This window comes from Natator depressus, chromosome 5 (genome assembly GCF_965152275.1).
Source record: "Natator depressus isolate rNatDep1 chromosome 5, rNatDep2.hap1, whole genome shotgun sequence".
Classification (NCBI taxonomy): Eukaryota; Metazoa; Chordata; order Testudines; family Cheloniidae; genus Natator; species Natator depressus.
This window is the reverse complement of record NC_134238.1, coordinates 39675436-40694880: the sequence shown is the minus strand read 5'-3', so window position 1 is coordinate 40694880 and position 1019445 is coordinate 39675436. Positions and strand designations below refer to the sequence as shown.

General features: G+C 42.5%; 7 protein-coding genes and 1 long non-coding RNA gene across 11 annotated transcripts; 5 read left to right on the top strand and 3 right to left on the bottom strand.

The window, feature by feature from the left end:
* Positions 1–87032: 87032 nt before the first annotated feature.
* CWC27 (CWC27 spliceosome associated cyclophilin) lies at positions 87033–295706 on the bottom strand. 2 transcript variants are annotated; one of them, XM_074952620.1, is made up of 14 exons: positions 295515–295706; positions 288622–288718; positions 282265–282377; positions 276633–276776; positions 275800–275898; positions 275460–275563; positions 266413–266482; positions 259170–259249; positions 256102–256135; positions 250470–250642; positions 163662–163762; positions 113322–113431; positions 108726–108829; positions 87033–87224 (listed from the first exon to the last, which is right to left on the bottom strand). In XM_074952620.1, the coding sequence occupies exons 1-14, from the start codon at positions 295554–295556 to the stop codon at positions 87062–87064; spliced, it is 1434 nt and encodes a 477-aa protein (XP_074808721.1). In that variant the 5' UTR covers positions 295557–295706; the 3' UTR covers positions 87033–87061. The 2 variants fall into 2 exon arrangements, with proteins under 2 accessions (XP_074808721.1, XP_074808722.1); XM_074952621.1 differs by lacking the exons at positions 108726–108829; positions 113322–113431 and having other exon boundaries at positions 87053–87224.
* Positions 295707–295865: 159 nt separating this feature from the next.
* Positions 295866–316915, top strand: SREK1IP1 (SREK1 interacting protein 1). Of its 2 annotated transcripts, none has more exons than XM_074952622.1 (5): positions 295866–295982; positions 303842–303889; positions 306614–306754; positions 313200–313281; positions 314654–316911. In XM_074952622.1, exons 1-5 carry the CDS (start codon positions 295970–295972, stop codon positions 314814–314816), a joined length of 447 nt encoding a protein of 148 aa, XP_074808723.1. In that variant the 5' UTR covers positions 295866–295969; the 3' UTR covers positions 314817–316911. The 2 variants fall into 2 exon arrangements, with proteins under 2 accessions (XP_074808723.1, XP_074808724.1); XM_074952623.1 differs by lacking the exon at positions 295866–295982 and adding an exon at positions 296369–296479 and having other exon boundaries at positions 314654–316915.
* A 54022-nt stretch (positions 316916–370937) lies between these two features.
* RGS7BP (regulator of G protein signaling 7 binding protein) lies at positions 370938–447906 on the bottom strand. Of its 2 annotated transcripts, XM_074952616.1 has the most exons (6): positions 447130–447903; positions 444223–444389; positions 402262–402392; positions 381916–382063; positions 380253–380323; positions 370938–371920 (listed from the first exon to the last, which is right to left on the bottom strand). In XM_074952616.1, the coding sequence occupies exons 1-6, from the start codon at positions 447286–447288 to the stop codon at positions 371829–371831; spliced, it is 768 nt and encodes a 255-aa protein (XP_074808717.1). In that variant the 5' UTR covers positions 447289–447903; the 3' UTR covers positions 370938–371828. The 2 variants fall into 2 exon arrangements, with proteins under 2 accessions (XP_074808717.1, XP_074808718.1); XM_074952617.1 differs by lacking the exon at positions 370938–371920 and having other exon boundaries at positions 380249–380321; positions 447130–447906.
* LOC141987355 (uncharacterized) lies at positions 447339–471430 on the top strand. Its single transcript, XR_012639505.1, has 4 exons — positions 447339–447911; positions 463931–463983; positions 464767–464921; positions 471229–471430. It is a non-coding gene; the product is annotated as an uncharacterized LOC141987355 (long non-coding RNA).
* A 4090-nt stretch (positions 471431–475520) lies between these two features.
* LOC141987934 (mannosylglucosyl-3-phosphoglycerate phosphatase-like) lies at positions 475521–491744 on the top strand. Its single transcript, XM_074953765.1, has 7 exons — positions 475521–475566; positions 477855–478435; positions 480136–480283; positions 482993–483158; positions 483985–484132; positions 484696–484879; positions 490831–491744. Exons 1-7 carry the CDS (start codon positions 475521–475523, stop codon positions 491010–491012), a joined length of 1455 nt encoding a protein of 484 aa, XP_074809866.1. The 3' UTR covers positions 491013–491744.
* Positions 491745–492053: 309 nt separating this feature from the next.
* Positions 492054–503288, top strand: LOC141987933 (uncharacterized). Its single transcript, XM_074953764.1, has 4 exons — positions 492054–492867; positions 493445–493822; positions 494629–494704; positions 503171–503288. Exons 1-4 carry the CDS (start codon positions 492174–492176, stop codon positions 503286–503288), a joined length of 1266 nt encoding a protein of 421 aa, XP_074809865.1. The 5' UTR covers positions 492054–492173.
* A 12065-nt stretch (positions 503289–515353) lies between these two features.
* Positions 515354–1013200, bottom strand: RNF180 (ring finger protein 180). Its single transcript, XM_074952619.1, has 9 exons — positions 1013185–1013200; positions 713009–713102; positions 711702–711829; positions 641925–642063; positions 630995–631090; positions 621158–622123; positions 546886–547111; positions 539855–539980; positions 515354–519289 (listed from the first exon to the last, which is right to left on the bottom strand). Exons 4-9 carry the CDS (start codon positions 642024–642026, stop codon positions 519090–519092), a joined length of 1716 nt encoding a protein of 571 aa, XP_074808720.1. The 5' UTR covers positions 642027–642063; positions 711702–711829; positions 713009–713102; positions 1013185–1013200; the 3' UTR covers positions 515354–519089.
* Positions 739477–742920, top strand: HTR1A (5-hydroxytryptamine receptor 1A). The gene has a single exon (XM_074952615.1). It carries the CDS (start codon positions 739745–739747, stop codon positions 740978–740980), a length of 1236 nt encoding a protein of 411 aa, XP_074808716.1. The 5' UTR covers positions 739477–739744; the 3' UTR covers positions 740981–742920.
* Positions 1013201–1019445: the final 6245 nt, after the last annotated feature.

Sequence of the window (1019445 nt, the reverse complement as noted above, 5' to 3'; positions counted from 1 at the left end):
ATATCTTACTTTTGTTCTTTCTTGCTTTACAGTTTTCTTAACATAAAATAAAAAAGGATACAAGAGGTGAGAGCTCTAAATTCACTTATTGGGGCTTTACCCATACATTTGTTCAATTTGCAATACTGTTTTTATATAAAAGGCAGCATAAAATGAATCACTGCCCTTTTTGCTGGCTGCCCTCAGGCCTGCTCAAGTGTGTGGCTGGACTTTTTCTCTGGCTCATACTCCTCCAATCCTATCCATCCCCCTCAGTCTCTTCAACTCAGCTTCACTCGACACCTGGCCCCTTTTCCCTCTTCATCCTGTTTTGTCCCCTTCCCTTCAATCTCCCCTTTCCCTTCCATTTAGCTTATCACCTAATTACTCCACCTCAGTAAACCCCATGAAAATACTAGGATCTTTGCCACCATCACATTGTTCTCTCTGCTTGTATGTTCTACCTTTCCCCCAACTCTATGTCTCTTGTCTATTTAGATTGTAAGCTCTTCTGGGCAGGGACTGTCTGCTACTCTGTGGTTGTTCCTAGCACAGCACAATAGGGCACCATTCTTGGTTGGGCCCTAGGCACAACCATAATAAACATAATGATGAATTGTGATGCTCCCCAGAAGTAGCTGATTTACTTATAGGAGCTAACCAAGGTTTGAAGTAGGAGGAGCATTGCCCTTCCTCCCTCTGCTAAAGCAATTAGTTCACCCCTTCCCCAATGTGGGAGAGCAGGCTCTCTGTGCTTCCAAAGGCCACTTCCTTCCTTGGACTCCTTAGCTGCTCCTCTCCACTTGCAGCTCCAGAGCACCTGCACTGTGCTGAATTAGCCAGGCATGGCTATAGCATCTCCTGTTCCTTTCTCTCAAGCAGCAGCTGTGTTCAGGGAATGCTGTACAGCACCTCAGCCTGGTGGCTGCTGCTGCTGCATAGTGCCCATGGGACCACCAGCCTTGCTCTTCCCTGAGCCTTCAGGAGACATATCTAAAGCCTGGCAAGCAGAGGGAGCAGTGAGCCAGCCAGTCCTTCTCCCTCTGAAGGAGAGGGTATGCAGACAGGACTGCTGAGCTCACTTCCAGAAGAGCAGCAGTTGCCTCCCTACCCCAGCCCTATGATCCTTGTCTTTTCCCACTATCCAGCTCAGGAAGGAGAAATGTGTAGGGTTGCCATGGGTCTGATTTTCGAAAGTCCAGTCGGAAAGGGGATCTGACGGTGTCTGGTCAGTAGTACTGATCGGACACCAAAAGTCCAGTTACCTGAGTAACCATCCGCAATTGGCTTCCATTCCACCGCTAGGAGGGCGGGAAGAGCAGCTGCTGCTGGAACTGGAGGAGCACTCAGTAACTGCTTGGCTCTGGTGGAGAGAGGTACTGGCACCCGGGGGTGGGGAGGGATCCTGAAGCATGTGGCGGTTGAGGAGCAGGGCCAGTAGCCTGGCTCACTGCCTGGGCCCCCTTCTCAGACTCCTTTGTGCCCTTCCCTGGGGTGCCACTCCCCATCCTGCCCCAGTCACTCACCGCTGGAGCGCAGCTCTCCCTTGAATGTCCTGTCCCAGTCACCCCTCCACCCCTAGAGCCCTCTCAGTGTCCAGTTTTCACAAATTAGAAAGTTGTGTGCTGGGGTGGGGAGTGGGCAAGCCACTGAGAGGATCTCAGGCCCCCTATAGAAGGGAAAGGTCAGGTGGGAGAACTTCTGTGAGGGCCCATCCCCCAACAGCTATAGGGATCAGTGGATGAACTACTGAAGAGCTCTAGCCCTAGTGGGAGGAGTAGCCATTTGGGGAGACACATCTTCAGGGATCCCAGCCCTCAGCCCCAGAGATAGTGGCCAGGGGGAGCAAGATACAGAAGAACAATTGAAGGGAGTCCAGGAGGAGGAATGACTAGAAGAAGTGGCTTGGGGGGCTTGGAGAGCTCTAGCCCAAGCAGTAACTATAGAGGTTGGGGAGCCCCCCACTCCTCAAATTACCTGCTTTAAACCCTAAATAGAACTGCTACAACTATTTATTCTATAGCCTGAGTGGCAACTGTCTGCATTATGAATCATAAGGTCCTAAATTCTTTACCTCATCAGACATATGCTGCTAACTGCTGATGGTATGCAGCTGTGGGTTTGTTATATTGTGCATACCAAGCAGTAATTAAAACTGGCATAGTTACAAAATAGTGTCAATAAATATGTTTGACACAATGACAGCAGCAACCATGTAACATCAGACACTCAATGAATCCAGTGTAGAACTATTAATCTGGTGAACAAACCCCTTTCGGCTCACTTGGGAATGTGTTTGAACTCACCACTATTCTCCAGGGGAGGTTTGAGATGAAATACTGTAGAAGCCTGAAAGATGCCAATAGATAACTTAGCTGTTACCACCTGAGGCTGCAATTTGGTGAGCCCTGGACTGAAATCTTGATTGATTTATCCATTAACTTTATTTGAGCTTTCCTGAGGCTTGTGAGAATAGAGTCCAGCCATGTCCTAGATACTTTCACAGTTCAGTTAAAAACCAGTTGCTTAGGCAAAGTAGTACAATAAGTGCTGTAAATGGGGCTAGCTGTTTTAACTGAACACAGCTTTTATTATTGTTTGTCATCTCTCTCTCATACTCACACTCACTTACTTTAGACATACTCTTATGTGTTTTCCCCTACTCATACCAAGGTCACACTGCTCTGCTTGCTCTCAGAGGTCCATGCTTTCTCTGGACCTAGTCTGGACGCTTCATTAAGAGCAGTACAATTGTGTATTACTGTATTGCCAACCTCAAGGGTTTATAAATTATGAGTCAGGATCTTCCCTCCCCACTCCCAAAAATCAGGAGATTTACTTAAAAATTGTAAGATTTTTAAATGATAAAATTGGGGTTCTTTTGTTTGCCTTTGAGCTTTTGTTACGCTCAGATCATGTTTTCAGATTGTTCTCCACAATGAGGAGAGCTATAAACTTTTTGTGTTCTTGTGTGTGTGTTTCTGCTGAAAGCTGAGATTCTCATGCAATGATCATGACTTCGATTTATGTAAAAAAGCAAAACAAAACAGATATTACCAGGCTTGTGGATAAAATCACAACAGTTGGTGACACTAGTATTACATTTGTTTCTGGAATGAAATGCTCATCACCTTTTTAAAAATGTTGTTGGTTATTCTTATCTTCCTTGGTGAAGGTAACTGTTCTATAAATATTTTAAGCTTCATTCCCCACTATATAAAATTAATGAGCTGACCTGGTGAAATCCTCCTTCCTTTCAGGCCATTTCAAGTTGGGGATTGCCAGAGCACAGTAATACTCCAGCCACACTCCTTTTTACCCTCAACATGTCTTATGCAGAGACGGTTCAGGGGTGGATGACTGGGAACTGGCTATGCTAGCTGGCCATGCCAGCTGGGGAATTCTCAGATGATAATACCCAACAGGTTTCTGGACCCATTGTGCCCTATTGATTCAGCTCTTCCAAAGACCCTAGTGGAACCTGAAGTTGCTCTCCCCTGTCAAACTCCCTGAGGGAATATGGTGGTAGAAATACCGCCTCATCCTGGGGCACACAACTGTCTTCCTGTACCATTGAATATGAATCTGGACCAATGTCTGAAAACTAATCATTTAAAAATTATTTTGAAACACACTCAGAATGCTCTGGGCTCACCGACATTCCTCATATACTGTTTTGAGCTGAAACTGCTTGAGTACTTAATCCAATTTAGTCTCATTTCAGGGTGCATCTGATGATGGGTGCTGTCATGCAGTTCTTACTCACTCACTGGCGTAAGCACTGAGCATAGGAGTTTCAGCAACTTTGAACCCCCAAATGGCATTTTTCAGGTGTTGCACATCTACAGTATAGGTAACAATCCCATAAAGACAGGACGGGTCATGAGCAGTCTCCTCTACTATTTGGATGTGTACAGATAAGCATGTTCATAGATGTTCAGGGTCTTTGATTCATCTACTACAAATATTTGCAGGACAGTCAAGCTAACACAACTTTGTTCCCAACAAATTTTTAAACTGAAAAATTGAAAAAATTGTGAATACTTTGATACTAGTGAATATAGTGGATAAAATGTATAATTAATCACCATTAAATATTTATTTACTAGCGGATAATTTAAAATTGAATCTTCATGAACTATTTAAGGTAAGAAAAAATCGAATCTGAGGTTACACTATAATAATCATAAAAAGCCCCTCAAACTAAAACATATTTGGCTGTTTAGAGGCAGATAATCCATTCTTAGTCCAATGCACAAATTTGATTTACAGTGCATTTCAAAATATTTATCTTTTTTTAGGGTTTCCATCACTGCCTAAGCCAATAACCTGCTGTGTTTGAAAATGTCTGGGCAGTAATTGTCATTGTTTGCAAAGCTATTTTGGAAAATAGTGAGCGTCATGGCATTTTGTAAAGTAAAGGAATGCAATTACCAACATTGTATACATAATCCAAGTGACCTTCTGGCTTCAGAAGCTCAAACCCATAGAAAAAAAGTTTAACAACAGCAAAATGTTTGTTTAATTTTTCTTCTGTAGTTGGTCAGTGGTAGGTGGCTTATGTTATAGCCAATTTGGCAAAAAGACCATTAGTTTAACAATTCCTTATAAGTACATAACAATGTTGAAATAAACATACAAGGAAGAGTATGATTTCTCTGGATGGATATTCTGACCCATTTTCATAAGTACTTGAGAAAGGACTGCAGATATCTGGGTGATAGCTGGGTGCTCCTGTGATGCATCCATAATGAGACAAACTTTTTTTTTTTTTTTTTAAGGTAGCAGAAAGGCTTATTAACTTTAGTTGTAGTTTGAAAACTTATTAAAATTTACAACAAAAAGGAGGATTTTGAAGTCTGTATTCATATTCATATCATGTATACAGTTTACTAGTTAGTGAACATATAGAGGGCTGAGATTTCATGGATACTCTGAGTTACTGGCAGGCTGAGACATAGGTACTGGGACTAGGGATGCTGTTGCACTGCTGGCTTGAAGTGGTTTCCATTATATACAGGGTTTACAGGTTGGTTCAATGGCTCTCAAATTGTTCCAACACCCTTAGGCTGAGATCCTTCCCAAACTAAGTATTTTTTCTTGTGCTCTTACCCTTTTGCTTAAGATCTTTCTGCACATACTGCATTGTTATATCCTGCATATAATTTTCTGGGGAAAAAAGATTAAAAGAATCTGTTGGAATTGCAGCCCAACAAAAACCCGAGCACAAGGGACAGCATGTCTGTCTCTGAAATGTAGTGTTACAGATAGTCAAGAACAAGCTTTAAAAGCCGCAGACATATTTTTAGACTAATGGAAATGTTCATAAAATGTTGAATGAAAAGCAATAATATTGGGAGAGAAAGCTTTTGGAATGATATCACCATGGCATAATGAATATGTTACTACACCTTAGTGACAGCATGAAAATAGCTAATGTGCTCTCTTATTTTGCTCTTCTCTAGCTCTGTTCTTCAGTGTATCTTGGAACACTTTGCAAACATGAAGTTCCACCCTCAAAAGTTATCTGAATGTTATATCCATTTTACAAATGGGCAAATTAAGGCACCAAAAAGTTAGTGATAGATCCAGTGATAAGACACAGGAATCCTGAGTGTGTTACCTTACTCTGCCTGCTGAACAACAGTTCCTTCACGCAGTAGTGTTTTTGGAAGGGCAATATAGGAATGATTTTATATCACAACTTACTTGTTACTTCCTTTTTGAAAATTAGCCACTAGAAGTCATGTAAGCCATAAAACTCATGGAATAAAGTGCTCCCTGGAAGCAAATATCAGCATTTGCATGTCATGTCATTTATTTTTTCTCCTCAGGCTGATAATACTCACATTTCAAGCCTGCATTCAATGTATATTATAGGCAGAGCTGGTAGCATTGCCTATTAGGCTATGTCTACACTACAGATCTTACAGCAGCATAGCTGTACCACTGCAGCTGTGCCACTGTAAGGTCTCTCGTGTACCTGCTCTATGCCGACAGGAGAAAGCTCTCCCATAAGCATAATTAAACCACCCCCAACAAATGGCAGAAGCTATGTCGCCGGGAGAGTGTCATAAAGTATATAGTATATGAGACCTTATCTTTGTACCTTATTCTTTAGCTCATTAATAGCCTCTCCATTATCAAAGAACTGTTTGACTTCTACTATGCTGAATTTGCTTTATAGTATTTTGCTACTTTTCATATTGTTCTTTCTAAAAGCAGTAGTGAAAGATGAGGTATCAGCTTCTTCTTGGGTCAGAGAAACCTCATTCTAGAGAAGCAAACTCAATACTCTGATCTGATCAGTGTGATTTTGAAATGCCCATATGATTTAATTGGGGATTGGTCCTGCTTTGAGCAGGGGGTTGAACTAAATGACCTCCTGAGGTCCCTTCCAACCCTGATATTCTATGATTCTATGATTCCTGAAACCATCACTCAGTGTACATATTAATCCAAACTCCATCCGGTGGTAATAATTCTCTCCATATTTCCATCATTTGTGGTGATGGTGCTGAATCAGGAAGAGGATCTGTGATAAGACGAATCTAAGCTTGCATAAGTAGGATACTATGGTCTATAATGAGCTGTTTGGCAAATTAGAACCATGACAGAAATAAAAAAGGTGCAAAATGGAGGCTGCTTTCTGTTTCCAATTATTGCTTTATCTCTGCTTTACTCCTCCTAGTTACCCCAGTGTTTTCATAGCTGTCACCCGTTACTGTTCAGGATTGGGAGGATAAATGTGAAACTTAACTAATTACAAATATCTTGTTTCAAGTTGTCTTATAATCCTCTGAATAGAGACCAACAGCAGTCAGAGACTTTTGAAAGCAATGTTCTCTTTTAACTCTTTGGCTGTACAGTTTATTTAACAAAAATCTATACAACTTTGTGGTTGTGGTGGCAGAGGTTAAACTTCCTTTGCAAAAACCAAATGTTTAAAATTCAGTGAACGTTGACGTGGAAACCCACCTGAGTCTTTGTTTATTATCTTGGGGGGAAATAAAACCTCAAATGAGCAATTGTTGTTGGAGAAGGGAATGCTTGCAAACAGCAGGACCTTGAAGCAGCAGGTAATGGTTGGCCTAGGAAGTCAGTGGCTTGGCTTACAGTATTTACTTAACTGGTTGGATCAGCAGGCTACACATAGAAAAGAGTCAAGAGGGAGAAAAATAAAAAATGAAAACAATATAAAAGATGAGGTTTGGCTTGATTTAAATTTTCTACCTCAAGCCGTGGTAGAAAAAAAGTATGGTTCTGCTGGATAATTCCTGATGACAATGCTTTGGTAGAAACCTGAGTTATCTAACTGACAGAAAAGGTTGCTATTTAGGAATATTTTTAATAGCAGCTGTGTGGGCTCATTTGCTGCCCAGGGCCGTGAAGGTTTTGAATGTTAGACAAGGTGAAATGTTTCTACCATCTATCATGAAGAAAGCCTTTACCTTGCAAAGTAAGATCTGTCTGAATAAGGAACACAGTGCCTTCTAGCTCTGGCTTGGAGCTGCGTGAGAGATAATGGGGCACAATGCAAACACTTTAGGTGAAGGGTAGGGGTAGCAGTATGCTATTACAAGTATGAAGGAGTATAAAAAAAAAACTCCACCCAAAGAATATTTCTTGGATATATTTCTCTGCTCGGTACATAGGCCCCCTCCAGCTCCGCCCAGGCCCCACCGCCACTTCACCCCTTCCCCCAAGGCCCCACCCCCACCCTGCTTCTTCCCACCCTCGCTCTGCTCCCACCCCGCCTCTTCCCTGCCTCTTCCCACCCCTACCCTGCCTCTTCTCTACCCAGTTCTGCCCCCTCCCCCAAGCATGCTACACCCTCTCTCCTCCCCTTCCTCCCCAGTGCCTCCTGTCACTGCAAAAGAGCTGATTCGCTGCAGGCAGGAGGTGCAGGGAGGGAGGAGGAGGTGCTGATCAGTGGGGCCCACTGATGGGCAGGAGGCGCTGGGGGGAGGGAGAGGTTCTGATAGGGGGGCTGCCGATGAGTGCTCAGCACCCACCATTTTTTCCCATGGATGCTCCAGCCCCGGAGTACTCATGGAGCTGGTGCTTATGGCTGGGTAGTTCATACAAGCAAGTAGTCTCAATTGATGGCAATAGTCTATTTTTCATTGTTACTTTACCTTGAACCAACAGGAACTCATTGGATTCTCATGGAGGTGTACAGAGTGGTACATCACTATGCTATATATCTTGGAATTTGGATATCTAGAAGTAGTAGTTGTATTTCAGACCTGTAGGACAGAGTGATTCTTTATATAATACACAGATGGCTTTGCTGATATTGCCCTTTTCGGAGAAGCGTCCATTTAAGTATTTGTGAAAATACAGTAGTCCAAATTTTCAACTAGCCATCTGCCTTTTTAAATATATGTTTCCTTCCTATGCCTTTAGAAGGAAGACAGCCCAATGTCAAACATGCACATACACTTGGAACCGAGGGAGGGAAGAAAAGGGCAGGAAGCCAGTACAGCATCTCTAACCAGGTGTTGGCCTGCATGCTATCAAGTGACACCTACTGATAAAACAGTCGTATGATTGTGAGCAATTACAAAAGCATGTACTATAGTCAGGGCCGGCTCTAGGCACCAGCAAAACAAGCAGGTGCTTGGGGCGGCACATTTCTAGGGGCGGCATTCCGGCGCTGGCCATGCCACCCCTAGAAATGTGCCCCCGCCGCCCCAGCTTGACTCCGCCTGCTCCCCTGAGCGCGCTACCGCTGCTCCGCTTCTCCCCACTCCCTCCCAGGCTTGCCGTGCACCAAACACCTGTTTCACGCGGCAAGCCTGGGAGGGAGGGAAGAGAAGCCGAGCGGCAGTGCGCTCAGGGGAGGCGGCGGTGGTGGAGCGGAGGTGAGCTGGGGCGGGGAGTGGTTCCTCTACCCCCCTTATTTCCTGTGCTCCCCCACACCCTTGCTCTCCTCTGCTCCGCCTGCTCCCCTGAACGCGCTGCCTCTCCCTCGCCTGAGAGGGAGGGGGAGAAGCGGAGCAGCGGCATGTTCGGGGAGCAGGTGGAGCGGAGGTGAGCTAGGGCAGAGGGTTGTGGGGGGGAGCTGCAGGAAGCAATGGGGGGGGAATGTGCGGCATGCCTGGGGGAGGAGGCGGGGCCAGGGATTTGGAGAAGGGGTTGGGAAGGGGTGGAGCTGGGGGTGGGGTGGCACAAAAAATAGCGGGGGGGGCCAAAATTTTTTTTGCTTGGGGCAGCAAAAATCCTAGAGCCGGCCCTTACTATAGTTAAAATAAGACATGACAATAACCATGTCTCTTAAGTAATAGACATTTACATTTGAGTTTAATAACCTGGGAGAACTAATGATCTCACCTGTACTGGTAACAGAAGAATGCAGACATTCATATTAACTTTGTTTCCAGTCAGTCTCCAGGTTACTATATATTAAGCATATCTAATGTTAACACAGAGCTCAAGTGTAAAATACACCTGTACCTGTAGACTCTTCTGCAGTGTGCAGCATAGAAACAAGTCCGATTGCTGTGCATAAAGTAGCATTCCATACCTCTGGATGAGTTTACAATGAGCCCAGAAAACTTTGTAAATAAAGGCTGTAAGAAATTCCATAAAATGCAGTTCTTACAATTTGACATAAAAATACCACATCTAAAAAAATCAACCAAACTTGAAAATGTACCATATGTTGTACAGGCTTACTCCATGATTATACACTGGCATTAGGGTGACCTGATGTCCCTATTTTATAGGGACAGTTCCAATATTTGAGGCCTTTTCTTATATTGGTGCCCATTACCCCCAACCCTCTGTGCCGATTTTTCACACTTGCTGTCTGGTCACCCTAACTGGCATAGCAAATTTGAATTGTGTGAAAGATGAACTATTATTTAGAAAGGGTCTCAGGAGAAGAGAATCTGACTTGACATAATCAAAAAGTCAAACATTCATCCTAGTAGAGAATGAGGATATCTGTACTGAATGGTTTGTTACGGGCTATCAGGGCTAGATTTAGGGGCAATTCAAAACTACTGGCTGCATGAGGCAAAGAAAGGGGCAAACACAAATGTGAGTATTCTGTGGGGCTTCTCTGGCTTACAAAACAGTGAATACCTTTATATGTGAAACAGATGATGACACTAGTGCTGCTTAAGTACCTCAGAAGCAGAGTGCTAGGTTTCTAGCTTCCTATTGTAACCCCCAAGGAGATTACCTAGGTTCTTGGGCTAGGGCTCTGTGTGCTGGTAGCTCAGGGAGAAGCACACCGTCCCTGGTAGGGAGGGGGAGACAAGGTAGACTCAGAGTCTGCTCAGCAACCAATAGCGAGTGAGATGCCCTTCCCGGGGAGCTCAGAAGAGAGGAGAAGCCATTTTGGAGCAGTCTGGAGCCAGCCAGGGAAAAGGAGTGGCTGACTGGGGAGCTGGGTGAGTCCCAGGCCTGCATGCAGGGTTCCCCTTGAGAACTGGCCTTTGGGGACATGAAAATAAGATCTCTCAGCTTGAGCCTTTCCTGCTCCAAGGTGACTGCCATTTTGCAGAGCTTTGTTGGAAAAACTTCTCCCAGCCAGGCTGAGTTAGCCCTCCAGCTATGAGATCAGTCACCACATGGCCATATCTGCTCTGGTTGCTAGTCCCGGGCTGCTGCCTGCTCTAAGTGTGTGTGAGCGCTGGGGTGGGAGACTAAAGTTTGGCTTTCAGTATAGTTTTGTAATCTGCACATGAGCCCTTCACCGCTTTGCGGCAAGGGGAAATCCTGGCACCAGAAGCAGCCTGACTCCTGCAAAAGGAGGATGCCTGTCAGCAATGGTTGTCAGCCCTCTGCAGTGACTGAGGAGTGCAGAGTCATCTCTGAACCTGAGGATCTGTTGTGGAGCTGTGAGTCACTATGTTTAGTTATCTAGGCAGGGAAATTGTTTGGGAGACCCTTACTCCCTGAACTGTGCCCTCAAGCCAGGGGGTGAGGGTCTGGGGATTTTGTTACCTGCTGCCTATTAAATCTGTGGATGGAGGGATTTACCACCTTATCCCACTTGTGAGTCTCTTGGGTGTACTGAACCCCGTAAGCCACATTGCTAACCGCTGTACAGATGATATTGTGGTCACAGGTTATCAAGGGCTCCTACAAAGTACGTGTACCAACAGGACACGAATTTGATGTATGTGTATCAGATCACGTGACTGGGGAAATTCATAGGTATTACCAGTAAGGCTAAGATTTAGTCATGGTTATTTTTAGTAAAAGTCATGCACAGGTCATGGACAAATAAACAAAAATTCACGGCTCATGACCAGTCCATGACTTTTACTATAAACACCTATGACTAAATCTTAGCAGCCCCGGGGCGCTGCTGCAGTGGGGAGTGGGGCCCTGGGGCCAGCTGCCCCGGGTTGCCAAGCAGTGCCTGGTCCGGCTGCCCTGAGACTGCTACTTGGGCGGTCCCCAGGGACAGCCGCACACTGGCTGCTGCTGGGGCGGTCTCCCAGGGCTAGCTGCCTGGAGCCGCCAGGCAGTGACTGGTGCGGCTGCCCCTGGGGCAGCTCCAGCTGTGGCCAGTGCGGCTGGTTGCGGGGCCACCTGAGTGGCTGGTTGGGTGGGTGCTGGCAGCTCCAGCAGCTGCTGGCGTGGCTGGGAATTTCATGGAGGCTGCGGAAAGTCACGGAATCCGTGACTTCTGCGATCTCTGACAAATTCGCAGCCTTAATTATCAGCATGGGCACTGGTGACCCTGTTATGTGATATGTATCTCCTGTTTAACATAATTACTGTTCTAAATACATTGTATGTGTTTGTGTTATTTCTAAGACATGTCCAACTATCTGGCTAGTAAGTGGGGGTTACCCTAAGATTAGAATTTTTTTCCCCTGCTGCCCTGGTGACGCTGCCAGGAAGGTGCAAGGGGGGTGGAGGCACCTCCAAACAAATTCATAGGGAAAAAAAAAGTTACACCCTGCTGAGTCATTGGTGGGATCCAGAAGAACCCAGGCCTGTCTATCAAAACTCATAAGGAGATTGGTGCCAAAGGAGGTAACTAGGTGGACAGGGGGACCTACACTATGTTTACTTTGCATGTTAATAATGACCCTACCTACAAATGTAACATGGCAATAATGTATATATGCTACTATTAATCACTTGGATATTGCTTTTCATCTTAAAAAGTGTGTACTAATATTAGCCTAAGTAATGAAAACTTCCTGTCTTAAATGCACCCTGGAGCATTGATAGTCTGGTCATATAAATGAGAGCACCTTAAAACACTGAGATTGGTTTGGGTTCTTTTTCAAGTAACACAGCTTACCAAAAATTGTCCATCAATTTCCATTCTACACTATGCATGTAATTCTACTTTTGCATACCATGGGAGCTAGTCACATAATCAGGTCCTATACCTTTTAAGCAATACAAAGGTGAGTGCCTTCAAATGTAGTTCCTCTGGAACAGTTGTGATGCCCGATTGTTACTTGAATGGAAAGTGGTGGTGGTTAAATCTGATCTGTCCTGTTTTATTTAGCAAATTAAATAGCAGATTTTTAAGAACTTCTTTTCAAAGAAATGCAAATGTAATGTTAATATGAACACCTGATGTATCACACATTTTCATTTTTTGCTGATTCTGCTGATGATTCAGTACAAAAATAGGTAAGAATGCAGTGATGCTGATAGTTAGGTATCACACAGTGTTAATACTCTTAGTTTGGCAGTGAATTACAATGTTCTAAAGAAAATGATAGTGTCAGAATTCAGCACGCTTTTCTGTGACAATCCTGTCTTCTGTTCTGCAGCACACCATATCATGTATATGAATACAAGGGTCTTTAGAAGAGATATGGCAGATTCAAAGGGGCCATTTAAGATAAAATCTTTAACAGTTTTTAAAAATAACTTAGTTATCTGGAACATCAGTAATATTTTAAGATAAATAAAAATGAAAGACTTGAAATGCAAGTTTAATTGCATTGTTTGTGGATTGTTTAATTTTTTGCATTTTACTCTTTACAGACAATGAAACTAGACTATTTACTTTTAGTTTAATTTATAATTGAAATGGACCTGAACAAAAACACCAGTCTCAAACATCCCCCAAATTGGATTGGGGACAGAATCCAGATCCAGACCTGGAGTTTACACCTACAAAGTTTACTCAAAATCTGGATCCAGATTCCATTACAAATTTTGTGACTTTGCAATTGTCAGTCTATAGTCAATTTCACCTTCTAGTTCTTGCATTGGCAAAATGATGCTGCCTTTGGGCTAACAACAATGCTAACAAAAATGTCTTAAATACAACATGTGTTTTAATTGTAGTTTCACCCCCCCCCCCCCCAACAGCAAACATACTCCTCCTTTGTTGACAGGGCCAATTTGATCAGGGTGGATTTAGTCTACTCCCAACAATAGATGAGGAGGTGTCAATTCCAGGAGAGGCAAAACTGCTTTTGTAATGAGCCAGCCACTCTCAGTCCCTATTCAAGCCCCAATTAATGGTGTTAAATTTGCAAATGAATTTTAGTTCTGTGGTTTCTCTTTGAAGTCTGTTTCTGAAGTTTTTGTTCAAGTATAGTTATTTTCAAATCTGTTATAGAATGTCCAGGAAGATTGAAATGTTCTCCTACTGGCTTTTGTATGTTACCATTCCTGATGTCTGATTTGTGTCCATTTATTCTTTTATGTAGGGACTGTCTGGTTTGGCCAGTGTACATGGCAGAGGGGCATTACTGGCACATGATGGCATATATCACATTAGCAGACGTGCAGGTGAATGAGCCTCTGATGGTGTGGCTGATGTGGTTGGGTCCTCTGATGGTGTCGCTAGAGTAGATATGGGGACAGAGTAGGCAACGAGGTTTGCTACAGGGATTGGTTCCTGGGTTAGTGTTTCTGTGGTGTGGTGTGTAGTTGCTGATGAGTATTTCCTTCAGGTCTGTAAGCGAGGACTGGCCTGCCTCCCAAGGCCTGGGAGAGTGAGGGATTGTTTTCCAGGATGGGTTGTAGATCGTTGATGATGTGCTGGAGAGGTTTTAGCTGGGGGCTGTAAGTGATGGTCAGTGGTGGTCTGTTATTTTCCTTGTTGTGCCTATCCTGTAGTAGGTGATTTCTGGGTACCCGTCTCGCTCTGTCAGTCTGTTTCCTCACTTTCCCAGGTGGGTATTGTAGTTTTAAAAATGCTTGATAAAGATCTTATAGGTGTTTGTCTCTGTCTGAGGGATTGGAGCAAATTTGGTTGTATCGTAGAGCTTGGCTGTAGACAGTGGATCGTGTGATGTGTCCTAGGTGGAAGTAGGAGGCACTACTGTAGGTAAGTGTAGCGGTCAGTAGGTTTCTGGTATAGGCTTTCTTCCGGCAACTAATGGAAGTTACTAGATTGCAGGTCCTGATTCTCATGGGAGACTTCAATCACCCTGATATCTGCTGGGAGAGCAATACAGCGGTGCACAGACAAACCAGGAAGTTTTTGGAAAGTGTAGGGGACAATTTCCTGGTGCAAGTGCTGGAGGAACCAACTAGGGGCAGACCTCTTCTTGACCTGCTGCTCACAAACAGGGAAGAATTAGTAGGAGAAGCAAAAGTGGATGGGAACGTGGGAGGCAGTGACCATGAGATGGTCGAGTTCAGGATCCTGACACAAGGAAGAAAGGAGAGCAGCAGAATATGGACCCTGGACTTCAGAAAAGCAGACTTTGACTCCCTCAGGGAGCTGATGGGCAGGAATCCCTGGGAGAATAACATGAGGGGGAAAGGAGTCCAGGAGAGCTGGCTGTATTTTAAAGAATCCTTATTGAGGTTACAGGGACAAACCATCCCGATGTGTAGAACGAATAGTAAATATGGCAGGCGACCAGCTTGGCTTAACAGTGAAATCCTTGCTGATCTTAAACACAAAAAAGAAGCTTACAAGAAGTGGAAGATTGGACAAATGACCAGGGAGGAGTATAAAAATATTGCTCGGGCATGCAGGAGTGAAATCAGGAAGGCCAAATCACACTTGGAATTGCAGCTAGCAAGGGATGTTAAGAGTAACAAGAAGTGTTTCTTCAGGTATGTTAGCAACAAGAAGAAAGTCAAGGAAAGTGTGGGCCCCTTACTGAATGAGGGAGGCAACCTAGTGACCGAGGATGTGGAAAAGCTAATGTACTCAATGGTTTTTTTTGCCTCTGTCTTCATGAACAAGGTCAGCTCCCAGACTACTGCACTGGACAGCACAGCATGGGTGGGGGGGAACATGACCAGCCCTCTGTGGAGAAAGAAGTGGTTCGGGACTATTTAGAAAAGCTGGACGAGCACAAGTCCATGGGGCCGGATGCGCTGCATCCGAGAGTGCTAAAGGAGTTGGCCGATGTGATTGCAGAGCCATTGGCCATTATCTTTGAAAACTCATGGCGATCGAGGGAGGTCCCGGATGACTGGAAAAAGGCTAATGTAGTGCCCATCTTTAAAAAAGGGAAGAAGGAGGATCCGGGGAACTACAGGCCAGTCAGCCTCACCTCAGTCCCTGGAAAAATCATGGAACAGGTCCTCAAGGAATCAATGCTGAAGCACTTCGAGGAGAGGAAAGTGATCAGGAACAGTCAGCATGGATTCACGAAGAGCAAGTCATGCCTGACTAATCTAATTGCCTTCTATGACGAGATCACTGGCTCTGTGGATGAGGGGAAAGCAGTGGACGTGTTGTTCCTTGACTTTAGGAAAGCTTTTGACACGGTCTCCCACAGTATTCTTGCCAGCAAGTTAAAGAAGTATGGGCTGGATGAATGGACTATAAGGTGGATAGAAAGCTGGCTAGATTGTCGGACTCAACGGGTAGTTGATCAATGGCTCCATGTCTAGTTGGCAGCCAGTATCAAGAAGACTGCCCCAAGGATCGGTCCTGGGGCCAGTTTTGTTCAATATCTTCATTAATGATCTGGAGGATGGCGTGGACTGCACCCTCAGCAAGTTTGCAGATGACACTAAACTGGGAGGAGTGGTAGTTAGGATACAGAGGGACCTAGACAAATTAGAGGATTGGGCCAAAAGAAATCTGATGAGGTTCAACAAGGACAAGTGCAGAGTCCTGCACTTAGGACGGAAGAATCCCATGCACCGCTACAGACTAGGGACCGAGCGGCTAGGCAGCAGTTCTGCAGAAAAGGACCTAGGGATTACAGTGGACGAAAAGCTGGATATGAGTCAACAGTGTGCCCTTGTTGCCAAGAAGGCCAATGGCATTTTGGGCTGTCTAAGTAGGAGCATTGCCAGCAGATCAAGGGACGTGATCGTTCCCCTCTATTCGACATCGGTGAGGCCTCATCTGGAGTACTGTGTCCAGTTTTGGGCCCCACACTACAAGAAGGATGTGAAAAAATTGGAAAGCGTCCAGCAAAGGGCAACAAAAATGATTAGGGGACTAGGGCACATGACTTATGAGGAGAAGCTGAGGAAACTGGGATTGTTTAGTCTGCGGAAGAGAAGAATGAGGGGGGATTTGACAGCTGCTTTCAGCTACCTGAAAGGGGGTTCCAAAGAGGATGGATCTAGACTGTTGTCGGTGGTAGCAGATGACAGAACAAGGAGTAATGGTCTCAAGTTGCAGTGGGGGAGGTTTAGGTTGGATATTAGGACAAACATTTTCACTAGGAGGGTGGTGAAGCACTGGAATGCGTTACCTAGGGAGGTGGTGGAATCTCCTTCCTTTGAGGTTTTTAAGGTCAGGCTTGACAAAGCCCTGGCTGGGATGATTTAGTTGGGGATTGGCCCTGCTTTGAGCAGGGTGTTGGACTAGCTGACCTCCTGAGGTCCCTTCCAACCCTGATATTCTTTGATTCTATGGTGTTTGTGACCATCACTTATTTGCACTGTAGTGTCCAGAAAGTTGATCTCTTGTGTGGACTGGTCCAGGCTGAGGTTGATGGTGGGGTGTAAATTGTTGAAATCCAGGTGGAATTCTTCAAGGGCCTCCTTCCCATGGGACCATATGATGAAGATGTCATCAATGTTGTGCAAGTAGAGGAGGGGCGCTAGGGGACGAGTACTGAGGAAGTGTTGTTCTAAGTCAGCCATAAAAATGTTGGCATACTGTGGGGCCATGCGGGTACCCATAGCAGTGCCACTGACTTGAAGGTATAAGTTATCCCAAATCAGACTTCAAAGAGAAACAGCAGAACTAAAATTCATTTGCAAATTTAACACCATTAATTTGGGCTTGAATAGGGACTGGGAGTGGCTGGCTCATTACAAAAGCAGCTTTGCCTCTCCTGGAATTGACACCTCCTCATCTATTATTGGGAGTAGACTACATCCACCCTGATCGAATTGGCCCTGTCAGCACTGGTTCTCCACTTGTGAGGTAACTTCCTTCTCTTCTTGTGCCAGTGTATTTATGTCTGCATCTGTAATTTTCACTCCATGCATCTGAAGAAGTGGGGTTTTTACCCACGAAAGCTTATGCTCAAATAAATCTGTTAGTCTTTAAGGTGCCACTGGACTCCTTGTTTTTGTGGATACAGACTAACAAGGCTACCCCCGATATATGAATATAAATAGTTCTGCAGTATTTACAGACTGTTATATCCTTTCTTAGCCAAGCTGTACTGTACATATTTAGATCTTCTTATCTTCTATCAGAAGCTGAGCCCTCTTACTGCCCACCCATTGTGTTGCACTTTACTCCCTGTAGTGTGTCAGTATTTTTCTGGTATCAGGTTGCCCAACATTGACACAGTATTCCAGGTGCAGTCAAACCAGAAGCCTACTTCCAAGTCCTTATTGTGCTATTTCTAGTTATTACAGCCCAAAACGATATTGACTTTCTATAACAGTGTCATATTGCAAACTCATTTCTAATTTGCTGTACTCTTATCCCCTCTCACTCTATTTCAACATTACTAGTTTGCCTTCTTTCTTCCTCCCACTGACGATTTAATGCTTTGGGTTATTTTTCACCAGACATATTAACTTCTATTTGTCCAAGCTGAATCTCATTTTGTTATTTTCTGCCCATATTTTTTCTCTGTGAACCTTTATTTTTCTGTTTTCACTAGTACTGGCATTACTTTCAGATTTCACCAGTGTTCTGCTTATGTCTTTATAGGTCTTTAATGAAGATACGAAATATGATGGACCTACCACAGATCCCTGTGTAAACCACGAGGCACCAAACTTAATAGTCTGGCATTGATCCCAATCCTTTGTTTGTAGTCCTTCAGCTGTTTTTCAGTTCATGTGACAGTGTTCCTTTCCAAGCCAGTTGGAAATAATTTTGAGATAAAGCTTTCACAAGGCACTGTATCCAATGCTTTACTAGAATTCCAATCATCTACTCCTTTCCCTTCAGCAACAAATTTTTGTAATTATATTTTTTAAAAATCCAAAAAACACAAAGAAAGCCGTCCAATTTACATGAAAAGACCTGTTCTTTGTAAAACCATATTGCTCATATTCAGAGGAGGGCAGAAGATAATGCACCCATCTTTAATGCCCATCGCCAGGACATTTGACTAGTAGGCAAAGATATGCTGGAAATTTTTATTTTATATTGAAGTAAGATGTAAAGTAAGAAATATGGCAGGACTATTATTTATTAGAACTACACTTACATTTCTTTACTCTTCTGGGATTTCCCAGATTTCCATGACTTTTCGCAAATTATCAGTTACAGGTTTTTTGTTGTTGTTATGATATCACCTATAGGCCTAAACTGAGAGCAGGGCCTTGTTGTGCTAGGTACTGTACGAATGAATTCTAACAGACAGTCCCTTCCCTGAAGAGCTTGCTGTTTAAATAGACAAAACAGACTTAAGAGTCTAAGGGAAGGGTAGGGTAAGAGTGGGTAGGGAAACAAACAGAGAAGTGAAGTGAGGTGTCCAGGTCAGCAGCAGAGTTAAGAATAGAATTCTGGTCTTTTGACTTCCAGTACCATGGATGATTACATTACAGAGCCTTGCCTGACCCATGAACAAAAGTAACATGGATTTATAAAGAATAGATCTTTTCATGAAAATTGTACTGCTTTATTTTTTTCTTTTTTTAAATAGAATTACAAAATATGCATCTGAGGGGAAAGCAGAGGATGAAACAGATTGGGATTCTAGCAAAGCTTTGGTTATATTGGTGTTGTGCTATTCAGTTTGGAAGAAGTATGCTGACTTACATGAGCGGAGGATCTGACTGTAAATTCATTTGCTAGTTCCGTAAATATCCAACTGGAGTGGCTGATTTCAAAATGTGATATACTAGTATGCTTTTCCAAGTATTTAATAGCTACTTTTACATGGTCTTCCTCACTTAATTTATGTATAATCTTATGTTCTTTAGTCTTGTTTAAGGGATGGGACAATCTTTTTGCAAACTATTAACATATCTCTTTTTAGTCTGCAGAGCTTTTTCTATCATTGTCATTGGTATTGTGAGGATTTGTGTGAATGTGAAATACTGTATATCATGGTGAAATATATTGCTACTGGAAGCTTGAGTCATGCAGGCCACAGGGGTGCTTGTTTATTCTTCTGTTCAGTAACTGATGCTGTTTCTTTAATAGCAGTGATGACATTTACTGCAGCCAATGGAAGAGAAACTGGCATTTGTTTCCTGTGCATTAATCACTTATGGAATTGCAGACCTCAGGGGTCTGTCCATCAAAGTAGGCCACACGAGCTACATTCTTGAATTCCTGATTACACTCAGTGCACAGTAAACTGAAAGAGTTTGAAAGAGCCAAGAATGCCTTTCAATCACATAGTAAAAGTATTCTGCTAATAGCATGCTTTGGATAAGAACTAAACAGATCATTTTAAACAGTTTTTTAAATGTACCTGCAGATTTTAATTGCTATCTATTCAAGTCCAGATCCTCAAAGTATTTAGGCAACTACTAACCACCATAGATTTGAGGTGCCTAAATAGCTTTGAGGATCTGGGCCTCAGACTCTTGACTTTTCAACAAATTTATTTATGGGCCAACACGTGAACTGTTACATTGCAAAACCAAACCAACTTACAGCCCATATAATATGTTTCCACACCATTGTTCAGATGTGCTCAATCTTGCCTGTATGAAATAGGGCTAAGTAATTTTGCATAGTTTTTTCTTTACACAGAACAGCAGAAAAAATGCTTTTGCTTTTTCAAATGAAAGAATCAATTATTTTTTTATGCAAAGAGATTTATTTGGTTACATTGTTCGGTTTCACTTTCTAAAAGTAACAAAACTCCTATGATTTTCCTAGGACGGATATGAACAAGTGTGATGCTTTCAAACATCTGATACATAGTGGCTAGTTCAATGCCATATGCCAAAGTTGCCCAACTACTGAATAATTTCTCTGAGCAATGAAGAAAATATTCCTAAACTGTAAATATATTATCTCGGAGGCCCTGCATAAGATGTCAAAGATTTAACATCCCAATACTTTTAAGTGAGATGGACATCACTGAGATTGCTCTCTGGTTTTCCGAAGACTTTTTGGCAGAGTTGACATTTCTGATATTTCTAATTACACACTATAAGTATGCAAAAAAAGGAATAAACCTAACTTTTCAAAAATCCTTTGCAGTTCACCTTTAATAGACAGTACTCTTGAGTCTGGCACTCTTTTTGCTGATGTGGCTGCAATTAAAAAAGAAAAACAAATGAGAGCTAGAAATATGAAGCAATATCTGCTAAACTTGCAAAATGAGATTTAGACAAAACATGAAAAACTAATTTTAAATTCCACTTTTCAAGAACACAGTGGAATTGGAGCCCTCTGTCTGGAAAGCGCTCTTAAAATGAGAAGTGCAGAGATATTACCCAAGTTTGTTGGTTTTACCTTGACTAATAAGACTGAGCGTTGACACCTACACGCTCAAGAAGCTGATGTTTAAACCTTTCTGGGATTCAGATGTAATGACCTTATGGATACAGAGAGTGGAGGTTGAGAATGGGTTAATATTCAGAGGTGTGCTAATGCTCATGTACTGTGGAGTCCTGTCTCTATTTCAAAGCCTTCGCTGTCCTTGCACAGAATTGAGAGGATTTGGTGATGGAACAATGCTTTAAGGCAAACCACCCTGAGAGTGTTTGAGGTAGCAGAATGTCAAGACCTAGAATTGCTGGAGTAATTAATTAAAGGAAGACTTTGGGTTTTTTTTTGGGGGGGGGGGGAGGGGTAGAATACTGCTAACTGAGCAGCAACAGCTATAGTCTTCCATAGCTTATGTACACTAGGATAGTGGGCTTGCAGATGTATATGTGCACTCATACACATGTGTGTTTTGAAATACACTACCACTGAAGTTGGTATAACTTATGTCGCTCGGGGTGTGGATAAGCCACCCACTGAGCGCATAAGTTACACCGACCTAAGCGCCAGTGTGAACAGGTCTATGTTGCTGGGAGCGCTATGTCGATGCAGCTGCGCCGCTGTAAGCTCCCTAGTGTAGCCATAATCGTAGATTCTAAACTCTGCAGGGCGAGGAGATCTCTTAGTTGATGTTTGTTTGTGTAGCACATTTTGGGCATTATCATTAATTACACACAAACTGCATTAAAAGAACATTTTCGGGTGTTTGACTGCAACCTTAATAGTTAGGAAATGCACATACAGTCAATATGAGCAATATAGGCACACACCTAGTCAGTACTAGGGGTTGTGATGGGGATGGAGCATCCTTAGTCATTCTGTGGGGATAGCAGATTCACAGTCCTATCGCAGGTAGGAGCTGTGTATGAGGATGCACATGTCTTGAACCCAGGTCTGCAGGCAGCCTTTGCTGTCCAGCCACCATCTAGCAGCTTGTTAGTGACTAGTGGACTGACTGGCTAATAGAACCCTGGCTCCATCACGGGTACCGCCCAGGTGTGTCCTGAGTGGAGGAGTGCCTGGCCCCACCGATTGGTCCAGCTGTGCTATTTAAGTCAGAAGGAGGTACAGGAAGTTGTCTGTGAAATTTGGTGACTTCCTGGTTGGCTGCTTCATCAGATCCTGCCTTCTCACTGGACTCCTGGCTCTTACTTTCTGCCATGCTTCTGGTTCCTGCCCTGTCTCTGACTCTGGATCTGACTCATGGCAAGACTCCTGGCTCCAACTTCTGCTCCAACCACTAGGGAGGACTGCCCAAACTCCAGTCGTGACAGTTTGCGTGGACCACTCTAAGCCTTCTGGGGTGGGCTCCATGGGGAAAGATAGAACCAGCAATGCTCCCCCGGCCCCAAGGGTGCTGGAATCACCAGGGCAGGTAGCCCACCTTCAGGCAGACAATCAAGTGATTCAGACCCAAATTATGCAGCTGACAACCAAGAACCAGATGCTGTGGGACCAAATACTTCAACTTCATGGAGAGAACAGTGTTCTTTGGCCCCCGGCCTGTGGCATCACCCTCCAAATAAAGACCTGTGATTCCCCTGCTGGAACGGTTTGATGGGAAACCATCAGAGGTTCTAGAGTTCTATGATCCTTTGCCACTGTTCGTACTTCATCTGCAAGTTTACTCTTTTGACCAGGTAGGCCTGGTAATTAGCTTGTTGACCAGGGAAGCATTGAACTGGGCCGCCTCCTTACTAGAAGATGATAGTACAGTGCTAACCAACTGGAATAACTTCTTAGAGTTGATTTCAACAATCTTTGACCCTTATTGTGCCCACTCGGCTGAGGCCACCCTGCAGGAACTGCAGCAGCAGGAAGGCACAACTGCCTCCTACACCATGCATTTGCATTGACTCCTGTCAGATATGGAGTGGAATGAGGCAGCCCAGTTGTACTAATTCTGATGGGGCCTGCAGGAGGAGGTTACGGAAGATATGGCCTGAGTAGAAACCCCAGCAGGTCTGGATGCCTTTATTGATCTCATCATTTGGATTGCCAATCAGTTGCATAAACAGTGGGAGGAGCGAATAGTCGTCTCAACTGTCTAGCCCACATCCCCTGTCATCAAACCCTGCTCAGCCTGCTGAACCAATACAGGTAAACCTGGGCTGTTGGCAACATACTGCTGAGGAAAAGAAATGACAATGATACCTTAATCTATGTTTTGATTGAGGTGAGTTGGGCCACTCCATCTCTGTCTGCTCTATAAGGAAACCAGCTCAAAGGGATCTGGAAAACAAGCCAGGCCAGACTCGGTAAGGGATATGACAGGGTAGACCCCCCCTGAGTCCTCAGCTCCGGTTTTTCACCAGAAAAACCACCACACACTGCGTCCCACTGGTTGGCTCTGCACCTTCAAGTTCTGACCTGGCTATTTGTTCCTGGACAATCCTGACAACTCCCTATGCACTGGGCTCTCATAGACTCAGGTGTAGCTGATGGCTTGGCAACAGCCCAAATCCTGTAAATTCCCCTGCAGTCCAAGTCTGTCCCAGACTGGGTGGAGACAGTTATTGGGTCCCTCCTATCCTTGGGACTGGTGACCAGAGAAACTGTTCCTCTGGAGGTTACCACTCAGGGGTGCCAAGAAATGCTGTAATTTAGTGTGATTCATTCCCTGTACTTTTCCCTGATCCTGGGTGTCTCCTGGCTGACTCTCCACAACCCACTGGAAGGAACAAATGGTCAGTTTTCACTTGGGATTCTGCCAACAGCATTGCCTGGTTCAAGCAGGTGGGGGGCACATAACTGTCCGGGGTGGTTACTGGCCTGCCAGGTTTTCCTGCTGACTCTGCTCTCTGACTACCTTCTAAATAGGGTGACTTTGCTTATGTATTTCAAAAGAGAAATTCAGATTCCCTGTCTCCACCCAGTGAGAATGACTGCCCTCTAGACTTGCAACCAGGGGCAAAGTTTCTGTTTAGCCACATTTATGTCATGTCAGAGCCTGAGTTGGCTGTTCTGCATATGTACTTCCAGGAAAACCTAGCCAAGAGATTAATTTGCCTATCCATCTTCGCCGCTGGAACTGTGTGTGTGTGGGCGGGGGGAGGGGGGAATGGCGGGGAGATATGGTAGCCTCTGCTTGTGTTGACTACGAAGCTCTAAACCCGATAACAGTCAGGAATCGATACCCACTATGCCTGAACTTTTGGATCATATCGAGCCACTTGAATGTTCACAAAACTGGATGTCTTGGGAGCATAAACCTTGTACACATCAGGGCAGGAGACAAATGGAAGACGGTCTTTTGGACCCTATACAGTCATTTAGAGAAGCAGTTCTCAACTGGGGGTCTGTGGCCCCATGGGGGTCCATGAGCTGGCTTCAGGAGGTCCATAAGCCCTGGCACCTCCTGGGGCAGAAGCCCTGAGCCCATGGGTGGAGTTGGAGTGGGGCCAGAGGGGGTGCAGTACCTTAACCAGAGTGGGGCAGTCCTGGGGGCAGCTCCACCCCCCCATCTCTGCCTCTCCCCCTCCTTGAGGCCTCACCCCCTGGCCAGGTTGGAGATGGGAAGCCAGACCTGGGCAGTTCGGGGCAACTACTGCTCCGACTGGTGCTATGGAGCACAGCTGCGGCATTTCCCTGTCTCCTCCTCTTCCTCTTGCTGGCGCCCAGAGCTGTGGCTGCTCCTCAGCTTCCAGCCCCCTTTGACTGCTTGCACAGCCAGTAAGAGCCGCGCTCAGGGAGCAACGATCACAGGAGGAGCCCTCCCAGCACACATCCCCTAGCTACCCCTCTCCCTGCCTCCTGAGGTACCTCACTGTCCACACACAACCCCTAGTTACTCTCTCCCTGCACCCTGAGGTGCCCCCCTCTCTGCACCCTGAGTGGTTTTCAAACTTTTTGAACTGAGCCCCCCTCCCCTTTGAGTTATAATTTTTAGTTGCACCCCCACCCCCAACCCAGATAAGCTGAGTGGCCTGCTGAGGTGAGTCAGGGGGTGGAGGTGGCACTCTCTTCCCAGGCCTTGCCATGTGGAGCTGGACCGAAACCCCCGGGGCCCTGCCCCTGCAAATGTGCCAAAGTATGCCTGTACCTGACACTCCTCAGAGCAGAAGCTCTGAGCGCCTCCCCTCCCTGCAGCTCAACCCCCAGTGCCACAAGCCTTCCCCCTATCCTGGGCTTTGGACTTTTTATAGCATGTTGGGGTGGGGGGGCTCAGAAAGAAAAAGGTTGAGAACTCCTGATTTAGAATACCTCGTAATACAATGCCATTCATTCTAGTTAATGTTCTTGCCACATTTAAACATCTCATCAGTGACATTTTTTGAGACACTTGGACCAGTATGTGGTAGGGTGACCAGATAGCAAGTGTAAAAAATCGGGACAGTGTGTGGGGGGTGGGGTAATAGGTGTCTATATAAGAAAAAGCCCCGAAAATTGGGACTCTCCCTATAAAATTGGGACATCTGGTCACCTAGTATGTGGTAATGTATTATCATATATTGGTTTTCTTGGACAACCCTGAGCATGACACCAGACATATCTGAACCATTCCTGAGAGATTTTGCCAACAGGGCCTGTATGCTAAGTTGCAGAGATGTGCCTTTGACCATACTGCCATAGAGTTGCTGAGGCTTACCATGTCTCTAAAGAATGTCCAAATTGATCTTTGTAAGGTAGAAGCTGCCCACAGTTAGGCAACACCATGAAACATCTGAGACCTACACCATTTCTTGGGCTTTATTACAAGGTTCTCTGAACAAATCACACCACTTACCTCTGGTCTGCAAGAATGCCAAGTTTGTTTGGTCCCCCAAGACCCAGCATGCCTTTGAGCAATTAATGGTTAAATTCACCACCAATCTCATACTGGACCACCCTGATAGCACGCAAGCTTTTATCGTTAAAGCAGACACCTCCAACATAGCAATTGGAGCAAAGCTTTCCTAGAGGTATGGACCCCAGCAGGTGCTGCATCCATGCGTCTTCTATTCTAAGAAGCTCACTCCTGTGGAGCAAAATTATAAAATCTTCGACAAGGATCTTCTGGTGATTTAAAGCTGCCTTTTGCATGTGGCACTACTACCCTAAAGGAGCTGAGGTTTACACCAACCACAAGAACTTGGAACATATACAGAGGGTCAAGGCCTTCAATCAGTGACTGCTTTGGGGTGCCCTGTTCTTTTTCTGTTTTGACTTTATTTCCTGCCACCCAGGATCCCATATTGCATCGTTGCCGATTGCAGTTCACAGTTCATTTCCTGTTTCTGACTTGAAGCCCTCCAAATGCTAGGGGTTCACGCCTTTCCCTCTTCTGCTTACCATCCCTAAATGAATAGCCAGATGAAGAGAATAAATCAAATACTAGAATATGTCATCCATGAGGTCCTTGATTCTAAGGTTAAGTGGCGCACACTTTGGTACTTGATCAATTAGGAGGGCTATGGACCTGAGAAACACTCCTGGGAATGAAAATGCGTGGTCATCCCTAGTGGTCAGAGTCAGAGCTTCGAGCCAAGGGTTAGATCTGGAGTCAAAGACTGGGGCAAGAACCTGGAGCCGGTCAGGAAGCAGAAGGAGTGGTTAGCCAGTGGTGCACTTCTTTATGTACTTTCTGAGTAGCCAACCAGCTGTTTTCACAGTGATCCTTTTGAAATCCCTCATACAGACTTTCTCCCACCCTGTTCAGTATGCGTATCTCTGAAAGCTAGAAGGACCTGAACTTTGAGATTTGAAATTTTCAACCTGTACCTTTACATAAAACAGTTCAGTTCATTTCAGAGCAGAAGGCAGGGGGAGGGAAGGCGGAATACTTCTGGAAACTTTGCATGATTTATAATGCGCTGGGTCAGGGTGTTGTAGCTTTTGAACCCTGGAGCAAGAGAATGATTACAGTGCCCTACATGGGATCCGAGATAGCAGAGTTTGCACCTGTGATGGCTTTTTCAACCTTTGTGTTCCATGCATTTGATTGTCCAAAGACCCCTGAGGCCATCTCAGATGATATGGTATGACCTGGTAAAATGTGAGCAGTAAAAGGAGGAAGGAAATGAGTGGCGAATGATTTATCTATTAAGAAGAGGATACTAGTGTACTGAATTTTAAAGTTCAAAAGCTGAATAAACTCTTGAGATTCAGTAGCTCCCTAGCTTTTCCATGCTGTTGTATCAAAAACTTTGTAGCTTTTGTGGTGTTGATCTTACTATGCATAATTAGCATGCATGCATAATTAGCATGCATGCATCTGTGAGTGCTGCTGTATGACATGTCCTAGTGCCAGCTATATTAATTTATTTGTCCAGATCATGTCTTTGAAGGCAATGGGAGATTTACCTGAATAAAGAGCTGAGAGGTAGGCCTTTTGAGCTTTTGTGTTAACATGTAAGACAACATATGGTTAATGAACATTATATTTTTCTGGCATAGACGCAAGAACTGATTTTTTTAAAAATGGGGTTTTTTGTATAATTATTTTAAGTGCAACATTTAACTTCAATCTATATTATTGAAGTTAAACATTGCACTTAAAATAATTATATCTGTGAGTGTATGAATATTAAATATCATGGGATGATTTTTCCAGGCTGGAGTCAGAAAGACCAATCCCCTGTAACCTGAGAAAATGCCAATCCACCTAGATTCCATAGCTGGTCATCTCCCTATCTTCATTTTCCAGAATTAACTACATATGTCTTCCCAACTAACCCTCCTCTTTCGAAATGTCCCACTTCTGTCTTGATTTGATCTGTGCTAGGGTTTTCTATTGCTGACTTTGTCTTTCATCCCACATTCTAAGTGCTGTTTTCTCGAAAGAAAGTCTATCTGAGTTCATGTTACTCACCTCCTCAGTGTGCAATCTCCTTGTTTTTTTTAATATATAACTATTTTAAATATTTTTTGTTTTTGTTTTGTTTGCGTTTGTTTTACTGTCTGGTTCCAGTGTTGTTGTTGCTGGCTTTCAATTCTCTGGTGTGTATAGAGCCTTGGTGAGCTTCTGCAGCGTAGAAAACTGACATTTTCTTAATTGAATCCAGCTCTTCTCTTGCAACAATTTCTTACTTTATTTTCAGGATTATGAATACTACTATAAACCTTTTAGTCTTCTGATGTTAGAGTTGTTAGCAGCTAGAAGGGCTGGGCATGATGAATGGTGTAGTGGGAGTTTAGTTTATTAACGAGTCAGAACTCATTAGGACTAGGTGTAGTAATGTTACTTTTTTAAATTGCTTCAAACCAATGAACTGCTGCCAGTATTTTAACAAGGGCTTTCCACAAAAACTCCCTCCCTCTGTTAGGAAAGATAAACTATGTGACAAACTCTATGTACCAAGGGGTGCATGAGCTTGCAGACAGGAGGGGGTGAAGGACATGGGAACCTATCAATTTATTTTCCTTTTAAAATATAAATGCTTTCTTATAACCATAATTATGGAAACAGACAATACCACATGGCAAGCAAATTTATAAGCTGCACTGTACTGGAAATGTTTATACTTTTGTTCTGGAAAAATATCTTCAGTGTATTGATTGTATAGCACTTAGTTCAACATGAGTAATGTGAAGTGATGTGTGAGAAGATCTTTAAAGCAGTTGGCTTGCTGACTTTCTGAGCTTTGTGTGCCAATTCAAGTTATGTCAAGAAAATCCAAGTTTTGGGGTATTTTTAAAACTGTATGCCTATAACTGTGACCACGAACAATTTAGGTGCACAAATAAGAGGGTGCGTTGAGACGCTTTTGGCCCATAAAGACCTAAACAGATTTTGCCGCTTTGGAAATGGATTCTATTTATCAATTTGTAAATGGGGGACAAATGAATCCACAGTGTAACTTAACTGCAGTCACTAATAGTATTACTGCAGGGATGAATTTGACCAAGTGTGTGGGGAAGTGGGGCGGGTGGCGGGGGGACGGGACAGGGTCAGATTACTGATCATTGTGTAATCTTTCTACTTATTAATAGTTTCCATTAACTGACACCTGTTTCCTGCCCCAAAACTGAACTGTCTTTTAATACTTCTATCCCATATCTTTTTGACGATACAAATAAATCCAGACTGTGGTGGCTGCAGTGGAGCATTACCGCTTGCCTTAGATGTGCAAGTGCTCATTTATTAAAGCCACTTTAGAAAGTGCCCTTCAGTGTTGATTTGCAGCTCATAGACTGCTCATTCAAATTCTGCTGCTGCTCCGTAATCCCTAAAGGATTATGTACATGTGCTCATTCCTCAGGGGCACTTCTGAAATTGCTCTTAAGTGGTCAGATGTGTCTGCCAAGGCTATTCAATTAACTCCTGCTGCTGCAGAGTTGGATCCCACTACTGGAATAAGCACATGCACTAAACAGTCTCAGGCATCAGAGCAGCTGCCTCTGCTTAACTCCTTCATCAGAAAGAGCTGTTCTCTTACGCTAACAACTCTGAATGAACACAGAATTGGAATGAAGGTCAATTCATTTTACTCAGATTTTATTTTCCCACTTTTCGGAGGGAAGCAGCTCTCCTAGTGGGTATTACATTCTTTCTTTAATTCCAAATAAATGATCCCTATTGCCAACCCATTTTTGTATTCTCTGAGAAATCTGGTGAATGGTGATCCATAAATATCTAAGGCCTGGTCTGTACTACAAACTTAGGTTGACATAAGCAGCGTTAAGTCGATCTAATAATGTATGTGTCTACCCTACTGAGACCCTTCCACTGACCTAAATGGCCTGTAAAGTTGACTTCTGCACTCCACCTCTGTGAGAGGTGTAGCGCTTGATTTGACATCCACGAGTTGACACAGGGATAGCGTAGACACGGCGTTGTGTTATCCGAATTAATTGGCCTCCAGGAGGTGTCCCCCAATGCTCTGCTGTGACCGCTCTGGAGAACACTTTCAACTTCACTGCACGTCAGCCAGGCACATAGGAAACAGCCGCACCCCTGTTAAAGCCCTGGGAACTTTTGAATTTTCATTTCCTGTTTGGATCAGTGTGGAGAGTTTGCCAGCACAGCTGATCGTGGACACTTGAGGCCGCAAACACGCTCCAGTATGGAGCACACAGGAGATGGTGGATCTTGTTGCTATGTGGGGAGAATGGCCTGCACAGACCGATCCAGCAGAAGAAATGCTGACATCTATGCCCAGATTGTCAGGGGCATGGGGGAGAAGGGCTACACCAGGGACACACAGCAGTGCCAGGTGAAAATAAAGGCGCTCTGGCAAGTGTAGCAGAAGACAAGGGAGGCAAACAGTTGTTCTGGCTCTGCCCCACGGAGGAGCTGCATTCGATTCTCGGCACCGACTCCACCACTACTCCAAAACGCTCTGCGGATACCTCCCAGGAGCCCTGGGTGACCTCGAGCAATAACAAGGAGGGGGAGAATGTGAGGCAGGCAAGCAGAGGATCCATTCTCCCCAACAGCCAAGAACTGTTTTTAACCCTGGAGCCCATCCTTCCACAGAACCAGTTGACGGCGGAGCATGATGCTGGGGGAGGCACCTCTGGTGAGTACGCATTTCCATCAAACTGTAGGGGTTACATGCTATTACTTTTTATGTTTAATCTAAACAAAAAAGTAGGTGTAGTGGGTATCGTTGGCCACTCCAGCTACGCAGAGGGTGCTCTCCGAAAAAGACTGTTTATGTGCCTGGGGATGACCCAGGAATCCTCCATGGAGATCTCTAGGAAGCTTTCATGGAGTTACTCTGCAATCCTTTGCAGAAGGGTTCTGGGACGGGCTGCCTTATTTCATCCACCATGGTAGGACACTTTCCCATGCCACTCCATTATTAACTCTGCTGGCATCATGGCAGCACACAGCATTGCAGCATAAGGACTAGGTCTGTACCCAGACGCCCCTCAGAAGAGTGATATCGCATAGGGTCACCTAGGGGAAAAGGGGGAAGTTTTCAATGCTAGCCCTTAAACAGCAAACAATTCAACAAGTAATCCGCCCCCTGTTTGGTAAAATCTGGATCACAGAACCATGCTTTCCCAAATATGCCAGGGTTGTGGTTGGAAGGGATCACTGTGTATTGCAAGCAGTATTGGGAGAAAAAAGGGGGGGTGTGGTGGCGTCTTCCTGTTTGTCTCTTCCCCCCCAGCCCAACCCAGTCCTGATTTTGTAAAAAACAAACTATTTGGGGGGCTTTACACTGGTGTCTGTCCTCAAGCATCATCTGGGGAAAGGGGGCTTTTCTCAAGTTCCAACCCATGATCCCAAAGATGTCTTCACAAAAGCAGCAGCAGAAGACCTCTCACCCATGCGTCGTGGCTTTACTCACCATGGCTGGAGCAGCAAACCAATTCTTGCAATAGCCAGTGGTTGTGATTACATTATGGCTTGCAGTGTATTGAGGGGTGGGTTTTTTAATAAAAAATATTAACTGTGCACCAGAAACAATGTATACACTGTCAGTGCTACCCTTGTGCTTTGCATTCCTTGCAGCTGAAACCTTGTCCATCGGTGCATCCTCCACACCGGAACAGAGACTTTCCCAGATTAGAAGGCAGAAAAAGAAGACTCAGGAGGACATGTTCAATGAGTTAATACGTGCCTCCAAGAGTGACAAGACGGAGCTCAGAGCATGGAGGATTACATTGACTGAGAACCTGGACATGGAGAGGGAGGGCAGAAGAGCATGCAGGGAACAAGAGTGTGCCACACAGGAAGAGATGCTGTGGATTATGAAGGAGCAATCAGACATGGTTAGACGTCTGGTTGAGGTTCAAGAAAGGCAGCCGGATGCTAGAGTCCCTCTGCAGCCTATGCTGAACCTGCTGCCATCATTGCCCAGTTCTACATCCTCCTCCCCAAAACGTCCTATAAGGCAGGGGTGGGGAGCAGTTCGGTATCCCTTGCACTCAACACCAGTTAGGGAACCCCATCACGGCAAAACCATCCACTATGTCCTGCATGTTGCCCAGAGTCACTACTCTTCTTAGCAGAAGTCTGTTGATGGCCCTGCAAACTTGGATCACAACAGATCTCATGGTAGATTTACCCACTCCAAATTGACGCCCCACTGACCAGTAGAAGTCTGGCGTTGCAAGCTTCCACAGAGCTATCGTCACTCACTTCTCCACTGTCAGAGCAGCTCTCGTTTTAGTATTGCTGCACTTCTGGGCTGGGGAAAGCTCTTCACACAGTTCCTGGAAAGTGGCCTTACACATTCAAAAGTTCTGCAGCCACTGCTTGTCATCCCATTACTGCATAGCAGTGCGGTCCCACCAGTCAGTGCTTGTTTCCTGGGTCCAGAAACGGTGCTCAACCATGTCAAGGTGATGCATGACTGTCGCTAGCAACTGCGAATTGCTCTGCTCTGTGTTCCAGCAGGGCTGCTTGCATGGCATCCCATTGTTCCATGTGGCGGCTCCTGTATCAGCTATGTAAATACTGCAGGATAAGGCGCGAGGTGTTTGTAATGCTCACAACAACCATGTACAGCTGAATGGGGTCCATGCTTTTTGTGCTATGGTGTCTGTGCAGGTAAAGACTTGGTTTGTTTGCCGTTGATTTCAGGAAGGGAGGGAGGTAAGTGCATCATGGGAGGCTAACGCCATGTTCCCATAACCATTCACGCCAATGTTTTGGTCCCATAAGGCATTGCAAGCCCAACCCAAAATTCCACTTGGCTACATGCCCTGTGGGATAGCTCAGAAGTGATTTGTTTCTTTTTTCTTTCTTTTCAAACCTTCACTGACTCTCATATTATTAGTTACACATTTTGCACAAATTTATAATCTCCCTAATCAGTGTTTTCTATATTTTTGCCTACAGCTAAATAAATTGTTCCCTGGCTCCTTCTTTCCTTTATTAAATGTGGTAGCTGCATCAGTTCTCTCTCCATTCTTTTAGTAATACTATCCTGTTCTCAGTAAGCTGTCATAAATTTTGGTGTATAAGATTTCCTATTTCCCGTTCTTCCTCTTTCATAATTTGGAGATTCAAGTCAGATGCCTCTGGTGCTTTGTTGGCTTTCAGTAGTTCTAATTGCCTTCTTATCTGCTCTAGGATGAGGGTAAAGCCTTTCAACAATTTACTGCCCCAAGCCTAGGAAAACACGCCTCAGTCCCTAGGATAGTATCACCTTTCCTTTTGTGTGTACTTTTGTGAAAAAATCATTCAGACCCTCAGCATATTATCAATCCTATCACTAGCTTTCCACTTTGACCCTTCAGTGTCTCTCCTGTGTCTTTCCTTGTCTGTTTCGGCTATTATGTGTTGAAATATTTTTTGCATTATATTTACTTTGTTCTTTTCCTTTCCACTTTAGCACCACCTTTATTTACATTATACATCTTGTCAAATTGTTTTCTCCTGCCTCCTTATTGTCTGTCTTGGACATTTTAGATTTTTAACAAACTGCTTCTTTCTCCCTTTAATTTTATTCCCTTTTTCAAACTAGGAGCCTTCACACTTATCTAGGATTATATTATTTCACTACTGTATATTTATTGCTAAATGGCACCCAGACAACTTTTTCCTAAACACCTAATAAATGTGGTGGTAACTATTCCACTGGAGACATTCTAGAACCTCATCAGTGGGTATTTCAGTCATTCTAAGTGTGAATTTCCTATAGCAGTCCCAGAGGACTGCTACTTTCTGCTTCTCTTTCTTAAAATATTATTTGTATTTGAATTACTGTAGTGCCTGTGAACCCGGGTCTTGGACCAAGACTCCACTGTGTTAGGTGCTGTACAAACACAGAACAAAAAGACAGTCCCTGCCCCTAAAGAGTTTACAAGCTGATACCTGTCAGACTTAGTCTTAGCCCTGGTCTACACTAGAGGGGGGGGGGATTGATCTAAGTTACTCAACTTCAGCTATGTGAATAGCTTCACCGTGGTGAGTGAACTGCTGCCGCTTCCCCGTTGACTCTGCCTGTGCTTCTCGCGGCGCTGGAGTACAGGAGTCGATGGGAGAGCGCTTGGGGATCGATTTATTGTGTCTAGACTAGACACGATAAATCGATCCCTGCTGGCTCAATCGCTGCCCACCGATCCGGCAGGTAGCGAAGACATACCCTCAGTATCAGCCAGCTGCTGTTGTTGCTTGTATGTAATTTAAAATCTTTTTGGAGAGCTCTGGTGTCCTTTTACGGGGTTTTGGGTTTTTTATTGCTAGTGAAGCTTCACTATAGTGATCATGAAAGACTGGGAAATACAAGCAGTGACAAAGCTGTATGATCCCACCTCTACCACTGCAATCATGGCTCTACCCTGGGCATTAACTGGTTCATAGTGAGTGTCTGTCTGTTTTGGAACATAAATATCATACAGGTTTTGTCTGCATGAGGCTCAAATTCATTTTTTTTAAAGTGCTGCAAAATATTTAATGCAGAAAAAAGCCAAGTAAAAATAAAGCAACATATGAAGCATATGAAGATGAGTGATCCATAAAAACAGTCATATTATAAAAGGCTAAGTTATGTTGTTGGTTTTTGCCTTCAAGGCCTTATGAAATGCTGAATAGTAATCTGCTTCTTTAAGATTAGATTCCAAAACAAAATTATTTGATTTCTATACAATTTCAATAACACATGCCTTTTCTTAAGGCTTTAGCACAATCTATGTATATCCAGCTTCCTTTCTGAGCTTGATGTTCTTTCAAGTCCCTATCGCAGATTTCTGTAATCCTGTTTTGAAGTTTCTGTGGACAAGCATCCAAAAATCCATGTCTTCCCCAATAGAGAACTAGGTTTGATTAGGGCAGGAATAGTCTGGAGTCTCCAGGAATCATTTTAAGGAAATGAATTCCTGCCACTTTCGTGTTGCTGCAGACTTACACTTCCTCCTCTTTAAATTTTAGTTCACACAACATATAATTAGTTATTGTCTCTATTTGTCCTAATGATGTTCCCTAATAACTTTTGGCTCAAGGTCTTTCTCATTCTAAATTATTTCTAATAATAAATAGCAGTAAATATAATTAGCTCTTATTTATTGTTTCATACATAGATCTCAAAGCTGCTAGTGTTTCCACCACTTTAGTATCTGATCAACATGAGAATCAAGTGTACAAGCTGTTTAATAGCTTAAACATCCTCTACTGAGGGATTTATTCTTGTACTTGCAAAGAGATGGGCTCAGTCTAGTGTGCTTTTCTTTCTCTAACAGCTATAATCCCTTTATCTTTTTTTCTTCACCAAAATCCACATGGAATTTCACTAGGTCTTGGATAAATGTAGCCACAGAGCTTTTTTGCAGCATTTATGTGAAAGAATTCACAAACTGCAGCTAGATGAGATTGCTTGCAACACTTATATTTCCTATCCCCTTGATTAAGTGACTTCCAAATAATTCCATTTATAACCTGACAATAGATTATAAAACTAGAAAAAAAGTTTTAGAGCAATGTTAAATGCTTCCTGCTTGCTGTACATAAGCACTACACCCACTTGATCAACTATAGCCTTATGGCCTCTTTTTTCATGTTTATTCTCTGATGATATACACTGATGGAGCCATATGTAAATTATATCAGAAAAGCACATAACACCAGTGTGTCAGATTGTCATAAATACAAAGGGAAGGGTAAACACCTTTAAATCCCTCCTGGCCAGAGGAAAAACCCTTTCACCTGAAAAGGGTTAAGAAGCTAAGACAACCTTGCTGGCACCTGACCAAAATGACCAATGAGGAGACAAGATACTTTCAAAGCTGGAGGGGGGGAACAAAGGGTTCTCTCTGTCTGTGTGTTGTTTTTGCCGGGACTGGAGCAGGAATGCAGGTCAGAACTCCTGTAAAAAGTCAGTAAGCAATCTAGTTAGATATGCGTTAGATTCTGTTTGGTTTAAATGGCTGATAAAATAAGTTGTGCTGAATGGAATGTATATTCCTGTTTTTGTAACTTAAGGTTTAGCTTAGAGGGATTCTCCATGTTTTGAATCTGATTACCCTGTAAGGTATTCACCATCCTGATTTTACAGAGGTGATTCTTTTACTTTTTCTTTAATTAAAATTCTTGTTTTAAGAGCCTGATTGCTTTTTCATTGTTCTTAAGATCCAGGGGTTTGGGTCTGTGTTCACCTATGCAAATTGGTGAGGATTTTTATCAAGCCTTCCCCAGGAAAGGGGGTGTAGGGCTTGGGGAGATTTTGGGGGGAAAGACATTTCCAAGTGGGCTCTTTCCCTGTTATATTTGTTAGACGCTTGGTGGTGGCAGCAATAAAGTCCAGGGACAAAAGGTAAAATAGTTTGTACCTTGGGGAAATTTTAACCTAAGCTGGTAAAAATAAGCTTAGGGGGTTTTTCATGCAGGTCCCCACATCTGTACCCTAGAGTTCAGAGTGGGGAAGGAACCTTGACACAGGTATATCCAGCTCCAGAACCAAAACAGTTATAAACCAAGCAATCTACAAGGATAGAAAGGGTCAAGATGGGAACAGTCAGTGAATTTACATGGGGAAGACAGCTCTCTCCTGTAAAGGGGATTCATAAAGTAATTATATTTGGCTGTGTTCTGTAGATAGATGAAGGTCAGCCGATGTGCTGATATTTGGAGCACTCATAAAAACAAGAGTAAAAGAAATGTATTTGTCTGTAAAAGAAGACAATCTATCACCCAGTCTGTCTGTGTAGCCATCTCTTAAGCTCTGTTGCGGTTAGATTGTCTGACTATAGCTATCCACCTGCATCTGGTTTTCTGTCCCACATATATGTATGCTATGTGAAATGCTAAGTGGAACCTTTTTTACATTATGGAGGTATTAGTAGTGACTTTGGAATTAGGTTTAAGTTGAGACTTGCTCATTAATCAGGGCTGAAATTCCTTTGTTTCAGATTTTAATTAATTCAAATGCCACATTTGGCACAATAACACTTTTCGAGGACAATCAGATTTTCCATGTAACTTTTGAAGAACAATATTTAGTAATTTTTGTAGAGAAATTCTTTAAAAATTATCACTGAATTTTTTTTCTTGTTTTTCTCACATTTTTAGTATCCTTTTCAGTGGTTGCACTAGAAAAGTTTTAGTGTAATATTACCAGTTCCAACAGTATTCCCAATATTTGAAATGGGGAATAAATTTCAAACTGGCAAAATAATCAAAATGAAAAACTTTAAGTGCAACTTTTGTGGCTGAAAAAAACCAGAGCCCCACAAACTCCAGCCTTCACACATGTAAACACCCATGCATGCACACTTGCGCGCGCACACACACACACACACAAACAGATCTCAGACACGGACCACTTTTGAAATTTTAGAATTAGACAAGCAGTTATTTCTCTTCTTAAAACTAATCTTGTTAAACTATGCCAAGAAAGATACAACTGCTTAGATCCATTAGCTATTTCTTTTTTCCAGCACTACAGTGCCTACGGAGGGGAAGCTCAATTTCAGCTGGGGATTATCCTTATGCAAGCCAGCCTTCCAGCTGTTTTGTGCCACTGAATAGGGGGCCAGAAACTAGCCTGTTGCTCCTAAAATGGTGTCCTTGAAGGTAGTCTGTGTTAATCCAGAATAACATTTTTAGTCTTATTATGTAGATATTTTTGTTTTACTGCAGAGGAAATATGTTTTGCATACCGTATAGATTGAACACTATTTTTCTTCCTATATTAAGTGTTAGCTCTGTGATTCCATCATGCCACGTTGGTTGTGAAGGGGTTTCTTTGTCTCCAGCACTGGAGAGATAACAAGATGAGCTGTTTGATAGTGTACCCTTTTGGGTATTTCAAAGATGCAGCAGATTTTGGTAAATCTTTTAATGAAATTTCACTTGTCAGTTTTATGTATCTACAGGATTTGTTTCATGCAAGTCCCCCAAGTATGCTATTAAAAGTGAACCCAATAAACACACAATTTCAAAAAAAGCTTAGTTTAATTTTTAGCCTAAGTCTAACTGTAGGGAAAAAGATGATATATAGTTTAGTTCCAGAATAAAAACACATAATCATACAGCAGAGATAGCTAAACTCAATAGATATCAACTATTTGTGAGGTAAGGGGACCAAGTCACTGAAATCATGTCTACTTTTAATGTATCCCAATTTATGAAGAAGTACTACTTTGCATTGCATTAGGGCCTTCCATCTGCTCACACCCAATCCTGTGCTCTAACAAGACAAATTAACCCATTTAGTGTGTACCGTAAAGGTCTGCATGAAATGGAAGTAGACAAAGAGGAGATAAACTAGCATTATTGTTGGAGCCACACATTAGCATTTGATGGCTAAGATTAATAAAACATAATGGGGTGAGATTTTGTGCTGTGCCTCTAAGAAGCACAGCAGAGAACTTGCAGCCCAAGGGCAGGAAGAGCTAATCTGGTTTTAAGCCACTTGTTGCCCTGCTGATCCTAGACTGTTGCAGGAATTGCAAAGACCTGTAGTGTAACTTGGTGTCCTAGCTACCTTATGGCAGCCTCTTAAGGCTGCCCTATGAGCTACAGGGCTGCTTGGACTCTTCAAAGCACTGCATGCTGCAGACGCATCCCCACTACAGCTCTCCCCTCCGCCCCCCCCCCCCCCCGGGTCCTTGGCACACAGACTTATACTGTCTTTTTAAGTGGCTGTGCTGGGGGATCCTTCCTTGGCCAGAAGAAGGGCTTTCAGGAAACTTGTATGCCACTCCCAGCCCTTTTACCTGGTATAAAGGGCTAGAGCAGGGATCAGGATCTCACTCAGAGTATTTGCCCTTTTATGGTTTATGAATTTGAATAATTCTTCTTCTTATAGTGGTAAATATATAATGCAAAATACTATTTGAGGAATCTATGCTGTTTCTGAAGGGCAGTTTTTCTGTGATTTGAGTTCTGAGTACAAAGAGTAAGGCCTGAGGTGACATGATGAGAAGGATTTCTAAAAGCTATGCTGTAGCTCAAACAGAGGTTGTGGGCTTGATGCAAAATATATTACTAATGTCCAGTGACTACTCCATGTGACAGAAAATAACCCACTTTTGTGTATTGATTGAAGAGCTATTATACAAAGCTGTATCGTCGATAAATTATTTATCTTTAAACCTTGTTTAGCTTTCTTATACCAAACACTGGTTCTAGAAAAGCCTCAGCCTGGCTTTTAGTAAGCTCATGATCAGCAATTGTTCGCCTAAAATGCTTCTGCAATTGGACTTTTTCCCCAGCTTTTTCAGCCTGTGGGGTTTCATCTCATACATCTTTTTCTTTGAGTCCTATTTACAGTATCCTAATAAATCTGCACACTTTAGGATCATTTGGACGTCCGAGGATACCCATGAGAACTGTAACATTCTCAAGCATACGGCAATGCTTTGCTACTATGTGGACACTGGAATCTCAGTCACTTCAAGACTGAAATTAGGCCTCTTGTTTTTGGTGTGGAGTGAAAAGATTCTGAATGAGGACCAGTGAGTTCCTTATGAGCAGTAAAGCCAGCCCAGCATCCTCAGTAAGAACAGCAGAAAGTAGCACTAAAACTCCATCTCTTCTTCTAGAAAATAAGATTTATATCACAGACACCTCTATGAAAAATGTGTTCAATGCAAACTCCTCTTTTAAGATTGTGCCTCTTGGCTAAGTTAGTCTTTCATAACAAACAGTATAAAACTCAATACTGACCTCTCCTAAACACAATTTTTTCCACAAAAATCTATTACATTCTCACTGTGCTTTTAATGGATAATTATGGTGAATTGACAGTACCGTCAAGTTTTAGATATTATCCAAATTATCTATGACTCTGAGTAAGTTTAATTTTCCTGGAAAGTCGTTTCAGTGACTAGAAATTAAATAGTTTATGGCCCAAGCTTTGGTTTGTAGGAACTGTTTTTGAGAAGAAGGAAATGTGACTGCTTTGTATTACTTTCTAATGTCTGGCTTAGATATTTGGGTGTGTTACCAGGTACTTTATATTCATTGTCTCAGCAAATTTACACTTGGTATATTGTCTTCAACCCATTAGATGCTACTTATCAAACCTTCCGGCAAATAATTGTTTTAAATTTCAGCGCCCACTCCTTCCTTTTCATGTATTTTACCATTCTAAGACTTGGCGTATGCTGTCTTGTTAACCTATATGTTCACAAGCATGTGTTACAAATTTATTTTTCAGAAATATCTTTTTGAATATTCAGATAGCCACTATGTTCAAAAGTGTTTCTCAGTTGTGCATTCATATTTTTGGTTAAGCTTAAGACTTCCAAAAATAATATAGGAGAGGAAAACTCAAAAGCTCATTGCTTTTGTGGCTATTTTTGCTGGGGCCAGTTTTAGGCCATGTTTCCAATGATCAAGCTGTACTCTTTAGTTATGTACTATATACATAAACTGTGTCTGCTACAAATTATGTTTTTTTAGCCTACCCATATAGCCTATTAAACAGTAGTTGGAATACTTCCATCCCTAAAAAGAACCTTTGGCATAAATAATATTGTCATTTGGGTAGGCTAGACATAGTTTTGTGAAGTGACCTTGTAAAAATATTGTCTGAGGTATGACTGAACCTAAATTATATGACAGTGAGCTAGTATATTCTGGTCCCTCCAGTGAATGAAGTCTCTTCTTGTAGCAATGGAATTATCTGAATATTTTTTTTCCAAAAAATGCAACATAGTAGAATGCACAAGAGGTTGTAATAAACCATCTATCCTAGGCACAGACCTAAATGTGAGTCCTTTATAGAAATGACAAACAGTGTTTGATGTGTTTTTACTTTCTGATGCTTTTGTCTTTTTGAGCTGAAAGGATAGAAAATTTTGGAAGGAGGCTGTTCTTGTTTTTGAAGAAACTTCAGTCTGGCACAGCAGAAGAAAACAGCTGAAGAAACCATTCTGACTCCCTGTACAGTCATTCCAAATGTCTTTCCATGCTGTTCATCCATAGACAGAGGCTTAGCAGGTCAACAGCATTAAGGCTAAGATGCTTTATGTTAAAGCAGTTTGCAACTCCATTTAGACATATGAGAAAGTTGCATATTTTTTGTTTCTCTAACAAATATATCTCAGGATATGTCTACTATGAAATTAGGTCAATATTATAGAAGTCAGTTTTTAGAAATTGATTTTATACAGTCGATTGCGTATGTCCACACTAAGTACATTAAGTCTACGGAGTGTGTCCTCACTACTGTGCTAGCATAGACTTACGGAGCGGTGCACTGTGGGTAGCTATCCCACAGTTCCTGCAGTCTCCACCGCCCACTGGAATTCTGGGTTAAGGTCCCAATGCCTGATGGGGCAAAAACATTGTCGCGGGTGATTTTGGATACATGTCGTCAGTCGCCCCTCCCTCCGTGAAAGCAACAGCAGACAATCATTTTGCGCCTTTTTTCTGTGCGGACACCATACTGCTTTCAGCAGACGGTGCAGTAGGACTGCTAACTGTCATCATCCACTGCTTCCGCTGCCACTCTGCTCTGCTGCTATTGTCTCAATAGCGAATTTCTCCATGTTGTCTGTCATGGGCTCCAGGGTACATGTGTTCTTCCTCGGGAAATGTGCGTGGTGCTAACTGTTGTCCTCCACTGCTTCTGCTGCAACTCTGCTCTCATGAATCCACCTCGCAGGTCCTCTCATCATTTTCTGTAAATATCTATTCTCGTGACCTCCATCGTCAACCACTGCTTCTGCTGCAACTCTGCTCTCCTGCAGACGCCATACCACGGCAAGCATGGAGCCCGTTCAGATCACCATAGCAGTTATGAGCATTGTAAGCACCTCGCGCATTATCCTGAAGTATGTGCAGAACCAGAACCCGCAAAAGCAGGTGAGGAGGCGACAGCAGTGCGGTGACGAGAGTGATGAGGACATGGACACAGACTTCTCTCAAAGTACGGGCCCTGGCAATTTGGACATCCTGGTGGCAATGGGGCAGACTCATGCCATGGAACGCCGATTCTGGGCCCGGGAAACAAACACAGACTGGTGGGACCGCATAGTGTTGCAGGTCTGGAATGATTCCCAGTGGCTGCGAAACTTTCGCATGCGTAAGGGCAGTTTCATGGAACTTTGTGACTTGCTTTCCCCTGCCCTGAAGCGCAAGAATACCAAGATGAGAGCAGCCCTCACAGTTCACAAGCAAGTGGCAATAGCCCTGTGAAAGCTTGCAACACCAGACAGCAACCGGTCAGTCGGGAATCAATTTGGAGTGGGCAAATCTACTGTGGGGGGCTGCTATGATGGAAGTAGCCAACACAATCATTGAGCTGCTGTTATCAAAGGTAGTGACTCTGGGAAATGTGCAGGTCCTACTAGATGGCTTTGCTGCAATGGGATTCCCTAACTGTGGTGGGGCTATAGACAGAACTCATATCCCTATCTTGAGACCGGACCACCTTGGCAGACAGTACATAAACCACAAGGGGTACTTTTCAATGGTGCTGCAAGCTCTGGTGGATCACAAGGGACGTTTCACCAACATCAACGTGGGATGGCCGGGAAAGGTTCATGATGCTCCTGTCTTCAGGAACTCTGGTCTGTTTAAATGGCTGCAGGAAGGGATTTACTTCCCAGACCAGAAAATAACTGCTGGGGATGTTGAAATGCCTATAGTTATCCTTGGACCCAGCCTACCCCTTAATGCCATGGCTCATGAAGCTGTACACAGGCACCCTGGACAGTAGTAAGTAGCTGTTCAACTATAGGCTGAGCAAGTGCAGAATGGTGGTAGAATGTGCATTTGGACGTTTAAAGGGTCGCTGGCGCAGTTTACTGACTCGGTCAGACCTCAGCGAAACCAATATTCCCATTGTTATTGCAGCTTGCTGTGTGCTCCACAATATCTGTGAGAGTAAGGGGGAAATGTTTATGGCGGGGTGGGAGGTTGAGGCAAATCGCCTGGCCACTGATTACGCAGCCAGACACTAAGGTGATTAGAAGAGGACTGCACATCAGAGAAGCTTAGAAAACCAGTTTCATGACTGGCCAGGCTACGGTGTGACAGTTTTGTTTGTTTCTCCTTGATGAAAACCCGCCCCCTTGGTTCACTCTACTTCCCTGTAAGCCACCCGCCCTCCCGCCTTCGATCATTGCTTGCAGAGGCAATAAAGTCATTGTTGTTTCAAAATCATGCATTCTTTATTAATTCACCACAGAAATAGGGGGATAACTGCCAAGGTAGCCCTGGAGGGGTGGGGTAGGAGGGAAGCACCGGGTGGGGTGGTGGATGAGGGGAGGAGGGAAGGACAAGGCCACACTGCACTTCAAAACTTATTGAATGCCAGCCTTCTGTTGCTTGGGCAGTCCTCTGGGGTGGGGTGGAGTGGTTGGGTGCCTGGAGCCCCCCCCGCCTCCCGTGTTCTTGGGCATCTGGCTGAGGAGGCTATGGAACCTGGGGAGGAGGGCGGGCGGTTACACAGGGTCTACAGCGGCATTCTGTGCTCCTGCTGCCTTTCCTGTAGCTCCACCAGATGCCGGAGCGTATCCATTTGATTCCCCAGTAGCCTCAGCATTGCATCCTGCCTCCTCTCATCACGCTGCCGCCACCTCTCCTCTAGTTCTCGCAACCTCTCATCTTGCTCGTCCCTCCTGTCCTCGCGTTCATTTTCTGCTTTCCTGGACTCTGCCATTGTTTGCCTCCACGCATTCTGCTGAGCTCTTTTAGTGTGGGAGGACTGCATGAGCTCCGAGAACATTTCATCGCAAGTACGTTTTTTTTTCCGCCTTCTTATCTGCGCTAGCCTCTGGGACAGAGATGATATGGGGAGCATTGAAACATTTGCAGCTGTGGGAGGGAAAAAAGGGAGAGGAGTATTTAAAAAGACACATTTTAGAGAACAATGGGCAGACTCTTTCACGGTGAACCAAGCTGTTAACATTACATAGCACATGTGCTTTTGGTACAAGGTCACATTTTGCCTCTTATATTGAGGGCCTGCTGGTTTGGTGTGAGAGATCACACACGCAGGGCTGGGCAACAGAATTCGGCTTGCAGGCTGCCATGGAAAGCCACAGTCTTTCAGCTTCTTCAACCTTCATAACATGTGGGAATGGTTTCAAAGAGCAGTGCCCTCCTTTCCCATACCAAGCACCCGTTGGGTTGGCCATTTAAAAGGAGGGGCTGCGGTTTTTGGGTTAATGTGCAGCACAAACCCAACTAAACCGCCCCCCCCACCCAATTCTCTGGAATGATCGCTTCATCCTCTCCTCCCACCATGTGACTAGTATCAGGGAAGATCCCTGCCAGCCAAATGCAAACAGCTCAGCATGAACGGGCCCCTCCACACCACGTGGCTAAATGCGGGGATGATTTCTTTTCAGCCACAGGCAAACAGCCCAGCAGGAATGGCCACCTCTGAATGTCCCCTTAATAATGTCCCTGGAGGATTTCCGCTCCATCCCCAGACACGTTAATAGACTTTTCCAGAAGCTGTATTGGCTGTGAATGCATCCCAAGTCTTCAGGGCAATTAATCATTAAACATGCTTGCTTTTAAACCGTGTATTATATTTACAAAGGTACACTCACCAGAGGTGCCTTCTCCAGCTTCATGATCCGGGAGCCCACCTTGGGTGGGTTGGGAGGGTATTGGTTCCAGGGTGATAAACAGTTCCTGGCTGTCTGGGAGAACAGTTTCTCCGCTTGCCTGTTGTGCGCTATCCTCCTCCTCCTCATCTTCCTCATCCCCAAAATCCTCATCTCTGTTGCATGAGACTCTCCCCTTGCAGGTGTCCATGGACCGGGGGGGAGGGGGTTTGTGGTAGGGGCACCTCCTAGAATTGCATGCAGCTCATCATAGAAGCAGCATGTCTGGGGCTCTGACCCGGAGCAGCCATTTGCCTCTTTGGTTTTTGGTAGGCTTGCCTGAGCTCCTTAATTTTCACACGGCACTGCTGTGGGTCCCTGTTATAGCCTCTGTCCATCGTGGCCTTGGAGATTTTTTCAAATACATTGGCATTTCATTTTTTGGAATGGAGTTTTGATAGCACGGATTCGTCTCCCCATACAGCGATCAGATCCAGTACCTCCCATTCGGTCCATGCTGGAGCTCTTTTGCGATTCTGGGACTATGTGGTCACCTGTGCTGATGAGCTCTGTTTGGTCACCTCTGCTGATGAGCTTGCCACGCTGGCCAAACAGGAAATGAAGTTCAAAAGTTCCCGGTGCTTTTCCTGTGTACCTGGCTAGTGCATTTGAGTTGAAAGTGCTGTCCAGAGCGGACATAATGGAGCACTCGGGGTTAGCTCCCGGAGGCCAATACAGTCAGATTGCGTCCACACTACCCCAAATTCGACCCGGTGATGTCGATTTCAGTGCTAATCCCCTCGTCGGGGAGGAGCAGGGCCGGCTCCAGCGTTTTTGCTGCCCTAAGCGGCAAAAAAAAACAATTTGCCACCGAACGGGGAGATAGAATCCTGCCTGCGGAACACGGAGGCGGAGTGATGGTGTGGCCGCTGAAGTGCTGCCGGCGACCGAAGAAGAGTCCCATCCCCACTGCCGAATTGCCGCTGAACGCGAAACGTGCTCTGACGGAGCGGCCACCGAATTCCGGCTACCGCTGAGGACGGATTGCCACCCCAGAGCCCAACGTCCTGCTGCCCCTTTACATTTTCCACCCCAGGCACCTGCTTGGTTCGCTGGGGCCTGGAGCCGACCCTGGGGAGGAGTACAGAAATTGATTTTAAGAGCCCTTTAAGTTGACAAAAATGGCTTCGTCGTGTGGACGGGTGCATGGTTAAATCGATCTAATGCTGCTAAATTTGACCTAAACTCATAGTGTAGACCAGGGCTCAGTCTCAGCCCAGAGATGAGTGAACATCAAACAGTTTTCCTCCTAGCATATAAGGCAGTGATGGATATAGTAGCTAAATATTCCATTTACTTACTTTGGAATCTATTATCCAGTCTTACTGATTTGATTTATTCAGCCAAATCTATTCTAGCTCACGAACAGAGATTGGGCCATTTGCAAACTTCCAAACATAGGAAGATCTGTCAATATTTTTCTATCACATCATTTGCGCTATATCTCAAACCTAATGTGTCACCTTTTGGTTTGTGTATTCCCTAAAAATATGGGAGAAAATAGTGTTACTCCCACAGCTGCAATGGAAATCTTTGCTCAGATGACTGTACATTAGCTTGTACCTTTTTTAAAAACCATCTCCTTGAAATATTTGAAAACTAAAAGCCAATTTCTAAAACTAGAAATCTGAAATTACTAACATTTTTTCACTGGCTTGGGGGAGTCAACACCTTGGGGAATTCAGCAGGGGTAGAAAAAGCACAATGATTTTAGGTTAGATTATAAAGCTGCTTTGGTGTAATTAGAACAATACAATGAAGCTAAGACAGAGACATGGTAAAATACAAGGCTGCTACTGAATTGGAGTCTCTTACTCCTTGCCAGGAAAGTACAGAGATACCCAATACAAGCAGGTAGAAGAAATGTGTTGAGGAAAAAAGCTGTATCTGAAAGGGCCACTTCTCAAGAAGAGCTGTTACTACATTTTGGCCCAAATTTTCAACCACAGCCTCAAAACTACATCCTCTAAGTTCTGTGCGCAACATTATAGGCTTGCAGTTTTGGATGCCTAAATATTTGGCTACCTAATTTATGGTGTAAAAATTAGAAGCCAGGTCACACTCTGTAATTATGGCCCTTTAACTAACATTATTGGATGGGGCTGTGAACAAGCAGAAATGGTCAATAAAGATTCTCTTTATAAGCAAAAATGAGGCGCAGTGTAGGAGATCTCTACATTTCTCACCCATATGATACTCTGAGTCCATAAAAAGAGCTTTAACCAATACACAACTCCCTGCTTCAAAATCTATCCAGATTTAAGCTTATTTGTATAAACTCATCTTCTCTGTGAAGCATCCAAGCTCCAATAGCAGAATGTCATTAGAGGCAAGTTCTTGTCTTGTATCTGTCTCCATCCATGCCTTCAGACTGTAAGCCCTTTAGGGTAGAGGCCCATTATTTGTTTGGTGCTGAACTTTCATTGTGCAGTGTTCTGCACATTTATGGTGCTAGGTTAGAACATAAGAAAGCAGACGAATTAAATTTATCTTTGTGAATAGTTGCTCAAGATCATCACCTAATAAAGGGCCCGATTTGACAACCTCTGCAGTGGGAAGGACTACTTTCATAAGTTCTAGAACTCAGTGGGACTGATTGCGTGAGTCAGTGCTGCTCACCATGAATAAAGGTTGCAGATGAGGGTGGGGATTTTCAAATGTGCCTAAGTGACTTAGGAGCCTAATTTGTTTTTATCATGGGTCTTAGGTTCCTAAGTCACTTGGTGCATGTCTTCACCACCAAAAGTGTGTGTTCTTAATTTGGACAAGCTAACCCAGGTTAAAATAACAGTGAAGATTTGGCAACTCAGCTTTTAAGCCAGGTTCTCCTTCAAGTATGTGTCAGTGTTGGTTCCCTCTAGATGTCAGTGCACCCAAGACTGGATTTTTTACCTAGCAGTGTCTGGTGAGGCCATGCTTGAGTCTTGCAACTCTTCATGCTCCTGTACGAGGGTACAAAAGTAGGTGGTCCCACCACTCCCTCAGTTCCTATTTACTACTTGTGTGGCAGCGAGTCGTGTGATAGAATTCTAGAAAGCTTCAGAAAATCCTGAAAAATCATCAGAACTCCTTTTAACAACTTAACTTACTTACCTGCAATCCATAAAAACTTTAAATTTGACTAAATTGTCAAACAGACCCTCCTATACTGATGTCCACACCCTTTACAGACCCCGTGGTACAACATGGCAGAATCAAAGGCAGGCTTCGAACTTTGCCTGTTCTGCGATGGACTTGTCCCACTGAAGGACAGGCACAGCAGATGCCTTTTCTCCCTGGGTGAATCCCACGTCCCTAGCAGACTAGGAAATTTCATGCACAGAACTCAAGCTCCATCTCTTAGAACAGTCAATGAGAGTGGCATGTGACCCAGAAATCCTAGGACCGAGCACTCCCCTACCAGTGAGAGTGACACTGGTCAGTGCACTGTCAAGGAGCAGGGCTACCTCCAAGACAATGTTGGGAAAATTGATGCCGTACTAAACATCCTCTGCCTTCATACTGACTCTGGTACTGACTGCAGCATTGGAGTTACCTCAGCCATCGACATCAAGAGCGACTGCTTAAGTGTCACAGCAGGCTGAGCAGGGATGATCACAGCACTGAGGTTAGGACTCTAGAAAGAGCTCAGTGTCCTCCCATGCCATGCGACACAGGTAGACCTCAAAGGCCAAATCCTCCAAGATTTGGCAGGCATCTCCAGGTGAGAAGGAGCAGTCTGTAATGCAACACACTTCATCAATGCCATTTTCTGATCTGTTGGTTGCTTAAGAATCCCTAATTAATGCTCTGAGGTTTGGCCCAGTGCTATTAGAATTACTATTAAGTTGACATGCACAGGAGCAACATTCTCACTTAGGAAACACCTTTTGAATTTTCGTAGTTTTATTAACACAGTAAAATCACAGACACTTCAACCCAGCAAGGTAGATAGAGATAATACAGAACTAGCATCCATATACTCACACCATCCCTTACAGAAAAATCCCAAAGTGTTAGTCATTATCTTCCTCCTCCTCCTTACCAGTGATTATCAGACTGGCATCTCCCAAGGCATGCAGGCCAGGATACAGCTTTTATAATGTGGTACTCTGATACTCCCTATACCTCATGCATATTCAGTAGGGATTTCAGCCCCTTTTCCTTATTTGAACTTCCACACCCCACTAGTGTTTGAGTACCCGTTTCCCATAGGTTACTAGGCCTTTTACCTCAAGTTTTTTAGCATGTGCATCAGTTAGTTACCATGACATTCTTGTGGTCAGACATCTGCCAATGTTCCTAACTTAAAATATCTCAAGATGATATCAACTGGCATCTTGTGATTAACTGTCAGCAGTTTAGTCACTGCAGCATTCTGTCTTCTGATCTCTTATAATGTAGGGTTATTCCTGGTTAGCTGCTTATGCTAAGGCTTTGGGGCCTTATGCCTTGATCAGTTTAGCTAAGTTATTGTCTTACAGGCCTCGAGATTTATAAGCTCATTGTGTTGCTGCCTTAACTAATACCTATGCCTTACCTAGCAAATACCTATACCTATAGCATATAGCAGGGGTGGGCAACCTTTGGCCTGTGGGCCGCACACGGCCCATCAGGCTAATCCGCCGGTGGGCCGCGAGACAGTTTGTTTACATTGACCGTCCGTAGGCATGGCTGCCCACAGCTCCCAGTGGCCACGGTTCGCCGTTTCCGGCCAATGGGAGCTGCGGGTGGCCGTGCCTGCAGACGGTCAGTGTAAACAAACTGTCTTGCAGCCCGCCAGCAGATTACCCTGACGGGCCGCATGCGGCCTGCAGGCTGCAGAGTCTCATCACTGGTATATAGTCATATACAGGCTACAGTGCTGGCAGCAGAAGCATTGATACCAGCACCATCAGTATTGGCATCAACAATGATCTCTACCTCAGCACCGGCATTTGAATCAGTGCAGACATTACAGCCAATGGGACAGGCCCTGGAAGTGGTTTTGGTGCAGAAGTACCTGCCGGTTCAAAGGGAGGACCTTTGCTGTTCTCACCCCAACATGAACAATAGAGTTTATTGGGGCGGTCCTGGATGCGAACCGAGCAAGAGCGTTCCTCCCAGAGGCCCGACGTCTAGCCCTCGCACAAATAATAAGTGGCCTCTGCAGCTTTCCCACCAGGGCGAGGCAGTGGCTCAAGCTGCTGGGCCAAATGGCTTCCTGTACTTACATGGCGCAGCTTGCCAGGTTGTGGCTCAGGCCCCTGCAGGCGTGGCCCGCGTCCATGTACCGCCCAAGCTGCGACAGTCTGGACGTGGTGCTGACCATTCTGGGGCATACCTTCGATACCCTGCATTGGTGGCTGGACCCCCACATGGTGAGCACCGGGGTCCCGTTCCACCCTCCCTAGCCCACTCTGACCCTGGTAGTAGACGCATCCGCGCTGGGTTGGGGAGCGCATCTCGGAAACCTGATGACTCAGGGCCTATGGTAAGTAGAGGACCTGGCTCTGCATATCAACATCAAAAAGCTCAGGGCAATCCGCCTCGCGTGCCAAGCATTCCTGTCCCGCGTGCAGGGCCATTGTGTAGCGGTGCTGATGGACAATACCACGGCCATGTTTTATATAAACAAGCAAGGAGGAGCCCGATAGTCTCCCCTCTGTCAGGAAGCCCTTCTACTGTGGGAATTCTGTCTAGCCCACTCCATCCTTTTCCAAGCTTCATACCTGTCGGGTGTTCAAAATGTACTGGTGGACAGCCTGAGGAGATGGTTCCTCACGCACAAATGATTGATTCGTCCAGACATTATCCACTCCATCTTCCGCAGTTGGGGCTTTCCCCGACTTGAACTGTTAGCCACACAGGCCAACAGGAAGTGCCCAACCTTCTGCTCCTTCCGGGGTCACAGTCCAGGCTCGATTGCAGATGCCTTCCTGATTCCATGGTCCGGTGAACTGTTATACTCCTTCCCGCCATTTCCACTCATCCACAAAGTGCTTCTTAAGGTCTGCAGGGACAAGGCAGATGTCATTCTGGTGGCCCCAGCTTGGCCTGGCCAGTGCTGGTACCCCACCCTCTTGGACCTGTCAGTCCGGTCCCTGGTGCGTCTACCTCTCCCTCCCGACCTCATCTCTCAGAATCACGGTCGGGAGGGAGACAACATGTTGGCAGTGTGCTGTGTTAACAAACAGGGCAGCGCACACTTGTCCCAGTTTTATGAAGAGGCCATAGAACTCTGATAATGGTGCCAACTGTGTGTGGTGACCCTAGTGGCCCCTTTCTTCCCAGGGATCAACAACAATCTTGCAGACTTCCTAAGCAAGAACAGTTTCCAATCATGAGGGGTCATTGAGAGACACCATATTACACCCCATCTTCCAGACATAGGTCTATAGTCAAGTGTCCCCATTTGCATGAGAAGAGAATTCCAAATGCAAGGAGTTCTGCCCCGTGGGAGGCATGAGCAGTGGATCCCTGCTGTACACTTTTTTCCTTCCTGTGGTCAAGGGATCTTCTCTGTGCATATCCCCATGTTCTGCTGATTCCCAGAACACTAGCAAAGATCAAACAGGACAAAGCCACAGTGATTTTAATAGGCTTATACCATCTGGGACAGTTTTGGCGCTTGGACATCCTGCGACTGTCCAGTAAGCCTCCCTTCAGTCTCCTTGTCTGCCTGGACATAATGTCTCAGAATCAAGGCCAGATACTAAATCCGGACACCCAGTCATTACACTGACAGCTTGGATGGTGGCTGAATGAGCAGTAGTGATAGACAATGCTTCAAAGTAGAATGGCCTCCACCAAGAAAATATATGCAGCAAAACGGAAGGTTTTCCATGTGGGTGGCCCACTTAAAACTTCAGTATCAAGGGGTCTAGACCACATATTACCCTTGAAGCGAAGAGCCCTTGCATTGAGCTCCCTGAAAGTCCATCTGTCTGCAATCTCTGCAGATCACACTCCAGTTTAGTCACAATCAGTCTTCTCACATCTCACGATGATAAGATGCCTCGAAGGACTGTTACATTTGTTCCCCTTCGTAAGAGACCCAGCTCTTCTGTGAAATGTTAGCATTGTCCTTTTACATTAAGGCAACCACCATTTGAGCCTTTTTTGGAATGCTTTTTGTACCTTCTCACTATCAAGGTGGCATTCTTTGTAGCCATCACATCAGCCCAGAGAATCAATGAGGGTATGTCTTCACTACCCGCCAGATCGGCGGGCAGCGATCAATCCCCGAGCACTCTCCTGTTGACTCCTGTACTCCAGCGCCGTGAGAGGTGCAGGCAGAGTCGATGGGGGAGCGGCAGCAGTTGACTCACCACAGTGAAGACACCACGGTACGTCGATCTAAGTACGTCGCAGAAGTTGCGTGACTTAGATCGATTTCCCCCCCCCCCCCCAAGTGTAGACCAGGGCTGAGATCCAAGCCCTTGTGGCTGGACCACTGTGTAACACTTTTCATTAGGATAAGAATATGATGAGACCACATCCTAAGTGTATTCCAAAGATAACATCAGAGTTCCATCTGACTAATCATTTACCTTGTCAGTCTTCTTCCTGAAACCACATTCCTCTTTTGGAGAGAAGAATTTACATCTTCTAGATATCTCCAGGACTCTGCTTCATCACCTGAACAGGACAAAACCTTTCAGACTCTCTCCCCAACTCTTTATTGCTCTGTTGCGTAGATCCAAGGCCCAGGTGATTTCCTCTCAACAATTGTCGAAGATGATGGCTCAGTGTGTCACCACCTGTTACCAATTGGCTGGTGAGACCCTTCCTACAAATGTTAGGGCACATGCTACCTGAGCTCAGGTATCATCCATGGCCTGCTTCAAGAACATACCAATTGCTGAGATCTGTAAAGCAACTAGTTGGAGTAACCTAATGACCTGTGTAAAGTGCTAAGCACTTGATGTAGCGGCCAGGGCAAGTGCTAAATTTGAGAGAGCTGTCCTCCTGCCATTATCTGACGGATATGGCTGTGACTCATCTCCTGTGTCTGAGGAGGATACCACTTGTAATCCTCTACAGTGGGATCCACACTGACATACACTCAAAGAAGAAAATACTTTTACTTACCCTACAGAAACTGTAGTTCTTTGAAATTTTGTAGTCAATGTGGTTCCCATAACCCTCCTCCATCCAGGCTTTTTGAGTCTCCAGCTACCTCAGGCTTCAAAATGTGAGAGAATTGAGGGGTGGGTTGCCCCACCCTTTATACCAGCAGTTCTCAAACTGTGGGTCAGAACCCCAAAGTGGGTCGTCATTAAAATGGAGTCACCAGGGATGACTTAAACTTGCTGGGGCCTGAGGCTGAAGCCCAAGCCGCACTGTCCGGGGCCAAAGCTGAAGCCTGAGGGCTTCAGCGCTGGGCAGCTGGGCTCAGGTTACAGGCCCCCTGCCTGGAACTGAAGCCCTTTGGCTTTGGCCCCCACCCGGGGCAGTGAGGCTTTGGCTTTGCTCCCCACCCAGGGCAGCGGGGCTCAGGCAGGCTCAGGCTTCATTCCCTCCTCCTGCGGTCGTGTAGTAATTTTTGTTGTTGGAAGAGGTTTGCGGTACAATGAAGTTTGAGAACCCCTGCTTTATACCTTTGTACTGGAGCATGCGGAGGCACAGGACGCAAGCATGGCCCTGCCAGACATTGCCAGCTTAAAAAAAAACTGCTATCATGCTCACAGAGCACATGCCCACCTATAGCAGGATCCAGACTGACTACAACATCTCAAAGACCTATAGTTACTGTAGTGTAAATAACCATACTTTAGCAGCTTGAGTTCTATCCCAGACTTCCCTGTCAGCTTTAACTCAGGTTGGTAACCAGAATTAAAAGCTGAGTGACCATGTCTTGTTTTTAACCTGAGGGCTTGGGTACATGGCAAGATACTGCACGGCAAGTACTTCATTGTACCGCAAACCTCTTCCAACAACAGGGTGTCAGTCTGCAGTGCACAAGCTTGCTGTGCAGTAACATTCCATGCAGACACAACTGCAACATAGTCAATGTCCCAAAATGTGGCTTAAGCAGTAGTGGGAAAGCTTGTGTGCTATAGATTCACATCCTGGCATCTAGTGCAGTAACTTCCTGTGTAGACAAGCCCTGTGTGAAGACATGTTCCTGGGCACTTTTGAAAATTTTACCCTTGAGTTTTTATATTACTCTTGAAGAATCCTAGTAAGCAAATTTAAGTTGCTTCTCCTCCCCTGGCCGCAATGTTTTCCCTTTGTTAACTTTAGATAATTCCATTTTTCAGTGTAATGTTCTGGCATCTCAGTTATTTCTAGCAGGTTCCTTTTTGTTCTGGTTTTCATTTTACTGAAAAATAAGTAGAGAAAAGCTTTTCAAATATGCTGCTGCTTTTCTGCCTTATGGATTTCGGGCTTAGTATGGATATTTTTGTTTACTTATTCCAGAAATGGGAAAAATAAGTATGAACAATAGCCTTGGACCTTTCTTATTGTGCTTCTCCCATTCTGTGACAAGAGATACCACACACATACTGCTTCCTATAAAATGTGAGAGACTAGCAATAGAGCAAAGTAAATATGTATTAACTTTATTTTTCCCACTGCAAAAAGGATCAATAAAAACAGCAACCTACATACCTAGAATCTTTGAGTGAAGGGGCTGAATGTAGTACAGCTGTAGAAATAACATACCATTCTGTAATCTGTTGGCTCACTGAGACATTTTTTTAGACTTTCCCATTAGCACCTAGAAAACTGACACTTCCAATAAAATAATATTTAGCATTTATACAGCTAATTGCATCAGCAAAGTGTTGTCCAGATAGTCCTTACAATACTCTGGTGAGATAGGTAAATAAGAATTATCCGCGTTTTACAGATGGGGAACTGGTAAACTGATTTACCTGAGGTCACAGAGAGCCCTAGTCAGTGCTGGGATTGGTATTCAAGAGTAGCTCCTGGATTCCAGTCCTCTAATCAGATTACGTATACTGTATTGCTGATGCTAATTGCCTTCTATGACGAGATAACTAACTCTGTGGATGAGGGGAAAGCGGTGGACGTGTTGTTCCTTGACTTTAGCAAAGCTTTTGACATGGTCTCCCACAGTATTCTTGCCAGCAAGTTAAAGAAGTAGGGGCTGGATGAATGGACTATAAGGTGGATAGAAAGTTGGCTAGATTGTCGGGCTCAACGGGTAGTGATCAATGGCTCCATGTCTAGTTGGCAGCCGGTATCAAGTGGAGTGCCCCAAGGGTTGGTCCTCGGGCCGGTTTTGTTCAATATCTTCATAAATGATCTGGAGGATGGCATGAACTGCACCCTCAGCAAGTTTGCAGATGACACTAAACTGGGAGGAGAGGTAGATACACTGGAGGGTAGGGGTAGGATACAGAGGGCCCTAGATAAATTAGAGGATTGGGCCAAAAGAAGTCTGATGAAGTTCAACAAGGACAAGTGCAGAGTCCTGCTCTTAGGATGGAAGAATCCCATGCACTGCTACAGACTAAGGACCGAGCGGCTAGGCAGCAGTTCTGCAGAAAAGGACCTAGGGGTTACAGTGGACGAGAAACTGGATATAAGTCAACAGTGTGCCCTTGTTGCCAAGAAGGCCAATGGCATTTTGGGATATATATGTAGGGGCATTGCCAGCAGATCGAGGGATGTGATCGTTCCCCTCTATTCGACATTGGTGAGGCCTCATCTGGAGTACTGTGTCCAGTTTTGGGCCCCACACTACAAGAAGGATGTGGAAAAATTGGAAAGAGTCCAGCGGAGGGCAACAAAAATGATTAGGGGACTGAAAATCATGACTTATGAGGAGAGGCTGAGGGAACTGGGATTGTTTAGTCTGCGGAAGAGAAGAATAAGGGGGGATCTGATAACTGCTTTCAACTATCTGAAAGGAGGTTCCAAAGAGGATGGATCTGGACTGTTGTCAGTGGTAGCAGATGACAGAACAAGGAGTAATGGTCTCAAGTTACAGTGGGGGAGGTTTAGGTTGGATATTAGGAAAAACTTTTTCACTAGGAGGGTGGTGAAACACTGGAATGCGTTACCTAAGGAGGTGGTGGAATCTCCTTCCTTAGATATTTTTAAGGTCAGGCTTGACAAAGCCCTGGCTGGGATGATTTAGTTGGGGATTGGTCTTGCTTTGAGCAGGGGGTTGAACTAAATGACCTCCTGAAGTCCCTTCCAACCCTGATATTCTATGATTCTATGTTTGCTAGTTGCCAATTTCAAAATAAGGATTAATCTATGATGCCTAAGAGAACCATTTAGCAGACATAAAAGGTTCATCGCGCCATCCAAGTTCAAAATACAGCTGCTTGCCCTTCTGCCTTCTTTCCCTCTTCATCCAAGTAATTCAGAGAGAAGGCATGTCTGCTCTTTGAGCTGGAGATGTGATACCCAGCCTTAAGAGATGTGATTAAACTATCACGCTAAACGTAGAGTGTGGCTGCAGCAGTGCCAGCAATGGTAGGCGTTAGCCACCATACCTAGCATCTCTGATGGGCACACATTTGGGTGGTGGCGAGCATTTTATTGTTATCGTGCTAGCTTGATGAGGGCTAGTGCGGGTATGTCTCCCTGAGTTGGGAATCACACCCCCAGCTCGAAGTGTAGACATACCATTGGTTCTCACTCAGGTGACATACCCTTGAAGTCAGAGAGAATTTTCCTGAGTGAGGATCAAGCATCTCAGAATTTGGCCCTAAAAGTTTCAGTATTGTTTGTGGTACACCAGAGAAGAGGTTAATAACTGAAACAGAGAATTTGACGGTCTCACATGCCAGACCTTAGTTCTCTTTCTTCGTTTTGTAATCTATGTGATAATTACACTTTGCCAAATACAGCATGGTTGAGTTTGCTCCATACAAAGTGCTTGATAAGTTGACTTATCAAGACCAATATTGCTTGAAGAATTTAAATTAGTCCCAGATGATTTTTTCCCCAATAAAAAATAAATAAATTTAAACAAACGTTGAATGGAAACATTTTTGCATCTTGCAGGTTGAATTACAACCATAAAGAGCATATTTTGATACAAAGTGGGTGATGTTTTTATTTTTGATGTTTTTACTCTTTGTTGAGCTCTGTTTTAGATGTTCATTTTTGGGCTAAACTACCTTACTTTTTCATATATTCCAGAAACGTAAGTTACCAGCATAAAAGAATATATTTTCTCAAGTATGTCATAATCAAATGCATTATTTTCCTCCATACTTAGTGTGTGAGGGGCTCAAGTTGTATTTAATATGAATTTGATGTGCTGGAAAATATTTTTAGAACATGCTTTTATAGGCTCAGTATAAACATTGATGTATTTATATCATTAAAGAAATACCAACAATTTAAGCTCACAGCTTGACTTGCAAATCTGTTTGGCAGATTTTACTCATTCTAAATATCTATCACCTTTAGATATGTTTATAATGCAAAAAAAAAAAAGCATTAATGCAACATTAACTTTGGGTGATCAAACACCTAGAAGTTATTAAATGCAGTTAAATTTGACGTCTCAATCTGAACCACTAGGCCCCATGCCCTCATGTATATATGACTCAACAATTGTCTTTCTTAACAGGCTATTATATTGTATTTGTTAATACACTATATAACGTTGGTCATACCTACAACTAAGGGCCCTTAGCACCCAGTTGTGAGAGTAATGTGCTGTTTCTTTTTAGCTGTAATGAGACACCTGGCAGGAAGAGGTCTCCAGAAGGTTGTAGGCAGAAGCTTTTCAGTGAAGCAGAGAGGGAGAGAGTTGCTATAAGGATGTTTTCCTTTTTCCTTACATCCTTTCTGTGACTCTACCATTTTCTGATGACAACAGCAGCCCATGACCATGGCTGGTAGAGCAAAAGGGGAGCCTTTAGGAAGATAGAGGGATACAGGAAAGGCAATCATGCCCTTTAGTGCTGCTAAGTCTGCAGGAGTGAAGTCTTGTGAGTATATCTACACCAGAGTTTGTGGTGTAATTTCCTGCTTGGGTAGACTTACCCGCACTAGCTCTGAGCAAGCCAGCTAAAAATAGCAGTATAGCCACAGGCACAAATGGCAGGATGGGTTAGTAACCTGAATACATATGGAAGATTTCAGATGGGATCATATGCAGTGTGGCTAGCCTATCCGACTGCTTGCGCCACTGTGGCTACACTGCTATTTTTAACATACTAGCTCAATCAGAGCAGATGCAGGTATGTCTTACCAAGCTGGAAATTACAGCCCTAGGTCCAGTGTAGATGTACCCTATGACAGTACAAAACATAAAATAAAATAAAAAAAACTCCTTAGAGCAAGTTCTGTTACATTCATGAAAAACACTTTAAATATTTGTAAATTTAAAACAACCTATGAAATTTAATTCAAAAGTAGCCTATGCCTTAAATGTTAATGAGATCTACAAAATAAGCAAAGTGTGTGTGGGGAAATATCCTTTTAGCAACTCTTGAGTTTGTATGTGCAAAATTTCTTTTTGGAACATATGAAGAGTGCTTTTTCTGTTCTTACATAAATACTGAGCCAATTTTGCTCATGTTTTCCCAGAAAAGTTAATTGCTCGGATGAGATTAAGCAAGGATAATTTCAGCCCTAAAAGAATTTGTTTCAGAAAGTTAAGAGCATTTCAACCCTATTTAGTGTTCACTACCTTTTATAAGACATATTTAAAATCCTTACTTCTGTTACTAAGATATGTAGAAAACAAACAGTGCCATCTGTCTAGGATCTACCCAAAAAATAATTTGCACAAGTGTGTGCTCTGTTGGCTTTGCAGCAGCTTTTGACTTGGAACCTTCCCATTGCTATTGACATTATAAGCATGTGGACAAGGGTGACCCACTGGATATAGTGTACTTGGACTTCCAGAAAGCCTTTGTCAGGGTCCTGCACCAAAGACTCTTAAGCAACCTAAGCTGTCATGGGATAAGATGGAAAATCCTCCCATGGATCAGTAACTGGTTAAAAAATAGGAAACAAAGGGGAGGAATAAATGGTCAGTTTTCACCAGGATGGATTTGATTTAAATCACTAGTCAGGAAGACTCTATTTAATTGTGGTTTTCTACATAAAAGTGCATTCTTGTTGGTTGTTATAATCTTAATACATATTCTTTACAACTCAGATATAGATGTAGGTTTCATTTTTAGAAGGTACACACTATATATTTTTAAACAGTGATTTATTTTGAAATCTTTTCAGATTAGTTTTACTGCTATATCAGAAAATGAATGATTGTTTGGTTATTTCGTTTACCAAGGGTAATTGAAGCAGATATTTATGAAGTCACTGGGAGGTGAACTATCTCCAATTCAACAGGTTAATCATTAATATTTGGAGGATTTCCTTGTCATGATGTATTAGGAGGAGAATATCACCAGACAGACATTTAAATTGTTTTATTTAATTAAAGCAACAACGTTAAGTATTCTGGATTTTTTTCTTCAACAGCAAACATATAATATTTTAACAAAAAAGCATATGACCTTCCCTTCTCACATTTATCTCCAGACTTCTTCTCCTTGTCCAGATCTATTCTGCCCCCAACATTCATTGAACTTTCTGAAACTTTGCACTTTTAGAGAGAGGTAAGGGATTGACTCTGTGTACACAAATTTGCAGAGGGACAATAGAGGTGACTGTTATTTCTCACCTCTGTATATTTATTTATTTAAAAACATTTTTGCTGTTAGCTCTGGAGACACAAATCCACAGTTTGAGAACTGCAAAACTAAGCATCTCTGATGGTATCTTCTAGACTGAGCACTGATTCCCAGGGGGTAGATAGAAAGATTAACCTAAATAATCTATACAGAAGCCCCTGGAACCCCTTAAGATTGGGTCCCTAATTCATGAACTATTGGAACTCATTTACGAAACTTTTCTTAAACATTACATGAATATATTGTCTCATACTATAGAATTAGAATTTATAATCCTTATTCCATGATGAGATCTCTTTGAGCTATAATGTATCTTAATTAAAACTATCTTTAAATAGGTTTTTTTCCTCAAAAAGCATTTTATCAAAAAAATCCTATTTAAATTAAAAAATCTGATTTTGGGGGTTTTAAAAAAAATCATTGATTTTTATCCACCCTGGTTTTCACAGTGGTCAGAGGTAAATAGCAGGGTCTCCTAACGGACTCATAAATGATCTGGAAAGTGGGGGTAAAGCAGTGAAGTGGCAAATTTTGCTGACGATACAACATTACTCACAATAGTTAAGTCCAAAGGTGACTGCGAAGAGTTACAAAGGGATCTTACTAAACTGGATGACTGAACAACAAAATGGCAGATGATATTCAAGGCTGCTAAATGCGAAGTAATGCACCTTAGAAAACATAATCCCTGCTAGATATACAAAATATTGGGGGTATAAATTAGTTGATACCACTTAAGAAACAGCTCTTAGAGTCGTCGATAATTCTCTGAAAATGTCTGCTTGGTGTGCAGGAGCAGCCAAAAACACTAAGACTGTTGGGAACCATCAGGAAAGGGATACATAATTTCAAAATGCACACAGTATTCAAGGTATGGATGTAACAAATATATACAGTGGCAACTTTTCTGAGATGGGGTGACCAAAGCTATATTAAAATTGGAAAAAGTGCAGAGAATGGCAACAAAAATGATTAGGGGTGTGGAATAGCTTCCATACAAGGAGAGATTAAAAAGTCTGGGACTGTTCATCTTACAAAGGAAACAACTAAGGGGGGATATGATACAGGTCTACACAATCATGAATGGTGTGGAGAAAGTGACTAGGGAAATGTTATTTACGCCTGCACATAACGGAAGAACTCGGAGTCACCTAATGAAATTAATAGGCAGCAGGTTTACAGCAAACATAAGGAAGTACTTCTGCACATAAAACACTGTTACCCTGTGGAACTCATTGCCATGGAATGTTGGGAAGGCCAAAAATATAACTGGGTTATAAAAAGAATTAGATACGTTCATGGAGGATAGGTCCATCAATGGTTAGTAGCTAAGATGATCAGGGATGCAACATCATGCTCTGGGTAACCCTAAACTTCTGACTGCCAAAAGCTGGGCCTGGATGACAGAGGAAGGATCACTCAACATTGCCCTGTTTTGTTCATGCCCTATGAATAGGGTTCCATGTTTGTCATGGAGGTCGCAGAAGTCATGGATTCCATTATTTTCTATGACTTCTGTGGTGGCCAGATTGGCTTACCCCAGGGCTGCTTAAGCAGTTGGTTCTGTGGCCAGCTGCTCAGGCGGCCACTCAGCCACCTGCACCAGCCACTGCTCGGGTAGCCCCAGGCGGCTGGCCCCAGGGATTGCCCAAGCAGCAGTTGGTGCAGCTGGCCCCAGGACCGCCTGAGCAGCCGCAGGTGCAGCTGGCCCCGGGACTGCCTGAGAAGTGGTCCTGAGGATGGCCAGAGCAGTAGCAGGCAGGTGGCATCGGCAGGTGGAGAGGCCCTTGGGCCAGCCACACCCCCGCTGCTCAGGTGACCCTGGGAGCTGGCCCTGGGCCACGTCCCCCACCCCCAGACACCCCTCTGTCAGCATCAGCCCCCTGGGAAGCCCCCCCAGCAGTGACCCTCCACTCCCCAAGATTTAGTCAGGGGTAGAAGTCATGGACAGATCATAGGCCATGAATTGTTGTTTATTGTCTGTGACCTGTCCATGATTTTTACTAAAAATACCCGTGACTAAAGCGTAACCTTACCTATGAAATATCTGGCACTGGCCACTGTCAGGGGCAAGGTAGTGGGCTAGGTGGAGTATTGCTCTGAGCCAGTATGACCATGCTTATATTGCTGGGGCCTTAAGAAAGAAGTTCAAAAAAACATTGAAAAGAAAATCCTTCTGTTCTCTTATAAAGATTTTTTTTTTCAGATAGCCTGGGAGCGGGAGAACAGTGAGGAAACAAATGTCAGTTTCAAAATAACACAAATAACTGAGTAAAATACAAGTGTAAAAAATGTAGTAATATTTCAGCTTGTCACTTGTAACTCTTAGGAGTGAGGTAATGTTAAGGTACATTATTGCATTCTGGACACTGGTTGGCATGGTCAGTTAGGCTTCTGTTAGGTGCATGGGGCTGGGGAACCTTGTTTGGGATGGTTGAAGGAGGGACCAATGACTTGGGGGGTGGGTTTTTCATCAGTCGGAAGAGGTCAAGATCTGGCAGCTGGGAGGCAAGGCAGTAGGTAGCACAAGCTGAATGGTAGCAGGGCAGAATAAGCAACTGGCAGGGAAAGATCAGATTGTGGCACTTTTCTGGGGTAGTAAGGGGGTATATAGCTGTTTGATAAAGTGGAGCAGGGAGGAGAAAGAGGGATCAGGAGCTCAGTAAAGTATACTTAACTTGAGTGCAGTATATACTCCCACCTCAGCCTTCCAAGGGGTAAGATGGTTGGTAGCTCAGAAACAGTGTCACTAAATTAAGTCATATTTCAGACAGAGTTTAGTGGCACTGCTTTGAGCTGCACATGCCAGTTATATAAACTATCTGACCTGTCTTTTATATTTTAATTGATGCAGTGAGTAGATGTTCCTTGTCGGTTTAACTTTCTACATTGTGATTAAAAAAAAACAACCTCAGGACACCACAGGATCAGATCTGGGGACACGGTCCAAGCGTTGGATTTGCATTTTCTGTATTGTAGATCTTTCAGCAGGAACCTGTCTAAATATAATTATAGCCACTGGATAGTGAGCTAATTTTTGCTGTAGCGACCACATGTAGCTGTTAGTTTGTAATTGTCAGGAGGGTTCAACAGATAGATGTAGCAGTCACCGGTACCTAGATGTTCTGTTAGGTTTAATCATAGATTCACATTTCAGAGTTAACTGCAGGGAATCAGACTGAGATTTGAAATCACAAGATTAGCACTATCATCATGGCAAATGGAGAAAATAAGGATTTGTACATCTGTATGTCCTGCAAACTTGAGGTTCTCTAAACATAAACATGAGTGACAGTGTCCTTGTTCATACACAAGAGCTCAATCATTTCCTCCACTGCATCGGTGATGATTTGTGGATAGTGGAGAAAAAGGGTGTGGGGAATCTCTCTTATCATCCCTATTCACGCTACAGGACAATATCATTCCACTGCTCTCAAAATGATGTCAGAACAGAGGGAGACCTATCAAGTATGACAGCCCACAGTCCACATCCCCTAGGACTGGTCCATCAAGCTGGCTAACAGCTGCAATTGACAGTAAGTGCAAACCAGCCACAAGTATGGTTGCAATTTCCTTCTGTTCACAGAAGCAGAGAAGTGTGCATTCCTCTAGTCCTCTGCCCCAGTCAGCTGGATTCATGAAGCAGAGGATAGATTACACAGTTCCTCCTCACTATACTAGCCAGGACCAAGACTGGCTTAAAGGGACACTACCCACTTGAAATCTCATCAGGTTTTAAAATGACCTAAAAGTAAATATTTACCCTGATGGCTTAGTTCATAGAATATCAGGGTTGGAAGGGACCTCAGGAGGTCATCTAGTCCAACACCCTGCTTAAAGCAGGACCAATCCCCAACTAAATCATCCCAGCCAGGGCTTTGTCAAGCCTGACCTTAAAAACCTCTAAGGAAGGAGATTCCACCACCTCCCTAGGAAACCCATTCCAGTGCTTCACCACCTTCCTAGTGAAAAAGTTTTTCCTATTATCCAACCTAAACCTCCCCCACTGCAACTTGAGACCATTACTCCTTGTTCTGTCATCTGCTACCACTGACAACAGTCCAGATCCATCCTCTTTGGAACCCCCTTTTAGGTAGTTGAAAGCAGCTATCAAATCCCCCCTCATTCTTCTCTTCCGCAGACTAAATAATCCCAGTTCCCTCAGCCTCTCCTCATAGGTCATGTGTCTCAGTCCCCTAATAATTTTTGTTGGCCTCCGCTGGATTCTTTCCAATTTTTCCACATCCTTCTTGTAGTGTGGGGCCCAAAACTGGACACAGTACTCCAGATGAGGCTTCACCAATGCCGAATAGAGGGAGATGATCATGTCCCTTGATCTGCTGGCAGTGCTCCTACTTATACAGCCCAAAATGCCGTTAGCCTTCTTGGCAACAAGGGCATACTGTTGACTCATATCCAGCTTCTCATCCACTGTAACCCCTAGGCCCTTTTCTGCAGAACTGCTGCCTAGCCGCTCGGTCCCTAGTCTGAAGCAGTGCATGGAAATCTTCCATCCTAAGTGCAGGACTTTGCACTTGTCCTTGTTGAACCTCATCAGATTTCTTTTGGCCCAATCCTCTAATTTGTCTGGGTCTCTCTGTATCCTATCCCTACCCTCCAGTGTATCTACCACTCTTCCCAGTTTAGTGTCATCTGCAAACTTGCTGAGGGTGCAGTCCACGCCATCCTCCAGATCATTAATGAAGATATTGAACAAAACCGGCCCCGGGACTGATCCTTGGGACACTCCGCTTGATACCGGCTGCCAACTAGACGTGGAGCCATTGATCACTACCTGTTGAGCCTGATGATCTAGCCAGCTTTCTATCCTCCTTATAGTCCATTCATCCAGCCCATACTTCTTTTAACTTGCTGGCAAGAATACTGTGGGAGACCATATCGAAAGCTTTGCTAAAGTCAAGGAATAACACGTCCACTGCTTTTCCCTCATCCACAGAGCCAGTTATCTCGTCATAAAAGGCAATTAGATTAGTCAGGCATGACTTGCCCTTGGTGAATCCATGCTCACTGTTCCTGATCACTTTCCTCTCCTCGAAGTGCTTCAGAATTGATTCCTTGAGGACCTGCTCCATGATTTTTCCAGGGACTGAGGTGAGGCTGATTGGCCTGTAGTTCCCCGGATTCTCCTTCTTCCCTGTTTTAAAGATGGGCACTACATTAGCCTTTCTCCAGTCATCCGGGACCTCCCCCGATCGCGATGAGTTTTCAAAGATAATGGCCAATGGCTCTGCAATCACATCCGCCAACTCCTTTAGCACTCTCGGATGCAGCGCATCCGGCCCCATGGACTTGTGCTCGTTCAGCTTTTCTAAATAGTCCCGAACCACTTTCTTTCTCCGCAGAGGGCTGGTCACCTCCTCCCCACGCTGTGCTGCCCAGTGCAGCAGTCTGGGAGCTGACCTTGTTCGTGAAGACAGAGGCAAAAAAAGCATTGAATACATTAGCTTTTTCCATATCCTCATAGACTCATAGATATTAAGATCAGAGGGGAGCATTATAATCACCTAGTCTGACCGCCTGCACAATGCAGACCACAGAATCTCATCCACCCATGCCTGCAATAAACCTCTCACCTATGTCTGAGCTATTGAAGTCCTCAAATAATGGTTTAAAGACTTCAAGGTCCAGAGAATCCTCCAGCAAGTGACCCATGACCCATGCTACAGAGGAAGGCGAAAAACCCCCAGGGCCTCTTCGAGTCTGCCCTGGAGGAATATTCCTTCCCAACCCCAAATATGGCGGTCAGCTGAACCCTGAGCATGTGGGCAAGATTCACCAGCCAGATACCCAGGAAAGAATTCTCTGTAGTAACTCAGATCCCACCCCATCTAACATCCCATCACAGGCCATTGGGCCTATTTACCATGAATAAAGATCAATTAATTGCCAAAATCATGTTATCCCATCATACCATCTCCTCCATAAACTTACCGAGGTTAATCTTGAAGCCAGATAGGTCTTTTACCCCCACTGCTTCCTTTGGAAGGCTATTCCAGAACTCTGTCACTAGGTTGCCTCCCCCATTCAGTAAGGGGCCCACACTTTCCTTGACCTTGTTCTTGTTGCTAACATACCTGAAGAAACCCTTGTTATTCTTAACATCCCTTGCTAGCTGCAACTCCAAGTGTGATTTGGCCTTCCTGATTTCACTCCTGGATGCCTGAACAATATTTTCATACTCCCTGGTCATTTGTCCAATTTTACACTTCTTGTAAGCTTCTTTTTTGTGTTTAAGATCAGCAAGGATTCCACTGTTAAGCCAAGTGGGTCGCCTGCCATATTTCCTATTCTTTCTACACATCAGGATGGTTTGTTCCTGCAACCTCAATAAGTCTTCTTTAAAATACAGCCAGCTCTCCTGGACTCCTTTCCCCCTCTTGTTATTCTCCCAGGGTATCCTGCCCATCAGTTCCCTGAGGGAGTCAAAGTCTGCTTTTCTGAAGTCCAGGGTCCATATTCTGCTGCTTTCCTTTCTTCCTTGTGTCAGGATCCTGAACTTGACCATCTCATGGTCACTGCCTCCCACGTTCCCATCCACATTTGCTTCCCCTACTAATTCTTCCTTGTTTGTGAGCAGCAGGTCAAGAAGAGCTCTTCCCCTAGTTGGTTCCTCCAGCATTTGCACCAGGAAATTGTCCCCTACACTTTCCAAAAACTTCCTGGATTGTCTGTGAATTGCTGTATTGCTCTCCCAGCAGATATTGGGGTGATTGATGTCCCCCATGAGAACCAGGGCCTGTGATCTAGTAACTTCTGAAGTTGCCTGAAGAAACCTCATCCCCCTGCTCTGGTGGTCTATAGCAGACTCCCACACAACATCACCCGTGTTGCTCACACTTCTAAACGTAATCCAGAGACTCTCAGGTTTTTCTTCAGTTTCATACAGGAGCTCTGAGGGTCATACTGCTCTCTTACATACAATGCAACTCCCCCACCTTTTCTGCCTCGCCTGTCCTTCCTGAACAGTTTATATCCATCCACAACAGTACTCCAGTCATATGAGTTATCCCACCAAGTCTCTGTTATTCCAATCACATCATAATTCCTTGACTGTGCCAGGACTTCCAGATCTCCCTGCTTGTTTCCCAGGCTTCTTGCATTTGTGTATAGGCACTTAAGATAACACGATTGTCTTGCTTTCTCAGTATGAGGCAGGAGCCCTCCCCTCTTGCGCTCTCCTGCTTGTGCTTCCTCCTAGTATCCCACTTTCCCACTTACCTCAGGGCTTTGGTCTCCTTCCCCCGGTGAACCTAGTTTAATTAATGGGACATTCAATGTGTAGATCTGGGAATTACCTTAATTTTCAGTGTAGTTCTCTTAGAAAATGAAAACTTTCTCTAATGGATCTAATGGTATGTGACATAGTATTGACAGTATGCATGACTGGGAGGCACCTTGGTCTGGGGCAGAGAGCCAGCCTCTTGAGTTACTTTCTTGCCTCTGATACTGACTCACTGTGAATCCTTGTGAAAATTCCTTAACGGCGGCTTTACTTTGGCCATCTTAAAAATAGGGATAAGCAATACCTTCTTCAGGTATGTTCTGACACTAAATTCATTAATATATTTTGCACTTGTACTTACTTCTTGCACTCTGCAGATCAACAGTGTAACTGCTAAGTAATTTTATTACTTACTATCTTCTCATCTTTTCTCTCTTCATTTCACCCAGACCCAGGTTGAAATGTTCATTGTATGACTATTTTTATTTTAAGAAAATCAACATTACCAATCAAAAGGAAATCAGTGAAATAAAATATTGTGTCCTACAATTTAAAATAACTCTGCTCTCCTTTTTATTATGGGTACTATTTGCATCCACTGATCTTGTGGGTGCGTGTTTTTGTACCTGGATGAATTGCAGGCACAAATAGTAGCACATGGAGGGCTAAATGTGTGATTTTTGTTTTCTAGCAAATGCCAAAAACAGGGATTTATTTTCTTTTTAATGGCTGAGTGTATGGACAAGGTCAGGATGATATTTCAGTGCGTGGTACTCTATAGCACTGTTCTCAAGTGCAGCAATCACTTCATCTGTAAAGTACAGCTCCCTAGGATGGAATATAGCAACTATTTAACATAATGGAACACATACATTCGTAGGATTGCATTTAAATTTCATATTGGTACAGAATTAACGCATTTATTTTTGAAACCATGAAGTAGACTGCAAACTATGGAATAAACTGCATTTATTTTGCTTCTTTGTTGATTTCAGCTGTATATTTTCTACGAATATGACAGCATTCAGACTGCTTCAGGTAGTTCACACTTAACAAGTGTCAAGCAATTTTGCCACAACTGCATTTCTTTTTTCATTAAAAAACACCTGCAACAAAAAACTTCTTCCCCCCACCACCGCATGTAGCAGCATAACTAATAAGAGTTAGATTGAAAATGCCCTCTGAAATATAGTGGTGCTCTGTTCAGCTTCTTGAACAATGATAAAGAAAATGTCTGATTCTCACGTGAGCAGCCATATTGAAATCAATGGAGCATATATACACACATGTTCACACACGCTCTTTAAATGTTTTGCACCTTATCATAACAGGACTTCTTAAGGAACATTATGCTGACATTAAAATTAAGGTGATGAGTTAAATACAGCTTGACCATGTTAAAAGTCAATGAAAACAAATGCGAAATTGAGAGAATCAAGAAGGTGGTACTTTAGAGGAATTCTTGCTGTCTATTTTTGAGTTCCCATAGAGTAGGCATATAATGGCTAAGGGCTGGCATTAGACTCCAGAAGTGAGGCCCTAATTGCCTTAGGCCCCTTTGAAAAATCTCATCAAAAAGATAATTGTCTTATGTAACACCTTTAGGAGCTGATACAAAATTCAGGAAGTGTCCTCAGTTGACCTTAGCTTGTGAGCAGCAGAGTCAGTTCTGTGACTCACGGGTGAAAGTAAGACGTTACGGGCCGGTACGATGTACCGGTAGAAAGTGGCTGCCGGTACCGGCCTGTGCAGCTGACTTTAAAGCGCAGGACCCTGCTTAAAGCGCTGCCATGGCAGTGCTTTTACGTTTTTGTCCCGAGCCACCGCCGGTGGGGGTCAAAAGGAGCAGCTGCCCCAGGGCCGGTGATTTAAAAGAACCCCAGATGGCATGGGCCAGGCAGTGCAGATAGGCTGATGCTGCCCCCAGCCCTGCCCCTTCTGCCAGAGGCCCTGTCCTTTTGGGGGGGGGCTGGAGCTGGCCCCATACCAGTAAAAGTTCAATTTTACTTTCACCCCGGTGATTCAGTAAGTAGCCTAGTTATCTGTCGATGATGATGGTTTTATAAGCCATCAAAAATACTATTTAATGCAGCACCCAAGTAGTCACCCCTAGCACTGGGACAAGAGCAGGCCCATGTTGCAACAGCACCTCGCACAAGTCAACGAATATCAGTAAGTAAAGCATTTAAATTAAATGGCTAGTGCAGAATCTAATTCTGTGGTATCAGATCACTTCACACAAAGGCCATGTCTACACTGGTACTAACACTGGCAAAACTTCTGTGGCTCAGAGTGTGAAAAAACACCCCTTCTCCCCCCCCCCCGAGCAACATGAGCGTTTATGCCAGCAACTCTTATGTGCACAGCACTATGTCAGTGGGAGCCAACAAAGCTACCGTCACGCACTGAGCTGGTTTTGTTATGCTGACAGGAGAGCTCCCTCCTGTCGTCATAACATGGCTACACGTGCGATCTTACAGCGGCACAGCTGTTTCAGTAATGCTACATCTACATAGCTCCCTGAGAGTCACTTGGAGGAAAGTGGGCAAAGAGCAGAATTAAAACTGGAAAAAGATAGAACGTGCACATGGTCAGAAAAGGAGCAAAGGCTGAGGAAGTTCCTCTCAAACTGGTGTAAAACTCCAAATGATTCCACACAATCAATACTACTGTGTAGTGGAAATTTCCAGGAATAAGAGCCCACTACACATCACTGGCAGCACTAGAAAAGATCCTTACTTGTTGTTCTCTTGATTGTCTGTGCAGAGCCACACTCTTGGGGAAACACGTGCCTCTCTATGCATAAGCTCAGAACCCTGTGGAAAGCTGTGGCATTAGTGGCTGCTTATGCACCTTTATGGACTCAAATTTCAGAAGTAACTACATATGGGGAACTGCAGCCCCTAAATGCTCCTAGTCCTCTACTTCAGATCTGAGGAAAACCTCCAAAAGGAGGGCGAAGATATCGGAGCAAGCAATGGCATCAAAACACCATGGTTACCAGTAAACAACCTTTTTCTTCTTAAAGTATTACCGACCCAGATCTTGCCACACTTTGGTGTTGGGTTTGAGGAGAAGTATTTCAGCCAAGAATGCAGGACTGTTCTTCTGAATTGGATATTGGATCTAGAAGCCAAATCAAGAAAGTAATGCTGCCAAAAAGTATGACCAGAGCTCCAGGTATCAGTTTTACATGGCTCTGAAACCGAGATACTTCCTAATTATGTTGTAGGTGCAGCTCTGGCCCTGATGAAGTGAATGCTTATAACTTTTAGAACTAGAAGACCTGCAGTTGCATAGCAGATCTGAACACATTTGGATACTCTTGGGGTAGTGATTTAAGCTCATCCCTTCAGTATAGAGAAAAGAGGGAAGCAGTGAAATTGCAAAGGACACTATAAATTGATCTGGGCAAGATGACAATGGCTATCCATATATGAAAAGAAAAACAGCTGAGGGTGATGATGGAGGGTCCTTATAAATCCCAGTTATTACTCAATATTTGTAATGTATCCCAGAATTAGCCGTACTTGGCAGCTAGCGCAGTGTTCCTGAGTTACTGCATTACATGCTGGCCTGCTAGAAATTGCTGTTTGGAAAATCACCCTAGATGCAAAGCAACTCTGGACGGGAGAATTGTTTCCTGTGTAACATACTTATCATGGAGGTCCCTCAGAAAAGCAAACCAAGGATTTGTGTTTTTCTATTCATTTGGTGCCAAATAGTCTGGAGCTTGTAAAGTTTTTCTTTAGAAAGTCTGCAGTATATTAGGGTGATGAGCTAGGAGAACTTATCCTATAGGTTGTCAAATTAGTTTCAGCGGTCACAAATCTTCCAACTTGTGAGCAAAATTTTAGACCATTAAATAAATGTGAAAAATAAAGTACAAATTTTCTGTCCTGCTCTTTCTGCTAACCTTCACATTTTTGAGTTTTCTGCCAGACTAAAAATCGTGCTTTCCCTCTCCCTCTCTTATATTTTAGACTGGGGAGTGCTGCTCATAGTCACACAAGCAGGATAAAGGACATGGATTTACAGCCAAATATGTATATTTCCCCCCCCTAGGTTTGGTACAGCACAAAAAGCAAATATGTCTTCCAGGGAGCTTAATCTTAGCTCCAGAAGAATCTTCCTTTCAGAAAGAGGGAAGACAATTTAGCTTGTGCGATTTCTCATTCTTCTGGGGTTTTCTTTTCTTTTTCTTCCTTGCACGCAAATTTTCTGGTATTAGTCCAAACCACATGTTAGACTTCAAGTGTGATCCTGGAATATATGCATTAAATGTACATTATATGCTAAGCCCCCATAAACAATATTTATTTGTTAGATGTAGTGGAAGAATATATTGTGCTTCTGTAAGATTGTTGCTTTTGGGAGAACTTTTTCCACAGAGGATGGCTTTTGCACTCTGTCATCTTAGTGGAGTGAACAATTCATTTTCTAATGCCATCCCACATGGATTTTGTCCCATGAACCTAGTGCACAATATATGATGTCACTAAGATAATGCATTAATATGACCAATTTCTCAAAACACAAAGCAAAATTAAGGATAAAAATAGGAACAGAAAGAATTGCTAGGCTGAATTGAGTTTAGGAGCACATCGCGTCTTTAGCCGTAAGTATGTTCTCTAGTCCAAAACAATTTTTAAAAGTGTAGTAAGAATTTGTTTTAATAAACAAGTAATACTGCTTCTTTGGGAAGGAGATGTGGAGATTAATATTATTTAGAAAAACTATAAAAATGCCAAACAGAAAGTGTTCTGTGGAGATTCACTTCAGATATACAGATTAGCTGCTACGTCACAGGAATTTTATTTAGGTTATTTCAAAAGGATGAGAACTTTTAGTGAAATAAGCTGTTGATTTTGCTCAGTGCTAGTGATAAAAAAGAGATAAATTCTAACTTCTTGGTAGCCTACTTGCTCTTCATGAGTGAGAACAGTTACAGAACTCTTTAAGTAGGAATTCAGGAACAAGTCAAAAATTAACTATAAAAAACATGCAGTATTAAGGATTGCTGTCTTACACTATATGTAAACAGAAAGGAATCTCTCAACTCTGAAACTTTTGTGGAAACACTGGTGAGGTTTCAGTTTGTGTATGTCTTCAATCAAAATAAGCAAAATGTAAAATAACAAGGGATTAAGATACATTAAGATAATGTGATAATAGGTTGTGACCTGCACATTTTCCCAGTTTGTTTTGACCAGACTTCATTTTTTAGTAGTAGATTACTCACACAACTTGGTGGTTCCCAAGCCAGTAGAAGCAGCAGCCAAAGCAGGATTGCTGCACGGAGGGGAGGGGGTAAAATAAGGCCCAGCCAGGGCCACACTTCCCCTAGCAAGCCCCAAACCCCTCCCCCCACACACAGACACAGAGAGAGAGAGAGAGAGAGAGAGAGAGAGAGAGCGGGGGCAGTAGGAGCCAGGTGATGCCTCTCATCCCTTCCTGCCATTTGGCCTTGGGTGTGTGTGTGAGAAATCACAGTGAGGAACTAGTCAGGGATTCCAGCTGGTAGAAGCAGCCAAAGAAGGGACCATTCAGAGAACTGTCTGTGGTTTTTGAGTGGATTTTCTCTGCCCTTTGCTTACTCCTGGGGGAATTCTGCGCCACTGCACGTGTGCAGAATTCATGTCCCTTGCAGATTTCTTTGCTTCCCCACAGAAAATTGACAGGGAAGCAAAGGGAAGCTGCAAGAGCAGTTATGCACCACTCCCTAGCTGGGCAGGTACATTGTTTCAGGCACCCAGAGCAGCTGGCATGGAGGTAAATCACTGTCAGACCAACCCCCAGAAACCTCCCCCAGCTGCAGGAAGCTCAGCATCCTCCCCTGCTTCCTGCCCCCATTGCTCCTCAGCTGTGGGGGGAGGGGTCAGTGTATGGGGAGTTGCTCCCCCAGCTGCCAAACCCCCATGCATCTGGACCTCCCATACCCAGACACCCCCGCCAAGCCTCACCCCATGCACCCAGAACCCCCGTAGCCCTTCATTCCCAAACCTCACACCATTGAACCTCAACCCCTGCAGCTGGAGCCCCCTTGCACCCAGACCCCCTGCCTCTGGACCCCCGCCCCTATGCCCAGACCACCCCCACTGAGCTCCCTGCACTCAGACCCCGACCCTAATGAGCCCCACCCTCCTGCACCATCCTGAGCCCCCACATCAAGATCCCCATGCCACTGACACCCAGCTAGCTGCACCCAGAACCCCACCCCGCCAAGCACCCGTCCCCCATACTCCCCTGATAAGATCATCACACCCAGACCCCTCTTTGGGGTGGGGCAGAGACAGGGGGGCTGCTGGAGGGAGCACTGGTGGGGCACCAGGAAGGGGTGCTGCTGGCAGGGTCTCCGGGGGGGCCATTGCTGGGGCCGCCGACTGCGGCTGCTCCAGCCAGCTGCCCTGGGGACCGCTGCCGGGGGCCATCCCTGGGGCCACTCCAGCAGTCGGTCATTTGGCTGTCCCTGGAGCCAGCTGCTTGGGCAGCCCTGGGGTCAGCCACGCCAGCCACAGCAGAAGTCACGGAGGCCATGGAAAGTCACGGAATTCATGACTTCCTCAACCTCCATGTCAGACACGAAGCCCTATTCATAAACAAAGGTAAATACAACCTAGATGGAGCTACTATAAGGTGAGTGTATAACTGGTTGGAAAACCATTTCCAGAGAGTAGTTATCAGTGGTTCACAGTCAAGCTGGAAGGGCATATCAACTTGGTTCCCACCGGGATCAGTTCTGGGTCCTGTTCTGTTCAATATCATCATCAGTGCAAGAGCTATGTAAGGCTTTAGGCATTAAGCAACATTTCCACATAGCTGGACACCCTGAGTCCTCTGGACAAGTTGAACAAACCAATCACACTCTAAAGGAAGCTTTGAGTAAACAAGTAAAGAGCTTAGGGAGGATTGGGATGAAAAGCTACCAATCATCTTAATGGCTCTAAGAGGCTCTAAGACGATACATGGGTATGCTCCTTTTGAAGTTATGACTGGAAGACAAATGCACATGCCAGAAAGTTGGTGGTTGGGAGTGGAACTGCATAGTGCCTGGGAAGGGAAGATGGTAACAGATGAATGGGTACAACCTTAGTAGAAGTGATAGCTGCTTTACACAAGTGAGTGGCAGCACAGCTAGGCATAGTACAGCAAAACATGGACAAAAAACTAGGCTGGGGAAAACCTCCTTTGATATGGGAATTAGGCCAACCAGTAACATACAGAAGGTTTTCAGCGAAGGAGCACTCTGACACACACCTGGAATGGCCCCTGCTTTACTGTGAATCGGGCCAGTCCCAGTGTTTATCAGGTAGAAATCCTGAATGGAAAAAATGGGAAACCCTGGCAGAAATGGTTTCATACCTCACAGCTCAAAGAGTGGAAGGGTAAACCAACTGACCCTCAAGGAATAGTATAACTGTCTTCTCCATCCTGCCAGCCACCCTTTTTAGCTAGCAAGAAGGAACGGCTTGGGGTCATTGGAAAAATACGTGTCAGGTGGGCTTGTCAGTGCCTACCCCGATGTTGAGGCAGGAAAAAGCCAGAGAAGTCCTTGACTTATTATGGCCACCCTCACGTAGATCACTGCTTCATGTTCACCCTGCAATATTGGTCTCAAATTCTCCCAGTATATACAGGGGAAGTGTGGGAGTTTGTTCTCTCTTCTCTGCCCCCTCAGAGGGCTCAAACACGAGCCATGACATCCCACCATTGCACTAGCACCCTGCTGTTCATAAGTGTCTGGAGTCTGATGCTGTCCAGGCCCTCTGCTGAACCTGTGATGCCTCTGAACCTCTGGAGGTGCTTGCCAGCTGGAGCGCAGGAAGTAAAATTGCTGTATCACATGCATGGATTCTATGGGAATGGGAGCAAACCCCTGGCCATGCAGCATCTCTTCCAGTTCTATGCTGTCGGCAACTCCTCGGGTTGTCCCGGGAAAGTGTTGCCAATTGCATGCACAGTGCCACCGGGGAATCACTCAAGTTTTGTTATGAAACTAAGTCCACACCAAACTCTGTCCCTTTCTTCTGAAAGCCATTGTGGTCTCGAAAGGGACGTACACCATCAAATGCAACCAGTGACAGCCTCCCGGGTGGCGGAAGGTGCAGGATAGTCCTGGTTTCCTTCGCTGTTTAGGGAGCAACCATGCCCCTACATGTCATCATTGTCGTCGGAACCCGGACACCTTCATTACCCGGAGATGAACTGCAGCTGTCTCTGATCATGCCAGCAGGCAAGAGTATCACCCGGTTCCTTGTAAACTGGGAACCACTGAACTGGACTTAAGCTGGACTTTAGCCAGACTCAGCTAAGACCCCAGCACCTAAGGGCAAACTGGTCATGGGACCCCCTCATAGGGCAGTGGAGCATCGTTGGTCCCCGGACTGCAGGCGTAGATCCCCATCTCCATGGCCTAGGAACCCGCCATCGCACCCTCGGTCTCTGATCAGAAGGCTCACATCCCCGACACCGCACTCTCCCCCTACAAGGGAAGGGACATCAGAATCAAGGCACTGGTCCCCATCCCCCTGCCAAATATCACTGCAGCGCACGTCACCTTTGCCTACATGGCCTCCCAGACGTTGGTCCCCACCGGGGTGGGATTGCTTTCTATAACGGCACCAGTCTCCACCTCCCGAGTACTGACCCTTGCCCTTGTCTCACCAGTTGCTGACCAGGGTCAGTCAGGAGACTCAGGCCTCTATGGCTCCTCCCTGGTCACGGGAAGGGCAATGATCCGAATCGGACCAGGAGTTCAACCCCTCGCCAAGGAGGGGTGATTCACCGCTGACGCGCAAGACTGGTACGGCACCTGCAGCGGCGGTATGGCAGCAGGGACAGTTGCCCGCTCAGTGGCCATACTGGAACCCGTGGGGCGTGCCAGTAATGCTGGTCCCGTATTCCCACCAGTCATCCCTGGCTGCCTCAGACAAACCACTCCCGGCACCACCGGTGCCAGAGTCGGAACACAGTACCGAAACTGACATGGGGGCAGTGCAGCGGACTCCAACACCTAAGGAGCTGTCCCCAGAGAGGGAAGGGGAACCCCCTGGCGGTGGAATCGTCGTCGTTGTCTCTGGATGAAGCTGTGGTGGATCCCTTCCTGATGGGCAGTCCCCCCAACGACTTCAAGGAGCACCAGCCCCTCCTTACAAGGGTGGCTACCAATTTAAACTTAAAAATTGAGGAGTACAACAACTTCTTTAATGTTATATCCTCCTCCACCCCAGCCTGGGTCGCGCTGCCCATCCACCCAGGAGTCCTTAAGATTGCCAAATCGCTGTGGCAGACCCCCTCTTCCATTCCGCCTACTTCTAAGAAGGCGGAAAAGAAGTACTATGTCCCTGCAAAAGGGTTTGAATATTTGTACACACACCCTCCAGTGGCATCACTGGTTTTATCCACTATTAATGAAAGGGACGGGCAGGGCCAAGTCAGTGGCATGCTGAAAAACAAAGATGCCAAGAGACTGGACTTGTTAGGCAGAAAATTTTATTCAACGGCCAGACTGCAATTTTGGTTGTTGATTTTTTTTCAGGGGGGCCACAGCTCTCTGTCATATCTTTTCTAAAAGGCCTTGATGCCTAGGCAATTCTTAAATAGTAATAAGAGGAGGTTACTTACCTGTAACTGGAGGTTCTTTGAGATGTATGGTCCTTATCTGTATTCCACCCTCTCACCACCGCTCACATGTGCCTGCGATTGTTGGGCCACATGGCGGCCTGCACCTACGTGGTCCGACACGCGCAGCTCTATCTCAGGCCCCTGCAGGCATGGCTGGCGTCGGTCTACATCTCCAACAGATACCGAACTACCTACTATCATCACTCACATGGTGGTAGAATTCTGCATCAGTGTTGAAGGGAGTTCCCTTCGTCTCCGATACCTTGGACCTGGGGTGGAGAGCCCACCTGGGCGATTTCAGCATGCAAGGTCATTAGTCGAGTCACGATTGATCCCTACACATCAATGTCAGGGAGCTCAGTGTGGTTCACCTGGCCCGCCAAGCCTTCCTACCTCACATAAAAAGCAGGGTGGTCCAGGTCCTGACGGACAATACAGCGGCTATGTTCTATATCAACAAGGAAGGCAAAGCCAGATTGTCTGCCCTTTTCCAAAAAGCCCTCAGCCTTTGGGACTTCTGTGTACAATATGACATCCATCTTGTAGCCACACAACTCCCTCGGGCCAGGAACTCTTTGGCAGATCACCTCAGTAGGATCTTCTTGTCTCGCCACAAGTGGTCCCTCCATCCAAAAGTAGTCAGCATCATCTTCCAGCGGTGGGGGGCTCCCCCCGTGGACCTGTTCGCATCCAGGCAGAAAAGGAAATGCCATGTTTTCTCCTTGATTTGCCTCGACAGAGACTCCGTCGGAGGCTTTTCTTCTCCGGTCGGGAGTGCTGTTGTATGCTTTCCCCCCAGTGCCATTCATTCACAGAATCCTCATGAAGATCAAGCCGGACAGGGTGAAGGTGATCCTCATAGCACCAGCTTGGCTGCACCAGCACTGGTACAGCACGCTGCTGGACTTCTCAGTTGCTGCTCTGTTATAGCTACTGCTCAGACCGGACCTGCTGTCCCAAAACTACAGCAGTCTTCTGCATCTGAACCTGGCAGTGCTGCACCTGATGGTTTGATTGTTGCATGGTTAAATGCAGAGGAGCAGGAGTACTTGTCCGGTGTCCAACAGGTTCTGTTGGGCAGCAGAAAACCCTCCACCAGGGCAACCTACCTGGCCAAATGAAAGCGGTTCGCTTGTTGGACCTCAGATAAAGGCATTCGGCCCGAGCGGGTCTCGTTGCAGTTAATCCTGGACTACCTTTTGCATCTCAAGCTCTAAGGCCTATCTCTTTCATCTATCATGGTCCACTTGGCCGCTATCTCGGCTCTCCATCCACGGCTGAGAGTAGGTCAGTTTTTGCCCAGGACATGACTGCCAGGTTCCTCAAGGGCCTCGAGCACCTCTACCCACACATCAGAGACCCTGTCCCTCCGTGGGACCTGAATCCTCTTCTGTCATGACTCACAGGACCCACGTTCAAGCCTCTGGCTTCCTGCTCTCTCCTTCTTTCCTGGAAGGTCATGTTCTTGGTTGCAATAACATCTGCCTGCCAGGTCTCTGAGATTAGGGTGCTACCTTGGAACTGCCCTATATGGGCTTTTACAAAGACAAAGTCCAGCTGTGGCCACACCCAGCTTTCCTGCTCATGGTGGTCTCACAGTTTTATATGGGCCAGGACATTTACTTACCTGTCTTTTTTCCAAAGCTGCATAAGTCAGAGGACGAACGTAGGTTACATTCCCTAGACATCAGGAGGGCACTAGCATTCTACACTGAAAGGACCAAACCATTCCACAAGTCGACGCAGTTGTTCGTCGTGGTGGCCAACAGGGTGAATGGTTGTCCAGTGTCTGCTCAAAGAATTTCTTCTTGGATCACTGCCTGAATTTGCTGCTGCTACGATCAGGCAAAGGTGCCCCCTCCGGCGATCATAACCACACATTCAACCATGGCGCAAGCCTCTTTGGCAGCTTTCCTAGCCCAAATGCCTATCCAGGACATCTGTAGAGCGACCACCTGGTTGTCAGTCCACACACCCCCATCCCATTACACACCCAGCAGGCCCGTGACGATGCTGGCTTCAATAGAGCAGCGCTGCAAGCTGCAAGACTGTGAACTCTGAGCCCCTCCTCCAAGGCTAGTTTGTGAGTCACCTAGAATGGAATCGACGAGCAAACACTCAAAGAAGAAAAAATGGTTACTTACCTTCTCATAACTGTTGTTCTTTGAGATGTGTTTCTCCTGTCCATTCCATTACCCGCCCTCCTACCCCTATGTTGGAGTTGCCGGGAAGAAGGAACTGAGAGGGCGTAGGGTCAGCGGCGCCTGATATGCCAGCACATGAACTTGGCACTCAGGGGAGCGCCAGAGCCGACTCTACGGATACCGTTAAGGCAAAAATCTCCAACGACTGTGCACGTTGGTGCGCACATGCCTAGAATGGAATGGACATGAGCAACACATCTCGAAGAACAACAGTTATGAAAAGTAAGACCATTTTTTTCTGCAGCCTTTCAGAAGAGTCTACCCTTGGTGCAGCTGAAGAGATGCTTCCCCTTTTCCCATCTGTGAATGAATGAATTGAAATATAGATATCAAATATTAAGATACTATATTATGTTCCAGATACAGTAGTAAAAAAAAAAATAGGGAACCAGACTGAATAAATTATTGTGATTAAATGCAGTTTTATGTGTGAAGGGGAAGAAGTGAACTGTAAGTGATGCAATTTTGTGCAAAATAGCATAAACTTTAATGACAAGGTTTACCTCATGGACAGTCCTGTTGGGGAAAAAAAGGGGTTTCATTCCCACTGATTTATTTTAGTTTAGCAATAAAATGAAAAATTAAGGCTAATATTTGCAATCAAGCATGATTATGTTAAGTTAGTGAAATACACCTGTACTGAAAGAAGCAGTAAATAAAAGGGACTGAAACCAATGGCGTGTTATAAGGACATTTAACAGCAGAGTTGAATAATAATGTTGAATAGTGCACAGACACAGCTCAACCATGTGTAACTAAGGTCCCACCATTGTTATTAAAATAAGAACACAATGAAAGGTTTATACAGCTGTTCTGGCCTGCTGGAGAACAACAGTTCTTGAAGTGACTTTGTGTTGTTTAATGGACTGTTAAGTTCAAAGATCATAACAGAATATGGAGGGACTTTGTATAAACTATGTGAACTTTAAACTGGATATCTCAGCAGCTAGCTAAGTGTTGATGTAGAAATTGCACAACATGCTTGCTGAAGTTTCAAAGCTGGCAATGGGATGCACTGCAAGGAGTCCCCATGAAAAGTGATTTGTGGAAGTAAGTTGCTGACCAGAGCCAACAACCTTGATCTTAGTGAATGTCTGAACATGGTACTACCAACAGCTATGACCAAAGTTGTCTTACACAAACTATTCTGACAAGATATGTTGCACAAAGAGACTGTAATATTTGAACTCGGAGGTGATGGCATGTTCTCTGATTGGACGGTGAGAGGGGACAGCTCTCAATTTGGTTGGCCATTTCAAATCTGTAATCAGATGGTGATTCATATTTCTAACAATCCACACCAGCATCTCCAAGAAGAGGAACCTGGTTGGATCAACCAGCAGAAATTACCCTCTGGGAATTCTGTGCCACTGCACATGTGCAGAATTCATGTGCCATGCAGAAATTTTTTTCTCCACAGAAGATACATTCTGCCGGAAAGGTGCTGCAGTTATGCCATTTTCCCACCAGGGGCTGCTGTGGTGTCAGTGGGGCCAATCCCAGCTGTGGATAGGGAAGAGAAGAGGCTGCCTTTCTCACAGCACCCTGCCTCTGGGCCAGGTCAGGCGGCATGGGATATGGAGGGACAGACAGCATAGGGCACATGGGACTTCTGGGGGGGGTCAGAGACTGGGGTTCAGAAGGGCTAGTGGTGGGGTGGGGGGACAGAGGAGGCGGGGCTGAATGGGAGTGGGGGAGGAGGGGTGGCTGAGTGGGGGTGCAGGCACGGGGATAGAGGTCAGCCAGGTGCATGCTGGAGGCTGCCTAACAATCTTTCCCTCCCCCCCCCCCCAAAAAAAACCCCTATTCCATACTTTTCCCACCCACACCCAACAACCCCCCAAGTTCACACCCAGGCTTCTTCACAGCAATTACTTACTGCTCTTTCAGCTCCCCGTTACCCCTGACTCCCCCAAATCTTTGCACTGCTTCTGAGTGGTGCAGGAAATATGTCTCTTTATTGTAGTTCAAATCAGTTACTCAGAGTTCTGTATTACTATGCCTAGAAAGGAATCTATTTGTCAAAAAACATTTCCTGAATCTTTTTTGTTGTCTGTGTTGTTACATAGTTGCTGACAGATATTTTGAAATAAATTACCAAAATAATTGAAACTGGTGTGATTAAATTGTGTTATGTTGACAAATAAAATATGCAGAATTTTAAAATTTTGTGCAGGGAATTTTTAGTTGTTTGGTGCAGAATTCTCCCAGAAGTAAGAAATGGGATTTAAAAAGCCTGTCTCCTTCATCACATCACTTCCCCAAGGCCAACACACCTGGAGGGAAAAGACTGAGGTCCTGGGCCAGCCACCTGGGAGCCCACCTGGTGATATCACGTATCTATCTCTGACAGGCACCTTTCACTAGCTTTTTGTCTTTTCCAGCAATTTAGGTTGCCTACTAGCACATCATAAAAAGGTAACAGTCGTGTCTGTCCTTTGCTCCATCTGTGTTTGCAGTGTCAACTCCTGCTATGAACCGTAACTGAGCAGAAAGCTGATGGCTGAGCAAAGATCTAGAGATAAGTAACAAGACTTTTTCTTGCATGATGAGTCAAATCAGTCAATGACTACTTTTTGAAACTGAGTAGTCCGTTAGTAAGGAAGTATGCATGCTTGTGTAGGTGCTTTAAAGATCGTCACAGTTACAGTGTACCAAATCAAAATTGTTGTAAAGTAACCTCAAATCTAAACACGTTACAGTGTTAACTAAAATGGCTAAACACTGTAGCATAGTTAATGGTTTCATATTGCCTTTCAGATTCTAGGTGTTTCCAGACATAAACTAGACCAACTGTGCAATCCTCTTGACCTGCACACAGCCTATGCATTTTGTTATAAATTTAGGTGGTTCTCAGTTAGGAGTGTTAATCAGATCCTGGGGCTAATATAATTTTTGGGAAGTAGGTTAAATAGTAGACTACTACAGATCCATTAGGAAGGAGACTTTGATGAATTGGTGTGTAAGTAATAGACCAAACTGTCTTATGCTTTGATTATTTTTCCTCTATAGTAAGCAACAGCAGAGTTGATGAGCAGTTGGTGCATGTGAGGCCCTATTCTGAGGGACTCTTAGTCAAAATTCTTAATAAAGTCACCTTCTCAGGATAGTGGTTGAGTATAGGTGTTATTTTCTATTGTGATTGTGGTGTTTGAGTCTTAAAATCTAGATGGTTATCGCATCAACCAACTTTCTAGTTTGTTCTCAAAATCATAGTCCAGTACTATTTTGGCCTTGTTATATCTTATACACTATCAGTTGCTGTTGTTAAAGATAGTTAATACAACACTCTAAAATTAAAGTCAACCTCCAAGTTCTTTTAATTAAGCAGTCAAAATCCAAACAACCTTAAGAAAGGTGGTCTGGGTAATCAGTTAAGCAGTTTGCTTAACTAAGGTTTGCTTTATGCCCTAGCGTTCTTACAAGAGGCTTCACAAAGTACCTAGCAGTAGTAGCAGCACATCTGGAGGCTTGCCTACGCTTGAAATGCTGCCCCTGCAGGTGCTCTGCTGTAGCGCTTCAGTGCAGACACTCACTATAGCGATGGGCGGGGCTTGTCCATCAGGGTAGGTAATCCACATCCCCAAGAAGCAGTAACTCGGCCCCTGGAAGAATTCCTCCACTGACATATTGCTGCCTACCTGGGTGGTTAGGTCAGCTTAACTACATCATGCAGGGGTTTGGATTTTCCACACCACAGACTGATATAGTCAGGTTGACCTAACTTCATTGCAGACCAGGCCTTATAAGAAAGGATGTTCATTACCTGGGCAATTGGCTGATCAAATGCAGATCACAGCAGGAGGTAGCAGCAAGCCTTGACTATGCCCTCTCCCTGTTCTCTCAGCTGGGCCTCCTGGTGATGTACTTGATGATTAACTGTTCTGTTCATTCCCTCTGGCACACCTCACAATGGCCATTGTTGGAAGACAGGATACTGAGCTAGATGGACCTTTGGTCTGATCCAGTATGGCTGTTCTTATGCTCTTATGTAAAAATGATCTTATCCCACTGAAGATCAATAGAGTTCATAGGAGACCTGATCAACTCCAGGACAATGAGAATGTATCCTCCTGAAGACAGGTCCTTGTTGATGCAATTGCTAATGCTCAGGATAGAATCAAACCTGACAATAATGTTATGGATGTGTCTTGGACTGCTAGGCCATATGTTGGTGTGCATGTATGTGGTACCATTTACCTGACTTCACCTGAAACCATTCCAGTTCTGGCTCAGATCTCTTTTTTCACTGGCAAAACATCAAATAAGCAAGAAGGTCATGATTCCAACTCACATCATTGCAGAACTGAAATGATGCTGAGATGGTGGAATGAACTGACAAAGGTGCATGGAATACTATTTTCTGCCCCCTGCCTGACAAGGACTTCGATCACAGGTATGTCAGATAGGTTGGGGAGCTTACTTGGACCACTTACAGAGAGGCAAGGGACTGAGTCACTAGAGGACATGAAGTTCCACCTCAACATCCTGAGGTCCATTATACAGCTGATATTCCTTTATTGGGATACCCTGTGATATACTTGTTTGCTGTCTAGTGTTAGAAGGAGTGTGAGCTCAAATTTGCTAATGGATGCTTCCTTCTGCAGTGGTCTCAAACCTCCTATATGACTTTTCACTGATTTTTTCCCCTTATCCCAAGGGTAATTTCCAAAATCAAAAGAGCCAAAGCCACGATGATTCTCATTACACCATACTGGCTGAAGTAGTTTTGGCTGACTGACCTGCTACAGGTATTCATTCAGCTGCTGATCCAGCTCCCAGACTGCCTGGACCTGCTCTCCTAAAACTATGGCCAGATACTCTCTCTAGACCCAAAGGCACTGCTGCTGACAGCATGGCTCTTGGTTGGTTAAGGACCAGGGATGAGAACTGCACCTTTCAGGTTCAGAAAATCCTGAGAGAGAGCAGGAAACATTGACCAAAAAGGTACATTCATCTAAATGGAAGAGGTCTTTGATATAGGCAGAGCAACATGGCTCGGACCTTATCCAGCCCTCTGTATTGAAGATCTTTGTCTGTTCATTGCTCTTGAAACAGTCTGGCCTTTCACTCATTTATGTTAGGTCCACCTTGCAGATATTCCAGCTTGTCATCCACTGGCAGTTATCGCTCAGTTGTTTCTCACTCCACTGTATTAGAGTTCCTCAAAGGACTATTATTACATACTTACTCACTGGTCAGAGATGCTGGGACCTCAGCCTAGTCCTCTTAAGGTTCATGGAGCCTCCCCTTAAACCTCCCTCAAAATGCTCTTTGCAACACCTCACTTTTAACACTGTCTTCCTTGTGGCTATCGCTTTGGCCAGAAGAGTGAGTGAGCTTCAGGAACTTATGGATGAACTCCTTATACGTCATTTCATAGAGATAAGGTGGTCCTAAGACCTTACCTGAAATTCATCCCCCAGATAAGTTTCATCAAATCTATCAGCCTAACTGTCATCTTTCTGAAACCATTTGGCACATACAGAAAAGAAACTGCACACACTTGATGTGCCCGGGACTTTGCTTTATTATATTGACAGGACCAAACTGCTCAGACTGTTTCTGACTTATACGTTTCTACATCCCTGCGGCCCGCACCGCTTCCCGCAGCTCCCGTTGGCCGGGAACGGCAAACCGCGGCCACTGGGAGCTGCGGGGGACCGTGCCTGCAGACGGTCAATGTAAACAAACTGTCTCGCAGCCCGCCAGTGGATTACCTTGATGGGCTGCGTGTCGAAGGTTGCCGACCCCTGGACTACAATATTTTGAAAAAAAGTTACTGTAGTGTGACAGTTTTCACTATAAATAGCAAATTGTTATTGATTTACAAAGCTATAGTAAATGTTACTTTTCATAAAAATAGTGTTCATTATATTGTATAGTTCTTTTACAATCATCATAGTTACCTTACAAGCTTCAAACTATGTCCCTGATGCTCCCACTAGATCCACATGGGTAGAATTCAATGTGGTTCCTCACAGGAGCAGATTCAATTGCAAAATTAGGGCCTATATCCATTCTGTTCACAGTACATAGGATGGGTAAGTCCTTAGGCAGTTAAATTACTTTCCCGCATTTTTATATGCAGATTATTGTAACTATCTGCAAAGTGTCTGAGGATAATAAAACTCTAAATGATTTTTGTTGTGGCTCCTGCACTATGGAAGAATCTACCACAAAGAAAATATTTATTTGGCCTATACCATGAGCATAATTTTTGGTGAGGTTGTTATTGACTATAATATATATTAATGGCATGATCTTAGCCAATATTTAAAAAAATAGTAAAGGAATACTGTCCAAGAGATGTAGGAGACCAGACTTCTATCTCAGCTCAACAGAGAAGAAATTATCTCTGGGTAAGAGTCTCCTTTTGGCTTTCAGTAAAGGCCTGTAGTTTACTTTCATGATCACGAGACGACTGTTGCCTTATGGCAATAAAAAAGTTAGTGTATACATTCCTTCCTTGTTTGACTCAGTAGTGACTATGGGATAATTTACAGTCTTATTAATTCTTTCTAGAATTGGTGACAAAGTTCAAAAAGATTAACTTAATATATGTAAACTGTCTGAAAGAAAATCCAATATTACCAGTGGAATTTAATTCAAAGTGAATAAAGCAAAAGATCACCTTAGAACAAGGTGAATTGATAATGTAATTAAATGTTCTAACATGTTTTAAAAGTCTAGTGTAGACAAGGCACTGTATACTTCAACATGCTATAACTGCTCAAGTTTAAAATCTAGGCTCCCCAGTAGGCTTTAATTTGATCAGTTTAGCACATATTAAAAGCAGAATGCCTTAACTGCATTAGATTTTTAAAACTAGTTACTAATATGTATTAGTTAACACATTCTACCATCATACCTTTTATCTTAGTCTAGACAAGGCCTAAGAGGTCCTGGTGCCATCTCTGAGTAAAAGAGATGCCCCAGATGAGGTTATTAGGGGTGGAATGGACAAAAGAACAGAGGCTCAGGATTTACAGGCCTATAGGAGGGAATAGCCATTGTAGTATTGCAGCTTTCTCCCTGTGGGATAATGTTAGCATGTACTCTTCCTCCCATGTAGTTTTCCATACAAAACTCAATTATGTTGAGGAGTGAATTTCACCCTTTGTAAGTACATATAGTTGGCTGACAGTGATCTCTGTTTTGCTATTTAATGCTTTTATTTAAAGCTATAGTCTGCAGGAACTCTATTCATTGTAAACAGATGCCTGTGTGTATGTCCATTCTTTTTCCATCTTAAGATATAACTTGCTTCTTAATTCCAGAGATTTGACTGTTCACAAGTTATGACACTATAAAGAAGGCCACTGAAACTGATTTCATTTAAAGCACTGTAATATCAATTCTTCCAGCTGAATCAAATGTGTATAAACAATCTGGATATGTATTAATCAAACAGTTATTTATTTCAATAATGTAATTTTTTTTATTTATAATTATTTTCAGTACCCACTGCATTAGCAAGAGGATGTCAGCTTAGTTCTTTTCCCCCTGTGGAATGAGAGGATTTGATAATCATTTTTACAAATGATTGTTCTAAAACTTTCTATTGGCTCTCCTAGGAAAGCAATAAATAAATAGACGTGACTCAGTATGTGACTGTGGATGGAAAATTGTTCTCTGCTTTCTGGTAAGTAGTAACGACAGCCCACCAGAAAATTATTTACAGATTCTGAAGCAGATCACAAAGAACTTTGACTCACTTTTTTTTTTGGTGAATGACAACATTAAGAATGTAACCCCTCTTAACTCTGCTACACCCTGCTAGAATATAATTCACTCAGAACAAGAGGAGGACATTGACAGCCTTCTCCAGGAACTTGTTTCACACCTACAAGTTTTTTTCTTCTTATCTCAGAGATTACATAGCACATTTAAGCAATATTTTGCATTAATCTAACCTCTGCCATTTGGACCACATTAACACACCAAGACAGGTTTATGTACCTCACACGTCAGACCCTATCAAGAAACTTGGTAGTGGCGTTTTGATAAGGACACCATACCCTCCTGAACTTGTTCTAAAAACGACAGCAGCAAAACACTCATCTACTCTTACTTTTTAGTGACCTTGTTGTCCCCTTATTTAGTTGTGTTACCAACTGCTTTATTGTATGTGTATATAGCTTAGAAATTTATACAACCAAAAATGCCATATTCTCTGGGATTTCAGATATATTTTTCTTTTGTACACGCTTCCATTATGTGCTAGAGAAATCTGCATGATGTACGGTTATTTAAATTTGCAGCTTCCTCTGGTGGCTTTAAGGTCATTGCATGCTAGATGTAAAGTCTTTAATAACAAGAGTCTGAGATTAGTTTTGCAATTTCTGTGTCTCAATATTGAGATAAATAAATAAACCTGCAATACTGACAAATCAGTAGAGAAGATGAAATTAGAGGAAGGGTACTTTGTAATAACGACTCTTGTTCTGGGAGTCTAAGCTTCTTATAAACATGTGATTTAAATTATTGCTCTTTTTTCCATATTAATTGCTATTTAAATTTGGATTCTAAAATGTTCTCAAGCTTGTGAAATAACATTTCCAAACTTGTAGATTATCATGTCTTTCCAAGTAATTTTTTGGATATGTTTCTCAAGATGAAGAAAATTTAACCACACCCTCAAATTAAATTTTGATTGAGTTTCAAGAGAGCTGGGAACATTGTACACTTTGTGCTGGAAGTCTGGAATTTTTAAATCTATCTTCTGAACTTTGTGATACAGTGAAGAACCCAATTTCTTAACTAAACAAAAAAATCAATCATCTGTAAATGGATTTAATCCTACCATTTAAAAAAATTAAATCTTAAAAAGCCTGTACAGCTGGTGGGAATATTTTTTTTTCATTCCTTAACCTTTTCATTTTGGCAAATATCTTTCCTTCACTGTCTTGAAAACATACCTTCTGATTCTATTCTCAATATTTAATTGCTATACATTGATTTAAATGATGACCAAAACTATTATATATTTATTCAGATTTCAAAAATGTTTAAAGAGAGCTTGGATTATGCACTGAGAGCACTTGCTTTTTTTACTGCACAATTCATAAAACAAAGACGATAGCTGTATTTCAAAATCAGACAACAGGTTCTTGAGAGATTCCTTTTCACACTTGTTAAGTGATATTTTTAGGAACCACAGCTATTAAAGGGCCAATGCTTTATTACACTTTCCAAGACAGCTCTAGATAGCTTTACATTCATTTCATCTCCTTTCTTTTTTCTCCCGCATTATCTTTTTGCTTTGTTCTCTTCTCCTCTTATTTACAGGATTCCGAGGATCATAGATTTCAAAAGTGTCTTCATCCTGCATGCTTGCATCTTTCACTTTTCTGCTTCTGTCCTCAAACTGAAGTACATGTGACAACCTAAAAAAACCCAAACAAATCATAGTTCAAGCTTGCTGAGTGAAAGAAGAAGTGACATTAGAAATGGTAATTACAATATCCCTGGCAAAATGTACTGTTGTGAGATGGTCAGAAAATGCAAAAATTAGTTTACTACTACTTTATATTCCAGGGTAACCACTTTTATTTTCAAATTTAAATGTTCTCGTATCAATGTTGTCTGATGGTCTTTTATTTCTAGTATTGAGTCCTTTTGTCTTGTTTCTATTTGATGCACCTTCTGAGATGAGTTAAATATAATCTTTCCAGAAACTGAGAGTGTTTTTCAAGTTTTCCTATTAGTCACTATGGACTTTCCTTTTAATGCTTATGGTCAGCATGATTGTAGGCCTATTTCTACTTTTGCACTGAAAACTCCTACAGTAAGTTCAGGGAATGCATTCTACAGGATCGCAACCTTTAAGGTTAAACAGGGAATGCATCAGTCCTCCTGTTCCACTTTAAACTGAACATGCTTTCTCATTCATAAATAGGCTTGGAAGGCTTAGATTTTTATTGGTAAATGTTGGTAAACCCAGATTTCACCATACAGACAAACCCATGACAAAATGTTTCCATTGATAATCAAAATTTACCGATAGACAAAGTCAGAAAAATGCTGCTTGAGAACTTAGGGTTTGATTTAAGAATATTTACTCTGTGTATTATGATGTGATTTTGACAGTTTGTATTTTAATGCTTATAAAGCTTTAACTTTTTGCATCTCAACATCTACGGTCATTAAATAAATATTATCTGACTCCCTTAATTTCTCACAACCATGAAAACTTAAATGGATAAAATTGAAAAAATGCTTATATAAAATGGATATTACCTGTCAAAATTATAAAACATAAAAACTGAATTCTGCCAAGCCTTTTCTTAGATTAAACTCTAATGCTGCTCTTCAAGCCAACTTTTTCTTTCTACTGTTGATCTGAAATCTTGACCATACTGGTAGTTCTCCATTTAATAACATTCCCAGTGGTCTGAAACTATCAGCATGTTCTGGAGTCATTGGTATCTTGTTGGCATACTCAGGGGCAGGAAAGCCTGGAGCTGATCAACTCTGATCTTATTAGTAGGTGTCACTGAAGTGGGAATTAGTATGGAAGATGTCAGAAAACATGAAATTTTAGGCTAGCCAAAATAGAATCTTAAAGGGAATATAGTTCAATTGTTTTACTCTACTGAAAAAAGACAAAACAAACTGGGCATACGTACAGATTTACCAGTTGTAAAACAATGTTCTTCACTGACAAGTCAGATACTTTTCTACCTCACAACATGCTGAACTGGATGCCATTTGACTTTATATACTTAAGCGTGCCTATTGATTGTAACATTTTAGATGAAGCCCCCCCCCCACTTCATTAATTTCTACTTCCACTCAGAAGAGAGAATTTCTATGCAAAACTGCTATTTTTGAATCGGTACAAAAGACAACTTTAAAATTTGAAAGTTCCATACAAAAGGTGACAATTTTCATTTGCATTCAATGTATAAGAATGAATATAAGAGTGGAGTACACTTAAATCTAATACATAAATGTTGTGTTCCATTTCCTATCTGTGGATCCAGTTGTGCAACCACTATTAGTTCACACTTCTGTGAGTAGTCTCATTGAAGTTTTCGGGCACTACTGGCAGTAGCAAGAACTACACTTAAAAATAATGGCTTGTCTGCATGGGCACTTTAGTCCATACTAACTTGTATTAGTGAGGATTGAAAAAGCCTGTGTACATATGATGCAAACCTTTAAAGCACACCCTCTCCCTAGATGGTGCAAGTTCTGGAGCCCTGTTACCTAAGTGTACTAAGTTTGATGCGAATTAAGTTAGTGCAGATTATTGTTCGGTAGACAGAATGCTGCTGCAGACAACTTTGACAGTCCTCCAGCAGCTTTACAATAGTCCTCAAGCAGCTGCTTGGAGCTGTGGAGAGACCCTCGATAATCTAGCCATCTGGGGAGAAATGAGGGTGCAGGCAGCTTTTGTGGCCAGCCACCACAATAAGAAACTGTTAGAGGAAATCTTAAAACAGATAGTTGAAAAGGGTCACTACCGGGATGCCTCTCAGTGCTGTATAAAAACCAAACAGCTAAGGCAAATGTATAAAGACAGCAATGATGATAGAAGAATATCCATTATTGGCCATTTGACCTGTCTATTTTTTAAGGATGTGGAAAGGCATTTTTAGCTACATGACACGATAGAACCCAACGGCCTTGCAGGGACAATGAGGAGGACAGAGAAGCTATCTCCCTGAACAGCCAGGATCTCTTCAGAACTTGGGACTCAGAGAGTGGCCATACAGGAAGCCAGCCCAAATTCCCAGTTTTGGACACATGAAGAAGAACCTACAGAGCCTATCAAAGGGACTTTGGCATGTAAGTAATCGTCCATGCTGTTGTTGTTATGTTATACTGCTGTACTAATTTTTTTTCTCAAAAGTGCCCCATGGGCGGATGTGACCTGGGGGCCTTTCTGAGTTTTTCGTCCCATCACCCAGCCATACTCCCTCTTCCAAACCTGTCCCCTTCATTCTGTCCCCCCCCCCAACATTTACAAAATGGCAACTGGACCAGCTAGGCAATCTGTCACATCCTGAGGCCCCAGTCGTCGGCTCTTTTCAAACCCATGCCGTGCCATGAAATGGGGGCACTACTAATTCCCTTCTCTCTACCCACATCTCTCCTGCCCAGCGATCATAGCCCTACCCCCAGCCTCTGGATAACACAGGGTATTGGGAACACCAGCAGATGTTCCCTGCCGTAGCCCTGTACCTGTGCTCCCAGGGTCATTCCCCGCCCAGCACAAGCACAGGGCAGTGAGAGCACCATCATGTGGAAGTTCAGCATATTCAAGCTATCCAATCCACTTGGCAATGTTGAGCCCTAACACTCAATCTCAGAAGGACAAGAAGTAGCAAAGGCAAGTTGTTCACTCATCTGTGAATAGGAATTGCCCCCATCCACCACACTATATTTGAATTTTGAACTTTTTCAATTTAAATCTGTGTATTACAATTGTTAGCAAAATGTGTAATGTATTTTATTCCTGGCAGTTATGTACTGGCGTATATTGAGCAATAAAAAAATTGAAAATTACAAAGAATCTGCAATACAGGCATGGTACACAATAAGTACAAATTTTCATCGGTAATATGGTCTTACAAAACAACAACAATATAGGCTCAAGATAAAAAGTGCGACAACATGCCACTTTTACCACCCAAAAAAGCAACTCCAGTGCTCACAACATGGATAACAACTGCACATCTTCAGGCACCAAACTCCAGGTAAGAACAAAAAGCATCTCTGACAGCATTAACTTGGTGGTTTACACTTTTCAGTGGATGCCTTAATGGTTGCTCATGGTGTTCAGCAAATCTCTGTACCTCCACCTCTCACTCATTAAGACTTTCTCCCATCCACAAATATTGTGAAAAATACAACCCATAGCTCTTATCCTAGGCAAGTTTTGTTCTGCAGCTTCTAACCCAGTCATAAAGACAGCACCATATAGTTTTGTACCTGCCCAACGCACACTCCACTGTCATTCTGCAACGACTGAGGTGATAGTTAAACTGTTCCTTTTCTTCTCTCCAATGGCCTGTGAGCAGCTTCATAAGCTAGAGAAGCAGATAATAAGCCGAGGTCTCTCACAAAGACTGGAGCAATCTCTATACCATTATTGTCCATAGTGATCCTGGGGGCAAACTTTCCATTATTCATTAAAGGTAACCTGATGTGAGTTCTGAAAGATCCTAGCATTGTGGACCTTTCCAAAACACCCAGTATTTATGTTTGTAAATCTGCCATGGCAGTTGACCAGGCCTTGGAGAAATAGTCTTTTCTGTTTATAACCTCCAAGGTCTGATGCGGCAGGGAAAAGATAGGCACATTGCTCCCATCAATTGCCCCAATACATTTTGGGAACCCCACATGTGCAAAGCCATCAATAATCTCCTGAGCACCAAGCTGTATACCTTGGTTCAACAATACCTCTGCACAGCAGCACACACCTTCACACCAATGGCCCCAACAGTCAATCTCCCCATCCTGAAATGGTTGGCAATGGATCAGTTAACAGTCAGGAGTGGCTGTCTTCCATATGGCAATGGTGACATCTTCCAGATGGCAATGGCAACATCTTCTCAACCGGTATGGGACACCACATGTTGGCATGCTACTACTGTAGCCCCAGGGTCAATTCAGCACAGATCTCCAAAAAGCTGCCGTCACCACCCTGAAATTCTGTCACCATTGCTGGTCATCCCAAGTTTGAGGAATGATTCTCTGCCACCAATCGATGCTGGTTTCCCAGGTCCAGAAATGGCACTCCGCTGTGTGAAGCTGCTCCAGGAAAAAGCTTGCGTAGTAGCAGTTCCTCATTGGTGTCCCTGCACCTCCTCCATCCCCTGCTGCTTCTGGAGAAGCCACTGTTGTAGCCACACCATCTGCTTGATGGCATGGCAGCTGAAGCCCAAAACCAAAGACACCCAATGCCAACAGCTTATATAAAGCACAAACAGCCTTTGCCTATTTGCAGCTGCCAGCATAGCATATCTGCAGAGCATTCTTTCATCCATGCTTGCCAACAGGAATCTCAACTCAGTTGCCATATAGACAAGTGCTAAGTGTTTACAGGACTGTGTAATAAGACCGTTCATGTTTTTAGTAATTTGTATGCATTAGCAGATGCTTGGGAAAGACATGAAATCTCAAAAAAATCAGCATCAGTATGAAAGTTTCATCACAGGATGAAATATTGTTTTACCATGCTTATACAACGTACTAAAACCTGAATGAAAGATGCCGTTTTTCACAAAAGCTTGAAGCACAAACCTGAAAACGTAACACTTTTTATGGATAACTTCTCTATAATTACATCTAATTTTCTCATTTAATAGAAATCAAAATGTTTTAACTTGTTTTTCTTTCAACGTTTGTCTTAAAAAAAACTCAAAAAACAAAATCCAAGAAAGCAACTGATTTTCAGCACAATAAACTCCTGACCCACGTGCTTTATAAATTACTGACTGTAGTGAATTGAAAGCATGCTTACATTTTACAATGTCCTATGAAAACATACATGCATATTTGTCAGACTTGTTCCAGTATATAACGGGTCAGTAGGTTATAATTCTGTGCACACTAATAATGCTACAATGTGTTTTGTTTATCATATCTAAAATTCTGTATAACTTAATTTGCCCTTGTGGTAACTCATGATTGCAAATTTGTAGTTTAATTCTAAAAGATACTGAACAATTATTTATTTTAGTTGACACACTTACTGCATTTGTCTTTTTCTTCTCAGCTTATTCAATATGAAAATTAGAGTACTGTTCTCTAAAATTAAGATACAAAAAGAATGACAACATTCTTCGGAAGTGTTACACACACTTTGTATACATTTCATAAAGTGGTGCTTTCAGTTTTAATAGATAACACCACACATTTGCAGGACAGGATTGATAGAAATTAAGGTCAAAATGTGGGATTCTCACAGAGGGCCTGTTCCCCAACTAGCTGGGCTACAGATGCTGAGATGGGTGTAGACTAGGCATAATCTACTCCTTTCCCAAGGCTGGGGGAAACCAGGAAGGAGATTGTGATTTTGAGTCCGTCTCTATCCTGGGATAGAGGAAAGAGAGGGCCAGGGAGAGAAGTATGAGAATGGCTCTGTAGCCTGGTGATTAAAGCACAGCTGTATTAATTTAGATAGACTATATGGACCCAAAGAGTCAAAGGTGTTAACATAACTCAGTCACTGGCCAACATTAAAGCTGTTTTAAACATGGTTCAGGTTTAGTATACAGAGACCTCAATCTGCTTAGTAGCATGGCAAACACATAATTAAACATCATTTTTATTAAAATGACCTGTTATTAAAACCCCCTTGACAGTCTCTTAGATGGTATTAAATATTGTAATTGTTGTCTTTTTTGGGGAAAAGATAAGTTAGTTGAGATGGGTTGTTGCTGTTAAAGTCTGAAAATAAAACAAGACAAAGACATACAAAAGGGGAAAGAAAAGAATAACAAAGATAGGAAATGCACCTTCTATATCTGTGACACTCTGTACCTCAAAGCAGCACCCCGGAACACCCATATTCACCGTCATATAATTATGATGTTTTATACAAAGTATGCCTTGTGAGGTATCATTTAAAAAATTGATCTGTTGAACACTAACGTCCTATTGGATTGTATGTACTATCATTGTATGTGGAAATTATGAAGTTTTGCTGTGTGTGTGTGTGTGTGTGTGTGTGTTATTGAAACATGTTGTGAGGTTGGGAACAGCCACAACCAGTCTTTCAGGTACAACAGTGGAGTAGCCAGATGTGCTGATGGCCCATTAAAGGGAAGCCACAGTCTCAAGAACTGTATACAATGGAGACTTCTCAGAGAGCACATATACAATGGAAACTGCTTGACACATGTCATAGCAAAAGATCTTTCAAGCAAGCTGGGAGAAACTATGAAGTGAGGAAGTGACATCATGGCTTGGCCTCACCCCCCCACAACTCACCACTTGGAAATACATGTGGAGTACAAAGTCTATAGAACTCAGATTGTGAATTTACTTTTATTTCTTAGGTAACCAACTTTGATCTCTACGCTTACTTCTTATAATCACTTAAATCTATCTTTCTATAGTTAATAAATCTGTTTTATATTTTATCTAAAACAGTGTTTTTGTTAAAGTGCTTGGGAAATCTCAGCTCAGTTGACAAAGGCTAGTGTGTATCTTCTCCACATCAAGGGAGGGGTGGACTGGGTAATGAACTTACACTGGTCAGGCTTCTGACCTGGGCAAGACCGTATAGTTCTGAGGTGCAAGGCTGGGGAACTGGGGGGAATTGGCTCAAGCCTCTCTGCTGTTGGTTCATGAGTGGTTGGGAGAAGCATTCATGTAACTCAGTTGGGTGTGTCCCTGCCTGTGGATATCTGTAAGTACAGTACCTGCCAGAGGTTTGTAGCTTGCCATCATCATCAGTGTGAGGGATACCCCAGGTTGGTGGGACAGAGGGCTCAGTGGTCCCACAGTTCAGATTGCACCCCGGGAACCCCGTCACAGTGTCTGGTGTTTATTTTCACTTACAACCTCACTGGTGGAAAAACAGGCATGACACACAGTCCTGTCAGCCATTCTGAGACCTGGTAAACTTGTACCAGCATCGGGTTGTTTAGGCTGCATTTAGCTGCCTCTTTCTGGTCATAGGCTTACAGCAGTGTGGCAAAATATACTGTCTTGGCCAGCTAAGCCAGACTCTTATTAAACAGAAGAAAACAGAAGAGGGATAGAACAGAGAAGGAATAAGATGGGGAAGGGAAAGGACAAAAGGAAGGAGGAGGGAACACAAAGTCTCACTGCTCAGCTGGTGTTCAGGATTCAATCAGAACTGGTAGAATTGGCAGAATCATCTGGATCCCACTCTTTGGCCTGGTTTGGATCTCTCAGGATCAGGATGAAGGTCCATCATCGCAGGATGATGGTGAAGCTCACTCCAATGGCAATTTTTCTCCCAAAGTCTCTTTTCTTAAGGACCACAAAAGGGAATAATGGGTGGTATAGCCTGTCCTCTCATCATTTTGTTCACAATAGGTCTAATTTCTGACACACCAATTCTGGTTCACTGATTTCTGGTTCCATGTTTCTTGTTTCCCAGGCATGATCTTAACACAGTCCTTGAGTTATATCTGTAGGCCTTTTTGTTTGGACCAATCCAGTCTGTCTTCCTTTTGCACCTTTTCCCATCAACGTTTGTTGTCATAGGTTATAGGTATGTGATCGTGTCATCCTATGAACGTTGTACAGTTGAGCTCACAATTAGGGTAAAACTGGAGGTCCAATTATCACAACAGCACTCCCCTAGGAGGTGGGAAACCCAGGATTCAGTCTCATGGATTGCCACCCCTGTTGCGCCGCGGGCCTAAGGCAGGCTCCTGGGGAGGGGGGTGGTAGGGCAGATGGCTAGGCACGCGCTGCCCTCGCCTGCAGGCACCAGGGAACCACGGCCAATGGGAGCTTCGGGGGAGGTACCCGCAGTCAAGGGCAGCGCACAGAACCCTCTGCTCACCCCGCCCCGCCCCGCCCCAGGGGCCACAGGGATGTGGTGCCAGCTGCTTCCAGGAGTGGTGCAGGGCCAGGGCAGGCAGGGAGCCTGCCTTAGTCCCATTGCACTCCGCTACCACACTGGAGCCACTCACGGTAAGCGGTGCCGGGCCAGAGCCCACACCCCGAACTCCTCCTGCACCCCAACCCCCTGCCCTGAGATCCCTGCCACACCCTGCACCCCTCCTGCATCCCAACCTTCTGCCGCATCCCCACCCTCCTGCACCCCAACCCCCTGCCCTGAGCCCCCTTGTACATCTCGCATCCCTCCTGCTCCCCAACCCCTTGCCCTGAGCCCCCTCCCAAACCCCGCACCCCAACCCCCTGCCCCAGCCCTACATTCATGGGCCTGCATGCAATTTCCCCACCCAGATGTGGCAATTTCCCCACCCTCGGGTCAAAAAGTTTGCCCACCCCTGAGCTAGATACACAAATGGGCTTATGTGCCAACAACTAGGTGCGATCGACATTCTCAACCCCCCCGTTCAGCTGCCACTTAACCTTGCAGGTGCCTAAGGTCTCCTAGCATCTAAGTCTCCATTGGTAGGCAAGTGCTCCAGTGAAGAACTCAGCTGCAAAGAGCGAAGGGAACAAGTTCTGCCATCTTTCATTTTGAGTGCCTTCAAAATTTGTACGCACCAATGGCTGCATGTCAAAACTAGGCCATTGTACATTTATTAAAGCTAAAAGCACAAATAAGAATTTTACCTAAATGTAGGTGCATATACAAAACAGAGACTGGCTAAGAATGTGGCTGTTGCTTCTGCTATCAAGAGGCACTGAGATAAGCAAGGCACAACTTTTCACATGCTAATTAGCAATAGTCCCTCTATAGACCTGAGAGTTAAACTCCCACTAGCAGCCATATACACGCCTAGAACATGTACAAAAACTACAAATCCCTTCCACATTTAGATCAAATAAGTTCATCACAATGAATATTACAATAAATACCAAAGACATGAATATTGTAAATTACCATCACTATATTTTATATGGATTGTCAGTTCACTCCGTCAGTGAGGTAAAAGAGAAAACAGCTGGGATTTATAATATTCTGATCACTGTCTGAGTATACTTTTGGATATAACTGCAAGGATTTCTAAATAATTTGTTAGGTAGAGCCTAACATGGAACTTCATTTTCTTCTATTGTTTTTGTTCCTTCAGTCCGAAACTAACCACAAGCAAAACGCCACTTTTTTCAGAGTGATATTTGAGTGATTCCTCTTTCTTTAAATTATGCCCTGCTTATAAAATAAAACTTTCCTGAAAATACTATGAAATCAGAGTGTTCAGAAAGTACAAGCATAAATAACAGAGAAAATGTTGCAACGTTTTCCTCCTGTCACCCTCATGATATATAGCCAGTAGATAGAATTGTAGCCCATATGAAAAGACAGACAAAACAGATGAGTGAGTCCACAGATCAAAGCAAAAGAGGTTTCTCTTCCTAGGAAAAAGAAGTTAGCTGTTCTGGAAGAATGAACTCACTGGCACTCTTTTCACTTCCAGCAGAGTAATGGGTGGCATAAGAAGAGGAGAAACAGAAGAGACCAAAAAGAAAAATAAATTGAGGAAGAAAGGTAAAGAATGGAAAAGGAAAAGAATGAGTAACAAAAACAAAGAGAATAAAGGGGAGGCCGACCAAAATGCAAATAATGGAAAATAAAAAGGAAGAAAAAAGCCAGAGAAAAGGGTAAAAGAATGAAAATCGAAAACAGGCAAAGAATTCAAATCAAGGAAAGAAAAGGAAAGAAAACTCAGGACTGAGAAACAAAAACAAACAAACAAAATAAAAACCAGAATGGCAAAAGAAATGTGAAAAAGCAGGTTTTAAAAGAGGAAATGTTATATACATTGTAAAACAAAACTAAGCCTGCAGCCCCTCCCCTCTAAGCTGACGTACCACAGCTAAGAACACGGTTCTTAGAACTGCTCTGGCGCCCTGTATACACTAATGCTCCCACCATTGTTAGTACCAGTGCAGCTGATCTGGTGCTACAGCAAGTGAGAGAACTGTACAAAAATCTGAGTGTAGGCACAGCCCTAGTTTATTGGGACAGACAATAAGTGTCCACTGTTCCCAGGGTCGGCCTTAGGGTAGGCCCCGGGAGAACTTTCTTTAGCACCCTTTATGTACTGCTTCCCCAGCAGCGGGCGGCCGCTCAGCAGGCAGAGCAGCAGCAGGTGGAGCGACGGTGGTGTTGCAGGTGTCATGCTGCTGGGAGGGTGGAGAGGGGAGGCGTGTGAGCGCCTGGCTCCTGCCCCACAGCCCCTTTTATCCCCTCCCACTGCCTACCAGGTGGGCACAGCCCTTCTGCAGCCTCTTGACTGTGGCGCCTTGGGCAGATGCCCATCTTGGCCACCCGTAAGGCTGGCCCTACCTGTTCGTAAGGCAGCCTTTATCCACCACTATTGCTCCTTGCAACAGAAGACTCTAGAGGAGTTCCATCACCATTTCCCATCTGTCATATCTTAACATTATCTAGCTATCCAGTTGGCTTTGGATGCTATACCCTTCACTCTAGTATCCACACACACCACAAACTCCTGCTCCCTAAAATAATTAAACTATTTTTCCTGAAAGCTGTGAAGAGAGAGAAAGAGATATTGTTAATCTCTGTTCTTAAATGTTTGGGAGGCGCTTAGATACTAGAGTACTAAGAGGGGGGAGAGGGAGGAAGGAAGGCACATAAGTACCTACACCAATAAACACCAAACCTGAACCTCACTTGAATACATCTGCTTGAGCGTGGTCTCATTTGTTTATGTGACCCACTTGGTGTTGTAAAAACCATGTCCCTGTGCACCATTCCTCCAGGACTTCTGTCCATCCATCCACAATATCAAGCTATGAAAGCCCCTACCGTAGTAGCACCCATTCCATTGCCACAGAAGCAATATGGTCTCTCCCTATATCACATTTTCATACATCATGGACATATTTTACCAATCACCATCTTATAATTTCCGTAAGTTTTGCAATTCACTGTCACTAATTATCTATCGTCACGTAATTCAATTGGTGACTTAACTGTCCACTGCCAACTGATTTTACTTTATCTGTCTCGTTACACTGTCCTTAGTTTCACCTCTGCCCATTCCTGTGTTCCTCTTCCCCATTTTACTCTGTTTCCCCCCACTATCAGATTACCTCTGCTCTCCTCCAAGTTCTTGTACTGTGTCAGAACATTTCAGCTCCCTTACCTCAGTTTCACTAAATTAACAACTTCATTAAAAAGAATGAATTAAGGCTCTTTTGCTCACAGACAGCAGAATATTAATTGCCAGTCACTACATAAAGATGTTAAAAATATTAATCATGGTGAGTACCACATGTCCTGGAATGGTTAGAAAAACATTTCCAACATCTGTTGAATAGTATGCTTTTCTAATCATCCAGACTATTGAAATAATACTGAGGAAAAATGAAAACTGAAGATAATACTGAGAAAATCACCACATAATATATTGATAAGGAATTTAAAACCAAAATAATTGTGTTTTTAGTCCTCTATATAAAATGATTAACTTGTGGAACTGGCTTTATTATTCCATATCCCAAGACAATATTGAATAGTTTTTACCTCTTTTAAACAAACATAGCTCATTAACAAATTGGCCTTAACTTAGTAGACGGAACTAGCATATATTTTTTCGGATTTTAGACTGACCTCAGATCATTATAATACTGATTCACTGAAATCACCTTAAATTGTCATTACAATTTCAGTCTAGACGAAGGTGAAATTTAAACACTGTTGGTGGGCTACACTACTTCTGCAAGACCTGAAAAGCTGAGAGTATATTAAAAAAGGCAAACTGGATGTATTTACTTTATCAAAAGGCAATACTGTGAAACCTAATTAGTAGAACTAAAATAAAGGATGTACAGTGTCTAAAATCCAAACAAGAACAATTACTGAATAGAAGATAATTCAAAAATAAAAATCTTGGGTTATTATTAAGGTTCATACTTCGAGCAAAAATCACCCTAATTTTTAAGTAATTAAAATTGAATTAATAAACTTATATCTGTATTAAAGTCAGATCATATATGTCTCATAGCATTGACTAGCACATTGGAAAGGAATAGTGTATATAACAACCACTGGAGAAAGATCAGATCAACTTACTTTCTTCAGAATATTTAGCATATAACCTCAGAAGAATGACTAAATATATCCATTTGGATCAGTTAATCAACAACTCTTGTTACTACTTCCTTTAGAGGCAGAAAAGACTTTGGTCTAGGCTGAATGAACATTTTTCTTTGAAGTGTTGAACAGATGATACCACCTAGGCTTGCTTGTTGAAGTAGTTCATTTTACTACAAGTCTTTCCAGGTGTCTCCACTGCCAGAATGGATGCTGGAGAAAACAACATTATCACACCAGCAATTTATGGGTCCTCTAAAATATCAAGGAAGGACCCTAGAAAAAATATTTTTTTGTGTTTTCTCCTATGCCTGCAGCATAAGATGTACATACCTTTTTGGACAAGTACTTTTTCAGGGATTCTTAACATAATATTCAACTCAGATATTTTCATCAAATTACACGATTTCTCAGTTTTCACCACAAAAGTATTTCTTGCAAAATTAAAATTGAGAATTTAGAACAACGTTATGTAATCTCCAGGTTAAAACTTCAAATAGTCCATTGTTTGCAAAGAACAAGGTTGATGAGGGGGAAAAAAGCTTTTATTTGTAAGGACTAATGCACATGTGGCTTGTTGCCTCATTTTTTTTTTAAATGTTACTCAACATGGTCATTAAGTACTATTTTTCTCTTAAAATAAGATTAAAGTTGTGAGTAACCAGTCTACTGGGATACTGCATTTATCCACAGAAATCCCATTAGGTCCAAAAGACATGACGCTAGTGAGAAAATGTGACTATTTTGGTTTTGTAATGACCTCAGAATCACCAACATGTAAAACAACAATAATTTAGGCTCTCTCTACAGCATGGAGACTACAGCTGCAGAGGTATGTTGGCATAACCCGGCAGTGTAAATGGAAGGGGTTTTTCCATGGTTTTAGTAACACCATCTCCCTGAAGAAAGTTAGCTAAGTTGAAGTGTTCTTTTATCAACCTACCTGTGTCCACAATGGGGTGAGGTCGGCATAGCTGTGTCAGTCAGGGACGTGGTTGTTTAGAGCCCTGACCAATGTAGCTATGTCAACCTAACCTTTAAGTGTAGACCAAGCCTTATACTCTCAATCAAGGTATTCTCATTATGCAAATTAAATTATCTGATTCTTATATACTATCTTATCAGTAGGGCCCTACCAAATTCACAGCCATGAAAAAAGCATCATGGACAGTGAAATCTGGTATTCCCCTGTGAAATCTGGTCTTTTGTGTGCTTTTATCCTATACTATACAGATTTCACAGAGGAGACAAGTGTTTCTCAAATTGGGGGTTCTGACCCAAAAGGGAGTTGCATGGGGGCGGGGGGGTCACTAGATTATTTTAGGGGCGTCGTGGTATTGACATTCTTACTTCTGCGCTGCTGCCTTCAGAGCTGGGTGGCTGGAGACCGGTGGCTGCTTGCCAAGGGCCCAGCTCTGCAGGCAGCAGCGCAGAAGTAAGGGCAATACCATACCTGCCATCCTTACTTCTGGGCTGCTGGCACCAGCTCTCCAGCTGCCCAGCTCTGAAGGCAGTAAGGGTAGTAGTACCGCAACCCCCCCCACAGCTCCTTTTTGGGTCAGGACCCCTACAATTACAACACCATGAAACTTCAGATTTAAATAACTGAAATCATGAAATTTACAATTTTAAAAATCCTATTACTGTGAAATTGACCGAAACGGATCGTGAATTTGGTAGGGCCCTACTTATCAGTAATAATCCACACATACAACCTACTGCATTTCCCTATCCTCCTCACGAAGTATGTTAAGTAGTTTGATGAAAGAAGAGGGGGCTTTAAACAGAGAACACATGCTTGTGGAACAGATCGGTATGGAATACTCTGAAGTAAATTCCAGATTTTGTCCCAGACAGTACACCAATGTAGAGAAAATTTACAGCATTTACTATAAGAACATGTGAACTGCCATACCGGAACAGACCAGTGATGCATCTAGTCTAATATCCTGTCTCCAGCAATAGCCTGTACAGTACCTGATACTTCAGAAGGCAGCAAATCCCCTCCCCAAATGAACCCAGCCAACTGTGCAACACTATATCATGTGGGCCGCAGAATGGGGAAGAGGGTAGGGTTTCCCTGGAACAAAATCACATTCCAGTTAAACTGCACTCTGTTCTAGTTTTCATAACTTGACATTCAAAATTTTATTTAGCACACCCCCACCCCTCAAAAATTCTGTATATAGCTAAATGCATGTTGCTTGCATATGTTACAAAGCCAGATAATGTTGGGAGTGTATGTAGGCAAAAATGGTATACAATACCTTGGATGCTTAAATTGGGCTGTTAGACACAGAAAATATATTATTTCTTCATCTTTCACTAGCTTAGCAATAAATAAACCATAAGATTTTGAGGCAGTAAATGCAATGCTAGACATCCCTAGAGTAAAGCATGGATCATCTCTGAATGTGTTAAGTGAACAAGGAGCCAAATCCAAGCCCAGATGCCTGGCCCAAATAAACTTAGACATGGAGAAATAAAAACTGTATTTCTCTGGCATGGACAACTGCTAGAAGCATTAGCAATAAGTAGTATAACTTTGGCAGAAGGACCATTTTGATCAAATACAATCTTCCAAACATTCAACAGTGGGAGAACAATTAAATGATCGAGGTTTTGATCACATGCTGGCAACGTGGGGTTGGGGTGGAGCGGGGCAAGGATGAGGAAAGAAAGGGATTTACTGCTTATTTTTTTTTTACCAGCTTAGTGGCAATACAAAGACCGAAATAAACATCTATTTTTTGCCAAACAGAGTAGAAATCCCCCTCTTTCCAATGTGTTTTTAATACAGATCTCTGGCATTAATTTATTCTTTAAAGGGGCCTGTAGCAATCAAAAGAAATATTTTGATAATTCCTTTTTTAAAGGTAGCTTGGTAAATCAATGGCCTTAGCAAGAGAGATCCAATATGGGGCCTGATTTTCCAGTCTAGCCAAGGTACCTTGACTTCAGTCTGAAAAGGAGGGGAACAAACGTGACTCTAATCTATCTTTGTGTTCATGAACTGGAACAACATTTTATCTTTGATTCCCCAGGCTAGAGTAGGCATGTCAAAGAGGCCTGGCTCTTCGTTTTCAGGAACTGACTGCTCAGAGCACACTTATCAAATTGAGCCCCAAAAGCAACATAGGCAAGGGAATATCTAGTTTGCGAATCCCACTAGGGTTTTGGCGTGAGTTAGGTGCTGAACTGCTGGGTTCTGTCCAGCTCTAATTAGGACACAGAATGCCAGGAGACACAAAATGCCTAGCAATTTGAGGGTTTGGTTTCAAAGCTGTTTCTGAATCAAGTGGACAGTGCTGAAGATATTCTGGAATCTGTGCTAAGCTAGGTAGATCTTTGTGATAATAGAGCCTGTAACTGGACACGATCTGCTGAGATCATGAATTGTGACTTTTCTAGGTTTATCCTCAATCTTAGAGATTGAATGAGCTGTCCATGTGTTGCACAGAGAAGACTGGAGCTCTTCTAGCAACTTTGCTTTTATGAGCAATATGGAAAGATGTGGACACCCTGCCTTCTGAGGTGAGTTGCTGCCACTTTAACACATTTGTTAAGTTCTTCCAGAGCAGTAGATAAAAATGAAAATTGGGCTAATTGAAATTTCCTCCTGCAAAAGAGAGGAATTATCAGGATTACTCCCTACAAGGAATGGTGGCTCTAGACCTGGAATTGGACTCAGAACCTGTGATGGAGTATGAGGAGACTGAATTAATAGGGCAACACTATAGAGTTCAATAACCAATATCAAGATGTGCTTCTGCCCCACAGAATGTGGTTCCTGTGACAGAGGCTTTCCTTTCAGCTGCAATAGATCTCTTAGCACCAACGGACTCATGGTTCCAGTCTTCTTGGAACCAGAAGAGGAGTGTACACAGTCTTGAGAATGCTGCTGCTGCTGCTGCTATCTCTTCTTCCTCTTCTCATAGATTCTTGGCACCAACGAAGAGCATCTTGGACCAGAGTCTGGGAGTAGTACAGGCCCCTAAAAGGTAATGTCGAAAAGGCCTGGAGAAAGTGTCTTTTAGCACCAGATTTTTTTTTTTAAACACTTCCAGGAGCGTGGAGAAGGAGGTGGAATCAGTTCAGAGTCCAGATCCATCCCACATTTCATCTGTTTCATAACTGGATCCCCTTGACTGATGATGCTTTATCCTCAGCTCGCATGAACTTTGGTGCAGGCTTTGTGATCTGTGTTGTACCGAGGAGCACAGGCATTCCATGGCAGTTCATACATTGAAATAACGTCTTTAATGTAGCTGGGACTTGATCCATTAATTGCCTTGCAAATTAGGACCAAAGCCTTGAACTGTCATTGGAAGCTGACTGGGAGCAACTAGAGGGACTTGAGCATGGTTCTGATGTGCTCACAGTGGCCTAATCAATGGAGAGGGTCGGCAATCACATTCTGTACTAGCTGGAGCTGGTGCATCGTCTTTACATTCAGTTTTAGGCACTTTTAATTACAGTAATCCATGGTAGTGGAGATGACAAATGTATGGATCACTGTGACCAGGTCCTCTTCTGCTATCTGGCTGTCCAAATCAAACAGACCCCAATGCTTCATAGCACTTTGATGAATGGGGGCTGTATGCCTTCAATGGAAGGTGGAAACAGCTTCTTGGCTAGTTCTTGAAAGCATTTCCCCTTCTGACTGCTGTCACTTAACTCTTGCCTGGGTTCAGCTTGTACCAGCTGCTCTTCATCCATAAACTTGTTTCTTGTAGGTGATCTGATATTTAGAAATGGTGGTGGTTGCATCAGTTGACCATGAGATATATAGCTCAGTATCAGCAGCATACTATGCACAGCCAAACCCAACACAACTCACTATCTCTCCCAGCAGTGCATGTAGATATTGAGGAGAAGAGGGGATAGTATGGATCACTGTGGGACCCCACATATGAAGACCTTTAGAGGAGGAGGAGGAACAGTCACACATCATCACTCTGTGGAGAGGAACAACTGAAGCCAATGTAATTGGCTTTGTTCTATCTACTGCTGTACCCTTGATGATCTTTGAGAGAAAAGAATGAAGAATGGGCAGGGGTGGCCAAACTTACTGGCCCTCCGAGCCACATACAACAACCTTCAGAAGTTCGAGAGCCGGGGCACATCTGCCGGGGGCCGGGACTTGGGCTTCAGCCCCACTCCTGCTGTAGCCCTGAGCCCCAGCAGGTGCTGCCTGCTGGGCAGAAGCCCCAAGACCTCCTTCCCCGCTGGGCAGAAGACCCTTCTACGCTGCTGCAAGGCAGAGGTCCTGAGCTCCCCCCCAACAGTCTGGTAGGTGGAGAATGGAGGGGTGTGGGGGGGGCTCTGCGAGCTGCACTTTAATGGTAAATAAGCTGCAGTTTGGCTGTCAGGCCTTCTCAAGGGTCAGCAGGTAAGTCAATAGGACCTCATGATCAATGTTATTGAGGGCAGTTGATAGGTTTAATATCGGCATGGACATCTGATCCTCATATATCACCATCAACCAATGCAAAAACTGCAGTCTCTGTGCAAACCACCAAAGTCTGTACCTAGAACCACCTACAAGCTTCAGCCAAAGCAATCTGACTTAGGCATCTAGGTGCTATGAGAGTTTTCTTGCCAAAACCTAAAGCACAATATGGCCTATTGACTTCATAGATATGGTCATAAGAGTACCCTTTCTATCATTATGTATGGTGTATTAACATGTAGTAGAAGGTTTTTTGAATTATATGGCTACAGATAGGGTCCATTGCTGGTTGTAAAAATTTGAGACTCCTTGAATTTTGTAGAGAAGAATGGATTCTGCTGCTCCAGACAGCACATGTAATCACTGCCACAGAACGGTCATAAAATTATAGGGACCTCAAAAGTATATGTCCCGGTAAGGATTCCTAAATTTAAAATTAAAACTATATCACATATTTCTCTTTAGCTTTCTTAACAACACTTCTTCAACTGCCTTGTTAGACAGTAAAATCTGGTAATAATTATCAAACACCATGCACACTATTTACAATAGAGTCATATTTCTTTTATTTCTTTTTTTGCATAAAAAAGTAGAATGCTGCTGAAAAGTACCCAAATGTCTGCTGTGCTCCATGCCAATACAGCAGCTCAGCCAAAAATGCAAAGAGAAAAGTTTGCCAAATGAAAGGAAACATAACAAATTGGTAATGGTTTCTATCTTGACAGAAAATGAAAATTATGCCTCAATGTGTGGCCACTGATGTGGACACATAAAAATATCTTAGAGACAATAATTTTACCTCAGATAACACACCCTGACAGTAGAGCACAGCATACTGGCTAGCTTTCACTTCCCTTAAAAGCAGCAACCATGACTGACAAAACGGCCTAGGAATGCCTATCACACAAGCACATGCCATGCACTCATAATATTTACTACAAATCATCTTAAGTACAAACTCTGCCTTTTGAGGGGTGGGCTGCAAATAAGAGAAGGAATTTTTAATGTGAACTTGCCACAATTGGATCAAATCACCCAGTCCAGCTGACGACACTGAAAGAAAAGGAAAAGAGCAAACCTTTCTCCCAAAAAACCAAAGTTTAATTTTAGTTTCCAAAACACTCTAGTGTTTGTATATGTATATAGTTTATATACTGCTTAGGGCTTATCTACATTGCTCCAGTTTGTGTACTACAGGAGTGCAGACCTTGCCAGTGCAAACTTAAAGGTTTATGTATTATTATGGGCCAGGATTGTATGTAACTTCTTGAGGCGGGAGATGTGACAGATGTGAGTCCAGGGGTTTCAAAGGACTACACTGAACCATGTGCCAGACAAGAAACACACTTTTGAAACAGAACGTGTTAAGTGGTTTTCCTGGGAAATATGTAGGGGGAAGTGAATTCAAATTCTCCAACCTTTTGAAACTATGCCCTGTGGAGAGGGTCTTGTCTGCTGATTATCTGTTACCGAAGACCAAGTTCAGAGGCCTGAGCTGTATAAAAAAATGGCTGCTCTGTTCAGCTTGGGTTCTGGTTCTGAATCTGAGACAGTTATAAACTTATAACCATGGGGAAAAGCCATGGATTTTGAAGGACTGACACCTACCACAGTCCCAGGTTGGAGTTGGGTTGACTTCTGGTAAGCTTTTTAGCATGTGTGGAGGTTATTTTGTGGTTTAATATGTTTTCTCTGTAATGCTTTCACCTCAAGAATAAACATGCTTGCTTATAAAGAGCTGTTGTGTGGTAAATTATAACTACAGGCAATTGCGCTGTTCATTACCTCTAGAAAGAAAGCAAAGCACAAACACTGGCCTTTTGGTGGTCTGGCTTGCTGGGGATATCACAGTGTAGGCAAGGAATTGTGCAGACTGGAAAAACCCCAATCAGGAGGGATAGAGATGCAGGTCTCTGCCCAAGAGAGGTGACAGCTGAGGAGCCGGGAGCCCAGACTGGGAGCCCTTGAGGGACCATGGAGAGGAAATACAGATGTAGTTGCCCTGAACTGTGACATATATTTACACAAAACTGGTATAAATTGTCATTGCTCCTTTTAAGTCTGTGGAGCTATACCGGGGTGGCCAAACTTATTGGCCCTCTGAGCTGCATACGATAATCTTCGAAGTTCGAGAGTCAAGGCACACGTGCCGGGGGCCGGGGCTTGGGGCTTCAGCCCCGAGGGAGGTGCCTGATGGGATGAAGCCCCGAGACCCCCATCCCTGCTGGGCAGAAGCCCCTACCCCACCACCCTGCTGCAAGGCAGAGGTCCCAAGCTTCCTTGCAGTCCCCTGGTCTGGTAGATGGAGAATGGATGGGAGCGTAGGGGGGCTCTGTGAGCCGCACTTTAACGGTAAAATAGCCGGATGTGGCTCATGGGCCACCGTTTGGCCACCCCTGAGGTATACACTCGCTGAGGATGTGCTTCCTGGCTTATTAAACTAACAAACTTAGATATTTCAAAAGTACCATTATGTCAAAAAGCATGGAAATAATCATAACAGTAAAATGATACTGGCCCATATATTTCTGTAGAAGAAATGCCCCTTGTGAAGTGAGTATATGGTTCTGGAAGTCAGGACTTCCCAAAGTCAACAGTAAAGCAAAAATCAACTCCCAGTGACAGGAATGGAAAATGCAGTAGGAATGGGGCATGCCAGTGTGGCTCCTTCTGTTAATATATTTATATATCTTGCTAATACATGTCAAGATAAATAATAAATATGCTATTACACAGATTGGCATAAGCATAATACTTTACTCATATAGACATAGTATATAAAGGAGTGATGAGCAAAAGTTTCACATGAATATCTAAAAGTTAGAAGGTTATTCTTACTACCCATAATCTGACAGGTCCTGGCTCTCTTCTTCCTTGCGCCACACCTCATCCCTACCAGTAGGTCATGGTTCCCCTAAATTCTGATGCTACACACCAGCCTCTTCAAAGGGGCATTGTCTGCTCTTCCCTTCTTTCCAAAGCAGCAACAAGGGAGTAAGATATTGATATCACTTAGCTGAATCCTGCTATACTAGCTCACTGCAAAGTTGGTGGCTCTGTAGCTTCTGAAAAGTATGTTTCAGAGTGAGTACGATTACATTAGCTATAGAATTTCAGATGCAGGTAATGTAAACTTGCATGGGATTAAAGTACAGAATATCACTAAGGGCTTGTCAATGCAGTGATTTAGTGCACGGCAAGCCAGGGGGTGAATCTACAATGCTCTAGCCTGCTCCACACTAAGTGGCCATGTGTTCCTTGCACTAAAAGTTCCCTAGTTTTTTCAAAACAGCAGTAGATCAAAGCATACTAGGGAACTTTCAGTGTACAGCAGCAGGATCCACATAGCCATTTAGAACATGGCAGGCTAGTGCGCTGTAGACTTCCACACCGGCTTGCTGTGCATTAAATAACTGTATAGACATGCACTTAATTTGAAGGAAACAGAATCTCAGTTGAGATGCTACTGGTTCCTGCTACTTACTTTGGGGAGAGGGTGACTGGCAAAGAAAACGAACTGCCTTGCTGCCTCCTGAAGAGGCCCTGAAGTAGGAATAGGGAAGCAGACTCTCTGACCTTCTCCAGAAGAGAACCTACCACTACAGGTAAGTGAGATGGGGGGAAAAAAGACTTACTAAATTGAAAAAAGGTTCTGGTTCGGAGATGGGTGAAAATTTGGAGTAGGCCTTATTTTTCCCTAGTCAGATTTTCCCTTCCCTAATATAATGCATTAAAAATCCTTACCATCCTTCATCATCCTCTACTTCAGGTTCAGACATTTCATTTTCAGGAGTGTCTGCTATTGCCTGAGTTAGCTTTGATTTGAATCGGTCCAGCAGCGCCAGCGTCTGAAATGAAATATCTTTTGTTTTACTGAAGTTTTGTAATAATAAAATACACAATACACTTATGTTTGGATTACTTGAGGAGTAGTTAGTTGACGTGGATAAGAAATTGTTCAAAAAACATATTTGAGGAAGATACTCCCACACAGTTCACAAATTCCCCGTCCCCATCAGTGATTACCATGTTGCCTTTTTGACATGACCATATGATGTAAGTGTTGGGATGCAAGGTGCGGTGTAACCAACTGAATGAAACCATTGGCTTTTAATGTGGTCACTCAAGGTCATTTCCTATAATTTTAACAAACAATAGGTGATAAATTAATAATCCTCCTGCAAAGAACAACCTCCAGATAATTTATGAAAGTGGATATAAACAAACTATATATTGCTATTAGTATATTAGTAAGAGTTATAAATATTAATACCTAGAAATAATGTAAGGAATTTGTTATAGGTTATGAAATTTCGTCAGTCATCTACAATGTCTTAAGCATATTTACTTAAAGGAGCAGTTACTTACTAAGAGTAAGATAATCAATAAACAACGCAGACTACTGAAGACAATTTTACTGTGGAGATTTGTCATTTTTCTCTAGTGAAGAAATCAATGAAATAAATTAAAAATAATTCAGGCTTTGATATCCTAACTTCGTTGACATTGACACGCTGTATTTTACAGTGCAGATATAACTTTTCCAATTCTGTACTAACATTTTCAAAAAACTGTAACAGTATGTGAGCGGAAATATTTTGTGTGTGTGTGTATGTATATATATACACATATATCTCACAAAAAATTCTCACAGCAAAATAACTGACCAAGTATTATTATTTTATCAACTACAATTGGTTAATAACTTAGCTAGGTTAATAACTAAATCACACAGTGTTTTAACAGCATGTGCTGCAAAGAGCCACAGGAGACAGATTAAAGAGCCACCTGCATCTCGCGAGCCTCAGCCTGAGTATCACTGCTGTAACTGTACTGATACAGTATATCATAATCACAGTCACTTACAGCTGTTATTTTATTCGGTAAAACACCTCTGTATGACTGCTTTTATTTTTTAAATCTAGTTCTAAAAGTAAAAAAGAAAACTTTTTGAAGTCTCTCCCCAAAAGTTAAAAAATGGGAATCAGAAACAGAAAATATCACAAATGTGCAATGTAGTCAAGTTTCCTTGTGCAAGCAACCTTATCTTTGGGAACTTCCTGGCTTATGAGTTCTTTTACTACTTTAGTGTAGCATTAACAATAGGTTTTTTGTTTGGGAAGGGCGGTTGCATTTAATGTCCATATTTTCTGTTTAAGAAAAGGGGGAGGGGAAAGAGAGAGAAGAAAAATTTCAGAACTAATGATTTTGCAGAGCATAATAGCTCCACAGTTTTCTCAAGGGATGAAAACAAGTTGCTTCCCTCCTCCCACTGTGCAAGCAGGGGAAAGAAAACCCTTGGCCACTTTAAGGGTTGTAAAATTCATTTTGTTGCATTAGCAGATATCCAGTACAGGTTCAACAGGGGGTCTGGCTCCCTCATAAACTGGAATTAGAAGTGGATTAGGAGAAGATTAGTTGGTGTTGGTCCTGCTTTGAGCAGGGGGTTGGACTAGATCAGTGGTCTCCAAGCTTTTTGAATTGCGCACCCCCAGGGCCAGCTCTGGGGAAGCAAAAAAAAAAAAGAAGAAGAAGAGCTGCCGGACGGAGCAGGGAGAGCTGAGCTGCTGCCGGCATGCCGCCGAAGAATCTAAGGTCCAGGAGTGCTGCTGCCGCCGTGCCGGTGGCACTCCTTCGGCGGCGCTCCTCCTGCAGCGCACCTCCTGTAGTGCACACCCCACTTGGGAGACCACTGGACTAGATGACCTCCTGAGGTCTCTTCCAACCCTAATCTTCTATGATTCTATGAGACACCTCAAAGAAGATGGGAAAGGAGACCAGGGTGCCTCATGTTTGGTACAGCGAGGAAACAATCCCCTTTCCCTCGCCTGTTAACTCTCTGATGAGGGCAATGGCATCCCAACAGCAGTACTGGGACCCAGTAGAAGGGAAAGGTGTGTGTGATATGCCCTTCCACTCTGGGAATGGTTTTCCAACCAGTTATGCACCCACCTTATAGTAGCACCATCCTGTTTATTTATGAGAAGGTCAGGCTAGACAGTATCAAAGTCAAGATATACCACATCTACTGCTTCCCCCCCATCCACAAGGCTTGTTATCCTGACAAAGAAAGCTATCATGTTGGTTTGACATGATTTGTTCTTGACAAATCCATGCTGTTACTTGGTAACTTATCATCTTGTAGGTGTTTGCCAATTCATTGCTTAATTATTTGCTCCATTATCATTCTGGGTGTTGAAGTTAAGCTGACTGGTCTGTAATTTCCCAGGTTGTCCTTATTTCCCTTTTTACAGATTGGCATATTTGCCCTCTTCCAGTGTTCTGGAATCTCTTCCGTCTTCCATGACTTTTCGAAGATAATCACTAATAGCTCAGATATCTCTTCAATCATCTCCTTGAATATTCTAGGATGTATTTCATCAGACCCTGATGACTTGAAGACATCTAACCTATATAATTGTTAACTTGTTCTTTCCCTATTTTAGCCTCTGATCCTACTTCATTTTCACTGACATTCACTATGTTAGACATACAATCGCTACTAACCTTTTTGGTGAAAACTAAAACAAAAAAGTCATTTAGCACTTCTGCCATTTTCACATTTTCTGTTATTGTTTTCCCCCCCATCACTGAGTAATTGGTCTACCCTGTCTTTGGTTTTCCTCTTTCTTCTAATGTATATTTTCTTGTTACCCTTTATGTGTCTAGCTAGTTTAATCTCGTTTTGTGCCTTGGCCTTTCTAATTTTGTTCCTACATACTTGTGTTATTTGTTTATATTCATTCTTTGTAATTTGACCTAGTTTCCACTTTTTGTAGGATTCTTTTTTGAATTTCAGATAATTGAAGATCTCCTGGTTAAGCCAGGGTGGTCTCTTGCCATACTTCCTATCTTTCCTACACAGTGGGGTAGTTTTCTTTTGTGCCCATAATAATGTCTCTTAGAAAAAATGACAACTCTTGAACTGTTTTTCCCCTTAGACTTGCTTCCCATGATATCTTACCTACCAACTCCCTGAGTTTGCTAAAGTCTGCCTTCTTGAAATCCATTATGTTTATTGTGCTGTTTTTCCCTCCTCCCATTCCTTAGGATCATGAACTTTACCATTTCATGATCACTTTCACCTAAGCTGCCTTCCACTTTCAAATTCTCGACCAGTTCCTCCCATTTATCAAAATCAAATCTAGACCAGCCTCTCCCCTAGTAGCTTTCTTCACCTTCTGAAATAAAAAAATTGTATCCAATACATTCCAATAACTTGTTGGACAATCTATGCCCTGCTGTGTTATTTTCTCAATAGATGTCTGGGTAGTTGAAGTCCTCCATCACAACCAAGTCCTGTGCTTTGAAATTATTTTGTTAGTTGTTTAAGAATAAGCCTCATCCACGTCTTCTTCCTGGTTAGGTGGTCAGTAGTAGACCCCTAACCTTTGTATCCAAATAAATACATTTGTAAAGTGTAATGTATGCATCTTGGATATATGTTATTTTCTGCTTCACAGTTTCATGTTTTAAAATATTCCAAATTTTGTTATCTAAAAGCCACATCTATTTTAAACTTAGCAAAGCACATTTATTCACCAACCAAGTTTGATTTTGCAATGTTCTCTCTTTTTTGTTACAGCAAAGAAAAAATATTCTTTCTACATTAGAGAAAACATATTTTTGTCCATTTCAAAACTACAACATGGTTGTAATCTCTTGAAAACGTAATAAAAAAAGTCAATTTTGGACAGAGACCAAGCATGTAACAAATCAGGCCAAAAGGTAAATGTTATGGAGAGCAGGGGAACGTAAGGGAAACTTTTTGCAACAGTAGTGACACTGGCTGTGACCATATGCACTAAGTGACATTTACACTATGAGCTAGGGGTGTGATTCTCCTGCTCGCATACATATATTTGCCCTAGTGTGAGTAGAAACAACGGTGTAGACATGATAGTATGTGTAGCAGCAGCAGAGAGATGGCATATCTGTAATTTTCACTCCATGCATCTGAAGAAGTGGGGTTTTTTACCCATGAAAGCTTATGCCCAAATAAATCGGTTAGTCTTTAAGGTGCCACCAGAGACTCCTCGTTATCTATGTGGATAACCCTTCTCTCCCAAATTTTTTTTGGGGCAAACTCATGGCACTTTCAAGCATAGCAATATTGATGTTCTGACTGAAGAACTGACTGGAAACTTCACAGACTTTCCCAGCACCTATGGCTGAATAACCCATATAAGGGATCACTGAGTCCTCTTTTTTAAAGAATTAAGCCAACCTTTTTCTTGGAGTGAGATTTTGTGTAATACAATTGAAGAGATAAGAAACTTTTCCAGAGTTTTCTGTGAAACAATTTTCCTTAGTGTCAGTTTTATTATTTTAAGCAACTACCTGATCTTCACGAGAAATCCCTTTCTTTGGTTGCTGCTTCCGCAGATCTTCATACTTTTTCTTCTCCTGTAGATATTCTGTAACAATGCTGTTTGGATCAGCTTCTTCCTCTGAAATAGAAAACAAATTTTTTGCTAAACAAGTGCAGTGAATGTATACTTTGTGATTTAATATCAGTCTACAGGCTTGTCGTGTCTTCTGAATTACCAGACAAAACACCTTATGAAAAGCTTTTGGATATATAACTTCCTCACCATTTAAGTCAGGGGTCTCAAACACGCGGCCCAGCCCTGCCCCCGCGCCACTCCAGGAAGTGGCCGGGACCTGGGGGAGTGGAGGTGGGGCACAGGGGTCTATGTGTTGCCCTGGCTGCTCCTCACAGATCCCCATGCCTCCAGGAGCGGCGCGCGGGCAGGGCATGGAGGGAGCCAGCCTGCCCTGCCCCCAGTGCGCGCTGGGCCAGACCGGTCCCCCGAACCCCTCCTGCAGCCAAACCCTCTGCCCTGAGCCTCCTGCTGCACCCGACACCCCTCCTGCACCCCGACCTCCTGCCCTGAGCCCCCTGCTGCATCCCATATCCCGACCCCTTCCCTGAGCCCCCTGCCACACCCCGCACCCCTCCTGCATCCCAACCCCTTGCCCTGGGTCCCCTGGTGCACCCCGCACTCCTCCTGCACCCCAACCCTCTGCCCTGAGCCACCTGCCGCATCCTGCACCCTGCCCCACCCTGCCCCCCAACCCTCTGAGTCCCCTGCCACACCCCACACCCCTCCTGCACCCCAACCCCCTGCCCTGAGCCCCCCATCGCACCCTTCTTGCACCCCCTGGGGGCAGGGAGGGGATGGAGTTGGGGTGGGGATTTCAGGGAAGGGGTTGGAATGGGGGCAGGGAAGGGGTGGGAAGAGGCAGGGCGGGGCGGAGCCTCACGGAAGGGGTGAAGTGGGGGCAGGGCTGGGGCAGCAGGAGGGGGTGGTCAGTGGTGCGGCCCTCAGGCCAATGTACCAGTCCTCATGTGGCCCTCATGGTCATTTGAGTTTGAGACCCCTGATTTAAGTCTTTTGCTGTAAGGCACTCTCTCCACCCTCAAATCATTTTTGTGGTTCCAGTTTACCAAATGATCCCGCTCAATCTATATGACTGCCCTGTCCCCCTCATTATTTACCATTCCACCAATGTGTGCATTATCCCAAATTTCATCAGCAATGATTTTATATTTACTTTGAGACCATCGATGAAAATGTTGAATAACATCAGGTCTTGTCCTGATCCCTGTAGGACTCTCTAGAAACCCATTCAATGATGATTCCTCACTGACAACTACTTTTTAAGGCTGGTCAGTTAGCCAGTTCTTAATCCATTTAACGTACGTTATATTGAGATTGCATAGTTCCAATTTTTGCTTCAGAATGTCACGCCGAAGTCAAATTCTTACAAAATTCTAAGTATATTACATCCACACAGATACCTTTGTCAACCAAACTTGTAATCTTGTCTAAGAATTAAATGAAGTTTGTTTAGCAAGACCTGTTTTCCATTAAACCATATAACTGGCATTAATTATATTCCTATCCCTTAATTCTTTATTAACTGAATCCCATATCAGCTTGTCCATTATTTTGCCTAGGGCTGATGTCAAACTAACTGTTCCACTGTCCCTCACGCCATCCTGCTTGCCCTTTTTGAATACTGGCACATATGTACTTTTCCAGACTCGGCTTACAATATAAAACAAGTGTCTGAGACAAATTAATAGAGAGAAGGGGTGGGAAAGAAGACAAGAGTAAAAGAAATAAGATCACATTGTTACACAGATAACTGACCGCCCAAGCCAAAAGTTCCTGATTGTTTCAGGTGTTGTGGTAATGTTTGTTTTTTTACATAGATAATTCAGTACAGGTTTGCAAAATAATATCCCATATGCAGCAGATGAAGTTTAGAAGCGAAAAACCTGTTAGACTAGATAATCCATCTCCCTGCCAATGACAATGCAAAGTGAAGTCTGCATTCACAGTTCAGATCAAAGCATCCAGCCCAGCATGCTTGATTTGATCCCGCAAATCTCTGAGGTCAGTAACACTGGCTACTACTGTTTTTCACAAAGTACAATCCTACAACAAAATGGAAAACATACTGGATAAGCACAACCAAATTCATGCAGAAGCACAACCAAATTCATAGTACAGCAATCTTTTGCTGGGTGTCAAATTTAAATCCTTTGAGAAGGTATTCAAGTAGCCATACCACCTGTCTGGTTTTGCTGCTCACTGGTTCTTGGTCTTTTGAGAGATTTAGTCACCTGGTTTAATAGGTTTTTTACACATCTCCCTCCGTCCCTCAATACATTTTCATTTCCAGCCAAAATGAACAAGCAAACAGCTTGAGAACAGCTGGGAGGCCTGACTGCCTTTCATTATTGTGCATCTGTGATATCAGGATTAAATCCTGCCTTAGGGTCCATCTGGAATGCATAGAAATGTAGTGCTGTTGAAATATTTCTACATAGTGCAAAGAAAAATTAACAAGTAAAGACATCACAGTTTGGCAAACAAAATGCATAACATACATTTTTGCCCTATACAGTGGACTTTTTGTAAAGGACAATTTTGTAAAGGACAATCTTTTTATTAGGACTGCCAGGGTGAAGAGGGGGAAGTTACTTCCTCTATCAAAGATGTCTGTGAAAGTCTTTTGTGATATGATAATTGGAACTTCTATGGCAGTAATAAGGTCTTGTCATTTAGAATCTGTTCAAATTCAACTGTCTTTTTGCTAGATTGTATGGTATGATTTACAGTCATATTTGAGGATTTGTGAATGCTTTGTTACCAAAAGTTTATACACACACCATCAACAACTATTTAAAACAATCCTTAGTTCTTGACTGCAAAGGAAATTGCTAACTTGTTAGAATAACTTTCAAAGGATTCCTAACTATCTAGATAAGAAATACTACAAACAGATTACAATTCAGGTTCTGCTTCTCTGACTATGAAATGGGATGGGCTGTATGTGGAATGTCCTGCAGGTGAAAAGAAATATCTATCCCTTGCATAGTGTAAAAATCCATTTGGACCTTCTGCAGTGCAGCATGTGTGGGGAAGGAAAGGCTAGGCTATGGGTGTTCTGGGGGAGAGGCAGGGTTTGGGGTTCCATTGCTACTTGGTCCTCTTGTCTTCTGTTCCGTGGGGGATGAGGCTGCAGAGCCTACTTCAGCCAATAAACTAGACCAGGTTTTGTAGCCACTCTGTGGTTTGAGGGAAAGGATTCCTTCACCACAGTAGCCTTCCGCATCTGCCTAGCATCTAACCTGGCTAGTCGGCTGGCTGCTGGGCAGAGATTTTAGCTTTCAGGGCAATCAGAAAAGTTCTGTTACAGTATTTAGAACCCACCAGAAAGAGTGAACAAATTCACACAAGATCTGTTAATACAATTCAACTAAAAAAACAAACAAAACAAAACAAAACAAAAAACAAGAAAAGAAAAGAAAAGAAAAGAAAAGAAAAGAAAAGGAGAAATATGGGTATCCAGATGACATGCCTTATAACTAAAATGATCAAGGCAGGAGCAAAGAGGGTAACAAATTAAACTAGTATAGTACCTGTGCATAACTCTTTACTAAGAAGCAGATCAATTGTGATATTTTTGCTCTCATTATTGATACTCTATAATTCAGCTAATTTATGCTGATGTATATAAATGCTAATTTAAAATCCTGTTGTTGTATGAATAGAAATTCTTATTCTAGGTCACAGTTAGAGGTTTCTAACATTTTTTAGTTACAAACAGGTAAGTTTCTTTCCCTTCCAGGCCTGTACAGCTTTACTCATGATACAAAGACACCCTGGTTTTAGGAAGGTATATGAAAGAGTCCTTACTTTTTTTTAACCCTCTAAAACAGTTCTAAAGGAGATTTTCTGCACAATATATGTAATAATATCAGAATACATGATGGTATGTTATGGAATACATATTTTATTGACACTCATTTGGAATGACTGTATAACTCCTCACATTCATGGATATTTGGTTACCTGCACTGCAAGCTTATAGGGACAAAATAAGAAAGGCTAAGCCACAAAAGGAGTTACACCTAGTAAGGGACATAAAAGGCTATAAGAACTTCTTTCAAAACATTAGAAGCAAAAGACATGAAGGAAAGTGTAGGTCCTCCACTCAGTGGGAAAACGAGAGCTAATAACTGATGAAATCAAGAAGTCTGTGTTGTTTAATGCTTGTTTTGCTTCATTCTTCATGGAGAACAGATAATCAACACAATTAATATTAACAAGGGGGAAGGAACACAAGCCAAAATAAAGAAAGAACAGCTTAAAGAATATTCTGATAAATTGTTGGCAGGGCATGATGAAATTCATCCTAGGAACCAGTTAAAGCAATCTTGGAACCATTAGCAATGATCTTTGAGAACTCCTGGATGATGTGTCCAAGAGGACTGAAGAAGGGCAAACATAATACCTGTCTTTAAAAAGGGGAACAAAGAGGACCCATGGAATTACAGGCCAGTCAGCCTAACTGCGATACCTGGTAAAAGACTGAAACAAATTATTTAAACAATCAATTTGTAACACTTAGAGGATAATAGGGTTATAAGGAATAGCCAGCATGGATTTGTCATGAACAAATCATGCCAAACCAACCTAATTTCCTTCTTTGACAGGTTTGCTGGCCTGGTCATAGGGGGAAGGCGTAGACATGACAGATCTTGATTTTAGTGAAGTTTTCGACACAGTCCCTCATGACATTCTTTTAAGTAAACTAGGGAAATATGGTCCAGATAAAATTACTAGAAGGTGGGTGCACAATTGGTTGAAAGCCATAGACATTACTACAGAACAGCTTTAGACAGAAATTCTGTGCTTGAACAACAAGCATATAGCAGTAGGAATATTCTACCAACCATCTGACCAGGATGATGATGGTGACAGTGAAATGCTCAAGGAGATTAAACAAAAAACCCAATAATAATGGGGGATTTCAACTATCCCCAAAATGACAGGGTACATATCACCTCAGGATGAGATGCAGAGATAAAATTTCTAGATACCATTAATGACTGCTTCTTGGAGCACCTAGCCTGAAACCCACAAAGGGAGAGGTAATTCCTGATTTAGTCCTAAGCAGCGCAGAGGATCTGGTCCAAGAACTGAATATAGCTGAACTGCTTGATAATAGCAACCAACATCCTTGTGGGGCGGAAATTACCAAAGAAACCTATCACAGTAGCACTGAACTTCAAAAAGGAGAGCTATGCTAAAATGAGGAGGATAGTTAAATGGAAATTACAGGGAACAGTCACAAAAGTGAAATGCCTGCAAGCTTCAAGGAAACTTTTTTTAAAACATCATAACAGAAGCTCAAACTACACGTATACCACAAATTAAAACAGTAAGAGTAAAAGAGGCAGATAGAGACAAAAATATATCTTTTAAAAATTGGAAGTCAAATCCTACCGAGAAAAATAGAAAGGAAAAAACTCTGGCAAGTCAAGTATAAATAAGCAGGCCAAAGAAGAATTTGAAAAGCAACTACCAAAAGACAAAAAACTAACAGCAAAATTGTTTTGAAGTACATCAGAAGCAGGAAGCCTGCCAAACACCCAGAAGGGCCACTGGATGATTGAGCACTCAAGAAGAAAAGGAATACTAGTGGCACCTGAGAGACTAACCAATTTATTTGAGCATAAGCTTTCGTGAGCTACAGCTCACTTCATCCGATGAAGTGAGCTGTAGCTCACAAAAGCTTACGCTCAAATAAATTGGTTAGTCTCTAAGGTGCCACTAGTACTCCTTTTCTTTTTGCGAATACAGACTAACACGGCTGCTACTCTGAAACCTGAGCACTCAAGGAAGACAAGGAAACAGAGTAGGAATAAGTGGTCAGTTTTTACAATGGACAGAAGTAAACAGTGGGATCCCTCAAAGATCTGTGCTGGGACCAGTGCTGTTCAACACATTCATAAATGGTCTGAAAAAGGCGATGAAACAGGGAGGTGGCAAAGTTTGCAGATGATACATTACTCAAGATAGTTAAGTTGAAAGCTGACTTTGAAGAGTTATAAAGGGATCTCACAAAAGTAGGTGACCGGATAACAAAATGGCAGATGAAATTCGAAGTTGATAAATGCAAAGTAATGCACACTGGAAAAACATAATCCCAGCTACACATACAAACTGAAGGGATCTAAATTAGCTGTTACCACTCAAGAAAGAGATCTTGGCATTATTGTGGATAGTTCTGGAAAACAGTTGCTCAATGGGCAACAGCAGTCAAAAAAGCTAACAGAATATTAGGAGCCATTAGCAAAGAGATAGATATTAAGACAGAAAATAATGCCACTATATGAATCCATGGTATGCCTGGGTGCAGTTCTAGTTGTCTCATATCAAAAAAGATATATTAGAATTCAAAAAGGTTCAAAGAAGGGCAACAAAAATTATTAGGGGTATGGAACAGTTTCCATTTCAGGAGAGATTAAAAACACTGGGACTGTTCATCTCAGAAAAGAGACAACTAAAGGGGGATATGATAGAGGTCTATAAAATCATGAATGGTGTGGAGAAAGTTAATAAGGAAGTGTTATTTACTCCTTCCCACCATAATACAAGTACCAGTGGTCACCGAATAAAATTAATAGGCAGCAGGTTTAAAACAAACAAAAGGAAGTACATCACACAACACACAGTCAACCTGTAGAATTCATTGCCATAGGACGTTGTGAAGGTCAAAAGTATAACTGGGTTCAAAAAAGAATTACATAAGTTCATAGAGGATAGGTCCAACCATGGCTATTAGTCAAGATAGTCAGGGGCACAACCCCATGCTCTGGATATCCCTAAACCTTTGACTGCTAGAAGCTGGGACTGGATGACAGTGGATGGATCACCTGATAAATTGACCTGTTCTGTTCATTCCCTCTGAAGCATCTGGCACTGGCCACTGTCAGAAGACAGGATACTGGGCTCGACGGACCGTTGGTCAGCATGCCCATTCTTATACTCTTATTCAGAGTAGCTCTCAGTGGTTCACTGTCGAACTGTGAGGACCTATCTAGTGGGGTTCCACAGGGGTCAGTCCTGAGTCCAGTACTATTCAATATTGTCATAATGACTTGGATAATGGGGTGGAGAATACGCTTATAAAATCTGCACAAGGAACTAAGTTGAGAGGGGCTGCAAGCACTTTGGAGGACAGAATTAGAATTCAAAGCAACCTTGATAAATTGTGAAATTGATCTGAAATTGGCAAGATAAAATTCAGTAAAGATAAGTGCAAAGTATTTGACTTAGAAAGGAAAAATCAAATGCACAACTACAAAATGGGGGAAAACTGGCTAGGTGGTAGTTCTGCTGAAAAAGATCTCGGTGTTACAACGCATCACAAATTGAATATGAGTCAACAATGTGATAGAGTTGTGAAAAAGGCAAATATCTTTCTGGAGTGTATTAACAGAAGCATCTTATGTAAGACATGGGAGGCAACTCTCCTGCTCTTTTCAGCACTGCTGAAGCCTCAGCAATAGTAATGTGTTCAGTTAATTCTGGGCAGCACATTTTAGGAAAGAAATGGACAAATTGGGGAGAGCAGAGGAGAGTAACAAAAATGATAAAAGGTTTAGAAAACCTGACTTGTGAGGAAAGGTTAAAAATGGTCATGTTTAACCTTGAGAAAAAAAGACTGAGGGAGGGATCTGCTTACAGTCTTCAAATATGTAAAAGGGTGTTATAAAGAGAATTGTAATCAATTGCTCCCCACGTCCACTGAAGGAAGGACAAGCAATGGGCTTAATCTGTAACAAGGGAGATTTAAGTTAGATGTTAGGAAACACTTCATAACTATAAGGATAGTTAAGATCTGGAATAGGCTTCCAAGTGAGGTTGTGGAATCCCCATCATGGGAGGTTTTTAAGAACAAGTTGGACAAACAGCTGTCAGGGATGGTCTAGGTTTACTTGGTCCTGTCTCAGAGCAAAAGGCTGGACTTGATGACTTCTTTCGTGTACCTTCCAGCCCGATATTTCTACAATTCTATGTTTACCTTGCATAGTGATGACTAATTTTAGTCTTAAAATTTCCCAAATTCGTAATGGGAGTTTGTTTTTATTAAAATATGTCATCTTTTTGCATCAATGTGATAATTTAGCTTAAAATGTCATAAGAATTAATAAACAAAAAGCTATTTGATCAAAGACACTTCCAATACAGCACAAAATAAGCAAAAAAAGACCTATTAGATTGGGGATAGCTATTTAATAGGCCAAGTTAAACAAGACACAATTAGGGCTATTTTGTTCCTTATCCCACAAATTCAGGCTCATATATATGAATTTAAGACATGTAAAGGCAGTCCTAATTATGTCATATAACCTGTCTACAGTTCAATTTCCCCATCTGTAAAGCTGAGACAAATTATATTTATAAACCTTTATAAAAAGCACTGAGAAACTAGGGGTGAAAAACATTATATAACTGCTTATATTATTATTATAGTGTTTTATTTGACCATTTAAAGAGCTAATCTCTTACTATTATAGCTGTTTTTTTTAGTTACAGTGAAATGTCACATATGGTTGATTTGTTAGCTTTTAAAATTTGCTTCTTGGTACCAGGGAAAATGTTTTTCATTATTTTTATTTATATAGGCAAGTGGTTTTCCAGAAGTATATGAGAACAAGGCCCCTACCATGAAGAGCTTACAATTTAAACAGTTCCAATGAAGGAAGGTAGAGGGTGTAATGAAATCAGAGTGATTTATTAACAAAGTTTAGCATGCATCATATTAACATTTCTCTATTTATTTTAAAAATAGAACTAATTTAATTTATCCTTTTTTTTCTTTTCAGGGAGGAGTCAAGTTATTCTTGAAATAAATGTGTAGGTTAGTAGGCAGGCGGGAGGCAAAGATAATGACAAAATTTCAAGCCTGAGAAATTGGTAGGAAAGTAGAATGGCCAATAGTAACAGGGAAGTAGAAAAAGAAGGATTTGGATGAAAAGGCAATTGTATTACATATTCAATTGGACATATGTCATGTGACTGAATGAATGAAGACTGATTCAGGATTAAGGGTATCATATAGAACATTGTTACGGGAAGTTAAATGACAAATATCTCATTTTTATTTTGAAGGATTCCAGCTGTCAGAGATATTTCACATCTTTGTCTCAACCCTTTTTACTTTTTCATTTAGTACTTAAGACTAACATACAGGATGCTGAATGATGTTGCCTGAAGGCACCACTGCTCCATCTGTTGTAACTACTGTTCTGTAGTTTGATGGTCATATTGACAACTTTCCTGTTTTGTCCTGTCTCCCAGGCTGAGGAAGCTACAAATCACATTCTCAGTGTTGTGGCAACAAGCAAAAAACCCCTCAAAATTCTTTACCATAAACAGATTTCTTCTTGCCAATAAGGAAAAACACCAAAGTAAAGTAATATTATCTAGAATAGCCTAAGGCTACTCTTTATATATCCAATTGAACAGTTTGTTGTAGAATGTCAGTGTGACAAATATGCACCTTAATTATTCCAATTGTTTGGGTACATCATTTCTATGATATTGATTAATAACAACTGATAATTTAATAGTGTACAAAACAAAATTAAGAATATTGATCAGTATCTTCCTTTTTTGATTTGTACAGCTAAACTATTTTTTTCCTTGGAAGATACTCAATGACATGTGAAATGTCTTAAAACACTTACAGAATATTTCACAGCCGTGAATAAGATTTTTTTTCAAGACTGTCAGTTCCAATAATGAACACAAAAATAACCCCCTCAACTCTCCAGACATCTGTAGCAGAAGATCAAACAGAATATAATTACAGGGAAAAGTTAGTGCACTAGGTTTCAGATAGGACAGAGACCACTGAACTGTAAATCTAAACCAAACCCTGACTGTCAAGCCTTTTGAATGAATGGTAGAAGACTTAAAAGTCTGACAGCTGTCTTGAGAAAAATTGTACTTTGGAGTCAGAAACTGTTCGATTTACTCCTCCTATAATTTTCACACACACCCCACTTTTTATTTCCTCATTGCTCCAGCTAATATGTTGAAGATTAATAGCTAATATCTGAACAGTCCATGCCCCATCAGAGTTACAAAGAAAGATCTGGAACTGGAAATCTAGCATATAGAAAGATCAGAAAAAATTAAGGCATAATAAAACCCAGAAATTAAAGGTGGTGGGGGAGGGGGGGGGAAGGGAAATTGCAGCTGAACGGTATAAAACAAAATCTACCAGAAACTTCATGCACTATGAGATGGAATGAGCTGAAGAGAGTAATGAAGTATAGTATAACACCACTACATTATAATGCTATGACCCTACCTCTTTCCTTAGGTCTTGTCTTCTGTGGAAAAAAATGATGTGTTCTTAATCTAGCTAACCTGAGGTAGAATCCTAATGAAGACAAGACAGCTGCAGTTTTCACACGAGTTAGCAGGTCAACTTAAAGACTATAGGAGAGTCTAAGGGTATGTCTACACTATGAAATTAGGTCGATTTTATAGAAGTAAATTTTTAGAAATCGATTTTATACAGTCGATTGCATATGTCCCCACTAAGCACATTAAGTCAGCAGAGTGCGTCCTCACTACCATGGCTAGCATCGATTTACAGAGCGGTGCACTGTGGGTAGCTATCCTACGGTTCCTGCAGTCTCCAGTGCCCACTGGAATTCTGGGTTAAGCTCCCAATGCCTGATGGGGCAAAAACATTGTCGTGGGTGGTTTCGGGTACATGTCGTCAGTCGCCCCTGTGAAAGCAATGGCAGACAATCGTTTCACGCCTTTTTTCCTGTTACCCGTGCAGACGCCATACCACGGCAAGCATGGAGCCCGCTCAGCTCACCGTCACTGCTGCTGTTGTGAGCATTGTAAACACCTCAAGCATTATCCTGGAGTATATGCAGAACCAGGCTAAGAGACGCCAGCACAAGGAGGATTTTGATGAGGACATGGACACAGACATTCCTGAAAGCACAGGCTGTGGCAATTGGGACATCATGGTGGCAGTGGGGCTGGTTGGTACAGTGGAACGCTGATTCTGGGCCAGGCAAACAAGCACAGACTGGTGGGACCACATAGTGTTGCAGGTATGGGATGATTCACAGTGGCTGCAAAACTTTCGCATGCGTAAGGCCACTTTCCTGGAACTCTGGGAGTTGCTTTCCCCCACCCTGAACCGCAGGAGTACCAAGATGAGAACTGCCCTGATAGTTGAGAAGTGAGTGGCAATAGTGCTGTGTAAGCCTGCAATGCCTGACTGCTACCAGTCAGCTGGGAATCAATTTGGAGTGGGCAAGTCTACTGTGGGGGCTGCTGTGTGATCCAAGTAGCCAATGTAATCACTGACGTTCTGTTATCAAGGGTAGTGACTCTGCAAAATGTGCAGGTCATACTGGATGGCTTTGCTGCAATGGGATTCCCTAACTGTGGTGGCTAGATGGAACGCATATCCCCATCTTGGCACCAGACCACCTTGACAACCAGTACGTGAAGTGCAAGGGGTACTTCTCAATGGTGCTGCAAGCACTGGTGGATCACAAGGGACGTTTCATCGACATCAACGTGGGATGGCCAGGAAAGGTGCATGACGCTCCCATCTTTAGGAACTCCAGGCTGTTTGAGAAGCTGCAAGAAGGGACTTTCTGTAAGCCAACCACTCTACCCCCTTCGAAATAAAGTAATTATTGTTTTGAAACCATGCATTCTTTCTTTATTAATTAAAAAAAAAAAAGAGACAACGGACAAGGTATCCCGGGTGGGGTGGGGGAGGAGGGAAGGACAAGGCCACATTATTTATTTGAGCCACACTAAAAATCAAACTGTTTGAATGACAGCCTTCTGTTGCTTAGGCCATCCTCTGGAGTAGAGTGGCTGGGTGCCCGGAGCTCCCCCCCCGCGTTCTTGGGCATCTGGGTGAGGCGGATATGGAACTTGGGGAGGAGGACATGCGGTTATACAGTGGATGCAGTGGGGGGCTGTGCTCTTGTTGGCTTTCCTACAGCTCCAACAGACACTTCATCATGTCCGTTTGCTCCCCCATTAGCCTCAGCATTGCATCCTGCCTCCGCTCTTCACGCTCACTTTATTCTTTCCTGGCCTCTGCCACTGAATACCTCCATGCATTAAGCTGAGCCCTAACAGTGCGGGAGGACTGCATGAGCTCGGAAAACATGTCATCGCAAGTGCATTTTTTTCACCTTCTAATCTGTGATAACCTCTGAGATGGAGATGATAGAAACGTAGAACATTTGCACCCAGGGGAAGATAAAAAGGGAGAGTAAAATTTAAGATGATACATTTCTGAGGACAAAAGGGAGACTCTTTCACAGTGAATCAAGCAATTCACAGCAGACAGCACCTGTGCTTTAGGTACAAGGTCACATTTTGCCTTTTACATTGAGCGCCTGCCGGTATGGTGACACATCACACACAGCTGGGCAACAGAATTCGGTTTCCAGTCAGCCACGGTAAGCCTTTTGGTAAGCGGGATTGGCTTTTTATACCTTCATAACATGTTGGAATGTTTTCAAACTGCAGCACCCTCCCTTCCCAGAGCAAGCAATGGGTTGGGTTTCACATTTAAAAGTAGGGGCTGCGGTTTTCGGGTGGATGTACAGCGCACACCTACCCCCACGCCACTGTGTGGCTATTCTCCGGGATGATCCCTTCACACCTTCCCCCCGCCGCGTGGCTATTCTCTGGGATGATCCCTTTTAGCCAAGCGCAAACAGCCCAGCATGAATGGGGTCCTTTTACTGTTCCCTTACAAAAATTCCCCTAGTTCAACCAGCTGACCATGAATGATATCACTCTCCTGAGGCTAACACAAAAAGATATAGACCGGATGTTGCTTGAATGCGACCAAAACCCAGGACCATTCGCTGCCATGCTTTGTGCTGCAATGATTCAAGAATACTTGCTTCTGGTTTGGCATGGTAAAGTGTCCTACCGTGGAGGACAAAATAAGGCAGCCCTCCCCAGAAACCTTCTGCAAAGGCTTTCAGAGTACCTCCAGGAGAGCATCCCAATACTTCAGGGCAAATCAAACATTAAACACAATTGCTTTTAAACCCTGTAGTGTAGTTATAAATGTGCACTCACCAGAGGTGCCTTCTCCAGCTTCAGGCTCAGGGATCCCATCTTGGGTGGGTATTGGCTCCAGGGTGATGAAAAGGTCCTGGCTTCCGGGGAGAACGGATTCACCGCTTGCCTGCTATGCATTCTCCTCCTCCTCCTCCTCTTCCTCATCCCCCAAATCCTCCTCCCTGTTGCGCAAGACTCCCCCCTTGCAGATGTCCACGGACAGTGGTGGGATAGTGGTAGGGTCCCCCACTAGAATGCCATGCAGCTGATCCTAGAAGCGGCATGTATGGGGCTCTGACCCGGAGTGACTGCTTGCCTCCTTTATCTTTTGGTAGGCTTGCCTGAGCTCCTTAACTTTCACACGGCACTGCTGTGTGTCCCTGTTGTAGCCTCTGTCCAACATGCCCTGTGAGATTTTGGCAAATATATTTGCATTTCTTCTTTTTGATCGGGGTTCGGCCTGCACAGATGCTTCTCCCCATACAGCAATCAGATCCAGTGTCTCCCTTTTGGTCCATGCTGGAGCTCATTTGCGATTCTGGGGGGACTGCATTGTCACCTGTGCTGCTGAGTTCGCCACGCTGACCGAACAGGAAATGAAATTCAAAAGTTCCCAGGGCTTTTCCTGTGTACCTGGTTAGTGCTTGGGAGTTCAAAGTGCTGTCCAGAGCAGTCACAATGGAGCACTCTGGGATAGCTCCCGGAGGCCAATACCGTCAATTTGCATCTGCACTACCCCAAATTCGACCCAGCAAGGTCGATTTTAGCACTACTCCCCTCGCCGGGGAGGAGTACAAAAGTTGATTTTAAGAGCCCTTTAGGTCGACGGAACAGGGTTGGTTGTGTGGACGCAGTCATTTTTAAATCGACCTAACACGGCTAAATTCGACCTAACCCCGTAGTGTAGACCAGGCCTTAGGGTATGTCTACACTACGAAATTAGGTCGAATTTATAGAAGTCGGTTTTTTAGAAATCGTTTTTATATATTCGAGTGTGTGTGTCCCCACAGAAAATGCTCTAAGTGCATTAAGTGCATTAACTCGGCGGAGTGCTTCCACAGTACCCAGGCTAGAGTCGACTTCCGGAGCGTTGCACTGTGGATAGCTATCCCACAGTTCCCTCAGTCTCCGCTGCCCATTGGAATTCTGGGTTGAGATCCCAATGCCTGATGGGGCTAAAACATTGTCGCGGGTGGTTCTGGGTACATATCGTCAGGCCCCCGTTCCCTCCCTCCCTCCGTGAAAGCAGCAGCAGACAATCATTTTGCGCCTTTTTTCTTGAGTTACCTGTGCAGACGCCATACCACGGCAAGCATGGAGCCTGCTCAGGTAACCGTCACCGTATGTCTCCTGGGTGCTGGCAGACGTGGTACTGCATTGCTACACAGCAGCAGCAACCCCTTGCCTTGTGGCAGCAGACAGTACAATAGGACTGGTAGCCGTCATCGCCATGTCCGAGGTGCTCCTGGCCACGTCGGCCAGGAGCGCCTGGGCAGACATGGGTGCAGGGACTACATTAGAAGTGACTTGACCAGCTCATTCTCTTTAGTCCTGCAGTCAGTCCTATTGAACCATCTTATGGTGAGCAGGCAGGCGATACGGATTGCTAGCAGTCCTATTGTAACATCTTCTGCCGGGCAGGCAAGAGATGAGGATGGCTAGCAGGCCTATTGTACCATCTTCTGCCGAGCAGCCATGAGATGTGGATGGCTTGCAGTCCTTCTGCACCGTCTGCTGCCAGCCAAAGATGTAAAAGATAGATGGAGTGGATCAAAACAAGAAATAGACCAGATTTGTTTTGTACTCATTTGCTCCCAACCCCCCCCCCCCCCCCCCCCCCCCCCCCCCGTCTAGGGGACTCATTCCTCTAGGTCATACTGCAGTCACTCACAGAGAAGGTGCAGCGAGGTAAATCTAGCCATGTATCAATCAGACGCCAGACCAACCTGCTTGTTCCAATAAGAACAATTACTTAGGTGCACCATTTCTTATTGGAACCCTCCGTGAAGTCCTGCCTGAAATACTCCTTGATGTAAACCCACCCCCTTTGTTGATTTTAATTCCCTGTAAGCCATCCTGTAAGCCATGTCATCAGTCACCCCTCCCTCCATCAGAGCAACGGCAGACAATCGTTCCGCGCCTTTTTTCTGTGCGGACGCCGTACCAAGGCAAGCATGGAGGCCACTCAGCTCACTTTGGCAATTAGGAGCACATTAAACACCACACGCATTATCCAGCAGTATATGCAGCACCAGAACCTGGCAGAGCGATACCAGGCAAGGAGGCGACATCAGCGCGGTCACGTGAGTGATCAGGACATGGACACAGGTTTCTCTGAAAGCATGGGCCCTGCCAATGCATGCATCATGGTGCTAATGGGGCAGGTTCATGAGGTGGAACGCCGATTCTGGGCTCGGGAAACAAGCACAGACTGGTGGGACTGCATAGTGTTGCAGGTCTGGGACGATTCCCAGTGGCTGCGAAACTTTCGCATGCGTAAGGGCACTTTCATGGAACTTTGTGACTTGCTTTCCCCTGCCCTGAAGCGCATGAATACCAAGATGAGAGCAGCCCTCACAGTTGAGAAGCGAGTGGCGATAGCCCTGGGAAGCTTGCAACGCCAGACAGCTACCGCCAGACAGCTACCGGTCAGTTGGGAATCAATTTGGAGCGGGCAAATCTACTGTGGGGGCTGCTGTGATGCAAGTAGCCCACGCAATCAAAGATCTGCTGATATCAAGGGTAGTGACCCTGGGAAATGTGCAGGTCATAGTGGATGGCTTTGCTGCAATGGGATTCCCTAACTGTGGTGGTGCCATAGACGGAATCCATATCCCTATCTTGGCACCAGAGCACCAAGCCGGCGAGTACATAAACCGCAAGGGGTACTTCTCAATAGTGCTGCAAGCTCTGGTGGATCACAAGGGACGTTTCACCAACATCAATGTGGGATGGCCGGGAAAGGTACATGACGCTCGCATCTTCAGGAACTCTGGTCTGTTTCAAAAGCTGCAGGAAGGGACTTTATTCCCAGACCAGAAAATAACTGTTGGGGATGTTGAAATGCCTGTAGTTATCCTTGGGGACCCAGCCTACCCCTTACTGCCATGGCTCATGAAGCCGTACACAGGCAGCATGGACAGTAGTCAGGAGCTGTTCAACTACAGGCTGAGCAAGTGCAGAATGGTGGTAGAATGTGCATTTGGACGTTTAAAGGTGCGCTGGCGCAGTTTACTGACTCGCTTAGACCTCAGCGAAACCAATATTCCCACCGTTATTACTGCTTGCTGTGCGCTCCACAATATCTGTGAGAGTAAGGGGGAGACGTTTATGGCGGGGTGGGAGGTTGAGGCAAATCGCCTGGCTGCTGGTTACGTGCAGCCAGACACCAGGGCGGTTAGAAGAGCACAGGAGGGCGCGGTGCGCATGAGAGAAGCTTTGAAAACCAGTTTCATGACTGGACAGGCTACGGTGTGAAAGTTCTGTTTGTTTCTCCTTGATGAAACCCCCCACCCCTTGGTTCACTCTACTTCCCTGTAAGCTAACCACCCTCCCCTCCTCCCTTCGATCACCGCTTGCAGAGGCAATAAAGTCATTGTTGATTCACATTCATGAATTCTTTATTCATTCATCACACAAATAGGCGGATGACTACCAAGGTAGCCCAGGAGGAGTGGTGGAGGAGGGAAGGAAAATGCCACACAGCACTTTAAAAGTTTACAACTTTAAAATTTATTGAATGCCAGCCTTCTGTTTTTTGGGCAATCCTCTGTGGTGGAGTGGCTGGTTGGCCAGAGGCCCCCCCACCACGTTCTTGGGCGTCTGGGTGAGGGGGCTATGGAACTTGGGGAGGAGGGTGGTTGGTTACACAGGGGCTGTAGCGGCAGTCTGTGCTCCAGCTGCCTTTGCTGCAGCTCAACCATACACTGGAGCATACTGGTTTGATCCTCCAGCAGCCTCAGCATTGAATCCTGCCTCCTCTCATCACGCTGCCGCCACCTTTCAGCTTCAGCCCTCTCTTCAGCCCGCCACTTACTCTCTTCAGCTCGGTCATTTTGTGCTTTCCTGCACTCTGACATTATTTGCCTCCACGCATTTGTCTGTGCTCTGTCAGTGTGGGAGGACAGCATGAGCTCAGAGAACATTTCATCACGAGTGTGTTTTTTTTTCTTTCTAATCTTCACTAGCCTCTGGGAAGGAGAAGATCCTGTGATCATTGAAACACATGCAGCTGGTGGAGAAAAAAAAAAGGGACAGTGGTATTTAAAAAGACACATTTTATAGAACAATGGGTACACTCTTTCAGGGTAAACCTTGCTGTTAACATTACATACATAGCACATGTGCTTTCGTTATAAGGTCGCATTTTGCCTCCCCCCACCGCGTGGCTACCCCCTCAACCCTCCCCCCTCCCCGTGGCTAACAGCGGGGAACACTTCTGTTCAGCCACAGGCAAGCAGCCCAGCAGGAACGGGCACCTCTGAGTGTCCCCTTAAGAAAAGCACCCTATTTCAACCAGGTGACCATGAATGATATCTCACTCTCCTGAGGATAACACAGAGAGGATGTTGTTTGAACGCCAGCAAACGTACACTGCAATGCTTTGTTATACAATGATTCCCGAGTACGTGCTACTGGCCTGGAGTGGTAAAGTGTCCTACCATGGAGGACGCATTAAGGCTGCCCTCCCCAGAAACCTTTTGCAAAGGCTTTGGGAGTACATCCAGGAGAGCCACCAATGCCAGGGCAAATTAATCCTTTCATATGCTTGCTTTTAAACTATGTATAGTATTTTAAAAGGTACACTCACCGGAGGTCCCTTCTCCGCCTGGCGGGTCCAGGAGGCAGCCTTGGGTGGGTTCGGGGGGTACTGGCTCCACGTCCAGGGTGAGAAACAGTTCCTGGCTGTCGGGAAAACCGGTTTCTCTGCTTGCTTGCTGTGAGCTATCTACAACCTCATCATCATCATCATCTTCTTCGTCCCCAAAACCTGCTTCCGTGTTGCCTCCATCTCCACTGAGGAGTCAAACAACACGGCTGGGGTAGTGGTGGCTGAACCCCCTAAAATGGCATGCAGCTCATCATAGAAGCGGCATGTTTGGGGCTCTGACCCAGAGCTGCTGTTCGCCTCTCTGGTTTTCTGGTAGGCTTGCCTCAGCTCCTTAAGTTTCATGTGGCACTGCTTCGGGTCCCTGTTATGGCCTCTGTCCTTCATGCCCTGGGAGATTTTGACAAAGGTCTTGGCATTTCAAAAACTGGAACGGAGTTCTGATAGCACAGATTCCTCTCCCTATACAGCGATCAGATCCCGTACCTCCCGTTCAGTCCATGCTGGAGCTCTTTTGCGATTCTGGGACTCCATCATGGTCACCTCTGCTGATGAGCTCTGCACTCACCTGCAGCTTGCCACGCTGGCCAAACAGGAAATGAAATTCAAAAGTCGGGGGCCTTTTCCTGTCTACCTGGCCAGTGCATCTGAGTTGAGAGTGCTGTCCAGAGCGGTCACAATGGAGCACTCTGGGATAGCTCACGGAGGCCAATATCGCCGAATTGTGTCCACAGTACCCCAAATTCAACCCGGCAAGGCCGATTTCAGCGCTAATCCCCTTGTCAGGGGTGGAGTAAGGAAATCGATTTTAAGAGCCCTTTAAGTGGAAAAAAAGGGCTTCATCGTGTGGACGGGTGCAGGTTTACATCGATTTAACGGTGCTAAATTCGACCTAAAGTCCTAGTGTAGACCAGGGCTTAGTCTCTATCTCAATGTGATAATGTGTCAAAACTACAAAACTCCCTTATTTCACTAGAATTTTTACCTTGAATTAGCGAATTCAAGTTAAGAAAACCTCTTTTTTTCCCTTATCAGGAGATGTGTGCCCAAAGGGATGCTTTCAAGGAGCAGCTCCATTCTCCAGAACACAAGGATTGCAACTGTGGCGGGCCCTTGTGTGTGGCGCAGAAGGTGTACGGTGGGGAAGGCTCCATGCATACCAGGGTCAGCTCCAATTTGGCCCTAAAAGTTTAAACACTGTGATTTAAGCTTAGCTATAATTAAACAAGCTGAAATTCATGCAGATTTGATCCTCAATCATACTTTTTTAGGCTAGACTTTTAATTTAGTGCTGTGCAAGTCACACTACAATTCTCATGTATATAGATTGAGCTCCCACCCTGTTGTGAATATGTGCACACTGGCTATAGCTCAAGTTTCCCACTCAAGGGTGGTGTCATTTATTGTTAATGTATCATAGAATCATAGAATATCAGGGTTGGAAGGGACCTCAGGAGGTCATCTAGTCCAACCCTCTGCTCAAAGCAGGACTGATCCCCAATTAATGTAAATAACTTCTATTTCATCTTAGGCTTTTCTCCAGAGCTTAACTGTTCCTATGGTTTTCCTTGCAGAAATTTCTGCAACCCAACTTCTGCCTCAATGAGAAGACCTTTTATAATTTGAGTTGGAGATAAAAGGCCCACCTGAAGTGACCTCAGAGTCCGCCAAAATAATTCTGTACCTCTATGCAGAATTCCAGCACCTTTCATCAGTATGACTTAACAAAAGAGCCCTGCATTCCTTTGCGGGGTCCTCCTATCTGCTACTGTCATAGTCAAAATAATGGATAAGTGTCAAAAGTTCATAAGTCAATGGGATTTGTACTTCTAAGACACTTAGGGCATGTCTACACTGCAATTAAAAACCCATGGCTGACTCATGCCAGCTGACTTAGGTTCGTGGCGCTCGGGCTGCAAGGCTGTTTAATTGCAGTGTCAACTTCTGGGCTCAGGCTGCTGGGACCCACCCCCATTCAGGGTCCTAGAGCCTGGGCTCCAGCCCAAATCTGGAAATCTACACTTCAATTAAACCACCCCACAGCCTGAGCCCCGCAAGCTGGAGTCAGCATGTGCCAGCCATGAGTGTCTAACTGCAGCGTAGACATAACCTTAGAAATGTCTGAAAATCCCAACCAGTTTGATTATTTCAAAACCACAAGTATAATTTATTTCTTGAACATAGCCAAAATATTATTTTTTGTGAAGTAACGCATTTTTGTAAGCAAGATTTTTTTGTCTACACTAAAGAAACAAAACCCACTGGGGCAATCAACAGAACAAAGAAATTATTTCAGAGCAGATAGCCCTTGGAAGGGAGAATGCATATATGCAAACACAGGCTTAGGGGCAACTATTATATGTATAATTCTCCAAAAACCTTTCAAAATTGGGCAGAAAAAAAGAGGTACCAAAACATCATATTATGGACTTGATCTTTTTACTAGGCTCTGCTAACTTGTGACTCATTGTTGATCCAGCAGAGGGATCAGATCATCCCTGCATTGAAACACTGTAGTTTGGCTTCTGACTCCTCATACTTTGAGCAAAGGATTCCTTCACATAAAACAGTGCTGGAAAATGGCATTGCAGATGTGCATGGCATTGGAATAGCAATAATATTTTTCCATTCTTATCTTCAAAGCACTCCACAGCATGAGGCCAGGATATCTAAAAGGCTTCCTAAAGGTCCATGATGAAGATTGTGGTTGACAGCTCCACTCCACTGGCACAATGGAACTTTCAACAATAAAGGTAAAACTTGTCTGTACTGGAGTCAGAACTTCATGGAGAGGGTTGAACTCTCCCAAGAACTATCACAAACCTCACCACTTTCCACTCCAAGTGCAAAATGCATTTCTTTGACTAGGCCTCTCTCATATAAACACATAGCAACAGTATATTTATAAAAGACAAAACAATCCCCCCTCCTACCACAACAAGATGCTCCTTTACACGTGCTTCTCTGGGGAAAGGATGACAGAACAAACAAGACGTAACAGATGTGTAATCACATTGTTTAATGCACTACTGGAAGGTGCTCAGGTACTATCGTGATGAGCTCAGTATAAGAGCTTACTCAGAATAGAATTTTTAAAATACTGTAGGATGCCAACAAGGCTAATTTAGATAAATGAAATAACTAGGTGAAATCCTTATATTTCATTTATCTAAATTAGCCTTGTTGGCATTCTACAGTATTTTAAAAATTCTATTCTGTGTAAGCTCTTATACTGAGCTCATTATGATCGTATCTGGGCACCTTCCAGTAGTGCATTAAGCAACGTGATTACACATCTGTTACATCTTGTTTGTTCTCTTAATCTCTTGCCAGGGGCAGAAGCATGTGTAGAGTGTCTTATTGTAGTGGGAGCGAGGGTTGTTTTGTTTTGTGTTTTTTATAAGTATACTGTTGCTGTGTGTTTATATGAGAGAGACACCTGGTCAAAGAAATGTGCAACACCATTTTCCAGCACTGTTTTATCTGAAGGAATCCTTACTTCAGAGGATGAGGAGTCAGAAGCCAAACTACAGTGTTTCAGTGTAGGGATGATCAGATCCCTCAGCCTCAGAAACAACTCTGACATCACAATCAAAAAGGCTGACAAAGGAGGTGCTGTCGTCATCATGAATAGGTCGGAATATGAACAAGAGGCTGCTAGGCAGCTCTCCAACACCACTTTCTACAAGCCATTATCCTCTGATCCCACTGAGGGTTACCAAAGAAACTACACCATCTGCTCAAGAAACTCCCTGAAAAAGCACAAGAACAAATCCGCACAGACACACCGCTAAAACCCCGACCAGGGGTATTCTATCTGCTACCCAAGATCCATAAACCTGGAAATCCTGGACGCCCCATCATTTCAGGCATTGGCACCCTGACAGCAGGATTGTCTGGCTATGTAGACTCCCTCCTCAGGCCCTACGCCACCAGCACTCCCAGCTATCTTTGAGACCCCACTGACTTCATGAGGAAACTACAATCCATCGGTGATCTTCCTGAAAACACCATCCTAGCCACTATGGATGTAGAAGCCCTCTACACCAACATTCCACACAAAGATGGACTACAAGCTGTCAGGAACAGTATCCCCGATAATGTCACGGCAAACCTGGTGGCTGAACTTTGTGACTTTGTCCTCATCCATAACTATTTCACATTTGGGGACAATGTATACCTTCAAATCAGCGGCACTGCTATGGGTACCCGCATGGCCCCACAGTATGCCAACATTTTTGTGGTGGACTTAGAACAACGCTTCCTCAGCTCTTGTCCCCTAATGCCCCTACTCTACTTGCGCTACATTGATGACATCGTCATCACCTGGACCCATGGAAAAGAAGCCCTTGAGGAATTCCACCAGGATTTCAACATTTCCATCCCACCATCAACCTCAGCCTGGACCAGTCCACACAAGAGATCCACTTCCTGGACACTACTGTGCTAATAAGCGATGGTCACATAAACACCACCCTATACCGGAAACCTACTGACCGCTATACTTACCTACATGCCTCCAGCTTTCATCCAGACCACACCACACGATCCATTGTCTACAGCCAAGCTCTACGATACAACCACTCCAACCCCTCAGACAGAGACAAACACCTACAAGATCTCTATCAAGCATTCTTACAACTACAATACCCACCTGCTGAAGTGAAGACACAGATTGACAGAGCCAGAAGAGTACCCAGAAGTTACCTACTACAGGACAGGCCCAACAAAGGAAATAACAGAACGCCACTAGCCATCACATTCAGCCCCCAACTAAAACCTCTCCAGCGCATCATCAAGGATCTACAACCTATCCTGGAGGACGACCCATCACTCTCATAGATCTTGGGAGACAGCCCAGTCCTTGCTTACAGACAGCCCCCCAACCTGAAGCAAATACTCACCAGCAACCACACACCACACAACAAAACCACTAACCCAGGAACCTATCCTTGCAACAAAGCCCATTGCCAACGGTGTCCACATATCTATTCAGGGGACACCATCATAGGGCCTAATCACATCAGCCACACTATCAGAGGCTCGTTCACCTGCACATGTACCAATGTGATATATGCCATCATGTACAAGCAATGCCCCTCTGCCATGTACATTAGCCATACTGGACAGTCTCTACGTAAAAGAATCAATGGATACAAATCAGACATCAAGAATTATAACATTCAAAAACCAGTCGGAGAACACTTCAATCTCTCTGGTCACTCGATTTCAGTCCTAAAAGGGGCAAGACTTCAACAACAATACTTCAAAAACAGACTCCAATGAGAGACTGCTGAATTGGAATTAATTTGCAAACTGGATACAATAAACTTAGGCTTGAATAGAGAGTGGGAGTGGATGGGTCATTACACAAAGTAAAACTATTTCCCCATGTTTATCCCCCCACCGTTCCTCAGACATTCTTGTCAACTCCTGGAAATGGCCCATCTTGATTATCACTACAAAAGGTTTTTTCTCCTCCCGCTCTCCTGCTGGTAATAGCTCACCTTACCTGATCACTCTTGTTACAGTGTGTATGGTAATACCCATTGTTTCATGTTCTCGGTGTATATAAATCTCCCCACTGTATTTTCCACTGCATGCATCCGATGAAGTGAGCTGTAGCTCACGAAAGCTTATGCTCAAATAAATTTGTTAGTCTCTAAGGTGCCACAAGTACTCCTTTTCTTAATGCGTCACAAGTTAGCAGAGCCTAATGAAAAGATCAAGTCCATAATGTGATGTTTTGGCTCCCCTTTTTTTCTGCCCAATTTCAAATACCTAATTAAGGAATGATGAAAAAAGAGAAGTCCCAACCTAACTTACTGAAAAAATGCCACTTCTCATTTTTAGCTTTACACTTTTAAAAGTATGTTGTCTCTTACCCACTAACCTGACCCTAAACGGGGGTGTATGCCATGGGGTCCTTTATCTCTCTGTGATGGTGACTTCAGAGTTTGAATTAGTTTGTTTTCTTTTAAATAGATTCTGCTCTCCTAAGATATTTCTTCAAGGCATAACAGACGCTGGCCTCATGGTGTAATCTGTCCTAAAACCCAATGTCTGGGACAAAGTTTCCATTTATAGTCTGGAAATGAGATGACATCCCTGTCACCCATTCCCAGCTTCTGGGAAACAGAGGCTAGGGACACCATCCCTGCCCATCCTGGCTAATAGCCATTGATGGACTGATCCTCCATGAATTTATCTAGTTCTTCTTTGAACCCTGTTATATTCCTGGCCTTCACAACATTCTCTGGCAAGGAGTTCCACAGTTTGACTGTGAGTTGTGTGAAAAAATACTTCCTTTTGTTTGTTTTAAACCTGCTGCCTATTAACTTCATATGGTGGCCCCTAGTTCTTGTGTTATGAGAAGAAGGAAATAATACTTCCTTATTTACTTTCTCCACACCAGTCATGATTTTACAGACCTCTATCATATCCCGCCTAAGTTGTCTCTTTTCTAAGCTGAAAAGTCCCAGTCTTATTAATCTCTCCTCATACGAAAGCTGTTCCATACCCCTAATAATTTTTGTTGCCCTTTTCTGAATCTTTTCCAATTCCAATATATCTTTTTTGAGATGGGGTGACAACATCTGCATGCAGTATTCAAGATGTGGGGGTACCATGGATTTATATAGAGGCAATATGATATTTTCTGTCTTATTATCTATCCCTTTCTTAATGATTCTTGAGTGGTAACAGCTAATTTAGACCCCCATCATTTTGTATGTATAGTTGGGATTATGCCCGGCCTGGGCGTGATAGCCTGCAGAGAGATCTCCCCCAAAGATTGCAAACTGGGGAAGAAGAGGGGGTAAAAGAAGGTCAGTGGGGACCTGGGAAGGGGGTCCAGAGAGCCTGTCCTCCCCCACCCCCAGGAGGCAAACCTCTGCTTTTCTGTGATAAGAGTAGATTATAATAATATTTGCTGATGTCACTATTTATAAAATTTACAAAGCATCATCAGAAGCATTCTTTGCTAGATGAAATCCAAAAAAAAATCTGAGTTCTAGTCCTGCTGATTGCACTAGAACAGCAAATAAGGTCACTGTTCATGTTGAAGCCGGTGTGATACTGACGTGAGTAACTTTGGCATCAGTGCTGGTAAGAATATAATTTCCAGAATTAAGGTGGGGCAAATATGATTTAGCATAAAGCAGTGGTATGAACACAAATACTGGCATTGATGAGGTGACAGTGATTTTGAACTTTCCACAGGTACTTGCATTTCTGACATCATACACGTCATCTTTTACATTGCTTTGTTATCTAATTTACCAGTGTTGACAAAACTTGAAACAATGCCAGTCCCTCTGATAAGGCAGGAGATGAAACTTGTGCTGGTTCCACAGATTTTGTTTCCTTTTTTGGATGAGGCAATCAGATAATGCATGAAACAGTTGTTAGAATAACCTAGTTTCTCAAAGTAAATCCCAGAGGTTCTGCTTACTAGAAACAAAATGAATTGCAAAGTGAGGCTAATCAGTGTGGCATTCTTCGTAAATGTGAAAGAATATATTTAAGGATTAGATGAAAATAGTTGCTGTCCCTGCGGCTACTAATATGGTTTGCACAAAACTTTAGCTAAGATCACCAATTAATTTTTGCTAGTGCCTAGACTGCATACTTTTGATGTGTCACAGTATCAGTGACACAGATGAAGCATTTTTTTAAAAACATTGTAACAGACATATTGGAAAGAAGTATCAAGAAGTTTAAAGTACAACTCGACTAACCACTAAGGGAAAATGCGAACTAGGGAAGTGAGATACGTAGGCAACTTTTTCTTAGAACTGGAAAGGAGTTACATCATGGAAAAGGGAAAAGTGTTTTTTCCACAAACCTCTGATCTTCGTATGCTCAGAGCACAATTATTCACTTAGGGTAAAATACTCACCCTTGCTCTAGTTATTTTATGCAGGGTAAAAGGACGAGAAAGGCATAAAGGACCCTAAAAGAGGAGGTTACTTACCTGTAACTGGAAGTTCTTCAAGATGTGTGGTTCCTATCTGTATTCCACTGAGGGTTATGTGCATGTGCCATGTGCCCAATGCTGTAGCTTTTCAAAGTAGTATTGCTCGGCAGTCCGCACATGCACCCGCGTATTTCGCCCAAAGCAATTATGGGTGAGGTGGACTGGCTGCATCTCCAGTTCCTTTTCCACTGCAGACCTACGGAGCCACAGCAAAGGGGAAGGATGGTTGGATTGGAATATCAATAGTGACCACAAATCTCGAAGAACCTCTAGTTGCAGGTAAGTAACCTCTTCTTCCTTGAGTGATGGTCCTTATTGTATTCCACTGATGGTGAGTGACAAGCAGTACCTAGATAGGAGGAAGGTGTGAGGAAGATAGTGGAACCAGAGAAAGGAGAAGAGGACCATTGTGCTGAATGAGGTGTCCATCACAGGATCATGTACCATAGCCTAATGAGAGAAAAAGGTGTGTATGGTACTCTACATCAGTGGTCTCCAAACTTTTTGGATCGTGCACCCCCAGGGTCAGCTCTAGGGAAGCGCCAAAAAAAAAAAAAAAAAAAAAAAGAAGAAGAAGAAGAAGAGCTGCTGCCAGAATGCCGCCGAAGACGGAGCGGGGAGAACCGAGCTGCCACTGGAGAATCAAAGGTCTGGGAGCGCTGCTGCCGCCATGCCAGCAGCACTCCTTCGGCAGCACTCCTCCTGCTGCGCACCCCTAGGGATGGTCTTGCGCACCCCACTTTGGAGACCACTGCTCTACATGCCCGCCTTACCTATGTCCACAAGGGGCACATCGTGGAGTGCAGCTGTGGTTGATGCTTACACTCTTGTGGAATGGGCTTGTATTCCATCTGGGGGAGGGGGGGGGAGATGCCCTGACAACTGACACCAGCTCATAATGCACCGTAAGACCCACTTAGAGATTCTCTGGGTGGAAATGGCCCATCCTTTAATTCTCTCTGCTTTGGTTACAAACAGTCTGGGAGACTTCTGGAACGGGTTTGTCCTTTGTAGGTAAAAGGCCAGTGCTCTACACACATCGAGGGAATGAAGCCGTCATTCCTCGTTTGAGGCTTCTGGTTTTGGATAGAAGGTAGGCAGATGTATGGGTTGGTTGAGGTAGAATTGGGAAACCACCTCTGGCAGAAACTTGGGATGCAGTTGCAGTGAGACCTTTTCCTCATGGAATGTGGTGAAGGTGGGTTTTGCCATCATGCCTCCCAGCTCACCAATCCTCCTCGCTGAGGAAATGGCAACAAGTAAAGTGACCTTCATGGAGCAGAGAGAGAGAGGGGGAAAGAAGCCAGTGGTTTGAAGGGAGAATTCATTAAAGAGGTCAGGACTAGGTTGAGGTCCCATTGGACAGTGATAGGTTGAATGGGTGGATACTTACATAAATGCGCTTCCAGAATCGGGCGGTCAACAGGTGGGTAAAAATCAAATGTCCTTCCACTGGAGGATGGAAAGCACTAATGGCGGCTGCATGCACTCTGACAGAGTTGAGAATGAGTCCTGAGGTTTTCAGGTGAAGGAAACAGTCTAATAGCATGGGGATGCCTACAGCTTCGGGGCAAGACCTTGCTGTTGGGCCCAGGAGGTGAAGCGTGTCCATATGGCCTGATAGGATCGCCTCATGGAATCCTTTTGGCTACTGGAGAGGATGCCTTGCACTGCCAATGAGCATTCTCATGCTAATGGAGGTGTCCGTCCAAAAACCATGCTTTCAGGTGTAGCGTCCATGAATCTAGATGCCTCAGTCTGCCGTTGTGTTGTGTCAGCAGTTCTGGAAACGTCTGGAGTGGAAGTTGTTTTGACACGTGGAGAAGAAAAGGGAACCAGAATTGGTGAGGTCAAACTGGAGCAATGAGATTGGGTGTCTCTCTCTCCCGCTGGAGTTTGTGGAGGATGCAGAGTCGGAGTGTGTGTGTCAGGGGAGAAGGTGTATTTCATCTGGTCTGACCAATCATTGACCAGAGCATCACCCAGTGAGTGGTTTTTGGATGGACAGGGGTGCTGATGCATGCATAATGTCTAGTAACTGATGTCTAGTCCTGCAGCTCTTTCACTGAGATCTGAAGAGCACTGGAAATTTTCCGTAGGGGTTTCTGAAAATGACAGTGGTCCTCTGGCAGGGAGGAAAGTGTAGATGACACAGCTGCATCTGCAGAGGATGAAGAGAATCTCTCCGGATCTGTTGGTACCCAGCTTCTTGGGCAAGGCAAAAGAGGAAACTGCCACATAGCCCTCGGAACCCTCTGGTAGTCACATTTCTGGAACAGAAGTGGCAGACTGTGCCGAACATCCGGGGTCCTCAGATTCATAGTCTTGCGTGAATGGCAGTGCAAATGGAGCCATCAGAATGGGATGTGCTAGAGAGGTACACCAGCAAGAGGCAGACATAATGCAGGAGATAGAGCCCTCTGCAAAGCTGAGTGCACCTCCTTCCAGGGCAAACATTTTGTGAGGGCCAGGAGTGCTTCCCTGGAATCAATGGTATCCGGTCTATTGACAGGGCCAGAACCAGTAAAGGACTGATGATTTACGGGATACTGGCAGAGCCGAAGCAGGAGGAGTACAGGGATCCGACAAGTTTTGTGTCACTCTTGTGAGTCTTGGAGCGTGTAGCTCTTCCGTGGCTGAAACTCGTGGATGGCGCAGCATCCTCCTTGGATTTAGAGGAAGACTTACTGCCATGCTTAAGTGCATGCTTCCGTGGCTCATGGCTAGGCCCTGATGCAGGGTCCGTCGCACTGGTACTGGTGGATCCAGACAGAGGCTCCGTGGTAGGGGGAGTGCTCTTGGATTGGTCATGCCGACTTATGGGGTGTGTGCAAAGGGGGGTTCCCCAGCTTGGATCCGACTTCGGCCCCGTGGCTAGCTCCATGAGGTGCTTCTTGAAGTGGAGAGCTTGGCCTTCCTGTGTACAGGCAGGGAAGGAGAGGCAGTTACTGCACCTGGAGGCAATGTAGGCTTCTCACAAACAGTACAAACAGCATTTGTGTTCGTCGCTGATGGAAAACGAGCAAGGGCAGGAAGCACAGACTGCAAATCCTGGGATCTTTAGCATAATCCAGTACCCAGACCTCAGAGCTTGTGGAGAGGGGAGGAAGAGAATTGTTTGGTGTGAAAAATTACCAAAGCAACGTCCCAAAAAGTCCTTAATTCTAAAAACTGCTAGGAATTGCCAAAATACAACAAAAAGCAATAAAATTCTAACTGTGAATGAAAATAAGAACTGTTTTTGTAAAAAAATTTCGAAAATGAGTCACTAAGAATGAGAGCAGAAGCTCTGACTCGGACCATGCAGTGGTGAGAAGAAACTGGAGACTCGGCCGTTCCGCCTTGCCCTTTATCACCTGAAACCAAGAGGTAATATGAGGACGCATGAGCAGACTGCCAAGCAATACTCTTTTTGAAAAGCTCCGGCTCTAGCTCCGGGGACATGGTGCACAACCCTCAGTGGAATACAACAGAGATCATCACTCGACTAAGCAGCCTTGGTTTTGCCTCAGAGAGAATTCCCTAGCATAGGTACTATAGAACAATGGTTTTCAAACTGTGGGTTGCGACCCAGTACTGGGTCTTGTAATGTAAGGCACTGGGTCATGGCAGCTCTGGTCAGCACTGCTGACCGGGCCATTAAAAGTCCCATTGGCGGTGGTGCCCGGCTAAGGCAGGCTAGCCCCTACTTCTTCTGACACCGCGCTGCACCCCGGAAATGGCCAGCAGCAGGTCTGGCTCCTAGACAGGGGGGGCTCCGTGCACTGCCCCACCCTGAGCACCGGCTCCACACTCCCATAGGTCGGGAACCAGCCAAAAGGGAGCTGGGATGGGGGAGGGTGCCTGCGGAAGAGAGCCACGCAGAGCCACTTGCACTCCTCCGCCTAGGAGCCGGACCTGCTGCTGGCCGCTTCTGGGGCACAGTGCGGTCCACGGTGCCAGAACAGGCAGGAAGCCTGCGTTAGCACCCCTGCTGCACCGCTGAATGGGAGCCGCCCGAGGTGAACCTGTGCCCCAATCCCCTGCCCCAGCCGTGAGCCTCCCTCAAACCTGGAGCCCCTTCCTGCACTCAGGAAACTCTGGGCAGCCCTGGGAGGCTGCTGTAATTTAGACAAGCCCCCAAGGTGTCTCAGGTACTCTGCGAGCCTGTCCAGTTGCCAGCACATCACAAAACAGGAGGGGTCAATGATGCATTAAAACCACCTCAGCCACCTTCATGCCCAGGAAGTTCTTTGCTTCTAAGAGGCACAGCACATATACTCACCCTTTTCTTTTGAACATTGTAAGGTCATGTTTAATATATTTCTACATCCTGTTAGGCTTGAGCTACACCAGAAAATTAGGTTAGCATAACTAAGTCGTTCAGGGGTATGAAAAATCCAAACCTCTGATTGGCATAGTTAAGCCAACCTAAGTCTCTGTGTAGACAGCACTAGGTCAACAGAAAAATTCTTCTGTTGAACTAGCTACTGCCTCTCAGTGAAAGGCCTAAAACAGTGTATGCATGCGTTATGTTACACTTTCCCATATTCACTGATATGGATACCCATTCTTTAAAGTTAAGAAATGCATCCCTCTGTAACAATACAATACAATTTAAATCAGATTCCCTCATCAAATATTCCCAAAGAGAAAAACTTAATTTTTTAGAAAACAAATCTTAGCATTTTTTCTATAGGTCACAAACAAAAAATTCCTGATACTTGATGTTTTGTTGATTTCAGTGGAATGACCTTTAATAATGGTATTTCAAATTACAGATTGGGCCCTACAGTGAAGGGGTAAGAATAATAAAATTTTGCCAGAACTTAAAAATAATGAAGAAATCCTCTTCCAGTAATATTAACTATTTGTCAATGAAAAATAAAATCATTCACCACTGTAAAAGAAAGCAATGTAATTACTGTGTTAGTCAGGAGGATTTCTGGGCTTAATAGTTTATTATGATGAACAAAGCAATGTTGTTGTTATAAAAGTTTGTTTTAAAAAAAACCACTCTCAGTCAGGACACGTAATACTATCTTGGAAATCGTTTTTGCACCCTAACACACAGCGATGAGCAAACAGTGCATGACAATTTGTGGGACTGCTGGAATTTATTGTGGAAGAATGGGAATCTGCATCACCTTTATCTCAACTTTGTCAGTTTTCAGGAACAGCTAACAGAGCCTCCAATTCTGCAAAGCATGTAAGAATGTGGGTAAGTCAACCTGTATTCAGAAAAGCCCTTAAGCACATGTTTAATTCCCTGAAGTCAATGGGATTTAAGCACATGCTTAAGTTCTTTCCCGAATCATTGCCAGTATGAGGAACAGTGGACATTCCGCTGACTGTGGCCACTAATGGACCCTGGCCCAGCCTGGTTGCGGCACAGGAAGCATCCTTCTTCTGGCTCCACCCAAGAATATTCTTGCTGACAGCAGGCAGCTTCTTTTATTTTGGACAGCTAGGCCTTGATTGGCTGTTGCTGGTCCCCAGCCCTTCTGGATGCTGGAGGATCAGATCTCATAGGTTCCCAAATTGGTGCACTTTTTCTCAAAGAGCACTGTTTCCTGGGACAAGGTGCATCAGAGCAGCAGAGCCTCCAAGGTCTGGTAAACCCTGTTACACTTCCAAAGAGCCCATAAAAAATGTTACCTAACCGGAGTGGAGAAATTATATTACTGATGGCCAGAAATTGGTTTCTTCAATCATCATATTTGATACCTAGATGCTACGCTAATGGGTGCCTTAGAAATACCTACACTGAAAGAAATTTTTGAAAATGAAATAATGACAAAGATTTAAAGGGACAGGATAAAGATTGAGGCTTTACTCCAAAATGTAAGTTGTATCTTACATAACTATGCCTCATATATTGAAAAGGTTTCATAATAAGGACTGCAATCACCTTAAAATTTACGTGTTTAGGATGTATAACCCAGGTACAGCTAGAATTCTGAATTTCTAATATTCGCAACATTCTCTAGGTCATGGTAATTTTCTTATCCTAAAACCTGAGGCCTCAATACAAGAAAGCCTCAATCTCTTCAGGATAGCACTTAAATACAACCTTAAGTCTCACTGAAATCAATCAGACTTAACAACAAAATGAAACATGGAACTTAAGCTCAAACTTAAATGCTGCCCTGAATCAAGGCCTTAGTTATTATATACTATTCTCTGATGGTATTACCATAGTTTAAACTTTATTATTATAACAAAAAAGGTTTTGTACCTAAAACAGGATCCTTAGATTTTGTTGTTAGTTTCTGAAGGTTTCACTGTTTCTTTTGTATTTGTGGCATTTCAAATATGTCCTGTGTGGCTATTTGGTTTTTATCACCATTTAGAGATTAACGGGTTATTTTAAGGAAAGGTACTAATGTTCAAAAGCTGCAACTGAAAATATGACAGTTAAAGAAAATCAATTGATTTTTTTTTAAAAAAATTATTCCTTTAAAACTCTCAGCATATTGAATACATAAAAAACTGTATAGATTAAATTTGTCTAAAGTAACTTTCATGGTAACATATTCACAGTTTTACACTACAAAGCTATGAAACGAATGATAGATTTTTCAAATATTTGATTAAGTACTGGCAAAATACTGAAGAAATTCAGCATTCGAATGAATTATATGTTTGATGTAATTCTTGGCATCACTACAGTAAATGTCAGATAAAAGAAAAACATCTTATTTAATGTAAGGTCTTGACAGCAGTCTGGCATAGCTAACAACCTTATTCTCAAATTGGAAGGCTGGTTATAATCAAACTTGTAAGGAGGGAATTAGGTTTTTTCCCTCCTCTTTAAACCATGTAAACACTTAAATGTGCTCTCCTCTGCCCCCCACTACCACACCACTCTGTAATTACTCTAATGTTTGAATCTGGAACAAACACAAGCAGGCAAATATGTAGTATGTATAGTTGAAAGTATTAATACCAAATGTGCTACTAATATTAATAAAGAGCTGTCAGCAGCTGTCAAAGTAGATGTGTGGTGGAAGCACAGACATCAGGCAGTAGCCTTATAACAGAATTGGGCCCTGATCCTGCAAGGAGCTCAGTATGACTAGACCCCTGTGCTCAGACCGATCCCTAATGGCTTCAATGAAGATCATCCCTCTTCCTCCCAATACGGTTATCGTATCTGACTTTTAGTTCTTTAATGAATGAGAAAGATTGGTGGCCTCCATGAACAGTACATATAACATGTACGAACCTTCATGAGGAGAAAATACCAGGTACAATAGGGCTTTAAAATATTACGGAAAAAGGCATAATAAGAACCAATTGCTGGAAGCTGAAGCCAGACAAACTCAAACTCAATTAAGCACAAGTTTTACAAGCGAGGGTGATTAACCTCAGGAACAAACTAACAATGGAAGTGGTAGAATCTCCATCTCTTCATGTCTTCAGATGCTTTTCTGGATGATATACTTTAGTCCAACAGTTATGGGCTAAATACAGGAATAACTGGTGAAATTTAATGGCCTATGATATGCAGGAGGTCAGACAAGGTGATCTAATGGCACCTTCTGTTCTTAAAATCTATGAATCTGCTAAAGAATGTCGCAGCTCACGTGTACTGAGAAGAGATCCCAATGTCCCTCCCACATACTCTTCCCAAAAGATTATGAGAAATCAGGTGGTAATGGAAATACTCTTACTACAAACAAGCAATTATTTTCTGTGATAAGAAGCTGTTTTTAAGCCACGCAGATATTATTTTTAGTCTGTGGATTCAGAAGAGTCTAGATGCACCAACATTTATTTTGCAAATTTAAATGCAAACAAATTTATTATGTGAATTAAAATTCAGATAGATAATCAAACATGACCAACCGTAAGAACTAAATTATGGCTTGGTATGAGCATATTGTTTGTTGGCCATAAAAAACTTTGAACATTTGGGCAAACAGCAGTTAAATTTTTAAAATGAAATAAATTGGTAGGTTTTTATTTGTTTAAAACAAAGCAATATAAGGACGTTTATATGCCTAATAACTTGCAAAATATAATCTTATTAAAAAGAGACTTTTTTTGGAGTACCAAAAATACGAAGTACTATACCAAAACGCCTCCTTTCCAAGTCCCAAATATTTGAGATTGAGTTGTACAAACTGCAGAATATCATGTATACAAGTCTACACAGAGACGCAGAATCTCTCACCCAGGATCTCAAACTGGATAAGGAACATGGGAGGCCTTTTGTCCCCTACTGCCAACAAGAATGGTGAGGTACTCCCCATCCCAATACATTTTTGCAGGAGGGGGCATGCAGGAGTCATCTTACGTCTGATGGATCACTTTCACAGATTATCAGTCAGAGAGAAAATATCATCATTGGGCCATGTCACCTCTTTAAATATTTTTGTTGAAAAAATGAAGATCAAGCAGGGATGAATCAGAACCTCATGTTGGAATATTACAGGCACACAATGAATACAGTAGTTAGAAAGTGAAAAGATCTATTAGGTCATCAATATTTATTTCTCTGCCAATTCAAAGTTGTTACAATACATTTTATAATATTTTGTCCAGTCGATTAAACGTTTCAAGTGACTAGGCGTCCACTAACTCCTTGGGAGACTGTTTGGCAGCCTAGTATAGTTCAATGTTAAGAAGTTTTTCCTGGTATTTAACGTAAATGTCTTAGGTCAGGTCTACAAACAAAAGTTAAGTCGACTCAGCTATGTCACTCAAGGGTGTGAAAAATCCACCCACTCCAGCAATGTAGTTAAGTCAACCTACCTCCCTAGTGTAGACAATAGGTCAACCGAAGAATTTTTCCATCAACCTTGCTACTTACTGCCTTTTGGGAAGGAGGATTAATTATGCTGACAGGAGAACCTCTCCTGTCGCTGTAGTGAGTGTCTACACTGACGTGCTACAGCGGCGCAAATGTAGTGCTATAGCTGTGTCGCTGTAGCGTTTCAAGTGAAAACAGCCCTGAGATCCTCCCAGTTAGTCCTTCTTATACATGTTCATTTGACACTTAAAAAATTCGTCTCCCTTCTTGGTGTTCACATTAAGTGGCACACTAACAGCTAAACTAATCTATGTATCGATATCTATATAGAAGTTAAAACAAAACGAAACCTTTTGATCTAGCAGAGAAGGACTCCCAACAGCCTTAACTTTGGGGAAGTTGAATCTTGATCAAACTTTGTGCCATGGGTCCATCTCTAATTATAAGGATGTCAAGGCTGAGGCAAAGGGATGCTCTGTCATGAAGGAGGAGCAGCTGGGCCAAACCTGAGTGGTGCTGCTACGCTATGCACCAGGCTGCAACACCCGCAGCAGGAAGCCAGGCCCAGTCCTGTGGGACAGGAGCTGCCATTATAGAGTAAGTGGGGGGTGGGCTCGCTCCTTCATTCCCCTCCTCGCCGAGCAGCCATTAGGGTTGCAGTGTCAAGGTGGAGGGTGGCTGCTGCAGGTGACGGTTAGATGCTTGGTGGGGTGAGAAGGTGGCAGTGGTGAGATTTATATATATTGTATTTACAGCAACAATTGAATTTTCATACCTGTGACTTTACACATCATTTCCCCTCTAAACTGTGACCTTTTTTAAATTTACCATGACTGCTTCATGATTTTTGCTATAGAAGTGCTGTGACAAATCTGCAGCCCGAATCATAACTGAGATTTTAAATCCTTTCTTTATTTACAAGCTCAGATTGCCCTACGCAGTCTGAATTTTGGCAATATTCACAACTCAGGCATTGTTTTGATATTACACCAGAGACAATCTGATACTTCATCTTTCAAAAGCAGATTAGAAAATTTGTCTAACCTTGCATCTCTGTATGGCTATGTTTTACTTGCTGAAGGTTCTGATAAAATATTTAAACTCAAGGAAACCTGTAGAGGGATTAGAGAAGTAATTTAGCTAAAAGGATTGGAAAAATTTATTAAAACACTGGACAAGATCAACCCAGAAAAATTACTTTTGACTAACTAACTATAAACCTTCACACCGAATTTATTAGACACTAGAAATTCTTTCAAGGTAGAAATGGAAGATTGCAGTTTTTGTTGAATAGACTATAAGATACTGTATGATTTGAGATTATCCTACAGTGCCCGCCCTCTCTTCCCCTTTAGCAAAACTAGTTTTTTTTTCCCCCTAGTGCTATAGTAATAGAAATAATAATACAAGAAAACATGATACTACAGTAAAAGCTTTGTTATCTGGCATGTTGGGGGAATGGGGGGGTACCGGTTAGTCAAAAATTCCAGTTAAGTAAGAGTTATACTTACCAATGGAATATCAATTTTCAAATAATTATAATACAATAAAATGAATAAAGTATAAAATAGTATACAGGTTGTCAAGGTTCCTTCCCCACTCTGAACTCTAGGGTACAGATGTGGGGACCTGCATGAAAGACCCCCTAAGCTTATTCTTACCAGCTTAGATTAAAAACTTCCCCAAGGTACAAACTTTGCCTTGGCCTTGAACAGTATGCTGCCACCACCAAGCATTTTAAACAAAGAACAGGGAAAGAGACCACTTGGAGACGTCTTCCCCCCAAAATATTCCCCCAAGCCCTACACCCCCTTTCCTGGGGAAGGCTTCATAATAATCCTCACCAATTGGTACAGGTGAACACAGACCCAATCCCTTGGATCTTAAGAACAATGAAAAATCAATCAGGTTCTTAAAAGAAGAATTTTAATTAAAGAAAAGGTAAAAGAATCACCTCTGTAAAATCAGGATGGTAAATACCTAACAGGGTAATCAGATTCAAAACATAGAGAATCCCTCTAGGCAAAACCTTAAGTTACAAAAAGACACAAAAACAGGAATATACATTCCCTCCAGCACAGCTTATTTTACCAGCCATTAAACAAAAGAAAATCTAACGCATTTTCTAGCTAGATTACTTACTAACTTAACAGGAGTTGGAAGGCTCGCATTTCTGATCTGCTCTCGGCAAAAGCATCACATAGTCAGACAGAACCCTTTGTGTCGTCCCCGTCCCCCCCGGCCTCCTCCAGATTTGAAAGTATCTTGTCCCCTCATTGGTCATTTTGGGTCAAGTGCCAGCGAGGTTACCTTACCTTCTTAACCCTTTACAGGTGAAAGAGTTTTGCCTCTGGCCAGGAGGGATTTTATAGCACTGTATACAGAAAGATGGTTACCCTTCCCTTTATATTTATGACACAGGTACTCACCAATCCACTAGTAGTACTGCACAGCAGGTTATCTTAAGACACTACATATCACTATGGGCAGCGCATGGCGTACACCCAGATCACTAAAAATACACTTAATACTAAAACTATACTGAACGTAATTAGAAAAGGAGGACTTGTGGCACCTTAGAGACTAACAAATTTATTTGAGCATAAGCTTTCGTGCCACAAGTACGCCTTTTTTTTTTGCGAATACAGACTAACACGGCTGCTACTCTGAAAACTGAACATAATTAATCTTTCTTTGATGATTCAGAAGGCACTTCAGGCCACACATCATTATCAACATCAATTATCCTCGTAGATGTAAAAGGTGTAGGAGATGGGGCTGAATCTGTAATGACCCTATGACACACCCTGGAAGCTTCTTTTTTGAATAAGTCCCTTATATCAGCTTGCTTACTGGTCTTCTGCCTCTTGTGCATAAAAGGAGAGTGCAGAATGTGCAGTTGCATAACCTCCTGGGCAGTATACTAGTCCTGGTTACTAGATTGAAGATGTGTATTGGGAGATATCAGAAATGTCAGTTAATAGAGGTTTCTGGTTGATAAAGTGCCAGATAACACAGCTTTTACTGTATCTAGTTACTGTATTTAAATTAGAGATTTGAGGTTTCATATAGACTTTGTTTTGCTTTTCCCCCACCCCTGAAATGGGTTATATTTTACATTTCTTTCAACCACAGATATAACTAGAAATGACTGCAAACTGATGTGTTGTTCAACAAGTGCTTGGATCTTTTCTAATACTCATTTAAGCCTTTGAGAAAGTACACCCTGATTCTGAATAGCCTCCTGTAAGGTGGTGATTAGCCCATCACCTTGCAGGCTCACATAATGCATATAATTCAAATAAACAAGCATTATTTTCCACATAATACTGCAATATTAAATATTTTAATACATTTATTAAAGAGATAGTTTGGGAATTTCAAAATCTTTTAAAACAATGTCCTGTTACTAATTTTACCTTTGACTTTTAAAAAGAAAAATTCAATTTATTTTCGTCATGCTGTTCTTTTCTTTTTCTTTTCTTTTTTGTACTTTGGATTTGACAATGAAGAGAAACTATTCAGTTCTACTTGTTTCTAGTTAATTTATACTCAGTTTAGGTTCCAAATTCTCAGGGGATTGCATAATCTTGCGATGCCTGAGAGTGCTGAAAATTTAAACTGTTTTCACGTAAATTAAAAAAAGATTCACAATGACATTTCTATTAGTATTAGATTTTACAAAATTCATCTCCAGGCATTAAACCTTAATTTTGGATTTGAACTACCTGTTGTTATTGTTCCTTTAAAATCACCTGAAGTGTGGAAAATGTTATGACTATTAGCTGCAATTATACAAGCAGGGATATTTGTAGGGAAATCTAACATTCAAGGGCTAAGCCGATTGCCTGCTCAGGTCAAAAGAACTAAAATTGGGGTACTTAGTGTGATCATCAACCAGTTGATATACTGAAATGCTTTTTTTCTAACACACAGCTATCAAATAGCGATAGTGACGCCATTGAACGAAGATGGCAAGAAACAAGTCTAAAATACATTAAGCAGCAGCAGGAGGAAAAAAGACATTTCTACGAAGTCTTATTCCTATAGCTTATGTCATGTAATATCAAATGAAAAAAATGTTGTTCTACTGAATTATAGCAATGTTGCACCAATTGCCCACATACCAAATGCCGTATCAAAAAAACATATCATTTATGATTTGTCTACCTATTGTGACCTGGTCAGGGAGGGGAAGTTATTCAAGGCTGGCTTATAAGATTTTCCTGTGTGAATGCACTGGTCCAATTTCTATTGGGGCTTTGAGAAATACAAACAGGGAAGCAACACAGTGGCTTCCCAGGTTTAAGAACATCTAGGCCAGAGGTGGGCAAACTACGGCCCACAGGCCAAATCCAGCCTGCCAGCTGTTTTAATCTGGCCCTTGAGCTCCCACTGGGGAGCGGGGTCTCGGGCTTGCTCGGCTCTGGCGGTCCAGCCGGGGAGCAGGGTTGGGGGCCGCTCCACTCGCCTCCCGGAAGCAGTAGCTGTCAGGTTTCCTTCCCCACTCTGAACTCTAGGGTACAGATGTGGGGACCCGCCTGAAAGACCCCCTAAACTTATTTCTACCAGCTTAGGGTAAAACTTCCCCAAGGCACAAACTCTTTGCCCTTGGAGGGTATGCTGCCACCACCAAGTGATTTAACAAAGAATCAGGGAAAGGACCACTTGGAGTTCCTATTCCCCCAAAATATCCCCCCAAGCCCTTACACCCCCTTTCCTGGGGAGGCTTGAGAATGATATCCGAACCAATTGGTTACAAAGTGATCACAGACCCAAACCCCTAGTTCTCAGGGCCATAGAGAAATCAGTCAGGCTCTTAAAAGAAACAGAACTTTATTAGAAAGAAAAAAGGTAAAAGAAGCACCTCTGTAAAATTAGAAGGGAAGCTAATCTCACAGGGCAATCAGATTTAAAACACAGAGGATTTCCCTCTGGGCAAAAACTTTAAAGTTACAAAAAGAAAATCAGGAATACACCTTCCTCTCAGCACAGAGAAAATCAAAAGCCAAAACAAAAGTAAACTAATGCATTTCCTTGCTAGTGCTTACTAATTCTAATGGAGTTGGATTGCTTTCTTGATCTCTCTCCGGCAAGCACACAGAACAGAGAAACAAAAGCTCCCCCCACCCAGATTTGAAAGTATCTTGTCCCCTTTTGGTCAGGTGCCAGACAGGTTACCTGAGCTTCTTAATCCTCTACAGGTAAAAGGATATTGTGCCTCTGGCCAGGAGGGATTTTATAGTACTGTATACAGGAAAGTTGTTACCCTTCCCTTTATATTTATGACAGTAGCATTGCCCTCCTTCGGCTCCTATGCATTGGAGCAATCAGGGGGCTCCACTCTGCGCTGTGCCCCCACCCCAAGCGCTGCCCCCGAAGCTCCCATTGGCCAGGAACTGCAGACAATGGGAGCTGCAGGGGCCGTGCCTGCAGGCAGGGCAGCACGCCTCCGTGTAGGAGCTGGAGAAAGGACATGCTGCTGCTTCCGGGAACCGCTCGAGGTAAGCATTGCCCGGAGCCTGCACCCCTGACCCTCTCCCCGCGCCCCAACCCCTTGCTCCAGGTCTAATCCCCCTCACGCCCTCCGAACCCCTAGATCCCAGCCTGGAGCACCCTCCTACACCCCGAACTCTTCATACCCAGCCCCACCCCAGAGCCTGCTCCTCCAGCCAGAGCCTTCCCCCCCTTCTCCCTCCTGCACCCTGAACTGCTCATTTCTGGCCCAACCCTGGAGCCCGCATCCCCAAACAGAGCCCTCACCCCCTCCCACACACCAACCCTAATTTTGTGAGCATTCATGGCCAACCATACAATTTCTATTCCAAGATGTGGCCCTCAGGCCAAAAGGTTTGCCCACCCTGATATAGGTACACACTGGAAGGACAATGGGGCCCAGCTGTTAGCTTCAATGATCCTTTATCCTTTTCCCAACATGCTGTATATCTTGTTTTGCAATGCTGAGATCTACTAGATTAAAGGACTACAAACTGTTAAAAAGGGTATTGATTCCTGGAATGGTAGGGGCACTTGCCAAGAAGCTGTCTGTCTAAAGGGACATGCTGACAGAGTGAAAGGCTCTATGGGTGTGTCTAAAGGAATTGGGCCTTCACAGATCCAGGCAGGCATTAAGGAGAAGCAAGTATTGTGTTTAGGCTTGTTTTTCAAGATACATTTTTTCTTAAATGTTTTTGCATGAATTAAATGATTCTGTGCTTTAAGAAGGCTGTTTGCTTGCTGATTATTTAGGCTATGTTTATGTCACAGAGATCATGGAAGTCACGGAATCTGTGACTTCCAGAGACCTCTGTGACATTCTCTGCTTCAGCCCCAGGGCTCTGGGACTCTGGAGCTGGCAGCCAGCAGGGCCCTGGCAGGGACAGGCAGGGACAGGCAGCCCCGTGCAAGGTTCCAGTGACAGGTGACAGACTCCTAAGGGGGCCCTCCTCAGAGTTCCAGTGATGGGCGACAGCCTCGCGAGGAGGGAGGGGGACGCCTCGGGCGAGCGGCTGGGGGTGTCCAGTTTTCTCTTTGGGAAGTATGGTCACCCTACAGCTCCCAGCTGCTGTGGGCTGAGGGGGCCCCCCCCCCGGCAGCTGGAAGTTGCTGTGGGAGGAGGGGGAACCCTCAGGTCCCCGCCACCATGGAAACTATGGAGCTGCAGCAGCAGAAGTCACAGAGAGTTCATGGCTTCCGTGAATTTTTGTTTATGGCCCGTGACCCGTCCGTGACTTTTACTAAAAATAACCGTGACAAAATCTTAGCCTTACTGATTACCAACGTTGGTCTACATGTGCAGTCTCTGAGCCTAACTCAGATCTGCTGAGATAATCACAGTTGATTACATAGGAGCCTGCAACCCAGTAACTGTCAGAGTGGGAGAATCACGTGATTTCCATCCCAAGTAGAACGTGATGGTCACAGACCCTGAGAAGGTGAGCTCCAAGAGAACAGGAAGGATCAAAAGTGCAGTTCACCTGGTAAGTGCGACGTCTACCACACATATATATATATATATATCAAACTGTGTACCGTCTTAGTAATTTTCCTGTGCATCCACCTACAAACGGTCATATAAAAGAAATTTCTCTACTGCAGAATTAGATCACAACATATGTTACTAGTAATTCTAGGTACATCAGAATAGATGATTTGAATGTTTTCTTCATACTTTCTATTATCAAGGATTATTATTTGTTACTTGTGTTACCGTAGCACCTAGCAGGATGAACTGACCACAACATGTCATCTTAACATTATTTAACTGTTTCAATATTGTGCTTCACTTAATTACGCATTAATCAACATTTCTTCTTTGACTGGAACATATTCATGTTTAACTTCTTTCATGTAGTAGCATCTCTGTTTTAATCTTGGGCTCAGTAATCCTGCCATGGACTTCTGAATGTTATTAAATCTTTCAAAGTCAATGAACACATCATTCTAACAAACATTTGATCACAATTCTTTGATATTAGCATAAGGAACAGATCACCAAGATAGTATTATAGTTCGCATGGCCTATTTTTCATTTATCTATTTTTAAATTCTATATCGAATTCTAAGATCTGAGACAAGAGTATAAAGGGAAGAGCTGTCCTGCCCATCCTTCTGTTCCTTTGTACCAAGCTCTGAGATGAGAGAGACTGATGCACTGGGGATGGAGGGTGGGTCATGTAATGGACATATGCAATACATCTTGAAGAACAACAGTTACAAGAAGGTGACTCTTTTTTTCTTCGAGTGATTTTGCATATGTCCATTATTAGGTGACTTCCAAGAAGTTTCCATTTGAGGTGGGTTAAGAGTCTCATTGTAAGAAGAACTACAGAACTACTTTTTTACATTCTCATCTTCCTTTGATGCGGTAGTAATCACATAATATCTAGCAAAGGTGTGGGCCATGTTGCTGTTCTGCACATGTCCCACAACAGAGACATTTCCCACAAAACCATAGAGGCTGAATGTGCTTGTGACAGGTATGACAATATCCTGGGCAAATCTTATGGAGTTAAGTTAAACTACTAAATTAAGTTTAATATTTTTAGAGTTCATTATATTGTAAATGCAAATGTTTGTATACTATTGTTGGATTTTATATAGCTTCTTTAAGGAGGAAGGATTAATGCAATCTCTGTGAGATAATGAGAACTTCAAAAGACTATGCTGAACAATATAGCAGACACAATTGTCTTAAATTATTTTTTTAACTAATTCTAATATGTATTACTGTTAACTCCTTGATTTGACTCATGATGTACACTGTAATCAATCCAGTTTTCATGTTGTTTAGTACTTCAGGGAAATGTAAGAAATTAGTTAACATTTTAATTGTTTATGCTCTTAAATAAAAGTTATAAAAATCCACCAAATTGGTTTTCACTGACCAAATGGCAATAAGATAAAAGCAACATTAGCTATAGGGACTTGAATTAAATATTAATAGAGTATTTGACTCAAGTCATGGAAACCCTACTGTTGTTATTACAGTAGGCACAGAGCAAGCCTTCTGTCCCCAGGAAGGAGAAAAGTATCTGAGAGGGACTTAAGACTGTGGCCTGCCCTTGAATAGAGAAGGGAGCATTTCCTCTGTTTGGTTCATCCACCAATTCAGGGATGATAGAACCTTGTCTTAGATGCGTACTAGTGTGTCCAGACGCATCTGAGCGTGGTACAGTAACCTGAGACGCAGGCTGGCATGGAGGGTAGGGTGTCACATAAATACACACTGCCATATGCCCCAGGAGCCTGAGGGAATTCTTCACTGGGGTTCAGGGATGGTCCTTGAAGGATGCACAGAGGTTTCATAAAGCTAGAAGCCTCAGAGCAGCAGAAAAGCTCTGGCTAGGGTTGAGTCCAGGACTGCCCTGATAAAATGTATTCTCTGGAGGATTGTGGGGATCAATTTCTCTTTGTTCACTGCCAGATTTAAGCATGAAAATACATGAAACATTCAATGGATATTTCTCTCTTCTGGCTGATGAAAGTGAAACACTGCCTTTCATAGGATGAAAACCCTCATCAGAGATGAGAGGCTGTGGTTTTCTCCTTCTACAAGCCTAAGGAAGGTGCTGTAACCAGGGTGGATTGACACATGGAAACACACATCCCTCAAGTCATGGGCAGCATACCAATCTCCCAGATCTAACAAAGGGATAGTAGTTGTGAAGGAAACCATATGGAAACACACCTTCGTGATGTTCTTGTTCAATTTCCAAAGGTCCAAAATGAGCCCAACACCTCTTCTTGCTTTGGGTATTAGGAAGTAGCAGAAGTAGAACGCTCTGCCCTGGTACTGAGGGGGCACTTCTTCTCTGGCTCCCAAAGAACGTAGAGTCTGCTCTTCTTGCCTTAGTACAGACTCACGAGATGGGTTCCTGATGAGGGACAGGGAAGGCGGGTGTGAAGGGTGGAGAAGACAGGAACTGCAGGGCATATCCCTAATTCTACCATGCTTAGTATCCACTTGTCTGAAGTGATGGACTGCCATGAACTTAGCAAATGTGACAATCTGCCCCCAAAGGAGGGATGATTTTCAGTGAGATCCAGTATGGCCATTATGCTGTCCTTAATGGGGGAGTTAAACAGCCTGCTATGTGGCATGTGGTGGAAACACTGGAGGTGGATGGCTGGGGTATCCTCTTTTGCTACTTGTGCTCACACTTATACCAATCCGCCTCTCTAGGTATGTAAAACTGCTGCCTCAGAAGAAATTGAGAGCAAAATTTTGTTCTTTTCATGACTGGTGTAAAGAGACCTAGGGATTTCAGCACTACCCTTGAATCTTTAGCGCATGCGTAGCTTTGTCTGTCTTTGAGAAAAATAATGCCCAGCCCTCAAAGGGGAGCTCTTCAGTGGTGTGTTTTACCTAAGGAATCCCCAATGACTGAAGCCATGATGAGCGGCGCCTGGTTACTGTCATTGCCATGACAGGCAGCTGCATCTGCCACAGCCAGAGACGCCTACAGCACAAACATTGGAACCAGCTGACCTTCCACAAGAAGAGACTGGAATTGAATGTTGGAGTCATCTGGCAGCTTGCTGAGGAATCTGGCCAACTCATCCCAACTGGAAAAATTATAAAAGGCCAAAAGGGCTTGATGATTCACAATGCATAGCTGTAATCCTGCAGCTGAATCTTCCTGCCAAAAAGGTCCATTATTTTGTATTCTTGTTTTTGGGAGACACTTTTGCTCTTTCTTGGCAATGTATTTCATTTGCTGCTCCCACTGCCAGTGAGCTTAAACTATTCGTGGCCTTGCAGAGGAACTTGGTATTGGCATTCTCTGTGCTTTGCCACTGGTGCAATAAATGATGGGGTTTGCCATATGGGTTTTATAGGCTGCATAACTGCACCATTTATAGGGAGAGCAACTTTCCCTGACACAGCTAGGTGTAAAATGTGCATGAGTTTGTGGGGATTTTTCTCCAAAAACTCTGTATCCCTAGAGATGTAGCCATCCTTTTCAGCAGCATCTGGTAGGACTTAAAATCATCTGGTACCAGAGAAGATGATTTTCATACCAGGGCCTCACCTGGTGAAGAGGACAATGCGATCAGAGGAGGCAGGTTAGAACCCACCTGAAGCTGGACTTTCACTATTGACGCTGGAGGCCTGTCTGAAGCTGGCAGAAAACAGTGCTGACCCTCGGTGTCTGACAGAACCTCAATACTGACATCAAGTGGTCTATTGGTACCGCATTGAGAAACTTCCTCCCTCAGGGATTTGTTTCTGTTGTGTACTGGTTGCCAGGTACGGACTTTGGATGGTCTTTTGGTATTAGGGAGACTTCCCTCCTTAGGAATTGATTTCTGTAGTACAGAGGCTCTAGATGCTGGAGGCATTCCCCACAGTAACCAGTAGGACCAATGATAGGACTAGTGTGGTGCCAAAGGACAATTGTTTCTAGACCAAAAAATTCCATTCAGATGACATCAGGGGCTTCCAAGCTATTGGTACCATGCACTGCAGCAGAGTAGTTACTGTTAGTCTTGGAGCTGGCACTGAGATTGCTGGAAGTAGTACCAGAAGTTGCTGGTGCCATAAAAGATCCTGATGTGGGAGTCAATGTGTGCACCACATGTGACAGGTCTGGCAGGGCACTGTCAGCCTGAATAATCAGCAAGGCTGGTACTGAGAGGCTTAGGAGATCCTTCACAGCTGTGTATGCCTCTGAGGCAATCACTATTGAAATAAGCCTGTGCCTTGCTTGGAACAGAGGTGAGGGCTCCAACATCTGTGCCAAGAAAGTAGTCTGTCTTGACGGCCCTGGAGTCAACAGCTCTGACCTCATCAACCCACTAGTATATGGCTGTGACAGATATAATATCCTGCAATATCCTGGACAAACCTTATGGGATTAAGTTAAACCTTACTGAATCAAATATTTTAGGAGTCCACTGTATTAAAACTACAAAAGTTTATGTACTATAATAGGACTGTATGGAATTTCTTTAGGAGAAAAACCATCTCTGGGAAGTATTAGGAACGCTGGAGGACTTTTTGGGACAATACGTGTGAAATGAATTGGATAGGAGATGAATAGGAGAAACTTGGGTGAAGGGAATGCAAATGACCCACCTCCGAATCCATCTTTTTGAAGCTGAACCTTGAGCAGAAAACCACTCTCTGGCTGATTACCTATTCACGGTCTCTTCAAAGCCCCAAACTGGATAAATGAGTGACTTACAGAATCATGAGGGTTCTTGTTATGAGCAAAGGGTGTTATGAACCTGAATCTATGAAAACACTTGGGTGGGGGTTTTTGAAGGACTGCTCACATGCCAGAACTGATGTTGGAGTTGGGGTGACCTCTGGTAAGCTTATTAGCACACATGTAGGTTCTTTTATTGTTTCTAAGGTGTTTTCTCTTCAATGCTTTCACCTTAAGACTATAACGTGCTTTCTTAGAAAGAGCTGTGTGGTAACTTACCCTGTGGCAATTACACTGTGTACCATCTCTGAAGAGAAGGCAAATGAGGGCTCCTTAGGCAGCCTGTCTTTTGCTGCAGGTTTCACAGTATAGTCAGGGGACTGTACAGCTTGGAAACACCCAGTCAGAAGGAAGAGAGATGGGTGTCTTCAGGAGAGCCAATGGATGGGGAGCTGGAAGCCTAGAGTGGAGGCCCTTGCTGGACCTTAGGGGAGAAATACAGGTGCAGTTGTCCTGAAATGTGACAGCAGCTCCAGGGAGGAGTAGGCTGAAGGGCGTGTACTACTTTTGATACCTGAGTGGCTAGCCTCTGTGGTTGAGTCCCCCCACACCAAGGACTCTGGTGTGGAAGTCATTCTCTGCTTTGGCAGTTGCGGATGTCCCAAGCATTTGTGCCTCTTTGAGGTATGGCAAAGAGGATCTCTTCCCATCTCTATCCTCACATAAGGGCAGGAGAGCACTCCTGGAGAGGAAGGAACTCTCTCTTGTTGACCGAGACTGTACCAATGGCCTCCAAGAGGAAAAACCTGGATTGTTCTCTCTGCTCCTTAGTTCTTGTCTTGGGAAATCAAACACCTGTCCCTGATGTGACCCTCACCTAAGCACTTAGGCTATGAGAGTGAGGGCCAGTCACCAGCATCAGTTTGTGACTCTTGGAGCAGAGTTTGAAGCCAGGGGACATTGGAATAGTCTCCCACAAGCACCAGGCAGAGTCCACTGCTACCAACAATGGATATTATGGTGTGCACGCCCAGTGATGAGCTGCCAAAATCTTAACAACGGGTTTCCTCCTCACCCCACGAGAGGGTCATTGCCCACCCCTGCCCCCCAGGACTCCTGCCCCATCCAACCCCCCCACGTTCCTTGACGCCCCCCCAGGACCTCTGCCCCATCCACCCCCCTCCCCTGTCCCCTGACTGCCCCCAGAACCGGGCAGGAGGGTCTCGTGGGCCACCGTAGTGGGTGCCCACCCCACCCCTAAGAGCCAGAGCACCTACCGGGGGGGCGAGGTGGCGAGTCCCGGCGGTGCTTACCTGGGGCAGCTCCCAGGAAGCATCCGGCAGGTCCCTCTGGCTCCTAGGGGCGGGGGAGCATAGCTGGGGGGGAGCAGGGGGAGCTGCCACTCCCCCACTGATCACATCAAAAGTGGCGCCTTAGGCGCCGACTCCCTGGGTGCTCTGAGGCTGGAGCGCCCATGGGGAAAATTTGGTATGTGCAGAGCACCCACAGGCAGCTCCCCACGCCCGGCCCCAGCTCACCTCCGCTCCGCCTCCTCCCCTGAACCCACTGCCCCGCTCTGCTTTTCCGCACGCCCTCCCCCCCTGGCTTCCCGCGAATCAGCTGTTCGGCGGCAAGCCGGGGAGTGCAGAGAAGCAGGCCGTGGCTTCCCGCTCAGGCCGAGGGTGGCGGAGGTGAGCTGGGGCAGGGAGTGGTTCCCCTGCGCGCCCCCCAGGGTTACCTGCTGCAGCGCGGGCGGCCCTCCTCACGACCCCCCGCCCCAGCTCACCTCCGCCTCCCTGGGCTGAGCGGGAAGCCGCCGCTGGCTTCTCAGCCTGCCCCAGCTTCCCGCACGAACAGCTGATTCGTGGGAAGCCGGGGGGAGGGGGGAGAAGCAGAGCGGGGCGGCACGTTCAGGGGAGGAGGTGGAGGCGGAGCGGAGGTGAGCTGGGGCCGGGGTTGGGGCGGAGAGCTGCCGGTGGGTGCTCTGCACCCACCAAATTTTCCCCTTGGGTGCTCTAGGGCTGGAGCACCCGTGGAGTCGGCGCCTAAGGCGCCACTTTTGGCCGGTTAAATTTAAAAGCCCTTTTAGAACCGGTTGTCCCTCGCGGAACAACCAGTTCTAAAAGGGCTTCTAAATTTAACAACCGGTTCTAGCGAACTGGTGCGAACCGGCTCCAGCTCACCACTGTGCATGCCCCATTACAGCCCTCCCTTGTGCCAAAGCATGATGGTTCAGGAATCTGCATCTCTAGTGCCACCTGCAGGTCATCTGTCTTTGTGCACTATTCACCCCTCTAACTGAGACACATCTGAAGTCCAACCTCTTTTGGGGCAACGAAAGCTCAAACTATTAATCAAAGTCTCTCAACAAATCTACCTCTCTCTGGTCTCTGTCTTCAATCTCCTTACGCTATTCTGGAGTCTTCTCCTCCAGCTCTGAAGCTGAGTACTGGCTCCTCAGAATGAGTCTCTCTGAAGGCTCTGCTCTTTTGCAGATTCTGGCTCAGGCTTCTTCACTGGAGTCCCTTTGGGTTCTCCTTTTCAGACTGAGCCCTCTCCCCTTTTATAAGGAACGGGTATCTGTTTAGTTATCACCTGATGTCTTCCAGTCCCACCCATCTGGTTGAGAAACAAGTAATCAGGTACATATGACACCTGTCATAATTAATTAGCTATTAAACCCTTTCCAGCCTGTGATTGGGTTACAGTGGACAAGAGGCAAAGAAAAAGAAAAGAAGGACAAAAGAAAGAGCTCAAAGACCTGAAAATGAGTACCAACTGACAACAAGAATAACTGACAACAAGAATAACTGACAACAAGAAACTAACTAAAAATGGTTTGTTTGCTGAAGGAACAAACAGACGACATGCTTTGACCACCAGCCATGGTCAGTAAGAAGGAACTGAAGGATGGGTGGGGAGGCTCCATACTTTATATCCTCGGCTCAGAGCATGAGAATACTAGGGTAGAGGTGAGCCCCCCAGTACAGGTACTACTAAAGAAAACTCTCCAGCACCTGTGCATAAGATGTACACAACCTAGTCTAATGGACATACGCAATCACTCAAAGAAGAATGAACAGATTCAGGGGTGGCAACGGAACTGGATTCATGTTATATCAAATGTTCTTCCAGTTAAATTTTGCCACAACAGTGGTTTCACCTCAACAAAATCATTATAGCAAAGAAAAATTTTAAGGATACAACAAAACACATATTTTTCATTAACTTTGCCAGAGCAATCTGTGCAGCTGCAGATATTTTCTATGGTCCCTATTCTGCAAGGTACTTAAGCAATTGATTTTACACATGTGAATAGTCCCATTGAAATCATTAGAAGAATAATAGAATATCAGGGTTGGAAGGGACCTCAGGAGGTCATCTAGTCCAACCCCCTGCTCAAAGCAGGACCAATCCCCAACTAAATCATCTCAGCCAGGGCTTTGTCAAGCCTGATCTTAAAAACCTCAAAGGAAGGAGATTTCACCACCACCCTAGGTAACGCATTCCAGTGCTTCACCACCCTCCTAGTGAAAAAGGTTTCCTAATATCCAACCGAAACCTCCCGCACTGCAACTTGAGACCATTACTCCTTGTTCTGTCATTCACAGGAGTTGTAGCAGTTTGAAGTCAATGGAGCTATTAACATGCTTAAAGTTAGGCACCTGCTTATTATCTTGCTGTATTACAGGTGGTAACAGATATATCTTTGTTAGGGAATACAGTAATATAGGGTAACAGCAATGGAAATTTCAGCTGCAGCAGCTCTCCAATCAATGTATATCATGGAACAAACATACAAATAAATTTGTTTGATACAGTACAGAATGCCATTTTATATTTTATTTATACACTTGTACACTTTTGTTGCTCCTATTGTAAATTTTTAAGGAATATTTTTTTTCTTATAGAGTATCCAATTCAGCAATCTGGTTTAAATTCATCCACATGAAACCCAATAATCCTAGATGTTGAAGATGAGAAACTAACTAAAACATTTACAGTTACCACCTTCTATGATATGTGCTTACCTTCCTCTTTTTCTTTTGATTTTGTAGAATTTTCTTCTCTCTTTTGCTTTGCTTCTAGTAGTTCACGTTTCAGCTGGCGTACTTCTTTGCGTAGTTCTTCACTGCAAAGAGAACAATATTTACATGAGTCTAATCTTCTAAGAATGTAAAGCCACTCAGGAGAAACAGAGTCAAAGCTAATGGGCAGTAAATCTCTGATGTAAACAAAGGGAATGTATTGCCTCACTCTTGTTAAGTTTGGTATGAAGAACTTGGCTTAAAAGTCAATTGGAACGTTAAAAAAGCTCTTCTTTACATTAGCAAAGACAACAAAAGAATATGATAAATGGTTTCTTTTCAGAGCCCATTAGAAATATGTCAAACGCACGAGACAACCAGAACAGGGACCCTGCATTTATACTTTGATTCTTTAATTTAACATTGTATCATCCATAATACTTAACTACAAGAACCACACTTAAAGGAAATAAAAAGCAGAGCGATCTCAAAACAAACATAACGTTCTTGTGAAATGCAATTTACTGAAGGGATAATTCTTCCAATCTAAGATTTCATATATGGACAGCAAATGGAGTTGATGAATCTGCATAAATATGATCCAATACCACATTAAGTATTTTTAAAACTATATTTTGAGCGTTATGAACTTTACAAAACAATGAACATCTGAAAAAGGTAGAATGGAGAAAACCAAAAGGCTGAGACAGAAGTTAAATTAACACTGAGTGATGAGTCTGTTTTGTTAGTTTATAATATGTTTTAAATGTTTTCTGCTGAACTTCCGTATTATGATCAGAATACTACTTGTTTTCTTTCAATTGCTTTTTCTAGGGGAATTGTTTCTTTGGCTCGTCAATTATTAATAAAATTATATAGATGAATTATTGACTGTCCAAAGCTATCCCCCAAAAGTGTTTGTTCAATTCTTGCAAAGGACAATCACACTGTATGGAGAGATAATTGAGTTCCAAAATGAAGTCTGGTTAGTGATAGAAAAAAAGTGTGAAAGCCATGATTACCGATCATTATTTCAAGCTTTTTTGGTGTTCTAATTTATATATTCTCTGTTTTGCTTTTTAAGTTGTAACTGATTTAGTGCTCATGAAAGTGACTGAATAGCAACACTGGCTAGAGCCGAGCATAATGCAGGAATGTGCTGTGCAAGCTTCCCCCCACAGTTCTGTCAGTGCACTTTAATTCTGATCTGTAATACCCTTGTTATTCCAGTCCTGGGCCTCTCGAGTCAAAACTTGGAATTATGTGCTGATTAATTCTTTTGATTTTTATTTTTAATCATATGTGTGAATGGGATGCTTGTGAAAAGTAGCCAAATAACTAGAATATGAAATCACTGATTTATTTACAGAAAAGGTATAGCATGGTCAGGAACAGTGCAAACTCTGCCTTATTGTTTGAAGGGACCACTTAGGGTTAGAGGACAGTCTCCTCTCTATGCTCATTCAATCCTTCACTTCTGTAAGATACTTCTGTTATTTCACTTTGCTAACAGGTGCAGGAACACTTCAAGCAGCCGCAGGTTAATTCTTGCTGACTCACTTAGGCTTTTAATATTTACTCTGAATATAATGGAGATTGACATACCCCCTAGAGAGAAAGCTTAGATCTGGGATGGACAGACCAAGGAAGGACCCCTAAGTCAGCTAAAACTGGGCCATCTTTAATAACGCCAGCAATCACTTCCTCCCCAGGGGCAGCTTCACCCGATTTGCCATCTGGAGGTTCATCCACAGGACCTGGCTCAACTGCGTCCCACTGAACGGAGCTGTCTGCCATGGGAATCGGGACAAGCGATGCAGGAAGTATGGCTACACCAAGGAGATGCTACCCCACATCCTGTGTAGCTGCAAGCCCCATTCGAGAGCTTGGCAGCTGCGACACAACGTCATCCAAGATCGCCTGGCCAGAGCCATCCCACCACCTGTGGGGAAGGTTGCCATAAACCCTGCCATCCCCAGAATCAACAGCCAACTGCAACCGGACACGGTCATCACCAATGAGGACTGGAAGAAGATCATCATGGTGGACGTCACAGTGCCCTTCGAGAACATGACCCCGGCCTTCCACGATGCCCGAGCTCGCAAGGTAGAGAAATATGCCCCTCGGGCCAAAATCTTGAGAGCAAAGGGTTACCAGGTCCAGACACATGCACTGATTGTCGGAGCCTTAGGCGCATGGGACCTCAGTAATGAGCAAGTTCTGAGAGAATGCGGAATCGGTCAACTCTACGCTTGGCTGATGCGGCAACTCATAGTGTCAGACGCAATCAGGTGCGTCGAGGGACGGCTACATAGAACACATCACCAATATTGGCAATACCGGGGGGGATGAGCTGGAGTGCCGATGAGAAGTGCAGTCAGGAAAGTAAGAAATACTTTCGTCATGGATTGTATTTTCTAAATAGACAACCAACCTAATTCTCAATTACTGAGGGACAATCTCCACTCATTGATATATTTTGCTTTCCACAACCAAATCTCTGTACAACTTTTTATGAGTGATGTACCCGAGTATTCGGATTCCAATATCTAAACTGTATTGTTAAATCTATTCACCTAAATTTGGGTTATTGCTGATTATGTACTTACTAAGCACTATACACAAATGCACAGACACTGTTTTCCCAACCTATGTATTATATAATTTTTTTAACATTAGCTTTAATAAAAATTTTAAATTTGTGATCTCGACACTGTTTACTGGAAATTGGACAGAGACCAACATATTTCACATAGATCACCATGTAGCCAACTGGTAAGAATTTGCCTGACTACTGACCAGGGCTACATTTTAATCAGCTTCTAAAGGTGAAGAGTAGGTTTGTGATGTGCAAAAACATGGATTAGGATGAGCCTAAACAACTTCGTTTTTCACTTATAACCTGTGATAATGAAGGGGGGGGGGCGGGAAGAGTAAGATCCCTTTTATGGACCCAGCCAGCCAGTTAGCTATAAAATCCCTCTTAGTAGCTGTTCTCTACTTGCTATACCTGTAAAGTTTAAAAAAAAGTGAGTGGGCACCTGGCCAAAAGAGCCAATGGGAAGGTTAAAACTTTTTAAAATTAAAACAAGACTTCACCTTTGTCTGTCTGTTGTTGTTCTCCAGAGAGAGGGAACAGAGCTGCGATGCTGTAAGAAGCTTGGGGACAGGTATGAAAAATCATCAGATCACACCTAGACACTACTCATTTGAAACCCCAGATATGTAAGTAGATCAGGAAATGTCTTGGAAGACGTGATTAGGTTTATCTCTTTTTTATTTCTTTATGGCTTGTGGACTCCTCTGTGCTAACCCCAAATGCTTTTGTTTTGCTTGTAACCTATAAACTGGACTCAAGAACGTTATTCTTGGTGCTTAATCCTTGTAAGTTTTTTTTTAAAAAAACTAGCAATAACCTGAATTTCCACATGTATTTTCTTTCTTTTTGTTTTTAATAAAATTTACCTTTTTAAGAACACGATTGGATTTTTGTGTCCTAAGAGGTTTGTGCACGTTGTTTAATTAGCTGGAGGCAACAGCTGATTTCCTTTGTTTTTCTTTCTCGGCTCTTCCCCGGAAGAGGGGTGAAAGGGCTTGAGGGTATGCGACAAGAAGGAATTCCCAAGTGTGCCTTCCTTAGTTCTCAAAGGGGTTTTGCACTTGGGTGGTGGCAGCATCTACCCACCCAAGGTCAGAGAAAAACTGTAACCTTGGGAGTTTAATACAAGCCTGGAGTGGCGAGTATTAATTTTTAGAGTCCTTGAAGGCCCCCACCTTCGGCACTTCAGCCTTGACATAACCAAAGTCTGTATTTGAACCCAAGTCATTCTTTCATCTCAAAATGCTAAACCTTCAAGAAAACATATTGAGTCCATGCTTTTATCAAGACTTAGTAGGTCTTGACGCTGCCACTCAATTTAAAAAAAAAAAATCCTTAAAGTTCCTTAAAACTTCTCAAAACATTTCAGACTCACCTGCAGTTGTGTTGGGGACACAAGCTCTCCTACATGGGTTTTTCCCACATACTGGCTAGGAACACCGTCTGGATAGGAACTTCCACTCAGACACCCTACTAGCTGATGTGATGGCAACCAGGAATGCCCCCTTCCACAACAAATACAGAAGGAAGCAAGTCGCCAACAGTTCGAAAGGGGGCCCCATTAGTCTGGAGAGGACCAGATTAAGGTCCCATGCAGGCACAGGTTGTCAAGTCTGTGGATATAACCTTTCCAGGCCCTTGAGGAAACGCCCTACCATTGGGTTGGCGAACATGGACCGCCTCAACTCTCCCTGGTGGAAGGCCGAGATAGCAGTGAGGTGTACCCGGATGGATGACCCTGCCAGGCCCTGTTGTTTCAGGTGAAGGAGGTGCTCCAGGACGAGTGGTATAGGCGCTTGGAGCAGAGGTGTGTGATGCTGGGCACTCCAACAAGTGAACGTCTTCTACTTAACTAGATAAGTGGCCCTGGTGGATGGTTTTCTGCTGCTGAGCAGAAAAAATGGTTACTCACTTCTCATAACTGTTGTTCTTCGAGATGCATTTTTCATGTCCATTCCAATCAGGTGTGCGCATGCACGGTGGCCGGAAGGTTTTTCCCACAGCAGCATCAGTTGGGCTGATCTGGGCTCCCCCTGGAGTAGCACCTTCATGGCGTTCAATATAAGATCCCTGCCGACCCGCCACCCCTTCAGTTCCTTCTAGCCGGCTACTCTGAAAGAGGGGTAGGAGGGTGGGTATTGGAATGCACATGAACACCATCTCCAAGAACAACAGTTACGAGAAGTGAGTATCCGTTTTTTCTTCTTCGAGTGCTTGTTCATGTCCATTCCAACCAGGTGACTCTCAAGCCAAGTTCAGGAGGTGGGGTCGGAGCTTTCCACTGATTGGAGTACTGCTCGTCTGAAGGCTGCATCGTCTCTGGCCTGCTGGGTAATTGCATAATGTGCGTTGAAAGTGTGTATGGAGGACCACGTCGCCGCTCTGCAGGTTTCCTGGTTAGGAACCTGAGCCAGGAATGCTGTAGATGAAGCCTGTGCAGTGATCGGAGGTGCGGGAACATCTGCCAGGTTTTAGCACTCACTGATTCAGGACACCATCCTTGACAAGATGCATTGGGATGAAACAGGCTGTCTTTTCATTCTGTCCGCCACTGCCACAAACAACTGGACTGATTTTCTGAACCGTTTTGTTCTCTTGATGTAAAAGGCCAGCGCCCTGCGGACATCGAGAGAGTGGAGTCTCTGCTCCCTGCCACTGGAATGCGGCTTATGGTAGAATACCAGGAGAAAGATATCCTGATGTGAAACTGCGATACAACCTTCAGGAGGAAAGCAGGGTGAAGCCTGAGCTGAACCTTGTCCTTGCCCAGGTGGAAGGCCGAGTTGGCAGCTAAGTGCACCCTTACAGAATACAACGAGAGACCCTCCTGCTTCAGATGGAGGAGATAGTCCAGAATGTGCGGCACTGAAGCTAGCATGGGGGCAAATGGTGCTGCGCCGACCAAACTGAAAATCTCTTCCACTTGACAAGGTACATGGCTCTCGTAGAGGGTTTCCTACTGCCAAGGAGGACCTGTCTAATCTGGTATGACCAGGAAAGCTCCAACAATTTAACCATGGAGCTTCCATGCCGTGAGATAGAGTGACTGCAGATTTGGGTGTTGGGAGATGTTCGTGATCTTGTGTGAGAAGGTCCGCGGAGACCAGCAAGGTAATCAGGGCTCCCACAGACATGTCTAGGAGGGATGTGTACCAGTGCAGACAGGGCCAGGCTGGTGCTATCAGTATGACCCAAGCTCGATCTCTGTGGATCTTGAGCAGCACCTTGTGAATGAGTGGTATCGGTGGAAAGGCTTATAGGGCAGAACCTGCCCAATGGAGGAGAAATGCATTTGTGCTGGAGCCCAGGCTGTGATTCTGGAAGGCGCAGAACTGCTGGCACTTCCTGTTATGTTGCGTGGCGAAGAGGTCTATCAGGGGAAACCGCCACCTCTGGAAGATTGAAATTGCGACGTTTGGGCGAAGGGACCACTCGTGGCTATGGAACAACCTGCTGAGGTGGTCTGCCAGCTCATTCTCTACCCCGGGGAAGTACGATGCCTGCAGGTGAACTGAATGTTCTACACAGAAGTCCCACAGCATGAGGGCTTCCTGGCACAAGGGAGAGGAGTGTGCACCCCCATTTGTTGATATAGAACATTGCTGTTGTATTGTCCGTCATGACTGATACACATTGTCCGGTTAGGTAATGACAGAATGTCTGACATGCTAGGCGCACCACTCTTAGCTCTCTGACATTGATGTGGAGACCCAGATCTGCTTGCAACTAGAGGCCTTGAGTTCTGCGGTGTCCCAGATGAGCTCCCCAGCCCAAGTCTGATGCGTCTGTCACCAATGACAGAGATGGCTGTGGGGCAGCAAAGGGGAACCCTGAACACACCTCCTGAGCGTCGATCCACCACCTGAGGGAGTCGAGAACCAGGCAAGGCAGGGTCACGATCCTGTCCAAGCTGTCCCAGGCTGGGTGATACACTGACATGAGCCACAACTGGAGGGGTCAAAGCCTGAGTCTGGCATGCTGCACCATGCAGGTACAGGCAGCCATGTGCCCAAGCAGTTTCAGGCAGTTTCTAGCTGTAGTGGTGGGGAACTGCATGATGCCTCGGATTATGTCGCTGAGGGACTGAAACCTTGCCTGTGGCAGGTATGCCCTGGCTTGGGTCGAGTCCAGCATTATGCCTCTGAACTCTATCCTCTGGACAGGAGACAGAGTTGATTTTGCTTTGTTTAGGAGTAGACCCAGGCTGTCGAAGGTGGCTCCGATAAATGTGACCTGAGCTTCCACTTGGGTCCTAGAGTGGCCTTTGATCAGCCAGTCATCGAGTACTGAAACACCTGTACCTGGTGCCTCCGCAAGAACGCAGCAACAACTGCCATACACTTGGTGAAGACTCAAGGTGCTGCTGACAGGCCAAATGGGAGGACAATAAATTGATAGTGGGTACTGTTGACCACAAACCTGAGGTACTTCCTGTGGGGCTGACTGATTGCGATGTGAAAGTACACGTCCTTCAAGTCGAGGATGGCACACCAGTCTAGTGAGGGGATGACGGAGGCCAAGGAGACCATGCAGAACTTGAGTTTCTTTATGAACTTGTTGAGTTCTCGCATGTCCACGATAAGCCTGAGGCCGCCTTTGGCTTTCGGTATTAAGAAATACTGGGAATAGAAGTCTTCGCCCCTGTGCTCCTGAGGAACCTCCTCCACGACCCCTAGCAATAGGATCAACTGCACCTCCTGCATGAGGAGTTGCTCGTGAGAAGGGTCCCTGGAGAGGGACTGGGAAAGGGGGTGGTAGGGCAAGAGGACACAGAATTGGATGGAGTATCCCCTCCACCGTGTGGAGCACCCAGTGGTCCAAAGTGATACAGGACCATGCACGATAGAAAGAGGACAGCTGAAAAGAAAAGGTAAGGCAGGGTAGATCCAGTCTATGATGTGGTGTGCTGTCCTCTAACACACCTTCAAAAGGCCAGTTTGGGACCAGAGGGCGGCTTGGTCTGGCTAGAACCCTGGCCACTCCTGTTTCTCCTCCGAGAACCATCGGTTCTGCTGATGGAATCTCGGAGGAGGTTGCGGTTGGAAGTGTCTCCGCTGTGTGGCGGGAGGGTGCAGGCCCGACTTGAAGGTGGCTCGTGAGTCTGTCAGACTGTGTAACCCCTTGTCTGTCTTTTCAGAGAAACGAGTCTCACCCTCAAATGGGAGGTCCTGAATAGTTTGCTGGATCTTGTAAGGGAGCCCCGAGACTTGGAGCCAGGAACCCCTCCTCATGGCTACCTCAGTCACCATGACCCTAGTGGCAGCATCTGCAGCGTCCAATGCAGCTTAGAGGGAAGCCCGGGAGACTAGCTTCCCCTCTTCCTCCAAGGCCAAGAACTCAGTTCGGTAGTCCGAAGAGAGGAGCTGTGTAAATTTAGCCATCGCCGCACAGGTGTTATATGAGTACCTGCGGACGATGGCTTGTTGGTTCGAGATATGGAGCTGCAGACCCCCTGTAGAATAGATCTTTCTCCGAACAAGGTCTAGACACTTAGCCTCCCTGTTTTTTGTGGAGGGCCCTTGGAAGCCCTGTCTCTCATGCTGGTTAGCAGCATACACAACAAGAGAGTCAGGGGTGGGAGGGAATATAAATGTTTGAACCCTCTGGAGGGCACGAAATAAGGCCTCTCATTTCACTTGGCAGTGGGTGGCAAGGAAGCTGGGGTCTGCCACAGGGTCTTGGTACTGTCCACAATCATTTTAATGAATGGTAGGGCAATACGGGGAAGGTCCTGAGGGGGCGAGGCTGTCCACGATGGGATCAGCCTCCTCGACTACCTCCTCGGCCTTAATGCCCAGACCCTGAGCAGCCCTACGCAGTAACTGCTGCGGCACTCTGTTGTCCTTGAGTGCTGGGACTACGGCTGTACCCGCCAATTCTTCATCAGGTGACAATGAAGAGGAAGCGCTCATACGGAGCAGATGCTGCCTGCCATCCATCCCCAAGGGGTCCCTCAACTCTCGGGGCAGTGTCGGTGCCAATGGTGTGCTCGACAGTGCCGGGGCTGCAGATGCTGAACCAAGTGTTGGTGCTGTCATCAGTACGATGGGAGGAACCATCAACAGAGCTGGTGCCGATCCCCTTGTCTGTGCCAATGAAGACAGAGGGCCCGTCGCTGGCATCGGCGTCTGTGCCACAGTCAATGTTGACAACGGTGCAGGCGTGGAAATCAGGCGCGTCAATCAGGCGCGTCAACGGTGCTGAGGACGTTGCCAAGGGCAGCACCAGGGTTGTGCTAAATCCGGTGTCAACGACGGTGCCACTATCAGAGGCGTTGGTGTATGGGCAGGTGCCGAGGGAAGCTGTGCAGCCGATGGCGGGATGAATGTAGCTGAGGCCACAGAAGACGCAGCAGAACGGTGACCTTGGCTCCCTCCTTGGCAAAAAGTCCAGGGGGTCCGGAAGGGCCACTGTGGTGGGTTGTGCCACTGCGGAGGCCATGCCTGAGGCTCCCTCCTGTCTCTCCCGGACTTCTAACTATGGCCCCTACTTCTCCTGAAACGATAGGAGTCGGACTTGACTCTGAGGTCTCCGAGACTGAAGACCATCGAGGAGCCGAGCCTCGGTACCTCGAGAGCTTGGGGAGTGGGTAGGTTCTCTGTCCGAGTGAGCCGATGCTGAGGGACATGGAGAGGGGGAGCACCTGGACATTATAGCCGGCTTCCCTCTTAACTGCACCAGAGGGGCAGGTGGGTCAGCCAGCGCTCGAGGTTCTTCCCTCCTCGGGGGAGAGAATGGCGCCATAAGGTGCAGGAGGTCCCAAGCAGCTTGGTAAGCCTCCGACGACGAAGGGAGCTATAGCTGCTGTGTAGGGACTGGTGACTGTGGGGGATCCAGACTCAACTGCCTCGCCTAGGCAGGAGTCGACGCACTATCAGTAGGGGATCCGGAGCAGTGGCCCACCTAGGGTCTCATTTCTCTGGATTTAGCCGGAGTTGAGCAGCTGTCTGGCTTCTTTTTCTTCTGAGGCACCAGCGAATGGGATGGGTGCCTGCTCTCAGCCAGGCCTCGTGAGGTGCCGTGTCGATGCAGAGCATCCCGGGACAAGTCCTTTCTTAGAGCCGAGCTTGACAACGGTGCCGGGGCACTCCATGTAGAGGACGACGCATTAGGAGCCAGGTCCCCTGAGCCCAGCTGCGAGCGGGAGCATACAGCTGCCTCCATGAGGATCACATTAAGCCATTGTTCCCTTTCTTTAAGAGTTCTAGGGCAGAACTCACAGCAGATCTTACAGCGATCCTTTTGGTGGCCCTCCCCTGGGCACCGTAAACATGAAGAGTGTGGATCGCTCTTTGGCATGTGCTTTGTACAGGGCACACAATTTTTAAACCCCAGGGACCGCGGCATACCACGGCTCCAGGGAGGCAAAATGGGGGGGGGACCCCCAACAACTCTATACTAAGAACTCTAATACTAATAATGGATACTAAGATAACTATATACAGGTAACTATAGAATGTGCTTGCTAAGCAAGGGCTACAGGAAGTTCCAGCCAACCGTCACTGATGGTAGGAAGGAACTGAAGTGGTGCCGGACTATATATTGAGCATCATGAAGGTGCAACTCCAGGGGGTGCCCAGACCGGCCCAACGGATGCTTCTATGGGAAAAATCTACCATCCACCATGCACATGCGCGCGCACACACACCCACACCCATAACTGGAATGGACATGAACAAGCACTCAAAGAACCACCTCCCTTACTGGTTCCGAGCACAGAAGCTCCCTTGGGCTTAACCATGGATCACTTGATGATCACCTGTCTGTTCATTCCCTTTGGGGCACCTGGCATTGGCCACTGTCAGAGGACAGGATACTGGGCTTGATGGACCTTTGGTCTGACCCAGTATGGGTGTTCTTATGTTCCAAGCTGTGAGATGGAGGGACTGGAGGTCTGGGTGGTGAAGGCGACCGTGGTTCTGGGTGATCAGAAAGTGTTAGCAGGATCGGGGTGTCCACAGACAGCTCCAGAAGCGTGGTGTACCGATGTTAGCATGGCCATGCTGGGGCCAACATGCCTTGTCTCTGTGGATCTTGAGCAGTACCTTGTGTCCGAGTGGTACTGGTGGAAAGGCATACATGAGGCGATCCCTCCAGGGTAGCATTAACACGTCCGAGATCGAGCCCTTGCTGTGTTTCCGGAAGGAGCAGAACACTGGGGACTTTCTGTTGCTCCAGGTGGCAAACAGATCTACCTGCGGAAACCCCCACCTTTGGAAAATGGAATGCATGACATCTGGACAGATGGACCATTTGTGGTTGCAGACCGACCTGCTAAGGTGATCCGCTAGTTCGTTCTGCACTCCCAGGAGATACGATGCCTCCAGGTGAATGGAGTGGGCTATGCAGAACTCCCATAGCTGGAGGGCTTCCCGACCAGTGGCGTAGCTAGGTGGAGTGAACAGGGGCAGCGGACATAAAAAAAGGTGCCACCCGCTTGTACTCACCAGGCGGCGCTCTGGGTCCTCAGCGGCACTGAAGGCCCCCGCTGCTGAAATGCTGCCAAGGAGGACCCGGAGCGAGTGAAGGCCCCTGCTGAGCCAGAGCGCGTGAAGGCCCCTGCCGCAGAAGACCTGGAGCACTGCCAGGTGAGTAAAAATTAAAAAAGGTGCCTATAAATTAAAAAGGTGCCACTTATGCTCAGAGGGGGAGAGGCCGCTCCCCCTGCTCCCCTCCTGGCTATGCTACTGTTCCTGACATATGTGGGAGGAATGCGCTCTTCCCTGTTTGTTGATGTAAAACATGGCAGTGGTGTTACTGGTCATCATTGCCACACACTGGCCTTGTAATTGGGACTGGAAGGTCTGGCAGGCTAGTCGCACCGCTTTGAGTTCCTTGATATTGATATGGAGCGAGAGCTCATCCTGCAACCACAGGCCTTGCGTTCGGAGACCTCCCAGATGAGCCCCCCAACCCAGAGCTGATGCGTCCACTACTAGGGACAAAGAGGGTTGTGAGCTGTTGAAGGGAACTCCTTCGCAGACTATTTGAGGGTCGAGCCACCAACAGAGGGACTTGAATACGTGCTCTGGCACCAACACCATTGAGTCCAGGCTGTTGTGCCCTGGGCAATAGGTCAAAGTGAGCCATGCCTGGAGTGGTCTGAGCCTCAATCTGGTATGTCAGACCATGTAAGTGCAGGCTGCCATGTGGCCGAGGAGACTCATGCATCCCCTTGCTGTTTTGGAGGAGTATCGCCTGAAGCTTTGGATAATGTCTGTCATCACTTGGAATCCGGTCTCTGGCAGGATTGCTCTTGCTTGTACCGAGTCCAGCACCGCCCCAATGAATTCTATTCTTTGGGTCGGTGACAAGGTCGACTTGTTCACATTGAGGAGGAGTCCCAGTCTCTCAAAAGTAGCTCTTATTAGTCAGACTTGAGACTCCACCTGCTCCCTGTAGTGCCCCCGTAAGAGCCAGTCATCAAGTTAGGGATATACCTGTATCTGCCTCCTGCGAAGAAAGGCTGCAACCACCAACATGCACTTGGTGAATATTCGGTGAACACTCGGGGGACCGTCAATAGACCGAATGGGAGGACCGTGAATTGATAATGTTTGTGGTCGACCACAAACCGCAGAAATCATCTGTGCACAGGCTGAATGGATATGTGAAAATATGCATCCTTCATGTCAAGGGCGGCGTACCAGTCTCCCAGATCCAACTGGGGGATAATCATGTTCAGGGAGACCATGCAGAACTTCAGCTTGACCAAGAACTGGTTGAGTCTTCGCAGGTCTAAAATGGGTTTGAGACCCCCCTTTGCTTTGGGGATTAGGAAATAACGGGAGTAGAATCTCCTGCCCCTTAGCTCCTGAAGAACCTCCTCCACTGCCCCTACAGTGAGGAGCGACTGCACCTCCTGGATAAGGAGTTGCTGGTGAGAACGGTCCCAAGTGGTGCCGAGGTGAACAGTGCCGTGTCGGAGAAGGTGATCGCCACATCATGGCTGGCTTGCATCTAGATGACGCCAGGTGTGGCAACACCAGGGGCTTGTCCCTGATAGCCAGAGGTGGAGAGGCTGTCATCACTATTAGGTCCATGGCGGCTTCAAAAGCGTCCGGGGTGGAGGGGGACTCCAACTCCTCTACGTGACACTGTCTGTCCAGGGAGTCGCTGGGCACTGGACTCAATGGTCCCCTCTGGGGAACTGAAGTCAACGGCGCCGACTCCTGGTCTTTGGGCGCTGAGTGCTCCTTTGTGGGATGCACTGCTATTGTGCTTGGCGCTGCCTTCGGCACTGGGGAACAACCCTTTTCCATCTTCTTGTGCTGCACAAGCAGCACCGGTGAGTGCGAGCAGTGCCTGGTTGCCTGCGCCACCTGTGGGGGAGTGCCGGTGCCAAAGGCCTCTCGAATCAGAATCTTTCCTCTGCGCCGTGTCCTGCACTGAGGCCGGGGTGCTACGCACTGATGCACTCGGTGCTGAATCCCAGTGCTCCATGGTGGGCTGTGGATGGAGAGTGGACTCCATCAGAAGTTGTTTCAGACAGAAATCCCACTCTTTCTTTGTCCTAGGGCAGAAAGACCTACAGATCTTGCACCTTTGGTGCTCTTCCCCCAGACACTTCAGGCATGCTTCGTGGGGGTCGCCTGTTGGCATGGGCTTACCACAGGTCCTACAAGGTTTAAACCCTTGGCCCCAAGGCATGCCCTGGAGCCAAGGGTAGGTAAGGGATAGGGGAGGACTCCTAACCTGAACTACTATATACACTATGTACACAAAACTAAACTAACTACTGACTGAAACATAGACTAATACGCAAGAAGAAAGCCAAGGGAAGCACTTGCTAGGCAAGCGAACGCAGTTCCAACGGCCATCATGGATGGTAAGCACAGTTGCCAACTTTCACGTGGTAAATAAGCACCCCGACTTTCACAATAAGCCAAAAATCAAGCTAATCCCATTTCAAAACAAGCCAATCCCTAAGAACCCCCACACTCTATGTGACTAGATTCCCCCAGTGTGCAGTCTGGGACTGCGGCTCGCCTGCTGTGCACCCCGACTCTCTCCCCCGCCTGCCCCTGCTTGCCAGGGGCTGATCAAAAAAAGAAGCAACAAGCAACAAACTACAAGCCAAACAAGCAACAAGCTACAAGCCAAAAACTAGCCAACAAGCAACTCATGACCAATTAAGTCAAAAACAAGCCCAATTTCTGCATTTTTTTTCCGTGGGTTTGGCATGTCTGACGGTAAGAAGGAACTGAAGGGGGGTTGGGTTGGCAGGGTCATATATTGAGCATCACGAAGGCGCCACTCCAGGGGGCTCCACAACCAACCCAACAGGAGCTGTTAACTTTCCGACGACCATGCATGCGGCGCACGCGCACCTGATTAGAATCGACGTGAACAAACACTCGAAGAAGAATGTTATTTACATGCACAAGGTTAAAGTAATTGCCAAACAGAGAGAAAGAGAATTTTTTCCCCAGAGTATGATGGGGATTCATTTTTCATTTATTATAGGTTTGGATCAGGTAAATGTAAGTGTATTTCACATGATCAATGCTCTATGATTATACACAGACACTGGTGAAATTCTGTCCTCTCCATTTTCTTCTTCTGTGTTTGCATCTAATTTGCTTTGGAAAGATTGTTCAGTGTTAATAACCTTCATCTGAACTTGGATTGGATTCCTGGGGACTACAGGAAATAGGACCTCAATTTGTGGTGAGTCAAGATTCTACATTTCTTTTCTCAAGATTTCAGGTGTCAGCTCGTGTGTCTTCAGGACATTTTAATTACGGTAATTTGCAGTTTGCATTTTGCTGATCTAAATTCCCCTTGGCTATTCTTCATTTGCTAACCTAAAACACATAAATGTAATGTCCTTGGCACAGAATGGTTGCCATATTTCCACTCAGAGAACAGAGTAGATTACTGACAGTAAGTAAGCCTAATGTAGTGCATACAACATTTAGAGCACTTTGGGATAATTTATTTATCCTGTCTATACTGAGTTAAAGAACATCATGCCTATGTGGCAGGCCTTGGCACATTGCTTCTGCAAATCATAGAAAGAGATATATTCCAAAGAACACCTCTTAAAATACATTTCATGAACATTAATCTTAACAACAATCATCACAAAGTTTAAAGAGCTTGCCATTTATTGCTGGTGATATATATTTCTATCCTTCCTAATAGTGCACTGCACCACTTCTGTAAATGGATGTATATGGTTTTTTATTTTGAGGGGTGCTAAGTGGTTCTTTTGACCACTTTAATGATAGTAATCTCAATATCCATCTGAAAATTATTAAACAACTGCTAATTTACATGTTCAAAAATCACACTGTACTCCGTGAATACAAGAATCTCACTTTATCTTTGGGATTGGTCAAAGGTACCTTTATTTTAAACTAGTGACATTACTCTCATTCCGTTATTAATATTTAGAGGTGGAAATATATTTTCCCCACAGTACTTTAGTTCTTGTGTCTCTCAGCTTCTGTTTTTCAAAATACTTGTTTCATAAAAAGTGCTTTGTTTGTAATCCATCCTTATTTATTTGCTATTTCACCAAACTTTAAGAATCTTTTTGGTATTTTGATCCAGTTATTCATTCAATGCTGTTTTCTTCTCTAGAAATAACAGTATGTAGAATCAGTTTCCAACCTGATTTTTTTAAATCTTGCAAGAGTTTAATTTCCATGAGACTAAGATCAAAAGAAAATAAGAAGTTAGTAAATGAACTCTTTTCATTAAGATTATAAAAGCAGACTATGACTGCATAGTGAGCACTTCTAAAATTTGCCCTGAGGTGATTACATGGTTGCCTCATCATCTGGCATTGATAAAATTTGCAAAATTGGTTTGATGCTGTTCTACAACTCTGGCATTATGCACTTCCTGTGTAGATATTGTTGCAAGAGCAATGTTTAAATCACACTTTGTCTGCACTCAGTTCTGGGCTTCTATTTCTTCATTGGCAGTCATAAGGCCATGATTATTATCTATAGATTAGTGGGCAGTCACAAAAACACTTTAATTTGAGATACAGTTTCCCTCTCTTTTGTACAACTTATAACATATTGTATTTTGAAAAATTATATGATAGAAATAACTTGATGATGTTTGAATTTTTCACATTTCCAGGATATGATTGTTGCAGCATAACACATAAGTCAGGACTATAGCAATGCCATTATCTGTTGATCATAGAATCATAGAATATCAGGGTTGGAAGGGACCTCAGGAGGTCATCTAGTCCAACCCCCTGCTTGAAGCAGGACCAATCCCCAATTTTTGCTCCAGATCCCTCAATGGCCCCCTCAAGGATTGAACTCACAACACTGGGTTTAGCAGGCCAATGCTCAAACCACTGAGCTATCCCTCCCCCCAAATATATGATATGACCTTCCAAACTAAAGGTCTATTATTACATCATCTTTGTGTAAATTGCATTGTCCCCAGTTTTAAAAGACAACATTAGTAGAGCACATGGCTAACTTGAGCAAGGCACCCAAGCAAACATCAAGTTTCTCTTACTTGGTTGTGGCATAGACAGGACTCAGTTTTAATCTAATCAAATATTTCCCAGAATACTCAATGGCATAAATTAATCAGATGTCAACATTGTATCAGAGCAGTAGATAAAAGATTCAAGAACACCTATAATTATTGCTGGGATCATTATTGGCAGGTGAATCAGAAGCATGCAGAATAACTGTAGTGTAATCCTATCCATTCTAGTTTCATATTATTCATCTTAACATTAATACACAAATAAATACAATTTTGTCCTATGGTAGATGATACAACGCTGTAGAAACAAAGCCAGCCTTATTTCTGAATGTTTCAAAACCTGACTGTAAAACTGGAACTTTAGATGAAAGAGACTGGATTCTAGGTGCAACTTCATCCACAGCTCTATGCTGAAATTCCGGAATCCTAATTAAACTCCCCTAATCATACATGTCCAACAACAAATGACTGTTTTAACACCATTTGTAAGGTTGGTATGTAGCAGTCTTACTATTGTATTTTAATACCCTCTTATGATAGACCATAAAACTCTGAAGTGGGATAATTAATTCAGTGGCTGTAGCACTGCCTGAGTGATATAGGCCATACTGTTTTCTTGGCTGAGGGTGACAGGAAAAAAAAAATCACGCACCTCAGCACAGCTAGGATTTATTTATGCCCTGAAGCCACTGGCACATGCTGGGCTGAAATGTAAAGTGCCTCCTGAATTTCCCAGGTGCAGAACAATAAACAATAAACAATCTTGTTACTACTCCTCTTAAGGGAATGGTGTATGCCTCCTTCCAGAGCCAGGGTTCTATTCCCTTTCCTTTTTGGCTTGGTTAGTTCTACTAGCAGCACAAAAGCAAAGAGCAATCCTTTCTCACCAGAGACTGCAAGGATTGCAGTTGTGGGTTTCCTGTACAGAAGAGAGGGTCCTTGATCACCTATACTGGGGCCAACCACAACCTGGCCCTTAAACCAAAACCTTAAACTTCTTCTGATAACTATGAATTTTTTATTTTGTACATTGAATTGCCATCACTGAACAGCAGAAGTGTCACAGTAGTAGACTGATGCTTAACAACAACGGTATTCGCTGCAGGTTCCTTATATCTGAAACGAGACCCCCCACATACATGTGTATCCAACAGTGTTCTTCATTTCAATTATCTATAAACTTGAACATTTATGACCTGCTTATGCCAAGAGATTTTTTTTAAATTGATATTTAACCTTCTCCTTTGTAGTATTCCACCCACCTAGTGTTAGTATATTACCTAGAATTCACCCAGCAGTAACTGTTAACTGCTCCTTTATGATTTCCACAAAATCAGAAGCTTTTAATCATCAGCCTCCTGTAAAGTGCTGGTAAAATTTAAGAGTAATTTTAAACTGTTATGAAATCAGTGCAAGAAGAGCTTTAGAGTAATATTTTCATAAGTGGTTAAGTAACTTAGCAGCTTAAGTCTCAATTTAAAAAACAGACACTTAGTTGCTTTTAAAAAAATTATCCTCCATTTCTATTATTTTATAGTCATGTTTCAGCTAAATACCATAGAGTAGGAATCCAGAGTAAGTACTAAGTCCACTAAGGATTTGTCTACATGTTAGGGTAATGCCCACTATGGGGCTGCAATTTCTGAAGTGCACTAAGTTGTTGCACATTAATAGGTCCATCAAGACCCTGCTGGTAGACACTAAATGTTCCCTAGTGCACTTTAACATAGGGCTGTTTCAAGCTATGAACCCAGTAGAGCGCATTACCCCACCACATAAACAAGCCCCAATCCTAAGTGATAACTTTTTAAATACTGGCATTAATATTCACATAAACAACAGTTTAAAACTCCTTTGCTTTGTTTTTTAAAGGAAACTTACCCTCATCATTTTTCTTAGAAAGAAATGACAGTAGCTCTTGGTCTCTGTGACTGGAATTGGACAATTTGATTAAGAAACTAAAACCATATACAAATCAACATGGCACACATTAAGTAGATTAAAAACCAGCTAACTGATAGGTCTCAAAATGTAATTGTAAATGGGGAAATCATCATTGAGTGGGTGTATTTCTAGTGGGATCCCAAGGGATAAGTTCTTAGCCCTAAGCTATTTAATCCTGGGAACACTAGGACCCAGGTGGTGCATTCCCTCACTCCCACCACATGGCCTTGGGAGACAACTGCAGACTGGATCCAAGCAGAGACTCCAGCTCGTGGGGCTAAAACACCCAAAGCATACCTTTGGTCCCTTTGACATTCAAAGAACTTTCTACAGTTTTGACTGGACTTTCTTTGCACTATTTAGATTGGCTGCCTGCTCCAACAAACTCAGAGGAGCAATAAGATACAATATTTTTAATAGTGAGAGTAATTAATCATCAGAATAATTTACCCTGAGTTATGGTGGATTCTCTATCTCAAGACATTTTTAAATCAAGATTGGGTGCTGTTCTAATAGACACGCTTTAGGTTAAACAGAATCAATACACGGAAGTATTATGGTCTGTCTTATACAGGAGTTCAAACTAGATAGTCCCAATGGTCTCTTCTGGCATTATAATTATGAATCCTCTTCTACTTTTATAGCTTTATAACAACATTTTCTTATTTTTAAAAAATGCTTTTTCTCTCCCTTGCTTCCATTGGTCTTTCACACACCAACATCAGTAGAAAATGACTAAGTGGCTATCATGCCACCATCATATCACCTATAAGGTAGATAGAAAGCTGGCTAGATTGTCGGGGTCCACCGGGTAGTGATCAATGGCTCAATGTCTAGTTGGCAGCCAGTATCAAGCGGAGTGCTCCAGGGGTGTGTACTTGGGTCAGTTTTGTTCAACATCTTTAGTAATGATCTGGATGATGGGATGGATTGCACCCTCAGCAAGTTCACGGATGACACTAAACTGATGAGAGAGGAAGATACGCTGGAGGGTAGGGATAGGGTCCAGAGTGATCTAGACAAATTCGAGGATTGGGCTAAAAGAAATCTGATGAGGTTCAACAAGGACAAGTGCAGAGTCCTGCACTTAGGATGGAAGAATCCCATGCACTGCTACAGGGTGGGGACCGATGGACTAAGCGGCAGTTCTGCAGAAAAGTACCTGGCGATTACAGTGGACAAGAAGCTGGATATGAGTGTGCCCTTGTTGCCAATTAGGCTAACTGCATATTGGGCTGCATTAGTAGGAGCATTGCCAGCAGATCACGGGAAGTGATTATTCCCCTCTATTCAGTAGTGGTGAGGCCACATCTGGAGTACTGTATCCAGTTTTGGGCCCCCCACTACAGAAAGAATGTGGACAAACTGGGGAGAGACCAGCGGAGGACAATGAAAATGATTAGGGGGCTGAGGCATATGATTTATGAGGAGAGGCTGAGGGAATTGGGCTTATTTAGTCTACAGAAGAGTGTGGGGGGTGGGGGGGATTTGATAGCAGCCTTCAACTACCTGAAGGGGGGTTCCAAAGAGGATGGAACTAGGCTGTTCTCAGTGGTGGCAGATGACAGAACAAGGAGCAATGGTCTCAAGTTGCAGTGGGGGAGGTCTAGGTTGGATATTAGGAAAAATTATTTCACTAGAAGGGTGGTGAAGCACTGGAATGGGTTACCTAGAGAGGTCGTGGAATATCCATCCTTAGAGGTTTTTAAGGCCTGGCATGACAAAGCCCTGGCTGGGATGATTTAGTTGGGGTTAGTCCAGCTTTGAGCAGGGGGCTGGACTAGATGATCTCCTGAGGTCTCTTCCAACCCTAATCTTCTATAAGTCTATGCAAAAATGATAAATTTATTTATACACAAAGTGTTGTCCATGACAAAATAAGCTGAAAAACAGAAAAAAATATTTCCTCTCTAATCTCATAATTAGAGTCATCTTAAATGTTATAAGTAACAAGAGTAGGTAGAAATTTTCAGACAGAAGTGTGACTTTTCATTGACACTGTCCTTTTTAAATCTATTTTTGGTATCTAAGTTTTTCCTTAAAACTATTCCCAAGTGTATGATATTGTGGAAACTCAAAATAATTAATAAAATAATCATGTTATGTAATACTTTAGCATTGTGTTTTTGAATTTCACAGCTGAACTAGGTATACTAATTTAGTCTACGTAAGACAAGGTAAAATGACATTGTGATGCAATTGAGATTGTCAGCTCTTCAGAGCTTTTCGTTCTCTGTTTGTACAACCCAATGTACAAACACAATGGAGTCCTGGTCCATGATTAGGACTCATAGATGGTACAATGATGCTAATAATAAACATCATCTTCACATTACATCAGAGGTAATAGACAAATTAAATTATACCCAATATATAGCTTTTGGGTTCTGCAAGATGAACTTGATAAATGCAAGCTAGATCTGTGAAAAATGAATCAGATCCATAAAATTCAGTATTGGTGTCAACTTTTCCTGAGAAACAGATAAGACCTAGAGACATCTGACATACATGAGAATATTCTAAATGAAAACATAGTGTTTAAAAATGTAGAAATCAAATGATATAACAAAGTGGGATCCAGAATGGCACATTTGTAGGAGATAACCGAAGTACAACGTATGGAGGAAAATTTCGACAGATACTTTTTCTATAAAGTCATAATTTTGAACGCTATCAGGCAACACCCTTAATGGGTACTTATGGAATGTACAGTTCTTGGAATGAGGAGCAAGTTTTCACATTTGGCATGTAGATCTGAGTCTAGTTTTTTGGGTTCAATAATCTTATTTTATCTGGATTATAGTACTTTTTGTTTTTGGCACTGTAAAACTGAGAATGAAAGTTATGGGTCTGGAAATATGTGCAGCTTCTTCCTGCCAAGCTAGGGGTTTGCTGTGGAGGTCAGACATATGTCTGTCCTTCTCCTGCAGATGCTACAGTATATCTGCATCTGAAATAAGACGACAGAAAGAAAGTGGTAGAAGATATGGATTTAGAGGATCCATACACAGGAGTTTTATCAGCTACACAGCTCTACACAATTCCTGGGGTTTGTGTGTACATGTGCAAAAGTTTGATAATGCCTCTTGAGTTTAACAGCATTTAGATGATAATATGTAATTGTCTGCAATTCATACGGTAACTTTTTTATTATTATGTTAAAAGGGTTTTATGGTTAATTGCCAATATTGCAGTTTCAATGCTGCAGTTCATGTAACTGGCAGGCTTATGGCAGAGGACGCTGGAAGCTACCACAATTTTACCCAAACTCAGGTTTACAGAATGGGAAAGTATCTCAAGGTTATTTAATTTTTCTATTTAAAGAGTCAACTAATACTTTCTCCATTTGCGATTTTACTTTAGAAACATTTGTGTAAATTGCATAATATAGACAATGATACATTTATGTATATTTAACTGGAAGCTATACATTTTGTGTCCGGAATCCCATAGTACTTTACCAAGAAATTTTTGTGGGGTTGAATTTAGATTAAAGATTTCATTAGTTCATTCAATGAAAGATGTATCTTTGCTTCTAACGTAATGAAGAAAGCTCTGAGCAAAGAAACTTGTAGTGTGCAGCTATTTGGAGCATAATTTCACTTTCCGAATCTGGTGGATTGGTTCACCATGTCACTGAAAGGTACCAACAACTAGCATGCAGCAACACTGAACTTTAGAAAGGGAAATTTTAACAAAATGATGAAGCTGGTAAAACAGACCCTAATGTCAAAAGTAAAGGAAGTAAAATCCTTAGATGCAGCATGGATGCTACTTGAAGTCTCAGAAGGCATGCACAGTTCTCAACAAAAAGGGAACCTGGAGAACAAAAAGTAAACTTGCAGAGCTAAATTGCAATTTCAAGAAATCTAACCTTAGTGAAGTCTATAAAAGGGAGCATAAATTACAAGAGGCAATACGTAAGAAGGAATATAAGAGAGATAAGATGAATTTCATAGAGCAAATAGCTTTTAAACCAACATGAATAAATTATTTTTAGTATACAAGAACCAGGAAATCTGCAGAAGACCCAGTGGTTTGCTGAGTCCCAGAGATTCTAGGGAACAATTAAGGAAGACAAAGACATGGCTGAGAAACTAAATGTTTTCTTTGCATCAGTCTTTACCACAGAGGATGTTGGGGAGATACCTGCCTGGGACCTGCTCTTTTCTGGCAATAGAGATGAGGTAGTATCAGAGATTGACGTGTCAGAAAAAAGGGTGCTAGAACAAATTTAAAAGCAATAGATCAGCAGGCCAGAATTGCTGTGAAGGGCTTTAGAGAAGGTGACATTAATGATGGGGGAAAACCCACTCTCTCAGTGGAAGATAATGTGTGTAGTGTGAACAAGTAAGGCTGAGGAAATCACTACAAGATTTAAAGAGGGACTGGAAGATGAAGAGGGATGACAAGGATATCCAATTATAACAGGTAATGCACAAATGAATTTTGGAAGGGTTATAAAACTTGCTGCTTCAGGAATGAGAATAATCTCTAATTAATAGTGGTTAGGACAAAACATTAATCCAGATGGGGCGGGAGAAGAGATAGTAGCACATTCGTCTCAAGCATCTGGTTCTAGCCACTATCAGAGACAGGATACTGGACTACATAGAGGATGAATGTGAGCTAATATGGTAATGTCGATTTTCCTATCTGTATTCTTTGCTCATTGGGCGCGGCTCATTTTCGTTCCACAGTACTACACTTTCAGATTAAAGTGCAACAGGAATGGAGCATTTTAGCAGCAATGTGACAGAGCTACATGTCTCCTCCCTACCCTAAATAATAAAGATAATTAATTCAAGTGTGGCTTCACTTTATTTTAAATGGACTGAGATTCAGGATGAGTAAATAGCGAATCCTGTTTCTTTGTAAAATATTTTATTTTTATGTTATTGTTTTATTTTTTGAGACCTTAGACTTACCATCTAATTTTTCTTCTTTGTGTAAACCAGAGACACCCACCCCGCCAACCCAAGTTGACTTTTACATCATCAAGAAAGGGCAGCTTTAGATACTTGAAGCTGTTAGTATAAGACTCACTCTGACCTCCTTGTTATGAAAAGTATCATCAGTGATTAGAACCACACCTTAATTACTGTGGTACTAAAATGTTTGAAGCACCATCACATTCTTAAAAGATAAAAAATACACAAAATTTGATTCAAGTAGGAAATAATTTTCTATATACTCTATTAATACCTAGATACCCTACTCAGTGGATACATTGTAAATACCTAAATAGTAGATCAAACTAACTGAGAGCACAATCTATGCTTTTTACATATCACTGTTTCTTGGGATTTGGATGGAGCACTTACTGTTAGTGTATGTCTGCTGTTTCCCAACATCTGATAAGAATTTATAACACATGGAAATGATTGCAAAGTGAACAGCACTCCCTTCATGTTCTCTATTCTGCTGATTTAATCACAAACATACTGAATCTGATAGTAATGAAACAATAGCCTCGCTGTTGATGAGATCACCAAATGGCTTCCATAAAAACCTATCAGACACTGTAAAATGCAGTCCCCACAAATGTATAATCTTTTTCAGACCTGCAGTATCACCTATCTGTACAAAACAGTAAAACCTCTGTCCTAGAAAAGATCATACCTAAAAAATATAGTTCAACTTGAGCTAGATTATAATCATGGTGGGAAAAACTCAGAATTTGCAAATAGAAAGACAGGCCAAAGAAGATTTCTCTGAGTTAGAAGGTCCAGAAATGTCCAGACTTTAGCAATAATGTATAATCTTTATTATGAAATGGCCACATTACTCCCAAAGAGGGCCTATATAACCTTTATTCACCACACAATTATGTATTCTGTAAATGCCACAAACTACTTTCAAAGGCTTTGATACTGCACACACTTAAGCACATGTTTAAGCATGGAGTTGTCCCATTAACTTCCAGGTAACTACTCATGAGCTCAAAGTTAAGCATGTGCCTAAGTGTTTGTAGGATCAGTGCAAAAATTAATTAGAATAATAAAACATTATGTTTGATCTATTTATTGTATCACGCCAACTGTAATGCCAGATTATTTTAGTACTGTGAGTCTAATTATACAGACCTTTGAGAGAGAGAAAAAGTAAAATTAAAATTAACCAATTTTTTAAAACCACAACATCACATATAATTGCTTTCCTTTACATACAACATTGTCAGTTTAAAGCCTGATATCACAGAACTTTGTAAGTTTAGAAGCAATTGTTGTGTCTCATTCAAATTTAATGGAAATCTCTTCCTAAAGTTACAAATTGCAGTTTTTAGCCCTGAAGGGCCACAAGATGTTTGATCTGAAACAGCCATTGGTCCAGTACTGGATATTGCTCAACCTGCCCCTCACACAAAGTATAAGGTTTTTTTCCAAGTTTTAGGAGCAACAAGGAAAAATTACAGCTGTTTAATGCTGCTCAAAAGTGTGGAATATTAGAAATAGTCCCAGGAGAGAGAAACTAACCGGCAGAATGCAGCTGAGGTGATCAGAAGTGCACAATGCATGTAATTTATCATATGGATATCACCACATCTTGTGTAATGTGGTTTTGTGTCCATCCAGATGGATAAATACAGGTACATATATGAAGCCTCATTAATTCCTTCACAATACGTATACTACATATGTGGTGGTGATATTCATGTTAGTAGAGTCATTTAATAAAATGTATCACAGTGTTCAGTAATTTATGATACATCCTTGATGTTTCACCTGTCCTCTGCCCCCAGTCGCTCTGCGCCAACTGCTGCTAACTTTCCAAGTCCTTGAGCAGCTTCAAATCACAATGTGCTTAGTGAGTTTCCTGTGTCTTGTTCTTTTGTTTGTTCAACTACAGAAATTCAATACAAAACCCATCAATATCAGCATAATGGTAAGACTGTAACAGCAATAAATTCAAATGTTTGCTCCTCAGCAAACATAATTTTGTACATATATTTTAAGACAAAAATGAAATTCCAGACCTCCCAAGAAAAGTCAGATATGGTGACACAGTGGCAACTATAATTTCGAATTTCTGGGCTCTTCTGCTTTTATATTCTCTGTTAGATCAAGGTATTTTGAAGGGGTTTTTTTTTGTTTTAGCAGGGAAACCTGAGTATCTGTGCTGGGTTTTGTAATTCTGACAGCAATCCAATAAACAATAATTTGCACCTTAGATTAATTTGCAGTGGAATATGTAATATGATCCACTTCATAGAGCAACCAAGTTTCTCTTTTTGTGAGAGTAACTCCATCTTTTTAACCTCTGTCTCTAACCCATTCCCTTCCTACTTGGCAAAAGAATAGTTCTAAGGAGTATCTACTACTCTCATTGTATTTAAAATGTTTTACTTTATTACATCTGTACCCCAAAATAAAATTTAAAAAAAAAAACTGTTGAAAGAACATTAATAGTGTATCTTCAAGACACAGAAATTTGGAGTCCAAGACCCGAAACCTGAGAACACTTGGGCACACGCTTAACTTTAAGCACATAAGTAAAACTAAAAGTAAAGCAATGCACATGTATTTGCAGGATCAGAGTCCAAGGTGACTCACCCTTCTTATCTTATATATATGTGAGGTTCTTCAGATAGTAAGTGTCTTTATGATTCTTACATACCACAATACTGAAATAAGTTACAAATGCAATTTCATCCTTAACTCTAAATTTTCTTGCTTTTATAGGTATTTATCCGACTCTTAAAATTACTTTATGTAGTTTTTTAACAGTCAAATTTATTATCAAATATGTTGTCTGAATCTATTTAAATTGGCTTAGAGAATATTTTTTTATACACAGTATCATACGAATAGTTCTTGTAACCCTGCCACTGGAGACATTAATTTGATCAATGCTGTTATCACAATGTGTGGAAAAATAAAATGTAGAACTGAAGGAGTCTGATTTGTCAAAAGATAAACATTTTATTATGCAATTAATATTTTTAACATGTGTAAGCAATATGTGTATAGTCAAAAAGCCAGAGTATTTTGAATAACGTCATTGTTTTACTATTGTTTAAATGATATACTATTCAGACTTATTTATGGCTCTACTTTTTGTACTCTACAAATTCATACAAATTTACTCTCAGCACAGATTAGTTACACTGAACTTGCAGAGAAAAGCACAGTTAAAACAAAATTCTAATAAAATGTTCTTAGGAATTACTGAAGGTGGTCATAACTTGTAGTAAAAGAAAATTATCATTTATTATTTATACTACACAGTAGTCCTGGTTCGATTCTAATTTAGAACTATTTAACTACGAATATTGCAGTCTGTGAATATTTTATTGGTTTATTTGTACAGATTTTAAGTGTCAAACAAACAAGGACAATATGAAGTGATCTGCCTTTATAAATCAAAGGTCACATTCTTAAACATTTTTCACTTTTCCGATCAAAACTATAGAGTGGTGAAAAAAAGCCTTTGTTTTTTTTGGTTTCACAAAAAAATAACATAATGAAAAGCAAAACCCAAGATGTCAAAGCAACGGATATCTTTTATTGACACAAGAAAAAATAAAAAATGGAGGTTCTTGAGAAATACACTCTTCTAAGGGCACATATTCCACACTAGCCCTTTACCTGGTGTAGCATACATCCCTTAGGACTTGTCTCCACTTACCAGGGGATCAACATGTGATCGATCCATAGGGGGTCAATTTAGCGGGTCTAGTGAAGACCCGCTAAATCAATCGCCGATCGCTCTCCTGTCAACTCCAGTACTCCACTGGAACGAGAAGCATAACGTAAGTCAACGGGAGAGTTTCCCCCATCAACCCGGCATAGTTTAGACCCTGCAATAAGTTGACCTAAGGTACATCAACTCCAGCTACGTTATTTACGTAGCTGGTAGTTGCGTAACTTAAGTCGACTTAGCCCCACAGTGTATACCTGCAGTTGTGCTGGCTGGAGCACCATGAGGGCTCTTTCCCACCCATATTCATTGGGAAATGAAACACTGTAGTCCTCTGCAGGCTGTCCACTCTGAGGGGTGGTCTACACTCCACAGTTAGGTCTACACAAGGCAGCTTATGTCGACCTAATTATGTTAGTGTCTACACCACAGCCTTTCTCCTGCTGATATAAGTGCCCTACTACACCAACATAATAATTCCACCTCCATGAGAGGCATAAGGCTTATGTCAGTGTAGTTAGGGCAACACACTGTATAGCCACTGCATCCCTTACGCTGGCTGCTGGCTGTCTTGTCAATCTCATGGCAGGAGCCGTGATATTGACAAGAAAGCTGGGCAGCTAGAGCCCAGCTGTCCCCACTCCCCTGGAAAGCTGGAAGCCTGGGGGCGGGGGGAGGGAGGGGGAAAGAGGGAGAGAGAGAATGGACTCCACTCCCAGCTGGGAGCCGGGTCAAGAAGTCCTGGCAACGTCGGATCCCACTCTCCACTGGGAGCCAGGCAGCCTTGTCAAGGTGAGCTGTGAAATTTACAAGGCTGCCTGGCTCTTGTTGGAGAGGGGGGCAAGAAGCCAGGGCAGCTGGACCCCACTCCCCAGGGCAAGAAGCCCCGGGCGGCTTCCCCCAGCTCATGATGGGGAACAGGGGCAACCTGCCAGGAGCCCGGGAACCTGTAGGGTAGCCGGGCTCCCCGCGGAACTGAAAGCCTGGGGTCTCAGCTCCCCACACTGCCCTTCTCAGGTCAGAGGAAACACTCCAAGGAGCATAGTGTGGACATGCACCACCTCAGTAATTACTGCGGTGGCTGTAAGTCAACCTAATATTGTTCAACTTACATTTCTACTGCAGACATACCATGAGTAACAGAGCTGGTTGAAAAATTTCCAATGGAACAGTTTTCCGTCAGAAAAATGGAGATTCCATTAAACTGAAACATTTTGCGGAAATATATCAGTGTTGTCAAAATGTTCTATGGGAAGTTATATTAATGTTGAAAATACTTTGATAAGTTAAAATATTTAGATTATTATATTATAATAATATATTACATAAAATTGAATATAAAGGTTGAAAATAAAATTTTGGAATGTTTCATTTCACAAAAATTTTCATGTTTTCAACTTTTTGTCCCAATTTGGGTTGAAATTAAATTTCAAAATCTTAGAATTTCCTGAGGGGTAGAAATTCTGTTTTTCTTCCACCTCTACTGAGTTGCGATCCATGACACAGGCAGTTGGTGCTATGCTGGACAAGCCACAATACGGCCCTAATGGATAACACTTACTCTTTGTCTCCAGCTTGCTTCTACACATCATCTTGCTTTTTTTCATATGTAGGGCCATTTTCAAACTTCTCCAAGGTTATTTTCATGGTTGTAAAGTGCTGTAATTGTTTTTTTATTTGAGCTATTCCTACTCCAACTCTACTTTTAATAAATTCACCACATTTAACGCACGTGTAATATCCTTTCAATTTCCCCAGAAGCTCTTGATTGATTTCATTTGACATTTAAAATGCAGCTCCTGTATAGTTATATAAGATGAAACAGCTCCTGCCTAAACAGTTTACAATTTAATAAGATACAAACAGGTGAAGGGTGGGGAAAGAGAAACACCTGTACTTAGGCACATGACATGCATTTGTCTTGTTAGTTCCATGGATTTGTTTTAAGTGCAAATATATTCACCTAACAGACTCTTGAGACAGATGTGGGAAGTTCACACTTGATTTGACCAGAGCACATTAGACTATGTCTACACTACAGACTTTACAGCAACACAGCTGTACCTCTGCAGCTGTGCAGCTGTAAGGTCTCCTGTGTAGCTACTCTATGCCAGCTGGAGAGAGCTCTCCTGCGAGCATAATTAAATCACCCCCAACGAGCGGCCTTAGTTGTGTCAGCAGGAGATGCTGTCCACACCAGTGCTTTTGTCGGTCAAATTTTATGTTGGTCGGGGTGTGTTTTTTCAAACTTGACAAAAGTTTTGCCAACAAAAGTACTAGTGTAGACAAAGTCTTAGATGACCTTCAATGGGAGGGGAGAGGGAAGTTCTTCTTTAACAAGTTAATATATATGTTAGAGAGGGGGTCCATTAAGCAGGCTGGAAGATGAGAGCATTAGCATTCGCCACATAACTCCATATTTTTTAGCTTTGCAGTTCACCTTTAAAATAAAAGCTTAAATTCTGCTGAAAACAGCAAATATGTGAAAAATCCAAGGGGAGACTCCAAATCCTTGGGATTTGTGGGTTTTCTGTATGAACAGATTTCTATTGTTCCTGAAGATTACCCACACATTCAGGCACCAGGCAGCATGAGTTATATTATCTGTGGGCATTTAAACAGTACCAGCAGGTACCAGCTGGGCATTCCATCCTCATTTTTCCTGAAATGTAGAATGCCAAATAACTGTTTTGAAAGATGTGAAAATGTAAAAAAGAATGATCTTATCAGTTTTGTTAATTTAACTTGGTTTAATCACTGACACGTTAGATATATTAAGTTATAGAAATATTTTTTGTATGGACTGGCACTTCTATTTTCATTTTTTTGTCATTGCCTGGTCATATACTATAGGTAAATGGCTATGTCTGGGCCAAATGCCCAGAACATTTAAAGCATTTCACACTGAAACAATAGTGGTCTTTGTTGAACACCATCTGCTAGCAGAAAATATTTTCTTAAATCATTGTGCATCTGTTCATACAAATGCACTGCACTTTCACAAACTGAATTACATTTATAGGCAGACTAATACTAGTCATGTAAAAAGTGCTTCACATCATGACTGATCTGCAGTTATACTGTCTCATGAACACGGCACATGAGAGATAAGGACACTGTATGTGGTAATCTCCTTGGTTATTATCTATTATATTAAGGTTTCAGAGTAACAGCCGTGTTAGTCTGTATTCGCAAAAAGAAAAGGAGTATTTGTGGCACCTTAGAGACTAACCAATTTATTTGAGCATAAGCTTTCGTGAGCTACAGCTCACTTCATCGGATGCATACTGTGGAAACTGCAGAAGACCGGTCTTCTGCAGTTTCCACAGTATGCATCCGATGAAGTGAGCTGTAGCTCACGAAAGCTTATGCTCAAATAAATTGGTTAGTCTCTAAGGTGCCACAAGTACTCCTTTTCTTTTTATATTAAGGTTCTTATTCTGCACTTTTCACCATGTTTTTTATAACTCAAATAAGTAACCTTCTTTGATTTAAAATTTAGCAGCTTTGTCCATCACTGTTTATGTTTCTTCACTCCATTACATAGTGAATTGATCTTGATAAAGTATGAATAGGCTTGATAGAATTCAATTTTTATTTTTTTGTAATTTTGATGGATAATATAGATGTTAATTTTTAAGCATTTTTTTTATCCATTTAAATTTTCATAGTTGTGAGTAATTATGGAGGGTCAGACAATAATTCATGACAGTAGATACTGAGATTCAAAACACTGAAGTGTTATAACTGTTAAAATGCAAATTGTCAACATCACATGTCAAAATAACACACAGTGAATATCCTTAAAGCAAACTCTAATAAATTCTCAAGCAGCATTTTTCTTATTTTTCCTATATATAAATACTGATTTTTATTGATGGAAATATTTTTTCATCAGGTTCTACATGTACAGTGAAAACAACATTTATTCACATTTACCAATAAAAATTGAATCCTTCCATGCCTAAGTCAGCTGCACCGCACCAGTAATGAGTCTTTTATCACAGTGGAGATGTACCCCCCTCCCCCCCCCGTAGCATGGTGGCAACCCTACCCCTAAAATAGAAGGGGTTAAAAGCAGCCCTGGAGGGGGGCTGTGGCTGGGGATGGCTGATTGGGGAAGCAGCTGCAGTTGGGCCATGCCCCAATCAGGCCCCTAACTGGCTTATATGAAAAGGCTGTGAGACAGAGGGCCAAGGAGTCTCTCTCCACAGGCTGGGAGAGAGCAGGGCCTGCCTGCCTGCCTGCCAGGCAGGCAGGCAGGCAGGCAGACAGACAGAGTACTGAGGGTGATGCAGTGCTGGGGAAGGAGCAGGCTGAGTGGGGCGCTCCAGGCTGGCAACTCCCCAGGATGTAGGGCCTGGTCCAAGGCCCATAGAGGTACTGGGAGGCAGAGGAAGGCAACAGGTCTGAACCCCCTTGCCTATGATGAATGGCCTTTACACTGCAGTCTGCCCCAGGGAGCGAGGGCTTGGTGATGACTGGCAGTAGCCCAGACTGAGGCAAGGTGAGGATAGGGGGTTGGGGGTTCCCCAGGAAGGGGTGACCCAGAGGCAGAGTGTGGGGATACTGCCAGGGGGTAGAACCCCAGAGAAAGGGGCACCGGGGTCTGTGAGGTACATGGGGGCCAGAGCTGTGCAGATCACCGGCCTGCAGAGGGTGCTCCATGCTGGAAAGAGCTAATTCCCCAATGATCAGCAGGAGGCACTGCACGGGTGAGTCTGTTCCTTTACACCCCCAAAAAGGTTGATTTCTAGTTTGGTGCAAACAAATGAATCATAGAATCAGAGAAACTGGAGAACAGAAAAGATCTATTTGATTAAGTTAGTCCATCTGCCTCCTAATGCCACACTGTCTCCTACAGAACAGTGTTTTGTCTAGTCTAGTTTTAAATCACAGAAATCATAGAAATGTGGGACTGGAAGGGACCTTGATAGGTTGCAGTCCTCTGCATTGAGGCAGGATTTAAAGATTATCTAGACCATCCCTGACAGGTATGTCTAAACTCTTCTTAAAAACCTTCAAGGATGGAGATTCCACAACCTCCCTAGGTAATTTTGTTGCAGGGCTTAATAACCCTTACGCTAAGGATTTTTTCCTCCTAATGTCTAACTTACATCTTCCTTGCTGCAAATGTCCCTCACAGTCTCTATGCAAAAGAATAAATGGACACAAATCTGACATCAGGAATCATATCATTCAAAAACCAGTAGGAGAACACTTCAACCTCTCTGGTCACTCAGTAACAGACTTAAAGGTAGCAATTTTGTAACAGAAAGCTTCAAAAACAGCCTCCAATGAGAAACTGCTGAACTGGAATTAATTTGCAAACTAGATACCATTAATTTGGGCTTGAATAGAGACTGGCAGTGGCTGGGTCATTACACAAATTGAATCTATTTCCCCATGTTAAGTATCCTCACACCTTGTCAACTGTCTGAAATGGGCCATCTTGATTATCACTACAAGTTTTTTTTTCCCTTCCTGCTGATAATAGTTCATCTTAATTAATTAGCCTCTTAGAGTTGGTATGGCAACTTCCACCTTTTCATGTTCTGAATACGTATATATATCTTCTTACTATATGTTCCATTCTGTGCATCTGATGAAGTAGGCTGTAGCCCACGAACGCTTATGCTCAAATAAATTTGTTAGTCTCTAAGGTGCCACAAGTACTCCTGTTCTCCTTACAATAAGGCTTCCACCATTTCCTTTTAAAGATTATAAAATATACAAATATATTTCAATTATGAAGATTTTCCTGATATTCAGTTTAAATGTCCTCTTTCTTAATTTTATTCTTACGCTTAATTACACCTCTTGTAAAAAACTGAACTATTCCACTCCACTCTTCAAAAATCTGTAGGCTATTTTCAAAACCCTCTACTTATTAGTTGCTTTGCCATACTATACATATTCAGCTCTTCTAAATCATTTTTTGCCAGCCAATCCCTATGAAATATTGCCAAAAGACCTATTTCATGGTATTTATGAAGTGATCAGAACAAGAAAATATGGCAGGATACCTGGGAAATTTTCAGCAAAATTTTTAGACTAAAAATGTTTGGATACATTTTGAATGCTTATTCAAACTGAAAATGGAGATCTTTTTGTGGTTCCCTCAGCCCTCGTAGTTTATACTGTTTTGAGAATACAAAAATAGAAAAAATCAAATATTCATACTGTAACTGGAAATTTTTGTAAATTACTCTTTCACGGGGAAATAAAATTAGTAACGTCATGAATACAAAGAGTATGACATGTTTGCTAAGTTACTAAAATGAAATAACAATAAAAATTAATATACATAAACTCCAAATTATAAAATGCAATCTTCATCAACAAACTTAAATACTTTAAACGCCCTATACAGAAGGATAGTCCTATTAAGTTACCCATACTTCATCTCAGACATCATTAATAGTCAAGAACCACAATACAATTTTGTGGTTTATCTATTCCCCCACAGTTATGCTTCCATCAGTTTTTTCTGCCTGTTCGTTATACTTCTCTTGAAGCTGGTCTATTTTCTACGTTCATCTGTAACAGTCTGCTCATATGCAAACTGTTATGTGTTTTGTCTTCTCTCTATATATTTTTATCTTACGTGCAAGCAGACTAAGCTATTCAGGACAGATAACGTGACTATCACAGCAAAGTAGTTTATGGTGCTATGTAATTAATTTTAATATTAAAAGCAAAGTTATCTGATTTTGTTAAGCTTGCTGTACAAAGGACATAGTAAAGTTTTGAAAAACCGCTTTCATAACAGTATGCAGTAGGGGCCATGGAAAAAGAGGAACAAGACAGAGTCTAAGACATTGGGTTGTGTATTTCTGTATGCAATACTACAAAAGCACTTCTTTGTATTTTTAGTCATTAGCATTACAAAAAGTACTGTTATGGCTTGTCAAGGTTCCTTCCCCACTCTGAACTCTAGGGTACAGATGTGGGGACCTGCATGAAAGACCCCCTAAGCTTATTCTTACCAGCTTAGGTTAAACACTGCCACCAGCAAAGTGTTACTCAAAGAACAGGAGAAGTGCCCACTTGGAAACGTCTCCCCCACAAAATATCCCCCCAAGCACTACACCCCCTTTCCTGGGGAAGGCTTGATAAAAATCCTCACCAATTTGCATAGGTGAACACAGACCCAAACCCTTGGATCTTAAGAACAATGAAAAGCAACCAGGTTCTTAAAAGAAGAATGTTAATTAAAAAAAAAGTAAAAGAATCACCTCTGTAAAATAAGGGTGGTAAATACCTCACAGGGTAATCATATTCAAAACATAGAGAATCCCTCTAGGCAAAACCTTAAGTTACAAAAAGATACAAAAACAGGAATATACATTCCATTCAGCACAACTTATTTTATCAGTCATTTAAACCAAACAGAATCTAATGCATATCTAACTAGATTGCTTACTGACTTTTTACAGGAGTTCTGACCTGCATTCCTGCTCTGGTCCCGGCACAAGCATCACACAGACAGAGAACCCTTTGTCGTCCCCCCCCCCCCCCCCCCGCCCTCCAGCTTTGAAAGTATCTTGTCTCCTCATTGGTCATTTTGGTCAGGCGCCAGCGAGGTTACCTTAGCTTCTTAACACTTTACAGGTGAAAGGGTTTTTCCTCTGGCCAGGAGGGATTTAAAGGTGTTTACCCTTCCCTTTATATTTATGACACGGCTAATAATAAAAATGAATACGCCGAGACCTATCTATGCCCACTAATAGTTAAAGATAGGTAGCAGAAAACAACAAACAAACAAACAAACAAACCAAAAACCATCAGAATCAGTCAGGAGTTCTGTAGCAATACACCCATTGATTTTCCCGAAAGGCACCACAGCTGCCTTTCCCACCCATCACATTAAGCAGACATTTTGTAACCCTCTGTTAAAATAAAATTTCTGCAATGTTCTGGGGCAAGTAATCACATTTATTTAGATACCAATGAAAAATTAAATACTTCTTGTATATGGGTATATTTAAGACTTATTTAATGCCTGTATCTTATAAATCCTAGGGGTATGGAAGCAACCTTTTAGATAATCCACTACATCCTCTTGCCAACGCAGAATATTCAGTATTCCCCAGATAAAAGATGTATCCAATATTAACAGACAATACTACTCTGGAATTTAACTAAAAGGCATTCTATGCCCCTGGAAAAGATCTGAGGGCAAGGAACAAGAACAAAACTCAAGTAATCAAATACAGCATTAACTTTGAGAAATTTGAATAGCTTTCACCTTGAAACTTAAACCAAATGCAGCACATGGTGCTGCCATACATGAATCACAGAAGATAAGGGGGTAGGAAGAGACCTCAGTACATCATCTAGTCCAACCCCCTGCTCAAAGCAAGGACCAACCCCAACTAAATCATCCCAGCCAGGGCTTTGTCAAGCTGGGCCTTAAAAACCTTGAAGGATGGAGATTCCACCACTCTCTAGATAACCCATTCCACTGCTTCACCACCCTTCTAGTGAAATTTTTCCTAATATCCAACCTAGACCTCCCCCACTGCAACTTGAGACCATTGCTCCTTGTTCTGTCATTTGCCACCACTGAGAACAGCCTAGCTCCATCCTCTTTGGAACCTCCTTCAGGTAATTGAAGGCTGCTATCAAATCCCCCCCCCACTCTTCTCTTCTGCAGACTAAATAAGCCCAATTCCCTCAGTTTCTCCTCACAAGTCATGTGCCTCAGCCCCCTAATTTTCGTTGCCCTCCGCGGGACTTCCTCCAATTTGTCCACATCCTTTCTGTAGCGAGGGACCCAAAACTGGACACAATATTCCAGATGTGGCCTCATCATTGCCGAATAGAGGGGAATAATCACTTCCTTCAATCTGCTGGCAATGCTCCTACTAATGCAGCCCAATATGCCGTTAGCCTTCTTGGAAACAAGGGAACACTGTTGATTCATATCCAGCTTCTCATCCACTGAACTCACCAGGTCCTTTTCTGCAGAACTGCTGCGTAGCCAGTCAGTCCCCAGCCTGTAACAGTGCTTAGGATTCTTCCGTCCTAATTGCAGGACTTTGCACTTGTCCTTGTTGAACCTCATCAGATTTCTTTTAGCCCAATCCTCCAAAATTGTCTAGGTCACTCTGGACCCTATCCCTACCCTCCAGTGTATCTACCTCTCCCCCCAGCTTAGTGTCATCCGTGAATTTGTTGAGGGTGCAATCCATCCCATCATCCAGTTCATTAATGAAGATGTTGAACAAAGCCAGCCCCAGGACTGACCTCTGGGGCATTCCGCATGATACCGGCTGCCAACTAGACATCGAGCCATTGATCACTATCCATTGAACCCAACCATCTAGCCAGCTTCTTATCCACCTTATAGTCCATTCATCCAGCCCATACTTCTTTAACTTGCTGGCAAGAATACTGTGGGAGACCGTATCAAAAGCTTTGCTAAAGTCAAGGTACTTCACGTTCACCACTTTCCCCATATCCACAGAGCTACTTGTCTCATCATACAAGGCAATCAGGTTGGTCAGGCATGACTTGCCCTTGGTGAATATATGTTGACTGTTCCTGATCACCTTCCTCTCCTCCAAGTGCTTCGACATGGATTCCTTGAAGACCTGGTTCATGATTTTTCCAGGGAATGAGGTGAGGCTGGCAGACCTCAGAGTTTGCAGACCTTTGTATAGTAGGAAGGAGAGGAGAAAGCATATGGACAATGAAGCCATTGCTAACTGAACAGCCTGAGTTTTGAATGTGTGTGTAGGATGGATTCAGTAGGTGCTATCATGTAAAGGTGTATTTTGTTACATAGACATTTTGAACTTAGACTCCGGTTCTATTTGGTGGGTTTTTTTGTTGGCACCATTGCTTAGTGCTGGCATTAGACACTTATCTAATCAATTTAGATCATCAGGTTCAACTGGGGTTGATTTGACCGTTAATATATTCTCCACTTCCACATTTGGAAACTGCAATGGCATTTAGAAAAATTTTGTACATTAAAATAAAGTATACTAAATAGAAATTTTAAAATAAAGCCTTATTTTCTGGTTCACATTCTTTATTGAACTCCAAACCCCAAACAGAAACATAAATGAGAGATAAACAAAATTGGGGGTGTAATACAGAAAATGCTGTTTTGTGTAAAACTACAGAACTATAACAAAAATATACAGATACTAGTGAATGAGCTGCTGGATCAAGAAGAAAATTATTCATTGGAACCAAGGGTGGTTCTTTTGAACAGCATTCAAACAAAAGACTTTGCTGTATTTGAGAAGTAATTTCTTTTGCCTGATTAACTGTATAGAAATAAGCAATGCCTTGACAGTACATAAATGGATTAACAAAGTTTTACAGTGCATGATGGACTAAAAGTTTTACAGTGCACCATTGTTGATATGCTGGTTTAAAACCCTAAAAATAATGACAAGACTCTTTAAAAAAATATGTTGAATCCTTGGCTAGATATTAGCATAAACCAGAATTCTGTGCAGCTAGATGCATCAGGATTATCTATGATTTCCTTGTATACACAGATTTAAAAATTAACCTTTTAAAACAGACTAGTTAGAAATACGTAGGATAAATATATCACTAAATCTGTGCCTTTTATCCTTTCATTTTTCAGCACCATCATTCTCTATTTCATTTTGTATTTAGACTGCCCGCACTGCTTTATTTTATACCCACTCCCTGCACAAATGCATATCACTTCCCTAAATCAAGGTGTAAAAAAGCAAACTGCAGCTTTTTTCAAAATGTTGTGACTCTCCTGTGCTCAATATCCAAGACATGAACTTCCTGACAGTATCTATATTTCTTAACAAAATACAAATTGAACATCAACAAGTTGATTACTGTAATATGTTCTATACAACGTATAATTATTCTTTCCTTCACCCATGGAACCATATGATCTTTTGCACATAAAGATGGTTTGTTTCGAAGACAAAGGAATAGTTCATTACATTTATAACTAACACTTGCACCTTTTTTTTCCTATAATGCTCACGAGTTGATAAGATCACTGTAACATTTAGCCAACACAGCAGTGATGTGATTTAAACTTTCTCCCACTATATTGAATACGTTGTCCATACATTCAGCAATTAATAACATGTGCATTACTTAAAAATATTAAATGTTTGTGCTAATTCTTTAACAAAGGTAACATTGTATTTTCAAGAAAATAAATAAGGTGACTTTCAAATTTCTTAAGTATTGTAAAATGTAATTATGACTAAGAACCCTAATATTACTACTACTCTAGAAACATGCATATTCCCCTGTTCTAAACAAATTGTTTGCAATTTAGAAACACCTGTTTTCTTTATCATGGGTTAGCCACTCCTGCTTTCTCTCTTTGTCTCTTGAGCTGCTCAGAAAGATGCAGAAAGTTAATTCTGCAGAAAGATAATATTTTGGGTGGTCATATGGTTCCACAGGTTTTCAAATACCCTTCTGGTAGATCAACAACTCAGTCTCTCATCCTTCACTCACTGTGTCTTTCTTTCAATTCATATAGGCAATACCTCATCAGAGAATATTTCAGTCACTACTTCACAAAATAGCAAATCTAGCTACAGAAAATAAAATATTTAAAATTTAAAATTGGCTGCATTAGTCAGGTTCATAAAAAGGTCTTGAAATCCTGTAAGAAAATATGGTTATAGAAAAATGAATGTTAACTGACTCAAAGCGTTGCTCAAACTCATTCCCTTCAGACAGCATTAGCAGTCTTTTTCTGACCACACCTGTCCCTTAGGAGTCTCCAGTGGAGTAATGATGTTATGTTTTTGGTCTCAATTCATACAGACGGGAAAATCCTCTTTCATCTTCTTGGGGGGGCGAAGGAGAGACACGTGGGAGACACATTTCCAACATACATAGTGAGTTTTCATGAAAACGCATCCTTTCCCAGTAACTTCATTTCCTTGAAACACTCCTAATTCTTTCCCCCACCCGCATCCTCTGCCGGGTGTTTATGTATTTCGTAAAAAATTCCAACACCTGGAAACTGTTTTGTCTGCCTCTTGTCCCAGGATCGTAATTAACAAGCCTCCACTCTTACCCCATGACCCCGAAAGCCTCGTCACTTCAACTATCCAGCAATTATTGCCTTTTTGTGTGAAGCTTTCGCTGAGTGTTTTCAGTCTCTGCCATAAGGCAGATCTTTTACTACCCTTTTAATAGAACAGTATAAAATTGATAATTATAAGTGCAAATAAAATTGTGAACTACTGCAATGAAACAAAGCAAATTAATATTCATCCAAATTTTTTTAAAAAATAACTTGTTCCAGCTGTGTTCGTGACTCTTTTGTAACTGTTTTCTATTATTAATATAGCCTACAAGTTTACTGCCAGGAGTGTTCATGGAAACAACAAACTTTAAGCGAATATTTACCAAAAGCAAATTTTCTACTTGCAAATTCAGTTACTGGCACTTGGACCCTAATTCTAAAATGGGGAACAGAAAAATATCCATGTGTAATCAAAACTATGTCACAAATTATAAATACTTGAACTGAAGTGCTCATGACTGTTGTACAAAAATTATTAGTTATAAATATTTGACAAATAATTTTGACTAGCAAATAAAATTAAGAAAATTGTGATCTGATTACAGATAAAAGGACATTTTAAAAATTCTTCAAAAGATGTGTCTGTGAAGTTGCTCTTACCCATGTGAACATATGAGTTTCTGAAAACACACACACACTAATAACAAAACATTTACATTAAATGTCAGTAGGCCCAAGTCCTGGACGTTACCATATGTGTAAAGAATCTGTTCAGTCAACAATTAATCCATTGGGTGATTTAAAATCAAACACTGACAGACAATCTGAACAAGTCCAATCTGATCTGCTGTGGCAAAAGGGTGATGGATTAAAGGACAGGAATGCCAGTCAACATGATTTTTATGGAAAACAGGTCTTGTCAAACAAACCTGATTAATTCTTTGAGATAAAAAGGTGGTTGATAAGGTAACTGGGTTACATGTAATATACTTACACTTGTGTAAGGTATTTGATTTACTGCATGACATGATTAAAAAACGAACTATACAATCTCAAGAAAGTACTTCATCATCATGTCATACAAGCACATTTTTCTTTCTCTTGCCACATAGAGAATAGAAATACTTATTGAACACTTTTGCCTTTTCTGAATCATTATTAATAGTATTTTCTATCTAGTTAAATGGATTAAGAACTGGCAACCTGACAGATCACAAGAAGTAGTCATCCATGGGGAATCATCACTGAATGGGGGATGTTTCTAGTGGGGTTTCTGGTGAGAAAGGTACTAGGCCTGACTCTATTCAATATTTCCATCCATCAGCTGGCAGTAAATACAAAATAACCGTTGATGAAATTTGTGATGATGCAAACATCGGCAGAACAGTAGATAATGCTGAGGACAGTACAGTCAAACAAGGCTACCTGGACCGCTAGATAAGCTTGGCCCATTCAAACAAAACGCATTTTAATACAGCCCAATGCAAAGTTATACATTTAGGTACAAGGAATGCAGGCTGTACCTACAAGCAGGAGGACGGTATGCTGGATGCTTAGATGTATAAACAGGGGAGAAGGGAGCAGAAGGGAGGTGATTTTACCACTGTATGTGGCATTGGTTAGATTAGTACTGGAATATTGCATACAGATCTGGTGGCACGTTAAAAAAAAAAACAAGGGAGGGTATAGAAGAGAGCCACAGAAATGTTTTGAGAGCTGGAGAAAATGCTTTAACAGTGACAGACTTAAAGAACTTAATCTGGGTAGCTCATAAAAAAAAGAGGATGGGGAAGCAACTTGATAACAGCGTGAAAGTATCTTCACAGGGAGAAAAATATTCAGCTCTTTAACCTAGCAGAGGAAAGCATAACAAGAACCAACGGCTGGAAGCAGATGCTAGACAAATTCAAATTAGAAAATAGGAATGAACCACCAAGGAAATGGTAGATTCTTCATCTCTTGATTTCTTCAGATCAAGACTGGATGCTGTTATGGAAGATATGCTGTGACACATGACCAGAAAGGGTTAAGCATCCTGCAGGATAAATGATCCAAATTCAACCCTTAAAGACATATTGGTAGATAATGGTTGTGTTTTGTGTGTTTACATGTATATTGGTTGCACAGTTGCCAACTTTAACGCAGTAAATAAGCACCCCGACTTTCACAATAAGCCAAAAATCAAGCTAATCCCATTTCAAAATGAGGCCAAAACAAGCCAATCCCTAAGAACCCCAACACTCTGTGACTAGATCTCCCCAGCGTGCAGTCTAGGACTGTGGTAGGCCTAGGGTGCACCCAACTCTCTCCCCTCCTTGCCCCTGCTTGCCCCCCCTTGCGTGGAGCCGATCCAAAAAAAAAAAAGCAACAAGCAAAACAAGCAACAAGCTATGCCAAAAACTAGGCAACAAGCAAATTAAGCCAAAAACAAGCCCAATTTCTGCATTTTTTTTCCCACAGGTTTGGCATGTCTGATTGGTAGAGGTTAATAATGTAATCAAACAGTCCCTGTCTATGCTGTATTCTGTCAATTCAGAGATCAAAAGGACATCTTAACATTTAAATTAACTGTAAGCGTAGGATATCACTGTGTTCGTCTCTCTTCGAAATGTATAGCAAATCACCTGAGAATGAGGAACAACGGGCAACTGCCTTATGTTAATCTATGCAGATAATTATCAGTGATGCTTAGGAAATGGATCTACTTCAAAAGTCCCCATAATTGCCTATTGTTCACCAAAAGACTTCGACCTGTCAAGAGAAGGCCTGAAACTGTCTAAAGATGCTTGGGTCCTGATCCTTTTTAATCTCAGATCTGCTTGATGCTTCATGCAGGGGAAGCTTAAGCCCAAGATTGAGATCTCCAGTCTTGACTGGATCTCCCTGAATATGAACTTTGGCTAAAACCTATGAACTAATTCTGAAAGAACTCTTTGCAACTACAAAGCTTACCACCTCTACTATGAACCTATATTCATCTCTGTATGTATACTGATCTTTTAACCAATACTCTCTCTCTCCTTTTTAAATAAATCTTAATTTAGTTAAGAATAATTGGCTGTAAGCATGTATTTGGGTAAGACGTGGAATATTCATTAACCTGGGAGACAATGTGTCCAATCCTTTGGGATTGGACAAACTTTTTTATATGATGAATAAGATATTCAGTAATCCTCATAATCTTTGACTTGGATGTCTGGGTGGAGCCTAAGGCTGGGTTACTTTAAGGGAACTGTGTTGTTGGCTTCTGGGTAACCAGTGAGGTATTAATAGAAGCTGTTTTGTGCCGGCTTGGTAAATCTAAGTACTGGAATATCCACCAGCTTTGGGAACTGTCTGCCTCATTCTTTGCAGTTCACCCTAAATGAGTGACCTCAGTTGGCTCCCCTAGGACTCCAGTCTTATATACATTAGTCAAGCACAAGATATTGGGCCCAATACAGGATTAACTGGGAGAAATTTAAGGGCCTGTGATACACAGGAGATCAGACTAGATGGATCATAGAATCATAGAATATCAGGGTTGGAAGGGACCTCAGGAGGTCAGCTAGTCCAACCCCCTGCTCAAAGCAGGACCGATCCCCAATTAAATCATCCCAGCCAGGGCTTTGGCAAGCCTGACCTTAAAAACTTCTAAGGAAGGAGATTCCACCACCTCCCTAGGTAACGCATTCCAGTGTTTCACCACCCTCCTAGTGAAAAAGTTTTTCCTAATATCCAACCTAAATCTCCCCCACTGCAACTTGAAACCATTACTCCTTGTTCTGTCATCTGCAACCACTGAGAACAGTCTAGAGCCATCCTCTTTGGAACCCCCTTTCAGGTAGTTGAAAGCAGCTATCAAATCCCCCCTCACTCTTCTCTTCCGTAGACTAAACATCCCCAGTTCCCTCAGCCTTTCCTCATAACTCATGCGTTCCAGTCCCCTAATCATTTTTGTTGCCCTCCGCTGGACTCTTTCCAATTTTTCCACATCCTTCTTGTAGTGTGGGGCCCAAAACTGGACACAGTACTCCAGATCAGTCCTCACCAATGTCGAATAGAGGGGAATGATCACATCCCTCGATCTGCTGGCAATGCCCCTACTTATACATCCCAAAATGCCATTGGCCTTCTTGGCAACAAGGGCACACTGTTGACTCATATCCAGCTTCTCGTCCACTGTAACCCTTAGGTCCTTTTCTGCAGAACTGCTGCCGAGCCATTCGGTCCTTAGTCTGTAGCGGTGCATTGGATTCTTCCGTCCTAAGTGCAGGACTCTGCACTTGTCCTTGTTGAACCTCATCAGATTTCTTTTGGCCCAATCCTCCAATTTGTCTAGGTCCCTCTGTATCCTATCCCTACCCTCCAGCGTATCTACCTCTCCTCCCAGTTTAGTGTCATCCCTTCTGGCCTAACATACTATGAATCTATCAATAAATCTGTCACCAAAAAAACATGCAATTTTTTTCTATTTCTTATTTACATGATGGAAAAATGTAAAGGTTCCACAATGTAAGACAAAATGTACGTTTCCACAATGTAAGACAAAATATATGCACTGTTTGCCAAACATTCAAGAATCTACAGAGCCCAAATGCAGGAGAGATCCATTGACAGGCCACATTTAATTGATGCTTCCTTTTGTACAAAGAAAGGATGAACATGGAAGGTTTTTGGTCAAATCTCTGCCGCACGCCATTCCTATTGCACTGTTCTGGTTTCATGAAGGTGATGGAATCTGGCTCTATCTACTTTGTTTTGGAATTATCAGGAAGCATAGACCCAGTATAGCCAACTCCAACATCTTCCACAATTTCCAGAACAGACTTAGGAAGGGGTGCGACTGAAGGATAACAAGAACCTTTGGTAATTGCTGTCAGATGGAGCACATTAAAGAAGCACACAGGTGGTTCTAATCTGTGCTAGGACTGGTGTCAAGCAGAGAAACAAGAAGCCATAACTGGCTCCCTGACATCCCATCCCAATGCCTAGAGTGGAAACTTGATGAAGCAGAAATATGGCCCTTTATCTAGGATTGTTTGTAAATTTAATTTCAATTAAGTGAAATGGGAAGATTTCAATTACAAGATGATCTATAGGGCCCTACCAAATTCATGGCCATGAAAAACATGTCACTGACTGTGAAATCTGGTCTCCGTCCCGTGAAATCTGTTCCTTTGTGTGCTCTTACCCTACACTATACAGATTTAACGGGGGGGAGGAGACAAGCATCTCAAATTGGGGGTCCTGACCCAAAAGGGGGGACAGTCACAAGGTTATTTTCAGGGGGTTGCGGTACTGCCACCCTTACTTCTACGCAGCAGCAGCAGCGCAGAAATAAGGGTAGCCCCCCCCACAACTCCTTTTTGGGTCAGGACCCCTACAATTACAACACTGTGACATTTCAGATTTAAATAGCTGAAATAATGAAATTTATGATTTTTATAATCCTATGACCGTGAAATTGACCAAAATGGACTGTGAATTTGGAAGGGCCTTAATCTACATAGCAGTTGCGTGCAAGTGAGTTGGAGATTTACTATGAGAAAGCAGTGACAACCATATTAATGAAGAGAAAAGAGGATCCTTTAAATCTCTCATCTATATTGTCTTCAAGATTTCCCTCATTGAAAACACCTGAAGTATTTGAAAACAGAAATATCCCTGTATCCAATGGTCATTCAGGTTGAAGAGTTAAGCTAGGCTTAGTGAACAAATGAAAATGGCAATTTTGGGCAGTCCACAGAATTAAGGCGACTAACTTCAGTTACACACTGAATGGATGGTAAAGATGAGTAGAGAATCTGGTTGCTGTTTTTCCACTAAGATGTTTCCCTTTTTAATATCAGCAATAAGGCTTCCTGATGTCAACAGAGATGTCTAAACTAGGATTGGAGGACAAGCTGGGGATGTATTTTGGTTTTGCAAACCTACAGGCAACATTAAAAAGATACCCATCCTTATATGCCTGCTTAATAGGTATGGAAATGCTTCCAAAAAGCAGTAAAACCCAGGATTGATTCAGAGACATGTGTACAGCCAGAGACATGAAGAGAAACAAAAGAAAAAAAGTTAGCTATGTGGACACCTTAAAGTAAAAGACAATGCAGTGAGTTGCAGCATTGTTTATGCAGCCTATTGTGCATAACTGCTCTTGCACAGAAGTCTTATCTCCTCATATTTTTCCAGATATCTCATCCCATAGAGGGGCTAGCTTCCACAGAACACAGACTATGAGTACACTACAGCCTATGTTGGCATAATTTATGTCACTTAACGGTGTGAATAAACCACCTCAGAGCTACATAATTTACACCGACATAAGCGCTCACCTTTGCCTGCTGACATAATTTCTGCCATTCATGGAGGTGGTTTTATTATGCTGATGACAGAGCTCTCTCCCATCAGTGTAAAGCATCATCACGAGAAACGCTACAACGGTGCACCTAAGAGTTTCTTGGCAGTAGTCCTATGACTATAGAATTCACCTCCCCACAGGATCTCAGAATTATACAAAGTTACACTCTTCAAAGCAAAACGTAAACCTTGCATTTTTGATTTTGCTTTCAGACATTGTAATGAATGAAATAAAATAAATCAAGCCCTGCCCTTTCACAGAGAGAGGAGCAGTACTAAGGAAGAATCAGCCTGTATTACACATTTTTATAGGATATTTTCTGAGATATCAGACTATCTGTGTTTGTACAGCAACTAGCACAGTGAGGTCTCGGTCCACGATTGGAGTTACTAGGCACTATGATAATACAAATAATAAATCATAATAATGGTCCTGTATGACTATACGCCTATAATAAATGTTGAAGTGACAGAACAAGGTAAACAGAAGTCTAATACAATGAAGAGGAAAGACAAATGAGCTTTAGGATGCTATCGAAGTAGAACTCAGACAAACGCAGTCTCCCTCTGTGAAAGCTGAATGTCAATGGCATTGTTGTCTCAATCAGACGGCTAAATCAAGAACTAGAAAACCTAATATGTGTCATATAACTTCTTGCACAAAGTTTTACAATGAAACCACAAAACTCAATTTGCCTCCCCAGATATGCAAAATACAGTTTTGTTATGATTACTCATTCATAGGCCGACACACAGTTTCTGGCTTTACTTATCTGGCTTTCTTTCTGTTTTCAAAAACGGAGCTAGATAATTTCAGACAGAGGTTTCCACAGTACTGGAGATTTTCAGAAGCAAATAGATATTAAGAAAAGTATTTTATACATACATGTAAGTGACCTCTTTTCAAGGCAAATCTGCAATACAAAGCTAGCCTGCATACTATTTTTTTGTATTTTAAAAACCTCCCTTTATCCAAAATGCATTAGACTTCAAATTATGAGGCACTGCGCATGTACGTAGACAAGTGGGGAAAAAGGGAGGCATTTAAGGTAAAAAGAGATCAAATTTCTAAACCATATTTAATCCAGCGCAGTCTTAATTTATGTCCCTAAAGTTATTTGAAAACCTTAGTCCCAGCCAAACACAGAAACCACAAAACCCACAAGATGACTGTTTTTGATATTTTAATTTGTAATATTTTCAATACACAACAGAAAGTATAATTTATTCAAATTGATTTGAGTGTTTATAATAGTAGTAGTGAATAAGGGCACTTTCATTGGCACTTTAAGACAAAATCACAGACTGGTGAAAAGGGCAAAAGTTCTAGAAATACAGTAAAATTAAGTGTCATAGCATTGTTTGGTGCACCAACTAGTCCAGGTTTTTATTCAAAGCTGGGAAATAATTACCATAAAGAAACTGAGCTTTCTAAACAACCATATGCTTATTTTTTTAAACAAATATTGTGGAAGTAGAACTATCTCTAGAGGAATTAAATTTCTCACTGAGAATTCACATGCCTGGTCCCATGTGTCACTGCCTGAGCTCCTGTTCTCCACTAGCTTCCCATGCAGCTCAGGGCTTAACTTGGCAGCTCTGAAGGTTCTCACTGAAACTGGTTCAAACTGTTTACCATCACATCCATCCACCCACACACTAAAAGCCCAGAATGTCAAGTCATGGATATTTCTAAAAAACATGAAAAATCATGGAATCCATAACTTTTGTGACAGCCATGACAAAAATGCAGTTTTAGTGATGGGATGCCAAAAGGTTCATGTAACCCTAGACTTTTCTGAAGGGTGAGTTGGAGGGCATAATATGGTTCATTCTGCATCCTGGAAATTTTCCCTGTTTTATTAGCTACGATTGTTTAAAGACGTGAAAATGACTGGACATTGAGTGCATGCAAAGCCCATTTTGTAATTTTTTTTGCAATTTTTTTGAAGCATTAAGGAAAAAATCAGCTTGTACACTCTCTTGCTACAAAATTTAAAGCTATAAAATATTTAAAATCTGTGATAGTAAGAGTTTAATGCATACTAGATCACTCTGTATACAGGGTAATGTTACCTCCCAACTAACAGACTGATACAGAAAAAATTCAATATATTTTTGACATCACCTCCCATAAAAGGGTAAGTTCTGGAAGAGCAAACCAGTTTGAGGAAGTAAAAAAAATAGTTACAAAACTCATCTAAAAACAAAATAAAAAACAATCAGTGTGATAAGCAAACCATGTATACATGGAAACAGTGATAAGTGATTATAGGATCACAGATTGTGCCACCAAAACATTGCTGTGCTCAAAAAACAAGGATTAAATACTAAAGTGTGTAGATATGATATACACAAAGGACAGCTAATCTATGAGCCCTTCAAGTAACAAGTGTGAGTTTCTTTCAGCTCTAAAAAACTAGTAGGAACTAAGAGAAACTAAATTAGTAGTAAAATTCAGTTTCTCCCACAAACCTCAATTCCATTGAGAAAGCAGGAACTCCAAGTACAGAGCTGACACCATGTATGTTGAGGTGGGTTCACCTGAGAGAGAATGAGAACACCTCAAAACCTACTTCAATTTAGCATTCAGGACCTGTTCCCTAAAGGCAGCTTCCAAAGCAGCTTGGACATCAAGTGGGAAGACATCTGCTCTTTTGGCTAACGATATGGCCTTCACCCTGGTGGAAGGGGAGCAGTTGCCTGGGAGGTGGGGGGAGTGAGAAGGGGCATGCTTTCGGCCACATAAGCATCATTGATGAATTCTTTCATCCCATTTTAAGCAGAGGCTTTCGGATCATAATATGGAATGAAAAGAAGTTAAGACTTTTGAGCTTCAGAGTTCTTATAAGAATTTCCTTCAATCTGTGGTGATATAATTTTGGAAGAAAAATGTAAAAGGAGGGAAAACAGGTTTAATTCCTTTTTGCTTCAATGATTTGCCTCAAGGAATCAGCCTCTTGCTTATGTCTTTCCAGAACTCCCTGTGAATACCCTACTGCAGAAATGGTAGACACACTGAAGAGAGATACTGAAAAATTTGATCTTACAGGTAAGTTTCTCTTCATTGACATAGTGTGCCAGTCATTCCTCCCCCTTCCAAGTCAGCGTGTTTAAAGTATTAGTTATACAGACAGGGCAGTATCTAAAACTTTTTCGTAAAGTGGATCACAACTTACAACAGGGGTCGGCAATCTTCAGCACGCGGCCCATCAGGGTAATCCGCTGGCAGGCTGCGAGACATTTTGTTTATGTTGACCGTCCGCAAACACAGCCTTCTGCAGTTCACCGTTCCCGGCCAATGGGAGCTGCGGGAAGCGGCACGCGGCGTAGGGATATGCTGGCCACCGCTTCCCAGAACTCCCATTGGCTGGGAACAGCGAACAGCAGCCACTGGGAGCTGCGGGGGCCGTGACTGCAGACGGTCAATGTAAACAAAACATCTCGCAGCCCGCCAGTGGATTACCCTGATGGGCCATGTGCTGAAGGTTGCCGACCCGACTTATAACATTGACAGATTGCTTAATGGAAGACCTCCCCTAGCACTGCAACTGTGTGGACTAACTTTTTATTCCTTCACAATTACATAATATTTCTGTTGGTAACTACAGCAATTGCTTTCATTGAAAAGTAATGTAAGGAAAGTACATAATTTTTATTTTTTTACCTGTTAATACAGTTTGGCAGCTGGAAAGAAGGAGAACCAGTGACCAGCTAGCGCCCCTTAAACTACAGATTGAGAACTGCTGGTATACATAGTCATTTTTTACAAAGAGTTTCTAATAAGATTTTGCTTTCATTGAGTAATCTGGGCAGGAGTATACTTTTCATATTTTAAAGTCATGCTGTAAGTCTGAAGAGACCTAGCAGCAGGTGGTTTACAGTGTCCTCCAGTTTTTGTGTTTGTTTCACCTATATGAACCTGTATTCATAGGATGCAACTTTTGGCAAAAGGATGAAAAAAACAAGAGTCAGAATAAATGAGCAGCTAGCACCATTTTCTTCATTATATTGACATGGCTACTATATACTATCAGTCAATGCATTAAAAGAAATTAACTATATAGCCATCTTGATTTTAATGGTGGAAACTATCAGTTTAATTTCCAAAACCACATTGCTTCTCCATTTCAACAACACATGAATGACTACTGATATCACTAGTGGGAAACCCATTTTGTTGACATTTAGAATCATGCGAATGGTGAGAAATAGGTTTTTTGGCTGTTCACATGAATGAATATTGACATGAAACATTTCCTGGCAGCTTTATGAGGAAAAAAGGAAGAGGAGATTGTAGGAAGAGACCTTGAGACATTTCACAGTACAATAAAATATATTTACTTATGAACCACAGAGGCTGGGAGTAACACTCTTGTCCAACAACAATAATCCTTCATAACTTCATTTATGTATCCATTTTGAAAACATTTTTTCTTTCCATTCCAGTTATAAGGCCTCAAACTACACAGACACTTAACCAAAATTAAACATAAGTAAAACACATTAATCTAATTAGTTCCTACATTGAACTAAAATGGATCAGAATTCTCCTGCTCTCTTTCTCAATATGAAGTGGAATACAGATTTGAGTACCTTTTGTCCTGAGGTTCTATTGTCCCTAGCCCTAGGAAGTGCACGATGCCCTTCAGAATTACTTGGTATTTCTCATCATCTCTCAAACTTGCAAAGAGGATAAAAAGGTTTTTGCCAACAGCATGGAGCTCAGGGCTTTATTCACCATATTTAGTAGTTAGAAATATTTTTTTAGTATTAATTTGAATTTATTCCAATTCTGGTGTTCAGTGCTTTTTGGTTATTTAATCAAGATACTATGGCTCTAGCTCAGTGGCTCTTAACTTCCCAGATTACTGTACCCCTTTCAGGAGCCTGATTTGTCTTGCGCAAAGTCTCACCTCACTGAAAAACTACTTGCTTACAAAATCAGACATAAAAATACAAACGTGTCACAGCACACTATTACTGAAAAATTGCTTACTTTCTCCTTTTTATCATATAATTATAAAATAAATCAGTTGGAATATAAATATTGCATTTACATTTCAGTGTATAGAATATAGAGCAGTATAAAAAAGTCATTGTCTGTATGAAATTTTAGTTTGTACTGACTTCACTAGTGCTTTTTATGTAGCCTGTTGTAAAACTAGGTAAATATCTAGATGAGTTGATATACCCCCCTGGAAGACCTCTGTGTACCCCCGGAGGTACACGTACTCCTGGTTGAGAACCACTGCTCTAGCCAACTGCCAGTGAAGCTTCTTCAGTGGTTCATAGAGATAAGTCCATTTTAAGGGTGGCTTTTATCTTTATGTCTGTATGGTCTTTTGGGAAGAAATTTCCCTCAACAGGAATTACCACTACATCAACCTTAAGGAGAAAAAAAAAAAGGAGGGATTTGAGGGGTCCTGTACAAAAATGACAGTCTTTTTCTTTTGTTGGGTGTTTCCTACTCTTCTCTAGTGACTTCTTTAAAGGAAGAATGCAAAAGAACAACAAATTCTATTTTAGATTTGGAGGCAAAGAATTTGCCCTGTGCTTTAGCCTACTCATCCACTGGCTCTGGATGCATTTTAATGGTGGCCACCATATTCCATGGAGAAAGAACATCTCCTGCTTCTATGAATCAAAATGATCATGATCTGAACCTGAGAGTGAGCTAGAGCTTTTGGAGGATGAACAGGATCTGGAATGCTTTTTGGCATTTTCCATAAAATTTTTAACCTTTTTGGTTGTCTTTTGCTGTTCGCAGGAAGGATGGCCTGGCCTCTTTCCTGATCTAGTGTTGTTTTGGGTCTTAGCCCATGGTGGGAAGGTCTAAGTCCCTTTGCGTGACAGAGAAAGAATCTGCAGACTGCAAGCAATAGTGGCAGTGCACTTCTATCTGCAACTTCTAAGATGGTCCCCCTTGCAGATAGGGCTGGCTTGGTCCACCATTATGGTGTAAGAAACAAGAGGAGGAACCTGGTAGATATTCTCAATCAGGAGGCAAAGACTTGCAATTTCAGTCACCTAAGGGAGAGGAAAGGATGGCAGAAAAGATTCTGCACACTGTTGCCCCAAGATCAGCTGTAAAAGTCAAAAGAACATTTTTAACAGGAGTTCTTATCTGCTGTTGTTTGCCTGGTCACAGGCAGAGAATCAAGGGTAGACTAAGGCCCTGGCAAGTTTCTGCGCAGTAAAGCAGCTTTCCGTGTTGTAACTCCTAAGGTGTACACACTACCAAGCCACTTAGTGTGCTGAAAGTGCACAGTTGCAGCGCTGTAAAAAAACCACCCTGATGAGACACGTACAGCTTTTTGTGCTGGGGCTACAGCACTGCGGTGCCAGTGTAGACACCCTGGTCTATTAGAGTGATGCGATTGGCCCCTGGGAGGTGTCCCACAATGCCTGTTCTTACCTCTCTGGTCATCAGTTTGAACTCTACGGCCCTGCCCTCACGTGACCAACCATCATCCCCACCCCTTAAATTCCTTGGGAATTTTGAAAGTCCCCTTCCTGTTTGCTCGGTGACACATGCAGTGGTCTCAACGCATCTTTCCAGGTGGCCATGCCTGCTCCACGCACCAGGCAATCTCCCGCTTGGAGCAAGCTGCTGGAACTCAACAGCATTTGGAGAGAGGAGACTGTCCAGTCCCAGCTGCGCTCCAGCCGTAGAAATTTTGATACCTAGGAACAGATTTCATGATGCATGACCGGGACACACTGCAGTGCAGGTCAAAGTGAATAAGCTGCAGAACGCCTACCACAAGGCGCGGGAGGCAAACCACCGGTCCGGTGCTGTGCCCATGAGCTGACGGTTCTACGAAGAGCTGGATGTAATACTTGGTGGCGACCCCACCTCCACCACTGTTGATCCTTGTGTGTCTCGCGTGCCAGTCCAGAGTGGACCGAGCCAGGAGGAGGAAATCTTGGACAAGGATGTGGAGGGGGACCCAGAGACAGAGGACGACTCAGAGGTCAGAGATGCATGCAGCAAGGAGCTCTTCTCTACCCTGGAAGAGGCTAGCCAATAACAGCTGTCGGATTTTGATGAAGCGCAAGCAGGAGAGAAGGCCCCTGGTAAGTGGTTTTGATTTTGTAAATCGGCAAAGTGAGTTGTTGGGGGCAGGAAGGTTGCAGAAAGCAGCCTTCTGTCTGTATGATGCACGTACCACCACATGCCTAGCCTGAGTGGCAGAACAGGGTGTTGATTGACTCCCTCACTTCATGGGAATCAGCCTCATATCTCCCAGGAAACTCTCATGGAGATACTGGGCATTCCGCTGTCGCAGGTTCTTTGGCAGAGCTGCTTTGTTTCTTGCCCCATTAAGGGTAACCTTCCTGCGCCACTCTGCTGCTACTGGGGTGGGGCAGACCATTGCTGCACACAGGTGTATGGCCGCAGTCTTGGAGAAGGGGCTTGGCCAAGCTCTCAGGTTTTTTCATAAACTTTAACTGTCTCCAGTATTTAAAGAAAGAAAGGTGCAACACAAATATCTCAGACTAGTGAGAGGTTATGACCTAGAAAATGTTCCAGACTAAGATTTCAGTCATGAGGACCAGAAACGATCCAGGAACCCAAAAAGGCTTGCAACTGCAAATCTGTGTCTATGTATAAATCTAAATGTGTTTAGGTATACATTTCTCTAAAAATGAAGTTGTGATTTATATTCTGTTTAGAATATAACATATGTTGTTTGATCTAGAAATAAGAATTAGCAATCACATATTAAGCCATTACATTTACATAATGGGATTTCATCAGTGTAACTTAAGGAAGAAGCTGGTTGAGGAACTTTAACTGTATAATAGTAAAAGCATCTTAGGTAACACAGAATACATGGATTATTTCTATTTAGAATAGTAATTATTTTAGCATTATATTCCTTTCGCATCGTTCAACATATTATGTGCATGTAGCCACAGCAGGGAACTTTTCAATTCCATACGTTTTAGTAAAAATAATGTACATGTTTGTTCATGTGTTCGGGATAGAAAATGAGCAATAATTGCACTGTGACAATTTTACATAGTAAAGTGTGTGAGACAGACGATAGAGGGAAAAAAAGGATGCCTAACTCAAAATGCACTCATACATTAGAAAGACAATAGTAACTTGTTATAATCATAACCCATGATAGTGCATTCTTTAGATTAGCAGTGATCCATGCCTTTAGAAATAGTATAACATGGTCAAAACTATGGTCTGCTCATAAATGCAATCTATTTTAAAACAGTACATGCAACTACAGTCTGCTGAGAAAGTCACTGAATGTTTTAGATGTGAAACCATCAGAATATACAGATCCAAAAAAACAATTACAGATTATTATGAACAATTCTGTCAATTTTACTTTGTGAACTTAAAATCAAGCACAGTACATTGTAGTACTATTTTGGCAGGCTTGTAAAAATCTAGTTTCAGCATTTCAATTTACACTCCTTTTGGTGTCCCCATAAGAGACTGATCTCTGAGTAGAATGGCTAATTGATCAGCTGCCATTTAAAAAGTCTATTTACAATTCAAACAACAAATAAAAGCAGGTATAATCCAACCCCTTTATGTATTTTATTATTCCCTTTGTATTAAAAATGACACTTTTCTTAATCCTTAATCTCCAAGATACTCTTTCTGGACTGGTGCCAAGAGGATAGTTCTACTTTAAGTAAAATATATGACATACACGCGCCATATATTTATATTTACATATACACATGCTATATTTTCCTGCAGTATGTTATGGAGGAACCAGTCGTGCACTTAAAGCAGCAGTTTTGCAAGTTTTTGAGCTGAGCTCCCCTTTTGAGTTACAATTTTTGGTTGCACCCCCTCCCCCAACCCAGACAAAAAGAGGTGAGTCAGGATGGAGGTGGCGCTCCCTCCCTGAACCCCACTGGGTTGAAGCCCAAACCGCCTGATGTCACTGCTCACCCCCTAGGCCCCCGAAACATTCCTCCATGTCCTCTTAGGGGGGCACGTCCCACAGTTTCAAAACCTCTGACTTAAAGCAAGTATTCAACATCTTTATTTTGGATGAAAAATGTTCTCATCTTCCCCAAATTTACAGTACTTACTCTGAGTATTGAATGAATTTTCTGAAAATTCACAAAGCTGTTAATTAGTTTATGAATTAAAATTAATTTAAAAGGTATCCTATAATACATTTAACAGCTGCGTCAGTCTTTTCTTTGTCCCAAAGTATCTTAACAACAGAACAGGTCAGACAAATCAAACTTTCCATAAATTTAAATGAACTAAAACCTTATGCATAAACTATATTTGAAGAAATTAGATAATTAAGATAGATATGGTAATTATTAATAACCTAATTGTCATAATTACATAGGTTATAAACAAGTCAGGTCAAAATCTCAGGTGACTCCTAAGTGGGACCATTGGGACAGAAAACAACCACTCACCATCCTTCATCCACTCTTAATTTGCATGCAATAATTCTATTGATTGTAATGCATCAGTGGTATGAGACACAATGGACACTCATTGATAGATTACTTGCCCCAACTGTCCCTGCTCTTTAAATAATTCCATGGCTGCAAGATAGCTTGGACATCAGTGCTTGAAAAGCAATCAATCATTTGATAAAAACTACATGCCTCCTACTGTTCAGAGGATTAGTTAATGCCAAAAGACTGCAATAAATCCCTACTATTTGTAAGTGCTTCTAGAGCTACACAATATAACATATGCTATTTAAATAATAATGTAATTATTTAAACAAGGTATGATCAGCACAGAACATATTTAGAATTCGAAGTCATAAATTTATTACATTTCTTAATACTTACTAAAAGGGTCAATTAACTTTCAAGTATAAAGCAAGGCTTTAGCTGAGCAATATATTAAGGATATTTTAATCTCCCCCACACTCAACTCTTAAGGCTTTTCATAGTGTTATAATTCATTAGCAAGTTATTCTCATAAAATAGAGACATTGTCACTTAGGTTTAGCAGGCATTCTTGCTGATCCTGTAGCCAGAGGGCATTAAGACCAAGAGAACAATAGCCACTATTCAAAATTCCTCTTCTCTGCCACCAGGCAGGAACTACCATTTCAGCAGTCATTAAAAAAAAACAACAGTGAGCCTAAAGGGCATTAGATGGTAAATTTGTGGAGGAAATGCCTGAACGAAAAGACAGACATCCGTGAATAAAGTTTTGCCAATGTTGTGCAATTTTATTGATTATAGAGCAATCAAAACAGTTGTTTAACCCACACTACTATTGCCTACTGGGTGGTTTAAAACTATAATTCTACAGATCTCCTGGACCCATCTTTTCTTACAATAACTTCAGTACTGTGCCAAAGTTCTGGAACCCCTTTGTGCAATTCTTATGTTAAAAAAACCTCAATTCCTCTGCTTGAGCAAGCAGGTCCTCCCTAGTGGGGGGACTCAATACCTCTCTACCTGATGGCTAGTATGAGTCAAAGAGAACGTCTCCCCCCACCACCATCACCACCCTGGAGATTTTAAATGGTGTAATGTTATGTCCTTTCTCTTAACCTGATTTGGTATGTGGGTTTAGAAGGAACAGATGCCCTTTTTGACAGCGTTCCATTTAAGAGTAAATTAATTAAGACTCTCTCCAAAAAGTACCTGAACAAGGTGGATTCCCAAGCGGAGGTTCTTGAGAAAACGTACAAGTTAGTATGCAAGAATCAGAATATCACATGAACCCTTACAAATACTGCAAGACTCACAATAAAATTGCAAACATTTGTTACACTGTCTTTGGGAGGGGCCAAACACTGTCTTGCAAGCTAACTCTAAAATGAAAGAAAAAGCTTAAACTAGCCATGCAGGCACAATTATTTTTACTTCTGTTGATTAAAAGAGCCTCTAACTACCAAGAGAGGTGGTCAAGGCAGATTATCAGAAGTATTTTTGATCAAACCATATATATGTATGTTAAAACATTCAATACTGAGGCAATTCAAGTATAAACATTCCCAAGTTCCTTTAATACTAATTATTTCTTTGAAATCTTCACTGCTTTAACTAATTCTAAAATGGTTTTGCTGTAAGTAAGAGAATCAAAAGGATGGAGAATTTGAACAATAGCCTTCAGATTTTCTAATCTGGAACACAGCATACAGAAAATAAAGCCAGTACATGTCATGGTATGTTACAGTATTATGGAATATATCAGGATTTTTAGCAGGAATACCCATATGATCTGAAGAAAATTAAAACTAGTATCCACCAAGTAATGCAAAATAGTACAGCTTGTGTAATTGACAATTTTGTTGTTTTACTATTAAAGTTAAGATACATAATCCTTACAAAAGAAGCTATGTTTAATCATGTCTTTCACACAGCTATGGTCTTCAAATGTTTGCCATATAATAAGTACTCCTGGGTGAATTCTGTGCCATAGTGCACATGCAGAATTCATGTCCCCCACAAATTTCTTTTTCTCTGCAGAAAATACATTCTTCTGGAGAGGTGCTGCTGTTACATCTTTTGCCCACCAGGGGCTGCTGTGGCACCAAAACAGAGGACTGCCGGTAGCAGCCAGCAGCTGATAGGGCGGAGGAGAGGTTACATTCTGTCACAGCACCCTGTCCACAGGACCAGGTGAGGAGACATAGGTTATGTGGAGAACAGACAGAGCAGAGCACATGTGGCTGATGGTGGGGAGGAGAGGGGGGGTCACAAAAACTGGGCAGGGACTCAATGGGAGTGCTGATGCAGGGCCATATGGGGATGGGGGGGCAGGCAGTGCAGGGCCATATGGGGATGGGGCAGCTGTGTGGGGCTGCAAGTACACATGGAGACAGGGGGAGGGGGATGTAGGGCCAGATGGGGACCGGGGCAGATATGTCTGATTGAATGGGAAATGCTAGGGGACAGCCAGGGTCTGCATGGGGGAAGCTTCCCAACAATCCCTCTATTGCCCTCCCCCCAAAAAAAACCTGTTCCATACTTCTCCCTCACACACCCAACAACCCTCCAGATTCACTCCCAAGCTCCTTCCCAGCAATTACTTCCTTCTCCCTCAGCTCCTCCGTTATCTTTGACTCTCCTTTGTCGATCAGCCTTTGCACTGATTCTCAGGGGTGTGGGAAATACAATTCTGTATTGTAGTTTAAATGAATTATTACTCAAAGTTCTGTATTAATATGCCTGTAAGGAATCTATTGTCAAAAAACATTTCCTGAATCAATTTTGTTGTCTGTATTGTTACACACATAGTTGCTGACAAGTATTTTCAAATAAATTACCAAAATAATTGAAACTGGCATGATTACATTGTTATTTTGAGAAATAAAATATGCAGAAGTTTGCAGAATTTTAAAATATTGTGCACAGAAATTTTTAATTTTTTGGCACTGAAGTCCTCCAAGAGTAAATAAGTAGCACAATGAATGTAATACAAAGTGCAATGACATGTGACCGTGCAAGTAGAAAAAGCCCACTGAAGAGGGTAAGGAAAGTTGCAAATTTTCCTTTACAGAAGACAAAACGATGTTTGTAACAAGAGCCAAGGGAGCTTATACTATATATTAAGAGTCCCTAAGCTCTGTTTGCCAGAAGCTGGGAATGAGTGACGGGATGGACCACTTGATGATTACCTGTTCTGTTCATTCCCTCTGGGGCACCTGGCATTGGCCACTGTCGGAAAACAGGATACAGAGTTAGATTGACCTTTGGTCTGACCCAGTATGACCATTCTCGTGACAAGGGAGCTGGTACGAGAGGAGGAATTTTAATCAAACAAGAAGTTGCAACTGCTATTTGTAGGAGGCTTTTGCAGAGAAGTAACTGATGTAGTATTACTGTTGTGGAGTACCAGAAAAAGGGGATGTCCATATGTAATTTTCATTAATAAATGTAGAGTTTTATATTTCTACAGTTAAGGCATACTACTGAAATATAATAACGTGCCTAAATTCTGCACCTGTTAAAATGAACATTTCAGAGTCTCTTCCGCATAAACTGTACATAACAACAGAACTTGACACAACTTCTTAAATATAACCTAGCAATGAATCTCTTACAGATCATGAACTGGGGGGTAGCAACTCTTGCAATGGTTTTGAAGAACTTTTAATTTTTCAAAATGTATTCATCAACTATACAAATATCAGAAAACGCTACTGATTGTAAAGCCTGGCCTGTTCTATTCTCTACAAGTTACATATTGTGCCTGCTAACTGATGCATCAACATCTCAAAACTGCCCTTGAAAATAATTTCCACAATGACATTTTATATTAATTAACCTTTCTGAACTGTTTAAATTAGATAACTTGTTCCACATAAACAGCATGAAAGATACAGAAAACACAAGTTTATCTGAATTTGGTCAGCCCAATATACAGTCTGTGCTACTTTCAATATTCATAAGAAGTTACGTAAAAATTAATTTTTTTCAAAAAAGATACAAAATTCTACTTATTTTAGAGAGATAACAGAACAATAGAGATTAAAATCATCACCAAAACAAATGAAGTTTAACTATGCAAAATAAGAGGCAGCATCAACACAAATAGTAAGACATAATGTCCAAATTTTGCTCCTAATGTTTCTATGTAGGTATCTAATTATATTAACAATCTAGACCCACAATTAGGTGGGTAGGAGCATAAAAGATGGCACAGAACCATCTTTGCCTATCCCAAATATGCCAGATTTCTTGAATGATATGGAAGTGAGATATAGATATAGATATAAATCAAGACCGACCAAGTTTCAGCAAAATAAGTTTAAACTGATTATGTATTATAGAATAACAGATCTCTGTAAAAATATAAAATTAGTTCCAAACATAATTTAAAAATATGAATGCTATTTTAACTAACATAACTAATTGTAAAATATCATTGCATTTTGTAACAAATGTGAAAAAATAAATCTAAATTAAAATTCAACATTTTATAAATAATTATACAATTAGTCATTATTTTAGTTGAATAATACATTATAGGGGGGAAATAGCATATTTTTATTTTCTTCAAAGTTATTTGCAATCTTTTTTTTTTTTTTTTGGAGATGCTCATGATCTGAAAATTTGAATTTAACATGTACAATGGGTTGCCAAACTAGGACTACATCTAACAATTTTCCTCAGTAAACTGAGCTCTTTCCTGATCCTCCTGACCTTTCAACACGTGGTTCAGAGACTATTGGATTATGGCAGTTAACAAGTGACAGGTGCGGCCAATTAACCAAGCAATGACGTAACTGTGACTTCCAGTCTTTAATATGAGTCTTGCTCAGAAAAGGATGCTTTTCCATCAATGAGCTCAGTATGGCTGCTTATCAGCCAAACATAAGAAGAACTTCAAAAGCTCTGCACTGCTGATACACTTCTCATTAAAAAGTGATTTCGCTGTGAAATTATCCAACTGCGACTATGGTATGCTTTACTGTTATTCAACTTGCAAAGTTGTCAAACAGTGTGGATTAACCCTTTTACTGCCAAAATCATTGCAATTTCTAAGGCCACAATGAATCAAAATGAGCATTTACAAAAATTGTGATGAGAGTTACACATCAAATTAAATGGGTTAAAAAGAAGGATCATTTAAAATGTTAATTCCCAAGCCAAAACAGTCTGCAAGTTCACAGATGTGAGGAAATGGTGCTGAACCATTTTTCTTTCCCCTGCCACTAAAGTTTGAAGGGGAAAATAAGTGAGCAAAACTCAAATAAAGTTGCTCTGAAAGACTTGCCCTTTTCTGGATTTGCAAAGCCTTTTTCAGCAAATTAGGCACAGCATGCTAATCTGTAAATAAGGTCCATATGGTGCAACTTCATGACTAAAATCCTTTATGAGAGTTTAAAACATAAAAGTCATGTACCTTGGTTTCTAGTTCTCATATACATTATCAATGGAGGTTAGAAATTTTACAGTGTCTTTGCTTATAAGAGCATGGGTTTGTGTGGTATCTATATAATAATATTCCAAGATTGTCACCTGTTTGTGTAAAACTCTGAAGTCTAGCGATGGAAAAACAGCTACAAGCATGGCTGTAAGCTCTTTTTATTCTAAAGTATCACCAGGCTCAATCATCACTGGGATTTATAGTCTGTTATCATCCAAGTTCTCAGCCACTTTGACTTTACAGATTATACCAGTGTGACAGCAAGGCATGCATCTATGCCATGCCAAGAGTCCTAGACCATTGTGATATCAAAGGTAACTCAATAAATCACCGCACTTACATTACAGTTAATGAGGGAGACTACACAAATGGTGGATTGTCTGGCCAAAATGCCACATCTGTGAAACAGTATGGGCTTTCAGTTACTAGTATTATCTGTATTTACTGTGCTACAAAATACCATTGCTCATTTTTTCCAAAATTTTAATTTTTTGCTATAAAGCTGAAGTTGCATTTTTAAGTTAGAAGTAGTAACTTCTTTCTCAACAAAAACTGGAGACCTCCATTTGCCAGAAATACCAGGAAAACAGAAGATGAATAAGTACTTCTGAAGAAGTATCTGGCACGGCCAGAAGAAAGTTCAGAATGTATACAATATGTACAAATATTGTCCAGGAAGTAAAATAGATAAATTACAATTAACTCAAATGTTCCTCTAGGAAACCTTAAAGGAAAGGAATACCCTGAGGGTGACTACGATCCCTGATATATTTCTGGTAGCACAATCTCTTTTATTATGATCTTCAAAGGATACCAATGAAAAATAGATAAAAAAATTACTGCAACTGTAAATATTCAATTACCACCTTTGGAAGAAGCTCTGGATGAAAAATATCATTTTTAAAATGTAGTATGCAGTTGATCAGTCACTCTAGATAGAACGTCAACTATTTAGTCACAAAAATAAGTCTGCCTTTAAGCAATGGAAAATAGGAATGGTTGTCAAATTTAAGGAATAACTATAATAAGAATAATACACTTAAAATCTGACAAATCATTAAGCAGAGGTAATGTGCCACAAGACGAAGAATCAACCGTTTTAATCTGACAAACAGAAAAATCTCATTAAACTACGAATATAAATATCTTCCAGCAGAATTCTTTCTAGTATTATGGAAAACTTTCAAATTTATTTATCCCTGGAAGCACTGAGCTCCCTGGCCTTGGGGCAATCTGCCTGGCAGGTCTGGTTTACAATAAAAACTTGCTTGTGTTTCAGCAAAAGTTTAGTTGATTCTGCAACAAATGCAGCAAAACAGAGAACTGGCATTTTTAAATCACTCTAGTCACAATGAGGAGCGTTGCTGAAGCTGCCCATCCCTCCCACTCAGCCTTTCATTGCAGATGGTTATCTCCAAAACATGGAAGTACAGGCATGTTAATATCAATAGCTATCACATGTACCTCGAGTCTCATGCATCCATACATTAAGAAACACAGCTCTGTAACATCTTAACCAAACAGCTTCAAATACCTCTAAGGCATATATCACTGAAGATCAAATTCTTAGCAAGTATTAAGGATAACTTGTTTATGAAGTTTTTAAGTTATAGTTAAAGCTCCAAAGATGTTCTCAGATCTTTGGAAGATCTTCTCAGATTTGTGAAAACCACAATATTTTCTTACTTCTACAATTCAAATGGCCAAAACTGAGTTCTACCAAACATCATTATCAAAAATGGAAATTAAGTTTTGCGAGAAAACAAGAGGAATTTCAACTTAAGTTGAGAAACGTCTACTAAATATTTTATCCTTTATGAACAATGGAGTAACAAGTGAGTGCCAAAAAAACATTTTATATCATTCCATGTGTTGTGTGCACCACATATTTAACGTATATACGCCAACAATCGTATTTTGAGTTCTTTTGTGACCACTTTTTGTATCCCCTGCACTTATAAAACCAGCTCATAAGAACATAGGTATGGAAGGGACCTCTTGGGTCATCAAGCCCAGTCCCACCTCGTCATATAATTCTGTTCATAAATTTACCAAGCTTCATCTTAAAACTGGTTAGGTCTCTTGCCCTCATTACTCCTATTTGAATGCTGAACCTCACTGATCTGATGGTTAGAAACCTTCTAGTTTCCAGCCTAAATTTATTCATGGCCAGTTTATACCCATTTGTTCTTGTGCCAACGTTGTCCTTTAGCTTAAATAGCTCTTCTGCCTCCCTGATAAAAAGAAAAGGAGTACTTGTGGCACCTTAGAGACTAACAAATTTATTAGAGAGAAGCTTTCGTGAGCTACAGCTCACTTCATCGGATGCATACAGTGGAAAATATAGTGGGGAGATTTTATATACACAGAAAACATGAAACAATGGGTGTTACCAAACAGACTGTAACAAGAGTGATCAGGAAAGGTGAGCTATTATCGGGAGGGAGGAAGACGCGGGAAGGGGGAAACCTTTTGTCGTGATAATCAAGGTGGGCATTTCCAGCACTTTACAAGAACAGTAGGAGGGGAAATAAACAAGGGGAAATAGTTTTACTTTGTGTAATGACACATCCACTGCCAGTCTTTATTCAAGCCTGATATTTACTCTCCTGATGTATTTATAGAGAGCAGTCATACTCCCCCTAAGCCTTTATTTTGCTAAGCTAAACAAGCCAAGCTCTTTTAGTTTCTTCTCATAAGATAGGCTCTCCATTCCCCCGATCATCCTAGTAGCTCTTCTCTGCATCTGTTCCAGTATGAATTAATCTTTCTTGAATACAGGGGACCAGAACTGTACACAGTCCTCTAGATGAGGTCTTGCCAGTGTCTTGTACAATGGTATTAAGACTTCCCTTACTCCACTGGAAATACCTTGTTGATATATCCTAGATTTTATTTGCCTTTTTCACAGCCACATCACATTGATGACTCATAGTCTCAAATTCCATTGGAATCTGAATCTAACTGTACAGACCTCTCAGGAACAGAAAAAATAATTGGGTCTAAAATGACCTCATATAGCTTACAATATATTAAAATGTCATAACTTTAAAAGTCTGAAATTCTGAGACCTAGAAACAAGTGTCTTGCATCCCATTGGTAAATTGGGTATCTCCCATGTGTATAAAACTTCAATTGCTAGTCCTTGATGGATCACAGGTTAATTGACTTTCCACCTTTTTCTATGTAGGCGTTTATACCATACACATCATGGTGATATCTGAGCATCTTAATCCAATACTAATTCAGGACTGAATATTGTTTGTCCTGCATCTGTAAATTTTTTTTTTTTTTTTGCAGGGGATTAGAGATTTCATAATTAAACAGAAAGGAGTGGAGGGGGAACTGTCTTTTTAAAAATGGCAACTAGTGTATTCGTTTTGATTAAGCCTTTCCCCAAAAATGACACCTGTTAACCATACTCATCCCCTCAAACTGAAAAAAGTGTGGATGTTATTGTAGACAACTTAACAAAGATCTCTGATCAATGTGCAGCTGCAGTCTAAAAAGCAAACATCTTAAATTGCATAAGGAACAAGACGGGGAATAACATGGAGAAGATAATAGAGCCTTTATATAAATCCATGGTGCAGCTGCACCTGGAATACTCTTGTGCAGTACTGGTCACCCCATCTCAAAAAGAATATTGCAGAAGTAGAGGTGGTTCAGGGGACAACAAGAATGAACAAGTGGCTGGAAAAAACTCATATGAAGATAGATTGAAAATAATATGATGGTTTAGTTTATAACAGGAGTGTGCATAAAATAATGAATGGTAAAAAGAAGGTAAATTGGAAGCTTCTGTTCACGTCTCAACACAAGAAAAAAGGGAAATTCAATTAAACAGAAAGATTTGAGATTTTTAAAAGGGACTGAATATGGATATGGATATCAAGAATATCCAGAATTATCATAATTCATGATAACTAAAGTTTTGTAAAAGGGATATAAGACTCATGCTCCAGGCCTAAGCCACCATCTACTAGCAATCAGGATGAGGTCTATGTGTGGGCCAGATAATCCCATATTTGCCTCCTCTGACAGTTCTTACACCTTCTGAAACATCTGGTAAAGACCACTGTCAGAGACAGGATACTAGATTAGAAGGGCTGTGCAAAAACCTCTGTACAGACAAACTTACCGCACAACATGCTAACCAGAAGAACTGGAAAGAGGAAAATATTTTTGATTATTTTTTCAGCACTATATACTAAGGCAATAGATGATTTAGAATTACCTTAGATTAGAATAAAAATTTAGGAATATTAGAAATAGTCCCAGGGAAGAGAATTCAATGAACAGAGTCAAACACGAATGATAAATACAATTTATGATGTGGCTCAGCAATTTATCATTTTGACAACACTACCACATACATAGTATGTCACTGTACCATACAAATTTTTAAATGCAGTAACAGTATACTCTGAAAAATATCTGAAAAAAAATGGCAGAGGGGAAATCCAAGTTTATTATTGGAATGACTTCCAAAACAAATCTGCTCAGTTAACAAAGTAAAAGATTTTTTTCTAACTGCCAGCACTACAAACTTAACCTAACTTAACCTTTCAACCACAAATTAAGCTGTGCCCTTTTTAACCATGCATCGTTACCAGTAATAAATATTCTACAACTGAAATTTAGTAATCACCTCTTAGTTTAAACTTGTGCAGTGACAAAGTGAGATAGAATAGAATCCCAATAACACTTATATAGCTATGTTAGCTCTTCAGTGCGGTAAGGAGTGTAAAATAAAAATATAGTAGATTAAGCTGTGACATGACTGTCTAGACACAGGCATCAAATCTGCTGAGTAAAGGAAGTATACTTTTTTTACATTAGATAGTCACCTCTGACCATAACTCTACTTTAAGATATACTGTTCATACTTACAGAAAATGAACTCTATGGTAGAAATATACAGCTTCAAAATGTCTTTCTTCCCATGCTACTCAACTCAATTGAAAGAAATGAAGCATAAACATTTTGCAATTACAAAGTGCATTACTATACCACTGCTAAATCCTTCCCACTACATTACAAAAATCACATGTGCAGCTAAACAACTGAGAGCACTGTAGTACTTTGAAATGATATCTTGCCCTCAATACAGTGCTAACAATCCACTATATAATAAGGATTACACATTCTCACCTTCCATCACACTAACTGCATTTTCACGGGTCACCTAAGCATCCTTTTTCCAGGTGACTAGACAAGCGCATACACAAACTTCGCCTAAAAATACACTGACTCTTGCCAAGTAACAGCAGGATGAAATATACCACAGTAACAGTCCAGTCTTTGTCCCAGGCTAACACTATACCTATTAACATGCTTTGATGCTGAGCCAAGAAAAATCTCAGTGCCGGGATACAGTTTTTGTGCCTAAACAATCTGTGCTTGTGTTTAATATACTATCGTCTGCTTTTAAGTCACTGCCAATCATTAACTCTACAAAGAGAATATGTCTGGGATTTTTAAAATGAATTTTAATAAGGTAAAGAATACAGAAAGTCTACAGTATCTTGACGAAATGAATCAATCATGCAACCCTTAAACTAAGTAGATGTTCTTATTAAAAAAAATAAATCAAGTATATCTAATATCTGTTCAGAAGCAATCTTTTTTTCCTACGTTTTAGTTACATAATTCTGTAGTATTCGATTTCTCAAACAAAATATTAAAGATGCAAATTAAAATTAAAAAAGGAATAGGCTCAACAACTCAAAGTTATATGTTGCTTAAGAAGTGATTTTGACCCCAGGAAACAGAAGAATCTTCCTCCCCGGTTCCAAAATGGTTTGAAAGAGAACCACTTTTATATGATTAATAAGTAACTGAACCAAGAGTTTTTAAAGGAGAAGTGGAGGAATTTTGAAACATGTAGCTAAATCAAACATCACAGCTTCCTGTAATGAACTTTACTTAGCCTGCAGTTAGTGACCTTGAATTCACTACACACTGAAAAACAGGTGTTCTTTTTCTAAATTAAATCAAATAAAGTCTATCAACAAAAAATGCCTTTAGTGTCAATATGAGGATTTCATTTAGATGATACATAAAAGGGGAAGATTGAAAAGACATAAGGTAGCAGAACTCTGATTAGATGGCTAAACATTTGTTAAAATAAAAAAAATAGCATAATGTTCGGAATGCCAATTGAGGTTCTAATCTAATCAGGTTTGACAGTCCTTCATTCTTCTAAATAGAGCTCAGTTTCAGTATCTGAGTTTACTCTGAAGGGGTCTTTTGGATGAGATTTGAAAAGCATAGTCCTGTTTATGATGGAAGTTAAAAACATCTTGAGACTATTTTATGAGAATAAGGTTGTTGCCCTTTATGTCACTGGCCAAAATGTTCCCTCCTCTCCTTTGTTTTACATCATACTGATTGACGGTGAAATTCCAAGTCACAAGTGGCAGATTTCAACAGTACTGGAAGGATTTGGTGCCCGTTTCTACAAATTTTTATTCACATAAGCAGTTCCACTAACTCAGTGAAATTATTTATATAAGTGCTTGCAAGCCTGGGCCAATAATTTAACTGGTATTATATACCTGGGGTTGACACATGATTTATAAATGAAAAATATTGGTTAAAATTATGTTGAACTCACATCTACCATATGATGAATCATTTACAGTATAACACATGCACACGAATATGAAAATACAATACATCAAATACATCTTCAAGTGACAGTAATTGGATCCATAAGTAATTGTGGGTGCAAAATTGTGATTGAAATAATTTTATCTGAAGATTTCTGGTAGCAAAAGGAGAGAACTGTTAAGGTTGGTCTGAGAATTTGATCAGTAGTGCACATAATTTATTTATTGTAGATGGGACTGGTAGCACCGCCTAATTAGTAAGGTTGCCCAACACTTCCCATTACAAGCCCCTGTTTTCAGTTGCTTATAAAATGTTACCAAACTTTAACCATTTGGGCTGAAATTTCCCATGTTGGATGTCTGCTTCAGGCTAAAGTTTTTGGAAAATTTCAGCCAAAACAATTCAATCATTTCCAGAAATGTGAGAGTTGGGAAAAATAGGTGGTTTTCCCCAGGTTAAAAAATTCTGGCAAGCTTTTCTTTGAACAGCTGTAGAACTTCTAAGCTTTGGATAGGGTGGCCTGTGTGTCACTGATGTGCCTTTTGCTGTCCCCATAAAAATCCACCCAAATATGGCCAAATTATAAGACACAGAAAAATAGCAGTCGGTATATGGTCTAGCTTGCTAAAGCTTAGCTAAGATCTTTAAAGATTTCTTCCTCACTCATTGCGCTCGAGACTCTCACAGTTCTGACCAGGCTGCACATGAACCATTCCCGCAAAGTAACTGAACATGTTCCAGCCCATTACAACTACTATGTGTGGATAGGACTGTGCATGCATCATCCTCACAGAATAATTAAGCATGCTCCAACTCAGGGTTAGAGGGGCGAAACCACACTTTTACTGTAATGGCCGCTCCAGGCTGCAAGCACCCAGGCAGCATGAAGCGATTTGAATGAAGATGGGAGAAAAGCCAGACCAGAGGGAAAGGACTATATTGGGACAAGGAGTCTGGCAGAACTGGAGTGGGGAGAGAAACTGGGACTGGCTGAGCAAGAAGACTGGGAGCAGAGAGGGGGATGGGCAGGGAGCAAGATGGCTGGTGGTGGGAGAAATCACTGAGATCGGAGAAGAAGATGGGGAGAGACTAGGACTGGCTAGACAAGGAGACTGGGACAGGCTGGGATTAGGAACCAATGGGAGAGGATGAGGGGAGGGGAGGGGAGACAGATCTGAGAAGGAGCTGGGCTGCAGGGGAGAAGTGGGACAGGCTAGGCAAAGAGATTCAGACAAGAAGCCAGAGAGGTAGGAGACTAGGAAGGATAAGAAGCCAGAGGCAGGAGACTGATATTGGATGAGGAGCTGGGAGCAGCAGATGAAGAATGGGAAACAGAGGGATGGAGGGGAGGAAGAGAAAGACGGATTAGAAGGGGGACCTGGGACTGTCTGGATATGGAGATTAGGACAGGTGTGGGGAGGGAGTTGGGTATCGGGCATCAAGCCCAGATAAGAAGACTAGGACTGGGACAAAAAGCCAGAGTGTTGAAGACACAGCACTGGAACAGGGACAGGTGGAAGGGGTCAAGCTTAAGGGAAACAAGCAGAAAAGTCTGAGTCCACTAGAGCACATTTCTCTCCAGAGTCTGGAATGGAACCCAAGATTCCTGAGTCTCACCATTATCCTGATGTCAGCAAATATCTGTGAAACTCATTGCCAAAGTGCGTGTCTAGTACCTGTCCACACAGAGGATGACAACCTACCATTGTTATCAGCTACTCCATTAGCTGTGGTTGCAGAGGTCTGTGCAATGGTTCTAAAGTTCTGACCCTGCTGGTGAGCTATGCGAGTGTCAACACGCTTTACAAAAACCTAGGAAATTACATACAAAAAACTACATTAAAAAGAACATTAGCAAGGTTGCAAAGTCAAGCACTCACAAATTAAGAATTGGCAAAAATAAGGTTACCTGTGCAACCTTTATTCAGCCCCCTTGTGCATATGTATTATGAAACAGTCTTTAATTCCATGATGCCGTAGAGGCTGGAATCACTTTCGCCTTCTTTTATCCCCAAAGTGAACCTATTTGTTGTTTTACATTTTTATATTACCGTGGCACCGAGATGGGATTCTCCAGTTAGGATCAGGCTAGGCACTGTAAAAATACTTAAGCAACTATTCCTGCCTGAAGATCTTAAATCTAAATTAAACAAAAAGTGGATATAAAAACCAATGAGGATGAGTGTGGAGGATGAGGGTAACAATTATAGGATTATGTGGTTACATAGACTAGCTATGCACACATTTTGTAGGATTTGAGGGTTTTTTAAAAAAAATAAAAGCAAAGAGATGTTAATGATATCAGTAATTCCTATCAGCACATGCTTGTAGTTAGACGTTCAACTGTGTGTGTGTGCTCTCTTTGTGTTCTCCCTGTGTGCTGCCCCAGCTCTGCACAGACAGCCGGCACAGCAGACCTCAAGTAAACCACCCAATGACCACAAGATCCATCAAGGTACGAAGGCACCAGGACAAGTTTATTGTTGACAAAGCATGGTACTAGTATCCTGCAGACTCTACCGGACCCCTACTACATGTATGCCCGTAACAATGGTCCAGCTCAGTGAATGGCAGGACTTTCCATTCCTCCTTAGGTTAGACAAAAACATTCCCTCTGAGATACATTTTTGTACCCAGATACAAACAGGTTACGTACTGCCCCTCTGACATTGTTAGTTACTGCCCCCTGACATGGCTAGTTATTACCCAGCACCTTGTACATGTTGGTTGGATTAAAACATCTCTATTACGTACTGTCATCCTGACCTTATCTTTTAGCGGGGGCGAGGGTGTGTGTGTGTATATATATGTGTGTGTCAGTGTGTTCCTATTATCCTTGGGGAATGTTTTTGTATCATCCTTGATATTGGGAAGTTCTGGTACCACTTGATATCAGGATGGGTTTGTGTGAGTACTCGGTGCCTAGCACTGCTTAGGAATGTGTATTTCTCCAATATCAGCCCTGTTCTTGCCAGATTCTGTGAGCAGGTCCTGCATCTTGCTCACAGCTTGTCTTTCCTTTATATCAGTAAAGCTTTGACTACTACTTTAGCCCAAGCATCATAGCAGGCTTCTGATCCAAGGGTTTATGTCTCAGGCTCTCTTCCTACTACAATGCGTAGTCACATAACTGCATATGTGTACAGTATATACTAATTTAGATTAATGGAACACAAATAAGAATTCCCATACCAAGCTCCAAGGCTTCCTACAAAACTTAAGACTTCACAAAAATCACATTATCTTACTTAAATCCACAACCCCCTTGCCTATACTACCACCATCTGACCCAGCCCCAAACTTAATCATACGAAGCCAATGAATAATCCCATTCAATTCTCATTCCATCCTCTTCCCAAATGCCACAGAAAAATTAATTAATTTCCAATGTGTCCAGAAGATTCAGAGGATTAAGAAATCCAGCCTGCGATGCATCAGCACAGACAAGCATACTGCAGACTCTAGTGGCCCTCATAGAGAATGTCATACCGGCAGCTCTACTCTTTTACATCAAGTAGCTCCAACTCAGGCACATCTGCTGACCACAACTGTGATAATGTAGCACAACAACAGATGTGTTATCTTAGGTAATGCAAACTTAAAATATTTAGGGCATTAAAAATTTGTTCCAACAAGCATGAATTCCACCTGGTAAGCACACAAGAGGGAAGTGTAAGTCAGAGAACTCATGTTATGTGCTCTCAATGTAAAGCTACGTATTATGTTCTATAATAATGGTACAAATACACACCTATCCATAAAATAAGCAGGTAACCACATTTTGGTTTTGCTTCAATCTTTAAATGCTCTCAAAGCGTAGCCCCGAGTACAGCATTTTGTGACAAAATTAGGGGACATATTTTGGTGTAGCAAGGTTGTCATTTGAAACAAGAGGTAGCGTTCTAAGTACAGATGGAAAAATGCACTCTTGCATGGGTGCTATGTGGACATCCCATAGCAGCCTTGTGTCTCATAAGAGTCCTAGACTGCAAAACCAATTTACAGTAAATGGCATCACACGATCCGTTAGTGAGCCTGATGATAATCTAGCCATTTTTTTCAGATGCTTCCCTGAACTTGCAAATATTATCTCTCTTAACTGGACTGAGCCTCCATCAGTTACTTTGCATCCAAGTTTCTATAGATGTTGAGTCATCCATTCCCACTGCAGGCAAAAATCAAACATAAAGGAAACATACAGCTGAGTACCATCTGCATACTACAGATATCACAGCTCATATCTCCTTATTAACTCTCCTCATGGCCAAAGACACATACTTAGTATCATAAACAGGGTAGAATATATTGTACCCTGAATGAGAATCCATGGGGTGGACAAACCATAATAATCTTTTGGGTCCTCTGTATGAAAAGGAGTAATTTCATCTGCTTCTGCTAAGGGCTGCAGGTGTGTTAACATACCTCAATCACCTGTATCTAAGGCAACAAACAGATCTAATAGGATCATCGTGGACACAGTCTTTGTCCAAAGTTAGAAGATAAAACAAATGGCATTGGTCATTTTCTGTTTCTCATAAATTTGAGGTCTAAACCCAGATTGATGAGGGTAAAGGAAATATGAAGACTATAAATATTACCATACCTGCTTTGCCTCCTTCTCAATAATCTTTCCCCAAAATGGGATAATTAATACCAGTTTGAAGTTGATATAATTGTCAGCATCTTGTGTTAATTTCATGAGTGGAACCTTCACTACTGACTCCTTCAGAACACCTGGCACTCTACCATAAAATTATGAGATACTGACAATCTCCAAAGGGTCCACTGTCTCACCAATGGCTTTTACAAACCAAGAGGGAGGTGGATCTACATTGTATCCTGGGATAAAGAAATGACAGGAATCCTAATACACTAACGATTGAAGGATAAGTGGCTAAATGCTTGAAAGAGGAGGTTTAAGTATACTTAGTCTTAGCTAGTTCTAAAAACCATGGGAGGCTGAGACCTATCAGAAATATAATGGTAATCTTCATTGGGGCAGAAAGGTAGGACGAATCTTTGTAATATATTAATCTTTTGTGCAAAAGACTGCTGCTTAGATTCTCCTTTAAATTTCAATTGGATATGCTGTTCTTTACTTACCATCCATAACTGTTATATACTGTTGATGTACAATGCGAAACAGTAAAAGAACTCCTTGTTCTTAAATCTTTACATTCTGTTATCCAGAAGAGCGTTTCTAGGCCTTTCTGTCAATTTGTTATCATGCAGTCTTTTCCCATAAAGAGGTAGCCTTACAAATAGGGTGACCAGATGTCCTGATTTTATAGGGACAGTTCTGATATGCGGGGCTTTGTCTTATATAGACACCATTGGCCTGCCCCTCCCCGCCCCCGATCCTGATTTTTCACACTTGCTATCTGGTCACCCTACTCACAAAGCACCTTAAATGTGATAAGACTTGATCTCATCTTGATCTCAGCATAGAGAACCTTCCACCAAGAATATTCTGTCCGCAGCTCACATGAGTTTCACCCTGTGGTCTATCAACTGCAGTATCCCAGCCTAAGGTTGAGGCAGAGGTAGCCTCTTAATGTATGCCTATTCTGCCCATGCCAGCAAGCGTCCCAGCACGGGTTGACAAACTTGGGCTAGCGGTGCTTGCACTAGCATGCTAATAATAGCTGTGTAGGAAGCGCTTTGAAGTTGTGGCTTGGGCTAGAGCTCAGGTTCTGAATTTTTTACTGCGACATTTTAAACCAATGAGCTCCAGTCCAAGTCACAACTTCAAAGCACTATCTACACCGCTATTCTTAGAGTTCTAGCACAAGCACTGCTACCCCAAGTCTGTACACACGAGCTGGGAGGTTTGTAGACACACCCTTAGAGAGAATATATAGCTTACACTCCATAATATAAAAAACTTACAGAACAGTATACGTGACATACAGCTCTTCTGTTACAAATTCAAACTGACTAAATATATAGGGAAATTTCCAAGATGTTCTCTACAAAATAATTACTTTAGTGGAGCTACACAAGGAAGATACAATGTTCAAAAATAGCTTTGCCTTCTCATTTGTTTACATGCTGCACAGTGCAGCACGCTCCTATCAATAAAGCAAAATATGTGAAAAAATAAAAAATAAAACCTTAACAAGAAAAGCAATCATGGAGCAGCAAACGAAATAGGACAGAAATTTTGTGGAGAATCCAAGCGCGATTTTTTTGAGATAAAAATGTGTGCTCCTCTCTACAAAATGCATGATAAAGCCCTGTGGTTACTGTCCTATTTTCAGTGCAGAGAAGAGTACACTCAGAGACCAAGAACACAAATTTATGATGTCGTAACTGTATAATTTTTGGTTTATTATAGCAATTACTTCCAGCAACTGAAAAATTATTTTCTGGAATTCTAATCTTTTTTCTTCTTTGCTATAGAAACGCCACTATCTCCTGGTTTACAGCTGTGTACTATGCCCATTCAAGTCAAAAGACAGATTCCCATGGATTCAATGGACTGTGAATATATCCTTCAGGAACGGAGAAGTTAGAAAGATGAAAACTATATTACTTTTATCTTTGAACTCACTTGGCCTTTTCTCTATTACAGTAAGTGACTGAGCAGTTATAACCGTGTATATACCAGTAATTACAAAATCTCATACTTCTAATCTGTTTAAAATACCTTTGTACACTTGTTTGGTTAAAAGGGTAGCATATAAAAGTTGTCACTGGCACTTAATCATTCTTCCCAAGGCAGGGAAAAAGGAACAATGTCAATAAATTGTGCACTTACTGTTGTATGAGCATGCATGGATCTTGGATTTAAGAGAATACTCATTCATATAAATGGAGCACAATAAGATACATCTTTAACAGTTATTCACACCATAAATCAAATGTGCATTTCTTGAAGCACATACAGGGGATGAATATCACTTCTTATTTTGTGTCAAACATGAACATTTTAAATTGGTTTTAATCAAAACTTTCACTGACAGCACTGAAATGCAAGTACCACTTTGTCACATATTAATATAGGTATGCAGAAATAAGAAAATGTTGCAATGAAAAATTCCAGGCACCACTGTAATGAAGAGTGGAACAGAAAAGAACTGAAATATTCTAAAATACAAGATAGAATGTGACAGGCAGTGCTGGGCAAGTGTCACACTGAGTTCATGCATTAATCTTTTATAGTAATACAATGTTCCTGGAGTCATATATTCCCATCTGTTACTGGTTATGTGTGACATGAATTTGGTAGTTTTAATAGTATCATACAGATGATGTAAATTTCACAAAACCTGGCATTCTTGTCATCTCTGCCCATGAAAGGACTTGACAAAAGTTGGAGGTGAGGACAAAGGGCCAATGATAAAATTGCATGGATCGCCCTGCATTATACACAGCTGTAGCTAATTAATTTCAGTGTGCTCACAAACATAAAAATCAATCAATTTAAATCTGTTTAATTTTAAGTCAAATGTTTATATATTTAATTAACAATAAAGCCAACATATTTAATAGTTTTTATTTGTTCTAGGACTAAACATGTCCAGAATGTGCCTTGATGCTGAAACTGTATAAGAATCTAAACAGAATAGAAGCTACATCAGAATAGAAGCTACATATGGTTTGCCTGATTTACTGTTCTTCAGACTGGAAAATGTTCTCAGTTGCTCAGTTAACATCAAACTTTCATCCCACAAAGCATCATTCAATAAAGAGAGAGATTTTTTCACTCTATTAATAACTGTTTTGAAAGTATAACTACTGATTTAACGTAACAGTAAAATAGGATATAAAAAGAATACTAATAAGATATGACAAAGCACCCAACAGACAGGAGTTAGCTAAAATATCTGCAAACTCAGCAGGAGCAAACAAACTGATGTAGGGCAATCCTTACTGAGATAAATATAGAATTCTATCACTTCTCTGTTTAGACTCTGAAGATTTTATCAAATTGAACAGAGAGAAATGTATTTCCAATGTTACATTAATTCTTTAACTACTGTCACTTATTAAAGCACATGTGCAATTTGATTAAAAGAGCTTTTTTTTTAAAAAAAAATTACTGATAAGGATTTGCTGCTTTAGTGTCCAACAATAACCCTTCCAATGTAGCATTCTTCTACAGCTACACTACATTGGCAGTAGCAACTTCTCCCAAGGAGCTTAATTCTTATTTTTGCTATATTAGATGGTAATGAACTGGGTAAATAGGGATGAACTAGACTGTAGCTAGTGTGCCATATTCTTCACGCATTCAACTCCTGGATAAAGAAATGCTTCCTCTCACAGTCTGCAAATGGCATTTGCTCTTATTCTGGAATAGGAGTGTCTTACTTGCTCTTCTCTTGTGCATAGACATCAGAGCTTTATGCTCCGGTTCCGTAACAGTAGAATAGCCTATATATCAAGGGAGGCTAGCCTAGGCATTGTAAAATGCCTTCTAGATGACAGGTTGGACATTCTTCCATTGTATAAGTTATTGTCTGCAATGCTGCCCCACAGTCACAGTATAGTGAGGAAACCAGGCCAAGCTGGTGCCCAGCTGGGAAAACTGTGGATGAGCCAGAGAGTACTCTGTGAAGCCTGGTCCAGAATCTACAATCAAGTGGATAAGGAGACATGTGCAGCAATAGACTCCTAAATTTACTTAGTGTATTAGACTCTTTTCCCCTGATGCTTCCACTCTACATGGACATAGTTTTCAGCTCCCTGGTGGCACTGATCATCCATGCATGGTAAAGGGCCAGCGGCACTCTTGTCCAAGAGTCTGTGAGCTGCTGTAGCAAAGGGATGTCAAAAGATCAGCCATGGTGTCACACTCCAGTCTGCAGAAGTGGAATTCCTCCTCTGAATACAAGTAGATCTCCAACTTGCATTTTGTGTTGTTTCCTGCCTGAGAATGTGGCATAAGTCACCCCACAGGCCAAATCACACTTGGAGTTGCAGCTAGCAAGGGATGTTAGGAGTAACAAGAAGGGTTTCTTCAGGTATGTTAGCAACAAGAAGGTGGTCAAGGAAAGTGTGGGCCTCTTACTGAATGAGGGAGGCAACCTAGTGACAGAGGATGTGGAAAAAGCAAATGTATTCAATGCTTTTTTTGCCTCTGTCTTCACGAACAGGATCAGCTCCCAGACTGCTGCGCTGGGCAGCACAGCATGGGGAGGAGGTGACCAGCCCTCTGTGGAGAAAGAAGTGGTTCAGCACTATTTAGAAAAGCTGGACGAGCACAAGTCCATGGGGTCAGATGCACTGCATCTGAGGGTGCTAAAGGAGTTGGTGGATGTGATTGCAGAGCCATTGGCCATTATCTTTGAAAACTCATGGCAATCGGGGGAGATCCCGGATGACTGGAGAAAGGCTAATGTAGTGCCCATCTTTGAAAAAGGGAAGGAGGAGGATCCAGGGAACTACAGGCCAGTCAGCCTCACCTCAGTCCCTGGAAAAATCATGGAGCAGGTCCTTAAGGAATCAATTTTGAAGCACTTTGAGGAGAGGAAAGTGATCAGGAACAGTCAGCATGGATTCACCAAGAGCAAGGCATGCCTGACTAACCTAATTGCCTTCTATGACACGATAACTGGCTCTGTGGATGAGCGGAAAGCAGTGGACGTCTTATTCCTTGACTTTAGCAAAGCTTTTGATACAGTCTCCCACAGTATTCTTGCCAGCAAGTTAAAGAAGTATGGGCTGGACGAATGGACTATAAGGTGGATAGAAAGCTGGCTAGATCATCGGGCTCAACGGCTAGTGATCAATGGCTCCATGCCTAGTTGGCAGCCGATATCAAGCGGACTGCCCCAAGGGTCGGTTCTGGAGCTGGTTTTGTTCAATATCTTCATTAATGATTTGGAGGATGGCGTAGATTGCACCCTCAGAAAGTTCGCAGATGACATTAAACTGGGAAGAGTGGTAGATGCGCTGGAAGGTAGGGATAGGATACAGAGGGACCTAGACAAATTAGAGGATTGGACCAAAAGAAATCGGATGAGGTTCAACAAGCACAAGTGCAGAGTCCTGCACTTAGGACGGAAGAATCCCATGCACCGCTACAGACTAGGGACCAAGCGGCTAGGCAGCAGTTCTGCAGAAAAGGACCTAGGGGTTACAGTTGACAAGAAGCTGGATATGAGTCAACAGTGTGCCCTTGTTGCCAAGAAGGCTAATGGCATTTTGGGCTGTATAAGTAGGAGCATTGCCAGCAGATCGAGGGACGTGGTCATTCCCCTGTGTGACTAAGTGGGGGATTTTCTTGTTTTTTTCCAATGGTTTGCATGCAGAGGGGGTGGGACTCAGTTTCCCTGGGTGTTACTGGTCTAATGAGGTGATGGGAGAGAGAGTTTGTTGTTACAGAGGACCGGTGAGGGAATTTGGGACCCCAGCCAATGGCCTGGAGAATGGAGACCCCAACGACTGGGAACCTGGGGATCCGGAGGCCCAGCTCAGGAGTCACAGCCAGTTCTGGCCAGTGGGAGGACAATGGGCTGTGAAGAGAGGACCCTGGTGATCTAACCAGCCAGAGGGGGCCAGAGGACAGAAGAGGGGAGAGGAGGCCCAGGCAACCCGGTTTACCTGGAGAGAAGACAATGGACAGAGGCGGGGCTTGGGACCAGTAATATCATATGCCCAGCTGGGAAGCAGGGGGGCTCTGGGCTGGAGAGAGAGAGCAGGCAGAGCCCACCTGGACACAGGGGAAACTTGGATGTGCTGTGCTGAGGGAGGCCAGGCCTGACCGTCCTGAGAGTTTCCTATGCTGTGTTCAAACGCTCAATAAACCCTCCTGTTTTACGCTGGCTGAGTGTCACTCCAGTCTAGATAACAGGGTTGCATTATTCCCTTTGGGAGTGGAGGCCCTGGGGGTCCAGAGCGAGTAGACTCCCTGAGGGGGCCCACGGCGAGAAACAGGTGTACTAAGGCTCAGAAAGGTGCGGCTCCAGGAGGTGGAGGGGCTTAACCCCCGAGAGAGAGTAGACCCCCAAGAAGGGCTGTCTCACTGAAGGGGGGTTTCCCCCACGGACCGCACTGGGCCAGGAGTGGGCACGACCTGGGAGTCCGTGACACCCTCTGTTCGGCATTGGTGAGGCCTCATCGGGAGAACTGTGTCCAGTTTTGGGCCCCACACTACAAGAAGGATGTGGAAAAATTGGAACGAGTCCAGCGAAGGGCAACAAAAATGATTAGGGGGCTGGAGCACATGACTTAGGAGGAGAGGCTGAGGGAACTGGGATTATTTAGTCTGCAGAAGAGAAGAATGAGGGGGGATTTGATAGCTGCATTCAACTACCTGAAAGAGGGTTCCAAAGAGGATGGATCTAGACTGTTCTCAATGGTACCAGATGACAGAACGATGACTAATGGTCTCACATTGCAGTGAGGGAGGTTTAGGTTGGATATTAAGAAAAACTTTTTCACTAGGAGGGTGGTAAAGCACTGGAATGGGTTACCTAAGGAGATGGTAGAATCTCCTTCCTTAGAGGTTTTTAAGGTCAGGCTTGACAAAGCCCTGGCTGGGAGGATTTATTTGGGGATTGGTCCTTGTAGCGAGGTGGTCACCCGCTCTTGCCCTGAAGGGCTGAAAAGCCAGCCCTTGGAGAGGGCTGGGGGCTAGAAGCTGGGCTGATTGGGGAAGTAGCCGCAGCTGGGCCAGGCTCCAATCAGGGCCCAGCTGGCCCTTAAAAAGGCTGGGAGCCAGAAGCTCAGGCAGAGTCTCTCTGGTTAGACAGGGACAGGGAGGTGGAGGCCTGGCTGCAGGGGAACTCACCCGGGGGACCTAGAGTGAGGCAGGGCTGGGCAAAGGCCTCAGGACCTGGGAAGCCCTAGGCCAGCAACTTCCCAGGCCCATATAGGTATTAGGGTTGCAGAGGGGAAGCCTGAGGGTGGGTAAAGGCAGCCAGTCCACACCCCTTGTTGCCTGTGATCATTGGCTTATACACTACAGTCTGTCCCAGGGTGCGAGGCTAGATGGTAACTGGCAGTAGCCAAGACTGAGGTGATGTGGGGATACTGGGTGAGGGTTCCCTGGGGTGGGGGAGACCCAGGGAGTGGGGGTACTGCCAGGGGGGCAGCACCCAAGGCAAGGGCACTGGGTCTTGGGAGGGACCGGGGCCAGTGGTAAGGCGGATCACTGGCCTGCAGAGGGCGCTCTGGGTTGGAAATCAAGCTAATTCCCAAGGACGACCAGCAGAAGGCACCTCCGGGTGAGTCCAAATGCTCACAGTCCTGATTTGAGCAGGGGGTTGCACCCTCAGGATATTCTGCCCCACAGGATCACATGGGGAACTCATGTTCAGCTTATTATCCATCTGAACCCCCAAATCATTTTCAGAATCATTGCTTCCCTGGGTAGAGTCCTCCTTCCTGTAAGTATGGCCTACATTTTGTTCCTATATATGTTTACATTTAGCCCTATTAAAACCCTTTTTGTTTGCTTGCACCCCCATTTACCAATGGATCCAAGTTCCTCTGTATCATTGACCTATACTCTTCATTACTTACCACTCCCTCAATTTATGTTTTTATCCACGTCATTGATAAAAATCTTAAATATGTAGGACCAAGAACCTCTGAATCTTTGAGGGTATACCCATAACAAGTTTTTGCATTTTTAGGAGGAAAGGATTCAATAAATGTGTCTTTATTTAAACCTGTTTGCAAGGACTACATTAGAGGTTAGAGAGATTCCAGCTACATCTAGGAATCATTAATTTCACTGTACTCCCTATGTTTGTATAACAATTTGTGAAATTCATTCACATACTGTTGGGAACTTTTCCCATTTCCATTGCTGTGTGATATACAAAATTGCACAGGATGAATGATTATGCAGAACATTCAGTTTATGAGAAGATGTACAATCATTTTAATGAGATACACAACCAAAAAATTTTTTTGTGTTCTTTCACTATTAACTGTATATTTTACCAGCATTTTTTTTAAAGAATTCACAATTTCAATGTGTGAAGTTAAGGTTTTCTATATTACACCTAACATTTTTCTCCAATATGTCTAAGGAAAATGCACATTTACACGTCTGAACAAGTGTATTAATTAGAACTGAGTTTGTATAATTGAAGTTACTTCCAAAAAAACAAATCAGTGTTGCATCACTTCTTTTACATTTTGAATCAGTAATTAGAGCCTCTGGCTCAGAATAATTTCTCAGTCACTTTCCTATTCAGTATTATTTAGGAGACAATCATATGTAATATACTTAAATTTCTTTAAGGCATTTGACTTGGTACCCCACAACATTTTGATTAAAAAATAGAATATACAATTAACATGGCCCACATTAAAAACTAAGTGATAAGGTCTCAAGATATAATTATAACAGGGAATCACTTCTGAGTAAGTGTGTTTTAGGAATAAAAATGACCTAATGTTGTATTTATAGATATTGATGAAACCTTAGGAAGAGTAAACTGGGTCTTTAATTAAAGGATTTAAAATAATTCAATTCAAAAAGATCCTCCATGAAATTCACTTCGGCTACCTTACATTGCAGTATTAAAGGATCGTCCTACAAGGGGGCTTCAAGAGAAGTACAGGTACAGAGAAGGGCTACTAGGATGATCCGAGAAATGGAAAACCTGTCTTATGAAAGCTTGGCTTGTTTAGGCCTAACTAAAAGAAGGTTGTTTAGGGAGCTTGGCTTGTTTAGCCTAACTAAAAGAAGGTTGAGGGGAGATATGATTGCTCTCTATAAATATATGAGAGGGATAAATACCAGAGAGGGAGAGGAATTATTTAAGCTCAGTACCAATGTGGACACAAGAACAAATGGATATAAACTGACCACCAGGAAGTTTAGACTTGAAATTAGATGGTTTCTAACCATCAGAGGAGTGAAGTTTTGGAATAGCCTTCCAAGGGAAGCAGTGGGGGCAAAAGATCTATCTGGCTTTAAGATTAAGTTTATGGAGGAGATAGTATGATGGGGTAACATGGTTTTGGTAATTAAATATTCATGGTAAATAAGCCCAATGGCCTGTGATGGGATATTAGATAGGGTGGGATCTGAGTTACCCAGGAAAGAATTTTCTGTAGTATCTGGCTGGTGAATCTTGCCCATATGCTCAGGGTTTAGCTGATCACCATATTTGGGGTCAGAAAGGAATTTTCCTCCACGGCAGATTGGAAGAGGCCCTGGAGGTGTTTCACCTTCCTCTGTAGCATGGGGCCTGGGTCACTTGCTGGAGGATTCTCTGCTCCTTGAAGCCTTTAAACCACGATTTGAGGACTTCAATAGCTCAGACATAGGTGAGAGGTTTTTCGCAGGAGTGGGTGGATGAAATTTTGTGGCCTACGCTGTGCAGGAGGTCAGACTAGATGATCATAATGGTCCCTTCTGACCTTAGTATCTATGAATCTAAGAGATCTTTCTGGCATGCCCAGTGTGTTTTTAAGATTTATCCAAATTTTAGAAAGTATTATGGTGTCTTAAATGTATACACTTTTTAAAAAAATTACTTTATTCTACCAAAGCTTTTAGCTAGCTTATCTTGTAGATTCTGAAATAGGCCTAGCCTAGAGCAGGGCTTGTGTGCTATTAATATTACCCTAGCACCCAGGAGCCCTAGTCATAGACCAGGATCCCCATTGTACTAGGAGCTGTACAAACACAACAAAAAGATGGTTCCTGCCTGAAAGAGCTTACAATCTAAGTATAAGACAAGAGAATGGATGGGTACAGACAGAGATGGGAGAGTACAAGAAACAATGAGATGGCTACAGAGGTCTACTATTAAAATACCATCTTTTAGACATAAAGATACTGGCCCTGTTATAAGCCAAGCAAAAGAAAACAGACATTTAATTTTTTTAACATGCAGCTAAAATGATTACAGGAGATGACTAAGAACAGAAATAGGAAACATCCATCCCACCACTAGTTTTCAGATCTATGTGGTTAATGCCAAAAACATGAGACCTTCCATTTGATTTTCAGATGTCATTATTCAGTAATCTCAAACACTTTTTCCCATTCCTTTACTGCCCAGTCACTCTCGACAGCTATTTCATAGATGCTGTGCAGCATAATATTGCCTTACTAAGGATGTTAAGCTCTTAGTTGACAGTAAAATTGATGATATACATTGTGGCAGTACCTTTCAGCCTATAGAACCGCAAAATGCTAGGCAATTTTATCAAGAAATTTGGAAATGATACAGAGAAATCATTTCAGCTGCCACAGAAATGCAGCCATCTTTCAGGTGAAACAAACATGCAACGCCTATTTAGCAATTATAGCAATTTTTAGTATGCAGCAATTACAAAATTTTAGAATGTGAATTAAAGCATTTGGCTCAGGATATGGAACTTAAACACTTCTACCCATTTAAAAAACACCATGAGATCTTTAATGACCGGAGCTGGAATAGAGAAAAAATTCTATTTAATATATCAGTCATATGAAGATCTTCAGATTTCCTTCTAGAAATTTCATATACATGAGTGGACTATTCCTACTATTTTGGGACTTTAAAACTATTTTTACCCACGGCCACATCCTCGGTTCCTATAGGTAACCAATGCATCTCTGTATTACTTTGTTTATTTTTGTACTGTGGCTGCATGCTGTATGCCATGTAAATAAAAAGCATGAAAAATAAATGAAACTACTCTATTTATAAATGTGTAGTACCCGAGCTCCACCTACAGGATGAAAACAAACTTACATAAAGAAATTATTTTAATCATTCACTATTCTAAAGAACCATTAGACCAGATGGGGATCTCTCTATAAAACCTCCAACTGATCCTCTCAAGCCTTTAACAACCAGAGGCCTGACATTTTTAAGGCCAACTTGATGGAATTCTAAAATTGAATTTTATTCCTGATGCACAAGTCTGACATTTTCTATTATCTAGAAGTATGCTTTTGATGTAACCAGCTGTTCTGAACTTAGGAGCTTAGATATGACAGTCTGAAAGACTCAGACTTTGGCATTTCCCTTTCATACACCAAATATATAGACAACTTGACAGAATCCCCTCATGCTTCAACACTAATGTTGAATTGGATGGTCTTCTAAGTCAGAAGATTCATATACCAAAGGTCTGACACATACTGAAGCAACCAAAATTTGCTTCACCATTCTGAGTATAACTGTATTTACAGGGAGTGGTGCCTTGGATGTTGGTGCCATGAATTTCAGAAAGTGTCTATTGTTTCCACATTGTTTTCTCTATTCCACTTTCTGACTTGTCAAATGGATTTTGTATTAAAAGAAACAAGAAGACAGTCCCAACTGACTAGATCTGCTGAAAAGGTTACCCTACTTAGAAGCCATTATTCTGAATAAATTAATTTAAAAGCTCAAAGACTCTGTTTGCATATTTACATTTCTGATGAGATGAATAACTGTGATAGAGACTAGATGTTCCTTGGCCCACTAAAATGCTACTAGAACCTCCCACTGAAGTCATGCACTGCTGATTCCACACCCTGTTTGCTGACAGACAACTCCGGCAGCACTGCCTACTCTAAACAACTGAAGCTTGGACTAGACTAGGTGGAGAAATCTCATGAGACTGTCATATCACTTATTTCCTATACATTCACATGAAGTCATTCTTCAAGACAGAATCATCAACCATGATAATGGGCTCACCATATCATCACACTGGGACCTAAGATTAATACAAGTGAATTTGGATTGAACAGTGGCATGCATTTAATTTCCATGTCCGAGAATGTCAGATTCCTATCAGCTGGAAAATAACAGATTCCAGAATTTAATGCTACTGGTACAGTAAACAAGACAGTAACGACAACTGTACACACATACCCATGGCCACTAATGCTTAAAACTGATAGAATCACGTGCAGTAGTAAAGCACCTCTCCAGGGCCAAACACAGGACACAAAGATTCTTCCCAGTATCCTTATATCTATTCCAAAGACCTTCTTTGTTTGCCATCCCTATACCTGAAGAGATGCTGTTTCCGAAAAATGAAGAGACACTCCCTTTGATGTTTCCAGTTCTGGGATGGCTATTTAATGTGGAACAGATAATAAGGCTGGAGAGCTTAATGAATTGATACACCTAGCTGATTCATTGACAAATTTTCCTGAAAGAAAGAGAATTCAGCACTTCTGCTTTAAAAGCAACCTTCAGTAAGTTCTGAGTGTAAATCTTCAGACCTTGTTTATATGTCCTATAAGCCATGCATTTAAAAAGAAAAAGAGAGAAGGGCACGCTTTTAGTGAAGTAAGAAAATTTACACCAGTGTCACTGGGTAGTCTTTTGATGCAGGACAATTTTAGAGAAAATGTGCAGCAAATTAACATAAAATGAATATGTCAAATCTATAGTTTAAATGAACTTTTGAGAGTTAAACCATGATATCTTCATAGGTTTTGTGGGTTTTTTCCCCAACTAATGGGAGGCTGACTTTCTCTGATGTGGATATTAAAAAAAAAAAATACTAAATTGGGTTGTTCTAATTCAAAAAGAATGCAAATTTTTTATTTGGTTAAGTAAATCAATTACACATTGACGGTCACTGAACAAAAAAACCAATGAATAATTGTAATTCTGCCATGTGTCTTAAAAAAATTGTTTTTGCTATTTCATGGAACATAACCTACTATGAAAAACATTTCATAAATATTTAAGAAAAAATAGGAAAAAACATTTTGAACTGTTTTGTCAATTTAGAATGTTTTAAATTCATTTTAATTTAATGTCCAAATGTATAATAAATCTTTGTATTTCTTGTTTTCCCTACCCTCTCCCAGGCTGCCACTGCCAGCTATACAACTTCCAGCTTCTATGAGGAAAAAAAAGTCCTAGTGGCCCAAGAAATTCCATTAAAAGTGACATGTGTCTATTGCGGGAAGGAATGACTTTTGAACTGCTTCTTTCTTGCTCTGGTAGTTCCCTTCTTCCTAAGGTGTTACCTTACTCTGTGGACGGCCAACATCACTTTCAAATATAAGTTACTTAAATAGCTATATTGAAAGCTCACTTCACCCACTGATGTAGCTAGTTCTACAAAAAATACTTTTAAAGTGGCTTCACAACCTTTGGAGCAATTGAGACAGGATGAGGATGAGAGTTAAAGGAGAACACCTTGTTCATCAAAGCTCCACAAGAACCATTGTTAAGAGTGGAAGCTGAACTGAAGGAGGAAAACCAACTATTGTCTACACTCATCAACAATTTTCTGGTAGCAGGGCTGGGTAAGTTTTTACTTTAATTTCAAAACCTACATTAAGAGCACATAACAGTGAAATTTGAAGGAATTTAAAATTAAACTAAAAGATACTTTTTGGACAATTTTAATTTGTAGTCAACTTAATATACAAATAAGATAGTCCCGTGATAGCTGATTAGTACTTGTGGAGAGAAAATTATTTGGTCAAGAACCTCTGGTGTACACATTTATTGACATATTTTGAAACAATTCCTAATAAGTTTGATATTATCCACCCATAATATCATCTCCTTGTACATCATCTCAGGCACAGATGCTTAAACACACATACATGCACATGTATAACTTGTTCTGATAAACAACAACTGAGGGCTTTTCTTAACTACTGGGGTAAGTTGACCTAAGTTACGCTACTCCAGCTATGTGAATAGCTTAGGTCAACTTACCCCAGTGTCTTCACTGCGCTGCGTCGACGGGAGATGCTCTCCTCCGGTCGACTTATCGTACTCTTCTCGGGGAGCTGGAGTACTGGAGTCAACTGGAGAGTGCTCTGCCATCGATTTAGCGGGTCTTCTCTAGACCTGCTAAATCGACACCTGCTGCATCGATTGCAGCAGGTTGATCTCCCGGGTAGTGAAGACAAGCCCTAAGGCTAAGATTTAGTCACAGGTGTTTTTAGTAAAAGTCATGTACAATAAACAAAAATTCAGGGACTCTGACTTGTCCATGACTTCTATTATAAATACCCCTAACTAAATCTTAGCTGTTTTTAGGGCACTACCGCTCTGGGGAGCTCCCAGGGGCTGCTGCTCTCAGAAATTCTGGATGCCTCTGCTCTGTGGGGTCCCAGGGTCCAACAGCTAGCCTCTGCTCCGGCAGCAGGGGCTAACTGTTTCTGGTCACCCCTGGGGCCGCTGCTCCAGCCACCTCTAGGGCAGCCCTCAGGACCGCTGCTGCTCCGGTGGTCTCCATGGCCACTGCTTGGGCAGTCTCAGGGACAGCTGCTACTCGGGTGGTCCCCAGGGCCAGCTGCCTGGCGTTGTTTGAGCGGTGGCTGGTGCGGCTAGCCCCAGGGCGACTCCAGCAGTAGCTGGTACAGCTGGGGTCAGTTGCACTGGCTGCTGCAGAACTCTCAGAGGTCATGGAATCTGTGACTTCTGCATCCTCCGTGACAGATTTGGAGCCTTAATGATCTGGTTTACTGGAGATATGAATACTCTTCAGATATTTTTCTACTTGATAGGAACAGGAGTCAACAGATGACTAACAGGCCTTTAATATTTAGCCCATATATTTCTCAACAGGGACCACTACAGCTTAACATTTCAGTTACAAGATAAACTTCCAGAGTTCATATTTAATAGTTTTTAGCTAGAAAACCTGTAAAATTTTGTCACATATGAAGTGGATTAATTATACACCTAGATTATCTTGCTACTTTTTACAACACGCTATTATCATCTCTGACCACATCACATTCTCAGCGGTTCTCAAACTTCATTGCATTGTGACCCCCTTCTCACAACAAAAATTACTGTATGACCACAGCAGGGGGAACTGAAGCCTGAGCCCACTTAAGCCCCGCCGCCCCAGGTGAGGAGCCAAAGCTGAAGCCCAAGAGCTTCAGCCCCAGGTGGAGGGCCTGTAACCTGAGCCCTGCCGCCCAAGGCTGAAGCCCTCTGTCTTCGGCCCCGGATGGCGGGGATCTGGCTTCAACACTGGGTTCCAGCAACTCTAATGCCAGCCATGGAGACCACATTAAAACATGGTCACGACCCCTGTGGGGTTCTGACCCACAGTTTGAGAAAGGCTGAGCTGAATTCACTCTCTATGGTGAATCAAATAGTTTACTATTACATCAGAAAGACATCAGCAAAGTTACAAATCCCATGATTTAAACACAGCCATCTTACTCTTGCATGTGGGAACAACAAAAGCCCACATGAAATTAATACAAATTATATAATTACCCTAACACAATTCCTGCAGTAAATCAAACATTTAATTCAACTGCTGAATGAAAAATTAAGAAATGTGCTTATCACTGAAGTTAATCAATTAATTCTTAGGGGGAGGGGGAATCAAATTTTTAAACTACAGCAATTCAAATATATGTAACTTTCAGCATAGTAAAAAGCAATGCTAAAGATGAGCAGTTAAACATCTTATTGTAAATTTCAAATCAGGAAAAATCTGCATGTTGCTTACCTGCGGCTAGTTGTTTTCTTCTCAGTTTCTGGTGGTTCTTTAAACGGTAGCTTAACATTTTCATTTTTATCTTTTCTCAACTTCTTAGCTATGCGTTCTTTCACTTGATATTTCTCGTCACTATCCATTTCACCTTCTTCTTTATCGCTACTGTCATCCTCCTCCTCTTCTTCCTAAGTTGATTTAAACAGACAGCTTTAATTTTAGCTCTATTTTACTAGAGGATTTTTTTAAGTTGAACAACTTCTCAGCAAGAGAGCGGATATGATTACATTTATAATTTATATGCCCATATATGCTAATATTTTGTAATTGCCTCAAAATATGAACTATGTAAACCGAGAAACATATCCTCTACATCTTTCAGAGGTACCTTAGAAGATGAACCAGTAGTATCAACAAAGGACTTACATTTTTCAGAGCTACAGTCACAAATACAGGTATTTAAATATTAAATAACTCCACACTATTTAATATCCTAAATCATTTATTCTTAAACTGTGGTCTGTGGACCCCTTGGGATCTGTCTGAAACCAGGGTATCTTAACTGATTCCAGATTCTAAACTTTATTAAAAGACAAATTAAATATTTTCTTTATATTCTCCATGTAAACAATTACTGTGTATTACATAACACAGGATTTTTATACAATCCTGAATGGAAGGGGAGGTGGTTCTATATATCCACAGTGCTTCTTTGCACAGTATGAAAACACACATCTGTGATGCAAGTGTCACACTGGCATGTTGCAAATATAAACAATTACTTTTTATAAATATTATAAATTTTTATACGTAAAAAGAGAGTACTTGTGGCACCTTGGACTAACAAATTTATTTGAGCATAAGCTTTTGTGAGCTACAGCTCACTTCATTGGATGCATGCAGTGGAAAATACAGTGGGGAGATTTTATGTACACAGAGAACATGGAACAATGGGTTACCATAGACACTGTAACAACAGTGATCAGGTAAGGTGAGCTATTATCAGCAGGAGAGAAAAAAAACCTTTTGTAGTGATGACCAAAGTGGGCCATTTACAGCAGTTGACAAGAACGTCTGAGGAACAGTGGGGGGCGGAAGGGGAGAAATAAACATGGGGAAATAGTTTTACTTTGTGTAATGACCCATCCACTCCCACTCTCTATTCAAGCCTAAGTTTATTGTATCCAGTTTGCAAATTAATTCCAATTCAGCAGTCTCTCATTGGAGTCTGTTTTTTGAAGTATTGTTGTTGAAGTCTTGCCACTTTTAGGACTGAAATCGAGTGACCAGAGAGATTGAAGTGTTCTCCAACTGCTTTTTGAATGTTATAATTCTTGACGTCTGATTTCTGTCCATTGATTCTTTTACGTAGAGACTGTCCAGTTTGGCCAATGTACATGGCAGAGGGGCATTGCTGTCACATGGCATATATCACATTGGTGGATGTGCAGGTGAACGAGCCTCTGATAGTGTGGCTGATGTGATTAGACCTTATGATGGTGTCCCCTGAATAGATATGTGGACACCGTTGGCAATGGGCTTTGTTGCAAGGATAGGTTCCTGGGTTAGTGGTTTTGTAGTGTAGTGTGTGGTTGCTGGTGAGTATTTGCTTCAGGTTGGGGGGCTGTCTGTAAGCAAGGACTGGGCTGTCTCCCAAGATCTGTGAGAGTGATGGGTCGTCCTTCAGGATAGGTTGCAGATCCTTGATGATGCGCTGGAGAGGTTTTAGTTGGAGGCTGAAGGTGATGGCTAGTGGCGTTCTGTTATTTCCTTTGTTGGGCCTGTCCTGTAGTAGGTAGCTTCTGGGTGCTCTTCTGGCTCTCTCAATCTGTGTCTTCACTTCAGCAGGTGGGTATTGTAGTTTTAAGAATGCTAGATAGAGATCTTGCAGGTGTTTGTCTCTGCCTGAGGGGTTGGAGCAAATGCGGTTGTATCGTAGAGCTTGGCTGTAGACAATGGATCGTGTGGTGTGGTCTGGATGGAAGCTGGAGGCATGTAGGTAAGTACAGTGGTCAGCAGGCTTCCCGTATAGGGTGGTGTTTATGTGCCCATCGCTTATTAGCACCATGGTGTCCAGGAAGTGGATTTCTTGTGTGGACTGGTCCAGGCTGAGGTTGATGGTGGGATGGAAATTGTTGAAATCATGGTGGAATTCCTCAAGGGCTTCTTTTCCATGGGTCCAGATGATGATGATGTCGTCAGTGTAGCACAAGTAGAGTAGGGGCATTAGGGGACGAGAGCTGAGCAAGCATTGTTCTAAGCCCACCATAAAAATGTTGGCATACTGTGGGGCCATGCGGGTACCCATTGCAGTGCCGCTGATTTGAAGGTATACATTGTCCCCAAATGTGAAATAGTTATGGGCGAGGACAAAGTCACAAAGTTCAGCCACCAGGTTTGCCGTGACATTATCGGAGATACTGTTCCTGACGGCTTGCAGTCAATCTTTGTGTGGAATGTTGGTGTAGAGGGCTTCTACAACCATAGTGGCTAGGATGGTGTTTTCAGGAAGATCACCGATGGATTGTAGTTTCCTCAGGAAGTCAGTTGTGTCTCAAAGATAGCTAGGAGTGTTGGTAGCGTAGGGCCTGAGGAGGGAGTCTACATAGCCAGACAATCCTGCTGTTAGGGTGCCAATGCCTGAGATGGGGCATCCAGGATTTCCAGGTTTATGGATCTTGGGTAGCAGATAGAATACCCCTATTCAGGGTTCTAGGGGTTTGTTATATATGTTAATGAAAATGATGTACCTGCTTCTCTGGAGATATCTCTAACAGGATTCTCACTTTGATGTCTCAACTTTCTATTTTAAGACCAGATTAAAAGATAACTCCATGCAGGTCATGTGGCTGGTAGTTCCACCTATCATGAACTGGCCAAAAACGAACAAGTATCTCTGTACCCTCTTCTGTTTCATGGAGGGCTTGACATTTTTCAAAGCTCCCATTAAAAAACGTGTGTCATGGGATATTGATGCTGACAAAAGCTCCTTTTGAACTACCTGATTCCTCTGAACTTAAGTTTCTTAAATTCAAGGTCGTTTTCCTAGTGGCTGTGGCTTTGGTTTGAAGAGTGACTAATCTACAGGCCCAAGTGACTGACCCATCTTATAATAAATTTACAAAAATATAGTGATGTTTCAAACTCATTCGAGATTCCTCCCCATAATTATGTTGGAAGTCCACCTTAATGCGCCTGCTATCCTGCCAACTTTCCCCACATACATGCATGCTCATCCCAGGAACACCTTCATAAACATGTCATGTTATCATGCGGTCATGGGGGTTCTATTTAGAGTGCAGTAAAAGGCTTGGAAAGTGCTCCCAACTTTTTTCCTTTTGTTAACAATTTTCTGGGTATTGTGGTTATCACGAGGATCCAAGTGGATCTCCTTTTTTTTTTAAATATGACCTGGCTGGCCTGAAGCTGGAAAGCCACGTCAAGGCTGCTGTTATTGCCTATCTCAGAGGTATTTTTCTTTCAGATATCTGCAAAGCTGTGACAGGATCCTTTCTCCATACATTTATAAAGCATTATTGTTTGGATTTGGCCTCCAGAAGGGAATCACATTTTGGACTCTCAGTACTTGGATTTACCACGAACAAATCAGCTTGATTTTCTTCTTTGACAAGGTAACTGGTTTGGTCGATAGGAGAAAAGCAGTGGACATAATATACCATAATATACATGACATTCTGATAAGTAAGCTGGAGAATGTGGGATTGCCAGAACTACTATTAAGTGGATACATAACTGGTTAAACAACTGCAAACAAAGAGTAACTATTAATGGAATGATGTCAGAATGGAGGGAGGTCTCAAGGGGGCTCCACAGGGATCTGTTCTGGGTCCAGTGTTGTTTAACATCTTTATTAATGACCTAGATGTAGGTAGAGCATACTGATCAAGTTTGGAGGATAGAGCTAAAATTCAGAGGGATCTTGAGAAACTGGAGAACTGGGGTACGGATAATAAAATGAAATTCAACGAAGACAAATGCAAGGTGCTACACTTAGGGAAGAAAACCCAAATGCACAAATACAAAATGTGGGGGAAACTGGCTTGGCAGCATCATTGCTGAGAAGGAGTTGTGGTGGATCACAGCCTCAACATGAGTCAGCAATGAGATGGTGTTGCCAAAAAAAAAAGGCAAATGCAATTTTAGGTTGCATTAACAGTGGCATAGCATGTAAGTCATGGGAAGTGATAGTACTGCTCAACACGGCACTGGTTACGCCTCTGGAGTACTGTGTCCAGTTTTGGTAAGCAATGTATAGAAAGGACATAGAGAAACTGGAAGGGAGGTGGGGGGGCCTAATACTGGCCTTCAAATATTTGAAAGGCTGCCATAAAAAAAATGGATAAAAGTTGTTCTCTTGCCACAGAGGGCAGGACAAGAGGCAATGATTTCAAATTACATTACAGCAGATTTAGATTAAATCTCAGGGGAAAACTTCCTAACTGTAAGAACAGTAGGACAATGGAACAGACTGCCTCGGGAGGTTGTGGAAGCTTCTTCACTGGAGGTTTTCAAAAGGAGGCTGGATAGCCATCTGTATTGGATGGTTTAGACATAACAAATCCTGCCTCTTGGTTAGACTAGTTGACACTTATGGTACCTTCTAACCCTATGATTCTATTCTGGAACCTTTTCCAAAAGGAGTGGGGGAGTTCAGCCTCCCCTAAGAAGGTATGCTGTATGGATGGATGTTCCTTAAGTTGAAGCTGGTCAAATATTGTTTGTGCAAAGTTTTTCTACTTCCCTCTGGTTCCTGCTCAAACTGAGGGCCAAGTCATGGCAAGAGAGTAAGAGAGCCTAAGACCAGTCACTCATACCATGTGTAATTGTGTGGGCTGGAGCAGACTGTACAGAGCTACTATCTCCTGCTGCCCATGAAAGCTTCTCCAACCCATTTGCCAGCATTGTTATGTTGGGGCAATTATACTCTACCAGGCCTATACCTGGCACATGATTTTTTTCCCTGCCTGGAGTCTCAAAGTCACAATTTTGCTCTAGGGACAGTGCAATAATATGCTGCCCCTGGCACAAAGACTCAGGCAAAGCCACACTTCAACCAAAAAGTTTTATTCTCCATAATAAAATGTAGGAAGGAGCTTTTTTGCAGTTAAAAAAACCTCCATGTTCCATTGTTGGCTCTGGACTGTGTATTATTTCTGTTCATTGCAGTTTGTTTACCTTAAGGATATTCCTCAAGTTTCTGATTCTCAGAAGTGAGAATCCTAATAGATACAGTGTAGTTGTAGCCATGATAGATGGCATTTTTAGTAAAGGAAAAGTTACTTGAAATTCTGCTTCTATAAATACATCTTTCCACTCAGATTCTCACACACCTCAGTGGCTGGAGATTTTTCATTTGTGGTATTTGTTCCATTACATAATTTTTTTTTCCTTCTTGACTGATTTATAACTTTGGAGGAACGTTGTCTACCACTAAGTTGCTGTCAGAAATGTTCAGACAGCAGTCTATGCAGAATGTGGGAGGTGGTGTGTGGCAGGTCAGGGTCACACTCTACCCTGCTGAATCTTTAGAGTATTACCTCGCCCTTAAGAGCAATAATTCACATGAAATATAGAATGAGTATCTACAACGAGTCAAAACTTTGTTTGCAGAAGAAGTGCCACTCACCTTGTCTGAATCCCTCACTTCATTTGCTTTTTCTCTAGGGGGGAAAAAAAGAGACAATCCATATAAGATAGTAGTTCCTTCTCTAAAGCACTCTGAATCTGTTGATAAGAGTCATATTTAAAAACAGTACAGCAGTATCTTAATCAAGAATTCACTTAGGTTATATATTTAAAACTATGCCAGAGTTTCCCGCTCATCACTATAATGTCAGTTGATTATATTTTTCCACCATTTGATTGTCACACCCACTAGCTAGAAGAGTGGGACAGACCAGTAAGAAAACACAATGTTACCATGTAAGGGGTAAATTCAGTTAGTGAGCACTGTGATAGGGTGCTGGGCAAAGGGTTGCTGATTCAGCCCTCTGTCACACCAGCTCCTCTTTAGGGGGATAAATTAGAGCTGGCTGGAGATAACCTAGCCCTAACTGGGGAAGCAGAGATAGCTGCTGCCTAATTAGCCTGGGGCTGTATAAAAGCCTCAGGGGAAGGAAGCCAGAGGAAGAGCAGAAGGAAAGGGAAAAGGCAGGGAGTGGAAACAGGGAGGTAGCTCTTCCCTCCCTCCTGCCTGCAGATGGTGAAGGGCCAACTGTATATGGTGAAACTGTGGTGGGAACAAGCCTGTGAATAAACTGCACCAGTGGATACTAACCCTAGGGTCTCAGAGTGACTTTGTGGACTTAGCAGAGGCAGGAGCCAAGGGGGAACTGCCGCACTCTGCTACAGCACATTTCAAGACCTCCAAACCAAACAGCAATGTATGCATTTTCTGCGAATCTGGAGGACTTTGTGCTCTTAAACCAAGCAATTCTGGCCCAAATGAAGAGCACAACAGGCAAGTGGAGGGAAGATGGTGTGGGTATAACCCAGGGGTAGGCAACCTATGGCACGCATGCCAAAGGTGGCATGCGAGTTGATTTTCAGTGGCACTCACACTGCCTGGGTCGTGGCCACCGGTCCCAGGGGCTCCGCTGCCGACCTGGGGTACCAGCTGCTGGCCCGCTGCCGACCTGAGGTACCAGCTGCTGGCCCGCTGCCAGCTAGGGTTCCGTCCGCCGGCCCCGCTCAGCCCGCTGCTGGCCCCAGGTCCCGGCCATCGGTCCCGGGGGCTCCGCTGCTGGCCTGAGGTACTGGCCACTGGCCCCCAGCCAGCCAGGGTTCCATCTGCCAGCCCCGCTCAGCCTGCTGACGATCCCAGGTGCCAACCACTTGTCCGGGGGCTCTGCTGCTGGTCTGGGGTCCCATCTGGCCCACTGGCCCAGCCTGTGGCAGTGAGGGGTGCAGACAGGGGCAAGAGGGGGCACAGCTCAGCACTCCCACCTTAAAAATTGTTCCAGCACCATTGTACTGGGATATTTAAGTCCTGATTTGCTGCTTACACCACTTTCATGTCACGTGGAACAGCGCACTGCATTTGATGTTGAGATTAGAATGTACATACAAGAACTGGAATCAGAATTTTCTGACAAATTTCAAGATTTCCAGCGATTTGGCCCAATGCTTTATTTTCTAATTAAACCTGAAAAGTTCAATGAAAGCAACTTGGATTTGTCTGTATTTCAGTGGATGGGTGTTGAAGATTTCAAAATGCAGCTCATTCAGTTAAAAAGCTCAGAATTGTGGGCATCAAACTTCAGAGATCTGCGGAGTACACTTAAAGCTACCAAGAGAGATCATGGGGCCTCTGTTCTGACCTGCAGGACATCCCTGCCAGTGAAATTTAACTGTCTAAAGAAAATTGTGTTTGCAATGCTTTCAGCATTTGGATCCACATACCTGTGTGAACAGGTATTTTCACACATGAAAACTGTCCTCTGTCCCTCTCGAAGCCGGTTAACAACTGATCACTCAGAAGCCTGTGTGCAGCTTAAAGTATCCAAATACATGCCAGACATTGGAAAACTCAGCAAGGAAAAGCAAGGGCAAGGATCACACTAAACTGATAATATCTGATAAATTTTAGTTTAATTTTAAATGAAGCTTCTTAAACATTTTTAAAACTTTATTTACTTTACATACAACAATAGATTATAGACTTATAGAAAGAGACCTTCTAAAAACATTAAAATGTATTACTGGCACGCAAAACCTTAAATTAGAGTGAATAAACGAAGACTCGGCACACCACTTCTGAAAGGTTGCTGACCCCTGGTATAACCCTTTAGAGAAATTATGGTGGTCCTAGAGACCACTTTGGACAAAGATGAAGTAGCAGGATACCTACCTCATCTACACTTACTTTGAATAAGCATGAAAAGAGGTTGCTCCTGAAAGCAATAATGGCAGTCAAAAGAATTCAACTGAAAACATAAAAAAGCGAAACTATGTCATCTGTTGATTTTTGGACTAGTGGGTATACTAGAATGAAATGTAAAAACAAAAAACCTAAACTTCCTTTATTCATACTACTAAGATGGACATCTATGATCTCACATATAAACTATTCCTGGACTTGTAGCGTGAGTAGTTGGCATCTAGGGCAGCCTTTTCTCTAACTGCACATTTTATGGGATTTATTGGGATTTAGGGGAGGAGAACAGCGACAACCTGTTGTTCTTGTGATTCTTATCTATTTTCTTTCCCTTCTCTATTACTCCCTATTCCTAAACTCTTCAGTCTCCAAGCTATCTTTACCATTCATCTACAAATAAATAAATTTATTATTGATTGATGGGCAATCTAGCATAGATCAGGCATTAGTAGATATTTTTACTAATCATATATAATCTCCCAATATCTGGTTTTCTAAACTGTAAACATGTATAATATTATGAGCATTCAGTGAAATTTCTTTAAAGGAATCCCAAAGGCCAAGACTTGATGAAGTGCTCCAAGCCAATAAGAAGGTTCTTTCCCAGCCCTCTCTCATCATGTCTCTGGTGATGGGAAACATTTTGGCACACCAACAATGACTTGAATTTAATGACAAAATAGTTTTATTCAGGAAGCCTTGTATGGAGAGAACTGTTACTCAGAAAAAGCAATGGATAAAATGAAAGTGCATGGTGCCAATGAGATCTAACATATTGAAACTGAAGCAGTTCTGTAGATTAGAACTATTGTATTCACCTTTTAACAGCAGGAACTGAGCTTAGATGTGGATCATCCTTCAGCAAGTCATGACTACTTTTACTTTTTCCCTTCATGCTCTATAAAAATATAAACAAATAAAATAAAAGTTACACAACCATATTTAGGAGAGTGGGAAGTGAAGAGAGGGGACTCTGGTAAAAATTGTAATTTCTTTCCTGTTAATTTTAGCCCAAGAAGTAAGGGAGAGAGAGGCAAAAAGGGAGTTATTGTGACATCACTCTTCCTTTCAAGGGGACTGGCTAGTTGATTCTACAAATTTAATAGCTCTTTCAGCACTAAAAATGCTATTAAATCTAAAAATATAGATCATAACAGTTTCAGAGAAACAGTCCCACTGCCACCAACACAATACAATAGAAAAGTGGGATACCCCAGCTGGTGTAGACAAACTTGGGTAACCAAAAAGATAAGAAAGTCTGTCATCTCTCCATGCCAGTTCAGACAGTTGCCACTTATAGCAGCACTATCCATCACTAGAACAGACAGACAGAGATTAAACAACTCAGAGTGTAGCATGCAGGAACCATCTACTGAAGGTAGTATCCATAAAACCTGACAGAACAAATCTAAAGATCTGACTACACGCCCAGGTCCTTATATACAAAGGTTCAAGTAGGAAAGCATTCCCTTCTCAACCGAAGAGACAGCGTGAATGTGAACTAAGGTTTGACAGACAGTGGAGCCTTTATTCAGCATATATTTCTGAAATGTAGTACTTTAAGGACTCAATATCCACTGCTTGAAGCCTCAGGAAGGTGCCACTGAGCCCATCCTCAATGAAGAAAAGAACGTCAGAAAGGTCACATCTGAAGATTTAACTTTTTATCCTGAATTAATCCCTGTCGACACCCTCAACTTTGTATGATGTGGAAGTCAGATTTTTTTACCCATTTAGCTATGTGAAAAATTTGTTCCAATAAGTCCCTTCTTCTTCTTAGGGCATGGCTAAACTTGCATATTTAGAGCGCTGTGAGTTAAACCAGCCCTCGGAGAGTGCAACAGGGAAAGCGCTGCAGTGTGTTCACACTGTTAGCTGCACACGCACTGCCGTGGCCACATTTGCGGCACTTGCAGCGGCATTGGGAGCGGTGCATTGTGGGCAGCTATCCCACAGAGCACCTCTTCCCATTCTGGAGCTGTGGCTTGTGGGAAGGGGATGCGGGGCATTCTGGGTCCTGTCCCAATGCATCCCCCCAATGCATCCCCCGTGATGCATCCCAGCAATCCCTGTGCTTCCATCCACATTTGGCACCTTCTTTCAATGTTTTTTGTACTGTGCTTTCTGTCTTCCCTTTTGGTCTGTGGGAATGAATCCCGATGTGCTGAGGAATATGCTGATGGGTCTCGCCAGCACGTCACGTTTGGCAGTCGAGTTACTCCTTAAGCTACAAACTGACAGCGAGGAGTCCAACGATATCGACTCATGTAACACATATGACACGAGATTGCTTGTGGCATTCATGGACATGCTCACCACCGTGGAACGCCACTTTTGGTCTTGGGAAACAAGCACTGAGTGGTGGGATCACATCGTCCTGCAAGTCTGGGATGATGAGCAGCGGCTGCAGAACTTTTGGATGAGAAAAGCCACTTTCATGGGACTGTGTGATGAGCTTGCCCCCATCCTGCGGAAATGAGATTGAGAGCTGCCCTGCCGGTGGAGAAGCGGGTGGTTATTGCAATCTGGAAGCTGGCAACTCCAGACAGCTACTGATCTGTCGCTAACCAGTTTGGAGTGGGAAAGTCGACCACTGGAATCGTGTTGATGCTAGTTTACAGGGCCATTAATCGCATCCTGCTCAGAAGAACCGTGACTCTGGGTAATGTGCATGACATTGTGGCTGGCTTTGCACAAATGGGTTTCCCTAACTGCAGAGGGGCAATAGATGTGACGCATATTCCAATTCTGGCACCAGCCCCCCTAGCCTCTGAGTACATTAATCGGAAGGGGTATTTCTCGATGGTTCTCCAGGCGCTTGTGGATCACTGTGGGCGTTTCATTGACATTAACGCAGGCTGGCCTGGAAAGGTGCATGATGAACGCATCTTTCGGAACACTGGCCTGTTCAGGAAGCTGCAAGCCAGGACTTTTTTCCCAGACCAGAAGTTCACCGTAGGGGAAGTCAGAATGCCCATTGTGATCCTTGGAGACCTCGCTTACCCTTTAATGCCGTGGCTCATAAAACCTTACACCGGGAGCCTTGAAAGTAGCAAGGAGCGATTCAACAACAGGCTGAGCCAGTGCAGAATGACTGCGGAGCGTGCTTTTGGCAGTTTAAAGGGCTGCTCGCGCTCTCTGTATGGGAAGCTGGACCTGGCCAATGACAACATCCCTGCGCTTATATCCGCGTGCTGTACCCTCCAAAACATTTGTGATGGGAAGGGTGAAAGATTCACTCAGGCATGGAACTCGGAGGTTCAACACCTGGAGGCTGAATCTGAACAGCCAGAGAGCAGGGCTATTAGAGGGGCCCAGCACGGGGCTGCAAGGATCAGGGATGCCTTGAGAGAGCAATTTGAGGCCAAAAGCCACCAGTAATATTTGGTGCCCTGCATGGGAGTGAAGTACAGTGGTTCCAATGTTAGTAGGAATCTGTGCTTGCTACACTGACTTGCAGTGCCTGTTGCTTTCCTGGGCTAAGGTATCTTTTACTTAATACAATAAAAGAAGTTTTCAAAGCCAAAAAAGCCATTTATTTAAAATATAATTCATCTACTGAAAAGAAACACAACTGCTTGGGAAACAGAAAGGGCAAGGGGGTGGGGTGGGTAACAGTTCAATCACAGATTTGCGTATGTCCTCTTCTCATACTCAGCCTTCCTGTCTGGAGTGCTGTGCAAGGAGTGCTGCACTTCAGGCTGGCTATACTGCATGGTGATGGGGTTTCATTCTCCCTTCACTCCTGCGCTTTTTGATTTTCATTAAGGGAGTGCTGCATTACTTCATGCAGCATGTCCTCTTTGCTTCTACGTGGCCTCTTCCTGATTCTTTGCAGCCTTTCGGCCGGTGATAACGCGAACGGCTGAGATCTCAAGGTTGCATCGGTAAAGGCAAAATGCAACACTTAACAGAGGCAGCATTGTTCACACCAGACAGAGCAATGATTCGCCCGTACTTAAAGACAAGCACAGTCTAATAATAGCATAATTTGTCCATCCCAAAGCAAGCTCACATAACCCACAGGAGCCCCAAAATGGTGAGTAAGCACAGGGTCGAGGGGAACTGATTCTTTCACGGCCGTACTGTCCTCTGCGGTTCTGTGCCTGGGGACAGCCAACAGCTGCAGGGGGCCCCATACTGAACACTGTCCCCACATTTTCCACAGGAGTTCATCCTGGAAGATATCTCGCTGCTGAGGGTGACCTGGGAAGCAAGGGAGGGTCTTCTACTACAATGTGGCTTCTGCCCTGGCCAATATGCAGCTTGCCTGTGTGCAGCAATGGTCCCCCCGACTCTCACAGCACAGTGGCACGGACGTGTTAGCCTGACTGGGACGAGGAGCACAGTAGCGCTTCCAAGGAACCTGCGCAAGTGCATTGCACAGCTTCTGGATGAGACCTTTGTAGAGATCACTGAAGTCGATTACTGCGATGTGAGAGAGCACATCAACGCCCTATTCTGCATCTCGGCATGCATGCAGCCCTAACCCTCCTTGCCCCAAGAGCCCGCACCGAATAGCTTCCTTCCCAAAATAAAAGCCGTTTACCGTGCACCTCCTCTGGTGTTTGTCCTTCCCCAAGCACCAGCCGCTGCGACTGGCTTGAGAACAGCTCCTGGCTGCATGCATCTAGGGATGCCGGGGTGTCTTCCTCCTCCTCAGCACCCTCACTCCCACTTTCCTCCTCCTGCCTTGTTGAACTGGGCTCTGAAATGTCCATGGTGGTACTCTTTCATTCATGCATCATCACATCAATGCGGTACCCAGACCTCAGGGTGCTAGTCGGGACACCTGGCCACCATGAGTAGACTAGTAAAAACTCCAACCTGAGACCCTGCTCTGTCCTCCCTTCCTATGTTCATCCCCCACTATTTTCCTCCTATCTTATCTCTCTCAGCTTTTCACACAATCATTAAACCTACTGTACCACACAGTACCAGCACAATGAGATGAGACTGCTCATCCAGCACTGACAAGCCTGAGAAAAACCTGTAAGGAGATTGATCTGACCAGACAAGACAGATGACATCCCAGACCAGGAAAGTGAGCCTGAGTCCACAGGAACAACTGTTCTAGTGCCAGGTCAGAGTGCCCATCCATGCCTGACCAGGTGGTTGATATCCTGACATAATCAATAAATCCCATATTTCCCTCATCTTTATTATCCTCTCTCTTTTTCCTCCTTGTATCTGTTTTGTCAAAGGCAGAGAAGATGACTGACATTCACACCTCAGAAGCGAACTAATCCTTTCTTCCCCACCAAGAAGGGCTGCCTGACAAAATGAGATCCAAATTGATACTTTTTCAGAGAGAGATGCGGACTTAAACAGGTTTTGATTTAGTTTGTTCTGCATAAGCATTCAATTTCAATTCCAAAATATCTATGACTTTTTCTGATTCTTCTTCTCTTACATATCCTGATCAATAAACTTCCGAACTTTGGCATGAATTTTCTAGTGTGCTTGCCATGGTACTAAGCAGACTGAGGCCTCAGAACTGAAAACCCCGAACCACATTTAACTGTTTGGTATTATACACGGTGACAGGGTCATGTTAACATCTTGACTCTCTGGGCCCATATATTCCATCAAAATTAATACAGAACAGTTTCTTCAACGGTCTACCTTTTTATTCTCTTGAGTTGAAGCCAACAGGACCCACCCTATCTGGCTACCAAATCAGTTAGCAGAATAGCCCTACATCTGCATGCAGTATCTTAGAACCTGACATCCTGCCATGCTCAGCTCTGACCTCAATTTTCTTAAGGACTCCAGCTAGCAGGATGTCATGAACCACAGGTCTCGGAACCTGGGTCTGCTGGGTTCATGGGAGTGGCCACGCTCCAACTCGCCACCTGGCAGACAGCTGACAATCGCTTACCTGGGACCCATGAAGCTCAGCCCCAATTTGACACTCCACCCATAAGGTCCTATTGGTGTGTGCTGGCTGCCCTACTTAAGCCAGCAGCAGGAACAGAAAACTGTCCGAACAACAGGGTTCCACCATGTTCTAGACTGTGCTCTTTGTGCTTCCTGCTCCCCGAGCTTGATTTCCTGGCATCCTGACCTAGCATGACTCCTTGTACCTGACTTATGGTTCTGATCTTCATTTTGTCTCCTGTCTCTTACCCCCTGGTACCTCAACCCAGCCTGACTCTGGTTCCTGACTCGTGGTTCAGATCTCCAGTTTGTCTCCTGCTCCCTTTCCCCTGGTATCCTGAGCCAGCCGATACTTGACTCCCATCTCATGACTGCAGACTCTGGCTCTGAATACTAGGTCTGGTTGCCCATGATTCAGCCAAGACACAGGGGCAGAGAAAGAAAGTTATGTGGCTAGGCCTAACTACCAAAAGTGAAAGAATGCCCATTTCTCTGCTATAGGGATGCAGAGCTAGAGAAAAATCACCTATTTAATAGGTAGGCAACCAGGTCTATATGTGGCATTTTCCCTCATTTACAACAAATAAAGAAGAATGCTAACTAGTGCAACTCTCATTCCTTCTCACTAGATGTAGTCCAGCTCAGCCAGCCTGAATACATACGATGAAGGAGCAGTAGTCACTAAAGACAGTCATCAGCCCTGAGTGGAGGAAAGGATGATGATGTTGAAAACAGTGACAATGAGGGGAAAAGGAGGGAGAATTTCGGAAGAATGAGGAGATCAGTTTGGAACATTTTAAGCTTAAACTGATGGCAAGTCATCCAGGTGGAGGTGTCAAACTCTGAGATGAAAGATGAAATGGAAAAATAATAGATCAGGAATGTAAAAGTTGATGTGTGAGTTGTCAATATAGTGATGATAGCTGAGTTTGTATAAGTGTAAGACCCACCAAAAAGAGAGACGAGGATAGGACTTAGAACATAACTCTAAGGAACACGATCCTCAGAATGGCAGAAAGAAGGATGGGGACTCGCCAAATGTGCAAAAGGACAAACCAGAGAGGTAAGAGGAAAACCAGTGAAGACAGTATTGTAAAACCCAAGGGAGAGTAGGCCTTTGTGAATAAGGCTATGATCAGCAACATGAAAACACAGAGAAGTCAAAGGATGAAGATGTAGTAGAGGCCCTGAGATTTGGCCAAGAAGAGATCATTAGTGATCCTGAGGAGAGCAGTTTTAGATGAGTGGAAAGGGTGGAAGCTAGATTGGTGGGAGAGGAGGATGATGATGTAGGAGAGGAACTTGAGGCAATGGTTAATTTAGCTATCCACATTTGAAAATATTACCCGAGGTTTTCAGAAATATACTGCTCTTTTTGGATAATGTCCCTTTTGACTCTTTGGCCTCCCTGGCACAAAGCCAACGGATCAGTGTATCCAAGCAGCATACATCATAACGGATAGTTACAGTGACACAAAACTTTTTTTTAAAATAATCTTATTTAGGTGGCAAAGTCAAGCACTTGAAAGTCAGGAGAAATCTGAATTATGGTACCAGTGTAACCTTAATTCTGCCTACTTCTGCATATTCATCATGATATAGCCTTTAATTACATGATCACATACTGTTTTTGCCATAGGCTCCCTGCCTCATTCAGTGCACAGGATAGATGCACAAAGGGACAGAATTGTGGTTAAATAGACATCCACAAAAGTGGCATTTCCTAACTTTTGAATTTTTCATTTTGCATGCTAAACAACTTTTTGAAAGCTTAACAACTTTCTTTTAACACAGTTTACACCCACACCCACACCGTATATATGGGCTTTGAATGGCAGAACCACTAATATGCTATGAAGTATAACAATACTGTGTTTAAAGAAAGAAACAACAAAACAATTGTAAAAGTGGGAAAACTAAAATCATATTCAAAATTACACAAGACAAAAAAATAATTTATATAAAAGATTTAAAAGACTGCAACATCGGAGAACAGAATGCTACAAACTAAGTATGCAGCTCCTCCCTACCCCTAAATTGTTATTGATCAAATCTAGAAAAACTACAAAATGAACAACTTTCAAGGTTTCAAACTGATATACTATCACTATAAAACAATGATGCCAAAAGAAAAACAGTAAGAATAGGAGATGGAGAGATACCAGTAATTGGGAACTGTACCTGACTAACTCTGTTGACTTCCACTTCTTCCTCTTCAGCTTCCTCTCCAAATGAAAGCAAATTAAAATTTCTTTAAAAAACAAAACAAAAAATACATTTTGATCCAGTGACATTTTGAACATGCAAACAATAAATATGAAATTTCAAAATTCCAATAAATAAAATGCCAGTTATTTACTGGATGTTATCTCATTTAAACCATTAGCTACGTGTTTGCTACTTCACCTCCATTAAACAAAGGTATTTTTAGTTGCTTATAACTTTGCCAGACTTCAACTTTTTGGGCCAAAATTTTGCATTCCAGTCTGCCTCAAGCTGATTTTTTTTTGGGGGGGGGGGGGGGGGAGAAGGCGGGGGGAGTAGTTGGGTGTCAATTTCAGCTAAAATCATCCAGACATTTCTGAGAAAGAGAATAGGGAAATAAGTATTGTTTTGCTCATGTTACAAAAATTCTTACAACTATTTTATTGAGAGGCTCTAGCACTTCTTGCTTTAAAGAAGGAGCTAAATATCTAACAGGGAGTTGGTTATCCTAGTGTCAAGAGCGAAATTCACCCAAATTTGGCCAAGTTATATGCTTCTGAAAAGATTGTAGTTTGCACAATTGCTCCTCCTGGCTCCAAGAGGCCAATGTGGTGCAAGGCACAGGAACGGAGAGCAGGGAGACTGCTTATACCTAAGCATCTAGGAGGAGAAGCCAACTGATAAAAATGGGATAAGGAAAAGAGGGGGGGAGGAAAGAGACAGTTACTCACCCTGAGCAGTAATTGGAGTTCTTCAAGATGTGTCCCCCTATGGGTGCTCTGGTTCAGGTGCGCATGCACCCTCTGGGCCTTTCATCAGATTTTCTCGATAGCAGTGCCTGTTTGGCCCGCATATGCGCCCTACCAAGTGGGTGAACTTCCCCCTCAGTTCCTTCTCTACCACAAAGTCCTACCAGGGAGAAAGCAGGCAGGTAGTGGAGCACCCATAGGGACACACATCTTGAAGAACCCCAGTTACTGCACAAGGTGAGTAACCACTCCTTCTTCTTCAAGTAACGTCCCTATGTGTTCTTCACTTCAGGTGACTCCTGAGCAGTATCGCCAGAGGAAGGAAGGATCTTCAGAACAGAATCCAATACTGAAGACAAAACTGGACTGCCAACTGCCACATCTGATCTAGAGGCATGAACCAAACTACGTACTGAAATCCAGGTTTCAGCTCTGCAAATGTCAGCAACTGGAACATCCTTTAGTAATGCCATAGACATAGATTGCAACATTGTAGAATGGGCTGGCAACTTAGAATGTTGGCAGAGTCATAACATGAAATAATACACCCAGAGATCCATCACGAGAGACTTTGGGTGGAGGCTGTGGATCCTTTAGATCTGTCCACAATCAAAACAGTCTTGGAGACTTTCAAAATGGTTGGTCCTGTCTAGATAGAAGGCTAATGCCTTTCTGGCCTCCAAGGTATGGAAAGCAGCTTTCTGTCTGGAGTGATGTGATTTTGGGGGGAATGGTAAATGAATGGTCTGATTAAGATGAAATTCAGAGGACATTTAGAGTAGAAACTTGGGATGTGACTGTTCCTTGAAGAACACTGCAGGGCAGGGCAGGGGAGATCTGCCATTGATACCCTCAATTCTCCCACTTTCTGGGCAGAAGTGATGGTAACCAAGAAAGCTGTTTTCATGGGCAAGTTGAATAGCGAATATGTAGCTCAAAGGGGTGTGTCATAAGGCAATTAAGGACACATTCAAGTCCCATACCAGGGTAGGTTCCTTAACCCATAGATAACTATTCAAATCTTTAAAAAATCTTGAAGTTGTGGTGAAAAGTCGTCCACAGACTAGTGAAAGGCTGTTACTGCTGCCAAGTGAACCTTGACAGAACTCATAACAATACCTGATCTTTTTAATTCTAACAGATAATCCAGGGTGGTGGAAAGAGAAGCATGTTCAATGGACACTTGCCAACAGATACACCATAGGTTAAATTTCTTCCATTTCTGAAGGTAAGTACTTCTCATAGATGTTTTTCTGCTATTTAAAAACCTGTTGTACCTCTTAAGTGGGAAGTCTCTATCCCGAGAACCATCTAGGAGCCTTACTTGAGGTCAGAAAACTTCCAAATTGGTGTGAAGTGGCTGTCGAGGGGCACCCTGAGACAACAGGTGGCAAGCAACTGGAAATCTCAGCAGTGGATGAGAAGTGAACTGAATCAGGTAAGAGTACCAACCTGCCTTGGCCAAGTCAGTGCAATCAAAATGACCTAGTCCTTGTCCTGCTTGACCTTTTTGAGAACTTTCAAGATCAATGGCATTGGTTAGCAAGCATAAAGAAGACTCCTGGCCCATGGAATAAGAAAGTCATTTCCCAGTGACTGAGACACGACTCTCTCCCCCCTACCCCCACAGAGCAAAACTTCCTGCACTTTGCATTGGCAGCAGTGGCAAAAAGATCCACTTCTGGAAACCCCTAGGTTAGAAATATGCTGTGGAACATTTGTGAATCCATCTTCCAGTCATAACTCTGAGAGAAGTTTCTGTGAAGGTGATCAGCTGTGATGTTCTGTATACCCAAGAGGTAAGAGGCTGAGAAGCTATCAGGTTCGTTACATGCTAATTTCAGAACTTTGTCTCCTCGGCACAGAGTTGGGGGGAGCATGGTCCCTTGTGTCGATTGATGTAAAACATGCAGGACACAATGTCTGTCATGATCTTGACTAATTTGGCTTTGTTCAGTGAAAGAAAATGGGAGCAAGCATTCCTGACTGCCCTCAACTCCTGAATGTTGATATGCAGGAGACTCTCACAGGAAGACCATTTGCCCTGGATGACGTGTGGACCAAGATCCACTCCCCATCCCAACAGGGATCTGTCTGAAGTGATAATGGTGGTCAGAGGAGGTTGAAAGAAGAGAACTCCCCACACAGTTCTTCCACCAATTGAGCAAGTCCAGAATCCAAAGGGGAAGAGAGACCTATTTGTGAAGTCTGTGCTTGTTTGGTATGTAGACTGTCTTGAGCCACCCCTGAAATATTGAAGATGCAATCTGACATGTTGGGTCATGCAGACACACACCCCCAAATGGCCCAACTGCTGAAGACAATTCCCTGCTGAAGTCTGAGGGCTTACTTGAATCTTTGTACTAAGATTCTGTAGATTCGCAAACCTGTCGAGGCTCCTATAAAATCTATCCATTGAACCAAGATCAAAACAGACTTTTCATGGTTAATCTGGAGGTCTCAGGTATGAAACAAAGACCTCATCATTTCTACTGCCAATGGACCACATGATAGGATCAGCCCCTGAGTAACTAATCATTGAGAAAAAGGAAGACAGTTATGCCTACACAATGTAGATGGGCGGCTTGGACTGCCATGACCTTTGAGAATATGCTTGTGACAGAGGAGAGGCCAAAAGGGAACAGTTGGTATTGAAAGCAGTCGTGGTTGAGGTTGACTATAAACCAAAGAAACTTCTTGTGAGAGGGGTGAATTTCAATGTGGAAATAAGTGTCTTGAAGGTAGAGAGTCACAAACCAATCCCTGAAATCTAGAGAGGGAATAATAGCTGTCAGGATCACCATCCTGAATTTACGTTATTTCATGCAGTTGTTGAGACATCTGACATCTAATATTGGTCTCCATCCTCCATTCTTTTTGGGGACCAGAAAATACTTGGAACAGAACCTTTCCTCCCCGTGCTGAACTGGAAGTGGTTCTATAACCCCTAAGCATAGGACAGAGGCAACCTCCTGACTCAGCAACTAATTGTGAGATGGGTCTCTGAAAAGAGACAGGAAAAGGGGATGGGAGGTGAAATGAATGAAATAACCAAGATGGTACAATCCCCAACCCCCCCGTGTTGGATGTTGTTGTCTCCTATGCAGATCCAAACTACGAAAAGGGGGGTATCCAAAGTGGGGAAGGAAGATGGGACATTGCAGAGATAGATTTGTTTGGAGCAGGTGGTTCAGACTCTTGACGAGGCCATCAAAGCTAATGTTTGGATGTCGCAGATGGCTAAAATGAAGAGGAGGTAGTAGCAGGCTTTTTCTTGGAATATCTCAGCATCTTGGTCAGAGCATCAATTGATCTACAGAAAGTAGAGAAGTGCGTTGAGCGAGATCTTTGTGATGTCTGGAACCTGCTAAATTTTCTTTTATTTGCAAGGTATATTCCAAGGGATCTAAGTGTGACCACTGAGTCCTTCAAAGTGTGAAGGCAATCATCAGTGACTCCAAAAAACAATGTGTGACCATCAAAAGGGAAGTCCTCTACAGTGCTCTGTAACTCCCTAGGAAAGCCTGACAACTGCAGCCAAGAAGCTCAGCCCATAACAATCACAACAGAAATGGACCAGGCTGTTGTATCAACTGCACCTATGAAGGCTTGCAGCAACGTCTTTGGTAGAAGCTGACCCTCATGTATGATAGCCTTAAAATTGCTTGTGGTGCTCATCTTGCAAATGGTCAATAAAAGTGTTAAACTTGTTAGAATTCAAATGGTCATATTCTGACATGAGCGCTTGATGGTTTGCTATTCTGGACTGTAGCACCGTGGAGGAATAACTCCTGCAACCAAATAGATCTAGTCACTGCTGGTCCTTGTTATAGGGAGTATATTTTGTATTGTGTTGTCTACCACATACATTCATTGCATCCATGACCAGTGAATTTGGTGTTGGATGTGAGAATAAGAACTCTGAATCCTTGGTTGGCATACTGTATTTCTTGCTGGCACTTTTACAAGTGTGTGTGTGTGTGAGGGGAGGGGGGGGGGCGGCATAGCTGGAGTCTGCCAGATTGTCTTGGCAGGCTCTAGTAAAGCTTCATTAATAGGGAGTGCCACATGAGAAGCTGGTGTGTGTAAAATGTCCAGTTTATGATGGGAGTCCTGGGCTTCCTCAAGCAGGATTTGAAAAGTATCTGCGATATACTTCATCAGCTTCTGGAAATCTCTAAACTCATCTGCCAAGGACTGTGGTAGACACATTGCTATCTCATCTGGCAATAATGAAGAGATACACATATGAGGTGTAATACCTTTGTGAGCTCTTGCTTCTTTTTCCTCAAATGTCTCCTCTCTGGGTTCTGGCTGGAGAGGAGGAAGTGAAGGCACAAGACAGTGTGCGTCTATGTTTCCTGAGAGGACTCAGTGCCCTTAAAAACTGTTGTCAATACAGGGCCCAGGGATCCTAGTGAGATCACTGAATGGGAGCACAGGGCATGAGAGGAGGCATCCATGGTTTATTACCCCAGGTTGTCAAAGGTCAGTGTTGCCTATCCTCCCCTTTTTCTGTATGTGAAGGAGAATAATGATTCAGAGGAGACAGGAGATCTGTAAAGAGAGATCTGTGAGTCGGAGGAGTCATCCTCAACATAGTAATCCTGAACATAGTCCAGGTGAAGTGATAATTGTTCAATCTGGGTGGTCAAAGTTGGAGAAACAAGAGAAGAAGTGTTGAGACAGTAACCCAGTAGACTTTGGTACCAAGAGATATGCGGTCCTGGTAAGTAATAGAAGTGCTGGCTCCTTCAATACCAGGAGGACTCTTGAGTATTGAAATTCCTGCTATAGCAGGGGAAAATAAGCAGGAGCCATGCAGAGTCCTGTGGAAGTCAGCCTTGGTAGGTACATTGGTAATATGAGTTGGTGCAGCCAACTGAGGTAGGTACATTGGTAATATGAGTTGGTGCAGCCTGTCCTGTGTGCACAGAACAAGAACGTCCTGACTCAGAGGCAAAAGGTCTGAAGCACTGGGATAGGTACAGAAGGATCTGATGACATCAACCTCTTTAAAGTGGAATGTCCACTAAAATGGGCATAGTCACTGGAAGTAGAAGAGATATTCACTATTGTGCCTTTCTTAGCAATATCATGGCTCTTGGAAGCAGGTTCCTTCTTTGTGGTTCCAGAAGTACTTGGTGCCTCAGTAGCGCTCCCTTTGGGGCCTGAGGTCCCCAGTGACCAAGACTTCCTGGAAGGAGATCTAGCGCTCCTGCCAATATGTGTAGACTTAAGAGTGTGGGACTTTTGGTACTGCTATGACAAGTGACAATGCTGGATCTCCCACTGCTGTGACAAGTTACAATGCTGAGGCTCACAGTGACCAGAATCCAGAGGTAGACAGGGCATTATGTACAAGGGTTCCTGAAATCCAGGTCAGAAGGTGGTCTCAGGATTAATTCCATCATGAGGAGCTTGTACTTTATCTCCCTGTTTTTTCTACATCTGCTCTTGAATGAAGAGCAGATCTTACACTTTGATGGTATATGGACGTCTCCCACGCACCGAAGACACTGAGATTGTTCATACTAACTGACGTAGCTTCCCAGCATGAAAGACAACACTTAAAGTGTGGGGACCCCACCATATCCCAGAAACAAAAACCAAGTCCAAAATAATCCCTCAAATGGGGAACAACAACAACATGTCTAAACTAAACTAAGCATACTCGGTTAGCTCAGTATACAAAGTGAAACTAAGACGGCATGCTAAACGCTTCATCTCAGGATGAAGACAGTTGAGAATGAATTGAAGGCGATTTGCCCCTGCAGCCCAATATAACCTCACTACGAGGCACAGCGACATGCAGGGTGCATGAGTAGGCCAAAAGGGGACTTCTACCACAAATCTCTGATCACAGGGTAGGGGGAGCATGAGCACCTGAAGTGGAGCACCCATGAGGATGCTACTCGAAGAAGAACAAAGGGATTACAGGAGTCAGAAGGGAAGACGGGTGACAGGAGCAAGCAGGTTGGGGGGGTGAGGGGAACTAGTCAGGGAAATGGTTTGGATCTGAGGGAGAGGCAAGCAGGTGCTGGGATCAGAACACTGGATAGGAGGACAGAGACAGGCCACTGACAACAGCAAAAGGAATCTAACACCACTACACCACACTCCCCTCCAGAACCTAGAACTGAATCCAAACCAAGAGTCCTGAACTTCTACATTTCTCTGTCTGCAAATAGATGTGAAACTCAATGTCAAATTGTGTGTGCGCACGTGATCCACACAGAGGATAACAGGCATCTACTACCACGAGTTACTCAGGTGATAGGGATTTGTGCTGGGATCTAACTGAATCTTGCTGATGACCCAATATACATAATAGTTCCACATGACAGAATTTGGTTTTTCATGTTGGTGTCTTTTTTAAAAAACAAACAAATGAGGAATTTACTAAAAAAAAACTTGTTACAGGATTGTTAAGGTTGCAAAGCACTCATAAGTTAGAAAATACCAGAATTAAAGTTGCCCATGCAAACTTAATTTGCCCCCTTATGTATATATATAATCATACAATTTTTAATTACATAATCACATGCTTTTTTTCCCTAAGACCCCTACCTCATTTATTGAGGGGCTAGCTAGTTATTCAATGTTTCTTTTTATGCTCCTCATTCAAAATACGTGGCCACAAACCTTTTTAATACCCACCATCCAAACCCTGCACTGAATACAAAACTATTAATTTTCTCTTCGATGTTACTATGGGACTCTCACTGTAGTATCTTAAAAAGAAAAGGAGTACTTGTGGCACCTTAGAGACTAACCAATTTATTTGAGCATGAGCTTTCGTGAGCTACAGCTCACTTCATCGGATGCATACTGTGGAAACTGCAGAATGGCCCACCTTGATTATCATGCACATTGTAGGGAGAGTGGTCACTTTGGATGAGCTATTACCAGCAGGAGAGTGAGTGTGTGTGTGTATGGGGGTGGGGGAGTGAGAAAACCTGGATTTGTGCTGGAAATGGCCCAACTTGATGATCACTTTAGATAAGCTATTACCAGCAGGAGAGTGGGGTGGGAGGAGGTATTGTTTCATGGTCTCTGTGTATATAATGTCTTCTGCAGTTTCCACAGTATGCATCCGATGAAGTGAGCTGTAGCTCACGAAAGCTCATGCTCAAATAAATTGGTTAGTCTCTAAGGTGCCACAAGTACTCCTTTTCTTTTTGCGAATACAGACTAACACGGCTGTTACTCTGAAACCTGTAGTATCTTAGTGCTTCACAATATTAATGAATTTATCCATACAACAACTCTGTGAGATTAGGTGATGGTATTAGCCCATTTTACAGTTGAGGAACCAAGGCACAAAGATATTAAGGCTAAAACTGTCAAAAAATGTCCACTAATTTTGGGTGCTAAACTTGAGACACTGAAGGACTGATCTTTCCAGAGTACCTAGCATTTTTATAGCACTTTATACATTCAAAACACATCTCCCAGACTTCAGTTGAAGTTGTGAGCACTCTACACTTCTGTAAATTTGACACCAAATGTCTCCCACTTGACATCCAGAAAAGAAGAAACACATAATTAGTGGCCAATTGTGAATATTTTAGTTTAAATGACTTTCCCAACATCACAAAGGAAGTCTGTGGCAGAGCAGGGATAAAATCCAGTTCTCCAGAATGGAATTCTATTTCCTTGACCATAAGACCATTTTTCTTGCAATCCCTTGCCTTATTAACTATATACTTTCCAATTCCTGCACCAAATAAGGAGTCCTACAGAAAACTTTGTCAATCACAAGAGTATTGATTCATTCTGAGAACACCATCAGTCCGATGCACAGAATGAGGTGACGGTGCCTTGGACAAAGTAGTATATAATCATGAAATCAGAGACTGTATAACGATCCACACATACAAAGGGCACATATTAAGGTTGCACATGCACCCTTTATTCTGGCATTTCTTAATTTATGACTGCTTTACTTTGCAACCTTACTGTTCTTTAAACAGTTTTTTTAAATTGTAATTTGGCACATATAATGCTGAAATCTTATACCTGCAACTGTATGTAAACAATCTTTTTACCAACTATAATATTCAGCATTAAGAAATAAAGGAAAAGGGACAAATTGCTTAAACTATGAAAACAGTTTTTATGCCCTCCCATCTTGGAAAAAAAATCAGGTACCACATTTATTTTACAAGGTACTATACAAGGGCATTAGCATATCATAGAACAAGACTGAAATAATTTTATAATTAGAGCTGTAAAAAATTAAAGAAAGGCCCACTTATGAGGTATAATTACTTTGTGCCTTTGGATTTTGACTTTTTTACTTCTTCCCCTGGTTTGTCCTTTTTCAGCTTTTTATTTGTTCTTGGAATGATGTCATCAAAAGGATTAAACAAAACCTAAGGAAAAAAGTTAAATATTTTATAGAAATATTTAATAAGCATTTTGCTGTAATTTAGAATACTTACATCTTTAAAAAAAAGACGTTTTTTATAAAAATTCACTATTTTGAAAATTATTTTTTCAACAATAATACATAACCCACTCAGATAAATTAATGCCAGTACATCCTACTAGAACAGAATTGTTTGAAGACAAAGAAAAAGTAGAATATTTGAATTAACCGCACACATACCTCACTACTTTTTATTTTGTGTGGATTGAGTGGTCTTTCTTCTTTATCAATTTCTACTTCAGTCAGTCGTAACATATTGTATATGGTATCTCCAGTGATCTAACAAATTCACAAAAGTTTTTTAAAGTTAGTTATTTCAGAGCCTATCAATTTTCAGACTGCTTGTTAATTATTCTGCAAAATTTAAGGGAATTGTTATGTAAATAATTTTGAATATATGAAAGAGGAATATTTACATTACATTACCTATGGCTACAAATATTTTAAATGCAACAAGACTCTGGTCTTTAGCAACCCGATTCTGCGTTAAAGAACTATTCAGGTGCCACAAAAGTTGGTGAAGGGAGCTCTGAATTGAAAATAAAACTAACAAAAAATTCTGTAGAATACAGAGCTAACCTACTTGACAGTTTCCACATTTCCTTGAAACCATCATCATTTTATTGCTTTCATTTGCTTGGGTTGTTCTTGAATAATGATATTAGAATTGCATTTCTAAATTAACATTTTATAAACAGTAGAAAAAACAGTCTATATGCAACAATCGGGGTACTTTTAATTTTATTAGATTACTCTGAAAAAATGTATTGTAAAGGTTCAATTTAGTAGAAAACCAACGGAAAATTAACTACTAAGGAAAACTACCAATTGAGATCAAGGTCAGGTATGGAAGACAGACAAAAACTGAGATGTTCTTAAATACTAAAATAACTTTGAAAGTAGCAAAATGCATTTGAGCTGTGTGAAGATAATAAGAAAACATTCTCTGAATTAGAAGTACATGTAATTGCATCTGTCAAAACCATGATTCAAGTCATAACTCTATAGCAAACCTTTCCAAAAATGGTGTGCTTGTTGTTAAGTTCATCTGCACGGCCCAGTGTAAAGAAAAACTGACTGCCATTATCATGAGCTCCAGCATTTGCCATAGCAACCAGTCCTCTTCGATTAAAACGCAATCGTGAGTGGAATTCATCCTTCAAAATAAAAAGGAAGATTGTTTAGTATGCAATTTTAATTTTGCACTTGTTTAACCAGTAAACAACCACCCTAACATACATAAGCCAGAATTTCTTGTGTTTGAAAAATTTTACAATGTTCTACCAAAACATCAAAAACTACTCCCAGATTAACAATGCAAACAAATACATGATTTTTTTTTAAAAAAGTGCAAGCTTAAGAGCTTCTTGTTAATCAGGCTAAGAAATGGAAAAATATTTGTCAACTTCAAAGCAATAATATAGATGTGATTTGAAAAAAAAAAAGAAACCTAGTATCTAAACATAATCTCTATTAAGGAAAAAAAAAAAAAAAGACTAAAACCTGCATTTTTCTTGTGACATCAAAACTATCATATATTTAACCTAACAAAATGTTGTATTTCAGAACAAATCCAGTTTCCATTCAAATCAATGGGAGCTCTCCAACAGATTTTAATAGCACCAGTATTTCATCCTTATTATGGGCCCACTTCTTATTTGCTGGGCAAGACACAATACTTCCAAGGCAAGGTACTACTCTGAATGAGTAAAGGAGGCAGAATCAGCATTTATGTAAAGACAGGAAATTAAAAGGTTTCAGAGTAGCAGCCGTTGTAGTCTGTATCTGCAAAAAGAAAAGGAGTACTTGTGGCACCTTAGAGACTAACAAATTTATTTGAGCATAAGCTTTCGTGAGCTACAGCTCAGCATCCGATGAAATGAGCTGTAGCTCACAAAAGCTTATGCTCAAATAAATTGGTTAGTTTCTAAGGTGCCACATGTACTCCTTTTCTTTTTGCGGAAATTAAAAGTTGCCCATGCAAAATTAATCCTCCCTCCAATGCATACACATGATGATAATCTTCAAATACAAGATCATATACAATTTCCTCTCCATGCCCCCACTTCTTCCAACTGTGTCTCCTTGTTCTTTTAGCCAGCCCAACAGGTTAGCAATAGTACAGTACACAGCCAATCGATATTCCATTATGGGAAGTACTAACTTTACAGAAACAGGGAGGCCCCGACTATACACAAAGAGCCCAGAAAATGTAAAGATGATGCAAAAATAGGTGCTTGTGATTTACGTAAGTGCACACAGAACTATCAGGACAAAAAGAAAAACTAAGCACACACAAGCAGGCAAACTTCCCCAATATTAAGAATAGTCTGAAGGAAGAAAACCCTATATTTAAAGCCTTCCATGACAACTCCTTCTCAGGTCATTTCTTGTGAGAGAAATCATCTTGGGTCCTCAAAATTAGAGAGAGAATGAAATATTAGACTCAAATAAACAATCCTGGTAGAAGGAAAATGAGACCACTCCTCCCCCTCTCACATTTCAACACGGGCTCTGCACAAGCTAGGGGCCCACCCACACATGACTCAGTGCATGATCATGATTTAAGTGGGCTCCTGTTAACTTTACAGATGCACTCTAAGACCAAGGTTAGGGCAGGGGTATGAAGCTGCTGTTTTTTGTGACCAAGTCTTATAAGGCTGAACTGGGTGACAGGAATGGATCTGCGTCCAACTACGCGGGGTGGCAGAAGCATAGGAACCCTGGAAAGGGGCTATTTTTCTTCTGTTTGCATGATCATATAGAGGGCTTCACTTGTGGACTGGGAAGCCGTGGCTCAAAAGTCCCCAAAGTCCTGGGATGGCCTTGCTGGGCAGCCCGCGAGCCTGGCATCTGAGTTACAATCCAGCGTTGCCCAGTTCTCCCTGGGTTTTCTCAGCCATATAGGAGGAGGGGAAGGCAGGGGATCCGGGCTCTCCCTCTCAACCAGGTCTAGTCCTGGGCCCAAAGGGGAAGGTGCAAGGATGTCTAAGACCCCTCTTGCCGATACACCAGACCAGCTTCCCCTGGGCTACTTCCTACCTTCCCACTCTTCAGTTTGGGACATGGTAACACACTCTGCCCCTCCCTAGCAAAGTGTTTCCAATCAGCCTCAACAACCTAAATAGTCAAATGGGTACTTCCTAGCTCACTTCTCAATGTCCAGTTATTCTCCCTTCTCAGGGAGCAGGGGAGGGAAAAGGGTCAAGCCCCTGGCTTCCCATTTGGGTCTTACCCACAGTCCAGACCTTTCTCCTTTGGACCACTCTGTCCCAGAGGCTGCAAACTGGCTTCCTGCCTCCAGACAGCCTTGCTTTCAATCTCCCTCCACAGCTGCTTGACTGTCAGAGTCCCCTTTTAAGTAGGTTCTCTATCTGGAGCATGCTCTGCAGCTGCAGAGGGGCAGGGTCCTCTTGGCCAGGACTGGTCCCTCACTTCCTTAGCCTTTATGTGGGGTCTGTAAACCCCATCACAGACCAGAATGGAAAGAAATCACTACCACCTGGAGATCAACAATGCAGCCACACTATTGGACAGAACTACCACAGAGGCACCTCAGTAACAATATCCTGCTCAGCCCTGATTCCATATGGTAGCCCTTGTTGGACGCAAAGCTTGAAACTCATTTTATGCAACTGAATCATTTCCAAAAAATACTGTATGCAGAGTTAGCATGCAAAAAATTAACAAAAGTTGCATGCTAATGTTAACTTGAAAAAAAAAATGGTCTGGCCGACCGATCATATGTGTTCCCTGTTTAGTAGTATAAATCTATTTGTTCATGAAATCCAAAAGAGAAACTGTCTCCTTTGAAGCCTGAGGTTAGAAAAGAACCAGAAGACTGGGTTGAAAAGAGCAATGCAGGTTTACACATAGTATACAGGGCCTTGCCTATAAACATTCCCTGTGATAAAATAATTGAACATATAGCATTAACCACTTCAGTGTTGTCTAACAGATCACAAAATCATAGAACAAAACCTCTCTCTCATATCTAGTTCACTCTCTGTTTCAATGCAATACTTAAGTGAGAGACAAACAGAAGAACACGTACAAAGGGGAAGTCTGTTTTTAAAGGTACCTTCTCACGTATGAAGAATATAAATATTAAGAGACTGGGTGTAAAATTTTAAAAATACTCTAAACTACACTGAAGAGTTACACATGCCCAACTTGGTCTAGCCTCAGTGTGGGGGCAATGGACTAGAAGACCTTCCAAGCCTACATTCCTATGATTTCTAACTTGTGTGTGCAAACACCCCAGTGAACATATGTTTAAGACAGGGCTGTGCATGGATGCTCATCAGATCTAAACTTGCACAAGTATAAGAGTATTTCTGTATCTAAGTTTGGCACATGCAAATATTTGTCCATACTTTTGAATATTTGCTGCTGCTAGAATACTAGCACAACGAGTGTTGGAAAGCATTATTCAGTAATTGCAATCTGGGCAAGAGAAGATGAAGATATCTGAAAGCTATTGACTCTCCTTTTATTGTAATATTCCACACAAGTATACCTGATGCTTTCTGATCTCCTTTTGCTCTATTGAATATCTAGTAGGAAAAACATTGGAATCACTTCAGTGATGTTTTTACATTTAAATAACTGATAATTTTTACACTCATTTCACCCTTTTGATTCCACTTTTCTTCATACTCTCTTACTGTACCTTATTTTCACTTTTCCTCATGCAATTTTTGTTAATAGGCTAACACATTATATTAGTACCCTGGGTACAATACAGACAGATTTTGGAACTGTGCATGAAAAAATGCACATGCAAAAATGGAAACACAAGATGTGCAAGCAATCACTGTACATGAGAAAACATTAATTTCTTGTGTGAGCTTTGTTTTAGCAATCTCTGCTATTCGTAAAATCACTTGCAAATGAATATACCTAGTGACAGAGGATGTGGAAAAAGCTAATGTACTCAATGCTTTTTTTGCCTCTGTTTTCACTAACAAGGTCAGCTCCCAGACTGCTGCGCTGGGCATCACAGAATGGGGAAGAGATGGCCAGCCCTCTGTGGAGATAGAGGTGGTTAGGGACTATTTAGAAAAGCTGGACGTGCACAAGTCCATGGGGCCGGACGAGTTACATCCGAGAGTGCTGAAGGAATTGGCGGCTGTGATTGCAGAGCCCTTGGCCATTATCTTTGAAAACTCGTGGCGAACGGGGGAAGTCCCGGATGACTGGAAAAAGGCTAATGTACTGCCAATCTTTAAAAAAGGGAAGAAGGAGGATCCTGGGAACTACAGGCCAGTCAGCCTCACCTCAGTCCCTGGAAAAATCATGGAGCAGGTCCTCAAAGAATCAATCCTGAAGCACTTACATGAGAGGAAAGTGATCAGGAACAGTCAGCATGGGTTCACCAAGGGAAGGTCATGCCTGACTAATCTAATCGCCTTTTATGATGAGATTACTGGTTCTGTGGATGAAGGGAAAGCAGTGGATGTATTGTTTCTTGACTTTAGCAAAGCTTTTGACACGGTCTCCCACAGTATTCTTGTCAGCAAGTTAAGGAAGTATGGGCTGGATGAATGCACTATAAGGTGGGTAGAAAGCTGGCTAGATTGTCGGGCTCAACGGGTAGTGATCAATGGCTCCATGTCTAGTTGGCAGCCGGTGTCAAGTGGTGTGCCCCAGGGGTCGGTCCTGGGGCCGGTTTTGTTCAATATCTTCATAAATGATCTGGAGGATGGTGTGGATTGCACTCTCAGCAAATTTGCGGATGATATTAAACTGGGAGGAGTGGTAGATACGCTGGAGGGGAGGGATAGGATACAGAAGGACCTAGACAAATTGGAGGATTGGGCCAAAAGAAATCTGATGAGGTTCAATAAGGATAAGTGCAGGGTCCTGCACTTAGGATGGAAGAATCCAATGCACCGCTACAGACTAGGGACCGAATGGCTAGGCAGCAGTTCTGCAGAAAAGGACCTAGGGGTGACAGTGGACGAGAAACTGGATATGAGTCAACAGTGTGCCCTTGTTGCCAAGAAGGCCAATGGCATTTTGGGATGTATAAGTAGGGGCATAGCGAGCAGATCGAGGGACGTGATCGTTCCCCTCTATTCGACACTGGTGAGGCCTCATCTGGAGTACTGTGTCCAGTTTTGGGCCCCACACTACAAGAAGGATGTGGATAAATTGGAGAGAGTCCAGCGAAGGGCAACAAAAATGATTAGGGGTCTAGAGCACATGACTTATGAAGAGAGGCTGAGGGAGCTGGGATTGTTTAGTCTGCAGAAGAGAAGAATGAGGGGGGATTTGATAGCTGCTTTCAACTACCTGAAAGGGGGTTCCAAAGAGGATGGCTCTAGACTGTTCTCAATGGTAGCAGATGACAGAACGAGGAGTAATGGTCTCAAGTTGCAATGGGGGAGGTTTAGATTGGATATTAGGAAAAACTTTTTCACTAAGAGGGTGGTGAAACACTGGAATGCGTTACCTAGGGAGGTGGTAGAATCTCCTTCCTTAGAGGTTTTTAAGGTCAGGCTTGACAAAGCCCTGGCTGGGATGATTTAACTGGGAATTGGTCCTGCTTCGAGCAGGGGGTTGGACTAGATGACCTTCTGGGGTCCCTTCCAACCCTGATATTCTATACAGTAATTAAAAACGAACTATACAGATACCTACCTTGAAGGGGAGCCCGTAGATTGACTCTCCACCTGACCCAGTACCAGTGGGATCTCCCCCTTGCACTATAAAATCAGGCACAACTCTGTGAAATATTGTGTTGTCATAATAACCTGCAAAGAAAAAGAATATTTACTATAAGTGTACTTTTAGAATTATTTAAAAATATCTATAGTGTAAGCAATGTGACCACCTGGAAATCCTGGACGCCCCATCATCTCAGGCATTGGCACCCTGACAGCAGGATTGTCTCGCTATGTAGACTCCCTCCTCAGGCCCTACGCTACCAGCACTCCCAGCTATCTTCAAGACACCATTGACTTCCTGAGGAAACTACAATCCATCGGTGATCTTCCTGAAAACACCATCCTGGCCACTATGAATGTAGAAGCCCTCTACACCAACATTCCACACAAAGATGGACTACAAGCCGTCAGGAACAGTATCTCCGATAATGTCACGGCAAACCTGGTGGCTGAACTTTGTGACTTTGTCCTTACCCATAACTATTTTACATTTGGGGACAATGTATACCTTCAAATCAGCGGCACTGCTATGGGTACCCGCATGGTCCCACAGTATGACAACATTTTTATGGCGGACTTAGAACAACGCTTCCTCAGCTCTCATCCCCTAATGCCCCTACTCTACTTGCGCTACACTGATGACATCATCATCATCTGGACCCATGGAAAAGAAGCCCTTGAGGAATTCCACCATGACTTCAACAATTTCCATCCCACCATCAACCTCAGCCTGGACCAGTCCACACAAGAGATCCACTTCCTGGACACTATGGTGCTAATAAGCAATGGGCACATAAACACCACCCTATACCGAAAACCTACTGACCGCTATACTTACCTACATGCCTCCAGCTTCCATCCAGACCACACCACACGATCCATTGTCTACAGCCAAGCTCTACGATACAACCGCATTTGCTCCAACCCCTCAGACAGAGACAAACACCTGCAAGATCTCTATCTAGCGTTCTTAAAACTACAATACCCACCTGCTGAAGTGAATACACAGATTGAGAGAGCCAGAAGAGTACCCAGAAGTTACCTACTACAGGACAGGCCCAACAAAGGAATAACAGAACGCCACTAGCCATCACCTTCAGCCTCCAACTAAAACCTCTCCAGCGCATCATCAAGGATCTGCAACCTATCCTGAAGGACGACCCATCATTCTCACAGATCTTGAGAGACAGGCCAGTCCTTGCTTACAGACAGCCCCCCAACCTGAAGCAAATACTCACCAGCAACCACACACCACACAACAGAACCACTAACCCAGGAACCTATCCTTGCAACAAAGCCCATTGCCAACTGTGTTCACATATCTATTCAGGGGACACCATCATAAGGTCTAATCACATCAGCCACAATATCAGAGACTCATTCACCTGCACATCTACCAATGTGATATATGCCATCATGTGCCAGCCGTGCCCCTCTGCCATGTATATTGGCCAAACTGGACAGTCTCTACGTAAAAGAATCAATGGACACAAATCAGACATCAAGAATTATAACATTCAAAAACTAGTTGGAGAACACTTGTATCTCTCTGGTCACTCGAATACAGACCTAAGAGTGGCAATTCTTCAACAAAAAAACTTCAAAAACAGACTCCAAAGAGAGACTGCTGAATTGGAATTAATTTGCAAACTAGATACAATAAACTTAGGCTTGAATAAAGACTGGGAGTGGATGGGTCATTACGCAAAGTAAAACTATTTCCCCATGTTTATTCCTCCCCTCCTCCCCCCACGCTGTTCCTCAGACGTTCTTGTCAACTGCTGGAAATGACCCACCTTGGTTATCACTACAAAAGGTTTTTCCACCCCCCCGCGCTCTCTTGCTGGTAATAGCTCACCTTACCTGATCACTCTCGTTACAGTATGTATGGTAACACCCATTGTTTCATGTTCTCTGTGTATATAAATCTCCCCACTGTATTTTCCACTGAATGCATCCGATGAAGTGAGCTGTAGCTCACAAAAGCTTATGCTCAAATAAATTTGTTAGTCTCTAATGTACCACAAGTCCTCCTTTTCTTTTTGCGGACTAACACGGCTGCTACTCTGAAACACTAGAGTGGGACTCAGGGAACCTATTCCTGGCTCTACAACTAGCCTGCTGAGTAAATCACTTTGCTGCCCTGTGTCTCAGTTTCTCCCATCTGATAATAGTGATATTGATCACATTTATGAAGTGCTTTGAGATCTGGGGCTAGATATTATTATGTGTACAGAAGTTAGAACTTGAGTTTTGACTCAAAGACTGGTATTTTGTTGATTTTCAACTTCTGTTTCAATTTTCAATGATAAAGTATCCCATTTATATGAACTGGGAAGTACCATAAAATGTGTGATCAGGTAAACATCTTAAAATTTTCAAGACAATGGTGTCAAAATTAAACACACTAATCTACAATACAGAACAGTTTTCTGTGTTGCTGTACACTTGAAGGCGTTGTATGTCACTGAAAGGATAATATTAATAGATACATGCTGGAAATAAAAGAAGTCATCTCCCAGATAGTCTTAATAGACCTGGTTCTCCTGTCCTGTATACTCCTTTTACCAAGAACTTTGAGTTATTACTGACGAAGATCAGCATAAAAGGAGAATTAAGTCCAATGTGTCTGTGTTTATTCTATAGTATCTCCTTATTTTTTAGACTTCTGCTCTAATATAATCATCAGGAGCTTCACTTAGTAGGAATATTCTAGCACTATATTTCCACCAACCACCACACAATCAAAGTTGTGGGGTAACTCTTAATTTCCTAACCTGAAGATTAGTTTATGTGAATTAATGGAGCTAAAAACTACATACAAGCTATATCAATAAATGTGAGAAAAAATAAACTGCATACTTCACATTATTTGTCACAATGCTGGGTTTTTCCGTGCCAATAATTTCCTATTGTCAGTTATCAAGTGTTCAAGAAATTAAGTATAACACCACTATCACGTAAGTGACTGGAAATAAAGTCAGCTGGGTTAAAAAAATAAACCAAGAACATGAGAAGGCATGTTGCCAATATTGCTAAATTAACGGCCACCGTTCCGTGATAGATAAGCTGTTAGAGTATAAAAGTTCTTAAATTGACAGAACAGGGTTCTACTCTCACACTTTGAGCATGGAAGGTTTTTCCTTCTTTCATTCTTTTCTTCTCTCTCTATGACCAAAGCTTTTCATATACATCTATAATTTAGTATGGCCAAACAATGGTATTGGCTACACACCAACACTGACAAGTATTCATCAGTTTCACCTTATATGGTGCTCCAATCAGACTCCGAAATACTGAGTCTATTGTGCTTCTTGGTTTTATTATAGGGAAATCAAAACAGCTTCTGGGAGGTGAAAATTTAACTCTGCTTGACATATATAGCAGGTCAATTAAAAAAACATGATGTTTTAAGACAATGGAGGACTTACAAATTTTATACTGTAGACAGAGATATTTCCATTTAAAATAAGCCAAGTTCAAGAAGTCTTCATATATTTCAAACATTTTTTCACCATATTAGTAATGTTGTTATTCTGACTACTGAAAACAAACTTTACTCTTTCTCTAATAAACTCATATAAAATGTGAACTTTTGCTCCCTTCCTAGCAAGCCTCGTCATTATGACATAGTTATACACTATTCCAGCACTCTGTGTGTTTAGGATAGTGTTGTAAACTGGGTGCCATAAATCAGATATTCAAAATTAATTATCAGTGTAAAATTGTTACTTCATAGCATTTGGCCAATTTATGTTTCTTGAGAAGTCCCTCTCACTATTTATATTTTGGCAGTGTTCAAGGTGCTGAACAAACAAATAGGAAGACAGCTGTTGCCTTAAAGAGATAAATTCAAAACTAACAAACAACCAATAGAAGGGCCAGGGAGAGAAGGGGGAAGGAAGATGAAAAACCTAATAAAATGATGCAGCAACATAGGCTAGAAGGTGGGTAGGGTTTTTTCCCAAAAATTAAAAACACAAAACTATCCTCATCTGCCCCTAAACCTAAATATTCTTATATACAGATTGGTTGTCAGTTTAAAAGATATGCATAACAGAAGTTATGGACCTGATGCAGAAATCACTAGGTGAGGTTCCTTCTCTTGTGTTAATGAAGAAGTCAAATTAGATAGTCATAATGGTCCCCATGGCCTTAAAAACTATTAATCTAAATGTCAATAATTACTTATTTTCTTGTAAGCATCACAGCAGTGGTGGGTCTTAAAAGGAGAATTGTATTTGCCTTTCAGATGATTTCAAGGAAGGCATTCCATCTGTAACACCTGGAGGCATTTGTAGGATAAATGAGTATCCATAGCAGGCATTATTAGCAAAGCCCATTGGAGCAACACAATGAGATGAGTGGATAACTAAGGAGGAACAGATTTATTTAGGCCCATGAAGAAATTGACAAGAAACTTGAACTTGATGCCTGGAGAAAGGCAAGTGTATGGAGGGTTTCACTGGGGACGACAACATATATATCATAGGAAGGGAGTGAAGCCAGGAAGATAAGGAGATGCCTGGGAGTAAATCAAGATGGGAGGTGATCCAGACTTGGACAAGAGCTTTTGATGTCTAGACAGTGTTGAAGGCTCAGACAGGAAGCCAGGGAGGAAGAAGTGGCAGGATTTGGACAAAGCATAAATATGGGGGTGAGGGAATCAAAAATAACTTCTGGGTTGCTGACTAGGAGGATAAAGATAGTGTTAATCATGACAAATTAAAGCACTGTGCTCCTTGAGCTAAGGCAGAGACCCATGAAAAAGACAATGTCAATCTCTAAAGCACGAAGACATTACCTTTTTCATGGGTCACTGCCTTAACTCACGGAGCACAGTGCTCTTTTTAGTGCTTGGAGCATCAACAAATGTGGAATTCACTGCTATAATAGTCTCATCTGGGCATGGTTTCATGAGGGACTGGCATCTCCTTGGTGCATGGCTTAGGCCTCTGAATACAGTCCTCCATCCGGGGGATGGACTGTATCCAGAAAACAGTGACTGAAAAGGACTTCAAGCTCATGGTGGATAACCAAACAATCATGAGCTCCCACTGCAATGCAACTATTAAGAGGGTTAAAGCAATCTTTGTATATATAAACAGGGGATTATCAAGTAGGAGTTGGTGTTACCTCTGCATATGGCATTAGTGAGATTATTACTAGAGTACTGAGTTCAGTTCTGGTGTCTATGTTTCAAAAACAATATTGACAAATTGGAAAGAGCTCAGAAAACAGCTACAAGAATGATTTGAAGTCTGAAAAATTTGCCTTACAGATAAAAAGGTAAGAAGCTCAATCTATTCAGATTACCCAAGAGAAGACTGAGAGGTGACTTGATCATCATCTATAAGTACCTACAAGGGAAGAAGATTTCCAACAGTAGAAAGCAGACAGACAATGGCATAATGAGATCCAATGGCTGGAAGTGGAAACTAGACAAATTCAGACTAAAAAAAATATTTAGGGTAACTGATCATTGGAACAACTTATCAAGGGACTCCATCACTTGAAGTCTTTATACCAGGACTGAATGCCTTTCAAACAGATATGTTCTAGCGGTACAAGAAATGATGGGTTTGATTTATGCCGGAGGCACAAGACAGGAGTGAAAATCTCCTGTACAGAGGATATCTACAAGAAATGGTACACATCAGAAGGGGTCTTGAGGTACCTTACCCCTAAAGGATACATAAAAGAGCTAGTGGCACCAGCTGGAAATACTGTATAGCTACAAGCTCCTTCATCCTCCCATGGTGTGGTTTTCCCAAGGCAGATCGTTTAATCCCCAAACCCCATTTCTTTGATCTGGATTACAGAGCTCCCACTACTCTGAAATGGCAGCACAATGAAATATTAAAAATCCCCAGATGTTTTTGAAAGAAAACAGGAAGTCATAAGCAGGGAAAGGAGAGTGATGCACAAAGTAATTTTTCAAGAGACTTCCTTGGACCGCTTAGCTATCATTTCATGAGTTTACTGAAGAACATAGTTACACATTACAAAATACCCACAAAGTAAGTCCTCTTAAGTCTCTCATGTATAGTAGTTCAGTAATAACCTTCCATCTATTGGATCTGAGAAACATATTTAAAATGCTTTTTAAAATTCTTTGTCTAAGGTCTCTTTCTATAGCTTTGAAAAACGTATTTCTCAACACTTCTAGTTTTCCTGCACACTGGTAACTATATCTTAATGTCAATTCCCGTGGACATTAGTGTACTATTCCTGTGATTCCTGTTTTATGAAAAAGCATAAAATGGAAGAAGTCACCAATACTGTACACTGAATAATATTAACAACAACTACTGTCCAACTCAATCATTACCTTCCATACAAAGCTGGATGAAATTTCGGCATGCTTTTGGTGCTTCTTTTGACCATAGCTCTATGTCAATATCTCCAGCTGTTGTTTTCAGTAAAACCTATAAAATATATGAAAATACACTGTTTAGTCTTATTGCACTTAAACATTTACAGGTGAAGTCTCTGATCAAATAATACAATCACAAGTAAAAAAATTCTTCATCCAATTTTAGGAATGCAAGAACAAAATTAGGAAGTTGGTCTGGTTTTCAGTGGCAGCTATTTTAATGTACTAGATGTCGACTATTTGTCCTACAGTTTGTCCGATACACAAGTCAAAGAATAGTTTTTGTAAGACTTTATTACCAATGGCTCACTGTGTGACATTGGGCAAGTTTCTTCACCTCTCTGTATTTCTTTCCTTTCCCGCCTTTGTCTATCTTGTCCATTTAAGCCCAGATCCTGCAAACACTTATGCATTTGCATAACTTTACTACCAGGAGTATAGTAAAATTAGGCCCGGTCTACACTATAAAGTTAGGTCGATGTAATCTACCTTTTGTCAACCTATTTGTACATGTGCCTACACTCAATATTTTTCCTCTGGCCAATGTAAGCAGCTTATAACTGTGAAGCAGTAAAACCATCTCCTCAAATGGCCTGGAGCCACAGTCGACCTACACAGGTTAACACAGTGAATCTGACACTGCATCAAGATACACTAACCCTAACGGTCCTCCAGCAACTGTCCCACAATGCCCCATTCCCTGCAACAGTGACCACGCTAGTCACAATTGTGAACTCTACTGCCCAGAAGTCACAAGGACTGGAAGCCACCCCCTTTTATTTTTTAAATGGCTTTGCCTGATTGCCCACCTTGGTGAGCACACCTAGCAGCTCTCCCTTGTTGTGTGCAACTGCCCAACTGACAACCATGCTGGCTCCACATACTAAATGTGTTCCCACCTGGAATACACAGGAGGCCTTGCATCTCCTGGGCCTATAGAGAGAAGAGGCTGTGCAAGGAACGTGGACATCTACAAAAAGACTGCACAGGGGACACAGGTGAAGGGATAAAATAGAGATTAGCAGAAGTACTGCTTGAAAGGGAAGGAACTGAGGCAGGCATACTACAAGGTCGCATAGGCCAACAATTGATCTGGTGCTACGCCAGCCACTAGGGTAACCAGTTGTCCCGATTTTATGGAGACAGTCCCAACATTTGAGGCTTTTTCTTATATAGGTGCCTATCACTCCCCACCCCCATCCTGATTTTTCACCCTCTGCACCACAGACCTATCACTTTTACAAGCTGCATGCCATTCTTGGCAGAGACGCCACCAGCACTCCACAGGAAACCATGGATACCTTGGAACAGTCTGCAACAGTGACCCCTCCCGTAAACAGGGGAGAAAGAAGGAGAGGACATATGGCAAGGGTGTCCAGCTATGCCACAAGCCAGGACCTGTTTGAGACTCTACCACAACCTAGTCAGTCCCATCAGAATGAGCCTTATGAAGGGGACGAAACCTCAGGTAAGTGTGCGCATGCATTTTTCCTTACAATGTTAAATTTAAAGATGGCGTCCAGCCCAGTCCCAAGTAAACAGGACACAGGTATCAACTTTTCATTGTTTTGTTCACATGACAAGTGGGAGCAATACAACAAATAAATGTGACCTTGTTATCTGCTTTTTATTCCCGTGTAAGGTAAGGCAGGAGGTGGGCATGCGGAGCAATCTGTTGAAGTACATAGGCATGTCCCGTGTATCCTTCTCATAGAATATCAGGGTTGGAAGGAACCTCAGGAGGTCATCTAGTACAACCCCCTGCTCAAAGCAGGACCAATCTCCAGTTTTTTGCCCCGATCCCTAAATGGCCCCCTCAAGGATTGAACTCACAACCCTAGGTTTAGCAGGCCAATGCTCAAACCACTGAGCTATCCCTCCCCCCTGAGAGAACTCGATAAAACTTTCATGGAGATGCTCTGCAATCCTCTCTCAAAGGTTTTTAAGAGATAGAAGCCTTATTTCTTCTTCCATGGTAGGACACTTTCCTATACCACTCCACGATGACTTCAGCAGGCACCACTGCAGTCAACTGGCTAGTGACACACAGGCCCGGGCAGCTTCAGGACACCAGCAGCGGCTATGTTCTCTATGCCTTTGTTCTCTCTCAGAAGGGAGATATCGGTTAAAATCACTACCACCTATTGAAAATAGTGCCAGTACCCAGTGCCACTGTCCTATGAAAATAAGGGCCACCATTTTATTGCTTCATGCAACCAAAAATCTTAATTCCCTCCTCATTCTCCTCCCTTCATCTCTGGCAAGCCATACTCACCCTGGCTGGGGTTGGAGAGTGGTGCTGTGCACGCCAAAGCTAAAGTATCAATAAGCATTACTTATTAAAAAATTTTATGGGAATAAGGGAAGGGAGTTTTGAGACTTATCCTTTCATTTTTGTTGTGACTGTAAATCCAATGATACATCTGTTTTACCTGTGGCTGCTTCCATTGAAGCCTTGAGGGGTACCCCCTCCACACCTGCAGAATGCCTGATCATGATAAGGAGGAAAAAGAAGAGGACTAGAAAAGACACGTTCAGCGAGATCCTACAAGCCAGTTCTGCATCGGATCACAAACAAGGGGCCTGGAAGGTAAATATGGCAGACAATATGGCAAAGGAAAGAGCTGACAGGAGGAAGGCCAATGAGTCTCAGCAAGAAAAGGAAAGGGAGATGCAGCAGGATATTGGGGGGGGCGGTTTCTCAAGCAGCAAACACACGATGTAGACTCTTGATCTACAGGTCCAACAATCAAGGACTCACCACCCTTTGCAATCATCTGAGAACTAGTGTAGCAGCTCTCTACACCCCCACCACATTCCACGTGGCATCATGGATCACATCCCTACTCCTACCAACTCAGCACTGGGGAGACAATAAGGACAACCACAGCTTCACATACACTGACCTGAAAGAGAGACAGTTGGTGTATGTGTAGCCAAAATTACTCCTGGGGGAATTCTGTGCTACTGCGTGCATACATAATTAATGAGCCGTGCATATTTTAAATGTTTTGCACAGAAAAAAGCTTCTGCCAAAATGTTTCTGCAGTTCCACCTTTTGCCCACCAGAGGGAACTGTGGCACAAGAACAGCAGCAGCTCCCAGCCAGCTACAGAAGAGAAAGAGCTTGCCTTCTTCACAGTGTCTGTCAGGCCAGGTCAGGAGACGGGGGCTATGGGAAGATAGACAGCATGAGGTGCTGGGAGGATCAGACAGGGGCTCATTAGGGCTAGTGGGGGAGGACAGACTGAGGCAGGAGCTGAATGGGAGTGGAGGTGCAGGATCACAGTGGGGAGGTAGATGCAGGCCACATGGTGATGGGGGGGGGGTGCAGAGCTGTATAGGGACAGAGGGTGGCTGAGTGGGGACACAGACACATAGGGACAGGGGAGTGGGTGGGTGGGGGTACAGAGATACATGGGGACAGGGGAGGGGGTGCAGGACACATGGGGATGGGGCAGATGCGTCTGACTGAACGGGAGAGGCTAGCGGTCAGCGAGGGTCTGCATGGGGGAAAGCTCCCTAACTACCCCCCCCCCGCAAAAAAACCCCACTGTTTCATAGTTTTCCCACCCATACCCAACAACCCTCCAAGTTCACACCCAGGCTCCTTCTCAGCAATTTACTTCCTCTCCCTCAACTCCTCCATTACCCCTGACTCCCCCAAGCCTTTGCACTGCTTCTGCGGGGTGTGGGAAATACGGTTCTGTATTGTAGTTTAAATGAATTATTACTCAGAGTTCTTTATTAATATGCCTAATAAGGAATCTATTTGTCAAAAAACATTTCCTGAATCTTTTTTGTTGTCTGTATTGTTATAGACATACGTGCTGACAGGTGTTTTGAAAAAAATGACCAAAAATAATTGAAACTGGTGTGCTTATGTTATTTTGACAAATAAAATATGCAGAATTTTAAAATATTAGGTGCAGAATTTTTAATTTTTTGTTGCAGAATTCCCCCAGGAGTACAGAATTCCCCCAGGAGTTTCATTTGTGTAATGAAAGGGACAGGGATATTTTCTGTCTTTCTAATTTTAAAGTTTCATGCTTTAATTTCTGTTAAAACATGAAGTTTTTTTAATTTCAGCATTGGATTTTGGCACAGTTTTTGCTACACAATACATTTTTTTAAAACAAACATCTTTATTAGTTCACAAAACATAAGGCAGAATATATAGCAGTACTCAAAACACACTACTTGTAATTGTACTGTATCACAGGTTTCAGTGAAACACAGTGTAATAATACATAATTATATATGTACAGCAAGCACCTCATAATTCATAGGTTCACTACAAGACAGTGTAATATTTATAAATGTATAACTAGCTGTATAGAATTCCTAAAAGCCCCTAAAACTTCAGGGCCAGAGCACACTCCAGTACAGCACATTACTGTAGTTGGCCATTAACATGCTCTTTCAAGCTCTCCCTCAACCACACAGCTCTAAGTTGAGCTCTTGTAATAGCCCCTGTGTCTGGCTGCTCCACCTCTGTCCTCCACCCCGGAGGTAGCTTTTCCCCATTTGCAGATATTATGCAAGACACAACAGGCAGCTATAACCATTGGAATATTATCCTCACTGAGATGCAATTTTGTGGATAAATACTGCCAGCATCTCTTCAATCTACGAAAAGCACATTCAATGGTCATTCTGTATCTGTTGAGCTGATAGCTGAACCTTTCGTTAGTGCTGTTGAGGTGGTTGGCATATGGCTTCATGAGCAGTGGAACAAGGGATAGGCTGGGTCCCCCAGAATCACTATGGACATTTTAATATTGCAAATGGTAACCTTATAGTCAGGAAAGAATATCCCTGCTTGCAGCTTTCTGAACAGTCCGGTTCTTAAAGATGCAAGCATCATGCACTTCCCCCTCCCCACCCACATCGATATCAGTGAAGCCTGCCTAGTGATCAGCTTGCATAATCCACAAAAAAGTAGTCTTTTCTATTGATATACTCTATGGCAAGGTGAGCCGGTACCAATATAGGGATGTGTGTGCTGCTTATCACCCATTACAGCTGGGGAACCCCACTGCTGCAAATCCGTGCACTATGTCCTCTGTATAACTGAGAGTCACAGTCCTGTGCAGCAGAATACGATTAATGGCCCCACATACTTGCATGACAACAGTCCCCGCTGTAGATTTTCCAACTCCAAAATGATTTCCCACTGACCGGTAGCAATATGACATCACAAGGTTCCACACTGGGATTGCCACTCATTTCTCAGCTGCCAGCAAAGCTCTCATTCTGGTGTCCCTGCACTGGAGAGCTGGAGCGAGGTTGGCACATAGATCCAAGAAGGCAACCTTTTGCATCTGGAAGTCGTGCAGCTACTGCTCGTTGTCCCAAACCTGCTCTGTGATGTGATCCCACCAATCTGGGCCTGAGAAATGAGCACTGACGCAGTGATCCATCAATAACCTTGAACTGTGTTTTGTTATGTCCCTCAGCAGTCGTTCCTCAAATAAATCACCATATCCCCTGTTGTTGCGGTTCTTCCTGCAGCTCTACTCATAACCAGAGGATTATGCGTTCTGTATTTGCAAGGTTCATGACAATAGCGCAGAGCTCTGCAGGCTCCATGCTTCTGTCAGAGATGGCAGGCAGCTACAAGTACCATGTAGGCTTTTGGGATTTTTAAAAAAAAAAAAATAGCACAAAAATTATGGGATAGGGATTACATTATGGGATGGAGAAAGTTTAAATTAGATTAAATCTCAGATAAAACTTCATAACCATAAGAACAGTAGAACAATAGAATAGACTACCTCAGGAGGTTTTGGAAGCTCCTTCACTAGAGATTTTCAAAAGGGGGCTGGAGAGCCATCTACCTTGGCTGGTTTAGCCACAACAAATCCTGCCTCTTGGCAAGGGGTTAGACTAGATGACCCTTGTGGTCCCTTCTAACTCTGTTATTCTAAGTTACATGCTAGGAACTTGACTCAGCTTCCAGAGATCACTGGGTGAGCTATTTCTATCCCACCACAGGAGAAAACTTCCCAAAAGGCATCGCACTAGAATAGTGGTTCTCAACCATGGCTCCAGGTCCCGCTGCAGGGACCTGAGCAGGTTTCAGGGGGTCTGCCAAGCAGGGCCAGCGTTAGACTCGCTGGGGCCCAGGGCAGAAAGCTGAAAAGCCACCACATGGGGCTGAAGCCGAAGCCTGAACAACTTAGCTTTGCAGGTTTTCTAGGGCATGGGGCCCAAGGCAATTGACCTGTGTGCTACCCCCTAACGCTGGCCCTAGCTTTTATATGCAGAAAACCAATTGTTTTGGCACAAGTAGGTCGTAGTTTTTATAGCATGGGAGAAGGGGCTCAGAAAGAAAAATGTTGAGAACCCCTGAGCTAGACGGTAGCGGTTTGCAGGCTGGGATACCTATCCTCGGTGTAGGCACTTTGCATCAACCCGAACGCTCCTGGGGTGTATGCGCAGCGCCGAAGCAAGCGGCCAAGCCTGCAGGTACAGGAGCTATATGCTGACGGAGGCCACTCTACGCTAACCAGGTACAAGTACCTGTCCAGAGTGGGGACAGGTACTTGTACCTGGGTGCTGTTTTAGGGTCATAGACGCCACGTGACCTTTTGTCTCTCCATGGTATAATAAAAGAGCTAATATAGATTCAGTTGAAAACCTTCTTGCTCGCTAACGTAACTCGCACCTGCCAAGAACTGTAGCACAGGGGCGCGGGAACCATTTTTATAACGGGGGTGCGGATGATGGTCAGCGGAGCTGCTCCCCTCGCCCCTGGCTCCCTTCGCCTTTCCCAGCATCACACGCTGGTCCCGTGCCCCCATCCCACCTCACGCGTCCCCGGCGCGCCCGGGGCGGGGGCTCACCTTGCCGTTGGTCGGAGGCTCCTGGATGTAGATGTTGCTCATGCTGGCGGCGGGAGTGGGCTAGGGCTGAGGAGAGGGGGCGGCGCGAGGACGGACCCAGCTCCGCTTTCGTTCCACTCCCGGCGCTGCGGAAGCCCCAACTAGCCCCGCGAACCTCCCGCCATGTTGGACCCCGGGATCCGGCGCCGCGGCGCGGGGGGAGGCAGCCAGGACGAGAGGCCGAGCGCGGAGCCGCCGGACAATCGCTGAGAAAGGCGCCGCCTCCGTCGCGCCTCCTAATCCTGACGCTGACCAGGCTCCTCCGCCTCGCCCTGTCGCCGGGGTGATTTCACTCACCCCTCCTCTCCCTGTCTAATGGTGCAGCCCGGAGTGCGCTGCCTAAAGGCCTCCGGCCGGGAAGCGCCACCGCCTGTGTTCGGCTCAGCTCGGGGAGACGCTGCTGGGCCCTTGGCTCCATGGCGCTGCCAGGTGAGGGGCCCGTCCTAGCGGGGGGGAGCGGGCGCCCGAGGAGACCCTTGAGATACCTGGCGCGGGAGGCAAGGAAGGGAGCCTGGCTGCCCGGGGCCGTCGGCTCCCCGCAGTGGCGGTGCGGGCGCCCCATAGTGAAACATCCGGTCGCCCTTACTTGAAGGGGGCAGGACCCCTCCTGGGAGAGTGAGTAAAGAGCAGAGGGCGAAGGGGAAGGTGCCCCGCTCAGGCCAGGTGGGAGACCAGGCCAGGTGGGGCAATCCTACAAAACGGTGCCCAGGGTGAGAACACAAAGTGAAGCTTTAAAAGAGCCAGAAAGCGAGTGGGGACCGCGTATCAGCCTGGAGGGGAAGTGGTCACAAAACAAAACAGACTGAAGGAAAGAAACCCAGATTTCATGGTGTGGAAAAGTGGCTTTTATACTGATAGGTTAAGGTCAGAAAGGCTCATCATGATCATCTAGACAAAAGTTTTGCCGACGCAAGTTGCAATGAGAAGTGAGTTTTAGCCCACAAAAGCTTATGCCCAAATAAATTTGTTAGTCTCTAAGGGGCCACAAGGACTCCTCGTTGTTTTCGCTGATACAGACTAACATGGCCACCACTCTGAAATATGTCAGTTCAGTTACCTCATGAAAATACTGAGGGCTTGTCTAAGCTACGCAGCTTTTGCGACAAGGCTGTGTCGACACAGCCTTGTCACTAAAAGTCAGTGTGTATGAACGCGCTCTGTCAATATTTTGTCTGCACTTTTGCTGACAAAATGCTTCCAGCCCCGCAAGTGGTGTTAGCTTTGTCGTCAGGAGAGCACTCCTGCCGACAAAGCCGCTTTCACACTGCAACCTGCATCGGTGTAGGTGAAGTCCTGCTGTATAAGCTGGTGTTATGCTGGGAGGAAGTGTGAAGGTTCAGTAGTGTAACTGACAACTGTATAAGTTATGATAACAGAATGTTGTACTTCTGAAGTTGGCATAAGTTCTCTGGAGAGAAGACTCAGTGTAACCCATGCTAACCATGTCTCCATATATAGAGGTTTATGAGTTGTGTATTGTCTGTGAACTAAGGGACCTAGTCTTTTTTAGTTTTGAGCAGTAGAGTTTTTTTTATGCTTTTAGATTCTGAGATTCTATGTTCAGTCCATGCAGATGTGTATAAAAACTTGAATTATTATGCATCTTTAATGCTTAGGTTGAGCTTTCCTGGCCAGGGGGAATGTGTTAACAGATAACACAGCTTTTATTTTGATATAACATTCCTAGTTGAATTGTTCATAAGGACTGAACCCCAGAAGGCTGGATCCTCAATCTGGAGCCATTATTTGCTTGAACTAAAGGAGTAGAGACCAGATTTTTAAAGGTAATTAGGCATCTAACTTGCATGGAAATCAAACTACCTTTAAAAATCTGTCCGTAGGTCCATTAGCTGAAAGCCAGTAGCAGACTCCAAAACCCCTGTGAACTGATTGCTGTAATGGAACCCATGTGCCGACATATGGTATAAGTAAGACATAAGTAATATATTTATTAGAGATGGTGGTTCAGGACACATTGAAGAGTGTTTTCAACAACACCATAGGTGATTGTGAAAGTGGGAAGGAATGCCAGAGACTTTTTTTCTTTCTACTCCCCACTCCTCTTTTCATGCTTTGAAGAATTTAGGTGGGTGGAGTATGTCCTGAGGCAATCTTAACTATAAGGGCTTTTTTTTTTTTAATTTTTTTTTTTCTCCATCTGTATACTCCATTCTTCACTTCCGGTGTTTTTGTTGTTTGCACCTCTGCTCCTCATCACCACTGTTTCAGAACCCATTTAATCCTAGCATTGATCTGATATGAATATAAAGGTATGTCTACACTGCAATGAAAAGTCCACAGCTGGCCTGTGCCAGCTGACTTGGGCTCTCTGGGTTGGGGCTCCAGGGCTGTTTAATTGCAAAGTAGACTTCTGGGACCTTCCCAACTCTCAGGGTCCCAGAGCTTGAGCTCCAGCCTGAGCCCGCAAGGCTACATGGTAGTAAAAACAGCCCTTCAGCCCGAGCCCCACGAGCCTGAGTCAGCTGGCATGGGCCAGCCGCGGGTGTCTAATTGCAGTGTAGATATATAATAAAAGGTTCCTATCCCTGTTCCCCAAAATCTGCCCTCTTTTCTCATCTCCAGCCCCATTAGATCTTTTCTCCTAGTCTTCCCCTATCTTCATTCTCTGCATTTTTCTCCCTCCAATTCTTACACCTACGAGTTCTTCTTGCACCACTCTACTTCTTCTCTCCCTCACTTCTCTTGTCCTCCTGATGAGACCCAGAGTGGATTGAAAGCAGTTTGTCGTTTCTCAGTGGGTGTGGATGGTCACAACTATTTGATGTAACTTTAAATATTCTATTCCCCCGATAGTTCATAATTTAATACAATACTGATGTGTAAAAATTCATCTTACAGATTCAAATAATAAAGGCTCCTTTAGCATATACATCATTAATATATGAGTATGTTGAAAGAATTCATAAGTACATCTGTGGGACAGAGTTAAGTTTGTTTATTGGAATGCAAAAGGTGAATTTTCACACATAAGTATTGTAGTTAAACAAATGTATGAACTATCGGGAGAATGGGAAGTTAAGTTAAATTTTCTTAAACTAGTTCTCACCATATTCTTTTAGCTTGGGGGAAGTAATTTTAATTTTCTCAAATATATTCATTAAAAAGGATTACTTGTTAATTCCATAAGATGTTGTTGTGGAGGATTCTTGCCTCCACCCCTGATGTAGTTAGTAGCACGTTAACAAGTTATAATAACATAAGGAGATATATTATGGATATAGTAATACACAATTCAACAGGTAATACTCTGCTTTAATCTTCCAAAGTTATATAATATTTTAAAATTTATTTGTAGGGCTAGCTGTTGCTAAGGTATTGATTTACTGACTACTTACTTTTTACAGTTTGTGTTAGGGCTGTCAAGTGATTAAAAAAAATTAATCGCAATTTGTTGCGCTGCTAAACAATAATAGAATACCATTTGTTTAAATATTTTTGGATGTTTTCTACATTTTCAAATATATTGATTTCAATTTATAACACATAATACAAAATGTACAGTGCTCACTTTATATTTATATTCGATTACAAATATTTGCACTGTAAAACAAAAGAAATTGTATTTTTCAGTTCACCTAATATAAGTACTGTAGTGCAATCTCTTTATCATGAAAGTTGAACTTACAAATGTAGAATTATGTACAAAAAAAACTGCACTCAAAAATAAAACAATGTAAAACTTTAGAGCCTACAAATCCACTCAGTCCTACTTCTTGTTCAGCCTATAGCTCAGACAAACAAGTTTGTTTACATTTGCAGGAGATAATGCTGCCGGCTTGTTTACAATGTCACCTGAAAATTAGAACAGGAGTTCACATGGCATGGTTGTAATCCATGTCGTAAGATATTACATGCCAGATGCACTAAAGATTCATATGTTCATATTCATGCTTCAACCACTATTCCAGAGGACATGCATCCATGCTGATGATAGGTTCTGCTCAATAACGATCCAAAGCTGATGATAGATTCTGCTCAATAACAATCTGATGCATGTTCATTTTCATCATCTGAGTCAGATGCCACCAGCAGAAGGTTGATTTTCTTTTTTGGTTGTTCAGGTTCTGTAGTTTCCGCATTGGAGTGTTGCTCTTTTAAGACTTCTGAAAGCATGCTCCACACCTCATCCCTCTCAGATTTTGGAAGGCACTTCAGAGTCTTAAATTTTAGGTCAAGTGCAGTAGCTATCTTTAGAAATTTCACATTGGTATCTTCTTTACATTTTGTCAAATTTGCCGTGAAAATGTCCTTAAAACAATGTGCTGGGTTCATCATCCAAGACTGCTATAACATAAAATAGATGGCAGAAAGCAGGTAAAACAACAGGAGACATACAATTCTCCTCCAAGGAATTAAGTCACAAATTTAATTAACACATTATTCTTTAACGAGCGTCATCAGTCCATTGGAAGGATGGCCATAGCATGAAGAGGCATAAGAATCTTTAGCACATCTGGCATGTAAATATCTTGCAACGCCAGCTACAATGGTACCATGCCTGTTCTCACTTTCAGATGACGTTGTAAATAAGAAGTGGGCAGCATTATCTGCCATAAATGTAAACATATTTATTTCTCTTCGCAATTTGCTGAACAAGAAGTAGGACTGAGTGGACTTGTAGGCTCTAAAGTTTTGTTTTGTTTTTGAGTGCAGTTATGTAACAAAAAAACTACATTTGTAAGTTGCACTTTCATGATAAAGAGATTGCACTACAGTACTTGTATGTGGTGAATTGAAAAATAGTATTTCTTTATAATTTTTACAGTGCAAATATTTGTAATAAAATAATATAAAGTGAGCACTGTACACTTGTATTCTGTGTTGTAATTGAAATCAATATATTTGAAAATGTAGAAAACATCCAAAATATGTAATACATTTCAATTGGTATTCCATTGTTTAACACTGCGATTAAAACTGCGATTAATCTTTTTAATCGCAATTAATTTTTTTGAGTTAATCACGTGAATTAACTGCAATTAATTGACAGTCCTAGTTTGTGTTTATCTCGCAGTCTAGAAATCATAATTTAGATTTTGTATGTCTCTGTGGAAATATGTATGTACAATTAATGTATGAGTGCACATGACAAATTTTGTATAATTTGTCATGATTGTAGGGTGAATGAAAATCTGTTTTGTGTTTTCTTAAATTTTTTTTTATTTCAATTGGATTTTGGATTTAAATCACTTTTTTAATTTACGTACAGATATAGTTAAAAAATATCTGTTGAAAATTAATTTTTAATTGACAATCTATTAAAATCATTTAGGCTAAATACAAGAAATACTATTAATCAGTACGTTTCCTGATAAAGTATTAAAGAAAGTCAAAGCTCTGAACTGGTGGAAGTCACTGGCTAAGCACCTGGAACCAGTTTTTGTTGAAGTGCTAAACCAGCTTTTGACACAGTAGCCTCTTCTGTAACTGCAGAGAGAGTATTTTCTTCATTCCAGTTTATTTCAACTAGTTCAGTTCAATGTCTACTTCATTCAAAGTTAAGAAACCTAGTGGGAACTGGAAAAGCAGGAAAGCTTGTTTTCCTCTTCCAATCTATAAACAAAAAACAAGATGTAAGAGGATGATCTCTACTATTTAGTGATATTTCAAAACCCCATTCAGCAAGGCCCACAGGTTTACTCACAAACCAAAGGAAAGCAGAGAGATTGCTGCTAACCCCGAATTCTTGAATCCACTGTCCAGGCTTCATTCACACAGGTACAGAGTGCCACACCTCAGTGATCAGGTGGAAGATAGCAGGCTAATGAATTGTCTGTCAGATAGAGACCTCAGGTCCCAATATGATCTTTTATACACAGTATTACATATCACCTTTTATCAATACTCCTCATTCTTTAGCCCAATCGCTCCTTTTCTATTTGGTAATATTTACTATCCTGTATGATAATCCAGATTACACACTAAATTATATAACATGTTTTTCTAAATTTTTAACAATAACAAAACTATCAATTCTAGTTATCTGACAGAAACTTCCCTCATTTTCCCTAGACACACCAAAAACTCAATAACAGAATGTCCAGATGTTACGATTCATTGCCAGGAACCTTTGTTCACGCTATCTCAAAACATTATACAGAGGTCATAACCATACTCAGTTATGCAGGCATACAGAATCTTCATATATATTGCTCATATATTACTTCTGCATCTATTTATGCACTAATTGCTAATCAGTTATCCACTAAGTAAGGATTAGGCCTTTGTCATGTAGTATGAGGTGAGCTTACCTAACTGGTGCTTCATTTACTTGTTCTAAAATCTTGAAGGACATCGCGACCAGAAACAATCAGTTAAATTCACTAACTATAGCTAATACATTCTTTGTTTAATAAATTTGTTCGTTTAAGGGTATGTGTAAACTGAAATTTAAAACCCCTAACTGGCTCGTGCCAGCTGACTAAGGCTCACAGGGTTTGGGGTAAAGGGCTGTTTCATTACGTTTGGGTTCAGGCTGGAGCTTGAGCTCTGGAACCCTGCCCCCTTGCTCCAGCCCAGAGCCCAGCTCCAGCCCACGCCTGAATGGCTACACTGATTACTGAACGGCCCTTTACCTTAAGCCCCATGAGCCCAATGAGCACAGGCCAGCTGCAGGTTTTTAACTGCAGTGTAGACGTATCCTTAAAGGGAAAACATATTATGATAAACTTTTTTTTCCCTATGTATCCAGCACATTTAAGGTGGTTTTATTTCATTAAAAATGCTGCTTTGGGAAATTCTTAGTTGAATTTTATTATGTATCCAACTAGAGCTTGACAAAAATCATTAGTGAAGAAATCTGGTAAATAAGACATGCATCATTCACCATTTTCTAAAATAAAAAAGTAAAAATTAAGACTCTAAATGTAAGTTAAGCTATATAATTGCTTGAATAAATATATATAGATATAGTGTGTCCTCCTGGATAGCAAAGAGAAGCCCCAAATTTAGTTTAAAGGCTATATTTAGTTTTAATCAACACATTTTAATGGTAGGCTGATTTTCATTTGTTGCCATTCTTTAAGAAAAGAACTAAAAAAATAAAATGCAAAACATCATTAAAATAGATGATTCCAGTAATTCAGAGTGGATTTATTTAAAAGTACTTGGCACTAATTGTTTTAACATAGAATATCAGGATTACTGTGATAGGATACACTGTAGAAAAGTGACTTTGGAGATGTTGTACACTATTGTATTCTGTTCCCCTTTACATTATGGCTCAATGATTTTGGTTACCAAAATAAGTAAAAAGTGTGCGAGGAGGTGCATGTTATGGGAGCAGCTGATGCCCCTTCTGATAGCATGGTGGCCTGTGTGCAAGCACCAGATATGATTGTCATTCAGCTCGGGGGAAATGATTTAGGAATGTGTAAAGGAGTGGACTTAATGTTCAGAACTCAGAGGGACTTGGGCCAGATCCTGGAACTTTTCCCAGGAGTAAAAACTATTTGGTTGGATATGTTGTGACACAGCATGTGGCAGGAAGCTGCGAAGCCTCCATGAGTTGACATGGGTAGGAGGTCTGAGAAGAGGGAGGTGGCCAAAATCATAGATGGCATAAGGGAGTTGGTGATTTCTCATCCTTACATAGCATATCGGGCAAGAGTTATTCAGGGCAGATGGGGTTGACCTGCAGACTTAGACGCTGATATGTTTTTGGCTGGTATTGAAGAAGGCATCAGTAGATTTCTGGGAACCTGGCTAGATATGGGGGAAGGTAGCCAAGCTAATTGCTGGTGCTTCCTTGTGGCAGATGTCCAGTGCAGATACTCCATAGGGAATGGATACAGTGATCAGATGAAATAGATTGAGAAAGGATTTAAAGGAGGTATTCTTTAAAGGAGTGGAAACGGGTGTTTAGGGGCTGGTACGACAGGGAGTCAGCCCCCCTTATTTGGGGAGGTGGTGAGAGGTCCCAGCAGTGGGATTGCTGGGAACCAGGATAGGTAAGAGGGAGCGCTGTCTCCGGGTGTATGTAAATAATTAGAGAATTATCTGCACTGTAAACTTTTATCTGCCGGGTACTCCCAGACATTTAGGAATAAAATTGCAGCCTTATTAAAACACATCCAGTATCTCCTGTCCTTCTGGCATAGCCGGACAATAGACCAGATATTAGGTTTTCTAATAGAATTCTCTAATGAATAAATCACTGCAGAATGCATATGTACTTTAACACGGTGTCAAGTCAAATAAAAAGGATAAAAAGAAACTAAGTTCTAATTAGTAATACCCAAAATTAATGGAAGTTTGTTTATTTTCAGGTGGAAATAAGGATAATATCAGGGCAGGATGCAAGAAGTGTGGCTATCGTAAGTATGAAGGCAATATAAAGATGCCCAGAGTGCAGTTTCTCTCAAATTTTTGAAAGCTGAGCCATCTCTTTGGGAAAATGAAACAGTCCCCGCGCACACAAACACACCACCTCTGCAGTTCGTTGCTAAAAGCCTGCCTGTCATAATTTATACTTTTTTTTTTTTTTTTTTTTTTGTCGGCTCCCTATCCCCACATGGTGGAAAACCTTAGTGTAGCTCTTCATAATAAGTAGGGCCCTACCAATTTCACGGCCATGAAAAATGTGTCATGGACCGTGAAATAAGCCCTTCCCTGTGAAATCTGATCTCCCCTGTGCTGCTGGGAGCGCCCCAGCCAGGGGCTTCTAGCTGCAAATTCCTGCTGGGGAGGGACAGGAGTTCCTCTTCACCTGCAGGGCTGCTCAGGGGTGGGGAGGATCAGACCCACCTCTGGGTACCTTTTGGGTTGGGACCTCCAGGGTTACAACACAGTGAAATTTCAGATGTAAACATCTGAAAACATGAAATTGACTAAATTTAAAACCCTCTGACTGTGAAATTGATGAAAACGAACCTGAATTTGGTAGGGCACTAGTAATAGGATATTACTACTTTCCTACATGCTTCAATGAGAAGTGAAATGGCTAACAAATTTGACATTTTAAAGTATCCTCATTGGTATCTGAGTTGGCACCCATGTTCATAGAATATCAGGGTTGGAAGGGACCTCAGGAGGTCATCTAGTCCAACCCCCTACTCAAAGCGGGACCAATCCCTAATTTTTGCCCCAGATCCCTAAATGGTTCCCTCCAGGATTGAACTCACAACCCTGGGTTTAAGCAGGCCAATGCTCAAACCACTAAGCTATCCCTCCACCTGCTCATTTTGATGAATGAGCAGTTTACATCTCAGAACTGTTCAAACAAGAAGTTTTGCATTGGTTACAGTCATTTCACGTTTTGAATGTTTTCTTCACTATACCAGATACACTCTTTCTTTTTTTTTTTTTTTTTTTAATTGAAAGCCGAGATGCTAAAGAACAATTCAGTGGCTCTTCCTCCCCTCCTTCCTGCCCAAGAAAGCTGTTCCTTTGCATGCCCCACTCTTTGGAAGACACTACCATAAGACACTACCTTGCAAGTGCTGTAGCTGTTCTTTATCTTTTCCATTGTATGTTGTGTTGCATGGGGAGCTCAGTGATTATTCTCTTAAATCTTAGCACAGAATTACACTATAAACCAGATAATTTTTTTTAAAGATAGTTTTTAATACTAAATCCTCATATTACATGTTTGATACTATTTAAGTAATTAATTATTCCCTTAATTATTAATGAACATTTTGTTGACAAACCTTTCAAACCATTTTTTAATTGATTTAGAAAAAGGTTACGTGGTGAGAGAGGTGGTCGACTTTCTTCCAGCAAGTTTTGACACTGCGTTTCTTTACTTATCAACGCCTCTCAAGGCAATTAGATGTTAGTATAGAATTAATTGTTTGATAAGTGCAGTGTTGTAAACTTTCTGGATATGAAAGAAATTAGGAAAGCCAAGTAACCTATTCTGTTTTAATGTTCCCTACTGCTTTGGCTTCAGAAGATTATCTTTGATGGGAAGAAGCTGTGTTTGTAGCAGTAATTAGCCTGGTTCCTGTGGAGACTTCTAGCAGGGTTTCCCTTTTGTATGGGGCTAAATTATGTTTTCAGCTGACAGCTTTACAAATTATCATAGATTTGAAGCTCCCTTTTTTCACATTTTTCCCCAGGTCCATTATTTCAGATGGGTTAGGAGTTTCTGTTGTCTGGAAACAAACTTAGGATTTTTGGCCCCGCATTTTTTAAAAATACACATTGCTACAGATAACTGCCGCTGCAAAGCGTTCTTTAATGAATAGCATTTCTAATATGGACTGTATTAAAAAGGAATTAGTCTATTTATTATCTCTAAGCTAGAAATGTTTAACGCTTATTACAGTAATTGGGAGAAGGTCATAAGACAGTTCATTTCACTGTTATCCTGGAATTTTGATTTTGAGCTGATCATAGAAAGAATATATTGAGATTTATTTATTTTTAAATGGCAAGCTGTCGCTTCCACCTCACATCTGTCTTTCTGGTTCAATCCCCATGTTTCAGTATAAGTTCAGTGTAAGCTAGCTTCAAATTCCTTTTTTCTAATGTGTCTGTAAAGCACTAGAAACTCAGACACGCACATATGTTTTAGAAAATAAAGAATGACATAGTATACGAACACATTTTTAGTTGATAACCTTTGGTTACTGCAGATATAATTTGTCACTGGAAGGGAGCAGACTCTCACATTTCACTCTTTTTAAAAAAATAATTTAATTTGGAAAACATTTCACCTTCCTTCAGATCATTTCTTCAGGGAAGGGTATGCGACACATTCACAAAAAATGAAGAAGACTATGCAAAAGCTTTGAGGGAAGTGGTTCTAAAAATAAATTGATAATTGATGGGAATAGCACCAGATGCTAACTGGAACTCTCACTCCCTAAAACAGAAACATTTCTGCTCTATACACAGTCCCAAACTTTGCAATAGTTTTTCAAAGTGATATTCCTTTATTTTTCCACTGACAAACCAAATTAAAGTCCATCCCTTTTATGAAATCTGTGTAATACTAAAATGCATATTTCTCAGCACAAAGCAGTAACTCTTTCACATTATTTTATAATTTGAAGTATTTCTGCTTGTGGCTCACTCTTTTGATTTTTATTCAGCTGGTCATCTGACATTTGAATGCAGAAACTTTCTCCGGGTGGACCCCAAAAGAGACATTGTTTTAGACGTCAGCAGTACAAGCAGTGAAGACAGCGAGGAAGAAGAGCTGGGGAAACTGCAGGCCTTACCAGAGAAAAAGAGTAAGTTTTTTAAATAACAGAGCATAATCCTAAATTGGGAAACTATCTCATTTAAACTCTGGTAGCTGTCATTTAACTCCTTTAGAGTTCACTTTTTACTCTATCTTATCCAGTGACCTAAAAAAATTGCTTTTATGGGATGGCTCCAGGCTAAAGAGATTTGAGAGCCCCCCTGACACCTTGTGGAAAAATTAGAAAAGCTTCGACTTAAAAACATTTGACTAAGATTTGCAAGCATGGGTGTCTACATTTAGGTTCTTAAATCCAAAAGATTGTGAGTTTGGGAATGTGCAAATGCGGGGAAAGTAATATGCATTATTTCATTGATGTTATCCTTTGTTTATTGCATAAAACTGAAATGATTCTCTTTTTCTCTCTCCTTCCCCCAAGTAAATGATGCCTCTTTAAATGCTTTTCTTTGTTCAGTCTGTTTCTTCTCTCGAATTCGTAAGCATTATTTTGTTTGAATGCAGCTAATAGTTTTGATTTGACAGTTAACATTTGGAGGGATAATTGCTCGCTCTCTGTCTTGGGGAAATGAGGCTCAGCCTCTATAGAGGAAGCGAAAACAGGTGGGGTTAGTTAGTCCACAGGTACGCAAGTTCATCAGAAGATGATGCAGGAGGGCTAAGGTTTCAACCTACAAAAAGGTCCCAGATGGTGGATGGGGGTCTGTTCTAGCATACTATGAGCCCCCAATTTAGGAATGCTGGGGCATGATATTCTGCTGTTACTTTGCAGTTAGTCTTTGTTATTCTCGGATCATGTATTTTAGATACACCAACCCTGATGCACTTTTCTTAATATTTTTTACTCATTTGCATTATTATTGCTCTCTCATTCTAGACCCTGCCTCCACTTCCTAATCAAAACCCTATCTGTGTGCATGTCTACACTGCAATCAAGGTGCTGCAGGTATAGACATACACAAGCTCTCTTTAATCTAGCTAGTGTGAGTACTAGTATGGTGAAGCCACAGCAGCACAGGTGTCAGCATGGGATGTGCAAGCACACCTAGGACTCTGGGTACGAACTGGGAGCACTAGCCCATGCTGAAATCCTTGCTGCTGTGACTTCACTGCTATTGGTATTCACTCTAGCAAGATTAAAGCTAGCTTGGGTGTCTCTGCATGTGCTACAGTCACCTCTAACCGCAGTGTAAACATACTCTGTGAGGTGGTTATTTTGATGACATTAGGAAGGCGAGGTAGAGAGATGTGTTCCAACATAGCCTTCTGTATTACTAGAACACTTCAAAAGAAAAGCTTCGACCTCTTTTGGTAAAATTAGTTGCTGAATTTGCTTTCCTAAAAAGTCTTTCTTTTGAACTTGTGAATAGGAACAAAGTTGTTCAGAAAAACTGTTACTTGTGGACCTAGGGATTTCTGAAACCATGGCTCTGAATGGCCACTCATTTAGGAAAAAAGGGTAAATGTAGCCCTGGAGAGAAACAGTTAGTTGTACGTAGATATTTAGAGGATAGTGTGTTATCCCTATCTAGTATAGATGTTCTTCCTTAAGTTGTAGGTGCTCTATACAGCATTTTTGAAAACTCATCTAGGTTTTTTGGAAATGTTTTCTCTCCTGTTTTTTTAAACGTCTCCCACTTCAGGCTGCTTGTTCCACTAAACGTCAAAAGTCATTTTGACATAAAAGAATGATGGTCACACATGATTTTAATTGGATGGACGAATTCAGCACTAAAAGGTAGATGTTTCCTGGGAAAAATCTAATTCAAAGACTGAAGGAAATATTATAATCAGATATTATACATCCTTGCATCTGGTGTCATGGTTTTAATCTTATGGAATTACTTAAAATAAACACTGGCAATCTTAATATTATGAATTTTGAATTTATAGGTTTTACATATCTTTGTTACTAATATCTCATAAAACTAATGTGTATTTTCTCCATTTATACAATTTTGTTGTTGCTTGTTTGGAAACTCAACTATCACCTGTTTTAGTGATGATATCTTCATGGTTATGGAATGATGTCACGTCCTCAATCCCATCTCCCCTACCCCAGTATCAGTCTTCAGATGAGTGATCCAAGTAAACTCTCAGCAGGGCTTCCCCTCCTGGGAGTGCATGGGTTGAATTCCTAGGATAAAGTCTTACTGCTTGAAGGATACCTTTCTATGGCATCCATGGTGGTCTGTGGGCAGTTTAAGAAGCACTGGCTTAAAGTATCGTTAAAAGGATGCCTTCCTTTGTGGAAAGTTTTTTTTTGTTTTGTTTTGTTTTTAAATAGGTTGTGTGATAGTCAGGTGTGGGGTACATACATCCTAAGACATGAAGGATTTAACAGACTGCTCTGGGTCTGTGAAAATAAAGCAGCCCTGCAACCGCTGCCCAAGATGTCACTTCACTCAAGGTTAAATTAACTTAAGAAGCAAATGAAATGTGAGAAGGAGGCAGGTTAAGTTAGGATTGTCCAGACAGAGGAACATAAAATCTCTGCCTAAAGTCTGGCAACTAGGCCCAACGTCAGAGAGGACACTTGATTCCAGGTAGAGAACAAATGAGAGAAGAAGCCAAGAACTATCTCCAATTCAACAGGTTAATCATTAATATTTGGAGGATTTTCTTGTCATGCTGTATTAGGAGGAGAACCTCACCAGACAGACATTTCAATTGTTTTATTTAAGTAAAACCACAACGTTATGTATTCTGGATTTTTTTCTTCAACAGCAAATGTATATTTTAACAAAACAAGCATATGAATTTTTGAATTTAGTTAAACATTCAAGTTTTTTAAAATCAGATTTGTTTTTGTTAACTATTTTAGTTAAAAAAATTTTTTGAATATTTAAATATTTTGAATATTTTTAAAAAACCACAAAAATTAAATCGACTATGTCAGCCAGGTCAACATGAGAAACTTAAAATATTGGCTTCTGCAGCTAACTTGGTCGTCTTCACCTTCATTTTCCTATTTGTTCATAATCTGGAAAAGAAATACCAAGCTTTCCTGCTTTTTCAGGTCCCAAACGATTTCTCAATTTGGAATGAATTAGTCCAAAGGAAGAAAATATTTTTTCTTCACCAGCAGAAGAAGCTACTGCTGTTAAAAGTGAGATTATCACTTTAACAGTCTCTGAATCCAAGTGCTGAAGTGACTTCCACCAGTTCACTGGTGTGACTTTCTTTAAAACATCATCAGCAAACATATTTCTTGAATGGTTCACCCTTAGCTCTGAAGTTTATTATAGTTGGCATTATGGAAGGATGATTGCTGGATGTCCGTGTCATAGCCAACTCCTCTTCTTCAACAGTTCAGGTTTGACCCTGGTACCGAGTATTGAGAATATTTGCAAGAAAATGAGCTGGAGATAGTGCTTGTCCCATTCGTTTTTTTTAATGCTTGTAATTTAACTCTGTCATTGCATATTTCTCTTTTAAGATCTCACTCAGTTCCTTCCAAATTTCAACAGCGTCAGCAATAAAACAGCTATTTCCCTGCATTTTGTTCAAGGCTACAGAAATAGGCTTCAGGGTACTCAGCATGTGTTCAGCATTTCTCTTAAGCCCAGTGTTGAGAACTTTGGCTGTGACAGTGCCATCTATTTTTTCACGATTTTGTTCACAAACTGTCATCAGATTAGGCCAGATCTTGATATAGTGCTCAAAACAGTCCAATACTGAGTTCCATCGCACGTCTTGTGGGAGAGTTAGCTTGGTTCCTCCCACTTTTTTCAGAGCAGCTGCTGCAACGTGGTTGTTACTGAAGTATTTTGCAATTTTAACATTAGCCTTTATTTCTGGAAGACTGAAGTCTTTGGCTAGGAGGTACATCAAATGAGTACTGCAACCGTATGTTGTTAGCTTGGGACTCTCTTCTAAATAATTTCTTCTCATCTTGGATACATTTGCAGCATTGTCTGTGACCACACTGCATACTAGACATTTGAATTTTTTTCACTGTTTTTGTTATAGCTTTTACTGCTACTTCTTGTAAGTATTTTGCTGTGTGTGCATTTCCTGATGTATCAATTGTTTCTGCAAGGAAGACATTCCCTTATTCTGTTGTCACACAAACACATACAACAGGATCATTGTGGACATTGCTCCACTCATCAAGACTCAGGTTAACAATTTTACCCTCTAGACCTTTTGCAAACTGCTCAATTTCTCTTTCATACACTTAATCCAGCAATTTGCCTGCGACATCTGCTCTGTTGGGTGGATTGTATCGTAGTCTTAATGACTGAACCATGTTAATGAAGTGTGGGTTCTCAATCATACGGAAAGGAGAGTTTGTTGCATAAACAAACCGGGCAATGTTTTCATCAATTACCTCTTTTTGTAATCTGCTGGTTCTTCTTACAAATTCATCTATGGTTGCTTCTGGATGATGGAGATTTTTTTTCTTTTTTCTTTTTGCTACAGGTAATATACTGTGGCTATGTGACATACGTGATGTGACTAAAACACGATCATTGGCAGATAACTCTGAAACTATAGAAAAGGATGGTGATCTTGAAGGTGGATAGTCTTCAGAATCCTGTATGTTGAGGATGGATTCTCCTAAACAAAATAAGTCAATGCAGTTATTTAATTATTATTACGACACTGAAGATCCTATATGTTCAGAATGTTCCTTTCATCATCTTCAGCGCAGCTTCCTCCTGAGAAGGAACACTTCTCATGATGTTGTTTCATTCGGGCAACCAGGCCTTGCATTTCTCTGTTGCACTGTTTGCATTTTGCACAGAGGTGATTGCATATCCTTCCTTGAAGTAAAGAATGGCCCAGTTTACAGACTCCTTTAGGAGTTTTCTCCTGATCTGTGGGACTAGATACAACCTGGTTGGAGGGAATCAGGGTTTGTTATGGGTGTTTGTTCTTTTTTGGAAGGACGCAGATCAGTACAGTACTCTTGTTTTAAGGTTCTTCCGTTGTGGTGTTCCATTGTTTGGGGACTGATGTGGTCTATGGCCACATTATCTGTCCTACCTTCTTCATAGGCCACGTCGTTCTCTTATGAGTTTGCATAATTCTTCCACAAGGAAATTTTAAAGGTATTAACAGCAGTTGTCACCGGCTGCCATTTTTTCTCAGTAATGACACTTTTCCTTTATCTAGTGTGTTCCATTTGAATATCTCAAAGTGCTTGATGGAGAAACTCAGGCACAGAGAGAGAAGTAATTTGCCCATGGTCACCGGCAGTGCTGGGAATTGAACCTAGGTCATCTAGGTCACAGTCTAGTGCTCTATCTGTCACTGTATCCCTTTCTGCCATGTGTTGTTTCCCACACACACTTTAACATAATTTAGTACTAATGAAATATACTAACTGAACTGCCTTAATCAAAGTTTGCTTTTTTGTTTAGTTTTTTAAACCAGTGGTTCTGAAACTTTTGTACTGGTGACCCCTTTCACACAGCAAGCCTCTGAGTGCGACCCACCTTATAAATTAAAAACACTTTTAAATATATTTAACACCATTATAAATGCTGGATGCAAAGCAGGGTTTGGGGTAGAGGCTGACAGCTCGCGACCCCCCATGAAATAACCTTGTGACCCCTTGAGGGGTTCCAACCGCCAGTTTGAGAACCCCTGTTTTAAACTAAACAGAACAGGGAAAGTAAGCGAAGCTACAGTGGAGGTTTACCCACAAGTGTTTTCAGTCACTATCTTGACAAGCTACCTGACTAGAACAACAAACATTTGATTCTCCATGCCTGTTCAGACCTTTGTACCTCTGGTGAGATTGCCAACAAAGGGGTCAAATGTGGTAATATTTTTTGTGACATGTGCCTTATGCAGTATCCAGGTTTATCAGTACCAAGTTAGGTTGCTGTAATATGCTGATGAGCCACAATAAAGTGACATGCATGTCCATCATCCCACAGCTGCCATGGATAAATCCTACTTCGGTATAAACAATTGCTGTTTGTGAGAGTGTCCATATACAGTCTAGACTACACACAAAAATAGTAAATGAGATGGGGGATATGAAAGTTATTCAGATAAACAAGAGGGAGTGTCTGTTGTATTCGATACATGTGGGAAATAGGACCTCCTTTCAGGTCTTTGAGTTTCAGATAAACGAGGCTTGACTGTTACTAAAGAGTTAAAAAGGACATTAGCATGCAAACCTCCTGAAGGGGATGTAAACACAGATATACTGTTGTGGAGGAAGAGGTGCAAGGAGCAGCCTCTTGTGAATGTAGCAGTTTTTACCATGTTTCACATATCTAATTATATTCTCGGTACTTAGATGCAGGTCCTTTACAATGTGAGTTGTGTAACCAAAGTGCGGATGCTCTGCAAAATATTTGAAATGAGTCTGAAAAATAGCACTTGGTTACAAAATGTTTTGGTCTTGAAACAAACATTAGCAATAAAAAAAGTACTGATTTCAGTGAGTTTTTTAATTAATTTTGAAGTTAAAAAAGAAAAATATTTTGTATAAAATACAATTTTTATATCCACAGATACAAGTCAGGAGGAGGAGGAAAAGAAGAATCTAAAAAGAATAAGCAAAGAAAAATCCAAATCAAAGAAATTAAGGAAAAGGTAACTTACAAATACCTAATTAAGCCTAAAACAGAATTTTCTTTATATTTTAAAATCCAAAATATACTTTCCAAATTGTTACATCCCGTGCATGTTAACCTTTTATTTTTGCTTCTACAAAAGCACATATACTAAATTTGAATGTCTGATACAGAATTTTTACTCTATAAAACTAAACATACTACTAATCTTTTGCATACAAATGAGGAACGTGGCTAAAAAGCGATAGACATTGCAATTAAAAATGCTAAAAGAAGACTCTTGTTTACTCTAAACAACAATATAAAACTATTTAGAATGAGAATTTAAATTAATAATTTATTTGCTTGATATTCTACCAATCAGCATACTAAGACTCTGTTCCTACAAAGATTTATGCATGAGCTTAACTTTGTGCACTGTGAGTACCCCCATTGAAGTCAGTTGGGGCATTAAGGTGTAGCTATGTTAATTCTGCACACTAACTGTCCTTGTGGACCCTGGTAGTGTGCACTAAAAGTTCCCTGGTGCACTTTGACTGTTACTATGAAGAAGCCAAATCCTGCGTACCTTACTCTCACAAGCAGTAACAATGAAGTTTATGGAGCTGTTCTCAAGTAAGTTAAAGAGGATTCCCCCCCCCCCTTAAATTGTTAGATTTTTGTACTTAAAATCAAGTTACTTCATATTCATGAAATATTCTAAATGTCACACCAGATTTATCTCTTATTAAACAGACCATTCAGTTTAATCAAAATGGCTATATCTTTTGCATCCGGTAACATCTGCTCTCTGAATTGGCAGGGATTGTGGGAAGGGGAATGGTAGTACAGCCATTTGTTTGAAGGTATTATTAAGTTAGATACTATTACTGTAGGTTTTCTCGTCAAGCTTTCATCTCCTTATGTGCCTTGTTTTCATGCTTTCAATCCATTTTCTTTAGACCTAAACATATAAGATCATTTGCCTATCAATAAAGTTTCAACCTTGAAATGTCTCCATTCCATAGTTTGGAATATGCTATAGGCAGAGCAAAGAAATAAAAATAACATTTAAACCAGTAAGGTACAATTAGTGATTAATTTACAAGCAGGAGTCACTAACTCTTTCCAAACGTAACCCGCACGTTTGTGAACACTGTTAATTAAGGAGTACCAGAAATATTGCTTTCCTGGTGAGGCAGCCTCATCAGAGAGGCCAAGGTTTGGATGAGCATGGATATGGTTGGCTTACCCGGTACAGGCTGGTGTGGACAACCTCTATACCAACAGCATGCATTCATGTGTTTATACAGTCTCCAGCATTAAATTCAGTGTAGAAAGAAAAATAAAGTGAATATATACATACCCTGATTGGTAACATAATCTGTATTAATTTTGGGATTTTTTAACAGATCATCTTCATCAAGTGTCACTGACGAAGAAGATCCAAAACCAAAAAAACAGAAATGCCACAAAAAAGAAAGGAAAAAGGAGAAAAAGAGTAAATCTAAGAAAGGAAAACATCACAAAAAAGAAAAAAAGAAGAGGAAAAAAAGAAAAACGTTCATCATCTGATAGTTCAGACTCTTCTAGTAGCGACTGAGGAGTTACTGCATTCAGCTTTCATTAACCTGAAAGATTAGGATTGCTTACCTTTCAAATCTATCCTATATGTGCTTTACAATACTGTCAGGTTAAAAAAATTATATATATATTTTAAAAGTACATTTATTTACAAATATCCACAACTTCGGTTATTAAACCGAAAGATTTGCGGGGTGGCGGGGGGAAATCTACATGTTGTTGTTTTTTGCCATTAATGGTGTTTCACTATTTCCATTCTATGCAAGTTGGACCAAGAAAATAGACTAGTTGTTTAAACTTTTGTGGTTAGTTCATTTCTAGTCAGTTTTTGATTGCTAGCTCCCATGCATGACCAGAATATTCAGATTGCTAACACGTGCAGGGAAAGATTTGAACTAATTAAAATGTACTTTCGACTGGAATTTTTAACAAAATTTGTTGAAACATTTTTATTAATTTTAAGTTTTCTAAAACCTTGATTTTTATTAAAATAAAAACCTACATGTTTGGCATAATTCCATATCAGCCACCACTTAAAAGCAATAAATAGAGACACTGGTGAATAAAAATAAGGACATTGAGCTAGAAGAGAGGGTTTTTTTGAAGGGACAGAGTGGGGGAAGAAATAGTAAATATTTGCTACAAATAAGAACAGTCTCTTTAAAACTGATCTGGTAATGTACTTTGAAACACATGGCGATTGTTTTCCATCATACTCAGAAAGTGGCCCTATCTATACATGGACAAACATAACACCTATCATTCTTTAGTTTCCTTTTCTTCTTTGTAAAATAGATAGATGTAATGCTGTGTCTACACTATGAGCTATGGGAGTGATTCCCCTGCTCATGTACACATACATAGCAGTAGAGCCATGGTACCATGGCAGCAGCAAAGGCACTGCTGAGCTCGACTGAGTACGTACCCACTAGTTTCAGGCGGATGTGTATAAGGCATATACCGTTATCCGTATTAAGTGACAGTCCAGCAATGTTTTCTACAGTAATGTCCCAGTGCTATGTCAATTTATTGTGTTAAGATTACCTACTCACCTCTTTTAAAAGAGGCAAGGGGAATCAAAGACTGGCGCTTTGGATACTCTTGATTATTTCAACTCCCATTCACCATTATCTTTAACAGTAAATGGCTTTATAAAACCAAAAATATTTTCTTCTATTATGTAACACAGCATGTGCCCTGTTGTCTAAGGACCAGCTTCTGCTCCACTGAAGTCCGTGGCAAAATTCCCCAATGGCTATAATAGCTGGATGATCAGGAACCTAAACAGTAGTAATTCTTGTTTCAGATTACCTCAAGCCCATTGCAGGTATAGAGAGTCAGTGTGTCAGGAATTATTCCATTTATACTGGTGTAAAATCAGTATAAGTGAGTAGAATTAGGGCCATAGTCTGAACCTTACTGCTGTACCTCCTTAACAAGACATAGGGCTTATCTATCCAGTATGGCAAAGCGTGCCACAGGGGTGTGATTTGTAAAGCGCACTAATGTGCTATGCTCTAACTGCCCCATGGAAATCCTGCTGCCATGTTCTGAAAGGTACCTAGTTTGTGTTAACCTTTTCCTGTTTGAAGGACTGTTAACTTTAATTTGACACTTTTAGACAGTGCTAGCAGATTTTACTCGGGCCAGTCAGAGCACAACACCTTAGAGCACTTTTAGAAATCACACCCCCTAGCATGCATTGCCTGTGCCATGTAGACAAGGCCACACCTAGTTAATATATTTCTAAGTAGTTCATTTTTCCTTTATTTTGGACATAATAGGACACTTTTTTAAAAAAATACTGTGATATTGGCATATGTAAAATTTATATTTGAGCCTTTAAAACTGGCCTATGAGCAAAAAATTAATTAAATCTCCTTTTACCCAGGAGCGGAACATTTAAGAAATTTATTTCTAAAGAGAAGTGCAGAGAATATTTTAAGATTTAACCTATATTGTGCTTTATATCTGAAATGTGTTTTTAAAATGTAACTAGGAAGTAGATATGTGACATTGATATTGTGCTTCCCTTATGTAACTGATTTGCAGATACTTATTTGATTTCTGACCCTTCAAATTTGCACAAACAATATTTTGAATTCAGGAAGCGATTAATAAAATGTTACCTAGACTTTTGTGCAGCCTTTTACAAAACTGCAAACAATGTAATGTATTTATTGTACAATTGTAGTTGTTGTTTATTTGCCACTACCCCGATGCACTTCAATTTTCTTGATTTATTACCAGACTGTTTAGTACATTTAAAAATTAATTGGCATAAGTGAGGTCAGGTAGTCTTCACAGATTCAATGGTCAAAATATTTTTGTGCCCTCAAGGTTTTTTAACTTCTGACAATTGTAGGTATTCAGGCTCCATCCTGCAAGGCATCGAGCCCCTCCTTCAATATGCTGAATGACATTAATTACCATTGATTTGGGACTTGAGGGAGGTCAGTACCTTACACCAAACCTTTAGAGTGAACTCTGAGTCTTATATATTTATTGCAAAGAAGAAAAATGTAATTTGATGATAGTTTGGAAACTGAATGGCTCAGTGAATTAATAGAGTAGGGGTCACACACTTTGTAGCTTGTGGAGGCCAAGCTTACTGCATGCATCAGGGACTCCTTGTATTCCTCCGTTCCACCCCACAAACTCTTTGTGTGTCCCCCTTCGTCCTGTGCCAGTGGCTCTAGGGATGAAGAGGGGGCATTCCCTCCTGCCCTGTACCAGAGTCCAGTGTTCTGCTCCCCCCCCCACACACACACACAAAAGGTTCTGTGTGACCCTTTTCTGCATTACCAGGGTCCCCCCTTCTCCTCCCATGCCAGTGGCTCTGTGTAAAGCCCCATTTCCTCTCCCCTATACCAATGGTGTGCACACCTTCTTGCCCTGACCCCCATTATTATTTGTCTGAGATAAGTCATTCAGATTGTCAATGTGTTAAACTCTATTGGAAGGATGAGATGAAATGGGGTAATGTTATGCCAGAAGACATTAATGGGTGTCATCAACCAGTTTGATTTATAGACAATTGCAGATGTCCTTGAAACTGTGGCTGTGCTAAGCAGATGGCAGGAGCTCCATATATCCCCCATTTCCCCTTTTTGGTTTTCAATTTTCCCCAATAGGAATAGGTTTCTGGCCACTGAAGCGTAGAATATACCCTGATATTTTGGAATTGATCATATGTGGTGTTTGAAAGTTACCATGTTACATCCACACATAGAAATACCATCACGTTGAGTATATGTGCTTGCAAGCTCAGCTAAATATGGAGCATATCATCTCTGTGATGTTGATAGGAGTTTGCCCAGGGCAGCACTCACTAGAAGTTGTTGCCATTTGATGGCTGTTTGACCTATGTGAAATGAGTTGGCAGTTGGTCTGGTTTAACTGCATATGTGTGTACATCGCAGCAGCCTCAAATAAGTACCATTGTTGGCAGCTTCAGTAAAGAGGCCAAGGAGTTGAAAGATCATTGAAACTGAATTACTTTCTAGGCCTAAAGGGGGCTCTTCTACATGAGAGTTGGAGCTATTTGAGAATGTTTTCACTGTTGCTCCTAAGCTTGACTTGTCACGTGGATGGAAACAGGATTTTAGCCTCCAGAACGGTCAAGCCTGCATTTCTCACTAACATCAAATACTCTTTATAGTATTAAAGAAGATAGAAAGATTCTCTAGAATCTCTCCCATGTAATGTTAAATAATAGAAGCTCTTCTCCCTCAAGAATAAAATACTAAGTTGTTAAGTTAACAACTTAAGTTGGATCTAAATGTATATACTAAATATATATACTAATTAAATTTAAATAAATTTGGACTTTTTAATGGTAAAACTGACATACTGAAAAATTAGAAGTCAATCACATTCAATCAGCTTTTTTAAAAAGTGTAATATCCAACATATTTAGTTATTTTTGTTTCATATTGAATCTTTGCTACTAATGGGTTTTTGCTTTGAAAGTGCAGTATTTCTAGTTACTTTAAAGATGTTTTGCTTGCATTTGGTCCCTGAAACTGTTTTGTAGGCAACTGTTTATGATGAGCTCAGTAGCTTCTTGGATACAAAGGGACAGCCGAAGAATAAAATATGGAGTGCAGCCTTTGCTAATTCTGATTTAGCATGATGTTTGAAATCCTTTCTCCCTATCAGTGAATTGTAAGCTAAATGAAGCCTAAACAATTGTTAGTCCAGTTATCAGATTGGTTAAAACCAATCTTTCATCTAACTGCTGACACTGTGCTGGCCTTTTGCAGAGAGATTAATTTTACCCAAAGTCTATTTACCTTGTTAAATTCTACTCAAGCCCTATTTTAAGGGCTTAAGTGATGTACAGGCCATGTGCTGGCACTCTCATTCACATACTGTGCCTATCACCATGGAACTCAGAGAGCAGTGCAAGGATTTCAAAGAGAAAGAACTGCTTTCCATTCCAGTTGCAGAACTCGGCAGCACTGGAGATGGAGATGGGCTTCTTTGCCATGGTCCCTGACTATACAAAGCTAATGTTAGGAGCTGCATTTTTTCAGGATGATTTTTTTTTTAAGGAAATAGGGTGAAGATATTTAAGCATTTCTTCATTTCCTTGTACAAGACTTTTAACATAATAGGCATAGGGATGTTTGTGTTTCACTGAGATTTGCTGCACACCTTTGATATTACGAAAAGGGCCCAGGCTCCCAGCCATTTCAACAGGACATGGCTTTGGACAATTTGTGTCCTGAACCTACTCTAAAGTTTATTTGGCATCCCCTTCATGGATAACCGTTCGTATTGCTGGCTTGAAATACAGGTTTCGTCCAGGCTTTGCCTATTCCAAACATATAGGATGGTTAATGCAATTTGATCTCCCTTCATTTCTTCTTCTCATGCCCTTGATACTGCTAGCTCCCTTTTGAAGCAGATTTCTCTGGTTGCTACTACCGCACATCTTAGTGCAGGGGTGGCCAACCTGAGCCTGAGAAGGAGCCAGAATTTACCAATGTACATTGCCAAAAAGCCACTGTAACATGTCAGCAGCTTCCCCGCCACCCCCAGCACCTCCTGTCCGCCAGCAGCCCTGCCAATCAGCACCTCCCCCTCCCTCCCCGTGCCTCCTTCCCACCACGATCAGCTGTTTCACAGTGTTCAGGAGGCTCTGGGATGGAGTGAGGAGGAGCAAGGGTGCAGCAGGCTCAGGGGAGGGGGCAGGAAGGGGCAGGGGCCTTGGGGTAAGGGGTGGAGTAGTGACAGGGCCTGGGGTTGAGCAGTGGAAAGTTGGGACCAGTAGCTCCAGCCCCGGAGTCAGCACCTGTGCAAGGAGCCGCATATTAACTTCTGAAGAGCCACATGCGGCTCTGGGAGCCACAGGTTGGCCACCCCTGTCTTAGTGCTTTGTTAAGGACAGTCAGTATGTAGTTTGAGGGGCTTTCAGTTTAGAAAAGTAACTGGTCATGTTTTTTAATGGTCTACAGGTACTTCTGTATTTTTGTAATTTTCTGTCTCCATTAGATTTTTTTTTTGTTCTGATTGTACATAGGCAGTCTTTTGATTTCAATAGCCGAGGTGCGGTAGTTGTTTATCTATCATCATGACCACTGATACCATGATACCATTATCCAATGATAATTATATGGTATTTTATACCAAGGACCCTGTTCAATGTTAAAGGCAGCATCTCCTAAAAAGTACGAGTGACCCAAGCTTCCATCGATATATTTTTTTTATCTAAAGGAACTGTGGAACTGAGAAAGCATTAATGTACTGTTTTTTTTCTTAGTGTCACAGTGAAGAACCGGCACAATTCCACCTTACTGCAAGGAATGCCCTCATGATATTGTATGAAATTTATTCCTTCAATTCTACTATCAGAACAACGGAAATTGAATACAAAGGTGTATGTATATTAAAATAAAGTTAAGGATTTTGTTTAAATGGGCATAGTTAAGGCCACAATTCTGTCTTTCATTCATAGTTTTCTGCCTAGTGGCTAGTTTTTCATACTATGAGCCAAATTCTGCTCACTTACCTCATGCAAAAGGTCCCATTTGACGTCAATAGGACTTTACTCATCTGAAACGTAAGCACGATTTGGGCCAGGATTTAAGGAAAGGAATCCCAGCGTTAAGGGAAAGCTGTAGTGAACAGTTCTCCTTCAGACATGTACTTCAGCTAAATAAACGTTTACTTTAACAGATTATATATTAAAAATGAGTTGTCTAAACATTTATCACTGTTTTAATATGACCATAGCTGTGAAGAGCTCTGATGTCTCACAGTCAGGACCACTATTTCATCTCTGTCCCAGCAGGAATTCCAGGCTTTTGCTCTAGTTTGTGACAAAGGGAGTGCTGTTCAGCAGAAAAATGCATGAAGATACAGAAAGTTTGCCAGTTATGAATCAGAAATATTCAGGGGGGAGGGATGTAAGTATTGATGGCAGAGTACAATAGATTACATGTACTTAAAATAGTGCCTGTTCCAGAGAACTGACTATCTGAAGACACAATCAGGTATAATAAACATATGTGGTCATTAGAGCTCTGTTGCATGATTGAACAAGTATATTTTCAAAATTATTTGACGGGAAGGCTTGACCTAGTGAGTCGGAAGCTGTCCCAAGCCTAATGAGCCACCTAAGGACAGTCCAAACTCAAGAGTCTTTGTGTTGCAGAATGGGCAGTAGCTGCCATTTTCTTGTTGTGAATGATGAATATTTTCTTCAATCATTTATAATCATCCTGGCCCAGTCATGGTGTGGGCATAGAACCTGTAAGACCTAGCCAGAATTTGTGCCCTACGGTTAACCTGACTGTTCCCAACTGCAGATGGAGTTCACGACTCCACTCCACTTAATGTGAAAGAAGACCCCACAGAAGCACTTGACATATGCATCGACTCCTGGTCATTAGAAATGACTGTTTGCCAGTCATTTTCATTAGCTGAGCACCTCAATCCCTTAAACTGAAAGACGATCCTTTCTAATCCCCCTTCATAGCAGGTTCTTACAATCATTCAGCCCAATGCATGTTAAGTGTAGAGCACAAATTCTGGCTAGGTCTCAGTTTTTATACCAGGGCCAAGATTCAGCTACAGATTTAAAAAATCAATAGTGAATGAAGTAACAGTTTTATAAATGATTGAAGAAAATACCATTCACAAAAAGAAAATGGCAGCCTCTAAACATTCTGCAGAACATATAAAATACCACAGGAAATGTACAGTCCTCAACTTCCAATGCACAGCATAAGAGAAACAAATTTACTTTTCAGTAGGGTCAAATAAGCTCCAATTATGATGTTTGGGCTTTCTATGCAAACACATAAGACAGACACGAAACTGTGGCATGTTCCAGAATGACAATTTCAAACAGTATTCTTTTGCTATTCAGCCTTCACTAACTTTACACTGATGCTCTACTGAACTCGTAACTTTTACTATCTGTACAAAGGCATTTTATTAACATGAGAATCTCTAGCTTATCCTTCAAAAAAATATTTCCACGATCCATTCAAACTGTTATTTTAGTTCCCAATGGTCTCACTGCAGCGTTAGAAAAATGTACTATGTAGCATTAACCCTTTAACATGTCAATTTTACTTCCTGTGTCATACTAACATTACTATATGAATCAGATTAAAAATCTTACAGTACAGCACCAGTCATCTGTACACATTTCTTTACAAACAGTGACAAGTACATGTTTTGATTTCATTGCCGCACCATTCATCAGCAATTGCCCACCATTTATATTCTAACAACACAGTCATGTGGATGATAAACTTTAGTAAGGTTAGTTTGTGTAACTACCAGCAGCTTTTCTTGAATTATATCTCCAGATTGATCAGACATTTGATTTGCTGAATTCCAATTTATATCTGAGTATTCTGCCTTGATTTTTCTATATGAACTGCCTGCAAAGGAAGGCAGATGGGGGGGAAAGAGAGAATTAGCCATTTACAACTGAGGCATGGAAATGAAGTCACATAAGTATTCTGAGCCCTGGTCTACACTAGGAGTTAAGGTCGAATTTAGCAGCATTAAATCAATTTAACTCTGCGCCCATCCACACGACGAAGCCCTTTTTTTTTGACTTAAAGGGCTCTTAAAATCGATTTCCTTACTCCACCCCTGACAAGGGGATTAGCGCTGAAATCGGCCTTGCCAGGTCGAATTTTGGGTACTGTGGACACAATTAGACGGTATTGGCCTCCAGGAGATATCCCAGAGTGCTCCATTGTGACTGCTCTGGACACCACTCTCAACTCAGATGCACTGGCCAGGTAGACAGGAAAAGGCCCGCAAACTTTTGAATCTCATGTCCTGTTTGGCCAGCATGGCAAGCCGCAAGTGAGTGCAGAGCTCATCAGCAGAGGCGACCATGATGGAGTCCCAGAATCGCAAAAGAGCTCCAGCATGGGCCAAACGGGAGGTATGGGATCTGATCGCTGTATGGGGAGAGGAATCCGTGCTATCAGAACTCCGTTCCAGTTTTTGAAATGCCAAAACTTTTGTCAAAATCTCCCAGGGCATGAAGGACAGAGGCCATAACAGGGACCCGAAGCAGTGCCGCTTAAAACTGTGAAACTTCAGGAGCTGAGGCAAGCCTACCAGAAAACCAGAGAGGCGAACGTCAGCTCCGGGTCAGAGCCCAAAACATGCCGCTTCTATGATGAGCTGCATGCCATTTTAGGGGGTTCAGCAACCACTACCCCAGCCGTGTTGTTTGACTCCATCAATGGAGATGGAGGCAACATGGAAGCAGGTTTTGGGGACAAGGAAGATGATGATGATGATGAGGTTGTAGATAGCTCACAGCAAGCAAGCGGAGAAACCGGTTTTCCCGACAGCCAGGAATTGTTTCTCACCCTAGACCTGGAGCCAGTACCCCCTGAACCCACCCAAGGCTGCCTCCCGGACCCGCCAGGCAGAGAAGGGACCTCTGGTGAGTGTACCTTTTAAAATAGTATACATGGTTTAAAAGCAAGCGTGTTTAATGATTAATTTGCCCTGGCATTCGCGGCTCTCCTGGATGTACTCCCAAAGCCTTTGCAAAAGGTTTCTGGGGAGGACAGCCTTATTCCATCCACCTTGGTAGGACACTTTACCACTCCAGGCCAGTAGCATGTAGTTGGGAATCATTGCAGAACAAAGCATTGCAGTGTATGTTTGCTGGCATTCAGACAACATCCGTTCTTTATCTCTCTGTGTTATCCTCAGGAGAGTGATATCATTCATGGTCACCTGGTTGAAATAGGGTGCTTTTCTTAAGGGGACATGCAGAGGTGCCCGTTCCTGCTGGGCTGTTTGCCTGTGGCTGAACAGAGATGTTCCCCGCTGTTAGCCACGGGGAAGGGGGGAGGGGTTAGCCACGCAGTGGGGGGAGGCAAAATGCGACCTTGTAATGAAAGCACATGTGCTATGTATGTAATGTTAACAGCAAGGTTTACTGTGAAAGAGTGTACCCATTGTTCTATAAAATGTCTTTTTCAATACCACTGTCCCTTTTTTTTCCTCCACCAGCTGCATGTGTTTCAAGGATCACAGGATCTTCTCCTTCCCAGAGGCTAGTGAAGATTAGAAGGTGAAAAAAACGCACTCGCGATGAAATGTTCTCTGAGCTCATGCTGTCCTCCCACACTGACAGAGCACAGACAAATGCGTGGAGGCAGACAATGTCAGAGTGCAGGAAAGCACAAAATGACCGGGAGGAGAGGTGGTGGGCTGAAGAGAGGGCTGAAGCTGAAAGGTGGCAGCAGCGTGATGAGAGGAGGCAGGATTCAATGCTGAGGCTGCTGGAGGATCAAACTAATATGCTCCAGCGTATGGTTGAGCTGCAGGAAAGGCTGCAGGAGCACAGACCACTGCTACGGCCCCTGTGTAACCAACCGCCCTCCTCCCCAAGTTCCGTAGCCTCCTCACCCAGACGCCCAAGAACGCGGTGGGGTGGGGGCCTCCAGCCACCCAGCCACTCCACCCCAGAGGATTGCCCAAGCAACAGAAGGCTGGCATTCAATAAGTTTTAAAGTTTTAAACTTTTAAAGTGCTGTGTGGCCTTGTCCTTCCCTCCTCCACCACCCCTCCTGGTGCTTCTCTCCTCCACCACCCCTCCTGGGCTACCTTGGTAGTCATCCCCCTATTTGTGTGATGAATTAATAAAGAATGCATGAATGTGAAGCAACAATTACTTTATTGCCTCTGCAAGCGGTGATCGAAGGGAGGAGGGGAAGGTGATTAGCTTAAAGGGAAGTAGAGTGAACCAAGGCGAGGGGGTTTCATCAAGGAAAAACAAACAGAACTGTCACACTGTAGCCTGGCCAGTCATGAAACTGGTTTTCAAAGCTTCTCTGATGCGCACCGCGCCCTCCTGTGTTCTTCTAACCGCCCTGGTGTCTGGCTGCGCATAACCAGCAGCCAGGCGATTTGCCTCAACCTCCCACCCCACCATAAACGTCTCCCCCTTACTCTCACAGATATTGTGGAGCGCACAGCAAGCAGTAATAACGGTGGGAATATTGGTTTCGCTGAGGTCTAACTGAGTCAGTAAACTGTGCCAGCGCGCTTTTAAACATCCAAATGCACATTCTACCACCATTCTGCACTTGCTCAGCCTGTAGTTGAACAGCTCCTGACCACTGTCCAGGCTGCCTGTGTATGGCTTCATGAGCCATGGCAGTAAGGGGTAGGCTGGGTCCCCAAGGATAACTACAGGCATTTCAACATCCCCAACAGTTATTTTCTGGTCTGGGAATAAAGTCCCTTCCTGCAGCTTTTGAAACAGACCAAAGTTCCTGAAGATGCGAGTGTCATGTACCTTTCCCAGCCATCCCACGTTGATGTTGGTGAAATGTCCCTTGTGATCCACCGGAGCTTGCAGCACCATTGAAAAGTACCCCTTGCGGTTTATGTACTCGCCGGCTTGGTGCTCTGGTGCCAAGATAGGGATATGGGTTCCATCTATGGCCCCACCACAGTTAGGGAATCCCATTGCAGCAAAACCATCCACTATGACCTGCACATTTCCCAGGGTCACTACCCTTGATAGCAGCAGATTTTTGATTGTGTTGACTACTTGCATTACAGCAGCCCCCACAGTAGATCTGCCCACTCCAAATTGATTCCCGACTGACCGGTAGCTGTCTGGCATTGCAAGCTTCCACAGGGCTATTGCCACTCGCTTCTCAACTGTGAGGGCTGCTTGGTATTCTTGTGCCTCAGGGCAGGGGAAAGCAAGTCACAAAGTTCCATGAAAGTGCCCTTATGCATGCGAAAGTTTCGCAGCCACTGGGAATCATCCCAGACCTGCAACACTGTGCGGTCCCACCAGTCTGTGCTTGTTTCCCAGGCCCAGAATCTGCATTCCACCGCATGAACCTGCCCCATTAGCATCATGATGCCCACATTGCCAGGGCCCGTGCTTTGAGAGACATCTGTGTCCATGTCCTCGTCACTCTCGTCACCACGCTGATGTCGCCTACTCGCCCGGTTTCGCTTTGCCAGGTTCTGGTGCTGTATATACTGCTGGATAATGTGCGTGGTGTTTAATGTGCTCCTAATTGCCAAAGTGATCTGAGCGGGCTCCATGCTTGCAGTGGTATGGAGTCTGCAAAGAAAAAAGGCGCGGAATGATTGTCTGCCGTTGCTCTGACAGAGGGAGGGGCGACTGATGCCATGGCTTACAGGGTTGGCTTACAGGGAATTAAAATCAACGAAGGAGGTGGCTTTACATCAAGGAGAAACAAAAACAACTGTCGCACAGAATGGCCCCCTCAAGGATTGAACTCAAAACCCTGGGTTTAGCCGGCCAGTGCTCGACCCACTGAGCTATCCCTCCCCCCGGTATTTCAGTCAGGACTGAATCTCCATTAAACTTTTCAAGGTCCCCCTGACAGACCTCACCGAAACGATTGTCGGCCGTTGATTTCACGGAGGGAGGGAGGGGGGAACAAATGAATACAAAACAAATCTGGTGTATTTCTTGTTTTTATCCACTCCATCTTTTACATCTTTGGCTGGCAGCAGACGGTGCAGTAGGTCTGGTAGCCATCCTCATCTCCTGCCTGCTCGGCAGAAGATGGTGCAATAGGACTGCCGGCAGGACTAAAGAGAATGACCTGATCAAGTCACTCCTAATTTAGTTCCTGCGCCCATGTCTGCCCAGGCGCTCCTGACCAACCTTACTGAGGTGGCCAGGAGCACCTCAGACACGATGAAAATGGTTATCAGGCCTATTGCACCGTCTGCTGCCACAAGGCAATGGGTTGCTGCTGCTGTGTAGTAGTACCGCGTCTGCCAGCACCCAGGAGACACAGGGTGACATTGAGATGAGCGGGCTCAATGCTTGCCACGGTATGGTGTCTGCACAGGTAACTCAGGAAAAAGGGCACGAAACGATTGTCTGCTGTTGCTTTCACGGAGGGAGGGAGGGCCTGACAACATGTACCCAGAACCACCCAGGACATGTTTTTTGCCCCATCAAGCATTGGGATCTCAACCCAGAATTCCAATGGGCGGCGGAGACTGTGGGAACTGTGAGATAGCTACCCACAGTGCAAAACTCCGGAAGTCGACGCTAGCCTCGGTACTGTGGAAGCACTCCGCCAAGTTAATGCACTTAATACACTTAGAGCATTTTGTGTGGGGACACACAATCAACTATATAAAAACGATTTCTAAAAAACCGACTTCTATAAATTCGACCTAATTTCATAGTATAGACATACCCTCAGTAATGAATAATATAGCAAAACACATCTTTGAAAACAAGATGATAACTTCTGCATTTTAAAATGTATCATTATCACAGAGTCAAGATTAGCTTAGAATTTCCACAAAAATTGTTAAACTGAATACTGTTAAGTAAAATTATCTGTAATGTGAAGAAAGTTCATAAATTTGTGTTCTCTGAACAGATCAAAACTATGCTGAGATAGAACACTATCAAGGCACTGAACAGTACCTTCATTTATTCAGTGCCTCTATAACTGACAAAAGCAGACTAATACACAGCTGCATGTTGGAGTCTGAGCAGGATTTACCTGTTCCAGTGCTACAACAAAATATTCTTTATCCTTATTTTTATGGAAAATAAGATTAAGCTACTTGATCAAGGATTTACAAAAATAATTTCTACATGAGCTGTGAGAATATTACAGTTAAAAGTTGGTGACTATTGCAGGGCTGTTCCAAACCAAGTTATATGTAAATGACAGATTCTTCATTTTTTCCATAGATTATAAAACCAAAAGGGACCACTGTGATCATCTAGTCTGACTTCCTGTATAACACAGGCCATAGGATTTCCCTGAATTAATTTCTGTTTGAACTAGAGCTTGGCTTATCTTTTAGAAAAATCCAATCTTGATTTAAAAATTGCCATTGATGGGGGAGCCACCACGACCCTTGTTCCAATAGTTAATTACCCTCAATGTTAAAAAAATGTGCCTTATTTCTAGTATGAATTTGTCCAGCTTCAACTTCCAGCCATTGGATCTTGTTATACCATTATCAAATTTTTTGTTCCCTGTGTAGGTACTTATAGAGTGTGGTCAAATCACCCCTTAACCTTCTCTTTATTAAGTTAAATAGATAGAGCTCCTTGAGTCTAAGTCATGTATTCCCATCCTTTAATCGTTCTTGTGGCCCTTCTCTCAACTTTCTCCAATTTATCAATAATCTCCTTGAATTGTGGACACCAGAAGTGAACACAATATTCCAGTAGCATTTATACCAATCCCAAATTCAGAGCTAATATAGCCTCCCTACTCCTTCTCGATATTCCCCCATGTACATCCAAGAATCACGTTAACTCTCCTGACCAAAATGTTGCATAGGGAGATAATGTTTAGGTGAGTATCCATCATGAACTCTCAAGTCCTTTAGAGTCACTTTTTCACAGGATAAAGCCTCCCATCCTGTAAGAATAGTTTACATTTTTTGTTCCTAGATGTATAATTTTACATTTGGCCATATTAAAATGCAAATTGTTTGCTTGCACCCAGCTTTACTAAACAATCCAGATTGCTTTTTATTAGAGACCTGTCCTCTTAATTATTTACTACTTTCCCAAACTTTGTGTCATCTGCACACTTTATTAGGGATGATTTTATGTATTCTTCAAGGTAATTGATAAAAATATTAAGTAGCATAAGGCCAAGAACTGATCCCTGCAGGACCCCATTAGAAACTCACGCCCTTGATGGTGATTCCCTGTACATAGTTACATTTGAAGATCTGTCATTTACCCAGTTTCTAATCCATATAATGTGTGTCGTGTTAATTTTGTATTATTCTTGTTTTTTAATCAAAATGTTGTGCTGTACTAAGTCAAATGCCTTACAGATTATATTATAATCAACACTATTAATTTAACAACCAAACTTGCAATTTAATCAAAAAAGTTGTTAGTTTAATCAGATCTATTTTCTATAAACCCATGTTGATTGGTATTAGTTATATTATCCTCCTTTAATTCTTTAGTAATTGGGTTCTTTATCAGCCATTCTATTATTTTTCCCAGGATCGATGTCAGGCTGATAGGCCTACGATTACAGGGCCATCCTGTTTACCATTTTAGATACTGGCACAACATTATCTTTTTTCCAGTGTTCTGGAACTTCCCTGGTGTTCCAAAATTTATTGAAAATCAACATTAACTGTTCAGCAAGCAGCTCAGCCAGCTCTTTTAAAACTCTTGGATGTAACTTACCTGGATGTGCTGATTAACATCCTCCTGAGTTACTATCAGATTAGAAATTGTTTCATCATAATCATGTGATAGGACTGCAACATCTGGCTTTTTGCCAAATATAAAAACAATTGTTTATTAAACACTTCTGCCTTTTCTTCATTTCTATTGAGAATTCTACCATTTCCATCTATTAATGGATCAATACCATTGTTAGTACTCTTTTTGTTCTTAATATACTTTTAAAAACTCCTATTGTCCTTAATTCTGCTGGCCACCGATTTCTTCTTGTGTCCTTTTACTTCCTATATATATATATATATATACATACACATATTAGGGCTGTCAATTAATCGCATTGTTAAACAATAGAATAACAATTGAAATGTATTAAACATTTTGGATTTTTTTTACATTTTAAAATATTTCTCTTTCAATTACAACACAGAATACAACGTATACACAGCTCACTTTATATTTTTATTTTTATTACAAATATTCACACTCTAAAAATGATAAACAAAAGAAACAGTATTTTTCAGTTCACCTCATACAAGTACTGCAGTGCAATCTCTTTATCGTGAAAGTGCAACTTACAAATGTAGATTTTTTTTGTTACATAATTGCACTAAAAAAAAACAACTTTGGAGCCTACAATTCCACTCAGTCCTACTTCTCATTCAGCCAATTGCTAAGACAAACAAGTTTGTTTACATTTACGGGAGATAATGCTGCCCACTTCTAATTTACAATGTCACCAGAAAGTGAGAATGGGCATTTGCATGGGAATTTTTTAGACGGGATTGAAAGGTATTTACGTGCCAGATATGCTAAACATTAATATGCCTCTTCATGCTTCGACCACCATTCCAGAGGACATGCTTCCATGCTGATGACACTCATTAAAAAAATAATGCGTTAATTAAATTTGTGACTGAACTACTTGGGGAAGAATTGTGTCTCCAGTTCTATTTTATGTGCATTCTGCCATATATTTCATGTTATAGCAGTCTCAGATGATGACCCAGCACGTTGTTAGTTTTAAGAACACTTTCGCTGCAGATTTCACAAAACGCAAAGAAGGTACCAATGTGAGATTTCTAAAGATAGCTACAGCATTCAACCCAAGATTTAAGAATCTGAAGTGCCTTCCAAAATCTGAGAGGGATGAGGTGTGGAGCATGCTTTCAGAAGTCTTAAAAAAGCAACACTCTCATGTGGAAACTACAGAACCCGAACCATCAAAAAAAGAAAATCAACCTTCTGCTGGTGGCATCTGACTCAGACGTTGGTCTGCACTGCTTGGGATTGTTATCAAGCAGAAACCATACTCAGCATGGACGCATGTCCTCTGGAATGGTGGTTGAAGCATGAAGGGACATATGAATCTTTCACGCATCTGGCATGTAAATATCTTGTGAACATTGGGAACAAGAAGCATTATCTCCTGCAAATGTAAACAAAATTGGCTGAACAAGAAATAGGACTGAGTGGATTTGTAGGCTCTACAGCAGGGGTGGGCAAACTATGGCCCGCGGGCCAGATCTGGCCCCTCAGGGTTTTGGATCCGGCCCGCGGGATTGACACCCCATGGCGCCATGAGTCCCACACCACCCCCAGAAGCAGCCAGCACCACGTTCCTGTGGCCCCTGGGAGAGGGGAGGTCAGAGGGCTCTGCGCGCTGCCCTTGACTGTGGGTACGTCCCCCAAGGTTCCCATTGGGCAGGAACGGGGAACCGCGGCCAATGGGAGCTTCAGGGGAGGTACCCACAGGCGAGAGCAGCACACGGAGCCCTCTGCCCACCCTTCCAGAGGGGCTTCAGGGACGTGGTGCCGGCTGCTTCTTGGAGTGGCACGGGGCCAGTGCTGGGGCAGGCAGGCAGGGAGCCTGCCCTGGCCCCAGTGCGCACCACTGCAACCCCGGAGCTGCTCCAGGTAAGCAGCTCCGGGCTGGAGCCCGCACCCCAAACCCTCCTGCACCCCACACCCCAACTCCCTGCCCTAAGCCCCCTGCCTCACCCTAAACCCCTCCTGCACCCCAACCCCCTGCCCTGAGCCCCCTGCCACACCCCACACCCCTCCTGCACCCCAACCCCCTGCCCTGAGCCCCCTCGTACACCCTGCACCCCTCCTCTGCCCCAGCCCTACATTCATGGACCTGCATGCAATTTCCCCATCCAGATGTGGCCCTTGGGCCAAAAAGTTTGCCCACCCCTGCTCTAAAGTTTTATATTGTTTTATTTTTGAATGCAGTTATATTTTGTACATAATTTTACATTTGTAAGTTCAATGTTCATCATAAAGAGATTGCACTATAGTATTTGTATTAGGTGCATTGAAAAATACTATTTCTTTTTTTTTACAGTGCAAATATTTGTAATAACAAATAAATATAAAGTGAGCACTGTACATTTTGTATTCTATGTTATAATTGAAATCAATATATTTTAAAATGTAGAAAACATCCAAAAATATTTAAATGGCATTCTATTATTGTTTAACAGTGTGATTAATTGCGCAATTAATTTTTTTAATCGCCGCAATTAATTTTTAATCGCTTGACAGCCCTAATTATGTATACATATATTTACATATTATAGTTGCCTTCACTTACCCTCTAAACCAGCTTAGTTTCTGAACAGTGTGACCTTCAACAAAATGTTCATAATCAATTCCCAATCAAATTTTTCATGTTTAAATTCTTTCTCCCAACTGATCTGACTCATAATTGTTTTCAGCTTTGTGAAACTGGCTCTTTAAAAGCACCAAGCATATATATTACTGTTTGCACCTAACAAAGAGGAACAATTCACGATCACTTGCACATAATTTTTAGTTCTGTGATCAGTTCTTCTTTATCTATCAAGATGAGGTCTAATATAGAATTCCTCTGTGTTGGAAGCAATATTTTGAGTGAAATATTGTCATCTATAATATTTAGAAATGGCAAGGATGGTTTAGTACATTGTTTTCATTTCTTGTTTTATTGATGCCTCCTCTAGTTGTTTATCCTCTTCTTTCCAAAACTTTTACATGCCCAATCTTTGTGATTTCTTCCCTGCTTTGCATAATTCTTTTATTTCTGCTTTCTCAGCAATCTTGGCTTATTTATACTTTTCCTGTAATTTTCTTGTTTTGTTGCTTGTCCAGCTTTTCCTTGTTTGCTTATGTTTCCCCAATAACTTCCTCCGCTATGTTTTCTATCACTTCCTATAATATTTCCCATTCATTCTGTAGTTAAATTTCTTCATCATCCCAAATTAATGGCCTGAAATACCCACCAACCATTCACTACTACTATTATTATTACTTTTGAAGTGATCAGTGTATATGAGTTCATGCTCAGTCTAGCTTTGTAGACTCTAAAGATGGCTCTAAGACACCTTTATGACTTCCCTGATCCTAGGAATGATTGGAACTGAACTTACCCCAGTGCATATTATTGCAAATATATGGATGCTCCGACTTTCATCATAGTCCAGCTCTGCTTTCTTCTTACCAAATTTGGCCCTGACATGCTCCCTGTGCTGAGTGGGACAGAAAGGACTGGCTTAAAGTCAGCACAGCTAGTTTTATTCTAGGATCCATCCACTTCTGTATCCATTTAGCTTTATTCATGTTACTATCATGAAAGAATATCAGTGCTTCAAATTTGACATTTTCACTTTGCAGTTTGCAAGTACACTGGGCATTGTCTTTCTTCATTTCTATTGAGAATAGAAAACAGGCTTTCCACCTACAACTATTTTCCATTCAGTGCACTCTTAGATTCTGCTGCTCTTAAATAAAATAAACTGTTATGGACCAGGATGTAGATAGTGTTGCCTAGTAGTCAGAGCAGGAGTCAGGTCTAGTGGGTGGAGTAGGATGGGGAATGAAGCCAAGGATAAGCACCAGAGTCAACTGCCAGTTACCAGAGTCAGGGGTCAAGACAGAGTCAGAACCAGGAATCAAAGCAGAGGACAAGAGTCGAGGTCAGATACAAAATGCCAGAGTCAAGGATCAACCCAGAGTCAAGGTCAGAAGTCGGAGGCCAGGGTCGGAGCTAGGACTGGTCACTGAGGATTGGAGGTGAGGCAAGGATCAAGCACAGAGCAAAAACATGGTGGAAACATGAGTGAAGGTGGGAGTAAGGCAGGAGGCAGGAGCAGAGCAGGAACAGGGTTTATTACCAGAGAAAACAATCCAGTCTCTACTTTGTATCTCTGATCTTTATTCTGAATAAGCAAAAATCACTCCACTCCAAGATGGACACTGCAGACCCTGAGCATGTTCAGTAAGAACTTAAGATTTCTAAAAATAAAAAGGGGGGGGGGGGGCTGGCAAAGAGCCACTTGTGTGTGGCTTGGCAGAATCACAGCTCTGAGGTGAAGGACATCAGTGAGCATGTGCAAGATTGTGCAGTAAGGGGTGACAGAGAGGTCAATCAGTTAAGCTCTAGCTAGTCAGAACCACTCATACTGATCACAACTTGTTTTAAAGGTAGAACTGTCAATCAGAATTCTGAGGTAATGGTCAAGACTGAGCATGTGCGACTGAGGTAACTAGCTAAGAACAGGAAGCTATATAAAGACAGGGCTACAATGTAGCATAAAAGGCCAGCAGCATTTTCAGAGTCTAGAGGCTGCATCTGAGAAGAATAGAGTTGTGCAGGGAGAGCCGGGAAGCCAGCAAGAGAAGCTAAAGACAAACTGCTGCAGAGAGAGAGAGAAAAGAAAGCTGGAGCAGAGCACAACTGACTGACCAGGAGCTGAACAGCAGCAGCAGTGATTAGATTTCTAAAAGAAAGCGGCAATGGATTTATAAACTTAATATTCTTTTAATTATAGTTTTAGTATAAGCCTAGTTTAGGATAGTGTATAGTATTTAATATATGTGTGTGTGCTTGAAATGTGTGTGTTTTTAATTGAAATTTATCTATGTAAACTTCAAAGCAACTTGAGATCTGCTGTCAGCAATTTGTTGCAAACTGGCCACTTGCAACAAATTGCCTCACTTACTATCATTTGAACGATATGCTATTGTAGTTGAAGTGCTCCCTAACTTGCAATAAGGGATTGGTGTCTCAGGGAGTTTAGGACTTTTAGGATACACTGTGTTAGGGATTATTAGCTACTTTAATAAAAAGATATTTTGTTTTGGAAAGATTATTGCCTGTGTCAGTTACTTTATTGGAAGGTTATATTTATGTCCTTTAGATTTTTCCATAGCAAGCTTGGGGTATTTTTTACCTTGGGAAGAAGAGATTAAGGGGGCAATAGGCAAATTTTTGTAGCAGCACCCCAAAACTCATTTTTCAGGGTGAAAGGTTGGATGCAGGATCCCCTATACCACAAAAGGAAACCACCTTGTTCCTCCTCCTGGCTTAAAGGGCATAGTTGGATTAATCAGGGGAGCTGGACAATCCTCTAATCAAAACTCCCATGAGTGGTATCTTGGCTAGGGCTATATAGCAGCTTCCCAGTCCCACTGGTTTCAGGAAGCATTGGGTGGAGCCCAGGATGTGGCAGCTGTCTGGAGACTCCCCAGCCTGGGATCAAGACCTGGGAAATTACATCACCCATCTAAATATTTTAGGATTGATTCTGAACTCACTTCAGTTTTTATACTAGTCTACCTTCATTGACTTCAGTGGGACTACTCCTGACTTTAATTAATTTAAGCTCACCTGGGAGCTATCCAGCAATAACTCATACAATCCAGGTCATCCTTCCTTTGTAATATGTGCCACCTGGTGGAGGGCTGCCATCAGTCTTACACCTCCACACCTGGTCCTAGTCTATTGCTAGAACCTCACCACCACATCTGATGGTTATGGGGTGGGGAAGAGAGGTATTTCTCTTCACTGCTCTATACAGTAAGAGCCCCAACCTGCTGCTTTAGGAGATGCCTTCCCATAAGTCCACGTTCAATTCTGGCTTACCAGGGAACTGTATTCCCTATCAAATACTTGGTTTTGGCAATGTAATGACACCCTCAGTGAGGGGGTGGGGAGAGTGGGAACCTATAGGCTTCTGCTGTACCTCTCTGATTAGCCAATCAGCTAGGATGCCCCCGTCTTCCCAGCTACCCTCCCCTCTCCCAAATGCATGAGGAAGCTGAGCTCCCACAAGGTCCCCAGCAGAAAGTTGACTCATTTTGTGGTTTGGAATTTATTTCTTTAATTTTGTGGTTTAAATGAATTACTGTTTTTTAGCTTTGAAAAGGCACTGTCTTACCCGCCTTTAATTCTATTTCCCATTTCCCCCTTTGTCCTTTTGGTTTTCTGTCTACTAAATATAAATACAAAAATACAGAGAAGTATTTCCGAAGAAAAAAAATTCTGCAGACTCTCCAGTAATTTCAAAGTGGGACTAGTGTAGCAATACAGTCTCTCTAATATTCCAGCACCCTATCACACTTTCCATTGTCTTGTGCTGCATTGAAGGCTGTTCAGCTTGCAGAAAAAGCACCTACCACAAAGCAGACAGCTTCTGCTATTTTTTTTCCTCAAAAGTATTTTTCTGGAATTCAGGATTTATGGGTCATTCTGATTCTTTTGAAAAATAAATTAGATTCAAAAGTAATTGATCAGAAAAGCTAAAATATTAACAATAATAGAGAATGGGAGCCTTAGAAGCCCAGACAGAGAATAGAAAAACACTTGCTGGAGAGCTCATTCAGGATAGTGTATTGGAGGCTGATTCTGTTTCCATTGTGGTCAATGGGCCCTTAATGCATAGAAAAACTGAATTTGTAGAAGATTATGATGTTCAAGAACTAGGTTTTCCTAAGGGATTCTATTTTATCGTGTTTAAATTCTACTGATTATTCTAATTCTCCTCCCCAAACCTCTACAGTGTTCTGTCTCTCTAATAAGCATTCCCCCCTCTCTCTTGCTTCTGCCAAATCTGTTGAAAGTACAGTTACTGTTGCTTTTATATCATCTACTGACAGAGGGAGATTAATTACCTGAATCTGGGAAAAGGCGGCCAAAAGAAAGAACTTGTTCTTAAAAAAGAATTCATTTCTTTCCGGTTTCAAAGTTTCAGTACTTTCCCTTCTAAGTTTCACCTCAGTAAAGATTTAAAAAAATTAACTCCAACAAAAGATTTCTTTTATCCTCGATGTCTAGCAAAGAGCTTTCCAAGTTAAACATCGAGGATGACTTATTTAACTCATAACACTTACAGTTCTGCATTCAAATAATGACACATCAAATCGTGCTTCAAGGCTTCAGCCTGTTGCTTCTAGGGGTCAAGGAGGGTGAGGTGGGTGTTTTGGTTTTGGGCTGTTTTTTTTGCCCTGATGCACAATTGGCTAGATGTAGTCTGGGCTTTTTTTTCCAACTTTTGCTGTGGCCTCAAAGATTGGCCACAGCTGGAGGTGGGATACCAGATGGGGGTGAACCAGTGTTCTGAGATGGTACAGAGAACCCTCTTTCTAGATACCTGGATGATGTGTCTTGCTCACATGCTAAGGATCATAGCGATTGCCAGATTTAGGGTCAGAAACAAATTTTCCCCCAGGTCAGATTGGCAGGGCCCCTGGTCTTTTTGTTTTGGTTTGGGTTTTAGCCTTCCTCTGCAGCATAGGGTAAGAATCATCTGCTGGACATATCGCACCTAATCAATTCCCTGCCATGGAAGGGTCTTCAGTCATTGGTGGTACTTTGATCTCTCCTGTTCTTTGCCTGTGGCACACAGTTTAGTCTCCTGAGGACTGGAATGCTTTGGTCTAACTAGTCTTTTGGCTTAATATAGAGAGATTTGTGTGAATATTTAATGGCCTGTGTTATACAGGATGTAAGACTAGATGATCTGATGGTCCCTTCTGGTCTTAAATTCTATGAAATTATATGTAACTCATTGCTGTCAGAATATGAATAACTTTAAGGAAAAGAAAACAAGGAGGAAGAAAGGTTCTTCTTCAAGTGCTTGTTCATTTCCATTCCAATCAGCTGTGTGCACGCCCCTTGCACACCAGCTGGAAGACTTTTCCCTTAACAGCGTCTGTAGGGTCGGCCTGGGTGCTCCCTGGAGTCGTGCCCTCATGGTGCCCAATATAGAGGCCTGCTAACCCTCCACCCCCTCAGTTCCTTCTTGCCGACTGCTCTGACAGAGGGGTAGGAGGGTTGGTATTGGAATGGACATGAACAACATATCTCGAAGAACAACAGTTATGAGAAAGTGAGTAACCGTTTTTTCTTTTGAGTGCTTGCTCATGTCTATTCCAGTCAGGTGACTCACAAGCCAAAGTTCAGGAGCTGGGGTCGGAGCTGTCCACTGATTGGAGCACAGCTCGTCCGAAGGCTGCATCGTCTCTGGCCTGTTGAGTGATCACATAGTGCATTGTGAAAGCGTGTACAGAGGACCACGCTACCACCCTGAAGATTTCCCGTGTGGGGACCTGTGCCAGGAATGCTGCTGAGGAGGCCTGAGCCCTGGTGGAGTGCACGGTGATTGGCAAAGCGGGCACCTTCATCAAGTCGTAACACTTCTGAATGCATGACATGATCCACAACGAGACAGGTTGCGATGATACAGGGAGGCCTTTCATCCTGTCTGCCACCACTACGAATAACTGGACGGACTTTTGGAACAGCTTCATTCTCTCGATATAGAAGGCTAGCGCTCTGCGGACATCCAATGAGTGAAGCCTCTGCTCCCTGCCGCAGGAATGCGGCTTAGGGTAGAACACTGGAAGGAAGGTGTCCTGGTTGATGTGAAACTGGGAGACAACCTTAGGGAGAAAAGCTGGGTGAGGTCTGAGCTGAACTTTGTCTTCATGGAATACCGTGTAAGGGGACTCTGATGTAAGGGCCCTGAGCTCTGACTGTCTCCTAACTGAGGTTATCACCACCAGAAACGCCACCTTGTATGAGAGAGAAAGGAGACAGCATGTCACCAGTGGCTCAAATGGTGGACCTGTAAGTCTGGAAACGACTAAATTAAGGTCCCAAGCTGGGATAGGCTGTCGCATTTGCAGGTAAAGTCTGTTGAGGCCTTTAAGGAAATGGCTGACCATTGGGTTCACGAAGACTGAGTGGCCGTCTGTGCCCAGATGAAAGGCAGAGATGGTAGCCACGTGGATCCTTACTGATGACACAGACAGAGCCTATTGCTTAAGATGGAGGAGATAGTCCAGTACGAATGGCACCAAGACGAGCGTCGGTGACTGACGGTGCTGCTCCGACCAGACGGAGAACCTCTTTCACTTGGCAAGGTACGTCACCCTTGTGGAGGGCTTTCTACTGCCAAGGAGAACTTGCCTGACTTGATCAGAGCAGGACAGCTCCACGGCGTTTAGCCATGGAGTTTCCACACTGTGAGGTGGAGCGACTCAAGATTCGGGTGCCGGAGGTGGCTGTGATCCTGCGTGATTAAGTCCGGGACAAGTGGTAGGGTGACTGGAGTTGCCACGGACATTTCCAGGAGCGATGTGAACCAGTGCTGGCGTGGCCAGGCCAGAGCTATCAATATCACTAGGGCTCGGTCCCTGTGGATATTGAGGAGCACCTTGTGGACCAACAGAACCAGCGGGAATGCATAAAGGAGACAGCCCCCACATGGAAGCAGGAAGGCATCCGCTATGGAACCTGGGCTGTGATTCATGAACGAGCAGAATAGCTGACACTTCCTGTTGTGTTGTGTGGCAAACAGGTCTATTTGGGGAAAGACCCAGAGATGGAAGATTGAGATCACTATGTCCGGCCAAAGGGACCACTTGTGGCCGTGAAAAGATCGGCTGAGACTGTCCGTCAGCTCTTTTTGTATCCCCAGGAGATACGATGCCTGCAGGTGTATCCAATGCTCTACACAGAAGTCCCACAGCATGAGGGCTTCCTGGCACAGGGGAGAGGAGCGTGAACCCCCGTTTGTTGATATAAAAAAAATCTCTGGCTGGCATGCACGCGGCGCACACCTGATTGGAACAGACACGAACAACACGTCTCAAAGAATAACAGTTACGACAAGGTGACTTTTTCCCCCCCTCTCTTTTCTTGTTGAATGAGTTTCTGTGTACATTACTTTTTCTTGTGATGGATGAAAATTAATCAGCTATTCCTATTAAAACTAATGCAAAAAAAATCCAATATATTTCTTGTTATTACATGCAATTAGAATGTCTGTTCATATTTGGATGTCTAGTTTAATTGTACCAGCAATGCCCCTCTGCCATGTACATTGGCCAAACTGGACAGTCTCTATGTAAAAGAATAAATAGACACAAATCAGATGTCAAGAATTATAACATTCAAAAACCAGTCGGAGAACACTTCAGTCTCTCTGGTCACTCAATTACAGACCTAAAAGTGGCAATTCTTCAACAAAAAAACTTCAAAAACAGACTCCAACGAGAGACTGCTGAATTGGAATTAATTTGCAAACTGGATACCATTCACTTAGGCTTGAATAAAGACTGGGAGTGGATGAGTAATTACACAAAGTAAAACTATTTCCCCATGTTTATTCCCCACCCCGTTCCTCACATGTTCTTGTCAACTGCTGGAAATGGCCCACCTTGATTATCACTACAAAAGGTTTTTTTTCTCTCCTGCTGATAATAGCTCATCTTACCTGATAACTCTAGTTACAGTGTGTATGGTAACACCCATTGTTTCATGTTCTCTGTGTATATAAAATCTCCCCACTGTATTTTCCATTGCATGCATCCGATGAAGTGAGCTGTAGCTCACGAAAGCTTATGCTCAAATAGATTTGTTAGTCTCTGAGGTGCCACAAGTTCTCCTTTTCTTTTTTTTAGTTTAATATTGGAATTCTTACTTCCCAAGATGATCTGGAGCTCTTTTCTGTCTCTCATCAAGATCTTAATTAAAGAGATAATCAGTAAGATATTTTTGTTAATGAGTATATGTATGTAGCACCCCTTCTCCACCTGGTTACCTCCTTTAATGCCAATCCGCTTACAGGTTTTGATGGACAGGTCTGGGTTCTTTTGGATCCCGCCACCCACTCAGCGGGGTGTATCTTCTTTCTTTTTGTCCTATGAAATTGCTTTGCGGTGCCTCCACCCCCCTCGCTGCTTCTTGGCAGGGTCACCAGGGCAGCTTGGGTGGAAAATTCTAACTACAGAGTAATCCCCACTTACTTGCCAGATAGTTGGAGACTTCCAAGAAATAACACAAAACACATAAAAATATATTCAACACAATAATTATATTAAACAGGAGACAAATACAACATAACAGGGTAAAACACTATTTTTAGGGTCTCCGGTGCCCACACTGCAAATACCCATGACTTGATGTAGCAAATGTAAAATTAGTGTCCCGTTGGTACGCATACTTTGCTGGGGCCCTTGATGACCTAGAACTACAAAATTCTTCTCTGCAGTAGTTTAGCAGCGTGGCTGACTGGGTTCAGTACAGGCCAAAGGACTCACAAGTGGGAGAAGGTGGTAAATCCATCATCAGGTGTAATATGCAACAGGTTATAAAATCCTTAAACCCTTACTCCCTGCCTTGAGGACACAGTTCAGGGAGTAGGGGTTCCCCAGAACAAATTCCCTGACTAACTACCTAAACGATGGTGCACTCACAAACTCCATAAATGATCCTCAGGTTCGAAGATGACTCTGGACTCCTCAGTCACTGCAGATGGGCTGCTCCCTGCGGGCAGGGATCCTCCTCAGGTAGGAATCAGGCTGCATCGGTCCCAGGATTTCTCCTCACCCCAAAGGGGTGCAGGGCTCAAGGTGCAGATTACACAACTACACTAACATCCAAACAGTAGCCTCCCAGCCCAGCCTCCAGTCACACACTCAGCAAGCAGCTTCCCTGGACTAGCAGACAGAGCAGAGCTGACCATGTGGTGAATGGTCTCACCTCGGGAGCTGGAAGGCGAACTCAGCCTGGCTGGGAAGTTTCCCAGCAAATGCTAAAAATTGGGAATCATCAGTGGGGAAGGAAAAAACCCAGTTGAGGAATCTGCTGTCAGGTCCCTAGAGGCCTGTTCTCAGGGGGAACCCTGCATGCAGGCCTGGGACTCACCAGCTCCCCACACAGCCAGTCCTGCCCTTTTCCTGGCTTGCTCCAGACTGACTACTAAATAAATGGCTTCTCCCTGGGAGGGCCTCTCACTCCCTATTGGCTGCTGGGCGGACTCTGAGTCTGCCTTGGCTCCCCCTCCCTACCAGGGCCAGTGTGCCTCTCCCTAAGCTGCCAGCAGACAGAGTCCCAGGAATCTATGCCATCTCCTTGGGGGTTACATATACTTCGTGTTAAGCCTTGTTTCAAAAGTTGTAAGTGCAGGCTCTCAAAATGATAAAATAAAGGAGGGAAATTGGTATTCACTCAACCTTTGCAGAAGTGGGCTATTAAAATGTACTATATATGTAACTATGTTTTATAAAAGTTGGGTTATTTAAGATCATATAGACGCAAGTGAGAAACAACTCTGTACTGAGTAGGAGACAGGTGTCTAATGGTGGCATGGACTGAGAATTAGCAGACCAACACAGTCAGATTCTCTGCTGGGAAATTGTCATTGCTCCATTGAATTCAGTGAGGCTATGGCATTTTACACCAGATGAGGATTTTGCCCCAGGATTCTGTTTTCTGTTGTTGATTTGGTGTGTGACCTTCAATAAATCACTTAGGTCATGTGATGGGGTGATCTGCTCCCTTAGGGTAGCAGTGCCTAAGGGTCAGTCCATCCCTGCCATGTGGCATGGCTCTGGTATACAAAGACTGAGGAGATATTGGGAGACAGGGAATGGTCCTGGGAATATGTAATGTTTGGGAGTAATCCCATTACTGTCTCTTTAAAGGCACAGAAACAAGAGCCTTGCAGAGTCGTCAGGGCAAGCCACCCCTCTGCCAATTGAGATGAGCTTCAGGAAGGGGACCAGGATGTATGCTGCCTCCTCCCTCATAGCAAGGTGGGTATCTGCAAGAGAAGGCTGGTCTATTGAGCCCTCTGGACAGGGACTAGTTGTGGCAGGGGGAAGGGCCAATTGAAGGAGAAGCTGGTTAACACGTCTCACTGTAGATTAAGGCCTACAGCTGGCCCAATTTAAAAGTTCAGCTCCAAGGAGAAGAGCTGGGTGAATCCTGCCTGAAGGCGAGAGTTAGAGGATGTCTTTGAAATACAACTCTGGCTCCAAAAGGAGGACTGGAGGAGGTGCTTGTCTGGAGGAGGGAGATACTGACAGCTTCAACCATAACCCCAGCTCCAGAAGGAAGGGTGAAGAGAACTCTGGCTTTAAGGAGAGAAGCCATAAGGATGATTTGACATATAAGCCCATGAGTACCAGAGAGGCTGAGGAGCCACTGGAAACAGAGGCTTGGCAGCAGACTATTGAAAAGTCACCCAGAAAACCAGAGCCTCTGGAGGAGAGGACCACAATGTGTGAATCTGAGGAATGGCTTACAAGAGGATTGTGGTAGGAAGCAAGTCAGAGAGACAGTATGAGGTTGAGAGAGATTGATTCCAACTGCATTATACCTGGTCCCTGGCCTGAAACACAAAGAGTGAGCCAGCTTGAGTTCCCCTACCAAACCCAACAAGGTTTATGAAGGCTTTGAACAAGCAGGCAATATGCAAAGAGGACAGGCACTATATGCCATCATCTATGGTGAGTGACTTCCTGAAGTATTGGACTCTAGCATAAAGAACTACCAACAGCCCACCTGAAAGGCTGACATTGTGACAAAAGACCAACAAGTAGACTAGAGGGTGATGGGTCCATCAGAGCAGAAGGAGGAGGGAAACTGAGTCAGGCTTGGTGTGTCATCTAGTTTTGTCACAAGGGGGTGCCAAACACTGAAAGGTAACTGCAAACAGGCCCACATTTTAAAATTTTTTACTTCTCTTCTAATTTGGGATGCCTCAATTTGTACGTTCCCATCTTTAGACACCTAGGAGTTCTCTTTCAGAAAAGGTATGTGCTCTCATTCCCTGTTTAATATAAAAATTTAAGTTTGAGATGTCTAAACCTGAGCAGCCAAAAACTGAAGCACCCAAAAATTAATGTCACTTTTGAAAATTTCACCCCTAACCTTTCTGTGCCTTAGTTTCCTGGCCTGTAAAATGGAGATAAACATACTTTTACAAAGTGTGTTGAGATCTAAGGACAAAAAAGCACTCTATAAATGGTAAATATGTATTTATTCTAGTGGGGAGCTGCAGTGATTGATATTAGTACCAATATTACTTAATAAAAATAATCTGAAAGAGGCAGTAAATATCACATTAATGAAATTCACGGGTGATGCTAAACTGGGAGGAGTTGCAAATACCAGTGAGGATGGAGAAGTAATACAAATATACCTACTAAGATTAGAAACACTAGCAGAAAAATAACAAAATGGGAATCAACCTGGAAAATGTAACTTTCATATAGTTAGAACAAATAATCCAAAGCACAGATTCACTGGGAAAGAGACATTTGGGAAGGAGGAATGCTGAAAGATGTAATGTGACAGATAATCAATAAGGCATACAGCCATACCAGAAAGATATTGACAGATTGGAAGGAGTTCAGAGAAGAACAACAAAAATTGTCAGGGGATTGACTTGTGAGGATAGATTTAAATGGCAGATTACATATAGCTTGGAGGCATGATAACTATCTAAAAATATTTTAAGGGTGCAACAACCAAGGACGGAGAGGTGTTATTTAGTATTGGAGGTATTACTAAAGTAATAATTAGGATGAAATTAGGAAAAGCAAAACTTAAACTGAATCTCACGAAAAGATTTCCAACTGTGAGATGTATTCAGATGTGCGACAGTTCAAAGCAGAGGTTCTCAACCCCTACCATATTGTGATCCCAGAGTCTCCCATTCAATTTTGATCTAGTCTAGCCCCTCTCCCATTTAGCAATAAGGGAAGGGCCAGGTGATCATGACCCATGACACCTGATCATGACCCCTCTGTATTGCTCTAAGGGAAATAAAGGCAGCCTCATCTGTTGGCATTTAGAAATAAACCTCCAAAACAATAGAAAATATACTGTGTGGAACAATTCTGGATTTTCATGGATTTAGACTAGAAAACCTAATAATGTTCTTCCTATGAGTCTAATAGTCTGTATGTCTTCACTAACATATTTACTATTTCTTGCATTCTCTTCGCTAATCACTTCTAGTGTATATAAAACTTCCAAGTATTTATTTGTCCTATATCCAAACGTTTTTGTAAAATATTCTTTCCTTGTGTTGTATGCTTATTCCTATATGTTGTTTGACTTTCTTTTTTCTTTGCATGTAATTTGTTTTATATTTGCATTCAGTGACATTCATATATGTTAAATACCTATTTCAAAAAAGACAAGGGTGTGAAAATTTTTTTCTTTATTGTACATTCTTATTTTAATACTACCCCTAAAGTGGGGGGAGAGTAGAATATGGCCGGTCAGATAATAGCAAGGTGTTCAGTCTACATAATTAATGGGAGGTGTTGAAACTGGAGAATCCTGTAAGAATAAGAATTTTCCATCCCTCCCTAGTGTTTCTAGAGCTTGATGCCCATAGTCACCCTGGTCCTAGAATCAACCCACCCCCACCCCCTGGCATGTTTTTGCCAACTGGGCATTTCTTAGAAAAGAGCAAACTCAACATTTCATTGTTCAATTATTTTTACTATGAGGTTCAAATTGGTTATTGTCAGAACTGTAAAAAAAGAAACAATTCTTCTGAATCCACCATCAAATTCAAGCAAAGACAAAATATATAAAATTTTGCTGTAAGATAGTTACAATGACTATCACAGCTCCCAGTTTGTCTTCGAATGAACAATACTAATGTTATTCAAGACTAAGTTAGTACCACAGGTACACTCTAGCACATAAAACAAAATTTAAATTAACTTAATGGAAACGTTTATAAATGGTGTACATTGCACTAACCAAGCACAATCACAATAAAGATAAACCATGGCACTGGTGACAAAAATAACTACCTAAATTAACAGAATTTTACTGGGATTTTTGCTTACCTTCTTGAGCAGATGAAGTTTCCAGGTGTTGTATTTTAGGCCAGTGTCTAATCTCTGAGGATTTGTATATAGAAACATATAGCAAAGCACAGGGACAGTGATGATAAGGACAAGTAAAATAGTGCACCAATCCGCAATCCAGTCAGTCCGCCTATGCTGAACAAATTATATAAAAACCACTTACACTCAGTTTGAAAGAATTGGTGCTGCCAGATGGATGGACAAAAGCTGGGGAAAAAATCTATAATATTCTCGAATTTGTTTGCCAGAATCAATACTATTAGAATATGAATTTTCCACATTTCCCCCTCCCCATTACATATATTCAGGTTAACTTTTTACAACATAAATAAGTTTGTTTATGGGCTGTATCCAGCCTAAATTTGCCTCTCCACCTGTAGGACTGCTGAGTCTCCTAAGCTCAGCAGCTGCAGAGGTTGCTCCCTATTTCAAGACAAAGTACCTCCACAATAGTGATATATAGTTACAGCACTACCCATCTTCTGGAGATTACAGCTTCCACTCCTCCACCCTGCTTAATTGACATTAGAAGCAGAATTCCAACATTAAGGGAACTCATCCTGCAGTATTTAAATAAAACCTGGCAGAAATGAAGAGCCATATTCTATAATCCTTGCTCATTGGCTTTAAATTGAAGCTTGAAGCCTGTACTGACAGTGAAGCTGATCAGAGAGTATACACATCCAGATTGTACAGGGCTGCAAAAAAAAAAAATCAAGTGGAAAAAATACTAGCAAAAATATTGTATGCAGTGCTGTTGTAGCCGTATCACTCCCAGGATATTAGAGAGACAAGGTGGGTGAGGTAATATCTTTTATTGGACCAGCTTCTGTTGGTGGGAAAGAGAGAAGCTTATGAGCTACACAAAGCACTTCCTCAGGTTTGGGAAAAGTACTCGGAGTGTCAGAGCTGAATACGGTAACTCCTCACTTAATGTCCTGCCGGTTAACATTGTTTCACTATTAGGTCGCTAACCTATTAGAGAACTACTCCTTTAAAGTCCAGCAATGTTCCCTTATAACATTGTTTGGCTCCCCCCACTCTGCCTGCCCGGTGCTCCTGCTGGGGACCAGGTCAGGGTGTGGGGGCTTGCCCCGTTCTGCCCACGTGGTGCTCCTGCTGGGGACCGGGTTGGGATGTGGGGGCTTGCCCCGTTCTGCCCAGCCGGTGCTCCTGCCGGGGAGTGGGGTCAGGGCGCAGGGGCTTGCCTCACTCTGCCCGCCCAGCATTCCAGCCGGGGAGTGGGCAAGCCCCCGCGCCTCCAGCCCGTTCCCCAGCTGGAATGCCCAGTGTGTGGAGTGGGGCAAGCCCCCGTGCCCCAACCCCGCTACACCCCTGCCTCAACCAAGCTTCACAATTATCATTGGTGAGTAAAGTATTGAATTGTTTGTCTAAAATTATTTAAAACTTATACTGTATATGTATATCATATCTTTTGTCTGGCGAAAATTTTTTTCCCTGGAACCTACCCCCTCACCCTCTTTACATCAATTCTTATGGGGAAATTGGATTTGCTTAACATCGTTTTGTTTAAAGTTGCATTTTTCAAGAACATAACTAGGATGTTAAGTGAGGAGTTACTGTACAAAATGAAGCAGATAGTTTAGCATAAGGAGTTAGCCATGGACAGCTGGTGACCCGGCCATTGAGGGAAGCTAGCCCCCAGCCCTGTCCCTCCCACCCAAGGCGCTCCCCTCCCCCACAGGAGCCTGTAGTACCCCCGCACCCCCCATGGGCCCAGAGCCGGGCGGCCAGGGTGTGAGGCCCCAACCCCGGTGCTCTGGGTGTGCGCGGCCAGCCCCAGTGCCTTGGGCAGCTGGGTGGTATGTCCAGCCCTGTTGCACCAGGCAGCCGTGCTTCCTGCTCCAGCACCAGCCACGCTGACCCCTTGTGGGAGGCAGGCCAGCCTGTCTGGGCCAGCCAAGGCAAAGCGCTGGAACGCAGGGGGGGCCTGGCCTGGGGGCGGAGTGTGGGCGGGGTATGCTCGACTTTTTGGGAAGGCACAGCCTACCCCTGCCTACGATATCTGCTGCACATAGAGTTAGCACATATTCTAAGGGACCATTCAAGGTGAAGTGGCCTGTTAATACCCCTGTAGTCATAAAACACAAAGGGGGGTAACTGGGTTACAGATTGTTATAATAAGCCATTATTAAGACCACGCTTTTTAGTGACTAGCAAGGTTATGAACTGAAGCTCCCAGGCTTTTTTTGAAAGTGTTGGGCAGGTTTCTTTGAGGATGAGGATCTAGAGTTCAGATATGGAGTGACTGATTTGGGAAAAGTGTTCACCCCTTGGTGATATGGATGTGTTTTTGTCTTGTATCATTTTTCTGTGTGTGTTCATTCAAGAGTGTAGTGATAGTCTGGTTTTACCCACATAGTTGTTATTGGGACATTTAGTGCACTGGATGAGGTATCACAACATGTTAAGGTAGGACTTATGGATCTTGAAAGGTGTGTGGTGTATGTGGGGGGTGATCATCCTAGTAGTGGAGATATGCAGGTTTTGCATCTGTTGTTTTGGCAGGGTCTGGTGCTGCTTTGAGTTGGTGTGTTCCCACAGTACTCTAGGATGAATTTCATCAGGTCCTGCTGACTTGAATATAACGAATGTATGTAGATATTCTTTAACCTGTTATTTCCCTATTATGGTTAGTATTAATTGCATTAAGAATCTGGTCAGAATTAACTTTTTTAGTGAAGACTGAAGCAAAATTTGCAGAAGTGCTGGGCATTCATGATTGCAACTGAAGTTGATTGGAGCTGTGCTTTGAACATATAAAATGCTACAAAAATGTTAAGTATTCTGGAAAATCAGGCAGTATGTGTCCAAGCTGAACACCCAAAACTAGTGGACACTTTTGGCTTTACTCTGTTGGTGCCTCAATTTCACAGCTGTAAATAGAGATAAGACTATCTCACAGTGGTCTCTACATTATGAGTTCATTAATATTTGTGAAACAATGAAATATTATGGTGAGAGCACCCTAGAAACAGCAGAAGGAAATTAAAAACTTTATATTTAGTACTTAGTTTGGATGGTGTATGGTAAATAAGGCATGGGACCATACATTGAATAAGGAGGATAAAAAAATTCTGAATAACTACTGATTCACTTAATGGGACAGAGGCCCTGCAGAAAAAATAATTACAGGTTCACCTACTAAAGACTGGTTTCAGAGTAACAGCCGTGTTAGTCTGTATTCGCAAAAAGAAAAGGAGGACTTGTGGCACCTTAGAGACTAACCAATTTATTTGAGCATAAGCTTTCGTGAGCTACAGCTCACTTCATCGGATGCATACTGTGGAAAGTGTAGAAGATCTTTTTATACACACAAAGCATGAAAAAATACCTCCCCCCACCCCACTCTTCTGCTGGTAATAGCTTATCTAAAGTGACCACTCTCCTTACAGTGTGTATGATAATCAAGGTGGGCCATTTCCAGCACAAATCCAGGGTTAAACAAGAACGTCTGGGGAGGGGTAGGAAAAAACAAGGGGAAATAGGTTACCTTGCATAATGACTTAGCCACTCCCAGTCTCTATTCAAGCCTAAGTTAACTGTATCCAATTTGCAAATGAATTCCAATTCAGCAGTCTCTCGCTGGAGTCTGGATGTACCATAATGCATACACACAAAGGGGCTGATGGAAGGTTGCCTGGACAACCTTGTTTCTGGCATTTTCCAACTTCTGAGGGCTTGATTTTGTAACCTTAATGTTAATTCTTTTAATGTTTTTTAATGTAATATATTAATCACATGCAAAATATGCAAATATATATGAAATGTAGTAAACATACAACCTAACTGACGGTTTTTGTGTACAAGGACTAAACCTTCCTCAAGATCAAGGATGAGCTGAGAAGAGAAACATAATGGGGATTGGGTGAGGGACAGGGCTGGGAGATAGTTGAGCACATCACAATTATTATTTACAACTTCTTGATGATGCTTCCCATTAATACAGCAGTAACTATGTCCTAGGCTAATAAATTCCTCAAATTTCAGTCTTTGAATTTTAGTCCAAAGTACTGCTTTATAAACAAGAACCACCACAAAGTTATTATCTAAATAAAGAGCATAATCATCATTTGTTCCTGCAAGATTATAATTAGTTAAGTACATATTGTTACTCAGAATTTATATTATAATATTGAACAAATCTAAACAAAATCTCGAAAATGTTAGACTGTTTTTTAGCTTTTCACAACTGCGATTCATTTTGGTTATTACTTTTGATGCTGTATTTATAAAAGCATAGGGCTGGCAGGGACTGCAAGGGTTATGTAGTTTAACCCGCTGCCAATATGCAGGATTTGTTGTGTTTAAATCATCCAACACAGATGGCTCTTCAGCCTCCTTTTGAAAACCTCCAGTGAAGGAACTTCCACAACTTCCCAAGGCAGTCTGTTCCATTGTCCTACTGTTCTTACAGTTAGGAAGTTTCTCTTGGGATTTAATCTAAATGTGCTATGCTGTAGTTTGAACCCATTGCCTCTTGTCTTGCCCTCTGTGGCTAGAGAGAACAATTTTTCTCCATCTTTTTATAGCAGCTTTTCAAGTATTTGAATCATAGACTATTGGGGTGGGAAGGGACCTCAGGAGGTCATCTAGTCCAACCCCCTGCTCAAAGCAGGACCAATCCCCAATATTTGCCCCAGATCCCTAAATGGCCCCCTCAAGGATTGAACTCACAACCTTGGGTTTAGCAGGCCATAGAAAAGGGGAGGCATGAGTGACCTGGGTCTTTAACCCAATGTTAAGGGTTTGGTTTGGTGATTTTTATGGCAATGCCTATCAGGAGCACATGTTAAAATGGATGGCAGAAAGCCAGTGGCAGCAGCAGGCCATTCAGCAGCAGCTCTTCCAACAGATAGTGGCCCAACAGCCACGAGGAACTAAGCACATAGCAACAAGAGCAGCAACAATGGCTGGTCCAGCAAGTGGTGACTCTGATACAGCTTCTGGAGCCTGCTGGTTTTCTGCCTCCATGGCCTGTGGGCCTGGTCCTAGTGACAGCAACAGTGAGTGAGTTTCACGAGTGCCCCAGAGGCCTGTCTCATGATGTTTGAGCAGGTGGCGGTGGTGGCCCAGTGGCCGTCTGAGCAAGAGAATATCCCGTTGGCCCCTTACTTAAAGGAAGCAGCACAGGCTGGGTACTGGGGGCTCAACTCGATGGCGGTACACGACTATGCCCACGTGAAAATGGCCATGCTGGACTGCCTAGATATAACAGACGAGATCTACTGACAATTCTGGGAGGAGAAGTATGCTCAGGGAGCACAGCCCCACGTAGTGGCCCAAAAACTGAAATCCCTCTGCTAATGGTGGCTGAAGCCGAGGTCCTGAAACAGGGTTCAGATCACTGAGCTAGTGCTGGTGGAGCAATCTGCCCAGATACTCATGTCCAGTGGTAGCGACAGGGTGCTAGAACTCCAGGCAGACCATAGCCCTGGCATTCCAGCTGACAGAATTACAGGGCTGCTGAGTTGCCTCGGCAACACTAGACGAGAAGTCGCTCTACTCAGGCAGAGGGAAGGTCCATCTGGAATGAGCAACTGCTTTTGGGAGTCCAATGTTGGGCCTCAAAAGGCCCCAGCAAGTTGTGGGGGCCTTGGCCAGTTTTGACAGGGAAAACTGGACACCCTAGGCCTGAACACAGACAAGAAACCAAGGCCACAGCAGTCCCCCCGCCCCCGCCCAACAGGGAGAGCCAGAGTGTGGGGTTGGCATTGTCTCCTGGTGAGGAATCTACCCAAACACAAGGTCCAGGGTCTGATCTTTATGTGGGAACCCAGGGCAAATGTACTGCAGATCCACTTACCTGGAGTGCAGCTATGGATGGTTGTGGATGCCAGAGAGTGGGTACCACACGCTAACCCCAATCAAGCTGAGTGTCCCCTTTCAGATAAAGTCAGATGGAGGTGCCAAGCCCAGGCTAGAGGGACCAACGCCCTTTGAATTTGATTGGAGTGGGTGAAGAAATTGATATGAGACATGACAAACAGGAGACTCCATGTAGAAGGATAAGCCACCATTGTGCACCTCCTTGTGGCCAGGTGTGGTACTGCAGGTACACTGCAACCTACTTTATCCTGACTGGGTGTCAACTGTGCTTGCTCAGATCAGGGCCATGAGAAACCAAATAAACTAATTAACATAATTATGTCTCCCTTTAATGAAGCCCCATTGAAACCTGCCCTTACCTTGGGACACAGGTTTAGAACGTTATATCTTAGAAAGTCCAAAGCAAAAGTCTCTGTGGGTCTGGTCAGGGAGCTGGCAAGAAATCACCACTCCTTGCCAATTGTACAGCTCTTGCTCCCTCTCCCGCTCCCTCTCGCTGCCCCGCTCCTGCTGTCCCTCCCCCTTTCCCTCCCCTTCCCTTATTCAGTTTCCTCTTCCTGTTTAAATAGGGTAGTCCTAGGACTGAACAGGGAGCCTCCTTGATTATATGCCGGTGGTTCTGTGTGGGGCTCCTGGCTGGCCCTTAATAAGGTAGTATGCTTCTTCATACTTTCCCGCCACCCCACTGGAGTGGGCCTGTTGGTGCAGTCTCTGAATGTCCCAATGTTTTCATCTCTTCTTGAGAAGAAATCTGTACTATGATAGTCCTTTCCTGGATGTGTTCTACCCAGAACCAAACAGGTTGCAATGCCAAGTACCATTGGGTTATCTGGGCATTTGAGTCCTATGTTGCCAGGAGCCACAGCAGCACCACATGAGCCGTGACCAGGGCAAATGGTGTTCCAAATAGCTAATACCTCAGCACTTTCATGGACCGGTGTATGGGCTATACATTCTCTTTTGAGGATTGTATAGATTATACCAATTTTGGACCATGACTTTTTGTCTACACAAAGTGGCCACAACCTTTCAGCGTTGATGGACCAACTCCTCCAGCCACATGGCCCATATGCCTCTGCTTATCTGGACAATGTGATCATGTATAGCCAGGATTGGTAGACCACCTACAGGTAGCTGCAGTCCTTCTCTTCCTAGCAGAGGCTGAACTGACATAGAACCTGGCAAAATGTAAAATCGGGAAGAAGAAAACTACTTACCTGGGGTACATGCTGGGGAAGGACCAGGTCTGGCTGTTCATAGACAAAGTGCAGGCTGACCAAACCCAACCAACCAAGCAAACCAGGTGTGAGGCTTCCTGGGGTTGCAGGATATTGCCAGAGGTTTTTAGCCAGGGTTTTCCACTATGGAAGCATCCTTCCTACAGCTGATTAACAACTGCATCCCTAGGAAAGTGAGTGCCCTAACCCCCAACCTGTTTGAAGGTGGGTCTCTCTCCATCTCTCCTGTTGAAGCTCTTCTACTTTGGATAAATAATTAAATAGGACACATGGAACAACTTCCAGAAGCAACTGAGAGGCCACTAACAAATAGCCTGTGGGTTAGGGTGCCACTCACCTGGGGGATGTTAGGGCACCACTCACATGGGGGGGGGAAAGGATAGCTTAGTGGTTTGAGCATTGGCCTACTAAACCCAGGGTTATGAGTTCAATCCTTGAGCAGGCCATCAGGGGGAGGGAAATTGGGAATTGTGCCTGCTTTGAGCAGGGGGTTGGACCAGATGATCTCCTGAGGTCCCTTCCAACTCTGATATTCTGTGATTCTATGTAGGTGACCTGGGTTCAATGCCCTGCTCCAGACTGAGTACCTGAACCTATGGGATATAGGGAGGATTTCTCCTCCCTCCTCTGGGGTTGTGTGACTCTAGCCCTTCACCTCCAAATTTCACTTTTTATTACAAACAAAACAAAAGTTTAAAATGTCCCAAAACACTTCACTTGACCCTAAAAGATCTTTCTCTGACTTTTAAATTTGCCAAAAAAAGGGTGGGGGAGGGAGTTGGGTTAACTTGAAACTTCTTTTTTTTTAAAAAAATTTCTGGAACTGCCAACAAACTGAAAAACCAGCTATTCTCCCTGTTCTATTCTTCACTCCATAGGGCAATCAAGGACTGAGTTGGGCACAAAGACCTGTGCCTTTACCCATCACATTTCAAAGGGTACCCATTGTTTGTTTGTCTGTTAACATTTTTAAGGATACTTATTGTTCCTCTCTCCTTTTTCAGCACAGGGAGAATGCCATAATCTTGGTCCTGTGCAGGATGATATGGGGACTGAGATCAAGTAGATGACTGCTTGGCAGGAGACAGGGAACTATTTGCATGCTCTCGCTCAGCTAGTCTGGACTCCAGGGATTTCTTACCACTCAGGCCTGATCTGCCTGGATCTGTGAAGACTCCACCTAGTTTGGATAAAGTGCTCCTTACTCCTGGATCCCATAGGGTCAGTAATAGACCCTCAACAGAGCTTTAAACATAAGTGAGTGACAAGAATGAAAATTCACCTGTTGTTTTTTTTTTATTCAACCTTATTTATGTATTTTGAGGAAACAGAACAACCAGCTGTTGGCCTAGAACAGCCACTGACATTTTCTTTGTCCATGTCTGGTATGACTGGCAGTTGATGGATTCTCTATTATTAGCTGCGGATATTTGTGGATAGCACACACCTTCATTTGGTATTGTTATCATCTCCTGTCTGTCTACTTGGGTTCTTGTATGGCTCCCCATCTCTATTATTACAGTACCTGAGCACCTCCCATGAGTAAAAACAGCAATCTGTCTCCCCCCTCTGCCCATAAAAATAGGGCTCACTTTCTTCATTTATACTATAAAAGTGAGGGCACTATTGTGGGAAAGCAGATGAGAAAAGCTGGGGTTTGAATTTAGCTCTGAATGCTGTGAGGTTAGTCATCGTTATTAAATCTGGCAGTGAGTTCCATAGCTTTTCCTTGTAAGATAATTTTTCAGGAACAAGAGAAATATTCATAAAAAATCTATTAGGATTTCTAACAACTTAAAATAATCTCAGCAACAGCTGCTCCTGACAAAAATAGAAGACAAAATAAATTCCCCCCTTCACTGTTGACATCCATTGCAAGTAATTTAAAAAAGATTAAGGCTTTTAAAATTACCCAGACACATTAGCCTAAGCTATCTGTCAACAAGGGGAAAACACACAGTACTGTTAACAGGAACAAAAGCCTGCCTTCCTTTCCATAAGTACTGCTGCAGTCTGGCAATATTAAATCAACACAAACAATGTTTTCTTTTGTGATCTTTAAAATGACTTTGATCCTGATGGCTGGTATCCTTGTCTGGAAGAACTAACTGCTTGTTTATTGTGCAGAGGATTATGGCATCTATACGGTTGTCTTTCTTGTATAAAATGTATAGGCAACTGTACCTTGTCTCCCACCTCAATAATCCCCTTCATCAGGACTATTTTTTTAAGGGCTCAAAATGTTTTTGATTCCAAAGTCCAATTTAAAAATGAAGATGGAATGAGCCAGTTCTGTAGAATCTTGTAGCAACAAAATGAACTGTCTTGCAGGAGGTCAGGGTTTTTTCTAAATGTATGTGCTTTTAAAACACCTATTTTTCCTCTCTATCTGAACACATAACGTCAATGTCTGCTAACTTTCCTCATAAAGCCCTTTTCATTCTTGTAGGAGTTTGCTTTGTAAGCCGGATAAAAGGGGTAGCACCCTATCCTTTGCCTGAAACTCCCTTTCCTGCCCAGACTTTTGCAGAGCACATCAGACCAAAAAAGAGTTTTGTCATTTTCCTCTCCATGGCTGAGCCCAGGTCAGCTTCTGGCATAGGTCCGCCTAATTTTCCATTGGGTAGCATATTCTATCACAGTGGCCATCAATTTGACTTGTCCTGTTCACCTCTAGCAAATATAAAGGAGCTGATGAAGCGATCTGCTTATGGTTTGCTCTTGCATGGAGCAGAGCATTCTGAATTCCTGCCAATTTTAATGGGAAATGAGAGTGCTTAGCACCTTGAAAATCTGAGCAAATTTGAAGTCAAATTTATGGCCACTGTGACAAAATATGCTACCTACTGGACTCAGTCACAGAGAGGAAAATGACAAAACTCTTATTTTGTCTGATGTGCTTGTCTTTCTGATTGAACATGATATCCATTTGCATAATTATCCTCATATTAGCTCACTTGACATATCTTCTGATTGACACATCAGTTGGGATAAACTAAAATAAGAAGTTTTCTGTTAGAACACTCTAGAAAACAGCTCAACAGAAGCGCAGACCAAAGCCCTGATCCTGCAAACAGTTCTGCACAGCAGGCCCCTGCATTGAAGGCAATGGGGCTTGTGGTAAACCCCTTTAAGGCCCTGCCAAAATGCTGGCTGCAGCTTGCTCTCTGGCCAGGAGGCCAGGTGTAGAGATGCAGGTACTCAGCAGGGAGCCCATCTGCAAGCCCTAATGAGGGCTGGCTCAGAGGAACATGCTGAGCTAAGTAGTGACAGCCGGGCTGAGGCACGAGAGGGCTATAAAAGCCCTGGGCAAAGCTCAGTGGGGAGGCTAGCCTGGGAGGAGACAGGAGGGTGGTATTGCTGTCTCCTTACCAAAGAAGGAAGTCTCAAAAGCCAGGAGACCCTGGGGAGGGTCTGTGCGGCACTAGCTGTTGGGGGATCTGGGAATGGCACGAACACTATAAATAAAGACACTTGGGTGATCCAGCAAATGAAGATTCTTTATTATACCAGCCTAAACACAGGGCGCAGGCTCAAGAGGGAGAAAGCATGCGGGGACCCTGTGACAGGGCTCGACACAAGTATAAGGGTTTACCCATGCAGAGTGGTATGCAGGAACAGAAACTAAGGGCTAGAGAAAGAGAGTTAGGCCATGTCTACACTACACAGTTTTGTTGACAAAAGTCAGCTTTCATCCACAAAACAGTGGAGGTATACACACTACAATGCTCCTCCCGCCAATTTAACTCTCCTGATATGCTGATATAATAAAACCACCTCGATGAGAGGCATAGAGCTTTTTGTGCGTAGCTAGAACGATGCAGTGTCAATGTAGATACTGCATTGCTTATATTGCCCTAAAAGGCCTCCAGGAGGTGTCCCACAATGCCCATCATAACTACCCTGGTCACCAGTTTGAACTCCGCTGCTCTGCAGTCAGGTACACTGTCATGTGCCCCTCCCTGTTTAAAGATCCAGGAATTTTTGAAATTCCACTTCCTCTTTGCTTGGCATGGACAGCTCACATCGCATCTTCCCAGCTGACCACGCCAGCTCCCCACAGCAAATGTGCTCCTGCATGGAACACATCAGAGTTGCTGGATCTGCTAGCTCTGTGGGTTTTTGACTCCTGCCCCTGTAAAACCTAGTTTAAAGCCCACCTCCCTAGGTTAGCTAGTCTGTGTCTGAAGATACTTTTCCCCTTCCTTGATTGGTGGACTCCATCTCTGCTCTGCAGTCCTTCACCTTGGAACAACATCCCATGGTCAAGGAAACTGAAGCTTCCTGACAACATCATCCATGGAACCATGCATTCACATCCAGGATGTTTCTACAAATGTGATATATAAAACCTAAAAAAACTGTATACCTCTCATAAACAAGGGATATATAAATATGAGCAAAACTGAGCTCTTAATTTGGAACAGAGTGAAGATGTAACTGCTGAAAGACTCTTCTCCAGAGTGGTAATGTATTGACCATTCTGTATTATGCTGACTTCTACTTTTGATCAATAAATTGAGTTGAACCTGTCTTTTTACCTTACACTCCTGAGTTGATTTTTCTGCACAGTGTTACTACTTTTTATTTATTTATTTATTTATTTAATCTTAGATGTATTAATTTTATTACTGACTTTTTTTCTGGTAATCCTTTTCTGGCAGCGTATTGACTAGAGATCCTTTGTCAGGTTTAACTACAAGAAGGTATCCATTCACTTCTAAACTGCACTTGCTGTTTTATTTTGCTCACTATTGAGACGGGACAGTGTTCCAGTCAATCGGTCTAGGCCTCAGGTTTCTGTGATATGTATGTATTTTATTTTATTTCATTTGCACAATATTGCAAAAGGGTTATTTCTGGTACAATTCCTGCAGATATGAAAGATAGTTAATTCTCAGATGTTCGGTGCCTCATTCTTACTGTAGTTTGAAATGCTTCTTTTCTAGGTCCTACTTTTTGTTTTTTAAATACCATTCATTCCAGTGATTCAAAGTGTTTTTTCTCTAGTTTTACTTCTGGAGCTTGGCAAATATCTACTGCTTAGGTGAATGTTAAGTTTCATATTAGCCATAGTCTTGCCACAGACAATCAACCCTTTCCCAGGCACATGGTTAGCTCTTTGAACTCATACATATTACTTTCATATTTAAACTGTTCTGCATAATCCATTGTTTTTGGAAAAACTAATGCCCTTATGCTGTATACCGCCCAGAATAGGCCTGATCCTATGGGAGAAGTGGTATGTGGTAATTTGGCATCTTTTGAGACTAGCGCAGTAGACTCATTATTTATTATTACAGTAGAACCCAACATGTGCTAGATACTGTACAAACTTATAGGAATGTTGCCGGCACAGAGTGCCCGAGGCAAGCAACAGCAGGGTTCGTTGCCCGGTATGCGTCGCCCAATAATCACAACGGGGTGGAGAAGCGGAAAAGTTTATTTGAAGCTTCAAGCGGTACAGGGAGACAACAATCTCAAATCCTGCACACAGAGCAGGAAGTTACACATACTTTTATACATTCTTTCTTCAGCATACTTATCCAATAGCAAGCTGCCCTAAGTATCCATATAGCCAGCCAATCCAGTATACCAGCTAGTTCCCTTTTTCTTTGTACCATCTGTTAAACCATATATGGAGTTGTTTTGTTCGGCATTGTTTTGCCAAAATGATCTGTCTGGCCTAATTTAGTTTCAGACAGTCTGCGCTTGCAACTTGTTGTTGCAAAATCCTCAGCATGACTGCTGCGAGTGCCTCCAGGCGGGGGGGCCGAGGTCACTTGGGCCTAGTGCGAGGGGGCTTCATCGACACTCGTGGTCTTCCATCCCCTTGAGTTACCTAGTGGCCATGCCCAGTGTCCCCAACAGGAAGATACACTGCTCCTGCTCCAGAAAGCTTGCAATCCTATTTAACTGCCATTCTGGAAAGGGCAGGTTGGATGATGCATAGTTTTCCCTTTCTTAAACCAATATAACGAGGCTACAGTATTGTGAGTGCTTTGTGGTTATAAACTGAGGATTGACTATTGTTTGGTCTGAGAGAAGGGAGGGCCCAGGACCTTGAAATAAATTCCAGTAACAGAGGTTTCACCAAAATCCATCGCCTAAATGCCCTGCCCTTTAATGCTGGCTTTATATTTTCCAGCAAACTGTCTTACTTACATCTAGTGTGATCTGAACTGATTGTATTGTTTGTTCTGTTCCTTGACAGTTTTCAGTGCCTTACTTCTATGGCATTTTTGAGCTACAATTTTCAACCTTAAAGATTTTTTTTTAAAAAACGATACCACCCAGTCTCATTTCCAAATTTTGTTTGATAAATTGTTGAATGTGTAGAAGCCATGTAAAGTTCCTGTCACTGATGTGTAATGTTTGAAAATGTGACAAGCACTAGAATGTGTCAATAAATAATCTCAGTGATTTACATACATAACCTGTTATTATTTTGTTCCCACACTGAGCTGCTACACTGAGTTTAGAAATGCAACAACAACAGTATTCAAAGGCAGGAGAATCCTCCTTTGATTTTTCTCCCTCCCTGTCTCAGGGAGGCGTGGGTTGGTGTCCTCCTGCATTCCTTATGAAGCCAACTTCAAACCCTGCTCCCCTCCTTTAGTTCGGAGACTTTCAAGGCCCAGTTTCATGGCCAACTTCCTTCCAACTAAATGCAGTGCCTTGCATAATGACAGGTTTCAGAGTAACAGCCATGTGAGTCTGTATTCGCAAAAAGAAAAGGAGTACTTGTGGCACCTTAGAGACTAACCAATTTATTTGAGCATAAGCTTTCGTGAGCTCATACGTTTCCACAGTATGCATCCGATGAAGTGAGCTGTAGCTCACGAAAGCTCATGCTCAAATAAATTGGTTAGTCTCTAAGGTGCCACAAGTACTCCTTTTCTTTTTGTGAATACAGACTAACACGGCTGTTACTCTGAAACATCTCCATATATGCAGATTATTGCTTAATCTTTCTTAAAGTGTTTTTTTTTTTGGTGGGGGGGGAAGGTTGGTTTTTTTTGCATCTTCCTTTTGAAGCAGTTGGTACAGGCCTCTGTTAGACCAGTTACTGGGCACTGGACTGGTCTGACACAGGAATTGCTATGCTGTCCCTCTGTAATGAGGTGCCCATAAAGGTGCACAGTCTGCTTGCACAAGAGCTGTATAGACAAGGACTGTTTTTCTGCCTTGATCTGTGATGTGGTGCCTCTGTATATACTGCTTCTGATTTCATACGCATCATCTTAAGGCTGGGTGTTTATTATTTTTTTGCATTTTCCCTACAAGATCATTACACTATAAAGCTGGTTATCTATGGTTAACCAAATTCCTAACTGAAAGTCATGTTACAACACAATAATGATATTTGATATTCACTATGTCATCAAGTATTCCAAACCCCAGCTTTCCAAACTTTTCTGATGTCTCCAATACCATGGGGATGTTTGGGATGGTACTGTATAGCCAGTCTAACAACTAATAGACTTGATCTTTGGTATTAATGAACGTATATCATTGTGCTGCCATCTTTTGGACATAGTTAAAAGTACATTTTGTGAAAATCGACTAGTACATGAATGCATAGTTAACTTAGCTATTGGCATTGTTTGTGTGAAATGAGGGAAAGGTGCTTTATTTTTAAACAATATATTTATTTAAAAGAGAATGCTGTGGATTTTGAAGATAGCATATATTACCAGTGAATTTTTACGTGTGCATTGCTTTTTGTAGTTGCACACTTATTGTTCTTTATTTATATTTTAGTACTGTAGTACCAAGAGGGATGGGGCCTCATTGTGCTAGGTGCCGCATGTACATAAAGCAGGGGAAAGTCTTGCCATAAAGCTATTACAGTACAAAACTAGTGTGAAATGTTATTTAAAGATTATTCTTTTGTATTTGTAGCTGCATGTTCTCTGTATTGAGTCACACATTCCTCATATAGAACCCACTTAGAATACGTAAATACTCCCTTTCTATATGGTGATTTTTGGATGTGTTTGCCATTAGCGCATTCAGGGTAGCGACTTGGGTGTATATTCAGCCAAAAAATCCATAGAGCTCTTCTGGAGAGTGAAAGTCACCTAAGCGAACTGCCTGTGCATCAAGCCAGCCTTACCAGGAGACACATCAATCTGCTGCATGTGGGGGTGGGGGAAGGGAAGGCCCTACAGAGGAGCTTCAGAGGTGTGCAGGGAGTGGAAAGCTCAATTATGAGTTCCAGTGACTAGTGTACTGCAACTCAACCCTCTCTGCCCTAAGTCCAGCCTTCCCCTGCTTTCAGGACTTGTGCAGCACATGGGATTTACTCCATCTTAGGGTATGTCTACGTTGCAGTTAAAAACCTACAGCTGGCCTGTGCCAACTGACTCAGGCTTAGGAGCTAGTTAATTGCAGTGTAGATGTTCAGGCTTGGGCTGGAGCTTAGGGTTCAGGACCCTGCAAGGTGTGAGAGTCCCAGGGCTTGGGCTGCAGCCAACAGTCAAATGTCTACAGAACAATTAAACAGCCCCTTAGCCTGATCCCCGTGAGCCTGAGCCGTGGGTTTAATAGCCATGTAGCCATACCCTAAGTGTATTCCTCAATATTATTCCTCCGAGCCTGGCTCTCAGTCTCTGGGAAGTGAGAAGTTTAGGGATCCTCCCCTTGCAGTGGGTAGTGGCTATTCTGTGAAAGAAAATCAGTGAAGTGTCTTGTTCGTTTGTCTGAATTTCATTTAGTTGCCGTGCTACATTAGAAAATACTGTTTTGGTTGCAGACTAACTAAAGAATAATAAAAATCCACAGTATTTGTATACTATTTTACACATTGTCCAAACACTAACTTTTATACTGACATTATTTGCAAAACTACAACCACCAACTCCAGCTGGTAGGAGCAGCTGCAGAAGCAGCCAATGCAGGGACTGCTGCACTAAGGGGAAAGGAGTAAACTAGACCCCAGCTGGGGCCATTCTTGCCCCCACACCCCCACTGGATCTAGAATTGTGCAGGGGAGACCACTCTGGTCACAGTTGATGGCTCACTTCCCACCTGCCATGTGGCCTTGGGCAGGGGGAGGGGAGCGGAGACTGCTGAGAGGAACAAGCCAGAGACTCCAGCCAGTATGAACATCTGCAGAAGCAGCCAAAGTGAAGACCTTTGGACATTCAGAGAACTTTCTACAGTTCTGCCCTGGGATGATTGGCTGTTTGTGCCTCCCTCCTCCACCCCCTCTCTTGTAGTGTCTTCATCTGAGTTTCACTTCACTCTTCTCCCCTGCCCTCTCTCATTCCCATTTCCCCTTCACTATCCCCTCTCCCTTCGCTTTTCTTTCCTAGTCCATCCTCTCCTAAAAACCCCCCACCCCAAAAAGAAACAAAAACTGTGGAACTAACATGACGCTTGCTGCTGTCACATAGTTCACTCTGCTTGTGTGCTATCCTCCTTCCCCCACCCTCTCTCTGCCTATTTAGACTATAAGCACCTCCGGGGCAAGGACCATCTTCATGTCTGGTTGTATAGCTAGCACGGTGGGGCCCCATTCTTGATTGGTCCTTAGGCACCACTCTAATAAATGATTGATAATAATTATAATTCAAATCCAGTTAATTTCTAAACCCAGTTTGGTAGGTGGTTAGTCTAACATGTACTTTTGAGGAGAGAGTTATCTACTTTTTGGGACGCTAGTCATTTTCTTTTCCCAAAAGGCAAGACGGGTGAAAGTAATCTGACAGTGGCATGGAGGACTGTCTCTCGGAGCATGTGCCTGGCTCATTATAGGATTAGATAGGACCAGGGGCTCATGGTGTATGTGCAAAAAAGAAGACTCCTGCAAGAGTTAGATCATATCCAGCTCCCTGAAATGACCTCTGGCAACACAAGCACTAGCTTCCAGCCTTCACAGGCCTTGTTCTCTCTGTACAGGTCAGTGCCAGGCACATGCCAACCCCTCAGTCCCCTGAGTGTCCCTGTGGAGTGCTCAGCCCCTGTTCCACTCATGGACTTTTAAGGCCAGAAGGGACCATTGTGCTCATCTAGTTTAAACTCCTTCACATTGCAATTCCCAGAACCTCACCCAGCCACTCTTGTAGTAGGCCCATAACCCCTGGTTGTGTTACTGAAGTCCTCAAATTAAAGATGTCAAGTTAGAGAGAATCCACCATTTACTCTAGTTCAAACCAGCAAGTGACCTGTAGCCTGCATTGCAGAAGAAAGTGGAACCCCCACCACATCCAGGGTCTCTGCCAATATGACCTGGTGGAAAATTCCTTCCTGGCCCCAAATATGGCAATCAGTTGTTAGGCCCTGAGCAGGTGGATGAGACACACCAGCTAGATAACTGGGAAAGAATTCTCCCTAGTGACTCAGGGCCCTCCCCCTCTAGTGTCCCATCTCCGGTCATTGGAGATATGTGCTAATAGCAGTCTTGGATGGGTCATATGCCACTGTAGGCAATTTCATCATAGTTTCCCTTCCATAAACTTATCAAGCTCAGTCTTAAAACAAGTTACTGGTAGGTTTTTTGCCCCAACTATTCCCCTTGGAAGGCTGTTCCAGAACTTCACTCCTCTGATAGTTCCACTGAACACTCCCAGAAGTCTTAGGTCTGCTTTTCTCAAAGAAATAATACACACCAACTTATAAAATTCAGCTCAGGATCCCCACTTTGCTTAACACACAGCACATATATATAGTGGAAACAAGAATCAGTTTATTATCTAAGAACAAATATTTCAAGTGACAGTGAGTAAGAATATTGGAAACAAATGGTTACATATAAAACAAAATCATAACATGCTTTCTAGAGACTAAACTTAATTAACAAGGCCTTCCCCCATCTCCTACAAGATAACTTATCCTAGGTTTTCTCCCCCAGCATTTTCAACAAATTTGGTTGAGACCCCTTCTGGAAAAAAACAAGCCTGCTGGCAGCTTGCCTTCAGAAACTGAAGGAATACTCAAGCCTTATCTGTATCCCAGATATAGTTTCAAAAGTTCATTGTCTCACCTTTAAACAGAGTAACTCCTGCTGATTTTATTTTCTCCTTCAGCCCCTGCAATCTGTTGATCAGCATCGTGCTCAGATTGTAAATGGGCATTAATTGTGAATGATGTAATACTCAATTTGCATATGACCAGCCAGCATGAGATAAAGTGTCTACCTCCTTCCCGCCTGCTAGGAGTATGTGGACTACCTTTGAGTGACGTGCCTTAAGTCACAGAGCTAGATAGCATAATTTTTAGTATATATACATAACTCCTCACATTTTCTATCCATACATCTTGCAATGACTTTGATGAACAGTGTGACACAAGCTGTTATTAGAGATCTTGCATGATAGTCTTTTGGTGAACCTTTTGGGGATCTCTGTATCCCTATGTACCCCTGTGCCCTCTGGCAGTTGCCATAAAGTGATCACAACCATATGTACATATATTATCTCCAATACTGCCAACCTCAAGTGTTCAAAAATCATGAATCAAGCCCCCACTCCAAACAACGAGGGTTTTTTAAAAAAAATAAATTTTGGATTCTTTTTATTTCTTTTCTGGTTTCAGAGCCTTTAGAGTGGCCTCATGGCAGGTTTCCAGGCTTTTCTCTGCACCCATAAAGGTTTGAAACCAGTTGTGAGATGAGAGCTCAGATTCTCCTGTACTCACTTGCCGATAGGAGTTGGGGCTTTAAGAAAAACACCTACTAATGTCAAGTATCAGGGGGTAGCCGTGTTAGTCTGTATCCACAAAAACAAGGAGTCTGGTGGCACCTTAAAGACTAACAGATTTATTTGTGAGACTCTTGAGAAATCATGAGAGTTGGCAACACTGTAATATCTTTTAGTAAGAATTCAGTTCCTGTGATGGTGCAGTATGACATAGTGTTTTATGGCTGCTGAGGTGCAAAACGATGGCAGTAGATTATTTGGTTTCAATTAGATTTATAGATTTTTAAAGGACAGAAGAGTCAATTATGATAATCTACTTTGACCTCCTGCATGATAGAACTGCCTCTTGGTCTTTTCTACTTCTTGCCTTGTTCTGGCTTTTATGCCTTAGAATGTAATCAGGTATTTAAAAAATCAACTGCTTTCATTTGCCCATGGCCAAAAAAAAAAAAAAATGGGGACAGTTGCCACATCAGACACATTCCAGCAGTCCATATGGACACTTTCCCAGACGTACTCTGTAGATCAAAAAATGTTTTTACAATGTGTTATTTATCCAATGTATGTGTGCTGTAGAGCATTGTATTTGCTGAAGTAAGCTCTGGAATTTCACTTTGCAAGTTTAGTATGTATACAATTTGTACACTGTGCTGGCAGCATATTGATAAAGGCTAAAGAGGTTGCTGTTGGGGGAGGAATAGCTCAGTGGTTTGAGCATTGGCCTGCTAAACCCAGGGTTGTGAGCTCAATCCTTGAGGGGACCATTTAGGGATCTGGAGTAAAAACTGGGGATTGGTCCTGCTTTGAGAAGCGGGTTGGGCTAGATGACCGGTCTCTAGCAACCCTGATATACTATGACTTGATTTTTGGGGGGGGAGGATGAGAAGGGGAGATTTGTTTTTTTAAGTGAGGTTTAAGGTTTCATAGTGCATTGACAGTCCTATGTCAAATATGCTATTGTAAGCGGGGGAATAGTCCTGCTATTGTGGGGAACGTTCCTGGCTTCTGCACTACTCAGTGAAGTGGGCTAGCAAAAGGATCTGAGTCCTCGCTCCCACTTCCTTTACCCAGTGGCCTCCCTGCCCTTGAGGACTCACCTTCCACTCTCCTGTCTGGCACAGTCCTCGTAACCCCAACAAGGCTGACCCAGGATTCCTGAGGGGCTCGACCCCCAACCCTGCTGCGGTCACCTAGGACAGGGGCTAGGGTGTCCCCACTCCGGGGTACTCTCTCTGCACTGGGCACTTCTCTGACCCACTGACCATTACATACAAGTTAAAGCAAATGCAAGTTATTTAATCAACATTTAATTTTAAAAAAGATAAGGAAAAATGGGAAAGGTTAAAGGAAACACATCAATCCGCTCTGTGGCAGGGAACATCACAAACAGTGTCTCTGGAATGTCCGGACAGTTCACAGTCTGCTCCTTGTAAGTCCCAGGCTGCCTTCTCAGGCCCTGGCTGTGCTGTAGGGATGCTGTGGGTTGGACACTTGCTCTGGTGGTGGCCATATGCTCTCAGGTTCTAAGCGGTAGGACCCTTCTTCCCAGTGTCGCCCCCGCCCTGTCGGGGTTACGATCCAAGCCTGGCCTGCAGAGCCTCTTGGCTGAGGCATCTCCCTGTGCTGGGCCTGCTGCCCAGGGTCCCCCTCGCTCTCCCCAGCTGCTCACCGCACCCAGCTCCGGACTGCTCCAGCCCCAGCTCCACCACTCTGTCTCTGCACTGCTGCTGCTGCTCTGCCTCCAGCTCCCTGGGCTGCTTCTTTGGCCCCTCTGGCTCTGGTTGCTGCAGCTCTGCTCCCAGGACAGGTCTGCTCTGCAGGCTGCTTCTGTGACTCTGCTCCCAGCACTGACCTGCTTCCTGGGCTGTTTTTCTGGCCCCTCTGGCTCTGGTTGCTGCAGCTCTCCTCCCAGGGCAAGTCTGCTCTCTCTGGGCTTTGCCTCTGGTTTTGGGGCTACAGCTCTGCTCCCAGGACAGGGTCTGCTCTCTCTGGGCTGCTTTTCTGGTCCCTCTGGATCTGGCACGGCTCTGCTCCCCAGCTCAGCTCGGGCCCACTCTGTGTGACCCAGGTAATTCCCGCTCACACGGAGGATGGGACCTCCCTGGCCTCCTGACTCCCTGATTAGCCTGCCCGCCCTGTCATTCAGGCTGACCTGGAGCATTTGCCTTCCCCATTGTTCCTGGGGACTGTCAGTCTCAGGGTGCTGATTCCCCATTTACCCGTCCCCCTTTTCAGTACTTGGAGCTAGCAACTGGAACACCCCCACTGAATGTTAGTAAGGGGGCAATAGTCCCCTTACACTATATACACTGAACAAAGACTGTCATGCATATAAAAAGACTGAATTACAAAGGTTTCACTATAATGCATACTTCAGTAAGTACAGTATAATTCATGGAAACCCAGTAACCGTTTTTGTAATGCATTTGTCATTTTTTTCCAATTATCCCTTTAAAAATGGTCTTTTCAGAACCATATCGGGTCACTTAAAGAGCAGTTCTGAACAGTAATTGTAAATTTAGTATTGTGAGGTTTCATAGTCATTGCCATGTTGCATTTTAAAGTAAAAAGATGCTTTTTTAACTTTTAGCCCTGCAAACCTAATGTGGGATCTGAGAATCAAGCTGGCTTCTTTTGTGGTCGCAAATCAGCACCAGTAATATAAGAACATAAGAACGGCCATACTGGGTCAGACCAAAGGTCCATCTAGCCCAGTATCCTGTCTTCTGACAGTGGCCAAAGTCTCTCATACCGAAGAAGTCCCTCAGTTACACCTGTGCCATTCCTACTGAAGAGTTTATGGTTCAGTGACATCTGTGCAAGCCCATTAGCTTTGCTTTGTTTGTGCAGGTTTAAGTTAATGGAATTTAGTAAGCAATTCTTTTGATGATGCAGAAAAATATAATTCTTTTCACTCTTCGCTATATTTGATCTGCAGTGCCAGCAAGAGTATAAAGTCGATAAAAACGACTTTGTCAATAGTCAGTAGATATTACTCCAAATACACAGAAAGCAAATGAGTAAGTAGGAAGATACCATTTTTACAGTCATTAAGACCTGAACTTTCACAAAAGTGATGATAAGCTAATTTGTAACAATGAAAATTATAGGTGCAATATGAATATCACTGTTCTACTCACAAATATTGTGAAAATTCCAAACGCCCTCTAAACAAAAAACAATAACAAAACTGCACAATAATAACTGTTACAGAATCCAAAACCATTAAAAAGGAGAAATGTGTAGGACTGGTAAAATTAGTTCAGATAAAAATAGTCCTCACCCTCTTCAGTCTGAACCTTTGTCCAAAACAAAGACAAACTTGTTGCAATCATTTCTGAGATTTGCAAACATTTATTGGTTACTTTTTCCATATTTCTTCTTATTATTATATGTTTCTGTTCCCCAAAATAGAATGGGGTTGGATCTAGTACAGAGGATTGGGATCTTGTAACTTCTGTTGTACATGGATTTGACATTAACTTTCTCTGCGTTAGGGAAAATCAGTCTTGCTTGCCTTCATTTCCTCCGAAGTTCTTCAGCAGCTTAGACACCATGTTGGCAGAGAACATATAAATACCTTTCAGAGTAGCAGCTGTGTTAGTCTGTATCCGCAAAAAGAAAAGGAGGACTTGTGGCACCTTAGAGACTAAGAAATTTATTTGAGCATAAGCTTTCATGAGCTACAGCTCAGTTCATCGGATGTATTCAGTGGAAAATACAGTGCGGAGATTTATATATACAGAGAACATGAAACAATGGGTGTTACCATACACACTCTAATGAGAGTGATCAGGTAAGGTGAGCTATTACCAGCAGGAGAGTGGGGGGTGGAGGGAAAAACTTTTGTATTGATAATCAAGGTGGGCCATTTCCAGCAGTTGACAAGAACCTCTGAGGAACAGCCGGGGGGTGGGGGGAAAATAAACATTGGGAAATAGTTTTACTTTGTGTAATGACCCATCCACTCCCACTCTCTATTCAAGCCTAAGTTAATTGTATCCAGTTTGCAAATTAATTCCAATTCAGCAGTCTCTCGTTGGAGTCTGTTTTTGAAGCTTTTTTGTTGAAGAATTGCCACTTTTAGGTCTGTAACCGAGTGACCAAAGAGATTGAAGTGTTCTCCGACTGGTTTTTGAATGTCATAATTCTTGATGTCTGATTTGTGTCCATTGATTCTTTTACATAGAGACTGTCCGGTTTGGCCAATGTACATGGCAGAGGGGCATTGCTGGCACATGATGGCGTATATCACATTGGTAGATGTGCAGGTGAACGAGCCTCTGATAGTGTGGCTGATGTGATTAGGCCCTATGATGGTGTCCCCTGAATAGATATGTGGACACAGTTGGCAACGGGCTTTGTTGCAAGGATAGGTTCCTGGGTTAGCGGTTCTGTTGTGTGGTGTGTGGTTGCTGGTGAGTATTTGCTTCAGGTTGGGGGGCTGTCTGTAAGCAAGGACTGGCCTGTCTCTCAAGATCTGTGAGAGTGATGGGTCGTCCTTCAGGATAGGTTGTAGATCCTTGATGATGCGTTGGAGAGGTTTTAGTTGGGGGCTGAAGGTGATGGCTAGTGGCATTCTGTTATTTCTTTGTTGGGCCTGTCCTGTAGTAGGTAACTTCTGGCTCTGTCAATCTGTTTCTTCACTTCAGCAGGTGGGTATTGTAGTTGTAAGAACCCTAGATAGAGATCTTGTAGGTGTTTGTCTCTGTCTGAGGGGTTGGAGCAAATGCGGTTGTATTGTAGAGCTTGGCTGTAGACCATGGATCATGTGGTGTGGTCTGGATGAAAGCTGGAGGCATGTAGGTAGGCATAGCGGTCAGTAGGTTTCCGGGATAGGGTGGTGGTTATGTGCCCATCGCTTATTAGCACCGTAGTGTCCAGGAAGTGGATCTCTTGTGTGGACTGGTCCAGGCTGAGGTTGATGGTGGGATGGAAATTGTTGAAATCATGGTGGAATTCCTCAAGGGCTTCTTTTCCATGGATCCAGATGATGAAGATGTCATCAATGTAGTGCAAGTAGAGTAGGGGCATTAGGGGACGAGAGCTGAGGAAGCGTTGTTCTAAGTCAGCCATAAAAATGTTGGCATACTGTGGGGCCATGCACATCTATCAATGTGGTATATGACTATTCATGATTTTATAGACCTCTCTCATATTCCCCCCCCCCAGTCATCTCTTTTCTAAGATGACACTTAAGGTGTCATCCCTCACTAATGTACTCAATGGACTAATTACTATTGACTTTGACAGGAGTGGGATCAAGCCTCTAGAGTCCCATAAATATTTTTATTGGGAGATAATTATCTGTGTTGAAAATCAGATCAGGTCACAGTTTTCAACTATGTCATTTTGAGAACGGGTATGCCATGCATCCAAAGAACACTTTCCCCCTGAATCTCCGGCCTCAGGGGTGGGGGGAGACTGCCTGGCCAGCAGGGGAAGGAAAACCTTTGGGCCCTTTAAGGATTACTCCCTCTCTCCCCTCTTTGCAGGCACTCAGCCTCCTTGTGGGTCAGAGTGGGGCCCTGCAGCTGATCCTTTGGACTAAAGGGTGCAGCATAAACCTGCATACCAAAATGAGATCTTCCCCTGCCTGGAGACATCATTCTGCACTGGGAAAAAAAGCTCCACCCCCTCCCACTCCTTTGAGATTTTGGGGCGTTGCTGTGGGCATCATGCTAGTCACCTTTTTAAGTCTAGCAAGGAATCTTTCCTGCACTGCCAGATTGGTGTAGGCAATGTGTTGTGTTTTGTTTTTTTAATTTCCTCTTAGCAGCCCAGAGTCCTGGTGGGTAGATTTGTCAGTAAAATGCATTTGTCACATTAGCAGGTGCCCAGTGCAGACATTCGACTGGGGGCAGCTTCCTGATAAAGCACAGTTGGAAGCAGATTAGGATGAGGCATCTCCCAGAGAAGGTGGGAAAGGTGGTATGGACTCCTAACATCCACAGCAGTGAAAAGACAACGTCCTTTCCCTACCCTCATATGAGAAGAGAGTGATGGGGGTCCCAGCAACAGTGATGGAACCTGTTTAATGCTGTGGAGGGGTGACATAATTCCCAACATTTTCAGTGGCTGAAGTGGGATTGGACCTGTCCGCAAGAGGGTTGGGAACCAAGGTGGTGTTCAAGTCCTACTCTCAGTGGGGAAAGGGGTGGGCCAAACCTGAGCAGCATTGTGTTCCCATGCAGCAGGGGTGAAGTCACAATGCCTGGAGGGGAGAGCTTAGCCCAGCCAGCCCCACAGGAGCTACTTCAACTGGGACAGGGAGGTTCGGGGGTCAAAGTGGGACAGGTCCACAAACTTAGGACTGTTGGGAGGTATGGTGTGGTGTGGGACTGATACCAGCCGTCTGCCAGGTGTTACAGATTACAAGGGAAGGATGACCTGTCCTGGAATAGTTACTGCTGGATAGTTCCCAGATATGTTACTTAATAAAGTTGCAGCCTAGTTAAACCACGTTCTTGGTGTCTTGTCTGTCTTCCCTCAGTGTCTGAGACAATAGTTCCCAGATATCTATGTCCTGCAATACACAACATTTGCCACTAGTTGTCAGTCTAAATAATGTCTGGGGGCTGATTGTACTTTGTCATCTTCCTCTGAGAATAGCAGTCTTGAAAATGGAGCAAATACTATTACTGACACATTATAGTAAATTGATTTCCTAGTGATATAATAATTAGAAAGCAGACATTTTTTAGTTTACCTAAAAAACTTTATTAACAATGTAAAATGCCTAATATTTTACAGTCTGAACTAATTCTGGCATGCCCTATAAGAGTTAACACTAAGTCGATGTGCAGACACCATGCTTCAACTTTTAATGGAAACAAAGTATTTTCTGATTTATGTTCGAGGGTAATTGTATATTGTACTACACCATCTTTTAACTCCATTGCCCCTTTCTTCCAAAGTTGAAATAGACACCATTGGTTTAAAAGGAAATTAATGAACTTCTATGTACTGTACAGTATGTAGATAGTATGATTACTTTGTATTTACAAATATGAATATTTTTCATATATGATTTTGAGTATGATAAATTAAGAAATTTTACTGTGAAGTTCTTTGCTAAATTGAGATATAGTGGAAGACTAAATATGAATGAGAGCACAAAAAGCAGTAGGAGAGTTTGTGCATGTTCTGTTACAATAGTTTGTTTTTAATATTAGAAGTTAAACACATTTTGATGTTTGAAATAATTTTCTACGTTTAAAGATTGTTTACAATATTTGATCATATTCTATTAATGTGATACTAGTAAGAGCTATAGTCATAGTTTTGTACTGTACACAAAATTTCTGTTGTGATTTGTATAATAAAAAAGCTTTAGGATGAGCTAGTAACCATAATTCTTGCATCTAGTCACTGAATGGTTTAAAGTAGACATGTGGAATGTCATTACAAAATCTTTAAAAAAATCATAATGTTAAATCTGTTCCCTTTCTGGTTCTTGAGAACAACAACTTTGAACTGTAAAACTCCTTTTTGAAAAGGGCGGGGGGAGAAGGAATAGGGCAGTGTAGAAAACGCTTTAAAATCAAGAGCAGTAAGGTTTATCCTTTCAAAGGTCAAATAATATTGGTTTCATGAAAGTTATGGTTTTCTTGGAGTTTCTGTACTGAATTTTTTAGCTTGAGACAAGGCAGCATAGTCCAAAGAATCTTCGCTTCGGTCTTCTCACTAATGGATAAGGAGTCAGGTTTAGGAGGCTGCTATCATCTATAATGAAAGAAATACAAAATGTAATATGATTAGGTGTATAAAAAAGAACCTGCTTATTTATCTGTATACCAGTAGCACCTGGGAGCCTCAGTAGTGGACCAGGGCCCCATTGTACTAGGCACGGTACAAACTCAGGCTAAAAAGATAGTCTTTTCCCCAAAGAGTTTACAATCTAAATGCATCTAAGTTCAGTCCTTTTTGTAAAGAGCATGTTCATACACTATGAATTATGATTAAGGCTAAGATTATGTCACGGAGGTTGCAGAAGTCATGGAATCTGTGACTTCCAGCGACCTCCATGACATTGGGGGCCCCAGCTGCTGCCAGCAGCAGGGGACGCAGCAGCCACCCAGCAGCCACAGGTGGTGGGGGACCCTCTCACAGCTGCCCAGCTGCTGCCACTGGTGGTGACCCCTGAGCTGTCCAGCGGCTCCGCCTCCGTGAGCAGCTGTCCCCCGGCACCCGCTGCAGCTCCCAGCTGGCAGTGGCAGAGGGACCCTGGAGCTGCTCAGCGGCCACGGGTGGGGGCCCTCCGCTGCTTCCAGCTACTGGTGGCGGCAAAGGGACCACAGAGCTGCTCAGTGGCTGGAGACCCCCTGTACCTCCCCAGCCACCACTGCTGGTAGGAGCCCCCACAGCTCCCCTGCCATTAAGGGTGGCGGGGACCCCCCCTGCAGCTCCCAGCCCCGCAGGGCGGCAGGGGGACCCCTCCCAGCCACTGGGCCATGGGGTCCCTGCAGCTCCCAGCCACTGCAGGGGAGGGAAGGGGCAAGGTGCTGCACCCTCCTCCCTCCCTATTTTGTCAGGTATGTTTTTAGTAAAAAAAAAAAAAAAAAAGTCTGGACCAGGTCACAGCTTCTGTGATTTTTTTTTTTTTTGTGTATTGCCCCTGACCTGTGCATGACTTTTACTAAAAATATCCATGACAAAATCATAGCCTTAATTATGATAATGGAGCTCTGTAACAGCTCTGTCCTACCTCAATTTTATTCCAATAAAGTAGTTTTGATTTATATATTCTGAGTCTTAAAATGCTAATTACAGAGCTATGGCCATTGCCCCATGACAACAGCAACAGTGTTTCAGAATATCCATTTTGGATAACTAAAACACAAAGAGGAAGAAAGACAGAAATTCTGGCAGGTGGCATAGTGGTTCAATCACTGAACTTGAGATCAGAGGGGTAGCCATGTTAGTCTGTATCTACAAAAACAATGAGGAGTCTGGTAGCACCTTAAAGACTAACAGATTTATTTGGGCATAAGCATTCATGGGTAAAAAACCCACTTCTTCAGATGCAACTTGAGAGGAATTACCCTTTCATCTCTGGAGACGGGGCAAACTTTTCAAACTTGATTGCCTAAAGTTAAGCTTCTAAATCCATATTTAGGAACCTAAATTAAAGCTATTTTTATATGGATTCAAGATCTGAACTTTAGGCGACGTTCCTTGATAATCCAAGCTCTTCCTTGGTAAGATAAAAGACCTATTTCCCCCACCCACCCAAGATTTTTATATTTGTTTGTAAAAATAACATTGTTTCACAGCTCTAGGAAAAACATGAATAATAAAATGCTTGCTAACTATGAAAAGGGTTTTAAGAAAAGAGTTTCCCAAATTTGGAAAAACATAAAGCTACATTTAGGCACCTGGTTTCAGGACTAACTTTGACCAGACTGATACACAGTGATGCCCTGATCCACACAAGGACTTAAGTGTCCAACTTCCATTTCACTTGCCTAAATCCAAAATTTAGGTTCCACTGAGATTCTCAAAACTCCTACCACGTTGCTGCCTAAACCTGGAGGCATCTAACATCCCTCAGCATTTAAATTTCTGCCATTAAAGTGCCCTATGTTTCTACTTCTGGGCCCATGCACTGCTGCCTCAGTCCTGACAGCTGGTGTTTGGCTTGCTCCTAAGCCCTGCGCCTCAAACCAGGTGAGATAAGTGGGGGAATGGCTGTTCAATGGCTATTAGCCAGGATGGGCAGGGATGGTATCCCTAGCCTCTGTTTGCCAGAAGCTGGGAATGGGTCACACGGGATGGATCACTTGATGATTATCTGTTCTGTTCATTCCATCTGGGGCATCTGGCACTGGCTAGTGTTGGAAGACAGGATACTGGGCTAGATGGACCTTTGGTCTGACCCAGTATAGCCGTTCTTATGAATTGCTATCTGCCCTGTGGGGGCTGGTGTGCTATGAGCACACCTAACTCCACACAAAATAGTCTGGTGGAGTGGAGAGAAGCAGCAGCAGCCTTCCTTATAACCTTTCACCCATTGGTTAGGGTACTCACTCAGAACATGGGAGACCCCAGTTCAATTCCTGCCTCTGCATGATGTGGAGAAGGGATTTGAACCTGAGTGTCCCACCTCACAGATGAGGGTGCTAGCCACTGCTCTATGGGATACTCTGATATGGTGCTCTCCTGTTGAAAGCTGTTCCATGGTGTATAAATAAATACACACTGGACCAGAGAGAAAGAATGACTCTGTGGTCCAGTGGTTAGGGCATTCACCTGTCTTCTCCACATGCGGCACATGGGAGAATTGAACTAGGGCTCCCCACCTCCTGGGTGAGTTCCCTAACTGCTGGGCTAAAGGTTACAAGAAAGGTCATTCCTGCTGCCCTCTCCTTTCTACCCCCTCTTCTGGCTGTCTTGTGTGGAGTTAGGTGTGTGCCATTGCCATTCTTGTAAGAGTTCAGATTTTTTGCATTTTGTCTACTTTTGCTTTGCTTTTTGCCGCTGACAGGGGGGTACCACATGAAGGCATAGACTTGCTCCCCAAGCTGAACAATCAGCTCCAGAAGGGAGCTGAAAATGACCGTCTTTCCCATTGATGCCTCTACTCTACAAGAGAACCTAACACACTAAATAAACTGAGGAGCCTGTTGCTGCATCTGCGCCCTTGTCCACTTGATTATAGATCCTGGACCAGGCTTGATGGGCTACTCTCAGGAGGGTACAGAGTTGCCATGGTTGGGCACCAGCTTGGCCTGGTTTCCTCTCCAGATTGTGATGGTGGGGCAGTGTTGCAGACAATAACTCATCTGGTGAAAGAGTGCCCATCTCGACATCTGGAGGGCTGCTTACCATGCCTCACCTCTCTGGATACAGAGTCTATCCTCTGGTTACCATACCTGGACATCGAGCTCTGATGTCTGCATATGAGAGGATCTTGCAAGAAACTCCTTAGGCACCTGTCTCCAGAAGTTTCACAGCTTTGAATCCCAAGTGGAGATAGGTGCCTCCCTCCATCACATACTTAGGTGTCTAACTCATTGAATGGGGTGAGGCTTAAGACACATCTCTTCTTTGGCATCTTCTATTGGCTAGCTTAGGTGGCTCCCCACCTAGCATGCTGGCTTTTGTGGATCCCTCTCTTAGGTGTCTAAGTCTCCCCAGACATTGCATAAGCAGCCTGGTTGCCTCCCTCAGGATTTGTGGATTCTCCTGGGTGGCGAGGCACCTAAAAGTTAAGCCAGGTGTTGCAGTGCCTAAGCCCCTTTGGGGGCCTGAGTGCATAATGGAGGTGTCCTGGCAGGGAAGGGGATAGGTTGCTGTCCAAAATATTCCTGGACCCCCTGGTAGGTGATCCAAAGGGCAGCATTGATATCCACCTCAGAAGAGAATGATTATATTACACATGCTAGTTGCAGGGAGAGTGCTGCATATGCAGCTGTAATAACAAGGGTAAGAAACGGATTATGTCTTGCATGCATGATTCCTTTGAGAGAATACATTCTCTTTCTTCTTAAATTTCACCCACGGCACATGCACAATACATCTGGGTATCTGAACACTTCTTCAATCAGACTGCAAGCAAAGCTGAAAGTTTAGTAGCATTATACTAAGCTTGAAAAGACTAGTAATTGTGAGCCCACCCTGACTTCAGTGAACTCAGCGGCAAAACTCTCATTGATTTCACTCCGAGCAGGCTCAGGTCCTGTAAGGATTCATTCATTCAACACTATCAAATCATCTCACAACTTTTTTTTTTTTTTTTTTTTTTTTTACAACCACACTCTTAATTTCACATCTAGTCATTAAAGTTATTAGCTCATACCCTGGTAATTAACGAAATCTCCTCCTTTTCGGTCTTCTTCTCTCCCTTATTTTTCCTCTTTGATGAATCCAAAATGCATTTTTAATTAAAGATCTTAGAATACTTTGAAGACGTAAAGTCCTATATCACTACTAAGTATTATCATCCCTGCTTGAGACCTCAGTTCCCAGAAGTGGGCAGTAAGCTCTGAACATAGATGGTGTATGTTTATGGGAGCATCAAAAGAGCCGTTTGTATCTCCTTGATCTTGGGGCTGGCCCCCAACATCGTTCAGAGCAGTCTCTGGGCTACTTAAAAGTATGTCTGCGTGATGTACAGCCCTAAAAGCCTCTGGTGCGTTTACCAGAGATCTTCAGGCCATCTATGCAGAGTGTAAGGAGAACCTGAATGAGCTCTGCCCTGTGATGAGCTGGGGGAAAAGACTTCAGGAGCAGACTATATTTGCACAGACGTGCCTACTCTGCTTACATGTGCAGCAGATGGAGCTACTTTGCCAAAATGATCAGTTTTGGTTGGTTTGGGGTTACAAATCACTCAAGGATTTGAATGCAGGGGTAATGAAGATGAAGTGTTAACCTTATTATATGAGTAAAAGGCACCAAAACTGTACTTACCATGTGACCCCCCCGATTGAGGGAGTCACCCTAAACTGAACCTCACTTGCTAAGCAGGGAGTAGGGATGCCACATCCCCATGAAGATGAGAGGGTGGGGATAGGTGTTTCTATGTGGTGGTGTGGATGCTGCCAAGAGTCTAGCATTTAATGATAGAGCTGATTGGTCTCAACTGAGAGTCTTTGTTTCTGGCTGGTGAGTCCTAGAGATGATATTATTGCTGAACAGGTCTAGGGGATAAGCCTTAGACATTGCTGGGGACAGGGAGAGACAATACAGAGACCGAGTTGGCTGTGAGGTTCCCTGTTACCTGCTGAAATCATTAAGAGCTGGGTTAAGTGGTAGAACCTCAGAATGTGACGTTGCGGGAGCAGCAACGGTGGCAGAGAGAGAGAGACAGCTACGAGCCAGTTGCAGAGCAGAAGCAGAGGCATTGCTCGATGTCTCCCTGCTCCCAGGGGTGGGAGCTGAACCATGTGAACGTACCTCTGAACTCTGGGTCTTTGCTAACCAAGGACAGCCAACGGTGAGTAGGGTACAGTGGCAGGTAAGGGGAGTGCTGTGTTAAGGGACATCTGTTTGTTGGACTTTCACACCGCAAAGTGAGAAACTGAGGCAAAGGACACTGTCCAACACACTCTGGGGTGGACGTTTGCCTGTGATCACATGCTTTTGAATTGCGGTTCTGGTGTTTTCCCAAATTAACGTTGGTTCCCCTTTTAATAAAAGTTTTATTTTGTTTTAAACAGACTCAGTGCTTGCGAGTGGGGAAGGATTGCCTTTGAGAGGCGCCCAAACGCAGTGTTTAGTTTCCCCAGATTACTAGGTGGGGACTTGAGCCGGTTTTATTTTGTGGTGGTATGAGAAATTCCTAGACATTGAACCTGGCCCTTCTTGCTGCCAACTCCACCTGTCAGAAGGATTACCAGAACAATATAACGGGGCCGGAATGCAGAGGAAGGATTCATCCCTGGAACTCTGAACTGTCTTCCTCTCTTCTGCACTGAGTTCAAGTTTCTCCTCTTCCACTGCGTAGGTCTTTCCTTTGCTATGTTCACCTTCTTCTTTCTCTTTGTGCCCCATTCCAGACTTTGTGCCTGTTTACCTGGAATGACCTTCTATATAATGCACACTGAGACTTCTTCCTCCTCTCCTTCCAAACTCTTTGCAATCCCCTCCATTCCATGAAACTTCAGGAGCGCAATGTATTCTCCCCATTCTGTGTTTCTCTCATAACTGCTGTGCCTTTAGACTGTTAGCTCCTTGGGACAAGGACCTGTTATGCTTAGCACACTTTATTTGTTGTAGGCTGCCATGTACACTGACAGCATTATAGAAATACTAATATAATATATGATAAAGAATATGCCCTAGCTTTTAATTTTTTAGGACAAATTGGAGAGTGTCCAGAGACCATTCCCTGATAGGTATTTGTCCAACCTGTTTTTAAAAACCTCCAAAGATGGGGATTCCACAACCTCCCTTGGAAGCCTATTCCAAAGCTCAACTACCCTTATTGTTATAAAGTTCTTCCTAATATCTAGCCTAAATCTCCTTTGCTACAGATTAAGCCCATTACTACTTGTTCTGCCTTCAGTGGACATGGGACAAATGATCACAGTCCTCTTTAGAGCAGACTTTGAAGATTGTTATCAGGTCGCCCCTCAGTCTTTTTTTTGTTTTGTTTTTTTTCTTTCTCAAAACTAATCCTGCCCAGTTTTTTTGAAGCTTTCCCCACAGGTCAGGTTTTATAAACTTTTTAAATTTTTGTTGCTCTCCTTTGGACTCTCGCAGGTTTAACTACATCTTTCCTAAAGTGTGGCTCCCAGAATTGGACACAGAACTCCAGCTGAGACCTTACCAGTGCAGAGTAGAGCAGGTCAATTATCTCACATGTCTTACAGACTACACTGCTATTAATACATCTAGAATGCTATTAACCTTTTTCACAGCTGCATCACATTGTTGACCGGTATTCAGTTTGTGATCCACTATTACCCCAGATCCTTTTTCAGAAGTACTACCACTAGCCATTTACTTCCCATTTTTGTAGCTGTGCATTTTCTTTCCCAAGTGAAGAACTTTGTACTTGTCTATATTGAATTTCATCTGGCTGAATTCAGACCAGTTCTCCAATTTGTCACAGTCATTTTTAATTCTAACCCTTCCCTCCTAAGCGCTTGCAACCCCTCTGAGCTTGGTGTCATCTGCAAAATTTATAATAAAATTTTATTATGCCTCTTCCCTTTCTCCAGTACAGCTCTGCTCAGCAGAGACATAACTTAGCTCTTAATTTCCAAAATATACTAGCTTTAGAGGATGCTCGGCTAACCCTATTGAGTGAAATCCTTGCCCTGTGGACGGTCTCCCACAGTATTCTTGCCAGCAAGTTAAAGAAGTATGGGCTGGATGAATGGACTATAAGGTGGATAGAAAGTTGGCTAGATTGTTGGGCTCAACAGGTAGTGATCAATGGCTCCATGTCTAGTTGGCAGCCGGTATCAAGTGGAGTGCCCCAAGGGTCGGTCCTCGGGCCGGTTTTGTTCAATATCTTCATAAATGATCTGGAGGATGGTGTGGATTGCACCCTCAGCAAATTTGCGGATGATACTAAACTAGGAGGAGTGGTAGATACGGTGGCACGTAGGGATAGGATACAGAGGGACCTAGACAAATTGGAGGATTGGGCCAAAAGAAATCTGATGAGGTTCAACAAGGACAAGTGCAGAGTCCTGCACTTAGGATGGAAGAATCCCATGCACCGCTACAGACTAGGGACCGAATGGCTAGGCAGCATTTCTGCAGAAAAGGACCTAGGGGTTACAGTGGACGAGAAGCTGGATATGAGTCAACAGTGTGCCCTTGTTGCCAAGAAGACCAATGGCATTTTGGGCTGTATAAGTAGGGGCATTGCCAGCAGATCGAGGGATGAGATTGTTCCCCTCTATTCGACATTGGTGAGACCTCATCTGGAGTACTGTGTCCAGTTTTGGGCCCTACGCTACAAGAAGGATGTGGAAAAATTGGAAAGAGTCCAGCGGAGGGCAACAAAAATGATTAGGGGATTGGGACACATGACTTATGAGGAGAGGCTGAGGGAACTGGGATTGTTTAGTCTGCGGAAGAGAAGAATGAGGGGGGATTTGATAGCTGCTTTCAACTACCTGAAAGGGGGTTCCAAAGAGGATGGATCTAGACTGTTCTCAGTGGTAGCAGATGACAGAACAAGGAGTAATGGTCTCAAGTTGCAGTGGGGGAGGTTTAGGTTGGATATTAGGAAAAACTTTTTCACTAGGAGGGTGGTGAAACACCGGCATGCTTTACCTAGGGAGGTGGTGGAATCTCCTTCCTTAGAAGTTTTTAAGGTCAGGCTTGACAAAGCCCTGGCTGGGATGATTTAGTTGGGGATTGGTCCTGCTTTGAGCAGGAGTTTGGATGAGATGACGTCCTGAGTTCCCTTCCAACCCTGATATTCTATGATTCTATGTCAGTGGAAGTTCTGTCATTGACATCAGTGGGGCCAGAACTTACTCAGAATATTTTTTTATAATATCTAGAAAAAATTTAGATTTTTCTGATATAAACTGAGCCAAAACACTTGAATGCCTTAATTTACATTAGATACAGAAAAAGCAAGACTCACCTTGATTTTTCAATGGTAAAGGCATAGTCTCCCTGAGTTTGCTTAAAAGATTTTTCATTTCTCTCATGTCTCTGTGGAAATTAAAAGTAAAACAGATAGAATGGAGACTTTAAATAACCTATTTTCTGCTTTTGGGGGTTGTAGGAATAGTACAATACACTGAAATAATGAAAGATAATAAACTTAAAGTGGGACTAATGAGCTCTTTTGGATCTATCTATTGGACAAGTAGTTGGTTCCAATATAAAAGCCAGTCTAATTCTTTATTTTTGTTACAAGAGGAATATGCCCTTAGATTTAATGAGGAAGTGGAGGGTTGATTTGATTGTAATTGGCAGCTTTCTGGTTCAAATTTAGCCTAGGATGATGACATAATTACCATTTCCTGGATCTTGAGTGGTCTTTATAAAATGAGTTGGTGGGTTCAGTCCAATTCCTAGTGGAGAGATGCACCATACGCAGCATTTATCAGCACCAGTGTTGGCTGCGCTACCCTTTTGCCCCCAGATGGCAAACACTTAGACCGTAAGTTCTTTGCGACAGTGACTCTTTGTGTTTTGTATCTTGGACAGTACCAAGCACAAAGGCAGTGTTGAAAAAGTAATAAATAAATGACTGTAGGGACCATGTGTGTTGTATCAGTTCCCATTCTGTGGATGAAGAGAACATTCCATCCAACATGTCAACCTAACCCCTCTCAAGTGCATGGGATTTGTCCAAAATGTTAAAGGTGAGAAAACAGAGTAAATAATCCCCACTGCTATGATAATGGGTTTCCTCTCTCCCATAGCAGGGTTACAGGTGTGTGTGTTTTGAAAGTGGCTCACGGTCTGTAAAGTGAAAGAGAAACTGTGTGAGGGCTCAGGCTGCACTAAAGGGTTTTTGGTTTGAAAGACAGCATGATCTTGCCTCATTCATTTGGATACCACTGATACTACAATATGGTTCCTAAACAGAGCAGTGCAACGGTCTTTCCTATAGTTCAGTTTTATTCAGCTCCCCTTTTAATAGAACAGAATTTGGTTATATACAAGGACATACAAGTAGCCCTCATGCTCTCAGTGGTAACTCACACAAAGCCTTAGATAATAGATCAGTTTTAGTAAGACCAGAAATGACCACCAGGGTTATCTCTTACTTTTTTTTTTTTTTTTTAAAGGGCCATAGAAGCTTCAACTTGCACCTGGATAGCCAGAGGATGAAAGGAGTTCAGTTTGGTATATACTTGTTTATTTCCACATGTTCAGAATTATTGGCAGGCACAACTGATGTCAATTGGATATTTAAATACCTGACTGGCAAGTGCAAAAATGGAGTCCAGGTAATTTGGGATACAAAAGCAGAGGCCTGGTTAAAATGAAAAGGAAAATAAGCCTTATTATCGCTGTTCTGCAAGTAGGCCCATTTATCTCTGTAGTTTCTTCTCCTTCGTGCTTTCACAGTGGCATCCAGTGGTACTCAGCTAAATCAAATATTTCACTTCTGGCCCATCTTTGTACCCACTGATTTGGAAGTTACTGTCATGTACATTAAGTTCTGAAGAAATGTTAAAATGCCTTTTTAATGTACTGATACAAGTAACAATATTGATTGCCTATGTGGGAAAGGCTGAATAAAGCATTAGACGTAAATTCCAGTATTTAGGAATAAAGGCTACACATACCTTTCAGTGTTTTCAATATCGGTGGAAACCTGCCATGAATGCTGTTGAATATCTATTGGTGAAGATGATGTGTCTTCTAAAATAGGTACTTCTGAACTCTCCTCCATTTTATTGTCTAGGATCCTGGGTGTTGCACAAGGCTCTTTTCCTTTAAAATGTTAAGACAAAACAAAACATATCCCTGTTATTTAAACACTGCTTATACAGAGATTAAATGTGGAGTTTTGGACTTGGTCATGCACAGCACCGGTGCAGAGAGTTATGAACACAAACTCAACGTGAAAAGCGAGCAGGGCAGGGAATGGATGGCAACTTGTCTATCTGCTAATGAGAGCTCTGCTGCTTGGCCACTGCACTACTTATGCCAAGCAGCAGCAGCGGGAGTGAGGTCAAAGAGAGGAGTGTGGAACTAAACATTTTGCTTAACTGTGTAAAATCTGTGCCAGGGACCAAAGGACAACATGGAATAAAAAACAGTGAACTGTAGCGCATCTATTGAAAACGACTTCAAAACCTCTCACATCAATGGACAGCACAATGCACGTATCCTAGTTAGTAGTAGTATGCTGTGCTGAAAAAGTAGGACAAAATGTGCAGTTCTATACTTGACAAGTTTTAATAGCACTACACACCTGCCAACATTCACAACCCAAAATGCAGCAGATTCCAAATCTGCACCAAGTTTGTGATTCATACTTACTACAAGGAAATAAAATGAGGTGTTAGAGCTGAGTGGTTGAGGGCTGGTAGTCAGGTCTTTTGTGTGGGAGAGAGGGAGATGTTGGGCCTGGACCATGGTGATGGTGACTGCAAAGAAGTTAGGATTGATGGAATTAGCTGGTGCCCTGACAAGGTTCTAGTCCATGGCCCTTGGGCAATTCCTCTGTGGTAGGGATGACTAGATGTCCTGATTTTATAGGGACAGTCCCGATATTCAGGGCTTTGTCTTATATAGGTGCTTATTACCCCTCCACCCCCTGTCCTGATTTTTCATACTTGCTATCTGGTCACCCTACTCTCTGGTATGCAGTGTAGCCCTGGCACCAGGCATCTGATGGGATGGATTTCTTTTGTGTGTGCCATTTGAACTGAGAAATTTCAGAGTTGGGTTCCAGACACCTTCCTCAGAGGTTCAAGTTTATTTACCTTTCTGGATGGACCTCATGAATTTGCCCAAACAATCTATGACCAAAAAGCTCTTCCTAAGGAAGGTTTATCACGAAGAGAAAGAAATGAATATTAAAAACAAAATTTGTGGTCTGAATGCCTATCTAATCTTCAAACTTGTCCAGAAATCACCTAGCTAAACCTCATCTGTGTAATTACAGTATAGAAGAAATTGCTTGTTTATTTCCATCATCCAGCCTCTCAGGTCATCAAAGCTGTTTGCATGTTCTCAGCCTGGCAGTCTGCTAGAGATCCTGGGAATCAAACTTCCATTTTTTTAAACCTCTCACTCACCTCAGGTATCCTTGGCCACAGGGAACAGCTCCACTTCTCACCTCTCATGGAGGCTCCTTTTGAACTCCAGACTAAAGTGCTGCTCCATCTCTCTCTCCCCTCCTGACCCGCTGCTTAATGAAGAGTCAATCAAACCCTCCTCCTGGGTGATCTCCTTCTGGGCTTTAGCTTTAGTATAACGTCCTCCCAATTGTACATCCCAGTTAGAACATAAGAATGGCCACAATGGGTCAGACCAATGGTCCATCTAGCCTAGTATTCTCTCTTCGAACGGTGGCCAATGCCAGGTGCTTCAGAGGGAATCACGAGAACGGGGCAATTATCAAGTGATCCATTTCTTGTCGTCCACTCCCAGCTTCTGGCTGTCAGAGGCTTTAGGAGCATGGGGTTGCATCCCTGACCATCTTGGCTAATAGCCATTGATGGACCTATCCTCCTCCATGAATTTATTTAATTAGCTTTTTGAACCTTGTTATAGTTTCATCCTTCACAACAGCCCTGGCAACAAGTCCCACAGGTTAGCTGTGTGAAGTACTTCCTTTGGTTTCTTTTTAAACCTGCTGCCTATTAATTTCATTGGGTGACCCATGGTTCTTGTGTTATACGAAGGGGTAAATAAAACTTCCTTATTCACTTCTCCATATGAGTCATGATTTTATAGACCTCAATCATATCCCCCCTTAGTCATTTCTTTTCCAAGCTGAATACTCCCAGTCTTTTTAATCTCTGCTCATATGAAAACTTCCATACCCTAAATAATTTTTGTTGCCCTTCTCTGTACCTTTTCCATTTCTAATATATCTTTTTTGAGATGGGGTGGCCAGAACTGCATGCAGTATTCAAGGTGTGGGCATACCATGGATTTATATAATGGCATTATGATATTTACTGTCTTATTTATCCTTTTCCTATTGGTTCCTAACATTATTAGCCCTTTTTTTTTTGGGGGGGGACGACTGACACTGCATATTGAGTGACTGTTTTCAGAGAACTATCCACAATGCCTCCAAGATTTCTTCCTTGAGTGATAACAGCTAATTTAGACCCCATCATATTGTATGTATATAGTTACCCAATATGCATTACTTTGCATGGATCAATCTTGAATTTCCTCTGCCATTTTGTTACCCAGTCACCCAGTTTTGTGAGATCCCATTTTAACTATTCATAGTCAGCTTTGGACTTAACTATCTTGAGTAATTTTGTATCATCTGCAAACTTTGTTATCTCACTGTTTACCCATTTTTCCAGATCATTTGTCATTGTCTTATCAGAGACCTCAATGCAAAACCTTAATTGCTTATCTGTCTGGTCCTCTTGGCTATTTTACTCACTGTATTGGAAAGAGCAGTGAGTTATACCAGCGCATTACACAATACACAACTTTCATATCACACACTTATCACCTTTCTATGAAATAGGATTGCTCTTGAAAGCAATCCAACTTGTCACTGGTGCTATAGAAATACAAAGTAGTGTTATAATTTGGTGTTGATTAATTTTACCATTACTTTAAAGTGCTATGGTTTTAAAACAAGGATTGTTATTTCCTCTTCCCAAGGACAGACGTATAGTGCCTGTAACGTTTTTTTTTTGTCAGCACAAAGGCAGTCTTGTACAGTTTTGGCAGTATGAGTGGTACCAAGCTCTCTTTGGCTGAAAGGAGCTGTTCACTAGTAATATTGTTGGATCCTAACCGATTCATGAAGACCTCCTTGAAATTCAGGATGCCTGCCAAATCACTTGAAAAATAACTGGGAGTCTGTTAATAATAAAGGCTCTGAAGAACGTCTTGGTCATAGGCTTAAACCTGTGAGTTAGGCCCTGGGATCTACCCCCAAATCCAGGATAGCATTGGAATATGGTGGAGGCTCTGTACTGGTCTACCACCCCTTCCCAACTCCTGTTCCCTGGCATCATGACCCTATGATGCAATGTCAGGGACTCCCTTGGCTGTGGCTGCCCCTGGATCTCTGAAGAATGAGTGGGTGTCTCAATGGAAACAATAATGGGGGGAAAACAGTAAAAACTGTTATATTTTCTAGGGAATCTCCATAGGGCTAGCATGGGGATGATATGCTTCCCTTCCAAACTAGCCTTTGACCCGTTCTCTCTTCTTTCCCAAGGAGAGTTCAGTGTATTTAAGTGCTTATTTCTCCTCACATGTATTGTACTTCTCTTTTCTCTCACAGTTTGTCCTTCTTTCTCATACCAGTTTTCAAACAGAGCAGTGATTTTCAACCTTTCTTCATTTGTGGGCCCCTAAAAAATTTCAAAGAGGTGTGGACCCATTTGGAAATCTTAGACATAGTCTGCAGACCCCTCGGGTCCATGGACCACAGGTTGAAAACCACTGAAATAGGATAATGAGATCATAGCACATCAGTTAAGTAATCCATCCTTCCAATGCTCCTAAAACTTGAAGTAAAATACAGTTTACACAGAAAAAGACACCATGATTTCAGTGAGGTGTTTTTTTTAAATCTAAATTATAAGCTATCAAAGGCTTTTATATACTATTTTAAGATATTGGTTATTAATCCGAAATGCATGATGGAAAAGGAATTATGCCAGGAACTTCAATGTGTAAGGCTCTTGTACTGTGCATGGTACACACTTACCTGTAATTTAGAATTTTTATTATTGTGATGGACATACAATACAGAAACTAGATCACTCTGAATTTATATCACACAAGCTTTGTGGTGTATTCGCTCCATGATGCATGGACACAATTCTCCCACTAAGCTCAATTCTTTCCTTTTTAATCCAAGTATCTATTCTATGGTATTTCCTGAAGTGCCTAGCAGAATAGTATCATAAGACCATGTCTACACCTCTTCACACTCCTGACCAATATAGCTGGCAGAAGTCTGTTTACAGACATAGAGTGCTGATTCTACCCTTGCTTTTCCTGTACTATTCCACCGGGGCACATTGCAATCTTAATTAGAGATGTAATTCTATGAATCTAATTCACTCTTTCCTTAGGTTGTGTCACTAGACTGTTGTTAAGGATAAATTCTGAAATAACGACAAGCTGTAAAATATTCCCATTTCATTTTAAGACACTGGAAATGGAATAAAATTTCACTTTGGAGGGGAAAAAAACAAAAATGAAAGACTCCCCTTTGACTCCCACCTCGAATTGGACCCTTTTGTATGTATATGTATTTTGCAAGACCGCATGGTGCACCTTAAAACAGGCCAAATATTGACCTCTGATACTCATACAGAATTCCCAATGAAATCAAGGGAGAGCGGTGTGTGAGTATCTGAGGGCAGAGTTTAACTCTGCATGATTATACATTTTTTTTTAAAAGTTAGACAAATCCAATGTATAAGTCCCATGCCCAGTCTGACCAGTATTAACCGCAGTACCTATTAAAGACAACGCACTTCATGAAAGAAAACCCGTGAAGGCACATAATGTCTGAGTTAGGATGGCGACACCCCTTTACTCAACCTCTTGCACTGTAGTGCATGCAGTATGATGTCCTTCTGAAAGGGCGTCCCACTAACTCTAAGTTTACACGTTACCTAACCTTTACAATCTTTACAAATAAAGTGGAATGCTATAATGGAAGAGATGCACAGAATGTTTACCTGTCAACATGCTGCAGTGAGTGTGTGATCCACAGCTCACTGACTTCAATGGGCTATGGATCAGACCAATAGCTCGTATGATATTTTCTTACCATTAACAGTGACATTTTAGTCTAGTTTCAGTATAAATGTATAACTGAAAACGGAGCTTTTAACTCCTTGACACAGTGGCTTTTAATGTAGTGTGTACTAGACTATGGGTAAAAACCCTTATACCTTCCCTCTCTTTTGCCCTCCAAAACTCCTGCCCCATCTCCTCTTTGCTCTCCTGCATGCATCTTTACCCAACGCTTGTATAAGAAGAGCTACCTTGCTCCCGTGATGCACAGCTGACTGGTAGGAGTATACAAGCATGACAACATTTTGTGATGTAAAACACATTCCTATCATTAATCCCATGTGTCCAGGAGCTAATAGTTTACTAATATATAAGTAACAATGTAACTGAACTGGCTATTAAGATCTGCAGATGGTACCATGGCATTATTGGTTTCTGTGTAGATTATGTATTTAGGCATTTAAACTTCAGAGATCCACAGTTCAGAAACTCTCAGTTCAATAGTTACAACAGGTTTTTCACAGTTGCTTGGTGCAAGAGTTTCCTCACTTATTTAGAACAACTTGATTCTGAACGAGGTTAAGGTAATAAAATGTTCTTCGCTTGTATTTTAACAGAACTGTGGTTGAATCACATTTTTTGTATGTTCCGATGGCAAAATGTGAACATCTATGGACGAGGTGATGAAAGAATGAGTGTTTGCTTTCTATGAATTGCCATAAAAAGGGCAAATAGTTCTTGTTATAAATTTAGCTGACTTTACAAAGCGTCACACCAATCTGAAACGCCAGTGTAAAATAATGACTCTCTTGCTCTCAGTGACTTAAAACGATCTAATTGAGATTGCAGAGACTAAAAATTCTTTCGTTCATTAACCTGATTTCCAAGTAACCCCATCACTGTGCAACTAGATTTAAATGTAATAAAATCACCTAGCATCCTTACTTGACATTGGACTTATTACTATGAAAATGTGAGTCAGCAGAGCTACTTTATTTTATCAGTCACTATTACAGACCCAAACCAATTTAAAAATTATTTGCTGTTGATACATTGAGGTCCTGTAGGTTGTATCAGTTCATACTCTGGGATGCTAACAAATATTTGTGAGACAATGTGGGTGAGATCTTTTATTGGACCAACTTCTGTAGGTGAAAGAGACAAGCTTTTAAGCTTACACAGATCTCTTCTTCAGGTCTGGGAAAGGCACTCAGTGTTACAGCTAAATACAAGATGGAACACATTGTAGAATCCACTAATCCTCCTTTGTCCTATGACTGCAGGTGTGTTAACTCCCTATTCCACCGCAAATGATCTCTTGCAACATGTATTAACTCCTTATGCTAAGCCATCTGTTCCACCTTGTATTTAGCGGTGATACACTGGGCAGGTCTACACTACAGTACAGCAAGCAACTGTGCCACTGTAGCTCCTAAGTGAAGAGGCTATCTCTGCAGATGAGAGGGCTTTTCCCGTCAGCATAGCTACCGCCTCTCAGGGAGATGGAGTGCCTACACCAATGGGAGAATTCTCCCATCAATCTAGGTTGGTTTAACTGCATTGCTTAGGGGTGTGGATTTTTCACACCACTGAGCGACGTAGTTATACCGATTTAATTTCCTAGTGTAGAACTGGCCTCAGAGTACCTTTCCCAGACCAGAAGGAGAGCTTGGTGTAGCTCAAAAGCTTGTCTCTCATCAACAGAAGTTGGTCCCGTAAAAGATATTACCTCACGCACCTTGTCTCTCTAATATCCTGGGAACAACATCATTGCAAACAACATATATTTGTGACAGAATTCACTGACACTTGACAAAGTGTTATAATTTAATAATAATGATTGGTTTAATTACTGGTGGATCTGGATACAGTCAATATTCATTTACAAACAGCCATCACTCCAAATGATCTGACTGGAGTGTCTCAGAAGAAAACTATTCCTACAGCACCTTCTAGTGGTTAATTGACTAACTCGAGATTTGCTCACACTTGGCAGAAGGAGAGTATTGAGTGTTGGAAGCATCATTTACAGGGTCAATAAAACATGAAGGGAGATTAGTAAAACAAGGCCTTTTTTATTTACAGGAAGCTGAGGTGAATTTTGTAAATGCTGCAGAGCAGTTCCTAAGCTAGCCCTGAGTATCTCCACATTACTTAGCTTCCCACTGAACTATAATTAAAACATGTTCTCATGTCTGAAGCCTGGGTTTGACAGTACTCCCTGAGATCCTTAAAATGTTTGTTCCTGTGTTTCTTACTAAATCAGCACATAAAGAAATTTCAGCTCACTGCTTTAGGGTTATTATTTATATCAGAGCAGCGGCTAGAGCTTCCAGCCGAGAGCAGGACCCATATTGTGTTTATGCGCTCTACACGTTTGCCCCAAAGAGCTTGCAGTCTAAATAGACAAAGATGTGGTTGGTCAAACAGAAATGAAGTGACTTGACCAAAGTTACACAGCAAGTCCATGACAGAGGTAGGAATAGGACCCCGGACTCCTGACCCTGTCCAGTGCTTCATTTGCTCCAAAGGCATTAACCTGTTCAACTTAGTGAGTTATGTGGCTAAATTCATGCACTCTTCAGTGATTTTTTTTTAAATTAATTTTCATAAAGAAACCAAGAATCTAAAATACAAAAAGGTCTTAGAGCTTATCTACGTTACCAAAACCCACACATTTCACAGGATCGCCAATAAAATCATGCATCTTTACAACTTGTCAAAGCTGCAAGACCAGACAATACAAAACCAGACAATATTACACAGACATAACATGTTGGGGTGGAAGCGACAACAACAATAATAAAAAAACATACACAAGTAGGCCAAAAAAAAGGGGGGGGGAGGAGCTTGGGGGAGGGAAGCTGGAGGGGAAAAAGCAGAACAATCAGGTAGAATGGAAGTCTGGCATTATTTGAATATCTCAGCCTTTCTTATCCAAATGTATCAAGAAACAGGGTTCAAATTTCTTTGAATTCATATAATTTTTCTCTATTTCGATAAGCTATTTTTTCTTTTGCTGCTAACTCAGACAGATCTGAACACCCTGCTCTATTCTGGGTATAAGCCTACTCTTCCATTTTTGTAAAATCATGTACTTGGTAATCACTGAGGCCGTCAAGAACCAGCACAGTAGATACATAACCTAAGATATAATTTTCAGCTGAGGTTTGGTTGCTGAAGCCAAGCACTATTTTCATTCATGTCCATCTCTTTCCACAGCTGCCTGGCTGTTGGATAGTCCCATAACATGTGCATCAGGGGAGTTCTTTTTCTTTATTACAGCGGCAGCAAACATCAGAGGACAGGACCCCCCTCTTGTGCAACCTGTGTGGTGTCCAATATATATTAAATAGAATTAAAATTAAATAGAATCTTTTGCTGTATCAGGAGTAGCCTGAGCTCCACTGAAGCATTTTTAACATTATGTAACGTGCTGCCATTGGGGTTCCTTTAAGGTCTGTGTGAAGTCCTCTTTCCACCCTTTCACAAAGAACTCCAAACCACTGGAGTTCCTCTTCATTAGTAAGCATACATAGTGGGGGAGTTTATGAAGCATTTCCAAGGTTACCAGTAGTTTTAGGGGTATGTTTACACTGTCAGTGGCAGTGAGCCTCCAAGCCAGGTGGACAAACTCAGGGTCACAGGGCTCAGATCACCACGCTAAAACTAGCTGTGTAGACAGCACTTTGAAGTTGCAGCTCGGGCTTTGAAGCTCAATCCCCTCCTTAGCCTTCAGAGCCCAAGCTCTAGGCTGAGCCACAACGTCTATCCCCATATGTGTGTAGATGTACTCTGGCAGTCTGACAGCATCTGGACCAAATTGATATGTTAGTAAGTGTTTTAGTTGTAAGTACTGCACTCCGCTGAGATCAGGTACCCATGCTGCTTTAGTGTTAGAAATAAGAGAAAGCCCGCCTCCTTGACTAATTAGTGAATCCATATGATGCCCTTGCTCAGTCAATTCTTATAAATTACAGTTTCCGCCCCCCAGTTTGCTAGTCTGGGCTACCCCAGAGAGGTCCTTTTGCATGACACTGAGGATGAAATTGGTACATCTTAGCTATGATAGCCATCACCAAATATTGTTCTGAATTTTTGAATTAGTAATAGGAAGGCTGGAATAGTGGTTTTTGGCTTGGATATATACAAGAGGGCCTTGTCTGCTTATAACATCAATTTATACTCCATGGAACCAATTTGAATGCCTCAGATAACTGGATGAGGCCATATACCTACTGCTGGGGCTCAAGAGCACAATCTAAAAGTAATGGCAACAGTGGGCACTCTTGCCGAGTAACCCAGAAGAGGCTGATGATATCTGAGGTCACGTTGTTGGTTGTGATGGGAGAGGTTGGGTGAGAATATAACCGTTGAATCCAGGAAATAAATAGGAGTCAAAATACAAATTTTTGTAAGGTATAAAACATATCTCCAGCCCACTCTATCAAAAGCTTTTTCTGCATCTAAGGCTTATATGGCTTGTGGTTCAGGGTCATCCTATTTCACTACTATTATATCAATAAGTTGTCAAAGGTTATCAGAGCCATGATAGCTTCTGACAAATCCCACTTGATTTGGCGTATGATAGAACCCCAAACCTTCTCCAGTCTCATTGCCAGAACTTTTACCAATATGTTGACATCACTATTAATAAGTAAAATTGGCCTATAATTGGAACATAGTGTAGTGTCTCTTCTTGGTTTAGTAATAACTAATATTAGGGCTTCCCTCGGCATAGGGGGAAGGGTGCACTCTGGGAGTGACTCATGAAACATCTTAAGCATCTTGTCAGACAGAAGGTCAAGGAAGGGTCTATAGAATTTGGCAGAGAAGCCATCTGGCCTGGGGGGCTTTCCCTGCCTTCTTATGCTTAATGGCCTCAACTAACTCATCCTCTGTTAGTGGTGTGTCAAGGTTTCTACACTGAGCTGCAGTGATGTAGTATTTTTAAATAACTGACCCAAAGCAACTGTGGGGGTTGGGGGAGCTTTGTGTCCAATTTGTACAGATCTTTATAGAAATTAATGATATTAATAAAGAGTTCTTTAGGTGATGTACATAATTTACCATGGTTATCATGGAAGACCATGATTCTACATGCAGAGTTCTTTTGTCTTGGGTGGTAAACCAGCAGCTTGCCAGGTTTTCCACCCAATTCACAGACGTCCTGCCTGAGCAGAAATAGGGCAAATTGAGCCTGCGCTGAGTACATCTTACTGAGTTCAGATCTACAATTAATTGGGGATTGAAGCAAATCTGGAAATGGGGCTGCGGCTTAAGACAAATCAAGCTCTTTTACTTTTTTTTTCAAATTTTCGGTCTCTTCTTGGCTGATGCAAAACTTATAATTCTACCTCTCAAATAGGCCTTGAGTATCTCCCACATTAACCTGCTAGAAGATGTTGAAGGTTGGTTTGTCTCCAGGAACAGGCCAACTTCCCCTTTTCAATAAATATTTTGAAATGAGGATCTAATGAATGTGAAGAATTAAATCTCCATTTACCTGGCTGTTCCTCACCTGGGTCTGTTGCTATTTGAAGAATTACAGGGGCATGAACAGAGTCAGCAATTGTATTAATGGAGGAGTCAGTTACAGAATTAACCATATCACTGGGGAGCAAAACAATCTATAGGACAATAGGACCCATGTACTGGAGAAAAGTATGAATAGTTCCTACTCACTGGAAGTATGAGTCTCCAGACATCACATAGCCTTAGATCTTTAAAGTGCAACTTCAGAGCCATTCTAGTTTTGCTGGCTTATGCCCCTGAGGCCAAGATTTGTCCATAAAAGGATAATTAAAATCCCCAGAAATCATAGCAGGGATATGGGGTTCTCCATATAACTTAGTAAAAAACCTAGGAAAGATTTCAGGATCATCAAGCTTAGGCCCATTAATATAAGCAGTGACTAGGTGACTTTAAGGATTACAAATCTGCCCTGAACATCTGAAATTCACTCAGACACTGTTATTGCTACTGCTTTATGGAAGAGGTTGGCTCCCCCACTGGATCTGAATGAGAAACCACATGACTCTGCTTTTCCTACCCAGTCATGCTCTAATTTAGCAACCTCATTTGTGGTCAAGTGTGTCTCCTTCAAAAGCAGTGTCTTCCTTTTGCTTTCGTTCAAAATGAGTACACTTTTGTTCTTTTTCACTGGACTGTTGAGACCCTTCACATTCTAGGAAATAGAATTAAGATTCAGGGCCATTTGGCTGTGTTAAGAATTATTTTTGTGTGAGTACTCTTACAAATGGAGGTGATGGAACCGTTGTATTATTTGCTCTATTACATCCCATCCTACTCCCCACACAGAAACCCATGTTGTGGGGAAGTCTATGGATGAAATGGGTGACCACACATCATCCAGGAATTAAGAACAGTGGGGGCTGATTAGGCAAATTCACTCAGGTTCTAACACCTTCAGAGAAGTACCACCAGCTGCAGAGGCTGCATATACTAGTCCAAACTGGATTCTCCAGAGACCAACAGATAAAGAAATGGCTTTTGGATAAATAGCCTGAGTTTAAATGGACTCTGGGCCTGCTTTTCTGATCCAGCAAATTTATTCTAGAGATTTTGGATTACCTTGCCAGATGCTTGCCACTTGCCAGACTTCCAGGGAATAGGGAGGAGAGGGCTCCGGAGAGGGAGAGGGAAGAGCACAAAAAGACAAGTTAAAACAAAAACACAAAACATACATATTACCACTATTACTTATTACCAAGCATAATAGAGCACAATGTAATTGCAAAAATTATCCAACATCTAACACTATAAACAAAACCAAACCAATTCAGTAGAGGCGGGCTGGGAAGACGCACCATCCAAGCAAGAGGCTCCACTAATATCCACAATTTAAATTATTATTTTTAATAGGCATCCTATTATTCCCATGCCACAGATTAGTACCTATATTATAAGGCAATAGAAAGGGAGCTCACATTTCACAAATGTAATATTTCTTAACCTGCTATGTCAAGGATATTATTATCCCCTAACTGGTAATCTTTGCAGGTTGCTGAACCAAACACCAGAGTATCGGTAATAGAGCTTGCTGCACTGAATGAGACGCTGTACGTTGTGAGGATTACTTTCTCATGGCCACGTAGCCCCTCCTCCTTTTAGTTTACAACCAAACATTCAGTTTCCCTTCCCCACATTAAGTAAACATATACTGTAGCTATCAGGGGAGAAATCTAACTACTCCCACAAACTGTAAATAACTGCACCAATGAATACAACAAATACTTCAGCTGAACAAGTGACTCGTCTATATTCATTTTATACTTCATGTTCCTATACATGAGGTTGAGCTTATAGAAGGTGGGGAAAGGGGCAACAAGGGGAAAGAGACTGGGGAAGTAGGGGGGTGGAGGGAGGACATGGGGAGAGAAAGTTAGAGGACTGGGGAAAAAGGGCAAGCAGGAGCAGGGTGAGAGGGAGAAAGTAACAGGTAATAGGGAGGGCAGAAATCACTGTCCACATAGCTCAGCAACCTGCATTGGTCTGCTCCTCTGCTCTGTTGCCCCATAGGAGGTACAGCTATATTGGTCAGTCCCGGGCAGCTTTCCATGACATCTTGCAGGGAGGAGAGCTGTCTCTCAGATTTCCAGCCCAAGCTGCTAGGCTTTGAGGACCCCCCAGCAGTAAGGATACAGCAGGGTCTCCCACAGGCACCAATTTTAAGAAGCGGCATTGGAGCCCTCAAATTTGTACAGAGCAACAGGAAGCTGCACTGCCCCCTAGTGATCTCTTTGGTGTACGTCAGTGCTCAGCTAACACATAGGCCTTGAATGATCACAAATCATTCATTCGTGTTGACGTTCATTTAGGGATGTTGTCAAATGTTTCATTAATTCCCCAGCACAAATGCAGAAGCAAAGGCACTTAATATTGTTAATTATGCAATTTAAATCTACCCTTTCCTCAGTCAGCTCGGTCCCATGAGGTCAATTTGGGATGAGGTGTTTCCTTAATTCCCCTGCTTCACATTTAGCCATTTGATGAGAATTGATATACATGTCCCAAAAGTTAATAAAGTATCAGCTTGAAGCAGGAGAGAGAACCCAAATAAGTGAATGAGTCATGGTAACTGGATAAGCTCATAAGTGCAGGTAGGGCAGACATAACGACTGGGAAGTAAACTTGGTATAAAACAGAACAGGTACTCAGTTCACTGCAGGCTATTTAAAAAACTTTCTGCTGCTTGCGGCTTTTGGAACAGATGTACTTCCTTACTAGGCTTGACATGAAACTGAGCTGGAAACTTTATGAAATATTTGTTCACCCAGTGCTTGGCAAGTTCCCCTGCTCTTCTAAAGCTGATCTCTGTTTAACCATGTCTTTTTGCAAAGTCTTGAAAAATCATTATCTCATTTTGTGACATCCCCCAAAATAGTTCTTTTTTCCACAAGCTAGCTGCATTATGTCTTCTTTTACAGTAAATTTGATCAATTTGACAATCAGTGCACGAGGTTTGGCATCTGAGGCTGACTTAGGAGCCAGGGATCTATGTACTTTCTCTAAATCAAATTTAAAATCATATGACAGGCTGAACACTTCTGAAAGAAGCCAGGAAACAAATTCTAGAGCGTTGCCTTTCTCTACTCACTCAGGTACTCCTATAATTCTCAAATTATTGCATTAAGACCTTTCCTCAATATCTGCCACTGTAAGATTTAAGAGACGATAACTCTGTGAGACTTCTCTGCACCTGGACTGAGATCCCTTGTACCTGATCTTCCATTTTCTCCCTTCTGCTTCATTCACCTGTCCTGTCAGCACTTGCAGAGAAGAGTTAATCGAGGTATCATGACCTGGATATCTACTGTGTCTACAGCAACTTTCTCCACCACAGCCATCCATCATACATTCAGTCCCCTCAGCAGCAGCTGTCTTGTCCAGGGGCTAGGAGACCTGCATTCTCCTTGTTTTTCAGCTACTTATAGAGCTTCCAGTAGACAAATTTTTGCCTGCTGTCATTCCAGAGATTTTTGGAGTACCTGTCCCTTTATTAGGGGGGGTCAATTGTGGTGCTGGACTCCAGATGGAAATGGATATTAGTGGCTGGCTCTGGAGCTCAAGGGAGCTGCTCCTCCACACCACAGAGAACCCTCCGAAGTCATGCATTTTTTTTCTAATTTATACTTAAAAGTTTCCAGCTTTGCCTCCCCTCCAGGACAAAGGATTTGCATTGTAAAGGTATTTGGAGCAGGCAGAAGGGAAGATAACTAAACACTGCTAAGATAGTACAAATGGCACAGGCCACCTTAATTCTGGTATTTCCTAACTTCTGAGTTCTTGACTTTGGCACCTTAATAATGGTCTTTTGACATAGCTTTTTGTGTGTACTATAGAAATACACTGACAAAGAACCCCTTCCCTCAGAGTACTTGCTGCATAGCAAAACTGGACTTATTTTTGGCTGTTGGCCTCGCTGTGACTGTGTGTGTTATAGCTATACAAAGAAGTAATGGATACTGGCGTCTGTCTTTTCTAACAGAGGCTGTATGGCAGCAGTGAAGCTGTCTTGAAGATTGTAAGTATACAGGAAATCACTCTACAGGAAGCCTTGTATTCTGTACTGTCAATGTAGGAATGTTTATTCAACAATAGAGAGAGATGGGGAAGTTTGGGGATGGTAGGGAAAAAAAGTACTTGAATCATGGCACTTCAACTTGTGGTCTGATGTTCCATTAATCTCCAGAAAAGCATCTATCTCCCGCTAGGCCCTCTATGAAAGAGCTGGCTGGGGTCCCCTGGGGAAAGAGCATCATAAGAAGCAGACAGCCTCAGCTTTCATGCTCTTGTCAAATTTGCAGCTTACTTGGCTGTGTCTGGTTAATGTACAAGAACCCAGATTATTATTTATTAGCCGCAGATTGGTGTGAACAGTCTGCATGTTATTCTACTTGAATCTGCTGGCTCCAAAATAAGAACAGAAATTGTTGAAGTCTCAAGAGAGATTTTTAAAACTTCCCTGACAGGTTAGAGGAACAGAAAATGGAAAATATATTATTGCAATTCAAAAATGAACCACAAGACCTGCCAAGTAATTATATACCTGCTAGCAGTGGGGAAAAGGTCAGACATATACACACATTTTAACGATATTAGTAAATACTGGAATCATTTACTGTTTCTATGGGTATTATGCCTAGTAGACAAGGAAAATTAATTCGATGTGTATTCTCAACATTGCTACTTATATCTGAGGACAAATAGACCCTTCGATCATTACAGAGTGCTTTGTGTTGTTTCCTATATCTAGCTTTTTAAAGCTTTTCAAGAGCAGCTGCGGGTATTACAATGCAGGCCCAAGTGTATAAATCTTTTCCTTAAGGAATGAATTTAAAGAAGTGGGCACAAATTTTGTTAGATGGAAAAGTGGTACAATAAGAAAGAATACAAGTTTTAGGATTCAACATGTGCTGAAAGATTGTTGGTTAAAATATGGCAGCCGCAGTAATGACTCCAGCAAGGCAGACCTCAGTGTCTAAGAGACTAAAATAGAGACATAACAGAAAAATGAACTATTTTCTTTGCCTTTTCCACGAAGAGTGAGTACACGTATCTTGAGTATCTCTTCTGTCTCAACAGTGTTAAAGTTAAGTCTCTTACTGCTGTCTATCATAATGCTAGTTATGCTGCTTGTCTAGTGGATAATAGATTTTTTAAGATGTCAGACAACTGACAAGTTGTGGTAAGCCCTCTGGAAACAAGAAGCTATTTCTGAAAAATAGTGACGAAAATGGTCTGATCCACTTGCACAATGTTAAAAAAAAAAAAAAAGTACTGTGTAGGATGGGTCATCTTAGTTTGTGTTTTTAAGATTTCTAGTAAGTTATCGAATCCCTGCTGGCTGCCCAGATCACATATGGAAATTTGGAAACTTTCAGCAGGTGTGACAGGATTTAAACATTTAAGCCCATAAGGGAATAAGGCTGCAATGACAGAAAACTCTCTCCTCTGTGTAGTGTTGTCTATTGGGGAGTGGGAACTGGAAACTCAGCTTAGATTCTGAGTTCAGCCATTGACCTCATGTCTGATCTTGTGCAAGTTATTAAACCTATTGTTTCTCTATCTGTAAAACTGAGATGATACTTATCACCTCTTTACATTGCCTTAGAATCTATGATGCAAGGTAAGTATTCTCTATATAAGAATAACATATTATTTTATTGGTTAATACCAAAAATCTCACTTCTCCACCTCCCCCAGATACAATTATAAGAACAATTTTAGTTATTAAAGATTCTTTCAATACTTGCTCTAGACAGTTGGAGACAAATGATTGTGGTCACTGTTAAGTCAGTACGTGACAAAAGTTACAGCCTCTGGCAGTGACACAGAAAATATGATTTTCCCTATGCTTAGTTAGGACACAACTGCATTACCTCAAATACAACTATGTAGTAACTTGGTAAATGCTGATTTTAAAATGATAACCTCTACAGTGCAAAAAATGGCTGCATTCAACAGCTGACTACTCTATCTCTCTAGGTTGGTAAGTCCCCTGCATAAACTATTAATGACAGCTATTGGGAGGTACAGTGCAATCTGTCATGTAGCTTTAAGAAGAACATGTTTTAGTAGCTATCATATGCTATGACTCTATTAATCCTGTAATTCAGACGGTCCATGCTGCTTCTTTTGGGGTGGGAATAGTTATCTTTCAGTCTGAGAAGCTCCCCCATTGCTTACTCCTAAATATCAGTCGTGGGAAAAGTATGTACAAACTACAGAAGAGGCTTTAGTTATTTCCAGAGTACAATATTTTATGAATATCCATATATCTAAAAATAAGCTATTCACCAATCACAAATCTCTTACTCTGATTGTGAGTGAATAAAAAGGATTTCCACTTTAGCTACCTCCTGTAATTAGACATGGATAATACTTTTGATGCAAATATTTTGCATTAAAATGCTAATAAAGATGGAATTTCTATCTTGCCTTGAAAAGAATGTTAGTATATTTTGGGGAGAGATTGTGGCTTCTTTTTTCCAGGATAGCTAGCACAAATATGGTCCAAACCATCCCTGCTGCCTGTGACAATCGAGCAAATTTGCCAGGCTACATGAACATATAAACTGTTATTTATGGTTCTACACATTACATTAAGTGGATGGTTAAACAAATATGAAATTATTCAGGAAATCAGACCTAACTTTTACAGGAAAGATGAATTTTCACTGGAAGAAGAACATCTCTGAGGGGTATAAGAACCTTCATTCCTGGAAAAGTCTCAGCCTGTAGTTTAAAAAAGCTTAATAAACCCATCCAGAAGCACTTACTATAACATCTTAACTACAAAGCATATGGCTTAATATAAACAGGGATAGTGAAAAAATCAATGTATTACTAAACTTTGTCAGTCTGCACAACCCACCTTTGGCTGAACCAACAAATCCCTTGATGTGGTCTTTTCGATCAGGGTGATAAGTTCGTATTTACTTTGCTGGGCCTCTCCTAGGTGAAAACTTTTTGATACCACCAGATGCAGCTATCGAAGTACTCAAAATGTATCTGCATGTTTTGAAGAGATCTAACACTTGAACTAAAGGAGTAACTGGGGTATCTCAATACATTGTTATACTCTGTGGCCCAACAGAAACATAGGGACAGAACGCATGTGCTTTGCCAGTGGTTTACACAACTGATTTCATAGATTCCAAGGCCAAAAGTGACCACTGTGATTACCCAGCCTGACCAAACTTCCCGAAATAAATTCTGGAGCATAGCTTTTAGAAAAAATCCAGTCTTGTTCAGTGATGGAAAATCCATCTTGACCCTTGGTAAATTGTCCTAATAGTTAATCACCCTCACTGTTAACAAATTATGCCCTATTTCCATTCTGAATTTGTCTAGCTTCAGCTTCCAGGCATTTACTAGACAGCAATAGAAAGGTGAGAATCAGGATTACAGGCTTCTATTCGTGGGTCTGGAGCGGAGTGGTTTAGTAAATTAAAGACAGCACAGGCAAGCACCTAGATCTGGTACATGCAGCCTGAGCAGTGGTTTAGCTTATGTGGATGATATGTGGATCTGTCATAGTGGAGACAGGTTGCCACAGCCATCTCTGCCAGAAATCACCTTGTACAAACTGCCAGGCCATTTGTGAGACTGGGCAATGACTCTTGACTGTCTCCTGTAGTAGGAGATGTAAGGCCTTGCTCAGTAATAAGGGCTGTGAAGTAAACCTTATTAACACTAGACAGTGGAAGGTCTTCTGCTGGCTTCCAGCCCAGCACACCCTCCTTAGGACAAAGTGGGTAGGGGTACTGCCGGTGTCTGGAGCTATAGGTCTGTACTCATTGTGAAGGAGTTTGAGTGAGACTTCAGAACATGCTCAGTGTTGTTGGCATGTCGGAGTTGTGTGGGGCTGGAGTCTGTTCAGTGCAGATGGAATATGTGGTGATTCGAGCAGAAAGCCTTTTACAAAGCTGAGTATGTGCAAATAATTTTCAGATGCTTATAACTTGGCCATCTTTGCATGGATTTTCCTGGTGAGAGTAAAAGTCACCTATCTGATCCCAGCACTGTCCCACTACCAAAGTCACATCCATGCTCCAAAGCAATGGAGGGACTAGAGCTCTTCAAAGAAATGTCTGGGAAAATATTTAACATAGGAAAAGTTAGCTAATTTGCCAAACTTCATTCTTGGAAATGACAAAACTGATATTATTAAAACTTTTTTTTAAACAAATTAAAAAGAGCAAACATGGAAAATTAGCTTGAATGATGGATGTTTGACAAAGTTACAAGTGCCTGAAAATAGGGACTGGTAATGAAAAGTGTTAGGTGACGATAGTGTTAACTATCGGTCTTAGAGTTTTAAAGTTCTCCTTTAGTTTTGTGACTGTGCAACTGTTGTTCACAACTGTGAACATTCATTCATGCCTTTCAAGATAATAGGCCTATTTGCATAAGTAAGTGCTCATCAGTGTGTAGGAAATACACAGTTGGGCCCTATTGCACAGAGAGATGCACAGTGCTCATCAGTATGAGTAAACCTCTCCACCCCTAAGAAATCAGCACTCATGGATATGCCAGGGTGCAATTCGGGTATAGTGGTACTAATGCAAGGAGGATATATAATATTATATCATGATTCTCCTTTTTGCCATACTGTAGTACTGCTTTATCTGAGTATGCAGAACAGGTTACCTTAAAGTAAAGCGAGAACTGAGGCAGTCATAAGGATCACCTCACAAATACTGCTCATGGTTCCTGTACTAAATTCCTCATGAGATATGCTGGAGAGAGTTCCTGTCAGCCCAACTGCTAATAGCACAAGCTCCTTTCCTTACATCATCTTGTTGAATTGTAGTGCTGGTCAAGAATTTTCCATCTATGTTTTTTTTAAAGAGAAAATGCAATTTCCATAAAAACAAAATTTTAAATAGGAAAATTTTGATTTTGCCAAAAAATAGTTGTTTTATAAACATGAGGAAAATCAAAACAAAATATTTCAGTTTGAGTTGGGTCATCCCATAATCTAAACATTTTGGCATGTTGAACAGCATCAAAATGTTTTGTTTAGGGTCAGTTCAACATCAGTCTGTCTGCCTGTGCCGCATGGGAGTTGTTGTTTGGGTGCCTTATGTGCCCATTCTCCTCTCTTGGCTGGGCTCTGGCTGAACTACATCCCCCCCATGAAACCCTCTGGTTGAATAGCTGTGGTGCATCATGGAAGTCTCATGACCATGATGGGAGATGAAGTCCAGCTTATGGAGGCGACTGGGGGCATAAAGCACCTGAACTGTAACTCCCACAAGGCATCATGGCAGCTCAGGCTGTCGCAATTTAATGTCAAGGTAGCCTGAAATGAAATGTTTTGATACTTTTGAATCAAAAATTTTCAGAACCCACCATTCTGCCTTATTTATTCCAGCAAAGGTACAGAGAATCTTGTTCAGTGGTATCTTAATAACTGGTACCGAGAGCTAAAGCTTCCCATTTCAGGTCAAACATTATTCCAATTCCAGGCTCTTAAATCACAATAACACATTAGATAGGCACACCTGATGCGACACACTTTTTTATGAGGATGGTGACATCATAGTAGAACCACCGCTTATGTGAATCCCTCTATTGTAAAGACCATTCAGGAATGTATTTCTATACATACTGTATGTCCACCCAAGGAAAACTAAAAAAAGATCAGTTTTGAAAGTTAGTGTCTGTGATGTGTTTGTGTAATTCAGTACCTTTCCGATGAAACTGGAGGGATCCTAGGAGACATATGGACTTGAGCATCTCTGTTGTGTACATTTCTAAGCAACATTGCAACTGAATGTATAGTCTACAGATTTCAGGATGAATCTCTCCATCTTCTGGGCTGCAACAAAAAAGAGGAAGACTGTACTTAAAATAGACTTGTTTAATACAGCCTTCAACTGTCCGTCTGTAAATCTATGGAAAACTGTAAATCTATGCATCCGATGAAGTGAGCTGTAGCTCGTGAAAGCTTATGCTCAAATAAATTTGTTAGTCTCTAAGGTGCCACAAGTACTCCTTTTCTTTTTATAGAAAACTTGTTATTTCTAGAGAATTTTATTTAAAAGAAGTTTTTAGCCGTATAAACGTTAGACATATTTTACAAAACATTCAATTTAACTTATTTCTCCCCCTCCTGTCATCCATGAAGTGTTTAAATATTTAAAACAATTTAAGTGATAACAAATTCTGTATTTCCCTCTAATATCAAGATCCAGGAGGTGTTTTATTCTTTATTACTTTGAAAGTTTTACACATTCTGTCACAAGTTTTCTCTGAATGGTGGGAAGTCTTTTCTAATGTGTACGGTCCTTACTTCCCCCTGCACACTTTGGGGTTTTGTTTTTTTTTGTTGTTGACAAAAGCAGAAAAATTCATTTGTAACCTGCGAAGTCTGAACATTTGTTCCTTCTCCACATGTGCTGGGGGAGTATAACTTTTTGGTGGCGGTGGTAGACACATGTAGTCCTAGTGTAATTGTACTATGTAGAAGCACAAATTCAGGATCAGGCACACGATTTCTGTAATCTAGTAGGGTCTTTGATTATAACTTCTTGTTTTGTATTGCTTAGATGTTATTGTTACAGCATTAATATATGAAACCTAATAATGAATATGATCCACCAGTGTGCTAAGTATTTCACAGAAAAGTATGAAGAAAGGTCCCTACCCTTACAATATACAATCTAAAAACACAGCACTCAAACCAAGCCTGGGAATAGGATAGGCTGGAGTGGTTGAATGGTGAAGTTGAGTGAACAATTTTTTAGTTTCAGGACTTCTGTATGAATTTCTTTTTCAACTGTTGTTCTCTGTGTTTAAAATGTTAGTCATCTGATTAGCCAACTTTACAGTGTGGGGAGGTCTGGGGCTTATAGGACTTTTGGAAGAGGTGCTTTTTGAGCAGCATCTTTGTCATAATAATTGTAGAAAGAAGGACAAGGACTAAAAAAATCCATTCACTAATTTTCAAACCGAGCGTAATCTCTTTAGAACACAGATAAAATAATTTTGCCACATACAGGGTCCATTTTTCAAACCTGGGTGCCAAATTGGACATCCAAATCCCACATTTGCAGACTCAAAATAGCATTTAGGCATAAAATGTTTATTTTACAAGCATAGCTGTTCATTTGAGTATCCAAAGAAAAGATTTGTCCAGCCAAGTTTAAAAGGTGGGCTCACAATCACCTTTGCCAGTAGTGTTTTTAATTATACTGTTGGTTATTCAATTCAAGGATTTAGGATTTCAGCAAAAGAAAGACAAATAAAATAGAAAACTGGAGTATAAAACAGATATAAATATTTGCTTTACTGAATAAATGTTGAATCTAAAGGCATCTTGAGCAGCAGTAATATGGGGCTGGATAAATTTCATAGCACGTCTCTAGATTTCTAGAGCAGGGATATTATAAATTAAATTTTAACAACAAAAAGATTTGCCAGCGTTGTTTAAAGATGTGTAATTTCCTGCTGCTAAATTGATAATTCTACAGAGCCTCTTATGTTGAAATAAAATTAAACTTGTGGGCTTGCTCAAGGGAACTGAAGCAACTAACTTGATAAATGATTTGCAACAGCTCTACTCTGTTACCTCTGGTATTAGGCTCAAATAATTTCTTAACATCAATCAAGACTGAAGTGTTTTGAGACCTACAGCAAACAATGCTCATTTAACCCAGTCAAATGGATACTCTATGGCAAGAGGCTAAGCCGTCACTGATGCTTGTCTAACTGTGGGATGGGTGAAAGGTTAACTTCATTTTTTTGCTGTCAGGAGAAAGGCTTAAAACTTCTAAACAAAATCCCAGCAGTTTGCACTGATTTCATACCAACAAGCTCAGTTCAAATTAACACTGATTTATAGATCAGAAGACAAGAAGGAACCATTGTGATCACCTAGTCTGACCTTCTGTATAACACAGGCCATAAGAACTCTTTGAATTAATTACTGCTTCAACTAGAGCATGACTTTTAGAACAACATCCATTCTTGATTTAATAATTGCCAATGATGGAAAATCCACCACCACCCTAAGTAAGTGGTTACAATGGCTAATTATTCTCATTGTTAAAAGAACGCCTTATTTCCAGTCTGAATTTGTCTAGCTTCAACTTTCAGACACTGGATCTTGTTATACCTTTGTACGCTACCATAAACAGCCCATTATCAAAGTTTTGTTCCCCACAGAGGAACTTGTAGACTGCAACCAAGTTATCCCTTAACCTTTTCTTTGTTAACCTAAATAGACAGACTCAAGGTGTTCAGTCACCAAGGCACGTTTCCCAATCCTTTAGTCATTCTCATAACTCTTCTCTGAACGGTCTCCAATTTATCAACCTCCTTCCTGAATGGGGGAAAAATAAACTTTCACTCTCAGCCAGAGTTTCTGGGAGATTTGAACCTTGAAGCCCTCAATGCTACAAGTAACAGCCGTTCCCCCAGGCCACTGTACATGCATGTTACAGTTTTTCAGTGAACTCTCTATTTGGAATTTGGGATTTCCTATCAGTTCTAACAAGTTAAAAGTCAAATTCTGTCTTGGATCCATGTGGTTTTCTCCCATTGACTGCATTGATATCAATGGGGCTTATGCACACATGCATTCTGGGCCTAAGATAGAGGGCCAGACTGTGACTGGCCATGGTCCTTATGCATGTATGCATTGGAGGAGCGTCTCAAGGGAATATCCCATGCAAGGACCAGACAACTGGAGTTCCTGCCCTGAGGAAGCACAGGGAGTGCTCTCTCCATGGCCCATCAAAGCTTCATATCACAGCCCCAGAGCACCCACAGAGTCAGCGCCTATGACTATAAGGCAATCCAGCTCTCAACAACAGGCTTGTGAATACATAACGCACATTGTTGTGTTTAGTCTTAATATTTTCATTCCTCCTTCAAAATTTCTTTTAGAAATGGAGGTTTGAAATATCTTGCACTGAGCACTGCTTGAGTCACATGTTTTGGACAGAGAACCTAAGTATTGGACAGAGAACCTGTCCTGAAATATGATGAGAGGACACAGGAAGATGCCTCCCATTTGCCAGTCCATTGCAAGGTGGGGCCTATCAGAAAATACCTGGGAACTGCTGTCATAAGTAATAAAATTATTGTGGTTTGTTCTCTTCTCAGGACCAATTTCATCTCATATACAGGGAAATAGTCTTGATTATTCCAGGTGCCTTCTTATCCCTCTGGTAGAGCACAGTATCTGCATTTCTGCTCACTCACTTCTGCCTTTTATATGTTATGGTTTCTGCTTTCAATGTGAAGGCTCTATTTTCTCAGAAATCATGTTATATATATACTGTACCGTATTTACTGCACCTTGGTATTGACTCTGAGTAAGGTTATGCTGACACAATCGTCTCCCACTTCCCCATCCTTAGTATCTTAAAGACCAAATGTATTTTCTTTTCAGACACTGGCCATAACTTCTCAGTAAATATGCATTCTGAAAGTATTTATGAAGGCTTAAATCCACATGCTTCCCTGAACAATTCACTGTTTGACCTCAGATTCAATTCTTAGTCAATTCCCTTCAAAAAATCCTGTGACTGTGAATGACAACATATATTTGTTCTTGTTCTAGATTCGCAGTCTTTTCAAACAACAGGGCCTTGTGCAGAAGGTTTCAGTAATTCTTAGTCAGGAGGATAGCTGAATATTGAGCGCTAATTAGAGCTGAAGGCACTGCTTAGAAGTAGTCTCACAGCACTATGGGAACATAAACGAAAAAATATGGTGTGAGAACTACCAAGTTTTAATTTTTAAAAATGCACTTACTAATGGCCTCTTCAGGCAATGTTTGATTCTATTACATATATTACAGTATTTTATAATTTATCTAATGCACTCATCATAATAGTATCCAGCATTGCATTATCCTAAGAACATATAAGCCTAAAGTCCTTGGCAGTTATGCATGTTCACAACTTTTCCATTTTTAAACAATCTAAATATTAGGTGACCTGCAACCATATGTCCTATGAACCTTTAGTAATCTGAAATGTACTCTTCTCTTTCCCCAGTAAAAGATTGCCATACTGTTGTTAAATTGAACAGTATTACCAGTTTTAGTTGGCAGATGCTGAGAAGGATTACTGATGTAATCATACTTGAGTTGCCCAAAGTAGACTAGATAAAATATAGAGGCCAGATGCTGATCTTCACGACTCTGGTGCAAATGAGGAACCGCTCCACTGAAGCAAATGGTTACTCCTGATTTATACCAATGTAAACGAGATCAGCATCGACTGTAAATTTGTAGCTGCTCTGAATGTAAACCTCTCAGTGACTTAAAAGTTTTGTGTGAGGTGCAGTTACAGGAGTGGACTCAAAGTGACAATGGGAACTAAGTATGATCCGAGAGCAGCATTTGATTCTTATACGCTTTACTGAAGAATGAAATCTAGGTAGGTTGAATGGAAAGGACCTCCTGGGTCATCTAATCCAATTTACATAATTCTGAAATGTAGCCACAGCAGAGCTTCTGACTTCGCAACATTTTTTTATTCCTGTACCTTGGGTCATTCTCACACAGTTGTTTTTTCCCTTTGATAAATATGTTTAATAATAGTCAAGTGGTATTTGTTTAGATTTTCCAGAGGCCTTCACTGTCCTGCTTTGTCCCATCTTTTTAGTTTAGACACTAGTGTTCTCGTTGTCTTTTACGCCATCTACATTCTCATGTGTAATACTGCATGGAATGCTGATGATGCAACTCTCTGGGCGGGATTGTTCTTGGCCTCTGCATGAAGGCGCAAAGATAGGATGCGGACAGGGGTGCTGGAACAATTTTTATAGCGGGGGTGCTGATGATGGAAACCATGTATTTGGTGTTTATTATTACTACTTCAAGACAGGGGGTGCAGCAGCACCCCTAGTTCCAGCATCACTGAATGGGGCACTAGGAGATTTCCCTCATTTCACCTTCCACAACTGTAGTCCCTGTACTTTTCTGACTGCACACAGGCTGCTCTCTGTTTAATATTCTTTGAGCCACCTTGTGATGAAGTTAATAGATCCCACAGAGATGAGGAAGGTGCCAAGGAGGCTCTGTGTGTGGGGCTAGCCCCACCTCTCCAGCCCTGTCAATCATGTATTGTGTGGAGGAGGCCTTTAAAAAGGAGGAATCTACAGTCAACTGTGGGGAGTGATCACCCTGAGCAGAAAAGGGCTGGAGTGACTCCTGAAGCCTCAAGGGGAACCTCCCATCCAGGAGATCTCCACACCCAATCCTATGGGGAGTGCAGGGAACTCCCAGGGTAAGCCTGACAGAGTGAGCCTGATTCAGCTACCAAGCCAGAAGGACTCCTAGAAAACCACTATGGAGTCAGCCCCAAAGTAAGCAGGTACTGCTGGCCTTGCCTTTTCCCCCTTGAGTTGGCTGTGTGAAGAAGTTATTCCTGGGTGTGTTGGAACATTTGTTTTCCTTTTGATCCCCCCTGGAAGAGACATAAAAAGGCCTGCAAAGGATGGGGTCCCCCTTGCAAAGACTGAGAAGCTCGGGCTTGAACATAAGCCAGCCAGTATAGATAACTGGGCTTGGTCAGGGTCTCCCACTGTCCAGGAGAAAACCCGAAGGGGACTCTTTTACACACCCCAAAAGAGACCAGTCCATGGCTCTGTGCACCTGGAAGAGATCATGTTGTATCCTCCTTAGGTGTGGTGCAGGTTGCAAACTCCTCCAGCTGTCCATGTGGAAGAAAAGTGTCTTAGTGCCTCAAAGCCAACTGAAAGACCCATATCAACTTCCATGGGTTTTGGGTTGAGCCCCCAATATCAGCATATGCCTTAATGGCACAATTTATCCACATATGTTGTTGCAAAGTTACAACTGCACTCTACAGGGTCAGCGATGACTTGCCAAACTGAACAAAACCATAAGATGGCAGGAGTACTAGAATAATCACTCTTGAGAGAGGATCATTTTTATTTCAATGATTTTAGATAAAATAGATGATTACCCTCCAGTTCTTCTGTCTATTTCATTCCAAGTGTTAGAAAGTGTAAATGAGTAAGAGGAGTACTGTACCTAACATTTTTTTGGGTCATAGTTGCTATGGAAACTATACTTACAATAATCAGTGTCTCTCACTTTCTTCACGGCTGTCACTAAAAAAAAAAAAAGTGAGGAACTGGAGATTGGATGAGAAAATGGAACATTTCTCATAGAGTGTCTGGTTTCTGAGAAGGGGAGATGTTGAATAACCCCCCTTACAACTGATCTTACTTATAATTCTGATAAGGGTAGAAGTTTAAAATTGTGCATTTTACAATTTAAATAATTATTGACAAGAAAGGACACTTTTCAGCTAACTAAAGTACCCCATCTAAGTGGCTTTCTGTACATTCACAAGCTACAAAAGAAATTAGAAAAAGCAGTTACAGAAGTCTTAACTGACACTTTTTACTCTTATAAATGCTTAAGGGCCTGAGTAGTGCAAAAAAATATTATTCTGAAAAGAGCCATGGTATATAGAAAAATGATTGAATGGAACTTTCTGACCCAAAACTGTCCTTTGAACAATATTATTCATGTGTAGTTAGATCAAAGGCCAAATTCTGCTCTCATTTACACCCATACAAGTCCAGAGTACTAGCAGTGACATCCAAGAACATAATTTGGCCCCGTTTCTACAGAAACATCTAATTATCTCCACACTATGACCCCTGTTGACTCAGTCTCACACTGTTCTATTGATCAATTACTGTAAAGCTCTATTATATAGGTGTCTCTGAAAGGATTCCACTTATTTTCAGCCACAGTCTGCTCTCAAATGCATGTATGTAGCTCCCATTTACTTCAATGGAAGCCACAGACCTGAGGGCCGAATGTGACCCTCAGATTCCAACTTGTAAAAAAGGTTCTTTGCTATCCCTAATTGAATCATGAAACTGGGTTACAGTGACACATTCTTTGTATTGTACTTAAAAACCCTCTTCAGTGTAGTCTGCTCACTTTGGTTTCTCTCAGCAATCTCTTTGGCGTTGCTATGAGGTCAAATGACACAAACTTTTGGTTTTTCCCTTACACTCACTATAAAAACGTATGCTATAAGAGAAGATAGGCACATAGTGTAACTTACACCTACTGATCATTTAAGAGATGTTTAACAACTAAGGATAGCTGTAAAATTCATTATACAATTGTATCAATTAATAAATATACAGTCATCTGGTCTTTGTTTAAATGGTAGCAATGATCTTATTAATTTAAACTATCACCACATAAATGTTAGTCACCAACTTTTCAGATTCTCGTTTGGCTATTTTCTCCTTGAAGGCCATTTTAATATCCAAGGGCGCTCTCTTACAATTCAGTGGATATTACTATCAGAAAGCTTGTTGTTAGTGGAGTTACACAGTAGGAGTAGGGTAACCAGATGTCCCGATTTTATAGGGAAAGTCCAGATTTTTGGGGCTTTTGCTTATATAGGCACCTATTACCCCCCACCCCCTGTCCCGATTTTTCACACTTGCTGTCTGGTCACCCTAAGTAGGAGAAGCCAACCCTAGTATCTTTTTGCTGTAGGAGCACTGGCAGGATCTCTTTCCCAATGAGACAAAAAACCAGCTCCTCTTTGCTCCTTTCTGTGAGCTACTGCAACACAGGTGGGAGCCAGGAATAGTTATTAACTCTTGCCCCCATGCGCAGTGGTGATTTCTTTACCCACCCAAAGCAGATGAGGAGAGAGTATAGATAATCTCATGGGAACACAGCACTTAAAAACATATCTGGTAGGTGATCATTGCTCCAGTCCAAGAGACTAGTTCAGGAACTCCTCACTTAACAATGTAGTTATGTTCCTGAAAAATGCGACTTTAAGTGAAACGATGTTAAGCGAATCCAATTTCCCCATAAGAATTAATGTAAATGGGAGAGGGGGGGAAAGGTTAGGTTCCAGGGAAATTGGAAATTTTCACCAGACAAAAGACTATATTATATTATAGTGTGTGTGTGTGTGTGTGTGTGTGTGTGTACACACACACAAACAGTATAAGTTTTAAACAAACAATTTAATACTGGTACACAGCAATGATGATTGTGAAGCTTGGTTGAGGAGGTGAAGTCAGAGGATGGGATATTTCCCAGGGAATGTCTAACTGCTAAATGATGAACTAGCCCTCAAGGGCTAACTCATTGTTGTTAATGTAGCCTCACACTCTACAAGGCAGAAGGAATGAAGGGAGGGGAGACAGCATAGCAGACAGACACACACCCTGTGTGTGTGTGTGTGTGTGTGAGAGAGAGAGAGAGAGAGAGAGAGAGATGTGCACTTCCCCTTTAAGTATGCTGATCCCTGTCTTAAGTGCACTGCCTTGTTAATTAGATCAGCAAGCTGAGACCCACCTCAGCTACTGTTTCCAGGACTGTCCTGTGTCCCCCTTGCTCTATGGAAGATGGGGTAAGAGGGGTGCAGGAGCAGGGGGGACGAGGACACCCTGACATTGGCCCCCTCTTTCCCCGCACAACAAGCAGGAGGCTCTGGAAGCAGCTCCAAGGCAGAGGGCAGGAGCAGCACATGGCAGTGGGGGAGGGACAGCTGAACTGCCGGCAATTGATAGCCTGCTGGGCAGCTGCTGCACAGGGAACTTAGGGGAGCGGGGAGCTGATAAGGGGGCTGCCGGTCCACCCTAGTTCCAAGCCCCCATCAGCTAGCTGCACTGGGCTGCTCTTCCTGCAAGCAGTGGACAAAGCAGGCGGCTGCCAAACGACCATTAGAAGGGAGCATTGCACAACTTTAAACTGGCATGTTCCCTAATTGATCAGCAACGTAACAAACAACATTAACCGGGATGACTTTAAGTGAGGACTGTACTGTGCAATGTACATCTAGGGGACTGGAGGGAGTAATTTGTGGAATTCCCTTAGTCTGATAGAGCCTAGTCTGTTGATGTTCAGGACACACTCAGGGCCCGTCTGTTTTCTCAGGTTTTTGAGAAGGGATGAGTTGAAGGGTAAATATGCTAGAGCAGATGGTAATGGTGAGTCCAAATAGGGTTGAAATTCACCAAGAGGATCAGCACAAGGCATTTGCATAACTTAATACCTATTTAGACTTATTTAGGAGACTTAATTGTGGTTTAAGTAATATACAATCCTTGATATACAAGAGGTGAACTTTTTCTGAGCCTTGTCTTCATGAGGAAATTTAAACTTGGATTTTCAAAGGAGCTTAAGGGAATTAGACACCTAAATTGTACTGAATTTCAATTGGAGTTTGGCACCTATCTTTCTTAGATTTCCTTTGAAAAATCCCAGCCTTAATCATGTTTAAGCATTATTTTAACAATTCAGTTAGCTGCCATGGTGGTGACTGGGCAATATAGTGAAGGACAAGTCATGTCAGCAAGGACTGGGCCCAGGATTTACCCATGATTAGCAGACCTGATGCTGAGCATGATTGTTTCTTGACGATACTGACTAGTCAGTCATGGTCAAACTGTCACCTAACTTGATTTTTTAATATTATGTTTAAATGCAATTAAAATTCCTTAAGAGGATCATCCCCCAAGATGAATTGGTGGGAGGGTTTATAACTTATATTGATTTAGGTATCTCTGATATCTTCAGATTAAAAAAAATTAAAACATCTAAGTTTTGTCTAGTTTTGTACATATGTCTAAAAATAGATGCAAGCATTTATGTATGTATCTATATAATATGTAGAGTGAAATTCCATTTGAGATACAAGGAAAAAATTCAGGACTTTAAGTCTGTTGTGACTCCACTGTGAATGGAATTTCACTATATCTGTGGTAACCATTAGAGGCTTCAACTATACTAAGGCTTATTGCACAATAACTAATAGAGCAGTATGAACTGTTGCTGGTGATCCTTGGAGCTGGTCATGTAGCTTTAAATTTCCTCATTTTCCCTCTGCTAAAACACATTGAAAGGTAGCAAAAAATGAGTTAAACACTTTCATAATTTCCCCTGCACACACCTGCTGTGCTTGTCCTCGGGATGTTATATAGTCACGAGCAGGAAGAGAGTTGGTCCATAGACACTTTTAAGATGTGGTGTGCCCTGTGCAGAGTTTGAGAACCCCAATATTTAGGAGTGCAAAAAAATGTGGTTGCAAAAGAGAGAGAAAAAAATCTGACATGCTACATTTCACAGTTCTTGTGTTCAAAAACTTGAATTAATTGCAAAAGTTTCATGCTTCTGTCCATATGGAGATTACTTTGCCTTACTGTTTATTTACTATCTCAGAAACTAATACTTTGACATGTTAGCAGACAAATTTGGTGTATTTTTGATATTGCCTATTAAGAACAATTTTACAGTAAGGTTAAAGATTCTGTAGTTTGCACCACATAAAACATATTTCTATCAGTGTTTTATTCAGTAGTTCAAATTCTGTATTTTTTCAGGTTGTTCTTTGAATCATATTTATAATTTTAAGAGTAATCTGCAACACTGTGTATCTTTTATACTTTGGGAATTGAGTACTTTAGTAATTTTCTTTCCTTAGGGCTTGTAGCGGGATGGTCACCCTGCTCCTGCCCTGGGAGGCCAATAGTTAAAAGCAGCCCTGGAGAGGGCTGTGGCTGGAAATAAGGGGAGTGAGAACAGCTGGGGGAAGCTGACTGAGTTGCTGACCACAGCTGTGGCCAGCTCAACCAGGGCCTAGCTGGCCGTCATAAGAGGGCTGTGAGGCAGGAGCAGAAAAGGAGTCTCACTCTAGTCCTGGACTAGCTGCCTGGGAGCAAGGTACTGCAGCAGAGCAGAGGAAGGGCAAAGGGAGCTGGGGAGCTCCAGCCTGGTAAACCCTCAGGCTGCAGGCCTTGCTAAAGGCCAGGAAAGGTACTGGGGCTACAGAGGTATAGCCTGGGAATAGGCAGAGGCAGCTGGTCCTACCCCACTCAGTGATGAGTGGCCATTACAGACTGCAGTCTGCTCTAGTGAGCAGGGGCTAGATGATGACTGGCAGTCGCCACTGAGGCAAGGTGGGTTTAGAGGGTGGGGGTTCCCTTGGGAGGGGAGACCCAGACTGTGGGGTACTGTGGTGGCAGAACCCCAGGGTAAGGGGTACCGGGGTCTGGGAGGGACATGAGGGCCCTAACTCAGGTGAGTCACCGGCCTGCAGAGGGCACTCTGGGCTGGAAGAGCGAATTCCTGAGATGACTAGCAGAAGGCACCATGTGGTAAGCCTTCACTTCGCTACAGGGCTTCTTTAAAAAAATACACCTGTTAACATTAGTTGAACTAAATAGATTTATGGAGCACTGAGAATACATAGAATATGCCTGTCTTTGTGAAGAACTGACTGCTAAGACATTTAATATAATGCCTACAGAGGGAGCTCTTCTACCATTATTTTTTCTGTATGGCAGAAACGAGAACACTGTGTCCAGCATCCAGATAATCAGTTCAAGACCGAGAAGAATATGCAGAGATCAGTTACTCCTCCTTGGAAATTAAAAATATTAAATATGAAAATGGCTATTGCTTTTTAAATCATCTATAAACTACTATGAAATATTTGCAGCTTCAGAAGAATGTTTTGAGTTAATTTTATGTTCCCTTTACAAATCTTTAGGATGACTATTCAAATTGGGAAAACAATGTACAGGCTATTCCAAAACTCACCCTGGTGTCAGCTCAGGAGTAGCTTAATTGAAATCGATGTAAATTTCACCAGTGTAGTTCTGGTAAAAGCGAGAGGAGAATTAGGCCTAATTTTCAACCAGAAAATTGTAGCCAGGCATTAACAATGGATAGTGCAGTTCTAGGCTGTACACTGTATCAGCAATGTTTAAAAATACATAGTGATGTATTGTATGTCGTTATGAGGATAGGAAAGCCAAGTCATCCAGCGAGCTTGATATGAGCTTTTATTTTTAAAGTTGTTTTTTTTTTTTTTGATGAAGCCTGGGGTTAATTGTAGGGGAAAGTATTTTGTGAACAATATGACCAGTTTTAAAACCGTATTAGCTAAGCCAATATGGCACACTTGGAAATATTAATATATTTAATGATGCAAATGTTTATATTTAAGAGATACAATAATGAAGGGAAACTAAAGTATTGGGAATACACAAGTAAAAATGCTGGTGGGTCAAATTCTGTCCTGAGTTACACGTCTACAACTCCCATGAAAGTGAATGAGAGTTACAAATGTGTATTGCAATCCTGAATATGGCCTCCTGTTGTTAGATACCTACATATGCAGGTTGAGATTTTGAAAAGCAGCCTAGGGGTTTTAGACAGTCTTTCATTAAAATTAATCTACTTTGAAAATCTTAACCAGACTCCACAGGAGTTAAAGATAAGTGAGCAATTATACGTACAGAAGTTGGTTTAAAAAGCAGGAGAGAATTGAAGCAGTATAAACAACGGAAATAGGTATTTCTCAATTTCAGGAAATTGTAAATTGGCTTGATAGATTAAGGAAAAATCACTTTGCACTGTACTTTACTCTATAGCTCACATTCTACCCTGCAACTTAAAAAATCCTCTAACAAGGTACAGGGGCTGTAAAATAAAATGCCATGTGAATGACTTGGATATAGATGTGAGCTCAGAACTTATGACCTTTCCCTGAGTCTGAGAAATGCTAGACTTATTGCAGAGGAAATTCGTTTATTCCCTGTAGATGCTAAGGGCCTGATTTTCCTCTCACTTACATCAGTATGACACTGCTCTAGTTCCACTGACTTCAGTGGCATTACTCCCGATTTAAACTGATGTAAGAGGAGAATCGGGTCTACCAACTGTAAAATTTCTACAACTTTCACCCAGTTCTTGGATTCAGAAGCAGCCGCATATCACAAATTTAGGAGCTTGAAGTGTAGTGTCAAATGCAGGGAAAAGGTGCAAGAAAACCCAACAAGAACTATGCCATGATGGAATATTCAGAGTGGTACTTCTCTCTTCACTAAACACAAACACCTCCCGCCATACTTAACCTATGACTTCTTATACTTTTTCTGCACCTTACCATGTTAGTCACACTGACTTAGATTCCCCTATACACTGGCAGAATGGGTGTAAGTAAATCTAAAGGAGTCTAACATTTTAAATGCTAATTTAAGCCACTTTACATATCATTTCAGAATCTGACCCATCACCAGCTACTGCAGGAGAACCAAGAAATACTGAATTCCAAACTTATAAGGATGGTAAGTAAAAGAAGAACTTCAAAAAAGTGTTTTATTTTGAAATGTATTTATCTGAAATTTTCCAGTCTAAGAAAAAAATTCTGATTTTGTATTGATACCTTAAACACGTTGTTTGCTTCCTTCACAGCTTTACAGTTCATCTTTTAAAATTATAATGAGGGATATGGTGAACTATTTTGAATATAACTATAAAAGTAATCAAATTGCAATGTTCTCTTCTAAGTGGATACTGAGAAAACATACTTGTTTGTTCTGTTCCCATCTGCTACAGTCATTTCAGACTGGATACTGACAAAGGATACTCATTTCTAAAATACATGCCTTTTCCTAGAAATTGTTGTCATGTTTCCATATATCATGTTGTTTTTTATTCTATGCTAATGCAATGTAATGAATCTTTAGTGATGAAACATTAGATGTGATACAACAGAACACTGCTGCATCCTAGACAATAGCAAGAGAACAGACTAAGCTTCTTCCAGTAGACCAATCACATACTAAAAAGTAGGTGATAATTTAAAGGACTTGTGTTTATGTGGCTGGAAAACTCATTTCTTAAATCGTATGTCTGTTTTAAAGGTGTTATGCTGGTAAACTGTATCAGCTCTTCAGTGCTTACTAAAGAACAAAAAACATGGTCCGTTTCACTGGCATGTACATAGAAATGTTTGGGGTGTGTGTGTTTTTTTTTTTTTTTTTTCCACTTGGGGCGGCAAAAATGCTGGAGCCAGCCCTGCATCTAGTCCAGTATCCTGTCTTCCTACAGTGGCTGATGCCAGATGCTTCATAAGGAATGAACAGAACACGGCAATTTATTGAGTGATCCATCCCTTATTCTCCAGTCCCAGCTTCTGGGTGTCTCTAACCTCTGACTGTCAGAGCATGGGACTGAGACCTTGACTATCTTGGCTAATGGCCCTTGATGGACCTATCCTCCATGAACTTATCTAGTTCTTTTTTGAACCCAGTTATACTTCTGGCCTTCACAACATTCTCAGGCAATCAGTTCCACAGGTTGACACTGTGTTGTGTACAGAAGTATTTCCTTATGTTTTTAAATCTGTAGCCTATTAATTTCATTGCGTGACCCCTGGTTCTTGTGTTTGTGTGTTATGTGAAGAGGTAAATGACACTTCCTTATTCCCATTATCCACAACATTCATGATTTTATAGACTTCTACCATATTGCCCTTCTCTTGTACTTTTTCCAATTCTAATCTCTTTTTAAGATGGATTGACCAGAAATGCATGCAGTATTCAAGGTGTGAGTGTACTCCAGATATGTAACTCCTTACAATCGGCTTTGGACTTAACTCAAGTAATTTTATATCGCCTGCAAACTTTGCCATCTCACTGTTTCAACATTTATGAATATGTTGAACAGTACAGGTCCCAGTACAGATCCTTGGGGTACCCCACTATTTACCTCTCTCCATACTGAAAACTGACCACCTATTTCTACCCTCTGTTTCCTGTCTTTTTAACTTTCCTCTTATCCCGTCTGTTTACTTTGCATAGGAGCCCTTTAGTGTGGGACTCTGTCAAAGGCTTTCTGAAAGTCCAAGTTCACTATATCTACTGGATTGCCCTTGTCCACATCTTTGACACTCTCAAAGAATTCTAATAGGCTGGTGAGGTAAGATTTCCCTTTACAAAAGCTGTGTTGACTCTTCCCCAACATATCACGTTCATAATATATCATGTTCATCTATGTATTTGATAACTCTGTGCTTCACTATACTTTCAGCCTGGTACTGAAGTTAAAGAAAAAGGCCTCTGGAGCCTTTTTTTAAAAATTGGCATTACATTAGCCATCTTCCAGTCACCTGGTACAGAGGCTGATTTAAGCAATAGGTTACATATCAGTTAGTTAGTAGTTCTGCAGTTTTGTATCTGAGTTCATTCAGAACTCTTGGGTGAATGCCATCTGGTCCTGGTGACTTATTACTGTTTAACTTATCAATTTATTCCAAAACCTTTTCTATCAACACCTCAATCTGGGACAGTTCCTCAGATTTGTCACCTAAAAAGAATGGCTCAGGTGTGGGAATTTTCCTCACATCTGCTGCAGTGAAGACTAGTGCAAAGAATTCATTTAGCTTCTCTGAATGATCATGTCTGTCTTGAGTGCTCCTTTACTAAATCTGTAGTTACTCTGTTGAAGACAATGGAGTGACTCAGAATTTACACTGCTGCAACAGAGTAGAATCTGGCCTCATGGCATTTGCTTTTATTATAGAGATACTGTATCTATAATGATTGAGTTAATGGAATTTTAGCTTTTCCAATGCTAAACAGTTCAAGGTAGCTACGATTTCACCTAATAGGTTATCTGCTTTCCTTGATCCACTCCCATTGACTTCAGTAGAAACTCGCTTGTAAGTAAAGAGCATTATACAGTCCTTAAATTGTAGGCTGACTTTGAAGATGTCAATCTTTCAAAATTTAGTTTTCTAGCTTCACTCCTCCAGAACTACCCTCCAATGAAAAAAAATTACAGTATCACTTATTTTATTCCAGTCATCTAAGTTTTCTGTAGAGGTTTTAGAGTTCTTTGGGAAGCTCATTATATGAGACTGTCACTGCAGAAATGGTAACCTTGCCTTTAAAATGGCTTTTAAAAAAAAAAAAAAACCCTTGCTGTGGTCTGTACAGACTTAGGTTTCAATAATTCTTTCGCAACTGGGAACCTTTATTAATGAGGCAGCAAGTCAGTATTAACCAGTAAAGTGTTAACACCTTAACTAAAGTGTTAACACTTTAAGCCTCTCTCTGCTGGGCATTTTCAGATGCTATTCAGATAACTTTTTGATGTTCTGAAAATTTCTGGCTGGAATTGTCCAAGCTTAGTCAATAAAATTCAGCTTTGGAGAGAAACCAAGTTTTACCTTATAAGATGCACAGTGAATGAGTTAAGTTGCAGAGCTCCTGGAATAACTAGATGGGATGCTCTCCAGCAGACCTCCAAGGGCTTGTCTACAGGGAAATTGACTGGAAAGCTCCCTGTGTAGAACCTCTTATTCCAGAAAGAGTGTCTCCACATGGGAATTATTCAGGAATACCACTAACTCTTTCAGTTCACACCCTACCTTATGTCAGAATAACTTCCCCATGTAGAAAAGCCTTAAGTTGCATAGGGGAGGTTCCTCATAAGGTGCATGGGATAAGGAGTCTGAGCCGTATCCAGCCAAATAGCATTAAATTGTGAGGTGGTTATATAATTTTTTTTTCTTAAAAGCAAATGAAATGAACTTCCCCACGAGGCTTTTTATTTAAAAAAACAACCATCCTATATCAAAAGGATGTTTAAGGTGGCACTTCTAAGCACTCAAAAGTCAAAGTAAATGTGTACATTAAACCTTAGCACTGTCCCCTAGGATATCAAAAGTTAAAACAAAAAACAGAGTCTAAGTCCCAGCTGTGGAGAGTTGAGACTGGGCATAAAGGTAACTCTTAGCCACCTTTCCCTTCCTCTGATCTTGGATTGGCTGGGGTCTAAAACAGCCTTGGTCATAATTTAAAGCAACCCATAGGGATTTCTGCACTGGCCCAGGATCAGCAGAGCACTGTGGGCACTCCTTTCTGCCCCGATACACACCCTACATAGTAGGGTGGTGTCAGGTTAGCCAGGGAGAATCTTTGGATGTGTTTTCAGATCTGCATTTCTAAAATAGCCTTGATCAGGCTAAGACTTTTCTCTTTAATAACATGATTACACACTGTTAAATAAATGGAAACACAGACCTTGGCACAGGCCTCCCATGAAGGAGTCAGTTGATGAGAGTTAGCTGGGGAAACAAAGTAGTCAGACTGGGTAGTGGATGCGATGATTTTGAATCCTCCTATACAGCAACTGCCCCATCAGCAGTTGTAGATTAGCCATTGGGTTCATGGGGCCCATGCCCATCAGTAATGGCAAAGCTGCTCCTCCGAGTAGATAACCTTGAGGAAGGGAACGTGGTGGTTGTGAGGGTGTACAGTGAGGGCCATTAAATGGGACTGGCCACATGAATAAGGATTATTCACATGAGTAAGGGTTGCAGGCTCAGACTCAATATTCATCCTGGTTCACTGGGATAAGTGTCTATATAGTAACTCTTTTATTCCTATATTTTCCCCTCTGTGCTTTACAGTGGTTCCCAAACTGTAGCCTGTGCACTGCTAATGATCCATAAAGCACTAACTGGTAGTCTGTGGACAGCTAGCTAGTCATGTGTTGCTGGCATATCTTCTTTCAAGCCTGAGAAATCACACAGATGTGAAGAAAAGATTCAATGAAGAGTAACAGCAGGCAGTTTGATTTCCTACTTTTAAACAGGATGAAATGCTTAGCATCTGATCCAAATACCATTGAAGTCAATGGAAAAATTCCAATTAACTGCACCAGATTTTGGCTCAGACCCACATTGCATTAAAAGACAGCTAAACATCTTTCTAATATTAGTTTTCCATGTAAACCTGTTGTGTTTACATAATTCCAAATGGGAAGGGAGGACAACTGTAAAACCGTATTTTTATGAACATGTGGGTCACAGTTAGGAGAAGTTTGGGAACTCCAATGTATAAAATGCTATTTGCAATTATATTCTTATGTCACTGGTGAGCTCTGGAATTTTATTTTTCAATGAAAAAAATTCAATACCTGCCCATATTAGTCTTCAGAAGGATAAAGAAATATGTACTCAGTACATTGGCAGCTAAATTAAAAATCACAACTGAGACTGTGAAGAAACTTGAATATGTGTCAAAGAAAAAGATGAGTTACATGGAACCTTGAAACCCATATATAGAGATTTAGACCCTTAGAACAAGGTGCTGATAAACTAAGAGCCCTGGCAGCAATATTTTACCCCACATAATTTTGAATAATTTATGATAAATGTTTGCAGACTAATCTTCCAAAATAAATTTAAAAGAAGATTGATCTTAATGACATTGAGTGAAAATCCTCATTTCTTGGAGCATAAATCTCAGGATTTGATTTGATGATTTTTTTTTCCATTTGTGGGAAATAATCTCAGATGGATTATGCTACATCGCATACTTTTAGCACCATGGGTTAGTTTCTTTTTATTTAGCTAGATATGGGAACTGTATATACATTTTCCCCTTAATTTGATGTGGCTGAGTGTTCCCCCCCCTCCCCCCTTTTTAGTCTCTGGTTGACTGCCACAGGTATAAGTCACTCTAAATGTCTTGACATAATATTTTAATAATTAAAAGTTCTCTTTTCTGCAGAAAGAATTACTGGGCTAGTTTGAGCCACCAGGCTCAACCCTGACTACTGGATGGCACATAGCTGTGTCACCTGGGAGTATCAGTAAGCCTGAGAAGGAATAGTGATTCTGACAGTAATCTGCAACTTTCTTTTTTTTAAAAAAAAGAAAGAAATGCAGTTTACTTCCCTCCTAGCTGGAGCTTAATTGCACTGGCTGGAGTGTTGGTGGACAGAGCTCTGCTCACTCCCCGTCTATTTCTGCCCACACTTCCCACATGAACAGGTGGGTTGCGTATCAGGCCCACAGACCCTGCTCTCATCCTGGAACCATCATGGGGGAGCTCTAATGTAGCTCTGCAGAGGGTTTCTCCCCTGCACAACGGCATCAGGGCAAGTCAGAAACTGGCCCTCAGGGGAGGATATCCTGGATTTATGCACTTAAAATATTACGACACCACAATCAAATGTGAGGGGAAAAAAACAACTGTAGATGAGAGAGAGTGATAACGAAGCTAAAGAAAAGGAGTAGTACGAGGAGGTACACTTTGAGTATAAAGTGTGGATCGTCAGCCATGCTTTACTACAGGAAATGGTTCATACTAACCCGTATCAACAGTATGGGAGCCAAAGCTATAGCAATACATTGCTTAGATCCTTTAAATCCTGCCTTGCTCTCCATTGGCACTGAAGGATCTGTTTTTAGTGGAACTACTGTAGCTTCTGCTCGCTGCACTGCCAAGTGCTGCTGGAGGCAGAGCAGGGGCAGAGAAGAATCTATCTAGGATCTTGTATGGGCCCAACATCTGAGCATAGGACCTGGAGACCCAGATTTCAAAGCCAGAAGGCACCACTCTGACCATCTGGTCTGACCTCCTTTGTACCTCAGGCCATAGAACTTCCCCAAAATAATTCCTACAGTCTAGCTTTTTGGAAAACATCCAATCTCAATTTGAGACAAAATAACATTTAAAAGTTGTCAGTGATTGAGAATCCACCACGGCCTTTGATAAGCTGTTCCAAGGGTGAATTACTCTCACTGTTAAAAATGGGTGCCTCATTTCCAGTCTGAATTTGTCCATCGAATTAACACCTGCATGGATGCACCAGCTATTTGCTCTCCTGTGGAGTGAGGTTGCAGGAGCAGCCAGGGCTACTCTGGCTTCAGGGCTGCAGCAGTGACCATGGAGCAGCTGCGGTGCCATTCTGTGGCTTGGGGGGGAAAGGATCCCTTCTCCAGCCCACTGGAATCCCCCAGCACACATCTTTGTTGCTCAGCGTGTGGCAGGGGAGCAGAATTGCCTCTAAGGGTACATCTGCACTGCAAAGAAAAACCCCATGGCAGCCAACTTGGGATCGCAGGACTCAGGCTATGGGGCTGTTTCATTGCTGTGTAGACTCCCAGGCTTGGGCTGAAGCTCGGGGTCTAGGACCCTGTGGGTTTTTCTTTGCTGTGTAGACATAACCTAAGTGGTGTATCCTCCAGTCCTTATTGAGGAGCAAGTGAGTGGAGTTGTATTTCACAGCTGTATTGGCAGTGGTAAGTGTAGAGACTTAAGTATTTTTACCACTGTTGTCTAATCTTATTCAGAGCAGGGTTGCATTGTGGTATAAATGCCAACTCTCTTTACACAACACGCTCCACTATTGCAAACGCCACTGGACCGGCAACCATCCTGAACTATAGTCTGAATCTTGCCAAGGTAGACAGTTGTGAAGTGTCAGCTTTTCTGTGCTCACCCAATAAATACAAAACTCCTTTTCCTTTGCTAAGGGGAAGGCACTTTCTTCAACAGCTTTGAACATATCATTTAATATAAAATGACAGCACTGGGACTGTCATACATAAATCTGCTGGCATGAAAATGTTGTTAGTGCAGAAAGTATTCAAAATAAGGAAGATAAGAGCATGCAGAAAAATGGAACAAAGCGGGGGCCGGAGGGGTGAAGGCTACTGAGAATAAGATGTTCCTATACAAATAGCTGTGTGTATTATTTCTCTCAGTTCAAATAACACACAAAATCTAACTGCAGCTCCACAAATGCACAAAGAGAAATATGATAGTTATAGGCACCAATTCAGAAAAGCACTTAAACTTGTGTATAATTTTAAGCATATGACTTGTCTCATTGCCATCACTGGAATGCCTCATGCTTAACTTTAAGCACATGCTTAAGTGCTTTGCTGAATTGAGACTACTAGCTGGAAAACTGAGAATTGATTATTAGGAAATAGAATCGCAAGGAAATAAACTCTAGGATTGCTTCTGCAGACCTTAAGGAGAAGTTTAAATCAGTGGGAGTTTTGCCTGAGTAAGGCTGGTAGGATGGGGTTCTTGTTCAGCTGGAACCAGATCTTACAAGTTGCTGATCTTGCAGCTGGGGGCACAGCACTTCTCAGGCGATCGCTTATCCTATAGGATACCCTTTTCTGCCTTGATGCATGGTAACAGACACTATGAAGTCTTAAGGTCACTAGAAATAAGAAGCCTTTGCTTAGATTACTGTACAGGAAGTCTCCCAATGCAAAGGTTATGACAGTACCAGAATCAAGGAAGAAGAATATAATCTGTGAGCCTTACCCTGAACGCCATACTCGGGCACCACTCCCGCTGACTTCATTGAAAGCACTGCCTGAGTTGGGGTGCAGGCGCAGACCTAATTTCTTTCAGTCAGAGATTGCTGCCAACCCTGCTAATCCGAGGCAATCTGTTTCAGAAAACAGCGTGAGAGCTCCCAAGAATAACCAGAAATGTTTGGGATAACAGGAGGAGTTGGGTACGTTATTTAAAAATTAAATTAAATAAAGTGGAAGCCAGTATAAACATGGAATTAAAGAGCCAATGCTTGACTCACTTATTCTAACTCAGGCGCAGCTCTCAGATCTCAGAGTATATGCTGGCCTCCGGACTGGCAGAACCAGGAGAAGGAAGAACAGTTTGACTCACCTCGCCCAAGTTTTTCCAGATTAAAATAATGTGAAGCCTTGACACAATTATACCAGCTTGAAAGGTCAGATTTTCATAAATACCCCTAGCTGCTGTGCCACCTTAGTACCAGTTCTGAGTAGGAAAATGTGGCAGTTGCTTTCTACATTTGAAACTGGATTGAGAAGGTTTAGCCAGCTGGGAAGAATTAAAGGACTAATCGTTGGATTTTAAGCAGCCCTAAATGGCACAGAAAGAGACAAATCACTGCATCTAAAAGAAAGGTGGGAATTAGAGCTGTAAAATCCCATAAAGACATTTGCACAGGTATCCTCGGAGTGGCTCATGCCACCACCTCCTCATGATCTTGGAACACATCCCAGTGGAAAACAGCCACATTTCATCTACACACTAATTATCGTTAACTCAACTGTGTGAACAGCTGCCATTAATAGCCTGGTCCAAAGCCCACTGAAGTCAGCAGGAGTCTTTCCAGGGATTTCAATGTCTTTGCATCAGGCAAAGTGAACTCTAACAGGTTCTTCCTGAGAGGTTGCAGGCAGGTAGGTCCCCCTCACACGCATGCTGTGATCAGATCTGAAATTTCTGATCAGCCTGCAAAAATCCTCAGATTAAAAAAATCTCATCAGTTATGTATTGAGGAAATATTCATTTCATTCCTCAAAGCGATGTGCAACCAAACACATTAAAAGAAATAGGGTACCCTGCTGTAGCTTAAAAAAGATGGTTTTATAACTAAGATGTGGGCCAGACTAAACACAAGAAATATGACATAGGGATAGGGTGACCAGATAGCAAGTGTGAAAAATCAGAACAGGGGATGGGGCACCTATAGACACCTAAATAAAACAAAGCCCCAAATAGCAGGACTGTTCCTATAAAATCGGGACATCTGGTCACCGTACATAGGGAATAAACTACAGCCTGAATTTGATAATCCCAGAACCAGTTGGAGGAGAAATGAAACCTAGCAGACCTACTGATACCGTATAAAAGAACAAAGCAACAACAGACCCACAACTTTAATCTGAACTAAAAAATTCTGCTCTTCCAGGGAAATGTGACATAATCACAATATTATAAAGGAGTAGGCACTTGGGAGGAAGATACCACACAAAGGCTTTTTTAGATAGACTGGCCCACCTGTGTGTCTGCTTGCTACTTATTTACAGACATATTTATTGCATCAAACAACTGAATGTGTGTGTAACAATTGAATCTTAGGCTCAAATCCCGTAAGGATTTTTTCATGCATATTTAACTTTACACAGCGTGAGTAGTGTGGTGCAAGAGGTTAAACATTTGCCTAATTTTTTTGCAGGAGGAGATAGATAAATAAAGCCAAACTAGTGGCACCGACTCTAAAGTGCAATGAGTGTTGTGGAAACTCAGCATCTTTGATAATCAGGCATAAGATATTTCAAGTCAGTTATCCAAAAAATAAGGAACACAAAATCCGTGACCACCTCTGAAAATGTCAGCCTTAGTTTTTAATCTGTATTTACAAATAAAGAGGGCCAGTTTACCTAGCTGAGAAATCATATTAATGGAAGATAACTTATTGGTGTCAATGAATGAATAACACTCAATGTAATTACAGAAGGATCAATAAAATACCAGATGCCGGGATCAGATAACATACTGTATACCCAAGAGTGCTTAAAAATGGAGAAACCTTTAGCTGACTTTTTATTTTTTAAGATTGTCTTTTTTAAAAACAACCCCCCCCCCCCACTGCAAGTATGATATTATTTGAGAAAGATCAATGAGACATCCGACTGTATATCTCAGTTTAGTCAACCACCAGCTGAGAGGGAAAAGGCTTTGCAAATAGTGCTACTTTAAGAAATACAGTCTGATTAAATTAGCCAGCATTCTTGCAGAAGAGGAAGGTCATGCTTCACTGACTTCTGGGAATTCTTTGAGGATATTAATGGCAAAGTAGAAAAAGAAGAGGCTATCAAACACTTTGATTTTCAGTGGCATTTGATAAAGTTTCACATCAAAGGTTAATAATGTCCAAGGCACACAGGTAAGCAAATAAAAAGAAAGTTAGCTCCCGGGCTTAAAATAAGCTTGAGGAAATGTGATAAGGGTAGACATATATGCATTCTTTTCTGGGGAAAGGTGTTACGAGTGTGGGTACTGCAGGGATCTGAGAGAGAATGCAAACTTCTCATTCAGATGGCCCCAAATCCTGCCCGCTTCTCAGTGGGCACAGATAGCCAAGCTTCCACTGGACAGGATAAATTATGAATGACCCTATAGAACAATATTACTGAAGAAACTATAAAAGTCATACAATGACCCTAGATGTTCATCAGTAGTTGCTGCAAAAGGTGGTTATCTACACTTATTATTTTAAAATAAAACAAAATGGTGAGTGGTTTTCATTTGCATTTGTATCACATGATGAAGTTTGGTATAATAATTCAGTTTAATGCTGTTCGTTATTTGGAAAGAATCTGAAATTCTTTTTAAAAAAGCTTATTTTAATAAATTTACAAACTGATCTTCTTTCCTCTCCCTCTCTCCAGCTATCTGTTAATCACTCTCACTAATTCTCTCACTTTCTGCTGTGTATTCTGTGTATTGATTGTTTTGTTTCTCCCATCCACTTTCAAATTAAAAAAATATTGCAGATTTACAACAGGGTTGGTGAGATAAAAGGAATAATTCTATTGAAGTCAATGGAATGAAAGCAACAGAGAACCAATATAAATGGAACTTCTAACTCTCAAAGTTCTAGTAACATGGAATTTCTAAATTTAAGCAAAGTTTCAGAAAGTGACCTTCTGCAAAGAGAAACTAAAAATACTGGGCTGGATTCTAAGCTACGCCCAAGGCTGTATTTCAGTGGAGATGTATGATATGACATTAGAATAATACACTAGCGAATCAGGCCCATAAAGCACTGGGAATAGAGGGACAAAAAGATGCTGTTTGTGCCCATCTGGTCCTGGGGCCAGTTCCTTGCCAACCCAGCCTCTCAGGCTGATCTAAATCCAGTAGACCCCACAGAATTTGGAATCAAGTTCAAGGTTTTGGTCCTTATCGTCAAAGTGCTCCATGGCCTGGGCTCAGGATACCTAAAAGACCACCTAAAGCTCCAGGATGAAGACCGTGGTTGACAACTTCCTCTTCCGGCACAATGAAATTCTCAGCAATAAAAGTGAAGCTCATTTGTGCAGGAGACGGAACCTCCTCAGGTGCCGATCCAACACTGGAATGAACTCCCCCCAGGAACTAAGGACTAGAACAAACCTCAGCACTTTCTGCTTCAAGTGCAGGGCACATTTCATTGACCCTGCCTTCTCTGATATAAACATATAGCAACCGGCATATTTAACAAACAATCACCACCATCACCCTATCAAAACAAGACAGTCCCCTCCACATGTCTCTCCCTCTGAGCAGAGGATGAGAAAACAAACAGTATGTGACAGAGGTGAAGTCACATTGCTTATGCACTACTGGGAGGCACTCAGACACTGCAGCAATGAATGTGATGTAAAAACCTATATATAATAGAAAAGTGGTTAGGATGTGTCAGTTCAAATGTGTTTGGGGTTTTTTTCTGACAGAGGATACAGTTTCTGCAAAATCAACATTTTGCCATTTAAAAAAAAAATTCCACCAGAAATTTTGAAATGAAATGTTTATTTGAGGTTGCATTAATCTGTATCTGCCTATGCTGCTACGGTGTCTCATGGGAGTTGTAGTTTTAGAGTTTCATGTCCCCATTATCCTCTATGGCAGGGGTTCTCAAACTGGGGGTTGGGACCCCTCAGGGAGTCACGAGGTTATTACATGAGGGGTCACGAGCTGTCAGCCTCCACCCCAAACCCCGCTTTGCATCTAGCATTTATAATGATGTTAAATATATTAAAAACGTGTTTTTAATTTATAAGGGGGGGTCGCACTCAGAGGCTTACTGTGTGAAAGGGGTCACCAGTACAAAAGTTTGAGAACTACTGCTTTATGGGCTCGGCCCTTTGGCCATACCACCTCTCCCATGATGCAACTTGGCAGCTAACCCAGTGGGAGATACTGCAGGTTATCATGGGAAATGTAGACAGCCAGGGAGCCTGGCCCATATGGGCATGAGGCACCCAAACTACAACTCCCAAGAGACCACAAGGCAGCATAGGCAGATACAGATTACTTTCGAGAAATGAAATGTTTTGATTCAGGGAATGTTGAAACCATTTTTTTTAAATGTTGAAAAAAGTTTAGACATTTCATAATTGAATTTTTTCAGAACTTTTTGTTCTGCAAAAAATGTTCCTATTTTGAAATATTGGCATGTCCAACAGGTTGGGAATTCAATTTTTTCGATCGGCTGCAAATGAACCCAAGGTCTTTTCTGGTAAATTAAATAATTCTGATCAGGAAAGTACTCCTAACTTCAAAAAGTTATTTTAAAAACCTTGCCATCAATAAGAAATCAAAGCAAAAACAACAAAATCCACTAGCTTCTATTTTTGCAGAATTCAAAAAACCATAATGGGATAAACTTTAGACAATATGAGTATGGATTTTGCCATGCAACTATTAGCATTAATGAATCATGCAACTCTTTGGTGCATCACACTAAAAATTTACCTCAATATTTTGTGCTCCCTCTACTGGCCAAGCAACATCAGTCACATTGTCTAGAAATTATTATTCCTGGAACTGTAATGACACTGCAGAGGAAAATGTTCTGGCATGATAAAACGCTATATAAATTGAAGTTGTTTATAAAAAACAAGGTGGGAAAGCTAATCAATCTGATTGGCTTACCATTATGCTAACCCATTACTGTAAGCAGAGCTGTCCTCTGAGAACTGTATCTTGTCCCGGCCTGACAAAACAGAAATGCCAAAAATATACAGTGTCCTAAATTATGGTTTAAAGGAGACTATGTTGTTTAGAGAGCAATTTACTATATCTGCAGTCATTCTGCTTCCTGTTAGGTTCTGCAGGTATTCAGGCAGCTACCTATGTGCATTTTTTGGTGCCTCAAAACCTTTAAAAATCTGGTCCTCTTCCCATTTAAAAGTATTATTTATTTAAATCTCTATCAATGAAGGTTTTGTATGGGAATATTGTACTCAGCAAGGACTTCATCCTGTGACATATTGAGAGCTTAATGGGAGATGCTCAGCTCTTCAAGTACTTGGCCCTAAACGTGTAGCAATTGTTTTACAGGGAACTCCCCCCCACTAAACTGATATATCCCAATTGCCGCTTCAGGAAAAGGTTATTATAAAAATGTCATCTTTACTTGCCCTATTTAGGAAGTGATATAACAGCAAAATGGAAGTACTTAGCATTGCTACTAAGATTTTCCTTAAAGGATTGAGATGTGATTGAAAACTATTAAATAATTTTCACAATGCCCCTGGGAGGTAGGTCTGTATTATTACACACCTCACAGATGATTAACCTAAAACACCAAGAGAGGTTAAACCCAACAGTTTTAAACTTTGTGTGTGTGTGTGTGTCAAATCAATATTTAGGCATCTAAACAGAAGCTATGGTTGCTCAGCACAATGAAAATCAGGCCCCTTTTATTTAAGTGCTTAAATAGGGATTTAGGTGCCAACAATTGAAAGCTGTGGACTAAAACCGAGGGTTTTCAGAGATGACTCATGATTACGGGCTTCAATTTTTGAGAGCCAAACCTGAGACCTCTTAAAAGGTCTGATTTTTCAGAGGGCAAGTGCTCAGCATTTTCTCAAAGTCAAATCTCTTTGAGGCTGTGGTTCCCAATTTTTTTAGGACTGAGGCATCCCTACAGGTATCTTAAAACTTGGTGGCTCCCCACAACCAAATGCCATTATTTTTTTAACCAACTCAGGACACTACATTCAAGAGGGACACTAGAATTACGAGGATTTTAAAACTTTTCTCATGCTTCAACCCCCCTGTTCTTTCTGGTCATTGCTGCTGCCCCGCCAGTGCACAGCCCCAGTTAAGACCATTTATCGAGGATCTTGACTATTTCCTCATCAGTTGTTCAGGTTGGGATTTCTTTGCAAAATAAAAATTCTTCAGCTATTAAACCTGCGTTTCCAAATCTCACATAACACAGAAGCTGAGCCATGCTAGCTATTCATCAAGATGCAGTGCAAAATATTGACTTTTCTTAACTTGTTCTACCACCTGGTCCTGGATGTTTTCTACAAGTCATCAGTGAGGCGGCAGATGGTATTATTTGACACAGGAATGGTTTTCAGTGCCATGGCTGCTTGCTCCCTAGTCATAATTCTACACGTCACTGGCAGCTAGAAGTAGGAGCATCTCACTAATAGTATGTGCTTGTTTATTGGGGTGTGGTTGTTTGCATTGCAAGTCCGTGGCCACAACAATAGATGCTTCTAAGCTTTTAGAAGAACAATTGCTTCTCTAGAAGGGACTTTTTTGTTGTTGTTTTAATTCTTCTTCTTTCAGAAGGAAAAAAATTGCAGCTCGTTTACGAATTCTGGGGTTACTAAATGTCTCTGTACTTCCCCATGCCTCACACTGTCATTTACTTACACTCAAAAACAAATGACACATTGTGGCTGTGGACTTTCTGCAGTAATACTGAGACATGAAAATACAAACTAATGTAACCTGTCATCGTATTGTCTACGTTTCTGTTTAATTTAATCAAAATCATCATTTTCTGCTGCCGAGTGTTTGCTCATGTAGGCGTAGCACTTGGTAAAAACTGTTCCATTAGAAAGACAAGACACACCTGTTTCTCCCTCATACCCTTTCCCTGCTGGTGCTGCCGCTGCTGGCCATTGGAGCCTCTCTTTGCCCTCCACGCCGCCAGAGGGCTTTCTGCCCAGGATGCAGAGAGGCTCCCAGGCCTGGCAGCAGTACCAGCAACATAAGATGCAGATATGTGGATAAGACACAGTTGATTTTTAAGCCTACTTTAATAGTTTCTCATTTAGGAAGAAAAAAACAGTAGGCATATTGATTAAATCCCTTCCCCCACCTCCAACCCTGATGGCTCCCCCATGAATGCTTTGTGGCTCCCTGTTTGGGAAACACTGCTTTAAGGGTCTCCAGTTGGGCACCCAAAAATTGCGGCACCCAAAATCATTATCCCACCTTTGAAAATCATGGCCGAAGTGACTAGAGCCAGGCAGAAAACGCAGATGTTCCAGCTCAAGGTGCTGAGTTCTAACTACTGAACACACTTTCGCTGTTAAACATGCTGAAAACACATTATTTTATCTTGCTTGGTTTCTACCACCTAAACCATCTCTTCTGGAAGCTCTTTTCTAAAGCTCAGTACAATTCCAAAAACTTTTTTGGATAAAGAATGATTTGCATAGAGATTTAAGGTGCGCACCTAAAAAAAAAAAAAGCTTTCATAGAAAAGCTCAGAAAAGCTTTTAATCTCTAAAAGCTAAAGGACATTTTTTTGGAAGGAAGAGCAGAATGAGACAATGGTAGGTTGTGAACAAGAGCATACGGAGAGCACGATAGAGGTTGCAACCATGTTGTATCGTCTAACTATATCAGTGTATTCTGATACTACACCATTGTTAAAGGGACCCTGACAACCTAATTTAAACCCCAACTTTGGCTGTGTTTTTAAAAATATATTTGTTTCCATATCCCATCAGTAAGTAAGTCACTTTTTCCCCTCCAAACTTGTGATCTAAAAGTGTTTTGTTTAGCTAGAACTAGCTTAAAACCAAATGGCTATTTCAACCCTATACTCAGAGTTGCTATTGTAATGCTTCAGCTACATTTATTTACCTATAACTGGAGTCCCCATAACATACTGCTGACACACCTCCACATTCTGGGTGTCAAACACATTCAGAGCCGTGAAAAAAGACAGAGCCTAAGTGAGTGGAATGCCTGGGCACATGCACACTCAGGGCATATTTACGCTACAGTCATGGGGTGTCACTGCAGCTTGTGTAGACGTAAATGAGCTAGCTTTAAGCTTGGGTGTCAGAGCAGTGGAGCATGGCAGCTTGGGCTAGCAGTGCAACTAATTACCCAGGGTTCTGGTTGGGCTTGTACAGCCGGTGCTGAAGCACAAGCTTCACGACACCAGTACCTGAGCTTGGTAGATTAAAGCTAGCTTGGGTATGTCTACGCAAGCTGCAATCATACCCTGTGACTGCAGTGGAGACATACCTCAAGTCAGGGGTAGTCAACAGGTGGACTGGGGGCCAAATCTGGAACACCAGATACTTTTGAACGGACCGTGAAATCTCTTTATTTACTTATTAGCATTATTGTTATTGTGGTGTGAAAAATGTTTCTCTGGAATCTGGACCTTGACTATACCTTGACCAAGAAATTTGGACCTTGACAAAAAATAATGGACTACCCCTGCCTTAAGTTGTTAAGAACAAATCTATAGAGGGAGGCATTTATGCTTTGCATCTTCAATATCCAGCAGCCTACCCAGAGCAACTCTCCAAAGGCAAATAGGGACAAAGGAACGGTGAATCTGTGGAGGCAAGATATTTTGAGAATGCCAGTTTTAGTAAATAACCTTGTTTTCTCCTCCATTAATTGCTTCCCTCGATTCAACTCTTGGAATTTAGCCATTACAAGGGTCTGGAATCACAAATGATTTTTTTTTTTTCCCCTGTGACTTAAAACTGACTAAATCGATTTCATTCACAATTTGTATTTTAAAAGGGTTTAAATGAGCATCTGCAAATCATGCTTTAGTCCAGAGCAAATTTTGATGACGGAATCACAAACCCATCTAATTAAGGGTTTATAATATAAATGGTGACACCATTAGGCAGCAGAAATACAGTGCTATTGATGCAATCTGAAATAAGCTGTCTCCTTCTTTAACACACAAACTTTGGAGTCAGGGAATTAGAGAATTACAGAGCGAGGCCAAAATGTTCAGTTAGGCACTAAATCCAGAATTTCGGGACCTAAATAAGTGTCCTAACTTTCAGTGACTTGGAGCACCCACAACTTCCACTTAATACACTGTCATAATGTGAAGCACTGTGCGTTGTAGCAACTGCATATTAAACTCCATTTCCCCTATGTGATAGCAAATCACGATTTTATCGTGAGTCTTGCAATATTCTGTGTTTTTTCATAAACCCCAGTTTCTGAGGTCTTGTGATTAATGAGACTCATCTTTCTTTCTTTAAACAAACAGAGTAAGTTTCTAGCTCTCCTGGTTGTGGAGGAAACCTTGAAAACAGGAATCCTAAAGATTCAAAAAGCAGAAGGCAGATGAAAAGACTGCCACAATTTTATCTCATTATTTTGGGAAGCCTGATTTATGACAATATAGAGCTTTGTCCTGTCCTGCGAAGTGGTAATTGAGTTCAACTCCCATTTACATTAATAGGATTTGGGGATGCTTAGCACCAACCATAAGATGCTCAGAACTTCACAGATTTTGGCTCTAAAACTTTAAAAACCAAATTAATGTCTGGCTCCTGCCACCCTTATTCACGTCAGTAATCCCTAATCATGGGTAGTATCAATGAAGTCAACGGGGCTACTCCCTTAGGTAGGCATTGCAGGATTAAACATTATGACTGAAATTCATGCCTGTGCAGAGGTCCAGCATAAGGGATGTGCACAATCTGTTTCTTCACTTCAGCAGGTGGGTACTGTAGTTGTAAGAATGCTTGATAGAGATCTTGTAGGTGTTTGTCTCTGTCTGAGGGGTTGGAGCAAATGCGGTTGTATCGTAGAGCTTGGCTGTAGACAATGGATCGTGTGGTGTGGTCTGGACGAAAGCTGGAGGCATGTAGGTAGGAATAGCTGTCAGTAGGATTCCGGTATAGGGTGGTGTTTATGTGACCATCGCTTATTAGCACCGTAGTGTCCAAGAAGTGAAGAAACAGATTGACAGAGCCAGAAGAGTACCCAGAAGTCACCTAATACAGGACAGGCCCGACAAAGAAAATAACAGAACGCCACTAGCCATCACCTTCAGCTCCCAACTAAAACCTCTCCAATGCATCATCAAGGATCTGCAACCTATCCTGAAGGACGACCCATCACTCTCACAGATCTTGGGAGACAGGCCAGTCCTTGCTTATAGACAGCCCCCCACCTGAAGCAAATACTCACCAGCAACCACACACCACACAACAGAACCACTAACCCAGGAACCTATCCTTGCAACAAAGCCCATTGCCAACTGTGTCCACATATCTATTCAGGGGACACCATCATAGGGCCTAATGACATCAGCCACGCTATCAGAGGCTCGTTCACCTGCACATCTACCAATGTGATATATGCCATCATGTGCCAGCAATGCCCCTCTGCCATGTACATTGGTCAAATTGGACAGTCTCTACGTAAAAGAATAAATGGACACAAATCAGACGTCAAGAATTATAACATTCAAAAAGCAGTTGGAGAACACTTCAGTCTCTCTGGTCACTCAATTACAGACCTAAAAGTGGCAATACTTCAACAAAAAAACTTCAAAAACAGACTCCAACGAGAGACTGCTGAATTGGAATTAATTTGCAAACTGGATACAATTAACTTAGGCTTGAATAGAGACTGGGAGTGGATGGGTCATTACACAAAGTAAAACTACTTCCCCATGTTTATCCCCCCTCCACTGTTCCTCAGAGGTTCTTGTCAACTGCTGGAAATGGCCCACCTTGATTATCACTACAAAAGGGTCCCCCCTCCCCCACGCTCTCCTGCTGGTAATAGCTCACCTTAAGTGATCACTCTGGTTACAGTGTGTATGGTAACAACCATTGTTTCATATTCTCTATGTATATAAATCTCTCCACTGTATTTTCCACTGCATGCATCCGATGAAGTGAGCTGTAGCTCACGAAAGCATATGCTCAAATAAATTTGTTAGTCTCTAAGGTGCCACAAGTACTCCTCTTCTTTTTGTGAATACAGACTAACATGGCTGCTACTGTGAAACCTTCCGTGAAAGCGTACTCAAAGAAATATCACTGTGAGTCTAAGGATAATTCAGAATATAATTTAAATGTATTAAAATTCATTAATTTTCCATAATTAAGTCACTTATTTTTTTAAACTCCATAGAAACAAAGAGGAATCAGTGCATGATTGTAGCATAGCAATTATTGGCACATTTCACATCATTCACATTTGACAGTAGCAGGTGATTTAGAAATCTGGAAGAACACAAAGAACAGGTACAAATTTAAGGCCCATTCTTGCTTTCAGAGCCTAATCCTACTCCCATTGCTCCCACTGGGAATTTTGCTACTGACTTCAACGAAGATGAATCAGAACACAGGTGTTCCTTGCATACACTAAATTCCCACTGAAATCAGTGGGATTTTGGGGTCTTACTGTGGGCCTCATGTTTCTCCATTTAGAGGGAAATTTTTAAAAGCCCCCCAAGGGGTTTAAGTTGCATTCAGTGGAACTTGAGTTCCTAAATCCCTCACAAGGTTTTGAAAACCTGCCCTTACTAGATTTCTAAGGGGAGCCACAGTTTCCCTGCTCGAATAGTAAACATAATTCTCCTGTACAGATTGTGCCTAAACAAATGATCCACATGAACTAGTTCTATTTCAGTTCGACAGTAAATACATGCATTAAGAAGCCACAGTATTAAAATTCCTCTTCAATGTGGCAATTTGTGGAATAAATAGACTAAAAGGACTTCTGGTTCTCAGTGTGGTTTATTGTATATACCAGGGGTTCTCAAACGTCATTGCACCACGACCCCCCTTCTGACAACAAAAATTACTACACGACCCCAGGAGGGGAGACTGAACCCTGAGCCTGCCTGAGCCCCACCAGCCCAGGTGGAGAGGGAGGCAAAGCCCAAGGGCTTCAGCCCCAGGCAGGAGGCCTGTAACCTGAGCCCCGACACTGAGGGCTGAAACCCTTGGGCTTTGGCCCCGGGCTTCAGCTTTGACCTCGGACAGTGGGGCTCAAGCTTTGGCTTCAGCCATGGGCCCCAGCAAGTCTAAGTGAGCCCTGGTGACCCCATTAAAATGGGGTCATGACTCACTTTGGGGTCCCATCCCACAGTTTGAGAACCGCTGGTATATACTGATTCCTTGAAAAATAGGGTTTTGCATCTTTGAATCCAGTATACATATTGCTGTAAAGTGTTTTGTTGTTCTGTTTTCTCTGATAATCAGAGAGGTCACAGTATTAGCACACCATAAACAAAACCCAAACAGATGGACTAAGTGAGATGCAATCTTCTCGTATTTTAATAAATTCAAGGCCTGATTATTCCGTCAGCTGACATGGACAACTTCCATTGAAACCAAGGGGAGTGGTGCGCTACTGGCAGGATAACTGGGCTCCTCAAGCTGTCTTTGGGCTGATATTGCATTCCTTGAACATCCCAAACTTCCAATGTTGGGGGCACATGAGGTGTTGGGGGATGTACGGAATACAGGATCAAACCTGCTGGGGAGTGGGGGGAATACAGCAATAGGGTTACTAGTGTGTTCAGAAATTGTTTTCTTCTACAGTTCTAAGTAGGCTTGAGTATGCCTCCTTTATACTTTATCTGAGGGTGCAGTCACAGGTTAAACTCACTGTTATGTATTCTGCTGCTGTTTTTACTTTTCTGCTGAATGTATCTGCATGTGCTTTGATCCAACAGGTGCCTTTATTTCAAAATAATCTTGCACCTGAGAAGCTATATAAAGTAATCAATAAAAGGCACCTTAGAAACTAGTGCTCCACCCAGTACTTCCATAATACATAATTGTGGGTCAAATTCTGGCACCTTTATTCACCCTGAATAGTACCTCACTCCACAAGAAATCCCACTGAAATCGATGGAACTATTCATGAAGTAAGGCAGAATCTGACTGATGGTTTTTAAGAATCCAGCTTCCTAAGGATTTAAAATTTAGGATTTCAATGTTCTTATCTAAAACAAATCAATAATATGCTATAACAAAATCAAGCAATTAGTTAAGGTTTTTATTTGCTGCAACCCAGCATATGCAACCCTGTGCAGAGGGGCAGCAAAGGCTAACGATCCACTTAAGTGCTCAAAGCAGGGCTTAAATGGTACCTGGGTCATGTGCTGGTTTTCTGCTGGGGATAAATTTGATCTTTTGTACATTTGCCAGCACACCAGGTCAGATTCGACCTTGGTGAAACTCCACAGACCTTCATATAGTTGCACCAGAGATGAAATTGGTTCATTGAGTTATAATGAAATCCTTTTGGGGCAGGGACTGTCTCTTACTATATGTTTGTATAGTGCCTAGCACAGTGGCACATGATCTTGATTGGCTTTCTAGGCACTAGAGTAATCCAAAAAATAAATGATAACTCTTATGAGCCATGTAAGTCTTTTTTTGAGGGCTTAACTGGTACTTAATTGGTGCATAGACTGAGGCTGGCTCTCTTCACAAGGGTGAAACTCAATATTTTTCTGTTCTTTGTATGGATCTATCACACAGCAACAGGGAAGAGAAAAACATTTTATTAAATAGGAAAACCTGATTGTCAAACAGCAAAAGTCAGGAAAGGGATGCGAGGATATGTGTAATTACTGAAACGATTTTTACGTCTTTTTTTAATTGACTAGCTTACACATTGGCCGTGTCCCTTTACATCATTTTTAAATATACAGTGGTCAAACACAGTGTATTTTGGTGACTTCAGTTGCTGTGGGCCAAGTTTTGATCTCTGATACGGCAGTATAAATCTGGAGTAATTCCATAAGTGAGAAATCAGTGAACCTCCACATTTAAAATGGTGCAAATGAAATTAGAATGTGGCTCCATAACGTTCTGTACTCCCACTAAATAACAGATTTTTTGTAAGAGTTTAAGGGGGCTATAGTAAATGTTAACAGAAGTTGCACATGCACGCGCGCACACACACATTGTATATCATGCCTTATTTATGATGGAATGGGAATGTTTATAACAAACATGGGCTGGATCTTGCAAGCTCTTGTTCAGTTGGAGCTGGATTTTGCTACCTTCACTCATGTTTAATAGTATCTTATTCAGTGATTAGTCCTTATAAAATAAATAGGACTTCTTGCCAAGTAAGGTATTACTCCACATAATTTAGGGTAGCAGAAGCTGCAGTGCAGAAGCCCAGACATTTGTTGTTTTTAGTCAGATCCACCATAAAATTCCACCCTTCTGCTGTTCTGAAAACCTTTGCAATACTTGGGCAATAGCAGATTAATGTAGGAATAGCTGAGTCCTTTAGATATACCATTTACCATAATAAAACACTGCATTGAAAATTCATTTAAAGCCTTTTCTCTTACCACTTTTTTTTCTATTTAATTAAAATTATACATACATAATGGGCCAGATTCTGCTACAGCGAGGTAAAGTCCTATTGAACTCAATAGTTATATTATCTCTGATCCCAAACATTTCCTATGTGAAAAAGCTAAGATAGCAAAAGGCAAGTTTGGCCCTAAAAATATCCCAGCCATAAACCATGGCAGGATACAGGGGCACCACTTGGTCCCCAAGACTCAAGGAATTAATGCCAGCATCACTCTCCCCTTGTACGAGTGCTCTGGGAAAGGACTGAAATGGCAGCTGCAGTGAAGAGAGTCAGGGAAGGTAGAGGTTCATTTTCTGTGTGCTGAGAGCTCTGGTTTGTTCTTCTTTTGCTTACATTACCTCACTTTGACTCATGATTATAAAAATTCTCTCCTGCTGACCAGCCCTTACTGACTGTTGCGCGTTATGTTTCTGCTGAGCCATCCTTATTCTTGCAGTGCCTTCTTTAATTTCACAAGTGAAACGGTTAAAACTTTTTCTATTATGTCTGTCTTAATATAGCTCTCACGTGGTTACAGGTCTGAATTGTCCTTTTTTTTTTAAACTTGGCTTTTTCAACATGTGCAATATTTGGACCAAGATACAATTTATTTATTTGTTTGTTTGCTTTAGAAAACTTTGATTTGGGGAAGTTCATAGAAATTTTAATAAAAAACAACCACAAATGGGTTTGAATTCAGCTTTTTGTTACAGCCATGGCAATTTCTGGGTATTAAATAAGCCAGAGAGGGGTGATCCTCTGTTGGTCCAGAAAACAATATAAATGTATTGAAAACCACCAGGAAAAAACAACAATAAAATTGAATAAATATTACATAGTTCAAGCAAGACCATATTCAGTGTTTTTGTGTGATGTCAGGAGTGGAATGCAATGTGGCCAAAGTAAAGCTGTGGGAGCCTTAACTTTTGTTCTTCCTGAGTGTTTATGATTTTTTTTTAAACTATGCTGCCTTAGTATTTGCACTGATTTTGTTATAAAAATAAATATACTATAATGTAATGTAAGGAAACTTCGTCTTGGAATTCTCACAACAAGATTCACTGCTACAGCTTATAATGGCATAACCATTTGATGGGAACTTTTCCTTGTACTGTTACATAATCACTTAACTATTACTGGCTCTCTATCAAGAGACACACTAGGATACTCAATTATATTATCAAGGTCTCTGGAAGCAAACCTTGAGTAATTTTACAAGTTACTAAAAATATAGCATCAAGCAGGAAATAGCCAAAGGTTTTGTGCAGTTCTGTAAAGTCTGGATAGTCCCTCAAAAATACAGCTCTGTCTGAACAGAGAGTCCAGGTTTTCAAAGTTAGATGCACACAACTGCATGCGTGCACACGTTTGCATGACCAACTTCCATGCAAAATGAGCCAATATTCACATGTAAACCATCCATTAGCACATAGACATGGCCAGTTAGATGTTTAGTTAGCTATGTGCACGCACAGCATATGAATTATACATGCATATCTGAGTATATAAATTAGGCAGTTGCAAAAAAGTGTATGTGCAGTGGTGCATAAATGTGTTTGAAACTCCAGCCCTGAGTTCTCTCGCTCTCCTTGTTTGTGCCCCAAAACAATAATGTACTTTGCCCACAAACCCAGCTCTCCACTCACAGCTCCCTTGCCAATCACTGCCCCTGCCCAGTCCCTTACTTTCCTATAGACCAGATCCTCTCCCAAAAAAGAACTGTATCGCCTCAGTACTTTCTCCTTCATCCTCATCCAGATGTCTTTCCCATTTTTAAATCTTCCTCTGAACTCTACCTTTAAAGAAAATCTTGGACTCATTTTCTATTGCTGCTGTAGTCTCTGCTCCTTTGACCATAACCTGTGATCCTACACGCACATATAATATGAAGTAGAATTCTATTGAGGTTTCTAGGTTCTGATACCATAATAACCTGCAATAATTCAGCTCAAGAGCCAAATCCTATTCATCTTATTCTTGAAAACAGTCTCTTTAAAGTTAATGGGATTCTTGTGGGAGTAAGGTGAGCAGATTTGAGCTCAAGTGGTAAGGCATGAGCACCATCAGAAAGGATTTCCTTGCATATCCATTGCTGCAAAATGAAGATATAAAGTTGGAATGTTTCTACTTCAAAATGTTTTAATTTATATTTGTTATTCCCCAAAAGTCATAATAGTGTTGGTGTGAGGCAACATCAATATATTACTTCATACACTACCTGCTTATTTATGGGAACTTCAGAGAAACATGTTTCAACAACAAAAATATATAAGCAAGCAACTTAATATAAGGGTGTAATTGCGTTTAGGCTCTTGTTACACCATTACGATGGAGTTTGAGCGCTTTTTCACAAGAAACTAAATTGAATTTCTTTGTACTGCCCTGTAAGGTTTTTAAAGATTTCGTAGTGTAAAGAGCATTATTTTATCTGAAGCATTTTCTGAGTATGGAACATTCCAGGAGCGGCCAAATTAATATCGGGCCAGGACTGCATTATCCCCTCTCAAAGGAACACCTGCAGGCTGGGGACACTGCAGCCGTGTTCCTGAGGAGCCTACTGTGGACTTCCTCCCACATCTTTATACTGTGGTGCTGTGCCTCCATGTGATAGCCCAGAGGGCTCCATCCAGAAAAATGGCGAATTCCCATAGTCCATCTCTGGCTCTACACTAGCTCTGGCTCTGCTTTTGTCTGCTCGCTCCTCACCCCTGACCTGACCAGTCTCCACCCTCTCTCGTGTGAACCCCTACACCAGGTCCATAAGAGAAGGCGAGAGAGTTGGGAAGGTGGCTTTGCCCAGCTGACTACTGTAACTTTGGATGCTGTATCAGAATTTTCGGGAACTATACGTGTAGTACACAGAGACTCCCGTGATATTCAGTGTATGAACAGAATGTGCATTTTTGATTAAACATGTTTATGGCTACTTAATATTTTCAGCTGTTTCTTATTCCTTTAACTACAATATATTTTAAGTGGCACTAACTGCCAAAGAGGCAATGTTAGACATTTTTCTTGGTATTAAAATCAATGTGGGGGCTGTGTCCCCACAACAAACTCAGTGTCAAAGCAGCACTTTTCCTGCTGTCTTGTTTTTTGTCTTTCTTCTTATATCTCTCTCTCTGTCGCTCATTTACTTTTAAATGCTACAGAAGACACCTGTCCCTCCCTTTCCTTTGCTAACTGCCCTCCTCCTCAGGTGCCCCTTTTCCCCCCCTCCACAACGGATGCCATCTCTTCCTGTTCCCCACTCATTCCTGTCCATTTATTTCCTGCTCTAGCTTTTTATCCTCCCATGTTTCATCCCAATCCTGCCTCTCCTTGTGCTGCTGCCTCCTGACCAGTGCATTCTAGTCCTCAAAAATCTCTACTCCCGCTTCTTTCCTTTCTATTCTGTTACCATCCCTAATGTGTTTCCCCCTCCAGTCTGTCTTCTCCTATCACAGTCCAGACCCCAACCCATGTTCAATACATCATTCTTCTTACAGAATTAGGGACCGATACGCCATGTCTGTTGCCATCTCTATTTCTTTCCCTCTCTGAATCCTCATTGTATCCCCATCTCCACCCTTCCCTCACCTGGCCCTCTTAATACAGTCCTCAAACACTGCATAAAACAAGTTAATTTGGCTCTCCCTGTTGCTCTCATTATTCAGGTGAAGGAGGTTAAGCATGCGAAGCGCATCTTGTGAAATGCCTACTGGACAAAATAAGCAATGTACAGTGAACTGTTGGGTTTTTAATACTTACCAGTTGTTATGGATATCACATTATTTACAGTTGTTTAATACAGTCTTAGATGAGTTACAATGTCAATTTCATAGCACTTGCAGGACATCTCTGTGACTGCATCAGATTTCTATCTAAGACATGAACATGTTAAAATCATATCTTTTGAAACAAGCATATTTCCTTACCTTTGTTATTACACCTAAATGGAATGAATTTTTAAAATAGTAGCTATTTTGGGGGGGTTGAATTTTTAGTGCGGTCAGACCTAGGTTTTGTAAGAGTTTGTCTTTTGCTTGGGAAACAAATTGGAGTGAACAGTGTCTATTTAAAAGAGAATTTTGCACAAAATCAAATCTGAAAAAAGAAGAAAATTATACCAAAAGCACTGTGTTTTTTCTGTTTTGGTTTTGGAGTGAGATTCACTAGTGGTATGGAAGGCCAATAAAAGGCTCTCCATCTCACTTAAGCCCAATAGGGGCTAGCTTGGGGAAATCATGGGCAGAGCAGCCACACAGGAATCTCCATGCATCATCTGTGTGTCACAGAAAGCATCTCCATGTTGGATCTTCACAGGCAGGCACAGAAGGCTATGGCGAGCTAAGGGAGATATATATTTATGTTGATGCAGTGGCCCTAACACCCTGCACGGCTGATGTTGACGTACTGGGGGCAGCTACTACAGTTTATAGTCTGAAACAGCAGAAGCAGGAGTGCTATGCAGCAACCACTAATTGGCAAGTGGATTTCACCTCCACAGAACCCAAATACTCAGGCTTTATGAAGGTGGGGGGGGGGGGGGATTTTACCCTTATTGGAGAGAGCAACTTTTTCTCTTCGTTTATCCTGTAATGAGCCATAATCCTGAGTTTGTGATGACACATTCTGTTACCATGACAAGGATGTGATGTCACAAATTTAGTAATATGGCTTTACTGCAGACTCAAATAGGGAAAGATGGTCTGGGAGGCTGTAGCCCTCATATCAATACAAATAGATGAGAGTTAGCAAACATAAGAAAGATGATTTAATATAGGCATATGTGACAGGTGAATACAGATGTAAATTATGGAAATGATTTATGTTTAAGTTCTATGTATTTTAAAGTATGTCCCATTTCAAGGGCTTGATCCTGCAAGATGCTGAGTTAGTTCAAGTCCCATTGAAGTTGGTGGACAACAAGGCGGTCCTTTAAATCACAGGAGGCACTAGGCAACTTGCAGGATCCAAACTTAAAATCTCTAAGGCAATAGCTCCTAAAATTGTGGTCTGTGGACCACTTATGGTCTGAGGAGCACTTGCTGGTGGTCCGTAGAGAGCTTGGTTTTTCTCATCCTTGTTGTCAGCTGAGAGAAACAGAACAGATGTGAAAGGAAGACTAAATGAAGAGATGTTGTGATTAACTTTTTTTTTCAAAAAGGACAAAATACTCATTACATTAAAGAGAACTGAAAATACAAATATTTCCCCTGTATGTCTTTTTGATGTAAGCAACAGCTGTAGTTCCCACAGGGATGTCACACAGTAGCAAATGAGACAGGAGATGGTCCACAAGACCATATTTCCTTTAAGATGTGATCCATGCTAGGATAAACTTTGGGGAACTGCTGATCTAGGGGTAAATAGCCATAAGGGCAGAAGTTCAGTCTCTTTATTTTGTACATGCAAAATCAACTGTAGGTGTAAAGCAGAGTATTAGCACCTCTAAATATCTGCACCCCAAGTTCAGTTGCAGGTATAAATTTTACAAATGTAAATTGCAGCTGCAAAAGGGATGCTGGTCTCTTGAAAATTTTGCCCATAGTCTGTTACCTTAGCCTCCAAAATGAGAAAATTTTAGCAGGGCAAAAAAAAAGTGTTTTAAGAAATGTAAGAATTCCCCTTATATGAGTTCTGAGCGGTGTGCCATTTTAATACTTCTGAGTAGCTTAGTGATCAAATTGGTGATTTCTCTCCCTGCACAGGCTATTTAGCTATTTATAAAACCATATTAAGGCCCGTTCCCACAGTCTTTAGTCATGTAACCCTCCCACTATGTTAGGACTGCAGGATCAGGTCCATTGAATTTCACCCTGGAAGCTCAACCTCGGATTATATTCTTTTGATCATTTTGTGTTGTGTCAAACCCTTCTCACTTTACAGAAAAGTCTCAATGAAATGAATAGGATACTATCATCAGTGCCAAATTCCTATCAGCAGCATGATTTGGCCCATAATGATGCTGTGATAAGGATTTGTACATTCCGTAAACTCCAAGACCATACATCTCTTAATTTAAATCCTAACAATGGAGTCTGCATAGACTGTAGTATAACAGTTTGGTGCCTTTGCCCAAAGCTCCATTGAAATACTGTTTAGCAACCAGAAACTTGAATATTATGAAGGTACTTGCTTGAATGGAAGAAATCTAAGAAGACTCTTACCCAGAGATTGCTGCTAGTTTTTGGTGCGCCTGATAGGCCATCTCACATCCTTTGGTTCTAGTCTTTTGCATTTCAGCATTTAGAGACGGACAACTGACGGAGACGTCCCCAATGGAAATGACTAACTCCCGGTATAGAGCCACCAGGGTATTGAACTCCTGAACAAGCTGAAAAACAGATTGTTTTACATGAAACATTTAACTAATTGATAAAATAATGGGGCATTTATAAAAACGTTCCTATTTCAAGGCCTGCTCCTATTGACTTCACAGAGAATGGGATCAAGTCCTTAACATTTAGTAAATGGGTAGGGCCTTCATGTGAGCTACCTTATGTGTACATGTTCCTTTGCAGGAAAGTAATATTCCAACTAAACCTCTGAATGTGTTCGGGTAGTTAATCTTAAATATTATGCAGACATAAATAACGGCTTTTCTTCTCCTGATAGCAAGAGATTATTTTTTATCATAATGAAAGACAAAAATGTCTCCAGAGATGATTCCCTTCACTCCCTCTGGTTTCTGATTAGCAACACATTTATGGAGTGGAAAGTACCATTCATTTATGCACTGAAGTCTTTGCTAATTTACTTTGTAATGATTTCCTTCCTGTCACTGACCTCTAACCCAGATTTCAGACTTGAAATTGATCTGAAGTTGTTGGCTGATAAGATGTACTAGAAAGGCACTTTCCACTTAGTATTCCAGAAAGCACTTTGGCCAGTGTGAAATAAACAGACAAAGAAATAGATAAACCTCTCAGCCTTGCCACAGAAATACTCCAACCCGGCATCACACTAGCAGACACATTTGGACACTATTGGATAAATCTTTACATTCACAGCATTGGAAAAATTATTATTTTGTTCCATTAATCTACAATGTGCGTTCTTTTTATTTTAAAGAAACAAAATATATGTTGACTGTGAATGCAGTCATGATCTGCAAGAGATAAAAGCATGAATAAAGGCCACTTGTAGTGGGGAAGAAGGATGTAAAAATCTGGGTTTACCTGGATCCTACCAGATCCAGCCAAATTTTTGAGACAACCCGCAAATTCTAATGCCTAAATAGAGAGCAAGGGTAGCTGCTCATATTGCACCAAGAAATTCTGGGCTGGGCCCAATGCATCCCTGTGCAAGGGTGCTGTAAAAACCTGTCTCCCATACCTGGATCCTGCCAATTTTGTCCCTTCCTCCCCAAATTCCCTAGCATGAATAAGAGAACCGGTTTAGCTGCTTCTAGTGCACCAAAACAATCCAGATCCTCATGCATCCTCATACATCTGCTAAAAAACAGATGCAGCACGTGGATCCTGCTAAATTTGGCCTCAAGTCCCCAAGTTCCATGGCCTAAGAGGAGAACAAGTGTAGATGCTAGTGCACAAAATAAAATAATAATAATAATAATAATAATAAATTAATAATAAAACAAATCTGGACCTCAATCCATTGTGGTACAAAGTTCCATCAAAATCTGACACCTGGATTCTGGTGAAGACGGCCAAATGTTGGCAGTTATCACCCCAAAGCCACTGCCTAAATAGAATGCAATGGTAGCTGCTACTATGCCACCAAAAAATCCGGATCCTTGTGCATCTGGGAACAGCAAGAGCACAAAAAGCTGGATTCAGCACCTGGATCCTGCTGGGTCTCAGCAATTTTTGGTCCCAAACTTTTGTTTTTTTAATCTCAAATCTAAACATTCTACCAGCTAAATAGTGCAGCTTCTCCAATTCCACTTCTTCTCTGTTAAGATGTTCAAATTTGGGGGATTAGAATGAACAAACATTGCTAGATATATGTATTTATAGTGCTGCCGTGACAGCTTGCAATAGGGTCTGGACTTTTTTGGTGCACTCGGAGCTGCTACATTTCCCCCTCTACTTAGACACTTGAATTTGGAGTATTCGGGCCAAAAATTGGCAGGATCTGGCAGGATCCAGATACCCCAGTGCATGTTCCAGTGATAGAGGGCTGAGATTCAGGGTTCAGATTTTTAATGAAAAATAGCATCAGCTCCACCTGTTTTCTAGTTAGTCTCTAATTTGCAGAGTTGGGGCCCAGTATTGCTGAGGTCCAGCTGGATTCAGGTGCCAGGGACAGGATTTTGTGCTGCTGTTTTGCTGGGGTCCAAATATTTAGGGCATACTAAGAGTGACTACCTTAGTGAAGAAATTTTGTGCCATTACATTTGAGGGGCCAAAAAATTGGATGGATCCAGTAAGATCCTGGTGCTTAATCTAGTATTTTGCTCTGCTAAGGTGTATGGAAGTCCAGATATTTTTGGCATACTAAAAGCACCTCTACTTGTTATCTATTTAAGTGGTGGATTTTAAAGGGTTGGGGCCAAAATTGGCAGATTTCAGCAGAATCTAGGTGCCAGATCGTGCCTTTTGAAGCATTGCTAGGCTGAGATGAATCAGGATACAGATTTAATTAGTGCAGTTGGAGTAGCTACACTTGTGATCTTTCTAGGCAAGACATTAGAATTTGGGCGGGTTGGGGCCAAAATTTGGCTGGATCGTGTGTGTGTGGGGGGGGGGGGCGGGGAGTGCCGGAGCCGGGTTTTTGCAGCACCGTTGCAATGGGATGCAGTGGATCTGGATTATTTTGGTGCTCTAGCCGCTGCTACCCTTGTTTCCTAGTTTGCTAATACAATGTTGGGGGTTGAGGGTAAAAAATCTGCAGGGTCCATCAGTTCTCCCCCTCTCGCGGCACATGGTCTGTCTTTAGCCGTTACGGCTCGGGCGAAAGGGTGTTCACTTAACCCGGGGCTGCAGTTTTAAAAATAGTGCAGCTGCAAGTGATCGGAATAGACAAGCTGGAGGGGGGGCGTGGCACGACCGCAAACTACGAAAATACATTGGGGGAAAGAAAAAAAAAAAGCAGCCCTTTGTTTTACCCACCATCTTGCAGTCCTCCAGGGCTCTCTGGGTTTTGTAGGAGCTCTCAGAGCCGCTGCCCCGGCGTTCCCCGTCCCCGCCGGGCAGGGGGGGTTTGCTGATCTGGAAGATAGAGCCGGCGGTCCTGGGGCGCTTCTTGCGCCCATTCGGTGCAGAACTCATGCACACGCATCCACCAAGCAAAAGCAGCTGCACTGATCCCAGCAGGAGCGGGCAAATTTCTCCCCCCACCGGCAGCGGCTCGGCGACGATGAGTCCGAGGAGGGATCCAGAGTCACTTTCCTCTCCCCACACTTCTCCCGTCACAGACTGAAATGCGGCAGCGGCGGCTGGTCACCTTCAGCGTGCAGGAGCGCGGGGCCCGGCAGCATCCTTCCCACTCCAGCCAGGAGGGGAGCGGGCTCGTCAACTTCTCCGGCTCAGCAGCATGTCAGCCCCGTGCTGGCGCGCTGAGCCCTCCTCCCGTCGGCATCGATTTGCAGGTCGGGCAGATGCAGCCGGGGCTGGCAGCTGGCAGCTGCCATTCAGGAGGGAATTCAGCCTTCCAAACCCACACTGCTGCTGCCGGGGCGGCCTCTCCTGGTGTCTTCCCAGAGCGGCGCCAGCTTCTTCATCCCCCCGCCCCGGCCCTGCGGGAGAGAAGGGCCGCGTGTGTGCGGACCGGCGCCCTCCCGGACTCTAAGCGTTCGCCTGGCTCCGGTCTCCAAGGGCTCGCCTGGCTGAAGATCCCATCTGAACCCTTTGGTGGGACTGGTTAGACGTAGGGAATCGGACAGACTGACGTGGTGAGCAACATGGCACATTGATAGGGCGGGAATACTAATGCGATCCATGCGTGCAACTCCCCCTACAGTGTATATATACATTAACCCAATCCCATCCGCCAAGAGCATCACTTGCAATGCCGTATTACTTCATCGGCTCTAGAATTAGAGAGCAGACGTGTCAGAGTGAAACCCCTTGCCCCCTGCCCCTATTTCAAGTATTTATGACATGGATTGTGTAGGTGTCCAGGTCAGTGGCAAAAATTTGAGAGCTCTAATAGCTACTCCCCTAAGCTTGTAAGAGTCACAGCTAACCAACGCTGGGCGATTTGCACCGTGAGCAATCTTACTACAATTATATCAAAGGGAAAGGGATAACTTTTTGTGTAAGTACATCAGTTGGATCTAACTGATGGCAGTTACAGTACTATAAAAACCTATCCTTTACCATAATTAGCACAGTGCCACATCTGATTTTTTGCAAAGCTCCTGGGCTAATCAACAATCACGTCACTTATTTAGAGGAAGGGCTTGTCTTTTTAAACAGTCATTGGTTCCTTGATCAAAAATAGGCCCCTAGAATACAAAAACAAATATTCTTGTTATGGAATTTTGCACATTAGAGAAAATGCTCTTAGCTGAGGTTAGGGAGGGGAGAGTCTGCAGTGCACAACACAAAGACTCAGTATAGAAAAGATCAACCGTCAAACAACAGTCACAACAGACCTTCTTCCTGGAGGGTAGAAAGCATTATATAAACATTTTTTCTCATTTCCTCTCTACTCCTTGAATCCCATAATATTCCTGCACAATGGGGTGAAGCATGAAACACCCCAGGGAGCGAATGCACTTTCCTTCTCAGAAGGAGAAGGCTGCTATGCTGTGGTAAGATTGGCTCAAATCATCAGCCACATTCCTCCAAGACTAATCAGCCAGCCATCCCGGTGCAGGCTACTGCTCTAAACCAATACCTCAGGTGCCAGGCCTGACTACAAACCTATGCCACGCCATCCCTGTTAGTAGTAATGCAGTAATGGTCACTTCTGAATTTGCCTCACTTGAGGTATTGCAGGATAACTTTCTCTACAGTATGAAAAGTAGAATTTTTCATTGTACAATGTGGGATATTTTACATCTTTAAGACCAACAAAGATGCACGTTACAAACTCGGGGCCCAATCCTGCCTTTGAAGATGCAAGTGGAGATTCAAGCACTAGTCTAAGGGACAAGACTGCAGACCTGTTTGCAGGATACACAGAATGGAATGCAGACACCTTTATAGGCTTGTCTACATTCAAATTGGTTCTCTTAAAACTTCCCTCCAGTGCTCCTGCCAGGGGGAGCAACAGTGGAAGTGTTAGGATAGACTGGTTATCAGTGGCCCCCACTGTTGTAACCACTGCTCTGAGCAGTGTTTGACGACATTGTGATTATAATGCTGGTGGCTGGTCTATTTTGGCACACTACCAATGTTACTATCACTAGTGGACTTGCCCTGGTTGCAGCCATGGTGGAAAAATTGTAGGGGGAAAAAAAACTCTAAAGTAGATACGGTCTAAGATGGAGGGCAGCAGCGAACCACTGGCCAAGGACACTGGGCCAAAACCTTACCTTTATTTAATTTATTTATTTTTTTTACAAGAAGTGCCATTCAACAGCCAAACAGAGCCGAGAGGATCTCTGTTTATAAGTGCCATTTGAAAGACAGCCCATTTTCCTTTTCACAATAAACTGCATAATATACTACTGCTGAGGCTACAGGGCTGAGTCAGTGTTGCAGGCCTATGAATTTATGTTAAGTACCATAGCTCAACCCCTGTGTAGTAGTAGTAATAATACTTGGTACTTACTTAGTGCTTTTCATCGGTATATCTCAGTGCTTTAAGGAAGAAGTGGGCAAGTATCCTTATCACCATTTTACAGATGGGAAGAGTGAAGCCTGGAAAGACGTGAGTGATTCGCTCAAGATCACACATTGATTCATTGGGCAGAGCCAGAAAGAACATAAATGTCCAGGCTTCTGTGCCTTTAGCCAGGGGACTACACTTCTTCTCTAGACAACAAAGATATGAAGGCAATTTTTCCTCACACTGTCATTGTTTATTTGTTTATTATACTTTCATAATACAAAGCACCATTTAGTCACATCACAATGAACAGTAAACACACCACCTGGGAGTCACTGGCCAGCAGGCTTCCTACACAATTTACAGTCTTCATGCAGCTTTGAGAAGTGCAGCAATACCACATCCTGTCCAGTCAGCCCCATCATCTAATCACCCATGCCCCAGCACCAGACCCTGCAAAACTTGCTTTGTCAATCTTCCTCTGCTCATCTGACTCACTTGTCCCACGAGCTCAAGTTTTCTTCCTCTTGTCATCTAGATGATATCAGGTATCAACTTGGTTATGTTGTAAATTTGTGTACTTACCGCTTCATTTTTTGCATGCAAGGTATAGCTAAAGCACAGCAATTGCCTGTGGCATTTCAATTCGAAGGCAGAAAGCCTCTTAATGTCTTATTTCCTCTGCATCCACGTCTCACATGCATATAGCAAGAGACTGCCGTAATTTCATTTTACATGTCATAGTAATACCTTTACTGATTCAAATGTGCTCAGTGTTGCTAGAACAGCATTTGCAAATCCAGTTCTATTTCAGATCTCTAAGTGATGTTTAGCATCCCTTGTAGTCATGCTATCCAGCTATTTGAAGGGCTCGGTGCACTCCAATGCCTCCTCAGATTTGGATAGGAATATCTTCATTTTTTCAAACAGACTAAGATGTCACCATTATCTTTGGACCTAACTTCTCTGCTTCCTAGCAATCTTTGCCCTTCTTGCAATGTTCAGTCGGATCAGTATCACCGGCAAAGCACAGACGACTAATTTTTCACTCACCAATGGGTACACCATCCTACACTGTCCTTGCAGAAAAAAAAAAGTACTTATCTTTTCTAAGGAACTTAGTTTCAGCTATTGGAGTTGCGTGTCTGAAGAGCTGGTATATCCAGTGTAAATAAATTAACTATTAGAAATTAATGAGTTCTACTTACTGGACCAAATGAACCCCTAGTGTAAACCCACTGATGTCATTGGGACTCCATCAAGGATTAATTTGAACCACTGAATTTATGCAAAATGACATTCTAGATAGTGGCTAGATAAATGGCCAGGGACTTCTGATATTTATCTTATTTGTCATAATTTTAAAAAAATATTTACCAGTTTAAAACCATTGAGGTATGCATGTATTTGGCCTATGCAAACACACGTTCTTACTACTGTTTCTCGCATTCTCCCTGTATTGTTTCTTCCTATTTTTTGTTGTACCCAATAATTGGCATCTTGTTTTAAGTACTATTTTAACTTTTTGAGACAGAGACTGTCTTTTACTCTTAGTTCATACATCACCTAGCACAAAGTACACTAGTCCTGTTTGGAGTGTCTAGAAGCTGCCATAACACATAACAAAATAATGATAACAGGAAATCCAAAAAAGAGTGCATTTTTTTTATTGTATATTTCGTATATAGCGTGAAATCCTGGCCCCATTAAAGTCAATGGTAAAACTCCTATTGACTTCAGCAGGCTCACGATTTCACTCATGGAAATTTTCACCATATGAAATGGAGGTAAAAATCAATCGAGACTTTACATTTTAACTTACATTTGGCACAACCTTCATCTCCCCATAATCTATGAGGCATTCTTACCTGATGGCTTATATTTTCAAAATGTCCCCATTGTAGAAAGTATATGAATTGTGCTGTTTTCTGGCTATGTATAAAAATGCTGATTTTGCAGTTGTCATTTTTTCTTGGTTTACTCTTGCAGCAGACTTTTGAGATCATCATGGAAAGTTAAGGATTTCATGACATCAGTAAGGTTACTTAGGAGAAGCAGGAAAGACTGAGAAGAAGTCATTCTGAAATGAAGAAAAAACAGGCAGTTCTGTACAGCTTCTTGATTCTCAAAATCTTTGGGGAAGAATTCCAAAACACATTATCAAAGACTGCCTCTGAATAAAAGAAAATGAGGCTTTACTTGAAATTCCTACCAAAAGGAAACAAAATAGTCTCCTGAGTAAAGACAGGTATATTTGCAGCAACATGTTTTTCCTGAAGTTGTACAGAAACAAATGTTTCCCTGTTATGGGAAGAGGAGGAAATGAGAGGTGTACAGAACCCCATTAAGGGAGATATATTCAGGGTATTATATGGAGTCCTGAAATAGATGAAAGAATGCAAGAAGGCCGTGGTGTGTACAATGAGCTCAAACTACAGAAGTTACAAAGTGTCAGCCTCCTAGTTTATTATTTGTATTATTACCATAGTGCTTTGGAGCCCCAGTCACGGACCAAAACTCCATTGTGCTAGGTACTGTACAAAATAAAAAGATGGTCCCTGCCTCACAGACCTTACTATCTAGGTATAACAAAAGAGACAACAGATAGATATAAACGGGGAGTACAAGGAAACAATGAGGCAGTATTGGTCAGCATGATAGGTAATAGTGTCAGAGCACCAGTGACCTAACCACTGTCAGTTTCTTTGGAGGCATCATGTCAGAGGAGAGTTTTAAGGAGGAATTTGAAGGAGGCTAATGATGTAATTTTGAATATGTTTATGGGGAGATCCTCCCAACTGTGAGGAGCAGCTTCGGAGAAAGCACAAAGGTGCCTGTTTGAAACTTTAACAAGTGAGCAATGGAGGTTGGTATCACAGGTTGGTTGGAAGTGAGAGTCAACATTTTGAAAGTGAATGGGAGAGGATAAGTGGGTGAGGACAGGCTGTGAAGGGCCGTGAAAATGAAGACAAGTAGCCTATGCTTGATGCAACAGAAAAGCAGAAACCAGTGGTGGGATTTAAAGAAAAAGGTGACATGGTCAAAGCAATAGGCTGAGAGAATGAGCTTTGTAGCAGGATTCTGAAGGGATACGAGTTGGCCAAGATAGCATTTGTCAAGGTCAAGAGAGACGGATGTTGCAGTAATTGAGATGTGACATAATGAAATTCTGGACAAGAGTTTTAGCTGTATGGATGGACATGAAAGGCTGTATCTTAAATATGTTAAGCAGAAAGAATCTGCAAGACTTAGGCATTGCCTGGATGTGAGGACCTAGAAAGGGGTCTGAGTCAAAGATGATTGCCACATTACAGATCTGAGTGATAGGCAGGATAGTAGTGGTGCTGTCCACAGTGACTGAGAAAGGAAGTGAGTGGGGGAGGCTTTGAGCGGGAAAGACTAAGGGTATGTCTACACTGCAGGCTTGCTGTATGTCATGCATTTTTGCCCAACCCCCCTATCATCCACACTAAAAGCCCTTAAATACACATCTGCTGCACTCTGTTACCTTCACACTGCAAAGTGAGTGGATAAAGGCATGGCATGGGCACCTGGGATCAAGTTTAGATAGTCCTCCACTAGTACCATTCCCACAATTCTCTGTACCAGTATCTTAAGACTTTCTATGTATTCACTTCCTAGTCACCCTCTGTGCTCTGGAAGCTACCTACCAGTTAATGTACTCTTGCTGGGCATCTAACCCTTCATTTTTCATGGAGCCTGCTTCAGTTTGTGAACAGCTCAGTCCTGCTCTGCCAAGTAGTTCTGAAGATACCCACCATCCAGCATGCAGGTAGTTGGCTGAAAGGGCATACTAGAGTTCTAGTTAACCTCTGCTGCGATTACACCTAGGATCATGATTTCATGAAGTGCTCCAGAAATATCCACCTCTGAAAGACCATATCAAACATCATGGACTTCTATGCAATGCAGGGAGTGGATTAAGCACCTGAAGACCATGTACCCCAAGGCCCAGGATGAAAATGGCAGGTCCTGCAATGCCCCCTCTACATGCTCTTTCTATTAAGAGCTTAACTGGGTGCATGCCACTGTCCCAAGCACAGAGCCCATTGTCCTTCATGACATAGTACTGAATGAGGGCGGTCGCGTTTTCATGCAGAGGGAGTGGGGACAACAGTGAATGTTCCAGTCCCAGGAACAAACAGTAAAGCTAGAAGCCTTGGACTGGCCAGATCGTCCAATAGATGTTCTGATTCCACTTTCTAAGGATCTTTGAGGATGGACTCAGGGAGCAGCCCAGAAAGGGAGCAGTGCAGGGCCAGGAATGAGATCCACACAGCCGCCCACCATCTTAGTTATTGCCACAGGAAAAATTTTGGTTTTAAGAGGGAGGGATTTCCAGATTACGGCAAATAAAATTGTTATGGAGACTATTGCATGGAATGGGGTGGGTTCAGCTGTGGTTGAGAGCAGAAGACATAACATTCCATAGCTCACTTCCTTCTTGTTTTGGGACTCAGTGCTTGTCCTTCTTGTTTTGTCAGTCAGTGACATGCTGCCTGGGCTTGAGCAGGGCAAAGGAGGGCAGAATCCATCCCATTGATAGTAAGCTTCTGCATCCTAATTCAGCATCCTGTTAATGTTTACCCTAATTGTCATCCACTCCTGGCAAGTGCTGCTTGATAATTTTTCATGCAGCAGGGCCTCTATTTATTCGGTCAGATTTCTGGGCAGGGCAAACTTGCTAGCACCACCCTAATAACTTACTAATCTTCTCCACTCACTGATGTGCTGTTCAGTTACCAGACACCAAAAAAATTCTCCTTTGCATGGATAGATTGAATTCTACCACTGGCCTAGGAAACTACTTCCTTTTCCCATCTGGTACTTCCAAGAGATTTATATCTTCTAGGGCTTTCCCCGCCTGAAATAATGGTAACGCTGTCCTTGTTAAGACTTCTCTTCACCCTCCCTCTGCTAGATCCAAATTGTTAATTTTTTTAAATTAAATGAATATATAGTTCTTACCACAGTATGTCTGGAGTGCCAATGTTAGCAGGAGACTCTGAACAGAACAATTCACAAAGGAGTAATGAAAGCATTCCAGAAAGATAAAAAATTGCAAACTATGTTCGTGTGTTAACGCAGAATGTAAAGTGGGGGAATTTTTTTTCCTTTTTCTCCTCAGGACAAAAATAAATAAATAAGTGCTTTCATTGTCTTAGAGGCATTTCCATCTTAGATTGACCTACCGCCCCATCCAGGACTCCTCTGGTCAGGACTATCCATCAGTGGAGGAAATGGATGAGAGCCAGGGTTGAGATATTTGGCAATGTGGAGTGATGACCATCTGAAGTACTGCAGGCACTGGAAAATGCTGGGGTTGGCTGGGCAACGGACATCTCCATGAACTGGAGTGGACAGGTGTGCTCTGTGTACTCCACCCCAGTACAACCTGCACATATTGTACAGGGCAACATGTTCTGCCAGGGGAAGGAGAACAGGAGGAGCACTTCAGATATCAGCTTCCACTACCATTGAAACAGACAGACAGAAGCTTGGAGTTCATATAGTTTCACTGTTCTGCACTGGTTTTCAGTGTTTTACACACACGCTACACATTTGTTAATTCTTATTTGTGCATAAGCAGCTGGCATGCCTGTAATGGCTTTGTAACATTTTTTTTCCCTCTTAGTTCTGTTGGTGTTGTTAACAGATTGGTTTGGTTGTACAATAGGTTGTTGTGTGGGAGTTTGCAAAGGAATGAAGAGTCAGGAAGTTGTGTCCTAAGCTTTTAATAATGTTGCAAAATCTCAATATCACATAAATCCTAAAAATCACATTAAACCTACAGTCATATTAAAACCTATAACAAACTGACAGTTGTATAGTAATATAATACAGTCTTGTCACAGGGTGGCTGGTCCTTGAAGGAGAGATGGTCTGAGCCCCACCTGTGACACAGCCAACTCTCCTACCCAGATGGGGAAATAAGGTAGATAAGGAAGAAAGGCCTGGGAGAGACTTAGGGTGGAGCAGATCTCTGAGCCTGAGGAGCTTTAGGGAGCAAAAAGGCTCCTGCAGGAGACCCTAAGACACCAGAGGAGACAGTCTAGTGGAGAAAGGACTGAGATGAGATGAGATGATGTGATGTGATCTGGCCTCCAAGCATAGGGAAGGCTGGAAGGCTGCAGCCTAGCAGAGATGCCCTGGAGGAAGGGCTATGGTAATGAAGGTTTTGTTTTGAGTTCTGTGTCTTGAAAGACTTTGTTGCCAGCCTGGCTGGAACCAGCAGAGGGGCAATTTAAAGGAGTAGGCAGAAGCACAACACAAGTTGTGGAAAGGGGCGCTGTGTGATCCCTTGGCCAACAGGGAAGGATTTGGTCCTGGAGGGTCACTGGAAACCATCTAAAGACTCAGCTAATTAGACCCCAGAAGGGGAATCATGTTTTAAATATTTGGACTGTGGAAAATTACAGGAAGACTCAGGACAGAACTGAAGAGTATGTATGCACCTGCAGCATTATCCCCTACTACATGGAGTTGCTTTGGAAGTGGGGGTCCTGCTACAATCAGTAAAAATTGATTAAAACAGTTCAAACCATTACTGCTATTGCAGCATCACATCTCCTCATGCACATCACCCAGAATGCCAAGAATGAAGGCATACAAGGTATCATTTCCCATGACCAGATACTGCCTCTAGTATCACTGGACCCAGCCCCAGTGATACTAGAGGCAGTTTATGGTTGCCTGTACCAGGCCTGCAAATCAGCAGCAGCTTGTGACCACTGCATTTGAGAATACTCACCTTTAGCCTTGCACATGTTGTGCAGGATGCAGCAGGCCACAATCATATGGAAATTGTAACTAACTTTGGCCAAGACCCAATTAACTGGGTATAAAGATATTAGATGGAGGTAATGGAGAAGCTACAGTAGCAACACAGAATCATAGGACTGAAAGGGACCTTGAGAGGTCATCTAGACCAGTCTCCTGCACTCATGGCAGGACTAAGTATGATCTACACTTTTCCTGATAGGTGTTTGTCTAACCTGATCTTAAAAATCTCCAATGATGGAGATTCCACAACCTCCCTAGGCAATTTATTCCAGTGCTTAACCACCCTGACAATTAGGAATTTTTCCTAATGTCCAACCTAAACCTCCCTTGCTGCAATTTAAGCCCATTGCTTCTTGTTCTATCCTCAGAGGTTAACATCAGTAACAGTATTCAGCAAAGCTAATGCCCATGTGATGGAGCAAAGAGGTAAATGGATAGAAAGTACAGGTGGAAGATAGCAAGCTTGTTGTAGGCAAAGCTGCAATAGTGGAAATTCATGCACCACTGTAGTCACCTGATCTTTTCAAAATGTGGTCACTACTGAGGCTAGCTAACCTGTCATATTAGCATATGCAAATTGATAGTGACTATGGAAATCATCCCAGTACAGATTATGATAGTTTGCAGCATCATGCTTAGGCTGGCAAAAATGTCATCTTTCCCTTTCCAGGCTATGTTAATGTCTCTCAAGAGACTGTTAAAGACACCTCAGTCATGTCTTGAGGATGCCAAAGACTCTTTCTGGTACTTATCTTGTTGCACTACTTCTCTGCTAGAGTCAGAGGATGGGTTACAGAGGTCATGAGCCAGATGTGCCTGGGTAAGATGTAAATGGAAGGATTTACCCTTGTTACACATTGCAGCATTATATCAATATATATGGATTTATGTATAATGTGCCTTTGGCAGCACTCAACAAGCAGCCAACCTACCAGGACCATACCACCAGCAAAGAGCCTTGGAAAGTTCTGAGTGTCCTAGGACTAAGGTGTTGGGATTGGAATCTGGGAATAGGTCAACATAGCAGCAGAAACCTTTCTGGCACTGTAACCAGTCACCATACTCATAAAATGAGTGGATTTCCTATTTTCTTGCAGGCCACATTATGCAGCCTGGATGCCCACAGCAAAACATGTATACTAACCACTGGATCCAGAACAGATGGGAACATACAATAGATTCCTGCCTTATCCACTATCTCACCTTTTTTGCTTGTTCCTTGACTCCCTCCCTGGCAGCTGCTACTACTTTTGCATAGGAGCCATGAGAGGACTGAATGAAGACCATATTGTCTTGTACCTCCAAGTTAATTGAACCACAATTAATCTGCATACACCAAAGATGGCTTGGCAAAATCCCACATGATTCTGAAGATAGGCTGGGGAAGTCTATTTTAGTGACCCATCCTCAAGCCAGCCTGTTTGTGCACACCCATCCTTTGGTGGTCACAGGCTGTGGGTACACCCAGCCTCAAATACCCTCCCATTTCTCCCTTGTGTTCCAAAAATAAACACCCATTGGAGAGTTGTGTACAGGTCTGCGAGCTTCTGAAAGTTTGATCATATAGGACTCTATAATATCAGTGAAATCCCAGAAAATGGCAATAAAACCACATTCTCTACTTTCAAACTGTGTAAATGTAATTTGACCATTTCATTTATCAAAAATCGGTACCATCATCAAAACTTACTGATTATGATGCACTGAGAGGTCAAAAGAAGGAAGAATCCAGAAGTTTCTAGTGTTGGGGGGGGAAAAAAGTTGCAGCATTGCAAATCTTAAAAAGTAGAAATTGAAAATGATTTCTGACAACAAGATCAAGATCAGTTTATTATGAAATAATAAGCAGGGAGGAAAGTAGACTACAGGAGCCCAGTTTAGCCCAAGGTATAACTCTACAGTAGTCAATGGAGCTGCATGTGCTTACATTAATTAAATATGAATTTATCATTGATTTTTTTATCTTATAAAAGGGGAACTAAAGAGAAAATAAAACAGTGTATAAAAATTAAAATGTAGTACAGATAAACTTCCATGTTAATTTATATAGAACACAATCTGGAAAAATTAAACCTTACATAAGACTTTTGTAACATTCACAGAACAAAAACAGAATCCAGTGGTTTCAAACTATAGTTTTTCATGTACCTCATTTTCATTTTAAGGACTTAAACACATTTTAAAAGCTAACAGTTAATTGGTTAGTTTTAGGTTCTTTCGGATCCTGATGACTGATATATCTAATGACATATTTCATTCAAACGATCATGGGCAGTTGTCAATAAAATATTAAAAGAAATACGGCAGTGCAATAAATCTGCATGTTGCTTACAGAGCAGAGATGATTAAACTTTCAAAGGGGCAATAACAGAATCAACAAGAGCAGTATAAGAATCTGTATAAAATAGAACAAATAATGAAATAAGTATGAAAAGTGGTGGTTTTATGATACAGCAGTTGGACAGAAGTGTGGGCGAATACAGCTCTGCCCAAAAAAAGTTTGTAAAATTAATATTTTTTTAAACATACTGATGCAAGCCTACTCAGAGAATGCAGTGTTTTGGCTGTGTTATATGGACAGATTGTTTGGTGGCCATCTAGAGTAAATAGTTTTATTTATTACAGGTATGAATTGCACCCTCTGTACAGTTCAGGGTACATGTACTTAATTTAGTAAAAACACATGCAAGCCTGCCACTTCTCAGAAGCAAAAGAATAATGTCTAAATCCCAAACCAATCTTTCTCCCACCTACTCTTTTCAGAAAAATGTCTGGGGTAAGATATGGGCTTTGCACTATACCCTAAAGGAAAACAAGGTTAGGCTCTGAACCAGCTAAGAAAGCAATTCCAGAGTCAAAGGCCCTCCACTGAGAACACCCAAGTACCAATCCTTTGATGTTACCATCCAGGAACTGCTAGTTTAAGTGCTCCAAATGTCTTCTGTTACAGTGGTTACTGATGGAGAGGGGTGGTCTCTCAAGTAACCAGGATTCAGGACATATTAGCTTTGACATAGACAACAATGGAACAGTGCTGCGGATATCTGCAGATCAGAGATGCCAAGTAGGAGCTACTGCTAAATGAAGCCATGAAAAGCTCATAGCACTTGGAAATGGGCTGGGAAAAGACTCAATCCAAAGCTGCTGAATGAGTGCTGTTGACACAAAGTCTATCCAGATGCCCAAGGATCTATAAGGAGCTCTGTGAACATACCTTTCAACAGTGAACTTGTAAAGAAAGAAAACATTTAGAAATTTTTTTTAAAACTGGGGTTTAATTTTCCCCCTCAAGTTTAATCTTAAAGGAGAAGTCTAACAGGCAGCAAAATACATCAGCATGTACAGGAGCAATTCAGAGCTCTTCTGGTGTTTACCTACCCAGCAGGAGTAGAACTCTGCATAAAATTGAGGAGTAAATTCTGGTCACTGATTGTGGCAAGTGTGGCTTGTTAACTTGCCAAGGATATGAGAGGAGGGCATTATTCTCTTGACCATAGGGAACTACAAAAAGAGAAAAGTGGATCCTTCAGCAATCCCTCAGAAGAGCCAGGATTGTGGAAAAGCTTAAGCTGAAATTTGTATTTGGCTAATATATGAATTACCAATACAGCCAAAATCCAAGAAAGGGTAAGTGTGATCTTATACAGCATTGAAGACTGGTTACAGCAATGTGGGAATGTAACCTCCTCACATGAGGAAAATAGACGTAGGACCAGATCCACAAAGGGAATGAAGCATGGCAACAATCAGCATTGGAATGCCTAACTTTTATGCTCCTAGGAAATCACAGAAAAAACTATAGAGCCACAAAGCCTCAGTTAGGCACCTAGATTCCCTATACAATGCATGGGGAGAGATAGGTGCCTAAGAATGGGATTCACAAAAGCCAGCACACTAGGCAGAGGGTGCCTGAACTGGCCAACGGGAGATGCCCATGAAAGAGCTGTGTCCTGAGCTCTGCCCCCTCAAAGTTGGGTGCATAGGTCTCTTCTTGTGAGCCACAGCTGGGAACCCTCTCCTAGAATCAGGCAGTCTAGACACCTAAGTAGTTTCTTGTGAGAATGAGCTAGGGCCCTCCGGCCCCTCCTCCCCCCACTCACACAAAACAAGTGGAGGAGGAGGTGCTTGTGCCTACCACAGAGGTTCTAGCCCAGTGATTAGAGCACTCGCCTAGGTTCCATTCACCCCTTAGGAAGAGGGAAAGAAAGGAGTTGCACAGGGGTCTTTCACCTCTCAGGAGAGATGTTCTGCCTGCTGAGCTATGGGATATCCTGTTGTGGGCATCTCTCCTGTTGAAACTGCTCCACTGTGTATAAATAATTAGAGTTGTTGGAGCTGGGAGAATGTACTCTGAAGCCTTGTCTACCCTACAAGTGAAATTCGATCAAAGCTACACAATTTGAATTACATGACTAGTGTAACTCAAATCGATGTAGCTTAGATCTACTTACCACGGTGTCCACACTACACAAAGTCGACTCCCCCTACTCTTCTTGATCTGGTGGAATACGGAGCCATGGGAGAGCAATCTGTGGTTGATTTAGCAGGTCTTCACTAGTCCCACTAAATAGACCGCCGATGCATCAATTGCTGCTCATCGGTTCCCCGGTAAGTGTAGACAAGCCCTGAGTCTCCTACCTCCCAGATGCTGGCCTAACCAGCCTGTTACAAAGTCACTCATTTTCTCTCTTTCTGGCCCAATGACTCTTATTTATACACAGTGGAACAGCTTCAACAGGAGAGATTGAGCGCAATTACCATGTCAGGCCCAATAGGTGTTCCTCTGCCTATCTTTCCCTGGTTTGTGTATTATGCTCGGGTTTGTGTGGGAGACAGGGCTTAGAGTGAGGAAACATTGTGCCTCAGTAACTTTTACAGCAAAAATTTAGGCTCCTACAGTGTTAGGAAGCAGCCAAGAGGGGATTTTGTGGGATGCCAAAAACTGGGATTTAGGTGCATAATTCCTTGTATTGATATGGACCTTACTAACAATTGAATACAAGGTATTCAGCTTAAGTGAGCTAACATACTAAAAAAAGTAATTAAACTTTGTTATACAAAATAGACAAATGTTTTAAAGTTCCTACTGCTGATTCCTACGAACAAATTGTTTTCCTAAGAATTTTATATGGCAAAGTACTGGGATAAAAACACCTCTCTGACTTGCCATTCACACTATTTATGCATATATGAATGTTACATAATAATTTAGAGAGGGAATGTATGTAATATTTCAGTTGTACATTGGTGTCTTAAATAAGCTAAGCTACAGTAAACCTTGCCAAAGTTTGCTAAAGGATAAGGCAGGCTCAAAAGTATATCAAGGACATTGAAATGTGACAGTGTGTGTATAGTGTAGTTAAGTAGATATGACTGTGCTATTGTAAAGAAGACTTAAAAGAAAACTGAAAGGTAGTGACCAGGAGGTAACCTAGGAAATAACTCAAGAAAGAGGATGCAAAAGCTTTGACAAAATTTTACATTCTCCAGATAAGGAGATGAATGAACACCTCAAAATTAAGTCATCGTGTATCCAGGAGTGAAAGTAAAATTGAGCTCTTTCCGGTACAGGGCCGGCTCCGGCCCCCCCAGAAGGGGCAGGGCCTCGGGCAGAAGGGGCAGGGCTGGGGGGTCAGCATCCCCCAGCCAGCCCATCTGCACTGCCTGGCCCACACTACCCAGGGCTCCAGCAGCGATTTAAAGGGCCCGGGGCTCTGGCCGCCCGGGAGTGGGGGGGAAGGGGCAACGACGTTAAAGTGCTGCCACAGGGTCCTTTGCTTCGCTTTAACATCCCTGGCCCTTTTGCGCCCCGGCCGCGTCATCACTGCCCCTTTTGCACCCTCCCATCAGCGGCCCTGCCGGTAGGGACCCAGCAGGGCCACCAATGGGGGCGCAAAAGGGGCAGCAACATTAAAGCGCAGCACTTTAAAGTCAGCAGTACAGGCTGGTACGGGTGGCCACTTTTTACTGGTATGCTGTACCAACCCGTACCACCTTACTTTCACACCTACATGTATCATCAAGGCTTTGGAAACCATTCCGAACCCTCCTCTGCCTGCTAAGTGAGTTTGGCTTTTGTGGATCTGTCTGTCGAGGCTTTATCAAATTTGTGCTCTCCTGCATATAGTCAGTGAAAAACACTAGCTAGCTATACACTGGGGGAGAGGAGTGGTACTGTAAACAAGCTTTACCCACAATACTAATGTATCTTTCTGATAAAATGATCATATAAGATAGAGTTAACGTTTACGTATAAATTATTATGCTTCCAATTTAATGCTCCATTGAGATGAATAGAAACAGATCATATCCTTCTTTGAGTTATTGTTTTGGGTTGTTAGTCTGATGACTCAATTATTTTTCACATTTAGAAGGTTATTTTCTTAACCATGAAGGCTAAAGAATTTTATTTTTTAAATAAAAGCTTAAATCCAGCAGAAACTAATGTGGCCTCCATAAAAGTGTCGATACAGCACACCACAAATACTTGCCCAATCTGTCTTTTGTACATGGTAAAGGCAACATTACTACATTGAGACTGTCTTGTGGGCTGAGTCAAGTGATCCGTGAACTTCTTATAAAAAGGCTGGGGCCCCCATCCTGCAAACACTTACACACATGCTAAACTTTACCGCCATAAGTAGTTCTATTGAAAGCATACGTGAACATTGGGAAATCATGCACTGCTGGTGTCTATGCGGTACCTTTTCTTAGGACTGTTGCCATCCTTCATCTACGAGAGATGGTGAGAATTGCAGGCTACGATGTAGATGGTTTCCAATGTCTCATGTGACTGAATAGTCCAATCTGAGATTTTCATGATCTCTGGCAGTTATTGCAAATGTATGTATCTTGGTTGGGAGCTGCTTCCTTCCTATGGGCTCTTTTCTCCTCAAGCTGTAGGAGCCAGCTCCTGTCATGGATTTTGATGCCCTGATAGAGAAGATGATACCACTTGTTATGGTCACTTGCCAAGATTTCCCATTGGTGAGGATCAATTCCAAATTCCTTTTCTTAGGACAAATTGAGGAATTTATGCTTCTGGGCTATCAACCCACTCATTTTCACAGACACTAAAAATTCACACTTTTAAACTGCAAGAGAGAAAATTTGCTCAAGTCCTACTAAGTTTTGATCAAGGGGGAAGCAATTTATGTAAATTTCACTTAAATATTCTGTATTTCTTTGTGTACTATCATCTGCTTATAGTTGTATCCAGATTGTGAAAATGAATGAGATATCCCTTGATTTTTCTGATTTCTAGAGATTAACAATCTACGATTTAATCTTTTTTTTGGCTATGTTCTAAAATATATGCAATAACTAGTAAAATATGTTAAACAAGCTGCAACAGCTCACTCCAACCTGTCTTTTTTTTTACATTCCCAGATGGCTAGCAAGTGTGGTGATAAACGTTGCTGCAAAATGAAGCCATAAAACTGGTACTACAAATTCATATTTATTAAAATTATTTTTGGACCAAAGTGTTCTATGCCTGGTCTCTGCTGTAAGATTAATTTTCTGGAGAAAATCAGTGCCATTTTTGTTCAGCCATTTTTCAACTGTATGTGTGTGTAATGCACTTATTATACTACCTTTTTTTTGTAATTAAGATAGCTCAAAATAAAGGTAGTCCTCAGTTAGGGGTAGTTTGCTAGAGACATTTTTTTAAAAAAGCATTTATTTTCACTACTTTAATTACATTTATTGTCAAAGGTATTTATAAAATGCTTGCTAGTATTATCTTATTATTTTGATGAGTTTGCAATTTTGATAGTTAAACAACTTCTGGTTTTAGTTGTAACCTGAGCAAATTTGATATACATATCATTGGGAAGCAATACATATGGATAATCAAAAAGTCATTTTAACAGCCATTTTCATACTATCACTGCCATTTAATGAAGGCTTAAATATTCTTTTAATCAGCTCTGTCTAACCCTTTGTTCTACAGGCATAAACTCAGAGCGGTAGTGAAATTATTTAGATTCATGCCACATAAGAAAGTGAATGCAATCACTGCAGGATTCTGCTGTAGGATATGCTGTAGAGTGACATGGTGAAAGTCACGTACTGTTCTTTTGTTAAGCTAGTTGGCAGGGCCGGGGCTGGGGGCGGGGGGGGAAGAGGGCAGAAATCCTCCCATGACTCTAGATAGTAAGACCTTTGAAACAGGAGGTCTTTCAAAATAGGTCACTATAAACAGCCTGTTATTTTACCTTTAGGGTACCTGCTCCTGCCCAGACATAGCATTGCAGGGGACTTCACTGCTCTCATCTCCCTCTGATGGCCGCTTTCTTGGCCATGATAACCAGTCCCAGGCAGCGTCTTCCCACAACTCCCTCACTGGGAGTGAGTCTTCTGTGGCTCAATCCTCCAGGTAAGTCACCTAACAGTTCAGTCCTCTTTTGGGGTAACAGAGTCCCAGTTGGCATAAGCAAAAAGCTCTCGCTCCGCACTGAGGCCCAACTCTGAACCAAAGGTCCTTCACCTCTCTGGGGCTCAACTTCAATACTTCATCAGGTCAGTGTGCTGACTCCACGACTTTGCCCTGACGAGAGTCGACTCAAACTGGCCTTCGGCCCCTTGTGGGCTTTATCTCATTCCCTGAGCCTCACAGACCCTAGCCCAGGGCTCCCCTCCACTCTAGGGCCCTGCCACAGGAGTTAACCCTACTCCTGCAGCAATGCTTTCTGACCACAGACAATCCCAAAATACTGGCTCTTCCTTTAGGCCCTTTGCAAGGGAGTTTCCTCTCCCTTGCTTATCTCTTCTCCTCAACTTTGTCTCTATCTTTGTTTTTTTGGTGCAGCAGCCTCACCATACGAGGCTATGACTGCCACTTTGTCCATTCATATTTGGCAAGTTCCCCACCCTCATCTCAGTCCTTTCACTCAATCTAGTATCCTTAAGGAAATGCAGGAAGAAAGACCTTAGGGAAAATAAAAATTACTTGTCAAATACCTAAATTCCTGATGGAAGTAAGTGGGGTTATGTGTGGGGTGCTACTAGGATTGTCTGAGGATGATATCAAAAAGAATACAGGTGAATATAAAGTATTGTTTGTTAATTGGCTTCTTAGTAAGAGAGAGGAGAAAAGCAGCCATTATGTGTACATTCTATCAGTAGATCTCTCTACCTTGCAGTGTTTTAGCTGTTTGTATGTCACCATCACGTTGCTTTATGCATTCTGCCATTTTCGGGAGTTAACATCTCCTATTTTCATCGTTTCTGTCACTGACTAGACAATTATAAAATGTTGACTTTAATCCTATTTTCATTCTTCATAACCCTACACATTCCTTCTTCAAATCCTGATATCAAGTGTTTTTTTCTTTTGGCTGGTCTGAGACCATTCCTCATCCCCTGCTTCTTCTCTTTCATAGTCCAAGGCAACTTCCCCTACCCATCAGTTTCAGTGGTCAGCCTCCTTTCAGCTGGGGGTCAGCTGCAGCCAGCCCAGTCACCAGCAGCCTCTCTAAGCCACCACAACAGCTTCCAGCTTAGTCTAGCCAACTCAGGCAGTCTCGCTCAGTCCAAATAGATAAAACTCCACTCAACCTTCCAGCCAGCCTCCTCAACTGAGCTCCCTCAGCTCATTATAGAGCCTCCTTTGGCCAGGTGGCAATTAGTTCAGTCACCTTCCAGGTGTGGAGCACGACTAGTCAGGGTTCTTTCTCGTGCCTTGCAGGTGATGGAGGATCACCCCCATCACAATCACACTTAATAGGTCTTATTTTAATGGGATATTTTTAAGTGGTTCCATGTATTCATGCCTGATTCTCAATACCTCCTGAGTAAAATTAACATGATCTAACTTGCATCCACAAGTAAATAAATAATTTGTGCCACCTTCGCTGTTAGTACTAACAGCAGCCTGCAAAGGCAACAAGTTTCACTGAATCATAGAATATCAGGGTTGGAAGGGACCTCAGGAGGTCATCCAGTCCAACCCCCTGCTCAAAGCAGGACCAATCCCCAATTTTTGCCCCATATCACAAACGGCCCCCTCAAGGATTGAACTCACAACCCTGGGTTTAGCAGGCCAATGCTCAAACCACTGAGCTATATCTCCCCCCTAAAATTGTGTAAAATGTCACCGAGATCTCAGCAATCTGGTTACACAGGTGCTGACTAAAGCTGCACATTTTTTCGATGAATAGTCTATTCCATGGAAAGTGCCGTTTGGGGTCAACCAAAACTAGTCATGAGTTTGGATCAAATTCAACTAAAAATTTGGACTGGGAAAAAAAAAAAAAGGAAAAAATAAATTTGAAGAGGTCAAACTGGTTTGCTTTGCCATTTCAGAGACAAAATGGGTTGACTTTTTGTTTAGAATGATGTTTCATTTAGAAAGTTAGCTCCATTTATTTAAAAAACAAAAAGAGGGGTTAAAAACACCCAAAAACTAAACAAAAAAACGCAACTTTTCCTAGGGTGAACGAAATGTTTTATTGATCTCAAAACTAAATCTTTTCCGTTTTGATTTCAGTGGAGAAAAATTGAAAAATTTCCATTCTGGGTTGACCTGAAATGCAATTTGGATTTTTGTTGTTGTTGTTCAGCCTCTGAACTGAAAAATCAATTATTCACTCTGCTTTAGTGCTGACACTAGTGTTTCAGAGAGGACACAGCTCTAGCTTCCTGTCAAGCTGCCATGGCTTGGGAGAGGATTGCCTACTTTCTCTGATCTCTGAGTAGCATTGTGAAGGACCCTTCAATTCTGGTCCCCTATTATTGTGTGTGAAGCAGGGGAGGGATAATAGCGTCCATGTGAGGTGCTACACATAGGCACCTGGCTGAGTGTGGGAGTGAGGGGGAACCATGAGGGTAGCACCCTGAGATGTTCATGGCCTTCCAGCTAAAACACCAGGGGTCCCGTGAGAGCCACAGCAGCTTCTCTCCCCCCTCCCACCAGACCACATGAATCTAGTGGGCTTGGCCCATCCCCTCCCCCGCCCCTCTGGGAGTGGGTGTTCAGGCGCCATCTTGCCCTGCTGGGGATGGAGCCTTTGTTACCTCAGGAGCAGGGTGGCTCCCCCTTTTCCACTGCAGCTGGGCCTGGGGACAAGGACAGCCCCAGCCCCTGCTCAGAGCTCCTAGACGAGAGCCAGAGTGACCTAGTCATCCTCCACTTCAACGATGTGTATGAGGTGGAGTCCAGGCAGGAGGAGCCGGTAGGAGGTGCTGCCAGGTAGGAGCCACTCCTGGCCCAGCCCAGATACTGAGATGTGTGGGTGGGAGGGAATCGCAATCCCCATTCCTCTCCCGGGGAGGGAGGGAGGGTGAGAAACACCCTGTCTCTCCTGAGGTGCGTGAGGGCAGGCATGGCTGCCCCATCTCACAGGGAACAAACATGTTTGATAGCCCCATGCATTCCCACCCCCTGACTGGAGCCTTGACCACATTGCAGGGCTGAAGGAAGGCAGTCGGCGTAAGGCTGTAGTTCCACCTCTCTGCCACACAGGGCTCCTGTGGGGCCTGATGAGCAGGTCTACAAGTGGCCTCTCTGCCTTTCCTGTTGCTGCTTCCTCTGCTAGATCCCAGCAGGCTAAGAGGAGGTGGGAGAAAGAGGCCGTAGCTACCCACTCATCCTTCTATCCCAGCCACTCCCAACGTAACCCCATCTACCCTCCAGGCAGCACCGAAACACCCTAGATTCCTACCCTCAGCCCAGATACTCCAGCACCCATGCACTACAGCAACCTCAGCACCCTTCAGACACTCCAAAACAACACCCTCAAGTACCCACTGATCCAAGCACTCCCAGACACCTTCCTGCACCCACCCACCTACCGCGCACCCCTAGGTACCCTCATTTTCCCCACACATCCAGAAACCCACCCAGCCACAGCTGCCTAGTTTTGTGTTACTCCATGTGTAACTTCTGGTCTGAGTGTGGACCATAAACTGAAGCTTATGGTTATTTGCAAATAATTTCATTAAATAATTTGCACAAGATGTCACACACAGAACTTACACAAAGTTTGGCAGCTGTGAGGGGTGGGTAAAAGCCAGGAAATATCCTTTCCCTTCCCCCCCTCTCTTTCTGGGTTATGAGATGCAAGGAATATCCATTCCTTCCCCCACCTCCCCTGTTATACAAGGAAAGATGGGGAGCTATGGAAATAACTCTACTTGCACCCTCAATGCTGACATAAAATGTTTGTGGAAGAGGTGGACTGTAAGGGAAAGTACCTGCATCCCTACCCCCTCTCACAGTTCAGGGCAACTGCACCTATACTCCCCCCTCTGTGGTCCACCGGCAGCACCCAGCCTGAGCAACCAGCTCGTCAGCCATCACCTCTCTTGGGTAGAGACCCCAGTCTCCCTTCCTCTGGGCTGGGGTTTCTCCAGGCTGTACAGTTCCCTGCCTAAATAAGATATTCCCAGCAAGTCAGACTGCTTAAACAGGCCAGTATCTGCACTGTGCATTCTCTTTGAAGACTATGAACAGCCTAATGGCCTAAAATGATAAGTTATAGCACAACTCTTTATAAGCAAACATTTAGTCTTCAGATGAAAGCATTACAGAGAAACCATCCTAAAAAAAGTAAAAGAACCTACACATATGCTAAATATCTTACCAGAGGTCACCCCCTCTCTGCAGCTCTAACCTTGGGCTCTGGTAGGTGTCAGTTGTTCAAAACCCACAATTGAGTTTTCTCTGGTTACAAGTTCATAACTGTGTCAGATTCAGAACCTCCAAGAATGTTCAGTCTTTTCCTTTATATAGCTTGGGCCTTTAACCTTGGCCTCACGTAACAGGTGATCAGTAGACAATGGCTTACACCTCAGGGCATAGCTTCAAAAGGCTGGGTATTTGCATAACCAAAGGTGGGAAATTTGCATTCACTTCCCCTAGATATTCCCCAGGAAAACTGCTTAACACATTTTCTTTTAAGAGTCCATTCTTTTCTGGCACATTGTTCAGTGTAGTCCTTTGAACCCCCAGGTATCATATCTGTCACATCTGCCCCCCTGAGAGGTTATATACAATCCAGGCCCCCAATAATACATAAACCCTTCTTTTAATACAATGGACCCCGAAGATACTTAAGCCTAATTCAATAGGATTTCCCATGTACATTGCAGGAAATTGCCATATCTGTATGTAACAGGGTGTGCTGACTCCAGAGCTAACTCAGCATCCTGCCACTCCAATCCCCACCTGTGTACATTAATTGAGCTTTGATTGAAAAACAGGCAATTGGAAGTGGAGGCCAATTAATTGGGTGGGGCTAACAGTTGAGTTGGAACAACTGAGTTGGGTGGAAGTATCCCCAGCTGCTAGGCCTCTAGAAGCAGACAAGAAGGTTATATAGGAGGAAGAGCAGGGAGCCTGAAGGAAGGCAGAAATAGGTAGGACTGGCTGCTGCTACAACAGTACACTTCCCCTGAAGCAAATGGGGAAGGTAGAGATTCACTGTAAATATAAAATACAATAAAATATGGTAGTGGGTTCTGGTTAAGGCCCAAAGGGACTACCTCATGATATTGTCACACCCCATTCTTGGATATTGAGAAAGGGAGGCACCATTCCTTTCAAGGTTTTTTGTGACAGCAGGAAAGGAGTGCTCTGAGGAAATTCTCCCACCTGGGATACCAGCAGGAAAAGTATGAGAACAGGGAAGTGCCCCCTCCTTTATCCCTCCAATCCCATTGTAATAATGGAAGAGGACGGAACCAAGGAAACTGACCTTACACCACTGTCTCCATTTTCCTAGGAAAGGGATGGGGAGGCAAGATTTGGTCCATGGTTCCCAGGTTGGGCAAACAGATGCAGAAATCAGCAACAACCACCACAAGCTAGTATAGTATTTGAGAAAACTTACACTTATAGTGTATAATATCACCCATTATGGTGGCACCTGGTTGTGACACCATAGTTATGTTTGTATTCTGAAAAGGGACATAAATTCCTGTTTTTCTCTAAAAGCAGGTGCAATTAGTTTTTATGGACTTTTGAGTTTTCTTGGTAGTTTTTGTTTGGTATCTCTTTATACATTTTCCCATTAGTAGTCCTTGAAATTGGGTTCTGTCTGAAATTTGTCCTTGTCAATCCAACCTTTCATTGTTGACTGATACCTTTTGAAAATTATTATCTAGCTAGCCTAAATTTGGTGCAGAGGTAAATCCTGGGTAGATGTGGCACAATGGGTAGTTGTTTGGGTGTTTTAAAATTTGTACATAGGGTCATTTTTATTGTTATTCGTTATAGCCGAATGTTAATGTGCCAGTGCAGATGCATAATTTTTGTGTGTGTGTTGGTATATAAACTGGCACATAAACACCTGTGTGTCAGTGCATACATGAAACTTTCTTTATCAGATAAAACCTTCTCCATCAGGAGCTATACTTTTTTGTTCAGATTTTTATGCTACAGTGTGGAAGGGTTTTATGTGCTGGTGTGCATAACAGAGGAAGGGTTTTGTGTGCTGTGGCTGACAAATTAAACTTTTCTCTGTGAGCAGCTGCACCTCTTCCCTGAGCCAGGTTCACCCACACCAAGTCCCAAACCCTACTTAAACGTTATAAAAGCCTAGGAATTAATACACAGAAAATTCATTGTGAAGCAGTTATGATTACTGCATATCATATAACACAGCTGACATGCTCACACAAAAGCAAAAATATGAAAAAGTAAGCCACCTAACAGTTTATACCTTTTTCTCTTCCATCTGCAGGCACATTACTATTACCACTCCCACAACCACAATACACTGGAGACAATGCACCAGAACCTTAATGCAACCCCCTATAGACGTTGGCCTTCCATCAACCTTTTCACCAGGGATCACACCCCCGCTTTAAGAAAGCAGCTTCAATTTTTAATGATTACTGGATTCAGAAATTGAAGACAGCTGGTGGGGAGATTCTGTAGAGATTCAAAAAGATCTAGCACATTCTTGTATTAAAACAAGCTTTTAAAATCCACAAGTATTTTGTTGATGTCACTAGCTGCTGCTACTTATTCCCTGTCTAGGTTGAGCTAAAAATTGTGATTTTTTCCCCCTAGAATATAGGATTTTCTCCTTTAAAATGTAGATTTGCATTATAGTTTAAAAGAAAAGAAAAGATGGTTAATTTCAAATGTTTTGTTCATTTGCATATTCTTCCTCATTTTTCCTTCCTCATCTTCTCTTTGGCCTCCTGTCATCTATTCTTTCCTTTCATTTCCTCATTGTTTGCTTCCTATACTACTACTGTTCCTCTATTTTTATCTTTCTCTTGTCTTCCTGTTCTAATTTTACTATTTTCATCCCTTTCTTTTTGTCCTGCCCTTTTCCTACCTCCTTTCTCATCATTCACTTTTTCACATGCTTTCTGATCTGTATTTCCTGTATTTTTCCAGACCAAGTGGACATGTTCATTGCTTTGTTTTCTTGTGTATCCAAGTGAGAATTAGAATGAAAGTTTTGGAACTAGGATGTTTGATGTGCAAATCAGATAGAATTCAATCATCTTTTTCTTGCACTGGGACTAAAGCTAGTAATATTATGAAATACCATCCTGAAGAATTCATGATGAGCTGATTTTGACCAAAATACTATCTGTACATACAAATGGGAAAGAAAAAAAAAAAAAAAGGTTGGAGACAACTTGATCAGAAGATGTAGAATCTATGCTGTTGGTAGACATACAGGGCCAGATTCTTAGCCATGCCCAGGCCCCTTTGTGCTGAAGAGGTGATGCAAAGAGCTGTCCTGCTGTGGGGAATTCCAAGATTGCATATAGTATGCATAGCTATAGCTATTGCCACATGCTCTGGGATAGGGGAATGCCAGAGCTAGGCGGGGGCATTGCTAGAGAAAGTTGCAGGAGTGATTTTGTGCTTGCAGATGTTTGAACTTGCACCAGGATGGAGGCAGGAGGAGGCTCATTGGAAATATGGGAGAAAGTCACCTGTGTGCCCCCCAAGGTGCACTGAGCAGAACTCAAGTGCCTGATGCCCCTGCAGATCTAACCCAAAGTAGGAAGAGAAAGAATTAAAGCACTGGCAGTCTATAATGACTGACACAAACTAGAATACACAAACTGGAGTATAGGTCACGCTGAAATTTAAGCAGGATTGATTAAATTAAATGTACTGAGGTCTAATGTAAACAAATCTCCTAACTTTAGTAAGAAAGGCATGGTACTGATAAGTGTTAACGTGTGTGTCAGGGTATTCTATTCATTAACTAGAAATATTTCAGATGGCTTGAACATATTAAGCAGACATCTGTTTAATATTACCCAGACCCCTTGGGAAAGTACTGTACTTTGTTAGATTCTATTAAATAAAGTATTTAGTCTGAATGTTTAAATGGACAGGATAAAAAAAAAAGAAGCTGATACAGGCATGAAGTATCCATGCCCTTCTGAGTGCCTCCAGATGTAAATCTGAAATATCAGCTGTCAAGGAAGTACAAAGAATGTTGGACAGCTAGTTGAAAAGACATAAGATTGAAACTTGAAGCTAGGAGACAGTGCTTTTTAGGGGCTTGGCTACACTTGCAAGTTAGAGCGCGTTAAAACAGCCCCAGGCGTCCTAACTCACGACCCGTCCACACTGGCAAGGCACTTAGAGCGCATGAACTCTGCAGCTGGAGCACTCCTGGTAACGCACCTCCATGACAAGCATAACTCTTGCTGTGCCTTGGCTGAAACGCCCCAGCATCAGTGTGAATGAGGTGTTGCATTACTGCGCTATGATCGGCTTCCGGAAACGTCCCATAATCCCCTTAAGTCAAGTGGCCACTCTTGTCATTGTTTTGGAATTGGCTGTGGGAATGTGGATATGCCCTTTCAAAGCTCCATTTCTGACAGCGGCTTCTTATCTGCTCCGGGACAAAGCAACCATTAGTGTGGAATGTTGCTGTGAGTGTGAGAGAGAGAGGCGGGGGAGAGGGGGGTCTGCTGCTGTCTAAACCTACAAGACAGCATGCTGACATGCTCTCAGCCCCCCAAAAACCCACTGTCTCCCCCCCACATACACACAACACACTCCCTGTCACACTCCACCCCCCGCCATTTGAAAAGCACTTGCAGCCAGGTACATGCTGGGATAGCTACCACAGTGCACTGCTCTCTGTGGCGTTGCAAGAGCTGCTAATGTGGCCATGCCGGTGCGCTTGAATCTGACAGTGTGGACACGCTGCTCTCCGAGGGCTGGTTTAACTCACAGCGTTCTATATCTGCAAGTGTAGCCATGCCCTAAGATAGTAGTAGGATGTGCTGGTGTTATCAGATCTGATGCCTATTTAAAGGACAGCAGAAAGAGTCAGTCCAATTCTGTTTTCTTCAGGAACAAACAATGAGTTACACAAACATGTAACCTTTGTTATTGGGCCCAAATCAGTTCTTAGCATGCAAACAATGACTAATGTGCACCTCCATGTGGGTCATAGACTTCAGTGTAATGAAGGGAAAAGGAACAGAAAAGCTCAGGAGTCCATTAAAATATCTTTAATTTAAGATACCATAGGAAGTAAGAATTCAAATCACTAAAGTTCCCATGACAGCTTCATAAGAAATACCCCTTTGTACATTTTTCCCATAAAAGATTTCTAATTGCATCCTTTCACAAAGTCTCCTGCTCTCCTTAAACATGAGCCAACTTCCAACCAGATTAAGACCCACGGGCTTCTACCTAGACTTAGCTTCCAAACTGGAACAACACCTTTAGGATTTGAGGTCACCTAAAATGGATTAGCACACTACGGTGAGCCTCTTTGCACTGAAGCAGGCTTTATAGTTCTTGAGCCCCACCTCTAATAAATTCTGGCCAATCATACACCCTCTCCTGACTTAAGATGGCCTCTCACTGCTACAGGAGAACTCTATCGATAAATTTTCCTACATGAAAATTTTAGTTCAGGACAAAGGCAACTAACCAGAGGAAAGGAGATACTGACTCTGTAAAGCATACTCTTCAGTTGGTTTCTGGTTTCTCCTTGTGACATACTTGTCTACACACAGACTTGCACAGGTTTGTTTTTACATTCTTTTGTATTTTAATGTAATGACTATGACATTGACACAAAATATAGTCACTGTGGAATGAACACTCACAATATAAAGAATATTGTTATCTATTTTAGCATCCAAGAATCTAAAATCAGCTTTAGATTTAAGGGTAACACCACTTCAATTATGACTAAGCATGTAACTCTTGGATACTGAGCCTTTTCTCCCACTGCATTTGTCATTCCTGCCACACTTTTTTCACTTTGCAGAATCAATATTCCTGAAAGCAACCTTTATTGTCAATCTGCTTCAGGAAGTGCTGTACTCAGAAGGATTGACATAGAGCACTGGTAAAGTGATTTAATGGCAGCAACATCAGCATTGATGAAATATTCCAGTAATTTGTACATGTTTTAAATATGAGGAAGATAGAGTAATATGATATAATAGAAAGAAAGGAAAGGGCTAGAAATGTGTGTTTAAAACAAAGAAAGGGGAGAAGGCTAAAAGACGAGACTATTTGGAAAAGAAGAAAACAGATAAGATGGAAATAGAAGAGGAAGGGCATGGGAGAGTGAAAGGTGAAATGAAGAAATGGAAAAGACAGGACGGATATTATTGTTGTTATTTATTATTTGTGTTAACATAGTGCCAAGGGGAAAATGCTGTTGCTATTTTCTGCTTCCAACTTCTTGTTTCTTTTCCTCCCTTTCTGTTCAGAGACTCTTTTCTATAAAAACTCAAAGAATGGAGTGAACACTCCCTCACTTTTCTTTTGTGTCTAAGCATGTTTTCCTAGTTTGAAGCAGTTGCCAAACTCTAAAACAGAATTAATTCCACCTGGAAAAGAAAGCTACAAAGATGGTCCAACCGTACTAACCATCTAATAAAGCAAGTTGAAAGTTGTATTTCTTCTTGTAGATTTGCTGCAGCTATAAAAAAGTTCAGTTCCCTGAATCCACTTATAATATTTAGTGGAGACTGCTTAAATCCATCAACTTTAAGTTCAATAACAAAAGGAAAACATATGATTCCTATATTAAATGCAGTGGGAGTACACTTCGCAGTCTTTGGTAAGTAAATGTTATTTACAGATGCATTTCATAATATCTGTGCCATGTTAATATATTTACAGCTACCTTTTACAGGCGCACCCACAGTTAGATTGTAAGCTCTATAGTGACCAAAAGACTTAGATTGTGTGTCCCTTATATCTTGTAAAACACCATTTATTTTGCTGCATGGTGGCTCAAATCCTCAACCCAGCAACTAGTCTGAAAGCTGTGGGGGCCTCGATGGATGAGCATAAGTGTGTGGGAGAGAAATCATCACCTCCCTCAGGAAGGTAGGGAGCCTTTCAGCAGAGGATACCTCAGACTGAGAGCTGAAATAGTGCTCTGCAGACACAATGTGCCTTTTCGTCCATTGGAGCAAGCATCACAGGATCTGTATAATGGCAGCGCCTTTGGCCTTCCCCCAGCAGGTTACTGCACAAGGGAGTTTCTGTGGAGCAAGACTTCACAATGCACAAGGGGTGGGTGCACGCTGCAGAACCTTCCGAACCCCACCCTTTTCTTGTGAAGCATAACTGCACTGGTTTCCTTTGCAGGATGCCCTCTGCAGCTATAGAGGAGGTGGCAGGACTTGCCTTTATAAATAGGGAACCAAAGGGGAAAGCAACTACCGAGGCAAGGGCTCATAACAAAGAATGCCCTGCCAGCAGCCACCTCTTCTTCTTTATATACCAATCAGGCTCTAATTCAGATGCCCCTGATATTCATGAGTATGATGACATATGTCACAGGAGAGAGGCGGCCTCTTAGAGAGGTAGGTCCCTGGATATTTACAGCTTTATAAGATTTTGGTTTTTGTCTTATAATCAACCTGAAAACCAATAGGCAGCCTGTGCGAAAGATAGAGCACATGTTTAATGTGCTTGTGAAGAGGAACAGCACTTAGCAAACAGATTAATATAATCTCCACATGAAACCAACTTTCTTTTTGATCCTGGGAGCAAGTGCCCACTCTTCTGAATAACCTCGGCCCAATAATGTCAGCACCAGTAGACCAGCTAAGCTAACTGATCTTTTCAGGTAGAAGAATGTGTTCTTATAAACCATAACAAATCAAACAAACACAAACTCTAGCTGGGTCTAGAGTTCTGTTAGGTAAATATATAATCAGATGTATATGTATAGCTAAGGCGAGAGTAGCACTGGAGGTGCCATTCTGCCCAGTGACAGGCCTTTCTTCCTGGGCAAAAAGGGGGGAAGAGAAATGCATATTCTTTATTATATTTGGTTTTTCAAACAGCGCAGGCTAGATGCCTGTCTTTTTCCCATGCAAACTTATTTGAACGGAACAGCAAGGTCAGCTAGTCTTTCATTTTCCTTTCTACTTTTTGGTCACTGCTTTGCAAAGCTCAAAAGCCACTCAGTAGTAAAAAAACAAAAACAAAAAACTTCTGTATCACCAACTTTGTGTTTTCCTAGTCTTCCTATTCTAAATATACAGTGTACATTTGTACAGCACTATATAGACCATAGCACTAGATAAAGGACCATATTTTCAGAGACGTGTATGTTTATAAAAACCCATATTTGTGCATGTTAACAGGCACTTATGCATGAAATTGTCCCTTTTTGTATGTTAATAGAGTTTGTTCCAGGCCTGTGGGTTTTTGTACATTAACGTTTGGACCATCCTCCCAAGCAGTTTGGTGTACATAATTGTTTGGCATAATGCACAATAGATATAGGGTTCCTGAAAGTCAGATACAAGACCACAAATAATAGCTCCAAGACTTGATCCACTGACCTGTTTAATCCTGGCTGTATCAAAAGTCTCTCTTAAATAGGCCTAATTATTTACGCACACCTTTGTAATCTCTGGTAGCTTTTGGCATGGAACCAGAAAGCACCTTTTTCTTTCCCCCATTACATTTCAAAGGTCAGCGAAAGACATGGTATGATAAACTGAGAGATGTATCTTTATTTTTCTCTCAATAATCTTGCCCTGGGTATTACATATGATTTTTTTTTCTAGCCAAAAATATTGGGCTTGCTAAAATTTAGATAATCTATGTATAAAAAGAAGTAGATGCATAAAAGTGGATATTTTCGGCAAAGCATTTTGTTGTCCTTTACTATAGTATAAACCTGGGCTAACTACAGAAATAAATGGAATGACTAACGGTTTTCACTGCTGTAAAAGAGAGGAATTTGGTCCTTTAGTTTGAAGAAAAAAAGCTTTCATATCTCTAATGCTATTCTAAATGACATATAAAAACTAAAATTATCTCATGTGACCACTTTTTGTTGTTAACCTTAACAAGCTAGCTTCTGGACTTTTGTATTTTTAGGAAACCATGAATTTGATTTTGGTGTTGATGTTCTGGAAGATTATATACAACAAATGAAATTTCCATGGTTTCTCAGCAATGTATATGACAGATTTACCTCTAAACCTCTAGGCCATGGTTCAGTAAAAAACATAGTTAAATGGAATAATACGAAAATTGGTTTAATGGGATTAGTAGAAGAAGACTGGCTGGATACCTTGCCTACCATTAACAAATCAAACCTAAACTACATAGATTATGTCAAAGCAGCTAATAAAATATCTGCAGAACTTAAAGCAGAGGGAGCAGAACTTATGATTGCTATGACACACATGAAATGGATTAATGACATCAGACTTGCCCAGAACGCCCAAGGAATAGATCTGGTTCTGGGGGGCCATGACCATGATTATGGAATCAAAAAGGTGAATGGAACTTGGATTGTCAAAAGTGGGTCTGATTTCAGGAATTTCTCAAAAATAAATATAAGAAAGTTTGGTGCATCACTTCAGTATACATTTCAGAGGATTGACATTTTGAGGAACCTAGAAGAAGATTCTTTTATAAAATCAGTGGTGGATGATTATACTCAAAACCTGCAGGTAGGTACAACTTCCTTAAATATTTTGTTCTAGAAAAAGAAGATGATAATTGTTGCTTTAAGTGATCAGACTGATAACAGTGGGCCAAATTCTGATCTCAGTTATGACATAAATCTGGATTAATGCCACTCTGTTCTATTCAACAATATTTACACTGAAGTCAGTGAAATTACTCTGCTTGTACAAATACAAATTAAATTGATTTTGCAAACAGATATAAAAGAACTTGTTTCATTTCAGGCCTACCAAAATTGACAGGCCCATTATGGTTGAAAATGAGGGCAAAATTCCTTCCTGACGTAACTCCACTGACTTCAGTGGAATTATATCAAGAAAAAATTTGGCCCATTACATTTTAATGGCTTCAGCTTATTTTTTTTAATGGAAAGTCAAACTTTAAAGTACTGAATCCATGAGTGAATTGCTATTAAAAGACACCACCTTATCAAACTTTGTTTTGAGATCAAGTATAAGGATATACTATAACAATAGACAATTTTATCCATTTTGTGTCTACAGTAAATATAGTCCCTACAATATGTAATAAAGCTCTCATCGCAAAAAAAGAACACCATTGAAGTCCCTCTGTCAGTGAATCTGAAGAATTGCAGTGTCTATATACGTGTGAATTAATGAAGTAGTGTATAGAGTCCTCCATTCTATGAGTGCTGATGTCATTTCAATGGAAAGCCACTGGCCTTAATTAAGAATTTCCCTTCTTTTATTATTACAGCTATTGTTTATTATTTGTATTACTGTTGCACCCTGGGAACCTAGAGCTTTATATTTAAGGACATTTCATTTATGACTGTTGACATTTCCACTGAGAATAAAATATTCTGACAAAATGTTAAAATGCCAAATAAGCTAGTTCCTCTGACATGCAATATTGATACCATTTATAGTCCATGGCAGCTTCCTGCTCAGCAGTCTTTCGTCTGTGTAGGAGGGTGCATCTATGAACTACTGTATCCTAAAATCCTAAAGGAACTAAACCTCACAAGGAAATTTTAATTGGATAGTCTGTATCCACAGGGGTACTAAAAACTAGCACACATTATAGGCGGACTTTGAAACTGTTAAATTCAGTTTGATTCTAAAATTGTTTGTAATCCCAGGATGACTGAATCTATCTTTAGCTTCTCTATGATAGGAAAAGTATCCATTTCTGACAATGAGCGTCAACCAGTACTCTTGAACTTGTGCTGCATACGGCTATTTGAAAGAGTAGCCAAGAACGAACTGCTTTTCAGAAAGTTGTTTCAAAAACTGTGATTAAAACCTCAGAACAGGTTTCTTGATCTCTGCTGTTGTCTGCTGATTACTATTATCTGCATTCTGTCTGTATACAATATAACTGCAAGAAATTACAGAATGGGATTTCCCCTACCTAGTCAAACTCAAGATAAATGTATTTTTGTAGGTCTGTATGGAATGTTAAGTTCTCATCAGTGTAGGTGTATAATGGAAGCCAGGTGGATTTGGAATTGTTGCTATTTGTCCATTGCCAGAATAAATCACCTTCTGTGCACCTACTCAGATTCACAGGGGATTGAGAAGAGACTATATTCTTCTTCCATGGCTTGGCTTTCTTTTTTTTTCTGCTCAACATTTTAAACATTTTTACCGTGTAATTCTGTAGTTTTCAGGACATATTTGTTTCAAATAAATAGTCTGCTATAAACCCTTCTCTTTTTTAGCCTCTTTTAGAGGAAGTTCTTTGTCCAATCGACACAGAATTAGACGGTCGTGTTTCTACTGTAAGAAGATCAGAGAGCAACCTGGGAAACCTGATAACTAATGCAATGTTAGAAGCTACTCATGCTGATGTAGCATTACTGAATTCAGGTTGTCCTTTTAAAAAACATTTATTGTAATCCACAATGTTTGGAATGTTTTAACATTAATTTACTTGTTAAAGACGGAGCAATGTTTGGAATATTATTTAATTACTTAATTAGGAGTGGTCCCAGCCACTCATCTGAGTCAGAGTACATCAAGAAGTCAAGGGATTTGAAAAGGTCAAATGAGTTATGTTACACTGATCAAAGTCCCTGAAGAAATCAGGAACTAGAGAATTTTTATTGGAAAACTAATTAAGGTCAATTTGATTGGTTCATAGACAATCTGACAATTATAACATGTACCCAAAATATTAGGGTGTCATAAAAGTAAACAAGTAAACTAACTGGCTGATTTTGGTAAGGTTTTGGAGTACATGATAAGTTTATATATCATACCAAAACAAATAGAAATGGTATTAAAGCATTATATTATCAGGATATGACCCATTACCACCTTGTTTGAAAACAGTACCCTTTTCTACCCTCTATCTTTGTCTAGTTCCTTTATCTCTTAAAGCAGGGGTGGGCAAACTACGGCCTGCAGGCTGGATCTGGCCCATCAGGGCTTTGGATCTGGCCCACGGGATTGCCAGTCCCAGAAGGGGCCGGCACCAAGTCCCTACGGCCCCTGCGGGTCAGGGGGGCAGAGGGCTCTGCGCCCCACGCAACTCCCATTGGTCGTGTACTGGGAACCGCGACCAGTGGGAGCTTCGGGGGAGGTACCCACAGGTGAGGGCAGCGCGCAGAGCCCTCTGCCCCTGCCCCCCCCAACCCCCCGGGGCTGTAGGGATGTGGTGCCAGCTGCTTTCGGGAGCAGCGTGCGGCCAAAGCAGGCAGGGAGCCTGCCCTAGCCCCAGTGTGCTCCACTGGCACCCCGGAGCTGCTCCAGGTAAGCAGCGCTGGGCCGAAGCCCACACCCTGAACCCCTCCTGATCCCCGCACCCAAAGTCCCTGCCCTGAGCCCCCTGCCGCACCCTGCTTGCACCCCAACCCCCTGCCCTGAGCCCTCTGCCACACTCTGCACCCCCTCCTGCACCCCAACTCCCTTCCTTGAGCCCCTTCTTACACCCCGCACCCCTCCTCTGCCCCAACCCCTTGCCCTGAGCCCCTTCCTGCACACTGCACCCCCTCCCACACTCTGCACTCCCTCCCACACCCCAACCTTCTGCCCCAGTCCTACATTCATGGCCCTGCATGCAATTTCCCCACCCAGATGTGGCCCTCAGGCTAAAAAGTTTGCCCATCCCTGTCTTAAAGCATATGCTCTCAAGGTAGGAACCATGCCTATTGTGTTTGTACTGTTGCCAGAAACAAACTAATGATAGTAATAGTAGTAAATGAGACTCAAAGGGGTTATAGCACAACAGTATCTCAGTGACACTAAATATCTCAGGTGAAATCTTGGCGCCATTTTGTAATTCTTCCCCCTCTCATTCCCTAATAATAAAAAGTAATAAGAATAATAATGCATTTTAAAAACCCTCCCATTTCCACATGTACACAATTCGCATTGGTACAAAGAACAATTTGCTTCCCTTTATTACCTATTCCAAAATTTGTTTAAAAAAACCTTCCACAAATCTTCATGAACAAAGTTAGTTTGGTTGGATTAAAATCCCCCTTACTCTGCCCCTCTTTTCCTTGTAAGCAATTATTCTTTTATAAATAGTTTCTCTTTAAAACAAGAAATTTTGCTTGGTGCATGGTCTTATTTTTAAATTGGACATATTGGTTGTTGTTACAAGCATGGTTTTTCAGTTTAAAAATGAAGACTGATCCTCCAGACACGTTGCACATTCATGCGCAGAATTTATGTGTGTGAGTAGTCCCATATGTGTAAGTATTTGCACAATCAGGGTCTAAAAATATGCCTACTTCTATTCTGATTTTTGTCATTTTCCTTTACAAAGGGAATGTTGCCAGCATAGTTCTTCAGTGTAGAATTGGGCTTTTGATTGGTTCTTGCTGAATGTTTGTTTTAAAGGGAAAATGTTGAATGTACCTTTTTTTTAATTCTAAAAGGGAGTTGTTGCTTGCATGTTTTAAAACTGAAAACATGATGGTGCTAGCTGGGGTCTTTTTGTCGGTTTTATTTTTTGTTTTAAGAAGGAAATGATTTTTTGTAGTTTTTCATTTTTAAAATGGCAAGATTTGTTGTCAGAAAGGTTTTTTGTTAATTTAAAATTGAAATTATTGTTCCAGAAAAACTCACCTTTTTGGCAGAGAACTAAAATTAAAACTTTCAGGCCAAAAGGTTTTGGAAAGTTAAGAATATGTATAAACAGGGAATTTTCGTGGAAACTGTTTGGTAAGCTTAACTATAATAGGTGCTATCCAGCATCCACTCTAATATAGCTGCAAGATCACTTTGTGTTTCCCTGAGAAATAAGTCTACAATCTGTAAAGACTTCCACATATGCTTAATTTTATGCAGTGTGAACAGTCCCATTGAAGTCACTAAAATTAGCATACTTTCTTATTTTTTTAAATCAATAGGATTATTTACAGCACATAAAGTTAGACATGTATTTAAATCTTTGCAGTACCAGGGCCCATGGCATTATTTAAATAATCATTATTAACCATATAAATCCTTTCTCATCAAGAGAACAAACCTTAAAACTTGTATCATTTGTATTAGATAATCAGGCTATTTACCCATGGTAGAAAAAGGACCAGGGAGTATCTTGATTTTCTTTTATGATGATTGTAGGTACCCTTCGTTCAAACCATATACATCCTGCAGGAGATTTTACTATGCATGATCTTTTAACTATCCTTCCCATTGTGGACCCACTTCTAGTAGTCAGAATTACAGGAGGACAACTGTTGGAAGCTCTCGAAAATGGAGTCTACAGATATCCAGCTCTTGATGGAAGGTATATAGAATATTTATCCAACCCCTTTTTATATGAAAATGCCAATTGTTCTGAACACTTGTGGAAATTCTCCACACTGTCCCGATGAGTAGCCACTTTAATGCTAACATTCAAATGCTCTAGGTAATGATAATGATGAATTCAGAAGCCTATGTGATAACTGTATTGAGCATATTAATACACCACTCTAAGCAAGACAAATGACTAATATAAGTACAAACATAAAACCTATGGATACAGATAAATCTTTGTCACACACAATGTATGAAAACCTATACAAAATAAATGTGATTCTTATTTGGAGCTTACTTTTTATAGTGAAAATAACAAAAATAAGGAAACCTGTATATGGCTGGTTAATAGGTATTACATTCTGGAACTAACTTGATTCCACAGATAATAGATTGATTAATTGAATTTTCAGGTTATATGAATTAATTGGGTCAGTATGACAGGTTGGGATTTAGCAACTGGTCCAAAAGTTCAGTTTGGCTGTTAAAAATGAAACCTGGAAACCATTGTGACCATGGTGCAAAAATTGGAGAATTCAGACCTTTCACTCCGTAATCCGGTAGCCCAGATGATTACCTGGGACCAATGGCCACTGGTAAGGAGAGTAAAAGCTGCCTTTTCAGTGTGGTATTTTATAGAGTAATCAGAGAAAGTACTGTCTTTGGTATTACGAACATACTTCAAACACTAAATTAATTATTGTGAGTTTATATAGCAGTTTACTGAAGTATACTTGTTCAGAATTCTGGAAGGGTCAATACTTTGGTCGGTTCTTTCTTCATACCAAAAAAAAATATTTCTTTTTAACTTCCAGGTTTCCTCAAGTAGCAGGAATGGAATTTGGATTTGATCCAAATGCAGAACCAGGGCACCGAATTATAAGAGACTCTGTAAAGATTCAAGGACAATATCTCAAGAAAAACAAAGTCTATCAACTTGCCATTAAGGAATACTTAGCTAATGTAAGCTGTAATGTGTTTAAATATTTTGAATGATTTTCATGCTCCAGGAGTGTTGTTTTTTATGAAATACTGTCTCATGTTGATGGATTAATTTGACTCCATTTTAGATGTTGTTCACTCCCTCCACCCCCAGAGTTTCTATATGTCTTTATTTCTTATACAAATTTCTATAATTCTCCACCCTTCTTACCATTCCTTGCAAAATATTAGACTTGATTTCTGAGTGTGCTTTAACTTTCAGACCACGCACTAAAATTCTGCTGGTGAATTTTGCACATGCAAATATTGTTTTTGCATATTTAAATCAAGTAGTAGGTCACCCAGTAGACGCAATTACTGTACTTAAATTCAAAATGTATGTGTGTTCAATTTGAATGTTAGGAGACAGACTTTCAAACAACTTCCAATCTTACTCTGTTACTGAATACAATATTTTTAATCAAATCAACCGTAGCTACTATTCTAACAACTGTGTTACTTATAATTATAATGGTTTATAAATAGACAATTAAGTGCTCATATTTTAAAGATATTCTTCATTAAATATAATTATTACTTTTCAGGGAAAGGATGGCTATGTAATGTTTCAGAATTGTCCTAGGATGTATGATACAGAAACTGCACAGACACTTTCCACAGTTGTTGTTAATCACTTTGAATCTATCAAGATTGTGCATGGCATCAAAAAGTGCATCTCAGGTCACCGAATGAGTTTAATTACCAAGTCCAAATCAGCATCACTAACAGGTAATTTAAAATATATCATTTGAGGCACAATGGGCTACAATCCTTACTGTGGACTTTGGGCACCATTGCAATTACAAATAATTAAGCGTATTTGTTCCTAAATTTCTAAATTTGTTGTGCAGCATTTAGTGATTTACCAAAGAATAATCTCTTTATCTGCTAAATGTAGCATTCAGGACATATGGTCCCTTGCTTGGGAATGGGACTGACCACTTTCTCCCAGAAGGTTGTTTTCTGCAGAGAGAGGGGTGGCAGGCTGCACAGGGAAGCTGACAGGTATGGAAGGATGGAGGAGGAACATAACAGACTTCAAAAGCTTAAACCCCTAAATTAGCATGAAATTCTGGTGTCCTTTGTCAGTCTTCATTAAGAGGACTTAACATGAAGCCTGGGGGGACAAAATCCATGGTCTGTACCAGTAGCCATAGTATTCCCACTTAATGCCTCTCCTCTCCCGCTACAGTATCTGTGGCAAGAGGATTTTTGCAGGTTGTAGGCCTACTGTCACAATCCCTCACCCTATGGAGTTCAGATCCATGGCATATAGGGAACTGTAGGGTAGGTAGCTCTCTCTTCCCAACTCTTCCATGCAATGATTGCAGAAGTTGTGTTGTCTTTAGGGTCTTCCATGGTCACAGAGAGTCAGGTTGCATTCAGTCTGAAATAAATCACTCAGTAAGTGAAAAAGGAATGAAAAAGGAGCTAGTCATCCATACTTACCTCCTTTCATTTTAAGCCATGTGAACTAAGGCCTAGATCCTCAAAGCTATTTAGGTGGCTAACTCCCATTTGATCTAAGGCTAAGTGACTCCATACACCTCCTGGGGAAGAAGACTGAAGGATTGCTGTAGCAAGTGTATTTATATGGTAGCATAAAAGGAAAAATTACAAAAGACAACTGGAAATTCTAAGCTGTCTGACTTCATGATCTTGACATGTGACGATTATAGGAGCAAAATAATAGTTTCATTTGATTCCTTTGAGGGTAAGGTAGATTTAACAATATATCAGTGACGTTACAATATCTATTATTTCTTTCGTATTAACGTTTTAAGAAGAAGGCTTATACAGTATCTGTAAATATGGTGAATTTTTGACAACAACCATTAGGGTGTAAACATGGGTTGGGATGAGGGCTTGCCAAGAACAATCACTGAATAATTTAGGGGAAAATGTTGGAAAGAGGGACTTGATTCTTTCCAATTTTGGGTGGTGATCTGGTCTGCTTGTAATGCCTGGCGAGGGTGCATCCTCCATAGAACTAGAAAGGTTTAAATGATCTCTGAAAACTGGATAAAATGTTAAGGACTTTTTTACATTTACTGAGGAAATTGATGTTCCCTGTTAAGAAAAAAAGCAGATGCATCAGGGAAGTAATAAGAATTTTTGGTTTGTTTCTGCACAGATTCTACATACACATTTTTGCGTATAGCATATGGATCTTATGCTACAAGTAGATCCAAATTCATAGAAGCATTCTCTTGTACTTAATATATACTTTCATTCTGGCATTGAAATAGTAAGACAAATGAAAGCCTTTTAAAAACAGCCTTGTGTTCTGTTTTACGATCTTTCTCACAGATCCCAGCTCTTCATAATCTTCTACAACACCCCAGAACTATGTATTGGTTGAAATTAAATTTTAATAGTGTTATCTCTTGTATGTAAAAAGTTAAAGTTCCATTCCCTTTTTCCATAGCAAATGTTAGTGTGCAGACCCTTCTTTAGGTCTCCCTTCACCCTCTCTTTTTGAAGCTTACTACTTTTTCATTATTGTGATGCTCAGATATTTTTTATTGCACAGTTTGAAAGTAATTTTTCAACTAGTCTACACTGTTGGGCCAACAAAACTTGCAGGAGTCTCTCAAGCTTTCATTTATTCCTCCGGGAGGAACTGTATCAGTCAAATGACTTTGGGTCAATCAACAAATCTTGGCTCTATGGAACTAATCCAGCGTTGATACCATCAACTACTAGTGGAATATCTCTCTATCACTCAGTATTATAAATGCATACTTTATACCTCAGCACTCTTTGGCATCTGCTGCTGTCACTGGCCACACTGATACACTTGGAACGAACATGAATGTCACCATTGTTGTATACTTCAGCAACAAGTAGGAGTTTGGGATTTGTACTCCTAATTTACCTAGGTAGTTCTGAAAATCCCACCCAGCATTATCTTCTTTAAAGTCCTTTACCAGGATCCCCAGTGTTTTAGTATCAGCCTCTTCCAAATGAATATTAGGCAAAAGCTGCCTTCTTTAAGAATATTAATTACTTGTCTGAAGGAGAGGGTACTGTTTTTGAGACATCCTCAATTGATTCGACTCCAACTTGTAGACCTTCTCTGCCAGACAGTTGTGCATCTATTCAGCAACTTCAATAGGATGAAATATTAAATTATTCTTATCTCCATAACAGTAAAAAAGACATAAAGTTGAAGTATAGAAGAGAAACCTAAAAGGTATAATTCCCTTCTGGCAATTTCACCCAGGCAGTAAAATCCTGTCAGTAATCCAGGAAGCTCTGCATTAAAATATACTTTTCCTTTAGTCAGGGACAAGCAGACTCCAGAAAGATTGGCATTATCCATAGTACATTTCATCCTTGCACTGAAAAAGTCTCTATCCATAACTGAGTAAGTTAAGGAATCCTCTAACGATCTCTTATCTTAAGTCTTTTTCAGTTTTCCCTATTTCCAAGAAACCAGAATCTGCCTTATTTGCACATCATAATTCACCTCACTATATTTCAGAGCAGATTTTCATTCAGAACTTTCCATAGACAGGAAATTCAGAGCATTTTTGTGAATCAGGATATGCTTTATATCTCTTTGCAGCAGGTACAATGTCGAGTATGCTTTAATCTCTTCTAGAAGATGGTCTTGACATTCTGTGGTTAAGCAGTCTGCTATATATTTTTTTGTCCAGTCCATCTAATCCTGAGAACTTTGTGGAATGTGAAGATAACTGGACTTTAAAATATCCACATAGCTCTAAATTGGGCAGGACAGACTGTCATATGTGCCTGTGAGTTATATGCCAAAAAATATAAGCAATTTTCTAAAAAGTCTGACTCAAAACTCCATGCATTATTAGCCCTATTTTTAATGCTGCCAAACTAATTTCGAAATCACACAAAGCATCTGTAAACTCTAGAACGGGAATATTGTTTCTGGCTTTGACCTGGCTTCTCCTGTATTACCTAAGTACTGTATACTCTATTCAGGAACACAAGCTAAAAAACTACTGGTAGCAATCAACAATTTAGGTATCAAGATAACACTACTTTGAACAGAAACTTGCATTTTGACAAAAGCGTTTGTTAATGTCTCCTCTTGGATGCCCAGTTACCATTTCAGACTCTCTCTCCAAAACTTGACCTCTTATCGTTTCTTCTAATCCCTTTCCTCCCCTTCCCTCCCTCTTCTTCATTACCTGTCTTTCCTTGTCTCCTGGACTCAGAGGGCCTGCTTTTTCCTTTGCACCATTTTGGTGGTACAAAGGGGAGAAAACCAGGCCTATTTCCCTGTTGGGACTACCTCCTGCATGGGGTCCTCGCTGTGGGGATAAAGGTGGCATAGCTGGCTCCCTAATCACCTTTCCGCACCATCCCTGTCACAATAGCTGCATTGGGTACAGAGAAGAGGCATGATTTCAGCATGCTGTACTCAGGCTATCCAAAACTGGGAGGTATTATCAGCTGGTGCATGTAGAGCAGCCCCAGATTGCTCTACTTGGGTCCAGGACAGAGAATCAGGGAGCCATAACCGGATAGGCTCCCTTCTGCTGTAGCAAGCAGAATTTCAATGCATCAGAAAATCTGGCCATTTTTCTTTTTTCTTCCCACATATCCAGTCTCTCATTAAACCACATTTCTGTTTAATATTGTCAAAATCCACTCTCTTTACTAAACCCACGGATAAATACAGGTCCATTAGCTTGTCAGCAGCTTACCTTGTGTGGCGTGGCAGCCAATCAACTCTCTTTTGTGTCCAAAATGCAGAGCTGAAGTCATCTTCCACACCTTCACTCAAACCATGTTATTTGCCCTCTTTGAGTTCCATGTTGGCTTCCTATCTCTTACATCACATGCAAACTCTTCTTCGTTATCTACAGGTTCCTATGTACACGGGTCTGTGACGGGTTGGATCACAGAAACCCCCTGGGGGTTGCCACCTGATGTGCCAAGACTACTTCTGCTCCTGCTTTCCTGCCCTGTCAGCTTAGGACTTCAGTGCCCTGCCTGGTTTGAGCCAGACCTGCTAGCCTGTTGCAAACCCAGACCCAGAGCTGAACCACATCCCCTAACAGCTGTAGGTTTAACTGAAAGCAGCTTACCGAAGTGTTCCTGTCTTTAACACTCAGATGCCCAACTCCCAATGAGGTCCAAACCCCAAATAAATCCGCTTTACCCCGTATAAAGCTTATACAGGGTAAACTCATAAATTGTTCACCCTCTATAACACTAATAGAGAGATATGCACAGCTGTTTGCCCCCCCAAAGTATTAATACATACTCTGGGTTAATTAATAAGTAAAAAGTGATTTTATTAAATACAGAAATTAAGATTTAAGTAGTTCCAAGTAGTAACAGACAGAACAAAGTGAATTACCAAGCAAAATAAAATAAAACATGCAAGTCTAAGTCTAGTACAGTAATAAAAACTGACTACAGATAAAATCTCACCCTTAGAGATGTTTCAATAAGTTTCTTGCACAGACCAGACACCTTTCTAGTCTGGACACAATCCTTTCCCCTGGTTACAGCCCTTGTTCAAGCTCAGGTGGTAGCTAGGGGATTTCTCATGATGGCTGCCTCCTTTGTTCTGTTCCACCCCCTTATATGGCTTTGGCACAAGGTGGGAATCCTTTGTCTCTCTGGGTCCTGTCCCTCCGCCCCAATGGAAAAGCACCAGGTTTAAGATGGATTTCAGTACCAGGTGACATGGTCACATTTCCTGTGAGACTCCAAGCCTTCATTCCTCCCAGCCTGACTCACAGGAAGGCCTGCCTGTAAACAGAGCCATCCACAGTCAATTGTTGTGGTTGATGGGAGCCATCAAGATTCCAAACAACCATTAATAGCCCACACTTTGCATAACTACAATAGGCCCTCAGAGTTATATTTCATATTTCTAGTTTCAGATACAAAAGTGATACATTCCTACAAATAGGATGATCCCACTCAGTAGATTATAAGCTTTGTAATGATACCTTACAAGAGACCTTTTGCATGAAGCATATTTTAGTTACATTATATTCACCCTCATCAACATACTTTTATAAAATCATATAGAGTGTGTCAGAGAGTCCTTTTTCTCTCTACTCTTTCTAATCCTGCTGCTATACTGCTTTTGCTTTGTCTTCTATCAGAATGGTAGTGTGTGATGTCCCTTTTGCACAATGTATGCGCTAGCCTTAATTTGAGTGATGGATACATTCAAAATATCTAAAATAAATAAATAGTTCCAACGTTCAATCTCCACCATTCTGGGTAAGATTTGAACTAGGAACCTAAAAGTGAAAGGCAGTAGGTCATCCCATTATTAATCCCTTGAACAGTCATTAACCTCAGATTCATATATTTTAAACCTAAAGCGCTACAACAGCAGATTGGCCCACATTCTGCAAAAATTATTTCCTGGATTCTGACATATTTTCAACAAGTAAGAGAATGGTGCTTTACCTTATTTGTTGATGTCTGAGCTAACGCTATTAAAATATAGCTCTCTGGGTCTGCAAAGGGAGTACTCATGGTAAGCTTTGTGCAACACGAATGTATGAAGGGCCAATCAGAAAATTCCAGTTACTCATAAATAAAGCAGGTTTTTAGTATGTTAATTATTTTAATAGCTTATTCGCAGTATAGTCAGATGCACATTTAGGTTGTTTACATGAAGAGAATTTAGTTTAATTAGCACTAACATTTCATGAATTTACCACAAGCCTTTGAAACAAGAACAGATAAAAACACATCAGTAGTTGCAGTGCCTGGTATAGAAGGAAGAATCTGTCACATTTCCAAGGAAATGAAGGAACACTTGCGACAACTAAGAATGGCAAGGAAAGAAGGGCTAAACACCTTTCCCCCACTTAGCAAAGACTCTGAGAATTCTGACTCTGACTGAAAGTGATAAATAATATCACCAGTGATATAGTACCTGAAACCATATGATCTGCTACTTCATTTGTTATATGTATTCTGCATATTTATTAGAATTATTTAGCTTTTCCTTTCCATTGTATTTAAAATGTTCCCTTGGTTTTAGTGTTTATTCATTTGAAACAATTTAAAATAGTTCTTGCATTCATCAAATCTCTCTCTAAGAAAAATGTAATACAACCGTTTTCTTGTATTTAAAATAAAATAAGGAACTAATGTTTGTTCATTTTGGAAATAACTTCTGGTTGCCTTTGTTAAACTGGTGTTTTTCATATTGTTGCCATTTTACATATAGCTCTACTTGTAATTATAATGTCCACTACCCATAAGTACTAGTTTCTAGTGAAACTATATGATGTTTACAGTATTAAATCTGAAAGTTGTTTTTGTTTACTGAAATAAGCCTAACTAATGCATTCATAGAGAAAATGCTTACATCACATCGGAGTAAAACTCAGATTATAGTAATGGTCAAAGGATGATGATAGACTGTGCTTGGCTAACTATTGCCTGGCCACTAAAATGTCACAAAATGGGAAAGCGTCATGTCAAATATTCATTGTTCCCTGTATGATCACCACTTAGAACGAATAGAGAAGAACCTGTGTACCCTCCTTAATGTACTGATGTTTATAACTTGTCTGATATTTTAGTATGGTTATCCATGCGGCCTGTGAAACCAATAAAAACTTATATGAAGGGGTGATAAACATATTGAGGTGTTTCTCTAATGCATTTTTAATTGTTTTTAATTATAAAAAGAGACTTTTTTATTCAGATGCATTTAATGACATCTCCCTTTTAGCAGGTTCTGAGAAGTCTGTCACACATACTCCAAGTAGATCACATTCTCATAGCCCTGGTCTACACTAGGAGTTGAGGTCGAATTTAGCAGCGTTAAATCGATTTAACCCTGCACCCGTCCAGAGGACGAAGCCCTTTTTTTCGACTTAAAGGGCTCTTAAAATCGATTTCCTTACTCCACCCCCAACAAGGGGATTAGCGCTGAAATCAGCCTTGCTGGGTCGAATTTGGGGTACTGTGGACACAATTAGACGGTATTGGCCTCCATGAGCTATCCCAGAGTGCTCCATTGTGGCCGCTCTGGACAGCACTCTCAACTCAGATGCACTGGCCAGGTAGACAGGAAAAGGCCCGCAAACTTTTGAATTTCAATTTCCTGTTTGGCCAGCGTGGCAAGCTGCAGGTGACCATGCAGAGCTCATCAGCAGAGGTGACGATGCAGAGCTCATCAGCAGAGGTGACCATGATGGAGTCCCAGAATTGCAAAAGAGCTCCAGAATGGACCGAACGGGAGATACGGGATCTGATCGCTGTATGGGGAGAGGAATCCGTGCTATCAGAACTCTGTTCCAGTTTTCGAAATGCCAAAACGTTTGTCAAAATCTCCCAGGGCATGAAGGAGAGAGGCCATAACACGGACCTGAAGCAGTGCCGCGTGAAACTTCAGGAGCTGAGACAAGCCTACCAGAAAACCAGAGAGGCGAACGGCCGCTCTGAGTTAGAGCCCAAAACATGCCGCTTCTATGATGAGCTGCATGCCATTTTAGGGGGTTCAGCCACCACTACCCCAGCCGTGTTGTTTGACTCCTTCAATGGGGAGGAAGGCAACACAGAAGCAGGTTTTGGGGACGAGAAAGATGATGAGGAGGAGGTTTTATATAGCTCACAGCAAGCAAGCGGAGAAACCGGTTTTCCCGACAGCCAGGAACTGTTTCTCACCCTGGACCTGGAGCCAGTACCCCCCGAACCCACCCAAGGCTGCCTCCCGGACCCGCCAGGCAGAGAAGGGACCTCTGGTGAGTGTACCTTTTAAAATACTATACATGGTTTAAAAACAAGCATGTTTAATGATTGATTTGCCCTGGCATTGGCGGCTGTCCTGGATGTACTCCCAAAGCCTTTGCAAAAAGTTTCTGGGGAGGGCAGCCTTATTCCATCCACCATGGTAGGACACTTTACCACTCCAGGCCAGTAGCACATACTCAGGAATCTGTAGAACAAAGCATTGCAGTGTATGTTTGCTGGCGTTCAAACAACATCCGTTCTTTATCTCTCTGTGTTATCCTCAGGAGAGTGATATCATTCATGGTCACCTGGTTGAAATAGGGTGCTTTTCTTAAGGGGACATTCAGAGATGCCCGTTCCTGCTGGGCTGTTTGCCTGTGGCTGAACAGAAATGTTCCCCGCTGTTAGCCACGGGAAGGGTGGAGGGGCTATCCACGTGCTGTGGGGAGGCAAAATGCAACCTTGGAACAAAAGCACATGTGCTATGTATGTAATGTTAACAGCAAGGTTTACCGTGAAAGAGTGTACCCATTGTTCTATAAAATGTGTCTTTTTAAATACCACTGTCCCTTTTTTTTTCTCCACCAGCTGCATGTGTTTCAAGGATCACAGGATCTTCTCCTTCCCAGAGGCTAGCGAAGACCAGAAGGCAAAAAAAACGCACTCGCGATGAAATGTTCTCTGAGCTCATGCTGTCCTCCCACACTGACAGAGCACAGACAAATGCGTGGAGGCAGACAATGTCAGAGTGCAGGAAAGCACAAAATGACCAGGAGGAGAGGTGGTGGGCTGAAGAGAGTAAGTGGCGGGCTGAAGAGAGGGCTGAAGCTGAAAGGTGGCAGCAGCGTAATGAGAGGAGGCAGGATTCAATGCTGAGGCTGCTGGAGGATCAAACTAATATGCTCCAGCGTATGGTTGAGCTGCAGGAAAGGCAGCAGGAGCACAGACCGCCGCTACAGCCCCTGTGTAAACAACTGCCCTCCACCCCAAGTTCCATAGCCTCCTCACCCAGACGCCCAAGAACACGGTGGGGTGGGGGCCTCCGGCCACCCAGCCACTCCACCCCAGAGGATTGCCCAAGCAACAGAAGGCTGGCATTCAATAAATTTTAAAGTTTTAAACTTTTAAAGTGCTGTGTGACCTTGTCCTTCCGCCCTCCACCACCTCTCCTTGTGCTTTTCTCCTCCACCACCCCTCCTGGGCTACCTTGGTAGTTGTCCCCCTCTTTGTGTGATGAATTAATAAAGAATGCATGAATGTGAAGCAACAATGACTTTATTGCCTCTGCAAGCGTTGATCAAAGGGAGGAGGGGAGGGTGGTTAGCTTACAGGGAAGTAGAGTGAACCAAGGCGAGGGGGTTTCATCAAGGAGAAACAAACAGAACTTTCACACCGTAGCCTGGCCAGTCATGAAACTGGTTGTCAAAGCTTCTCTGATGCGCACCGCGCCCTCCTGTGCTCTTCTAACTGCGCTGGTGTCTGGCTGCACGTAACCAGCAGCAGGTGATTTGCCTCAACCTCCCACCCCGGAGTAAGGAAATCGATTTTAAGAGCCCTTTAAGTTGAAAAAAAGGGCTTCGTCCTGTGGACGGATGCAGGGTTAAATCGATTTAACGCTGCTAAATTCGACCTCAACTCCTAGCGTAGCCCAGGGCTATGAAATCAAGGGGGAGCTTTTCAAAGGCACAAATGGAAGTTAACGCCTAACTCTCAATGACTTTCATGGACAATTACATGCCTAACTGCCATTTGTGCCTTTGTCTTTCCCGAAGATAATGGGCCACAGCCTGAACTAATGATATCAATCAGCTATGGTGATTTACACCAGCTGAGGATCATACAACATTGGTGAGATATAACTTTTACTCGGGTGTTGCAATTTTACCCTTTTCTTAATATCAAATGGAGTTATCCAAAACCAATGCTATAGTCTCAACCCCCTTCTGCCTTCCATCTGTGGCCATTCCCACAGAGCCAAAGGGACAGAATGTTAGCTTAAAAAAGCCAGCTCTGATTTCCCTAAACAAGGGGTATCCTTGGCTGGTATAAAGCCAGCAACAAGGTGGTATAAAGCCAGCATAGTGGAACTGACCCTTGCTAGCCCCAAGATGGCAAGAATTCAGCCTTCCCAGGCCCACGTCTCTGGTGCACTGAGCACTGCTCCAGTGCATCTAATGATCTGGCCTTCTATTTTGGCAACTCAGAAAGCTCATAGGAATTTCAGGAGTAGTGTGTTCATAAACCATAGGGTTGGAAGGGACCCAAGGGTCATCCAGTCTAACCTCTGCTAAGATGCAGAATTTGTTATGTCTTATCTGTAAAATCTAATGTGTTGGTCTGTACAAAACCAGAATTCCCCAAATTAACTTTAGACTAGGCTTGTGGGTTTTCACAAATAAACAGGGAGGAGGAGCCCCATGTATAACCTTTAGCTCACTGGAGCAAGGGCCCTGGAACCCAGGGCCGGATTAACTTTTTGTGGGCCTGGCGCCAAACATATTTGAGCCCCCCGCCCGGGAATGATTGTAAAAGGGGCTGGGGGCGAAAGCACAGTAGGACGGGAGCTAGGGGTAAACTGCAAGCGCAGCAGGGCTGGGGAGGGGGTAAGCAGAATCCCGCCCCTGCCCACATAGGGTGGGCACCTACCTGGTTCTAGCCCAGTCTCTTCATTTCTCTCTGCATTGAGCTGCCCCTGCTCCTGCAGCAGCAGGACAGGTTCTCTTCCAGCCCTCTGGGGTGGGTGTTGGGAGTGGGAGGAGCGGAGGCTAATGTGGTTACTCCTATAACTCAGGTCCCGTTTTCTACTGGAGTTTCCAGTCTAAAACTGGATACCTTGCAACAGGGCTGCCAGAAAATCCTGACGGGGAGGAGCAAGCAATCATTTTTAAAAGTGAGCAGGCTCAGCCTTAAGCGGGGGGGGAGGGGGAAGCAAGTGGTGGGTGGGCTAGGGAGTGGAGAGGCGCTCCTCCTGGGACCCAGGAAGTGCGAAAGGGTTTCACCCCCTCCCCCAGCCTAAAGGGGGGGAATCCACAGGACATGGAAGCCCAGTGATTTTGGGGGACAACTAATAAAATAACAGGGACAGGAGTGCGGTCAAATTGTCAAACAAAGGGAACCTGACGGGGACACCGAGCACAGAACCCCAGACAGCGCCCACTGCTCCGCGAAGGCGTCAAGAGAGTCAGTGGATGCTGCCCAGAGGAACTCTGCCCGGATATGTGAACGGACAGAGGATCAGAAATAGGCCCCACAGTCACAGGAGTCTCCATCAGCCAACTTCCTCTCCCTGGTTTTATAGATGGTCATTTTAGCCAGGGCCAGGTGGAGGTTGACCAGGAGGTCTCGTGGCTTTGTGGGGGCCACGGATAGGGAGTGCATAGATAAGGAGGTGAGGGGAAAAGTGTAGACAGAAACGTAACAAAATATTTGTGAGGATCCGGAATAGGGGCTGCAACCTGGCGCACTCCAAGTAAACATGCGCCAGGGTCTCCCTCACGCCACAGAAGGGGCAGGTGTCTGGGACGGGGTAAACCATGCCAAATACATGCCCGTGCTCACGGCCCCATGAAGGAGCTGCCAACTGATATCCCTGGTGGGCCTCAGGACCAGGGTAGAGTACAGGCTGGCCCACTGGGGTTCCTCACCCTCTCAAAGTGTCAGGAGGTCCCGCCACTTTGTGTCGGGGCAGGATGCGAGGGTGAGGAAGTGAAGGGTGTGGAGCACAAGCGTGTATAGATGTTTTCTTGGCACGGTCTGGAAACGAACCGGCTGCAAGTCATGCAGCTGGCTCACAGTGAAGGGGTGCAAGGTGGGGGGCGGTTGGGTCCATGGGGCAGGGGCCTGATGAAAAGGTCCGGAGGGCCTGGGGTGGAGAGTGGGCAGGACGTGCCTTCTCGCAGGACCCGGTCGAAGTAGGCCTAAGCAGCGGGTGGTAAAGCGGCCCTCACTTCCTGAAGTACACGCCGCGGATGACGACGTTTCTGGAGAGCCCCATGCGCCAAGCAAGCGTCAGGGGATCCAGCCAGTCTCCCTGGTCGTAGTTCAGGCAGTCTCCGACTCTGGTGACTTCTGCCAGGACCAACCTGGAGAGGAGCTAGCAGGCAGGGCCATGTCTGCTGTACTGCCCAGGTAGGTTGGAGACTGTGGGGGGTCAGGCAACACAGTGTCCCCAGCCCAGGTGACATGACAGCCAGTGGTAGATTTAGAGTTAGTGCCCCCCCCCCCAGCCTTGCTCAGCTTCATTTTTGGGGCCCCCTCCTTGGGACCCAGCCAAGAAAAAGAACATTCTCTCCCCGTTTTTCATTCTTTTTTTCTTCATCCTCCTCCTGTAAGTAATAGGAAATGAAAATAAAGTGAAGTACCTTGATTGTTCTTGTAGTCTAACTTATTTTTCCACAGAGCACGTGAAAATCGCGGCAGGTCTCGACGGACACGTAATGATCTTTCCAAATATTGTTTGTACCGTTAGCTAACGAGTGTCAAGTGCTTTGGAGCAAAGCGCTGTATTAAAAAAAAGCTGGGGTCCGGCCAGGAGCTAGGGGGAGGGAGGGGGCTCAGGGTTGGGGTGCGGAGTGCTTACCTGGGGCAGCTCCTGTTTGGGGCGAGGGGCGCAGGTGGGAATGGGGGTGTGTGTGCAGAAGCGCCCGTTGGGGATGTGGGGGGGGTGGGGTGCAGGAGTCGGGGCATGGGGTTGTGGGGGGATGGGTCTCTGTGGGGGGGGGGTGCAAGAGTCAGGGCAGGGGAGGTGTGAGGGGTTGCAGGGGGGTGCCGGGGTCAGGCCAGAGGGCTGGGGGTGTGGGCTGGGGTCATGGGGGTGCTCACAGCAGGGGGCTGGAGGGGTTATGCCCCGATTCCACCCCCTTCTCCAAGGCCCTGCCCCCCACCGCTTCTCCTCCTCCTTCCCGGAGCAGCGAGTGTGCCGCTCTTCCCCCTCCCTCCAACAAACAGCTGCTCGGCGGAAGGGGGGTGGGGTGGGAACGTAGCATGCTCGGGGAAGAGGCTCGGGGGGAGCTTAGCTGCTAGCGGAGCCTGCCCTGCTGCAGCAGGAGCCAGCAGCATCTGCCACCACAGGAGAGAGCGGGGGGTTGGGGGGGGAACGAGCAGGTGCCAGTGGCACCCTGGTAAATCCAGTACTGCTGGAACCTCTCTCTCCCACTTAGGGCTGTGCCCTAACCACTAGGTTATACAGCCATTCTCACTCTTTCTGCCCCAATTCAGTGTACCTATTGATACAGTTGAGCAGCTCCAGCAATGGTTGGGCACTCTCCTGGGAGAGCTAAGTTCAACTTGACCGCATGCAGAGGGGGGGAAGTGAACCTAGGCCTCCTACATCCTGGGTGAGCGCTCTAACCAGTCAGCTAAAAGTTGAAAGCATGCCACCACCTACTTTGCCTGTTTTAGACGGGCTCTGACCACACCTACCAGCTTGGGCCCAAAAGGCAAGATGCGGGGAGCTGTCATTTGTGACTCCTGCTGCTCGGTGATGAAGTGGCTGGGCCCATCCCCACCTGCTGAAATTTAGGTATCTTAGGATTTTTAAAGGCAGAAACATAGGTACCAAGGCCTGAATCCACAAAGGGAACTTTTACCTTGAAATCATAGCCCCCCGCAAGTGAAGTTAGGCACCTACAGGGTGAGGTGGGTGTTTTGTGGATCACTGTGCAGATGAAGCCTGGCACCTAAATACCTTTGTAGCTCTGTACCCTCTGCACTTTAGCACAGGTGCCAACTTTTCACACTGCTGGGGGGTGCTTGATCCCCAGCTCTGCTCCAGGTCCTGCCCCGACTCCACCCCTTCCCCCAAGGCCCCACCTCCGCCCTGCCTCTTCCCACCCCTGCCCCACCCCACCTCTTCCAGCCCAGTTCTGCCCCTTTCCCCGGAGCACACTGTGTCCCCGTTCCTCCCCCAGCCCAGCCTCCCTGAATCCCACAAAACACCTTTGCAGCGGGCAGGAGCCACGGGAGGGAGCCGGGGAGGCACTGATCCGCTGGGCGGCCAGTGGGCGGGAGCTGATTGGGGGGCTGCCAGCATTTTTTCCCCATTGGTGCTCCAGCCCCAGAGCACTCATGGAGTCAGCACCGATGCACGTTTGAGTTTGAGCAGGGGTTTTGTGAATGCCAGTGGTGTCTAAATGTTGGCCTTAGCCAGGGACACCCCAGAACTTCTTCACATGGCAGGCACAGTCCCTCTGGCTGTTGCAGCTCAAAGTTTCTTCTCCAGCAAAACTCCTGCTTGGAGCAAGGAAACAAAACAGAGTCCCCCACCACGAATGGAGCAGGTCCAAAGCATGGCAGCTGCCAAGCCCAGTGCCGGGGGAGCTGGCGAGCTCCTAAGTGTCACCACCAAAACCTGCGGCGTCATACCCTCTGCAGCCGCTGGCCCCAGTGCCTCACCCACTGTGCTATGGTCAGCCTTCACCTTCTAGCCCAGCCCACCCAGGTGCAGAGTTACTCGCCATCGCTGCGCTGCCCTGCCGGGCTGAGCATGCCGCGGAACAGCTGAAACTGCTGCCCTGACAGTTGTATGCAACCACGTATAACGTGTGTATCGCTGCAGGCCCCATTGGCCCTAAAGTGACAGTCAGGTGCCTAAGTCCCTTTGTGCATCTGCCCCAAGGCTCAGAGTCCACAGCGCACATTAAGCACACCCTCACATTCTGTTGCAGTCCAGGAGTGTAAGCATGTGCCTTGATTTCCTAAACTTTAGCCAATGAACTGCCTGCCGGTGAAGAATACATGTAGCTACAAGCTAAGGCCTGTTCAAGAAGCAGTTGCATACAATGGAAGAGTCTGAGCAATGTAAGCGGAAACTTCTCCCCCAGAGAGAGAAATGGAAATTCACTGCCTTAGTGATTAGTAATGCTCTAAACCGGGTGGGCAAACTTTTTGGCCCGAGGGCCACACAGGGGTTGCTAAATGGTATGGAGGGCCAGGTAGAGAAGGCTGTGACTCCTCAAACAGCCCGGTCCCCCCACCCCCTCCCACTTCCCGCCCCCTCAGAACTCCCAACCCATCCAAGCCCCCTGCTCCTTGTCCCCTGACCAACCCCTCCCGGGACCCCACCCCCTAGTTAAGCCCCCCTGCTCCTTGTCCCCTGACCGCCCCCAACCCCCCGGGTCCCCTGACCCATCCACCCCTGCTTCTTGTCCCCTGACCACCCCCTCCCGGGACCCAAATCCCTAACTGTCCCCCAGGATCCCACACCCTATCCAACCCCGCCCCCCGCTCCGACCCCCCAGGACCCCACCCCCAATCAACCCCCCCCAGCTCCTTGTCTCCTGACCGCCCCCCCCCCTTCCCCAAACCTCCGCCCCATCCGACCGCACCCTGTGCCCTGACTGCCCCCGGGACCTCCTGCTCCCCCCACCCCCCCTTAGCAGGCTGCTCAGAGCAGCAGGACAGGCTTGTTGGAGGTGGGTGGGCGCAAGCCGTGCTGCCCACGTGGCAGTGTAACTGCGGGGGGTTGAGGGGAAGCAGGGGAGGGGCCAGGGATTAACCTCCCCAGCCGGAAGCTCAGGGGCCAGGCAGGACAGTCCCGCGGGCCGAATGTGGCCTGCGGGGCTGTAGTTTGCCCACCTCTGCTCTAAAACCTACTGTGAGTGTCTCAGTTTGTTCCTTACTAATATACCATGCCTCGATGCGTGTGTGTTTTCTTGTGGAACACACCACTCCATTGTAGCTAAAGGTCATTAGTCTACTGGGTCCTCCGAGAAGGATGTGGAGTAGCCTGCCTGCACTATATGAGGATATCTACATCGCAGTTAAACACCAGTGGCTGCCCTCTGACAGCTGACTCAGGGTCAGGCTGCAGGGCTATAAACCTGTGGTGTAGTTATTCGGGCTTGGGCTGGCACCTAAGCTCTGGGACCCTCTCCCCTAGTAGGGCCCCAGAGTGTGGGCTGCAGCCCACGTCCAACAGTCCACACTGCAATTTTACAGCCCTGCAGCACAAACCCTGCCAGCCTAAGTCAGCTGATGTGGGCCAGCAGCAGGTGTTTAATTGCAGCAAAGATATACTTTAGGTGAGCACACAGCTGATCTCTAACTTTAATACATTTATTCTAGCAAATTTGCACAGCATGAAGTCTTTTGAAAGTATCTTGTTGGCTTTACTTTTGTCTGAATTGAAAAGAAATGTAGCTGATTTCAGGTAACTGTAAATGATGTCTGACATATAAAATGGAGCTAGGTTTTTGTGAGAGCCTGAGCTTCCCTCCCCCCCCGTCCCTCCTGCTTGATATATTCAAATCTTTAAGAGCTGCTCCTGGACAAGAAAGGAACATTTTGTTGCAGTATAGATTTGTGAGATAGGATTTTAATCTTCAGTCAGTTTTCTCAGATAGCAATAGTCAGATGTTACAGCGATCTCTAGGATTGTTTGCAGATTCTATTTTCAGGTAAAGTCTAATTATAAACAAAAATTTGAAAGTAGCAGGGGGTTGGAATTTACAAGACAATAAACCAGAAGCACTTGAATACTATGATGATGCGCTCTATAGAAATGCTTATAAATAAACTATTAGAAATGCTTTAGCCAAACACACTGGCTTACAACGCAGGGAGGTGGACTATATCAGGGTAATCAATTTTTTTTTTTTATCAAGGTCCAAATTTCTTGGCCAAGGTATAGCCAAGGTCCAGACTCCAGAGAAAATAATACAAAAGTAGTAACAATAATGACAAAAAGTAAATAAAAAGTTTGGTGGTTCGTTCAAAAGCGGCTGGTGGTCCGGATTTGGCTTCCAGTTCACCTATTGGCTACCCCTGAACTAGATAATGGGAAAAGGCCCTTCCAACTTGATTAGGAATAATTGTTAGCCTACATATAGGTTGAGTCCAACTCCCATTTAAGTCAGTGGGAGACTTTATCCTGCCTTTAATGAGAGTTGGATCAGATGCTATGTCCACATCAATCCGTTTCCATGTTTATTATTTTGTAGGAATAATTTTCCTGTAAAGTTAAAATGAGCTCTCATCGTGGAATATTTTTATTCCGTCTTCACGTGCTTGTCCAACTGGTTACCATCTCCCATCCTATCTCACCCCTTTCAGTGGTCTGCTTTCTATAGCCCCCTCAGTGTGCCAAGCCTTTCCCCCATCCTTCAGCAAATCCCAATTCAGTCTATTAAATATGCTGGAGGAAATAAATTCCTATCATCTCATATCCTTTGGCTGTCCTATACCTTGCACTACTTAATTGTGATTTTCTCTCGCTCTCTGTGTTACTGCCTACATCTTGCTTGAGCTGTTGCACTTTCATTAGAGTACTGACATGGCCATCTAAAGCACGGGTAATTTAATTTGGGATGTCTGATTGTAGCGTTAAAAGGCGCTGGTGATTCCAGGTACCTGAATTAGACTATAATGTTCTGAATGTAGGTGATAGAAATATTAGCCAAATGCAGAAGGTAATGGTCTCAGATCAGTAAAACACCCATTAAGTTCTAATGGCTGAGCCTTTCCTCTTCCTTAGCCACTCCAAGGGCCAGATCCTGGCTTAAGCTCAGACCTCTCTATGCCCTTGCAGCAGCGAAAATGGATTTAAAAGTGCTGTAAGCTTCCTCCTCTAGGCCAGGAATCTTCAGATGGCTTAGAACCAGTGTCACTTTGTACCTGGCATTAGCGGGGAGGGGTGTGCGCAGTCAGAGCACACAGTGCTCTGGGAATGTAACAGCCCCTAAGCTATTACTCAAGGGTGTAACTCAGCAGCTACAAGGCTCTAAGGGCTAGATTCATAAGGGGAACTTAAGCACCACAAGGGTCAGGTAAGCACTGAATTCCAAGGGGCACTGCTGGCATTCACAAACTACCTCTCAGCTTCTGCCTAATGCTGCAGGTACTTAAAAAACCAGGAGGCTAGATCCAAAATTTAAGCCCTCAACCCCCTATTCAGCTGTCACCTACCACATAGGTGCTTCAATTCCCCCTGGTAAAGGCTCCTTGGTTGCAAATTTCTGCTAGTGGGCATATGCAATGCCCTCTCAGTGCTGATGCCCAGTGCCTAACTCATGTCTCAATCTCAGTCACTCCTGCTAAAGCTGTTCTACTTTGTATGAAATACTGAAGTATTCATTGGAGCAGGGAGTGCAGGAATGACCAGTGAATCACTCTTGGAACCAGATTTCTTGACTTCGTTCTTGTGTTTTAACCATTACACCACAGTGCTTTCTTAAGCAGCTTTAAGTAACATTACATACAAAACCTGTAAATTTGGGGACATGGTAGACTAGTGCCTTTCACCTCTATAGTCCTGAATTCCAATCACTGGCCAGATCACCGTGAACATGAGTTTCATCATGTTATTTTAATTCCTAGTTGTGGAGCTCACACAGTTGTCACCCAGTTTGTCATGGCCGGCTGTCTCTGCTCAAGAAACTCTCCACTGGCAGAGCTGTATGCGAACGCTTTCACGGAGGAAGCCTATGCTGTTTAAGCCAGTTATACTAATCACTCACTTTTATGTACACTAAATTCATTCAGCAATCTTTTAAAAAGAGAAAGTGCAAGATGACCAGAAACCCATGCCTTAACATCCTTCATGACAGGTAACCAGGCAGGGCTGTAGAGTGCTTATAACATTAATTCATTGCAGACACTATCCAGATATCTCTTCTTGGGACGATATAATATAAAGTTACCATATTCTTCCCTCCTCCAGTTTTAGTCAAATCATTCTAGAACCAAATTAACTTTTGCAAGATTAAATGCATGCAGATAAAGCCACGGGCAAGGTAACCACAATCTTAGTTTGTGTTTCTAATTAGAACATGTCTTTAAGACACTGGCAGATGCCATACAATGACTGGTAGCGAGTACCAAAAGTATCTACAGCCCCTTGGATTTAAGGGCTTTGTGTGATCAAAACAGCGAGGCTTCAATCAATTGCATTTAGTCTCACATTTTGACTAAAGAATGTTTCTTTAATGGCAACTTAATTTTATGAAGAGTTGGTATCCCTAGAAAGAGATCATTCTAGGATTTTGGAAAGGTTTTCCATTTTTCGCTTCCTCTGCAAATGAAGACAGTTATATAGACTATTTTAAGTCAGAAAGTACCCAGCCTCTCATTATACAGAAATACACCGCTGTATATATCTTCCCTTTACTGATTCTGAGTTCCCTCCTGTAGTTCAGAAATTTTACAGTATGCTGCAAAATAACACATTTTAGAACTCCAAATGTTTATGACACAGTAAGTGGGATTTTATACCATTAACTCAATAGGAAAACAAAATGAGTTGGTACACCTTTTATTGGCTGCGTTCCGCTTCAGCCTCTTGGTCGAGGAAAATAAGGAAATGTGCAGCACGTTTAAGTGATTGCCTGCTTTACATTTTAACTTCCAGTAAGGCATGCAGAGAGCCTCCTGCTGGAAACAAAACAGTTTGATTGGAAATAGAACAGATCACCGTTAACTTAAAGCGTTGTCCCACAATATACTTACCACAGCACACTCAGCCCAGAGCAAAATCTCAGCTTTAAGTATAATGTAACTAGTGTGATTGCCACAGTTTAAAAATGGAACAGTTTTATCAGCTCACTATAAACAATCCATTTGTACTGTTATCTTTATCTAGCAATAACATCAATGCTAAGGACTAAATTACAGCTGCTTGAGCAGGGACGCGTTGGAGGCAACAAAGATGCAGGAGGCCTTTCCCCATTCCAATGTACTCATGCCTGGGGCAAACGTGTAAGCATTAGGAGTGCAAGTTGTGAGAAGGAGTTTAGTACTGCTGGGGGCCCTGGGGGAGGAGTGGTATTTGGTTTAGAAAAGGCCACGGCTCCCATCAAGCAGCCTGCGCAGGAGGAAGAGTGTCGGTTGGCTGCCCATTCTGAAAAGTTGTTCTCATTGCATCAGCATTCCTTGACATTGCTCAGGTGGTGGTGCACCTCTGACTACACCATAGCACAGCTCAGACCTCTAAGAGGTAGCACTGAGCCCTAAAAAGTTCTCTCTTCCATCCCTTTTTGCCCACCCCAGCACACTCTCAAAAGACATGTAAAAAGTGCAAACCTAGCACCTGGGTATGGGGTATTTACTGTCTGTGACTGCAGCTTTTAGCTTTTTTATTTTCCATTAACAAAAAGAAAAATGGCAGCTTAGTGGATCCCGGGGAACCCAAGTGTTTGGGAATAGTTTCCGCCTAATTAAAGAATGATGTGGGGAACCCATAAAGAGACCTGACTGGCATTTTCCCTGCCCAAGCTACACCTCTGAGGTATCTCCACAGGAGAGGGTGAAGCAGTCAGTTATATAAGAATCCCCAAATAACAGAAGAATAGATTAAATCTATGGTAGAATTGCCTCAAGTGAGTGCCATACACATCGCACAAGATAAACATCTTTGAAGGAATCTGGAACTCTTGCCGTCCCTGACAAATCTAGAGAGACCAGGTGGGTGAGGTAATAGCTTTTAGTGGACCAACATCTGGTGGTGCTTTCAAGCTAGCACAGAGCTCTTCTTCAGGTCTCACCACCAGAAGTTGGTCCACGAAAACCTCTTACCTCACCCATCCTGTGTCTCTAATATCTCGGGACCGACCTGGCTACATCGTCACCGCATACTGAAAAATCTAGATTTTCAGAAATAAAGAAATAAGTTGTGGGACCAGAAAATTATTCAATATTAAGACATGATTTTGTATTAACAACACACTGACCACTGGTGTAATAGAGATTAGATTAGTCAGTCCCCCATATTTCTTCTGGTCATACAATTCAACCTCATATCAAAGCATCATATGTGTATTTTTAAACAGAAACATTTTTCATTTATTACCAACAACATGCCAAAAACAGTTTTTCCACTGACGGTATCATCATCATGCAGGATACTTAGGCTTGGGTGTCAGTGCCCTAGCACAAATCAAGCAGACTCACCCAGAATCTTAAGGTTCTTGGTTCCTAAGCAGTGTAAGTAATAGGATCATAAGCCACATGACACAGGTGGTTTCACAACATCCCAGAGCTTATTTGCTGCCTTGGTCGAAACGGGACCCTGGCTGCTCCAGTCGGCACTGCTGACCAGGCTGCTAAAAGTCTGGTCGGCCGCGCAGCAGGGCTAAGGCAGACTCCCTGCCTGCCATGGCTTTGTGCGGCTCCCAGAAGCAGCAGCATGTCCCCGCTCTGGCTCCTACACATAGGGGCAGCCAGGGGGCTCCGCACGCTGCCCCTGCCCCAAGCACCGGGTCTGTAGCTCCCTTTGGCTGGGAACCACGGCCAATGGGAGCTGCGGGGGCAGTGCCTGCGGACAGGGCAGCACTCAGAGCTGCCTGGCTGTGCCTCCGTGTAGGCGCCAGAGGGGGGACATACCGCTTCTTCCAGGAGCTGCTTGAGGTAAGCGCTGCCCAGAGCCTGCACTCCTGACCCCGTCCTGGGCCCGACCCCCTGCCCCAGCTCTGACCCGCCCCACACCCTCCATACCCCTTGGTCCCAACCTGGAGCCCCCTCCTGCACCCCAAATCCCTCATCCCTGGCCCCACCCCAGAGCCCGCAGCCCCAGCTGGAACCCTCACCCCTCCCGCATCCCAACCCACTGCCTCATCCCGGAGCCCCCTTCCACATCCTGAACTCCTCATTTCTGGCCCCACCCTGGAGCTTGCACCCCCAGCCTGAGCCCTCTCCCCCCTCCCAACGCCCTGAGCCATCCCAGTGAAAATGAGTGAGTAAGTGAGGGTGGATAGAGTGAGCAACAGAGGGAGGAGGGGATGGCGTGAGTGGTGGGCATGGCCTCAGAGAAGGGGCCGGGCAGGGGGTGGGGCAAGGGGGTTCAGTTTTGTGCAGGTAGAAAGTTGGCAACCCTAGTTGCCTAAACACTATTTCTGATGCTTTGGCTTTTCATGCGGCACTTTGGGTTGTTTGGCATTTTTACAGAATTACACAGCATAAAATTCTTCCTTATGGTTAATCTAACTATCATTAAATACTGTAAAAGAAACTTGGTCATGAATGCTCAGCCCTGGGGCCATAACTTCCCGGGGAATATAGTGTGTTTCAACAGGCCTACATGCCTAAATGGGAGAGGGCTTCCAATATGTTCTGTGGTGCTTAACCTTTTCCAATGGCACCACATCATTCTCTATTTTCCTTGGCAACAGAGTTTAGCAGTCACAGGCCGTGCTAAACACAGTATGAAAAAATGGAGGCTACTCACCTGTTACTGGAGTTCTTTGAGTGTCCTCTGCACGTTCACACTCATGGGGTAGTTGGACCAGTTTTACTCCCCTTTGTGAAAGATGGGGCACAGAGTACAAATTAAAGGGGACTGAAGTACTGCCCTGCCAAACTGAGCATCCAATCTGGTTGCTAAGTCCAAAAAACAGTGGTTTATAAATGTATACACGGAACCCCATGTTGCCTACAGATGCCTATAAGTGGTATATGTCTAAGGCATGCCACTGAAGACATCTTAGCCCTCTAGTGAAACGTGCCCTAATTCCTTCAGCAACAGGGACTGAAGCTAAAGTGTAAGCCTTGTGAATGCACATCCTACCCCACTTTGACAGTGAGATGTGATTGCTTGACCTTTTTTCTTGTCAGCATAGGACCTCCTAAATTGGTTAGTCCTATTAGGAAAATAAGCTAAAGTCCTTTTGCGTATGAAGCCTGTCTTCTCCTGCATGTACATGTGGCCTTGGAAAAAACACTGGCAGGTTACCTGACTGGTTAATGTGATATTCAGATATCACCCTCGGCAGGAACTTTGGATGAGGGTTTAGCATCACCTTGCTTTATGAAAAACAGTAAAATGGGAGGGGGTGGGGGAGATGCTGAGGGTGTGTAGTTCACTCACTCTTCTAGCAGGTGTTACTGATATAGCGAAAACTGTTTTAACTTGAGATATGAAATAAAGAACATTCTCTCATTGGTTCAACTGGAGGATTCATCAGCTGACCATGCTGAGGTCTCATACTGCAGAAGGGACTTTGAGTAGATGTTAGCCCTTTCATAAATCACTTAACAGACTCAGATATGAATACAGATTTGTTATCATTAAGAGTGTAGTACATCAACATGGTCGCCACATGCACCTTAACTGATGATAGTGAGACCTAAAAGTTTCAGCTGTAGCAGATCTGGAATTGTGGTTAGGACAACATTATTACTTTTTGCCCAGAGAATAAACCTGCTCCATTTCAGGTTATAACTCACATGTTGATTCTCTACTCCAGATAAATAGGACATGTACCTCTAGAGAGGTAGATTGCTCTCAGTCTATCCCAGTCCATCAGGTGTAGCAAATATAGGTCTGGGTGACAAGACTTCCATTCTGTTGAAATCAACAGATCTAGAATAAAAGGGAAAGACTGACAAAACCCCCTTCCATAGATGAAGGAGGTCTGGGAACTAGGCCATGAGCCTCCAGAATTACTTTGGCTCTGTCCTGTTTTGTCTTTCTTATCACTTTCTGGATGAGGGGAAATGGGGGAAAGAGAAGACCCTCTCTCCAGCTTTTCAGGAATGCATCCAAGATGGATTAGTGTTCTTTTCCTGTTTTTGAGCATATTGCTGGTTTCAAAGAGGTCTACCTCTGGATGATCCCCTTGGAGTCAAAGCAACGTCCACGACTTCAGGCTTCAGCGGTTGGGAGCTGCAGGGGCCCCAGCCTCCTGCAGTGGCAGGGAGCCGCGGGTTACCCCTCCACTTCTGGCGGCCCCTGGAGTGCCAAGCTGATGCGGGCAGCAGGGTACCTTGCAGCTCCCGGCCTCCATGGGAACCCTCACAGCTCCTGGATGCTGCGGGCAGTGGGGGCCCCTGGATCTGCCAGTGGTGGGGGAACCCCACAGCTACCGGTCACCATGGGTGGTGGGGGAACCCCCAGAGCTGCTGGTGGTGGGAGAACCCCTGAACTCCTGGTCACCACAGGCGGGGGAACCCTCAAGCTCCCGGCAGCCGCTGGCAGTGGGGAACCGCCGAGCTCTCCGCTGCTGCAGGCGTCAGGAAACCCCAGTGCTCCCGGCTGCGGGGGAATCCCCGAGCTCCCAGCTGCTGCGGCTGTGGGGGAACCCCGAGATCCCAGCCGCTGTGTGCCCCTGGAGTTGGGGCGGGGGTACCCTGCAGCTCCTGGCTGACATAGGAGTCGGGGGCACCCCACAGCTCCTGGCACCCACGGGCAGAGGGGGACCCCTGGAACGGCCGCCCCGCTTCAGGTGGTGTGGGGACCCGCAAATTCCCATTTTGTCAGGGATATTTTTAGTAAAAGTCAGGGACAGGTCAGGGCTTCTGTAAATTTTTCTTTTTTGCCCGTGACCTGCCCGTGACTTTTACAAAAAATAACCATGACAAAACCTTAGCCTTCAGGATGATCAATGATACAGACATACTGTCTAAGTTCTGTCTCTAATTCTTTGCCAGCGAGTGCTGGAGACATCTCATTTTGAGTCAGGTGTAAGGTGTTATAGATGTGGCTGAGGATATAGGGTCCATTAGTCTGAAAAGATGACTGAGAATTGGTGCAGCAGGACTATAGCTGATTGAATCTTTGCAAGTCCTTCTTTTGTCAGGAATGCTTTGCCAATGTGGGAGTCCAGTATTGCCCCTATGATAGGAATCCTCTGTGCAAGTCTCAATAGTGATTTCTCCCAGTTCATCCTTAGGTCTAACTTCTTGAATAAGTGCATGTGTAAGCCATGGTTCCCAATACACTTTTCTTCTGATGATGCTTTGATTAGCCAGTTTTAAGTACAGGTATACCTGAATCTCTTTTCTCGGTAAGTGCACTGATAGTTATTGTTTCCTCCGATATCTGAACAATGGTGCACCAGGTCTTCTGGGCTGTTGGTATCTTCTCAAAAGAGCTGGCTATAGATCTCATATCTTTCATCCTCTCACGGACCTCATCTGTTTAGTCTTTGTTTCTGGAGGGAGTCTGATGATCTAAGCCATGCATATCATCTGAGAGAGGTGGCAGAAGCAGCTGCTCTGGCAAAAGTGTCAGAGGCAAACAAATAAACCCCTTAAACCATGTTTTGCAATAAGCTGTCCTTCATAAAGATGGTACAAATACCACCATCTTTTCCCAGAAATGGTATTAGCAGCAGATGATGCTGGTCTATGCTCGCTCATGTGACAACAACTTGATAATTAGCCACTCTTATACCTAGTATAGCAGAAGAAAATACCTTTTTGCCCATCCCATCCAGCCTTCTTGCTTTTTCAGAAGGTGTGGAGTGAATCTAACCACTCTAAAACCTTTGGACAGTAGCCTCTGGGCAAGTGTGAAAAAACAAGAAACTTTCATGTGGCAATTGGTATAATTTATCCACCATTTTTTTCACTGACTGAGCAGAAGCAGGAGTAGACGATACTGCTTTTGGCGGTTGCTACAGACTTACCAGAAGTGTAATTCTGTTTTCGGATGAAGAGCCAATGATGCCAAAGATTGGTTTGAAGTCTCAACTGTCACAGAGGGGATCTTCAATGCATCTGCCATCCTGTCAACTAATCTGTGAAATAATAATGCGTTCTCAGTTCAGGATCCATTTGCTGCTATTCCTCAGGCATCTCTGCCCTCTCTCCCCCCTTCTAAGAGTGTGTCTGGTATGATGATAGGTAATTGCTCTTTCTTTATATATTCCAGACAAATCCAGGAGTGTCAGATCTGATTATGGAAATTTTGCCTGCATTCTTAGAGAGGGAAGATTTCTAGTAGAATAGCGATTTTCTGAGGAATGTCTGGGAAAGGGCCATCTAGCCAAGGGGTACATGCTAATCCACCCAGAAATCTATGCCCAGTTCCATTTCACGGTATCTGTCATGGTATGGATCCTCTGCATGTTTGTTTTGCAGAATATCTGTCCTTATGAAAAGCCCTATCTGGCTGACTAGGTGCTCAGACTCCACGTCTGATTGAGGATTCAACCTTGGATTCAACTCCAATAGCAGATGAGAGATCAGTGATCTCGGGGACAGAATAGAATAGGTCTTTAACATCTTACCAGGATACCCATGGAAGCATGAGGTGGTTATTCATGAAGCTTCTCCACCCTTCTTCTCTTCTCTGGAGGAGAATCAATAGTATGGGGATCTAAAGTTCTTTTCTAAGTTACGTTTGCATTGCGGATCTGGATGGATAGGAGCCACAAATATCAAGGCCAGTTGTTGAGTAGGCTTGGAATGGAGAGCTGGATTCAGAATATCCAAAATCTTCATTGTCTGCTTCATTATAAGACCAGAATCCTTCTGTTTTACTATAGGAGATCTGATGGTCTAGGATCCATAGATAATGGCTCTGTAACATCCACTGAGTGTGCTTTTTGGCTCTGCAGACAGATTCCTTCTTGTGCACTGTCTTTTCCCAGACCCAAAGTGACCGGATCCAATCGTGTCCCTCCCATGTAGTGACTCGCTGACAGAGGCTCTCACCTGGTTTCTCTGTGTGGTTTCTCTGCTTTTCAATCTTGGATCCAATTGTTTAAGATCATTCTTGGGTACTACAGGTTTCTTGGAATTTGAAACCTTCTGCAAAGTTTTCTCCAGATTCTTCTCCCTAGGAGTATCAGGAGATGATGCTGGTCTATGCTCGCTCATGTGTCCAAGAGATGTGTCAGATCTGAAAGGCCTGGTTGCCAGCGCTTCCTGCAGATGCACTGCTTGAAGTCTATTCTGACATTCATTCCAAACCCTCGGGGTGAAAATACTGCAGACTGAGCTTCTGGAGGGAGTCTCTCTCTCCATGAGGCAGGTTAGGCATCATGTGTGAGCATCCAATGCCAGAGAAAACAAGGGACATGAGGCACACCTCTTGAATTCTGGCCTCTTAATCTTCAGATCCACCATCAGATCCTAATAGCAGAACCAAAGTTCTAACCACAAACTATTCAAACGACTGTTTAAAATACGTTGTTTCTTTTTAAAGGAAATAAAACCGATCATTAACACTAAAAATCTAACTCTTTATACTAAAACCTAATCTAATGAGAATGATAAAGGTGTAAAAGGCACCACCTAAGGATAAGAATTCAGGCCAAGGACCTAGAATGCTTCCTGATCTGCCAGCTGGATTTTGAAAGGAACTGAAGCAGCCAGAGCATCCACACCTCTTACATAGCCTCACCCTCAGAATGTTCACAAACAGGAGGAAAGGGGCAGGATGGCGTGTGAGCATGCTCCAGCAGCACTGTTATCAAAGGGTCCATTGTCAGAGCTGTACCAGATGTGCATCCCATGAATGGCAGTCTGCAGAGGGCACTCGAAGCACTGACAGTGTTCAGGAATTTTTGCATAAGGAACTTCAAAGGAATAAATTCTTCCTTCAAATGCCCTGTCTCAACTCCCAGTGACTTGAATGGGAATTACATGCATGCATCAGATGGCACAATCTGATCCTAATATAAAGCGGTTTTGAATTCCAATTTAATGCTGTCCTGCTGATAGGATTTCTTTGAGAAACAAGCCCTGGACTTTTTGTTACTAAGTACATGTCTACTAACAAGTCCAGGATAATTTTTCAGATCATATTTGTTGGCCTGTTCAGCATTTTTTTGCCAGAATGTATAAAAAATGAAGCTGTTTGTCCCATAAGATTTGACTGTTAATTTTTAATTAAAGAAGCTTAATGAAATCCCAGCACCGGCTCAGAAACCCCTGCAACCCAATTCTAGGAACAATTTCCCCCCTGATAATAATTTACCATGTAAAAATACAATCAAGTAAAAAGTATAGTGTCCTAGATTAAAGATGATAGTTTACAGCTAAGCTTTCACTGTATAATGCAGGAAAGTAATTCCAAAGAGCACTATTTACTTTATTGTTGGATGTTAATGTATGCTTACCAGAATTACTAAGGTTAGATAAATGGCTAAAGAATCCTGCATGTTTCTAATCCAGTGGATCATCAGATTTTCCCCTTTTTAAATCGTTGGGATTACACAAGTGTAACTATAGGCAGAATTTGGCCATCTGTGCGCTACAGGAAATATGAGCAAATTAATTTCAGAAGATGTTGAAAAAAAAACCCTCCATAAGAGCATCCTATACAGTAATGGCTAAAGTTTGTAAAGGCAGAAGTCCAGTCGCTTGCATAAATGGGGAGTTAGACCCTTGCTGTAATTACACAACTCTGGAAAGACTCCAATTGACTAATGACTACTGGATCAGCCCCTAAAGTGAAGATTTCCAAAGCAGACTTATATTGGATACTTCAGGATTTGGGTGTTCTCCATGAAACAGTTTACAAAGGCCTGATTTTTAGGGGGATGGGTTCAGCGCTTTCTGAAAATCAGGCCTCTCTAATGTCTCTCAAACTGGGCACCAAAAGTTGAGGCTCCCCAAAATCATTAGTCACTTTTGAAAATCTTGACCTAAATCTTTCTAAATTGTTAACTTCAGATTTTCAGAAATAAATACATAAAAACAGTAAGCCCCAAAGAGCTATTTTCTGGCAATGAAATGAATCCATCTTGAACTGTTGGTTCCTCGTGAGGTTTTCCTTGTTAGTCTCCTCAACTCTACAGTTGGAGAAATACAGCAACTATAGCTTTTACTATGAGTATGAGACCAGAATGTGGCTCTTAAAGTTTGAACTGGCATCTGACATGAAATTGGATGTATTGCCTAGATGCAGCCAGTCAAGGTATCAATAAAAGAAAATTTATAAAGCACCATGTGTTGCTTCAACCAGAGAAGTATAGACATTTTAAAACAGAAATAAAGAAAATATGGACCAAATTCCCCGTACTTGTGTTTGCTTGATGTAACTAAGTGGAAAATATGTTCTACCCAGTTTCCTAGTAATTTTCCCCACTGTGGAAAAAGCCAAGGGTTCCAATCCTTAATCAGAGGATTGTGTGTGAACAACAGGAGGGAAGGGGCCTCCACAAGGATAGCTCCATACCTTTCGACTGCACTTTGGACTGCACCCTGCATGCCCAAGGATTCCCCCCCAAGCAGGACAGCCCCCAGAATGTCTCCCCCTCAATCCAAAGTACTTCCCCTCACCCCCACCCCAAAACCTCAGAAAAAAGTGGGTGGGAGATGGGGTGTGAAAAAAAACCTTGTATTTCTACACCCCACACTTGACAGTGACCCCCACCCCTTTCCACCTACGCAGTTGGAACTTCAGAAGGGTTTCTACAGGGTTGAGGGAGCATACCATGAAGGAGACAATCCCTGCTCCCCTACTCCCACAGCCTAGGTATGAAGACTCCATGTTGTCCAAGGAAGTACCAGGGACCATGTGGATTTGGAGTAGAAACTTTCTTTCAGATTCCTGCTCTTGTTGCCAATGCTCTTTTGATGACTCAAATAGGTTCACTTTTTACTCCGAAGATGAATTAATTGTTCACAGAAGGCTTTTTATGACAAGCCGTTTCAGCTCTGAGTTGCTTTTTTATTTTTAGCTCTTTTGCAGGCTTGAAAAAACAATTAAGCAAAATATAAAAGGTGCTGATGGCACTGGAAACTCAGTTTTTCCATTTAGGCAGAGAAGAGGTACCTGATAGGGAGTGGTAATGTGAGCTTCCCCATACTCTCTATTACTACAAGAGAAACCAAAGCGACGGACTTAGCCCGAAGACAGGAGCGGGAGGCAAACACGTCACAATTCTAATACTGGCTCTGACAATTACTCCCTCTGTGGCACTGGGAGAATCAAACTCTCAGCTCCACTTCCCCCTGTGTAAAGTGGGTCCAGTTGTGAGGATTCATTTGTTAATACAGAAAAAGCTTTATTGTGAAGCAGTTAGGGTTGCCACATCCCCACCCACAAGAGAGGCTGAAATGCTCAAGTAAGCCCCCCAACTGTCCATACTTGCTCCTCCTCTCCCCCCTCCTCCCTGGAGTAAACACCTGGCCATTAGCACAACTACCTTTTATCACAGACCACACAATGTAGCCTAACCTCTGCTCCTCTTTCACCCTTTTACACACCTCTTACCCAGATTACTTTCCTCCAGCACGAGTACTTGTGGTGTAGGAGTTGGTTGTGTTGGGCAAGAGTAGTTTGTTAAAAAGAGATGAGTGCAGGCGGACAGTAAGGGCCTGTGATGCTTCAGGGGTTCATCCAGACCAGGAGAGGGTTGTGTCATGGCCTGCCCTGTGCAACTTCGGCTGAGAGCCCTGCTGCCAGTAGCATGCTCACAGCACAGCACCCTGGCTTCCATCAACCTGGTTACTCCTTGCAGGGTGACCCCAACAGCCCTTCCTGTCCTGAGTCTCCCCAAAACCATCTCCCCTGCAGCATCCAGTCCCTCTCACTGGACCCTCACAGGAGTTAAACTTGCTACCTCCGAACAGACAAAATACACACAAGCCTGCTAGATAAGCTGAGGGTTTTACCCTTTCGTTTAATACACAGCACTGAGGTAGTTTTGTAAACGTAAAACAAGTTTATTAACAACAGAATCTAGATTTAAATGATACCAAATAGAAGGAGTAGGGATAGAAATGGTTACAAACAATAGTAAAAATGCAATTCTAAAACTAAAACTGAATTTAAACTAGAGTCTTTTGTTCAAAATAGTTTTTTCACTAGTGTCATTCTTCCAGCTCGGCTGGCCCGTCTTTAGCCAGGATCCAACATGGAGCCCAAAGCACTTTTCTTTGTCTCCTCGGGTGAAGGATGACAAAATGGCTTCTTGCCCTCTGTTATATCTTCCAAAGTTCATTGACCCTATTTCAAGAGGCAGAAAGGCTTCCTAGGGGTGTAGTCTCCATCCCTTGTCAAGACTGTTAACTGGTCATCTTCCCTCCCCATTCGCTTGCCTGATGGCATTGTTTACCTTGCCCGTAAATGTGTTTTTCATAGTCTTAGGTCACACCTTGCTTAATTTACATTGGAGACACAGCCAAGCCTGGAAAACAACATTCCTTTTGTTGTGCTTTGGCATGGTCCACGAGTCACATTTGAGGAACATATTTTCAGCAAACATCTAGAATTCTTTATATACCACCCGTACGTACAAAGACGAAGATTAATGACCAGCATGTTACCAGTTTGCACAGGACACCTTACATGACAACTTTCAGATACAGATGATGGCGAGTTGGGCAATGAGTATGTAAGGCCAGATGAGAGTTATGGTATGGTGTACCCTCTGCCAGTTGGCACTAAGGGGCTCCCTGGGTCACAGGGGGCTGATGGAAATCTGGCATCTCTGGGGCTAGAGTGGAGTATGGTCTGGGGCCGTTGATAGTTGTGGCAATGGTAAGGTGTAAACTTTTCATATTCTTGCTTTTGTGGTTTGTCAGTTACATTTTGTGTATATTTCTGTGAATGTTGTGCATTGCAAGCCTATGTGCTTCATAAAACAATGTGTGTATTAATTTCCTAGTTTTTAAAGGTATTTAATGGTGGTGGTGGGGAGGAGGTAGGGGACTATGGGGGTGCAGGGGAGGACCTGTGGTAGGTAAAAATGCAACTGCTAATCAAAAGTTTGTCAGCAGCTGAGCATGAAACCTCATGCATTAGCAACTGTGCACCAGCCTCTAAAATCTCATTCGGTCTCTTGCATTATGCCGTTGTTTAATGCAGTTATATATGTTTGGAAGAATAACATGGGCATTTAGTACTAAATCATCCATAGAATGTATTCAGATCCAGAATAAAGAGTTGATGTGCCACTGTGGGTTATGACAAACTTGATAGTTTAATGTTTCTAGTCCCTTTGGGTTTCCACACAAAGTACAAACACAATTAAGAATGCTAGCATGAAAAGAGATAACTGTATTCATTATAACGCCTCTCCGCACAAAAATCTCTACTCCCTCCCAAAACCAGAATTAAAACAGAAACATAACATAGGTTGAAAAAAATATTCAAATTTAATTCCACCCAATATCTATTGTAATATTTTACAGCTGTGTCAAACAACTTCAGATTTTATTGCAAACACTGTAATAACCTCATAGATGAGAATACATTCCAGAACAAGACCAAGTGCTTAAGAATAAAACTGCTCACAAAAGGACCTACTCCAGTTCCCACTGAAGTCAATAGGATTTTTGTGACAAAATTTCAATGGAAGCACGTTTGAGACAGTAATAATGAACTAACATTTTCAAAGGGTTTATTTGGAAAGAGGCAATAGGGAAAAGCAGCTTACAACTATTCTACCCCGTCTGGGTCTCTCTGAAGGAGAAACAGCTTTATATAAAAATCTGAAACACTAAGTCCATCTCCTTTATTATCTGATTATTCATTACTCTTTGCAATTCATAACCAAATTAACTAACCAAAACAACAGTATAGACAAAATATATAGCTTGACTAATATGTATATGCACCTTAGAAATGTTATATATGTTATATAAAAATGTTTATACTAAATTTAGAACAGTGTATCCACCCACAATTAGCAACTCTTGTAATTATACAGAAGAAGGCAATACTACATTTGACTGTCTCCCTTCCGGTTTCATCTTTCAGAATAAATCCATGATACAATGCTACTAGAAATTTTCTATGTAAGTTTACTTTCACTTAATTGGTGGTGTCTGGAATAGATTTCTTATATACAAGTACATTTTGAAATATTAGCTAATTGATATATTCATCTGAGAAACACCCTACTTAAATTCTTAAATCTCATTTAATACTTTCCCCAAAAAATTGTGTTTCACATTTTAAAATAGCACCAAGTTAGTTAAATTAGCTAAAGTAATTATTTCATGATACATCCTTTCAGTCTAACGCTTTCTGACCTCAGGAAGTGCAAGTACATTTTGGCTGAAAAGGTGCTTTACATCCCTTCTCTTCACTGAGCCAGGAACAGTTGATTTGCAAGTTTTAAGAAACCAGAAGCTATAACTTGAGTTCTGGCATAACTGAGAAACATGTTTTAAGTTTGCTGAGAGTTTTATTGTACTGTGAGTTTTATTAAAACCTTTGAAGTTTTAAGGGGGGGGGGAAGGAGAGAAGTTATGCCTAATGATCTATCAATAGTACAAGACAACCTATTATAATTAGAGGGAAAGTAATTGCATACACTAATTTTTCTTTTGCCCACAACTATATTGATGGTGAAATTACTACACTTCCCCTACCCTTTAGAACAATATTAAAAGAAAGTGACCAAATCCAATCAGTCAACATAATTTTAGCTGTACAGGTATTTTAACTGTAAAAAAATCCTCAAAGGGCAGTCTAATCTTAAGAAGTTATTTTATACAGCTTGAGGAAAACAGCTGGGAGCCAGTGTGCTACTGGAGGTGCCATCTTTCAGATAAGATACAAGTCTGAGGCCTTGCTTATTTCTGGCCTTGAGCCAGCAAAGTACTTATGCACATTCTGAACTTCAAGTTCCTGGGCAGTCCCATTACAGTTATTCAAGTCCACCTCATCTCCTAGCAATCTAATGCAATGGTATAAGCTACACTGAAAGAGCGCTACATACTGAATAACCAACAGCAGCTCCTGAGGTTACCAATGCAAATCCTGAAGTTAATGGGACTACTCATGCTAAAGTGCTTTCCTGGATCAGGGCGAGCGTTCTCAGTAGCTTACAGGACTGAGTCCCTTGAAATTAAATGCTCCCTTGTACTTCTCAAAAGTAGAAGAAGTTTTAGCCACTGTGACCTATCTTTGTGTACTTACATTTTACTATAGTATCAGAAATCCCTCCAGTGGGATCAGTTGGAGAAGTTCTTCTATTTTCTCTACTTTAAAAAATGTTTTGTAGCGTGGCTAGCATTAAATGGTGGTTGCATCCGTATATAGACAGACCTTAAAGTGCTTTGGGATCCTTCCACATGAAAGGTGCTAATAATTAACTTTGAGACACATTGTCAGTGTTGGAGGATCCTCCCTCCATCATCCCCCTTTTACACATGAGGAAATTGAGGCACCAGTAGATGATATGACTTGCTTAAGGTTGCACAGTATATCAGTACAGAGCCAAAAACTGAACTCTGGTCTACCAGACCATGCTGCATCCCTCTGAGCAGTAACTCAAAACAAATCTTGATGGTCCATTTCTACATACTGGTGATTTTACACATTATGGGTGGAAACCCTGACCCCACTAAAATCAATGACAAAACTCCCACTGACTTCAACGAGGCCAGGATTTCACGTTATGTTTTCTGCAAAGCTCAAGTCTTTCATACCTATATCAGAAGCATCCAGTAATTAGATCGTTAGCCCCATGTCACGTTTGGTGCAGCCTAATACAATTCGGAATCATAAACACTCCAGACCACACAAAAAAAACCCTGCATTCATTACTTCAAACCATTTCTATTTACATTGTCTTTGTTTGCAAGATTCTTCAGTTTTACTAACCAATGCAGTCCCCTAAAAAGGAAAGAAAAAATAACAAAGAAAACAGAAAACAATGAATCCTATGACCCAGTTGACAGAATAAATGTAGATCACCACCATGTCCATGTCAAACCACCATCCACGGCTATCATCCTCAAAATCCATATAGTCCATCCTGTGAGCAGCATGTGGGAAGTGCCTTCTTGCTACAGGATCTGTATGCCTTTGGAAACCTGCTGGAAAACAGATCATGTCACTTCAGTCCACGTATTAATTTTTAAAAAAATATTTTTAGTAAAGACAATGCTTATGAAAGGCACTGGATTGAGAGCATCAGAAATGGATAGCCTCTATCTGAAGAGTTAATGCAGACTAGAAGCAGCACATCTCACCACCAGCATACATCCCTCTTTCCTGGAGAAGACTGATGGATCTCAGAGCACCGAGTCACTTTTTTACCCACTGTCGCTAATGAGAGTTGTCTTATGGTAGCTGGGTATTCCTGACGCTGCCAGCCCTTCAGCCACTTAAGCATTCTCCTCTGGGCTTATGCCAGCCCTGTCTTTGCCTTGCAGGTAAACAAATAGGTGCACCCCAATCCCCGAATCCCTTTGAATCATTCCCCTGTGATATCCAGCTCCAGAGAGATTGGCTACCCACAGCAATTCCAAATCCTCTATCCCCAAAGGTGCAGTGTATCTCAGTTTAGCAGTTTTACCTTAACCCACTACTCCTGTAAACCACATAGCCTTTGTGAGCATTTATAATAAAACAAGTTTTTTTTAAAGAAAAGAATACAAATTTTACTATAAATAGAGAGTGGTGGAAGCAAGTGGTCACAATACAAAAAAATCTTAACACAAATCTGACTCTAAGCTTATCAATAGTTACTTTTCCTACCCAATAAAGTAGATTTACCCCCCAAAAGTACAGTCCATTGCAGACCCAGGAGCCAAACATTTATGAAAGCACTCCCCTCTGCCAGGGGTTTTCCCCTCATTAAATGGATGTAGAATGTCTTTCCCTAAACTCTGTTATACTGTAACAGTTTTGTCTCTATTCACAGGCAGGGCAAAACTTGACCGTTTATTCCTATTCTTTTCCCTCTGATTCTTAGCCAGACTTTGATCCATGAGAATACTTTGCTTCTCAAACCAAAACTACTCAGTTCTTCAGTAATCTCTTGTAAGGGACTTTCTTAAAGCCACTCTGCAAATCCAAATACATTAAATTAACTGATTTTTCGATATCCACTATTTTATTGATTCATTCAAAAAGTGCTAGTCTACTAGTGATGTACATGTTTCCTTTGTAGAATCAGTTCTGGTTAGACCTTATATAACAATCTAAATAGAATTATAAAACATCTAGAAGTATAACTGACCAATTTACCATGGACAGATAAGGCTTACTAGACTATAAATCACCCTAACAGTTTAACCCTATGCATTTTAAGAGATCATGGATGAAATTCTGACTCCAATGCCGTGAATGTCAAAACTCCCATTCACTTCATAAAGGATATGATTGCAACCCACAGTTAAAAAAAATAAATGCCACGCTATTGTGAAGAGAAAAAGATATTCTATGGATTTGTACTTGGAAGCTATTTTCGGCCCCAATCCTGCAAAGACTTATGTATATCCATTTAAGAAAGTAAGTAGCCCTACTGAAATCCATTAGGTTACTCGCATGTTTCAAAGTAAGCAGGGGCTTAAATTTTTGCAGGACCTGGGCCTTGCTTATGTTTACATTTGAAACCATTACCTTTACTTATTGAAAAATAGTGGAGTCTTGTTTACAACTCTTCCTGACACTACAAAGATGTGATTTACATAAAAACCACATCTTGATACGAAACCCATATTTCAAATCTAGTTTTGATATTTAGAAACATTTTTATCTGCTTCTCTTTTATAACACTTGTTAAACATTTCCAAATATAAATCTGGATTTATTTGATCTGATTTCCATTTTTTGGAATGAATTTGCAATTGACATTAAGTTCTATCACCAGTGTTATAACTATGTGCTTTTATACATAAATCCTCAGTGTATATTATCCTCTCCAGAGGGTCCTAATTAAGATTGCTATGTGTGATTTGCTTTTATTTATTTCCACTCTTATAGTAAACACAAAATGCCAGAAGGCTATTTTTGCATCAGCAATTTTGAATCATCTTGTAATCAAAGTATAATTATGCAAACATTTACTGACATTAGTTATGACAGGGTAGTTGCTGGAGCCTAAAAGATTTAGACAAATATAATCCTTGATTTCTATCTCGATGTGATTTACTTTAAGCGAACCTGCATTAAATTTATCCTGGCTTAGACTTTATAATGTAATCATTCTACATTGAACAGCAATTTTAATATAGGAAACTACTGCTGTACAATTATTCTTGCTGTAGAAATCCACAGAAACGCCCCTCTGATACTGCATTAAGAATATATACAACCAGATCCTGCTCACTTTACCCACACGAGTAATCCCACTGACTTCCATGAGCATGAGTAAAGCAATCAGGATTTGACACCCAACATATGGAAGAGATTTTAATTCCCTATTATTTGGGTGAGTCTACAAGCTAGTGCACTTAAAATAGCAGTGTGGACTTTGCAACTTGGGTAGTAGCTCCGGCTCTCAAACCCACCCTATCCTCCGAGTCTGATCTTGAGCATCTAGCCTGAGTCTCTGCCAGACGCACAACATCCATACTGCTATTTTTAGCACATCCACTAGCTATTCTGAGCCACACTAGCACAAATTGTCTACCTCCACTATGAGACTTGCTCCCAGCTGCAGTGTAGACATACCCTGACTTACCATCTGTTAATCAATTAAGCATCAGTTGAAAGTGGCAATAGTACATCTACCCTAGAAACTAAATCCTTGCTCTCAACACGTGCTAGTAAAGAACATGTTTAATTATGTTTAATTCACAGAAATTGTGGGCTACAATTTTCCACGCTACATCATTGTGAAAAAATGTTACTGCAAAATCATTTAATCCACACTGTGCTTGGTGTCTCCTTTAGAAGAGTGATTGTAGGTGAGAAATTTCTGATGAGAAGGTCATTTGGGCCATTTTACAAAAATTAGTATGTTGACAATCACTGCATAATTAGGGTTGCAAATAAGTTTTGAGTATAAGTCTCTGATTCTGGCAATCCCTCTAAAATACCTACTAAAGTAATTAGTCTCAAAACTTGTAGACTCTACTAAATTTTCATGACATGAACAAGGGTTCCTGAATTATTTCACCCTAAAAATAGGGGAATTTACTGGTGTTCGAAAACACTTAACAGATTTTGCTTCTTTGGACCAGCCACCCCTCCCAAAACCATCCTATTCAAAAAGCCTCCCAAAACAAGAAGAAAAGTAGAGAAGTGAAAAGACTACAAAGTCTAGTTTACTAGACTCATCCAGCTAAGATCTAGGGTATAATATTCAGAAGTGATTCAGGCACCTAGGAGCCTACATACTTTTGACCTTCAAATCAGAATTAGGCTCCCAGGTGCCGGAGTCATTTTGAAAATGGGACGGAACCACTAAGTACTTGTGAAAATTTCTCTTTTGGTGCCCAGGTCCAAAATTTAGCGGACTGAAATCTAATTTCAAAAGTTCATAACTTTGGATTTTTTGAACATAGCTCAGCAATTTCAGTTTGAAAAGCTCAGTGTAAAATGTCAGATTACTGCTGGAGATCTAGACCTGAAAGAAAAGATACAAATGAAGTCCCTTGTTTCCTTGCACAGATATAACTCAAAGCATAAGTGATTGCGAGGGAGGCTGGTCAAACAGAGAAAAAAAATCTCTTTCCAAAGGGTCATGGGGGGGGGGGGGGTTCTTTCCGCCTGCAGACGTCAAGATTTCCAAAGGAGGGAGGAAAAACTCCCTGATCACTTCCTCTAGCCTCCTGCTCTCATCCAACCCCACTTTCTACAAGTCACCTGAGGTCTGTAGGCCTAGTGCCCTGATCCTGCAAACTTTAGGGGATGGCTGGAGTGAGCAGAAAGCCTAGGAGATGGTGATCAGGGTGGCCTTCCCTTCTGTCTTTCTGTGGCCCTATCAAGGCATGAAAGAGAAGAATCTTCAGTTATCTTTCGGAAGCTCATTTGGGGCCACTCCTAATGCCCATAAGCCTTAAGAGGGTTATTGGAGCCACCTTCAACCCTACTGGCCTTTGTAGGATCGCAAGTCTCCACTGAAACCACATCTGTTCATTTGGGGCAGAAGGGACTGTGCTGTATGTTTTCATGTGGGAGTCCAAAGAACCATACTATGGCTGAGACCTGTTCCCCATCCCACCCCATCTAACTCCTCTTAAAGCTCATGAAGGTGCATTGTGGGGCATCAGTGACCTTCCTAATTTAAATATACACATTTGAAGAATACAAAGTAGATCACTCTAAATTAGAAAGTATCAAAGGTAAGGTTGTCTGTGAAATCTTAACTCTGCTCCCTTGTATGTATGCATTTTGATACAGTCTTTAACAAGGGGATATAATACTTTATCCACAGAACCCCCGCCTCATTCATGTGAAGGCTGAACAGTCTTTAGTGAATGATGCTGCTGTTCGATATTTAGGTAAGAGTCTTAAAATCAAGCTGATGTCCATATTTAGATGCCTAAATAGGTGGCCTGACTTTCAAGTACTGATATTTAAAACAATTAAACAAAAATATTTCTATCATGTGTTCTCAGTAGCAAACCACAGCAACTGTTATTTGTTAGCCAACAGTAGAACTTTGTCCTGCATATTCTGAGGAGACGTTGCAAGAAGAGCCTCTGTGTGGAGACATGCTTCACTGAGTGCCCCATTTTATGAATTAAGTGAAGCAGATTTGTGATCCTGATCTTACTCCGTCACTTTTCCATGTTGTATGGAACGAGGCAGGGTTTCTTTGGAGTGCAGCAGAAAGTTGGAGGACTCCAAAAGGAGCCTTGTCTCATTCCATAAACATCCTCACAAATCATGATCTCCAGGCACCTGTACATTAAAACAAATTTTACTCAACTTTCATAAATATGCCAGCACAATCAGACACGGAATGAGAATTTTCACTCGAATCACAAGCATGCACAGTGCCACTGGAACATTGGCAGATTCAGTAAAAACCTGTTCCTGTGTAACAGAAACAAGTCCATGAGCAAAGTAGGCTTTGTAGCCCTTATAAGTCACACAAATCAAAAAGGATTTTCACACACCACAAAAAAAGGCACATCTGTTACATATATCCCTGCCCAAATTCAAGTTTCTACAACCTCATTCTGAAGAGCTAGTGGTATTCAAAATAAAGTTGCAAACAATAATAAATTTTACTCTTCATTTTTTAATTTGTCTGAACCCATTTTGCTCCAGCTTAAAAGAAATAAGTCACTCTGAGCTGAGGAAAATTTCAGTTAAAAAAAAAAGTAGTTTGACAGAATAATATGCAATTGAAAAAGAATACTTATATTGGACATGTTTGTGCAACATTGGAATAATGACGTTAACATGGAAGCAGGTGGTGATTCTCCCAATTAAAACTACACCTACCAGTAGTGTGAAATGCAAGGCACTGATGTGGTGATATAGGTAATACCACCACTCTGATTTATTGCTATTTTATAATTGTCCTTTAAAAAATTCTTTTTAAGGTGAGAAATCCCTCAGAATAGTCTGTTGGTTTCACTATGAAATTACATTTATAATAAATATCATTAACAGAATTACAGAATGATTGTAAAAGCATGTACTTTTTATATCACTTGATGTTTTTCTGGCAGTAAAATATCACCCATTTTATTTTTTTGTTACATTACAATTTTGTGACTTGTATGAACGAAAACACATTTACTCTTAGCAATGGAGAATTTGTAAGCTAAACCCATAGTTTAAAAAATGAATAATTTATTTTAATTAACATATTTACTGAAATACAGAGTATCAGGAATATGCTTTGATATACAGAAATTGAGAGGGGTTGCTGGCAGGGCATGTTCTGAAGGATCCAAGATTTTGAAATTCAATTCCCCCTTGAATGTGAAAAGGCCTGAATCAGAAAACCATCAGGGATCATTGCAAGACTGATCTCCTTTCCAGGCATCTAAAAATGGATCGTGGGGGTGGGGGGGGAGCGGGGGGCGGAGAAGAGAATTGTAATTGTCAGGGCAGTGAATTGCCTCTGGCAGGTTATCTTATATATATTTTTAAGTTATGACAAAGGCACCTACACCATATGGATGTGTACCCCTTTTAGCATTTCTATAAATCAAAATCAGTCAAATAAAATTCTGACAATTCTTTTGCACATCAGTTAATTATTGTATCATAAAGTCAATATTAACACTATTGGCCCAATCATACCCCTTTGAAACTGATGAGTGTTTTGCCATTGTTTACATTGACAGCAGTATCAAGTCCTGTCCAGAGTTGATCTGACTCAGTCCAGAGCCCAGTACCTGGCCCTACTGCCTGGACAGATGCCTGGGGCCATGAAGATCTGGAATCCTCCTCCCAGTCTGGCAGGCTAGAGCTCAGCTGAAGAGCCACTTCATGGAAGCTACTCAAAGCAAATGGGTAAAGCAGCCTTCTTGGGGATTTATGTAGTCCCCAGAGGAACAGGAGGATGGGTGGATCTGTGTAGTGATAGATTCACTGCCCCTCCTACAATCTGCCCATGCCCAGTTCCTGCTTGGTCACCCACCCCCTTCAATAGCAGCATTACACCAGTTCAGCCACAAGGAGTCTGGCATAGTCACAGAGAATATGCTGGATGTCCATCTACCATTATTTGATTAACTTTGATAGGGGCAGAAAAAGTTATTTTCTTTGCTTATATATATTACTATTACTTATTTGCAAATTCAGTTGAGCTCTGTTAACCTGTAGATAGCCAGACATCCTTAAATAACCTCCAAAACGACTTTTGACAGTCATGTGTTTCATCAGGATTTGAGCAGTAGCGATACCAAATGATCGACATTCTGTTAGGCTTATATCATTTATACCTGCTTTCCCAATCAATCATTCTGATTCTGTAGGAGTGCCAAATATCCACTATGTTCGACAGTTATAGCTCATTCATTGAGACCCTGTCATAAGGCAACTAACATAATGGAAAGAAAATCAAATTAGAGTAAAAATGGTGGTGTAACTGTTAAATTTATCATAAAGCTATTGCTAAAATGATTGACAGATTTGATTCTTTGGACATTACAAGAAAAGTAGTAATTAGGCAATTTAGAGAAATTTAGTCCCCAGATATCAGTTGATAGGAAAAACATTGATTCTTATCAAGTAAGATCATAATTATTGGTACCTCCATAAGCAATCTTGTATTCTCTTGCTGTTTTATACAGCCCACAGAACTGAGAGATTAGAATCTACATAATTATACTGGAAAATGCTCAATGTTTAAAAATAAAAAAATAAAAAAAGTAAAGTATCGAATTATAGTGGCAGGATCCCAACAAGGCAGTCAGCAGCAAGGGTCAGAGCAGGGGCAAACCTGAGACTAGCAGAGGAGTTCATAGTCAGGTTCAAGGCCTGCGTCAATACCCAGGGTCATAGTCCAAGTCCGGAAGCAAAGTCCAAATCAAGCTGAGGTCAAAGTCAGGAACTGAGGAGCAGGAAGGGTCATGGTAACTACAAGAGATCCACACTGTTGCCTGAACACTTCCTCGGTGCTCTTTCGGTTTACATAGGGCAGGGAGCCAATCAGGAGCCATGAGGTAGAACTGTCAAACCCTTGAGGTAGAACTTCCCATGGTCTGTGTCCACAGCAGGTCATGGGAATGGAGCTGGTTACAGTTACTGTTGGGTGGCAGCCTGACGATACAAGTTGCCTGGTAGTGCTGCAGTCCTGGGCTCTGGACCCTGAGGGCCTTATGCATTGTTTACATACAAATCTTATAATTAAAGTTATTTCCCATACACAGTTATTTCACATTGCTGTAACTTCCAAGACTTGTACTTGAGGTTTTACAAAGGATCAACAATATTTCTTTTGTAGTGTTCCTACAGTACTTAACATATATAAAATTACAATGAGTTCCAGCATAGGTTTCCAAGTTTTAAACCCTAAAAGCCAAAACATATTAAAAAACCCACTTAGAGTTCAGCATCCTTTTTGGCTTTTCACTGTTAAGTGCACAGCCAACCTCTTATGCAATTTACGCCTCTCATAAGTAATATATAGGCCTTCAAAATAGCCTTGCACCATTGTTCATTTGAAGTCTGTTGCTCTTTGAAATATTGCAAGATTAATTTAATTTAATTCAAAATTACAAACTTTTACAGCTGCCACAGAAAACTGGGAGCCTTAGTTTGGACAGAAATGAAGGTGAGATTTTCTGTGTAAATAAGATGAACTGCCATTCAGTGAGGTTTATTCTCCTATTTATAAGTTAGATATTTGCACACTAACTCTTGCGATCATTAATTTGAGTTTATAGACATAAATTCCATGGACCTCAATGGAATGCTTTTGTCTGTTTTGTTGTATTCCACACAAAGCAGCAATATTCTGAACATTAAATAGATAACCAAATACAAATAAGTGACAGCATTAACCACATGCTGTTTTATGGAGTAATAATTTGGTTTTCACGGATTAAAATACAAGCCAGAAGGCTGAATAGTATATCTTAATGATGGATCAGATTGATAAAGAATATAGTGAATGACCGAGATTCTGTAGTGCATGCCCTTACAGAACCTTCTGTAGTGCATGAATTTACAAAACCATGTAAAACTCATGAATCATAGAATAGAATTATAGAATATCAGGGTTTTGGAAGGGACCTCAGGAGGTCATCTAGTCCAACTCCCTGCTCAAAGCAGGACTGATCCCCAGTTAAATCATCCCCACCAGGGCTTTGTCAAGCCTGACCTTAGAAACTCTAAGGAAGGAGATTCCATCACCTCCCTAGGTAACGCATTCCAGTGTTTCACCACCCTCCTAGTGAAAAAGTTTTTCCTAATATCCAACCTAAATCTCCCCCACTGCAACTTGAGACCATTACTCCTTGTTCTGTCATCTGCTACCACTGAGAACAGTCTAGAGCCATCCTCTTTGGAATCCCCTGTCATAAATATAAAGGGAAGGGTAAACCCCTTTAAAATCCCTCCTGGCCAGAGGAAAAATCCTCTCACCTGTAAAGGGTTAAGGAGCTAAAGGTAACCTTGCTGGCACCTGACCAAAATGACCAATGAGGAGACAAGATACTTTCAAAAGCTGGGAGGAGGGAGAGAAACAAAGGGTCTCTGTCTGTTGGTATGCTGCTTTTGTCGGGGATAGAACAGGAATGGAGTCTTAGAACTTTTAGTGAGTAATCTAGCTAGGTATGCATTAGATTATGATTTCTTTAAATGGCTGAGAAAAGAATTGTGCTGAATAGAATGACTATTTCTGTCTGTGTGTCTTTTTTGTAACTTAAGGTTTTGCCTAGAGGGATTCTCTATGTTTTGAATCTAATTACCCTGTAAGGTATCTACCATCCTGATTTTACAGAGGTGATTTCTTTACTTCTATTTACTTCTATTTCTATTAAAAGTCTTCTTGTAAGAAAACTGAATGCTTTTTCATTGTTCTCAGATCCAGGGGTTTGGGTCTGTGGTCACCTATGCAAATTGGTGAGGATTTTTACCAAACCTTTCGCAGGAAGTGGAGTGCAAGGGTTGGGAGGATTTTGGGGGGGAAGACGTGTCCAAACTACGTTTCCCAGTAAACCCAGTTAGAGTTTTGTGGTGGCAGTGGTTATTCCAAGGACAAAGGATAAAATTAATTTGTACCTTGGGGAAGTTTTAACCTAAGCTGGTAAAAGTAAGCTTAGGAGGTTTTCATGCAGGTCCCCACATCTGTACCCTAGAGTTCAGAGTGGGGGAGGAACCTTGACACCCCCTTTCAGGTAGTTGAAAGCAGCTATCAAATCCCCCCTCATTCTTCTCTTCCGTAGACTAAACATCCCCAGTTCCCTCAGCCTCTCCTCATAACTCATGTGTTCCAGTCCCCTAATCATTTTTGTTGCCCTCCGCTGGACTCTTTCCAATTTTTCCACATCCTTCTTGTAGTGTGGGGCCCAAAACTGGACACAGTACTACAGATTAGGCCTCACCAGTGTCGAATAGAGGGGAACGATCACGTCCCTCGATCTGCTGGCAATGCCCCTACATATACATCCCAAAATGCCATTGGCCTTCTTGGCAACAAGGGCACACTGTTGACTCATATCCAGCTTCTCGTCCACTGTAACCCTTAGGTCCTTTTCTGCAGAACTGCTGCCGAGCCATTCGGTCCCTAGTCTGTAGCGGTGCACTGGATTCTTCCGTGTTAAGTGCAGGACTCTGCACTTGTCCTTGTTGAACCTCAGATTTCTTTTCGCCCAATCCTCCAATTTGTCTAGGTCCCTCTGTATCCTATCCCTACCCTCCAGCGTATCTACCTCTCCTCCCAGTTTAGTGTCATCTGCAAACTTGCTGAGGGTGCAATGCACACCATCCTCCAGATCATTTATGAAGATATTGAACAAAACGGGCCCCAGGACCGACCCTTGGGGCACTCCACTTGATACCAGCTGCCAACTAAACATGGACCATTGATCACTACCTGTTGGGCCCGACAATCAGGCCAGCTTTCTATCCACCTTATAGTCCATTCATCCAGCCCATACTACTTTAACTTGCTGGCAAGAACACTGTGGGAGACCGTGTCAAAAGCTTTGCTAAAGTCAAGGAACAACATGTCCGCTGCTTTTCCTTCATCCACAGAACCAGTTATCTCGTCATAGAAGGCAATTAGGTTAGTCAGGCATGACTTGCTCTTGGTGAATCCATGCTGACTGTTCCTGATCACTTTCCTCTCCTCTAAGTGCTTCAGAATTGATTCCTTGAGGACTTGCTCCATGGACTGAGGTGAGGCTGACTGGCCTGTAGTTCCCAGGATCCTCCTCCTTCCTTTTTTTAAAGATGGGCACTACATTAGCCTTTTTCCAGTCGTCCGGGACTTCCCCCGATCGCCATGAGTTTTCAAAGATAATGGCCAATGGCTCTGCAATCACATCCGCCAACTCCTTTAGCACTCTCGGATGCAACGCATCCGGACCCATGGACTTGTGCACGTCCAGCTTTTCTAAATAGTCCCGACTTTTCTCCACAGAGGACTGGTCACCTCCTCCCCATGCTGTGCTGCCCAGTGCAGTAGTCTGGGAGCTGACCTTGTTCATGAAGACAGAGGCAAAAAAAGCATTGAGTACATTAGCTTTTTCCACATCCTCTGTCACTAGGGTGCCTCCCTCATTCAGTAAGGGGCCCACACTTTCCTTGACTTTCTTCTTGTTGCTAACATACCTGAAGAAACCCTTCTTGTTACTCTTAACATCTCTTGCTAGCTGCAACTCCAGGTGTGATTTGGCCTTCCTGATTTCACTCCTGCATGCCCGAGCAATATTTTTATACTCATCCCTGGTCATTTGTCCAATCTTCCACTTCTTGAAAGCTTCTTTTTTGTATTTAAGATCAGCAAGGATTTCACTGTTAAGCCAAGCTGGTCGCCTGCCATATTTACTATTCTTTCTACACATCGGGATGGTTTGTCCCTGTAACTTCAATAAGGATACTTTAAAATACAGCCAGCTCTCCTGGACTCCTTTCCCCCTCATGTTATTCTCCCAGGGGATCTTGCCCATCAGTTCCCTGAGGGAGTCAAAGTCTGCTTTTCTGAAGTCCAGGGTCCGTATTCTGCTGCTTTCCTTTCTTCCTTGTGTCAGGATCCTGAACTTGACCATCTCATGGTCACTGCCTCCCAGGTTCCCATCCACTTTAGCTTCCCCTACTAATTCTTCCCGGTTTGTGAGCAGCAGGTCAAGAAGAGCTCTGCCTCTAGTTGGTTCCTCCAGCACTTGCACCAGGAAATTGTCCCCTACACTTTCCAAAAACTTCCTGGATTGTCTGTGCACCGCTGTATTGCTCTCCCCGCAGATATCAGGGTGATTGAAGTCTCCCATGAGAACCAGAACTTCTGCGAGTTGCCGGAAGAAAGCCTTGTCCACCTCATTCCCCTGGTCCGGTGGTCTATAGTAGACTCCCACCACGACATCACCCTTGTTGCTCACACTTCTAAACTTAATCCAGAGAGTCTCAGGTTTTTCTGCAGTTTCATACTTGAGCTCTGAGCAGTCATACTGCTCTCTTACATACAGTGCAACTCCCCCACCTTCCCCCATGCAGGCACTTACTTCCATAATCTAGCATTATTAATGTCAATAAAAAGTTGTTTGCTATTTTTCCAGTGCACCACATTGACCAGTTTCATTAAAAATATTTAGCCCATACTGGAAAGTGGCTGTGCACAGTCCCTCCCCACATTCATAATGTAAAGCTAGCAGCAATTTGTTTTCCTGTCTCAGACTTTCTTCCCTTGGACATAAGCACATGAAAGAAGAACTGAGGGTTGTGGGGGGAAAGATGAGCCTAGAATTGCTGGAATACCCATACTTTGTACATCCAGACATCTGTGCTAATTCTGTGATTAATACTTTGAGAGACTTGACCTTATTGGCTTCTCTGCATCGTGGAATGCACGCTAAAATAGGGGTAACTGAATTTCACACTTCAGGATGCAACAGTTATTGAAGGAGTCAGGATGGAATTCTGACACCCACTTGCCAGGCACATGATTGTCCAACTAGCAATAGGTGAATTGTGTGGTGGGTTTGGTTCCCCCCCCACCCCCTTCTTCTGAAGCATACGGTATTGACTGCCCTAAAAGGCAGCATACCAGACGTTAATTGCATGGCAAATCCTATTTTCGTCTTCTAAAACCACAAAACTTTACCAGTTAAGGTTGCTAAGTAACAATAATATAAATTATGTATCACAGTTTACAATATCCAAATACTTAAAACAAGTAAATAAACAGGTAAGTATGTCATACAATAGGTCACTCTGCACACATAGGGCTGGATAGAACTTTTAGTCTTAGCCCTGTTTAAGGGGCATAGAGCTGCATCATACCAGGAGCAGCACCAAAAGTTACAATTCCTCCCCTGCTCCCCTCACTCTGGGATGGAAATAAGTTGCCTCACCCCTTTTCAAGGTGCAGCTTATATTCCCCCATGGAGGCAATCATGAGGGCCTGGTTCCTCTTACTCCCTGCCCATCTGCAGCCCCTGCTGTTGCTCCTGCACCTTAAGACAATCCAAGCGGCTTGGAGATAAGCTGCTTACTCCCCCTGTAGCACCATGTTACTGGTCTAATATGATGGGGCACAATCTAACCCAGGATAAACACATTCTTAACATTTTGCATTTTAAAGAAACATGTTTCACCACAACTTTATTAGATGTATAATATGGATTCTACTTATCTGGATTTTCATAGGTAAATAGTCTCATTCTAGGAGGTGGTTCTCAAACATTTCTATGGAGTGGACCCCATCCTGATAATGACACGCTCTTGTGGAAACCCTCCCTCCATTTGTGATTGTACAGATCATCTCCTCTATAACTAACAATCACACAGGGCACCTCTCTTACATCTCACAACCACTTTGCTTTCCTGTGGTAACACATCAAGAATTTACAAGGTAAAGTAATGCTAGGAAAATATTTAACATTCGGACTTCCATGACTTCTCTAGTCTCAATCCCTTCTTCACACACTGCTCCTCCTCTTCCATTGACTCAGTCACTGGCTTTCTTCTCTGGATTTCCTCTACCCTCTATTCTTTTGTTCCTCTCTCCTACCTCAAGGTCAGTTTCTCAAAACACAGATTACTCCTAACATACTTCATCTGCTCCAGCTCACTTCTCAGTGACTTTCTCTGAAAGGACCCACAATCATGCTGACGTCTTCCATTACAGTCATTCCCTTCTTCAGTTTTGCCATCTTCCTGATCGAACTACACTATTTCTCTACCTCTTTTGACTGTTGAAAGGCTGCAGAAGCTTATTCATTGAGGTCATGACTTCTTCTCCCTGAAGTGATCAGTCTTGGTCAGGGATGCTAGAACAATTTGTATAGTGGGGGGGCTCAGAGCCATTGAACCAAACTATAAACCCTGTATATGATGGAAGCCACTTCAATATAGGGGGTGCAACAGCACAGCACCCCTGAGCACCCTTAGTTCCAGCACCTATGGTCTTGGGGTTCTGGAACTTCAGTCTTCCCTTGGATGACTTGCTGACCCAAAAGGTGAAGCTTCTTGGCCTGATCCTTGATTCTTCTGGTTTGTGAGCTTTGCTCCCTCCATTTAGCAGTGCTGCCCTCTAAAGACTGTAGAGAAATGAGGTGCAAAGTCTACCTTGGAAGCATGTAACTTGGTCCAAACATGTTTGAATTAGGTTATCCTTACCCAATGTCAACCCAGAAAAGTCCTGCTTAAGCCAGTATCTTTAAAAATATTTGTCGTTTAAAATACCAAGGATTGTAAGTATGGGATCCCCCCAAAATATCAAAAATACAAAATATAAGGCCACTTTTTGAATAAGCTGATAGGGTCTTGTCTGAGTGAAAAGGTCTTGAGAGGACATATCACCAGTTTATGGAAAGTTTGACCAAAATGCTATAAATATAAATTGAAACTATTTGGCAACAACCAGGCACTCAGCATTCCTTCATCAGCAAAATTAAAATTAAATTTGAACATTTTATGACCAGATGTCACCATTCTTCCTGCAAACAAGACAATGTAGTAATCTTTATATATTTAGGAGCAAGGCCATAAATCAAACAGCTCATCTTGCAAAACTTTCATTTTGATAGAAAAAAGTTATTTTAAAGCTTATCAAGACAGAACTCATTTAAAACAAATATTAAAATTTTAAAATGTCTTTATCACCATATACTCTATTTCCCTCTCACATTGTTGACAAAGCCTTAAATTCTATCCACCTGTAACCTGACTGTTACCTTTGACTCTCTCAACCTTTGTTTTGCAAATCCAGATCATGTCCAATGTTGTCACTTTTTCCTTTAAAACATATCTAAGATTCAGACTTTTCTCTCTATCCACACAGCTAAAACGCTAATCTACATCCTCATTATGTCCTGACTTGACTTGTAGTCTTAGCATTTCTGGCTTCCATGAATGACATACATATTCCTGCTCCAGTTTGTTCAAAATACAATTGTTAAATTCAGCTTCCTTGCTCATCATTGTAATCACGTCACCCCATTCTCCGAATGCCTCCACCAGTTTCTCCTTTCCTACTGCATCAAATTCAAGCTTTTTGTTCTCATTTTCTCCAATCAATTACAATTACTGTTAAAAATTCACACCTTATTTACAGTCTGAATTTGTCAAGTTTCATCTTTCAACCACGGGATCAGGTTATACCCTTCTCTGCTAGATCAAACAGCCCTTTATTAATTATTTCTTTCCCCATGTTAATATTTATAATCAAGTCACTCCTTAACCTTCTCTTTGTTAAAAACTGAATAGATTGAGCTCTTTGAAATTATCACTGTACCGTTTTCAAATCCTTTAATCATTCTCATGGCTCTTCTCTGAATCCTCTTCAATTTATCAACATCCGTCTTGAATTGTGGACACCAGAACTGGACCTAGTATTCCAACTGCAGTCGCACTATATTACCTCTATATTTGGCACTAATCTACCTACTCCTACTAGAGGTTCTTCTGTTTATGCGCCCAACAACTGGATTAGCACTTTTGGCCACAGCATCGTGCTGGGAGCTCATGTTCAGCTGATTATTTTTCACAACTCCCAAATATTTTTTTAGAGTCACTGCTTCCCATTCTGTAAGTATAGGCCTACATTCTTTGTTTCTAAATGTGTACATTTAAAATGTATATTGTTTGCTTGCACCCAAGCAATCCAGATTACTCTGAATCAGTGACCTGTCCTCGTCATTATTTACCACTGCCCCAATTTGTGTGTTATCTGCAGACTAATGACAATTTTCTGTTTTCTTCCAGGTCATTGATAAAAATGTTAAGTAGAATAGGGCTAAGAACTGATCCCCGTGGGACCCCACTGGAAACACATCCATGATTCCACATATTCCACATCATTCCACAAATGATGATTCCACATTTAAAAATACATTGAGACCTATAAGTAGCCAGTTTTTAATCCATTTAAATGCACTATGTTCATTTTAGATCATTCTAGTTTAATCAAAATGTTGTACCAAGTCCAAAGTCTTAGAGAGGTCTAAGTATATTACATCAACACTACTTTCATCAACCAAACCTGTCATCTTCTCGAAGATATCAAGTTAGTTTGACAGGACCTATTTTCTATAAATCCATGTTTATTTGCATTAATTATATTACCCTCTTAATTCTTTATTAATCGAGTCCTGTATTAGCTACTCCATTATCTTGGCAGGGATTGATGTCAGGCTGCCAGGGGGTCATCCCATTGAGCCTTTCTAAAAATTGACACATTAGCTTTTATGTTATGTCCCCTATACCTATGAAGTTGAAAGGATCTGTACTTAAACTGAACTGGAGGTGTCTGCAATGCTCAGGAATGCCTGTTAAGTATTACACTATACTTATCTCCTGCACAGCTAAGATCCCTCTGGAACAGAGGTGGGCAAACTACCGCCCTCCCTGTCCTGTCCTGGTGCGGCCTGGCCGCACCGCCGGCCACCAGCGCTCCAGGCAGTGCGGTAAGGAGGCACGGAGCAGGGTCGGTTGGCTAGAGGTCAGGGAAGTTCAGGGCGTGGTCAGGGACCGGGGGTGTGGATAGGGGCTGGGGCAATCAGAGAGAGCGGGGAACAGGGTGGTTGAATGGGGGCAGGGGTCCCGGGGGGGGGGAGGGGCAGTCAGGGGACAGAGAGAAGGGGTGGTTGGATGGGGCAGGGGTCCTGGGGGGGCCAGTCAGGAAGGAGAGGGGGGTCAGATAGGGGGCGGGGGCTGGGCCATGCCTGGCTGTTTGGGAAGGCACAGCTTCCCCTAACTGGCCCTCCATACAATTTCAGAAACCCGATGCGGCCCTCAGGTCAAAAAGTTGCCCACCCCGCTCTAGAAGTATGTTATAATAAAGACGACTGGGTAATTTATAAGGGGTACTTATGATCCAGTTATGTTCTGTGACTGATAAGAGGTATTTGTTATTGCAAGTGTTTTCTGTAATGCATGAAATGATGTTTAACTCATTAGGAGCTACCTCTTGCCAACATTGTCAGTAACGACTGGATCAAATACCCATTTAATTTATCAGTCAGGTAGACTGAGATACCATAAAATCAGACTTCAGTCCCCCCTTCCTGGGGTCATGTAGTAATTTTTGTTGTCAGAAGGGGGTTATGTTACAATGAAGTTTGAGAACCCCTGCTTTAATTGAATATTAGAATACCAGTTAATATAGTATATAAGAAAATCTGGCTTTGATGAGTGTTTTATATAGTGTATGTTCAGTTGTCTTCTTGACTACACCTGTGCAGTCTCATTTAATTTAAGGGGCTTACATAAATATAAATGAATGCAGAATTTGGCTTATGATGTCCAATGTATAAAAAAGTTTATATAGGCATGTATTTACTTCCACTTACCACAATTAAAAAAAAAAAAATCCGGTCCCTTCTTTAAATCTTTTTAAAAACTCTGGTTTTGCAGAGGCTCCTCAATTCCAGAAAGAGTTACTTTACAATTTCATCTTCAAAAATAAAGCAAAAATGAATGCTAGAACATAATATCTTCTGGTTTAGCTCTTACATAACACAAGTGATCTTTCATCAAAACATTTCTGATGAGTTTATTTTTTGGTAATTGTATACTTATAGTACAGGTTTTATGCACTCTTGTGAAATATTTCAGCACATTTTGAAGTCCCTCTTTTGTATGTGCAGTTAGCACATCTGCAAATACAAATGGGCATTTGCATAAGCAAACTGAATATCAGGGCATCTAATTACTGATTAACACATGCAAATAAGTTATACATTCAAAAGAATTATGTATAAAAGGGAGGCCCTCAAAAATGTTGTCTCTAAGCTCTAACTAGGCTCCTACCAGTTAAAATTTATATCACACAGCATGACAAATTGGAAGATGAGTATAATAGCAAAATCAAAGCATCTGCCAAAATTGTGGCATGTACTCATTGTTTCCCTTCCTGTTTTCTCCCAGGAGAATGATCTCTCTAAACAAGACGGGTTAAGCAAATGCAAGCACGTTTGGTAGAGTGGACTTTGTATGAATAACTCCCTTTGCTTGAACCCTTCTTACTATTTCCATGACCTGTAGATTTTAATGTTCTATGTACTTAATACAACCTTCAAAAAGATTAGACTTAAATAAAATATGTTCTTTCATACAGATTGGGTGTTTTATTATGAAAATTTACACTCCATCTAGAACAATATATCATTTCTTGAACACTGAATGTTTTGAAAGCCCAGACATCTGGGCACCCATACATACAATGCACTCCATTTAAAATATGGTTCATGCAGCAATTGGTTGCATTTGACAAAAAGGTTTCCAAAATAAAGAGTATAATAAATATTTTATCTGTTCTAAGAGAAACAATCACAGCGGAGATGTGCTATACTGATGCTTGGAAAAGAAAAGCTAGCAAGGAGTTCACTGGACTAGAAATAGAAGAGCTACAATACTGAGTATTTCTGTGTAAGGAAAATAGGAACCTGTGAACATGTTCTTCTTTGCTATTTAGATTCTAAAGACAACAATTTTACATTTTTCAGGACAATTCTCACAGCAATTATGATTTGTATGCTGCCTAAGGATCATTTTAGATCAGTGAATAAATTCACAAAATAAAAAACTGTTGATCCAGACCTCAAGCCTATAATAATCCTGCACTTTATACAAAGTTTGGATCAGTTTAGATAAAATAAATCTTCCTACATAATCTAAAGTCTGTTCAGCTGTCAAAAGCCTCCTTCTGCTGACATCTAGCCAAATCCATTGTGGACTCACACTCATCAGATCTGGTATTCTCTGATGGGAGAATTATCTTCAAGGTTCATTTATTCTGACTGCCACACTGTTAAAGCTGAACATGTTATTTTGGGGTGCTACTGTCCTGTGGGAAGCCTATCTTGCATTAAATCAGAAGACAACCACCAGCTCTACAGTAACTACTATAGCTGCTAGTACGTAATACCGTTGTTCTCTGTACACTTCCTCCACAGCCACAGAATGTGTTCTTATACTTACGCAATGCAGTAAAGTACTGTACTGTAAAAAGAAAGGCACCCTCACCTTCAAAGGTCTGGACATTCCAGTCCCTGCCTACATCACTGCTACTTTCTCATTACGTCCACCAGTACTACCAACCTCACTGTGTCTTTTGTTTCCTTCTCTCCTCCTCCTCTAATTTCACCTCCTGCCTGAAATCCTTATCCCAGAAACTCAGACTTTTCATTCAAATCCTTCCTTAAAATCCATTTCTTCCACAAAGCTGACAAACACAGACCTATTTCAATATTACACTGTTACTGCCCCAATTAACAAAAAGATATAATCTAAGTAATCACCATTTTCCAGAGCTTATGGTACGCTTGTTTGATCATTGCCTTTTACAGTTTGATCTTGCAAACAGCAATTCTGATAGGTGCCAAGAGTGCCCAACTCCCTCTATGCACAGCATCTTGCCCAGTGGCATCTTAGACTGTAGTCCCCTAAGGGCAGTGACCTTGTCCTTATTTATTTATGTTCTGTCTGAGCTGAGCATGCAATTGGTACTTAATAAATGAGTGAAATAATAATTACCAACTATATGCCCATGTTTGTTCTTTACTGTGTTACAACAATAATACGATAAGCTCAGCATAAACATAATACAAAAATATAAATGGCTGAAAGAGAAAAAGGAAAGTCAGTCATGTGCTTGCTATTTCTTGGTTGCTGTCAAGAGCTTTTGCCCGTGAGCAATACCAAAGTCGTCCTGCCAAACCATTAAACTTCACAAGTCTGTGTGCACAATATCAATGCCCTGGAGCATTTCTTGTTGTTTTCAGTGTCAAAATGATGACCTTGGATGACCCAGTTTTATAAGTAGTAACCTAGAATGCACCTTATCCAGTCCTGTTCGCAGGTCAAATAAAGTCACCAAGAAAGTTAGAAATAGGTGACATTTTGGACATGTTTTTAGACTCAAAGAGCCTTGGTTTTAAAAACAGGAAAAATTATTGGAATATTGTTGGCAAGACAGTACTCTGGAGAAGTATTCTCACAACTAGAATATTCTGATCACCTGGTGCATTATCACACCACCAGCTATAATAGCAAATATAGATGGAGCCCAAGGAAAGAAGAGACCTTGGACTGAAATAAAGGGATACACTGGGAAAGAGGGAGAATCAGACATTTTAATTCTCTAGTCGACACTAAATAGTTTTTAGTTAACACACAATATTTTGGTGTTAAAATTAGTTACAAGAGGACTATTGTTTCCTGCATACAATAGAAACAGTATTGCAAAGTGAAAAAAACAACAAGGGCCATAAAGTAATGGTTAAACAATTCTTATTCATGTGCAGAAAACCAGCAGTATTGGGCCCTATTTAATAGATTTCTAAACTGGCATTTTACTCTTTACAAGAGAGTGATTCTGTGGTTTGGAATAAAAAACTTTCACAAAGAAAAAAACAAATACCTCTCTGTTTACAAAAGATTTTCCAAAGTGTGTACAATTGTATATACAATTACTGTAACTGCATGCACACTGGACATTTATATTTATAACTAAATATTTGCACATGAAAATTAAGACGTAACTGCACATGAACATGCTTGAAAACTCGGCTCTGCATGTCTACACTGTTATACTGTAGAAACAGGAATGTTTTTTGCAATGATTTTCTTACCGTCACAAACTCTGAATGGTTTCCTGCAGCTGGGCAGGGGCCATTTTGAAGAACTTGATTTTTGAAAGCTCTCTTTTAATTTTAAATATTCTGTTGGGAAGAAAGATTTTGTGGAGTTGTTCAGTTCTGTAATTAATGGAAAAGAAGATATAATTATAAAATGAATACATTCAGAAAATGTATTTGGACAAATGCATCGGACAAAAAATAAAAATGCCTTATCTATTGTATAGCATATCTGTAATTACTACATGTCTTTAGATCTTTTCAAGTCTATGCAGATCACAAGAGAATGAGATTTTGCAGATATAGAAAGCATAATTCTTAAATTTATTCTTCAGCCTCCTTATCTCCAAGCTTCCTACTGACAAATGAAATTAAGACCAAGGAAAAATTCTTTTTGGAATTACAAATATTCTACTTTTAAAATTAAGCAGGAACACACATTAAAAATAGATGCACACAAGCTGTAAGTGACCACAGGCAGCGTCCACCACATACTTACTCGAACAATCCCTATTACAAAGTAGTGATGATCCAATGTACAGACATACACCATTAGATCCAATGTACAGCATGTACAATTAGGTAATCTTGGTAAACATAAAGAAAATGCTTTTATATTTATTAAACAGAGTCTATACATCTGATTGTGATTCCATTACTCAGGTTACATTCTGGTATTTCCTTTAAATGCAGTGAGACCATATTAGTTATCAAGACTAGTAGACAGGACTGGGGATTGAAAAATTGTCTAGAACATTTATTTACAGCAGGGGTGGGCAAACTTTTTGGCCCAAGGGCCACATCTGGGAATAGAATTGTATGGCGGGCCATGAATGCTCGCAAAATTGGGGTTCAGGTACAGGGGAGTGAGGGCTCCAGCTGGGGTGCAGGTTTTGGGGTGGGACTGGAGATGAGAAGTTTGGGGTGCAGGAGGGTGCTCCGGGCTGGGATCGAGGGTTTGGAGGGCAGGAAGGGGATCAGGGCTGGGGCAGGCTCAGGGGTGCATACTCCAGGCGGTGCTTACCTCAAGTGGCTCCTGGAAGCAGTGGCATGTCCCTTCTCCGGCTCCTACGTGGAGGTGTGGCCAGGAGGCTCTGCACACTGTCACATCTGCAGGCACTGCCGCTGCGGTTCCCAACCAATGGGAGCTGTGGGGGCGGCACTTGGGGCGTGGACACCATGCAGAACAGAGCCCCCTGGCTGCCCCTATCTGTAGGAGCCAGAGGTGGGCCATGCTGCTGCTTCCAGGAGCTGCATGGAGCGGCCCCCGACCCTGCTCCCCGGCTGGAGCGTGACAAGCCTCAGACCCCGCTCCCCAGCAGGAGCTCGAGGGCTGGATTAAAAAACGGCTGGCGGGCTGAATTCAGCCCACGGGCTGTAGTTTGCCCACCCCTGATTTACAGTCACCCATATTGTGCGTAACAGGAATTATTATTTAACCAATGCTGTTTGGAACCAAAGACATTTTCTTGGGGGATGGGATTAATAACCCTCTGGGATGAAGAGTTATTAATCCCAAGCAGCTATTACTTACTTTAATAAAATTGCGCCCAAAATATTTCTTTTGTCCTAAATCTTCTAAAATGTTTTGAAAATAGGAACCCAGCCCAGCATGGGCAGGATCTTGCTGACCACATTAACCTGCCCATAGCAACTGGAAAAAGGCTAATGTAGTGCCCATCTTTAAAAAAGGGAAGGAGGAGGATCTGGGGAACTACACGCCAGTCAGCCTCACCTCAGTCCCTGGAAAAATCATGGAGCAGCTCCTCAAGGAATCAATTCTGAAGTACTTAGAGGAGAGGAAAGTGATCAGGAACAGTCAACATGGATTCACCAAGGGCAAGTCATGCCTGACTAATCTAATTGCCTTCTATGACGAGATTACTGGCTCTGTAGATGAGGGGAAAGCAGTGGATGTGTTATTCCTGGACTTTAGCAAAGCTTTTGATACAGTGTCCCACAGTATTCTTGCCAACAAGTTAAAGTAGTATGGGCTGGATGAATGGACTATAAGGTGGATAGAAAGCTGGCTAGATCGTCGGGCTCAACAGGTAGTGATTAATGGCTCCATGTCTAGTTGGCAGCCGGTATCAAGCGAGTGCCCCAAGGGTCAGTCCTGTGGCTGGTTTTGTTCAATATCTTCATTAATGATCTGGACGATGGCGTGGACTGCACCCTCAGCAAGTTTGCAGATGACACTAAACTGGGAGGCGTGGTAGATACACTGGAGGGTAGGGATAGGATACAGAGGGACCTAGACATGTTCCCCTCTATTCGACATAGGTAAAGCCTCACCTGGAGTACTGTGTCCAGTTTTGGGCCCCACTCTACAAGAAGGATGTGGAAAAATTGGAGCGCGTCCAGCGGAGGGCAACAAAAATGATTAGGGGACTGGAACACATGACTTATGAGGAAAGGCTGAGGGAACTGGGATTGTTTAGTCTGCGGAAGAGAAGAATGAGAGGGGGATTTGATAGCTGCTTTCAACTACCTGAAAGGGGGTTCCAAAGAGGATGGATCTAGACTGTTCTCAGTGGTACCATATGACGGAAAAGGGAGTAATGGTCTGAGTTGCAGTGGGGGAGATTTAGGTTGGATATTAGGAAAAAGTTTTTCACTAGGAGGGTGGTGAAGCACTGGAATGTGTTACCTAGGGAGGTGGTGGAATCTCCTTCCTTAGAAGTTTTCAAGGTCAGGCTTGACAAAGCCCTGGCTGGGATGATTTAGTTGAGGATTGGTCCTGCTTTGAGCAGGGGGTGGACTAGATGACCTCCTGAGGTCCCTTTCAACGCTGATATTCTATGATTCTAATACACCCAAAGAAACCAACAATGAGAAAAAAAAATCTTTAAAATGTTTTCCCTAGCATAGCAAGGAACAGGATTGCAGATTCAAGAGATAGGTTTGCAGAATCAGTAGATAAGGGGAAAGGCTTTTAAAATCCAAACACTGGCTATCAGAACTATGGGACTCCTTTCCAGGGCCAAGTCAATGTGGCTCCCATTGACTACTAACAGTTGTGCCCACAATTTAAAATTGTGCCTTTAAAAGACAGAGGCCACATAAGGCTCAGATGAAAAATCAAGCCCCAGATGCACACAGAGTTATATACCTGAGTCATTGGGCTCAGTTTATTACTTTAAAAACTTTGATATAGTTTTATGTACAGCCCTAGATGCCCTGTCAGTGATGGATGCTTTATGAACTTTTTAAAGGCCAAATCTTTTCCTCTGTACTGAAGCAGAGAAAGCCAAGCTTGGTGTAGGCAGGTTCCAAAAAGACTAGGGAGGAAGACTAGGGCTGCAGTAACCCTTGCTATTGGAGGTAAAGGTCAGCAGATTTGCATAATCAGGAGATCCACTGGCCTTGTTCCCAGTCATTCCCAAGCTTGCCCCTTGAAATTCTACTGTGCAAGGATGCAGTGTCCCCTAGAGCTAACCTTCATGGCATCCAGAGAGTACCAAAATCCCCAAATCCTTTCACCATCCCTAGAAACCACCACTAATGAGGAGGAAGGGACCAGATTTGACCCTAAATAAATTGACAATTTATAATATGAACAACCCGCAATCTTCTTCACTGGTGATTTTCAATGTATGCAAAGCTTTACATACTAACTGAATACATTTTGATTAAAGTACTATTAGGATCAAGAGGAAATAGCCTCAGATGAGATTCTACTGGACTCTAACTGGATCCACACAGTATGTTCTAGTTTCCTCCTACTAGACAATACATATTATACTCCTGGGGGAATTCTGCACCAAAAAAACAACAATTCTGCATTTTTTGACGACAAAAAAAAAGCGATCTAATCCAGTTAGTTTCAATTATTTTGGTAATTTATTTAAACTACAGTACAGTGGATGGAGAATGTGTGTTTTTGGGAGCTTTGGGGGAAATCCCCAAACCCCCTCCATCTAACAGTAATGTAGCTAGTATTGACCCTTTACTTTTAATTATTAGTCAACAAATATATGTAGCCATATGCTTAGAGTTACATCATAGGCAACTGAAGAGCAAGTGAGGGCTGGGGACTCAAACTCACAATTTATACTGGCTACTGACCATCTCCAAAAAGGTCAGTAGCAAACAGTTCACGGAGCACGTTTTGATACGAAATTTTTTCAGTCCAAAAATTTAGACCAGTTCTAATCACTAAAGCACTATAAGCATTTATAAGGCCATACCTGTCCTTTACACCATTCTGGCAATGTAAAGGAGCCTTACAATTTTTATACCTGTTTTATGCTCCTGGGGGAATTCACTAAAAACGATTCACTAAGCAGGCAGGCTGCTACATTGTTCCCTCAGGCAGAGGACAGAGCCTGCCCCATGCCTACCTCTTGAAAAATACCCCAAAGTCCTGCTCTTCCATGCCGAGCGTGCGGCAATAGCGAGTGAGAGGGACAGTGTCTCTCTCACACACACACAACTATCCAGGTCCCCCACCCCCAACGCAGTGATTTACATCTCTACTGGCTACTCTGGGTGCCCAAACTGACCTGTCTGCACTGCCAGGGAGTGGATGCATGATCACTCTTGCTGCTTCCCCATCAGAAGTCATTTTTCTGCGGGTAAGCAAAGAAATCTGCAGGGGCCATGAATTCTGCATATGCGCAGTGATGCAGAATTCCCCCAGGAGTAACATTAGCCAAAACATTTCAACCTCATTGATCAAAATTAGGCATCTAAATTCATATTTAGGTTTCTTTAAAAGTTGCCTGATTTTCAGAGGAGATTAGCTCAAACAACTCCCATTGGCTCCAGCTGCAGGAGCGCTGCACCTCTGAAAAATCACTTATTTTGGTGCTTCGATATGGAACACTAAGTGATGCAGCAAAGTGGATTTGAACATTTACCTACACCTCTCTTGCCTTGTGACGTGCAACTTTCAGTTACGGTGGTGGTTAGTATTCAAAACTGCACAGGAAAAAAAAGTGAAATTCTGAGCATCTCGCTAGCCGTTTCTGAAGAGGGCTTTTTAAAACAAAAAGGAGATACTAAAAGACACTTGCAAAAGTATTATTCAGAATACATAATACCCTAGTAGGGGAAATCAGGTTTCCAGTCCTTAGTATTAGTGTAAAATATATATATATATATATAAAAGGGCAAATTCTTCAGTAGCCTGCATAGATTTATAGCAGCAATCACTTTTTAACATAGCTTTTAAAAGTCTTAAGGAATTTCCCATGAGAAAGCCTATAAGTATCCTTCAGATTAGTATGGCACCACTCATTTCCCCATATGTATTGATTTATTAATTCCCCTACAAATATTGTATCAATATTTCTTTGTTGATTTAACGCTTGCTCAACATATAATGAACTGGCAACATTTTCCTTAGTACTTTTATACTATAACAAGGCAAACTAGATTTTCTGTTTTCAAGTAAGCAGGTCAGTGATATTACATTGTAACAGTATATGAATTACACTGACTACAAAATTCCTCCATTAAAATTATTCATACTAATCACATCTCAAGCTTGTTGTGCCTTCCTATTCATGTGTGTGGCCACGCTGCAATACAACCTCAAGAAGTCAAACTTTTGACTTTTATAAAGCCACATATTGGAATAAGGACACAATTACAAAAATAAAATGCTGCATTTCACTTTTAAGGAATTACATACATACCGTACCTCAAAAACTTAACATTTTTGCAACTACATTTTAGCATTTACTCAAGTTTTCTCCATGAAACTTTATTATAGCATACTTTGGGGAAAAGCTTCTGCTCTTTACACAGATAACTTCTTATGCCAACAGCATTTATGTACTGTGGATGAAATCCACTCCATCTTCATAAAGCCAAAGGATTATCAAGTTTTATACATGTTGAGTGTGGAGGGACTGCAGCCTTTATGCACCAGATGCACAGGGTGTTAGAGGCACTCATTCTGCATAAGCATTGAATCTCTGTCCTGACACCGTTACACCCCTCCCTACCAGCCTATGTGGGGTTGGTGCGGAGACCCTTTCTGCATTATGCAAGGAATATAAGGGCATGCCTGTATGATCTCTCTGGCCACACTGATCTGTGCATCCTCTATGCAGAGCTTAAGTGGGGCAGAGGGCCTAGCCCCCATATCAAGTGAATTTTACCTAGTGTTTGAGTTTGCCTTTTAAAATATTTGAACTTATAATTTTGCCCCACCTTTTCCCCAAAGACCTCACTCGTTTCACATAGTACTACTCAGCCCTTGCTTTCCCCACATCCCTGTTCACCTTGAACAACAGCTACTATTCACCTTGTCTCCCTAGCTCTATAGAATCAGAAGAGCAGAGCTCAGGAGTCTGGGGGGCAGGCTAGCCAGTGTCTAAGGCTCAGATCCTCCAAGGTATTTATATGCAAAATGGGAGTTAGGCATCTAACTACCTTTGAGAATCTGGGTCTAAGAACAGAAGTAGATGGTGGACCTCGACAGTTGTCAGGTTTTATTTTAGTCCATGATGAAATTAGTTTAAGATGAATAGAGAAATAATTGTTGTGATTAAGTGTAAAATTTGGAAAGTAGCTTTTTTAGGGACATATTCTGACAACGCGTGCAAGTATAAAGTTTGGAGTTTGTGGTTGTTAAGTTTCACTGAACCAAAGAAACAAGAGACATCATGGGTAAATTTCAAAAAGGAAACATTTTTGAAGTGTTTCCTCTGAAAAAGCTAATAAATATTTAAGAAGGAATGCACAGGAAGAGTTATTGCACCAAAACTGGAAATTAAATGCAACCACTAAAGTCTGAAAGAGAGATTTTAGTCACACTACAAATGCAAACAAATCTCAACGCACTCTTAACTATGGAGTCATTAATGATGTGTCACTGGGCCAAATTCTGCTCTGAATATACTTATTCTGGATTTACCAAAACGTACATTATTATTTATACGAGACAACAGAATTTAGCTGACTGTATACTGTTAGCAGGGCTCTTGCTATATTTTTAGCTGCATATTTATTCAGACCAAAGCCAGGAAAAGTTACAAGTGTTTTCTATATTTAAAAAAGAATCATTTGTATACCTGTTTGGAAAAAGACTCTGGCAATTATAGTACGGCACAGTGGACACGGAGTGTTGGTTGGGTTGTCTTTGGCAAGCATCCGCAAGCAAGGCTCACAAAAGATGTGGTGGCATGGATAGCACATATATGGATTGAAATAAACATCCAAGCACACTGCACAGAGGTAGCTTTCTTTATCTCCTCTTTGTTCATGCTCGTCATCTGTATTCAGGTCATCATTCAGAGTCTGCAAGGAAAAAGAAAAGAAAAATCTCTTCACAGCTCAGTTTAAAACTTTCAGATCAGTCAAGAAGGAGGGAAGGTGGTCTATTATATCTAAGAAATAAAGGTATGATTCCCAATGGTTAATATATAATTCTTTCAAAGAGTTGATGAAGCATCGTCAAGTGACAGAAATGCCTCTTACAACAAGCATATTCAGGGAAACAAGTACAGACATCAGACCGGGGAGCCTAAAAGTAAAGAGAAACATGGAACCAAAAAAACTGGATAAAAATATAGCAATTTACAGATTCCTGCCCTTCCTATAAATATTTTCTCAGTAATTTTATAACAAAGAGCTGCTAAGTTTAAACACAAATTTAGTAACCATAAAAAAACAAACAAACACTATGTGCATTTCTTCTGCCTTTGAAAGAACATTATCCATTTGTGGAAGGCATCCTCCAGCGAGGATGACGACTCAAATTTTGGCAAGTGCATGGTTTTGCCAAAACCAGTTGCTATGCATTTTTGTAAGCTAATCTGCTTGTAGGACCACCAACCTGGTCCTTCTATATGGTCTGCAGATTGCATGAGCACTAAAGCCTTACACCCTTATGCCAAGTACTAGCCTCAGACAACCTCTCATTCTTGCTCAGAAATGGGACCTGTGCATCAGCCACCCGGTAATGTGGGCCTATCCATTAGGATTTTCTTTGTCTCTGAACTGCTGTGGAAATTTAACAATTAAGGAGCCCTTATTGTAGGGTCGCCCCTTTATGAAGTCAGAAGACAAATTGGAAAAGAGAAGCAATGAAGTAGCATTGGTGTTTAGCAGAAGACAGAAAAGGCTCTGCAGGAATTTAGCAGCACTGTGGCAGTGAAGAAAACCAGAAGTCAGCCATGTGACAACCCATGAACAAAATCTACTATGAAGCCCAGAGAACTGGAAAAGAGTCAACCCTCTGCTGTCCCAGGAAGGGATATGAGTTTTGGGAGAAAAGGAGAGATACTGGGGGAGAAGGGATATGAGTTTTGGGAGAAAAGGAGAGATACTGGGGGGAAATGTTGTGTGGGTCAATTAAGCAGTTCAGTGAGCTGGAGGCAAAATGACTTGGAAGATCCCAAAATAATGGGAGGTTGACAGGAAGGTTTGGAATCTTTATAACATACGCATGCAGAGAAATCCCAGAGCCCATTGCAATTAGTAAGATGAAGTTACTCTAATGTGCAGTGAGACCCTATTTAGGAGTAATTTAATGTAGTGGATCAGGACAGTAAGTTCACTTTTTAAAAAAAAAAAAATTTATATATAAAACCCCACAGCCTTATACACCCTTTGTAAAAGGCCTACAATCCCTGCCTACTTACCTATACACACCCTGAACAAAATGGAAGTACAAAGTCAAAAGCACAGGGAATTGCCAACATACAGTAAAGAAACTGGTGCAACATAAGCTGAATGAGAGCAAAGTAGCAGTTTAAAAGATCACCTAACCAAAGTCTCAAGTTGAACTATTATTGTTGTTCATTATTTGTAATATGGCAATGCCCAGATGCTCCAGTCAAGATCAGCACTGTGCAGAGTGCTTTACAAGGGTAAATCAGATGACTGTCCCAGCTTTAAAGAGTTTAAAATAGGGATGAGATATGACAGCTGCTTGTAGAACACTATGGAAGTAAAAGAGGGGCAAGATAAGAATGCCAATGATAGGAACATGTCACCACTAGTGCACTCTTCTCACGCCCGGATGCAGCATTGTGGGGGATTTTGCTTCAGCATTCCCTGGTGGTCACTTCCATAGCCCAGCAATGGCACATCTCTATCCAAGTCTTCCATGGCCCGGCCCTCTGGCCAGGCATGGGCAACGGGGGCAAAGAGGTAAGGGCCATTGGCACCCCCACTTTTTAAAGAGAGGGGCTATACTTCTCACTTTTGAGCACTGAACTCAGCAGGGGAGCAATGGGGGGTGGGGGAGGGGAGAAAGAGGGCAGAACCTTGTTGGCTCCTGACTGGAGCTGAGTGGCATAATAGCAGAGTTCCTTCCCTTCTGGCATGACAGACGGGTGTCCAGGCCAAACTGAGTGAGTGGCACTGGGGCCCCTTGCACTAAGTCACAAGGCTACTAACTCAGATTTGGCCTTGCCACCCTTCCATCATGACAGATGAGATGCCAGGACAAAGCTGAGTGATTAGCATTGCAACCTGCCACATAAGGTCACGCCACCACTCAAATTTGGACCATTTTGGTTGCTTACCCAGGTCCCCACTTTTGTGGTCCTCCCAGTGTCCTTGCAAATTAAAAGTTCAATTCCCTTCCTGGGTAACAAAAGATCCAACTGTAAGTCCAAATAAATAGCTAAACTAATAGTAGTTCTTCCCCTCTTGAACTACTCTAAAGTCTTCTGTTTTCCCCCTTACTCCTGGGCCCTAACAATTTCCTCCTACACTGCTGCATCCTCAGCAGGATCCCCCGCCACTGCTGCCCTTCCCCAGGGACTCCAGCAGTTTGCCCCAGGGGTCTCCCTGCTCCTTACAGGCCTCATCTCAAGTCCTTCCTCACTGATCTGCTCCCTTTGTATCTCTTCCAACCAGACTTCCCCAGGTCCTTCCCAGAGATATTCCTCCCCTTGCTCCTCTCTCCTGGGTCTCTTCTTCCCTAGACTGAGTTCACAGTTCAGTTTCTTGCTCTCTAGTCCCCACTGGTAGAGCTAGTCATTATAATTAGGTCTCCATCACCCTCAACTGTTTGGTCATAGGCAAGGCTGAACCTGGCTTGACTTAAAGGGCCAGCCAGCGACAGTATCCAAAGCAATAATAAATAATAATAATAATACTCAAGCCTTATATAACACTTTTGATCCAGCAATCTCAAAACACTTTATAAAAAGAGGTAAGTAGCATTAGCCCCATTTTACAGATGGGGAAACTTAGACAGAAAAAAAGTGACTTTTCCAAGATCATCCAAAAGGTGAGTAGCAGAACTGGTAACAGAACTCAGAATTCCTGAGCCCCAGTCCAGTGCTCTATCCACTACGTTCCCCAGAAACAGAAACGGAGATGAAGGAATACATTTAAATTGTAGATGGGGAAACTAGGAGATTAAGCATGTGAGAGAGGAGTCTAGAATAAGAATGAGGTTGTAAACCTGGGTAACTGGAAGGATGGTACCAGTTATAGATATATAGAGAGATATATAGATCTAGTGACAGAAGGGAGTGGGGACAGCTGGATGGTGGAGGAGCTTTGTATACACCATATTCAGTCTGAATTGGCAGCTGGACATCCAGGTAGAAATGTTAGAAAGACCACTGAAAATGAGGAGCTGAATGAAGGAGGAGGAGTCTGAGGTGGAGTACCAGATTTAGGAAATATCGGTAGAGGGATAATACTTACAACCAAGTAATTGAAACCAAAAAGAGGTAAACTATGCAATAAGTCCCACAAAAACATTTATCTTAGGATACCAAAATCACTCCACTGAGATTCTTTTTTTAAAAACACATTTTACCAGCTTAGAATGTATTGAGTAAATTCAAAAAATGTTCATGTTCAGCAGCAACTAAAAAAGGGAAGAGAAAAAAAAATATCAGTATTACACTTAAAATCTTGCAAAAATACCTGTCCCAAATAAAAAAGGGAGAAAACATGCAAATTTTGGAAAAAATACTAACCGAGCAAAAATTAATGATCAAAGTTAGAATATTTTAAATGGCCTTGGAGTAAAAACAACATTAGAGAATGTGTTCCACATAAGTCACTTTTGAAACAGAGGCACAAAAGCCTAAAGATACCTGCATATGTTTTGGGCAATGCAAGCACCGCTCCAAGCCTGACTGGTAGCTAATTTACTATTTCATGCTATACATGTCCATAAATTGTCCTGAAATGGTGAGGGACTGATATCGCGAGGAGAAAGTCAGCACCATTTATTTATTATTAGGCTCCTAGTCTGTAGACTTTGTATTTACCAAAATCTGATACAGGGTGCAGTGGACTGGACCCTCCCAGCTAATTAATGTAAGATTAGTATTTTGGAATTGGATTTTTAATTATGCAAGTAAAAAGGGTGTCTCACTTTAAACTAATAACAAAACGGATACATCAACATGTAAGCACTCAAACCCTTAAATATAAAACACACATTTTATCAGAACAACAAGGTGGGTGAGGTAATATCTTTTATTGGAACAACTTCTGTTGGGGAGAGAGAGACAAGCTTTGGAGCTACACAGAGCTCTTCAAGTTCTTTCAAATTAGGCCAAGAGGCCCTTTGAGGTTTGTGTACCTTCAGGCACTGTTTTGGTTGACAAGTATATTCAGTGCAGACCTCCTTTTTCATAGGCTTCCGGAAGACTTAAGCTTAAAACCTATAGATCAGAGAGGAGCAGAGAGGCCAATGCCTCTGGCCTACATATCTATATTATAAGTTAATAATTCACTCTATGCTACTTGCACTCTAAATTTCTCCCTACACAGCCATTCTCACTAAAATCCAAAAACAAGTTAAAAACTTCAAAGCAGAGCAAAGTAGCTTAAGCAGCTCTCAGGAGCTACCTATTGCCAGGAGCCATGTCCTCCTTTCAGGCTTTTCTGCTTCAGTTTATGCTGGATAAATTGCTCAGGGGAAAAACTAAAATCTACCTTCTTCTACAGATAACTTTTGTTTAAAGCAGATACCATATCTTCGTCTTTCTTGTTTTCATATTTAGAAGAAGCTGTAGGCAATGGGATTGGTCATCTAAAATGATGAAATACTTCACAGACCACAGTTTGAGCCAATGATTAATTATGTGTACTGTGCATAAACTTGATTAATCTCTTATAAGGCAGGAAAAAAAGGGCAACAAATACACTGGGTAAACACTCAAACTGAAACTCATAAAATGCTTAACAAGACATCAATATAAAACGTGCCAACATTTAAAAGACAGCTCAGATGATTACTTACTTGAACAAAAATTTTATTTGAAATAAAATTTAACTTGTTTTCTACAGAGATCTACCAAAAGCCGTACTCCAAACCCCATGTACAGTGCATATATTTATGATTACCTCTGTTCAGAGCTCTGTCCCACTCACAAGGAATGTATAAACTGACATTCCAGAGAACTCACTGTGCCGCCAATTCTGAAACAGAATTATGGAAAGGCTGGTCATGGCTCCATAGCTAAAGTTGAGTTCCATCTTCCACTTAAACCTCTTTGTTTTCTATGAAAAAAATACAGCATCTCTTCTCCAAATTTACAGCACTAATTCATTGGGCACAGAATGATTTTTCCCAAGAATTTAAAAGTAAGCCCATTAATTAGTTTCTGAATTAAAGTAGATTAAAAACTGGGTCCTTTAAGAAATTTAGGATCAGTGTCAGTCTTTTCTTTGTCCTGAATGATTTAATAATAGAAAAACTTTTCAGAGTTCAAATTCATTGAAATTTATGCATTCTAGTGCATGGGCTATATTTGAAGGAGTCTATTGCCTTGCCATGCCATGGAAGCCATGACTGGAGGGCAGGTGGTATGCCACTGCATAAACTAGCTTGGCCTTCCACCAGACCTCCCAAGATAGTTTCATTGGATGAACGTCTTCATATCCCATGATACAGAGTGAGGGAACAAACTCCATCTACAAAATGATCAAGTAGAAGCTAAGTGAATGCAAACCACAGAGATTTTCCAGCCCCCTGCATGGGGGTAAGCTGTAAGGAAATATTTGAGCCATTAGAGTACACTTGATGGCAAATAAATAAATATAATCTGTTTTTGGAGAGATTTGGATACTGTCAAAATAAATTGTGTTTTGTGGTGGTGTATTCTACGTGTGATGAGAAGTAAGAAACCATGACAAATGCACAGCAAGACATTCCAACTGGAAACTTGATTAGTCCTAACTCTTCTTTGCTGCTGATTGTGATTAGGATTGGTATGTTGGATAAATGGGCCAATTTATAACAGCTTTTCCTTCTTAGTAGATGTTTGTTCTGGGAGCTACCAGTTATTACAATGTTCATTTGAACCTTGTAGACCAGACTGTGTCTGGCCACTGTACAGACAGACAAGGAGAAAATGTTCCTTACAGTGTTGGGGATGGGTCAGACTATGTTGTAAACACAGGCCATTATACTAGCTCTATCCTTTTCCTACTTAAAAGCTTCTGCAAGATTACTGCAGAGAACTTATGTCAGGGGTCAGGCCACAGGCAGCCTGTGTGTACTGGTCAGTTACCAAGTTATAATCAGGAGACATGTAGCAGAGTCAGGGTCGAGCTAGGTCAGGATACCAGGAAGTCAAGGTCAAGCACCTGGTTAGACAGGAAGCAAGTAGTAGCAGAATCTGGGACAAACCGGGGACAGGAGCTGGAGTCTAAGGTTCACAGAAAGGCAAGGTTTGGAGCAGAAGCAAGCAGATGATCTACATCATTTCTCAGATAGCTGTCTGTAATGGACTTCTCCCCCCCCGCCCCCCCAGCCCCCAATTGGCATGTGCCAATTAGTGGGCTGCAGGGGGCCGCCACTCAAACCCCACGGGGCACTACTTCATGCAGTGTCTAGCTTCATGGTGTCCCCCAGCAGAAATATAGCCTGAGCTCCTGATGATCACATGGAAGCATTGGCTGCCTCAGATCTCTGTAGTGCTGCATTCTAGTCCTGAAAGTGCGTCTATAATGATCACCCTATAGGATTTCATACTAGATCATAATGGCCCTTTTGGGCTTTAAACATCTATGAATTTCTTACACTAAAACTGCATTTAAAGATCATTTCTCTCAGCCACAGAAGAACCTGCCTTGATGTCCTATAACAAAGACATAACGAGCATGTTGTCAGTTCTGTGTTAAGGTAATTGACCTGATATAGGCATGCTTGGGCAACTACATAAGGCCAAAATCAGCATTATATGAATAAATTTGAGGTGGAAGTTCCTCCTTAGAAGAGGGAATAGCATACATACTGTGCAGCCCAGAAGGTTCACAGAGCTTCGATGTTCACAGAGGTTCACAGGTTCAGTAGATTCACAGGTTCACAGATTCACAGAGCAGGTTCACAGGTTCACAGAGCAGTAGATAACATTGGGATGGATTACAGTCAGTATCTTATTCTAGCTCTTTTATTCCCCAAATAGCTATCTAAAACTATTGCAAGGAAGTGAGATACCAAATGGCTTTCAGTGTGAAGTAAGTGCAGGTCTGTTTTCTGATTGCTTAGGGAACTGTGTCCTTTTTACATTCTCAGTGAAATAATTATAATCATTTGGGAAAAAAACATTTCAAAATTTTTAATTTAAAGCTTCATTAGAGCTGCAGGAAATGTGATAACCCCAATGAACTGTTACTGCCATATACTATTAAAAGTATCAGTTAAGCGAGTCTATCATTAACAATCTATTTTCAGTGAAAATAGTATCTGAAGACATGACTGGATTACTTCAAGAAAATGTAAATGTACCCCCACTATTACAGTTTGATACAAGAAAAAAATCAATTTCAGTCTATTATTTTAAATAACAAAGCACTTTTTTCAGAGTAACAGCCGTGTTAGTCTGTATTCGCAAAAAGAAAAGGAGTACTTGTGGCACCTTAGAGACTAACCAATTTATTTGAGCATAAGTTGGTTAGTCTCTAAGGTGCCACAAGTACTCCTTTTCTTAAAGCACTTTTTGTGGAACAAATGAAACAACTTCCATGAAGACCTATAAAGGAGCAGAGAACATATATACCTACTTCTTGCCTTCTTTATGCACACCTGGCACTGGGTTTACAGTATTTTTTTAAATCAATCAAAATGTATTATTTCATTTTTATTAGAGACATACAAGGTGGGTGAGGAAATATCTTTTATCAGACAAGCTTCTAGATTATCACAGTGTTACAACTAAATACAAGATAGAATATGTTTAGCATAAGTAGTTAACACATTTCAAGGGACCATTCAAGGTAAAGTGGCCCATTAACATCCCTCCAGTCACAGGTGAGAAAGGGGAAAAAAGCTGGGGAAGGGGCCTGTTTAAATGGGGTATAGACTGTTATAAGCCATAAATCCAGTGTTCTTTTTGAATAGAGACAGGAGTACTTGTGGCACCTTAGAGGCTAACAAATTTATTAGAGCATAAACTTGTGGGCTACAGCCCACTTCATCGGATGCATAGAATGGAACACACACACACACACACACAGATAAGTTGGAAGTTGCCATACAAACTGTGAAAGGCTAATTAGTTAAGATGAGCTATTATCAGCAGGAGAAAAAAAAGACTTTTGTAGTGATAATCAAGATGGCCCATTTAGACAGTTGACAAGAAGGTGTGAGGATACTTAATTTAGAGAAATAGATTCAATATGTGTAATGACCCAGCCACTCCCAGTCTCTATTCAAACCCAAGTTAATGGTATCTAGTTTGCATATTAATTCAAGCTCAGCAGTTTCTCCTTGGAGTCTGTTTTTGAAGCTTTTCTGTTGCAAAATTGCCCCCCTTAAATCTTTTACTGAGTGACCAAAGAGACTGAAGTGTTCTCCTACTGGTTTTTGAATGTTATGATTCCTGATGTCAGATGTGTCCATTTATTCTTTTGCGTAGAGACTGTCCGGTTTGGCCAATGAACATGGCAGAGAGGCACTGCTGGCACATGATGACATGTATCACATTGGTAGATGTGCAGGTGAATGAACCCCTGATGGTGTGGCTAATGTGATTAGGTCCTACGATGGTGACACTTGAATAAATATGTGGACAGAGTGGGCATCGGACTTTGTTGCAAGGATAGGTTCCTGGGTTAGTGTTTTTGTTGTGTGGTGTGTGGTTGCTGGAGAGTATTTGCTTCAGGTTGGGGGGCTGTCTGTAAGCGAGGACTGGTCTGTCTCCCAAGATCTGAGACAGTGAGGGATCATTTTTCAGGATAGGTTGTAAATCTTTGATGATGTGTTGGAGAGGTTTTAGTTGGGGGCTGAAGGTGACAGCTAGTGGCGTTCTGTTATTTTCTTTGTTGGGCCAGTCCTGTAATACGTGACTTCTGGATACTCTTCTGGCTCTGTCAATCTGTTTCTTCACTTCAGCAGGTGGGTACTGTAGTTGTAAGAATGCCTGATAGAGATCTTGTAGGTGTTTGTCTGAGGGATTGGAGCAAATGCGGTTGTATCTTATAGCTTGGCTGTCGATAATGGATCGTGTGGTGTGTCCTGGATGGAAGCTGGAGGCATGTAGGTAAGTATAGCGGTCAGTAGGTTTCTGGTATAGGGTGGTGGTTATGTGACCATCACTTATTAGCACAGTGGTGTCCAGGAAATGGACTGCTTGTGTGGATTGGTCTAGGCTGAGGTTGATGGTGGGATGGAAATTGTTGAAATCATGGTGGAATTCCTCAAGGGCTTCTTTTCCATGGGTCCAGATGATGAAGATGTCATCAATGTAGCTCAAGTAGAGTAGAGGTGTTAGGGGACGAGAGCTAAGGAAGGTTGTTCTAAATCATAAATTAAACATATTGAATCTATTTCCCTAAGTTAAAGTATCCTCACACCTTCTTGTCAACTGTCTAAATGGGCCATCTTGATCATCACTACAAAAGTTTTTTTCCCTCCTGCTGATAATAGCTCATCTTAACTAATTAGCCTCTCACAGTTTGTATGGCAACTTCCACCTTATCTGTATGTGTATGTAGATCTTCTTACTATATGTTCCATTCTATGCATCCGATGAAGTGGGCTGTAGCCCACCAAAGCTTATGCTCTAATAAATTTGTTAGCTTCTAAGGTGCCACAAGTACTCCTGTTCTTTTTGTGGATACAGACTAAGACCGCTGCTACTCTGAAACCTGTCTCTATTCAGTCCATGATTTTTAGTATCTTGGAAAGTTATGAATTTAGGCTTGCAGGTTCATCTTTTAAGATGTTGTGTAGGTTTCCTTTGAGGATGAGGACTGAAAGTTCAGATAGAGTGATTGCTTTGTAAAAAAAGTGTTCAGCTATCTGTGATATGGTATTTTCCTCTTCTATCATTTTTCTGTATGAGTGCAGTTGAGAGCATAGTGATTGTCTTGTTTCACCCACATAGTTGTTTTTGGGCCACTGAGTGCACCACATGTTGTGACAGACATGTGTAGGACACATGGATCTCAAAAGGTGTGTTGTGGGGAATGTTGATCATTGTTTATCATTAGTAGTTAACACAAATTTCAAAACACCATTCAAGAGGACACCTCTCCAGTCCAGTCATAGGGGGAAAGGGAAAATCTGTTTCACCTTTTATTTAGCTGTCATTTATGACAGTCTTGAGTACATTTCCCTAGACTTGAAGAGCTCTGAGTAACCTCCAAAACTGGTCTCTCTCACCAACAGAAGTTGGGCCGTATCTCTCTACTAACCTGGGACCAACAGGGCTACAACAACACTGTATATGTTTATATTATGGTAGTGCCCAAAATTCCCAATCAGGATTGGGTTGCATTGTGATGCATGCTGTACTCATATAAAGATGCAGCCCCTGCCAAAAACAGATGTGTGTTATTTTTTTAAAGAAGCTTAATTCAAGTAATTAGATATGAAGTTATTTAGGCACTCTTTGTTATGTTGCTTGATTAATCCCTCTGGATCTTTCCATGCACTAACTGAGCTGTTGTCTCTTAGAATACACATCTAAACTGGCACCTCAAGATTACTATTACTTTCCTGAAAATTGCAGTTAGAAGAATTATATTTATCATGTTAAAAACTCTTGAGAAAACAGCTCTTCCTGAAGCTAGTGGCAACTGTTTCACTGAATAAATAAAAATTGTATTATTTCTATTAAAAGAATTAAATCAAGATTAATATAGAGGGGGGCCATAAAAATACTGAGTATTTAGAATCAAATCCTTGTTAATGTGTGAGCATTTATGCCTACCATTCATATAGCAAGAAAATAGGAAGTATCTATCATTCTATGAGCCTCATCATTTTGACCTTGATTTTGAAACTAATAAAATAAATATTAATTTGAACTTAAAATGAGTTATGGTGACCATTAAAGCTATTTCTGATGTTGGCAACTGAAACTTTTCAGTGAATGTACCTGCAGCAGTGAGTCTCAGAGCCCAGGTCTGCGTGCTTAAGCTTGCCTGGCTCCCGCTACAGCGCTAAAAATAGCTGTGTCAATGATCCTGCTTGGACTGGAGCCCAGGCTCTGAAACCCAGGGGGAGGTGATTGAGAGAGACTGCAGTGAGTGAGAAAGGCTCTTGCAGGGAAGACTGTAGGACCAGAGGAGGTGCCCCAGCTAAGAAGTTCTGGCAGTAGTTTGCTAAAGCAGAAAAGCACTGAGAGATCAGGGGAGTTTGGGGCTGTGCCCAGTTTAAGATGGAGAGAAGATCTGTGTTTAAATTTGAACTTTAAGTTAATAAAGCAGAACCTAATGAGGTCAGTTGCTATTGGACTAGTAAAAGCCTTTTTTTTTTTTTTTTTAAATTTATTGAGGAACCAAGAGGGAAACCGAAGTGAGGGGCTGCTTGCACAGCTACCCTGAGGCCACAAGGGTGGACCTGGGAGGCAGCCACTTGTTCACATTGGAGAAGTCGACAGGATTTGCAAGCCCCCCCCACAATGTCAAGGAGGAAAATGGATGCATAAACATCTAAGGGTGGCAGGACAGGCCTGCTGGGTGTGAAAGGGAAGTCAATAGCATGCTCTTGGGAAGGGACATTAATGGGCTGCTCTCCTTGAAAGAGAGATATCAGAAGGAACAAGTGGCTTTTGAAGAAGCCAGGCAGCTGGCCTGAAGGAAAGGATGAGTTAGCCATGGATAAGAAGGGCTTTGAGTAGCAAATTGATACGTTGGTGGTGGTGGACGAAAGGAACAGGCTTCATCTTTAGGTGGCAGAGATGGAGGCACCTTTGGAGAGAAGGTAGTTTTTGGCTGAAAGCAGTCAGATGAAAGGAGAGGAGTAGAGGCTGCAGAGTGAGCCCAACAGAGGCCAATGAAAGAAATAAAACATTCCCTTGGGCAGAACTTGCCGTAGGGTAGGCAAGGTTCAAAGGGTTGTGTGTGTCACAGAGTGGCTCAGCTCTTAATGGCTGGAGGGCCTGGGGCTAGCTAGCTAACCCAAATTACTAGAGGCACACCTGGGTTGGATTAGGGTATTCCACTATATGAGCAATAGGAAGCTGCAACTTGGGGGAGGAGAAGGGATCTGTGGAGAGACTGCGGTGAGTGAGCGGCTCCTCCAGGGAAGATCCTAAAACCAAGATCCTAAGGCCCAGCTAGGAAGGGCTGGGAGTAGACTGCTAATGTAGAAAAACACCGAGAAACCAAGGAAGTGTGGGGCTGTGTCCGTCTTAAGGCTGGAGGGAAGATGTGTGTTTAAATTTGGAAGTTAACAAACCAGAGCCTAAGGAGGGTTGCTTCTACTGAACTTGTAAAAAGCCTTTTTTGAGTTAACTGAGGAACCAAAAAGGGAAAATGAAGTGTAGCGCCACTTACAGGTCTGCCCTGAAGCCAGGAGAGGGTGCCCAAGAGGAGGCCACTTATTGACAGTGTCACTGCATGTAGGAGTAAAGCAAATACTTAATACCAATAATTTAATTTCAGTGTTTCATGCAGAGGGTGAAATTAACCCCAGAACAGAATTCTGCACAAGCTCCTATCTTCCACATAAAGCTTTGATACAGCATTTAAATAGTGCTTAAAACCTTGCATGGACTCTGAGAATTTCACCCAAAGAGCGCACACAGGATTTTTTGGCAGAAGCTGCAGTATGAAGCAGCATACTGCTCCTCATCATTAGTTTTAAATGTCTTCTTTTCATTTCACAAATTGATGTGATGCTGTGCTGGGAGCTACTTATGTACTAAACATACTGGTGGGATTTTCAGATGTATTTAAATAGGAAGATTAAATGAGAGACGAAGTAATATTCACTCTGCAAACAGGACTAGATTGTAGTACAGTGGTTCTCAAATTTCTTTTCGTGAACCACTTGAAAATTGCTGCGTGTCTTGGTGGACCACTTAATGATCTTTCCAAATGTTGTTTGTACCATTAGCTAACTATTGTAGAACACTTTGGATAAAAGCGCGATATGAAAAAATCTTAATAATAAACTTTTTGTTTTACAAATAAAAGCACACAACTCATTTTAATATCAGTAGTCTTACCTTTCTAATGTGATGGATGTGCCCTCTCCCCTGCTGTGGCAGCCCCAGAGCTAGGGCTGGGAAGGAGGGGTGGTCTCTCCCCCACCACAGCAGCCAGAGTTGAGGCTGGGAAGGACAGCAGTCTCTCCCTGGCAGCTGCAGTCCTGGAGCTGGGGAAAGTTGCCTCTTTCTCTGGCAACTGCAGCCCTGCATGTCCCAAATTACCCCACTGCCCCTTCCCACCTCCTATTCCCCACAAGGCCACCACCTCACTTACACTGTGTCTTCTCCAGGGTCCAGGCACCTAATTAGTGGAGCCACGCCTGCACAGCTCTACTAATTAGGTGGGTGGCCCTTCATTCTCTTGTGTGCGGCCGCCCAGGCGCGCATCTCCGAGGGAACTATCCACGGACCACTGAATGGAGCTTGCGGACCATTGGTGGTCCGTGGACCAGTTGAGAACCTCTGGTTTAGTAGATAGACAGTGATTGCTCAGATGTTTCTGTCTAAAAATATATATTTTCCTCTACTAGTAAAAGTATTGCTATATGATAAAAAAGGCTTTCTATCCATTTCACTTATATGAAGAACTATAAAATACAATCTATTTGTGCTGAAATGTTAATTCTGTACTTATGAAAATAGCCTGCATATTAATCATAAGGTCATGACACAGGATGCTTTTCAAAAAGATATGCTCTAAGAATCATTTTTGTAAGGTTCTATGGCCTGTACTATATGTGAGATTAGATCACATTAGTACCCCCTGGCCTCGGAATCTGCAAGTTTATCAACAGATCTACTGCACTGTAGCTCAGTATTTGCACTTATTATGGCATTCTCAGTATGCTGGATCATTCTGCCAGGAAAAATAGAACAAAATGGTTGTGAAATGAGATCTGGAACAGTTTTGGCAGCTCTGTATAAATATAATCCCAGCATTCTAAACAATGCATCTGATCTTATTGTCATCCACCATAATATCAACTGTCATTTATACACCATACATGGAATAATCTCAGCTAATAGACAGCATATGAAGGTTATTTTTATGCAGAATACCAACTCCTCTTATCATAACAGGTCTCCACATAGCAGACAGAGAGAAGGAGACCAGAGTTCCCACCCTGTTCTGAACAGAATCTACACATCAATGCAGTCCAAATTTATCCCTTTTTCTGCGTTTTAGCTTTAGAAGTAAAAACATAAATTTTAGTCTTCTGCCCAAGCTTCACTGTTCCTAGGGTTTCTCTAGTCTAGATCCCAGTTACCTCTGTTCAGATGACAGACTACCAAGCACAAGCAAGAAAAGAGTCAGAGCAACTTCCTGCAGGGTTCCAATACCTGAAAACACAATGGGTCAACAGAAGAAGAACTCAGAACCCTGTTACAGAGCTACAGAATTCACACTTATGCTTAGCCAGCAATCACAGCCCCGCATAACTGCCACTATTCTAGCCAAAAGGCTGTAATAACAGCCACAGAGAAGATGTTTTGTAGCACCGTACTGTGTCCATAGTTTAAGGTTAGCACGGATTCCATTACTTTCCTTAATGTTTTTAATTTCCCTACCCAAAGCCTGATGACAGGCTTTTTCTGGGGAGCTGAGGGAGAGGAAGAGCGTAAATTTCAACCTTATTTATTATATGGCTACAGCTAAAAAAATGCAGTCTTGATCATAGTCACTACTACTAGTGGTTAACCTATAGCTATTCATCCACATTTTACTGGCACTGACAAGATTCAGACAGTTTTCTAAGAAGATGGGAAAAAATAAAATGGAACGTTTCTTGTAGAGCTCATTTTGTTCTTTACAGAGTACAACCTATGTAAAGATTGTGTACAACCTATGTAAAGATTGCAGGAAACGTCATCCAACCAGGTTCACAGGAGAGAGATCTACCAACACTATTTGTATGAGATCAAGATTTTCAAAAATAGTTCTATAAAGTTAGGTTCCTAAACCAATATTTAGGCACCTAAATAAGTGACGTGATTTTCAGAAGTTCTGAGTACCTAGTGGGAGCTACTGAGTGATCTTCACTTTTGAAAACTCAGGCCACCTATTCATAGGCCTGGCTTAGCATGAGTAATTAAACATAAGGGAGGCCTCATTTCTTGAAAGACAGGATTAGGGAGGTAACAAAATCAGCAGGCTGAAAATGAAATATTTCTGCTAAAATAAGTAAATGGGTCAGTAAGCTAAAAGACAGAATGTTTGAGCTAGCTAAGGTAAGGGGGCGGGGGGGGGGGGGAAGAGAAGAGAACGCCTAGGGAACCTAAGAACAAGGTAACAATGGGCAAGAGAATTTGGGAATATAAAGATGAGAAAGTGTAAAAGCGAATATGGACAGTGAGTTTTGTACAGAGACTGGTTCCTGCAAAGTCACCAAGCCAATCCCAAAAATGTGATACAATGAATGGTGAATGTAATGTTATGTGTAAAAATATATTATATATATAAAGGAAGGGAGTTTGTGTAAGTTTGGATGTGTGGTAAGCCCTGTACCCAGACACTATACACTTGAGTTGATCAGGTTCAAGTGTAGTTTGACTGTATGCTAATAAAGATGAATTCAGAGTTGAGTTCTCGGGAACTCAGTGGATAAAGTCTTGGAGGTTAATGAGCGGATAAGGTCTCAGAAGCTGCCCCAACATACTCCTGAGTGGATGAGCTCTCAGAGGTTACCCCCACAATATTTAAGAGCCTAATTTCAGGTGCCTATTTTAAAAAAAATCTTGGCTGAGGTTTCTAAAAAAATATTCAATTTATTTCATGGATAGATTTACCTACAAACAGTATTTACAAATATCACATTAACCTACATCAAAAGAAAATAAGTCAAGGAAAGTATCTCATAAAGAAGGATATATTTGAGAAACTTAGAAGAAATGAGATCAGAGCCTATCACTGTAAATTAATATCGATGCTTTAATGGTTATGGAATAGTATACCCCCCCCCATAACAAACTAACTTATCTGGATTTTTAAAACAATTGCAAAAATAATAATAAAAGCTTTTGCACTTTGTTTTTATGTTGTTTAAAGGTGGCCTGAAAGAATTTGTTTATTTTTTCCTTAAAATAAAAAAGGAAATTTTTTTCTGGATGTTTGTTACTTTACAGATATCAGGAATATTGAGTCAGGTTTCCTAACATTTTGGTAGAAAACTTGTTGGAGAACTGAGACTCTTCTACTGGGAGATTTATCAGCTCTTAGTTGAGGGGCCAGGTGAATCCTTAACTAAGTCACTTTTCTTCCAAGTGTTTGAGATAAATTGGAGTTAAAAAACAAAATAGTTTTAAACCAGCTGAATCAAAATCTCTTCTCAACTTAAATAAAGTTTCACTTGTGTATTTTTTCTGATACCAGCAGCCTTCTAGTTCATCAGCCCCATTGATGTCTCTTCCCAAGAGCATGGTATTGACGTCCTTTTCACACCCAGCAGGCCTGTCCTGCCACCCTTAGATGTTTCTATGTACTGATTATGCATCCATTTTCCTCCTTGAGGTTTCTAGGATAAAGATGACCAGATTTTCTAGTGTAAAATCAAGGTGAGGGGAGGCAGAAAAAAAAATCTTCCAGGTTTCTTGCTATATCATAAAGAAGGCAAACCCCCCCCCCCCCCATGTTATTTTCTGGTCACCTTTAAAGAGTGACACTGAAATGTGATCTTGTTGCTGTTTACAAATCCAGATGGATTAGTAGTAAGAAAATGCAGTCCAAATGCTCCTAACAAATAAATCTGAGAAATGACACCTGTGTGCTCAGATGGACTACCTGGTCTTCTTCAGTTCCTACAATTTCCGATGTTCCATTGGAAAGTTTGAGTATACAACAAAGTGATATCAGGTTTCCTGTAGTTACTTGGCTCTAATTTCATTCCTTGCTGTTCTATTCAGTGATGTTCAAAGTGATCCAAACGGATATCAAACTCTGTGCAAAAACTTGTTTTCATGGAACATAACCTATGGGTACCTTGAGTTTTGAGTGCTGAACTTGGGACAGATACCCAAAGGGAGTCTGGATTTTCAGTGTTGGATTCTCAGCACTTTTTAAAAGTCAGGTCCCTTTAGGTAACTCAAGTTTGATACTCAAATTGAGACATTCAAACTCACTAGCCCATTTTGAAAATTTTGGCTTCTAACACAGAAGGGTTTGTCTTTTTAAAGAAATATACGATACAGAGGGTTAAAACATTTAATTGGATGTTAATAATAAATGTTAACACCCTTCAAACCTTTAGTATCCTTTCATTGTTTGTGGGGGCTTACAAATACTGTAGCTTAAGCAATTTGTACTTTTTTCTGATTAAACAAAATGTAGAATTTTTATGTGTGGTAGACAATCAGAAGATGCCAAGAGTAATAAAGAGCACTGAGTTCTTGCCAGTAATCCACAGTATTTCTGAAATATACTAAACCAATAGTAAAAAGTGAAATACAAAGAGAAAAGACCACAACCCTCTTTTCCATTGCTCTGGTGGTGCAAAACAGATGTAAATGCCACTTTAAGTGGCTTCTTGAATATTCCCATTGTGTAGGGGAATCCTCCAGTGGCATGAAGCCGGATAGCTGGCTCTACTTCGCACCCCACTGCAGTACTACACTCATTGCGGCCATCCTCCTGGCAGAAAGACATGGTCAAGAAAAAGGGGCATCACTGGAGTTCTCTTTCCAGAGCAACCCCTTAGTGGTTGTTGCATCCAGGATAATTTAGAGAACCTTGGGATTGTTCTAAATTGCTGTTTGTAATTGGACTGGAAGCCAGCTGGCTGAAGATCACAGAGTCCTTTGTGGCTCCTTCCTGAGTGAGGCCAGCTACCAAGCAGCCAGTCCCAATGAATCTGGCCAAACGTTTTAAAGCATCTGAGCCTGAATTTCCTCACTTCCATTGGGGTAAAGGAGAATTAACTTCAGTGAAGTGAGTGGAGATAAGTGACAATAGTCAGGCCCAATATATTTTAACCTCTACTTCCAGAATAGCCTACCAAATCAACCTAGTCATCTATATTTTGTTCCAAAAAAAGTTTATTTTTTAAAACATATTTCTTATTCAATTACAATTTTTTTTAAAATACCATACAAAGAATAATATACTAAAAGGAAATAAAAAGTAAGCCACTGCATTTTAGTAATGACGTAGGAAACACCTATACGCATCTATGTTTTTCTAGTATATGGAGCAACTTTGTACATCTTTTCACACAAGCTATATTTGCTGTATGATTATGAATATTATGAGAGACATATTGTCACTTACCTTAAACAAGATGTAATATATTTATGGCTTATAATTAGCATATTGCATCTTATTTCATGTCATCCCTTTCAGGTTTAGGTTGGCAAAGTTTCCCTTCTTTGGGAGCCTTCTTGCAAAATCCTCTAAGGGACTGAATAATGAGCCCTAATGATTTCAAGACTTTCTGCCCGGTTATAGTTTAATATCACAGAATTTTATCCTCTGAGCTTTCTTGCAAAGCTGCTCAAAAATTAAATAGGAGATTCCAGCCAAATTCAGATGATTTAAGACTTTTTTTGAGTGGCAGGGCAAGGAAATGGGAAATGCAGTTTAACATCTGCTATTTTACACTTGTCGGCCTGGACTCAGGAAAAAACAGAGAATAAATATTACATTTAACCTTGGCGCAGTATATTGACCAAGACAAGGATTTAATGATTAATGTATCAAAGTCCTTGTAAATGTAAGCATAGTTTATTTAAAAAGATAAACATGGTTAATTTTTAAAAACAATGCAAAAGAAAAAATACTGTATTGCTATATAAAATGCTGGTTGGAACCTGTATAAAATACTCAGTGTGGCATTATGCCCCATATTTTTCATAGTAATATCATTATGATGTGATTATGGCTTAACTATAATGTATTTTATGCATGATAAGTCATGTAAGATATCATTGAAAAGGTTATATTTACTGAATAGGATTATCCTATTTCTATGCATGTATCATTTTGGTATCTGAAATTAGGAATATTGTCTATGCATCTATTACAAATGTGTTTACACCTGGGGAACGCCCACTAGGCAAAATAGGATCAGTCTAGACTGCTGGCTGGGAAAGGCCATTAGGGAGAACAGTAGGTCTTAGAAGAAGCTAATCTCCCACCAGGGAGCCTTGCTGGGGACACTACAAACAGCCTCTGACTCATGGCTACTATGACACTATGGGGTCATGTCACCTGGTACTGGGCTCCATCTTGGAATACCAGTGTTTTTCCACTGAAAGGTGTGGGAACCAAGCTTAGAGACAAAGGGTTCCTGCCATATTCAAAAAACTATTTAATGCAGGAGAGTGACTTCATCGGGGTTCTTCACTGACTCCCCGCCCAAGAAGACTGCTGGAAACACCTGAGGAAAAAGGACTGGACTGGACGAGAAGTGTTGGACCCCGGCTAGAGGGATTTCTAGCTTGTGAAAGGAATGCTTGTAGTTTAAATACTCCAGGTAAGTGCAGCTTGCCCTCAAAAATCTCTGCAAGCTGCCTAAATCAACAATTAGGATGAGAATTTGCTACTCATATCCAATCTCTTTAGTATATTAATCTTAGATTGCATTATTATTTCATAGAATATCAGGGTTGGAAGGGACCTCAGGAGGTCATCTAGTCCAACCCCCTGCTCAAAGATTATTTGCAAGATAATCTGCTTTGATCTGTTTGCTATCTTTTGTAGTTAAACTTGTTTTTGTTTTGTCTAAAACCAGTGTGTTGAAATCATAACTTGGGGCAGAAAGCTGTTGTATATCTTCCTCCACATTGAGGGAGGGGGGTGAATTTCATGAGTTTACGCTGTGCAGTTCCCCGTGCAGCGCAAGACTATGATTTTGGGTTTACCCTCCAGAGGGGGTGTGCGCCTGAGATGCTGGTAAGTGCCCTAGCTGTATAGCCTTCCCATGCAGGGACTGGTCAGAAAGTCTGCCTGCATTTTACTACAGCTGTGTGTGTCCCTACCTGTGTGCTGGTGAAAGTGAGAGACCGGGAGCGTGTCTGCAGCTTGTCACAGCATTATATGGTGAGTGGGAGCCCAAGGGGCTCAGTGTTACCCCAGTTTCAGGTCACACTCAGTATTGTTGATCATGTTATAAAGAGGATATTTCCATACAGGGATTGTGGATACAAAATCAGAATAATTCTCGAATTTTAAGGTTTTTTTTTTTGGGCCATGGACTCTTTGGTGCTTGGCCCTGTATCCAATGCTTTTAGTTTATCATTCATTTATTGTGTGATGTTATCATCTATATTCATTGTCTGTTAGAATTAATTTGCAGGATTATAGATGTATAAGACTGATCAGTATTTAAAGGAAACATGTATTAGATATAAGAAATACAAGAACCTGTAGGCGGAGGCCTGCAAGATTTTAGCTTAACTATTTTAGGCCTTGGAGACAAGAAATGTGGACATAAGAAAATAACCCAGAAATAACCCCATGCTCTAAGATTATGGGAGCAGAGATACCAAATGGTAATATTGCAGAAGTCTAGAAGGAAGATTAAATTTTAAATTATAAAATGCTGGAAAAGCAAATATGGTCTCCAACATGTGTCAACCACAGGATACAGGTACATCAACATTAATGAGAACCTGCACAGCCTATAGAATTTGGGATTCCTGGTGTTTCTAGGGGGACACAGACCAATAAGAAAGAGTTGACACTTTCATGTACATGCGCAGAATGTAGGCATAGACAGAATCACATTATTAAAAAAGGGTGCCCAGAACGGGAAAATAGAGCTTCCTATGGGAAACCTCCATCAGGAACCATCCCCGTATTGATGATCAATCCATGCAAGGACCATCAGACTAACACCATCTAGGAAGATGTGAGTATGTCTGTAGTTATCATTAGTACGTGGATATATTTAGGAATTCTATATGCTGTGACATTTATAACTTTGTTGGCAACCTTGATGAAACTGCTAAAAGATAGTGGACCTTGTTCTTGTGATTGTATGTGTTACTTGCCTATGGTTCCTATGGGCTCTAGATCCAGAGCAAAGAGATAACTCTGTTGAACTTGAAACTGTAGTCAACAGAGCTGAACCCACTGTAGTATAATTAACATTAAATAAAATAAAAGGCTACAGCCCCGACTTGAAGGCCAGTCTAGGCAGAGTTTGTAGCTTTCCTGGACTCATTCATTCTGTAGTCAACTTCTGCATGCATTGGTACTGGCTTCCTCTGGGCCTGGGGGGTGCTCAATCCCACACTCTGCCCTGGAGCACCCACGGAGTCTGCCTATGTTTGCATCCATCAGTGGGCTTTCAACCATCGCTTCTCTTGGATGTCTTGCCTTGCAGTGACTTCTGTCTGAGAAAGATACAGATACCAAAAAGTTGTTTTGTGAATCAATTACCAGATGGTACTAACAGAATGAATAATTGCTACTTCTCTCTCCAAGCCCAAGTATTCATTACACAAAGAGACACCTCTTATAGCCTCACATCAGGGAGTGGGATTCTTGTTTTTGTCTTTAAACTCAGAATTTCTCTGTTATGGATGACATCTAGAAAGCAGTAATGTCAAACCTGACATCTGGGTGATAGATGACAGCAAACTAGATATAATCTTGAAATGTGAAATGGACAAAAGACAGACAAGATAATTTTGAATAGTCTCATAAAACAGAGCTGAATGAGACCCTCTGCGTTACATTGGTGACAACAAACATGGAACATGGTCTTCAGTCCTGGGCATTTCATTATCAGAAAACAGAGAAGTCTAAAGAAAAGCAACAAAAGTGATTCGGCGTCTAGGGATTGGTTTGTAATAGACAGATTCAGTTACTATAAAAGGGTTACTATGTATAGTTTTCAGAGTAACAGCCGTGCTAGTCTGTATTCGCAAAAAGAAAAGGAGTACTTGTGGCACCTTAGAGACTAACCAATTTATTTGAGCATAAGCTTTCGTGAGCTACAGCTCACTTCATCTGAGCTTCAGCTGTAGCTCACGAAAGCTTATGCTCAAATAAATTGGTTAGTCTCTAAGGTGCCACAAGTACTCCTTTTCTTTTTATGTATAGTTTAGCTACATGACAATTAATGGGACATAACCGTGTAAAAGGATTTGAAGGAGAATAAACAGACTGGGCATATAACTAGAAATAACCGGATGAAATTAACGAACGAACATTTAGGCTGAATGGCTGAAAAGCTTTTCTTATAATGAGAGCCAACCAATTGTGGAATAATCTCCTTATAGAAGTAAGGAAAGTATCTCTTGGGACTTAAGACAAACTGGACAAAGCACCAGAAAACTTACTGTAGAGAATAAATCTGCATTGGCAGAGAGATGGATCTGATGACCGAATACGTTGAAGTTCTATGAATCTATTATTCATGTGACATGGCACTTTCACTGCATTGGCACCAAAAAATTTGTTCTGAGCAAAGTTTGAGAATGGACTTAGAAAATTGATGGCATCTGGGTGGCATACAAAAAGTATTCAAAATTAAAGCATATGCCAAAGCTGAACCACACAATGTGTTCACACTAGTGAGTGGTTCAAAGAGGAAAAATGCATAAGTGAGTTCCACAGGAAAACTAATACTTTCAATTATGATCCAGTTATTATAATAGCCTCTTAAAATAGTGATAATTCATATTCTTCTGCTCATTCCCAGAGAATTGACAAAGGAGCATTTCCCATGCAAGCATGATGGAAGAAGTTGGTTTTTAAGAATGAATTTGCTCTGCTGGGTGTTTCAGCAGCAGTTTTATTCCCTGCAAATCTTGACTGTATAAAGAAAGGAAAATGTAGTTATGCTTGGGTGGTTTTGGATTCCCAGAGGTCAAACCAGGAAGTTCTTTCAGAGAATGGTTTTACATTAGAACTTTAAAATTCCTTGTTACCAAGTTTTTACATTGGTGTATCCTTGCATTTATTTTTGCAGTTTTTGAGGGTCAAAGTTATGTCTGATGTGCAGTGTAAACTGGGTGAGGCAACAGTGAATATGGACGGATTATTTAGGTATAAGGAACAAGCCAGATCCTTTAATGGTTAATTTCCAGTTGGGGAAAAAAAAAAACAAGAGGCAGGACTCTTGGAGATTAGGTTTTGGGAGTTTTAGCTGGACTTCACTGAGGCCTGGGCCTACACACTCAGAAGTTTCATCGGTTTAACCCAGGTGTGGTTTTATGCCTGTACATCCTGTGTGTAGATACTCTTAAGTAGGTTTAAACTTGGCTTATATTAGGTTAGCTTGCACCTATAAATTACAGGAGCAAGCAAACCTGTGTAATCTGCATTTAACCTGTTGGAAGAGTGTCCACACACAAAGCTGCATGAGTTTAAATGGCACACTTTTAATTAGAACTAGTGCATCATCTGTATGTAGACCAGACCTGAAACACACTTTCAGCCTGCCAGATAAATGAAAGGAGGGGGTAGCTCCCTTTTCTGTACACCCAGCCAGCCAGCCATAAAGTCCCTCTTGGTGGCTGTTCTCTGCTGGCTTTACCTGTAAAGGGTTAAAAAAAGTCTCCCTGGCTAAGTAAAAGAAAGGGAGTGCGCACCAGACCAAAAGAGCCAATGGGATGGCTAGAACTTTCTAAAAATCGGAAAAAATTTCCCGTGTCTGCTGTTCTCCAGGGAAGAGGGGAACAGGGCAGCAGTTATGCTATGAGAAGCTTTAAGCCAGGTATGAAAAAATCAGACCACCACCTAGAACTACTTATTGGAAACCCACAGATGTGTAAGTAGATAAGGAATGTCTAGAAAGACACAATTAGGTTTACCTCTTATTTTCTGTAAGGCTTGTGGACTCCTCTGTGCTAACCCCAGATACTTTTGTTTTACTTGTAACCTTTAAGCTGGACCTCAAGAAGCTATCTTGATGCTTAATCCTTGTATTGTTTTAATAAAATTTAGAACAGGATTGAATGTGTCCCCCTAAGAGGCTTGTGCATATCGTTTAATTAGCTGGTGGCAACAGCTAATTTCCTTTGTTTTCTTTCTCAGGTCTTCCCCAGAGGGGGAGTGAAATGGCTTGAGGGTACCCCACAGGAAGGAATTCTTAAGTGCGCCTTCCTGGGTTTCAAAAAGGGGGTGTTTGCACTTGGGTGGTGGCAGCATCTACCCATCCAAGGTCAGAGAGAAGCTGTAACCTTGAGAATTTAATACAAGCCTGGAGTGGCCAGTATTAATTTTTAAAATCCTTGCAGGCCCCCTACCATCTGCACTTGAAGTGCCAGTGTGGGGAATCAGCCTTGACACAGCCTTACCATTTTTTAACTACCATGTGTTTGCTAATTGAATACACTGTCAATTCAGGAGTACTATTCCAAAAGGAGTAATTTGTTTTCCTTTCACAAACAACGGCAATAGCAAACCATGCATGATATTCAGGATATTATATTATTTACATGATCTATACAGTGAAGTCATATAGATAATTTGTTCAGCTCCAAGAAACAAACATGTCTAAACAGTTACACTGTTTATTTCCTTACAAATGAAATGTAGAGGTGATTGGAGATGTTATGCTTTTGGTTTATGAGCTATATTTTCACAATCAAATAAAAATAAATCTGTATAATTATCGAAATGTGTATTTGAGCAACTTTAAAGCAGACTAGTTGAAAACATGAAGCATGACAAACAAATTTAGAGTATATTTAGGATTTAACTTCAGAAATTATCCCCATACAGTGAGCACTATAGAAAGGAATTTACAGTTATGTTAGAAATCTCTGAAGTAAACATGCAAACCCTAAGTGCTGAGAAGATGCATAACCGAATATTCCCACTAGAAATCTTTGATTAACCAATACTCAGGTGTTCAGGAAGTACACAGTTGCAAAACTGGTTATTCAAATTTATGTTACTAGGTACTCAAATCTTCAGGCATCATTTCATAATCTTTGCGTCTTGAAAATAATTCAGTTTTCAGATATGTAGCTGATGTTACATTTACATAGTATCTTTGTGCCAAAGGATCATAAACTGCTTTAAAAACAACGTATTTGGCACAGTGGCTAAGGTATCAGCCTACAGCTCAGGAGACATCAATTCTATTCCTAGCTCTGCCTGAGGTGTGCTGTATGAGCTTGGGCAAGTCCCCTCAGCTCCTTGGTTTCACCATTTGTAAAATGGGGATTTCATGTTTATTTCCTTTGTAAAACATCTTGAGATCCTTAGATGAAAAGCTGCATATAATTTCTGTTACTATTTAGATTTAAAAGACCACAAGAGTCTCTCCCTCTAGGTGCCCCCTGAAAATAAACTAAAATCACAATTAATATAAACAAAAGAGAACCAGCAGCAACCCCACAAGGTATACAAATAACTAAATACATTATACACCATAGATAAAATAAGAAATACCACACCATCCCTAACTATCAGCTCTGCTCTCATACAGCATCTCATTCCACAAAAACCCCTTTAAAAAGATGAGCCTTGCAATATGTCCTTATGGCCAAGTGATTCAGGCTATTTTATAAGAGGAGCACCTTCTCAAGAAAAGGGGGGTCTAACAAAGACCGTGTAGGCAGCCCCATCTTTTATACAGATTAGATGCCCACCAAAATGACGCCACCACAGCATCAATTATGGCATCTGTTTAACAATGCACAGCAACATTACAAACCAGTATAACACAGTTGGACACAGCTGCACGTAGGATACATGTACTCGTTTGTTAGAATGACTTCTGTGCTTTTGTGCCCTACAGTTTCATTTAAACGATATTTGCAACAAGAGTTTGCATTTACTAATAGTTAAAATAAAAATAAAAATCTACTCCCATTGCTATTTTATTTTTGCCGGCACTGAAAATGCAATTTTAGTCACATCCATTTTTCCCAGTGACTCCAATCCCTAACTTTTAGGCACTTTATGAGCACTAATAGCTACAATCTGCAAAAGAGGCCTGTCTGAATTATCTCTGACTCTTATGTGTGCCATTTGACACAAAGGTCAGAGAGGTTAGAGATGAGATCATCAAAGAAATTCTGGTCGCAATGACAAAGTCTGGTGAATACCAAGTAGGATGTTGTGATGCCAGCCTATTGTCATTACAGGAAATATATACTCATATCACAAGGTGCAACTAATTGATTCTAAATTACTCTTGCCCTTTTTGTAGGGAGAACTGGTTCGCAGGGATGGAGCACAGTTCTCTTGTCTTTCGAGTTCTCTCCTTAATGTGTTTGTGTTCTTGTGTTACAACACTTAGTCATATTGCATACCAATGTGTAATTTCTCCTAATCATTCCATTTTTAGCAGAGTTTTAAACAGCAACATATTTCACTAATGAAAGGACCTATATAGATGCTCCTACTGTTCTCATTATTTTCAACTACAATTGTCTGAAAAACTAATCACTTTGTAGTGGGAAGCTGTACAGTGAACATTTTATACTAATTACATTGTAATGGAAACTTTATTACAGTGTTTTTTAATCAGATCAATTTCTTGAGAGACTAAGCTACCATATCTGTCAGTCTGTTGCAGTTGTAAAATTACAAGGATGGCTTGTGAAATTACCAAAGTATTAACATCAGTGATGTGATTAATGCCATGCATATATGTACACTGCCTATAAGATGTCTAATTGATTTCCTGTATTTTCTTGCTCAAATAATTGAGGTGATAAAGCTCCCTTCTTTGGCCCTCCCCCATCAAGAGCATTGCACAAGCAAAACCAAATACAAATGAAGACACTGTAAGAAGCCACATACAGTAAGTAAAAAAAGAATAGAAAGTGGGATGGGGAGGCCTTTAAAGGTAAAATTCAGCGTTTATACAATTTCTGTATCTTGATAGGCAGGTGTATATATAAACACCTTTTAAAAATGTTGTAAGCACCCAGCTGCTTGAATTGATTTCAGAGCTCAGATCAGTAGGTAACTAAATAGTTCTGCTCAATGGGAGGTGCTGGGTGGTAGGCACCTCTGAAACCCAGGCCACTTATTGAGATCCCTAAATTTAGGGCCTCTTTTTTAAAAATCTTGGCCAATCAGAACATAAATTGAACACTGTCTCCTGGATTAGGGTAAACAGAAGACAGCAAACCACTAAATACAGTGATAGGTTTTGGGAATTTCAAATGGCTGAAAAGATTCTCAGAAGAAAATACCAAACATATTTTTGGTTTTCCAGGTAAATACAGCTGCTGTGCAAAAGAATGAGCAGAATTTGACACAAGTGCCCATTCTGTAGGCTGCAACCAGACAGATCACCGATGCCAGAGCATAAAAGAAAAAAATGTGGCTACTTCAACAAACTCATGTCAGTTAAAAATAGATATAGAAAAATCATAAGTTATATAAAATCAATAGTCATAAAAATAGTTAAGTCAACTCTACAATGGAATAAAAATCAAGAACAAATGCTTGTACAAAGTACTTAAAGCCAAACTTAACAAAAAACTAAAAGCCTGTCATATTTTATTGAAAGTGGGTCTATTAATTCTTTTCAAGATCTCAGCAAGGGGTTGTTCCTACATAGTAAGGATAATTAGTGCTGAAGTGGGTGAACAGGGGTTTGGCACTCAAAAACAGGTACTCCTGGTGGATCAGAACTTGCAGGGAAAAAAAAAAAAAACCAAACCAAAACCAAGCATAGATACGCTTACTTGCCACACTGTATATTAAGACCTTCCCCACCCAGAACGCTACTCAACACTGCAAACATTGGCCTGTCTATACTACAGAAATTTCGCAAAGTTTTCCCATCATTGCTAACACCAATACAGCTTCACTGGAGTTAGAAATTGTCGGAGTCCAAGGACTCCCAGTGCAAACCAGCTGCCATCCAAACATACAACACAGTAACCAAATACAGTGCAAAAACAGAGAAAGGTGCATAATTTCAAATGAGATGGACAACTATTTCTGGGTGTGCCCAGTCCCTCTGTTCTCTTGGTCTTTTCTAGTGTGTTTTGCACGTGTGAGCCACAACTGTTCCATGTCACAGGCTAATATATGGAACAACCAAACACTGAATTGCCCAAAGGCTGAATAGTCTGCAGAATACAACAGTGTGGAGGGTACTCAGGGAGTAGGGCTGGTGTAGGAAGCACAGCTGGCCCAGAGCCTGCACTTGGGTGGCCAGGAATGCAAGTAACTGCTCAAACAGCTCCTTCTGCTGTGCACTGTCTTCCTCCTTCAACCTGCAGTCATACCCCAAGAACTATGCCTCCAATCTTTCCTCATGCTGTGCATTCTCTTTCACCCTTCTTACATCCTTATCTTTCTGGTACTCAGTCTGATCTTTCTGCTGATTGGTTTTATTGAGAATCTATCCCATCAATGCATTTAAAACTCTTTCTCCTTGCCCATAGCTGGAGAGTCTGCTCTTCCAAGCTCCTGGTGCCATATGTTTGTCCTGTGCAGGTGAAGGGGCCTCGAAAGAAAAAATGAAAGATCACATTGTCTGACCATGATAAAAAAAAAAATTACATTTTCTACTTTTTAAAGGAGCTGCTTTTCTTTAAGGTCAAGAGATGAAACTTCTTATCAATGGGCTCATAGGTGCCGACTCTGTGGATGCTCTGGGGCTGGAGCACCCATGTAAAAAAAAAAAATATATATATATATATTTTATATTAATAAAAAATGGGTGCTCAGCACCCACCAGCCACAGCTGATCAGCAGCCACCATCCTCCAAATGCCAAACCTGGATGTGCTGCAACTGCTCCAAAGTAATAGCCTTCCCAACCTCAGCAAGAGAGAGTCACTTCTTGCCCTTTATGTATCAGCTCTCTCGCCTCCAGTGCCATCCCTGCTCAGCAGACTGTCACGCACCTTGACTTTCTGGTAGGCTGCCTTGAGCTGCTGCGTTTGTTCTCTGGATTGTTTGACCCTCCAAAGCCACCAGTTGCTCCAATATAGCTTTGTAGACTTGATCATTTCTTGTGCTTTTGCTGAAGTCAACCATCTTGCTTGCCTCGCACTGGAGATTAACCAGAATCTGTCTGCATTACTCTGAAGCTGGCAATGCATTTGATGCAGGCCATAGCTCACACACAGGAGGGCTAACTGTGTTTCCTGTTGAACAATCCATTTGGAAATGAAGCATTAAATACTGAGAACCTGTATTTGAACCAGGGGGTTGCTTTAAATTCCTGGGAATCAAGTGTGAAGTTTTGGGATGGAAGGTCTTTGAAACGCTGGCTCAGGCGACTGTGGGGATAAAGTTGGTGAGTCTGGCAACCTGGACTTGATCGGCATTCACCCTGGTAAATGCCTGCGCTTGGACCCGCATTATAGTGGAATTCAGGCTCGGACAGATATCCCTGGCTGGGTCCATGGCCCCAGCCCTGAGGACTCTCTCACTTGAGTCAGACTGGCTGTGCCTGTGTGATAGAAGGGGTTGGGCTTAAACCCAAGTCAGAGCCCAGGTTTACTATGCAGCGTAGGCAGAGGCTGCAATTGATGCAGACTTGGGCCATGACTAAGTGCCCCCATTGATGTCAATGAGCATTGGATCAGGCCCCAGAAGATTCATAAAAACAGGTAATTAACACAGATAGCTTGAATAGGTTTGAATGATCTAGTAAAATAATTCAATTCCATAACCTGACACCAGATTCAGACTATAAGTTTACAAAATGTATAAAATCTTCTGTAGTGTGTAATTCTCATTATAACAATGAAATTACAAGCCAAACTACTCTTGACATTTTAATGGATGTCGTGGGTGAAATCTGGGCCCCACTGAAGTCAATAAGAATTTTGCCATTATTTCAATGTGGATAGGGAATTCACCAAGTTGGAAATGAGTTTGCCTAAAGCAGTTCAACTTTTATCTAATTACTGCTGCAGTTACTTTATTACTAATTATAATTACTGCTACTACTAATGCAGCTACAGGTTGTCTCCCCATAGTTTAGGCTGTACCCAGGAGTCCATTATCAATCTTGCTTTGACAACCCCCCAACTTTTAACAGGGACAGTGTATTCCTATAAAATGTTTTTGTGATAGTTTTAGATGTTTCAGTAGTTGTTTTGGAAGGGCAAATTTTTAAAGTGACCTTTCGGAATTTGTAACAAGCATCATGAAGTTTTGCTCCCCCCAAACAATTCGCTGTCTAGAATGTCAGCCTTGAGATAGTAAGAAAAAAAAATATATATATATATATAATTCTCAATAAAGCTCCACTTTTTTAGATTTATACAAATGTTAAAAATGAGGTTTATCCATAAACTCTAGGCACCCTTTACATTACTTAAATATATAACTAAAATGAATACCCAAATAACTAAAACACAACAGCATAATGCAATGCAACTCACTACCAGCAGACAAGACACCTCAAAAATTTTAATTCCCTTCCTATTTCCAAATGCCTGGTGGTGGTGGTGGGGGGTGGGGGGGTGGTGGAGAAGAAGAGATAATCTTAGTAGCATGCCAAGATTTGGGGTATTACACAGAACTGGGAGAGCAAATTCCAGACGCTGGGCCCTTCTAGAAAATGCCCAGCTAGCAGTCCCTTCTCATTAACGTTGGGCTTCAGCTCGAAGGCCTTTGCTCATTTCAGCTAGGGGAATTTGGTTCTCTCTCAGTGAGTTAGGCCCTCAGCAATTTAAGGATTTACAAGTTTATACAAACTCCTTAACGGTCATTAAAAATCCACTGCTACCCAATGCAGATTATTGAGCACTGATTGAATATGATCACATCAAGGCTTTCAATTTAAGAAGTGGGCTATTGTACTCTTCCCTGGCTTCACCTTCTGGATGGTTTTAAGATGTAGCCCCAATACATCTCTCTCTATGGTAAAATGCTTTTAGCTATAGATTATTATTTCCAGTAGTTTGTTTTCAATGTTCTACGTGCTTTCCAAACATAAAAGAAAGCACAGTGAGCCCTGGAGAGTAAACTATCTAAAAGACTGAAACAGACAATGGGTAAGGAAAAAAAGAGTAACACATACCAAATTGGTAATAAAATATTTTAATGACAAAACAGTTTTGTTTTGTAAGATATGTAGATGATCCTCAAGAAACTCCATCCTCGTCATAATCAACCATTTAGTTTAATGAACATTTTGCAGTAGAAGCAAGTCTTCTGGAAGGCTGGGATATGAATGCTTGGATACAAATTGGTTTAAATCTTTCCTAAAGACACACTTTTATTGTGAAGCATACAAAAACAAAAAAACCACTAACTGGCTGATGATGGCTAGATAGTGAGTGCTTGGGGATAACCGATATATCTTACAAAAAATAATGTGTTATTAAAACTTTGTGTTATAGACACTTATTGATGTTAACAATATTATTTAGAATTACAATAAGTATTTTCACTAGAGAGAAAACAGTTCAAAATATTTTCAGTGACTGTCAGAACTGTCGCACATTAGTGACTTCTATGGAAGGATATTTACCATACTTCACATAAACCTATTATGAATATCGTTTCCACTTAGAAGTATTTATCAGTTTTTGCAGTCTCAGCCATGAAAGGTTACAGAAGAATAGAAATTTCACTGCTGCCAGCCTGAAAGCCCTTTCAAAAGTGACACTAAGAAGATACAAGCAAGTTTGGAAACTTGTAGACTTAATGGGGAAATACTTTAGCTGCAATGCACAACTATTATATAACGTTTTAATGTTAATGTACAGTTATTTAAAATCTGCTCCATGATGAGAGGGACTTAATAGAAAAGAACCATTTCTCTAAACAGATTCCCTGAAAAATTAAATTACTTCTTGTGTCAAAGCTCTATATACCAATCTGATACAAAAAAAAAAAATCTATTCAGATTACCAGAATTTAACAGATTTCGGATTTGTATAAATGTGAAAAGGTAACATTGGCAGTTTCCACTAATATGTGAACATGCCAGACACCAAAGTGTATTTTCATTTTTAACCTGTTTATACATACAAGTGGACCCTATTCCCAAATTTACACCTAGAAAAAGGCAGAAAAAATAATCTTTCCTGAAAATCCAAAATAACCTTATTAAAACTCTGTAGAAGAGAGGTCTCCCATGAGAACTTCCCACATTACTCAGGCCTCCCAAGTGAGATCCTTTAAACTTTCCAAAATTAGATATATAGAATGCTGAACCGTGTCCTGGGATAAACATTAATATCAAAACTGTCTAGACTGCTCAGATGTGACTACTGTGAGGCAGAAGTTTGGGACTGAGATACTTCTTTCCTCCCCATGAAATATCACGGCACTTGCAACCACGGATAGCTCTTTAATAGCCTCTTTTTAAACGCCTCAACTTTAAAATTGGCCCTCTCCTCTAGTCCACTGGAGTGCTGATGCACGATCTTGACAAATGCTGTAAGACTCACTTTTTTCTCTTGGACTTTTGGTGAGTGGATGTGCTCAGAGTCTCAGGTGGCTGAGTCTCAGTCTCAGAGCATAATTTTGCTGCGTAAATTATATTTTGACAGTTGAGGTTAATAGGTAAGAGTGTTCTTTAGTTTTGTATATTTTAAACAAACTGTTTAGCTGTGCAAACACGTAAAGGTGTTAAAATAGATGCTCTAAATAAAAATGAAACTTATTCTGCAAGTGTATTTCCAGAGTGCAGCACCCCAAATTCCACTCTTCCACAGAGAAAAACTGTTCTGAAAAGGAACTAATTTCCAGGAAGACAAATACCCCAATTCCATAAAGCATCACCATCATTAGTGTGCAAGCTTTTGATTGGCTGCCTGCCTGACAAAATTATTGAAGAAATTATCAGACATATGATGTATGTCAGTTCCTTAATCAAAAACAGAGCATGTTTGTAACAGTGAAGTTTACTTTTACATTTTAATCACAGACTTGTTTATATTTGTCGGATTCAAGGAGTAAAATGCACTAAAGCTTCACTCTTTTCATCTTGTGGTTTCAATGCAAGTGTCTTTTTCCACTTTACTGAATACTACCTAACAGAACAAGTGCAGTCTTAGTGTACATCTACACTGCATACCACTGGTGGCGGCATGTAGGGTATGTGTAGCTATACATCACAGTGAAAAGCAGGCTGCGTCCACATTGCAGTGTGTAGCTACATGTGTCAGTGAAAGGCTCTGGGGAGTGTTGGTGGACAGGAAGCAGGGAAAGGTTCTTCCCAATTCCCCGTGGCAGGAAAAGGCTCCAGCAACAGGGAAGCAGTGGGACACTACACTACTAAAAGTAGCAGTGTGGATGGAGAAGACACTTTGGCATTTAGAGTGCCCCATAGGATACATACCCACAGGGTTCAAGCATGTCTTTACTCATCTAAGTAGTGCCTCACTATCTACACTGCTATTTATATCTGTGCTGGGGTGTGTATAGTGTACATACTCTACACGCTGCTGTAAGGAGTGTGCAGTGTAAACGTACCCTTAAAGGTGTGTGTGTGTGTGTATATATATTGATGGAGCCTCCCATCCAGGGACAAAAAGTCAGTTCTTGTGAGACCTTTGAGGATAGATCCATTGGTGACAATAGGAGTGGGGCTGTGCCAACTCCCAGCCAGCAGAGCTAGTCATCATGCACCCCCCAATGCTGTGTGGAGTTCTGGAAGGAACATCTCTGCACCATCACCAACACAGCCCCGACTCTCCAAGACACTTAAAGCTTGGATGTGCCTAACACAAAATCCATGAAAGCAAAGAAATTCAAAAGTTAAGGATGAAAGAACATCTCTAACAAGCCATGACCATATTACCCCATTTCTTAGCTCTTGTATTTTTATGTCTTTGTCACCCCTGGGCTGGACTACAGCTATTCAACATACCTGGCATGAAGGCTTCAGTTCTTAGTAAACACCAGCTAATTATGGGTGCTGTGGCATGTCTCCTCAGCAACACAGGCTACTGAAAGTATATCATGCCTGTCCATGGCTCTCTGCGTTGGCTTCCCATAGCATTTCAAATCATGTTAAAGGTCTTGGTCCTTATCTTCAAAGCTTTGCATGGCCGGGGCCTAGGATATCTAAAAGACCGTTTAAAACCAAGATGGAGACCATTGTCGACAACTAAACTCCTCTAGCACAATGGAGCTCTAAACAATAAGATTAAAGATTGTCTATGCAGGAGCCAGAACTTTCTCAGGGACAGTAAGAGATGGTGGAATGAACTCCCCCAGGAACCATCACAAACCTCACCACTTTCTGCTCCAAGTCCAAGCCACATTTATTTGACCTGGCCTTCTCTAACAAATACATAGCAGCAGGTACGCTAATTTTTTAAAAAAATTAAAATTCCCAACACTACCAAAACAAGTTATTCCCCCCAGACAATTCTCCCCTTGGGGAAGAGGATGAGAGAAACAAACAACATGTGACAGATTTGTAGTCACGTGCCAGGCCCCATGGGTCTCGAATGCAGGTCTTAGGATTCATCTCACTCCAATCCTCCAACCAACAGTTCACAGATAGGAGCTGTGATCGGGATCCATGAAGCCCAACTGGGGCACAAGCCCAGCTCCTGCACTCTGACTGGAAGAGTTCCACAGCTCCTGATTGGGTCACAGTCCCTATTTAAGCCAGGGAACGAAACAGAAAGTTGTCTGTACAACTGAGCTTCATCTTGCCATTGACCACTGGTCTGGTGTTTACCTGTTCCTGACCTCCTGGTATCCTGATATGGTCTGACTCTTGATACTGCTTCCTGCCATCTGGTTCTGTACCCTGAACCCGATATCTTCGCATCCTGAGTTGGCCTGACTCTTGGTAACTACCTTCTGCCCTCTGGTTTCGTTGCCCAAACCTGACCCCCCTCGTACCCAGACTTTGCCTGACTCACAGTAACTGACTCTTGATCCCTGCCCTCTGGTTTGTGTCTCGATTCTGATCTTCTAGCATTCCAACCCAGCCTGATTACTGGTAACTGGCTCCTGGCAGCTTGACCTATGCCTGACACGAATCCCTAGGCCAGCCCGCCCATGCCCCAGCGCAGACATCATGTTTAATAGGCTACTGGAAGGCACTCAAACACCAGGATGAGCATGGTATCCATACAGAGTCAAACAGAATGTTATTTGAAATCATTTTTGTAGTTTAATATCCCTGGGACTCTTTTCACAGTTTTATGAAAAGAATTCCAAACCTCTTCAGTTTATTGTGTAAGTGTACCTAGGCCAATGTTAAGTGTGTGATAATTACTCCCTAAGGGACAGAACCTGTATTACTGGCACACCAACTCTTAGTAGTTTTAGAGTGTGCTTTGGGTCCTCAGATTTCAAGCTAAGGCCTTAGTTCAGGAAACAAAGTCCATGGGCAGGATCTAGCATACATGAATATTAATACGGCTCACATGACATTCAGATTTTCCTGCAGTCCAAGCTGTCATTACAAAAAGTAGTAAGTTTCTTGCCCTCATAGTGGTTGAGACAACCTTTCAAATGTGAACCAAAGGCAACCGATGCAGTAACCTGAGCGTGCAGACAGCCTGAAACAATCATTCAGAGGTGTGAACTTCTCTTCTCCATTAACTTGATTGAAGTATTAACTTTAAAGCCCAGATCACAATTAAATGTCAGCATTAACTATTTTGGATGGAATGGACATAGGATAGGAGTGAAGCAGACTGGGGCTTGGTCTACACTACAGACTTTTATCAGTATGTCGCTCATTGGTGTGAAAAATCCACACCCTCAGCAATGTTGTTATACTGCACTAACCTTCCCCCTCCCACGCCTCCATGTAGACAGTGCTATGTCGACCAGAGAGCTTCTCCTGTCGATATAGCTACCGCCTCTCACGGAGGTGGATTAACCACACCAACCGGAGAAGCTCTTCTATCAGCAAAGGAGCTTCTTCACTAAAGCGCTACGGTGGTGCAGCTGCACTGATGCAGCATTTTAAGTATTGACCTGCCCTCAGTTGGGAGCTGGGAGTTGCTGCAGGGTAAAAAAAAAGAAAGAAAGCATAGAAACAAGAACAGAGAAGCGTCACAAAACCAGGAAAGAGGATGAGAAAGGAACAGAAACACAGGGCAGAAATAGCAATGTGGCTAAAGGAAATAATATATTCTTACTGATAAATGTGACATTAAGGTGCTGAATATTTAATAACTAAATGTTCATTTACTACTACTAAGCGCTGTGCATTATGGGGAATACCATGTCTTGAATTTATACCCCAGCCCATGGATCATAATTAAAAAGAAAATTTGGCCCTCTACTCCAGATGACTTCCAAAGGAATTCTGGAGGGCAATGGGGAAGCGGGCCTGGCTTCAGTGACACTAACAGTCTAAGCATCACAGAACTGTGGGAGGTGCTGGGCTGCAGAAGGTGGGTAGATAGGTTATTTGCCATCATCATCAGTTGCTGACTGCATAGTCACGCTTTCTTCTTTTAGATTGTATTCCCAAGTTGTATTCCCATAGGTGGAAATGTGCAGAAACAGACTTGGGATTCCTATTTAAACAAAGATTGCAGAACTACCCTCCTAAAAAAACGAACATCTGATTTAGATTCCACATAAAAAAAAATAGTGCTGTTTAAATATGTCACACACACTACAGAAGCAGGAAGCCTTACCTCTTGATCTACAAGTAGCGTCACCCTACTAAAGGCATAACATGTCTCAATGCACAATCTAATCCATTTAGACAAGCATGGAGTGGAAATGAGTAAGTCTTTACAAAAAGAAAAGGAGTACTTGTGGCACCTTAGAGACTAACCAATTCAAATAAATTGGTTAGTCTCTAAGGTGCCACAAGTACTCCTTTTCTTTTTGCGAATACAGACTAACACGGCTGTTACTCTGAAATAAGTCTTTACACTGATCCAGAAAAGTTACCAAGTCTTGCTGACTTCCTAAAACCCTTAGATCTTCTAAGGAAAACTTTCAGAACAAAAAGTGAATATTCCTATGTGCACAGAGAAAAGGAAGGAAAAAGAGGTACACGGCCTCTTATAAACCTCAGCTGGAAATATTCAGCGACATAAGGGGCTGCTATCCAGTACCAACTACCATTACTTTTCTGGACATCTACTAAAGTTGAGCAGCACCAGAAAGTGCATTTCACAAGTAAGAATCTGCAGAGACCACCTTGAAGAAAATTCTCTTATTTTTAATTTAAATAAAGTTTGAACTGAACACATATTCTAGATAGTGCAGAATAGTCAGCTGGCAAAAAACTTAACTGTTTAACTCTGAAAGCCATTATCTCAACATCATCTTAGGCACTTGGCAATTTAATGAAAGATTTGCTTTCCATGGAGCTGTTCTTTTGTCAGATAGGCATTTTTAGATTGAGATCATACTTTGTTTTCGACCATAGTTACTTATTTATGCAGATATTACATAAAATATTTATTATACTATTATATCTTAAAAATTAAGATAACAGCTCTTGAAAAAGGGCAGTCTTTCATAAGATCATTGATTGAAAACTTTTACCTGCCAAATTAATAATTTAGACTGCTCCAAAACACCACAATCAATACAACCTCTTTTAACTCAACTGGAGAAAAATACCTTATAAGATGTGGCGTTAATGCCTGCTTTGCACTAGACACACATCAAAAATAGTCAGTTCTCATATATTAGAGGACAAAACGGTTGTGGCTGCTAACAAGTAGAAGAAAATAAAATGAGAAATTACCAGCCTCAGCGAATACTCTGCAGCAATAAGTACCTCATATACTAATTAAGTCAGCCACATGATTTTAGGGAACATTTATAATGCACAATGCCTGTTGGAAAAGTTTTCCTATTTCTAATCAGTGAAAATCACTAAATGCATTCTGCCACACCTCTCCCCCACCCCCAGGGGGCTTAATTCTGCATTCCATATTCAATACGCTCACAATGGCAGTTTTTTGCCTAAAAAAGAACACCTGTTTTTCCTTTTTCACCAGATCAAGTTTAAATGAGAAGGCCCATTATAATTCTTCCCCCACAGTGTTTCTGATTCTGGGTCCATGGTGGATAAAAATTGATGATTTAAAAAACAGTTTTTTTAATTTACATTGAATTTAAAAAAATAAACCTCCTATTTAAAATGAAATTTCAAAAGGAAACCTACCTGTAGCAAAGCGATGACTCACGGGTGCAGCACCTCCTGCTGGTCATATTGGGAATTAGCTCTTTCCAGCCTGGAGCACACTCTGCAGGCTGGTGTCTCACCTGCTGCTGGCCCTGTGTCCCTCCCCCTGGGCCCCTTTAACATAGGGTGCTCAACAAATACAACACATTTTTCTTATATATCCAGCACATTTAAGGTAGTTTTATTTCTAAATCAAAAAATTAAAATGCTGCTTTGGCGATTATTGTTTGAATTTTCATCCAAGCAGAGCTTGACACAAATCACAAGTAAATCATCATCTAGTAGATAAAAAGTGCATCATTTTCTAGCATAATAAAAATGCAAAAACTAAGAATCTAAATAAATGTAAGTTACACATTTATTTCAGCAATTATATTTTGTATAGATCTACTGTATCCTCCTGGTTAGCAAAAAGATGCATCAAATTCAGTGTAAAGACTATATTGAGTTTGCTAATCAACATGTTTCAATGGTTACCAACCAATAAGAATCAACCTTTCTTTAGGAAAATCACTACAAAGTATAAATGTAAAACATGATTAATATCAATGATGCTAATCAAACTTTCCTGATTGTTGATAGGGTTGCCAATGCTCCAGGATTGTCCTGGAATCTCCAGGAATTAAAGATTAATCTTTAATTAAAGATGATGATGTGTGATGAAACTTCCAGGAATACATCCAACCAAAATTAGCAACCCTAATTGTTGATTTAAATCGCTTCACCCTGCCTATGTCTCTTATCAGACGCCTCCTACTCTACACCGTTTGTTTGCTTCTCAAACAACTGTATAAGAATATTTTCCTCCTCTACTGCTTTGTACACACTGAATATCCCTTCCTGACCTGGTATGGTCAGCTATTACCCTCTCCTTAACTCTGACTTCTGTCACAATTGACTACAAGAAACAATGATTTATTTTATTTGGGGGGATTTTGGGCTTATTTATTTATTTATTTTTGCTGCCCAATGCTACATACAAGCCTTTGTTGAGTAACTGCTTAATTGTATTGCTCCAACTCATGTCCTTCTCCTATTATCTCCTCCCTGCTGTTTTGTAGCTCACTTCCACTGAGTCATTTCTGAAAGCAGATTGTATACCCCTGAAGCAGACTGTCCTTGAAGCAGATGCCATGTATTTTAGCTATACCGTGAGGTACATTATTCGGTTTTATAAAAGAATAATGATGGCTGTAGAATATTGGAACTCTTCAAGACTTAAAATAAGCTGCTATAAATCATTCCTAAGGAAAAGTTACATACCTAAATAAACGTTGGCTATAAATAGAACTTTTTGGATTTGAACTTTAGTAAAAAACTATTACTATTCATACAGGGACTCTATATAATTACATGTGCTCGTGAGATCCTAAGCACACAGCCAATGATTTTGTTTTAGCGCTTCCATGTTGCTCTACTCTTTTTCCTGAACAGGTCAACCTAGAATGTATCTAGGTTATGCAACTTTGTGGTGCTTATGCACCTCAGAAGGCAATGTAAATTCAGGTCTAGATAAGATCCATGAAGAGGGCTACAGTTCAGACAGAGCACAACCTTTTGACTCTTTACTTCTCTAGCTGGAGAAAGAGTACAAAACCATTTTCTTATGTTTAGGAGAGGAATTTCTAATCTTGCACAGCGAAGCAAAGCCAGACAATTTTCAAGGAAACGAATAAAACAAGGCATAGTGTGGCAAGAATTAGATCTGATTTTTTGACAATTTTTTTTTTACTTCAGTTGTGAGAGTTTTTGTAACTGCATATTATGGCAGCATTTAAAATTACTTACAAAAGCAGCACCCACTATCACAGTTATGCAGTGGTGAAATGTATCAACTATGCATCCTTTGCCAATTTTTCAAGAGACTGCAATGGGCCACATGTTTCTAAAAGCCATTATTTCGAAGAGCTAAGAGGAGCTAAGATTCGCGATGTGACGGAGAGACTGCTGAGACTCATCAAGCCCTCGGATCGCTACCCCTTCCTGCTTCTCCACTTGGGCACCAATGATACTGCCAAGAATGACCTTGAGCAGATCACTGCAGACTACGTGGCTCTGGGAAGGATAAAGGAGTTTGAGGCTGTCAAGGTTCCTCCCCCACTCTGAACTCTAGGGTACAGATGTGGGGACCTGCATGAAAAACCTCCTAAGCTTATCTTTACCAGCTTAGGTCAAAACTTCCCCAAGGTACAAAATATTCCACCCTTTGTCCTTGGATTGGCCGCTACCACCACCAAACTAATACTGGTTACTGGGGAAGAGCTGTTTGGACACGTCTTTCCCCCCAAAATACTTCCCAAAACCTTGCACCCCACTTCCTGGACAAGGTTTGGTAAAAAGCCTCACCAATTTGCCTAGGTGACTACAGACCCAGACTCTTGGATCTTAAGAACAATGAACAATCCTCCCAACACTTGCACCCCCCTTTCCTGGGAAATGTTGGATAAAAAGCCTCACCAATTTGCATAGGTGACCACAGACCCAAACCCTTGGATCTGAGAACAATGAAAAAGCATTCAGTTTTCTTACAAGAAGACTTTTAATAAAAATAGAAGTAAATAGAAATAAAGAAATCCCCCCTGTAAAATCAGGATGGTAGATACCTTACAGGGTAATTAGATTCAAAACATAGAGAACCCCTCTAGGCAAAACCTTAAGTTACAAAAAGATATACAGACAGAAATAGTTATTCTATTCAGCACAGTTCTTTTCTCAGCCATTTAAAGAAATCATAATCTAACACGTACCTAGCTAGATTACTTACTAAAAGTTCCAAGACTCCATTCCTGGTCTATCCCCGGCAAAGACAGAATGTAGACAGACACACAGACCCTTTGTTTCTCTCCCTCCTCCCAGCTTTTGAAAGTATCTTGTCTCCTCATTGGTCATTTTGGTCAGGTGCCAGCGAGGTTACCTTTAGCTTCTTAACCCTTTACGGGTGAGAGGAGCTTTCCCCTGGCCAGGAGGGATTTCAAAGGGGTTTACCCTTCCCTTTATATTTATGACAGAGGCGCAAGTGGTGTTCTCGTCCATCCTCCCCGTGGAAGGAAAAGGCCTGGGTAGAGACCGTCGAATTGTGGAAGTCAACGAATGGCTACGCAGGTGGTATCGGAGAGAAGGCTTTGGATTCTTTGACCATGGGATGGTGTTCCAAGAAGGAGGAGTGCTAGGCAGAGACGGGCTCCACCTAACGAAGAGAGGGAAGAGCATCTTCGCAAGCAGGCTGGTTAACCTAGTGAGGAGGGCTTTAAACTAGGTTCACCGGGGGAAGGAGACCAAAGCCCTGAGGTAAGTGGGGAAGTGGGATACCGGGAGGAAGCACGAGCAGGAGCACGTGAGAGGGGAGGCCTCATACTGAGAAAGAGGGGCGATCAGCGGGTTATCTCAAGTGCCTATACACAAATGCACGAAGCCTGGGAAACAAGCAGGGAGAACTGGAAGTCCTGGCAAAGTCAAGGAATGATGATGTGATTGGAAAAACAGAGACTTGGTGGGATAACTCACATGACTGGAGAACTATCATGGATGGATATAAGCTGTTCAGGAAGGACAGGCAGGGCAGAAAACGTGGGGGAGTTGCACTGTATGTAAGAGAGCACTGCTCAGAGCTCAAGTATGAAACTGCAGAAAAACCTGAGAGTCTCTGGATTAAGTTTAGAAGCGTGAGCAACAAGAGTGATGTAGTGGTGGGAGTCTGCTATAGACCACCGGACCAGGGGGATGAGGTGGATGAGGCTTTCTTCCGGCAACTCGCAGAAGTTACTAGATCGCACGCCCTGGTTCTCATGGGAGACTTCAATCACCCTGATATCTGCTGGGAGAGCAATACAGCGGTGCACAGACAATCCAGGAAGTTTTTGGAAAGTGTAGGGGACAATTTCCTGGTGCAAGTGCTGGAGGAACCAACTAGAGGCAGAGCTCTTCTTGACCTGCTGCTCACAAACCGGGAAGAATTAGTAGGGGAAGCTAAAGTGGATGGGAACCTGGGAGGCAGTGACCATGAGATGGTCGAGTTCAGGATCCTGACACAAGGAAGAAAGGAAAGCAGCAGAATACGGACCCTGGACTTCAGAAAAGCAGACTTTGACTCCCTCAGGGAACTGATGGGCAAGATCCCCTGGGAGAATAACATGAGGGGGAAAGGAGTCCAGGAGACCTGGCTGTATTTTAAAGTATCCTTATTGAAGTTACAGGGACAAACCATCCCGATGTGTAGAAAGAATAGTAAATATGGCAGGCGACCAGCTTGGCGTAACAGTGAAATCCTTGCTGATCTTAAATACAAAAAGAAGCTTACAAGAAGTGGAAGATTGGACAAATGACCAGGGAAGAGTATAAAAATATTGCTCGGGCATGCAGGAGTGAAATCAGGAAGGCCAAATCACACCTGGAGTTGCAGCTAGTAAGGGATGTTAAGAGTAACAAAAAGGGTTTCTTCAGGTATGTAAGCAACAAGAGGAAAGTCAAGGAAAGTGTGGGCCCCTTACTGAATGAGGGAGGCATCCTAGTGACAGAGAATGTGGAAAAAGCTAATGTACTCAATGCTTTTCCCTCTGTGGAGAAAGAAGTGGAGAAAGAAGGGACTATTTAGAAAAGCTGGACGTGCACAAGTCCATGGGGCCGGATGCATTGCATCCGAGAGTGCTAAAGGAGTTGGCGGATGTGATTGCAGAGCCATTGGCCATTATCTTTGAAAACTCATGGCGATCGGGGGAAGTCCCAGACAACTGGAAAAAGGCTAATGTAGTGCCCATCTTTAAAAAAGGGAAGGAGGAGGATCCTGGGAACTACAGGCCAGTCAGCCTCACCTCAGTCCCTGGAAAAATCATGGAGCAGCTCCTCAAAGAATCAATTCTGAAGCACTTGGAGGAGAGGAAAGTGATCTGGAACAGTCAGCATGGATTCACCAAGGGCAAGTCATGCCTGACTAATCTAATTGCCTTCTATGACGAGATAACTGGTTCTGTGGATGAAGGAAAAGCAGTGGACGTGTTGTTCCTGGACTTTAGCAAAGCTTTTGACACGGTCTCCCACAGTATTCTTGCCAGCAAGTTAAAGAAGTATGGGCTGGATGAATGGACTAGAAGGTGGATAGAAAGCTGGCTAGATTGTCGGGCTCAACGGGTAGTGATCAATGGCTCCATGTCTAGTTGGCAGCCGGTATCAAGTGGAGTGCCCCAAGGGTCGGTCCTGGGGCCGGTTTTGTTCAATATCTTCACAAATGATCTGTAGGATGGTGTGCATTGCACCCTCAGCAAGTTTGCAGATGACACTAAACTGGGGGGAGAGGTAGATACGCTGGAGGGTAGGGATAGGATACAGAGGGACCTAGACAAATTGGAGGATTGGGCGAAAAGAAATCTGGTGAGGTTCAACAAGGACAAGTGCAGAGTCCTGCACTTAGGACGGAAGAATCCAATGCACCGTTACAGACTAGGGACCAAATGGCTCGGCAGCAGTTCTGCAGAAAAGGACTTAGGGGTTACAGTGGACGAGAAGCTGGATATGAGTCAACAGTGTGCCCTTGTTGCCAAGAAGGCCAATGGCATTTTGGGATTTATAAGTAGGGGCATTGCCAGCAGATCGAGGGATGTGATCGTTCCCCTCTATTCAACACTGGTCAGGCCTCATCCGGAGTACTGTGTCCAGTTTTGGGCCCCACACTACAAGAAGGATGTGGAAAAATTGGAAAGAGTCCAGCGGAGGGCAACAAAAATGACTAGGGGACTGGAACACATGAGTTATGAGGAGAGGCTGAGGGAGCTGGGGATGTTTAGTCTATCGAAGAGAAGAATGAGGGGGGATTTGATAGCTGCTTTCAACTACCTGAAAGGGGGTTCCAAAGAGGATGGCTCTAGACTGTTCTCAGTGGTAGCAGATGACAGAACAAGGAGTATTGGTCTCAAGTTGCAGTGGGGGAGATTTAGGTTGGATATTAGGAAAAACTTTTTCACTAGGAGGGTGGTGAAACACTGGAATGCGTTACCTAGAGAGGTGGTGGAATCTCCTTCCTTAGAAGTTTTTAAGGTCAGGCTTGACAAAGCCCTGGCTGGGATGATTTAATTGGGGATCGGTCCTGCTTTGAGCAGGGGGTTGGACTAGATGACCTCCTGATGTCCCTTCCAACCCTGATATTCTATGATTCTATGAAAAACAATGGCAGAAGAAAAATGTACTCACTGAGATGTAATAAGAGAACAGTACTATTATGCAATATAATTTTTATTAATGGGTCAATGCTGTAGTTAAGGTTGTGTCAACATTCCCAAAACACACCCTTATTTTCAGAAGTTTCTAACTTTGGTGTTAAAAATTTGCCAGAGAGAGAACTTCAATCAGTGATTTTTGAATTTTATTCAAAAACCATTTGGACATTTTTATATCACAATAAAATACAAATATATATCTTTTGCAATTTCAGATTATTTTTGTAAATCTGTTATAACTAATCTTTCCTAGATTGATGGCTTGTAATGTTGATTATATTCTTATGGTCAGTTCTCCACTTCTACTCAGGCAACACCTAGCAGAGTACCTAAGATTTGAGGGAAGGGACAGAAGAAAGAGTGCCTTAATATGCCTTTGAGGTCCCCTGATTCTGGGACCAGTTGAGGATTAAATCTCATCTCTGGGTATGTCTTCACTGAACAGTTAGCCCAGGTGACTGGCACATAGTTCAGGTGAAACCATTCCCACAGCAAAGTCCTAACCACATTACTGTGTCCTCATTGTTTCTACACTTGACCATATGTCTATGGTCATATCCCATGGTTCTTGTGCTGAGACAGTCTAAGATTCTTTCCCAGGCAGTTGTGTCAATAGCAGGGGAACTTGTCTGTCCTTCAAGAGGTAATTGTGGGAAGGCACTGAAGGACTATCAACACTCAAGTGGTTTTGCCTGTGACCTCACTGCAAAGTGGGTGGGCTCCCATCCAAGTTAAAGTGGACCTCAGGCTCTAACCCATCCCACCCAGCCATGAAAATTAGGCCAGGCTTAAAGCCCTCTAACCAGGGTCAGAGATTTTTCCTATATGAATAGTAGGGGAGATTGGGTTAAAACCTGGGTAAGAGCCCAGGTTAACTGTGCAGTGAAGACATATCCTCAGTTGTGCTAGTTGTACCAGTTCCTTAGGAACCGTTCCATTGGCTGGGGATGTCTGATGTGCAATCCACCCTGGTTATAACCGTTTCTGCCCCTTGCCACACCCTATGCCTGTGGGGAGAGAGTGGCGTAGTTCTTGAGGTTTTACACTTGCCGGGGATTCCCGTATATTAAGGCAACTGTCCATCATCTTTGAGATTGCAGAGTGGCATAAAGGGAATGGAACTGGGAGCTAGGATCCGTCCCATCAGATATAAAAAAAAATTCAACATTTTTTCACTAATATCTATCATACATTCATTGAATTAAACATACTCAGATCTAATCAAGGACTTATTTATTAAAAGAATTCTACATATTTTTCTTGCCATAGTAGTCTCTCTTTTTTCCTCCCTCTACAGAATATTGTCAGATTCCATATATTGTATATGAGGGCATTTATTTCTGAACAATTTTTTAAAAATTTATTTCTAATGCGGCTACTGATCACTGTTTTCCTTTAAAAATGTAACGGATATTTACAGTAATACAGAGATACAGCTAGAGCCATAAAATAAAGATTCCCTCAGTATGCTCCAATACAACATATCCTGAGGATACACAATGTATTAATAATCCATGGATTAATGGTTCATTAAGTACACGTGAGCACGTAAGACTATAGCGGCTCCAAAGAAGACACAGAAGTCCACTTTAGCAAACTGTAGACAATGGATCAATAAACTACATTTCTGTACCCATGTTGCAAAATGTCAATGAACTGATTGTACAAGCAGCTTCAGCACAATGTCTCATTCACATGAAATCACTGGTATAATGTCTTATATATTTCCACTGAGAACAAATATGATTCATATAGATGGAAGTAACAAAATGATTCAATTGAAGACATATATCAATGAGAGACTATAATGGCGAATGACCAAGTCTCTCTTACTGATACTCTCATGGTTACAATGATGCTCTTGCAATCCAAAGAGATTTAAATACACACACACACAAAATCAGTAGTCAGCACAAATAACAAATGTAAGTTTTGTATTATACTATAAACTAAATGGGTTAAAAATATTCAGAGGTAGATCCTGGGATGTGTTGCACTTGCTTTCCACCACAACTTTGTGTATTTTGGTCACAAAAGCTGTGTAAGTGGCCAAGACAGCATCAACCATGTGCAAGGCTGATGCTACAGTGGCATGCTGCTCACAGGGATTCAGACACTACATGCCCTCCTTACTGTTGATATTGAGGGGAAATGATTACTGAAAACAGGTTGTGGCTAGGTCACAACTCTGCTATGCCAATCCTGAGGTAGGTGGTCACTCTATGGCTCTTAGAGGCTCCCGTTCTTCAAAGTAGCCCTAATGTAGTTCATAGCAGGGCATGCACAAAATGGCACATGGCTCACAGCAGTGCCCATAGCACATTTTCTGCTCTGTGCTGCATTACGTTAAGACTTCAGGATGTAGCCCTTGGAATTACGTTTAGTACCAAAGGCTCAATCTTGTAAGATGCTGAATACCCTCAATCCCTAGTGATGTCAACAGAAGTTCACGGAGCTTGGCTCCTCACATAATCAGGCCCTAAATGGCTAACTCAGTTTAAATTCTGCTGCCACACTCTAGGTATCCAGATGCCTATCTCCTGCCTAAGGCCCAGAGGGTGAGAGAGTGAGACTGAGTCTGTAGCCTTGTGGTGAGGACACCCACCTGGGAGATTGGAGACTCAAAGATCCTGTCCCCCGATCCAATGATTCTTGAAAAACAGGACAGCTGCAACAAGAGAGACTGAAGGAGCCCCACCACATCGGAATAGCCCGTGGATAGAGAACTCTCCTGAGAGGTGGGAAACGCAGGTTAAATTCTGCCTGAATGGGAGAAAGGAATTGAACAAACGTCTCCGAAACTCTTTTGTCCCTCTCAGGCAGAGCTGAACCTGGGTTTCCCATCTCCTAGGTAAGCGCTCTAAAGACGGAGCTAAAAGTTACGAGGTAGGCATCACCACCACCTCTTCCTACAGAAACACTGTGTGGAGCGAAGCAGGTGTCTAACTCATTCTCACAAGAAATGATGTAGGCCCCTAAGCCTCCTGACTCCAGGAGAGGTTTTTCAGGCTGTGAACTGCAATCAGAGATAAGCACTTCCTTGCAGTCTGGACATAGGTACCTAACTCCATGAAAATATTGGGGCTTAAGATACACCCCTGTCATCAGCATCTCCTATTGGCTAACTTAGATATTTCCCTACGGTATGTCTACACTATGAAATTAGGTTGATTTTATAGAAGTCGATTTTTAGAAATTGATTTTATACAGTCGATTAGTGGGGACATACACAAGCGCATTAAGTTGGCGGAGTGCGTCCTCACTACCGTGGCTAGCATCGATTCAGGGAGCAGTGCAGTGTGGGAAGCTATCCCACAGTTCCCGCAGTCTCCGCTGCCCATTGGAATTCTGGATTAAGCTCCCAATGCCTGATGGGGCAAAAACATTGTTGCGGGTGGTTTTGGGTACATGTTGTCAGTCTCCCCGCCCTCCTTCCTTCCATGAAAACAACTGCAGACAACCATTTCACGCCTTTTTTCCTGGGTTACCCATGCAGACGCCATACCAGGCAAGCATGGAGCCCGCTCAGCTCACCGCTGCTGTTGCGAGCATTGTAAACACCTCATGCATTATACTGCAGTATGTATAGAACCTGGCTGAGAGACGGCAGCACGAGGATGATTGTGAGGAGGACATGGACACAGACGTTCCTGAAAGCACGGTGTGGCAATTGGGACATCATGGTGGCAGTGGGGCTGGTTGATACAGTGGAACACCGATTCTGGGCCCGGCAAATAAGCACAGACTGGTGGGAGCACATAGTGTTGCAGGTATGGGATGATTCCCAGTGGCTGCGAAACTTTCACATGCGTAAGGCCGCTTTCCTGGAACTCTGTGAGTTGCTTTCCCCCACCCTGAAGCGCAGGAATACCAATATGAGAGCTGCCCTGACAGTTGAGAAGCGAGTGGCAATAGCCCTGTGGAAGCTTGCAATGTTTGACTGCTACCGGTCAGTCAGGAATCAATTTGGAGTAGGCAAATCTACTGTGGGGACTGCTGTGATTCAAGTAACCAATGCAATCACTGATGTTCTGCTCTCAAGGGTAGTGACCCTGGGAAATGTGCAGGTCCTAGTGGATGGCTTTGCTGCAATGGGGTTCCCTAACTGTGGTGGGGCGATAGAACACATATCCCTACCTTGGCACCAGACCACCTTGCCAACCAGTACATAAATTGCAAGGAGTACTTCTCAATGGTGCTGCAAGCACTGGTGGATCAAAAGGGACATTTCACCAACATCAACGTGGGATGGCCGGGAAAGGTGCATGATGCTCGCATCTTTAGAAAATTCAAGCTGTTTGAGCAGCTGCAAGAAGGGACTTACTTCCCAGACCAGAAAATCACTGTTGGGCATGTTGAAATGCCAATAGTTATCCTTGGGGACCCAGCCTACCCCTTGTTTCCATGGCTCATGAAGCCATACACAGGCAGCCTGGACAGTAGTAAGGAGCAGTTCAACTAGAGGCTGAGCAAGTGCAGAATGCTGGTAGAATGTGCCTTTGGACGTTTAAAAGCTCCCTGGCACTGTTTGCTGACTAGGTTAGACCTCAGCGCAACCAATATTCCCATTGTTATTAGTGCTTGTTGTGTGCTCCATAATATCCGTGAGAGTAAGGAGGAGATGTTTATGGTGGGGTGGGAGGTTGAGGCAAATTGCCTGGCTGCCAATTTTGAACAGCTAGACACCAGGGCGATTAGAATAGCATAGGTAGGCGTGCTGTCCATCAGAGAGGCTTTGAAAACCAGTTTCATGACTGACGAGGCTATGATGTGACAGTTGTGTGTGTTTCTCCTTAATGCAAACCTGCCCCTTTTCTTGATTTTAATTCCCTGTAAGCCAACCACCCTCCCCCCTTCAATCACAGCTGGAAAAGGAAATAAAGTCACTATTGTTTTGAAACCATGCATTCTTTATTAAAAAAAAGGGAGATAACTGATAAGGTAGCCTGGGTGGGATGGGGGAGGAGGGGAGGACAAGGGCACATTGCTTATTGTAGCCACACTACAAATCACAACTGTTTGAATGACAGCCTTCTGTTGCTTGTGCCATGCTCTGGAGTGGAGAGGCAGGGTGCCTGAAGCCTCCCCCCCACATTCTTGGGTGTCTGGGCCAGGAGGATATGGAACTTGGGGAAGAGGGCAGGCGGATGCAGCGGCGGTCTGTGCTCTTGTTGGCTTTCCTGCAGCTCCACCAGATGCCTGAGCATGTCCGTTTGCTCCCCCATTAGCCTCAGCATTGCATCCTGCCTCTTCTCATTGTGCTCACTTAATGCTTTCCTGGATTCTGCCACTGAATGCCTCCATGCATTCAGCTGTGCCCTATCAGTGCGGGAGGACTGCATGAGCTTGGAAAACATGTTATCGCGAGTGCGTTTTTTTGTCTTCTAATCTGCGATAACCTCAAGGACGGAGATGATGGGGAAGCATAGAAACATTTGCACCTGTAGGGGGATAAAAAGGGAGAGTAAAATTTGATACATTTCTGAGAACAAAAGGGAGACTCTTTCACAGTGAATCAAGCAATTCACAGCAGACGTGCTTTAGGTACAAGGTCGCATTTTGTCTTTTATATTGAGCACCTGCCAGTATGGTGACACATCACACACGGCTGGGCAACAGAATTCGGTTTCCAGGCAGCCATGGTAAGCCAAAGGGTATGCGGATTTGGCTTCTAAAGTCTTCAGAACATGTGGGAATGTTTTCAAACTGCAGTGTCCTCCTTTCCCATAGCAAGCAATGCCGGTTGGGTTTGCCATTTAAAAGGAGGGGCTGCGGTTTTCGGGTTGATGTGCAGCACACATCTCCCCCCACCCCTCCGCGTGGCTATTTAGGATGATCCCTTCACCCCTACCCCTCCCCCTGCCACGTGGCTATGGGATGATTCCTTTTAGCCAAGCACAAACAGCCCAGCATGAGTGGGGTCCTTTTACTGTTCCCTTACAAAAATTCCCCTATTTCAACCAGGTGACCATGAATGATATCACTCTCCTGAGGCAAACTCAGAAAGATAAAGACCAAATGTTGCTTGAATGCAACCAAAACCCAGGACAATTCACTGCCATGCTTTGTGCTGCAATGATTCCAGACTACTTGCTACTGGCTTGGCATGGTAAAGTGTCCTACTGTGGAGGACGAAATAAGGCAGTCCTCCCCAGAAACCTTCTGCAAAGGCTTTCAGAGTACCTCCAAGAGAGCTTCATGGAGATGGCCCTGGAGGATTGCCGCTCCATCCCCAGACATGTTAACAGACTATTCCAGTAGCTGTACTGTTCATGAATGCATCCCAAGTCTTCGGGGTAAATCAAACATTAAACACTATTGTTTTTAAACCCTCTACTGTAGTTACAAATGTGCACTCACCAGAGGTGCCTTCTCCGCCTTCAGGGTCGGGGATCCTGCCTTGGGAGGGTATTGGCTCGAGGGTAATGAAATGGTCCTGGCTGCCAGGGAGAATGGATTCACCGCTTGCCTGCTTTGCATTCTCCTCCTCCTCTTCCTCATCCACAAAATCCTCCTCCGTGTTGTGTGAGACTCCCCCCTTGCAGCTGTCCATGGACAGTGGTGGGGTAGTGGGGTAAGGTCCCCCCACAGAATGCCATGCAGCTAATCATAGAAGCAGCATGTATGGGGCTCTAACCCAGAGTGTCCTTTGACTCCTTTGTCTTTTGGTAGGCTTGCCTGAGCTCCTTGACTTTCACGCGGCACTGCTGCGTGTCCCTGTTGTAGCCTCTGTCCATCATCTCCCGTGCGATTTTGGCATATATATTAGCATTTCTTCTTTTTGATCGGAGTTCTGCCTGCACAGATTCTTCTCCCCATACAGCAATCAGATCCAGTGTCTCCCATTCACTCCATGCTGGAGCTCGTTTGCAATTCTGGGTGGACTGCATGGTCACCTGTGCTGCTGAGCTCACCACGTTGATCAAACAGGAAATGAAATTTAAAAGTTCCCAGGGCTTTTCCTGTGTACCTGGCTAGTGCATCGGAGTTGAAAGTGCTGTCAAGAGAGGTCACATTGGAGCACAATGGGATAGCTCCTGGAGGCCAATAACGTTGATTTGTGTCCACACTACCACAAATTCGACCCAGCAAGGTCAATTTTAGCGCTACTCCCCTCGCCGGGAAGGAGTACAGAAGTCGATTTTAAAAGCCCTTTAGGTCGACGGAACGTGGTTGCTTGTGTAGACACATTCATTATAAAATCGACCTAATGCAGCTAAATTCGACCTAACCCTGTAGTGTAGACCAGGGCCTATCCAGTGTGCTGAATTTTGTGGATCACACTTTTAGGCCCTATGGCTCCTAATTCAAAGTACAGGGATTCTCAGCTTCTAAGTAACATTTTGTAGATTACATTGTTATTCCTGTGATTTTCTAGCCAACTAAACATTAGGTGTTGCAACTACAAGTCTCTTTGAGGATCCAGGCCTTAGTACCTTACAATGAGGTGCTTAATTTTAGTATCTAGACTGCATATTTGTTTGACTTACCCCTAGCAGCTCAGGGTCATCTGACAGGTACTTACATACCTCTGACTGAATTTTACCTTTTTCCCAGAGGAAACAGATACTATCTTGTAAGTGATTTTAAAGTATTTCACAAGTAGTTGAGAGACTTGGAACTTAACATAAATGTGAAAATCTGTTATTAACCAAGACTTTTCACTGGAAGGTTTTGCAAATGAAAACTTTCCCTGCTGTTGTATAGCTTTTGAATCTTAGTAAGTACTGAAGTCCTTCCTTATTTTGAGCTATGATTTCTCTATACTTCATAAATCTAAAAGAAAATAAACATATAAAATAGCAAATAAACAGACTATGGCATATGCAGAAATGCATATTCTTTATGTAAAGTCAAAAACACAAATGAAGGCATACATAGGAAAAAAACGCAAGAAAAAAGTGCAGTTACTGCATCCATATTTAGAACATATTTTGATTAGTTTTGCACAAAAGCAGCTAGACTATTACTAAAAAAACATGTATAAGAATGATTTTTGACAACTGAATTCAAACAGATCACCAAACCAAAATTTATCCTGTCATCACTGCTTTAATTAAAAGTACCAAATCTTTTATGGGAAAGGGGAAAAGAGTTGCAGTTATCTTATACTCAAAGGCCTAATTTAAAAATGTCTCCTCAGCTACTATGGATAAATTGCTAAGCAATAACCTTTTTCATTTGTTTAATGCCAGATGTATAAGATAAATGTATTATTGTGTTGTACAGGATCACTAGATTAATCAGACCCAAACTCCATTTAATTAGTCCAGCTTATTGACAGCATATTTAATTGTGAGATGCAGACTACCACGCAACATATCTTTAGTCTTTTTCAGTGGCATATGCAACAATTCCTCTCCAGTAATTTGCTATTTTAAATTATTCCATTTCCTATAGGAACCTCTGCTATATTATCAAATGTACGGTTGCAATTAATTTTTACATGATTTTTCTGTTTTATTGTCTGACATCCTATTGATGCTTGCAGTTTCTTACCATTCCCACTGATTATTCACAGTTTACACAAAGTGGTAATTTTTAAGGAAATGTAAAAATTAGTATGATCCTTTTTCTAAAACCACTGTTTCCCACTCAATGTAACTGTGGAATGCCCAGGTCTGGACTTTTGTTAGTGTAGATTCCAAGGAAAATGACTGAGTCTAAATAAAATTCACAGGTAGTTTAGTTACTACAAAACTATTTATCATCTGGCTACAATGGAAAGAGAACAGGAGATACTGGATGTAGTTTAATTAGGCTGCAACTTTATTACTAGCTGTCTGGGAGTACCTGGCAGATAAAAGTATACAGTGCAGATAACTCCACAATCATTTTAAAATCTACCCAGGGGGCTTCCTCAGCATCCCCCTTTCCATCCTGTTTCCCAGCCAACCCACTGCTGGGACCTAACCACCACCATCCTTGAATGAGGGTTAAAGGTGGGCTATAAAAGAGGGGGGAGTTGACTCCCTGCTGTGCCAGTCATAGGTGCCACAAACCCCCATTTCCACTTCTTTAACAAACCACTCTAAATCCTTTACTAAGCTATTTATCGGAGCACTGTATCCCTTCCCTATGGAGTACCTTCACTGGACATCCACCATAAGGAGGTGCCAGCAATTAGTGTGGCTGCCTCCCCATACACTTAGCCGGGTTCCCAGACATCTCCTAATGTCCGCTTTAATATCGGCAAAACATGTTAGCCCCCAAGTCTGGCAGGTGAACCCCATTCTCCCTGAATAATTATGGTACCCCTTATGCTATGTCGGGATGCGAAATTACTAACATGCTATGATTCCCATGAATTTGGCCACCTCCCTATTCACACAGCTCCTAGCCTTGTCGACCCAAGGAGGCTTTATAGCTCCCAGCCACACCCTGCATTGCAGCAGGTCCTACCACACAATTTTTACTCTTGGGAAACGTTCCAAAGTCTGCCCCAAGTCCCTCTCTGCACTAAGCATTAAGCCTATCCCTTTGTACGTTCCCAGATCATTGTCCCCTAGGGACACCACAATTATATCTGTTGCCCACTCACGGGCTCCCACAGTATAAAGAAGAGGCATCAGCTGGTCCCATAACATGCCCTCCTTCCACGCCAGCTCAGGACTGCTTCATCACTGAGCCCCACCTGCAAACCCTCAGACAACCTGCCTGTGGGCTCAGTAAGCAATACTGTGTCTGCAGAACCACACCACTGCCTGCCTGGCCAGTCCTTCCACCTCTAGAAAGAAAACACAACAGAAAATTAACACTGATTCCCCACCTGGGCTCTCATGTACATTGTGTATTCTTCTGAATGCCAATGCCCAATTGCCTGAATTGCCCTAGCCCCCATACACATCTGAGCTACTGCTGTTTCTGCCCCAGTCCTGAATGGGTGGGAACCAAATTCTTGGGTTGGGAGCCACAGCCTTGTCAATCCCTGTCTCAACACTGTAACAAACTGGTATGTTGTGGGGGCCCTCCTGTCATGGTGCATGAAGAAGGGCCCATCCCTTCCCAGTCTTATAGCCATGTATGCCCTCAAAGCCTCCACAGGGCTCACCATCCTGCCTGTAAGATTATGGATTCACCCTGGCCTCCTTGATCCGTATTTGACTTCTGCAATGTAATATAACCGCTTGCCCATCCCAGTGTCTCTCTCTCTCCTTCCAAGACCCTTCCAGAAGAATCCCTATGGGACCCAGGTACTAACTCGTTGATCCTAAAAGCTCTAAAACATGCTACCAGAAATGCTACCCTGAACAACACCACCTCCTGTCCACAACAACTTATGTTCTCCAGGATCAACACAGATCCCTAAGCGTATCAACTATGATGGGATGACATCATAGTCATAGTATCCTCCCTGGGGCCACCCCGCTAGAAACCTTCAAACTAAGAAACTGCTGCAAGGATCTGGGTAACTGTTCAATCTACTGACAAATATAAGGGTTGATAGATGACTGGAGATGGTGTCGTTAGCAACCCGAAGACTGGTATTCTTAACTATGTGCTGGAGCACATGTTCCTCTGTAATGGGCCACACAGAGGCCAAATAGGTGACCGGGCTTCCAAATCCTGAAATTGCACAAACTCATTAAAACTTCTCTCATAGTTTGCTCAATGCTTGCAGAGTCACCAACCTCTGTGCTAACGTTGCTACACTGACGACGATCATGTGCCAAGGTTATATAGTGCTAGCAGCATCCACTCAGGTTCCTTGCTGGCTCCCGGTGCCAGCTCCCGAAATCTGTCCATCTGCAAATGAATCAATATGTCTGCTATGCCGTTATCAACCCTAAGCACATGCTTATAAGAGGAACAGATATTAAGGCTGAAACATTATAGCCCTTACTAACCTCATGACTCTGGGTGATCTGGAGGACTGGTGATTAATAACACCACCACCATGTTGTCACACCAGAAACACACTTTTTATTAGCAAACTCTGGTCCCCCAAATAACCACTGCAACCAAAATGGGAAAAAAATCCAGAAACATCATGCCCTGACTCTCTCTTTTTGCATTCAGGTGGAGGACCATTGGTAGGTGCACCACCTGCCTTGGTAAAATACCCCAAAATGCATAACTCCCAAAGCACCCGCACTGATTTTAAATCAGCCTCCAGTAACCATTCCTCGCTCCATAACAACACACCATTAAAATGGCTCAAACTGTTTCCACACCTCCAAATCTCTTTCCTTTCTCTAGTAACTCTCATAAAATGGTGAGATCTTGCTATGCCTGTAGCGGCCACTGCCAGCCAGGCACAGAATGTCTGCTCTGGGCCACCACCCAGCAGGCTAAGTTAAAGTACGCAGTAACAGATTGTAGCTCACAAAGTGTAACTTTCTTGGCCCACTATACCTCTCCTAAGCAAGCTCAATAGCTCCTGAAGCTTATCCTGAGGGAGCCACAACATGGCAGCCTTTGTATCTCGTTTCACAGGTAGGTTACTGTAGTGGAAGGTCCCTCTGGTTTTAACTCTGATAGGAATACCCTCCAATTTTTTAGCAAAGGCCTGAAAGGTGTCCAACATGTTAACACACTTGTCCAACTTTGCCCTGCATGTGAGTAAAATATAGTCTAAAAAATGTACAGCAAATAGTACATTTTAGACCATTTTTTGTTAAGTGTAGCAATGTACTAAATTTTTCAAATGCTGTCAAGGTTCCTTCCCCACTCTGAACTCTAGGGTACAGATGTGGGGACCTGCATGAAAGATCCCCTAAGCTTATTCTTACCAGCTTAGGTTAAAACTTCCCCAAGATACAAACTTTTACCTTTTGTTCTTGAACCTTATGCTGCCATCACCAAGCGTGTTAAAAAAAGAACAGGGAAAGAGCCCACTGGGAGATGTCTGCCCCCCAAAATATCCCCCAAGCCCTACACCCTCTTTCCTGGGGAAGGCTTGATAAAAATCCTTACCAATTTCCATAGGTGAACACAGACCCAAACCCTTAGATTTTAAGAACAATGAAAAAGCAATCAGGTTCTTAAAAGAGAATTTTAATTAAAGAAAAAGTAAACGAAAAACCTTTGTAAAATTAGGAAGGGAAATACCTTACAGAGTAGTCAGATTCAAAACATAGAGAATCCCTCTAGGCAAAACCTTAAGTTACAAAAAGACACAAAAACAGGAATATACATCCCATTCAGCACAACTTATTTACCAGCCATTTAAACAAAACAGAAATTTAACACATATTTAACTAGATTGCTTACTAACTCTTTACAGGAGTTCTGACCTGCATTCCTGCTCTGGTCCCGGCAAAAGCATCACACAGACAGACAGACACACAGACAGACCCTTTGTTTCCCCCCCTCCCCCCAGTTCTGAAAGTAACTTGTCTCCTCATTGGTCATTTTGGTCAGGTGCCAGCGAGGTTATCCTAGCTTCTTAACCCTTTACAGGTGAAAGGGTTTTGTCTCTGGCCAGGAGGGATTTTATAGTTCTGTATACAGAAAGGTGGTTACCCTTCCCTTTATATTTATGACAAATGCTAAACAGAATATTGCACATCCAACAGGGGGCGTAGCTTTATGAAAATAAAAATTGTCCCTTAAAAGAGAAACCCAAAAGATTGAAGTCTGATGGATCCACTGGCAGCAGTCAAAAAGCATAACTGATATCACATTTAGCCATCATTGCCCCTGGGCCTCAAGACCTAACCATGTGCACGACCTCATCAGTAGAAGAATAGCACATAGAACACAAAGCTGGATCTGTTCCATTGTTAACTGAGCTATCCCTGTGGGTATGACAGGTAATGAATTAATTGATATTCACCTGGAGCCTTCTTAGGGACCAAGCCAAGGGGGGCAAACCCATAAATTCTGTATACATAATTGATTGAATGGCCCTGTTACACTGTTCTCATTTAATTCCTGTGTAATCTTTTTCTTTACCATATGGCACATCCCCACCAAGGACTTCAAATTTTTAGACATCACATGACTCCTTTTCCCCATAAAGAGGATCCTAAATCATGCAATAAACCCATCCCACAAATATGCCCCACCTACTTTGTTAGGGTAATCCCAAAGGAGCAGCCTTAACATCTCCGTCTTAACTGAGGATGGTGCCCTTGTCCAGCTCATTGCTTTCAGCTCACCCCCCACTCCTCCCTGTGTTTTGTCCCCCATACTCTGCTAATGCCCCCATGGACCTGTGGGTGGCACCTGACCTATCTCCTGGCCCATTCCCCCACTACGATCTTCCCTTATTGCTCTGTCAAAAACGGACTATATGGGTCCCAAAGCACATTTTGCAAACATGTCTGAATTTGCAGATGCTATGAAAACAACCACTTTCATTGAATGCCCAGCAAATGTCATTATGCGCCTCAGGCCTCTGCTGGGCTTGCTGTGGAATGAACAGGCCACTGGACTCTGGGTCCTCGTGGTGTTATCCATTCCAACCCCAGCGTATGATGTGGTATGTCCCACCGGATCCCAGTTTGTGTTGTCGCCCTCAATCTAAACTGTTCCTCATAATTAAACCAAGACATGCCCCCAATATATTATATATAATCATCTGATTATAACCATATATATAAACAATGCTGGGCTTCTGTCTGGGTAAGCCGCTGCAATAACTCCTGTATAGATCAGGAAGGCAGCCTCCCAACTTTCCCCATGCTCTAGCTACCCTTGGCTGCTCAGACATTTCATTGTCCTGCTTGCTCTGTCCTGGCTTACTGTCTGTCAGCACCTCCCTGTGCAACAATGATCATATGTCTACATAATCACCTCTCAAAATTTTACCCCTAGTGCTACTGACCAGGTGAACTCCCATTAGGTCAGCAACCCTATCATACTGATGATTGACTGTTGGGGCACCCTCAGGGCCTTGTTGCTTCCCCCTGCAGTAACCCTTGGGGCAGAAACTCTCTCTCTCACAAATGTACAGTCTCTGTTAATGGGCGATTCAAAAAATGCCCAGAAATCTCCCCCCATTAGGGGCTCCCATCCTCTGGCGAGGGTTCGATGCCACCTATCACATGTCTCCCAAACTCGGGAATGTGCTGGGCTTCCATTACTGGGCTCCCCCTTCCCGACCCCACACCTACGGGTGCTCCCAGCTGCTACAATAACTGCAGGTTAGCTTGCAGCAGCTGTGTAATATCATTAGCATCCACAAAAGGTGTGTGTACCCCAGACAGCTCTAATACAGCTCCAAGGATTCCCAATCCTCCCTAGGCCTATTTATTTCCCTGCTAAGTCTAACCTCCTCTTCCCCACATAAGTGCCCCAAGGGGGAAAGTGAGCCAGATCCCTGAACCCCACTGAGGTCCCCCCTACAGACACCCATTGCCGCATCGGGTGGCAACGGCTCACCTACACACCCTGCCCGTGCAAGCTCCATCTGGTGATGATCAAACTCGTCTCTGCCAGCAGTAGTGCCCGTCTCTCCTGCAATTTGTTGAACCGAATGTCCTGGCTCTTGGGCAACCCACTACACCCAGCAAGCCCTGCAGTGCTGAGGAAACAATCTGAAAAGCAACTGCCTGGAATCAATTCTCTGGTGTCTGTCCCACCTGCAAACACAGTCAGCTCACCCACAAGCGTGTTTGTTTCTCCTGGAGGGGACTCCCTTTGAAAAACCAACAGACCACCTTGAGATCCTCCAACCCCAGTCTAGCCCTTGCCCAAGGGGTGAGGATCCCACCGCCTGGTCCTCCATGGCCTCTCTAGCCCCACTCAGTTTATCCTGTGCTGGGTTTGAAAATCCCTCCCCTCCCTGTTCTAGCACTTCTGCTATGCCTAGCTGGAAGGGGGAAGCCATCCTACCCCTTGCTCTTGCCCACCTGCTCTGGCTTGAAGAAAAGCCTGAAACCCAATCCCTCTCACCTTCTCCCACAGCCTGCCTGCTACAGCCGCCATGGGCTGGGTTGGGGTCCTTTCCCCGTCCCTGCTGATCTGATACAGCTCTGAGCTCTTTCACTAACTGACTCCTCTTCCCCTTCTGTTCCCACCCGTTTTGCCCTCTATGGTCTGGAGGCCGGGGGGGGGGCAATTCCATCCCCTTTCCCCACTCTCCACGTCCTGTTCCCACGCGGCATCATGCACACTGCAGAGCTGGAGTCCTTGCTGCTGCTCTGCTTGGTCTGGGTGAAAGAGGGCTTCTCCCGCCCAGCTTGCACCTATATAATCTTCCCTTTCTTCTGGTCACCTGGGGTATGAGTGAGCATCCCCACATTCACCCACAGTGTGTGCAGCAACCTCTGTGCTTCTCTACCCCTTTAGGAGGTATACCCATTTCCCTGGCAAGCCAGACAACGTTCCCCACATCACTGAGCGGTGTGGACATTCTAAGCTCAACTTGGCTGTCCAAATGTAAAACAAAATTGTTTTTTGCTTGGGAGGAAGGTATCTCCTGACCACTACAAGAATTAAAGAGCTCAAAAAATTTTCTAAGGACTTCCTTCATGTTCATGCAGTATTGCTACTGAGTTCCTGCTCTCTATTACACTCCTATGCAGTCCAGATTTTAGCTCTGAAGGCCCCTGTTACATTTATTCAGTATCTACCATGTTACTAAAAAGTATTAAAACACTAAAATACATTAGTTGCTTATTTTCTGCTTAAAAACGTAAATTAATTGTTTCCAATACTTGATGCTTCCACAAGTCAGAGGTATACAATATTCACTTAAAACATTTCTTGAACCCTAAACCAGTGGTTCTCAACCAGGGATAGACATACCCCTGAGGGTTTGCAGAGGTCTTCTAGGGGGTACCTCAACTCATCTACATGGTTGCCTACTTTTACAACAGGCTACATAAAAAGCACTAGTGAAGTCAGTACAAACTAAAATTTCATACAATGATTTGTTTATACTGCTCTATATACACAATACACTGAAATGTAGGTATAATATTTATAGTCCAATTGGTTTATTTTATAATTATATTGTAAAAATGAGACAGTGAGCAATTTGTCAGAAATAGTGTGCTGTATTTGTATTTCTATGTCTAAGTTTGTAAGCAAGTAGTTTTTAAATGAGGTGAAACTTGGGACACACAAGACAAATCAGACTCCTGAAAGGGCTACAGTAGTCTGGAAATGTTGACAGCCACTGCCCTAAACTCTTCATCAACACTATCTTGGACAAACAGCAATGAGTCAGCAAATATGTCACTCATAAACTGCCTGACTTCAAAGCTGACTGCCATTAATGAAATATATGCTGATATCAAAGAACTTTGGTCAGGCCCCAAAAAATCTTAGTTTCTTCCTTGACTCATTTATGTCCAGCAAGATCTCAGGCTCTCCAAGGATGGGAAAGGTGGTAGATGATGGAGTCTTCCACCGAACCTGTGCAGTGCTGGCCACAACTGCAATATTTGTGCTATTCTGGTGACAAGAGCAGCAGCGTGTTAGCAATGCTAAACTAGCCCAGAAAGGGGCAGCAAGGAAACAGGGCCATTGCAGACAGTAAATGTGGCCTGCCACAGCGAGGAGCACACAGTGCAACCCCCCAAGAGGTGAGCATACACTACACAAAAATGCCTTTCAGAGCTCCTGCTCTAATGGCGAGACTCCATACCACCTGCACAACTACTGAAAATATATAAATAAGAAATATAACAAAGCCTATCATTGGAATTACACCAGGGGTTCATTTGGCCCACCATTTGAAACAGTAACTCTTGAGAATACTGCAGTTTAACTTCAGAATCATCACATCAAAAAAAACAAAAACAAGAGATACAAAGAAGCCACACATGTATGTATTCAAAGACATATTATCTCAGTCTTTGAATGTTCCACTTACCTCATGGATTTCAAGCCATGGCTTCATTTTTGTGGATGGAATTTTGTTTATGAAATATTATGCATACACACTTGTGACTTGCTTGGAGAAAGTATACATGAATTGCGTGTACAAAATTATGCCTACAAAAACAGAGCCCAGATCTGAAAACCAAGCCTCAAAACAAAGAAAAATTATTCAAAATGATTTCTCATAAATTATATACTACTGAGAACAGTAACATTCATTAGTTGGCACACAATCAAATTACAAGTACTTCTGCAAAAACACTCTTTCTACAAAATTCATTTAGTACTGCAGATTTTCTTTTTACCATCTGTTGAGCTCTTTTCTCCACTTATAACAACTCTGTTCTATATGCAGGAAGCGTGCAGTGCCTCCTAAATTATAAAGGGTCATAGAAAAAAGAACCTATTCCCAGAGCCAAAGAGAAAACTATTACTGACCAAAAATGTGTGCTCTTAAAGTTTAGCAAGTCCCTTTTTAAAATCAAGCTGCTTCTTTTGAAGCCCACTCCTATGAAGTGCCAAGTGCCCCAACTCCCATTTACTTCAATAGGAGTTGAGGATGCTCAGCACCACATAAGATTAGAACATTTTGCCAAATTTTATACCATGGCCTAATCCCAAAAAATGTTTGAAAAAGGGAATTTTCCCGGGTCCATGTTTGACTTTTAAACAAGCGTGTATAAAATATACCAGAATGCTACTACCCTCTAACTCTATTTGTGAAAGATGAACAGTTTGGGGGAGGTCCTAAAGGGTTGTGTCCTTTTTAAATAAAAGACTCTTCTGACATCTAGGGTAGGACAAGCAGCTTCCTCTCTAATTTGGAGATGTTTCTGGTACAAACTGGAAGCTTAGCGACCTGGTTAATGTGGAAGTCTGAGGTGACCGTAGGTAAAAGGCAGGGCTATGTCCAGAAAGATATATTTTCATTATAAAAGGTGGCGTAGGGAGGGTCAGCCATTAAAGCTCCTGATTCTCGAAATCTCCTAGCAGAGGTGATAGGCTCTAAGAATGCAATTTTCATGGAGAGGTATAGAAGTGGACACACTTAACCAGAGGTTCGAAGGGAGGCCTTATCAGGGAATTAAGGACCAAATGTAAATTCCATGACAGACTAAGGTTGTCTAGCATGGAAGAAAAGGTTTGATAATCCTTTAATAAATTGAGAGGCGGTGGGGTGCACGAAGACTGAGAGCCCTATGACTATGGAGTGGAAAGCTGTAATTGCTGCTGGATGAACTCTCACAGAACTCAGAGACAGCCCAGAGTTCTTGAAATTCAGAAGGTAATCCAATACACCAGATAGGGAGAGTCAACAGGAGAGAGGTGTTGTTCAAAACATCAGTGATGGAACCTCTTCTACTTTTGCAGGTATGTCTTTCCAGTTGCTTATTTTCTAATGCTGAGCAAAAAACTGATCTTGCTTTTCCCTGGCAATTTATATAGTATTTGGGGGCTCTGGTGTCCGTCAATATTCTTACAGATCGGCCTTTGATCACAGGTAGGAACTGTTTACAGACCTATCTGACTGCTCTGAGCTCCAGTAAGTTGATGTGAAGAATGGATTACTGAGTGGACAATTGGACTTTGACGATGAGCTCCCCATCCTACAAGAGACACGTCTGTCACTTGTCACAGAGGGAGATGGGGGAGTGAAGGAAAGTCTGGAACATACTTTGACTGGGTTCTTTCACTAACTGAGGGAACCTAGATCCTCCTGTAGAATCAATACTAACTTGCCATGATGGTGTTTACTGGGGGTGTAAACAGTCCTGAGCCAAACCTGGAAGAGATGAAGGTGTAACCTGGTGTGTAGTGTCAAAGGTACATGCTGCCATATGGCCTAGGAGTGGCAAATACATTCTGGCTGTTGTCTGAGGACTCAATTCAACCCAAGAAGTGAGGTCTGTTAGTGCTATAAACCAGTCCATTGGTAAGTAAGCCCTGAATATTGTGGAGTCTATGACAGCTCCAATGAACTATACATTGGACTGGTGCAAAGTGGACTTTTTTCTGTAAAGCTGAAGTCCCAGCATGTCAAATAGAGTTATGGCCTTTCTCACTGCAATGTGAACTTTGCTGTAAGAGGGGGCCTTGAGAAATCAATCGTCAAGACAGGGGAAGACAACTATTCTCCATTGACGTTGCTGAGCAGCTACAACCGCTAAAACTTTTGTAAAGTTGCTGGGGGTGGTGGAGAGTGCAAAGGAGGAGCAATTGATATTGAAAGTGCTCCTGGCTAACTCCCTTCATTCTTGCAGCTGATTATCTATGTGGATGTAAGGTCCACAAAGGTGTCTAGCCCTGTAGGAATCTCTACGAGGCCAGTTCATCTTTGATTTCTTCCTGTAAGCCCCATCAGAACAGGTACACCTGCACTTCTTGGTTCCACTCTGTATCTGCTGTGAGGGCAGCCTTGGCCATTCAAGCTCAGTGTGGGCCATCGAAGATGGCTGACTTTGACTGAAGAAAAGCATCGCAGTTCAACAGTGCTGAGATATGGCCTTCCAGCAAGAAGGAGGCCCAGTCTAATGCATCTCCTGTAGGCAGGCTGATTACCAAGGCCACCTTGGGAACACATGAGAAACAGAAAGTGACATTGGTTCATGAAACCCAGAACTGCTGGCAGTTCCCTTCGAACTATTTGGGCAAGATTCTGCAGGCTGTGTTTGAAACACAGTATTCTCAATACAGAACTGCCCCATTTTCTCCTGCAGCTGCTGGTTGTCAGAGGTCAGCTGCACAACTTGGGCCTGCAGTGCTTGATTATCCACTTGGAGGCTGAGGGCCCATTTGGGAGAGTCTGAAGTTTCTGATGGCCACAGTGGTGCTGCTGGGTCTATCCTTCTTGTACCAGGCTCAGCCCTGCAGAGTTATTGTGGTCCTAAAAAGCTGTCACTGGGTCGCAGTCGGCCAGACCTAGTAGTCAGAGCCAGAATCATGAGACGGCAGTCAAGAACTGGCTGGGTCAGGATACCGGGCAGTCTGACGTAGGAGAAAGTGGAGATGAGAACCACAAGTCAGATGCCAGGGTTCATGCTCAGTCGGGATGCCAGGAAATCAAGCTGCAGGAGCCGGATGCACAAAGCACAGTCCAGAGCAGGGTGTAGCCCAGTTGTCCAGAGAGCTTCCTGCTTTTGCTGCAGGCTTAAGTACAGCCAGCGGCCAATCCGCTGCTCTGGGACTCTGCCAATTGGATATCAAGGGCAGACCTCACCCTGGGGCTGGGCTTTGTAGGTCCCAGGTAAGCAATTGTCAAAAGGCTGCCAGGTGGAGGGTTGGAGTGTGGCTGCTCCCATGAATCCTACGGACCCAGGCCCAAAACATGTTGGCCATGGAAACTGGGATGAGACATCTATGCTGTTTGTCACTTGCTAAATTTTCTCCTTTTTGCAGGAGTGCAAATTCCAAGAGATCGGAGGGAAGTCCTGGAATCTTTTTTAAGAGTGCAAGGACTCACCAGTGGATTCATTGAATAGTTTGGATCTGTCAAAGGAGAGATCCCAACAGTACTGTGGACTCTCTCAGGATCCCCAATGACTGACATCAAGAAACACAGCACATAACAATTGCTGTTGACACTGAGCATGCTGCAATGTAAGCTGCTTCCAGGGATGCTGGAAGAGAAGTCCTCACTAACAACTGGGCCCGCACTGATGATAGCCTGAAATTGCTCTAGCTGTTCTTGTGGCCGACGGACAATAAAGATTCCCATAGTTGGTGTAGTTGTATTTTGTAATCAGGAATTGGTACATGGTGATTCTAAATTGTAGTGAAGCAGAAGAATAACTTTTGTGGCCAAACAAATCTAACCTCTTTTCGTCCTTATCATGAGAGGTGAATCTTAGAGTGCTGTTGCCCATTACATTCATTGACTGCATTAACTACCAAGGAGCATGAGGTTGAATACAGGAACTCTGATCCCTTAAGGGAAACACAGTAGTTTTTATTAGCTCTCTTGCAGTCGAGGGTATGGTAGCTGGACTCTGTCAAATTGTCTTTTCAAGTTCAAGCAGAACCTTGTTTGTAGGCAGAGTTATCTTACCAGTGGAGGCAGTGCGAAGGATGTTAATCAGTTTATGCTGAAACTCATTAATCTCTTCCAACAAGATCTGGAGAGAATCTGCAATATCATGAGATCCTGATATTGCTTAAAATCATGCATGTCTGAGTGGGATCGTGGCATCACAGCATCATCAGGTGAAGAGAAAGAGATTAGTGCCAGAGGCTGATAAAAAGCTACATCTATCTCCTGACCCTCAAAAGATTCCTTTTGAGGAGGTGACCGATAGCAGAGATCTGTTGCCTCTGAGGCTCCCTGTGAGTGTAGTTAGAAGCTCAGGAGAACTGTTCCCTACAGATAGCCCATGCAACCCAGAATGACCAGTGGAGAGGTTCATATGGGAAGGGAGGGGCACACAGGAATGCTCAGACCAGGAGGAGCAAGGGGTGGCCTGTGTCTTGAGGATTCCCTTATGGAGAGGGTGTTGGGAGAGGCAGCTCTGGACTGATAATCGAGTGACTCCTGAGCAGAAATCTGGCAGTCAGAGGAGCTCCCTCATTGTAATCCGATGAGGGAGAGGGCAGATGATCATGAATTTGGGACAGGGAGTCTACCCATTTGAGTGGGCACCAGAAAGCATGTGTGTCAGCGAATGGTTCAGTACCAGCAAGAAATGAGAGTCTGATACCAAGAGTCTTTCAGCACCTATCAGTAGAGGTGATTCTGGTTCATCCAAAATGATCAAATTTTTGGATTGTCATCCTGAGTCCCAGTCCAACATCTTAACCACAAGACCATCTTGCTGAGGTTTGCATTTTAAAAGCTGTCATAATTTCTCATCTACCTGTTTAATCTGAGTTTAAATGAACATTAGTAGCATAATGAAAATTAACCTTTTAAAAAGTGATCATCATTTATCTTTGTAAGACAGATACTTTTTAGCTTCTATATATTATCAAAGAGATACAAAAACACATGTCAGTTGTCAAGTTATAAATTAAAGCCAAGAGCCCAACACTCTTCCGTGACCTGAGTTTCAATGATCCTTTCCCATGAGATGCTGTAAATTCTAAACAAGCCACATATTCTTTCTGTAACTAAAGAACTGTAAAACCAAATAAAACCAAATTTAAAGAAAGGCAAAAAGACACTCCCCAGGCTCAGCCCTTTTAACTATTTTATCACAAGCTTCAGGCCAGGGCACACTTTCAGTATAAGTACATATGTAACAAGAGCCTTACTAAAGACATCTTATAATAGAAATGCTGGCAGATTCTTGGCTATAAGAAGCACCACCATTATTCTTAAAACATATGATTGTTAGAAGTAAACACTAACTGTTGTACTCTATCACCTTTCTAACAATATACAGTACTGTACCAAACCTGTTTCCTGAACTATACTATATGCTGTTCTTTGACAGAAGTTAACAGTTTTCCATCATTTTGTAGTTAGAGGAAGTTTGGTGCCCCCTGCTGTTAAAAAAACACAGTTTAGCCATTACTTCTCATTCCATGCAGTCCTCTATAGAACTCTCTATACAGACTACTTATGATTTAAGGCTGATGAATTTTAACACAATTATAAACACTGTAACATGTACCTTGTTATAACACACAAAATGTACTGATATAGTCTGTCTTACCACAATAGCTGGCAGTGATACCTACAAGCCGTATGCACATTACGTACCACTCAGGTTTGGCCCTGCAGTCCCTCTGTCATGGGACCAAAACTGAGTGAGTAGCATTGGAACCCCTGTATTCACGGTGGGGTAGGGGGAAGAAGGGTGTCAGCACCGTTCAGGTCTGGCCCTGCAGCCACAGGGTTAAACCTGAGCGGGCACACTGGGCAGTAGGGCAGCCAGCACTGCTACTTCTCACCACAGCTGTGGGGCCAGCTTCTGCATGAGGGCTCTCTCCTGGAGGCCTACCCAGCCTTGCCCCGCTTTCAGCAACCTGTGTCCTCCTCCGGAATGAGGAGTGACACGGCACCTGGGTAGGATGGGCTGGAAGGAAGGGGCTGAGTGTGGCAAGGATCAGACAGGCGAGGTGCTGGGGCCAGCGGCTGCAGTGGGGATGGCTCCACAGGGACGGACACAGTGTACCACAGGAAAAATTCACTTGCCTTCAATAGGCTAAACCCAGAGAATAAACCTCTGCATTTATAGATGAATTTGTCCAAAGTCTGAAAATATATCCTCTCTCTCTCTCTCTCAAGCTGATAGTGGGAGGAAAAGGTTGAATTAAAAATAAATAAAAATGAAACACACACTATACTTGTATAGAGAAGGATTAGGATAAATTCACCTCACATCAGGAAAAAGTCCTACACAGAGACTCCCACAAAGAGCACTGCCGTGAGATGCTCCCGATCTAACCTCTTTCAATCAACCCCCTATAAGCTTATGCACTTTCATTTTTGTGAATTTTTATCATCTGATTGCTAAGTGTGTGGTGACAAGCAAGCTGAAAATCATGGCACTGAGACACCACAGAACAATTCATTGTTCAAAACACCAGTCCACTTGTGACACTACACACATCCTCTGGTCCTAACTAGGATGGTACAAAGTGGGGTGACATGGTAGGGTCAGTGAAGGAAGTCTAGGAAGAAAGGCCAGGTTCCCAGATTAACTGGGGGTAGGGGGTGTCATGGAAAGAGGTCTGGTGGTAAGGAGGGAGGATTTTCTTTTGTGACACGTCGGACTAGGTCATGTACTTCTGTAAGTGTGGTTTGCACTTCTGTGTCCATACTCTTATGGGAAGGTGATATCACAGGGGCAGGGGTATGATGACTGCACAGCTTTCCATATGTGCTTAGAGAACCTGAAAAGCACATTTTATAAATGATAGTTTAAATATTCCACACATAAGACTAGCCTTAATGCAACATTAAGGTTGAGAAATCAAGCACTCTGAAGTCAGAAAATACAGAACTAAGATTTCAGAGTGGTAGCCGTGTTAGTGTGTATCAGCAAAAAGAATGAGGAGTACTTGTGGCACCTTAGAGAGTAACCAATTTATCTGGGCATAAGCTTTCATGGGCTAAACCCCACTTCATCAGATGCATGCTGTGGAAAATACAGTAGGAAGATTATATATATATATATACACACACACACACACACACACACACACACACACACAGACAACATGAAAATGGGGGGTGCCATACCAACTCTAACGAGACTAATCAATTAAGGTGGGCTAAAGCAGGAGAAAAAAAACTTTTGTAGTGATAATCAGGACAGCCCATTTCAAACAGTTGACAAGAAGGTATGAGGACCAGTAGGGGAAAAATTAGCATGGGGAAATAGTTTTTAGTTTGTGTAATGACCCATCCACTCCCAGTCTTTATTCAAGCCTAAGTTAATGGTGTCCAGTTTGCAAATTAATTCCAGTTCTGCAGTTTCTTGTTGGAGTCTGTTTCTGAAGTTTTTTTGTTGAAGAATTGTGACTTTTAGGTCTGTAATTGAGTGTCCAGGGAGGTTGAAGTATTCTCAGACTGCTTTTTTAAAGGTTCTAATTCTTGATGTCTGATTTGTGACCATTTATTCTTTTGCGTAGCGACTGTCCGGTTTGGCCAATGTACATGGCAGAGGGGCACTGCTGGCACATGATGGCATACATCACACTGGTAGATGTGCAGGTGAATGAGCCCCTGATAGTGTAGCTGATGTGATTAGGTCCTATGATGGTGTCCCCTGAATGGATATGTGGACAGAGTTGGCAACGGGCTTTGTTGCAAGGACAGGTTCCTGGGTTAGCGTTTTTGTTGTGTGGTCAGGGGCGGCCCATCCATATAGGCAAACCAGGCGGTTGCATAAGATACCAAGTTAAATGGGGTGCCAAATTTGTGGAAAAAAATCTAATTTAAAAAAAAAATGAAAAAAAATTGAAAAAGATGAAAAAAATACAAATAAAATAACAAAGATGTCATTATTTCAATTCCCATGCACGTTTGGAGGGAATGAATTATAATTCATTTCTTTACATTTATCAGAATTTATTAATGTCAAATCTTTTATTTACTGCAAAATAAATAATATTTTAGGAAAAAAATTTTTTTTCAGTTTGCAACATAGGGTCAAGATGACCCACTCTGCAATTTTGATAAGCAATAACTCAGCCACAATGAAACATATCCGCCAGCAGCAAGAGCTGCAATGCTAGTGACACCTAACTCGAATGTACATCAAGGTCACATAGCCGGAAATTCATGTAGAGCGGAGAGTCGGCATTGACTACAGATTTGTGTAGTGAGCTTTAGGCTTTCTCAAGACGACTTAAGAAACATTCTACTCCTGAAGAAGTACTGAAGTTTGTTTGTGAAAATAAACTCACAGACAGTTTTCCAAACATTTTTATAGCTCTACTCATTCTTTTAACTTTGCCAGTTTCCATTGCTAGTGGGGAACATAGCTTCTCAAAGTTAAAATTGATAAAAACGTATCTGCGTTCAACAATGGTGCAACAGAGACTTGTTGGACTTGCCACAATGTCAACAGAGCATGAAATAGCTCGAAAACTGGATCTAAAAGAACTAGTGACTGAATTTTCAAAACTTAAAGCAAGAAAAGTCATGTTTTAAGAGCACAAAGTGTTTTTTAATCAGAGTGTTTTGTAAATACAGGTTAAAGTTCATTGAAGAGTTTTTTCTTATTTCTTTCCATATTGGATGTGGTGGTAACGGCAGTTAAAGCAGGATAGCGTAATGGATGATTTTGGATTTGTAGTAATAAAAATTATAATTAACATTTTTAATGCATTTTTATTTGAAATCAGACTATAATATCATCTAGCTGTCGTGTACAAATCTATTCTGAAAATTTCGTGTTTCTATTTTATCTGATCTCAGAAACATTGGTTGGACAGACGGGTGGACAAACCGAATAATTAAGTCTCTGTTTAAAAAAAAAAACAAAACGCTTAAAAACATTAAAAGGAAAAAAGGGGTAAAATGTTTCCCAGTTTACCAAATACCTCAGCCTATATCTGCCCTTGAGGTTTGGGGGTGGGAGCACCGATTGCATGGTTCGCCTAGGGCGCCAGTTGCTGGCAGCTAGTCTAGGGCTGCCCCTGTGTGTGGTTGCTGGTGAATATTTGCTTCAGGTTGGGGGGCTGTCCGTAAGCGAGGACTGACCTGTCTTCCAAGATCTGTGAGAGTGAGGGATCGTCTTTCAGGATAGGTTTCCATTATCGGGGATACTGTCACGGCAAACCTGGTGGCTGAACTTTGTGACTTTGTCCTCACCCACAACTATTTCATATTTGGGGACAATGTATACCTTCAAGTCAACGGCACTGCTGTGGGTACCCGCATGGTCCCACAGTATGCCAACATTTTTATGACTGACTTAGAACAATGCTTCCTTAGCTCTCGTCCCCTAACACCCCTACTCTACTTGCGCTACACTGATGACATCTTCATCATCTGGACCCATGGAAAAGAAGCCCTTGAGGAATTCCACCATGATTCCAACAATTTCCATCCCACCATCAACATCAGCCTAGACCAATCCACACAAGCAGTCCAGGGCTGCCAGTGAGTGATGAGCACCCACTATTTTTTCCCTCAGAGGTGTGATAATCTAGGCTTCAGTCAGTCTTCCATAATACAGATAATCCATTAAAACTAAAAACTGGTGTTTTCACTGCATCACACTGTAAAGTGTTAAATACTAAGATTAAAATTAAAATACTAAATCAAGTTTTGGCTATTATTGAGGACCAATGCCATGCAAAAAACAAACATAACAACATATGACTAATACCAGCTCAGTTAAAGTAAATATGTTTACAAATATCGCTAAATACCTTCTTCTGAATTTGTACATTCAATAAGTAGGTTTATCATGTGTAACAACGTCATCTGATGCATCAAATATATAAATAGAGAGGAATTGGGGAGGTGAGGGTTAAAAAAGGAAAGATAATTTTGTAAATGTATTTCTCCTTCAAGCCCTCAAAGTAGAAAAAAACAACAACAAACCATTGCAGAGAGAAACTTAACAGACATCACTTTTAAAAAGTGTGGTGGCTGTTTAGGTCTTATGTGGTTTTGCACTCTGGATCCTGTGAAATTCCACACATAAAATGTCCTTGTAGCTGCCATTTTGGACTCCTTCCACAGTAGCAATTAAGGCTGAGATTTTTAAAGTTACCTCAGGGACTTGGATACCTAACCTACATGTAAGTTAATGGGAAATGGGCATCCAAATCTCCTCAGTTAGCTTTGAAAATCCCACTCAAAGTTTTAAAAGCTTTTTTTTCTCTTCATTTTACAGAGGCATTTTAAAGCCAAAACAAAAATTTTAAAATATCACATAATGGCAAGAAATATAAAATTGCAGCTGCAATATGGCAGGTCTCATGGGACAGTGCATAATTGTGTGATTTGTCCCACGGCCCACCACAGATACAAGTTGGAACACCGTATTTAATTTAGAAACACAGCAGCTGCACCTGCATAGTCATTTGTCCAGAATGATTTTTTCCACTGTGTATCAATTTTGAAATCAATTAATTGATTTTAATATGAGTTTTTGTGGTATTTTAGTAGCTTCATTTACAGTGCATTGTAATGAGTCCAAATGACTCATGGACCTAATCCACCTGGAATGAAATTATGCCTATACAATGGTATATATATTAAGGGTGAATTACACTTTGTGCAGAGGATTAGTGCAAGGCCTATATACCACTTAAGTCCCCACGAGTAGGGCCTGAGTGGTGCTTAGGCCTTGTGCTGGCATCTGGCAAAGAGGTGAATTTCACTCCAGAGTACAGTATTGTCTTAAATGAAAATCAACACAAAAAAATCTGAAACTACTAAAATTAATATTACGTTTTGATATCTACTACTAAAAGAGTACTGCCAATTCAAATAGTTTGTTTTGAGTGTAAAATTATGGTATATATAGTGTACTAAATTTAAGCATTATGAAGTTTAAACCAATCAATTATTAACTCCTGAAATATTGGCTTTATAGTAGCTTTACATTCCATAGCTGAAATATAGTGGCATGGTGTCGCTACCTAGCGTTGTTACAATTACATACCCCCATACACACAGCAGTGATTTCTTGAGTAGATACTATTTCTCTGACCTGAACAATACCTATATTTACCTCTTACCAGGCATGTGCTATTTTACTGCTGGAAGTTTTAGAAATCCTGCCTGAATTTTACACTGAGGACATTCTATTAATATTTGTATCACACAGTAGATTATAATTAATCTCATTCCTTCATTTCCTCAGACCTAGCAATAACTTTGTTGTTTGTTAGAATACCTGTTCCTGGTCATTTTGTAAAACATCTCATGCCCATCCCTGGCACAACAAAAATAGTTTCACCTTTTAATTCTGTTCTTTCCTTTTATAGTTTCAGTAAATGGAAAACTATAATTGCAATCACACTGCTATTACATAATTTAAAAAAAAATTAATCAGAAAGAGTTTAGTGTAGCTGGATACTTTATTCATCAGTGAGATATTTTCAATGGAAAAATAGTTAGAATGTAAAGATTACACATGAAAACAAACTTCTTGGGGCTAATTCTCTATTGATTTTCACATTATGTAGTCTCTCATACCTGTGCAAAGCAAGTGTAAAATGTTATCAGATATCAATGGTAAGATTTCACCCCCCTTTGCACATGGGTAAATATCACAAAAGCTGCAAGGCAGCAGAGAATCAGACACCTTTAATTTTTAAAAATTCTTAAAGGCTGTTATCTCTTATATTAAAAATAATCTGTTACTATTGTTATATATAATCTTATAAGAAGTAATAGTTAAATGTAAGCCTTCTGACACAGCTTTTACAAATTTTACCTGTCTGGTCTTTACTTTTGTGAAAAAGTGGGTCAAGCTAACGTTGTAGCCAGGAAATCCTGAGAGTCAGTGCTTTCAGTTTATAAGAACTGGGTTCAAGTTTGCTTTGGTCACATCAAGTAAATTTTGTGGTATTAGAATCCTACCGCAGATTTGTTTTTACATCATAAAACTACAAGAAGTGTGACAGAAACTGACTAGACTAGCAATCTCCATTCACGAAAATGTGGTTCTGTAGTCAAAAAGCAGTCCTGCTGCAGGCAGAGAGAAAATTGAACTGGAAAAACCAAGTATGTATGAAGGTTCCACAACTCTTGTTTTCATGATGCCTGGCTGTGGACAGCACACCTCTACCCCGATATAATGCGGTCCGATAGAACGCGAATTCGGATAGAATGCTGTAAAGCAGCGCTCTGGGAGTGGAGCTGCTTTACCTCGTTATATCCGAATTCATGTTACCGCAAGCGGTTCCTCTGCGCCACTCCTTACTTGCTGCAGCCCCCTGCCCCAGCTCACCTCCGCTCTGCCTCCTCCCACAAGCAGCCGCCGCTCCACTCCTCCCCCCTCCCTCCCAGGCTTGCCGCGCCAAACAGCTGATTCACGGCAAGGCTTGGAGGGAGAGAGGGAGAAGCGGAGCGGTGGCGGCGCGCTCAGGGGAGGAGGCAGAGGCGAAGCGGAGGTGAGCTGAGGTGGGGGGGCGCGGGGAGGGCCGCAGCAAGTAACTGGGTGGGGGAAGGGCGCAGAGGACCCGCTCCCTGCCCCAGCTCATCTCTGCTCTGCCTCCTCCCCTTAGCGCGCTGCTGCCCCTCCGCTTCTCCCCCCCCAATTCCTTCCTTCCAGGCTTCCCGCGCCAAACAGCTGATTGGCGTGGCAAGGCTAGAAGAGAGGGAGGGAGGGAGAAGCGGAGCGGCAGTGGCGCTCTCAGAGGCGGAGGCAGAGCGGACGTGAGCTGGGGCAGGGAGCGGTTCCTCTCCCTACCTCGATATAACGTGGTCTCACCTATAAGACAGTAAGATTTTTTGGTTCCCGAGGACCGCGTTATATCGGTGTAGTTGTGTACTATTAATCTTTCACAGGCACTAAAAGGCAAAATTAAAAAAAACAACATCTCTTAAAGCTCCTCTCTTACTGACACACCAAATTGTACAGGCAAAGCTATGGGTCATTTTTCATACACTCACCTGCTTCTGAAGCCACCTTTCTCGCTTTCTTTGTTTTTTCCTCAAATTCTTCAACTTGCTTCTCTCTCTTTTGCTTAGCTTTTGATTGACAGCAACCAAGGAAAAATTGGCAGGCTGCACAAAATCAACAGATGTGATGTGTTGCTGTCCAATGTCCTCTTCTACAGCAGTCACAGATGAAGAGAGGTCCATCATAAAAGGCAGTTGGTCAGCAGTGGCACTCCCAGAACATTGATCAGAAGCTTCAAAACAGCAGTCACATTCTGTCTCTCTACAGGTTAATGTATTGCAGGAAGTAACTGAAAACTCTTTTGGTAGCTCATCAGTATCAGAATTATACAGGCCCTGAAAGGAATTATTATTTCTACTGGACTCTAATTGCAAGCTACCTCTTGGGTAAATGGATTGTGTTTCATTTTGCCTGTGGTAAATAGGCCCCTTACTGGAAACTCCATTCAAACTAGGCAACAAGACAAGTCTCTCTCTGATATTCAAATCCAAACTATGTGTTTTTCTATGACAAGTTTTTCTAGTGCATCTCTCATTCACAGGCCATGAAGCTGAACGACTCTTTTTTTTATTAAACACTTTGAAGTGCAGTTTTTTATTGTTCATCTCAAAGCTGGTTGATCTCACCTCCAGGCAAAGTGCTTCTGTTAATCTTCCAGTACCATTCGTGTTTTTGGCCATGTATGAAAGCCCTTGATTTCTGGGTCCCAAAATTCCACCTGTCACGCAGTGCTGTATTTTGTTATTAGAACCAGATGGAAATTTGTAAAGTGACATGTGTTTTACTGATGATCTCGCTAATCTAACTGAACAAGCTGGCTGATAATCAATCCGACTCTTGCAGAGATGTATATTTGCCAACAGGCCACAAGAACATTTTGTATTGCTGACAAAGTTAAACCCTCCCAAACGGGCTCCACAGAATGGGCAGTTCAGTTTTCCAATCATCCAATCTGCCTATAGAAGAAAGAAAAAACAATGAATTAATTGTAAATAAAAAAGAAAAACTGATAGATTATTTTTCCTCCAATAAAGGGGTCCACTTTTTGTTTTGCGAGTGACAAAAAACAGACTGCACAGTAAAAACAAAACCAAACATAAATCAAACTAGACCTTTGAAAACTGTCCTTTATAAATGGGCGGGCGGGGGGGGGGGGGACAAAACCTCTAGAAAGACAACACATTTCAAAATATAGCTGCTTAAAAATATTCTTAAATATTTCTAGAAATTTTGTGGATAGAGTGAGGATGGTACTGTATCACTAATAAAACATTAGACTCTTTAAAATGATTACATCAGTCCACAAAGCTAATTGTGACTTAGCAGGTATAATTTCACAGTTAAGTTTTCTGGGTGTTGATATACCTTTTGCATACCAAACACAGTGGGAAGAGATTTCCCACAAAAATGAATAAAGCTGCACTTATCATAGAAATTCAAGAGAGTTATTCTGTACTTTAAGTGACAATGTAAGGTACAAGCAAATACACGAAAAATGAGAAATCCATAGCAGAACTTGCATCAGTAAAGGTGAGCTGAACATTGTAGGTACTATAATACATGCTCTAAGCAGTGAATTTTAATATGGAGTTATTAAGTGAAATTATCAACAATATTTTATCATTATTACGTCACGGCTTCCTTTTTTAAGGGAAATACATACCAAAGCTCCAATCCTGCAAACACTCATGCACATTCATTACTTATGAACGGAGTAGTTCAAATCAATATATTCATTTATTCAATGAAGCTATTTGTAACATACGTTTTAGTGTTTGCAGGATTAAGGCCCAAGTGATTAGACAACATTATAGACATAAGCTAGATATTTCTAACTTAGGAACCTAAAGTTATATTATAGGAGGAGCTGGTAGCACTGCCTATTATTAAGGTTGCCTGACACTTCCCATTATTCAGCCTGTTGCTTATAACTTTGACAAACTTTGGGCAGAAAGTTTCCATAACCAGTGTCTGCCTCAGGCTGAACTGTTTTGGGAAGTTCCAGCCAAAAAGGTACGCCCTTTCAGGGAACGAGGTTAAGGAAAAATAAATTGTTTTGCAATGTTAAAAAATTTTCTGGAGACCTCTTCTTTAACAAGCTCTAGAGCCCCCATGCTTTAGAGTAGTGAGAGCGAAGAGATTTGGGGACTGAGAATTGGGGAGCGGGTGAAAGGAGAGACAGATTTTGATAAGGAGCTAGGCTGCAGAGGGACAACTGGAACTAGCTGGACAAAGAAACTAAGAAAAGAAGTCAGGGAGGGGGAAAACAACTGGAGTCCATGGGGGAGAGGAGAGAGATTGGATGAGGAACCAGGAATGGAGGAAAGGTGACAGACTGGGAGAGTGGGGGTAGACTGGAACTCAGATGGGACTCAAGGGGAGAGTAGGACTGGCTGAGCAAAGAGATTGGAACAGTGTTGAGAAGCCTGAGGAATGGAGACAGACTGGTGAAGCAAAAGAGCATAGGATTGGAACCAGGGCTGAGGAAGAGAGGGGACTGGGACAGAAACAGGTTGCTGGTGACCAGGCGAAAGCGGTCAAGCTTAGGGAGCAGACAGAAGGGTCCGTGTCCACTAGAACACACTTCTCTGTAGAGCCTGGAAGGGAACCCAAGATCCCAGAGTTCACCATTTCTCTGCTATCAGCAAATATCTGTGAAAATCAGTGACAAAGTGTTTGACTCATCCCCTGTAGTGCCAGTCCATGTGGATGATGACAACCTACTGCTGCTGTGAGTTTTGGTTAGCTGAAGTGACAGAGGTCTGTGCAATAGATAAAATGGTTACCTATTTTTTGTAACTGTTCTTCTTCAAGATGTGTTGCTCATGTCCATTCCTTTATAGGTGTGCGCATGCACACATGCAAAAGTTGTCAGAGACTTGTGCCTTAGTGGTATCCGTAGAGTCAGCTGTGGTGCTCCCTTGAGTGCCGAGCTCATGCATCGGTATATTAGGTGCCGCCGACCCTACACCCTCTCAGTTTCTTCTTGCTGGCAACTCCAACAGAGGGGTAGGAGGGCGGGTAATGGAGTGGACATGAGCAACACATCTCGAAGAACAACAGTTACAAAAGGTAGGTAACCGTTTTTTCTTTTTTGAGTGCTTGCTCATATCACTGCCATTCTAGATGACTCACAAGCAGTATCCTAGGAGGTGGGCTTGGAGTTCACAGCTTAGTGGCTTGTAGTACTGCCCTACCAAAGCCAGCATTGTCCCGGGCCTGCTGGGTAGGTGTGAAATGGGACATGAACGTGTGGACGAACGACCAGGCAGCCACCCTAAAGATGTCCTGGATAGGCACTTGAGCCAGAAAAGCTGCTGAAGAGGCCTGGGCCCTGGTCGAGTGGGTGGCTGCAACTGCCGGGGGTGGCACTTTCACCTGATCATAGCAGTAGTGAATGCAGGTGGTGATCCCAGAAGAAATTCTTTGAGTGGACACTGGGCGACCTTTCATACTGTCGGACACCACGGTGAACAATTGCGTCAACTTGCAGAATGGCTTGGTTCTTTCCATGTAGAAGCGAACATCCTCCTGACAACTAGGGAATGCAGCCTACGCACCTCCTCCTCCTCCTCCGACTTATGCGGCTTTGGAAAAAAGACAGGTAAGAAAATGTCCTGGCTTCTATGAAACTGAGAGACCACCTTGGGCAGGAAAGCCAGGTATGGCCTCAGCTGGACTGTGTCTTTGTAAAAGACCATATAGGGCATTTCCAAGGTGAATGCCCTAATCTGAGAGTCCCAGAGGACAGATGTTCCTGCAACCAGGAACGCGACCTTCCAGAGGGATGGGGAGGGGGGTGACAGGAGGGTCAGCTACAAATTGCAGGGTGTAACCCAACGGTCCAAGGTTAGCCGAGACCAGGCCGATCGGAAGGGAAGGGGCAGTCAAGGAAAGAGAGGGAGGGTGGATCCAGTGAAGTGACTGGGGCGTCGTCCTTGAGCACACCCTCAAAATGACTGCATCTGGCCTTCCCAGTTTCTAGGAGGGTCAGGCTGAGCAGATGAGCAGGAAGATGATGGGTGTCACCACGTAGACCCCTTGCCTCTGCCTCTGTCCTTTATCCTGTAGGAACCCAATCGGGGAGTTCCCCAGGACCTAGACTGTGGGGGTGGAGGAGGCAGAGGACGGAACGGCTTCCTGGCCTGCTGAGGAATGTGAAGGCCCAAGGAGCAGAGGGAGGCACGGGAGTCTTTAAGGCCATGGAGCCTTGAGTCCATGAGCTTGGAGAAAAGCTCCGCCCCCTCAAATGGGAGGTCCTGAATAGTGGCCTGCATCTCCTGGGACAACCCAGAGGACTGCAACCAGGAGCTGCACCTCATGGCCTCCACGGAGGTGACCACCCTGGCCACGGAGCCAGTAGCATCCCAGGCCATTTGGAGGGCTCCCCCCGCTGTGCCCTTGTCCACCAAAGCAGCAAACTCCTGAGCTCGATCTTGTGGGATCCTTTGAACTTGTTAAAGGAGTCCCACAGGTTAAAACTGTATCTGCCTAACAAGGCCTGGTGGTTAGACACCCTGAATTTCAGGCTGGACGTTGAATAAATCTGACAAATAAATCATGTCTCTTGGCATCTTTGTTCTTTGATGTACCACTAACATGGCCCTGCCTGTCCCTTTCGTTCACAGTGGACACGACCAGTGACACCACTGGAGAGTGCATGTAGAAGTATTCGAACTCTTTTGCAGGGACGTAATACTTCTTTTCTGTCTTCTTAGAAGTCGGCGGAATGGAAGAGAGGGTTTGCCACAGTGATTTGGCCATTTTAAGGACCCCTGGGTGGACAGGCAGCGCGACCTGGGCCAGCGTGGAGGAGGATATAACGTTAAAGAGGTCGTCAGACTCCTACGCGACCTCCTCAATCTGTAGGTTCAAGTTAGCAGGCATCCTTTGAAGGAGGGCCCAGTGCCACTTGAAGTCATCGGGGGGACTGCCCATTTGGGAGGGACCTGCCACCGCAAGGTCCAGGGACGACGACTGCACCACCTGTGGAGGAGCAGGTTCCCCCTCCCTCTCCGAAGCAGCCAGGAGGGCTGGTGGGAACACAGGACCGGCATTACTGGCACGCCCCACGGGTACCAATATGGCCATTGAGCAGGCCACTGTTCCTGCTGCCATGTTGTCACTGCAGGTGACGCACTGGTCTCACAAGTCGGTGGCGAATCACCTCTTCTTGACAAGGAGCTGAACTCCCAGTCCGACTCGGACCACTGCCCTTCCAGCAACCAGGGCAGAGTCATCGAGGCCTGAGTCTGCTGATTGACTCTGGTCTGCAACCAGCAAGGTGAGGGCGAGGAACGACACCTGCCTGATGAATGGTACAGGGGAAGGGGACCAGTGCCGTCACAAGGAGCGGCCCCACCCAGGCAGGGACCAACATCTGGGAGGCCGTCTGGGCGAAGGTGACCTGGGCAGCAGCGATCTCTGATTGGAAGCTTGCCAGTACCGATGGTACGGGGACCGGCGGTACGGGGACCAGCGCAACCTGCTGCCAGTGGTGCACTCTGCACCGATGCCAAAGTGCTCGGCATGGTGTCCGAGTGGGAGTGTTCCACTGCAGGATGAAGCTCAACCTCCAGGAGAAGGGCCTTCAAGTGGATATCCCACTCCTTTTGGGTTATAGGTCGAAAGTTTTTACAGATTCGACACTTGTCTTTTCTATGAGATTCCCCCAAACACTTCAAGCAGCTGTCATGGGGGGCACTGATAGGCATCGGCCTGCTGCATGGCGAGCATGGTTTGAAGCCGGAAGAGCGGGGCATGCCTCGTTCTGGGGCGAAGTCCCAGCCGGGACTCTAACTACCAACTAACCTAACTCTTAACTTAATGGCTAACTAAGTACCTACAAACTATATACAAAGAAGATAACAAAGGCTGTAAAGAACCGCTAATGCTCTTGCGATCTGCAACACAAGGAGCTCCAACCAACCATCACAGGCAGTAAGAAGGAACTGAGAGAGAACAGAGAACCGCACTGAACTGTGGGATCAGAAAAGCAGGGAAGCATGGCATCATGGGAATCTCTGCTCCAGATGTTAATGAACCTATGCCTGCACACACGGAGCTCAGCAATTATCAGACCAATTCTAGTAATAAATCCTTGATTGATATCCAAAATACTGAAGCAGCCTAGTTGTATTGTGAGCTCCCTGGAAGAAAGCACCACCCATAGCCAAGAGTGATCAGTTCCTATTGTCTAGCCTAAAGAAAACCCTTAAGTCATCAGTTTACCTATAAACAAATCTAGTGTTCTCCCTTGAACCACTGTATTTTCTCTACAAAAATCCCTACTTACCCTCCAGTTCGTGGTCTGATGCTTAGATCCAAACTATGCATCAGTTCCACTGGGAGTCCATCTTCTCCTGACTGATTGTGCTGGGGGCTCTGCCTGTCTCCAGCACTCAGGACCCTGAGCTACCACCATCATCTGGGAACCCCAACCAGTTCAAGCCTTGTGGAGTGGCTGAGATCCCTCTCTTTCTCTCTCTCTGTTTTCCTTTCTACCTCAGGTATTAACCTTTAATAATGTATGGTATGTTGGTTTAGCCCTCCTTGTGTAGTTATCACTATTACTCAATAAATAAATTTTATGGTTAAGCTGGTTGCTTCTCTCTCTCTGAACTTTACTCTTTCGTGTTTTTAGCTTCCCGCATTTACTCTGCAGCAATGCTTCTTTTACCTAAGCTAAAGATGCCTGTAGCGCCCAAAAATACTGTGGGGTTTGCTCATCAAGTGGGTTACTACCAGTACAATTGTAACATGAAAATGGGATAGGGAAGTGTTAAACCTGTGGCACATAAGGGTTGGGGCAGCTGAAAGTGCTGCTCGGCCCAGCCTATTGAGACCAGGGGCACATAAGAATGACAGCTTGCTTAACCCAGCCCATTGCGTACAGGGACATATGAGGGGATCAGCTTAAGAGTGCTGATTGCCCAGTCTGCTCAGACGTGTGTATGTGTGTGTGTGCGTGCGTACACACACACACCCTCCAGTTCCAGGGCTGGAGGAACCCAGTCCTGGGAAACCTAGGTCCTGTAGGATCACTCCATTGGGCGGAGACTTGCAGAAGGAAGGAGTAGAGCTCCATATGAACACACAAGTGACATAAGCAGTACATTAACAGAATTACAGAACCCCTCCCCCCCCCAAAGAGTAACCCTAATAAATGAGCATACCCCAAAGTAACATCTGGTAACAGGGGTGCCACAGCCGACTCTACTGATACCGCTAAGACAAAAGTCTCTGACAACTGTGCACATGGCATGCACACACCTAGAATGGAATCAACATACGCAAGCACTTGAAGAAGAACTAAAGGTTCCAACCCCGTTGATTAATCTTGTGAGTGTCAGTATGATGCCACATGATGGAATTATTGTTTTTTCAGTCTACTTTTTTTAAAACCTAGGAGATTACAAACACAAAAACCTGTTAAAAGATCATCATTAAGGTTACAAAGTCAAACACTCAAAATTAGGAAATGACTGTGCAACCTTAATTTGTTCCCCTTATGCACATATATTATGATACACTCTTTAATTACATGATCACATACTATGGTCTTCATAAGACCCATGTCTCATTCAGTGCAATAGACTGGACGGTACTCACTTAATAAGTACCTATTTAATATTTTGTTTCCACCTCATTGTTCAATGTGTGGCCTCATGCCTTATTTATTGAACACTATCCAAATCCTGCTCTGAAGACAGAATTATTAATTTCCTCATAGGTTTCCTTATACTGTGCAACACTATGGTATCAGAATGCTTCACAAACTTTAATGAATTTATTGTCATAACACCTTTGTGAGATGAGAGGTTATTGCCCCATTTCACAGATGGCGGACTGAGGCACACAGAGATTAAGGTCAAAAGTATCCACTAATTTTGGATGCTCAATTTGAGACATGTATGGCCTGATCTTTCAGAGTACTTAGCATGATACAGTACTTCATATGTTCAAAGCACAGCTTCTATTGAGCCCAACTGCAGCTGTGAGTGCTCAGCACTTCTGCAAATCAGACCAAGAGTCTCAAGTCAGGCATCCAGAAAATGAGGAAACAGTGGCCACCTGTGAAAAGTTTGGTTTAAGTGACTTGCCTAATATCACATAGGAACTCTGTGGCAGAGACAGGGATAGAATCCAATTCAACTACCTTAACCATGAGACCCGCCCTTCTCTTCCTGCAATCCCTTGCCTCATTCATTACATTCAGACTTTTGCAACAAATGAGGCAGGGGTCCTCCAGCCAATATCCTCCTTCAGTTCACAATCCAGATTCATCCCCAGAACAATTCCATCCTGTGCACTGAATGAGTCAGGGTCCTGTGGAAAAGAATAGTGTGTGATCATGTAATTAAGGACTCTTTCATAACAAAAGGGGCCAAATTAAGATTGCACAGGCAACCTTAATTCTGGTATTTCCTAACTTCTGAGTGTTTGACTTTGCACCTTTAATTTTCTTTTAATATAGTTTTGTGTGTGTAATATCAAACATTCTTAGCTGTTTATGACAAAGTGCTAAAATCCAATAAAATTCTCCCCAAAATGAAGTAAGCTATCAATACTGATTGAGTCCCAAAATCAGATAGGATAATCAGAAAAAGAAAACCGTAGGCCAATATCACTGCTTATAATTATCTATTAAATAAATTCCACAATATTAGCTACTAAACTCAAAGTAGTAACTCAAAGAGGATACCCCGGATGAAGTAATCTCTTGATAAAAGTTGTCAGAGATTATTTCTAGATGTTATATGAACAGTTAAAGACTCAGAAGAGCCAAAGACTATCTTTTCACTAGATTTATAAAAGGCTTTACATTAGCAGGAATGGATCTATTTTCTATTTGCTATTCACTCCCCAAAACAGATATCAGGGCAAGATTTTAAAAAAATCAAAATCTCTACTAAAACCCCATGCTAGAGTTTTCACAAATTATATCTATCCCTCTTCAATCCCGTTCTATGGACGAATGCCACTCCTTTGTTAGCAGCAGGATTAGAACTACTAGCCACAGTAATCAATCCCAACAAAAAACTAAAGGGCCAGATGATTAGCTGATGTAAATTGGAATAGCTCTCTTTAAATAAATGGAGCTGCTCTGCTTTATAATTGTGGATGACCAGGCCCAAGGTAAATAAATTCATATATAGCAGACTAGGAACACAAGATCCTGTTTCTATATATTAGTATATATGCAAATAAATAAACACAATAATAAATACTATACATCAATGGCACCTTAATACGATGGCTCTCAACCTTTCCAGACTGCTGTACCCCTCTGAGGAGTCTGATTTGTCTTGCGTACCCCCAAGTTTCACCTCACTTAAAAATTACTTGCTTACAAAATCAGACATAAAAATGCAAAGAAGTGTCACAGCACATTACTACTGAAAAATTTCTTATTTTCTCATTTTTATCATTTAATTATAAAATAAATCAATTGGAATATAAATATTGTACTTTCATTTCAGTGTATAGTATATAGAGCAGGATAAACAAGTCATTGTCTGTATGAAATTTTAGTTTGTATTGACATTGCTAGTGCGTTTTGTGTAGCCTGCTGTAAAACTAGGCAAATATCTAGATGAGTTGATTACCCTGGAAGACCTCTCCATACCCCCAGGGATACATGTATCCCTGGTTGAGAACCACTGCCTTAATGCACGTTATTGACTCAAGAACCAGCCCCCTTATACAAGATACCAGAAGTATATCCATCTGATACATCAGAAATGCTGCCCTGACTAATGTCTGCTGCCCCTCTTTATTCTCCAAATAAAATATCAAATGCTATGTTTATAAATCCAGGAACCTACCTTTTCTATTGCACATTTTACCCAGTCTGGAAGAGCTTCCAAGTTTATGTGCCATATATTGCAAGTATACTGAGAAGCAGCTGAATAATGTGATTTCTGTTAAATAAAGACACATTATATTGTTAATCAACATGCACCTATGTATTTGTTTCTTAGAATAGAGCTTTTAGAATCAAATACAAAGGAAATTATTAGAAAATTAGGTAGGGGAGATAATAACTGTTTAAAAAAATAAAGCACTTCATGGCCTGATTAATTTAGTTACTAACAAACTGCTAAATCCATAGATCCTGGTGCACCCACTAAACTTGTAATCAGGTAACTGCTTTAAGTAACAGTGTGTTTCTGGTTCTGCAGACAGTAGACAGATTCTCTGACACGTATTCCTTCGTACCAAAGAGAAAATATACATAGTTAGTTTTGCCTTTTTTTGATCTGGCAGAACAATGTTTGACCTTGTCTACACTACAACCAAGCGTATTAGGACACTAATTTTAAAAACAGTTTCTCTCCCAGGGCAACTTCTGTCTTATATATTTATATTTCTTTCTTTCTTTCTTTCGTCTGTTCCAGAATAGGCCACTGCATAATCTTAAAAGTAGTTTTAAAATTGTTTTTCTAAAATGCTGGTTATTGTAGTATAGACCAAAGTATATTACTGTGTTACTATGGTAATAATGTGAACAACCAAAAAGAAGAAACAAAATTGTAATGAACAAGTATTTGTAACTAAGAATATTTCCAGACAGCAACTGAGCCTTAAAACTGTTAAAGTTTTACTAATGCGTTTTAAGTAATTATAACCATTCACCCATCCTTTCATTCTGAAGTTGCTGGATATAGGACTAAGTCATTGCAGCATGTATAAGATATGAAACTCAGCAGGACAGGTATAGTTCTACTGCGCTGGAAACAGGGGAAGGGAGGAAGTACCACAAACATGGCAAATGGATTCCTTACACTCAGATCCTCTGTCCATTAGTGGAGGAGCCCCGGAAACTACAAAAGTTGCTTTGCTAATGCACTGCTGTCTGGAAAGAATAGATTCTGTCTTCTTCCTGAGGTCCACTGAGAAGATCTGCACAAAGTCAATTTATTCCAGTTTTGCACACGAGTCAGGATGTCTATCTAAATGTTTATATTGTGTTCATCAACTTGGTATCTGGTCTCAACATTTGTTCCTAAAGTTTCCACCTCTCCAAGTCGTCTTTACTTATTATTTAGCTGCCATTATGTGTTCCACCATGAGTTTGAAGTGCATGCTTTCTCTCAGCCTGGGTACTTAAAGAACAGTTTGGCTGACAACCTGTAGCTGATGAACTTATCATTTCAGTGCAGTACTCGCTTTTCAATGTCCCGGGAAAATTATTTACCTTTAATTGTCCTCTGTTGACATGTCACAGCAGGGCACGAGTTTCAATTCCATATTCCTATGAATGATGAAAATGGAGTTCCCTAAGCACTAATTTCTAAAGCATCCAGCATGCGCCAATGGAATACTGATGCCCCCTAGTGCTCTGACCACAAGTTCTTTTCCCAGAGGAGGTGAAACTACTCCCACAGTATTAAAAATACCTGAATTATAAACTAACAAAAATATTTCAAAACCTCAAACTCTGTAGTGGAGGGAGAGAGATAATCTCTTATAATGTGCAGTAACTTAAAGGACAGCAATAGACAATTAAGTCTCTCTTTTCTGAAGATATATAACCCTAGTCTTTGGAAACTAAAAAGTTCCAAGGATGTCTCTATAAAACAAGGCATCAATGTAAGAAAACCATGCAACAGGAAGTAGGAACTGCAAACAAGGTTAATGTACTTAACAGTAGACAGACAGGAGATTTTTGAGTGAAGGAATACATTCAATAAATATTGATGTTTTTGATAAAGAAAGAACACCTCTTAAAACATACACCAGAAGAAAAGATATTCCAAAAATAAGATAGCTATATGGTGGGAAAGTCTGGATTCCCTTGCTCCAAACAAACTTTCTATAACACGCTAAGTGTAAATGGGAGCTATGTCTACCTCAGACAGCTAAGGCCTCAGAGATGGGACGCTGGCCAGGCTGAAGAAGTCTAACAAGACTGAGGTTTTCTTATTAAATTTCCTGGTTTTCATGTGGGTGATAATCGAGCCTTCCAATTTCAGTTACAACTGTGCATGTCCAGAATAACTCCACGGCTTTCAAAGGAGTACTTCTGAATTTACTCTAGTCTTACTGAAAGCAGAATTTGGCCCTAACTGTTCTGAGAAAAGATTGGTATAAAGAAAGATTATTCCTAAATGACTATCAAAAATGTGCATAGCAAAAAGGTTCATACAGGAATGTACTATGGCATATTTGAACAAGTTATGTGCATTATGTCTTTAACATACAAATTCACTCAAAACAGTTCTGATTATTTTGGGGGGAGATTTTAGCGCACCATCCAGAGAAGATTACTATGTCATTTCAGTAACTCTTGAAAAGTTAATTACATTGTTTAACTCACCCATTAATGTTAAGTAATTACAATTTATATATACACATTCCTTTTTAACACCAGTAACAGGATACACTACTAGATAGTCATTTATCTTTTGGTTGTGTCAAGTTTTTGTCTGCTACAGAAATATTTTAAAGGATAAAATAAATCTATAGCTAAAACATTTTTTTTAAATAGCAGCTTTAATTGTTGATTTTTAAAAATAATAATGCTTTCTTTTTAGAGGAGTTATTTTATCAGCTATGCAGTCTGCTGAGTAACTCTTCTGGTGGAATTTTTATACAGAGAAAATAAAAAGTACATCTGCTGTACATAACTGTAGTACATTTTCCCTCTGTTAGCATTTTATTTTTCTTTCTAAGATGACAACAATAGAAAGCATTCATATTTCATTTATTTTATTCCTTTATTATTAAAATATTAGGAACCAAATAGCTTTCATAATCTCCTAAATTACTGCAAAGCTTTATACTGTAGAGAGAGCTGAGAGAATGCTAGTGTTATAGAATTTCAGAACAAATTCAAACAGTGGCATTAAAAGAATAGTTGCAAAGATTAAAAGGCTTTGGTAAGAAAATATAAAAGTTATTCTTGACAGCTAATACTATCATTTTTTATCTCTCTAGGTGTTTATGTGATGCCCATGACTGCCATCTGGAAGGACTCAAACTAAATTCTCAAATATTGCTGACTTTGGAAAGAATTTCAACTTTCTGAAATATTCTTATTTTGCCATATAATTATTATAACGCAGTTTTAAAACTTTAGCTTCCCCTTATGGGAGAGAAACTCCTCATTTTGTGCAGAGGACTGGATTTTATTTGGGGATTTTTTGGTAAATAAAAAGGAAAAATCAAATGGCAGCATGGTCAGGCATGAAGCATCACTGAAACTCACAACAAAAATCATACATGGGGGAAAAAATGTACCTTACTCATGAAGAAAGGTAGTAGGAATTTCCAAGTTTAAAAAAAAAATGAAAAAAGCCCTAAATCCTAAATATGTTAAAAAAAAAGTTTCCTACCCTTGTACACTAACTTGTACATACTCTTCTACTAGAAACAATTTTTCATTAAAATGGCTGTCTCCCTCTCTTGCCCTCTCCCCTGTAAATTAGTCTATAAAACAAAGACCTTTAAAAACAGATTTAACAAACAGTAAATCTTTTACATATGTACTCTATAGCCTAAAGGCATAGCAAGAAATATTCTAATGAAAATTAAAGGAACACTGAAGAGTTTTCTATTTCTATAAGCTAACAATAAGCTTTTCTACTCAGAGATGTATATCACCTTCAAATTATAAGTTTTCAAAGCTAATTAGAGGCTACTTAAATTTAAATATTTAAATATTAAGTAAGAACATGGAATAAGTTGTTTAGCTGTTGACTGGGAGGGTTAAGTGGAGTCCATGAAAACTGGTTGCCATAAATAGCAGGTATAGTGCCAACTCTCTATTAGCAATGCCCCCAACACCAAAAAATCCAAAGCCCTTCGACCACTATAGTAGGCATAACCTCCAGTCCAAGTAAGGATCACAGAACGACTGGAATGCAGTGGAACAAGTGCAGTTCTGCTAGGCTGGAGGAGGGAGGAATGCAGTATGTGAAAGGGACACAGACCCCAGAACATACTGGAGTACAGTCTTGTGGGTGGGCCTTGGTCCACCATAGCTTAGAGGACAGTTTTTGCGCCTGGTGGTGGATATGCTACTAAACAGTGGCACTGGACAAAATTCCTACATTGGAGAGGCACAGAGCTAGGGTCTAAGGATTCGTTTCCCCCTACATCTTTCTATACCAGTGGTCACCAACCAGTCGATCCTAGAGGATCTCCCATTCGATTGCAATCTCAGGCAGTGCAGCAGGGCTGCCCAGGCCCCACACCGCTCCCAGAAGCAGCCAGCATGCCCCGCGGCCCCAGGTCGCCCTCTGCACCCTGCTCCTGCCTGCAGACACCACCCCCATAGCTCCCATTGGCTGGGAATGGGGAACTGTGGCCAATGGGAGCTGCAGAGACAGTGCTTGCAGAGAGGGGCAGCGCGTGGAGCCATGTGCCACCTGTCCACTCCCAGGGGCCGCAGGGGCACGTTGGCCTCTTCTGGGAGCGGCGTGGGGCCAGGGTAGGCAGGGAGCCTGACTTAGCTTCACTGTGCTGCCGACTGGGAGCCACTGGAGGTAAGTGCTGCCCGGATGGAGGACACACCCCAACCCCCAGCCCCCTCCCGGAGCCAGCACCCCGAACCCCTTTCTGCACACCAAGCCACAGCCCTCACCCCCCTCCCAGAGCCAGCACCCTGTACCCCCTCCTGCATCCCAACACTCTGCCCCAGCCTGGAGCCCCATACTGCACCCTGCACCCAAACTCCCTCCCAGAGCCCACACCCCCTTCTGCATCCCAATACTCTACCCCAGCCCAGAGCCGCCTCCTACACCCCAATACCCTGCCCCAGACTCCGCCCAGAGCCCCCTCCCACACCGTGAACCCATCGGCCCCAGCCCAGAGCCCACACCCCTCCCAAACCCCAAACCCCTACCTCAGCCTGGTGAAAGTGAGTGAGGGTGGGGGAGAACGAGTGATGGGGGGAGGATTGGAGTGAGTGGAGTGGGGCTTTGGGGAAGAGGCAGGGTAGGGTTGCTCTTAAATTCAAAAAGTGATCTTGGGCACAAAAAGGTTGGAAACCACTTCTCTAAACAAAGCCAATTTACTTAAGGTGTTCTCACCAAATAAGAGTTGCTACTAAAACCTCACGGTCAGATCTTAAAAAGTAGTTGGTGCCCAATTATGCAGATAAGCACCTAGTGAGATTTTCAAAAGCATCTATCTCCCACTGAAATTAGTTAGGTGCCCAGGTACTTTTGAAAATCCTACTAGGTGCTTATCTGCTTCATACCTTTAAAAATATGGCCATCTGTCTTGCAGCCCACACTATATTTTACTTATACACACACACACACACAAAAGTAGTTTGGGAATTTTAGATATAGTGCATTTCTTTACACTCTTTGGGGATCATAGATCCTCACCAAATCATTAGAAAGGACTTTAAAAATAATTTAACTAAAGAATTAAAGAACACAGAATATACAAAGGCAACACAAAAATGTCTTCAGAACATGAGAAACAACAAAAGTGGCATTCTGAGATGCAGTACTTAATGTACTGTGAAAGAGATTTTCTAATTGGGAAAACTTGGAACATATCGTTTTATCATAAATTGAAGTGTGGAACCTGTGGAACTCCAGTGGAACCTCTTTGTCTGAGGAGGTTGGGAAGGTTAGGACTATAACAGGGTTTAAAAGAGAACTGGATAAATTCATGAAGGTAAAGTCCATTAATGGCTATTAGCCAGGATGGGTAAGAAATGGTGTCCCTAGCCTCTGTTTGTCAGAGGGTGGAGATGGATGGCAGGAGAGAGATCACTTGATCATTTCCTGTTAGGTTCACTCCCTCTGGGGCACCTGGCATTGGCCACTGTCAGTAGACAGGATACTGGGCTGGATGGACCTTTGGTCTGACCCAGTATGGCCATTCTTATGTAGTCCCAATGATAAAGTACAGGACAGAATAAATTCTTAATGTAACCACCTACCATAACTTCCATTCTCCTCAATGAGAGTTACATGGATTTGTTGAGGAAATAATATATTCTTATCTAATCTTCTTGTGAAACAGTGAACAGGTTTATTCACATACTACATTTCTAACCCAATAACTAAGCATGCTTCAAAAGCTATTAAAAATCCTACAGCAAAAAAAAAAAGGGATTCTAACTGCTGTTTTGTACTTAATAATCCCTTTAGTGCTACAGTAGTTTTAAACTATTTCTTTTGAAAAAATCGTGGACCCTACTCTGACAAGTTTCTATATTAAAGTCCTTCCAACAATCCATTTTAATCTAATCCTAAATCAGAGAGATCCCCTTTTGTTTGAAAGCCATCAAACAGAAAAAATTAACAACCCACGCCCCCCTCCCTCCCCCCAACATCTGTAACAATACGGTCAGAGTGAATTTCATTTACACTAAGGCCACTTTACACAGCTCTGGCCATGTCAAGCAGCCTTAAAGAGGGAGCACATAATATTCACACACACATTAGGGCCCCTCACATGATTAGATGCGTGTAAAGTGGCATTATCATAAATGAAAAATCAGGCTCTCAGCCTTCCCACTACCACCAGGACCCATGGGGATAGTTGGTAAGTTCTTGGCCCAATAGCTCCATGTTCACTTACTGGCTGCCGACTTTGCCAGAAACATTTGGGATGCAGAGGCCTGCTCACTTTCCCCAGTTGTGAGACAACTGGTGAGAATTTCCAGCCTCATACGCTGGGAAGCCAGCAAAGCCCTGTCTCCCGTGACATCGCTCCTCATCACCTTGATTGTCGTATCTGAACTGTGGGCACAGAATCTGTGACTCCATCCTGGGAGAGGACACGGGATGGAGTGGCTGCTATTGGGGCTACTTAGCTACCTTTAGAGGGTTTCACCCTTCTTAGAGTCGCCAACTTTCTACTTGCACAAAACTGAACACCCTTGCCCCCGCTCTTGCCCCGTCTCCCCTCCGAGGCCCCGGCCCCCACTCACTCCATTTCCCCCCCGTAGCTCACTTTCCCCACCCTCACTCACTTGCTCATTTTCACCGGGCTGACTCTGAGTGCAGGAGTGGGTGAGCGCTCTGGCCAGGGGTGCGGGCTCCAGGGTGGGGCCAGAAATGAGAAGCTCAGGGTGCGGGAGGGGGCTCTGGGCTGAGGCAGTGGGTTGGGATGTGGAAGGGGGTGAGGGCTCCAGGGTGGGGCCAGGGATGAGCGGTTTGGGGTGCAGGAGGGGCTCTGTGCTGGGGAAGGAGCCAAGGGATTCAGAGTATGGGAGGGGGCTCTGGGCTGAGGCAGGCAGTTGGGATGTGGGAGGGGGTATGGGTTCTGGGCTTAGGGTGTGGGTTCTGGGGTGGGGCCATAAATGAGGGGTTCAGGGTGTGGGAGGGGGCTCTGAGCTGGGGCAGGGGGTTGGGGTGCAAGGGGGTATGAGGGCTCCAGATGCAGGTGCATACTCTGGGGTGGGGCTGAGGATGAGAGGTTTTGGGTGTAGGAGGGTGCTCCGGGCTGGGATCAAGGGGTTTGGAGGGCGAGAGGGGATCAGGGCTGGGGCAGGGGGTTGGGGCATAGTCAGGGATAAGGACTGCAGGCTCCAGGCAGCGCTTACCTCAAGCAGCTCCCGGAAGCAGTGGCATGTCCCATGTCCCCCTTCCGGCTCCTACACAAAGGCACGGCCAGGTGGCTTTGCGCGCTGTCCCGTCCGCAGGCACCGCCCCCGCAGCTCCCATTGGCCGCGGTTCCTGGCCAATGCGAGCTACGAAGCTGGCGCTTGTGGCGGAGGCAGTGTGCAGAGCTCCCTGGCAGCCCCTACGCATAGGAGCCGGAGTGGGGACATGACGCTGCTTCCGGGAGCCGCATGGAGCCATGGCTGGCAGAGAGCCTGCCTTAGCCCCGCTGCGCCTCTGACCGGACTTTTAATGGCCTGGTCAGCTCTGCTGACCGGAGCTGCCAGGGTCCCTTTTCGACCGGGCGTTCCGGTCAAAATTGGACACCCAGCAACCCTACCCCTTCTCAGCATTCCCATTTGATTCTGTGGCTGCAGAAGTGTTTGGGCTCCATTTTGCAGATATGCCTCAGGCCAGAACTTGGGCCTACCAATTGAGATAAAAATAATGTTGGGGAAAAATCGATATATTGAGACAGCCATATTTTTATGGACATATGAATGATGAGTTCTGAGAACAATAGCCTATGAGACTCTAGGGCTTTAAATTGTGTAATTATGGAAACCAATATGCATTTGTGAGTTTGTAACTGTATAAAATCACTGATCACTGACTGGCTGTAAAGCAATATTTAATGCTATACTGTTTATATTATTCTCTTAAAAGAATGAAAATTAATTTCAATCCCTACTCATTACATCCTTCTCCACTGGCAAGCCTGGCATTTTGGAGTGTTTCTGGTACATCAGAAAATCAATATAGTGTATTTTGTTAACTTTTCTCTTTGATCCAACATCAAAAAGATGTCAGCGGGATGGTGAATATCTTGGGAAAGACAGCTTGATAATTAACTGCTGTTGTAAAGCAGCAGGAGGTGCTCATTCATTGTTTTCTGTATGATTATTTTTAATTAAGATGTTGTGAATTTAAAAAAAATAGTATTTTAAATGTGTAGGCTACTCTGTTGTAAGAGACATCAGCTCTGGTGAGTTACGATATTTTTTTAACCACATCTCCCATGCCTCACCTTTTTAAAGTAAATAGCAGCAGTCAATCTGACACGTAGAAGTATCTGGCATATATAATTTAACTTTACTTAAAATGCATGTCAGTATGAAGCCCACTGTCATAAATATAAAGGGAAGGGTAAACACCTTTAAATCCCTCCTCACCAGGAGTTCTGACCTGCATTCCTGCTCTGGTCCCGGCAAAAGCAACACACAGACAGACGGAACCTTAGTTTCTCCCCCCACTCCAGCTTTGAAAGTATCTTGTCTCCTCATTGGTTATTTTGGTCAGGGGCCAGCGAGGTTATCCTAGCTTCTTAACCCTTTACAGGTGAAAGGGTTTTTCCTCTGGCCAGGAGGGATTTAAAAGTGTTTATCCTTCCCTTTATATTTTATGACACCAAAAAACTCGCTGTTACGATATATTAAGGCAACAAGTTTATCGGGATTCGAAAAAAGGTTTGGACTTTTACATGAATAATAAAAATATCTACATTTACACAAGCTAGCATACAAATGTATAAGGCAGAGATCAGCAACCTTTGGCACGCGGCCCGCCAGGGTAAGCCCCCGGCGGACTGGGCCGCTTTGTTTACCTGCCGCGTCTGCAGGTTCGGCCAATCGCGGCTCTCACTGGCCACAGTTCGCTGCTCCAGGCCAATGGTGGCTGCGGGAAGTGGCGCGGGGCGAGGGATGTGCTGGCCGCTGCTTCCCTCAGCCCCCCTTGGCCTGGAGCAGCAAACCGCGGGCAATGGGAGCTGCGATCAGCCGAACCTGCAGATGCGGCAGATAAACAAACTGGCCCGGCCCTCCAGGGGACTTACCTTGGCGGGCTGCGTGCAAAGAATTGCCGATCCCTGGTATAAGGCATATCAACCCTCATCATGCTACAGAACAAAGGTAATAACTAAGGTCTAGAGTCACAAAGGGAACTTATGCATTGCAACACCTAACTCCTAGTTTCCCTGCTGCCCAACACAATTCACAGTCCCAAGTTAGATGCCCAGACCCCCCATGCATTATATGGGGAGAGTTAGGAGCCTAAGGGCATGTCTACACTTGCCATTTAAAGTGGAAAAAGTCCCTTTTTGCGCAAAAACCATACGAGTGTCTATATTTGCCAGTGACTTATTGTGGTGAAACTCAGAAGTTTCACCGCAAAAAGAAAACCACCTCCACGAGAGGTGTACAGCTCTTACCGGTGATGCATTTGTGGTGATGTGCAAGTGAAGACATGTTCTTCCTGTTTACAGAGCTTTTAGCCTCTGGAGGATATCCCACAGTGCCTAGGTGACCGTTCTGGCCAGCAGCTCTGATGCCAAGTAAAGACACATCCACCCCATCCCTGTAAATACACAAACCAGCACTTTACACTCACCGGTTCCCTATCACTGGTGAAACTTACAGCGCAAAAACTCTGCAAGTGTAGACATACCCTTAGAAAGGGATTCTCAGAAGCCAGAAAACTGAATGGAGAGCTGCCTAAGCTAGCCAAGAGTGAAATGTGGAGGAAATGGGCAGAGCTACAAAAGGGATGTCTACACCGCCTGCAGGAGCGAGTGTCCCAGCCCAGGTTGACAGATAATTGTATTGATTTCTGTAGGTCGCAAATGAGGGGTGTGTGCTGTGTTGAGGGGCTATGTGTATTTGGGGTAAGTGTGTGTGTTATTGTGCTTGGGTTGGGTTGTTGTGTCTTGGGGGGGGTGTTATGCTCTGGGAGAGTTGTGTTGATTTATGCAGGTGGCAGTTGGGTCAAGTAGTCTACCATCTGTGCAGTCTCCCTCATATTACCAATGAAACTGATGTATGCAAATTAGCTGCAGAGTAAGGGCGGTGATTAAGCTGCCTCTGACATCGCATTGGTCTAAAACTCTTGGCATGGCATAGATACATGCCTTACTGTAGCTGTACACCACACAGGAGTAATTTGTTAAATCAAAATGGCTAAGAACATAAAATCTGGATGGTAACAGACAACAAAACCCAGTGATGATTCAACCTGGTGATATTCTGAACAGAAAGAGCCCTGAACCATGCTTGCTGCTGTTTTCATCGCTTCACACTGACTGTACAGACATTTTGACTGCAGAGTGACACACAGCGACATTCCTGGAATCTTTTTATATGTAGATACTAAATCAAGGACAATGGAAAAATAAAGAAACTATACTTACTTCAGATAGTTGTTTTCCATTACATTTTATGAGGCAATCAGAATTTGCTATGTATTTTCTACACTTCCAGCAACGAAGCATGCCACCTTCTAGGGTATTCATTTTAACTTCTGGTTCTTCAATTGTTTATCTGTTAAAGCTATAAAGACAATAAAAATGTATAATTTTCTTAAGCACCTGTAATCTGTTCAAATTACAGAGGGCGTCAGCCTACAATTCTTAGTCACATGAGCAGTCCCTAATCACACTAGCAACAAATACTACTACTACTTTGATTTTATATAGTACCCTTCATCCAGTTTGTTAATTGCTCATGGAGGAATTCTGCGTCAAAAACATAAAAATTCTGAGCACAATATTTAAAAATTCTGCAAATTTCATTTGTCAAAATAACACTACATAATCACACCAGTTTCAATTATTTTGGTAATTTATTTCAAAATACCTGTCAGCAAGTATGTCTGTAACAATACAGACACTCACAAAAATTCCCCCAGGAGAAGAGTGTTAAAGACACCTCTACGACAGCCCAGTTCCTGTATCTTTCCCTCCTCCCTCCCCCAGAGCTCAGTCGGGGGGCCAGACACCTACAACCCCTCCCTCCCAGAATCTGGCTATGGGACCCCCCCAGCCAATACACCCAAACCCCCCTACCTCCCAGAGCCCAGCTGCAGAGCTCCCCAGCCCAGACACCCGCCCCCCTACCCCTCAGAGCCCAGGGATCCAGAGGAAGAAATAGACTGATGCTTGGTCCCAGGCTTGTGTGGGGTTTCCTGTATGCCACTGTCTCCTTCCCTCAGGGCATGTGGGGAACTGCAGCTGCCTTTGGCTCCTTCCCCCTCCCCCTGGCAGTGTCTTCTATATGCGAGCTGGGCACTGCTGGGTCCAGAGGCCCTGAGTGGGGGCCAGCAGCACTGCAGCCCATTTCTGTGAGGGAAAGGAAATTCAGCATGCAAATTAATTTCTGCAAGATTCTGCATTGTGCAGTATTGCAGATTTCCCCCAGGAGTAAACAGTTATATAGCACCATATATCTGCACGTTTTTTTAGAATACCAAAAAGACAAGGTCCCTTCCCTAATGAGTTTACTATCTAAAGCTCTGATCCTGCAAGTTACTCTATGTGAGAGGATCCCTACCACTACAGTCAACAGGGACATCACTCCGGCCCAAGGGTCAGCCCACTTGCAAGACAGAGACTTAAATTAAGACACCACCAAACAGAAAGAGATGACAGTTGATATTCGGTCTTTGCTCACCACTGTAGTCCACAATTTTCTTTGGTCTTCCCTAAGACTCTTCCCCATCCCAATTTCTCTTTCAATCTTTCTGTCAGGGACCTTATAAAACTCTCCCTTTCCCCTGTCCTCCCAGAAATCCACCTCCTGTTCCAGTCCCCTGCTTTTTCTGATTTTCTTGGGCCAGCTACTTGAAAATTAAACCTAAAATTTATGTTTAAAGGGTCCCTTGGATCATGGCGCTCTGGCCATCCCTACTCTGAGCACTGAAAGATTACATTGCAATTAAAATCGGCATTTAAAATTATTGGCAAAAGATCACAGAAGGATTCTGTGTGTTCCTGCAAGATCAATTTGCAATGGAGTCAACAATTTCACACTTATTTCTATTGACTTTTCACTAATACAAACTTGGAGATATCTAAGAAATTGTTTGAACAGCCTATTGCCTTCCTTTGCATTTCTCTCTAACAAGCAATAGCCTAGGCTGCATGTCATCTATCTGCTTGGTTTCTGAAGAAAGATCATCTGATTAAAGGAAAACCGATGAAATGATCCACATATTTATGACAAAAACTGAGTACTTGTTTCAGCAGAAAGTACTTGCTCTTCATTTTGCTTTTTCCTCCACAGTAAACTAGGCTTCTGCTCTCTTACCAAAGCTTTAGTTACAACAATATTCTGTTTACTTAAATGGTAACAATGATTATAACATACAACCAGACTATGAAAAAAACAACCCATGCTCAGACACTGAAATAAGACAGATCGCTTAAGTGCTTTTCATATTTTTCTGCAGCTTTCAATTCACAGGTAAAGTATGAACTTATGTTAAAACTCCAATATTCTTTTATTTCTAGAGAAACTAATAGACTAGTATTTAGTAGTAAGTAGGAGCTTCAGATCAATATTAGTTGAATGAAAGATCATGGTAGATGCATTTAAGCAAAAAGAGAATATTCACATTCAAGACCTTGTCTTGCACATGGCAAGAATTTGAAAAATGCAAATGCTTTGAACCACACAGAACATCCCTGTATCTTGAGTTTTGCTTACACAGTTACAGTCAACACAGTTATTTTAGTAGCCCATCAGCATATGACATATTTGAAAGCAGCAGTCAAAAGGTATACAAATGTTAAATGTCTCTCTCAAGAAAGTATTCAATTCAAACTCAGGTCTTGAAATGTAATGAATAATACCACTCAGGGAGTGCTGCTGCAAATATAATTTTGAACACACCTTAAATGCATTGTGAAAATGTAAATCCAAAGTATGCATTACAAAATTAGCTTTGATCTATTTGACTGATGATAGTCTTTCTTGTCTATTTTTGTAGGGAGCCAGGGTGGCTCCCCTCCGAACCAGAGGGTAAAGAGCCACCCTCTCAGAGTGGGCGGGGCCAGACCAAGCTTACGCCAGTCCCCGGAAGGGGAGGGGTGGGACAGGAAGTACAAAGGCCCTTTGCCCAGTGAGGAGAGCACCAGGGAGGGAGACAGACACAGGCTGCTCCCTTGCGATCCTGCTGCTGACCCAGGGGAGGCCCGGGGCCAGGAGGAACCTGACTGGGAGGAAGGCCTGTGGCGACCAGGACTGCCAGCTGCTGAGTACCCGGAAGACCTGGAGGGGCCTGGCTGTAGCCCAGGCCAGCGTGAGTCCGACACAGAGAGGGAGCTGGAGCTGCCAGCAGCGGAATACCCAGATGAGCTGGAGGGACCTGAGAGACCCGCTTGAGAGACCGGGTAGGAAGTAGCCCAGGGGCAGAACTGCACTGTGGGGTGGGTGTGTTTGGTCAGCAGGCGCGGATGGTTCCCCGCTGACCCAGCGGCGGGACCCTCTCCTCCCGCCACTGTCAGGGCCCTGGGCTGGAACGTAGTGGAGTTGGGTGGGCCTGCTTTCCCCTACCCCGGCCAACCTGCCTGAGGGGTGCGCTGTAGACTCGTGCCGGAGCTCCCCTGCCTGAGGGGCGTGCCGCAGACTCGTGCCGGCACACCTTTCCCGCTAATTCCCCAGCGCCCGAAAGGTGTGACTAAGGCCTGCCAGTGGGACCATAGCTCTCCATCGCCCCCTAGGGGCTTGGAGGACTGACTGAAACCTGTCACAATTTTATAATATAGATTTATAATTATGTATTTAGTCCAACAATGCACCAGCGAGGATCTCAAGAGTACAACAAATCTATAAGGACTACAAGGGGTATTTCTTTGTATACAGTTTTGAGTTTCTTTGACTAGGTCAAATTTGTATTTCAGAAGTTTCCAAAAAGCTCTAGTCCTTGACATTTACCTGTATTCAAACAAGGCCTGTTTATCTATATATTACATTATGCACCATTTCATTTTTCATACCATTAAAAGAATCCATCGTATTATAACAACATCTGGCAGGCACTCAATCATTTATTTTGCTAAATAGATGATCACTTGTTTTGTTGCTTCACAATATGAGCATTTTCAAAACAATTTTTTCTTATCTGCCTCATGTCCACCTGCAAAGACATTTTAGTTAATTTTATGCATTCATAATAAGTATCTTACAGTAACTGTCTCATTTCTTTCTACTTTTTCTGTCTGACAATGCCTTTAGTGTACAGCTATGTCAAACCATAGTTTAAAAAATGGAAATAAATAACTTGGAGGAACAAATTACAGCAGTTTGCAATATTATTTTGCCCTAGCAGTTGTCTTTAATGAGAACATTCCTGAAGGTCTATTAAAGTTCTGCACACCTGTGCTTTTCTTCAGCTCTCACTATGGAGGAAACAGACAACCTATAGCCCAATTTGTTGCAAATAAACATCTGTGTAACAAAAGGTTTTTTTTTAAAGTAAATGCCTGCATATAATCTTCCATAATGACCTCTTCTTCATTAGTGCTAGACTTGGCACAAATGTCTGTGGGGTTTGTATTTTGCAGACGCAGAATACGAATTCTTACAGAAGTGGATGATAAGGGGAAAAACAGGTAGAGTCTTAACAATAGATTACTTTGTTCTTTTGCAGTGAATCTATACTAAAATGAGTAGTGTTTAGGCTGACTGCTTCTTTGTTAAGTACTTCCACAGCAGTACCATAACAATTTTAATTGTATAGTGCTGTACTACAATAGCTGACTAAAATTAACAACAGGATGGAGAACTTCACATTTAAATCATTGTCTCATATGTTCAGAAACCTTTAGCTGAAGAGCACTGTAAATTTAAAAGGCTAATCATAGCCAGAATATGAGTGGAACCTGATGTTCAAGCCACCCCTATATGCAGAGAGGTTAGTAGTGAGGTACCCCAAGAATCAGTGTTCGCACTATTGTTCAATGTAGGTTTCAGAGTAACAGCCGTGTTAGTCTGTATTCGCAAAAAGAAAAAGAGTACTTATGGCACCTTAGAGACTAACCAATTTATTTGAGCATAAGCTTTCGTGAGCTACAGCTCACTTCATTGGATGCATACTGTGGAAAGTGTAGAAGATTTTTATACACACACAGCATGAAAAAATACCTCCCCCCACCTCACTCTCCTGCTGGTAATAGCTTATCTAAAGTGATCACTCTCCTTATAATGTGTATGATAATCAAGGTGGGCCATTTCCAGCACAAATCCAGGGTTTAACAAGAACGTCGGGGGGGGGAGGGGGGTAGGAAAAAAAAAGGGGAAATAGGTTACCTTGCATAATGACTTAGCCACTCCCAGTCTCTATTCAAGCCTAAGTTAATTGTATCCAATTTGCAAATGAATTCCAATTCAGCAGTCTCTTGCTGGAGTCTGGTTTTGAAGTTTTTTTTGTTGTAATATCACAACTTTCATGTCTGTAATCGCGTGACCAGAGAGATTGAAGTGTTCTCCGACTGGTTTATGAATGTTATAATTCTTGACATCTGATTTGTGTCCATTTATTCTTTTACGTAGAGACTGTCCAGTGTGACCAATGTACATGGCAGAGGGGCATTGCTGGCACATGATGGCATATATCACATTGGTAGATGTGCAGGTGAACGAGCCTCTGATAGTGTGGCTGATGTTATCAGGCCCTGTGATGGTGTCCCCTGAATAGATATGTGGGCACAGTTGGCAACGGGCTTTGTTGCAAGGATAGGTTCCTGGGTTAGTGGTTCTGTTGTGTGGTATGTGGTTGCTGGTGAGTATTTGCTTCAGGTTGGGGGGCTGTCTGTAGGAAAGGACCGGCCTGTCTCCCAAGATTTGTGAGAGTCTTGGGTCATCCTTCAGGATAGGTTGTAGATCCTTAATAATGCATTGGAGGGGTTTTAGTTGGGGGCTGAAGGTGACGGCTAGTGGCGTTCTGTTATTTTCTTTGTTAGGCCTGTCCTGTAGTAGGTGACTTCTGGGAACTCTTCTGGCTCTATCAATCTGTTTCTTCACTTCCGCAGGTGGGTATTGTAGTTGTAAGAATGCTTGATAGAGATCTTGTAGGTGTTTGTCTCTGTCTGAGGGGTTGGAGCAAATGCGGTTGTATCGCAGAGCTTGGCTGTAGACAATGGATCGTGTGGTGTGGTCAGGGTGAAAGCTGGAGGCATGTAGGTAGGCATAGCGGTCAGTAGGTTTCCGGTGTAGGGTGGTGTTTATGTGACCATCGTTTATTAGCACTGTAGTGTCCAGGAAGAGGATCTCTTGTGTGGACTGGTCCAGGCTGAGGTTGATGGTGGGATGGAAATTGTTGAAATCCTGGTGGAATTCCTCAAGGGCTTCTTTTCCATGGGTCCAGATGATGAAGATGTCATCAATATAGCGCAAGCAGAGTAGGGGCGTTAGGGGACGAGAGCTGAGGAAGCGTTGTTCTAAGTCAGCCATAAAAATGTTGGCATACTGTGGGGCCATGCGGGTACCCATAGCAGTGCCACTGATCTGAAGGTATACATTGTCCCCTGGATTTGTGCTGGAAATGGCCCACCTTGATTATCATACACATTGTAAGGAGAGTGATTACTTTAGATAAGCTATTACCAGCAGGAGAGTGGGGTGGGGGGAGGTATTTTTTCATGCTTTGTGTGTATAAAAATCTTCTACACTTTCCACAGTATGCATCCGATGAAGTGAGCTGTAGCTCACGAAAGCTTATGCTCAAATAAATTGGTTAGTCTCTAAGGTGCCACAAGTACTCCTTTTCTTTTTGTTCAATGTAGGTAATTAGCAACCTAGAAGGTGGAGTGAATAGCAAGGAGACAACATTTGCCAGTAACGTTTAGGTTAGTCAAGACTTGTAATGACCATGAGGACCTTCAGAAGGACCAGAGAAGACTAGGTAACTGGGCAATACAATGGAAGATAAAATTCAACATAGACAAGTGCAAAATAATTCAAATTGGAAAGCGTAATTTAACAACTAATATAAACCAGAGTGCATTCTGAATTAGTTTAATTTCTCTTAAACGAGATGGAAGCATTGTGGACAGCTCAGTGAAGACATCTCTGAAAATATTATAATACTGTTAAATAGGTGGAATGGAGAAATCCAGAGCCTCCTCTCCCCAAACACTGATCAGCTCCAGTAGCTCAGCATTGCTCCAAGGAGGGGATCCTTTGCTCCCTGGAGCAGGCATTGTCGCCTGGCCAGATAAGTGAGCACTAGCCAAGACAACAGGAAGGGGAGTGTCAAAGTTTTGGGGGCTTTACAAGGGGAGGGGCGGATGTCTGTTTACCTGGTGCAAAGCAGCTACCCAGAGTGGTCACCTAGGCACTGTGGGATATCCTGCGGAGGCTAAAAGCTGTGTAAACAGGAAGAATGTGTTTTCACTTGCACGTCACCGCAAAAGCATCACCAGTAAGAGCTGTACACCTCTCATGGAAGTGGTTTTCTTTTTGTGGTGAAACTTCTGAGTTTCACTGCAAAAAGTCATTGGCAAGTGTAGATGCTCCCACGGTTTTTGTGCAAAAGAGGGACTTTCTCCGCTTTAAATGGCAAATGTAGACCTGTCCTTAAGCACAGCAGTGGTGCAGCTGTAGCACTAGACAAGCCCCAACTCACTGGTCTTTAACGCCCTTCTTCTAGGCAGCAGGAAGGCACAAAACATTTGAATTGCATTTGGTCAGAAGGGAACCCGAAATCCATAGAGCTCGCCAAGCCTGCGGATACCAGCAGCGCTGGCGAGTGATCCCGGGGGTCGCTCACGCTGGCCTCGGGGACCCACTGACAGCTGAGCTATTTCTTCATTGCCCAAAGCAGTGAGATCACGAACGCCAACCAGCTCCCTGAGGCACAGCCCCGGTGGTAGGGTGCCCAGACCGGGGGGCGGCGGGGGGGTAAGGGGAGAGGAGCCACAGGCGGGTTTTCCCTCCCCAACCACACAAGCAACCTGTGGCTCGTCTCCCCGGGGGCGGCGACCCAGCAGCAGCGGCCCCGGCAAACTCCCGCCGGTGTGGCGGCCAAACCCGCCCCGCCCCACGGAGCGCCGCACCCAGAAACGGACCCAACGCACGTCCCCCCCAGCAGGGGCCCGCCCCCAGCCCCACTCGGAGGCCGGGCCTGCCCCGCAAAGCTGCGGGCGGCTGTGTCCCGGCTGGCGCGGCCTCCCCGGCTCGGGGGCAGCCGGCCAGGCGGAGCTAGCAGAGCCCCCGCTTACCGCTCGCGGCTCGCCGGGCGGGGGTGTCCGTCGGTCCGGCCGCTCGAGCAGGCGCGGGGCCGAGTACTGGCGGAGATCCCGGGTGGGCGCAACAGCTGCCGACGGGAAGAGACGGGAGACAAACAACAACGAAAAGCGCTCCGTGCCGGTCGGAGTCCTGGCCGCGGGGGAGGGCGAGCGCTGCCGGGGGCTCTAGTGTGTGACCCCCCCACCCCGCGCGCCTCGTGGGGTGAGGGGGAGACAACAGGGCAGCGCAAGATGCCCCTTCACTCAGCTGGACTGGGCACAGGTTTTAGGGCTGGGGTCTAGATCCTTTCCCTGGGGTCAGCTGCACGTTTAACGGCCACTTGGATGGAGGAGCAGATGAAGGCACTCTAATGTTGGTGTCCCGGAGCCCCTGTCAGGGACCAGACCCCATTGGGCTAGGTGCTGTACAAACACACAGTCCCTACACATCTTACAGACTATACCACAGCAGACAACAGATGGCTAGACGCAGACGGGTGTACAAGAAAACAAAGAGACATTATCAGTGACAGGCAGGAATCACAGCACAACAGCAGTCTAACCGTCAGTCAAGTTTTTTGTAGGAATCATCCCATATAAACATCCCCTATTAGAAACTGGCTCTGAGCTGTGTTGCCAATCATGAGGAAGGCTCCAAAAAAAATCATGATTGGCATAAAACACATGAGATTTGTAATAGTAATAACTTTTAGGTTCATTTTATTTACCTTCAAGTTTTTGAGCCATCAGGGTGCACCAGAGTCATGTTTTCAAGCTTTTCTTCAAAACCACTAGAGCTATATACTTTAATGAAAGCAGAGTCTCATGTAATCACAGGATTCCAGGAGCTGGGGTTTTAAGTATAACAGCAAATATCTCAATAATTCACAATAAACATACAGCAAAAATACTGCTGTTTCAATGGGACATTTGAACTTTCCCATCAGGCTTTTTAAACAAATCTTCCTCATTCAGCTTGTCCAAGGCTCACATCCATTTAGAGTATAACATAAGAATGGCTCTACTGGTCAGATCAATGGTTCAGCTACCCCAGTATCCTGTCTTCTCACAGTATCCAATGCCAGATGCTTCAGAGGGAATGAACAGAACAGGACAATTAGCAAGTGATCCATCTTCTGTCATCCAGTCCTGCTTTGTGGCAGTCACAGGTTTAGGGACACCCAGACAATAGGGTTACATCCCTGACCATCTTGGCTGGTAGCCATTGATGGCCCTATCCTCATTAACTTATCTAATTCTTTTGAACCCAGTTATACTTTTGGCCTTCACAACATGCCCTGGCAATACATTCCACAAGTTGACTGTGCAGTGTGTAAAGAAGTACTTCCTTATGTTCGATTTAAACCTGCTGCCTAATAATTTCATTGGGTGACCTTTGGTTTTCATGTTAAGGGATAAATAACATTTCATTATTCACTTTCTCCAAATCATTCATGATTTTATAGACCTCTATGCCACCCGCAGTCGAGTCATCTCTTTTCTAAACTGAACAGTCCCAGTCTTTTTAATTTCTCCTTGTATGGAAGCTGTTCCATACCCCTAATCATTTCTGTCTGCCCTTTTACACTTGACTTGCCAGAGTTTATGCTCCTTTCTGTTTTCCTCAGTAGGATTTGACTTCCAATCATGGGCGGTGGGTATAATAGGCCAGGGGAGACTCTGCCTCCCCAGCACTGCAGCGGCCGCCTGACTCCTGGTTGCAAGGTTTGGCAGGGGAAGTTTTTGTTTTATTATGCCCCACGCAGGTTCTGGGGTGGCTGAGGAGGCGGTATGTGCTATTCAGCTTCCTGGGCTCATCAGTTATCTCCCTGGGCTCCAGAGAGATTACTGATGAACCCAGGAAGCTGCGTAGCAAATACCTCCTCCTCAGCTGCCCTGGGACCTGCCTGGGGCATAGCAAAAGCTTCTTCCGAGGAGAGTCCAAGATGCTTTCCCTCACAGCAGCTTGGGGTCTGGGGAGGCACAGTGTTGCTGGCTCAGGGCACCTCGGGGCAGGGCAGCTCAGGCCTCTGGCCAGCCTCAGGCTCCTCCAGGTTGGGGGGGTGTGAGCAGTAGGGGTGGAGCTGGGGGCTAGCCTCCCCAAAGTGGGGCTTCACCCGCTGCGCATGCTTCCAATTTTTAAAATGTCATTTTGTTTCTAACCACCTCTTTTACTCTGTTTAACCATAGTGGCATTTTTTGGTCCTCTTACTGTTTTTTTAATTTGGGATATATATAGTTTGAACCTCTATTATGGTGTTTTTAAAAAGTTCCATGCAGCTTAGAGGCATTTCACTCTTGTAACTCTTCCTTTTTAATTTCTATTTAACTAGCCTCATTTTTGTGTAGTTCCCCCTTTTGAAATTAAATACAACTGTGGTAGGTTTCTTTGGCATTTCCCCCCCTACAAGGATGTTACATTTAATTTCATTATGATCTCTATTACCAAGCACTTCAACTACATTTGCCTCTTGGACCAGATTCTGTGGGGGCACTTAGGACTAAATCAAGAATTGCCTCTCCCCTGGTGGGTTCCTGGACTAGCTGCTCCAAAAATCAGTCAATAACAGTGTCTAGAAATTTTATCTCTGCCTCTCATCCTCAGGTTCATGTTCCCATTCAATATGAGATAGAAAATTCAATAATAATGGGGGATTTCAACTATTTTTGTAGTCTCTCTAAGCTCCCTGGGCATTTCACAATCACTGTCACCATCCTGGCAAAGTGATCGGTAGTATATTCCTAGTGCCTGTATTTCTTTCCTTGGTCTACATCAACTCAATGTATACCAAATTTGCCTTTATCTTGCACCCAAACTTGCTGTTGTTAGGATATAGATATTCAGGCCTGTCTGTAAAGGCCTATACTCTAAGAATTTAGGTGTATTCTTATCACTTGGCTAGTTATAGAGGTATAAAAAGAGAGAATAAAAATCACGGTCTGCCGCTGTAAGAGCCTTCTCTTACTGTTTCAGAGTAGCAGCCGTGTTAGTCTGTATTCACAAAAAGAAAAGGAGTACTTGTGACACCTTAGAGATTAGGCTCAAATAAATTTAAGCTTTTGTGAGATACAGCTCACTTCATCAGATGCATCACACAGCTGTCTTTACCTTTCAGAGTAGCAGCCACGTTAGTCTGTATTCGCAAAAAGAAAAAGTACTTGTGGCACCTTAGAGACTAACTAATTTATTTAAGCATAAGCATGAGCTTTCGTGAGCTACAGCTTATGCTCAAATAAATTGGTTAGTCTCTAAGGTGCCACAAGTACTCCTTTTCTTTTTGTCTTTACCTTGAGACTGTTCAAAGAGGCAGTAAAACACTTGTCTCCGTGGATACCAATGGATCTTTTACTCCAAAAATTCCAGTGGAATACAGCAGACCTCCATCATACTTTGTCCATCCCCCTGGGTCCCCTAACACTTCCTCCATTTCCTTTTTAATCTCAACCCAGATTGACCCCCTGCACCTGGTATGGGCCCTGGTTCTTCCTTATCCATTTATCCAAAAAATCCTTTACCCTGGCTTGCCAGAACCTGCAACTACCATCACGAGAGTTAGCTATACCCCCTCAAAGCAGCTGCACGGACTGCTGGGGAGGGGGACTTACAGGCTGCCACTCACCTAACTGATGCGATGCATCCAAGTCACTGGCACCAAGATGTTAGGGGGCTTATTCCTTCACCCACTTACTTCCCTGGTCCTTCTCGCATGAACAGAGAGCAACAATACCCGAAGTCCAAAGGTGCAAACAATTCGATGTTTATTGTGGTGAACTTCCAGCAAGCATGATTCCAGTTTCCTTCCTTAGTATCCTCCTTCCCAGCTCTGACACCACAGAGCCCCACCTGTGTCCCTGTTCCCATTCCTGCCCTTAGCTAAACATGATTCCAATTTCCCCAGCCCCATTCCCTGTTCCCATTTTCCCCTTTAGCAAAACATGATTCCAATTTCCGCATTCCCTGTTCCCATTTCCCCCCCCACACACACACTCACTTCCTGACTGACTGCAGACTATATAGTAAAACTTGAGTTCTGCTTAGCTATACCTTAACCAATCATTTTCCTGAAATTTTAACTAACCAATCCTAACATATTGTAACATGATTTATGTAACCAATTATATCCCACCACCTTAATTAGTTTACACCCAGCAAAATTAAGTATACAGCAGACAAACAATTACAGAACCAGACAGAGATTATACAGACAATAGGGAAATGGGGACTACAGTGATAGAACAAACACAGAAATGAGGATTTCACATCCCAGCTATTGATAAGTGAGTTCTTGCCAGACAGGATGCTATCAAACTAAGTTTCCTTTTACATCTTCTAGGCATTTCCCTTTCTCTGGAGGCGATAGGCATTATCAGGACAGGATTGTATTCCTAACAGCCCAATAGCACCTTATTTGAATGTGACTAGCTTGGAATGTGAGGATGTGACCATTTGCTTCCCAGTTTATGGCTATCTCTGCTGCTTAGCCAAAGGCCTTAGCCTAAGAACAGGGCCTCAGACTGTCACAGTAAGAGAAGGCTCTTATACCAGCAGATCGTGATTTTGATTCTTTTATACCTCTATAACTAGCCAAGTGATAAGAATACACCTAAATTCTTAGAGTATAGGCCTTTACAGACAGGCCTGAATATCTATATCCTAACAGCTGTTATCATCTATTGTTGAAAAAATATTTATAGCTTAAATCCTAAATCATGAACCTGAGTTTATAGAGGTCCTTACTCCATCCCTGTCTCAATTATTTTAATCTCCCTGAGTTTGCATTCATCCTGGACTATACATTCAGTGTCTGTACAGATATTTTGCAAGCTACTTCTATTTTTTTGTCTTTGTTGCCGGCACCCAGTGCCGAGATGCTAAACAACAGCTGAAGTTGGTTCGCTACCCCGTGTGCGACACCCAATAATCACAACGGGGTGGAGAAGCAGAAAAGTTTATTTGCAGCTGCAAAAAAGTACAGGGAGAATAAAATCTCAAATCCTGCACACAGAGCAGGAAGTTACACAGGCTTTTATACATCCTTTTTCCCAGCATACTTATCCAATAGCAAGCTGCCCTAAGTATCCATATAGCCAGCCAATCCAGTTCCCAGCTAGTGCCCTTGTGCTCTGTATCATTTCTTAAACCATACATAAAGCTGCTTTATTCAGCATTGTTCTTCCATATCTGCCCTGTTTGGCCTTGCTTAGTTTCAGGCAGTCTGACTCTGCAGCATATTGTTGCAGATTCTCAGCATAACTGCTGTGTGTGCCTCCAGGCGGGGGGGCCAAGGACACTTGGGCCTAGTACGCTGAGCTGCTGCGAGTGCCTCCAGGCGGGAGGGGGGGCCAAGGACACTTGGGCCTAGTGCGAGGGGGCTTCATCGACACTCGTGGTCTTCCATCCCCTCGAGTTACCTAGTGGCCATGCCCCAGTGTCCCCAACATCTTTAAAAACTTGTTAACGATCAAACATGGCATCTTTTTACTTTGCTATAAGGTAAAGTCACTTCCCACACAGGGGTTTATGTAAAAAAAATCCTCTTTTAAAGATGAAGTCATCCATTTTGCATTTTAGGACAGAGTGGTCTGCTGGTAAATATTTAACTATATAGTTACCTATCATTTTTCCCTGATGCAAGGAAGGGTAGGTAGACTAGGACCTGAGGCTGGAAAGTTCCAATTTGTAAAGAAGACCCAGTTTCCAACTCCTTTTGCCAGTCTTACTTCTTGCACTCCAGATAGGCTTCATCCCAAGGAAGAATAGGTGGTTTCTATCACTGCACTGCCCTCCCTTCGAGATTGTGGCTGTATGACTCCCTAGAGACTAGGAACCTCACTGATGGATTGTCATGCAGATCCAGTCAACCAGCATGTTCATCAGCTGCCCTTGCTACATCCCTCATGCTTGGAAAATTCCACTAACATTTTGGGGTTGTGCTGAATACTCACAGCCCCCTCCAGTGGAGGAGAGTATGCATCTACTTTCTGATGTTGCAAACTCCCATCATAGATATTCTATGGCTGGTTAATGAGTTATAAAAAGAGGCCAATATATTCTAGAGTTGTAAAATTGCCATGGAATCTTTCCCTTCCCTGTAGAAGACTGATCCTGAAGCTAAGCTTCTAGTTTTTTAAAATGTTCATGGCCCTTCTGATTGTGGAGAAAATCTTGAAAACATGAACATGAAAAATTGATGCATTGTTATTTTCCTGCAATCTCACAAACACTGAAACTATAGTTCAGTGGTGTGAGCTATCCCCATTCATCACAATAGGTTACCAACTCTGTAAGCTAAAAACACTTTAAATCTCAACATTTAACTATTTCACTACTCATCATTTTAGCAAGAAATATCTAGCTTGTGCTTTTTCCCAATGGCAAACTGCCTCCCACCTCTCTCCTCATGAGGAATTTGAATCTAAAGCCATGTCTACACTACCACTTTTGTCAGTATAACATATGTCGCTCAGGGGTGTGAAAAAACACACCCCTGAGCAACATAACTTATACCGACAGAAGTGCAGGTATGGACAGCACTATGTTGGTGGGACAGCTTCTCCCACCAATGCAGCTACTGCCGCTCATAGAAGTGGTTTTATTATGTCAACAGGAGAGCTCTCTCCCATTGGCAAAGAGCGGCTACACGAGCGATCTTACAGCAGCACAGCTGCATCACTACAGTTGTGTTGCTGAAAGCTCACTAGTGTAGACATGGCCTAAATAAGTAAAACAGGAGATAGTGTACTAATTGTATTGTTGTGGGTTCAGTGAAGCATCCCTGAAGCTGGTGGGTATGTCAGCTAGCCTTCATTTAAGATAGCTGTGTGAGAGAGTTAAGCGGCCACCTAAAAAATGGCATATATGAGACCACCCAGGAATTTGAACCATGTAGGCAGAGGACATTGGCTGGGCATTGTTTGGGTAAGCGTGTGTGTTGGGGCTGTAAGCAAAGAAACAATCTCCCTTTATTTTGGTTCCAGCTGTCCTCAGGGAAAACAAGACTTTGTAAACAAACAAGATTGCATCAAAGGTACCAGATTCCATCATCTCTCCTTCAAACTAGAAAAAAAATACAAGAATCTGAATTTGGCAAGTCACTCAAGTCAAAAAAGATTATTATTCATTTTCACAATCTCACACTGCTAGAGAATCCTATGCACAATTGCAGTAGTCACGCCGGAACTTGGCAAACTCAAGCAGGTGATTAAGACATATTTTAGTTTGCTTTTCTGGTCATAGCAGGAGAATTGTCCAGACTGGCTAAGCCAAGCTTTTATCAGCCAGGAGCCAAAGATTGGAGAGAGGCATCAGAAGAAAGAGGCTTATGAGAGAGAAAATAATATGATTATTGTATAGTATTTGTCCTACTGTAGCATCTAGGAGCACTAATTATATACCAGGACCCCATTATGTTAGGTGCTGTACAAACAGAATGAAAAGATAGATTGTAAGCTCTTTGGGGCAGGGACTAAGTATAAGCCAAGAGACAACCGACAGACAGACAGAAACCAATGGGGGAGTACAAGGAAACAGTATTTGTCAGCATGATAAGCATTCATCTCCACATACCAGCAGCCTAACTATTTGAGGTTTTTTTTTTTTATAGGCATCACAGCACAGGAGAGTTTTAACAAGGGATTTGGAAGAGGAAAATGAGAGGCAGCCTGGGAGAAAGCACAAAGGTGCTTGTTTGGAAAATTGCAAGTGAGAGATGGAGGCTGGCAAAATGGGTCAATTGGAGGCAGGAGCTGCTATCCTGATAGTGAATGAGCGATGATAGGTATGATGGGGATAGGCTGTGAAGAGTCTTAAAAATGAATATAAGTAGCGTATGTTTGATGCAGTAGGGTGTGGGAGAAGCCAGACAAGGGGTGACAGGGTCAAAGTGACTAGCTGGGGAAATGATCTTTACAGCAGCATTCTGAATTGATATCAATGGGGCAAGACTGATTTGTCAAGGCCAGAGAAAAGATTTTCTAGTAATTGAGATGTAAGATGATGAAAGCCTGGCCAAGAGCTTTTAGCTATGCGGATGTATAGGAAAGGCCATATTTTAGAGATGTTATGCAAACAAAATTGGCAAGATTTAGCCTGGATGTGAAGCCCTACAGAAAGGTCTGAGTAGAAAGTGACACCCATATTACTGGGGTAAGTGATAGGCAGGAGGGTAGGGTTGTCCTCAGTGACTGAGGAAAGTTTAAGAGCTTTGTTTTAGCCATGTTGAGCTTGAAGTGATGGCCAGACATCCACAAGGAGCAACCTCAGGTTCACATCCCAGGTGTCGCTCAAGGTTCATTTGATTCAATGGAGAAGGTGCTATCAGCTGGCTCCCTTCTCACCTAGAGTGGTCTGGACATTTCTCAGGATCAGGAACATGGTGAGATGGCAAAGCCTAGGGTCTCAGCAAGTGAGGACCATGATGGTGAAGCTCGGTGTTACAAAGTCACACTTTTCTTCTTCCTCTCCTCATTCCCAACCAAGTTGCCAAGTGCTATCTGGAGGAAAAAAACTGTTCAAAAAGTGGGGACAACTTTGTCTCATTGAAATTAGACAACCAAAACAAACATCCATATATGGGAACTTCCTTACATCTCAATAACATTTTGGCCTGTTATAACACTTCTGTGACTTTACCAGGAGCTTTTGAAACTCCTAATCCCAGGTCTTTCACTTCAAACCCATCCAGAGTACATTCTATTCTATATAGGTTCTTACACCACCACGCTCATCACTGTAGTAGCCGAGTGATTTCCAGTAGCGCGTTAAGCAACATGATTAAACATCTGTCATGTATTTGTTTAACTATCCTCTCTCCAGGGGAAGAGGTGTGTGCACTACAGTGTCTTGTTTTGGTATGATTTGGTGGGGGAATTGTTTGTTTTGTTTTGTGGTTGTGGTGTCTCAAAAGTCACATTGCTATCTATTTATGAAAAGGTGGCAAGGTCAAAGACATAAGCCTTGCACTTTGTGAGGTTTGTGAGGGTCTTTAGTTCCTGGAGGAATTCATTCCACAATTTTGGCCTGGCACCCAAGAAAGTTCTGTCTCCTGAACAGATGAGCTTACCAGCAATGGAAATGGTAACAGCAATGACAACAATAGCAGGTAGGGTTGAGTCCAGCAGGAGGAAATATCAGTGGCATCAGACATCCACTTCCTTCAAATAAGTCGTCTGTCTTGTCATGATGGCCCTGTCGCCCTTTCCTACTTTGGAAGAGAGGTGGAGAGAAGAGAGTTATAAAGTGGCCTCCTGATCAGCAAGTGGTGGCGAACGCTGGAGGAGCAGGGCTGAGGCTCAGGGCTCCTTCCTCGTATTAGAGTAGAGCCCTTTGGCAGCCTCGTTCATGGTGATGCTTCTGTGCTGAAGGAAGAGGCTGCCTTACTTTCACCTTTTAGACAATTTCTCTCATTTCTGTTTCCAAATAAGTTCTTTAACTATAACCTGTGCTCATTTTTATAAAACAATTTTATATAATGTGCTGACAGGTCAAGATAGCCTTTGGTCACATTTACTCATATTGGACAGTTAATACTCTCAGCTGGGAACAAGCCACAGTTTACACAACAGTACACAGTGTCAGTTTTCTGAGTTCTTACTTTCTTGAACTTTTGGGGAAATTTCTGCTGCTGCAATGTGTGAAGACCATTGTTTAAATTACAGATAAAAACTGACAGTGCTATCTGCCACCTTGTGATTCTGACAAGATTTCTGATAACAACATAACTATGTAGATTGGAAGCTTCTTGGGGCAGAGACAATTGTTTTGTATATATTTGTTCAGTTCCTAGCACATGGGGCCCCAATCCTCATTAGAGCCTTTGGACACTATTGTGCTTTAAATATTGAGCAACACCACAGCATAGATCTACCAGAATAGCCCTGCTTTCAGCTATTGCAGCTTAGAGGAAAGACATCACAGACATTGAGTTTGTGAACTCAAACGTCACAGAAATTAAACAGCACGGTAACGTCTTTGAAAATGAGCTAGCTCTGAAATGAACCATTTTTTCCATCTCGTTGCATCTCAGTCAACGAGCTATTACTCCCTCTTCACAAAAGCTGTCTCTTTTATTTCCAAAAAGAAGGATCATCAGGGTCCTTTGTGAGTCTAGAGTGATGATTACTGTTGGGATGCTGTGCTAATTGCTTCTGCGTTCCTCCGTAAAGCACATTGGTTGCTCACAAAAATAACTGAAAGATGTTTTGGCTCTGACATGATTGAATAGTCATTGTCCATAGAAGCTGGAGAGGATTATTTTGGAATAATTTTAAATGTACAATATATTAAAAAGTAAAACTGAAAGAAGCAGTATACAAAAGAAATATGAGAGCTGAACTGCTGGGGGTTAACAGGCACTTAAGGAGAGGGTCTCACTAGTTTCTTTAAAGAGGAGAGAGAAACAAGAACTCAAACAGAAAAATGAGGAGGAGTTAATTAAAGACCAGGCTACACCTGTTTTTGTAATTAGTTTAGGGTCCACTCCAGTGAGATACTGGATGAATGGGAGTGGAGGGCATTTGGAAATTTTATTATTTTGCTAATTGTTTTGTAGTTGTCTGTGTGTTTCTTTGTTTTCATCTCTCCCTCCCCTTTCCTTGCAACAATTAATAGGTTAGTGGTTGTAGGCATTGTGGAAGGAATAAGGAAAGGGTCGGGCCCTACATAGAATACTGGGATTTGATGACCCTGGGGGAAGAGCCATGCAGACGGCAATGGGAAAAAGAAATGAAGGGGGCTGTGTGACTTGCATCACAGAGGGAGCAGAAGGAGTGAGGAAGGACATGATAAGAAATAAAGATATAGGCTTGAGTTGAAGTTGTGCAGGGCTTTGAAAGAGAGAGGGCGGGGACAGGGTGGGAAGAATTTGCTGCGGGTGCATGTTATAGGAGTGTACTGTGGGTGGCCCAGCATGCTTGGCTCCCTTGAGGAAACAGTAATCTTTAACATTAGTAAAGCAGAGCTTAAGTTAGCTCCTTGTTTAAAAGTGGTCAACAGCGTCACTGTTTGATTTACAGAAAAGGAAAACAAACAATCTCCCATAACGCTAGTTTAATTATGCCGTATCACTGTTCAAAGCAGAATAAAAATATAAGATTTGGTCAAAATCTTGGCCAATAATTGGAAAGGGTGTTAATTGTAATGAATGATTCAGACCAGGTGGTGAATTTTAGTCAACAAGTCTGATCACTAGGTCACCAGAAATCTGATCTTGTGGGGAGCCAACGTGCTGTTCTAAGGCGCGCACGCACACACACACATTTAGTTAAACCCCTGTGTGGACACTCTCTTATTTTGGTTTCAGAGTAGCTTATTTTGGTTTAGCTCGAGCTGTGCGGAAAGGAGGGTTTCCTGTTCCACAAAATATTCAAGATTTTGAACAGATTTTTGTTCTGAATTGGGGATAACTGAAACGGACATTTTTGGTTTGCTGGTTGCTTGCCTGGTGAGTGCATATGCATGCACTATTTGCTTCCCCAGCTGGGAAAGCTGGTCACTCAGGGAGCCTGGCAGTCTGTCAAGAGGGCAGTTTGGGGAGCCCTGGGATCCTACCAGCTGCGGAGCCAAGGATCCCACTAGCCATGGAGCTGGACACTCTGGGAGCTGGGGAACCTGGAAGTCTGGGCTCCCTGCAGCCTTCCAGGCAAGCTGCAGAGAAGCTGGAGGTGGTGTGTGAATTAGCAGGAAACCAGGCAGATAGGCAGGCAGCCATCCAGGCTGGTTTCTGTCAAAAGTTTCAATATAATTAACACATCCCAGGGAATGTTTTGATTCTGAACAATCAGCATTTTCTGCAGGAAAACTGTATCATCAAAATTTCAACTAGCTCTAGGTGTAGCCTAAATCTGTTCCGAATCAATTTAACCTAAACCAAAATACGCCCCTCTCCAACTGAAATCCTAGTGTGTTCACACAGGGGTCTGCACTTGTTTAACTAAACTGGTTTAAATTTACAAGGCTCAGATCAAGTTGGGTGCCTGTCTCATGTAGGCCCCTTTGAAAATTCTAGCCTAAATCTTTCTGATTTCTCTTTTCCACATAGAGCTAGGTATCACAGAATCATAGAAGATTAGGGTTGGAAGAGACCTCAGGAAGTTATCTAGTCCAACCCCCTGCTCAATGCAGGACCAACCCCAACCAAATCTAATAATAGTAGGTGATGGTGCTTGCTTATCCTCTTATTATTAGGTAGGAACTTCTAGGGCCCCCTCACAATATCTAAGCACTTTAACTATTACTGTTGAGTGGTTACTTATTGCAGTTAGGCTTGAGAGATAGGAATTATGTTCTGGGTTAATAAATATTATATTTTACTGTGTGTCAATGATAATCTGTGTGCATTTCACTACCTCTTGGAAAGCATACACCTAATTTTCACTTTTGACTCATCAGTTTAGGAACATTTCTGGTTACAAAGCGAATTATAGCAAAACGTAATTTCCTCCCCTTCCCTGGGAAATCATGCTTTACAGATATTTGGAGTTAGATCCAAATCTAATTTGGTAGGGTCATTATATTACTATGCAATTCTGGAGTCTTTTCTGTACAGAAAAGGGATGGTCTTCAGCTTATTTAACAAAACATTTGCCTTCATTTCATTTCCACACACAATCAGGTCAACCTGAAAATTGCAGGCCTTTCTCAGAGAGAGAGAGAGAGAGAGAGAGAGAGTGTGTGTGTGTAAGTTTTGTTCAAAGTTGAGCTGCTGAGTAGCAAAATATAAAGGGGAAGATTTAAGCATCTGTCTGTAAAAGAGGGATGTCCCTCTGGGTATGTCTGACGGTGGAGCTGGGAATGGGATTCTAAACTCGAGGAGAAATACAGTACTCATGCTAGCTCTCATCAAACTAGTGTGCAAAAAATAGTAGTGTAGCCATGGAAGCATGATCAACCAGGGATGCCCCCTGGATTTTTCCAGTGATACCCACCATCAATCCCAATAGAGCCATCCCTGCTTGCAGTCACTGGCCCCAGCGCCTCAAGTCCAGGGCATGCTCAGCCCCCACCTTCCAGTCCAGTCTGCCCAGATGCAGTGTCATTCCCCACCCCTAAGAGAGGACCCGGGCTCCTGGAAGTGGGGCAAAGCCAGGCAGGTTCCTGGGCAGGAGTCAGCCTTATGGCAGTAACGAAAAGCAGCAGCACTGCCCCCTACCTCCCCACTGTCTGTCTAGTGTGCTCACTCAGGCTTGCCTCCAAAGCACATCTGTCCTAATGGCCGTGGGGCCAAAATTAAGTGAGTGGTGCTGCATTCCTCCTCTGCAAGTAGGGGTTACAATGCCCCTCACACAGTTTTGTTCCAGCAGGCCCCTCATCACAATTCACTGAAGGGACCGTGGGACCAAACCAGTAGGTCGAGGTGCAGCAGTGCTGCTCCTTCCTACCGCTGCAAATAATACACACCAGCATTCTTGCATTTGTTCTTAACTCCAGCAGATGGCTGAGAGAGAATGTTTCTCGAACCCACAGGATTTATGTGAGAAAGGCACCTATAAAATAGTTCCTCAAATACCTAAAGCAGTTCTAAGTTAAACAACTTTGCTCTCTAAAAGATCACATATATATTTTATGGGTACGTTTAATGTTATTTTCACCTAAATTTTTCATTTGCACATTATTGTAACAAGTTGTGTCACCTTGAATTGTATTGGACTGTTTCACTGAACTCTATGTTGGGGGAGAAGAGAGTGGCTATTCTCTAACCATCAATTATTTGGACAGGCTGCCTTAATTGGCATCACAGCTGTAATCTCAAAATTAGCTTAACCTGTGAGTGATTTGATCCTAACTGTGTCAGTTATTTGGCTGGATCCTAAATATAGCAACTTGCTTTTAAATTGGTAATACCCTATTACTTTTGGGACTCTTAACTAAACAAGATTGTTGCCTTTGCATATTATTACATAGAGTTTATAAGAAAGTGGTGGTTGGTTTATTTAGATGATTTAATCAACCTGCTAATTAATTAGATGATTTGAAGTTAACCCATTTTCTTTTAACCAACCCGAAAGCTCTATACACTGGCATTTCTGATCATCATTGAAAGTCCGGTTTATAGTCTGGTTGGGACAGGGCCAGCAGGGGGTTGGTTCGTGGAAGGGGGCTCAGGGTGCCAGATCCGGGAGTGCTCACCTTAGGCAGCTCCCCACAAGTGGCGACCTGTCCCAGCTGCTCCTAGGTAGAGGCACAGCAGGTGTCTCCGCGCGTTGCCTCCACCCACAGGCGCCACCCCTGTAGCTCCCATTGGCCGTGTTTCCCAGCCAATGGGAGCTGCAGAGCCAGCGCTCTGGGCAGGGCCAACATGCAGAGCCATCTACCATACCTCCACCTAGAAGCAGCCGGGACAGGTCGCCGCTTGGAGGGAGCCACCCGAGGTGAGTGCCCCCAGATCTGCCACCCTGAGCCCCCTCCTGTGAACCAACCCCGAGCCCTCTCCAGCACCCAAACTCCCTCCCTCTTAGTTCACTGGCATTTTTCACTTACTGGCACTCCCATTCCCCCAACATGCAGATAAAACAGCTTTTACTGTGCAAAGTTATCAAACTCTGGTTTTTGCCTCTACAGAGAGGCACAGTAGACAAAATTGGTTATAGCTAGTAATTATTTTTTCTGTGTGTTACTAAATATTTCTTACTCCCTAAGGAAAGATTTTTGCCTGGCTGCACTACTTTAATGCTCAAGGAAAGGGGGATCTGTCTGCCTACTCTGACATACTATTATTGGTCCTTTAATATTGAAAATACATACATTTACTTTAGCCATAGTTGTAGTTCCCTGTTGAGTACATGTACTTTCGGAACTTCTGCATCCAGGTTACATACAGAATCATAGAAATGTAAGACTGTGAGGGACCATAATAAATCATCTAGTCCAGTCCCCTGCACGGAGATAAAACTATGTATTAGCCAGACCATCTGTGACAGGTGTTTGTCTGTGTTCTTCAAAACCTCCAGTGATGGAAATTTCACCCACAACCTCCCTAGATAATTAGTTCTAATGCTTAATTACCCTTACATTTAGGAAGTTTACCCCAATATCTAACCTAAATCTCCCTTACTGGAATTTAACTTCTTGTCCTGTCCTCAGTGATTAAGGAGAATAATTTATCACCTTCTTCTTTCTAACAACCTTTTACATACTTGAAGACTTATGACCTCCCTCAGTCTTCTCTTCTCCAGACTATACAAACCCAATTTTTTCCAATCTAGATCTTTAATAATTTTTATTGCTCTTCTCTGGACTTTCTTCAATTTGTCTGCATCTTTCTTGAAGTGTGATGCCCAGAGCTGGACACAATTCTCTAGTTCAGGCCTTATCAGTGCTGAGCAGAATGGAAGAATTACTTCTTGTGTCTTGTTTACAATTCTCCTGTTATGATGCTCTCAAGAATGAGGTTTCCTTTTTTTGCAACTGTATTACATTGTTGACACATGCTTAGTTTGTGATCCACTACACCCCCCAGATCTTTTTCTGCAGTACTCCTTCATAGGCAATCATTTCCCATTTTGTATTTGTGCAATTGATTATTCCTTTCAAAGTGTAGTACTTTGGATTTGTCCTTGTTGAATTCCATCCTATTTACTTCAGACCATTTCTCCAGTTTCTCAACATCATTTTGAATTCTAATCCTGTCCTCCAAAGCTCCTGCAACCCCTCCTAACTTGATATCTGCAAACGTTTTAAGTATACACTCTCTATGCCATTATACAAATGATTTATGAAGATATTGAATAGAATCGGATCCAAGACAGATCCCTGCAGGACCCCATTTGATATGCCCTTCCAGCTCTATTGTGAACCATTGATAATTACTCTGAGTATTGCCTTCCAGTCAGTTGCGCACCCCATTTATACTAGGTTCATCTAGGATAGATTTCTCAGAATAGCCTCTCCCCTAGTCACTTTATCCACCTTCTGTAATAAAAAGTTATCCCCAATGCATTCTAAGAACCTCTTGGATAATCTGTGTCCTGCTGTGTTACGTCTGGGCAGTTGAAGTCCCCCATCACCACCAAGTCCTCTGTTTTGGATGATTTTGTTGATTGTTTAAAAAGCGCCTCATCCACCTCTTCTTCCTGGTTAGGTGGTCTGTAGTAGACACCTACCATGACATCAAGCTTATTTTTTATGCCTTTTATTCTTTCCTAGAGACTTTCAGCCGGTTTGCCTTCCACTTCTATCTCAACCTTCCGTGCAAGCGTATGCATCATTGATGTATATCACTCTGTCCTATAGCGTAAGAGCATGCAGAAGTAAGTAATCCAGGGCATGATCATTTCACCTGGGTGTAGGCAACAGACCACCTGTGTGTGGGTATCCCCCACCCTGCATGGAAGTGGAAAGAGCCATCTGAGTAGCATCATTTCTACCCCAGAGCTCAACCCCTGCAAAAGACCCTGTGTATGGCAGAGATTCATGTAAAGAGGGATGGTTCAGCATGTAAGGCATTCACAAGAAAGTCAGGAGACACAGGTCCAATTCCCTTATCCGCCAAAGACTTCCTGTGCAACTTGTCTCTGTGTTCTTTAGTTCTCCATCTGTAGAACAGGGATAATACTTCCCTACCTCACAGGGGCATTGTGAGGATAAATACATTAAAGATTGTGAGGTGCTCAGATACTATGGTGATGCAGGCCATGTAAGACCTAATCGAGATACATGTGGAGCAGAGGTAGCAGTGCACTATGCACCCTCCAGCAAGAAGTAGGGATCTTCCCAAAAGATGGTAGACTTCAGAACGCTTAGACCTTGGGATAATCCCATTAGACAAATGAGAGGGTACTCTACCTATATTCACCAAATGTTCTTTAAGGCATTTTAAAGGAATGTAATTATATATATTTGTAGGACATACAAAAACACTGTTAAAAACATTTAGGTTGTAAAGTCAAGCACTTGAAAGTTAGGAACTGTCAGAATTATGGTTGCCTGTGTAACTTTATTCTGCCCCCTTATGGTCCACCTGTGCACTGAATGAAGCAGTGGTCCACTGGACAAAAATAGGACAGGATCATGGAATTAAAACACTGTATTATAATGTAGCTGCATGCAGGGACTGAAGTAAGGCTGCATGGTCAACTATGAATCTGGCATTTCCTACCTTTTGAGTGCTTGTCTTTGCAACACAAATAATACGTGTTTATTTAATGCAGGATATTTTGTATGTAATTTACTAGGTTCCTTTCCTTTAAAAAAAAAAGGAAAGTTGTACAAATTATATCATTTAGAACTGTAACAAACCCCTATCACGCGTCATCAGCACGGTTTGAACCCTGAACTTTCAGCACTTTGCTACTAATTTCTCATTTGAACTACTAAATTCACTAGCATCTGGGGAAGGCTGTAATCCCATGTTAAATGGGCCACAACTGCTATGGCTTGGGTCCAGACAGTGATTAGGGGGAGCTTGACCTGGCCTGGCCCTCTTTTCCCCCAATAAGATTAGGGCTCCCGCCCCAGATGGTACCCCCAAAATTGGGGGTGGACTGCTAGGACTATGTGCTGGGTCTGCAGGAATTATATGGGAAACCTGGCTTTGCTATCTCTCTCCCACACAGGAGCTAGAGGAGCTCCTGTCTCATGTGGTACCCTAGACATAAGACTGAAAAGGATAACAGCAGAGACAACAGAAAGGAAGAAGTTATATTAGCAGATGGCAAGGAAATAACTTTCTCAGAGACCATTCTAAAATATGGTTGGATCTAATTGTCCAGGTTGTCTCCTGTGAAACATCTGTTTGTAAGAACCTGAACGTGTTTGTTGCAATGAGAGGATTAAAGGGTAATATCATATTTGGTAAAGGGGAGTCTCATTAAATTTTATAGATTGAGCTTCTTGATCAATAAGAGACAAAAGCATCTGTGGACTGCCAGTTGTTACTTAGCTCTAGACCTTGTTGGAAAATTCCTAAAAATGAAATTGACAAATATGGGAATGAAGATTTTTCACGAACCACCCACCCCCAAGATTTCGGACCAGCTCTGCTCAAAAATTCCTAGTTGTGGGAGCTTTAATTTATACAAGCCTCCAGTAAATTCCGATGTTTTTACCACTATCATCTTCTCCATTATAGAAACAGCCTAGGAGAGCAGATCATATCAGTTTCAGTTGCTTCTAAGCTGAGATACATGTAAATTAAATGAATTATGCCTGTCAAACTGGAAATTGCTTTGAGTTTATAGAATCATTAAATCAATTTACTTTTTAATCAGTGTTTATACATATGTCTAATGAATTTGATCCTGTATCTGACAAACGTCAAATAAATAGAAAAAAAAGAAGTAGAGAGAATGAATAAGTCATTTGACTGACAAAGAAAACTATTCAAACTATTTTCTGTTTTAAAACACACAGGTTTAAGACCAATTTCTCCCTTTACATGTTGTGTTTAGAAAACAAAGGACAAATCATCTTGGCCAGGTAGAATGTTTACAAGAAATGCAGCTATGCACATCTTGAAAAACTGCATTATTTTCAAACAATTCAGAAGTCAGGAGATGATGTTTGAAGATATGTACCTATCTCAATGAAAATTTAAACGAACACACTGCTGGTCAAGAATTTTCTGCATGAATAATAATAATTTTGCAGGGATTTCTAGTGAGTACGGTCAGGTGCATATTATGTTTGTTTCACATTCTTTCAATGGACTCTGTTAGCATATTTCTGAATTCCCTCTCTACAGTGTACAGTATGTTCAAAGGCACTGTACTTTATAAAACTAAATAACCCTCAATATGTAACAGTAATCAATTTGCAAGTAAAAGTCATTTAGATATTTAGCAGTTACTCTAAAATCAGCATGTTTAAGTACATGCTTTCAGTTTCAATAATCAAATAAATAATTAGGAATGTCTGATGATGGCACTCTTGTTCATTTTACGCTCAAAGCATGACATCTCCAATCACACCTTGCTTTCAACTGAGGAAATAAAAAAAGATTTACTATTTGAAAATGTTAACATTTATCATCTGGAGGTTGAGCCAGTTATCTCCAGTCTATAGCTCTGAAACTAGAATTCCACTATCATAATCCTATTGATATTGTGAAGAGCTTAGAATTTGTAATTTTACAGTATATCAAAAGAAACACAAGTGTGTGTTAGTGCTTTGTTTTTCTAAGATGATGCTGTGTTCAAATATCCTGTTACATTCAAAAGAACCTCCCACACTCATGTCTAATAATGGCAAGTATACCATGAATAATCATAGTATGATGCCTCTGACTTCATCTCACAGATATACAAAGTAATCTTTTTGTGATCATCTAAAATGTGTTCTGCAGCGAGATCTACAGTGAATGATTTGTTCCCTTAGTTATGCATCTATTATCAATCTCTGTCTAGATGGCTTCCATGACCATAATATTTGATCATCTCTATGGTTCTTAAATATGAACTTCAGTTTATCAGAGCCTAAACCTTTTAGACTGTAAGATTTTTGAGTTCCCTGCTCAATGGCACTGGACTATCTTTTTTGTTTTATAAGTAGACATGTAATGAAGATGTTCATTTTCTAAAGCTTTTCAGTTGGCCAATTCGGCTCTGTGATTTTGCCCTTTTGTAAAACACTTGGAATGCTTGTTCTAAAACTTGTATAAAAGCTAGTTTTAATTATGTCTATCTTCTGTATCTGTTCTAAAGGCCAGACAGGTAAAGGACATTATGTAAACAGAAAACTAAAGTGTTAAATTGATTCTTTGAGATCACTATTGTCCTTTCCAACCTTGAAGTCTATGAGATCATAATCTTACATGTCAATACATAACCTAGGAGCAGATACTAGTTTGAACTAGAGTAAGATTGGAGAAAGATCTGGGCTGTAAGCACTGTATTTGTGCCACTTTATTGAATACGCCAAGGGATAGACTAAATTGACTTCTATTAAGAAGACAAACAGTGATTTAGATTAATGCTATGTCAGGATTTCAAATATATGAAAGTTTGCAGTGTAAATTGGGATAGAGGGAAAAATCTGGGTAGATTTAAGCAATGCATACAAGAACATGCTTTAAGAGAATACAATACAGTAGGTATCTTAGTATGTATTCATTTATAGAGTGCCTAAAGGTCCTGATCCTGAAATTTACAACGGGCAGGAGACAAGGGGACTCTGTGCATTGTAAATGGCAGGATTGGGGCTTAAGTGTACATGGCATTTTACAGACAAAGACAATCTCACTCCCAACTTGTTTATAATCTACATGTGACCTTATGCATTCAGAAGTAAAGGGAGACGTGGTGGGATTGGGTTAAAGTGAGGACAAGGAGTGTGACAATTTATAATGATGTGATATTTACATTTTACTGTGCATAGAAAAGGAATTTCAGTAGGCTGTGTGCATGTAACTAAGGTTGAGTAGAAGGGTTTGTAATATAGGGAACCCCTGGCACTTGGTCTTAATGATAGTGTGCATGATCCTCTTGTCCACTATAATTTACTTAGATTGTAAGCTCTTTGGGGTACAGTGGGGTCCTGGTCCATGACTGGGGTTTGTAGGTGCTACCAGAAGACAAACAATTAATAATAATAATTAATAAATTAGTAGGCACTCACTTGTTTCAGGTGAGCTGCCATTCTTCAGCGAACAGTTGATCCTCAGGTTTCTCATTATCATTGCACCAAATATCGGCCACAGTATTCCCTCCTCTTTGCTGCAGAATTCCAAGATCCCTAGCTGTGTCCCAATAGGTTGCTTTAAGAGGCATTGGAAATCTTTTTCCTTTTAATTGGACTATTAACATCACTGACATTCTAGGAAATGACGGTTTATTGATTTCTGCGTTAACTTTGTTATTCTTTCCAGGGAGGCACATGTTACTTACCTACTTTGTTATACATTAGCATGCTATACCACATTTTAAATGTTGTAATTAATGAGGAAAAAGTGAAGCAATTGCATCTTCGTGTATTTGAACCCTAAGTAACGCAACACATCTATATTTCCACAGAGATACTCCATGATAAAGATGCTTGATTCTCCTTACTTGCCCTGATCAGAGGATAAATGGTAGGAATTGTTTGTACTTTACAATCAAAAATAATTCATTGCAAGCTTTTATATAGCACTAAGTCAGGCAGTATCTGGGGGCACCATACATGGCTTAGACTAAGTTTAAAACATTTCCTTCATATAAAAATTAACATCTAACTACTTCCTAAAGCACTTTAAAAAGGACAGGAAAAGGAAGACCTTTTAACAATATGATGAGGAAAATGAGGGATTTATTTAAAACCTGGAGAAAGTAACTTACCTGAATGTAGGTAGGTTCAGGCCTAAATGAATTTCTTGCAGTTCTTAATTCCAGAGGTAAAGGCCTACTATCAAAAATTCTGTCCCTCCAGGACCCTTGGGAATAGCCTTAAAATCGTTAAAAGAACCTAAATAGACACAAATAGTTTGACTGATTATTCGGCCTTAAAGAGAAGGAAGACTGAACTCATGTGCCCTCAACAACCCCTCACTTGATCTCACTAGCCCCTCCTCCTCCTCCATCATGTCCTCATGTTCTAGTATGTAAAAGCCAATGTGTATTTTGACAACATTTTGTGATACACCTTTATAAAATAAACTCAGAAGGACAAATTCTGCTTTCAGTTGCACCTAGATAAATCCATAGCATTCCATAGGGTTGCACGGATGAAGATAAGTAAAGAATTTGGCTCTCTGTGTTTCCATTGGGTTTTTTGTCCTTTCTTTTAATTTTAACAGTATATTTTGGTGCATCTTTACCTCCATCCTCTCTAGCATCTGTTTTACCTCCGTAATTTTTCTCTGTTTAACATTTTTCTAAATTTCTTTTTGTCCCCCTCAAAGACTTTCCTTATATCTCCTCTATCTTCAAGGTCCTATTTTCCTTTCCGATATTCTCTTCCATTTTTATACACTAATTTCTTATTTATGTTCCATATTTTCTCCCTTTCCAATTTGGTGTTTTGCTTGGTTTTATTTTTGCTTTTTTGCCCTTTGTCAAACTTCTCCCTTCTCTATTAAATCTTTCTATTATCTTCTTTCCCTTTCCTTACTTGAATTCAGCAGAAACATGTTGAGGCCCACAGTGCATCCAGGAGTATCTTACATAAGGCAAACATTATGGCTGTCAGTGCTAACTTTGCTCCACATAATCAGACACCAAGCAGATGAGAGATCAGAAGACATTGCCTAAGGGCTAGTCTACGCTGGGAACTTACATCAGCATAGCACATGTCTCAAGGCTGTGAAAAAGCCATATCCCTGAGAGATATAGCTCTGGCGACCTAACCCCAGTGTAGACAGCGCTAGATCAACAAGAGAATTTGCCCATCAACATAGCTACCACCTCTTGGGGAGATGGATTCCCTATGCGAATGGGAGAATCCCTCAACTGACATAGGTAGTGTCTGCACTGAGCGCTGCAGCTGTGCTGTTATTGTTATTTATCTGTAGACATTAGTTTAGACCCATTTGGCAAAGGCTTGGCTGAAAATATGAACTTTTCATCACACTGCAAAAAGCCGTAGGTGCTAACAGACCAGCAGAGGGAGTGAGTTCCACTGTCAGTCACCCTCCATTAAGAATGCCCTGACTCAAGCCTAAGAGAACACACACCAACAGACTGTAATCAATAGCACCTCTACTGACAAAGCAATGATGATGCATTGGGGTTGGGTGTCAAAGACAATGAGGTCCCAAAACTATATAGAGGGAAAGCAGTTTCTTGCATTGGTTGGGATTCTTCTCATCTTAGAAAAGAAGTTTAAAGAGTCTAAGAACTAAGGATGCGGAAATAATGATTATTTGAGTAAAAGTGTAAGAAATTACTGAGGAATTATTTTAAATCACTGGACTGTGCTGACATTTTATTATTGATGGTTGCTACAAATCAAATATTGATGAATGATATTAAGCCTTTAATAGGGCAATTTATTTTCTTACTGGAACATATAATTTTTCAAGTCTGTTCATTAGCGTGTAGATTGAAATGATACATTTTGTGCAGAAAGATTTATTGGTTAACATTAATTTTATGACTTGTTTGTTTGTTCATAATTTTTTTCCAAAACAACTCATACAAGCAGATTGACTGGTGCAGTGCACACTTAATTCTGTAATAGTGCCCAGAAAACTAGGCATCCCATAATGCTCAATACGTTATAAGCAAGCAACAATATAAAGCCCACCAAAAATGATAATGTAGAACTTTTGTTCTTAATACTTTAATGGACTTCCATGAAGTAAATTTCCTGGAAATTAATAGGGAGGGTAGGGTTAATGACCCTCAACTTCTCCATGGGCCATCAACATCTCACCACCAGTCATTAATCCCCAGGATAGAACATGGAACTCAGTAGCTGTTGCTTAAGTAACTTTAATCTTTATCAGTTTAAGCTTTGAACTTGTATGTAAAAATGTAGGGCTCAATGATGAACATGATGGTTCCGCTCTTAGGGGATGTGTCTATGAGGAAGAAATAATTGTTAATGAGTGGAAACAAAAACTGGCGGACACTGGTGTTGGTGAAGTATTCAATAACTGCTTTCCTTCAGTTTCTACTAAAAACAGGAAAAAAAGTAGGTAGACAGAGGTGAACTGGTTCAGACAAAGTAAAGATGGGCTTGAACATCAGCTTAAGCGTTGAATATGCCTAAAACTTGGCTTGCTTTTTACCAGTCACCAGCTAGGTATCTCTCCTCCCATATTTTCAGAAGTTCGTTTAAAAATCTACATGAAAATAGGGAAATCATAAACATGTTCTCTTGCTTCTATAGTTTAGGTACAAGATCAGTTGACTTGGTTTCCATGAACTAAGAATAACTGGTCAAAGTACATCAAACTGGAGAGAGGTAAAGAAATAGGGTTAAACAAAATCAGTAGTAGGAACAGTACTATTCAGTATTTCTCATTAATGATTCAGAGAATATATTAATTTGTAGATTGCTAAAATTTTGTGATCCATTGCCTCCCCTGTTTGGAATCAAGCACAAGAGATCTGGAGGTCTCAGAAAGCAAAACCTTTTTCTGTTGGGGAGATTCAGCTTATATATGCAGCACTAAAGTACAGAGTAGAAATAATAAAGAATTGTTTGAATAATTATCTATACACATTATAATTTGAAATATACCAGAAGAGTATACCCAGGTGAAAATGGCAAACAAACCAACAAAAAACTAATGAAATATTTTGTGATACTTTATTGCACTTTTGATTTTTCACCATGACATTTCAGATTTTTATAAAACTTGTTTTCAGTGAAATATACAAAAAAGTTGAAAAGCTACTTGTGTCTGAAAATTTGAACATAGGAGTTTTGAAAAATTGGAGGAAAAGATGGAGTTGCCCCAAAAGCCTTGTGGTAGAGAGGTGAATAAGCAGAGAGACTGGAGTTCTTTCCCCCCCCCCCCCCCGATCTTCTCTCTTCTGCCATTGCTCTAATATTCCTATATATGAGCAAAGTACTTTCTCTCATTGGGCCTCAAATTGCCAATGTCAAAGAGGTAAATATTTTCTTCTGTTTTACAAATGGGGGAGCTGAAGCTAAGATAAGTTTACTGAAATGCCCAATGTCACACATTAAGTCACTGTCAGAACCAGGATTTGGACACAGGCCTCTTGACTTCCATTTTTACAGGTAGCCACAAGATCACAATGCGTCCTAAGTAATTTACAGATACATTTTCAGGAATACTCACTGATTTAGGTGCCTAATTTGAGACACCTAGGACTAGATTCACAAAGGAACTTAGGCACTGCAACCCTGGGGGAGAGGGGAAGAGATCTCCCTCATGATTTTTAGCCCCTCATTCTCCCTTTTAGTTCCTCAATCTCCAGTTGAAGCTGTTCCAAAATATGGCTATGTATGGATAAATACATAAAGAGTCACTGGTCTAGACAAAAAGTGAAAGCTCACACAAGAATGAGAAGAATGCTATTGCCTGGTAATTACCCAAAATGTAGGAGATCCACGATTCAGTGCCCTTGCTCCAATTATTTATCCACAGTGCAACAACTTTTACAGGAGAGGCTGAAGGAGCCCAGCATCAGAATATCCCATAGCCCAGTGGCTGGGGCACTCACCTGAGAGGTAGTAGGTTCCCTGTTCAAATTCTTTCTCCCCTTTCAGACAGAGAGGCAGGAGAGGGATTTGAACTGTTGATCTCCCACATTCCAGGTGAGTACCCTAGCCACCGGGCGAAAAGTTATGAGGGGGCCTGCTGCTCCCTTTTGTGTGAGCTTGCTCTGTGCATACTTACAAGCTTGGTGTCCACAGATGAGTTAGGCAGGGGAATGCCTATCTTATCCCCAGTTTGTGCATCACACTGGGGCTTAGTATCTGGACACCTAGAGTGAGGCAGTAGGAGACCTGCTCAGAGGTAGAAACATGGGCACTGAGGCCTTGGCAAAAAACTTAGGCACGTAGCAAGTTTAGGTGCCTACAGCATTTGGTGGCATCTGAGTGGGGGTTTTGTGAATACCAGTGGTGCCTAATTCTGGAATTTATGCACCTAAAGCATTTATGCACCTAAGTACTTTTGTGTGTCTAGCCTTTAGAGTCAGCTTTAGAGATCTGAGAATTCACAACTTGTTTTTTTTTTTCAAATGGATGTCGTAGGTGCTCAGCCATTCTCAAAACTCAGACTCCTTGATGTCTCAATTTGGGCATCCAAAATTAGCAAACTCGTTTCAAAACAGACCTTAACTTCTCTTTGCCTACATTTTCCCAACTATAAAATGGGGTAATGACTTTTTCTATGTGAAATATACATGGTTTGATATGACTATATTGTTACAGGGAGGTAGGTGCATCTCCATCCTCTTATGCAATGGTTTAGAGTTGGGGAACAGGAGCTGACAGGCTACTGATTTGTACAACAGGGCACTGGGCACAAGGCATTCTCAACAGATGGCTGTTGAGTCCAGAAATAGTTTCCCCACCAACCCCTTGTCTAAGGAAGCTTAACTACGGTGATCTTCAGAGCATGCTGCAACTCTTCTCTATTCATCTAGATACTTTGTTCACATTAATGCAGTCCTGTTTGAAAGAGGACTATGTTGACAAAAAACAAGGTAGCTTTTAGCTTGTGCCAGTAATGTCCACATGAGGCAGTTACAGTGCAACTCTTTGGTGCACTTTGCATTTCACACCCCATTGTTTGCATGGTGGCAGTACCTGTAGGTAAAAGTACCCGTCAGGGTGATTTAAAGGGAAAGGGTATTTTTACCTTGATATTTTCTTTTGATACCATTCTCCACGTATATAAAGATTTGAATTAAATCATTAATTACAACTTATTTGATACACAGAAGAATCCTAAGAAACTACTCTCACTGGTCTCTAGAATTCAATACTTCTAACATAGAGGATGAAAGATAACAAATGCACCTTAAAATCAAAACAAAAGTATTCAATTATTTATGTGCATATTAAAAGAAGATGTCTTTGATTGACAAGAAATAAAACATTTACAAAGATAAAGGAGTCTGAACTTGCCCCCAACAAAATAGAAAATCAAGATCAAACAGCAATGGTGGCACACAAAGGGAATGTATTTTTGTCATTAGAATTATCATCAGAACACTAAAGTTAACAGAGATCTATGTGACAAGCCAGTGCAATGTGTGTCTGTTCAGCACAAAATGTACAAAATCTGTACAAAATATAAAAATCCAGCACTGGCAGGGAATATAGTTTTTTGGATGACCAAGTAGGCCTTTCCAAATGTAGTTTCTCTAATTTTTTGATATTGCATTCAGAGCAAAACCAGTTCCTGGGGATTAACATAAGAATCGCCATGTTGGGTCAGACCAGTAGTCCATCTAGCCCAGTATCCTGTCTTCCAACAGCCAACGTCAGACGTTTCAGATGGAATCAACAGAACAGGGCAATCAAGTGATCCATGGCTTGTAGTCCAATCCCAGCTTCTGGCAATTGGAGGTTTTGGGACACTCCGCTCATGGCTAGGAGTTAGGGTGTGGGAGGAGTCTCAGGGCTGGGACAGGGGGTTGAGGTGTGGGGTGCTTACTTGGGGCAGCTCCCGTTTGGTGTGAGGGGTGCAGGTGGGGATGTGGGGGGGGGGGGGCGGCGTGCAGGAATCAGGGCTAGGGGTGCAGGATCTGGGAGGGAGTTAAGGTGCAGGAGCGGGCTGGAGTTAGGGGCAGGAGATTGGTGTGGAGCGCTTACCTGGTGCAGCTCCTATTTGGTGCGAGAGGTGCAGGTGGGAATGTATGTGTGTGTGGGGGGTGCACAGGAGCTTCCATTTGGTGCGAGGGGTGTGTGGCGGGGTTGCAGGAGTCAGGGCAGGGGGCTGTGGTCATGGGGGTGCTCCCAGCCCCAAGTGGCTCATGGCTGGGGGGGGCAGGTATGTGTAGGGGGAGTGTGGGGGCCCCAACTTCGCTCTGCCCTGACTCCACCCTGTTCCCCAAGGCCACACCCCTGCTCTTCTCCGCCTCCTCCCTGGAGTGCACTGTAGCTCTGCTCCTCCCCCCGTAGCACACGGAGCACTGGCAAACAGGGGGCAGCACCATTGGATTGCAGAGCCATTGGCCATTATCTTTGAAAACTTGTGGCGAACGGGGGAAGTCCCGGATGACTGGAAAAAGGCTAATGTAGCCATCTTTAGGCCAATCTTTAAAAAAGGGAAGGAGGATGATCCTGGGAACTACAGGCCAGTCAGCCTCACCTCAGTCCCCGGAAAAATCATGGAGCAGGTCCTCAAGGAATCTATCCTGAAGCACTTACACAAGAGGAAAGTGATCAGGAACAGTCAGCATAGATTCACCGAGGGAAGGTCATGCCTGACTAATCTAATCGCCTTCTATGATGAGATTACTGGTTCTGTGGATGAAGGGAAAGCAGTGGATGTATTGTTTCTTGACTTTAGCAAAGCTTTTGACATGGTCTCCTACAGTATTCTTGTCAGCAAGTTAAAGAAGTATGGGCTGGATGAATGCACTATAAGGTGGGTAGAAAGTTGGCTAGATTGTCGGGCTCAACGGGTAGTGATCAATGGCTCCATGTCTAATTGGCAGCTGCTATCAAGTGGAGTGCCCCAAGGGTCGGTCCTGGGGCCGGTTTTGTTCAATATCTTCATAAATGATCTGGAGGATGGTGTGGCTTGCACTCTCCGCAAATTTGTGGATGATACTAAACTAGGAGGAGTGGTAGATACGGTGGCAGGTAGGGATAGGATAGAGAGGGACCTAGACAAATTGGAGGATTGGGCCAAAAGAAATCTGATGAGGTTCAACAAGGTTAAGTGCAGGGTCCTGCACTTAGGACGGAAGAATCCAATGCACCGCTACAGACTGGGGACCGAATGGCTAGGCAGCAGTTCTGCGGAAAAGGACCTAGGGGTGACAGTGGATAAGAAGCTGGAAATGAGTCAACAGTGTGCCCTTGTTGCCAAGAAGGCCAATGGCATTTTGGGATGTATAAGTAGGGGCATAGCCAGCAGATTGAGGGACGTGATCGTTCCCCTCTATTCGACATTGGTGAGGCCTCATCTGGAGTACTGTGTCCAGTTTTGGGCTCCACACTACAAGAAGGATGTGGATAAATTGGAGAGAGTCCAGCAAAGGGAAAAAAAATGATTAGGGGTCTGGAACACATGACTTATGAGGAGAGGCTGAGGGAACTGGGATTGTTTAGTCTGCAGAAGAGAAGAATGAGGGGGGATTTAATAGCTGCTTTCAACTACCTGAGAGGTGGTTCCAAAGAGGATGGTTCTAGACTATTATCAGGTGGTAGAAGATGACAGTACAAGGAGTAATGGTCTCAAGTTGCAGTGGGGGAGGTTTAGGTTGGATATTAGGAAAAACTTTTTCACTAGGAGGGTGGTGAAACACTGGAATGCGTTACCTAGGGAGGTGGTGGAATCTCCTTCCTTAGAAGTTTTTAAGGTCAGGCTTGACAAAGCTCTGGCTGGGATGATTTAATTGGGGATTGGTCCTGCTTTGAGGAGGGGGTTGGACTAGATGACCTCCTGAGGTCCCTTCCAACCCTGATATTCTATGATTCACTGGGAGGGAGGAGGAGGGGTGGGAATGCGGCACGGTCAGGGGAGGAGGCGGGGAAGCTTGGCTGCTGAGCCTGCAGCAGGAGCCCCAGGAGCCAGCAGGACCAGGCTTCTGCCCCCACAGCTGCCCAGCCCTGTGGCCCCATGTCATTGGGGGTCCCCCTGCCAGGCCACCCTGTATTTCACTGTGAATCCGCCTCTGGTCTTGTGCGTTGTACAGGAGCAGTGATTTAAAGTAAAACTGGGGTACCTTCCTCCTTTGGGGCAGAGGAGCTAGGATTTCTGAGAGTGGCCAGTGTCAGGGTCTGGATATCACAGGGGAATGCTTCAAAGGCACTCTTGGACTGGGGTGCACCTATTGTCTACCTGCAAGGTAAAGACAGTTAATAGCTTTGTGACTCTCTACTTCAAAGCAGCACCCTAGAACACCCATATTTACCACTGTCTATATTTTTATATATTATTTTTTACACAAACTATGCCTTGTGGAGATATCCTTTTAAAAAAGTCTGTTAAACATTAATATCCTATTGGATTGTATATGTTATCATCATATGTGGAGTTATGCAGTTTTGCTCTGTGTGTGTGTGTGTGTGTGTGTGTGACTGAAATATGTTGTGAAATTGGGAACACCTACAACCAGCCTTTCAGGTACAACAGAATAGCCAGGTGCGCTGATGGCCCGTTAAAGGGAATCCACTCTCCCACTGGCCAATCCAGAAGGCTTCTGAGAGAGAGAACACAGACAATGGAGACTGCTTGACCCTAAGGCTACATCTACACTGCACTTTCATCATTAAAAGTTTTGTCACTCAGGACCGTGAAAGAAACACCCCCCCAGAATGACAAAAGTTTTAATGATGAAAAGCACCGGGGTGGGCACCACTTTATTGGCAGGAGATTCTTCCACTGCCAAAGCTACCACCTCTCATTGTGGGTGGTTTTATTTTGTTGCCAGGAGAGCCCTCTCCTGCTGACAAAGAGCGGCTACACTGCATACTTTACAATGGCGCGGCTGTTGTGGCACAGCTGTGCCATTGTAAGGTGTGCAGTGTAGACATAGCCTCAGCTGGAACACCAAAGTGGTAAACTATAAAGAAATCTGTTAGCCTTCCTTAAAACAAAGGGGAGAGTCAGCAACTGCTTTTTGCAGACTCTTAGCCCAATTGATTAGACTAAAATAAAGGCATTCTTTCTTACCTTTCATGTGAAGCATTGAAGTAATTCTTGTGTTAATCTAATAAATTGGTGTCATTACTCATTGTAGTAATTGGTCAGCCAGATAAATTGAACCATTGATCTATTGATTTAATTTCAATTACAACCCTAATTTGATCATTGCATTATATTGGATTAGAGAAATTAGAAGTAGATTGGTTCATGAGATATTTGCTTAGTGTCATATCCTTTTAATAAATCCATAAAAACACATTAGACTGGTTTCCCTCTGAAAACTTCAACATGGAAAAATGTATTTAGAGCTGACGGTAAATATATCGAGTAGCTCCTGCACTGGCATTTTAATTAATTTTGATAAAAATCCTTTTACCACTGCACTGTTCCACAAGCTAATACAGGGTTTCTTAAGCTTCACCATAGCAAATCTCCCCTAAGCAAGAGTACTTCCACCTCTGTAACTGTAAAATTTATAAAGCTATCTTTATTGAAATTTCATAAGATAAAAAACAAACCTTATACACATCCTGGTGCTGCTGATTGAGTTTTTGGAGACTCCTGAGTACTTAGTCTGATAATGCTACTGGCACACCAAATATTCTATTTCGTGGTTTTTTCTCCGTTGATCCACCTTTTATGACTCCACTGTTGCCACATTTACAACCTCACTTCCCTCTCCCTGCTTGGTTGTTAATCATCTCAGTGTGAGGAGTAGCCCTGTTGGCCAGTAAATAATCTTGCCTTTTGTGTTTCCTGATAGGGAGAGAGACACAGAGACAGACTGAGACATTAGCTCTTTTAAATACCAAATGTAATAAATGTCTCTTCCCTCCCCTAGAAGAGGGAATTTATTGGTTTTTACTGGCTATAACTGTTTGTGTGTAAGAATATATGGCTTTGGTCAGTCAGTAATAGTCTATCAAGTGTCTCTCCCCATGGCTGATGTGTTCATTTCTCTGTTGAAATAAACAAACAAAAGCTCTCTCTGATTTGTAAGCATCCATGGCTACCCAGGAGTCTCAGACTTTTTTTAAAGTAATCGATACAGGTACAATATTAAACACCAATAATGAAGAACACACTTGTTTCCTTCAGGAATTTTGTTAAAATACTTTGTTTTATTTTTTTCTCCCTCTGACCTACTATTCAGCAGGCCAGCACCACCTTCCACTCCTCACTACCAACCCCAGGATTAACATGGCTCTCACCACATCCCATGACTGTTTATTCAGATGGTGGCCAGCCCCCGTATGAACAAGCAAGTACACGTGTGAACACTAGGCACCGAGAGATCACAAGAACCCCCTTCCCAGTCTTAGGAACCTACTCAAAGACCAAACGCACCCAGAACAAAAGGAACAGGAGTACTTGTGGCACCTTAGAGACTAACAAATTTATTAGAGCATAAGCTTTCGTGGGCTACAGCCCACTTCATCAGATGCATAGAATGGAACGTATAGTAAGAAGAGATTTTATATATATTACACAAACACACAGATAAGTTGGAAGTTGCCATACAAACTGTGAGAGGCTAATTAGTTAAGATGAGCTATTATCAGCAGGAGAAGAAAAAAACTTTTGTAGTGATAATCAAGGTGGCCCATTTAGACAGTTGACAAGAAGGTGTGAGGATACTTAACTTAGGGAAATAGATTCAATATGTGTAATGACCCAGCCACTCCCAGTCTCTATTCAAACCCAAGTTAATGGTATCTAGTTTGCATATTAATTCAAGCTCAGCAGTTTCTCCTTGGAGTCTGTTTTTGAAGCTTTTCTGTTGCAAAATTGCCACCCTTAAATCTTTTATTGAGGGTCCACAGAGGTTGACATCTTCTCCTACTGGTTTTTGAAAGTTATGATTCCTGATGTCAGATTTGTGTCCATTTATTCTTTTGCGTAGAGACTGTCCAGTTTGGCCAATGTACATGGCAGAGGGGCATTGCTGGCACATGATGGCATATATCACATTGGTAGATGTGCAGGTGAACGAGCCCCTGATGGCATGGCTAATGTGATTAGGTCCTATGATGGTGTCACTTGAATAAATGTGTGGACAGAGTTGGCACCAGGGTTTGTTGCAAGGATAGGTTCCTGGGTTCGTGTTTTTGTTGTGTGGTGTGTGGTTGCTGGTGAGTATTTGCTTCAGGTTGGGGGGCTGTCTGTAAGCGAGGACTGGTCTGTCTCCCAAGATCTGTGAGAGTGAGGGATCATTTTTCAGGATAGGTTATAAAATCTTTGATGTGTTGGAGAGGTTTTAGTTGGGGGCTGAAGGTGACAGCTAGTGGCGTTCTGTTATTTTCTTTGTTGGGCCTGTCCTGTAGTAGGTGGCTTCTGGGTACTCTTCTGGCTCTGTCCATCTGTTTCTTCACTTCAGCAGGTGGGTATTGTAGTTTTAAGAATGCTTGATAGAGATCTTGTAGGTGTTTGTCTCTGTCTGAGGGGTTGGAGCAAATGCTGTTGTATCTTAGAGCTTGCCTGTAGACAATGGATCGTGTGGTGTGTCCTGGATGGAAGCTGGAGGCATATAGGTAGGCATAGCGGTCAGTAGGTTTCCGGTATAGGGTGGTGTTTATGTGACCATTGCTTATTAGCACAGTAGTGTCCAGGAAATGGACCACTTGTGTGGATTGGTCTAGGCCGAGGTTGATGGTGGGATGGAAATTGTTGAAATCCTGGTGGAATTCCTCAAGGGTTTCTTTTCCATGGGTCCAGATGATGAAGATGTCATCAGTGTAGCGCAAGTAGAGTAGGGGCATTAGGGGATGAGAGCTGAGGAAGCATTGTTCTAAGTCAGCCATAAAAATGTTGGCATACTGTGGGGCCATGCGGGTACCCATAGCAGTGCCGCTGATTTGAAGGTATACATTGTCCCCAAATGTGAAATAGTTGTGGGTGAGGACAAAGTCACGAAGTTCAGCCACCAGGTTTGCCGTACATTATCAGGGATACTGTTCCTGATGGCTTATAGTCCATCTTTGTGTGGAATGTTGGTGTAGAGGGCTTCTACATCCATAGTGGCCAGGAGGGTGTTTTCTGGAAGATCACAGATGGATTGTAGTTTCCTCAGGAAGTCAGTGGTGTTTCGAAGATAGCTGGGAGTGCTGGTGGCGTAGGGCCTGAGGAGAGAGTCCACATAGCCAGACAATCCTGCTGTCAGGGTGCCAATGCCTGAGATGATGGGGCGTCCAGGATTCCCAGGTTTATGGATATTGGGAAGCAGATAGAATACCCCTGGTCGGGGTTCTGGGCATGTGTCTGCACACATCTGTTCCTGTGCTTTTTCAGGGAGTTTCTTGAGCAAATGGTGTAGTTTCTTTTGGTAATCCTTCGTGAGATCAGAGGATTATGGCCTGTAGAATGTGGAGTTAGAGAGCTGCCTAGCAGCCTCTTGTTCATTTTCCAACTTATTCATGATGACAACAGCACCTCCTTTGTCAGCCTTTTTGATTATGATGTCAGAGTTGTTTCTGAGGCTGTGGATGGCGCTGTGTTCAGCATGGCTGAGGTTATGGGGCAAGTGATGCTCCTTTTCCACAATTTCAGCCCGTGCACGTCGACGGAAGCACTCTTTGTATAAGTCCAGTCTGTTGTTTTGACCTTCAGGAGGAGTCCACGCAGAATCCTTTTTGTAATGTTGGTAAGAAGGATTCTGTGGGTTAGTATGTTGTTCAGAGGTGTGTTGGAAATATTCTTTGAGTCAGAGACATCGAAAGTAGGATTCTAGGTTACCACAGAACTGTATCATGTTCGTGGGGGTGGAGGGGCAGAAGGAGAGGCCCCAAGATAGCCCAGCAGAAGAATCTGTCCTAAGAGTATAGCTGAAAAGATTAACAATATTGTTGGGTGGATTAAGGGAACTACTGTTGTGGCTCCTTGTGGCATGTAGCAGTTTAGGAACCTATCCTTGCAACAAAGCCCGATGCCAACTCTGTCCACACATTTATTCAAGTGACACCATCATAGGACCTAATCACATTAGCCATGCCATCAGGGGCTCGTTCATGTGCACATCTACCAATGTGATATACGCCATGTGCCAGCAATGCCCCTCTGCCATGTACATTGGCCAAACTGGACAGTCTCTACGCAAAAGAATAAATGGACACAAATCTGACATCAGGAATCATAACATTCAAAAACCAGTAGGAGAACACTTCAATCTCTCTGGCCACTCAGTAAAAGATTTAAGGGTGGCAATTTTGCAACAGAAAAAGCTTCAAAAACAGACTCCAAGGAGAAACTGCTGAGCTTGAATTAATATGCAAACTAGATACCATTAACTTGAGTTTGAATAGAGACTGGGAGTGGCTGGGTCATTACGCATATTGAATCTATTTCCCTAAGTTAAGTATCCTCACACCTTCTTGTCAACTGTCTAAATGGGCCATCTTGATCATCACTACAAAAGTTTTTTTTCTCCTGCTGATAATAGCTCATCTTAACTAATTAGCCTCTCACAGTTTGTATGGCAACTTCCAGCTTATCTGTATGTGTGTATATATCTTCTTACTGATGAAGTGGGCTATAGCCTGCGAAAGCTTATGCTCTAATAAATTTGTTAGTCTCTAAGGTGCCACAAGTACTCCTGTTCTTTTTGCGGATACAGACTAACACAGCTGCTACTCTGACACCCAGAACAGGCTCTGCTCTCTTCCAGCAACTGCACAAGCACCTAGTTGCATGAAATTAGTTAGTGCATAAAGAAAAGTTGTGTGTTCTGCAGGTCTTTCAAAATTTAGTACAGCAGCAGCACCTAAAGTCAGACATTACCTGACTTTAAGTCTTCTTTAAGAGAAATGGAGCTCTCAGTCCCAGACCTGTTAAGCTGCAGAATGTTGCTCATTTGAGAAGGAAAACGAAACCTCCTCCTACTCTCCTTTTCTATGGTCCTGATTTTGATGCTCAATTGATGCCACGTTAGGAAGGGACTGCAGCCTAGTCCCAAACCGTGGTGATAAGTTCCTCCTCCCCAGGAATTAAAAGCAGCCTTGACTGCACTCTATTTGGCAGAATAGAGTATGTTTATGGCAAGTGTTATTTTTCACTTGTGCCTCTCTAATCTGTTAGTTGGCTGGCTGATGGGAGAAGTGGGAGAGAAATGGACAGAAAAAAGGTGGAATGGCAACTATAATTAGTTTCATATCTACTAATCCATCCCAAGGGGGCTTAAGCTGTTGGCTGTTAATCCAACATTTAACATATTGGAAGGCCTGTAGCAGCTTTTAACCCTTTCCATAGAGATGCAAAGTCTTCACAGTGATGGTCAAGATATGAACATCTGAATAGATAGATCATTTCCATGAGTATTATTTTCATACCATTGCAACTTTTGGTCCAGTACTATCTGTGCATTAAGGATAAGTACATAGGATCATATTTTCCAAACCAGCAGTGAGCTGATTTGGATTCAGGGCATCAAGCCCAGCTCCTCTCTATATACATTCAAATAAAGATCTGCTGTGATTATTGGCAGAAGGCTGATCGATAGAAGCATCTCTGGTAATAAATCCTATTTAAAAAAACCCACAGGACTATCATGAACCTACCATCGGTTACTGGATTTATAAGCTACATTTTCTGTTACTTGACAATTAACAGTCAGTTTACCTACCCTGTTAGTTTAGGCTGGAAAGGATTTTTCCCACTGTACAGCAATACTGTGAGTTTGTGCTGATAATTACCAGCTCTACTCATTTGTAGTTGCATATCTGAAATGCAACATTGTATTCCTAGGTGGTTTAGAGTTTGGTCCTGGTGTATGATACCCCACAAATAGCTGAGAGAACACTGGAGAGCCATTACAAAAGCTTTGTAATCTGTGAGGACATTTCCCCAAAACATGGCTGAAATTCACCACTGAACAGAGGGCCAGCACACCTCCTCTGCACCACTTACATCCAGTTTAAGCCCTACTTTGAGGGCTGGAGAATCGGGGCAGAGGTGGAAGGGAAGAACTAGGGGAGCAGGTGCACAGAAACCTATACTGTCTTGCTTGGGGTGTTCTGGTTGAATTTTAATTTCTATCCCTTCTTTGTGCGCCTCAGGGGCTCCACGGAGCATGTGGAGGAATCTGTTCTTTGTCTCAGTGGGGGAAATCTGAGTTAGCACCTAAAAAGTTTGCATTTCCTCATCCTCTACCCTTCCTCTTACTGATGCCTGCAATCTGTGTGCGGCAGGGCCAGGAGTCCCCAGCGGTAGACAAGTGAGCTGCACCCTATAGTATATCAGTTGCACTACACAGTGTCTTTACTGCATATTCCTCCTACCATCACCTGCTTGCAGGCATCTGTCAAGGAGCTTCACTCTCTAGTCCCCTCTCCCTGGAGTTTCATGTCTCTGTACAGCTTTTCCCAGTCTGTTGCTAAGGAGCTTCCTCTGGGCATATCTTAGACTCTCTGGCAGCTACCTGAAACCGCTTCACCTTTGGTGTCCTCTATCTTCAGGACTAGCCCCAAGGTATAACATGCCTACCACAGCTGTCCTCTTTCAGTTCTCTCCCACTGGGTCTGAAGTCCTTTCTTTATAAGACCCACCCAATCTGGTTCTCCCCAGCTGGATCTAAGCCTTAATTAGAAATCTCCCCTCCAGGTGACACAGAATGGACTAACTGGTCCCTCAGACTCCATGTTAACCATTTATTTGCCATTGTGGGGCTTATGTCCTATCACAGACCCATTCAATTAGAAGACACACAGGTTTCACATCTAAAACAATATTTTCACAAGTAGAGGTTAGAAACTTAAGGCCTGATTTTCAGAAGGGCTGAGCATCCAGAACTTTACTTTAAGCCAATAAATGCTGCTGGGGCTCAGCACCTCTGAAAAAAAAAAAAAAAGTTTAGATACAGTACTGGAGAAAATGTTAAAGATACCAAAAATGCAGAAGATCATAACTCTGTAACAGCTTGGAATTTCCATGACACAGTCTAGCTAGCTTTCTGATAATACTGTTCCCATTGATTGTGAGTTAACGTGGACTGCTGAGCTGAAGGAGTCTTTTGCGGTATGTTGACTGTTTTTGTTCTACTGGGACAATATTTTGTTCATTTAAAGCCTAATGAATGCTGATGATTTCAATTGGGAAGCTCATTTGTTTCAGTTTACCTTTTATGGAGAACTCTCATGAACAGGTTGAAACCAGAAGATACTCTAGAAAAAGGAAATTGGGCATGCAAAAATAATCTGTCCATCTGGCTAAGTGGCTCTTCCTCTTAAGAGGTTTTCCATTTTTATGCTTCAGCAGCAGTGTACAACAATACTTGCACTGTTAGACAAATGGACAGACTACAGGGGGGAAAATATCTCCATTGTAGTCAATGGGAGTTTCTCATTGCTGTTGATCCTTGCTGCATATCTTGTCAATTTCCTATAAGATGTTAACACAGACTTTTATAGACAACTTCAGTTTGTAATCAGATCTGAACTTCCCTACAGTCTCGGGTTGTTCAGGTTTGGGGTTTTGTTTCAGTACCTTCTTTACAAATGTCTGACTTAAAAAATTCAGAGGTGTTTGTCAGTCTGGTAAAGACTGTGTTTGACCCTTGAATTACTGTAAATGGGAACACTAAAAACAGTGACACCATCATTGTTCATCACTTTAATATTTTTATTTGAGGGCAGAGGTGCTGATGTGGTGATATCAAATGAGCCATCATTAATTCATTACCTTATAGTCTTTCTGCTCTGGTGGAGAAACACAGCCAACAGGTCCATTTCCTTCCCAATGTGATGACTACTGAAAGCAGCTTTTGGCCTATTGACTTTCAACAAAGAGCAAGATCTTTACTTAGCTCTCTCTGAAGAGAGACAGTGAAGACTGAGAATTCTCTGCCATAATACTTTAGTACTAACAGAGAGACAGCCGTAACTCCATTCCAGAGCTATTGTTTATGTATTATTAAATAATGTGAGATGACCCAAGAGGGCCATTGTTTTGCCAAACCCCCTGATATTGCGCACTCTACATGATCAACCAATGTATTAAATCTACTCGTATTTGTTTTAAAACACAAGCACTAATTTTGTAACAAATAGAGTCTCTCAACAGGAATATCTGCATATAAAGATGCTGCCTTTGATCAGTTCAGAAGAAAGAAAACCAAGTCTTCAATCAGTAGTCGAAAAGGGAAATTGAACAGAAACTAGTCTGAATTATTCTCAGTTATTCCTGTATTTGTACAGTCCCTAGCACTATGGGGTCTTGGTACATGACTGGAGTCCCTACGTGCTACCACAATACCAAGAATAAATAGAGGGAGAGATTCTGTTTATCTGAATATCACATGACTAGCTTTAAAAACAAAACAAAACCTACAGTGGATATTAAATGAAAAGTCATATTGTTACTAGTAATGCTAAGCTGAATAATATTTAAGGGCCAAATTCTGATCTCCCTATTCACCTTGAGTAGCGCCTTGCTCCATAGATACTTGTATTGATTTCTATACTACTGATTGCATTGTAAGCTACCATTCAGCGCAACACTGGGTATGTGTACACTGGCGCTGGAAGGTTTAATTTGCAGCTTGAGTATACCCACATTAGCGCTGATCGAGCAAGTGTGCTAAAAACGTAAGTGTAGCTGCGAGTGGTTGGAGTGGCTAGTACGTACCGAGAGTAGCCCGTCCCACCACGCTCACTTCCACAATGAGACTGGCATTTTAGCTGCTAGTGCAATCAAAACGAGTGCAGGTACATCTTTTTGGAGTTTAAAGTGGCATCTTCCAGATCCAGTGTAAACATACCCTAAGGGTGGCAGAATCTGACTCCAAGTTGGGAGGCAAAAACGGAGAATAGGCTGAGGCCACCATGCTCTGCCTTTGAAGAAACCGTCTTGCCAGGCTAATTGCCTTTCCCTGTATCTCACTGTGGTTCTCTTTTGTTTATCTATGGGACATGGAACCCTGCACCTCTATGAGATAACCAATCATCACTTTGTTACCTGCCTGAACCTGGCTGGTCATGATCTTTTAACATGCTGAGAAAACTTTGTAAACCCAGTCATTTGCTGCCATTCTAATTTTATTAGCCCTGATCCATAAACTTCTACAACAGAAGCTATTGACAAGCCTATCTGCACCACAGCAGAAGGAATAGGTTTCTTGGCATGATTCATGAATGTACCAAATTAATCATTTTTTTCCCCCAAAGGTCTCACTTACAATGTGTGCTGTGTAGTTGTAGCTGTGTTGGTCCCAGGAGAAGAGTTGTGTGTTGCTCAGAAGCTTGTCTCTCTCACTCACAGATGTTGGTTCAATAAAGGATATTACCTCACCCATCTTGTGTCTCTCAAACAATGTATGTTATATGCATACTTGGTCAGATGCCTTATTTGTGCTAGCCACCCCAATAGAGCTGAACCAGTGATAGAAGCAGAATGTTTTAACAAAAGGGTATGTCTACACTTACCATTTAAAGCACAAAAAAATCCTTTCTGCGCTAAAACCGTGGGAGCATCTACACTTACCAAGGACTTTTTGCAATGAAACTCAGAAGTTTCACCGCAAAAAGAAAACCACCTTCATGAGAGGCATACACCTCTTACCACTGTTCTTTTTGCACTGCTGTGAAAGTGAAGACACGCTCTAGCAGTATAAACACCCTTTGGCCTCCGGAGGATATCCCACGTTCCAGAAGTGACCACTCTGGCCAGCATCTCCACTGCTCTGACACATGGATGTCCGCCCCTCACCCTGTAAGCCCAGGGAAGTTTGACGCTCCCATTCCCTTTGTTTGTAGCTGTGGCTGGGAAAGCAGCCAGACAGCAGGAGGTTTAAAGAAAAAAAAAAGCCACGAAGAAACCAGGAAGTAATGGGGCTGCTGGGACATGAAGCAGGGCAGCATGGGGCACTGAGCTGAGACCCAGAGTGCCTTCTGCTCACCCGCCTCTTCCCACAAGACCTGTCGAGAGAGCTGCACTGTGAGATAGCTGCCCTACAGCGCTGCTCTTATCCGCAATAGAAATGCTGGTAGCGTAAACACTCTCGGACACCGGAGGAATTGAGTGAGTACACAAACCAGCGCTTTTCTTTCACTGGTTCCCTATCACCGGTGAAACTTACAGTGCAAAAACTCGGTAAGTGTAGACATACCAAAAGCCTAGTGCTGACACCTCCAGTGTGCCTGTGAATCCACATCTGTCTCAAAACTAAATTCATTGGGCCAAATCCCCACATGGTATAAATTGGCAGAGCCCCCACTGAAGTGGATATATCTAAGCCTCTTTACACCAGCAAAGGATTAACCCATTTTCTTCTTTTTCTAGGGAAACTCCTTGCATCAGAAACAAACTGGATATTCCTGGTTCAATTCCCGCTGACAGCTGACCTAGGGTGGGGGTGGGTGCAGATGCACTCCATTACAATTAGCAGCACATACAGGGATTTGATCTGCTGTGGACTTCAAAAGCTTGAGACTAACCTCCTTGGACAGGGCAAGCATGTTATACATCGGACAATGTGTGTGTCCTCCTCTGTGGCCAATTCAGAGGATAGCTATTGTCATCTGATATTGTCCTTTTTAAAAAGACTTGCTCTGTTAGCTCAAGCAGTAGAGATTTGTGTATGAGCGTTACAGGTCCCAGGTTCAAAGCTGAGAGTGACACCCCAACCAAAGATGCATGCTAATCATTGTTTGGACCCCCATCATGCCTGTAATACACTATATGTCCCCACACAAAGTAGTCACACCAATGGTGCACAAATATTTGCTTCACTGATTGGATTGCCCCTGTACTCAACAAGGCTAATCACCAGGTGGAGTGTTAGTGTAGGCAGCAAGTTATGGCAGAGCAGCAGCAGTACTGGTTCAATTGGCCCTCCCTCTGCAATCCTATCATGCTCCTGTACGGCCACCCATAAGTGATGACAGCTGAGAGCACATTCTTTGTCAAGTGTTTCCATGAAGGCCCAGTAACAGGCTACCTCAAAGCAGCTGAGATCACACATGGTTGACCTTGGTCCCCCCCGCCCAAACACCCCTGTTAGGGGTGTCCCAAAAGCAACTGAAGTGGGAAGTTCTTGACCTTCACCACCCAAAAGCGGTGGTGCTCACTATAAAACCCCCCCCGTAGGATCCAAGCTATGGAGGAAGCTGCCAACTCTCAGTCATGGCACCTGGAATAGTGAGGGTCTAGCCTCTGCCTCTTACAATGTATGTGCAGGACAGGACTGTTCAAACTAGGCAGACAGATCAAGTTAAAAATGCAAGTGCATGCTAAATAGCATACATATCACACACTTACTGCAGGGAGCTGGGCTGGGCATTGTAAGATAGGCACAAAAATCCACAGGCCTTTCAAGACTCGAACCAAGTGCGAGTCATATTGCACGGTGTGCAATCAAAACCGGATGCCTTCTGTGGATGGCATTTTGCACCACTTCAGTCAAAAAGCTGCCAGCTGTAACAATACACTTACTCTGGTTTAAATTGACCCAGAGAGAAGTTAAGTTAGCTTTACTTGAAAAAACACTTGGTAATACAACGATGTAATCAGAAGACTGTGACTAACTCTCAGAGACCATATTCTGCTTGATTAAATACAAAGGTGTCAGGGAAGCACTTTAAGACAAGGAAGGAAAGTTAAAGATATTAACTTGTTAAATCACATTGGTCTAAGTTAAATATATTCCATATATGTCTGAAATGAACAGTCAAGTGTTATGTGTTATTCAACCTCATCCTCCTCCCAGCAGGGCTCCCATCACTAGCAGAAGTGGAACTCCCTCTTTAAATCCAATCCAATCCCTCTATTTATGCTTCAAGTCCTAGATGGCACATGCAGCTGTAACAGAGGAACATTTGGGTGTCCTATTCTGTATCTCAAGCTGCTAAGGCTTTCCTATAGACCACATTCACATCTGCCTACATCACTGGAAAAATGTATTCTAGTTGTATTCTTCTTGCCACGTGCTGCTACCAGCTGCAGGTGAAAAATCAATGGAGCTGGGTTGAAGCAAAAACCTTTGGACATGGATGGAACAAGATTTTCTTTGATTGCCAAGCCAGTCTATGTTCTGGGAGCCAGAGAGAAAAGGAGCAATATGATGAACCTGCAGGCTAGAGAAGCTAAAGATTTATCCCACATCTTAAAGATCTAAAGGTGTTTCTCTCCTCTCTTAAGTTTTAAGAAGTCTGACTGTTCAAATTTATGTGTCATTTCAAATCTTCTCATCAAAGTCTTCAAAAACACGTTTTGAATGTCCTCCCTTGCCATCAAGCTAAGAGTTGTTAACACGAGGGAAAAGTAAATCCTGAAGAGAAATATAGTAGAGGTTTAAAAAAAAGAAAACAAAACCCCACAGAGGGATTCTATCTGGGCAAGACTGTGTGTTACTTATCCTTTCTTCAGGTCCCTTGTACAGAAGAGAATGCTGCTCAAATACCAGAAGACTACTGAGTAAATAGTGTGCAATGTACTCAGTAAACTATAATGCAAACCTCAGAAACAGAGAAATAGATGGACTCTGGGTGGGAACTGAACGAACATTTAAGGCCAGCTGCCTTCTGACTCACAACTCCTATGCATGTCAGAGGTTTCCCTGAGTATGGGCTGCAGAAGGAAGCCCTTTGAGTAATGGAAGAGACCACGTATAGTTGGAGTATAGGGGTAATTTCCACAGCTTCTCCCCTGCATATAAAGTATATTATGTAGCTCAGACAGATAGGAAGTTTATTGACCCATCACAACTACAAAGCAGACATGCCAAACCCATGTTTTTGTTTTTCCAATGCAAAAATTGGCCTTGTTTTTGGCTTAATTGTCTTGGGAGTTGCTTGTTGGCTAGTTTTTGGCTTCTCGCTTTTTTGGGGGTGGGGGGGGCAGAGGGGAGATCAGTTCCCGGCAAGCAGGGGCAAGGAGTAGAGAGAGTCAGGTGTTCACAGTGGGCCCACCACAGTCCCAGACTGCACGCTGGGGAGAATCTAGTCACATAGCGCGTTGGGGTTCTTAGAGATTAGCTTGTTTTGAAATGGGATTAGCTTGATTTTTGGCTTATTGTGAAAGTTGGGATGCTTATTTACTGTGTGAAAGTTGGCAACTGTGCTACAAAGGCGTAGGTTATTAAATGTCAGAGTCCCCAGCCTGAGAGCTTCCAATCCAGACACAGAAAAGAGACAAAGGCGTTGGGGAGGGGCATGCAATAATAAGTTGTTATATATTGGACACGTATATTAAAAATTGTGATAAAATGTTAGCAAATTTGCTCAGTAGATATTTTCAACGCACGCTAATGCTTCTGATGCCACTGAATGGCAATTTTGCTACACTGACTTTGGTGGAAACAGAATTTGGCAATGATTTGTAAAATTCAACAAACCTTCCTCGCACCCCCACCAAGCTTTTTTTTGTTCTTTTAAACCAATAAAATCTCCAGTTCAGCAAACTCCTATGTCTTGTGCACTCCTAATGCATCAATACTGGCAATGATACAGACCTATAGGTACAGCAATATTTTCCGAAGCTTCTGTAATAGGACTGCATTTTATGTCCCAATAACTCTGCAATTAAATGGTACACCAGACAGGAGGAGTCAAGTGGTCAGATTAAGGCTCTGCATTGCAGCCAGTGCACAGGCTGAGCTATAAAGATACAGACAAAATATGCCAGGGATAACATGTTTCTGAACAACAGACCTGGGTTGTAGTTTTTTATTGCACTCTTGACCTGGAACTAGTTGACTTGTCTGACAGATCCTTTGAAGAGCAGTTGAAATAATGAAGTTACAGACATAAAAAATGAAATTTTATTTTTGTCCATTACTTACAGCCAGTCAATTTCAGCTAGAACATCTTCCTTCTGTCTCAATTGGTTTAGGAGATTATTTATGAAGATTAGCTCATAGGGTTGCTAGGATTCCTATTTTGAAAACATTCTATCACTTGCTGCGAAGTTTCTGGCAAAGTAGGCATAAAACAGATCGGAAGATATTACAGAATTTAACTGGTCAGTGGAAAACAAAATATAAATTGGCAGAACACCAGGAACAAAGTCAGAAGACTAAACTATCTTCATTCACAGAATAAATAGAAACATTAACAATGATTTGCCAATTTATGGCATTGAGCTATAAATGTTCTAGTGTATCAATACATTTCTCTTATGTTTCTAATTGAAAAAATAGTTCAATTAAAAACATTCAGGTTTATCTTCTATACCCATTGACTTACACTGCATTTTGATCTCAAAACCTGAGGAACTGTATTCCTCACATGTTGTTTCTTTCCATTTGAAACAATCATATTAGTGAACTGCAGAGCAATTATGGGTGTAAAAAAATTTACACATTTGCTCAGTCGAACAGTCCAAATGACTTCAGTGAGACTTTCCAGGAGCTAGGGAAGCAGGATTTGGCCCTTAGCTAAACTGCTATATTTAAGATTGCACAAAATCTTTTGAAGAACCAATAAAATTTTTGTTGATTGTTTAAATAAAATAAGTTTCTGGTTCACTCATCTGAGGAACTATGGCATCCAGTTCTGTCCACAAGTTCCTCTAAGATACCCACAGATTCCCTCACTGTACAGCTGTGTATCTTCCCTGTCAGCAATCACAGCCTTGCGACACTCCATTTGGGTACCCAGAGTTTTGAGCTGCTTGCATCTGGTGCGCATATTTTACTTGGCCTTGCAAGCCATAGATATGATTCTTGGTTACAAAAAGACTGGGTCATCTGTACCCTACCTCACTGCCTCTTGGCCTTCTAATTTAATTAGTTTCCTCAGCTCTGTTCTGGGCTCTGACTTACAATTATTCTGATATTAAGTGATAGGGAAAAAACTAAGTAAGTATAATTATTCTAATTATACCATTAATATGCAAAATTCAGTTAATCAAAATTACATTTTACTAATGGACAATAATTGCTTGGACAATCAGTTACACATTTATGATCCTGGAGAAATCTGGTGCAAAAATCAATATTCATCTTAATTGCTTTCTAAACTGTTTTTTTTAAATTACAAGTTTAATCACAAATCCCTTAATTAGTATAAAATACAGCATGTTCCTGGTGTACTGGTGCTACCCAGGCTCCAGAGAAAGGCATTAACTCCAGTTCCCCTTGTAGCGTTTAGGCGAAAGACTAGAGATAACTGTTCGGGAAACAAAAGGGAGCGGAGAGCTAGGGCTCCATACTTGTGGAGACTAGCTTGAATCCTATGCTGCAGAATTTCTCTATCATCTTTCTGAATAAATGGATGTCGTTTGTTTTTGTGTTGTAAACATGAACGCCCAGGAAAAGCCCTCGCCTGCACCTGTTTTCTTCCCCCCAAGGTTTCTAGTAGTAGGATAGTGGTGTTTGTTTAGATGCTACTTTTGGACTCCTGGTCCATGGCTAGGGCTCCTATGCACTACGGGAATACAAACAAACATGACCTCTTCTCATGGACGTAAGCAGATGGGCAACTCTGTACAATTCAGCACTCCCCCTTTTCCTATAATTATAGCGTAAAAATTGCAGTTCACAAGAAAAGTAAAAGCAAAATCACTCCACAGTTAAATCCTTTTTGTTTTTCTTTCCAACCACCTCCTTGAACTTTGACTAACAAATCCCTAAAAGAAATCTGATCTGAGACCTTACTGATGTCGCAAGGTGAGCAGGTTATAGCTTAACTAAACCTCTGGGCGACAATTTTATGCATTAGCCAGTTTGCACACTTTCATTACCATCTATTAAGAGTCTAATTCAAGTAAATGGTTAGAGTTGTACATTCTTTTCCTCGGCTCTTCTTACATTTACATTTCTATACAAAAAGCCTGGAGCAGTTGGAAATGTCCATAGTTAATTTTGTTGCTACAGTGTTCCATGTGCTATTATTTTCATGAAGTCTATAAAAGTCAGCTTTTACTTAGATAAGTGGTTATAAAATATTGTCATAAGTATGCTCTTAATGGACTTCCATAGAAGATCTGCTCAGCTTTAAAAAAAAAAAAAAAAAAGCATTTTTGCCTTGTAACTACCAACATTTCATACTCATCTGGGCTCTGAAAGACAAAACAGTGGCCTTTTCTTTCTATGCACAATAAAGATGCTGTTCATACAGCCCCTGATGATGCACAAGGCTGAACTGAGGCCCGGTCTCTCCTCTATAGCTGAACTAGCTCTGCTGTGTGAATAGGAGACCCCTCTGGTGCATCACTGAATGTCAAATTCTCTCAGACTTCAATAGAGTAAGACATGTATATGAGGGCAGAATTTAGCGCTAACACTACTGTAATCTCTGCACTACCTAATAATGTGCATTGTACATGTCAGAAACATTGGGTGCTGTACTCCCTTACTCACATAAAGACAATAATTAATGGCAAAGAACTAGATTCAACAGTCAATTAGGATAGGTTTGTTCCGGCATCCTGGTGTGAAACTGCCCTAAAGAGGAAGGATCCAGCCTGTGGAGGATATCAATTGTGAGGGGGATCACTGGGTCATTTTCAGCTGCCTTAGTGACTACTACACTACCCCCCTCCAGCCTCCCTGCTGAAAAGGTGGACTGTGCGTGGGACTGTGATTCCCAGCTGCCAGGCAGCCCCAGGGGCTCTTGGCAGCCTGGGTAGTTTAGAGCAGATATCAGGCAGCAATGAGCTCTACTGGGAGACTGGTCCAATGCTGACTGAACGAGTACTGAGGGGCCAGAAATTGGTATTGTGCTGAGTAAAGCTCAGCTAAACTAGAGGTGTGCCTGCGAAGGTCTGGGCAGTGCACTCATGGCCACAATCTCCTTGCAGGTACTGAGCTCCATAAATTCATGGGGTATCATTTTTACTTTTAAATGGCAAAAGGTCTCCCCTTTTCCCAAGCTGATGTTTTGGCATTGAGAGTTCAGGCCCTGCTGCACTAGCAGTAATGAAAAACAAAAGCTAACAGAAGAGACATTTTCCCAAGTGAGCTCAGGGCACGCTGCCACATGGCTGAGCTCTCAACATGAGGGAAAGTATTGAAGAGGGCAACTGTGAAGGTCTTTAGCTTGGTATTGGAAACAATGATGAATATTAACCTCAGGTGTTTCCTTGACTAAGTGGGAGTGTAGAATAAAAATCATTGCATGTCTTCTCTACTAAAATGTCTGGGAAATGGGGAAGTACTGGATTGTCATGTCATCCATTCAAGTAGTTTTTACAGGATATTTTTTCCATTTAAATCTATCAGCCTGTTCCACTTGATGTTTTGAAGGGATATGCTTTTTTGTTCTATCACTCAAATCAATGCTCTGTCTTTTCATTTTTTACTTGGCCAGTGCATTTCTCTTTTGGATTCAGCTGAGTTTTCTTAACGATGTTTTCAAGAGTCTGTTAGCCTTACGTGCTAGACATTTTCCTTTCAGTTTATACAACTTCTCTGGAGTTAAAATAGACTCCAATCACCGGGTTAAATTCTGCACACACTCTCTCTCTCACACACACACACACGGAGTGAGAAAAGAAAGGAAGGGGCCAGGGACATAAGAACTCTGGCTCCACCTCCAGAGGTGGCACAGATATCTGTATTAGGTCCTGGGTCTCAAGATTTCCCACTCCATGGTTTAGCCAGAGCTCAAGCTGAAGCACTGGCAACTGCAAGTGGAACAGCAGTTGTCAGATCGTCCCACTGCATTGCACATTGCGGCCTAGTTGCCCAGGATCTTTTGTTGTTTTAGGTTTACGTTCTCTCAATACAACTGGGCACCAGGGGCCTAGAAGCACACACTATATGACTTTGAAAAGGCCCTGGACAACTAGGAGCTTTGGTCGCACAGCAAGAGACACAGGCTTATCCTGTCACTGTGCAGCTGGCGATCAGCATCTTGTGGCTGATTGTAGCTGCCACTTGCACACTCATTGGGTGGATGCAGCCAATGGAAGAACCTCCTTTGCTGTGCTAACTCTTCCATACCCTACTGCTAGTCCTGTCACTGGGCGCTTCTCTTGAATGGGCATGCAGCAGGGTCCCAAGAGGGAAGCCACTAGGGAATGCATGTAATGTTAAAGTGGAATTTGGGGCAAGTAAACTAAGGGAAGAGAGCCTGAAGCTAAAGGTTTGTGTGGGCATGAATGCATGCACAGCCTCTACTGACTTTACCCACTCGTGCAGAGCAGATCACCAGTTCCACTACCAGAAGACTTTCCACGCTGACAAAGGCAAGGGCAGGGTTTGCTCCATTGTGCATGTTAAAATAAGTGTAATTTTAACATTGCAATCTTTAGCATTCGCCTACATTAAGCTTGTGTCTGTGGCTTGAGTGTACGTAGCCTTGTCCTACACGAAAGTTGCAACAGTTTAAAATTAATTTACTTAAACCATGTTAAAATCCTAATGTAAATTCACTTAAACTAGTTTAGCTTGAGTCAGTAAATTACTTATGTAAGCTAAACAAATATACACATGGGTTGACCAGGTTTAAGTGCACCTATATTGTGTTTGCACCAGTTTAATTCTATCAATTTTAATTGATTTAGTTAAACGAATGCAGCTTTTGTATATAGACAAGGCCTGTGTCTCTGTTGTCTCCTCCTTTCTGCCAGCCTCATGATTGCCTTTCCATCATGTTTTTAATTTTGTTTCAGAACACTAATCTGAGAAGAAAAAAAAAACTGAAGTTAATAAAATGTTAAGAAAATGAAAAGTTGTATCACTTGTGCCTGAGGATGTCAGTTATATTAGATGACTCAAAAAGCCAATTAAAAGTACAAAAAAAGACCAAAATAAAGAATTTTTTTTAAAAAAGCAAGATGAACGTATTCTTTCCATATTCACGTGTTTCTTTCATAGTGATTTGTTTATAGTTATTCCTTGGTTATAAACTATTTTATCTTCAGATGAGTAAACATTTCATAGGGGGATATGTGTTCTTGAATTTAAAGGTAATGAATGTTATGTAAAAATATGTATATATTTCACTGCGTTTTTAGTTTTTGGGGACACCCCTCTCTCACAAATACCAAAGGATTTATTCAATTGCCTATGAATCCCATTCTGATGCTGGAGAATCGTATCTCTCAACGCAAAGTGGAACAATATATATGTGGGAGGAGATAGCAGCAGTCTCCATACTGAAGTTCTGCACCGGGATACTATGGTCGTGCAAAAAATGTAAATGATGGGGGTGGTGGAAAAAACCCACCACCACCACTGGTTGAAGGCAGGAAGGGATCTATGATTTCTTGCAGACACAGGTGGAAGTCAGCCCTGTACTTCAGTACCTGCCAGGAATATCAGTCTTAAGAGAAGGGATGCTGAAAACTGGATGGAAGTAAGGAAATTGCTTTGGCAAAGGTTGTAAATTGCTAGAATAAAGTTTTATTCACTAGAAAGCAAGTTGTGTTTGCTTTATTTGTAACCTTTCCTGTCTCCTATTCTCACTTATCACTTAAATCTGTTCTTTGTTAATAAACTTAATCTTGTTTTACTACAAAAACTTCTCAGCCCTCTGCTTCAACCTGAAGGGTAAAATCCTCAAGGCAAACTAACAGGCTGGTGTGTGCTTTTCCTTTGGAGGCAGCAAACTTGATAACTTCTGTCAGAGTCCAGTGAGAGGGACTGGACACTGCAGGGGAGATTCGGGACTGGAAGGGCTGTTGGGGTCACCCTCAAGGAGTAGTGCAGTGTGCAGCGGCAGTCAAAAAAGCAAACAGGATGTTAGGAATCATTAAAAAAAGGAATAGAGAACAAAACGGAGAATATCTTATTGCCCTTATATAAATCCATGGTACGCCCATATCTTGAATACTGCGTACAGATGTGGTTCCCTCTTCTGATGCCAGTATATCTTTTTTTTGAGATAAGGTTCAGAAAAGGGGCAACTGGAAATGATTAGGGATTTGGAACAGGTTCCATATGAGGAGAGATTAAAGAGGCTAGGACTTTTCAGCTTGGAAAAGAGGAGACTAAGGGAGGATATGATAGCAGTATAAAATCATGAGTGGTATGGAAAAAGTGAATAAGGAAAAAGTTATTTACTCGTTCCCATAATATAAGAACTAGGGACCATCAAATGAAATTAATGGGTAGCAGGTTTAAAACAAATAAAACAAATAAAAGGAAGTTCTTCTTTACACAGTGCACAGTTAACCTGTGGAACTCCTTGCCTGAGGAGGTTGTGAAGGCTAGGACTATAACAGGGTTTAAAAGAGAACGGGATAAATTCATGGCGGTTAAGTCCATTAGTGGCTATTAGCCAGGTTGGGTAAGGAATGGTGTCCTTAGCCTCCATTTGTCAGAGGGTGGAGATGGAAGGCAGAAGAGAGATCACTTGATCATTACCTGTTAGGTTCACTTCCTCTGGGGCACCTGGCATTGGCCACTGTCGGTAGACAGGATACTGGGCTGGATGGACCTTTGGTCTGACCCAGTATGGCCATTCTTATGTTCTTATGAGTAACCAGGCTGGTGCAAACCAGAGTGAGGCCATTGAGGTATAAGCAGGCTGCCGGTGTCAGGGTTTGGAGCCAGAGCTGCACAGCACAGGAGCACCCAGGTTTACAGGGAAGATGGTGACAGAACCCCTTACTGGTCTGGGTGGGCCCTCAAAGCATCACAGGCTTATTGTTAATAAATTAGTCGTCTTGCCAACTCAAACAATACTACCACAAGTCTGGCCAATTTCTATTTATAAATAAGAATTGCCTTCTTAACTGCATCTAGTATATCTACTAAGATTCAAAGTCCTGACATCCATCACTTGCTACCCAACCATCCAGGTTCTTTATGATCAGAGACTTAAATCCGAGCTACATCACTTTCCTAATTATACTGAAGGTTCACTGTGGTTTTGCACAGGAGGCTGGAAAGCATGGTGAAGCCAATGTGAATTTTGAAAAGACAATTTGATCAGTGCTGTTTGGACTGACACTTGTGTCAAATATTTCCCACAGAAAGTTGATCTTGTTTTGCAATCCGGTACCCGAACATCACATGGCTATGTTTAAAATTGATATTGTCCTATCAGATACTGCCAGCTGACAAGCTACATCAGTCACAGATTTTCTTGACAGTTACAGTTTATCAGTTGAGTTTTGCACAATTCATGTGAAACACCTGCAGCAAACAGTCATATAAAGGGACTTTCTTCAATATTCTTGTCAGTACAGACCTACAGATTATTTTCATACCGCTACAGAAGCTCAGGTATGTCTAAAATAGGATAAAAGGTGTTTTAAAAAGACATGTTAGTTAATACATTTTGAAACCCTAGTGTAGACAGCACAAGTTGTATTTTAACATGTATTAGCTGGTCAAGATGAACCCTCGGATTCCCCGATGGGAATGTACACCCCTACGTACACCAGGGTTTTAAAAATTGTTGGTGAAAGTGTCAGCCAACATCTTTTATCCTGGTCTAAACGTACCCCACCACAGTACTAGCTAGCAAAGACACCAGTGTACCTCCTTTGGTAAAACGACACAGGTCACCTCATTTAGAACCTTCTAAAGGATTCATATTTTTAAGATTGTCAAATAGATGTAAACCCATCATATCTTAAGCAAACTTAATGCAGCCTCTTGTAGCAGTCTGTCTGCCTATAGTTCTACAATCATAGCAATATCTCCATAATATGGTAATAACTTGCTATCTCTGTACTGCAGTTTCTGATTATAGGGATACAGGGGTTCTAACGGATACTAGGAAAGAAAATTAATTTGACTTTATGACTGAAGAGTATGAGACAGACATAAAAAGAAATATTGAAAATCAGGTACCATGGCAACACAGTAGCTCTAAGATTTAATTCATTAATGATTAGGGACAAGTTTTAAAAGTGACAACATTAATAAGCAATACAAATGCCTTCAATTTTCAGATTTCTCTATGATCAAGAAGTGAAATATATATACACCTCCAAGATTCAGAGGAATCCAATCAAGTCTGCATATAATGATTTCTTAAAGTCTGTTCAGCCTTGTCATGAGCTTCCTTACCACAGGCACTAGAAGGATATCAGTGAATTTACAATAATGACAATTGACAATTATAATTGTTAATGATAGGTTCATAGTAACTTTCATCTGAGAATGTCAAAGCACTTTCTAAAACCTTAATGAATTAAGTCTCTCAACATTTATGTGAGGTAGGTAATTGTCTTCAGTTTTCAAATAGAGAATTAAAGGCACAGAGAGATTAAGTGACTTGACCATGGTTGCATAGAAAGTCTATGGCACAGCCAGAAACAGAATCTCCTGACTCCCAGTCCTGTGCATTAACCACTAGATCATACTTTACTATACAAATATTAACTGTTAAATTGCACAGAGGGCAAATGTTTACCTGTAACAAGATTAGTAATCTTGGGTCTGTTTGCTTGTATCTTTATCTGAAGAAAAGGCTATGAGGATCTGAATTGATACAGTTTTCCTTTAATGCTTTGCTAAGGCAGACATCACCTCACTAGTCCCAGGAGTACAGGGCCCCGTAATCATGAATTTCATGCATCTTTTTCCTAAAGACCAAATAAATTATCCCTTTCATATGACCAACTTTTTCCCCATCCCCCACAGCTATGCTTTAATCTAAATGGACAGAAAAGAGATGAATTTTGTGCAGGTGTTTGAGTAACTTCAGCTTGTGGTTTCCCCAAGATTTGTTACACTGCAAGACATGTAACGACCACCAGATGACTTTTGTAAATTCAGTGCTCATGTGCATTACAGAATTACTTACCATTCTGATATCTATGCAGTTTCTCTCCCTCCCCTCATCCCACAATGTAAACTTCTGTGAGATGGACAAACATCCAGTAATGCTCCCTGCAATATTTTTTACTCCCTTAAAATCCATTCTCCATTTTGTGGATATGTAATGAAAACATTGATGCTGACATACTAAAGTGATGAGCACAGCATCAATACCTAGCTAGAGAGAGAAATCCCACTGAGATACTTTAACATGATCGTGGACACCTAGGACATTTTTTTTTCAGAAGAAAGAGAACCCCAGTACTACAGTACACTGCAATTCCTCTGCTGAAATGACACAAGTAGAACAAAACAGCAAGCTAGCGACAGAATAATAGAGCCTCTAATATACATATGTTAATTAGCTAAATTAACGTTGGCTTTAGGAGTACTTAAATATTGACGTAATAGTAAGGATATAAACCTTTTTAAGTGGCAGATTTGACAATATATACTCTCTTCACCAGTCCCCCCTGCCCCCCACAAAAAACACACCTTAAGAGCAGAGTTAAGGTTGCCTGTTGGTATTTTGTGCCCTTCCAGAATGTTCAGTTCAGCTAAACTTAAACCTATGAGAACCAGGAATTACAGAGTTAAGGTACATGCTAACTTAACTTTAACTCTGCCTCCTCGAGCTGGCAATAGCCACTGGAATTCTCCTCATGCACTCCAGCTGTATTCACACAAGAGATTAGGGAGGGGGGCTCAGATCCCACCCCCAGAGGGGCAGGGCTTCCTCGGGCACCAACTCACATGGAAGAGCAGGGAGAGAGGCTCAGAGCCCTATCAGTTTCCAGCATACACATGGGATGAGAAAATGTGGAGTTGACAGGCACCCCTGAACCAATCACCTCCCTCTGCCTCTGTCACTCTCCCATGTCCCCACACCCAGTGTCCCACCACTCTCCTAATCCTCTCCCCATGGCCTGAGCCCCTCGACCTCTCCCCTACAACCCATCCCCATTTATCTGCTTCTCCTAATCCCCTCTCCCCTTTCTACAGCTGAACTCCCTCATCTATTCCACCCTCTAATCCCCTCCCTTCCTTGAATTCTCGCAATCCCCCCCAGCATTGCTCCCACATGCCCCCTCACTGCTCCAATCTCCCATATTCCCTAGCTCTGCACCATAAAAGTTATAAGCTCACACTAGGGGCTGCAGATCAGGAACTCCTTGATCCTCAGCACACTGGAAATATGATTACATTATCCTGTCTTTCAACTTCCCTCTAGTTAATCAATGTTAATTGACTAATCAATGGTGGCTGTGTGCTGTAATAATCCCCCCTACAGGTGGAAAACTAACAACATGCTCAGCTATCATTCTCAAATATCTACACAGAGCATGTATAAATTATCTTTTCGAACAGAGTGAGCTCCTCTTAATTTAGCTGTACAAATTAGGAGGGCACATTTCCCAAAAGTTAAAAATACCCTCTTAGATAGTGTCAAGGTTCCTTCCCCGATCTGAACTCTAGGGTACAGATGTGGGGACCTGCATGAAAACCTCCTAAGCTTACTTTTACCAACTTAGGTTAAAACTTCCCCAAGGTACAAACTATTTTACCTTTTGCCCTTGGACTTTCGCTGCCACCACCAAACGTCTAACCGGTATTTTATTAGGAAAGAGTCTGTTTGGAAACGTCTTTCCCCCCCAAAATTCTCCCAAACCCTACGCCCCCCTTTCCTGGGGAAGGCTTGATAAAAATCCTCACCTATTTGCATAGGTGACCACAGACCCAAACCCTTGGATCTTAAGAACAATGAAAAAAAGCATTCAGACTCTTCAAAGAAGAAGAATTTTAATAGAAGAAAAAGGTAAAAAGAATCACCCCTCTAAAATCAGGATTGTAAATACCTTACAGGGTAATTAGATTCAAAACATAGAGAATCCCTCTAGGCAAAACCTTAAGTTACAAAAAGACACAAAAACAGGAATATCCATTCCATTCAGCACAGCTTATTTTGTCAGCCATTTAAAGAAATCAGAATCTAACGCATATCTAGCTAGATTACTTACTAAGTTCTAAGACTCCATTCCTGTTCTGTCCCCGGCAAAAGCATCACACAGACAGAGAGAGCCTTTGTTTCTCCCCCCCTTCAACTTTTGAAAGTATCTTGTCTCCTCATTGGTTATTTTGGTCAGGTGCCAGTGAGGTTATCCTAGCTTCTTAACCCTTTACAGGTGAAAGGGTTTTTCCTCTGGTCAGGAGGGATTTTAAAGGTGTTTACCCTTCCCTTTATATTTATGACGGATAGGTAGACAGTAACAACTTGCCTGCAGATCGTTCTCAGATTGCTCCCAAGGGTAGGGTTTGAATTTACAGTAAGAGCTGTTCAGAAAATTTTCATAAGAACAGTTTTCCATCGGAAAACACCATTCTGAAGAAACCAGTTTTTGTCCTGAAATCGTATACATTTTGACAAAATTTCCCATGGAAAACAATTGTTTTGAAATTAATAAAAGTATTTTTTCCAACTATGTAGTTTTGGAGAAACTTCAAAAAATTTGCTTCACAATGAAAGTTTTGTTTTGAAAATTCTCTCTTCATTTCTCTTATTATTTTTACAAAGTTCATGTGATGTCAGTAGTGGTAGTGTGTAACATGTCATGCCATGCCATAGCATGTCAGAATAGCATCAGACAGACATTAAACTAATGTAATCCTTTGAAAAGCAGCAGAAGTTCATGGGATAGTTAGTTGTTCATAGTGGAATCTTCTCTGTAAATAGCCCATGTTGAAAGCAAATAGGAGACCCACCAAATCCCAAGCATTTCCACAAGCTGCTGGTGCTTTACAATGGATTGCACAATGTTGAAAAAAAAAGATCGCTGGAGAGTAATGAATGCCTCAGCCTGTCTTTGCACAGTGGGGACTGTTTGAGAAGCATACAATATATGCAACTACCACTGTAATCTTCAATCATCTCTGCAGTCTATTGCAGTGCATCTGAGTGGATGAAATCATCCATGTCACATGTGTTCTCATTATGCTAGGGAGGCCCTAGGCTAGACAGTAAGGTGACCAGTCAAGAACCTTGTGTGATGCACAGTGCATAAATCATGTCATCCTATGTTATAAATTATACAATCAATACACAGTATAATATAATGTGATAAAGGGCAAGAGATTTATGCAATATGTACCATAAAAGGAATTGTTTTCCTTTGGCTGTCCAGCCTGGGGCCTTCACAGCTCTTGTTATAGAAAATGACACAACATGGATGTCTCACCTCAATTCAACATGCAAACGACCTTTTGTGTAGTTGACCAGATTGGGTTCCGATTCTCAAATGGGTGCAAGAAAAGCTGAGGATCAGATTGTGAGTGGCCATTGTGAGAGTCTGCACAAGGGTGATGGGGTGCACCAGAGACCCTTTGAGCAACTGCACAAGGGCTTCCCTGCCCTTTGGAGTGCATGTCACCATAAAGGGGACAGAGAAGCATGGGGAGGAGGCAGTGTCATAGTCCTGCCCCACGCCAGCACCAGTCTCTCTCATTGTCCCATAGGCTGCAACGCCCTAGGCAAGTTAGCAGACAGGAGTTTTGAGGTTCTAGGCAGAGATATATATATATAGCTGCTGTCAAAAGTTTCCCTGGAAAATAATTTTTCTGGATTCAATCACTGCAAAGTAGGTCCTTTGGGTTAAGACTAGATTTGGTTTCTCCTAAAATGAGAAATCTTGAACAGCAAACAGAATCAGCAACCAAAAATAATGTTTTTTATCCTTGTGTTCTGGGACTCCCCCAGTACATCAGAAAAAAGGTTTTGGGACCCATCTCCTCTCTCATCTAGCTATCAAGAAAAGGGGGATGATTGCCACCTCGGGGGACCCGTTCAAACCCCCCATGTTGAGAACTCATGTTGAATTTAGAACACAGTAAGCCTGAGGCTATGGAAAACTTAGTGAAACCCTGTGATGATAGAATTCTTAGATTTCCCAACTTTATAGATAAGAATAAGCTTTCTGATAATTTTTTGAGTATTAAATGCCTTAGCTCAGTGGTCCCCAAACTGTGGGATGTGCCTCCCTAGAGGGATGCAGAGGAACATTCAGAGGGACTCAGCAGGATCTGGGCCAGCCCCCTTGGGGGACAGGGAGGGAGCACCACCCAACTCCCCCTCTGGCCCCACTCCCGCGCTGGCCCCACCCCCAGCTCCCCAACCAGGTCCCATGGCTCCCGACCACAGGTGTGGACAGGTTACATTATGGGGGAAGGGGGCTGCAAGATGGAAAAAGTTTGGGGACCACTGCCTTAGCTACCTATGAACTCCATCTGCTTCAGATTAAAAAAAAAATCCTTCACAATTCAGTGTACTCTACTGTCAGATTCTATTCTTTTCCCCAGAACTGTTTTATATGGGAAAGTCCCATAAAGGGGAAAATATAATCTTTCCATAGGACTTTTTTTCTTTAAACCACCCTGTAGAATTGGAGAAGAAATTCCTTCTACAGAATTCTATAGAATTGTTTTTAAAAGCCCTTTAGAAAGGACACCATTCTCTATGAAATTCAAGAGAGTAATTTATATGTTTTCTTCCTTATTACATCGCATAGGACTTTCCCAGAGGGTTCCTTGTAACTCTGGGATCAAGAATGAGTCATGACATATGTCTGAAGCTTGAAAAATTACATTTTGTTACAAGATAAAATAATCTGTGGGAGCCAGGCTTTATGGCACAGGAATGCCAAGGACAGGATTTGTCCCTTTTCTTTAAGCCAAGCTGAAATGGTATCTGGCTGTGATCTGGGACAGTTGCTGTCCCTGCATATGACTAAAATGCGCACTCCAATTTTAAGGAAGCAGAGTATGGAATAAGTAACTGCCTCGGTACTCAGATCTCAGGTACAGAGAAAGCTCTCTTCACACACAGCTGTGTCAAAAAATATGCTTCTAAGGGCAAATGTAAGCAAGATGGCGGTCAAGTAATTTAAGGGGTATGAGATAATTGACTGACTTGAAATTGAGTAGGGTGACCGGCTCTGAGTTGACAAACGGGTGATACATTTCACAGAGGGGAAAGGGTTTTCAGAGCTTGGAGTGGTCTAGGAGATTGAAATCAATGGGGAGTTCTGCTGTATGGACCCTATAAATTTATGACTCTGCACTGGTGAATAGCACAGGAGAGGGTCAGGTTGGATAAAACAGAGGGAAAAAGAGATCCAGCCATAGACTTCATAAGTGAATTTCAACTGACAAAAGAAAAATTAGACCAGTTCTATTACTCTACTAGGAAAATGTTATGCTGATGAAAGAGTTTACTCAGCTGTGAGCTAAAGGGAATAAAATACAGAAATTATGGAAACTAGTTCATGTATGAAAACATGTCAACTATCTTTTCATTGCTAGGATTCTAAGTGAGACTTATTTTGAGTAGGAAGCTCTTAATAGCCACTGATGGGAATTGCTTACAAAGAAAAAAGCCCTATATCATTATTTCTTGGGAAATCTTCTCAGTGAATTTTTGTTCCCTAGTTTCGTCTCTGCTTAATTGCCTAAGTTTCAGTGCTTTACGCTGCATTTTCTCTGTGCTCTCTCACTGCTTTAGGGAAATATTTCCTTCCATATTTTTTACATTGATAGTTTTGCTTGTTTCTGCCCAATCACTTGCTTGGCAACAGTCTTTGCCTGTTGAAAGTCTTTTGTGTTAAAACACAAAAAACAAACAAAAATTAACTTATTAGCTGTTTCATGCTGTTGCAGAACCTACTTATATTTTGGTGATGAATGGTCAGAAGGGATGTCTGTCTGCTGATAGTGGAGTCCCATTTCAAAACAGAGGGCACGTGGGTTCTGGCAGGCTCATTGGAGATGCATCAGCATGCAGTAACTCAGCTGACAAGGTCAAAGAATGATTTTATAGCAGTTGTTGTGGAGTTGAGAGGCATTCTCCCAGCAGCCAGATGATTTGGGGCAACCTAGCCTGGTTAAATGTGAGATCAGCACAGGTAATACCTAGCGTATTAAGCAAGTCCCATGTCACATGTGCCTGCTCCACAGAGAGGAGGCCAAACAGAAGATTTGTTGGATGGCAATTTCGGGAGTTACTGAACCATCCTGCAGTCCCTGGGCATCCCCCAGGGTACTGCCAGGCAAGAAGGAAGGCATGACATGGCTCAGTGTCATTCACTGACACTTGAATGATGTGACCCACAAGGATTCGCACCCAATCCCATGCACTGACAGTAGGCTGGAGGCATGAGTAGCTCCCAATGGTTCACTTGGCTGAGTCTCCAGAATCGGTGCTGGTAAGCTGAGGTAGAAGCATCATGCTGTGCGCAGACTGCCTTTACCAAGGGGCGGGGCTTGTGGCAGTTCACTGCAACGCCAATAGGATTCTACAAGGCACCAGCTGTGTCTGAGTGGGTAATGGAGCAGGCCTTCAAGGAATCCAATGTGAGGCACATGTACACCCAGTGAGCAATTCACAGCCCTCAGGATGACTCCAAAGGATCTGCTGGCCACCCAGGACATGCCCATGTTGCTTGGATTCTAAAGGTAGAGCTACCCTGCGTCTGGGTCGACAGACTTGGGGTAGTGGGGAATCATGCTAGTGATCAGTGTGGATATTGCAGCACCAGCGGAGGCTTGGGCTAGCTGCCTGAGCTCAGACTCTGGAGGCAGGGTGGGCTTGAGCTCAGGTGGCTAGCCCAAGCCTCTGCCAGTGTCAAAATGTCCACACTGCTATTTATAGCATGCTAGTGTGTGTCTGTCTAGCCAGGCTGGGAGGATGGCTCCCAGCTGCAGTGTAGATATACCCTAAGTGGCCTGCCTACCATAGAACTAACTACTGCCTCTCTTGTGGGCAGACAGTGCACTGTGGTCAGGATTGAATGTTTCTTGGGCAGGCGGAGGGGGAGCAGTATAATGGGCTTCCCCTCCCTCAGTAGCTGGACTGCTGGTGGCTGTGGTCTGAGAGAGGCTGGGTGGGAAATCACAGAATTGAAACCAAAAGTCCTTTTGGTGAGCGGTGTGGCTCTGGTGCTATGAAAGGTTGTTGGATTTTTAGAGAATATGGTGGCCCTTCATTCCTTCTGCTATCCCACAAATTACAGTTTTGCTAGATTTTGGTACTTGTTCTGGATTAGAACTGAAATTTCGTTTCTTTTGTAATGTGTGGGGATATAATGTCATGGAGAAGTGTAAGCATTCATCTGTTTGACAGACATTAGCCTGGTAACTAATTTTTATTTTTAATTGTTTTGTTTACTGTAAAATCTGATCAGGATCTTTGATGTCTTCTCCATATACAGTATATTACAATACTCGCTCCAAGGGCACTCAGTTGAAACTGAATATTTTGGAGCCTGCTGTACGAGCTTAACTGGATTTTATTTTAAACCACTTCATGCAGTGTTGATGGTTCTGATGAAAGCAATTCATTACTGAAAGTTATTTCCATTACAGAGACTATCATAAGAGGAATAACTGAATAAATCTGTGTGAGAGGCTCTGATAAAGTTGTGTGAACTATCTGCAAGTGTGGTCTGGGTGAGTTATTTTTACAGTTAGGAAATACTGGGGTAGCAATTCTGAAAGAGTGATGTCTCAAAAGACATCGCTTGCAACCCGTAAGTGCTTCATCTTCCATAACAAGCATGACTGACAGCCTTGAGGTGGATATGATTTACAGCCATATTTAAGAGGTATTGAAATACAATAAAGAGGGAAATTCTCACTTTTTACAAAACTCCAGAAGGTAAGGAAGATAAAGAAAAAATATAGGCCTGGATTCTCGATTTTCCACAATGTATTGGTTTACTCCTAAAACAGAGTGGACATAAAATGCTACTACTCTGATCTGGAATCATTTTAGCACCCACTCTGTACAAGTGTAAATGAATATACTAAGTACAGTGTGGTGGGGAATAAAACCCATAATGTACAAACGCATACATAATTCTATAATATATAGTACGTAACAGGGATAGATTTACAACACCGTATTTATATATTTCTAGTCTGCCCATCATTGTGGTATCTGGGCACCAACTAGTACAGTAATTTCATATTGCATCACTGTATTAATTATGTAGGATTTATGCAGCATAAAGAAAGGACAGATGGTCTTAGAGGGTAAAGCAGACAAGCGGTCTAAGATTTTAGACCATGTTACACAAATGCAAGGAATAATATCAGCCTGACAAACCACGCATCACAGCACCCTAGTTTTGCTATTATTATTCAGCTGAACTTCACAGTATAGAGAGGGGCCCACAAAATGTAACACAGACTGGGGTTATATTCCTTTTTGCCCAGAATCCCAGCTGACTGCTGGAGATGGGAATGATCCCCCTCTCCTACCTCTTCTGTTCCCTTCCAACATGTGGGCCACTGGGCCTGCAGAGGGCTCTCTGTGGGTCTAGAGACAGACTAATGGATATAAGCTGACCCCACTCCTTTTTGCGGGGGGTGGAGGAAAAAATTCCTTCTACTACAGAACTTGTGAGATGACCCCACCTTCAACACTCAATCTCTTTGCAAAGCATTACAAGGCCAAGGTATTATTCACCGATGGTTTCAGCTACATAAATTAAAGGAATATAAACATACAGCATTTAAAGAAAAAGAAGAAAGAAGCAAGGTAACTGCCATTTGTCTAAACATAACTGACAGACATTATGGACAAAGCGAGAACTAAAGAACATGACGTTTTGAGCATGCATTTGCATGCCTGTACTGCATTTACAGTGGCACATGGACATTTAGGTGCTTGACTATCGTTTATGCATGCAAATAGCCTATCTATGCACAGAGAAGTAGCCCTACAAATGCATACATAAAAAGCCACACAGACTTCGGACCTCACTGTATGAAAACGTATCGGTAAATTATTAGGATGTAAGAAGATAGGATCAAAAGTAGATCATCTTATTCAGCTGAGTGCAATCTCACAATTGTTGGAATTGTGGACATGTAATTATCAGTAACTGATAAGTTTAAGAGGCTATCCACAACCTTAAGGAAAAAAGCCAATCTTTGCATATACATGGGGCATCCTGCAACATGTTAAAATGATTACAACATCCAATTCTACGAATTCTCTTCTGGCACCACTATAGGATAACCCATGCCTCATGATCAAGGTCAACTCCATAAGACAATTTGAATAGAAAAAAGAATTAAAAATTAAAGCTATAATACCAGATGATATACCTGTAATCGAAGGAGGCCAGTGTAACAAATATCAGCTACCATTGCCTCACAGTTCCCTCTTTCAGCAGCTATGGTCAAGGATTCATGCAAGGATAGGGGACAACTGGTCTGTTTCAACTCTCTCACCCCTAGAAGAGCATGTTAAGAAATATGGAAACAAGAGTCACTTTGTAGGAATTACTTGCAGGCGGTTTAATGCTCTGTATTACCCCCTCAATCTCAGTCTCAAAGAAAAATGGGGAAAAGAACTTTTCCTTACTATCACAACAGAAAGCTGGGAGGACATCTGGCTTAACGTGAAAGAAATTTCCTGTTCTTAAACACGTATTACTGGACTCCAGAACTTTTAAGGCTAGATCACATTTCGAACATTCACTGTGTCTAAAACAGCCATGTGCCAATCTTTCACACATCCTCTGTATCTGTCAAACAATCCATGTGCTCTCAAATGTGCATAGTCAATGCTCTAAAAAACTGAGAGTGTTTCTTGGTTTTTTTTTCCTTCTACAAGTGTGTGTATTTCAGGGGTGCTGCATGAGTTGGTATTGCCAGTTAACATTAAGATGGCAATAATTCTTTTGGCCATTAAAATAATTATTTTGAGCAACTGGGAATCTGCAATTCCTCCCTCATACACAAATTGGCTTAGTGAGCTCTCCACTGCTGCATTAATGAAAAAATAAGTCTGCCGAATAGACACTCCTGGAAAAAGGAGGGTGGCTGGTCACCCGTGGAAGTATTGAGACTTTTGCAATTTAGTATAGATTAGTCCAATACTCATAGGTTATGTTCTCATTTATCTATTCAGTCACTTTGATTGAGGTCCTGCATGACCTCTACAGGTTCAGGTTTTTTTTGTTTTTTATTTCATCTTTTACAAAAAAAAAAATATATTGAATTTTGCTATTTATATGCTATTTCCATCTGTGCATGGATTTATAGGTTTTGTTTCATTATGTGTTTATATTTTGTATAAAAATAAAGTTTAAAAGAAACAGACCTGGAGGGTCAGACCTAGTGGCTGGAGCAGTGGCAATCAGGTCTAGTGATTGGTGTGGTGGCAGGAACCAGGCCAGGAACCAAAGCCAAAGGTCAAACCCAGAATCAGGAGTCAAGAGCAGGTTTGGAACAAAGCAAGAATGGGGCTGGGAGCCAGGGCAGGGCTGGGAACCAGGCTAGAGTCGGAACAGGCCTGTGGAGTCTGTCACCATTGTCAGGCAGGGAAGAGTTCCAAGCCATGAAGTAATCTTGGGCAGACTGAGTGGCTCTTTCTCCTGTGAAGTTTATAGGCATGCCCTGATACTCACCAGACCAGCTCCTGGTTTGTGGTTTGGCTGGAGCCTAGCACAAGACTGACTCATCAATGCATGGTTTCAGAGTAGCAGCCATGTTAGTCTGTATCTGCAAAAAGAAAAGGAGGACTTGTGGCACCTTAGAGACTAACAAATTTATTTAAGCATAAGCTTTCATGAGCTACAGCTCACTTCATCAGATGCATTCAGTGGAAAATACAGTGGGGAGATTTATATACACAGAGAACATGAAACAATGGGTGTTACTATACATACTGTAATGAGAGTGATCAGGTAAGGTGAGCTATTATCAGCAGGAGAGTGGGGGGGAGGAACCTTTTGTAGTGATAATCAAGGTGGGCCATCGCCCGCCTCCCCCCCCCACTGTTCCTCACACGTTCTTGTCAATTGCTGGAAATGGCCCACCTTGATCATCACTACAAAAGGTTTTTTTTCTTCTTTTGCTGGTAATAGCTCACCTTACCTGATCACTCTCGTTACAGTTTTCAGAGTAGCAGCCCTGTTAGTCTGTATCCGTAAAAAGAAAAGGAGGACTTGTGGCACCTTAGAAGCTAACAAATTTATTTGAGCATAAGCTTTCGTGAGCTACAGCTCACTTCATCGGATGCATATGTATGGTAACACCCATTGTTTCATGTTCTCTGTGTATATAAATCTCCCCACTGTATTTTCCACTGAATGCATCCGATGAAGTGAGCTGTAGCTCACAAAGCTTATGCTCAGATAAATTTGTTAGTCTCTAAGGTGCCACAAGTACTCCTCTTCTTTCATCAATGCATGTGGCTTAATCAGGCTTTAGTTCAGGGATGACTCATCACTTCAGTGCAAACTGATATAGCAGGAGTAAATATGTGATAGATATCTGAAGTCAAATGTTTCATATATATATATATAAAAATAAATGCATGTGTGTGTGTGTGTGTTTATATATAACACACACACAGACACACATGTGCATGTAATATACATTTTATATATACATACGTACAATGAATACATAAGTGTAAACCCATGTATACACAAATATATTGTATGTGCACATTTTATATGCATAGTAAATATACATGCAAGTATAGCTTGGCAAAAAGCATAAGAGAATACGTAAACATTTCCTAAAGGGGGGGGGGAAGAGAACCACACTCACTAGTCTTTGGAGAATTCAATGATCCTGAATCTGACTACATTAAATACCACAAAATGACAAATGAAGCAACCATATTTCTGCATGTATGCAAGACTATTTTCTTTTATAGTTTTTTGAGCAACCAATGAAGTTAGAAACTATTTTGACTTAAACCAAAGGAACAAACCAGATTTAGTAAATGAGTGTAACTGTGGTAAACTTTTAGGGACCAGCGATCAAGCATAATCCAATGTAAGATGTATGCAGAGATCTATTCATAAAAATTATATGTTCCAAGGGCAAATGCTAATGGAACCTGAAGGAACTTGAACAAAATTGATGGAATCAATTACAGAAACTCTACAGTGAAAAAGTGGAAAGCTTCAAAGCAACAGATAAGGATAATAAAATATTCTATATGGCAGGCCATATTACTGAAGCTGCGGGAGAAAGGTAACTTACACCTCAGCTACCAAGTTAGCCAGACTGATGTATGTGGGAGTTGATCAGACAGGCAGAAGAGGGAGTTTGATACCTGCCCTCCCTGTAGGGCTTTTTTACTGGAAAAAGGCACTTCTAGAATCTGCAGGTGGTGGGGGAGGAGGGGATCCTTATGGGATGTGCTGAATCAGCATATTTCCCAGCTACCCTAGCTGCGTCTACTCCCTCTCCAGTGCATTTAACATTCTGGTTTATGTTGGCTCCTTATATACACTTCCCCCCCACCCAAAAAAAAAAAAAATGTGGAGAGCAGGTTGTAGCTGCCTTCGGCCACTGCCTGACTTTCTGCCTCCAGGGCCCTGCTCCTGGCATTCCACTAGTGGAAATAAATGTGAACCTGGCCTTAATATGGCCCTGTGTGTTTATTCTACAAATTGGAAAAAAAATATACCATTACATTTATGTTTCACAAGGTGTAACCCCAGAAATTTTGCATATATGTAGATGGGGTGTGTGTTCCTTTAAGAACACTAACATTTTTCTAGGGCTGAAGGGCAGGAGAGACTGATAGAACTCTGTGGATCTCTTTTGCCTTCGGTCATCTTACAACTAGCAGAACTCCTGGTCCGATGTGGTCTAGCAGCACCAGTGCTGTGGAGGCAGTGTTCTCAGCCGGGGGCGGGGTATGTAAGTGCATATGAGAGAGAGAGAGAGCACGCATGCACAAGCGAGTCTTGCTCTAACCGTTAGCCAACACTTCCCTTTGACAAAGATAAAAGCCAACGCTAATTAGTAGAGAAATCAAAAGAACAGCATAAAGCATCTATTGCAGTTAGCACTAGAGAAGATACTATCATCACTGGTTCTGAAGAGTGACATAGGACTGCTCTGTTAACAATTCCTAACTCAAAGGAAGGATTCCTGCCCGCCATTCTCAGCTTGTCGCAGAGTAGGCAGTGGACCAGACAATGAAAGCATATGAGAGAGATGCCTCCGAGTTCTAAATGCTACATGTAGATATCGGTTGATGAATAAGTACTTTACCCAGGGGGCAACACAGGGGAAATAAAGTGGCAGCATTCTACTCCCACAAACCCAGACTCGATCCATAGTTGCAGGTGTCCCTCATTCAGCAGCTGTTTCTCCTCAAATGGTCAGCCGTGAAACAGCTAGCCATGCTGATATTTAAATTGTCATCATTAGGTTTCAGAGAGAGCAACATAGCGAGAGGAGTACAGCAGTTCACACCTCTCTGGGGGCTGTTGTTTCAATCTGTCTGCTTATAGACTCAATAAGGCAATACTGTATGGTCATTCATTCACATTTGAAAGGATAGATTTTTAAACCTACATTCTGAAAGAACAGATCTGTGCTGGCATGGCATAACACTCCACTGAGTACTAGCTCAACCCATTCCTTGGTTTTACCCCTTGTACACCAGCTCTGGTGTTGCTTAGCGCAAATAATACCTGCTATCTGATTCCAAAGTCATTGCTTTGCAAAGTGATCTCAATAATATTGAGCACTACCAAAAATACTTTTAAAAAGCAAAGGGTTTTGTGGTTGTTTGGGTTAAATATGTATCTGTAACGTGCAGTAACATGGAATTCATTTTCATGTAACTATAGCATCACAAGCTGAAAGGTTTAAAATGGGATATGCTTTTTCTTCCTTACAACAGTCGTCATTTTTAACGTTTTTATTTTCAAAAATGAATGATTGTTTGTTTTTTACTCTAAACAATGAAACCAGTGGAAGCAGTTCAGTGCTTGTGAGAAGCCCTAAAACAAACCAGTGTGCATGACTGATAAATGGGCAGAGAAGAGGAGAGAATAGTGAGGAAATGTATTGCAAACTTCCAAAGAGATATTCAAATAGGGAGAAAATATTGGTGTGAAGTTATTAAAATACATTGACTATGTCCTTTGAAATATCCTAAAGCTAAAACTCCAGAACATACACTGGAAGGAAGAAAATTATAAAGAAGATTCTAATTCCCATAAATTAGAAGCAGTGACTGGAAGTTGAAACCAGACAAAGTCAGTTTAGAAATTAAGGACAAATTCATAACAGTGAGGGTGATTAACCATTGGAACAAACTACCAAGGGAAGTAGCGAATCCTGCATCTCTTGAAGTCTTCAGATCAAGACTGTGTGCTTTTACAGAAGAGATGCTTTAGCTAGGCATAAATTATGCTTTAGTCAAAAACACGAGTTACTGGGCTTTGTGATAGGGTGCTTTACTCACTGCTAGGATGGTGGCTGCTTCTTGCCATTCTGGGGATTAGCTTCATGAGGTCAACAACCCATCCCATAGTTGCACACCATTTCTCCAGCCTTCTCTCTTACTACAGCCTCTCTCTCATTCCTGGAGCTACCTCTTTGTGAGTCAGCCCTCCAGCCAGGTCACTTTTCCCCTTCTGCAGTACCAAAGGGTTTCTTCCACAGTCCCAGGCAATCTTTTCACTCACTGCCTCATAACGCTACTTCCTCAGGGGCTAGCAGGGGAACCCAGGCCCACCCCCAATCCAGATTCTGGCTCAGGGACCCTCTCGCCAGAAGTCAAGGTCTGTTCCCTCCTGGACCTTACTGTCTTTCCTGGAGCCTTTTCCTTACCATCTGGCACTCCCTCTCTCTTTGGGTTTGCCAACTTCACTACTCCCTCCTCCTAGGAAGTAACGGCAGGCTATACATCTCTGCAGTCCCTAAACTCTCCTCCCAGGGCATGACTGTCAGCTTTCCTAGCAGCCTCCTTTCTGCTACTAATTTCCTGCCTTTGTAAATCCAACCCAGCTTGTTCCTCCTCAGCTGGGCTCCCTCATTCAATCAGGGGATTATTGAGCTACCTGATTCCCCTCAGCTGCAGCTTGTTGGGTAACTTAGCCCCTTTCTCAGTTTGCATTAACCCTTTCAGGGCAAGTGTGGGATAAACACCCCATCACAGACTCCATGCATGCAGACTGGGCAAAGGGTAATGGTTTGTGAGATATAGGAGCTCAGACTGGATGATCTAATGGGCCCATCTGGCCTGAAACTATGAATCTATGAAAATAGTCTCTTTTCTCTACTTCCCAACATGCTCTTTCACTAACCAAATTGAAGCTACTTCAACAAATATGTACAGGGATGGGGGAGGTCTTGTCATATCCATCTACCAAACATTTTTTTATGTTGTTAATGTTGCTAATTTCAGTGAAGCTGCCAAAGGCTTCTAATCTGTAGCCAAGTTCAGTGTCACTGTCAAGCAAATTCAATCAACTTCCTTTTTTGTCATTTGGGAAAAAAATCCCCTCTAGGTGTTGAAGCAAAACATAAAAATCCCCCAAGTCCTATAACCAATGGAAAGTCAATCCTATGTGTTAAGATAAAAGATAAAGCAACCCTCCCTCCAGTATGCTCTTGGCAGCATGTTACCGGGGAATCTGCAGATGCTCTGCTCAAAACGTTTGTGATGAAACTCAGAACCAGGCAAACATTTCCAAGATTCCCCATTACCCTGAGGAACCCCTTCCAGGTTTCTTTGTCCATTTCCCACTTTTCAGATCCCCTTCATCGCCCCTAATTCTTCTTGCCTGGGTCTGTAGCATAAGGGCTGAGCAAGAACCACCCAGCATTGCATAGTGCCTCTCTGCAGGCAGAAACAGATTATACTTTCAGGCTGGAGGAGTGAAAGATGTCTTCCAACTGGCCAGTACTGGCCACAGGCATGAAGACAGGCAATGAGGAAGTGTGGGGGATGACTAGAACCTATGCCTAAAGTCACCACTGTTTAAAAGGCTAGTCAATGACAAGCCAGGTTCCATTTAGGTAATTTTCTGCAGACTATCAGTTAGTAAGCTGAATAAAACATGCTTCTTAATGTAAATTCATAAATGCCTTGGGGATACTACTTTGTGAGCAGTTTGACGGGGGCTATAGAACAGTGCAATGAATATGCGTAGCTCTAGTCCAACATCATAATCATTCATGGGGCCCTCACTAATTCCAGCAGAGAGAACTTCAGATGCTGAGTTGCTTTGGACAAATTGTCAAGATAAAAAAGGCCTGAAGTCCATGACAAAGGAGACATGAGTTTATACACCCACGTTTGTCCATGCAGTTACTGCTAGTAAGCAGACAAACTGGTCAACTGCAAGTGTAATTGTCCATTTAGGCACCAGCTGGCTGTGTGTGCGTATGTGGCAATTGCACAGGAAACTGTAAGTGTGCAATTGTGACTAGATCTTGGGCCTCCTGTCTTGGTCCTTATTTTGTAGGTTTGCAGCTGCAGAATTGGGTGGTGCCATTGGATATTGCCAATCTTTTCACACTGGAAATAACAGTGGGAATCATAATTTAATACCTAAAGCTCACATTTCCCCAGTGAGTACATTCCTAACACTGAGGTGAGATTTTCAAAAGAACACAGCCCTGGCCTAACTCTGTTCCCATTGAAGTCAACTGTGGAGCACCGACAAAAAGATTGTCATGGCTGCAGCAACCCCCCGAGCAGCTGTGAACCTCTCACTCACACAGCGGGTTGCACAATGTATCCACATTGTTAAAGGTCCATCAGACAAACTTCCATCCCCACTCTGGCCTTACACCACACCCCACCTACTGTTTGAGAGATGAAGACCCTGCAAAGCACAGCACCATCTGGGTTTCCTGCATCCTGGTCCCTCCACCCAGCAAAACTGCACCAGTTCCACTGTCTGTGCCTCTGTGCCTGCAGGGCTTAGGCGACAGGATTACTGAGTATAGACTGGAACAGTTTTCCTTTGATGTAATTTCATCATGAGTGTCTTAATCATCGTCTTTGAAGATGCATTAGCATTTCTTTTGAGAACCAGATAATTAGCCATGGGTTCTCCTGCTTTTTACCTCCAGGCTTCCATACTTATGCATGTTCCATGTGAGCACTATAACCCATTTACATTAAACCCTGTCTTTTCCTTTTTAATGGAAAGATTACTCTTTAAAATTACCAGTTTCATTATTGTTGGATTATATAAATTCCAGTCAATGGTTTTTATTGCACTTCTTTGTAACTCCAACTAAGAAACATCTAACATCAAACTTTGGTCACGGTATTAACACTTTCTTTAACTGCTTGTTATTTAGTGACAGGGTCCTCCTGACCCCCCTTTTTGTTACATTACTAAGGTTTCTGGTTATATTGCTTTGCCCAGCTTTTCCAAGTACTAGTCACAAGAAGACATGGGGAATTTTGGCCATTTCGCAACTCAGCTCTGAGTTTTATCAGCTCAAGTCAGCCGGATCACTGGGCTTGTTGTTTGATCTGGGCACTGAAGACTTGTTTCTTTTCCAGTGTGAAAGCCATCCTTGTTACTCCTGTATCGGAATGACTAATTTACATCCACACTCAATAGGCTGAGGGTAGGTTAACTTTTAAATGTTTTCCAGGTAGAATTCTTCTGGACCTCCACTGTTGTTTCCAAATGTTTAGTATCACCAAAAGGATTCAAATCTGGGACAATGTGTGGTTTTCATGGCAGCTCTCACAACGTCTTGCACAAATTATACCTTCCTTGGCTCAGATTCACCAAACTTGTGGCAGAGAGGAGGAAGCCACCACAATTTCACAGATTGTACAACATTTCCAGGTGTGTCTGAGCCCTGCCAAGTGACAGAAAGGGTAGGTGGAGCAGCATTTAGGGCTTTCCACCACCTTTCCGCCTTCCCCAGTCCTTAGAGCAGTTGGGAACTGGTTCAGCCTCGGGGGCATTCTAGTTTGAGATGGAATGTCCTGTAGGGGCTGCGAAAGGCTTCATGGAAAGAGCTGAAAAGAGGAAGCTATTTACATTGTACAACAATATGTTTTTGGTCCTATGAAATCTAGGAACTATAGTACATGCTCTTGAGTGGAACCTGTCAGCATTTGAACTATTAACTATTTACATATGTACAGTTACAGACACTCTTGCAACAGAGGCTCTTCCACCAGTTCAGGATTACTGGAGCACTGCAGTCTCTGGCCACACCCCCTTTGACTCCTAACACCCACCCCCTACATTGATGGGGCCAGAAGCAAGTGGGGTAGAGCCAAATAAATGGCCCTTATGCCACCCCTGGATTCACCTACGCAAGGGGAGACGCCAATTGCCCTGTTAGTGAACTTCTCTACTCTCCTTTGTGCAGCACGAGTGGTGGACCACAGTCTGGCTAAGAGTTTTATTTTTCCTAAGCAAATTACCAGTAAAACACTATTAGGTTAAAGAATGGAAATGGTGGGCGGTATTTTGTTTTCCAGATTTTGCAAGTAAGTCTTTTGGAGAGTGTAATTTTTCAATTTATAAACTAGACTATTTCAATTTTTTTTCAATCCCAACAAAATTTCCTGGATTTTCAAAATGTCAAACATTTTTGCAAAAATGGCTTTTCATTTTTCAACCAGTTCTAATGTGTGTGCAGTAAAGAATCCTGAGTGTACCGACTCGGTTTTAAGATTTAAGGGCCCTATTCAGCACTCCTCACCCAAGCAAAACTCCCATCAAAATGAGTAAGGAGTACAGACTAGGGGCCTACATTCTACTCAAGTGTGATACGGCATTCAGTAACAATGAGGAACTAAAATACTTGCTGTTTTGGCCCCCCCTTCAGCAAGATACTTGAACATGTGCCTCACTTGAAGCATGCAAGCAGTGACGTCACTAGTTCTATTCACATGCTCAAAGTTAGGGAAGGGCTCAAGTGCCTTGCTGAATTTGGGCGGTAATCTCTTTACAAAAGGTGTTGAAAACAGCAGGACAAAACTTGCCGGATCCATAATTGCCCCCTACAGTTCCTGTTTCTTTGCCCCCCATCTCAGATTTTAGTTGGTTTCTTAATGGGATCCGTGCAGCTAAAGTCTTTTTCTTACTGTTGTTTCTAAAAATATCAGATTGGCAGCTCCTGTTTGCCAATCATAATACATTTAGTGCTTTTTTTTTTTCATTTATTTAAAAAGAAAAACTTTTCTTCCTGGTGGCTGCCCAAATGATCCCAGCAGCTCAATTTCCTTGTATCTCTTTGCAACAGAAAAGGTATATTGTAAGTATGTAGACTGATCCGAGTTACAGTAGTCATCTTCAGCCCTGACTAGACAAGCTGCTGGCCACTGTACAGAGTCAGTAGTTTAAACAGATATCTGGGACAAATTAGGATTTTTGATAAAACATCCTGGGTGAAAACCTGGCCTCACTGAAGTCAAGCGGAAGTTTTCCCATTGATTTCAGGGCACTAGGATTTCACCCACCAGATTCCTATTCTAGGCGACAAGAGTTATTTTTTATGTCTCCAAGCTTATTTTAAGCTTCTGTGTTTCTTGCTCCACTTGTTTTTCTCCTTCCAGACCATTTGGGTCAAATTTTGAAACAGTAGCTTGAAAAGATGCAAGTACAATTGTGCACGAATAATTGTCTGATGTCCAAATTCTCACACATACAAAAATCTCAGAATTGGGCACGCAAACAGAGTCATAGAATCATAGAACTGGAAGGACCCTCGAGAGGTCATCTATTCCAGTCCCCTGCACTCAAGGCAGGACTAAGTATTATCTAGACCATCCTGACCGTTGTTTGTCCAACCTGCTCTTAAAAATCCCCAATGATGAAGATTCCACCACCTCCCGAGGCAATTTATTCCAGTGCTTAACCGCTCTGACAGAAAGTTTTTCCTAATGTCCAACCTAAACTGCCCTTGCTGCAATTTAAGCCCATTTCTTCTTGTCCTGTCCTCACTGGTTATGAAGAACAATTTTCTTCCTCCTCCTTGTAACAACCTTTTATGTACTTGAAAACTGTTATCATGTCCCCTCTCAGTCTTCTCTTTTCCAGACTAAACAAACCCAATTTTTTCAATCTTCCCTTATAGGTCATGTTTTCTAGATCAGTGGTTCTCAAAGCCGCTCCACCGCTTGTTCAGGGAAAGCCAGACTGATTTGTTTACCTGCCACGTCTGCAGGTTCGGCCGATTGCGGCTTCCACTGGCTGAGGTTCGCCGCTCCAGGCGAATGGGGGCTGCGGGAAGTGGCGCGGGCCAAGGGACATGCTGGCCGCCCTTCCCGCAGCCCCCATTGGCCTGGAGCGGCGAACCGCGGCCAGTGGGAGCCGCGATCGGCTGAACCTGTGGATGCGGCAGGTAAACAAACTGGTCCGGCCAGCCAGGGGCTTTCCCTGAACAAGTGGAGGACCGGCTTTGAGAACCACTGTTCTAGACCTTTAATAATTTTTGTTGCTCTTCTCTGGACTTTCTCCAATTTGTCCACATCTTTCCTGTAATGTGACACCCAGAACTGGACACAATACTCCAGTTGAGGCCTAATCACTACAGAGTAGAGCGGAAGAATTACTTCTCATGTCTTGCTTACAATACTCCTGCCAATACATTCCAGAATTATGTTTGCTTTTTTTGCAACAGCGTTACACTGTTAACTCATATTTAGCTTGTGATCCACTATGACCTTGTAACACTGTGGCACCTCCTGCTGGTTACCTTGGGAATTAGCTCATCCCAGCCTCACAGTGCCTCCTGCTGGCCAGTGTCTCCCTACCAGTACCTGCTTCCTAGTCAAACTCCACCACTGTACTTCAGGCCCCACGTCCCTCACTGGCCCATGGGGCCCCTTCTCACGGGTACTGCCCCGCAGCAGTGCCCTCAGACTCAGGGTCCTCCCCTCTCTGGGGAACCCTAATCCCCTAAACCCACCTTGCCTCAGTGACCCACTTCCAGTCTTCATCTAGCTCTTTCCCTCAAGGGAAAACTGCAATCTGAAGTGGCCAAGCATCATTGGCCAGGGGGTTGGACCTGTTTGCCTCTTCCTCCTCTGGCTGCCTCCCCAGAGCCCCAATAGCTCTTCTGGCCCTGACAGCAAGGCCTCTGCCTGGGGGTTTGACAGGCTGGAGCTCCCCCAGCTCCTCCTGCCCTTCCCCAGCACTGCACCATCCAAGGTACTCTTTCAGGCAGGCAGGTCCCTCTCTCTCCAAGGCTGGAGAGAAACTGACTACCCCTTCTAGTCTGCCTTCTTTTATACCGGCTTGGCCAGCTCTGATTGACTGCCTTCCACCTCTTCCTGGTTGGCTCTCAGCCCCAGCCCTCTCCAAGGACTGGCTTTTAACCCTTTCAGAGCTGGAGCGGGGTGACCGCCCTGCTACAGACCCCCAGATCCCTTTCTGCAATACTCTTTCCTAGGCAGTCATTTCCCATTTTGTATGTGCGCAACTGATTGTTCCTTCCTAAGTGGAGTACTTTGCATTTGACCTTATTGAATTTCATCCTGTTTACTTCAGACCATTTCTCCAGTTTGTCCAGATCATTTTGAATTTTAATCCTGTCCTCCAAAGCACTTGCAACCCCTCCCAGCTTGATATCGTCCGCAAATTTTATAAGTGTACTCTCTATGCCATCATCTAAATCACTGATCATAGAATCATAGAATATCAGGGTTGGAAGGGACCTGAGGAGGTCATCTAGTCCAACCCCCTGCTCAAAGTAGGACCAATCCCCAACTAAATCATCCCAGCCAGGGCTTTGTCAAGCCTGACCTTAAAAATATCTAAGGAAAGAGATTCCACCACCTCTCTAGGTAACGCATTCCAGTGTTTCACCACCCTCCTAGTGAAAACGTTTTTCCTAATATTCAACCTTAACCTCCCCCACTGCAACTTAAGACCATTAGTCCTTGTTCTGTCATCAGCTACCACTGAGAACAGTCTAGATCCATCCTCTTTGGAACCCCCTTTCAAGTAGTTGAAAGCAGCTATCAAATCCCCCCTCATTCTTCTCTTCCGCAGACTAAACAATCCCAGTTCCCTCAGCCTCTCCTCGTAAGTCCCTCGATCTGCTGGCAATGCCCCTACATATACATCCCAAAATGCCATTGGCCTTCTTGGCAACAAGGGCACACTGTTGACTCATATCCAGCTTCTTGTCCACTGTAACCCCTAAGTCCTTTTCTGTAGAACTGCTGCCGAGCCATTCGGTCCCTAGTCTGTAGCGGTGCATGGGATTCTTCCGTCCTAAGTGCAGGACTCTGCACTTGTCCTTGTTGAACCTCATCCGATTTCTTTTGGCCCAGTCCTCTAATTTGTCTAGGGCCCTCTGTATCCTATCCCTACCCTCCAGCGTATCTACCTCTCCTCCTAGTTTAGTGTCATCTGCAAACTTGCTGAGGGTGCAATCCACACCATCCTCCAGATCATTAATGAAGATATTGAACAAAACCGGCCCGAGGACCGACCCTTGGGACACTCCACTTGATACGGCTGCCAACTAGACATGGAGCCATTGATCGCTACCCATTGAGCCCGACAATCTAGCCAACTTTCTATCTTCCTTATAGTCCATTCATCCAGCCCATACTTCTTTAACTTGCTGACAAGAATTCTGTGGGAGTCCGTGTCAAAAGCTTTGCGAAAGTCAAGGAACAAGACGTCCACAGCTTTCCCCTCATCCACAGAGCCAGTTATCTCATCATAGAAGGCAATTAGATTAGTCAGGCATGACTTGCCCTTGGTGAACCCATGCTGACTGTTCCTGATCACTTTCCTCTCCTCTAAGTGCTTCAGAATTGATTCCTTGAGGACCTGCTCCATGATTTTTCCAGGGACTGAGGTGAGGCTGACTGGCCTGTAGTTCCCAGGATCCTTCTTCTTCCCTTTTTTAAAGATGGGCACCACAGTAGCCTTTTTCCAGTCGTCCGGGACTTCCCCGGATCACCAGGAGTTTTCAAAGATAATGGCCAATGGCTCTGCAATCACATCCACCAACTCCTTTAGCACTCTCGGATGCAATGCATCCGGCCCCATGGACTTGTGCACGTCCAGCTTTTCTAAATAGTCCTGAACCACTTCTTTCTCCACAGAGGGCTGGTCACCTCCTCCCCATGCTGTGCTGCCCGGTGCAGCAGTCTGGGAGCTGACCTTGTTCGTGAAGACAGAGGCAAAAAAAGCATTGAGTACATTTGCTTTTTCCACATCCTCTGTCACTAGGTTGCCTTCCTCATTCAGTAAGGGGCCCACACTTTCCTTGACTTTCTTCTTGTTGCTAACATACCTGAAGAAACCCTTCTTGTTACTTTTAACATCTCTTGCTAGCTGCAACTCCAGGTGTGATTTGGCCTTCCTGATTTCACTCCTGCATGCCCGAGCAATATTTTTATACTCTTCCCTGGTCATTTGTCCAATCTTCCACTTCTTGTAAGCTTCTTTTTTGTGTTTAAGATCAGCAAGGATTTCACTGTTAAGCCAAGCTGGTCGCCTGCCATATTTACTATTCTTTCTGCACATCGGGATGGTTTGTCCCTGTAACCTCAATAAGGATTCTTTAAAATACAGCCAGCTCTCCTGGACTCCTTTCCCCCTCATGTTATTCTCCCAGGGGATCCTGCCCATCAGTTCCCTGAGGGAGTCAAAGTCTGCTTTTCTGAAGTCCATTGATGTAGTCAAAGTCTGCTTTTCTGAAGTCCAAGTCTATTGATGAAGATATTGAACAGAACCAGACCCAGAACTGAACCCTGTGGGACCCCACTTCATATGCCCCTCCAGCATGAGTGTGACCCACTGATAACTACTCTCTGGGAACAATTTTCCAACCAGTTACACACCCACCTTATACAGTTCCATCTAGGTTGTATGTTTGTGCCAACCACCTTATTTCTAAACTTTAACAACAAAAACTAAGATGACATAAGATGAGGGGTTGGCAAACCCTCCTCCACCCCTTCATTATTATTATCATAGATTCCAAATAGCTGGCAGCTTTCTGCGCCTGTCCGTTTTCCTTTGAAAACAAGATGCACAAATTAAGTTGCCATTGGGACCAACAAGTTTCCATGAGAAACACTTGTTATTGATATTGCTCAAGGGACTGTATAAAACCAGCTTCTTTGCTCAAGGGACGCAGTGGCGGCACGGCCTTAGGGCATTGGCTGTTTCTGGCTCACTGATGGGAGAGAGTTGCATGCTGGGTATTATGGGCCTGGTCCTGATGTCATTTAGACCAGCTTTACACCAATGTACTTCTAATAGAATTACTCTGGATTTATATCAGTATGAAATCAGAAATCAGGCCACTTGTATTAGGAAGGGGGTTTAATGATGCTGTAAGTGTTCCATTAGGCTGGGGATTTGCAGCCTGTGGCCTATTAGTCCTGTTCTGCTACTGGGACACTTGTGGAAATTGCCTTTGAGCTCTGCAATACCCATTGGCCTTGACTTTTATTACTCTGGTTTAATTGAGGACTAAGTATATTGAAGTCATTGGAGTTATGCTGATATAAATCCATTGTGTGAGAGAGACAAATCAGCCAATTACCTTTATGCTATCTATAGATGAATGTCTCTAGAGAAGCCTTGGCAGAGACACTGCTCCCGGGAACTTTGTTTTAGGACAGGGTCCAACACTATTGAGGAAGCAGTTACAGATAGTAGTTCATCTGTGGTAGCTGCTAAACCATCCGTTTAAATAATGACTTAGCCCTACCTGCTCTGCTATCCGTTTAGAACTTGCTACTGCTGGAATTTTAGAAATTCAGATCTCCATGAAAATTATTCTGTTTGCAATCAACTCCATGGGGATCCTGTTGGATGCCAAGACTGAAGCATATGGCCCCAGGTTGGCTATACTGGAAACAGCATTTGAGACAGTGCGGGATAATTTATGAGTGAGTACCACCCCAGAGAGCTTTAAATTTGAAATTTAGTCAGTTAAGTCAGATTCATCCTTAGTATTTCTTACCAAAAATTTTTGCCTACAAAAGTAGGAATTTTAGAAAATCAAACATATTATTAATAATCAGAGTTTTGAGGGTGAGGAGGGAATTGAAAGAGCTGAGACTATTTTCAGATAATTGAAAAAATTATTAAAAAGAGAAGGTGGGTGAGGTAATATCTTTTGGTGGACCAACTTCTGCTCGTGAAAGAGACAAGCTCTCAAGCTACACAGGTCCCTGAAGAAGACCTCTGTGTACCTCGGAGCTTGTCTCTCTCACCAGCAGAAGTTGGTCCACCAAAAGATATTACCTTACCCACCTTCTTTCTCTGATATTCTGGGACCAACATGGCTATAGCAACACTTCAAACAAATAATGAAAACAACTTTTGATACTCTGGTCTTTACTGAAAATGTATCTAGACTTTCTGCTCTTTCTTGAGTCCCACAACTGTATTTGACTGAGAAATAATTCTGGGATGGCACAGGAGACTCTCAATTCCTGAACATAATATCTTCATCTTTCTGTGATAAAAACAGGGTTTGAGTACTTGTGAAGTGAAAGAGGCTTGTGTTCCAGGCCAGACAAACCAGCCTAAGGTTAGTATCTGCTCACATGACTCATGAGTCAGGCGATCAGGATTTGGTTCATATTCTTTTGGCGGCCTTATCCCAAACTCCATAAGAGGAGATGATACTGTAGTTATTCAAAATATCTAACATGCATTTGGGAAGTGAAAAATAAACTAACAATATTAACAACATTAATAATAACAAGGTTATTTCTTGAATTAGGAATACTATTGCTGCTCTTTGTCCTCTTAAGGTTCATGTTCTTCTAGGTAAAGTCAAATATGTGTTTATGGATTTTAATTTCTGATTATGCTTCAACATTTCTGGATTTGAGATTTGTGGTGTCTTGGAAAAATGGACAAAATCCTGATTCAATTAAAGATGAGCTTGAAATACATGTTGGATGAAATCCTGGTCCCAGTGAAGTCAATGGTAAAACTCCTATTGACTTCACTGGGGCTTGGATTTTACCTGTTATTCTTACATCAGTTTTGAGTACTCAAAAGTATTTTCCTGAGTATGAGCCCCAATTCAGGGGCAGACTTAATAGTTCCATTGGCCTGGTGCCTCCTGAAGTGCCTAATTTTATACAAGAGCTTAAATACCTTGCTGACTCACAGCCCATATCTTCAGTATAAGTAATCACTCTGATTGGAGAGAATTTAAGTGGTGCTTAGAAGAAAATAGTTGTCATATGAACACAGATTCCAAAGACCCTTTGTGGATGGATTTATGCTCTCCATAATCCTGATTATCAAATTATTTTTAAAAAAAGAGTAGCATTAGGCAGCTTTCCATAAATAATGACTAATCCTGCAGCCCTTATGAATGCTAAAATGCACGTTAAAGTCAGTGGGGATTTTCCTGAGCAAAGACTGTATGACTTGCCCCTAATTTATGATTAATTGATATTCTTCTATTGAGAATTAAGATATAAATTGGGACACTTGTCTGATACATACGAGGTGGATCATGCATCTAATATCATCAGAGAAGGAAGAAACTAAAGCAGATCCATCCTCAATGAACAAAGATAAGCAATTGAATTGAAAATGTAAAAAAAAAAAAAAAAGTTAGCAAAAGTAATACGTACAAATTGAAACTCCTCCTAGGCAGCCGTTATTTATACAACAGTCACTTATGCAGGAGGCAACTCAAGTTCCCATAGAAAATAGAGCTAATACAAGGATACTGTGATGGTAAGAGTGAACTGTTTGGGAACAATTTGTGAACTGATGCAACAAAAACAGTCTGTCATCCAAATCAGGCATGCAGCCCTGGAGGTTGTACCTCCTGAAGTGGTGATCAGTGTTGTGAGAGGCTCACTGTCATGATGTAGTGTGGCAAATATTCCAGTGACTGACCCACTTACCAGCTGGCAAATATTTTCATGTTCATAGATACACATATTTTCACAATTGTCCACACACCTTAGCAAAATCACGGATTTCAATTCACTTTCCTGTGTCTCATGAAGCTTTCTTCATCCCCATCCCTATAAAAATAGGGCAGAGAATGTCCAGGTTCTGATGAAGTGAGCTGTGGCTCACGAAAGCTTATGCTCAAATAAATTGGTTAGTCTCTAAGGTGCCACAAGTACTCCTTTTCTTTTTGCGAATACAGACTAACACGGCTGCTACTCTGAAACCAGGTTTAAAATGTTATTACCATTGCTTTAGTAAGTGCTAAAGAATAACTGAGAGGCAACTGCATACTAGAGAGACCCTGCAGGGTGCCTTTCTGTCAACTGATTTTTCAACCTCTTCTTCTTACCTCCACACACCTAACACAGAAGCCTGGACAATATCCAAATGAGCCAGATCCTCAGCTGATGTAAACTGACATAACTCATTGGAAATCAGTGTTAATTTTCTACCCTTTCTTATGTAACAGAGGATATTCTTGTTATTTATAGACATGTTTAATTCCTTTTTGAATCCCAGTAAGCTCTTGGCCTCTGTTATAGCTTGTGGCAATGAGTTCCAGAGGTTAATTATGTGTTTGACTTCAGTGGGGCAATGCTGATTTACATCAGCTGAGGATCTGGTCCCATACATTTAAAGGGTTAACTCTAACCATTTCTCAAGCTCCTTAATTCAGTCTTTAGGATTTGCTGTTAGAACCCTGCTATTTCATCTGAAAGTTAACAATTAATCAGATAATGTATTCAGAGTTAGTAAGATGGTCAGCATTATCACCAATAAGAAATGGTTAGGAAGCCTGCTGTGTATTTAAAAGTTGGAGAGAAATGTGCTGGAGAAACTGAAAGTTGCACATAACCTAGTAAGGATTAAAACTTGACTACACATGCCTTGGGTAGCCTACTGCAAGGAGCGAGAAACCTTGCCTACAGAAGCATCTGCCAACATAGTTCTGAAAAGCCAGAACATAATATCAAGTAAATTAGCTGCCCAGATGTCATGCACAGGAATATGAAAATTTCACACTTATTCTTGTTTATCGTCAAAAGGGAAGGACTTAACCCTGTAGCCTTATTCACAAATTTACTGCTTCTTGGGATGGAACTTTTGAGCATTGCAACAAAAAACATGGCAGCAAGTGGGATGTTCAGAAGAAGAGCTTGGAAGGATGGAAAGATTTCCATGTGAAGAGAGAGTGAAAAGACTGGGATTATTTAATTTAGAGAGGAGATGAATAAAAAGGGGCATGAGAGAGATATATAAAATTATCGTTATTGTATAGAAGATCATTCCGATAGGATAAATAGGAGTTTCTCATAGGAGAAGAACAAGAAGCTATCCAATTAAATTTAAGATGTAACAAATTTAAAACTCATAGAGGAAATAACTTTTTTTATTATTTTTTACACAACACATAATTAATCTGTGGAACTCACTGACAAATCTAGCACTGATGGCAAGAGCACAGGAGGGTTCCAAAAAGAGTAAGAGATTTATATCACTAAGAAGAACGCTCTCAGTTGTATTAGCTAGAATAAGAATGTATATAAGGGGTCTCAATCTAAACCCTCCTGCTTCAAAACATACATCAATCTCAGATTGCCCGGGATTAAGATATAGCTCACAGATATTTTAGTGCATACTTGTCTGTTACACCTTTCTCTGAAACTTCTGGTGCTGGCCATTGTCATATAAAGAGGGACCATTGGTTTGAACTGGTAGGGCATTTCCTAAGTGCAGATAGAAAACCCCCTGTGTGCTTGTAAGCCTCTGAATAGCCACTGGGCCAAATCCTTCTGTCAGTTACACAGGCTCAACCTTCTTGATTTCAAGAATTTCAAGCCAATTGATTTGCCTCATTGTAGCTGAGAGGAAAATTTGGCTCAGTGTTTGGAGGCTGCTGGTGTGATGCCCTTGCCACATTCTACTCAGAGCAGAGTTTTTTGGTTAACTTCAGTGGGGCCAGGATTTCACCCCTGATATTTTTCAGAACCTGCTTTATCTAACTGTCATTCTAACTAATTTGTGATTAGACTGAACAAAGATATTTTAACCACTGTTTAGAGGCCATAAATCCCAAAGTCAACAGAAAATTCCTCTAGCCTTTGAGCTATACAAGCAAGATCATAGATTCTGTTTTTCCAGAACCCAGTTCTATGTGGTTTGATTATTTTCCTTGGATCATATTATCACCAGAATAGTGACCTATAGATATCTTCTTCCTTATCCCTCCTTGTCCAGTAATAATTGGATGCAACATAATTTATCCCTAAAATGGCAATTTTGCTTTGACATTGAGGTAAACAAAACCAGATTTATTTGGGTGTTTGTGCAAAAAACACCATCTCACTCCTAATCTTTTTTCCCCAAGAAGCCTTAGCTGGCATATTAACTTATAAATTGTACCAGAAAGGTCCACAGAAACAGAAAATGGAAAGCAAATAAAATGTAGCTGCAAAGAGCCTGGATTCAAAGTCACACTATTGACCTCTTCCTAAAAAGGAAGAGGAACTGGAACAGGAGTGGTAGAAGTGAATGGACATGCAAAATTTCTATATGGTTGTAGCATTAATTCCAACTAACTGTATTTAGAAAAGTCCATGAAGAATTTTTGTTAAGTTTTTGGTTAAACTGAATTCAGATTGTGGTCTGATTTACGTGGTTAAATGGGGACTAATGGGGAATAAGCTGGTCTTTATGCCCCTGCATGGCTTCCATTCATATCTGCTGCAGGGCTTGGGAGGAAAGCAGGGGCTGCATGCCTGGTACTTCTCCCCCTTGAAGGGCAGCAGTGGAAAGAGATTCTGTGTCCACCCCCATTGTGGTGACCAGCATAGTGGAGCTAGTCCTAGGGTGGAGGGTAATTAATCAACTACTGGTAAAAGCTAGTAGCTTACTACTATTTCCTGAAAGCAGGGAAGGGATTGTTCCCCTTAGATGCACAATTCCTTCCTTCCCTGGGCGGTTCTGAGGCCATACAGTTATGTGCCACCCCTTACCCTGGGGTAGAGGGAAAAAGGACTGGCTAGCCCCAAATGATTAACATGAAACATACATTAGCTAGAAAAACAGTTTGTTTGAAATGAAAATGGAAGATCTTGAAACGAGTAGATTGTGTACAATCCATTTTGATGATCTAATATGAATGGCCACAAACTATGACTTCTAAAAATATTGAGTGAAGACCTGGCTAACGGGCTATTTCAAACCCTAGTTGTTCAGAACGTTCTCACCAGCATGTTTGAAATGTTTTTATTTTGTGAACAGATTAAAAGTGCAGGCTCTTTTTATAGGAGGCATCAAGCAAAACCAAGAAGTGCATACAGTTGCTTTGTACTAATTCCCAGGACATATTATGTTGCACAAAGTAATTACATGGCATTCACGACATAGCTACTTCCAGCAGTTTCAAGTGATCTCAGGGATTCAACCAGCTGTTTGTGTCCCATGAGAGAAATACAAAGGGGACACTGAAAAGATGAAGATAGACACACAAATATTTGATTTTACAAACCTAAGCATGATTTTGTTTTAATTTCATAACTGTGTTGCACTTGTAAGTATGGAAAGAGTGAGCATTAACCTCTACTGTAAAGAGCAGTAAGTGAAATAAGAATTCCCTGGCCTGTTTTAATTGCTTGAGTTGTCATTTCTTGGAGCTAAAAGAGAATCATGGACATAAGACTTGATGGATAATTGAAGGGAAAATTGCTTTCTAACTAATTTTTTCAATAATGTAGGTACTTTTAATTTATAAGTACCTCAAGTGTGAGGTTTCTGACAGTATGAACGTATGAACCGTTGGACTAGAACAACTTTTAGAGTAATACCATTTGATGGTCTTGCCAGATGTCATCAGAAAAGTAATTTTCCCTATATTTGCAGTAAGTTTTGGAATTTCACCCATGTCCTCACTGTAATTAGACATTAATGACATTTGGACATAAAATAAATGATTTGTTTTATATACACTTGCAAGAACTTTATTCAATTAACAGGATAAATTCACTCAGTAGAGCTCATTCCTTTCTAAAATTTAAATTATATATACTTTTCTTCTAATAGGCTTTTCTACCATTACACATTCAGTATAGTCTGTGATTGTTTTAGTAGATTATACACAGATTTGGTTTAAAATAGTATTTCTATTTGTAGCTAAGTAAGATATTGCACAGCAAAGTTTCACAAACTGACACAAACCTTTGTTTGGGGAAAAAAGCCACACACTTGACTTACTAAGTCATTGAACTCCTTTGGGAAAATCCTGTGTGACATATGGAATAATACAGTCTCTTTCCCTCATAAACAATGCTGCTTAACACTGGAACAGACATTTTTTTGATTAAGGAGAGAAAAGATCCTACATAACTCATCTTCCATGTTGCATAAAGCCCTGACATGACAGCAGCTGGACGCCACCAGTAACATCTAAGATTTGGTGATTTAACTCAAGAACATTAATTTTTTAAATTTCTGATAAAATGATAAACAGGTTTACTGTTTTATTACATCCCTAAAGCTGAGACCTATAAAAACATAGCCAGGGAAATGATGAACTGTCATTGCACTCTAAAACACTTACACTTCCTTTTCTATTACTTTTGCTCCTTTGAACGCTGCTATACATCTCCTACTTTCAGCAATGGCAATTCCTTTTGACTTCTTCACAAATCATTATCTAGAAGCCAATATTTATTCAAAGTCCTTTTCATGTCATTTGAATAAAGGTCCCACTTGCATAGAGTACAGGCTATTCTATTTTTTAGGAGGGAAATAAGTCTCTTGCAATTTATCCAAAAAAGTGGGAGGGGCGGTGGAAAGCTGAAAGATTAAAAGTGAAGTGAATAAAAATAAAAATAAGTATCCATTTAAGGCTGAGAACATCCTTATAAACCCTGGAATGAATTGTTAATACTCATTTTAGCAATTGTCCAGCTACAGGTTAATTGCCAAATTACTGGAATCTGAGGTATACATTCAACGATAGAAAAATGAATAATTTTAATAATAAACCGGTTTTATGGCTTGCTCTTAAAAGATGACCGTAAATGTTTACTGAGAAGTAGATGCAATCATCTTAATTAGCAGCTGGTAAAAGACTGATTCAACCAAGAAGTTGTGTTATTGTCGTCAGCCATTCCAGAATTATGTAACAGTAAGCTCTTATTATAAAGATTTATTTGGTTAATGTCAGATGAGAAAAATGACCTGGGAGAGTATTTTTGTCTAAGGCAATTACAAGCATAACATTGTATCTTTTAAAATCAGTGGGTTACATTCTGGCCCTTTAAGGCTGCCTCAGACCATTCAGGTGGTACAAAGCTCCCATACTGTTGGTTTCACTGACTGCATGGGTATTTCCCCGACAGAGGGAAAAGGAGGACTTGTGGCACCTTAGCGACTAACAAATTTATCTGAGCATAAGCTTTCGTGAGCTCCAGATCACTTCATCGGACGCATTCAGTGCATTCCCACTGAATGCATCCGATGAAGTGAGCTGGAGCTCACGAAAGCTTATGCTCAAATAAATTTGTTAGTCTCTAAGGTGCCACAAGTCCTCCTTTTCTTTTTGCGAATACAGACTAACATCGCTGCTACTCTGATCCCCGACAAAGGGTAATCCCAGAATACCAGATCCTAAATCCAGGCACAGGTGGTATGATTAGGAAAACAGGCATGTGGCTAGAACTCTGCAGCACTCTGGTGATCTCTGGTTTCCACAATGCTCGTCTGAATATCATTGCAGTTGACACAACTAAGGCTTTTCTTGCTCTGTGATACCAGAACTATGCTCTACAGTGTAAAGATGAGGAAAGTGCAGGGATGGTTTATGGCACTTTTGTAGCCCTTTTCCCCACCAGAGCTGCATCAGGTGCAGAAGGGCCAGTCCTGAGGATCTGGCCTAACGTTTATCATGCAATTTTCAGTCACTAAAGTGAGAGACCCAGATCCAGTGCAAGGAGGCGTAAATTGACCTCACTCAGGGTTAAGCTATAATTTTAGTTTCTTCTGAGAGCTCCCGGCATAAAGGAAACTCACCCTATGGCCTATGAACATTGACAACATTTTTGATTGTGCACCAATAATAATTTAGGACTGCAAGTGAAAAAAAAAGTAGCTAACTGCAACCTGCTAGTATTCAAGTACAAAATTCAAAGCAATGTGTGACACCATCATCAGTAGCATAATAACCAGGAATGGTGCAACTAGAGATAGTCTGTTCCCTTCTCTATATTGAGCAACTGAAATCAATTTTCTGAAGTACAGAATAATCTTTGAAATGAAATAAATAATCACATTCATGCTCATCCAGGGCACCAGTCCCCAACATTCAAGGGCTAAGCAAGAAATGCCTTTGGTAGTGTTCTGTGGGAGCTGGAGTGGCTGAAGGGGGAAGGAAGCAGCATCTCTGCAGGGTTGTTACTCTGAGGGTGGGGAAGTGGCATGTCAGGAGTAGGGCAGGGACAGATCTGGGGAGCATGCTATGTGACATGCTTCTCTTAGGACCTGATGGAAGCCTGAGTGGAAATCCATGTGGGATAATGTACTAGCAACTGAATTAACTCTCACTGTACCCTGTGCCCTCCCTCCAGAGCAGGGATTATGGTTCAGGTGGAGACTGCCATGGGCAGCAGAGTCCTTTAAGGACTCATCTTGCCAAGGTCGGGGGGAACAGTAGAGGAGCTAGGCCTGGGGAGCCCTCATTTGGACTGTTCAGTCATTTACATGCTTAGTAATATTTGAGACTTATGTTAAAGTGCTTAGGCCATCACACCACTAAGGAGTGAGATGCCCCTTTGCCTGCACCACTTCTCCCTCTCATGGAGGTGGCTCCCTCTACTGGCCACGATTTAACTCAGCTCCCTCCCCCCCACCCCCAACACACCCATTTTACTGATGTAACTGTAAGACAGATGAAGACTAGAGCTGGCTGAAAAGTTTCAAATTTAAAAAAGAGGTTGTGTAAAAATGTTCCCATTGTTTGACCTGCTCTAGATAAGACACCCATTTTCAGAAACGGCCATTGCTTTTGCTACCCCCTCCCTCAACAATCAATTGGAGTCTGCAGGCCTCTGAAAAAACAAACCCTAATTGCCTCATTGTGGGGCAGCCCAGAATTGAAGCACCCAGGATCAGAGGACACTTGGCAGTTCTGGCCTATGTTATCTTCCCAAGGCCACACAAGGAGCCTGTGGCAGAATCTGCACTCAAACTCCTGGCTTCTTGCTTTCCCAGTTTTGTGCTCCACTCATTTGCCCAGGCTGGGTCAAAATTACCTCTTAGCCAGAGGCACTGGGTTGTTGTTGTTGTTGTTTTAAACTATATCTAATCCCTCGAAAGCCATTACTGTGCTGTGAATTTCACCTGCTATTAGCAGGGAAATAATGTCTGAGCCCTGTTGTGTTCAGGAGTAAGACATACCTGAGTATCAATCATTGGCATGTCCTATTTCCCCTCACCTTGCATACAACGGGGCATAGGGTATGCCCGTGCATTTAATCAGAAAGCATTGCAGACTACTGCTATGTCTGCCCATCAGCTCAAGGGGTTTCGAGCAGGAAAGCTTGAAAGCCTGAGAGTGAAGTTCTGCAGTGGCATCGCCTCTCTTCTAAGCAATAAGTCACACCCGAACTAAAGAGCTTATCCAAACCTGATGAAGGTCTGGACCCAGCGGTATCTTTGGGGTCCACTCCTAAGTACAGATTAACAAGTATGAGTGTGTGTACCTGGGCCATTGGGCCTAATTACAAATGTAGTTTATTTGGAAATTGTCAAAAATCTTGCTGTCAAGACATTTGCATGGCAGCAACGCAAACTAATTGGAAAGATCCTTTCAGGTCATTCAGGGTGACAAGAGGATAAAAACCATACCAAGTAATCTTCCCAGTAATGTCACCTTCCAAGTAAAGCAGACGTTAAACCTGTCAATCATGAAACTTTGTATGTGATCCCTGATCAGAAGCCGCCTCCTGTTTGGAATGTTTACTGGATATTAACCTATTTATTTGTGATACCTCAACCGGATACTATCTTCATTTAAGATTGTTCCCAGCGATATTTTTTCTCATTTCATTCTCTCTTTCAGACGCAGCCTTCCCCACTTTTATCAAGCGCAACTGTACGTTATTTTTTTTATCTTCTGAGGCTCGTGATTGCAATAGGTTGTTGCATTGTAATTTCCTGTAATGCAACTTGAAGAAAGCTAGCTCGGCGCCGCTGTGTTTGGAGGGAAACAGCACGTGGCCTTCAGATTTCAGAGCCACCAAGGCTCCGACGACACAGACTCGCCTCTTGGTTTCAGGGCATTAGCTGAAATGACAGGAATCACCACGAATGGGTTTTTTTTTTTTTTTTCATTACTACAGCGCTTTGAAATGATTGAGTGGGAACTGTGCCCGGCACTGCATTGTAAAACAATACATCTCAGGACACCTACACCACACTACTGGATAGCGACCTATCTTGATTTTTTTTTAAAGTTGCTTTATTGATTGCTCTGCTACCCAGCTAACAGCCCAGGAGTTTCATGGTCACGGATGACAGAACTATCATTTGACACAGTGTAAGAGGAATTACCGGTAGCGTGTGTCTGTACCTACCTATACACACTTCATGGCTATTTAGGTCCGCACACTTCACTTGGTAGTATGGGACATACTTTGCCATTTACTTTGATTTGAAAACACACTACTCAATAAAATGAGAGCGTTACTTGTATCTTGAAGATTCAAGGCATGCATATTTCCCCACGCCACCCACCATATTGGCATACATTTGTTTTCGTTTGTAATTCAGACAGCTACTCCTTTGTTCCTTTCATCCAAGCAATTATAAAAACCCATTGACATCTCACAGAGGAGCCAAATAATTGTAACCTCATTTCGGAGTGATAAACTGTAATGTGGGGATTTTTTTAATGCATTGTGATCTCTGGGTGGCATGCTAATAAAGCGCAGACTTTCCCCAAGTATATGATACAAAAAGTACGTGTCTGGGCTGGTTCTGCTTAGCTCCCAACGAACCGCCTGGGCATCGCTTGCTGCGCGGCTTGCAAGGGTCCCGGGGAAGGGCCGCTGGATGTAAAGCTTTCCCCCCGGAGAAGTGAAGCCGCGCGCCCCAGCAACTGAAGTGCTGCCGAGAGAGAATGACTTCTGCGGAGAAGTCCCCTCCAGCTGCCTTGGGTGAGCTCTTCCCCGAGGGTGTGCCGGACCCCTGTCAGCTTCAGGTATGTGAGAGCCGCGATCCCTGGCACGCCGTGTACCTGCAGGTGGCGACAAATGCCCTTGGCGTTTGGAGCTGTCCTGGGCGCTGCAGGCGGACACAGCTGGCCCACGGCAGCGGCCGAAGAGTTTCACCGGAGTTGAGTCTCGGGAAAAGCGTCTGCACCGCCGGCTGCTCTCGCTACGGCCGGCGATCGCTCCCAAGCGCTTCCACACGGCTCACAGAGCGACTCCCGCCGGGGCAGGAGTTTGCATTGAAAGGCGAACCGCGAAGGAAAGGGCCGAAGCTGCGCGGGGAGGGGAACAGGAGGCAGCCACACACTCCGTGAGGTGCATCATCCACTTCAGCCTGCACATGTCCCCCCGATTCCTCAGCCCTGGCGTGTGGTCACAGCGAGCATCGCTCCGGGCATGGCACCGCAGAACCCCGCCGCGCCCCGCTCCCCCCGCCAGCCTGCCGGGCTGCTGGCCACAGGGCAGGGGACGATGCAAGCCCACGACACCACCCGGGCACCCAAGCTCGGGTCCTCGGGGCTGACTGGCGTATTGACTGGGAGACGCTGGAGGTAGTTTGGAAGCCGCACAGAGTGGCGGCACCAGGTAGCTCCAAACGGGTTGCCGGGGCTTTCCTCGGTGAGGGAGGGGGCGGATCGCGCCGCTTGATGTTGCCCCAGCGGGTGCAGAGGATGCTCCGCCCGCGCGGTTGATGAAAGGGGCCGGAGCACAATGGCAGCCCGGCAGCCAGAGCCACCCCAGAGGAGAGGGGGCGGGGGAAGAGAGCGAAAGCAGGGACAGGGGCGGGGGGAGAGGGAGAGCAGATCAAACAGGGAGCGAGCGGGAGGGGAGCGGAGGGGGAGCAGGAGCAGCCAGGGGCACAGCGCGAGACAGAGGGAGTGAAGGGGAGACGCCGCCAGCGCCAGCGAGGCTGCTCCGTGCCAGCCCCGCGGAGCCCGGCGGGTTCCTGCGGGGAGAGGAGTGCCGGGGTCGCCGGGCGCTCAGCCGCACTTCGCTCCGGAGATCGGCCCGGACGGGCACCGCCACTCTGCGCCGCCTGACGTCGTGTGAACCGCGCGCTCCTGGATGCCCGCAGCCGCTCCCGCCCATGGCTCTCCGGCGTGGCCAGGCGCACTGGCGGCGCGGCGCGCCCGGGGGCCCGAGGCGATGACTCGCGGCAGGAGAGCGGAGCACTCGCCACCTGCCCGCCGGAGCGCGGAGGAGTGACCGCGCCGCGCTCTGCCCATGAGCTCCTAGCTGCCCCGGCATGGATGTGGCCAACAACACTACCTCCCCCACCGACCAGTCCTCCGCGAGGGGCCCGGGCGCCGCGGTGACCCTCAGCTACCAGCTCCTCACCTCCCTCTTCCTGGGCGCCCTCATCCTCTGCGCCCTGCTGGGCAACGCCTGTGTGATCGCGGCCATAGCCCTGGAGCGCTCCCTGCAGAACGTGGCCAACTATCTCATCGGCTCCCTGGCCGTCACCGACCTGATGGTCTCGGTGCTGGTGCTCCCCATGGCCGCCCTCTACCAGGTGCTGAACAAGTGGACGCTGGGGCAGGTCACCTGCGATATCTTCATCTCCCTGGACGTGCTGTGCTGCACCTCCTCCATCCTCCACCTGTGCGCCATCGCCCTGGACAGGTACTGGGCCATCACCGACCCCATCGACTATGTCAACAAGCGGACTCCCAGGCGAGCGGCTGTGCTCATCAGCCTGACCTGGCTCATCGGCTTCTTGATATCCATCCCGCCCATGCTGGGCTGGCGGACGCCCGAGGACAGGTCGGACCCCGACGCCTGCACCATCAGCAAGGATCACGGCTACACCATCTACTCCACCTTCGGCGCCTTCTACATCCCCCTGCTGTTGATGCTGGTGCTCTACGGGCGGATCTTCAGGGCGGCCCGGTTCCGGATCCGCAAGACCGTCAAGAAAGCGGAGAAGAAGAAGATCGCGGACACCTGCCTGACGGTCTCCCCGGCCACCCTGCAGAAGAAAAGCAACGGGGAGCCCAGCAAGAGCTGGAAGCGGACGGTGGAGCCCAAGCCCAGCGCGTGTGTCAACGGGGCCGTGAGACACGGGGAGGAGGGAGCCGCTCTGGAGGTCATCGAGGTCCAGCACTATCACAACTCCTCCAAAACTCACCTGCCCCTGCCCAGCGAGCCCTGCAGCACCCCGCTGGCCCCATCCTTCGAGAAGAAGAACGAGAGGAGCACCGAGGCCAAGAGGAAGATGGCTCTGGCCAGGGAAAGGAAAACGGTCAAAACCCTGGGCATCATCATGGGCACGTTCATCCTCTGCTGGCTGCCCTTCTTCATCGTGGCCCTGGTCTTGCCCTTTTGTGACAGTGAGTGCTACATGCCGGACTGGCTGGGGGCAGTCATCAACTGGCTGGGCTATTCCAACTCCCTCCTCAACCCCGTCATCTACGCCTATTTCAACAAAGATTTCCAAAGTGCTTTTAAGAAAATTATCAAGTGCAAGTTTTGCAGGCAGTGAAGGACACTCCCTTCTTGGGGGCTCCCTGCGGTTGCTTCATCAAACTCCACATCTCTTCTGCTACTACATTGTCTGCTTGTTGCCCTCCACCCCCACCGGTGACCACTCTCCCAGGACTGCAGCAGGGGCAGCTCCACTTTACCGCGCAGCACCGGAGTGTCTCCTCCTCGTTACAGCGCTCAGCGTGCTGCAAATCCAAGCAGTTCAGACTCCGGTGCAGCGTCTGCCATTGTTCCACGGGGAGACAATGCCGCTCCGGATTCCAATCCCTCGCCTCCCAAAGCGTCACAAACTGAGTCAGCCCCTTTCTGAACTACTGCAAATTTAGCACTTGCAATTCAGCGCTTTGGAAAACGGACTGGCACGTGTTCCCCAGCTAACCTGAGCGCCGTCTGCTCCTCTGAGTTTACACAGTACTCAGACCGTTTAATAAAAAGAAAAGGAGTACTTGTGGCACCTTAGAGACTAACAAATTTAATGACCGTTTAACGACACCCTATTTCGCCACTTGTATTTATTTTGGGTAGACCTTGGGTTTGCAGATCGTTGCTTGTGGTCCCTGTTAACCACCTTGTCTGCTCGAGTAGCATCGGTTAAATAAACCATCCTATGCATAAAACCTTCTTGTCTTTTTTTCTTGGATTAAAAGAAGATTGCAGAGCGCTCAGAGTTTAACCTAGATCTGGTCGAGTAAGTACGAGTTTGAAGCAGTTCTTTCCACAGTGGAGGAAGGGGCTTAAAAAGTTACGTCGCTGGCAGCGAGATGGAAAAGTGAATTTCGTTTTGGGGGGAAAACATAATTTTATAACCTTTCAAGGTACTTCTGATCTCATTACTAACTGATATGTCTGTATCATGTATTTATAATAGCCCGCTACCTTTCAGTGCATGGGAGTTACGTTGTTTACATGAGAGAGATTTTGCTAAACATGAAGTCATTACAATTCACCTAATTATAAACAGATTTTTAAAAAACAGCCTAATCGAACGAGGATTTCTCATTAAGAAAGCACACGGAACCCATCTGCGTGACTATCAAGCGCAAATACATATATTGTTTAAAAATGCTTGAAAATAAGACGCAAGTTTTCATTTTGAAAAGCACCTTAAAAGTATGACTAGGAATCACACTGCTCGTTTGGGAAACAAGTAGCCTTTTACTGAAGTTTGAAACGATTTGCTAGGTGCTGCTTTCTCTCTCTTGCCCTCTCTCCCCTCCTCCCCAGCTAAACCAGGGTAATCACATTTTGATGCTGTGCGGTGAAAAGGGCAATAAATCAATGAGTCTTTCTCCCGGCACAGGTGATTAGCTACCGCATTGTTGCTGAACAAACACTCACACTATAGCAAGGAATAAAGAGAGTGTAGTACTAGTCACACTTCACTTGCAAAGTGTGGAAAAGTAAACAAATACTGTCAGCTCTGACTTCTTGGCAATTCAACAAAACTTTCCTGAATACTTCGCCCAATGCCAATTTCCTCCTTTTAAACAAAACCCCCCACCTTTGACTCAAGAAAGTTGCAGAGGTGGGGTTTTTTTAATAATACTTTGCTTTTGATGAGAGTGAAGAAATAACCTGATTTGTACTGAAAGGTATCACTAACAGCTCTTTCTAAAGTCAGAAATTGGGGTAGCTAAAACTGTGATTTCAACTGAATTGCCAGAATGTCTATTTTGTATAGTGCCTCTTAGTTTCACACAGGGTATGCATCGTGATCTGTTATTCCGTTCAGATCTGACAGGGTTGCATATTATTTTGCACTATTAAACGGATTGAATTCTTTGTATTTGGGAAGGTAGTTTGAGATCGAATGCTTGAGCCAAAAATACATATTTTTCTTCTTAATTTGTCATAATCTGTACTACCTATAGGTAAATGGGAATGTTAATTCTGTGCTTCACGTGAATGTAAATGTCAAGTCGTTTATGAATTTAAACAGCTTCCAAAGTTAAATGATAGCAATGCTTTGAATATGTTCAGATAGTCTAATTTCTGATAAGAAAATTTATTTGACCTCATTTTCTCAATTAAAGTGAACTTTGATCTTATTTTCCCCTTTCTCTCTGATCACTCCTAACTCCGTGTACATTCTGGATTTTCTTTATTTTAAAACGAAGTTGTATTTTAAGTGCACAAGATTCCAAGGAAAATTAATGTACAGTCATTTATGAAGGAGTTGAAAATTTAGCCTACCACTTAAGTTGAAGATCTTGTGACTTGAGTTCAAAGAACCAGCAAGTGCGTTTTAAGTGAGTGGTTTTAATTTTGTTGAACCTATAAGGAATCTATCTATCTATCTATCTATCTATGATCTATTTATCTGTCTCCACATACACGTATCCAGTAGGCGGGCACGTGTTTGAAACAATGATACAATCACACATGCGTTTGTGTAGGTGTGAGACTGAGTGGGTTGATAGTTTTATGTACATCTCGTTTATATTTCAAATTTAAGCCTGCTTAAATTTAATCTGAACGGTGCATTTTAGCCCCCCTCCCCGTTTTTTACTTGCACTGAATCTCCAAGACATTTCAGAAACTTTTAAAAAAACTTGCTAAAGCTGAAAACTTTTATCGCAGCCAACAGAAGGATGCTTCGCTTCCCCCCCACCCCTTCAAAGAGAAGCGATAGCCCCAGCGTAGGTGGTCCTCCTGTCCCAACGCGTACACGCTTTGCACTAGGGATGGAAGGACAGAAGCCGAGGAAGTGTTTGCAGGAGGGAGCCATCTCTAAGGTCACTCGACTGATCCGGCCAGCGGGTCGGGGTCGAGAGTGGAAGGGCTGTACCTGCCATCAGCGCAGCTTGCTCTCGTGTAATTCCATTCTCCGCTTCGCTGGAGCCCGGCTGCACGGAGACCCAGGTCTTAATTAAAGGGCCTCCCCTGTGCGCGCTGGGCCCCAGAGCAGGAGGCAGGCGGAGGCCGCCAATGGCCAGCTGACAGAAAACACCCCTCATTAGCATTGGCTCACGAGCGCTGACTTGTTTTGCTTGTGACAGCTTAGGCATGACGTAAGCCAAAAGGACAGCAAGGGGCTTTAACGACTGGCCCAGACCTAGCCCTAGCCCAGAGAAACTGGTTTTAAAGGGACAGTAGCACGTTTCAGCTCGGAATCTATTTCCCTTCCTAGCCCCTCTTTTTGTAGTCAGCAGGGTGCCTCACCTGCCCCTGGGAGGGGCCTCTCGCGTGGGGGAGGGGGTATATTTCCCCTGTCTCTCGGGTACTTACAGAGCAGCTCCAAGGCGCAGTAGCAAGGCGAGGATTACAGCCCGCTGCTAAAACCACGAGTGTCTGCCATTGGCCCCTCATCTGCCGCCCCCGCAATCTCCACTTCAAAGAGAGGGGCCGCAGCTGGCAGAGGGGAAGGGAGCAGCCTCACCTCTCCCACTAATGGCAGGCTCAGCGCTCTCGCGTAGGGCTGAAGCGGTTTCCTTTTTTCTTCTGGGTCGGGAAACTTATTTCCAGGCTGATCACTGGAGTTGAAGCCCCAGCTCTCTGGGGCTCTGGCTGCAGCACCTCTCACTCGAGACTTACCCCGGTGGGATTCTGTTCTCTTGCACCCAGGCTCCGGAGAGTCCCTGCAAGCAAAACTGTGCCTCGCTCGAAAACCTCCCCCAGGAGAACTAGTGAGAGAAATTCAGTTTAATGCAGATGCTGTGATTTGTCTATGAGATGGTAGCTACCAGCTTGACAGCGCTCTGGCCTCTTTAGCAGTCTGTCCACACTAATTGACCATGGTAACTGGGTGCTCTAAAGGAGGATTAAAATGCTAAAAGAAAGGAGCACTCCTTCCTAGTGAAGCCTGTATTAGCACTACAGGAAGAGGTAATAATACTCACTCCAATATGTATGTTAAAGAAACTGGGTGTAACTGCTGTAGTAGATATATAATAATCGGAGGGTTTTCTAATGTAAGACCAGAGCACATTAGTGTAGATTTTTCCACTGGTTTTACAAAAAGGTGAAAATATACTCTCAGCAATCCACTTTTGCTTATTTTATCCCTGTGAATTTTTATTAACTTAAAGTGTGCACGTATAACTGCTCTCCCCCTCTTCCACATCATCAACAATGGTGACACTCAGCCCAGGGCCGGGTTGGAAAAAGAGTTCTGAGAGTATTAGCTACATTTAAAAACACATAGGCACAAAGTATTGACATTTTATTTTCAAGGTTCCAGGTTGTTCCTGATATCTCTATCAACTTAATTTTCTTTTGCGTGGCAAAAAGTAGTGAACACACTAGAAATACAGAAAAGAGCAGATTCACCCCCCATCAATAAAATAAAAGAGGAGCAGGGGAAAGTCACATGTAGGTGGAGGAGACAAAGTGTCATTTTGCTGAAAAAACTCAGTTGGTGGGGTCTGTACCTGTGAAGTGAATAAATGCTGCTGGGGAATGTTAAAACTTGGATCACGGCAGGAAAACACAAAACCAGGATTGGGTTCTGTTGTCACCTGAGACAAGGGACTGTCACAGTCACTAAGCATGGAGCAAAGCAGAGTGCCCGTTTATGGAAAGGCTTCTAGAAAGTTGGTATTATCTACACCAAGTCACTTTTGAACTTGGTATGATAATTCAGAGAAATCCAAGATCTCAAAGTCAGAGGCACAGGGCAAAACCAAGTTCTGAAAAGCTCCCCAGGGGATAATGCCAAAGAAATAATAGGGCCTAAAGAAGAAATAAGTAGCACCATTATACAGCAACAGGGCACTGGTATTGGGGGAGAAGATAAACCACCTGGAAATAAAACCCATAAGTTTCCTTCCCACCCTAGAATAAAAAGATTCAGTGATGCAAGCTGCTGTTTATATAATCATGGAATTACAGGACTGGAAGGGACCTCTAGAGGTCATCTAGTCCAGTCCCCTGCACTCATGGCAGGACTGAGTATTATCTAGACTATTCCTGACAAGTGTTTGTGTAACCTGCTCTTAAAAATCCCCAATGATGGAGATTCCACAACCTCCCTAGGCATAACAATGAAGGATGGAAACAAAATATATGGGAAAGGAGGGTTTTCACACACAAGCCTCTGACACAAGAACTCACTTGAAAACGTATCATGCTCCAGTGGGAGAGAAGCAGCTGTACAGTGTGCAGCCAATCAGCAGGCCGATTGCAGTAGGAAGGGAGTGGAGAAATGATGGACACAGGAGAAAAAAAATCACAGTCCACAACGGGCCCTTCTTTGAGCGATATCACTTCCATTATCCCTCACTTGCTTTGGTGGGTTAAGCGACAGGACACACAAGATTATTCAGACCAAACAGCCTGATTCTGATGCCTTCAGATGTGTTGAATCGTACCTCACTCTGAAAATAGTCCCACTGAAATCAGCAGGAGAACTCACAGAGTTTGGCACTACTCAGCACGTGCAGGGACATCAGGATCTACCCTAAAGACTAATTAGCTGCCAGGCAGTATGCTCAGCTCTTAAATAAAAAACTCTAGAGAGAGCAAGTAGAAAAAAAGGCAGAAATCCCAAGGAGAATCTACCTTTCTGCTAAGCAACAAAGGTTTGAGAGAATTTGAGGTGAAGACTATTGGTCTGACTTCTAATCAGCTCTCTTATCACATATGTACAGCAGCTGGTGGGGAGCTTTTTCTTTTTCAGTATCTTGATGTTATACAATTAGAGTTAATTTGAGTAAACCTTACGAGACAATGTTGTGCAGACAAATGGGTCAGCTATGTGCTTTCACCAACTGATGTAATTTCCTGAATTATATTTAGCTTTACTAGAATTCAACTTCTGATCAACTGTCAGCCTTTGCCCAGCTGCAAGTGACGTTCTTTATAGGTGGTTTTGAAAAATGTCACTATGCAGAAAATGTTGCATAGAAGTGGTATATAATAAACATGAAGGCTGATAGCCTGGCCCCATTGAAGTCAATGGCAAAATTCCCATTCTCTTGCCCTGAGTTTATCATCTCTGATACAGAATAAATAGCCTGCTTTCAAGGATGGGACATCTTAGTGTGAAAACTACAGCACACAAACATCTTAATTTGATTTCCCAATACAATTAAAAAAAGGACTCTCTGTTTTCAAAAGAAGAATCAAATCTATATCAAATCAATATTTGTGCTTGGTTGCAGTATTAGATTTGCTTCACTAACAAGCAACTTCCTCACAGTTCAGAAAGCGTTATTTTCTTTTTAAGATGGTTGTTTAAGCCCAGGCAATGAATACCGAGACATTCTAAATGGAAAGCAAAAACTTTTAAGTCTGAAATGAGGCTGGAGGGAAGTGATCCTCAACAAATGTAGTCAATTCCAAGTGATTCCCTATAGCAGCTATTGAAGCTGTAAGTTATTTTTCATTTTAATGTGTTTCTTTGGGGGTTCTGCAAAACTAAAGGAAAGATTGTAAAAAGTCAACAGTGGCAGAAGGAATTTTTTGTACTGTGTGGGATCGATCCAGTTCCCACTCAAGTTAATGAGAACCTTTCCACTGATTTCAATGGTGTTGAGCCAGGGCCTGAGACCTAGTCTACAGTAGAAAAGGTTTGCTGGCATAGCTATGCTGGCAAAACCCTCCCTGTGTAGAGGCAGGTTATACCAGCAAATGAGTGCTTTTGCCAGTATAGATTGCACCAGTTCTCCAAACAAAATGAGCGACAGCAGCAAAAGCACTTTTATGCTTGTGTAACTGCATCCACTGCACTAGGGTTTTGGTCAGTACAAAAAGGTTATATTAAAAAAAGAATCTCAATCCTAACCAAGGTTACTACACTAGGAAAAGTTTCTAGTGTAGACCCGGCCTGAGAAAGGAGTCCTAATAGTCAAGTTGCAAGCTTGAAAACTGAGTTTCAAAATGCTTCTCCAAACATTGCTCCAAGAAACATCCTGAAACTCACCTTTAGAACTGAACTCACCAGGGAACCACTTTTCATAGGAAAGATGTTGACCGGGAGAGAGATTTTGCAGCCCCTTATGCTTGCTCAGAGAAACACTTTTAACAATTCAAGTGAACTTTCTAAAGCTTCAAATATGTCTGTGGGAAAATCCAAAATGGTTGTGCTGCTGCAGAGTGCTGGAATGGGCAAAAATCCTGTCATTATACGGTTGGCAGCATGCTGTCTAAGTGAAAGTGTTGTGTGTAAACCTTCTGTGCTCTGAACTGTCACTTTGGGACGGGCTTTTAGATTTGTATGTGGTGGAAGTGGCAAAAGCCCATGCAATTCCAAAGAACCCCATTATTCGTATATCACAACTAATGTTGCCTAATTATAGGAGAGTTGGTAACAAAATGGTGGTATCCTAAATGCAGGAACAGAAGAGGGCTACCAAACATGACTGCAATGGATTGTCTTAGGTGCCCATTCCCAAATGTACACACTCTGTGATTTCTTACTGCTAGTAACTGAAGGATTGGTCTTTCTACACCAAGAATGGTGAAGGGGTAATGGTCCATTAAATTAACACCTTTTCTCTATGGGCTATACTTTGAACATGTAGTTTAAACACTAATCAAAGTCAGTCACAGATGCAGAAAGAGGGCTGGATGCTCGCCCCTTTCCAGAGCCAATCTTTCAGGATGGTAAGGCTCCTGGCCATGTTTCCTACCCCCAGTTTGGTAGACCTAGAAATACCCTAACTTTCTCTAAAATACCCAAAAAGTTCCTAACCCTTTTTCTGGCAAAAATATTCTAGAGCATTAATTGCTAGACCTGAAAGTTTGTCACCGTTTTTCCCCCTACAATACCCAGAGCCTTTGGGATCAGGAAACCCATAGGCTGTAGTTCCCTGTTTTGGGGAGGATCCTAGACCAGTCCATAGGCATGGGGTACAAGATTGCTCTGCTTGCTACAAATGGTACTTGTGCTGGTGCAACCTCCGTCCTAGCCAGCCACCCGCAGCTGAACTAATTTCCTGACTGAGCGGTCAGAGTTACCTCTGACCACAAGGAGGGGCTACCATGAGATGTATTGTGGCTTGCTGGGAGCAAGGGACTCCTCCCGCATTCTATCGAGCTCTCACAACGACTTCATCTCTGGCTAGTTGGTAAATGATTTACAAACCCTCTGTGTAAAATGGGCAGAGTTCACCTACCTTACAAGGTGGTTGTGTGGAGTATCTTTAAACCTCTCTATGAAGTGCTCTGTTCACCAGAACAAACACTAAATGCCCACACAGATGGAGGCCTTGTGGTTTCCAACTCCCTTGCAAAACATTATTCATGCTGGTGGCTGCACACAGACCCCAGCGTGAGCAGCAGGAGGCTGCTGGTGAAAATTTCCAACCATTAAAATATGACAAAGTTTGGGACAGATGCCCTAAATCATCCACTAGTTAATCCCCCTTCCACCCACCTGCTCAGTAGTCAAGCTGTCCCACTGAATACCAGTGTGAGGATTGCTAAAAGGAGCCGGTTACACATTCAGGGACTTGAGAATGAAATATTGTTTCATAGATTCTCAACCTGCCTTATGGGGCTGTTTTTGGCAACTTAAATAGACTTGCTCGCACTATATATAACTTGTCTACACCCCTTTACATGTGGAGCTATCATGCAGGGATAATTATCACAGAGCTGCCTCTGTAATGGTGGAGCCTGGATGGAAGCCTAGCAGCAGCATCTAAACTCAGAGAAAGAAGCTGGGTATTAGAGACTTATTGAAGACAGCATGTGAAATCAGAGGGAAAATTTCACCCCAAACTAGCTGTGCAATACTGACATTCCTTAAAAAGAAAAAGGAAACTAACAAGATGCACAAACTGCACCTTCGGATATGAATGCATTGAGGACTCAGAACCATAATCACATGGCTTGTAGCCTCTATCCTTCTGGTTAGTTAACAATGTACTTTTGAGTGTAAGGTAGGAGACTCCCAGGTTCAAAGTCTTGAACATTATAGGCATATGCCTCGTGCAGATACACCTTGAGGATCAAATTGTTTGGCATGTCTCACTCTCAGACTAATTGATATTTCCATCTGAAGTGGGCGGTAAAATACCTCTATGTATGCAGTGATATACCCAAATTGGGCTAAAACCGCTCCCCAGAAATCTGGTTGGCTTTTATGAATAAAAGTAAAATGACTAGTGCCTTTTGATTTTTCTGTGGGTGTGGGTTATTATTTCTGTATTATTTTTCTTAGTACTCGTGTGTGATGCATTTTAGAAATCATTAATTCATGCTCCCTGTGAAGTACTGGTGATATGTACTCATCCCCATTTTATAGATGGGGAAACTGAGGCAGAGAAGTGACAATACTTGCCCAATACAAAAGATGTCAGTGGCAAAAGCAGGCTTAGAACTCAGGAGTCCCTGGATCTTGAGCCTGTGCTCAAACCATGTTTCTTTCACAGGCAATTCCATAGCCTTACTGTTTTCTCACTATAACAATATCTTTCACCAATACATGTCAATAATACAGGTAAATCGGGTTCACAGTATTGCCACCTTGAAAACCATATTCAAATTGGCTAAAGATGGTGTGTGAGAGATGATTGGAGAGTTGAGAGAGGGCTACTAGCTTAAGCACTTAGCTAAGAAAGGAAAGGTTAGCACTTTGATTTGGCAAATGCTAACCCTATGAAATCATTTCTCAACCTCTAATAATTTAGAATAGTTTTGTTAATAGTATTGTATAAGTGACATACTATGGTACATTCAAATGCATCAAGTTACCTATTGCAGGATGTAGTTTTCATTCAAAATTGAAGACAATGGAACGTCTCCTGTAAGGATTGCTAGATCTGGACAGTAAAAAGCTAAACAATTTCAACCAAAGTTTAAATTAACATGAACACTATAGGCAATTTACTGTCCAATTACATTACCATTGTTTTGTTGGATTATAGATGCTTGTACAAGCAAACAGTACTCCTGAGCAATGTACTCTACCGTACACGTGTTGGACTTTTTTGAAGTGGCTGAAAAGTTATCAGAAACTACCAATGTATTATCTGTATCATAAAGTTAGTATCTATACGATCATGCACATTTGCTTAGTGAAAGAGCTTGTCATTTGATCTGGTCAATTCATTCAAAACTTGGTGTAACTTCATTACCTACATGTGTTATACCAATAAATTAAAAACCAGCAGGATCTTATTAAAGGGAAAAAGGCAAAATACCACATTTATTGTGAATACAGAAAGAATCATAGTAAGCAGTTAGTTATAGCTATAACATTCCATTCAATCTCATATTTATTCACACATTCATTCATACAAACACACACACACAGGTTCTGCAAGGTTGTTATCATAGTTACCAGCCTTAGAGTTGCTCATGCCAAGCCACTGGCCAGGTGGCCTGGACATGAGGAGGGAGCAGGGCCTTGTCAGATGCTCATCTGATGCTTCTGGAAGTTAGTTTGCAGAATCAGACCCCAAAGTTCTCACTTTTTAGAGTCTATTTTTATAGGAATTTCTTCCTATGCCAGTCTATGGGAATTGCTTCATCATGCTGTTGCTGAATCAATCAGCAGATAGCACATTCCTGACGGCTCTGTGCTGCTAGATGTTGTCTTGTTCTTTGGTTCTCCCATTCTTGAGGCTGTTGGGTGGATTCCAGTCTGCCCTCCGGGGGGTCCTCTGGTTATTTCCACTTGATGCCTTCTTCAGCCGATGGACACTGGATTCTTAGGCTGGCACCTCCCTGATCATTCAGTTATTATCCACACCAAGCATCCATCCACATACATCCTCTATCTCTATTTTAATCACAATTGTTAATACAACAAAAGGGCGGGGAGTCTCTGGGTGCTGTTTCTGTTGTTAGAGTATTGCTTTGAGTCTCTCTCTCTGTGAATTGCTTTGAGAACAGACTCTGTCTTAGAATGTACTAACACAATTAGCAGCTTGCAGGTTTCACACACAGAGGGAGAGAAACAGTACCAAAAACCAAGAGACCTCTTAATTAGTAATACCCTGGAATTTAAACTATGGAGAATCAAACTCATTTGTGATTTTAATACAGAACTTCTTTAATATGATCCAACACATGTAGGGTGACCAGACAGCAAGTGTGAAAAATTGGGACAGGGGTGGTGGGTAGTAGGAGCCTATACAAGAAAAAGCCCCAAATTTTGGGACTGTCCCTATAAAATCAGGACATCTGGTCACCCTATCTACACTGTTCCTCCTTGTGGCCTGTAGGCTCCCAGTGGTTGGGGGCTGCCCCTCACAAGTCTCGTGTGGTGGTGCCTTAGCCCTGCAACTTCCCAGGCTTTCTAAATCCTGGTGAGGGAGGACCTGAGTGACATTTTTCAGGATGTTGACTCCCCTAGCTCTGGTCCCAGGGGATCTCTTTCTGGATGTTGCTGCAGTTGTCCTAGCTGCCATATAGTTCTCCATTAACTGGATAGCTTCAGCCATTGTCTCAGGCTGGTGGCATAATACCCAATCCCTTCCCCTAGTGGGGAATATCTGAGTAAATTGTTCAAGCAGAATTGTTTCTGCTACTTGAATTCCTGTCCTTGCCATGGGTCTGAGCCATCACCAAACACCAGTCTCAGTGTTTCTGTGCCATCATGTGGGAACAGGTGCCTGGAGGAAATCGTTCATCCCCAAATCACTGGCAGAACGTGTCCTTTGAGATGTCCAACAAATCCAAAATGGCTGCCTTCACCATGCATAATCCCGTGCTGTTGTTGGGTCTAACCCATGATAGGTAGCTTCCACCATCCGTTAAGATGAGGCCAGACTGCCTATTGGTACATTGCCCACTTTACTGCTGCTGCTACCTGATCAAATGTGTCAAGAAAGGCCTCTGGACCATCTTCAAGTCCCACCTTTGTCAGCCTGATGGGTACTGGGGACCTGCTGGGTACATGCCAGATGGCACAGTTGTTGCAGGAAGCTGCAATGTGGTCATGAGCAGCTGTACCAGCTGTTGTTTTTGCTGTTGCTGCTGAGTAGCTAAATCTCAGATCAGCGGCTGCTACTGGGTGGCCATCTCTGCAAGAGTTGCTGGTATCAGGAGTTCTGTTCTGCCATCCATTTCAATAGTTGTTCCATGTTCATGCTACTGGGGAGGTTTAAGTCCTGACTTGCTCCCTTCCACAGGGACTAGATCCATGCCTACAAATTTGCAAGTTGCCTAGGTGGTGCCCTCTTAGTGTCCCATCAGGGCATGACTCACCCAGCTGTGGGTTCCCCAGGATTGGGTGCCACCCCTCATGGGTCCGGTGTCATGGTGCCTTAGCCCTCTGGCTGTAGCACACTTGAATCCCACCCTTTCCAGGGTATGAGAGTCCAAAATAAAAGGAAAACAGTGAACTCAAAATCAGGGTTGTCCAAAGATTCATCAGCAGAACCTTGCTCTTCGACTCAGGCCTTGTCTCCATGTGGCCAAGACTTCTTTTCAGTTTTCCTTGGCCCAGTTGTCTATCCCCCAGGAGGTTCATGCAGAGCAAGCTGCCTCAGACTCTTGGCTGGAAGCAGGCTTCCCTTGTTGAGGAAGAAGCAGAGCTCTGCTTTCTTGCATGGTCAGTCCCTAACTGAGCTGGGCCTCTTCTTCCTAAGTCACTTCTGCACTCTTGAGATCTACTGCTGATGTATCAGAGGGGGGCAATTGTGTCCACAGGCCCTCATTAACCCCCTCTCTGCCAGTATGGGGCCTATCTGACCCATCAAAGCTTGTTTTTCTGCATTTATAGCTCAAAGAATGTTTATCCTTCCATGGGATTACTCAAGCGAAGGTTGCAGGACTGAACCCTATATTTGTATGGTTAAACTGGAATCTCCAAAGAAGCCCAAGGGAGGCAGAGGTTCTAATCTCATTGTGTAACTCTCTTAGGACCTTTTGAAAATCCCAACCTTCGTTATTTTTTCTGTATTTCAATTCTAAGACCATTAAAAAAAAACAAAAACCAATGACAAATTAGGATCTGGGAGATTTTGACAAAGTCCTAATCCTGCAAGTATGCTTTACCCAACTCCCACTGAAGCCAACAGGAATTTGGAGCGGAAGCACTTTCAGGATTAGACCCCTTAGAAGAAATGAGATGTGTTGCAAATGGGCAGAGAATTAATTATGTGCATTAAATGTCTATGGCTTTCAGCCTTTAAATTGTTTTAAGCTGAGGCCCAACCCTGCAGGTCCCCCAGTGTGGCGCTGTCATGCTGAGTTCCTGTGTGGGTAAGAGCCATTTACAGAGTATTTACATGTTTCAACAAATAAGTGTAACATTATCAACACAAACATTTATACAAATTAGGGGTAGGTTTTGCTTAGCCTTAATGTGGGAGAATGGGCGGGGGGGGGGGCAGGAGGGGAGGCAAGGAGCCTTCCTTTTTCTTGCCCTCTTTCACAAGGGCTTGGGTCAAGTTCAGGCCCTGCAAGTGCTCCCAGGAATATCAGACACTCACAAAGTGTGTGATTAATTTGCAGTGGCCATGACCCAGGCATCCAGCTATACTGCAGAAGGCAGAATCCCTCCATGTACCAGGGAGCTCCAAAAGGGGCCTGCCTTCTAAGGCACACTATCTCCTGGAGTTTCCTGGGGACCATGAGTTTCTGTACTGCCTCTTACTCAGTGCTTTGCCTCAATGGCAGGATGGAGCACTTAGAAAAAAAAAAAAATTGAGAAAAGGGCACCATTCTCACTTAAAAGGAAAAGTCTTACAGAGATGACATGTCTAGTCATGTATGTAAAGAAAATGTGTGAGAGGTAACACCTGTCAATCATATACAAGGCAACAACCAATCTAACCTACAAATGCTAAAAAGTGAAGAAAATCTGAGTCTAAAAAGGTGTGATTCTTAATGGCTCAAGTGCAGTGCACTGCATCAGTAACAGTGACCACAATAATACACACTGGCATGGAACAGCTTCAAGTTTAATAAAGGTTCACTTAAATACGTATTGCTTTTGCACGGACATAAGAGATTTGGAGCAAGTCTGTGACAGCAAATTCAATTTGAAGTTGTAGCCTCATTTCTTTTTTTTCCCAAAGACACTGGCCATAATCATTATTTTCATCTCACAAGCAGCTACTTTACGTCAGTCGATTACTGAGAGTATTGGTAATATGAGCTGTCCATGTAAAGAACTGGTGGGTGGCGCAGACAAGTGATTACATAGTAGATCTGAACAGCAGCAATCAGAGAAAAAGAACTTTTGTGGCACCATAATACAGTTTAGATACTGAAAGCCTTAATCATGACGCATTACTCCAACTTTCATTTTCCAAACTGGAGAGAATATTTTCACTTTCAGTAGCTATACTTTGTTAATAATAAGAGTTAATGAAATATATTCCAGAGAGAGAAAATATCATATTTCATCCAGAGGATTTACTTCAGACTCCAGTAAATAAAGAAACAAAAAGGAATGAAGTAATTTCACTCAGAACATAAAGAACTCTTCTTGCACTACATTAACAAGAAAGAATTTGATGATCAGAGCTCAGTTTATGAAAAGCTTACTTTTCACTGAGCAGTTGGAATTCTCCTTTTCCTTCCTTGGCAGATAAATATTTGTTTTGTATGTAAAAGGTAACAGCAGTAATACAGTAGTATTCGTCTTCATGAACTTACTAGAAACCACCTATTACTATGTGGGTGTAGTGATATTTTTCTGTCATTTGTCCAGGAAATAGCTTTGTTTATTACAAGAGCAGGTTATGGCAGATTGCAAACCATTCCACATATGGCAGCTGTGAGGGAAGCCTTTTTCAACTGGTATAAAGGTATGTATGTGGGTGTGTTTTTTTCTTTTGTAGATTTGTGAGATTTTAACATTTCAGTCTTAGCGCACAGTTTACACGGTTGTCAATTTCCACATGACATCCACTTCTGTGTTGTGATAATAGTAGCCCTAGTTACTTGTTGAAAATATGTCTCAAAAGCAAGCTATTGTAATTATTATTCTGGAGGGTTGTCAGTTTTGGCATGGAATCCATATCTTCTTATGAATAGAAACAGTAGTAATAGTGAAAAAAAGATATGACAGCAAAATTATATGGTGGCTCCATACTGAAAATGTGTTGGTCCCTTGCCGGATGTCGTATCAGATCTGTTTGAGGGTGTTTGAAAATATCTGCCTCTACTGACTGACATTCCAAGAGGATGTAACCTAGTCCTATTGCAGCCAAGAGAGAATGTTAATTCAAGTGATCTGTGTTTTGACGCTAAATCCCCTGGGTTCTATCCCACATACCATACATGGACAATACAGCAGATCAGCATTAGCCAGATATGTAATCCTGCTCCTGTGGACGTCATTGGCAAAATGCTTATTGAGTTCAACGACAGCAGGCTGTCAGTTTCCTGTAAAGCTGATTTTTCAGGAATTGTGACAAATGCCGTACTGAAGGCCATTCTGATTGGAACACTGTCTGGGTGATGATGGTTTAAACTTTTGACTGGGAAAGGCTAAATTCTACTATAATAGAGACAAGCCACTGTGTGAGAGAGATGGAGGAACAAAAAAGTAAAACCTGTTCTCCTCCCCCACTCTCTCTCTCTTCTAGGTCTTTCTCCCCTTGTCCAGTGGAAAAAAGGGGGAGGGGTAAAAGAGGAAAAGGGAACACTGCCCCCAAAAGTGAAACTTGAAAACAAAATTTTATTCTGTTTTTGAATCCTGAAACAAAAACAAAAATTTCAAATTGAAGTGGAACAAAAAATTTCCACTTAATTTGACTTTTTTTGTTGGAAAAAACCCGCAAAAGTTGTAGAAAAACGGTTTTGATTTTCCAACCAATTCTAATTGCCGTGGTGCTCCAGAGTGTTGCTAGCCTCATTCCTGTCAAGTGTACTTGGCTGTGCTGAGGGGTTGAGATTAGAAACTAGTATAGAAGACAGCCAGAAGGGGTGAGGAATTAGGCCACAAGGCAATTCCAATGGAAAGCAACAGCTAATTTAAAGCTCAAGTGGAAACCTAAAGGATTGGTGTAAATGGCTTTGCTCCTCATGCTCAGCAATCCACCAAAAACTAACTAATAAACCATGTCAGATTACTAGTCTATGAGATTCTCCTTTTTCCACTGCCCTTGGAACCAAAAGCATGTCCCACAGTAAACACACTATTTTTAGTCCATTTATTGCCAACAATGGCAATACCAGGCCACATAGAATTTTTTTTTTTTTAAATGAAAGGGGCAAATTAAAAAGGAGCCATGTTCCTGCCGTACTTAGATTACTTGCAGCAAGGGCAGTTGCAGGGCAATATCACCATTTACAAAATCCCCCAAAACATGAGCCTTGATTTAGCATCCTGCCTTTACCCATTGGGCAAAGTTGCAGTCTGTGGAGGAAGGAAGGGAATAGGGCCCATGCACTGTGTGCAGTACTAGCAATTAGATAAAGTTATTAGGCTTGCATTAAGCACCAAACATGCAGCATTTTTCTGTTCAGGTAGGAGCCAGATTAGCTTCAGTGTTTTAATTTTTGGCTTTTGACAGTCTCCTTCATCCACCCAGTACTGTAATATGTTAAAAGGTGGATTTTTCAAAAAGAAGATATTACAATAGCTAGCACCATGTGCATTAGCACTGTACTGTAATATAGCTAGAGATGATACAGCCAGCAAATATCCGCTCCTCATTTGTATTTGTATACAGGTCTCTCTGGTCATCAGGCTGGGAACAGGGCTCAGTGAAACACTGGGGAAAAAAAAAAATTAGAAATCCCTTCCCTTGAGAAGAAAGTTTTCCCAGCTACCATTTACTGGCTAATGTTAGCACCAGAAAAACGAAAATACTATTCATTAGAATGGCTCTTACTAGGTCTCTCGCAGTTACTAGAATATTATTAATACAAAATTTCCAGCCCAATTTTTCAGACGGCAGAGATTCAGATAGCTTAATTAAGCTTTGGATAATATCCAAACTTTTGAATGTTCCTCTGAAGTGAGCCAGGACTCTGCAGCTGCTGAGCTTCACCTGTCTCTAACTGTTACATCATCCTGTGATCTCAGAGTTCAGATACTGTTTTTACAGATACTGCTGGGCCATTTCTAGAAGCACTATGTTTTGAGGTGGATATTGTAATGAATGGTGGTATCTAGTAGATATAATGGACTAGAGAACCATTTAACTCTAAGTGATTGGTTCAGATCTGGTCTATTTAATTCGTGATCAGAAGTTTGGTGGTCCATGTGAAATGATTTGGTGGTCTCAGTTTAGCTGCTAGCAGACAAGTGTCTACATACATAACCTACCGTCATGCACCGTTCATCAGCTGTAGTTATTACTATGGATGAAAGCCGACCACACTAATGAGCAGACAGACAGTAAAACCACACAAAATCAAATACGCTCAATATAGCGATGGCTAGACTGCGTGGCTATCTCATAAAGGTTGTCAGACCTGGTGGGCGTAATGAATGTACTATACTGGCCAGTGCTGGAACACTAGGTTATTAGTATCTGTTGCTATAAATCTAAATGGTATGAGTTAGAGCACCAGTCCTAATAAAATCCTGAAGAAGGGCCAACTAAGACGAACAACTTCCATTGATTATATTGGCCAGAGCACAAGACTCATCCACCTATATTTTAATTATCTGTTGTCTAGTAACTAGCAGGACATTGTTAGAATTATCACTATTATCATTATTGTGCCCAGATTAATATTGATGCATTCATGGCAGCATGTTTTAGAAGTTTAACATTAGTTTAAAATTTTAGTTCCCTTAAATTAAATCTGAAAGCTGGTTAATAATGTGTCATATTTCTGCTCTGGGGATTTGTAATGCCATATAACTGAGAACTATTTGTGACTTATAAAAAGGGGATTTGTGAAAGCCAGGTAGCAGCTGGCTACAGGAACTTTTAGTCACATCCAGGCTCTGTTTAGGAGGCTGCAGTTTTGCAAACAGTCCTGCAAACAAAATTCCAAGGAGGGGACAGTTAAAGGGACTGGCCTCCAGTCATTAAGTTGGCCAGAGCACAGGACCCACTAAGCTGTGTTTTATTTCTTGCAGGCTTTGCAGGATGATGTTCGGAACAGGGTGTTCCATCTGTACATAGACAGCGAGAGTGACGGTAGCTGGGGACCCAGATGAGTTATTGGAGCAGTTACATGCTTCCGTACTTTCACTGTAGACTCAGAGGATAATTCTGGCTGTGTTTCAAACATTATTGTTTTACTGGGTAGAGCCAGTTGAATGATTAATCGTGAAAACATTACAGTAGCTGAAAATTTTAGCTCTTTTTTCTGTTCACAAGCTATTCATCAAGTTACTTGGAATTTACAAAGTTAGTGCAAAGGAATCCTAGTGTAAACATAAACATAAGTGTTTGCTGAATATGGGCAAAAGTTTTATCCTATCGGGTGTTCACAAATATCAGCATTGACTCTCGGCTATTCCCTCTTTGTGATGTGTGACTGATCACGCAAGATACATTATATTGCTTCTGCTCCCAGATTAGATGAGACGCTTTTCAAATAGCAAAATAAATTGTCCATAGCAAATAAATACCAAGTAACAGTGAAAAACACTTACTTAGTTCTGAATACTCTCCTTGCTCACATGCAATATTGATGTTTGTATGCAGAACCATCATTTCCCAAACAGTCATGCAAAGGTCCTCATTGATACAGATGTTCACAAATAGCTAATTAAAAAGAGCACATGGCTGCAATGAACAGGCATTTGGAATTCATATGGATGTCTGCAAACTCTGTTTTGTTTTCTTCTCCCCCCACCCCCTGCTGTATTTGACCAGCTCTAGTTCTGTGTTTATGAGTACTAGGATTATGAGTTATTTTAAATATTGTGACAAAGCTCTGTCCTTGCCTCCGTGGGTCCTGCGTTTCCTGGCGGATTTCGCTAGCCTCAGAGGCTCACTGTGACCCTCCACCTAACCCTTCTCTCTCTAGGGACAAGGGTCACAGTCTACCGAGCCATTTTCATCATAAGCCAGCAAGGGGGGTGAGGAGAAATTATCCTTCTTTGCACAGTCTCTGTTGTCTCCCAGGCTCAGTGATTAATCAGGGGGCAAAGGTGGGGCAGGGGGGGGAAGCCTGGACCCACCCTCTACTCCAGGCTCCAGCCCAGGGACCCTAATAGTCTCAGCTATGGTAGCTGACCTATTAGAAACATGACATGTACAATTCCCTGGGCTACTTCCCCCACAGCAGCCCTCACTTCCTCAAGCGCCACTTCACCCTTACCTCAGGGCCTCCTTTCTTATGCCTAATATTGTGCATACTACTCAGCCTCTCCACCAGCACAACATCCTCCCACAGCTCCTGACATGCACACCCACCTGACTAACTGGGAGGCTTTTAACTCATTTCAGCCAGCCCCTGATTGCCTTCAGCTGTCCCAATCAACCCAGCCTTCTCCCTGCCTTCTGGAAAGTTCTTAATTGGCCCCAGGTGTCTTAACTGACCTGGAGCATCTGCCATTTCACTTATCCTGGTACCAGGGATTTGTTTAGCCTGGAACTAATATATCTATCTCCCACTACTTTTCCTTAGCCATCTGGCCTTGCCCCGTCACATTATGTTCACTATACATATTAGATATATGCTTAAAATGAATTAAGACTGTCCATGGAAAAACAGCCAGGAAGAGGAAAGTGAAAGAGCTATCAAGATGGCAGCATGAGCTCTGCTGATGACACAGATATAAACTTGTACAAAAATCCATGGCACATTTGCTTTCTGTGAATATTCTCACAAATAAAATCTCAATTTGTCAAGTATTAATAAAAGAGTGAATGAAGAGAGCCATGACTCTTGGTCAAGTGAATTAGCAGGTTTTATGCACAAGAAAATATTTTGTATGTCTATTTGCCCAGTGTAACACTAATATCTTTTCTGTTACATTCACTGTTATCGTTCACTGTTTCAATGAATGACTGAGCAGGGGTTTGTTCACAGCATTTCAGTCTACAAAAAGAAATTGGAAGATGATACCCTAGGTACAGGTACTGAGTAAACTAAGCAAATTTTTCTTAATCATCTGCATCTTTACTATCTCCACCTCACACTACCAACAACCATACCTGGCATCCTTGTTGGCAGTCTTAGCAGAGACACCACAAACCGAATGGCCATGGAGACAAAGTTACCCTTCTGCGCCTGTGGGTGGTCTGCCCAGGTCAGGGTAGTGGGCTAGTGCCAGGAACTTGCAGTGTTTCTCTGCAGTACTATTGCACATGGGCAGCGTGTAAACCTCCCGTTCGGGGAGGCTAACCCCTGGCCCCATGCCTTCTGCCCAAGGCCCCCCTTCCCTCTTCTGCCCCCACCCTGCCGGAGCCCCAAGTCCCCACCACAGCTGGAGAAGCCCCACCTCAGTTGCCCCGAGTCCAGCCGAATCACCCTGCACAGTGACCTGCCCATCCCAGCCGCCCTGAGTACCGGCCCACCAGCCCACCCACCCTAGCCTGCTTCGGAGGAGAGGCTGAGCAAGGGCGGAAGGAGGAGCAGGATGGGAAGGGCCACAGGGAAGAGCGGGATGTGGGAGCGGGGCCTCGGGGCAGAGTGTGGGTGGTGCCACACCTGGGGCGGAATGTGGGAGGCTGGTTGGAAAGGCTTAGCCTCCCTGGCCTATGATACCCACCACCCATGCTATTGTGGTGCTTAGATGATGTCAATCTTCAGGAATGGGCATTTCACCAGAATTAAATTTATTAAAAACACCGACACCCCCTATCCTGCTCTATCCATAGGTTTCTGAATCCTCCCCCCCGCACCATATTCAGATGAACATGGCTTTTCCTGAAGAAGTTCAGCTTGTTTCTGTCATAATCACTTATTGACACAATGCAATAATTTCTTCTCTATAAAAGAGCAAGGAATGAGAATCTATGGAACTAATGGCAGGGTCGAGTCTAATCTAGCAGTAGAGCTATTCTCAAATGCGACACAAGAGATCAACATCAGTAGGAGAACGATGAGGCTCAGTTACTGAGCCTGCTCAAGTATTGTTTTATTGGAGGAGGGTTGTGCACTGTGTTAAGGCTGACTGGCTAATTTAAATACAATAAATCTATAAAATCAGCAACAAAAAAGGAGAAAAAAACTTCAAGTACAGTGCACAGCCCTGTGCCAAGGCAGTACATTTAATACACCAGCTGCAGTGGGTATCAAACAGCTGGTTCTAAACTTCCTATTGGTTATGAGTAAAAGATTATTTAAAAGTTGTTCAACACAATTAACCTTTTCCCTCCCTTCCATTTTTAGAAAAGCCCTATGCTAGTATAACAATATACTGGCTAGGTACATGTGACCATATCTTCCTCCACTGGCTGAACCAGAGAAGCCTGCGACTATAACCAGCTAGAGGCTATAACTTTAGCTAGACTGGTAGGTGTGTGTGCCTTCGGTGCTCAAGGTGACATATGTGGGGCATGGGTCACTTGCAGGTTTAAACTACTGTAAACGGAGGATTCTCTGTAACTTGAAGTCTTTGACTCATGATTTGAGGACTTCAGTAACTCAGCCAGAGTTTAGGGGTCTATTACTGGAGTGGGTCGGTGAGGTTCTGTGGCCTGCAACGTGCAGGAGGTCAGACTAGATCAGCGGTCCCCAAACTTTTGAGGAATGCGCCTCCCACTCCCAAAGCTGGAGCTGGGCATGGGGTCACAGCTCCTGAGGAGGGGTACACGGATGGAGTACGGGGGCCTCAGCTGGAGGGGTCTGGGGCCAGGGCCGCGGCCAGGGGCTGGGGGTGGGAGCGGAGCCGCAGCAGGGCTGCGGTGGGAGCCAGTAGCTGGGCCCACAGCCAGGGGCAGCTCCGCTCCCAGCCTCGTCCCCAGGCTGTGAATGGAGCCATAGCCAGTGGCCAAAGCTGGGAGCTGGTGTAGGGCCGAGAGCAGAGCCACGCCAAGGCAGGGGATAGGGCCAAGCATGGGGTCGGAAGCCGGGGACGTGGCTGGGGGCAGGACTGGAGCAGAGCTGGGGGCGGGGAGGGGCTGGGTGGTGCTCCTTCCCTTCCCCTGTGGGGGCTGGCCCGGGCCCCGCTGCACCTCCCGAACATTCCTCCATGTCCCCCTTTGGCGACCTCTGGACTAGATGATCACGATGGTCCCTTCTGGCCTTAAAGTCTATGTTCTATCCCACCTAATGACCTGTTGTGGGTTAATTGTACTTGATATTGTCAGTCATATTGAGATGTACGAACTGGATTTCACCATCATGACTTGACAGCTTCACAAAAGCACCATAAATTGAAAAACAAATTAAAAAATGGGAATTTTCTTTTGTTGTGCTTGAAGTACTGTTTGTTTTTTTAAAATGAAAAATGAAATGTGATTGGCTATTACCATGAGAAATTTGGTCTTTCTTTTTTTTTTTTTTTTTGGTAGACTATTAGCTGGTTGGATTGCTGCTCTGAGCTCCATATTCGTCTGCTTGCAGCAAACCAATGTTGTTAATGGGCATTTCAATCCTAGCATAGTGCTTAGTCCTGGCAGTTACACTCTTTGAGCCTTGATTCAGCCAACAACCTATCAAGTTTTTGCACTTGCTGCGGAAGTTTAAAAAATAAGATTGGCTTGCATGGCTTTTTGCAGGCTTGTGTTATCCAGACAAGGGACAGATTTTCCTCTCTAGTTTTTGTACTAGTAATTTTTCAGGGAAGATGCTGAGCACATAACACACTGAACAAATGAACACACCATGTTAGGAGGATCTGCCCAAACTTTGAAATTTAAAGAGACATCACTTAATATTTTTAAAATGTTTTCCTGGCAGTATTTTGTCCCTGTCTCCTGCAATAGTTTCCTTTCTACATAAGAATAAACTTCATCTACTCACCTCATCCCTATTCCCTTTCCTGCTGTCTGAATCTGTGCCTATTTCCCATTGATCTCCTTCTGGCCAAGAGGCCAGGCAAGCATCCAACTCATACGGTGATACATACCATTGCAAAAGCAATCAGTGCCTCTTTTCCCAACCGGAATCCAAGAGTATAGCTTCTCAGAGTCCCAAGTCTCATCCCAGTCATGCATTCTGTGCACAGCCAAAATACCCACTGAACTCAATGAGAGCTCTGTATGTGCAAGGAAGGCTGGATCGTGCCATAAATATGCATACCCCCATCTGCCAGTCTGGTAAGCAGAAGTCTAAGCTCCATCAAGATTGCAGATATCGCCCTTAATTTACAATATGTGAGGCTGCAGAGGTAGGAGGTCATATTTTTACCTCTGTCTATTGTGTTTCTTTTTAACAAGTTCCAGCTTTTTAAAAAGGAAGTTCTTAAAATGTTTCCCTCTGAATCTGTACAAATATTTAACTTGTTGAAACATTGTTGTTTAAGCAGCTATGATGCTATGGCAACATCTACTGTATTAGCCTTCTGGCAAAGCAGGGATAAAATGTAATTGCAAAGTACAACTAGATAGGAGCAAGTCTTACAATAGGAGTCAAATGCAGGTTGCCCTTGAAAGCATCTTTGATAAGTTTGATATGCATGTAATTATATGACCATGACTGACACTTCAAATTACATCAGAATCTTGAACACCCACTGATTGTTTTGAATCTTTATATCCATTGAGAAGAGATCTTGACAAACTGCAAACTGTGCAAAAGTCAGACAAGGGTTATGAACATAAAAACATGTTACCCAACACAAGGAAAGAGTCAGCCAAAAGGGGAAGAAACCAAACAGACATTCCAACACTCTAACATACCGTAGAAATCAGTACAATGCTTTATGAAAATTTGGGATAATTTATGGTTAAAAAAGCCACAATTCCTAAAGGATTAAAGGCACTGATAATTTATGTACACTAGCTTCTGTGCTAAGATTTTAAAAAATTGAAGCACAATGAACATTTCTATATGACCTTTCTTTAAAAAAATCTTGTTCTTAGCAATATACAGTACAGCACATTGCAGATTTAGCATAGACAAGACCATTTTATTGATGCTAAATAAAGTGCAACTCAGACGACCAGGGCTAGCTAAGCTGTCAATTCAAGTTCTTGTGCATAAGTTAAAGTTATGCATGAAAGAAAAACCTGAAGCCAATTGGGAAAAAATAATAAAATATTTGTAAGTGTGATGAGTATAGATGCAAGAATATTAGACTAACACCACGTTCACACAAAGTGATCCCAACCAAACGTGAATTTTTTTTTTTGGCATTTGGAAAAGAGCTAACTTGGTCTAATTTTCATGCATGTATGCATTTCTCAAATCCAGGCAGAGTTCTGACCTGGATGTGAATTCTCAGATCCGACCTGATTCTGCCGCTCCCAGGGAAATCAATGGAAAGGCATGGCATTAATTCAGTGAGCCCATAAGCTGCATATAAATGACAAAAAGGTGATGTCATTTGCTAGAATTCAGGGTGGAGATGGTGTCAGTATATGGAGCTACTGATACTTGCAGACAGACATTCTCACCTACAACCCACTGGAGACAGAGCCACAAATTCAGATACCTCCCCCTAGCTATCAGCATTGTCTTTTTGCTGCTTAAGAAGCTGTGATGATGCCCTGCATGAAGGGACTGGTTCCAGGAATCTCTCGTGGCACTTATCCAGCATGCTGCAAAGGCAGCTCAGGGAACTCTGTAGGTAATGCCAGTGAAGAAGACATGTCTCCTAAGTGACACCTTTTTGGTTCATCTTTCTGGGCCTCTCCATTTATCTCTATGCTGGTTTCTCTCAGGATTTACTCAAGCTCTAAATTAGGTCAAATTCCATTTGGAGTTGACTGAGCATTTATGTGATACCATGGGGCACATGGAATTAGGTTCCTTTCCTTCACTATTAAATTCTTTGACCGTTCCATCTTTGCACTGGTGAAATCAAAACCCTGGAACAAATCCTGAGATTTAGGCAGTAGTGCACAAGGATGTACTATCTAACATTTACCATTTTTTCCAGGTAAATCTAGGTGTGACCCAGGGACCTCTTGGGGCCAATCGGTAGATGGGACAGTGGATGCACACAGCTTTATAAGGACCCCCCTCAGTCAGGTATATGCATAATAATTCACCAAAGGGTGGCATGTGAGATCTCCACTGAGAGCCCATTGGTCATCAATCATTTGAAAAAGTATGTATGGATAATATTTAAGGAATTATGTCTCTATACTGGAAATTATGTTCTCAAAGCCTTGGAGTGAAGACAGGTAAACAGGGGGTGATATGCCTCAGACTGGTTCCTTCCAGACAGGCAGCAATAGATGCATCTCTCTCTGTCTGAGCACTGCTCATCAAGAGAGGAAATGTACAGGAAGAAATAAAACAGCAGGAGGGGATCCTGTTTATGAGTAAAGACAATACATTGTTGGTGTTTACCTAGGGTCCAAAGGTACCTCCCTGCATCCTTCACTGAGGAGACTGCATGAAGTCTCCTGAAACATGACATTTCTTGAATTAAACACCACATTAATTTTTTTCCTCCTTCACCTACTGTTGTAGTGATAATTTCCGCCACCTCCCAGTGAGAAGGACCCTAGTCATTCTACTTGTAATGGCATAGATTCATTCCTCCTATCACAGGCTATGAAGTACACTTCAGTAGGAAGTTTAAAGTTGCTATGCTTTCTGCAGGTGTTAACTGCTGCACAGCTAAGAAACCATCTTGCAATGTGACAACAACAACTTTATTCTGCACACAAAAATCTTATCAGCACAAAAATCTTATCAACAATACCATAAACTTATCTGCTCGTAGATGGTGCTCTTTATATCTTGTAACTGTATATGCAGATGTATAACTCTCTAAGACACATAGTAAATGGTAGTGCTGGAAAAACACAAACTTCAAAAGGCCTATTTTTTATTTCACAAGGCTCAAAATGGACCAATTTCCCCCCGTTTTTTGGGAAAACATGTTTGATATAGTTTTCATTTGGAAACCAAATAATTTTTCTGTATTTTTTAAATTATTTTTAAAAGGCTATTTTCAATTAACCTTTTAATTGAAAATTCCATCCTGGTCTAGTCAGATGCAGAGAGAGAGAGAGAGAGAGAGTATACAGCCAGGCTAGATTACAGCAGCATCAGTGTTGTGCTTACTAAGTAAAGCTACTCAAAAATTGGAATTTCCCTCCGTTAGGAAAATCCAATATTTCAACATTTGTTTTTGTCCCAAATTGGGAAAAAAGGTGATTTTTTTCCACAGAGTGAAATATTCTGAGAAATTCACAGTACATTTTCAATTGAAACAAAACATTTCTGTGCTTCCCAAATAGAAACATTTCGTTTCAGTTTGTTGAACTGACTCAGTATGCTTAATTAAAAATCACTTTTCATTTCCCTATTGTGGTGCACTGCCTCGGGGGAGTTGTAGTTCGGGAGCTTGATGCCCCATTCTCCTCTACGTGCCAGGCTCCCAGGCCAGACTACCTCCTTCATGATACTTCCACAATTATGTGACTCCCATGATGCACTGTGCAGCTTGGTCAGAGAGGAGTCTGCATTTCATCATGGGAGATGTAGTCTTCTGGGGAGTCCAGCCCATGAAGAGAACAGGCACTTCAATGACAACTGTGAGGCATTGTGCCACAATAGGGAAATGCAGTCGAATGTTGAACTGAGTTGATACAAAATGTTTAAGGTCAGTTCAGCAAAGGTCAAATTGACCTCAAACTAAATACTGAATTTAGATTTTTCCTGATGGAAATTTGAAAATTTTTAACAAAATTGCTATTTCTCCTCAGTAAATTTTGATTTGCGGAAACTACATTTTTCATAGGAAAAATCATCCCAACAGAAAATTCTCAACCAGCTCAATTAATAAATTATTTCTTGTGTTAGTTAAATTATTTTAAAAGCTGCTTCCATTATTGAAAGACTCCACTGTCTTGTGACTATGCTCATGACTGGCAGAAAGAGACACTGTAATGGAATGACCAAACAAGGAATTTCATTAGATTAAGACAAACAGGTTTATCCATGAAGTTATTCGGTCTCCCTGATTCACTGTAGACCTTCTGCCCAGAATCTTCCCTAGCCCTGTGGCAGATTTAAAGAAACTGTTCACATCCAAACCACCACCTGCTTTGAGGAATTTTCCTAACTGGGTAACAAATGAACTATGATAGTTTTTGGGTGTAAAGTTGCCCATTCTTAAGCAGCAAGAAATTTGCAGGCCACTCAGCTTGTGAGAGCAGTGGGTCTGCTAGCTCAAACACCTTGGCTGATAGCAAAGGTAGAATCACACAGAGAAAGAGGTAGGTTCCAAGTACCTCTTAGGCTAAAACTAATGCGGAGAGCCTTGCAATAATCTAATATGGCGGTGACAAAAGAAATTAATTACTGTGGTGAAATACACAGCTGAACGGAAATGTTCCAACCACCAAGCTAGGCAGAGGCAAGAGACAGCATTTCTGTAAATTTCTGCTAATTCTCTAGAAGCAGGTGTGGATCCAATGCAACTCATAGGTAGCACGTGCCCTTTGGATAACGGCACACAGAAATGTTAAGTTAATGCATCTAAATGGCCATTAGCAGGTTAGACAAACACCTGTCAGGGATAGTCTAGATAATACTTAGTCCTGCCGTGAGTGCAGGAGACTGGACTAGATGACCTCTCAAGGCCCCTTCCAGTCTTACGATTTGTATGTGTCAATACATCATTTGCATATGCAATCACAACAATTGTGCATGCAAATTTGACATAATAATTGTATGTACTTTTTAATGTATGCACATTTTGAGAACAAGGCCTTATCTTTTTGTCTATCTACAGACCAGAAAGGAATGTTTATTTGTTTTGTTTGGTCTTATTTGGGGGGAGGGGGCGGAGGGGAGTGCAAGGCATTTGAGTGACTTGGGGGGAGGGGGGGGAAGACATGCCTGGTTTGAGAACCATGATGTTGGACTGAAATCATATTAAAAAAGGAGCCTGGTTTTGCTATATTTTCTGAACATTGGGTGGAATATTAAGTAGACACACTTCCTTTAGAATTTATACAAGCTATTCACACAAGGAGTGATGCATTCTATACAAATCTCCAATTCTGGATACAGGTTTTTACAAGGGAAATCCCAGAATCAACAAGGAACAAAAGTTTATTTAAGCACAAACTGGTCCAACAATCTTTTTCAATGCTATTAAATCTAAGATCACTAAATGCTGTATTTTATGAGATGATCATGTAACTGCATTCATAACTTTCTAGTTTCTCCCAAGTGATTGCTTGTTGCACTTCTCTTCAAATTAAATTGCTGACAAGTTGGTTCAATGCTCTTACCAACAATTTGCAGAGAATAGGAGCCTGTCAGAAAGACTTAATTGGCGATTTAAGGGATTGCTTTCTGGAGTCATTCTGAAATGACAGTTAATGTACAGATTGCTTTCCTTGAAAACTCTCCCACAAAACGAAAAGCACTTGATAGCTACATCAAAAGTAAGTTGTAAGTTAACAAAATTTACAACACTGTTCTAAGCATATGAAAATATATATTATATATACATATATATGAAATGCACTCACATGTGCACATCCAGTTAATATGCACGACATATTTTCATTTAGAAGCCACAACTTCTATTGACTATTGTTACTTGCCAACCTGCAGTTACCTTGCATGGTAAAGGAGCATAGAAAAGATATCTACAAATCAAAGAGATTAGTACGGAATATATTACAGGAACAGGAAAAATGTTCAAATAAGCAAAGGGTCTAATTTATACTGATTAAAACAAAGTAAATCAAAGATAAATCTGAAATGCTACCCTTAATTCTGACATTGCATCCATGTCTTGCAGCAGTCTGAACATAAGATATGAAAGCTTGACCATTAGTTGTCGATCAGTTCAAAACCTAGGCCAACAGGATGAAATATAATAGAATTAATGCCAAACACTTGACAGCTAAGTCACCTAAATCTTAAACCTGACCTCCTTTATATGGGTATACACTCACCTCGTTACCAGGTGCTACTTTCTATTTTTATTTAGATAGAGTGAAATTAGTAAATCTATATAGTGAATGTGCCGTTAGAGTGGTTGCTAACAAAACTCTGTTTTTTTCCTGCTTTCACATCATCAACCACACCTCAAAAAGCCCTCTAGAAGTCCTACACCAAGCACAGTTTCTATACGTGAAAAAAAGAAGAGCTAGAAACACCAAGAAGTCCAGTAGGGACTTTAGCAATAGCAATTTGTTTTATGTGGAAGGCACTGGAAATAATTATGTGCACCACTACAAAACCATGACATGAAGGGCATAAGATAATAGAATGGCATTGGGGGGAGGGATAGCTCAGTGGTTTGAGCACTGGCCTGCTAAACCCAGGGTTGTGAGTTCAATCCTTGGGGGGCTGTTTAGGGATCTGGGGCAAAAATTGGGGATTGGTCCTGCTTTGAGCAGGGGGTTGGACTAGATGACCTCCTGAGGTCCCTTCCAACCCTGATATTCTATGATTCTACCTTTGATAAAGTGGTGCTATTTAGTTATGATGAAATTGACTGTACAAGTGGGAAAAAACAGGGGAATCAGGACAGTCTTGTAGGCAAAGGGCAGTCACCCACCAAGGAGACAGCTAAATTAGAACACGAATTTATTCCTTAATAATGCAAAACCAAGTAAGCTTCTTAAGCAGCAAGGATCCATAACTTTTTGTATGTGAACATAGTATGCACAAGTCATTTTTAGGAATGGTAAATAAGATTGAATTCCTGGAGTGAAATTTATTCACAGGGCTAGATGCGGCTCTATAGAGGGAAAAGCACTGGAGACCAAATGAAACCAGGGGAGTTTTGACTGAGTAGGGACTGCAGGATTGGGCTGTAGGTGGAAAACACTATTCAAATAATACATGCTCTTCGCAGGGACTACATGATGTACTGTATTTACGGCGATTTTGAGATTTAAATTGATGTTTTTATTTGATATCTTGCCTAGAAAGAAGGGGTGCTTTTTAATCTTGTTTTGTTGTTGGCATAGAGAATTTACAGTTAATTAGAGTGTCTTGTTTTCTATGTCATACTCTGTGCTGTTTTAGAGGGTAGTCTGGTTGAGCATTATGCATGTGTGTGTTTGTTTTGGTTTCCCCCACCTCACCCACCTTTTGTGGTGGCTAAATATTTCTAACTTCTCTATTAATCTCTCCTCATATTTTTCTTACCTTACATATTAAGAAGTGTCAGTGTGTAACCTATCTACACGCAAACTTGCTTCCCAATACACATAGCCTAAGTTGCCTCGCTTGCCCATCTGAAGACTCTGTTGTATGGGTTTAAAGTAGAGCAGGTTACAACAGAACTGGCATGACAAATTTGTAAATCTCTGAATTGTCGTAGCCCCTCTGAAGTAGGCAAGTACTATTCCCATTTCACAATGCGAGAACTGAGACACAGAGGGGTGAAAGTCAAAATGAAAGTTAAGGACCTGAAGCCACACCTCTGGATTTATGTGTTTGAAAACGTTGGCCTATTAGTTAATAAATGCTAGAGGAGGATTTAGTGTCAGAGCTTGGATTTGCCCCTCTCTCTCTCAGGCCAGGTCTACACTACAGACCTATACTGGTATAGCTATGCCACTTGGGGTGGGAAAAAAAAACCACACATCCCTGAGTGACGTAGTTAGGCTGACCTAACCCCCAATGTGGGCAGAACTATGTTGATGGAAAGCTGTCCCATTGGTGTAGTAGCATCTTTACTAAAGCGCTACAGCAGCATAGCTGCAGTGCTGTCCGTGACGACAAGCCATCAGTCCCTTGTTCAGTCCACAGGACCACTCTGCATCTCATGCTACTGAGCTGCTCCTCCTTGTGACCAGAGAGCGTAGTAGAGGAACTGGCTCAGCCACAGGCAGCTGGGCGGTAAGAGTGCAGCAGCCTTAAGCTATATCCACATTCAGTTACAGACCTGTGGCTGGCCCCTGTCAGCTGACTCGGGCTCGTGGGGCTCAGGTTAAATGACCGTTGAATTGCGGTGTAGATGTTCCGGCTCATGCTGCAGCCGAAGCTCTGGGACCCTCCCATCTCATGGGGTCCTAGAGCCTGGGCGCAAACCTGAGGCCAAACATCTACATCCTAATTAAACAGCCCCTTAGCCTGAGCCCGAGTCAGCTGGCATGGGCCAATCACAGGTTTTTAATTGCAGTGTAGACATAGCCTTAGTGCTGTCAGCAGTAACCTGGCCATCACTGCCAGATGTTCCCAAAGATCAGTGGGCTACGGTTTTTCCAAAGCCTGGAGCCCAGCTCTGCCCCACTGTGAGGTAACGACGTGTGTAATCAGTGCTCTTTGTGAACCAGCTTGGAAAGATTATCTTTTTAATCAGTAAATGTTGGTAATGTTGATTTCACTGTACACACACTGACAACAAATATTTCCATCAATGATCACTGAAATTTATGGATTGGCAAAGTAAGAAAACACCACTTGAGGACAGAGTGTGTTTTAGAGATATTTACAGTCGTGCATTTTGACATGTGATGTTGACAATTTGTGTTTTAGTGGCTATAAAGCTTTAACTTTTTGAGTCTCAACATCTACTGTCATTAAATAATTACTGTTTGACACAAATCCCCAGAATTCTCCACAACTGTGATCATTTAAATAAAAATGAAAAAAAAATGCTTAAAAAACACAAACCTCAATATTATCCAAAGACATTTTTAAAAAAATAAATCAAATTCTGCCAAGCCTGTTTATGAAGAATCAGTGAGGTGCTTTCAAACTTAGCGCTTGGTTTACATTTTCAAGGCTACCTTTGGTTTAAAAAATGTCCTTTTTAATGAAAGCCGAGAGTCTCCTTTATGTTTCTTATTTCCCCCAAATCAGAGAGGGAGCAAAGCCCAGCTCTGGACTTGATGCAACGTGCTCATATTTACTGCTTGTTTATTTTAGTTGCATTTGTAGGAGATGAAAATGTTGTCCTTTTTCTTCCAACACTGGGGCTCTTCAGACCTAAAGCAAAACAGAAAAAGGTGTGAAAGATCCTGCCTTTGCTAATGTTAGAGGACTTCTAGGATAGCCTTTGTGCAGAGGTTGGGGAAATAATCAAATATGCAGCACTGATTGCAAATTTCTATTTTAAATGCTCAATTTTAACTTTCAAATTGCTTCCATCATGTGCTGCATCCCATTTTGCTTAGTAAATGAGAAGTGCTTCAAGCTACAACTGAAGTGCTTTTTCTCAGCAAGCTAAATGCATTTCGCTGATGATTGAGAAGGTCTATTTCAACCTCTGACAGGAAATGACCAGGACTGTCAGGTCAGACTGGGAGAAAAAAAATGAAAGCCTCCTCATATTCAATCAGCTCCCAATTACAGTTTATCAGCAGGAGAGCAGATCAGAAATGAGTTTCTTTTCAACTGAAACTCTCTGCATATAGCTTTGTGAGCCGGGATACTTCAAAACTAATAACTAACCCATTGTATTTAGTTCTCATTAAATAGTTTATCTATTTCTTGATAGAATCACAGGGTTTTTAAATGTGAAAAATATCAAAATTTGCTGTCAGTGAGAAATCTCTTTTTGTTTATATTTTTGAGCAACAATCATGGCTTTATTCTTTTACCATTATTTAAGGATTTGCCAGGCTTATTTCTCTTGACAGACCATAGTTTAGTTTCTGATGAACTCATCATATTGTGAAAGCTAAACTTATCTGGAGACTGCGAAAGCTATGAAACTTGACACAGCAAATCTCTTCTCATGAATAAATTGAGATTCAGATCTTGCGAAATATCCACCATGCTGGATATTTGTGATAAAACATTGTTTACTAGACTTTACTATGGGTAAAGTTAAAGTAAATTTTCCAAAGGAATTTCAAGGGAAAGAGGTTCTATTGTATGAAAAGAGTTTACCTCTTTATAGAATTTAGGCACTGCTCAGTCAGGGACTATATGGTTCTATACCACCATAGTAGGAGCACCAGGAGCAAAACAACTGTTTCCAGGCACACCCACTGGCTTCATGCCCACTGCTGCATTCTTCTTTATTTAACGGACTTACTATGGTAGGACCTAGATGCCTTCACCTCTCTACTGAATCCCTTTTTGGGTGCAGCATACCACTTCCCGCTGGCTGGCCAGCACATTTTTGGGGGGCAGAGCCCTTTCTCTATTTCCTATTCCTCTTCACGCCTCTTTGGGACATCGTGCACCCCCACAAAAGACATAAGAATTGCCTGGCCTTTATGCAGACTTCACAGGGGAGGGGTAGCCTGCTGATATACTTTCTCCCTCACAGCATAGCAATGTAAAGGCCGTTCATATCCTGCTCTACAGTGATTTGCTGTAACACTGGGGGTGGGGGAGTGCTGTGTGTTTGCTTTTCTTGCTAAAGATGAAGCCAGCAGCGAGTACACGTCCTATACACTGACATTCTGCTCTGGCAGTGTGGGTAAGTGGCTAGATGCTAGTCTCTTTGTGCTGACTCAGCACAAAGGGAATGGTTTAGTTCCTACCTTTGATATGTTGTGCAACCCTGAAGAAGGCAGAGTCAGCTGAAATGTCGGCCACTCATCTCTTTTTTTTAACCTTTTGATTTATTAACGCGGTGACGGACAAACATGAGTTGTTATTTTCACTGAAATACTCTGGGACAGCAGGACTCCTTTACAGATACTAAATCCTGACTTCAGCTAGCTTTGAGCACAAAAGAGGAAGAGTGAGTAATTCCTATAAACTGTAAAGGGAATTGGGGTTTTCAAAAGGTGCCCTTAATGGGATTTGGACATCTGAATCCTATAGGCATCTTTCAATATCTCAGCCTAACTGCTGAATTTTCGAGTGCTACGTTTCCCTCTTAAACTGTACATTTGTCTTTTGATCCATCACCGGTAATTAGCACCAGATTTGCTGGCATCCGTGATTTAATTTTGCTGTTTGTTTCTGTCCTAAATGACATCCTGCTTTTCAATTCGTCATGCATTTTAGTGCAAGTTTCCCAGGGCTTGAGAGCAGTAGAGAGCAGATTCACAGAGAACGGAGATTTTAGAGGGTTTCTCAGGTTTTTGCAACTCTAGTTAAATGAAAGCTGACACTACACCACAATACTTCCCTTGTCCACAGTCCAACAGTAATATTTTGTTGATTTATTTTCAAAGAAGAATGGCAAGGAGCAGTTGGCTAAGTTAGGCTTGATGCTAGTGGCATTATTGATTGAAGGAAACTGTTCACCAAAAGTATAGAACAGACTTGAAATTTCACAATTCCTCACCTGAGAAGACAGGAACGAATTCATACCAGTTGTTGCATGGAGGGATAAAATGCACCTCCCTGAACCAGCCTGGGCAGCTGTGACCAGAGGATTCTCAGATGAGGGGGTGGACAGCTTCTCATACTGCTGCCTATGCTCTGGGATTGGGAGATTCTGCAGAGGATTTTCAGAGGTGCTGAAAATCTCCCCCAGACTTCATCTGGAATTGCAGGTGCCCAGCAGTTCTGAAAATCAGGCCCTTTGTCTCCGCTGAGAGCTCCATAGAAGCCCCACCAGCAGAGGCTTCTCAAGTATACTAAATCACCACATCTCTGTGGCACCTTTGCCTTGCCCTATCCCCAGCCATTGTGCCCACGCTCTGGGCTGAGTGGATCAATTGCAAACACTCCCCCCTGGAGAGAAGCTGGATACGCTACGAATACCACAATTTGACAAGCTCACCACAGCAGATTTTCTGTGAAAGGTAGTGTGAACCAGGGATGAATTTGTCCCACACCACAGTTTCCATATCAAAGTAATGTAATAGATGAGCTTACATTACTTTAATATGGAAACTGTGGTGTGGGACAAATTCATCCCTGCTGTGGTGAGCTTGTCAAACTGTGGTGCCCTATCCCCAGCCATTGTGCCCACGCTCTGGGCTAGCTGAGTGGATCAATTGCAAACACTCCCCCCTAGTAACAAAAAAAGATCCCTTTTACTGTCAGGTTGCATTAATCCATTAATTTTTATCACTGTGGGACCCTCTAGTTTTACCTTGAAAATGTCCTATAGACTTTACATCTCCATATATTGAGCCATATTCTGATCCATTTACTCCAGTGTAAATCCAGAGTAACTCTATTCAAACTATTGAGTTTTTGAAGATTTACACTGAGGTAACTAAAGTCAGAATCTGGCCCATGACTTTGTGGGTGATTGGTTTCCCTCAAGCAACAACACAGTAGCACAAAAGACAATTGCCTAAATCCCCTGGTGCACAGTTCAGCTGTGCCTTTCACTGTGTTTCTGCTTCACCTGACATAAAATCTGTCCACTCTTGTTTCCCTTAGACTGAAAATATTAATTTGTGAAATGGCAAAAAAAAACAACCCATCATGCCAGTCCAGAAAGTACAGAAATGTGAGTCTAATATGCAATTATTTAAGCTTAAGGTTTGTCATATGACTAGAGACACTCTGTTAAAATACAAAAATGCCAAATGAGCTTCTGGTCTGAGTCCAGTCACTAAACGACCCTCACAATTAGCATTAATTGGCAACCTTGTCAGCAGGCACTGTAGAGTGGCCAGGGATGAGCCTGAAGAGTGAAGTACCCTCGGGGGGCTGGCAGTACTTCATTTTTCAGTAGCACAATGTTGAATTATTTCATTTTTACAATTGTGTAAATTAGAACAAATATCAAGAAATAATATAAAACATTTCAAACTTATTTTTATTTTTGGAAATGGCACTAAACAATACCACCCTGGTGAGAGTGTTCCTATTGGGCCAGATCGTGATAGTTAAATACTCCCCCACATAGTGGGCTGTGCAGAGCTCACGGAGGTGTCATACATGAGGGAAGACGCACCTAGTGTGCCACTCCTTAGAAAGATTCAGAATCTATTCCTTTCCTCAGCCAGGCAGCTCTGCTTCTTGTCACAGAAAGGAGGCAGCTGCAGTATGGGCCATAGTGGGGTTATGTCACAGCCAAATAGTATATAAATGGTGCATAATACTATGCCATACTTAAGATGGCCATTTCTAAATTAATAAGGTTTAGTCTTGTATACTAACAAGTATGCAAAACCTATGCAAACTGGCAATATGCATTTATTGCTGCCTGGAAGTTAGTGACATATAAGCAGAAATGAGTGACCCTAAGAAGGTTCAGGGATTTGTTGGGTTTTGTTTACCACAACTTATTCAAACCCCTTGGTTGAGGAGCCAGGTAAGAGATCTCAGCAGCCCATAATCTCTCACAAAACTCTTTCATTTATTCTCTATTTACTTTGTTGTCCTCCCACTTTAAAGGGCTGCATGAAAGAGACACTAAACTGAGAACAGCCCCCCTCCTCCATTTCCTCTTTCAATACCCACTTCTTTCCTTTTCTTTTCTCGTGCGACCATGCCGCACTGTGCTTGCCTGTCTGGTATCTGTGGTGATGGCTTGTTTTATATTGCATTACACCCAGTTATGCCTGCAGATTATAAATTCTTCAGGGCCTGAACTCAATCTTTGGTCTGCCATATTTCACCTGCAATAAATGTATGGACACTAAGCATCATAAGATTCCAAGTATTCCCAATTTCACCCTGGTCAGAAATACTGCAAGGGGAGCTTTTCTCTCAGATTTTTAGCTTTTCTTTTTTTAAATTTCAACTTCCAGTTCCAGACGAATAGCTGAAGTTTTGTGCGAGGCACCAAATACCCTAGTGTGATGCTTTCTGAAATTCCTGAGGCACCCAGGTTGGAAGGCACCTCACTCCCATCTGTCCTCAGCATGAGGAAGCCATGTCTGAACCTGATGTGGGTCAGCTTCCTGACTCCACCAGCCATGGGCAACACAAGCACTTCCCAACCTCTGATGTCCCTCTGAACGTTTGTGATAGGCATGATCCAACCCTTGAGCGCTGTAAGCCTCTCTCTGGAGCATCCAGCCCCTGGTTCACTAGACACGCATGGTATTCAGGTTTGTTGCTCCTGAAGAAACAGTTCTCCCCAGCTTACCAGTCCCACCTCTGCTCACCGCTCCTCTTCACATACAGCACTCAGATGTATTTATAGTGAACCCCGACAAAGTTTTATTTAACAAAGAGAATAGATTCAAATGATAGCATATAAAAATAGTGGAAACAAATGTTTACATATATAAGAAAATCATAACATGCATTCTAAAACCTAGACCTCACACCAAGGTCCTTCCAGAGTTTTTCAACCAGGGCTGGCTGCGATCCTTTTTTCCTGAGGCGGCCACGCTAGCAGCTTTAAACTTCCTGCTGAAGTGCACTTCATAGTCTGCGCTAGGAGAAATGAACCTATGCCTTTACAAGTAGAATGACTAGGGTCCTTCTCACTGGGAGGTGGAGGAAACTATCATTACAACAATAGGTGAAGGAGGAAAAAAAAATTAATATGGTGTTTACTTCAAAAAGCATTCTTAAGAGAATGCTTCAGAACTGGGTCTCCATTGGGAAAAAAAAAGTAACAAAAGAAGAAGAGGTAGCTGCCATGTTTCACCCTGGGCCATAAATTCCTAACACTGCAGCTGACCAAAATAAACTCAGTTGTTGAAGAAACATCAGGTAGGTTTTCCGTAGAAAACACAAGTGCTTACCCATATCTATATCTCATTGCTCCATAAAGCGTAAGGCACATTTTTCATAGGACTATGAAGTGTTCTATAATCATGCTCCTGCTATACAGTATATGCATATGTAGTTTGTTCTGAGGAAATATAATTTATTCCATGCTGAAAGCTAGCATGAGAAAGCTTAGAATGTCTTTATTTTCTGGATTTCCTGCACATAAATATTTTAGTTTTTGTTTCACCCTTTCTCCTACTTTTAAAAGGAGTTTAATATTAATCAAGCTATACCAGATTGAAAACTTTTGATGTTAAAGCCCTCTCTAACTTTAGAACAGATGTTGCATGGATATTGTTGGTGCAAACTTCCTCACACTGTCGAGTGTGTATCAAACTGGAGTTGGCAGTACTACCTCTACAGCTGATAGCCTATTCAGTTCTTGTTCTCTCTCCTGTGACCATGAACACTTGTGCCTGATATGATGTCCATCAGAAACTGGATTCCAATCACCAATTCACTTAATATAGGCAACAAAAAGCCATCAGATAGTAGAAGCAACTGGCTACTGCTGACCTGGACCAGATGAGGACTGGCAAAGATCTAGTTATGAAAGGCTCTGAAACCCACTGTCAATTCCTGGCACCATGTAGCAAAGAGAGGCTCTTAGACTGTGGTTAATGCATCTCTAGTGGTCTATGGGGAGCCAGTTGGTTATATGGTGTTGACTCTCTCTTTTCCACTTCTTAAGTTGCACTACAAAGAGTTAAAATACATTAATATTAGTTTTCCATGAATGCAAGTGCTGCAGCCGTCACAGGGATATTATATAATTGCAAATGGGAAGTGAGGTGGTCTCTGAGACCATCTCTATTGAAACGCGTTGTTCACGTGGGACATGACTCAGGAGTAAGCTGCAACTGTGATCGCTCTGTTAGGCACTCCCTGCAAACAAAACAGCTTGATCTGCACACTTTCCAGAGTGGAACTTTGCAGTTCATCCCAGTTCAGACTGGATCACCAGGGTACAAGACCCCCAACCCCATGGCTTTACCATGGTTACAGAGGCAAGCAGTGCTCATGTACGCCCTTACAGTCTTGCACGGGTGCACCCCCTCAGGTGACAAGTTCTGCTAACTTCACCTCTCTCCAGGTGGAACCCTGTGGTTGTGTCACTTGTAAACTGAATCCTAGAGAGGCAGCCCCCCTTTCTCAATCATGTTAACACCACAGAACCTGTAGAACCTGCAGGACACTCCTGTTCGGGTGCCTGTGACCAGTGGTGGACTCAGAACGGCTTCTTCCACACCGACATATTGTCCATTCACTCCAGTGTACACAGCAAACAGGGAAGAAGAGTTGACCGCACTACAGACCTGCAAGCCTGAGGCTTGCCTGCAGCTCATCTCCTCTCTCAAACCTTGTGAGCCCCTGTGTGTCCAGCACATCCTGCAGGAGTCCCTGCCTTAGTTCCACAGGCCTGCCGCTTGCTCTGCCGCTATGAATGTCTTTCCCTGAGAAGCTGCTGCCTGCACCCCCTTCCTTTTCCCCCTGAAAACAACTTACTGTCCTTTTGATCTTAGTTTGTGGCTTGGGGGGGGGGGGGGAAAGACCTGTCACCTTCCCTTGACAGGCAGGTAGGGATTTTCTCAATAACTCACTTACCCTTAAGGACCCATGGTATTTTCCCTGGAAATACCTCTCTGTCATGATTTCATTTCCTGCTACTCCTCCCTCACAGCCTCCGTTGATTTAATGCTGTGCAGTCAGGCAGAATAATATCAAGCAGATAAACTTTTTCAAAGCATGGTGTGGAAATCTATATTTTTGTATGACTATTATGGGTGCCTCAGTTTGAGGACTGAATTTGGCCAAAACTTTCAAACTTGGGAGCAGTGAGTTCTCTGGACCTCAAAACCAGGCCACGTTTGCTTAGCTGCCTAATCACAGATTTTAGGTACCAAATTTTGTAAAATTTGGCCCATGTCTCCATTTCGCTAAGCTTTTTAACCTTGGCTCAGTTGGTCATAGAGAGCCTCATTGCTAGGAATGAGCTGTAAACTAGAAAAACCCAACTACAGGCACCAACTTAGTAGTATTCCACAGCATGAAGAGGAGCATAGTCACCAATGGCTACGTTCTGTACCACGATCTTATCTCTTTCCCATTTTTTGCTATCTTTTTGTTTATAAGCTAATATCCTACTATGCTGATGCAAAATCCATAAGGGATTCATGTTCAGTCGTAGCATGGGTCACAAGGCAATGCTCCCACCAGGGTACTCTGCAATCTTTGTTCTGCTGTGATTTTCTTGTTTTATTATTAATTTGATATTTTCTCCCGGACTCATGTAAACTCAGGAAAAGCAAGTCAGAAGAACCACCACTTAGGGCTCCTCCCCTCATGGGTTTAGCCATGGAAAGACACTGTCTGGGCTAAGGTCATGCTCTGGAGAAAGCCCATTAGAACAGGGAACACCTTATTTTCTGTCTTGTAAAAGACAAAGCACATTGCCGGTGCTTAGTAAGTTAAACACTAATATACTATTTTACACTATGATCACATGAAAATTCAATACTATTTTATATCCTGTCACTATGGCCGTGACTTATGTTCTTAAGTCACGTACAGGTTATTCAGGCAAGGCATTTGGGAAAATAAAGGGAGTGCTGCAAAGAGAGAAGTGGGTATATACCCGCTATACAGTTTAAGTTATATGTTCTAAGGAGTTTAGCACACATGACCAGAGCCAACCTTCCATCTCCCATATTTCCTTCCCATTGCTAATGTTTTAAATACAAAATGAATTCCCAATTCAGATAAGGTGAATCTGATTCTCATAGCTTTCCTATATAACAAAAATGGCTTAATAGACTAAAAGTATTCTGAGAAGCCAATGTGGATTTGGATGGATATCCATATCCTGCAAAACCATTTCTGTCTGATGGGATTGAGAAGGACTGAGATTAAGGACCTGATTCTGCTTATATTAAAACTGTAGCAACCCCCTACCCCATAGACTTTAGTGGAAACAGAATTGGGTAAAAAAAAAATCATGAATGCGGTAGTATATAACGGAATTATTTCAGAACCAGAGATAATGTGGCATGGGACAGTACTGTGACCATGCAAACTTGTGTGTGTTTTGTGGCCCCAGCTCTGATAAAAAATTTCCCCCCCAAGTAGTTTATATGAAGCTCACAATGTTTGTGCTGGGAAAAATATGGCTTACACTGTCCTGTGTGGTTAGCCTTCCTTTTCTCTGAAGTGCTAAATAACGCTTTTCAATTGTGCCTTGCTGGGGCTGTACAGCATTTCAAAGATGGAAGAGGCAGATGAAAACAGCATCTTCCAAGTACACACTGTACCATGTATTTCCTTAAACTGAAAAGGTGACATCATTACTCTATCCCCAGGGCTGCATTAAGTCACATACAAACAGTTACAGGAACGGACATATCCTTACAGTACCTCTGACAGTGGATACAAATGTGCTGAGCTACAGTGAGCCATATGCTAGAGATGGGATTCCTGGCATACAGTTCTCCAGGCTTACTTGAAATGCTTGTGGACTCACGCAATTGGCTGTGGATGAAAAACAATCCTGCAAGATGCCTGGTTTTCTGTATCTGACTCAATGGTTCATCTGAGAGTCAAGCTTCTTAAGGAAAAGGAGATAGAGACTGTGTGTACCTGGAATAAAAGCACCCCATTTAACAGCTCTGTTTCTGTGCGTTCCTCTAGTTGCTTTTCTCTTGAGACTCGAGCAATGTTTTAAAGTCCTAAGTCCCCATCTCCCTACCAAAATAAGTCATCTGGTGGTCACAGCATTATCTGATCTGAACCATGTACAGAGCAAAATCCTAATGGAAGGAGCAGATACAACTGACCTTCAGAAAGCTGAAAGGGAAACAATTTCCCAAAGGGACCGTGTTTAAAATATTTAAAAAAAAACTACTTTAAAAGATAGTTAGGGGAAAACAGTGTACCTAGAGACAGAAAACGAATAAATCATCAATTGATTAGATAGTTTTAGGGTTTTTTTTGTTTGTTTGTTTTTTTACAAGTTTCAATATACAGAAACTAGCTCATCCACATTTCATCCCAAAGGAATTTTGATTGGAATCCTTTAAAGCACAGGTGAACTCTACTGCAAAACACATTGGGAGAGTTTTCAGAAATCGTTGGAGAGACTGCAATTGAAATTCAGCCCCTTTGAATTTAACCAAGTGTAAGTGGGGGGGAATAGTCCCGCTCTTGTGGGGAACTTTCCTGGCTTCTGCACTACCCCGGTGAAGTGGACTAGTGAAAGGATCTGAGTCCTCGCTCCCACTGCCTTTACCCAGTGGCCTCCCTGCCCTTGAGGACCCCCCTTCCACTCTCCTGTCTGGCACAGTCCACGTAACCCCAACAAGGCTGGGCCCAGGATTCCTGGGGGGCTCGAATCCCGAACCCTGCTGCGATCACCTAGGACAGGGGCTAGGGTGTCCCCACTCCGGGGTACTCTCTCTGCACTTCTCTGACCCACTGACCATTACATACAAGTTAAAGCAAATGCAAGTTATTTAATCAATAATTAATTTTAAAAAGAATAAGGAAAAATGGGAAAGGTTAAAGGAAACACATCACCCCGCTCTGTGGCAGGGAACATCACAAACAGTGTCTCTGGAATGTCTGGGCAGTTCACAGTCTGTTCCTTGTAAGTCCCAGGCTGCCTTCTCAGGCCCTGGCTGTGCTGTAGGGATGCTGTGGGTTGGACACTTGCTCTGCTGGTGGCCGTATGCTCTCAGGTTCTAAGCGGTAGGACCCTTCTTCCCAGTATCGCCCCTGCCCTGTCGGGGTTATGATCCAAGCCTGGCCTGCAGAGCCTCTTGGCTGAGGCGTCTCCCTGTGCTGGGCCTGCTGCCCAGGGTCCCCCTCGCTCTCCCCAGCTGCTCACCGCACCCAGCTCCGGACTGTTCCAGCCCCAGCTCCACCACTCTGTCTCTGCACTGCTGCTGCTGCTCTGCCTCCAGCTCCCTGGGCTGCTTCTTTGGCCCCTCTGGCTCTGGTTGCTGCAGCTCTGCTCCCAGGACAGGTCTGCTCTGCAGGCTGCTTCTGTGACTCTGCTCCCAGCGCTGACCTGCTTCCTGGGCTGCTTTTCTGGCCCCTCTGGCTCTGGTTGCTGCAGCTCTCCTCCCAGGGCAAGTCTGCTCTCTCTGGGCTGTGCCTCTGGCTTTGGGGCTACAGCTCTGCTCCCAGGACAGGGTCTGCTCTCTCTGGGCTGCTTTTCTGGTCCCTCTGGATCTGGCACGGCTCTGCTCCCCAGCTCAGCTCGGGCCCACTCTGTGTGACCCAGGCAATTCCAGCTCACACGGAGGATGGGACCTCCCTGGCCTCCTGACTCTCTGATTAGCCTGCCCACCCTGTCATTCAGGCTGACCTGGGGCATTGGCCTCTCCCCATTGTACCTGGGGGCTGTCAGTCTCAGGTTCCTGATTCCCCATCGACCCTTCCCCCTTTTAGTACTGGGAGCTAGCCAACCAAAACACCCCCACTGAATGTTAGTAAGGGGGCAACAGTCCCCTTACACAAGGAAGAGAGCTACAAGGGTCATGGCTCACTAGGGATGGACAAGTAGGGAAAGTGGTAAGCAGATTTTTTTTTTAAACAAACAAGATGGTAAAGAGGATGAGGACATCTATAACCATATCTAGCATCGAAACAAGTTAAAAGGGATGTTAGAAGTGCAAAAACCCAACACACTGTTCCTTAACTACTTAGTTTCTTTGTGTACATTATCACTAAATGATGAATGAAAGGGAAAACTGATCAACTACAAACAGTGAGAGAACTAGTAGATTATAGTCTCTCTCTCTTTGCAGTGGAGTGACCACAGTACTGCTGAAATAATATCTTGTTTCCTGATACGGTGGGGCTGACGTTTTTTGTAAAAAGATTGCATACACTTAACGTACACACATATGTATAATACACTGCAAAGTATCAAGAGAAATGAGCAAACTGTTGACTTTGTTTTGCACATTCAGAATTTCTGATGTATTCTTTTCTTAGGCTGTGGGATTTGCCCGTGCCCATTCCAAAAAGTGGGCAGAGGTTCAGCCTCCCAAACCAACAAGATCGCTAATGATCTGTTTTGCTCTCTGGAGATCTACTAACTTCGGATTTCTACACTGCCTCCTTTTTTCCCCCCTTCAGCAGCATTGTCGCTGCCCTGGAGATAGAGTATTTCACATCATAGAGGATGAAAGTTATATGGAATTGGTCAAAGTCCAATACTGTGGAGAACAGACATTCTCCCCAAGCTCTGCCTGGCCCTCCTCCTTCCTCTCTCTTTTTTAGATCTGTAGCATTCAATTCCCAGCTAGAGGCACTTCCAGGAAATCAGAAGAAAGGGGAATGATGTATCAGAGGTGGCAATCCTCAAGCCTTTCTGTAACTTCCCTGCCTGGATTTGCAAGGTTTGTGTCCCATGTGCTCAAATTCCTTCATCTATTATAAATGCAACAATAGTTTAACAATGTTTTGGCATAGTTTCAGATTAATAAAAGTGTGGATGGGGAAGTATGAAATCTGGCTTTCATAATTTTGTAAGCATTGACTGTTCATTCAGAGCTTTCTACAAATGTTGTGGCAAGATGGCCGATTTTAGTCTGGTGGGTCCCACGCTTTTCTTGGCAGGGAGCTAAGATGCTGCCCTTTGCCCCCTCTCTTCGGTGCTGAGGGCCCTGCTACTAGCCCGGGAAGGTGGTAGAGGAGGGAAGCTGGGGAGGCAGTCTGGGTGTGCTCCTCACTCTGAGTCCCAGCCCCTCTCAACCCCTGTGGGTTTCTTACCCTCATCCCCCTTAGGTGGGGTTACCCTTGGTCCTTAGATGCTGGGGGGAAGGGAGTCTCCCTTACTACAATTCTTTGGTCTTCCAAATCTCTCAACACCCCTCCAAGCTCCAGTCCTTCCTCCTCCTCCCCTGTCTGCTTGACACAGGGGGTTTTATTAGGTTCCTAACAGGGCCTTAATTGACTGCAGGTGCTCCAATTAACCTGCAGCCACCTTCCCTAGTCTACAGGGAACCACACCTTAATTAGCCTGGAGCTTATATATTTCCCCTCTAGCACTCTCCCACTGCTCCCTGGCCCTCCTGTATCACAATGTGTATAACTTTAATTAGTCTGATTTATTTTATATGCATTTCTATGGCACTCATCGCTATAGTATCTGAGAACCTAACAATACTCTTGAGAAATAGAGATGTATCAGCATTCCGATTTTACAGTTTTACAAAATCCATCATATTAAATTGAGTAAATACCTAAATTTTTAGCCTAAAAATGACTTCTAAATCTCTCTGAAAAAATTACATTTCTCAGCATAGATGAGGGTCATAGATAAAAGAAGCCACCTTTCTCTTCCATAGAGCTCAAAGACAGACTGGAATTTAGTTCCTCTATATTAGAAACACTAATATAACTTTATATCCATCATAGTACATTTTATACAGCAATTTCAGTAGCTGTAATTTAAATTCACATCCTGCACTGTTTTAGAACTTCCATCAATTTAACATATTTGTTTGCTGTATAAGATTTTCCTGATCAGCCTCCTAAACGGTTTTTAGGTAGGATAGTTAGCATAGCAGGTCATACAAGAGCCCTTTTGCCTAATGATCTTTGAAATCCCATTTTCTTTAATGCAGGAGTCAATTCAGCCTCTGGACCCTCCAGAGGAACCATAATAGATTTTTATTTGTAACTTGTGAAAATGACAAGTCTGCAAACTGTAGATATTGTCAGCAAATATTAGAGTACTGTTTTCTAGCTCTTCTTGGCTGATGGATTCTCTTAACACCCATTTTAATTGAAAATGATGTTTTTATCATGTAGACAAATAAAATAAACCTGGAGCAATCAACTAGAACAAACTGTGGAACAATCGTGCCACATATTGACCAAGAAAGGAAATTATGAGTTGCTCTGAAATCAAAACCCCAGTGACTTTAGTGCTGCGTGTTATGCCTGTACAAAAAGAATGAATGCCCGATTCTGATCTCACTTATGCCTATGTGAAAATAAGTAATAATGCCTCTGAAGAAGTCAATAAAAAGAAAAGGAGGACTTGTGGCACCTTAGAGACTAACAAATTTATTAGCGCATAAGCTTTTGTGAGCTACAGCTGTAATCTGAAGTCAATGACATTCAAATGTAAAATCTGAGGTGAGATCACAGTCACGTTCAGACAGATAACAGCAGGACAAAAAGTCAAAGGAAGTCAAGAGGTCAGAGTGATTTGCACATCTGGAAACCATGATCACCTTTTCATAGGAAAACTATTTAATTCTCTGAATTACTCTATTAACTGTATGGTTTTTTTTTTTAAATATTTGTTAACCCCATTTCTGCTCTGTAGGTTTACCGGATAACGTGCTACCTGAACTGTGTAGGCAGTGTTAATATACTACCATTTTAGAGACTATTTCCAATATGGGAATCAGAACCATTCCCTGTGGCAGCTTATCTACAAATCATCTTCAAACCAGGTATTGGAGTCAGAGGGGTTGCATTGTGATTATGGTAACAGGACTACGAAATGGTAATTTGCTCCCTAGCTATCATGACATATTGAACCTGTGTGTTCTATGTGTTATTTGAATTGTTCTGACTGAAGGCATCTCAGTATTGCCAACACTAAGTTTTCAAAAACTATGAGGAAGCCTCTCCCTCACCCCCCGCCACTTAACAGGATAGTGGCTTAAAAAATCAATGTGAGCAAATTTGGGGTTCTTTTTATTTTCCTTCTGAATTTTGAGCCTTTAGAAGAGTTCACATTTTCAAGCTTTTCTCTGAAACCAGTAAGGCTGACAATTTTTTATTTAAATGGAAGCAATACTCTCACATAATAACATGACTCCAGCAGCAAGGGCTTTAAGAAAGACACCAGATATGAAAATTACCAATGCTACTATCTAGGTAGCTGTGAGAAATGTGTTGATCTCTAACACAAGATAAACATATTATCACTATTAATATTTTAGACACTCTTTTGGGTAAACCTATTGTGAAAGAACCTTTTGTGACAGAACAAACTGCCATAGGAGATGCAAAAAATTCAAGAGTTACAGCTACTAAATTTTATAAAAACCCTTTCCCAGGAAACCACATACAGTATAAAGCCCCACAAAGGAGAACCCCAACTACAGAGACCAACTGTAGAGGTGGCTTCTTCCTTTCTTACCTCAGATGGGTATCTTTTTGCCTGGTCTGAATTTTCCCTGGAACCAGAAGGCAGCTATGCTCTCTAGTGGAATCCATTTTAAGCTATGGCTTGTGAGTATTGCTATTAATACCCTCACACAGCACCATCTGGTAGTAAAAATGTTGCCTTGCACCTTGCTGTTGAGTGGGGGTGGAAAGATAGTTATTATTGGCTCAAATTCTTGTTGATCCTTTTGTCTGTGCAAAGGGATATAGTGTTGTTGGCCCATTACTACTTCTTGTCCAGGGGAAGCTAAGGTAATAAAATTGTTGTTAATGGCTAAAATCAAGTCAAGGGGGAGGTTTTTTGGGAGAAGTGGGGGCAGGAGGGTTGTGTGGAGGGAAAGATGGGTGATCCCATCTTGGAAAGTAATAAGAGCTGATTGAGAGGTGGAGCTAAGTCTCCTGACTTCTTTTTGCCTTTTACGTGTCACGGACTGTATGACCCAGAGCTGTATTGTGACACCCTTATAAAAGGTTTCTCAAATGAACAAGTTTCCTTAATTTGCATTTTCTTTCTGGATTAAAAATTGGGGGCTAAATGCATCCTTTGTCGCTCCTTTGTCACAAAAATAAGGCACATTAAGACATTCTTGGAGGGAATGCCCTGAAGTCCAACCCTCTAGACTCCAGGATCCAGCTGACACAAACTTTTCAATAGTTAATCTGGGGTTTACTAATCAACTGGGGAGCATGCTCATCTTCCAAAGGGGGGGGCAAAACAGGGGAAATATTAACTGTAAGGGCATTGAGCCTATTACCACGGTTTTTGATACAAGCATTTACACAATAGCCTCCTCGTTCAACAGGAATGACAAGGATTCTTAGGAATCATTATGCATTTTCCCAAATTCCTGTTACAAATGAACATTATAACTATCCCACTAAGAAAGTTAATATAGAAAAATCAGTGCCTGTTGGAAAAATATTCACGAACACAAACTGTTTGCATTATTTTGATCACAACAAACTAGTTAAAATGACCGTTGAGCCGGAGCCCGCCCCCCGAACTCCCTGCTGCCCCCCGCACTCCTCCTGCACCCCAACCTCCTTCCACACCCCAACCCCCCGCTGCACCCCACATCCCTCCTGCACCCGGATCCCCTGCCCTGAGCCCCCTGCCGCACCCCTCTTGCACCCGGACTCCCTGCCCTGAGCCCCCTGCAGCACCCCGACCCCCTGCTGCACGCTGCACCCTTCATGCACCCTGACCCCCTGCCCTGAGCCCCCTGCTGCACCCTGCACCCCTCATGCACCCCGATGCCCTGCCCTGAGCCCCCGCACCCCTCCTGCACCCCGACCCCCTGAGCACAGGGAGGGGGCTGGAAAGAGGTGGGGCAGGGGCAGGGCCTCATGGAAGGAGTGGAGTGGGGGCGGGGCCGGGGCAGTGAGGGCGGGGGCTGTCAGTGATGCAGCCCCCAGGCCAAAGTACTAGTCCTCATGGGGCCCTCATGGTCATTTGAGTTTGAGACTTCTGGACTAGAACCTATCCTTCCACCTCATTCAGGATACAGAGAAAGTACTCAGTAATGCACCTTGGCTCAACAATGTAATAAGTTACATGCCAATATTGTATACAGACTCCAAGTGGTGTTAGTGTATGTCCTGTAACTTAAATGAAATCAAGCACCCAACTTGGATACCTCTGGAATATCTTATGACAAAGAATGATCAGAACAAGTGTAACTTTCCCTTCATGGAAAGCTCTGAAATACATTCTAATTAAAACCGAGCACATGATTTGCAATGAATAACTTATCTAACAATTCAGCATCTTTCTCTGCCTGCAGAACAGTTGTATGCAAATATCAGGTACCTCAACTTTATTCATTGTTTGAATTTCAGCAGTTTTTAAAAACTTATATAGATTGCTCACAAGCAATTTGCTGTGACTATTTGATGTTTGACATTTGAACTGTGTTGCTTAGATGCAAGTGGTCAGGTAGCTGAAATGGTATTGTTTGTTCTAAAACACATTGGGTGGGATTTTCAAAAGTGCTCATCTTGTCCCATTGACTTCAATAGGAGCAGTTAGGAGCAATGCTGAGCTTTTTCGAAAATCCAACCCTTTAAGTATTTGCAGGACCGGCTCTAGGCACCAGCAAAGGAAGTATGTGATTGGGGTGGCACAATTCCAGGGGCGGCACAATTCCAGCCATCCTTTTTTTCGCTTGGGCAGTTGTGCTCTCCGACCTTGGGGCAGCAAATTTTTTGCTTGGCTGAGTCTTTGCCTGAATTACAAACTGTTAAAAACTAGCCTCACACAGTATGCTTACTATGCATGAGTCAGGGAAAATGTACCCAAAATACCAGAAATACTGTGGCTTAATAGACTGAGATTTGATGGCACAACCATACATAAAAGTTACCAAGATACTTCAGAACATTGCTGCTTCCAGGTGTACATTTATTTAAAGACCAGCCTGTGATCCTGCCAGGTGGGCCCCGGCATCCACATGGAGTCCCACTGAACCAATGGGACTCCGTTCATTCAGAGCACCTTGCTGGATTATGGCCTTATTTATCCTAAGGAAAAAGCCACAAATACAAACCACTGGATTCAGCGTCACTCCCTGGGTACAGGGGTTTGCAAGTGAATTGCATTGCTATACTGAATGTGTAAAAAAATCCCATAATTTCACTGGAAAGAAAATTGCTACTTCAGCGCTTAATTTGGTAAAGTCAGCCTTGAAAAGTATGAATCTGATTCTCAAAAATGCCAGTGTTTTCTTTGCCCCCTGGGGCATATTAGAATACCTGGCTTGAAAAGGTTTCTCTATCACCAACACTCAAAAAGATAATTAAGAGTGTTCAACAAAGTTCCTCTCTTATTATTCCATTAACAGTTACTAAATTTCAGATAGCCAGGAGACACATCAACTGATACTGGCCAATTACATGGACTATCCAATATTGCTTCCAAAAAATTCAATAAAGAAATAAATCTATTAGTACCCACTGCTCCCTTTTTCAACTGTATTGAGTAATGATTAACAGCTCTACATTTACTTTCTAACATTTCCAATTTATTTTAACAGTACTTTTTGAAATAGGGTATTAGGCAATGTCTTAGTTATTTAACTCAGATTTTCCTATGTTCCTTGAGACAAAGAAATTCTTTTAAAGTGACCAGACAACGACTAGACTTTTTGATACTTCTGGTATCCAACACTATCCAGCTTTGCCTCCCTGTGACGGGGTTAGGACTCACCACCGCTGGCGCCTCCTGCTGGTTGCTCCGGGAATTAGCTCTGTCCAGTCATGGAGCACTTTTTTCGCGGTGTGCCTTGCCCTTCGTCTGCTCTGCTGCTTTGGGGACCCTCGTTGCTCCCCGCTCGGCAGTGTCCTCTTCAGGACACTTCCCTCCGGCAGTGCCCACTGCTCCAGTCTCACCCCTTTCCGGGGGTTTGGTCTTATCAGCAGTCCACGATCTGCACCTGTTGTAGTGGCTGGCTGCAGCCTCTAAATCTAGCCCCTTATTGTAGGGCCCCGCCACAGCCTGCATCGGGGCACGCTCCTCTTCAGCCCGGTGTAGCACAAGGGGAAGGGGGGACCCAGGCCCACCCACTACTCTGGGTCCTGACCCAGGAACCCTCTAGCAGCAGCCTCTCTGCCCTCCTTCTCTCCCCTTGCCCTGCTATTGTCCCTGGGCCACTTCCCCTTCGGCCCTATGCACCTGCCTGGCCTAGGCCGGCAGCTTGGGGTTTTCCTTGGCCGGAGCTCCCCAGCTCCTTCTGGCCTTCCCCAGCACTGCCGTGTCCAAGGTGCTACCTTCCAGGAGAGGAGCCAGTCCTCCTCCCTTGATCACCAGGGAGCAACTCCCCACTCCCTTCCTGGGCAGCCTTTATATATGGCTGAGTCTGGCTCCGATTGGCCGTCTCTAACTCAGCCTCTGATTGGCCGCCCACCTGTACTGCCTCCCTGGCCTGCTGAAGACCCATCTAGGATAGGAAGGCGGCAGCCACCCCACTACAGTCCCATTTTTGGTCAGATTGTATAAAGTTATTAAAATTATGCCACATCCTCTGGCTTACAAGATCCAGTCTCACTATATAAACTTGCCTGGAGTGATAGGGAAGCTGACCTCCGAGGCACACCTCTATCTGAGGCTCCCTCCTCAACTTTGCCTGATCCAAGTCTTAGATATTGGTTCATTGCCAGAAGAATCTCACCAATTTACTCTGTTTACCAAATTCTAATGCTAACACAATAGAAAGTCACTACTTCATACTTCTCATAATTCACCTACACTGAAGGACTGGTGGTCTGTATAACCTTTTGGCAAAGATTTAAAAGTAGTGTATTTGAGTGAGGTCATATCTCTGGAAAAAGCAATGGAGTAATACTACAGAATATTCATTATTATATTGTGATATAATTAAAACTAAATGGCACTTATCTAAACAAAGGAACAGGGTGCACTGTGAAGCAATCTCCTTGCATTTGTTCTGTTTGCTCTCTTATATACTAATTTCCAAACCTGTACTTTCTAACGAGTCTCCCAGTTATCAGTGCAAATTAATACAGTCCTACTCTGTCAAGTGGTTGTGGTAGTGGCCACTATACCTAAAGCTGAGTTCCAACTTGAGTGACAAGCTTCCTCCTTCTGTTGCTGATAGTTTTCCCAAACAGCCTGTTTTGGCTAAACTCATGATAAGTTTGTGTCTAGAGTATATCCTGTTTTTTTAGGGAGATCATTGTAGGGTATCTACAATTTAGGACCTATGAGAGTTCAGATCACTCTGATGAGCTTTCAATAAACAATCACATTTTGAATGCTTAAACAAACAACATGTGACTCTACTGAGTTTCTCCATTATTAACAGTTATCTCACTTAAGGGAATAAACAGCAGTAACAAATGAACTGTTAAGAAAAAGAGATAACATTTTCAGACAGGTGTACTTAGCAGTATACAAGGAAGGCATGCAGGTGCCCTATCCGGGAGTGCCTATTAACCACAACTAGGGTTAATGGGCACATGGTGGTTAATGGGCACATGGAGGGCCCCATCATCCACCCTCTTAACTCAAACAAGCCAATCAACCAACCAAGTCCCACTGTCCAGGCTGAGATCCTTCCGGAGAAGAAAAATCAAATGAACACTGAGGCTCTGCCTTTCCTTAAGAAACTGCCAGGGGACAGTCTGTCCCATTCACACAGAATGGTCAATCCATCAGTCTATTGACAAAGCACTCTTCAAGAAAACCTCTCATTTCACCGATTGCCCAGATTTCTCAGGCCTATTCCCTCTAAGGATGTGTATCCCATTGTTAGGACAGTCATTGCTGAGGCCTGCTTTATCCACCTTTATATAGTGTGTCCTCCCCTTGTTATTAGATGCAGCTGAAGGCTCTCCTTCCCGGCTTGAAGAGTGAGGCTTATTCCAGTCCCTGCCTTCAGGACAGGCCATTAACCACTTCTTGTCCTGGTACAGGGTCAGATTTCTCCACTCTCTTACAGGGGGCAAACGAACATGTACTGTGTAAGATATAAATAGGCATATTTCTAAATAAAACGCATTTCCATGTTTTCTATAAAGTGTCAGGTACTCTTGGAGCAAACCCTGCCCTCACATAACTCCCCTTCTGCATATCTAAAGACAGAATTTATACCTCAGACACAGACCAAGAAAGAGGACTAAAGAATACACTAGCAGAGCAAAGAGGTATGGATGAGATCAACTTAGAGGGGTCCATTTTACAATCCAAGTTACTTTCCTCTAAACAGCAGCAATTCCTAGTGTTCTTTTGTTAAGGGTTGGATGCTGTTCTCTGATGTGGAAATAGGAAAGGAAAGCACCAACCTAAACTTGCGGGGGGTGGGGGGAAAGCGCTCTATTGTATACTGTAGCGTGTTTGGTAAAATATAGTCGGTTGTATTCTTTTTTTTGTATCAGTTAATGCATCTTCTTTGGTTTATGTTCCTTATGCTTCCCAAGTGGTACTTTCTCTAATAAGTTGTTCTGCTGACTTTTATAATGATTAATTAATTAGTTTACATGTATTATTAGTTTATTACTTTGTACTTGACTCCTCATAAATAGCACTAAAAATGTTTTGGATGAAATTTCAGCTGCTCATTTTCACCTCCTCCCCTATTACTATCACTTCAGTAACTACGTAATAAAGGCAGAGGCATAAATCCTAAAGATTTATTTTTACTGAGGGGATTTCTGTTTACCAGGTATTTTTAACTTGCATGCACAGCTGTCATCAGTTTGTACAGTCATTTTAGCTGATTTCATATACTGTACTACGTTTAGAATAACTCCACTGTAACCATGGTAACTATTTTTGCTTAAGCACAGTTGAGCATGTGGGTTCATTTTAATTTAGCTGAAGAAGATGGAGAAATGCTCTTGAAAGCTCCTGAAATCATTTAGGTTATTATTGGCTTTCATTTCAGGTTCAACAGAGCTAGAATTGCTCATTGCCTCTTTCTGTCCTTTTCTGTGAATTTTTTTTTTTTTAAACTTAGCATACGTGGGCTGCAACACATACATAACGAGTAAAAGTTTGTGGAGGTTTTCCATAGGCAGGTTTCTTTCCTATAGTTTTCTCTTTATTTCAGATAAGGTCAGTATCTAATTTGGGGCTTAACCTCACAATTCAGACAGCAAATGTGAAAAATCGGGACTGGGGTGGGGGATAACAGGCACCTATATAAAACAAAGCTCCAAATATCAGGACTGTCCTTATAAAAATTAGGACATCTGATCATGCCAATTTTGGCACCTTTTAGAAGGGACTTGGTCTCTTGCAGTGTGGAGGCCTGAGGCTGTAAACTCTTTGGGAAGGACGGTCTCTCTTTTCATGTTCTGAACAATGGTAAACAACACTCAACAAGTGATGGATAACTCTAGGGGGGATTGTGGCCCCCAGATCTGCATGGGGATCCTCTGCATGGGGCTCTCCTGCATAGATGAGGTGCGCATGTGCCTCTGTGCCCTTCCCTCTTCCCCTAGATCCAGCACTCTGTCAGCATTTTGGGGCTCCGTGCACTGTGGAAATTGGTCCCTTGTCCCCCAACATCTTCCTTAAACTAGACAGAGAAGAGGCCCAGCTGCCTTGGGCGCCAGACCTGCTTGTGCATCTGGCTAGGGCATCAAACCTGAGTTGCCCTGGGAAATGCCACTCACTGAAGTTTAGCCCATCCATCCTTGTCATTAGTCATGATGCGGGGGGTGGCTAGGCCAGACGTGGTCGGAGCCAAATAGGGTTGCCACCTCAGAGGCAGACAAACTGGCTAATTCTCCTCCCCTACCTGCCTGACCCTCTTCTTCCCCTTTCAGGAACCCCACTATTCCCAGCCTGATCCACTTTTTCTACTCTCAGCCCCCTTCCCACCTTTACAATCAGCCTGACCCTCCTCTTTCCCTCTCAGGCTCCCCCAGCAGCCTGAACCTCCTCTTCTGGAGCATCCCATCTAAAGGTGTTGCCTAGTCATTGTGTGACTAATTAGATTTCCACTGCCTTTACTGAGGGGCAGGAAGATGTGGGTACAGAGCACTGGGGGAATGGAAATGGAGGACTACTGAAACTTGAGACTTGGTACCTGCACCTTCCTCACATCCGCTCTGGAAAGTGGGCAGGTACAGGGGCAGGCCACAGCTCACCTGAGCACATACCCAGACCCCTTAGGAGAGCTAGCTAGCTGGGCATCTATGTACCCCAAGACACATGCCTCAGGGGTTTCAGTGAGGATGGGGGTTGGGCACAACTGCATGCCTGGACAGGTGTAGAGTTGGTATTGTAGAGATACTATGTCGGCCAACACTATGAAGTGACCGTGATGGAAGAATCTAAGATACAGGTTATGCTCATGATCAGCAAAGTGGGCATTCAGAGCATGTGCAATTCCCTTTGTTGTACAGAAAAATAAATGTTTTTCTTATTGTTTGGAGGCCCTGGTGAAAGATAATGCACATAATATCTGCTGGCCTGGATGACATCACAGAGCTAAGTAGACAAACACACCTGGCTGCTTTTGACCATTATGAATGGAACCTGAAAAGTCCTCTTGCCAAAGCCCTGTCAGGCATAAGTCCCAAATTGAATATGTTTCTTTTTGATAGTGAGGTGATGCAAAGTTGTTAGCATTAGCATAGCTGGCTGAATAACGTTGGGGAATAATTTTTGTCAATAGTTTTTACCCTCCTCACCAATTAACAAATTATATGTAATATTTTTTAAATGATTTGACCACCTCTACAAATGGCCAGACAATATTTGTCAACTTTTCCAGTCTATCAGAAAATAGATTACTTACTAATAGTTTGTCAGCATTCAGACAGCTCGTGTTGTTATTTCCAGTGTTATTAGCTACCTCCCTTCTTCCCAAGTCTGCTTTTTGGTGCTAATTGTAAATAGACATCACCATGTGCCATCTTCCACAAGGACCTGATCCTGCACCTTTTAAACCTATGGAAGTTCTAGCATTGACTTCAATGAGAGCAGGATGGAACTTTATATCGGTAGATGTGCAAGTATAACTTTTTTATTATAGTTCGTGGGACTATAACAGAGACAGGTGGTTGGGTTTTTTTTTGATGGTTCAAATTCTCTCCCAAATCTCTTCAGCCCTTCCCTGCAATAGTCTCACATGTAATACTGAGTCCTCATAAATAAACAATATACTTTGTGCTGGTATAGAATCTCTCACTGGAGAATCTCAAAATACTTTAAATAATTAAAGCCTTATAAAATCCCTATGAGGCAGGTGGTATTAGACTACTTTTACAGATGAGTAGACAGAAGCAGAGAGACTAAGTGAAAAAGTCAGAATCACAGGATATTCTCACCCCTGAGGTTATGATTAGCTGTGGCTCAGACCCCCCGACTCTAACCACTAGTCCATAATCTGTCATGCGAATGTGTCCTCCATGTTTGCTGCACCAATAATTTGTCTCCTTCTTTCCTTTGTAAACTTTGAACAGCTGTTTCCTTGCAGGGGAGAAGGGAGAAATCAATAACTCTGCACTCATCATTTGTGACTAGTTTACTTCTGCATTGACAAGTGATTGATTTGCTTCATCTCCCACTCAAAGGCAGCGACAGCTCCTCTGTTCATGCTGTACAATAGGAAGAGAGAAGTGGAAAGTATTGGGTGAGAAGCAAATTTGAGGGCATATGTCAATCAGAGTTCATCATTGGAATTCCTGCCATTTTAATAAGGGGGACCTAGGAACATAGCCCAGACATTTGTCTGAAATGCCAAATAATCACAAATGTGCAAGAACAAGTCTTCCAAAAACGGGCAAAATTTTAAAAATCGTGCATATGGCACATACATGTAGATCATTGGATTCACTCCATGCTTTGGATTACAAACAAACCGTCAACCAAAACAACAGAATGGACCTTTCCAGAATACATGGAGCCCTGTAAGGAATTTCTCTTAATTAAAACTTATTAGCTGAAAATGCATAAAGCTCTATGTAGTACACATGCTACATATTGCTCTTCAGTGGAACCTGTTTCATTTAATTATAACAATGTAATGTATCCTCTCTTCTGCGCTTTTCTTTCTGGCTTTGTTTTTTTGAACACTTCAGTAAAAACATAGGAGAGAGAGAGAGACACACACACAGACACATGGGGGTGGGGGGGGGGGGAAGAGAAGGAGAAGAACCTTCCTAGCCGCTGGAACCCAAAAGGAACAAAATGTTTAGCTATATTGGATCGGAGCACTGGGCTGCCAAATCTGGCATTCTGCAATATCAGAGACTATTCACATAATGGGCACCTGTTTTTGAATACTACATTCCTGGCCAACTGTGAAATGTGTATATGGGGGGAGGGGGAAGGGAAGAGGAAGTTAATCCTTCATCTTGGCAGCTGGCCTTTTATGCCTTTAAGACGGATTTCTGATTACCCCAAGATACCAAGACAGAAAAACATAAAAAGGGGAGGGAGATAGGAAATTAGCATGAGAACTAACGAATACATATCCCACAAAAAAACAAACAAAAAAAAAGACAAAGTAAAAAATAATCAGGAAATCAAAAGAATTTTCAGAAAGATTCTAAAAAAGGTCAATATTCAAATAGTTCTTAATTTAACTTCCCACCATAATGCTATTAACATTAGCTAGATCTGGATTAGCTATTCATAATAATTTGATGAATTCATAATTTCTTTGCTCACAAATTTGTGAACAGATTATGATTTTCACTAAATTAAGTTTTTCAAAACCATACGATTAAAGTTTCATGCAAACATTTAATCCTATGGCTTTTCTTGCAGTCTTCCCTGTGACTATTCACTCAATGCGTTTTATTGCAGTAACTCTTTGAAGCCTCAGTCAATGATCAGGGTCTCATTTTGTATTAGATACTGCACATACAGAACGAGAATACAGTAATGGCATCAAAGAGCTTACAATTTAAGTATCCGACAAAAGACAAGTAAACACTGTTTGTTATTTAATAACAGTGGTGTTTCCTAACTAGAATTTGAACCAACCATTTCAGGATTGAAACTTTGCAAACACACTTAATTTTCACATATTCACCAGACCTCTGCCTTCTGTGAACATTCTTGTGTGACAGCTGCCATCCTGGCTGACAAACTGGGGATTGAATCAGGGAATTTGATCTAAAAACATGAGTCTCTCCTGCTTGAGCAAAAGAGTCTGTCGCTGGGGCTATAACAGACTCACATCCTCTGTAGATTGGACAGAGAGAGGGACACACAACACACTGAATAGCGGGTTACACTTGTGAACAAAAGTGTGTGCATATTAATATGTTTGCAAACAACAAACAAAACACATCACTGGTGAAGTGATTTCACAAGTTTTATCTAAATGGATGTTTGTGAATAGCTTCTTGCATTATTCAGCCAGCTCTGCAGTTTGTGGACAGCTTAACTGGTACAAGCATCGTGGGTTTGCTGCCAAATCCAAAAATCTAAAGCACATATCTCCTCTTCTGTGGTAAAGCTGTCAGGAGGGGAACAGGCAGCTGAAGAAGATGCAAAATTAATTTGATGGCGCTTCCCCTGAATGATCTCTTTGTGGAAAAAGGGATTTGAGGGCATACAGAGAAATTAGGATGGGAAATGCCATGAGCTGCCTAACTCCAGGGCAACCACCAGAAAGGTTTTCTGACGCACTGCAAGGGATGGAGAGTGGGGTGGAAACTCAAACACGGATGGGGAAAAACAAAGGGTGATTCACACAGGATGAACCATAACAAATTCCTTAAAGCATATGCAGAGTATTACAGGCCAAGAGAATCTTCCTTTTAGCCTCCATTGAGGCTGCCAAATCCTACCCTAAGGAGTGACTCAGGGTGGTAGAGCACTTCATTAATTCTGAGTGCCTGGATGCAAGCCAGGCACCAAGTGCTGCAAAGAGCTATCATTCTACTTTGCTGAAAAAAGATTATGCTCATTTGAGAAGGCTTCTCGAACAGCATGGATCTGCTTCACCTATACCCATCAACCAACAGCCCCCCTGCGTTCTCAGAATTCAGTATTCACTCACTCAAGAAGTTCTACATAGCTTAAAGGTCTTGATCCAGGCCATTCCTGGCTTGTGAAATGGAGTCATGAACAACGGGTGCCATTCTTGACCAAAACAGCCAACTCCTCATTCAGAGAAGGAATCTTGCCTTCCTCCTTCAAATACACAGTAGTCCAAGCATCACTGAAGAAACTCACTCTGGATATTTCAGCCCCGGTGAACCACTTCCCAGTGTCAACCCCCCTTATCCTGAGCAAACTTATAAAAGAAGCTAGCCAAAGACCAACTACCAGCTCATCTAATGGAAGCGAACATTCTAGACCTGGCACAATCTGGATTTAGGCCAGGACATGGAACCAGAACTGCCTTTATAGTGCTGATGAATGATCTGTCAGTGGATAGAGGGCAGACATCCATTCTCATCATCCTGGACCTCTCTGCAGCATTCAACACTACTGATTGTAATATTCTGCTGCCTCAGCTGAAATACAGGGGTCCAGGGTAATGTGCTAAAATGGTTGGAGTCCTTCCTGTAGGGACACACCCAACAAGCAGAAACAGAAAACTGCACCTTCATCACTAGACCCCTCAATTGCAGGGGTTCCACAAGAATCAGTTCTCTCTGTGGTCTTTTTTAACATCTACATGCAAGTCACTAGGTTAACTGGTTAAACATGGACTCAAGTGCCAGAAATATGCAGATGATACATTATCCTTCACCACATATGACCACACCACCACGATAGCACAGTATTAGGATGAAGACGACAGAGGTGATACTAGTGGACAGAGGAAAGTGTGCGAGATGGCTATATGTTCTTCAGAAGTCACCACTGGTTGAAGATACACATCCACAACTGGTCAGTTCAGTCCATAGTCTAGGAGTACTCTTGGGTTCCTTGCTGATGCTGAGCTTTCATATAGCATCATCCATGATTAACACTTCCTACCATCTCTGCTTGGCTAGGAAACTCCATCCCATCCTGGCAGACAAAGACCTGGCCCCAGTTATTCATGCCTGTGTCACCTCTTGGCTGGATTACAGCAATGCAATATACTTGGGCATGAAGCCTTCAGCATTTAGGAAACTCCAGCTAGCTCAGAATGCTGCAGAGCATCTCCTCAGCCACACAGGCTACTGCACACATATCAAACCTGTCCTCCACTCTCTACAATGGCTTCCATTAGCATTTCAAATCTATTTCAAGGTTGCAGTCCTTATCTTCAAAGCACTTTATCGACTGTTCTGAGGGTATCTAAAAGATGGTCTAAAACTCCAGCATGAAGATTGTGGTCAAATCTCAACAATACGAGTTAAAAACTTGTCTGCGTGGAGAGAACTTTTTCTGGGGGTGGTTCAAGACTGTGGAATGAACTCCCGAGGAACTAACAATCCTCACCACTTTTTCCTCTAAATGCAAGTCACATTTCTTTGACTTTTCCTTCTCTAATATAGACACATAGCTATATTTATATTTAATGACCCCCCAACAAATTACACAGCCTATCAAAACAAGGCAACCCACTGCACATTCTTCTCTATGTGGGGAGAGGATGAGAAAACAAACAGCTCAGCATGTGACAAACGTGTAGTCACATTGCTTAATGAACTCCTGAAATGTGCTCAGATATTGTGTTGATGAGTGGGATATAAGAACCTCTATAGAACAGAAGGGCCAGAGACAATCTGACGTAAGTCTTTGAAAATCTTCTGATGTGTCAAATTTGGGTTTAATGGGTGTAGCAGTGGCTACTGTGCCAACTTAAATATTTATTTTCTGTTAAGTCTCCAACTGAACTTTTGCTTTTTTTGGTACATTTTACAAAAAGTGGCTAACTATTATTACTCCCATTGGTAATCATCATCATGACAAATTGTGTTGAGTTCTTTAGGTTTTCAAGTGGGTGGAATACATAATTATATAGGGATTCAACTGTAATTTAGTATTAATTAATTTGCACTTATTTTAAAATGTTAGAGTTTTTCATTAGGAAATAAGCTTTTCATTTAGAGTTAGTTTTAGAATTAGCCAAAAAGCAGATTTAAAACTATAAGTAAACTGAATAAAGGCATCTGGGTCTCTCCATCTAGTCTAGTGATTTTGTGTAATCGGAAAGCCATCTCTAGCTAGTCACTTGATACTGTCAGCTTAGGAGAAGATTCAGTATAAAAATATTAGGGGTATTTCCAGGGATTGCACTGTGGTATAACAGATGCGGCTGTGCTCGTTCTGACCCCAACTTTGGCCAGCGATAGCACCTGCCTGAACAACCATATTTACAAAATGAAGAAGAGTTTAATAGAGATGGGCTGGAATTAACCATTAACAGCTACTACCTTTGGTTCTTCTCCCAGTTTGTTTGTGTGATAAAACTCCCCGTGAATTCAGTGGGAGCATCAAGTTCCTTGTGTCTGCTGAGTTAAAGTATCGTTTTGGGAAAAAGGCAACCTCCATATTAAATGTCTCCACAGTGAGAGAAGGACACCGACACTAGTTAGTATTGTAGCAAGTAGCCGAATATCCACTCTTAGTAGGTTTGCAGGAAGCCCCCATATTTGAAGCCATCTCAGCCTTGGCCACAGCTCCATGTTCAAGGTGATGCACGGACAGCTAGACATTAAGGCCCCGATCCTGCACCACTGAAAACAGCAGTTTCACCTTTGAATTAAATGGGCACAGGGCCATGTCCTTACTTCAGGCTTTTGGGTAACTGTGTCAGCAATACAAGACCACTTTTTATTTGGGAGTTCGGGCCCATTATATAACATTTATATCTTGAGGGGAAAAAAATAAATCTCTCATTCTTATTTAACAAAAAGGGAAGGAGTCTATATTCTACACAGATATGGTCTCTCCTTTGAGGAGCATGTTTGATTTGATGCCAATTTCAACTTCTGCTGACTTACTACAATATTTTTCTCAGGATACAGATTTAACAGCTTTGTTTTTTAAGTATATAAAGCAAAGTGCATACAAAGTGTGGGTTTTGGAAAATAACACTTATGATTTTTAATAAGTGTTTGATTTGGACATAAACACAAAAAGCGACTAGAGTGCAGATTCCAGAAAAACAGCAACTCAGTTCAGATGCAGACACGGTGATATTACCAAGGTTAATGCCGACTGGCAGCAGGGGGTGCATTTTCAATTCAATAGATGGAGAGTAAGCCATGCAATATCCATTAATGCCAGTGGTTAAAGCTTTGTGCATAGTTTGTACCATTAGGTGATGCCTTGGTAATAAAATGCTACTACCCAGATCTAGGAGTTGGCATCTCCCTTACTGCCAGATGAGCTGTGGAATCCACCCCACGGAGATCTCTTGTTCCTGAAAGTACACGGCTCTAAGTAGCAGGATTTTTAGCAGTCACAGGAAGAACATTTTCCTGATGCTGAAAATTTTATTCAGGTATGTGCTGTTTCAGTGGGGGCAGTAACGTCAGAAACACTGACTAGATCAAAGCTTATGCCTCAGTCAGAAAGGATGGGGATAACAAAAATGCTCTGTCCATGGATTACAAATAGAGGATTGCTCAGACTTTCTTAAACCTTTATGGGAGTGCCCATGATACCACTAATTGATCCATGATATGAAATATGGAAAGGCCCCCATAAGGTTTTTCCTTGTACACACACACACGCACACGCACACAACCCCAGTTACGACTTAGGAACTGGAATTGCCATACTAGATCAAACCAATGGCCAGTCTAGCTATGCCATCTCCATGAGTGGCTAGTACCAGATATTTCAGAGAAAGATGTAAAAATTCTACCATGAACACATTTGCAATAACAAGTATGGAGGAAATTTTTTCCTAACCCCAGGCACTTAAGTGGTTGGCTTACATGCTGTGACATGAAAACTGATATCCCTTATACTTTTTAATCTTACATTACTAAATAGCCAGCAACAGACATAGCCTGTTTTTTTTAAATCACTTTAAAAATTGGGTATAGGTGCAGATAAATGGACTTTTAGCCAGCTATTCCAACATGGCGCCAGAAGTCTAATTTTCACAGTCCACAGGAAAATTTTGGTTGCCCTTATCATTAATGCTCATGTTAAGGAGGATACTGTCACAGGCTCACCTGCAAGCTCACCTAATCTTACAGCAGTCAAATTAATATTCAACTCAGGACAGCCCACCCGGGCCTTACATCCCACAAAGTAAACAAAACAGTTTTTTATTGGCTCAAAAGGGTGTTGGGATGGCCAGGCTTATTGGGTTCAGACACTGGGAGATCCTGCGTATGCTGTCCTAGCTTCACCCAGAACTGACCCCTGGAAGAAGCAGCAAGCCCTTTATATCTTGCCTGTTGGGCCTTAATTGGCTTCTTCCTGTTCCCAGTCCTTTTAGACTCTGGAGGATGGATACTCATCCTGGCTGGCCTTTCTAGGAAGCTCCTGGAGGACTACATTTCATTCTCCTCTTCACCTCCAAAGGACACCTGCTTTGGGCAGGGAGTGCCAAGACAGCAGGGCCTACAGCAAGGGGCAGCAAACACCTGGTACCTCCTCACAAATAAACTGTTTATTTAAAACTGTTTTACGAGTCCAGCTGCATCATAGCACTCAGTATTTTGCAAATAAACAAAAGATTCTTCAATCTTACTATTTTTGGCAAAAATAGAAGTTTCACAGAAGAACACTGCCTTTTTTTAAATAGTAAGAAATGGAGCAAAACCAATTTATTTTCAGTACCCAATCTATTGGGCAAAATCATAAAAGCATATTCACAGACAGGAAACAAAATAATTTATAGGTTACAGAAATTTCAAGTAACAAATCAAAAATGCTAATCAAGTGTACAGAGAAATCAGTAGTGCACTGGTTTTAATTTGGGTGTGAATATTTTCCCTCTCCTCTAGCATGGAGTTTTTCTGCTCAAATTGTGTCCTGACAGACAATGAGATTGTGCCACAGGGACTAGTACTCATGGAATCGTAAACACAGCTGGGTCTCAATAGTTATGACATGACGTATGGTATGTTTACGCCACACCTGTCTCATTGCCAAATTCAGAGGCAGGTTCTAGGGTACATCTACACTGCAATCAAAGGTGTGGTGCAGCACGTGCAGACATACCCAGGTTAGCCTTGATTGATCTAGCTTGGTAACAACAGCAGTGAAGCTGCAGTAGCACAGGCTAGTCTCTTGAGCACATTCCCAGGGTCCTGGGTGAGCTTGTACAGGCAGAGCTAGCGCTGCCCTTGCTGCTGCGGCTTCACTACTATTGTTATTTAAGCTAGCTCGATCACAGCTAGCTCGGGTATGTCCACCCCTGCTGCAATCACACCTCTGATTGCGGGGTAGACATACCCTGAGTGAGTCTAAGTTGGTGACATTTACCCACTAAGGGTGCTAGAAGTTTACGTTACCACAGCTTAGACTGTTAGATTCAGGTATTTAGCCCTCTGTGTCCCCTCAGCATAGCTTGGTGAGCAGCACTAAAATCAGCACTGCATTTGGGAGCAGCAGCACCACAGTGGTTTTTAAAGCCTCAGTAAAAATGGAGCTTTCCCCAGAACTTCCCCACTTCCACCAACTATTTTCTGAGGAGAAAAAAAAGAAAGATTTAGGAGAGAGAGAGAGAGAGAGAGAGTTGGAGCAGATGTACTGGAGAATGTCGTCAGTCACACAGCTGATATCTCCGAGTTACAAGCATGTCGAGCATTAAATGGCTTTTCCCATCCCCCTGTCTCTCTCAAAAACATATTTGTTTGATTTTTACTTTGGACCTTCTGCATGTAGTTGTGCAGCTCTTCACCTGCATTTTAATATATTCTGACATCAGAAAAAAGTCTGCTGTCAACTCCATTGTGGGTTTGACTCATGATAGTCTCATGCATCTTTCTGCAGCTTTGCTCTTCCTAGTTTAAATCCTGTGCTTTTTATTCATATATTCAACTATTGTGGAGAACAACCGTAGAGTAGTCTTTGGTATTAGCTAGCCATGGTGCTAAAAGTGTCTCTGGAACATGAAGCAGAAGTAGCTAACCTGCCTCAATAAGACAAACTGAGGTGAGTTAGAGCAGCAGCTTCCCTAGGCGGCAAGATGCAGTGTTTAGCCTGCCAGCTTGCAGAAGAGAAAGTAGCTACATTCTTTTTCTCCCACCTCCCTGTCCAACCCTGTAGAACATTCCACTCACTTCTACAGGCCAGTTGTGACAGCAGAGGAGGCTCTGGCCTGGTTGTATGATTGGTATCCCTTCTCCTCAGGGCAGATTCAGCAGAACTAAGGGCAGGGGGTGCATGAGACAGCAGCCAGCCCAACCACTACATTACTAATCTGAGCCTGGGAGCTACAGAACAAGAAGGGGCTGCCATCTGTCTGTGCTGCTCTCTGCACTCCACACAACCATAAAAAGCATCACTAAGTCACATGATGCAGAGGCCAACCTGACCAGAATAGCAAAAAGGAAAGGCCATAAACAAGTGGCAAAGGAAGAGGAAGAAGCGCTCCCAGGACACTATGTAAGGATGGGCAATGGTATGGAGAGGAGGAAGTTTCCCTGGTGCTGAAAGGAGGGTAGAACAGTAGAGGAGCAGGAAGGGCCTTCTGACTCTGCCATGACAGGCCCACGCAGATGGGGAGGCTCTGGGGAAGAAAAGCCCTCAGGGCAATGTGTAAAGGGAAGTGACCTGAGCAAGTCCCCTCAGAAGCATTAGGTAGGCTACTGGAGGATGAGAAGGAGACAGACAAAGGGGTCTCTTGGCTAGTGGGTGAGGCAGTGGCGAAGGAGAAGGAAAAGGAAAGTTGGGGCTTCTGGGAGGCCAGTGGAAGAGGAGAATGGATTTAATTTAAAATAATTTGACTGATGATTTTGAGGCATCAAGATGCTGAAAGAGGACATTAACATCCTCCCTCCCCCCAATCACCTCTGCAGTCTTATTCACTGTATGTAGACTTTTAATAATTAACTTGAATTTAAAACAAAAGTTGTTACAGCCCCTTCCCCTGAGATATTTGGCAGAACATAAAAGACTTTTTCCCCCTCTAGTAAAACCACAGTAGGACACATCTGGAAAGAACTCGTTTCAGTCACAGGTGGAGCTGAGCAAATAGTTCACAATGAATAATTTGTTCAGACAAAATTTAACGTTGCCAGTTTGTTGTTGAACAGATCATGAAATTGTGTTATTCAAAATTATTCATGGATATGTTCATCAAATGTCTGCAACTGATGAACAAACAGTTTCTTCAAATATTTGCAATTTGCATTTCATTCTGTGTTGGCGAGTTTCATAAAACACTTGGTATCCTTTCCATTCCTGATTGGACGGTATATCCACTTAACTAACACATAGCAAATTGTGACCCTATATGTCCTAGTGGGGAAAAGTCTAGAAGAACAATTAGCAGTGGAAACTAGCTGGGCATGATGTCAAAGAAAAAACAGAAGAGAATCTAGAGTGCACGGGGTGAGACAATTTACTGAAATGCTAGATGAAGATGAACAAGACAGTTGTTTTAAAACAGATAGGTACTTATTATGCACCATGCAAGAAAAATCAATACCCCAAGAGTCACTTCAAAATTAACACAAACTAGCCAACTTCATAGTTGAGTCAGGAGAATCAATTAATAGAATGGATTATCTCAATTTCAAGAAAATAGCCGATAGCTTTTTGCAAGGTATACATTAGACCTAATTCCATGTAAAGGTTTATTTCAAAGTGTGAATTCCAGAAAAGAGAAAGAGGGTATATATTTAAAATGCCATGTTCTGAGTCACTGAGTACAATCATGGTAATCTATTAGGCTACAAGACAGCGTGGCAATTAGGCCTCATAAATGCGTGGCACAAATGGATGCCACCACATACATTACAAAAAGAAATAAATACACACAACTGAAGCACTTGTTCAGGAAATCAGGAATGTAATGATCTTTTTCATAGGTAAATAGAAAGACAGCGACAACCAAGCCACAGATGCTGTAAAAAGGCAGTATTTCCAGTAATACAAACCCAGGCCATTCGCTGAAGAGAAATTAGCGCAACCAAATGAAGCAAAATATTCTCAGATGGTATCTGGACCTACCCTCTAGGATTTTATCACCCTTACTGGTTGTATTCTACTTAAGTCACACAGTGGGTTAGATTGCTCTGCTGGCAAAGTGAAATACAAATTACATGCCCCCTGTAGGGGTCTGTCTTCACTGCCAAGTTAATTTGGGCTCTTTCTTAGGTGTTACTTCTAACCCGGCTGTCGTCCACACACATACACACACACACACACACACACACACACCCACCCCTCTCCTGAGTGTGGTGGTGCTGCTATACCTGTGGCTATAAGCTAAAGCCCAAGTGTTGCTCACGCTCAGGCTGGTAACCTACCCATGCTGCAGTGTTGACTCAGGCTATCCAACCTGAGTGCTGATAGTCTTCCAATGCCTTCCCACAATTCCCTCCCTCTCCCATGTGCCCAGACAAGTTCTGCCATAGTTCACTGGGAAGAATCATAGTGTGGCTCAGCTCAATGCAGTGCTAAGACCCAAAGGATATGATCCCAGAAATCCTAGTGCCTCACTCAAGTAAGTACAGCACCAGCATGGATATAGTTGAGTGGAGACAAGTATGACTTTGCAGTGTAGCCACTCAGATGTTGTTGCTCATCTGAGTTAACTCTACAGGGAAGACATACCCAAAACAACTGTTGTGGCCACAGGAGAAGGCAGCTTTAGTTTCCATCATGGGATGGATAGGTGCCCTCCTGGCAGATGCTGCAATAGGGAGAAGTTGAATCAGTTTAGGCAGAGTGGATCTTGAAGCAGTTTTCCACGCTGCAACTCCCCTCCTCTCTTCCCCAGCTGCAAGAGGCAGTATGAAACTGACCAAGCAATGATAAAAAAATCAAGATATATTTCAACATGGGAAGTGCAAAATAATCTATAAAAAGGAGAAGGACATAGCACTCAAAACTGATTACACATATATATGGTACATGGTGCCCAATTGGTTTCAAAAGTGAATCTTAACGAACCTAGAGCTATGAGAGGTTTCCAGATCAATAACTATCTTCTCCTCAAGTCACATTAGTGATATAAAAGATTACCATTTGGAACCTGCTCTGCAGCAGAACCTCTCCAAGACAGACAGGCAATGCACTTAATTTGTGTGTTATTTTGGCATGTGGCAAATGAACAGAAGAGCACAACAGAACCCTGTCAGGACTACGTGACCGTTATATTAGAGCCATACACTAATTCTGAACAATGGGTTAGGGAGGAGAAATTGCTATTCTTTGGGTATCTATTTTTTTCCACTGAGGGATTTTTTTCAAAACTATAAATGTGGGGAAAATTGATTATGTAGACAGATCTAGCTCTCCTTCTGATAGGCACTAATTTCTGGGCATGGTGAGTTAGTGAGATAGATTTACTAAGAACTATTCTTCTAAGTACACCTTTGAGAAACATAACTAAAAAAAAAAAAAAAGACAGATTAGAGAATGTGAGAAGCATTGCAGAACACTTCAGCTGAGTGAATCTGCAACGGTCTTATTTAGACCCAACAGCAGAAACAAATAGAGTAGATGCCAGATGGGCAAGGAGCAATCTGAAGGCAGAAAACAAGCAATCCCAATCACAAAATGCTAGTCCCTGCATAAATGAGATGGAGCAGAAATAATGGCAAGTAGCTGAAAGAGTATTAGCTGTATTTGAAGGAATGAACACTTATATTTTCCTTAAGGGAGTTCATTTCTTAGTACTTACGAGCTGTCAGGCTATTGTTTCTTCATTTGGAAGGCCAAGACTAAACAGCCAACAAGAACAGGAATATAGGGATTGAAATGTCAAGAGTATGATAGTACACAAATGTATAGAAATGATAATACTGCTGCAAGTTTTTGTAGACACTGTTGTGTAACAACTAGCCCTTCCATGACAAGGGGATAGTTTATATCAACAACATTGACTCAAATGTTGGGCCTAGGAACCTAAGGGCCAAATTCTACCATTCTTACTTAGTGCTCACAGACTGAGTTATTACATATTTTATCATTGAAACCCATCAGGTCTACTTGTAGACTAAGGGCCTGAACTCACTGACTTCAACAGGGTTTGGATCAGGTCCTGACGCACTATTCAGTGTGAGCAAGAATGGCAGAATACACCTCAACATTTACAGAAGAGTAAACAGGCAACTAAGGACCAGATCCTGCTCCCAGTGAAACCAATGACAGTCTCCTATCAGCTTCAGTGGGAGCAGGATTGGGCCCAACAGGAGAGTAGGTGTTTAATTTCATTCAGAATTTTAAACATACAAATGATGGCACTCCTAACAAGAATTCTATAGCACATGCCACAGCAGACAAATTTTTTTCACGTATTCATAAGGTGTTCTAAAATATACTGGTTGTAGCACACATCAGTCATCTGGGCAGAATGAAGCCCAAGCAATGATTGAGAGAAAAGGTGTGATTTCCTTAAAGGGACAGAGATATAGAGGAAGTAACAAAATCTTGTAGATTTTGCCTGCTGGTTAACCTACAAATAAGATGAGAGGCATTACAGATGTTAGTTTTACCAACTACTGTGTTGGAGGAAGGGTAAAAGTTTCATGAACCAGTCAAATGTGATCAGAGTATGTTGATAGAAAGAGAAGTATTCCAGAATTCCTGCGTTACAGATAGGATCACTTACATCTGGAAATTCAGTTCTTCCCGTACTGGATAATCTATTCATAACATGTGGGATTATCTCTCTATTCAAATCAGACAATTATTCTCTTTTTTATAGAGAAGACAGCTACATTTTCAAAAGAAATGGTATTTAGAAACACAAAAATTCCACTACAAAAAGCACTAGACTTTGTACCCATGAAGCCCATTAGGATCAATGTTTTGCAATGCAGGCTATCTGAACTGAACACACAAAAGGGTGGTATGCACATGCAGAGTGCGTTTGGATAGACAGTACTGGTGATTTGTGATACAGGATTCCTCTATCAGAGGCTTTTGCAATTACTCTTCTCTCCAGTTAATCCTTTGTTATGTGAAAATATATTTTATTATAATAGAAACTCAGCATCTCATTAATTTGAATGATGGTCATTCTTCCAACCTGATAAACAACAAGAGTAAAAGACAAAATACTGAACATTTAATTTGCTTAAAAGTGAGAAGACCATTAAAGACCTTATTAAACTCAGATATTAATCTTCAAATATTTCATATCCTTTATAGTCCATTTACATTTAAAATGATTCCTTCTTCTTTCTTTAACTCCCCAGTCATGGCTCCAAACTAGCAGAGTCTTTCCATATGACATAGTCCAACACTGAGTTTACATTGTTTCAGAATTTCAGGATTTGCCTTCACAGCTGAGATTAGTGATCTATTCGTCCAGCTATTGCCATACGGTACCTGAGGTTTCAGAGGAAGGTAAAACAATTGTGCATAGTGTCCCTAGCCAGTTAGGCAATGCTGTAGACAGGCAAAAAATCCTTTCTGACCTCAATTAGTAAAATGATAAAATTATCCAGCCCTTTAAGCCCACCACTGTTAGCACATAAGTCTCTGTATCTCCTAGTAGATATGGAAATTAAATCAAATTTTGACCATACAACCATCATGTAATCTACACTTCATTTGCTACACATAAAGGGAAAATCCCTGGCCTCACTAAAATCAATGGGAATCTTGCCATTTTACTTCAGTAGAGCCAAAAGGCTTTGACTTTTGATTTGATCAGTGGCCGCTGGCAATAGCGCACTCTGGTCACTTCTCTTCCCTGCCTCAGACATGGAACTGAGGAGGGCAATGTAGGAACTGGCTGGACAGGCTCTGTTGAAGACTCCTCCACTCTGGGAAAAGTGCAAATGGTGAAGAACATGGCAGAGGATAGGTCCCACTGTGTGGAACACTCCCTGCCTGCAATGTGCAGGATCAAGCCCAAACTCTGTTGGGTGTTGATTGACTTTGTGAGCCCAGCTCTCCAGTCTGCCTGAGTGTGACTTTCAGGGATTCGGTTCTCAGTAGTTTCTGAAGTCAGGTTCTTCTAAAGTGTCTCAAGTTGGGCACCCAAGAAGTGAGGAATTCCAAATCACTTATTGCTTTTGAAAGATCTTCCCTTAAGTCTTCCAGACCTCTCATAATCAGGGCCTAAAAGGTCTCTCTCAGCACTGAATGTTATGATTTTGGGGTTGTTAGTTTCCTTTCCTTCTGTACTGAGTAGTTTAGACAGAAAAAAAATATTTCATAGGCCTCAATTCCACATGGGTGGACTCTTACCACCACAGTGGAGCATCCCTGACTTGCCCCATTGTGCATTTAATTGCAGGAGTGAGTCACGGATGTTTATCAGAGCTGGCATGAGAGACCATAGTACTTTGAAAGAGCTGTTGTTCATCATGTAGAATATGCATTTAAGTTTGGTGCTCTATGATATAGGCAGATTTTACACTCATCTTGCCTCATTGTCTTCTCATCCTAATGGGAATCAGAAGTTAATCCACTTAAGTCCATGAAGTAGTGTAAATAAGATCCCAATCAGGTTCAACATATGTAGTGAGGTGGCCAAATTTGCTGACCCTCCAAGCCGCATACAACAATCTTCAGAATTTCAAAAGCCGGGGTGCGTCTGCTGGGGCTCAGGACTTCTGAAGCCCCAAGCCCTGGCAGGAGTGCCCCATGGGGCTGAAGCCCTGAGACCCCCTCCCCACTGGCAGAAGCCCCGACCCTACTACCCTGCTGCAAGGCAGAGGTCCCGAGCTCTCTCTCCCCTCCCCCAGTCTGGTAGGTGGAGAATAGGAGGTGGGACTTGGGGGCATTGCAAGCTGCACTTTAACTGTAAAAGAGCCACATGTGGCTCATGAACCACAGTTTGGCCACCCCTGATATATAGCACAAGCTTCCACAAAGTTCAAAGGCCATCATCTTTTCAACTGTGGTAGCTTGCTTGGATTTTTAAGTGTGAAGTCAAAATATTTACTATGTGGCCACATTTGTCATTTCTAATTCCCTACCACCCTTCCTATAGTTTCCATTTTTACTGAACATTTTATTTGGTATTATAATTTTTGTTCTTGATTATATGACCATATACATTAAATATTCATCATATAAGTGAAATTAAAATGTATAATCCCCAGAAGATGTTTATAACAATTTAAACTACTCTGAACTTAATTAAGGGAGTTAGAGGATTAAAGGCTTAAAAGAAAGTTTTAAGGGGTGGCCAATGGGATAAATTCATGTGAACAAAATTATATATGAGTTTTTAATAGGTTTTAGACCAAGAGGAGAAAGGGATTGATAAAAGAAATGAAGGGGTATAGCTAAAAATAAAGTCCAGGGTTAAACACCAATTATACTTACCTTTAGCATGAGTAATTTATGTTAGTCTTTGGAAGACCCGTTATACATGAGCCTGATCGTAAATCCACTCAAGTCAATGGGAATGTTGTCATTGACTTCAATAGGCTTTAGATCAAGCACCATGAGCACCTTCTGTTTAATGCACAGGGCCAAATCCCAGACCCACTGAATTCAAAGCCCAAACTAGTACAGAAACCATTTGGACTTACATTATTCTTTTTAGGATACAGATTGTCTAATTCTATCATGAAAACCGTAAGTGTTATACTAAAAACTTTCATTGTGATGCAGATGTTATAAATCCATGAATCAGACTCATGGACATGACCTCAGTAGGTCATCTAGTCCAGTCCCCTGCACTCAAGGCAGGACTACGTAATAACTAGACCACTCCTGACAGATGTTTGTCTAACCTGTTCTTAAAAATCTCCAATGAAGGAGATTCCACAATGTCCCTAGGCAATTTGTTTCAGTGCTTAACCACGCTGACAGTTAGGAAGGTTTTCCTAATGTCCAGCCTAAACCTCCCTTGCTGCAATTTAAGCCTATTGCTTCTTATCCTATCCTCAGAGGTGAGCAAGAACAATTTCTCTCCCTCCTCCTTGTAACAACCTTTTATGTCCCCCCTCAGTCCTCTTTTCTCCACACTAAACAGACCCAATTTTTTAAACCTTTCCTCACAGGTCAAGGTCTAGATTTTCAATCATTTTTGTTGCTCTCCTCTAACTTTCTGCAATTTGTTCACATCTTTCCTGAGTTGTAGTGCCCAGAACTGTACTTAATACTCTATTCTTTACTGATAAGGCCTCATCTTGAGCAGAAGAATTACTTCTTGTGTCTTGCTTACAACAATCCTGCTAATACATCCCAGAATGATGTTTGCTTTTTTTGCAACAGTGTTTCATGATTGACTCCTGTTTAGCTTGTGGTCCACTGTAAGCCCAACTGAGTGTTCCTTCCTAAGCGGAGTACTTTGCATTTGTCCTTATTGAATTCCATCCAATTTACTTCCAACTATTTCTCCAATTTGTCCAGATCATTTTGAATTCTAATCCTATCCTCCAAAGCACTTGCAACCTCCCAGCTTGGTATCATCTGCAGACTTTATAAGTATACCCTATGCCATTATAAATCATTGGTCAAGATATTGAACAGAACTAGACCCAGGACCAATCCCTGCAGGACCCCATTCAATATGCCCTTCCAGCTGGACTGTGAACCACTGATAACTACTCTCTGGGAACAGTTTTCCAAACAGTTATGCACCCACCTTATAGTAGCTCCATCTAGGAATGTGCACTTCTGTACAGAGAAGACACACTGGGGGTATGTCTACACTGCCATGTAAGTCTGGGCTCAGACTCAGGCTTGAGCCCAAACCCCCACTTCTGTCTATACACATACCTGTCAGATTTGGGCTCAGATGTAGGGTCCCTGGTTGCTATTGGGGGTGGAGGGTCCAAACCTGAGTCAAGCTGGGATCCAGGGTTCAAGCCTTATTGCTTTGCATTGTAGATGTAGTGTCCACCCCTGCAAAGTCAGATACTGGGAGTTTGCCAAAAGTATCCCACAATCCCATGGGCCAACTTCCTTTAGCCTCTCTATCCCAAGAATCTCCCATTGACTTCAGTGAAAATGGAAGCAAACCCACCCCTAGTGTACCGCAGCAGCTCAGGGAGTCAGCATTAACCCTTCCATTTCTTCTGACCACCGAGGTGCAAACACACCACCAGAGAGCCATCTGTGTTTGCAATAGAGACTGAACAGAAGCAGCCTTTTGCAAGGCATGCTGCTTCATGGTCACAGGAGTACAGCCAGATATTGTTAAATCTCTTGTGAGGCCAGCAAAACAGTGGACTTTAAAAAGAGTATTAGGAATGATCATGCATCCTACAAATAGCAAAGCAGCTGGAAGCACTGCAAATTTACTGGACAGGTGACCAGAGCAGGGAGCAAATTAAGCAGCTCAAGATGGAGCACAAGAAAACCAGGGACCAGAACTGCACCTTGGGCAACTTGCCATCATCATGCTTATTTTATGAGGAGTTTGTCCAGCTACTGGACATTGTGCTGAGGGCAGAGCCAATGGTGGTGCATGATGATCTGGTCAGTTGGGATGGCAACCTGCTGGCCTCAGAATCCCACATGGGAACCAGCAGCAGGCACCAAGTTAGGACAGTGAAGTCACTCTGTTAGTGAAGCCAAACCCAGTTTGGCTAATGTACACGGCAGAGGGGCACTGCCGGCACATATCACATTGGTAGATGTGCAGGTGAACGAGCCCCTGATGGTGTGGCTGATGTGATTGGGACCTATGATGGTGTCCCTTGAATAGATATGTGGACAGAGTTGGCAATGGGGTTTGTTGCAGGTACTGGTTCCTGGGTTAGTGTTTCTGTTTTGTGGTGTGTAGTTGCTGGTGAGTATTTGCTTCAGGTTGGGGGGCTGTCTGTAAGTGAGGACTGGCCTGCCTCCCAAGGTCTGGGAGAGTGAGGGATCATCCTTCAGGATAGGTTGTAGATCCTTGATGTGCTGGACAGGTTTTAGTTGGGGGCTGTAGGTGATGGCCAGTGGTGATTCTTTGGTAAGGAAGGGGGTAGAAACAGATCCATCTGCATTTTAGCAAAAATCATAGAACCTCTTTTCACCCACAGGCTCCTTGTCTGTCCTCACAGTGGGAATGAGCTTTATGTAAGGGTAACCCTCAGGAAAATGCATTTCAAAGGGTGACAGTTATAAAATTGAGGGGTAGAAACACCTCAAGTCCTCACCCTAGGTCTCTTTCATCTAAGATGACAAAAGAAACAGCCCTCAGACTTTGTGAGCAGATCCTGGCCTAAGAATTTTGTCAGCGATGTTACTGGGAATGTGTGATAAGGGACTTCACCTTGAACCAAATCTAATCTAGAGTGTTACATTTTAGTACTAGGAAATGTTTTCTCTTTATTTTTCTTGTGACCATTTCTGATTTTAATGCCTTATACTTCTACTCACTTAATCTTAGTTGAATAAGCTTGTTTTATTCTTTAATCAAAACTGTTCCAGTGTTGTGGTTAAGCTGAACTGTGTAGGTAACTCCATTTAAAGAAGCAAATTGTTGGATACTCATCTTCTTGGGGAGCAATATGGACCTTTAATATCTGAACAATACAGGAGAGGATTGGACAAAGCAGAACATGTTTTGGGAGAAAGTTTGTGACTAGGAGCATGTTTGGTCACCCTGCCAGTGGTAACCAAGGCTGGTGGAAACCAGAGTGTGACTGGAGTATGATGGCAGGCTTCAGCTATACACAGACATTCAGCTATACATAGACCTGCATGCTGTTTGTGAGGTGCCCAGGTTGGGAGCTACAACAGCAAAGCATTGCGAGGCCCTCCATGATGTAGGGGCAGGATGACACAGCCCCTCACTGGTCTGGATAGCACCCTGGAATGTCAGACTGTCACTCCATTTATGACAATGTCATTTGGTGAGACTAGTGCCCCCACCTGTCCATGAATGTAAACTCCCAATCAGCAAAATCCCCCTGACAACTTTCCCAATGCAGTCCATGTTGACATTCATAAGTCAACCTCTGTTGACCCTAAGGGCTTGCATAACAATGGTGTTAGATGTTTGGCTGCATATTTTCCCTCTGTGTGCCATCCCAGCTCTGCACAAGTAGCTGTCACAGCAGACCTCGAGTGAGCCACTCAGTGACCACAAGATCTGTCAAGGTACAAAGACACCAGGCTTGGTTTATTGTTGAAGCATGGTACTGGTATCCCGCAGACTCTACTGGAAGACTAATACATGTATGCCCATAACAATGGGCCAGCTCTGTGAACGGCGGGACTTTCCGTTCCTCCCTAGGCCAGACAAAGATACTCCCTTGGAGGCTTCATTTTATATGTCAATACAAACAAGTTACATATTGCCCCTCTAATGTGGGTTGTTACCTTGAACATGTTGATTCAATCAAAACATCTCTAGCCATCAACTGTTGTGATCTTATCTTTGGGGGGGGGGGAGGGGGAGGGGGGTCAGTGTGTTCGTTATCTTTGGGGAGAAAAGTTTGTACCATACTTGGTATGGGGTGTTCGGTACCATCCTTCTGGAACGTGTTTGAGTGTCCTGTACCTAGCCTTTCTTAGGCATGTTTGTTTTCATACCACCAGTCCTGTTCTTGCCAGGTTCTGTGAGCTTGCAAGCAGGCAAAGCCTGACTTCTGATACAAAGCAAAGAAGCAAAACTATCAGCAAAGCTTGACCACTACTTCGGTTCAGGCCTCAGACCAGGCTTCTGATACATGGCCTTATGTATCAGGCTCTTCCTACTACAAATGGAATAGTATCCTTTGCAGTTTATGTACTCATATGCTTCCTGAGGAGGGCAAACAAGTCCCATAAATGGTCTTGAAACCCCAGTCTCTCAAAACCAGCAATTACATCAGGAATATCTTTTATGCCTACTGCCTTGGGGTATACCGCACACCTGATTACCTCAGAACCCCCCCGCCACCATTTTATCCACAGTTGATTTGCCAAAACACTCAATTGATAAACAATGGACCAGTAGCAGTCTGGGGTAGCCAGCTTCCAGATAGTTATAGCAACCCACTTCTGGAGCGACAAGGGCACCCGCATGCATGCATCTTTATGCTGAAGAGTCAGAGAAAGCTGCTCACAAAGCTCTAGAAATGTACCTTTGTCATGCAGATGGGGAGTGACCAGCATGAAAAATGTGATCCCACCAGTCTGTGCTTTTGGCACTGCTCCAGCAGTGCTAGTGTACGCAGGGGGCATTAGCGGCTGTACCGAGTGTCATGAGCAGCATCAGCCACGGTGAGTCTGCCATGTCTGTGTCCTCCTCTTCTTCCTGGTCCATCATAAGCTCTGTCAGGTGCCTTTGGTGGGGTCAGAAAACACTGCCAAAAATATCCACCGGTGTCTCATGGAAGTTCTGCCCATTTCCTGACATGGGAATGAAAGCATAAGCAAGAGACATTCTTCAAAAGGAGCCTCCTCCATATTGCAGTCTCCAGTGGCTGGGAGCACAGAGACCAAAATGACTGCTTGGCAGGATGCATTGGTGGACTGTTCAAACTCCCTGTAATCAGTCAAGTCCTCCCCCCCCCACAGTGCAGCACAGTCAAGGGGCTAGAGTGGCCACATTTCAGGACGATGCTAAGGAGTCTGGGGTATGGCTGATTTGAGTAGAGTCTGTATGCTGCAATGTGGACACTAGAACCCCAGTTTGAGTCAGTGTTAGAAAATTCTTAACGTAGTGTTATCAGTGTCAATACTGACACCCTGCGTTCTCTAACTCAGGATCAGATGACTTGAGTCCCACTAAATTTGGACTTACATTGCAGTGTAAACATACCCTGGCAGGTATTACATATACTAGCTTTTGCTTACAGAGTTGCTTAAGAGTATATAAGGTGAAACTGTCCCCACTGAAGTCAGTGGCAAATCTCCCAATGACTTCAATGGGGCAGGGGTTTCAACCTTAAAGTACTGTTAGAAATATTAGTTTTCATAGCATATGAATACTTACATTTATTACAAAGTAAGTGTGTAGGTTTGTCTTTGACGATGACTGGGAGCTATTAGTAAGACCTAAAATTAATGTTTTGAATAGATTAGATCCCAAGGCCAGAAGGGATCATTGTGATCATCTAGTCTCTCCTCCTGTGTAACACAGGCCATAGAATGTCCCCAAAGTCTTTCCTAGAGCATAGCTTTTAGGCAAAGCATCCAATCTTGATTTAAAAATAATCAGCGATGGAGAGTTCAATCACAACTATTGGCAAATTGTTCTAGTGGTTAATTACCCTCATTATTAAAAAAAATTATACTTAATTTCTGGCCTGAATTTGTCCAAGTTCAACGCCAGCCATTGAATCATGTTATAAAACTTTCTTGGCTAGATTGAAGGGCCCACTCCGCAAGCAGATACTTATAGACTAATGAAGTCATTCCTTAACCTTGTTAGGCTCAGGAAGCTCAATCACTATATGGAATTTTCTAATCCTTTTAGCATTCTTGTGGCTCTTCTCTGAACCCTCTCCAACTTAACATCCTTCCTGCATTGTTGCCACCAGAAGTAGAAGTATTCCATCAGTGTTTGCACCAGTGCTAAATACAGAGGTAAAATAACCGCTCTACTCCTACTTGAGATACAATAGCCCTGGGTTTTGATTCCACGTAAGGCTTTCAGAAAAGCTAGACTGGCTTGTGCTACAATGAAGAGTTAAGCTAATGTAACACTGACAGACCCTGGTCATCGGCAGGTGGGATGCAACCTGGGACCTCTGGAGCTTAGCACATGAGCCCCTACTGCATGCAGTTAAAAGCTAAGTGGCTTTTAGCTAAGGCTGTAGAGCAGACTCATTTTTCTCTAAGTGGTCTGTCCCATCTAGTGGCACCGAGAACACCACACCTAGGAGGTGTGTGGGTTACACTGACACACAGGAAGGGGAGTGTAATAGTAGATATACCTAATTTGCCGCATTATCTCAGTTACATTTAAGTTTTATGTAAGAAGTGTGGCTTAGACAGAGTAAGTGATATTGAGATGTGGTCATTACACCTCTGGTGTTTAGGGCAGCAATGAAGCTTCTCCACCTCTGTCTGTTTCTGGCAAATCTTCCAGTGGTTCCCCAGCTGTCCCCCAGGTTTTTCAGCTCAGCTTCCACAGCTCTTCGCCATGTTGTTTTTGGGCGGCCTCATTTTCGCTTGCCTTCAGGTGTCCATCTTATTGCTACTTTGGTGATGGAATCTGTTTCCATCCGAAGCACATGGCCAATCCATCTCCCATACCTGCTGGCACTGATGGTGCTCATATTCTCTTGGCTGCACTGTGTCAATAGATCTTGGTTTGAGATTGTTCTAGGCCAAAAGATAGAGGCTTTTTCTGAGGCAGGTTCTGTGGCATGAAAACAGTATTAAATGTCCAAACTCTCTCATTCCCCAGCATTCTGCACTATAAAGTAATGTTGAAAGTATGCAGCTCTGAAGTCTTGAGTTTGGTTTTGGTGTTGTATTTTGATGATTTCTAGACTGTATTTAAACTCCTGAAGGTGTTCCTGGCTTTACTGATTTTGTTCCAGATGTCCTGGCTTGTTCCACCATCCTGGCTGATGGTGCTGCCCAAGTAGTGAATGTTTCTACGTTGGTGAGAACATAATCATCTATCTGTACTGGTTGGTGATGGTGAGGCAATATTAAAGGTCATTATCTGTCTTATTGCGGTTGATTTTCATTCCAATTTTCTGGCTGAATGCATTGAGTAGAGTTGTTTTTTCTTGTATATGGTGTTGGGTATTGATAGGAGAGCGAGATCTGTGAAGTCCAGGTCTTCAAGGGATGAGAAGGATGACTATTTAATGCCTCTTGGCATGTCTTCTGTTGTACGCTGCAGTTGATGGCAATGCTGAAGAGGATTGCAGACATGATACACCCCGACGTTCTCCTGTTTTGACTTCAGAAACGGAGCTTACTGATCAACACTGCATTTAAAGTTGAAATAAAAGTTTTTGATGATGTTGATTATATGGAGAGGGATTCCATATGCCCACAGAATGTGCCATAGGCTGGTCCTGTAAATGCTATCAAAAGCCTTTTCAAAGTCTATGACGTTTATGTAGAGTTACCATTGCCATTCGGTTTTGTAGAGTGATGATCTGGTCTGTAGATCCACACTTTTTCTGGGAATGCTATCAACTGCCTCTGGAATACACTGGACTACGGTCTTACACCATACTTTGTATGGCACAGATAAAAAAGTGTGATACCACACCAATTATTACAATAACAGAGTTCCTTTCTTTGGAATCTTCACTATAACCCCCTTGGTCCACTCATCTGGCACTTGAGATGTGGTATAAAGGTTTTATTGGCATGTGTCTGCAATCACCCACAACTCACAAGTGGAAAAAAACACCAAACTGTGGTCATCACAAACTCATACATAAAATATTTTTGAACCACATTAAAATACCATGAATTGTTTCGCTAATATTGTGTATTTACACACACACACACACACACACACACAGATACTATGCATTATTTAACCCATGTCTGTTTATAACTTTAAGAATGAATTTTTGTAAGCAATTGCACTAAGTAACCTCCATACAGAAATACATTTTAATATAGGAAACTTGGCCTTGTAACTTCCCCTTTTTGGCTGGATACATGTTTCTAGTCAAGTCCATGGCAAAACTCATGTAATCTAATGAAAGCAGAATTGGGCCCTCACAAGACACACAATTTCATCTAATTCTCTACCTTTGTCGATTACACCTCTCTGCTGCCTGTAAATTTGTAGCATTGTGGCTTCTTCCATTAGCAGCATTCACACACATGATTCAAACTGCTCACACTCTTTAGTGTGAAAATTTACCGACATTTCCTACCTGACTGCAGAATGTGGGCCTTGATATTTTTCCAAACAAAACTATACGAGTCAAAGGGCAATTTCTGGAACTTAGTACAGTATCAAATGATGGCCTAGCAGTTTCCATGCATTCACGCTAGTGCTCCCAGACGGGCTCTGAGATAGGAACTCACATTAAGCTGCTTTATTGAAAGACCTCGGGGGGGTGAGGGTGGGGAAGGGGAAATATACAGCAGACAAAACAGCCACAGGTCTAAGCAAAATGTGTCATAAGCCTCTCAAGACTGTAGCAGGATGTCATCAGTAGACTTTACCTACATTAAGACTTACTGTACAAGCCTAATGACTTTCCAGCTGTGCTAATGTGGCGCCTACTGCCACATCCAGCTGCAGATGTACTTAGAGATCACTAAATATGTACTTAAGGAATAATATATTCTGAATACACCCAATATAAAATTGGGTAACACCGGTTTCATGCAATAAAGTAAATTGTTTAAATGAATGCAGCTTTTGGTACTCACATATTTGCACTTTCCCCCCAGTCTATAAATTAATTCTATTTGTCCTAACAGAAAGTTTAAGCAATATCATGGGGGTTTTTTTTTGGTAAAACACATACCCTGTCATACAGAAGATTTTAAAAGTTAGGCTAAAATCATATTATTCAGCTGGGAATTCTAAATCTTTAAGATAACTGTCAATTGAGATCAGAAAGGAGTAAGGAAAAGTTGTGTCTATCACATACAGTAGGGGTATGGGAGTTAAGGGTCTATTGATCCATCCTCCCTTTACTGCAAGTATGACATCTCCTGTATATTTGATGGCATTGATGTGCCTTCACCAAGGGAAAACAGTCCCTTTAGAATGTTGCCTTAACATAACTTACAAAGGGCCTGATCTCGCAAAGCATTAAGTATCCTTGATTCCTACTGACTCTAGAAATCAATGCTCAGTTTGTTGGCTTCAATCAGCTTGAATGAAGGGTGCTCAGGACCTTGCAGAAAGTGCTTAAGCTATTGCATGATCTGGAGCTTTGGGAGAAAGGTTTCTATATTGAGGCTTTGACTATTTTTTCTAGAATGAGAATTTACATGGGCAGTATGGTTCACAGGTCATGCCCCAATTTACTGTTTGTAGTTATGGGATTACCTTAGGAGATTCTACACGTCACCTTTGTTTGTTAAAATGGTTTAACATCCCTCTTTGTTTGTGTTTCTGTTTCTATGGAGAGAGTTTCCAAAAATATTTACACATCACATTTGACCAGGATAAAAGCTGTGATGCAAGCCCATCATCAAATCAAACTAGGAAATTCATAGCTAAGTGTGATCCTATAATTAACTCCCATAGCTGTGAGAAAACAAAATCAACACATTGATCTAAACTATAGTCCTGATTCTACTCCTATCAGCTTCAGAAGGGGCAAGATTGGACCGAAAGGGCCTACTCACAATAATGCTATGAATTGGCCAGTCTCACTGAAGTAATAAGCTATTACCAGCAGGAGAGTGGGGTGGGGGGGGAGGTATTTTTTCATGCTTTGTGTGTATAAAAAGATCTTCTACACTTCCCACAGTATGCATCCGATGAAGTGAGCTACAGCTCACGAAAGCTTATGCTCAAATAAATTGGTTAGTCTCTAAGGTGCCACAAGTACTCCTTTTCTTTTTACTGAAGTAAATGGGAAACATGGTGCTCACCATCAGGTCTTTTTAATTTTTTTTGTGTGTGCTAATAATGCTGATTAAAGTAGAATTCAAGTTTTAGTGTGACTTTAAGCAGAGATTTTTTTTCCAGTTTCACACTGGATACAAGTTTTTGTTTTGGCTATTAAAACATTCTGGGCCAACTCCTGTAATCCCCACTCAGTTTCCACCTAGTCTCTATCCAGGGAAAACAACAACTGATTTCACTGGTTGCCTAATAAAGACAGTGTGAAACCTAAGCACCTCAGGATCTGGTTGTGAACCCAGCCAATATTTCAGGTCACTGGTTTCATAATTATAATATAAAGCAATGTTCCTTCATTTTATTCTCTCTAATATATCTTTAGGGCCTGAATCTATATTACCCTGCACTATGTGTGGTAATTCACCCTGGTACAAAGTGAAGGTACAGTGCTACCATTCTGACTTGGCAGCTTTTTACACATTTGTACTGATGCAAATAACTAGCATGATGCAGAGCAATAGACAATCAGGCTTGTAGTTGTTATGAAGAACACGCTGGTCATAGAATAGTCTGTCAAAGTTGTTAGAAATTTCCCCAGCAATGAAATACTTTGGAAATAGTTTTATGTCTCTGCATGGTTGTTCTGTGATTTGATTAATCTGGATTTGCCTATGAAAAGGTTTGAGCTAGCTAAAAGAGGTAAAGGATTGTCTGTCAAATGGGTAATTAGTTATGTCAAATTAAAAGGATTATTTTGACTATTTTTACTGAAATCAGAACTGATAATTTTCAGTGTACCCTCTTGTTCACTTCCTTTCTGGTTCACTATAAAGTGTATCATCCTTTAGAAGACATGTATATAATTCTGGGCCCACATGTGGGCCCAGTCTATTGGGAGTTATGAGTTTCAGAGAATGCAGCATCAGACCTGTTATAATAATGGGGCCCCCAAATTTACCCTATTTGTAAAAAGCATACAATGTTCATAAGTTTTTACAATAACCTACAACAAGAAATCTTAATGAAAAGTCACTCAAGTTGCTTTCAATAATACATGTTCTAAACAGATACAAAAAATGTCAGACAAACTAAATTACTCCCAACAAAAAAGGCCACATTAATGTAATTCAAAGACTATTTTGAAATAGTGCTTGGTACAAACAGGAAATACAAAAAATTGTAAACAAATTGGTATGGCGACTATTAGGCATAATTGGTGGAGAAATTAAGGGGAACGGGCTATTCCATCCATGGCTTCCTTTTTGGATCATTTAAAAAGGAAAGGACTTTGTGGGAAATAAAGATTATATATAGGAAAACAAGAGAACAGATGAAGGCTACTAAAGTTACCTTTACCATCATGGCTGCCATGCCTACCATCTCCTAGGACCCCAGGCCATCATCCTAATCCAAAAAAAAAAAAAAAAAAAAAAAAAAATTCCTAACCAGACTATGCCAAATAGAGGACCTAAATACCACTACTACCTCTACCAGCACCAGCTAAATCCCAAACACAGCCTAAAAGAAATGAGAAAAAAAACACTCTGGCAGCAGCAACAGCTTCAGTTTATTTTAACTAATTTCTTTTCCCCAAAAGAACCAACATATGTGCGAGCAGAATCAGGGCCCTTATGTCAAAAATATACTAGGCAAATCACAAATGGAAAACATCAGCCTGTTGCAGACTCAAACTCAGGCTCATGCAGTTCAGAGGCCTGCAGATATTTTTGATCAGGTCCTATAGGTTGTTTGCTTCACATATTGTAACCCACTGTGAGTAATGTGTAACATGTTTAGGATTTTTTGCAAAGATCCTGCATTAATAAAAGCAAATGCCCAGGAAAAAAAATACTGCTCCTGAAACTTGAGCACCAGACATTTGGAAAAACGTATAAGAATGAATATCAAGCCAAAGTTCCCGCTCCAGAGCAAGACACTGCACCAGATTCTGATCCTACATACAGTCCTGTGAGTCTAGAGTACCACCATGATTTACAGGAGAACAAAGCTCTGGCCCACAGTATTCTAGCTTAGAATTTTTTGGTCTTGTGCAGCTGTAACGAACAGACGACCTGACTCTCTTGTTTTATGCCCATATGATTCCACTGACTTAAGTGGAGTCAGTCACATTGGCCAAAGACTGATGTAACATGATGAGAAACGGGCTCACAGAACTGCAACAATTTCAACCACCAAATCTCAGGAAAAGGTAGAGTCTTCACAGACACAATCAGGCTTTTCCTCAATCAAGTATTTCCTCAATTCCTTTGTTTGTCTCAGTCTAGACTCTCCCAGTTTCTGAGTCCTCTCAAGTCTAAACCATAGGTCATCCAGTCACTGTATGTACTCTACATGCAAACCAAAGGGTTGCTGAACTGTCCTCTCTCACAGGTCCTCCTTGGTTCATGCAATTTTTCTTTCAAGCTCATATGTGTAGAAATGTTCTTTAATTCAGCTCTGTTTAAGTTACATGAGTTTTGAAGCAGAGAAAGAACTCAAACCATGTTGGGGGCTCATAAGCCATATATAGCCGTTACATCACAATCATCATAACCTGAAACCACAGCAAAAAGCGTTTCCATGTCTATTAACCCACAGTAACACTACTTCTCATTGTCATCCAGTGACCCAATCTCATAGTCTCTGCTACATTTAATATCAATATCACTTGTGTTATTTTCCATTTATAAAAAAGTAGGGCCAGATTCCACTCCCCCCTCATATGGGTGTACAATAGGGGGGAGGGGAACGTGAAAAGCTTCTTCTTGCATGGCCAACATATGAGCTAGGCAGAATCGCAGTCTGCCAATGGGGGCAGGGACTGTGCATGAAGAGGCGGGGCTCCCCCATCATGGAGCAGGACCAACATATAGCCAGCAGGCTGCATCTCATGAAGAGAGGTGGCATAGGGCATGTTCTCCTGCATGCTGGGGCATTATGGGGCTACCCCTATTGGAACTGGTCAAAATTTGTTTTTTTCCTGCCAAAAAAGAAGATTGACTTTTCATTGAAAACCAACTATTTCAGCTGAAAACTGCCAATCCTGACCCCCAAATTCTTTTACAAAAAAATCCTGGAAGTTGAGGAAAACAGACCCTTCCTGCTAATATTTTTGTTCTGTTACAATCAGTTTTCCCACAAAAAAAGTTGGTTTGAAAATTGCAGACCAGCCCTACCCCTTGCTTCTTAATTAGCACATAATTGTACCATTGGCCACGCAAACATTAATTTTTTTCCCACTTCTGGTTTGTGACATAGTGCTAAGAGTTGCACCAACTAGGGGAAATGATCTCTTCTTATATACCTATGTATAGAGCCCCTTATTTATTCATTGTGCTACGTCATGGGGTGCTCCACTTACCACTGGTCTGGCGCCTCCTCTTGGTTACTCTGGGAATCGTCTTTCAAGGTAGACACTCCCTTCTGTGGTTTCCATGCTATTGCTCTGACTCTCCCTGTGGTCTGCAGCTCCTCTTTCACTCCAGAACTCTCAGCATCTCGTTCATGACTTAGCCCTCCAGCTAGGTCACTCAGAGTTCCCCTTTCTGGGGTGCAGTCTATCAGCAGTCTTCCCATTCACTGCCTCAGGTCTACACAACACCCTCAGTGGCTGGTACAGGAACCCAGGCCCACCCTCTTCTCCAGGTTCCAGTCCAGGGACTCTCAGCTCAGCAGTTCTGGGCTTCCTCTCTGCTTCTTCCCTGGACTGCTTCCTACCACACCGGTTTCCTTTCTCTCTTTAGAATTACCAGCTCCAAACCCTCTTCTCTGGGAGTGACGACAGCTGCCTCCCTTCCAGCAGCTCCCAAACACACTTCCTTCTTCCAAAGGAGCAATTGCCCTTTCACAGCCGCCCAGTCTGTAGCCTGCTATCTGGCATTATAGGCCCGGCTTGTTCCTGCACAGGTGAACCTCCCTCTAATTAGCTGCCTCCAGCCTAAAGCTCCCCTCTTTGCAGCCTAATTAGCTGATTGGGGTAAACAGAGCCATATTCTGCTCTCACTTAAACCTGTGCATTCCAAAGAAGTTGCATAAGGTGTAAATAAGAGCAAAATTTAGCCCCTATTGTCTCAAGGAGTAATAGTGAGAGGTACATCTGAAAAGGTTTACAGCTTCAGAAATTATCCCAAATCTTAAATGCTTTGTGAAAAGACACATGAATATCTTGGGTCTGCAAATGTGAGCTGGAAGTTTCATCAGAATTTGCTCATACTTACAACTTCTGGTTGGGCCAGAACTCAGATACGCAGAGAAGTTTCAGGAGTAAAATATAAAGAAAATATGGTTTTTGTTTGTTTTTGTTTTTAAAGATTCAAAAAGGAGGGGTGAGTTTTGAGTTGATCGGGATGATGTTTTTTTCATTGGACTCTAATATTTATTTTGCAGAGAGCCAGCAAATAACATGCATAGCATGAAATTATGGTTTGGGGGAAGCTGATTGTGAGAGGCACTATACAAAACACAGAACAAAAAGATGGTCCCTGTCCCATTGATCTCTGTAATGTAATCACAGAGAGTGGGGCTGGAAAAAGAATTGGAAAAATAGCAGCCCAGAATGGTGGGTTGGATGAAGGCACCATGGTTACCACTCAGACACACCAAGTTTCTGAATTTCCCTTACTGAGAAGGTGAGAGCCTCTTTAATACACACCTAGTTAGGGCCATGTGGGAGAAGTAAAGCCCATTTTAGCCCCCTGTGGTGCCAACACCAACCCCACTATAATCTGTGCTTTTCAGAGGTTAGGGATCACTCAGTAATAACTTTTAGTGTGGGAGAAAGTTGGTTATTTAGCTTTTCAGTTTTTCTTTCTAAACTGAACACTGAAAAGCAGCCAATTGTGCCTTCTATCAAAAAACAAACAAACAAACAAACAAAAAGGCCTATCTAAAAAAATACAAGCCAGCAGAAAGCCTGACTTAGCAGAACAGAAAGAAAAGTTCCACCAAGCTGTCATTCCACTTGTCAGTCTGATTGAGACATGGTGACAGAGGTTGGAACAGAGAGCCACATTTTCAACTGGTGTAAATTAAAATCATTCTAGTTATTTGATTAGAGCTCCATCAATTCATACCAGCTGAAGCTCTTTCCCTCAGAATGAAAAGGTCTATTTTTTCTTCCTGACTAGTGTTTTTAATTGCAGGTATGTTAGCCTGGCTTCTCCCTCCGAGTAGCAGGAGAATGTTTGCTGTGGGTCTAGATGACTCATTTATCTCCACTGCTGATGGAAGCCATAGTTCCTGGTGTAAATCTATAATGCATATTTGTACATGTCAAATTCTGCTAGGTTATAAGAAGACAATTTGAGTTGATTAAGTAAACAATTTGCAAAACCTGTGAATTGGTACAGGTCAATGCAGTTCCAGTAATTATTCTAGTTCTTGCATCACCACGAGTGCCTTTGGATTTTAATATATACACTAAAAAGCACCCCCAGAGGAAAGAACACTGCTGCTTAGCCAAAGCAAAACTTTAGCAATTCTGGTTATGCTCCTGGAAGATCTTAATGCAATTAAAGCTCCTTCATTCTCAGTAATGTAATGGCCTGCAGTTTGGAAAGCAGCTGCTTGCTCTGAATGAAGGAGTGTGGCAGACATTCATCAAAAAGTTAGACTTTAGTGAATGATACAGAGCCAGATTCCATTTTCAAGATTTGTTTGACTGGGAGCAGAGGGTGCTTAGTACCATTCAGGATCAGGCCCTAGATCAGCCCAGGCTATGTAATTTTCCTGCTATGTTTTCAGTCTCTTACAGATGGTTGACAGACTGGCCAAAAAAAAAAAAAAAAAACCCAACAACAACAAAAACAAAACAAATCAAAAAAAACCCCTGAGCTGGTGTTTTCATTGGAGCTATTGAGTAACAGATGCACATTTGTCAGCAAACCACTCTTCTGAATAATTTCTAAACATTAAAACAGTGACACTGAAAAATAAAAAACAACAACTCAGCCCCTACATAGCTTAAGCCTGCTCTAAAATAGATGAAAAAGCCCTTCGTTGGGCTTCAGTGTAGCAACAATGCAGTTGAGACCAACATTGTCAAATCTGGGGCTGGGATTTTCAAAGGACCCTAAGGAAGTTAGACACCCAACCCCCATTACATTTGTGTGTTTTGGACTAACTCCCTTATTGCCTTTGAAAATCCCAGCTTGGGTGCCGAACATCAGGCTCCTAAATCCTTAGACATTTAGAGTATGGTTACCATATCTCAAGTTCCCAAATAGAGGACACTGCCAGCGGGTGGGGGAGCTGCAGGAAGAGGGGGTACAGTTTCTATGGCAATACTATACCATGTCACCCATACATCCTCACTGCTCGTGGCAGTGATGCTGCTTTCACAGTTGGGTGCCTGGCCAGCAGCCACCGCTCTCCAGCCACCCAGCTCTGAAGGCAAGGAAAAAGAAAGAGCAAGGAAAAAAAATCACGGACATGTCTTTGAATTTCAAAAATCCACCCGACGGAGATCGGAGCACCAAAAGGAGGTCAAGACCCAGATATACGGGAACCCTAACTTAGAGGACTGACCTGAGTTTTAAGACACATGGATCACAACCCCCTTCCCTGTGGAAATCTCTGGGAGCTACAGGTGCTCAGTACCTTTTGGAAAAATCACCTCATGTATTTAGGAGTGTGAATATATATTTAGGAGCTGGATTTTAGTCACCCAAGTTTGAAAATTGGGTGACCTCCCAAAATGTTTACACTTTACCCTTTGTGAAGTGATTAGACTGAAGTCTCTGAAAGCACTCTCCATCACTCCATTTCATCCATGCTGCCTACCCTTCGTAACCCTACACTATCACAAGGGTCTTGAGGCTCAAGTAGTCTCCCTGTGGCCCCAGTGGTGGTGCACAACCCACCTGCCTTTTGCCTCCACTTCTGGGCAAACTGTACCATGCGATGTAGTAAGAATCATACTGTCTGGGATGAACACAGGAGGACTACAGACAGCTTTACACAATTGCTTGTGTTGCTGGCTATGTTTTGTTAGCAACTGCTGCATCCTTTGCTGCCTTTAGGGAATCTCATGGATATCAAGCATTAAACCAGGCCTGGTCTCCCTTCATTTGAATCTCCTGAAGTGAACTGAACACTGGGAATTGCAAAATTCAGTCCTTTTCTTTCCCACCCAGCAGAACATTGTTTCAGGCTCCATATTTAAATGCATAAAACTGTTCTAACCAAACCCTTTGTACACATCACTCACAGGTCAGTGCCTCTATGTAAGCATTATTGTGTTTACTAGCCCTTGCATAACAATGTCAGTTTCTGAGGGTTGGTAAATAGAGAAATCACGCAGTAGGTCGTCAGGTTCTTCTGCACTGCTGCACACCTTAACATGGTATTCTTATTCCTCTCCCATTTTCCCCATAAGTTACTGTCTGTTTACAAACCTCTATCTCCTCCTAATTTACCTGCTTTCTCTGTCTGACTCATTCAGTGATGTCCTACTCCAACACCATTGCTAGCACAATCATTTCTGGGTTAGTCAATGTCACAGACACAGTACTGAAGGCACCAAGGAGGAGAAATCATCAAAAGGAAATGTATGCCTCTATATGCTAATAGCTTAAGAAAGTAAGTCTATAAAGGTAATTTCAGGCCAGATTTCCAGGATCGATAGGGCATAAAAAGGTGTGTGCGCATGCGTGTGACACTAATGTCAAACAACTACTGCACTTTCACATGCAAGTTAGGCATCTAAGTGCACACACAATTATGTAAAAAGAAAAGGGGTACTTGTGGCACCTTAGAGACTAACAAATTTATTTGAGCATATTCGTGAGCTGCTCACGAAAGCTCATGCGCAAATAAATTTGTTAGTCTCTAAGGTGCCACAAGTACCCCTTTTCTTTTTGCGGATACAGACTAACACGGCTGCTACTCTGAAACACAATTATGTGTGCACTCTTGTGAAGATCTAACCCTATACGACATGTTATTGATGTGTTAGGACAACGATATAGTGTCACCTGAGCATGGCAGGTGCTTTGTAACTCATGGCTTCGTGAGCACTGGTAAATGATTCCTGTGCCATCAGCCTAGGGAGTTCCATGTTTCCTGACCTTATGCAAAAGAGGCACCTTACTCCCAGCATTTGTACACCAAGAGGAGAACAGGTCCTCTAAGCCTTATTGTAAATATACATGTAAATATTGTATTTGGCTTCAGAAATGCCCTTCACCACTTGTTTGCCTCTTGGAACTGCTTGGAAAGTAAAGTTGTCAGAGATCAGCATGTTGACTGAGCTGATAATGCCTTTAATCTAGACTTGCCGCACAGATCTGCCAAGTGGTAAAGGCAGCCAATATTGACAGATGAAAGATTCACTGTCCTCAGCCTCAAGAGTACTGAATCATTTCCCCCCACCATTACTGCAGCATTGTCTGAGATGAAGGCTGCAAGGTTGCTCAACTTGTATGTCATTTGTATTCAATAAGTCCATCAAGGAATCAAGAATAGCTTTCACTGCTCCAATAGACTTTGGGGTATTTCCAGGAAATACATCCATGGCTCTTTCTTCATGAGGGAAAAAAATCTGCTTCCACAAAACTTGCAATATAATTCATAAATATGAGGCTACTTCTTGGTAACGTGACTTGCATGGGTAATGCTGCATTTCAGTGAAGTCTGTCCATCGTGGCTTAATGTAAAATCTTTGGCACAACCCTAATAATTTACAAGACATATGCTTTTCATCTAGAAAATCCCAAAGGTTTAAATGCCACAACCTTCATATCCATGGCACTGACCTTCTCTGCTTCAGCTATAGTCATGAAGTAGTAGACAGTTATCTATTATGACCAACCCACAGAAGGAGAGAGGACACACACTTTGCCCTGGTCTACAGTGGGGCCGGGGGTGGGGGAGGGAAATTGATTTAAGTTACTCAACTTCAGCTACGTGAATAATGTAGCTGAAGTTGACGTACTTAGATCTACTCACCGCGGTGTCTTCACTGCAGTGAGTCGACTGCTGCTGCTCCCCCGTCGACTCCGCCTGCGCCTCTCGCAGAGCTGGAGTACAGGAGTCGATGGGAGGGCGCTCGGGGGTCCATTTATCATGTCTAGACTAGACAAATCAATCCCCGCTGGATCGATTGCTGCCTGCTGATACCCTTTGTTAGCTGGTTACGTAACTATTTGTGGAAATACCCTGGAATGTTGGGTATCAGGATTCCTGAGTCTAGCAGCTGAGAGGAGGATAATGGTTAGAGACAACATAGCCAATATTGCATCCGATGAAGTGAGCTGTAGCTCACGAAAGCTTATGCTTAAATAAATTGGTTAGTCTCTAAGGTGCCACAAGTCCTCCTTTTCTTTTTGCAAATATAGACTAACACGGCTGCTACTCTGAAACATAGCCAAGATTAACATCCCCACTTCCCAATCGGTGGAGAATGAATTTGACACCTCTGGATCTAAAAGCATGAGTCCCTACAACTTTAGCTAAGGACCAGGTCCATTGGTATGTACACACTGGCAGACTCAAATCTCTGTACGTGGAGTGCTGCCTAACATAGCAACCTGCACCTTCTCTGTTACCTTATCTGTAAGACCGGTGAATGACAGTTACCTCCTGTTTAGGCAGAGGTGTGAGGCCTGGATTAATAAAGCGTTGCAAAGTGCACAAAAGTGAAGTCAGTAAAAGGACTGGGACTACAACTGACAGTCTATGGGCTTATAGCTCAGTGAGCATTCCCCTAGGCAGGGTAGCTTGTGGTGGTAGAGACTGTCTCTGACATTTCACCAGGTCTGCAGGAACAATTGCCTGCCCTGTGAGATGCACAATGCTTGGCAATTCTGAGTAGAATTACTGGTTTTGTGTTATTAGCTACCGGAATAGAATTACTGGTTGAAAACACCTAAATTGGTCCAGTAGTAGCTATTTGTGCCCACAAAAACCCCCCAACAAAAACAACCCTTGATACTTTCACTCAGTAAAGATGGTCACAATAGTTGCTTATTATTAAGGCTACGATTTAGTCATGGGTATTTTTAGTAAAAGTCAAAAAGGTAAAAGGTCAAAGCCTGTGACCTGTCCATGACTTGTACTATAAATACCCCTGACTACATTTTAGCTGGGGGGCTGCTGCTGAAGGGAGGACCCGGGGGGCTGCTGCTCTGAGGGAGACCCCTGGGCCAGCAGCACCAGCTGCCGGGGGCTGCTGAGCAGCAGCTTCTCCAGCCACCCCTGGGGCCGCCAACCTGCAGCTGTCCCAGGTGGTCCTGGGGCCAGCCACTGCTCCATGCGGTCCCTGGGACCAGGTGCCCGGGGCTGCCCGAGCAGAAGCCAGTGAGACTGGTCCCAGGATTGCTTCAGCAGCAGCCAGTGCAGCTGGCTGAGGAGCTGCTCCAGCAGTGGCTGGTGTGGCTGGCCCTGTGGTCAGCTGCATGGGCGGTGCTGGGGTCAGCCACACTGACTGCTGCAGAAGTCACAAAGGTTGTGGAAAGTCATGGAATCCATGACTTCCACGACCTCCATGACAGACACAGAGCCCTAATTATTATTATAGGAAGAAGTACAGATAGCCCAGCGTCGTTCCTGGGGCCGGTTTTATTCAATATCTTAATTAATGATCCGGAGGATGGCGTGGATTGCACCCTCAGCAAGTTTGCAGATGACACTAAACTGGGAGGAGTGGTAGATACGCTGGAGGGTAGGGATAGAATACAGAGGGACCTAGACAAATTAGAGGATTGGGCTAAAAGAAATCTGATGAAGTTCAACAAAGACAAGTGCAGAGTCCTGCACTTAGGACGGAAGAATCCCATGCACTGCTATAGACCAGGAACCAGGGACTAGGCAGTAGTTCTGCAGAAAAGGACCTAGGGGTTACAGTGGACAAGAAGCTGGATATGAGTCAACAGTGTGCCCTTGTTGCCAAGAAGGCTAACGGCATTTTGGGCTGTATAATTAGGGGCATTGCCAGCAGATCGAGGGATGTGATCGTTCCCCTCTATTTGACATTGGTGAGTCCTTATCTGGAGTACTGTGTCCAGTTTTGGGCTCCCCACTACAAGAAGGATGTGGAAAAATTGGAAAGCGTCCAGCGGAGGGCAACAAAAAAATGATTAGGGAACTGGAACGCATGACTTATTAGGAGAGGCTGAGGGAACTGGGATTGTTTAGTCTGTGGAAGAGAAGAATGAGGGGGGATTTGATAGCTGCTTTCAACTACCTGAAAGGGGGTTCCAAAGAGGATGGATCTAGACTGTTCTCAGTGGTAGCACATGACAGAACAAGGAGTAATGGTCTCAAGTTGCAGTGGGGGAGGGTTAGGTTGGATATTAGGAAAAACTTTTTCACTGAGAGGGTGGTAAAGCACTGTGTTACCTAGGGAGGTGGTGGAATCTCCTTCCTTTGAGGTTTTTAAGGTCAGGCTTGACACAGCCCTGGCTGGGATGATTTAGTTGGGGATTGGTCCTGCTTTGAGCAGGGGGTTGGACTAGATGACCTCCTGAGGTCCCTTCCAACCCTGATATTCTATGAGTCTATGAATTTTTAGGAGCCCCTCTTTTTAACAACATACTGCCTGTAAACGATATTGATGAAAATAAAGAAAAAGGAAGTTGCAGTATTAAAGACTGAAGTTTGTTCCAAAAGTGAAGACAAATAACAAGGAACAATGTGACTAAACTGGCAGAGATGTGTGTTTCTTAGGGACATATGCCAGTGATTGGAAATAAAATTCAATATTGCCAAATAAGTCTGAAAATGGACTAAAGACCTAGATCCAGTTGAAGTCAATAGAAGTTTTGCCTTTGGGAAAAAGGGGCGTTGGATCAGGTCCTAAGAGATCAAACTTAATAAATGCAGTGTTTGTGCATATTGATAAGGGAAAATACATAGGGGTTAAAATTAGGGCTGTCAAACAATTTAAAAAATTAATCGTGATTAATTGTGCGATTAAATAAATTAATTGTGATTAATTGCGCAATTAATTGCGCTGTTAACAATAATAGATAAATATTTTGGATGTTTTCTGTATTTTCAAATATATTTATTTCAATTACAACACAGAATACAAAATGCACAGTGCTCACTTTACATTATTTTTATTACAAATATTTGCACTGTAAAAAACAAAAGGAATTGTATTTTTCAGTTCACCTAATGTAAGTACTGTAGTGCAATCTCTTTATCATGAAAGCTGAACTTACAAATGTAGAATTATGTACAAAAAATAACTGCATTCAAAAATAAAACAATGTAAAACTTTAGAGCCTACAAGTCCCTAGGTCCTACTTCTTGTTCAGCCTATCCCTCAGACAAAGAAGTTTGTTTACATTTGCAGGAGATAATGCTGCCCGCTTCTTGTTTACAATGTCACCTGAAAGTGAGAACAGGTGTTCTCATGGCACTGTTGTAGCCATGGTCACAACATATTTACATGACAGATGTGCTAAAGATTCATGTGTCCCTTCATGCTTCAACCACCATTCCAGAGAACATGCATCCATGCTGATGATGGGTTCTGCTCAGTAACGATCCAAAGCAGAGTGGACTGACCCATGTTCATTTTCATCATTTGAGTCAGCTGCCACCAGCAGAAGGTTGATTTTCTTTTTTGGTTGTTCAGGTTCTATAGTTTCCGCATCAGAGTGTTGCTCCTTTAAGACTTCTGAAAGCATGCTCCTCACCTCATCCCTCTCAGATTGTGGAAGGCACTACAGATTGTCCCCTTGGGTCAGGGACTGTAGCTATCTTTCAACATCTCACATTGGTACCTTCTTTGTGTTTTGTCTAATCTGCAGTGAAAGTGTTCTTGAAATGATCAAGATGTGCTGGGTCATCATCTGAGACTGCCGTATTGAGGATTGAGTGGACTTGTAGGCTCTAAAGTTTTACATGGTTACATAACTGCACTTAAAAACAAAACAAAATTCTACATTTGTAAATTGCACTTTCACAATAAAGAGATTGCACTACAGTACTTGTATGAGGTGAATTGAAAATACTATTTCTTTTGTTTATAATTTTTACAGTGCAAATCTTTATAATAAAAGTAATATAATATGAACCCTGTACACTTGATATTCTATGTTGTAATTGAAATCAATATATTTAAAAATGTAGATAAACATCCACAAATATTTATAATAAACAATAATAGAATACCAATTGAACAGTGTGATTAACAGTGTGATTAAGACTGCGATTAATTGCTATACAATTTTTTAATTGTGATTTAATTTTTTTAGTTAATTAATTTCATGAGTTAAGTGTGATTAATCTACAGCCCTAGTTAAAATGGAAAGATCATTAGGCGACAGAGATAAGAGTCAAGAGGATACTGATTGAGATCAATAAAAAGAGGAATATAACAAAATCAAACATGAATTTTTATTTTACAAGGTTCTGCTTAAACATAATGTAGAATACTATGATTATTCTTGTTGATCTTTGTACAGGAAGGTTATTATTAAACACTATTAGAACAATTCTAGGCTTTAAGAATACCTGTTAGAAAGAAAGGAGAAACACAGTACACATTGGGCATATTATCCTTAGGGAACGAAGAAAATACTTTGAGTGATCTAAGCAAGATTAAAGTCAGGTTAAAATAAAAAACAACAATGTAATCATGGTGGCAACTATCCTACTCAGATCAACTTCCATTGAAGATAATGAAAGTTTCATAGAATCATAGTTGAAGATCAGAAAGGACTCTGATAGATCTATTCGGAACACCTGCATAACATAGGTCAGCGAATTTCACTCAGTACTCATGCAGGGGAGGGGATTGTCCTTCCCTACAATGTAATTTAACACTATCAAATCCAGTAATTTGTGGTTGAATTACAGCATATCTTTTAGAAGGTTATTCAGGCTCATTTTTAAAAAGTGATAATAAATAAACCACTTCCCTTATATTCCAATGGATAATTACCCTCACTGTTAAAAAGCTGGATCATTTCAATCTGAATTTTTTCTAACTTAAACTTCCAGCCGTTGGCTCTTGCTCTGCCTTTGTCTGCACACTTAAAGAGCGCTCGAAAAAAACCAAATACTATATTCTCCCTGTGTGGGTACTTGCAGACCATGATCAAGTTGCCTCTTAACTTACTCTTTGATAGGCTAAATTGACTGAACTCCTGAAGTTTTGCCATCAGTTTCAACAGGAATGGGATTTGGCACTGTGTGCATTCTGAATCATATCTGTTTGCTGAAAAAGTATGTTTCTTTACAAATCATTCCTGTTAGCGTGGCCAACAAAGCTATGAGAGAGATGGACTCTATTTTGACATCTCCACAGAACTGTTAATCAAATTCTGATGCCTTAATTACTGGGGATGAGCAATACACAAAGCATGGGATCTGAACGTCAAGCTGTGTCACGAGTTTGTAGGTTGGGAGTTGAAATTTTACTAGTAAAGTGATCAAATTTGATCTGGAACCCAACAATGTTAGTTTGAGAAGCTGACTGTAAAACTATCACCACCAAGTGGGAAATGGGTTCATGCTATTTCATTTAAAGACTTTAATATTAGAGTTGACAAATAGTTAGAAATATTTGTCTTACAATTCAGGAGTGATTTTTTATTCAACCATGCTCATGAACATTTTATGTCCAGTTTGAGAACATTTGTCTGCTTAAGCTTTACGAGTGCAAATACTTGCAAAAAGCAAATTTTAAGATTAAATGCCTTAATATTTGCTGAAAGCAAATTCTGACTTGTATATTTGATTGTGGCATTTTTAATTCATAATGTGCTGGTTAATTATACAAGTCTTCTGGACAAACTTTCGCAAAAACACTGCATTATTTATAGACAGTTGAACCTCAATTTGACAAAACCAATATTACAAATGACCAGTTATATGAAACATTCCCCCCACGGGGCGGGAGGGGAGAAATCACATAACAGTATTGATGAAGAACAAGTGAACATCCCTTCAGATGCTGATGCCTTCGGTGTATTAAAAATTGCTTTGCAGTGGTTTGAAAGATATGAAAGCAGTGCAGAGTACCCTACCTACTGTAATCTTGAGATGTTCAATTTTAGGAACTTTTTAATTTTTTTAACTCCTCAATTCCCAATTATTTAATAAAATAGGCTTTATACTGTAACAAACTCATACAGGACAAACTGTGTATTGCAATTCTGTATTACAATACACTGCAATTGTAAAGTATAATTTAATATAAAATTCAAAAATGCCTCTGTATTACTTCCAAAAGTCACATGGTAAAATTGTGCTCCCTGTGTGCATGACAAAAATCAACTCTCACATTGGAAATTGTGACTAGTATGGCTGAGCTACAAACCAAGGTTTACTCTTTGAAGAAATTTGCAAATAATTTAACCAACGATTTTTCTCCGTTATTTGTTCATCTCTAGTAAAGCTATAGATTAAGTGAAAAAAAAAAGCCATCAAAGCATAAACTCATGTTATTCATAAATATGTGGTAAGGGATAGCTATGAATAGTGTGAATGGACTGAATTTGTACCCCATCATCAGAGCACAAGATGCTAAGTTGGCATCCAATGCACTGCTACAGGCTGGGGACTGACTGGCTAAGCGGCAGTTCTGCACAAAAGGACCTGGGGATTACTGTGGACGAGAAGCTGAGTGTGAGTTAACAGTGTGCCCTTGTTGCCAAGAAGGCTAATGGCATATTGGGCTGCATTAGTAGGAGCACTGCCAGCAAATCAAGGGAAGCGATTATTCCCCTCTATTCAGCACTGGTGAGGCCACATCTGGAGTATTACGTCCAGTTTTGTGGGCCCCAGTACAGAAAGGATGTGGACAAATTGGAGAGAGTCCAGCAAAGGGCAATGAAAATGATTAGGGGACTGGGGCACATGACTTATGAGGAGAGGCTGAGGGAACTGGGGTTATTTAGGCTGCAGAAGAGAAGAGTGAGGGGGGATTTGATAGCAGCCTTCAACTATCTGAAAGGGGGTTCCAAAGAGGATGGAGCTAGGTTGTTCTCAGTGGTGGCAGATGACAGAACAAGGAGCAATGGTCTCAAGTTGCAGTGTGTGAGGTCTAGGTTGGATATTAGGAAAAACTATTTCATTAGAACAGTGGTGAAGCACTGGAATGGGATACCTAGGGAGGTGGTGGAATCTCCATCCTTAAAGATTTTTAAGGTCAGGCTTGACACAGCCCTGACTGGGATGATTTAGTTGGGGTTGGTCCTGCTTTGAGCAGGGGATTGCACTAGATGACCTCCCAAGGTCTCTTCCAACCCTAATCTTCCATGATTCTGTGATCTTCAGACAGTAATACAGCTCAGAAAACCCTGCTCGTGTATTCTTTGTTGGAGCTAAGGTGCCATAATGGCAGACACTAGATGGCAGGAGAAAAATCTCTACAAGTACAATGGAGAGAATTAAAATAATGTCTTTTGTTCCATCTGCTCCATGGACATTATTTTTTATCTTAAGGGAAAAGAATTCTCTCTTGCCAATCAGGCAACCTTGGAAAACTCAACTGCCTCTCTCAGCTGTGGAAGACAGAAAATAAATGTTACAGATGGCTTACATAAAGCTATATTTTCCCAGTAGACAAGCTGAAAAGAGAGTCATCAGGCTACACAAAATATTTTTTTTTAGAGCTCAGGACAGCCTGACCTAGTCAGATGCTGCAGTTAATCAAAACATATATTTTATTCAGTGAGATAAGTTAAATCTGAAGGAAACAGCATTTTATTTAGGGAGCTCCAAGTGGTAATATTTCTCACCAATGCCAATGGCATTATGAGGACTGTTTTGTATTTTATAGATATTATAAAAACATAATCGCAATTCATGCAACAGATAATATGTAATCTAAAGAAAGTTTCAGGGCCACATTTAAAAGAATTGGAGGCCTGAAGTGCTTGGCCAAAATACAGGCATAAAAGCAGACCCACAACAATTCATTCCATTGCTATGACTGAGCACAAAAATTGAGCAATTGTGCCTGCAATCATGCATGCAATTTTGTTGCATAACCTCCATCTTAAAGCATCTATACAAATAGGTTCTGTGCATGACAATGATTTTATATGTACAGTACTAGTAGCTGCCCGCACAAATTTGCACATCACAAGTTATATATATATTTATTTGTAGGTAGAAAAGTTACCCCATTTTCAAAGGCTACAAGAGTCATGGAGAGAACATATACCCTCACATTACTGCTTTGGCCGTACTGACCATCTATTACACATCTAACAGGAAGATACAGTAACAGCAGTTGTTGCCAGGTGGGACACTTACACATAGTATTCCAAGTTTTTTCTTAGTGTTGTCAGTGAATTGTCAGTTTGGCATGACATGTATTGTGTTGGTGTTACATTAAAAAAAACCCTAAGATCCTGAAACAGGAAGTTGTGCGAGCCGCAGGAGAGTTTGCTCTCTTGCTTGATTGGGATCAATTCTTGAGGCAGAGATGCTCTATGGGAAGCAGGCATTGGTGCTGGGCTGAGATTCCTGAAAGGAGGGATTGGTCTATATGCTGTTTGACCATTTCTGTTCCAGGACTGATGTATTTGTATGACTAAAGCAAATGATACCCACCTCCATAGCAGGGTCTCTGTGCTCCCCCCATTCTCTCCTCCCCATCTCCATGTCCCCCCACTCTGGATCCCTGACCCCTCTCCAGTCCTCCCACAACTGGCTCCCCACTTACCCCTCCACCCAGGACCATACTTTCACCTCCTCATCACCAGTCCCTTCACTCCAGGGCCCTGCTTACGCACTCACTGCACCCAGTTCCCCTACTTTAGGTCCTTCCTTCACTTTCCACCACCAGCCTCCATTCCTATCTGGGTCTCTGCTTCACCCACTAATATTGCCCCATCCAGTCCCTGCTATGCCCCCATCCCCTGGGTGTCCACTTCCCCCCTACAAACACTCCCTGTCAGGCTATTTCTGTTGGAGTCCAGGCTATAGCCAATGTCCCCTCACAGCATGTAGCTAGTATCAAAGAGGTTCCTCTACCTGAAGCACCAGGCAGTCTGGGAACCCTGACTTTTCTATGAATCAGGCTTCAACAGATTTTTGGATTTTCAGAAAGCCTTTGACAAGGTCCCTCACCAAAGGCTCTTAAGCAAAGTAAGTTGTCATGGGATAAGAAGGAAGGTCTTCTCATGGATTGGTAACTGATTAAAAGATAGGAAACAAAGAGTAGGAATAAATGGTCAATTTTCAGAATGGAGAGAGGTAAATAGTGGTGTCCCCTAGGGGGTCTCTGCTGGGACCACTCCTATTCAAAATATTCATATATGATCTGGAAAAAGGGATAAACAGTAAGGTGGCAAAATTTGCAGATGATACAAAACTACTCATGATAGTTAAGTCCCAGGCAGACTGCGAAGAGCTACAAAAGAATCTCTCAAAACTGGGTGACTGGGCAACAAAATGGCAGATGAAATTCAATGCTGATAAGTGCAAAGCAATGCACATTGGAAAACATAATCCCAACGATACATATAAAATGATGAGGTCTAAATTAGCTGTTACCACTCAAGAAAGATCTATCACTGTGGATAGTTCTCTGAAAACATCCACTCAATGTGCAGCGGCAGTCAAAAAAGGGAACAAAATGTTGGAAATCATTAAGAAAGTGATAGATAATAAGAAAGAAAATATCATATTGCCTCTGTAAATCCATACTGCATGCAGATGTGGTCACTCCATCTCAAAAAAGATATACTGGGATTGGAAAATATTCAGAAAAGGACAACAAAAATTATTAGGGGTATGGAACGGCTTCCATATGAGGAGAGATTAATAAGACTGGACTTTTCAGCTTGGAAAAAGAAATGACTAAGGGGAAATATGATAGAGGTCTATAAAATCATGACTGCTGTGGAGAAAAATAAATAAGGAAGTGTTATTTACTCCTTCTCATAACACAAGAACTAGGGGTCACCAAATGAAATTAATAAGCAGCAGGTTTAAAAACAAACAAAAAGGAATATTTCTTCACACAACGCACAGTCAACCTGTGGAGCTCCTTGCAAGAGGATGTTGTGAAGGCTAAGACTATAACAGGGTTCAAAAAAGAACTAGATAAATTCACAGAGGATAGGTCCATCAGTGGCTGTTAGTGAAGATGGGCAGGGAGAGTGTCCCTAGCCTTTGTTTGCCAGAAGCTGGGAATGGGTGACAGGGCATGGATCACTTGATGATTACCTGTTCTGTTCATTCCCAGGCACCTGGCATTGGCCACTGTTCAAAGACAGAATATTGGGCATGATGGACCTTTGGTCTGACTGTTCTTATCACTTTGCATTTTGTAAAAGTGTCCTGTGATGGGGTAGACTAGGCCCAGAGACCCCCCTGCTGGAGGCCTTAGGGTCCTGCCACACCCTGTCCCAGAGAAGAGCAGAAGAGAAGTCCTCCAAGGAGCCTAGAGTGGTTGTGGCACAGCAGCCAATGAGAGAGGCTGCAGGGAGCAGCTAATCAGGGCCATATAAAAAGGAACTACAGAACAGGAATTAATTTCTGCTTTGAGTTTGAGTGTAGAAGACTGGGTTACTAGCTGGCTGAAAGAGCAAGGCCATGAACAGCTCATTTTGGGTAGGGGCTAGGGGAGCTAAGAAGGCATTCTTGGCTGGCTGCTGAGACTGACCCTAATGCAGTTTGCTGGCAAGGACTGGGGGAGAGAGAGCTCCTGGCTGGCTGCTAGGACTGAGTAAGGATTGAGCCTGGGGAGGGCTGCAGGAACGTAGTGTCTCCAGGGAGGAAACCCTGGGGGTATGGCTCATATTAGGGCCGGGGACTATTTAAAGACTGAGCCCAGGGAGGGCTAGAGAGACACCAACTGAGGGGTAATGAGATACCCTGGACGGGGTCTAGTCTGAGTCACATACAGACAGTGTGTGTGACTCAGCTGGGGGCAGCAGAAAAACTGCCAGAGAAACCCCTGACAGGGGTCACCAGAACTGAAAGAGTAGACCCATCTGATCAGAAGAGGGTGCTCATGAGATGTGGGTGCCACCTCATTACATGTCCCCTAAATCTACATCCGGGCTTGTTGAGATTTAGGTCCATGCTATTTTATTTTACTGCGGGCTTGTCTACACTGTGTAGCTGGGATGTAATTTCTAGTGTGCACCAGCTTGTTGCAGACTAACTAGCCTGTGTGGACCCTAGTAATGAACACTAAAAGTTCCCTAGTACATGCACAAAAGAACTTTTAGTATGCACCATCAACATCCACATGGGCAGTTAGTACGTGATACGTTGGTGTGCACTAGAGTTTACTCCGCAGTTGGTGTGTACCACACATTACGTAGACAAGCCCTCTGAACTTGGATGTTTGCATTACTATGGACATGTCAGCTCACCATCAACAAGAGGGATGATAACATGTTAGTGGTAATAATTTTACAAAATTGGAAACCAGATGACTTGGTATTGATATTGAGTCATCCAAATCTCAGCTACTATTTGAACGAAATAAAAGGAGCAGGAGCTATTTTCTAGTTAATTCCAAGAATGTAACACAATGTTTTAAAAAGACTCATAGAATCATAGAATATCAGGGTTGGAAGGGACCTCAGGAGGTCATCTAGTCCAACCCCCTGCTCAAAGCAGGACCAATCCCCAATTAAATCATCCCAGCCAGGGCTTTGTCAAGCCTGACCTTAAAAACTTCTAAGGAAGGAGATTCTACCACCTCCCTAGGTAACGCATTCCAGTGTTTCACCACCCTCCTAGTGAAAAAGTTTTTCCTAATATCCAACCTAAACCTCCCCCACTGCAACTTGAGACCATTACTCCTTGTCCTGTCATCTTCTACCACTGAGAATAGTCTAGAACCATCCTCTTTGGAACCACCTCTCAGGTAGTTGAAAGCAGCTATCAAATCCCCCCTCATTCTTCTCTTCTGCAGACTAAACAATCCCAGTTCCCTCAGCCTCTCCTCATAAGCCATGTGTTCCAGACCCCTAATCATTTTTGTTGCCCTTCGCTGGACTCTCTCCAATTTTTCCACATCCTTCTTGTAGTGTGGGGCCCAAAACTGGACACAATACTCCAGATGAGGCCTCACTAATGTCGAATAGAGGGGAACGATCACGTCCCTCGATCTGCTGGCTATGCCCCTACTTATACATCCCAAAATGCCACTGGCCTTCTTGGCAACAAGGGCACACTGTTGACTCATATCCAGCTTCTCGTCCACTGTCACGCCTAGGTCCTTTTCCGCAGAACTGCTGCCTAGCCATTCCGTCATTGGATTCTTCCGTCCAAAGTGCAGGACCCTGCACTTATCCTTGTTGAACCTCAGATTTATTTTGGCCCAATCCTCCAATTTGTCTAGGTCCCTCTCTATCCTATCCCTACCTGCCACCGTATCTACCACTCCTCCTAGTTTAGTATCATCCACAAATTTGCTGAGAGTGCAATCCACACCATCCTCCAGATCATTTATGAAGATATTGAACAAAACCAGCCCCAGGACCGACCCTTGGGGCACTCCACTTGATACCGGCTGCCATCTAGACATGGAGCCATTGATCACTACCCGTTGAGCCCGACTATCTAGCCAACTTTCTACCCACCTTATAGTGCATTCATCCAGCCCATACTTCTTTAACTTGCTGACAAGAATACTGTGGGAGACCATGTCAAAAGCTTTGCTAAAGTCAAGAAACAATACATCCACTGCTTTCCCTTCATCCACAGAACCAGTAATCTCATCAAAGAAGGCGATTAGATTAGTCAGGCATGACCTTCCCTTGGTGAATCCATGCTGACTGTTCCTGATTACTTTCCTCTCGTGTAAGTGCTTCAGGATTGATTCCTTGAGGACCTGCTCCATGATTTTTCCAGGGACTGAGGTGAGGCTGACTGGCCTGTAGTTCCCAGGATCCTCCTTCTTCCCCTTTTTAAAGATGGGCACTACATTAGCCTTTTTCCAGTCGTCCGGGACTTCCCCCGATCGCCATGAGTTTTCAAAGATAATGGCCAATGGCTCTGCAATCACATCCGCCAACTCCTTTAGCACTCTCGGATGCAACGCATCCGGCCCCATGGACTTGTGCACGTCCAGCTTTTCTAAATAGTCCCTAACCACTTCTTTCTCCACAGAGGGCTGGCCACCTACTCCCCATGCTGTGTTGCCCAGCGCAGCAGTCTGGGAGCTGACCTTGTTCGTGAAGACAGAGGCAAAAAAAGCATTGAGTACATTAGCTTTTTCCACATCCTCTGTCACCAGCTTGCCTCCCTCATTCAGTAAGCCCACACTTTCCTTGGCTTTCTTCTTGTTGCCAACATACCTGAAGAAACCCTTCTTGTTAGTCTTAACATCTCTTGCTAGCTGCAGCTCCAGGTGTGATTTGGCCCTCCTGATTTCTCAACTCAACTGGGTCTGAGAACTTAATTTAAAACATCACAGTTGACCAGACGGGGCACAGGAGGACAAGCTGTGATCCAAACTCTCTTAAAGCAATATTAATTTTGAAGTACCAATCATTCTATTGTATTTTAGAAAATGCCAACAAATCAGAATTGTAAGTACCAGTAAATTAGGCCTTATGGCAAAACATTATATTTATGTGACTCATTGAAACTATGGTGCCTTTTAGCAAGCTGCCTTGTATTGCTAATTTAATGAATCAAGGTGACATAAATTAGCAATCTCCTTTTGAAAATAAATTGTGGCTTAAATACTGCTGTGATGTACTTTAACTCAAATAGGTCAAAAATGCTTCAGTATTAAATGCAGAATTAAAAATGGTAAAGGTTTGGTGGGCTTTTGTTTGCAGTACTATGTAATCCAGGGTCCTTTAGTCCTAAAATGTAGTAACAGAGTTCCTGAGTTATAGGCAGAGCTACATTTTATTGCACTGGCAAAGCAAAAAAACTAGTTCAAGCACATTTCACAAGCAAAATCTTCCTACTAAGTTTGCCTTTGTAAAACATTGTCTTTTTAAAAAGTGTCCATTAAATTTGGGAAACTCAGTTTTTTGTACCCACCTTTACAGACCTAATCCTGATTTTTCAGAGATGCTGAGCATCCATGGCTCTGACTAAAGTCAGTCAATGAGAGCTGCTAGAGCTCAGCACCTCTGAAAATCAGGTGTAGATATTGGAGTTGGGCACTCAAATTGCAGTGCACCAAATCAATGGATGGTTTTGAAAAGTTTGCCATAAAGAGATTTGGACATTCAAGTTAAGTACTATAGGGATGAACAGTTTCTGAAAGAAAAAGCTACCAGGAACCTTCATCCACACCCAAATAGAACTTTTTTAAAACTTTGATTACATTTTATTTTTTTATGCTTATTTTCCCCATCTACATTATGGATTCCACTCTGACAATGCAAACGGGGCTAACAAGATACTGAAAGAAGGCTGTTCCCAGAGGATTTCAAATTCAACAGAAATGAAGCAATCGTGAGAACTTGTTGCGGGGAGGCTTCCATCTCAATTTCTAGCACAAGGAAGTTCAGATAGACAGGTGTAAAATCCCAAAGGTTGGAAAGTTTATGAACTTAACATTTTCTGCCTGGCAGTCACTGCTTAAAATCCCCCACACTCATGAATATACAGCTGTGAAGCTATTTTTAATAGTGTCCCACTGCAAGGACAGAGTGAAGGTAGTTTAGTCCCCATAGTTGTGAATTTACATACTTTCAAATACTTGGATTTCATGCAAGTTTAGTATTAGCTCAGTATTTCCTGGCTGTTAGTTCAAAAAACAACCAACTATAACATTCTTGTAAGGATTAAAATTGATATGTACTCACAGCCTTTTCAGGGTAAGAGTTTTTTGCCTGTGTATTTTATAAGCACCCCATTATCCTGAGCTTGTGTGTGAAATCTAATACAGCTCACTTCCTTTGGCTACAGCACTCTCACAAACAGACAGCGTACTGTTTGCTAGATCAAATGCAATGTTGCTGTCAGGACCAGCTTCTGTTGGCAGAAGGTACAACAAAGCTCTTCTGGTTTGGGGAAGATACAACAACACTGAAAACTGTTTTTGCAGACAGTGCTAAGACAGAGGTCATAGCACCATTGATCGGAAGTAGATAATCTTAGAGAAGCAGTGAAGAAAGTTCTTAGACTGAGGCATTTTTAGATAACATGGTGATTTGGATTAATGGAGCTCATTAAAATCAAGGTTTTATATACGCATTTGTAAGTTTATATATGTATGAACTGGGGTGGAGGGATTCCATGAATATTTGCCTCATAAATGAAGCTTGTTTCTTTCCTATGACCACAGACTTCATCAAATCCAATGTATGGAAGGGAGGGACTTTTATAATCCACATCTCAGTAGATGCATTTCAAAAAGGCAAGCAATTATGCACATCATTCCTTTATCAGGCATTCTCAGTAAATAACTCAGCCCTGGGGAACGGCAGCAATGTCTTAACGATGGAGACCCACTGTTGGCCAAATTCCCTTTCTTTCTGTAGGGAGGGATTATATGTGGATGTGCGGTTTTGCAACTGGGGTGCCAGTTTCAGAAAGGTAAGTTATTAATCAACTGCTTGCTGTGTGCTGCGTTATCGGAGTCTGGCTGTCAAACAAGCATTTCAGCCTGAGGGAAAGGATCAGCATGAGCAAGGCACAAGTCTGCCAAGCTTCTGTGACAGATCTTCTGAATCTGCCCCCTTCATGCCCCATCTTTTCAAAATTCAGTCTCACTCAGAATAAGTGCAGCATAAAAGGTAGTACCCATTGCTCAAAATGTGCTTGCCAACAATCTAAGTGATTGGCTGTCATCTCTGCAGGTAGTAGCTGTTCCCACATGGCCAGTTAGTATTTAAGAACTACAAATATCAAAACTGAAACCTGAGAAACACTGTATAGGAATCACCTGCTGCTGCTTTGAACTTATAAGGGCAGCAAGTGCTCTGGCATGCCTGCAATAACTGATTGCAGAGGAATGCTTCATTAACTTAAAAGCTATGGTACTTAACTGCCCATGCATTTGTAATTAATTGTAGAATCCCTCACTGCCAGGGTGTGGGATTCTGCATTAATAGCCATACTTTTTAATGAAGTATTCTTTGCTGCCATATTTTTGGTCCAATGATCACCCACACTCTGAGGAATAGTTGCCAGTTATGTATTGCTTCCAGTCAGCCAATACTGACTCCAGCCCAAACATAGTTGAGCTAAGACTTTAGTGCAGGCTATGTATTTACTCTTTGTGTGTGCCTGGTTAGTACTTAGGACATGATTCTCCACTGTGCCTGAGCAGAACTTGGGCACATAGGGTTAGGCTGACAGGGAGAGGATTCTGGCTCCTTGATTAGTAGTCCCTTGGCCCCTGAGTGAGTTACAGTTGCAGGGAGACATCTTTAACTTATGCCACTGGCATATGGGGTTTGTGGCAACAGAAACTCCTCCACACCCCCAACACCCTCCACACTAGAGTTAAGAGAGTTGGGTGATGGAGCTGGTGCACGAGGCAACAGGGCTACCTTTGCCAAGCTTATGCTAGCAGAGATTCCCCTAACACACAGTAGAACTATGAAGGGGCAATCTCCAGCCACTTAAGAAATGCTGTGTGAACACAGAGGACCATCATACCCATCCCTTGTTCTGAAAGGGAAAAGAAAATACATTTAACATAGTTCTGTGAAAGCATACTGTGGGGAGATTGCTGCCATTTGGCTGTATCGTTGTTGTTGGCCTATGGGGCCTGCTGACTCATAAATTATATTATATACAATAAGTTGAAAACTTTAAGAATAATAAATTCACAGATGCCAAGGCCAGAAGGGACCATTGTGATCATCTAGCCTGACCTCCTGTCTAACACAGAACACAGAACTGCCCCAAAATAATTCCTAGAGCATATCCTTTTGAAAAACTTCCACTCTTAATTTAAAAATAATCAGTGATGTAGAATCCACCCTGATGCTTGGTAAATTGTTCCAATATTTAATTACCCTCACTGCCAAAAATGTATGCCTTATTTCCAATCTGAATTTGTCTAGCTTCAACTTCCAGCCATTGGATGTTATACCTTTCTCTGCTAGATTGGATAGGACTTTATCAAATATTTGTTCCCCATGTAGGAACCTATGGACTGTAATTAAGTCACCCCTTAACCTTCTCTTTGTTAAGCTAAATAGATTGGGCTCCTTGAGTCTATTGCTGAAAGGCATGTTTTCTAATCCTTCAGTCATTCTCATGGCTCTTCTCTGAACCCTCTCCAGTTTATCAGCATTATGATTTAATGCTGTGAGCTATCTAGCAAGTATGAGCCCAAGCACAGAGCTTCAGAATGTAGCAAAAGGGAAGGAGACAGCTGACATTGGCAGTTACACAAAGACCCCTGATAGCGTACAAGTGAGACTGAATGTTTAAATGTCCTGCACTAAAGATTCTAACACTCTCCAATACATTTTCCTTCAATTTTTCCAATCGCTCCTCATGCTTGGTAGTCCAGCCTATCTTCATCTCTTCTGTTTCCACACTATCAGAGGTATTCATATAGCTGTCTCTGTCAGTTGTCTCCTCGGATTTTTTTACATTCTGAGGCTCTGTATGCTGTGTGCTTCCCATCTCTCTCATGCTTGCTGATGTTTTAATTCATTTTATACTGTGCTTGTGCTCCTGAGATTGGTGTCTATTTCAGCAACATCAGGGGGTGATTGTACAACATGATCTAGTCCCATGGTAGGTTTGCTGGTCATAGCTGAGGCACTGAAATATGGACAGGGTCTCTAGAAATTCAGGACAATTATGTCTTCATCAGAAGTGAATGCCTGCTATGTGTCACTTCCCTGATACTTATCTTGTGGCAATTATTTTTTCTGGAGAAGGCCTTGCATGCAAATATATGGGTGGGCCACCTCTGAGTGCATCCTCTTCAGAAGCACCTCATCTTGAACAATCATTTGTGTCTGTAACAGGGTGGTTGCTACCCAAGCACCCCCCTCATGGACAGGCGTTGCTTTTCAGGCACTCTGCCTCTTCTTACAGGTCCCCTTAAGCATTCCACAGTCTCTGTGATAGCTCATAGCATCCCTATCTGAGGCTGGTTTAATATCAGATAAAATTCAGAGTCTCCAGAGTCCTTCATCACAAAATAAACCAAACAATCCTTAGTAAGTGCCCGCAGAAAGTCCAAAATCATAATACAATAGTTAATACTTAGCTCCAACTCTTCTGCCCCTCCAAAAGCTCTTCCTCTGTCAGCCGGCTCTCCCCAAAGCTGCCAGGCCCAGCCCTTTCTGGCTGGTACTTAACCCTACATTCCCCCTCCTTCAGTATTTCCCCTATGCTGAGGGAGAAGGGAGTCTATATACTGTCCTCCTCCAGAGAGCTTCTCTTGATTGGCTGGAAGAGATGGGAGCCCTGCCCCGACCCGACACTGCTGGGCTCTGGATCCCCGGTCCTTAAAGGAACAATGTCCTGGGGTTTTCCCCCCATCCAACTCCTAATTCCATGGGGCCACTTTCTCTCTTCTGCTACTAGGCCATTTCCTGGGCCTTTTTCAGTTCAGCTCTTTAGAATGGGCTCTTCTGGCCCCTCTACCTTTAAAGGGCCAGTATACCCCATTACAATGCCAAACTGTGCGGCTTGAGAACTACCAGCTGACCCTCTGATGTATGGATATTTTCAATTGTCTGTGATGCAGCTGCGCTCTGCAATGAGAGTTTTGACTGATCATCGCCTGATGTGTGGATCTCGCAGAACTGAAATAGCTGGCCACTGAATGGTTGTCACTCTGGAACATGCATAATGGGTTCTCCGTCACAGCAGGTGTGAAAATTAAAAAGTTACATACTATCCTACATACATTTCCATTATGGAAGTTACTCTTCCCTCATATGGTTTTCGATAGGACTTAGTAATATATATAATAGATACCTTCAATACTATTCACCCACCTAATTATTTCCTCAGCCTGCACTACATTCCCCTATTTATGTGTTAACAGCATGTAGTCTAAGGAATAACAGTGACTACTTGGTTGATTATGACATTCAGAACATGGTGAATGATAAGCCCCCAAATTGTGTATTAGGGCATTTTGTTTTGTTTTCAAGTTGCTTCTTGAATACCTTCTTCATTTTTTTTGGTGTGTGCTCGCATGCGTAGGGGGGAGAGACAGGTAAAGAATCAGTGTTTTTGAGGAGACTTATTTGCTAGAAGAGAAATATCAGAGCATGAAACCTCAAAATCATCAGCTATCCATAAAAATAAAAGCTGAGGGAGGCTGAATGATTTTATGTTTAAGACCTAAGTTTGATGCTCAGCTGACCTTGGGAAAGTTACTTAATCTTCCTGTGCTTCAGTAACGTTCTGTAAAATGCAGGTGCCAATACTTCTCTGTTTCATGCTGGGAGGATAAAATTCTCTTTCTTTCTTTGTGGTATCAAGATACTATGATGGCAGGAGACATAAAAATATCTAGAAAGAACATAATGAACCATTCTACCCTATTCATCCTGGAAACCTCTGAAGATACTTGTTGACCTTTGTGAACCATATCTGATTGTATGTAGCAATCCTATCCGCAGACATTAGAGTACATAATTGTTTGTGAATTTTGCTAATGAAAGCAACAGCCTATTTCTTTCCCTGATTCCCTAGCTGAGTAAAGATTCTGGGGGGAAAGGATGATTTTCATTTATCAGCCTGGTCCTTTGAGCATACATATGAAAGACTGCATTTGAGCTATTGATATTCCCCCTTCTCCTCTCCCCAATGTTTCCATCCTTCTCCCCACAAAAAATAGTACATGTCTCCACACATCAACATACATGCAATCAAAGGATGGATCGCTGGGGTGTTTGTCCATTGACTTTTGCATTCTTTGTTATTTCTTTGAATCCAGGTTACTCTATTTTAGTCTGAATCCAAATTACTCTATTTTATCCCGAAACAGTCAAATATGAACTTTCTTAAGGGATGCTCAGCATGGCACACATTGAAGTACTGATGTTCCGTATTACAGTTTGGGCATAATATAACCACGTAGCACCCAAAGACCAAATATATTTAATCTAAACAAACAGACAACATAACTTATGGCCATTGGCAAAAACAGCATGAGCAGATGTCTGTTTGTTATTGCTTCTACAAGCCATGCCTGCAGGTCAATTGCTAGTTAGATGGACAAAGTACAGATGGCCATAAACCCGGAAAGTTGGGTCTGTGGTGGATTAACAACATACATAACCTTCAAGGCCTCTGGTTTCCCCTCTAATAGTGAGTGGAGTGCTGACTGTTAGCACTTCCTGCTCTACATATCAGGGATCAGTTGAAAGAGGGCACCACTACCTTTTGCAGGTAATGCTTGTTATTATGCTGCCTTTTGATGATCTTTTTTTATATCAAGCAGTTAAGTGGAATTTTTAATTGATATCTAGCTTTCATGGGAGTAGTGGATGCTCAGAAATCTGAAACTGAAGCTGCTTATTGAGGTACCTACTATTTCTCCCAAATGCTTAAGTAAATGGAATTTAGGAGCCTAGTCACTTATGGGTTTCTGAAAGTTTTACACTTTTAATTACTGTCTTAATGCCATGGAATTGAAAAGGGAGGTCTGCACATGCTTTTCCTCAGAGTTGCGGGACTAGAGAATTTTTTTGCATTTCCAAACTTAAGAGATATGAATGGTAGCCCTATGCCAGATCAGCTGCCAAGTGCCCATGTTGAAATGGACCATAACAGAGAAGATTACATTTTCAGTTTGCAAATGATTTGTGATTCAAACTACTTAACCCTCAGAGTTTTAGGAGGATGTTCTGGACCTCAGGTAAGCTTCACAGATGTTCTTGACTCAATAGCTATTTTATAATAAATGTCTTGTAGGTGAGAACTAACTATAGTTTAATGAAAAATTCTTATTCCTGCTTCACTGTTGTGGAAATAGAGTTTCTTGGTGAGCATCAATGGTTGTAACCAGAAAGATACTGTAGAACTGAGACAGGAATTGGATGCTTGGTGTTTCTTATGCACGTATGATTGAGAAGGATTTCAGGGACTATGGGTTTGTGTTGCTGGCAAATCTCATCCATAAAAATGGTTTAGGAGTTGTGAGCAACTTAAGCCACACTGGAGCTGCCTTTCTATACATCCAAGATCCAACAAGGCCTAGAAGGCCCTCAGGAAATGTAGCAGCAGCAGCACCACCAAAGCTAGCCAAGCTCCTGAGCTCACAGTGTGGTATCTACCAGGGTCTTTCTACAGCGCATCAAAGTCTGCAGATGGGTAATTCCAATGTACTTTAGTAGGCCCACAGGAGATGTAGCAGCTGAGCAAAACTTAGGAACTTCATGAACTTTGAAGCTCATACCCACACTTCTTCCAGGGTTCAGGGGCCCTGTCACCCATTGGTTCAGGCAACCTGGTATGTCACACAGTAAGCTTGCCTAATTTTCAGTAGCCCAATTATTATCTATAAGGATAACCAGCCCGGGCCTTACACCCCACAAAATATGTCAAAAGTCTCCCACTGAGCTAAATGCAGAAGTACAGTCAGAATTAGGCCCTGACCAGGCCTGGCATCTTATGTTAAAGCTGTGGGACGATCCTTCCTCCCCTCTTCTGGCTTCAATCAGACCTGCCATTTGATAGAAGCAGCCAGCTCCTTTTATCTGGCCTGTTGGGTCCCAATTGGCCACCAGCTGCTCCCAGACCTTCTAGCCTCTGGAGGACCAAGTCTTGCTGGTTAACCAGCCACTGTTCCTGAGAAGGCCTTTCTAGGCAACCCCCTGGAGGTCCAAACTCACTTAAAGGACTACTTTCTAGGGAAGGGGGCACCAAGGCAATGGAGTGTCTGACAGGGTGCAGTGGAATGCCTGGTACGCCCCGTCACAGGCCCTTGACACAAAAACTAAAATCAAATCACCAAAGACTCATTTCCTTGGGCTAACTGAAACACAGCTTTACCTAAAAATAAATGCTGCGTCCATGGAGGTTCTGGAACCAAACTTACTAAAGTTTAGGGGGAGCAGTTGGAGCTGGGCTATTGGTTCAGGCCAATCTATAGTAAGCACATTATAAATAATGGAGTCTGCTAAAAGAATGGTATATTCAAAACTGATGCTCATTAAATAACATTTTAAAGACTTTAAATTATTTAAAACACTTGAAAAAAAGATAACTCTTTAACCTGCAACTGCAGTTGTTAGGTCACTTTAACCATAAACACACAGCTGCCTCTGAGCAAAATTCTCCTCTCAGCCTCTAAAGGTTAGATTACGGGCCAGATTGTGATCCTCTTAATCCAACTGGGAAGCAATTACTCACACAAACAGTCCCATTGAAGTCCGTGCATTTATTCCTATGAGTACCTGCTCATCACGGGGAGTAAGGGGTTAACAGGAGTTCCTCACAAACTTTTATTGCTGATTTACAAAAATGTTCTTTGAAGTAACTGTCATGTAATAAGCTTTTGGTGTTATTCACCTTGGCATTTCAAACTACTATAAACACATTAATGTACAGGCTGCAGTAGATGGGCAAATGCTGAATGCCCTAATCTGATATTAGGGCATCTGAGAAAGAAGTCTGTGGTAATAAAGGGCCTGATTCTGTTACCATTGAACCAAATGGGACTATTCACTAGCCTAAGAATACTGAAATGTATAAGGGTTTGTTGGAGTGGGGCCATAGTTTGTAAATAGTCTGGAAAAACATGTACACTTTGAACATCAGGGCTTTAAAAAAACTTGAACGTAATTGTGGTTTTGTTCCACTTAGGAGAGCCTAATAAAGAAAAGTTGTATAGAACGGGCAAGATAAATGGCCTAATAAAGAAAGCAGATGGTTTATAGGAAGTACACCTGTCCCATCTACTTGTGCTAACCTAGCATTTTGGGAGTGTTTTTCTATATCTAATATATCACTTTTTAACTAATACTATATTTTCTTAATGAGCTATTTTATTACATCCACTGTCGGAGTGGACACTGAAAGCTTCATTTCAAATGCAAATATGATAAAGGGACCCAACCCTGTATGGGGATATATTATTTAGGGTGTGTTCAGGGTGAATGTGCTGTCATTATTCTAGGGAGAGAAGGTAGCCCCTCCCTCTGAGAAAGTGGGGGGATATGGCCCATCTCCTCAGAGGGAGGGGAAGTGACAGTGGAAGGAAAAGAAGGGGACAGTTGACCTGAGAGAGAGAGAGAGAGAGAGATGGAGAGATACAGAGAGTGAGTGGAGCATTATGAGCCACCTGAGAGACGCAGGGCAAGGCAGGGGGAGTAACCAGAGGGATGGAGGGAAGCTTGGACTGGGAGAAACCAAGAGTGAGTGGAAAGGCTGAGATTGTGCAGGACAGACAGATGTGCAGGAGAAGGTCCCATCAGTTCAAAGCTGGCTGGTCAAGTCAATCTGTGTTTGATGGTGCATTGGTTCCTGTATGTTCCTGAGCATCGGATCTTCTTATCTCCAGTCATTGATTCATTTTGTCCTGCAGATCCAGAACAGGAGGACCAATGTTCTTTCAGACTCCTTGGGTCTGGTCTAATGTGCTCCCCTGGAAGCAAGTATCACTGAAGTCAAGTCCATCTCTTCAGGAATTTACAAGAGGTGCTTGAGACTCAAAGACTGACTTGTGATTTAGACAGAATCCAGTGAGATATTTGGAGAAAGGGGAACCTTGTACTAAAAATAAAATATTAATCGTTGAGAGTAGCCTGTGCATACAGAGATATAGTTTTTTTATTTAATGGGTTTTCTATTTAGTTAAGTACATTTAGTAAGAGAGAGAGAGAGAGAGAGAGAATTCACTTTTTTTTTATTATATTCTTCATATATTCACTGTTATTGTAGGTAGGTGGAATCCAGGTCCATGTGTTCTGATTTAAATAAAATCCCCCTTTAATAGAACCAGTTGTCAAAAAAAAAAAAAAAAAAGCTTGTCTACCATTAAATAACCTTTTATCAGCCCTGCCACACCTCTCACCTGCTGAGTGAATTATACCACCATTGTGATGGACCATCACTAAATCTTGGTGAGTGGTTTTGGGACAGAGTGACCCTCGGATGTATTTCAAATATAACACAATAACCCTACTGTGAGAGGTCAGTTTACACAATACAGGGCACTGCAGCAAATTCCTTTTAATTTAAGTAGACTTAGTGCTACAAAAAAAAAAAATAATCAAGGGGGTTTGTGATTTGGCTTAACGGAGATAGACCTGAACAATGAGTTCATTTCTGGGTTCAAAGTTCCAGAGGGTTCATATCTTATTTACAATGTGGTCCCTATTGTTTAGATTTATACAGTAATTTGCAGTAATTGTGCAATTTACATATTATTTAACTTGTGTCACCACTCAGTTTCCATCTGGTCACAATGTGTGAACTAGTAGTTGAACAATCCAGCATTCAAGTGATGCATTTGTTCCTTCATAGCCTTGCATATTGCGAAGTTGAGAAGACACGGTTGTCATGCTCCAGCGTGTGACAGCAGAACCCAATGCAAGTAAGGTTGTGTGTCAGACATAGCTCTTTGTGTTGAGTGGAAGGAAATGTTAAAGCCCCTTGTATACCTGCTCCTTACTATCAAGAGCACAGGGTACAAGAGAGGTGGAGTATGGGCAAATAGCAGCCCAGATCTCAATTAGGGCCTGTAGAATGTACTCTCATACAAATAATAAAATAAAAAAATAATAATAAATTAATAAAACAGAAGACTGAAAAGAGGTAAGCATGATCCTCAGCAAGCATATGAATAAGGTGCGTAGGTGTGCGCTTCTGTCTTTGGCCTTTCTTCTGCTACCAGACAGGAATAAGTTGGTAGCCACACAGCAGCAATCACATATATGTTGTATGTGGCTTCCTTGGGGTCTTTTGACTTGCTTATTGCTTTTTTAATTTTAAACACTTAGCACCTGTATGGTCAACCAGTACAGAACACCACTCAGCCCATGGCAAGAAGATTAAATGTAGTTTAAGGCCATCTGTGTCTGTGACCATATGTGTTACCTCCATTACCAGTCTCAAGATATCATGGTCCCAGTAATGTTATATTGAAACAGCGGTGCCTGTGTGTACTTTTAGACACCCAGGTTTCCAGTTTGTATGGACAACACCAATCAAATACTACATCCCTACTCTAAATAGACAAACATATTTCAAGCAATTAAGATAATTACTAAATATACTGGAGTAATTTTCTAGCTCTAATACTAAGTCTTCCACTATTTAACTATGTTTCAAACTACTCAGGGCATCAATGTTTTAAAGTTATATAAAAAAGACATTCTGAGCTAACACATTCTCCATGAGCTTTGTCAAGGACACTGAGGAAAAACTCAACACTATTGAGCTGACACATTGGTTGCTGTCGCAACCAATACACAGAAGGACTCTTATGAGGTAGATTAAGGAACTACTTCAGTTTTGCCCTGACAGTGGTCCAAAAGCAACAGTAAAAACAAGACAGGCAAGGGCAGGATGTAGAACTGTAGCATCTAGTTTTGATATGGATTAAAAATAGGCCCATAGTACAACTTTAGATGGAAGTGTGCATTTCAATTTAGGCAGGTAACAGAAAAAAATGTAACTATATTCTTTCAGGATGTTTTTATGGAAAATGATAATAAAATGAAGTCAGTGTCATGGGTGTTGACTCCATGGGTGCTCTGGAGCTCAAGCAAAACTGAAAAAAAAAACACATGGGGGTGCTCAGCACCCACAGGTCTGGATTAATCTTTTGTGGGCCCCGGTGCCTGGACCATGGCCCTTCCCCCAGCTCTGCCCGCACTCTGCCCTGAGGCCCCGCCTCTGCTCAGGCTCATCCCCCAAGGCCCCACCCACCGCTTGCACGGGAGGGGGAGCGGAGGGGATGGAGAGGAGCACCCACAGGAAAAACAAGAGTCAGCACCAGTGGCCAGTGTTCCTAGCATCCAGCCTGCCTAAGTAGTTTATCCCCATAACTACATAATTTACACTGAAAATTTATACCTTAACATATTAAAAATGAGTTGTACAACACAAGATTGCATTTTCAAAACAGTACATGTGAGATGAATGCCCTAACATATTTGTAACAGTAGGAGATTATCCTTAAGCTTCTTCCCAATTGATATACTGCTTGGGAAAAGCTGGGACAAAACTTTCTTCAACAAAATGTTTTTGCAGACATTTTGTATGGATCTCCCCGGCAGGGTTTTCACAGTATTCCTAATTAATGTACTGAAAAGTATGCAATGGAGGCTAAAAAGAAATCTGTTAAAATATGAAAGATACACTGAATATCATGGTTAACAAATCTGTGATGCAGCACACCTACTAGTTAGGGTAGAGTTTGTGGAGATACAGCTTATATTTTGGTGAGCTTCAATTCCTTTGCAGAAAAAATTAAGTTTACGACATGGCACTCCTATAGCTGCTGGAGGTTATTTACCAAAGAAAGACCTGAGGGAAATGGTTGCTTCCTTCCCATTTTTTCAGCTGAATTTAATACTTGTGAAAGGTGTGAACTCAGGAGACTGAAATCCTCTTTAGAATAGATACAACATTGGCAAAGTAAGCAGATTCCTTTGTCTGCCAAGGTACTTCAGCCTTTAAATACAGGGGTGGAAGTGTATGCCAGGCTGTATGGCCATTCAGTCCTTATCCTCCCTACAAAGATTGGCACCAAAGGTGCCAATTAGTGCTAATAGCAGACAGTTGTTTGCATTGGCAATTCAACTGGGACCAAACAGCTGGTATAGATGTATGCAGGCCTAAGCCAGATTCAAACTAGCAACCTAGAAGTATTAGGCTCCATATTCTATTAACAAGCTGATGTGCCATCCAGTCCCTGTGACCTGGAATGGAGTTTCTTCATTCCATTGGAATATAACCAAGGATCGGTGACCTGGAAAAGTTAGGCATCCAAATCTATATTTAGCTGTCTACATATGAGTTTAGGCACTCAAGTTTGGAAAAAAAAATGTAGTTCTAATGTTCTGTATTTTGGTTGCAAATCCTGGCTGCACACCATATTCTGCTACATGAGCACCTCAGCGCCCAATGTGTTTACTGCTCACCAGACCTAGCTGCTATCTTAGAGGTAATGAATTATTCAGTGTGTAAAGTAGAGGGCCAAATCCTGAGAGATGCTAAGTATGTATGCCTCCTATCAAGTGGCTCAATGGGAAATCACAGGTGCTGAGCAGGCAGATATTCTGCACCTTGCAGCATTTGGCCTGTACTTTTCCGTTTTCATAATTAACAAAAAAACAAAAAAAAACCCTGCAGTTTCAGACCTTACTCTCACCCTCCATGCAGAGAGAGGAGAGAGAGAGAGAGAGAAACACAGAAGGAGCCTTATCTTCCCTGGTGGAGATCACCTGTTTTTCTTTCTGCAAAACTTTCCCCCCCTAGTTCTACTGGTTTCTTTTTTTGTTTGCTCCTTCACGTTCCTTGCAGTTTACTTTCACCTTCCACACAATGTGTTAGTCACACACACTTCAACCTGTTTCCTATTAACCTCCTCTCCTCAAGGAAGTCGAGCTGCTGTCTCTACACTCTTGTCGGATGTCTTTCTCAGCTTCCCACATCAATTGTCATTCCCTGAACCGCAGAGTACCTTGTGAGTTCAATATTTTCCCCTTGATCTTTTAAAGGGGATATCATGCCACCCAGAACATTCTGCTTGCTGATGTCAAAGAATATGTGGAGTAATATTCTTTTCAAAGAATTCAAGAGACTTGAGTAAATTAAATGCTACTATAGTCATTCTGAGGAGGGGTGGCTCTGCCAATTTTGCCACCCCAAGCAGTTGCCAAATTGCCACCACTGCAGCAGTGCTGGAGCTGCCACCGAATTGCCGCTGTGCCCAGAACAGTGGCAGAGCTGCTGCCCAAAAGCCGCCGCCCTGGGAACAGCGTCAGAGCTGCTGCCGAATTGCCACCGTGGGACACGGACTGCTGCCCCAAACACCTGCTTGGAAAGCTGGTGCCTGGAGCCGGCCCTGACTCTGACTGAATAGTTTTAAGAGGTGACTCACTGAGCATCACTTAGGAAAAGGAAGAAATGCATTGGGATTTAGTCATAAAATGTAGAGATTCTCCATATGACAATGTGTCCAACAATACAGTTAATCTAAAAATCCATCTCTCTCTATTGCAGAGGTTCTCAAACTGTGGTCCGTGGACCACCAGTGGTCCACAAGCTCCATTCAGGTGGTCCACAGATAGTTTCCTCTAAGGTTCATGCCTAGGCGGCCGCACACAACAGAATGAAGGGCCACCCACCTAATTAGTGGAGCCGCACATGCACTAGTTAGGTGCCTGGACCCTGGAGAAGATGCACACGTAAGGTGATGTGGTGGCCTTGGGAGCAGGGGGTAAGTGGAAGGGGGAAATTTGGGATGTGCAGGGCTTTGACGGCCAGAGAAAGAGGTGACTTTCCCCTGCTCCAAGGCTGTGGCTGCTAGGGAGAGAGACCCCCTCCTTCCCAGCCCATCACATTAGAAAGGTAAGACTACGGATACTAAAATACAAGTTTTGTGCTTTTATTTGTAGAACAAAAAAAGATTAAGTGTATATACACACACACACACACACACACACACACCACACACACACACACACACACACCAGTGTGCTTTTAGCCAAAGCACTTTACAATAGTTAGCTAATGGTACAAACAACATTTGGAAAGATTAAGTGGTCTGCTGAGACACTCAAGAATTTTCCAGTGGTCCACAAAAAAAAAAGTTTGAGAACCACTGCTCTATTGGATTCATCCCGATTAGCAGCAGACAGACCTATGATAACAATTTAGAAGATTAATAAAACTAGTAAGAATGAAAACAGTTTGAACTGAACAGAACAAAAACTGAGTCCTGATCCAATTAACACTGGGCCACCTTCACTTTACCTTCCCCTTGCTTCTATGTACTAGTATTACATTATTTGGTACTTGTTAACAAAGAGGTTGATTGTTCTCAATTAGTGCCCCGATGGGTCATTTTGAAAAAATAAAAATATGCATCCTCCTTCTCTGCTGAACTATCCACTGTCTTTAATGGAAAATTGCCTATAAAAAAGAGTAACTAGGAAAAATGTAATTTATGAAAAATCTGAACGAAGCTATGAGACTCAAAGGTTTTTTGAAAAGTCAAACCCAATACATCTCCTGAGGTTTTTTTAGCCAATATTTTCAGATATCAAAGGATTCTAGTAGGTGAAAAAGGCATGATTGTTATACGATAGAGACCAACCAGCATGGCTTCTTTAAAGGACATTCAGCTAGGGCTTCTATAATGGTCTTGTGATAGTTTCAACCAATTTCTCTTCCCTAGTAAGGTTCTCTAGTCTGTAATTACCAGGATCACGAGTAGCACCCTACAACAAACATGTACAGTATTTGCTACTTAAATAAGTGATCGGATTTTTGAAATTGTTGAGCCCCCAGCCTGTACCACTGAGGCCAATGCTCATAATTTCCCAGCAGTTATGAGATTCAGTTAAGTGTCTAAATAAGGCCTTAGGAACCTAACTTTACCCACTTGTTTCTTCACATCAGTGCCAAACAACTTCTTTATTCTTATATCTTTGGTTATTTGTCTTTCACTTTACACTCTTTTTTACTGGCTTCACTTAACTTAAATTTTCAGTTTTTGCAGGATATCATTTTAGACTGAACAATTTCTTGAACCTTGCTGTTTAATCATACTATTTTTTCTTGCTTTCCTGTCTCCCTGATCCTGTTCCTGCCCCAGCCTTGTCCTTGCCCTACTCCAATTTTACTCCAGCCCTGTTACTGACTTGCTCCAGCCTTGCCTCTGCCTTCTGACCCTCCCAGGACCCTCAGACTGACCACTCAGCTTCAACCCAACATCTAGTCTGTACCTGGACTCCAATTACAGTCCTGATTCTGGTTTGTCTATGGACTCGGATCTGACCCTGGATCTCGATTCCAGTGCCATCCTTGGCCCAGTCTTGACCCTACAACCAGCGTCAGTCACCCTCTCCTTCAACCACTAGGCTTCACTACTGGGTCTGAGACCTTTTTCTGCAGCCATATTAGGAGAGCAGCAGCCATAAGCCAAGAAGCAGAAAGTCACATCCTCCCATTCCACCTAAATTGCATTAAAATAATATAATATTGGGCTGTTAAGAAGGAGATCCTGACCATTGTACCCACAATCACCAAATAATGAAACAGTGCAAGATGTTTAAAGAAAACTTTGTTTCACAGCATTCTGTCTGGCAAGAAATCACTTAACAGTTGTAGGTGTGAAATATTTCATTATTGCTTTGCTTTTATGGTCCCTACTTCTCTATTGTTTATCTGTTTTCTGTCTGGTTCTTTGATTGTTTCTGTCTGCTGCATAACAAGATTTAAATCAACTAAGGTGAGGGGGCATGATTGGGTAAAGAATTGTTTCACAATGTGTTAGGATTCAAAGAATTATTTTGTAATTGTCATAAATATAAAGGGTAGGGTAAACACCTTTAAAATCCCTCCTGGCCAGAGGAAAAACCCTTTCACCTGTAAAGGGTTAAGAAGCTAGGATACCCTTGCTAGTACCTGACCACAACCTCGCTGGCACCTGACCACAACGACCAATGAGGAGACAAGATACTTTCAAAGTTGGACCGGGGGGGGGAGGGGAGAAGAAACAAAGGGTCTGGGTCTGTCTGTATGATACTTTGGCTGGGGACAGAACAGGAATGGAGTTTTAGAATTTAGTAAGTAATCTGGCTAGATATGCGTTAGATTCTGATTTCTTTAAATGGCTGAGAAAATAAACTGTGCTGAATGGAATGTATATTCCTGTTTGTGTCTTTTTGTAACTTAAGGTTTTGCCTAGAGGGATTCTCTATGTTTTGAGTTTAATTACCCTGTAAGGTATTTACCATCCTGATTTTACAGAGGTAATTCTTTTTACTTTTTCTTCTATTAAAATTCTTCTTTTAAGACACCGATTGCTTTTTCATTGTTCTTAAGATCCAAGGGTTTGGGTCTGTGGTCGCCTATGCAAATTGGTGAGGATTTTTATCAAGCCTTCCCCAGGAAAGGGGATGTAAAGGTAAGGGAGGATTTTGGGGGTGGGGGGGAAGACGTTTCCAAATGGGCTCTTTCCTAAGAATAATAAATACCGGTTAGACGTTTGGTGGTGGCGGCAGCGAAAGTCCAAGGGCAAAAGGGTAAAATAGTTTGTACCTTGGGAAAGTTTTAACCTAAGCTGGTAAAAGTAAGCTTAGGAGATTTTCATGCAGTCCCCACATCTGTACCCTAGCGTTCAGAGTGGGGAAGGAACCTTGGACAGTAATACTTTAGTAAAATGATTGGTTAAAATATACCTAAGCAGGTCTCAAGTTTCACTATATAAATTGGGGTAAAAAGGAAGTTATTTGGAACTAAGTTGAAGACATACCCCCAAGATCAGAGATGCCAGATCTCAACACACTGCCAACTATATCATGCAGAAACTGGAATTCCCATATGATCTAATCTTGACTGGCCTGCAGGAAAAGTTCATCTGCCTTATGGGGAGTACTGTATGCTTAGCTGTGCATTCTGTTTTGGTGACTGTTAATAAAAATAGAGGTTAAGGATATTACTGTGTAAGGCTTTATTGGTAGAAGACGCTGCAAACCCGCAGAGTGTAAGGTTACGCCCTGAGCCCTAGGAATGGGATATGGGTGGGTGTCTAAATTAGGAGGGCTACAACTTGAGCCCTAGGAACTGGATAAAGGTAGGTCTTCCAAGAGTTGCCAGGAGATGCTGTTACCGGCACGCGTTACTCTGGTCTGTGTCTGCTGGCTCCCTGGATACCTTTGAGGAGCAGCGGGCACTGGCCAGGGTTCTCTGCTTGGTTTTCCTCCTCCGCATCCCCGATTTTGACTTTGACCTCACTCCTGTCCTTGTTTTTCATTAGTTGTCTCCAGAACTCATTTGAGCTCTGGGTCCAGTAGTACCTCCCCTTAGGCTTGGGGGGTGGGGGGGGCGGTGGCTTTTAGATGTGGGCAGACTTGCCAATTCCTTTGATCCTCAATAGGTGTCCCTCCAACACAGCTGCAGTGAGTTATCACTCAGGCATGCAGGAACAATCCAGCTGTACTGATTTACCCTTCCAACAGAGCCTGCAGTGATTCAGCCCTCAAGCATGTGGCAGCAATCCATCCCTAATAGGAGTCTGGATCAGATGACCCCCAGGTTCAGGTATTTCCCCAACCCTGCCAGAGCTGCTCTGTGCAACAGCATGACCCAGCCACAAACCCTCCAGTATATCAAACTCTTGAAACTCCCAGCTTGCTCTTGATCCTGTTCCTGCCACAGCCTACCCCAAGCCTTGTTCCAGTATTGCCCTTGCCCTATTCTGACCTCACTCCATCTGTTACTGACCTGCTCCAGCCTTGCCTCTGCTTGCTGTCTCCCCCAGACTACCTGGCTTCAACCTTTGGCTTGTATCTGGACTCCAGGTATGCTACTGACTTGACTTGTTGCTGGACTCTGAACACCCAGCTTCCGTCTCTGGCTTGCACCTGGACTCCGGTGGTGATTCTGGTTGTGTACAGACTCTGATCTCAGTTCAGATCCTGGTCTGTCCCCAGATCTCGATTCTAGTGCCACCCTTGGCTCTGTCCTGACTCTACATCCAGCTTGGACCTCTGCTCCAATCATTAAGCATGACTACCAGGAGGCAGCATCTGACAGGTGGTTTCAGGTCTCCATTACTCCTGGACATTAAATTAGAATGAATAACCCAAAAAAAGAATAAATGGCATCAGTTCATCACTCACATACAATAAAAGTGGAGATAGATACATACATATGTGAACAGAACATAAAATGAAAATTAAACATGAGACTCTAGAGAACTAACCTATTACAAATAGTCTGTTTCTCACTGGTTGTCTTTCACTTTACACTATTTTTACACACCCCCCCCCCATTGCTTCACCCTGAAGGGGTGGCACAGTAAGCAAATTCTTTCTTCACCTTCTTGTGGGGCAGGTCAGCTCTGTGCTGTGGGACAGTGGCCAAAAATGACTTATGGCCTTATAGTGATAAATGGCCTTTGTGGGTGCAGCACTTAACTGGCTTGATTTTCAAGGGAGAGATGTAATGTAAAGTAGCATATAGCAACATTCAATTGGTAGTAGGATAACTTCCTATAGTGAAGATGACCTTACTCTACTCTGACAGCATGACAGAAAAGAGACCCAAGCATGGCAATATCCTGACTACATCCTGGGTTTTACCCTGGACAGAAACACAGTATGCATTTGACAAGGTGGAAAGGCTTGTGTTATACAACACATAATTATGTACCTCATATGAGCTTAAAGCACCAGCAACAGGGACAATGTACCTGGGCCACCATTGTTAGCTTGCAAATTAAGAATCCTGTATGTACAGGAGGCAGAGAGAGGAAAAATGGTTTCCATGTTAGATGGCCAGTACATTATTTAACAAAGCAACAGAAAAACAAAAGGATCCAAAATTTAGTGGAAATTGTTGGAAAATCTGGCTTCTGGTAACTTGCCCAAAGAGAGAGATTTCATGAGAGAACTGGGATCAGAACTTGAGTTCCTGGCCCCCAGGCCCATGTTCAGTATGTTAGACAATGATGCCTCTTTGCAATAAGAGCTTAATAGCATTAATACACTGCTGGAGTGCTGTTGGGCGAGTTTGTTTTCTTGATGTATTGTGCATTTGCTGTTTCTCAGTACAGTAGGAACTTGTTTTGATCTGGTTTGGGAAAGCCAGGGTCCACCATCTGCTCTAGGAATGCCATCAGTGCAGCTCCATTAGTTATTTAAACCAGAGGGGTTTCAAAGTGCAGCGTGGCTGACACACTCTGAACCTGTCATCCCTCCTGTGCAGTTGAGCTCCACTCACCATGAAGTGAAAATGACAAGGCTGTCTGTACTGCAGTGATGCACTGCCACCAAGCAACAGCTAGCCTTAAATCTAGATTAGATTCCTGTTACAAACTTCAAGTGTACTCATGCTCAGGTGTTTTGATGGGGCAAGAGACAGAGATAGATCTCTTCAATTTCATAAGTGTACTGGCACTGTTTTGCAACAGTTGTTAACTTCACTCTCTAAAATACAGTCACGCTTCCATGGCAACTTTGTAGTCCCTGGAGTTGTTTAACTGCTATTTTGATCTCTACTACAAAGGTGTCTTTTACTGCTTCTTGGATGACTGTCAGTGAAGATTAAACATCTCTCAGTGTGTTGAGATGTCTCTTGTTGTATGCTTTTAAGCAGTACTTGAGCTTTACTGTTCTGATAGCCCCTTTGCCATCTACTTCCCCCATGAATAAATGCTGCTGCACTTCCAATTTCTCTATTAACAGCCCCTTCTTTTTGTACCTTTTTTTAAACTTGATTACAGTGGAGATCATGGCAATATTTCCTCTTGCCTATCAAGTATTCAAACCTATCAAAGAAAAGGAATCCATATATTTATCACTATTTCTCTCCCATCTCAAAAGTATTACAGAATTCCACAGTGTGGCACACAGCAGTTTACAAATGAGTTATAATAACAGTTATGGTCCTTAGAGTAGAATACTGTAATATTTCTTAATACAGGCAGTAATAGCTGACTTTGCAAATTTTCCATGGTCCTTAATTTCCCCCAGAATACAATACTGTGTATTGTTTCATCCTTTAATTTTGTTTCAGTTTAGATCCTTGCCACGCCCTTTTCAGGAGTGTCTCTTCTCATCTCCATATGCTTAATTAATATCTGTACAGCATTTGGAGACCTCAGATGAAAGGTAACATAAAAGTGTAAATTCTCTTTATTTTTATGCAACTTAAAAAAAAAAAAACACACAAGTAGTTTCTCCCTTTCCAAATACCATACAGAGATAATTGTAGAGATGGGGAAATATATCAAACAGTTTTCTATGAATATGCATTTGATTTTTAAGCAAACTTGCTTTGACTACATTCTTTCCCCTTTCATGTTTGCTTTCCATTAATATTCTAGTGACTTCACAGAATACTTGACAACACTGAATTGTAAATAAATATTGGAGAGTTTTTATCGAAAGCAAGTTTTGAAGTCAAACATGAGTATATGCACCAGGAACTTGATTCCAACAGTTCTACTCACCCAATGAGGGAGCAGAATGATAGGACTTATGCATCCAGTCAGTAAAACTTGAATTTCAGATACCCCTGTAAACTGCTCATGAATCAGACCAATTTTTTTCCTTCTATAAATTCTTTGGCTAATAATGAATAAACTCACACACAAAAAATCATTATCAGTTGAGGGAAAATTCATGAGTAGAAAGAGAGGCAAAATACATCTGTATTAATAATTTGCCCAGCTCAATAACTTATCCTTTGTCCTGAACTCACCCACCTACTAGCTCCAAATATAGTAGGTCTCTTCCATTATAGGTGCGGCCAGTAGGAAATACCAGAATTAGGGTTGTCTGTGAAACCTTAATTCAGCTGCCTTGTGCATATGCATTATGATACAGCCTGATTACATGATCACTCACTATGTTTTCCACAGGACCCCTGCCTCACTCAATGGACAGACTGGACCTGCTCTGCAGTGAATCAGGGTTGTGTAATAAAAGAGGCTGTTGTCTGAAAGACGGTTGCCTCATTTGTTGCAGAAGCTGGAAGGTGTATTCTTATGGGGGTTGCTGTGAGACTTCGGGCCAAAGCCCACGCAAAGTCATTTGAGGGTGAGGGGCCACTGAACCCAAGCCACAAGTAAATACTGGGGAGAACAAATGAAGTAGGGATGGTAGTGAACGTCAAAGGGAAAAAAAAAAAATCAGGGCACCGGAAGAGGACATCAAGTGGAGAACCCCATCAGCCCTCCACTGCTCCTCAAAGGCAACTAAGGAGTTAGTGGACACTGCCGAGAGGAACTCTACTTGGAGGCATGACTTCACAAGGGATCGGAACTAGGCCTCACAGTTGCAGTGAGCCCCGCTCTGTGCAGTTCCTTCTCCTGGAGTGATGGATGGCTATCTTGGCCAGGAGGAGGTTGACAAGGAGGTCTCACAACTTTTCAGGGCAATGGATGGGGTGTATATAAACGAGGAAGTGCAGAGAGAAGTGCAGCCAGAACCTCAGAAGAGGTTCTGGAGTAGCTGAAAGAGGGGCTGCAGTCTCATGTACCCTACATACACATACATCAGGAACTCCCTCTCACCACAAAGGAGAGGTGTCAGGGACATTCATGACCTGTGCCAGGTACATGCTCATGCTCACAGCTCTGTGAAGGAGCCACCAGCTAACATGCCCAGCAAGCTATAGGATCAGAGTGGAGTACAGACTGCCCCACTGGGGTTCCTGGCCCTCCTCAGGTGACAGCAGGTCTTGCACTTGGTGTCAGGGTGGGACATGAAGATGAGGAAGTAGGTGGTGTGAAGCATGAACATGTAGAGATGTTTCCTGGGTGCAGTACTGGCAGGATATGGTGCAGCCAACTGAGGTTGTGTGTGGCCTGGGAAGCTCCTGGAACAGGGGCCTGATGACAAATTCCAGAGGTCCTGGAGTAGGAGGCAGACTGGGAGTGCCCTCCTGCAGGGCTGTCTCAAGGAAAGCAAGAGGAGCAGGAGGCAAGGCTGCCCTCATCTCGTGGAGCACATGATAGGGGATATTTTGGATGGACAGCCCCATGTGCTGGCTGAGTGCCCCAGGGTCCACCTAGTCCCTCTGATCGTAGTTCAGGAGGTCTGACTCTAGTGGTACCAGCCAGGACCAACCTCCTGTGCACCAAGTGGGACCCCCACCACCTACACACAGATGAGGTCCTCCTCCTTTGTAGTCACTAGAGCTCTGGTCACTGAAATGGTTCCAGATCCTGAGGAGGTCCTAGTAAAAAGACCTGCAACTCAAAGAGGTCTTGGGGGAGACTTCTCTAGTGAAGATAGAAGAGCTGCTAGTCATATAGGAGCCTTGGAAGTGGTGGAAAAAGTGATGCACCAGCATGCTCCATGCTGAACTGCCTGCACTGTAAAGGAGTCTCTGCACGGCCTGAAGGTGGAGACCCAGCTGGGGATGCAGCAACACCCATTTTTTCATGTTCTCTGTGTATATATATATATATGATCTTCCTACTGCATGCATCTGATGAAGTGGAAGTTTTAGCCCACGAAAGCTTATGCCCAAATAAATTTGTTAGTCTCTAAGGTGCCACAAGTACTCATTCTTTTTGCTGATACAGACTAACACGGCTACCACTCTGAGACCAGGCACTGTTCACCCTCCTCCAGGAGAGGCTCAGGACCCTTGCAGAGACCCAGTGCAGCCCCTGCCAGAAAAACTCCAGGATCTTATTCTGAAGACAAGCTCAGGTTCCCAGGAGTGGGCTTGGAGTGTTGAGCTGGTGCCAGACCATGGACAAGACCAGCTGGTTGAACTCCAGTGCCCTCCCACACAGGGAAAGGCACTGGAGCAGCCTTGTCCACCTCACAACCAGTGAGTCACCCTAGCCTCGAGATCGACCCAATTCTCCAGCAGGAAGGAAATCTCTATCTGGACATTTACCTTTCTGCCAGAGTAGCAGACCCATGCCCCACCGGATGGCATGGAGCACAGATAGGAGGGTGCCTGCCTGCCATCCATCCCTGATCACCAGGCCAGAGCTCTTGACCCAGTTGAACTGGGCAGAGGTGGCCACCAAACAGATGGATTGGCAAAACTCCACCTGCACCAGGTCTCCTGGGTCTATGAGGAACATATCATTGGAACACACCAACAGGACCACCTGCAAGCCCAGCTCCAGAAGCACCAAGTCCATCATCTTCTTGCAGAGGAGGGCTCTGTGATGGTACCCAGCTGGTAGCGGAGCCCTGATGTACCCCTCAACTGAAGGTGACAGGTTCAGTCAAGGCCCAGTTGAGCTTCACCAAGATGTTCCACAGAGGCATACAGCACCTGGAAAAAGGCCCACCAAATGAGCCTGGAGGCCAAAAGCCCAATGAGTGTTCCTGAGATCCTCATGATCCATCCTGTCAAAGGCCTTCTCCTGGTCCAGGGACAAGGCGGCAAGCAACAGACCATCCCTACACCCTAGATGGGGTAGGTCCCGAACCAGATAAATTGAAGATGGTTCAGCCAGGAACAGTGTAAGTTTGATCATGGTGGATCACATCTGCCAGCACAGACTTCAGCTGCTATGAGAAGGCTTTCACTATGACCTTGTAGTCTGTGCTGAGGAGTGAAACTGGGCACCAGTTGCTTAGGTCATGGATGTCCCTCTTCTTAGGCAGCAGGGTGAGCACGGCCCACCTGTGTGATGGGGGAGCACCCACTCCCCAATAAGTCAGCCCAGATGGAGGTGAGGACCAGGCTGAGGATGTCCCAGATTGCATGGTAGAACTCTGTGGTCAGCCTATTGATGCCCAGCGATTTGTTAATGGGCATCAGATAGAGGGGTGCCGAGAACTCAGCTTGAGAGAGGTTGCTCTAGACAAATCTGGCCACCCATGACCACCATAGGGAGTTCATCCCATAAGACTCTGCAGGAATTGTCATTGGTCAATTCTAGGGTGAAGAGGCTGGGATAAAAGGCCCTGGCCCTTCCCTGCATCTCCACCAGGTCTGTGAGAGGGTTGTTGTCCTCTTCCAGGAGGCATGTTACATGCTTTTTGGTACCTCTCTTCTCCAGGCATAGAAGGAGCAGGAGCTGTGATCCATTTCCAGAAGGAGCTGGTTGCAGGATTGAAAGAAAATGCCCTGGGCTTGAAGGTTGTTGAGGGCTTGGAGCTTGTCATGTTTCTCCTGACACTCTCTGCAGAAGGATGGATCCCCAGGGTGAGCAGCCAGCTCCAGCTCCAAAACTTCCTGCTCCAGCTTCTCTATTGCTGCTGACTGGCCTCCTGGTGTAGTCATGGCAGAAGAGCCAGGCACATACCTTCCCCACATCCCATCACCTCTGCATCAAGGGAAAGGCATGCCTCTGCCTCCACCAGGTCAGCCAGAACTCCCAGAAGGACACCACAAAGCCTGCATCCTCCAACAGGCTGCTACTGAAGTGCCAGTAGGCTTGCCCTTGCTGCTCAGGTGTCAGCAAGGCCATCACAGCTGACACCCAACTGAATGGGGCCAGCCTGATGCTGTTGGAGTGGGCCTGCAAGATGTTCAGCTGGGAAATGTAAATGCAGTCCAACCAGGAGTGCCCTCCATCCAGACATAAGTGAGGATGGTAGAATTGTCTGGGTGGAGATTGTGCCAGATGTCCACCAGTGAGTGCTGGTCAACAATCCTCCTGAGGACATCCACAGCAGCCTGGCACTTCTCTCTGCCAATGTGGTCCTGCACATCCAGGATAGCGTTAAAATCCCCACCAAACACCAGGCACTCGTGAGGATCCTGAGTGCTGAGGAAGAACCTGCTGAAAGAACCAAACCCACTCTTGGGTTGGTATCAGGGCATAGATGTTAACCAGGTTGAGAATTGGCTCCTCCACATAGACCCAGAGGTCCAGCAGGTGTCCTGGCAGAACCTCAGCAACCCCCAGCATCATAGGTCCAAGGAAAACAGGGCTGCTGCCCCATCTAAGGGCTGCAACTTCTGGTTTCCCAGTACCTTTGGCCTTCCACCATCAAGGTTCTTGAGGCCTTAAGGACAAGATTAAAGTCCCCTTGCCATAAATGACCTTGTGGCCTTCATGCAGGTATGAGTGCAGGACCACCTGTGCCACATTGTCCACCTCAGGCCCTGACACAGAAGCACATGGTAGAGGGAGCACAGCAACCCCTGATGGTGCAAGGAACAGAAATATGAAGACCACCTCCTGGAGGTTCCCCCTGAGAAAGGGAAGACAATAACCTCAGGAGTGGCAGTAGCATGGGAGGTGGAAGAGGAGGGGTCCCAAATGGGATTAGGGCCCCCAGCAACCCAGCCACCAGTGTGCAGCCCCACCTCAACCAGGCACAGGTGTTGAATGGGCAGGAGTAGGGGCTAGGACACTAGGCTTGGGTGCTGCAATGGGCTCGGTGCCCACAGTCTTGGCATCAGGTTGGATACTGACTGGGTGGGGCCCCAAAAGTGCTCAGGACAGGGCCATCCCTTGGGGGTGCTGGGCCTGGGACAAATCAGCCTGTATGGGCCCCCCAGGGGGCAGGGGGCGCACTGGGTCTCCCCCAGCATAGTGGTGGGAGGGGATGGGACAGGGGGTGTGCTGGTGGGTGATGAGGCTCCAGTTGCACTGCAGGGCCTGGGCTGAGGAGGCTTACCTGGAGCAAGGTGCACCCACTGGTGGTGGGGGTGCCCATCCACTGGGTGCTGGGGCTGCCTCCCACCCAGCCTGGCCTGGGACCCCCACACTCTGCAGATTCCACATTTGAATAATGGTGGGACTGAGGTGGGTGCACAGGGTGGGGGAGCTGCATGCACAACAGAGCAGAAGCCTTACATGTGGCCATGTTGTGGTCCACCATTGAGAGCAGGTGATGAGAACAGTTCAAGTAGGAGGGGTGGTGGAGGGATAAAAATGATAAAGGGCAGGATGTGGATATGGAAAATGGAGGCTAACTGCTCTTCTCTGCTAAACTGTGGGGGGGGGGGGAGGAGGGGACAAACAAAAACTTGGTGGGGGGAGGAAGCAAGGGCAGGTAGGAGGCCACTCAGCCCAGTGCAAACTGAGGGGAAAGGAGGGAGAGGGAAAGTTCAAAGGGGGCAAGTGCACCCACATGAGCTTGCAATAAAAAAAAGAGTCACTGGTGCAACAGTCCCAGGGCAGGTGAGTGGAGACGGGCAGGCTAGTAGACCATCAGAGGGTCCTCATCAGCAGGAGTGGTGGGGGAAGTGGACGGAATCTGGGAGAGAATTCTATGCCACTCCCCAAAAGTAGCAAAGCAGCAGCAGCAGCAATTCCAGCAGCCAAGCCCCCCACAGAGATTCCCTGCACAGCTGTATGAGGTAGGGGTTTGCAGGAAGAGGGGGAAAAGACTGTTTTAGGATTAAGGAAGTTGAGTGCTGCCCTGGCTAACTGGATTCTATCCCTTCTTCAGCCACAGAGTTCCGGTGTGATTCTAGACTAGACATTTAAAACAGACTTTTCACAGGTGGCCACTAATTGCATGTTCCTTATTTTATGGGTGCCTGACTTGATAGCCTGCGGTCTGATTTGCAGAAATGCTGAGCACTTACTGCTGTGACTGAAGTCAAAAGTGGTGTTTTGCAGAGATAAAGAACGATCTAATGCTAAGAACTCTTGAAAAAAAAATAAAGAGTCTGGTTTGAGAGGTCTCATATTGGGCACCCAAAATTAGTGGAAACTTTGGACCTATACATTGTGCCTCATTTTTCCATCTGTAAAATGATGACTACACCACCTCTTCCCCTCACAAAGGTTTTGTGAAAATAAATTCGTTCCAGTATCCAAGTGTGACAGACATTAATGATGTGCACCATAGAAAAGCCCATGAGGAAATTAAATAATTCTGTCTTCAAAGCAGGGTTTGAATAGTGAGCAATAAATGAGTCTATGTGGATAAATTAATATGCATGAAGGTTTATGTGTATGTAGATATACATGAATGGTTAGTAGGAATTGAACTCCATTTATTCTCTCTCAGAAATGAAAGGAATTTTGACCTCAACTGTAATATATTCTTATATTGTACACTACTGTTTATATAACAAAAAGATACTATAATCATTCTGTTTACCTGTAATAAAAACAGTATCTACACGAATGCCTATTTAAATTAGAACTGTTGTCGGGTGAGTCAATCTAGCTGCATTAGGGGAATAGACAGTAGACTTCTCCAAGAGTCTATGTTTAAACCACTATTCTGTTGGGGAACATTGTGTTAGGGTCTACAGGTAAATAAGTTAATTGAATATTAAAGAAAGCCAGTGTCTAATGTTAAAGGTATTGACAATATGACAAACCAATGTTATTCCCATCTTAACTTTAAGTTATATATTGGCTTTGTTCTGATTCTCTGAACAGGGATGAATTTTGTCCTTATTTTATGTAGTAGACCTTACCCTAGGTTTCTTATGTACCAGATAATATTGGATTTAATAAGCTGTTTGTGTGTGTGTGGGGGGGGGGGGGGGGGGGGGTTAGCATTGGCCAGGAATATAGATAGTTCTCAGATATAATTCAATCAGTCTTCCAAAAACTGATCATGCTATTGGTATATTTTTATTTTATCATAATAAACTGGAAATTCTGGATTAAATTAAGACTCATAAGGATTGATAAATGTTGGCTGCCCCCAAATCATCAGGGGTTTGGAATTCTGCTCCCAGACATAAATCATGGTTATCTCCTCCAATTATACTGTCAGTTTAAAATTTAATTTTGCTTATCTTAATGTGTGCAAACAGCTTTACCCAGAATTAGAAAATGAATTAAACCCCTTTTTGTAACTACTGTAGGTGCTTTTGGAAGGAGTTAAAACAAATATGGTTAGCTCAGTGATAAAGACAAACCTAAAGATTCAATACTGGATATTATATATGTGGATTTTTAAATCCAATCAAGAGTAATTTCCTCAGCTCATGCTTACAAGAACTTAAATTTATAGTCTCTTAGCTGCAAGATGGTCAGGTTTGAAAACTTGTAATCCATTCTAGTGATATTCAGCTACACAGGATGGCTTTGAAATGGCAACACATTTATCCTACTGCTGTAGTGCTCATAATTATTCAAAGTGTTGAGCCTGTAACAGCACAAACAGATCTGATACAATATCAATAAAGAGATGACCATTAGGTCCTGAACACAAATCTGCATCTAGCAAATCCACCACCTTCTGTTCCATATTTTCTCATTTGTATATCATTTTCCTGTAGAGGATAACAGCAGCCATTGAAAGGTAGAAAACAGGTAGCTACATTATTTTCTGTTTCAGAATGAACATTAGCCAAATGGTTTCTTTTATATACAATACAATTCTTTAAGTTATTAACTGATGCTTCTGTTTAAAGCTTTTACTCCTATTAATTCTTTCTAAAAAGAATTAGAGTACGATAGCATGTTTACTCAATGAGGAATAAATGGCTGTGTGGTTATTGCTGGATACCTTCTTAGATATCACAAATGAGGTCAGAGGCTAAGTGGCTCTGGTGCCACAGGATTGTGGTTACCTCAGACATCAGCATTTCCCTGAATGCTCTATTCCCCTCACAAAAAAAAAAAAAATCAATTTAGACCCGTGGGGGGAAATAGTGCCATTATGTAGATTTTTGCTGTGTCCAGCTAAGGCCCTGATAATTCTCTAGGCTTGTGTGAGAAAGAACTCAGGTAACATAGCTCTCCAGGGTGACAAGAAATATATGTTTAAATATCCAGTACCTATAAGGATGTGCATTGTTTCTTTAAGTCAGTCACAGAAGGCAAAAGACAGCCACAAAATGTACTCAGCCGAAGCTCATCAGTGAAACTGAGGCAGAAGCTTCAGAGGAAATAATGTTTTCCTAATAAAGTTGCTTGTCCTGTGTTGGTGTCTTTGGGCCAGATTTTTAAAAGGTGTTTAGGCACCTAACTCCAATTGATTTCAAATAGACTAGAATAGGGTCAGAAGGGACCGCAATGGTCATCTAGTCTAACCACCTGCCAAGATGCAGGATTTCTTGTGGCTAAACCAGCCAACACTGCTGGCTATCCAGCCTCCTTTTGAAGCCTCCAGTGAAGGAGCTTCAACAACCTCCCAAGGCAATCTGTTCTGTTGTCCTAATGTTATTAAATTAGAAAAAATTTTCTGAGATTTAATCTCAAGCTGCTATGCTGTAGTTTGAACCCATTGCCTCTTGTCCTGCCCCGTGTGACAAGACAGAACAACTTTTGTCCATCTTTTTTATGGCATCCTTTCAAGTATTTGAAGACCACTATCACATCCCCCTTAATTTCTTCTTTTCCAAACTAAACATACTCTGTTCCATCCCTCTGGTCATCTTTAACCCTGGTCAACCCTAACCCTAGCCTCAGGATCCTCTCTCTACAATGTATAAAAAGGATGATGACCAGAATTGGACACAGTACTCCAGCTGTGGTTAGGTGCCGATCTCCAAATAGGACTTAGACACCTAATTACCTTTAAAAATCTGGGCCTTTGTTCATAATTAAAAGTGATTCCTCCTGTGATTCTTTACTGTTGGCACATTCTGCAGTCGGTACTGATATGTATTTCACAGCCAACAGAGTTTGGAATCATATCAACCCACCTTAAAATGGTTGTATGGAGGTGTTAGCTAGGTCCTACAGGGTACCTGGTATATGAGAACAGTTATTACAATTAGGTTCTCAGGTCTGATTCCAAGCAACTTCCCAAAATTTGCTAGGCAGCATGTCAACTTAACAGTGTAGTGTAGACCAGGCCTTAGTTTCCTAGATCTGAAGAAGAGCTCTACTTAAACTTGAAAGCTTATCTCTCTCACAAACAGAAGTTGGTCCAGTAGAAGATATTACCTCATGCACCATGTCTCTCTAATCCAGATATCAACATGCCTGCAAAGTGGAATTTATATTAAAAAGATTAAGGAAAATCTGTCCACATGAAGTAGCCTGTCCCCAAAGTTTGACTAATTTGACTGCTCCATTTTTTGTATTGTACATAAAAAAAGGCATCAGCATTAGATGACCTGCATAGAAAATTCCATTTTCAAAGTGTGTTTTGATTTGGTCAGATTTCACAAACTGTGTAGGATTGGATCAGGTCAGTGCTTGGATGGGGGAACCTCTTCAATAAAGTCACACAGTGGTCAACATTACAGCCAGTGTTTGCCAAGGGTTACCACAGACTGGTATTTGATATCACAACTCTATATTTTTCATCTAGGATGTAAACTGTGGGGTACACAGTTGTCAGATACTGATTCCCCCCCACCCTCCATGACTTGTGATGTATGTGCTTCAGAAAGTGGTATGGGTAGTTTTCATCTAAGAGCCCAATCCATATAATTACACCACGTGGGTGGGCTGCTGCACCTACGCAAAGCCTGGTGAAACAGTCCCTATATATCTATCTTTTTATCAGAGTCTGCAAAGCTCTCTGGGATTCTTTGAGATGAATGCTGTTATTCAGAGACAAGCCTTTAGGGGAGTAAGGGTGCTTATGGTGTAAACTGACAGGACTTCAATTTACAGTGCTGCTGGCAGACACAACTATACATCCAATGACAAGACAGAAAAGTCCACAGCTTATCAAATAAACTCCAAGGGCATTCTGCTAATGTTATGTTCTCTCCTGCAGCTATTATAGTTATTAGGGAGGAAAGTTAATGCCAAAATTCTTCCATGCAAATGCAGTATTTATCAAGTCTGCCTCAGGTCCGATTCGTGATTAAAGAAGTGGAGATAATCAGCATAGCTTTAATTTCATGGTGTGAGTGTAGGAATGGGTCAGTCAGTGGTAAGATGCAAACAAACCTTTCTTTTGGGCATATTTTTAGGTTGGAACCTCCCCTGTAGATTAAAGGATACATCCCATATTTTACACCTAACTTGGTATTGAAAAGAACAAGAATTTTACAGCTGAAGGGATTGAGAGGATGGGAGGGGGCTGTTATTAATACTGGTGTGTAAATGCTGCAACGGACTCGCTACTTAGGGAACCTGACCAGAGTTTTATAACCCTTGCCATAGAAACTGACCTAAGAGCCATGGAATTTTCAAGGGCTCTGCAGGCAGTGTTTTAAATTAATTGAGTTTGACAAAAGCTTATGAAATGAATAGAATCCATCTTAAAAGTCTGTGTAATGGAATTGTGCTTCAGGCACCTAACAACGTACGGATATCCAGTGCTTTCCTTAAATGAGCTGAATCGTCTTTCCGTATGTGCTGTATAGTCTCTGTTAATGTATTACTTTCTTATAGGCATTAGAAATGCTTTTAACAGAGATGCAGCCTCATTGTGTATTAGAACAATTGAGCTAGAAAGAGGATTTGCTGTGATGGGAAGATTGAGATCTTACCCACAAATCTGCAGCAGTAGTATCTGGACACGTTTTCATTACAAACTTGACACACAAGTTCTCCCCCCAACCAGCTATGTTAAAAATGAGCCAATAAGGGTATCAATGGCAGGATTATTAATGATTTGAATTACAGTATCGCCTAGGGGCCCCAAACAGATCAGGGCTCCACCCTGCCAGACACTGCACAGATGTTTACTGAGAGACAGCCCTTGCCCTGAAGAGCTTGCACTTTGACACCAGAGATAAGGTAAGGATTATATACAAATTTTACAGATAGGTTACAAAGAGAAAGGAGCAGATCCATTGGGAAACAGAGAATGGACATCACCCTTAATTCCACTGCTGGGGATATCTTTGGCAGCCCCCAGAAATCACAGAACCAGTGCAAGGAGTATACTGAGTGTGGCTATCTCCACTGGATCAAGTTAGCACGGACTCTAGGCTCCTTAAACTAGGGCAGGTGCGGAGAATCAGGAGGCCACAATTGGATCCATGAGAGCTCCTTTGCACTGCTGTGCCCAGTGGAAGCTGGATGTAGCAGAGAAACTGCCCCAACACCACACATTAAGTCTAAGGTAGAGTCAGAAATTGAATGCTGATCTCAAGAACTATTTCAGGGCCTTAACCACAAGCCCCTCCTTCCTGTCTCATTCAGATGGATACATGTATTTGTTCTCTTTTTATAGCATTTAACACTGGCACAACTATGTTCAAATAAATGTTTGTAGTCCATGCACATTTAGCCCCTTATTCACTATTTAAAAATCCTTTTAAAGATAATTTAAGTGTTAAAACAATGGTTAGGCTCAGATCTAGAGTTATATTCCAAAGGGTCATTGAACTGGTGGCCCTGTATGTGTGTCCAGCACTACCATTCTGAAGAGACCTGGGCTTGTTTCCTGAAAGCATTTACTTGCCTAATGTGGAACTCTGATGTTGTTCCTAAAGGGGTGTAGAGTAGAATTTTCCAAAAGCACTTCAACCCAATTTTCAAAGGCCACATAAGTCACTTTGGAGCCCAAGTCCATTTGAAAAAAAAATCTTTTTTCAAAAGCTCTTAAGTCTCAATTTACAGCCATGTGCACACATACCTCCCCCAGCCTCTTAAAAAAAAAAAGTTTATATGCGTGTGTTTGCTTGGGTATCTCATAGGCAACAGCTCTGCACCTAAGATAGAATTCCTATCAAAGTGACTTAGGCAATGAACAATTATGAGGGCCCTACCAAATTCATGGCCCCTTTTGGTCAATTTCATGGTCACGGTATTTTAAAAAATCATAAGTTTCATGATTTTAGCTATTTAAATCTGAAATTTCAGAGTGCTGTAATTGTAGGGGTCCTACAATTGAGGGGCCACAAAGTTATTGTAGGGGAGACTGCGGTACTGCTACCCTTACTTCTGTGCTGCTGCGGGTGGCAGCATCGCCTTCAGACCTGGACAGCTGGAGAGCAGCGGCTGCTGGCCAGGAGCTAGCTCTGAAGGCAGAGCAGCTGCCAGCCATAGTACAGAAGTAAGGATGACAATACTGAAGCCCCCCTAAAATAACCTTGTGGCCCCCCCAGCTGCAACTCCCTTTTGGGTCAGCCCCTCCCCCCCCCCCCAATTTGAGAAAGGCTGGTCTCACCTGTGAAATCTGTATGGTAAAAGCACACAAAAGACCAGATTTCATGGTCTGTGATGTGGTTTTCATGGCCGTGAATTTGGTAGGGCCCTAATCATTACTGGTGATTCACATGGCTTTTGAAAAGATAAACTGCATCACAACTAACAATGAGGCATTGCTGCCAAGATTTAAATGCCCATATATTTAGCTAAAGAGAACTTACAAGAACATCTGTAATAGCACCATCCAGTGATTCTCAACACTATCAAATGGGAAAGTCCTCCCGTTAAAAAGAATCTGCTTTTTAAATGCAGATTCTTTTAACACTGCAGATGCCAGAATGTTTCAGAAGTTCTGAAACAACTATAGAGGCTTCATGTTCCCTCAAATATTCTATGTTTATAAAAAAAAATTCAGCAAGCTTTATTTTAACAAATCTTTATCTGTTTTCCAGAATATACCCGATATACCAATCCCAGGCAAACTCCTGCTGTGTGCTGCTCTGCTGTCCCCCGCTGCTCAGCTGGTTCGCCGCCGCTCAGCTGGTTTGCGAAGCTCTGGCTATTTTTAAACGCTACCCCTTCCTGCTTCTCCACGTGGGCACCAATGATACTGCCAAGAATGACCTTGAGCGGATCACTGCGGACTACGTGGCTCTGGGAAGAAGGATAAAAGGAGTTTGAGGCGCAAGTGGTGTTCTCGTCCATCCTCCCCGTTTAAGGAAAAGGCCAGGGCAGGGACCGTCGAATCGTGGAAGTCAACGAATGGCTACGCAGGTGGTGTCGGAGAGAAGGCTTTGGATTCTTTGACCATGGGATGAAGGAGGAGTGCTGGGCAGAGACGGGCTCCATCCTACGAAGAGAGGGAAGAGCATCTTTGCGAGCAGGCTGGCTAACCTAGTAAGGAGGGCTTTAAACTAGGTTCACCAGGGGAAGGAGACCAAAGCCCTGAGGTAAGTGGAAAAAACGGGATACCGGGAGGAAGCACAGGCAGGCACGTCTGTGATGGGAGGGCTCCTGCCTCATACTGAGAATGAGGGGCGATCAGCAGGTTCTCTCAAGTGCTTATATGCGAATGCACAAAGCCTTGGAAACGAGTAGGGAGAACTGGAGGTCCTGGTGATGTCAGGGAATTATGACGTGATTGGAATAACAGAGACTTGGTGGGATAACTCACATGACTGGAGTACTGTCATGGATGGTTATAAACTGTTCAGGAAGGACAGGCAGGGCAGAAAAGGTGGGGGAGTAGCACTGTATGTAAGGGAGCAGTATGACTGCTCAGAGCTCCGGTACGAAACTGTGGAAAAACCTGAGTGTCTCTGGATTAAGTTTAGAAGTGTGTGCAACAAGAGTGATGTAGTGGTGGGAGTCTGCTATAGACCACCGGACCGGGGGGGGTGGGGGGGATGAGGCTTTCTTCCGGCAACTCGCAGAAGCTACTAGATCGCACACCCTGGTTCTCATGGGTGACTTTAATTTTCCTGATATTTTCTGGGAGAGCAATATAGCGGTGCATAGACAATCCAGGAAGTTTTTGGAAAGCATAGGGGACAATTTCCTGGTGCAAGTGCTAGACGAGCCAACTAGGGGGGGAGCTTTTCTTGACCTGCTGCTCACAAACAGGGAAGAATTAGTGGGGGAAGCAAAAGTGGATGGGAATCTGGGAGGCAGTGACCATGAGATGGTCGAGTTCAGGATCCTAACACAGGGAAGAAAGGTAAGCAGCAGGATACGGACACTGGACTTCAGGAAAGCAGACTTCGACTCCCTCAGGGAGCGGATGGGTAGGATCCCCTGGGGGACTAACATGAAGGGGAAAGGAGTCCAGGAGAGCTGGCTGTATTTCAAGGAATCCCTGTTGAGGTTACAGGGACAAACCATCCCGATGAGTCGAAAAAAATAGTAAATATGGCAGGCGACCAGCTTGGCTTAATGGTGAAATCCTAGCAGATCTTAAACATAAAAAAAGAAGCTCACAAGAAGTGGAAGGTTGGACATATGACCAGGGAAGAGTATAAAAATATTGCTCGGGCATGTAGGAATGAAATCAGGAGGGCCAAATCACACCTGTAGTTGCAGCTAGCAAGAGATGTCAAGAGTAACAAGAAGGGTTTCTTCAGGTATGTTGGCAACAAGAAGCCAGCCAAGGAAAGTGTGGGCCCCTTACTGAATGAGGGAGGCAACCTAGTGACAGAGGATGTGGAAAAAGCTAATGTACTCAATGCTTTTTTTGCCTCTGTCTTCACTAACAAGGACAGCTCCCAGACTGCTGCGCTGGGCATCGCAACATGGGGAGTAGACGGCCAGCCCTCTGTGGAGAAAGAGGTGGTTAGGGACTATTTAGAAAAGCTGGACGTGCACAAGTCCATGGGGCCGGACGAATTGCATCCGAGAGTGCTAAAGGAATTGGCGGATGTGATTGCAGAGCCATTGGCCATTATCTTTGAAAACTCGTGGCGATCGGGGGAAGTCCCAGATGACTGGAAAAAGGCTAATGTAGTGCCCATCTTTAAAAAAGGGAAGAAGGAGGATCCTGGGAACTACAGGCCAGTCAGCCTCACCTCAGTCCCCGGAAAAATCATGGAGCAGGTCCTCAAGGAATCAATCCTGAAGCACTTACACGAGAGTAAAGTGATCAGGAACAGTCAGCATGGATTCACCAAGGGAAGGTCATGCCTGACTAATCTACTCGCCTTCTATGATGAGATTACTGGTTCTGTGGATGAAGGGAAAGCAGTGGATGTATTGTTTCTTGACTTTAGCAAAGCTTTTGACACGGTCTCCCACAGTATTCTTGTCAGCAAGTTAAAGAAGTATGGGCTGGATGAATGGACTAGAAGGTGGGTAGAAAGTTGGCTAGATTGTCGGGCTCAACGGGTAGTGATTAATGGCTCCATGTCTAGATGGCAGCCGGTGTCAAGTGGAGTGCCCCAGGGGTCGGTCCTGGGGCTGGTTTTGTTCAATATCTTCATAAATGATCTGGAGGATGGTGTGGATTGCACTCTCAGCAAATTTGCGGATGCTACTAAACTGGGAGGAGTGGTAGATATGTTGGAGGGCAGAGATAGGATAGAGAGGGACCTAGACAAATTGGAGGATTGGGCCAAAAGAAACCTGATGAGGTTCAACAAGGACAAGTGCAGAGTCCTGCACTTAGGACGGAAGAACCCAATGCACAGCTACAGACTAGGGACCGAATGGCTAGGCAGCAGTTCTGCGGAGAAGGACCTAGGGGTTACAGTGGACGAGAAGCTGGATATGAGTCAGCAGTGTGCCCTTGTTGCCAAGAAGGCCAATGGCATTTTGGGATTATAAGTAGGGGCATAGCGAGCAGATCGAGGGACGTGATCGTTCCCCTCTATTTGACATTGGTGAGGCCTCATCTGGAGTACTGTGTCCAGTTTTGGGCCCCACACTACAAGAAGGATGTGGATAAATTGGAGAGAGTCCAGCGAAGGGCAACAAAAATGATTAGGGGTCTGGAACACATGGCTTATGAGGAGAGGCTGAGGGAGCTGGGATTGTTTAGTCTGCAGAAGAGAAGAATGAGGGGGGATTTGATAGCTGCTTTCAACTACCTGAGAGGTGGTTCCAAAGAGGATGGTTCTAGACTATTCTCAGTGGTAGAAGATGACAGGACAAGGAGTAATGGTCTCAAGTTGCAGTGGGGGAGGTTTAGGTTGGATATTAGGAAAAACTTTTTCACTAGGAGGGTGGTGAAACACTGGAATGCATTACCTAGGGAGGTGGTAGAATCTCCTTCCTTAGAAGTTTTTAAGGTCAGGCTTGACAAAGCCCTGGCTGGGATGATTTAATTGGGGATTGGTCCTGCTTTGAGCAGGGGGTTGGACTAGATGACCTCCTGAGGTCCCTTCCAACCCTGATATTCTATGATTCTATGATCTAGAAAAGTGTAATTTGCACAAACTAGTGTGTTCATTATTGCTACAAATATACCAGCACTTTCTGTAGAATTATAGAATATTAGGGTTGAGAGAGACCTCAGGAGGTCATCTAGGCCAATCCCCTGCTCAAAGCAGGATCAACACCAACTAAATCATCCAGGGCTTTGTCAAGCCTGGCCTTAAAAACCACTAAGGATGGAGATTCCACCACCTCCCTACATGAGCCATTTCAGCGCTTCACCACCCTTCTAGTGAAATAGTTTTTTTCCTAATATGCAACCTAGACCTCCCCCACTGCAACTTGAGACCATTGCTCCTTGTTCTGCCATCTGCTACCACTGAGACCAGCCTAGCTCCACCCTCTTTGGAACCCCCCTTCAGGTAGTTGAAGGCTGCTATCAAATCTCCTGTCATTCTTCTCTTCTGCAGACTAAATAACCCCAGTTCCCTCAGCCTCTCCTCGTAAGTCATGTGCCCCAGCCCCCTAATCATTTTCATTGCTCTCCGCTTGACTCTCTAATTTGTCCGCATCACTTCTGTAGTGGGGGGGGGGACCAAAACTGGATGCAATACTCCAGGTGTGGCCTCACCAGTGCCAAACAGAGGAGAGTAGTTACTTCCCTCGATCTGCTGGCAATGCTCCTACTGTAATTCCCAAGTCCTTTTCTGCAGAACTGCTGCTTAGCCAGTTGGTCCCCAGTCTGTAGTGGTGCATGGGATTCTTCCTTCCCAAGTGCAGCACTTGTCCTTGTTGAACCTCAGATTTCTTTTGGCCCAATCCTCCAATTTGTCTAGGCCATTCTGGACCCTATCCCTACCCTCCAGCATAGTGTCATCTGCAAACTTGCTAAGGGTGCAGTTAATCCCATCATCCAGATTAATAAAGATGTTGAACAGGACCAACCCCTGGGGGCACTCTGCTTGATACCAGCGGTCAACTAAACATCGAGCCGTTGATCACTATGCATTGAGCCCGACAATCTAGTTAGCTTTCTATCCACCTTGTAGTCCATTCATTCAATCCAACATACTTTTTAACTTGCTGGCAAGAATATTGTGGGAGTCCGTATCAAAAACTTTGCTAAAGTTAAGATATATCACATCCACCGCTTTCCCCATATCCACAGAGCCAGTTATCGCATCATAGAAGGCAATCAGGTTGGTCAGGCATGACTTGCCCTTGATGAATCCATGTTGACTGTTTCTGATCACCTTCCTCTCCTCCAAGTGCTTCAAAATGGATTCCTTGAGGACCTGGTCCATGATTTTGCAGGGACTGAAGTGAGGCTGACTGGTCTGTAGTTCCCCGGTTCTCTTTCTTCCCTTTTTAAAATATGGGTACTATATTAGCCTTTTTCCAATCATCTGGGACGTCCCCCAATCACCACACATTTTCAAAGATAATGGCCAATGGCTCTACAATCACATTAGCCAACTCCCTCAGATGCATTAGATCTGGACCCATGGACTTGTGCATGTCCAGCTTTTATAAATAGTCCTGAACCTGTTCTTTCACCACTGAGGGCTGCTCACCTCCTCCCCATACTGTGTTGCCCAGTACAGCAGTCTGGGAGCTGACCTTGTCTGTGAAGACCAAGGCAAAAAAAGCATTGACTACCTCAGTAAGGGTCCCACACTTTCCCTGACATTCTTCTTGTTACTAACGTACCTGTAGAAACCCTTCTTGTTACCCTTCACATCCCTTGCTAGTTGCAACTCCAATCATGCCTTGGCCTTCCTGCTTACCGTATATTCCTGTAACTACTGTTCATATAGGAAGCCACTATGTGGTTGGTCCTTTTGGAGTTGTAGGCATCGGATGCACTGGAACAAACTTACAGAGTTGTAAGTGACCAGTGTGGGTGAGATGAAGCAGAAAGAAGAGATGGTGCAGAGCTGTGATCTCATTAGGGGACAAACCCAGTACAAGAGAATTCCAGTACAAGAGCCAGAATTGTCAGAGCTGCATAAGCACCTGAATGGGAACGTGTGCGCTGTATTCCGCACAGGAAAGTAGAATATGTTGCCTGTGGACTTTCAAAAAGTGGTCCAATGCGAACACACAATGTCTGTGTGTACTAGGGAGAGGCACATGTCTTTTGGGGTTTGGTTGTGTTCTGTAGGATGACTAATCATTTAGAAGGGTTAAATGCTGAAAATTTAGCCTATCCCAAGGTATGGCTATGTGGACTGGGAATTGCATACACAAAGTCAGACTCTCAGACATACTAAAAATCCATCAGGTATGTATCGAAGATGTAAGCAGTGTCAGGATGAGCTCCACCCTGACATCTGGTGGTGAGGTGTGGCAAGTTGTGGGAAAAAAAAACTTCAGGGGCTGATCTCATTTGCCTAGGCACACCCACCCCGCCTAGACTGAGGCCATAGCTGCCCAAATGGTCACTTCGGCTGCTGTGGGATCCCCAGTGTCTCTGTTATTGGGGCAGGAAGAATAAATTGTTATTACCCTGATTATGGGAACTGTGCTTGGAACTGTACTTGGCCTTTTGCTATGATGGAGGGACTCACCATCAACTAAGTAGCACTCGCTAGGCAAGGGTCATGGGTTCCAAAACTGTGTGAATTGAGAGAGACTTGAGACAGGTATTAGTACCTGGTGGTGTGGGTCCCTTTGTGAGGGCCTGAAGCACCAATGTCTCTCTCCACTGTGGAATGTCAGAGCTAATTTTGGGTCTATTAAGAGTCTTGCTACAGGTACTGTGCTGCATTCACTTTGGCCTTAAGGTGCACCAGCACTAAGGCCCCCACTACTATGAGCTGAAATCACTGAGAGCTGAAATCACTGAGCACTGTGTCAAGTAGTGGGGAGCCGGAAGATCTAGAGTGCAGCGGTGTGTTCGTGAGACGGCGAGCTGTGCGGAGTGGAGCCGGTCGTGGTGGAGCGGAGCCGTCTGTGAGACAGCGGTGTGTTCGTGAGACGGCGAGCTGAGCAGAGCTGTTCGTGAGACGGCGAGCTGTGCAGAGCTGAGCCGTTCTTGAGACAGCAAGCTGAGCAGAGCAGAGCCGGTTGTGGTGGAGCAGAGCCCTGTGGGGCAGTCAGCTTCAGGACACGTAAGGTGCCCCTTACCCCCACACACAGGCACGTTTTAGCCAGACTGGGGAGTAACACTATGCAGATGAACTTTTGAACTCTGGGGCTGGACTTTTTGGACTTTGGGTGATTTGTGGATTGCTGGACTCAAGAGACGTTTGGGTGCTGGGACTCAAGAACCCGAGGGAAAGGGGCATGCCCCAATTTGCTTGGGGTGGTTTTTTTTTTTGCTCATGGGTTGTGTTATGAATCCTGTTGGTGGTGTTTCCCCAACATAATGCCACATTGTTTCTCTCTGTTATTAAAAGGCTTTTTGCTACACTCAGACTATGTGCTTGCGAGAGGGGAAGTATTGCCTCTTGGAGGCGCCCAGCGGGGTGGTATATATTTGTCCCAGGTCACTGGGTGGGGGCTCGAGCCGGTTTGCATTGTGTTATTGGAATGGATCCCCTAGATATCGAACCCGGCCCTTGTTGCTGCCAACTCTGATGGGCAGAAGGGTTACAAAAATAATCCCACGACTCATCAGGAAAACCAATTCAGAAGCATGGTATTTAGTGCTGTTCAGAGAGGATGTAGTTTCAGATGTAAGGAGAAGCATGTGCATAGCCCAGGGCAGTTGTTTGAACTTCCATCTGCTTGTTTGAGACAAGTAAACATGCAGAGCCAAATTTTTAAAAGGTATTTAGGTACCTAAAGATGCAGATAAGGGCTTTTGAAAATACAATTAGGCACCTAACTCCCATTGAAATCAATGAATGGCCCAGAATGAAATCAAAGGGAGTTAGGCACCTAAATGAATTTTCAGAAGTGCCTATCTTTAAATGCCTGAATACCTTCATAATTCTGGCACATATTCCATGACAAAAAAATATCCACTGTAACTCTGAGAATATGCCCCCCCACCCCTTTCCAATGACAACTGATGTTTGCCAAACTATTTCTAACCACAAGACACCAAATTCTTCTCTCACAGCTGTGTAGCAAGAGTAGGAATTGGGACACTGAATATAATAAAAATGGAAAGTGGTACCTCTCAATGTTACTTTATTTTGAAATTCTGTAATAACTACAGCAAGTGTAGTCATATTGGTCTCAAGCATTCTTTCATTATCCTAAAGATTACAAGATCATTTAATTATTGAGACAACTTTAAACCCAATTTGCATCTCATTAATCTCCAGAGTGACACTCCCCTGCCTGTGCTAGGAGATGGTTATCATTTCTTTTTCTATTCTTCCTTTCACAGTATGCTTCCAGCCAAAGATTATGAGATTTCTTTTTCTGCATTGTCCTGTCTTAGCGCAGGGGGCTGAACTAGATGACCTCTCAAGGACCTTTCTAGCCCTACATTTCTATGAGCTAAACACATCAACATTAATTTGTTTTTAATAACAACAGGAAACAGCTGTGACAATGGTGCTGGTGGAAGGTGCCTGCTTGAAAGCCCTGAGCGCTTTATTCAGGGCACAGATGGTGGCAGTACAAGAGTCAGAATACTGCCCCATCAGTGTGACTCAGCATGTTTACTTGCTTACTCTTAGGATATGACTACGAAGCATAGGGTGCTTCCCAGCTTGGCGACGCAGACATGCACTAGCTCTGCTTGAGTTAGAGCACTAAAAACAGTGTGGTCACAACAGTATGGGTAGTAGCTTGGGCTAGCTGCCCGAGTACAATCCTGTCCATTCTCCAGGGTAGGTACTAATGTAAATAGCCAGAGCTGCTACACATGCGGCCACAACCAACCTGTTATTTTTAGCATCGTAGCTCAATCAGAGCTAGCACGTGTCTATCTACCCATGCTGGAAAGCATCCTCCCAGCTGCTATTGATACATACCCTTAGACAGACAGATCTAGGAGTGAGAAAGTCCTACAGCCTCCAAGTCCTTTCAGACTCTGGACTCCCTGCAGTCTTTAAGGGTGCTAGTAATGATGGAGACTGCCAATGAGAGCACCAGTCAATTAACATTATATATTTAGGTTTTTTAAAAAAAAGTTATAATATAGTATAAAAGTCAATCATGCTAGACTTTGAAATAATCTCATGAAGTAATCCAGAATTAGGGATCCTAAAAGCGCCATCCAGGGACCTTTGAGAAGGCAAATGAAAATGTTGTGTTTTCTCTGATGAGTGTAAGGGCCAAGGTTTTTTGTTTGTTTTGTTTTCAAACTGGAGTTCTGCTGTTTGCACACAGCAATCTCCAAGCACTTTCAGACAGTGACCCCAAAAGCACAGCCACAAATGACGGCATGTTACTGTGATGCACAGGCAAATGTGAATAAAAACACTAATTAGGCATCTAAACAGCTTGTACATATGATTTCTTAACCTGCTCAAAACTGTGATGATTGTATGCATAATCCAGGTGAATATTTATTTCATATTCTATATGTATGTACCAGAGCTGCCATTTCCTGAAGAGTCCCTCATGACTAGAGTTCCTTTTGCAGCAGCCTCCCTCTGTTCTCAGTCTTCAAGGCCCCTTACAGATCCACCACAGCCTCTCTTATAAGAAGAGCCCTCTAAACTGTCCACTAAAAACTGGTTTAATGACCACAAACAGTCCTATCAATAAAATCCATCACTGTAATCCAAAGGTTCCCACTTACCTGTGGCTCTTCCTCCACTGAGCACAACTATCTCCTACTGGAACTTAGCCTTATAGCTCAGACAGTAACTTCCTTCTCTTGCCAGTGTCTGCCCTGCTCTGAGGGAGAAGGCTGTCTATATACTATCCTCCTTCAGAGAGCTCCTCCCCATTGGCTAGAAGACAGCAGACCCCTGCCCCACCCTACTCTACAGGGTTCCTGATTCTAGGCTGTTAAAGGAACAGTGGCCATTTCCTGGGCCTTTGTCATTTCAGCTCCACGGAATTAAATCTTGTGGCCCCCTTCATCTTTAAAGGGCTAATATACCACATTACAATATAGATCTAGCCTTTTATCTCTTGAAAATATTGCCCTGCAAGATAATTCAAATTTTAACTATATCCACAGATTCCAACCACTTTTTCCACAGCACTTGTTAAAGGCAGTTTTTAGCCTACAGAGGATTGGGAGAAAAAGGATGTTCTGTGATCTTGTTGAAGATCTCTGATAAATGTCAGACACTGAGTCATTACAAATATAATTCTTAGTTTATTTACAAATACGATAATATGTGGATATACTTCCACTGATTTGGTAAGCCTTCATCAGACATCACAGAGATGCAGACAGAACCAACTTCCTCTCCTGTCCTAAATTACTTGCTCAAATATTGTAAGTATGGCTATTAACTATCTTTATTCACAAGTATCTGATGACATTAATTCAAGAATAGACTAGTGCAAAATCTTGGAATAACTATTCAGATAATTAAAAGATTAAAAATGTCCTTTGGGGCAATTATTTTTAACATATTTATCAATTTACAGCTGTACCACATCCTCTTTCAAAACCTCATCCAGGATTGATTGATTAAACATTAAGGAAGCTTATTGTAAGTCATTAATCAGTTCTGTGTTCTGGCTCCAAAAATACATAAGATATCTAAGTTGATGTTTTTCTGAATCATTTGAAATGTTAAATACTTATACAGATGTATGCACCTCCTTTCTGATTACATGCAATTGTTGGAAAACTGAATATCTTCTCTCCCCAATGGAATAAAACTCCCCTAAAGAGTCTCTAGATATTGGTCCTTACAACTGATTAATGAGCAGACTGCAGGTGAGACATTCAAGGAGTCCATACTAAAAGCAGTTCATGACGTGGATATCACCATCACACAGAGGGCCAGAATCTCAGCAGCGGCCTGGATACTGTTGATGCAGCTTGAAGAGGGCAAGGCAAAAAGTGATTGAACAGCAGCTCTGCTTTACTGCAATCCTGATGCTGGCCGAGGACCAGGATGCTCCCTAATGTAATTTAGAACAATCTCTGGGCTACTCTAAATTATGCCCAGTTGCCCCCTGCCTCAAGGAACAACTTGGCATCACTGAGGTGTGGGACACACTGGCCATGCTCCCTTTCTTTTGGAAATGCCTCTTAACCTGGGGGCAAGATGGGGGATGGTGTAGAGATGTTATGTTGATTTCATGCTACCCAGGGATTCTCCTTACAAAAGGGGAATCCTCAGGTTGTGGGAGCAATGCAGAGCACCCAAAATGGATTAGAGATCTGGGTCTGGGATGTGTGAGTGTGCATACTTCAAAAAGGTTGAAAAGTTAGGAATTGTTTAACGTAAAGATAGCCGTACAACTTTAAAATGGGGTTCCCCTCTGAAAATAAGTATGTAACATTGTCATCTTCTCACTATTCAATCAGTGGAATTGTTTACCACCTTCCAAACAATTATGCAGTGCAGTGGATGACCATACTGGATGAGTGCAGTGAAGACCATAGTGTTGGAAAGATATAAATGAAGGTAGTATTTGTCTTGCTGAAGCTATTACCATTGATGAAGTACAAGATGGAAAGAACCCAGTTTGACTCTTGGAACACAGGCTGAGAGTTTGCAGGGTTGGCACTTAGAAAAAACAAGGTCTTTTATTTGACCACTTGACATATTGGATTTGGAGACTGTTGAGACAATGAAACTGGAACCCTACAGTGCCATTTATACAAAGTCACTTTTCATAACAGAAGCACACTTACACTCTGTCTCCTTGTGTGTGTCTGCATTACAATAAAGTCCTTAATTACAAGATCACATGCTATTATTTCCACAGGACCCCCTGCCTCATTAATTTTATGTTGAGCGAGACAGAGGAGGACATTTCTTTTTAGGTAATTTATTAGAACAGACATGCAGGGAAAGCAGCACAAAATGCAGTTGCTCATGCATCGAATAATTAATTTTCTCTGTCAAAATTATATTAATTAATTTAAATTAAATACTTCCTTAAATCATTTAAAAAATTAAATACATAAGCTAGATCCTGGAGCATGCTGATGCACACAAAATGATGATCAAGGGGGTAAGGTGATGCAAAGGTTGCTTAAAATTCACCTTTGCATTCATCTGATCCTGCTGCAGCTCTGCTTCCCTTGAACCATGTTACAGCTGCCCCCAGACAGCTGAAAACAACCAAAAGATGCTGGAATTGCATCTGATGATCCATAAAGTTCAGATACACCCCAGCTTTGCTCCCTTTTCCTAATTATGTCCCCACAGGGAAGGGCAGTGGTATAAGAATGCTTATTTCAGGTCCAAGCCACTACCATGATCAGTTTTACACCAGGGTAAGGCTGCCTAGACTGATTACACTAGCTTTAGGGCCAGATGAGCTGGCAGTGCATCATAAAGTTGCTACACTGCACCAGAGAGTCTACGCCATAAAATAATTTAGTCCTTGCTGCTTGTTTATCAAGTACACTCCTTACTCATCCACTGGCCCCTGTTAAGCCTGCAAGCGTCACCGAGACCACTATTTTTTTTCACTACACTGTCTTGCTTACCAAACCATGCACCATCCAAAATCCTCACTTGGGCCAATTTTTTCTCCAGTTACATTGGTACAAACCCAGCATAACTCAGCTGACTTCAGTGGAGTTAATCCAGATTTATTCTAGTTTAAGCATGAACAGAATTTGGCTCACAATGAAGCAAGAATACACCAAAGTCTGGTTTCATTCATTTTGAAGTGCATAGCCTAAACAATGGATGAGGGGCTCAGAAGAAAAAAATAGTATGTAATCATGTAATTAAAGAATGTGTCATACCACACAATACACAAGGGGGCAAAGCTAATGTTGTGTGTGCACCTTGCACAACTGAATTCCTATCCCATGCCTTAGTCATTTAGCCATGTCATTTTTGTATTACATGAAAAACCTCAAATAGGGGTCAGAGTTAAGGTTGTTATTGGAAACTCTACAGTAAATTTTAACATCAGTAGGTTTGTTAGAGACTATATAATCTGCAAGGAGATTTGAATCATTATGTACATTTCACTATTTCCATACTTTAAAAGAGTAAAGGTTTTTAACTATAACATTCTTGATATTTACTTATTTCTCATGTATGTTACTTGCTGTACAACCCTGAACTTTAATGACTTTGTCTGATGCTGATCTCTTATGTAATTTATTTTTGAGAAGAGCGGTGGATAATTCTCTCATGACTGTGCCACTCATTCTTTTTTGTTTATGAAGATACATACAGTAATAGACATCAATCATCTACTCTTTATCTCCTCTGCTATGCGATCTTCATGAGCAACTAGAGATGGGCTAACTTACAGAACAAGCGAATTATCCCACTTCGTAAGTGAAGATAAAACATCTGTCTTCCATCTTGTACTGGGTATTTTATGTTAAAGTCCATATGTTAGATTCATGGACAAGGCACATATGATAGTTCTTTATTTCTACAGTATTTGAAATTGAACCTGAATGAACAAACCAACAAGATTTACTTGTTCTTCCCACGTTTTAGCAGGACTGAAATTTCCTTAGATTGAAGTCATAGTACTGTAATTTAAAAGAAAAAATTTCCTACAGTGCTTTCCTGTTAAGTCCCATACTGTAATTTGCACAGAATCATTACTTATGAAATATGGACTACTGCTGCAAAAAGGAACATTTGATTGGTGTACATTAGATAAGAGGGTCTTTGTACAGTAATTGTACAAAAAAGGGAGAGAATATAGAATACAGAAAAATTGGAAAAATCTTTCATCCAGGGGTATGTTTTATTGTTTCAGTAAAGTAAAAATTAAAAGTTAAAAAAAATCTTAGATGCACTAATTAAAGCCGCTCAGGTTGCTGAAAAGTGCACTACCATAATTTACATAACAGATGAGAGAACACACAAACACTGACCGTGGGAGCATTATGTGGGAAATATTTTTCTTCACACGAATTAATTCTGCTTGGACAATTTCTTAAATCAACGTCTTAGGCCAAAACATGCCTTCCTTCCATATCTAGCTGACATTCATAAATTTATATTAATAGTGTCATTCTGGATAAATATCACAAAGTGGTATATGATCAAATGAATGCAAAGTTCACTTAAGCCAATTAAAATAATCAAGAAAACACAGATTCTTAACTTACTTTTAAACAGTGACAGAAGGAGTTGATGTAACAGCATAAAGATCCCCACTCTTGGAGCAAACTCAAAGGCTCTGATTTCTGCCATTTCCAGTTTATGTTTCAAGGTTGGAGTATAAGGGAACAGGAGATAAAATAAGATGAAGATCCAAGCCCATGAAGAATAATATGGATCAATGACGAACTTAAAATGCAAAACATTGCAGAAAACCAGAAAGTGGCTGAAGAATGGAAATACTGAGACCATACAATTATGACTGAACTAGAGATTAATCCCTCTGTGACTTGCTTGACCACAAAGAATTATATGCAAGCACATTGTAGAATGAGAAACTTTAGCAGGTTTATAGAAAAGGAGTACTTGTGGCACCTTAGAGACTAAAAAGTGTATTTGAGCATAAGCATTCGTGAGCTACAGCTCACTTCATCGGCTGCATTCAGCATTAGCAGTGACCCAGTTGAAGAAAATTGTTGATGCCTGTGACCCAATGGAGCTGGGAATGAGGGGTTTAGGAGTGGGAGGGGGCTCTGGGCTGGGCGGGGGTTAGGGTGGAGAACGGGGTCAGGACTCTGGGCTGGGGTGCAGGAGGGGGCTCCGGGTTTGGGTGGAGGCTCAGGGCTGGGGCAGGGGATCGGGCATGGGGTTGGGGCACGGGCTTACCGCTGGCAGCTCCCAGTCAGCGGTGCAGCCATGGTGCAGAGGCAGGCTCCCCCTGTCCTGTCACTGCAGACTGCGCTGCGCCCCAGAAGCAGACAGCAGTAGGTCCGGCTCCTAGGTGGAGGTACTAAAGCGGCTCTGCATGGCTCTTGCTCACAGGCACCGCCCCCCTCGGGGCAGGGGCAGTGTGCAGAGATCCATGGCTGCCTTGCCTGGGAGCCAGACCTGCTGCTGGCCACTCTCTGTGTGTGTGTGTGCGAGAGACAGAGAGGGAGAGAGAGAGAGAAACCAGTTACTGTAGCGTACAAGAGCCTCATTAGATTAATAGATTCCAAGGCCAGAAGGGACCATTTTAATCATCTAATCTGACCTGCTGCATGACACAGGCCATAGAACTTCCCCAAAATAATTCCTAGAGCAAAGCTTTTAGAAAAACTTCCAATCTTGATTTAAAAATTGCCAGTGATGAAGAATCCACCATGGCCCTTGATAAACTGTTCCAGTTGTTAATTACTCTTGCCCTTACAAATTTGTGCCTTATACCCAGACTGAATTTGTCTAGCTCCTACTTCCAGCCATTAGACTATATTATATATTTTTCTGCTAGATGAAGAGTCCTTTATTAAATATTTGTTCCTCATTTAGGTACTTGTAGTCTGTAATCAAGTCACCCCTCAACCTCCTCTTAAGCTAAATAGATTGAGGTCTTTGAGTCTATCACTATAAGGCACGTATGATACAGCAAAGAAACCTAACACTGGCAGAAAAGGGGTTAAAAAGACCATCTAGGCCCAGCTAGCCCCACCCCACTACATCTGCAGCCAATGCCAGGCTTTGAGGGGGAAGAAAAGGAGAAAATCTTCATCAGTTCAGGGCTGACTGGCAAAGAGGAAGAAGGTAGCTCTGTCTCTCTACATGAGGGGAGCTTCATGACAAGTCTGACAACTGGGACAATCTCTAGGAGAGCAGCACCAAGTCTCTGACCAAGAGAGATGGTTGAGGAGACTAGGGAACACCCAGCAGTGAGTGAAATTTACTATTTGACCTTAAGGACATTGTGGGGCTAGGCCCATCCAACCTTACATCCATCCCTGTGTAGGGACCCTGAGGCCATGGCAGGATGCTGCAAAAGGTCCACAAGAGGGTGCTACTCCAGGCAAGACACTACAGACTGTTTGGACTATAGGGCCCATGCCCCAAACTGAAAGGACATAGGTAAGAAGTAGCCCAGAACAGCAGACTTTGGCTCACTGCCAGGAGGACTCTGCCTGTGTTGCTTCCCACAGGGCCAAGGGTTGGGTCTTGAAATGAGGCCACGTCCTCAGTCAAAGAAAGATGTCCAATGGTTCCTGGGAATGGTTACTTATCTTGGAAAATTCATACCTAATCTACCAAAGCAGTAGCTTTGAGAAAACTCCCAGAGAATAAAAATGAATGGTATTGGGGTGCAAAATAGGAGGAATCATAGGAAGGTTTAAAAAAAACAACTGATAGAAGAACCAATGTTGAAGTTCTATGCACCAGGAAGGCCTATTAAAATCTCAGCAGACGCTTCACAGTCTGGGTTAGGTACAGTGGTTTTACAGAAACATGAAGATTGTTGGCAACCAGTGACATATGCATCCAAATCACTGACTGAGGCAGAAACCAGATACGCACAGACCAAAAAGGAGCTTTTAGGAATATTGTTTGCCTGTGAAGATTCAATCAGTATATTTAGGGACAGACAGTGGAAATTGAAATGGACCACAAGCTCCTGAAAGCGTTATTTAGCAAACCGCTAAATGATTGTACCTTAAGGATTCAAAGAATGATGATAAAGTGCAAAAGTATGATTTGGTTGTGACCTACATGCCTGGTAAATTCATATTCACTGAAGATGCACTTTCCAGAGCAGTGGCTCCCACAAAACCAGAGAAGACTTTATATACAGAGATGGAGTACTTATGGCACCTCAGAGACTAACATCCATAGTGGCTAGGATGGTGTTTTCAGGAAGATCACCGATGGATTGTAGTTTCCTCAGGAAGTCAGTGGTGTCTTGAAGATAGCTGGGAGTGCTGGTAGTGTAGGGCCTCAGGAGGGAGTCTACATAGCCAGACAATCCTGCTGTCAGGGTGCCAATGCCTGAGATGATGGGGCATATAGGATTTCCAGGTTTATGGATCTTGGGTAGCAGATAGCATACCCCTGGTCGGAGTTCTAGGGGTGTGTCTGTGCGGATTTGTTCTTGTGGTTTTTCAGGAAGTTTCTTGAGCAGATGGTGTAGTTTCTTTTGGTAACCCTCAGTGGGATCAGAGGGTAATGGCTTGTAGAAAGTGGTATTGGAGAGCTGCCAGCAGCCTCTTGTTCATATTCCGACCTATTCATGATAACAATAGCACCTCTTTTGTCAGCCTTTTTGATTATGATGTCAGAGTTATTTCTGAGGCTGTGGATGGCATTGTGTTCCGCACGGCTGAGGTTATGGGGCAAGTGATGCTGCTTTTCCACAATTTCAGCCCGTGCACGTCGGCGGAAGCACTCTATGTAGAAGTCCAGTCTGTTGTTTCGACCTTCAGGAGGAGTCCACCCAGAATCCTTCTTTTTGTATGTTAGGGGGCTTATTCCTTCACCCACTTACTTCCCTGGTCCTTCTCGCATGAACAGAGAGCAACAATACCCGAAGTCCAAAGGTGCAAACAATTCGATGTTTATTGGGGTGAACTTCCAGCAAGCATGATTCCAGTTTCCTTCCTTAGTATCCTCCTTCCCAGCTCTGACACCACAGAGCCTTACACCTGTGTCCCTGTTCCCATTCCTGCCCTTAGCCAAACATTATTCCAATTTCCTTACCCCCATTCCCCCCTTTAGCAAAACATGATTGCAATTTCCTTACCCCTATTCCCTGTTCCCATTTCCCCTCTTTAGCAAAATATGATTCCAATTTCCGCACCCCCATTCCCTATTCCCATCTCCCCACCCACACACCCTTCCCCTCCCACCCACGCCCACTCACTTCCTGATTGACTGCAGACTATATAGTAAAACTTGAGTTCTGCTTAGCTATACCTTAACCAATCATTTTCCTGAAATTTAACTAACCAATCCTAACATATTGTAACATGATTATGTACCCAATTATATCCCACCACCTTAATTAGTTTACACCCAGCAAAATTAATTATACAGCAGACAGGAACAATCACAGAACCAGACAGAGATTATACAGACAAACAATAGCAAAGTGGGAACTATAATGACAAGACAATACAGAAGTGAGGATTTCACATTCCAGCTATTGATAAGTGAGTTCTTGCCAGACAGGATGCTATCAAACTAAGTTTCCTTTTACATTTTCTAGGCACTTCCCTTTCTCTGGAGGTGATAGGAATACAATCCTGTCCTGATAGTGCCTAACAGCCCAATAGCACCTTATTTCAATGTGACTAGTTTGGAATGTGAGGATGTGACTGTTCGCTTCCTAGCTTATGGCTGCCTCTGCTGCTTAGCCAAAAGGCCTTAGCCTAAGAACAGGGCCTCAAACTGTCACAGTAAGAGAAGGCCCTTACACCAGCAGGCAGTGATTTTGATTCTTTCTTTTATACCTCTAGAACTAGCCAAGTGATAAGAATACACCTAAATTCTTAAAGTACAGGCCTTTGCAGACAGGCCTGAATATCTATATCCTAACATTGTAGTCTTGGTAGGAAGGTCTCTATGGGTTAGTATGTTGTTCAGAGGTGTGTTGGAAATATTCCTTGAGTCAGAGACGTCGAAGATAGGACTCCAGCGAGAGACTGCTGAATTGGAATTAATTTGCAAATTGGATACAATTAACTTAGGCTTGAATAAAGACTGGGAGTGGATGGGTCATTACACAAAGTAAAACTATTTCCCCATGTTTATTCCCCCCCTTCCCCTCCCCCCAATGTTCCTCAGATGTTCTTGTCAACTGCTGGAAATGGCCCACCTTGATTATCACTACAAAAGGTTTTTTCCCTCCCCGCTCTCCTGCTGGTAATAGCTCACCTTACCTGATCACTCTCCTTACAGTGTGTATGGTAACACCAATTGTTTCATGTTCTCTGGGTATATAAATCTCCCCACTGTATTTTCCACTGAATGCATCCAATGAAGTGAGCTGTAGCTCACGAAAGCTTATGCTCAAATAAATTTGTTTGTCTCTAAGGTGCCACAAGTACTCCTTTTCTTTTTGCGGATACAGAGTAACACGGCTGCTACTCTAAAACCATACAGAGATGCAAGCCTATGTAGATCTGATTGTAAAGTCAATTCCCATTGCTAACAGGAAACTGCAACAAATAAGAGAGGAAACAGAGGAAGATGAATCATTGGGAATCCTTAAAGAAGTGATAATTAAAGGATAGCCTGAAGAAGTAAGCAGCTGCTGTCCAAGTATAAGAGTCTATTGGAACTGCAGGCATGAACTTAATGTGATCGATGGGGTGATTTTCAAGGGCAGTAAGGTTGTACTTCCAATGAGCCACCGAAAAGAAATACTACAGCAGATCCATGAGGGTCATTTAGGAATTGAGAAATGCAAACAACGAGCATGAGAGGTGCTGTATTGGCCGCAGATCAATCATGACATTACTAATGTGGTAGGACATTTCTTTTCATGCTTGAAATACAAGCCATGCCAACAGGCGGAGCCACTGAGATCTCATCAAGTCCCACAAAGGCCTTATGAGAAGGCAGGCACTGACTTCTTTACCTGGAAATCAAAGGATGGTTTAATAGTCGCAGATTATTATTCTCTGTATCCAGAAATTTGCACACTACACAGTACTAATAGTAAATCCATGATAGCCGGCATGAAGGGAAACTTCTTCAGACATGGAATTCCAGGTGAAGTCTTTAGTAATAATGGGCCACAATTTTCCAGTGCAGATTTTAGGTAATGTGCCATAGATTGGGATTTTAATCACAAAACATCAAATCCAAATTACCCCAATCAAATTGACATGTGGAAAGGTCTATACAGACAGTGAAAAACCTTATGAAAAAGATGTTTGACAGTGGGGATGATTTGTATAAAGTGTTACTGGTTTACAAAAGTACACCCTTGGAGAATGGCTTTTCTCCAGCTCAGCCATTAATGGGAAGAAGGATCTATTTTCAACTTGTATATTAATTACTGATAACTTGCTGAAATCTCATCACAATGAAACCATACAGAAGATGAAAGAAAATCAGAAGTGGAAGCAGAAATATTATTTTGACAAAGGGCCTGTGATCTCTCATCTCTTAACCCAGGTGCTAGAGCGCGCCTGAGGAATCACAACTCTAATACTTGAGGCCAAAGGGGTACCATTAAAGAACAGCTGCATCCAAAGTCTTATGTAGTCCAGACAGACCAGGGGGACACATTTCAATGTAATCGAAGGGATCTGTGAGTAATCCCAGAAAGTTCCAACACACTGACAGTATATGTGGACTCTGGCATTGCCCATCTGATACTTTATCATCAATGCACAAAGTAGAAACTGTCAAGGAACAAGAGAACAACTCAGACTCTACTGAGAAGATCACAGCGGGAGATTAAATGTCCTGAAAGACTCATAGAGACTTGCTATCTGGCCTGGAGATGGGCTATTTGAGGAAAGTGAGTGGTAAAGATTCATTCGAGAGCGATGTGCTGGTAACCTCTCCTCTCTAGGCAGTGGATACATTGGGTTTATAGAAATGTACTACATGGGTTAAGATTTGAATGCATGTGCTATTAGATGCTCGTTAGCTGTTTTAATATATGCATATAAGAGTTAATTTTTTTTCTTTAAAAGGGAAGATGTAGAGATATGTTTGTAGAAGATGCTAATTTTGAGATGCTCCCTCATAAGGGACAGTATTCTGAACATAGGAATTTGGAAATGTGTCCTTAAGGTGTGACAGATTTATGTTACCAATTTGCCTGGGGCTTTAGGTGATTAGGCTGAGGCTGCAGGAGTTTTAGGGGAGGAGATGAAGGAGCACACCAAGTGACTAAGTTTAAAGCTTTATTAACCAAATAACAGCAGTGAGTGCTGGGCGTGCCCCACATTACTTAGAGGGAGGAAGAAAGCGTTAGTGCCCAAGCCCTAACCCACTTTTATATTTACACATGCATAACCCAAGGCTGGCCAAGCCTGGGTGTAATGTAAGAAGAAGGGGGTGGGAGGAGGGTAGACGAGAGTTTTGCCCTGAGCACAGGTTGTTTAGGGTTTGCTGTAAATTTTTGACTTGCTTTAGCTTTGGGGTAGGTTTTAAGCCCTGGGTTTTTTGGGGGGGTGTCAGGGTTCCTTCCCCACTTTGAACTCGAGGGTACAGATGTGCGAACCCGCATGAAAGACCCCCTAAGCTTATTCTTACCAGCTTAGGTTAAAAACTTCCCCAAGGTACAAACTTTGCCTTGGCTTTAAACAGTATGCTGCCACCTCCAAGCGTTTTAAACAAAGAACAGGGAAAGAGACCACTTGGAGACGTCTTTCCCCAAAATATCTCCCCAAGCCCTACACACCCCCTTTCCTGGGGAAGGCTTGATAATAATCCTCACCAATTTACATAGGTGAACACAGCCCCAAACCCTTGCATCTTAAGAACAATGAAAAAATCAATCAGGCTCTTAAAAGAAGGATTTTAATTAAAGAAAAGGTAAAAGAATTACCTCTGTAAAATCAGGATGCAAAAAACTTTACAGGGTATTCAGATTTAAAACACAGAGGAATCCCCTCTGGGCAAAACCTTAAAGTTACAGAAAACAGGAATAAACCTCCTTCTTAACACAGGGAAAATTTACATAAAACAAAAGATAAACTAATCCGCCTTGCCTGGCTTACCTATACTGGTTGTAATATTGGAGACTTGGATTAGGATGGGTTGGAGAAGATGGATTTCTGTCTGGCCACTCTCAGTCCCAAGAGAGATCAAACATGTAAACAAAGAGCACAAACAAAAGCCTCCCCCCGCTCCCAAGACTTGAAAGTATCTTGTTCCCTTATTGGTCCTTTGGGTTAGGTGCCAGCCAGGTTAGCTGAACTTCTTAACCCTTTACAGGTTACAGGATGTTGCCTCTGGCCAGGAGGGATTCTATAGCACTTTATACAGAAAGGTGGTTACCCTTCCCTTTATATTTATGATGGGGTGTTTTCATTTAGGGATTTGGGGTTTTTGTGCTTTTGGTATCAGTTTGAACAGGCCTTTTGCAGCTTTTTTAGTTTTTTTAGTTTTAGGGTTGCGAGACTGTTGGGTTATTTATTTATTGATTTTTTTTTTTTTTAGTTTTGCAATTTTTTTAGGGTGTGTTTTTTTTTTTTTTTTTTTTAATGGCTGGCCGGGGTTGAGACACAGGCTTTTGGCTGCAGAGAGCTTGTTTGTGTGCGCTGGCCTTGGGCTGCAGTTTTGTTTCTTATTTTTGGGCCTAGCTTGGTCACCAAGTTAACCCGTTCCTTTCTTCCTTCCTCCCTCTTCGGCCTCTCATAACCTGCAAAGGAATTTTCCACTCCCCACTCACACCTTCAACCCTTCCCAAGATACTTTCCAATGCATATAAAGGCGTTAGCAATATACAATGCTGGTGCTTAGGGGACTCCATGAGAAGAGGGGCATTTTATTGTGACAGTCCCCGCCCTTAACCCTGATTCAACATTTTGTTGTGAGGGGTCACCACTTAGGTTTTTACCCTTTTTTTGACACTGTGGCTAGTGTTACTGTTGGCCTTTTACACAAGCAGCAATATAGCAAAACCATAATTATTAAGGCAGCAGTAATTGCATACATAAGCCAGTTGTGGCTTTTGGCTTTATTAGTAATATTGCATAACACATTTTTTTGTTGATATAGACGTTTTATTTGAATGGCTGTGGCAAAGGCGGCTATTTTTAAATGGAAGGTGCGCTGTAACACCGTAAAGGCGGAGGCATTTGTTTGGAACATAGTAAGCTGCTCCCAGGTGTGCCTTAATGGGAGAAAAACACTGGGTGCAATTTATGAAAAATTAAACACAATATAGTGAGAAATATAATGTTTTAAATAACAGCGGGCCAATGCCCCGAAAAATTTTGCGCTTGAGATTGTAACAGGAAGTTGAGGGGCACCCTGGGGTAGGTGGTCCTTTAAACACACGCAGAGGTATTCGTAAATGTGCTTTAGTGGGGGCGTATTTTGATGCCTTCCCTTTTTAGCAGATGTGTTGATTCATCTTATAAAAGCGGCCCGGCATTGCCCTTTTTTTAATATATTATTTGAGGGGGCTTTATAGGCCATAGCTGCCAGGTGTTGCCCGTTGCAATTTATATGTGCTGATAGTTGGGGGATGCAGGTAACACATACTGCTTAGCCGTGTTATTGGGGGGAGCCATTTTTAATACGTTGCGATGGACTACTTAGTTCCAGAGGCAGCTTTTTTAAAGGCCTGGTTGGGTTTTTATAGCAGGGGCCCATACTTTTTTTTATGGGACCAAGGGCTGTGAAGGAGCAGGCTATGCCTGTGCACTTTTCGTTAGTGAGCCTTCAGGAAAAGGCCACTGCTCCCGGGGAAACCCTGAGTGGGAATGGATTTTCCCAGGCTAGGCTCTATGGAGCACATTCTTCTGGATGCTAAGGACTTGTTGGGTTAAATATTGTTGGAGCTGGGAGCACATAGAATTTTACACTAGTTGGTTTTTGGCCTTAATTATAGCCTTAATTAGTCCCCGCAAGGTGTTCCACGTATGGAGGGCCAAGTTAGCACTATGTTTGAGGGCGGAGGTGGCCACTGTAAAGTGGGTGAGATCCGCACTTGTGATCAGCCCCATGGCCTTTTTTAGTTGTTTTAATTGTTTGTTTTTTACGGCTTTTTGCTGAATATTTTAAATGCTAGCTGCCGAATTGGCTTTATTTTACAAGGAGTTTACTAAGGTGTGCTTTTTTCGGGGGGACTACGCCTGCGTAAGGAGGGCAAGCTGGAGGGTGGCCCCCCTGGTACAACTGGGAAGGAAGGCTGGGACTTGAAAGTGGCTTAGAGGCAAGTAAATGTCTAAAGCTTTCAAGGTGGCACTGAGGACGATTCAACGTTGAGTGGCTGCCTTTTATTTTGTGGCTGGTAAAATTTGCCACCGCTGCTGGTGGGGAGAAACATGGCGATGCTTTCCTAGGACCATTTTTTGGAAGACTGGGGGCTAAGCGAAGAAGGCTACAATTTAAAAGGGATGTCGGAAATTGTTTGGGGCATGTGATATTTACCCTCTTACACTGGTGGGACGTGTGTGTGGATAAGTGGGTGATGTAAGTAACATACCAACATTTGGAACTACAGGGATTGGGTTGAACCCTACACCATTTGGGTGCCAATACTGCAACCACACCCCGATGCCAGCTGTTAATGTGGAGCACTGACTTTGATGGCATGTTAAACTTTTTTATGACGTTGAAAAACTTATGTACCTTTTTATTGGTGGTTTACTTGAGCCATTGCTTTTAGGGGTTTTTTTTAGTGGAACCACAAGCGTTAGCAGTACGATTAGAGATTTTTTTTTTTAATTTAATTTTTTTTTTTTAAAGGTAGGGGCCAGTGTTTCCAGCTGGAAACAAACTTTTTGGGAGGGGGGTTTAGAGGGAGATGGGGTGCGACATTGTTTCGGGCAGTGCTGCCTTGCGGGGTATGGAGTTTTTCGGGTTAACCCCATTTGGGACCCAATTGGGGAGGGATACGCAAGGCCAGGGGACCTGGGGCTTTCGGCAGGGGGCCACCGCTGGAAAAACGCCCAGGTAATACGTGGTGCCATGTTCCCAGGATGACGTGCCGCAACTGCCCCCCTGCCAATGGATAATAGACCTTTTTGTTTACCATGGCCAATTTTGGATAATGGTAAAATTAATAAAGGAGAACAAAAGCATTGGAAACCCATGGAGTTTAATAAAAATATACCACCAGACATACATTGTATTACAATGAAGGATTTTGCAGGCTTGAAGCAGCAAGAGTGGTTTTACTACTTTTGTTCGGGGTGTCCCTGGGCTTTTGCTATTACTGCTTGTTTTGTTCACAAAGCAAATCGAGAAAAAATGAACAACGTAAATGCACGTATTGGGGAAACTGAGGCACATACAAACACTTTTTAAGTTTTATTTTGCTTTAGGCCATTACATGAGGAACAAGGTTTGTTCCTTTGGGGTTCAGAGGAGGTCTGGGGCCACCCACCAGGTTTTTGCTGTGGCCCTACGGTGTCTATTTGGACTATGCACTACTTTTACAGACCCTCCCCTCCAGCCTTACACCACACTGTGGCTCAGGCCCCATTAGCAACTTGAACTAGGGAGAGCCTTTGGAGGTTTTTTATAATTGTTTAGATAATTTTATGAGCAGATGGAAACCCAGATAGTCCAGGCAGATGGCAGGTTTACAGCCGAGGCCCAGGATGCCATGACCAGAAACCTAGGGAGAAGCATATGTTTTGAGCTGATTGGAATGCGCTTATTTTAATTTGCCTGGTAACTGAAGCTGGTACACTACTGGGGAGATGCAATTTACCATGGCGTATAGGCCCACGCACTTGGCGTTCAGAGTGTGGGCTGCTTTTTTAGCTTTTGCAATATTATTTTGTTTTTAATTTGTTATTTTTGGATGTTTTTAATTATCTTTTTTTGTTTGGCTTTTTTTTAATTTAAAGCAGCTTTTATGGTGCTGTGATGGGTTGGATCAGAGAAACCCCCTGGGAGCTGCGACCTGATGTGCCAAGACTACTTCTGCTCCTGCTTTCCTTCCCTGGCAGCTTAGGACTTCAGTGCCCTGCCTGGTTTGAGCCAGACCTGCTAGCCTGCTGCAAACCCAGACCCAGGTCTGAACCATGTCCCCTAACAGCTGTAGGCTTAACTGAAAGCAGCTTTCAGAAGTGTGCCTGTCTTTAACACTCAGATGCCCAACTCCCAATGGGGTCCAAACCCTAAATAAATCCGTTTTACCCTGTATAAAGCTTACACTGGGTGAATTCATAAATTGTTCACCCTCTATAATAGTGATAGAGAGATATGCACAGCTGTTTCCTCCCCCCGCCCCCAGATTAATACATACTCTGGGTTAATTAATAAGTAAAAAGTGATTTTATTAAATACAGAAAGTAGGATTTAAGTGGTTCCAAGTAGTAACAGACAGAACAAAGTGAATTACCAAGCAAAATAAAATAAAACCCGCAAGTCTATGCCTAATAAAACTGAATACAGACAAAACCTCACCAGTTCCAGTAAGCTTCCTTTTACAGACTAACCTCCTTCTAGTCCGGGTCCAAGACTACTCACACCCCCTGTAGTTACTGTCTTTTGTTCCAGTTTCTTTCAGGTATCCTTGGGGGTGGAGAGGCTATCTCCTTAGCCAGCTGAAGACAAAATGGAGTGGTCTCCTACAGGCTTAAATAGACTTTCTCTTGTGGGTGGAGACTCCCTCCTCTCTCCTATGCAAAGTCCAGCTCCAAGATGGAGTTCTGGAGTCACCTGGCAAGTCACATGTCCATGCATGACTCAGTTTCTTACCAGGTAGCAGCCATGGGTCACATGCTATCTTGAACATCCTCAAGTAGACTTCTTATGTGGATTGGAGCATTCCAAGATCCATTGTACTTTAAGCTTTCAGAGTACCAGCCGTGTTAGTCTGTATTCGCAATAAGAACAGGAGTACTTGTGGCACCTTAGAGACTAACAAATTTATTTGAGCATAAACTTTCATGAGCTCCAGCTCACTTCGTCGGATGCATTATGCTCAAATAAATTTGTTAGTCTCTAAGGAGCCACAAGTACTCCTTTTCTTATTGTACTTTAAGTGCTTCTTGATTTGCACATTCCTTTCTCAAGAAGCTGACCAAATGCTTTACAAAGGTTACTTAAAAATCAAGCCAGTACACAGCCAATATTCATAACTTCGGATACAAAAATGACACATGCATACAAATAGGATTAATAGATGCAGTAGATCATAACCTCTACAGAGATATGTTACATGGCATGTGTAGCATAAAAAATATTCTAGTTAGTCATATATACATTCATAAGCATATCTCCATAAAGCCTTATGGGGAGCACCGTCACAATGTTTGGCTTTTTTTTTTTAATTTAAAGCAGCTTTTATGGCTTTGTGGGTTTTATATAGCTTCTTTTAAAATTGGGCAATATACTGACTATTTGGCAAATTGGTGAGTAATTTTTTATTTTTAAAGATTTATTGGATGATCAAAAAGGGTGTGGTAGGGGGTATACCCAGTGCCTAAGTGGTTGGAATTGTGTAAAGCAGCCAAAATAGTAGGCAGTTTTCGGGGCCAATTTGTTTCTGAGGCTGAGCACATTTTACGGAGGGCATATTTAAGATCCTGGTTTTGCCTTTTTACAGTGCCGCTGCTTTGTGGCCAATAACTGATGTGAATTTGTTGCTTGATATTTAGGGCAGCAAGTAAGGATTTAAGAACCTTTTTTATGAAGGCCCCCACCTGGTCAGAGCCAATTATCCAGGGTGTGCTGTACCGGCAGAAGATTTTCTTACAGAGCTTTTTAGCCGCCACGACTGCTGTGTTGACCCAGGTGGGGAAAGCTTTTGTTCAGGCCGAGAACACATTAATTACCACCAGGATATAGTTATACCCTTTTTTTGTTAGCAAATTAATAAAATTTATTTGCAGATGGTGCCACACCCCTTGCGTTTTTTGCTTTTGTAAAACGAGGAGCTCCTCGTTTTACCTGGGTGCATTGAAGACATTTTTTGACAATTCTTTGCACCATTTGTTTTTGTTTTGGCTGTTAGAGAGCTTATTCCTTCACTCTCCCACTTCCCTGGCCCTTCTCGCATGAACAGAGAGCAACAATACCCGAAGTCCGAAGGTGCAAACAATTCGATGTTTATTGGGGTGAACTTCCAGCAAGCTTAAATATAAGTTCCTTTTTCCTTATTTTCGAATCCCAACTTACTTCCTGTTTGCCCCTAATTTATATAGTAATATTCTTAGCTATACCTTAACCAATCATTCTACTGAAATTTAACTAACCAATCCTAACATATTGTAACATGATTAGCTAACCAATTATATCTCACCACCTTAATTAATTAACACCCAGCAAAATTAATTATACAGCAGACAGAAACAATCACAGAACCAGACAGAGACCATGCCAATAAACAATAGCAAAGTGGGAACTATAATGACAAAACAATACAGAAGTGAGGATTTCACAACTACATCTATAAAGACATAAGAGTTTCCCAGCTGTGTCTATTGATAAGTGAGTTCTTACCAGACAGAAAACTATCAACCTCAATTTCCTTTTACATCTTCTAGGCACTTCCCTTTCTCTGGAGGTGATAGGCACTATCAGGACAGGATTGTATTCCTAACAGCCCAATAGCACCTTCTTTCAATGTGACTAGTTTGGAATGTGAGGATGTGACCGGTCGCTTCCCAGCTTATGGCTGCCTCTGTCGCTTAGCCAAAGGCCTTAGCCTAAGAACAGGGCCTCAGACTGTCACAGTGAGAGAAGGACCTTACACCGGCAGACAGTGATTTTGATTCTTTCTTTTATACCTCTAACTAGCCAAGTGATAAGAATACACCTAAATTCTTAAAGTACAGGCCTTTAGACAGGCCTGAATATCTATATCCTAACATTGGCCATTGTGCCACTTGCCTGACTTTGAACACAGTTTTTTTTATTTCCTTATGTGCCCACTTGTGTAATTTTTGGACAATTTTTTTTTTTGCTTAGTGGTGGCTAGTTTTGTGACCAATGCTGCTACCTTACTTGAATGAATTTGAGTTAGTTTATTTACTTGCCCATTTTATTTATGGAGCAGTTTGTTCTTATGGGCATGAGATTTTACCCAAGTAATGCAGATTTTTTTTGTGTGTGTGCTTTGTATAATATTACTTTTGCTGGGTTTTTTGGTGTTTGATGGGCTTACAGTTCGCTGTATTTTAATTATTTTTAAAAAATAAAATATGTACATTGATACCCCCTGTACTACATACTTATTGTTAGCCATTAGATATAGCGCAAAGATTTTTTTTTTAGTTGACTTTTATATTTTAGAACATGGAGCATGGCCTTTATTTTGGCATTTTGTACTGAACCATGCGCCAGGTTCCCAGTGAGGCTTACCTTCCCCCCACTCAGTGCTGCCCACTGAACATACCAATCTTTTTGATGGAAAAAGCAGGAGCCATCTGTAAACCATAAATGATTAGCCTCGGCTGGGTTTTGGAGAATTGAGAGGGGGGGTCCCATTTTCGGGCAGCTGTTAGCTCCTGTTTTGCTACTTTGCAGGAATGTTCAGCGCCCCGCTTTACCGCAGCCACACAGAGCAGGTCTGGGGACTGCCGAGTCTTCGATGCCACCCCTCTTTGGGTGAGAAACAGGGTTTACTGTGCCAAGTGGGTGTTCGAAACCGAACTCATTTTGGATACTTAAAATATATTTTAGGGCTGTGTGTGGAGTCTGCCATATTATTGCCGCCCCTCTGGCGTATGCCTGAAAAGCCTGCACTGCCCACACCACCGCCAAGCATTTCTTTTTATAGGGGCGATATTTTACTTTTGGCTGTTGCAGCGCTTGGGAATTGTAGGCAACCGGGTTTAGCCGGCCCTTCGCATTTTTTCGGAGGAGGATGGCACGCAGTGCCTCCGGACCGCATGGCAGCCGAAGGTAGAAAGGCTTGGCGGTGTCTGGGAAAGCGGGGGCCGGGACTTGCAAGGCAGCTTGCTTTAACGCTTTAAAGGCAGTTTTTTGCAGTTCCCCCCAGTGCCACTGCACCCTTTTTTTGAGCAACGCCCATAAGGGGCGAGGGAGGGTGGCAAAGTCGGGAATATGGTTCCGAATAAGATTAAAGCCCCTTCCCCCCAAAATGGTGCGCAATTACTTTAAATTAGTGGGTTTATTTATTTTGCACAATGCACGGCCCTTTGCCACATCCACTAGTCTACCCCTTTTTCCCAGGGTGATGACCAAGTAGATGACTGAATGCTGGACCAATTGCGCTTTTTTTAAATGACACCTTGACCCCATTTTTAATTTTTTTTTTTTTGAGATTTGTCCAGGTTGCATTTTGCACCTGGGACTGTGTTTTTCCATGCACCAACAAATTATTAATGTACAAAATGATGTGGCAACGGACCTTAGGAGGCAATTTGTCAAGCATGGCCACCACATGCTGGTGGGCAATGGAGGGAGTGTTGTGGAACCCCAGGGGGACTCACATGAAGGTGAACTGTTTTTCCCTAAACTGGAACGCAAAGCGGTCCTGGGAGGCGGGGTGAGGGGCAAAGTGGAAAAGCAATTGGCCAAATTAATAACTGAAAACGATTTGTCTTGAGGCTGCACATGGTGCAGGACCTCAGGCATCGAGGCGACCACCGGTGCCATCATGGGGGTGCCTTGGTTTATTTTTTGGTAATTTACGGTGAGGCGCCAAGCCTGACCCCCCGCTTTTAGCACCGGAAAGACCGGGCTGTTAAAGGTGCTGTGGGTAGTCCGGAGCACTTTTTGTTTTTTCAAGTTGGCAATTACCCTCGCAATGGCCTTTTATGCTGCTTTGGAATAAGAATATTGTTGTGGGGGAATGGGGGAACCCACCACCTTTACCAGCTGTCTTATGCCTACCACATTCAGAGAGATATGTTTGCCACACCCCTGGCACCGTCTGTTTTTAAAATGCGTGGGTTTTTTTTTTTTAAGGTTAGTACCGCCATTGCTGTGGTGGCAAACCTCCCCCCTCGTTCCAAGGCAGAGGCATATGCAGCTTTTGCTATAACGTGCCTCCTTGGTCGTAAGGGTTAAACCAAAGCCCCTGTTTCAGCATTCATGGCAACAAATGCCAAAATGACAATTTTTATAGAGGAAGGATCAATAGTAAATGAAGCATATAAGACAGTCCCTATAATAGTAACTGGGACCTGGTCACAGGTCTGTTGCTGCCGCGGCCCCGAATTGAAGGCAGAGACCTGCGTGGGGAGCCCCGGGTTGCCTTCAATAGGAGTAAAATTTAATACGTTTATGCTGGCCCCGGTGTCTAACAGGGCCAGGCAAGGGCGCTCAGCAACTATGACAGCGATTTTGGGGTGCTGGTTAGAGTTCCAGGTTACCTTATCCCGATACTGCCAGCGGAACCCTTGGCCGACCATGGGGCCGCCCTAATTGGAGCCCTCTCCAGGGTCCCCAATCCGCGGGAGCTGATTGCGGAGCTTGCGGTAGTCTTCCCCTGGAGGGGCAGAAGGAGTGGCAGCTGCCACGGGTCGGGGCGAGGGTGGCCGATTTCCTGCCATGTGAGCCTGGGTTTCATGGATGCATGTGGCCCATTCCTCCTGCCTGGCAGAGAGGGACAACAGCCTTTTCACCAAAAGGACGGTGGGTTTTTTATTCTACCAGCTTATATTTTTCCCCAGATCCCGGAGGGAGCGCTAAGCTTGCCTACAAACCTTGGCCCCTTTTTTGGGAACACTGCATGGCTGTGTGCAGCAGTTCACCAGCGATGCTCTCCAGTTTGTTTCATTAACGTTTTATTCCTTTCTCATTCACTGGTTTGTTACTTAATGAACTCCAAGATCATTACAGGTCTCAGTGGAGAGGGAGCGCCCGGGTCCCCCTACTACACCACCTTAGGGGCTGAGGCCCAGATGTGGGTAGAGGCCAGAAGATTCCAAGCCTAAAGTCAGGCACCAGGCACCTCTGCCATCCAGTCAGAGAAACAAGGGGCTGGAAATCAGGTATGCTAACCACTAGGCTGCCTTGCCCTCCAAGCACCTTATCAGAAAAAAGGTGAAAACAGGCAGATGTCCTAATCTCTGCGTAAGGGAGTTGGGATGGGAGATGAGAGTGGGAACCTTAAGCAAACACCTTCCTCCTATAGCTTCATGGAGATGGATCAGCTGCTGAAATGGATGGCTGAACAGAATGTACAACATCAGCAACAGCAATGCTTCCAATAAAAGCCCAGCCAACAGCAGCAGCTGATCTTTGACCCAGAGCTCAACGCCAACAACCACCGCAGCAGCTCAGACAGCAGGTGGTTATGATATTATGGCCATATGCCACAGCACAGCCTGTGAGACTCCTCCCAGCAGTGGTCCCCACCCTGTAAGGCTTACCAAGATGGGACCTGATGACAATCCTAAGGCCTTCCTTGGGACCGTCACGTGAGCGGTCAAAGTAGCCTGATGGCCCCTAGACCAATGGGTCATTTTGCTGGCCCCATACCTACCTGAGGTTGCACAAACTGCCCTGGGGGGTGGGAGGGAGATACTGTGTTATGGCACCATCCTGAAACCACAATTGATGCCATTTGTCTCATGAAAATTATCCGGTGGCCAAGACCCCCATGATGATGCCCCACCAGAGACCCACTGGGACTAAGGGCCACACACCACCAAATAATAAAGAGGGCCATGGAATCAGACATCTTGAGGGGCTTCAACCCACTCTTCCCTCACCCAGACGCAGGCCTGGGGATTGAGGGGACTATAGATACCCTGGACCAAATGTCTGGAGCTATTGATCCATGGCCCAGTCTGAGAGATTGCCAATCCACTGGAGTTTAAGAAGGGAATATTGCTGATTCCTGAACTAGGGGGATACCACATGGAGGAAGCCTCCCCAGTACCCAGAGGAGGGTCTAGTCACAGCAGCAAGGACCAAGATGTGAATTTTGCATGTGGTTGTCCTAGGCACTGGTCCCAAGATTTCCCCTATATGCAGTGTAGCCTGGGGAAAATCTGGACCTGGGGTTCCAAGCTTGACAAGGAAAACTTGCAAAGCTGACCATTCCCATCAGGAGGAATGGAATAGAAGTGGAAGGGCTCATGGACTCAGGGTGTGCTCAGACCCTGGTGTGAAGCTCTGTGGTCCCAAACACTGAGTTGGCCCAAAGCACCATCCTGTTATGATGTGTGCATCACAACAGCTTTTTCACCAAAAGGACGGTGGGTTTTTTATTCCACCAGCTTATATTTTTCCCCAGATCCCGGAGGGAGTGCTAAGCTTGCCTACAAACCTTGGCCCCTTTTTTGGGAACACTACATGGCTGTGTGCAGCAGTTCACCAGCGATGCTCTCCAGTTTGTTTCATTATGTGAAATCTTATTCCTGCATTCAAGTGATGCTAAGTGTGGGTGAACATATGAAGTCCCTGATGATTGGACTAGCCCAACTATCACCTATCCCATTATTATTGGTTGAGATTGCAATTATTTTAGGGAGTTATTAAAGGAGACTTCAGGACCCTTTCCAGCCACCAAGGCCTTCCTACCACTATCCTCAGTTCCACCTGAACCAGCAAAGCTTGCAGGTGTGGGGGAGATCATCAATACTGGAGAGAGGACATCCAACTACCAGAGGCCCTTCCCTTACCTAAGTCAGAGATCCTAACCCAATTGTTCATCTTCGTTGAGAACAATGGGTGGATGATACGCTGAGCTGAGCATACACCCAAATGGCGGTGGTAAATGTGGAAACCATCCAACCTCATCAAACTGAACTGTTCCCACACTTTGAAATTCAGGGCAACTGCTTATGACACCTTGAGAAGGACCATCAGACTGAGGAAGTCTGAAACCAGCTTCTGAGGCCCAGACCTCCTTAGCAGGAAGTTATGTGGTTGACCCACATCATACCCTTCATGGGGCACCTTGGGAGGAAGAAGATGCTAGCTGAAATTCTAGTCCAGTTTTTTGGCCTGAAGTCTATAAAGACTTTCTGAATTTTTGTGCTTCATGACCAGAATGTCAGCTGACAGCCCGTAGGCCAACAGAGAAAGCTCCCTTAGTTCCCCTCTCGTGAGTAAGCACACTTTTTGAGCTCAGAAGGCATAGTCAGCCCCTTGCAAAAGAGCACCACAGGATACCGGTTTATTTTAATAGTGGTGGATTATGCAACCCAGAACCCTGAGGCTATACCACTCCACTCATAGATGTGCTGTTAAGTCACTATACGTTTGAATACTTTGGGTGCATGTGTTTCAGTTTTTTCCCCACGAGCAGCTTGGAATAACATCACCCTTGGCCAGTTATGTCCTCCTGAACTGATAGAACATGCTTTTGCAGCAAGGCCACTGACCATGTCCACCCACACCCCCAAAAAGTTATGCAATTCTTATAAAACAGAAACAGCATAGAATTTTTAACTCACCATGATCTCTGCACTACTTTAACTGTGATTAACCAGGCTGTGTCCAGGGCAATTCTGTGGACTGAAGTATCCCTTTCACAATATATTGCCGTTCATTTTTTGAAATGTAACATTTTATGCCCTTGAAATTCCATGAGAATTATTTCTGTACTCCTCCACTGAGCTATTTGTTTCTTGTCCTGTTGCATGCCCCTCGACCTCTACCGGCTGCTTTACCTTCACAGCTCAACCTCAGTGCAGTACAAGCTTGGCCCAATGTACCTTCATGGACCATTCCAAGAGGAAGCATTTCCGTGATGAACTTATGATTCAAGTTTTTGAGAGGGCCAACAAGCAGGTCCAGTACCAGAAGCAGAGGGACTTAAGACTGGAGAAGAAGCATCCAAGAGGCTGGAGGAAAGGCTCAGGTTCACTGCACAGTTGAGGACAGGGTTTCAGTGCAGGAGCAGGCACTTGCTATGCAGTTCCTGGAACAGGAACAGCAGCTGAGGGAGGAGGACAGAGCTCAGCAGAGAGAACTGTTTGAGTGTCTCATCTTAATCATGGCTGCGAGGGTACCAGCTCCTGCTGCCTCTCCCATATCATGGCCTGATGACCCTATGATGTACCCTTAGGCCAGAAACAGCTTGGAAAACTCCATGTCTGGGTGGCCCATGCAATTGGGTCCTATGGACAGCTGGGCAGGGTAACTAAACCCCATGCAGCCCTCCATCTTGACCCCCCTCTCCTGTAGATACCTCCAGCCCCTGGCATCAAGTGTGTGGAAAATAGGGAAAGGAGAACATGGGCAATGTGAAAGGCAGCAGTAGGGGGGTTCTGTCATGTTTTCACTTTTTGACACACTTTTTGTTTGTTTTGGAAATGTTCTTTTGTAACTGGTGTTTGGGTGTTCTAATGGCAGCTGGCCTGCCTAACAATGGGTGACTACAAATAAAACTTTTTATATCATCAAGAAAGCTTATTGCTATTACCGTATCTCATCATACAATCAGTATTTGAAATAATAAAGCTAAACAAATGAGCAGGAATAATTAGGAATTAGTAAGCAAACACTATTCCTCTAGATAGTTAAATACAGCAATCCACACTTCAATCACCTCCTTATATGAATCCACACTGTGAATCATCCCCCACCACGGCCCCATTACATAAGTCATCATGTCATAAGTACATTGCTATGCAATCAAGCACCTACCCCTCCCCAAGCACTGAACTGCCCCCCCCCCCACATCAACTAGCATCATCCCCTCTCCCCCACAAACATATTAATAGAGGTACTATTCCCCCACTTCTATTGGGCCATGCAAGTCCATTATGTGGGGCCACAAAGCATCCCTTACCAAATCAAAACATAAGAATTCATAGCCTTGATACAGTACTTACGATATTTTTCAAAGTGCTTTACAAATATGGGTAAATATATTATCTCCATTTGACACAGGAAAAAGGGACACGAAAACAAGGTCACATAGTAAATCAGTACCTCAGACGGAAATAAAACTGATTCCCCTGTCTCTGACTCCTGTGTGCTGTCCATTAGACAATAGTGCTTCCCTATTATCCACTATTAGAGGGTAACTGAGCCTGATTTCAATTTATTTCAAATCAGTTATACTTAGAAGCAAACAAAAAAAGCAACATACATATTTTATGTGTTTTACATGAGACTCAATCTATTTGGGCTTGACTCCTCACTCAGGCAAAGTGTTTCAAAGACTTTTAAATTAATGAAGCCAGTGGGAGTTTTGCCCAAGTGAGGAGCATGGGGTAGGCCCAAAGTCTGCAAGCATTTATAGCATGTTAGCATGAGCTGGCATTTCCACCTTTTAAAAAGGCATTAATTTGACAAAATCTTTTTTGATAAACAAAATAATCAAGACAGAAAAGGAAGTCTGCAAGCGCTCCCTTCTGTGCTCGCTCATTTGGGAAAACAAAAAACAACAAAAAACCCCATCCTGTCATCATGAAAAGTACACCAGGGATCCAGGAATGTTTTTTTAATGAATTAGTTACTGTGGCAGCATGGAGCCTGGGATTATGTCCCCAGTACTATCAAACTGTGATGTGTGTATGACCAGTCTGTCTTCTATTACTTTTATCTGTTTTCCATAAATGTTTAAGCTGGTAATGTAAATCATTCTCTCTGCCACCTGGTGTGTACTGAATAGCAAAAAAGGTGTCAACATTTTATACTGATTTGCAGTCTAGTTCAAATGCTTTATATTACATCATGCATTTTTGCCTGACAGTAGTTGACTCTGAGAAATACCTCCATTAATAGGCTAAACCAGAGCACAATTGGCCTCCCTGACCACTGGCTGTAGTGAAAGAGAATAAGATGAAAGAGAAGGAAGCATCAATGAGATTTCCCAGGACCCAAGATAATTAAAAACACGTTCACCATTTTGTCATATAGGACTTGGTGTTTCCACGGAGCAGGAGCTACATTTGTTTTGTTTGCATCAAGCTCATCAGGGCATCCCTTAACCACAGCACCTGACCTTAGTAGCTGGGTAGGTTTAATCCCCATCCTAGCCACAGAGTGGCTGAACAATCTGTCCATGAAGGGGAATCTGCACAGTAGCAGATCCTCTGTCCCAGGCCCTGCCACTCCCTCCGCCCATCTTTGTCACAGCCCTGCCCAGCTCAGTGCACTACTCAGCAGGGTGTATCAGTGGATATCCCTTTGTTTATTAAGTCTTACAGTAATTTAATAGAAAAGTTACTTTTTCATAGCTCTTTTGATCCACCCTGTACAACTGAATAGAGAAATTCTACCAATTCTACCAATTATACCAATTCAATTATAAAATTAGATAGGATGGTTAAAATAATCCTATTGAAGGATATTACTCTATAGTAAGTTCTATAGAGGTTTTTAAAGAGTAATTACGAAAGAACCTTATTATGTTTCTATAGAACCCCATTGACTTCATCCATGTTAAATTCTATAAGACTTTTCCATAAGGGAGTTCTGTACCTGCATGATCTCCTGGAGTCCTGCTTCTGGTTTGAGGATAAGGCTACGTTGGAGTCTTAGTGAGTAATAACATTGTTCAAAACACAACCAATTTTTCATTTATAAGGATTAATAATCAGTTTTATGGCTTACTTTTGTGAATCTGTTTCAAATTTCCAACTACAGATTTTTCTCCAACCATTCTAAATTAATATGTAACTAATACTGATTCTTCATTTCCTCTACCTTCAGCCCTAAATTCCTAGAAATTTATAATGTAAAAAATACACATTTTTTTCTTAAAGCTTCTTAAGCAAGACTGATCCAGTGTTCTAGCTACTGGGCAATGCATTGGCTGCCATGTGAAATACTGGAGTTCAAGTGCTACCCTTGGTCTCTTGCGCTCAGGCCAGGAGTGCTTTGAATTACTCTTTGGTGACCCTCTCCAGCAAACTCAGGTTGTGACATTAATGAAGAAGCAGAGTCCAGCCCTCTTTGGCCAGAGGGAGGAATAAAGCAAACTACTCATTCTTTGACCAAACTGAAAAACCCCTTAAATATATGTATTGATCCTTACATTTTGTTTTACAACTTTCCATAGTATGAGCAGCACACTGTCTTTCAAACAGGCCATGTCATGAGCTAATCAACAATACTTGGGAGCTTATTTTTCTGTATACAGTAAAAGCTGTTTTACCCGGCATGTTGGGGAAATAGGGGGTGCCGCTAAGTGAAAAATGAGAGGGAGGGAGTTTGAGTGTGAGAGGGGGTACGGGACGTGGACTTTAGGAGGGAGTTTAGTGCGGGAGGAGGTGCGGGGCGGGGGACAGGGTGCGGGGTGCTGGATCTGGGAGTCGCTCACCTTGGGTGGCTCCCCGCAATCGGCATCCTGTCCTGGCTGCTCCGAGGCAGAGGTGCGGTAGAAGGCTTTGCGCGCTGACCCACCCTGCCCTGCCCCGAGCACTGGCGCGCAGACCTGACTGCCACACCCTAAGCCTCCTCCCACACCAAAACTCACTCCCAGAGCCTGTGCTCCGCACCCCCTCCCATGCCCCAACCCCCTGCCAGCCCCGTGCCAACTGGACTATAAACCGGACTTTCAGTGAAGATCAGAAATCCCGGTTTCTAGAGCTTTCCAGTTGGTGAAGTGCTGGATAACATAGCTTTTCCGTTATTAGCTTTCTATACATAACTCACATAGAAGTACAAACCAACAACAATCACCACTGCCAGGCCATTGTTCTCCCCTTCACAGTACTACATTAGTAATGTTCCTACTGTTTTTGAATCATATGCTTGTTCAATCAAATGCAAGATTACATTCCTCCCTCTGGGATTTTCTCCTCCCAGGCCAAGTGCCTGACAGACTCAGATCTAGACATTTTTGACATCACTATATTCTAACTCCTGCTTCTGGCTACAAAGACTTACGATACCATCTCATTAGCATGCAGATGTATGTCACTAGCTCTGTTTAGATATCTTCTAAACACTGACTAATTACTTTCTAATTTAAAAACATACCTGACCAGAATGTGCATTTGAAGAAAGGTGAAGTGAAAGAATTCCTTGGTTGCAACTTTAAAAGAAAGTACAGAGATGTAGTTTTGCAGCTGCTCGTTTGCCTTCCATTTTGGCTGTAAATTTAAATAATGACGACTTGCCTACACGGTGTGATTTGTAAAGCCCTCTAAAATGCTGTGCAGTAACTGCCCCGTGTAGACCCTGCAGGTGTGTTGGCAACACAAACGAGGTACTTTTTAGAGCAAGTCAGCAGGGTCTACACAGGGCAGTTAGAGTTGTTTACAAATCACACGTTTCTAACGCGACTTGCCACACTTGTACACAAGTACTTGCCACACTTGTACACACTTGGACTTGTACACAAGACCTATATCTCCAAGGGCCAATCTTCCTCCTCTCCAGGCCAGTGGAAAATTGCACCCTGACTCAGCCAGGCAGGATTGGATTTCAGGAACATATTTTTCTATATAGAGAGTAAAAAAGAAATATTTTGAGTCTTTTTCATTGTAATGCTTTGAATGGGCAGTGGAAGAAGTTGATAGAATGTAACTGTTATAACTTACTCAGAGGTTATATCATGTTTACAGCTGCAATTGTGTCAGACAATGTTAATTAGCATTGAAGAGATATCTCGAAAATGAAGTTTTCTAAGAGGCCCAGCTTAGAGTGTCTACCTGATTTTCTATACCACAGGCACTAATAAGATACTAATGTCAAGCAATTTGACATCCCTAGGACAAGGTGATTACGTTGCAGCCAGCCTGTTCCACGGGATGCACTGGAAGTCATTCTGCCTCAAAAAAGCAGAATGCTTGCTTGAACTCCACGGTGAGCAGGGCTAGAGATGCCAATAGGTACCTAGAGGGATTCTCCAAAATGTGCCTAAATACCTTTAAAAATGTGGCCCCGAACTTCTCCTTGCCCATGCCGAGCTCTTGTACCGTCCCCACTGCTGTGCAGCTGCAAAAGTTGGTGAATTTTTAGCAAATATTGCAGAATGTTCACAGAGAGAGAATTTTTAATCTCTAATGGTGTCAAAGGGGGTCCCTTCATGCATCCTGTGAGTTCCCTAGCCACAAACACACACAAGCTATTTCCTTTTCACTAGGTGTTTATTTAGTCTTCAGTTTCAGCCACAGGTGTGCAGGAGGAAGAGAAGACTTTCACAGGGTTTTCTCTCCTCTTCCCAGCTCACCCTATGACCTCTCTTTTACTACCCTGTTCCTCCCAAATATATCCTCTCCAATAGCCTCATTAGCCCAAGGGTCAATAATCCCCTACAGAAACTGATTAATTAACTTCAATAAAGTGGCCAGTCTTCCCAGTTCGGCAGCCACTTCAGTGACCAGAGTGTTACAGATAGTGCTCGTCAACATGGTTAATATACTCACTGGAAAATTACGTCCAAGAGTTCAACTGAACAGAAAGAAGAAACATACCATGTAACTTAGGTGTCTTGTCAATCTGATTCTGAATGTCAAATACTGGCAACAAACTGCTCCTAAACTATCTGTGGGACAAGAATTTTTATTAGAGATTATTTATTCAGACATATTTTTCAGTGAATAAACACAATAAAATCACAGCTCTACCCAGATAATTTTGAACAGAACAAGAGAGTGTAAGTTGCTTTTATCACTGGCTATCACACTGGCAGGACTGTCTCAGTGTTTTTCTGCACTCCTCCTGTCTGCCTATTGTATCCATTGGTTGCCTGTCTTATATTTATATTGCAGACTCTTTGAGGTAGAGACTATCTTGTTGTTATGCGTTTGTAAAGGGCCTAGTGAAATAGAGAGCCAGTCCATAACTGGGGTTCCTAAGCACTGCTGCAGGATAAATAAAAGTAATTATGATTAATGATGTTTCTTATGAATTATTCACTTAGCTACAGGGACTAATATGGAGTCTCTTTTTCCCCACTTTTGTGCAAGGGATTTACAATATCTGGGTGACTCCCATTCATTCATGCATTCACTCATTCCTAGAGAAGATCTGCATACAAATCCTCCACGCGCGGCTAGAAGAACAGACCGTATTGTAACTTGATGTGGGGGATTTTATATGGCATAAATTTAATTTTTTTTGTGTGACAGCCCACACTGCTGGAGAGTAAAGGAGCTGTCACAACACTAAATGAGATTTATTCCAATCTTTACTTTTAAATACATTCAAAACCAACATTTCAAATGGGAAAAATATATTCCTTTTTTTGTTAGAAGAATCTTCCCTGAACTTTCTCCCTCCTCTCCTGATTTCCTCCTCCACATCTCAATTATTTTCAGTTTAAAATTACAAATGGTGAAGCCACCCCAGAAGGTAGGAATTATCCCTCATGTAGAGTGTTTTTTAAATGTCAAATGCTGACTGTATTACTAGTGTTCACCCAGCTCAACTGTCAATTGCAAGTGTCCAACTCTGGTCTCTTCAACAAGCCTAGTGATGGACAGACTCTGTTCCCTGCTATGGTTTAGCAATCTAAAACATGTGCACCCAACACTGGTTCACTTGATTTTAACAGTCAGAAGGGGCAAGGATCCAGTTCATAAGTCACTGAATGAAGCTCCTCCAGTACCTTTCAAACATTTATGAACAAAGCTGGCTCAGACTCGACCTAGTGTATTTACTCCCCCACTCCACCCATGGCTGTGGTACCATAAATGAAGTCAACTCAGTCTAACTCCAGACTGAACATAGACAGAAATCTCTTCACAGTAAGAAAGACCTGACTGAGCAGAGGCAGACAAAATTTGATAATTTTAATTAGGCACATTAATTTTGTTGACTTGTATATTGTTCATTGGCACCAAAGTTTGAGCTAATTCTTGCTCATGTGAACAGTCTGACTGAAGACAATGGGGCTACTCACATGAGTAAAATGAGCAGGATTTGGCCCTTTGGGTGGATAAATGTCTGGTCATGTGATTTGGTTCCTAAAATGCAAACGGTGCAGTGCAACCACGAACTTGTGAAAAATCATACATTTTCTAGCAGCAGATTAGCAGCAGAGTTTATTGTAGGCATCACTATATGCAAATCTTGATAAGAGTACTATCCGCTGTATTTTACTGCACATTTTGCTGCCTAATAGTTCATGGCATGCAACACGTTAAGAACCTAACAGCAGCAACTGTTGGATTTAACATATCTTGACTTGAAGAAGTGATAACATGCTACCACACTGCAGTGTGCTGCCTTGCATTTATCAATGAAACAATGTAATAAGCACAATTAGCACACACACACACAAATCTTGTCCAAATATAATAAGGACACTGCAAGCCAGGTTTGCATTTTAAAATTTGAGTAAACACTATCACAACAAATCTGTACCATCAGAACAAAGAGGAGAATGGCTGGTTCAGGGGTTGGTAATGGGATAAGGAGATTTTCACTTAACCACCTGGTCTGAATTGGGTTCAAGAGCTCTTACATCAGTATCAGAAATTTTATTAATTTCTTCTGTGTGATAGATATTTAACATATATAATGCAGAGCAAGAGTTCTAGTTATCAGAATTTAAGGTATGTAAAACTATCACGTACTGTCCAGTGACGTATACAGGCCTTCATCGTCATGATGAGATATTTACTCTTGGACCATTGAATGTTACACCAGGATGTATTCAATCACTGGCTGATACAAAAATGCTATCAGCAAAACGTTAGTATAAAGATAATGCCCTCATCCCCCTACACTGCAGAGCTAATACAGTACTTCCATGCTTTTGGACAAGTTATTCCTTCCTGTCATAGAAATATCCCCAATGAATGGGTCCATGTGCATAAATAGACTGCACAGCCATTTTAAGACGTCAGTTGCTTTAACCAGACAGAGGTTATAAACAAGGTGTTCCGAAAATGTGAGTCCACAGGGAGGCACCCAAAGGGAATTTGGTGTCACAAAGTGCTAGGACATGGCAGGAGTGAGCCTGTGTCCTCACGGTATGGCAGATGTAATTCAGTGTCACAGAATGTATCCACAGAGCAGGGAATTCAAAACAAATTTCACTTTCCTGTAAAATCATAGTCAAGGCTATGTTATTACTCAACTAAGCAACATCTGGAAGTCATATTTTAAATTTCCTAAAACACCTTGGATTTTTCTGGGCAGCATTCACTTGTTTAATATAAGAACTAACAGTCAGTTTCTAAATGATCCCCAGAAAATGTGTTTTAGATAACCAAAGTGTGGCAAGAAGGCATTATATACCAAACCTCAGCTGAGCAACTGTAGATTCTCAATAGTGCTCTGTGCACTCTGAGGTCTTAATAGTCATCCATCTTTTGAAATTATGCTGACAGCTAAGAGAGATGGTGTGATGTCTAAAATTCACTGTACAAATGCTGATAAATTTACAATGTTCTTGAGAGTACTTTTAGAGGAAGGCTTCCAAGGTGAAACAATTCAGAGTTTTCAGAAGGCTTATTCAGTGCTTGTATCTTAAGCATATGCAGCAAAAGAAGAATTTTTACATGGAGAGTATGTAACTCTAGCAGGGCTAATCTAAACTACAGCCTTGCGGGTGTCACTCAGAGATAACCAGTTGCTCGAGTCACTTTCTTGAAGTGTCACCCTCTGATAACAGGCTTGTTCAAGGTGATATTTATAAAAAGGTACTCACTGAGCAAATAGTACAGTGCTGGGCATTACACAACTATTTCATGCCCTATGGAGATGCCCTCACTATTTTCTTCTTAGCATATGTGCAACATGCCTCAGGTGGCACGTGACCAGGATTCATCACTGAATTTGGTCCGCTCATTGGATCATTAGCTTCCCCGCCTTGGACCAGGCACTATGAAAGAGAGTTTCAAACGTCAGGAGAAGCACATGTGTGAAAGCTCATGGCTGTGATTTTCATACCAGACATAAATCTTTGAGCTAATTTTTTCAAGGTGAGGGAGGGGAATCTCTAGCATCCCCTCTCTTTACTTTTAAACGTTATATTCCTCATAGGCCAAGCATTAGGCTGACCCATGACTCAAAGCCCATATATCCCAAACCTGTATCTGCATCAGAAGTTTGAGAGCATCTCAAAGTATTTTCTCCCCTAGACTTCCTGGATTTGATAACAAGGATACAAGTTGCAAAAACAAAACTGGGATTTTATAAGAGGAATTGGAGTCCAAATTAAAATAGTAATAACATTTTTTAATTGAAGATGGAAACCAGGTTTGTATGTGATCATACTCTGTCTTCTTTCAGTGTTTTTCTTTTCTGGTAATTATATAAACTGCAAAGAATGAATGTCCTGCAGTGACTTCTGAACATGGAAACCAATATGGATCCTTCTGCTCAATCCTGTTCATGGCTGAAATGAAGGCAACTGCTTACTGCCGTGTTAGTTTGCAATCTTCAAAAGTTCTTTCAGAAGTCTTTACCAGGAAAACATTATTAAAAATTCAGTACACAACTAACGCATCTCATTTGTCCCCAAGTGTGTTGTGCATCTGCTGTTCTGGATAAACGAAAGTGTTTCAGTTCTTCAAAGAACAAACTTTGAAAGGCACAGGTCCATCCTTGAAATATTGCTTTGGTTTAAAGAGATAAGGGGAAAAAAACCCTTCTCCTGTTTTAAGTAGTTCATCTTCAAATGGTGGTTATACACTACAGGGTGTATGCAAATATAAAAGGACAGTAAAACCTCCATCAGGAAAATGATGTTCCTTTTCATATGCAGATTCCCATCTTTTACTTGGCCTTTTAATTAGTTTGATTATAGCAGTGCCTGCCTGCTAGGGCATCAATGCTATAATTTAAGAGTCTATCAGTGTGTTCATTATAAACTCGTTTGCAAGAGTTTATAAATAAAATTGAACAAAAAGATAAATTTACATGGAAATATGAATGAGAGGAAAAATCCCTTTTTGTTTGGGAATGTTTCCAAACTCTCCAAATGAGATCTAATTTTAGCTTCACAAAACTGGCAGTTGTGAATGTGAAAGAGGAAAAAGGGCAAATTCCTCCTCCTGCAATGTGTAGAGTCTTTAGTAGTATCTGAATTGTCCAGCATATGAAATATCTAAGCAAAGCATAGCACAACAGATACATAGAAATAGTGTTACAGACATAACTGTGGCAGAAAATAAAATCAGTGGTTGTCCAAAATAAAAGTACCGGTAATTTGATATTAACTAGATTTAATTAGAATGCATAAATTAATACATGTTTTGAAAATAAGGCTGATGCTACATAGGAAAATTAAGAGTAGAGCTGATAGATTAATTCTTTCTGAATAATGTATTGGACAAATTTTACTTTTTGCTTGTTTGTTCATGAATTGTCCATGAACAGATCATGATTTTCCGGAATTCATTCTTTAATTAAAGTTATTTGTCATATAATTTCTATGAATAAATTCTTAGGCCATCATCCTGCAAACACCTGAATGCACGTGCAATTTTATTCACATATTTAGTCCAAAGAAAGTAGTCTCACTGAGACTGATGGGAGAATTCATATGAATAATGTTGCACCTGTGTAAGCATTTGGGATTGCAGTCTTGGATTTAACCGTTCTGTGATTAGTTTCCTTCATAGCTTGCTAGAGGCTATGACAAAAACTTTTTGAAAGTTTGAATATCAGCTGGTTCTCCTTTATCCACTAGTTTGTTGACATTCTTAAAGTATTCTAAAGTAGATTGGAAAGCCATGATTTCCCTTTATAGAAACTGAGATGGGGCTACATCTGTACAACTTGTAAAAATTCTGATTGATATTGTGTAGTTGTATAATGAGAAACTGCTGAATCCCGAATGCCTGTATGTATGTGGATCCACCATTGCTGAGGGGTCTGTAGCATGTACACACTAGACACATATAAAGGGAACTAAGATTAACAGTACTTTAGCCACACAAAAGTTATGCTAAAAAAGAAGCTCAAGTCTTGGAATTCTAGTTTAGCTGATTCTTCTGAATGCAGGCAGGAAGGTAGGAGAAATGGAAACTTGCCAGGAGTGGAACAAAAAAAAGACTAGGTGACCAGAAGGGTTTTAGCTAAAGAAACACACAGGAACCGGGGGACCCAGACAGGAAGAGGAAGTGTGGAGCAAGAGATGGCAAGAGCAGAAGCTGGGTAAAGGGCTACAGGAGAGACAGGTCATCCATCATGTAGCAGCCTCTTGGGGCGGGGGCCCTACCCACTTTCCTGAGTCCTAATTTTCCCCAAGGACACTGGACAATACAAGGAATTCAGACCTCAGCCTAAAGAATGCCCTGGAGTGGGGAGGAAACTCAGGCAGGGACATGCATGGTAACTGGTTTTTATGATCTGTACTCTCCTGTACTTCACATGAGTAAGTGTAAAAAAGGATAAAGGTGTTAAACTGTGCAAAGTGTGTCTGTGCATACATGCTGAGTGCTTTACAACTAGTGTGTGCCCCTGAGAGAATTAAACCAAAAACCAGAAGCTTCACACCTTTAGGGTAGAGTTCTGAGAAAGGGCTGCGTTTAAGGAAGTGGGGTATCTCAGGGGCCAGTGCTGGTGCTCGGAGCCTAGGGTAAGTGGGTGGTGGAGCCCCATTTCCATTGGCAGACAGGAGTCTGTGCCCAGGAAGCATGACAGAGAGGCCAAGGGAAGAAACAATGCTGCAGTCTGCTGAGGTGCCAGAAGCTTAACACACCCCAGGGGATCCAGAGCGCAGAGGCTTGGATTCCCCTTATGGGGTGGTGGGGGCTAGAAAGGGGAGCTCACTGGGAGCTGTGACAGAAGTCAGGCTTCTTTGCCTCTGCTGTATTATTTTCATCTAAGGGTTTTATAATCCTTTGTTATTTCAACTAATGAAACTGAAACATACGATTGGGTATTGAGACAGCTGAATCAAACAAGCCTGTTTGCCCAAGAAACGGGAGACTACTCTGCTTCCCATGCTAAGAGCACTAGAGCAAACACTACAGCCCTAGGCAGACATAGTCAATGCTGAAATGAAAGGTAACATTTTTACTTTACTGATACTTCACGCCGTACTGGAAGAATTGCTCTGAAAGTGCAGGGGGTCATTGAAGCTCACCTCAGGGTCGGACTGAACTCCAGCTGCTCAGCGAGGTGACAGATGACAAGCGACTAACACAGAATGCTGAAGCTGTGAAAAAAATTCTTTTTCTATCCTCCCTATGAACACTTACACCTGTACAGTTTTGTTTTACTGACTTAAATCTGAGTTGGCTTTCATTCCGTTTCATGTGCTATGTCTTCTCTGTCTATTTCTAATGAACAGTCTTAGTTAAGATCTTAGGGGAGATCTTTTGGGTGTTTCATACAGATCACCCCATGAGAGGGAATTACACAGTCAGCCTCTAAAGAGAGGTATCGCAGTGAATTCTGGAGACATCATGTACTCAAGACTCTCCGTTGAATAGCAAGGACCAGAAGGAGCTGTCCCATATGGTTATAGTAACAGCAGGGCTGCATTCGGCATGATGAATGTGCAAGAGAAGTGGCTTTCATCAATAGTTCTTAGGAAAACTATAGTGGCCTGCAGAGAGAACATTGTCCCAGCAGCACATATTGGGCAGGAACCAGTTGGCACAGTACAAAGCCCATTTTGCTTTTGGAAATATTACAGGTTTCAGAGAGATTCCCTATGTTAAGCATTAGCTAGATGCAGCTAGAATCAGATTTTTAAGTACACACCTGCTGTAATCAGCTCCCTCCCAAGTCAAAAAAGGCAACAGATAAGTTGTTACTTAATAGTGATTACAGCTTGAAGGAAAGGGAAGAGGCTCAATACTCCTTTTATTTTTGTGATGAGAAATCATCAGAAGGAGAGCTTTGTACAGTGTGAAATCCCACAGTTTGCCCAATGACTTCTTTCCTATTTTCTCTCCTGATATTATCAGTTGCTTGACAAATAAACAAGCTGCTAATAACTTGCTATTCCAATCTCTTTTCCTCCTTCTCCCCTCCCTGTCCTTCAACTATTTTTGTCCGGAGTGTATAGTTTCACAGTATCTGATACTTAATATACTCTGTATGCAAGAGGAGTCCCACCTTCTTCCAACCTACTGTAAGGGGTATTTATTTAGCCAGCACATGATGCAAAAACTAAGAAAAACAAACAAATTATATGCTAGAATGTGATTCAATTAACTTTTTACTGATAGGCATTTTAATACAGCTAAATTTAAATGTATACATCTAGAATGAAAGGCCATACTTCCTGGATGGGGGAGACTATCCTGGGAAGCAGTGCCTCTGGAAAAGATTTGGGCGTTGTGGCAGATAATCAGTTGGATGTGAAGTCCCAGGGTTGTGGCTAAAAGGGCTAATGCAATCCTTGGATACATAAACAGGGACATCTCAGATAGGAGCAAAACATTCCCTTCCCCTCTGGAGAAGAGACGGTCTTCAGCCTCCAGGTAAGAGCAGGCCTCAACCACCCCAACCCTTGTCAGCAGAGAGTGTTCCAATGCTGCAGAGGAATTAAAGAGATACTCTCCCATTTCCCCAGCAGTTTCTCTGACTACTCTTTCCCTCTGGGGTTTCAGCACAAGATCCCTCCGTGTTGCTGACAGACCCTTGGACAGCCTGAGCCACATTAAAAAAAGTCGGTCCCCAATAAAATTAGTGTTGGGTTATGAGGGATAGCTGCAACTGTTAATTCAGCTTGCAACACCTCAATCTGGGACAGTTCCTCAGATTTGTCACCTAAAAAGAATGGCTCAGGTTTGGGACTCTCCCTCACATCCTCAGCCGTGAAGACCGATGCAAAGAGTTCGTTTAGTTTCACCTCAATAGCCTTATCGTCCTTGAGTACTCCTTTAGCATCTCATCGTCCAGTGGCCCCACTGGTTGTTTAGCAGACTTCCTGCTTCTGATGTACTTACTTTGCTATTTTGTTTTGAGTCTTTGGCTAGTTGTTCTTCAAATTCTTTTTTGGCCTTCTTAATTATATTTTTACACTTAATTTGCCAGAGCTTATGCTCCTTTCTATTTTCCTCACTAGAATTTAACTCCCACTTTTTGTCTCTCACTGCTTCTTTTACTTTGTTGGCTAGCCATGGTGGCACTTTTTTGGTTCTCTTACTATGTTTTTTAATTTGGGGTATATGTTTAAGTTGAGCCTCTATTATGGTGTCTTTAAAAAGTTTCCATGCAGCTTGCAGGGATTTCACTTTTGGCACTGTACCTTTTAATTTGTGTATAACTATCTCTCTCATTTTTATATAGTCCCCGTTTCTGAAACTAAATATTACAGTGTTGGGCTGCTGTGGTGTTTTCCCCGCCACAGGGAGGGTAAATTTAATTATATTACAGTCACTATTACCAAACGGTCCAGCTATATTCACCTCTTGGACCAGATCCTGTGCTCCACTTAGGACTAAATCAAGAATTGCCTCTCCTCTTGTGGGTTCCAGGACTAGTTGATCCAAGAAGCAGTCATTTACAGTGTCAAGAAACTTTATCTCTGCATCCCATCCTGACATGACATGTTCCCAGTCAATATGGGAATAGTTGAAATCCCTCATTGTTATTGAGTTTTTTATTTTTATAGCCTCTCTAATCTTCCTGAGCATTTCACAGTCACTATCACCATCCTGGTGCAGGTAGTCTGTAATAAATCCCTACAGCTATATTCTTTGTTATTAGAGCATGGCATTACTATCCATAGAGATTCTATGGTACAGTTTGGTTCATTTAAGATTTTTACTTCATTTGATTCTACGCTTTCTTTCACATATAGTGCCACTCCCCCACCAGCACGACCTGTTCTGTCCTTCCAATATATTTTGTACCCTGGTATTACTGGGTCCCATTGACTATCCTCTTTCCACCAAGTTTCTGTGATGCCTAGTATATCAATATCCTTATTTAATACGAGGCACTCTAGTTCACTCATTTTATTATTTAGACTTCTAGCATTGGTATATAAACACTTTAAAAACTTGTCACTTTTTAGTTGTCTGCCATTACATGATGTAACTGAATGGGCCTCTTTCATTTGACTGTTTCGCATCAGATCCTACCCATATTTTACCATCTTCCATGCTCTCCTTCTGACTAGGACATAGAGAATCTCCATTAATAGATCCTCCCCTAAGAGATGTCTCCATCCAAACCACCTGCTCCTTTGCACCTGTTGGCTTTCTCCCATCCCTTAGTTTAAAAACTGCTCTACGACCTTTTTAATTTTAAGTGCCAGCAAACTGGTTCCATTTTGGTTTAGGTGGAACCAATCCTTCCTGTATAGGCTCCCCTTTTCCCAAAAGTTTCCCCAGTTCCTAATAAATCTATACCCCTCCTCCCTACACCTGTCTCTTCCCAATAACTGGAGTTCCCTCCCCCAGAGAGGTATCCTATGAGAGGATACCATAACATTATCTGGAAGGAGAGTCCCAACTACGGGATCGTTTTCCTCTGCTCCAGTTGGACGTTCTCCTTCCCTGAGAATTTCATCCTCCTCACCAGCACAGAGGCTGTCAGACTGGGGGTGGGACCATTTTAACGTGTCCCGGAAAGTCTCATCTATGTACCTCTATGTCTTCCTTAGCTCCTCCAGTTCAGACACACTGGTCTCCAGAGCCCACACATGGTCTCTGAGGGCCAGGAGCTCCTTGCACCGAATACACACCATATACCGCCTACCCATAGCGTAGGTAATCATACATGCTGCATTGGGTGCAATGAACTGGATAGCCCCCACTCTGTTGCTGGACTTCTACCTGCATTCTTTTTACTCCTGCAGCTTTGTTGATGTTTTATTTTTATCAGGGGGTGTTTCTGGCTTTACATTTAAAAAATGATGTATAGCTAATGCCCCTTCACACTCTGCCTCTAAACTCCCTCACAAAACTCCCGTTAGCCACTCCTGTTCGCTCAGCTGGTGGTCTCCCGCGTTCTGGGTAAAGGACCCTTGCCACAGGGCAAAAGGATTTAAAGGAGGTTCTCTCTCCTGCCCCGGCCCCCACCCCAACCATTTTGTTGGGAGTTAGGTAGGCTCTGAGCACGCCTCCAGGATCAAGCCCTGCAGGACAGTTAGGTGAGGTGCACCTACTTCCCAGAGTTAGTGGATCACAAATAGAGATAAGCAGGGAAGTCCAGGCTTCAGGGTGGTGCCTATCTTTGTGAGAGGGGAAGGAGTTCAGGACACTCCTCTCATCAACAAACCCTCATTGGCTAGCATCTCTCCACCTAGTGTGCTGGATTTTGTGGATTGTATTCTAAAGCACCTATCTCGCCCCATTCATTGTAGAGGGAGCCTCACAACCAGCTCAGGCTTTGTGCATCACAGGGTTGTTCCTGTGATTTTATAGGCACCTAAAAGTTGTGTTGCAATACTGAGGCTATGTCTACACCGTGCACCTTACAGCATCACAGCTGTACCGCTACAGCAGTGCTGCTGTAAGGTACACAGTCTAGCTGCTCTTTGTTGCCAAGAGAGAGCTCTCCTGTTGAGAAAATAAAACCACCCTCGATGAGAGGCAGTAGCTCTGTCAGCGGTCACAACTCTGATCGACAAAAGTTTTACCAATGAAAGTGCAGCGTAGGCATAGCCTGAGTGATGCAATGCACAAATCCCTTTGTAGATCCATGCAACAGAGCCTCAGATAGGCATGCTTCTGCAGTTAGCATAAATCAAAAATAAACAGTGTTCAGGAGAAAAGGCTATGAAAGGAAGACATCCTATGCAAGTTGTGTATCACATCATACACAAATAGTGATCTAGTCACTACTCTGCATAAGAATGAGGCAGTAAGAGTTGTTTTCACATAATACCATTCCAATGAAAACAGGATGTGGGGTATCTGTTTAATTGAAAGCAGAGTTTGACGTTAATGGCATTGCAACAGTATTAAGAAGGAAAATTTGTCCCCAAATATTTTCCTTCCTTAGTTGATACATTTCATTCAGAAGAATTACTAGTACTTTATTTAGCAAGCCTCTTGCTATATGCACTCTTGTATCAGAGGTGGATTAAGATCTTCTGGGGCCCTGGGCCAGAGCAAGTGGGGGGGCATGGCACCAGAATCTTGGCCCCGCCCCACCCCTCCCTTCTGCGTACAGCCCCACCTCCATTCCACCCCTTCCCCCACGGGCCCGCCCCATTCCAACCACGGCCATGCCTCATTCTGCCCCTCTTGCTCCTTTCTGCCTCCCCCTTGCTATGGCCCCCAAGACCAGAGAAGCTCTGTGGCCATTGGGCCACAGTGAGAAGCGAGAGCTCGTTCAGCCCTAGGGCCGTGGTGGGGAGCGATTTTTCTGGGGGCCCCATGCAGTAATCCACCACTGCTTGTAATTATGATGAGTACAATGGCATTCTGAATGCCTGTATGAAAGTTCCACTGATGAAGGCTTTTAGCTCTTGCCTCTGATATCTCTCCCCAGATTTCTAAACATACCACACTAAAACTGAAGTCTATTAAGTGATTTTATATGAATCTACCATCGGCCAGTTCTTTTCTTTACTACATTTCTTATGGGGAGAACCACTTAGTAAGTTTGTTATCTCTACTTCAAAATACATTTTGCCCACTTTAAAAAAAACTAAAGAAAACATTAATCACCCCAGATATTTTCCCACAGCAGAACAAAACAATCTTGCTTTTGCCTTAAAAAAAAAAAAAAAAAAAAAGCAGAAGCTAACCCTGTGTAAAAATGCCTATTTTTGCTTTCAGAGTAGCAGCCATGTTAGTCTGTATTCGCAAAAAGAAAAGGAGGACTTGTGGCACCTTAGAGACTAACAAATGTATTTGAGCATAAGCTTTAGTCTTTAAGGTGCCACAAGTACTCCTTTTCTATTTTGGCTTTGTGAAACATTGGAAGCAAGGTTGAAAATGTTCATGAGAAAATGCCATGATTCAAAGAACATATCAGCAACAAAATCCTTATTAAAAAGCTGCGAAATTGGGCAATCATTTCTGAAACCTAACGGATAAGCAGAGAGGGCTTAGGTAATGGCCTGGATATGATGGCAGTGATTAGACTTTTTTTAAATGATCCACCATGTCGAACTCTCAATGTCACCTGCGTTACACTCACTGACACTCATTTCAGAAGCGAAGTAAACATTACTAGTCCTGTCACAACCATATTCTTTTCCTGTAGGGGTTTCATTACAATGGCCTTATTGTTGGGGGACAAAAACAGAGGCATTTCACCTGCTGTTGGAAAGTGTAGTACAACTTCAACTCTAGTAGCTACTGAGAGCTAAGTGTATCACAATGCATACACACAAGGGGCCAAATTACGGCATAGGAAAATGAGCGTACAAAAAACTATGGTAAAAGAACATTAAGGTTGCAAAGTCAAGCATTAAAAGTTACGGGTTTCAGAGTAACAGCCGTGTTAGTCTGTATTCGCAAAAAGAAAAGGCGTACTTGTGGCACCTTAGAGACTAACCAATTTATTTGAGCATAAGCTTTCGTGAGCTAGGAATTGCCAGAATTAAGATTGCCCATTCAACCCTAATTCAGCCCCCGTTTGCATATACATTATGCTTCAGCTTTTAAATTACATGATAACATACTATTTTTTCCACAGGACTCCTGCGTTATTCAGTGCATGGAATGGATGGTGCTCACTTAAAGAGCAGCTATTCAATAGCGTTTTCTCTCCTCATTGTTTAGTGTGTGGCCCTAGGTCTTACTTTACTGCACACTATACAAACTCTGCTATGAAGGCAGAGTTATTAGTTGCCTCATGGGCTTTTCTATAAGTGCTCATCACTATAGTATCTGAGTGCTTCCCAAATATTAATTAATGTCTCTTCACACCACCTGTTAGGTGAGGGGGTGCTATTATCTTTATCTTATAGATGGGGAGCTGAGGCACAGAGAGACTAAGGTCAAAGGTATCCACTATCTTTGGGTGTCCAATACAAGATGCTTAGGGCCTGACTTTTCAGAGATCTTAGCATTATATAGCACTTTATTTGTGCAAGTCACAGCTCCCATTGACTTCATTAACAGTTGTGAATTGCTCAGCACTTCTGCAAATCAGATCCTAGGTCTTCCCTCATTTTTCTGGGTTCTGGATGGAACACACAATTAGTGACCACCTCTGAAAAGTCTGGTTAAAATGACTTGCCCAGCATCTCACAGGAACTCTGTGGCAAAGGCAGGTAGAGAATCCTGTTCTCCAGGGCAGCTTTCAACTACCTTAACCACGAGACCATCCTTTCTCTTCCTGCAATCTCCTGCCTCTCTCAGTGCACATCTTCCTAGCTTGTGCAAGAAATGAAGCAAGGATCTAAGAGACAAAAAACAGTTACTTACTTTCTCATCCTAACTGTTGTTCTTTGTGATGTGTTGCATACATTCACTCCAGTGTAGGTGTGTGCATGTCTCATGCACTGGTGCTGGAGTCTCTCCCTCGCAACATCCATGGGGCAGCTACACATGCACACTGCCTCCCCTTGTCCCTGGAGCAGAGGGGTACAACGGGAGGAGTTGCAGCACCCTGCCTTCAGTTCCTTCTTACAGGAATCTCATAGGGATGAACTGAAGCATTGGGGAAAAAGGATAGGTTGTGGAATGGACCATATGCAACACATCTCAAAGAACAGTTACAAGGAGGTAAGCTGTACCCCTTTCAGGAGTCTGATTTCTCGTGTACCCCCAAGTTTCACCTCACTGAAAAACTACTTGCTTACAAAATCAGAAATAAAAATACAAAAAAGTGTCACAGCACACTGTTACTGAAAAATTGCTGACTTTCTAATTTTTACCAAATAATTATAGAATAAATCAATTGGAATATAAACATTGTACTTACATTTTCGTGTATAGCATATAGAGCAGTATAAACAAGTTGTTGTCTGTGTGACATTTTAGTTTGTACTGACTTAGCTTGTGCTTTTTCTGAAGCCTGTTGTAAAACTAGGCAAATATCTAGATAAGTTGATGTACCCCCTGTAAGACCTCTGTGTACCCCAGGGCACGTGAACTCCTGGTTGAGAACCACTGCTCTAGTTGAATCCACTGGCAATTTTTCAGTCGACATCAGACCTTTAACAATGTAAACACATGGATACACAGCTAGTAATCCATTTAGAAAGTCTGTTTTGTCACAGGAGTACCTCTCATTCTCTCCACGTAGGAAGCAAAGAGTTGAGAAGAAACAAAAAAAGGGCTTTGTTCTGTCCAGGGAAAAAGTCAGAGCTCGATGCATATCTAGCGTATGCAGCTTTTGTTCAGCTTTATGAGGATGCAGCTTTAGAAAAAGACCGTTAGTGTATTGGTTGACTGAGATGGAAGTCAGACACTACTTTGGATAGAAATGAAGCCGAAGGACTAAGCTGCACCGATCCTTGTAGAATATTGTATAAGGAATATCGGTTATCAGAGCATGCAATTGCCCTAGTCTTCTCACAGCAGCAATGGCTACTCTCAAGGCCACCTTAGCCAAAAGATGTAACATTGAGCAAGAGGCTAAGGAAGTGCTATAAGTGCTGACAAAACTAAATTCAAGTCCCAAGGTAGGACTGGATCCCAAATTGGTTGGAAAAGCCTGTCCAATCCATTTAGGAACCTGGTTGCCATGGGATTAGTGAAAACAGTCATTATGAGAGTGAAATGCTGAAATTGCAGCCAGATGCACCTTAATCAAACTGATTGCCAGACCTGACTCTTTCAGATGCAAAGGATAGTCCAAAATCTCCTGGACTGAAGACTGCATAAGAGACACATCACGGCAAGCTGTCAATTGTGCAAGAAGCGTTTCCATCTGTATCCGTAGACAGAAGACTGACCTTAGCCATGCCCGCATGAACCAGGAATGGAGCCTGGCATATTGCATTACATATGTGCAAGTGCCCATGTGCCACAGGATCCTGAGGCAGTGCCGTTTTCTGGTTGTGGCTACTTCTTGAGAGGTTGCACAAAGGTCTAGAGATCCAGAAATCTGGCTTCTGGCAGATATACTTAGGCCAAAGTTGAATCTAGGACAGTGTTCATAAACTCTATTCTTTAAAGTAGTGATAGGATGGAGTCTTCCCTGTTTATTATCAGGCCTAAGCAGCTGAACAGATGAAGGATTCCATGGATGCTGACTGGAGCGCCCCAGTATCAACCAATCAGGTATATACACATTTTTAAAGACAAAGACTGTACTAAAGCTCAGCAAAGTGCTGCAACTGACCACAGGCAGAAAGAAGGAAATGAAGGAGGGGTGTGTCAGCTCCACCCTTTATATCCCTGGCTCCAGGCACAAGGAGAGGCAGGACAAATGCGTGGCCACCCCTTGAGTACCACTAGAGAAAAATCTCAGTCACCGGTGTACAAGATGCATATACTTATAATAATCACTCAGAGAAAAATAGCCTCTTTCAACACACAATACCGTTTCATCTCCTGAGCAGGTTTGTCCAGTGCACTGAATGAGGCAGGAGTCCTGTGGTAAAATAGTACGTGATAAAGGAATTAAAGATGGTCTCATAATGGATATGTGCAAGAGGGCCTGTGCACCCTTAATTCTGGCATTTCCCAACCTTTGAGTACTTGACTTTGCAACCTTAACGATGTTCTTTTAACATGGTCTTTTCTGGGTGCCGTTTCCTAGGCTTTTAAAAGATCTGAAAAAAAAAATCAGCTATTCCATCACACGGTATCATATGGATACCAACATGGGTCATCAGCAGGATTGGAGCCTTTAGATCCACCACACAGCCTCTGCCTCTTGAGCTAACAGAGCAATTGATAGCACTAGTAGGTCATTATCCTCTATGTGGACCAGCACTAGAGAAGGATGGGGCACTTTGCCAGTGGGTTTCACAGATATTTGCTGACAGCAGAGGAATGGTGAGACACAAGGATCTTGGGTTCCATCCAGCCTTTGGAGGAGAGCATTCTCTAGTGGGCACAAACCCTTCAGCTTGTTTCTCTACCACCACCCAAGTCTGACTCTTTTTGCTCCATTACCTCCAACCTGTCCCTGTAACATTCTCTCTCTTCTCCATGCCCTGGCTCTCTGTCTCAGTTCCATTCTCCTCATCTAACCAGGCCCAGTCTCTACTCCTCAGGTTTCGCATCCCAATCCGAGTTTCCCCCCACATCTAGACTCCCAGGCCCAATCTACATCTCCTTGCCCAGTCCAGTGCTAGATCCACGCTTCCTGGCTCCTTATCTGATCAGTCTTTCTCCCCCATACCCTTGCTTCCTCCAATTGCCTCTCCACATGCTCCTATCCCAATCTTCCTTCTAGTCTTCTTGTCCAATGTCACCATCCCACCCCCAGCTCCTTGTCCCAGTCCCTTTGCCCAGTGAGTCCCAGTTTCCCATCAGACCTGGCTCCTCAACAGATCTGTCCTTCTTCCCCCCCAGGTCCAACTCTTATCCCCTGTGTATTCAAATCAGGAACCTTCCTCCTCTTTCCAACTGGGCCCAGCAGGGGCAGCAGCCCAGAACTGAAATTGCAGGGAAGTCCTGCTTAGCCCCAGGATGGAGCATGCTCAGTGCAGCTGAATCTTTGGGGAATTTAGGTGCTAAAATTTAAGAAGTTTATACTGAGTGTGTGTAAACTGAGTCTTCAGAGGCTTTACTTGGACAATTTTGGGAGGATTTTCAAAGGGATGGCAAAAGACATCATCCCTGATGCAAAGTCCAGCTCTGCACCAAATTTAAAGTCCCTGCTCCAAAGTACATGGGTGTTTGATGTTTTCAAAAAAAGGTGGCCAGAATTTAGCAACTGAAACAGTTTATTTTTCCCTAGCATATTTCTCAGAAACGGCTGGACCATTTTAATTTAAATTTTCAAAAATAATTCAGCCTGGGGCTGACACCCAGCATGGAAAATTACTGCCTCACAGCTAAAGTTTGGCAAAATTATAAGATGCTTAAAACATAGTCTTTTAACGGGAAGTGCTGGGCAACCTTAACAACAGGTGGTGCTACCAGCCCCACCCATAATTACATACAAGAACTATGTTCAAATTCCTTTTCAAAGAATCTTCAAGTTCTTTTAACTCACCCTTTGCAGCTGGAAATGGCAGCTCTTCAAGATTTTAAAACATTTTGTTTGGTGAATTCAAACAGAATTATCCAGTGATTCTATGGTTCCATGAACCACAGACTAAAAATTCCCTTTTAGAGGTTAAAGACCCTATACATTGATTAGCCCAAAGAAGGGCAGATAGTAAGTCCACTGCCACTAATAAATCACATACCATTGCCTTTATTTCCCTGCGTTAACCAGAACCAGAGAACATGGCATGCTAGCCAGGGCTGCTTCCCTATCAAAACAGAACTCATTTAAAAATATTTTTGCTAGATCATTTATTGTTAATAGACAAATTTTCCTGTAGTGCCAGGAATTTAGCTGCAAAGCCACCTTACCAGCTAGATTTATGGTAGGCAGCCACAGTCTCAGCTGGCACCAATCTGAATACCAAAGGCCTTAGAAGAGAGAAAATCCAAATGCTACAAATTCCTCTCATCAGGGAGAACTAAAACTCAGGTACTTCAAATCCTGCTCTGATACATATATCTTCAAAGATGAGCAAAACCCAAGAGGGTACACTCTTGCCTGGTTTGGAAGAACTAAAAGTAGGATGGCTGCTAAATAGGAGTTATTAATAGTCACAGGTTTCAGAGTAGCGGCCATGTTAGTCTGTATCGGCAAAAAGAAAGGGAGTACTTGTGGACCTTAGAGACTAACAAATTTATTTGAGCATAAGCTTTCGTGAGCTACAGCTCACTTCATCGGATGCATCAGTCACAGTTCTCTTTAAATTGTTTAGTCATATTAGAGTTCAGGAATGTGAGCACATACACGAGTTTGTTTAAAAAAAAAAGTGTGTCTAAGAACCCGTGATCACACTGCAGTAAGAGGCTATACATTAAACCTTACATTTCACCTTTCTAGATTTTGGAGCATTTAATTCATATCCTTGAATGTAAGTATTTCTACATCATACATATATAGAAATCAATTCACCCACTACTGAAATGTAGCCACCTGTCCTTTGGAAACAATATGCAACAATTTCGTGCAGGAAAAATATAATATAGTGTTCACTAGTAGTTTGAATTTAGTTGGGCAAGACATTATAATCTGAATTGAAAATTTATCGAGACCTAATCTAGTATCCCTTAATCTTGGCAAAATGCCCTAGGATTTATAGTGACAACAGTTTGGGACCTCAGTCTTCATCTCATCCAAAAGATTTAAATGGAACTTTGCAGATTTACACCAGCTGATGATTTGGTCCGGAACCTTTAAAAGCACAGTGCTGGAACATTAGTGTATACTAATTTAAGGGAAGAATGCCAGCTACTGAGTTATACCAAAACTGTTTCTAGAATCAACAGGGTTTTCCATGATGGTTTCCCCCTCAAGCAGTGAACAGGCATTACCCCATGTATCTTGAGAGCTAATGAAGACACAACCTGGAGTAGCGTTTTTGTGACTTGGGTTCCTTGAGAATGCAGCTTCTAGCCTTAAACTCTAATGAAGTGAGTTAAAAACTACCTGCGTTGAAACACTTAGTTTACAGCAGAGGATAATAAGTGGCCATGGATTGGAGATAAAGTTTTACTTCACTCAAGGGACTCTGCAGAACCGCTGCTGAAATGGTTTATGAATGGCAGCAAAGCCCCATATGTGAATTTCACGCCAGAGCCATCCATTATTAAATAAGGCAAACAAAAATATATGAAAGCACATAAATAAGCTATTCTGTATTTTTTTTTAAAAAAAATTAAGATACAGGGACATGAGATAAACTAGAAAGAACTATTCATTCTGGCAGCCACAGAGAATCATGAGAGGCGTCATCTTCTTAGTGGCTGTAATTATTTCAGTTCTCTCGCTTTATCATCAAGATGCCCCAACAGACTGGAGTTTTCTATAGCATTTTCTTATGTAGTTTTAGTTTCACCAAGCTGCAATGTTTTGACTTCTGATGTCACCACATGGCTATAAGAGCTTAATGAAGTTAATGAAATTACTACAGATAAATCATTTTCACTTGTAATGTGCTTTCATTGATCTCAGCAAGATACTAGCTGATGCCAGTTAAAAGGAATTACCAGGGGTGAATTAAGCAAAATAGCAGCTGGAGCCAGTCTAAAGAGAAGGCCTCACACCACAACTCAAAGTGCTACTGAAAGGCGTGGCTCACTGCCAGCGGTATGTACTGCTCCCTAGTCACTATGGAGGACTCCATGACTCCCTGGCGGCTTCTTCTAGCCCATGAATTCTTGGATCCAAAATTTGTGGTTCCATAGGCCCAATCTAGGCCAGGACCTGGATTCACAAATTCATGGAGTCTACTTTAATCCACTGCTGGAAATGATCCCCCTCCATATTCTCTGTGACTAATTACAAAAGAAATAACCTGCTGCTTAGGCATCGTGTTTAAGGTCACCAAATGCGAGGAGATTTTCGTAACAGAACACTGAACAAGTTTCATGGGGTTTATGTCCAGTATGGGGAAGGTGTCAAATTTCTCTTAAATTTCCCACCTTCAAATATGGGACAAAGTCTCAGCCATTTGCAAAGTGGTCATTATGTGGGTGGGTAAAGAGTGGAATGGTACCAGCTGCATTTGAGTTATCCTGCTGAAACACAGGCAGAAGGGGGGGAGGATCTGTGATGGGGGGCATCTTCCAGCTGATCTGAAAAGGAGCTGTTTGCTCCCTCTCCACACTCTCTCTAGCACATAAATGTGCATAACTGGCCACATGTGGGAGGTTGGGAGCCTGAGAAAGCCCATACCAGACACCTGAGCTCATGGTGTTCCAAATGCATCGGCTGGGCTCCCTGTTAAGCATTTTCTAGATTTCTAGGTTGCACTTTCTGCTGATACACGTGTGTGTGTGTCTATACAAATGCCATCTCTGCTCTCTCTTTTGCCCTTCCCACCTTGCATCCCCCAACATGCACCTAGGCACCACAGACAGGATTTGGCTCTGTGTTTTACTCCGTGGTTCTGCTTCATTAGAGCTTATAATTATTGCACAGCTAGAGACATGTTAACAAAGCCTCACACAAGCCAACTATTACTCTTAATGGAACCACTATCCATATCAGTGTGTATCTGCACTATGTACTATACATACACAATAGATCAAGATAATTTTTAACCCAGATACCTACACTTCTTTTTCTGGGATCTTGATGGATATTCCAGGCTAAACCAGGCTTTTAAATTAAGTTCTTACGGTACATACTCAACAACAAGTATTTAAGGTGCCACTTCTGGGGAAAAAAATGTATATTTTAATTTCATTTGATGCCTTTAAATAGCTAGGAAACAGCCTGTACTTAAAATCAAAAGCAATACTGCTACATCCAAATCCAAGTGGTTTCTGCATGAAATCTGATTTCCACAGTATAAGAGCTCTGTACTCATTTAATTTCAAAGCATTAGTAGGAATGCAGAAAATACTTTTCCTCATCCCATACCAAAAGGACAGGACAATTTAGGCACCTCTCTCTGACCTCAGTTAATGAAAGCAGTAGGACTGCAAGTGCGCAATTTGGTACTAAATGCGATGTAAATAATAAAATATCCCACATACCCTCTCCCCCCGAAAAAACCCCAAACAATTAGAAAGGTTAGTAAAGGATTAGCAATTTAAATAAACATGTTCAGACAAAGTTAGGACTCACTTGCCCTTCTGCTCCCATATTTCATAAATCCGTATCTGAGAATTACAGAAACAGCCTTTAGTGCAAACTATGGAAAGTGCAATTACAGAAACAAAACGGCCTTTAGTGCAAAGTGTTACAAGTAACTACTTATGTGAGTAGTCCCACTGAGGGACAATAGTCTCCTTATTTAGGTTGACCCATGCCATTTAATTTACTATTCCTTTTCTACCCTGGATGTTTTTACTTCAATTGGAGTATTCACATGAGTAGAGTTATTTAGGCACATCAGAATCAGGCTTTATATCTAAACTAAGCCTGCCTTTAACCAACACCCCCCGCACCCTCCAGCACAGCTCCTTCCCAGTTCAAAAACATAAGGACACTTAAGGGTATACAGAATTTTCACTGCAGCATGATTTAACTACACAATATCCATTAGCATTAATGAGAGTTGCACAGTTAAATCCCCATGCAAGGTGCTACAAAAAATTTGCTCTTGTAGTTTACTATACAAAAGTAATAGATCACACTTTAACATTTAATAGCATAGAACAGGTGAATCTTTTCAAAGTATACATGTATCTTAGGGTGCTAAAACATTTTAGAAAGGGGAAAAATGTGTATAATTTAAATCTTGTTAGATTGGATTTTTTTTAAAAGGAGACTTTACATGAAATGCACCAAGTGCACCGCATCCCCCCTGTAAATCAAATAACTCTGATTTATTTATTTAGATTTAAACATAACAGAATTCCTATCGCAGGCTCTTAGCACCTTGCCGTCAATTAAATATACATTATACAACCTTTAAGAACCAAACAGGTCATTCATCCCCACCTCCTTACATACAACAACAGGCAGCAGAATATAATACAAACCAAATCAAAATTTCCCCTTCCCCAAATTCACAAAGACAAACCCACTCCAAGCCCCTCCTCAAACACTCTTTCAAAAGCAAACGTCCTAGTGTGCCTTCTGGTTATGCTGTTCTGGATCAGAGTTCAGTTGGAGGGGGTGAATTCCAAAGAGGATGAAAGCTCATTAGGAACACCAGGGTTGGCGGCAAATAGGGTATGTGTAGCTACATACTGCAGTAAATAGCAAGCTGCGTCCAGGCTGCAGTGTGTAGCCACACGTGTCTGTGAAAGGATCTAAAGGAGGGGCAAGGCAGCAGAGAAAAAATTTGCCAGAACCTTTACCTGCTGCCTTCCCCTCCTGCCTGAGCCCTTCTCACTTGCAGGGAAAGGCTCTAGCAGCAGGAAGGCATCAAGATGCTACACTACTAAAAATAGCGGTGTAGATGGGGAGGCCCTGCTTGGGTGACTAGAGCCATGTAGGGTATATAGGCTTCAGGCATGTCTTTACTCTTCTCACCTAAGCAGTACTTCACCATCTACCTTGCTATGCATACCCGTGTATGTACTCTACACACTGCCAAAAGAAGTGTGTAGCGTAGACATATCTTTAAAGACCACAGGAAAGCCAGTGCATAGCATGGAACAGTAGTCATATGAGCTCAAAGTTGGATACTTGACTCCAACAATGAACTGCTAAGTTCTGCACTAACTTTATCATCTGAATGGATTTAAACTATAAGTAGTGATTACTGATATGGACATATTTAATACAATGCATTGCTATATGCAATTATACACAGGGCTCCAGGATCTCAGTCATTGTGTAGTAATGATTAATGACATCCTACCACATATATACTAGGCATACCAGGCATTTAGACTTTAATATATACTCTCATCTTTGCTAAATGTAAAGAGGCTTCATCACGGCATTGATTCATCTCTGGGTGCTCTCACATAACTGTAACATGTACGGTCCCAAAGAACAATTCAGAATCCATACAATAGATTGCACCTATTCCTAATGGAACACATTTATTTTTTACACATTCTGATCTATTAACTGAAAAGAACTTAAGAAAAAATGTTAATATCTTGATAGTGATAGTATAAAATAGCCACTCATTACCCCATACTAGGTTCCAAAATGTGATATGGCGAATGAGTGGAAACGATAGTCTCCTCCTCAAGAGTGCTGATGTGATTGTCACTGGTAACATTTCTGACGTGACAGACAAGCAGAATTAAACAGTCATTTTCCATTTGAGAACGATTGGGGAACAATCTAAAGCTTCTAAGGTTTTAGGAGCACATGAGAAACTGAGTTCCATTTTAAGATGCTATCAAACCTAATCTACATCTTATGATGTAACAAGATCATCCAAATCCTTGCATAGAATGCAGCAGGGTGAGCAAGGCTGTTTGGTTCCAGTGCAAATGTAAGCGGTAGATGTATTCCTTTGCATTGAGTAGTATGACTTCTCAAGGCTCTGCTCCTTCCTCTTGGAAGTGGAGATGGATAGAGAGCAGATGAAACTGAGACAACATGGACTAAAATGAGATCCTTGCTATGCAAACAAAGCACGTAGCTGACAATCCCCTCTTAGCTGTAACTTCCATTAGTAGGCAAGATTGGGTTCCCTCTATGCTTCCTATCTTGCTCATGACCTTTTACCTTGTTCTATGTTCCATAGTTATGCATTCCGGGATCAAGCCCCTTGCAAGTTCGTATAAAAATATTTAACATTTTCATAATGAATGGACTCTGAAGGGCATGCTATTTTACTGATGAATATTAGTAACCCACTTGGTCTATCTGAAAGCGAACAAGTAAAATGTGGATCACTGATGTATGAGATCAGGTGATTTATCCTTCTAGAACCTTAAAGTTTCACCAATCCTAAAGAGGATTTCCAGAGTTCCTTTAAAAAAAAAAAAAAGATACTCCATTCCTACAATGTCAGATGGAATTATAAAAAATTCCAGGATTGTTTAAATGAGTTTAATGAGTTTAATGAGTTTAAATTAGGCTGAGATTGACAAAGGGTAGTCCAATAAGTGCAGTATTATTGTGTTCATGCTGAGCTATGATCTATTTGGACTAGAATTCAGCAAGGAGAGATTGCCAATGTACATTTAATTAAAAATGGCATCAAATGCATATGGCTCAAACTCAGGTGTAAATCATCATTCTATCACAATGACTCAGAAATCAGGAAATGGCATACAAAAAATGATACAGTGCCATTAAACCCTGCTCCCACACTAGCTATTCCATCCTTGGCAAGCTAGAGGAACATTCTGAAATAAGGTCAGCTGAGATCAAGTGACCAAGAAGCAGGCATGAAAAGGAAGCCACAGAAAAATCAAGAGGCATGTACACTTGTGGAAACTTGGAAGAGAACTGAAGACAGGATCAATAGAAGTGATTTTCTCAGAAATTCTGCAGGTGCCAAATGTGAGTCAAAAAAAGGAGAAGAATGATATTGGTTGCTAAAAATTATTTCACTGGTTATGTACAGAGGAGTGTTTTGGATTCACAGGGCACGGAAATTCCATATGTGATGAGGTGACTGGTAAGTTTAACATCTGTAGTAGACAAAATCTAAACAAGATGAGTGAAAGGGGTGGGGCTTCGGCTTAACTCAAATAATATGCCATATACTTTCAACATATAAAATTAGAATGATTCTGAAACAGAAAAATAAGCAGAGTATTAATGTTCTAAAGTGCCTATTCACAAATGAAAAGGAACTATGGAAAAGATCTGGCAGTGTTATCAAATTGTAGACAGTAGGGACTAGTGGGCATAATTCAAAGATATGAGGGTCAGATAAGAGATATTTCAATATAGAAGGTTATGAAGTATAGGGTGAGAGAGAAAGGGAAGAAAAATAAGGGTGATGATGTTCTGCCAGAAGTATTGGATTTAAATATCCATAAGACAATTCAACAATAAAGACTGAGGGGATGAAATTCTTTGGGTAAAGATGCAAGAAACAAAAGCCAAAGGAAAAGTGATACTAGATATGCTTTAGCCAATGTCTGGAACATGAAGCTAGAATCATTCAATCTGGAAAAAAAGCTCGATGTTTTAAACATGGGGGTAACCATTCATTGGAGCAGCTGACCACTGGTGGATTCTCTATTGTTTGGAATCTTTATATCAGGACTGAATGACTTTCTGAAAGACACACTGTGGTTGAACTAAAGCATATTGGGCTGGATGCAAGAATTAGTGGGTGAAATTTTACCACCAGTGTTTCCTGGCCTAGTTCCAGTACTGGGTTTACAATGACAGCAATGGTGCTGTGGCACCAGGCCCCACACTCAGAAGGGGCCCATGATCCCTCCCCTAACACATAGAGGGCGAGCTCAGTGGGTGCCGGTGCTGGCATTCGGACTGGGGCAGGAGGGTGCCCTGCAGGGTGCCTGGAGCTGCCTGCTGGTGCCGCACAGTAGTCACGCCCCCAGCACCGCACCCATGGCTCAGGGAAGCGTCTGGAGCTGCCCAGGGGCTGTGGCAGGGTGGTCAGGAGCAGCAGGAGTGGGACCATGGGGAGGGAACCATGCTGGAGCTCCCTGGCCTCAGGCAGCCATGCCCCGACTCATGGTGCCGAGGGTGCTGCTCTGTGGGGCCTGCCTTCTGCTCTCCGGGGTGCAGCTCCCTCACGTACCAGGTTCTGCTCTGTTTCTATGGAATGCAGAGAAACAGCTCCAAGCCCCTCCCTCTGGAGCTGCCATTGTGGCTCAGCCTCCTCCCAGCCCCTGGCTGGGTGGTCACACACACCCCTGCCATCCCAGGTTCCCTCTGCCCCGGGTGGGGGCTGCAACCCCTTCCCTGGATTGATCCAGGGTGGGTATGGGCTGAGCTCAGGCTGCCAACAGGTTATCAGTTTGAGTTGGATCTAGGCCTTCTGTCGACTGAAACAGAGACCATGAACAAGAACGCAAGGCATGCCAAACTGGAAGTGCCTTACTTTACTGTGTTGGTGGGCTCAGAGTACTTCTGCACAGGGGCTGAGGAAACATGGACAAGTTCTCCTACAATACACGGCACAAGAATTCATAGAGTGGTGCATCTCAGTGCAGCGCTACGAACCACGGGATGTGCCCCAAGACGTTCTAGGGCAGTGCCTGCTGCATCACAGCTACACAGGTATGACATGAGTGTGACTTAATATGGAAGCTCACACCTGGGCTAGGCTAATCTGAGCTTCCAGATCTGGGTCCAAAACCCAGGCTCACTCAGTAGCTAAGACCTACCATGAGTTGCCCCTTGGGACCTTCAAATCTTTGTTGGCACAGGCACAAAAAGGGCCAGCAGTGATGACCTAACATTCAACTGGTTCTTTAAAGTAAATAATTTAACATATTTTCTCCAAAGCCCATTTACTATTTTCATTTCACCTCTATTCTCTCATGCTCAGGTTATCATGCTGTGGAAATGGCTCCTATGAGGTCAGCAGTCATCCATCAATGATGCATCACTGCACCCATCAGTACGATATTCAAATACCTTCTAGCTGGTAACTAATCTGTTACAAAACAGTAAAAGTTATTGATTTCCTATAATAACTAGAGCATTCTTAATGATTTTCCAGGAAAATGTTTCCTAATCTCTTATCATATTGTTCTTAGTAAATATTTCTCTGGAAGAAGTTTCTCAGCTATAGAAGGAACATGTCTTATAGAGGTTCTAAGGTTATTTTTCATGGCATTATTTTGTTAGGTGACGGAGTACTGATGATATTTTAAAGGCTCGCTCTTTACACACCAGCTGGATGCTATGTCATACAGATAACATACACAAACACACAGTCATGAAACAAATAATATAAGCCTGCTTTTTTTGTGATTAACTGTCTCACACTATGCTGCCGCTTCTGCCATTGCTTATTTGGTCTCTGGAGTCTCATTTTTTCCCCCCAAAGAGGAAATTTAAAATGAAATATCTTCTTCAAAAAGATGTCTTTTGAAAGCATGTTATGTTGAACCATTGTAGCCTATAGGCACTTCAGCTTGTATACACTTCCATCTTTATTTATATAAGTGTGCAGTGGAATTTTGTATTTTTAAATGAAAAATTGGGTAAGTCTGATGCTTATGAAAGTAAGAGACTGATAATGCTAGCCAGAGAGAGGCACAAAGAGAGGCCATTGAGAATCTTAATCTTGACTTCCAATAACCCCATTTATCCTAGCCCTCGGCTTCTCCTAAACAGACATTGGCAATTGTCCTTAATTGTACCAGACTGCACATGCATGTTAATTACTGGGAGAAATGTACACCACAGACTAAGGAGGAATCACATTCAGTTTCACTTTAAATTTAGCGAAATTGGCACTAATGGGCTTCCCAGGGAAGAGCGTTCTCCCCCCTTCACCCAGACAACCACTCCCTTCCTCTGAAGCAATTTTATCTGACAACTTGGACACCAAAATAATTTGTAAAATAAACAGTGCACTTATTCAGGGTCACTTTAGATACTGTAAATTTGTTCACTTTTCCCAGACACATAAAATTCTTCAAAAGAACTACGCCCTTTCAGGACAAGCTAAATCGTTTACAAAACAATTAAAGTCACAAGCAATAGAGCAAATATTTGACAAACTAAAAGTATAGTTTAAAATAGAAGAAATAAAATATGACAACTTTTCTTTCTTCAAGCTTCAGATAAGTCTGTTGCAGATAATATTAGGGCCTTTCCATTAAAATCAAAGATATTTCTGCCACAGTGGAAATTGCTAAGATTACCATTAATGCTTTATTTGTAGATGGATCGGCTGAAATAAATGTGTCCAGTCATAACAAGGGTTTATCCCTCACCAAAGGGAATATTTTCTATTAGCAACATTAGTCACTTGCGGAGAGGCCATTACTATGATGAGATAATTTAACAAAACAAGATCTTTTCATTTTATGAACTATAAATAAAATATCTGTGATCTATATGCAGATTACAGCATACTGCAACAAGGCAACTTTCTTTCCAGGAAGGGGGACACTGTCACTCTGATCATGTATCAAGGGCATGCATTTCAGCTTCCTAGCTTTCAAATTCTCATAAAGTATTCCCTTCCTGACCCATCTGACCACATACTCACCAATTCCTCTCTACTGCACATCCCCTCTTGCCCATGTTTTTGGCCTCATTCCTTTAAGGAGAGGGGGCACAATGGAAATATCCTTTCCAGCTACTAGCTACTGTGTACTTAGCTACTGTGTACTTAGAATGCTCATCCTTCAACGTCTTTCACACCACTGAATCCCATCCCATCTTTCAGTCGTGGCCTAAGATATTTCCTTTTTTCTTTAGATTTTGCCTGCAATTGTAAGGCACTGTATCATAATTCTATATATAACCAAAGCTGCTATCTAAAGATAAATTTTATTGTGTGGGCATATAAGTAGGAATGCATTAAACATACACATTCATACATACATAGTAACGAGATTTGGAGCATATGGTGGAAAGTTATTTATGTGCAAGTGACCAGCCATGGGTTACAGAATCAAGAAAAATTCTGTCCTCAGATGCGTATGCTATGTGCAACTCCCATTGATGTCTGGTTAAGGGATCTTAGTGGGAGTTTGGCACAGCAAAGGACTGTTCAAAAAAGAAATTAGATTTTGCCTAGTGTGGAGTACAGGGCTCTATTTGTAAAGCACCATCAACCTGACCTCTAATTCTGCCTTTTCAGTTTTGCAAGCATAATCATTTAGCACATGCAGATCTGCATGTACTATGATTTTAGAAAAAAAATGATGAATTTGCACACAGAACTGACAGTTAAGAGGGCTAGTAGAGGACAAATTTTAAAGAATGGCCCATTGAGTAGACTTGGCCAAACATGGCTTTTTAATGTAGTCTGATTGACTTTGTGTCTAACCCTGGAATTATTTATATTATGGTAGTGACTAACAGCCCCAGTCGTGAGTGGGTCCCCGCTGTATTAGGTGTTGTACAGACACGTAGTTAGACGTAAATAGAGCTAATCAAAATTAAAAAAATATACAACTGAGTGTGACAAACTCCTTCTTTGTAAACTATCCCCAAATGACCTTTTAGCTAACAGTATTTTATAGACACACACACTATATTATACACACAGAGCTTGGAACAGAATCCAGGTCTCCTGAGTCCCAATCCAATGCTCTATTCACTAGGACACATGACATAGCTCCCCTGCCTTGGAAGGCCTGTCTGACATAAGGGTAGGTGGGGCACCAGGGCCTCAAGATAAAATGAGTGAGTGAGTATTTGTGGAACAGCTATAGATTACAAATAGCACACAATCAAGGCCAAATTCTGCCCTGACTTACATGGAGATTGCAAGGGGTGTTGTCATAAATATAAAGGGAAGGGTAACAACCTTCCTGTATACAGTACTATAAAATCCCTCGTGGCCAGAGGCACAACATTTTTTTACCTGTAAAGAGTTAAGCAGCTCAGGTAACCTGGCTGGCACCTGTCCAAAAGGACCAATAAGGGGACAAGATACTTTCAAATTGGGTGGGGAGTGGGGGGGTGCGAGTTTTTGGTCTGTCTGTCCTGTGTGCTTGCCGGACACAGATCAAGGAAGCAAGCAATCCAACTCCATTAGAATCAGTAAGAACTAGCAAGGGAATGCGTTAGCTTATTTTTGTTTTGGCTTGTGATTTTCTCTGAGCTGAGAGGAAGGTGTATTCTTGGTTTTCTTTTTGTAACTTTAAAGTTTGGTCTAGATGGAGATCCTCTGTGTTTTGAATCGGATTGTCCTGTAAAATTACCTTCCATCCTGATTTTACAGAGGTGCTTCTTTTACTTTTTTTTTCTTTATAATAAAAAGTTCTGGTTTTTAAGAATCTGATTAGGTTTTTAGTGTCCTACAAACCCAAGGGTCTGGTTTGTGCTCACCTTGTTTATTTTTCAAGCCTCCCCAGGAAAGGGGGTGTAGGCTTGAGGGGATATTTTGTGGGAATAGGAACTCTAAGTGGTCCTTTCCCCGATTCTTTGTCTAAGTCACTTGGTGGTGGCAGCATACCTCAGTCCAAGGACAAATAGAGATTTGTGCCTTGGGGAAGTTTTTAACCTAAGCTGGTAGAAATAAGCTTAGGGGTCTTTCATGCAGGTCCCCACATCTGTACCCTAGAGTTCAGAGTGGGGAGGGAACCCTGACAGGTGTGAATGGGAAGAGTTTGACCCTAATCTTGCTACATACATTAAGTTTCACAGCTTCTGAGAAGTCATCTTAAATTAGACTATAATTTTTATTTATGTATTTTTCAGACTCATATTAGTCATGTAGCCAGAGCTTGAAGTTAATGATTCTTTTAAAAATACTCCAAGTTGATTCAATGCCATTACTAAAACCCCTCCAATCACCACAAAAACGGTTAACACACTCAGCTCATAGCTTAGAGAATATGTGTAAATATAGACTTTGCATTGGGCCCTGAAAGCGAATAAATTTTGATAATGTTGGACTAAGACAATGAATAAATAACAGCATTGAGGGCCCTCCACTGAGGAGCTCTTGCCTTTAACTTCACAGACACAAGCCATCTAGGGGTTGTAGCCACTCTTATGCATTGCATGAAAAAATATGGAATACACTCACAGTTCTCATGAGATCTGACACTCAGTAGAAGTCATTACTCCTGTGATCACAGATCAGACACAGTGATCAACTTTGGTAACTAATATTACTGCAGAGCAGAATTCACTCAGCTGCACCAGCGAACAAGTTTTAGGCCGATTACTGTACAGAGTAGAAGTAAAGAAAGCTTAGATGGTTCAGAGTTATGTTTCCGATAGCCATGCATGAAGGTTTAACTGAGCCCTTTTGGTTTAGAAGCTGGGCTCAGTTAACAACATAAGAACGGCCATACTGGATTAGACCAATGGTCCATCTACTCCAGTATCCTGTTTTTCGACAGTGGCCAATGCCAGGTGGTTCAGAGGAAATGAACAGAACAGGTATCATCAAGTGATCCATCCCCTATTGCCCATTCCCCGCTTCTGCAAACAGAGTCTAGGGACACTACAGAGCATGGTTTTGCATCCCTGCCTGTCCTGGCTAATAGCCATTGATGGACCTATCCTCCATGAACGTATCTAGTTCTTTTTTGAACCCTGTTATAGACTTGCCCTTCACAATGTCCTCTGGCAAAGAGATCCACAGGTTGATTGTGTGCTGTCTGAAGAAATTCTTCCTTTTATTTGTTTTAAACCTGCTGCCTATAGATTTTGTTGCCGGCACGGAGTGCCCAAGGCAAGCAACAGTAGGGGTTCGTTGCCCAGTGTGCGTCACCGAATAATCACAACGGGGTGGCGAAGCAGAGAGTTTATTTGCAGCTGCAAACAGGCCCAGGGAGACACAGCTGTCTCAAATCCTGGAGCCCCGACTGCAGATTACATCATACAATTTATATCTTTTTTCCCAACTTAGCTACAGAAGCATATACAACCAATTACCTATTGCCCTGTACAATAATACAGCCAAAGCGGCCAATTAGATGTTTCCTCATTAGCATTATGTAAGCCCTGCCTTATTTGGTTGTATCTGATCCTGTGTTGCAGAAAGCTAGTGCAAAACAGTCCTTTCTTATCTATACGCTTACCCTGGCCGGAGCTGTCTGAAGGCTGTCTCTGAGAGCAGGCTGTCTGCTCTGAACTGTTTTTGCAGCTTTCTGTCTCTGCTTTTATACTAGCTTCCTCATAGTCTGGCAGGATTACAGAAAGTTCACGGAATGGAGAGGCTTTGGTTTGTCTGGGCCTAGCGTAGGGGGGGCTTCCTCGGCACTCGTGGCCTTCCACCCTCCCGAGTTACCTAGTATGATGCCCAGCGTCACCAACAATTTCATTAGGTGACCCATAGTTCTTGTGTTATGAAAAGGAATAAATAACACTTCCTTATTTACTTTCTCCACACCAGTCATGATTTTATAGATCTCTATCATATCCCCCCTTATTCAGCCTGGAAAAGAGATGACAAGTCCCAGTCTTATTAATCTCTCCTCATATGGAAACTGTTCCATACCCCTAATCATTTTTGTTGCCCTTTCCTGAAGCTTTTCCAATTCCAATGTATCTTTTTTGAGATGGGGCAACCACATATGCACGCAGCGTTCAAGATGTGGGTATATTATGGATTTATACAGAGGCAATATGATATTTTCTGTCTTATCATCTATCCCTTTCTGAATGATTCCCAACATTCTGTTCACTTTTTTGACTATTGCTGCACATTGAGTGGATGTTTTCAGTGAACTATCCACAATGACTCCAAGATCTCTTTCTTGAGTGGTAACAGCTAATTTAGATCCCATCATTTTATATGTATAGTTGGGGTTATGTTTTCCAACGTGCATTGCAGTTATCAACATTAAATTTCATCTGCCATTTTGTTGCCCAGTCACCAAGTTTAATGAAATTCCTTTGTAACGCTTCGCAGTCTGCTTTGGACCATTCTCAGGATGTCTTGTACTTTCTGGGTCTGGTTAAGTTTAATCAATGTGCTAGTATGCTTTGTGTTGGGATTTCCGTATTTCTCCATCTGGATCCTGGGCAAAACCAGGAAGAGCAGAGACATTTGAAACAACTGTGAATTGAGAAAGACATTAGCCAAACAGTTTTAAACCACAGAAAGTTAATATAGGAAAGAACACTTTTCTTCCTGGCTTAATGGTAAAGTTTTGAAAAATTAATAGACTCTGAATAGTCAAGACACTTTACAACGTTTTCTTGTAGATGCTGCAAATCCAGTTACACTATCTATTTTGGACTTAATGTAGAACACTGCTGGAACTTTTATGAGCTAGAGGATTTCACAATTGTTTATAATTTCTTGGCATTGTTGCTGGAGAAAGAATAGATGTTAGCAAACCTGAAGAGTTAATGGGACTCTAGCAGCTTGTCAACAGCAGTGTGTGGTGCTTCCTAGATAGATATCCAAGATGAGAAGTGGAGAGATGGAGAACAACAGGAGTCTGGCAGACAAACAATTAAAAAGAGAGTGAGTTTATGTAACTCCCACTCTCCTCCCTCTTTTATGTTTGTCTGTCTTTGTTCCAAAATTAATTGTCCTAATTGCAGTAAATTGTTTTAATAAGAGTCCAACCTAATTAAATTGTGAAACCAATCTCCCTGAAACAAAAAAAAATCTAGGTGTCACCATCAGAACAAGATGTGTTTAGAATAAATGGAAGTCACTAGTGGTCCAAGCTTATTTTATTAAAATTGACATCATGATAATCCCTCCAGCCCAATCCAAGCAGCATATCACAAATCCAGTATGTCACAGAAGGCTGATATGAAATGGGGGAGGAGCATTACACAAGCCCATTCCTTCCATTCACCTCATAGAAAGGTTATATGATCAATGAAACTTTGAATGCATCTCTCAGTGAGACAGTCGTTACAACACTAAAAAGGTCTCAATGGCTCTCTGCATTTTAGCCTGATCTATAGATTATGAGGAAAAATTCCCAGTTATCACTTTAAGGGTTGACAGGTTCTTGTCCCAACATCAGGCCCAGTATTATTAAAATTATTATATAGTTGGGAGCCCCGATGTGTACAAGTGCAACACTCGCATTATAGGAACTCGTTTATATTCACAAATAAATAATTTATTAATACATTTAGCAAAGCAACACACACTAACTCAGTAAGGTAGATAGAGACAATACAGAAGGTACATCTGAACATCCATACTCACACCATCCCTTGCAGAACAACCTGAAATGTTATCCAATATCTTCCTCATCACCGTCACCTTCCTCATCTTCACCAGTGGCCACCATTCTGGCCCCTCCCAAGGGCTACATATCTCCTCTACTGCCCTGGGATGCCACTTTTTTAATATGTTACGCTGACGTTACCATGTCTAATGCATATTCAATAGGGGTTTCTCCCCTCTTCCTTATTTGTATTTCCTCTCCTTACCAATGTTAAGTTGTCCTCCTTCTATGGGTTAGTGTATTTATGATTTCACCCCATCATCATATACGGCAATTCATTGCCATGGCACTCTTGTGGTCAGATGTTCCACCGACCTTCCAGAAGCTGGTGTCAGTTCATGTTCTGTGATTGGCTGATGTCATAATGGACAAAATTCCCCCCTACACTCTATTTCCAGTTCCCCAAAAGTATGAGTTACCTAAGTTTATCTATGCCAAAGTTCGTAGGCCTCAAGCATCATGCTGACTACTGAAGTCAATGTCTTACAGGATACAAGCCTGTAGGTTCCTTGCATTTCTGCTGAATGTAATAAAGCAGAATATAATGCAAAGCAGTGAATATAATAGCGGTAGGCTGGCCCACTGGGCTACAGCATCCCTCCTCAGAAACTTTGAAGTAACACTGCAGCCACACAGTTGGCTAAAGAGCAGAGGGTCAAGATCTCCAACAGTCTTGAGTGCTTGGATACAGAAACAAAAAGTATCAGCAGGATGTCATCACTGAGTTCGGGAAACCCTTTTCCAGGGATCTCCCTGTCCAGACAAAATGCTGGTTAACTATGGAACCTGAGGAGGAGTCAGCAAGCAAGTGATTCAGGCTTCTCACTTTCTAACACTTGGGTGCAGAAGAAGAAACACATCCCTAAAAACAACCACCAAAACCCACCCACCACGAAACAAAAAAAACCTGTTAGCATGGCAGGCATGCCAAAATGGAATTGCCTCAACATACCATATATGGAAGAGGAATTTGTCGATTTCTACTGTCCAAGACAGTAAATCCTCAAGGTAAAGAGAAAGAATACAACAAAGAAGAAAGTTCTATGAACTGTAGCAGTCTTGTGGATGTGAATTCAAGTATAGACATAGGTACAGTGTTAATGCTCTTATTAGCAGAGCACCAGTAGTGCACGCCACTCTGCGCCAGCTCATTCACTAGGCTAGTTTCCAGCAGTCCTGTGGTTCTTAGGCTACAATACAGTGGCTTCATTACAATGCTTCCCTGATGCTAAAGCCTACCACAGGCTAACATAGATATTATTCTATAGCCAGTGTTTTCATATCAAGCAATGCTTCTCTTGCCTTCCTACTGACCTCCTTCACCAGTCTTACTGCAGTCACGTTCAAAAGACTACAAATACAAGTAAAGAAGCAACAGTATTAAGAAGTCTAATGGACTATTATGATTTGGAGTCATTCACCAACAATCTTCATGATTGTTTGTGTGCAGTGTTTTCTTATTGCTTGCTTGTTGTCTTCTCTGGTGTCTGACTCAAAATGGAAGGTAGGACATATTTGTCTGCCCGGTTAACTTCTTTGTTATACTTCAGTACACATCCAGAGTTCTTCCAAAAATATTTACTACCAGATTTTCACTTAAACATGGTGAGTCAGTGTAACACCTTTTACTCGTCTCTTTCATAAATCCATTAATTTGTTTTTGTGCCTTCTTGAATCCTTTTTCAAACACTTTTTTTCAGTCTGCACTGCTCAAAGGTTAGGTTCGGCTTTGCTGCAGCATCTTCCAGCTACTTCACTTTGGCTTCCAATTTTCTCTTTGTTGAATCATTTTTTGTGCAAGCCATAACAGAAAAAGCAGTCTTTGTTTCTCTCAGTCACATTTCCTATTCAAGACGACCTAATTCCTGCTAAAATCAGACGGTCATTTCCTGCCTCACCCCTAATGTATCACAGCATGAAGTTTATTTGGTATATTATTAGGCAATGTGGTCCCATGTTTACCAGATCTGAGTTTGGAGAACATGACCTCAAGGTCAAGTCACTTACCTGTTCCTCCATTTCCCCATTTGTAAATTAGAGATAATATTAAACTACCTTTCTAAAGAGCTTTGAAACCTATACACTAAATAAGGCCTTTTCTACATCTCAAAAGTGGTACCATTAAACTATACCAGTATAGTTAAAGTGGTATAACTGCCTAGTGGGGGTGCACTTATATCAGTCTAAAGATACTTTATACTGGTATGGCTGTTCCCGTATGTCAGAGGTGGGCAAACTTTTTGGCCCGAGGGCCCCATCGGGGTTCCGAACCTGAATGGAGGGCTGGGTAGGGAAGGCTGTGCCTCCCCAAACAGCCTGGCCCCTGCCCCCTCTCTGAGTGCCCCCCTCAGAATCCCCGACCCATCCAACCCCCCCGCTCCTTGTCCCAGGACCCCCAGTGGATCCCACCCCCCTATCCCACCCCCTGCTCCCTATCCCCTGACTGCCCTGTCCCCTATCCACACCCCCTACCCCCTGACAGGCCCCCTGGGACTCCCACGCCTATCCAACCACCCCCTGTTCCCGGTCCCCTGACTGCCCCCCGGGACCCTCTGCCCCTTATCCAACCCCCCGCCCCACCCTCCCCGCCCCCTACCATGCTGCTCAGAGCACCAGGACTGGCAGCTGTGCCACCTGGCCGGAGCAAGCCATGCCACGTACTGCCCAGCAGGAGCTCGCAGCCCCACCGCCCAGAGTGCTGGCAGCATGGTAAGCTGAGGCTGCAGGGGAAGGAGGACAGCAGGGGAGGGGCCAGGGGCTAGCCTCCCTGGCCAGGAGCTCAAGGTCCCGCAGGCCATAGTTTGCCTACCTCTGCCATGTGTAAAGGGGAAGAAGATATAATGGTATACACACATTTATACTAGTATAACTGTGGCCACGCCAGGGGTTGGGCTGATATAACTATATTAGTAAAAATCCACAACGCCAACCAACAGTTATACAGGGACAAGTTGTGTGTAGACCAGATCTGAGTGGGGACTGTTTTTTTATTTGATTTATATAATGCCATAGGTATACTCAGTGCTTTACTTGAAGATGACAAGATTAATGCCCTAAAAAGCTTATAATAGGAAACAGAGGGATACAAAGGAGATGGTAGAGTGACATCTGAATGCCAGATCCGGGGCCAGGATAGTTTGTATTCTTTGAAGGCCAGAAAACCACAAGAATATTATAATAAAAGATTCAACCAGCCATTTAAAATTGAAATGATTTTGATATTTACCTGCACAGTTCATTCCCCCCTCCCCCCCCACCCCCGCACACTTTACAGAAGTCACATTAAAAGAGAACAAGCACAATCGAATGGAAATTGACTTGTGTATTCAGACACCTACATTTTCTCTCTTTTAAAAAAACAACAAACCACTATCTTGGGGATTAGATGTTTTTCAAATACAGCTAACTTGCAAATTTGCAACATCAGTGAATTTCTAAAAGCAGAGGTGTTTTGATCTTGTGTATCTGGGTCTAATCCACATGCTTAGAGAGGACAGTGATGTCAAGGGAGGATTGAAGGCTCCCAGAAGCTGCAAAACCACTGGAATAGATTTGTTTCCCTTTAAAGCTAATGTTCTGGATTTGGACAATCTTCTCTCTGTTAAGGCATATTTACTGGTGTAGGATTGAGATATTTATACCTAGTGCACTGGCTTTATAGTGTATTGGGAATGATTGCCTTGAAGTCAGGCATATAATCAATTTTATTTTCCATATGCAAAGCTTCTTCCTTTGTATTGCTCCACATAAAAACATATGCTGAGTGCTGCCCTTTTAATTTATGCCCCTTCTGCTGACTGCCCACCAATACTGGAATTATACAAACATATTTTTCTTTTGCGGACTATTTTCAGTACAATACTTTGTTTTCATCTATCCTGGTTCCACTCTGCCTGCACAGTGGAGGGAAATATTAGATACTAATATTTGCCACATTTAAAGCTATTTTCATCCATAAACAACAAAATACATCACAGGATTTGATGGGTGTTACGGAAGGAGAAAATTCTCACTGGGATGGCTACAAAGTGGATTTGAACCCACTCAGTCTTGTGCCAAAAAGGGGGTAATCCAACAGTCCAGCTAGACTTCTGTGAATGGTTTTATTACTATAAGTAAAATGTGCTTAGTTTTTTGCCCGCTCAGACAAAAAGATCTGCTTGTATTATTGAAATTCTATGCTTATCTCCATTTGTTGCTCTTAAACTGTTGCTATTTATCCTTTAAGGGTAATTAGTATTACCACAGTACAGGAGGCATTCCCTAACTCAGGGGTTCTCAGACTTCATTGCACCACGATCCCCTTCCGACAACAAAAATTACTACACGACCCCAGGAGGGGGGACTGAAACCTGAGCCTGCCTGAGTCCCACCGCCTCTGACAGGGAGGCCAAAGCCAAAGCCCAAGGGTTTCGGCCCCAGGCAGGGGGCCTGTAACCTGAGTTACCAGAGGTGCTAGTGAACAGGAGTGGATAACATGGGAGTTATGCGAGGGAGTTTAGAAGGGAAGTGGGGGCGGGGGGGGGCGGGAGTGGGCGCTAGATAAACGTAACATTCTTTAAACTTAAAGTCAATAACACCTCCTGATTAAAACAAAACATCAATCAAGGAATGAGCTTCAGGAGTAAAAAGATAATGCAGGCAGAAGTCCAGTAACAGAGTGGGGGCTACCCAGTTTATTGTGCCCAATGCAGCATATATGATTATCTGCCCTATGGGTAGGTGGTATATGTGTGCATTCGGTGCAAAGAGCTCCTGGCCCTCAGAGACCATGTACGGGCTTTGGAGACCAGAGTGGCTGAACTGCTGGAGCCGAGGGAGACAGAGAGGTACATAGAGGAGACTTTCCGGGACACAGTAGAACAGTCCCACTCCCGGTCTGACAGCCTCTGTGCTGTTAAGGAGGATGAAAGTCTCAGGTAAGGAGAACATCCAACTGGAGCAGAGGGAAATGATCCCATAGTTCGGACCCTCCTTCCAGATGATGTCATGGTATCATCTTGCACTGAGGATACCTCTCTGGGGAAGGAAACTCCAGTTTTTAGGAAGAGACAGGTATTAGTAATGGGGGATTTGATCATTAGAAACATAGGTAGCTGGGTTTGCGATGACCGGGAGAATCACATGGTGACTTGCCTGCCTGGTGTGAAGGTTGCGGATCTCTCGAGACATCTGGATAGACTTATGTGTAGTGCTGAGGAGAAGCCAGTGGTCGTAGTACATGTAGGTACTAATGAGTTAGGGAAGGATAGGAGAGAGGTCCTGGAGACCAAATTTAGGCTGCTAGGTTAGAGATTGAAGTCTAGGATCTCCATGGTCTAGGGCAGATATCAGGAAAAACTATTTCACTAGGAGGGTGGTTAAGCACTGGAATGGGTAACCTAGGGAGGTGGTAGAATCTCCATCTTTAGAGGTGTTTAAAGCCCATCTTGACAAAGCCCTGGCTAGGATGATTTAGTTGGTTTTGGTCCTGCTTTGAGCAGGGGGTTGGACTAGATGACTTCCTGAGGTCTCTTCCAACCCTAATCTTCTATGATGGCATTCTCTGAAATGCTTCCACTTCCACATGCAGGGCCAGTTAAGACAGGCAGAACTCCATGGTCTCAATGCGTGGATGAGACAATGGTGTAGGGAGGAGGGGTCTAGATTTATTAGGAACCTAGGGAAACGTTCGGGAAAGGGGGAGCCTATACAGGAAGGAAGGGCTCCCCCTAAACCAAAATGGAACCAGACTGCTGGCACTTAAAATTAAAAAGGTCATTGAGAAGTTTTTAAACTAAGGGCTGGGAGAAAGATGACAGGTGCAGAGGAGCATGTGGTTTGGACAGGGACGTGCCTTAGGGGAGGATCTATTAACAGAGATTCTCTATGTCCTAGTAAGAAGGAGAGAATGGAAGATGATAAAATACAGGTTGGATCTGATGAGAAAAGGTCAAATGAAAAAAAGTCCCATTCAATTACACAATGTAATGGCAGACAGCTAAAAAGTGCTTATATACCAATGCTAGAAGTCTAAACAATAAGATGGGTGAACTAGAGTGCCTTGTATTAAATGGGGATACCGATATAATAAGCATCACAGAAACTTGGAATGAGGATAGTCAATGGGACACAGTAATACCAGAAGGACAGAACAGGTCATGCTGGTGGAAGAGTGGCACTATATGTGAAAGAAAGCGTAGAATCAATTGAAGTAAAAATCTTAAATGAACCGAACCTACCACAGAATCTCTATAGATAGTAATTCCATGCTCTATTAATGAAAATATAGCAGTAGGGATATATTACCAACCACCTGACTAGGATGGTGAGAGTGACTGTGAAATGCTCAGGGAGATTAGAGAGGCTATTAAAATAAAAAACTCCATAATCATGGGGAATTTCAACTATCCCCATATTGACTGGGTACATGTCACCTCAGGACGGGATACAGAGATATAGATACTTGATACCTTAAATGACTGCTTCTTGGATCAACTAGTCCTGGAACCCACAAGAGGAGAGGCAATTCTTGATTCAGTCCTAAAGTGGAGCACAGGATCTGGTCCAAGAGGTGAATATAGCTGGACCGCTTGGAAATAGTAACCATAATATAATTAAATTTAACATCCCTGTGGCGGGGGAAACACCACAGTAGCCCAACACTGTAGCATTTAATTTCAGAAAGGGGGACTGCATAAAAATGAGGATGTTAGTGAAACAGAAATTAAAAATTATAGTGCCAAAAGTGAAATGCCTGCAAGTTGCATGGAAACTTTTTGAAGACACCATAATCGAGGCTCAACTTAAATGTATACCCCAAATTAAAAACACATAGTAAGAGAACCAAAAAAGTGCCTAAACAAAAAAGTAAAAGAAGCAGTTAGAGGCAAAAAGACATCCTTTAGAAAGTGGAAAATAAATCCTAGTGAGGAAAATAGCAAGGAGCAAATTAAGTGTAAAAATATAATTAGGAAGGCCAAAAAAGAATTTGAAGAACAACTAGACAAAGACTCAAAAAATAATAGCAAAAACAATTTAAGTACATCAGAAGCAGGAAGCCTGCTAAACAACCAGTGAGGCCACCGGATGATCAAGATGCTAAAGGAGCACTCAAGGATAAGGCCATTGTGGAGAAACTAAATGAATTCTTTGCATCAGTCTTCATGGCTGAGGATTTGAGGGAGATTTCCAAACCTGAGCCATTCTTTTTAGGTAACAAATCTGAGAAACTGTCCCAGATTGAGGTGTCATTAGAAGAGGTTTAGGAACAAATTGATAAACTAAACACTAATAAGTCACCAGGACCAGATGGTATTCACCCAAGAGTTCTGAAGGAACTTAAAATGTGAAATTGCAGAACTACTAACTGTGGTTTGTAACCTATCATTTAAATCAGCTTCTGTACCAAAATGGCTGGAGGATACCTAATGTGATGCCAATTTTTAAAAAGGGCTCCAGAGATGATCCCGGCAACTACAGGCCGGTAAGCCTGACTTCAGTACCGGGCAAACTGGTTGTAACTATGGTAAAGAAAAAAACTGTCAGATGCATCAATGAACATAATTTGCTGGGGAAGAGTCAACATGGTTTTTGTAAAGGGAAATCATGCCTCACCAATCTACTAGAATTCTTTGGGGGAGAGGGGAGGGTGTCAACAAGTATGTGGATAAGAGGGATCCAGTGGATATAGTGTACTTAGATTTTCAGAAAGCCTTTGACAAGGTCCCTCACCAAAGGCTCTTAAGCAAAATAAGCTGTCATGGGATAAGAGGGAAGGTTTCCTCATGGATTGGTAACTGGTTAAAAGATGGGAAACAAAGGATAGGAATAAATAGTCAGTTTTCAGAATGGAGAGAGGTAAATAGTGTTGTCCCCAGGGGTCTGGACTGGGACCAGTCCTATTCAACATGTTCATAAATGATCTGGGAAAAGGGGTAACAGTGAGGTGGCAAAATTTGCAGATGATACAAAACTATTCAAGATAGTTAAGTCCCAGGCAGACTGCCAAGAGCTACAAAAGGATCTCTCAAAACTAGGTGACTGGGCAACAAAATGGCAGAAGAAATTCAGTGTTGATAAATGCAAAGTAATGTATACATATAAAATGATGGGTCTAAATTAGCTGCTACCACTGAAGAAAGAGATCTTGGAGTCATTGTGGATAGTTCTCTGAAAACATCCACTCAGTGTGCAGCAGCAGTCAAAAAAGCTAACACTGCTGGGCATCACTAAGAAAGGGATAACTAATAAGACAGAAAATATCATATTGCCTCTATATAAATCCATGGTATGCCCACATCTTGAATACTGCATGCAGATGTGGTTGTCTCATCTCAAAAAGAGATATATTGGAACTGGAAAAGGTTCAGAAAAGAACAAACGAAATTATTAGGGGTATGGAATGGCTTCTGTATAAGAAGAGATTAATAAGACTGGGACTTTTCATCTTGGAAAAGGGGTGACTAATGGGGGATAGGATTGAGGAAGTGTTATTTACTTCTTCTCATAACAATGGGAACAATGTTCCCACAGCTCCCATTGGCCGAGAACGGCAAACCGCAGCCAGTGGGAGCTGCGAGCGGCTGTACCTGCGGACACTCAGGTAAACAAAGCATCTTGTGGCCCACCAGGGGCTTACCCTGAACAAGCCGCGAACCAAGTTTGGGAACCCCTGCACCAATGGCTAATAGCCAGAATGGGCAGGGATGGTGTCCCTAGCCTCTTTTTGCCAGAAGCTTGGAATGGGAGACAGGGAATGGATCACTTGATGATTACCTGTTCTGTACATTCCCTCTGGGGCACCTGGCATTGGCCACTGTCAGAAGACAAGATACTGGGCTAGATGGACCTTTGGTCTGACCCAGAATGGCTGCTCTTATGTTCTTAAGAGTCCTACCACCGAGGGTTGAGGCCCACAGGCTTCAGCTTTGGCCTCGGTGGTGGGTTCAGGCTTCAGCTCTGACCCCAGGCCCCAGCAAGTCTAAACCAGCCCTGGCGACCCCATTAAAATGGGGTTGTGACCCACTTTGGGGTCCTGACCCACAGTTTGAGAACCACTGCCCTAACTGTAAGATATATTCTGTAAATGAAATATATTTTTGTCATATGCAATTGTAAATTACAGGAATCTTTAGCAGGATGTACAGAAAATTCCCTGCAGCAAAGCTCCCTCTGAAGAGTACCACTGAAACACACATCCCTTACAGCCCTGGGCAAAATGGTAATCTGTAAAATATAAGCACTTACTGAGGACAAAGAAATAAACTTGAGTGACAATGGCATGCTCAAATTTTGCTCCAAGTTATACTTGCAATACATTTGAAGCCAAGGTGCACCTTGTCAGAAAAATTGCTGAAATTAACATTCAGAAACCAGAAATTCAGAAAATCTGCATAAACAAGAGTCATTACTGGATTTGTTACTTTAAGCAGATACAGCTTTAGATATACTATGGCCATTAATTAGTTTAGCCCTTTATTCACTTCCTGTAGCTTTTCAGTCACTGTAGAACTTGTGCATCAAAGACCAGTGTTTCCATGTTCCTCATACCCTGAATATGAGTATCTTGCTTCCTTTCTTTTTTTCTGCAGCCTTAGTTAACGTAATAAAATACTGCAGAGATGCACTTTGTGGTTCTACTTGTTCTCTGCCGAAGGCACAACGCTAACACCTTCTGTTTTATCACTTGGTATACCATGTTCCACACACCTCAGTAAATGTATTTGCTCTTGACAGGCACAGAGACACTATTATGCCTCAGAAAACTATTCTGTGTTTTACTTGTACTGTCTGCACAGATTCCACAGGTGCTTCTCCTAGGGGCAGCATCATTTTGAACAGCGGGTACTGAAGGCTTCCCACTGGTGTTGCTGTTTGCACTGATGAATAGGGTGACCAGATGTCCCAATTTTATAGGGACATCCTGATTTTTTGGGGCTTTGTCTTATATAGGTGCCTATTATCCCCCACGCCCCGTCCCGATTTTTCACACTTGCTCTCTGGTCACCCTACTGATGAAGCTGGTTCTTGGCTAACTTTGGTTGACAGATGGTTATCCTGATGCATTTGGTAAGCAAAAAAAAAAAAAATGCTTGCTAAATAGATGTGAGTGTTCAACTTTGCGCTGTCTCAAAGAAAGTAGCTTTTATGGGTTTTATACAACTACATAAAATGAGCATACGTTTAAGAGCTCCACTCAACATGTTTCTATTTGAATTGTATCCATTCAAGCCTGTCACTTGTAAAAAAACGTGAGGGCAAAAACTACTGTTAGATTTGCAGAGTTTATTTCTTACTCAGCACTATATGTCTTTGCAGTGCTATTGAAATAAAAGTTGCAAAATAATGAAGATATTAAGAATTTATATTAAAAAAATATGTGAAAGCCTCTGCCATTTACTCGGTAGCCAAAGTCTGCTTACGCCAAGAAGAAAGTCCTTGACTAGCAGGTTCAATATTAAATGAAAAACAAAGGGCCAAATTCTGCTTTCAGTTATACACACACAACACCTCTGGCCTATTTTAGTCACTATGTCAAAGATTACTGTGCTCTGGCCCACTTTCATAGGCAAACTGAAGCTGTAGTTTTTGTGTGGGAATTAATGTAAAACAAAGCTCAGGACCTAAAGAGCTACTGCCAGGGTTCCTGATTTAAATAACTGAGCCTCTGCCCTTATCAATAATACACAATGTTTTTGTTTAAAAGGAAAATAGAAATTAAATCAGCAAGAGTTTGTTTTCCCAACTCATGAATCTTACACTATATGGTGTTTTTCTTAAAGCTCCACCTCCTGTGGTCATGTTGTGTGAATCTCTCAGCTTTCCTTAAAAATAAACCCCAACTTTCTCGGAGTTGCGGTGGAAGCCTTGAAAACGTGACGCCTAAGGGGTAAAACCTTTGGGCAGAAGTTATGCTTTCCGCTCCACAGCATGGATTGCTATGACATTTTCCTCAGAGCACTGCACTTGCTGAATTCCCACCAGTGGAGCTTTTACACAATACAAGGACTAAATATGGCAATTCACACTGAGGATCAGAAACTTCACACCCCAACACTCGTGCTCAGCTATAGTAAAATTAAGATGGAAGCATACGGTATTTTTCTCATTTTAGAAAATAATTTCTCACCATTTAAAATAATTTATTGGAAACTTAACAGTGAAATATAATTCCTCTTTAGTAAGCATGCCCTGGATTTGTTTTTGTCTGGTTCCCCCATGAGATGTGCTGGTGTTGACTACACCTTAGAAAAACAAACAGAAAATAAGCGTTTTGGCCAAAAATACCTAGATTCCTAATGGTCCAAATTCATATTAGGGTGTCAAACACTTGCACAGGTGCTCATACTACGTTGTGGTCAATGAACCTACTCACGCACATAAACTTAAGGACATGTGAGGGTTTGCAGGATCAGGGCCTTAGACACTGAGGGTAGTGTTTTTCAAAGTTCGGGTCATGACCCAGTACTGGGTCACGGCATGTAAGGCACTGGGTCACCTTGCTCAGCACTCGGGGACCCTAGAGGCTCTGGTCAGCACCGCCAACCAGGACGTTAAAAGTCCCGTTGGTGGTGCTGCCCAGCTAAGCCAGGCTAGCGTCTACCTATTCTGACACGGTGCTGCACCCCAGAAGTGGCCAGCAGCAGGTCCGGTTCCTAGGCAGAGGGGCCATGGGGCTCTGCACGCTGCCCCCACTCCGAGCACTGGCTCCACACTCCTGGCCAATGGGACTGGGGGTGGGGGGCAGTGACTGCGGGCGAGAGCCACGCGGAGCCGCTTGCGTACCTCCGCCTAGGAGTCGGACATGCTGCTGGCCACTTCCAGGGCACAGCGTGGTCTGCAGTGCCAGGACAGTCAGGAAGCCTGCCTCTGCACCCTCGCTGCGCCACTGACCGGGGGCTGTTGGAGGTAAGCCTGCACCCCAAGCCCACGCCCCAATCCCCTGCCCCAGTCCTGAGCCCCCCCCAACCCAGAACCCCTTCCTACACCCCAAACCCCTCATCCCCAGCCCCAACGCAGAGCCTGCACCCCCAGCCCAGAACCCTGACCCCCTCCCACACCCCAACCCTCCGCCCTAGCCCTGAGCCCCTCCCACATCCCAAACCCCTCATCCCCAGCTCCATTGGGTCGTGGGCATCAATAATTTTCTTCAACTGTGTCCCCAGAAAAAAAAAGTTTGAAAACCACTGACTTAGGGTATGCCTGCAACGGAGCTGGAAGGCAGGATTTCCACCTTGAGGAGACAAACCCAGGATAGTTCTGATTGAGCTAGCACACTAAAACTAGAAGTGTAGCCATGGCTGCATGAGCAGTGGGAGAGGTCAGATGCCTGAGTTCGCACCTAGCAGCTTGTATGGGTACATACCTGGGGGAATTAGCCCTTCTCGCAGCTGCAGCTAGGCTTCTAGTTTTAGCACTCTAGCTCAATCAGCTGCAATGCAGGTATATCCTCCAGCTGGAAATTAGACCTCCCGCTCAAAGTGTGCGCACACCCTCAGATAAGAATGGGCATCTAAAGTTGGGCTCTAAAAATCAGACCAAGTCCAAAAATGGACAGCATAAAAGCAAAAATAGTCATTGTTTGCTCAAAACTTGTTTGGTTAATTGTCTCAGGGAGGCTAGCCCTCCTCCAGAAGATCCTGCTCCCTTCAGAGCTGCTGCTGCTTCTCCCAGTGCCTCCTCAAGAGCCGCTGACCCACTGAAAACTTCTGCTCTTTCCTAACCGAACTAAGGTTATTAAAAATATTGTGTTTCATTAACAAAATAAATCCATCATTAGCAGCCACTGAGCATGACTGCTCAGCAGCAAACATTCCCCGCCTCTTACAGTACCTGCCCATTGGATGCTGCTGCATGAGGGTCTTGCTGCTACTGTGACTGATCTCCTCTGCTGGCCTGCCCCCTTCTTTCCAACTGCTGGAAGCAGGACAGAGAGCCCCTGTCTGCAGCCACTGGGTGACCATTTATTTAAATAACTAAAGACACCGATCCAAGGCACTAGATGCCCTGAAACACATTCCCCAAACACTTCAATCAACAGGAACTCAGCTATCCATCACTTCATCAGCTAAGAAGCAGATGGTGATGCTTCCCAGGGATGTCCAAGCTTGTGAGGCACCTCGCTGCTACCTACCTTTAGTGTGAGGAAGTCTTATCTGTGCCTGCCAGGGGCAAGCTTCCCACCTCCACTGGCCCTGGGAAATGCAAGCATTCCCCTCCAGGGCCCTGTCATCTCTCTACAGCAGTGGTTATCAACCTGTGGGTCGGGACCCCAAAGTGGGTCATGACCCCCTTTGAATGGGGTTGGCGGGACTGGTTTAGACAGACTGAAGCCCAAACCCCACTGCCCAGGGCCGAAGCTAAAGCCCAAGCACTTCAGCCCTGAGCGGCAGGGCTCAGGTTGCAGGCCCCCTGCCTAAGGCTGAAGCCCTTGAGCTTCAGCTTTGGCCTCCCTGCCCAGAGCAGTGGGGCTCAAGCTCCCCACCCCCCGCCCACCTGGGACAGTGGGGCTTGGGCGGGCTCAGGCTTCGGTCCCCCCTCCAGGGGTCATGAAGTAATTTTTGTTGTCAGAAGGGGGTTGCGATGCAATGAAGTGTGAGAACCCCTGCTCTACAGGTTAGCAGCCTCCCCAGTTTCTACCTGGAGTGCCCAGCCCCTGGTCCACTGGGCGCTCACAGTATTCACAGATTTACAGCCTCCAAAAAAACAATACATCCCAGCTTACCACGTCCATCTGAGATGCCCTGTTTAACACACAGCACTCAGATATGTTTATAGTGAAAACAAGTATATGGTTATTTGACAAATCATAGAGATTCAAGTGATAGTGAGTAGAAGTATTGGAAACAAATGGTTACATATAAAACCAAATCATAACACGCATTCTAAAGCCTAGACTTACAAGATACTCATGTCTTGTAGAATATTGCTCACCCCAAATCCTTGTAGCATTTTACAGCCAGGCTATAATCCTCCTTTAATGAGACAGACATGCTGTTAGCTTCCCTTGGAGGTGAGCATGTAGGATTCCATGTATTTCTTTACACCCCTACATATACCCAAACAAGCCTTTGTCTTTTTGCAAAAGCAGAACATCCCCCCATCAAGTTCCTCTTTTGTAACTTTTTCAATCTTATTTAGCCTGTGGCTCAGTATGGAAATAGGCCTACATTATGAGCCATTCAATACATAAATGGACAGATAGGTAGATACGTGGCTGTTACCTCAGGAATGTTCCTTCTTGGTGACCTGCCTGAACTCCAAGAACATAATTTTTAGTGTAAATACATGACTTCTTAAATATTATCCATGGCATGCATTTCATAAGTATGAAAATGACCAGAGGGCTACTGGCTCTTGGTAGACAGCTCACATTGCACCCTTCAGTGAACGATTATGCATGTATCTGACTGAGGGGATCTCTGTAAAACTCTATATACCCCCTGTTCCCTCTGCCACTTAGCACCAAGAGGTCACACAAATCCCCAGCCTTCTCCAAAAATTCTCTCAAACATATCTTTAGCAGCATGCCTAGAAAGTCACCAAATTCAGACTATTTTGGATGGGGTGGGGTGGAACAAGTTTTACAGTCCTGGAGCCCTCACAGGAAGCTAAGAACCTCCTGCCTTTTATACTGACGGGATCCAGCTTGAGTACCCTCTCTGTCCACAGCTATGGCAGTAGGGCACGGGGGGCAGAGGGGGGAGAAGGGGCAGAAGAGATGATCCCTCAGGTAGACTGGTCACACAAAAATTATTTGTAAGGTCATATAAACATCCCTGTTCTGCACAAAGTTATATCTAGAGTGCAAGAGATTATGTCTGCATTCAAACAAATCTTTGTGGAAAAGACATAACAGTCCAAGAGCATGGTCAAATTGAATTAAACTTAGAATCCCATTAAATGTTTGGGGAGAAGTTTTCTTCATTACTTACCCAGAGTTAAGTTTAAGTAGACGCAAAAAAGGCCCAGGACTACAATAAGAGGGCAATAAAGATAAGAAAACAAAGTTGGCTTGAGCCTACAGAGCTGTGGTTGCACTGGGCATTGCAAGCCAGTGCTATTTGATATTTACTTTTGTGAGCATATTCAATCACAAAAGTAAAACACTAACTAGGACATTAAACTAAAGCATCCAATCTACCAAGAGAGTTAGAGATGTTTTTTCTAACTTTGTACTTGATTATTTTTTTTCCTCCAAGGAAGTGTATGCAAACAGTTTTCGGTAACCTTGAGAAAAGGAAAACATTTTCACACAGTGTAAACAGACCAATATGATTGAGTGGATGAACTAGGCTTTCACTGCACACTGACACAAGTTGTAATATCTTCAAGATCAAGTCAAAATGCATTGCTTATATGTACTCCAAATCATAGTCATAATTAATGAACCAAGATTAGGGGGTTTAAGAGAGACATAGTAAATTAGACTCTTTATTGAAGTGCAGGTCTGTATTTTAGAACCACTAGAGGCTACATTTAAATGAGACATAAGGGAATTCTGGATGTACTATTTGACATTTTAATAAACTATTATGCACCATTATTCTTAATAGACATTAACAATTTCACCACCAGCACAAATCATGAAGTTAACAGTCAAAACTGGCAGTTTTAAAGAATAAACAAGGTGAGTGAGGTAATATCTTTTATTGGACCTATTTCTGTTGGTGGAAGGTACAAGCCTGTGAGCTTACACAGAGTTCTTCTTCAGGTCTGGGGAAAGAAGCAGAGATTAAAAGAGTTTTAAAGAACTCCACTAAGATCATCAGGCTTGCCTGTCTAGGTCAGAGGTTCTCACAACAAATTTTTGGTGGCCCCAGAATGTAGCCACCAACTCTTGCTGGTGACCATTCTGACTATTTTTCCTAAAATACTGAATTGACTTTAGGAAAAACAAATAAATATCCACATATACATGTCCAAATCATTGTAATTTATGTAGGGTTTTTTTTGCAGACTCAATAATAAAAATAATGTACAGTTGTCTCTGTTCTTTACTGGACCTAAACAGAATAGAAACACAAGGTGCTTTGGATGTTCTTGTCTTTTTTTGGTTGCTTTTTATTTTAGACTTGCTAGGTAGTAAGTCTGCTGCTGTGAAAAGTTATACTTGTATGTTAATATCACTTTTCACATCCTCCCCGCTAGCTACTAAGTCTGCTAGGAAAAGTGCTATTTGTATGTTTGTTAATGTCACTTTTCACAGCAGATTTAATTTATCGCCAGGCTTGCTGGGGCTGAGTAAGCCCTTAATGGGGAGATAGGTAAGGAGGTGCGGGGACCTGCGGGGATCGATAGGGGTCCAGGAGAGACAGTGGGGGTCAGGGGTGATGGGGGGGGATGGGTGAGCCCTGGGCTGGCACCTACTGCTGCATGGTCAGGGCTGGATCCCAAGGCCCAAGTCCTGCACCAGATCCCGGCACCCAAGCCCCAAGTCCCACAGCCAGTGGATGAGCCCCGCCACTGCATGTCTGAAGCCTGGGGCCGGAGAAGGTGGCGGGAGCTGGGGCAATGGAAGATGGTGAGTGAACCCAGGGCCAGAGACTGCTGCCATGCAGCCAGGGCCCAAAGCCCTTTGGCCAGAGCCCCGCAGCCAGAGCCCAACTCCACTGCCCACAGAAATATGGGGAACTCTCTGGCTGTCTACTCCTCTACCCGTCTTTGCACACCCTTCCCCCAAAATCACCACCCAGGTGGCTGTGACCACAAGAAAAGCCGCTGGTGTCGAGAAGCACTGGTTGTGCTAACTAAAATGTTTAAGAAAGAAATCAAGCACCTAGAGATAGCTAGTTTGGTATTCACAACACTCAGCTGAAATAAAACCTGTTCAAAAGGTTGTAGTTATTTGGCTTGCTTCTATTTTATTGTTCTTTATCAACACAGAGTCGGAATTCTGAACTCTCCTATATCATTATTAATCCAAAGTAATTCCACTGAAGTCATTGGAATTGCTCCAGAACTACAGCAGTGTAACAGATCAGGGGACTTAATTCTGATCACACCAGTGTAAAAATGGCACAAGTGGACAATCTGATCCCGGGGTTTGCCCTTTACGCACTGTTTTATTGGGTTATTAAAGCACGCCAATCTTCCCCCCACCTATCTCTCTCAAAGAGATCCTCATCTTCTGGAAACAAAAGGGTACCATTAAGAGTCAGTTTCCTGTGAAAGAGTCACATGTTCCTATGCTGGACATTCTTCGTGCTATACAACTTGCTTACAAGACATAGGGCTCAATGCAAATCACACATCTCTGCATCTATGAGGCTCACAGTGCCCCAGATCAGAATCACTCCAAGGGGCACTGTTGCCACCACCACCCCACAGTAAAAGATCCACAGGAGTTCTACCCAAAGGAAGCTATGCTAAATCAGCACATCTTCCAGCTCCCCTGACCACAACCCCATCTCAGCCATTAATGTACTAGAATGCTACAGGCCCCTCAGCAGTGTGGAAGTAGCAGCTACTTTCCATGGCCACAACTTCTCTCTCGGAAGTCTTTGTGCAACTAGGTTCACAGCTCCTCCTGGAGGCCTTGTATCATGGTTTGCAGTGGCAGAGGGCAGTATGGTTACAATAAGTGATCCTGGTATATTCACTACAGTATAGTTACATTGTATAATTCAAGTATCAAATACAGTTTCCAGTTTATGAATTAGTAGTAATGACGTGCAACAAAAATTACATCTGAACTGTAATTACAGTTTAACTACAAGATAGTTAATATACCTGTATTACACAGTATATAAGACAGTAGCAGTCACGATGCTTGATTTGTTAAAACCTAAAGTTTGCAATATTGGAGCAGAAACTGCAGATGTTCTACCTTGTGAGATGTGAGTAATCCTGAGGGGGTATATATATTACTACTTATAAAAATCAAAGGAAATGAAGTCCTTCTTGGATGACAACTATCATCCAGCTGAGAGCTAAAACAAACAGTAGTGGCAAAACTGACCTAGGCTGTTTGTTAAAAACCCCACCTTCCTGAATTTTCATACTCAGTGTGGCTCTCTCAGCGGGATTGCCAGGGTTCAAACAGTGAGGCACACCATCCTTGTGCACCCCTAATCAAGGCTTTTTTCCCAAACTCTCTATAAAGATTAACTCCTGAGAAGTATCGCTGGTTCTCCAGTGAACACTCCAGCTACAGTTCTGTGAATCCAGTCTCTAGGGTGACCAGAGGGCAAGTGTGAAAAATTGGGACACGGGGGGGGGGGGGAGAGGGGTAGTATAATAGCTTCCTATATAAGAAAAAGCCCCCAAAATCAGGACTGTCCCTATAAAATCAGGACATCTGGTCACCCTACCAGTCTCTCACCCATTATGCTGTTCAGCTCCAGAACCCCTCAGTCTAGGGACCAAAAGAAACACATGCACTAAAGCACATGTACTAATTTTGATTTTTTTTTTGTCTCAGTCTCCACGATATTGTGTATTTGTTCATTGAATGCAGTTGTTAGAAACTTTGGATCTCATTCTGCTCTCATTTACACCAATGTAAATTGCTGAAGTCAGAGGAGTTCCAATAACATCAGCCTGATGTAAGAGTGGAATCAGGCCTAAAAGTCTATAAATGAGAAATAGTCAAACAACTATTTTACAACCTTAAGCTTTCTACTTGGTGTTTTCCTTCCTCCTCCTTCCCCCTGCTCTTGCATCTTCATGCAGGATATTTGTCTCACCTTTGAGAGAAGTCTTCCTCTATCAATCTCTATGGCAAAACTATTTTCAGTCATGGTCAACTCAACACGCATATGCCCCTTTACAAAATAAGTAACTCAAAAATGAGATGACGACACTATGATCCAATTTAAAATTGTTACATTTTGAGACTCATTTTCACGCAGGTCTTTGCTGGCCCATGTATTTTGAGCTCTCGTTAGCACACATCCAAAGGGCATGATCTAGTAAAGAGAGTTATCATATTATTCAAATAGCAGTAAGTTTCCATTCTAAAAACTCATAAGCCTGTTCATCAAAATTCTCAAGGGAGGCAAATATAGTGCTGCAACTAGTGTGAAACAATAAGAGTTTCTGTGCTGTATGATGGGAATTAGCCATGCCACTCCTTATAATGTCAATAAAGTTTGGAGTAACCAATTATTTCCCATGCACTGCATGGACAACAAGCCTCTCGGTCTTACATGAGGTTTAAAGCTAAATGAGTTCAACAAATACTGAGGACAGAGAGGGATATTGTTAAAAGCAGTCAATGTTTGGGTCTCAACACCTTATAAACAGGGTATCACTTTCAGAAGAGATGCCACTGGGCAGAAGAAATAAACAGAAGATAGTGTGTGAAGGTCTTTCTGTTGTGCATTTAAGCCCATCAGTTTGCCAGTTAATAAAATACAGTACATTTTTGCTGCAGTGCTGTCATTGATAATCACTGCCAATGGCTTTCGCTGTCGGCATTGAAAGGATAGAACTGTGCATATAAAAGGGAATAAAAATTAATGGAATCTACCAGTTTAAAACCCTCAAAAAATTAGTTTCATCAGCAGTAAATTATATTTATCCATCAAGGTTTTATTTTTGGCAAACTAGATATTTCCGTGTTGGTATCGGTCTGTTACATATCTTCTGCGAGATTTTTCAAACTATGGCCATTTTAACATGCAATACACCTGTGGCGAGATTTCATGAGGAGAACAACATTACTGAGAGTTTGAGGTTTATTTCCAGGTCAATGTGGAGTCTGTAAAAAGGTGCCAAGATTGACAGGCATAAAATGTACAGTGAGAGGCAGTGAGAGTGTCCTGTTCATATTCATGAATCAGTTGCATCATCTTAACTAATTATTGTCACACAATTAATGGACTAGGTTCACAAGTACATCCTGGTTGCTCTGTGCAGCTCTACAATGCAAATTAGTAATAGCCATTACTTAACTGGTCAGTTAAGCTGGGTATCCAACTACTTGCATCACTGGAGCAGCATAAAGCAGTCAGAATGTACGGGTGGATGATTATGTGTGAAAATCAGCTTTTATTTAAAACAAAACAACCCCTAACTTTCTAGCCCGCATGGTGGTAGAGAAAAGCCCAACAGTGTGACCTGAGTGCACCCTGAAGGCTCAAAAATCTGAAGGCAAAGGAAATTAACCCCAAATTTTGGCTCAAAATCATGAGATTTAAAGAATCTCATGATTTTTGGACATGGCAGTATGGGACTTTGGAGGCATTACAGACCGGCTGATCAGCCTCCTGTTGAAAGGGTATAGCATGTTCTCTTCCAACACTGAACCATCTCTGTTGGCTGGTGACAACTGAGGGAAGGGTCACATCTCTCCCCCTTCCTGCCATCTTTAGGAAGGTCAGCTCTTCCAGTGGCCCTACCCAGCACTCCCTATTGAGACTGTGGCTGGCCATGAGCAGGAACACATGATGAGGGAAAAGGCTATTGCACCCACTCCTTCCCAATCAATGCAGATCTGAGCAGGGCCAGTCACTATTGGGCTTTTTAGGGTTTCTCCCTCATACAACCTTTTCATCCTTGTGGCTCGCTCATAGACAAAATGGGTCACTGTTAAGCAGCAAAGGTATGTCCACACTGCAATTAAAAATCTGCAGCTGGCCCTTGCCAAATGACTTGGGCTTATGGGCACAGGCTAAGGTGTAGACATTCGGGCTTGGGCTGCAGCCTGAGCTCTGGGACCTTCCCACAGCCCAGGCTCGAGCCCAAGCTCAAACATCTACACCTCAATTAAACCGTCCTTTAGCCTGAGCCCGTGAGCCCGCACGGGCCAGCTGTGGGTTTCTAATTGCAGTGTAGACATACCCTGAGAGACTGCCTCTCCCCCTCAATGAGCTTGCAGCACTATCTCCTATCACTGCATACCTTAGAAACTTTGCTGGCATGTATAAGGAGATTAGTTGAACTTTCAATACACAAAGAAATGCACAATTACATAGCGGAGGTTAAAACCAAGTCTTTGGTTTAAAAGCTCTGCTTGGCAAAAAGGAGTTAATAGTTTATCATTATGACAGTCTCAATAAGCATTCCTTTTGTGATACCCAGATTCTGAGGCTTAAGTATTTTTCTGCCTTGTAATTTTCAGAAGATTAAAAGTTTTAGTACTGCAGCTGTTCCCCCCCACCACCACCAAGAAAATGTATGGCTGCACAGTTATAATACATATGGTAATGCTATATCAGGGTAGCATTATTCATACCACTATATTTAAACTTGGGTCAGCATTTCCTTTGTAAACGCCTACACTTTAGAGTCCATCCATACACATTTCCTTTTAGCACATTTAGAATATAAAATCTTAGCCCAGAAGCTTTTTTTTTTTTAAAAAAAATCAGGTTTGAAAAATGTTCTACCCCCAAACCCTGTAATCTGATGTTTAAATGTCTTATATTTGAAAAATGTATGGTGTGTTTAATTGGCACTGAAATACTTTCCTGGTCTGAAGCAATAGAACCAATACTTTTACTGGAAATAAAACTGCAGTGTAAGCATTTCTTCACTTTTAAATAACTTGGCTTAAATAACTTATGGAAGTGTATTGTGTGTTAAAATTAAAACAAGCGCCAGATTGAGTTGTATTCTGTGTTCCCCTTTAATCGTTGGTATTTAATAGATCTCAGATTTTAACCCCTTTGAATTTGGGCACAGGATTGAATCTCTGGATCCAAACCTACCCCTTGGAGTTTAGCAAGTCCCATGATATTTCTGGCCTGACCAGAAGCATGAAGTACCAGATACCTGTCTCTCCTCCCGAGACTTCCACCCTAATCTAGTAGATTCAAGAAGTTCAGCTAGTTTGGATAACACTTCTTGGACTTTGAACTTGTTTGCTTTGCAACTCATTGTGTGACAAAGACAAATCATGGTAGATGCTTCATTCTTTGTCACATATCATAGCCTCTTAGCCTCTTTTGGGTGACCGTTTTATATAAATGCGCCTTTTATAGTTTCCTTAACAATACTTTGGACCTCATGCGAGGGCCTCTAACCATATTCCCTCCTCAGTGTGTAAGGTACAGCAGATAAGCAGCATTATCCCCATTTATAGATGGGCAAACACAGAAAGTGACGCATTAGCTGATTGACCCAGGTCACAAATGAAGAAGTGGCAGAGTCAGCAAGAGAATCCGGAGGACAGATCACCGGTGCAGGGACACAAAGGAGGCAGCTTGCACCCCCCCATAATCGGTTTGGTCCCCAGTGCAGGCATTTCTCATGGCTGCCCTAAATTCTGCCCCCATTTCAATGGGCCCTATAAGGGAACACACAAGGCCTGCCCTAGAAAAGCCTCCTTCTACCTCCAGCCCATCCTTGCTCTGTCCTTGGCTTGCCCCAGAATGCTTCCTATGCCTGGGGCTGCTGTGGACGCAGCTCTGAGCCAGGCACAAGGGCTCTCAGCAATACGGGTGTTCTCCAGAAATGGGTACTTAGGTCTGCCCTATATGGAATAAAGGAGCCAAAGAGCAATAATGAATTGGGCACCTTATGTCCTGACCTCCACGACGGTGCTCTAACCACTCCTTCCTATTCTTTATAGGATGGTAACTGAAATCTGAGGGCTTCTCTAAAAACATCCTACCCACAGTTATATTTATATATAATAGACAGGGTTTTGTACACAGGATTTTTCTGGTGAACTTTATTTTAAGATCCTATTTTACATAGATCGGAAAATGTACCCATTTCAGACAAATTATTTTTTTTCTCCTTTTTAGTTATAAATGACCTATTCTTCTCCCATTTTTCTTCATAGCACTGACAGCCTCGGTGGCATTTTCACTGGTTAACAGAAGCTCCTCGGGAGAAATCCTATTGTTTCTAAGGTCTGGCTATGTCTGGGGATTTGTGTAACTAATATAAATCTGGTGACTGAAATCAGAGTAAACAGCACACCCCCTGCAGGGTGGTTATGCATTTAGCAAAGCTGAGAGAGCTTGGCAAAAGCCACTTGCTGAGCAAACCTCCTTTGATTGTATTATTTTGGGGGCAAAGAGATCCTGCAGGATCTCTTTAGCACTGGGCTTAGAGGGTCCACATTACTGTAATGCTTCCTTTGAGAAGCAGCTGGATGCAACTCTCACCTGAGCCATCAACACATTCTAGACATCAGCCACAGTGGCACTTCAATGCAACATGAGGGGATTTTGACATCTGAGTGTTTTGCCTTCACAGTGCCAAAATTAAATGTTTCAGGCTTTTGATTCAAATAGAGCTTCATTAAGGCCGACAGAATTATTGAGTGGAAGGCAGCAGAACGATGGGGGAGGGGAGGAATCTATTCAGAACAATGGAAGTGAGCAAATAAAAGGAGGCCTGAAAGAAGAAAGATTATCCCTTTTTTGCACTTTAGACTCTCTTGCTAACACAAAGAGCCATTTCCCAACTCACTCCAGTCAAGCAGTTAGGGCCTGATTCTCCAATGCCTTGCACCTTATGTAGTCATTAATGCAGGTGCAAACAGGGCAGTAAATGCTCCTAAATTAGAATTCTCTGCTAGTTTCATACACTGGTTGCATTTTACACCCACTTTGCACAGGTGCAAATGACTACACAAGGTGCAAGGAAGAGGTGAATGAGGCTCTTTGAATCTGTAGTTCCACCCTTACATCTCTGTAAATTTAAAATCCATAATTTTGCCCCTGCAGTCTGACTATTTTCTATTGCCATAGAGCACACAGTGCATTCAAGCAAATGGGTGAAAAAACCCATCCACACACTCCCTGGCCTTCACCGCAAGCTCATTTCCACCTGCTACTGTCTGGTTTCAAGTCACTAACATTTTCTGCCCATTTTTATAACAAGGTGTTTACTAGGAATGCATCCAATGAAGTGAGCTGTAGCTCATGAAAGCTTATGCTCAAATAAATTGGTTAGTCTCTAAGGTGCCACTAGTACTCCTTTTCTTTTTGCAAATACAGACTAACACAGCTGCTACTCTGAAACCTGTTACTATAAATAGACAAGCTTTGACCATCCCCTGTCTGAGAAAGCAGGCTCTATGAAGATGAAATTTCCCAAAGCTCAGTAAAAAGGATGTAGGAGGAGGAGGAGAGGGAGGCATCTCCCTAGCACAGTTCCTCTTCTAGGACTTTCTGGCTGCCTCTCTGTAAGGTCTTCCCTTCACAGATTTTGAAGTAAGGACAAGGTGGAAGAACATGGAGCCACAGGCCACCCTCTGAAATTCCATGCAGACACCAGGACACCAAAGGGCTGGATGAAGCTCTGTAACAGAGTAGCTGCCACCCAAGCCCACCCTCACAGAGGGTGACTCTGCAGAACCCTGTTTGACTTTCACTTCTTCAGCGCTCCTTAAATAAACTCCACCAGACCAGAGTTCTCACAGCATACCCCTTCTGGATCTAAGTTATTTCTAAACAATTGGAAACAAGTCACAGTCCTGGGGCCCAGCACTTCTCCCAGAAGAGAATCCTCCTCTCCCACTGGCCACTCCCAGGCATTCCTTCCACAGTCTTCCCTTGCTTGTAGAAGCCACTCCTACCTGGCTAGAATCCTTTACTCCCTGAAGACTCTCCTACAGGAACCTTCTAATTCTCTACAGCTTCCCTTTGCCCCAGCTTCCTCTTCCCTGCTGGCTCTTTATAGGGACCAGCTGCCCTCTACCAGGTCCCAGGACAAGCTGTTAATGAGGCACAGGTGGGCTGGACCAGGTCCCTGAGGCTCATAAAAATGCTTTCTGAAAAGCAATTTTTTTTTTTTACTTTTGTAAGAGACCAAAGTGGCACCAAATGGATGGTGTATTTAAAAACAATTCTTGGCAGATGATATCCTCAGGTTCCCCTAAAAGTGCCTGAGTTCCCCCCTCCTGTTCCAAATGACATCCGCTGACCACTGCAATGTTATCAGAATACTTAGTTGTTTTTCAGGAGCAGAGTATAAATATTTCCTGCAAAATTCAGCCTAAACTAACTTTGTTTGCCAAGTGGCCAGGAGAATGCATTTTTGTTCAAATATGAAAAATGAACAGATTTCCCAGTCTCTCACCACTGGCACACAGGGATTGTCACAAGCAAAGATGGAATTTTTTTTGAAGGAACCCATTTTTTAAAATGCTAGAAACATTATATTCTGTATGCAGTCTCCTTTGTGGTTGCCACTGAGCAGACATAAAGGTGACCTAGCCAATGGCAGCAAGATTCCTCCTGACCCTGCTGGTGGGGGGTGGAAAGGGAGAGAAGCCTGCTCTGTACATGAAGGAGCAGTTGTCTTTTGTTTCAAGGTAGGGGTGGGCCTGTTTCTGCCCAGATACACCGCAATGGAAAGCCTTGACTCCTGCCTAACTCCACCTGATGGGAGTTATTTCAGTCCTCCCCCAGGTTTTGCTGCTGAAGGGGCCAATCTAATTATAGGTTACTAATGAAAAATAGCAAAATACTCAATTTTCCCTTTTAACTAGTGAAAAACAAAGGCTTTGAGGGAAGATGGGGCCTTATCCTGCAGAACTAACATAGGTAACATCCCATTGTATGTGGGGTTTTTGCAGGCAAACAACTAAGGGGATTGGGACCTCCCCCCCTTCAGAGTAAGCAAGCAGTCTGCTTATTTGAACTAAAAGAAAAATAGAGATTTTATTAAGGACAGCTTCCCACTTTGTTGAATACAGACCGCAAGTATTATACCTACTCACCTAGCTTTCAGGACCTAAAAGATACCTATACATTTTTTAAAAAACACAATAATATCCTGATCTACAAGCACGTGGACCAGTGGTTCCCAAACTTGTTCCGCTGCTTGTGCAGGGAAAGCCCCTGGTGGGCCGGGCTAGTTAGCTTACCTGCCGCATCCGCAGGTTCGGCCGATCGTGGCTCCCAGTGGCTGCGGTTTGCTGCTCAAGGCCAATGGGAGCTGCTGGAAGCGGCGCGGGCCGAGGGATGTACTGGCCGCCGCTTCCAGCAGCTCGCGTGTGGCCTGGAGCAGCGAACCGCGGCCAGTGGGAGCCGCGATCGGCCGAACCTGAGGACACGGCAGGTAAACAAACCGGCCCGGCCCACCAGGGGCTTTCCCTGCACAAGCGGAGGAACAAGTTTGGGAACCACTGGTGTGAACAAATCCCTGTGCTGAGAGTTCTTTGCAGGCCGTACATTTCTTCCTAGAAACGTTTCAAATACAATACACTTGTTTCTAGTCTGTTTCACGATAGCTTAACTACAATAGATATTAAAGATATGATATCTGTTTAAAGTCATATAGAATAAAAATGAAAACAGTACTGATTTCTTTAAGCACGTTTGATAAAGGATAACAACAGTAGCTCCCAGGTGATATAGGTTGTATGCTGCCACCATTGACGCAAGGAAATCCCAGCAATTATTGTAAATTACTGTTAATTACTGAGAAAGATAAGAAGAAAAGACTTTGAGCTGAGTCTGGGATTGATTTCTCCCCAATAATCCCAAAGGGAGAGACCTGCTTCACTTTACTATAAAGGACAAGTCATTTTTTCAAAAGGAATAGAACATTACTCTCCTGTAACGAGCCCTCAAAGATGACAACAGAACATTTTTCTGCATTAGTAATTATTTTCTTGGGGCCTAATCCATATCCCACTGAAGTCATAGGAAAGACATCCATTGATTTCAATGAGTTTTGGATTAGGCTGTTGGTTATTTTCCTTTTTAGTAGAAACTTGAGAGTTTTCAAAATAATTGGCCAGGCTCTCCACTACTTTGCATCCTATGCACTCATTTACACCTGTGCAAATCTAGCATGCAGCACCATCACATATTTTGGGCCCTACTAAATTCATGGCCATGAAAAATGCATCACAGACCGTGAAATCTGGTCTCCCCCCTGTGAAATCTGGTCGTCTGTGTGCTTTTACCCTATACTATACAGATTTCATGCAGGGGAGACCAGCGTTTCTCTAATTGGGAGATCCAAAAGGGAGTTACAGTGGGGTGGCAAAGTTATTTTAGGGGGTCGTGGTATCGCCACCCTTACTTCTGTGCTGCCTTCAGAGTTGGGCGGCCAGAGAGTGGCAGCTGCTGACTGAGGGCCCAGCTCTGCAGGCAGCAGCGCAGAAGTAAGGGTGGCAATACCATACCAGGCCATCCTTACTTCTGGGCTGCTGCTCGTGCTCCCGGCCAGCAGGCACCACTGTCCAGCAGCGCAGAAGTAAGGGTAGTAGTATCACAAGCCCCCTTACAATAACCTTGTGACCTCTCCTCCCACACACACACATACACACACACACACTCCTTTTTGGGTCAGGAGCCCTACAAATACACCACTGTGAAATTTCAGATTTAAATAGTGGACATCATGAAATTTATGATTTTTAAAATCCTATGACCCTGACATTGACCAAAATGGACTGTGAATTTGATAGGGCCCTAATCATATTACAATTCTGCACTTACACTGGGAGTAGCATTTTATTTCCACTTTGCACTGGTGTAAATTGCATTGGATGAGGCCCTGTGGTAAAAATAGTATATGATTTTGGAATTAAAGACTGTATCATAATGCATATGCACAATGGGGCCAAATTAAGGTCAAAGTCAAGCAAGCAAAGTACCGGGTGTTTGTTTTTTTTAAAATAGTGGGTTTTTCAAAGAAATTTTACTTGTGGTTGATATGCTTATCAGACTCGGAGTGGACTGCTGGTCCCTAGGCCTCTGTGCATTAAGGTTTAGCGCTTGCTCTCCAGAGCTCCACTCAACCCCCACTCCCATCTACTGATTGCCTCAGATAGCTCACCCAGAGAAACAGCGTTGGCACCATATATCATTCCTGCTCTGTGATTCACCACAAAGGGATTTCCAGGGGTGAAGTAGCCACAACTGCGGACGTAGTCTGCTTTAGTCCTCTGATTGCCTAGACTCCTGCTGCCATTGCCATGGAGAGCCACAGGCCTGGAGCTCAAATGGGGCTGCAGAGGAAATCAGGCATGGTGAGGAGATTCGAGGGTCGGGGGGGAGGGAAATGAAGCACGTGGATTTTTTGTGGAGTGGCTGGAAGTAACTGGGTTTGAAGCCGGGGCATCATTTGCTATGGAGTGGGGGTGCAGTTGTGCTCTCCCCCATTTTTTTCATAGGTCTATATGTTCCATTATGTCTTCCACTTTTTGCACCCCCATGACTTTGCAGGCTACAATATAATCACATATAATATTTTATATGGTGACAACTTCCCCTGCTGCAGCCCCAATTTTTTCTGACACGACAACCCTACTATGGAGCTAGCTGAAAGCAGACTGATTTCCGTGTGGGTCAGAGTAATGTGTGGGGAAATACCAACCAGCTTAAATGTGCATATGAAACATCTTTCCAGTGGTTCATTTAAGAAAAAGAAATCTGAGGACTGACTGCTCAAAAGATTTTCCTGGCCTGCTGATATGGCCCTGATACCCATGGAGAAGAACAACAGAGATATACAGTATTTGAGTTTATTACCTGAGTTCTGAAATAAAATGGTTAACATTTAAAAAGAAAACTCTTTACCTCTTGATTGATTCTTACATATATTAAGCTAATTACTTCATTTTAATGAGACGAACTAAGCTCTCACTCTTTTCAGGTTAAAGCCCTAATGTACCCAGTAAGGAGGCCTAGAACTTTAATATGCTTTAATGTGAGATTCTTTGTAGTGGAATGTTTACAGTTGGTCCATCACTCTAAAGCGAAACATTTAGAAAACTCCTTGGGAATAGGGGGAAAGAAATATGGTGGTTAAAGTGCAGCTATTTTCTTGCTCAAGCTAGGCGAAAACTCTAGTGACTGATAGGCAGCACATGGTGCTTTCAGTCTTTGAGCGCTGCATCAAGTCACAGGAGGGACTAGAGTGAAAATTATTATCCATCCTTGATACAGTGTTTAATCCCTTTTCTGTGACCTCAGTTAATAGCCAATTTAACCTTTTCAGGAAAGACGCTAAATTATAATTCCATGAGCAGGTTGGCCTAAATACAGTTTCTTCTTGTACAATTAAAAGAGAAAGTAATGTAACTTGACGGACATACGCTAGGTCAATACTTACTATGTTAACATCTCAGAAACAGTATTTAACTCCTATTAAAAAAGTGTGACTGATTTACCCACATAGGCTTCATTTTATTAGTGTTGTGCTCCCATTGCAAAGAGGAGTCTTGCCCTACATCAAACCATCTGAAATTCCATCTGGATTCCGAGGAGTTCAAGTACAGCAAACAGAAATGTAAACACAGAGCACACTTTCCTGAGTTGTTGAGAGCTTCACTCACATATCCTGTGATGACTATATTTCATTACTATATTTCACTGAAGGATATGGATAGTGTGAATATCAGCCCATAAAGTTCTGAGAAACACGCATGGTGATACAAAAATGATACCCCTTTTTGAACTATGCAGTTAGTCAAAGTTCAGGTCCCTGTGGGTGTATCCCTAGTGCAATCCTGTTTATTTACAGAAAATGTACAGAGCAAGATATTCCTGAACACAGAAGGACTCAAACAATAAGAGACACTTTCTTTGCTCACAGCTCCAAGCCTCTGTCAGTCAGTTCTCACCCCAAAGCCCTCCCAGCGTTTTTCTCAGGCCTTGCTCCTACTGTTTGTTCAGGCAGTGTCTGTTGTGTCCTTGCTGCTTCCCTCTCACTATCTCTGGTCTTTCTGATATTTCTCTCACAGACACCGAGGATATGTTTACACTGCAATACAATGCTCCTGGCTGGCCCCTGTCAGCTGGCTCTGGCTCCCGGGGCTCAGGCTGTGGGGCTATAACATTGCAGTGTGGACGTTCAGGCTCAGGCTGGAGCCCAGACTCTGGGACCCTCTGGGACAAGACCGAACATCTGCACTGCAATTTCATAGCCCCACAACACAAGCCCCGTGAGCATGAGTCATCTGACATGTGGGTTTTATTGCAGTGTAGACATACTCCCAGACAAACATAACACCTGCCCTTGTTTTGCATGGTGACATGGCCTGTGTTGGGGGTGGTGACTGCTATTTTTGCAGCTACCTGGTGACTTAAAGGAGCGTAGTGGCTTCTTACAACTATCTGAAATGAAAGAGGGTAGTTACATCCCCACCCAGTTTCAAAGAGGTTTAACCCAGCCCAAAACAACTGCATTCCATTGTATCGGCAATCATCATAGCACTCCTCCCCATCCCTGTTAGGAGGCTGTTTTCGGGGAAGCAAGAAGAAGATTCCCTCAGAGGATGCTTTTCCTCCCCTTGTCACAGTGGGCAGAAGGGAGAGAAGGCCCCTTTGCCCTGGAAGGACAGTGACTTGTCTTCACTTTCGAGGCCCTTCATGACCTAACCCAACCCTACCTAACATTTTTCATTCAGTATCAAAAAATCCACTCCTGCCTCTGGTCTGTCCATGATGCCAGTGTGCACTATCCAGCATTTTAAACAATGTTACCTTTTCAAACAAGCACCTCTTTGAGCTGCTCCTCCTGTTTGGGAGCAGCTCCCCATAAACATCCACCAAAGTATCTCACGGGCCTCCTTCAAATCTCTTCTTAAAACTCTCCTCTCTTGTAATGCCTGCAAAAACTCAACAGTGGTTAGGCTGCTGGTGTGCTGAGACCACTGCCCAGCATGCTCGACAATATTGTGTCATTGTTTCTTTGAACTCCTCCATCTGTCTGTCTGTATCCATCTGTCTCATGCTTAGATTGTCAGCTCTTTGAGGCAGAGACTGTATTTTTGTTCTGTGTTTGTACAGCACCTAGCACAATGGAGTCACAGTCCATGACTGGGACTCCTAGATGCTATGATCAACACAAATAATAAATAAGATAGAAAAAGAAGATATCAGCTTGCCCAGCTCCTTCCAAAAGGTCAACAGAGGGAGGCTGTGGAAGAGAGAAGTGACATCTGAAAGTGTCTGACAGTTCCCTCTTCTGCCTTCCCTGTGTACTGGGCTGATATAACTACTGACTGAATATCCTGAATAGATTTGACCCAGCATTCAACCAACGCTAAATTACTGGAGGCTGGGGATTTTGCATCTCTTCTGTGATGCACCAGAGTCACCTGACTCCCATGATGCACCACAGCAGTTCAACTATAGGTCAGACTACAATGCATTGTGAGAAATGTAGTCCTGCCTGGACGCCTGACCCATAGGAGAGAATGGGGTCATGAGGCACCCAAACGAAACTGCTATCTAAGATACTGATGGCCCCCATCATTGTGGTATCTGAAGTCTCACAATCTTTACTGTATTTTTCATCACAACACCCCTGTGAGATAGGGAAGTGCTATTATCCCTATTTTACAGATGGGAACTCCAGGACAGAAGCCCAGATCCACAAAAGTATTCAGGCATCTAACTTCTATTGAAATCAAGGAACAGTAGGAGCCTAAATACCTTGTAGATCTGGGCTCAGGAGATTAAGACACACAAAAATTTAGACACCTAAAGATGCAGCGAGGCACCAAGTATGATTTTCAAAAGTGCTGGGGTTGCGAGAGAGGGTTACTATAGATATTGTTACAGTAGGAAATGCACAAGTCCTTCACATACATACAGATGCAATGAATTCGGCTAAACAATATGCATGTATCAGGGGGGAACAGAACTTAAGATTTTCTTCTCCAAAAATGCAGGCTTCTGGCACTTGAATTCAAGTCCTGATTTTTCAGAAACCCCATTGGCCACAGAAAAAATCATTTTGATGAAAAATTCTCAATCGCCGAAACAGGACTTATCATGTTAAGCAGGCAGAAGGACTAGTGATATGCACAGAAATTTGATTACATATTGCATGCCTGACCACCATTAGGGAAGTATGAGTTGTTTGCTTTGGGTGTGTAAATGACTATAAATGCAGCAGGTTTTCAGCTGGTGTGCAATTCCCCTTTTCCCCTGGATACAATCCCTAGGGAACTACAGGCACTAGAAACCTGAAAATGTGCTGAAAAGTCATGAATGATGTCAAACGACAAATGTTATTTCAGCAACCCAACAGCTTTTTTTGCACCTCTGCAATTTTGGTATTAGTCATTTCAATTTTTGCTCTTGGAGTTGGGCAATTTTTTCCAAAGTGGCTTTTTTAAACAAATGTCTTCTCCAGGGTTTTACTTGATGCATTATCTTAATGATGAACTCCCCTAGTTTTGTTAGTCAAGGTGCTCCATCAAAGGCATAGTTTTCTAAAGACCAAAGTTAAAAGCTGTTCCAAGTAAATTTTACAAAAAACCCACAAGTATTTCCTGTTTAAAAACTTACAGGTGTTCATCTGGAAAATCAACAAGGAGATGGCAAACCAATAAAGGAACATCAAGAAGTCAGTTCAAAATATAACACTTGAAACAGAAGAGCTGCATAGGGCCTGGAGAGAAACTAAACCGATGGCAATATTTTTTACAAAGGAACAAGAAAATATGTTGAGATTCTGTCGTCACTTTACAAAAAGACAGGGCAGCCATAACTCTGAGATAGATACTAGAATACAGGAGATTGATCAAAGACAAACTGTGTGGATTAGGTGTGGAGGATGGAGGTATTATTGTGGAGCTCCAGGAAGAAACACTTCCACATCGGGTGCAAGATACAAGGCACCTTTGATAGTTTCATAAGCTAGTGCACCACTCCTACGACTGGATCCATGTGGGCTAACCCATGCACAGCACTGCATTGACTTCTAGAGGGATCCACCCATGTGCATCCAATTGCAGGACCAGGTTTCTGTAGCTTCACAAATTTAGTTAGTCTTGTAGGGAACGTCCATTGAAAACAAGACACTAGGTTATCATCCTTGTTCTTTTGGAGGCTCTGAACAGGCTCTGTCTTACAGGGTACGTCTACACTGCAATGTAAGCTCAGGGTTTGAACTCAGGCTCAAGCGTAACCACCCTTCTGTCTACATACAAATTGCTCTGACCCAGGGCTCAGACTCAGGGGCCTAGTACCCAATGGGGGCAAAGGGTCTGAGCCCGAGTCAAGCCAGTGTTCAAGCCCTTTTACTTTGCAATGTAGGCACAGCTCACTGTACTTATGCTCTGGGAGTCTGCCAAAAGTATCCTACAATCTCATGGGCCTATTTTCTTTGTCCTCTGGACAGTCAAGTTTTCCCACATTGCACCATGAACAAAGGGCTAAAACAGCCACATTTTGGGAGGGTGCCAGGAAATCTGGGAGATAGGTGCATAATGCAGTGTAGATGCTGGAGCCACATGTTGGGACCCAGGCTTCAACAATTCCTAACCTGGGGTTACAAATGAGTGTATATGCTCACACCCTAGCTTAACAAACCCAAGGCCTGCTTACTTGAGTTCTATTAACCCAAAGGATATGTCTGTGATGGGTTCCCCCCTTTGGGATGCCACTTGGAACTGGGGTACCACTGAGCCTGCCTGACCCACCAGCCTAGGCTCCCTTCAAACTGTGGCCTTGTGTACACTGCCACTTACAGCGCTGAAACTTTCTTCACTCCGGGATTTGAAAAAACATGCAGAGCGATGCAAGTTTCAGCACTGTAAAGTGGCAGTGTGGCACTGGGAGCTATTCCCCTCGCGGAGGTGGTTTTATTACAGCACTGGGAGAGCTCTCGCCCAGCACTGGAGCAGAGACCACACAGCCACGTTAAAGGGCTGCTGCAGCAGTGCTTTCTCACTGGGTATGTAGACATACCCTGTATTGCTGAGGCAAGCCAGCCAAGCCCTCCCTCAGGCTTCAGACTGCACTTTATCAACACACAAAGAGGTAGGGACACACCCAGCTGCAGCTTTACACACAGAGGCTGAGATCAGCTCTCCATGGGAAAATTCAGCAAAGGAATTGCCCAGTACTCAAGTGCACGCCCCTCTCTACAGGGTAGACCCAAAATTGTACTGTCTTGAGCTGCCCAGAGAATTGTACAGTGTAAGCTCATGATATTCTCTCCCTCCCTCAATGTGGAGAGAGAGATGCAACAGCTTTTTGCCCCCCAGTTATGAATTCCACACACTGGGTTTTAGACAAAAGAAAAACAAGTTTAACAACCATAAAAGATAGATTTTAAGTGATTATAAGGGATAGCAAATATATCAAAGCAGATTACCCAACAAATTAAACAAAAATGCAATCGAAGCTTAAGATACTAAAGAAACTGGTTCCAATTAGTAATTTCTTACCCTAAATGTTGTTTTAGGCAGACTGCAAAGATTCTTGAGGGCCAACTGCAGTTGCCTGCAATTTAAAACTTCAGATATTTCATTCACAAGCTAGATGACCTTCCAGCCTGGGTTCAGTCCGTCTCCCCTCGTTCAGTCTTTGTTTCTTAGATGTTTACAGCAGTCATCTTGGGAGGGATGCAATGAAGAATAAACCTTGATTATGTCACTTCCCTGCCTTAAATAGGTTTTACATATGGTGGGAATCCTTTGTCTTCCAGTGTGATTCCCATCCCCCATTCCCCCCCCCCCCCCGGGTCAGTGGAAAATACTAGTATTATCATGGTGTCCAGATCACATGACCCTGCAGCCATAACTCAAAAGTTGTTTGCAGCATCCCCAGGAAGGCTCCCTGGTGAGAGATTAGCATCTTCTAAGACCTATTGTTCTTCCTAATGGCCCTTTCCAGCCAGCAGTCTAGACTGATAGCATTCTGTCTTGTGGGCGCTCCCCAGGTGTAAACACATTCGTAATAGATGCAGAGGCAATATTCCTAACTTCAGATACAAAAAATGATACATGCATACAAATAGGATAATCATATTCAGTAAATCATAACCTCTCCAATGATATCTCACATGACCCATCTTGCATAAAATACATCTTAGTTATGCCATAATCACATCATAACAATATCTATATGAAGAATATAGGGCATAATGCCACAATGTCTACACCACAATAAAACACCCATGGCTGGCCTGGGTCAGCTGACTCAGTCTTTCAGGACTCGGGCTGCAGGGCTGTAAAATTATAGTGTAGACATTCAGACTCAGGGTGGAGCCCAAGCTCTGGGACCCTCCCCTCTTGCAAGGTCTCAGAGCCCAGGCTCCAGCTTGAATCCAAACATCTACACTGCAATTTTCCAGCCCCACGAGCCCGAATCAGCTGACCTGTGCCAGCTGTGGGTGTTTTATTGCAGTGTAGATGTAGTTTACTCTAGAGTCAGTGCCACTACAACTAAGAGCAGGTACTTCAGCCTCAACATGCTGCATGTTAGAAAGTTCATTGAGGGTGGAGAGGTAGTCCAAGTCTATTGGCTTCAAGTGGGACCTTTTCATTCAGATCCTTTTGAAAATATCAGCTATTGACTTCAGTTGTTCTTACACATGTGGCTAAAGTCAAGCATGTGCTTAAGTGCTTTGCTGAATCAGGACTTTTATTCAAGTCCTAGAGACCTGACTTTTTGGAAAAGGAAATCTTGAGTTCTATTCCTCCCGCTACATATGTATGATTTAGCTGAATTCAGTATATCTGTACGTATGAGAAGAAGGTTTTGTTATAGTAGGAGGTATACAATAAGTATAGCAACCTCCATGCCCCTAGGCGGCAGGATCTAAGGTTCAATTTCTGTTCCACCAGAAACATTCTGCGGGACCCTGGGCAAGTCACTAATGGCCAGAATTGTAAAGGTATTTAAGCACTTTAGGTGCCTATCTGCAGCCCTGTGGGACATTGAAAAGCCCAATTTTGAAAAACCATCTAGGCACCTTTCTGCAGGCTTACCCTACCTCTGCCTGAGAGCTAGGGAGAGTCACTCTGCATAGAACAACTCTTACAGCCCCCCTGCTCCTTTGAGTCTCTTCCTGCTCTCTATCAAACAACAATTCCCAGGGCTTCTTAGCTGGAGTCATTCCTTCACTCTCTAAAGATGTCTTATCTCCATCCCAGAGAGCCTGATTTAGCCACATGACCTCATCTGCCTGTTGTGACTTTGCTCATTTTCTCCAAATGAAGGTTGGACCCTTCTCCCCTTAAAGGACTAGTCACCCTCTGACAGATCCATATAAGTACATAAGATAGAAGATTCTATTTTATTTTTTAACATATTTTATTTGGGTGCAAACTAAAAGGTCTAATGGAATGAAGGACAGACCTGGGGAGGATGAAGCAAGAGGTTTCAGAGGCCATTAAAGAAGAGGGGGCATTTCTTTATTTTTTTAATTTGATAGGTGACAAGAAATTAATTTTTTCACACACCAATTTGTTCATTTTTTGTTGATGGCGTTGCGGCAGATAACCTATTTTTCAATGAACTTTGCATAAATATTTGATGCATTTTCCAATAAATGTTTAAGACAGGACTGAGGAATTGAAGCTACTTCTTAATTAGCAAGAATTGTCTTTTACAGACATCAAGCCAGGAACCGTAGCAGGTTCATATAATTTGATTGCTTCATCCAAAGAGGTAATTAGCAAAATTACTATAGCACATTTCAATTTTTTTCATAACTGGCAAGAGAAGGTGGCTAACACATATGATTCAAGTGATTCTTTTCCACTTTTGCAGAGAAAGATTTATTACACTACTCGAACCCACACATTGGTAACACACTAACGGGTCCTGGTTCTCCACTCACTGATGCTGGTATGAATCAGGAATAACTCCACTATAGTCAATGGAGTTACAGCAGTTTTACATCAGTGTAAAGTAAGAGGATAAGGCAACCTTTGTCATACAGATGCTAAAACCCTGATCTTGCATTGTGGTTCGTACAAGTGGAATACTGTGTCCATTAAAGTCAGTAATGCTCCACATCAGTCCTGCTGTGCAGGTAATGCAGAATCAGGGTTATATGTTATTTTAGTCCAATCCTGTGATGTCAGAGGTATTTTTCCAATCTGTGGGGATTTTAAAAAATATTTTGTCTTGTTCAAGTAAGGAGATACTATATTTATCAAGAAATGTATTTCAATGAAAAATTAAGTTAGATATAGATGCTAGTAAATTCAATTGTGCTTCACCTTATTTATTAATTCATTTCAATTTCTGTATAGAGCAATAAAAGAGCACCCAGCCCTAGCTCCAGGAGGACTTGACAATGTATGTTCTATGCTTTTCAAAGGAAATGGTCACATAATTTATTAAAATATAAACTAGAATTTAATTTACTCCACTATCCATTTTAGTTAGGCAGTTATAGTTCAGCATGACAACCTACAGTTCTTTTAGGCACTTGATCAGCACTTGCAATTATCAGCATGTCATTTTCATTTATCTCTTACAATGAGATGCTAGATTGATTCACAGATGCATAGATTCCAAGGCCAGAAGGGACCACTGTGATCGTCTAGTCTGATCTCCTGTATAAGACAGCCATGGAACACTTCCCCAAAATAATTCCTAGAACATAGCTTTTAGAAAAACATCCAATCTTGATTTAAAAATTGTCAGTGACAGAGACTCCACCATGACCCTTGGTAAATTGTTCCAATGGTCAATTACTCTCATCATTAAAAATTTATGCCTTATTTCCAGTCTGAATTTGTATAGAGACAACTTCCAGCTATTGGATTGTGTTATATCTTTCTCTGCTAGATTGAAGAGCTCATTATTAAATATTTATTCCACAGGTAAGTACTTACAGACTGTAATCAAGTCACCCCTTAATCTTCTCTTTGTTAAACTAAATAGATTGAGCTCATTGGGTTTATCTACATGGCATGTTTTCTAATCCTTTAAGCATTCTCATGGCTCTTCTCTGAACCCTCTTCAATTTATCAACATCCTTCCTAAACAGTGGGCACCAGAACTGAACACTGTATTCCAGCAGTGGTTGCACCAGTGCAAAATATTAAGGTAAAATAACCTCTTTATTCGTACTCGAGATTCCCCTGTTTATGCACTCAAGGATCACATTAACCTTGGCCACAGTGTCACACTGGGCATCATTTCAGCGAATTATCCACCATGACTCCACAGTCTTTTTCAGAGTCACTGCTTCCCAGGATACAGTCCCCTCATTCTGTAAGTATGACCGATAAACTTAGTTCCTTGATGTACACATTTAGCCATAGTCAAGCATATTTCATTTGCTTGCGGCCAGCCTTCCAAGCGATCAAGATCACTCTGTATCAGTGATCTGTCCCCTTCGTTATTTAACCTCTCCTCCAATTTCTGTATCATCTGCAAACTATCAATTATGAATTTGTGTTTTCTTCCAGGTCATTAATAAAAATGTTAAATAGCATGTAGTCAAGAACTGATCCTTGTGTGAGCCCACCAGAACATACCCTTTAGATGAGGAGTCCCTGTTTACAGTAACATTTTGAGACTTATCATATAGCCAGTTTTTAATCCATTTAGTGTGTTAATTGTATATCTTTCTAGTTTTTTAATCAAAATGTCATGTGGTACCAGGTCATGAATGTACCATTGCCTTACAGAAGTCTCAGTATATACATCAACACTAACAACTTTATCAAACTTTTAGGCTCATCCAAAAAAAAAATACCAAGTTAGTTTGATAGGATCTATGTTCCATAAACCCACATTGATTGGCATTAATTATATTATTCTCCTTTGATTCTTTGTTAATCAAGTCCCATATCAGCCACACTATTATATTTCCCAGGATCCAAAACAGATTGACAGACCTATAATTACCCAGGTCATCTCATTAATCCTTCTTAAATACTGGCACAAACTGAATGTTTTTTCTGTCTTCTGGAACTTCCCTGGTGTTCCAAGACACATTGGAAAATCAGCATTAGTAGTCCAGCAAGCTCCCCAGCCAGATCTTTTAAAAATCATTGGTGCAAATTATCCAGACCTGCTGATTTTAAAATGTGTAAATTTAGTAACTGCTGTTTAACATTGTCCTGATACTAAGGGAATGGAAAGAGTGTTATATGATATGACTACATCATCTGTTTTTTTTCTCAAATACAGAACAGAACTATTTATTGAACACTTCTGCCTTATTATTGGAAATATCATTTCCATCTAGCAATAAACCATATAATTGTTATGATTATTTTTGTTTATAATATTTTTTAAAAACTCTTTCTTACTGGCCTTAAATCCTCTGACCACAGATTTCACCTTGTGTCCCTTTGCTTCCCTTATCTATTTTCTACAATTCCTAGCTTCTGATTTATATTCATTACTATCAACTTCTCTTTCTACCATTTGTTTTATATATAACTGCCTTCACTTCACCTCTACACCAAGTCAGTTTTTTAACCAATGAATTTAATTATTAAACAATTAACCAACTGATACAATGAAGAAGCTGAAATGTGCTGAAATATCAATATGGCATGAGTGCTCAATTAAACTAATAAAATTTGCTAAAATATAACATGGAAAAAAACCTTGTTAAAATATGTATAAGGGTAGAAATGCAAGTTTTGTTGGATTAACAGATATGGGGACTGATTCAATGCACAATGATGTCAATGGGAGTCTTTTCAGTGATTTTAGTTGACTCATGTAGAGCTGTTTGCATATTATTTTAAATCAGAAAAAAATGAAATGTCAAGTTGCTGTAATTTCACATGGTTCAAAAATCAATTTTTCATTTTTGTGCAATTTAAAAAAAAATCAAAACTGTTACCTAAACCTTTTGATTATCAAAAGCCCAGAATTCAGGAGCACTCCTAAACTAAGGACTGAATGACCAATTGCGAGTGTGTACCTTCAACCAAAGGAGGCTGTAAACTCATAAAAGTGGTTTCCTCCACCTGCCAGCATAACTTCTGTCATGCGTGGGTTCAGCTTCAACCAGCCGTTCTTCATCCATGGGCTGATCGTGTCCAAGCACTGGCCTGTCTTAATAGCAGTAGTATGACTGTATGTGATAACGGATGAGTAAAGCTATGTGTCACCAGCATATTGCTGGCATTGAGTCCATGTCATCTGACCATTTTTTCTAGTGACTGCATGTAGGTTTTGAATAGGACCATAGAGAGAATTTATCAGTGTCAGCCTATGTAAGTGAGGGGTCTGGTGATGGAGGTGCAATTTCCCATGGTATCTGGGTTCATCCCTCCAAGAAAAACTTAAATCATTTTAGCACATTCCTCTGGGCCCCTGCCCTCTCAACTGAGACAGTGTGGACCTTCTGGCTAGGGCTCTGGATGGGGACTTAGAAGAGCTAGGTTCCTGATGTCTAGTTAGCAGCCGGTATCAAGCGGAGTGCCCCAGGGCCAGTTTTGTTCAACATCTTCATTAATGATCTGAATGATGGGACGGATTGCACCCTCAGCAAGTTTGTGGATGACACTAAGCTGGGGGAAGAGGTAGATAGAGGGTAGGGATAGGGTCCAGAGTGACCTAGACAAATTGGAGGATTGGGCCAAAAGAAATCTGATGAGGTTCAACAAGGACAAGTTCAGACTACTGCACTTAGGAAGGAAGAATCCCATGCACAGCTACAGACTGGGGACAGACTGGCTAAGCGGCAGTTCTGCAGAAAAGGACCTGGGGATTACAGTGGACGAGAAGCTGGATATGAGTCAACAGTGTGCCATTGTTGCCAAGAAGGCTAATGGCATATTGGGCTGTATTAGTAGGAGCATTGCCAGCAGATTGAGGGAAGTGATTATTCCCCTCTATTCAGCACTGGTGAGGCCACATCTGGAGTACTGCATCCAGTTTTGGGCCCCCCACTACAGAAAGGATGTGGATAAATTGGAGAGAGTCCAGTAGAGGGCAACAAAAATGATTAGGGGTCTGGGGCACATGACTTACGAGGAGAGGCTGAGGGAACTTGGCTTATTTAGTCTGCAGAAGAGAAGAGTGAGGGGGGAATTGATAGCAGCCTTCAACTATATGAAGTGGGGGTCCAAAGAGGATGGAGCTACGCTGTTCTCAGTGGTGGCAGATGACAGAACAAGGAGCAATGGTCTCAAGTTGCAGCGGGGAAAGTCTAAGTTGGATATTAGGAAAAACTATTTCACTAAGAGGGTGGTGAAGCACTGGAATGGGTTACCTTGGGAAGTGGTGGAATCTCCATCCTTAGAGGTTTTTAAGGCCCAGTTCAACAAAGCCCTGGCTGGGATGATTTAGTTGGGGTTGGTCTGCTTTGAGCAGGGGGTTGGACTAGATGACCTCCTGAGGTCTCTTCCAACCCTAATCTTCTATGATTCTATTATTCTATTCCTGGCTCTGCCCTTAGTACACTGAGTGATCTTGGGCATGCCATTTTTGTCTCTCTGTACCTCACTTTCCCCATCTGTAAAGGGAGTTAATGACAATGACCATCTTTTCAATCTGATGGAGGAAAAAGTGCTATTTAAGAGGTAAGTATTACTATTATCTCATGGTTGACGGTGTCAAATGCTGCAGAGAAGGCCAGGATGATGAAAAATGGATGACGTCTGCCCACCATCTACTGCCAGCAGGAAATCATCTATCAGTGTCACTGTAGCTGTTTCCACCCCACATCATGGCCTGAATCCAGATTGTGCCAGATCTAGCACATTATCTTTAATTAGATGAGTTTGTAGCTGCTTCTCAAGCCTGCTCTTAATTGGTCTCTCCCTCCCTCATTCCTGAGTTCTATAATGAGATGTGCATTGATGTCAGAGGCTAGGGCTTGCTTGTGGAGTCTGTCAAGCCCTTCCTCTGCGAAGGCTCCTGTATTTCCTATGTGCAACTTCTGCAAAGTTAAACATTGAAAAAAACCCAATAAATACAAATATGGAATGCGTGGTCAGTGAAAGAACTGCTTGACTTGCTGAAATCAACTGAGTCCTGTCAACCATGCTTATTTCAATCCAGCGACAGTTGCTACTGCTGCTGCAATCAGATCTACTTCTGATAGCACTGGGCAAACATCAAAAGAATAAGAGGTTTGATTCAGATAACTCCTGAGTAGTGGACAAGTGTGATGTCCTGCCAGCCATACCTATAAGGTGTTATTTTAACATTTGTACCGTAATTTTATATTTGTTGCTTCTATTACATCCAGAAAACAACAAAAATACTGATTAAATGAGTCTGAACCTTTTTACCTTCCGAAATTTCATTTACTTTCAAACCTTCAACGTGAGCTGGAATTTTGAGCAGCAGGTTTAAACCAGTAGCAATGTAAGTTTAAAATTGATTTAGAAAGGCTTGAAAAGTCTAACAACAAGGGTTAGTGCTTGTGATCATGCATGTGCACATGTAATACATTCTGCTTGATGGGTTCTGGGACGGTCAAGGAGACTTTTATATTTCAGTCATGATACAGATAGAGTAATATAAATAATAATGTTATGCTGAGAGGTACTAGTGACTGCTTTGATCACAAACCTCTTTGAGACTGGGTGTGAACACACCCTTCAATTAACATAACTGTCAGGATGAGTTAATCAGAACACCCCACCCAAGATTTTGGATTGAATGGGCAGAGGGGTTTTGCTGAGTATTTTGGGTATGGAAATGTGAGAGAAAGAGAGAGAGGAAGGCAGAACAGACAAAACAGACAGACAGAAGCAGCAGCTGAAAGCATGGTATCTGACCCTGGAAGAGAGAAGTTTTTGGATCAGGAGTGCAAGCAGAAAAGAATTTTCTTGGTGCTGGGAGCAAAAGAAGCTGTTTCCTACTCTCTTATTCCTTCTGCATTCAGAGACACAGGCCTCTGTACTTTCTTTGTTCATAAACAAAACTGTGGACTGCGTGACAAAACTACATCAAAGAAATGCCTGACTGTCACAAATTTCTATTCCCAACTTCAAGAACTCCAGGGTCTCCACACTGAATAGCCTCTGGGGTCAAAAAGGTGCAACAATAATAGGAAATGTGACCCAGGTGGTAACAAACAGTCAGGTAAAATTGTTGAAGGGAAAAAGGATTTTTATCTGGAAAAAAACCCAACCTGGCTTTTCTAAAAGAAAAAAGTTTGGGCAACATACACAATTTGTACTCTTTGTGAACCTGGCAGAATTTTTCCCCAGATTTTTAGGCAAAACATCCTAAAATGGAAGACAGCCATCTTGGTAACTGCATACATTATTAATGAAGAGTTCACATGTGGTTTGTTGAGGGCTGCTTGGAGCAGGAAGTCACATTTGTAAGGCATTAATTTACTTTACTTGCCACTATTGATAGGTTTAACCTTTATCAGTAAATTCAAACATGTCTATTATGCCTCTCTGTAATACTGGAATGGCTGATGAGGTTGCTTGTATCCACGGTCAGCAATGATTTGCTTTTCAGTGAAATTATGTCTTTAGTTGGATTAACATAAAAATAATCAGTTCAGGCAAGCTTTCGACTTTCTGAGAATGTCTCTGTCAGCTTGGTATTTGATTATTCAGATGAATGTATGACTGGAAACTAGAGCCACTGAAGCATTTACAAGTATCAGGGGGTAGCCGTGTTAGTCTGTACCCAGAAAAACCAACAAGGAGCCCGGTGGCACCTTAAAGACTAACAGACTTATATGAGCATAAGCTTCCATGGGTAAAAATCCCACTTCTTCAGATGCATGGAGTGAAAATTACATTGTCTGCATCCATGAAAAAAAATTAGTGCGTACTAAGCATCCACCAGCAGACAATTCTCCCCGAGCACCTCCCATCTGCCGGCAGCCTGTCCGATCAACTCCTCCCCCTCCCTCCCAGTGCCTCCCGCCTGCCATGATCAGCTGTTTTGTGGCATCAGGAGGCACTGAGGGATGGGGGAAGAGTGGGGATGGGACACGCTCGGAGGAGGGGGCAGAACTCGGTGGAAAGAGGCGGGGAGGGGGCAGGAAGAGGTGGGTGTGGGGTCTGAGGTGGAGCAGGGGGTTGAGCACCCCCAGGGCCTGGAGGAAGCCAGCGCCTGTCGCCTGAGACCTAGGTGGGGTGCCCTCAAGGAGGCCAAGAAGGAGTCAGAGGTGCAGTTACCTCAGGAACTGGGACAGAGGGCTATTTATTCTAGCAGACAAATATATAAACATGATTCAGTGGCTGGAAGTTTAAGATAGACAAAGTCAGACTAGAATTAAGGCACTTTTTTTTTTAAACAACTGTGAGGGTAATTAACCATTAGAGAAATGTATTATGGATTGTGATGGATTCCCTATCACTGGATATCTTTAAATCAAGAATGGATATTTTTCTTGCTCTAGTTCAACCACAATGATTAGACTTGAAGCTGACGTTAATCCAGATAAGATTTATTTCATGATGCAGGAGGTCAGACTAGATGATCCCAGCGTGGTCCCTTCTGGCCTCAAAATATAAGAGCACTCTGATTTCAGTGATTAAACTCTGAATTAAGTTTAGTAAAGCACCAGGCTTTACCGAAAACTGTTTGTAATTGATTACAGTGTGATTAGTGAGTGTTTGTAAGTATTTGCATAGCAAATGGTTTTTTAGAACTCTGGGATACACAGTCCTCAGCCACACTGGGTATAAACATAGGCAATTATTTTTGGGGTAAATTCTGAGTCACATTTTTCTAGGTCTCAGTAGGTCTGCTAACCTGACTGTGTGCGATACTTTTGGTAGCAGCTGGTTACCAAGTAAGTAGGTTATTTCATTGTCAGTCAGTATTCATAGATAAAACCTGGTTCAATGGAGAATCAGTCATGAGATCCATGCCTTTTTCAGAGTACTCTTAAATTCAAGAGTGAAGGAGAATGAAAGAATGACGGAAAGTGTTTCTAAAATGAGCTAACTACTTATGCTTTTGGACTAATTAGGAAGACGTTTTAATGACTCAGAGGACAGCTGGGTTATCCCATCTGTTTGGTAAGAGTCCTATTCAAACATCTGAAAAGGAGGGGTAGCTTCTTGAGCTTACAGGTGATAACATGCCTGAATATCTAGTGACTATTAGAGCCTCATTTCACAGTGTCTTTGATGTTATATTCATCATTTGCTATGTGATATTGCTTTCTTTTGTTCTGTGCTTCTGTAGCAATTTCACCTTTGCTTTGACAAAGACAATTTATTTTTTGGAATTTTATCTCACTAAACAACTCTGCTTTTCCTTTTTATGAATCACTTCAATTTGGTGTTCTTCAAATATAGCAGTTTACAGGATTTACACCAGTTATCTCTTGTGATGAGAGGTGAAGGGTGGGATTTCAACAGCACTCAGTAACAGCCTTACTTTGATCCCATTGAAGTTCTAGGTCCCAATCCGCTAAACCCTTACACACATGCTTAAGTTTACTATCTTGAGTCCCACAAAATCAATAGGACAGAACAAATACTGTTCTCATCATACCTGTCACCTGATATTTACTGTAACAGAAGCTGAAGGATGCAGAATCTCAGAATCCATATCACTCACCTATGCACAATTCCTGACTGTTTTACCTTCTTGGCCATTATACATATGTGGCCATCAAAGGAAGGCAGCTGCCAGATCTGAAAGCTCAATTAGTGACCCTCAGTAAAGTGGAAAGGCCATTGGACAGCCGTGATTCCCACATTGTGGAGAAATTGGTGAGTTCCATAGTGTTACACAGAGGGGAAGGGAAAATTAGAAGCAGACCAAAAGACGGTGTGATCAACACCATTGCAAACAGGAGAGTAGATGGTCTACAAGACACTCTCAGTAACATGAGGTCTATACAATGAAAGCGTGAGAACACTCCTCTCCAAAATCCCATTCTTTCATGAATGGAGTGGCTGACAGAAGTCCCAGTCAGGTGGAGAAGGCCCATCAGTTGCTGTCACTGCCTCGGTTACCCATGCCGAACATATTTGGGATGCTGCTGGCGTGAAGAGGCAGCAGCCAAGGTAGATTGCAGCGGTACCAGCTACACCGAGGATTGCTTTTCAGATCTGTCATGTTTGTTAGCTATTTTCTTTTTATACACACAAAGGAAAGTTAATGCCGTTTATAAAATATATTGAAGTTCAGGTTTGACACCTGTGATAAGATCAGGTATAAGCTTGTGGAAGCTCAATATCTTTTATTGAATTGCCCCTTCTGAACTTCCTATGTCTTTGAAGAACCATTTTCTTTTTCAGTTTGCTGGCACAGGCTACCACAAACATCAAATTAGTTTCCAGATTACTCCTGTGTAATTCCCCTGTGTAATAAAAATGACTGAACAAAATGTCATACAAGTCAGTATTAGGAATGGAGATTGTAAAATGGTATGTTTACTGTATCAGAATATCTTCAGTTGTTCATTTGAAATTGTCACTGTTGTAACAAAGCAGATGTAATAGTTAGAAAATGAGCAGATTTTCAAATGGATAAATATGCAAGGACTTTAAATTAAATCAATTTATGAATCCATTGTTTGATTAGCAGAAATTAAAATTTAAATTGGTCCCTCTCCCATACAAGTCACTTACATTTTACCATTTTCCTTTCAAAATGCGGATGATAAATTATACAGTAACTGAACACAAATAAAAACATGTGTGTATTACTTCTAAATGTTTAGAAACCCTCGGGTCTTATTTTTGCAGAACTTTGTTCAGAATTTCTGAACAATCATTTTAGAACACGAGTTCAGGAACCCTTTGTTAACACAGTAGCCAATGTCTGCTCCTTTGCTCATGTGCATTGTTTCTAAATCTTTCATGGGATTGCATGTGTGTCTTTAATCAGTGTTGAAGTGGCAGCAATTTGAACGTTAAGTGCTAGTTTTGCAAAGAATTTAACCAGCAGGTTCACATAAGCTATGTGCAACAGGGAAGAAAAAAGTTTTTCATCAGCTGCATGCACTCGATGGGCTAGACCTCGCTCAGGATCATTTACTGCTTTGCATACTAGGTTGGTAATATTATAATAATGTACTGTCTCATTTTTAGGGGAGTAAAAGGACATAAATACCAATAATTCAGGCACTTTGTGCCGATTCTTTTCCTTTTTGAATGGCTGACAACAGGTAGGAAAGTCATTTTGCTTTTTAGCTACATAATGACTACTTTTGATTGTACAGTCACAGACTGTCATGACTTCCAAACAAGTTTTAATCAATTTCATATAAATTCTCTATAGCACTCTGTCTATGCTGAGCACTCAGCTGTATCTTAATCCATTTCCATGCCCTTTTTGTGTTAAAGGTGTTATCTTCATTTTTATGCAGACTTAGTCCTTGTTTTAACAAAAATGCAAATCAGTTGTTTAGCCTTCCATTCCTTCTCTCTGATGGCACTAGCATTTCTATTAGGCTGAAGAGTGAACACTAGGTTTCTCCCTTCATCTGAGGCCTGACACTTGACATTTTTGCACTGGAGAGGAAGCCATGTACTGTGTCACTGATACTCTTATCTATGAAAGGGAGGCTTGAGGGAATGCTGGGTCATAACTGTATTATACCAGAGATGCCTGCAACATTATGGATTTTATTATTCTCCTCCCCATGGTAATCAGAAGGTTGTCTATGTTGAATTCCAGCTGCCATCCTATTGCTCTCATTAAGCTCCTATTTTTGGACTACAACAATTTGCTACAACTCCAGCTAGAGAAGAGGTTTTGAAGATCAATATTTGCATTATAATTAATGTTTTAAAAATATTCTTTATCCTCTAAACAGAGAAAACTAGCAGTTAATTACATATCAAGGAAAGCTAGTACACTGAACAACATCCTTGTGTGCGGTTTAACCAATATAGAAGGGGGGATCCAGTTGTAACTTGTTCACTTAACATCGCTGATTTAGGCACAAATATAAAATTGTTAGATTTGCATATGAAAAATAATGTAATTGCTCCAGCTGCTGAAAAGCTGCAGATTAAAATGGCAAACTTGCATGATCCTGCTCCTGTGTAGTATATATACTACACAGATATACACACACATATACACACTATTTTTGACAATGAGCAGTGTTGTATTGTACCTTAAATTATTTCAAATTTGCCATGTAAATCTGGGCATATCATTTAGCTATTCCTGGTCTCAGTTTCCCCTTCTCTAAAATGTGGGTTATTTTACTAACCTATCTTACAAGGATATTGTCAGGCTTAGTTAGTTAACAACTGCAAACTGCAAGTCCTCAAGATGAAAAATGTTTTAGAAGTGTCAAGAATCTGTCTGCCAATTCAAAGTAGTGACAAGTCACAATGCTACTATGACACTGATAGAAAAATATTGTTGTAACGTTCATACGCTTTATCAGTCCTCTGATTAATAAAATAAAATAATAATTAATATGCACCAGTGTCTCTTTTCTATGGTCCAGATTTTTGCCCCCTTTAATTACACTGAGTTTTACCATACTCCTGTTGGTTTCAGTGGGACCACTTACAGAGTGGGGTACTCTCTAACTTGAGAAAAGGTGGCAGAATATGTTTATTTTTTTTAAAAAGCCCTGTATTGTTAAAAGAAATTACTAAATGGCTTTTACTCTTGAACTAAAATAAGTTTATACGAATGATCATGTGTTTAGCCTATAGAACAGTAATTACGCTCTTGATCAATTTACTTAATGAGGATTGATTTCTTTATCAGTGTTCTGAATTGTCATTGTTAAAACTAATTATTATTCTTTAAGGGACAGGGGATACAATTTCCTTTTCTAATTAACAGCATATGGAAATAAATCCTGATAAGAAAAGCACCCTTGACCATATATATGAATTGTGACAAAAAACTTATGAAGTAGGTTTGGTTACTTATGCCAAAGACTAAATATAGAAATTCAATCAGTAAAAGTAAAATAAGGTAGTTATTGAAGTGTTTCATGTATAATTTACATGGAATTCCAAGTAGTATTAGGAGGTGGAAAACAAAACAAAGAAAAAATGGAATCTGCTCTAATGAGGCCCTGTATATTCTAAAACTATGTTCAGACCAGTCTTTACACTTATTTCTTATAAAATGTGAATCAAGTCCCAGGTCTCAGCCTTTATCTTTAAAGTGCTCCACAGCCTGGGCCCAGGATATCTAAACGATCACCTAAAGCTCCAGGATGAAGACTATGATCAACAACTTCACTCCTCCGGCACAACAAAACTCGTAACAATAAAAGTAAAGTGGGAGACTACTTCCAGAGGGACCAGTCCAAGACTGTAGAATGAACTCTCCCAGGAACTAAAGACCACCACAAACCTTACCTCTAAACACCACATGACAGATGTGTACTCATGTTTCTTAATTCACTACTGGAAGGTGCTCAAGATATTACAATGATGACCATGGTATAAAAACCAATATACAGAAGAGATAGTGACCACAACCCAAGCTCTGTATGTCCATTTATGTTCTTTGTACCTACCAAAATATACAAAAATGGACACAATAAAAGGAAATAAGGCATCTGAGGGGTAGAGGAGGAGACAGATTTGTCCTCTTCAACCCATTATCTGCTTATGTTTATGTTCCTTTTTCTTAGTAGATTGCGTGCTTATAGTCTATTAAATGTAAGATATTGCTTGAAAGAGTGGATTTTAATGAAGGGATTTGAAAAAAGGAGAGAGTGTGCTTTGTGGAAGACAGAATGACATTTCTGGGTGCAGGAGGTCACATGACAGAACGGATAAAGCCAAGAGCAGGGAAAAAGCAAAGGAGTAAGGTGAAAGCTGTGGAAAGAGGATACAAAGCAAGAGGTGGATTCATGGGAAATGAGATCAGGTATGTAAATTGGGGCAAGATTAAGTAAACTTAATGATGAACTTGCATATGATTCAGTAAGGGACAGGAAGTCAACTGAAAGATTCAAAGAGGAGTGTGATGTAGTCAGATAGCTGCCTCCTCCTACATTCCCAGCATTGTTTTGTAGAGGCCATATCCCGTGGGATGTGCTTTAGCTCTCTCTTGCCAGATGCTGTCCAGGAAGCATCCATGTTAGGATATAGATATTCAGGCCTGTCTGCAAAGGCCTGTACTTTAAGAATTTAGGTGTATTCTTATCACTTGGCTAGTTCTAGAGGTATAAAAGAAAGAATCAGAATCACTGTCTGCTGGTGTAAGGGCCTTCTCTTACTGTGACAGTCTGAGGCCCTGTTCTTAGGCTAAGACCTTTGGCTAAGCAGCAGAGGCAGCCATAAGCTAGGAAGCGAACAGTCACATCCTCACATTCCAAACTAGTCACATTGAAATAAGGTGCTATTGGGCTGTTAGGCACTATCAGGACAGGATTGTATTCCTATCACCTCCAGAGAAAGGGAAGTGCCTAGAAAATGTAAACGGAAACTTAGTTTGATAGCATCCTGTCTGGCAAGAACTCACTTATCAATAGCTGGGATGTGAAATCCTCACTTCTGTATTGTTTTGTCATTACAGTTCCCACTTTGCTATTGTTTGTCTGTATAATCTCTGTCTGGTTCTGTGATTGTTTCTGTCTGCTGTATAATTAATTTTGCTGGGTGTAAACTAATTAAGGTGGTGGGATATAATTGGGTACATAATCATGTTACAATATGTTAGGATTGGTTAGTTACATTTCAGGAAAATGATTGGTTAAGGTATAGCTAAGCAGAACTCAAGTTTTACTATATAGTCTGCAGTCAATGAGGAAGTGAGTGGGCATGGGTGGGAGGGGATGGGTGTGTGGGTGGGGAGATGGGAACAGGGAACGGGGGTAAGGAAATTGGAATCATGTTTTGATAAAGAGGGGAATTGGGAACAGGGAATGGGGGTAAGGAAATTGGAATAATGTTTGGCTAAGGGCAGGAATGGGAACAGGGACACAGGTGTAAGGCTCTGTGGTGTCAGAGCTGGGAAGGAGGATACTAAGGAAGGAAACTGGAATCATGCTTGCTGGAAGTTCACCCCAATAAACATCGAATTGTTTGCACCTTTGGACTTCGGGTATTGTTGCTCTCTGTTCACGCGAGAAGGACCAGGGAAGTAAGTGGGTGAAGGAATAAGCCCCCTAACAATCCATCATGTCACTTTCCCTCACCACGCTGATCTTTCAGCATCATAACTTCCACTTCAAATTACTCCTATTATCTATTACTGATAGATTCCTTTTCACATACTGTACCAATGAATGAAATGCTCTTCATATTCCAATGTTTCTTTGATGCTTCCAGTGCACAAAAGTGAGTCCTCACTGTAGCAGGAGCGACTCATAATAACTAAAAACAAGATCATATTCAATCCAAAATTAGTACCATTAAAAAAATAATCAGTATTCTATACCTGCAGAAATTAAACCATCACATAAAACTTCAAGTAATGCTTGCATTTAGCTGACATTTTAATCTTATTATAAGCAGCACAGATAGTGATGCTTATGGTTAAACACTTACCATTATAAGACCTTGTTTCCAGTTGCTTATAATATTTGCCAAACAAACCATCCAATCTGCAATTTTCCATGCTGGATGTTTGCCTCAGACTGAATGGATTGGGAAAGTTCCTGAGAACAAGATTAAGGAAATGCACTTTGTTTTGCCCATGCAAAAAAAAAAAAAATCTCACAAGCATTTTATTGAGATCTAGCTTCTCAATGCTTTGGAGCAGAGGCTTAAAATTTGGCAAGCTGGTCACCCTGATGTCAGGGATGTGTCTTGTCCAGCCTGTGAAAATTCTTCCAAAAATTGGTCAAGTGATAAGCCTTTGAAAAACTTCAGTTTGCACACGTTCAATAGAGACGTGTTCGAATTTGGCAGCTAAATTCTCCGACGAGTCCATCTCATGCTCCATCCCCTCACAGCTCCTATGTGCTGCCTGGACAGCACATGCACAAGCCGCACTGTGTGACTGAGCATGCTCCATCTCAGGATTCAGAGCCTGAGTAGGATTTTCCCTGCAATTGCTCCTCCTGGTTCTCAGGATCCACTGTGGTGCTGGGCACAGGCACTGAAAATAGTGAGACTGTCAGTCCCATGATCTCAGTGCAGGACTAGGGACAAGAGCTTGGAGGAATGAAAGAGGCTAGGAGCAGAGAACAAGCACCAGAGTAGGAGGGAACAAGAAGAAGCTGAGGGGATGGAGCAGAAAAGTGTGTAACTAGTAGAGCACACACCCTACAGAACCTGGGATTGAACACATTATTCCTGGGTCACAACAGTCCTTTGCTGTCATGTGGTGTTGGGGGAGGTTGCGGGGAGAAAGGGAGAAAAAACCACCCCAAGCAGCTATCTCCAATTAACCACTCTTCTCAGAGACTGCTGGGAGTGGGAGGGGTCTATATTAGCCAGACCCAGCTCATTTCCAGAAAAAGAAGAGCAATGGGACACCCAAGACGACTGTAGGCTGAAGGAATGCCAAGTTACAGAACAGCTCCAGAAAGGAGCAGGAAGAGAGCCAAGCACCTTGGGGGGAAAAAGGCACTGAGTTTGGGGAGAATAGGGCACAGGCTGCAGCCTGCTTCCCTATGAAACTTTGGACTTGTCTGAGCTGTAAAAGCACTTTTGGGAAATGGGGCTAAAGATATTGGGTACAGATGATGATAAATTGAATACTGATACTCCCCTTTTACAAGTACTACTGCATTCTCTCTTTTTCCTCCCTGCCCACCCCTTTCTGTGATGGTCAGGTCATTCTGGTTGCCAAGCAATACCTTGGTGATACTTGGTTTGGAGCTGTGGGATCTGGGACTTAGCCACTGTTGCTGAACTCTCTGGCGGTGGTGAGAATCCACTGGTACACAGAAACCCACTAGTAAGGTGAATGTGTCTCTACCTCTCTCTAGTGGCAGATCCATATAGAAGGTAACAACCTTTTACTTTACTAACCTGTTGCAGACATGTGTAAGTGCTTGAGATTAAAATAAAGTACAGCTTTAAGTGAAAGCACTCTTATAGTGTACTGTTTTGTGCCAGCCACCTATTGGTCGGATGGCCATGTCTCCACTGATTCATTTCCTGCCACTGCCTCGCCAAAAGTAATAGTTACCAAGACCTTTGGGTTTTTACAAGCACAGTAACAGCAGCACTGTGCAGTCAGTCTAAAGAACAAAACCCTGCTCATGACCAATGTGAGGGGCCAATATGGGGTCTTTCAAGGTTCCTTCCCCACTCTGAACTCTAGGGTACAGATGTGGGGACCTGCATGAAAGACCCCCTAAGCTTTTTCTTACCAGCTTAGGTTAAAAACTTCCTCAAGGTACAAACTTTGCCTTGTCCTTGAACCCTATGCTGCCACCACCAAGCATGTTAAACAATGAATAGGGAAAAAGCCCACTTGGAGATGTCTTCCCCCAAAAATATCCCCCCAAGCCCTACATCTCCTTTCCTGGGGAAGGCTTGATAAAAATCCTCAGCAATTTGCATAGGTGAACACAGACCCAAGCCCTTGGATCTTAAGAACAATGAAAAATCAATCAGGTTCTTAAAAGAAGGATTTTAATGAAAGAAAAGGTAAAAGAATCACCTCTGTAAAATCAGGATGGTAAATACCTTACAGGGTAATCAGATTCAAAACAGAGAATCCTTCTAGGCAAAATGTTAAGTTACAAAAAGACACAAAAACAGGAATATACATTCCCTCCAGCACAGCTATTTTACCAGCCATTAAACAAAAGAAAATCTAATGCATTTCTAGCTAGATTACTTACTAACTTAACAGAAGTTCTGAAGAGCATTCCTTATCTGTTCCCAGCAAAAGCATCACCCAGACAGACAGACCTTTGTTTCCCACCCCACCTTCCAGCTTTGAAAGTAACTTGTCTCCTCATTGGTCATTTTGGTCAGGTGCCAGCGAGGTTATCTTAGCTTCTTAACCCTTTACAGGTGAAAGGGTTTTGCCTCTGGCCAGGAAGGATTTTATAGTTCTGTATACAGACAGGTGGTTACCTGTCCCTTTATATTTATGACAGAGCCACAGGATTATTTTTTTTCCATTTTTTCCCTCAAAATATTGTGTATCCTATGCACTGAATACGGTAGGGGTCCTGTGGAAAAGACCGTATGGGATCAGATAATTAAAGACAGTATCATAATGCATACACACAAGGGGGATGAATTAAGGCTGATATTTCCTAACAGTGTTCAGGATGTAATAGCACATAGAATGGCAGAATACTCACCCATTTTGTGCTTCAACTTAAAATACACAAGCATTCGTTATTTTATGTAGGATTCATAAAGGTTTATGCGCTTGGCAACATTCAGGGCACACCCGGAGTGTTGTGTAGGAGTAGTGCACACACTGCTCCATCCAAGGGCATCAACCTTGGAATCTCACCAAGATGACGTATCGTGGGAAGCCTCTCAGGACTGGGCTCAAGGCCCGAGAGCAAGGAATGCGGTAGATAGAAATTGGTAAATAAGAATGTTAAACAAAGCCAGTGTATTCCTTTTATCTGTTGGAGAATGTAATGCGTGGGGGGAGAGAGAGAATAAAGGGGAAGGTGGAAAGCTGACAGGCAGAAGTCGGTTAGCAGACCAGCCTGCTTGCTTGCTAAAAGCTGTGTTCTGTCTTGTCATTGAACCGCCACAATTTTATATTCTTGGATATTAGGCAAAATAATATTAAAGGCAAAAAGAATTATTTGCATTTTCTTCATGTTTTAATAGGATCTGTGTAATAATAATTTATGTCTGCCAGTGCAGTACAGTGCATACAGATTGTCAAAGTATAGCTCACACCATCTGGAAGCAATGAAGGTTTGTAGTGAGAAGCCCAGCAGCTGTAAACAGCAGAATCCTAATTTACAAGTAATTAATAGCACCAGAAAAAAGTGGAGTGATACAGAATTTCCATCACACACACACCTTTTGTAACTTCAGCCAAGTATTTTTTGTTGTAAAATTATCTACAGTATTTTGTTTTGATTTAACAAAAGGAAATATTCTGCATCACTCAACATAGCCCCGGGAGTTTGTTTATATACGGGGCTTAATCTTAATCTGCATTGAGTTGACATGTTAGTTGATACGCAACATGCAAGTTATACTAATAGCAGGTACATGGGACAGCTGTGTCCTCTTTCAATTCACATCACTGTATACACGTGGCGGGGGGCTTGCTGTGTACTAAACACAGCGTTCTCACAGGGTATCCCTCTGTCCTTTGCTTTGCTGATGAGCATTGTGTGTTCAGGGATTTTTCTAACTGTGCATTATGGGATTGAGATGGGGTGTCCACCAACACAAGACTTGAAAGGGTTAAGGTGGCCAAGAAGAGCCATGGAGCAGGGATTAATTAGATGAAATTCAGCTGGACAGGGGCCTGTATAAAGCCCAGTAGCTGAGAGCAGCTGGAGGCTGCAGGGAAGTAGTCTGCAGTCACTCCTTGGGAGAGATGCAGCTGGCAAACCCAGAGAGCAGGGAGAGCCAGAAAGGTAGGAAAGGCTCAGGGGAAAAGCAGCAAGAAATATTAGTGCAGACCTTGGCTGCTGAAGAGAGAGCCCCTGAGCTGGAACCTGGAATAGTGGGCGGGCCTGGGTTCCCCTAGCAGCCACTGGGGATGTGGCACAGACCAGTCAGTGGAGAACAGACTGCCTGGGACAGTTTGCTGCCAAAAGGAGAGGACCACAGTGACCTGGCTGGAGGTCTAAGTCATGAAAAGGAAGCTGCAGCTCCTGGAGTGAGAGGGACCACAGGTGGAGAGACTGCTAGAGGAGGCACAGCACCTGGAAGGAACAAATCCCCAGAGCTGGCAAGAGGAGGCACCATAACACTGAGTGCACCCCATGACAGGAATGCATAACAGAAGCCAGGTGGATTCAATAACTTTTTTTTAAAAAAATCCCATGATTCTTCTCTCTCCCTCCCATGCTTCCTTTCTGGACAGGCCAGCACCATTTTCAAATTGCGGTCAGCCAGCATGGACCCAGTGCTTTGCTTATTATGCCGGCAACCGTGAATACGCAGAGGCTGCTTGGGCTGTGTTTTAGCTCTTGAAGCTAGTTGGCTTTGGTTTGGGCCTTCACCATTTGCACCAAGTACATGATGTGGCTGCAGCAGTAAAGGAGGAAGATGAAGATGATACAAAGCAACTTCTACCACAAGAGCTGTTCCTGGAGCTGCTTCACATAGTGAAGTATAGCACAATAAATTGTAAAGATAGATAGGTACATGCAAAGAATTTGCCTTCTCCCTCACAGCCTGGGTTTCTGGCTGCCAATCAGGCTCAGTTCCTACACAGCAGAGATCGGGCTTGCTTCCTGGCTGGCGTTAGGGTGCTGAGTCCTGCAGAGAGCCTGCTTCTTCACTGACCTCCTTATGTTCCTCCTCTGACTTTGGCTGCTTGTCCTTGGGAGGTGGACAGGGAGGGCACAGGAGCTCCTCAGGTTCAGTAGTGGTGTATTTGCTCAAAATCCTGTCCAGCTCCTCCTAAAAATAATTATACTGCTGGACCTTTTCCTGGTATCCTTGATTTTAAAGTAAGTTCCCCAGAGTTTCTCTATCCAGCATTGGTCGGCATTCCAGTTTTGACACCTTGTGGACATCTGCTTAGCAGTGTCCACAAAAAGATCTTTATTACACAAGAGCTTGCTGCACTGACAGCTCTCTACAGATGGCTAGGAGATCTAGGGACTCAGCATGGCTTCAAGCAGCTGCTTGAGGCACATTGTAAGGCATCTGGAATAACATCGCAGCAATGAGGATATATTCAAAGCTAGGAGCAAATGGGCAAATTCTGACCCCTCACCAATTTTTAAAGAGGAGAGAGGAACTGTGGTCAACTTGACACCAGAGCAGTGGAGGGCACACAGATAAACAGGTCAGTAATGGCCACCACTGGATAGCAGTTGGAGGGCTGCCAAAGTAGTTCACAGCTGCATTGTATGCATATGAACAAGAGGCCAAACTAACTCAATTTGCACCAAACTTAGCACACATTGAAAGAGGATTCCAGAGTTGGTGATAAATGCAGAGTTAATGCACTATAATGAATTGCGCCAGGTGTAGGCAAGAATTTTCAAACTGGATTAACTAAAGTGAATCTGATTTAAACCCCGTCCATGTTGACAAGCCCCGGATCTCTACCTGCTATAAAGATAGCAGGATTTACAATTATACCCATATACAAAATGTTATGTTAATGTACAGATAATGTTGCTCAAATTCCTTTCCCTATCAGCTCCACGATTAAAACCTACATTCTTCTTTTATCTTTAGCCCAAAGTAAAGGGTGTCATTGCTGCATTGCCTCAGGAGCAGCCCAGGGCACAGCAACTATGACCACTTGCTCCCACAGGGTAGTAACTGCTAGTGGCCCTTTCCACATTGACTCAGTTATGTTGGCCAGCACACCAAGGGGTGGAGCCAAATCTCCACTCATTCCTCAACTACCTGGCACTCACTCTCCTACTTGCATATCCTCTGCTTTCTTCCTCCTGAATGCCCCACCATGCCCATACAGAAGATACAGGGAGACTCATCCAGGGCCATTGGAGGGAGATGGTGTATAACTCCATTATGCTCGGACATGGCCACTTAGGTCAGCTGGCGATCTGTCCCTAGGAAATGACCTCAACACAGGAATCAAGTGATTAAATTCTATTGTCTGTGTTATACGGGAAGAAAGATTAGATTATCACAGAACTTTCTGGACTTAAAAATTTATGAAAACAAATTAAGGAAACCTGGCATCCAAACTACCCACATACTGTACAACTTCCATAATGATACATAACAGCATGCAGCTGCATTCTAGAGCTGACGAGAAAATGAAAATCTCTTCCCATGAAAAAAAAAACCTGACAAAAGCCTATTGGAAAGGCAGAGATCAGCCACTCAACCGCCTCACTAGCTCCATGAGCTTGAGAGGGGAGACAGGGAGGCTGAGCTCCTGAGATCTCTATCTTTCTGGTTCCCAGAGATGGCCGGGAGGCAGAGTCAGGGCACTCGACTTCAGCAGTCCCCTGGGAAAACATATCAATTTCACTGGTAGAAAGCGAAACTGGCAAGAGCCTTGCAGGCAGGCAGGCAGTGAGAAGTTATTTCAGTCTTCTTGATGTAAAAATAATAATAAAAAAAAATTCTGCAAGGAAAACTTCAGTTTTGTGAAAAGAGTATTTTTATTGGAAAACCATTCGAACACGAATTTTTCTACCAGCTCTACCACATTCCCATTCTGTACCCCATCACAACATAATCGCTTCCCATTAAAGCCTCCACGTTCCTTTAAGACCTATATTTCTCTAGGCCTTTCATACCAGCACTTTTTCCATAGTCCCCACATCAACTTGCCCATCCACAACCCATAATGCAGCTTTGTGCACCAAATTTCATTAGCAGTTCAGATCCTGGCAATTGATATATTAGTGCAATACAACTATATTTGCTCACGAAACATTTGTTGCACCAAATATTGCTCCCAAAGCAGATGGAAAGATACAAAAAAGTTAATAACAGGGAAAACAAATGACCAAAGCAAATTTAGTCAGAATTTTGATGCCTTTCTTGCTTTGAATTTTTCATGGTAACTTTAAATAAACAAACACACTTGTACAATTTTTTTTTTACCTGTACGTAGAACAGAATCCTCCATATGGTAAATGTGAATTAATTTCCTAATTTAAATACATTTTATTTGGTTTTAAATACAACACAAAAACATTTGTTTGAAGCTATGGGCACTCAATGGTCTTTTTATATTATGTTATGAATTAATTACAAAGTCAAAGCAGTATCATATTTCTCCCACTTCTTAACACATACTCATATGTCAGCACACACTGTACGACTTAAACCTTCCGCCCCTCACATTCAAGCAAAATCAAAAATCTTACTCTCACCACATGGCAACTAAAATGGGGTTTGTGGCATTTGTGGAAGGTCGCACTCAGATTGTTTTGGACCAGGTTGTGAATTCTACAGAGAAAGCGTCCTCAGAGAATAACTTGCTGGCAGCTCCCTCTCTCATATAGCAAGAGGGCACCAACTTGAGCACATCATCCAAACTCAGCTGTGGCAGGATAGCCTGATAAGAGGCAGTTTCCCAGGTCAACAGGTCCCAGATCATTTAAGCCTCTATAGGTTAAGAATGATACCTTGAGCTCCACTCAGAAGCCACTGGACATGGGAAAACCCACCTCCTTTTTTTGCCTTTTCTATTTAGAATGCAAGATCTTTGAAGTCTCTGAGGCAGAAAGTGCTTTTCCCCTCAATGGGAGCAGAATTAGGCCACTGCAGAATGCTTTGGGAAAAGCTCACCCATAAATAACACTGCAGTTCCTAAAACATGCTCAAAGCAAGATGCTCTATTTAACAGGTGAGTCATTGCATTCTTCATTAGCTTCATCCTCTGCTTGGATTTAATGCCTAGACCCAGGAAGAATACACTGCAGTTATCCTTAGTTTTATGTAAGCGATTTCATTGTAACACTGTACAGCCCTGTCCACTTATAATTCCTCCTTTGCCTGGCTTGTAGAGTAAACTCCATTGAATAGTACTACAAGTCTGTGAACATGACAAAATTACAAAAATCCCTTTCTGCCCTCCCAGCTGGTATTGTACATTGTGTGATTGATGGATGTTTCTCTCTTACTGTGTTTCACCTACAATTGTAAAGGGCCTGATTCTGTTAATTAATCCAGGTGTAAATCAGGAGTGTATTCACTGAGTTTAATGGTGTTACACCAGTGTAAGTAAGAGGATTATCTGCCTCATTGACTTCACTAGGCTTATACTTGATTTACACAGCTGGGGTAAGAAAATGAGCTAACAGGAATGTGCTGTTCCCGCTGCTGCCTTGTAAGATTTCTATTCTCAGCTTGTCTACTAAACTCTTGTCAAATTAATAATTTTGCTGATCTCTAATATTTGGTCTATGTACTGTAGGCTGGAATTTACATGGATATGCTTAATTCTTTCATGACAGTGTTCTGTAGGATTTGATTTTCTGAAAACAAAGTAATTTGTTGTATATTTTGCAGAACCTACTATAAATGCTGATGAGCTGCAGCTATGAAATGTGTTTGCTGGTTCGAAGCTGCATCTGCAATTTTGTTGTACTTCTGTAGCTCTCAAAAATCCTCAAAACGAACTGAAAATTCTTCAAAGTTTTGCATGTACTTTATTTTTTCTCACTTTGCACACACAAACCCCTTTCCAGTAAGCACTTGACCACATGCTTAATTTCAGTATGAGAAGTCCCCCTTGAAATCAACGGGGCTAATCACATGCTTAAGTGCTTTGTTGCATTAGTTGTTGATTTAATGAGTTATTTAAAAAAGACCTACATTTTTCTACGTAAGTTTTTCGCTATCACTATCAAACAAATCACTTTTTAAAAGTGTAACTCATTTGACACAAATCATTCCTAGCCTCTTCCTTAGGAAATCCATTATTTAACTAATCAATAAAAATATTGTTAACAATATTCTGAGGCCTGATCTGGCACCGATTAATGTCAATACGAGTGTCGCCATTGTCATCAATGGGTGCCAGGTAAGGCCCAGAGCGATCATTCAGACATCGTCAAGAAGGGGAAGTTGCCAAAACATATTTGGAAAACCCAGTCCTATTGTAATCCAACAACTGAATGGTAAAGAATTTCCTTGAGCTTTAACTAAGAATGAATCTTTGGATACTCCATTGTAAATACTGAAAGGTGAACAACAATTTAAAAAAAAACAAGACCACAATGATATTAAACTATTAAAAGAACAATATTTGGCCCCTCCACTATGAGGGGAGAGAAACCCTCCCTCCACAGTAAAACTTGCACCAGGACTGACTTTCATTGGCTGCAGAGCCTTGGAGCCTTGCTCTGCAGAGACCTGCTGCTGTCCTGGGGATTGTGCGCGGGGCTGGTAGATACACTGCTATTTCCCTTTACAGACTGAGGGAGCAGGCTAATGAAACCACAGGATGACTGTAGTACCAATGAAGCTGAATCATTCACTATTTGCTGTTGGAGTGTTCCTCCCAAGCTTTTACATGACCAGTCATTTACTTTGATTCACAATGAGAACAAGATTGGGTCACAACAGAATTTGTGTGTAGGCTTAACATGGGCTGTAGGAGTAGTAATTATTAATCCATTAATAGGAAAAACACAGGTGATAAGAATTAAGATTAAGAATTACTCTTAATTACTCTAGGGTATCAACCCAGGGACATGGGGAAGTGAATGGAGAAGCAGGCTATAAATTCAAACTTCACAGTTAAATTCAGAAATACAAACACCAAAGTTTAACTCTGTAGAAAGATGTAAAAAGAAGAACCTAGTAGAAGCCTGGATTGGCGGTTTTCTACTTAAAAAGCACACGTGTTTGATGACATGGTCACCGTGCCAGTTTATGAAACTGATCGAAAGTATTTCCTATTGACTGTCATTGGGTTTTTTAACTCTTTAAAATATTGCTGGAGCAGCTCCTTTTGCAGAGGAGAATATATGTGCCATTTTCTGATGGCATATAAGGAACCTGAAACAGAGGCATTCAAGAATAGTCAAGAGTAGATGCCCTCAGGACACATCTATCATATGGGAAAGAACATGTATTGTGAAGACTATTCCACCATTGGAATATTACTTACCAATGATATGTCCCCAGGCATCACTGTTCATTGTGCCATAGAGCTGCTGCTGCTGGTCCCTCGGATGTTATTAGATAGTGACTTAGGTGTTTTCTTCTGCAGAGGGAAATGAACAGGAGGCTGTGTCACAGTTCTAGTGACATTGTAAAAAGTTACAAAAAGTCTCTACATTTTCAATACACAGAGAAACTGGGACAGCATGTTTGGGGAATGCACTCTCTTGTCTCTTACGGGGTTTCTTCCGACTGTCAGTGGGAAATAAATAGTCTAGTGTTACTGAGCAAATGCAGAGCTATCAGAATTACCATTATTTACTGAACACCAAAAATGTGCATACCATTTATGGAATGACAATACAGGAAGGAAAAGTCCCTGCCCCAGAAGAGCTTCATCTAACTCAGCCAAATAGAATACATGGAACAGGGACCCAAGCCCAAGAAGGTGCAGCGACATCAGGGTGATGAGATTAATGGAGGAAGGCTTGCAAAGCAAAGGATTTTAAAGAGGGGATCGGCAAGAAGAGAGGAAGAGTGGGTTAGCGCATGGAAAGTGAAAGGCTGTTCCAAGCAGTGGGATAGTTTAACACCACACTTCTGCACACACTTCCATTAATTAGACCCAGCAGGATACTTTTTCCCTTTGCAATTATGCTGTAACTTCGATGTGTTAGAAAATCAAAATCAGAGGTACAATAGCTGTTGTTCCTGAGTGGATTTAAGACAGGTTTTTAAATAAAAAACACACAAGTAAGAGGTGGAGCAGTATGAGTATGTCCTTACCGCAACAGCCCTAATGCAGAGGCCAGTACCTCGCCTGCAAGGCCAACCTGGACACAGGGTAGATGCATGATGGGGGGCAATTGTCTATAGGGCTGCAATGAGGCAATAGAACCACTTTGTAGCCTAATGACTTAAGGGGAAGGAAAGGAAAAACTGGGTAGCAGCACATTGCTAGCCTGGGCCTCACTTTCTCTTGCAGAATTGAGTGATCTAACATGCAGGCAGTGAACTTTGCCCATCCATGCTTCGGGCTGTAGAACCAGGGTAGATATAGATCATGGATTTGAGGGGAGGGTCAGGAGGTTACTTTTAAGATTTTTATTATTTAAATCAGATTTTATTTACACATTGTTAGTTCTTTACTCTCTTCCCATTTATAGTGCTAAATGGCTGAAATGAACTGTTTTGTATCTGCCTCCCTGATTAGTTACCTAACTGTTGTTAGCATTTCAGATTTTAGATTGATATTATTCTATTAAGAAGTTTTACACTCCACATTCATCGACACTGATAGAGACAAGTCCAGGGCTTATTATTATGCTGACTGTGAGCACTACAAGCTCAAACATGACATTGATAAGCATACAGCCCATACCTATATTTGCAACCAGAACCACCTTCTACTACAGTGAACTTCCAGAAGCCAAGAAAGCTGAAATATTTCAACTAGGCTACATTCCCTTTTTCAGGGTTTGAGGTATGAAGTCAATGGGACTTGTCTTCCTAAGGGAGGAAGGGTCTAGATTAGCCATACAGTGAATCTATATTGAAATTAATTCTAGTTCTCAATTTCTGTCCAGTTTCACTGAAATAATATATTGTAGGTCACTCCCTCCCTCCCCACACGCACACAGCCATGTAAACCATGTAATGGGAGAAAGACAGCTTTTGGCTGACAGCAAAAAAAGTTGGTTTGTTCATCAACAAAGGGAAGACAAAATACTGTATATGGCTATCAGTGTTCCTAAAGCAGTCATCAGAATAGACAGAGAATCACTAGAAGAAGTCAGTCATTTTACTTATCTGGGGAGCGAGGCGTGCCATGATGGTGACACCATGCTACACATCAAGCAATGAATATCAACAGCAGTAAACAATTTTCATAAACTTGAAAAGATTTGGAAAAATAGGACGACCAGCACTGATACAAAACTATGAACTTTTAACACCAGAATTATGTCTGTCCTCTATGGATCAGAGTCATTGAAATACAAAACAGTATTTGATAACTCATTGCAATCCAGTTCTAAGTATGTCCATCATCATCATCCTCATGCCTTTTTCATGACTATGAACATCCCAAAGCTTTACACATACAGTATTTCATTACTTTTCCTGCAAACATTTTGAACCAAAAATTTTGCTGGTGACAAAACTGCATGCCTTAATTTGCTTATACAATTATTAAAATTACATATGCAAGTCACAAGACTAGTTACTTAAGTAGCAATTTGCTTGTATGATCATAATTGCTTATGCAAATGTAGCTATACAACTCCACATGCTTTTGCTGCACACTGACCTCAAGTGTATTGAAGAAAAAATATCAGTCCTTCTGCTTGCTGGTGAATTTAGCACTTAAAATAGTACTAGATGTTTGGTTTCAGAGTAGCAGCCATGTTAGTCTGTATCCGCAAAAAGAAAAGGAGTACTTGTGGCACCTTAGAGTCTAACAAATTTATTTGAGCATAAGCTTTCGAGAGCTACAGCTCACTTCATCGGATGCATTCAGTGGAAAATACAGTGGAGAGATTTATATGCACAGAGAACATGAAACAATGGGTGTTACCCATACACACTGTAATAAGAGTGATTAGGTAAGTTGAGCTATTACCAGCAGGAGAGTGGGGGGTGGAGGGAAAAACTTTTGTATTGATAATCAAGGTGGGCCATTTCCAGCAGTTGACAAGAACCTCTGAGGAACAGCCGGGGGGTGGGGGGAAAATAAACATTGGGAAATAGTTTTACTTTGTGTAATGACCCATCCACTCACAGTCTTTATTCAAGCCTAAGTTAATTGTATCCAGTTTGCAAATTAATTCCAATTCAGCAGTCTCTCGTTGGAGTCTGTTTTTGAAGTTTTTTTGTTGAAGAATTGCCACTTTTAGGTCTGTAATCGAGTGACCAAAGAGATTGAAGTGTTCTCCGAATGGTTTTTGAATGTTATAATTCTTGACGTCTGATTTGTGTCCATTGATTCTTTTACGTAGAGACTGTCCGGTTTGGCCAATGTACATGGCAGAGGGGCATTGCTGGCACATGATGGCATATATCACATTGGTAGATGTGCAGGTGAACGAGCCTCTGACAGTGTGGCTGATGTGATTAGGCCCTATGATGGTGTCCCCAGAATAGATATGTGGACACAGATGGCAACGGGCTTTGTTGCAAGGTTAGGTTCCTGGGTTAGTGGTTCTGTTGTGTGGTGTGTGGTTGCTGGTGAGTACTTGCTTCAGGTTGGGGGACTGTCTGTAAGCAAGGACTGGCCTGTCTCCCAAGATCTGTGAGAGTGATGGGTCGTCCTTCAGGATAGATTGTAGATCCTTGATGATGCGTTGGAGAGGTTTTAGTTGGGGGCTGAAGGTGATGGCTAGTGGCGTTCTGTTATTTTCTTTGTTAGGCCTGTCCTGTAGTAGGTAACTTCTGGGTACTCTTCTGGCTCTGTTCATCTGTTTCTTCACTATTAGCACCGTAGTGTCCAGGAAGTGGATCTCTTGTGTGGACTGGTCCAGGCTGAGGTTGATGGTGGGATGGAAATTGTTGAAATCATGGTGGAATTCCTCAAGGGCTTCTTTTCCATGGGTCCAGATGATGAAGATGTCATCAAGGTAGCGCAAGTAGAGTAGAGGCATTAGGGGACAAGAGCTGAGGAAGCGTTGTTCTAAGTCAGCCATAAAAACGTTGACATACTGTGGGGCCATGCGGGTACCCATAGCAGTGCCGCTGATTTGAAGGTATACGTTGTCCCCAAACGTGAAATAGTTATGGGTGAGGACAAAGTCACAAAGTTCAGCCACCAGGTTTGCTGTGACATTATCGGGGATACTGTTCCTGATGGCTTGTAGTCCATCTTTGTGTGGAATGTTGGTGTAGAGGGCTTCTACATCCATAGTGGCTAGGATGGTGTTTTCAGGAAGATCACCGATGGACTGTAGTTTCCTCAGGAAGTCAGTGGTGTCTCGAAGATAGCTGGGAGTGCTGGTAGCGTAGGGCCTGAGGAGGAAGTCTACATAGCCAGACAATCCTGCTGTCAGGGTGCCAATGCCTGAGATGATGGGGCGTCCAGGATTTATGCAAACTGGATACAATTAAGTTAGGCTTGAATAAAGACTGGGAGTGGATGGGTCATTATACAAAGTAAAATTATTCCCCCCCCACCCCGGGCTGTTCCTCAGAGGTTCTTGTCAACTGCTGGAAATGGCCCACCTTGATTATCACTACAAAAGGTCCCCTCCCCCCCTCCCCCCGCCCCGGCTCTCCTGCTGGTAATAGCTCACCTTAAGTGATCACTCTCATTACAGTGTGAATGGTAACACCCATTATTTCATGTTCTCTATGTACATAAATCTCCCCACTGTATTTTCCACTGAATGCATCCGATGAAGTGAGCTATAGCTCACGAAAGCTTATGCTCAAATAAATTTGTTAGTCGCTAAGGTGCCACAAGCACTCCTTTTCTTTTTATTAGATGTTAAACATTACATAGAGCAAGCCAGTCACCTGGTATTTCCAGCATGGAAAGTAGTCGTGTTACCAATTTTTTTCTTTTTTGTGAACCGGCGAATCCTGTGCAAGTTCAGGTGCACTTAGACAAGTTGGTCTGCCAGTTCACAGTAAAATTTAAGATAGGTCATTTAAATTCTAAAGTTTTTTTTAACTTCAAGTCTTGGGGAAGTAGATGAAATTAAAAATTCACTAACCCATTTAAACTGAACTTGGAAGGTCTGAAAAACTCTTGATCAGTTGACTGTATAAAGAACATAAGTGGTGTTGAAAAATTCTGCATTAATATTCTTCAGTAGTGTGTCATGAGCTTCACTCCCATTGGGCAGCTCTTCCTGGCTCCTCTGGGGATTAGCTTTGTACAAGAGCAGCAGAAAGGGATGTAGGACATTTGCAAGATCTCCCACCTCTTTCTCTCTGTGCCACTGCGGGTACTGTCCCCTCATGACTTGACCCACCAGTCAGGTTACTGTTTGTTTTCCCCTCTCCAGAGGCCAAAGTCCCATTGAAGGACTATCCTGGGCAGTCTTCTCCTTCACTGTCTGGGCTGTGCCACTTCCCCACGGGCTGGTAAGGGAACCTGGGCCCACCCACTACTCTAGATTTCAGCCCTGGGACACTACAGCCAAGGTGTGCACAGTCCCAAACCCTGCTATTCTTTTCCTGGGCTGCTCCTACTTTGCCTTTATCAGGCTCTTTCTCCACCATCTTCTGGGTACACTCTTTTCTCGGGGCCAGGGCCCCATTGCTTCTATTCTTCCCATGGTTTCCTCCTTTTCCTCACTATAGTTAGAGAGTAACTGCAGGCCTCCACACCACAGCCCCGCTTTCTGCTGCCAACTTCCTGGTTTTATCATAGCCCTGCCTGTTCCTTCTAAACTGGGCTCTATTCCCAATCAGTGGTCGCTTATCCAGGGTAGTTCCCCTCAGGTGTGGCCTATCAAGTTAATTGGTCCCATTCTCAGCCTCATTAACCCTTTCAAGGCTGGAGAAGGGATGAACACGCTGTCAGACAGTGGTTGCAGGTCCTTGCAGCCATACTACCTTTACCTGTGATTACTTTAAATCTCTAAGTGGTGCCAGGCTTGATCAGCACTTAGTGTTATATAAGACCGCCAAGAAAAATGTACGTGCTGCAAGAAATGGCATTTTTTAGAACTGGATTGCTTTTTAAAACAAAGGGGTTTTTTTTCTTTAAAAAATTCCCTCTTTTATAAAAAAAAATACAAAACTTAATACTTTTGCATTTCCTGTGAAATTTTGAATCAATCTTTACTGAAATCTTATTTACTAAAAGTTTTCCAGTAACCAAAAAGTTTTTTTAAAAAAAGTCCATTTCAAACCCTATAAAATTTCAAAACGCTTCCACGGGAAGTTTTTAACCTATCTCCAATTATGGTGATTAAATAAACAACAGTATTCCTTTAGCAGTATTCCCTGTCTCAGACCTCAGACTTCAGACTTTCTTGTCTGGGCCCCCTCGCAGGGGCCCGGGGCAAATTGCCCCACTTGCCCCCCCTCTGGGCGGCTTTGTCCTTGAGACACCACAGAACCAGTGGTGTTAAGTCCTACTGTGGTGCTAAAGTTACAATGTTTCGGACGAGACCTAAAGAGAAGTGACTTCTGAGTGAACACTTGAGAGTTAAGAGACAATGCCAGGACAGGGAAAGACCTGGGAACACAAGAAATCAAAAGAACTGTGGGAGGTTTAAAAAGGAACATTCTCTTAAGTGACGAGGGGTAGTTATCTGGGGGATCC

Bases quoted from the DNA above. Each gene is read 5' to 3' on its own strand.
- CWC27 (XM_074952620.1), bottom strand. From the start codon at position 295,556: ATGAGCAACATCTACATCCAGGAGCCTCCGACCAACGGCAAG. The intron at 288,719-295,514 runs GTGAGCCCCCGC...TATATTTTATAG, and splicing joins AGCCTCCGACCAACGGCAAG to GTTTTACTGAAAACAACAGC. The intron at 87,225-108,725 runs GTAAGGATTTTT...GGGTTTTTTTAG, and splicing joins GTAGAGGATGATGAAGGATG to GTTGTCACATGTACTTCAGT.
- SREK1IP1 (XM_074952622.1), top strand. The intron at 306,755-313,199 runs GTAAGTTTTTTA...TTATATCCACAG, and splicing joins GGCCTTACCAGAGAAAAAGA to ATACAAGTCAGGAGGAGGAG. The intron at 313,282-314,653 runs GTAACTTACAAA...ATTTTTTAACAG, and splicing joins TCAAAGAAATTAAGGAAAAG to ATCATCTTCATCAAGTGTCA.
- RGS7BP (XM_074952616.1), bottom strand. From the start codon at position 447,288: ATGAGTTCTGCACCGAATGGGCGCAAGAAGCGCCCCAGGACCGCCGGC. The intron at 402,393-444,222 runs GTAAGAGTCTTC...TTTTTGTTGCAG, and splicing joins AAACTAGCAGCAATCTCTGG to CCCAGAAGATGGAGAGATTC. The intron at 380,324-381,915 runs GTATGTGTAGCC...TAATTTCCACAG, and splicing joins GATATTGAAAACACTGAAAG to AGACATGAGAGAAATGAAAA.
- LOC141987934 (XM_074953765.1), top strand. From the start codon at position 475,521: ATGATTCCTATATTAAATGCAGTGGGAGTACACTTCGCAGTCTTTG. The intron at 483,159-483,984 runs GTATATAGAATA...TTTAACTTCCAG, and splicing joins TATCCAGCTCTTGATGGAAG to GTTTCCTCAAGTAGCAGGAA. The intron at 484,133-484,695 runs GTAAGCTGTAAT...ATTACTTTTCAG, and splicing joins TTAAGGAATACTTAGCTAAT to GGAAAGGATGGCTATGTAAT.
- LOC141987933 (XM_074953764.1), top strand. From the start codon at position 492,174: ATGCACTGGCCAGGTAGACAGGAAAAGGCCCGCAAACTTTTGAATTTC. The intron at 493,823-494,628 runs GTAAACAACTGC...TCTTTCCCGAAG, and splicing joins ACCGCCGCTACAGCCCCTGT to ATAATGGGCCACAGCCTGAA. The intron at 494,705-503,170 runs GTGAGATATAAC...TTTAATTCCTAG, and splicing joins CTGAGGATCATACAACATTG to TTGTGGAGCTCACACAGTTG.
- RNF180 (XM_074952619.1), bottom strand. From the start codon at position 642,026: ATGAATACCCTAGAAGGTGGCATGCTTCGTTGCTGGAAGTGTAGAAAA. The intron at 631,091-641,924 runs GTAAGTATAGTT...TTTATTTAACAG, and splicing joins ATGGAAAACAACTATCTGAA to AAATCACATTATTCAGCTGC. The intron at 539,981-546,885 runs GTATACAAATGA...CATTAATTACAG, and splicing joins CAGAGTCTTTTTCCAAACAG to AACTGAACAACTCCACAAAA.
- HTR1A (XM_074952615.1), top strand. From the start codon at position 739,745: ATGGATGTGGCCAACAACACTACCTCCCCCACCGACCAGTCCTCCGCG.